General features: G+C 45.0%; 2 protein-coding genes across 11 annotated transcripts; one reads left to right on the top strand and one right to left on the bottom strand.

Moving 5' to 3' along the window:
- The first annotated feature begins 10,418 nt into the window (after nucleotides 1–10,418).
- ETNK1 (ethanolamine kinase 1) lies at nucleotides 10,419–47,801 on the top strand. Its single transcript, XM_028747186.2, has 8 exons — nucleotides 10,419–10,867; nucleotides 22,704–22,963; nucleotides 28,228–28,368; nucleotides 28,805–28,947; nucleotides 35,127–35,210; nucleotides 38,017–38,177; nucleotides 39,773–39,846; nucleotides 41,469–47,801. Exons 1-8 carry the CDS (start codon nucleotides 10,658–10,660, stop codon nucleotides 41,539–41,541), a joined length of 1,146 nt encoding a protein of 381 aa, XP_028603019.1. The 5' UTR covers nucleotides 10,419–10,657; the 3' UTR covers nucleotides 41,542–47,801.
- A 265,372-nt stretch (nucleotides 47,802–313,173) lies between these two features.
- Nucleotides 313,174–1,084,294, bottom strand: SOX5 (SRY-box transcription factor 5). 10 transcript variants are annotated; one of them, XM_028746002.2, is made up of 17 exons: nucleotides 1,083,818–1,084,294; nucleotides 933,165–933,344; nucleotides 891,194–891,273; nucleotides 646,865–647,096; nucleotides 610,732–610,942; nucleotides 534,828–534,914; nucleotides 513,522–513,694; nucleotides 510,305–510,373; nucleotides 443,864–443,987; nucleotides 433,601–433,686; nucleotides 396,816–396,962; nucleotides 367,391–367,565; nucleotides 357,575–357,747; nucleotides 330,696–330,804; nucleotides 329,217–329,390; nucleotides 321,445–321,661; nucleotides 313,174–313,942 (listed from the first exon to the last, which is right to left on the bottom strand). In XM_028746002.2, exons 4-17 carry the CDS (start codon nucleotides 647,093–647,095, stop codon nucleotides 313,636–313,638), a joined length of 2,283 nt encoding a protein of 760 aa, XP_028601835.2. In that variant the 5' UTR covers nucleotide 647,096; nucleotides 891,194–891,273; nucleotides 933,165–933,344; nucleotides 1,083,818–1,084,294; the 3' UTR covers nucleotides 313,174–313,635. The 10 variants fall into 10 exon arrangements, with proteins under 10 accessions (XP_028601835.2, XP_028601837.2, XP_077791419.1 ...); XM_028746004.2 differs by lacking the exon at nucleotides 1,083,818–1,084,294 and adding an exon at nucleotides 1,061,692–1,062,101; XM_077935293.1 differs by lacking the exon at nucleotides 646,865–647,096 and having other exon boundaries at nucleotides 1,083,818–1,084,290.
- Between the last annotated feature and the right edge of the window lie 32,258 nt (nucleotides 1,084,295–1,116,552).

Raw genomic sequence — 1,116,552 nt, 5'->3', positions numbered from 1 at the left:
GCTCGGCCACATGTCCTTGCTCACCCGGTGCTTGTTAGGAAATCTGCCATATCAGGAGAAACTGGCCACTCTCCAGGCACCCGGCATGATCTCCTGGTGACCTCCCTGTCTGCATTCCCCGGCAGATGCAGGCTAGGTCGCGATCGGCGATCCTCCTCAACGTGAGAAGAACACACCACTCTTCCCCCTCCCCAGGCAGGGGGAAAGAGAGACAGAAATGTATTTACATGCCTTTATTTCTGTCTTTGCAGCGTTACAGAGAAACACGTCTGCTCTCTTCAGACTCCATCAGTAGAGAGACACAAAACTCCACCTCCTGTACTTCCTGTACAGGTCATATTACACTCTGAGCTAATTCCGGTGCTTTGCACTGAAAATAGACTCTCCCTCTGTTCCCACGGAACAGTTCCAACATTCCCATTATGTTTTGCTTTCAAGCCACCTGCTGCTCGCGGTCACATTGCATCCATATCGTAACAGTGCTCTCCTACTTCTCTTCCTCAGCAGCGGCAGAGGCAACAGCGCGGCAAGGTTGGGGCTCCCCTCTTTTTTCTCCTTCCTCTTTCTCTTTCTTCCTTCCCCTCCTTCTCCTTGCGAGTGCTGCTGGGCAGTCAACCAGGTGGCCGGGCGCTCTTGCTCCCGCCTCGATTTGGGTCATGGGTGGGATCAGCAGTTCCCCCAGTTGACACACCGGGCGTTCCCAGTTCCCCCGCGGCAGCAGCAATCTCAGCAGCCCGGAGCCAGCCTGGTAGTGCAGTTGGCTCTGGCTGGCTTCAGGAGCTGCTCGCTGCCATGGTGCCCGCCATTTTGCCTCTCCGGAAATCCCCATATGATGTGTCTTGTGCCGCTGAACCAATCACGCAACATTCATTCCCTACTAATAAATCTATAACACTTAAAATATAAATCCGGGGACATTAAATGAAATTCGGGGACATTCCAGGGATGGATTTTGTCCGGCGACAGATTTGTAAATCCGGAGACTGTCCCCGAGAAACGGGGACGTCTGGTAACCATAGGTCAGGGGTGCACATACGCCAATAAAGGAAAGGACTCTGGATTGAAAGATGCTACGGAAGCAGACAATCATATAACATAAACATAATGAAATTAAATGAAAGGAGCCAGCAATTACATAAGCATGCAGTGATGCCATGCACGGTGCTTGGCAGTAAACGCAGTTGCGTCAGGGGCTGTAATTTACTTTGCAACCATTAATAGCTGAACTATTAGTTGATGAGAGTTTGCCTGACCTGTGCTGCAGGGTTAATCTTTTGCATTTGAATGGCACATTTTTCCCCACTAGATAACCATCTCGCTTTCATTAATCATTTCCTCAGGTCCCTCTTTCTCTTTTTGGGATCAGTCATAAAGTAGAGAATACAGTAATACTAAGTGGATGAAGGAGTGAATAGTATTGTGTAAATATGGAAGGGTTAATAGTTGCTGAAGAAGACATATGAAGAAGACTTATATCTGGGACATAAGGGTATTTACTCTGATACGGAAGGAACAGGGGGGGGGGTACCCATCCTTCCCTACCGCTCCCTGAAGGGGTCCGAGGCGATGGCTCCTGCAGTGCCCAGCCGGCCTCGAACCCTCAGCCCCCGCACCATTGCATAGGCACCACACTGTACCCCTGCCTTGTAAATAAAAGGCTCTCTTTCCTGTCTTCACGCGGGCAGAATAAGCCCCATCTTTCCTATGCCTTTCTCTCGCCCTATTCCTAACGTGAGTCTGGAAAGCATTGAAACCTTTAGAAATTGATATAAAATCAACCACAACTCCGATTTTCTCCATCCTGGTGACATTCAACTCAGTTGCCTCTGGACTCCATGTTGCTACCCCTACCTCCATAATCTTCAAGACGACAAGTCACGTACACAGGAACTTCTTAATCCTGTCAGATCGTCCTGCCTAACCCTTCCTCCGGGCAATACCAGGTGGCAGACGATGCATATCACTGTCCCATTGTCCTGCCACCACCGGTACTCAAGAAATGTTTATTTATGTATATCCCTCACTCTGCACATTCCCCCCTCCCTTGTCTTAAATGTTAATCAGTGTAACCCCACCTCTCTGTAAACATATTCATGACGTGTGTAATATATTCATGATGTAATCCATGAAACCCAACCTTCCCAAAATGTATTCATGACGTTTCGTGCACTGTATTCTGGGACTTGGAGGGAACTTTTAAAAGTCTATGTCGCCCCATTCTCGGGGTTCAATCTCGCCTTGAACCTGTTGCGCAATAAACTTGGATCTTCTACAGTTTGCTCCTGCGTCCGGCTGAGCTCATTTTCTTCCGCAGGGACCCACGGACTTAGTCCGATGAGCTGGGTGGCAGAGCAGCCTCGCACCCAGATTTTTCCGTAACAGTTGGCGCCCAACGTGGGGCTTGCGGTTCTCCCGAGCTGCTGACTGGGGGCCCCGAAATCTTCAGCCGGCTCCGGGCCATTTTGCCTGGGAAGACCCTTTTGGACCCCCAGCCATCTCCCGGGCGGTAATCGAAAGCCCTAGGAGTTCAGCCGGGGAGCAAAAGAGGGATCCAGCCGGCTTATTCATCGATCCCGGGATCATCATAGAAGACGCGTGAGTATAAGGAAAAGGAAAAATCCAGTGCACTGGTGGGAAGGGGGTGGAAGTCTCCTGGCAACTGAATTCTCTGCCCTCCTCTCTATCGCTCCTTCTCGCCTGTCTCTTGGTCCAAGTGGTGAGAGAGACCGTGGACCGCTGCTCAACCCGAAAGGGGGGTTCTGAGCTCTATCTCTTTTCCTTAAAATCTCCAGCCAGCCGCACCAATTGAGAGCCCGAAAGTAAGACGGAGAGACCCGACTTGAAAGATAGCCGACTCTCCGCAACGGGCATCCCAGTTGAAAGCAAGGGGTTGGAGCTCTTTTTCCGATCTTCCCGAGCGTCCTTCCTAGGGGGCAGGAAGTGGTCTTGCTTTCTATCCCAATCCCAGCCGCACTGGTCGGAGCCACGTAACACGTGTATCGTGCGTGAGCCCGCTTCCAAAAGCAAGGGGGATTTTCAGTTCGAAGTTCTATCCAGGGATCACCCGATCTGGCACCGCACGGCGCGGGCGTCCAGTAGGGCCCCTTTTCCTGAGATTGTGACGATAGATAAGGAGGTTGCCAGGAGGGATAGCCCATGAGGAATTGGGCGGGATCGGCAGAGTGGAAAGGGACCCCAGGTTATTGATTAAGGAAATCGGAAGGAAATATGAAATACCGGATAGCTAGAGCTCTTTAAAAACTCTCTCAGAAAGTTGCCAAGCGACTGATGACCCCTCTTTTCCTATAAATCCTCATGTTAAGTATACCAATCTCCTAGACCTACCAATCCTCACCGACCCCTTCTCTTTCCCTCTTTCTGTCTAGACACGCGTGAAACATAAAGGGGTACCCCGTCAACCAAGCGTTGTGAGCCCTACCAGTTTGATTAACTGGTGGTGTGTTTGAAGAGGCAAGGAGGCTCATAAAACCATGTGGGACCTTCCTACTAATTTCACTTAATGAAGCCAAAGGTAGTGGCCCAACTCCTTGCAATAACCAACTAAAGGATGAGAATATATATGTTTACATGTTGTCTGTTATGTGTGCTGTCTGTTAATACATATATGAGAATATGTATGTTTACATGTTGTCTGTTATGTGTGTTGTCTGTTCCTTCTGTCTCTGGCAGACTGCCTTTCTTAAGTGTGCATAGTTTAAACTGCAAGCTTGCTTCAAAAGTTAAATCTAAGGAAGCCATGCTGGATCTTAGCAGTCCTAAATAAGACAAGATGAGAATGAAGTGTGCAAATGTTTACCCCACCTCTTGCTTTGCTCCAACTTTTGAGATCGTGAGTCTACCGTCTTATTTTGGAAGGTGCTGATAACCAAATGTTTCTGCTGCAAAAGCCTAGTTGAGCCAACTGCTCTCTCAAGCTAAAATGCAGTGTATGTACTTCATTAAGCATATGCCTATGAAGGTATGGTGTTCCTTCTAAGAAAATTATGTGAGTCCAGTTTTAACTTTGATTTGGTTGGACAGAAGAGTTATTGTAAAGCTCCTGATATCAGTCTCTATAAGACGTCTTGGCCTCTTTTCTTAGAAAATGCCCCCCTTGTTTCATTCTGTCTCTTTCAGGTTTTTTCCCTTCTCCTTCTTATTCTGTGCCAGGTAAATTTACTCCCGAGTAAGCTTCCTTTAAAGGAAACTGCAAAGGTGGGGGGGCATAGATTAGGCTTACTATTCCTCTGCAAGTTCAGGAAAATTGTTCACTCTTGTATTCCTTTAAATCAAATCTATGGCTGTTTAAACTATGCTTTATAAGAGATCCTCTCCCTATCTTAGGAAAAATGTTCACTTCAGTCTTTAAAGATAATTTATCTAGGAACTTTCACTCTTTAGTCTAAGGAAGTAAACTCTCACTCAAACTAGTTGGGTACTTTTATTTTCCTCTTCCTTAGTACATAATAGGCGCATGGTTTGTGATAGGCGCATGGCTTGTGATCTCTTCCCCAGTTGTGTCTGTGTACATAAGTATGTGTGTGTTTCTGGTAGTACAAATCTTGCTATGAACCCTGTATTTTAGGGTTGGACTAGATGACCCCAGGTCCCTTTCAACTTTCCCAATTTGTGGCTGATGAGTTGAAATTCAGCCCAGATTTGCTCTTTGTTTTTTTTAAAAGGTGTGAGGTGAAGCCATGATGTTTGAAGCAGAACTGGTGATATCAGGCATTTAAGTGATTACAGTGTTTATCGTTTTGTCTATTATTTACAAAAATCAGACTTAAAAGTCCACTCAAAGTTTAAGCACATACAAATGAATAATCAAGTAGAATTAGCCTTGACCAATCCTGTAAATAAAGGGCAGGAGAAAAATTTGTCTGCGAATGGTAAGGCTGAACTGACTGAGAATGTTTAAAATCCTATGCATTCTGACTGGCCATTTTTACTCATAAATAAGAGAGCGGTTGATTGTTCCGCGAATGACCAGATAAAATGACCAATAATGATAGCCCTTTCCTGTACATAAAGGAAGCAGTCCCTTTGCTTGGGCTGAAATTGCTAGCTTTGGTGAATACTTGAATTGCTGAGTTTCTCTTTTTTGCTTTAAAATCTAACCCTATTTTTTAAATCTACTCCATACCCTTCCCTTCCCTTATTCAAATGGTAATTTAGCCAAAGGATGCAACATTTCAATAGTATAACAGGTTTGCTGAGACATGAACTCTGCACATGCACAGAGGCTAGATCAGTTTGAAGAGAGAGAGAGAGAGGAGGAGGGAAAGAAGGGGGGGAAGAGGAGGTTTGGAGAGCAAGTACTGCAAGAAAAAAAAAACCTATCCAAATTTCCTTATGTAAAAAACCATTGAGGGAAATCACCCTCCCGGAGCTAGGTAAGACAAAAGAGTAGGTACTGAACCCTCAAAAGTCAAGAGGTTGCCAAGTTTCAAATCTTAACATGCCAAATTCTTTTCACAGGTAAATATCAAAGCACTCCCACTGTGAGTTCCTCTCTTGAGCAGTTTCCCAATCTAACATGCAAAATTCTTTTCACAGTTTTCCCACTGAGCTTGTCTTTTATCTCACAGCATTCCTGACAGATTTTCACAGGAAATAAAAATTTCCCTTTCAAACAGGATAGTGAAGAGAATTCGGACCCACATAAGCAAAATGTTTAACAATTTGCCAATTGTGTTCAGATTAACAAAGGTTTTGTCCCTTCGTTTCTTCCACAGCCAAACTAAGTGAAGGAAATTAAATGTAAATGATTATAATATTCAAATAGATAAAATGCTTAACTATGAGTTTGTATTTACAGCCTCCCAAGAAGAAAATTTCAGAATATTCTCTCCTTTCTTGACTATTATCTTCCTCCTTAAAAAAAGAAAAGAAGGAAAAAACAACAACTAATTATGTCTTCAGATCCTACAGGCCTATTTCCAAAGGATGCTTTGCGGGAGACCAAAATACTAAGACCATCTCCTCACCAGCTAAGCAACCTGCCAATGCATCACAGTGGCCACAACAATTTCTTCCCATAAAAGACTTGAGAAACTGACTAATTAGATTTTGAAGGAAATGCCCTTGCGCCAAGTTTGGAAATACATGTAAAAGCAGCAAGAATTGCCTCAAGATCACATTATTGCCTCAAGATATAGTGTAGAATTAATAATTTGTACGTTTTGGGTATTATGTGTTATTATGTAGGAATGCTGAAGTGTGTCTGATAATGTGTTATCTCCACAAAGAAAATTTCTGTGTGTAATTGTTTCTGTATAATGTAGGATACATAACTATGAACAGCAGAAGGATATGGCTTACACCCAAGTTTTCATGGAGGATTCCCATATATTACAATGCTTTCCAATAGAGCACACTATATTTAGATTAAGTCAACTGATGATCATATTTCCTTGTCCCACCTGGCACTCTGCAGAGTCCAACCTTCCCTACCTATTTATTTATGTATTTAATGTTTTCCTATACATGAAGTTCCCAGATTTTACTATTTCTTTCTTTCTGTTCCAGAAAACTATTTCAAATCTTTTCTATGATTTCCCTGCATCTCTTGCAGATTCAGTACTGTCTTCAAGTAGCAATTGTTCTGCATTTATTTACTTATTAATCTTGGTTTTCATCTATAGCTGCGAAATTAATCTACCCCAACCAAGTATTATTATCGGAACCATATTTTATCAGATAGATTTGAAGCAACACTCCTTATTATTATTTGAGATGTTTTAATTAGGATGCCAGATGAAATTGGGTGTAGATCATGTCCCAAATTTTATTTATTTATTTGAGGACACGACTACCATACGTAATATTATTATTGGTAACAAGAAAATTGTATATGCCTTGATGTAGCAAGAATGGTCCCTTATAGAGTTAAATTGACTCATTTGGACAAATGCCCCTTAAGAATGGCTTTGGTTTTAACATATTGGTTTTGAAAAGTTGAGAACCACGGGGCAAGATAAATTCAAATTGGACTCTACTGGAATTGGGCACGTGTATCCAGGCTGCAACTAGCTTTTGGTCCTTTAAGAGCAAGTGGACAATTTTCCAGGAGTGCGAGACCAGAGCCTGCAATAATGAAAAAACCCATAGAAAGACCAAGGCGAAGACATATCCCTCATGATATGTCCGAGCCTGTGCCAGCTATGGTGGGTGCCAGGCGACATGGTTAAATGAAAGCCCTGAGGGGATTCAGCAGGATGTGTTACTGTACCACTATGCCGGTGTGAGACCATAGAAGAGCTAGCTTGACACCTGAAAACACAAAAACGGTGGGGCTAAAAAGCAAACTGCATTTTTTCAGTCAGTAGTGGACCTTCCTGCTAAATGTAAAGCATACACCACTATTGAAAGTGTTTGAAAGAGCTAGGGTGCCACAAGTAATTTTATTCGTCCGTGTTGTTCCTGTGTTGTTCCCTCTTCTGCTGCCCACCCACCTCCTTTTCCATTAGAGCCTATTCCCACTCACAGGGCACCCCTACATTCACCGAGATTTAGGGTGCGGAGAAAAGATTTGCAAGTTCTTGCAGAACTTTAATGCAAATCTATCTCCGAATGGGGGACTGATACGGAAGGAACAGGGGGGGGGGGTACCCATCCTTCCCTACCGCTCCCTGAAGGGGTCCGAGGCGATGGCTCCTGCAGTGCCCAGCCGGCCTCGAACCCTCAGCCCCCGCACCATTGCATAGGCACCACACTGTACCCCTGCCTTGTAAATAAAAGGCTCTCTTTCCTGTCTTCACGCGGGCAGAATAAGCCCCATCTTTCCTATGCCTTTCTCTCGCCCTATTCCTAACGTGAGTCTGGAAAGCATTGAAACCTTTAGAAATTGATATAAAATCAACCACAACTCCGATTTTCTCCATCCTGGTGACATTCAACTCAGTTGCCTCTGGACTCCATGTTGCTACCCCTACCTCCATAATCTTCAAGACGACAAGTCACGTACACAGGAACTTCTTAATCCTGTCAGATCGTCCTGCCTAACCCTTCCTCCGGGCAATACCAGGTGGCAGACGATGCATATCACTGTCCCATTGTCCTGCCACCACCGGTACTCAAGAAATGTTTATTTATGTATATCCCTCACTCTGCACATTCCCCCCTCCCTTGTCTTAAATGTTAATCAGTGTAACCCCACCTCTCTGTAAACATATTCATGACGTGTGTAATATATTCATGATGTAATCCATGAAACCCAACCTTCCCAAAATGTATTCATGACGTTTCGTGCACTGTATTCTGGGACTTGGAGGGAACTTTTAAAAGTCTATGTCGCCCCATTCTCGGGGTTCAATCTCGCCTTGAACCTGTTGCGCAATAAACTTGGATCTTCTACAGTTTGCTCCTGCGTCCGGCTGAGCTCATTTTCTTCCGCAGGGACCCACGGACTTAGTCCGATGAGCTGGGTGGCAGAGCAGCCTCGCACCCAGATTTTTCCGTAACAACTCGGAAGTAAGTGACTGGTGCAAATGCCTGGTTAGATATGCTGAATATCCTCTGAAGGGGGTGGGGGAGAGAAAGCTTTCAAGTCAATATAGGGACAAGGTTCAAAATGATTCAGATAAAATGAACATTGGACACACCTATCAATCCAGCCTTGAGCCATTATAAAATGAATGTACAAGTCAATCTGATCTGGGTCATGCCCCGAATTTCAGCTCCCGAAAGTTCTTTGGAGATTTTGAGGTTGCACACATTCCTGTATGTATGGACAAGGATACAATTGCTCAAAAAGCTCATTTCTCTTTTTTCATCCCAGTCCTAGAATCCTAGAAATCCATAGTTGGAAGGGGTCACAAGGGTCATCTCTAGCCTAACCCCCTGGAATGCAGGGATCTTTTTGCTCGACATGGGGCTCGAACCCTCAGCCCTGAAATTAAAAGTCTCGTGCTCTAATGACTGAGCTATCCAAAAACTGCAAGGGGGTTGCAAAGTGATGGTCTTATTATTTTATCTGAAGCATTTTTTTTTTTACTTTGCTGATCCGCCACAAAAAAGACAGTTGACAGCCTTGTAGTGTTAAAGACAGGACACAAAGGGGAAAGGAGTTGTAGGGAGGAGGAGGTGTTGGGAGTTGATAAACTCAGGCAATTCAGTCTTAGTTGTGGGGTTTTGTAATGACCCACTGGAAACAGTATTTGGGGAAAGGAAGAGCTGAAAGTTGTTGGTCTCTCAGCTGAGGCCCTGTAGTTCTTTCTTGGTGGAATGGCTGCCATATTATGACAGTCATAGGAGGAGACTGATGGGTGCTGATCATTTCCTCCTTCTGTTATGATTAATCAAACTGTGATCATGGCAACTCTGCCTCAAATGAGTAAGATGTAAGGAAGACTTAAGTGTTGCATTAAATCCATTTGTTTGTTTTAGAGCATTGGCTCTTCAGCCTGAAAGCCTCCCAGAGTGGTTTACACCCACCCACACCCTCACACCCAGTGGCTTACAATCTTTATTTTAAAATGACACGCAAGGGAAAAGGGACAGGAAGGGAAGAGGAAAAATCAAACGTCAGACACCAATTTCTAGATAGTTGCTCCTGCAATGACCATCTGGCACAGTGGGCTTTTAGCAAAGTTGGTGGAATGAGCCCTACTTGACCTGTGCACTCATAAAACGTTATTCACACGTGACATTTCAAGTGTATGCAATCATTGGAACTGCACAGTTATTCCTATGTTCAAGTGTAAAGCCTGTGGATACCAGTTGAGCTGCAATGTTGACATGTAATTTTCCGCAGCAGGAGTATGATCTGTGCGCGCTGCGGCTGCGGACACCGCGCTCTGCAAATCTACAAAGGGATCTTCCTACGTCACACTCAATGGGCGTCTAAATCTGTGTACACAAATGTCTGAGCGTCAGACATGCCCTCCCCGCCCCACGGCTAGTCCCTTTGCTAGGGGTGGTGCTAGGTCCTTAAAGGACTTGGAGCAGGGTCCTTTGCAACTCTGTAATTCTGTCATTTTTGGCAAAAAAAAAAAAAGGGGAGGGGAGTCATCGGAGAGAAAACCTGTCTGGGAAAAAGGCACGCCAATCGTGGACCATATAACTGAATGGGAGGGAGGTTTGGGTGCGGGGGGGGGGGGAGAGAAGGGCGGAGACGCGAGCATTCCATTGACAGCGTTCCATTGACGGGGACCCGCCCCCCGCGCTCTAGCGAAGCAGCCCCGCCCACACCCGTCTCTCCCGGCATGCCCCGCGGCGAGAGAACCTCGGCGGAGAGGTCTGCGAAGAGTGTGTGTGTGTGTGTGTGTGTGTCTGTTCGCGTGAAAGCGAAGAAGAGCATTGTGGGGGAGAAAAGCGAGGGCGGGGCCTACCAGAAAACCCGCATCTATAAATAGGCTCGGTGGGAGAGGGGCGGAGCTTCCCCTTCCCAATCCGAGGAAACGGGGGAAAGGGGCGTTGGAGGGAGGAGAGCGAGAGGAGAAAGAAAGGCGAGCCAGCCAATCGCCGGCCGCCTCTTTGGCTGCCTCCCTCCGCCAGTTGGTCTCGCGCCGCTCAGTTGCCGGCTGCTCCCGCTCGCGTGACGACGACGACGACGACGACGCTGCTGCTGCTGCCGCCGCTCCTCTTCGCCCGCCGCCGTCTCGCCCTGCTGCCGAGGCTCCCCCGCCGCCTGCGCTCGCCTGCCGCCGCCGCCTCCATGGCCAACTACATCCACGTGCCGCCGGGCTCGCCTGAGGTGCCCAAGCTGGACGTCGTCGTGAGCGAGAGGGACCCCGCTTCGGGGGCGGGAGGCGGCGGCGGCGGAGATGGAGAAGGAGGAGGAGGCGGGCCCGGCTACCGCCGCGGGGCCCTCCGTCTCCTCAGCCAACTGAGGCCCGCCTGGAAGCCCGAGGAGGTGACGCTGAAGGTAACGGCTGAGGCGAAGCGGGCGGAGGGTGGCTGTGAGGGGGAGAGAGAGAGAGAGAAGCGGGAGGAGGAGGAGGAGGAGGAGGCAGGTTGTGGGGAGGGGGAGAGATGGCGGGCAGCCATTGTGGCGAGGCGAGGGAGGAGTAGGAGCGGCGGCGGCGGCTCTGTCTCTCTCTGTGTCTCTCCTCAGCGCTTCCCTCTTGAGGGGGAGAATGAGAGAGGAGGAGAGAGGGAGAGAGAGAGAGAGAGGGAGAGCGGCTCGGGCAGCCTCGGCTTCCATTCCGCTCGCGCAGCCCGAAGGAGGAGCAGGCAGGCAGGTTGGGCGTGCGCGCTGTGCCTGTGCGGTTCCGACTCGTACATGGACTACACGGAGGCGCGCGCTCACACACGCACGTTTCTGGGCAAGGCGGACGAGTCGGAACCCGAGCCGTGTTCTAATTATAGAGTTCGGGGGGGGGAGGGGTGCGTGCTCGTATGGCGTGATACGCCTGTGTGTTAGAGAGAGGGCGCTTATAATCTAGTAACAGCTAAAATGATATACGATGGGGAGGAGTGTGTGATATGCCTGTGTGTAATGTATGTATGTGATACATGTGTGTGTGATACACGCATATTAAATACAAGTGTGTGTAACATCCTTGCATGTAATATATGTGTGCATATTTGATATGCCTGGGTTTAATACATGTGTGTGAAATACACTTGTAATATATATGTGTGTTTATGTGACATGGCAGTGTGTAATATATATATGTGTGTGTGTGTGTGTGTGAGAGAGAGAGAGAGAGAGAGAGAGAGATACCTGTAGGTATGTTTGAGCTTTTATTCCAGCAACGTAGCTCAAAGGATGCAGAAGAGGGAGGAGTGCACATGTGATACACCTTTGTATCTGACTGAGCTTGTACTCTGTTAATATAGCCTGAAGGATATAGGGCAGGGAGTTGTGTGTGTGTGTTGGTGAGCTTGTATTCTTGTAGTATAGCCTGTACTTGTGGGTGTGTATACCATGCATATAGAGAAAGGGAGAAGAAGCTTTCCCTGCTCACCTTTCCTTAAAAAAACCTCACCTCTTGCTTCTCTCTTTCCACAGGGCTCATCTCTTCTCTCTCTTGCTTCCCCCTCCCAACCCTGTTTCATGAGGTTATAATTGTTTTAAAATGGGATCCACCCTGAACTGATTTGTGCAAAAATTACACATAAAACATGCTAGTTTGCAGGAAGAGGGAAATGGAACAAGAGAGATGGGGGGTAGGGCTAGGCTGGGTTCCTTAGTATAGGTTGCCATGTAGGCTTTTGCAGTGTATAGCTTGAGAGGCAAAGGGGTTGCCATGTAGCAAGCACACAACATCCATACAAATCTCAATTGAGGAAGTCAGCATTCTTTTATCTCCTTGTCTTTCCAGAAAAACCATAAGAAAAACTTGAATTTCTCTTTTCAAGTTTTAGCCCAAAAGGAATGCTGGGAGGACAATATGTTCCTCCACCCTTTCCCCAATGCACTTTGCTTTGTAGAGGGATTTAAGCATTACAATAATAAAGCAGCAGGAGTTGAGTGAATACTCTTCTGTATTTTCTCTGAGAGCATAACTTTGTAGTTATTCACGTTTTCCTTAAACAACATTGTCCCTGTCAAATCTTTTGCACTCTACTGAATAATTAAGCATGGGGCAGCTTTAGGTTATCACTTTCACCTCAAGGAAAGGTGTTAATGAACTATTGCATTGATGCAGCACATAGGAAATAAAGGCTAGATGCTAAACATTCTGAAGGAGAGCATGAATAAAGTGGCATGAGCTTGCATACAACTAAGTTACACTCAGACCCACTGAAATTAATGAACCTAAGTTAGTCCTTTCCTTTCAATGGGTCTTCTCCATGTATGGCTAGCATTAGATAAAAGCCCTTGTCTTCCTTTCTTGTCTCTTTCAAGTCTTTTCAGGGGCAACTTCACACTTCTAACCATTTTCTGCTTCAAAATGGGTGTTTACCCAATCTCAAAAGGGGTTTTGCATTGTAGTAATAAACTTAGCATGTAAAGATGGTAAATTGAAATATCTATGTTAAGCAGCTTTATTTTGCACTTTGTGGTATATAGTTGCGTTGTTTTAAAGTGTGGGAGGGGAAGGGTTACAAACAGAATATAAAACATTATACAAATATACCTTCTGTGGGTTAGCCAGAAAACTTTTTGGACTGGGCCTAATGGTCGGGGGTCCCCTTTACCCTTTACCTTTACTGCAAGAGATGCATTTATAGTAATAGCTTTAAAAAAAACTTCCCTGAATCTCTTGGAACAGGTAGGTTACAGGCAAACAGATTTGACAGAGGGTTTTGGCTCCTTAGTTGGTCTTAATATTGGGATAGCTTGTGGTCTTCATAAAAGTTGCTTTGTAGCTGTTATTTAAAAATTTCAACATTTGACTAGATTATCTTCCTGACATGGGTGTTGCAGAGCTTATTCGCCTTCTTGGTTAGGGATGTTGAAGACATGTTTATGCTTGCTGATGTTTGTACTTCTAAAAAATACACATCAGTGATGTAGGTTTATTTGGGAAATTTTCAGTTGGCAATGAGGGAAAAAATCTCATGCCTTGGAGTGATTTAATTTAGCGTGCCTTTTTAACATGTATTTAGTAAACAAATCATTAGTTTTTTGTCCCAGTATCTGAAACATTTTATTTTAGAGTATTAATTCACATTTAATGTGGTTTAAATGTTTTTTATTGGAATGCTTAGGAAAATGCAAAATAGCATGTACTGCTCAAAAGTTAAGTTGCTGAAACTTGTTTACACTAAAATTTAGCAACTCAAAGAACTCTGACTTCCTGATGACAACTAATCTATTTCAGCAAAGTTCACTTCTTTTACACTTAGCTTGTCAGGGGCCCTCCAGTCTGATGTCACTACAGGCACACACACCCTATTACACATAATTGACTTGTGCACAACCGCATATATGCATGGTGCCAGGAAATACATAAATAAATAGGTAGATTCAAACCAGGAAATAGCAGGAGAGAGCTGGAAAATCCTAGTTGTTTGCAAGGAGACCTTTCCTGGACTCTGAAGAGGACTTCACTGAGGGCAGAGGAAGCCCCAGAGAGACCAAAGAGATTTGTTTAGGCTGTTCTGCCTCCCCGCCTAGCAGCTGATTTGCACAGCGGCGCAGCAGCAGCCTCCCGCCAGCCCAAGAGCTTCAACTCTTGTTGAAGAGGGAGATGTGTGGAGAGAAAGCTGTAGAGCAGGAGAAAGGGGCTTTTAGAGGGTGCTGTCTACTTACATGGTGTTTGTTTATGTGCACGGGCGCCTGGAACATAACCCCTGCATAAGTGGGGGGACGCCTTTACTAAAACCTTTTAGCTTGGGATTTCCTTTGACCTGTGCAGTGAATTCCATTAAAAACTGGATTCTTTTTGTTTCAGTTTATTTACTTAAATATTATAAATACTGCATCTCTAAATATATGTTGAAGGAGGTAGTGCTGTATTAAAATAAATAAGATCAACAGCTCTAAGCATGTACAATAATTAAAAATCAATACAATACATAATCATCCAGATGAACTCTTCTAAAATAACATATTTATTATTTTTACTCTCCCCTTTGCCTACAGATCAGTGATATTTATCTCACATGATTTCTAGGGATAATCACCTAAAAACATTAATTACAATATTGTATCTGCAGTTTAAATTATTACAAATTAACTTATGAAATATGTTCAAATATTTCCATTTGAAAATAAAGCATTAAAAATTATGCTTTGCAAAAAATTTACCCCACATCACTGACAGGGAGTATATAATTATTATTATATTTATTTATTTATACTCCCATCTTTTTCCCTGGTGGGACTCAAGACACTTTACAGATAAATATTAGAACTGTTAAAGACATAGAAAATAATCATTAAAAACAATTAAATACATATATATCTTAATTCTATTAAAACCATAGCCATGATTATAATAAAAATAGCATGGCACTAGTCATTTCATTAAAAACTGTCAGTTTCCAAAAGCCTGTTGGAACAAAGTCTTCACCTAGCTTCTCAAGGAGACAGTGTCCTGGTTTGCAAACTTTACCTCAGTAAGAACAGAATCTGAACGGTGGAAGGGCACCGTTGGCGAGAGGCCTCATTAGGGAAAGTGCGCCTCGGTTTAAGAATGGTTTCAGTTTAAGAATGGACTTTCAGAACGGATTAAGTTCATAAACTAAGATACTGCTGCATTAGTTTTGGCCTAGGGGCTATGTATAGCATTTATGATTAGGTATGATTCAAATAGAATATTCTAGAACAGGAATGTACTAGAATTATAATGATAATAATATTTCTATACAGCCCTTCATCTGAGAATCACAGGGAGGTTTACAATATGAAACCACAAAAAATAATGGAGTTTCCTCCTGACCATTAGGATGCATGTCTTTAGCTGTAACATCCAATTCATTGTTTGACATGGATTATACTTGACTGGAAGTAGTTGCCCAATTCAGATGTTGTAGGAAGCTGTTAGAGAAAATTAGACATGGAGGAGGCAGTCCACAGTGAGGGGGAAAGTATAGGATGGGGTGCATGAGTCCATGGCACATTCTCAATCTTCAAATCATGATTTGAAGGATTGTCCTCATCTACACATTACAGTAAGCCATAGTTTTTTTTTTTTTTAAAAAAAAAGCTAGTGTGCACTGTTCAAATTGGGTCCTCCATGGCTAAGAGGAAACAAACCACAGTGCTGGCTTAGTTTTGCACGAGAAACAAGTGCTTGTGCTTCAAACTATGAGAGTACAAATGCTGCTCAGTCACCGTGAGGCATAGTTTGTGACCGTGGCATTCCACAATGCATGAGTCAGTCTGTTTGAATTGAGCCATAGTGAATTAAATGTATTTATCCAGTTTAGGTGTTCTAGGGTATGCATCCAGGATGGATGACTAGCCTTGGAGAAATGGAGCAGTTCACGACTACTGCCAGACCACTTGATTTCTATATTGGTCATGCCTGAAGAAGCGTTGCCTCCGGCATGACCAGCTGAAAAGTGTAGTGGCCAGTTGACTTCTGTGCTGCCAGAAAACAAGAGGCTTTTCTTCCTCTAGCAAGGAAGACAAGCAGGTTGGTGAATGAGGGACAGTGCAATCCTATTATAGGAGCCAAGTGAGCTGGTAGAGGAGGTACAGAGCAATCCATTCCTTCTATACCATCCCATTCGGTTACTGGAATAGAATTCTGTGTGGTCACCTTGGAATTTCTAGTTACCATATACAGGTATCTTGTGATTTAATATAAGGCTCCAATAAATGGATTTGTTTCAGATATAAATTCCTGAAATAGATAGCTTTCTGTCTGGTACCTTTCTTTACGCAGTACAAATTTGCATTCTCAAACAGGTGGTCCTCATTCACACTTCAAATGTGTATTTTGAATATGTACTTGAAAATGAGTGCATTTGCACTTAATTTTACAAGCAGTGTTAGTTGGCGCCATCCCTGATGAATTAGTTATATATGGTTCACATTGCTATTTTCAGTGAGTACTGCTGCTCTTTATTGTGCATGTTGAGAAGAAGGCACTAAATAGTAATTATCTCATTTTTCTTAGTGTTGCGTGAGGAAGAATGACTATTGTGTTGCCTTTGTGAAAAGGATACTTTAGCCAACTATTTCTGTTAAAGAAGTTGCAAATAGTTACTTGAAGCTCTGGTCTATCTCTTTCTCCTAGTAGTTTGGAACTTCTGCTGAACAAACTTAATGGCTAGTGCCCATGTAGAGGTGAATCTGGTTGTGAGCTGTTTTGAAGAACACACCCATCGATCATATGTGATTTGGTTGACACAACCAACCAAACAAAAATGGAGTAGAATAATTAGAAGACCGAATATAAAATTAGATGAATTAAGGGCTTACATCTAAGCAATAAAATTCAGCAGTTTGCAACAGGATAAATGCTTCTACAGCTGATTTAACTAACAGTATTATGTAGTACACTGTCAGCTTTCAGCTGTTGGGACAGATTACTCCATAATAGAACAGAAGTCATAAAACCTAGTTTGATGCTTTTAATTTGATATGTGCTCTGTGCTGTTCCCTATATCATTTTATTATTTTTTATATATGGTTACAGGTTTTCTAAAAATGCTTTATACACTGTTGATGTTTGGGGGTGTTTACTTTGTGAGCCACTCAGTTGTATGACGAGGAAAAAGTGGTATAAGATTTTTTAAAATGTAAATATATATATATATTGTGTGTGTGTAAGATTAGTACAGCCTGGACAACTGAGGGAAGACTAGTTCACTCAAGACCAGGCCATGGAAGTTGAGTGTTTTTTGCATGCTATATTCTGGGTGGGTCTTTTATTGTAATATAGATTATGAAAGTGCCAACAAATTCTGGTAATACGAATGTGAAACTGAAGAGGGAAGCAGCACTTCCTCCCGTTGTTTTATATCTTTTAGTGAACCATGTCTCTACCCTGTAGAATTTTCAGAAATGGCTATTCCTAAACTAAACTGCAGCAAGTTAGCTGAAGGTTGGCATACTAGCTCCATTGTAGAGGGGTGTTTTGTTTTTTACTTAGCAGCAGCATTATATTGCAGCTTCAAGTTTCACTTAGCCAGTGTACTAATTGCTATTTTGGAGTTATGTTAAGCTTTGGCATTCGCCTTTTAAAAGTCTAGCCATTATCAACTCAGGTAGGTAGCCATGTTGAAACAAAATAAAAAAAATTCCTTCCAGTGGCACCTTAAAGAGCAACTAAGTTAGTTATTGGTATGAGCTTTTGTGTGCCTGCACATCAACTCAGTGGATTATCTTTAATTACAGCCTTTGTCATTCGTTACAGTTTAGAATAGAGCTTGACCTATTACCACATTCCTTTTTTCTAAGGCTGCTGTCCTACACACACTCACCTCAGTGGGACTTAACTTTTGAGTAGACCTGAGTATAGGTCTGTAAGCTGTTTTAAATTGTGTTCTCTCCCCCCCCCCCTCTCTCTCTCTATATATATATTAAAATAAAACCCTGCTGTAACCTACTCTGGGACCTCAGGTTTTTGAATGTGTCCTTGAGTTCAAAAAGGTTGGCTGCCTCTAGGATGCACTCTCAAACTAGATGTGGTCACATGACTTCCTGGCTTGCATGATACGCTGTCATTTTCAGCTACTTTTTTTTAACATTCAGAGCTCAATTCTAGAACCTGGAGTTATGGACAAATCTTTCATGCAGTTCTATGGTTTGGGATCTATTCTCCAGTGATCTGACTTTTTGAGACTTCCGTTACTAAGATTCTTTTCTTGTGCTTGTCAACTATGGTCTTGTTCTGTTCACTTGCACCTTAAACCTTAGTACGTAATTCTTGTCAAATTATCTGGCTTCTTGCTGTGTTTGCATGAGAGCTGATACTCATTAGTTTTTTTACACCACAAGTTTTGTTTAGCAGCACAAGTTTCTACTATGGCACCGACAATTCGGTTACTTCTACTTAGATAACTCTTAACCATAACCTTTTTGATGTAAAAATAAGACATTTCTCCTTTCCATTTTGAAAAGACAGGTACTATTAATAAAAAAGAAGAGATTATTACTAGAGTGTTAATGGAATACTTGAATTGGTAAATAGTTCAGTGACATGTATTTTATGACATTATGCAACAGCTATTTTGTAATCTAGATTAGAATCATCTGGTCATGTGACATAATGTGACAAACTATGAGGCCTGGAGCAACTACATAGTAATCACCATATGAAAACTGAAACATGTGCTTTATGATCCTTTATAAGCAAATGGCTATAGCACTCTGTTTCTGGATTATTGTATAATTTGGTTTGCATGGGTCTGGGTGCTAGGGAAAGTAATTTAGATCTAGATTTTGCTGTTTTGCTTTTAAACAGAATTGTTTGCACATTGACACACAGAGGAGAAACAAATGACTTAAAAGAATGACCATTTAGCTTCAGCAATTAAAGCATTTGGATAAGTATGAAATTTATAGAGATGAGATTCTAATCCTCTTTCAAAGTATTGCTGCTGGTTGTCTTTTAAGAGTATTACAAATCCTTGTAGAAATACCAATTAATTAAACCCCATCAATGTTTTAAATGCTTTTGTAGTTGTATCCTTACAATAACCCTGTGGGTTGGGTAGGAGAGACTGGTTCATGGTCATAATAATGACTGTTAAAGCAAGAAAACTGAATTCTGATCCAGGTAACTCACCTCATGTGCTATAGCTACCAATAAAACAGGTAAACCACACCTGCATTTTAATTTGGATGAAGTACTGCTTGTGTCATAGGCGTAATTTTTGTGAGTGGACTTGAAATTGGCTTGCTTTGTTGGACAGATTTGGCACTTGCACAGTGTAGACAGAACTGCAGTTTGAGGTGTTGTAACTTAGTTGTACAGTGAATCACTAATCACCCTCCCCACCTTGGCTGTCCATGTCCTAGGCATCTGTTTTGTGGAATACCTTTGTTACCAGCAGGCAGCCAAGCCTGAAGTTCATGCACTTAAAAGATTTACTGAAAAGGCAGTAGAATATTGCTGAGTATATTCAGCAAAGTCCCACAGTGACCTCCAGTGTCTAAAATATGTAATTGCAGGAAAGAAAACATTAACATAAGTAACGGACCAAGGTGCACAAGGGCTATATGACCCACAAAATGTTTGTGTATGTGTGTGTGTGGCCGGCCAGCCGTATGGCCCAAGAGATACTTTTGCAAGCATGGATTTGATTGTCACCCAACCGAATCTTCACCTTCTCAGGCCTTCACCCAACTCACTTCTATCACCTCACTTCATTTTCTGTGGAGAAGAAACTTCTACCTGCTTGTGCTTTCCCAGAGTGGTCTGCAGTGTCTGGAGGACTCTTGAGGGCTGGATGCAATCAGGCTATAGGCTCCCATGCATTTATTTTTGGTACCGTGCTGTCAACCAAGACCTGCCAACCTTGCGGCCCACTGCCTTTGCACTGTCTTATTCAGGTGTTTCACACAAAATGGCCATTGTGGTAGAGTGAGTACCATGGATTTGGACTGAGGAGACCAGGGTACAAATGGACATCACTGGATTACTGGGAAGATAAAATGGGGTACCGCTCTATATACAGTAGCACCATGACATACTCAAAGGATGGGTCCTTGCCCTGATGACCCCATAGTTTAAATTTATATGAAGGTGAGGGATAAGAGATAAGGGTCACCAAGGGTAAATGTGTGCATTTGTAGTTAGACTTTATTTCATTTGTGGATGGGGATTTAAACCTTAATGGAAAGTCTTAGGTTTGAGGAAATTCTGGGAGGAAGTTAGACAGAGGCGCAGCAAGCGAGAATTGAGCAGTTTTAGGACCACTTCAAAATGGCTGAAAGTGGTAGAGCTTAGAAAATGAAGACTGCATTTTGCAGTTTCCCATAAGTAGCTGTTGGACCCTCTTTATGTATTGAATTGTTTTCAATTTCAAGCTATCTGCTAGTTTTGGATACAGTCCACAATTGGGGGGGGGGGAAATCATGCAAGAAATATTTAGGGTGGAAGGGACTAGCACAACTGTGGTCTTCACAAGACAGGGCGCATCAAAATTGTTAGTAATACATTTTGCAGGCAGTGTTAATGTAGCATCTGTTTAAACATTGATAAAGATTGAAGTTACCCCTTGCTTGGAACTGGCAGTACTGCTCCGTTAACTTGACCTCCCTGGCTCATAGATATTAGAGCAAGAAAAATGGCGCTTGAAGAGTCAGAATTGACTGCATTAACTTAGATTATTTCTGTGCATGTAGAATTCCTTAATGTATGTCATTAATCACATTAGTAATTCAGCAATTCATGTCATCTTTTTGTATTCCATGTTGCTCATTTTAATTTCTGGTCTGTGTAAGGGCATAAATTCCAAATAGATATGCAATATAGCTTAAAATCATTATCTTAATGTCTATTATTAGTCTCCCTCTGCTGTTAACTTTATGAGCAGGAGTTTTCATGTGTTTCATTCCTTAATTCATAGTGTCTTCAGCAACTTCTTCAGGCAGTGTCATGCCCTGGTAAACATGCCATTATATTAGGCAATACAGTTTTCATTGGAATATATTATTTTATTCTAGGAAATACTGTGTCATGCTAGAATATTGATCCCTTTTTGTGGGTGTGTAAAATATTGTGTATTCTGGGCCCTCTACTGTAACTAACATGACAGTATAGTTCAAGAGATCACAGAAACCAAAACAGCTGTGTGTAAACATCAATCCATCAGTGAGAAACTATACAAAAACACATGCCAATGAACCTGCTTTCAATTTCATCCTAAATAAATTGAACCACATGGCATACAGCTATTTGGGATATAAAATCCAAGGAGCTAGAGGTGGGGTGGCGACACTGGGCGAGTGAGCAGTTTTTCTGTTTGTGGAAGACTTTACTAATTTATGCTACTGACTACTAGAAACCTGATTATTATTTTTTAAACTAGCTTATCAGTGTGATTAAATACAGTGGTACCTCGAGTTACATACGCTTCAGGTTACATATGCTTCAGGTTACAGACTCCGCTGACCCAGAAATATTACCTCGGGTTAAGAACTTTGCTTCAGGATGAGAACAGAAATCGTGCTCTGGCGGCGCAGTGGCAGCAGGAGGCCCCATTAGCTAAAGTGGTGCTTCAGGTTAAGAACAGTTTCAGGTTAAGAACAGACCTCCAGAACGAATTAAGTTCTTAACCAGAGGTACCACTGTACCTCTGCATAGCTTTTGTGAATGCAAAAAACGTCAAATCAGTTCATTTAAAATGTTTTCTTATGTGGTCTTGTAACACTTGGGGAGTTGTGTTTTATCTTGTACCAAGAGACAAAGTTTGTTGCTGTGAGGAGTACATAAGTATTGTCATTCTGTAGCTGGTGAAAAATCTGTCTAGTCCAGCATCCTGCCACTATAAGGAACAATTGTTGGCAGCCCTGGGGAATGTGCCGGGGGGTGGGGTGACAATAGCCACTCTGTGTGCTCCTAGCATCTGATGCTGGATTTGCAATGTCTCTGAACAGAGACTCTATTTTCAGTTATTCCAGTTGACACATCCACTTGTCTGTTCTAAGCTAGTGGCAGTCAGTACATCTTGTGGCAATGAACATTGCAAAGCTAACTGAGAAGTACTTCCGTTCCAATGTGTAAAGATAATAGTTCCTTCTCTGGAAGACTTTGCAAGGTGGCCACTTGGACTTATCCCTTTGTATTTATCATTACTACAAAGTAGACAAGTTTGGCTTGACCAAGGTATCCTTTCATCACAGAGTACTCCAGCACTCACTACAAGAGGAGGTTCTCTTATTTGTCTCTGGAGATACTGCTTCTGAGCAACCACCTCTTTTGACCAAGAATGAAGAGGTGGACTTTCCATAAAGGGTTCTTGTCGGCGATGAGTGCAGCATATGGGCCTGTCCTGCAGGTCTAACCTGAATTTGAGTGGATTGGTGGGATGCATTTGTGCACTCACCCCTGAGAGAGTAGTCAGGTACTCATTGACTTCCTTGGAGTATTTTGGTTTTCTTGTTCTATCCTGCTTTGGGACTGAATCTGTCGATCACTAAAGGCAGGCACAGCATTGTGGGAAGCAGGCTCTGCCATGGTGCATTGCAGCATGTCTGTCCTGCCTTCGCGAAAGAGCACCTGTTCTCACTCTTGAGAAACAGGAAACCATGAATGACTATAGCCGTCCCTGCTTCATCTGTAAGCCATATTGAGGCCCTGTTAGGGGAAATAGGAGGGGTATAAATAAATATACAGTAGTAGTGGTGGTGGTGGTGGTAGTAGTAAGTTTTAATTAAAACAAATCTGAATTATTCTTCCTTACAGGTATTTACAGATGGAATCACCAATAAGCTTATTGGCTGTTATGTGGGTGAGGAAATGGATGATGTTGTCCTTGTTAGAATTTATGGAAATAAAACAGAGCTGTTAGTTGATCGAGAGGAAGAAGTGAAGAGCTTCCGTGTGTTGCAGGCGCACGGCTGCGCTCCGCAACTTTACTGTACTTTCCGCAACGGCCTGTGCTATGAGTTTATGGAAGGCGAAGCACTGGATCCGGAACATGTTTGCAACCCAGAGATTTTTCGGTAAGCCCTTCAGCACTCTTTCTTCTAAAGAGGGATGTTAGGTATATTCCCATGCTGCATATTCCATAGGGCTCTCTGGTGCCTGATGCCCCATTCCTGAGACCATGCTATTTTTGAGGATGAATAGATACTTAGATGATTGACCGTAAGTCTGAAATTTTATGTGTTTTTAATTGTTGTTAAGTTTTGAATTTTTTTGGTATTTTTGTGTTGTTTTTTATTTTGTTTATTTTTGTTTTTGATTTTTATATGTATGCTGAAAATACCAATAAATATTCATTTAAAAAAAAAGATGATTGACCGTAAGTATAGGCAGCTGCTACAATATTGTATTGTATTGTTACCCAGCCATTCCTCTATTTGTTGGCTAAAACACTGGCTCATGCTGTGGTCACCTGTCATCTTAACTACTGTAACTTTCTTTTTTCTGACATGCTTTTGTTACTTCTCTGTCCGTAATGGCTGCCAAAGCAATTCAGTTGCCATTTTTTGAACCAGGTGGCACACCCATTTCAAATGTCTTTACTGGTTCCCCATTGCTTCGGCCTCTGACACATTTAACTTAGTCTTTCCTTGAAGTCTCTTCATGGACTTGCCCCTCCTTAGTTTTCTTAATCTGTCTTGCAATGTGTTCTTTCCATTGTTTCTCTAGTTTGGCCGTCCCCTGTCACCCAAAGATATCTGATTGTTTGCTTATTCTGTCTTTTTCTATCCTTCCTTGTTCCCAGAACTTTTCCAGAAATATCTACATGGGACATTCAAACGTGACTATGTGGAACATAATAGACATTGATACAATTACTTTTTTCAAATTTGTGAGATTGGCCTGCCCAGCCTGATGAACTCCAGATGTTCTGGCCAAAACTCCCATCAGCCCCAGACAGCTTGGATAAGGGAAGATGGGAGTTGTCCAAAACATTTGAAACCAGATTGGGGAACCCTGTATTAGACTATTGTGAAGGCAGTCTGTCCATCTTGAGCACTTCAACCTGTGATGGCTCTAGGAACATTGTGACAGACTTGAGACTTAGTTGGTTTTTCCTCTCTTCTCTGACAACTATTTAGGGCCAGATTTCTTACATTCACAGGAGATTTTAAAGTTTCATTTTACTTTTGACTGGCAGCAGGGCCAATTTGATGACTTTGTGATTAGTAGAGCTGTTCAGTCATCAGGCTTGTTCTTCAGACCACTGGAAGAATGCTGCTCTCAGTTTCATTAAGACTGGTGATAGGTTGCATTTTGGAGGAAACACTCCACAAGGGAGGGTGTTCGAAAATGGGTAAGAGGCTGCCATCTCTGTAGGCCAGTGTTTCCCAACCTTTTTTGGGCAAAGGCACACTTGTTTCATGAAAAAAATCTCGAGGCACACCACCATTAGAAAATGTTAAAAAATTTAACTCTGTGCCTATATTGACTACCATATTTTTCGCCCCATAGGACGCACCGCCCCATAAGACGCACCTAATTTTTTGGGGGGAGAATAAAGAAAAAAAAAATTTCCCCTCCCCAGGCACGGGGCAGGTGCGGGGGAAGCCCAAGCTTCCCCCGACCCCAGCCCCCAGAACAGCCTGATATCCACAAGCCTAGGAAGCCACACTGGTCTCCCCAGGCTTGCGGAGAGGTGCGTGAAGCCCGGGGGCGCTCTTCAGCGCGCACCAGGCTTCGGGATGCAGGCAGCTCTGCGCTACCCTCCAGAGCCCCGTGCGGCTTCGCGCTGGGATCCGGGGGGTGGCGCGGAGCTGCAAGAAGCCCTGGAGCGCAGGCAGCTTCGCACCACCCTCCGGAGCCCCGCACGGCTTCGCGCCAGGATCCAGAGGGTGGTGCAGAGCTGCAGGAAGCCCTGGAGCCCAGGTAGCTCCGCGCCACCCTCCGGAGCCCCGCGCGGCTTCGCGCCGGGAGCCGGGGGGTGGCGCAGAGCTGCAAGAAGCCCTGGAGCGCAGGCAGCTCCGTGCCACCCTCCGCAGCCCCACGCGGCTTCGCACCGGGATCCGGGGGTGGCGCGGAGCTGCAAGAAGCCCTGGAGCGCGGGCAGCTCCGCGCCACCCTCCGCAGCCTCCTACGGAGGGCGCCCCGTGCTCCGCGCTGCTGGCTGCCGCCCGCAAGCCGTGCACGCGGGGGGGAGTTCCCCTGGGCGCGCAAGGCTTGCGGACAGCTGCGCGAAGAACGGGGCGTCCTCCGAAGGGCGCCCCGCGCTCCGCGCTGCAGGCTGCCGCCCGCAAGCCTTGCGCGCCGGGGGGGGGAGTTCCCCCAGGCGCCCAAGGCTTGGGGACAGCTGCGCGAAGCACGGGGCGTCCTCCAAAGGGCGCCCGGCGCTCCGCGCTGCAGGCTGCCGCCCGCAAGCCTTGCGCGCCGGGGGGGGGAGTTCCCCCAGGCGCCCAAGGCTTGCGGACAGCTGCGCGAAGCACGGGGCGTCCTCCAAAGGGCGCCCCGCGCTCCGCGCTGCAGGCTGCCGCCCGCAAGCCTTGCGCGCCGGGGGGGGAGTTCCCCCAGGCGCCCAAGGCTTGCGGACAGCTGCGCGAAGCACGGGGCGTCCTCCAAAGGGCGCCCCGCGCTCCGCGCTGCAGGCTGCCGCCCGCAAGCCTTGCGCGCCGGGGGGGAGTTCCCCCAGGCGCCCAAGGCTTGCGGACAGCTGCGCGAAGCACGGGGCGTCCTCCAAAGGGCGCCCCGCGCTGCAGGCTGCCGCCCGCAAGCCTTGCGCACCGGGGGGGAGTTCCCCCAGGCGCCCAAGGCTTGCGGACAGCTGCGCGAAGCACGGGGCGTCCTCCAAAGGGCGCTCCGCGCTGCAGGCTGCCGCCCGCAAGCCTTGCGCGCCGGGGGGGGAGTTCCCCCAGGCGCCCAAGGCTTGCGGACAGCTGCGCGAAGCACGGGGCGTCCTCCAAAGGGCGCCCCGCGCTCCGCGCTGCAGGCTGCCGCCCGCAAGCCTTGCGCGCCGGGGGGGGAGTTCCCCCAGGCGCCCAAGGCTTGCGGACAGCTGCGCGAAGCACGGGGCGTCCTCCAAAGGGCGCCCCGCGCTCCGCGCTGCAGGCTGCCGCCCGCAAGCCTTGCGCGCCGGGGGGGGGGAGTTCCCCCAGGCGCCCAAGGCTTGCGGACAGCTGCGCGAAGCACAGGGCGTCCTCCAAAGGGCGCCCCGCGCTCCGTGCTGCAGGCTGCCGCCCGCAAGCCTTGCGCGCCGGGGGGGGGAGTTCCCCCAGGCGCCCAAGGCTTGCGGACAGCTGCGCGAAGCACGGGGCGTCCTCCAAAGGGCGCCCCGCGCTCTGCGCTGCAGGCTGCCGCCCGCAAGCCTTGCGCGCCGGGGGGGGGGAGTTCCCCCAGGCGCCCAAGGCTTGCGGACAGCTGCGCGAAGCACGGGGCGTCCTCCAAAGGGCGCCCCGCGCTCCGCGCTGCAGGCTGCCGCCCGCAAGCCTTGCGCACCGGGGGGGGGAGTTCCCCCAGGCGCCCAAGGCTTGCGGACAGCTGCGCGAAGCACGGGGCGTCCTCCAAAGGGTGCTCCGCGCTGCAGGCTGCCGCCCGCAAGCCTTGCGCGCCGGGGGGGCGGAACACCGGTTGGGAAACACTGCTGTAGGCAACAGGTGACATAACTGGGCTCCTGAGCCCCACAGGTGTGCTGCAGAAAGATTGTAGTTGGTTAAGGGAGCCATGGACTCAAAAAGGTTTAAAACGTCTGCTCTAGCCATTACAAATATCCAGGTTTCTTCCATACTGAAGCCTTAGAACTGACTGAACCATCAAGGACACGGAAACATCCTAAGCAATAAGCAAAGTTTTTGAAGTTACTGCCAGAGCAGAAACTTAACAAAATGTAGTGCTGATGGACAATAATTGCTGTTCTAAAGATGTCAGTAATGAATGATCTTGCTTTATGGAGCATTTAATCTGCCTGTTAACACATCCTATTGAACTCCTTCAGATTCATGTGTACCACTGCATTTCAGTGTAATTTATCGTATTTAGCACAGCGGCTCGTAACATTTTGGGGGGGTCACAGATGCCTTTGAGAATCTGAAAGCTGTGAACCTCCTCCCCATATCCCCCTCCACAAGGGCAGTTTTCAAAGTAACAGGAAGGAGATCTCCCCTTTTGTGCTCAGTTCACGGACCTGCTGGGGTCCATGGACCACAGGTGAGAAACCCCTTTTTTTTGCAGACAAGTAGAAGCAAATAGAAGAATTTTAGGAAAGTCATCATGTATTTTATATTTATATCAAAATTATACACATTTTTTGCACCCAATTGGATTTTAAGGTAATATATGGAAAAATTTAAATTTAAATTTATAAACCAATTTCACAATGTCTTGAGTACAGAAATATAGTAAGTTCAAAAAAACAAAAACCAGGAGCCTAATTAGTGAGACAGCTAGCCAGGATATTAGGCATTTCTAAATGAGATGGTGTTTACCAGCTGCTGAAGGGAAAGTGCTGGACATGCCTCCTTGGGGAGGGAGGGAGTTCACTTTTTGGACGCTGCAAGCAAGAAGGTCCTGTCCAGCGTTTGGTTCATCATACTTCTTGAAGGCAGTGGGATGCTACACAGCCTCCCAGGAAAGTCTTAATGAACAGGTGTGGAAGTGTAGGAGGCTCTGTAAATACCTCTGTTCCAAACAATTTAAAGCTTTACAAGAGATAGTGAGGATCTTGAATTGGGCGCAGAAACAACTAATTCTGATCTCGCAATAGGGAGCAAGATGATCCACATAGGGTTTGTTGCAGTAGACTAACCTGGATGTGTTTTATGCCACAGATACCACTTGAGCACCCAGGAGCATTCTCAGTCTGCATACTGGATCCTTCAAGAAATCATATCCTCAGCCAGAACTGACTGTACACCTAATCCCAGATCAGTTTTCCTACTCATGTTTTTGAATTAAGTCTCGGCCTATTTAGCCTAGCCTCTCGTGACCTCAGCTTCCATTGAATTTTTGTGTGTGCTTTAAAATAATAAAATATATATTTTTATACCCCACCCCTTCTCTCATGACAGCCCAGGGTGGCAAAGAGTAAAAATGCAGTGTAAAAAGCAAAACTAGAACCACAATACAAAATGCAGTGAACAGTAATAATTAATATTAATTATGCAAATGGTGTCACTCCAAAGGCCTGCTGGAACAAATAGGTCCTAAGCTGCCATTTAATAATGACAATATTTCGTTACCTCCTCCCACCCTTTTAATGTGCTTCTAACAGATTCTCAGTGTTCCGAGCTGAAATAATGTATTTGTAATTATACAAAGGATTTATTCTGGTATAATTTTGACTTTATTGCAGGCTCATAGCCAGACAGCTTGCTAAAATACATGCTATTCATGCTCACAATGGATGGATCCCCAAGTCTAACTTGTGGTTGAAGATGGGGAAATACTTCTCTCTCATTCCAACAGAATTTGCTGATGAGGAGTTGCACAAAAGGTGAATGCCTACTCTTGTTTCTATGATTGTAGCGTTCTGAAGCTTGTTAATGAAGATGGAAGCGTTAAACTGATTGTACCCATGTTCATTTCAGAAATGTAAAATATATCCATAGCGCTTTTCATGTTGCTTAAGGGATTTTAACCTGGGAACCAATTTCCCCACTGTGGAAGGATGTGAGGGTCCAGAATTGGCCTCCACAGTCACGGACTGTGTTAAAACCATGTTTATGGAAGACAATCTTACTCGGCTACTAGTGGTCGCCAAAGAAGAAGAAGAAGATGTTGTTGTTTATTGAATAATATGACTGAAATAATGAGAGAATGGAGAAAACCACGTTTCTGATTAAAGTCTTGAGGACTGTTTTCTGTTGGTGCTGTCTAAGTTTTGAAATGATTATTTACACATGTGCCCTCCCTTTTCTTAAACTCAAAAGGTTTATAGCTGATGTACCAAGTCCTCAAATCCTTCAAGAGGAAATGGCATGGATGAAAGAGAGACTGTCCAACCTGGGTTCCCCAGTGGTACTTTGTCACAATGATCTGTTGTGTAAAAATATAATCTACAATGGAAAACAAGGTAGGTATTGAACACAGCTGTAAGTAACCTTTAAGGCTTGTTTTGTATTGCCTAATACACAACAGTAAATTGTGGTGGGTGGATAATGACAACAGTACTTCGTTTTAAATAACATCTGACTATTTATACTTTATTACCATTTGTTGCTTGATGCAAACTTTGTGTCATAGCAGTTGTTGTATAGAATTGTTGCTGATAACTATAGCTGATACTTTAATTAATATTTAATAGTTTACAGAAAAAAATTTTTTTACCATAATAATTTTATTATTCCACTGTGTTGACAGCAGAAATTTCAAGCTGAATTGTTGTTGTGTAACTGTCCTTGATCCAGATTTTACTGTTTCAAACAGCCTTGGGAGCAAATGTCTCCAGGTTACTGTGTATTATCTTTGTATTCTGATTTGTCAGATATATTGATGACACCGAGGAATTCTACATGATGAATTCTACATGGTGAAGTATCTGGAAAGATACTTTCCAAGGCTCTCTTTATACGCTGATGATGAGGTACATAGGTATCTTTAAAGTTGAAGATTTGTTTGTAAATATATTTGAGGTCAGAGGTATTCTGAAGACTGGGAAATTGGATTTGTTTTCATTGTCAGTTTCAACTGTTTGTGTTTGAATAAATGAATCACCTATAGCTTATTAATTTTGGTGAGGTGATAAATTTAGTTATTAAACATTTTAAACCCCTTTAAAAGTAACGTTAGAAATGGATACTGTTTGCCCTTTGGGGAGTGGTTTTTCCTCTCTTGCTGGTATTAACCATGTGTTTGTGTTTTGTGTGCACCAGTACAAAAAATGGTCCTATTATAAACTAGAGATTGCAAGCATGGTTTGAAACTTGTAATCTGTGTTTATAATATTGTTTGCATAGACCTTGTAACAAAACCATAGTTAATTCTAGGAAAAGAACGGGAAATAATTCTGGGTGCGGGCGGGAATGTGAATACCCACGGCTGAGTTCTCATTTGCAAAAGATATCTTGCAGGGAACCAGCATTTCCTGTGCTCCAATTTTGTCTGAGCTTAATCAAACTGGTATGTTCATGTTGAAGGGAATGCAGCATTTAGAAACTAGAAATTTGGATTTGTAGAATATTGTTTGAAAACAGATAAATTTATCAGGATGTTGGCATGTTGAATGTGACCCAAATAAATTATTTGAAAGGAAACTGCACACAAAGATAGGTCTTTTAAATATATTTCCTCTACAACAGTTCCCACAGCTGTTGAGGCAAGCTTCTACTTTAAAAACATACATACAAAATCCGAACTAGACTAGCATTTGAAATTCCCAGGTGCCAGACTCCAATTTCCTGGCACTAGAGGCATGTCTCTCTCTCTCTACCTTCAGTGTGGTCAAGTAATATTTGCCTAAGCAGGTTGTGCAAAAAATAATAGTATGCATGTCATACTATTCAATGTATTTTGCATGGCTACAGTGCTCATTTGTTTTTTCTGCCTTCCCATTCTAAACAATCAAATGCCTTCCAAACTTTTTATGAAAGGTGTAACATTGGCTCTTCCTGGGGGCCTATATATGTTGTGCTGCAATGTGTATTACCACAAGAGTCCTCTGGCCCACAGATGAGTCTAAGAGGAAAAAAAGATGGCCATTTGGGAGGCTTTTCTAGATCATACTCCTTAGATTTTACTTTGCAGTCCTAAAATATTTTGAAAAGAGATATGTAAACCTAATCGAATTATGTGTGAATTATTCAAATTTGAGAAAAGTGACTTTTCTGCATAGGCACTTTGTTATTATTTATTAAATTTATGTACCACCCTTCATCTGAAGATAACAGGGCAGTTTACAACATACTGGAACCATTTTTACTAAATATCCCAAAACAAAAAGTTCAGAATTGAACACTGTTTCTAGGCTTGACACCCCCCCCCCCCCTTGAAACAAATCTGCTGTCATTTTCTTTTGTAAACAGAGTGGAGAATAAATCAGTGAGAGCAGTGCATCATTTAAGAGCATTTCTGCAAAAACCAGTGTGTGAGTGTTTAGCACTTGGGAACAGGGAGGGGGAGAGGGAGAATTCTAAATACGGGGAAATGCTTGCAACTCTTTAAAAACGGGGTAAATACTAAGTGTGTAGTGCATTAAGTATTCACAGCAAGGAAAGATCTTTTGTGACTATGTTTTCAGTGTGAAAGTTGCAGTTAGCAAATTATAGCCATGCTATTATTTGATAACTTCCACCTCAAGAGGTCTTGTGAATTATCTCTAGCAGTGCTGAAGACTTATGCAATGCTGAAATGTTGAGCACTGCTTTTATCTTAGAACAAATAAACCATGAATAAAAGTCTGGCACTGTGTATTGTCTTGTACTGGGCACAATGTTTATGAATCTGGTGCATAATAGTATTTTAAGAGGAACTATATACTTTTGCAGTGGAAACTCAGCTTTAACTTTTAACTTAACCTGGTCATGCAGTGAAATAAAAATCATGCAGTTAAAATATTGCTGCCATGCTAAAAATGTTTTGCAAGCTACTTGAAAGAAGCACGCGTCTCTCTGGATTTTCTTCCCTTTTAAACTATCTTCTTTACTTAAAACTTTTTTTTCTGATTTTAATCTTTTGGCCCACAGTGCTAATGTGCCACATTGATTACCCCTTTAATTTTATCCCTGTGAAAAGCTGGCCTCTGGTAATATAAAGTCCATTACATTAATTATTTGCTAGAGGAGAGTGGTTCACAGCTATGTCTTAAAGTTACCATATCTGCTTTCAATTCTTTATAAAATAGGAAAATATTTATAAATATATTTTATAAAATACCTGAATGTCTGTTTATAACAGTTCACATAAAATAAGGGTTCCAAAATGCCTTCTTCCAGCACATTCTAACTTGACAAACTTGACAGACTTGGTCCGATTCTCATTTATATATAATAATTTTTAAATCAATAATATTTAGTTTTAATATGCCAGGTGAAGCCGCTGCCTCTTTCTGCTTTACTAATTCAGGCTACTAACATTCAGGATGTTAAATGTTTTAAGCTGTGTTGCCTTGCATAAAACACTTATAATTGCCAGCTATCATTTATGAATAAGCAGCTTTCTGAATAGCTTTAGCATTTGTTCTTACTGCTAGTCTTTTGTCGGGACATTACACTTTACACTTCGTTTACACCTTTAAGAAGCAACCATGGAAGTCTAGCTCTTGCTTTCATATTTCACTCTCCCAGCAATAATATAGTATACTGCTGCAGTAGTCTTTGTATTGACTCTAAATCCAAGTGCATTTATGTACAGTGGTGCCTCGCAAGACGAAATTAGTTCGTTCCGCGAGTTTTTTCGTCTTGCGAAGCATGGTTTCGGAAAAGTTTTGGGAAAGCTTCAAAAATCACCAAAGTCTTCAAAAACCTCAAAAAAGGCTACCACACCGCGTGCTATGAGTTGCTCCTCGAAGTCAAGTCGCAACTGTATTAACGGTTTTAAGAAAAAGGAAACAAACTTGCAAGGCGTTTCTGTCTTGCGAAGCAAGCCCATAGGGGAAATCGTCTTGCGAAGCAACTCAAAAAACCAAAAACCCTTTCGTCTTGCGAGTTTTCCGTCTTGCGAGGCATTCGTCTTGCGGGGCACCACTGTATCTCCCTGTCCCATTTTCTAGTTTTTCTTTCTGGTAGAACTGTCCTGAGAAGCTGTTCACCATTTCAAAGCCCCAGTTGTTATGGAACAGCTAGGATTACTTCTGATTTTCATTTGAGGCTCTTGAAAGGGTTGGTTTGTATTCAATGCAGTGTGAGCATAAAGGGAATTCCCTGCTCTCCCAACTCCAGTCAGGGTACCAAGCCTGGGTGTAGAGCAGGGTGGAAGGGGAAATTGTGTCAGCTGCTCCCACCCAGGTCCCCCCCCCCCCCGGTTGCTTGCGCTGCATTGAATTCAACCTACTAGTCACAAAATCAGGCATTCAAGAAGTGATATTTTAAGTGTCTACAGTCTTTGCTCACATTTTAAGTTGTAATGATACCTCTTTGATATAAGGAGAAGAATGTTTCAAAGTTGTTAATTTCATCTTGGCACATTGTTGGAAAGAATAGCTGCCCTTCAAGAAAAACATGCTTACTGATTCTGCCATACAGTTGAAATGCTTAAAAATTAAAATTACGAAACATAGGTGAAACAGATGAGGAAAAGAATAAATAGAATTAACTGGGTTATATAGAAGAAAAAAAGAGGGAAAACTCATGGAACCGTTGAGAGGGATGGAAGTAGAGGTTTGATAGGTGAGAATTGTTTTAATTTATTTGTTGAAATGCTTATTTGTTAAAAAAATGAAACTATAAATAAACTTACTTTAAAAACAGCATGGCACAAACATGGGGGGACAGGACAGGGGACGGACGAAATTACGCTTGCCAACACCCAAGTTTCATTGAAGCCCCAAAATCGAAGGGAGCAGTGCATCTTGAACATTTGTATTTCTTGCAAAACTTAAAATTTAAGGCTGAGTTCCACTGTGATGTCAAGTCTAGAACAGGAGGACCAGTGAAATGCAGAACTTTTCTCTTTAAAGTTTTGTGTCTTGTCAAATATGAGTTTGCCAAATTTTCTTCATCTGCTACAGATTAGGTATGCCATTGTTGCTGCCAAGTGGCGGCGTGCACCGTGCTACTTAAAGGCACTGACTGGAGGTTTATCGCATCACTTGTTCGCATGCACCTCCCCCCTAGGAGAGCACGGAGCCTGGTAACAGCCTCATCTGTATCTTAGCTTCATTTTCTTATTTTGTAATACTGTTAATTATTCCTGGAAATTAGCATTTGAATAAAAGCAAGGGTTGTCTGGTGGTGATGATGGCACTGCAGACCTATATTTTAATGTATATAAACTTGAATACAAACAATGTTTATCTTTAAATAACTGTCTTACATTTTGTATATGCAGGCCTTTCACCTTCCATCTTTATTGGATTTTTTTTTAATGTGGACATATGCATTAAAACAATGTGTTTGGGCAAAACGAGATTTAAACCAGAATTGATTTTTTTACTATTATATCTTTATGAAACAAGTTGAGTACTTTAGGAAATGGCATTCATTTAGAGGCTACAACAGCTAGTTTCATGATTTGCCAGTAGGGTCTAAATGATTTGTCCGCAAGCTTGCTGTTAATCCATTGGTGTGGGAGCCTCCATAGAAACTCCATTGATTTAAAGTATAGTCTAAAAACTTTCTTGTAAACTCTTAAGGGAATATATATGCTACAATCCTGTATTGGTTTTATAACTTAACTTTCATCACGTCACCCAAAGAATCCTGTTAAAAACTGTAGTTATGGAGAGACTGAGATTCCTGGCCCCCTTACAGAACAATAATGCCCTTCCAGGACTATAAGTTAACTTGATTTAGATCTATTTCATTTCTGTAGTGCAGATAAGGCTTACTAGCAAAATGTTCATGCAGTGGGAACACCTAATGTTAAACACCAGGTTTCACAATAAAATGTTTCCCATCACAACCCAATATTGTCCCCTAATCACTCATACTGCTAGTCTCTCCCACTCAAAAATCTTCAAGGTTTGAGATGTATATCCATTCTTCCCAAATTGTTTTGAAACTCTCTAATGGTGCTACTAGAATTCTTCAAAATTTTAGTTTAAAATGTGAGGAAAGTTTAATTGAAAGATTACTGAATTCCTCTCTCAGTATTGTCTTTTATAATGGATTAATTATGCAGCTTTTTTCTTCTGATATTTTAGATTAATTTGCCAGGGAGAATATGTGCCGAAATGTAAATAAAATAAAAACTCTTTAAAGCATTCAGTCTTGTGTGAAGGAAGAAATGGCTAGACAAAATAGCGTAGCACACATTCCCTTGTGCAAAATTACTAGCATTGCATTAAAAACCAAACACCCTGTAAGGATGCTAGCTAATAAGAAAAGTATTATATGTTCATTACTGATGCCCCTGGTGGCACAAAAGCAGATGTGATGATTAGAGATCTTAAGCTCTCTAGTGAGACTATGGTCAGTATATATCTTTAATAAACTTGTTATAACAAACAAAAACACAGCCCTAACCTTGAATGTCTTTAAGTGCATGCATCTGAGCACAACAGGCTGACACACTGGCAAGTGGTTAAAGGCACAGTGAAGCTTTGGGGTACTGCCTTGTGCTTACTCTTACAAAATTTATTTTTTGTGTCTCGTGTAGGTGACGTTAAGTTCATTGACTATGAGTACTGTGGATACAATTACCTGGCTTATGACATTGGGAACCACTTCAATGAATTTGCAGGTATTTTAGTTGATTTGTTTATATCACGTCTCATTTAAAGCTCTGTTGTTGAGATCTGGATTAGTTGTTAATACTGAGATCGATATGTCTAGGCTTGCAATATTTCAAAAAGTAAAATTCCTTACACCCCCAAAGTCGTTGAGGTGTTTTTGTTTTTTTTAGGAAATCCCTAAAAACAGACAAAAAACCACCTCCCCCCCAAGCATATTGAGGAGCCAATTCTTCTAGCAGGGAAAGAAAGGGGGTGAAACCTGGGGGGGGACACTCTGGATACCCCTCCTGGAAAAAAGCAAAAATGGCCAGGTCCTAATGCATCCCCTTTTCCAACATAGCCCCCCAACTTACATTCCTCACTACTACACCCCACCCAGCTGCTCAGGCCCGCAACAGCCCTTAGAAACATGTAGTGAGGTACCTCCACCTTTCTCCCCCCCCAACCTCAAACTTTCCACAGCCAGTTTTGTTCCCCTTCCTCATAGTTTGCTGCCCCTCGCTACCCAGGCCTCGTTTAAACTCTTTCCTGCGCACACATACACACACATTATCTGCCTGGGCCCCATCTTTACCTCTACGATGCTGCAGCTGGACGAGGACGGTGACCCTGAGCGGCTGCAGCCTGCCCCAGCAACACAAGGAAGTGCCTGCTGCCATGTACCTGGTGGGCAAACTGTACCAACGCCAGCTGCTGTCCCTCTCTCACTGCCACTGCCGCTACGACTGAGCCGCCTGCAGGACATACCTGGAACGGGGCCCCTTTTTCAACATGCTAGGGGCGGCTAGGCCGCTGCTTCGCCTATCTGCCTCCCCCACCAAGGGAAGTGACCTCCTGTCACTTCCACTGCCACGGGGACTCAGTCTCCCCTGGGAGAAAAAAAACAAAACCCCAAAAGCTGAAAACGGGAAAACGGGTTGCCATGCGTTCAGAGAATTCCGGAGATCTCTTAACATTCAAAAATCCCCCCCCCCCATTTTAGGTGTCTGATTTCCGTAATGTCTGGAATTTTTTGGACGTATGGCAAGCCTGTCTCTGTTCAGGTGTTCACTCTCCTTTCCTATTGTGAGCAGTGATCCTTACTACTCCCCTTCCCTCCCACCCAGTTCCTCAGTCCATGCAGGACGATGGCTGAAGTGGGACTGGAGGAAGGATCCCATGGTGGGGTTTGAACACAGCTACTGAATCTTACACAAAGGAGACGATGTTTCGAGATCCCCATGATTCTCAATGATCCCACCATGCAGAAGAAATGGCTGAGCAGGTCATATGTCATTGGCTTTGTGGGGTTTTTTTAGGATTGTCCTACTCGTGTGTAATGGGACGCCGGTGGTGCTGTGGGTTAAACCACAGAGCCTAGGACTTGCCGATCAGAAGGTTGGCAGTTCGAATCCCCGCGATAGGGTGAGCTCCTGTTGCTCATTCCCTGGTCCTGCCCACCTAGCAGTTCAAAAGCATGTCAAAGTGCAAGTAGATAAATAGGTACCGCTCTAGCGGGAAGGTAAACGGCGTTTCCGTGCGCTGTTCTGGTTTGCCAGAAGCGGCTTAGTCATGCTGGCCACATGACCCAGAAGCTGTACGCCTGCTCCCTCGGCCAATAAAGCGAGATGAGCGCCACAACCCCAGAGTTGGTCACGACTGGACCTAATCGTCAGGGGTCCCTTTACCTTTTTACTCTCGTGTAGGACCCTGGCACATGCCCGACTGGCAAGTTCTCTCACTTCTGGTTTGTCGTTCGGGGGCTTCAAAAGCCTTTTTCATCCCGAACATCACAGCGACTGATACCAAAAAGCATCAGCACACTTAGAATCCTGCAGAGTATTTGCAGTTTGCGTAACAGAACTCAGTAGCACAGCATCTTGGCTAATCTGATTTATTTACATATAATAAACTCGGAGCATTCTGACTCCGCTCCTTCCTCTTTCTCATCAGACAGCAAAGAGAAAAAGTAACAAAGGACAATAGTCCCACTTCATGGAACACAGTAACATAAACATCCTGTCTCTGTCACTTCCCACACTGTGGAATGAAAACATACACTGTGATGTGATAGGTAACAATCTCATGACTGCAAACATGGAGCAAGAATCCTAACATTTTTAGCCTCCTGTACCCTTTATCACTTTTTTAAATTTATCAGTTATAATCCACTTTTCCGCCAAGGAACTCAAGGTGGCATAGTTTCTCTCACCTTCACAACAATCCTGAGAGAGGTAGGTTAGGCTGTGAGATAGCAATTGGCCCAAGGTCACCCAACAAGCTTCATGGCTTAGCAGGCTAAGACAGAGAACAAGTAAAAGTTAACATCCATTGATAAAGCATACATTTGGTTCTGCCACACAGGAGTATCATCCATTAAGGTACATGTTTTCGTAGAGCAAAAAGTTTGCATCCTTTTAGTACTGAAAAATCATAATGTATTTTGCCTTGGTATATGTACAGTTGTACCTTGGAAGTCAAACGGAATCTGTTCTGGAAGTCCATTTGACTTTAAAACGTTCGGAAACCAAAGCGCGGCTTCTGATTTGCTGCAGAAAGTTCCTGCAGCCAATCGGAAGCCACAGAAGCTGCATTGGATGTTCGGCTTCCAAATATAGTTCGCAAACCGGAACAGTTGCGTCCAGGTTTGCGGCGTTCAGTAGCCAAAACGTTCAAGAAGTAAGCTGTTCGAAAACCAGGGTACAACTGTACTGTTCCTTGTTATTACTTCTAACACAGGACACACACATCTGTTATGTATGTGAGCTAATGACAGTGCAGAAGAAACATTTCTGGAAATACTAGGCTTTTTAAAAAACAACAATTGTCTCTTAGGTGTGAGTGAGGTTGACTATAGCCTCTATCCAAGCCGAAAACTGCAAGAGCAGTGGCTGAGATCTTACCTGGAAGCCTACAAGGAGTATAAAGGATTTGGAACCGATGTGACTGAGAAAGAGGTTGAGGTGCTTTACGTCCAAGTCAACCAGTTTGCTCTGGTAAGTTAAAGATTTCTTTGGTTTAATAAATTTCAGATAAACTCTTTCAATTTAGGTAACACACACACACACACACACACACACACACACACACAGAGAGAGAGAGAGAGGAACCTCGGTTTTTAAACGTACTCCATTCCGGAAGACGGTTCAACTTCCGAAATGGTCAAAAACTGAGGATCAAAGGGCTGTTGGCAAAGTCTATGGTGGAAATTGAGAAATGCGCCTCGGAAGCCATTTGAAAACGGAAGCATTCACTTCCGGGTTTTCGGTGTTCGGCTTCCAAAACATTCGGTAGCTGGGACATTAAAAAACTGAGGTTCCACTGTACCATATTTATGCGAATCTAATGCACACCCTAATTTTTGCGATGTAATTTGGCAAAAAAATGCATTACATTCGAGTAATTACGGTAATACATAAATGTAGCATGAACGTTACATAATGCTTCTACAGATCCTTTGGGTTGGCAGCTGTTTTGCACACAAATGAATGGCTTAGAGTTGTCTCTAGATCGTTGAAATGTGAAATAAAATATTCTTGGGCCATCTCATTGCTACGTGAGACAAGATCCAGGAAAGGCCACAGAAATCTGCAAAAGGCAAATACTATACAGCAAGACCTAATCTGTTGGAATATGTATTTGTGTCCTGATGACATTGTTGTAAACGTCACGGTTGTTGGGGAATATTCTTCCCTACGCAAGAGCACTTAATGGGCTGGATGCAGCTAAGAGAACACACTTGCCTTTCTTTGATTCATGTTCAGGATGCTTGGCATAAAGCTCTGGGTGTGGAGGTGGGCTCCTCCAGCTTATTCATAAAAGGGTAGTGACCGAAGGCAGGAAGTGCACAAGAAAGTTGAGGAAGAGTTGCCTTGAAGCCCTCAGCTGCTCTCTTGCTTCCTTCATCTGAGGTGGTTCTCTTCAGCCTTGGCCTTTAAGTGCTCTCATCTGTTGCTTGCATCCCATTTTCACCTGGCGTCCTTCCCTGCATTTCTCTCTCTTCTGAAGGTCTCTAGCAACAGCCTGTGTCTTGTGCAGTAGGGACGCATTAGCAGTAGGGTAAATTATAGCTGTGGTTTAATGTTTAACATACACCCACAAACCACTTGTGTCACACAGTAACTGAGTAAGTTGGAAGTGGATTTCCCCCCCAAGGTGGCATTCCATTGGTAGTTGTAAGTCATGGTTTTCATTTTGTTGTTTGCAACCTTGAAATTGCTCGCTGCAAGGCTACTTGGTTAAAAATTAATATATTGGTATTGCTTGCTGCCTTGTGTTCCTTGAAACACAGGGTGGGATTAAAATCTAATAATGTTATATTTTGGGGCGTTTAAAAATCAGAGGACTCCTTTCAGTTACTTTGAGGAGGAAGGGAGATGGTGAAATCATTGGTAAATTTATCAAATTCAGATACCCTGAAATCCAATAAGACAAGGCAATGTTAAGTGTTCAAGAGTTCTTGTGTTGCTATGCATATCTAGTCAATTAACAGCAAGTCCGTTCTAACAGTGCTAATGAGATAGTAGCATAACTTTCTTGTTACGGACATAAAGTGTGTGCTAACCCTCATTGTGTGTGTTTTTTTGTGTAGGCCTCTCACTTCTTCTGGGGATTGTGGGCCCTGATTCAAGCCAAATACTCCACCATTGACTTCGATTTTCTTGGGTAGGTAACTTAGTCTACAAGTGTTTCTGTTGCCTGTGAACCTCTGACTAGTGCTGCTTCTGTAAAGAGAACTATCAGGTTTGAGATGCAGAATTTTGAAGTACCGCTACAGCGGGAAGGTAAATAGCGTTTCTGTGCACTGCTCTGGTTCGCCAGTCATGCTGGCCACATGACCCGGAAGCTGTACGCCGGCTCCCTCGGCCTATAGAGCGAGATGAGCGCCGCAACCCCAGAGTCGTTCGTGACTGGACCTAATGGTCAGGGGTCCCTTTACCTTTATAATTGGCTTTGCTCACTTTTGTTCTATATCATTTGTGTGCTACTCTTCTTCAAATTGGAATTTAGAAAATTTGGTTCTGCTTCTTACAGTATTCTGTCACAATGACCAATATTAACTATTTTCGTTTTTTAAAAAACAATGCTCTGTGTGCTGGAAGCAATTTTTAATACTTTCTTGCATTCCTGTCAGTCGCTGAACAGCCAAAAGGCTTAAAACACCCTTTTAAAAATGTACTGAACTTAGCCCCACAAATTAGAATTGACCCCCCAGTTAATCAGCTAAACCAAGATTAATCTCAGTAGATTAATTTTTTGAGAGTTGTTTTAGCATACTAGGAGCCTTGAGCTATGATTAAGGAAGTCCTTGTTTTGAATCTTGCCTTTACCATGAACTCGGTAGGTGACCTAACATGTGACACTTAGCTTTGCACCTGCATCATAGGGCTAACAGTACTAATTAAGGTTTATGGGGTGGTTAGGATTACAACAGGGACGCAGGTGGCGCTGTGGGTTAAACCACAGAGCCTAGGACTTGCCGATCAGAAGGTCGGCAGTTTGAATCCCTGCGATGGGGTGAGCTCCCGTTGCTCGGTCCCAGCTCCTGCCCACTTAGCAGTTCGAAAGCATGTCAAAGTGCAAGTAGATAAATAGGTACCGCTCTGGCGGGAAGGTAAACGGCATTTCCGTGCGCTGCTCTGGTTCGCTAGAAGCGGCTTAGTCATACTGGCCACATGACCCGGAAGCTGTACGCCGGCTCCCTCAGCCAATAAAGCGAGACGAGCGCCGCAACCCCAGAGTCGGTCACGACTGGACCTAATGGTCAGGGGTCCCTTTACCTTTTAGGATTACAAGGCGGCAATGTATATGAACTGTGTTCTTAAGCACACCTGCTATTAGGTAAATCACATTGAATTTATTGGGACTTTTGAATAACCATGCTTAAGATTGCATTGTGCAAACTGTGTAAATGCCAATTAAATAAGCATTTATCAAAACTTGCAGCTCCAGTATTATGCCATTACAGAGTAGGGGCTATGGTGCTATCTGGGTTGAATTTATTAGCCTAAGTAGTTGTTTTGTGCTTGAAATGTCTCAAAAAGGAAACCTGAATCCACCAACCCCTGAATGAAGCATTATGGCCTGTCTTCCATTTTGGCATGAAATGCCTTTTAGCTACTTCCCTGCATATGACAACTAAGTTTCTAAAATATGCAAGGCATTCTATAACCACTAGATGGCAGGAAAAACTAAAGTTAACTGCAAAAATCTTGTAAGTAGAGTCATGTTAATTGTGCCACAAAGGCAGTAAGACATGATTTAACATTTTTTATTTCCTCTAATAGGTATGCAATTGTTCGCTTCAATCAGTACTTCAAAATGAAAAATGAAGTCATGACATTAAAACTTCCTGAGTAACAACTGAGAGCTTCAGTTATCTACATCTGGATCAGATTCCTCAAAAGTTTTTTTTTTCATCCGAGTACAGATAATGGAAAAAGCTAAACATTTGTTAGTTTTGTATCGTTCCTATGGTGGTTTTTTGCTTTTCATTGCCTCTAAACAACAATCTCTTAATGTTAAACCTAAAATGAGGATCTTACTGCTGTTGTAGAAGGAATAGAAGCATTAGATTTATAAAACATAGGGAGAGCAAATTTAATCTTTTCTCTTGTAATTTTTAACGTGAAATGTGAATTATTTATTATGAATTTAACATTCCATTGCTGCTTTTCATCAGTTCTCTTCAGAGGAGGGGGTGTGGGCTCTAATACTGTGAAGGACTTCGCACATCTGATGTTACATTGACGTTAACTTACGAGCAACTTCAGTGCTCTTGCAGACTGTGTACAAAAACCTGTACCTGAACAGAAGCAGTTTGCATTAAAGTGCAATTCATTGGTGCTGACTTGGGTTTGCTAGGAGAGGATGGGAGGTAATTCCCATGCTGATATTTCTCCAAGCTCTACCTCAGTACTGTGAAAAAAGACTGGACATCCTTCTTACGTAACATACAGATGAATTTTTTTTTACAGAGGTCTGCTCACTCATGAAGAAAAACATGCCACCACATAGTTACTGTAGATGCTTTCATACTGTCGGAGGCAGCTTCTAGCTTCAAATGCAAGCTTTAAATGACCACTGTTCCAGAGTGTCATTCCCCTCCCTTAAAAAATGATTTATTCCCCACCCCCCAAAAAACTCTTTGAACGCTTTGGCATGTAGTCTAGGGACTATACATGTTCACAAGAGACGCAAAAAGGAGCTAGCAGGACAAGCCGCCGAGCAGTCCTGTAGCGTTTGGGAGCAAAACTCTGCCATGTTTCGTTTATAATCTGTTCTTACCTTGCTTCCTTTTTGGTCATTAGATCTGTTATTTGGTAGGTTGCCTTCTTTTCTTTGCTAGATGGTGGCAAGCTCGTGGCCAGCACAAAGCCGCGAAGTTACAAGATCATTCTTGAAATAGATGGCGTTTGAAGAGTGAGGATTTGATCACAATCACGTTTCTTTCCTTTTCTTTCGAAAGCTATCCTACCCAAGAATGGTTTGAATTTCAGAAATGTGAAATGGAAAACAAATGTTTACTTAGCTAACGCGCTGTGTGTGTGTGTGTGTGTGTGTGTGTGTGTGTGTGTGTGTGTCTTCGAAGGTAGGGTAAAAGGCTTTAAACTTTGAAAGTCACTGCATTGAGTTGAATTGCCACACAGTCAACTCTGTTAGTCTGAAACACTTCACTTTGGCCACTTAAGTGCCCATTTGTACAAAGTCTGTGTTCATACGCAGTATATGTAAACCCAAATAAACCTTAAGAAATATTACGGGGAGCCTGTTGCACAGACTCAGCAAGGATATTTATTCAGAATTATTTTATAGTACTCTGTAAATTAAACATTGGCTAAAATAAGCCTGGCTTGTTTAATGATACATACAGCAATTAACAAGGATGAAAAGTTCACCCCAAAGATCACTGAACGATTTTTCTGTTTCTTTCTGTAAATAACCTCATGGTTTTACACATTTTGAGGTGTCTAATTATCTCGTTTCTAAAGCCACAATCTTCAAACGCCCTGCTGGGGGGTAGTTCCATTGGACAGTGGAACTAATCACTAGACAGTAGGCTGCATTCAAATCTAGTCACTATTAAAACTTTTAATACTAATAGATTATGGTATCTATACTTTCTAATAAGTTTTTTTTAAAAGCACTTATTGATATACTTGCTTAAATTGGGCAGCTTCTCTTGATGTTCAGTGTTGACCTAACAAGTTAGAGAAAGTGTAATTTATCAGGTCAAGGATGTTGCTGGAGCTCTAGAAAAAGTCAGCACAGAGTAAATCTCTCTTGCAAAAACTGAATTTCTTTACCAAGGTCTGGTCCTTGCTTTTTCGTAGTCTTTAGTGGCATCTTACTCTAAAATCATTAGTCTTGGGTACTGGATGAATAGATGGAATTAAAATATTATTTTTGAAAACCTTAATGTTTTTCAACAAAGTGTACAAGGCTTTTAAAGCAAAAATTGCCATACATTGTTGAATGCAGGAACTAGTTCTTCCCACTCACAGATTTTAAGGAACAATGGCTACTTTTGAAATTGGCTAGACAGACCACAGTGTTCTCTCAGAAGGCTTGTTGCATCTGCTGGAAGACAGTTGAGCTATTCGTTTTTCTGGGTAGTAAAGAATGACCCAGGCTGCCTCCCTTCTTGACAAATACTGAGTTCTATAGAAGAGATAAGTGGCTGGTTGTATTTCTGCCTTGTGTTACTATATTTGCTAGACCTCACCATGTGACTGAGGCAGGAGCAAAGAATTGTGGGAGGCAGGCTGAATCTCAATTTTTTCCTCCTGCCTTGAGGGAGCAGTTCCCCCCAGGTCTCCCTGTTTCTTCTCCAGTTTGCATTAAACTTATTTTTAGACCTTGGTGTCCACTCTTGCAATATGCGATCTCACAGGTGGGCATCATCCAACTGTGTGGATTTCTTCTTTGGTATTGGATATTTTGGCTGACTTGATGAATTTTTTCTATGCCCCTCTATAGTTGCTGCTGTACAAAGCAGACAGAAAGCAGTATTGTGAATCATCCTATAATCAGCATTTCCAGTAGTAGCAAATTAAAGTATCATCAGGCAGCAATATATATTTCCCAGATGTTAAAGGCAAGCACATCCCTGGTGAATAAAAATGCTTCTCTGATGATTGCTTTTTTCCAAAATCTCTGTACATCTCCAAGGTAGCTGCTTATCACAAGGATGTCAAATCATAAGTGGCGCTAACTACATTCCCATTATTTTCATTTTTGCTGTTGTCATTAACTGATATGAAGCTGGTCTGCCATTGCATTTGGCATGTTCCAAGTTGAACAGGGAAACGGAACACCCACTAATTTAACTCCATAAAAGCATTGATAAAATAACAAGTAGGGGAGAGCCTATTCTTTGTGAAACACTACTTTGAGGGGGGAAAGGGTCTACTTGGTATGGCATCTTCCGCATCATGGATTTAGACTATTAAAATAATTCTGACACAGGCCTTGTACAAATGTAATGGTGCCATGGAGAGAAAATTGGTTCTCATTTTCTAAACTAGCTGTTTTGCCTCTAACACGACACTGTCTTGTCCTGTTCTAATCTCAGTTAGAAGGGTGGTGGTCTTGTCATTAAATTAGAACTGCCCCCCAACCCCCCCCAAACCTGTTCACATTTATCAAGTATTTGAACTCTTATATTTTTTCCAGAGCTCTAGAAACAACCTCATGTAATTCTGGCTGTGACTTGCCAAAATCTATTCTGTTGCCTTCACCGTTAAGCTATTGATTCTGAATGCCGTCACCGACGACACTAATAAAATACTGAAAACGTGAAGAGGGTTCTTAGAAGTGGCGTTCAGCCCTGTGTAACATCACCTGACAGACCGTAGTGGCCTAGTAGCTTTTGTAAAGCAGAATTGCGTGATTTTCTTTTCCTTCTTCAACTTCACAGTTTGGCAATCAGACCAGGTTAATCATTATGCCTGATTGATCCAAACATCAAAGCATCCTAGGTAATGATGGTGATTTTTATTTTTTGCATTGTTTTGAACTCTGGCCTGGGGGTTCTCTCGGTGAATTTTGCAGATGGCTTAGCGAACTGATTCACAGTAACCGGATCTGACTGTGTATATACAATAGTGTAAATAACCATTTGTAAATTAGTGTGAATTGTATGGTACCTCGCATTTATGAACTCATGTATTTCATTGTACTCTCCTTTTGTAGAAATTTTGATGTATGTAAAGAGAAATCCGAAATGTGCTGACCTTATTGTTAAATTGACCACATTCAAAGGGGAAAACGACATTTGGGAACAAAATAATAGTACCAGGAGGTAGCCACATTAGCTTTCATAATGCATCTTTCTCATTGTGCCCGTGGTGTCTGCTTTCATGTTCACACATTTACTTTGGAGGAAGTAATCATTCTGAAAACGAGTTGGTACAATAGTTGGCTTTAACTCACAATGCCTACTGTTCCAATGGGAAGCAGATTGGCCACTTGGAGGGGGAAATGCTTATGTGAGGTGAATTGTGAAGCTCCATTCCAAGGCCAACTTAATTCCTAAAAACATTATGGTTCCTCAGCGCATGGGTCGTTGGCTTTTGCTGAAGAAAAAGCTTGTGCAAGTTGGTTTCAGGACAGAGGCCCTGTGATGTAAATGGCAGAAACATCAGGCGGGTTGAATGCAATAGAAAAACGAAGCCCTATATATTATTGCTCTGTGTTCTGACATGGCTGTAACTTGGTTGCAGGAACTAGAAGCAAATGAGATGAAATATTTCATTAAATTGCTTAGAAGAACTCCAGTTTGCATCTAGGCTTGCTTAGTTGTTCATAACGTTTTTTACAAACTGGCACACATTGATGTTCTGGGGTAAAAAAAACAAAGCCTCATACACATAGAAGGAGAAATGGAGGCATCCTTGAAGATTGTTGACATTGCATGTGTCAACTAGCTTTTTCTTTCTGTTGCAGCAAAATCTGTAAATAATTGATCCCATTTCTTTGGTAAAACCTTTGTTCTATAAAACTTGCATTCTATTCAGCTGAGCCTATCTCAAATATTTATTTCACAATATTTGATTCCACCCCCCACCCCCCAAGCTTGGCCTGAGCAGTTTTATCTGCTAGTCCCAAGTCCTCTACATAGTTTACAACTGTCCGTAATAGAATGGCAAGCAGTTTTATTCCTGTTGTAGTTTCAGGCACCTCACATTTTGGTGCTTTGAACTTGGCACTGTGAATTAAGGGCATAATTGCTGCGTTCCTATTGAGCCTGGATTTTTTTTAATAATCGCAGTCCTAGAATAACGAGGAAGACACTCAAAAGTGATAACAGCCAGATGGTGCCCCATCAAGCCAGTATCTCTTTAGTACGTAGACCTCTGGAATGAGGAAAGTGCGTATGACAATTCCTTGCCAATGTCCATGACACGAAAAACTTGATAGGGCATTTTGTTTTTCCAAAGTGGTTCTACAAGCTTAATATATGCTAGTTTGGTGACAGTTTACCAAAATATCTGTTACCAACCTTGATTAGGCAAATAGTATTATTCACTGATAAAATCACATTGTACTATCTTCTGATTTCAGTGACATGTTCCCCTGCTTGCCCCCCCCAAAAAAACCCCATTACTGACCACTCTCCCAGAAACACCTTGGTGCCAGCTCTTGTAAAATTGCTACACAACATCCAGCTTTTCTCACGGTAATAGAATCAACTTGATCTCGTGGTCTGTTAGAAGACGAATATAGGGAGTTAAGATTGTGTGGGAATCTGCCATTTTGACAGCCCTTTGGAAGCCAGCCAATAGTAATCGAGAATCTCTAGATGGTCCTGAGCAAATTCTTTCATACTGCTCTGCATCTGAACAGCGGCAGTACTAATTCACAGGTTGGATTCGAAGGGATGTGATAAAGCACTTAAGGTGGGTTGCAAAGCACTGCAAGCTGAAAGTGCCTGTAGCAAAGGTGATTTCTTAAGGGCAAAAGAGGAAATAGTGGAACAACACTGTTAAATGCATCATGGCCGCTGGGGAAATAAGGATCAGGAGTAGACAGCAGTCACAAAGTGCCCATAACTCAGCAATGTAACTGGCTAGACCTCAATTTCCATGCAACGTGGGTGTAAAAAGTTCCTCGTGTTTTCTGGGATGCCCTTTTTTTTAATGCAGCTGCCCATCTTCAAAGGCCATGATAGTTTGGTACTTAACTGTCTCAGCACTGAAAATATTCTGGTACCTCAGGTAATTAAAAAGAGCATTGAAGGGGTATTCCCTTGAGGCCCACTGTCCTTATCTCTGACAACAGCACACCTGGAGCACTTCCTGTAACTTTCTTTGTCCCATTACACTTCTAAACCTATGTCTGTGAGTCCAATCTTGTCCTGTGAATATAATGGGTTTGCCTGTCTAAGGAAAGGAGAAAAGTAACCTCATCTGTATGTTATGAATGGAATTAAATTGTGCATTCTGTTCATTGGCTTGTACTGGAGTGAAATGTATTTCTTTTTAAGCTAAGCATTGTTGGAGCTATGTAACAAGGCCTTTTACTATTGATTTCAATGAAGGAATGTATCTTGCAAAGAGATTTATATTATGTAAATAATTCAAAATTGGTTGTAACAATAAAGCTGGTTTCTAACTGCAGTGATGAGTTTTGCCCTGGCGGCTGTTTTACCTCTGCTTGTTGCAACTTGTGGCAAGCCTTTGTCAAGACAAACATTACTTGCTACCAGTTAAACCACGCGGCTTACAAAAAGGAGAAAACCAATAAAATTACAAAAATAAAAAAATCCCAGCTAAACACACACATCCCCCCCCAAATTCCAACAATAATTAAAATTGAAAATAAGCTAACACCAGGTTAAAACACACAACAGTTTCTACGTACAGTGGTATCTTGGGTTAAGTACTTAATTCGTTCCAGAGGTCCGTTCTTAACCTGAAACTGTTCTTAACCTGAAACACCACTTTAGCTAATGGGGGCCTCCTGCTGCCGCCGCGCCACCGGAGCCCGATTTCTGTTCTCATCCTGAAGCAAAGTTCTTAACCCGAGGTACTATTTCTGGGTTAGCGGAGTCTGTAACCTGAAGCGTCTGCAACCCGAGGTACCACTGTATCTAGATAGGCTTACCTAAAGAATAAATGTTATTAGCAGGTGCTGTAAAAGTACAGTGAAGGCACCTGCCTGATGTCCAATAGGCAAGGACTTCCAGAGTGCAGATGCTGCCACACCAAAATATCTTATTTCTTACAAGTGTGGAAATCATATTTTGTGGCACATCTAACAGTGCTGGTTCCACAAATAAACTAGGCCTTAGCCATTAAGGGCTTTATATACACACAGCGTAAGGACACGGGTGGCGCTGTGGGTAAAACCTCAGCGCCTAGGACTTGCCGATCGTCAGGTCGGCGGTTCGAATCCCCGCGGCGGGGTGCGCTCCCGCTGCTCGGTCCCAGCGCCTGCCAACCTAGCAGTTCGAAAGCACCCCCGGGTGCAAGTAGATAAATAGGGACCGCTTACTAGTGGGAAGGTAAACGGCGTTTCCGTGTGCTGCGCTGGCTCGCCAGATGCAGCTTGTCACGCTGGCCACGTGACCCGGAAGTGTCTTCAGACAGCGCTGGCCCCCGGCCTCTAGAGTGAGATGGGCGCACAACCCTAGAGTCGGACACGACTGGCCCATACGGGCAGGGGTACCTTTACCTTTACCTTGAATTTGGCCTGGTAGTAGATTGGCAACACGGTGCAGGTTTCCAAGCAAAGCTGTTAACAGGTTGACCGGTTACTGTCACTGCTGCCTGCAATTGTGCTGCAGCATTCTGCGGAAATGGCAGCTTCCAGATCCAAGCATGAAGGAAGCCCAGGGTTTCGGCCCCAAAGCCTTTACTGTCATCTGCTACCTGTGAGGATGCTAGGGATTGAACCATCGCCCTACCCTGAGCTATAGTCACACTTTTCCTAGGGCAGGCATAGGCACACTCGGCCCTCCAGATGTTTTGTCACTACAACTCCCATCATCCCTAGCTAACAGGACCAGCGGTCAGAGATGATGGGAGTTGTAGTCCCAAAACATCTGGAGGGCCGAGTGTGCCTATGCCTGTCCTAGGGCAACCTCTAGGAACTAGTTCCAGATGGCAAGTATCTCTACCATGCTGCTCTTTCGAGTCGCTTTCGAGAAAACCCACGTGTCATACACTTGTGTTACCCAGGAAAAAAGGTATTATTCTCTCTTCTCCCACCCCGCTTATCTCCTGATGAGCTGCAGCCAAGATCTGTAATTGCCTTGCTCTTAATGTTGCGTAACTGTTAGCAAGACTCAAGCCAAGCATTAATGAATTTTACCAGAACTTCATTTTTTAATGAGCATCATTAATCGTTAGTCAGGCATGTTCCAACCCACACTTTGCGAAAGTGAAGGATTGCCAACTGTGTTGTGCTATAAAAACAGCATATTTCCCCCCAGATTTTCTGGTTATTTTTTAAAAAAAACCTACCTTAAGAGGAAGCAAGCGAGTATTTGACTTTTAAGAGCCTCTTGAATTTGTTAGCCTGCTTCTCTGTCTCTTTTTGTGACAGCGAGCCATTACCAATATTGCCTTAGGCTTCAAATGCATGATCATTCCTGACCATCTTATTACTGATACATTTGAAAGAGCCCGAGGTTCATATTCTATCAACCATTATTGCAGATATTTTTTCATAGGGAGTCTTGTGTGGAGTTTGATGGAACTGTCCAACTATGCCAGAATATTACCTTTCCTTGAATAAAGCCAGAGCAGTGAATTGCATAGGCTGCTTCTCCACCGTTACTCTCAAAACATGCTCTAGGTTCATGCCAGCTTTGGCTATGCCAATATTTGCAAACATTTATGTCAGTTTTCCTGGGATATAAGGTGGCTTAAACATGCGATGGTGTATTTATATGCCTGTTTATGGCCTGAAGGAATGCAGCTGGCACTGTGGGTTAAACCACAGAGCCTAGGACTTGCCAATCAGAAGGTTGATGGTTTGAATCCTCGCAACAGAGTGAGCTCCCATTGCTCAGTCCCTGCTCCTGCCAACCTAGCAGTTCGAAAGCTCGTCAAAGTGCAAGTAGATAAATAGGTACCGCTCTGGCGGGAAGGTAAACGGCGTTTCCGTGCGCTGCCCTGGTTCGCCAGAAGCGGCTTAGTCATGCTGGCCACATGACCTGGAAGCTGTACGCCGGCTCCCTCGGCCAATAAAACGAGATGAGCGCCGTAACCCCAGAGTCGGTCACGATTGGACCTAATGGTCAGGGGTCCCTTTACCCTTTACCTTTATGGCCTGAAGGATCCAAAAGTGGACGGCATTATTAACACAAGAAAGATAGGGGTTGTTGATGCTGCACCAGCGATGCCCCCGACTTCAAGCTTTCATTTATTTATTTTTTAAAAAGCATACCTCTAGCCTTCCTAGAAAGAAAGTTATGAAGCAAAATGTGAAGGTATCCTAGGCAGTTTCTGTGAAATTAACCAGCCTAGCTCCTCTCGTCTGTCTGCTCTAGGTTAGAGCTGTGACTGATAGGTGAGATGTTTGGACACCCGGTAACAGGAAACTCGGGTCCTAAAGAGCTGCTCCCCTTTTTGGACTTTTCCTGCTCTCCTCTCACTTTCTAGTACTCGGACTCTCCAAAGTTTGTCTTTCTTTCCCCCCTATTAACTAGGATCCATCTTTCCTGTGGTGGTCTCCTCTGAGATCAGGTAGTCCGTAGACGTCATTTTCTACAAATAAGACTACACAATAAATGTGGGTGAATGTTACAGAAACTCCCTCCTGTCTGGATGAGCTAAAGACCAGAATTCACTCTATGTGGCATCTGCAGGCAACACTGGGAAAGATTCCTGCCTGAGGTCCTGGGAAGCTGCTGCCAGTCTGGGTAGACAATACTGAACTAGATAGGGCAGTGGTCTGTGTAAGGACAGTTTATTTCCATATCACCGAGTGTGTGGGGGTCAGAATGTCTGGCCAGGCTTTAGATCAGGGTTTGCCAAGCCTGGGTCTCCAGCTGTTTTGAGACTACAATTCCCATCATCCCTGACCTCTGGTCCTAGCTAGGGATGATGGGAGCTGTAGTCTAAAAACAGCTGCAGACCCGAGTTTGGGAAACTCTACAGTGGGGAAACTCTGGTTTCCTTTTTGTTCTTTTTAAACCTTATTAGCCGAGCCCAGTTCCAAAATGAGCCAAAGGGAGTTCACCCATCATTAGACACAGAGGATTGCCAGATGTCCCTTATTCAAAAATTTCTCCATCTTCTTACTCCTGAGGACATCCATTTCTGCTATGCAAAAGGGGAAATGTGCAGCCAAAGAGGAAAAAGGTTTGGGTATTTGTTACCGAGCCCTTCAGAGCGTTGAGGTGTGAGGCTTTGTTTGGGCGGTTTCATAGAATCATAGAATCATAGAGTTGGAAGAGACCACAAGGGCCATCGAGTCCAACCCCCTGCCAAGCAGGAAACACCATCAGAGCACTCCTGACATATGGTTGTCAAGCCTCGTGCAAATTTAAAATGGCACTTGGCACCATTTATTTTATCAAATTTAAGATTAGTTTTAATCAGCCTTCCATCGACAAGCAACCCCAAGACCAGGGGACAATATAACAGAGTAAGGATGTCCAATAACATCACTTGCAGGGCAAGATAAAAACAGCAAACAGCGATGCCTGTCCTTCAATTTCTCAAAAGATGTCTTCCCAAATGAAAGGCTTCTGTTGTTCTTCATTCTCTTTTTTTAAAAAAAGATTTTTATTAAAGTTTTCAAGATGTTACAAAAAGAAAAAAGAAAAAGAAAAAATACAAAGTAAAAACAGTTAAAAACAATTCAATCTTTCCGTGTCTTATCTTTCATTCGCTTGTTCCCCAGACCTCCTCACACCTCCCTTTTTTGTATCCAGTTCAATTAGTTGGTTCAGCAAATCCTTTCCCTCTTTATTTTTATCCTAATCTTTAATCTTAATATATTATAACTTTAGATTATCCCGTTAACAATCCATTTTTACACATCTTTATAACATTACTGCTGAAAACCACTTAACTTCAATCCAACATCATTCTAACATTCATTAATTTTGCAGTATTTCTGTAAATAGTCTTTAAATTTCTTCCAATCTTCTTCCACCGACTCTTCTCCCTGGTCTCGGATTCTGCCGGTCATTTCCGCCAGTTCCATATAGTCCATCACCTTCATCTGCCATTCTTCCAGGGTGGGTAGATCTTGTGTCTTCCAATATTTTGCGATAAGTATTCTTGCTGCTGTTGTGGCATACATAAAGAAAGTTCTATCCTTCTTTGGCACCAATTGGCCGACCATGCCCAGGAGAAAGGCCTCTGGTTTCTTCAGGAAGGTATATTTAAATACCTTTTTCATTTCATTATATATCATCTCCCAGAAAGCCTTAATCCTTGGGCACGTCCACCAAAGGTGAAAGAATGTAGCTTCAGTTTCTTTACATCTCTGTTGTTCTTCATTCTCAGGGAGCATCTAGATTTCTTCAGAATTTTGGTGAGTGTGGACTAGTGCTCGCTTTGTTTTTGTGAGGTGGCTCCAGGTGGTATATTTCTTTTCAGTAAATCTTTCTCCCACACCCTTCCGCCTCCCTGGCTGACCATACTTCCTGATCTGGAAAAGCCCCATGGGAGAAGTGACCTCGCAACATGTTCCTCAGAGCTGTAATTTAAGTAAGGGAAGGATGGCTTTGATCTTTCTTTATTTTTAAATTTGTCACATGCACACACGAGTTGGGTGTCCAGAAGGCAGCCTCCCCAGCTTCCTGTGTTAACAGAAAAGCCCAGCTGATGTCATCAGGACATTTTCAAGAAGTACAGGCCACCCAGGAAGGCTGCAGAAATTATTTATTTTTAGAGTGAAAGGGAGGGAAACTACTCGTAAACACCCCCTGACCTCCTCGAGAGAAAGGTAAGCAAGAAAAACCCTACACCTATACCAATGAGAAGCGCTCTGAACCTTTCTCTCCCATTTGATCATTTCAGAGTGTAATTTCTTTTCTCCTTAATTGATGGAGAACGGTCGAAAAATGTGCAGGGATGCCCCAACTTGAGCCAACACCTGGGCCAGTCCCGGACGAAAAGGAAGATACACCCCTATAGGACTCATATATTAAACCAGGATGTCTCTGCAGCTCCTTAGTTGGAATATAAATGGGATTAATTCCCCGGAAAAAAGAGGAAGGATTTTTCAGATATTGAAAAAAGAACAATTGGACATTATTTGTTTACAAGAAACACATGTGACTAGGCTCCACAGGAAAGTTTTAATCAACAAAAGATTGGGTCAAGAATTTATCTCATCAGATAAAGTTAAAAAGAGGGGCGTAGTGATTTACGCAAAGGAGAACCTGTCACCGAAATTTTTATTTAAAGATGAACAAGGAAGAATTTTGGCTATTGAAATACAAATACAAGGAGAAAAATTTTTGATATTAGGAATTTATGCACCAAATGAGGGAAAATCAGAATTTTACAAGAAGCTGCATGAGATAATGCTGGACTATCTGGACTTTACCAACATCATTATGATGGGAGATATGAATGGGGTGGTCTCTACTTATATGGATAAGTCACAGAACCAAAATTTAACTAAGGACGGCAGACTACCCAAGACGTTTTTTGAACTAACTGACAGCATGGACCTGATTGACATTTGGAGGACAAAGAACCCCTTGGGTAAAGAAGGAACATTCTTTTCTGAGGTCCATTTGTCATGGACACGAATCGACCAAATTTGGACATCTAGAGGGCTGGCTCCTAAGACCAGAAAAGTGGAAATCTGCCCTAAAACTTGCTCCGACCATAATGCTCTGAAAGTGGAATTGAGACTTACTTCAACCGGTTCCTTCAGGTGGAAAATGAATGACACTCTACTAAGAGATCAGGAGATTGTAAAGAAGGCCCAAAAAACTTTAAAAGACTATTTTGAAATTAACTTGAACACTTCAGTGGAAAAGAGAACAATCTGGGACGCAAGTAAGGCAGTTATGAGAGGGTTTCTGATACAACAGAATACAATTAAGAAAAAACCCTGGAATGGAAAAAAGGACAAGATATTGGAGAAGATAAGAGATGGTGAGAAAAAATTGAGATCCAAACCGAAATCCAAAGAGATTCTAAGAGAAATTAAGTTTCATCAGGCACAATATGCGAAATTGATAAATCAAGAAGTGGAATGGAAGATTAAACAAATGAAACAAAGATCATTTGAATCAGCGAATAAGTGTGGGAAACTGCTAGCTTGGCAGTTGAAAAAAAGACAAAAATTGAACGTTGTTACCAATCTAGAGGTGGAAGGTAGAAACATACAGAAACCTGAGGAAATTAGAAAGTGTTTCCAGAGATATTTCAAAAAACTTTATACACAAGGGCCTCAGAAAGAGACTGAGATAGACCAATTTTTAAAAACTAATGGACTCTCAAAATTACCTCAGGAAAAGATAGCAATCCTGAATCACAGAATAACACAACAGGAAATTGAGGATGCCATTCAGAATATGCAACTGGGCAAATCTCCAGGTCCAGATGGACTCACCTCCAAGTATTATAAGACATTAAAGGACTACCTGATACAACCACTAATGGAGGTTTGTAATCAGATTATGGAGGGGAAGAAGGCACCGGAAACGTGGAAAGAAGCTTTCATTACATTGATACCTAAAGTGGAAACTGAAAAGACTCAACTGAAGAACTATCGTCCCATCTCACTCTTAAACGTGGATTATAAAATTTTTGCAGACATTTTGGCAAGTAGACTTAAGAAAGTGCTAAATGAAATAATTCATAAGGACCAGGCAGGCTTTCTCCCAGGTAGACATATGTTTGATAATACTAGGAACATTATTGATATTTTGGAACTTTTACAAGCAAATATCAATACTAGAGCTGTGTTAATCTTTATTGATGCGGAGAAGGCCTTTGACAACATTTCTTGGATGTTTATGAAGAAAAACTTGGAAGGGATGGGAGTGGGACAGGGGTTTGAAAATGGAATAGAAGCAATTTATTCAGAGCAAAAGGCCAAACTGATAGTGAACAATGTGGTGACAGATGAGTTCAAAATTGAAAAAGGGACACGACAGGGGTGCCCCTTATCCCCTCTTTTATTTATCTCAGTCCTGGAGGTGCTCCTGAATATGATTAGGGAGGACCGGTTGGTGCAAGGAATACAGGTCGGAGTGAAACAATTTAAACTGAAAGCCTTTGCAGATGATCTGGTTTTAACATTACAGGAGCCAGAATCTAGCACAAAAAGAGCTTTAGAATTGATTTATGAGTTTGGTCGGGTGGCGGGATTTAAGTTGAACAAGCAAAAAACTAAGGTTTTGGTTAAAAATTTGACATCTTCAGAAACAGATGGGTTTCAGAAGGAGACAGAATTAAGTGTGGTTAAAAAAGTGAAATACCTAGGGGTTCATTTGTCTGCTAAAAATTTGAATTTATTCAAAGACAATTATGAAAAATGTTGGTCGGAAATCAAAAAAGATTTGGAAATCTGGTCAAGACTGAAACTTTCCTTGTTGGGTAGAATCGCAGCTATAAAGATGAATGTATTGCCGAAAATGTTATTTTTGTTTCAAACCCTACAGATTGTGGACAGAGTGGAATGTTTTGGAAGGTGGCAGAAGGATATATCAAGGTTTGTTTGGCAGGGCAAAAAGCCCCGGATAAAGTTTAAAATATTAACTGACTCAAAAGAAAGAGGGGGGTTTGCCCTGCCAGACTTGAGATTGTACTATGAAGCTGCGGCCTTCAGTTGGATGAAAGATTGGTTACTTCTTGAGAACACTGATGTCCTAGATCTGGAAGGGTTTGACAATGCTTTTGGTTGGCATGCATATTTGTGGTACGACAAGGCAAAGGTTCATAAAATGTTCAAAAATCACATTGTCAGAAAATCAATATTTATGGTCTGGACAAAATACAAGGACTTATTAGAAGGTAAGACTCCGAGGTGGCTATCACCAGCAGAGGCCAAGGCCTGGAAAAAACCCAATATGGAGGTTGGCTGGCCAAAATATGGGGAAATCATAGAAAAAGTTGGAGAAACTTGGAGGCTGCAGAGCTTTGAAAAACTAAAAAATAAGGTGCAAAATTGGTTTCACTATGCTCAAATTCAAGAGGCTTTTAAGTTGGACAAAAAAATAGGTTTCCAGGTGGAAAAATCGAAATTAGAGACAGAATTGTTAGAACCAAAGACCAAAGTACTTTCGAGAATGTACAACTTGCTGCTTAAATGGAACACTCAGGATGAGACAGTCAAATCAGCAATGATAAAATGGGCTCAGGATATTGGGTACAACATCATGTTTGAAGACTGGGAAAGGTTATGGACCACCGGTATGAAATTCACGGCATGTAATGCCTTGAAAGAGAATATTATGAAAATGATATACAGGTGGTACATGACCCCAGTCAAGCTTGCTAAGATATATCATTTGTCTGATAATAAATGTTGGAAATGTAAGGAGGCTGAAGGGACATTCTTTCACCTCTGGTGGACTTGCCCAAAAGTGAAGGCCTTCTGGGAAATGATTTATAATGAGTTAAAAAAGGTGTTTAAGTACACCTTTCCTAAGAAACCAGAGGCCTTCCTCCTGGGCATTGTTGGCCAGAAGGTGTTAAAGAAGGACAGAACTTTTTTTATGTACGCAACAACAGCAGCAAGAATTCTTATTGCAAAATACTGGAAGACACAAGATTTGCCCACACTGGAAGAGTGGCAGACGCAGTTGTTGGACTACATGGAATTGGCTGAAATGACCGGCAGAATCCGAGATCTGGGAGAAGAAACAATGGAGGAGGACTGGAAAAAGTTTAAGGACTATTTACAAAAATATTATAAGTTATATGAATGCTAAAAATTTGCATGATTTGAAAAATCTAGCTTCAGCAACAAGGTTCGGTGTTATGGGAAATTAAGTTATAATTATGAAGGGACTAAAGTTTAAAATGATATTACATTTATATTAAGATAAAAGTAAATTGTGAATAAGTATTTTAAACCTAAAATATAACTATTTGAAAGTACAAAGCAATACATGAAACAAGATAACAATTTGCTGATATTTTTATTATAAAGAATGCAGGGTGAGGGGGATGTGGGGAAGTCCGGTTGGTGATGGAAAAAATGTTTTGAAAAGATGGAATTTTTTTTTCTCCTTTTTTTCTTTTCTTTTTTCTTTTAATGTTATGTATCTGACTTGATTTTTGTATTTGAGAAAAGCAATAAAAAATATTTATAAAAAAAAAAAAAGAAAAATGTGCAGGGATGAATTTTTTTGGCACATCCTATCTAACAAAGGTGAGTGAAAAGAGTCTACTCCAGGCATAGGCAAACTCCGCCCTAAAGATGTTTTTGGGACTACAATGCCCATGATCCCTAGCTAACAGGACCAGTGGTCAGGGTTGATGGGAATTGTAGTCCCAAAACATCTGGAGGGCTGAGTTTGCCTATGCCTGGTCTACTCACTTTGCCTAATAATAGGGCCGGCTCTGAGCTTTTCCGAGCCTGTGAGATTTTATGAAAGCAGCTGGGTGATTTGTGACTTTTTACCCGATCCAGCGCACTTATTCCTTGTTAATTCTTGCCTGACACATACTGGCATTTTGACTGCAAGGTCATTGGGGCAGGGACCTCCTGTATATATTCTTTTTGCTCATGTTATTCTCTTAAAGCCGTGTTGTATTAATAATCTTGGCACCGAAGCTCCTTGGATCAAGATGTATGGATGTCCTTGCCGGCTCAGTTTCTGAAGCAACTGGAAGGTTGCCATGACTGTCTGCTTTTGCCTACCTGGTCTTTTTATTAGGCATAATTACTTCACTCTCTGAGTGAACAGAAACACACAGCAGTCTTAATTCTTCTCTGATTTAATTAGGAGGCACCCTGTAGCATTCTATGCCACTGGAATACTTTAATGGACGGTCCCGAAATTTGCCATTATTGTTATTGTGTTTCTATTTTCTGCACGGTGACTCAGATGACACCAAGAAGTGGAGAGAAGACGGCAGCAAATGAGGTGATGACATAAATCCTTTCTACCTAATAACAGGAACTGTGGGGCATTGAGGTGGCCTGGGCTATAGAAATAGAATCATAAAACCACAGGATTTTAGAGCTGGAAGGGACTTCCAAAGGTCATCTAGTCCAACCCTCTGCAATGCAGGAATCACAGCTTAAGAATGCCCAACAGGTGGCCACCCAAACTACGTAGAGTTCAAGGGAGACCCTTCCACTCTCAAGCGTCTCTTACCGCCAGAAGTTCTTCCTAATGTTTAGTTGTAATCTCCTTTATTTTGATTGGAATTACGGTGGTACCTCGGTTTCTGAACTTAATCCGTTCCAGAAGTCCGTTCTTAAACCAAAACCGTTCTTCTTTTTTGGGGGGGGGGGTATTCTACCCCCCTTTTTAATAACATTTTTATTCAAAATTAAAACAAAACATTTTATCCAGAAACATATCATCCTTATTCCCCCCATTTTCCTCCCTCCCCCTCCCTCCCCCCACAGAACCCACCCACCCCCACCCCCTGACCTCCGTCAGTTCCAGTCTTTGATTTTTCTAAAAATGCTGTTTTCTGCATGTTACGCAGTTGTATAGATCCTCAAACTATTTAGCTGATTATTATCAATAAAAAGTGTGAATGTTTATTCAAAACCAGCCAAGGAGTCCAGTTCGCTTTGTTGCGTCTTCAGATACTTTGTAAAGGGTTCCCATTCATCCTTAAAGTCACAGTTATCCTTGTCCCGTAGCTTGTATATTAGTTTTGCCAGAAACCAAAACAGTCCTTAAACTGAGGCTCGCTTTCCCTAATGAGATCTCCCACAGTCGGTGCTCTTCCACCGTTCGGATTCTGTTCTTAGACCGAGGTAAAGTTCGCAAACCGGGAAGAAAAGCTCAGAGAGCTGTAATGGATTGCTGGAGGTGCATCGAGACGTTGTGAGGCCGCTAAGGAATGGCTGCTCTCTTCCAACAGGAGACCAGGCCCTGGATGCCTGAATTCTCAGTGAGATCCACAATCATTTCTCGCTATGCATTTACGACTGTCTCCCGCACCTTGGTGAACAGCAGCCTGGAGCCCAGGGAAGGCCAGTTTGAGATGCAGATACCCATCATGGCCTTCATCTCCAATTTTACCAGGTGAGAGGTTTTGCTGAGCTAGGTACCTGTGGCTAGGAATGAGGGGTTCAGTTTGCATTTAAAGACAAGCCTAACATATTTGCACTTTCTGAAATGATAACAACCCCCCCCCAAAAAAACCCCCAGCACACCAAATTTCTGGAATTTGATCTCGCGATAGAATGTAGGGATACCTTTTCATATACAGTGGCACCTCTGTTTACGAACTTTACCCATTTCGGAAGTCCGTTTTTAAACTGAAACCATTCTTAAACAGAGGCGTGCTTTCCCTAATGAGGCCTCCTAGAATCATAGAATCATAGAGTTGGAATAGACCACAAGGGCCATCGAGTCCAACCCCCTGCCAAGCAGGAAACACCATCAGAGCACTCCTGACATATGGTTGTCAAGCCTCTGCTTAAAGACCTCCAAAGAAGGAGACTCCACCACACTCCTTGGCAGCAAATTCCACTGTCAAACAGCTCTTACTGTCAGGAAGTTCTTCCTAATGTTTAGGTGGAATCTTCTTTCTTGTAGTTTGGATCCATTGCTCCGTGTCCGCTTCTCTGGAGCAGCAGAAAACAACCTTTCTCCCTCCTCTATATGACATCCTTTTATATATTTGAACATGGCTATCATATCACCCCTTAACCTCCTCTTCTCCAGGCTAAACATGCCCAGCTCCTTTAGCCGTTCCTCATAAGGCATCGTTTCCAGGCCTTTGACCATTTTGGTTGCCCTCCTCTGGACACGTTCCAGTTTGTCAGTGTCCTTCTTGAACTGTGGTGCCCAGAACTGGACACAGTACTCCAGGTGAGGTCTGACCGGAGCAGAATACAGTGGCACTATTACTTCCCTTGATCTAGATGCTATACTCCTATTGATGCAGCCCAGAATTGCATTGGCTTTTTTAGCTGCCGCGTCACACTGTTGGCTCCTGCCGCTGGTGCCCTTCCCCCGTTCTTAGACCGAGGTAAAGTTCGCAAACCGGGACACTACTTCCGGTCTTGTGGAGTTTGTAAACCAAATAGTTCATAAACAGGGCTGTTCTTAAACCGAGGTACCACTGTAATTGTAAACCGCTTTGAGACCCCCCCCCCAATCAAATGGTATATAAATTACATGAAATAAATAAATTGCTTTAGGTGCGATCCTGTGGAGCAGCAAGAAACCAGCTTGTTCCACCTTCCATGTGGCAGCCCTTCAGATATCTGAATACCTGTGACACCCCAAGCAAGCAACTCTTTCCCTGAAAAAACATTCCATCTGAAAGAAAGAAGCCCTAAATCAGAAAATAGCAACACTTAGATTATAAGTATGCTGCTCATGATAAAGAAAAGATTTGTGAATGAGAAGTGATGCTGTTCTGATTAATCTTCCTTCAACACTGATGAAAGGAACACATTTTCCTGAGGGCAATAAGCTAGATTAGGAGGTACAGAGTAGGGATGAGGGGGGAAATCAACTAAATTCATATTTCAAGGCAAACCTACTTCATTTTCACTTTTCAAAACAATGGGAGAACTGAAGCAGTCAATAACTATCCCATGGCCATAGAACACTGTTGGGTTGTTTGGAGGGGATTGCCTCCTTTTTTATGTTCCTCCTCTCCTAAAGTTGATTTGATCTTCTGCAAACCTTGGGGTTCTCTTGAGCAAGCCAGTGGCTGGGAAAATCAGAAGCTCTGTGTGTTCTCTGGTGGAAATTAAGGAGAAACTTTGTTTCTGCATTAGTCTTAGCACAGGCGGAGGAATAAAGGGATGTTATGTTTTTCATGCTCGTTAATAAGGATACATGAAACAGTTTAGGAGAGTGGTTTCTCATTGATCATTTGGAATTTGCATTTCACAAGGGGTAGCACTCTGCGAGGGGTGCATAGATGAGGAGCTCCTGCGAACACAAAGCTGTAACGCTAAGATACAGAGGTGAAGAGACAAAGAAGTGCAGGAGAAGGCAAACCAGAAGTTTAAGAGAACCGGGGAAGAAGTAGAATATCTCTCTCTCTCTGTCTCTCTCGGACAACACTTGTGCCCGACTCACCAAGTAAGATTGTCTTCTATGACCAGGCATGTCCAAAGTCTGTTTTGGGAGCCTAATCCGGCCCCCGTGGCAGTATACGTCCTGGGGTAAAAATCCTTTAAAAAGCTCAGCAACTTTGGTTGGCCTTCACGCATGTTCACTTCATCAAACCTGGCCCTCTTTGGAAAAAGCTTGGGCACCCCAGTCTTAGTGGTGTGTCTGTAGATGACTATGGAGGGCAATTCTAGATCCACACATCCTTCCATAGTGGGGACATAGGTTTCCGGGCAGGAGTTGATCACGGTGAGGGTTTGCCAAGTGTGCCTTCCTCTCAGCATGTTTCTCCCTTTTGTCCTGAATTTGTGCTTCTTCAAAATCCATGACACCTCTAGTAGAGGCTATTCTCCAATTGGAGCACTCGCAGGGCAGTGTTACCCAATTATTGGTGCTTATACTATATTTTTTTAAATAAAAAAAAATGCCTTAAGATAATCTTGAAACCTCTTTTGTTGTCTACCAGTATTTTGCTTTCCATTCTTAAGTTGGAAATAGCTTTGGAAGATGATAATCCCAACAACATGACCAGTCCAACAAAGTTGATGTTGATGAATCATTGCTTTGACACTGGTGATCTTTGCTTCTTCCACTACACTGGCATTTGCTTGCCTTTCTTCCAAGTAATATTTAATTATTTTTTTTGAAGACACCACTGATGGAATCTTTGAAGTAGTTGGAGATGGTGTTTGTAGGTGGTCCATGTTTTGCAAGCATACAGTAAAGTTGGTAGTACAATGGCTTTGTAAACAAACATTTTAGTTTCCCTGTGAATATCCCACCCAGTGTAGGATTGGCGAAAAGCAATAGTCAGACACTGGACACAGTGATTGCCTCAATCATTTTGGTTGCTCTTTTCTGAACCATTCCAGAGCCCCTCTTTTCCTCCATTCCTACGGATAGGGGTAAAATTGCCCCCATCCACATAATATTGGCTGGGAAGCATCCTTGGCATGCGTTTATGGCAGGTAGATGCAGAGCACACTCTGTGAGTGACACATTGTAGTTTATTCTTTCTCACTGCTTTTTAAAGGAGATTTGCTCAGGTTCCTTTTTTTGTTTCTAACGGATGCTCCTGCCAAAATCCTGAGCTGACTCATCAGGTTGCTTCAACCAAATTGATTATGTACTTGCTTTAATCATTTATAACAGAACTTCCGAACTTGGTCCTTTAGTACCAGATTTGCTGCTGGGTTCTTTCTGCTCTCAAGAACATCTAAGTCACTCTGAAAGTATACGAGACCAGTCAAAAGCAAAGGGTTTTTTAAAATAAACATCTTGAGATGTTTGTTCTGTATTCCCCAAAGACGTGCTCTATGGGGAGCTGGCTTCAGGCACCTGGCCTGTTGGCAGAACAACTTTGCATTGCAAACAGGGGTGCAAACTTGAATGAAATATTGCAGGGCTCCAGGTAAGCCCCACCCCACATAATCAATCACAAGATGGCAATGCCCACCAATTTTTTGGGGGGTGGGTGGGTGGCCACCTCATATATTTTATTGTGGGGGTGAAGGGATCTCAGCCCCTAGGAGTTGACTCCTATGAATACAAAAAAATTCTGCAAACGTGGCATGAAGGCTGGCAACATCAACCTCAATGTGGGAATCCCTTGCAGACGACCACAGTGCCTGGACACAGACAGACAGGTCATGTATCCAGTGACCAGAGGAGGAATGATTGCTGGGAGGAGCACAGAGAGAAGTCTTGCGATGGTGCATCTGCAGCCAGGGCCTGTTGGGAAACTGTGTATGTGCAGCTACTCACACAGAGTCAATGAAGGTTTGGCAGACAGTCAGAAGGCAATCTGAAGGAGTAAGTCTGCCTGGAGATAACAGAGACCTGAAGACAGCTCCCTGATTGGTCAAGCTCTCTCAAGGGAGTGATAATTAATGGCCTACTAACTGGTAGTTCAGAATTCAGTGTGTCAGTGAGTGTAGGAATTGTGAGTCGTGTCAGAGAGAGCTAGCTAAAGATCTGTGTTCTGTTCCTGTAAATAGACCACTGTATATAATAAACACCTAACTACAAGTTCCTGGTTCCTGCTTCATCTATCCTGTCTGCAGCCAAGTTGCCAATTGCTTCCGTGGATTCTGCGTGTACTCTGCTAAGTCCGGCTAAGGTCCTGCAATAAGTCAGACTGTTTTGAAACCACCAAATAGGTTTTGCCAATAGGGCCATCTTAAGCATATCCGGCGCCGTGGTGCAAAGATCTCCCACCCCCCGTTTCCCAGAGTTGTCGACCTTTTCCCAAGCCTCTGCAGGATTGCTCTTCTCCCGTGGAGGCTTGGGAAGGAAGCTGCATGTCCGCCAGCCATATGGTTGACGGGGCTCAGCTGGCAGGTGTGCAGGAGGGAAAGGGGAGGCCGCCAGCAAAGCCGTGCAGCTCCCCCACTCACTGGGGCGCCCCTGAGAGGCTGGCACCCTGGCGCACCAGTAAACCCAATGGGAAAGACGGCTCTGTCTGCAGCAGCATAGCCAGACGCCTTCATCTGCCCCAGCTGCAACAAAACATGAGATTGCATTTGAAAATGATCAAAGGATGAATGGGAACCTTTCACAAAGTATTTGAAGACACAACAAAGTGAACTGGACTCCTTGGCAGGTTTTGAATAAACATCCACATTTTTTTTTTTACTGATAATAATTAGCTAAACAGTTGGAGGATCTATACAACTCTGTAACATGCAGAAAATAGCATTATTGGAGAAACCAAAGACTGGAACTGAGGGAAGTCGGGGGGTGGGGGTGGGTTTTGTGGGGGGGGGGGAGGGGGGAGGAAAAATGGGGGGAATAAGGATATGTTTTTGGAAAATATGTTTTGTTATAACTTTGAATAAAAAAAATAGGGGAGAGCAATTTTTGGTGTGAAATTCTCATGAGTGTGGGGTGCAGGGTTTTTTTTTTGCACTTACTTTGCTTTTGAGGTGCCTGAGGGGTGTTTGCAGATGTCCTTTCCACCATTCTGCCAATCAAGTCACCAGTCGCTTGGCACTCTGCAGCCTCCCTGGGTGCCTGCACTTCAATTAGAGCCCAGAGCGAGACATTGTGAAGCCTTCCTCCTAGAGGGCCTTTTCAGATTAGGACATGTGGGTAGCAGGGGAGGCTGGCAGAGTGCTGAATAAATGCTTACAGGAAAGAAAAACAGACATGCTGCCCTTTGCCAGTTTGTAAGTATCAGGTAAGCTTAAAAACAACAGCAGCATGTGCCCACCAAAATGCTGAAGTAGTTCTTACCTGATCTGAGACCGAGACAGACAAATGGAAGCCTCATTTTCAGAAGAAGAAAACTTTTGAGAAGTGGGAGGACAGATTTCTGCACTGTTTACGAAGTGTGTGACAGGCTGGTGGTGTATAGAGGTCTGATTTCCAACAAGGATGAATAGCTAGGGAGCTTCAGCGAAACAGTTGGTGGGGCTGCCTCTGCTGCCCCCATGGCATCTGCTGCCTGAGGCAATCACCTCACTTTGTCTAATGGCAGAGCCGGCTCTGACAGTGCTGAAGATATAGTAGACCAAACCATGGCTGCTGAAGATTCGAATGGCCTTGGATTAAGTGCTCGCAGACTGATTCACCTTAATTGGTTGGGCAAGCTGGAAAAAACACCACGAGGCGTTTGCTCTTTAAAAGACAGGTTTTTCTCGAGCTGAGGAAGTTCTTTTTTAACGAGGTGACTTGGACAAAGGAAATCATGGGCTTGAATGCTGAGGGGAAGTTAGCATTCCCTCCAAATCGATGGTGAATAGATTATACAATCCTCTGTAAGGTACCCAAAGTGTGTAGACCTGCTGGACAAAGGTGTCTGAGTTAAATGGATGAATGAATCACGGTTTAAGTAGATTGCCTGGGATAGCTGCAGTTACTTTTGTACGTGCCCAGTGATTTATTTTTAAACAGGAGGATGCAATGGATTGGGGGGTCAGATGCTGTTTGAGAAACGGATTCTCAAAGCATGAAGGTAGGCCTAGGAATGGGAGAGAATTGAGTCTGGTCCTTACTTCAAAGTGAACTGACCTAATTTCCACCTCCTAGTCTAACACATGGGATCAGAATGCCATTATCCTTTGCATTTTGCACTTCTCTAAATCTTGTGGATACAGTTCCCCGGCTCAAATAGAATAAAATACTGAATTTTTCAAGATTTTTTAAAAAAAGTAATTTAGGATATTCATTTAGAAATGTGGGCATGGAGATAAAACACATATTCATGAGATTAAGTCTGAAATTTAATATGTCTCTAAATATGATTTTTGTACAGGTTTTTTTTTCCTTAAGAAAAAGCAGATCTATGTAGGACAGAACACATTTGTAAATGAGCAAATGGGAAACTGGCATGAACCCGAAACAGACTAAACTGCCCATCCTTCACTAGGGCTGTACTACACAAGAAGTGGGGGAAAGAGATGGCTGGGTGTGTGTGGCGTGATAGAATGGATTGCAACACTTTGGACTGCCGGTCCCCACTAACCAAGCAATATAGGAGCAGGGCAACCCCAAACCTTGAAAATCCCAAAGCAGGCTAACCAATTCCTCTAAAGCAGGCATAGGCAAACTCGGCCCTCCAGATGTTTTGGGACTACAACTCCCATCATCCCTGACCATTGGTCCTGTTAGCTACGGATGGTGGGAGTTGTAGTCCCAAAACATCTGGAGGGCGAGTTTGCCTATGCCTGCTCTAAAGGCCTGGGGAAACAGATAGTTCATGGGTCATCATGAATTGATGCTCTATGGACTTAACTGCAGGTGTAGCGTAGATAAGTTTGTCACACACATTCAGAAACCGGCTGCAGAACTTGACATCCTGTAGGTTGCATTTCTGGACCTCAAGCAGGTAAATGTAAAGGGACCCCTGACCATTAGGTCCAGTCGTGACCGGCTCTGGGGTTGTGGCGCTCATCTCGCTTTATTGGCCGAGGGAGCCGGCGAACAGCTTCTGGGTCATGTGGCCAGCATGACTAAGCTGCTTCTGGCGAACCAGAGCAGCGCACGGAAATGCCGTTTACCTTCCCGCCGGAGCAGTACTATTTATCTACTTGCACTTTGATGTGCTTTTGAACTGCTAGGTTGGCAGGAGCTGGGACCGAGCAAAGGGAGCTCACCTTGTCGCAGGGATTCGAACTGCCAACCTTCTGATCAGCAAGTCCTAGGCCCTGTGGTTTAACCCACAGTGCCACCCGCGTCCCCCTCAAAGAGTGCTGAAACTTACTGGTGAAGCAGGGCGGCCCAACTTTCCATACCAAGTGGGCTCCAGTAGGACTTTGACATCACACCCATGACTCCCACATTGCCTCGCCCTGTGGGAGGTGGAAGTGGGGCCAAAATTTGCCCCCAGCCCTCGTGCTGCCTTGTGCCAAGTGAGTTGCGGCGTTTTGGGAAAGAGGCTCAAGGCTCTGGCAGGGTGCTACAGCCTTTCCACACCCCTCCCAAGGTTGGGAAAGCACTAACTAGACTTTGGCGAGAAGGGGAAGGGACTCTAGGACCCTATCAGAGCCTTATACCCAGGGAAACAATCTTTTTAGTGAGGTGCCCCGTGTGTGGTGCCACACAACACCCTGACGCCACAAGCGCAATGCCGCAAGGAGCCAGGGGGTGGAGCCGAATGCCCTCTGAATATTGAGGGGGCTCTGGCCTCTCCAAAAAAAAAATGCCCCCCTGAAACCGCCCCTAGGAGTTGGCATGGCTGCTCATGCCTTCTTCCCAAAGCACAGCATCTCACTTATTCTGCTTTGGGAAGGTGGCGCAAGGGCTGGGGCGAGTGTATGTGTCAAATTTCACTAAAGGTCACAAAAAATGCAGCCCTTAGGCCACTAGTTGGACTACCCTGTGCTAAGGCGTCAAAGAGAATTACTAATACAGAATATGCGATCAAAGCAATTCCACCTTATTTAAAAGAGGGTTCAGTCCAGGAATTGAGGGAACAAATATACTGTTCCCAATCATTTGCGGGTTGTGCTGTCTCTCCCTCTCCTCCTCCTATTTGTAGGGAATTTGTAACCCAAAAAAAGGATACAAAACTGTGACTCAAATACCGTCCCTCATACAATTATTTGCCATGAACCTATTAAGGGGCCTCGAAACAGACAAACCCATAAGGACCTCCCCTGGCCACCTTGCAATGATAAGATAAGATTATCATTGCAAAAACAGTTCAGGAATTCTCAGGTGACGATGAGTCAGGAAAATGAAAGCCTCTTTCTCGGGGGGATAAAACGGCCTTGGTCCAGTATACCTGAAGGAGCATCTCTACCTCCATTGTTTTACCCGGACACTAAGGTCCAGTGCCGAGGGCCTTCTGGTGGTTCCCTCACTGAGAGAATTGAAGCTACAGGGAACCAGGCAGAGGGCCTTCTCGGTAGTGGCACCAGCCCTGTGGAACGCCCTCCCACCAGATGTCAAAGAGAAAAATAACTACCAAACTTTTAGAAGACATCTGAAGGCAGCCCTGTTTAGGGAAGCTTTTAATGTTTAATAGGTTATTGTATTTTAGTGTTTTATTGGAAGCTGCCCAGAGTGGCTGGGGAAACCCAGCCAGATGGGCGGGGTATAAATAATAAATTCTTCTTCTTCTTCTTCTTCTTCTTCTTCTTCTTCTTCTTCTTCTTCTTCTTCTTCTTCTTCTTCTTCTTCTAGAAACCGGAGAGCAGATTTTGACACATTATTCATTCCTGGCTCCTGGCACCCCTCCTCTGGTTGCTGCCCATGGCCCAGCAATAGCCACAGACTCACAATAGAAAAATCCAATTCTTTCAGCACATCAGATTGACTCTACGGAGCTAAATGCTAATTTATTTATTTTTTGCTCGCATTCGTCATATATCACATCCTCGTTCCTCGACGGTTTTCTCCGGAGGTTCACGTTTGTTATTTCTCCTACTCCTGCACCTGCTTGATATTTCTGCTTGCTAGATTGGGGAAAGTAAAAATAGGATTTCCCACTTAATGACATTTCTATACTTGCAACATTTTGATTGACATGTTTGTGCACCCTGCTGCTTCCCCCCTCCCTTAATCCCCCCCTTTTTTTGTCGCTCAGAGGCAGATAAAGCATCATTGCTACAACCTCACCTCTGCTTTAAGGTGAAGGACATTCCTATCCAGAGTGTCAGAACTGGGTGCAGACTTCACTACCGTTGATGGAGGGAGACAACTTTTGCTCATGGCCTTTGCCTCCACCTCGTGACTTCCTGGGGTATAATAGGAGGTAGCACTAGGGGAAATTAATCTACCCTGCTCTGCCAGCAGCAACCCTATCATGAGTTTCCCATGAATGGAAGGAGGCCTTTTGTCCATGGGAGGAAAGGTCTGCATCCAGCCCTTTGCTTTTATCCACAGGGCTACATTGTTGTCTTCCTTTCATTTGGAATTTGGGGGGGATCTTAAAGTGTTTGCCGATTGTACCCAGTGCTTCTTAAAATTCTTTGGCACATAGGAAAGTTAAAAAGGATTTGCAAAGCATAGTTTGTGCTAACTATGGTTTGATGCCAGGATAGCCAAGATCAGGCTTAGGAAAACTCGCCCCTCCAGATGTTTTGGGACTACAATTCCCATCATCCCTGACCACTGGTTCTGTTAGCTAGGGATCATGGGAGTTGTAGTCCAAAAACATCTGGAGGGCCGAGTTTGCTTATGCCTGGCCAAGATGGCGCACAATTATTGTTGGACTAGAATGCTTATCAGCCCCGGAAGGCACATTCTACCATATGTGGTGGAAGTGCAAAATTACAAAAAACATTCTGGGAAATGATATATAACTGGGACGTCCAACTCCCAATAGACTGCGATCTACTCACAGTATAGAAAAACTGGCAGTGATCTACCCATTGTCGTTGGCTGGACCATGGACCAAAGTTGAGATCACTGAGGGGCCAGAGATCTACCAGGATCTATCAGGAGTGCCCCGTGATCTGCCAGTAGATGTTGGATATGCCTGATATATAATGAGTTGGGGGGGGGGGGGAAGTTTGACATAACATTTGTGGAAAAACCAGAAGCGTTTTTACAAGGAATTCTAAGTGTAGAAATATCAAAGGAGCAGAAATGATTATTTATGCATGCGAAGACAGCAGCACGGATGCTACTGGCCCAGAGATGGAAAGAAGATAAAGTCCCGACCAGAGACGAACGGTTGATAAAGATGATGAACTACACCGATACGGTGAAAATGACCGGGAAAATAAGAAACCAGGAAGATAGAAACTTTAATAAGGAATGGGGAAAATTTACAAGTTACCTAAGACAACACTGTAAACAACCAAGAACTTTGGCAGGATTTTAGCAACACTTGCACTGTATTTAAAGGTAAAAATGGATTTTTCAAAAAGAAAAATGGAGAAATTATATGATGCAATAGACAAAATTTGATAATGAAAACCACGGAAGGGTGTAGGGAAGTCTAAGGATTCAGGGAATTCTATATGTTGATGATTATGATTATTGTTTGAATTCAAATGTATAGTGTAAAACTGAATAAAAAAATACAAAATACAAAATAGAATGCTCATCAGCCCTAACTAGCCAGTCTCATGGTCAGGTAGGATGGGATCTGTTCTCTAACAACATGCTAGCTATCCCTAGTTATTTACCCCTGGGTGTAATATATAGGTTTGGATAAAGCATGCTGATGGTTGTAAATTCACTTTCAGAGACCCTCATAGAAATGGGAATGCCAAGCAGATGAAAAACCAACTGAGATATGCAGCAATAAACTATAGTTCAGTGGTGCATTTGAAAACTCAAACCATGGTTTAGATTAAAATCTATGGTTGGTGCAAATCATAATTTGGATGGATATCTGAATTGATTCAGCACCAGTAAAAATAAAAAACAAAAAACCCAGAAAGGAAATAACTCAACGTAATTCCTACCGGATCACAGTTCTGATATTGAGTTTATTTACATACTGCATTTTCCACAAATAGATTATGCTCAAAGCAGTTGACAATGTATGTACAATGGCACAATAGCCATAGCAAATATAAACAATAAACAGCAATGTTGGTATGGTGCCATCTTATTTATTCAGTTATTAAAGATGAAGATTTAAGGATGGGCAATTGAGTAGCTTAAGTGTGGCAAATGAAAAGGTAAATAGCAAGACTTGGTTAAAATGGGTTGATTTTAACATATGGACAGGTGAGCTATATAATACAAATTAAACCTTTCCCACATTAAGGAAAAGGTGGTAGACAAGGGATTGGTATAAATAAGATATTATTTATTTAGCATTTTTCATAAAATTATACACTGCTTGGTTGTGGGAAACCCCCTCAAAAAAGTGTACAAAAAAAAATAAATAAAACAAATGATTTAAACCAAATAGATTCAGAGTGTGTTTCTGAAGGAACTATTGGCACTGATTTTAATTTTTTGAATGTTTTAAATATCTGTTTTTACCAGTGATTTTATTGTTTTATTCTTTCTTGCTTTGCTGTTTTGCTTTGAGGTTTTTAACAGTCAAGTGGTATATAACTTTTGTGAAATTAATGAATAAACAAGTCTAAAAAAGAGTTCTGTTATGGAAAATCTGGCTGCAAAAAAAACACACACATAAAGGAAGCAAAAATGTGTGCTTTGGATGTAATGTGAATCCAAATGCGTAAGTGTTTTCACACAGACTTAACTAAATTAGCACACTTGCACAAAAGGGGTTATCTAAACTTAAGTTTGGGAAAAACGACAGACAGAGGGAAGCCAACATGAAGGGTCTTGTCTATCCCTTGCTTAGGATGGCATTTTGGCCAAGTGGGGAGGCAGAAAAAGGAAAGGGGTGAAGGTTTAGTTTACCTATGACTCAAGTAGAATCGTAGAATTGTAGCGTTGAAAAGGACCCTGGGGATCATCTAGTGTCCAACCCCCTGCCAGGCAGGAATATGCAGCACAGGGTTCAAACCTGCAACCTTGGTGTTCTCAGCACCATGCTCTAACCAACTGAGTTATCTAGTTGACTAAAGCCAGGAGGAAAATTACTGGTAGTGGCAATAGCGCCTTCTAGTTTCTAGTGACATCACACCACCATGTAAATTTCTTTTTTTTTTCTTCCAAAAAATTATTGGTTTTCTCTTATAGCACACAGACATAAACACAGAAAAAAACAACCCATTACATTTAACACAACATAAAATCTTAACAACAATTAAAACACAAAAAATAAAAGAAGATTTTTTTCCCTTCTTATTCTCTGGTATATTTACATTGCTAAAAGACTTCCTCAACACCTTCCAATCTGAATTTCATCATAACACCTATTTAGCAGTTCCCAATTTCATATTTATAGCATCAATATCCTCTTTCATTACAGACTTCTTATCCTTGCTTCCAATTGTAATCCATAATAGTCATTATTATTAATCTTTTTCTATCCCTTAGCCTAATCTGTTACTTCTAGGAATTTCTTAATTATCTTATATTATAATATCTCGCTAAATATTCTTTAAATTTCTTCCAGTCTTCTTGTGTTTTCTCCTTTTTCTGGTCGCGGATTCTTCCAGTCAGGTCAGCCAGCTCCGAAAAGTCCACCACCTTCACCTGCCATTCTTCTATTGTCGGTATTTCTTGCAATTTCCAATTTTTGGCTAATAAAAGTCTTGCTGCTGTAGTGGCATACAAAAACAGTCTAACATCCTTGGGCAATTCCGGTCCTGTTATTCCAATTAGAAAGGCTTCTGGTTTCTTAATAAATGTATTTTTCAACATATTTTTTAATTCGTTGTAAATCTTTTCCCAGAGGTCTTTCACCACATATGATAAAAAGTGCCTTCTTTCTCTTTACATTTCCAACATAGATTATCATTAGTGTGGTAGATTTTTGCTAGTTTCTCCGGGGTTAAGTACACACCATGTAAATTTCTTGCCTGTACTCTAGTGGATCCTGGAAAGAACAAAATGATGACCACTGATTACTAAGACCTTGGAGATTGCCACAGTGAGATACAGAAAAGGGAGAAAATTAAGCCGGTGAGCCGAAAAGGCCCCAGATTTCAGCTGCTACTTGCCAAATCATTGAAGAACTTTTAGCTCAGCCCTCTTCTCTCTGTCTCTGTCTCCCTCCCCTCACCAAATTTGAATGATTTGGGCTTAACCGTAGGAGACATTCATGGCAGGGGGAAATGTGTGCTAGCGATGGACCCTCTGGTTACCTTTTGAATCATTTTCTGCCGCGTTTTCAAACTTTAATTGACAAAAAAGAGAGAGGAGAGAATTGTATTAGAAACCAGACACCGGCTTGATTGTAGTGAAGATGGAAACCAGGGGAAAGAGCTTTGATTAAACAAGCGCTTCCGAAAGAGAATCCAGACATAAATATCCTTAGCCACTCTGCCTGGAAATTATGGCAAGTGGAAGGAACCTCTTCTGCAGATGGGCAAACCCCCGTGACTTCGCCAGTTATCCCTTACTTAAAAGCTATCAATTTAGAGCTGTCATGTGTATTGCCTCCGGAGTCGAATGAACCTTTTCAGTCTTTAATTAAGGGTGACAAACTCTTTGAACATCACAGCATTCATCTGTTCATGTGTGCAAAGCCGAGTGTAACAAAAGAATTTAATCAAACTACAAGCCTAATAAAGACTCCGTTGCCTGAACTAAATGATGTTATTGTGGCAGCCGCTCATAGTTTTACATTTAAAAAAGCGGGTCAGAGTGTTCATTCATCTTGATTAGCAATGCCAACCTAATTACTTCTGGAGGAAACAGTAATTAGCTGGAGTCTCACCTCATTAATCATGACATTCTTGTAGCAGACTATTTTTATCTGATAAATGGCTTGGATTGGAACAAGGTGTATATTTGAATTGTAGTTAATTGTACACAGCTTGCTGCATTTCACATTTTTTATCATTTAACTGCTTCCTTCCTATCGACATGCCGAGGAAATTTTGGGTGTGTGTGTGTGGGGAATGGAATCTACAAAGTAAAGATCAGCAACTAGATGTCCCTGGATGAAATCTGGCTTCCACTTGTCCATCAGTAGCTAATCTCCTGAGCCCATTCCATCCTTTGAGCTCAAATGCTGTAGTAGCAACCATGATGGAAGTAAGCAGGTCTCAGTTTGGTCAATGTCAGGATGAGAGATTGCCTGGGAACCGCATGTAAGCTTCCTTGAGTTTCATCTTGAGTTCCATCATGGAACAAAGGCAGGCTAATACTATCTGCAGTCAGTAGAGCATGAGACTCTTAATTTCAGGGTTGTGGGTTTGAGCCTCACAAAGAGCAAAAAGAAGCTAGTCTTGGTGCACATGGACTTCATAGAATCATAGAACTGGATCATCTCATCCAACACCATGCAATGCAGGAAAATGCGCCATACGAGGATCAAACCCTTGACCTTGGCATTATTAATAAATAATAATAATTTTATTTACAGTGGTGCCTCGCAAGATGAAATTAATTCGTTCCGCAAGTTTTTTCTTCTTGCGAGTTTTTCGTCTTGCGAAACACGGTTTCCCATAGGAATGCATTGAAAATCAATGCGTTTCTATGGAAACCTCTTGCCAGGCTGGCGGTGTGGAGAAGGGCTTTTCTCCCCACCGCAAGCCTTCAGGACAGGTACGGGAACAGAGGGGAAGGGGCGCAGCGCTTCTCCTCTGTTCCCGGGGCTTGCGGTGGGAGGAGGGTTTTTCCTCCCCACCGCCAACATTCAGAACAGCATTCTGAATGTTGGCGGTGGGAAGGAAAACCCTCCTCCCACCGCAAGTCTTCAGGACAGCTATCCGAAGGCTGGCGTGGGGAGAAGGTCTCTCCGCCCCACCGCCAGCCTTCGGAGCATCCTTCCGAAGCCTGGCGGCGGGAGGAGGTCTCTCCGCCCCACCGCCAGCCTTCGGAGGAGGTCCGAGGACAGTGGGGAAGATGTGCTGCGCTTCCCTGCTGTCCCGGAGATTTCCCTATGGGCTTTCGTCTTGTTAAGGAAGCCCATAGGGAAATTCGTTTTGCGAAGTGCCTCCAAAACGGAAAACCCTTTCGTCTAGCGGGTTTTCCGTCTTGCGAGGTGTTCGTCTTGTGGGGCACCACTGTATTTATATCCCGCCCTCCCTAGCCAAAGCCGGGCTCAGAGCGGCTAACAACAGTAAAATAATACAGCATTCTAAAATCAATTCATTAGAAAATCAGTTCAAATCAAATTAATGGCAACCATTGGGCTAGAGTTCTGTGAAGAATTACCAAAGGAGGGGGTCAGGCTGTGTCTTGGCCAAAGGCCTGGTGGAACAACTCTGTCTTGCAGGCCCTGTGGAAAGATGTCAAGTCCCCCAGGGCCCTAGTCTCTTGTGACAGAGCGTTTCACCAGATTGGGGTCATGGCCGAAAAAGCCCTGGCTCTGGTTGAGGCCAGCCTAACTTCTCTGTGGCCCAGGACCTCCAAAGTGTTTTTGTTTGAAGACTGTAAGGTCCTCTGTGGGACATACCTGGAGAGGCGGTGTCGTAGGTATGAGGGTCCTAGGCTGTATAGGGCTTTAAAGGTTAAAACCAGCACCTTAAACCTGATCCTGTACTCCACCGGGAGCCAGTGCAGCTGGTATAGCACTGGGTGAATGTGATCCCACAGCAAGGAGTCTCGCCACGGCATTCTGCATCCGCTGGAGTTTCTGGGTCAGTTTCTGGCACCATGCTCTGAGCTAATCAGCAAGGCTATTTGCCTCTGCCATTTTCAGTGACCCCACCATAAGCTTCGATGACGATATGTCTGCTTTGATGTGGCCATAGCCACCAATGTCACGAACTGGCAGGACGACAGCGAGGAGGAAGAGGATCTTGGCAAGGGGTGTAGCTGGGACTGGGACACACTGGGGCAAGCCGGGGATGGGGATGGAGGGGTTGACATAGGAATGACTCAAGGGGTGGCAGAGGATGGCCAGGGGGGTGGGGGTCAGTGCACAGGAACCAGAGCAGCAGGACCCATCGCCTGAGCTGGCCTTGGTCCTGTATACCTGAAGGAGTGTCTCCACCCCCATCGTTCAGCTGAGATCCAGCACCGAGGGCCTTCTGACGGTTCCCCTCATTGCGAGAAGTGAGGTTACAGGGAACCAGACAGAGTTTCTCCGTAGTGGCGCCCGCCCTGTGTAACGCCGTCCCTTCAGATGTGAAGGAAATAAGTAGCTATCTTCTCTATAAAAGACATCTGAAGGCAGTCCTGTTTAGGGAAGTTTTTAATATTTATTGCTGTATTGTTTTTAACACTCGACTGGAAACCGCCCAGAGTGGCTGGGGAAACTCAGCCAGATGGGTGGGGTATAAATAATAATAATAATAATAATAATAATAATAATAATAATAATAATAGGTGCCCCTGTCTCCCCAAACATGGCAAGCTCTGAAGAACAGTGGGAGAGGTGCTCTAGGTAGCTGAGGCAGGCAAGGGCCCACAGCCCAGCTCCCTAGCTGGCCAGGTGGGGCTCGCTAGCTCTGGGAGGAGGGGTTTGATTCCTTAGCTGGAGTAGGCATGGAACAGGTGAGGGTCGTCTGCCTCATCAAGCCCAGATGCTGCAATCAGCAGGCAAAGTGCAACAGGGAAGCAGAGCTGAGGTACTGTTTCTGCTCAACTGCCCGTTTTGAAGGACCTCAGCTTGGAGGCTCTATGAACTCTGTGGGACTGTGGTTTGGTTTGGACTCTGGATTTTGGACTTTGGACACGTGGATCGATCTTGGACTGGAGAATTGGCCTGCTGACTTGTTGCCAGGTAAGCAAGGGGTTCAGGATAGCTGCTGACTAGCATTGTAGCCTCACTGAGAATGTCTTGATAATAATAATAATAATAATAATAATAATAATAATAATAATTTATTTATACCCCGCCCATCTGGCTTAGTTTCCCCAGCCACTCTGGGCGGCTCCCAATCAAGTGTTAAAAAACAATACAGCATTAAATACAGTGGTACCTCGGGTTAAGTACTTAATTCGTTCCGGAGGTCCGTACTTAACCTGAAACTGCTCTTAACCTGAAGCACCACTTTAGCTAATGGGTCCAACTGCTGCTGCCGTGCCGCCGGAGCACAATTTCTGTTCTCATCCTGGAGCAAAGTTCTTAACCTGAAGCACTATTTCTGGGTTAGCGGAGTCTGTAACCTGAAGCGCATGTAACCTGAGGTACCACTGTATTAAAAACTTCTCTAAACAGGGCTGTCTTCAGATGTCTTTTAAAGATAAGATAGCTGCTTATTTCCTTCACATCTGAAGGGAGGGTGTTCCACAGGGCGGGCGCCACTACCGAGAAGGCCCTCTGCCTGGTTCCCTGTAACCTCACTTCTTGCAATGAGGGAAGGCCCTTGGCGCTGGATCTCAGTGTCCGGGCTGAACGATGAGGGTGGAGAGTCATCTCTCATCATTCCCACACTGTGAATGAATCAGTTGCTTCAACTTCGTTGTCACAGTTTCTTTCCCACTGCCTTGACCACCTGCCAGGGTGCCACACCCAGGCATTGTACAATATCATTGTGCTTCTTCACAGTTGGTCCTCTGTCAGTGACTTGTCTCCCGTGGTTTCCATAGTTACTTTTCCTGCCATGTTAGTAGTGCACCAGCAAAATAGTCACATCGCTGTCATCCGGAATCACCCTGATGTGTTTGTGATGACACGCAGTGACAGCATAGATCACTTGGTGTAACATAATCATGTCTGCTGCTTCCTCTTGTGTTGTCCGAAGGTCTCTTGTGTGGAGATACTGAACTGGTGCTTGTGAACCTGTGTTTAGCAGAAGTATATTTGCAATTCATTTGCCTTGACATACCGACCAGAAGTTCTGCATGTATGATACTTAATTTTTATATTTGCATTCATCAGCTCAACTTGTTTTGTGCTGTAACAGAGCCTGTTTTGAAAGTTCTGAAGTTTCATGATGCAACAGAACCTTGTTATTTCCTTAAAGCTGACCTGATTGTATAGTTATAATCAGTGCTTTTTTCTTTAAAAAATGTTTAAGGGTACTCTCATTTTCCTACTCATATTGAAATACTGCCCCTCAATGAGGTCAAACTTAGATTCACAAAATGTTTAGGGGTATGCGTACCCCCAGAAAAAAAAGCACTGGTTATAACACATACTAAACTCTATGTATGTCAGGGTATCCAACAAAGTGTAGAGGTAGAAAATCTGTTAAACGTATTGTTGGTGAGGTCAAGGTCACTATACAAGGCCTGACCACATAACTGGTAAGAACCAGTTTAGGAGGAGCCTAACACGGACTTTTGGGACACGGGACACTCTGTTAAACCACAGAGCCTAGGACTTGCCGATCAGAAGGTTGGCGGTTCGAATCCCCGTGACGGGGTGAGCTCCCGTTGCTCTGTCCCTGCTCCTGCCAACCTAGCAGTTTGAAAGCACGTCAAAGTGCAAGTAGATAAATAGGTACCGCTCCGGCGGGAAGGTAAACGGCATTTCCGTGCGCTGCTCTGGTTCGCCAGAAGCGGCTTAGTCATGCTGGCCACATGACCCGGAAGCTGTACGCCGGCTCTCTCGGCCAATAAAGCGAGATGAGCGCCGCAACCCCAGAGTCGGTCACGACTGGACCTAATGGCCAGGGCTCCCTTTACCTTTACCTTTAACATGGACTGTTAAAGTGAAAAACAACTCATAATAAGGTGCAAGGAGGGCTCTCCACGTAAAGCCCTATATAGGGCATGTGTATAGGGAAATGCTGTCTGTCTGTCTGGTAATGCATTACAGTGGTACCTCGGGTTAAGTACTTTCATTCCAGAGGTCCGTACTTAACCTGAAACTGTTCTTAACCTGAAGCACCACTTCAGCTAATGGGGCCTCCTGCTGCCGCGGCGCGATTTCTGTTCTCATCCTGAAGCAAAGTTCTTAACCTGAAGTACTATTTCTGGGTTAGCAGAGTCTGTAACCTGAAGCCTATGTAACCTGAAGCGTATGTAACTTGAGGTACCACTGTACTGAATGAAGTCTGACTAATTGGGAATTGGGTGTGGGCCTCTGTATTGAACACCCAAAGGGAATTTTCTCCCACAGTGTCCTCCAGTTGTTTTTGGATTCCAACTCCCATCAGCCTGAGCCAGCATGAACAATGGTCATGGAGGATGGAGTTGTGTTGTGATCCAGCAACATCTGGAGGGTCCCCACATTGGCTATCCCTGATGTAGATGCAGGATGCATGCTTACAGAGAACATACTCCATTTTTTAAAAAATCACAAACTCAGCAGCTGTTCCATTAGAAGGCCAGTGGGCAGTCCATAATTCAACACAACCATCATCCGAGATTCCTTCTGGAGTATCAACAACCCCTGCTGACACCCCAGCTCTACTTGTGTTCTTGAGATGACTTCTTCCTTGCAAGAGACATGCCCCCTGTGTCCTTGAACCTTGATGTTGAGGGAGGTGTCAATTTATACTTCAGAGTTTCACTCATTGCCACTGATTCACAAGAAATCTGCCTTGCATTGACATGAGAGTGTATCAAGGATGTATCATATACATGAACGTCTCTCATTTCAATATATTTTTCCCTAGCTGCTATGGTTACTACTTTTTAACTTACCGCTTTGCAGAAACCACTGGGTAGCTTGGCCTGAAAATTCCCAGACGGCCCTAGTTTCACCTCCTCCTCCTCCTTCTTCTTCTTCTTCTTCTTCTTCTTCTTCTTCTTCTTCTTCTTCTTCACCTTCCCTTTCCCACCGATGAGACTCAGGGTGGCTTACAGAAAAAAAAATCACCAAAAACATAAAAAAGCAGTAATAAGAAAAAAAACCAGTTAAGCATTAATAGAATTAAAGTTATATACATATTTAAAATTGAAATTGGACCATAATTAGCATATTGAGTGTGATGTTTATCTGGTTTTGGTACAACTGTAATATAAGCTTGATCAAATCTCGCTGATAAAATTCTGCTTTCAAATATCTCATCATACAATTGGTGAAGTTTCGGCACTAAAAGATCTATGCATGTTTTGTACCGCTCAATGGGAAATCCATCCAATCCAGGTGTTTTACCATTTGCATTTTTATAATTATTTGCTTAACCTTTAGCTCAGATGCTGGAGCTAATAGCAAATGTTTCTGTATATCCTCTAGATGTGGCAGGTTAATTTTTTTTAAAAAAAGAAAGCCTCTATATCTTCATTCAATATGTTCCTTGGTTTGCTATATAATTCTGAATAGATTTTTTAAAATCAATCATTAATATCTGTTGAGGTTTTATTTATCGCATCTGTTTCCCCTCTAATAGTAGGAAACATTGCCCTGTCTTTCTTTTGCTTTTGGCCTTACATGACGACTTGTACAATAGAAAACATTTAGAATTTATTGGACTGTGTTTGTATAGAAAGACTGTCTACTACAACAATATATTGTTGGATATGTCAGACACCCTGCACTTACTAAGATTTGGGAGAAAGTAGTGGACTACATAAATACGAGTGTTCAGAGAAAGTGAAAAATATCAGAGGAAAATTACATACCTAGCGTAGAGAATTGGACAACGGGGCAACATAAATTGATTCTTCATGCCCTTACTATGGCCAAAAGACTGATCCACTGGAAAGATAAGTATCCATTGAATCAATGGATTGAAGATACGACTATGCTTGCAACTTAGTGATGGATTGCTTATATACACATTGCATGCACAAATATAACAATATTTGGACCACATTTATACAAAATATAGTCGGTTAAAATGAACACATAGATAATAAGAATACTGATGCATTAGATAAGTATGTATGGAATTGTAACTCTGATAATGATATCGCATCTCTCTTTTCATTCTCACTAAAGTGGAGGCACTTACAGGGAGGCAGTTACTATGGATAGAGATCAGGTTCAAAGCCTGAAATGGGTTGTGGTATACTTGAACCAACAGGTACACAGGTTGGGTGTCCTCATAAATCCAGCATTGTAGCTCAAGGCCCTGGTGGGCTTTGTAGCAAGCATGACTTGTTCAGTTTTGTCTGGCTCATCAGCTACAATCATTTGTGGGTAGCTGCAGTAGTCCATCCCCTGGTCCCATTTGGGCTACTGTAACATGTTATGTGTGGAGCTGCCCTTGAAGATGATTTTGAAGTTTCTATTACTGCAGAGTTCAGCTGCCACAATGTCAGCCTGTATTGCTAGGTGAGATCTGTTACACCAGTTCTGAAGAAATTACATTGGCTCTCTGTTCGCTTCTGAGCTCAAGTCAAGTGGAAGACAGGTGAACTAATGCCGGTGTACTGGAAGAAGCAAAGATCACCAGTGTTGAAGCAATGATTCTTCAACATCAACTTTGTTGGACTGGTCATGTAGTGTGGATGTCCGATTATCGTCTTCCGAAGCAACTACTCTATTCTGAACTTAAAAATGGAAAGCGTAATGCTGGTGGTCAACAAAATAGGTTTAAAGCAGGGGTCAGCAAACTTTTTCAGCAGGGGGACGGTCTACTGCCCCTCAGACCTTGTTGGGGGGGGGGCGCTGGACTATATTTTGAAAAATAATAATGAACGAATTCCTATGCCCCACAAATACCCCAGAGATGCATTTTAAATAAAAGCACACATTCTTCTCATGTAAAAACACACTAATTCCCAGTCAGTCTGCGGGCCAGATTTAGAAGGCGATTGGGCCAGATCCGGCCCCCGGGCCTTAGTTTGCCTACCCATGGTTTAAAGACTCTCTCAAGGCAAATCTAAAAAAATGTACTATAAACACCAACAATTGGGAAACACTTGCCTGTGAGCGCTCCAATTGGAGAACAGCCTTTACCAAATATGTCATAGGCTTTGAGGACACTCGAACTCAGGATGCAAGGGAGAAATGTGCTAAGAGGAAGGCACGCTTGGCAAATCCACACTGTGATCAACTCCCACCCGGAAACCAATGTCCCCACTGTGGAAGGACGTGTGGATCCAGAATTGGCCTCCACAGTCACTTACGGACTCATTGTTAAAACCATGTTTATGGAAGACAATCTTACTCGGCTACGAGTGATCGCCAAAGCTCACCTTTAAATCCCTAAGAGACTTGGGAGCAAGATATCCAAAGGCTATCTACAGAGGAGGCTCCACTTCAGGGTTCGCCAACCTCTTTGCACCAATGGACATATTTTGAGTTTACAATCCTACGAATTCACGATTCCACGCCTTCCCTGCTAATGTACAGGGTATTTTGCTGAAATGAGGGCCGCTCAAGTCCCTCTGTGCTGCTCTCCCTGTCCCTGTGAAAACTTCCGCATTTGCCAAGTTGTGTCATGCGGTTTGCGTGCACACAAAGTTCCTGTCGGGGTGCACAGACTCATCCAAGGCGCTGTCCTTTGTATGCTGCTGAGCCCCAATGCTTCAGTTTAACCCCCCAGTAATGTCGCTCTCATTGTCCTGCTAATCCCTGCTTCTCTCCACCCCCCACCAACATTTTAAGATGTAAGCCCCATTGCCTTTATTTCCAAGTCCCGCACCTGATTTGAATAATACTGGCAACATTTTGTAATTTCCCCTCATGGTCATATGTTTTCAACGGTGAGTATGTTCTAAAAGGAAGGGGGGGACGGGGAAGCAAACAGCTAGTTATAACCCATGCTGAGTTTCGGTAATTAAACTCCATTGCTTCAGTGTTATTATTTTCCTGTTCTTTCCCCTTCAAAACCGAGTCCAATACGCTTTCAACCATGAAGATTAAGCTACTTGCCCCTTTGACTCCTTCCCTTCCTTTTTATCTCATATATATATATATATATATATATATATATATATATATATATCTCACCCCACAACAAAATGACCAAACAAAGAAAAGACACAATATTCACCACAGAGTTATTTATTCATTAAAAGAAAAGGAAGATTGAAAATAGGGGCAAAAGACTAGAGCTTGATTTCAGTGACCTTCGGTTTCCTACAATGGTGTGTCCTCCTAAGGAGTTCAAGGAGCCATTTTGTATTCATGTATTTGCAAAGATTATTTGCGTCAACAGGATTTGGCACATAGATCCTTGAAATTTCCATACCGGCTGAGAATCTCACAACCATAAAAATATAATTTCCCTTCCATTGCAACTGTGTATCTGTTTTACGTGTGGATTGAGCTAAGGGCCAACAAAAATCAATGAGATACACACATAGAACTGCAGAGCAGGGAGAGACCTCCAAGGGTTATCTACGTCAACACTGTGCAATGTACGAATCACAGCTGAAGAATTTCTAACAGATGACCAACCAACCTGTGTTCAATGGAGGAGAGTCCACAGCCTTCCAAGGGAATCCCTTGCAATGTCTTGCAGAGTCCAACAACTCTTATGGTCTGAAAGTTTTGAATTCAGCTTAGTCGAAATCTCATTCCTTTTAATTTGAATCCATTGGTTCAGGTCTTACTCTCTGGAGCACTATATTATTTTCCGTTCAGCAGCCTAACAGCCCACGGATAGAAACTGGTTTTTAGCTTGTTGGTATGACTGATTATACTTCTATATTTCCTGCCCGAGGGTTGAAGATTAAAGAAGTGCTGGCCGAGGTGTGAATCATCCCTGAGAATTGTTCTCGCTCTCCTAAGGCACCAATCCCTTGCGATGTCATCTAGCGGGCTCAGGGGACAGCCCAGGATATCATGTGCTGTGTTCACCACCCTCTGTAAAGACTTTCTGTCCGTGGCTGTCAAGCCAACATACCACACTGTGATACAATATGAGAGGATACTTTCTGTTGTGGACCAGTAGAAGGAGGTCATCAATTGTTGTTTAACATTGTTCTTTCACGAGACCCTGAGGAAATGGAGTCTCTGTTGGGCCTTCCTAACCACCTGAGTTATATTGTTTCTCCAAGTGAGGTCTTCACTAAAGTAAACTCCCAGGAATTTAAAGGAAGAGACTCTCTCCACACAACCCCCCAGATATACAATGGGGCAAGTTCCCCTCTCTTTCTCCTTTAGTCTTGACATGCTCTGCGTTATTTACATTTGGCTCCTGGTTCATCTCGGACTGCTGCAGCCCTTCAGGAGTTGGAGCCCCTGCTATGCTGGCATATAGCTTAACCTTGCAGCCTTCGGCTTTGCTGGCATATCAACAGAAAGAAGTAACTTGCACCACTGGCCTTTTCCAGAATTACATATGATTGGGCCGGTAGGTCCAATCCCATATGAGAAATTGGAGGAAGGGGGTGTGGCGTGGAAGGGACACCAGACATGTGCATTTATGGTTTGGGTGGCAGTCTGGCATCTATTGCTGTGTGGATGGAGGATAATGGATGTTTCTCTTTTAAGCAGCTTTTGGGATGGAGTCTGCGTCATCACCACCTTTCCACCACAAATTATGCCCAAAGCGGCTTGTGACAATGAGAACGACACCTCACAAAGCCAATCATCGCAAGAGAAAAATATTCACAATAAAGAGCCAATAGTAGAATAGCAACATGAGTAAGTCTAACAGCATACCAAAAGCGGCGCTTTGGTATTATAAATGTAGCAGCATGACACCTCATAAAGGTAAAGGAACCCCTGACCATTAGGTTCAGTCGTGACCGACTCTGGGGTTGCGGCGCTTATCTCGCTTTATTGGCCAAGAGAGCCAGCGTGCAGCTTCCGGGTCATGTGGCCAGCATGACTAAGCCGCTTCTGGTGAACCAGAGCAGTGCACGGAAATGCCGTTTACCTTCCCGCCGGAGTGGTACCTATTTATCTACTTGCACTTTAACGTGCTTTTGAACTGCTAGGTTGGCAGGAGCAGGGACCGAGCAATGGGAGCTCACCCCGTCGTGGGGATTTGAACCACCGACCTTCTGATTGGCAAGTCCTAGGCTCTGTGGTTTAACCCACAGTGCCACCCATGTCCCGTGTCACTTCATGGCAAGAGCCAAAATAAGGAGGGAGCTTGAACAACATGACCTTGGCGTTCCAGTCACTGCTAGTTGTACAACTAGTTGCCGCTGGATTGTATTCTTTTAATGAATATTTGATTATATATTGTACTTTTGTGACTTGCTTTGGGATGTCTGTTGGCAGTGGGAAGTGAGTGATCATTTTAAGTAACCAACTTAAGGGAGCAGGCCTATGCACAGGAAGTTGGCGCAGGGCAAGCTGGTACAAGTTAAACCGGTGTAAAGTTACCCTAGATCCAAACGCCATTTAGCAGCGGGACTGTTGCTGCTCTGCCCAATCCTGGCAGAGGGAAAACAAGCATTCTCTGCCAGGTGGCCAGGTCACATGACCCAGCTGAGCAAGCTTAGTGCCCATCCTAAGTCTCCCCTCTCTGGTCTCCTTTTGGAGGACTTCAACCAGCCCTGGCTCAGCAACCTGAGCAAGTTACATTGCCATATTTTTGGCTGAGCTGCGGTTGGGGTCTGGATGAGCCTGGCTAAGCCTGGCTAGGCTGGAGATCCACTGCATCCTAAGCTACTCATCCCACCAGATTGTCTCCTTAAAGAGCTCTCAGAAAGAACGGCAGGTGGGGCCGTGAAGTTGCTGGTCAGGAATCAAGCCTTATGAGGAATGGTTGAAGGATCTGGGTATGTTTAGCCTGGAAAAGAGGAGACTGAGAGGGAGCTATGATAGCCATCTTCAAATATCTCAAGGGCTGTCGCATGGAAGATGGAGCAAGCTTGTTTTCTCCTGCTCTAGAGCGCAGGACTTGAACCCGATGGCTTCAAGTTACAAGAAAAGAGATTCCGACAAAAAGTCAGGAACTTTCTCACAGCAAGAGTAAAACAGTAAAATGGACCTCTTTGGAAAGTAGTGGACTCTCCTTTCTTGGAGGTTTTTATTTTTTATATATATACTGTCAGGGGTTCAGGAGCAGAGGCAAGGGCAAGGAAGGAAACAGAGAGCGAAGGGGAGGAGGCAGAAGAAAGGATGAGCGATGACGACGACCCGAGATCTCCGAGTCTCTCCAGTGAGTCGGAGGATTCACAGAAAGGAGCACCAGTGGCCAAGGCAAGGGGGGAGTTTAGGGGGGCACCCCAGGGAGATAGAGCCAGAGGGGAATCAGAGGAGAGCAGTTGGAGATCGGGTCCAGCGTCACCGCCAGAGAACAGGGAAGAGGAAAGGAGCCAGGGGGCAAGCGCTGGCAGCTCACAGCAGGAGGGAGGGCACGAGTCAGGGGTGGCCACACCTCCATCTGGGAGCGAAGAAACGGTTAGACGGAAGGTGGAAGGTTGGGCGCGCGCGCCAAGTTCAAATGCACAGGAAGGAGGCGCAGTAGGCAGCCCGGAAAGAGAGCCGGGTCCTAAAGCCCGGCGCAAGGAGACAGGAGAGTCCGGGGGGTCAGCGTCCGAAGAATCCCGGAAGGAAGAGACCCAGGGGGGCAGAGGGACCCAGAGAAGAACAGTCAGGCGGAAAAGGTGGAGCAGGGCTAGGATATTAAGTTGGTGTACGAGGGGCGGAGATTCAGACGGAGCTTCGCCGATCTAGCTACTAGACGTAGGGTTGCACGCAGCAGCTTGAGAATGGAAACTGTAACTCAATAAAGACTTTTACTTAATGACCGTTGGCTAGCGTGATCCTCTGTGAGCTAGGATCTTGAAGCAACCCTGACATATACATTTTTATTAGTTTTTTTTAAACACATCATTTCCAACAATCATATAACATAACTTCTTATCTTATACAATGTTTTGGACTTCCGTCAACACCTCTGATGATTTTCTATTCTTTAACACTTATTCTGCATTTCTTAATTGCTCTGTTACTCTAAATTAGCGTTAACTAATAATTCTCCTCATAGTCTTCCTTGCAATATTTCAAATAGTCCTCCTTACAAAACTTCTTGCAGTCCTACTAGCGTAATCTGTTCATTACAATTACTTTTCAAATAGTTCATATATTTACTCCAGTCTTCTAAGAATCTCTGGTCCCGCAGGTTGTGAATCCTTCCTGTTAATTTATCCAGTTCTGCATAGTCCATCAATTTCATCCGCCATTCTTCTTTCGTCGGTAATTCTTCTTGCTTCCATTTTTGTGCCAACTTCCTTGGAAACTTTTGAGCAAAGGTTGGATGCCCATCTGCCATGGATGATTTAGTTGAGATTCCTGCATTGCAGGGGGTTGGACTAGATGACCCTCAGGGTCCCTTCCAACTCCACAATTCTATGATTCTAAGTCCACTTCACTGCTCCTCAGTGCTTTTGGAGGGAGCCCATCAGAGGGCGTGTCACCTGGGGTCCACTCAAGCCCTTAGGCATCTCTTGAAAGGTGCTTCTCTTCCTATCTTGTTTTGGTAGCAAGCTGGTCAATAATAGGGGTTGCCATATTTCAAAAACTGGTCCCATCACCAAAGCAGAGACACCACCTTGCCTACAAAGGTCCGTATAGTTAAAGCTATGGTTTTCCCAGTAGTGATGTATGGAAGTGAGAGCTGGACCATAAAGAAGGCTGATCGCCAAAGAATGGTTGCTTTTGAATTATGGTGCTGGAGGAGACTCTTGAGAGTCCCATGAACTGCAAGAAGAACAAACCTATCCATTCTGAAGGAAATCAGCCCTGAGTGCTCACTGGAAGGACAGATCCTGAAGCTGAGACTCCAATACTTTGGCCACCTCACGAGAAGAGAAGACTCCCTGGAAAAGACCCTGATGTTGGGAAAGATGGAGGGCACAAGGAGAAGGGGATGACAGAGGATGAGATGGTTGGACAGTGTTCTTGAAGCTACCAGCATGAGTTTGACCAAACTGCGGGAGGCAGTGGAAGACAGAAGTGCCTGGCGTGCTCTGGTCCATGGGGTCACGAAGAGTCGGACACGACTAAATGACTAAACAACAACAACAACAATTTCAAAAAGTAAAAACCAGGACACCCCGAAAGCTGTTGAGCTTTTTAAAGGAAGAACCTAAAATTGTTGAGCTTTTAAAAAAACAAAACCGCCAAAAAAGGCTATCTTTTTCGATTGATTTGCCTGAGATCCAGGAAAAATGCCACCTTTCAGAAACTCCCCTGGATGTCAATCCCACCTTTGAAATCCCACTAATGTCCTGGAAAGTCCAGACATATGGCAGCCCTAGTCAATAATAGTAATAATTCACATTATTAATAAGGATTTTATTAGTGTAATGTGACAGTGTGTTCAGATGGGCTTTCCACTGATGTTGTTAATCCCGTGCTTGTAAAACATTCTGAATGAGCAAAACCTGGGGAATTTAAAGTTAATGATTTTCTATTAAATGATATATCTGCTTGTTAACTGCAGTTTATGTGCCCCCCCCCCGCTTTCAGTCCAGTCATCAGGAGAGTCCCCTCCTATTTAATGACTGTCTCATTAATCTCCAGTTATACAATAAAATTGTGCACATGTTTCTGGATTATGACCAATTGGAAATTAGAATTATGACTTTGCTGGGCTGGCTGTGTAACTTTGTTGGCAGCTGAGAATATGCATTTTGCAATGTGCTTCTGCAGTGCTTTGTTCCTAATGTGTTTCTGACCTCACGTTCTTCATCTTTCAGACCAAAATGCAGGACGTGTAAGCTTAAAAATAAGTGTGAATCAAAGTGTGAATAACAGGGCAAGTCTGGGGCTTAGTTCTCCCAGGTGTGGTTGAAAGCCTCCTTATGGATTGTAGGTGTGCTGGTCCCGGGGGGAGGTTACTGCAAGGCGTGGTCAGAGTCCGGTCCTGGGTCGAGGGTCTGGTGACTGTCCACCAAGGGTGAAGCGGGGTCCAAAGCGAGGAGCCGGGCGTGGTCGGGAACTCTGGACGAACAGGTCTGGGTGCTGGCAGAAACAGGTTTCCAGCGACGTTGCTCCCGCAACCTGGGACCGGGCTGACTGGCCTTTATCTTCTCTGAGGCCAGGGGTGGTCCCGGCCCCCAGGAGACCCGCCTCTCCTGGCCTTAAGGCGAGCACTCCTCCCGAGAGAACTTAGTTCCCTCCGCCTCTCTGCTCTGAGCCTCTGCAGCTCAGGAGAGGCTGGAGGGTTACTGGACCCAGGGGGAGGCTCACCTTCCCCTGACAGGGCTGGGAGAGGCGCACCTGTAGGCAATGGGTCCTCAATAACCTCCGGAGCCAGAGTGGATTCAGCTAGTGTCTGCTCCTGAGGATCTGGCACAGGTGCAGGCGCTTCAGATTCAAGACCCTGCCCCTGCTCAGCCGGCCCTGGAGGCGGGGACTCCTGTGCAGGCTGGGATTCCTCCGGTTCAGCCTCTGAATCAGATTCCCAGGCCATCACAGAAGGGTTGTAAGAAGCCACAGTTTCCCTGTATTCATTGCAGGCAGCAATGTTTCTGTATTGCTGCAGTTCGTCTTCTGCCAAAACCTACACTATAGTGGTAACTCAGTTTTCGAACAGCTTAGTTCACAAACAACCTGGAACCCGAACGCTGCAAAACCGGAAGTAGGTGTTCCAGTTTTCAAATGTTTTCTCGGAAGCTGAATATGCTCCCTTTTGCACCCCCTGTGTTTCCTGTTGCGCTGCTAATTTGCGTCCCCCCCTCCATTGTAATTCAAGCCTTTTGTTTCCGATTGCAGTGTTCTGAGGTGATATTTGTTGAATGGTCACTTTAAAATGTGAAGGTTCATTATTGTTTCACAAGTTGTGCATGTCTTTAAGGGCCAGGGCAAATAACGAGACCCAGTCTTACAGCTGTGAAACATAGCAGGTGCTGCTGAGTTGTATTGATTAAGCTGTGTCAGCAATTGGGTGTAGTATATAAGGAGCAGCACCTAGCTCTCCCATTACCCTGGGGGATGGGTTGGTGGTTGGGTCTGGTTTGTTTGTTGATGTATTAGTGTAAATGGAGTTTTTGTTTTTCTTATTAAAACCTTGTTTAAGTTATTTTTTAGTCCCTTTTTAATGCATGGTCTCCCCAGCAAGCTCTCTGCAGCGCTACTAAACTGCAAATAGCCAACAATATTTGGTGCTTTTGTTTTTGCTAGCTATTTTGCGTTTTTTGTTTTGAGGCTTTTTCAGTTAATTTGTATTTGTGACTGTGTGGATCACAGTTCAGCTACTGATAAATTGATTTGATTTGATTGTGTGACTGCGGATATGGATAAAAGCCCCCCATCCAAACAATGACTATCATCAGTGCAGATAAGATTTTTTTTTTAAATTTTAATTTTAATCTACAATACTGTTTTATTTATTTTATAGTACAATACATTGGTTATTGCTTTCATTTTATGGATCAATGGTCTCATTAAATAGTAAAATTCATGTTAAATTGCAGTTTTGGAGTTGTTTTTAAAAGTCTAGAATGGATTAATCCGTTTCGTATTACTTTCTATGGGAAAGCGCGCCTTGGTTTTGGAACGCTTTGGTTTTGGAATGGACTTCCGGAACAGATTAAGTTTGAGAACCAAGGTACCTGTGCAAATTGCATTATTCCACCACATTCAAGTCAATTCAAAGAAAATGCCATGGGGAGGGCATAATAAAGTCTCAATTGTGGACTGAAAGCAACAATGGCAGGTGCTACTGATCACATTCCCTGGATTGATTTCTGTTCTGGACATGGGACGAATAAGCAAACAACAGCAATTTCTGCTCCTGTTTTCCTTTACCTTGGCCCCTTGTTGTGGTATCGAGCCAAGAGAGGTGGGAAAAGGCCCACCCTCTTGTCGCTGTGGCAACAGAGCCCACTCTTTTAAGATGCTGACGATGGGCACTTAATCCACTGTGAAGGATTTTGAGGAAGACTTGTGGGAAGAAATTCCTCTCCACGCTACTATTCCACAAGGTCTGGGAAGCACTATAAAGGTCTATTTTGGGTCACGGCGCACAGAGCGGTTTGCTGATATTGCATGCTGGGAAGAATAACCTGCAAAATGGCCCTAGAAGGCAAAGCAGACTCATCCTGTGTAAGATCTGGCAACCGCAGGCCACGCAGATCAACTTTGCTCTCTTTGTTCTGAAATTTGTTCCCCTACTGTTTGAGAGAAATCCTTGGCTAGAAATTCAATGTGCCTTCCACATCACATATGTTTCAACAGCAGTAGCACCGTGGCTCCAGGCTATTCATTCTTTTTTACAAAGTGGGAAGAAAACCTTTTGGATGCATACTTAAAATAAAAAAAGAGGGAGAGGGAAAAATACAAGTTTTGAGGCAGGCTGTTGCATGCCAGGTTCATATAATTTAGCAAAGTACTGGATCCGTTTTAAAGTGCATACAGTTTTGCAAGGCAGTTATTCAGAATCATTGTCCTGGATTATTGGTTTGCTTTTGTTTTATTATGTATTTGGTGTTCTCGTTTTGTATTTTCATGTAGCGAACGACCCTGTGATTTTCAGAGGAGGGGTGGAATACACATTTAATAAATAATAATGATAATTAGTTATTCCCCTCTTTTATCCACCCTTTTTTCTGTTGCATTTGGGAGGCTAAAAACCTACCCGTGTGTGCTTATTTCTGCCATCAAAACCTCGTGTGCTTTAGTAAGCATTAGCATAGGGTAGTTATTCTAGCAGCCCTTGGACCTAATCACAGAATTGTAGTGTTGAAAGGGATAATAATAATAATAATAATAATAATAATAATAATAATAATAATAATTTATTTATATCCCTCCCTCGTTCCCCAGCCGAAGCCGGGCTCAGAGCGGCTAACAACAGTAAAAGTAACACAGTTTACATAAAATCACAATCCATTAATTGAAATACATTCTAAAATCCGTTCGTTCTAAAATCAATTCTGAATCAAATTAATGGCAACCATTGGGCTAGAGTTCTATGAGGATTACCAAAGGAGGGGGGTCAGACTGTGCCTTGGCCAAAGGCCTGGTGGAACAGCTCTGTCTTGCAGGCCCTGCAGAAAGATGTCAAGTCCCTCAGGGCCCTAGTCTCTTGTGACAAGCGTCCCACCAGATCAGGGCCATGGCCAAAAAAAACCTGGCTCTGGTGGAGGCCAGCCTAACCTCCCTGTGGCCTGGGACCTCCAAGATGTTTTTGTTTGAAGACCGTAAGGTCCTCCGTGGGACATACCAGGAGAGGCAGTCCCGTAGGTATGAGGGTCATCTAGTCCAACGCCCTGTAATGCAGGACACTCTTGTCTAATAATAATAATAATAATAATAATAATAATAATAATAATAATAATAATAAATTTATTTATACCCCACCTATCTGGCTGGGTTTTCCCAGCCACTCTGGGTGGTTTCCAACAGAACATTAAAATACAATAGTCCGTCAAACATTAAAAGCTTCCCTAAACAGGGCTGCCTTCAGATGTCGATCGAAACCATTACCCTGAGATTAAGAGTCTCATGCTCTGTCAATTGTGCTGGTTGGGATTTTTAGAAGTATATACACAGCCCTAGGGTCCTCTTGCAGCCCTCCATCCCTCTCTATCCATCCCTTGGGATTCTCCCTTGGGCTGCCATCTTCCCTTGCTACACCCCCAACCAGCCCTGCCCCGGGCTCTCCCTTGGTGCTTTGGCCTGGCTCGGATGTGTCTTTGAACTGTAATGTCTCTTGCTTGTCTGGATGGAGAGAAGCATGTCTGATTTTTGCATAGCTGGAATTCAATCGAGTGCCCCATTCATTGCCCCCTCCACTTTTACCTCGGGCTTCTATGAAGATAAAACAGAGCCTGCCCTCGGATTTAGAATCTAAAAGTCACAACACAAAAGGAAAAGGGATGGGAAGAGCAGAAGAAAAAAAAAGTGCAGCTCGTTCTTATTTACAAAGTTTGGCAGGTAGTACTGTATTTTTTGCCCCATAGGACACACCTAGTTTTTTTGGGGGGGAAATAAAGAAACAATTTTTTATTTCCCCCCCCCCCCAGGTGCGGGACTGGGGCGGGGGTGCCGGCAAGCTCTCCGCTAGCCGTGGGAGAGCCGCGCAACTTCGCACGGCTCTCCCACGGCTAGCGGAGGGCTGCACGAAGCCCGAAGCTTGGGGCGTGCTGATCTCAGCACGCCCCAAGCTTCTGGGTGCAGGCAAGCTCTCTGCTAGCCGTGGGAGAGCTGCGTCTCCCACGGCTAGCGGATAGCTTCCTGAAGCCTGGAGAGCGAGAGGGGTCGGTGCGCACCGACCCCCCTCGCTCTCCAGGCTTCAGTGAAAGCCTACATTCGCCCCATAGGATGCACACACATTTCCCCTTCATTTTTGGAGGGGAAAAAGTGCGTCCTATAGGGCGAAAAATACGGTAATTCAATAGGTCACAGAGCTGGATCCTTGAACCGTGGAAAGGCTGTTGCTTCCTCTTCCTCTGATGGTCTCAGCAATGGAAGTTGGTAGCTGGAAGGAGGGGGCCTCTAGAAGAAGCTCTATGCTGTCATGATGGAAGTGTTGGAGAAAAGCAAACACATTTTGGTCTCTTGAGTTCGTAGTTAACACATGTGTAACTTTAAACCACATGAGGGCACTGTTTGTCTAGCCAGCACCTGTTTGTACCTTCTATGCTTGAGTGGAGTCACTATGTTTATTGTTTTCTCCCAACTTGTTGAGACAATATGTTTGTTGTTTTCTCTCTCTCCTCTCCACTCACCCTGCACATCGTTCCTGCATGAATAAAGCTTTTGAACTCAGGAAACCGCATGTGATTATTGCAGTCCAATACACCCATGCCGCAAGGTGTTCTAACATGGGCAAGTAAGACTATTGATCCTATGCAAATCTATGTTGGTTGCTTAGAACTCCTTTGCTTACCCACTTCTTTATTTTAAACCTTAATCCGTCTTTGAGTTTGGACCCTGGAGTTGACTGGATATTTTGCAGAGTCCAAAGGATCTGTCCCGTTTGTGTGTCACGAGGGGAGGGCCATAGATCAGTGGTGCAGGATCTGTTCTGCAAGCAGAAGGTCTCTGGTCTGATCTCCGTCATCCCTAGGCATTTCCTGCCTGATAACCTGGCAAGCTCTTGCCAGTCAGTGTAGATGAGACTGAGCAAGACAAATGGACTGCGTCTATTGAAAGCAGTGTCCTGTGTTCCTAGAAGGATGCCCCAGTGCAGGAGGGGGTGCCTTACCAAATGCGGAAGGAAGAGTAACCCAGGCAGAAACCTGCTCAGCTGAGACCAGTGCTGAGACCAGTGCCTCTCAGGTGGGTCCCATTACAGGCTGGCACTCCCCCCGCCTTGAGTTTATGTAAGTCTGAGAAACCCAAAACAAACATTTCAAGTCAAAGCAGAAGCTGGATAGCGTGTGTGAGTCTATACTTTGGTTTAGATCTATGACTCCACCTTAGCTCCTAGCCGTGATTGGTCGAGCTACTGGGCGGGGCCAATTCGTATTTCCTTTTCTTCAAGCTGTCTTCTGTGTAGTGGCAGAGGGCTTTAAGGTTTCCAGCCTGGCCTCATGCACAATTGCATGAGGACCCTTCCATGCTGCCCTAGCCATATGCCTGATTTTTTTAAATAAATTTTTATTCATTTTTTAACATATCATTTCCAACAGCTATTTAACACACATTCTTATCTTATACAATATTTTGGACTTCCGCCAACTACCTCTGAAGATTTTCCATTCTTTATCACTTAATCTGCATTTCTTAATTTCTCTATTACTTTTAATTGACCTTAACTAATGATTCTCTTCATAGTCTTCCTTGCAATATTTCACATAATCCTCCTTACAAAACTTCTTGCAGTCCTACTAGCATAATCTGTTTATTACAATTGCCTTTCAAATAGTTCAGATATTTACTCCAGTCCTCTAAGAATCTCTGGTACCCGCAGGTTTCGAATCCTTCCTGTCAGTTTGTCTAATTCTGCATAGTCCATTAATTTCATTTGCCACTCTTCTTTCGTCAGTAACATCTGCCTGAATCTAAGAGGGAGGGGTGTGTGCATTCATCTGACCCGCACCAGAACCAGGGGCACTGGCATCTGTTCAGGGATGCCCTGAGTTGTCCGGCAACTTACTGTACCAACTTCATGGTGAGTTCTGGCACCTATAATTGGGGGGGGGGGACGGGAGACACACTGGGTAAGACAGAGACCTTCCTTCCAGATTGCTGGCTTGCGGGAAACCCCTCCTAGCAAAAGAGCTGGAGAGAGAGTCGTCAGGAGGGTGGGGGCTGTAGTTAAGAAGGGAGGAGACTTGCAGCAGTTGCAGCCCCACTTAGCAGGGATGGTAAACACATCTTTCAGAACAGGCTAGGCAGAGAGAGATTCACCCAAGCTCACCCAGCAAGCTCAGGGACTGAGTGGGAATTGAACAGGGAACTCCCCGATCCATCTCTGAAACTTGAAGCCCAGGGTGCATGGAAGCTAGATTGGGATCTGCTAGTACACTGCCGGGTGATTTGCAGCAGATCTGCAAGGATTTCTGACTCCCAATGATTTAATAATAAGTGACAACATGTTGATTTCACCAACCCTAAAGTAGGCTGCTGTGTTGGACTGGGATAGTTTGATGCAGCTTTGGCAGGTTGTGCTGATTGGAGCTGATGGAAGTGATAATCCGCCAGTCCATTTATAGGGCCCTTGCGTGGCAAAGGCTGGTCTAATGTAAAGACAGATCATGGCTTAATTGAAGAAGGAAGCTGCATCCCACTGGCCTTTTTTTGTGGAAGTTGCTCAGGTGAATTCAGGTGAAGCAATTCTGTCGGCTCAGAATGTGCTCAGAGACACCCTCTTCTTTAAATTTCACTGTATGTCTCTTGGTGCCTGCCTCTGCTTCGCAAAGATGTTGGGGTTTTAGTTAAAAACACACGCACATAACACAAAGTAGATCTGACATGCCTGGTCAGCCCATCCCTGCTCTAACTATTAGACCACACTGTCCCTTGTGAGCAAGTGTTAACTTGCAACATACCGTTGCGACAGCCTCCGCCAGCCTGGTGCCCTCCATGTTTTGGATGGCAACCATGACCAGCCGGTGGGTAATGCAGCTGCAAACATCTGGAGGGCACCAGGATGGTGAAGCCTGTCCTGTATCGCTTGCAGATTTGGCCCACGGAAGTACTTCCCAGGAGTCCTGATTTTCCAAAGCTGCTATTTAGCGACAAAGCTAATGTTTCTCACTATGCGATACGCTATTTCTGTAAAACATGCCATATTGGAGCAGTAACTTACAATAGCTAAATTAGAGGGGGGGGGGGAGAGTGCTTTCCACTTAATCTGCTAAACCCCGCTGCCGTGATCTGCTTTGACATGCCCTTCTCAGAAATGTATGGAGGCCGACGACCTAAGTCTGGCACTTTTGTGAATGGCTTTCCTCGCTCTCACAGATTAGAACCAACCAGACCAATTTTAATCTTTTCAGTATCTGACTGTACTTGCGGTTTTAATGTTGTACTATTAGGGCCAAGAATATTCATGCAAGGATGTGACTTGCATAAAACTCAGAAAGCCGAAATTCAGACGCCTGCGTTTGAGAAGATCTGGAGATGTATACCTCCCACAGAAAGCGATGGGCGAATATGTCCATTTCAGTTTCTATCGGTTTCCCATTTTCCTAATCTTCCGTTCTCCACATTCCCATATTTGTTTTTTCATTTGTTTATTTCTTAAGTTCTCATGAATATTCACCAGCCTTTTATATTGTGAATTTCTCCTAATACAGTGGTGCCTCACAAGACGAAATTAATTCGTTCCACGAGCTTTTCGTCTTGCGATTTTTTCGTCTTGCGAAGCACGGTTTCGGGAAAGTTTTGGAAAAGCTTCAAAAATCACCAAAGTCTTCAAAAACCTCAAAAAAGGCTACCACACCGCGTGCTATGAGTTGCTCCTCGAAGTCAAGTCGCAACTGTATTAACGGTGTTAAGAAAACGGAAACAAACTTGCAAGACGTTTCCGTCTTGCGAAGCAAGCCCATAGGGAAAATCGTCTTGTGAAGCAACTCAAAAAACCAAAAACCCTTTCGTCTTGCGAGTTTTCTGTCTTGCGAGGCATTCGTCTTGCGAGGTACCACTGTATACACATTTTTGGAAAGCAATGTTTCCTAATATTTTCCTTGAATATATGCATTCTCGTGCATGCTACTCAGCTGCAGAACAACTCTGCAAAATTTGGAGAAGTCAGAATTTTGCAGGGTGGCTGTGTTTGTATTCATGTATTATTTCAGAAAGTGTGAATTGGTAAGTTAGCCTTTCAGTGCAAAACGGATTGAATTTCTGCCCTTTCTCTACAAAAGGCTGAAACAGCCCAGTGTGTACAGCATTTATAACTGCATCGGTTCACCTCCCACATTCGACATTATCAGCTCTATATCCGCTGACATTATACAGTACATTTTTAATACGTTATCTTTTCATGTATTCCTTTTTATCGCCAGGACCTCTGTGAGCCCACAAGAGTGCTAGATGCTGGTGGTGGAGGAACTTGATACAATTCTTCCCTTGCAACTTTTATGTATATTATCATCATACAGGGACAAGAAAGACCAAACTAAGTGTGGAAGGCAAAGGAAGTATTAAAAGATTCTCTGCTTTATTACCATCTGAAGCCAAGAGTATCGGCTCTGCAGGGTGTGATAGACATTTGACTAAACGCTCAACACAAGGAACCATCACAGCATCCGAAAGCCTTTTTAATATCCAATGTCTCATTTAAACAGACTTCAAAAGACCAATTTGGAGTGCCCTAATTTTTTTTTTTCATTTATAGAAATGGTAGAGTATTAACTTCTTGAAAGAACACATGTCAAAGACAAGCTAGAATCTGAACTACCCGAGCAATATTTTTCTGCGATGGTGGCTTGTTAAAAAGGGCTATTTCTTAACAGGTCAGCCTGAAGTCAGGGGAAGAAGATAAACCCACACAACACATTTATACATTTTTTTAAAAAAATCCCCCCCTGTGTTCAAAGTGGCATAGATTCTTTTCTCTTTTTTAAGACCCACAATGAATAACGAAACAAGAAACATGGGGTTATTTCCCGCGTTAGCCCTACTCAGAGCAGATCCGTTGAAAGTAATGCACTTGACTAGCTTAGGAGTACTGATTTCAAGGGGTCTGCTCTGAATATAACTTCATTGGATATAGCCTACTAAGAACAGCTTGAAAGCTGCTGTTAGCCCAATCCTATCAGAAGCAGCTCAGCAGGTGAGGCAGGGCTGCCATGGAAGCTTCCTGGCAGGTGGGCCAATGTTGGGTGAGGCAGCAGGGAGGTTGGTGCAGTAGAAACGTGTTGGCAGGAACGGTGGATTGACTCTGCTGGTGTGCTTGCACCACCCTGACCTCCCCGCCATCTAGCCCCTTTTCTTTTTCACCTCTGCCCACGGTGCACTGGGAACCTAGCATAGTGGCTCCACCATAACCAGTGAGCCGTATTTCCATCTTATGGTTCACTTATACTGGCTTGGGGTGGGACAGGGAACTTAGGATCCCAGCTAAGCTATGTCAACATTGTGTACATGTTGGTTGGGTGACATCATAGGTGCTGGCGGCCGTTGCGAATATTGTGCGTAGGCCCAGCAGACAACTCCTGCTTTTAGATTTTAGCACTCCTTGCAAATTGGCTCGCTTACTCATTTAACACTGTGCTCAGTTGTTCTCCCTTGCTCTTCGTGGCATGACCAGCTGGCTAAATGTGATTGGCTGTTCAGTGTTTTGAAGCCATTTCTGTCAACGGAGTGATTCCTACTTGCAGTGTGTGTGTGTGTGTGTGTGTGTGTGTGTGTGTGTGTGTTTGTGTTTGTGTGTTTGTCACCTGTGTGGCCATTTCAGGAACAAAGAGAAGTAGTGGTCAAAGCTGGGCATGGAAGGAGTAGTGGTAGTTAAGGGAATTATATTATTGTTGTTATTTATTTTCTACCCCGCCCATCAGGCTGGGTTTCCCCAGCCACTCTGGGAGGCTTTCAACAGAACATTAAAAACAGAATGAAACATCAAACATTAAAAACTTCCCTAAAGAGGGCTGCCTTCAGATGTCTTCTAAAAGTCAGATAGTTGTTCATTTCCTTGACATCTGATGGGAGGGCGTTCCACAGGGTGGGCGCCACCAACGAGAAAGCCCTCTGCCTGGATTGACACTGCCAAACGAAGTTGAAATAAGGGAAATATTTGCACACTTGGCTTTTCCCCCCAGGGTGTGTGAGAATAATAGTTTTCTCGCAGGAGGCAAATGAGGGTGAGCCTTTGGACCCCTGAAATGGAGCTGGAGGTGGACAGGAGATTACACTGGTGGTGAGTGGAGGCATAATATCCCCCCCCCCTCTTTTTGGTGGGGCAGCAGCAGTAACATAGCACCCATTGCCACCATTCTTCCATCCCAGAGGCACTTTTAAAAGTTATGGAAAAAATAGATAAAAACAAAGATGTGTGTGTGTGTATCCCCCTTCCCATCATTGAAAGTCCCTCTCCCCAAAATGGCATGGAGCATTTTGCACCGCCATCTTTCCTCTGTTTTAGGAGTCGGCCAAAGTGTCCCCTGAAAATTACCCTCAAAGCAGGAGAAAAGGGGGTCAGCCGTAATTTGCTAGGTTCCACCACAAAGCCTAAGCAAGAGAATCCAGTTTACAGCTGCAATTGCAAACAGTTTTGAAGAATGTGACACATTGTACAGATACCCCCCCCCCCAATTCTCCTGGCTGCCACAAATACCGTATTTTTCGCTCTATGGGACGCACCAGACCATAGGACACACCTTGTTTCAGAGGGGGGAAGTGCGTCCTTTAGAGCAAAAAATACGGTATATTCCAGAAGAGTTTGTGTTTTAAAAACTGGGGTCCTAAAAAAGAAATAGTCAACATGATTCCCTTCCCAATGTTCTTGCAAGCCCTGCAGGCAGGAAGTCGAAATCCAACATTTCCAGGGCTCCTTCTGCCCTGAAATGCTAATGAATAGACAGAAACCTGATGGAAAGATCGAAGAAACTTGTCTTTTGAGTATTCCAACCCTGGATATTATTTGGCTAGATGCTGCAGTAGCAGAGGATGGCCATTAGATGTCACTGCTTCACTTGCTAAGGGCTCCAATAAGTATGGCACTTTCAGACAGCATGTTATTAATTTATAATAAAAGGTCTCTGACAGCTTTATTCTGATGAATTATGAGAATCCAAACCATAATTCCCAGCCTCTGGTGTATAAATTGTCATTGATTTTAATGTTCTTTGTAAAGTTGTGTCACGCAACAAATTTTCCTGCCAAGAGCTGTTAAATAGAGACACATCCTTTGCTCTGAGAAGTCCATCAAACTTCTTAAGAGGGATGAGCAGAACAGATTGATGGTTATCCATAAACCATTTATGACGGACTGCACAGCAGCAATTCAAGCAATTATGGAGTGCATGAATTGTAGGTTTTGTTTTGTATCTTTCTGTGATTTTCTTTTCTTTTTTTTAAGTAAACACAAAAAGTGCAACCCAACTCATAAGGAATTGATGGAGCTAACTAGCTGTACTAATTTCATACTGTTGGTGAGAGATCTATTTTTTTATTTTTTGGGGGCTGACAGATGATTGAAAACATAGTAGGAAAAGCCTCTCCACAGTTTCTACGATTGTTCTGTTTCTGGATTTGATGCCACATAACCTTGTATTCCGCGCCTGGAGTGAAACAGCTAGCCACTGGAAGCTGACATTTCAGGGATCACCCCGCCGCCCCCCCGACGTTTGTTCAAGTCCTGCAGGAAGTTTTATCTATCTGGAAAGCGTTTCCAAGCTTCTTGATGTTTAAAAATCTCTTAAGCGGTGTACAAAAACAAGATAAAGAAAACAACAACCAAAACCCCCAGTACCATAAAAACAGTAAAACAGCATTGTGAAAAGAAATAAAAACAGAAAGAAGTAAAAAAAGGGTATTGAGAGAGAGGGGTGGGGCGGGAATCAGTGTCCAGCATTACTGAAGCATGCTGAAATGTGAAATAGAACCCAGGCTTTCTCGATGCAGAATTTTGATTATTTTAGATATAGTCACATCTGTCTAGATATGTATGGATATGTGGCCACCACCCTGGATGGCTTTGAGAGTAAAGGTAAAGGGACCCCTGACCGTTAGGTCCAGTCGAGACCGACTCTGGGGTTGCGGTGCTCATCTCGCTTTATTGGCCGAGGGAGCCGGCGTACGGCTTCCGGGTCATGTGGCCAGCATGACTAAACCAGAGCAGCGCACGAAAACGCTGTTTACCTTCCCCGCCAGAGCAGTACCTATTTATCTACTTGCACTTTGATGTGCTTTCGAACTGCTAGGTTGGCAGAAGCAGGGACTGAGCAAAGGGAGCTCACCCCATCACGGGGATTCGAACCGCTGACCTTCTGATCAGCAAGCCCTAGGCTCTGTGGTTTAACCCACAGCACCACCCGCGTCCCAAGGGCTTTAAGAGAGATTTACCTAAATTTAGAGATTTAGGTAAATTCATGGAGTATCAAGCTATCAAAGGCTTCCAGCCACCACAGCTATATTCTGTCCCCACTGTCTGAGGCTGTGTGCCTCTGAATACAAGTTATTGGGAATTGAAGGAGAGGAGACTGTTCTTGTATTCAGGGCATCGGTTTGGCTGTTGTGAGAACAGGATTCTGGGCTAGGTGGGTCTTTGGCCTGATCCAGCCAGGCTGTTCTCCCCCCCCCTTTGTTTTTTTTAAAATGGATTTTATTGGAATTTATTAAAAGGTGTAGAGAAATTATTATCAGATAACTTAAAAAAAAATCAAAAGGGAAACATCGATCCAGATAAAAGCACAAACTGCAACAAACGAAAAAAGGGGGTGGAGAAAAGGGAATTGAGAAAAGAGGAGATAGAGAAAAAAGGAAAAGAAGAAAAAGAGAAGAAATAATGGGGGGAAAGGGGAAGGAAGGAAGGAAAATAAAGAACTTCTGATTCCTCATGTATCAGCCAGGCTATTCTTATGTTCTTAAAGCACATGTTGTAAAACACTTTGCTGTTGTAAACCGCCCTGTGATCTTAGTAAACAAATAATGAATAAAACCCTATATACAATCCTGATTACAGTCATTGCCTAAGTTCTACCTACCTACCTACTTACAGATCTATCGATGATATTGATGTTTTTGCTAATAAATAAATAAAAAATCTTTATTTCCACTCAGTTATTAGTGGGCACAATGCAGCTCATATGCATTTGATTCTCCTTATTCAAACCAACAGATCTCGAATAGGGCTTTGATGGAGAGAGAGAGAGAAACAAACAAACAAACACACACTCCACTGTCCTCTTTAAATAAATGTGACTGGGTACACACTAGGCTGCAGTCCTGACCCCATTTACCTGGGGTCTTTGAGACCAGGTGTCACGCAGGTCATGCCTTTTCCTGCATATTACTGTCCACAGTGAAATTTGAATTGTATCTTACTCTGTTTTATTCTGCTTCTTGGCGTTGTATGCCTTTTATTCTCTTGTACATTGCACTGAGATTTCCGGATGTTAAGTGGACTAATATATCCCTCAGGCTGTAAATGTGTTTTTTTGTTTCTCTCTGGGTTACATATCAGCACTGAATTCTGCCCGGTACGTCTACTCTGGTCAACAGTTGTAAACTATGCTTTGCTTAATTGTTTTTATTGGCTGATCATGGCATTCTTTAAACTGTAAGCAACTTCATCTAAGAATCAAGGTGCAAGCCCACCCCTGCGAAAATGATAAATCCCAGAAGCAGACAGACAAAGGAAAAAAAGATATATTTTTATTTTTAAATAAAAATCAGATACTTCAGTGGAATTTCTCATGATTTTACTATCCATTGTTTTTGTTCAGTTAATTAATAGATTTCATTTTGGGTTGTAGTAGCCACCTAAGCAGAGACATCACCTTGCCAACAAAGGTCTGTATAGTTAAAGCTATGGTTTTCCCAGTAGTGATGTATGGAAGTGAGAGCTGGACCATAAAGAAGGCTGATCGCCGAAGAATTGATGCTTTTGAATTATGGTGCTGGAGGAGACTCTTGAGAGTCCCATGGACTGCAAGAAGATCAAACCTCTCCATTCTTAAGGAAATCAGCCCTGAGTGCTCACTGGAAGGACAGATCCTGAAGCTAAGACTCCAATACTTTGGCCACCTCATGAGAAGAGAAGACTCCCTGGAAAAGACCCTGATGTTGGGAAAGATGGAGGGCACTAGGAGAAGGGTACGGCAGAGGACGAGATGGTTGGACAGTGTTCTCGAAGCTACAAACATGAGCCTGACCAAACTGCGGGAGGCAGTAGAAGACAGGAGTGCCTGGCGTGCTCTGGTCCATGGGGTCATGAAGAGTCGGACACGACTCAACGACTAAACAACAACAACAAGCCATCTAAGCCATACTCAGAGTCAGCCCACTGAAATCAAGAGACCCCAGTGAGTTGGATACGATCCATTGCATATTTTAGGGGCCATAGTTTGGTGTCAGAGCAACCACTTTGCATGCAGAGGTTCCCATGCACAATCTCCATCATTTCCTGGTAGGGCTGGGATTAAATCTTGCCTGAAATCTTGGCAATTCACTGTCAGTCAGTGCAGACAAGATTAGGCTAGTCTGACTATAAGCAGGGGTGGGTTCAGGGCTGCCTGAGTGGGAAGATGAGCTGGGGGGGGGGGGACTTTCTCAAAGTCCGGTAAGCGAAGTGCTCTGACAGGGTCCTAGAGTGTTCCCACCTCCTTCCACAAAGCCTATGTAGTGATTCCCCAGATTTGGGAAGGGAGGTGGGAGGGCTCTAAGACCCTGCTAGAGCCTCATGCCTTCTTTCCAAAGCTCTGCACCTCTTACTCAACTTCAGGAAGGCAGCGCGAGGGTGTCCATTTTTGGCCTTGCCCAGGGCGCCATATTGCCCAAGTCCGCCACTGCTATAAGGCTGCTTCCTATGTTCCTGTTGACCAGCTTCCAGATGCGAGCGCGTTCTTAAGATAACCCCTGTAAAACTGGCTAAAATTTATAAACTAGCATCGAATCTGTGTTGGAGATGCAAGGTATCAGAAGGATCCTTATATCATGTCTGGTGGGGATGTGATAAAATTAAATTTTGGGGAGGAAATATACACGAGGAACTGAAAAAAATGTTTAAAACTACAATTGGTAAGAAGCCGGAAACATTCCTTTTAGGAATTATAACGAATGACATTCCCAAAGACATGATGAGAATCTTTTTATATGCAACAGCCGCCGCAAGGTTATTGATTGCAAAAAATTGGAAATCGGAAGAAGTACCAACATTGAAAGATGGGCAACATAATTTTTTTGAAATGATTGAATTAGCAAAAATGACGGCAACAATTAGAATGCAATCTAATCAAAATCTCAAACAGGAATGGAAATGTGTAGAAGAACACATGACCAAAAGATGCTCCAACAAGAATTTATTGATATGTATAGACTGATTTCACAAAGTTAAGCTAAGCTAAGCAGATATATAAGATTGAATGTTTAATTATTAAGATGCAAAATTACAATCTCAATAATAAAGTTACAAAATAATAACAAGGAAGTCACGCACGGGTGGAGGGAAGACACAGGGCAAGAAATAAGAAATGGATAAATGTTGGTACATAATGAAATGTGAAAATGTGAATTTACGAATATAATGTATATGTATCATTATGTAAAGATTTCATATATCTATTGCAACATTAATAAAAAATAAAAATAAAAAATAAAAAAGATAATGAAGCAAACGTAAGACAGCTTGCAATTCAGTTAACAACAGGTGCTTTTAAATCTCTTTATTGAAACCAGCAGATCTGAAAAAAGATCCACTGGTTTTTGACAAAGACATATCAACGAGTGCTTACTTGGGAGTAAGCCCTATTGAATCCAATAGGACTTTCTTCTGAATAGACGTAGTTAGGATTGCACTCTTACTTAGGGAGTAAGCCCTGCTGAATGCAGTTGGACTCACTTCTGAGCAAGATGCATGGGGTTTTTCTCTTTTCATTGCAGACCTCAATATTCTTTTAAAAAACAAACACACAAATTGGCTCCAGCCCTCTGGTTTTCACTATCCTCATAGCAATCGCCACAACTTTGGTGGATCAGGCATTCGATAGGCATAGACTTGGATGGAGGGGAAGGTTGCAGCCTCTGCTTGGCCTCTGCTTTCAAATGGGGTATCCTGTTAAAGGTATCCAGGGGAGGTGCTTCTTTCTGGGTGCCTGTGGTGTTTGTGGTGTGACATCATATGGGGTTCATAGGGAAAGGGTTAACTAATTGTAAAATGACTGACCAATGGGAACCCAGGGGGCAGAGTTAACTGTGTATAAGGTTTAAGCACAGAGGTTTTTGGGGGGAGTTAGAGTGGTTGAGAAGACAGTCTGGAGTTAGACAAGAGAGGGAAGATAAGTCTGTGGGTTGGGCTAGTCTGGTGGGAGAGAGGGAGAGAATTTGTTAAGAGGGGTCAGTCAAACAGTTGAGATAATCAGTCAGAAGGTATTAGGAAGGTATAGGCTGGTAAAGAAACTAAAGTTAAGATACTAACAGGAATATTATCTGAGAAACCATAAACTTGTTAATGTTTGTAAAATAAACTTGTTTTTTTTGTTCACTTTTAACAACTGACTGGACTCAGTGTTTTACCAGAGAGTAACGGGTTGGTGGCAACGGGGAAGCGATCACAGTGGTGGCACAGGGATCAATAGACCGTTAAACGTCCGGGGACCCTGTGTGATCTCCACGGTGCCCATGAGGGGGTGAGGGCCATGGCACTTCCCAGATGCAACCCAGTGGGGAAGTTACTCCTCGATGTAGGTCAGGGACTCCCTTATTTCTGGGTGACCCCAAAATGGAAGTTCTTCCGGCAAGTGGGCCAGAATCTATGCCACACTGCTTACACCTGTAGTCAATGAAGATGTTGCCTGATTAACCCAAATATTTGTTGTCATGCCTCTTATTCTTGGTATTGGGGAGGACTGAAGGGTGGGTGGGTGGGTGGTCGCCTTGCCACACAATTTGGAAGCTACTCTGACAGTCACCTTGGTAACCCATAGCTGGGAGAGTTCCACTGTGAGGTCCTCCTGCTCTTCCTCCTCCTCCCCTCGTAAGACATGGGCTTTGATCTTGGCCACGGTGTCTGCAACAGGCCCAGGCTACCAAGGCGATTAAATGCCAGTTGTCTTTGAAACAACAACAACAACAACATTTATTTATACCCTGCCCTTCCCGGTTCAGAACACTGGGCTCAAGGCGCTAACAACAAATTTAAAACACTTAATTGATGCAACAAAAAACAGCATAAAATACAATATAAAACATGAATAACAATAAATTCAGAATTAAAAAATCAATTTAGGGGGGAAACCCATCCAATGAACATTAGATGATCACCAGGGCTAGCTGGCTAAATTAGTCGTAGCACAAGAAGGGATTTCTCTGCCACCCCAAGTGCACCTTGTAAAGTGAAAGTTAACAACAGGTGTGTGAGGAAAGCCACCATCAACAGCAGAGACTCAAACAAAGAAATCAGACATTTCCCTAAATCCGACAGCAAATGTCAGCTTTATGGGCTGAGTCATAATGATTGTATTTACCAACATTTCTGAATGCAGTCTATAATTCACATGCACTAATTATTTTAATTGTTGTTGTTGTTATTTATTTCAGGCTACGGGAAAAGTCTGAGGCGTACGTGCCTTGCAATGCGGTTTGTAGATGCGAGCGACTGTTAGGCCGCTTGACCCTTTAAAGGGTACAGGTGTGAAGTCATATGAGAAGAATGGTTAGAAGAACTGGGTTGCTTGATGCAGAGGAAATTAAGGAGAGGCCCTAGGGCTGTTCAGCTATCTGAGGAACTGCCCTTTAGAAGATGAGGAGCCAGTTCATTTTCTCTTGTTCCAGAGAACAGGAGTAGAAGCAATGGGTGGGAATAGCAGAGAAGCAGATTTCAGCTAAATATTAGGAGAAATGTCTTAGTGGCAAGAGCTGTTGAACCACTAGTACAGACTAGCACATGAGCTCCTTCACTGGAGACCAGGGATAGAAGGATCCGTCTATTTTTGTCTTCCTCAGTTTCTCATTTCTGCATAGACGTCCCTGACCGTTGACCATGCTGGCTGAGGATGACAGGATGCACAGTCCAAAATATCTGGAGGGTTGTGGAAAGCTGTGCTAGAGGATGCTGGAGAAGCTCAGTCCCTAGGCTGTTTGAAGGCACAATCCAGGATTGGAAATGTGCGCCACTCCTGGTGTTGCTGGATTCCAACTCCCATAATCCCTGACCCTGGAGGCCACAGGGTCTCCAACCCTTGCTTTTAGACATCTGGCAGCTCAGCAGGTGAGTCTAGCTTCACCCACAGAATCAAACAGGATATTGGGATGCGCAGAATTTTCCCTGGGAAATGAAGTCCAAATCCATCCATCAACAGAAGAACTTAAGAATAGCCCCTTTGGATAAGGTGACAGGTGCACCCAGTCATAGAATCATAGAATGGTAGAGTTGGATGGGACCACGAGGGTCCTCTAGCCCACCCCCTGTAATGCAGAGCCAGTGTGGTGTAGTGGTTAAGAGCGGTGGACTCGTAATCTGGGGAACTGGGTTCGCGTCTCCGCTCCTCCACATGCAGCTGCTGGGTGACCTTGGGCTAGTCACACTTTAATTGCACTTTGTCTGAATGGCTGGCTATTTTAATGTGATCCTTTATGACTTTTGTGTAAAATGCATTAAGTAAAATAAATAAATAAATAAATGAGAAGGGGTTTCCTATCAGTGATAAGCTCAGTGGTATATGGTGGGAGATATTTCACCTGAAATCGTAGTAACTTGTATATGCCACACCTCTATAAATATAGTTTAGGCTGGTACAGTGGAACCTTGGTTCCCAAGCTTAATCAGTTCTGGGAGTTTGTTCGATTCCTGAAATAGTTCGGGAACCAAGGCAAGGCTTTAGGAGAGCCAGTGTGGTGTAGTGGTTAAGGGCGGTAGTCTCGTAATCTGGTGAACCGTGTTCGCGTCTCCGCTCCTCCACATGCAGCTGCTGGGTGACCTTGGGCTAGTCACACTTCTCTGAAGTCTCTCAGCCTCACTCACCTCACAGAGTGTTTGTTGCGGGGGAGGAAGGGAAAGGAGAATGTTAGCCACTTTGAGACTCCTTCGGGTAGTGATAAAGCGGGATATCAAATCCAAACTCCTCCTCCTCCTCCTCCTTCTTCTCTTGCCCAACATGGGGCTTGAACCCACGACCCTCAGATTAAGAATCTCCTGCTCTACTGACTGAGCTATCCAGCAACCTGTTCTCACAGAGGACAACCAAATGCCCACACTGGAAGCCCTCCAGCAGAACTTGAGGACAACAGAGCTCTCCTCACACCTGTGATTCCCAGCAAGTGTCATTCAGACACATATTGTCTGTAATAATTGAGGTAGAACATAGGCATTGTGGCTACCAGCCACTGATAGCCTTATCTGCCTGAAATTTGTCTAATCGTCTTTCAAAATCATCTGCGTTGGTGGCCAGCACTGCTTCTTGTGGTGGTGAAGTCCAGAGTTTAAGTACTCCTTTCATCTGTCCTGAATTTTCCAACATTCAGCTTCATTCAATGCTCACAAGTTCTCTAGTATTATGAGCGAGGCCAGAAAATTTCCTGTGCTATCCTAATGTTCAGATTGGACTACTATAATGTGCTCTGTGTAGGGATGTTTTGGGATTCCCCCACCCCATGTCAGCCTGTGGGGTGCAAGATCTTTTCTGAACAAAATGGGGAACAGCCTGTACCTTCAACTCTCTGCCATATTTAGAGGACCTTTGAGAACCTTAAAAGGGCAAGTAATATTTCTTGATGATTCAAGGGCCGTTAAGTGGACAATAAACGCCCTTATGTTCAATATGTAGGTACATTAAGCATTAGGCTTAAAAATTTATGGCATTTCATTCTGACAAGGGAAATGTTACGAGTGCTGCACTGAACTGATTCTCTGCATGGGGATAGGTTGTCAGTCTCTAAAGAAACCAGCTTTCCCTGCACTCCATACAGGGGATGTGTGCTGAGAAAGCCACTTCTGACATAAGGAGGAGGTGGGGATGCGGGCTTCATGCCCCCAAACTTGCGTGCGGAGGCTGTTTCCAGCCCCCGCGCGATCAGGGGAATCCTCGGGCCGCGTCATCCCCTGTGCCAGCCAATCAGCTGGCTCGGGGTGTGTGGCTTGCCTCGCTTAAGTCAAGCGTGGCCCCATCGACCACCCCGGCATCCAGTTCAGCAAGGAGGCCCTCTACCGCAAAGATGGCGCGCATCTTTCTGATGCGGGGAATGATGTTTGGCTGGCCGATATATTCACAGGGATTAAGAATTGGTTGCAGGTCTGAGGGTATTGGCGGCGAGCTTCGCTCAAGTGGCGGTTAGGCATTGGTAGGGGTATTGTTATGCCGATGTGGTGGTGGGGAGGAGCGCCATCACCTCCCCCATTTACTGAAGGGTAGTCCGGTAAAGGATTCTGGGGGGCGTCGCCTCGTCCGAAGCCTATGGAGGTAAGGGCCTAAAGTGCGCCCCCGAGCGGTGACCCCGGGGGAGTACCTAGTTGATGTGCATCAGCAGGGCTCCCCCTGCTGGTGTTAACCCTTCATGCAAACAGGCTGAAGCTGGATAGTCTGATAGGACCAATGCCTAAGCCAATACCCCTCTTACCTGTAACCAAGAAAGTTGTGGCCAATTTTAGCCCATTAACCTAATACATGTTGCCACGTGTCTTTATTTCCATTGGGGGGAGGCGGGAACTCACCATGCAAGCACAGCTAGATAGTCTAGCTCAGTGGCAGAGGACCTGCTTCAAACGCACAATGTCCCAGGTTGAATCCCCAGCATCTCCAGGTAGGGCATGGAGAGACCTCCTGTCCAAAATCCTGGAGAGCTGCTGCCTGTAGATTCTGCAGAGCCAATATTGTGCTAGAGGGGTCAATGGTCTGTCTCTGTATAAAGCATTTTCCTAGTGTAGGTAAGTAGCATGGCACCTGCTTTGCATGCAGAAGGTCGCAGGTTCAATCCTCCTGCCTGTCCACATAGATGTTGGCATCCGTCTGTCTCAAGCGACAGTGGAGTGTGCCTCCGGGGGTGAGATCAAGCTGCTATGCTAGCAGCGCCGAAGTGACCTCCCTGGTCTGGGCAGTTCCTTCCCCAGCAGCCCAAGGCTCCTTCGTCTTGTCTCTCTTTGCTCTGCCCTCTTCATTTCTCTGCATGTTCTGGGAGACCAGGGGGAAGGGGAGCTGGTCACAGCAGGAAGGGGAGACTCCCTGTCTCCTGGCCCTGCCTCTGCTGTCAGTGAAGTTAACTCTTTATTCAGATGAACCAAAACAGGTCTAGTGGTCCCAGCAACTCTCCTAAGCAGGTCTTGCCCCAATGAGGCAGTTGCAAGGACTGAAGGTCCCTGCCTTCCCAACGCTCTCTAAGGCTGCTCTCCTGGCTCCTTCCCAAGCAATCTGAGGCTGCTTTGCCTTGTCTCTCTTTGCTCCCCCCTCTTCGTTCCCCTTTGCGTTCTGGGAGACCAGGGAGAGGGGAGCTGGTTGCAGCAGGAGGGAGAGACTCCCTGGCTTCTTCCAACAACATGCCTCCACTCTGCCTCTTGACACCCATCTGCTTCTATCTCTGAGTCTGAACTGCTCTCTGCCACAGCCTCTTTCTGCTCACGAAACCCTGTTGCCTCTTCAGCTTCCGACACCTCCTCCCCCCCAGTCTGCCCCCTCTATTCCCTCTGACCCCCTCATCACCACCCCACCACCAATCCCCTGGCTCTGAGCCTTCTTCCCTTGGGGGTTCCTCAGGTGGTACCTCCCATCACTCCTCTGCATCCAGCCAATCCACCATATATATGTAGTTTTAATCTTAATTGATTGAATTCCCTCTTGAACCTGTGTAGCAGTGTGTGTCATAGCAAAAGTGACACAGCTTTTAAAGCAATCATTATTTTTCTATGAACAGTTCTTGAAATAAAGGTAAAGGTAAAGGGACCCCTGACCGTTAGGTCTAGTCATGACCGACTCTGGGGTTGCGGCGCTCACCTCGCTTTATTGGCTGAGGGAGCCGGCATACAGTTTCCGGGTCATGTGGCCAGGATGATTAAGCCGCTTCTGGAGAACCAGAGCAGCGCACGGAAACGCCGTTTACCTTCCCGCCGGAGCAGTACCTATTTATCTACTTGCACTTTGATTTGCTTTTGAACTGCTAGGTTGGCAGGAGCTGGGACTGAGCAATGGGAGCTCACCCCGTCACGGGGATTCGAACTGCCGACCTTCTGATGTTCTTTTCTGGAAAAGCGGCACAGAGATAGAAGCAGCTCATTGGTAGAGCACCTTATTAGCATGCAAAAGGTGCCTGGTTCAATCCCCGGTATCTCCAGGTTGGGCAAGGAATACCCCCTGCCTGGAACCCTGGGAAAAAGCTGCCAGTCCGTGTAAACAATATTAAGCTAGAGGGACCAGTGGTCTGATACAGTAAAACTAAACTTCTATCAGTATAACTCAGCGTCCCACATTCCAAAAAGCAGAAAGTGCAGGCATGGCTTCAAAGAGAGAAAAGGTGTCTTCAGTTATTGTTCAAATTCCCTTCTCTTGGGGATTCAAAGCAGTGGCATTAAAAAAAATAAATCCTTCTATTCCTTCCCTGGTGGGAACCAATTGCAATCACATTTGTTCCCGCAGGGGAATGAATGGAAAACGGACTGCCGATGCAGAGAGTGAGAAACTTGGATGCCAGCACCAGGGGAAAGATGACACAGTTGGCTCATAATGCCTGGGAAACCACAGAACCACTCACAGTGATGCGGGTGGGAGGAAAAAGTTTCAGGAGTGGAAATAAATCAATATCCAATCATCTCCTATTACTTTTCTCCAACTTGAAATAAAGGATGTAAGTGTCGTTTGACATAGGCTAGAAGATGGCTTAGCAGTTAAAGGCCAGCTCCATTTTTATTTTATTTTATTTCTTAATTTTCAAATCTAAAAAAATAATATTGATATAAATAGATTAAGGTAAAGGTAAAGGGTCCCCTGACCATTAGGTCCAGTTGTGACTGACTCTGGGGTTGTGGCGCTCATCTCGCTTTATTGGCCGAGGGAGCTGGCGTACAGCTTCCGGGTCATGTGGCCAGCAGGACTAAGCCGCTTCTGGCAAACCAGAGCAGCACACGGAAACGCCGTTTACCTTCCCGCCGGAGTGGTACCTATTTATCTACTTGCACTTTGATGTGCTTTCGAACTGCTAGGTTGGCAGGAGCAGGGACAGAGCAACGGGAGCTCACCCTGTTGCGGGGATTCGAACCGCCAACCTTCTGATCAGCAAGTCCTAGTACTCTGTGGTTTAACCCACAGTGCCACCCACATCCCTTCAAAATAGATTAAACAAGCACAAAATAGGTGTCAGTTGCCTATGCTGTGCTGAAGTGGAGTCGCATCTCTCAAACAGAAGCACATGTATCAGAATTGGGGGTTAGGACCCTGCTTCTGATGGGGCCCCTATTCCCCTCACATTTACCAGAGTGATTTAACAGTCAATCCCTTTTGCAAGGAAACTCTGTGAATTGTGGTTCTGTGAGAGGAAGTTGAATCTCCTATCAGCTCTTAGCATCCTTAACAAACTACAGGTCCCACGATGCTTTGGCTGTTTAAAACGGCACCGTAGTGCTTTAAATATAAGGTGTGGATGTGACCTAAATGCATTTGCTCTGCTATATTTAATTTGATATGACTTATTCCCGGTCCCAGATAAGCGAGGAGAGTAACGCAGCCCGAGTTTCCAAAACAGACAGAAGCGTAATGAATTTATAAACTGTTCTAAGTGCGAGCATATGGCAGAAAAAGCATCATGGAAAGCCAGCTTTAAATAAAGTCTGAAACAAGCAAATGAGTAAGTCTGTAAAGGTGTGCCCTTCACATTCAGAGAGGCATGCTGATACTATCACATGCCCAGACACCACTGATATTCCTAAGAAATGCATAGCATCAGGAGAGTGCTGGTTCAAATGGGATAAGGCTTCATAGGCTGGGCTAAGTGCTTTACAGCAGGAGAAGGGAAACTTGTTTGATTCAAGGGCCACATTCACTTCTGGGGAACTTTCCGGGGGCCACAGGCCAGCACGACATAAACCATGTACATGTCTCAGAGTCCTTTGCAACATGCTGGGACTCACCAGTAGTCAGCAAGGGAAATGTTTTGCCAAGGTGGAAAGCCTGAAAAAGCATAGCCAGAGCAGAGCCTCCAAGTCTCCTTAATTCCCAGGGACAGTCCTGGATTTACAGAAGTTGTCCTGGTTTCTCATTTGATCCTGGAATGTCCTGCTTTTCCTTAGGACATCCCTATTTTCATTGGAGAAATGTTGGAGGGTATGGAGTTATGCGACCCCTGAGTCAAGGAGTTAACCTTTAGAAGACAGTGGTACCTCGGGTTACAAACGCTTCAGGATACAGATGCTTCAGGTTACAGACTCCGCTAACCCAGAAATAGCACCTCGGGTTAAGAACTTTGCTTCAGGATGAGAACAGAAATCGTGCTCTGGCGGTGCGGCAGCAGCAGGAGGCCCCATTAGCTAAAGTGGTGCTTCAGGTTAAGAACAGTTTCAGGTTAAGTACGGACCTCCGGAACGAATTAAGTTCTTAACCCGAGGTACCACTGTATACCTGAAGGCAGCCTTGAACAGGGAAGTTATTTAATGGTTATGTTTTTATATATGTTGTAAGCTGCCCAGAGTGATTGGGGCAACCCAGTCAGATGAGTGGAGTATAAATGATAAAATTATTATTATGGAATAGGACATCCCTATTTTCATCAATGCTGGAGGGTATACCATGGTGCCCAAGTTGCTTGTTCCCCATGGAGTATCCCAGAAAGACATGACGTACCTTTAGCCTTCCATTCCATTCTACTTCAGGATATGCAACCCATGACAATTTGGGCAAAGTTATAAATCCTCTGACTGGAATGTTGGTCTTGGGGAGGTTTTTTTTAAAAAAAATTGTTTCTGGGTTGTTGGTTTTTTAAAAACGAATTTCCAGTGTCTTGTGATGCATCTGCCACTAGCAGAGAAGAATGGCTCAACAAAAGGCGATGTTTGTTTGCGCTTCTGAAAACTCTGTATTTGGGGCAGCAAATAACTCGCTGGATGGATGACAACACTGGGCCGTTGTCTCTGATTCTTCACAATTAAAGCGTGGAGAGACCTATCACCACAAATGCAGCTCACATGCTCCTCTCCAAAGACGTTTGGAGGACGGAAAAAGCATCACAAGAGAAACAACAAAGCGGGCCACATCAGGGCTGGTTGAGTGGGCTTAATTGCAGTGGAACATGGAGGGATTTCCAGATCAAACAGATACATTCTTGGTTCAACCCTTATATAATGCCATTGGCTCACCATCAAGGCGGATCTTTCAATCAAGTGGGGGGAGATGATTTTGCAATCTTGTTATGGTGATTCTTATCTCAGCCTTCTGTTTTGTCTTGGCTTAACCTCTCCTCCTCTGAAGGAACTGGGCTGATGGGCATGAGCACAAAACCACAAAAAAAATGTAAAGTAAACTCGAAAACTATGGCAGTTGAGCCTGCCAGCTGATTTAGGAGGTAAAAATGTGCTTTGAAAGGCAGACTCTTCTGTCCACCATTCCTCCTTGCAAAGGGATTCCAGGAAAGCTACGACTAGAGAGCAGACAGGAGGAACTGCAGCTTGGCCACCAGCGAGGGGAGAATTTCTCAACCCAAGTGCAATACAATGCCTTTCTAGAGCACATCAGAATAGGTGACTATGTCAAGCAAGTGTTTGAAATTATGGGTAGCAAGACAACCAATCCCACTTGACCCGAGCAGATAATTTGTGGTAGAAAAAAATTGTGGGATTTCAGCAGGAAGTTACAGGACATGTGCTGATTGGAGGTGAAGCAGGATGACTGCTCCCAAAATTTTCAAGGTAGGCTTGCCATATGTCCTCCTTTTCCAGGACACGCCCTCTTTTTCATAATGAGAGGCATCCTAGAGAGCCATAGTAAAAGGTAAAGGTAAAGGATCTCTGACTGCTAAGTCCAGTCACAGACGACTCTGAGGTTGCAGCACTCCTCTCACTTTACAGGCTGAGGGAGCCGGCGTTTGTCCGCAGACAGTTTTTCTGGCTCATGTGGCCAGCATGACTAAGCCGCTTCTGGCGCAATGGAACATTGAAACCAGAGCAGTGCATGGAAAAACCTTTTCCCTTCCTGCCGGAGCGGTACATATTTATCTACTTGCACTCTTGGGTGTGCATTCGAACTGCTAGGTTGGCAGGAGCAGGGACCGAGCAACGGGAGCTCACCCCGTCACAGGGATTCGAACCGCCAACCTTCTGATCGGCAAGCCCAAGAGGCTCAGTGGTTTAGATCACAGAAGTTGGCAAATGTGTCCACTTTTTTTGCTCTTCAAAATATGGCAACCCTAGTAAGGGCACAAACAGTACTGAAAGCTCCATTGTGTGTGACACTGCCCCGATAGCATCATGAGCACAATTCATTGGGAATGTGCAATAAAAAGTGTTATGTATTCAGTGGTCTGTGTTGCCTGAGATTGAGACTGGACTAAGGAGTCTGAGCTCCTGTGCTCTGATTTGATACATGATATCCAATCACAAAACATTTCAGGATTTGGGCCTCTGCCATTGGCCCTTAAACTCTGACTTATGATTCGCAGCTTGGAAGTTTAGACAGCCAGTCACGTTGGGAGTGGGAGTGGCCCAGGCCTCCAGAAATGTATATAAGCAGTTGCGTTGCCCCCGTTGTCCAGTTCTGTAGTTCAATAAAGGTTCTCGCTGTTATCACTATGTCTTGCCTTGTGGGAACCAACCTACATTTCAAAAAGGATGTCAGGAGAGGCCCTTTGTTGTGTAATGTGGCCCCCAGTGTGTGAGGCCTAGAACACCCCTTTCCCTTCCCTCTCTTGCACGTGAAATGTGTAGAGGATTCCCTCAGCCCGCCCTGCTCCCCTCCGTCTTCCCCTTCAAGTAGACTTCATGTTATAAAATCGTTTTTGTTCACGGACCAGTGAGCACCCCGGCTTGTCAGTATTCAAATTACTACCAGGCTGTTTAGTACCTGTCTAATTAAAGCAGAACTTACTCACTGATGCCTCCAATGCTTAAGCAAATTAAAGCCTAATAGGAAAAGTGATATATCACTTAGATGAGAAGAAAAATTGAATAACTATCGCAACAACCCTCTTTTCTATCTCCTTCCCAACCCTTTCTCTCTGGTTTCTGAGAATTCAGGATGAGAGGGAGGCGCCGTTTTATCTCAGACAAAATTATATACACCAACACAGTCGACAAAAAGAGAGGAAGGAAAAGATAACAGCCTTAAGGAGAAAAATTAAGATCTGAAATCATGTTAGCAGGCCCCATTCGATGCCAAAGTTACGAAAACGCCAATTGTTTGAAAGCGAGTGAAGGGTAGTCCAGCGAATCATGGATTGGATGTGGGTTCAGGAATCCTAAACTGAAAGGCCTAAACCAGAGCTTTCCAAACGGTGTGTTGTGACACGTTAGTGTGTCAGTTGCAGTGTAGGTGTGTCATGTGAACGCTCCCCGTGCTCCTTTTTGGAGTGGGAAAGGGGTTAGTTTAACCTCCAGTTTACTAGTAAAACGGAATTATTTTGTTGCAAAATGATGCATGTCCAAAAAGTGTGTCACTAAAATGGAAAGTTTGGCAAGCTCTAGCCTAAATAGTTAGGATGAACTGTGTGACATCATATGATACATGCGCCTGTGTCTTTTAGGGGGACTGTAACTTCCTGTTTCCTGTTTGCTCTTTCTTTCGCTCCCTGCGTAACTTCCTGTCAGGAGGCACTAGGATCTGGATACAGCGGCCCCATGTGGTTGAGACACTGAACTGCAGCACTTTCTGTTCAAGGGGAAGTGAGGGAACCAGGCTACCACCTGAATGCCTGCACCCCTACAGGTCTGAGACCTCACATGTTCATTTGAGCACCTGAACAGGACTGAGGAATGACTACTAAGCTTGTTTAAGTCTGTGGTTTAGACGTGCCTGAGCACTGCCCAATGCGATCATGCATAATGTGGGCTGGTTGCACGATGTCATGGCACAGATGGAGAAACAATAAAAAGTGTAAGCACCTCTTATACAGGGCACCGAAGCAAACAGAGATCACAGTTCCTGCCATTCCTTTCAGCTGAAGGTATTTACAAAGAGGCTGGATGGTCACCCATCAGCTGTAGCTGCTTCCCGCATCACAGATCCAGGATGAAGCTGGGGTTGAACTAGATGTCCTCAAATATCCCCTCCCAATTGTATGATTCTATTCTGTGAAGAGGTTTTGATCAGGAGAGCTGCTCATGGGCCAGGCCCACTTTGCCTTGGTATTCCCAGCTTCCTGTGGCCCCGCTGAATTTCACGATTGTCTCCGTCACCGTCATTTGCTTCTTGGCTGCTGATAAAAATAGTACATAGAATCTCTCTTTGTTTTCTTCCTATTTTAATAGTTCTCCCGAGCAGAGAAGGGCCTCTTCATCCGCCCTAGACAAAGCGATCACTTGTCTGGGAGAATTGACTTGTTCTATGAAGATTTCCATTATTTTGCCTCTCCTCCTCCAACACTCCTTTTTTTCTTCTTCTTCTTCTCCTGACCCGCCGCCTCACGGAATTGTGGCACGTTGCCTCCGGCAGAGAATGCTAATGAGCATCTCTTTTCAAGGGTTTATGCATATTCCGCTCTGTGAATCAGTTGGCAAAAGTTGCAGGCGGCGGAGGGGGTGGGGGCGGGCAGGGAGAACTGCTGTCCGGCTCATTTATTGCGAGGGATGTCCAGGGGGTACAGTGATAGGACGCCTCTTTCCCTACCCTGAGAGCAAAAGGTCAAAGCTTCTGCTCATAGTGCCAGTTCTCCTGTAAAGGAAGTGCTTCCCAAGATGTGATAAGATTATAAGACAGAACTGAAGGGGGACAGTGGATCTGCCAATCCTCCTATTTCGAGGCTGGAAGCTGCGTCCAATGCACTCCTTCCAGGAGTGCAGGGATTTCCGAACGCTCCCCTCTCCACACCCACCAACATTTCTCTGATGAAATAGGGACATCCTATTTGGAGGGACGCGGGTGGCGCTGTGGGTTAAACCACAGAGCCTAGGACTTGCTGATCAGAAGGTTGGCGGTTCGAATCCCCGCGACGGCGTGAGCTCCCATTGCTCGGTCCCTGCTCCTGCCAACCTAGCAGTTCGAAAGCACGTCAAAGTGCAAGTAGACAAATAGGTACCGCTCCGGCGGGAAGGTAAACGGCATTTCCGTGTGCTGCTCTTGTTTGCCAGAAGCGGCTTAGTCATGCTGGCCACATGACCCAGAAGCTGTACACCGGCTCCCTCGGCCAATAAAGCGAGATGAGCGCCACAACCCCAGAGTCGGTCACGACTGGACTTAATTGTCAGGGGTCCCTTTACCTTTACTTTTTATTCAATAAATAATAATAATAATAATTTTTATTATTTATACCCCGTCCATCTGACCTGGTTGCCCCAGCCATTCCGGGTGGCTTCCAACATATATAAAAACGTAATAGAACTATACAGGACTGCCTTCAGATATCTTCTAAAGGTTGTAGAGCTACTCATCTCCTTGGCTCGGAGGTAGGATGACTCCATACCAGGCTTCATCAAACTCAGCCCTCCAGATGTCTGTGGAGCCATCAAGGAGAAAGTTAATGTTTGATGGAACAAACTCGCCCCAATTAATGCCAACGCAGTCATTGAAGGCCGAGCCTGGAAACACCTATGAGGTAATGGCAGTTTCCTAACTGTACCCTGTTGTATATTCCGGCGTCTTCTTTGACGTCGTTCTGGGAAGGGGACTTCCCAGGAGACATTATTCCATAGACGGATTTCACAAATACGGAATATTTCCTTCTGTTCATCCAGAACTTTCTCGCCGTATTTTCTGCCCCATTTCGTCTGCTTCATCTCCAGGGACGGCTAAAACTTGTCCTCTTCTTCGGTTTATTATGCTCTTGAAATTCAAAGACCTTTTTTCCTCCGCCCGTTTTCCTCTATCCTTTCTTCCTTTTTATCCACGGGAAAAAGAAGAAGCAAAAGTTGGAGGAGCTTGCTCTTCACCATACAGGACACCAGTGAATCAACAATTTCTGAAAGTTTAGTCATGGAGAATGAGAGATGCAGTGTAGGTGAGGAAACACCTTGGCTTGACCGTTTTGTGTTGCCCTTTGTATAACTGGGACGGAATACTCCTTTCTGCTCAGTGAATCATTCTATGCCAACTTAAATTGTTCTGTGCTAACTTAAAAGCTAGCTATGACACCCTCGACTGGCAATTTTCAGTTGCATCTGGTGAAGTGGGCTGGTTGTCCATTAAGCCTTATGCCATGACAAATGTGTTAGGCCTTAGGGCGCAACAGCAGTCCCTGATGGTAACCGACAAGACTGTGCCATAGAAAATTCTGGGTTTCCTTGGAAGAGTAGAAGGACTTCCCCAGTGAGAATATCAGCAGTGGACAAGTTTCACTGTCCCCCCTGCAATAATAATAATAATAATAATAATAATAATAATAATAATAATAATACTGGCATATTGCTATTATTGACTAGTGGTCGATTCAGGTCAAAGACAGCACTTATTTGCAGAACCCAAACTTACTTTTCTGGGAAATGACTGCTAGGCTAGGTGACTGTAAAAGGGGATTTGCCCCCCTGAAAGAGAGGATAAAGCCGTCACTGGCTACTAATCATGGTGGCATCATATTCACACCAATCGTGCAATGGGTGGAGAAGGCGAAGGGGCACAAACCAAGACTTTTATCATAGCAGGGGTGATGAAATCATCTGCCAGAGTGCTAGTATAATCGATGGACTCTCCTTGCTCCAGCAAGTGAATGAAGCAATAAGGAGGCTTTCAAGTCTGTTTGTGATAGATCTGCATAGGAGAAGTCACAGAACGTGAAAAATAATGAAACAGGGTCCAGAAACTTCTTTCCCTTTTTTTTTTAAATAATAAAAAATTAGGTTCCTATTTCATACCGGCAATTTGAAAGGCAACACTTCTTTGCAAGTTTGTTTGCATTTCCGATTAAAACCTAAAGGCTGCATTTCAGCTGGCTAATGATTTTTTGTTATAAAGCTCTGTATGTCTTTAATGTCAAACCTATGCAGTCGAAAGCAAGTCAGCAGCACTGATTTTAATGGCACAGTGCTCCCAGGTTGCAGGGTTGCAGTGGTGCTGATCCCAAAAAATTAGGCATTGTGCTATGTACTGCTGCTCTTTGGTGTGTGTGTGTGTGTGTGTGTGTGTGTGTGTGTGTGTGTGAACAATAAGGGATCAACACAGCTGCCTGTGTTTTTTCAGTCTCCTTACGGGAGAGGCTATGGAGTCTGCTTGAGGATGTGGCTATATAGCTCCTGCACTTCAACATTTAACACTGCACCATTGGTTCAGAGACAGTGTATCAGAATAATATTAGGGAGGAGGTCTGTAGTCTTTCTGCTTTTGGGTTTCCTGGAGTCATCTGCTTGGTCACTGTAGGAAGCAGACCCTCAGTTGGTTAGAGCATGGTGCTGATAACGCCAAGGTTGCAGGTTCGATCCCCACTTTGGGACAGCTGCATATTCCTGCATTGCAGGGGGCTGGACTAGATGATCCTCAGGGTCCCTTCCGACTCTACAATTCTACGAGTCTTATGTTTAAAGCACCATGATACCTCCTTGCTGCCCTTCTGCTGGCAGGTGGAGACCTTTCTATTCCAACAGGCCTTCGAAAACTGACTTTTTGAGGAAACGGCTGGTCCTGTGATGTTTTTATTGTTGTTGTCTGTATTTAATGGGTTTTTATACTTTCTAAAATTCTCTTAGCATTTAACTGCATTTTAATGATGGCCTTTTCTGTGTTTTTCGCTCGTCGTATTTTACCTGTGTAAGCCACCTGGCGTGCTGGGCTGGGGAAAAGATGCAATATGGATAAATATAATGCCAATACTAAACAGTTGTGGCTTCTCCCAAAGAATTCTGAGAGGTGTCGTTTGATAAAGGTGGTCCGGGTTGTTAGGGGACCCCTGTTTTCCTCGCAGAGCTACAGTTCCCTGTGAAGACGGATTGATTGTTAAAACACTATGAGAATGGTAGGCTAATGAATCTCAGCCCCCTTAACAAACTACAGCTCCCAGAATTCTTTGGGGGAATCCGTGACTGTTTAAAGTGGCATCTGAGATGGGCTCATCGGCACTTTTTCCTCTCACGCCGTTGGGCCCGCTCTCACTCAGATAAATTGCCCCCACCTCACTGAACAACCCTTTCCCCGAAGGTTTCTTTTCCTTTCCTCTTAAAATTCTAGCCCGGAGTATCCTGCGGGGGACCTTTGTGAGGGGATAACGAGTAAGCTGGAGTCTCAGACAGGTTTTTCTTTAAATAAACAATAAAGATTTATTTAAGGCAAGATAGTATATAAGACAAATGGGTTAAACTTAGGTTTACTTCAGGAATACAGTGCGATTTCACTTTAATTCGTCCTCAGTTGTTTTTGCGATATAGGTTTGGTTCCTTAATATCAGGCATCCCCAAACTTGGCCCTCCAGATGTTTTGGGACTACCACTCCCATCACCCCTAGCTAACAGGACCAGTGGTCAGGGATGATGGGAATTGTAGTCCCAAAACATCTGTAGGGCTGAGTTTGGTGATACTTTCTTTCAGTTATCCACCCCCTTTAACACTCCTGCTCCTGGGGTACTTTTAAGTAATAGACCAAAGGGGGTCTGGGGGTTTCTTCTCTTCCTTAGAAGAATCTCTCCCCTCCATACTAGATTTGAGTCCCAAGTAGGCTGTTCCTTTCCATCTCCTACTTCTCCTGGCTCAGCCTCTGCCTCCCAGTAAAATTCAGGTCTATTCCTCCTACAGGACACCACATTCTGTCCTTCATAATACGCTCAGAGTGGAAATGGTTTTTCCAGAACCAACTCTTTCTCCTGTTCACTCTTTATACCTCAACCGGTCTCCCTACCGATCTCTCAACCTCACCAGCCTCAGTTCCAAACCACCTCACGTGCCCAAGGATTAAGGCTTTCTGGGAGACGATATATAATGAATTGAAAAAGGTATTTAAATATACCTTCTTGAAGAAACCAGAGGCCTTTCTCCTGGGCATTGTCGGCCAATCGGTGTTAAAGAAGGATAGAACTTTCTTTATGTACGCTACAACAGCAGCAAGAATACTTATTGCAAAGTATTGGAAGACACAAGATCTACCCACTCTGGAAGAATGGCAGATGAAGGTGATGGACTACATGGAATTGGCGGAAATGACTGGCAGAATCCGTGACCAGGGAGAAGAGTCGGTGGAAGAAGACTGGAAGAAATTTAAAGACTATTTACAGAGATACTGTAAAATTAATGAATGCTAGAATGATGTTGGATTGAAATTAAGTGGCTTCTAGCTGTAATGGTATAAAAGAATATGAAAAAATGGTTTTTTATAAGTAAAATTTTAATGTTATAACAACTTAAGATTAAAGATCAGGGTAGAATAAAGAGGGAAAGAAACTGCTGAGCTAATAAATTGAATTGGAATACAAAAATGGGAGGTATGAGGAGGTCCGGGAAACAAGTAAATGAAAAATAATGTGATGAAAAGATTGATTGTTTTTAACTATTTTTATTTTGTATTTTTTCCTTTTTCTATTTTGTAATCTGAAAACTCTAATAATAATAATAAAAAACCACCTCAACCAACCCTCTCAGCTCCCACAATAACTGTCTCTCTTCAAACCCTCTCCTTTTAAACTCTCCCTCCTGGAACCATGGCCAACCAGAGGCTGCCGTTCACTAACCATGTGGTGGCAGGGAAAGAAAGTAAAAAGAAACACTTCTTGTTCCAACCTGTCCAGCAAAACCAACTTTTTCGTCACAGCATCATAGCGCATTAAATGTACAGTGGTACCTCGGGTTAAGAACTTAATTCGTTCTGGAGGTCCCTTCTTAACCTGAAACTGTTCTTAACCTGAGGTACCACTTTAGCTAATGGGGCCTCCCGCTGCCGCACCGCCGGAGCACGATTTCTGTTCTCATCCTGAAGCAAAGTTCTTAACCCGAGGTACTATTTCTGTGTTAGCAGAGTCTGTAACCTGAAGCGTCTGTAACCTGAAGCGCCTGTAACCCGAGGTACCACTGTATGGTGTGAATGAGGTGTGATCCAACAGGGCTCTTCATATGTTCTTTGTTTACTGTTGAATAAGAGCGGCCACATGGCCCCTGTAATGCGGCTTGAACATGGCAGCTTTAACGTGCAAATCATCCCTCAGACCACAGGGCTCGTTTGCAGTCGGAGCGGACTGAACACAGGCCAAAGGCCTCCTTCCAAGCTCACTGCTCCAGCTGCAAAATAGCTAACCCTTTCTCCTGAGAAATGTGGTTATGCATACACCTGGTCACTTTACTTTACAAGGCCTCATTAAACTCTCCTTTCTCTCAGACAGTGCTTTGTAGTGACATGGTGTTAATTCTCTTCCATTAATTGCATAAAACGTAACTAACCTTCAAATTCAGGACTGGAATCCTGAACCAGTCATTATGCAAATTAAACAGGAATGTGGTAGGGTTCTGAGGTGACGGATAAAGCTTAACAGCAGGTTAGGGCTCATTTTTTCCATAATCTTCTGTTTTATGCCTTTGTTAATGAAGGATAAATGTTTGTGAGTCGTTTCATTTAAGTTCGTTAGATCACCATGCTTCCTGAAATAAAGAGATTAGTTCTTAGACAATGGTCTTTTCCCGTTTGTTAAAACAACAGCAAAAAGGTCTCCTAGGGTCCCCCCCCCCACCCTCTCCTGCTCTTGATGGCTTTTTCATTTTCTCAGAAAATATATATATTGGCAGGTGTGTCGGGGCATCTCCAGTCCATCATTATTTGGCAGGAGAAATTCAGGCATATGCCAGGAAATTTAGGGTTGCACAATTAAAGTGGATTAAAGTGTTCTGTTATCCTAGTACAACAAACACACTTTAAAAAAGGTGGGGTTTTTTTAGCAGAATATTTGCTGTTAGGAAAGTGACAGGGCAATTTGCTGAGAAGTGTGGAATGAATGGAATGAATGATTGACAGGAAGACACATAACCTCCACTCAAGCAAATCAGGATGCATTCCTTATCATACACCCAGGAAACAAATCAGTATGAATGCTCAGAAATGACTGGATAGAATCCACATGAACTTTTCTCAAGCAAATCAGGATAAATAACAGGTTAATAAATAGGTCAAGTAGAGGAGGATAATTATCTATATCTATCTGTCTACACACGTTGCTGTTATTACAACTTATTACCTGCCTTTCACTCCCACATCCCAGGGCAAGTTACATCAATTAAAGCACAACATTAAAAACGGTTTAAAACAATGGCCATCTGGTAGGAAGACTTTAACTGTGACTCCTGCACTGCCGGGGGTTGGACTAGATGACCCCTGGGGTGCCTCCAAACTCTACAATTCTATGATCCTAACTTAAAATTACAGAAATAAGTTTGGGAGGACAAGGAGATCAAGAAATGCTTTGCCTGGGGCCAGAAAAGATGTTGGGGTCCATGGTGGTAGGTGAGGGTCTCTAGGAAAAGTGTGCGGAACGGTGGATCAGGAAAGGGCCTTCTCTGTGGCAGCCCCTAAATTGTGCTGTTCCCTCCTTACAGAAGTGCCTCTAGCATCTTCTTCCTGCAGCTCTCACCTTGTTACCTTGGCCTGTGACCGTTGAGGTACTACTGTATTTCGTTTTGTAGGACTTGCCTCCTTTGTTGAATTCATACTGTGCTTTCCCATTTGGAATGGTGTCGTGTGTTTTGTAATAGTTTTATTTGTTTCTATAGTTGTATATCCTGTTGTTGCAACCTGCCCTGGGACCTTATCGTGAAGGGTGGGTAAGAAATCTTATAAATAATGGTTTTGCTACTCATAGTCCAGATCTGGCCTCAACTTTATAGCTTTAGGCAGTTGGTCAAGCCACATCTTTTTCAGAGGGCATTTGGAGGAAGAAATAGGTTCTCTCTGCTGTTGCTAGTAGCAACTGTCATTTAGTGATCTGTTGTTGTTGTTGTTGTTTGTGTGTTGTTGTTTTAATGAACTTTTTTTAAGTACTTAATTTTTTTATTTTTTTTATTCAAAATTGTAACAAGACATATTATCCAAAAACATATCGTCCTTGTTTCCCCCCCCCATTTTCCCTCCCTCCCCCCTCCCACACAACCCCCCACCCCACCCCCCGACTTCCCTCAGTTCCAGTCTTTGGTTTCTCTAAGAATGCTGTTTTCTGCATGCTACAAAGTTGTATAGATCCTCAAACTATTTAGCTGATTATTATCAATAAAAAGTTTGTGAATTCAAAACCTGCCAAGGAGTCCAGTTCGCTTTGTTGCGTCTTGAGATACTTTGTAAAGGGTTCCCATTCTTCCTTAAATTCACAGTTATCCTTGTCCCGTAGCTTGTATGTCAATTTTGCCAGTTCTGCATAGTCCATCAATTTTTCTTGCCATGATTCTTTAGTTGGGGTTTCTTCAGTCTTCCATCCTTGTGCTACCAGAACTCTCGCGGCCGTTGTCACATACCTGAAGATGTTCTTCAACTTTTTGGGCACGTCTTTCCCTACAATCCCCAACAAAAAATGCCTCGGGTTTTTAAAACAAATGTTAAATGAAACATTTTCTTCAATGTTTTTAATGAACTTTATGTACTCTCATTTACTTGTTCTTATTATTCTTAAAAACCACCCTTTGCAAAGGATGGCATATAAACCATCTAAATAAAATGTTTGGATTTTGCAACAGGTTCCTTGTGCATTGCAGAAGGTGAGGAGCCAGACTGGGATTTTAAGTGTGTATGAAATTAAGATGCTAGAGAGGAGATTCCACACACCCCCCCCCCCGCCACACTCATGTGCTGTAAGATACTTTCTGTTTGTTAATTTACTTTGTGGTTTTTCATATGGAATTTGGCACAGCCTGACTGTGCAGATGCTATCGGTGGTTTAGATAAACAGCATCACCTCAGACACCAGATGTTCCGATCCATTCGAGATTCTTGCCAGGCGGTAATCCACATTCCATTAGGACTTGCAGCCCTCCATTGCCATTTAGGCCAATTGCATGTTTAATTTTCAAGTTCCTGCCCTCCCCAGGAACCATCCATTTCCAACTGCGTTCCTTCCTCCTAACTCGCTGTGAGCCAGAATTCCCAAAGAACGCACCTCAGATCTCCAAAGTGTATTACCTTAATATTTACAGATCACATCCAGCTCATCTTCCCGGTTAAGGCGTGATGGGGAGGAGGCGGCAAATACTGGCCAAGGAAACCCTCCAAGGTTTATGCTTACAGAAGCCAGGCAGCAGATGTGCTATCCAAACACCAGCAAGCAATTAGCAGAGCCCATATCCAAAAGAAGCCAGCAGGTAGCTGTTGCTCTCTGCAAATCCTCTGCCAGAACAGATACGTTGCATAGCCTTCCCAGTCTGGTTGCCCTCCAGATGTCTTGGACTACCAACCAGTATTGGTTTGAGAGTGCTGATGTTTTTGTGTCCTGCTCCTGGGCTTCCCTGAGGCATCTGATTGGCCCCTGTAGGAAACAGAATTTCAGAATAGCCTTTGGTTTCACCCAACAGGGCTCTATGGATGTTCTTTTGCTCTTCTCTCCCCCCAATATTATTCTTTCTCTTTAGGTGTGATGGCCTTGGCGTGGTGCATTGTTGCTCTTTTCTTTATATCCCGGAAGCCCCTGCAAGCCCATTCATGCGACGTACAAACTCAGGCTTCGCAACGTAAATGTTGTGCGCTTGTAACAGGCTTTTATTCAGAGGTGCCCCGGCGCTTCTTGCATACTGTGTTTTCATTACAGCCTCTTGATTGTCTTAAAGTGCATTTTTCTGAAATAAAGGAAAACGGGTACAATTGTGCCTATCCCGCCTCCCTCTTGCGAAGACCGGTGACAAGGACAACTCCAAGGTCAGATGATTAAGAGAGAGGGAGAGAAAAACAGAACAATACGAATAGCACTAACAGTGAAGAATAACTCAAGAACTATGAAATGTTCAGCACTAACATTCCTACACAAGGGATGTAATGCGGTTTATTTTATTTGGATGTTTTCAATTTTGTAAGCTGCCCCAAATACCAGATTTTAAACATATCTTTAATAAATGAGGAAACAAGGATCTTTTGGAAAGCAATGGCAAAAATAGCTGCCTATGCTGTATGCTGAAGATTGCTGTAATTTTCTGAAACACCCTCATAGCTTGACTTCTTTTTCCTTAATGGTATAGAATCTGTACTATATTATAGATTGTTTGGCTCTTTTACATAGAACACCCTCCAAAATTAACTATGCGAATGCAAAAGACTACCATGGTTTGCAGTCTTTTCCTTCTCGGCCTGGTATGGAACCTGTGCGTTTCCCTTGAAGTTCCACAATATGGTTGCGGGTAACAGCCAGACTTTGTGTTGTTAAAAATGGGTGTCGGTTGTTGCTACTTTTTCTCAGAATTCTAGGTGTGTAACCTGACCATTGTGAAGGGACGCGGGTGGCGCTGTGGGTTAAACCACAGAACCTAGGACTTGCCAATCAGAAGGTCGGTGGTTCAAATCCCTGCGACGGGGTGAGCTCCCATTGCTTGGTCCCTGCTCTTGCCAACCTAGCAGTTCGAAAGCACGTCAAAGTGCAAGTAGATAAATAGGTACCGCTTTGGCGGGAAGGTAAACGGCGTTTCCGTGCGCTGCTCTGGTTCACCAGAAGCGGCTTAGTCATGCTGGCCACATGACCCGGAAGCTGTACGTCGGCTCCCTCGGCCAATAAAGCGAGATGAGCGCCACAACCCCAGAGTCGGCCACGACTGGCCCCAATGGCTGGGGTCCCTTTACCTTTAACCTGACCATTGCAGTATACAACAGAGACTAATTCAGTCTGCAATCTTAGAACTGAGTCTAAAGGCTGACCTCATGGCTACAACAACATTCAGCCTAAAGAGGCGGGTCTTCAGCGTACGTCTCACACTATATAATGATGCGAAGAAGTACTTTACTTGCTTGCCCTAAATCTCCCAGCATTCAGCTTCTGTATATGATCCCGGGTTCAAGTATCATGGGAAAGGGAGAAAAAAACTTTTCTGTATTCACTCTTTAAAAATGTGGCATACTTTTACGAATAGTCCCAAAGCCTGGCTGCTGAGAGCAATTTGTCTGGGTGTGAAACACAAACACAAGGATATTGCATCTAGCTAACTGCCAGAGCTAATTGGCATTTTTTTGCTGGGCTCTTGACCGTTTTGTTTATACTTTGTGTGATTTGTGTTTGTTGAGTTTCATGCAGGGAGAAGCAAGTCCTCGGAAGTATTTATGCACTGTAAAAAGTTGTTGCAGCCAAAGAGATGGGGGAGTTTACACTGCCTTCACAATGCTCTTTATATTTTATGCCAGTTGTCATCTAATGGAAAGAATGTCCTCAGGGACGTTGCTTCTCAAGGTTTTAGCTCACTTAAAAAGATGTGCAGCCGTTAGCAGTTCCTAAGGCCAATGCTGCATCTAATGGACCAAAGTTGGAATAAAGGCAAACTGGCCTCCTTGTGGTCATTATCACTTCATTGTTGTTCTCAGATGCAAAAGAAAATAGATGTTCTACTTTGTTTGCATTGGGTCTTTTACTACACATTCCTTAATTGGGGATTGAGAGTCTTTGGAGGTGCTAGAGAGAGAGAGAGAGAGAGAGTACATTAATATGAATTAAGACTCAGTGATGCTCAGAATCTTTATGAGAATTCTGAGAGCAGTATTTTGTAAAGTGCATTTGATGGGGTGTAGGGTTCAGATCGGAAGGTTGGTGGTTCAAATCCCCGCGACGGGGTGAGCTCCCGTTGCTCAGTCCCTGCTCCTGCCAACTTAGAAGTTCAAAAGCACGTCAAAGTGCAAGTGGATAAAAAGGTACCACTCCGGCGGGAAGGTAAACAGCATTTCTGTGCGCTGCTCTGGTTCGCCAGAAGTGGCTTAGTCATGCTGGCCACATGACCCGGAAAAAATGTCTGTGGACAAACGACGGCTCCCTCGGCCAGTAAAGCGAAATGAACGCGGCAACCCCAGAGATGTTCACGACTGGACTTAACTGTCAGGGTTCCTTTACCTTTAGCTTTAGGGTTCAAAAGCTGCATGGCCTGAACAAATTATTAACCCACCCCAACTTCCCAACAACTGCAAATTCCACCCAAACGTTCTGAAATGTTGAAGACTTCATTACAGTTTGCTGGCATTTCCCCATTTTCTTGCCACTCTTTTAGGGACTAGAAATGTGCTATTTCAAATGAAATGGGAACATATTGCGTGGTTCTCTAGAACAGTGTTTCCCAAATGTTTTTGGGCAACGGCACACCTGTTTACTGAAAAAAAATCTCGCGGCACACCACCATTAAAGCCCCGCCCCGTGACGTCAGCGCGCAGCGTCACGCCGGGAGGGACGCACAAAAGTGAAAGTTTTTTCCCTCCCCCTTGCTGGGGAACCTCCAAGCTTTGGGGGTGGGAGGAGGCAGCAGAGCGAGGGACTGAGGGACGGCGGCAACTGAGGCGGCGGCGGCTGAGGCAGAGCTGGGAAGGGGGTTTCCAGGGGACACGGCAGCTCCTCGAAAGGCTTCTCTCAGCTGCGCTCAATCCGCCTCGGAGAGGATTTTCCCTCCGGTCCCATGCGTTCGTTTGGGGCATCGCTCCGGCTGCTCCCTCTCCCGCCGCGCAGGAGCGATGCCTCTCTCTGGCTTTCCCTCCGCACAGGCTGAGGGAGGGAGGGAGGGGCGCGTGTGACCCGTCTCTGCTGGGAGACCAAACCCAGCGAGGCAGAGTCGCGCGGAGGCGCCCAGGCAGCGCTTCCGGCTGCGAGGAGGAGCGCCAGGCAACAGCAGGAGGCGCGGCCTCTCCTCGCCGCCGCCGCCCCGCCTCTCGCCGCCCGACTCGCCCGCCTCCCTCCAGGCATCTCGCGGCACACGAGGCAACGTCTCACGGCACACTCGTGTGCCGCGGAACACCGGTTGGGAAACACTGCTCTAGAATGCATTACACCCTGACCCCAAGAAGCCTTAGTTTGGGATGCTTTTATATTTGTTAAGATGAAAATTAATAAAAATATTATAAAAAAGAACCGTTCTACTTCCCTGTAGTAGTGAATTTTCTTTAGCAACTTTCTTTGCTTTTATTTAATCGAAAACATACAATGACCAGTTTTAAGAAAGAAATAGATAATAACTCAATTACATGAAAACGAAAACGAAATGCACACAACCAACCAACCAAACAACCAACGAAAGTATACAAATTTTGGTTTTTACATACACAATCCCTTGGAATTATTATTATTATTATTATTATTATTATTATTATTATTATTATTATTAATCTTGGCAGGTAGTAACATATCCTGCTTCAATATATGTTTACAAAGACATAAGACATTTCCCCCCTGAAATATAAAAACTTATAATTTTTTTTTTTAAAAAAACAACAGCACAAAGACATAGAGGACCTGGAAACCAAGCCTTATGAGGAACGGTTGAAGGAGCTGAGTATGTTTAGCCAGGAAAAGACTGCTATGCTTCCCTTCTGTTTGTTACAGTGAAAAAAGGGTACTGAGGCATGCCTCCTTTTAGCCACAAAATGCTGCAAATATATTTTATTAGTGGCCTCGTGGGAAGGTCTTTTATTCAAGACAGTCACTTTCAACGCGTGCTTGAAAGCGCAAAAGTCACTTAGAGCGGGGAGGTGTGCTCTCAAGTGGCACCCGAATGCTTGTTTTGTCATGTGGGCGCACCACACACACACTGCAAGCGCCAGTCTTCAGGCGCCTTTGAGCACAGGTGGGAGGTTATTAGCATTGCCATCCTCTTCAAGGATGGTGACAGCTGGGCTGCTCACTGGGCTGCGTACGGCTCCTTGAGCAGTCCCCTCGGCACCACTTATAGCTGCACAGGAACTGGAGTCTCCGGCATCTAGCAAAGGAGAAAAGGCTCAAAACATAGAAGAATTTGAAGGGGAAATGCCTTAGAAACACATTCTGCTGTCCTGGATATAGCTGCAGGGTCAGGGCTCAAGCAAATTGCGGATTTGGGCGTTTCAGACTGGAAGGATACAATCCAGTGCTGTTCACTGGGTGGTATTGGTGGTAGTGGTAGTAGTGTTCGCCACCCAGTGAACGGCACTGGGTGCGCAGGTGATTCTGCTGGTGGAGAAGAGTGCTGGCAGTGGAAGTACAATAATGGCTGCACCAGAAAGTTGGTACTTCCAGGGGGCCGGGGAAGAGACTTGCCATAGAATCATAGAATTGTAGGATTGGAAGGGCCCTCGAGGGACATCTAGGATCTCAGCTAAAGCATCCATGGCAGGTGGTCATCCAAGCTCTGCTTAAAGAACTCCCAAGGCTTGTTGGAGAGAGAGGGAGAGAGAGAGAGAGAGAGAGAGAGAGAGAGAGAGAGAGAGAGAGAGAGAGAGACTAGGAAATGTGCACAATTCCCTTTTCATGGACAGGTAATGTGCACATTGGGACGCAGGTGGCGCTGTGGGTTAAACCACAGAGCCTAGGACTTGCCGATCAGAAGGTTGGTGGTTCGAATCCCTGCAACGGGGTGAGCTCCCGTTGCTCAGTCCCTGCTCCTGCCAACCTAGCAGTTCAAAAACACGTCAAAGTGCAAGTAGATAAATAGGTACCGCTCTGGCAGGAAGGTAAACGGCGTTTCTGGGCGCTGCTCTGGTTCACCAGAAGTGGCTTAGTCATGCTGGCCACATGACCCGGAAGCTGTAAAGCTCGGCCAGTAAAGCGGGATGAGTGTCGCAACCCCAGAGTCGGCCATGACTGGACCTAATGGTCAGGGGTCCCTTTACCTTTACTTAATGTGCACATTATCCAGGCTTCCTCAACCTCGACCCTCCAGATGTTTGGAGACTACAATTCCCATCATCCCTGACCACCAGCCCTGCTTGCTAGGGATTATGGGGGTTGTAGGCCAAAAACATCTGGAGGGCCGAGGTTGAGGAAGCCTGACATTATCTATGATAAATGGTGAATATTGCACAGTGGCTAGCTGTTATGCACATTAACTACTCAACTTACATTACCCATAGTGAATGTATGGTGACATTATAAACCAGACTCTTGAGTATGTTGGCAAGGGCAGATCCAGCCTCTTGAGTTGCAGAAAGTAGACAGCATGGAAGAATGAAAGACTAAAGAAACAGCTTAACCTTTTAAATGCTGGCCCTTTTAATACCCAGTGTTTTATTATTATTATTTTTATTCCAATCCTGCCACAGAGACACCTTGGAATAGAAGAACAGACATGGCAGCTGCAGTAAATGAGGAACAGGGAAAATGTCAGCCAGACTGCTTTTATGAGGGACTGAAAATCCTCATTCTGGAGGGAGGAGGGGAATGATTGGAGTGGGATAAGAAAATGGCATGAGATTTGAATCTTGAGATAAGGCTGTGAGCAGGGAAATTTAAGTATAATGAAATGTCAGTAGTGGCAATGAATTAGTACAACACACATCTTGATTTTGGCCCAGGACAATTGGTTTCGGTGTTGGGTGAAAGGCCAGTGACTGGTCCAAGGTCACCCAGTGGGGAATCTGAACCCAGGTCTCCCAGGTCCCAGTCTGACACTAACCACTGCACCACACTATAGTGTCTCAGCATTATATTTCTGTCGTGGCGACAACCTTACAATCTTATAATATAAGACACACTTCATATGTTGTCTATGCTTTTATTTTGTAAACTACTTTGAGACCCAGTTGTGGTGATATAGATATACTATATATAGATACATAGATAAATAGGTAAAGGTAAAGGTAAAGGTACCCCTGCCCGTACGGGCCAGTCTTGACAGACTCTAGGGTTGTGCACCCATCTCACTCAAGAGGCCGGGGGCCAGCGCTGTCCGGAGACACTTCCGGGTCACGTGGCCAGCGTGACATCACTGCTCTGGCGAGCCAGCACAGCACACGGAAACGCCGTTTACCTTCCCGCTAGTAAGCGGTCCCTATTTATCTACTTGCACCTGGGGGTGCTTTCGAACTGCTAGGTTGGCAGGCGCTGGGACCGAGCAACGGGAGCGCACCCCGCCGCGGGGATTCGAACCGCCGACCTTTCGATCGGCAAGCCCCAGGTGCTGAGGCTTTTACCCACAGCGTCACCCGCGTCCCCTTGAATGTATATAACTGAATGTATATAACTATATATAAATCCATATATCCTTTTTTTAAAAGCAACCCTACATATAATACGAGACAATAATAAACTACAATGCAAAATAAAACAATAAAATCCCCGCGGAAGCAAGAACACGGCGGCACGTAGCTTTATGGATTGAAACTAGCAATTTGGGTAGGAAGGAATATTTCTTCTGGAAACCGCTTTGACTCTGCAAATATCCACTCCTTTCAGTTAAATTTGGCACCATGGTTCCCCTTGGCTGCTGTTGTTTTGGCGCCATTTTTTTCCTGGGCTCCTGATTCTTCCTCTTTCCAGGATGAGTCACATGGATGATCTTGCCCAGTGGGAGGAAGCCAATAGGATTTGGCTACTCATGCTTATGTTACTGAAGGCAGGAGAGGGTAATTTAGACTTAGGGCTGGGCCTTTAGTGTTCTGAGGGCAACAGCTTAATACCAAGAACTAGTCCCTGCCTACCCAGCCAAGTCTAAGGGATTAACCATATTATCCACTGAGGACGTAGTGCTGAATTAATTGACATGTTGGCAGGCTGGTTGGACAGAGAACTGTGCTCCTCTCACCAAGTTGAAATATAATAATAATAATAATAATAATAATAATAATAATAATAATATGTTATTTATACCCCGCCCATCTGGCTGAGTTTCCCCAGACACTCTGGGTGGCTTCTAATCGAGTGTTAAAAACAATACAGCATTAAATATTAAAAACTTCCCTAAACAGGGCTGCCTTCAGATGTCTTTTAAAGATAGGATAGCTGCTTATTTCCTTCACATCTGAAGGGAGGGCGTTCCACAGGGCGGGTGCCACTACCGAGAAGGCCCTCTGCCTGGTTCCCTGTAACCTCACTTCTCGCAGGGAGGGAACTGTCAGAAGGCCCTCGGTGGTGGATCTCAGTGTCTGGGCTGAATGATGGGGGTGGAGATGTTCCTTCAGGTATACAGGTATACAGGACCGAGGCCATTTAGGGCTTTAAAGGTCAGCACCAACACTTTGTGACCAGTGAAGGCGGTGAAGGTCCTGTGTGAGTGTCTGGAAGCGGTTGGAGGATGGATGGCAGCTAACAGATTGAGGTTGAATCCTGACAAGACAGAAGTACTGTTTTTGGGGGACAGGAGGCAAGCAGGTGTGGAGGATTCCCTGGTCCTGAATGGGGTAACTGTGCCCCTGAAGGACCAGGCGCGCAGCCTGGGAGTCATTTTGGACTCACAGCTGTCCATGGAGGCACAGGTCAAATCTGTATCCAGGGCAGCTGTTTACCAGCTCCATCTGGTACAGTGGTGCCCCGCAAGACGAACGCCTCGCAAGACGGAAAACCCGCTAGACGAAAGGGTTTTCCGTTTTGGAGGCGCTTCGCAAAACGAATTTCCCTATGGGCTTCCTTCGCAAGACGAAAGCCCATAGGGAAATCTCCGGGACAGCGGGGAAGCGCAGCGCGTCTTCCCCACTGTCCTCGGACCTCCTCCGAAGGCTGGCGGCGGGGCGGAGAGACCTCCTCCCGCCGCCAGCCTTCGTTTCTCTGCTATCCCAGACGGCTTTTGAAGGCAGGCGGGGGGGAGCAAAGACTTTCGCCCCCCGCTGGCCTTCAGAAGAGGTCCAGGACCTCTTCTGAAGGCCGGCGGGGGGCGAAAGTCTTTGCTCCCCCCTGCCTGCCTTCCCGGGGGCTTTTAAATCGCCCCGGGACAGCAGAGAAGTCCTCCGCTGTCCCGGGGTTTTTTAAAATGCTGGCGGGCGGCAGCGGAGGCTTCGCCCGCCAGCATTTTAAGCTCGCCCCGGTCAGCGGAGAAGTCCTCCGCTGTCCCGGGTTTTTTTAAAATGCTGGAAGTGGGAAGAAAAGCCCTTGTCCCCCCCCCCAGCCTTCAGAAGAGGTCGGGGGACAGACTGTCCCCGGACCTGGTCTGAAGTCGGTTTCCATAGGAACGCATTGATTGATTTTCAATGCATTCCTATGGGAAACCGTGCTTCGCAAGACGAAAAACTCGCAAGAAGAAAAAACTTTCGGAATGAATTAATTTCGTCTTGCGAGGCACCACTGTACATAGGCTGAGACCTTATCTGCGTGCAGACTGTCTCGCCAGAGTGGTACATGCTCTGGTTATCTCCCGCTTGGACTACTGCAATGCGCTCTACGTGGGGCTACCTTTGAAGGTGACCCGGAAACTACAACTAATCCAGAATGCGGCAGCTAGACTGGTGACTGGGAGCGGCCGCCGAGACCATATAACACCGGTCTTGAAAGACCTACATTGGCTCCCAGTACGTTTCCGAGCACAATTCAAAGTGTTGGTGATGACCTTTAAAGCCCTAAACGGCCTTGGTCCAGTATATCTGAAGGAGCGTCTCCTCCCCCATCGTTCTGCCCGGACACTGAGGTCCAGCTCCGAAGGCCTTCTGGCGGTTCCCTCACTGCGAGAGGCCAAGTTACAGGGAACCAGGCAGAGGGCCTTCTCGGTAGTGGCGCCCGCCCTGTGGAACGCCCTCCCATCAGATGTCAAAGCGATAAACATCTACCTGACATTCAGAAGACATCTGAAGGCAGCCCTGTTCAGGGAAGTTTTTAATATGTGACATTTTAGTGTATCTTTCATCTTTGTTGGAAGCCGCCCAGAGGGGCTGGGGAAACCCAGCCAGATGGGCGGGGTACAAATAATAAATTATTATTATTATTATTATTATTATTATGATGATGATGCTCGGAAACGTACTGGGAGCCAATGCAGATCTCTCAGGACCGGTGTAATATGGTCCTGGTGGCTACACCCAGTCACTAGTCTAGCTGCTGCATTCTGGATTAATTGCAGTTTCCGGGTCACCTTCAAAGGTAGCCCCACGTAGAGCGCATTGCAGTAGTCCAAGCGGGAGATAACTAGAGCATGCATCACTTTGGCAAGACAGCAATATCATTTAAATTCTTGACTTAAAAGGAGGATCAATATTGTATCTAACACGGAACTCTCCGCATCCCCTGCAAATTGCATTTGAAATTTCCTAAATGCAGATTGCAAGTGGACAATCAAACTTTCATAGCAACTTTCCCCAGCCAAAGCCATTTTTGTATTAAGCTTCAGTGTAGCATGCTAATAAAACAAGCTGTTTTGAGCAGGTGCCGAAATATTTCTCGGGTCAAATAGTTCACATCATGCATAGATATCAGGAGGCACTCCCCCCCCCCCAGTGGATGTAAAAACAATTCTCAGATTGAACAATCTTGTTTTTGGTCTTGATGTTTCAGTATTTTTATAGCCCATATTTCATGGGTTACCTCTGAATTTTAGTCTTAATGAAACTTGTAACAAGGCTTTGCTGGAGATTTTAGGGCTGCGTGTTCCCTTCCTTTTCTATTGGGAGTTGCTGGAGAAGTGGACACAATAAACATGACCTCTCCCAAGCTGGCCAGGCTAGACGCTCTCTAAGCAGGACCCTGGACAGCTCATGGTGAGTGCTTCTGGCTGAGCTGTAAAGGATGTTGTTTCAGCAGAGTTTTGTGGTCCATGGAGCTGGATGTGCCGACAATGGGAGGAAAAATTCTCTAACCATTTATTGGGGAGACATCTTTTTCTTTCTCTACTCACCCCTTCCCCCTCAGGTCTCCTTCAAATGGCAGCAGCAACTATGGTGGCTGCCAGTTTGTATTCTCCACAATCCCCTTCAATTTTGCGTTCTCCAAATTGACCTGGACAAGGTGTGTGTGCAGGGAATTTCAGCTCACCTTAAATTCCAAGGGCTTCACATTTACCTCACTAATCTTTATTCCAGCCATGGAGACAGGCTGTGATGGCCTGGGAATCTGATTCAGAGGCTGAACCTGAGGAATCCCAGCCTGCACAGGAGTCCCCGCCTCCAGGGCCGGCTGAGCCGGGACAGCGGCTTGAATCTGAAGGGCCCTCACCTGTGCTGGATCCTCAGGAGCAGACACCAGCTGAATCCGCTCTGGCTCCGGAGGTGATCGAGGACCCATTGCCTGCAGGTGCTCCTCTCCCAGCCCTGTCAGTGGAAGGTGAGGTTGCCTCTGGGTCCAGTAACCCTCCAGCCTCTCCTGAGCTGCAGAGGCTCAGAGCAGAGAGGCGGAGGGAACTAAGTTCTCTCAGGAGGAGTGCTCACCTCCAGGCCAGGGGAGGCGAGGCACCTGTGGACCGGGGCCGCCCTATGCCTCGGAGGAGATAAAGGCCAGCCCACCCAGTCCCAGGTTGCGGGAGCAACGTTGTTGGTAACCTGTTCCTGCCAGCACCCTGACCTGCTCTCCTGAGTTCCTGACCACGCCCGACTCCTCGCTTTGGACCTCACTTTGCCCCTGACGGACAGCCTCCTTACCTTCGACCTAGGACCGGACTTAGACCATGCTACACAGTAACCCCCCCCCCCAGGACCAGCACACAGGCTGTTGTTATCGTCTCCTTCTTGTGGATGGAGAGCTTGGGTTGAGCACGGTGGTTAGCCTGAGGCCACCTGGTGAGTCAATGGTCGGGGTACCTCTTGAACCGGCCTTTCCTCAGCTTACACTTCCAGCTACCAGACTACACCCTGTCTGCAGAAGAGCTTTTTTCTCCCATCTCACCTCTGTCATGGAGAAACTGAAGAAAAGTGTTTTTTTAACTTTGGCTCCCCATTTCACACTGCGTAAAATATTTGACAGATGGCGCTGGGCCTTCAGCCAAGCTGGCTGTAGCTCGATTCCCTTTGGCGTTTGCTGGCAGGGTATTTCCAAGATGGCGTCCGCCTTCCCCCTTACGTTCTGTTCCTTTGCTCTCCACCTCAGATGTTTTTCTGGCTTAAGATGCCCAACATAATTAGCTGTGTTTGTTTCCTTCCGAAACCTGTACTTTCTTCCCCTCCTCCTCCTCTCTCTCCCCCACCCCTTTCATAAGAACGCCTTCATTTTCACGTCTGTTTTGCCTCAGTCTTTTCTTCTGGCTAGTTCCATAGCCAAAAGAAAAACTGTACATCGCTGGATAATTAATGAGACTTTTATTATCTTTGTAAGAGTATAAAGAAATCTTCAGCTGTCAGAAATGGGATATGTGTGTGCAAGTATATGTGTTATATACTGCTGGGAAATGCATGAGGGAAAAAAAAATCCAGCAGAGTAGAAAGTCTGGTTTTACTAGCCGGATAAATAATTCCATGTGCTTTAGCTTTCAAGTTAAGTTCAGCCCTGGAGATCTACTGCCGGTCAGTGTTGACAATATTGAGTTGGATGGATTGGTGGTCTGGATTGGTGGTCTGTACAGCAGTTTCCTATACCTCGTATCTACGGGACCGCCTCTCCTGGTGTGCCCCGCAGAGGATCTTAAAGTTCATGAATAACCATGTTTAGAGGTCCCGGGCCCTAAGGAAGTCAGACTATCCTCCACCAGGGCCAGGGCCTTTTCAGTGATGGCTCCGACCTGGTGGAATGCTCAGTCCCATGAGACTAGGGCCCTTCAGGATTTAACCTCCTTCCACAGGGCCTGTAAGACAGAGCTATTCCACCTGGCCTTTAATTTGAATTCAGCCTGATCTTTTATTTCCCTTCCCTTCTCTTCCCTCCCCCTCACCTTTTATGAAGATCACCCGCTCTGAGACCCCACAGCTAATTCTCCCCTGGCCTCCTCGCTGGTCCAAGTAGGACCAGTTCAGCCATCTAGCTCTGGGGATTATCTAATGCTTATTTCCCCTAAATTGATTTTTGATTTTTATTGTTATTCTTGTTTTTACACTGTATTTTATGCTGCTTTTTATAATTAAGTGTTTTAAATTTGTTGTTAGCCACCCTGAGCCTGGTTTTTGAACCGGGAAGGACGGGGTATAAATAAAAAAATATTATTATTATTATTATTATTACTGCAATGTTAGCAGGCAAGCAGCAGTCACAAACCTGACTGTCTTCAAATATCTGTCATGTGGAAATCTGGGAGCAGCCTTGATTTCTGCTGATCCAGAGAGCTGGGTTAGAACTAACAGGTGGAACTTGTGAGGCAGCAGAGTTCAGCTGTCAATTTTTCTAATGGGATGGGCGGTTTGACAGTGAACTAGCCTGCCTTGGGAGGTGGCAGGATCTTTTATGCTGACAGCATTTAAGCAGAAACTGTGCAGAGAGCTGTCAGGGAAGCTGGAGTTGTAGATTCTGTGTTGTAGGCCCTGAGTGGAGCAGGGGTTGGGCTAGATGGTCTCCAGTGTCCCCTACAGTGCAAAAATTCTGCAATTGCATTCCAGTTTCCCAAGTGTTTCGTTGGAAAGGTTCTATGGCTGAATTGGCCAGTAATGGCGACTCGTTCTTTGATTTAATTTAGACTTGTTTGGTTTTCTGGTAACCAGCGTGGGAGATTTGGTGGTCACCATTACACCCGAAAACAAAATAATTCAATGCAACTTGGGGGAAACAATCTGTTACTTAGGATATAAAATTAGGCACCATCTGCACCATACATTTAAAGCAGCATCATACCACTTTAAACACTCATGGCTTCCCCAAAAGAATCCTGGGAAATGTAGTTTGTTAAAGGGCTCTGAGTTAGAAGACACCTATTTCCTGGGCAGAACTGCAATTTCCTGAGTGGTTTAACAGTCAATCCTTCTTCCAAGGGAACTCTGGGAATTGTAGTTCTGTGAAGGTAATGGGATCTCCTAACAACTCTCAGCACCCTTAGCAAACTACAGTTCCCATGCTTCTTTGGGGGAAGCCATGACTATTTAAAGCGGTATAATACTGCTTTATAGTGCAGGTGGGGCCTTAATTTGCTATTGAGCTCATGCGGCAATCAACGGCTCCTTAGTTTACCAGGCCCAGTTATGCACACTGCACTTATTGCACACTGCATTTAAAACCAGCATGAACAATCACAGCCACATCTAAACTTACCTGTGCTTTTCTTAAAGTCTGCATTCAAATCTTTCTAAATAAGACCTTATTTACCTGTTGATTCTTTAGTCGAGTTACAGTTTTGGAAATCTAGCATGAGTTGATGGGTGCAGCTAATTTTCCTGCTGTGAATGCAATTAAAATAGTTTGCATATTCCGGTGTAGCTTAGTAAGAAAGAGAGTAAGCTGTAACCCAAAAAGCTGCCTTTTCAAACAGCTTTATTTTGTCAAGTGGTCACCAGGTAAGTCAATTTCGCTATGCCTCCAATGCGCAATGCGGAGGTAATAATAAAGGGCTGCCTTCTAGGGATGTTGTAATGATTGCAGAAAACAAACCTTGTGACTGGCAAGGAGAAAGCTGAAGCAACAGTCCCAGTTCAAATGAGCCACTACACCAGGCATCCCCAACCTGCGGCCCTCCAGATGTTTTGGCCTACAACTCCCATGATCCCTAGCTAATAGGACCAGTGGTCAGGGATGATGGGAATTGTAGTCCAAAACATCTGGAGGGCCAGAGGTTGGGGATGCCTGCACTAAACCAAGGATTGAATTAGCTTAATGCAGTATGAGAAAGGCTCCTTCCACAACACCTCAGAGGATAAAGCAATTATGAATTGCATACGTTGAAAATCCAAATGAAACTACGATACGATAATCTTTATTGTCATTGTCCCATACAGAACAACGAAATTGAAAAAATCTACACCAGACATTCAAAAACCAACAAGCCTGCTATCCCAGCTATCCCAGCCTGGTTCACCCCCTAGAAACTCTGATACCCCATAATAAAATACAATATACTACTAGAGAGGGACGCAGGTGGCGCTGTGGGTAAAAGCCTCAGCACCTAGGACTTGCCGATCGAAAGGTCGGCGGTTCGAATCCCTGCGGCGGGGTGCGCTCCTGTCGTTCGGTCCCAGCGCCTGCCAACCTAGCAGTTCGAAAGCACCTTCGGGTGCAAGTAGATAAATAGGGACCGCTTACTAGCGGGAAGGTAAACGGTGTTCCGTGTGCTGCGCTGGCTTGCCAGAGCAGCGATGTCACGCTGGCCACACGACCCGGAAGTGTCTGCGGACAGCACTGGCTCCAGGCCTATAGAGTGAGATGGGCGCACAACCCTAGAGTCTGGCAAGACTGGCCTGTACGGGCAGGGGTACCTTTACCTTTACCTTTATACTCCCATAGAGGCTACCTTACACTGCATTTAAAACCAAAATCACATTTGGATAGAAACTGTTTCTCAGGTGGCTAGTCCTAGTCTTTATAACCCTGTACCTTCTTCCAGAAGGCAGAAGCTGAAAGAGATCATTTCCGGGGTGCACACTGTCCTGCACTATCTCTGCAGCTTTCTTGTGACACCTGGAAGCATAGATTTGGTCCAAGGTGGGAAGAGTGCACCCAATTATTCTCTCCGCAGTCTTTACAACCCTGGACAGCATTGTTTTTCCCATGACTGAGTTCCCAAACTGAGTTGCACTTCACTGGTTTCCTTGCTTCCAATCTTCCACCATTGTCTGTGCTCATTTTTTGAAGTTTGATTCTGCAGTAATGAGTACTAGAAACCTGTAGCCACCTCAACTCTTCCGATTGCAACAGTGCCTGGATCCAACTTTTAGAATGACTTGTTTAATTGTTTTGTTTTCAGCACAGACAAGAGGAAACCTAGGCAGTAAAGGAAGCTGGCTTGAAGGTAAGGACAAATTATTTTAATTGAATTTACTTCTGAGTAATTGCTCTTTGGGAGGGGGGGGGGAAAGGCAGGTATGCTAATATGCATTAGTGTACACATTAGTGTATGTATAGTCATCTGTCTTGTTTTGTTTTAATAAAAGGGGATGTTGTTGTTGTTTTAAAAAAATGAGGTATAATTTTGGTAATGTTCAGTAAACACCTGTGTTTGTCAGCAGAGAGAATTCCTAATCAGAACAGGCAAGGATATCTTTGGTTGTTGTGATCATGTTCCTGGACTTTAATTGCACTTTGTCTGAATGGCTGGCTATTTTAATGTGATCCTTTATGACTTTTGTGTAAAATGCATTAAGTAAGTAAGTAAGTAAGTAAGTAAGTAAGTAAGTAAGTAAAATAAATGAATGAATGAATGAATGAATGAATGAATGAGAAGGGGTTTCCTATCAGTGATAAGCTCAGTAGTATATGGAGGGAGATATTTCACCTGAAATCGTAGTAACTTGTATATGCCGCACCTCGATAAATATAGTTTAGGCTGGTACAGTGGAACCTTGGTTCCCAAGCTTAATCAGTTCTGGGAGTCTGTTCAATTCCTGAAATAGTTCGGGAACCAAGGCAAGGCTTATGAGAGCCAGTGTGTTGTAGTGGTTAAGGGCGGTAGTCTCATAATCTGGTGAACCAGGTTCGCTTCCCTGCTCCTCCACATGCAGCTGCTGGGTGACCTTGGGCCAGTCATACTTCTTTGAAGTCTCTCAGCCCCACTCACCTCACAGAGTGTTTGTTGTGGGGGAGGAAGGGAAAGGAGAATGTTAGCCGCTTTGAGACTCCTTAAAGGGAGTGAAAGGCGGGATATCAAATCCAAAACTCTCTCTTCTCTCTTCTGATTGGCTGCAGCAGCTTCCTGCAGCCAATCAGAAGCTGCGGAAGCTGTGCTGGGCGTTCGGCTTCCGAAGAACGTTCAAAAACCAGAACAATTCCTTCTGGTTTTCATTTGTTTGGGAGCTGGAACGTTTGGCTCCCAAGGCGTACGAGAGCCGAGCTTCCATTGTACAATATTTCATGGGGCAGGAACAGATAAACTGGTTGAGTGAGAAAAGTTCTATCAAAGAGTAAAGTGAAGTGAGCTTATTGCCCATAGGTGGCATCCAAGCTGGAGAAGAAGTATATATACTAATAATGAGCTCAGGTTTCCCAAGTATGGATCCTTAAGTTACCAAAACTGCACCACCGGCACATAAGAGGCTGTTTCAGGTTTGCAGTAGTACAAAAGATCCCTGGAAGCATGGTCCAATATGGACTGAGCAGGGTCTGTGGCCTTAGAGTTCTGATTGGCTGTTGGAGAGCAGGAGGGGAGGGGGACAGAAAACCAGGAGGGAGGGAAAATGGAATAGAATGCCCAGAAAGAGGGAATGGCTGGGTGACTGGCTGGGATTCTGGACAGGAACACTCCCAACATGCTGCTTTTTGTTGCAAATCCCACCGACCGTATTTCTCGCTCAATAAGACGCACTTTTTTCCTTTTAAAATCCAAGGGGAAATGTCTGTGCGTCTTATGGAGCGAATGTGTGGTCCCTGGGGCTGGGGGGGAGGGACCCGGGCTTCCCCCGCCAGCCCCACAAGCTCCTGAGCAGCTCTGGGGTAGCCCACGAAGCCTCCGCAGGGCAGTGGGGAGCCTTCATCCCGCTGCCCTGGGGAGGCTTCGCGCGGCTTTTGCGGGAGGTGGGGGAAGGGACAGAGCAGGCTCTCTCACTTCCCCCACCTCCCGCAAAAGCCCCCAAGAGCCACATATTTTTTTTCTTGAATCCCCCCCCCCCAAAGTAGGTGTGCCTTGTGGTCAGGTGCGCCTTATGGAGCGAAAAATACGGTAATCTCCTAAAATGACAGTGTTGTGAAGCCAGACATCTTCATACAGCCAGGCTGGATTTGATGATTCCACCTACAAACACTGCTTGTATGTTTGTGTGTGGGTGTGTAATGGTCATTGTGCAAAGTCATTGTGATGCCCGTCTTTCCCTTCTCTCAGCTTGCGTGTTTGTGTGTGTGCAGCCTCTTGATATTCTCCTGTTCAGGCAAATGGAACCACGATGGTTCAGTGGGTGGAGCAGGGGAATTTTAAGAGAATCTGCTGCCTGAGGTGGCTACATCATGCTGCCTAATGGTAGGGCCAGTCCCGATCCACCAGGACAGAAACACAAAGTTGCGAGCTGAGCAATAAAAGCAATGAACGTGGTGTGAACAATATCCAACACAACTTTTCTTAAACACAATTTTTGTTTGTTGTTTTGCACTGACTTCAAATACCCCGACTCCCCTTATATCTTCAGCCCCTCCTGCTGCCACAAAAAGGTCTGGCTGCATGCCCATGGCTGTTCTTCAAAAGTCTTGGATTTTCTAGACTGTTTTCTAGCCCAAGGATTGCCAGTTTGGTGTCCTCCAGATGTGGCTGGACTCCAACTCCCACCAGCCCCAAACAACATGGCCTATGGTGAGGAATGATGGGAGTTGTAGTCTAGCAGAAGCTGGAGGACACCACATTTACTACCCCAGCTAAATTCTCTGGTTAGCAAGGTTGCCATATTTTGAAGGGCAAAAAAAGAGGACTTCTACTTTTAAGTATGGGTCACTATGATGACTCTACTCATGAAAAAGAGGACGAGTCCTGGAAAAGGAGGCCATATGGCAACCGTGGATGGCTCCCGTGCTCCACTAATCCATTTGCCGAACTGGGAAAGCTCTGTTTTTAGTTTTAGTCAAAAAGATGAGAGCCGTACGGCAAAACTTTTTGGTTCTTAATTCACAGGCGTCAATAGAGCCAGAGAGAGACTGGAATGAAGGCTCCATTTAAGGAGTACCGACTTTAATTTCCACGTCAAACAACTCTTTTAATGATGTTCAGAGAGCTTTTGAAGCTATTTTCTTTTCCTTACAGGTCAACCGTTCAGTTTGCCCGGTGGTCAGCTTTCTGAACTGTTAACGATTCGCATTTCAATGCGAACATAAAGATCATTATGTTAAAATTGGCACACATCAGGGTTCTCCTGGTATTCTACCACCAGTTGAGATTTTAGGGGCTGGAGACATTCAGGGGGTTGAGAAGAAACCCAAAGAAATCATTATATTCTGCTGAAGGTAACTGATTTTCCCCCGCCACAGGAACTGTAAATGAAACGTATATATTTTGCATAATGAAACAGATGACAAACTGGGCCAACCTATCTATTAATGAGACTCCTGTAATGCTAGAATGCATGGACGTGGGGAGTGCGTGAAGAGCAGAGGAAATTATTGCTCTGATCATAATTTTTTTTTTTTTATAAAAAAACCTCCAATTTTAATCAAACCCTCCTCTGGGATCCTTGAATTCTCTGGCGCCTTCTAATGCCCAGTGTAATTTGAATTAAGAAAAAAGAAAGAGGGGGAAAAAGAGAGAGAGGACAGGGGGAATGTAAAGACATTCTAGGTTAAGATATAAAGGCTTGTTTTAAATCAACTCATTCAGACACGAAACATATTATTAAGTAGGGGGGAAACTTACCGGTAAGGTGTTGAAACAGGGTTTGACTTATGTATATTAACTTCCCACCCCCTGGGAGATGGCGCAGAGTGGAGTGTCCTGCCAGCTGGACTGATTGCACAGAACTGTTCTCAGGCAGCAATCCTATTCCCGTTTACCTGGGAGTAAGACCCACTGAACTTGGAAGGGTTTTCTGCTGAGTAGACATGCATAGGACTGAGCTGTAAAATTCCCCATTTAGGTGTGAAGGGAGTTTGGCTGCATTCAGGTCAGTGGTCTGTTCTGCCTTACTACAGAAATGAAAATATGTCACCCACCACAGTGCTGAAAACGATAGGAGGGGCAGTCAATTAAATAATTTTAAACTAGTCATATACCTTATAAGTGGCACAGCAGCATGCGACAGCGAGCGCAGCTCGGGAACGGCTTCGACTGGCTGGCTAAACCAGGGGTGGGTAGACGATGGGTCTCAAATCCTTGGTGAGTTAGGGACCCTGGCAGATTGAGCAGACTGGACTAGAAGTGGGTCCAATAAGGCAGTTTCTGCGCATGCTGTTGGCAGACGGGGCTCATCTTCCTGGGACAGGAGCCCATCTAGGAAAAGGAAAACTGTAATACTAAACCTACTCTGCCTTGTGGGATATATTTAGGAGAAGAAAAGGCTCAGGAGAAAACCCTACACAAATCCAGCGTGCGGTCCCTTAGACAGTTGAATGGCACCTTGTCCGCCTCCTTCCAGCAACTTCTGCAGCCAAAAGGTAAAGGTACCCCTGACCATTAGGTCCAGTCGCGGACGACTCTGGGGTTGCGGCGCTCATCTCGCTTTATTGGCTGAGGGAGCCGGCGTACAGCTTCTGGGTCATGTGGCCAGCACGACTAAGCCGCTTCTGGCGAAACCAGAGCAGCACACGGAAACGCTGTTTACCTTCCTGCCGGAGCGGTACCTATTTACTTTGACGTGCTTTCGAACTGCTAAGTTGACAGGAGCAGGGACCGAGCAACGGGAGCTCACCCCTTCGCGGGGATTCGAACCGCCGACCTTCTGATCGGCAAGCCCTAGGTTCTGTGGTTTAGACCGCAGTGCCACCCGCGTCCCTACTCCTGTAGCCAAGCTGGTGCCAAATAGATTGCTGTACTTCCTTTGGATCACATCAATGAGACTGAGGTGGGGAGCTGTCTTGTTGTCTGGGCAGTCCAGGACCTCCATGCGCACTGCCCTGGCTTGTTTTCTTTCCAGTTTTTGTGTTTGTGTGCCAGGTTTTGTCCTTTAAAGCCCACGTACCTACGGGACCGCCTCTCCTGGTATGCCCCACGGAGGACCTTAAGGTCCACAAATGACAAATTTTGGAGGTCCCAGGTCGCAAGGTGGTTAGATAATAATAATAATAATAATAATAATAATAATAATAATAATAATAATTAATAATATCTTTATTGTCATTGCCCCCTCTCGGGGACAACGAAATTACTTGGCTGCTCCATCCACCCAGGTAGGGCACTCCACACAAAATCAAAACAATTATAAAAACACTAATTAAAACAATACAGTATAATACAGCAAGGAAGATTAGATGACTTTCAAAGTCTAGGCTTCCCATTCAGGGCTGAGATCGCTCTGGAGAAGAAGCTGTTCTTAAGATTGGTCTCAACTAGGGCCAGGGCCTTTTCAGCTCTGGCCCCAACTTGGTCTGTCACAAGAGACTGTCACAACGCTCTGGCCCCAACTTGGTGGAACGCTCTGTCACAAGAGACTAGGGCCCTGTGGGACTTGACATCTTTCCGCAGGGCCCGCAAGACAGAGCTGTTCCGCCTGGCCTTTGGTATGGACTCAGTCTGACCCTTATGTTTCCCTCCCCTTATGGTTTTGATCTATGCGCTACTTTTAAAATGAGGCTGCATTTTAAATTGCATTTTAACCTGTATTTTAAATTGGTTTCCCCCCACGTATTATGTTTTTACTGTAATTTTACTCATGTTAGCTGCCCTGAGCCCGGCTCTGGCCAGGGAGGGTGGGGTGCCACAGGGTTCTGTCTTGGGCCTGGTCTTATTCAACATCTTCATCAACGACTTGGATGATGGACTCAGGGGCATCCTGATCAAATTTGCAGATGACACCAAGCTGGGGGGGTGGGGTGGCTAACACCCCAGAGGACAGGATCACACTTCAAAACGACCTTGACAGATTAGAGAACTGGGCCAAAACAAACAAGATGAACTTTAACAGGGAGAAATGTAAAGTATTGCACTTGGGCAAAAAAAATGAGAGGCACAAATACAAGATGGGGGACACCTGGCTTGAGAGCAGTACATGTGAAAAGGATCTAGGAGTCTTGGTTGACCACAAACTTGACATGAGCCAACAGTGTGACACGGCAGCTAAAAAAGCCAATGCAATTCTGGGCTGCATCAATAGGAGTATAGCATCTAGATCAAGGGAAGTAATAGTGCCACTGTATTCTGCTCTGGTCAGACCTCACCTGGAGTACTGTGTCCAGTTCTGGGCACCACAGTTCAAGAAGGACACTGACAAACTGGAACGTGTCCAGAGGAGGGCACCCAAAATGGTCAAAGGCCTGGAAATGATGCCTTATGAGGAACGGCTAAGGGAGCTGGGCATGTTTAGCCTGGAGAAGAGAAGGTTAAGGGGTGATAATAGCCATGTTCAAATATATAAAAGGATGTCATATAGAGGAGGGAGAAAGGTTGTTTTCTGCTGCGCCAGAGAAGCGGACACGGAGCAATGGATCCAAACTACAAGAAAGAAGATTCCACCTAAACATAAGGAAGAACTTCCTGACAGTAAGAGCTGTTCGACAGTGGAATTTGCTGCCAAGGAGTGTGGTGGAGTCTCCTTCTTTGGAGGTCTTTAAGCAGAGGCTTGACAACCATATGTCAGGAGTGCTCTGATGGTGTTTCCTGCTTGGCAGGGGGTTGGACTCGATGCCCTTGTGGTCTATTCCAACTCTATGATTCTATGAGTATAAATAAAATTTATTATTATTATTATTACAAGCAAACACACACACACACAAACCTGTTGATACACATACATACACACGCATACATGAAGCTCTAATCCTCATCTGCTTGTTCCCCACAACTCCACATTTAATACTCCTTCTGGGCAATGCACCAACAGCAAATCGAGTTTTAACCGAGGTCATTTTGAGAATCCCTGCCAGTAAAGACCCATCCGCTCTTCGCGAAAAGAAATAATAAAAAAATGAAATAAAAAATCCTGTGCAAAGCAAAGACCATTGTGTTGTGCTTCCCGCCTCCCCTGTAGTGAATCTTATGTATGTAAACATTCAAACAGCCTAATTAGAGCCTTATTATTTTGAGAATGATTATGCAAGCAGGATCCCAAATCGGTCGGAGCCTCCAGCCTAGCTGTGTTTTGAACGAAGTGCTCTCCCTCCCCTTCCTGTTGTGATGTATGAATATATGACTTGCTTACTGGGTTCTGAACTTGAAGACCTCTTAGCCCATCCAGTTGCTGTGCCTCAGAAAGGGTTTGCAGAGCTGGAAAAGAGCAACCAAAATTATCAAGGGGCAGAGTGACTCCCCTATGAAATAAACTTGCAACCTTTGGGGCTGTTAAGTTTAGAGAAAAGGTGACTAGAGGTGGGGAGACATGACAGGGGTAATCACTTCTCCGTACAAGGGTGTGTCCAGCATTTGTCAGAGTAGACCCACCGAAAAATAATGGACATGGCTTTTTCATGCGTCTTCTCTGAGTAAAACATAACTGGATACAACCCAAAGAACATAGTTGAACTATGTTCAACTCCCACACGCTGTAGTGATGAACCACATTTTGGGTGGGTTTAAAAGATTGCAAATCCAGGTTAAGGCTGTCAGCTCATCATGATGGTTATGATCTCAGAAGCACAATGCCTTGGAAGGCCAGTGTTGTTGCACTCGGGTCCTATAATTAGCTGGGTCCAGAAGGCGAGACATTTCTGTTGTGTGCCACCCCACATAGGAAGACTCTGTTGTAAACAAAAATCTGCCCTTTCCCCCTTATGGGGTATCCAAGAGCCCATATAGAGTCCTTACGTAGGTTCCCTGTTGGTAGGAGAAAATAACAGAGGCCAACCAGAGAATATTGAGAAGCAAAGCAGCTAGTAAGCTTGATCTTTATTGATCTGTTGCAACAGGGTGCTCCCCTCACCCGCAGGAGAGAGGAGGAACCCAGAACAAAGGTGTGTCCACCCTTATATAGACATTTTAAATTCCCTCCCTGGAGTCCAAGACCACCCCCAGAAACATCATACCTACATCACAGAAAGGGCGGTATACAGCAGAAATCTGAGTGCGTTGTTTACCTCCTGTCTGCCAGGTTACCTGTTTAATGGTCACTTGATTGGATTGCCTGGGGAGCCTGGCCAGTCTTTTGTAATGATAAATACTTAGTTCCTGAGCCAGGTCACAGGCTCACACCCTATTCATATCTTAAATGTGCCCTTAAGACAGGATTTGTGAGGAAAGAGACAATTGGGAGGCTTTTCCATTTTCCTTTGAACTTGCAGAGAAAATGAAATATACTCAGAGTCGAGAGTGGATTTCATGCTCTTTATTCAGCTCATAGTGGTGAGGAGGAATGAAAGTTTCCCCAAAATATCTGCTTTATATACATTATTTACACAATGGGCTGCACGTGAATGGCTAATTCCGGAATTCTCCTGTAGGCCAATCAGGTTGTGGATCCACTTGAATCTGGAGCCGGATTGGGTGGCGCCTGCAGACCAATCATACTGCTGCATTGTTCTAGGACCAATCAGACTGCTGCATTCTGAATCCTATTGTTCCAGGACCAATCAGACTGCTGCATTTGGATCCTATTCAACTCAGTACATACCAGAAAACATTTGGTCAGTTTGGGAATCAAAAATGGTATCAGGTCGGTCTTCCTGTGCTGATCTATGTACGTGCTTGGTTGGTACATTTATGAACATTTATTATATAACTAAGACTTTAAAATTCTTATCACAACACCTATCTGTTAAATTGAGGCTGGCATCTTCCCTGATCTTCACTTCATCTTTCCTCCCTAAGACTTACCTTTGCTGGTGCTCCCTTCCAATATCTGATCTATTCATTCCCTTCCTGTTCTCTGCTTATTTTATTACATTCTGTTTTATATTAATGCATTACATGTTTAATTTTGCACACCACCTCAAGCCTGTTGTGAGTTAAGGTTGGGTAGATCGATAGTTGGCGGAATTCCTCGTGTGTAAACAGCCTCAGCCTTGTGCTCTCACAAAGGCAAAAGCCCTTCTCTTTGTCCAAAATATACTTACCGGCTCTTTCACCCCATGCATGCTAGACGGCACGTGTATGCGAGGACTAGAGGCGACGTTGTTGTTGTTGTTGTTATTGTTGAGTTGCACACAAATGAATGAATAAACCAGCAAGATGAAGCAGGAGGGGCATGGCACAAGGTCTCCAAAGCCCTTGGACCTCAGAGCTAGCAATGCCTTTGAAGACTTTCTTCCATGTCTCTTTCATGATTCATTGCTCATGCGCTTGGTAGTTTTATTCCATGACCGGTGGTGGGTCCCTCGGGGATTGTGGAGATCTGAAAGTTATTGTTGCAAATATGGATATTGTCAGTATGGAGGAGTGGGGTGGTGGAGAGGAAGAGTTCTAAATAAAACACAGTGCCACGGCCCTTCAAGTTGTTGTTGTTGTTTGGAGAGACGCAAAACAACCGTTGCAAGAGCTGCTCGTCCTTTTGTGTTGTGTTGCTTTACATTTTCTTTATTGTTTAGCCCTGTGAAATGAGATATCCCAGGGACATGAAACCATGTCATCAAAGAGCTCAGAAATCCATGTGTTGATAGAAACAAGTCCGCATAACAAAGGCATTTCATCCTGAGAGATAAGAGGCTTTGTCCTCCTCCTACCCAACTTGGCTTCAAAAGACCTCCTTCAATCAGAGGAGAGTCCAAAGTTGAATTAAAATGTTTCTCACACAATGGCTAGCGTAGTTGAGCCATGCCAGTTTCATGGACTGTCTTGCAAGAAAGTGCTGTAGGACATGTTGCATCCAAACACTTTTGATTTTTGCAGTCTAATGAGCCAGGTTGATTAAATGCTGTTATTTGGTGTTGTAGAGCCAGGACTCATCATCCTCCAGGAATAGAGGCAGGAGCCTCAATCACTTGGCCACCATATCCTCTACAAGAGAAAGGAGCAATTTTGTTAAGTGGGGCTCTTGCAATAAAAACCTTTTAAATCTACTTTGTAAAATTAAATATTATTTAATCCACATATGGATATACATGCAACTTTCCTTCTTAGTAGAGTTGACACTGGGCACTGAATGTCCAAAGAACTGGGGTAGAATTGGAGCAGAATGCAAAAACTGAGCAACGTGATGATGTCAGGTTACAGAATAAGTTGCATGGGCTGTTTCACAGCAAGGAATGTGACAGAGAGCTGCCATTTTGTGCAACAGGCCTTTCTTTCTTATAATGTGTCATTTTACCTTGGGTGCTGGTGAAATTTATTGAGATTGCTGGTTACATGGAGCATGGAGCTCCAAAGTATGGTTGATTGGTTGTTGTTTTTTGGGGTAGGAGTAGAGCACATGATTTCTATGCAGAAGGTCTAGAGTTCAATCTCCACCACCCCAAATCAAAAGATTCAGGTTGTGATATGGGCCCCTAGTTGATGCCCAAGAGAAACACTACCAGCCAGACAATATCAACCTAGTTTTTGGGAAGTTAGGCATTTGCTGAATTGTTGCTCTCTGTGATATGTACCCTGCCTCAAGATCAATTGAGATCAATGGTTGTTCTGACATCTGTAGTCCAAAACATCTGTAGTGAAGCCTGCCCTATAGATTGAAAGTAAAGAGCTGTCATGATGTTGTCCGTGTAGAGCATTGTATGTTAAACTGTTCCTACGCAGGGGCAGTGATATCTGCTCCTCATGCCATTCTGATCTCCGTCATTTTTTTGACCCCAATTATCCAGCGTAAACAAATGAAGAGGAAGTGTGTGGATTCGGTATGATTCATTCAAAACAGAAGGCGAGGAGCGCACTCGTATCAACGCATTCCAGGACTTGCTAGCGTAGCACAACTAAATTCAGCAGCGCTGTGATATTGATTTGATTAAAAATGGTTTAAGACTTGTAAATGTCACTGGAACTTAGCAAAATGAACGTTATTAAATCCTTCTGGTGATGGGGAAAACTAACAAAGGGATTTGCAGCGGTTTCTGTAATTAATTGCTCTGTCATGATTTATATTAACTTACAGTATGACTCCATTAGCGCGGACCTGTCATCTCTACTCAAGGAACCACCAAGTAATCACTACCACATTAAAGAATAAATTAGTTTTTGGCTGGGAGCCTAGTTGTGGAATGTTTCATTTGTGTCTGCCTTAGACATATGTACCTAATAAAAGTTGGGAAGAATGAGTTAAGGCACATATACATCAACGTCCTTCGACCATATTTTAGAGACAATATGATCGGCATTGTTCATTAGAGCTAATGAATCACTTTATGCCAATTGCATTGCCTCATTTTCTTCTTTTTCTCCTTTTTTTGGTGAATGCCTTTAGGTGATCCATGAAGCAAAAGACGGATGAAACAATGAGTCTTCCCCCTCCCCACCCCTGAGAGATTTCTTTCCCCTCCCATTTGTGTTTTGTGGCCTGTGGTTGTAATAATAACTTCATCTGGTTTTGGTTAACACTTCATTACCCTGGGCTTGGATAAATTATCCTCTTGGTCCTTTTCCACTTGCAGACACGTGGGGGAAGCCAAGGTCTTAGCTGCTACTTATTGCCGATTACGAGATTTGTAAGGTTCTATCAAGACATCAATGGCTTTGATAGTTGGGATATATTTTAAATGGTTTGCCCTGGGTTCTTCTTATTCTCTCCCTCCCCTTTCTTTTGGTGCTCTGCCTATGCTAACAATTGTTTCCATACCCACACAGGCTCCTACGACCTTAAGAGAGTTCAGGTGTTAAAGCTTTAACTGCCTTTCATTTTCTGCTTGGGCGAGGGTAAATCGTTGGCCAAGGGTATAAGGCAGCCTTCCCTAACTTGGACTGAAACTCCAATCAGCACACTGGATGGCGCTGATCACAGTGACAGCCCAAAATATATGGAGAGCACCAGGTTGGCAAATGCAGATATAAGAAGTTTCCTTGTCTATAAGGAACTGTAAGAACTAGAAGGGGTACAGGTTGCAAAGATACCGAATTGCATTTCTCTACCTTTCTTTATGGGACGCAGGTGGCGCTGTGGGTTAAACCACAGAGCCTAGGACTGGCCGATCAGAAGCTTGGCAGTTCGAATCCCTGCGACGGTTGAGCTCCCGTTGCTCGGCCCCTGCTCCTGCCAACCTAGCAGTTCGAAAGCACGTCAAAGTGGGAAGGTAAACGGCGTTTCCGTGCGCTGCTCTGGTTCGCCAGAAGCGGCTTAGTCATGCTGGCCACATGACCCAGAAGCTGTACGCCGGCTCCCTCGGCCAATAAAGCGAGATGAGCGCCGCAACCCCAGAGTTGGCCACGACTGGACCTAATGGTCAGGGGTCCCTTTACCTTTACCTTTCTTTACACCTGTCCACTCCGCCTTCACATTAGTGGGCATTGCAAGGGAGGGGGGGAGAGGAGAAATGAACAACCCTTGAACAGTGGTAGACCCACATTTTGGGGGCCCTGAAGCTTGAACTGTTATGGGGGCCACTTCACAGCCAGCAATGAAGTCTGGGTAAGCTCCGTTATCTTCTTCAGTGGGGTTGTTCCATAACAGAGCACCACAATTTTTCCACGCTTTTGTGATCTTGTGGCTATTCCTCTAGGGCAGGCATGGCCAAACCTGGCCCTCCAGCTGTTTTGGGACTACAACTCCCATCACCCCTAGCTAACAGGACCAGTGGTCAGGGACGATGGGAATTGTAGTCCCAAAACAGCTGGAGGGCCAAGTTTGCCTATGCCTGATCTAGGGTCTTGGTCTCTGTTGGAAAGGGGAAAGAAATTACATTAGCCATAGCAGCAGAGCAGCCAACTTAACGGAATGCTCCACCTTTACAACATCTGTGCCTCTGACTCTCAAACTTTGGGATTGTTGAAATATACACAACAAAAAACCAATCAATTTGAGTCATGCAACTCAAATGGGGTCTATGGGACCCATTTTTTTTTAAAGCAATGTGGACTCAAGTTCCCTCTGGGGTCCCTCTGAGATGAGGGACCCTGAAGCTTAGGCTTCGTTCATTTCATAGTAGATTCACCCCTGCACTTGAATAAGGAAAGGCATATCTGGGAGTAGGAATGAGCGAACCTGCTAATTTCAGTTTCTCAGTTTCTCATTTTTCCAGTCTAGTCCACATTTTCCACATTTCTGCATTAGTTTGCAATCTTTATGGGCAGAGTTACAGTGATAGTGGTACCCCCACAAATTCTGTGTGAGAGAGTTTGGGCCGTACAGCTAGGGAGTACTTTCATGCAGGTGAAATTTAGGAGAAGCGATGCCTCCTTATTAGACATGGGCAAATTTGTTGAGCTTGGCACCTGGTTTTTCTAATCTTAAAGTCAGTTCTCCACATTTCCACATCAGCTTGCCGGTTTTGTTTCTAAAGTTCTCATGAAAACCCATCAGCATTGCAGTGCAAATTTGTTCTAATGTACACATTTTTGTATGAAGTTTTCCTTAATACACTTTTTTTTTTGCAAGGCAATTCCCCCTAATACAATGCATCTTTGTATGTTATTTTTTGCTAATATATGCATTTATATGCACACTTTAGCCTAGCATATGTGTTTTGGTAGACATTGCTTGGCTGGAGAAATGTATTGCAAAATTCGAAACAGTGTGAATTTCAGGGCGGCTGTATTTTCGCTTGCGAATTGTTTCAGAAAATGTGAATCGGGTAGGTTTGACTTTACATGCAAACTGAATAAAAATAAATAAAAATTCTCCTGTCTGAGAGATTGTATTTACTATGTGCTTAGTTGGAGACAGAAAAGGTGGCACTTTAGGTGGCAAGCTGGTGGTACTGGCTAATGTATCAACCACTTAGTTTACCTTTGCAGTGCCACTTCCCACTGCAAGCAACTTAACATACAAATATAGTGCCAGTTTATAAAACCAGTTAGTCTGCGTCAGTCAGATCTTGAGTGCAGGCATCCAATTGCTCATTGCACTGTAAACTGATAATTGCCAACATAAATATGCCATCCTGCTTAACAGAAGTCTCCAGCAGCACATGTAAATATTCAGGTGAACAGAAAGCGATGATTTAAAAAGACACTGCCCAACCCATTCACAGCCCATTGAGTTTGATGGGATTCTTCTGTATGCGCAGGGTTCCAGTTACACATTTCTGTTTTTGCTTTCTTTTTTTAAAGAAAAAATAAAAGCAAGGAAGTTCTAAACTGTGGGTAGGCAAACTAAGGCCCTGGGGCCGGATCTGGCCCAATAACTTTCTAAATCTGGCCTGCGGACAGTCCAGGAATCAGTGTGTTTTTACATGAGTAGAATGTGTCCTTATATTTAAAATGCATCTCTGGGTTATTTGTGGGGCATAGGAATTCGTTCATTTTTATTTTTCCAAAATATAGTCCGGCCCCCCACAAGGTGATGTTTTCTCACTGGAAACAACCCCCCTCACTATGCCTTCATTTCCCCCCAAAGTAGGACAAAGAATAGCTCAAGGAGAGGGGATTGAAAATGGGTGGGAAAATGGTCTGGAAAAGTGACCATTCTTCTCGTTGCTGTAAGGTTTCAGTCAGTTGCAAAATGGAAGGAAAGGGAAGATTTCTTCTGCTTCTTGCTGCAGTCAAAGTGCCATTATCTGCAGCTATCCATGACTCCCCAATAGTGAGAACAGTCCCAGCTATACGTACAGTGGTACCTCAGGTTAAGAACTTAATTCGTTCTGGAGGTCTGTTCTTAACCTGAAACTGTTCTTAACCTGAAGCACCACTTTAGCCAATGGGGCCTCCTGCTGCCACTGTGCCACCGCTGCACGATTTCTGTTCTCATCCTGAAGCAAAGTTCTTAACCCGAGGTACTATTTCTGCGTTAGCGGAGTCTGTAACCTGAAGCGTATGTAACCTGAAGCGTATGTAACCCGAGGTACCACTGTACATACTGCAATTTGATGAGGGGTTTTTCATCTAGGGATGGATGGATCAGGCTATTTCTGATTCATTTCAGTTTCACATGTGCTCAGTCCTAAGTCTGTTACATCCCATTTCTTTTTTTAAAAATACCAAATATTTGCATTTAATTTGTACATATTCCCCCCTAAAGCAAACTTTGTCGTATGCTTTTCGGTGCATCTCCCCAAATGTACATTTTAAACAAATTTTGGTGCATTTGGGGGACAGAATTGCAACATGAAAGTCAGAGGAATGTGCACTCCCAATTTATCGCTGTGTTCCAGTCCACATGTAAGTGCAGAGTGGTGAACTTGTTCAGCCCACTGCAAAAAAATGGGCTGAATTTGTCCTCTTCACAGCGACAAGGGTGAAGAACCCTTTTCCAGCCTGATGGCTGAATTTCTCTTCTGGGCTAATTTCTGGGGAGTCACATGCCACTAGTGGGCCTAAAGGTAAAGGTACCCCTGCCCGTACGGGCCAGTCTTGACAGACTCTGGAGGTTGTGCGCCCATCTCACTCTATAGGCCGGGGGCCAGCGCTGTCCGCAGACACTTCCGGGTCACGTGGCCAGCGTGACAAGCTGCATCTGGCAAGCCAGAGCCGCACACGGAACGCCGTTTACCTTCCCGCTGGTAAGCGGTCCCTATTTATCTACTTGCACCCAGGGGTGCTTTCGAACTGCTAGGTTGGCAGGCGCTGGGACTGAGCAGCGGGAGCGCACCCCGCCGCAGGGATTCGAACTGCCAACCTTTCGATCGGCAAGCCCTAGGCGCTGAGGCTTTTACCCACAGCGCCACCTGCGTCCCACAGTGGGCCTAGCCAGAGGCAAAATTTTGGAGGATGAATGAGGGGGCTTTGAATCTGGCAGATGCAAAGCCTCCGTAGATCCACCCCAGAATGCCCTCCTTTTTGGCCTTAGCTCCCTTGGGAAACTGAGGCTGGATTCAGAACACAGAAGAGTGTTTGGAAGTCAGAGTGCGTTAAAATGTTTTACTGAATTACCCACTGTCAGGGTACTGCCATCAGAACAGGGCAGGGAAGCAGAGGGGCAGTTGGGTTACTGGGAACCTCCGAAAATCTTGCGAAGCAGTTCTTCTGGTGGTGAGGAAAGCTCCACCTCCAGTGGGGAAGGGGGGAAAGGACCAGAGGATGCTGTGGGAGCCTCAGCACCGCTCCTGGCCAAGCTGGCCAGGAGGGAAGCACGCCTCTTCCATCGCCCACCCTGCGCAGAGGTGTAAAACGCAAAGAAGGAAGGAGAAGGCTAGGGGTGACGAAGCTCTTATGTTGGGGGAGGTTCCGGAAACAACCACTCCCGGATTCTGCTAGCGATTGAGGCGGACATGAACTTGTGGCTCTGCACTGTAAACAGTTTTGCACCAAAATAAAACCTGTAAAAGACAGGTCGGAGTCCTGACTGGTTACTCACGAGCAACCACCGCTGCCATCTGACACCCACTCATGTTGGGAGGAAGGTGGTTAAGGGCCGGTGTTTCTTGCAGCACGCAAAACGCTGAAGTGCCTTGCTCCAAACCATTCGGCAGGGATTAGTTATCTCGTTTATTCAATCATTCTACTGGACTCATGGGGGGGGATTATACAGAGGGTAGATTATCCCCCTGCTCCCCTTGTCGAATTCATGTTTACGAACAGGTTAAGCACGGGACTGGGGAGTGGTACTCGTTCCGAACCAAATTATTGCAGATTGTTGGGCGCGTGAGCTTGCGTATGTTTTGGAAACACAGAAAGACGCCTGTTTCAGCTCAGACGCTTTGTCTGCCTATCGTATTCTGTACGCTGACTGGCAACGACTCTCCTGGGTCTATCAGGGGGAAAAGGAGGGTGTTTTCCATCACCTGCTGCGTGGTACTTTTTTCAAACTGGAGATGGCAGGGATTGGATTTGGGGCCTCCTGTAATGCAAAGCATCTGCTTTACCACTGCGCTATGGTCCTTCTCTAGAGTAAAAAGACTTTTAAGTAGCCTGCAAGTTATACCGTGTAAGAGAATGATTTCCTTAGTAATGTGCAGCTTGTGATGGAGTCATTGCAGATAGAGATGGAGGTTATTCTATTTCCCACTGTGTATTGGCAATCTGGTTGGCAGTTTCGTGTGTGTGTGTGTGTGTGTGTATGTGTGTGTGTGTGTGTGTGTGTGTGTGTGTGTGTGTGTGTGTATATATATATATATATATATATATATATATATATATTCCCACATGTCTAGTGTTAGGGACGTGGAAGCGGTGCAGAAAAAAATGAATCAGGCTGTGAGGGAACCTGGCACAGGACGCAATATGCAAATCTGCTGTATGCCATGCTATATAAAAGTATCTTGTCAGGAAACTTGGAGCAAGTCGTAGGGGGAAATCTGGCACCCAGTCCTAGAATGGAAAGTATTCACAGGCTGCGAGAGAGAGTCTGGTTTGTTCTGCTCCGGGGGAGCGACGGCTGGCAAGGGTACAGACGGCACACAAGGGAACTCCTGAGCTCTCCATTCGAGCGCTGCACCATTGTGCTCCGAGAGGAGGAAGGAGAGGGCTCCCCAAGAAGAATGACCGGCTTTCTTGCGGGGAGCGGAGGGTCACGAGAGCGAACCAGAGCCAAGTTAAGGAAAGTGCGCTATGGCAACAGGCTATCTGGTCCAAGGAATGTCCTGCAAAGTAGGCGGCGGGGGAGGGGAGATGGGTAGTGGCGGTGAAGGGGAGAACGCGGTTCGAATGGGAACAATTCACCCTCCCAGAGGAGCTCTAAACAAGGAAGCAGCCATGTTAGGAAACAAACAGCCGTTCATAGTGAAATGGAGGGCAGGGTGGAATGAGTCGGCCTTCTTCACACTGGTGGGCGACGTGAAAAGTGGCCTTTGATAGAGTGCCCAGCATTGTCCCAGTGCCACCCTCTATACAGGATGGATGGGCAGCCTTTGTTCTGAAGTGTTTCCTCTTTTTCCAGAGCATCGCCAGAGCTAAGCCTGTGTTTGGGCAGGGCAGCCTCCGCCAACCTGGTGCCCTCCAGATGTTGTTGTTGTTGTTTAGTCATTTAGTCGTGTCTGACTCTTCATGACCCCATGGACCAGAGCATGCCAGGCACTCCTGTCTTCCACTGCCTCCCGCAGTTTGGTCAAACTTATGCTGGTAGCTTCAAAGACACTATCCAACCATCTCGTCCTCTGTCGTCCCCTTCTCCTTGTGCCCTCCATCTTTCCCAACATCAGGGTCTTTTCCGGGGAGGCTTCTCTTCTCATTAGGTGGCCAAAGTATTGGAGCCTCAGCTTCACGATCTGTCCCTCCAGATGTATTGGACTGCAACTCCCGTGACCCCCAGCCAGCGTGGGTGGCTCATGTGTCAAAGGCCAGGGTTCACAGGGGTGTCTTCAGCATTCGGCAGAAATGAAGGTGCCAGGCGGACCTCTGTGGCCAGAGAATTCTACACACCTAAATAGGTGTCTGTTCTGTGTTTGCTAAACTGCAGGTTTTTCTCCTTTACTGAATTTACTCACATGCTCTGTGTATTGTGCATTTGTATTTTCAGTGCTTTGCATTTTGATGTTTTGAATGTGAGCTGCTTTGGGCACAGTTCGTTGTGGAAAAGCGGCCTGCAAGTAAACTCAATCAATCAATCAATCAATCAATCAATCAGTCAGTCAATCAATGCTACTGTTCAGTGAGCCAGCCAGCCAGGCATACCTGCTTTCAAGACACTCCCTTTCCCAAGTCCCCCCCCCCCCCATACTCAACCCCCCAGAATGGACTCTCAACTGGAAATAAAACATAAAAATATTTAAAACTGTTAAAAACATCCAAACAACAGGACCCCTACCACAAAACATTTTTTAAAATACCAGATGTAAACAAATCATGTGTCTGGATAGGCAGAAAAGTTTTCAGCAGGCATCTAAAAGTGTCCAGTAATGGTGCCTTTTTAAGATTAGTAGATGGAAATTGTGTGGGTTATGGGAACTGTAGTCCATTGGAATGGATGATGGTTAGGATGGATGATGGAATCATAGTCCAACAATATATGGAGGTCACCACATTATCAACCTGTGTTAACATCATTTTGAAGGCTTATTTATAGCAGGGTGTGGGGACAAGTTGGGCTCAGGACAAAAGCTTCATGGGGTATGTGGGTTTTAAGGAGGAAATCGAAAGAAGAGAGACAAAACTGAGCCATGGAAAAGGTAGGCCGCATTAAAATGGTTTCACTTCACACTTCAGGTTTGACCAAATGTATGTGATTTCAAATAGAAAAACAAACAAGACACCTTAAAAAAGAAAAGAAAAAGAAGAGGCAAATTGGTGGCTGCAAACTAAGAAGACCCGACTCTGTTACCCCATTGTATTAACCATGCCATCGTTTTAATTGCAAGACAGGGATTCAAATTCAATCCGTTCTACCCATTCAGAGGTGGGGAAAAGTTCTCATCCCCCCCACTTGTGAAAGAAATAGTTTTAAGTATGTGGTTTTGATTTATTTACATTTTTTTAATTAAAAGAAAATTAGAAATAAAAAAAAGATGCTGTAGCAACTGCCGTCCTACAAAAGCAAAGCATTGCTATGCAATTAAAAGGGCTCCTTGAATTATAATTAGATTTGAAATTTAATTATGACTGCAACACTTCATCTTTACATGCAACTGACACCTTGCTGCTACATAGCCCTTATTGTAATTTCCGTATATGTTTAACTCCAAGATCTTAAACAGCAGACTAAGTATCAGGGTATCTGCAGAAAATAAAGGCTTAGAAGGTGGGAGAAGAAAGCAAACGTGATCTTTGCCCCCTCTTAGCATGTTGGCTGCCTCACGCACACACTTGAATGGCTGTTCTCAGGAGAGACGTTGCTGTGTGTCGCAGAGAACAATGTTCTTGCAAGAGGAAAAGGAACTGCATTGCTGTATAGAGGTTGCCTCGTCACCAGGTATCCTTCAGCAGTTGTCTAAGGCAGGGAAGGGGAAGCTGTGGAGCTCCAGGGGTTGTTGGACTCCCAACTCCCATTGGCCCCAGGCAGCATGGCCAGTGGTCCAGGGATGCTGGAAGTTCTGCAGATATCTGGAGGGCTACAGATTCTTCTTGCCCTGGTAATAATAATGATTTATTATTTATACCCCACCCATCTGGCTGGGTTTCCCCAGTCACTCTGGGCGGCTCCCAACAGAATATTAAAAACATGATAAAAGATCAAACATTAAAAACTTCCCTAAACAGGGCTGCCTTCAGGTGTCTTCTAAAAGTCAGATAGTTGTTTATTTCCTTGACGTCTGATGGGAGGGTGTTCCACAGGGCGGGTGTGGCCCTCTGCCTGCTTCCCTGTAACCTCACTTCTCGCAGGGAGGGAACTGCCAGAAGGCCCTCAGATCTGGACCTCAGTGTCCGGGTTGAATGATGGGGGAGGAGACGCTCCTGCAGGTATACTGAGCCGAGGCTGTTTAGGGCTTTAAAGGTCAGCACCAACACTTTGAATTGTGCTTGGAAACGTGCTGGGAGCCAATGTAGGTCTTTCAGGACTAGTGTTATGTGGTCTCGGCGGCCGCTCCCAGTCACCAGTTTAGCTGCTGCATTCTGGATTAGTTGTAGTTTCTGGGTCACCTTCAAAGGTAGCCCCACGTAGAATGCATTGTCAAGGAAATAAACAGCTATCCAACTTTTAGAAGACATCTGAAGGTAGTCCTGTTTAGGGAAGCTTTTAATATTTGATGAATTATTGTGTTTTAATATTTTGCTGGAAGCCGCCCAGAGTGGCTGGGGAACCCAGCCAGATTGGCGGGGTATAAATATTATTATTATTATTATTATTAGGTTCAGAGCCTAGGGATTGGTGGTGGGACACTGAGGAGAGGACAGAGGAAGAAGAGTGGTTTGGATTGGATTACTCTTGTGGGTCGCTTTCAACTCTACTATTCTATGAGTCTATGATTCCGTGACATTGCCCAAATCTTGCCCCAAACGTTCTGTTTGAGAACGAAAAAAATACTCGCCATTTAAAGGTAAAGGTAAAGGACCGCTGACCGTTAAGTTCAGTCACAGACGACTCTGGGGTTGTGGCGCTCATCTCGCTTTCAAGCCAAGGGAGCCAACGTTTGTCTGCAGACAGTTTCCCTGGATCATGTGGCCAGCATGCTTCTGACGCAATGGAACAACGAAACTAGAGCAGCGCGCGGAAATGCCGGTTACCTTCCCAGTGGAGCAGTACCTATTTATCTACTTGCCCTTTTTTGGCGTGCTTTCGAACTGCTAGGCTGGCAGGAGCAGGGACCGAGCAACAGGAGCTCACCCCGTCGCGGGGATTCGAACCACCAACCTTCCGATCGGCAAGCCCAAGAGGCTCAATGGTTTAGACCACGGCGTCACCCATGTCCCCACTTGCCATTTAGAGAATGCTAAAAACACTTGATGTTGTTGCTTAGTCGTGTCCGACTCTTCGTGACCCCATGGACCAGAGCACGCCAGGCACTCCTGTCTTCCACTGCCTCCCGCAGTTTGGTCAAACTCATGCTGGTAGCTTCAAGACACTATCCAACCATCTCGTCCTCTGTCGTCCCCTTCTCCTTGTGCCCTCCATTTCCCCCAGCATCAGGGTCTTTTCCAGGGAGTCTTCTCTTCTCACGAGGTGGCCAAAGTATTGGAGCCTCAGCTTCAGGATCTGTCCTTCCAGTGAGCACTCATGGCTGATTTCCTTCAGAATGGTTACGTTTGATCTTCTTGCAGTCCATGGGACTCTCAAGAGTCTCCTCCAGCACCATAATTCAAAAGCATCAATTCTTCGGTGATCAGCCTTCTTTATGTCTTCTCTTCTCATGAGGTGGTCTAAGTATTGGAGCCTCAGCTTCACGATCTGTCCTTCCAGTGATCACTCAGGGCTGATTTCCTTAAGAATGGAGAGGTTTGATCTTCTTGCAGTCCATGGGACTCTCAAGAGTCTCCTCCAACACCATAATTCAAAAGCATCCATTCTTCGGTGATCAGCCTTCTTTATGGTCCAGCTCTCACTTCCATACATCACTACTGGGAAAACCATAGCTTTAACTATATATAATTCTCTAAACAGCCCTCTGTTAGGTTGATATCATTATGCCCATTTTGCAGATGTAGGTAGGTGAAATTGAGGCCGAGAAGTAGAATGGCTAGGCAAATGCTTCCCAAGTAAGTTCACCAATAAAGAGAGATTAGAAAACAGAGACGCCCCAGTTCTTATTTTTAGCCACTATGCTACACCGGAATAGTTTTGCCCCATTTTTCTCACAGTAGGTGTCAGAGAATGCATAGCAATGTTTTAAAAGAACACAAAACCACGCTGTAAATTAATATCTAGTCGCAACAGCAATTACATCAGAGTTTCCAAACAGGATTTGTTCATGCTGTTTTCTAGTTCTTTCTTTTCTTTTCCCTGAGCTTCAGTGGTTATGTGTTGAGGGAACAAAGTTTAGTTCAGAGACTAAAAATGTCGACTTGGCAGTAGAGCTGGTTGAAAAAGAGCAATGCCATTTTTATGACAATTTTGAGACTTTGTTTTGACACGGCCATCACTTCTGCGTCAATAGCGCTGAAACAAAACGTCAAATGTTGTAAGGGAGGAAAATCGAAATTTTGATATTTTCCATATTTTTGGATACTTTTGGCGAGGTTGCTGAAATGGCAAAGAAGTTTGCTGGGAGACGGGGGAGGGCAAATGTGTGTGTTCTCCAAGCAAAATCTTTCATCCAAAAAAACAAAAAAGAAAGAAAGGGAAAGCACATTTAAAAGGGGAGTGAGGGAGAAAAAGAAATAAGATTGGTTTGTTGAGATTAGCGACTTTTGCAGTTAAAGTTCGGGGCTGCTTTTTTTACAGGTTTTGACTTGAAGAAATAAAAGGAAAGACACCCAGGAGAGATATTATACCATTTAACTGAAATACTTTCTTTTGTTTTCAAATCATGCCTTTTCATTGTTTATGTGCTCTTAAAATATGTACACTTTGAAAATATTCTATTAATAATCACACATTTGGAGTGTGCATTGTATTTCACACACATTATCGCAGTAGCTTTCAAGTTAGGAAATTTTAAAACTATGCAAAGTGCTATTAGTTATAAATGAAACATTGAATATGTATAATCCCCGAAATCTGCCGTCATACTTCATTACAGTATATTTACAAATATTGTACATATGCGACTTTTATTAATGTAGCATTTTATTTTAAATAGCTAGCAGTTGAGATTAGTAACAGGTAAATTCTTAACAGTAAATTTATATTAATTATTTAACCATTTGATTAATGATTTGATAATGTCACAGTCTTTTTAAAACACATTTTAAAGGGCATAGGATTTCAATCAGCCATAGACCTGGTTGAAGAGGAATGTTTTTGCCTGGAGCCTAAAGATATGTAATGGAGGCACCAGGTGACCCTCCTTGGGGAGAACATTCCACAAACTGGGAGCCAATGCAGAAAAGGCCCCGTTCTCATGTAGCCCCCATCCAGACCTCTCATGGAGGAGGCACACAAAGAAGGGCTGGCCTCAGAGGATGATCTCAGGGTCCAGGTAGGTTCATATGAAGAAAAGCAGTCCTGAGACGTTTAAGGTCCTGAACTTGCACCTTCTGTATTCAAAACAGATGATCAGCTACTGAGCTATGGACTCCCTTCTTTGCCAAGCCAGGCTGCTGCGGATTTGTAAACTGGACCCTGTTTAGGTTTGTAGAATCCTCTGCCCGCAGAAGTGAGTCATTTCTGTCGTATGCTGACGATGCCCCCCTTTACCCTGGCCTTTGACACGTGAGAGAGATGTTTCCCGGACTCAACCTATTCCTGCGATTGTAATTTGTTATAACCTGTTTTTAATATTGAATCTTAACTCTTTGCAACCTGCCCTAGGACCTGATTGTGAAGGATGGGTAATAAATTGAAGAAGAGTTTGGATTTGATATCCCGCTTTATCACTCCCCTTCAGGAGTCTCGAAGCGGCTAACATTCTCCTTTCCCTTCCTCCCCCACAACAAACACTCTGTGAGGTGAGTGAGGCTGAGAGACTTCAGAGAAGTGTGACTGGCCCAAGGTCACCCAGCAGCTGCATGTGGAGGAGCGGGGAAGCGAACCCAGTTCCCCAGATTACGAGTCTACCGCTCTTAACCACTACACCACACTGGCTCTGAAATAATAATAATAATTAATCCTTTTCATCTGCTGAGCATTTATTTTATTTTTGCAGAATCTATTTATATTGTTCGGCTTTTGAATTGTTGTGCACTATTACTTCTGTTATTTTGATGGTTGCAAGGTGTGGGGAGAGAGAAAGTTAAGTCCAGGTGCTTTAAAGTAGATTTATTTCAGGCCTGGCACATTTCAGAACAATCCTTCCTTAGGGGCATGTCATGAACTGCTGTTTCCATCAAGCGCATAGGCCACTGGCTGCAGTAACCCCTGTGGGCCTCTGAGAGCACTGCAAATGAATTAGAAAAGTAGGAATCCATAAATGGATTGAAGTATCTATAAAAAAAAATCAAATAAATGTATAATACTACCAGACCCACACATTGCCTATTTGTAAGCTGTTGCAGGGTTTTTTTGTCCATCCAAATCACTCAGGAACATAACAAGCTTTCCCTTCACAAATAACGCACTGACTCTGTTTACAGGGGTCTCTCCTGCGTTTTTTCAAGGTAACCTTGGTGATAATAATGTCAGGTCCATTTACTACAATGCTTTTAAAAAATAATAATTTCAGGAAGTGTTCATATTGATTTGACTCTGGCCTTTGATCCAACAAATCACACTGCGCACTACCTGTGTTTCTTTCTGTTTGGTGAGGTTTATCCATGGGAGAATGGTTCTTCAGCTACATTAGCAAGGAAACAACGAGTGATTTTGCTTAATGGTGTTGAATCGGAGATGAAAATGTTACCCGGGCGAGTTACCTCGGAAGCTAATTAGAGGGCTTTTACTTCTCCAGTGTTTATTAACGACCTGTTGGTGTTGTGGCGAAACAGTTCTATGTGTCCACATGCTGAGGATGTGACCTCATATGCAGTAAGAGCATTGTAAGGTTATCAGACCACGACTGTTCAGACGGGAGATTTATGGAGCCATATTCACTGTTTAAAGATATGGGCAACCACCTCCCCAACACCACCAGAAACAAATTGGTTTGTAGGCCAGGCTGAGGCATATGTACTCAGCAGGGCTGAGCAATATATCAATACATCATCCAAAACTGGTTTGAAGTCCATATGATACTGGTTTGATAATTTTTGATCCAGCAATATATTGCGAATCAGGATGTATGTTAGGGCTGGGTGATATATCGCCCAAAACTGGTTTGATATTGGTTCCATATCACAGTTGTGATATTGGTTTCATAATTTTTGACCTGCCAATATGTCATGAATCATGATGTGTGTGTGCTTTGCAAAAAAAACACAATGTGGGGAAAACCACGAAGCCAGCCAGTGCTTATCTTGATTCCTGAAGCCTCTGTTAACTCTGCCATCTCAGCAGTCTCCTGCCTCTTGCAGGGAGCAGAGAAACAGGAAAAACTGGCAAAAATCATAATGCAGGAAAAGCCACAAAGCTGGCCAATGTCTCTGTTGTTGTTTAGTCATTTAGTCGTCTCTGACTCTTCATGACCCCATGGACCAGAGCACGCCCGGCACTCCTATCTTCCACTGCCTCCCAAAGTTTGGTCAAACTCATGCTGGTAGCTTCGAGAACACTGTCCAACCATCTCGTCCTCTGTCGTCCCCTTCTCCTTGTGCCCTCAACCTTTCCCAACATCAGGGTCTTTTCCAGGGAGACTTCTCTTCTCATGAGGTGGCCAAAGTATTGGAGCCTCAGCTTCAGGATCTGTCCTTCCAGTGAGCACTCAGGGCTGATTTCCTTAAGAATGGATAGGTTTGATCTTCTTGCAGTCCATGGGACTCTCAAGAGTCTCCTCCAGCACCATAATTCAAAAGCATCAATTCTTCGGCGATCAGCCTTCTTTATGGTCCAGCTCTCACTTCCATACATCACTACTGGGAAAACTCCATGGACAATGCCTCTACCTAGCCCCAAAATGCAGTGTGGGTATTTAAAGAGGATACCCAGGTAAAAAAGAGGCTTTGTGCTGGTTGAATTTACAGGCATGGCCAAACTTGGCGCTCTAGCTGTTTTGGGACTACAACTCCCATCATCCTTAGCTAACAGGACCAGTGGTCAGGGATGATGGGAACTGTAGTCCCAAAACAGCTGGACAGCCAAGTTTGGCCATGACTTGGCTAGTAGGATGGTGTTGTCTTATTGTGGTTGGTTTTTCAGTGACAATCACACTGCATTTTGCATGTATGAAGTGGGCCAGGCTGAATAAATGATAACAGAATAAATGATATAAGGAGGGAAGTGCAGCCCAAGGGACAAAAATAGGTAGTAAGGGAACACCTAGCTACTTTAAACAAATTTAAATCTCCAGGGCCTGATGAGCTGCATCTAGGGGTACTAAAGGAGCTTGCGGATGTAATTTCAGAGACTTTGTCTATGATCATTGAGAATTATTGGAGAACATTTGAAGTCCCTACAGACTGGAGGCATACAAATGTTGTCCCCATCTTCAAAAAAGTAACTACCAAGTAACTACCAACCGGTGAACTTGACATCAGTACTAGGGAAGGTCCTAGAACAGATAATTCAACAGTCAGTCTGTGAGCATTTAGAAAAGGATGCTGTGATTACTAAGACCCAGCACGGGTTTCTCAAAAATAAGTCATGCCAGACCAATCTGATTTCCTACAGCCAAGAGGCAGAGATGAGCCAGGCTTGAAGAATCCAGGGAGTCTTTCCCCTCTTGCTGTGAGCAGCTCTTGTCCCACCTGGTCTCCCAGAACATGCAGAGAAATGAAGAGGGCAGAGCGATGAGAGACAAGATGATGGAGCCTCAGGTTGTTTGGGAAGGATACAGTGGCAGAGGAGACTGAGATAATGGCGGGAAAGACCTTCTCACAACTGCATTATTGGGACAAGACCTATTGGGAAGGGTTGCAGTGACAAATCAGGTCCTCCCTTAAAGAGGGCATGTATTGTGGTGAGACCTGGAAAACCGACACCCTGTGTTGTGGGTGGGTACGATTGGTCAGCCACAACAGCCAATTGGTAGGTCCCTCGTAGCTGGGAGCAATCTGGCCAATGGGACGCAGTCCAAACAGTTCAAGGGATCTATTTATGCCCATGCACATGACCCAGAGCTTCCTCTTTCGGCGCGTGCATTCGGAACACCCGCCCACCTCTCCCTACTTTTAAGGCTTTACGCTGGCTATGCCGTCATGTGTCGTCTGTCGTTGGGACAGGGGCACGGCAGGAATTTCCCCCACTTGGCTGATTGGCTGTTGCCATTTGGGTTTCGTCTGCCGCGTAGTAAATTGTCACAACTTGTAAGGTTGCGGATAGGCACTGGTTCAGGTGATAGGGATGGGAGAACGCTCTCGCCATCCCTATGTGAAGGGTATTCCGTTAAAGGAATCCAGGGACTCGATGGTTTGGTCAACCCCTGAGAGGGGGTTGTGCCCATGCCTGAGTCCAGGGGGGCATTTGGGTGGCGGAGATAGCCTGTTCCCGGCTTTCCGCTTATCCAGGTGTTCACCCTTGGCTGACCTATGCTGGAACCCTGGGTCAGCGCTACCTGCATGGCAGGGAGCTAGTCGAACCAGAGCCTATGCAACCAGTCACATTCTGCAATCAATAAAGTTGTGGCCTAAATTCTGCCAAAAACCAAAACCAAAATTTGAGTCAAGTGTGAAGTTATTTAGGGGGGAGGTTTCTGGGTCTGAACACGCAACTAGGAATGAGCTGTTTTGTTTCTTTGAATCAAGAGTTAACTTCACTGACATGTGCTTTATTGTTTCATTGCTGACCTACGCCTGACTCCAGCTCCTTGTTGGTTTCCACTTTAGATTCTGCCTACCCCCCAAAATGTTTGTATCACTACAAACCCTGGGTTCCCCCAGCCTGCTGAGCCCTGTCTCTTGTCCATGGATGATGGTAAAGTTCTTAACCCAAGGTACTACTTCCAGGTTAAAAAAGGTAAAGGGACCCCTGACCATTAGGTCCAGTCGTGACCGACTCTGGGGTTGCGGCGCTCATCTCGCTTTATTGGCCGAGGGAGCCGGCGTACAGCTTCCGGGTCATGTGGCCAGCATGACTAAGCCACTTCTGGCAAACCAGAACAGCGCACGGAAACGCCGTTTACCTTCCCGCCGGAGTGGTACCTATTTATCTACTTGCACTTTGATGTGCTTTCGAACTGCTAGGTTGGCAGGAGCTGGGACTGAACAATGGGAGCTCATCCCGTCACGGGGATTCGAACTGCCAACCTTCAGATCGGCAAGTCCTAGGCTCTGTGGTTTAACCCACAGTGCGGAGTCTGTAAACTGAAGGTTCTGTAACCCAAAGCGTTTGTAACCTGAGGTACCACTGTATAACTTTAATACAATAATGGGTGGGTGATATTTTATTGTGCTGAGTTTGTCTCCCTGTAGGGAGGGGTGGGGTTGGGGGCCGTTTTCAAGGCAGCCCTATAGAAAACAAAGGGCGTGAAAGAAGAAGGAGATGGATGATGGTGTTTTGACCACTCACAGCCTAAGGATCGGAAATTCAGGAAATAATGGTGCTGGACTAAGGTTAGTCTGGGGCTAGTGCTGCCTGAACACATGCTTGCTTGCTTCCTACCCACTTCAGCCTGCATCTCTGAAAAATAAATAGTTGATCATAACAGGCGCCATAAATCTTCTGCTCTCTCTTTTTCACATGGGGGAGCCAATCGTATGCAGCTGCACTTGGAACGTGTGGAAACAAAACTTGAACGGCAGAATGTGGCTTTTTTCAAGTACAGTTGAGTACAGTACTGACGGAGCAAATAAAGGGTCCATGCACACAAAGTAATCACCTCGGACCAGAAGAGCCCGGCACATTTTTATAAGTTACAGCAAACCCTTATAAGACTCCGCAGCCAATTAAATTGTTTTATACTCTTGCAGTACAAGGGTGGCCGAAGAGATTCCACTGGAAATGTATTGCGAAACTAAACCCAAAACCTCCTAATGCACCGAATAGTTTAGACGTGGGAGCAGACTTTAATGGCTGGATGATGGAGCGTTGCAAGCTTTCATAAAGGGGGTTCATAAAGAAAACAAAGCAGAGGAAAACGTCTGCCCATTTTCTTCATTTCTGACTTTCTCAAGGCAAAATTAACACTTTTAGGCCCAACTTCAACTTAACCATAGGCGGAGCAGATCCACACTAAACATTTAAGGCACACCCACATTAAAAGCAAATGGCTTCCACCAAAGAAACTTGGGAGCTGTAGTTTCCCCTCATGGAAATAAAATGCCTAGCATGCTTTAAAAAGCTGCAGTTCTCGGGAAAATCATGTGCTTTAAATGGATAGGGTTGCCATCTTTGGTCTGGCAAAGTAAGGGACAGGTCAGGCAAAATATGGTACAAGTTGATTAATATTCTACAGCGTTTGTGTCTGTGGGAAGGGGGTTATTGTTTTACTGTTTTGTTTTAATTGTTTACTTGATTTTCTCTTGTTTCTTATTCTGTGATCTTATGATGAAGGGCTGTATATAAATCTTAACAACAACAACAATTTGACGAGGCTGCAATAAAACTGCAGCTCACAGGAAAAACACCACCACCAAACCGTTTTGATACTAATCAAAATGTTTCTCTGATATCCCTTTTAAAGAAAGTATCAATGAATCAAATGCTATTATGCAATCACAGAGCTGTTAACTTTAAAGAAAACAAAGGTTGCGTGCGTTGTTTTTTTAAATTGTCAGCACACGATAACTCTGCGAGTGGGGGAAAAAGAGGGTGAGGAAATCGTACATCAGTCATTGCCTGTGTTTAGCTACCTCCGTGCAAGCTAGTTATTTTTTAACTAGATGAGAGGCTAGCTAAAAGCATATTCCTTCCTCTCTGCCTGTTTGCAGGCCTCTTTGCTTTTTTCTTTGCTGGCAATAATGAAATATGCCTCTACGCTTCCCCCCACCCCATCCAACCTCGTCTATTCGGTTATCAGTAAGCCATTGTGCGGCTAACAATGGCCCCTCTTTTTTTGTCCCCCAGCAACGCTTTGTAGAATAATGCTATTCATCCCCACGGAATCCCTGGTTCATAAAAAGGTATTGATGAAAGGTGGGGTAGATTTGCTCAAGTTTTCAGCATAATAATCCTATTGTTCACCGCTCGGGCTTGCCTAGCGAATGGCCCTTAAATGTAAACAGCCAAGGCAGTATGCTTTGTGATTATATGTGGAGGGGTCTGTTTGAGGTGGGCATTCCTGCTTCCTTTGATAGGACTCATTAAAGCCAAACCGGTGCGGGTAAGTTCTCGCTGCATTAGTTGGTGGCTTGCATCTGAATTCTTGTGTGTGTGCTATGAGAGGTATTTTGTCTACACTTGAAAGAAAGGCCCACAGTGCAAAAGGCAGGCTTATGCTTTTCATTAGGTCCCACCTGTCAGGTAAGGGGTGCTTGTTGCAACAAGACAAAGGACCTTTGCTCTTTTCGGCCAGCTTTATGGGATGTCTTACTTTGCAGAAAGCAAATGCTGAAATCCTTCTCCTTTCACGCCCTTTGTTTTCTATAGGGCTGCCTTGAAAACGGCCCCCAACCCCATCCCTGCCTACAGGGAGACAAAGTCAGCACAATAAAATATCACACACACACCCATTATTGTATTAAAGTTATAATAATAATAATAATAATAATAATAATAATAATAATAATAATAATAAATGTTACAAACGCTTCAAGTTACAGACTCCGTTAACCCAGAAATAGTGCTTCAGGTTAAGAACTTTGCTTCAGGATGAGAACAGAAATCATGCTCCGGCGGCACGGCAGCAGTGGGAGGCCCCATTAGCTAAAGTGGTGCCTCAGGTTAAGAACAGTTTCAGGTTAAGAACGGACCTCCAGAATGAATTAAGTTCTTAACCCAAGGTACCACTGTATCCTGCCCATGGGCATAGCTAGGGGGAGTGGGAGGCAGCTGCCCCCCCAAATCACGTAAATAAATAAAAATACTTAGCTAAAAGTATAAATTGTAGAAAGATTTGGACAGGTTTTTCTGAGCGCTTGAGGTCAAAAGAAAGAAATGTAAAGCAATGGTTGTTGAGACATTTCATTCTGAATCTGCTAGACAGAAGATGGTGACGGGTGAGTGTCCTGCACCCCCCCATAAATCCTGGCTACGCCCAGGATCCTGCCCCACATCAAGTGGATTTGAATGCTTTAGGACAGGCTTCTCCAACCTGGTGCCCCCAGATGTTGTTGGAAGCCTGTTTCCACCAGCCAAAGGCAACATGACCAATGGTCAGGAGTGACTGGATGGAACAACATCTGGAGGACAGCAAGTTGGAAATGGCTGATTTAGGAAGATGGGAGAGCAGGGTCTCTCCTGGGTCTTGGACGGGAGTCTTTCTCAGTTCTCCCTGGAGCTGCTGGGATTGAATCCGGAACCTTCGGCATGCAGAGTCTTTGGTCTTTTTCTCTGATTCCATAAATCAAATTCCAAATACTTGGGGCAACTTCACTTATTACACAGTGTCAAGCCTTGACTGGCCATCTCTGGCATCTGTTCAGCAGGGAACTGCACCAATCACAGCTTCTTGGCCGTGCAAATATGTTCATTTTATTTATTTATTTCATAACACCTACATCGCTTGATTGTAGAAAGAAACCCTCAGAGCGTGTCTATGCATTTTACATTTTTCAGGTGTCTCCTTAAAGCAATCTGCGAATTGCCTCCGTTTGGCTCTCGAGGATGGTTGTACGTTGCCTTGGGTTGCCTCGGGCAAGATCAAGCGACTAACAAATTTAATAAATAAAAAATAAATAAAAGGATAAATAAAAGGATAATAAATATAATAAAAAGGATGCTATTCTTAAAGCCCCCCCCCCCCATCCATCTCGATGGGCCTTTGCTACAGCAGAGCATGAAGTTAAACTGGGCAGCCCTTCCTTTACCTTCCCTGTAGTCTCTTGGTATTCTGAACTGGCTTTGGGGGAAATGAAATTGTCAATAGTTTATTGCATTGGAGACAGCTGCGATACATCGAACGCTCCAGCCTGTTCATAATTATCAGTGCCATTTCTTCAGGTTTCCTCTGTTCTGAACCTAATTGGATTCAGAAATCAAGGGGGGGGGGAGGCTGAGTAATTGCCCACTCTCCCACCACAGTGCTGTGTGGAAGTGTGCCACACCTATGTTTAAATTATGTCTTGCCTCTGTATCTTGCCCCCCCCCCTTTCCCTTAGAGGTCAGGGTGGCCTGCTCTGTGTCCATCTGCCCTCAGAAGTTAAGCAGGCCAGCAATATAGAGCTTTTCAGGAACATATGTAGGAACATACATTTTTTGGAAGAAAAAAACCCTGCCTTGTGCAGAATTGGAGCCCAAGAATTTCTCCTGCCTATCAGAACTGAATGGAACGCACAGGTCTTCTGCACGACAACCCACTTCAGGCTACTCTTTTTAATCTGCAATTATTAAGTTTGCAGATGGCACCACCATAATGGGTGTTTAATAACAGGTGGAGATGAATCAGCGTATAGAGGGGAGGTCCAAAAAATATCTACATGGTGCCTAGGGAACAACTTGCATCTTAATATCAGCAAGAAAAATGAGATGGTGTTGGACTTTCAGAGAAAGAGAGGAGAACTAGCCCTGCTGTACATCGGGGAGGGCTGTGTGGAGAGAGTCTCTTCCTTTAAATTCCTAGGAGTTTATCTCAGTGAAGACCTTACTTGGAAAATCAATACAACCCAGGTGGTTAAGAAAGCCCAAGAGAGACTCCATCTCCTCAGAGTATTGCGGAAGAACGATGTCAATCAACATTTGATGATCTCCTTCTACCGGTCCACAATAGAAAGTGTCCTTTCATACTACATCACGGTGTGGTACGCTGGTTTGACATCAACTGATAGGAAGTGCCTACAGAGGGTGGTGAAGACAGTACAAGATATTATGGGCTGTCCCGTGAATCCGTTGGATGAAGTAGCGGAAGAACGTTGCCTCAGGAGAGTGAGGAAAATTCTCAGGGATGATTCACACCCTGGCCGGCACTTTCTTGATCTCCTGCCCTCGGGCAGAAGATATAGAAGCATGATTAGTCGCACCAACAGGGTAAAGAACAGCTTCTATCTGCGGGCTGTTAGGCTGCTGAATGAAAAGATAACAACAGGGCAACTGACTTTTGTGTTTGGTGGGTGTGCGTCAGTAAACAAGGGGAATTAAGACTAAGAGAGCTGAGTGGGGGGTGCTCGTGTAATCTCACTTCATACAAGTTGTACAAGTGACAGTAAAGTATTTCATTATTTCAATTTCTAAGCAAAGCATTCTCAGTTTCAGAATTTAGAAAAGCACCGGAAGCTGCCTCCTGCCAGCTCAGACCATTGGTTCATCTTGCTCAGTTTTGTCTACACTGACTGCCAGGGTTTCAGGCAAGGACCTTCCCAGCCCTACCTGACGATGCTGAGGATTCGACCTGGGACCTGTGTGCAAATCATGCTCTGCCACTGAGCCTTCCTCCATTGAATGCATCCAGGTTTTGGAATTCCTTCTCCTGGGGGGGATTTTTTCCCCACCCCTCTCTGAACAACTCCTGGCCTTCTGGCATCATGTCAAAACTCTTCTGTTTCAAAGGACGTTTCAAGCAGAGAGTTATTTTCTGACTGCTTTGTTATCAACCGGCTTTTATGTTTTCCTATTTTTATTGCAACTGTTGTTGGGCGGGACTTTGTTCCGCTTTTGGGTGGTTCTGGTCAGTTGATTGTTTTTATGACATTTTATTATTTGTCTTCCTCTATATTTTAATATTTCTGTGAGCCTCTATGCACATTTCCTTCTTTATTTATTTTTTAAATGGAAGAGCAAGATATAAGCATTTTAAAATAAACATGTTGTATCCTGGTGCTGTGGTGTAAACCACTGAGACTTGGGCTTGCCAATCAGAAGGTCGGTGGTTCAAATCCCTGCAATGGGGTGAGCTCCTGTTGTTCGGTCCCAGCTCCTGCCAACCTAGCAGTTCAAAAGCACACCAAAAAGTGCAAGTAGATTAATAGGTACCACTCCGGCGGGAAGGTAAACGGCGTTTCCGTGCACTGCTCTGGTTTCGCCAGAAGCGGCTTAGTCATGCTGACCACATGACCTGGAAAAAGTGTCTGCAGACAAACGTCGGCTCCCTCGGCCAGTAAAGCGAGATGAGCACCACAACCCCAGAGTCATTTGCGACTGGACTTAACTGTCAGGGATACTTTACCTTTACCTTTATCCTCATGAGAACTTTGCAAGGCCGATGAAGGCTGGAAAATACCAAGTGTCCCAAAAACACCTAGTTGACAGTCTTGATGGATGGGATCATCCACATTTATTTTTCCTCCTCTCTTTCCAGGCACGGTCTGTACTTTAAAGCTCCACGTTCAAGCACACTGCCTCCTCCTCCTTTTTTGCTCCAGAGTGTTCCCTGCAAAAACCTGCTTTTTAAACCTGAATTGGAGCAAATGGCAAACCTGAATATCCATTTGCTCCAATTCAGGTTTAAAGAGCGGGTTTTTGCGAGGAAAGCTCTGGAGCAATAAAAAATAAAAAATAAATAAATAAGGGTGCTTAGACCCCGCTAGAGCACTGACCTGTGCCTAGAAAGAGCAAGGCAAAAGCAGGATAAGCCCCAAGTGGTTTATTTTTGTCCCGGCACTTTGCCCAGGAAAGCCCGCATTTTACTGCTGCATTGGAGCACTCTGCAGAAAACCCAATTGCCATTTGCTCAAATTCAGTGGTTAAAAAAGTTTGAGAACCACTGGACTAGCTTGTACTGTGCCTTGGGGGCAGGTAATTAGCACTGAAAAAAGGCTGGGCTGCTCCTTTCAATAAAACAGGAAATGTGTTTTGTTATTTTCTGGGTAACTTTTAGCTATTGTGTAAAACAGGTGTGGGGAGCCTTTTTGGCTCTCCAGATGTTGCTGACCTCCAAACTCCTGTCAGCTCCAGCAAGCACAGCCAATGAAGAAGAAGAAGAAGAAGAAGAAGAAGAAGAAGAAGAAGAAGAAGAAGAAGAAGAGGAGGAGTTTGGATTTGATATCCCGCCTTTCACTCCCCTTCAGGAGTCTCAAAGCGGCTAACATTCTCCTTTCCCTTCCTCCCCCACAACAAACACTCTGTGAGGTGAGTGGGCCTGAGAGTCTTCAGAGAAGTGTGACTGGCCCAAGGTCACCCAGCAGCTGCATGTGGAGGAGCGGGGAAGCGAACCCGGTTCCCCAGATTACGAGTCCACCGCTCTTAATCACTACATCACACTGACTCTCATGACCGGGGTGTGTGTGATGAGAGTTGCAGTTCAGCATCTGGAGGGCCAAAAAAACATTCCCCACAACTAGTGTCCCTCTGGCACATTGTTGTTGTTGTTGTTGTTGTTTAGTTGTTTAGTCATGTCCGACTCTTCGTGACCCCATGGATTAGAGCACTCCAGGCACTCCTGTCTTCTACTGCCTCCTGCAGTTTGGTCAAACTCATGCTGGTAGCTTCGAGAACACTGTCCAACCATCTCGTCCTCTGTCGTCCCCTTCTCCTTGTGCCCTCCATCCTTCCCAACATCAGGGTCTTTTCCAGGGAGTCTTCTCTTCTCATGAGGTGGCCAAAGTATTGGAGCCTCAGCTTCAGGATCTGTCCTTCCAGTGAGCACTCATGGCTGATTTCCTTCAGAATGGATAGGTCTGATCTTCTTGCAGTCCATGGGACTCTCAAGAGTCTCCTCCTGCACCATATTTCAAAAGCATCAATTCTTTGGTGATCAGCCTTCTTTATGGTCCAGCTCTCACTTCCATACATCACTACTGGGAAAACCATGGCTTTAACTATACGCACCTTTGTTGGCAAGGTGATGTCTCTGCTTTTTAAGATGCTGTCTAGGTTTGTCATTGCCAAGAAGCAGGCGTCTTTTAATTTCGTGACTGCTGTTACCATCTGCAGTGATAATGGAGCCCAAGAAAGTAAAATCTCTCACTGCCTCCATTTCTTCCCCTTCTGTTTGCCAGGAGGTGATGGAACCAGTGGCCATGATCTTACACTTTCCCAAACTAAACGCAAAATTGCCTCCCTATCCATTTTGAAACAAACAAAGTTTTGCTCACACCTCTGTGTGCAACTGCCTCACTAACTTCTTCAGCTATTTCACGCTTTATTCTTCAAGGCTCTGTTGAAACTTGAATGCATCCCTATAGTTCTAACCCAGACGAAATCCCCCCGAAAGTGATCATATACCATAGATAGATAGAGATATAGCCTGCTTGCGTTCATGGCCAATCATAACCCTTCACTGACACTAATGAGAGGTGTGCATATAGAGATGGAGGGCGGGGGGAAGAGAGAAGAGGTGCTTTAGTTAATGGGGCCCTTAATATGTTTTAGTGAGCCAATGCAATGTTCTAAATATCCCAAAGCCCAGAGGAGATGGGAAGGCTCTGCTTGGCACTGATGAGGCAGATTCATTGCCTCGGAGCGGGCTGCGTTTCTCCTCCTCCATTGGAAAGGGGATGCGAATGCACCGATCATTTACACTAACGAGGAAAAAGTAAGGAAGACGGATGTAAAACCGGGGAGCCGCAAACGGGGGCGAAAGGGAGTAAACCACTTGGGCTGTCAACGCCGCCATGTATAAAGCTGTCCGGTTGAGAATGTACAGTGGTACCTCAGGTTAAGTACTTAATTCGTTCCGGAAGTCCGTTCTTAACCTGAAACTGTTCTTAACCTGAGGCACCACTTCAGCTAATGGGGCCTCCTGCTGCTTCCGCACCGCTGGTGCACGATTTCTGTTCTCATCCTGAAGCAACGTTCTTAACCTGAAGCACTATTTCTGGGTTAGCGGAGTCTGTAACCTGAAGCGTATGTAACCCGAGGTACCACTGTACAAGGGTTCTGTCCATGTCTGACTTTCATTATGGCTCTAGTCCCATGCCGGATTAATACCGTGTCTTGTTCGGATGGAAATAAGAATGCGATAATCTCCCGATAAACCATTAATAACAGCAACAACAATGCAAGCAACCAAGAGCTCATTCGTATCGTAAGAAATATCAGGGCCGTTTACCTCCAGTCTCCTTTCCTGCCCCTGCTATTAATATGATTATTGTTTAACCTTGGCTGGGTTATAATGCCGAACATATGTACCCTTGGCCTTAATCACCTTGTCAAGTTAAACGATATATTCAACTTAATTTACATGACACACGATCTAATGCCGGAGAACAACAATGCTATTGTGGCGCGAACAGCGACGTCTGAGCCAAGCGCCAGGAGAAACCGGCGGTCTGATTGCTGAAGGTCCTGGGGACGGGGGCTATTCCCTCACCTGCGCTTGGACCATAACGCCAACATTGTTACCAACATCTGGCTCTAATCAGCCAGAGGCCCTGATATGTTACTCCTGTGGCACATAAATTTAGCATTATATTCCTTTTTCTTTTTCTTGAGACTCCCCCCCGCCCCACCTGCCCCCGTGACAGCCTGTTCGATCCCCTTTTCAGGTTTTTAAAGACAAGATAGATTCATGGCTCCACAGAGTCTAAGAAAATGGGAGGGAAAAATCGCAAACAGCGTAAGTTACTGCCCGAGTTTCTAGCTGGTGCGTACCACTTAAATAATGGAATTTTATGATCAGCTCCGGGCTCTCAAAAGTCAGGTTGCTAGAGGTCCCCCCCACAGTGAGACAGGGATGTCGACCCTTTATATAAAGTAAAGAAAGCAAAAGCACTCGTAACAGGCGAATTTGAATATTGGCTTGCTGGCTATTTGTATATATGCTTTGCCAATTAGATGTATAGCGGAGTCAAAGATGGATCGGCTACACGAAACAATGCACACACTTTTCTGTTTAAGAAATGCTTTTATTACTTGTTTTAGAATGCCATTGGCAAGTCCTTGAGGAAGACCTTTGATAAAAAGATGAAGAAATATGTAATTACATAGTTGTTGCTTTACTGTAAAGGTTCAGACAAATGCAAACAGGTATGAATGAGAGGTCACATTTTACTAAGTGCAGAAGTGGTGAGGTTTGACAATAAGGGCATTGTGTAAAACAATTGCGTTGTTATATCTAAGAAACAAACAGTATTCGGGGTTGATGGTGTGAATCTACTGCTTCTGAATCCAGAAATTCGGGGGGGGGGGGGAGGATTCCAGATCTGACATACTGATCATCTGATGAGTGAAGTATCATCATGAGAGGATTATCGTGTGTGTGAAAGAATTGCAAACATTTGTACAAAATCAATCATGAAGTGCAACAATGGGTGAAACCAAATTTGTGAAAGCCCAACCTTTTGAACACTCATAACATTTTAAACTTGTAGTCCTTGGTATATAATTATTGCACATTAATGTGCAACAATTGCACATATAAGAATGGCAAACGATTTATACAGCTATAAAGACTACAAAATCCATGTTGTGGTGCAACCGTAAGTGAAAGAGACGGGTGAAAGCCCAACTTGGTGTTCCTGTAATACTGCAGTTTTTTCTATGCCAAATAATGTTCATTAGTGCAATGGTACACACATCTGCGGCAATGCCACACTGTATCTGGGTCCTTTTTTAAAAAAATAAACCACAAGTGAAACGACACCAGAAGCTTTCAAAATGAAACGAACAATTGGCACTATCAAGGGGAGGGCAGTCCCAGTCGAACTAGACCCAATTTGAACAGGTAGATGTAGTTTCTATACAAATCTGGTGCCTGGGGACCGGAAAGCATAAGTGAAATTTCCACCTGGAGCTCTGTACACGACTACTTAGCTCTCTATCCACTGTGCAATATGTAAACTACAGTGATTTTGATAAAGCACATGGTGATCCTCACGCTAATGCTATCTGTCAGTGTAGCTGGTATTTCTTTGCTTTTGTGGATTTCAGTTGAGGGGTGGGGAGAGGGAAATAATCTGGATAATCTCCACGATTTGTATCACCTTTACAACATGGGGTTTTGAGATGCAATCTACCTCCCATTGAAGCCAGTGACAAAACTCCCATTGGTTTTAATGGGCCTGGATTGCACCCTTTTGTCAGTTAATAAATGCTAAGTACTGTGATTGTTCCCTGCAACTTTTATTCCCGCACTACCATTTTGCAGAGATATTGTTATCTGAGTGGGAGATTGCTGGGACCCCAAATGATAATTTCTCTTTGTGGATTGCAGCCTTGGCTTGTGGCATTATGGAATCTCCCGCACAAATTACATGTTTTCAAACAGGAAGGTCGATTAAATGCGAAAAAAGGCCATTATGAAATTGAACCTACTGCCTATTGCCTTTTGCATTCATACCTAAATATAGACTCGCATTATGTATAAATAATGGCAAATCTATTCTATTGATAGAAAGAGAATAAAGCAAATGCTTCCTTATGATAATCATTTTTAAACATCTAGCCTGGCACACTTATGAGCTGGGGCTTTCTTTGTGATGGGTTTTTCAGCAAACACTGAATACCAGTACAGTGCTGCACAATGCTGACAATTTAACTTGTATCATCACTTTAATTACTACATTAAACAATGGAATGCACTTATTCCAAAACCCGTGCAAAATACCTCCCCAGTTGTATTTGAAAGCTGCAAAAAAACAAAAACAAAAGCACACCCACTAGCAAATGTTTGAGGAAATCCCTCTTTCGATTGGTAGCCTCTCATCTGAGCGCATTCTTACTTTGATTATCGCAGGCAATTATCACTTTTTCTGAATTAGCGTCCCTAAGGGAGCCTCTCGTGGAAGGATACACTTATTTATACAGGGCCATCAATGTACAGCTGCCTTCACCAACCGCCAGATGTTTTGGACCACAACTCCCATCGGCACATGTTGTCTGGGGCTGATGGGAGTTGGAGTCCAAACATCTGGAGGTTACCAGGTTGGCAAAAGCTGATGTACAGCATAACATCCACACAAAGAGCAGCTCTCTGCCCCACAGAGTTCGCCACTGAAAGTTTGATGATAGAAAAGGCACAGGAAGCTGCATCACACCAGGTCAGCTCTTGCGCATTATTGTCTACTCCAGCAGTAGTGAACATGGTGAAATCCAGATGTTACTGGCTACAACTCATTGGCCCCAGCCATCATGGCCAATGGCAAGGGATGGAGTTCAGCAATCTCTTGAGGGCACCATGTTGGTCACATCTGCACCATACATTTAAAGCATGTTCTTTGATTCTCTCCCCCCTAGAGATTCCTAGGAGCTGCAGTTTACATCTTGCAGAGATCCAGTTGCCAGGACCCTTAACGAACCACAGCTCCCAGCAGTCTATACCCATGGTTTTCTCTAGGGATCCCTTCCCTTCCCCTTCTGTTCGTGCTGGATTTCTTGGCTGTGAGTCCTGGAAGACCTGTTTCCTGCCTTGCAGGCCATTTCTACCTGGCTAGGACTGACTCCAGCTACAAAAGCTGAGGCTGTTGAACAGACGCTTGGGCCAGGGCATTGTTTAGTGGGGGTTGTTGCTGTTATTGATGTTGTATTTTTGTACCTTTCTAGTTAGCTCTTACTATGATTTATGTGGAAATTGTTCAGTTTGATGTGCTTTATTTATTGCAAATGACTACTTTTGTTATGTTTGTAACCATGCAAATCGCTTCATGTTGTACGCCCCCTTGAGCATGGTTTTAACTATGGAAAGGCAGCATGCAAATAAAATGAGGAGGATGATAATGATTTCACCTCCTGCCCTTTCTATCTTTGGGCAGCATTCTATTAAATTATTGCACAAGCACAAGGAAAAGCTCTAGCACAGTGGGACTTTCCACTTTCTCCTCCCAATGTGTGTGCTTTGTCCTGTCCCTAGATCTCCTCCGGAGGGTTAAAGGGTGCATGGAGGGGGGCAGAGAAGGAAGTCCTGTTGTGCAAGGAAAACCTTTGCACTGACCCAGTGTTAGCTTTAGTGCTATGTTGAATACAGTCCATAGTATTTTGGGTGGGAGGATTAAAGGAGGATGAGGAAGAAGAAGAAGACGAAGAGGAGGAGGAGGAGTTGGAGTTTGGATTTGATATCCCGCTTTATCACTACCCTAAGGAGTCTCAAAGTGGCTCACATTCTCCTTTCCCTTCCTCCCCCACAACAAACACTCTGTGAGGTGAGTGGGGCTGAGAGACTTCAGAGAAGTGTGACTAGCCCAAGGTCACCCAGCAGCTGCATGTGGAGGAGCGGGGAAGCGAACCCGGTTCACCAGATTACGAGTCTACCACTCCTAACCACTACACCACACTGGCTCTCCCTGGCAGGCCCAGCGTCACCATGAGGCATATTGAGGCAGCTACCTCAGGCGGCAAATTCTGAGGGGTGGGAAGTGGTTACAAAGGTGTGCTATGTGGTCTGCAATGCAACCCCTAAGCTAGCTTGCTGCCCTAGTATGGATGGCACATCAATGGAGTGATCTGAGGCAACCTATCTTGGGTGGCATGCACCACAGTAGGTGGATGATCCCAATCTGGCCCCTTGGTGACAGATTCTGGCTTGCCTTTGGGTAAACTGAAGATGCAGCTGGAAGCAGAGGAGAGTGCAGCAGCAATGCGTCATGGAGCTCCCCCTTTTTTGCTAAGGCTCTTGGCAGAAATGGGGGCAGAGCAGCTGCATGGCCACTGGTCATCTCCCACTGCTCTGGGGTGGCGGCCTGGATCTGGGGTGGGGGCCTTGGTGGCATGTTTTCCCCAAAGCACCAAAAGGTCTTGGTCTGGCTCTGTAGCCCACACAGTTCTCAGACTTGGAATAAACATGCTTTTCCAACTTGCCTTAGCTTATCAAGTACAGTGGTACCTCTGGTTGCGAACAGGATCCGTTCTGGAGGCCCGATCACAACATGAATAGAGCGCAACCCGCAGTGGCGCATCTGGGCATGCACGGGTTGCGATTTGCCGCTTTTGCGCATGTGTGAGTGGCAAAACCTGGAAGTAACCCTTTCTGGTACTTCTGGGTCACTGTGGGACATAACTTGAAAGAACATAACATGAAGCAAACGTAACATGAGGTATGACTGTAGATGGTCTGGTGGGAGTTAGGATGAGGTTTGCAATATGGCATATTAGATAGGGCTTTATTTCATCTCCATTTTGCATTATTCATTTACGCTGGTTGTTTTGGTACTTAGCTCTTCTTGTTAGGGGCAGAGGAAGGAGGTGCGTGGTAGGGGCAGTCTGCCCCAGGTGTCACCACTGAGGGGGGTGAGAAAATGCAGGGCGGCACTCATCGCGGGGCCTGCAGCGCCTGAGCCACGCATCTCTCCTGGGATAGACATGGTGGCTTGGGCACACGCAGGCTCCCTGCTACCCAAGCGGTTTGCCCGCCCCCCCCCAGCTGTAGGGTGGCTGAGTTGGAGGAGGCAGGCAGACTCCTCACAGGCCCCATGGAGCGTCCTGCCCCGGCTGGCCCCGTCCTCCCACAGGTCCTGTGCTTGCTCCGCCGCTGCTTCTTGTCGTTGCTTACTCTGTGTTGGTTACTGTGGCGATCACACAGGGTCCCCGGACGTTTAACGGTCTATTGATCCCTGTGCCACCACTGTGCTTGCTTCCCTGTTGCCACCAACCCATTACTCTCTGGTAAAATACTGAGTCCAGTCGGTTGTTAAAAGTGAACCCAAAAAACAAGTTTATTTTATAAACGTTAACAAGTTTATGGTTTCTCAGATAATATTCCTCTCAGTATCTTAACTTTAGTGTCTTTACTGGCCTATACCTTCCTAATACCTTCTGACTGATTATCTCAATGGTTTGACTGACTCCTCTTAACAAATTTTCTCACTCTCTCACACCAGACTAGCCCAACCCACAGACTTTTCTTATCCGTCTCTTCTAACTCCAGACTGTCTTCGCCACAACTCTAACGCTCTCCAAAAACCTCTGTGCTTCAACCTTATACACAGTTAACTCTGCCCCCTGGGTTCCCATTGGTTAGTCATTTTACAATTAGTTAACCCTTTCCCTATGAACCCAGTACGATGTCACACACATAGGAGGACAAACGCCACAGTTACGTTGTCTGCAACGCTTTTGCTTAATTACTGAGCGCACTGAGCTCAAGTTGGCCCTGTCGCTGTCTCTCAGCCTAACCTACCTCACAGGGCTGTTGTGGGGAGGTGTGGGGAAGCACGTATGCCAAAACATTCCACATAGATGTGGCAATACTACTAGTACTAATGATAATATAAGCAAAACATTGAAAAATTTAGCAGACAGAAACTTTCCTTGCCACCTCACCAACTGGAGTCCTGGCTGTTTTTGCCAGTAAATTCTGACTTTTGTAAGAGACCTTATATCACAACGAGAGCACAGAATAAAAAGTTCTCTGCCATCTTCTTACAGGTAAAGATGGCAAGAGGAACTTTCACTACATTACAACGTTTTGTTGGCTCGTCCTTTGGGGAGGGAATGGGCTTTTCTGTTAGTTTTGTTTTCCTTTGCGTTATATGAATTACGCTGTGGATTTGCATGCTTGTGGCAGCAGGGGGCGGCTAATGAAGCTACTGAATGAAGGGGGGGGGGGACTGGCATCTGTTTCCAATTTATTTGAGAGTCAGTTGGACAGATAATTAAATAAACATGTAGATGATCGGGACAAGGACGAGCCCTCCTATTATTCTTGCGACGGTCTTAATTCAATCACCAAGTCAGCAGGCAGCTGAAATCAGGACCCAGAGTTCCATTAATTGTTCATCTACTATCTCACTCACACGGCACATGCTCATTTCATTGTTTTAATTCACCCCCCACTCATTAGAACTAAAACCAAGGAGCAATTAAACCCAGATGAAACATTTTTGCTCCTTTGTTCTTGTTGCTGCTGTTCGTTTTTGCAGAGAGGGAAAAGGGCATTAATTGAAAGGATGGGTTTGAAGAGCACTGCTCTTCCACCTCTGTTCCATTCTTCGGAAGGAAGGACAAGGAAGGGTGAGGATAGGACTGCATCCGGGCCTTCTGCAGCCTGACCAATGGGGGAAGAGCAACACTGCCCCTTTAAAAGGTGTTCCCGCCTCCTCCTCCTCCTCCTGCAGTTGCCTACAGCTGTGACATCCTGTCAACCTTCCTTTGTTTTGCACTGGTTGCCATTCAGAAACTGAGTTAGGAATATGGTTATCCACCCCATTCTCAAGCAGAGAACTGGCTTTTCCTGTGGAGGCATAATCAGAGAAGGCTGCTGGCTTAACAGGACACACATGTGTGCTTACAGTGGTGCCCCGCAAGACGAATTCCTTGCAAGACGAAAAACTCGCTAGACGAAAGGGTTTTCCGTTTTTTGAGTTGTTCCGCAAGATGAATTTCCCTATGGGCTTGCTTTGCAAGACGAAACATCTTGCGAGTTCTTGCGAGTTTGTTTCCTTTTTCTTAAAGCCGCTAAGCCGTTAATAGCCACTAAGCCGCTAAGCCGTTAATAGCCGCTAAGCCGCTAAGCCGCTAAGAGCTGCTAAGCCGCTAAGCCGCTAATAGCTGCTAAGCCGCTAAGCTGCTAATAGCCGTGCTTCGCAAGACGAAAAAACCGCAAGACGAAGAGACTCGCGGAACGGATTAATTTCGTCTTGCGAGGCACCACTGTATTGGGAGAAAGAATGAGATTTTCTGCTCTCTATAGAAAATGGAGCCACAATGGGCTGAATAATCATCCTTGTGTTCAGGGGCTGAATGTGTGGGATAGCCAGCCTTATATAACCAGCCTGCTTAAGTCCAGTTAACACATGAAAGGGTTAATACCATAGAGTAAGCTGACCTGCCAGGCTAAGCGAGGACACTTCGCTTTACCTTGGGCGGAAATGGGTTGTCAAGTCTATTGTTCAACCTTCAGTGTCCTTGAGAAGCTCAACATGTGAGGAGGTCTGAGCTAAGCGGGACTTTGAATCCAGGGCTTCATAGTCCTACTCTGACGCTCTAACCATTGTGCAACACAGCCTCTCAGTAGATGCAGACTACCCTATATAAGGAAACCTCCTGTGCAGTGGGCCTGCCTATCCACTCCGTCCTCAAGCAGAAAACAGATTTTTCTCATGAAGTCATAATCGTAGTGGGATGCTGACTTAACAGGACACATATGCATGCGTACTGGGAGCAAGAAAAAGGGCTGAAGTTCCCTGATCTATTTATATGCTTGAGTTCACTGCTAGATTTTGTAATGGGTGTAACGCTAACCGAGTTTCACTGTGGGGGAGAGAAGCCATGTTCCTTTCCTCTGCCCAGCTGGTAATAGCCACAAGACGTCTGTAGTTATGTCTATGACTTTGGCAGGCGGTGCCTTTGCGAGGGAATTAAATTTGTTCTTCAACTGTTCATTATTTTAACAACCTCCCTGGCTTTGTTTTTGTGGCTTCAGCACTAGTAAAAAAAGTACTGTACGTTCCTTCTGCTGAACAGAAAACCGTAGACACCCTGTTAAAGGGATTACATCACTTGCGCCTGCCTCTTTGGCTGCCGAAGTGAGAAAACAATTGTCAAGTGTATAGCTACGATGTGAGGGGATTTTTCACATTTCTCATGTTAAATAATTAGGAAGTGAACATTTTCTTCCAAATGTTGTTCCTTTGGCAGGATGGTGCCAGAAATTGTGTGTGTGCGCGCACACACACACACTTCATTTAGGATACTGAAACAAGAGAGGTTTCACTTTATTGACTGAGAAGTTAGAGGGAGCTCTAGACTTAATGGGACTGTGTGAAGTATTAAAATGGTGCCCCCCTCAACAGCCTTCAGAGCTCCTGGTGATCTAGTCTGCTCTGGATTCACTAAGTTGTGCTAGTTGAACCAGAGCAATTAGTCCTGTTAATGCAGTGGGACTTCCATCGCTCTTCCTCCTGTGCCCCCCGCATGCCCTGCCCAAATCTGCTCTGGTCAGGGAGAGGAGAAGGGAGATTGTTCCATCTGGTAAGCAGAAAATTTCATGCTGATGGAACAACCGCCTTACCAAAAGGTTGAATCCCGCTTTTTGTATGGGTGCAGTTTGTAGTCAGCTAGGTTTTAGTCAGAGCAGACCTATTGACACGATAGACCTAACATAGTGACGTTCATTAATTTCAGTGAGTTTGCTCCGAGGAAAACTTAATTGAATACTATCCTGTGTCTTTGGAATGTTAACTCTACCCCATTCAAAAACTGCACTCCATTTTGAGCCAGGCTGAAGGGGCTAGAGAGACCCTCTTGCCCTATGTGTGTCCATAACGATGGCTTCTCCCCCAGTTAGTTTGTGTGATGCGTGACCCATTTAGCTGTCTGCAAGGTGCTTTTAGAAGAAAAGTCAAGCGGTCCACTTTCAACAGACCTTGTGTTTGGAAGTTGGAAGGTTGGAAGTTTCCTGGTGGTTGTAGAGTTTGGTGGTTGTAGAGAGACTTTATGGTTGTAGAGTTCCTGGCATTGTTGAAAAGCCATTGTCCAGGAGGGAGGAGGTAGTGACAGAGAGTGACCACCGAACCTGCTAAAACTTGCTTTTTGAGGAACTAAGCCCCTCAAACCCTGAAGACTGACTACAATGTTGGTGGCAGGGCGAGCCTCCCAAGGGGTGCCTTCTTGTCACCCCCTCAAAGATGGCACCCGGGACGATCCGCCCCCCCTTCCTCCGCCACTGTACAAGGTGTTTCCTGTGAGGTCCATGTCTATGCTTAGTGTTAATTAGCAACTAGGTATTACCTGTTTGACTTTAGCATAGCATATCTATGATCATGTGTTCTTCACATGTAACAATGTATGGGGACTGTATAAATATGTGTCTTGCATTCCACAGTTTCTATGGGTGTTAACCTAATCTGTGCCTTCTGCCATGGCCGTATAAATTGTTTGACTTTCCACCCTGGTGTGTTCATCGAGAGCCAGTGTGGTGTAGTGATTAAGAGCGGTAGTCTCGTAATCTGGTGAACCGGGTTCACGTCTCCGCTCCTCCACATGCAGCTGCTGGGTGACCTTGGGCTAGTCACACTTCTTTGAAGTCTCTCAGCCCCACTCACCTCACAGAGTGTTTGTTGTGGGGGAGGAAGGGAAAGGAGAATGTTAGCCGCTTTGAGACTCCTTAAAGGGGGTGAAAGGCGGGATATCAAATCCAAACTCCTCCTCCTCTTCCTCCTCCTCCTCCTCTTCTTCATTGGCTACACACACAAATGTCAATGGGACATTTGTCCACAACAGGGCTCAATCCTCTTCAAGTTTGAGTCTGGCTCAAAACAGAATTTTCTCCTGGCCTCTCCAGGTTGCTCACTCTTACTGCCAGTATTTTTGCCAACCCAAAGACCACCCTTTATTTTTGCGAGGGGGAAAGAGGTGAGGGCTATGTTGAGATAGGTGAGGACTAACCACAAAATGGCCTCTACTCTTTTCAGGGCTCTAGTAATGACCCAATGGTAACACTGTGCAAACTGACCCTAGGACCGTGTTTCTCAAATTTGGGTCTCCAGGGACTACAAGTCCCACCATCCCTGACTGATGGTGCTGCAAGGTAGGAATGATGGGAGTTGAAGTCCAACAACAGCTGGAGACCCATGTTTGAGAAACACTGCCTTACGACGTGGCCCAGAATCTTCTGCAACACATTGTGGTTCCTCAGCAAAGCCAGGAAGGAACAGTTTCCTTAAATAAATCAAGCCTGAAAAGCCATATTTAAATTTTAATGATACCCAAGTCCTGTTTGTAAAAAATATATTGTGATATTGGCTTTCTCCCCCCTTTTTTTCTCTGTTTCCTGCAGTCAGTCAGTCACCTGTGTTAATCACATCTATCCCTCAGCCCCAAACCTTGCTGAAATTCTCCTATGTAGGTCACTTGCAACTCTTGTAATTCCCAACCAACACCAAAGGCTTGAAGTTGGAAGGCACAATCTCTGTGATGCAGCGTGAATTGCTAATTTATTTATTTTTCTCCCCGCTGAAATCTATATGCAGCAACAAACTTGTAAGGAAGAAAGAGGGGGAAAACACACAGACGCTTCTCTCTGCACTCCGACAAATTTGCTCACGCATGCAAAGAGCCGCAAAGCCTTCCGTCGTTAATAGAGCCCTGGGCATTTCTTAAGCCTTAGCCTTGAAAAACTAATTTGTTTTATTCTCTGACTCTCTCTTTCTGTTGTCATTTGGTAAACGCCGGAGTTTAGTTTCAGTGAAGTTCCTTGTGATCATTCGCCATGAAGGGCACCGCAGAAGTCTAACAAGCTAATGGAGTCAACTGATCGCATACAGGCCTCCGTGCTGGATTGCTGCGTTTGTTGGTGTTTGAAAGAGATGCTGGCGCGTGGCTCTACATAAAGCGTATTTAGATCTTCCTTTGCAGCTGCCGACGTTTCTCCCAAAGGGAAATATTTTGAGCAGATTAATAGGCAGTTCGGTCTTTGGGCCTTTTTCGTACTTTTTATTCTGTTCCATAATAATTTCCTTCTGTTCTGTGATTAATTATCATAGAAGAGTGGGGCGTTATTATGGGAAAGAATAGAAGTAAGAGAAAAGGCCCGAAGACTCCCATTGTCCATTAACTATGGGATTAACAATGGGACTATGGCATTCCAGCCCGCAGGAGGTATTGGTGGCAAATTGCAAGTGAACCCCAAAATGGAGAGAAGGGGGTTACTGCATTTCTGTTCAAAATATGATAACAATTTTAAAAGCAGTTGATGTGGATTAAAAAACAGTGCGCTCTCTCTCTCACAGAGTGCCACTGGAATGGAAACTAGAATAGCCAAATCAACTTCCATTGGCAAAAGTATGTGCTGATGAGTGTAGTGAGTGGGCAGGCACATGAGGGAGAAGGCTTTTCTTCAAATGTTGTTGTTGTTGTTTAGTCGTTTAGTCGAGTCCGACTCTTCGTGACCCCATGGACCAGAGCACGCCAGGCACTTCTGTCCTCCACTGCCTCCCACAGTTTGGTCAAACTCATGCTGGTAGCTTCGAGAACACTGTCCAACCATCTCATCCTCTGTCGTCCCCTTCTTCGTGTGCCCTCCATCTTTCCCAACATCAGGCTCTTTTCCAGGGAGTCTTCTCTTCTCATCAGGTGGCCAAAGTATTGGAGCCTCAGCTTCAGGATCTGTCCTTCCAGTGAGCACTCAGGGCTGATTTCCTTCAGAATGGATAGGTTTGATCTTCTTGCAGTCCATGGGATTCTCAAGAGTCTCCTCCAGCACCATAATTCAAAAGCATCAATTCTTCGACAATCAACCTTGTTTATGGTCCAGCTTTCACTTCCATACATCACTACTGGGAAAACCATAGCTTTTACTATACGGACCTTTGTTGGCAAGGTGATGGCTCTGCTTTTTTCTTCAACCACCATGCTTCAAAATCATTTCATGTAGGCGGGGGCAACTAACCTTAAGTCCTGCAGATGGGGTTGGACCTCAACTCCCAACCCTATTGGCCCTGTTGGCTGGGGCTGGAATCCAACAACATCTGGAAGGCCACAGGTTAGTCTGATTTAAGGTTATAAAGGAGATCACCTTCACATTGATTTGTGTTTGGGAAGAGACTGGAAACCAACAAAGAACAATCAGCATTGGAATTGCATCCTTTTTAAAACAACGCCACTGTCCTGCTTTCACCTGGTGTTTCTTCCCTACACATTCCTTTCTGCATTTACATCAGTTGGCAAGTGCTTCTGGCCACCCCCTGACTGATGTGTTTTGGGAAATATATGTATCATAGAGATTCAGCTCACCAGTGAACCAGGAATGGTTGCCACTCCCTATCAAGCGTACACACAGTGCCAAACCTGGGCTTGCTACCGTGGCATGTGTGGAAAGGCTTCCAAAGGCAAACGTAAGGAATTAGTGGAGAAAATTAGCAGTGGCACCAGATGTTTCAATGTCAGAACTGTCATTATACCGGACTGACAGATTTAACTGGCAGATCAGCTTCCAGGAGCTTTGTCCATTGGGTGTGTCAAGAGTTACAGCCAATTATTCTGACATTGCAAGGCATGAGTCTTTGGCCATTATCTTCCTGCTTCTCTACATCATGTGACGGAAAAGATGTGACTGGGGGAAAGAGGAACTGGGTATCAGTATAACTCCAGGAAGGCATGGAGGGTATGATGAAGCCACTGTACATTTGTCTCTCTTTAGGGAAAGGGTGGATGACATTTGTGGGGCTTTTGATGACTTCAGCCTGCCAACTCTTAGAACATTAAAAAAACAACAACCCTTCTTTCCCTCTGGGCGATTGGAATCAGCAGTTGCTAGATGCCTTGCTGCTAAAAATATTAGGCTATTGTAATCTCATAGGCTGTGTTCAGATGTAAAATTAATTTCCCCTTGCTTTGTTCATGGGGCGTGGGTGTGTTCTGCCAGCCAGGAAGGGCGAGGCAAGTTCCTACTTTGGCTGATTTCATTGCATCTGTGTATCGATTTTGCATGGCTCTTAAGTCTGGAAGGCTGCAGTTCTACACCCTTTTCAGCCTTTCTTCGGTTTGCTGCTCCATAGTTGGTAAAGTGTTGTCTTTCGGATGGGCATGTGATTCCGTCATATTTAGGAGTGTTTAACAAACTTGAGTATATTCTGACCATGCAGATAGTCATCATCTTTGATGGGAGCGTCAACAGATCAGCAAACTATTGGCTAAAAGTGATTGGGAAGATTGAAATACTTTATTGTCACTTGTACAACTTGTATACAGTGAGATTACACGCGCACCCCCCACTCAGCTCTCTTAGTCTTAATTCCCCTTGTTTACTGACACACACACACCAAACCCAAAAGTCAGTTGCCCTGTTGTTATCTTTTCATTCAGCAGCCTAGCAGCCCACGGATAGAAGCTGTTCTTTACCCTGTTGGTGCGACTAATCATGCTTCTGTATCTTCTGCCTGAGGGCGGGGTGTGAATCATCCCTGAGAATTTTCCTCACTCTCCTGAGGCAACCTTCTTCTGCTATTTCATCCAGCGGATTCACGGGACAGCCCATAATATATTGTGCTGTATTCACCACCCTCTGTAGGCACTTCCTATCTGTTGATGTCACACCAGCGTACCACACCGTGATGCAGTATGAAAGGACACTTTCTATTGTGGACCGGTAGAAGGAGATCATCAAATGTTGATTGACATCATTCTTCCGCAATACTCCGAGGAGATGGAGTCTCTCTTGGGCTTTCTTAACCACCTGGGTTGTATTGATTTTCCAAGTAAGGTCTTCACTGAGATAAACTCCTAGGAATTTAAAGGAAGAGACTCTCTCCACACAGCCCTCCCCGATGTACAGTGGGGCTAGTTCTCCCTTCTTCCTCCGAAAGTCCAACACCATCTCCTTTGTCTTGCTGACATTAAGGTGCAAGTTGTTCCCTAGGCACCATGTAGATATTTTTTGGACCTCATGACAGGATTCAGGATGACCTTTGACTCCTTAATATTATTGAACTACTTACTTTTGATAGCAACAAAAAAGTTATGTAGCCAGACAATGAATAGCAACAGATGCTAAGTAAGGGTGCAATCCAAATCCTGACAATTTCAGGAAGAAGTTGTTCCTCATGGAGAATCCTAGGCAGAGGGGGTTGTAACAAACTTCTTTCCCATAACCTTATTTCCCTGGGAGTGAAAACGCAATAATAAATTAAATAAAATAACTCACAATTTGCTGCCCTTTCATGAAATGTCTAACAGTAGGGCTGGCCCTGTGGGAGACATTGGTGTAATATACAATCATGTCTGATTTGTAATTTCTCTCTCTCTTAATATTACTAACAGAGAAAACAAAAAAGGCACAGACCTTTTAATTTACCTCATGGTTATAAACTCTAATTTTCCACTACTTCTGCCAGAAATGCTTTATAGAAAAGGGCATTTTTTCAAACGAAGAAGTTGCATATGGGTGGAGATAGAAAAGAAAAGAAAATTTCCCACATTGGCAAGACACCAGTCATATGGCACATTTGAGTACAGCCAAATATGTACACTGATTTTACTGAAATGCCCAGAAGCTGAACAATGTAGGTGACAAAACTCGCACATCTTTAAAGGTGCAAATTGATCATTGGACATCCAGCCAATGAAGTTATTAATTGTACTCTGGAGGTGAAAATTGGCAGACTAACTACAGTTATCCTTAAGTTGTAACAGTAGAGAAACGCAGACTGAGACTAGGAACCAGCGAGTGACACTGAGTGGTTTTCAATAGTTGATTTGCAGCCCTCATGAAAAAAAGTTTAGCATCTGTACAAAAATGCAGCTGAAAAATGGTGGTCACAAGATGCCATCTTACAGCCTGGCTTTATGAGCCAACTAAACTGGAATTAGTCTGAGGGATCACAAGCAATGATATATTAGGCATGGGCAGTATCCAGCAAATGGGCTCCGTCAGCGCAAGGACGGATTTCTGCTTCTCCTCCCACTCTACATGCCCCATGCCTATCAAAATCTGCTCTGAAGGGTTGGGCAAATCCCAATAACAGATTTAGGGGACATTGGCCATGGGGGGGTGTGCTCCTCTTGTACAATGATAAATCCTTGTGCTTATGGGATGCCATACTTTGGAAGCATGTTGCAGGGATACAGAGCATGTCTTGCCCTGTAGAGCAAATGGAATCTGGCTAGTCATATCACAACCTGATTATTACTGCCTTGTGGTGATGTGGAGGTAGGCTTTTTCACTGGGAGTGTTTTGTTATTATCTGGGTAACTTTTAGCTATTGTGTAAAACAGGTGTGGGGAGCCTTTTTGGCTCTCCAGATGTTGCTGACCTCCAAACTCCTGTCAGCTCCAGCAAGCACGGCCAATGACCGGGGTGTGTGTGATGAGAGTTGCAGTTCAGCATCTGGAGGGCCAAAAAAACATTCCCCACAATTAGTGTCCCTCTGGCACATTGTTGTTGTTGTTTAGTCATTTAGTCGTTTAGTCGTGTCCGACTCTTCATGACCCCATGGATTAGAGCACTCCAGGCACTCCTGTCTTCCACTGCCTCCTGCAGTTTGGTCAAACTCATGCTGGTAGCTTCGAGAACACTGTCCAACCATCTTGTCCTCTGTCGTCCCCTTCTCCTTGTGCCCTCAATCCTTCCCAACATCAGGGTCTTTTCCAGGGAGACTTCTCTTCTCATGAGGTGGCCAAAGTATTGGAGCCTCAGCTTCAGGATCTGTCCTTCCAGTGAGCACTCATGGCTGATTTCCTTCAGAATGGATAGGTTTGATCTTCTTGCAGTCCATGGGATTCTCAAGAGTCTCCTCCAGCACCATAATTCAAAAGCATCAATTCTTTGGTGATCAGCCTTCTTTATGGTCCAGCTCTCACTTCCATACATCACTACTGGGAAAACCATAGCTTTTACTATACGGACCTTTGTTGGCAAGGTGATGTCTCTGCTTTTTAAGATGCTGTGCTCTTTTGATGGGATTGGTGTGTGTGTGTGTGTGTGTGTGTGTATAAGCCAGTAGTAGCCATAGCAGAGTCACACCCAAAATTTTCTCCCAAAGGCAGCAAGAGGAGCAGATTTGTGTAAGCACAGTACATAACCCCACCAGCACAATGCACTGCTGGAAATACGTCAGTTCTTGAAAACAGCAAACTATACATAATATAAAGATAGATTCTTCTACTTAGGCTGTTGGTGGCTGTCATATGTAAGGCAAGGATGGGTAGAATTCAGGCTTGCAGGATCTACCTTGTTTTTTAAATAGAACCTCAGGATCCCCCACCCCAGAGCCTGATGTCTCTTGCTTGTTTCTAGGAAGGATGGAGGGGAGGGCTTTGAAACTAGGCTACTGAAGAAAGGAAAATGTCACATTCTAGGATCAATTTCAGCGAGTTGGCTCATGTAATCAGGCCATAAGATGGCATCTTGTGACCACCATTCTACCTGTCTGCATTTTTGCACATGTGCTAAATGCTTTATACCGAATCCTGCAAGGCACCTAGTGAAAGCAGGTTGGTGTCATTCAACGAAGCAGTTGGATAAAACTCAATAGTAATTGCTAGCTTAAGGAAAATCCAATACAGGTGCCAGAGAGTATTATTACAATATCATCACTTCCACCTCCTGTGAATATAGTCAACTGTGTGCTATTGACAACTATAACTTAAATTGCCATAGAGTTTCCAGCACAATCCCCGCGGCTCGGCACCTTAAAACGTTTCTTGTTTCTTCAGTGAGAAAGAAGAATGGCTCTGCGGAAGTGATCCCTCTCCCCACCCCAAACATGATTATTTAAGGCGAACTACCTAGTGCATGAAAAGCTGTGGTGCTGTTTCCTTTCCTATGGTGTTGCTTTATGGGAGGAGCAGGGCGGCAGTAGGACAAAATATTGAGAAGGGCTGTAGCTCAGTGGTACAGAATCTGCCTTGGGTGCAGAAGGTTCCAAGTTTGATCCCTGGCATCTCCAGGTAGCGCTGAGAGAGAGAAATACACACACACACACACACACAGAGACACTCCCGCCTGAAATCCTGGACAGCCTCTGCCAGTCAGTGTAGAGAATACTGAGCCAGATGGAACCAATGGTCTGACAATCGTGTACGACTGCTTCCTGGGTCCCTGTGCTTCCCTTCTGTTATGTACTGAGTTCAATAGGATTCAGAATGTGGCAGTCTGATTGGTCCTAGAACAATGCAGCAGTGTGATTGGTCCGCAGGAGCCACCCAATCCAGCTCCAGGTGGAAGTGAATCCGCAACCTGATTGGCCTACAGGAGAAGCCAGGAATTAGCCAATCACGTGTGGTCCATTGTGTAAATAATGTATATAAAGCAGATATTTTGGGGGAACTTTCATTCCTCACTACTATGAGCTGAATAAAGAGCATGAAATCCACACTCGACTCCGAGTATATTTCACCTTCCTTTCCCCTTACCCAGGGTCTCAGACCACAAGTTACTCTTCTTTCCTCTCCCGTGGCACAAGCCCTGCTAAGGATGGAAGATGGAACCACTCAGTCTTGCATCAATCCCTTATGTTGATTCCATTGCACAGCTGTGTGTGTGTGTGTGTGTGTGTGTGTGGCTTGTGCCCTCAGTATCAATAAATAAAACAGTTGGGCTTGATGCAAGTTCTGCTTCACAATAGATGCTCTGGTTTAAGAACTAAATTATGCATGCTATGTTTCCTCAGAAGTTGAAACACATCTGAGGTAGCGAAGGGTGCAGCATCTTTTAAAGTTTAATCCTCCTTCTTATGTAATATTTTGCAGAGATAATAAATCTGTGTCTGTTATGTGCATTTTCAAAATGCTAAAACATTTAGAATGTTAGTAACAGTTAAGCAACACAGGTTTTTCTACCTACTTCAAACTCATATTGCCATCTGATTATTATTTTTTAATGCAACAGTTTGATTCCTTATTTGTTGAGGCATCTGGACTGAGACAACAAGGGTTGTAGACTTAGCACAGAGCCATTAAAATCAATAAATCTAGGTTGGTCATGGTTATTAACTTCATTGTGTCTATTCTGAACAGGACTAGCGTTGGCTAACATCCTATATTTTTACTGGGAGTCCAAAATTACCTGGGTTGGGAGAAACTGCAGATTGGGGTGGGGAGGGAATCGCAAGTAAACAACTGGCAACCTTGAAACACAGTATTAAAAAAAGAATAACAACATCAAACATGGCTTTGATCCTGTTTGTGAGCATTCAGTTATTGGTGCTCATTTTTCACGTCCCTCGTACTGAAATCCTCACAACGAACTCAGCTAGAACTTCTTTGGGTTGACATGGAGCCTCTTAGAAGCCATTTTGGCATGTCTATGGTAAATACGTAAATAAATGATGGTGGTGTATTATTATTCTTTATTTAATTTATATACCGTCCTATACCCGGAGGTCTCAGGGCGGTTCACAGAACAAAATCAAAATATAAAACCACAAAATATATAATCAAAATAAATATAATAACCCAATAACCCCCCTCCCCCAAAAAATCCACTTTTTAAAAGGGCATAGGATGTCAATCAAATCAGCCCAAGGCCTGGTTAAAAAGGAACATTTTTGCCTGGTGCCTAAAGGTGTATAATGAAGGCGCCAGGTGGACTTCCCTGGGGAGAGCATTCCACAGCCACTGCAGATAAGGCCTGTTCTCGTGTTGCCACCTTCCAGACCTTTAATAGAGGAGGCTCACAAAGAAGGGCATCAGACGATGATCTCAGGGGCCAGGTAGGTTCATATGGAAAGAGGCGATCCTTGAGGTATTGCAGTCTTGGGCCATTTAAGGCTTTATAGGTCAAAACCCTCCTTCATGGATCACTGCCTTGTCGTGGTGAAGGGGCTTGAATAACTCAGAGAAGCTATGAGCTATGCCGTGCAGGGCCACCCAAGATGGACAGGTCATAGGGGAGAGTTTTGACTAAATGTGATCCACCTGGAGCAGGAACTGGCAAGCTACTCCAGTATCCCTGCCAAGAAAACTCCATGGACAAAGACAATGGACATATAAAAGTTATGACGCTGGAAGATGAGCCCCTCCACCCCACGGTTTCATGTAGATGTTAAACAATGTGGGGGATAGGATTGAGCCCTGCAGAACCCCACATTGAAGGTTCCATGGGGCTGAAAAACACTCCCCAAGCAACACCCTCTGGGAATGACCATCCAAGTAGGAGTGGAACCACCGCAAAGCGGTGCCATGCAGCCCTAGTTCAGACAGTCGCTTCAGAAGGACACCATGGTCAATGGTATCGAAAGGCACTGAGAAGTCAAGAAGAATTCACAGGGACATGTTTCCCTTGTCTCTCTCTCAACAGAGGTCATAATACAGGGCGACCAAAGCAGTTTCTGTGCCAAAACCGCACCTAAACCCCGATTGAAATGGATCGAGAAAATCATTTTCTTCCAAAAGTGCCCGGATCTGGTCTGTATGCATTTTCTGGAGAAGAACATAATGAGGTTTCCATGAAAAAATGGCAGATCATTAGGAAAGGAATTGAAAATAAAACACTCAATATCATAATGCTGTTACACAAATCTATGGCACAACTGCATTTGGAGAACAGTTCTGGTTGCCTCACCTCAAAAAGGATATTGTAGAGTAGAAAAGGTTCAGGAAAGGGGAGACTCAAGGGGAATGAAGCAACTCCCCTATGAAGAAAAGTTGTGGTGTTTCGGACTTTTTAGTGTAGAGAAAAGACAAGTAAACGGCAACATGATTGAAGTTTATAAAATTACACATGGCACGGAGGAAGTGGACAGAGAAGCGCTTTCTCCCTCTTTTGTAACGGACATTCAAGGAAGCTGAATGTTGGAAGATTAAGGACAGGTGAAAGAAAATGCTTCTTCACGTGGCGCGCAGCCAAACTATGGAACTTGCTCCTCCAGGAGGCAGTGATGGCCACCAACCTGGATGGCTTTGAAAGAGGATTAGACAAATTCACAGAGGAGAGGGCTATTAATGGCTACTAGCCATGATGGCTATCTTCTACCTCCACAGTTGGAGGCAACAATGCTTCTGAACACCAGTTGCTGGAAACCTGGGAAGGGAAAAGAAGAAGAAGAAGAAGAAGAAGAAGAAGAGAGAAGAGTTTGGATTTGATATCCCGCTTTATCACTACCCAAAGGAGTCTCAAAGCGGCTAACAATCTCCTTTCCCTTCTTCCCCCACAACAAACACTCTGTGAGGTAAGTGGGGCTGAGAGACTTCAAAGAAGTGTGACTAGCCCAAGGTCACCCAGCAGCTGCATGTGGAGGAGTGGGGAAGCGAACCCGGTTCCCCAGATTACGAGACTACTGCTCTTAACCACTACACCACACTGGTTCCCAGTCTCTTGGGCTCTGCTCCTCAGGCATCTGAGAACAGGATGCTAGACTAGACGGGCCACCAGCCTCATCCAGTAGGCTCTTATGAAGTTCTAATGCTTCTAGAGTATTTGTGGTGTTTTGATTTGTACTGTTCCCTTCTCAGATCTCAAGCACTACAAAACTAATATAATAAACGGAGACTTATATACAGTGCTGTTAAATGCACACTCATTATGGAACTGCAAAGTCCAATGGTTTGTTGGTTTTTAGGAACCCCTGCATATATAGCTAAACTGCTTTAAGAATGGTACAGTTACTTTCATATAGTTGAACATAGACTGAGAAAAAGCAAAAAAAAAAAAAAAAAGGGTCATAGAAATACTTGATTAAATTTGCGCCAATTGGCTGGTCTTAGATTTGGTTCTGATACTGTAGTTTCTTGGTTCAGTTAGAATTCTTTCTCTCTCTCTCTCTCTCTCTCTCTCTCTCTCTCTCTCTCTCTCTCTCCCAGCAACAGCTGTGGTGTAAAATATTCTGAGATAGAATTTTTTATCGTAATTAATAATAGATGAAAATTTCTGCGTTTTTGAAGTTCTAAACTCCATGCTGTTTGATTTACGGTGTCTTTATAGTTGCTTTTCTGGTAATTCCATGCTTCCCCCACCCGGCCCTACTGGGATACAGCCAGATGGGTGTTTTTTAAAAAATAAATATTATATATATCATAGCAGAACCGGCACGGTGCTCTTTCCTATCCTTTGGTGTGGCCTTTTCAGTTTTTGTAAATAAAGGGTGGTACCCAACCAAGTCACACTCATGGTAGACCCAATGAGATCAGTGGACTTCAGCTATCGTGGCGAACCTTGTTGTTGTTTAGCCGTTTAGTCGTGTCCGACTCTTCGTGACCCCATGGACCAGAGCACGCCAGGCACTCCTGTCTTCCACTGCCTCCCGCAGTTTGGTCAAACTCATGCTGGTAACTTCGAGAACACTGTCCAACCATTTCATCCTCTGTTGTCCCCTTCTCCTTGTGCCCTCCATCTTTCCCAACATCAGGGTCTTTTCCAGGGAGTCTTCTCTTCTCATGAGGTGGCCAAAGTATCGGAGCCTCAGCTTCAGGATCTGTCCTTCCAGTGAGCACTCAGGGCTGATTTCCTTAAGAATGGATAGGTTTGATCTTCTTGCAGTCCATGGGACTCTCACGAGTCTCCTCCAGCAGCATAATTTATTAATTATAATTATATTGATCTCTTGCTGTTTTCTCAGGCGGGGACTCAAGTTTCTCCCAGCGCTACTGCAACATACAGGGGATTGAACCAGGACCTTCTGCACGCAAAGCAGATATTCCACCACTAAGCTACATTCCTTCCTTCCTTCCTTCCTTCCTTCCTTCCTTCCTTCCTTCCTTCCTTCTGAAAAACTGGACCACGAAGAAGAAGAAGAAGAAGAAGAAGAAGAAGAAGAAGAAGAAGAAGAAGAAGAGGAGGAAGAAGAGGAGTAGTAGTTTGGATTTGATATCCCGCTTTATCACTACCCTAAGGAGTCTCAAAGCGGCTAACAATCTCCTTTTCCCTTCCTCCCCCACAACAAACACTCTGTGAGGTGAGTGAGGATGAGAGACTTCAGAGTGAGTGTGACTAGCCCAAGGTCACCCAGCAGCTGCATGTGGAGGAGCGGGGAATCGAACCCGGTTCAACAGATTACAAGTCCACTGCTCTTAACCACTACACCACACTGGCTCTTGGCATGCCAATAAAGGCATGCAAATGAGGCCCTATCTTTCTTTGAGGGGCTACATTATGGCCTTAAGAAAGCTGAGATGATAAATATTCCGCTTTGTGCGTGCACAGAGAGACACAAACCATCCTTTCCTCCTCAGCTGCTGTCCTTTTTTGGCGTTATGGAGCCTTTGTATATCTGCCTTTCTTTAATCTTCCTTAGTGTAATTGCTGGATATTTCGGGCAGGCCTTGTAGTTTACTCAGGGTTAATTTGCTTTAGCAACTTGGCGTGTGCGTTAAAGTTTTCACTTACCGTCACTATGGCAAAACTCCGGAGAAGCGATGCTGTGAACGAAAGGAAGAAGTTTGAGGCTAAACTGACTCACATCGTGTCTTCTGAGGTGCAGTTCTTTTGATCTGCGAAATGCTAATAGGCTTGTTTAACAATACTGTTCCTGATTCAGGAATATCTGCTCAGTTGTCTGTTCTGTTACACACACACACACACACACACACACACACACACACACACACACACACCTTTGTTGTTCCGGAAGCTCTTTGAAGTTTGCTAACTTTGTAGCCTGTTTCATGCTCTGGGCCTATTTACCCTTTCCCTCTTCAATGTTTTCCCCAGTGTTTTGTGGGTTTTGTGCCTCTTCCTTGGGGCTATTTGGTGGCAATCCTTGCTTCTTACTGTGGAATTAGCTCTCCATATCACAAAGGCAGACCTTTCAAGTCTTCCAAGGACGGTCCTGGATTTATGGAAGCCATCCTGGTTTCTGATTTGATCCCAGAATGTCCCGCTTTCCTTCGGATGTCCCTATTTTCGTCAGAGAACTGTTGAAGGCATGGAGTAGAACGTCCCCAGGCCTTTTTTCCAGCTGGAACTCACTGGAACTCATTTCCAGCACCTCTCTGGTGGGCACCAAAGAGAATGAGGGAGGTGTTCATAGTGAGTTCCGGTACCTCTTTCTCTAGAAAAACAGCACTGGATGCCCCTATTTTCATTGGCAAAATGTTGTACAGTCATACCTCTTGTTTTGTTTGCTTCGTGTTACGTTTTTTCAGGTTGTGTCCTGCAGCGACCCGGAAATACCGGAAAGGGTTACTTCCAGGTTTCGCTGCTCGCGCATGCGCAGACGCACAAAGTGATGTCACGTGCATGTGCAGAAGTGGCGAATAGCAACCCGCGCATGCACAGATGCGCAGATGCGGGTTGAGTTCCTTTCATGTTGCAAACGGGGCTCCGGAACGGATCCTGTTCACAACCAGAGGTACCACCGTATCTATTTTTCGCCGTTCTGTGCTACCCCGTAATATAAACTTCTCTGCGCAGTTTGCAATAAGCATGTAAACAGCAACAAAAACCAAAAGCCCCAAAGCATTTTCAATTTAAAAAAAGAAAGATTCAAAAATAAATATGACAGAAACAAAAACAATGCAAGTTATGGAGTCGTGAGCAAGATCACCAACAGAACAGATTCAGACATAATGCAATATGGCTAATGAAATCACATTGAGAAAAGCTAATATATTAATAAATCATTATTGGCTATATTTTAGGGTTGCCGTATTTCAAGCCAAGACTTGAAAGTTGTTGAGCTTCCCTCCCCGCTCAAAAAATGCCAAAAAACCCATGAATTTTCGATTTGCTTGCCTAAGATTCGGAAATTTCCCCTGCACGTCAATTCTGCCTTTGAAATCCTGGTAATGTCCAAGGAAATCCGGATGCATGGCAGCCCTATTATATTTACATTTCTCTTAAGTCTTTTCCAAGTCATTCATTCAGCAAATTTGCCACAGTTGGGCTAAACTAAGGGAAATTACCCCCCCCCTACTGTCCATTTTATTCCTTTTGAAAGCAATATTTCTTCCTCTAGCTTTTGGTCACTATTGTGGCCATCCTTATTCTTTTAAGCCCTTTTCTTCAGTCTACTGAAGAGACTTCAGTTGTGCCAGATGTCTTAATTTCTGCTGATTTGAATATATTTGCCGATTCCAACACTTGTTAATTATGAATGCAATTAAGCTTAGGGGGCCTAACAAGCAATAAAGAAAGACTTCCTTTTCCTTCTGACAAAGGGGGGAAATGCTTTTTTATTATTATTATAAAGGAAGAGCAAATAATTGAGGGTGAGCTTTTCAAAACATGAGGAGACTGTTCTGAATGTGATTAAATTGTACTGTAACTGGGCTCACTCCAAAGGAGCAAGAAACATACGGAGTGGCGTGGCAATATTTTTCATTTCCAGTGGAAGGGACAAATGGAAAGACGAGATGCTGAAATGTTGAAAAGTTGACTCAAAGTTAAGAACGTAACAAGAGTCCTGCTAGATCAGGCGGTGGTCTAAAATGGCATTTTACCATTGTTGAGAGTGTATAAACTTATGGTCTGTGTGCGTGGTTTGGGAGCTGCACGGCCAGGGGAAAAATAATGCTGTCCAGGGTTGTAAAGACTGGAGAGAATGATTGGGTGCAGTCTTCCCACCTTGGATCAAATCTACGCTCCCAGGTGTCATAAGAAAGCTGCAGAGATAGTGCAGGATAGTGTGCACCCTGGAAATGATCTCTTTCAGCTTCTGCCTTCTGGAAGAAGGTACAGGGTTATGAAGACAAGGACAAGCTGCCTGAAAAACAGTTTTTATCCAAATGTGATTTTGGTTTTAAACACAGTGTAAGGTAGTCTCTATGGGAGTATATTGTATTTAATTATGGGGTATCAGAGTTTTTAGGGGGTTAACCAGGCAGGGATAGCTGGGATAGCAGGCTTATTGGTTTTTGAATGTCTGATGTAGATTTTTTCAATTTCGTTGTTCTGTATGGGACAATGACAATAAAGATTATTGTATCATATTGTATCGGTCCATTTATCCTAGCATCCTTGTCTCAAGAGTGGCCAACCAGATGCCTATGGGAAACCTGCAAGCTGGACTTGAGCACAAGAACAACTCTCCCCTCCTGTGGTTTCCAGCAGCTGCAATTCAGAAGAAGCATGGCTGACTCCAACCATGGAGGCAGACCTTTCTTTTACTTTGGCGATCACTCGTAGCCGAGTAAGATTATCTTCCATAAACACGGTTTTAACAATGAGTCCATAAGTGACTGTGGAGGCCAGTTCTGGATCCACACGTCCTTCCACAGTGAGGACATTGGTTTCCGGGTGGGAGTTGATCACGGTGTGGATTTGCCAAGCATGCCTTCCTCTTAGCACATTTCTCCCTTGCGTCCTGAGTTGGAGTGTCTTCAAAGCCCATGACACCTTTGGTAAAGGCTGTTCCCCAACTGGAGCGCTCGCAGGCAGTTGTTGGTGTTTATAGTACATTTTTTAAAAAATGCCTTGAGACAGTTTTTAAACCTCTTTTGTTGTCCACCAGCATTACGCTTTCCATTTCAAAGTTCAGAATAGAGTAGTTGCTTTGGAAGACGATAATCAGGCATCCGCACAACATGACCAGTCCAACAAAGTTGATGTTGAAGAATCGTTGCTTCAACACTGGTGATCTTTGCTTCTTCCAGTACACTGGTATTAGTTCGCCTGTGTTCCCAAGTGATGTGTAAAATCTTTCGGAGATACCGTTGATGGAATCTTTTGAGAAGTTGGAGATGGCGTTTATAAGTGGTCCATGTTTCACAAGCATACAGTAAGGTTGGTAGTATAGTGATTTTATAAACGAGCATTTTGGTTTCCCTGCGAAAGTCCCGGTCCTCAACTCCAACCATGGAGGTAGACCATAGCCATCATGGCTAGTGATCATTGATTGCTTTACCCTTCATGAATTTGTCCAATCCTCTTTTAAAGTCATCCACGTTGGGAGTCATCACTGCCTCTCGTGGAAGCAAATTCCATAGTTCAGCTATGCGTTGCATGAAGAAATATTATTTTCCTCCTGTCTCTCTTGAATCCTTGAACACTCAGCTTCATTGGATGTCCATGGATGTGGTGAAAAAGGATGCCTGACAAGTGAGAAAATTGGCAAACATTTCAGCGGAGAAGAAGAAGAAGAAGAAGAAGAAGAAGAAGAAGAAGAAGAGGAGGAGGAGGAGTTTGGATTTGATATCCCGCTTTATCACTACCCAAAGGAGTCTCAAAGCGGCTAACATTCTCCTTTCCCTTCCTCCCCCACAACAAACACTCTGTGAGGTGAGTGAGGATGAGAGACTTCAGAGAAGCGTGAGTAGCCCAAGGTCACTCAGCAGCTGCATGTGGAGGAGCAGAGACGTGAACCCGGTTCACCAGATTACGAGTCTATCGCTCTTAACCACTACACCGTACTGGCTCTCTGATGGGTGACTTCTTGAGGGCAGGGCTGCATAGCAGCTTCCATCCCCCCCCCCAATGTATCTTATGTCCTGTCATTCCTGGATGTTGTTTCGGGAAAGGGCAGCCATAAGGGTGGGAACTGCCATCACCCTCCCAAAATTCCCTATATTGGTACTTCTTCCAGGAATTATGGAGAAGAATATGGGAGCCCCTGGCCAGTAGGAGTAAAAGAGGATCCCTGAATATTGCACAAGCACACCCACCACCAAATACTTGACACTGTGGTCACCAGGAGTAGGCTGGATTGGTAAACATCTGCAATGGCCAAGTGGACGGCAACAGCAATGTACTGGCATATGGGAAGTGGCCACAACTGATTTCAGGCCCTGCACCTGTCATGGTGGACATTGCAAGACGGAATCTGGCTTGACATTGTGCAGATTTCTAATTGCTGATTCGCCAGGGTGAAGGACACTGAAGACAGCAGTACCACTGGATATGGCTAAGCAGACAGAAAATGCACACCTGCATGGTGCTGCCCCAGTCAATTCTCTGCTAGCCCCTTACTGTAACATCCTGTACAGGAATAAATTTCTTGCTGCTTAGCAGCAGTGACCTCTTTCTAGACCAGGAATGGAAAAGCTGTGATGCTTCAGATGTTGAGATGTTGTTGGTCTTCAACTTCCATCAGCACAGTTGGTTTAGCCAATGGTTGGGGGATTATGGGAGCTGTCATTCAACACTATCTGGAGGACTGCAGGTTTCCAGTTCCTGCTCTAGATGCGAGCCACAGCTGGCTACACAGGCTGGGAAGTTGCACATCACTCCAGCTGCTGATGTCGATATATTGTCTGCATCCAATGTACAAACACGTACCCGGAGAGAGAGAAACAATGGAGGAGGAAGCAAGACTTCCAGAAGAAGTGACCTTGAAGAAGACATGGCGCTTCCGCAGAAGGTTATGTGGATGTGTTGCACCATATGATTTGCAAAAAGAAAAGGAGGCCTCGAGGTCTCTCGCCTGTCTTCAAAGAAGGGGTAATGCATTTTCATCTTGCAGCATTAAAAAATTCTTTTGGCAGCTCGGCAAAAGAGAGCAAATTGTCTCAGGAATCTGCTGCCGTGGGAGGTCAGGGAAGTCGGAGGAAAGGTCAGAGAGTCAAACGCTGCAGTGGGGCTTTAACAAAAGGAAAAGAATAATTCAATCACCATTAATTACATTTGTAGATATACAGATGCTTAAGCAGCAATAACGGCACTCCCGAGAAGACACCGGGAGGAGCTGCAAATTAACCAGTGTTTTGCCTCACACAATTGGTCAGGTAGGCAGAGATGGGTAGGGTGGGTCTGAAGACCCATTCGCACAAACATTGTCTGTATAGGAGCAGCCCAAAATTCCTCTGCCACAGATCACACAGCCCGTGATAGTCAAGTGCAGCCACCTCCATGCTTGAGGAATTTGATTTCTGGGGATTCTGATATGAACCAGCCTAGTCTCCAGCTCCCAGACTAACATGTCAACCAGAACACAGGTTTTTCATGTTTCCAAATTTTGCAGTACAGAAATCATGGAAAAAACCATGTAAAAACGTGTATTTCAGGATAATGCATTTACAAATTTGTATGTTGAGAGAGAAAAAAATACATTTGGAAATGCAGGTTGTTGGAGGTTTTTTTGAGAAAAATATGTTCAACTATTTAAAGGCATATTTAAATACAAATGTTCGTGCAGATTTTATTTAAAGTTCAGATTGATGTGGGAATGGGACAAAATGGACTTGTGAATGAATGCATGCAAAACTGAGATAAAACTGGAAATAGACTGGTCTGTTTTAGTGCAAACTCAGGGCATCAGGCCAAAGTTAAGCATATTTACACCCCAATGGAACCAGTGGCACATAATCAATGCACCTGTTTATGTAGGCATTTTGTTGCTTTCTTGACCTAGGTCACATCCACACCATGTATTTAAAGTACATCTAACATACCTAACGTACATCTAAAGTACATCTAACATAGCTTGGTTCTGAAACGCCTTGGTTCCCAAATGCCGAAAACCCAGAACTGTTCTGGTTTTCAAACGTTTTTTGGAAGAAGAATGTCCAATGCGATTGCCAGCTATTGTTTCCGGGGCACCTGCACCAATCAGAAGCTGCGCCTTGGTTTTTGAACATTTCGGAAGTCAAACGGACTTCCGGAACGGATTAATATTGGTGCTTTTGTTTTTGCTATTTATTTTGGGTTTTTGTTTTTGAGGCTTTTTTGGTTAATTTTTTTTTTGGTGACTGTGTGGAACCCAGTTCAGCTACTGATTGATTGATTGTGTGACTGCGGAAATGGATAAAAGTCCCCAACCACCCAAACAATAGCTATCATTAGTGCAGGTAAGAAAATAAAAGATTTTATATTTTTATCATCTGCAATACTGTCTTATTTATTTTATAATACAGTACATTGATTATTGTTTTCATTTTATGGATCAATGGTCTCGATGGATAGTAAAATTCATGTTAAATTTCTGTTTTAGGGGTTGTTTTTTAAAAGTCTGGAACGGATTAATCCATTTTGCATTACTTTCTATGGGAAGGCACACCTTGGTTTTGGAACGCTTTGGTTTTGGAACGGACTTCAGGAACGGATTAAGTTTGAGAACCAAGATACCACTGTACATTTAAATCACATGGTTTTCCTCACATAATGCCAGGAACTGTCGTTTACCCCTTACACTTCCCAGCACCTTGAGCAAACTACAGTTCTTTGTAGGGAGCCATGTGCTTTCAATGTATGGTGTGAATATGAACTCCTGTTTGAACTGCAGTGTTGTCTCAATGGGGTTGTTCTATTGTGCATTTCAATTACAGGTGTTTATATTTTAATGTTTGTGTCTGGTTTTTATACTGTCCAGAAGCTTATTTTGGCATGAAGCAGCATATAGATTACTGTTACTGATACTAACAATGACAACAACTTGGACTGGATCGTGCCCGTGCTTTTCTTGCATGCAAAGTGCTTCATCCTACTCACACCTGGCTGACTGAAGCCAGTTTTCTCAAAATGGAGGGAAAGCTAAGTCAACCCTGGAGTATTGTCCTCAGCTGGAAGCAATGAGAGGGAAATAGTAAAAAAAGAAAAGACAAAACCCAGAATGGGTGAGGGAAATGCTACTCTGCTCTCTGTTGTTCTCTGCTGGAGCAAAGTCTTGGGAGAGACAGGTTTGTTCACCTTGTTGTTGTTTAGTCGTTTAGTCGTGTCCGACTCTTCATGACCCCATGGACCAGAGCACGCCAGGCTTTCCTGTTTTCCACTGCCTCCCGCAGTTTGGTCAGACTCATGCTGGTAGCTTTGAGAACACTGTCCAACCATCTCGTCCTCTGTTGCCCCCTCCTCCTTGTGCCCTCCATCTTTCCCAACATCAGGGTCTTTTCCAGGGAGTCTGGAAAAGTTTGGAGGGCACAAAGAGAAGGGGACGACAGAGGACAAGATGGTTGGATAGTGGAGGCAGTGGAAGACAGAAGTGCCTGGCGTGCTCTGGTCCATGGGGTCACAAAGAGTCGGACATGACTAAACGACTAAACAACAACAACAAAGGAGATTAAGAGAATAATGGCTGCCTTGAGGTACCATGCTACCAAGACTGTTTCCCTGCCTCATCCTGCATAACTTTGACATATCACAATCCTTTTTCTTTTTCTTTTTTAAAAAAACCCACGTTTTCTTGGAAAGGTGCCTCCAGGAGCCAAAAGCGCTCTGTAATTGTTCAGCACACCTGTTTCCAAATACCTCTGGAAAAAAAGTATAACTATTTGGTTTTCTCCTGCGAGAAGACTATAGTATGAGTTCTGTTAAGCCTTTGACATCCAGCCAAAAAAAACATCATTTATATAAGCATGAGCTCTATGGACTCTATTCACACACACACACAAATACACACACACAAAAGGGACAGGCTTTTCTCACTTCTCTCGATGAATTTTAAATGGGAACTGGAGTATGTTAAAGACCATCCAGTTTGGCGATAACCATCGTGGCTTTGTTAAGGGGCCATTGGAGAAGAGAAGCACAGGCGAGTGGTTTCCAGTGAGCAAACAGAACATACAAAAAATCATTCAGAAGATAAGAGAAACTCCTCCTTAAAAAAATAAAGCAAATTTGCAATTATGATAATGGCTGGCTGTGTAGGGGCCAAGAGGAGAGCAAGGAGTCGTTTCTGATACCTGGTACCAAGGGAACTGGACCTGCAGGAGGTGCTCTTTCCCCAGAAATATTGCAACATGAGAAATGTGTTGCATGGATGCAGGTAAGCCAGGCCTTAATCTGTGAACCTTGGGTGGAAAAGGTCTGGGGGACTTAGAACTTGTTTGAAATCAAAGGCTCAACAGCCAGTGAGCTTCTGGGGCTTGTGAACCTTCAAGAATATTGTGTGCATTGATAAAAGGTGTGTGTGTGTGTGTGTGTGTGTGTGTGTGTGTGTGTGGAGTATTGGATCATATTGTCTGTAGAGAAATCGCTTTGGTAAAGACCAGCATTTCTCCTTTGTTTCCAGTGTCCTCACTTCTACTCTAGGAGAGGAGAAAATGCGTAACTAAACAATGGAGCTTTTCCGTTAGGGACAATTCGTTACTTTCACACCAGCTTCCGTTGGCCCACAACTGCCTGCCTTCTTGCCGAAGGGGTGGTATCAGAGGCGGGTTTTAAGGAGTGCAACTGGGTGCCAACACTAGAGGGAGCTGCAGGGCTTCACAACTACAATGTAGTGAATTGAGCAGAACGGAAGGCGGAAGGCGGGGTGGGGACAAATTTTGGCCCCGCACAGGATGCAACCGAAATGTTAAAGACCAAAGTCTGCCGTTGGCGGCACTGGCTGTCACCTCCCTCAGTCCCAGGGCTGTCCCTGTAGCTCTCATCAGCAGGGAGGAGGAGGGCAAACCTAGAATTAGTGGCTCTGGCGCCCCCTACTGCTGGCCTCCATGTTTTCTGCCCTATCAGTCCCAATGGGCACTAACCACCAAAGGACCTAAAGCAGGCTTCCTCAGATTTGGCCTTCCAGATGTTTTGAGACTACAGCTCCCATCATCCCTGACCATTGGTCCTGCTAACTAGGGATCATGGGAGTTGTAGGCCAAAAACCTCTGGAAGGCCGAGTTTGAGGAAGCCTGACCTAAAGGAACCAGGATGTTATTTAAGGCTTTAGCGGTGAAAACCAGCACTTTCAACCGGGCCCGGAAAACACCAGCAACCAGTGATCTAATAGAGGAGTTACAAGTGCTGACTGCCTTGCCCTCTGGCAGCCTCACTGCAGGTCAGGTGAACCCCCCCCGCTGCCCCACCACACTGCTCACATATCAAGGGGAAGAGTGAAGAAGAAGGATTCCATCTTCTGAAAGCTTTGCTAGGACTCAGCCCTGGAATCTGCTTAGCATGTCAGCATTCAAGCCTGGAGCATGTGAAAGAAATCCTTCGTTGCGAGTAATCAGAATCCATGCCTGCGGTTCTGAGAGCATGCACAAGGCATTTCAGGTTGTGGGGTGACTATGGCAGTATACCTTCTGGGCAAGAATGAACCCTAAACCTCGAGATTCGTTAATTAGCCACCGGTGAGAGGCAACAGCTCTAGGCTGTCCCGACGCAGCAAAAAGGATGTCAGCCAGAAAAACGCTCCAGCAGTGTAACCTGCTAACCAATTATACTGTTCGAGCTTTTCTGTTGTTGATTTTTTAGTAAACAGCATACAAAGTAGTAGTATTATTTCATTTTGGAAACTCCTCGTGTGATACGGGAAAAGAAACCAAACAACATCCAAGGAATTTACTTTGGCAACTTCTCTGATCTTCGATGAGCTGGGAGCCCAGGGGTATTGTAGGGGTTAAGTACCAGTCTGCAGCTACCCCCTTCAGCATCAGTCGGAGCGCTAGCTAATTAGCTACCCACATTGTTTAATTGCAGGAGTTATTAGTGGAGAATAAGCAGAGTCAGGTTCGCACCACACGAAGAACGCACTTCTTAGAAGACGTGTATTTTCTTTTTGGCTGAATTGCTGGGCGTATGTATTGCATATCTTACTGTTCCCCCCAAGCTCGTCTTCTTTCTTGCCCTTTGAACACCTGACATCACCCTAGGGTTTCCTCACCCGCTTCTTTTCTCTCTGCAGCAATACTATTGATATCAAAATCTTTCTCCCGAAGGCACAAAAATATATATGTGAGAGATGGAATGGCTTAAGGCATGCCTTGTTGAACACCCAACAGCTCTCCTATGCGGTCCAGTTCATCCAAAATTTCAAGCGTTTAGTGATGGAGTGAGCGTTTTTCACAGGGGTGTGAGCCCCCAGTGGCTGTTTGATGTGACCCAGGCTACCATAATGGGAATGCTAAGTAAGGGGCAGCTCTAATATTTTGGGGGCGAGTCAGGGTCAGGGTGAGGAAATATGCCAACTTTAGTTTCTCTCAGTATCTCATTTTTCAATCAGTTTTCCACATGACCACATCTATCTGAAATTTTTTAAATAAGAAAAGTCCTCATGGAAATTCAGCCACAGTTGAGAGTGAATTTCTCCTAATCCATGGACGTTTGTATGCAAGTTTGCAGAACGGTTTACCCCAGTATATGCATTTTTGTATAAATTACCTGGAGGAACTGTTGCAAACTGTTTTGGAAATTGTAAACTGGGTAGGTTTGGCTTTAAATTGGTTATATATATATATATGCCAACTTTTCATACTTACCTCTTTGCATACTTACCTGCATACCCTTTACCTCTTTGTTCATTTGGTTTATGGCTCATTTTACGTTACGTCCAGTATTGCTCCGTAGAAGAGGAACAGTGGTTTACAAAGCAATCAACAAAACAATTCATCAATCCAATAATATGGTGTTTCAAACAATTAAGAGAAACAACAACAGGTGGAAGATAAAATAGGCACAATACAACTTAACTACCGTATTTTTCACTCTATAAGACGCACCAGACCACAAGATGCACCTAGTTTTTGGAGGAGGAAAACAAGAAAAAATATATTCTGAATCTCAGAAGCCAAAACAGCAAGAGGGATCACTACGCAGCGAAAGCAGCAATCTCTCTTGCTGTTCTGGCTTCTGGGATAGCTGTGCAGCCTGCATTCTCTCCATAAGACACACACACATTTCCCCTTACTTTTTAGGAGGGAAAAAGTGAGTCTTATAGAGCAAAAAATACGGTAAAATGCCTGCTGGGATAGAAAGGCCTTCACCTTAAGAGAGGTGAATATTGAATACTGAATGGAAAGATCCTGGTGGATTATGAGTCGTGCATCTGAACCGTGGCAGACCACCAACAGAGATCTCAGTGATCATCCTAGAACATTTGTTTTGTTTTTATTCCAATTCTGGGCAAACCAACTTTCTCTTCACTTTTTCTGAGCATCACATATATAAATTCTGATTACAGATAGGTAGCCGTGTTGGTCTGCCATAGTCAAAACAAAAAAAAAAATCCTTCCAGTAGCACCTTAAAGACCAACTAAGTTCTAACTTAGTTGGTCTTTAAGGTGCTACTGGAAGGAATTTTTTTATTCATTCTGATTGTTACATTTATATCCCACCTTTTCTACAAGACGGCAAAGACGTTTCTCCACAACCCTATTTCATACTTGTAACAACTGTGTTTGGAAGATTAGGTTGAGAGGCTGTGACTGGCCCAAGGTCACCCAGCACTCTTCCTAGCTGAGTAGGGATTTTACTTAAAAGCAAGAAACAAATATATTATGAGCAACAGTGGAAAACATTGGCAGCACTTCAAAAGGACTCACGGAAATTTTGGCATCTGGTTGCCCAAGGTACAAATGGGCTGGGCTACTCGATATAAGCATCTGTCCAAGGAAAGGATTGGGTGACATATTTTACAGGAATATATGGCCCCCGTCCTGACTCACCCTCACAAGTTTACTATACTCAGTTATCAGAACTGCCAGAATGGCCAGACATCACACCCAATCAGATTAAGAGGCTAATCGTAAGACAACTAGCCAATAAAGCTCCAGGAGAAGACATGATCCCAGTGGAGATTTATAAGATAAGACCTGATTTCGGCTCACCCATTTTTGCAAAACTGTTTTCATACATTAACAGCTCAGGTTGCATACTGGAAGGGTGGGAGCTGAATATAATTGCCCCAATATATAAAAAGGGTGATAAGAAAAACCCTGCCAATTATAGACCCATTAGTTTGTTAGATGTAGCCTTTAAACTATATGCCAGGCTCCTTCTTGGGAGACTGGAAGAATGGGCAGATACAAATAAGGTGATATCTGAAGTCCAGGTGGGTTTCCAAAGAGGAAAATCCACATTGCACCAGTGCTTTGTGATGTGAGTAGGGATTTGAATCCTGGTCTCCCACGTCCTAGTCCGACACTCTAAACAGAACACCGCACATGTTCACAGCATAATCTCCCATTATGGTGGAGCCAGAAGCTTGCATGGCTGAGATTAGGTAAAGGGACCCCTGACCATTAGGTCCAGTTATGACCGACTCTGGGGTTGCGGCACTCATCTCGCTTTATTGGCTGAGGGAACCGGCGTACAGCTTCTGGGTCATGTGGCCAGCATGACTAAGCCGCTTCTGGCGAACCAGAGCAGCGCACGGAAACACCGTTTACCTTCCCGCTGAAGCGGTACCTATTTATCTACTTGCACTTTGACGTGCTTTCGAACTGCTAGGTTGGCAGGAGCAGGGACCAAGCAATGGGAGCTCACCCCGTCACGGGGATTTGAACCACCGACCTTCTGGTCAGCAAGTCCTAGACTCAATGGTTTAACACACAGTGCCACCCGCGCCCCTTATGGCTGAGATTACCCCACCCCAAATTGGGATCAAGTCTTAGGATCCCATTGCTCGTTACCAATGCTTAAAAGTTAACTTGTTGAGTTATACTTGTTCCCATAATGCCAAGCTGCAATGCTTCTTCTTCCTTGATTCATGAACTGTGGTGTGTGCTGGTAGCCAGACAGAGCAACTTTCAGGCAGGGCAGCCACAGGAATGAATGGAGGAGTTCGCACTGTTGTATATAGATGCAGAGGTTAAACCCAAACACATTGGGGGTGGGGGGGGGTAGAGGAGGGGGGGGAGTGACGCTGGAAGCACTTGGGAACAGCTGGGCCTGATGAATAACTCAATTGGATGCCATGAGGAACAAATTAAACAAGTGACTGGAGAGCGGGCTGCTCCTGTGACAGACACTTTAATCAGGAAGTCAAAGGCTGATTGACAAGATGAAAAGCTGGACGACATGAAAAATGGAAACAGAAGGAACAACACAAGAAAAGGGCACCCTGGGTCAGCATGCTGACAAAAATAATCAAGTACGACAGGCCATAATCCAATCTTTGAACGTTTGGCATGGGGCTAGTTATGAGAGTTTGCAGCCAAGAGGGAAAGAACTGTTATGAAGCACAAGGAAGGAGCTGCCGCTGTTGGACTTGCACAGACGCAAGCCAATCAGGATCTCTCCTCCTTTCTGGAAGGGAAGGACCAGCAACGCTAAAGGAGGCAAGCGAAACCAAATCTACGGTTGCATTTCAGAGGGTGAAGAATCACTTGCAAATGCAGGGCTCCTTGTTTTTTTTGGAATCACAACATTTTTAAAAATCCAGTTAATCAGATGACCATGTTGAAAAGGCATAAAAGTGAACATGGTTCAAGCGATATATTATTATTATTATTATTATTATTATTATTATTATTATTATTATTATAAAATAAAAATCTGACAGTTCCACCTTCCAAGTTCTTGAATTCCAAATTCATTACAACAGAGTTACCTTGCTGCAGTTTACATCCTGTCTACCAAAGAGCTACTCTATAGATTTCAGTAAAACTGCACCACAGGAAAACTTAGAGATATGTGTGACTTAAGCATGGGGTCAAGATCTGGACTCCCTGTCAGGGCTAGGGCCTGGAGTCATAGGCCATTGATCCTACTGAACGGGCAAAAACAAAATTGAGGGACTTGACCCAGTGATACCAGCTTTTCAAAGCCTGGTAGTCATTTGCACTTCCAGTGCCCTCCTGCTGCCAACCTCTTGCCTCTCAGTGCCCCCCCCCCACCCCCTGGGGCCCTACCACACACTTTGGGAACCACTGAATAATAATAATAATAATAATAATAATAATAATAATAATAATAATAATAATTTATTTATACCCCTCCCATCTGGCTGAGGTTCCCCAGCCACTCTGGGTGGCTCCCAATCAAGTGTTAAAAACAATACAGCATTAAATATTAAAAAACTTCCCTAAACAGGGCTGCCTTCAGATGTCTTTTAAAGATAAGATAGCAGCTTATTTCCTTCACATCTGATGGGAGGGCGTTCCACAGGGTGGGCGACACTACCTAAAAGGCCCTCTGTCTGGTTCCCTGTAACCTCACTTCTCGCAATGAGGGAACATTGATACAATATTTCCCGCACAGTATCAAAATCTGCTGCATTTCCCCAGTCAATCTCCATACTTACTCACCCTTATGATAACACATTCTCATATTTATTTATCTCTGGGGTGGCACGATGAGATACAACGATGGTAGAGAAGAGAAATCACGAAGGTCATTGTTACCACTTCACATTCTTCCAGTCTATGTATCCCTAAGTCAGGCATAGGCAAACTTGGCCCTCCAGATGTTTTGGGACTACAATTCCCATCATCCCTGACCACTGGTCCTGTCAGCTAGGGATGATGGGAGTTGTAGTCCTGAAACATCTGTAGGGCCGAGTTTGCCTATGCCTGCCCTAAAATGATAGATCTGAAATGGCCGACAAATCACAGTCCTGCCTGCAGCTCTCTTAACCTGAAGAAACTTGGGATTATGCTGGTTTAGTTCTGTAGAATCTGCCTGTTGATATCACAGCCCTTGGAGACAAAGCAAGAATGACTGGGTATAACTGTTGGCACAAGGCACCAACCGATGATGTGAATGCCTTCCTTGTTTAGATAAGTGCCAGCTTCCCCACAGCGCCCTACCAAAGTTCCTAGCCATTGATGTGGAAGCATGCCACTCTCTAATCGAAGGAGTTTCGTCTCCATATGCGTTCATCGTTGTTCTTTTGATCGAGACTACCATCAAGAATGACAGTTGGTTTTGACGCCAACTGTGATGCAGACAATAGTTACTGAACTTTGAGAGGCAATTAATTTTTTAAAAAATAACAATAATTCACCAATGATTCATCAGATGGTTGTGAGGTTTTAAGCCAGTTCCATTAACCAGTGAACTACAGGTGCCGATCCAGGCAGCAGAAGATAAATCTGGGAGAGATGCCAAATGTGGCAATCTGGCAAAAGCTGCCCTTACTTCCTCCAGGCAATGGAAAATCTCAACATGGGCAACACCAGATGGAATTGTGGCCTTATGTGCCAGAATTGTGGTCCTTGACTCTCTCTCTCTCTTTCTTTCCCCCCAGAATTCAAAATATAGGGTCGGAAGACAGTAAAGAAACACATTACAACAGATTCTTTTCATTGCACAAGCTGGTTCCAGCTTCCCACCAGCGAAGGTGGAGCTTCCTTTTGATATGGTGAATCCCAGTATGGTAAGTCAATATCAGTGGCTGTGTGCGCAAATTAGGGCACAGAACCAGATAAATATTGGCCTGGGATCTGGACATTTCTGAGCAAGAATGCCAGCTTTCAAAGCAACTAGCTTTTACGCAGAAGCATTGTACGGATGGGAAATGCACGCTGCACATCTTGCTCGTCCTTTTTCAGTTCCTCCTCCATAACCATCAGGGCCTCCTCCTTGATTTTGTTCCCATTATACCTGCACATCTAGAGACGCTCTTGAGCTGGTGTAATCCCCTCCCCACATTGTAACGGTAGCAAACTCAGTTGTGAAACATGCTCGTGTTTCAAAACCAAATGCCTCAGTTTTGTTTCGTTTTAAGTGTGTGGGTGTGACATATTTGTATGTGCCATTAAATCTAATCTGTTGGAGGATACGAATTACTAGAAAATACATGAATGGTGGCAGAAGAAATGAAACCAAAAGCACTTGCTTGGATGCAGCCATGTTTACATATTTATGAAGCTAAAATGTTATATCACCCTTTATATAGCGAATCGACCACTGAACTCTGCAAGAGAGGGCCTCCTGCAAGTGCGATCTTCTCAAGAGATCTGTTCTGTACAATTTAAGAATCAGGCCTTTAATGTAGGGGTCGGCAAGTCTTACTGGGCATGGGCTGGATCATTCCCATGGAGATCCTCCGTGGGGAGGGCCAGTGCAGCACGATGCTGGAAATCATGTCTGCGCATGTCCGCGGCACCAGAAATCGCACCTGTGCATGCCCAGATGCCAAAAATCACGCCTGAACAGAAGCGATTTTCTGCGCCTGGGCATGCGCAGAAATGATTTCCGGCACCGCAGAAATGCGCAGATGCGATTTCCGGCATTTGGGCACTCGCAGGAGCAATTTCTGGAGCTGTGGAAGAGAGTCCCCGTGCTGCGCTTCGCCAGTATAGCACAGCGCGCAGGGACTCGCTGAACGGGCAGATCGGTTTGGGGGTGGCTCGTGGGCCAGTTAAACGGCCTCCGTGGGCCACTTCCAGCCCATGGGCCACAGGTTGGGGACCCCTGCTTTAATGTCATGGCTCCTCCTCTTTGGAACCCCTCCATTAGATAGGCACTTCCTATGTTGTCTTCTCAGCACCTACTGAAAGCCTTCCTTTTTCAACAAGCCACAGACTGCCTCCATCTCCTTTTCCCCTTCTCCTTGCCACTCAAACATCACCTCCTTATGACATACCCTCCAACTTATCTCAGATGAAAATAGGGACATTTCTCATTCCCCCACAACTGACCATCCTCGTCCCCCCCCCGTTTTTTGTTCCCCCCGCCGCCGAGCATTTCGTGTCATAAAGATGAGTGCCGCCACCACTGCACCAATGGAACACAGCAGACATGCCCTTCACCATCCTGATAAAACCCCTTAATCCTGATTTTAGATTATTCTTGGGTAGATTTACAAAAAGAAAAACACGCACCAATAAATATATTTTTTTACAAAGGGGCAAGATTAGATGCAAATGCACAAAGCATTTTTTTATTATAAAAAAATCAAGACTCCTGTTGATGTGTCACACTCAGTGGCAGCAGCCTGCCTCCCATCCTCTTCGCCATTCTCCAATGGCTTCAATGAGCTACCCAAAGGAGGAGGAGGCTGGCAGTTGCAGCCACGGAGAGGCAAAAGGATGCTGTCTTGCAGCTGCCACTGCCACGGCCACCGCCAACATTGCTTGGGACAAGAGTCAGTTCTTCCTCCTCCCCAAGCTTGGCAGCAGCAGCACTGGCAGGGGAAATAGAGACATCCTGGGATCAAATCAGAAGCTGGGATGGTTTTCATAATTCCAGGGCTGTCCTGGGACACTTGGAGGGTATGTCTTATGGGTGTTGGGATGCATCCAGGGAGACGGAGGCATTTGGCAGGCCCTCAACTGGCTCCAGCCACCGGCTGGCAGCTGGGCGAACTCTGGTTCTCGGAACAGCATCCATCAGTGACTTGAGCCTCTGAAACCTTTAGAGTCTGAGCACGCTCTTATCAGCAGAGTGAATAAATCATCACAACGGAAGTAGCGGACAGAGGCAGATGTAAGCATATTTACAGGTGTTTATTCAGCATCAGGAACAAAGGAAAAACATGTCTGCTTCCCTTCATGTCCAAGCAAACAGCAGCATAGCAAAAGCAATATACAAACGGAAGTTCCCAGCAAGCTGTGCTGGAATGTAAACAGGCATGTGACACACAACAGTCATGCCTGCTCCTTTTAAGGTGGAACGGAACTGTATCCTAACAATGGGAGCCCCAGAACTCTCCGTGTGGAATTGACATGAGGCGATGCCTCAACCCGCTCCAGCCAAATTCCAGGTTGACTTGAATCAACCCAAATCCAATTGGGACCCAGGATTCACCCTGAGCCCTCATAAATGGGTTGTGTCCAATGCTAGTCCTACTCAGAGTAGACCTGTTGAAGTTGCTGACCATGATTAACTTGATTTCGGTGGGTATGCTCTGAGCGTAATTTAGTGGGATACAACCCAGCGAATGAACAAGCAAGCTAGCTGATAGCGTTGCAGTCCGCTCCTTTGAATCAGATCCAGTCTGTTTGTGTGGTCATGTGAGAAGGAAACCAGGTACAAGTCCACGGAACTTGAACTACAAGTTTTGCACCAAAGGGTTTCTTCCTTCCTTCTGAAATTCTGTTAGCCTCTTTCCTGCAAACACCTTCTTCTCCCCTGTCTTGCGGTGAGATGGAATAACATCGAGAACAGACAGAAGGGAACTCCTTTGTATGGCTCTTAATGGAAGCCTCCCTTGGGGAATCATCATCAGAGACATGGATTTGAAGCTTGCTGCTAATAGAATACTTCATCTTTAGGCACGGCCAAGTTCATTTCTTGCCGCCCCCCAGGAAATGGCCCTCCGTGTTGTCTGAGGGACCTTATTCCCAAAGTGGCTTCGTTCCAGCTTGAGAGAAGAGAGTTAGCCACACAGCGGGTTGAAAAAAATAGGTATTATGTACAAACAATGGAGAAAAGCTCACATCTCTGCAGGCCTTTCTCTATTCAAATATTTCAGATCTCAAATTAAAAAGTTATTTTTTCATGAGGTGGGGAAAAATCCCCGTTCTCTTATTCCTCCCTCTCCCCCTCCCTCCCTCTCTCTTTCTAAAAGAGTGCCTCCTAGGTGGGTGTTAAATACTTTAAAAGGACCTCCTACAAAGTCAGGACAAAAGAATGATTTTATGAGATTGTCAGAGACAATCTCCTTAACAGAAGAGAAACACCATCGCACTGTTTGGGACGAACAAGGACCTGGTGAGTGTCAGTTTAACAAAGCTTGAGGCCTCCTGAGGGATGAAGGCCTGAGCCTCTCAATAGATCAGTCAACAACTTTCATCAATTCACACTCCTCGCTTCCCCTCGGATATCTTAAAATGGGTTCGACATAAATGGGGCCAAGGATCAAATATTCCTATGAGTTAAATTTGTCTTGTTGTTAAGCGTACATCAATGCCGTACAATATAATCACGTTTGAACTAAGGCCCCTTTCAGGTTTCACATTGACTGAAGAGAAAAGAAACAGATGTTTCTGCAGCGGGAAATCACAGTGGTGAGATAAATACTCCGAAGCCTGTGACATTTGATAGAAAGGCTCCCAAACAAAATCAGTGCTTTCGTTTAATATTGTGGGTGTTGAACATGTGAAATATAATTGGCCCAGGTCGAAACGGGACTGTAACCCAGAGAGCTGGCTGGCTGTGCTTGCGCGACGCCTTGTTCTGCCAAGATTTTTGAACCCCTCTGCAAAGTGCCATAAGACAAGTTAATGCTACCAGGCCTCTCGATCAGGCTGCATCACGGATAGGCAAGGAGGTGCCCCTCAGATGTTGTTGGACTGCAAATCCCATGAGTCCCAGCCAGCATGGTCGATAGTCAGGGATGATAGGTGGTGTGGTCAATGACACCTGGAGCCCCTCATGTTAGCTATCCTAGTCTAGCGCAAGAATGCCAGGTGCCAATGACATACCCTCTAACATGTCTCTGATGAAAATAGGGATGTCCTATTCAAATACTACTACCACTACTACTACTAATACCCTGCCCATCTGACTGGGTTGCTGCAGCCACTCAGGGTGGCTTCTGACATATATATATATATATATATATATATATATATATATATATATACACACACACACACACACACACACACACACACACAGTCATACCTCGGGTTACAGACGCTTCAGGTTGCATTTTTTCAGGTTACGGACCGGCCAAAACCCGGAAGTACCAGAATGGGTTACTTCTGGGTTTCGGGGGTCGCGCATGCACAGAAGTGCCGAATCGCAACCCGCGCATATGCAGACACACCGCTGCGGGTTGCGAATGCTGTGGGTTGTGAACGTGCATCCCACGTGGATCACACTCACAACCTGAGCGTCCACTGTATACCTATCTATCATCTATCTATCTATCTATCATCTATCTACACACACACACACACACACACACACACACACACACACACACTGGTACCTTGAGTTACAAACGCTTCGGCTTACAAACGCTTCAGGTTACAGACTCCGCTAACCCGGAAGTAGTACCTCAGGTTAAGAAATTTACCTCAGGATGAGAACTGAAATCGTGCAGCGGCAGTGCGGTGGCAGCAGGAGGCCCCATTAGCTAAAGTGGTACCTCAGGTTAAGAACAGTTTCAAGTTAAGAACAGACCTCCGGGAATGAATTAAGTTCTTAACCAGAGGTACCACTGTAATAGAACATTAAACATTTACAGGGCTGCCTTCAGATGTCTTCTAAAGGTTGTTGTTGTTGTTGTTGTTTAGTCGTTTAATCGTGTCCGACTCTTCGTGACCCCATGGACCAGAGCACGCCAGGCACCTCTGTCCTCCACTACTTCCCGCAGTTTGGTCAAACTCATGCTGGTAACCTCGAAAACACTATCCAACCATCTCGTCCTCTGTCGCCCCCTTCTCCTTGTGCCCTCCATCTTTCCCAGCATCAGTGTCTTCTCCAGGGAGTCTTCTCTTCTCATGAGGTGGCCAAAGTACTGGAGCCTCAGCTTCACGATCTGTCCTTCCAGTGAGCACTCAGGGCTGATTTCCTCCAGAATGGATAGGTTTGATCTTCTTGCAGTCCATGGGACTCTCAAGAGTCTTCTCCAGCACCATAATTCAAAAGCATCAATTCTTCGGCGATCAGCCTTCTTTATGGTCCAGCTCTCACTTCCATACATCACTACTGGGAAAACCATGGCTTTAACTATACGGACCTTTGTTGGCAAGGTGACGTCTCTACTTCTCAAGATGCTGTCTAGGCCTGTCATTGCCCTTCTCCCAAGAAGCAGGCATCTTTTAATTTCGTGGCTGCTGTCACCATCTGCAGTGATCATGGAGCCCAAGAAAGTAAAATCTCTCACTGCCTCCATTTCTTTCCCTTCTATTTGCCAGGAGGTGATGGGACCAGTGGCCATGATCTTCGTTTTTTTGATGTTGAGCTTCAGACCATATTTTGCGCTCTCCTCTTTCACCCTCATTAAAAGGTTCTTTAATTCCTCCTCGCTTTCTGCCATCAAGGTTGTGTCATCTGCATATCTGAGGTTGTTGATATTTCTTCCGGCAATCTTAATTCCAGTTTGGGATTCATCCAGCCCAGCCTTTCGCATGATGCATTCTGCATATAAATTAAATAAGCAGGGAGACAAAATACAGCCTTGTCGTACTCCTTTCCCAATTTTGAACCAATCAGTTGTTCCATATCCAGTTCTAACTGTAGCTTCTTGTCCCCCATAGAGATTTCTCAGGAGACAGATGAGGTGATCAGGCACTCCCATTTCTTTAAGAACTTGCCATAGTTTGCTGTGGTCGACACACACACACACACACACAGAGAGAGAGAGAGAGAGAGAGAGAGAGACGATCTCACGCAATAACTCTCAGGCAACATATTTCAGAACTGTAGGACTGGCCTTCAAATAAGGTGTCATCAGATTACTAGGGTGACTCCTGAAATACTTCATTGGGAGAGCAAAGGGGTGGGAAGCAAGGGTTGAATATAGAGGTAAAGATCCTGTGACACTCCAGATGTTGAATTTCAGGTCTCAGCAGTTCCAGCCAGAATAGCTCATGGTCTGGGAAGATGAGAGTTGCAATCCAGCAATGCATGGAGGGCCTCATGTTCCTCAGCTCTGATTTAAGCCATGCTATGTACTGGGGTAAAGTCTATCAAAATAAACCCATTAGTGAAAATAATGTGCAAAATCTGTGATATTTTGGAAATCGCTTTGCACAAATGTGAATGTTAAGGGAAATAGCATACAGAAAAGTGTGTGTTGGGAGAAGTTCACACAAATATGCTGATGACTTTTCATGAGGGTTTTAAAACAAAAGAAAATGGCAAACTGATAAGGAAATGTGGAGAACTGAATGGTAAGATTCAAGAAACTGAAATTGACAGACTCACTCATCCCTTCAGGGCAGGTGTTAATGTTGGCAACCTTACTCTCTCCAGAAGGCCAATCTTTTACAAGTATTTGGAAATTAGTGTTTGCTTGTATAAATAAATAAATCTAATGGGAGCAAAATGCAGCTTTAAAGAACAACGAGCTGTTTGATTCCTCTTTAAGCTTTAACAAATTAAACAGAGAATCTCGCTAAGCTGGGCGCAAAAAGAAGGGGAAAAAATAGAACTATTAAAACATCCCCTCTGGTATTTTTTCCTTTGTTTACTCATGAGACCAGACTTCAGTCCCTTTGAACCACATTGAAACTATATTTGGAGAACTCTGTATTAGGCTTTGGGTATTTGCACTCAAACAAATTTTTGGATTCTAATTCATACAGTAGGAACATGTTGCTTCCACTGAAACAAGCGAAGTCCGAGGTGCACCCTATGTGGCAACATGTTTTCAAAAGTTTGGCCAACAAGGGCAGCACATGACATCTTCACAAACTGTGTTGAAATGACTTGAAACTTTGCAAGAAAGACTGCGCCTGCAACGGTCTGAGACTCGCGCTCATCTCAGTCGGTCGAGAACAAATATGGTTTTCAAAAATTGTGCCTTTGGCCAATTGTTTGCATCCTGTGTTGGTTTTTATGGAGGTGCAGATGACAAGAGCAGGGATGTCAAGCAGCAGTGGTAGAATCTGAGCTGATCCATCTTGCCAAATGAAGCAGGGTGAGGCCATTGCTTCAGGGCAGCAGGCTCTGGAGAACTGGGAAGGTCAGAAGATCCACCCCCCGCCCAAATTTTGATCAGGTTGCAACTCACCTCACTCCATCCCACCCCAAGTAAAGAAGGAGGAGGAGGAGGAGGAGGAGGAGGAGGAGGAGTTTGGACTTGATATCCCGCTTTATCACTACCCTAAGGAGTCTTAAAGTGGCTAACAATCTCCTTTCCTTTCCTCCCCCACAACAAACACTCTGTGAGGTGAGTGAGGCTGAGAGACTTCAGAGAAGTGTGACTGGCCCAAGGTCACCCAGCAGCTGCATGTGGAGGAGCGGGGACGCGAACCCTGTTCCCCAGATTACGAGTCCACCGCTCTTAATCACTACACCACAAAAAACTGGCTCCTTGTTTGCAACCAGCCAGAGAACCCCCAGAAGCCCTAATAAGCCATTCACAATGACTTCTGGGAATTGTAGTCTCCTTGGGCAGGAGCCAGAAGGAGAAGTAACGGTAGCCTATGGAGCTGAGAACAACAACTCCCACAATGCAGGGCAGCTGCCAGGACCCCATTTACTTGCCCAGGCAGCTTGGGTGGTGCTCACCATGACTTGGAGAAGCTGCTACAGGCTAGGAGTCCTGGGGGAGTGAGGCATCAGGGGGAGTGAGCCAACTGGCAAGTTCCCTTCTTCTTCCCTCCATGGGAGCCCAATTATCTGCTCCAAAGAGGAAAGAGTGGAGGTGATCTGCATAGATGATAGATAGATGATAGATATAGATAGATGATAGATAGATAGATGATAGATAGATAGATAGATAGCTATAGATAGGTGATAGATGGATAGATGCCTTAAGAAACTCTGAATTCTTGGGTGGGCTCCCCTCAGGTGCCAGAATGTCTTGGACTTGTCCTGGATAGAATCCATCTTCTTCCTTTGCCAAGATGTGTGTCTTTAACCCCTGAGAATCCCTGTCTTATTATGAGCCTTTGTATTCCAAGGTCCAGTTCTCACTGACAACATAAACCGGCAGACCCTCCAAGTGCCCCCTTTTTCCAGGTTACAGAAGCCATTTCAGTTTCTGATTTGATCCCGGAATCTCCCACTTTTCCTTAGGATGTCCAAGAGAAATGTTGGAGAAATGTTGGAGGATATGGTAGGATGTCCCTATATCTACTTTGAGTCATTCAGAATTCCACCAGTAGATCCTTTTGCCCCCACCCCCCACCCTGTCTTAGACCATTCCATGCGTCAGATGCTTTGTCCCAAGTGGAAAGCGTTCTCCATATGCTTCCAAGTACTAAATGACTACCCAATAATTTGCAGGGGGTTGCTACTCATAATGTTTTCCAAAACAGCCTTTTACTTAGGGATCGAAATAATTTTGAAAATAATAAGACTTGGCATTGGCATTATGCAAAATATTACTACTCATTTCCTAGGCAGCCCAAGAACTGATAGAAACATAAAGTGGGATAATTCTTCTGTTAATGTTATGGCATATTATAAATATTAATTTGACGGCATTAGTCATTAGTTTCATTATTGCTGAGCCACTGTTTTCTCCTCTTTAAATTGCTTGATGATTGCATATGTTAATGAAAGAGCATATTAATGGGTAACGTCAAGCAGACAATGCAACCCAGAATATATCTGGCGCTAAATTTGATTCTTATAGAAGCCAGTTAAGCAAAGTCTCGTATCCTGGTTACAGTTTGTGGCACGGTATTTCCCATGGTGAGAAAAGGGGTATCTTTTAAAACCAAAGATCCACTACCTGCCATCTCTAACCTGGTGCCCTCCTGATGATGTTGGACCACAAATTCCATTATCTACTGCCAGGCTGGCTGATCATCAAGTATGATGGGAGTTGTAGTCCTAAATATCTGAAGGACACCAAGCTGGGAAACACAGGAAGCTGCCTTATTTATACTGAGTCAGATCCACCAGTCTATCTAGCTGAATACTGTCTGCACTGACTGGCAGAGGGTTTCACTCCCAGCTGAGTGTTGAACCTTCTGCATGCAAAGCTGATTCTGTCCCACTGAGCTATGGCCTGCTCTGTAGGACTAGCTTCTCCAGTTTTCATAAGGCCAAGTTGATGGTGTTGTTTTAATAAATGTTTCTTTCTGTCAATTCCAGTCTTTTCAGATGAGCCATGCCAAGACAGGCTGGCACCGTTCCTGAGAGAGCTTGACATGGCATGGCTTGTGAAATGTTCCCCCTTTTTTTCCCTGAGACGGTTTTGGTGGGAATGACGTTCAGCAAAAAATCCCAAGACCCGCTGCCATAACGTAGCCTTTTAAAGCACAGAGTTGGGCCATGTGCTTTTTCTTCACTGCGGTTCTCAGACACAGACATTGGACTGATATCTGCAGCTGGTGCCAATGTCATAAAGAACATGCCATCTATGCGCAAAAACATATTTTCCTTTGCATAGATGGTTATTTTCTTCCCACTGCTGGTGGGGGACTACACACACACACACACACACACACAAATCTTAGCCCAGGTCTTCCGCATTCAGATATCCACTGAGCTATAGTTATCCCCTGGGGTTCTCTAGGGAGTAACTTGAATGCTACCCAGGACATCTTTGCTTGTCGGTTGGTGCTGAAGCAGACAGACTGCCACTGATGCTTTTCTGTAGGTATAACAATAACAATAACAATAACAATAATAATTTATTACAGTCATACCTCGGGTTGAGGTAGCTTCGGGTTTCGCGTTTTCAGGTTGTGCTCCGCAGAGACCCGGAAGTATGGAATGTGTTACTTCCGGGTTTCGCCGCTCGTGCATGCGCAGACACTCAAAATTATGTTACGTGCATGCGCAGAAGCAGCGAATCGCGACCCGCGCACGCGCAGATGCAGGTGGCGTTCACTTCAGAATGCGAACGGGGCTCTGGAATGGATCCCGTTCGCATCCAGAGGTACCACTGTATTTATACCCCGCCCATCTGGCTGGGCTTCCCCAGCCACTCTGGGCGGCTTTCAACAAAACATTAAAATACAGTAATGCATCAAACATTAAAAGCTTCGCAAAACAGGGCTGCTTTCAGATGCCTTCAGATGTCAGAGGTAAAAGGAAAGAGAGAGAGAGAGAGAGAGAGAGAGAGAGAGAGAGAGAGAAGATACATCACTGCCAACATTTACTGCAGAAAACAGAGTGATGGGAGTTGAAGTAATAAAAACAACAACTGTAGAGTTGGAAGGGACCCCCACAGGTCATCCAGTCCAACCCCCCCTGCAATGCAGGAATCTCAGCTGGAGAATTCCAGACAGATGGCCATTCAACCTCTGCCAGTGTGGTGTAGTGGTTAAGAGTGGTAGACTCGTAATCTGGTGAACCGGGTTCAATTCCCCGCTCCTCCACATGCAGCTGCTGAGTGACCTTGGGCTAGTCACACTTCTCTGAAGTCTCTCAGCCCCGCTCACCTCACAGAGTGTTTGTTGTGGGGGAGGAAGGGAAAGGAGAATGTTAGCCGCTTTGAGCCTCCTTTGGGTAGTGATAAAGCGGGATATCAAATCCAAACTCCTCCTTCTCCTCCTCCTCCTCCTCCTCTTCTTCTTCTTCTTCAAAACCAGTGAAGGAGAGTCTACCCCACCTGCTGAGGCAGTTTGTTCCATGGTTTCTTACCACCAGAAACAGCTCTGACCACCAAACAACAGTACCTAGACACCACAGGCCTGCACTTTGGGCACTGTTATTTATTTTGGGTGCCTGATTAATTTATCACATGTGTGGTCCCATGTGAACTTTTCTGAGCAACTCATAGCTGATGGAAGCAACATAAAGAAAAGGCATTGGCGGGGCAATGGCACAAAGGTGCTCCAAATAAGGCTGGCTTTGCCAGTGATTTGAACCCTTGCAGAAATAAACAATGCTCCCCCCCCCCGAAGAAATAGAACATCATGGAAATTTGGCGCAGCTTTCTGCGAAGGCCACTTTTGAATCACATTTGTTCTGCTTTCCTTCAGAGGATTAAATCTCCTGGTGCATATTCCTTTAAAAGAAAAGACCACAGAAACATGTTGAGAATGTTTAAAAAGCACACAGGAATAAACCACTTAAGGGAAACAGTTTCTGGGTGATGCACGGGAAGTTACACCCAAGTCATTCATTAAAGTTAATAGGAGCAGTATGACCAACTCTGCCTTATGCAACGCCCTGAAAATCTGTCTCTTTGTCTCCCAGAATAAAAGAAATGAATGCTGCTGGTTCATGGATCCTTGCCGTGTGATCCTTTCCAAGTGGTGCAAACAAGTCACCCAAAGGGCTCATAGATATGCTTCCCTTATGGAGATTTCCTTTCCATTTTTTTTTGCCAGCTATGTATGCAGTATTTGTATTATTTCCCCACAACCATCCTTCTGGTTTGCAGTAGACAGGAAGAGACTATGTCTCAATCAAAACTATTTTCAATGGGGTTTTTTGTGTGCAAGCATTTTCAGCTGCCCCTTTTCGTGGCAGTTTTTGCAACTGCTTTGCTTTCCTTGGTCCTCAACTCACAACTGCCTTTTCTTGCCTTCAGTGATGTCAACATGTAGTCAGTTCTGATTGGCTGCAAAGCAACGAGAGTTTCTGGTGCAAATGTGCAGGAGAAAATCAGCATGGCTCTTCACATTATCTGTGTGGAGGTGGAGAAGATATATCAGGAGTAGGACAAAGTTCTGTGGCAAAGAAATCCTGCTGTGCTGTTATGTATTGAGTTGAATAGGATCCAAAATGCAGCAGTCTGATTGGCCCTAGAACAATAGGACTCAGAATGCAGCAGTCTGATTGGTCCTAGAACAATGCAGCAGTATGATTGGTCCGCAGGAGCCACCCAATCCAGCTCCAGGTGGAAGTGAATCCACAGCCTGATTGGCCTACAGGAGAATCCCAGAATTAGCCAATCACGTGCAGCCCATTGTGTAAATAATGTATATAAAGCAGATATTTTGGGGGAACTTTCATTCCTCCTCACCACTATGAGCTGAATAAAGAGCATGAAATCCACTCTCGACTCTGAGTATATTTCATGTGCGTTCTGCACATGGCTAAATGACTCCCAGTATGCACGAGCCCACAGAATGGAAGATGGCAGGATCCCCAAGAGAGCTGACTTCAGGCACCAGGCCTATTAGCAGGCCAACTCCACGTTACAAAGATGTCTTCAAACATTACATGAAGGTGGGCAACATTAACCTTACTGTGTGAAAACCCCTTGCAGATGATCACAGCATCTGGAGACAACTGGATCATGTCAGACCACTGGTTCTGCTTGCTAGGGATGATGGGAATTGTAGTCCAGCAACAGGTGGAGACCCAAGTGTGAGAAACCATGTTCTGGACTGACTGGCTGCAGTTTCTGCTCTTTTCACATTCGGAAAAGGGCGCCGTAGAGCAGACTTTCTGCTTGTAAGCTGTTCTGGCAGCTCAGAGAGCAAGATACCAGGCTCCACTGCTGAATTCTTTGGTTTGATCCCTGCTGGCACCTTACACGTGACTTTTAATTAGCTTTGCAGTTATAGGTGTACATCTGCAAAGCATAATGCATGAAGAGACTCGGAGCCATAAGGGTAGAGGCTGGAGCGGCTGGCCCATGCCTTATTTGACCCACCAAGCCATTCTTGGTGGCTTGCCAGCTTTGACCTAAATTCCCAGTGGTGGTTGCAGGGGCTCCAGTGGCATCAGCTGTGAGGGCTGCAGAGTAAAAGCCAAAGGAAGAAGAAGAGGAGTTTGGATTTGATATCCGGCTTTATCACTATCCGAGGGAGTCTCAAAGCGGCTAACATTCTCCTTTCCCTTCCTCCCCCACAACAAATACTCTGTGAGCTGAGTGGGGCTGAGAGACTTCAGAGAAGTGTGACTAGCCCAAGGTCACCCAGCAGCTGCATGTGGAGGAGCGGGGAAGCAAACCCGGTTCACCAGATTACGAGACTACCGCTCTTAACCACTACACCACACTGGCTCCCCATCCCTGGCCAAGAGGATGGAAGAAACACATGACTGAGTCAGACCATTGGTCCATCTAGCTATTGACTGGCAGTGGCTGTTCTAGGTTTCAGGCAAGAGTTTCTCCCAGCCCCACCTGGAGATGCTATGGAATGAACCTGGGACCATGCAAGGCAGTTGCTCTACCACTCAGCTACTGCCCTTGCTTGTCAGAAGTCTAGGAACAGGTCAACACGTACTTAGCGAACAAGGACAGGATCATGGGGTTTTCCTTAGAATCTCAGAGTTGGAGGAGGGATCCCTGGTGGATGGCCACCCAACTTTTTGAGGTAGTCCATTCCACAGTCAAACGGCTCTTACTGCCAGAAAGTTCCTCCTCATGCTTTGTTGTAATCTCCTTTCTTGTGATTTGAATCCATTGGTTTGGGTCCTATCCTGTGCAGCGGCAGAAAACAAGCTTGCTCCATCTTCCATGTGACAGCACTTTAGAAATTTGTAGATGGCTGTCATATCACCTCTCGGTTGTCTCTTCTCTAAGCTAAACATATCCAATTCCCTCGTTTGTTCTGCTCTGTTCATTTCCTTGCTTGCTTGAGCAAAGCATGATGTTTTAGACAATGGTAATTTGGATGGAGTTAGGTGAGAATCATTGTGTGTGTGTGTGTGTGTGTGTGTGTGTACACACTTTCTCTACCACAAGAGTGTGCTGAAATGTCTAATTGCTGCGCTAAGCTGAATACACAATGACTAGCCATTATTTGGCCAAACCAAATAGTGAAATAAAGCGATGAATGGCAGATTAAGTCATGTTGGGGGGTGGAGGTAGGGGAAGAAGTGGGTAATTTATCACCCCAGGGTGTTAGTAATAAAAACCATGACCCAAAAGTTAGTCAGCCACATAACTTCACAAAACAAAACATATTAGCTAGCATTTCAATTTTCCTTTCATATTTTTGGTCCATAAATTTGTGGGATGTAAACACAGGAGCAGTCAATGACAACATTCCTAGAGTGTACATGCTAGAACATGGGGGGATGTCTGTCCAGCAAGCAGGTGAACTTCCTGGGGACGGACTTCCTCCGCATGTGACCAGAGGTGGGTGTGGCCTCACCTGTGCAGGTAATAACAAAAGCACAGGGCAGGCAGACCCTCTCTCTCTCTGCCATTTTCCTTCGATGAGGAAACATCTAAGGATGCTCTCTTGGCTCCCAGCCAAGAGAGGGGATAAGGCCTATCTTGCTACAAGATAGATTCTAAATGTATGTAACCTTTTTAAGCTGTGCCTTCTGGGATCACATTGTGAACAGAACGTGAGTAAACTCTTTTATACTTTTATGAAGACTGTGTCGTGTCTTGTATTTTAAGAGGGAACTAAAGGGGAAATTACCAGGGTAATTATTATAGAGGTTCTAGCGAACCTGTGCACACGTTACCGTTGCGCACCTAAAGGGGAATGTTTATAAACTCTGCTGATATTTTGGGAACTTGTTAGCACAAGTTGGATAAGGATATAATTAGTCAATATATCCTCTCCTGCACCCCAGAACATTCCCACAAAGGGTTAGTGGCCCCAGTATTGCATATTTCTGCGTATTTTTGAAGGATTGCGTTGGATTGTGATTTTGAGTTGAGTAGTATTTTTTTCTGACTTAACTTCCTGGTAAGCACATGGTCCTTTGTTCCATTGTGCAGTGGGGATTAAGCAACCCACCCCCTTCCCTCAGAGTTCACAGTGACCCAAGGCAGTGAAGAATTGTTTTGTATTTTGAGATTTTTGAGATTTTGATTTTAAAATTTTGAGAAATTTTGAAATTTTGAAGAATTTTCAAATTTTGGATTTTAAGATGGCTAGAGCAGCTTTTGATAGTGATGCAAAGCTTGGAATGCCTGTGCTGAATGAATACAATTTCATACACTGGAAGCAGCGCTTGATAGCATGTTTAGATTATAAGCATATTTTGGAAGCTTTAAACCCTCAACCTACGGGATCGTCTGAGGGAGATTTAGCCAAGATAAGTGCTTGGAAACGCATGAACAGCGAAGCTAGACACATAATTTTGAGTGGACTTCGTGATGAGCAGCTATCATTAATAAATAGTACAGATGATGCATCTCAAATCTTAAGAGATATTGAACGCGTGTATGGAGAATCTAGCATAAACAGCTTCAGAAACTTGGTGTGTAAATTAACCAGATTGAGGATGAATTCAAAAGAGGAATTCACAGAGCACATCAACAAGTTTACTGAGATTATTCAAAGAATTGATCTGACTCCCAAAGCTTTTGATGAGGATACAAAGATAGCATTTTTGTTATCATCACTTGGACCACGCTTTAGCACATTTGTAAGTTTGATGGATCATAGACAAGGTCTGACTTTTAAAGACTTGATTGGTTATTTAAAAGAAGAATGCAGAGATAGAGCTGAATCTCCAGTGAGAAATGCTAGAAGCAAGGACAGTAGTTATGCATCTAGGCAATGTACAAAGTCCAAAGAGATGCCTAAGAAAGTGATTTGCTTCAATTGTAACAAAGAAGGACACATTGCAAAGAATTGCAGGGCTCCTAAAGCAAAGAAACCCCACCCCTTTCAGCCAAAAGGGGAAAAGAAGGGGAAATGTGAATGCACATGGTTACTGCAAGAAAGGAACTTAGCTGTCCAGAATCGTGAAAATAAACGTAACAAATGGATTTTAGATTCAGGTGCCAGTTCGCATTTTTCATATAAAAAGGACTATTTTAATGAGATTAATGAAATAAATGATGAAGAAGGGTCTGAAATTGAGATTGCAGATGGCAACATTGTTAAAGCAAAAGGTGCAGGTTCCATGAGCCTGAAATGCAATATAAACAATGAATGCATTGAGAACACAATCTCTAGAGTTTTGTACGTTCCAGAGCTGAGTTGCAATTTAATCAGCGTGTCCACTTTGGACAAGAAAGGTTTCCAGATCACATTTGGAAATGGAGAATGTAAAGTGACTAGAAGTGGCAAAGTGTTTGCTCAAGCAAAGCTAATAAATGGTGTATATGAGCTTGATCTTTCAGAGAACCAGTCTGCAAAAGTGGCACATTCCAGCCAGAAGGATGAAGCAGATCTGGACTTATGGCACAGAAGGCTAGGACACAGGGACGCCAGCGCCATTCTGGATCTACAGAAAAGAAATCTTGTAAGAGGTTTGCAGGTAAAGCAGAGCAACAAAGCTCCAGCAAAGTGCGTAAGCTGTATTACTGAGAAGGCTGTAAAACCTTCATTTCCACGTTGTGCAGAACAAAGAAGCAACAAAGTGCTTGACATAGTGCACACTGACATATGTGGACCCATGAATGTTCCCTCACTGGGAAAGAATAGATACATTTTAATATTTCTGGATGATTTTTCAAGATTTTGTGTTGTGTATTTCCTCAAAGAGAAGAGTGAGACAGTGGACAAGCTCCAGGAATACATTGCCATGGTCAAGAACAAATTCCAGAGAGCTCCAGCTGTGCTAATGAGCGACAATGGAGGTGAGTACTGCTCAAATCAAATGCAGGCTCTCCTGGCCAAGGAAGGAATTGCACACGTAACCACAATTCCTTACACACCACAGCAGAATGCCATAGCTGAGAGAAAGTTTAGATCCATTATGGACATGACAAGGTGCATGCTAAAGGATGCATGTTTGCCACAGAAGCTGTGGGCTGAAGGAGTGTACACGTCGGTCTATTTGCAGAATAGACTGCCAACTAAAGGTGCAGAGCGCACACCATTTGAACTTTGGCATGGGAAAGCTCCCAATCTGTCGCACATACGTGTGTTTGGAAGTCCGTGTTACTTCCACGTGCCCAAGGAACACAGACACAAGCTTGACTCCAGGGCAAAAGCAGGTATCCTTGTGGGATATGCCTCTGGAGGCAAAGGATACAGAATTATGGACTTACAAACTGGTAAGACAAATGCATACCATGCGGTTTATTTTGATGAATATGGAAAAGTAGACACTAAGAACACTGTTGTGGACTCTTCCGATGAGTCAGAAAGGACTCAAGAGTTTGTATATTTCCCTTTTGAGACCCCACAAAGTAATTATCTGCCTTCGAGTGTTACAGCGCCCCCTACAGGCGATGCACCAGAAGACGCAGAGGACCAGAACCCTGGCGGCACCAGAGACGAAGATGAGGACTCAGATGGGGACATGCCTGCGTTGGAGGAGGATGAGGAAGCTGATGCGGTCGCAGAACCAGAGGTCAGACGCTCATCCAGAACCAACAAAGGTGTCCCACCAGTACGGTTGTCCTACCTTGCAGGGTCGGCGTTTCCACAGGAACCTTCCACTTGGGAAGAGATACAGGTGATGCCAGCTGCTGAAGCCAGTCTCTGGAGGAAGGCCGCGCAGGAGGAGATGGATGCACTTCATCAGAACAAGACCTGGACACTCACTGAGCTGCCTCCCGGTAAGAAGGCCATTGGCAGTAAATGGGTTTTCAAGGTTAAGAAGGGGTCAGAAGGAGAAGTGCAGCTCTACAAAGCTAGACTTGTAGCACAGGGATTTTCACAGCGTTTTGGTGAAGACTATGATGAAGTTTTTGCACCAACTGTGAGGTACAGCAGCGTAAGAATGCTTTTAAGCATTGCAGCCTCCAAGAAAATGAGAGTAAAACACATAGACATTGCTACCGCTTTTCTACATGGGCAGATTTCTGAAGAAATTTACATGAAACAGCCTAAAGGTTTTGTAAAACCACATGAAGCACATTTAGTGTGCAAGCTGCAGAAAGGACTTTATGGACTTAAACAGGCTGCCAGAGCCTGGAACCAGAAGTTGCATAAAATGCTGACGCAACTTGGGTACAAGCAAGGCGACGCTGACAAGTGCTTGTACAGTAAGTCAAATAATGGACAATTCTCATATATCCTAGCATTTGTTGATGACCTGATTATTGCCACAGCAAGTGAGAAAGACTATACACAGATAGTAAAACACCTTAGCAAAGAGGTGGAGGTCAAGGAGCTAGGAGATGTCCAGTACTACCTCGGGATCCAGGTGGAAAGAGAAGAGGACGGCTCATTTCTTCTCAGCCAAAGACAGAAGATCCACGAGCTAATTGAGCACATGCAGATGCAAGACGCACATCCAGTTGCTACACCGATGGCTACTGACTTCCTGAAGAATCAGCAGGATTCGAAGCAGTTGCCAGACAACAATGACTACAGGTCGGCGATTGGTAAACTTTTGTATTTAGTTACCACATGTAGACCTGACTTAGCTAATGCTGTGGGGATTCTTAGCAGAAAAGTGAATTCTCCCACTGAGCATGATTGGGCAGGTGTAAAGAGGGCGGTGCGATATTTGAAGGGTACCATGAATTGTAAATTAAGGTTACCAGCCGTCAGAGACCCTAAGTTGGTTGGGTATACTGATGCGGATTGGGCTGGGGATAATGCTGACTATAAATCAACAAGTGGTCATGTTTTCATGTTTGGGGATGGACCTGTTTCATGGGGCAGTTATAAACAGAGCTGTGTAGCATTATCTTCCACAGAATCAGAATACGTTGCAGCAACAGAAGCCTGCAGAGAGATCGCCTGGCTTGATCAACTCATAAAGGACTTTGGGTTGGTGAGAAAAGGGCCTGTCAGCTTGCTGGAGGACAATCAAAGTTGCCTGAAGCTGACGCAGAGTGAGAAGTTCCTGGCCAGAACAAAACACATTGGGGTTAAATACCACTACATACGCCAGATGATCCAGGATGGACTTGTGGAACTATCCTACTGCAGCACCCAAGAGATGACTGCTGACATCCTGACGAAACCCCTACCAAGAGAGAGTTTCCAGAACCTACGTGTCAAGCTGGGACTCTGGGTGGTTGAATAAAGTTGTTTATGTTTTGTGTATGTTGTATTGCCTGAGAAGGGGTATGTGGGATGTAAACACAGGAGCAGTCAATGACAACATTCCTAGAGTGTACATGCTAGAACATGGGGGGATGTCTGTCCAGCAAGCAGGTGAACTTCCTGGGGACGGACTTCCTCCGCATGTGACCAGAGGTGGGTGTGGCCTCACCTGTGCAGGTAATAACAAAAGCACAGGGCAGGCAGACCCTCTCTCTCTCTGCCATTTTCCTTCGATGAGGAAACATCTAAGGATGCTCTCTTGGCTCCCAGCCAAGAGAGGGGATAAGGCCTATCTTGCTACAAGATAGATTCTAAATGTATGTAACCTTTTTAAGCTGTGCCTTCTGGGATCACATTGTGAACAGAACGTGAGTAAACTCTTTTATACTTTTATGAAGACTGTGTCGTGTCTTGTATTTTAAGAGGGAACTAAAGGGGAAATTACCAGGGTAATTATTATAGAGGTTCTAGCGAACCTGTGCACACGTTACCGTTGCGCACCTAAAGGGGAATGTTTATAAACTCTGCTGATATTTTGGGAACTTGTTAGCACAAGTTGGATAAGGATATAATTAGTCAATATATCCTCTCCTGCACCCCAGAACATTCCCACAAAATTTACTGGGTCCACCATAGAAACCTAGGAAGGAAATGACACAAACACACTGAGCGAGCACCTCTCCCTCCCTTCCCCCCTGCCCCCACCCAGTCAATGTGTTCATAGCCCACATGGCCAAGGAAGAAAACCAACACCCCAGGCCTAAGTAAATAAGTCACAGTGATGGCATACTGAGTGGCATGCACTGGTGTTTAAAAACCTGCAATGCATTGTGGGTAGAGCAGCTGGGATAGAAATGTCCTGCAAGGTAACGTGTTGGGATTTACTAGCATACACTGGATGTGAAAGGAATTCTCCCCACTGCCCCATTGTGTCCTTTGAAATAAGCAGATGTTGCCTGTCTCTGCGACACTGTGCTGCCCTCCTCATGTGAAATTGAGTAGGGCTTTCAGAAGGCCCACAGCTCATTGGTAGAACATCTGCTTTGCATGCAGAAGGTCACTGCGATGGATATGTGAAATATACTCGGAGTCAAGTGTGGATTTCATGCTCTTTATTCAGCTCATAGTAGTGAGGAATGGAAGTTCCCCCAAAATGTCTGCTTTATATACATTGTTTACACAATGGGCCCTATGTGATTGACTAATTCTGGGATTCTCCTGTAGGCCAATCAGGTTGTGGATTCACTTCCACCTGGAGTTGGATTGGGTGGCTCCTGCGGATCAATCAGACTGCTGCATTCTGGATCCTATTGTTCTGGGACCAATCAGACTGCTGTACTCTGAATTCTATTTCTTCTAGGACCAATCAGACTGCTGCATTTTGGATCCTATTCAACTCAGTACATAACAATATGGCTGCCATGATGTTGAAATGCTACCTTCAGGATCAGAAGGGCTGTAGCTCAGTGGCAAGGCATCAGTCTTTAATGCAGAAGGTCCCCTGTTCTATCTGCAATGTCTCAAGGAAGGACTCACTATCTGAACCCTGGAGTGCTGCTGCCAGTCAGTGTAGACAATCATCAACTAGATGGACCAATGGTCTGACTCAGTAGGAGGCAGCTTCCTGTTTTTCTGTGCTCATGTTCCTAAGTACCAGTAGCTGCCGAACAGCTGTGGGAGAGCACAATTGCTCTCATGTCCTGCTTTAGCACTTCCTGTAGGCATCTGGTTGGGAACACAATCCTGGACTCAGTGGGCCTTCGGTCTGTTGCAGCAGGGCTCTCCTTCTGCTCTTGCCTTTGTAAGGATCATAGGAGCAACTGAGAGAGATGTATGCCTGCAAGCCCAGAGAGCTGAAGCCAGAGAATAAAATACTGGGCTAGATGGGCAGATGCAAAACTGATTTTATTTTATTTTATCTTCCAAAGAAATTATCTGAACTCTAAACCAGATCATCACTGCACATTGGAACCCAAGAGCAGCAGGTTTTGCTTCAGTGGCTCCTGGGAGCCTTCTGCCCACTTCCCCAAACAAGGGGAAACAGCAGGAAAAGCACCCATGGGTGCTACCATCACCATGGCTCCTTGCATCCCTGGATGATGAAGCAGGCATCTTTAGCCATGTTCAGGAGGGTGGACTCAGCTAGAAATTGGTGGACTCAGCTAGAAATTGGTAAAGAAAAAGCATTTTATATGTGTTGTATATGCGACATAACACTGTGACACCAGATGGCGATGTGGAGTCCCATCTTCCCCTACTGGATTTCCCTGTATGAGTTTACAATGTGTTTAACTGAATCGCTTCTTTGATGTGTCTAGATCCAGCCTGCCTTTCATGGGAGCAATCCCCACATCTTGAAGCAAGGAGGACTCCTTTGAGTTAAAATTATGCCATTTTGAACCGGGCCTGGGCCCCAGAGGGATGTGGATCCAAACAAAAATGGATCCAGCAGTTGCAGGCGCTCTCAGCTTTTGGACTTCACCCTGCCACCATTTCCAAGTTTAAAACACAGTCGCCAAGAATCTAGGTTTGCCATAAGTCAGGGAAATTCCTGACATGTCCTGTTTTCGGGGTGTAAAAATGGCGTCAGGGGGGAATTTTGCTGAATCGGCAAAATGTCAGGGGAGACCCGGATGTATGGCAACGCTCAAAAAAGCTTAAAATCACTATTTTTTGGGTGGTTTTCTAAAATTTTGCGGGTGTCAAGAATTCTACTTTTTGAAATACAGTGGTACCTCTAGTTACAGACTGGATCTGTTCCGGGGTGCTATTTACACCCCAAAAAGTCTGCAACTAGAGCGCCGCTTATGCGCACACACACGGCTTCTGTGCAGCGCACGTGGCGAAACCCGGAAGTATACACTTCCGGGTTTGCCGTGTTCGTACCCTGAAAAAACGCAACCGGAGACTGACGTAACTAGAGGTACGACTGTATGGCAGCCCTACAAGAACCAGCGTTCCGGAGCCCTCTCTGTCCTTGCGCCATCACTTTTGCTGCTGCAGGTAGACCGGAGGACGTGCATTATTCATCCCAGCTCCAGCCCTCCTTCCACATCTGGAAAAGTGTGCAGCTATTCATTCTGATCGATGTGTGGCCGCGGCGGAAAGCACGGCGCACACCTATCGCCGCTAACGACGCCCTTGATAAATGCGGCGGGAGTACAGTGTCACCGGTGCCTTCCCTTTCTTTATTTCCATTATCCATCAGAGCGGGCCATTCGGGAATGCCTGGGAACTCTGCAATAAGCCACGACGCTAATGAGGCATAACAAATTTAGGAAGTATCATGTATAATCCTGATCCCTCATTGACACTATTATCGGTGGAGGTTTCAATTCCTCATTTGTTATGTGCTTAACACAGATGGAAGCGGGCGGGTGGAGCAGGGTTATTCCTGCCTGGCCGTTAACATTTTTCAGGGACTTGTCATCCTCCAAAACAATAAAAAACTCTGTGGCAATGGGCTTTGTTTTGCCACTGCTGTTTCTCAGCGGGACTTTGCTGCTTGTTCTCCGAGGAGGTCAGCCAGATTTTCTTTCTCACAGTTTCAGCTTCTTGGGGATTTAGGCTCGTACATTTTTTGAGTGTCGGGCATCAGCTGGGCCCAAGATAAACAAATGTACCACTCCGTGTGCCCCTCTCCAACCCCTCTCATGCCCTTCAGAAAGGAAAGGGGAGAAGCTGGAGAAACATTTGACGGAGTTGGATCTGGACGCTTGGATAATTGGAGAAAGCCTATTCTGGAATGAACGGAGGATTCTCCATGGCATCTCTCTGGCTCGGGCTGTGAGCCATTTATGCGGGGAAAGAATATACCTCTGCAGCATGTTGCTGGGAACCATAAGTGGGGAGATTGCACTGGATGCTTTAGGATAATAATGTGGCTGGAAGCTGGAGGAGAGGGCAGAATGGAATAGGATGAAATATTTTGAGGTTTTGTAATGCAGATTCTGTTGAGTTATTTGGCTTCCAGGAAGGACAGACATAACTTTATATGACAGGAACTCAAACCATTTATTTTAGGATATAACTACAGTTCCTCCCAAAGCCGCCTCCTCCTCCTCCTTGCTGGAACCTTTCCTCATAGGGGAGTCACTCCATCTTTTCTTTGTTCAATCACAGAGCTGTAGAGTTGGAAGGGGCCATGAAGGTCATCTAGTTCAATCCCCTGCAATGCAAGAATCTCAACTAAAGCATCCAAGACTGGTAGCCATCCAACCTCTGCTTAAAAACCTTCCAGGAGGGGGAGTCCACCACTTCCCTGTTTGGGGAAGTTTTTAATGTTTGAAGTTTTATTCTGTTTTTAGTCCCCTGTTGGGTGCTGCCCAGAGTGGCTGGGGAAACCCAGCCAGATGGTTGGGGTATAATTATTATTATTATTACTACTACTACTACTACTACTACTACTACTACTACTACTTTCCAAGGGAGTCTGTTCCACTGTCAAGCAGCTCTTACAATTAAAAAGTTCTTCCTGATGTTTAGTCAGGAGATGTTTAGTCAGAGAGCCAGTGTGGTGTAGTGGTTGAGAGCGGTAGACTCGTAATCTGGGGAACCGGGTTCGCGTCCCTGCTCCTCCACATGCAGCTGCTGGGTGACCTTGGACCAGTCACACTTCTCTGAAGTCTCTCAGCCCCACTCACCTCACAGAGTGTTTGTTGTGGGGGAGGAAGGGAAAGGAGATTGTTAGCCGCTTTGAGACTCCTTTGTGTAGTGATAAAGCAGGATATCAAATCCAAACTCTTCTTCTTCTTCTAGTCAGAATCTCCTTTCTTATAACTCAGATTCATTGGTTTGGACCCTACCCTCTGGAGCAGGAGAAAACAAGCATGCTCCATCTTCCATGTGATAGCCCTGTAGGTATTTGAAGAAGATTATCGTATCTCCTCTCAGTCTTCTCTTCTCCAGGCTAAACATACCCAACTCCTCATAAGGCTTGGTTTCCAGACCTTAACCATCTTGATCACTCTCCAGCTTGTCAATAGCCTTCTTAAATTGTGGTGTTCAGAACTAGACACAGTACTCCAAGTGTGGCCTGACCAAAGCAGAAAAGAGTGGTACTATTCCTTCCCTTGATCTGGACACTATACTTCTGTTGATGCAGCCTAGAATACCATTAGCTTTCCCCCGCAGCTGCTGCATTACACTGTTGACTCATGTTCATCTTGTGGTCTACTAAGACCCCTAGATCCTTTTCAAACGTACTACAGGCAAGCCAGGTTTTCCCCATCTTGTATTTGTGCAGCCGGTTATTCCTTACATTTGTCCCTATTGAAATTCATTTTGTTAGTTTTGGCTTGGTTCTCCAATCTGTTATGGCCATCCCCATGTAAGGCTGGGAAATACCTCTGTCTAAAACCCAGGCAATCAGTGTGTACAATACTGAGCTAGATGGAGCAATGGTCTGACTCAATATAAGGTTGTTTCCTATGTTCCTACCAGACTCAACAAAGGGACTGCATCCGCAAAGTCCATAAAAAGGCCCCACCTACACCCTCAAGACAGCCCAGAATTGATGTATGCATGTCAGTTATGAATGAGCAAAAAACTCTTCATTTCTCCCTCTCCCACCCCCCAGAGATCATCAACTGAATCCTTTGAAGAAGAAGAAGAAAAGGTACAAATAATTAAATACATATCTATATGCACTTTTAACCCCTAGATGTGCAGCGAGAGAATGACGTGGCTCACTTCGCCTTTCATATTAAGGATAAAAACACTCCTCACAGATAGCATCAATCATCAGAATAACAATGAGATGCCCTGACACGCTGGATTTTTCCCCTGAAATCACACAAAAATGAAGATAAGGGAGAAGATAACGCAGCTTAATCTCCATCTCAAAGGTTTGAGATGTGCCTTCAAGGCTAAAACTGCTGTAATCTGAACATTTTGGCCATTTTTGACAATGGTTACAGATGAATTTAATTCCTTTGATAGTGCCAATGGCTCAATCAACAAGAACATCTTGGGCTAATGTTACTCAGCTGTCACCAAGCTGGTGCCCTCCAAATAATAATAATAATAATAATAATAATAATAATAATAATACGCTCATCTGACTGGGTTGCCCAAGACACTCTGGGTGGCTTCCAACATAATATAAAAATTCAGGAAAAGATCATACATTAAAAGCAGGGCTGCCTTCAGGTGTCTTTGGAAAGATGTTCAATTGTTTATCTCTTTGCCATCTGATGGGAAGGCATTCCGCAGGACAGACGCCACTACTGAGAAGGCCCTCTACCTGGTTCACTGTAACTTCACTTCTCGCAGTAAGGGGATAGCCAGGAGGCTCTCGGAACTGGACCTCAGTGTCCGGGCAGAACGATGGGGGTGGAAACCACAACTGTTCTAGACTACAACTCCCATCTACCTGAGCTAGCTGGGGGTCGTACTCTAGAACATCTTGAGGACACAAGGATTATGAAGGCTATGCTAGTACTAAGTGAAACAACACCACCCATTTCTCTTTGCTGCCTTGTAGGGCTGCGTCTATCTGCATGATCTCTTGATGTGGTACTACCTCTGTCCCACTTTCCTTCATCATCTTATATTTGTTAGCAGAAGTGCTTAGGTTCCAAGCCATTTATTTGCTAGTACTGACATTTTTACTTAGGCCTGGTACCTCTCTGACAGCCACTGCAGTTCTTCCATTGCAGCTATTATGTAATTGCTTACATTAAATGTAATTTCAATGCAGCTATTATATTGTGAGAAGAGCAGAAACAGCAGTGAACACTCCTGTGTTTAGGCAGGAACTATTTATTGATTTATGTTTTACTCCCTGGAAGATCCAGGGCCCAAATACCCTTTACACTGGTGCAATCCAAACAACTACCACATACAGTTCCAGATGGTAGAATATGTCAATTTTGGTTTCACTCCATTTCTCATTTTTCCACTTTTAGCTTCAGTTCCCCACATTTCAACATCAGTTTGCTATTTTTTAAGTACAGTGGTACCTCAGGTTACATATGCTTCAGGTTACATACGCTTCAGGTTACAGACTCCGCTAACCCAGAAATAATGCTTCAGGTTAGGAACTTTGCTTCAGGATGAGAACAGAAATCGTGCGGTGGCGGCGCAGCGGCAGTGGGAGGCCCCATTAGCTAAAGTGGTACCTCAGGTTAAGAACAGTTTCAGGTTAAGTACAGACCTCCAGAACGAATTAAGTACTTAACCATGAGGTACCACTGTACTTGTGACAATTCACCAGCATTTCATTACAAATTTCTTCCAATATACATACCTTTGCATGCAATTTTATCTAATATACACATCTTTGCAAAGCAATGTTCCCCTACTATAATACATGTTTCTGTGTAATTTCCACTCGTGCATGCATCTTTACTCCAGGACAAGGAGTTTCACTTTACTTGGCAGGCGACCTGGCAAACAGCATTGCAAAATTCAGAGAAACACAAATTTCAAAGGATGGCTGTATGCCGGTTCTCATATTGTTTCGGAAAGTGTGAATTAGGTAGATTTGCCTTTGAATGCAAGCTGGATCAAATTCCTTCCCCGTTCCTCCTTAAAGCACAACCCTGTGCATGTCTTCTCAGAAGTATGTCTCATTCAGTTTGATCAACTTGCAGCCAGGGATTCGTGAACAGGACAGCAGCGTTAGCTTGTCTTGTGGCCAAGCTCATCCCTGTGAGATGCTGTCACAGTAGCTGACTGTTGCCTGAAAGCAGCACACACATCAGGAATGACTATGTTTTGGTGCTCCAGATGTTGCTGGACTACAACTCCCATCATCCCTGACTACCGGCCATGCTGGCTGGGGCTGATGGGAGTTGGAGTCTAATGACATATGAAAAGGCACAGGTTAGCCACCTGATGTAAACTAACTGAATCCAAGAGCTGGAAAACTGCTTGAACTCTGAACTGCAGGCAGAATACATTCCGCCACAAGGCACAACTACCAAAAAATTCAGGGAGACCATTTCCTTTGTAACCTACTAACCATGAAAGCTATGTTCTGTCTCTGTGGTAGGAAGCAATTCATGGACCATTGGCCTGATCCAGCACAGCTCTTCTTCTCTTCCTATCTTCCAGCAGATGGTCATTCTGTTGGGAATCAGGGAACGTTAGCTGAAGAATAGAATAGAATTTATTATTAATACCCCTGCCCATCTGGCTGGGTTTCCCCAGCCACTCTGGGCGGCTTCCAACAGAGTATTAAAATACAGTGGTCTGTTAAACATTAAAAGCTTCCCTAAAGAGGGCTGCCTTCAGATGTCTTCTAAAAGTCTGGTAGTTCTTCTCTTTGACATCTGGTGGGAGGGCATTCCACAGGGCAGGTGCCACTACCGAGAAGGCCCTCTGCCTGGTTCCCTGTAACCTGGCTTCTCGCAGTAAGGGCCCTTGGCACTGGACCTCAGTGTCTGGGCAGAACAATGAGGATGGAGACGCTCCTTCAGGTATACTGGGCCGAGACCATTTAGGGTTTTAAAGGACAGCACCAACACTTTGAATTGTGCTCGGAAACGTACTGGGAGCCAATGTAGGTCTTTCAAGACCGGTTTATGTGGTCTCGGCAGCCACTCCCAATCACCAGTCTAGCTGCCACATTCTGGATTAGTTGTAGTTTCCCGGTCACCTTCAAAGGTAGCCCCACGTAGAGCACATTGCAGTAGTCCAATCGGGAGACAACTAGATCATGCACCACTCTGGCAAGACAGTCTGTGGGCAGGTAGGGTCTCAGCCTGTGCATGAGATGGTCTGGTAGACCGCTGCCCTGCCCTGAAGGGAGGACCAGCCTTTCTACTTTGCATGTGAGAAAGCTGAGAAGATTGGGAATGAAAATAAAGGTTGGAGTTGGGGTGTTGCGAGGGTGGTGGGCACACCCAGCGGGAAGAAAAGAGACTCCACGACAGACATCACATCTAGCCATTCTGATAGATCTCGTTCCACACTTCCTCCGGGCCTCTATTATTTTCACAAAGCTCCTCAAGCTAATTACGCCTTTTTGTCAAAGACAAAAAGATAACACCGTACAGCGAAATCACGGTTTTTATCTTTTTTGTCTTTGGAGTGCTCTATTGTCCCTGTGAAATGCAGAAGCCCTTGTTGATTCCGGGAGCTTGGGAAGTGGAGAAAGGAAAAATTAAACGAGGTCACAGAACCAATGTTTCACAACCTGACTGGGAGCTAACGCACACTTCTTATGTTTTAAGCACTCAGAATTCACACAGACTAATTAGTTTCTTTAATCTGGCAAGCAGAAATACCTCCTCTTGACTCTGCGACTCTCTTGCGGTCGCAACACCTTGAAGATCAGAAAATCTTCATCGGGGGATTGTTCTGTAATATAATAGGCAATAGAAATAGGTATCTCTTTGCTGAAAACAGAGCCACGTTGTTAAATATTCTCTGCTACGAACAACAGGAATTGTTAGAAGGATGGAAGAGCCACAGAAAGTGCTATTGGCGGCAACATTTCTGAAAACCCCAGCTTTCACATTGCTATTTCTTTTTTTAAAAAAAAATTATTGTCATTGTGGCCACAACGATATTCTTGAAATCATGTGAGTAAAAGCAGTGAAGGCTAAGAGGGCTTGCTGAATATGGTTTTCTGTAGAGGGTGGGGCTTCATTGCCTCATGTAGCTCCATCACATTTGATTGGCAGGAGAACGAATTGTGCAAATATAGAAGAAGAAGAAGAAGAAGAAGAAGAAGAAGAAGAAGAAGAAGAAGAAGAAGATTTTGGATTTGATATCCCGCCTTTCACTCCCTTTAAGGAGTCTCAAAGCGGCTAACATTCTCCTTTCCCTTCCTCCTCCACAACAAACACCCTGTGAGGTGAGTGGGGCTGAGAGACTTCAGAGAAGTGTGACTAGCCCAAGGTCACCCAGCAGCTGCATGTGGAGGAGCGGAGACGCGAACCCAGTTCCCCAGATTACGAGACTACCGCTCTTAACCACTACACCACACTGGCTGAGTGACGCAAAACAAGGTCAACCATGCAACTTAGCTTGACTGCATAAAATGCATGACCACCACAGCTGCCTATACCTTCTGTACTTTGTGAAGAATTTAACCTCCCAGTGGTGGGATCTTAAAACTGGGGGATCTTCTACCACCTGGAGCAGGGACTTAATTCTTTCAGGTTATGTATCATCTGACCACTAAGTAATACTACCAATTCAGCTTCCATTGATTCATGAGAACATAAGAAGAACCAATGGCCCACCTACTCCGGCATCAATGTTGTCACCAGATGCCTGAGAGAAACCCACAAGCGGGACATGAGTTCAAGAACCCTCTTCTCTCCTATGGTTTCCATCAACTGGTACTCAGAAGCATTGTGCTGGTTCCGAGCGTTAACCGTGCGGCAAGGTCCGAGTCCAGTCCGAGGTCAAAGGTGCGGTATGGAGGCTGTCCATCAAAGCTGAAGCGGGGTCCAAGGCAGGGAGTCGGGTGAGGTCAGGAACTCTGGCAGAAGAGCAGGACAGGGTGCAGGCAGGAACAGGCTACCAACAACGTTGCTCCCGCAACCTGGGCCTGAGGCTGGCTGGCTTTTATCTGCCCCGAGGCATAGGGCGGCTCCGGTCCACAGGTGACTCGCCTCTCCTGGCCTGGAGGAGAGCACTCCTCCTGTGGGAACTTAGTTCCCTCCGCCTCTCTGCCCTGAGCCTCTGCAGCTCAGGAGAGGCTGGAGGGTTAGTGGACCCAGAGGCAACCTCCTCTTCCCCTGACGGGGCTGAGAGTGGAGCACCTGCAGGCAATGGGTCCTCCATCACCTCAGGGGCCAGAGCAGACTCAGCTGGTGCCTGCACCTGAGGATCCAGCACAGGTGAGGACCCTTCAGGCTCAGGCCCCAGCCCTGGCTCAGCTGGTTCTGGAGGCGGGGACTCCTGTGCAGGCTGAGATTCCTCAGGTTCAGCCTCCGAGTCCGAATCCCAGGCCATCACAAGCATATAATGGAGACAGAACAAAGTGATTGTGGCTATTACCCAACGAGGGACTTATCCTCTACGAATTTGTCTAATCCTCTTTCAAAGCCATCTAATTTGAGAAGAAGTGCTATTCCTATCCTGCATTTCCCAACATTTAGCTTCGTCATATGTCCCCATGTTCTAGATTCATCCATAAAGAATCATACAGGCTCTTACCAACACCCCATCCCATGCTTCTAATGAACGCCACACTTTAAGGCTCCAACATCATGCCCAGCTTGTTCCTCTCGCACCCACGCCAACCTATGTCCTTTTAAAATGTGTTGGGGCGGGGTATTGGGTTGTTGTTGTTATTGTTATTTTGATTATATATTTTGTGGTTTTATATTCTTGTTTTTATTCTGTGAACTGCCCTGAGACCTGCGGGTATAGGGCGGAATATAAATTCAATAAATAATAATAATTACTTTTTAATTTTTTTAAAAAAAATAATACAGAAAAAATGAAACACCAACAAAAAAGGGGGGGAAATGAAATTGAAAAAACACAATTCAAAAACATTGAAAACAAACATTACATGCGTACCCACCTGCAGCTTCCCTCCGCCACAATTCGACTTCTTTAAATCTCTCTCTCCACATTTATCCTTGCATTCTCCAAATGTATCGTTATTTGTACTTCTTTTATCTCTTCTCTTTTCCAATTCATACATATACTTTACATTTTTATTCTAGGCATATTAGCATATCTTTCTTAGAACTATACTTTAACACATCATCTTTGAAACATTTCCATTCCTTTTTTAAATTTTTGATTTGACTGATATCTTATAATTGATGTTAGCTTTGCCAGTTCTAAATATTCATTTATTTTGCAAATCCACTCCTCTTTTGAGGGCAAGATTTGAGCTTTCCATTTAGAAGCAGTAATAATAATAATAATAATAATAATAATAATAATAATAATAATAATAAAACAACAACAACAACTTAACGTCCAGCCTGGAAAAGAGCTCTGCGAAACTCAAACGCTTGCTCAGTGGATCCTAATAATATTTTCCCTACTGTGGCTTTTAGTTTTCAAGGAAAGGTTGCAAAGAACTTTTTGTACCATGCAGAGTTTTATTCCAAAGGTTAGCAATGACACTGCTTAGGTTTTTGCTCAATCCAGATCAGGAAACAACTTGCATATTTCAACCTGACCTGTGGTGCAACATTTCTGTCAGCATTTTCTTCAAATATCCCTTTTATTTTGGGCTGTAACAACTATTCTAGCTTTCATTTCATTCCCCCTCCACCCTTAAACACACACACACCCTGTTATCCAATCTTTTCGTATTTAAATCATCAAGACTGCAATTGTACACACACGTACCTGGGAGTACGTCCAATGGAAATTAATGGGACTTGCTTTTGAATAGATATGCATAGGATTCTGCACCCAACGCATCTTTTTGTTTGACCTGCAACAGGTTATAAAATGATCCACGGCCCTCCTGTGGCGCAATGGGTTAGTGTGTCTGGCTGTTAACCAGAAGGTTGGTGGTTCGAGCCCACCCAGGGAAGGCTATGGACAGGATTTCTGCATTGCAGGGAATTGGAGTTAGATGTGCTTTAATTGTACGGTGTGCATCTGCACCAAGACATCTAGTAAGTAGTTGTTGGGCAACTAAGAACTCTAGTAAGTTAAGTATGTGTAGTGGATGCTTCTTGGGAGCAGTTTGGGCTACATGGAGCAAGCAACACAGATCATATTGCCATAAGTGGACCCTCCCAAAGCGAAGTAAATAAAAGAAGTGGCACTTGACTCTTTTCCCTCTTTCCCTTCCTCTTCTGAATCTCAAGCCACAGGGTGACACTGTTGGCTTCCCGGAGTCTTTGATAGCTGCTGGTGTCAACTGCAGTATCAGCTTTCAGGTAGGAGCCCTAGATTGTAATTAACAGGAGTGAGCAAGGCCAAAATCACATAAAAATTTAATGGCTGGCAATAAATTATTTTTTAAAATACAAATTTGCTTTTGGACAACTTGCTGCTGAGTCTGTGGTTGGTGGGAGTTCAAACTGCTGGCTGAGCACAGTGGAAAAAGAAGAGCTGAATTGTCTCTTCGTGTGGGGAAGATTATGGGGGGCCTTTCTCCAGGCCAACCTAAAAAGCTGAAGAGCCAAACGAGTCACAGGCCCAACTCTGCCACTAGGCAGAGGCAGTGCCAGATTTACGTATAAGCCAAGAAAGCTGGGATGCAGGTGGCGCTGTGGGTTAAACCACAGAGCCTAGGACTTGCCGATCAGAAGGTTGGCGGTTCGAATCCCTGCGACGGGGTGAGCTCCCGTTGCTCAGTCCCCGCTCCTGCCAACCTAGCAGTTCGAAAGCACCTCAAAGTGCAAGTAGATAAATAGGTACTGCTTCAGCGGGAAGGTAAATGGCGTTTCTGTGTGCTGCTCTAGTTTGCCAGAAGTGGCTTAGTCATGCTGGCCACATGACCTGGAAGCTGTGCGCTGGCTCCCTTGGCCAGTAAAGCGAGATGAGCGCCGCAACCCCAGAGTCGGTCACGACTGGACCTAATGGTCAGGGGTCCCTTTACCCTTAAGCAAGCTGTAGTTTGGACGCCACTCTCTTGGGCCCCCCCCAAAAAATAAAGGGAAAAAACTGGATGTACATTTCCAAAATATAAGATAAAAAACAAATAAAATAAAACCTACATGCAGCAACAGTGATTTGTGTTGTGTAGGCTCCTATGATGTAAGTAATGGGCCCCGCCTGCTAGCCTGTTCCCTAAAATATCACTGGTTTGCTCATTTCCATATAGCATATATTCAACACAAAGAAAACAGTGACAATTTGTTGTTGACAAAGGACAGCTGGACATATAAAGGGCCCCATTACCTTCAGTAGCTTAGGGCCTCATCAAACCTAAATTCGGCTCTGGGTAGAGGGAAGAGGCTGCCTCAAGCAGCTAGTTTCGGATCTAACAAAAGGAAAGCAAATTATTAGTTACTTAATTTATTTATTATTATTGGGCTGGGCTCTTTTTTCAGTGGGGGGTGAGGGTATAGATATGTGAGTACAGTTGGCATTTAAAGGCAAACCTACCTAATGCTCAATTTCTGAATTTTGCAATGCAGTCCCCCAACCTAGTGATGTGTACAGCAGTGCACATATTACTTACTTATTTTCATTTTGACAAAGTATATGCCACTTAACCATAGTCATTTCTAAGCAGTGAGCTGGAGGCTCCATTCAACAGAACTAAAAAAAGCAATAAAACCAGAATTCAGTTAAAAAGCCTACTGGAACCAAAAATATTCAGTAAAGGTAAAGGTAAAGGGACCCCTGACCATTAGGTCCAGTCGCGAACGACTCTGGGGTTGCGGCGCTCATCTCACTTTACTGGCCGAGGGAGCTGGCGTACAGCTTCTGGGTCACGTGGCCAGCATGACTAAGTCGCTTCTGGCGAACCAGAGCAGCGCACGGAAACGCCGTTTACCTTCCCGCCAGAGCGGTACCTATTTATCTACTTCTACTTCGTGCTTTCAAACTTCTAGGTTGACAGGAGCTGGGACTGAGCAACGGGAGCTCACCCCGTCGCGGGGATTTGAACCGCCGACCTTCTGATCGGCAAGTCCTAGGCTCTGTGGTTTAACCCACAGCACCACCCGCGTCAAAGCATTCAGTAGGCGCTGGAACTTCAACAGGGACCTCACCTGGAATGGAGTTCAACAACACAGGACCCACAATGCCACATATACCAGGAGAATCTGGAGAAATGGTAGGGTAGGTCTATTTTTTATACAAAAATAAATAAATCCATGGGTGAGGAGAGGACAGCCTAACCCTTACCCTGCCTCCTGCTTACTTTGTTAGTCATAATCAGTGGTATACAAAATGTTTATACAGTGGTACCTCAGGTTACATATGAAGAAGAAGAAGAGTTTGGATTTGATATCCCGCCTTTCACTCCCTTTAAGGAGTCTCAAAGCGGCTAACATTCTCCTTTCCCTTCCTCCCCCACAACAAACACTCTGTGAGGTGAGTGGGGCTGAGAGACTTCAAAGAAGTGTGACTGGCCCAAGGTCACCCTGCAGCTGCATGTGGAGGAGCGGAGACTCGAACCCGGTTTCCCAGATTATGAGACTACCGCTCTTAACCACTACACCACACTGGCTCCTAGTAATGCTTCAGGTTACATACGCCTCAGGTTACAGACTCCGCTAACCCAGAAATCGTGCTTCAGGTTAAGAACTTTGCTTCAGGATGAGAACAGAAATCGTGCTCTGGCGGCGTGGCAGCAGTGGGAGGCCCCATTAGCTAAAGTGGTGCTTCAGGTTAAGAACAGTTTCAGGTTAAGAACGGACCTCCGGAATGAATTAAGTACTTAACCTGAGGTACCACTGTATCTTCTCTTTTGTCTGCTTTTGGAGTGATGCATTTCCTCTTTTTTAGTGCTGCGTTAGTGGCCACCCCAAAATTGGGGCCCCCGGCCCCCTCTTTCCTCTGGCTGGTTGTGACTTGCAAGTACTGGAGAGGCTGCTTATATCTGCCATGAAGCAAAGAAGTGAATTTAGCTGCTTAACCATCCTCGGAATGATTGGAAGCACCGAAACGGTTAAAAGGTTGGAGGTGCAAAAGACGCTTGGTAAAAAAATTCGACTTCATTTCCTAATGGACATATGTTGGTTTCAGAGAGCAGGGTGGGTGGGGGGTTTCCTTTCCCCCTTTTTAAAAAGAGAGAGATAATGCAGAGAGGAGACAAAAGTGAGGTTGCATTGGCTCATCTGCTCGGATTATGGAGATTAAAAAGGCATTTGAATGGTTCTGTATATTACACTAATACGTAAGGTCAGCAAGTACAGGGCTGAATGTTCTGTCCTTGAATGCTTATGATGACAGCAGGGAAGCAGAACACATTCAGGGGGGGGCTAATTGACAGTTAATGGGTTAATATTACGGAGGGAACAATGGCAGGGGATTACGGGCAAAACCCCCTACAAACTCACAATGGTACTTTATGCATAATATTGAAATACTCTGTTTTGGGAAGCAGAGACAGAGGCACAGGAGGTTCGGTTGGGGGCCCGAGCCCTGCAGGGATTTTCAATGCTTCCTTCCCGACTTTTCAGCTTTTATTAAAAGCAAGAAGATGAAGAAACCTCTGAGTTGTGGAGGCAGGAAAAAAAAAAGCAGGCAGGCAGCGTTCAGCCCAATGGTTTGTTACAAGGAAAACTTGCTCCAGTGTTCTCCTGACCATTGAGTGCCAAGGGGTGTGTGGGAAATTGGCAAGTGCAATTCAGGCACAGGCAAAGCCATCACGGCCTTGGTCCAGTATATCTGAAGGAGCGTCTCCACCCCCATCGTTCTGCCCGGACACTGAGGTCCAGCTCCGAGGGCCTTCTGGCGATTCCCTCACTGCGAGAGGCCAAGTTACAGGGAACCAGGCAGAGGGCCTTCTCGGTAGTGGCACCTGCCCTGTGGAACGCCCTCCCATCAGATGTCAAAGCGATAAACAACTACCTGACATTCAGAAGACATCTGAAGGCAGCCCTGTTCAGGGAAGTTTTTAATATGTGACATTTTAGTGTATTTTTTCTTCTTTGTTGGAAGCCGCCCAGAGTGGCTGGGGAAACCCAGCCAGATGGGCGGGGTACAAATAATAAATTATTATTATTATTATTATTATTATTATTATTATTATTATTATTAGAGCAGTTGCAAACTGAGGACGAAAACGGCAGCCAGGGCTTACTATGTAAGGTCCTCTGCTAGCACGGCCAGAGCTCAGGGATGATGGGAGTTGTAGTCCAACAACATCTGGGGACCCACAGGTTGAGAGCAACGAGGTGCCAGGTCAGCGGTTCTCAACCTGTGGGTCCCCCGATGTTGTTGGACTACAACTCCCATCATCCCTGAGCTCTGGCCTTGCTAGCTAGGGATGATGGGAGTTGTAGTCCAACAAAACATCTGGGGACCCACAGGTTAAGAACCGCTGTGCTAGGTGGATCTCTCTGGAGGCGGAACACTATAAACGAAGTGCCAGCACTGAGAAGGCTATCTTCCTAGAAGCCACTGAATTCCAGATATAGAGAACAGACACAGGTATTTCTCGCACATGTGGCCAATGAATTGTAGAGTTGGAAGGGACCCTAGCACTCACCTAGTCCAACCCCATGCAATGCAGGAATCTCAGCTAAAGCATCCATGACAGATGGCCATCCAACATCGGTTTAACAACCTCTCGTGGGAGTCTGTTCCACCGTCAAGCAGCTCTTACTGCTAGAAAGTTCTTCCTGATGTTTAGTGGGAATCTCCTTTCTTGTAACTCGAAGCCCTTGGTCCGAGTCCTGCCCTCCTGAGCAGGAAGAAACAAGGTTGCTCCATCATCCATGTGACATCCCTTGAGATATTTAAAGATGGCTATCATATCTCTCACTCTTTACCAGGCTAAACACGCCCAACTAGAGGGCCACAGGTTCCCCATCTTTGCTCTAAAGCTGTGATATGGTTTTCTATCCAACTCAAAATTAATGTCTCAACCCTCCCCCCCCGCCCAGCTGTGCTGGCTGGAGTTGGCGACAGTTGTAGTACAAAACATCTGAAGGGCATCAGTTTAAGGACAGCTGCCCTGTGCATGCCTGGTATAGTAAAGATGAAAATAAATGTTGAGGGTAAAGACCAACAATGCACGCTTGGTGTTTTCAGCAGTAGAAGGGTCTCTGTTTACGTTACACTCATCTCAAGGCTCTCAGACTCCTTTGTCTTGCTTCTCATCCGCTGAACGCCCTTCTCAGTGTTATTGTACGGCTTTCATCTCTGATAAATATTGCTTTTAACAAATGATGTGCACTTGCGACGAAGAATTCCTTTGTGCCCCAGACCCGAGCTGATCCAGCAGAGCTTTCTGTCTCTTCTGCTCACACTCAGATCTAGGAACTATGAGTTACATTATGCAGGCCAAGAATTAGGGGGACCTTGCCTCATGACCAGTCCCCCATTTGGGGGGTGAAGGAAGACACTGCTGCCACACCAATCTCTTTGCTAATTTGCTCGGATGGATTAGAAACCTGAGACACAAACATGGGTGCCCCTGTTTGTCCTCCTGATGGTCTCTCCATAAGATAACGGGCAGCTGCATCTTTCCCCAAAATGAAAGCAGAGGATGAACAGGTTTGGCCAACTTCTGATGGGTCACACACACATCTTACAGAGCCATACCACCCTCCTCTTACTACCCTCCAGCTGATGGGTTGCTGTCAGATGGTGCAAAGACTCCCTTGCATCGATAGTGGCTTAGGGCCCTCGTATTTACGGGACTGCCTCTTCTGGTATGCCCCGCAGAGGACCTTAGAGGTCCCGGGCCCTAAGGAAGTCAGATTATCCTCCACCAGGGCCAGGGCCTTCTCAGTGATGGCTCCGACCTGTTGGAATGCTCTGTCCCATGAGACCAGGGCCCTGCAGGATTTAACCTCCTTCTGCAGGGCCTGTAAGACAGAGCTATTCCACCTGGCTTTCAATTTGAATTTAGCCTGATCTTTTATTCCCCTTCCTTCCCTGCCCCTCCCCTTTTTATGAAGATTGCCCACTCTGGGATCCCACAGCTAATTCTCCCCTGGCCTCCTCGCTGGCCCAAACAGGACTAATTTAGCCAGCTAGCCCCGGTGATCATCTAATGTTTATTGGATGGATTTCCCCCTTAAATTGATTTTAGAATTCTGAATTTATTGTTATTCACCTTTTATACTGTATTTTATGCTGTTTTTTGTTGTATCACAAGTCTTTTAAATTTGTTGTTACCCGCCCTGAGCCCGGTTTTCTGAACTGGGAAGGGCAGGGTATAAATAAAAAAATATTATTATTATAGTTAACATAAGAGTGCAGATTTCTGCAGAGAGACTTTAGCACATTGGCAGAACACCCGCCTCCCATGCAGAAGGTCCCAGGTTCAATCCCTGCCTTCTCCAGGAGGGATGGGAGAGCAGCCTTGTCTGAAATTTTGGAGAGCCACTGCCAGTCCCTGATCCAGATGGACAAATGGTCTGACGCAGTGTAAGGCAGCTTCCAGTGCATAGCTGTCAACTTACAGATTTGAAAATAAGGGACCAGCAGCCTCGAAAATAAGGGATCAGCAGCCAAAATAAGGGATTTTGCTTAGCTTATACAGAAATCCGCCACTGATGGAGCCATGCTTCTTTGGCTGCCACTGACTGTGTTTTGCAGGGGGTTGGACTAGATGATCCAAAGGGTCTACAACTCCGACCAAAGAAGAGGGGCAGACAAAACTGATGAACGACGTCGAAATGGCAAAGCTTACAGGCAGAATTAGAAATCAGGAAGAGGACCTCTTTAATAAAGAATGGGGAAAGTTTATAATTTAGTTGAAAAGCTATTGTAAAGAGTTAGATACGTTGGTAGGATTGACAGAAAACTTGTAGTAAAAATTTGAACTATGGATGGACAAATGATTTATAAAAATAGAGTTATGAAAGGGATGCAGAGGGGGAAATCATTACATTAAGATGCTGCACTGGTTGGAGGGGATGCTAAGCAGCACGTCAGGGCTGCCGTCGTCCTGGCGCAAGGAGTTCCATTGGCCCTTCCCCACCCAAGAGAGAGGGGGGGGGAGTGAGAGAGACTCTTGCCCATGCTGCCCGCGAGCCCGGCATGAGGAGGTTGCAGCGCCGCGGCAGCTGCTGAAGCGCCGCCCTTCTGCGTCCCTCCCCATGCCCTCCTCTTCCTCCTCCCTCAGGCCGCCTCCTCAGCCGCCGCCTCCGGCTTTCCCTGGCAGTGCGGCGGAAGTCTCTCAAGAGAGGGGCTGCCTGCCCGCCCGCCGCCACCCGTATCCTCATGATGCGCCCCTGAAGGGGGAAAAGGGAGAGACGGAGACGCAGCAACTCGTGCGCACGCTCTCTTGCGTGGCAGAGGACCCCGAGCCGGCCAAACATGAAACCCGGGACATTTAAGGGACATCATCAATAAGGGACAGCAGCGGGACACGGCGCTGGGATAAGGGAGTTTCCCGCCAAATAAGGGACGGTTGACAGCTATGTTCCAGTGTCCCTGGAATGGGATCACTTTCTGGTTGTTGCAGGTAGAAAAATGGCAGTAAGAACTTGATACCCACCACCTGCAATCTGCTTCATCAATTGTGCTGCCGACTGAGAAGTGACGGGTGGAAGACAAAGACAACAAAGAGGGAAAAAAGAAAAGTTGTCCGAACATACAAGCGACAAAGAGAAAACTTTCAAGCAATTTTTTTTTAAGGAGGGGAATAATCAATTGGCAGGAAAACTTCTTAAGAGATATAAATCAAACGGTGGCAGGCATATGAAAAGAAAACATTGCGTGTGTGTGTGAAATCTGACAGGGACATGAGAAATGAAAAGCATCTATCAAGGCTGATGGGCTTGGGTTGGATTTTTTTTCTTTTCTTTTTAAGGCCTTGGAAAGACAGGCATGTAGAATGCATTTTTGTTTCCTCCCGTTTCAAAAACGGAGAAGCAGGGGCGATATTCTGAACGGCCTTCTTGTTTGAGCACTGAGTTGAGTCAAGAATTCTTGGGCTGGAATCCCAAACTGCTTGAGGAAGTCTCAGCTGTCTAGGGCTGGCAGGAGCTGCCAGTTTCAGGGCCTGAAAGCTGTTTCTGTGGCACTGTCTGGTTTTAAACCTTTCCAGACCCAGGATCTGCCTCTAGCTCAAACATACACTTTGGGACCAACTTGAAAATTTGTTACCATATATATATATGTATGTCAGTAGTGCTGCAATTGTGATCAATCCTAGGTCCAATCATCTGGCCTTACACCCTTTTGCAGGGTTGTTTAATTCCTGAAAAGTTAAACAATCTTGCATTTTGTGTGTAAATTCTATCACTTTGCAATTTCTAACAGGGTCAGGGCAATTACAGTTTCTCTCAGTTTCTTGTTCCCCCCAATCTTCAGTTCAGATTGTCCTATATCTCCATCAGCTTGTGATTATATATATATATATATATATATATATGCAGGTTTTGGTGTCCTCGGGTGTCTTCCCGTGTAAAAGTTGGGGTGTCTAGGCGACGTTTCGACGAGGTCTCACTCGTCATCTTCAGGCTGGTGCTTTTGGCTTCTTGTTACTGGAACAGAGCAGGATCTCAGTGTTTGAGTTCCTATAAATACTGTTGGAGGCTATACACCACACCTCCTCAACAGTATTTATAGGAACTCAAACACTGAGATCCTGCTCTGTTCCAGTAACAAGAAGCCGAAAGCACCAGCCTGAAGATGACGAGTGAGACCTCGTCGAAACGTCGCCTAGACACCCCAACTTTTACACGGGAAGACACCCGAGGACACCAAAACCTGCATTCCTGTACCCGTGAAAATCTACGAAAGCAAATATATATATATATATATATATCCCTCAAAAAAATTCAGCAGCTTTTTAGTGCTAATAAACACATTTTAGCAAGCAATTTTCCCACATATAATGCGCTTTTGCATGTTTATTTTTACTAATATACGCATTATATACATATATACATTTAAAACTTCCCTATACAGGGCTGCCTTCATATGTCTTCTATAAATTGTATAGTTATTTATTTTCTTGATAGCTGATGGGAGGGTGCCACTACTGAAAAGGCCCTCTGCCAGTTTCCCTGTAACCTCACTTCTCGCAGTGAGGGAACCGTCAGAAGTCCCTCAGAGCTGGAGCTCAGTGTCTGGGCTGAACGATGGGGGTGGAACAGCTCCTTCAGGTATACAGAGCTGAGGCCATTTAGGACATACTATATATAATACCCATATATGTAATCCCAGACATGCAATGCCAGGTTGATCTACTACCCTGTTTCTTTAAAAGATAAAAAAGACACAAAACTGTTTTATGAGAAATGGCATGTGAAGAAACATGTGTCCATTAACTTGTTCCCATATGCTATATCCATAATGGGTGTTGGCTTCTCAGTTATATAACAGAGACCTAATGGGATGGCCTGCTTGGGTGATTAAGATACCATGGAACCATCACATGAGATCATAGCTCTTATTATTAAGTCAAAAAAAGTCTCTATTCTGAGAAGATTCAATCCATTTAGCAGTATGTGATTCTGAAAAGATTGCAGTGTTTGGAACTTTTTAGTTTAGAGCAAAGGCGAGTGAGACGTGACAGGATAGAATTTTACAAAAAGTATGCCTGGCATGGAGAAAGAAAAAAGAAGAAATAGTTTTTTCTCCCCCTCTCGCGACCTTAGAACTTACGGACGACCATTGAATGTTGGAAGTTTCAGTACAGATGAATGAACGTACCATTTTGTGCAGCACATGAACTTCCACAATGATGGCCAGCAACTTGGATGGCTTTGAAAGAGGACCAGGCGGATTTATGCAGGGGGAGACTATTGATGGCTACTATTTGTGCTTTGCTCTGCCTCCACAACTGGTATGCTTCTGAATACCAGTTGCTGGAGTCCACAGGCGGGGAGAGCTGTTCTTGTACTCAGATCTTGCTGGTGGGTTCCCCACAGGCCTCTGTTTGTCCACTGTGACAACAGCAGGCTGGACTAGATGTGCCAATGGACCAATCCAGCAGGCTCTTCTTATGTTCTTACTCTGAGTAAAACTATGGTGAATTCTACCCTTGATTTATATCTTCAGTTTACAGTGGATGCTCAGGTTGTGAATGTGATCTGTGCGGCATGCACGTTTGCAACCCGCAGCAGTGCATCTACACACGCGCGGGTTGCGATTCTGCGCATGTGCAAAGCGCGATTTAGCACTTCTGTGCATGCGCGACCGCCGAAACCCGGAACTAACCCGTTCCGGTACTTCCGGGTTTCGGAGGGTCCGTAACCCAAAAAACCCGCAACCTGAAGCGTCTGTAATCCGAAGTATGACTATATTTGCCACTCTTCATGCAACATCACAGAATGGTTTGCAGATAAAAGCAGAAAACACACAGCAACAATGAGCAAGTAGAATAAAACAACACAAGCCAAAACAATCACAAGACAAAGTCCCTTGGAGGGCTATCAGTGGAACTACGCAGAAGTAGGCGTTCTTCACCCATCTCCCCCTTCATGCTTCTTGAACTAGAAGCTTTCAAAGCAGTTCTCTTGCTTTTCATGTCTTCATCCTTTTCTACCTTCATCAGTTTGCACTGACTCCTCCTGTCTCTTCTGATGAAAGCCAGAGGAAGGGCTTGAGAAGTAAACTCTGGCATCTCATCTCAGAACAGAGGCTTCCACACTCCATGCAAATGAGGATTGTGGACCTTTCTAGTATCGCTTGCCGCTGTTATTTGTATCGCTTGATGTCTTCATTGACATCTCTTCCCTCTCCTTCATTTGGCGATGCCATCACACAGCCAGATCTGAGTGGTTATATAGCATAGCACCATGATCCTGTTCACAGTTTAATCTCTGATTCGCTTGGAACACTGATGTGACTAATTCAGGAAGCACTACCTTCGCTTGCAATTGATTTCTCTTGCCCAAATCCGGTTGGCTATGTTGCAGCATGCTATCAACCCATTCGTTCTCCATGTGATCCCTGAGTGGCTGGAACCACATTACAAACCCAGGAAGGAGAAAGAAACAGAAACTAGGGGCAGAATTGGCACTGAGGTAGTCAGCTAGGAAAATCAATGGCACAGAACAATATTTCGAAAAGTTAAATATTAGCAGACATTGTTTCTCAGGAAATACAACTAGCCCCTTCCTTCCAAGTTGCCATTTTGGGCCCAAAATTCAAAACTGGAGACAATTTTGCATGGTCCTTATCAAAGGACTTTTAAAGGTTCCATCTATTTAGCTGAAGTTTGTTTTCTCTAATATACTTGTATATCACTCAGAAGCTGCATTATATCTCTCCCCAAGGAATTGCCCATATTTCTACATTCCTCAGGGAAAGTCAACACTTCACATCCATACTCCTTTGACCAATTACAGCTGAAACACATGGATAGCAGTCCCTTTTGTGGCAACCTCTGTAAATGAAAAGGTGCCACATTCATTTATTATAATGTAAGCAATTCAGTGCAAAAGTTAAACATACCTGGAGAGTGACAAGGTCAGGAAAAAAAAATACTGAATCTCCTCTTGTAAAAAAAAGGAGGGGGGGAGGCACGTTTGCTAAGGGTTTGCATTAAAACCAAAGAACCTGCATTTTAATGATATATATTCAGAAACCTTAGCTTTGTAGAGAGAAGATTGAACTTCTTCCAAGAGCCCCTTTGAGTTTGTGCAGTCCCATACCACATCCCAACAGTTGCCCACAGGGTTAACAAAATATTTGATCTGTAGGTAGGGACTGGGAACCAAAATCATAGTGGGTGTGTTGGAAATGCCCTAGAAGAATGCATCTTGACCTTTGCCTGAGAAGGCCACTCTCCCATATATCCGACTGGTGTGCATCTGAATATAGGTGCACATTCAGGAATATCTTGAATTATGTGCTTGTGTTCCAACAAAATCTCCGTAGTAAGAGGAGTGGATTTCAAAGAGCACATGAGTCTTCCAGTGCCTTATGGACACCACTTTTCTCCAATTATTGACCTAGTTTCAAATCAATATATAAATACTAGTAAATTTCGCTTGCATCGAGAATGCAGAGATACCTGCTCCCTGCCTGCTGGTGAAAATGTGCCTCTTTTTAAGTGTATGAAGAGGAAACGGAAATCTCCAAACCTAATCTTCCAACCCATGAATTTTGAACATGCTCTTTGCTGAAGTACTGGCCCCTCTTAGAAGGGTGCAAGTGGGACCTGCAACAAAATGTTGCAGTCAGAATTATTATGCAGTGTATATAGGGTGGTGACCCCAAAATGGGCAGCTTCTGCTGTTGCCATTGTACTCTGGAATGAATGGCCTTCCTTCTATTGTACATGAAGCAGTTGCTCCAGAAATCTTGTGAAGACTCATCTTTTTGCCCAGGACTTTAATATTGGAGCATTTAAAAGATGTCTAAGTCCTCTGAATTCCTGTTTTATTTGCCTTTATGTGTTTCTGTACTGCTGTTTTACTCGTTTTTGTTTCAATGTTTTAAGGATACATTGTTTGTTGCTTTAGACTATACACCGCTTAGATATTTTGGAAGTACAGTCAAACCTCAGCTCCTGAATGCCTTCGTTACTGTATGTTTTGGCTCCCGGACGCCTGAAACCTGGAAGTGTGTGTTTTGGTTTTTGAACGTTTTTTGGAAGCCAAACACCCGACGGGGCTTCCACTTGAGTGCAGGAAGCTCCTGCAGCCAATTGGAAGCTGCGCCTCATTTGTTGAACATTTCGGAAGCCAAACGGGCTTCCTGAATGGATTAAGTTCGACAACCAAGGTTTGACTGCATTAGGTAGTTCATGAATGCTTTTAAATTACTTACACACAAACACACACACAATATATATATATATAACCATACTGACAATGCTCACGACTCCCACCAGCCCCAGCCAGCATTGCTGATGTCCAGGGATGATGGAACTTCTGCAACATCTGGAGAGCGCTGGGTTGGGGAAGCCCAAATTATATGTTATAGATTCTTTGTTGCTCCCCTTTTGTCCTATGCACTCCCAGCAGTTTCCAAACATCTTCGCCGCATGCTTCTCAGAACCTTCCGCCTCGCAGAGAAGCGAGCCAGATTAGAGCAGCCGAGAGGGCGGAGAGGAGCGTTTTGTCTCCCAAATATTGTAATTGATTTAGCAGCAGTTTAAAAACAATGTTGAGCATTGTCAAGGATGCTCCTCTGTGGCATTAAATCAAGTTCCTTGAGATGGATTAGACGCTATCCACATGCTATCTAAAAAATCTCAAGGGCTGTTTCTCGCTCGGCAATTTACGATTGCCTTGTTAGAGAATTGCATATTGGGCCTCTCTAGAGTCCGAGGAGGAGCAGAGATGAATAGCATGCAAACCCCATTGAACAATTTCTTACTTTCTAGTGCAGAATCCCAAGCATCTTGTGGATGGGTCCTTTTTTAAAAAATGCATGCTGCCTTATAGGACAATAATCATTTTGTAATATTCCCGATATTTAAATCATATTTATAATAACACAGCTTTAATGTAACATCCCCTCATAAAGTTCTCGGGGCGTTTTACAAGATGCATAAAGCATAGGGAGGAAAATAGGAAATCCTAACTTAACAGAATCACCTACGGCAGGGTCTTGGAAGCAACCTAATGAGGCCGATATACCAAATCCTAAATTGACAGTTTAAGTGTTTTAAGTAGTATCTATAATAATTCAGAGATGCTTAAAGATATCCTTCGCTATAAAACCCCTCCTTTAACTAAACAGTTGGTTGAGCTGGTAGCTTATTTTCAGTTTATGGGTTCGTTGAGAGAGTGGAACATTTCGAGGTTTGTAATTTACAGCGGTTCCCTTTAAAATGTTTAAAGGGGTCAACCCAAGGATAAATTTCTGACTGTGGTCTCTCTCTCTCTCCTGTTGCTATCCTGTAGAGCAGTCATCACCAATAAGAAAGGACCAATAACCCAATTTCCAAGCCAAGGAATACTGAAAGGATTGGCATCCTAGTCCACGTTGCACCTTGCTTCTAAAAATTAACTCTGAGTAGACCAAGCAGGCATCCAAGGTGGATCTAGGGGAGCAGGACTGGTTTGGGCGCAAACCTTCTGGGGCACCAAAGCAGGCGCTGCAACTATGAAGTCCAGGAAAAGGCAAGAGGTGGGAACATTGGATTTTGGCATCGCCCAGGTTGCCACTGAAATTTGAGGTGCCAAGATCTGCCACTGCAGGTACAGCTTGCCAGGCTGAACACAGTATGTTGTTGTTGTTGTTGTTTAGTCGTTTAGTCATGTCCGACTCTTCGTGACCCCATGGACCAGAGCACGCCAGGCACTCCTGTCTTCCACTGCCTCCCGCAGTTTGGTCAAACTCATGCTGGTAGCTTCGAGAACACTGTCCCACCATCTCGTCCTCTGTCGTTCCCTTCTCCTTGTGCCCTCCATCTTTCCCAACATCAGGGTCTTTTCCAGGGAGTCTTCTCTTCTCATGAGGTGGCCAAAGTATTGGAGCCTCAGCTTCAGGATCTGTCCTTCCCGTGAGCACTCAGGGCTGATTTCCTTAAGAATGGGTAGGTGTGTTCTTCTTGCAGTCCATGGGACTCTCAAGAGTCTCCTCCAGCACCAGAATTCAAAAGCATCAATTCTTCAGCGATCAGCCTTCTTTATGGTCCAGCTCTCACTTCCATACATCACTACTGGGAAAACCATAGCTTTTACTATACGGACCTTTGTTGGCAAGGTGATATTTCTACTTTTTAAGATGCTGACTAGGTTTGTCATTGCTGAACACAGTCTACCACTATATATTTTTTCTGCACTCCCAGTCAGGCAATGGAGCAGAAGGTTTACTGTTGTCATGCATGACTTCTGGGTTCCCAACTGACCTGAAAAAACAAAAAAAGCCTGCCCTGCTCACAGGGTTGGTGCTACTCAAAAATGGAGATAGGAGGGAATTTTGTTTCTGTTTGCAGTTTAAACAAAACCTGTTTATTTCACACTTTCTGAAACAATACCAGAACTGAGACACCACCATCCTTCAATTTTTCAATACTCTGAATTTTGCAATGCAGCTTTCCAACCAAGTCATGTATTCACAATTGCTGTACTAGGGTAAAGTTTGCATTAAAATGTGTGCATTGGTGTAAACAACACACAAAGCGCAGTATATCAGTTGCATATCCAAAAATGATGATTAGGAGAAATTTGCACTAAACTGCTGATGAATGTTCATGAAGACTTTCTTTTTAAAAGATAAAAATGCAAACTTGCAAAAATGTGGAGAACCTAGAGTTGGAAAAAGGAGAAACTGAGAGACCACAGACTCAAAATGGCGGGGAAGGGCTGAGCCATCCAGGTGTACCTTATTGTCTGAGTTTGCAACCAGGGGATACATCAATAGCTGCCGGTTGGATAATTAGGCAGACAGATGGGAGGCAGAACCAAATTGGGAATTAGGGAGCAGGCAAAAGCTGATGGTGGAGAAACAGTTGTTTTTTTGACCAATAAATATATGCAGATCCAAGCCGGTTCTGGCTAGTCCTTTATTACAATCATTTTTCACTGCGGCAAACCAGTTTTTCTCTTGAGAGATAGCCAAGAGAATGACGATACCTTTGGGTTCCAAGTCCTGCTCTTTTGGAAAAGCGCCCTCCGGTGGCCTCTTCATCATGCATTGGGTCATTAAATAGGGCTACCGGGGGACTCTTATTTCAAGGGAATGTTGCTAACTTCAGAGTACCTATTTCTCATGTAGTATAGGGTTAGCACACAACTCTGCTAACAGTAACCATTTTGACTGCGTCAGACCAACACGGCTACCTACCTGAATCTAGTAACAGTCATATGGACTTGGCTTCACCTACATCGAGCACACAAGGGGTCTAAGCGGTCCTCTAGAGCAAGAAGTCCATGTCCGGTTTGCAGTCATAGAATTGTAGAGTTGGAAGAGACCACAAGAGTCATCTACACCAACCCCCTTGTGATGCAGGAATCTTTTGCCCAATGTTGGTCTCAAACCCCAGACTCATGCCTAAGCGACTGAGCTGCCTCACCATCTGTGGCATTTGCCTCCTAGGTGGGTCATAAGGAAAGGGTTAAAATGAGTGTGATGTGATTGGCCAGTGGAAACTGATAGGAGGAGTTAGGGTTAGAGGGGGAGTTGTGTGGAAGTCAGTTGAGAGTTGAAGAAGGAAGAGGGAGGTTTAGATTTTGGGTTGGTCGAGTTATGTGGTGAGGGAGTGAGAGGAATTGTTAGGTGGAGTCAGATAGATAGTTGGAATAATCAGTTTGAAGTTGTTATGAACGCATAGAACAGTTACGGATCTAGGATTAAGAAACTGCTAAGAAAAATTAACTGAAACCATAAGCTTGTTCATGCCTATAAATAAACTTGATTATTTGGTAATGTTAACAACTGTCTGGACTCCGTGTGTACCCGAGGGAAATGGGTTGGTGGCAATGAAGAAAGCAATCACAGTGGTGGCACAGGGTCAATAGACCGTCAAACGTCCAGGGGTCCTGTGTGATCGCCACACCATCCAATATCGTAACTAATCGTCATTTATCCTCTTGGGCAGTGGTGGACCTTGGCGATGCCATAATCCAGCATCTCCCTGCCTCTCGCCTTCCATTGGTCTTCATAGTTGCAGTACCCCAAAAATTCTGCACCCAGAATGACTGGACTGGTCATGCTCCCCTAGATGTGCCTTTGCTTTCAGGCCAGTGCCTCAACATTGCACTCTTTCTTTCAGAACTGATGCTGGACAATCCACACACGAGGCTCTGTATGGATGAGCAGCTGTTCTCTCTGGAACCATTGTTTTTCTTTTTAAAAAACTGGGTGAATTGTCAAATGCCCACTAGATGTTGGGAGTGGAGTTCAAATCAAAACACTGAATGGGGTCCAGAGCAAGGCCCCAGGACCTGATATGTGGTGATTATTATTTCTCATTTATTGCACTCATCACCCACACTTTGCCACAAGGTCCCAGGGTACTGGGCACCAGTACTTAACGGTGAACTGGTGGCACCACTATTTTGGACTATTTTGTTACTGAAATCAGGCAGGCACCTGCAATTCTGATCTTTTATCGCCTGCTTACAATGTTTCCCTTTCTCTGTTAATTAATTTGATTCAGTGTTGGTCATATGCCTCCAGTTTATGATTTTATGATATTTTAATGATTCTCTTGTATACCACCTTGATATTTTTTTTAATGAGTTGGCAGTTTATAAATGCTCTAATAAATAAGTAAGTGCTGCTAGCTCCCTGCTGCGGGGACTGTGCATGAAGAAGTTTCTTTAAAACTTTGGAGGGGAGATAGCACTCTGGATAGCTCAGTTGGTTAGAGCGTACTGCTGATAAGGCCAAGGTTACAGGTTCGATTCCCGTAAGGGACAGCTGCATATTCCTGTATTGCAAGGGGCTGGACTGAATCTTCCTCAGGGTCCCTTTGAAGTCTATGGTTCTATGTAAATGCCATCCATGTGGGGAAAAACAACCAACCACTTAGGCAAATTTGCACATTGTTGCTGTTTTATATACCGCTTAATTGACAAAGTAGCTTCTAAGCAGTTTACGAATATAAAATCAAGTACCAAAAATAGCATTAATTCAACGAGGCAAATGCACCCCCCACCCCAGTTCTTTGATGTTCCTCTGCAGGAAAAAAAATGCATTTTTTCACGGAAAGCAAAGAAGTCCATGGAAATTGGAGGCGGTTTCAGCAGAGCATGAGTTTGGAGCAGCTCAACCTGTATTGAGCAACGACTGGCTCAGATTGTGAAGTGAGGCTAATGATAGCTAATATATATACAGTCATACCTCATGCTATGTTTGCTTCATGTTACATTTTTTCAGGTTGTGTCCCGCGGCGACCCGGAAGTACCAGAAAGGGTTACTTCCGGGTTTCGCCGCTCGCGCATGTGCAGTAGCGCTAAATCATGCCTCGCGCATGTGCACAAGCGCCAAATCACGCTGCGCACCTGCGCAGATACGGCGCTTCAGGTTGCGGGCTTTTCATGTTGCGAACGGGCCTCCAGAATGGATCCCGTTTGCAACCAGACGTACCACTGTATGGCCGTTGGCTCCCAACATCACCTGGTCAAGAAGCTTCAATTCAGCTTCAGGCCATATGCAATGGTGCTGCTGCACAGGAGTAAAGGTTAGGCCAGCAGATCTCTAAGCAACACTGGAAGCTGCCTTATTCTGAGTCAGATCATCTAGCTCAGCATTGTCTACACAGGGTTCCAAACTTGGGTCTCCAGCTGTTTTTGGACTACAACTCCCATCATCCCTAGCTAGCAGGACCAGTGGTCAGGGACGAAGGGAATTGTTGTACACAAGCAGCTGGAGACCCAAGTTTGGGAAATGCTGGTTTATACTGACTGGCTGTGGCTCACCAAGTTTTCAGACAGGTGGGCATTCCCAGCTCTACCTGGAGATGCTGGGGATTGGACCTGGGACCCTTTGCATGAGCCATGACCCTCATCCACAGGGTAGTGCTGAAGCAGACCAAACCAGTGCTCATAGGGCAAGGCCCAGTGTCCCCATCTTGCTGAGCTGCCTCTGACAAAGTCTACTGTTGCTCATTCCCAAATGAGAGGAGCAAACATGCATTTCTGCCAAAACCTCAAGGTCATTTACACCCAACCCAGCAGAGTGTTTCTCATTGCGTTATCACAGACAATGTGTTCCAGATATTATGCTCCATCCCGTATGCGCACATCCAGGGTGAAGTTCTCGCAAGTTATGCTGCTGGACCTCTTGTCTTATCGACTCATATCTGTTGTCACCAGGAGGCTCGGTTCCACAGGATTGTCTCCAGCGCTTTTGTGACATGAGCATGTTCCTGTCAGTTGACGAGGAAGCAAATGTGACACAACGGATGTCTCTTTATCTGAGGTGGCTTATGCACAACATCCGTTTCTCCACCTAAGGGGTGGAATATCTTTTCTGCTTGACATGGTCTTCACTTCAACAAACTCCAAGAAGGTAGAAATCATAACTTTGGGAGGCCGCTAGCTATAAAGGCAGAGGTTTTGAGAATAGGCCCTTCACTTCCTCTTTGTGTTCCAGCCTTTCTGGGACTCTTGTCATCCAAGGTCCTCCTTCCCACCGGATTTTCCTCCACTCCTAGCACCTTCATTTTTTGATAGATTGCTTAGCACTGTGCCTGGATTGCGATGCTGCTTCTGGCTTCATACCTCTTTGAATGTTTGATGCATAGATGCTAAGGACTGGTTCACAAAGGCCTCTTCCATCGCTTGACCAATTCAGTGTCAAGTAGGTAGTCATGTGAGTGAATGTGGTATTTGAGATCATGAGAACCTAGGAAGACCCTGCTAGATTCAACCAGTGACCCTCCTAGTCCAGCATCCTGTTCTTACAGTAGCCAACCTCATGAAGGACCCAAGCAGAAGAACACTCCCCTGTGGTTTCCAGCAAATAATATTCAGAAGCATTACTGTCTCTGACTGTAGCAGCAGAGCATAGCCACCATGGCTAGCAGCCATTGATGGTCTTATCCTTATCCTTGTCCAATCCTGGTGCAGCAATAAAATTGCCAGAGTATTTGCTAAGCTAAGCAGAGTCCGGTATGGTTTCAGTTGGATGGTGGACAGTCCCTTCCAACTCTACAGTTCTATGATTCTTAGTTGGTAGCCATCATTTCCTCCTGTGAATCCCAGAGTTTACCTGCGATCAAACAACAACAGCATTCATATTGCTTAACATGACCAAAGACACAATGGGATTCAAGAGAGTCAAGTTCACACATTTGACTGTGCACCAGCCGTTTGGTGTAAACCGGGGATGGTGAAGCTGTAGCCTCCCAGATATTAGAGGACTTCAACTCCTCTCAGACTCTTCCAGCACAACCAATGATGAAGGATGGTGGGAGCTGCAGGCTAGCAACATCTGGAGAGCTGCAGACCTTTGAGTGGAACCTCATCTACTTGTTTCCATTTCCAGAACAAGGTAAAATTGGATGACAACACACAGGGTAAACATGCCAAGAACATTCCAGAAATTAGAATAAAATAGAGAGTGGTGGGACAAACCTAGACAGCATCTTAAAAAGCAGAGACATCACCTTGCCAACAAAGGTCCGTATAGTGAAAGCTATGGTTTTCCCAGCAGTGATGTATGGAAGTGAGAGCTGGACCATAAAGAAGGCTGATCGCCGAAGAATTGATGCTTTTGCATTATGGTGCTGGAGGAGACTCTTGAGAGTCCCATGGACTGCAAGAAGATCAAACCTATCCATTCTGAAGGAAATCAGCCCTGAGTGCTCACTGGAAGGACAGATCCTGAAGCTGAGACTCCAATACTTTGGCCACCTCATGAGAAGAGAAGACTCCCTGGAAAAGACCCTGATGTTGGGAAAGATTGAGGGCACAAGGAGAAGGGGACGACAGAGGACGAGATGGTTAGATAGTGTTCTCGAAGCTACCAGCATGAGTTTGACCAAACTGCGGGAGGCAATGGAAGACAGGAGTGCCTGGCGTGCTCTGGTCCATGGGGTGACGAAGAGTCAGACACGACTAAACAACTAAACAACAACAACAAGAGAGAGTGGTGGGAAAGCTCTTCTTAAGAAACAGCAGCAAATGCAGGAAGGACTTAGGAACAAAGAAGGCTACCTTATACTGAGTCAAAGCATTGGTTCAGCTCAGCATTGTCTACACTAGAGTTTCCCAAACTTCGGTCTCCAGCTTTTTGGGGGGCTATAATTCCCATCATCCCTGACCGTTGGTCCAGCTAGTTAGGGATGATGGCAATTGTGGACCAAAGACAGCTGGAGATCCAGGTTTGGGAAACCCTCGTCTACACTGATTGTCAGTATGTCTCCAAGATTTCAAACTGGAGGCATTACCAGTCTTACTTGGAGATGCTGGAATTGAACCTGCATGCAAAGCAGATACTCTGGCACTGAGCTACAGCCCTTTCCCAGCAATGGCTTATTAATAGGTGGAGGCAAAGGGTGTGATAAGAGCAGCAGATGCCGTTTGCCAGTTTGAACAGGTGCCATATTGAACCTATAACATTTTAGCATTTTGGAGAGGGGCATATAATTATGCGTAAAAATGTGAAAGCATTGGAGTTGATGTGCAGAGCAGAGGCCGGCTATGAGCAATATATATCAAGGATTCCTGGCTGGTCTGCGCCTCTCATTGCCGCCAGTGCTAAAAAACCCATGTGTCATTAAAGTAGCATCCTTTATTTGTGTTCGTTTGCGCCAATTCGGCATAAATAAAGCAATTGGACGGCCGTCAGCAGAGCTGTTTGATAGAATTCAGAAGCAGATAAACAACAAATAGGAAAGCAATTGGGTCATTAGAATTATATATGTATATACTGTATATAAAATCCAAACAAAAAATCTCCCTCTCTCCATTATGCATTTTAAAATTTTTTAATTGATCTGGCCTGCTGCCTCCAGTTTCCCTGGCAGAAGTGGAACATTTAGTACGTAACCCTTAATGTGCACTGCACTGAACCAAAGGGCTAGTGAAAAAAAACAGATCATTGTTGTTACCTAGGGGAAAAGCTAGTTTGGTGCAAAGACACTAGCTCAGCCTTCCTCACTTGTCTACACTGACAGAGTGGCTCTCCAAGGTTTCAGACCAAGGGGACAATGTTGAGCAGAAAAACAGCTAGCTAGCAGGGAAAGGGTCAAGCTGTCCTCCCACCAGCATTCCTGCAGCCAAAATTCTGTCACCAGCAGCCTGTTGTTGTTGACAATGGAGGAGTGTGCCTTTGGGGGTGAAGAATTGGAGAGTTACAACACATGTAGAGACTGATATGGGAGAGACATGTTTTGTTGCAGCTGGGGCAGATGAAGGTGTCTCCTGCAGATGTCACCCTACAGATTTCTAGAAAGGGCCCCCTGGGATTCATCATGTCAGGCTATCCAAGTGCCCCTATTTTCCAGGGACAGTCCTGGTTTCTGATTTGATCCTGGAATGTCCCGCTTTTCCTTAGGACCTCCCTATTTTCATTGGAGAATTGTTGGAGGGCATGGAATTGTTCCATGTTGGAGGGCATGGAATAGGATGTCGCTATTTTCATCGTATAGTCCGTATAATTCCGTATAGTTCCATATAGGTCTGTATAGTGAAAGCTATGGTTTTCCCAGTAGTGATGTATGGAAGTGAGAGCTGGACCATAAAGAAGGCTGATCGCTGAAGAATTGATGCTTTTGAATTATGGTGCTGGAGGAGACTCTTGAGAGTCCCATGGACTGCAAGAAGATCAAACCTATCCATTCTGAAGGAAATCAGCCCTGAGTGCTCCCTGGAAGGACAGATCCTTAAGCTGAAGCTCCAATACAGTGGTACCTCGGGTTACAGACGCTTCAGGTTGCAGACGCTTCAGGTTACAGGCTCCGCTTACCCAGAAATAGTACCTCAGGTTAAGAACTTTGCTTCAGGATGAGAATAGAAATCGTGCAGCAGCGGCCTGGTGGCAGTGGGAGACCCCATTAGCTAAAGTGGCACCTCAGGTTAAGAACAGTTTCAGGTTAAGAACAGACCTCCAGAACAAATTAAGTTCTTAACCTGAGGTACCACTGTACTTTGACCACCTCATGAGAAAAGACCCTGATGTTGGGAAAGATTGGGGGCACAAGGAGAAGGGGATGACAGAGGACGAGATGGCTGGACAGTGTTCTCGAAGCTACTAACATGAGTTTGACCAAGCTGTGGGAGGCAGTGGAAGACAGGGGTGCCTGGCGTCCTGTGGTCCATGGGGGTCACAAAGAGTCGGACATGACTAAACGACTAAACGACAACAACAATTTTCATTGGAAAATTTTTGGAGGGGACATATCTATTTTCATTGGAGAAATGTTGGAAGGATTGTCATGTGCATCCACATGATATAAGTTTCTCTTTAAGTCTGTTTTGTTTTAATTTTAGCATTTGGCGAGCTCCTCTGAGAACATATTGCAGGGCAGGGTGTGAATCTCCTGGGCTGCACCCCAAGAGGTGTTGAACCTCCAGGCTAGCGGACAGCAGAGAGCCCTCTAGAGCTCTCCACGTGGCCCTTGGAACTCTCATTAGGCCACACCTCCCTCTCTCCAAGCCACGCCCCTTACTGTCCCCGAGGGTTGCATTCAACCTACATTTACTCAGAGTATACCCACTCAGATGAATGGCCATGGCTCTTTTTCATTTCATTTGTATCCTGCCTTTTCCCCAGGAGCACGAATTAAAACAAATACAGGTAAAAAACACTCAGAATCAATATAAATATTAGAAAACAAATAAGTAGCCCTATTAAAATCAGAAAAGAATATACAGCAACTCACCATCTGCAAAGACCCTGCCACAGCAGCCAGAGGGCTGCTTGAACAAAGCAAATCTTTGCTTGCCAGGGAAAGGATAGCAGAGAGGGTCTCCAGCCTAGTCTCCCAGAGAACAGAGCTTCACGATCTGGAAGCAGCTGCCTAGAAGGTCTCAGTGGATTAAGTTAGGTACATTCATTTCAGGGGGCCTACTCTGAGTAAGAGTCAGCTGAATCACACCCCAGGGTGTTTTTGGCTGAATGGAATGTGCCCTTAAACTCTGATACTGACTCTTGCCCTTGAGGGGTTTGCACCCATGTCTTGTGTAGAAGCTTCGCTACTGTATTTTTTTTTTTAAAAAAGATATTTATTAGAATTTTACAAAATGAAAAAAGAAAAAATACAAAATAAAAATAGATAAAAAACAATTCCATCTTTCCATCACTTTCTTTCATTTGCTTATTTCCCGGACCTCCTCACACCTCCCTTTTTGTATTCCAGTTCAATTTGTTAGTTCAGCAAATCCTTCCCCTCTTTGTTTATCCTAATCTTTAATCTTAAAATAATGTAACATTAAATTTTTGTCTGTTAATAGTCCTTTTTCCCCCCATACTCCTTATAGCATTATAGCTAAAAACCACATAGAAGCTTCGCTACTGTAAAAGGTAAAATGGCATACCTGTCAACTGCCCCGGGGGGGGGGGGACGGCACTGAACATCCCATTTTTTTCTCGTGAGAGGACAGCAGCCAAAATGGCCGCCATGATCTTGCACAATTTCAGGCGGCACTTTGGGGGGGCACGGTGCCCCTAAATGTGCATATTGGGGTGCCACACAAGATCGCTTCCCCCAAAAGTGCTTTTTCAAGGGCAGCAATCTTGCACAGTGCCCCAAAATATGTGTTTGGAGTCTTGTGCCCTCATTTTTTAGGGGGTGGGCGGGCTGCAATCTCGCATGGGTCACGGGACTCGTGCAGGAGTGTGGACCTGGAAGAGAGTGTTCCAGATTTGGGCTGTGTCCTGTTGGAAGGTATGAAATGGATATTTGCTGTTCTGCCTCCCTTTTACCTCTAACCTCAGCTATCACATGCTCCCCCCCCCCCCCGAAGGCTGTGCAGAAAGGAATTGTGGTCCTTAGGCTGAAAAATGTCCCACACTGCTATTACACACACACACACACACACACACACACACACACACACACACACCATACACTCTTCTGGGTAGACATGCATGGGATTACACTGTTCCATCATATATAAAATAAATTGAACACACATGTGATATACCCACGGCTTCCTTGCATAATGAACTTTCTGAGGTTCATCTATGGGAACATTTGCCTTTAAAAAAATTGTTAGATTTCTAGCCATATTTCAATAACAACAGAGAACGAGAGAGAGAGAGAGAGAGAGAGAGAGAGAGAGAGAGAGAGAGAGAGAGAGAGACATAACATTGCAAAATGACAACCTGTCACTGTGTAGAATGGCAGGCTTTCTATTCAGGCTGTATATACGCCATCCACAGCCTTTTGTGTGCATTGCCTTGACATCGTTTTGCCTTTATGAACAAACTGTGGAAATGCCATTCACAGCACATAGACTCCCATCGACAGCTTCTTGCCTTTTCTCCAATCACGGCGCCGTCGAGACAGACATCCGTTGACATTGTTTGGCTGTTGTTTTCCCCAGATTTGCAGAAATCTCATTTGGTTTTTTGTTGCATTCTGCAAAGTTCAGGGTGGATTGTTTCCAGGGAGAGAATTCATAAAGATACTGGGTTGTATTCAACAGAAGTCATATTCAGAGAAAACCTTTTAGAATTATTGGATCTTAGTTAGTCATCATGCCCATTAACTGCAGTGGGTCTACACTGAGTAGGACTAGCGTTGAACACAACCCACTGCAAAGTTATAAAATAGTAATTCAAAAAAATGGAAAGGAAGACTCTAGTTTCTTGATATTTCCACCAGACACATCCTCACATGAAATTTGTGTATGGGAGAATTATGGAGCTGAACACAAATGAATTTTCCTAAGTGCAGGAATGGGGAACCTCAGGTGCAGGGTCAGGATGTGACCCTTTGTGCCTCTCCCACCCTCCCCACAAGTGCTTTTGCTTGGCTGGGATGTGTTTTCAGCCACTACCTCAACATACATTTAAAATACTCTAATGCTGCTTTAACCGTCATAGTCCCTCACCCCCGAATCCTGGGAAATACACTTTGCTAAGGGTGCTGGGAACTGTAGCCTCCTGGGGACCCAAAAACTGTAACTATGGCTCCCAGGATTCTTTGGGGGAAGCCATGACTGCTGAAGTGTTATAAATGTGCTTTACATACTGTATATGGTGCAGATGTGATAGTTGAACAGTGATAACAGGAACATATGAAGCTACCTTATCCAGACACCTGGTCCCATCTGTTGTTGTTGTTGTTTAGTCGTTTAGTCGTGTCCGACTCTTCGTGACCCCATGGACCAGAACACGCCAGGCACTCCTGTCTTCCACTGCCTCCCGCAGTTTAGTCAAACTCATGCTGGTAGCTTCGAGAACACTGTCCAACCATCTCATCCTCTGTCGTCCCCTTCTCCTTGTGCCCTCCATCTTTCCCAACACTGGGGTCTTTTCCAGAGAGTCTTCTCTTCTCATGAGGTGGCCAAAGTATTGGAGCCTCAGCTTCAGGATCTGTCCTTCCAGTGAGCACTCAGGGCTGATTTCCTTCAGAATGGATAGGTTTGATCTTCTTGCAGTCCATGGGACTCTCAAGAGTCTCCTCCAGCACCATAATTCAAAAGCATCCATTCTTCGGGGATCAGCCTTCTTTATGGTCCAGCTCTCACTTCCATACACTGGGACCTTCTGCATGCAAGGCTCTGCCACTGAGCTATGCCTGTTCCCCAATGCATCTTGCTTATCTGGTTGGAGACTAGAGAAGGATGTGTGTCCATGAAGTCCTCAGGCTGAAAATGGTTCTCCATCCCTACTTAAGCATGTTGTGGTCGTTTCTATTTCAAGGGCACAACCGTGCTCCTGACACCGTAAAGCATCAATGCCAATCTTTAATTTGGAATGTCTTTCCTTCCAGTTTGGCTTTCTGCAACTGAAGCTTTCTAACTAGACTTACCTGCCATTATCCAACAGGCTGAGTTACATTCCTAGCAGGCATCAGAGCACAGCTCTTTCAAAGTCTATATGCATGTATTGTTACATACCAGTCAAAAGTTGGAGCTATCCCCCCCCCCATCTCCATACATAAACTTATTGTATTCAGTACGCAAAATTGTTCAAAGCTATTCTTATGGAAAAAGGGACACGGGTGGCGCTGTGGGTTAAACCACAGAGCCTAGGGCTTGCCGATCAGAAGGTCGGCGGTTCAAGCTCCCGTTGCTCGGTCCCTGCTCCTGCCAACCTAGCAGTTCGAAAGCACATCAAAGTACAAGTAGATAAATAGGTACCGCTCCGGCGGGAAGGTAAACGGTGTTTCCGTGAGCTGCTCTGGTTCGCCAGAAGCGGCTTAGTCATGCTGGCCACATGACCCAGAAGCTGTACGCCGGTTCCCTCAGCCAATAAAGCGAGATGAGCGCCGCAACCCCAGAGTCGTCCACGACTGGACCTAATCGTCAGGGGTCCCTTTACCTTTACCTTTATTCTTATGGAAAGAATGTTCTAGGGGCAATTTTAACAACTTCTCAGTGGTGGCCACTCCTGGGTATGGAATACTTTACCTAAGGAAGCTCACCTGCCGTTTATATTGTTGTCCTTTTGGCACCAGACTAAAATGTTTTGGTCTTCTCAGTCTTTTCAGGCAAATTAATGGGCTTGCAATTTTCCATATTTCCAGAGGAAATGTCAATGTTTCCAGGGAACTGCTGAGAGTCCAGCTACCTTTGGCTCCTCTTCTCATTGAGCTCTTTCCAGTATTGGTATAAAAGCTCTTTTACTGGGTTTCCTTTTGTGTCATGTCTTCTATATTGTGAGCCTCTAGCTAGGAGGTGACTCATTACTGATCTTTGCAAGCTACTCTGGGAGCCCTTGTTTGGTTGAAAATTAGGTTAAAAACAGGAGTGGTTGGCATGGTGTGGCAGTGGCACTTCCCTGACCTCCTCTCACCAGTGTCAGTGTGGTTTAAAAGAAGGGTCGAGGTAGTGCTGAGAACATTGCAGTGCAAATGCAACAGTGGAGTCAATTGGATGCACCACGTGCAACTTTCCACCACCTCACCTGGGAGCCAGTGTGGTGTAGTGGTTAAGAGCGGTGGATTCGTAATCTGGTGAACTGGGTTCGCTTGCCCGCTCCTCCACATGCAGCTGCTGGGTGATCTTGGGCTAGTCCATGGGTAGGCAAACTAAGGCCCGGGGGCCAGATCCGGCCCAATCGCCTTCTAAATCTGGTCTGCGGGTGGTCCGAGAATCAGTCTGTTTTTACATGAGTAGAATGTGTCCTTTTATTTAAAATGCATCTCTTGGTTATTTGTGGGGCATAGGAATTCATCCAGTCCCCCCCCCCCCAAATAAAGTCCGGCCCTCCACATGGTCTGAGGGACAGTGGACCGGCCCCCTGCTGAAAAAGTTTGCTGACCCCTGGGCTAGTCACACTTCTCTGAAGTCTTTCAGCCTCACTCACCTCACAGAGTGTTTGTTGTGGGGGAGGAAGGGAAAGGAGATTGTTAGCTGCTTTGAGACTCCTTAAGGGGAGTAAAGGGGACGTGGGTGGCACTGTGGGTTAAACATAGGTGGCGCTGTGGGTTAAAGGTCGGCGGTTCGAATCCCAGCGATGGGGTAAGCTCCCGTTGCTCGGTCCCAGCTCCTGCCAACTTAGCAGTTTGAAAGCACGTCAAAGTGCAAGTAGATCAATAGGTACCGCTCCAGCGGGAAGGTAAACGGCATTTCCGTGTGCTGCTTTGGTTCACCAGAAGCGGCTTAGTCATGCTGGCCACATGACCCGGAAGCTGTACACCGGCTTCCTTGGCCATTAAAGTGAGATGAGCACTGCAACCCCAGAGTCATCCGCGACTGGATCTAACGGTCAGGGGTCCCTTTACCTTTAAGGGGAGTGAAAGGCGGGATATCAAGACCAAACTCCTTCTCCTACTCCTCTTCTCACCTCTCTCTCTCCTGCTAAGCTGCGGCGATGCCAGAGACTGGAGGTCAAGGGAGCACTGCCACCCAACCCCACTACCCAATACTGTATTAAAACATATCCAAACAAACAAGCAATACAATTATTATTATTATTATTATTATTATTATTATTATTATTATTATTATTATATCACCACTTAATTTGGATCTAGGGTGCTTGGGTATGTGGGTTTTGCTTTAAAAAACAAAACAGAAAACCCTTCCAGCAAAAACTTTATGGGTCTCTGCTTTGTGTTTGAAATTAAAATTTCTGTATTTAAATTTCCTAAAGCCTGGGCAAACAGACACTATCTCTTTCCAACTGCAGGCTGAGCTTAAATGTAGTTAAAGCGTGATTCAATTACACCCAGAAACCCATTTCATTAAAAATATCCCGTTTGCATTTTTTTCCTTCCTAGTTAAATTCCTGCTTTTATTGCTTTTCCCTACTCTAATAGAGTAGCAAATCCTCATATTTTTGTACACTGCATATTCGAACTTGGCATTAGACAGCACACACACTGTAAAAATATATGGTATCATTAATAAAGTATAATGCAATACCCATTAGTCCAATAAGGAAGTAACATTCTGTGACTTTATTAGCTCATATTAGTAAACACAGCTTGCATTAAAAGCCATTCCAGTTTTACTCCCAACATTTTTAATACAGGCAAGGAAGGTCCTGTGATTTTTTTCTTAAAACCGCCGGTGCATTTCTGACACTTACTTAAGAGACACTGTCAATGTTATTATGAGAGTCTGACAATTCTATGAGGAAGTCAGTTTGTGGGGCAAAATACACCTCGGAGCCCCTAGAACAGGATGGGGAATTTTGGACCCTTCAGATGTCCTCAATGGCCACGGATGATGGGAGTTGTAGTCCAACAACAGCACGAAGGCAACCAATTCCCTAGAAACACTGAAATTTCCTCTGGAAATATGGAAATTTGCAAGCCCATAAATTTGCCTGAAAAGGCTGAGAAAACCAAAACGTTTTAGTTTAGTGCCAAAAGGACAACAATATAGTTGCCAGGTGAGCTTTCTTAGGAAAAGTATTCCATACCCAGGAGTGGCCACCACTGAGAAGTTGTGAAAATTGCCCCCAAAGCATTCTTTCCATAATAATAGTTTTGAATAATATTGTGCACTGAGTACAATATGTTTGTGTACGGAGATGGAAACTGCTGCAGCCTGATGGAATGCCTGCTGCTAATGATGGGGGGGGGGGAGAGAAGTCTAATAATAATTCTTATAATAATAATTTATTATTTATACCCCACCCATCTGGCTGAGTTTCCCCAGCCACTCTGGGTGGCTCCCAATCGAATGTTAAAAACAGTACAGCATTAAACATTAAAAGCTTCCCTAAACAGGGCTGCCTTCAGGTGTCTTCTAAAAGTCTGGTAGTTCTTCTTCTCTTTGACATCTGGTGGGAGGGCGTTCTACAGGGTGGGTGCCACTACCGAGAAGGCCCTCTGCCTGGTTCCCTGTAACTTGGCTTCTCTCAGTGAGGGAACCGGCAGAAGGCCCTCGGCACTGGATCTCAGTGTCCGGGTAGAACGATGGGGGTGGAGACGCTCCTTCAGATATACTGGACCAAGGCCATTTAGGGCTTTAAAGGTCAGCACCAACACTTTGAATTGTGCTCGGAAACGTACTAATAGAGCAGGCATCTGATGGAGTGGCTCTGCTTTCCTTTCCTCCATCTTTTCTGCAGCCTGATAGAATCGATTTGCTCAGTAAATGCAAAAAGGTATTTGTGTGTATGACTATTTGCACGGCAGAAAGAAGATGGGAGATCCTTAAATCTCACTGAAAGCGAGAATGTACAGAGAGGATGGAGCGGAGAAATCCATGATGGATACGCCTTTCAGTGGTTACTGGCCATGATAACTATTTTCACTGCTGGAGGCAATGGGACTCTGAATTGTTGGTAATCACCTGGGAAGAATGATGTTGGATTCAGGTCCTACTTTTGGTTGGCCAATGAGAGAACACAATGCTGGACTAGACGGGCCTTTGGTCTGATCCAGAAGTAAGGCTCTTTTTATGTGTTTACGGGAGGTGGCGTCCCTAGACCACATTCTGATGCAGATCTGAACGGATATTCCAACAGGTGTGCATCAGCTCCTTTCTCACAGCTGTCATATGGATATAACATCTGGGCAGAGTCTGACATCTTTGCAGAAGCCTGCTTTCGTGAACTGATCTCCAACCCCAAATCTGATCATAATTTAAAAGCACATATGTATGCGTGCACACACAATATATTTTTGCATTGCATCCCACGTCTGTTGATATAGGACCATTGGGTAATCTTCTCCAGACCCCTTGAGACAAGGTAGCCTGTTGAGGGTTAAATTTGCTGGAGAAATATTATTCTGTGCATTGCATTATTCTATGCATTGCAGGGGGGTGGACTAGATGACCCTTGGGTCCCTTCCAACTCTACAATTCTATGATATTTTTTTCAGAGCCGCACAGCAGCCTGTAAAAAAAGAGAGAGGGACATTATCAGCTGATCTGTTCAAATGAACCATTAGTGAAATGAAACAAGTAAGTCAGACACTTTTAAGAACAATATTGTTATAGCAATCGTGTGCTTTGCTTCTTCAAAAAATTTAAAGGGCATTTATTCTAGGCATCTGCTGTAAATACAATGCTGCCATGTGGGCTACCTGTACGCAAAATTGTGATGTGGGTGTGTACCTAGCATCTTTAAATAATAATAATAAAAATAATTATTATTATTATTATTATTATTATTATTATTATTATTATTATACAGTGGTGCCTCGCAAGACGAAATTAATTCGTTCCGCAAGTCTCTTCGTCTTGCGGTTTTTTCGTCTTGCGAAGCACGGTTTCCCATAGGAATGCATTGAAAATCAATTAATGCGTTCCTAGGGAAACCGCCTTCAGACCAGGTCCGGGGACAGTCTGTCCCCAGACCTCTTCTGAAGGCTGGGGGGGGGGGGACAAGGGCTTTTCTTCCCACTGCCAGCCTTCAGAAGGCTGTTCTGAAGGCTGGCGGTGGAAAGAAAAGCCCATCTTCCCACCTCCCGCCCCGCAAGCTCCGGGGACAGGAGGGCTTTGCTGCCGACCGCCAGCATTTTAAAAGCCCCTGCTGTCCCGGGGCGATTTTAAAATGCTGGCGGGCGGGAGCGAAGTCTCCGCTGCCCCGAGGAGATTTTAAAATGCTGGGGGTCGGCAGCGAACGCTTCGCTCCCACCCGCCAGCATTTTAAGATCGCCCGGGGCAGCGGAGAAGTCTCCGCTGTCCCGGGAAGGCAGGCGGGGGGAGCAAAGACTTTTGCCCCCGCCTGCCTTCAGAAGAGGTCCAGGACCTCGTTCCGATGCCCGGCGGCTGGGGCAGGTGTTCCCGCCCCCCCGCCCCGCTTCGGAGCAGCGTTCCGAAGCGGGGCGGCTGGGGCAGGTGTTCCCGCCCCCCCGCCCCGCTTCGGGGCAGCGGTCCGAAGCGGGGCGGCTGGGGCAGGTGTTCCCGCCCCCCCGCCCCGCTTCGGGGCAGCGTTCCGAAGCGGGGCGGCTGGGGCAGGTGTTCCCGCCCCCCTGCCCCGCTTCGGAGCAGCGTTCCGAAGCGGGGCGGCTGGGCAGGTGTTCCCGCCCCCCGCCCCGCTTCGGAGCAGCGTTCCGAAGCGGGGCGGCTGGGGCAGGTGTTCCCGCCCCCACGCCCCGCTTCGGGGCAGCGTTCCGAAGCGGGGCGGCTGGGGCAGGTGTTCCCTCCCCCCCGCCCGGCTTCGGAGCACCGGGAGAAGCGATCTCCCCGCAGCCCCTTGCTTCAAAAGAGGTCCAGGGGCAGCGGGGAAGAAGCGCTGCGCTTCCCGCTGCCCCCGGACCTCTTTTGAAGCAAGGGGCTGCGGGGAGATCGCTTTTCCCCGCAAACCCTTGCTTCAAAAGAGGTCCGGGGGCAGCGCGAAGCGCTTCCCGCTGTCCCCGGACCTCTTTTGAAGCAAGGGGCGGTGGGGAGAAGCGATCTCCCCGCAGCCCCTTGCTTCAAAAGAGGTCCGGGGGCAGCGGGAAGCGCTTCCCGCTGTCCCCGGACCTGGGGCTGCGGGGAGAAGATCGCTTCTCCCCGCCGCCCCTTGCTTCAAAAGTGAAGACCCGCTGTCCGCTGGGCAAGCTTTGTTTTGCGAAGCAAGCCCATAGGGAAATTCGTCTTGCGAGGCAACTCGAAAACGAAAAAACCTTTCGTTTTGCGAGTTTTTCGTCTCGCGAGGCGTTCGTCTTGCGGGGTACCACTGTACTCTGCCCTCCCCGGCCAAAGCCAGTCTCAGGGCAGCTAACACCAATAAAATTACAGTAAAAACATAATAGGGAAAAAAACCCAACAATTTAAAATACAGGTTAAAATGCAATTTAAAATGCAGCCTCATTTTAAAAGTAGCCCATAGATCAAAACCATAAGGGGAGGGAAACATAAGGGTCAGACTAGGGCCAAACCAAAGGCCAGGCAGAACAGCTCTGTCTTGCAGGCCCTGTGGAAAGATGTCAAGTCCCGCAGGGCCCTGGTCTCTTGTGACAGAGCGTTCCACCACATTGGGGCCAGGGCTGAAAAGGCCCTGGCCCTAGTTGAAACCAATCTAACCACCTTGTGACTTGGGACCTCCAGAATGTTGTCATTTGTGGACCTTAAGGTCCTCCATGGGGCATACCAGGAGAGGCGGTCCGGTAGGTACGTGGGTCCTAGGCCGCATAGGGCTTTAAAGGTCAAAACCAGCACCTTAAACTCCACCGGGAGCCAGTGCAGTTGGTAAAGCACTAGATGAATGTGAAGCAGAAGTGTCTTGCAGGGTGGGCCAACTTTGCTTCCTGGAAGGGAGAGGAAGAGGCATAAGGGGGCAGGAAGGTTGGTGCAATGCAAAAACACTGGCAGGTGCACCAGACTGGCCCCGCTGCTGCAGTTGTGCTGCACCAGCCTCCCCACCCTCTTGCCCTTCTCCCTCCTAGTAATCTACCAGGAAGCCAGCACAGCAGCTCTGTACCCCCAGATGAGCAGCTACTGCTTCTAAGTCCTTGGAGCGTGTCTTAACTAACCAGTTAAAAAGATGGTTAGAAGCACCTTCATGTGTCTTTTGCTATGTCTGGTTTTGCAACTGAAGAGGCTGGACCTGGGGATTTGGGAGCTTCTGCAAGCAATGCATGTGCTCTTTCCCCGAGTTGTCCTCCAGCACCATATGTGCAAACCGACTCTTCATCCACACGTTGGAAAAACGAGGCATTTTTGTAGCCCTCGCCGTTTCAAGAAGAAAAAGGAAATAAAATAAAGATGCACTTTGCTCAACATTCTTTACAAAAAATATTAGTTCTTAAAACAGTCTTTCTTTCTTTCTTTCTTTCTTTCTTTCTTTCTTTCTTTCTTTCTTTCTTTCTTTCTTTCTTTCTTTCTTGAAGACTAGAGATTTTCAGTTTTGGCTTCTGACCAATGAGACAGAGAGAGCTAAATTAATTTGAGAAGCAAATTGTGTTAAGGGGGGAGCTGATAGATAAGCAGTCATGGGAAATCCATCTCAGTGGAGGACAAATGAGCAGAACTTGACTTTCCTCTAACCCTTAATCTATTTATAGGAGGGAGAATTGGGGAATGAAGTACCTCTCAACAGAAGTTTAAGTCAACAACTAAAATTAATTGCCTCCACTTTCAAACTGTAGTATATGTATGCACTGGCAACATAATGAACTAGCTGATAGTGCAGTGCTAAATTTTCAGCTTAAAAAACAAAACTCAACAGAGCAAACTTTGCTTGAAAACAACAAGGCAGTCGCCTCTGAGCTTTATATATCCCTCGCTTCAAGTCACAAGCCAGTTACAAATTCACTTTATGAAACCAGAGGGGAAAACCATAGTTCAGTGGTACAGCATCTGCTTTGCATGCAAAAGGTTCCAGGTTCAAATCCTGCCATCTCTAGAATCCCACCTGAAACCCCGGAGGTTAATGATCTGAAAAACAATGGATGCTCTTTTTGTGTGTGAACCAGTCACACACACACCCCTTGTCAAAATTCAATGTCACCTTGTCAAACTTCAATGATTTTCACTGACATTCCCATTCTACATCTACATTTTCAGTGTTCAGGTAATGAGATAATTTTCACGGTGTTCCTGTCAAAGGATCTGTTTTGTGGCGTGTTGAACAGGGAAGATTATGAGCCTGCATTTCTGCTTCCTCTTGGCTGCTGGCAACTGTGAGGTTTGTGCAGGTACTTTCCCCCTCTGGCTGACTTCCAGAGCTCATTGCTGCAGTAGCACAATGACTCAACCTAATCAGACTGGTTCTAGGCTTAGGTAAAGGTAAATAGGGACCCCTGACCATTAGGTCCAGTCGTGGCCGACTCTGGGGTTGCGGCGCTTATCTTGCTTTACTGGCCGAGCAGTGGCGTACCGTGGGGGGTGCAGGGGGGCCTGGCCGCACCGGCCGCAACATCTGGGGGGGGGGGGCCGCTCGCACTCGCAGCTCTCTGCCCCTACCTGGCTCACTCACTCTCTCTCACTGCAGTGCTGGCTGTGCGAATCTGATCTGAGCCGCCGGGTCACCGTCCACTGTGGAGGGGTGTGTGTGTGCCAGGCGTGCGGTGCTGTTAGGGGGCGCAAATTACTTGCCTTGCCCCGGGTGCTGACAACCCACGCTACGCCACTGTGGCCGAGGGAGCAGGCGTACAGCTTCCGGGTCATGTGGCCAGCATGACTAAGCCGCTTCCGGTGAACCAGAGCAGTGCACGGAAACGCTGTTTACCTTCCCGCCGGAGCGGTACCTATTTATCTACTTGCACTTCGTGCTTTCAAATGCTAGGTTGGCAGGAGCAGGGACCGAGCAACGGGAGCTCACCCCGTCGCGGGGATTCGAACGCCGACCTTCTGATCGGCAAGCCCTAGGCTCTGTGGTTTAACCTACAGCACCACCCGCATCCCTGATTCTAGGCTTAGGGCTACTTAATTGCACAAGCTTAAACTGGGTGATCTCTGCTATGTGGTGGCTTAGCCTGTGTTCCCTCTCCACTCACATCTAAGACAGAAGGCAATGCTCTTTTTAGGGTAGCACCACAAAACGTGCAACGCCTTGCCTTGGACCTAGCAAGACCCAGATTGAAAGTGGGGATGTAGGAGTCTCTCAATCTCACTTTCTCTCCATTTGTCATAAGAACATCAGATGAGCCGATGGTCCTGAACCATGTGTAAGTCCTGATGGTGCACGCAGACCCAACACTAGAGAGCAGTCAGACATTCCAAATGCTCAAATACCAGTCCAGGTCCAACGCAACAAGCAAGGTCTGAAATCAACCTGCAAGGTCAGGTTCCTGACTCTGCAGAAGATCCAGGGTTGGAACACCTGGGGTCATTCCCAAAGTCACAATCTAGTGGAGTCCCCGAAGCAGCCAAGCTGTGGTCCCTCAACAGAAGAAGTTGAGTAGAAAACAGAGTCTCTGCTTTGCTTTCTTTTTACCCTCCCCAGTCTTGATTGATGCACCTGAGCTTGCTCCAACTGGGTCTCTCCAGTTGACGAAGCATGTGATCTTCACCTGCTCTGAGCTTAATCCAACTGAGTGACCACAGCTTCCTTCCAGACCTGACGATTCCTATGATCTGCACCTGGTCCACTCGTGAGCTGGGCTGTGTTCCTTTCCCTGCCTCAGTCTCCTACTGTTCCTGCTGTTCCTGATGGGCCCCATAGAGATGGGGACACTTCTGGTGATGTGTGCAGCTCCCCATAACTGTCAGCTGCCCCGCAATATCCTCTGATGGCCTGTGAGTACTTCTTAATTCCCCAACCTCTTCGTTCCCATCTTGCCCTGATGTGTAGCAATGGTGGCTATAGCCTTCACTAGGATCCTCTTTCCCCTTCCTGGGTGTCTTGTCAGCTCATGATGTCCATCTAGTCCAGAATCCTGTTCTCACAGTAGCCATCCAGATACCTGTGGGAAGTTTGCAAACAAGACTTGAGCATGAAAGCTCTCTTGCCTTCTGTGGTTTGATGGCATTTTACCATTGTACTGTTGAGAGTGTATTAACTTATGGTCTCTGTGTGTGGTTTGGGAGCTGCACGGTCAGGGGAAAAACAATGCTGTCCAGGGTTGTAAAGACTGCGGAAAGAATAATTGGGTGCACTCTTCCCACCTTGGATCAAATTGTGTCATAAGAAATCTGCAGAGATAGTGCAGGATAGTGCACACCCCGGAAATGATCTCTTTCAGCTTCTGCCTTCTGGAAGAAGGTACAGGATTATGAAGACTAGGACTAGCCGTCTGAGAAACAGTTTCTATCCAAATGCGATTTTGGTTTTAAACGCAGTGTAAGGTCTCTATGGGAGCATTTTGTATTTAATTATGGGGTATTGGAGTTTTTAGGGGGCTAACCAGGCTGGGATAGCAGGCTTGTTGGTTTTTGAATGTCTGATGTAGTTTTTTTTTCAATTTCATTGTTCTGTATGGAACAATGACAATAAAGATTATCGTATCATATCGTATCGTTTCCAGCAACTGGTATTCAGAAGTGTTGCTGCCTCTTAACTGTGGAAGCAGAGCCGAGCCACCTTGACTAACAGCCACCAATAAGCTTTCTCCTCCGTAAATTTGTCCAATCCTCTTTTAACGCCATTCAAGTTGGTGGTTATCCATGGTTCCTGTGGGAGGGAGTTCCACAGTCCAACTAGCTGCTGTCATTTCCCCCAAACTTAAATTCAGCTCTCCCTTTTCCTGCAGGTATTTATCATCCTATTTTTAACCCTCATGAAAATTCAGTGTGAATTTATCCTAACAGGCACATTATTATTATTATTTTTGGCATGTGTTTTGATTAATGCACCATTTTTTTGCAAGCAATCCATCCAGACGCAATGCATTTTTGTATGCATTGGTTGGGGAATTGCGTTGCAAAATTCAGAGAAGTGCAAATTTTGAGGGATTTGGTGTTTAGGTGCTTTTATTGGCCCAAGAAGTATGAATTGTGCAGTTTCTCATGAAAATGCAGCCCAAATTGTATTCTTCCCTCATTAAATGAAAGAGGTTCTACTACCCTTTACCACTTCCCTTGTGCACCCCAAACCTCACCACCACACGGGCTACCACTGATGTCGTGATGGTGTCATGTAGTGCCAATGATGTCATATGTCTGCTGCAAAAATCCCATGCGTGAGCAACACCCATCTGGAGACGCCCACTGTCTCCATAAACACTTTCAGCTGTTTAGAGCCAGGCAAAGAGGTAGCAATGGATATGAAAAAGTTCTACCAGGTGGTGATTCTTCAGAACAGCAAATGTTCTCGATGGCAGCTGCAGGGATGTAAACGGAGTTAATTGTTATCGTTTTCTTAGTTGTGCTTATGTTAAGTATGTACATGTTTATCTCCGCTGTGTTTATCGGAAGCCTCGAATTCCCCTCCCATTGTTTGTAAATATTCCTCACAATTTGTCTGCTTTTATGTATTAATGCGTATCTGCTCATTTATTTTGGGTAGCAACCTGTTTTGTAGCAGTATTTTAATAAAAAAAAATCAAAAAAAAATCTGTGAAGCAGGCGGGAAAAGCAAAGCACAAAACAAACAAACATGAGCTGTGCTAATGAAAGCTGAGGAGGTGCACTTGGAGAAGGGGGGACTGTAGACTAGGATGGAGGCTTGTTCATTCGCAAGTAGGGCTCGCTAATCAGTGCCGACAGCAGGCCCGGCTGGGATCAGTTGCAATAGGGAGTTCCCCATTGGAAACTCTTTCTAGTGCGGCGGAAGAAGCACAGCACTTTGCAAATGCTGGCAACCAGCTGCTTCTGCCTTTGCAAACGCACTTGGTCATGCAAGAACTTCCAAGAGCACCGGGCTTTGCAAGCGCCAGCAACCAACAGATTGTCGGTGTGACGTGAACATATGAGAGTGCTGGAGGTGAAATAGTTAAACAGGTTAACCAATTAGAATCCAGGGGGTGGAGTCAGAGGGACTATAAAACCAGCTCTAGGAGGGGCGAAGGGAGGAGTTCGTTGGGAGTTGGGTGGTTGGTTGGAGTGGGAGTGAATTGGGATAGAGTCTGTGGGTAGGTTGAGTGAGTGTAGTGAAATAAGCTGAGTCAGGAATAGTTAGGAGCTAGGAAGACAAGTAAAAATCTGAGAGGTGGTTTAGTGAGAGAGAGCAGGTAGCAGAAGTTACAGGTCTGGATAGGCACCCCATGATTGTAATTGACTGATTTATGAAACCACACACTTGTTAAACTGCAATAAACAAACAAAAGTTTATGTTCCAATTTAACCCTGACTGGACTCAGTATTGTACCAGGTAGGGCCTGGGTGGTGGCAGCGAGGAATCAAGTGGTGGCACAGGGATCAATAGACGGTGAAACGTCCGGGGACCCTGTGTGATCGCCACAGTCGGTTCCTGCAAAGCCCCGCATTTTGCAAGTTGCCACAACCAGCTGATCCTTGGCATTTGCTGCCTTTCGCACGGTGGTTTGAGTCCAAGCGGCACAGGCAAAGTCAAACGGGTTGCCTGGTGTCTTTGTGACATCAGGTGATTGACAGTTGGGTTAGGTGCATCCTGTCACAGGATCTAGCCCACTTAGAATCATAGAATCATAGAATCATAGAATCATAGAGTTGGAAGAGACCACAAGGGCCATCGAGTCCAACCCCCTGCCAAGCAGGAAACACCATCAGAGCACTTCTGACATATGGTTGTCAAGCCTCTGCTTAAAGACCTCCAAAGAAGGAGACTCCACCACACTCCTTGGCAGCAAATTCCACTGTCGAACAGCTCTTACTGTCAAGAAGTTCTTCCTAATGTTTAGGTGGAATCTTCTTTCTTGTAGTTTGGATCCATTGCTCCGTGTCCGCTTCTCTGGAGCAGCAGAAAACAGCCTTTCTCCCTCCTCTATGTGACATCCTTTTATATATTTGAACATGGCTATCATATCACCCCTTAACCTCCTCTTCTCCAGGCTAAACATGCCCAGCTCCCTTAGCCGTTCCTCATAAGGCATCATTTCCAGGCCTTTGACCATTTTGGTTGCCCTCCTCTGGACACGTTCCAGTTTGTCAGTGTCCTTCTTGAACTGTGGTGCCCAGAACTGGACACAGTACTCCAGGTGAGGTCTGACCAGAGCAGAATACAGTGGCACTATTACTTCCCTTGATCTAGATGCTATACTCCTATTGATGAGGCCCAGAATTGCATTGGCTTTTTTAGCTGCCGCGTCACACTGTTGGCTCATGTCAAGTTTGTGGTCAACCAAGACTCCTAGATCCTTTTCACATGTACTGCTCTCAAGCCAGGTGTCACCCATCTTGTATTTGTGCCTCTCATTTTTTTTGCCCAAGTGCAATACTTTACATTTCTCCCTGTTAAAATTCATCTTGTTTGTTTTGGCCCAGTTCTCTAATCTGTCAAGGTCGTTTTGAAGTGTGATCCTGTCCTCTGGGGTGTTAGCCACCCCTCCCAGTTTGGTGTCATCTGCAAATTTGATCAGGATGCCCTTGAGTCCATCATCCAAGTCGTTGATAAAGATGTTGAATAAGACCGGGCCCAAGACAGAACCCTGTGGCACCCCACTAGTCACTCTTCTCCAGGATGAAGAGGAACCATTGATGAGCACCCTTTGGGTTCGGTCAGTCAGCCAGTTACAAATCCACTGAGTGGTAGCATAGTCAAGACCGCATTTTACCAGCTTCTTTACAAGAATATCATGGGGCACCTTGTCAAATGCCTTGCTGAAATCAAGGTAGACTACATCCACTGCGTTCCCTTCATCTACCAGGCTTGTAATTCTGTCAAAAAACGAGATCAGGTTAGTCTGACATGACTTATTTTTCAGAAATCCATGCTGACTATTGGTGATCACAGCATTCCTTTCTAGGTGCTCACAGACTGTTTGCTTAATGATCTGCTCCAGAATCTTCCCTGGTATTGATGTCAGACTGACTGGGCGGTAATTATTTGGGTCCTCTCTTTTCCCCTTTTTGAAAATAGGGACAACATTTGCCCTCCTCCAGTCTGCCGGGACTTCGCCTGTTCTCCAGGAATTCTCAAAGATGACTGCCAGTGGTTCTGAAATCACATCTGCCAGTTCTTTTAATACTCTTGGATGCAGTTCATCTGGCCCTGGAGACTTGAATACATCTAGACTAGCCAAGTATTCTTGTACTATCTCCTTAGTTATTCTGGGCTGTGTTTCCTCTGCTGAATCATTTGCTCCAAATTCTTCAGGTCGGGCATTGTTTTCTTTATCGGAGAAGACTGAGGCAAAGAAGGCATTGAGGAGTTCAGCCCTTTCTGTGTCCCCTGTTTGCATTTCACCATCTTCTCCTTGTCGGATCCAGTTAGCTACACCTGCGTCAGGGACTGGCAGGAAATGGACGATTGTGCACCGGGGGAGGGGATGCCTGGAGTCTGACTTGGGATGGAGGAGGGAGTGGTTTTTGGGGACCTGCACCCGCAAGAATCAGAGACAGGGGGAGCTTCAGAGCTGGAGGAAGAGGCAAGCCAAGCAGGTCAAGGCCTGGGTGCTGAAAACAGCCCCCTCTCCAGATATAGACAATACTGACATACATTGACTCAGTGTAGTGTAAGGCACTTTCCTATTCTCTTTCAAGGCTTGCCTTAGGTGGAGACTCTAGAAAGCTTGGCTATGGTTTAAAATCCAAGGCATAAGATCTTAACGTAAGAAAGGCCTGGATAGGTAAAATAAGAAGTATTTGTAATAACTTGCAGCCAGGAGAGTCCTCCTCCTGTTTAATCCCATTAAACCTACGCTTGTGAGAAACATTTCCATTTTCTCCTCCTCTTCCGTTGTTCGTTTCACTCGCTTGTTGTGCTTTTCTGTTGTTTTTAATTGGTTTGTAAGCTTTCCAAGACAGGGAGAATCTTTTCTCTACCGGTATGGGCAAGCGTTTAGTTCTGCAGGGGAGAGACAGGGGCTATGTAGCTGTGATTCCTGCATTGGAAACTTTTGATTTAGCAGAGATGCCTGCAGGTTGGACTAGGTCTCCCTTTTGGTCCCTTCCAACTCTATGATTTTGTGATCTGATACAGAAGTAATAAAATGGGGGTAAGGACTGGTAAGGGGGCAATTTGCAATAAACCTGGTGAGGGAGAAACCCACCCCCCACTATGTATTTTCTGATCAAATTGAAAATTGAGTCCATTCTGGATCAGCGATGTCAAGGAATGTGTTTTGACAGCTGATAGTCTATTTCAGAATGAATTTAAAATGTTAACATGTCCAGATGATCAAAATGGGTTATTGAGTTGGATTTTCATATTAGGCTTTGAAATGGATTGGCATCAGAATGCTATTGTAACGAGATGCATTTTTGCAGTTGTGTTGTGGCGTGCTTTGCATGCATCACTGTGGGAACTGGAATAATAAATAAAAAATTTCCTGGTCACTTAGTGACCAATTGATCACCAGTTGGGCAGTTTATGTAAGACCAATAAAGCACTCCAAAGACAGTTCAGCAAAACAATCCCAATACTGTTACGAAAAAGGAGCAATGCAGCAGCGAGCTCCAGATGGCTGGAAAGCCAAACAGGATGTTGATGCTTGGGACTGTACCGTGGGAACAAAGGGACAGTCTATTCACTGTACTGAGCACCGGATGTTAGCTCAGAGTGTCATCTGACCTGTACTGGAAGTACAGGGGAGGAGTCTCCTCTCTCTCTGCTGTTGGTGTTAAGAGAGTGCAGACACGTTTCTCTGTACTGCTGCAAAGACAGAAATAAAGGCATGTAAATACATTTCTGTCTGTCTCTTTCCCCTCCCTGGGGATAGCAGGGAGGAGGGAGGAGTGGTGTGTTCTTCTCACGTTAGAGGAGGATCGCCAATAGAGACCTTCGCCTGTATCTTGCCGGGAGTCGCAGACGGGAAGGTCAACAAGGAACTCAAGCCGGGTGCCTGGAGAGTGGCCAATTCCTCTGACAATGCTTGAGATTCAGTGGTACAAATACAGTGGTACCTCAGGTTACAGACGCTTCAGGTTACAGACGCTTCAGGTTACAGACTCCGCTAACCCAGAAATAGTACCTCGGGTTAAGAACTTTGCTTCAGGATGAGAACAGAAATCGCGCAGCGGCAGCGGGAGGCCCCATTAGCTAAAGTGGTGCTTCAGGTTAAGAACAGTTTCAGGGCTGCGGAAGGGGAGAGAAGGCTAGGCTGTCAAATGCAACACAATTGCATTTGCAATGACCATGAAACTGGTATAAAGCCGATATAGAAGTGTGCAGTATAAACCTGCTCATAGCATACCCTCCAACCTCTCTCCGATGAAAATAAGGATGTCCTATTCCATCATCATCATTTTATGATTTATACCCCACTGACTGGTTTGCCCCAGGCACTCTTCCCTATACAGGGCTGCCTTCAGGTGTCTTCTAAAGGTTCTATAGTTACTTATCTCCTTGATTTGGGGGGGGGGGGTGTCGCATAACTCCATACCCTCCAACATTTTTCCAATGAAAACAGGGACGTCCTGAGGAATAGCAGGACATTCCCAGCTGAAATCAGACTGGGATGGCTTCTGTAAATCCAGGACTTTCTCTGGGAAATAGGGACACTTGGAGCATTTTTTTGGTATTGTGCCATTAGACTGGTATTCTCTCTCTCTCTCTCTCTCTCTCTCTCTCTCTCTCTCTCTCTCTCTCTCTCACACACACACACACACACACACACACACACACACACGTCTCTCTAACACAGTAACACACTCTCTCAAAATCTCTTTCTCAATGCAACCGGAATAGAAAAGGTTTGATGCCAATTTCTACACTAAGCGCTCTTGGCCTAGCTTGCTTGAACCATCGCTGATGTGAGTTATACTCAGCAGAACAAGGTAGTCCCTCCCATCTGCTTCCACGCCGGAATAACACGAAGGAGCCGTTTCTGCAAAGGCTGTCTGCCTAGCTGAGCTTAATCATGCTTCCCAATAAGGTCCCATTTATAAATTCTTCGTTATTAATAAAGCAGAGCAATTTGCAGCAAGCCTAAAAGTTGATTTATACTCACGTGCTAAGGAAGCCTATCAATTTAATAATATCGGAGACTTATAACATGCCTTGTAACAGCTTGTCGCACCATCATCTGTTAAGCATTTCCTCTTAATGCATTTCATACTGGGCCTTGTAATAATTTGCTAGAGGATGCAGCTGCGTCTATTAAGCTCCCCCCCCCCTCCCTGAATCAATATGAATAGCACATTTTCTAAAATGGCAGGAGAAATTAAATGATTTCTGGATAGTCTAATGAGAGACAGAGTTTTTCTCTCTCTGGCTTCTCGGCTCGAGGAGAAATGCAGCTTTAAAACAACATCGCTTCGGATTTGACAAGACTTGAAAGAAGCAGGACCAGACCGGCCCTACCATTAGGCAGACTGAGGCAGCAGGCTCAGGTGGCAGATTTGGGGTGTCATGAAAAGGTGGAAAGCAAATTTTCAGGAGTTCAGTGTACTGTTATTGCATTTTTAATGTCAGAGAGGGAAAGAGACTTTTTCCTGTAGGCACCAAAATCATTTGGTTGGTGTTGGGTACTGTGCCCACCCTTGATTTGGGCAAAGGTCTCATTTGCTGCATTGTGTCATGTGGCAAAATACCTTGGGGTCTGGTGCTACAGTCCAGACAATATTTGATACCTCCAATGGCTACTAGTACAAAAAAAGAAAATAAAACAAAAGTGAGCAAGGCGTTTTCAAATTCTTTACCATGTTGTTGATGGTTGCTTGCTGGTCACATGCTCCAGCTCTAATGGGATGGAACTTGGAATTAGCAATGAAGGAGGACTCCCTGCATGGATTCCAAAATGAATTCACCTGGTCCAGGTATCGCTTGTCCCAGATCAGATCAATGGTTTACTGCATAATCCACAGTCTGGCAGATTCCATTATGAGGTCGCCTGAGGGTTGCGTGTTGTTGCCAATGCTCTCCCCTCTTGTCCTCTCCTTTGAGCCTTTTGAAATGGTACATCCAGCCACTGTGCAGTGTGTCAGGAGCTCAGCCTACACTCGAGTAGGACCCTGGCAAAGACACATGCCCGACTGGCATGTTCTCTCCCTCCTGGTCGATCGTTCGGGAGCTTCAAAAGCTTTCTTCTGCTTGAACAGAAGACCAACCAACACCGGCACACTTAGGGATCCGCAGAGTTTGCATAACTTGCATAACAGACCTCAGCAACTCAGCATTTTGGCTAATCTACTTTATTTACATATAAACACACACGGAGCACTGCAACATGCCTCCCTCTCTCTGTAGCATCAGACAGCAAAGAGAAAGAACAATGGACAATAGTCCCACTTCACGGAACACAGTAACACAAACATCCTGTCTCCGTCACTTCCCACACTGTGGAGTCAAAACATACACCGTCATGTGAAAGACAACAATCCCATGACTGTAATCACGGAGCAGGAATTCTAACACAGGGCACACAGTGCCTTTACACACCTCGAATGAATGCAGAGCGAATTGCCCAGCCATCTGTGAGAGCAGGATGCCTTGGGCCTGATTCAGCAAGACTCTTCTGAAGCTTTTATGTTCTTATTTTGTATCTTACTTTACACCAGTTACATCTGATTAGAAATGGGATCCTAATGAGTAAGAGTGAAATGCCCATAAACAAATAATCGCAAACCACAGAGAAGTTTGCTTTTGGAGATGGCGTTACCAAGACACCCACTCTCCGAAGCATGGAAGCTACATCTGATGCAGTTTGTTCCGTTCAGCTCCCAATCACTTTTATCAGTTACCCGCCCTTCAAGCTAAGGTCCTAGGGTGGGTTGCAACGTTAAAACACAATCCTAAAAACCAGTTTTAAACAACTTTGCAATCACAAAAGTAAAGTGGGTCCTATAAACGTACACCTCACGTGCCAAAAGCCAGGGGGAAATTTAGTTATTACAATGAAACACATTTGACCAGATATGATTAATATTGTGGACTCCATGTTAAATACAAAATTCAATTCCACATTCAACACCATCCAAATTCTGCACTAGGAAAATGATCAGAATTGAGCATATTTTCTGGGTGTGTTTTTTTTAATATATATATAAAACTTTATTCTGCTACCCTCCTAAATTTTAAGATTTCAGCAGGCATTGCCCAGACATTGCCCTAGTACATCTTCACAGCCATAAATCCTAGAAATTTGATCTATGGTTTTAAAATGTAAACTATTCTCTGAAGTTTATTTCAGGGTTCCTCCAAAGCCATGCCTCAAAATAGTGATGTTTCAGCAGGCACGGCTCGTATATTTTCCTTGCACATTGTCATGGTCATAAGGACTAGAAACTATTTATTTGTGTGTGTTTTTTTAATGGGAACTGGGATTCTCAGGAGGCTGAATCTTGGACTCCTGCAGAGCTGCAGCAAGTACCCAGTTTTCATTATGACTATACTGAGATCGCCATAAACCTCAGGATATCTTGCTCGTTTTGCCCCACAGATGCAGTGGATGGCTCAGCTGTTCATAACTCTGCAAGCTGATGTTCTTCGCATCTTGCAGAATACGAAGGATTTACCTCTTTAACATCTAGTTTTCTTCCTTTCTCCCACTTCTTCTCCTTCTTCTTTTTACAATCCTCCTACATCTATGATTTAATCTCCCCCCACCCCCCCAAAAGTGGCACCCTGCGATGTTTTTGGAGATTAAATTCTTAATTATAAATTTCCTTGCTTTTGTGAGTTTGCCTCAGATCCTTAACATTTTTAATGTCATTTTTATGTGAATTTCCATGCTATTTTAATTCATTAGTCACGGGCTATCATTTTTCGATGTAATTACTGTAATTTCATCAAGTGACATAATTACAGTAAATACTTGAAGTAATTGCCATTCGTATGGAAGAAAAAAGAGAGGGATCTGGAGGTGTAATAATGTCATCTAATAAACTATTTATGATGTGGGAAGATAAATTACGATGACATGTTTACGGCACGTAATGACATAACTGAGTCCTGCTGGCCTGCCAGTCCTGGAGGCTGGAAATGACATAAATGAACAAGCAATGACATCATGTGCCAGTAATAATGAAAGAAAGTTGGACAGACGCGTGTGTGCCCCTTGACTGCATTTCAAGGTTTCTTTGCCCCATATATATATTTATAAACTTATTGTACTCAGTACGCAAAATTGTTCAAAGCTATTCTTATGGAAAAAGGGACGCGGGTGGTGCTGTGGGTTAAACCACAGAGCCTAGGACTTGCCGATCAGAAGGTCGGCGGTTCGAGCTCCCATTGCTCAGTCCCAGCTCCTGCCAACTTAGCAGTTCGAAAGCACGTCAAAGTGCAAGTAGATAAATAGGTACTGCTCCGGTGGGAAGGTAAATGACGTTTCCGTGAGCTGCTCTGGTTCGCCAGAAGCGGCTTAGTCATGCTGGCTACATGACCCGGAAGCTGTACACCGGCTCCCTCGGCCAATAAAGCGAGATGAGCACCGCAACCCCAGAGTCAGCCACAACTGGTCCTAATGGTCAGGGGTCCCTCTACCTTTACCTTTACCTCTGATTTAAGTGAAGCAGCAGTCTTCTATTTGGCTTGCATTACATTTGCAATCCCGCATTCATAGTGCACCGCTGCACTGGCTTCCAATTAGTTTCTGGGCACAGTTAAAAGTCCTGCTTTTGACTTAAAAGCCTTACGCCACTCAGGACTCCAATAGCTCAAGGAATGCCTCTCTCCACACGAACCAACCCAGACCCTGTGTTCGTCATTCAAGACCTTCTTCTAAGGGAGGTGTGTGGATGGTTGGGAGGGGTCCAGCCACTTTTCAACACTTTCTCTTTCCAGTGTGGACCTCGGGGTCTCGATCTTCAGCAGCACCCTGTGCGGAGCCAAAATTCACCCCCCCCAGCCTCTCGCCTGCCATTCTGTATCATAGTTCTAGCACCCCCTGTGGCTCTGCACCTAGTGCAACCAAATCAGGTGCGCTTTCCTAAATCCACCTCTGCTCTTTCTCCTGTATATAGTCTGAATTTTCAATTCAAAAAGTTGCAAGCCGGGATGCATTATTTTTTTTTTTTAATGAAACTGCAAAATAGAGGATGCTAAAAGATTTGCCAGCGTGACAGGCTAAATCAGCCTCCCACAGCTAAACAAAGCTATGGGAAGCCACATTGCCATCCACAGAGGGTGATTGTATCGCTCAGATGGTCAGGGAAGGGACAAATGCCAAAGGAATGACAGAGAGTTACGCTAATTCGAAATGATTAAATCAAGAGAGATGAGGCTATCGCCGGCTAGTTTTTGGTGCCCTAAACCTGATTGACAGATCATACCATTAGGCTGAATGATGAGATTTTGCACATATTTCTCCCCCATAAAGAGCGAGTGCTAGGGGTGACTCTGTTTGGCTGCGGCGGAGACGCATGCCAGGGTCTTTAGAATCCGATGGGGTTGCCAGCCATCTTGCGCTTGAAGGGCTGTCGAACGGCGGGCAGGCAATTCAACAGCCCAGACATAAAATTGAAAGCTTTGGAGGAATGGCAAAAAGGCCCCATCTCTCATCTCAATTTACGACAACAACAACAACAACAACAACAAAAAGAGAGATAGGGGGAGGGAGCACTTCTGTAGCCATTGCTGGGCTAAGTCTGAGGCATGGACACCTCCCAAGTGTGTGTTGTTTGTTTGCCTGTCTTCCACAAGAAACTTTTTTTTCTATTTGTGATCCTTGCCAAAGCAGAGATTGGGATAGCATGAAATGTTGGAAAGCCATCATCGTCATCATCTGGAATGTGTAGGTTCAGAATCAGGCCCATTCGGTAGATGGATGAACAGATGGATAGATAGTGAGATAGAAAGATTGATAAAGATAAATAGATGGATAGAAGGAAGGTAGGAAAGGGAGGGAGGGAGGGAGGGAGGGAGGGAGGGAGGGAGGAAGGAAGGAAGGAAGGAAGGAAGATGTAAAAGGGGGAAACTGGTTTTGGTCTAGGTTGGCCACTTACACGTTGCCAAAAAGAAGGACAAAAAGAGATTTGCATAATATTTACATATGCTAATTTATAGGTATAGATGCACCTTTAGAAATAATTAGTCTAAATCAAATAGAATTGCATCTCAGCACAGTGAAGAATTCTCCACCTGCTGCTGAGATGCCAGTCAGCTTCTTCAGTATCTCTGCTTGCCCTCCTCACCCTCCTCACTGCAATTCACCACAATATTTGCCCCTAACACAAAGCAGTTGAATGCCCCTACTGAAACGGGGGCAAGTAATCAAGCAAAGGGAGCAGTGGGAATGAGCACGCTAAGACCACCCTTTCCATTATTATTCTTCTCCTCTCACTCGGACGGTGCTGGACTCTCCTTCCTTGGAGATTTCTCAGCAGAGCTCCGATGACTACCTGCCATGGATGCTTTAGCTGAGATTCCTGCATGGTGGGGGGTTGGATTAAATGACCCTCATGGTCTCTTCCAACTCTACAATTCTATGATTCTGTTATTCTAAACAGATATGAAGAAGACTCCCTTTGCATTTCAGAACCCTGGTTTTCCAGAGCCGCAAGTCTCCGCGAGTACAGAAGCCTGCACAATGCCTCACAAGGCATTGGAGGGAGATGTTTATGGTGATGTTGTGGGGGCGGAGAGCTAGTCTCTGTTGCTCTCCCTCATGTGATAACTTATGGCTCATGAAGCTTGGCCTTTGCTGCCCTATAAATGGGGCTGCAGCTTAAATGATTCACAAACATTTGGAGTGTGTGTGTGTGTGTGTGTGTGTGTGTGGCTTCTCCACAAAATCACCCAGCTTGAAGAACTTTGCTTTTCGTCTTAACATACTTAGCAGCAAGCAACCAGGCCCTTCCTATAACAGTACAGTGGTACCTCGGGTTACAGACGCTTCAGGTTACAGACGCTTCAGGTTACAGACTCCGCTAACCCAGAAATAGTGCCTTGGGTTAAGAACATTGCTTCAGGGTGAGAACAGAAATTGTGTGGTGGCAGCACGGCAGCAGCGGGAGGCCCCGTTAGCTAAAGTGGTACCTCAGGTTAAGAACAGCTTCAGGTTAAGAATGGACCTCCAGAACGAATTAAGTTCTTAACCCGAGGTACCACTGTACATCCCAAAACTGCTGCCAACCAATTTAGGAAGGATGGAGGTATAAAAAGCCAAAAGTGTAAACTAAAGAGTGTGACGACAACAACAACAAAAAGTTCTTCAGTTTCAAGAAGAGCTTTGGAAGCTGCTGCGCCTTCCAGTATTCTATTTCCCAGCGATGATCATCTTAACAAAATAAAGCCTTTGAAAAGGAACTTGTATTCACAGCCTGATTGCTCTGTCTGTCTTATTGACAAGCAGAGTTGTCATTTGACCAAATTGAATACAGGTAGCATTTGCATTGCCCCTCCTCCACCCCCCCAAGAAGCAGGCACCTGGAGAAGAATGCAAAAAGTCCATCATCAGCTCCCATCAGCTGTCACTTAAACATTGATACGCCTGGCAGAAAAGAGAAGTTTGACATCTGTTTTGATTCTGCTGTCAGGATTGTCTTTTATTGTCTGCTGGGGAGTTGCCTGTATAATTTGCTCCTCCCTGATATGATAATATAGATTGCCCTCTCGCATTCACTGGGAAGAATGGGAGTTACCTGTTAAACGCACCACCTACGTACGATGTCTCCGGTGAACAGGAGAGGAACAAAGCTTTGACGGGAATATAGATCCCTCAGGCTGCCTGCCTCTGCTCGCTGCTTTTCAATCAAACTCCGAAACGAGATGAAGTCGAGCTTCTTCCCAAAGTTAGAAACTTCACGTTTCTGTCTTTGGAAGGTGCTTTGTTTTTCCTTGCTCATGAAGGCTTCTTCAATACTTTCCATTTAAAAAGAAGTTTAAAAGAGGTTTATTTGTTTTTATTTTTTTGGCGTATGTAGATAGATAGATATTAGGGACATGGGTAGTGTGGGTGGGTTAAACTACAGAGCCTAGGACTTGCCGATCAGAAGGTCGGCGGTTCGAATCCCCGCGACGGGGTGAGCTCCCGTTGCTCGGTCCCTGCTCCTGCCAACCTAGCAGTTCGAAAGCACGTCAAAGTGCAAGTAGATAAATAGGTACCACTCCGGCGGGAAGGTAAACAGTGTTTCTGTGTGCTGCTCTGGTTCACCAGAAGCGGCTTAGTCATGCTGGCCACATGACCTGGAAGCTGTACGCCGGCTCCCTCGGCCAATAAAGCGAGATGAGCGCCGCAACCCCAGAGTCGGTCACGACTGGACCTAATGGTCAGGGGTCCCTTTATCTTTATTTAGATATATGTTCCTTGATTAAGCCTGATTACAAAGTGGTAATGTCAGGGACTGGCTAGGCACTGAGGACAGATGGCTGGACAGATGGAGGAAGGGGGGTTGGAGACTGACTTGGAAGAAGGGGTCAGTGAACTGGGGGAGCTTCTAACAATAAGGTGATGAAAGGCAGAGGCAGGAGAAGCTGCAGGGTTGGAGAGTGAGGAACAAGTGCAGGAGGAGAAAGGGAGAGAGGTCAGCTGGTCTGGAGTCAAGGGCTTCCACACTTCCTCCTCCTGCCCCCACCTCTCCTGCTCCACTGTCTCCCAGGACCAAGAGAGGATTGAAGAGGGAGGAGCAGAAGCAGGTTGCACACAGGCGTAGTCTTCACCTGCTTGTGCCCAGCTCAGGTGGGAGAGATACATGAGCCGAGGTTAGGGACGGGGCCTCTATGTTGCGGTAACTGCCCCTCATTGGATGCACATCTAGGAGTAACAGAGAGACAGAGGGCAGATGGAACATGCCTTTTCCTAACTTGTAAGTGTCCTTTTGACAATAAAGAGTGAGTTCCTCCCTCTGGGCATTCTTATCTGCCAGAGTGAGCTGACCAGGCCACTATTTGCTACTTGATTTGCAAGTTGGAAGATTGGAGACTGCTGAACCTCACATTTCAGTCCTTTGCCTGCATTTAAATTGGGGGAAAGGATGATAATTTATGTGGTTAATACAATGACTGGTGGGAGCTCTCCTGGATTTCAGACAGGGGATCTCTCCTAGCCCTAGAGGGATAAAAACTGAGAACTTCTGCATCTAAAGCAGATGCTCTATCACCGAGCAGTGGTCCTTCCTTGGACAACACCATACACTTCCAAACCCAACACTGAACCAACACTCTTGGACTCTAAGCAGTGTCCCCTGCTAAGCCCAAATCCTTGCTTCAGCAAACTCCTGATTTCATCTATCCACCCTTCATGGTGCCATCTGAATAAGCAAGACTGGCACTGTAGCAGGTGCGGTTAACACTTCATGCATCTGATTAAGCATGCTCTAGTCCAGGAGTGTGAATCCTCAATGTGGCCCTCAGCCCTTTATATGGCCCTTGGGACTTTTATTAGGCCACACCCATCTCCCCAGACCACACACCCCACCAGCGCTGTTCTGCACTTCCTCCAGGGCTTTTTTCCTGACTCAGGCGTATCCATGAATTGTGAAGGTGCCTCTGGCTTGATGGAGAGATGCCCAGGTATAGAAACCTCTGTTTTCTTTGGCTTGCCTCTGGCCTACGGTATAGTGGTAAGAACCACATATCTTGTCCCACCTATTTTTGTCTCTTGCTTGTTCTATGTCCACAGTGATTGATGTCACCGTCTGTCCCTCTTAAAGGTACCACAGACCTCCCCCATTTTCTACTCATCACTCTTCATTGGAGATGCTTCTGAAAAATCTCACCCTTAGAATTTCTCCCCAGATTTTGGAGTTCTAAATGACAGAGTCCTGTTTCTTAAGGGGAGCCAACAATTAAACCTCTCAAACGCAGAACAAACTTTGTTGGTCTCTAAGGTGCTACTGGACAATTTTTAAATTTATTTTGACTGTGTCAGACCAACACGGCTACCTACCTGAATTAAACATCTTGTTTTTGTTATCTTCAAAAATCAAGTTCTGATTTTTTGCAGCATGCTGCAGACGTGGCACTTGCCACAGACTTCAAGGTCCTCCGGGCTGTCTGTCTCTTTTGCCCCAATGTGCAGGGTTAAACTGCTGCCAATGAGCCAATGGATGAGATCCAGCATGATGTGACCACAAGTCGCTTGAGAACTGATGTTGCACAAGCTGAACCATCACTGAGTAGAATAATTGTGATGCTTGCGCAAGGGCAAAGGTTCCCAAATTGTGGTCCGTGGACTTCATTCAGGTGGTCTGGGTGCTTTGTGGTTGAAGATGGGAGACAGCCAAACCGTCACATTAAATACACATATTGATTGATTTTCAAATTGTGTTTTTATTGATTCTTTCATTTCTTATACTGTTTTTCATTGCATTAGGATTTGAGTTCCGCGGACCTCCGATTGTAATACAATAAAATACAATATCTAAAAATAAAATAAAAGAAGCAATAAAAAATACAATTATTGGGGTGTGTGGGTGGAAACAATGGAAGTAAACAACCAATTAAATAAAATTTTATATTGCTGTTATTTGACCTCCCATATCACTTTACAAATCATGTATCCTAATGGCATCAGGATATGCTGGCGATGTGGGGAAAATGAAGCAGATTTTATGCACACCCAGTGTGCATATGTGAGAAGATGCTTTTGCAGGAAAAAAAATTATGCAGGCAAGGCATGGTCAGATACAGTGCAGTGTTCAGTATGCTACTTTTGTATTATTTTGGCTGATCTTTAAAAAGATTGTGAGCAGGATATTGTAATTTAGTGGGAAATTTGACAATCACAGCCAAAACGTTCATAGTTGCTAAATGATGTACTCCTATAATTCCAACTGAACATGAGTTGATCATCGATTTGACATCCTTCTGCAGGGCCTGCAAGACAGAGCTGTTCCGCCTGGCCTTTGGTCTGGGCCCAGTCTGACCCCCCTCTTTTTTATGGGACCCCCTTCTATGGGACCCTATATATAAGTTACCTCCTTGGCTCTTTATATCAGCTCCTGTGGGACCAGCATATCCATGCTGGCCCTGGCGAATACCTGATGTTCCCTACCTCTCTGGTTGTGATTCGTGGGCTGCCATTTAATTTCATCCTGATTTTAATTTTAAGCTGTATTTCAATCAATTGTTTGATTGTGTTTTTAATGTATCACATCTTTGGTGTTAGCTGCCCTGAGCCCGGTCCTGCACGGGAGTGCGGGGTATAAATAAATTCATCATCATCATTATCATTTTCATTTTCATTATAATAATCATCATCATCATTATCGAAACATGCTACGTTACCATGACGTCAAAACTCACCAAAATATCATGAACAAGGATTTGAGCGAATTTCTTTTATTATACTTTATTATACTTTCAAGTAACTCAAAATAATATGAAACAGAGGTGTAATTCGTGTAGGATTTCCATTATTCTGCGAGTTACATTTCTTTTTCATATGGTTTGCAATTCTTTAAAGTATTCACACTGCTGATATCAAGATTATTCTCTAAGATTATAGCAAAGGATTTAGTTTGACAGTGTGTGGTGTGGTGGGACGAGGTTCTACGTAGAAAGCTGTGGGGATTTTTTATTGGCATCAAAACTGTAAACATGTAAATATATTTTATGTGACGGTGGTTGCAGTGGGGGGTGCTGTGACTGTGACATTAGCTGCATTTCGTGATGGCGATCTAGATGCCTGCAAGCCCAAAGGAAGTGAAAGCTGGAGCAAATGCAGTTGGTTCACCAGAGAAACCTGTTCCTGGAATGGAATAACTTGGACTCAGTAAATCATGTTCTGCTAACATCCCAGATAGATTACTGTAATGTGCTCTACCTGGGGCTGCCCTTGAGGACGGTCTGGAAATGGCAGCCTGTGCATAATGCTGTGGCCCAGCTGTTGGTGGGAGAAATGAGAGAGTTTCACAGGTTCTGCAATGGATGCCAATGTGGCTGGACGGATCTGTAAATTTCAGCTTCACGCTTTTCCAGTCTTGAATACAGTTCTGCACATTTCCAAAGCAATTTGCAGTTATTATTATTTTTTAATGCCCATGAAACTTTGTCAGCATTGTAGTGTGAACTTCTCCCAATTTTGAAAGCTGTTTGGGCTAGCGTACACCTTTTCAGCAATCCCTTTTCCCTAACATAATTCTATTTTTGATTCCCGACACCTGCATTTTCACGCACACTTTCCCCTAATATAGATGTACTCATTGGTTGGAAAACTGCATTGTGAAATTGGGAGAAGTGTGGTTTCTAAAGTGTAGCTGTGTTTCACTTCATGTAATGGACTGAGATGCACAGTTTTTGGTAGGGGAATAAAACACAGTGCGGAATGAAATTCTGAGTCAGTAAAGTAAGGAATGTGGGCAATGGGCTCAGGGCTGGATTTAGGTTTGATGGAGGCCCTCAGCTACTGACGGTAAAGGGGCCCTTTATATGTCCAGCTGTTCTTTGTCATCAACAAATTGTCACTATTTTTTGTGTTGAATATATGTTAATTAGGGACCTAATAGGTATCTAAAAGGGACGCGGGTGGTGCTGTGGGTTAAACCACAGAGCCCAGGGCTTGCCAATCAGAAGGTTGGAGGTTCGAATCCCCGCGACGGGGTGAGCTCCCGTTGCTCGGTCCCTGCTCCTGCCAGTTCGAAAGCACGTCAAAGCGCAAGTAGATAAATAGGTACCGCTCCAGCGTTTCTGTGCACTGCTCTGGTTCGCCAGAAGTGGCTTAGTCATGCTGGCCCCATGACCCGGAAGTTATACGCCGGCTCCCTCAGCCAATAAAGTGAGATGAGTGCCGCAACCCCAGAGTCGGCCACGACTGGACCTGATGGTCAGGGGTCCCTTTACAAAGGTATCCCTAGGTATCTAAAGTCATCTGCACATGTTGCCATGCAACCCATCCATGCAGAATGTAGAAATGAGCAAACCAGTGATATTTTAGGGAGCAGGCTAGCAGGCGGGGCCCATTACTTACATCATAGGAGCCTACACAACACAAAACACTGTTGCTGTATGTAGGTTTTATTTTATTTGTTTCTTATCTTACATTTTTGGAAATGTACACCCAGTTTTTTCCCCTTTAGTTTTTTTGGGCCCCCCCAAGAGAGTGGGGCCCTAAGCTATATCTTGTTTAGCTTATATCTAAATCCGGCACTGAATGGGCTTCTCTTCCCCAAAGTATAGAGGTGTGTTGCTCTCGGCATAAAGGAATGTCACGCTTTAATGGCATTAAGAATTTGGAAACAGAAACACAGTCTAGGTAAAGAACACATTTGCTGTTTTTTATTGGTGCCCTGCAGGGCAAATAATACTGGAAAAAGGGCAATGAAAAAAAGAAAGAAGAAGAACCATCCCCTCACCCACCCCCACCCCTCAAACCAGGATCCTGGCAAACCCACATCATCATCTTTTTTGTAAAGAGTACATAAACTCCTTTTTTTAAAATTGTGGCGTGAATGTTAACATAAAACCAAAACATGAAAATATACAACTTATATTACACTATGTGTTATGAACAAAATATAAATCTATAACTCTATGTTATATTTACATAATTATTTTCTTTTTTTATTATTATTATTATTATTATTAAATTTCAAGTGAGATGGTAGGTTGCACACATACTTTGTTTTAAGCTCCAAGCATTTGATTGTCTCTTTTTTTTCCTTTTATTTTTTTTCCTCCTGCGTTCCCCCCGCCTCCCCCTGGCCCTCACTTCCCCAGATACAGGAGAGGAATAAGCACTTTAGAACAAAACAGAGCTATAAAAATGTGCACCGCCCCGATCCACAAGCAGAGATAGGGTTGTGTGTTGATACACCTGCTTGCACTGCCTAACAGGTGGGTGGTGCTTTCAGTGATGATTAAGGGTTGCAGAAGAGGGAAAGGATGCCAGATTAAGTCCAGGGTCCCCCATTCCTGTCTCCCGCTCATAGCCCAAGAGTTGATGAGTATTGTGGATTGACAGTGCTGATCACCTAGTTGGCGTAGGGAGAGAGGGGGGGACGACGGTTCCTCGAGTGTCACATCTGGCAGGAGCTCCACTCTTGGCTCCTTGGACCAGGCGGGTGATTATTTCTAACACCACATGCCATACATTTTGCAAGAGGAGGAGGAGGAGGAGATGTATTCACGATTTATCTTTTGAGTCAGCTGCCTGGATCAGGCTGTATGAGCCTTGCACATAACATGCAATGAAATGTATAAAAGTAGCGGTGCCTGATGTGGCCCCTGTGTCAGAAATCTATTATATTCTAGAAGGGAGGATTGCTGGCACAGAGCAGGGTGGAGGCAGAAACTGAGCCACAAGCAAAACAAACATGCTTTGTTAGTGAAAATAAAGCCAAGAGGAAAATCAGCACACATGGAAATGAAGCCGAATGTGTGTGCATGCGCACACGCGCACACACACACACCAGTCTCTCAATGGTTATGCGTGGTGTTAGGACTGGAACATAGCCCCAGACCTGTGGTGCGAGTCTTCACTGCAGTGGGCAGGAGTGTGGCGGTATCTTTTCCCTTTCAAAGAAGTCCCTTGAAATGACCCACAGCTCTGAACATGGCGGCTGCTAAAGAACTCCAGCCATCTTTGTAAGGGGAAGGCAGGGAGCACTCCTCTTAGCTTGCTTAGTGCGAACACACAGAAATGACTAAAGTCTGGTTCCCATACTACACCTGTCCCAGGCACAAAAGTCCTGAACACCCCCAGGTATACTGACTATGGTGTGAAACAAATGGCTGGCGGGAAACCTCCGAACTCCAGGTATCTTGGTGGAGCCGGGAAGGGCAGGAGAATGCAGAGCTATCGAGGAAATTGTTTCCATCCATATCTGGGATTTGCCTCATCAACCAGCTCACATTTCTCCTCACATACTTAAGGGGGAGTCAGGGTTGTAGACAGTGGCTCACTTCCAGCTAGAATTAAATGTGATCAAGTTCTATTGAACTTAGGGAGATCTAACGTTTCCCTTCTCTCTTGCATTGCAGTGGTCCTCCAGAAAACTACATTTCCCAAGGGACACTGGGGCCTTTCAACGAGGGTTCCCACAAAGGGACAGAAAGGATCAAGTCTTCCATCTCTCTGTGGCGGAAGTCCCACCACGACTAGCCTGCTCAGGTAAGTCTTGTTTGAATAGAATTTGATGGTTTTTGAAGGTATATGAGCCAGGATTTCTTTTGCAGCTTAGATTTTACTCTGAGCTGCATGATGGTGCAGGGCTCTTCTAATGTTCACCACTTCTTTGAGATGAGGGTTTTAAACCTCAAAACTTGTTATCCACACCAAGTTCTCAAGCCTGGAGAATTTGACTGAATGGGAGAAGTAAATTGCAATGAACTGAAGCAGGACTTTAGCATGCACCCCTTTAGTTAGAAATAGGACTGAACAATAACCGTGCTATTTGGCACTGAGTTTTGAATATTTTACTGGATTGTTACCAGAAAATTAATCAGCAAAGTGGAGAAGGGCGACTATCACTGAGTTTGCATGGTGGCTTTTCTGTGGTTCCCTCTGTTTGTGAGATGATGAGCACGATCTCGGGGAAGTATTGTGAGTGAATGTGGTGGACGTTCGCAATATGACCATGATTTAAAGCTGAAATGAACTTGCGGTTTAGGGGTGGAGAATTCAAAAGCACGTGTTTTTTGTGCTCCAAATGATTTTGTTCCGATCTATCTTTACCACCACCACCCCAAAAGAAAGAAAGAAATAGCAGTGCGTAAAACACTTGAATATGGCAAGACTAATTGAAGGACAGTCATTATTAACTAGATTTAAAATTTTAAAGCTCAGTCAATCCAATGTTAAGTCTTTAAAAATCCTAATTGGTTTCAATAGGCTATTATTAAGCACACATTTAATGATTCCCCACAGCATAAATTGCATTGAAACATGATTAATTCTGGTTGGGTCACCCCCATAGTTCAAAAAGCAGAACTTTGGGGCTGGGGTTGGGTGGGATTTGAATTTCAGAAAGTGAGATTTCAGTTGCAAGATATTGCACGATTATCATCTTTTTTTTGGGGGGGGGGGAGAGTTGATTTTTTTAAAAACAACAACAGCAACATTCAAACCAGTTTCTAAAATGTGCCCAGTGAGAAACTCAGGTTCTGCGCATGTGGTAAATCATGCAATGTACTGCACAGTCATAGAGGCAGGGGTGGTGTCAAAACACATTCACACAAACCATATCTCACCATCTAAAAATGGCCATGTGAATCAGTCTGCAGATGACTCTGCAGGTCATGGTTGCTTTCTTCGTTGACCTACAACATGGGTTCCATCAAGCCACATTTTGCCATGTGAAAAAAAGATGCTTGCATTCCAGAGAAAGCTAGTTGAAATTTCTGGGTGTCTAGAGTCTACAGGGGTGGAATATTCCTTAGCCGTTTTTGTTGAGTTCAGTATTTAATTTGGAGACGCTTTTGTTGTTATTGCTATTATGGTATTATCTTTATTGTTGGAACTTACCAATTATGCTTAATTTTATTGCATACTTACTGAGAAGTTTTCATTTGCTGTTTATGACTACTTAAAAGTTTGATATAGTTTTGTAACTATTAAGAATGAATCAAGGTATTCTTGAGTGTTGAAAGTTGCCTTGAGCATGGTTAAATTATGGAGAAACAGCATGCAAATAAATGACGATGAACTCAATGGGACCAAAATGCAGCTCTCATTCTCTGGATAGAGGACAAAATTGTGTGGCTCACAATGTGAATAGGGATAGATGAGAGAGGGAGATCACAGAAGAGTTGGAAGAGACCCCGAGGGTAATCTAGTCCAACCCCCTGAAACGAAGGAATCTCAGCTAAAGAATCTATGACAGATGGCCACCCAACCTCTGCCTGAAAACCTCCAAGGATCAGAGAGAGACAGAAGGCAAGAAAACTAAATATAGCAGTGGGCCCTTCTGTACTTTAAGCTAGCATGATACCCACCCTGTTCCTTATGAGCAAAGCATACATTTGAATCCAGGCTTAGTGAATTGACTCAACCAGAAAGTGGAAACTAAACATTTCACCCTTATTAAAGCATGTCTTTAAATAGATGCTATTGTGTGGTTGCCATTAATTCTAGGGGATAAGTTTTTGCTAAGAGAAGCTTATGTTTGTACTGAGTATAATTATTTTCAACTTTAGAAGAAACGTGATGTCAGATACTTCTTCAGGAACAATGAGCGTTCATCTCGTTTGGATTATGTTACACACAAAAAAAGGACTTTGAAAATGTGTTGTAAGGAGGTTAAAGACAATTTCTTTTGTTAAAAAAAAATTAACTGAAGGAAGTCTACTGCCAAAACCCAATCCCTGAAACATTGTCACTGAAGAAAGACTTGCACCCCCCATCCATTCATTAATAAGAGGATTTGGTTACTCAACTAATTAAATACTGTAATAATAGTTATGAGTCCCATTTGGGATTAATACAGTAGGACAGTTAAATAAATATGTTAAATGCACTTGGCAATCCTATTTTGCCAATATAAAGCATGAACAATTTATGGGGAGGGATAGCAAGAACGTGAAACTATTCCCATTTCACTGGAAACTGGTGGTATTAAATATTTTCTTTCCCACCTTTGCCAGTGATAGTATTATTTTTGCCAAAAATGATTTAAAAATAAAACAAAATAGCATGAATCATATGACATCGGGAAGCAGAAGCGATGGCCCCGATCCAGCTAAAGTTAATAGGGACTAATCCTAAACACACTTACCTTGGATCTATGTGTCATGGGTGCTTTTTCTGAGTAGAGATGTACAGGGTTGCCCTGCAAGCCCCACTAAAAGCAGTGGGAGATCAGTACAGTGCAAACTTACACATGCCTGCTCAGTGAAGCCTTGTGTGTTTACTCAGAAGGAAGTCCTACTATGTTCAGTAGGGATTCCTGCCAGGGAAAGCATGCATAAAATTGCCGTCACAAGTAACTCTAGCTAAATTGGGGCTGCTGGGATGAAGATACAAAAGTTCAGTGCAAACAACACAATCATTTACAAGATTCTCAACTGGACAAGAAGAGGTAGGCTTGGCAATAATTTGGGGTGGGGGCAGGAGAGAGGAATCCTGTGCGGTTCAGAATCAGAGGGCCTTAATGTTCAGTGATCGGACACATCCTAATCAAAGTTAAGCTATTTTTTTACTTCTGTTAACTCCCCCACTGAAGCTAACCTGAATCCCAATACTCAGCATGTTGCTCTCAGAGCCAGACTACTGGGCTCAAACCAAGGCTTTTTGTTTTTCCCCAGCCGAAACTCAGCTGTGTTCCGGCACCTCTCCATTGCCATTCTAAGAGAATGAGGGAGGTGTTCATGGTGAATTCTGGCACCTCTTTTTCCTAGGAAAATAGCACTGGCTCAAACCATTCCACGCTTGGATAAAATATCCATACCTGACCACGTCTACTGCTTTGGATTCAACCTTCACGTTTCTAGATGTGGGCTGTCCTCTAAGTGACCCTAGGGTGTTCAGTAGCGCCCGGGATACGTTCTGTAAATAAGGTCATGCTTAACAAGGGCTTGACATCAGTTTAGCTTCTTATGGCTATCACATCAGGGACATATCCAAACCTTGAATAGGTCCCATGGCATACAGTGTAGAAGATAAATGCAGAAAGACTCCCCTCTCCCAATCAACAAAAGAAATAAAGCTCTGTCCCTTTAACTCAGTAGGAATGGAGAGCAGGTATTCCCCCCCCCCCCAGTTACTCACAGATGAGGTCCTTGTACCTGCAGTAATTTTGAAGTTTTTTGGGTCCAGTACAGTAAGCATTTGCAAGCACTGGCCCACTGGACTCAACCTAGGACAGTCAACTCAATAACTGAATACATTTATCTGTTTCTGGGGTGATCAATCATACATTACGGAGTATCGCTTATTTCTGAAGTTGGGACCACAATGAATCTGCGTGGATTTGCATGTGCTTCCATCACAGGCTCATCCCAGATTATATATTCTCATAACTAGTGTGTTGATGACTTGCTCCAACCTGGGTTGGAACTAACCTGGAGCTAAAACAAAGTATTGATGTTGACCAAAGTCACATAATTAACCCAGACTGTCTTCATAAAATGGTGGAAATCAAGCATCCAACACATGGGAGGTTGAACCCACAAGAGTCAGAAACATTTGTTCACAAAGACAGGGAACAATCTGGTTTAGTTGTTTTGTGTTTTTTTCCTTTTAGAAAAAGAGAGCAAAATGTTCAGTTTTCACATTGTACATTTGTCATAATATTTATATTTATATTTATATATATATATAAAAGTTTGCTTTAGTTTTTAACCAGAGTGCTTTGAATGGCTCTAGAGTGTCATTAAATAATCCAAACTGAGTGAAGTTAATTAAGATTGAACTCAACACTCCCATAATTCACCCCGTCTTAAGAAATGTCCATACCTGATGGGACAGTGGATCCCCCCCCCCACACACACCAAAAAAGGGGGGGGATGGGTGAGCAATAGCGAAATTGCAGCTTTTTAACCAAAAAGGAGGAAAGGACACTTTTTTATATATATAAAAAAACACCTTAACAGCTGTTGCTGTTCGTGGTAATTGCCAAATTAAAAAAAACACCAACATAATGTAAAAAAAAGAGAGGAAAATAAATTATGCATAATTTACTATCTGGGAACAGCTGACCATTATTATTCTTAACGTCATTATAAGTACCATTACAACACTAGCATGAAGAGGCAGTTCAACTGAAGAAAGAAAAAAACCCTCACGCAAAATCAAATGCAACCATTAACCAATACAAAACAAGACATCTCCAACATAGAGAATATGATGTACTACTCTGAATACCAACCCAGACAAAGATTGAGAGGAAGAGAGAGAGAAAGAGAGAGAGAGGATTGTTGAGGGAGAGGTGGATAACGTGAAAGAGCAGTGGGGGTGGAAATTGCATCCAAGCACCCATTTAACTATTGCCAGAACTATTCAATCGCAATGGGATACTGTTTGCTTTGCCAGAGGGAGGTCTATTTTTGAAGTAGCATTCTGTCATATGTACAATGAGGGCGTGAATCTTCAAAGAGTTAATAAGAATGAATAGGGATTGATGATCAATTCTTTTTTTTTTTAATTTATTTTTTATTTTTACCCTTTTGAGTCTTCTCCCACCTACTTCCTTCAAGATCCTCCTCAATGATCTTGGAATGGCCTCAGCATTGCCCGTAAAATATTCCCCATTGTTCCCAGTGGTTGGAATTTTGTTAATGCCACTATCTTGTACATTTCTGGGCAAGTATGGCAGCCACACAATCCAATAATGCCCAAGATGGCAGTAATGATTTCCAATGCAAATACTGCCATCTTGAAAAAGTGTGCTGGGACGTATTTGATGGGACCACCCCTTCCCAAGAAAGCTACAGTGTTGGATAAGGCTTGCCACCATTTTGGACATACCCAGGCAAACACATAAGAGCCACAGAATAGGGTCAGATATTTTTTAGACTTCAATAACCATGAAACTTCCATTTTGCTCTGGCACCACCCACCCCACTGATCTGTACACAATGCTTTTTTTTTTGGAGAAGTCAATTCACACATTGAAATGACAGTCAGCAAAATCAACAGATGTATCAACTCTATGCATGTTTACTCAGAAATAGGTCAAGGGGACATACAGCCTAATACGTGTGGCAGCCTCAATCTGGTCCTGCTGTCATACAGCCTTTCCTTATCAAAACTATTATTTAGCTACCACCCTAAGCTTTCGAGATTCTGCCAGATGTTGTCCTGAGTTTCCGGAAAATCTTTGCGATAGTGAGGACTAGAGATCTGCTCTTTTAAAAATGAATGGCTGCTGACTTCAGTTTGTATTCTGCACTGTACCAGTTTGTATATAATGATAAGCCGTTGTTTGTTTTAACCATGGACGGATCAGCCCTGCAGACGAGCAGAGCAACTATAATTTGTTGTGCCTAATGTTGGTTTTTTAGGGGACGTGGGTGGTGCTGTGGGTTAAACCACAGAGCCTAGGACTTGCCGATCAGAAGGTCGGCGGTTCAAATCCCCGCAACGGGGTGAGCTCCCATTGCTTGGTCCCTGCTCCTGCCAACCTAGCAGTTCAAAAGCTCGTCAAAGTGCAAGTAGATAAATAGGCACCGCTCCGGCGGGAAGGTAAACGCCGTTTCCGTGTGCTGCTCTGGTTCGCTAGAAGCGGTTTAGTCATGCTGGCCACATGACCCGGAAGCTGTACGCCGGCTCCCTTGGTCAATAAAGCGAGATGAGCACCGCAACCCCAGAGTCGGTCACGACTGGACCTAATGGTCAGGGGTCCCTTTACCTTTAATGTTGGTTTCATTTTCAAAATGTTCATCTTGCACCTTTGTAGCTGAGCAAGCATCGAGGGCAGGGTGCTGAAACAAACTGGGATTAAGCCAGGATAGTGGGTTCAGACCTAATGAGAAACCACAAGTCAAAATTTGCAAGCCCGTTTCAAACCATGGTTCCATATACTGGTTTGTTGGCCACAACAAAAACATAGTTGGCTAGGATGGACTTGGATGTACAAACAAACCACCGTTAAACTACACAAACCATGGCTTAGCATTGCATGCAAACAGTATATGTGCAGGTCTATCTCTGTAGCTCTCTGCTGTAGTAAACCACTTAGAATGGAATTAATAGTGGCACACAGAATGGCAGAATAAACCTTTCCCATCTGGGTCACCAATGAGCCTGAGGCATCTGTATTAGCAAGCAAGACATTGTGAGAACTGCTGGAATGTGGAGCCACTTGCTTATCATCAAACCTAGTATGCTATCTGGCAGCCTGAACTATAAACTGCTGATGGTAAAGTTCTTCCATTTAGCGAGCATAGTTCCATTGATTTCAGCTAGGTCAAAAGCCTAGTTTTCCCTTGTCCAATCATCATGACTTCCTCATCATGGCAGGAAGCCAAAGATTGAATGGGCCCAGGTACACAAGATATACCACAAAAGCAGGATTCTGTCTCATTCCCTCTAACCTGGGAAAATGCCAGATGGAATTGGGCATGATATATACCAAGTGCTCTCTGGCATTGAAATGAATAGGGCAGTTGCTAGGCCCTGGAAGCCTAGAGTGTGTCGCCGGAGCCCTCAATCGGGATTGTTCCAACTGTTGGAATGTCCCTGCAGGACCAAAACAATGTCCCAGTGGCACTACGGCAATGTTGCAAAACCATGACTGTAAAAGCTATGGATACACAAAGGCCCACTGCAGACATTAGTGCCCATGGTAGTGTGGTGGTGCACTTTCCATCACGAGGGATGGGACTGTGTGGAATGACAAACTGTGAGGAAGGCCTTGCCCAATCTGAGTCCAAATCTGGGTGCACGGGCATGGGAAGATGGGTCACACATATTGGGTCAATCATTCATATATCACGGGAATTATTTTCATAGCTCACTCAAGATTTCATCCCCAAGCAAGATTTCATCTCAGCCTCCACCTCATGGTTGATGCGGATCTGGAGCTGAAAGTCCCTGAACACATGACATTGGACATCCTCACCCTTTGCTCCCCAATACTTGACTTAGGAAGTTAATGCGTCACATTCTTCAGTGCCACACTTCATATGCAAACAATGGAAATCTATTACATGTAGCACCAACATGAAGTGTAAATTCAGGGTGTCATACAGACTCAGTCATTTGGGAAATCATCCATTGATTTACTTCTGCTCTACCCCAACAATTCTCTGAAGGTTATTCTTATTAGTACCATAAACACCCACATCAACCTAAACACACAAGTCCATGATTCATAAAATACTTTTTTCTCTAAATCTCTTGTTTCTCTCTCTCTCTTTTTCACCTGAGAACAGCACCTACAGTTTCCTTTAACTTGTGTTTTTTTTAAATAGAAAATTAATGAAAGAAAGAAAAATCTAACCTCACCAGCTGCTGGTAATCAGGTTCTTCAACGGATTGTCTAAGACACAACACTGTCCTAACTTTAGACCGAAGACGAGATGAAAGAAATAAAGAAAAGACGACCAACTGGGAAAGAAAACATGAAATGGAAGTTGTTCAGCATGTGAGTACAAATTTGGCACTTGCTCAGAGACTACGTCTGGTGTGCAATTGGTGGAAGGAGGCCCTGTCTAGAAAGGAAGGGGGTGACTGGCTGGGGTGGTGGCAGCAGAAATAAAGAGTATGCCCACTGCAGCCCATGTGGCAACATGCTCTCGCGCACATCCATCAAGGTCAAGCAGATATTGGATTGGGACGAGGGCACATACGTCTCCCAGGTGATCAGGCTAACAGGTGACTGGCATGACCCATTTAAGGATGTGTGTAGATTAATAAGGAAGGTGTCAAACCAAGATATAACAAGTGCTTGCATTTTTAAGGGACTGGGTTAATGTATTTTGGTGGAAGGGAAGGACATAAGTCAGTGGGAGAGCATTGTTGTTTTAAAGGATTTTAATATTGTATTTTTATATGGGTGTAACCTGTCCTGGGACCTGGTGGTGAAAGGCAGGTAAGACAGCCAATAAATAATAATAATGATGATATGTTGATGAAAGGTCCCATATTGGGCATCTCTAGAGCTCAATTCATGGTCTACAAATCTCTCAAACCACCCAAAGGTTTATTGCAGCCTGCACAGAAAACATTCTGCACTGGAGCAAACCATCAGGGCCCTAAGCAATCTCCTACAGGTCCAATGACCTCTTCCTCACCTGCAAGCAGCGATTGTTGTGAATTAGGATGTGCAATGCCACATGGGCTAAAAAAACTAGGTCCGTTCCAGCCAGATGCATGGATGCCTTAATAACCCTGACTCTGGAGAGGAAGGGTGAAAAAAGAAGGTGGGAAAGTTGGATGGGGAAGTATAAAGAATTGTTTTTAAAAAATCATCTATTCTGCCCCCCGCCCCATCCTGGTCAGGTGCGTCACCTCCCCCCCAACCTCCCCCCACCCCACCCCAAATCTTTTTTTTTTTCCTTTAACCTGTAGCACAAAAACAACAGAACACATTCACAAGCCACTTGTTGGCACTGTGTACCTGAGTGAGAATTTTCTAGAACATTGTAGAACAAACAGCCATAAAGTTTATTTTGAAAAAAATAATAATAATAAAAGGTTGAACGGGTAAGACTTCAGTGCTCGGGTATAGCAGCTGAATTACTGGCATTATATTACCCATAGCTTATTTCCGTCCGTTTTATATATATATATTTATATATATATATAGATTTGTTGTCTTCGTGAGTTGTCTTCCTTGTCACGGTTCCTTCCTCTGAGCCTTTTTGTCTCTTTAAATTTTTTGTTTCGCTTTCCTTTTAAAAAGTTTATCCCCCCCCCCCCCGACGTGGGCTGATGCCTATTGATCAGCTGATGTCCCCCCAACTAGTTAAGACTAAGAGTTTTTAAGTAACAGTCAGTGTGTGAGGATTAAGTCTGTGTGCTTGGCCACTGGGCTAAGGAACCAGCTGGGGCTTCCCACCGAAGTCCTCCGAGGTCAACGCCAAGAATCGGGACCCCCTCCTATCAGTTGGCTTGCCCCGCGATGTGGTTTTCGCTGTCGCTGCCGTAGTCCACGTCGGGGTCGTCGTCCTCTTCGTCGTACTCATCGTATATTTCGCCGTTGATGTCGTCAGTCTGCATCTCCTCCTTGACGTGGGAGGTGTCCTCGCTTTTGATGCCGTAAGTGCTCTGGATAATGGGCATCCCGGGCTCTGGACTGCTAGAAACGCTTGAGTGCTCCGAGGGCAGGTGCGGGGAGGGCATTCCTGCCATGGCAATGGCCCCTGGGTAGACTACGCCGGCCGTCGCAATGGGAATCTGTGCTTGCTGTCTGTTGGCAATAAAGGAGGGGGAAAGCAATACGGGGAGCCATTAGACACAAGGGGGACGATGCATCCTCATAAGCCATTCTTTTAGAAATAAAGGAAGCTACCTTGCTTCATGTTACCGTATTTTTTGCTGTATAAGACTCACTTTTCCCCTCCTAAAAAGTAAGGGGGAAATGTGTGTGTGTCTTATGGAGTGAATGCAGGCTGTGCAGCTATCCCGAACAGCAAGAGGGATTGCTGCTTTCGCTGCGCAGCGATCCCTCTTGCTGTTCTGGCTTCTGAGATTCAGAATATTTTATTTCTTGTTTTCCTCCTCCAAAAACTAGGTGCGTCTTGTGGTCTGGTGCATCTTATAGAACGAAAAATACGGTACGTTTTTTCAGGTTGCGTCCAGCAGCGACCTGGAAGTACCGGAAAGGGTTACTTCCAGGTTTCGCCACTTGCGCATGCACAGAAGCGCTAAATCATGCTTTGCGCATGCGCAGAAGCACCAAATCTCACCACGTACCTGTGCAGAGACGGCGCTTCAGGTTGCGGGCTTTTCATGTTGCGAACAGGCCTCCGGAACGGATCCCATTCGCAACCAGAGATACCACTGTACTGAGTTAATTAGTCCTTCTGGCTCTACCCTGATTGTCAGTGGCTGTGTGGCGAAACATAGTCAACTGTTGTCCTATACAGAATAGGACCATTGGTCCATTAAGCTGAGTATTGTCTACACTGTCCGGCAGCAACCCTCCAGGGTTTTAGGCACAGGACATCACCAAGCCTACCTGGAGATGCTAGAGTTTGAATCTGGGACCTTCTGCCACCAAGCTATTACCCTTCTCTCTCTCTCTCTCTCCCCCCCCCCCTCTCTCTCTCTTGCAGGCCCCCTTAAAGCCATGTTTCCAGGGATATAAAAATATGTTCAACATCTCCCCACTAATTAGTATCATTTTAGACTTCAAGAAAGTCAAACTGGAAGAAAATAAAACCTTGCACTTTCAAGTTATTAGACCTCAGTATGGCACAACTCTGATTTAAGAACGCAGCAGTGAAACTGCACAAATGCAGCAGTTAAGGTAAGGAGCATTAACTATTTAGTACTGTTGTTGAATGCGTACTTCCAAGAAGTTTTGAGTAGAATGAAAGCGTCCATGTGTAAGGCATTAGGGGTAGGACAACCCCGCACGGGCTGCAATTACAGACCCCAGATGCCATATCTTAATAATTGTACCCATGTATTATAAATCTTAATGCATTTTTTTTTTTTTACATTACATTATATTGCAGCCATTGCTTCATATGTTTGATATGCCTTAGATGTCAAACATAACTCATTATTTCTCTGTTTCACTGGCATTTCCTTCAGTTCTAATGGGCATGATATTTCCCCATGTGGGCCAAGTACAGAGGATTCCCTATAGGGCATAAGAGCTCTGTTATCCCACTTCCTTCCTTAGGACCAACATTAATTTCTCTAGTGTAATTAATGCATAAGTGTAAACGGCAGCAATGGGGAAGTCTGAGCAGCCTCAGGAAAGGGGGGGGAGGCAAGAAGGGGAAGTTTAACCCTCTCTTCATCCCTGCCATGGTGCTGACAAAACCACCTCTGAACCTGCTGCTTGCATTTCAATAATAATAATAATAATAATAATAATAATAATAATAATAATAATTTGTTTATACCCCACCCATCTTATACCCCACTCTGTGCGGCTTCCACCGAATATTAAAAACTTCCCTAAACAGGGCCGCCTTCAGCTGTCTTTTAAAAGTAATATAGTTGCTTATTGCCCTGACATCTGGTGGGAGGGCGTTCCACAGGGCAGGTGCCACTACTGAGAAGGCCCTCTGCCTGGTTCCCTGTAACTTGGCTTCTCGCAGGGAGGGAACCACCAGAAGGCCCTCAGAGCTGGACCTCAGTGTTTACTTTAAAACAGTCCCCATGGAAATCCATCAGCATTTTAGACCAAATTTCTCCCCAAGCACACTTTTTTTTTTGTATGCAGCTTATCCCAATATACATCCTTGTATATCACTTTCACAAATATAGTATCATCATCATAATCATCATCAGTGATGGGTTGCCCCAGCAACTCTGGCCAGCTTCCAACAATTTATACAACCGCCAACATTAAAAACTTCCCTATAAGCATTTTCATCCATACACTACCCTAGTATATGCATTTTTGTACATGTTACTTGCCTGGAAAATTGCTTTGCAAGATTTGGAGATATGCAATTTTCGAAGGAAGGTTGTGTTTCAGTTTGCATATTTTTTTGGGGGGGAGGGGGAGTGCCAATGTAAACTTAATAAAAATCTTCTCCTATGCCTAGGCCAGAAGTTCCCCAACCCCTGGCATAGACAATATAAAGGTAGCCAAATCCACTTGTCTGACTCAGTTTAAAAAGACAGATTCATAAAATCAGACCTTAAGGCAGTTCTTAAAAACAAAACCCTATTTAAAAGTCCTCCTCACTACTGTGGCTGGGCTCTGAGCATCCAAGAGACGCATACTAGTCCATCTTCTTGTAACTTTTCTGCAAAATCATAAAGCTACCATGCCAAGCATCTGCTTAAAACCTTCCTTTTCAGATACCGAAAGCCTGGAAATACATGCAAATGTCATAAAAGAGCTGGGTTATTTTAGGCCTGCTAAATTCCTTCCTCAAATCTTGGAATGCTGGCCGTGTTTATCTCCCTAAGAAGCTCTGGGGGATCCTTGCAAACCTACAGATTTAGCACTGATGCTCCTTTTGTTGCCTTGCAGCATGGGCTAATTCAATTGCGATAATATTGTGCAGAACATGCTCCGCATTGTAATGTCATCAAAGGTGTGTCCGCCTGCAACGGAAAGCCTTGCCACGGGAGACAGGAGGGGAATCTCTGGAGGAGAGCAGGCTTAACTGAGAGTGAAACCTTGCCCTGGCCGTTTACGCCAAGCGTGGAATAAGCCTCAGAACAATCCTGGAAGGCCATGGGGCAGGGTTGGCGGAGTTCTCCGATCCTTGCCACATTTCTAAATCTCTCACTTCTTTCCTTCAAGGAGAAGGTGGCTGTTCAAGCATTATAGCAACAAAAAGAGGCCTATCTGGGGCAGAGGATACAGAAGTGGGGAACCTATTTCAGCCTGAGGGCAACATGCCAGCAGCAGACAGGGTGATGACCATACCAACCTTGTGAGAGAGGGGAAGAGGGAGCCTTGCTAAGGGGAGATAAGACCTGTCCGTCTCGTTGTTTTAATTTCTAACAGCAGCTACTGCGTTTGCCCTTGTTTTTGCTGAGGTGGTAAACCTGAGTCTGGGCTGAACCACTTCATAGACCGCAATGCTCCTCTGTGCAATTAGATTGAATTAATACCTGCCTATAGATAGCTAGGATCCCTTAGATTTCTGTGTGGAGACTGATTCTGTAGAGATGAACATTCAGTCACGAGAACCTCAACCTACTGGTTAAAACAGCTTCACCTTCCAGGTCATTTTGGACTACAACTCCAATCAGCCTCAACCAGAAGCGATGAAGAGAAGAGGAGTTTGGATTTGATATCCCGCTTTATAACTACCCGAAGGAGTCTCAAAGCGGCTAACATTCTCCTTTCCCTTCCTCCCCCACAACAAACACTCTGTGAGGTGAGTGAGGCTGAGAGACTTCAGAGAAGTGTGACTAGCCCAAGGTCACTCAGCAGCTGCATGTGGAGGAGCGGGGAATCGAACCCAGTTCACCAGATTACGAGACTACCACTCTTAACCACTACACCACACTGGCTCCACACTAGCGATGGGAGTTGCAGTTGTTGAAGGCTGATCTAAAGTGAGATAGCCCAGTCACAGGTTTAGAATCTCTGAGACCTAGGCCCCTAGTATCAATGAATTCAAAGGTCATGTGAAAATGACTAGACCAGCAGCTCTGGTCTAGACAATTTCAATCCATACAGAATACTCCCCCACCAAACTCCAATTTTGTAGGGCTCCAAAAGCATGCAGATGTATGGACTGGTAAAAATAATTTGCACTTAGCATGGGTTAAATAAGGTAAGTGTGGATTATGTAGGATGGATTTTACCAAACAGGCATCCACAATAGCAACACTAACATGCAGCTAGATCTGTTACAGCTGGCCGTGGTTAGGAGGCTAATTTCTGAGTATAGGGTTGGAACACTTTGAAAACCTGCAACATTCACTGTGTGCCACAAACCATGGCAGCTCTATGGAGTTTTCTCTATACTTCTGAAGAGCTGCTACCTGTAATCTCACCATGTTTACTCAGAAGCAAGTCCCAGTCTCACCTGATCGGGATTCAAGCCCTACAGCCTGGCGCTGTGCCGATTTAGGCGTGAGACAGTCTACTGAAAGCAATCAGTTCTAAGCACACCAAACTTAGCACGAGGTTGCAGTAGCCTCGTTTGCACATTCCGACAAACGTTATGCCCTTTAGAGAACCCAAAATCAGTTCCCTTTAAGATGTCACCTTGTTGCAAAGACCTCATTTGGGGCACACCTATTGGTAACCCCAAAGTATCTGCGCCACTCCCAGCAGAGAGAGAATTTGGCTAGCTCATTAAGGAAGCTGAATACCATTTCAACTATTGGCGGATTAATCCCCCCCCCCCCCGCCCTAACATTGTCAAGCATCAGTGTTGGCGAGATAAGTGGAATTCTGGAGGCTTTGTCGCTGCCTATTCTTTCTCCAAAAGGTCCTCCCCTCCCTCTCTTTTTAATCTCCTGATGCCAAGGTTTGGCTGACATCCCTCTGTTTGTTTCCGCGCTTACCAGTGGGATCACCGGACTTGCCAACACCACAGGGTTAAGCGGCTCAGATTTCTGGGCTGAGCTGCTTAGTATTACAATGCACACTGTAGCTGTTTAAAATACTGCCTGGTGACACTTAGCAGTAGCTGGACAGATTCATCTCTGTTCATCATTACTGTCATCCATTAACCAGGCTCAAACAGCCAGCTCTCGTTCCAAAAACGTTGGGCGCAGTCCAGCCCTGGTTAAGCAGTTTTAAGTCTCCTTGATTTCAACAGGAGAGATTTAAACCTGTACTTAACTCTTACGCTGAAAAAAAAATCAATAGGACTCAAAAGTGCTTAGCTTTGGATCGGCTAGGCGTTTGTTCTCTACCAACTCAGAAAGATGCAGCGCTATGTAAGTAGATAGAAGGATATATCAATTTTGTTTCTCACTTTCCCCCCAGTCTTAAATTCAGTTCACATTTTCTAGCAATGTATGATTTTTTTAAAAAATCCTCATGAAAAATTATAAATGTTTTAGTGTGAATTTCTCCTATTAAGTAATTTTTATATTTTGACTAATGTACACTAATTTGCAAGCAATTACCCCATATTTCCCAATTCTTTTCACTTATATCTCTTCATTTTTAATGCATACTTTCCCCTAATAAATGCATTTTTGCAAATGCTGTTTTGTTGAAGAACTGCATTTCAAAGGATATTTTTGTTTCGGTTTGTGAATTGTTTTTGACAGTGCAGATTTGACTGGTCCAGCTTTCAATGCATACTGAATCAAATTTCCCCTCCATCCTCTATCAGTAGCCATAAAAAAAAAATCTTGTGGCGGTGAATTCCATATATTAATTGCGCATTAAGTGATGAAGCGCCTGCTCTTTCTCCCCAGAACATTCAAGACAGGAAAGAGTGTATGTTTATTTATAAGGCACACCCTTTCCTCTATTTCTGATGTTCAGGTATAAGGAGTTCTGCTTATGCACTCCAAACGGAATGGATGTAGCTCAGTAGAAGAGCATCAGCTTTGCATACAGAAGGTCTCAGGTTCAATCACTGGCAGCTCCCAGTAGGACTGGGAGAGAACACTGTCTGAAAGAATTGTAGAGTCCCTGGGGGTCATCTAGCTCAACCCCTGCAAAGTAGGAATCTGCCAATGAATTTGTCAAGAAATAGCGGGATCGGTATGGATTGTGGCTACCGTTGTGTGACTGCTGCATCAAACCCTAGCATGTGGAGTAAGCAGTAAGGTGACTTTTGAAGGGCAAAATGGAAAACATTGGTCTCTCGTCCTCATAGAAGCTCCGTGAATGATTTAGAACCCTGCGTGGCCAGGGGTGTAAATCCCACGGGGTGCCCCCAGAAGAACAGGAGGTCCTCTGCTTCTGAGCATTGCCTTCAAACTTAGTGAAAGCTCTAAACTGAGTAAAAATGGTATACCAGAGCGGGCAGGGCTTTGCACTGTTCGTTTACCTGTGGGGAAACTAAACGTTTGCATAGGGTTCAAAAAGGAATGGGAATGGAATGGTGGAGCTTGAAAGCAGGCCTGATTGGCTAGCTGGCTGGCACCTTGAACTGGAAGGCACCACACCGCAACATTTTGTAGCAGGCTCAACTTGCAATTAACTACAGGAGTTCACTGCCACAAAGATGAGGTGATGAGCGCTGGCTTAGACAGCTTTGAGAGGGGACCAGAAAACATTCGCAAAGGGGGACAGGTCCGTATCGGTGACTACTAACAATCACAACAGCTAAATGGAATCTCCGTGCTCAGAAGCAGCAGTATGCCAGTGGACAGCGTTTGCCGAGAAAGAAGAACAGGAGGGGAGTCATTGATTACATGGCCTGCTCTTCATCCCAGCCTCTGAGAACCAAGCCTGCAAACCACTTGCAAATACTGCACCCTGAATGTAAGAGGAGCCCCGCTGAATCAGGCCAAAAAGGCTTATTGCACCCAGAATTCCTGTTCTCACAATGGTCAGCCCATGAGAAGCCCAAACGCAGGACATGAGTGCGATAGGGCTCTCTCCCCATGTGCGATTCCCAGTCCTGGCGACTGGCATTCAGAGACATATTGCCTCCAACTGTGGGGTCAGAATGTAGCCATTGTGCCTAGTAGCCCTTTTCAGCCTCAGCCTCTAGGAATTTGCCCAATCCTTTTAAAGCCACCCATACTGGTGCCCGTCACTGCATGTGATGCACTGGAAGTAGTGTTACAAAGATGGGCGTGGGTGCACACAACTGGCTTCCCTCCAGCTGAAGTGGCTACAGCTCTCATGTGCTAGTGGTTGGGCGAGCAGACCTTAAAATATTAGAACTGTAGAATTGGAAGGAATCCCAAGGCTCATCTAATTCAAACTCCTGCAATGCAGGAATCTTTTGCCCAACATGGGGTTCGAACCCACAGCTCTGAGATTCAACGACTCATGCTCTACTGACTGAGCCACCCCCACCCCTCAACCTCAGAAGTCAGGAGAAAAGAGATGCAAACTTGTGGGGCCCTTTTCTCCATCACCCCACACCGGGAAAACTCCAGGTCCCCACTATATGCCTAATAACACCTGCAAGGCTAAAATGCACACAGACTCATAGAAAAGTAGAGTTGGAAGGGACTACGAGGGCCATCTAGTCCAACCCCTGCAATGCAGGAATCCTTTGCCCAATATTGGACTCGAACCCATGACCCTGAGGTTAAGAGTCTTGTGCTCTATCGACTGAGCTACCCCAGACCCTTTCCACCTAGTATATGAAATCCGCCACAAAGGGCCCATACCCAACATTGAAATACTGCCTCATCTCTTGACGCCGATTGCGCATGATTGCCTTGTATTCGCCGATCCGCAGCTTCTTCCCGTCCACTAAGCACGTGCGCTTCGGCCTGGGCTTGTACTTGTAATCCGGGTACTTCTCCAGGTGCTGCTTGCTGAGGCGCGCCTGCTCCTCATAGTACGGCTGCTTCTCAAGGTTTGTCATCGCCTTCCAGCGAGAGCCTGTCGGGGGAAGAAGGAGAAAGGAGATATGTCCATCTCTGAGCCTTTTCAAAGGACTTGCCAGCCCTGGAGCAGTCTAGCGGCAACCCAAGGGCCAGATCCAGTCTATGTAATGCTTGGATCTAGTACAAGGCTTTCCAAACTTGGGTCTCCAGGGTTCATGGGAATTGTAGTCGAAAAACAGCTGGAGACCCAAGTTTGGGAAAAGCTGATCTGGTGGTACCTTGATGGCCCTGCCAAATTGTAATTATCCTTTTGGTATTATCCTTTTGGTAGCTCCAAAAGAGTCACTGGTGGCCTTCCTTTGCCCAAAGGCGGATGCTGGATTGCTCCCTTGCTGGAGCTACCTGGAGAGTTACTTTGGCAGTTTCTCATGAAAATGCAAACAAAATCAAATTTCTCCTCCATTCCTAGAAAGTGGGACAGGGGCTGGCCGAGGTTGGTGAAGCATTACCCCGTTTGCCCTAACGGACCAGCCACTACCGGCTTCTCTCATCCATGTCTTGTAGCTCCTGCTTTGCTTATGTTGTGCTGCAAAAAGCCATTCATTCACCCAGCCTCACTAATGACTCCATTCCTGCCCCCACTGCCGCTCTTGTCTCTCTTTTGCCAAATGTGTTTATTAATAATGTCGTCCAGCTTATTAGTAATGTGACCTGAGTTCCTTACTGTTGTTTAAAATCACTTGTGTGTTGTGTGTATGTACACAATGTGCATGTATGCATGTGTGGTTCATACACACACACACACATAATGCACTCACAGATATAACACACACACACACACACACACACACACACACACACACACACACAGTGGTACCTCGGGTTACATATGCTTCAGGTTACATACGCTTCAGGTTACAGACTCCGCTAACCCAGAAATAGTGCTTCAGGTTAAGAACTTTGCTCCAGGATAAGAACAGAAATCGTGCTCCGGTGGTGCGGCGGCAGCGGGAGGCCCCATTAGCTAAAGTGGTGCTTCAGGTTAAGAACAGTTTCAGGTTAAGAACGGACCTCCGGAACGAATTAAGTACTTAACCCGAGGTACCACTATATGTGTGTGTGTGTGTGTGTGTGTGTGTGTGTGTGTGTGTGTGTGTATATATATATATATATATATATATATATATATATATATATAATGTCAAACACCCACATGCATAATTGCACTGGCCCCAGAGGATGAATGACACAAGTGATTAAAGTTATGCCTCTTAAGGGAAAAACAACAAGAACCCTTTTCTGGCTGTGTAAGCGAACGAGTCCTAGGCAATGCTTAGAAAAGAAAAATATTACAAATGGAGGAACAATGTTCATTTGCTCTCTGGGTTGCTTTTTCTAATGGAGCTGGGTGGAGAGATTTTTGTTCTTACAAAATACTCATGATGCTCATAAATCTGGGCTGGGAGAATTTTTTTTTGGGGGGGGGGAAGAGAAAAGAAATGACCCAATGGGATATTACTCAGTCTAGCCTTGTAGTGGCTCAGCCTCTTTGGGGAAAGAGAGATGAGCCCCTGGCTATGAAAACAACCCCTGGGTGGAAATGTGGCAAGGACATTGTGGGGGCTGATCAACTTGGGAGACAGCCGTGGCCTTCCTCCCCGCCGCAGTTAGCTCACATTATAACTTCCACCATGCCTAGATCATCACAAACACCCCACGCACCATTTATGATCTACAGAAAGCTTACATTCTCTCCCTTTTGCAAAACATTTGTCCCTTGCTCCAACAAAAACACCAGCAAACCATATAGCTTCTATTAGGAAAGTCTCAGTTTTTTTATATTATTAACTGCCAGTTTTCCATTTGCCTTGCTAGGTGGGTGCGAGTATGCCTTTCTCTTTTCATGGGGGTCAAATGCACGCTGGGCAAGAAATGTGTCTACACAGGACTCCCTCTTCCCTCTGGCAGGCTTGGACAAAGGCGGCCCTCCAAGCCTTTCTGTCTGGCCCTTGGAACTCTCTGCACAACTCGTTCCCTCCCTAGCTACACCCACTGTCCCCAAGCTTTGCACTCTCCTTGAGAACTTTTGCCTGCCTGGAATGTGCCATTCAACTGCGGTGGTGCCATTTGCTACCTTTGCAGGTGACCCGGAAACTACAACTAATCCAGAATGCGGCAGCTAGACTGGTGACTGGGAGCGGCCGCCGAGACCACATAACACCGGCCTTGAAAGACCTACATTGGCTCCCAGTATGTTTCCAGGCACAATTCAAAGTGTTGGTGCTGACCTTTAAAGCCCTAAATGGCCTCGGCCCAGTATACCTGAAGGAGCGTCTCCACCCCCATCGTTCAGCCCGGACACTGAGGTCCAGCACTGAGGGCCTTCTGGTAGTTCCCTCATTGCGAGAAGCAAAGTTACAGGGAACCAGGCAGAGGGCCTTCTCGGTGGTGGCGCCCGCCCTGTGGAATGCCCTCCCACCAGATGTCAAAGAAATAAACAACTATCAGACTTTTAGAAGACATCTGAAGGCAGCCCTGTTTAGGAAAGCTTTTAATGATTGATGAATTATTGTATTTTAATATTTTGCTGGGAGCCGGGGCTGGGGAAACCCAACCAGATGGGCAGGGTATAAATAAATTATTATTATTATTATTATTATTAGCTTGCATGGGTGGAGAGTGTGTGTCCAAATGTGCGTAGAAACCAGCCCAGCACATGAAGTTAAAAGCTTGCATTTGTTATTTCGCCCCCTTTTGCCTCTCATGGCCCTTGGAAGCTTTCCCAGAAGGTGATGTGGCCCTTAGGTTCAAAAAGCTTCCCTTCCTCTTGGCTAGGGTGCAGAGGAAGGCCAATAGCATCACAAGGAAGCTTAATCAGACAGACGGGCAGATGCAGGTTCGGTCTCTGTATTAAGGAATGCGGGAGGACACTGCTCCTTGACTGGTGGCCCAGGCAGCCTCCAAATGCCTTCCCCGCAAAAGCTCCCTGTGCCATAGCAATTAATAGCCACCTATAAGCTGAGTGAGCACTGGCCACAACTAGCCAATTGCAACACACTGAACACTAGCTGGTCATCACCATTATTTCCATAAGGTAAAGGTAAAGGTAAAGGGACCCCTGACCATTAGGTCCAGTCGTAGCCGACTCTGGGGTTGCGGCGCTCATCTCGCTTTATTGGCCAAGGGAGCCTGCATACAGCTTCCGGGTCATGTGGCCAGCATGACTAAGCCGCTTCTGGCAAACCAGAGCAGCGCACGGAAACGCCGTTTACCTTCCCGCTGGAGCGGTACCTATTTATCTACTTGCACTTTGATGTGCTTTTGAACTGCTAGGTTGGCAGGAGCTGGGACTGAACAACGGGAGCTCAACCCGTTGTGGGGATTCAAACTGCCAACCTTCTGATTGGCAAGTCCTAGGCTCAGTGGTTTAGACCACAGCGCCACCCGCGTCCCTCATTATTTCCATAGCATGTTTCAATCACCCAAAGTGCTTTACAGGGGTGTTCTCCCCCCCTTTAGCAGGAACTCAGGGGAACTGAGTTATCTTACCATTTTAAAATTAAGTAATAATTATTTCTTGTCTGGGGGAGGAGGCTGGAATGAATATACACTCAATACCTGAGCCAAAAATCCACCTATAATCTGTAATCAATAAACTGGTGGCCATTTCTAATCCAGATCATCGTCTGCTTGAGTTTATTAGTTACATCTTACATTTAGCCACTACCTTGGTGGGGGACGGGGGGCACTGTGACTGGGCCGGCAATAAACGAGCAAACAAACTTCATGATGAGTTCCCCCACCTTTATCACGGGCGGGGGGGGGGGGGGACTGCAGCTTTATCTTTCTTATCTCAACTCCTTTCACAACCAGCCTGCGAGGTAGGCTAGGCTGACAAATACATAGGCTAAGGCACAGCAGAGGCTTGAAACCTGCCTCTTCGTATCTCTCTTCCACTTTTCCCATGAAGCATTTAACCAATTAATGCCAGTCTAGCAAAGGCTGGTCTAAGGATACAGAGGTCCACCAGCGCCTGTTGATCCCTTGTTTACCTGTGGCTCTCTCCCTTCATTGACATTTAGATTATAAGGACATTTCTTTTCTTTTTTAAAGTGCTACTTCCCCTCCATTGCTCCCAGCAGTGGCCTCCCCCAAGGGCCAGCACAGGGGCTTCCGAAGGGCTCTACTATGAGCGGGGAGGGGAGAAGAACCAGTTACGGCTTCCTTGAAACAAACACACCAGTCTTTCTGTTTCATTGCAACTGTTTTGTTTTTTAATTAATGCTTATTGTTGCAATATAACTTTTGGTGAACTGTTTTGGCTGCATGCAAATAAGGCAAGTATGCTGTTATCAGCATACTGTACTTCCCAAATAGGAGAAACAGCTTAACATTCAGAGATCCCAGCTAGCTCAGGCCTCCTATTTCACACTCCTATAAAAATGGCTGAATACAGAAAATTGTGTTTTAGTTTTCTTCCAATTAACTGCAACACACACACACACACACACACACACACACACACACACACACACACAGAGAGACAGACAGACACACACACACTCACACAAGAGAGAGAGAGATAGAGAATCTTAAAGACTAAGAGTGGGAACACTGAGAGACTGAAACACTTCTTAAAAATGACAACAAGGTTCCCTAACAAGCCGTCTCTCTTCCTTTTTGCAAAAAGTGAAATAAAAATCGGATGCACCAGTTTACGTACCAATGAACAGATGGATGACAAACATGTGCACAGATGACTTTGCTCACAAATCCATGCATTGGTACTCCCCCCCTTTTTTTAAATGTTCAGAGCATAATATCAAAAGTGTCAAAATTTAATCCCAGGATAGAATAGCACTGTTGTACTGGAGCCATATAGAGAAAGAGCGTGCGCGCGTGCGTGCGCGCGCGCGCACACACACACACACACACACACAGCCTGGTTGAGCAACAGTCTCACATAACCCACAGTCAGTGTGAAACTTCAGACACCTGACCCCAGTGCCAGAAAGAAGGAAGAATGATGACGATGGTGAGTTAGAACAACTGTGCCATTCTTGCAAAGAGACCCGAGTACCTGGTTGATCTGCGAGCTTCCAACTCCCTCTCCTTCCCCAAGTTAATAGAGAACTCCCTGCTGAGTTCAAAAAGTGGCCTTTGGCAGCCCAGAAGGGACCTTTCCAACATTTCCACCAGGGGAAGAGGAGAGCGCCTCACCCCCCCCCTTTATTGCAGAGGAGGAAGAGATTCCCCCCTTTATCCTCTGATGTTTCAAAGGAAAGCAATCTCTCACTTTCGCTTGCTTTCAGACCTCGCCACTCACTTGCAGTGAGTGCAAGAAGTTTTGAGAGCTAAGCAGGGCTGTCATCTCTATGAGAATCTGGAATGGATTTGCATGTTACACTCCACGTACTGTATATTTAATCGGAAAAAGATGCTCGCGATACGCTCGCCGTACTTCCCTCCTTCCCCGCACTGGCCTGGCCTAGTGCTAAACAGTAAAAGGTGATTCCTTATGTTAAATTTCTTAGCCGAAATGGTTTATTAAAACCAGATTTGGAGGGTATTATAAAATGCTTAGAAGCCCTTTAAAATGTCAACGCGGATCCCCCAGAGACTGAGTAAAATGTCAGCCCGGCTCAAGGGCCTATTTTAAGTGGAATGAATTAGCAGCGTGCTGTTGGAGGTTGTTATCCCAAACAATCAGTTAAGATGGGGAGAAAACATCCACGTTCCCTTTGTACTTTCTGTATGGAAAAGTGGAGGAGATGATGTTTGCGGTGATCTGACCAATTCCTGAAGACGATTGCTTAAAGGTAAGTTTAATCAGGACAGCTCTTAAATGCAAAGACCCAGCCAAGCTGTTTTTCCTCCTGACTCATAGGCTTAATCTCACAGCCACTAACTGCCTTTAAATCCCTTCTGCTAGCATATGCAAGTGTTATCTTCCCGGGAACAAATGTAGACTCCTTATCTCACTTTCTTCCGACTAATCTAGTCAATTCAGGTGCCCTGTTAAAGCCACCCTACCTGCCATCTATAACCGACAGCTAGTATATAGGCCTCTGTGAATCTGTAGAATGAAGAATCCAACAGTGGTCACACAAATCCTGCTCACAGCAGAATTTCTCCAGCGACCAACTTGCCCGTGTGAAATTGAGTCAACCTACACATTTGAAAGGATGCGGGTGGCCCTGTGGGTTAAACTTGCCTAGGACTTGCCGATCAGAAGGTCGGCGGTTCGAATCCCCACAATGGGGTGAGCTCCTGTTGCTCGGTCCCTGCTCCTGCCAACCTAGCAGTTTGAAAGCACGTCAAAGTGCAAGTAGATAAATAGGTACCACTCCGGCGGGAAGGTAAACGGTGTTTCCGTGCGCTGCCCTGGTTCGCCAGAAGTGGCTTAGTCATGCTGGCCACTTGACCCAGAAGCTGTACGCCGGCTCCCTTGGCCAATAAAGCGAGATGAGCGCTGCAACCCTAGAGTCGGTGACAACTGGACCTAATGGTCAGGGGTCCCTTTACCTTTAGACATTTGAAAAGCCGGAATTGTGGACTGCACAGCTACAGATTATGGGAAGGATGCACATACAACAGATCAAACACAACTCCCTGAAAACTGCAAACTCTAGAGAGAAATGTGTAGCCAAGTCCTCTTTCTCATGTTCATTACTAAAAGAGGTTTTCACACAGAGGAACTTTCAGAAGTGTTTCAATTACTAATAACAATATCTTGTATTTTGGTCCCAAGGTGGGTTGGGGAAAAACCCAATAATAACACAAACATCAAAATGTTGTGTAAAATTCACATAAAATTCTACAACAGGGGTCACCAATGTGCCTTCTGCAACACTCATGAAAGAACACATTAGTTGTCTCCTCAAAAAACCTCAGCACAATAGAGAATTTTTGCTTTCTCCTCAGGTTCTATTTGTACTGGCTCAGCCTCTCCTACACTGAATATGCCCCCTTAAACATGCCCACATTTCATTAGATGCCAGGAGTGGACATCCATTCACCCATCAGTTCTGAACAAAGGAGAGGTGCAAAGAGCTTCTCTTTGTGAGTGAGCTCACGAGTGGCTGATGGGAGCACATTTCCTCCCCTATTGATGGGGTGGCTGATGCATGGCACCCATTTTGTGTCATGCCATGCCCCATGGCAGCCATTTTGTGGCTGGTGCCCACAACACCACTTCAAAATTCCAGATATGCCTGCTGACCCAAATGTTGGGTGACCCTTGAGCTACAAAGATTAACAAGACAAAAACACAACCCCAAAGAAGCCATACCCCATATCCAACACCCAAAATGGCCCACCTTCACTCCTGAAAGTGAAAGAAGCCTCAGCTACTGATCTGAGTGCAAAATCATGACCGATCTGCAAGCTACATTTGGACAAGATAGTCTCTTGGCCATCTTGGCCACAGTTCATTTAGGAGACACCTCGCTGCGCTACGAAACGGTGCAGTCCAGAATTCTGCCACCTTGTTCTGAGTTAAGCACAGAATGGCTTTTGTGGAACCAGATGGGTGTCCAGTTGATATGACGCCCACTCCAAACCACAGAGCCCTGCTGGAGAACTGCTGCTTCTGTTTTTCATTGCCTTACCCAGTATTTTGCTGATGTTGGAGTTGTGCATATCCGGGAAAGCCTGCAGGATCTTCCTCCGCTCGTCTTTCGCCCATACCATGAAGGCATTCATTGGGCGCTTGATGTGGGGTTCGTTGCTCCCACGCCCTCTGGACTCCCGATAAATCCGAGATTCTGAGACACCTGCGCTTCCTAAAACGATGGGGTGGGAGGGCAGAAAAGCAGGGAACAAAGGATATTTCATTGTTATAAGCTGCTTCCTCAAGCATAGCTTTACATTGTACTCAGGAGGATTCGTCACTGCAGCATGAAGTCCTGCATCTCCCATTTTCTCAGTTAAGACATGTACTTGTTGTACAGCTTTACGGCATGGTGGATAAGGGCACTTATGTGCTTTCCCTCCACCATATAATCACATAAACATAGTTGTTGATGGTAGTCAATGCTGAGGTCCAAATGTACACACCTCCAGTTTGCACAGCCTTCCCTTCCTCTCTTTTTCCGCAGGGAAAGAACTGCCCAACTTGGGTCTCCATAGGGAATGCTTCCTTAGCGCATGGTGGAAGGAGGTCCCACACATTCCCATTTTTCTGCTCCTCCCAGAGAATCCCCAGCCAGTTGAGTAAAAGAGGTGGGGAATGTTACCCCAGTTACAATGTCTCCACATGATGCAGGATAGTGCTATAGGCTTTTATATTGGGATGAGGGTGGGGAGGGTATCCATTCTGAAACACCATCTGAATTTATTTATTTATTTGCTGATGATTTTGTGATTCCACCAAAGGACTAGGCAGTGCTAGTTGCTTTGCTTCCTAACAGTGAAGGGCCTTTTTTTTGGCAGCATCACAAAGATATATCCCGGCTTTCCTGCTAAGGAGCTCATGGAGGAGTACATGGCCCCTCTATTTTATCCTCACAATTCCCCTGTGAGGTAGGTTAAGCTGACAGGCCAGAAAGTCACCTGGTGAGCTCCATGGCTGAATAGCAATAGAGGTTCAATCAGGTTCAACACTCTAACCACTTCACCACCCTGGTGAACATCTAACCCCCTGCCCTGTCATGTATGAATCGGATGTAACAAGCCAACAAATGCTTGTTCATGGTCTTTTCATGCACGGACACCTCTGCAGTGCTACAGACAAGGTCCGTGCAACTCAAACAGCTTCTACAGTCCCAGAGTGCGCCTGTCCTGCGGCCAATTGGTTCTGCTAACTGATCACTTCTACAACTGATCTCATTCTTCCGAAACCTATTTCTGTTTGCATCTTTCATCTCATCTTCACAGAGCCAGAGACGTGGTCTAAACCTTGGCAATGGCGTTTACTATGACAGCATGAAAAATTCGCCCACAGACTTTCAGCCTCGCACATCGCCAGCTTTGTTTAGTGGGTGTCTCCTCGCCCTGCGCTAAGTACCAAGAAGATCAATGCTCTCTCTCCACCAGGCAGTGGATGTACAGGCACAGCTGGGAATAAGGCAAGGCGCTCCGCTACTGACCATCAGAGTCTCCGCTCATGTTGAAATCCATCATAGCGTGGCTAAACTTCCCGTCTTCATTCTGTTTGACTGCCAACTGTTGAGTCAGGTTCTCCAGTGTCGTTTTGTCCTGGGTGGGGAGAGAAGAGAGGGCACAAAGGAGTCTTTTTATTAACACGCAATGGAACCACAAAGTTCATAGGTAATTTGCAAGAATCCCCAGAGAAGGAGGGTTAGAAAATAAGGAAGAAGATGGTTGGGTTGGAAAAGTAAATGAAAGTGGGGTGAATGCCCGAAGGGATGGGGGGGTAGAACAACACAATTATTTTTGGGAGGTTTTATGAGTTGGAAGTATCATGGCTTGAATATTCACTCCTCCCATTTAAAAACACAGCTTTATTAGCCGAGGATGAGTAAGCTTGTGAAATTCAGATTAGTTTGACATACATTGCAAGCGCTCAGCTAGCATGTTCCACAAAGCGGTTCAAATGTTTCTGGTGGAATTCAGTGCACTGAAAAGTGGGCTTAGTTTAGCAACCCACAGGGCAATTTAAGATGCTAATTTTTCTGATGGGCCCGATGGATACTTCTGAAAAACCTTGTAAAACTTAACATTGATAGGAAGTTAAAAGTATGCCAGGACCGTTCCTGATGCTAATTTTTATCCCTGTCCTTGTCTGAGATGCAAGTAAGGCAACTGATAAAATAGCCAAAGGAAATAACTCTGAGTCAGAAATGACTACCTTGTTCACAGGATGTAAACGGCAACAATCCCTTCTGATGATTTTTCAGGAGTACTTTTACAAATGGGTGAAATTTTCACCCCACTCATCACTGTGACAATCACTTTCTCATCCATTTTCCTTAAAACTGTTTCGCCCACAACATTCCAGGGTAAGGGCAAGAAACATTTCCCTCTTATTTCATAGAACTGTAGGGTTGGAAGGAATCTAGTTAAACACCCTACAATGCAGGAATCACAGTTAAACAATCCTCGACAGATGGCCATCCAACCTCTGCTTAAAAACCCTTCAGTGAAGGAGGGTCCAACACCTTCTGAGGAAGTCCCTTCCACCGTTGGACAGCTCGTACCATCAGAAAGTTCTTCCTGATCTTCAGTCAGAATCTCCTTTATTTGGTGCAATGAAGCCAACAAGATTTGGCTATTTGATGGTGTCTGAACAATGCCTCAGGTGTTGTAGGGGTGGGGTGGGGAACTGAGGGGGAAAATATACCCAATAGCAGTGGAGAAACACTATCATCCTCAAGACAACAAACAGAGGGCAAAAGGTGATGGGAAACAGATGAGAACGGCGTCACTTGCTACACAAGGAAAGATCCTGTGTGAGAGTCCGGGAAGGGAAATATATATGACAGTAAGGATAGGTAAAAATGCATATTAAAGAAACGCATAGAATCCATAATACAGCACAGCAACTAAACACAGCAACTAAAGAGACAGAGTGGGATTCAAAGAGAACAGGTCGGGAAAACTTGCAAATTTGTATACAGCACGCCAGTGATTTATGCAACCCCTGGGTGGCTGCTCTCCATGGTTGTGAAATGCTTCGTGGTTCACACGTTGTGGAGGCTTGCTTTGTGCACAACCACTCCCCCCCCCCCAACCACCACTCCTCACCTATACCAGAGACCATGCTCAGAGTCTAGTTCTGGGAACGGGTTATGCCCAGCAAGACCAAGGAGGAGCCTCACAAACCCCACGGCATGCTCAGAGCTCGGGAATGCGCCTGCAGTGTGTTTACAAACATTGCTTTCCCGCAAATCCTATAGCCGAAAGCATCGCGTGGCCAGGATTAGTGCCGCGCACTTGGCTTGGAGGAGAACGATGCCTCCACTGTGGGGCCTTGGAAGAGGCTAGCCGGGGCCTGCACCTTTCTCTGAGTGCAATACCTGCATTCATCACCACTGGAAAATGTTGCTTTCCTCCCCCTCCACACCCAGTTGCGGGAGTGCTGCGGTGCTGCAGAACTGAAACGTGCAAAGCAAAGCCAGCCCTTCTTTTCGCAAGCCGCACACAGTTCAACCTGCCTGGCTTTCGGTTGCCTCTCTCCGCAGAACGCGGGAGCGATAAGGGGGAGGGGGGAGGAACCGGAGACTCTGTTTCAGCGACAAGGCGACCCCTAACCCCCCACTACTAAAACATGCAGTATAATAAAATAATTCAATTAGTCGCCATCAAAGGGAAAGTTGAGATAATTCTCAGAGGCTGTCACTCTGAAGCCGAGCGATGTCAAAACAGTCAGCTATGCTTTCGTTATGCCCCTTTGAGCCATGACTTAAGTGAACCTTCAGTCAATCTCGGTGCTGAGCAAAGGGAGAGGGATGGCATGCGAGAGTTGGCAGCGGGGCAGAGGAGGTGAAAAGTGAGTTGCAAAAAGCTTTAATTATAAAACAACAGAGCGGCCTCCAAGGCTGAGGAGGCCCAGCCGTCGCACTTAACCAATCTCTGCTGCGGCTGATGCACTGAACGAAATTAACGCGGCTAAAGGAAGAAAAAGAAGAAGAAAAAACCCCAAAGCAAAACAAAAGCAAGAACACCCTCGTGAGCAAAACAAGTTATTCGGTTTTTAAAGCAGAGGACACGGTAATCCATAAATTAAAAAGGGTTTTTAAATCAAAGAGGGGAGCAAAAGCTCAGCTGGGACGTAGCAGGGTGTTTGAGTGAAAGGAACAGGAAAGTTTTCAAGAGGCATAAGTAATGAACAATACTTTTGGCTTTGTGGCGTGTGAGTCTCAAGCTGAAGATTGCCACAGTATTTCCGGGTTGTTGAATTCAGTTCGGCACTGTAGTTTATACGGGCATTAGTCAACAAGACGGATGGTGGTGGGGGGACATAGGAAGCCAGCTTATATCGAGTCAGATCATGGCTCCATCCAGCTCAGTAGTTCCTGCTCTGATTGGCAGCTGCTCTCTAGGGCTCCCTGATAGGAACCTTTCTCAGCCCTGCCTGAGGGACTGAACCTGGGACCTGATGCCACTGCAGCTTTCTCAAGTAGGAACACAGGATGCTGTCTTAGACAGAATCAGGCATTTGGCCCATATAGCTCAGCAATATAGATTCTGACTGGTAGCAGCTTGCTATGGTTTAAGGCAGAGGTCTCTCCCAGCCGCACTTGGAGGGACTGAACCTGGGACCTTCTGCATGCAGATACTCTGTGAAGGAACCATCTTCTTTTCCAGGATGCAGAGTTAGAGTGACGACCCAATAAAACGAAAAGGCCCCTTGCTATGTAATAAACTTCACTCATATGTAACAAACTAGGCTTAATGTCTCATCTGCTTTGGCCCTCAAATTTATGTTGTTCGGATTGCACTGTAATATTTTCTGTTAGGGTTTAGTGGCTGGTGCCTAATTTGTGGGTTTTTGAAGCAAGGTATAAATATTTTTGGAACGTTTTAGGAAGCTGCCTTGTACTGGTTATTTATATTGCTATCTCTGTCCCAGAATTGTCTACTCTAACAGAATAGGACCTTTCTTTCCTGTCCCCTGTTACCGTTAGAGAAATCAGTATGAATTTGTTTATTTTTAAGGTAAAAGAGTGGCCACCCTGATGCTTCTAGATGCGACCACACTCTCCACCTTAAGAAGACAGAAATGTAATAAATAATAACAATAACAATAGTAGTACCCCGCCCACCTGACTGGGTTGCCCCAGCTACTCTGGGCAGCTTCTAGTATGGTTGCCATATGTCTGGAATTTCAAGGACATACCTGGAATACCGTTGTCAGAAGCAGTGTCCAGGTGTAAATCAGCAAAATGTCCAGAAAACATATGGCAACCCATGTTGGCAGTGCCATTTTTGGCGATGTTACTTTTGGCCAAAACAACAACAAAAAAGCCCAACAACTTTGCCCCCCCAAAAGCTCAACAACTTCCAGCATATACAAAAACACAATTGAAACTTTAAACATTTAAAACTTCCTGATACAGGGCTGACTTCAGATGTCTTCTAAAGCTTGTATAGATACTTATCTCCTTGACATCTGATGGGAGGGTATCACAAGGCATGCATGACTACTGAGAAGGCCCTCTGCCTGGTTCTCTGTGGCTTCATGTCTCGCAGTGAGGGAACCACCAGAAGGCCTTCAGAGCTGGACCTCAGTGTCCAAGCTGAATGATGGGAGTGGAGATGCTCCTTCAGGTATACAGGGCTAAGGCCATTTAGGGCTTTAAAGGTCAGCACCAACACTTTGAATTTCTGGAAACGTACCAGGAGCAAAATGCTGGGTGCCAATGCCCATCTAACCCAGCATCCTATCCCACCAGTGGTCAACCAGATGCGCATGGGAAGCCCAAAAGTGGGACTTGAGTGCAACAAAGCTCTCCCAACTTGTGACTCCCATCAAATGGCAAACACAATCAGAGAGTGACAAGTCTCAGGTGCTTGGTCTCCATTACAACCCAGGTGAGGCCATCAGGAAGTAGTTCCTCAGAAGGGGCAATGTCAAATCAGGTATTGCCTGCACCTGGGGAGGGTGCAGAGCACTGGAGAGAACATTAATGCAGAGTTTCCCAAACTTGGGTCTCCAGCTCTTTTTGGACTACAACACCCATCATCCCTAGCTAGCAGGACCAGTGGTCAGGGATGATGGGAATTGTAGTCCAAAACCCAAACACTGGGAAACACTGCATTAATGGAAAGAAACACGCCCAAAAACCAGGCTCAGCCACCACGCACCCTCATAAATTCTAAGTACCCTGTGAATGAGGAAAGTACAAGGAAGTGTGGTGGGAAACTTTTGGAAAACTGGAGGGCAGGCTTTGGCATAGTGCTAATCAAAAAGGCCATATAATGAATGGAACCAGGGCAAAATTAAGCACAAAAGCAGTAGCTAACCTGTTTTGCTTTAGAAGAAGAAAGAGGTGGGTGGCAATCTCCTATCTGCTGGGCTACGCACTTTCCAGGAGGATATTTCAATTTATGTTCATGGCATCACTCTGTCAACAAAGGAAGAGGATCCTCTTTCCTGTCCCTGCCCACACACAAATTAACTGCAGCTCGCTGACAGAGGGGTATCCCACCTTCATCTTGCAAAACCCATTTAGCGGTTCCAAAGGGGGAAGCACAATGGTTTCAAGTTTGCACATCAAAATGCACCCATTAATCATAGCTGGCTGGCTGGAACATGGCCATTTCCGAAACCCTTAGAAACTCTTAACTGTTTGTGATGTGGATCAGGCCTTGACACTATTTGTAGCTGCTATTTGCAGCTCTCTATTTGTAGGGAGATGGTTTAGTTCACACTGCATGTTAGCACACAAAAGCAGTTCTGATCCTACCCACTGGCACTGTTCAGGCTCTGAGGCCCAGCAGTGCATTTCATGTGTGGCCAATGTAGAACTGACCCATGGATTTGTGTAAATGCCAACATGCTGAACACCTGCGAGAAGATTCTTGAGCCTTGTTGAATATCGGAATGTGGCCTAGGGTGAGTCAGGCCATTGATCCACCGAGTTCAGCATTGTCAGGCAGAAGTTAAGGATTTCAGGTAGGGGGGAATTCTCTCCCAGGTGTTCCAAAAGATCGTAAGCATTGGAAGGGGCCCCGAGAACCATCTAGTTCACTCCCCTGCAATGCTCTACCCTCTAACTGGGCTCCAGCACTTGCCTATGGCTTTTCCCCATTGAAAACATCTTTGGCTTCCCCCATAACTCCTGAGGTGTTCCTCTTTGCCAAATTTATATTGAAATTTCTATTTTGGAAAAAGCCCTAGTTCCAGGCCTTATCCAGCGATTTTCAGAGGGAAGAGGGCAGGGGCTGTGGGAAAGCATGTACTACCTTGGTAAAGGTAAAGGGACCCCTGACTGTTAGGTCCAGTCGCGGACGACTCTGGGGTTGCGGCGCTCATCTCGCTTTTACTGTCCGAGGGAGCCGGCGTACAGCTTCCGGGTCATGTGGCCAGCATGACTAAGCCACTTCTGGCGAACAAGAGCAGTGCACGGAAACGCCGTTTACCTTCCCGCCAGAGTGGTACCTATTTATCTACTTGTACTTTGTGGTTTCGAACTGCTAGGTTGGCAGGAGCAGGGACCGAGCAACGGGAGCTCACCCCGTCGCGGGGATTCGAATCGCTGACCTTCTGTGTGCCCTAGGTGTGCAAGATTTGCTTGATTTCTGCAATCCTGTCCCCAGGATGAAAAGATTGTGGAAACTGAGGGAATTGCATTTGTAGCTGAGATCACTTGCAATTTCATTACTTGGGGGGGAGGGTGCATGTTCCCACCACACCGGAGCTCATAGCTGGGATGAATATGTGAGCAAGACCTTCCACTCCTTTTGACAGCTGCTAAGCATGTGGCTTGACCTCCCCACTGAGAGATTCCCCACAGCAGCACTGCATACTCCTGGTGGCCTCCAGGAATGGAGAGCAGAGCCTCCAAATGATTAGCTTGAACCATATGGAAAGTGTCTTCCAAACGAAACAGCTGCCATGTGGAACCCTGCCTCACAGGAGCGATTGCCGGCAGCTTCTGCATGGACGCCATAGCGCTGAATTGGCCTTTCGTTCCCTAGTTCTTCCAGGAGAATTAGCTGGATGCACACACAAGTACTTCAGCCTAACTGGGTGATGGCTCAAGATTCAAGTGCCTAGTTCCCCACACCCCTTACCCCCCACACCCCCAGCCCGGTAATACTCTACAGCTGGGTTTGGCCAAGTGAATGCAAGGCTGACAGTGGCATTCCTCCGCCGAAACGTTCTCTTGGCCAGGGTAGCGCTGGCAAAATCCTAGAGAGCTGTGAACTCTGTTTGCCAAAAAGCTCTTCTCTAACTGCGTAATTCAAGGTTAAAAATTCATTTCAGCTCTCCATCCACAGTACTCGGCTCCTTCCCCTGCCATCTCCACTCCCTCTTCCAAAGGCAGGCATACATTTCATTCACATTTGCTGCCTTGCAGATAATACACACACGCACGCACACACACACTTGTGGGGCTGCAAGCCAGCCCAGAGAGTGCCAAAAAGTGCCGGCTCAGACACAGCTCCCCAACCTCATGTTCTTTTCTGCCTTTTGCCAAATGCAGTGTGAGTGTGTGTGAGAGAGAGACCAAGCTGAGATGACTGTGGGGAGAGGGTTGGTGAGGTGGGAATCCTTGAGGTCTGGCGAAGCCTGACTTCCAGTTTGCACAAAGGAGGCTGCATTGCAACTAGGGGTAGGGGGAAAATTCAAATCAGCTTGCACTCTAAAGGCAAGCCTACTAAATTTAGGCTGTGGACACACTCCTGTTTACTCTGCATCCAGTATGCTAGTTGAGGAAGGGGTGTACACATGATGTTATCCACAATCCATATCTAGCCTGTCGTTTCTCATGAAATGCTACATTTTGATGGGTTTTCTCTCAAGCCAGCTTTGATCCATTTTTTTTAAAGAATGACCCAGCTGTGTTTTAAGCTAGGAATTTGTACACAGCCTTGCACTTTCTGGAGGAAGAATATGTGCAAACTGAAACACAGTCATCCTTCAAAATTCACACCTCTCTGAATTTTGCAATGCAGTTGTCCAGCCAAATGGTGTGTACAAGAATGTTCACACTTAGGTAAACTGCATGTAAGAATGCATATACTAGTGAAAACGGCATACTGAATTGCATTCCATTAGATGAAATTGCATACCAAAAATTGGTATGATGATTGCTTCATGGAAGAATGGAAGCCTTTTTTGGACTATTTAAAGACATATTATAGCATGATGAATTCGTGAGTAGGAACGCATGAGAGATTGTTGTATTGCTGTTATGATCCAAGAGGGATCATAACAAACACAATGGAAACACCATGGAAAATTGGATGGGATGTTGACAAAAGAAAAGAAAAATCTGTTGTGTACTGGAATGTTTATGTGGTATTTTTTTGGGGGGGAAATGTAATACAATATATCTTTTAAAAAAAAAAAAACAAAAAAAAAAACAAAACCCCAAAAAGTGTGTATTGGGAGAAATTCACACTAAAGTGCTGGTGCACTTTCATGAGGACTATGAGTGAGTTACTATTGGGGTGCTGGCATTCTGGGCCTGACTGAAATCCTGGGGAGCTTCTGTCAGTCAGCATACACAACACTGAACTTGGCAGACCAGTGATCTGGCTCAGCTTCCTATGTTCCTAGATTTCAAGTTTTCCTCTCTTTTTTGGACATCATAACCAAGCTATGGATGGGACCACTCTACGTGTCTCACCAGGTCAACATTGGCCATCTGTCATGAATGCTTTAGTTGAGAGTATTGCAGGAGGCTGGACTAGATTACTCTCAGGGATCCCTTCCAACTCGATGATCCTATGACACTATGGACTGTGCCACCTCTTATCTCTGGCCATTGCCTTGACAATGACTGTTGCGCAGGAAAACATGCCATAAAACAGAAACAGGATCAGTTGTTGCAACAGGCTGAGCTCTGATGTGCTTAAATGTAGTTTACAGAGCTATAAAACCCATGCGTGAAATGATAAAATAGAGTGAGACTTTCAAATGTTGACTCGGTTATTGTTAGCCCTCGTTCTGGTGGCCCCGCTTTATTGTTTTCGACTGTTCTAATGAACAGGGAAATAGCAACAAAGAAGGGCTTTAACCTTCCAATTATATAAACTCCCCGGACCACCAAAGTAGACAAAAGATTATTTATAATGCAACTAAGATTTATCAGTCAGGAGGTTTCTGCCCCCACCCCAGACCCGCTTTTCTTGTTTGTATTGAAGTTAAAATTGGAAAAAAACAACCCACCACAAACCAGTGCCTTCTTCAGCCGCTTAAACTCTCCCTTGCTTATCCAAAAAAGAAAGAAAAGGAAAAGGCACCCATAGGAGCTACAAGTAGACTTAAGAGAAGCGAGTGGGGAGGGGGAGAGGGAAATGAATTCCGACCTTATTTTCAGACCTCTTTTGGGGTGGAATTGTATGACAGCTTAGTTTTAAAGTGTTCTCTCCGGTCCCTGCTCTTGGCTGGAACATGGGTGGCTTGAAAGCCTGGCTGCAAAGCTTTTAGCAGATCGGTTCGAAAAAGAAGATCCATTCGGTGTTCAATAAATAACGCTTTCTTCAGACTCCAACCGGCCCCCAAGCACAGTTGACACTGACCTATTGAATCTGGTTCTTATTCACACCTGGTCGTGAGTTTATCTCCTTTTGTTATTTATACAGTGGTACCTCAGGTTACATACGCTTCAGGTTACAGACTCCGCTAACCCAGAAATAGTGCTTCAGGTTAAGAACTTTGCTTCAGGATGAGAACAGAAATCGTGCTCCGGCGGCACAGTGGCAGCAGGAGGCCCCATTAGCTAAAGTGGTGCTTCAGGTTAAGAACAGTTTCAGGTTAAGAACGGACCTCCGGAACGAATTAAGTTCTTAACCCGAGGTACCACTGTACAAGGGTTTTAACACATCGGGTGCTTTGCACACATCAATGAGTTTTGCCGTGACAACAACCCTATAAGGTAGAGTGCTGCATTCGGAGAATCTCAGCTATCCATATGGATGCAGGAATCACATCCATGACAGATGGCCAGCAAACCTCTGATTAAAAACCTCCAATGAAGAAGAGTCCATGCAACAATATGCAAATCCTCCCTCCACACAAACCTGGTATTTTATAAATGACAGCTATGCTGGAAAAACAGAATTGGCACAAGCCACGTACACAGTACTATTCACTGAAGCCCCATATCAATGGGAGCTGAATGCACTTAACTGTTTTGCATTGCAAGCAAAGGATGTCACACACACACACACAATCTCTTTCTTAAAACCTAAGCTGTGTAAAAGCGTTTATCTGGCTGCCTTCGTTTTCTCCTGAACCAGAGAGGTCCTTGGAATCAAGGGGTTAACGTTTAGATGGGAGGGGTGGCATTTTAAAAAAAAATATGGAGAGAGATGAAAATTGCAGCCCACACAGGATAGGGAGTAGCTGCTTTCATGTAAACAGAAAGTCAGGACGCAGACTGTGCTTTGCTGGTAATTGTTTACTAAACAATAGGGTGACTCAGTCGCTCAGCAGTGCCGCACATGTCTAAAATGGCTCAACATCCATTCCATCAACCGCAACTTCCCTGGGAATGTATTAAAGAAGCTGAAAATGCCACTAATGCTTTTTGTTGTAATTATTTCCTTTGCCCAGAAGCCCTATCGCTTGTCCTCTAGGCCTGGAATGTACAGAGAGCACTGGATTTGTGAGTTTATGGGGTGGGTGGGTTATTTATGGTGCGTCCGTCCAATGAAAGAACATAAAAGGCTGCAGCTTTTCTGGATGAAGCCAAACTCCTTGACAAAGGGTCTAGGGCTTGGGTACATGGAGTGCTGGGCAGTTTGCTCAGTTAGCTCCTAGCCTCAAACCATGAAGTTCCCAGTTCAAGCCACAGCTGACAATGGTTTGCTGCTTCCCTTGTGAAAACATGTGCTGATGTGCTCCCCTGTTAAAGGTAGATGCTTTGAGACCATTTTCATCAGGCAGTAAATCAAATTGTACAAAAGGGGGTGGGGGAAATCTAAATGGGATCCACTAACCCACAGGTTTTCAACCAGTGTGCCGTGGCACCCTGGGGTGCCTTGAATGATGGTCAAAGGTGCCGTGGGCAACACTGGTCTCTGTCCCTCTTTCCTTCCCTCCCTCCTCTGATGACCTTTCATAGTCTTGCACAGCTGTTTGTTGCAGTAGCCCTGGCTACAAGCTCCTTAGGTGAATGGTGCCACTGGGGCTGGCCAAGGGGTGCTGATTGCCAGGAGCTGAGGCAATTGAGAGACCAGGGGTGGCTGCAGCAGCTGCCCAGAGGACTCCCAAGGAGAGGGGAGAGGAGATGAGGCTGGGGGAACGCTCCACAAGGGAGGGAGTTTGAAAAAAGGGTGAGGAGCGGCTAGCTCGGCAGGCGAGGGGTGACATACCTGGGTCCCTGAGCCCCACAGGGCTGTCCTAGAAAGGGTGTAGTTGGTCAAGGGAGCTGTGGACTCAAAAAGGTTGAAAATCTCTGCGCTAACCCTATCTCCTTATCTCTCTACACCCCTTCCCTAATATCACCTAAAAAGGTAAAGGGACCCCTGACCATTAGGTCCAGTCGTGACCGACTCTGGGGTTGCTGCGCTCATCTCGCTTTATTGGTCGAGGCAGCTGGCGTTCAGCTTCTGGGTCATGTGGCCAGCATAACTAAGCCGCTTCTGGCGAACCAGAGCAGCGCACGAAAAAGCCATTTGCCTTCCCGCCGGAGCGGTACCTATTTATCTACTTGCTCTTTGACGTGCTTTTGAACTGCCAGGTTGGCAGGAGCAGGGAACAAGCAACGGGAGCTCACCCCGTCATGGGGATTCGAACCACTGACCTTCTGATCGGCTAGTCCTAGGCTCTGTGGTTTAACCCACAGCGCCAACCGCGTCCCTAATATCACCTAGTTGTGTAGTAATCTGAATAATTTGAACGCTGCAATAATCAGATCTCCAAACAGAATGTTTTGAAAGTTAATGCACAGCTAAGTCAACATCAGATATCACGGGCATGCTGTCGCACATGATTTCCGGGGACGTGTGGCATTCCTTCAAATACGTATTGAGAAAATTCCGTATCTTGTTTGCAAACGTGTGTTCCAAGTGTGCAACTCAATTTACGATTATTACTTGTGCTGCAGCAAAATTGGTTGCGTGGTTCCCCGGAAATCTTAAGTAGTGCGAAGGGCCATTTATGTGTATAATTCAGAAACAGAACAATAACAAATAAACAAGCGAGCGGGAAGGCAGAGAGATTTGTGGAAATAGAAGGATGGGTTTTAATCACATTCTTAGGCCTGGCAAGTTTCCTTATGAAGATGCTAGATCTCGCCTGCCATTCAGCTGCATCCAAGTGATGGCAGAAGGTGTCAGACTGACAGCTTGAGACACAGGGGAAGCCTAATCCCTCTCTTACTCAGTTCGTACCAGTTTCAAATGTATTGGCCTGGATATGGCATCACAATACGTTGGGGGGAAACAGGCCAAGCTCCTAAAATTTAGCAACATGTAACACTGTGCTGCAGGAAAGAAGGGAGGAAGATACCCAGAGATGGGAAAGTCTACATAGCTATGTTCTTCTGCGATCACTCGTAGCCAAGTAAGATTGTCTTCCATAAACACGGTTTTAACAATGAGTCCGTAAGTGACTGTGGAAGCCAATTCTGGAACCACACGTCCTTCCACAGTGGGGACATAGGTTTCCGGGTGGGAGTTGATCACGGTGTGGATTTGCCAAGCGTGCCTTCCTCTTAGCACGTTTTCCCCTTGTGTCTTGAGTTTGAGTGTCTTCAAAGCCCATGACACCTTTGGTAAAGGCTGTTCTCCAATTGGAGCTTTTGCAGGCCAGTGATATCTATAAGCTTTCAGCCACAGCCCAGCAATATATTCTAAGACTAGGGCCACATACTCACATACTTTAACCCAGTTAAAGCACTCATATCTGAGCAGGCTGAAAGCAAAGAGTAAGGTTACCGTAACTTCCACCATAGAGCTTCAGTATGCTGATGACAACGTAGTGTGCGCACGCTCAGAGGATGACCTCCAAACCATTCTAAATATATTTGCAGAAGCTTACAAAAAGCTTGGCCTATCACTCAACATCCAAAAAACCAAAGTGCTGCACCAAAAAGTACAAAATAACCCCTCTGAAGCACCACAAATCCAACTCAATGGTGTAACGTTGGAAAATGTCGATCACTTCTCCTACCTAGGCAGTTAACTTTCCACAAGGGCCAACATTGATGCCAAAATCCAGCATCGCCTGAGTTCTGCGAGTGCGGCTTTCTCCCGATTGAAGTGCAGAGTGTTTGAGGACAGGGACATTCGCAGGGAAACCAAAATGCTTGTTTACAAAGCTATTGTACTACCAACCTTACTATATGCTTGTGAAACATGGACCACATATAAATGGCATCTCCAACTCCTCGAAAGATTCCATCAATGGGGACTCCAAAATTTTTTACACATCGCTTGGGAAGACAGGCAAACTAATATCAGTGTACTGGAAGAAGCAAAGATCACCAGTGCTGAAGCAATGATTCTTCAACATCATCTTCACTGGTCATGTTGTGCAGATGCCTGATGATCGTCTTCCAAAGCAACTACTCTATTCTGAACTTAAAAATGGAAAGTGCAATGCTGGTGGTCAACAAAAGAGGTTTAAAGACTGTCTCAAGGCAAAACTAAAAAAAGTAGTATAAACACCAACAATTGGGAAACACTGGCCTGCGAGCGCTCCAGTTGGAGAACAGCCTTTACCAAAGGTATCATGGGCTTTGAAGACACTCGAACTCAGGACGCAAGGGAGAAATGAGCTAAGAGGAAGGCACGCTTGGCAGATCCACACCGTCATCAACTCCCACCCGGAAACCTATGTCCCCACTGTGGAAGGACGTGTGGATCCAGAATTGGCCTCCACAGTCACTTACGGACTCACTGTTAAAACCATGTTTATGGAAGACAATCTTACTCAGCTACAAGTGATCACAAAAGAAGAAGAAGAAGATATAGTACTTTAATAGCAATTTCTTCCACTAAAGCAGAGGTTCCCAATCTTATTTGGCCTAATGCCCCCTTTTCAGAAAAACAACAACAATGACTCAGCACCCACTGTCTCTCAGCCTAACCTACCTCACTAGGTTGTTCTGAGGATGGAATCAGGGGACAGGGAACAAGGTCTTGAGCTCCTTAGAGGGAGAGGTGATAAATAAAAGTGAGAAATAACATCAAAATAAAAATGGCTGGTAGGCACACAGGAGAGAGCCTTCTCTGCTGTGGCACCCACACTATGGTATAAATTAGGAGTGGTGAACCTGCAGCCCTCCAGCTGTTGTTGAAATCCAATTCCCATCATTCCTGGCCATATGATAATGGATGGTGGGAGATTGAGTCCAGGCCCAGCAGTATCTGGAGGGCCTCAGTGCAAGACGTTTTGCTTTATCTCTTGCATTTTGTGTATCCTTTAGAATTTTTTAAATTTATTTTTTAAGATTTTGATTGTTTTCAATTATTGTTGGACATTTTGTGTCTGAAATTTCCTCTTCTTTTAAGTTTCTCATCTATATCTATATCTATATCTATATCTATATCTATATCTATGTATCTATCTGCTGCCCTTTCCCCCCCGTGTTTTATTCATCTGCGTATTTTAATACCACTTTGCCACAGGGCCAAAGCAAAGCCCCTCTAAGCAGTCAACAAATGAAATCATCATTAAAACAGGTTAGAAGCCGAATGCAACGTCCACACTAAAAATTTTTTGCAGCAATGGTGAAAGACACAACTGAAAGGCATAAAACAGCAGCACCTTTCTCAGTTAAAAGTAGACGTATATAGCCAGGTCTTTAGAGAGCCTGCTTAAAACCAGTCAACGAGGGGAGCCAATAAACAAGGAAGTGTACATTATTGCTTTAAAATTGTGAGCCACCCTGAGTTTCTTGGTGATACAACGTTTTAAACAAGCAAGCAAACAAATAAATCCCTGCGTTGGCAAAAGCCATTGGGGTAGAATATCCCCACTTTAATGTTATTATTGTTTTTTAAAAATGCTATATATATAAAGAATCGAAGCCATCTATGCAAAAACTGAGAGGAGAGGAAAGTACATATACCCAAATCCATCTGATAATCAATCTCTACCATGCGTGGGCACTAGCTAGCTGTGAGCAGTGGCAGTGTGACAAATATAGCAAAACCGAAAAATCAGGCTACAATAGAAGGGAGAGGGGAGGGGGGGATCTTTCATTGACCATCTGTGAAAACAAGGCATGTGGCCATTATATGCAGAGGCCATAAATAAGCACAAATGCTAAGAACCAAATGGCAAAAAAGGGAGTGAGAGCTAAGCTCAAAACAAATCAAAATGTTTAAGGCTGAAGAAAAAACAAGTCCGATCTTGGTACTATATCAACTTGACATCTATTTTCATATTTCTCTCTCTCTCTCTCTCTTTTAAGGGAAGAAGCTATGATGCAATGATGGGAGGGGAAGAGCAAAATTCTTTCCATACAGTAGCACTTCGGATAAACTGCCCGTTTTGATGTGAACGATCCCGTGAAGGCTGTTGACGGGAGGTACAGGACGGGTTTGACATCCGGCGTGATGGATGGGCGATGACATAAGACCCACACGCCCCTGCTGACGCGTTGTTGCAAAGATGTCTGGTAAGTGTGGGCAGCATTAATGTAGAGCAGATTGCACACTTCACCACAACCCGTCTACCCAGATACAAATCCCACTGTCTGTTCGGACATCACTTGCGGAAGGCAAAACCTCTCACCGAATGTCACCAAACTTTGTCTGAAGTGGGTTGGTTGTGTTTTTTTTAAGGCAAACTTTGGTGCCCCCACTCAGGCACATCTGGAGATAATGGTTGGTATTCTTCTAATGAGTCCCACCAGTGCTTGTGCGATGGGAATTTCCCCTCTCTCATGTGTCTTCCCCAGATCTGCTCCAGAAGGTCAGTGGAACCCATAGAGCATATTCATGGAGGGGAAGAAGCAGAGGACTTCCTGTTGTGCCACAGAAATCTTTGCACTGCTGGAACATTTGCCCTAGCACTAAAATGAATCCAACCCAATGGGATAGAACCTCATGCATGTAAAGGATGTGCTCTACCACTGAGTGACAGCCTGCCCCCAACATTTTTCAGTAGAGTTTTGCACACTGTTGGCTTTGGGCTCTTGCCCACTGTGGGGAAAAAAGCAATACCCAATGCATGTTGTACTATGGGTATTTGGATACGACTACCCCCGATGCGGGTGGCACTGTGGTCTAAACCACTGAGCCTCTTGGGCTTGCCGATCGGAAGGTTGGCGGTTCAAATCCCCGCAATGGGGTGAGCTCCCGTTGCTCTGTCATAGCTCCTGCCAACCTAGCAGTTTGAAAGCACATCAAAGTGCAAGTAGATAAATCGGTACTGCTCCGGTGGGAAGGTAAACGGTGTTTCTGTGCACTGCTCTGGTTTCGCCAGAAGCAGCTTAGTCATGCTGGCCACATGACCTGGAAAAACTGTCTGCGGATAAACGCTGGCTCCCTCGGCCAGTAAAGTGAGATGAACGCCACGTCCTCAGAGTCATTCGCAACTGGACTTAACTGTCAGGGGTCCTTTACCTTTATGAAAAGCTCCACACCAAAAATTAACCCCAAAACTGCATTACCTTGGGTTACATACCATCCTCCTTACATACGCTTTGGGTAACGAGCTCCGCAAACCTGGGAGTAGATGGTCCTGGTTGCGAACTTTGCCCAGGGATGTGAGTGAAGGTCGTGTGCCGGTGGCACAGCAGCAGCGGGAGGCCCCATTAGCGAAAGCGTGCCTCATGTTAAGAATGGTTTCGGGTTAAAAACGAACCTCTGGAATGAATTAAGTTCATGATTGGAGGTACCACTGTGTTTTATTCTGCTTCTAGCAAGTCACGGGGAGGAACATGGCCTCACTCCAGAATATCCCATGAGAAAAGGCCTTGGGAAATGGGAGGCTTAATGCTCTTTTACTCCCTTCCCAAAGACTGAAGCACTTTTTCTGCTTAAGAAGACGCTGCCCCGGCGTTTACTCTGCTCATCCCCATCCATCAGGCAGCCAGAGAGGCATCAGGAGAGCATGATGGATGCAAAATTATCACAGGGCTGCCACTCGATACACTTCCTGCCATTTGTAACTAGCGTTGGAGCTGACATGCTTTTTTCCATTATTAAACATCCACATTAAGTCAACATTGGTCACTGTCATTTCAAGTCTGGTACACTGTTTAAGGGGAAAGCGGACGATGATGGAGTCTGAGGAGGATGAAGTGAGGAGTGGGAATTGAGAGGCGGGTGGAGGGAGAGGGGAAAAAATAAGCAATCTGGATCCTGTTCTCTTTAAACTCGCAGAAATAAAATCTGCCTTTGCCGTCGCAAAGAGATCTTTTTATCGCAGCTCTCTAGCCCACAAGCCCTTTGAGAAAAGCAACGCTGCAAACGGAGCAGGAATAAAGGCCTGGGTTGAAAAATCAAGAAAATTATGAAATGCACATTTCTTGGGGGTGCATTCACTCCTGTGACTTCATTCTCCCTCCAACAGCATCCCTTTGGTCAGCTCCCCCCCCCCCCCGTAACATTAAGGATAACTTGTTCTCTGGAAAGTTGTCATCTCATGATGTTTCCACATTCTGTACCACTTCCCTGGATACCACAGGTGAAAATTTAGAGATATACAATGTGGTTACATTGCTACGTGGTGCTAGTTGTACAACCAGGGGCAGCCTGTCCCGTTTCGCCGCCTGAGGCTCAGGACCAAAATACTTCCAAGGACTGCCTCTCTCCATACAAATCAACCCAAACCCTGCACTCAGCATCTGAGGCCCTTGTCTATGCCACCCCCCCTCCAACAGAAGAAGTCCAGGGGGGGGCAACACAAGACAGGGCCTTTTCTGTGGTGGCTCCTCAACTGTGGAATGCTCTTCCCAAGGTGGCTCACCTGGCACCATCATTATATATCTTTAGGAGCCAGGCAAAAACTTTCCTCTATATATAACCAGGCCTTTAAGTATCTGTAGCCTTTTAGAAGTGGGCAGGGAGTTTTTAATGCATTTCTCCCCCCTCACCCACTTAGTTTTATTATATCTACGGTATGTGAGTTTTTGTTTGTTTGTTTGTAAGTAAGTAAGTCATTTTGGGTTGTCCTGGGCAAGATAAAATGTCCCCAAAATGTAATAAATAATTATATTTTTTATTCACGTTTTCCTGTAAAATTTGCATTTGTGTACACCATTTTTAGGACGCGGGTGGCGCTGTGGGTAAAACCTCAGTGCCTAGGACTTGTCGATCGTATGGTCGGCGGTTCAAATCCCCGTGGCGGGGTGAGCTCCCGTCTTTCGGTCCCAGCTCCTGCCCACCCAGCAGTTCGAAAGCACCCCTAAGTGCAAGTAGATAAATAGGTACCGCTTTATAGCGGGAAGGTAAACGGCGTTTCCGTGTGCTGCGCTGGTGCTGGCTCGCCAGAGCAGCTTCGTCACGCTGGCCACGTGACCCGGAAGTGTCTCCGGACAGCGCTGGCCCCCGGCCTCTTAAGTGAGATGGGCGCACAACCCTAGAGTCGGACACGACTGGCCCGTACGGGCAGGGGTACCTTTACCTTTACACCATTTTTGGTTGACGAACCATGCAACAGGATTCAAAGAAGTACAGATTTAAAAGTATAAGTTGTATTTTGGGATTTGGGCATCAGGTAGGTACTGTATTGAGGTTCTGCCCCAGCTTTGGAATGCACAGTTTTGGCCATATATAGCCTGTTTGAATTTCACTCTACTCCAGGCCACGTGGAGAAGGAGATAATTCTTAACTCTACAGAGGGCAAGGTGAAATATCTTTAATGGCTCCTAAGCATCACTCTCTCTGGATGTTAAACTGCACTATTGGAACAAAGCTTTTTCAAAAAGTTATTTTTGTTTAGATACAGAAAGTATCAAGCTATAATTAACTGGAGGTGACAATTATAAATACAACTGTGTCCCCAGGTTTCCAAGAAACCAGAAAAATACACAAGCCGGGCACATGTTCGTTCTCTCTCTCTCTTTGGTTGAAACTCTTCCAAGAAAAGTAAAGATATTTTAAAAATACACTTTATTGCCTTCTCAATTAAAATCTGAGCTGCATTCATTATATGCGTGCACATAAAATGAAATTTATTTTCTCCTACCCGGGTAGGACTACTGATCACGGGAAGACACATTAGTCAAGACTTATTTACAGATCTCTTCTTGGGGGGGGGGGTGTATATACATATTTCTAGGTTGTTCATTTATTGTGGGTGGCATTCCAGAAACAATTGCCTGGTGGAATATCATGGCCACACACCTTTTCATAGAATCATAGAGTTGGAAGAGACCACAAGGGCCATCGAGTCCAACCCCCTGCCAAGCAGGAAACAATTTCTTGATAATGTGTTGACGATTGTGATGGTAGCATTTGCAGAGGTGATTCATACAGTGACATCAGCATAGCTGGATGTTTTGTGGAGTTTCAGAAGAAAACATGTCCATGTTCCCTGCCCGCATGGTGCTAATAACAACAATAATAGTAATAATGTCCATAGTTGCTGGCCAAGTCAGGTGAAAAGGGGTCTATAGTTCATCTTGTCCCTGCTAACGGCAATAATTTAGTTGAGGCTTGAACTGGTGGGACCATCTGCATGTGAACACTCCTCCATACACAGTTCCCCTTTAGCCTTTGAAATTTCCCCTGCCCTGAAAGTTTGCCTCAAAATTCTCTCTGGAAAACATTTGATCTGCCCTTACATCTCACCCCACAGCCTAAAAGATCACAGACTGAGTAAAGGCCACAAAGCTCAGCCCTACTCCCCTGAAGTAGAGGGCCTGCTGCCCGGCAGAAGTCACCAAGGGAAGACTTGCCTCCATCATGGACCGAAAAAGATTTCCAGTTACTTAGCCCCACCCTGCTTCCTTAAGAGGATGTAGGTGGAGACTCCGTCTAACATGATGCCTGGGAAGAGCAAGGATGGGGATAGGAAATACTGCCTGAATAATCCTGGTTCCAAATGGACACAGAAGCAGCCAAGTACCAGGCAAGATGGCAGGAACATTGGCACTGTGTGGGCACACCAGCAGAGTCAATCTGGCATTCCCGGTGGTGTGTCCACACACAGGCAATGCTCACACTGCATTGCACCTCCCCCTCTTGATAAGTGGCCATGACTCTGTTGCTGGGAGGTCAGCATGTATGGCGCCTGTATGAATACCATGGAGCTTTCGTTCCTATACTAGATCTGAGTGTGATTTCATTTTGAGAATCTTCTCTGAGGTGCTTTGAGAGCCTCTTGGGGCTATAAAGCAGGGTATAAATGTTCTACATGGCCATACTCACACTAAACATTTGAAGCACTATGATGCTACTTTAACATGCATGGATCAAGGGTCGAGAAACCAAGCCTTATGAGGAACGGTTGAAGGATCCGGGTATTTTACCCTGGAAAAGAGGAGGCTGAGAGGAGATATGATGGCCATCTTCAAATATCTAAAGTCCTCCTGCTCTGGAGGGTGGACTTGAACCAATGGCTTCAAGAAACGAGATTTCATCTAAACATCAGGAAGAACGTTCTGACGGTAAGAGCTGTTCAACAGTGAAACGGACTCCCCGGCAGGTGGTGGACTCTCCTTCTTTTTTAAAGGTTTTTAAGCAGAGGTTGGGTGGCCATCCGTCATGGATGCCTTAGATTTCCACATTGCAGGGGGTTGGACTAGATGACCCTCATGGCCCCTTCCAACTCTACAAGTCTATGATTTCCCCAGAGAGTCCTGGGGACTGTAGATTGTCAAGAGTGCTGACAGTTGTTAGGAGACCCCTATCCCCCTCGCCAAGTTGCAATCCCCAGAGTTCCCTGGGAAAGGGGACTGACTGTTAAACCACTCTGCAATTTGGGAACCCTAACAACTCTCAACAAACTACAGTCCCCAGGATTCTTTGTGGTGGAAGCCATGGCTATTAAAGTCAATATGACAGTGTTTAAAATGGATGGATATGGTCTTAACGAACAAGCAAGCAACCAACAAGCTGGACTCATGTTTTTTGTGTGGGTTCCTTGGGAGTCCATAGAAACACCTCACCCATCCTTGCGAAGCTTTGCCGGTCTTACTGAAAGGCTGTTCGCTTCCCTCAGAATTCCTCAGATGTTCCTCAGAGCATTAGCCACCAAGTTTACCTCAGAGGTTTGCTGGGGTCGGGGATTTGGGGGGGGGGGTCGGGGAAGAATCTGGTGGCAGCTTGCCTCCTTTCAGCGCATAACACTGAAAGGGGATCGCTCTTCCCCACTCCCGAGACGAAGGCATGCAAACGAGCACAGGAGACGAGGTTGAGACGGAGCCTGACAACCGAAAAGTGGCAGACGAAAAGTGGACACAGATGAGGGCTGTAGCTCCTGTTACTTAATCAAAAAAGCTGAAGTGGAGTCACCAGGGCCGTCGCAAAGTCATGTGTTAGAACAACAGCTGATCTGTATTAAAGAAGATTAACTCACAGTGCCACGGCGGAGGGCCCTGGATTATTTTATGTACTTCCCTTGCCATACAAGCCGTCAGCACAATTACTGCCCTCCGAAGTGAATGACTGATCTGTAACCACAGCTAAACAGCAGGCTGCTTAGGGGCCTGGCCTGCTTCATGAAGATGGATTTCCATACCATCAAAGCGCTTTTAATGGGCTCCCTGATCCCGACCACAAGGCCCCGCTTTGCAAGTATATAGGAGTTCGGATGAAGGCTTCCTGTCCAAAAGGATTTGGTCGGTTGTCACTTGACAATTCCCAGCTAGCGCAGGGGAGGAGAGGGGGCCAGCGGAGGAGGAGGAGGAGGAGATAGGTAGACTTGTCTCTGCTTTGGAGGATTAAGAAGAAGGAGGAGAAGGGAAAGGGGAGTACAGATGCTTTCTAAATGCAACCAACTGCTGTATCCACAGCTGAATTCAATGTGCTTAACAAATAACGGCAATTTAGCTATGCTTGCGAGGAATAGCTTGAGTCACTTTGCATTAGCATCTGGCTGAGTGTTAAAGTCATTTCTACATGGGGAGCAGAGAAAAGGAATTTCTGCTCCGAGCATCCTTTCAAGAATGCTTAAATATTTGAATATAAATTCCTTTGTGCTTGCGATCACTTCGTCTTATATTTGACACTCCATTTTCTCCCCGCGCAGCACCACTCTCCCCACCTCCCTTGCTGGGGCTCCTCTATCTGTAGCACCATCAACACTCACTCTTCATTTGCAGCCCCCCCACCTCACACCGCCCATGCTCTTGCCTCCCCCCCCCCCAACCAAAGCTGCCCTTTATTCCTCTAAAGCAGATCTTAGGTGGTGAGAGACGCCTATTATGCCAAGCACTTTTTGTCCTCCAGAGTTCCTCTCTGGAAAATGCCCGAAATTGCAGCAATTTCCCCATATTTTACACTTGGGGGCGTGGCACACAGAGTACGTTCCACTTGTGGGGCTGCTGCATGGGGAGGTCATTGCTGAGCTCGCTGGGAGCATCAGAAAAGGGGGAGAGAGTTAGTTATTGGAGAATGAGGCACTTTCCCCTCTGAAATCAAGAGGGGATTCTTCTTTCTCACTCGCCACAAAAAATGGGCCACACTACATTCATTGCTCAATTTGTGTAATAAGAGAGGCCAGGAAATTTGTCCTGAAGTTACCCTCACAATTTTAAAAGCGGTTTCCCCTCTAATCCTGTAAGTGTTTGGGGTGGCAGCTAAGTAGGTTAGGAAGTCAGGGTCAAAACTGAGATTGCGACGAATGCATGACTTACACCAAACATGGCACCCGCAGAGCCATTCCCACCCCTCCATTATATCTAGAAGAGTTTTTCAGTGTGTCGTGGCAGCAGCACAACCTTCCGTGACTCCCTGCTCACTGCCAGCCAATAACACAGAGGAGTGGCACACAAAATGCAGTGACATCACAGCCAGATGTTCTGCCAGATGTTGGGGAAAGCTTAAGTGCAATTTTCATCATCATCTGCTGCCACACGCTCATTATGTCATCTTGCTTAGTTCTTACTGGTAAGAGAAGGCACTCTTTACATGCTTAGGGGTACCCTTTTTATTATCACTTCACCTCCGCAGGGATGAGTCCTCGTGCTCAGAACGACTTCTGGGGCCAAGTCCAAGTCATTTTTAACTAACCTTGCTGCACACTCTTACCGAGCCAGGGAAAGTACAAAAAGCTCAGTTGGTTAGAGCATGGTGCTGATAATGTCAACGTCGCAGGTTCAATCCCCGTAAGGATGCATATTCCTGCATTGCAGGGGGCTGAATTAAACTGTAAGCCTGACTGTCTTATTGATTGTTATAAGCCCCTCTGGGAGCCTTTTCAGTGGGTAAAAATGCTCTAAATAAAGAAAAGCCAATTGCCAAAAATCAGCTGCAGGGTACTATGATTATAATGACCAGGAGACTCATATGGACTTTTCTTTTTTACTATTACTATTTGTGACACATGGGGATATATTTCCAGGACCACAGAAGAGGAGCAATAGGTTAAGTCACATGCTATGGTCCCAATCAAGACCAGGGATAGTTATTTAATGTCCAAGAATCAGGTTGTTCCAATAAGTTGCTCCAAGGAGGCATAGGCAGGGCTGGGTTTTGATGTGAACTTTCAGAATCTGTGACATCACACAGGATCTGACATGCTGAGAAGGATCAGCTTCTGTTAAAAACAAACAGCTTCTTCCCTGTGATTGTTTAGAATGGATCAAATAAAACTCAAAAAGAGTGTGCTGGAGACCTGTGGTGAATTTTGTTTTACTGGATGTTACTGGGTGAGAGAGGAATGGGATGTCTGCTGTTTTCAGAAGCAGTAGCTTAATGCTCCAGTAATATTTAACTCTGGTCTTAAGCTACCAGTTTCACAATGCTGTGCTGTGAATATAACTCTGTATACTGATAACTGGAGAACAGTGATCACGACAATGCCTCTGCAATCTAAATAGCTAAGGTTTGGGTAAACAACAACATCAACAACAACAGTTTTATATCAGCCTTCATCCGAGGATCACAGGGCAGTTTACAATAAAAATAATCCCCCACAAAGCTACCAGTGACCAGGGATCTTTGCTTTTCAAAGCTTATCACAATCTACCAAGAGGTGTACAACAACTAGAGAAAGCAGACAGAACAGTTTTTCTCCTTCTTTCATAATACTACAACGTGGGAACATCTAAGAAAGCAGAAATGTTGAGAGATTCAGGAAAGACAAAATGAAACACTTCTCCACACAGTGCATAGTTTTAACTATGGAAATAGCTACCAGAAGAGGCACTGATGGCTACTAGGCATGATGGCTTTATGGTCTTCCTCCACGGTCAAAGGTGTTGCACCTCTGAGGACCAGTTGATGGGAATCACAAATGGGGAGAACGCTGTTGCGATTAGGTCCTTCTCATTAGGTGTCTAATGCTGGACTAGATGGACCATTGACCTGAGCAAGCAGCACTCTTCTTCTATCCCCAAGCTAATACTTTCGGTCATCTTGAACTCTCCTGGCCTTCCAAGTCAAACCTGTTTGCTCCACCTTCCCCTTCTTTGCCCTCCCTGTTCATAAGAAACAGTATGTTGTGAGAGGGCCCTGGACTTCAGTAAGCTTGATATTTTATGCACGGAACAGTTGACGGAATGGAGAACTCTTCCCCAACTGGGGCCCCTCCAGATGTGTTGGGCCACAACTTGTGTCAGATCCAGACCACACGGGGAATGGTCAGGTGTGATGGGAATTGGAGAGCACCCTGTTGAAGAAGCCTGTCATGGAGGCTGAGGCCTGCCGCCATCATCTTCCTCCCTCTTTCCTTCTATATATTCTGTATCCTGTCCGGCTGCATCATCAGGACTTTTGATATGCAAATCTGGAACAGTGAAGCCGAACCAACAATGCATGTCCGAACCCCAAGTTCTATGTTTTCCTCAGCTGCAAATTTGTCTCTCAGACAGGATACTTTAGCACAGCTGCACTTCTTTCCCCTTACAGATGTGACATTTTCTTGAAAGAGTGTTTTCAGGGTTTTCGCTCTGCCCCCCCCCACGTCCCTTGTCCTGGCCAACAGCTCTCAATTTCCAGTGTTGTGAAAGTGGCAGGGAAAGGCAGCAGCGAGTCCATTCACACACTCAGCAAGGGGCAGAAAAAAAGCCTGCACTGTGAAAATTCACAGGGGAGCCAGGGGGCGAGGATGAAATACAAGGAAACCAAGGAATTCACACCATGAGAAAGGCAGTAGAAGCATGGCTATTTTTTTAAAGGTGTGTGTGTGTGTGTTTCCTATTGCTCTAGCTCAGGGTTCAAATCCTTTCTCAACTAGGAGGTTCGCAAGATGAACAATTTCCTACCCAACCTCCAATGCGGCGATACCCTGTTTTCCATAGCTGTCAACTTTCCCTTTTTTTGCAGGAAATTCCCTTATTCCAGCGCCGTTTCCCGCTGCTTCCCACTGCTATCCTGGATTGTTAGATATTTCGTAGACTGTCCCCGGGACTGGTGAGGCTGCTGATCCCTTATTGTCAAATCTGAAAGTTGACAGCTATGCTGTTTTCTCTAAATGAGGACTATATTAAGTCAGAGCTGAATAATCTCCATTTTTGTTTATGGCAGGGCTGGGGAACCTCCAGGTGCTGTTAGGCCTATTGGACTCCCATCATCCCTGACTGTGGACCATGCTGGCTGGGGCTGGCAGGAGTTGGAGTCCAAAAACATCTAGAGGGCCACATCTAGGTTCCACAAAAGATCCATGTCAACTTCTACATGAACCAGCAAAGATCAGCAGCCAGCTATAGTAGCAGACACTAAGTTTTATTAAATTTATTATGCCTTTTCTCCAAGGACCTCATTGTCATCTCACTTTCTCCAGTCCATCACAACAACTCTTTGTGGTGGGTTAGGCTGAGTGGGACTGGCTGGACAGAAGCTTCATGGCTGGGTGGAGATATGGTCTCAGGCCACCTCGCTCTTAGCCAGGAACTCTAGCCACTACACCAGCTGAAGAGTACAGGAGCCTAGCGTTTCTGGGATTGTGTGTTGTTTTTTTTTTTTTGCTGTGTCATCTAACATGACTCATAAGAAAAACTCACAAACATGCATGACAGCCTGACGTCACCAGCAGCTTAGCCTCCGTGTCAGCAAAAGCTTTTGCTCCCAGAGAAGCTTGAATAACATTATTTTCAAATCCAGCTCATCTCCCCAACACACGTATTTCCAAAAAAAAAAGCATGTTTTTTTCCCACTTGGACCAAATACTTCAAGGATCACCCAGGCATAATACGTATTGACAGCATGGAATAGCGCTTTTTTAAAAAATACACACACCAAAACACTCATCTTGTTACATTCAAACACATACACCCGTGCAAAAGGGCTTATTAGGGCTTTCTTCTTTCCCTTCTTTGAGTCAGTGTGTGGATTACATAAATAAAAAAACTGGTAGAGTCTGAACATTGCAAAAGAAAGATAAATTGGAGAAGCCCAAATATAATTTCTTAAGCCCCATATCATACCATATCGCGGGTGGCGCTGTGGTCTAAACCACTGAGCCTCTTGGGCTTGCTGATCAGAAGATTGGCGGTTCGAATCCCCGCAACGGGGTGAGCTCCTGTTGCTCAGTCCCAGCTCCTGCCAACCTAGCAGTTCGAAAGCATGTCAAAGTGCAAGTAGATAAATAGGTACCGCTCCGGTGGGAAGGTAAACGGCATTTCTATGTGCTGCTCTGGTTCACCAGAAGCGGCTTAGTCATGCTGGCTGCATGACCCGGAAGCTGTCTGCGGACAAACGCTGGCTCCCTTGGCCTTTAGAGCGAGATGAGCGCCGCAACCCCAGAGTCGTCCGCGACTGGACCTAACGGTCAGGGGTCCCTTTACCTTTACGCCCCATATCAGCGGCTCAAGATGCCCCTCCTATTATTTATTATGCCATCCTCACCCCAGTCTTCCTCCCAATCTCATCCCAAGGTACTCAGGGCGGTCTGAATGGTTGCCTCAAAACAACCCTGTGTGGTAGACAATGGTGAGAGGCAGTGACTGGACCAAGGCCCTCCTCAGAACGAGAGATGGAGACATACCCCTACAGCCACCAAAGCTTGGTTCAAAGCATATCCAAGCATAGAACTAGAGGGGACGTTAATTACATGATCTCTGATAATGCTTCCTGCTCTCTTGGGTAGAGGATACAGCAGGGTGGGTGGGTGTAGAAAGGTTGTGTGGCAGAGGAAGAATTTAAATTCATTGCCCTATCCATTTTTTTTTTTGCCTCTGGCATGTGGCCCCCCAAAATGCAGCCCTCCAAGTAGAAAAGCCCCACCGAACCCCTGTTCCAAACAGAAAAGCTGGTACAGAGAGCAGTCAGGTGCAACACTTGGGAGCCGAACTGCCAAGAGGATTCTTGGAAGACTGACCTTGTCTGTCCTGCAGTTATTCAGACCCAAGTTGTTTGTCACAGCAACCTTCCCGTCGAGCACCTGTTGCTCCCGCCGTAGCTGCTCCTTCATCTGCCGAGCCTCCTGGATCGCCTTGGTAACAGCATCGTGGTCATTTAAGTACCCTGACGATGTGATAGAGGAAAGGATATCTAGGCACGGGGTGGAGGGGAGAGAGGGGACACAAACAGAAGCAAGGTTACCAGGAAACATTGCGAGCAGTTATCTTCAAAACATTCTGGTGGCCTTTTTTTAATGGACTCATCAGTTGCTAGTGCCTCGAATTAGGGATGGAAACACCCTGTGGTATAAATGGACGAGTATTTTATTCATTCTTCAGTCAACGTATGGAAATAAAAGATCATCAGTGGTATCAGGAGGCTTTAAAAACAAGTTTTGAGGATGCTAAATAACTACTTTCCCTCGCTTGGCCAGATAGCACAAGGAAATTGTTTACTGTGTGCAAGATCAATCAATCAATCAATCAAACATACAAAATGAATTTTACTCCCCTTTGGAAGCATGCCACTATTACTCCTGTTTTATAGACAAGCTAGGAAAGAGACCTCCAGGACCACCTTAAGACTACAGAGCCATAACAAAAGCCATGGAGATAAAGATTATGGGTCGGTCCAATACTTGCTGTACTCCGAGTAGGCCCATTGAAATTAACTGGCATGGCCACACTCCAAGAAAACCTGAGGACTGCATTCCTAGAGAGTAATCTGTTGTGGGCTGTTGTGATGGGCTGGGGGAAAGAAGAAGAAGAAGGAGAAGGAGAAGGAGAAAGAGAAAGAGAAGGAGAAGGAGAAGGAGAAGGAGAAGGAGAAGGAGAAGGAGAAGGAGAAGGAGAAGGAGAAGGAGAAGGAGAAGAAGAACCACCAGCCACTTTTCTCTTCCTTTGACGCCCCCTTTCCCTCTATCTCCCTTTTTTGTGGAATGCTCTCCCTAGAGAGGCTCGCCTGGTGCCTTCATTACATAACTTTAGGCACTAGTTGAAACCGTTTTTCTATGACCAGGCCTTTGGCTGATTAACATTCTGTGGACTTTTACTTTATATATAACTTTCATTTTACAACAAACAAAAAGCAAAAAAACCAAACAAACTTAAAAATCAAGTTATTACATGCATCATATTTCGACTCCCCTCTCCCTCTTTCTGCAGTTCCTTATACTTATAATATTTTTACTGCATTTTCAAATTAAACCTAGTCATTATTTATCACATATAATCCATATTGGTTTAATATCACTGCAGGCTTTTACCTTTTACTTTAATCCTGCTAATGTCTTAACCTGTTTGCAAACCATTCTACGGCCTTCTAAATGTTTTTGTGAGGCGTGTTATTGGTTTGTTTCTATTTTTGTTTTGTTATGTGTTTTGAGTTCAGGTTCTGTATTTTTATATTGTGAACAAACAACAACCCCACCCCACTCCGGACACCACTTTTCTCTCCATCTCTCGCTCTGCCCTCCAGGAAGCCCCCCAGAACAGATTTGGGGGGCACACAGGGGGAGGAAGTTCCATTCCACAAGTGGAACTCTGTCCTGGGCACAACCCTTAGTTCTGAGCCAAACACTCATTAAACTGGGCACCAAGCGAGCAGTCCAGGGGAGCCCATTCCAGTGTTTGGGTAGCACTCCCCCAAAGGCCCTTTCCTAACCTCTGACCACGGGCAGCGGCCCTTTGCATCCTGCTCACCTTGCCTTGCTAATGCTACTTATAATCTAAGTCCGCTGCGATAGGAACTAGGTCAAGTTCTGTACAGCACCTAGCACGCCTCGTTGCTGCAGCAAATGAAATCCCATGCAGTAAAAAAACTGGAGCTATAATTGCCTTCCTCTGAGCTGAGCTTATTTAATTGCAGTCTGTGTGGCAGGAACAGAAAATCAAAATATCTTACACCCGTTTCCTTAAACTCGCAAATCCCTTAATAAACCACAGGTGATGATGCTTTTGCTGTAAGATACGGCGGCTGAGCAGATAAATCTCAGCTACGGAACGTCACCCGCAGCTACACAAACGCACACACACACCTCCCTACGCCACCTGTCACTCAGAAACACATAAGGCACCATAGTGCCATGGACTTTAGATTCCCGCTCTGCTAATTCTGGGTCAGATGTTTATTCCTTGGCTGCAGTTCTTTCACACACACACACACACACACACACACACACACACACACACAGTTGGGGAATAAAGACCTCCAGACCCCAATCTATTCAAACAGATGGGGAGGGGGAACCAATTCTAATATCGGCCATTTCTCTACCTGCCTCCCCGTTCCTCTTAACCTGGTCACTTTCTCTATATCTTTTAAAGCTAGGGCATCAAAGTTGCATATTTATTTATTTATTTATTTATTTATTGCATTTTATATATCCCCCCCCCCCCTTCTGAGAGCAGCCTTGAAAACTGCAATATGAAATTGCCCGGAAAGGGGGCTTCTGTTTGTGACATGAGGCTAAATCTAACCAGATCCATTGGTGAATTGTAACAGATGGAGGGGCTGTTAGACAGAAGGCTGGCACTAATCACACGCAAAATGACCGGCTTGCCTCAACATGTTCCATGGATTCCAGCAAACTTTACACCCTAATCCATTTTTAGAACAAAAAACATCTGGGCCATAAATCCTCTAATCTGCCAAAACACGCTATTAAATCCCATGATTTGTTGAAAAACACTAAGATTAAAGAAAGGAAATATAAAATGGCTAACTGCCGCGTTAGGAAAGTGTTATTAATACTCTTTTCTTTTGTCTCAATTATGAATGTTCTGTTCCTAAAGAGCCTTGTCTAATCATGTCACATTACACATCCTTGCCGTATTGCTTGCGCCTTCTATCTGATCTGCCGATTGCCAAAGAATGTACAACATTGTCTCCTCGCGCTCCGCTTTGAAACGTTACGGGGAGAGAAGCTGGAGTCAGGTTCGTCTGCGGCGGCACTGCTGAGAGGTTGTTGGGTGGTTGCTGGTGTGTGTGTGTGTGTGTGCTTTTAAACGCTTCAGAAAAAAATAAAATTGTTTTGAAAGCAACGGAGTTTGGCAACTCCCGCTTCCTTGGGAAATCAAAACCTAGGCGCTTGGGAAGCCTCCCAGTTTGAGTGGGCAGAGGAAGCCTTGGTTAGCGTTGATTTTCGCATTGAAGGTAGTGAGGGGGTAGCAAAATTACAGCAATATTAGGTGGCACGATGTGCTGTATCAGATGGAGCAGGCATTCCGTGAATGCTTTAGGTTTGCTTAAGGAAGAAAAAACACACACCTAACCGCAAGTGCAGTAGAAGGCTAAGATATCGCAGAAGCCTGTTCCCTTTTGAGCTAGCTTTCTACAAGCACTTGCGTTCACTCTTCACATTCGAAAAGAAGACCCCACGCTTCCCCCTGCACTTTAAAGTGGTGTCGTCCTTTCTATCGCATGTGTAGAACAGGCCTGAGCTATTTATTTTCGGGACTTTCTCAGCCCAAGGCTGAAGGTGGGTCAACTATTTTTAAATTCTCTCCGACATGAAAAAACAAAACAAACCCCCAACTGCTTGCATGTAATAAACTAGCACATCAGGGAGAGGCTTAACAAAACCCTAAAATTGAGCCCAGGACAAATTAAAAAGGGACACACTTTTGAGTTTGTGAAAGATTGTTATATTGTTGTTAGAGTATGATGTTTATAATTATTATTATAATTTCGTTATTAGCCTTGGTGAAATATGCTAGTATCTGGAACGCCTGAGTTTCTTCCTTTTCTTGATTATATTAATGAATTTCCCCCTAAGTAAATTTAAAAAAGTGGAGTAGGAATCTACCTTTAGTCAACAGAATGTACTGTCCTCAAAAATCTCCATGTTTGCCTCCTTATTTATTTTTCTTAAAAATGAATATCGATAGATTTATGGTAAAGTAGATATCTATAATATACTGGGATGCAAATGTTAAGAAAATGTCATTTCCCCCCTCTCTTAACTTCCTTCTGTTATAACTTGATTTTTTGTTCTTTAATAAAAACGAATTACAAAACAAACAAAAAACCTACTTTTCTACCTCATTTTTTTCTTTAAATGTGGGACAATATTCATTGCCCACACTCCTTAATTCCAAAGCAGCATTCGCCTAAAACCTCTAGATATTTTGCTGGCTGGAGCTAATGGAAGTTGTTGCCCAAGACATCTTGAGGATACCAGGTTGACAAAAGCTGGTCTAAAGTGCAGGTGTTGACTCGCTCTGTCTACTTTGCCATGTTATGCTGGCAAGGTGGAAGTCTCTACAGTGTGCTACTTTAGCACACTATGCAGGGAATGTCGGAGTGCGGCTGCTCGCCGCTGCAGCATTGCATCTGGTGGAAAGTGGGACAATGCTGACCTAAGAAGGCACACACTTTCCCCACATGGCCTGGGGCTTCTGAGCAGGGCTGAGGGAAAGGTAGCCTACCCAAGGGGGCCCTCAATCCACCATCACAATCTGCATAATGCACAGAACAACTCTTAAAAGCTGTCAGCGGAAGAGACAGGTTGCAGGGAATTAACGGGATCGCGGAACTCGTATTTCAGGAAGGCTGCAGCTCTAGTCGACATTTCGGAAATCGTGTCCTTCCCCGCAGAGAGCACACGTTGCAGTGAGATCATCAAGATTGACCTCACTGCTGTTGTGGGTGGGAGCGACTGGATAGCCACAACAACCCGATTGGTGGTCCCTCGGTTGCTGGGGCAAATCTGGCCAATGGGATCATTTCATGAATTAACCGAGGGACGTATATATACCACTGCACGTTGCATTCAGTTTCCTCTTTTTTGCCTTCTGCACCGGATCACCTGCCCACCCTCCATATATTTAGGGTTCATTATGCGGGTGGCACTGTGGGTTAAACTACAGAGCCTAGGGCTTGCCGATCAGAAAGTCGGCGGTTCGAATCCCTGTGACGGGGTGAGCTCCTGTTGCTCAGTCCCTGCTCCTGCCAACCTAGCAGTTCGAAAGCACATCAAAGTGCAAGTAGATAAATAGGTACCACTCTGGTGGGAAGGTAAATGGTGTTTCCGTGTGCTGCTCTGGTTCGCCAGAAGCAGCTTAGTCATGCTGGCCACATGTATGCCAGCTCCCTTGGCTGATAAAGCGAGATGAGCGCCGCAACCCCAGAGTCATCCACAACTGGACCTAATGGTCAGGGGGTTCCTTTACCTTTATCTTTATGACCTTGCTATGCCGTCATGGGTCATCTGCTTTTGGGACAGGGGCCCAGTAGGAATTTTCCCATTTGGCTGATTGGCTGGTGCCACTTGGGTTTCGCCTGCCGCGTAGCAAATCGTCACAACTTTGTAAGGTTTGGTGGTTAGGCATTGGTTCAAGGTGGAGGGGAGGGGAGGTTGTCACACCTGCCCCTCCCATGTGCAAATGGTATTCTGTTAAAGGAATCCAGGGGCTCGCCTTGCTTTTGTCTGTTCCCAATTCAAGGGGTTAGCGCCACGCCAGAACCCCTGGGATCATTTGGGGTGAACTTGAATCTGAACCTGGTCCAATGCTCTGCCAGGATGTTTTCCCTTACTGACATCTGCCTCAGTCCAGGCCTTAGTGCTGCCCTGCTGAGGTCAGGTGCAGCTAGTCGGGAACCAACGCCTAAGCAAACCACTCACGATCTGCAATCAATAAAGTTTGGCCAAAATTATGCCCATAACCTTAAACTAAATTCCGTGTCAATTGTGTCTTGATTTATTGGGGGAGGTCTTGGGATCTGAACACGCAACACTTCAAAATCCCCTCAGGATGTGCAGAGAAGGGAGTCCTGCTTTACAGAACAATCACAAGTTGATCTTTGAGACCATCATAGGATACTTCAGGAGGAGCAGGAGGAGCCAATTAGAGCTATTAGTTGTACCAAATGCAAAGTCTTGATAGGAATGCTTTAAATTCCACCAAGATGGAGCTGCTGTTGGCAGGTGGTTCGCCAATTTTTGGAGACAGTGCTGCATCTGTTTCTGGTGGGGTTTCACTTCTGAAACTTCGCTTTAGGGTGCATGTGTAGGAAGCCCAAGCAGGCTACCAAAACATCACCTAAGGCTGGTGTGATAGATATGGCCTTGGCTGGCCTGGCCAGTTTATGGATCACTATTTTGGCTATTTGGATCACTATGATGAATTGCATGCGAGGGTGCCATTGAAGATGGTTCAGAAACTTCAGGTAAAACAAAATATGGCAGCTAAGTCACAAACTGAGCTTAGGCACATGCAGGAAACTGTGGCAATCTTAAAAATGCTACTAAGATGTTCCTCAAAGACTCTTTTCCAGATTCTGTGTTTGGAAGTGAAGCCAGTGATGATCAATGGCAGGAATGTGCTGACTCTCAAATGCTGTACCTAGAGAGGCTCAAGTCTGATTATTTTTGGCACCAGGTGAGAAGATATTTCTTTTTGCCAGGGCATTTTTGTTTCTGAGCTTTGACAGATTTGACTTTAAAGGAGAACTGAATCAACTTTCTGCCTCATTCTGCTTCTAACCATCTCTTCCTGACTGTAACTCAAACAGCAACCTGGCAGCAGCCAGAGATTTCCCAAACTTAAAGGAAAGAAGAAGAAGAAGAAGAAGAAGAAGAAGAAGAAGAAGAAGAAGAAGAAGAAGAAGGAGAAGAAGAAGAAGACGACGACGACGACCAGGCTCCATTATCCTAGCCGGCACGCACCACGATCCCCTTCAGTAACCTCAAAAAGTCCCTTTCTATATCTGTCTCACAAAGATATACAGTGGCGAAGCCCATGTCATTAACAATAACTTAAATATGTTATCTTTTGGTCCACAGTTTCCCATGGTTTATTAATGGTATAACACATTAATTCTCCTTACAAGAGTGACCTTTACAACTCCAGTCATCCTCACAGCTTTTATCCAATTACATTATCACTCATTACAGGTACAGCCTTTCAAAATCTACATTTCACTGAAAGGGAGGGAGGGAAATGGCGAGGATTCCAAATGCAGGGAAGAGACCAGAAAGTGGGAAGGAAAAGATTTTATCTGGAAAATTAAGAAGTGCGTGCAGCTACTCCGAGGCTCGTTGAACAAGCTTAAAAGTGCCTTTGAACGTTGGATTTGGGGGGGGGAGTTTGTCTGGACTGCAGTTGTGTGTGGCATCCCAACAGCTCTCCTGGTACCCTCACCCAGTGACACCAGTGCGCACCCAGTGCCCCAACCCATGCGCCCAATGTTCGAAACTGTTCTAGGCGCATATTGCGACAGGGAATTTTATTAGCGCGAGCAGTTTCTGAGCTCTGGGCGCAGGACTGCGCCTAAGATTTCAGGTTAAAACTGCAGACTAGAAGGAAAGGAGGACCTTTTTCTCTGCCTCCCCACTTACAGCTACTCTGTAAAGAGTGGAGAAGAATCCCTCTTAAGAATATTAGGGGGCTGGGCAGGGGAAGGACTACTAGACCATGTGAAAAATGAACATAATATTTTAGCTGCAGTCTATTCATTTTCAGCTTTGTATTCTTGTTATATTAAAAAAAAGTGTGCCTTTACATTCCATGCTTGTCTTTGTCCACTGAGTTTTCTTGGCAGGGATACTGGAGTGGCTTGCCGGTTCCTGCTCCAGGTGGATCACGTTTGGTCAAAACTCTCCACTGTGACCTGTCCATCTTGGGTGGCCCTGCACGGCATAGCTCATAGCTTCTCTGAGTTATATAAGCCCCTTTGCCACGGCAAGGCAGTGATCCATGAAGGGCATCTTAAAAAGCAGAGACATCACCTTGCCAACAAAGGTCCATATAGTAAAAGCTATGGTTTTCCCAGTAGTGATGTATGGAAGTGAGAGCTGGACCATAAAGAAGACTGATCGCCGAAGAATTGATGCTTTTGAATTATGGTGCTGGAGGAGACTCTTGAGAGTCCCATGGACTGCAAGAAGATCAAACCTCTCCATTCTGAACGAAATCAGCCCTGAGTGCTCACTGGAAGGACAGATTGTGAAGCTGAGACTCCAATACTTTGGCCACCTCATGAGAAGAGAAGACTCCCTGGAAAAGACCCTGATGTTGGGAAAGACGTAGGGCACAAGGAGAAGGGGACGACAGAGGACGAGATGGTTGGACAGTGTTCTCAAAGCTACCAGCATGAGTTTGACCAAACTGCGGGAGGCAGTGGAAGACAGGAGTGCCTGGCGTGCTCTGGTCCATGGGGTCATGAAGAGTCGGACACGACTAAACAACAACAACAACAGACATTCAATTGTTGTGCCCATATCCTAGGTTTAAGGTGCCAGCTCCTAGCTTTCATATCCCAGTTTCTAACACCGTATGCACCAGAGTAAACATTTCCCTTGATGCACACGAGGAGGGATATATCAAAACCAGGGACGCTTTTTTATTATTAGAGGAAATGTGCTGCGGACTATGGTGGGACTGCCTTTGAAGACGCTCAGAAGCTTCAACTGGTTCAAAATGTAGCAGCCAGACTTTTGTCCTGTGAGAGGTGTTCTATTACTCTCCTACCTAGCTAGATCTGTTGCTATTTCAATGCCCGGCCTTTACCACCCTGCAGAGTCTGGAAATAGTATACGTTAGGGAAGCTCCTACTGCCAGAATTGGTGTGAAATTTTAAAAACAACAATAATAAAGAGAATAGATAACAGAGGGGCTGAAAACATTGACGAATGTCACTGTCCCCCACAAGCACTCAGTTGGGCGCCATCTTTTTCCCCCCTTGGTCCCCTTCCCCTGCAAATTTTGAAGCCAAAATTTTTCAAAGGAGAACTTTCAGCCCAGTCATAGAAACTCGCTTCCTTTTTCTAAACGAGAGCTTAAAATTAAGGACCCACATTAATCCTTGAGGAGGTTAGGTTCTCCGAGGTTTCTTTGGCAGAGGTTATTCCTCTGATCTCACGAGAGTCCTGCATTAAAATAGCTGCACTGGTTGCCAATTCTTTCCCACACTGAATTCAAGGTGCTCTTGGTTAGTGTTTAAAGCCCTAAATGACTCAGGCCCCCCCAAAGCTGAAAGATACCCCCCTCTTTCCCTGGAGATTAGACTAGATGACCCACAGGACCCCTTCCAGTTCTACAACTCTATGAGTCTATGACCCTCTAGGGTGTTAAGATCAGCACTGGCCCTCTTTGCCGCTCCACCGCACTCATAAACTCTGGGTGGCAGCAGCCTGGAAGAGGGCATTCTCTTTGGCAGCCCCTAAGTTGTGGAACTTCCCCCACTTAATAATAAACAAACAAACAAACAAACAAACAAACAAACAAACAAACAAACAAATGACATCTTCATTATACAGCTTTCAACAAATGCTGAAGATGTACCTTTTTACCCTGGCTTTTGATACTTGAAATGTATTTATTTTTTAGGATCCCCTCTCCCTCCATATCTGTGACTGTAAATTGTTTTGAACTGTTTTCAGAGTGGTGCTTTAATGGTTGTAACCCACCCTGGGACATTAGTGAAGGATGAGATCTTCATCATCATCACCATCAGATCTATTTTTCCAGAAGAAGAGGTGCCGGAACTCACCATGAACACCTCTATTATTATTATTATTATTATTATTATTATTATTATTATTATTATTAATTTTATTATTCATACCCCGCCCATCTGGCTGGGTTTCCCCAGCCACTCTGGGCGGCTCCCAACAGAGGACTAAAAACAGAATAAAACTTCAAACATTAAAAAAAACTTCCCTTCTCTTATAATGGCAATAGCGCCCACCTGAGAGGTGCCAGAACTAAGTTCTAATGGGGGGGGGGGGAGTCTTGATAATCATAATCACCATCTGTGCTCTTCTCTGAAAAGTAAAAGGAAGAGAACTTACCTATTGTGTTGACTCTGGCCGAAGGACTGGCTAACGTTGCTGGTATAGATTTGAGCGAGCTGCTCCCGCTGTTTATTCTCAAGGGCGGCATGTGAGGAGAGGTGGGTGATGTGGGAGACTTGCTGTCTGCAGTCTTGGTTTTTGCCGAGAGATTCAATGGCTGGGCCACGTCGTCCTAAAATGGGCATAAGAAAACCAAGCAGGTGAGACAGGCCATACTGGTGCGACTTCAGGCATATATACTGAAGGCGCCAGGCAAACCTCCCTGGGGAGAGAATTACACAAATGGGGAGCCACAGCAGAAAAGGCCCGTTCTCATGTTGCCGCCCTCCAGACCTCTTGTAGGGGAGGCACATGAAGAAGGGAACATCAGATGATGTTCACAGGGTTGCGGTCGGTTCCTTATGTGGAACAGTTGAAGGAGCTGGCTATGTTTGGCCTGGAAAAGAGGAGACTGAGAGGAGATATTATAGGCATCTTCAAATATCTCAAGGGTTGTCACATAGAAGATGGAACAAGCTTGTTTTCTCCTGCTATGGAGGGTAGGACTCAAACCAAAGGAGATTCCAACTAAACATCACAAAGGACTTTCTGATAGCAAAAACAGTCAGAAAGCTGTTCGACAGTGGAATAGACTCCCAGCCTTGGAGGTTTTTAAGCCAAGGTTGGATGGTTATCTGTCATTGATGCTTTAGCTGAGAGTCCTGCACTGCATGCCAAGCTCCTTCAAGTGCTCCACATAAGACTTGGTTTCCAGACCCTGGCTCATCTTGGTGGTCCCCCTTTGCACATGTTCCACTTGTCAACATCCTTCTTAAATTTTGGTGCCCAGAATTGGACACAGTATTCCAAGTGTGGTCTGACCAAGGCAGAATAGAGTGGGACTGTTTTACTTCCCTTGATATGGGCACCACACTTCTGTTGATGCAGCCTGGAATACCATTCCCCTTTTTTGCTGCTGCATCACACTGTTAACTCATGTTAAGCTTGTAGTCCACTAAGACTCTTAGTCCCCCGCCTTATATTTTTGCATCTGGTTCTTCCTGCATAAGTGCAGAACCTTACATTTGTCCCTATTGAACTTCATTTTATTAGCAGGGGACCAGTTCTCCAATCTCTTAGAGCAGACGATGTTATTTATACCCCCCTTTTAAAAATAAATAATACAAACATTGCTGTGACGAAAACGAAATGTGATCATGAATGACGATGGTTCCAGATTGCTAACCAAATATGCCTTTCTTCATAGAAAGCAAAGAACACCCCCTGAACACACAAATTATAATAATTTGTACATTAAGCAGAAAGATTGCCAGCAAGGCCTCTTAAGCAAACATTTCTTTGCTGCTAGAGTAGATTTGGCCGAGCTTAGAAATGTAATTGAGATTTCGGCCTTGGCCACTGTTACCATCTTATTGCACCCTCTGTCACTTTCGTGAAGTCGGTGAGGCTCAAGCCACACTAGAAACTTGAGTCAGGGATCTGGCAGGCACATCCGGCAGAATGACGTGGCAAAGTTCTAAGGAAGCAGCCTAGACTGTGCCATTTCAGACGACAGATAGGAAAAGCCACAACTTTGAAGAAACAACACCCCCTCCCCCCGCAAATAGAAAAATAGCTCCAAAAGGAATGCTTGGGGCTACAGCCTTTGTGACTAATGCGCAATACAGTGTTACCTCTGGTTACAAACTTAATTCGTTCAGGAGATCCGTTCTTAACCTGAGGTACTACTTTAGCAAATGGGGCCTCCTGTTGCTGCCATGCCGCCGCCACACAATTTCTGTTCTCATCCTGAGGTAGAGTTCTTAACCCGAGGTACTACTTCCAGGTTAGCGGAGTCTGTAACTCAAAGTGTTTGTAACCTGAGGTGTTTGTAACCCGAGGTACCACTGTATATTAGCTTTAGGATTTTGAGGTGGGTGGGCAGCTGGGTGGAGCAATAAAAATGAGCACCCCTTGCCCTCAATTTAAGGGTCACTGTCTACTTGGCCACCTAAGGGTTCTGCCACCTCGTGATGGGGTCTGAAACACCACTGTGAGGAATGAAAACCAGAGCAACGAACCCAGATCTCATTGGAATTTGAGGGTTTCGAAGCAAGGCAGTCCATCCATCTCCACTGCCAACGTGGCTAAAAAGAGCTTGCAAAGCGGTGGTAGTGGTGGTGGGGCTACAGACTACATTGCTGCAAGTGGAAAGTGCAACTTAAGAGGACTTTGCATTGTGCACCATCTGACTGGGTGGGGGCGGGGGCTGGGGGCAGCAAAGCTGGAATGACCTGGCAGAAGCAGAGGAGAGGTTGCTCTGCCAAAGAGGCTTTTCCTGACCTCTGGGAACACATCCTTTGCGTACTGCAGCCTATTTAAATGACCTTGATGGCAAGAAATTACAGCCAAAGCGTGAGAGATGCAAGGAGCCACGGAGGGAGGTTTTTTAAAACAACAACAACAACAACAACAAAAGAAGAAGAAATAATAATAATAATAATAATAATAATAATAATAATAATAATAATAATAATGCACCCTTACTGCTTTGGAAACAAAGCCCCAGACCTACTCCCTCCCCATCCCCAGCCAGTTTTCCCCCTCCCTTTATTTTCTTTCCCCTTTCATAGAGATCTTCATTTCATCATAAATGCACAATACGGTGAATTTCCTGGCACATCTGGGCCCATAGACAATCGTGCCATTGTCGTTTACTGAACAATACCGCCAGTCACTGGCTTATCTACTGAGTCGCTAGCTTATCCCAAAAACGTCTGACCAGTAAATATATCCATAATGGACGTCCAGCGGCAACTGGCACACACAAAAGTCAGACCTTCCCCATCACTGCCTCCAGAGACGGCAGTTGTACAGACAGAGAAAGAGAGAGAGAGACAAAGAGAGAGAGAGAGAGACAGACAGACAGACAGAGATTGACAGTTCTCTTCCTCCTGTTCCCTTCCTCTTATCCCATAAGCAGTTCTGAAACTACCAGCCGCGGTTATAGAAGTGGAGAGGTAAAGGCAGTTGTGAAATACGTTGTGTAAATGAATTATGCTGCTGATATTATCCTCCCTGATGAAATAATTGTATTAAATTAAGCAGGGATGCTCACATGACAGGATGGCGGAATTAGATAATTCTCCTCCGCAACACCAGCGCACACACACGTGTGCACAGACACACACACTGGTACTTCCTCCCTGCTCCCCCCATCCCAGCTTGCCTTTCTCAAATTCTGATTAAGAATAATGCTTCTCTTTCTCTCGAGAAGGGAATTTATGCATCTGCAGAGACACATAGAAATGAAAGAAAGTGGGGGGGGGGGGTAGAGAGACACACAGGGGATGGACAGACACCAAAGTCGTAAATTTTAGCTAAGACAGTGAAAAATGTGAGTGATCTCCCCCCCCCCGCTTCCTCTCACCCCTCCCTAAAACCCGGGAACAGAATCATCCTGAAACTACTATTGTTTCTGCAACTTGTTGCTGGGCAAAACACTTTTCTGATGCTGTTCGTCCACCAAGCCACTCAGTGAAGTACACTTTTTCCAGCTCCCACGTGGAGGAATAGATGGCAGCTGAGAATTAAAACATAAAAGATGACTTGTTGGATCGGGCCAACCGGATGCTTCTGGAAAGGTTTGCAAGCGAAGTAGAACGGCACTAGTATACAGCAACCAGAGGTATTCTGCACCCGAACAAAGAAGCTGTATCCCACTGTCATGGCTAAAATAGCCAATGACCCTCTGTGTGTTTGTACGCTCCTTTTAAAAAGCAACCTAAGCCAGTGACAATCAGCGTACAATTGTGGCAGAGGGGAATCTTCCCCACTGTTTATGCTGAGTGGACATGTACTGGTTAAGCGTGCCAGACTAGGACTGGGGTGACCATGAAACTTACTGGGTGACCTTGGACTAGTCACAACTGCTCATTCCTGCATTGCAGAGCCCTGATGACTCCCGGGGTCCCTTCCAGCTCTACAACTCTATGAACCTGCTTCACCGGACTGTTGTGAGGATAAAACTGAGAGGAGGAGGAGGAGAAGAAGAGTTTGGATTTGATATCCCGCTTTATCACTACCCAAAGGAGTCTCAAAGCAGCTAACATTCTCCTTTCCCTTCCTGCCCCACAAGAAACTCTGAGAGACTTCAGAGAAGTGTGACTGGCCCAAGGTCACCCAGCAGCTGCATGTGGAGGAGCAGGGAAGCGAACCCGGTTCACCAGATTACGAGTCCACTGCTCTTAACCACTACACCACACTGACTCTCACAGTCCCGAGTCCCTTAGATGAAAAGCATCTTATAAATGTAAAAAAATAAAATGGAGTTTACCATATTGTTCGGTTTGGCCTGGAGCAGGTGTTCAAATGGTACATCCCAAACTGATCTACTACCTGGCAATGTTTCTTTCAGTCCTGGGGAACACCAAAGTTTGCACACCATTTTATGACAGCCTGGTTGGCCTTAATAAAGGTACAGATTTCCATTACAGTGGTACCTCTGGTTGCGAACGGGGCTCTTGGAACATGAGCAGAACGCAACCTACGTCTGTGGGGCCACGATTCGCCGCTTCTGTGCATGCGTGTGATGTCATTTTGAGCATCTACACGTGCGCGAGCGGCGAAACCCGGAAGTAACCTGTTCCGTTACTTCCGGGTCACTGTGGGACGTATCCTGAAAGAACGTAACCTGAACCGAGCATAACAAGAGGTATGACTGTATTTTTCACCAGCATGCCCATCTTTACTCTTTAAATATATCCCCAAGCCACCCTGACTGCATTTCTCGGTGCTTTTGCTTTTCACTTATTTAGCATCCTCGCCTTCCCATTCCGCAATTTCCACAACTTTACTCCGCACAGCACTGGAAGATGGGAGTTCCTGGGCGTATTGAGCTGTTTGCCATTATGCCAGCTCTGGAGATATGACTTAATCATCCTGCTTTCTGCACAGAGTTCGCCCCCCCTCCCCTTTTATAGTCTGCAGCTGGCTGTCGGACAAACAACAAATGCTACTTTTAATTCTCTGTTTCGGGTCACCTCCCGCTCCCCTGCTCCCCTCCTTCCTCATCCTCTTTTGTCTTCTTTACCATGATGCCTTGCTGCTTCAATGAAAATATGGCATCCGGTTACAATGACCTGCTTGCCTGCCCAGAAACCCTCGGCTTTTATGCCTGTCTATTCCATATGCTGTTTTGCTGAGATAGCGAGCCGGTGTGCTGTTTCCCCAATGCATCTGGCACCGTGGTTTGTCTGTGTTTTACACACAATTCATCAAGAGGAGGGGAAGAGGGAAGAGGGATGGCAGAACAAAATCTTCCAGCGGATTTCCTCAGCACGGCAGCCGAGCAATCTTGAGACCCGGAGCGGCAGAGACCTCCCTGCACTTACACGCACAGGGGTAACAGTGACCCACCATGACCCTGAGGCATGCCACCTGTTCCACTGTTCCGTGTTAGCATTTAGCATTTTTTTGCTTAGCAAGATTTATATACTCCTTAATTGAGCAAATATATGGGTGTAGAATATTTATTTAAAACAGCAATAAAAGCAAACCGTGAGAAAACAGTAGAAATAAAACCAACACCTGTTCAAAAAACACAAGATGAATATAATAAAATTAAATATCTGTGTAGGCTTGCCTAAACAAAATACAGTGGTACCTCGGGTTACATACGCTTCAGGTTACAGACTCCGCCAACCCAGAAATATTACCTTGGGTTAAGAACTTTGCTTCAGGATGAGAACAGAAATCGGATGGTGGCGGCGTGGCGACAGCAGAAGGCCCCATTAGCTAAAGTGGTGCTTCAGGTTAAGAACAGTTTCAGGTTAAGAACGGACCTCCGGAACGAATTAAGTACTTAACCCGAGGTACCACTGTACTTATAGACTTGTAGAGTTGGAAGGGACCCTGAGGGTCATCTAGTCCAACCCCCTCCAATGCAGGAATGTCAACATGCGGTCCCTCATCCAATTTTAAACCATACCAGACCCTGCTTAGCTTTGCAAATGCACTAGCCGTTTTATTGCTGTACCACTCGGAGGACCTTTTGAAAGCATCCCACTAAGCTAAACACAGTCTACCAGGGACTAAGTAAGCTTCCTGTTTTTGGTATCCTTTGAGGAATAAATCCCTGGCAGGATATAATACATAGCAACAGTGGCCGGCGTGATGGGGCAGTGCCAGAGTCAGTGCAGCGCAAATGCACCAGCAGAGCCAATCTGCTGTTCTAGTCCCTGCATACGCACCAGGCTGACCTCGCTGCTGCCTCTCCTCTCCTCTCCACCTGTCCCTTCAATAAGCAGCAGTGACTCACCTGTCAGGCCAGGTATATGCCACCCCCCACATCACACATGATGGAGGGCTAGGAAGCATGGGGGTTCATGCATTTGGCAAGTGTTTCGAAGTACCAAAAATACCCCCCAATGAGAAGTTCTTTTCAACCTCAGTGGAAAAATTTAAAACATATATGAAGCTTTGGCTCTATGGTCGGCCAAAGAGACCATCAACTCCTCTCCTTTTGCAAACTGGCCACCACTGCTTTTGTGGTTTATTATATGGCTCCTCCAGATAACTGGCAACCCCTAATAACTAGAGCATTGTTCAGCTAGATTTCCCACACCACGGTTGTTTGGTTTCAATGCTAGCCCCCACTCCCAGTTCTCCATAAATAGGTTCAGGCTAGCTGCTAAACAGGAAATGAGTGTCTTAGCTACAGATCAGCAGGGATCAACACAGCATCTGCAAATCCCTCAGGGAGGCCAGGAGCCAATTTCTTACTTTGCCTCGAACAATACACAGTGTTTCATGAGAGGCAAGAGAAAGGCTGAGAAATCGTGTTGGAACTAGAGGGAGATTCCCCCTTCATCAAAAGCAGCACTTCTTCTCAATATCCCTCCCCATTGAATAGGCAGCATTTGGGATGAATAACAGTAACTGACAAAGCTCTTTATCAACACTCATTAAATTAACTCTCAGTGAAACATCCTTATCCCGACATTGCAAATAAAGGCGACCCCAGGTGTCTGGCTCACTGAGTGACTTTCTCCCTTGCCACAATGGAAATAAATTGCAACGTCAGAGAACATGAGATACTATCGGGAGGGTCAGATGGAACAAGACAGGTGCAGCTAAAGCATATACAGAATACAATGAACGCTCGGAAGATTTTCTCATGGGTGTTTCAGCAAAGGGCTGGATAAGTTGGCCTCTGGAGGTTTTCTCCTCAATACGTGTCTTTAGGAGGCAGTGGCCAAAGGCAGAGATCATATGAACATAACAAATAAAGGCTTTGTTACTGGGTTTTAGAGTTAATCAGACCCTGACCAGGATGCGGGTGGTGCTGTGGGTTAAATCACAGAGCTTGCCGATCAGAAGGTCGGCGGTTCAAATCCCTGTGATGGGGTGAGCTCCTGTTGCTCGGTCCCTGCTCCTGCCAACCTAGCAGTTCGAAAGCACGTCAAAGTGCAAGTAGATAAATAGGTACCACTCTGGCAGGAAGGTAAACGGCGTTTCCGTGCGCTGCTCTGGTTCGCCAGAAGCGGCTTAGTCATGCTGGCCACATGACCCGGAAGCTGTACGCCGGCTCCCTCGGCCAATAAAGCGAGATGAGCATCGCAACCCCAGAGTCGGCCACGACTGGTCCTAATGGTCAGGGGTACCTTTACCTTTACCTTTAACCCTGACCAGGACCACACCTGTAATATACAGCAGAGCACTGCAGCTAATTTCTATGGTGGTTTATTTTCAACTGCCTTTTTAGGGTATTCCGATAGGCATTACTTTATTATTTCATCCGAGATAACTTGACTTATGGTACCGCACCCTACACAGTGGTGGCCCCCAAACAGGGCATTCTCTCTTATAGCCCCTGATGCCTCAACCTCTAACATACCAGGCCAAGTTCTAGGTGCTGCTATTAGTACATAAAGCCCATAACTGCTTGGGACAAACTTGTCTGCGGGATCGCTTCACACAATATACGCCCACTCAACACCTTCAACCTGTGGAACTGACACTGTGGCAAATGTCACCTAATATTTCTCCTGCCTTACTGGTATCAAGGAGGAACTTTCATGATATACTCTCTTTGTTGCCTGTTTAAAACATTTTTGTTTAGGCAAACTCATCCAGGCATGTAGAAGTTACATGGCTTTCTTTTGAGCTACTGTTGATTCTAACCATCTTCTGAATATTTTAAATACCTGACTTTTTAAAAAAATCAGTGATTTCACAGTTTTGTTTTATATCTTCGTAAACTTCCTAGAAGTCTTCTTAGGCAGCATATAATTTTTGTTAAACAAATACGTGAACCACCAGCTGCTTCAGGCATCTTGTAAAGACTTATCTTTTTGCCTAGACTTTCCCTGATCCAGAAAATCAGAACCTTGTTTTATGCACTTGAATTCCAAGAATTTCTGTTTCTATATGCTTTTACACAACGGTTTCATTGTTTTTATGATTTTTTTTTTAACAGTCTTGCTTTTCTGTTGCACACCGCTTAAGAGACTTGTAAAATATTAAGCAGCTTATAAATACTTCCAGATAAAAAGGAACAAATAAACCATTCCTCCCAGAAGATGCCTTCAAAAGAGATTTAGTCAGGTTCATGACTACTCCATGTGGAGGAGTGATGTTGCATTCACATCCAGACAAAAGACTTCCTACAGACATCTGGTTGGCCACTGTGAGAACAGGATGCTGAACTATGGTGGGCTATTGGTCTAAGGCTGCAGGATTCTTTTTATATACTGTATTTTTCAATGTATAAGACGATGTTTTTTGCTAAAAAAAAATTGGGGTCATCTTATACATGGATGTGAATGCACAGGGGTTTGGGCACTGGCTCTGGCGGCCTGGGCTGGGGTTTGGGCTCTTGAAATATGGCAACCCTAACTTTGGGTGACCTCTGCCCAAAGTTTGATGTTTAAAATACTGGTTTCTTAATTTTGAGTTCAAAAAAACAGGGGTCTTCTTATATATGGGGGCATCTTATACATGGAAAAATGCGGTATTTAAAGAGTGCGCCAGTAATACGGGGATACTTCCTGAAATAATAGCTTATTTTCCTGTTAGTACTGAGCTGGGAAAGGACTGCAGAAAGAATAAGAAACAAAGGTCCTCAAAATAGGAAGTACCGTATTTTTTGCTCTATAAGACGCACCAGACCACAAGCCGCACCTAGTTTTTGGAGGAGGAAAACAAGAAAAAAAATATGCTGAATCTCAGAAGCCAGAACAGCAAGAGGGATCGCTGCGCAGTGAAAGCAGCAATCCCTCTTGCTGTTCTGGCTTCTGGGATAGCTGCGCAGCCTGCATTCGCTCCATAAGATGCACACACATTTCCCCTTACTTTTTAGGAGGGGAAAAAGTGAGTCTTATAGAGCAAAAAATACGGTAGCCTTTTGCTGATTCAGCCCATTGGTCCACCTGGCTCGATACTGTGTCTACACTGATTGGTAGTGGCTCTTCTGGATTTCAACAAGGAGTCTCTCCCAGCCCTACTCTGGAGATGCCAGGGGTTTAACTTTGGAGCTTCTGCATTCAGGGCAGTTCCTCTGCCACTGAGCCCTTCACAATGCTAGGCATGAGAACTCGGGAGGGGTGGGGGAACGAGCAAGGGCCCCAAAAGATGCTCAACGGCACACTATTAAATGAAACAGAATCAAGGAAACAGAAGCCATGCTGATCAAAGTCTACCACCTCTCTCCGCTGCAGACGACGCCTACGCTGAAAGCATCCCACCAAAACGCATTGATATGAAAACAAATTAGGCACAGACCCCTTGTCCTGCTGTGGCCGTATGAAAGAGAGGAAACAAAATAAAATAAATAAATAAGGGGGGGTGAACCTGCAACTGAGTCAAAGGAGCTTTAAAGAAACAAAAAAATCAAAGAACTTGGACACCCCACAGAGAAGAGATACCTCTTCAAAACCCACCTGGATTTCTTCTGACATTCGCTCTTTCTCTCTCTCTGATGCCTACATAGACTTATGGACCAATGCACATATGCCCTGCAGAACATACATAGTTGAAGGCATTTGTGGGTCTTGGATGAAACAAGTCCGCTTTTTATTCCTTCCCTACCCACTCTAGTTAAAGCCGACTATGTCAGCCTGATCCTAGGCTCCTTTGCTCAGAAGTTAACTCCTGCTGAGTTCCGTGGGTCTCGGTGGGGTGTTAGGGAACGGGTGGTACTTCTGGTGGGGGGGGGCACCCCACCTGTGGCTCCTAGAAGCCATCGGCATGTGACAGGCGCCCTACCCCAGGAAATGGCTTTCACTGGCCAGGTGAGGATAAGCTGATGGGTCTCAAACTCTCAGTGAGCCAGGGACATTCCCTGCAAGTAAAGACAGATGCCAGGGGACTGCCATCAGAACAGGGGAGGGGGGCAGGTGAATACAGAGAGCCTTTGGTGCTGCTGAGGAGCAGCCCCTCGTCCAGCGGTCAGGAAAGCCACACCTCCAGTGGACCAGAGGCATAATGGGGTAGCCAAGCAAGGGCTCGAAGATGCTACTGAGAGCACAAGCGTCTCACCTAGCCCGCCTGGCCAGGAGGCACACCTGCCATTTCCGTCACCCAGCTTGCGCAGAGGGGTGAAACGTAAGGAGGGGAGGCGGGGATTTGGGGTGTCTAAGTTCTTATGTTGGGGAAAAAACTGGAACGGGCCACTCCCAGAATCTGCAAGTGACTAATACGGGCATTAACTTTGGGGTTCTGCACTGTAAATAGTTTGCACCAATAAAACCTGTAAAAGACAGGTCGGAGTCCTGCCTGGTTACTCATGAACAACCACCACCAGAACCTGACAACAGGCTTCTGCAGACTGAGTGGACGAGACCAATTGTGGGTCCAATGGTCAAGAAGGCCAGATGGGGCCCCTCAACCTGCAGAGGTAGCCCATCTAGTGAAAGGAAAACCTCCACTGCCTTGCAGCTATTTGTGAGAGAAAGGCTTCGGGAGTAAACCCCGAGGAAGAATCTGTACCTGCTGCCTTGTGGGACATCTTCAGAAGAAAAGGCTCAGGAGTGAACCCTTAAAATTCTGCAGACGTTTCATTATCTACTTCCAATTTCATGTTAGGCAAAATGTCGCTGTCAACTCTGTTCCGCTTAAATGAGATTGCCTGCTCTCGCATATCAGTTCCGTGGTTTGGTAGCACCTCTTTCTCAGCACTGTTAAATGTTTACCCACCTAGTCCTTACTGTTAACAAGTGGAAACATGGACACTTGAGGAAGCATTAAGAATTCCTTTGCCCATAACCCCCTGATCCCATAGTGTCTCTCTGTAGAACTCAATTCCTGGTAAATCGGTGTTAGCCAATGTAGCACTACTCTAGATCAGTGTTTCCCAACCACTGTTCCGCGGCACACTAGTGTGCCGCGAGATGTTGCCTGGTGTGCCGCGGGAAAAATTAAAAAATTGAAAGATTTTTTTTTTTTTAAAGTCAAATTTTCGATTGGGGCGCCGTCACTAGATGACCCCTGGGGTTCCCTCCCTCCCTCCCGCTCTGCACCTCCCTCCTCCTCCTCCTCCTCCGGGGAGGCCCTTCCTGGCTCTCGGCCAAGGCTTGGCGGCTGCCACTCACTCACTCGCTCGCCCACCCGTCCCTCCATCCCTGCACCCGGCCTCTCCCCCTCCGTCCCCGGCGCGGGGGCTGCCGGGATCCGTAGTCCCCTCGCCCTTGGGCTCCGCGCCCGTGCGGGGTGTGCGAACTACGTTTCCCAGCGTGGCCTGGCGGGCCGGGCGTTTTGTTTGAAGCGCTCTTCTCCCGGCCATGGAATGAGCGCAGCGGCGGCAGCCGGGCAGGCAGGGGCTCTTCCGCGCAGACCCCGCGCAGCCTGCCTGCGCCCCCCGGAGATCGGGCGGCAGGATGGAGCCCGGGGATCCCCGCGGAGGCAGAGCGGCGGAGGCGGAGGCTGCCCCCCAGGTAGGGCTGCGTCGGGGGGGGGTTATTTTTGCAATGCTGCATCCGCGCCGGAGGGGACGCATCGGACCGTGGGGAGACCCCTTGGCGGGCATGCAAGGCAATGCATGCGTGCAGGCGTTGCATGGAGTGCAGTGCAATGCAATGGCAACGCGGCGCCCTGCATGCATGCATGCAACTTCCACCGGCGCTCCGGACTTGGCAGGTGAGGGGGGTCCCCAGTGGGCGGCAGAGAGAGCTGGGAGGGCGAAGGGGAGCCGGGGGGGAGCAGCGCTGCTCCCCGAGCCGAGCCCGGGAGGAAACTTCGGCGTCGTTGCGCCGGGTGTTGGAAGCGGAGGCTGGCGGGGGCCCCTCACCTGCAAAACCTGGTCGCCTCTCATATATTTCGTGCATTGCATTCATCGCCCGCTTTCTCCTCCAAGGAGCTCCCGGGGGCGCGCGTGGTTCTCCCCATGTTATCCTCGCAACAGCAGCCCTGCGAGGTGGGTCAGGCGAGTGGCCCAAGGGAGCACCCAGGGATTGTCCTGGCCAGGTGGGGTGATTTGAACCCTGCTCTCTGCCCGGTCTTCATCCTCATTTAGCCCCCACACATGCATGACTGTGCATGACTGAGGTTTTCCCCCCTCGTCTTGGCTATGGTGTGAGTCTGTGCTGTTAATTAATGGGGTTCTGCCTTCGGAGAAGATGAGCCAGCCCTCAAGGAGGTGATTATGTAATTTGCTAGCAATTCATGTCCCTCCCGGCGTGACGCTGCGCGCTGACGTCACGGGGCTGTAATGGTGGTGTGCCTCGAGATTTTTTTCATGAAACAAGTGTGCCTTTGCCCAAAAAAGGTTGGGAAACACTGCTCTAGATCTTGTGGACTCCAGCTCCCATCTGCTCCAACCAATTTGGTCAATGGTCAGGGATGAGGAGAGTTGTTGTCTACAACATCTGGAGGGCATAGATTTCCCCTGTAAAAAATGAATAAGGAATCTGTTATTCTAGGTTTCTAGAATAACCTATAAGAGCTCACACTGAAAATCCATTTTGGCTGTGCCACCCAAAGTTCTGATGTACAGATGAAGTCCCATATACCATTTGGTACTGGGGAATGCCACACCTCTACATTGCAATGGCAAGTTCCATTCAATTACACATCTGTTTTTCATTGTTTCATGCCAGTTCATTTCCACATCAGGGTGTTGTTGTTGTTAATAAGCAGAGAAGTGCATGAAGAAAATTGCACCCGTATATGCTATTAAACATTAAATTTGACCGTATTTTGCATATTTCTTGACCTTTCAAACATATTTGTGGGTGTATTTTCTTGAAGCATGGACATTTTGGGCATTTTAAACACTTCTGTTTGTGTTTTCTGAGGTGAGAACTGCGCCACAAAACTCAGAGAAGTGTGATAGCTGACAGATTGTCTGCAATGCATTTTGTACTTTAGTTTAGGCGATGTGGAAAGTTTGGTTTGCTATGAAATGCGAAATGAACAAAATCCTCGAGCGTCCCTAGCTGCAGCAGAGAATTTCTGAACACTGAAAAGAACAGCCAAGTGAGCAGACCGCACCACCAAATACATATTTTATATCAGCAATCAAGAGCCCTTTCTCTTTCTTCTCTCTCAGGAGCTTCCCAGTTCCTTTCTTTGAGTATGAGCATGTTTGAACTCGCGACATTGAGAAGAAAGAAAAGCATGTTTAAAAAGGAGTGGAGTGACATATTGAGTCATCACATCACTCTTCTGTGTTTCAGAGGGCCTAGGTGCATGGTGCTCAGACCCAACAGACAGCATTCAACCCATGCTCTACTTCAAGCTCAATGTTGTCAGCATGGATGGAGTACTTATCATGCCTCTGCAAGCGCCTGATGCTATCTGGTTGCGGTCCTGTTCTGAAAGCCAATCAGTGTGCATCAACAGTGGTCAAATGACCACATTTCCACATCCAGTGCCATAGAGGAAGCTTAACCAACATGGTCTGAGTGCTTTTCAACCATCACATCAGCACTCTGCTGCGTTGTGTGGGGCATCCCAGAAAGACTTGCGTAACATGCCTCTCCTGATACTGCAGAATACATAAGACAGTGCTTCTTTGTCTAAAAATTATAAACAAAGCCCCCCCCCCCCAAAAGAGCAACCGTCTATAAAAACCACAACAACATATGCCTACGGTTCATCTATGATTTTCAGGACTCGAGAAAATCTTGACTTAAGAACACTTCCAAATGCATTTCCATCACTCAAGACGGAAGGCATTCACCTCCCAGAAACTTTAAAGAAGCGAAATATGGAAAGAAGGAGGAAGACGCAAGAGACCTCAAGGAGGAGAGACCTTTAATCCTCCTCCTGGCTTGGCCAAAGGGCTCCCTGGACCACTCCAAGATGGCTGAATTGTGTCAGAAGCTAGCTGACAGCTATTTTTTGATGATTTTATGGCTGACATCTTCAGACCGCCTTTTATTTTAATGATAACCCCAATGCAAACATTAAGGTTGTCATTGTCTTACTGGCAATGTCCTAAGGGGGCCTGATGTCTTTTGAGAGACAGAGAGAGAGGGGAAGAGAACCCATAAAACTCTCCAACGCTTGATATACAGTGCCACTTAAGGGCAGTTTTATGCCAGATGGAGTAACCTAGGTTTTCACCTTTCAGCGATTCAAGGCTTTGTGATTTCAGGATTGCCACCTTTTAACTTTATGGAAGGCTTGTTTAATAGTAATTTCTTCTGCTCAGGAAAGTCTGGGCATGCTTGTTCTGCAAGGAAGCCAAAAGTTCCTGCCACCTTCACCAAACTACACTTTCTCAAGATTCTTTGACAGAGGGAACCATGACAGTTAATACTGGGTAAAGCCAAAATTAGTGGATGTCCCATGGTTCTGGCATTATAAGAAAAGGAGAAATCCATATCTCTCTCCTCTATCTCCCCATCATGCAAAATATTATACACTTCTGTCTTGACCCTCCTTGTCTTTTCATTCTAGATGAAAAACCACAACCATTGCAACCTTTTCTCATACAGTTGTGGTTCCACTTCTTTTGTCATTTTGGTCATCCAAAATGGGGTTTGACAGCAGTCAGTGGGATTTGTAAGACAAGGAGAGGACTGATAAAAAACTGGGAGAGAGTGATTATGCACAAGCTTAAGTACAATGAACAAGCAATTTCTTTTTTTTAAAAAAAAATCCATGGCTCTGTGGTTTCCATTTATCTCTTATGTGGAAGCTCCAAGCTGTTTATCATAATTCAATCAAATATAGCTGGCAATTGGCTCTATAGCCAATATTTGATTATCTGGGTATATAACTTACAGACCAGAAACTTCTCGCTCATTTAGGAGTTGTTTGGTTGTTTTACTTAACTGTTGCTCAATATTAGAGTGAACCAAGTACCCCTGATATTCTAAAGTTTGTAATCTTCGTAAGTCTTCGTTTCCCCTGAATTTGTCATTTTGCATCATTCTGTTGGCTCCTCCTTTTCACTGTCTGCATTTTGAATTTTATTTCAAAATAGGATTGCATTTAAACTGTAAAAAGAAAACAAATTGGCCACAGGTTCATGATTAATGGATAAAAGGTGACGTTTACTAGAACGTTTAAAAAAACATAATTTCTGCACACTGCTTTCCTACATCCGGCATAATGTGCTTACGACGGCACTTTCCTCCATCCATCCATCCCACTTTTGACATGTGTCCCCCCCCCCTCTGTAAAATATTTGTAAGTAGCGTGGGGTAGGAAGGGGAGGGGAAGAATCTTCAAAGATACTTTAGGGAGCCTTTTGTGCCAGTTTTCCCATGGATATGTCATGTTGAGTCTCATCTGTCACTACCACTCCAGTGGTGTCATATTTGCACAAAATCACGTAATGCAACAGGACTGACAGATGCGTGATGCGGCTTGTCGTTTTGCTGCATGTCAGCTGGAAGGCTGCGCGAACCTATTTGTTATCTATCTGTTCCCCCCTCGCCTCTATCCAGAACTCTGCTGCCAAAACCGTTTGCCTGACTTACTGTCCCTGCAGTGCCCTTCCTTCCTATTCCCTGTGCTGACTTCCCATCTCCTTTGGTATGCAGAAGAAGCTCTTTCTTCCTTACCTTTCATGGATTCATAGAATTGTAGAGTTGGAAGGGACCCTTAGGGTCATCCAGTCCAACCCCTGCAAGGCAATGGCCTTGCCTTCTCATCTTTCTCTTTGCACATGCACTTACTTACTTACTTACTTACTTCTTACTCAACTGATCGATAGGCCACTTAATATAAAAAGAAGCTGGAAGTGGTTTACAAAAGGAGGAATTACAAGTCTTTAAGCAGATTGTTCCATCTGTCCTTAACTCCCCAAGTGCACTGTTCCAGAGGTAAAATGTAAATGCATATAAACACAGATATTAGTGGAAATGATGTACATAAATGCATTACATCTGTGGCAAATGCTTTGCAAAAAATGGGTATATTACGCAAAATGGCACACATACACACACGTGTGTGTATCGGAACAAATCTGCACTAAAATGCTGGTGATTTTCAGGATTTTTTAAAATAAAAACCCCCACAAAGTTATGGAAATGAACTTAAGAGTGAAATAATGAGAAACTGAAATCAGCAGGTTCATCTGTCCCTAACAGTTGCGCAATAATTTTTCAACACTCTCCCTCTCTTTGCTTCCAATAAAGTAAGCTGGGAAAAAGCTGGCTGTCAGGTCAATTTTAAATTTGGTAGGTTTTGGAGGACCATCAAAAGGCAACATGTTCTGAATTATTTAAATGTATAGCCCCAGAACACTTTAGGTCATCTCCAGCTAGTGATTAGGTAGATGCCAAGGAGTTTGAGAGGAAGTGAAATTTCACATCAATCTGAAATTAGGAGAGATTTCGGAATCTGAATTCAACGTTTGAAATTTTTAGACAGGTTCAAGTTCCACTTTCGGATTCAGCTTTGATGAATGCTTTAAAGTTCCTTAAATCCCAATGCTCGACTGATTAATTTTAAGCTAAATATCTGCATGTGAAATTCAAGAGTTTTACAACTGGTATTATCCCCTTGCCCCACAAAACACTTGCTGCATCGAACTACATTCACACTTGACCTATGTTTCGGAAATGCTGGAGAAAATTACAAAACTAGAAACTCTTACATTTGTATCCTTGCATGCAAAGTTGAAGTGGGGGAAATTGCACTGGGGGCTTTCTTTTTCTTTATACCCCAGACTCATTTCTGCTCTGCAAAGAGTTAAGATTGCTGGGAAAGAACAAACAACAAACTGCCCATCCATTTTGTTTCAGATTTCATTTGGCCCCTACAGTTACAATTTTATGACCCAGTTAGGAATTTCTGGCCAGCTGGATGCAACAACACTATTTGCTATCCTAATGGCTATAAACATTGAGAGGGTTTGGCTTGTTGTCCAATATATAAGCTATAAAATGATATTCTTCCTCTGTTTGCTTTATGCACAAAATTGTGCTTCAATGCCCAATATTTCTCTCTCTCTCTCTCTCTCTCTCTCTCTCTCTCTCTCTCTCTCTCTCTCACTGAAGACTGTACCTCAAACTAAACTCTGGCTTCCAGTAACAGGGAAGCATGTAGAAACATAGAATCTGGATTGGAACAGGGGGCTTTACATGCCACAGGGGCAGCAACCTCGTGCCCATAGGTTGCTTGTAGCCCTTCAGAGCTCTTTATCTGGCCCTTGGGATCCTTCCCAGACCGCACCCTTGTCTGGCCTTGCTCCATGTCCTCCTTGAATGCTTTTGCCAGAATGGGATTTGCACTTGAATTGTGATGACGCCTCTTCCTTGACTGACTGGAAGATGGTGAGATGTGTGTGCATGACTTGGGTCACTTCCCATGCCTCTGGAGACATGATCTGCACCTCTTTTGGACCCCACCATTTGCCCTGGACCCCACAGAGCCCTGATACTCCCATACAAAAAAGGATTCCCCAAAGCCATCACTTCAGAATCTTTGAAGTACTATTTTGCTAACAAGATCCTCTCTGTGCAATGATCATTGGGAGTGGGGATAGCTTAGTCATTAGAGCATGAGACTCTTAATCTCAGGGTCGTGGGTCTGAACCCCTCACTGGGCAAAAGATTCCTGCATTGCAGGGGATTGGACGAGATGACTTTCGGGGTCCCTTCCAACTCTACAATTCTATAATTCTAAGCATTCTCCACTACGAAGCTCTTCTGTCTGTTTGTCTGTCTCCTGTTCACAGCTTCCAAAGCATGCAATCCTTTCCGGGCTGTTTCTGCTCAAGTCAAAAGGCTGATGCATTTACCACCCACAGCTCTGTCTGGTGAACAGATAAATTGAGATAACGAGGGATTAAACCACCCCACCCTCTTTGCTTAAAGATCCAATCCAATGTTTGAGAGGGTTTTGCACCCAAAGGAGAGAAAAACTTCACATGCCCTGGTGGTTTGCATTGTTTACAGCTTGCCTAAACCACCATTTATTCTCCTTCTTGCAATTCCCGGGTGCTACTGCTGAGCACACAGTAGCGTTGCTACCCAGGAGTAACGGAAAAGAACAGCAGCAGCAAAAATTGATCTGAACAATCTGTGTGCTGTAGACATTTGATGGGGATGCAACTGTGACTTGCGCAAAAGTCTGGGGTCGTAATGAGGTTAAAAGGAAAGCCGACGGGAATTGGTGGCTCTTGCTACATTTCACAATGAACTGGCCCTGGATTTTTCAATGGCTTCAGACAATGCTCAGTGCCTTGTTGAGCAGCAAGAGATGTTTAGTGAACATCCTAAGGAGCTGTGGAAACTCACAGGAGACCAGAGCCATATTGAGAGAAGGAGCCATAAAAGGCTTGACTTTGATGTACAACAGGTAGATAAATGCCACCTGCATTTATGTAAGGTTAAAATATACAGAAGGATAATTTCACACAATACTGGAAAACAAGAAAGCAGCCTTGTTCCTGTACTCTGTGCAACTAAACATGGCCCCAAGTTTATTGATGTCAATGGGAGGTAGTGCACGCAGCTATTTAAAAAAAACCAACCAACACTCCCCCATCCTACGGATACATCTATCACTGCTTCAAAGTAAACAATTTAGACTGTGAACACAAGGCCTGCATTTTCTGCCTCGTTATCAGTGTGTGTGGTTTTTCAGGCACAATTCACAATGTTGTTTAGGATTGGGGTGAGTGTGCTTGAAGAACTGCTTTATCTCGTAGGAAATAAGAGTGATATTGAAGACCTGCTTTTGAAGGCCCTCTGTCGGGAGCCCCTGCTGCCTGATATTAGACAGGTGGTGATGGAGAAAGAGGCCCGGAGGGCCTTTGCAGTGGTAGCAAGCTATTGATGGAACCCTGTCCCCAGAAACGTTTGTGCTGAAGCTGAATGGAGATGCCCACCACTAATGCTGTGAGTCCATAGGCCTTGAAGGTCTAGATATCCACACTCACTCTGGTATACTGTGATTCAAGAAGACTATCTGCTATGCAGTAATACATGAAAGGGCCTTCTTGATACTGGTGCCCAGATTATGGAATGCTGTCCTCTGTGTGGTTCAACTGACCCTGACCCTGATGGGTTTTACAATAAAAAAAGTCCCTTCTGGTTAAACTGGTTTTTGGTGGAGATGGGCATGGGCCCCTGCATGGGTGAGCCTACATAATTTGCTCTTTCTGAAACAATAAGTGAACTGAAACACACTTGTCTTTTGAAATTTGCATTTCCCTGAATTTTGCAACGTGGTTTCTCAGCGACATAGTATGAACAAATTTGCATATACTGGGTGTCAGGGGTTCAGAGACAGAGGCACAGGTGAGGGAGGAGACGGAGAGTGAGGGGGAAGAATCCCAGGACAGCGAGGAAGAGGATGACAATGACTTGAGGGATTCCATGAGTCTTTCAAGTGAATCGGAGGATTCCCAGAAGGGGGCGCCTGTGGTCAGGCCAAGGGGAGTCACAGGGGGGACTCGTCAGGAGCAGGGGACCAGCAGGGGAACCCAAAGTGGGAGCTGGGAGTCGGGACCAGCTTCTACGCCAGAGCGCAGTGAAGGGGGTGGAGATTCCAGAGTGACAGGAGAAGCAGGTCCGAAAGCAGAGAGGGAGGGGAGATCGGAGCAAGACATCCTCCCGGAAAGGGAGGGGAGTAGTGCAGGGAGTAGTGTAACTGTCAAGAGGAAGGTTAGAGGCTGCGAACGTGCGCCAAGTTCAAATGTGGAGGCGCGCGGAAGTACAGGGAGCCCGGAGGAGGAGCCAGGTCCCAAAGCACGCAGGAGGGGGGAAGAGCTGTCTGGGGATTCCGCGTCAGGGGAATCCAGGAGGGGCGAAACCCCAGGGGGCAGGAAGACCCTGCGGAAAAGGAAAGAAAGGAAGAGGTGGAGCAGCACAGCCCTCTTAAACTGGTGCAGAGGAGGGACTGACTCAGAGGGGACTTCAGTGGTCTAAGCGTAACAGACGTGGGGCTGCGCGCCTCGGCTGTGGAGCGTACAATACACTGCAATAAACATCTTTGTATATAAACTGGACTTGGCGTTGGTCTCTTGTGAGCTGGGACCTGAGGCAGCCCTGACACTGGGCGAAAAAGCATATACTAATGAAAAATATCAAATGGAAATGCATTATAGTGTGGGGAATTTGTTTTGCAAAAAGAAAAAAGAAAAAAAGGCACAGATACATACAAAAATGTGCACATCAGGAGAAATTCGCACTAAGACACTGGCTAATTTTCACGAGGACTTTTATAAAAAGAATTCCAAAGAGATGTGGAAATGTGGCATCTGTACTTAAGATTGAAAAAAGGTGAGAAACTAAGAAGAACCAGACTTGTCTGGTCTAACCCGTCCCTAATTGCACCCCACGGTGCGATTAATGAAGATCAAGCTAGAGATTTCTTAAATAAAATAAAAATGAGGGCAAGTGGAGTTGAATGCTGAGGTTCATATCTGCAGGGAAATAAGTAGTGGAAGCACAGAAGGTGCCAAGCAATTCTGCTCAGTCCAACATCAAACAACTGGTGAGGACCACTGATAAACAGTTTGCCAAGATGGCTGCCAAGGTCTTAAGAGGTTCCAGTGATGTGCTCAAGTCTTACGTAGATTTAAAGGATGATCCTTGGCAGCTCCCCACCAATCATTCTCAGCACTTTTAGGGCCAACAGTTGCTCCATCTGCTGCTGAGGCTGACTTTGAACAATCCTTGCCGAAAAGCAGTGGAGCGATAACTCTTGAAGTTATCCTCTACGGAATAAAAACACCTCTCTCTCTCTCCTCCAAGAACCCAACCCTTGTCGTAGCTTCAGGTGAAGCTACTACGTTCTCCAAGAAAACTTGAACAATTCCTGCCTCTCCCCACACATTGTGCCAGGACAAATAAGGGCCTGCAGATGGGTTTTCAGCAAAACAACAGCTTCTTGAAGGTCATTTGAAGGGGGAGGGGAAGGGAAGGAACCTTGAACAGTTCCTGGGTGGAAAAATTTGGCTTACTGCGATTTTAATGAAATTTCCTCCGTCACAAAGGAACACAAAGATTCTACAACAAATTTACGACAGGGCGAAGAAAGAACTTTAAGATTCCAGATTGGTTTTTGCAGGAGAACAGCTGAAACAGGTCAGTGACCTGAAGTGCACTGTAATTCTGTAAAATCCTATATCAATCACATTACATTTCACACACGTTATTATCTTCCGTGGGTTTGCAGAGAAGGGAATCCCTTTGCACATCTACATTCAAAGTGTGTGTGTGTGTGTGTGTGTGTGTGTGAGAGAGAGAGAGAGAGAGAGAGAGAGATTTGTTATGTTAAAATGGTAAGATCCATTTTAATTTGTTTTTATTGTATTGCATTTTTCATACTATCGAGCAACACAATTTATTGTCATAGCTGTCAACTTTCCCCTTTTCTTGTGAGGAATCCTATTCGGACTAAGGGAATTTCCCTTTAAAAAAAGGGAAACGTTGACAGCTATGTTTATTGTATCAAAATCCCCATGTCTCCTCTAGGACCCCATTTAGGGTGACCAAAATGACCAAAGAGTTGAAGGAACTTTCATACTAGGGAAGGTTAAATCAATTGGAGGGACATGATAGAAGTATATAGGATTATGCACGATATAGAGAAGGTTTATAGGGAGTAGCTTTTCTCCCACTTTCAGGGGTTATCCAATGATGCTGAACATTGGGAGATTCAGGAAGCACTTCTTGACATTGCATGTAGTCAAACTGTGCAATTTGCTACTATGGAACATGGTAACGGCCACCAACTTGGATGACTTTAGAAGGGGATTAGACAAATTCATGGAGGGTGAGGACCTCACCATGCCTATTTTACTTCCAGTTTCAGTGGCACCATGACTCTGAACACCAGTTGCTGAACAACACGAGCAGAAGCATGGAATTCAACATGTGTCCTATTGGTGGACTTCCCATAGACATCTGGTTGGTCACTGCAGGGATGGGATGCTGGAATAGTGATGAACCTCTGGTCCAATCCAGCAGGGTCCATCTTACTCTCCTTCCTCAGAGGTTTTTAAGCAGAAGCTGGAGAGTCACCTGTCAGCTGAGATTCCTGCGTTGCAGTGGACTAGATCAGTGTTCCCCAACCTTGGGCCTCCAGCTGTTTTTGGACTACAATTCCCATCATCCTTGACCACTGGTCTTGCTAGAGAGGGATGATGGGAGTTGTAGTCCAAAAACAGCTGGAGACCCAAGGTTGGGGAACACTGGACTAGATGACACTCGGGACCCCTTCCAACTCCACAATTCTATAATTCTGGCCTCATCACTGTCAAGCCATAAGTGGCTATGCTCAAATCCAGCTCTTCCAGCTCATGGTCCTGAGGTCACTGACACATTAGTTTTCTATCTGCAGGGAATTCTTCCACATGGAAGAGGAGTCAACCACACGACCCCCCCCCCAGTCTGAGGGGGTACAGCCAAAACGCAGATTTCCCACCTCGGTGGGAACTAGAGCTGAGTGGCTGGTAATAATAATAATAATAATAATAATAATAATAATAATAATAATAATAATAATAAATTTATATCTCAACCTCCACAGCCAAAGCCGGGCTCAGAGCGGCTAAAAACAGTAAAGGTAACACAGTTTACATAAAATCAAAATCCATTAATTGAAATACATTCTAAAATCAGTTCGTTCTAAAATCAATTCTGAATCAAATTAATGGCAACCATTGGGCTAGAGTTCTATGAGGATTACTGAAGGAGAGAGGGGGTCAGACTGTGCCTTGGCCAAAGGCCTGGTGGAAGAGCTCTGTCTTGCAGGCCCTGCGGAAAGATGTCAAGTCCCGCATGGCCCTAGTCTCTTGTGACAGAGCATTCCACCAGATTGGGGCCACAGCCGAAAAAGCCCTGGCTCTGGTTGAGGCCAGTCTAACCTCCCTGTGGCCTGGGACCTCCAATATGTTTTTATTTGAAGACTGTAAGGTCCTCCGTTGGACATACCAGGAGAGGCGGACCAGTAGGTACGAGGGTAATATTTTCCTGGTAAGGATAACTCCCTCCTTCACGTATTTACCCACACCACTTCATATACACGTACTGACAACCATTCCAGTGAATTGATTTGACTGGCCTTCCATCTGCAGGCAGGAGGAACGGTTGCATGCAAAAATGTCCCATGTTCAATCTCTCTCTGGCATCTCCAGGTAGGACTGTGAGAGACCCCTTCCTGAGAATCCTGGACAACTACTGCTGCTGGTGGTCACTACTGAGCTAAATGGACCCCCAAAGGCCTGGATTGGTAGAAGGGAGCTTCTTTTGCCCCTGCCCCCTCTCCCCTGCTCCCATCACCTCTTTCTTCTGGGCGTCTGATAACTGCCACCAGAAAACACTCCTTTCAGATCACTTTGTATTATAAATAATTGTGCTGCCATGTTTCAGTTCCGAGCTCAGAACTGCACTCACCCAAACTCCACAGGCAGATCAGGTGACCTTTCTCCAATTCAACTAACTCTCTCTCCTCTCTCTCCCTCTCTCTTTCCCCCCTTTCCATCTCTCTGTGTTGTGGAGGACAGACAAAGTGATATGTCTGTCATACGCCATTACCATTAGAACAGAATCTTGTTCTTTTATTACAACTGAACTCTGCCGGATTTCTCAGCAGGAATGCTAAGTGAAATCAATGTCTTGGATTTCCAGCTTGAGCTTGGAGGTCACAGCCACTCTATCATGTCGCAGCATTATCCTTTCCTTTTGCCCCCCCTCCTCTCTCTCTCTGAGCCTCCAACTGGCACACAGCAGATTGAAAACAGCATGCTTCAGAAGGATCATGCTGCACAATTTTACAGCCTTTTGGAGGGCCCCTTCTCATATATATATATATATATATTCCTCTGGGGACCATTCCCCCCCCCCCTTTCAATTTGCGGATAAATTCTGTTTGTGTCCTTTGAAAGAACTGCAAGCCAAAGGCACAGAAACACCTAGAAAAAGTATTTTATTTTATTTTTTTTAAAAAAAGAAAATTGGGAAGGAAAGAATAGCACAACAGAATTCTGGTAGCTGCCACTAGATTTTCTTTTCTTTTTAACAGGCATCCTTCTGAGTCACTGCAGTGGTGGCTGATGCCATTTGAGATGGGGGGGGGGGCAAAGGCAGAGAGGACAACAGCAGGCGAAGCCGTATCCAAGTACGGACAGAGTCAACTTATTCTGGTTTTGCTCCCTGTCCTCCGCCCTGCAGAGTTCTACAAGGGCAACACGGAGGCAGCAGAAGGAGATGGTACTCAGTGCTGGTTGTAAGTAAGAAGGGGAGGGTGGGCTATGGCTGAGGTTGGCAGCGCACAGCCCCATGCTCCCTAATAAACCCCAAGAGACCCACCTCCACTGAGGGCAGACGCCGTGCAACCTAACACAGCCTTTGCCAACTCTGTGCCCTTTCAAGGTTTTGTCAGAGAACTGCCATCAGCTCAGAGGCGAGAGATGGAAAGGCAGTTGTGCTATAGGGAGACTCCGAAAATCTTGCGAAGCAGTTTCTCTTCCAGTGGAGAAGAGGTGCAGGGACCAGGGGATGCTAGGGAGAGCCTCAACACTGAGCCTGAGCAAACTGGAGAGGAGGGAAGTACGCCCCTGCCAGCACCCATGCTGCGCAGTAGGCTTCGGCACAGGGAGGGAAGGAAAAGGCTGGGGGTGACGTGACTTTTATGCTGGGGGAGGTTGCCGGGGATGTTGCTTTTGTTTCAAACAGTGCAAGTTTTGGATGGGATGGATTGTTTCAGGAGGTGGCAGAGGGATGTTTCTGGATTTGTTTGGCAGGGCAGGAAGCCTCGAGTAAAATTTAAGATATTGACGGATGCCAAAGAAGGAGGTGGACCTGCCCTGCCAGACCCCTAAACTTTGTTGTGAACCATCTGCTTTTTGCTGGATGAGAGAATGGCTGTCTCTTGAAAGCACTGAAGTGTTGGATAATGGCAGATGAAGTTGGTGGACTAGATGGAATTGGCGGAAAAGGCTGGCAAGATCCGAGACCAGGGAGAAGAGTCGGTGGAAGAAGACTGGGAAAAGTTTAAAGATTATTTATAGAAATATTGTAAAATTAATGAATGTTAGAAGAATGTTGGAATGAAGTTATATAACTTCAGTAGAAATGTTATAAGGATTTAAGTATAAATAGATTAATAGAGTATTAAAGGAAAATAAGGTTAAAATGTGTTAAGATAATTATAGGATAGAAAATAGGGGAAGATGGAAAGGAATTGCTGAGATAATTAATAGAAGTGGAATACAAAAAGGGAGGTGTGAGGAGGCCATGGAAATATGTGAAAGAAAGATAAGATATTGGAAGTTTTTTTCTTTTTTCTCTTTTGATGTGTTTTTAAATTGTTTTTGTTTTGTTTTGTTAATTTTTATGTAGTGTTTTTGTATTGTAATGTATTGTTTTTTCTTTGTTTTTTTGTGTGTGAGTGTTTAAATTGCTGCAAAAGGAATAAATATTATTATTAAAAAAACAAAAAAACAAAAACCGACCACTCCCAGAATCTGCTAGCGATTGAGCCAGACCTGAACTTACGACGCTCTTCACTGTAATTGGTTTGCACCAAGAAGAAAGCCTGGAAAAGACAGGTCGGAGTCTTGCCTGTTTACTCTCGAGCAACCACACCAGCATCTGACAGATTTGGAGTACAACTTCCATCAGACCAAGTCAGGATAGCTGATGATACACAGCTCGACTTTGCCATGACATCTGAATCAGGAGAAGCTGTGAAAGCTCTGTATCAGTGTCGGAATGGTGAACAGGATGGAGGCAAATAAATCCTGGGTAGAAAGAGCCTCCTTGAGTGGGTGGTTCCCGGGTTTGGGAAATTGGCAAGTTACCTGTTCGGGATGGAGTTGCACTCCCTCTGAAGCTGCAAGTGCGTAGCTTGGAGGTACTCCTACATACATCTATGTCACTAGAGGCCCAAGTGTCCTCTGTGGATAGGAGTGCCTTTTAGCAGCTTCACCTGGTTCGCTAGCTACGGTCGTTCTTGCACAGGGATAGTCTGACCACTGCACGCTACACGTTGGTAACCTCAAAGCTGGATTGCTGTAACGCACTCTATGGCTGCTGGTGGGGGCACCTAGTTGAGAACAGCTGACACCATTGTTAGAACAGCTGTTTTGGCTGCCCATTTACTACTAAGCCAGGTTCAAAGTTATTGTATTAGGCCCAGTGTACCTCAGGGGTCATCTGAACTCTTATATTCCAGCTCAATCACTGAGATCAACTGCAGGAACATCACTGGTCATTCCCCGGGTTGGCAAGGTTCGCTGGACAGCAACGGGGAACTGATCGTTTAGTGCCATTGGCCCAATCTTGTGAAATAGTCTGCCAACAGAGATTCAGCAGGCACCTTCTGTGCCAACTTTTAAATTCCTGCTCAAAACTTTTCTATTCCACCAGGGCTACGTAGGCAATTGCTAACACATCTTCCCACAATGGCTGCTTTGAACTTTTTATATATGGCTTTTATTGGGTGTTTTATGTATTGTTGCTGCAAACTGCTCTGATATGTTTCTTTTTGTGATAGAGCGGTAATAATAATAATAATAATAATAATAGTAATAATAATAATTTATTTATACCCCGCCCATCTGGCTGAGTTTCCCCAGCCACTCTGGGCGGCTCCCAAACAAATGTTAAAAACAGTACAGCATTAAATATTAAAAACTTCCCTGAACAGGGCTGCCTTCAGGTGTCTTTTGAAGATAGGATAGCTGCTTATTTCCTTCACATCTGAAGGGAGGGTGTTCCACAGGGCGGGCGCCACTATCGAGAAGGCCCTCTGTCTGGTTCCCTGTAACCTCACTTCTCGCAATGAGGGAACCACCAGAAGGCCCTCAGAGCTGGATCTCAGGCTGAATGATGGGGGTGGAGACGCTCCTTCAGGTATACAGGACCGAGGCCGTTTAGAGCTTTAAAGGTCAGCACCAACACTTTGAGTATAGAACTATTTTATATATAAATAAGTAAATTCAATGGTAGTATTTATTTCCCTGGCTATCTTTAATCTGGGCCTTTTTACTACTCAGTTAAAGGCACTGAGACACTACTGTCAGTTCAAGGAATCCACTGTGACGTGATTAAAGAAATGTGGTCAGCAGACTGGAGGACAGTGAGCAAAGGGAAGATCATATCTTTCATCAAACATTTTCTCATCACCGAACCAAGAGTGTTTCATGCTTCACCCCTAAGCACGTTTGGCTTGAAAGCCAGTCTCAGTACTTTGAATGGAGTGTACTCTTGAGCACAGGTACAGCAAAAGGCAAGAAGGCAATGGTTCCTTCCTAAAACGAGAGGTGCTGAGGCTTGGACTGGCGCTGACATTCATTCTGATTTGTTTGCAGGGCGGATAGACGACATTGCATTAAAGCAAGCGCTATTCCACATTTTCCAGTGCATTCCCATCATTTCCCTCTTCACAAAAATTCCAGTATTTGGAGACAGTGGTCCAGTTGTGCAAGATCTCCCAATCAACTGTGGTGATTGCTCAAACCAAATTTGCTGGTCTGCGGCTGAATTCCACCCCAAAACAGCAACAGTCTGGAAGCGCCCAAAGATACAGTTGCATCTCTGACAATTTCTGAAAGCTGCAGAGATATGTGTAAGAAAGCATGCTCGCCCACTCCCCAATCTGAAATTCTAACAGGTGGCATTTGATAAGGTGTACAATGCCCATGAAATCGTTTCCCCATCCTTAAGCAATGCACTGCTGAAAGAAAACCCGCTACCCTTCTGAACTGCAGCTGAATCTGTTAGATGCACCATAATTTTGATATTATCAATTGCATGCTTCAGTCAGAGGCCCCAGATGTTTTCAAACAGCTTGTGGATAGGTGGAAGGGACTCGCTATGTTTAGCCTGGAGAAGAGACAATGGGTGGGGGAGTGGGGATATGATAGCACTCTTCAAATACCTCAGTGGCTGTCACAAAAAAGACAATGAAGACCTCTTCTCTGCAACTCCAGAAGGCAGGACTAATTGAATCGGCTGAAGTTACAGGAGGACAGATTTTATTGGGATATTAGGAGAAGCTTCTTGGTGGTGATATTAGGGCTGGATACACAGCACCTTTTTAACACGCATCCCCACCCCTGCCTACCAAAGGGGTAAGAACAGTTTGACAATGAAATCTATTGCTCAGACGAGCTCCTCCATTGTTGGAGGTCTTCAAACGCTTACAGCACTATTTCCATGCAATCTCCATGCAGTCAGTAATTTCCTCCCAACACCAATAGGATTAGGTGCGAGGGTGGCGCTGGGGTCTAAACCATTGAGCTTCTTGGGCTTGCCGATCCAAAGGTTGGCGATTCGAATCCCCGCAGTGGAGTGAGCTTCTGTTGCTCTTTCCCAGCTCCTGCCAACCTAGCAGCTCGAAAGCATGTCAGTGCAAGTAGATAAATAGGTACTGCTGTGGCAGGAAGGTAAACGGTGTTTCCGTGCATTCTGGTTTCTGTCACGGTGTTCCGTTGCACCAGAAGCGGTTTAGTCATGCTGGCCACATGAACCGGAAAGCTTTCTGTGGACAAACACCAGCTCCTTTGGCCTGAAAGCGAAATGAGCGCCACACCCCATAGTTACCTTTGACTGGACTTAACCGTCCAGGGGTCCTTTACCTTTTTAAAACACATAATAGTTGCTGTTATACCAATAAGCACCACAGAAATATCCCATGCTCAGACTGCTCACAATAACCTGTTTTAATTTCAGAAAGGTCTAAGTCAGGGGTCAGCAACTTTTTTCAGCCGTGGGCCAGTCCACCGTCTCTCAGACCATGTGGTGGGCTGGACTATATTTTGAATTTTTTTTAAAAAATGAATTCCTATGCCCCACAGAGATGCATTTTAAATAAAAGGACACATTATACTCATGTAAAAACATGTTGATTCCTGGACCGTTCATAGGCCGGATTGAGAAGGTGATTAGGCTGCATCCGGCCCCTGGGCCTTAGGTTGCCTACCCCTGGTTTAAGCTACAATTGCATATACATCATGCTGAAAGAGAATCACAGAAAGAGACACAAAGTATGCAAGAAAAGCCAGGCAGATAAATCTGCGCAATAGTACCTTGCTTTTGGGTGGAGGGCTGGTTGTGCTCTTGTCGGTATGGATGCTGGTAGGCGATACTGCTGCACCAATGTTGCTTTGGGGGATGCCGGGTATTTTCCCACCTGGGGATACTTGCATCGCCGCAAGCTGGGCAGCATACAACTGCTACGGAAAGAGGAAAAGCGGGGAGTCAGAAAGTGGGGGGGGGAGAAGAACACATTTCTCTACGTGAAGCCCCCCTGGACCAACAATAACCACTCGAAAGATGTACAGTGGTGCCTCACAAGACGAAATTAATTCGTTCCGCGAGTTTTGTCGTCTTGCGTTTTTTTTCGTCTTGCGAAGCACGGTGTCGGAAAAGTTTTGGAAAAGCTTCAAAAATCACCAAAGTCTTTAAAAACCTCAAAAAAGGCTACCACACCGCGTGCTATGAGTTGCTCCTCGAAGTCAAGTCGCAACTGTATTAACGGTTTTAAGAAAAAGGAAACAAACTTGCAAGACGTTTCCATCTTGTGAAGCAAGCCCATAGGGAAAATCGTCTTGTGAAGCAACTCAAAAAACAAAAAACCCTTTCGTCTAGCGAGTTTTCCGTCTTGCGAGGCATTCGTCTTGCGAGGTACCACTGTACTTTCATAGAGAGACCCGTGTCAAAGAAGACAAATGCATCCTTCCAAACATCCCCAATGTGGTGACTTACAGCTGTTTCGGGTAGCTGTGCTGCTGTGGTTGATGGGAGTTGTGGGCTGAAACATGTGGAGGGCAACAAGTTGTGGGGAAGTGTGCACCATTCAAAAGCAAATAAGGGCATGATCTCACAGTTAATTCACAAGTTGGTTTTCGTTTGCAACAAAGTAAGCCCACAACTTATTCACATTTAACTTGTGCACATTCAGCTTACATGCATGGCATTATTATTATTATTATTATTATTATTATTATTATTATTATTATTATTAAATAAGGGAGTGGAAAGGAGGTGGAACTCTGAGAAAAATGACTTTGGCAATTTCACCTGTCATTGAACCCAATATGTCACTGTATTTTATTTCCTGATGCTTAGAGGATATCTTGTTTAGTTGTTTACCATGTTTTGCAATGTGGAATTTCCCTTGTTTCTCATGGCTGATTTTTGTGTGTATAATGCTTATATTGATGCCAAAGAGGACACTCTTTCTGTTGTTGTATTTTATAGAATGGAGAAATTTCCTGGGCTTTTTTTGTTATTTATTCAACCTACGTTGCAAACCACTTAAAATTATCTCTTGTGGAAATCGGAAATCGCCCCAAGACAGTGAATTAGTAAGTGAAGAATACATCAGTCTATCTATCTATCTATCTATCATCTATCTATCTATCTATCTATCTATCTATCTATCTATCTATCATCTATCTATCTATCTATCACATGGCTTCCCTCCAAGAACCTTAGGAATAGGGATTGGTGATATCTGGTTAGCTTAGCATCGTGATATACTGAGTCATTGGCTGGCTTCACAGTTTCCCCCACATTCTGATTTTTGCAAAACTAATGCACGCGCGCATGTGCACGCGTGCACACACACACACACACCATGATTCAAAGTATATTGCCAGGTCAAGAATTATGAAACCAGTTTCATGATATGGACTTGAAACCGGTTGGTTTTGGACGGTATCTTGCACAGCCCTAACACATGTCATGGTTCACGATATATTGCCAGGTCAAGAACTATGAAACTGATATCACAATATGGATTTCAAACTGGTCTTGGATGATTTATCGCCCAGCCCTACTTAAGGAACCTTGTTTACGTCTCACAAAGCCACAACTCTTAACAAACTACAGTTCCCAGGATTCTTGTTGGGGGGGGGGGCGACCCATGTGCTTTAAAAATATGTTTTAAATGTATGGATGTGACCACAGTAGAAAATGCACATGCTAAGCCACTGCCGCCTGCAGTACAAGTAGGTCAAAACGATAAGGGGTTGGGGGGAGTACAAAAGCTAGCAAAGAAAGTACAGAGAAATGGGCTATGTTTCAGCAATATTCGTTGGTTCATTGTTTCAAGGACAAGGAGGGGAACAAATTATGCACCTCTTCTGAAGATGCTTTCTATTGTTGATGCAAAGTGTAACCAAGTCGGATATGATCACAAACAGAGCAAGGACAAACATGAGACAACACCGTGACCAGTGCTATGATCAGCCATTGTTGTTATTGGGTGTTTTTCTTTTATCATTGACTGTTTACATTAGCGGAGCCATGAAGGTTGGAGGTCACCAGGCTGCAGAATGCTAAACAAAGCAAGTGAGCTTTGAAGACGAGTTTGGAGTAGCGCTTCAAGGTGATCAGGTAGGCTTGCAGATTCCACAGCAGCTTTCAAAGATGTGAGGAAATACGGCACGACTTCGTTCGTCTGCTTCTCACCCTCTGACTAATTCAAGGAGTTTGAGAGTAGCAAAACACAGCCGTGTCTTTGCCTCTGAAGGCACTCGGCTCACTTGACAGCGCGAGCTAAATTGCACAAGATATGAAGGCTAACACTGCAATGGACCCAATCCGCATAGCTAGAACGCCCAAATATAAAAATGGGGCGGGGAAATAAGTCACTGCAGGTAGGCAATTTTGATAGTATCCACATAGCAAGTATTTCACTCAATCCATTCTATTTGCTTACTACACAAACCTTGCTATACCTTTCAAGAGCTTGTAACAACTTACATATATGCCAAGACCATATATACCCATATATCCATGTGACCTGGATGGGCCAGATTTGTGCAGCTTAAAAATTAGAACCATATCACTAGTCCTGGGACTCAGCCTTAAGACCCCAGCATGCCTCAACATTTTGGGTTCAAAAATGTTAAGCCTTAAGCTGTATCATGCCTCAACCAGCACCCCAGATAGAAGTAACTTGGACTACAAGTTAGGCGTAGACAACACTATCAATGTCAGTTTCTCTCGATTTCTCACTTTTCCCGTTTATCCCAATTCCCCATCAAGCCTTCCTTAAAAAATGCATGAAATTTGTTTGCATTTTGTTGCAATTTCTCCTGGATATATGTGTTTTTGAATGCAATTGTGCATTATATATTTTACCAAGGAAGTTTCCCTAAAATAATGAATTTTAAAATGAGTATTTCAGGAGCCATTTATGCTGTATCTACAGAAACAATGTAAAGAAATGGACTCACTAGCAGGATTTGAGTAAACACAATTAACAACACAAATACAGAATTTACAAAGATGATGTTAAAATAAGAACACAACAATACTGAATTTAAAGAATTTTATATTAAGATATAATAAAGCAAGCAGGAGAAGTTAATATGTGAAAAACCAGAAGAGGAAGTTGAGGGAAGTTGTGGGGGGAAGAGGGAAATTTGGGAATCATTTTTTCTTTTGTGATTTGATATGATGTTATTACGATAAAAATATAAAACTTAATAAAAATTATTTATAAAATAAAATGACTATTTCACTAATATGAACATTAATGAGTGCCCTTTCACCTAACATGCCTCCCTCCCCTGCATTGTTTGGCTAGAGAACTGCCTCACAAAATTCAGGGACGTGTGAATTTCAAAAGAGAGCTGCTTGCATATTGTGGTTCAAGAAGTATGAATCAGGTAGATGCAAATTGAAATGTGAACTGGACAAATTTGTCCCCTATCATTACCAATAACTGCCACCACCACTTCACCAACAGATCCCAGGGTGGTTACAACAATTTAAAATTATGTATTAAATTAAATTTGTTAAAACAAATTGCAGCCACAAGAATAGGGTGGGTCCTGAAAACACACGTCTCTGGTGTCAAAGAGTAAAGAATACCAAACGAGTCATTAGAACATCTAGAAGAAGAAGAAGAGTTTGGATTTGATATCCTGCTTTTCACTCCCCTTCAGGAGTCTCAAAGCGGCTAACATTCTCCTTTCCCTTCCGCCCCCACAACAAACACTCTGTGAGGTGAGTGGAGCTGAGAGACTTCAGAGAAGTGTGACTAGCCCAAGGTCACCCAGCAGCTGCATGTGGAGGAGCGGAGACGCGAACCCGGTTGCCCAGATTACGTGACTACCGCTCTTAACCACTACACCACACTGGCTCTCTATCTATTTGGATGTATCCTACCACAACATTGCAATAATGGAACTCTCTCTCAGCAACCTATTCCTTAAACCAGTGGTTCTCGAAGGGATACCACACTAGTTGTGGCAGGAAAGAATGGCAAGTGTGGCAGGAAGATTCAAGGACAATCAAAGACATACAACCAGAAACAATACCCATGGCTCTCTTCAACAACATTGGCTATTCTTTTACAGTTCGCCACGACATGTTGTTGTGAACATGGATTTTCAATCCATGCTGGCAAATATGAAAGATCAGAAAAGATAAAGGCTTCTTTGAGTTGATGAGGATATGAGAGTTTGTTTGCCTCAAATTAGACCTAACATAAATGAGATTACCCGGCAAAAGCAAGAGGACACCTCTCATTGAGTTTGTGTACATACTTTACATATGTAAGAGGCTTGTTTATATTTTAGGAATAATTCGTGTTCTTACGATGTCCTGTGATCATATTAAACAATAGTTGTGTTCTATCTTACACATCAAACACTGCTGGAAGCTGTTTCTTTTTGTTTTCCAATGTAAGATAAAGGTAAAGGTACCCCTGCCCGTATGGGCCAGTATTGACAGACTCTAGGGTTGTGCGCTCATCTCACTCTAGAGGCCGGGAGCCAGCGCTGTCCGCAGACACTTCCGGGTCACGTGGCCAGCGTGACAAAGCTGCTCTGGTGAGCCAGCGCAGCACACACGGAAACGCCGTTTACCTTCCCACTAGTAAGCGGTCCCTATTTATCTACTTGCACCCGGGGGTGCTTTCGAACTGCTAGGTTGGCAGGCACTGGGACCGAGCAGCGGGAGCGCACCCCACCGCGGGGATTCGAACCGCCGACCATGCGATTGGCAAGTCCTAGGCGCTGAGGTTTTACCCACAGCGCCACCCGCGTCCCTTGTTTTCCAATGTATTTCTCATCAATTAAAAAACTCTTATGGTGTGAGGAATTTTTTATTCTGAAAGCATGGTCCAGAGGAAAAAAGCCTGAGAACCACTGCCTTAAACCCTTATTATGACTTCAAGAAGTCAAAAGAGGAGAGAAAGAAGCCACATTAATAAGGTTTATGCTGAATGAAAGCCACTGAAATTCCAGTCATCCTCTTTAAAATAAACTTTAGGACGTGCCCATGAAGAAGTTTTCCTACTGGATGCCCAAGAAATTGGGTGCCCCTTGAATACCTGTTATTTCCACACAGTGTTACCTGTCACTGTTATGATTAAGTTAGGTCTGATCATTGCAGTAGATTTGCTCTGGGTAAATCTTAGTTGAATACCACCCCAGGTTTCTGGCTTCATGGCTACCTACCTCCTACAACCCCCTTCCTGACCATCAGTCTCCAGCCTGCCTTCCACTCTTTCCCCCCAGGGTACCTGACTGTCCTTGGCTGAAGTCTCTTATACCGCCAACTCTGCCTCCCTCTAATCCACACAGCCTATAGGGTATCTCTTACGGAAGAACTGCACACACAGAACCTGCAATCTCACCTGCAGCAGCACGTACGATGGTGAGCCGAGGCTGAGCTCGACAACATGGTGCCCAAGTGCACAAGCATTGCCCACACAGCTCAAGCATGCACATTAGATGAAGGTAGCTCTGCTGACTTTTAATTCAAATACTTTGGCAACTAAGCCAAAGTCTGGCTTTCACACGTACACATGCACAAATCTGGCAACTGGCCCAGAGCTCACAAAAATTGGTTGTTGTTGTCATTTGTGGCCAGTTGGCCGTCCAGTCTCCATGGCCTGTGGCTACCCTTGGTTACAATGGCCCCATGGTGTGACACTACAGAGAGAGAATTGCCTGGGTTTGTTCCCTCCTTGCTTTGTCAATGAGATTCTTCTTTCAGACCTGCCATGCCTTGTAACAGAGAATGAAATGTACAATATGCAGGATGGGGCGCAGCATGCTAATATTTTTAGACAAGATTGAACTTTGACATTATTGAATCTGTCTGTTCAGATTTAATCATTCCAGGGCAGGACAACGTCTGGCTCAAGACCAGGGAAGAGGACACTGGAATGACCGCATGCTGTGCATCAAGATGGTTAACTGACAACATTTTAGAGAATGAGAAGTTATGGCACCCTCAAGCAATCAAACAAAGGACCGTGTCTACTCAAAGGTCTATAATTGAGAGCTCCAAAATTTGGATTTATTTTATGCTCTAGGGATGCTGCCAACAGTCTCTGTGGCAGAGCAGTGCAGTGAAACACAATCTGTATTTTGCCATCTTCCCATAAGTGTACATTCCCCATGTCTTGTGTGTCTCTCCTAATGGCGAAGGCAGAACGTGGAGGAGCTAAATAAGTGGATCTGGAGCCAATTTAATTTGTGTGTTTTGTTTCACATGACTGCTGGGAGGGGAAATTAGAAAGAAAGAGCACGACTATTTCATAACATTGAGGGATGTTCTACTAAAATAGATTGCGACTTGGTTTGCACATTAATTGAAGAGGTGTGATTGTCTTCTTCTCTGTGGCTGCTCCCATTCTGGATGAGATGCTTAGCTCCTGTAAATACAGTAAGTGTGGATTGTGCCCTGACTTCTAACCTTGATGATGCCTGCCCTGTTATGTGTCCACAGATGCATGACATCAGCACTCATCACAGCTGTGGAACTGCATCTAAACTATAACTCATGCCCAATATGTTGCTGTAGGCTGTTGGTGCCTTTGGGGTAAGGCAAATATGCAGTAGACTGGTGGTCCATTGCCCAATTGATGTTGGAGCATCTAGTGCAAGAATAACTAATGTGCTGCCTCCATATGCTATTGGGCTCCAACTCCCATTAGCCTCAACCAACATGGTAAAAAATGATAGAAGCTGCAGTCCAACATCTGGAGGCTGTGGAAGTCCTTAATCTAGTGCTTGCTAGTCTCCGGGATTATTTGTCCAACATTACTGGAGAATATCCACCTGGGTCTGACCCAGAAAAGCACTTTTTATACTTTTAGAGTTCAGGCACAGGATCACTTTGCATAGATTAGTTTTAGTTTAACTCTTAAGAGATCCTCAACATATGCTTTGTCTTGCGAATTTAATGCACACCAGGGGATTATGGAATTTCTAGTGCAGTAAGGCTGAACAGTTCTGCCCAGTGCAATGCCAACACACTTACTTACATCCTCATAAGCTGCAAAAGGTCTGGGGGAAAGAACTGAGGGTTTGGGAATGGTTTAATGGGGGATTTTGACTTGTTTTAGTAGGGTACAAGATTTTCCCAGAGGCAGCTCTGGTATGGTCCACTTTGTTCACTCCTGGACTCTTGACAACTTGAATGATATGGGCTAGGTACTGGGATTCAAAGATCCTTCCTTCCTTCCTTCCTTCCTTCCTTCCTTCCTTCCTTCCTTCCTTCTTGGAGTTGAACAAAGTGTCTTCCATGTGCACTCATAAGAAGAGCCAATGACCCATCATTTCCAGGATCCTGTTCTCATAGCGGCCAACGAGATGGCTTTGGGAAGCCCATAAGCAAAACTTGATTGCAACAACAACACTCTATTTACTTATGATTCCCAAAAGTTGGCCTTCAAAGACACACAGCTTCTGATGGTGGAGGAAGAACACAACCATCAAGGCTAGTAGCCACTGGTATCCTCATCTTTTATTAATCTGTCAAAAAAAAATTGAGCCATCCAAGTTGGTGGCCATCACTACTTCCTATTGGAGTGAATAATAAAGTCTAACTATGCTCTGTCTGAAGCAATACTTCCTTTCTCGTGTTACAATTTTAGAATTCTCATTAGCATGTTGACCTTGGGTTCTGAGGTTTTTAAGGAAATGTTGTCAGTCCTGAGCCAACACCTTAAACCCTCTATAATCCTCACCTGCATATTAAACAGTAATATTCTGCTACACTCTCTGAAAGATTGCGAAACATCTCTTGGCTCGATGGCTCTGTGGTACATCAGAAGTTCAGCCATGAGGTTAGACTGCCTTTGAAATCTTTCCCCTGGGGCATTGTTATTATATGTTAACAATGTTCATTACAGCTTCGAGGCCACACTAAAAATGAATTCTTGTTCTATGAATAAAGAAAACGAGAATGTGGCATAATGGGTATTTTTAAAATTATTTTGGGGAAACCAATATTAGCTGTTTTAGCATTAAGTAGATGCATGTGCTTCGGATCATAGCTATATTATTAAAATCACTTGAAGAGGCAGTGGGGGTTTTGCATTTGCAGTTGGGGACAAAGAGTAAAATAAAATAAATTTTAAACAACAACAACAAAAAACATCCATGGAAACAGGATTATCTGATGGGCTCAACTTCACCCTGAGTGTAAAAGCATCTACTCCCAAAGGATGTTCCATATAGACCCAGGCATAAACTAGACGCAGTGCATTTAAATAATCTGAATCTATGAATTGTGCCAATATTCACATTCTATATCATTTGTAGACCTATCATTAAAAATATACACACGAGCAGGTCTTCTTCTGATTTGCCAGTATGAATCTCCACACTGCATAGCTTTGATTTGTTTATGTAATTGAGTAGATATTTTATGGAGCTGGACTCTCCCCCTGTGTCGAATGCATCAATGGGATCTTTCTCCAATTTGGGTGGTTTTGTAAAGAAACCTATCTGGTAAATTGCAAACAAGCATGCCACATGCATCCTTTTCTTAGGACAGAAGTAGGTCTTGCAAGACAGCGACTCTGTATCCCCCCACTATAAATTTAGTAAAGAAAAAAAATGCATGGTGTCCATACAATCCCGCTTTGAGCATCTCCCAATTCCCAGTATCAGGAGTCAATTAATGGGAACAGGGGCTCAGCAACTCTCAATGTGATGATGTCATGCCACACTCTTTCACCCAATAGATTGTGCAGCAGGCTTCCTCAACCTCAGCCCTCCAGATATATTGAGACTACAATTCTCATCATCCCTGATCACTAGTCCTGCTAGCTAGGGGTCATGGGAGTTGTAGGCCAAAAACATCTGGAGGGCCGAGGTTGAGGAAGCCTGTTTTACAGGGAAGAAAGCAAGAACAGCTGCTGCTTTCATCAGCCACATACATGTCTCTTAAAATGTTTCGTTGTGCTCCAACAGCTGGTTCCAGCTACATGTTCTTCCACACGGAGAACAATAAGCTTGGGAAAACATTGAGTTACAAAAATGTGAAAATCTCTCCATGAGTCCATGAACATTCCCTCCTTCCCTTAATGCTTACTTGGTTCCTTCCTTTCCTTTCAGACATTTTGCTCATGCATTGTAATCAATGTCTCTGCAGAGAGTTTGGTCGTGCCAGTCGTCCTCATCTTTAGCGATGTTGTCCTGCTGGCCATGGGCAATAGTTTTACTCAAAGTAGACCCACTGAAATTAATGAACATGGGCAAGTTAATGGGTCTACCTTGAGTAAAACTTAGGGCTCATCCACACTTATGTTTTGCCAGGGCTTTTTTTCAGTTCCAGCATCTCTCAGGTATGCGCCATTGCCATTATAAGAGAACAAGGGAGGCGTTCATGGTGAGTTCTGCTACTTCTTTTTCTGTAAAAAAATAGCACTATGTTTTGCCCTGGGACTTGGCAATCAGAAGATCGGCGGTTCGAATCCCCACGATGGGTGAGCTCTCATTGCTTGGTCCCTGCTCCTGCCAGCCTAGCAGTTCGTAAGAACATGAAAGTGCAAGTAGATAAATAGGTACCACTCCGGTGGGAAGGTAAACGGTGTTTCCGTGCACTGCTCTGGCTTAGTCATGCGGCTTAGTCATGCTGGCCACATGACCCGGAAGCTGTATGCCAGCTCCCTTGGCCAATAAAGCAAGATGAGTGCCGCAACCCCAGAGTCGGCCACGACTGGACCTAATGGTCAGTGGTCCCTTTACCTATGTAGGCACATGTCCACTCTTTAAAGCTCCATGTCCAAGCACTTTTTTTTGTCCTTCCTCTTTCCCCAGGCAAACTCCCCATTTAAGGCTGAATTGGGACAAAAGACAATTTGGGTTTTCTGTGGGTTGCCTTTTGCTTTCATTCAGTGGTACAGAGCAGGTATTTGTGGGGAAACTGCCTGGACAAAGAAAAAAAACAAAGCCCTTGGACACAGAACTTTAAACAGCAGACCTGTGTCTAGAAACGCAACACAAAGGAAGTATGGATGAGCCTTTAATTGAAGACCACCCTCTGCTCTTGATGTCCATGCAATGAGCACAGGCATCTGAAGAAGGGAAGCCTGTAGATCTCTAAGACTTCCATGAGATTCAGAACCACAATCATGAAGGGTTCCAGATCACATGGAGGCCTGTGCTGCTTGCTCATGCACTGATTGTCACATGTCAAGAAAAGAAAACGTCTGAAAGGGACCTTTGTGGTGACTAGTTGTATCAAGAACTAACTTGGAAACTGAATCTAAAGCGCAGACCACAAGGCTCCATCTCTCTCTCTTTCTTCTTCTGATTGCAAGATCTCCTTCGATGTTGTTCACATGCAGGAACTTATCACTAGGCACTTCCTATCACCAGCTTATAAAAAATTGTTACTCAGCTTCTGCGATAATAATGCAATCGCTGTGAAGTTCGCGTACCAGATTGCCTCTCCCTTCGCAAATTAAGAATAGCTGAACTGGAAGGCTGCCCAAGTGAGTCACATATTTGTACATAACAATGTTCACGGCATGTGACAGCAACTGAAATGGAGTGAAAAGACTTGAACGCTGGCCAGAAAGGAAATGTGATAGGGTCATCCGAGTAAACACTCTTGGCTGATACATTCCATATGAATCTGTTGTCCGATGTGAGCAATGTAAGTGCTCAAGACGAACAAAGGGATCTACCATCAACTTATCCATAAACCTTATCTGGTGGCTTGGAGTCGCAGTGCAGCCGAGCCCTGCTGTATTTCTTAGGCGGAACAGCTAAAAAGGGGGAAGGCACACATAAACATGAATTGTTCCGATTTATTTCTTTTTTTAAAAAAAGAAAACCTGAATGGGAAGCAGCTGTTTCGCACAACAAAATGTTGCAGGAAGGCCCAATGAAATGAATGTACACTGGCTTTTGGAAAACAGAAAAGGGAAATCCTTTTCTATAGAGGTATTAACAGGTCCCAGCTAAGATGACAGAAGCACAAGGCATCCCAAAGCTTGCTAGTAGCTGGAATTGAAAGGTGGGCCCCATCTGTACCTTACAATCAAACCGGTATTATGCTACCTTAACAATCCTGGGAACTGTAATTTGTTAAGGGTACTTAGAGCCATAGAGAGGCACAGAGCTGCAATTCCTAGAGTGGTTTAGCAATCCTTCCCCCTTCCCAGGAAACTGTGCGTACATTAAATGGTGTATATTAAGTAAAATTGCACACAAGTGTTATGAGAAATTTCCACTAAAATGCTGATGAATTTTCATGGGTACTTCTTTCTTTAAAAAGTCGCCAACTGATGTGAAAAATGTTGAGAACAAAATATTGGGAAAATGAGAGACTGAAAGAACTTGAATTTGACTAGGTTTGCACATTGCTACTCCCACACCAAATCCCTGTTCCAGTTTCCACTTCTTTTGCCACTATTTTATATTAAAGTGTGTGTGTGTGGGGGGGGGATGGACCACAAAGCAAATTGCATAAGAAACATCACATCTAGCCTGCCCTATAGCAGGGGACAGTGCCAGATCACAGTAGGATAAAAGGAGGAAAAAGTTTGGCTGACCTGCATTTCCTCCCTCTTCCCCTAAACACACATTCCCATTCCAAGGTTCTGGAAACATGCTATCTTGGCTGCGAGATTCATTGAGGAAAAAGCACCCCCACCCGAACAGTGGGTTTTCACTCCCAGGTAGCGCTTACAGAATCGGAGGTTTCTAGCTAATCCCGAGTTACAAAAAAGTGGAAATGAAGCAAAAACGAAGACAAGACTCCAGTCAGCCTGGGATTTCTGCCATCCTTTGAAATGACACACTTGCCACTTCCCCACCCCTCCCCGATTAACTAAAATAAACTTCTTGTGCACCAGAAAGGGGCTGTGATATCCTAGCTGTCGTGTTCCATTAAGCCTGCAAAACGGAGCACAACAAAACCATCCCCGGGTATCAGGGCAGCCTACAGTCTAACTTTGAGGGACGATGCACATATTTTCCTGCCATAATTTGAATGTCCTCCGCTCGCTCCCCACCACACTAACTTCACTCCCTCCTACGGAGCCTTTTCCCGTACTCCCCACCCCGGGCCTCGTGTGTGGCTGCGAGAGCTGACTCCCAGCTAACCCACGAGCCACGCTTGTCAAATTCTTTCATCTCTGCCTCAATCGGAAGAGGGGTAACTGCTTTTCCAGGCCGCGCTCCAACGCCGCGCACCGAGGAGTGACTGTCTGTCATTGTCACCGTCACTGTCGCTCGTGCCTTTATCCGGGTTGGTTGACTGACAGTAATGGAGAACCGATAATGGAGCAGAGTAGTTTCGCAGAGCAAATTAAGCTTTTTTTTTCTTTTTTCTGGACCAGCCCGGTTGATGCCAACAAGTTCTCAGCTGACCACGAAGCGGGTTAATTTACATCTCTGAGGGGTGATCAGCTTTTCTTTAGGAGCAGTCTCAATTTTCATAAGAAAAGAAATACCACACCCAGCCCCCTTTAAAATGAAGACGAGACCCAGCTTCCTATATGTCATTTACAATTAGCACCGGAATACCAATTTGCGGCTACAAACCGCACGCTTAATTCCCACAAATGACAAAGCTGGGTTGATTACTACAGAGAAAATTTGCATTTGATTTTCCCCACTGCACACCCTCTCCTCTCCTTGCCTGTGATATACAGTGGTACCTCGGGTTACATACGCTTCAGGTTACAGACTTCGCTAACCCAGAAATATTACCTCAGGTTAAGAACTTTGCTTCAGCATGAGAACAGAAATCGTGTGGCGGCAGCAGGAGGCCCCATTAGCTAAAGTGGTGCTTCAGGTTAAGAACAGTTTCAGGATAAGAACGGATCTCCGGAACAAATTAAGTTCTTAACCTGAGGTACCACTGTATCTGTGTGCACTATGGTCTCATGAAGAGAAATACGTTGCAGAGGGCACCCATCTCTTGCCTCCAGTATCGGATTAAATGACCTTTGGGAGGAAAGGAGATTGGACACAACAATGTTAAGCGATGCCCCGTTTTCATGACCCAGGTGGCACAAACTCTTCTCTACCTGCTTTCACCCTGAGCAGCGTCACAGAAATGCACACAGTGAGAACGGCCACATGAACGTTTTCCCGATCAAAGCACGTCACCCAAATGTGACGCAACAAGTTGCAAAGCATGGCAGTTTACCCTATACAGCAGCCAGTTCTCTGCCTAGCTATGAATGTTTTGCAAAACGCTTGTGACATAAGAACAGCAGGAACTACAGTGGTACCTCAGGTTAAGAACTTAATTCATTCCGGAGGTCCGTTCTTAACCTGAAACTGTTCTTAACCTAAGGTACCATTTTAGCTAAAGGGGCCTCCCACTGCTGCCACACCGCCAGAGCACGATTTCTGTTCTCATCCTGAAGCAAAGTTCTTAACCCGAGGTACTATTTCTGGGTTAGTGGAGTCTGTAACCTAAAGCGTCTGTAACCTGAAGCATCTGTAACCCGAGGTACCACTGTACAAGCATATAAGAGATCGTGATGCACAATGTGCCCATGCCTCTTGTTCTCACAGCGACCAACAAGATGCCCGTGGGAAACTCGCAAGGAGGATTCGAGAGCAAGAGCCCTCTCTCTCCCTGTGGTTTCCAGAAACTGGTGTTCAGAAACACTGCTGCTGCCATCTGTGAAGGAAGAGCACAGCCATTATGCCTAGTAGCCACTGATGGCAATCTCTTCCATGAATCTGTCTAATCCTCTTTGAAAGCCATCTAAATTGGTGGCGATCAACGCCTCCAGTGGGAGGGAGTTTCACAGTTTAACTATACACCGCGTAAATAAGTATTTTCACATTCGATGAAGATGGGATCCATCCTTCATTGAGGCACCTGAATTTCAAAGGAAGTCTGTATTTCAGTTTGCATTTTGTTGCAGAAAATGCGAATTAAGAAAGCTTGCCTTTAAATGCCCACTGAATTCAATTTCTCCTTCATTCCTACTCTGGAGCAATTGAACAACTCTGATAACGTTGGGTGTCTGTCCTTAGGCTCAGCTCCTGCACAACTTTGCAGATGCAGTTCCTGCAATAGCCACACTGATACCAGTAAGCATCAGACGCCAAAGTAAAAATAAATAAATAAATCTTAAATGACTTCGTACATATTTGAATTTATGTAAAAGTGCCATCGAAATGAGCCCAGAGATTCCCCCCCCCCAAGACACCCTGTGCTGCATTCAAGTTTGTCAGCCAAAAAGACTCAGCTACTCAATATCTAATTAAGCCAACCAGAGCATTAAAAAAAAATAGGGAAGGAAAAATGTTTTGTATTTCCTTAGTTATTACAAATCCATCCCAAATCATCATAAACTAAAATTACTGTCCATATATATGAGAGTTTTCAATTGCCAACAATGAGATTAATTAAGAGAGGCCCTAATCCACATGTTAAGAAATTAATCACCTGCAAATCTGCATTTAACAAGAGGGGAGGAAGTACAATTTTTAGTCTGTTTCCCCCCAACCTCATTTTCATATCTTCCCTGCTCGGAAAGCAGCTCTAAAACACACATTGAGCAAAAACACATTGACACACGTTCTCACACATATACTCTCTCTCTCTCTCTCTCTCTCTCTCTCTCTCTCTCACACACACACACACACACACACACACTACACACCCAACACAAATCTAAGCTTCTGGGATGTTTTTTTTTCCTGGGAGATAACATTTTGAAAACTCATTTACAGTTACATCACCACGAGCTACTCGTATTTTCCCCATCAGCTTCTTAAGTCTGATAAGAGGGTTAACGAGGAAGGGACGTGTTAAAGAGGATGCAAACGAAGACAGTCAAGGAAAGGGAAGTTGGTGCAACTGACTAAAGTTGAATCCAAAGTAACCAAATGTAATTTAAGATGCAAATATTTTTGCTGGTTGACCACCAGCCTTTGAATCAATTAAATAATGGGTTGCATAGGCATAAATCGGTATCTTGAGCAAGCTACCTATCTATAATAGAGCTGCCTATTTATAATGGGATACACTGCTTAGAGAGTTGTTTGATCAAATCCAGGGAGATATAGGTTCAAATCCGCACTCAGCTATGATGTTCACTGGGTGACCTTGGGCCAGTAACCTTATTGCAGCCTAACCTACTTCAACGGATTATTATGAGGAGAAATTGGGGGCTGGGTAGACCTTGTTATGCATGTGTGCGTGTGCATATGTAACTATTGCTCCCTCAGATGGTGGAGCGCCAACAGAATTCAAGACAAATTGAGGCGCTTCTCAAACAAGCTTTTTCCAGCTAGATGAACTAAGGTCTCTGTCCACTGTGCATTGTTTTCAAACCTATCTTCATTTATTTTTTTGTATGGTTTTAAACATTATTTTGGCTGTTTTTGTGATGTTTGTGTATTGCCGTGATTAATTAAATTATTATTAATCATCATCATCATCATCATAATCACCACTGCCATAATATTAAAACAGAGAAATTCTGCAATCTGCAGATGATTTTTTTAAAAAACAAACAAACAAACAAACAAAAAACACTTAAAAGATCTAAGGGGGCAAAAATAATAATAAACATTAACTGGGACTGAGTTAGGAAATGCTGGATGTCATTTTTTAAAAACGGAAAAGAAAAATTGGGAATTGGCATTTACACTGAATGTCCTGCTTAGAGAGAATGGCTAAACTCTGAACAGGAGCATTCCTAATAGGAGGGTGGACACATGGCCACATTTTGCTCTGTGCCTCACTTCTTAGAGGGAGATGAAACTGCCGCTATCCAAGGAACCACTTTCTTCAGCAACTACCATGCACAACACAGCAGATCATAGCTCAACATCTTATGGGGGTGCATTGAAAGTCTCATCTATCTCCAATTCCTTGCAGAAGACAAAGCCGAGGCTGATAACGGGGGTGGAGGAGGGAGAGGAAGTGCCACTGCTTTCCTTGTTTGCCGTAAGCCATATTCAATTGCCACACAACATCCCAATGCAATATGTTCAACCAGCTGACTCTCCATATGACATGCGGTCTATTCTATACGTGCTGCTCCAGACAGCCTCAACAGATATACATTTCTCATTGTTTTTCAGGTTCTGGGTCAATAAATGACTTCATTGAGGGGAAACAGAAGAGCCACTGCGACTGGTAACCTAGCCTTCTCCTAACATTCTGGGTTTCTATGTGCAAGGCTTTGGGGAGATTGCTTGTTTGCAGGATCCTTCTGCTATGGGAACCCATGCCTTCACTATGAACTAGTCCAGCCCAGAAAGAGGTTTATCACCTGAGTGAAAACTAGGCCTGCGTCACTTTCTGCAGCTACCTGTCCTGTGATTTCTGCCACTGATTAACTCGTCTTTGGCATCCATGTTTCCCCACCTGTAAAATGGGTAAGCGATTTCAATAATGTCTCAAAAAATTATAACTGAAGGAATGCTCCTGCATAGCCCTCTCACACAGAAAACTAGCATTCTAGGGATAAAAACATACTTAGAATCCTTCTCTCTCATTGGAAAGCTCAGTTGGTTAGAGCATGGTGCTGATAACGCCACGGTTGCAGGTTCGATCCCCTATGGGACAGCTGCATATTCCTACATTGCAGTGGGTTGCACTAGATTGCCCCCAAGGTCCCTTCCAATTCTGATTCTCTGATATCCAGTTTTCTCTGAAGGGGTACTGAATCATCAGAACCCCCTGCTTCCGAGCACAATTCAAAGTGTTGGTGCTGACCTTTAAAGCCCTAAACGGCCTCGGTCCAGTATACCTGAAGGAGCGTCTCCACCCCCATCATTCTGCCCGGACGCTGAGGTCCAGCGCCGAGGGCCTTCTGGCGGTTCCCTCATTGCGAGAAGCAAAGCTACAGGGAACCAGGCAGAGGGCCTTCTCGGTAGTGGCGCCCGCCCTGTGGAACGCCCTTCCAGCAGATGTCAAAGCGATAAACAACTACCTGACATTCAGAAGACATCTTAAGGCAGCCCTGTTCAGGGAAGTTTTTAACGTATGATATTTTACTGTATTTTTGGTTTTTATGGAAGCCGCCCAGAGTGGCTGGGGAGGCCCAGCCAGATGGGCGGGGTATAAATAATAAATTATTATTATTATTATTATTATTATTATTATTATTATTATTATTATTATTGCAATCTATCTTGGACGTATCTGTTGCATCTGGGACACGAAGAAGTGAATTCACAAAGAAAGACAGAGAGAGAAAGAAAACAATAAATAGATAATTTTGTGCCAAAACTGACAGGGTTAGAACCATAGAATTCTATGGGTGATCTAGTCCAACTCCCAGCAGTGCAGGAATCTCAACACACAGCCCCCCACCCAATTTGTAACCATACCGGACCTTGCTTAGCTTTGCAGTTTCTATGGCTGCATCCTACTAAAATGACCGATGTGAAACATTGCAAACCCTTTACATAAATGGCTTTTGTATAAAGCCATAATCTTGCTACAAACTCTAGGTGCCACCACCATCAGAAGTAAAGTAGGTGGTAAAAAGGGAGGGATCAGACATGGCACCCTGACCGTGGAAAGCATAATGCTAGTAGTCAACAAAATAGGTTTAAAGACTCTCTCAAGGCAAATCTTTAAAAATGTAGTATAAACATTGAGAACTGGGAAACACTGGCCTGCAAGTGCTCCAATTGGGGAACAGCCTTTACCAAAGGTGTCATGGACTTTGGAGACGCTCAAACTAAGGACAAAAGGGAGAAACGTGCTAAGAGGAAGGCATGCTTGGCAAACCTTCAACTCCCGCCCAGAAACCTATGTGGATGTGTGGATCCAGACTGGTCTCCACAGTAACTTACGGACTCACTGTTGAAACCATGTTCATGGAAGACAATCTTACTCGGTTACGAGTGGGAAGAAGAAGAAGAAGAAGAAGAAGAAGAAGAAGAAGAAGAAGAAGAAGAAGAAGAAGAAGAAGAAAGAAGAACTCCCCAAAGAGGCTGGATTGTCACCCACTTTATGATAATTTTGGTGTCATGTGAGTACCTTTTCATTTCCCCAGACATTTAAACATTGCTAAGTTTTATAATTTCAGTGCATTTAAGATGATCTGTGTTTTAACTGATTGGAGTTTTATACTGTGTTTACACTGGCCCATGCTGCTGTTTTAAATTTTCTCCAATATTTATTTGTTTGTTTTAACCTCTTTTATAAGATGCCCTGGGAATGCTTACTGGCCTTTGAAAGCTGAGGGACAAAGTACAGAAATAAATAAATGCATAAGTAGTAGTAGTAGTAATAATAGAAATTAGTCCCAAAATATCTGAAGGACCACCTCCTTCCCCTCATACATTTTGGGTGTTAAAATCAACAGAGGGCCCTTGGTAGTTCCACTACCCTAAGAATTTGGGGGGGGGGGGGGCTGGAGAGGCCCAGGAAAGAGCATTTTCTGTGTCTGCCCCAATGTTGTGGAATTCCTTCCCCACAGAAGTCTGCCTGGCACCTTCATTTATGTAGTTTCAATCACATGCCCAGGATATTCTTCTTTGTCGCCTGAGATACATACTTTTGGGACCCACCCATATTCATTTGATTGCATTGTTTTCAACTGATTTGAATATTGCATTCTTAAATTGCTAATACGAGTGGGAACTATCCAACTAAATCATACTCAAAGCCATGGGTAGGCAAACATGGGTAGGCCCGGGGGCAGGATCTGGCCCAATCGCCTTCTAAATGCGGCCCACAGACACTCCAGGAATCAGTGCATGTGTCCTTTTATTTAAAATGCATCTCTGGGTTATTTGTGGGGCATAGGAATTCGTTCATTTCCCCCCCTTCAAAACATAGTCCAGCCCCCCACAAGGTCTGAGGGACAGTGGACCGGCCCCCTGCTGAAAAAGTTTGCTGACCCCTGTTCAAAGCAGACCAACTGAAAACAATGGCATTTAGACCAGTGATTTTAACATGCCTACTCTGAGTATGACTTGGTTGGATATCACCCAATATACTGAAGCCAAGTTTTAATGTGATGGAACCCTCATCAAAATTAGTTTAATGACTACAGTCCAAGCCAGAAAAAGTTCAGCACGTTGATTCTGATTGGGGAGAGTTAACCATGTGCTTAAATCTCTTCCTTTGAAACCCACAGAACTGCAAAAGTGCTTAATTTGGGCAGAATCTGGCCCTTAGCTGGAAACAATCACAATAGAGAGACTACCTTTGCAAGTACCTAAATGAAAGGGTCATGCAGTATCATCTTTAGGAATAGGAAAGCAGCCCGATATGTAGTCAGATCATTGGTCCATCTAGCCTGGAAATGCCTCCATTGATTGATAGTGTCTCTATAGGGTTCCGTGCAGGAGATATTCCCAGTCTTTCCAGGAGATGCCAGGGATTGAACCTGAGACCTAGCTGAGCTATGGCCCTTCCCCACATAAATTATGTAAAATAAGCCTGCAAAGATATTATCTGTTATCATTAGCCTACAGCAAATCAAGGGCCTTGCCAGTTGCCTTCTACCAACAAGTCTCCATCCATGCTAGATTCTCTTCCAAATTCTGATGGCTGCATGTGAGCACAGCTGTCACTCTTCTCCACTGGGGAAAGATCGATGGGACACACCAACCTCAACCTTGGTGACCTTTGAATGTGACAAGATTTTTTTGGTCAGGCCTACTAAATGGAAGCCATGGTGTATTGAGGACTGCCTCGGGGTGAAACTTCCAGTGAATTTATTATCTCCCAGTGCCCTTTGGACTCCTTCCCACCATCAAACACCATGGCAGCCCTCGGAACAGGAAGAAATACATTAACTGGAATCTGATCGTTTTAAAAGGTTACAGATGCCCAAATATAATTTAATTTCATACTTGCCCTTTGAGGGTTTGGTGTATATTTTCATTTTATGACTGCAAATGATAAAGCTCTTAAGATTCCAGGCAATAAAAAGGGGAGGAGGGTGGAAGTATTTTAAGGGCTGGAACTGTACTCTCTGTGTGAATGAAGTGATGAATCAGCTATTGCTTCTTTCTCTCTCTTGCTCTCCTCTATGACATGTCCACAAACTTTAGAATGACTGGGACCTCAAGGGCCACTTCACGTGTTTCCAAAGTCTTGGATAGGTCCAGAGGAATGCTGGCTTTCCTTTATCAGAGCAGCAGACTCTCTGCACACTCCTATCATATGACAAACGGCTCCTTGAAAGACTCTCATTTTCAAGTGTGGCACGCCATGCAACATGAGGATTGCTTAGTCAACAGAAGCAAAAGGCAGAATCCTTGAGGTTGCAAAGTGAGAATGGTTCTTTGGAAGATGGCCAAAGAAATCGTTCATAGCACGACATCTTGAGACATTGGTTGCATTCCCAAATCACATTAAGCCAAACTATGGCTTGGTAAAGGTAAAGGGCTCCTGACAGTTAAGTCCATTCGCGAATGACTCAGGTTGCGGCTCAAATGTGCTGACTCCCAAGATGGAGATGACAGGGAGTTTGCTCTTCCTGGGGCTTTGTAGGCCAGCACAGCATGGCAATTAAGCCAAGGTTTGGATTATCTGGACCTAGGGTCATGGTTGAGGTCTCTCCTCTTTAACCACGTTCTTCAGTCAAGGTTTGTCCTGTGGGTTAAGAAATACCCATCCCAGGTTTGAATGACAAGTTGATGTAGGGATGGTGAACCTTTGTGGCTCCAGGGCCCAGATCTTTCTCGGCCCCGACCCCATGCACCGCCTTTGACCAGGTAGATGGGCCAAGCTGCCTGCCAATCACATGATGCTTTTTGGACATCACATGATTGACAAGTGGGTTATCCCTCCTACCTGTCAAAATCCTCGGCATGGAAACCAAGCTTGGGAGCCACAGCACAAGGGGCACTGCCAGCCCTATGCTTTGCAAGACGCCCTGTGCAGAGAGGATTGCAAAGTGCTTTGTAGGCTGCTTCACACTGCCCCTTTCAACTTCTGGAATCAAAGAATGAAAGGAGTAGCCTGGGTTGGGAGGAAGGAGCAGTTTTCATGGAATGGAAAAACACTTCCTTCTCCTTGAGCAAGGTGTGCTCCCACTGCCAATCCATTGCTGTGCAGTTGGACATGCAATTGTGAGCCTACTTTAAGCTTTGTCCCTTTGAAACCCCAGTCTTACCCCACATGGACCTAATGGAGAGGTCTGGTGGCCCATCTGAAGCTGACCTAAGCAGCCCAGAAAAGAGATAAAAGGGGTTGTGAGGACCTTGTTGGGTGCCTGCAAGTTCCCGCAGTCATGGTAAGCCATACTCTGCCTTCTTGCAACATGTGAACCAAACCACTGTTGCCTTCCATAACCTGATGCCCTTCAAGTGCTGCTGGATGACAACTTCCATCATTCTTGACCATTGGCCATGCTGGCTGATGGGAGGTGCAGTTCAACAGCATCAGGAAGATGCCAGGCTGGGAGGGGTTGGCTTAGAACACTGAAACAACTAATGACTGGAATTGATTCACTGAGGGGCTAGGGATGCTTCTTAAGGTTTTGATGTACCAAATGACCTGATTTTCTTTAAAGAATGGGACAGGTGCACAGAGACTCCCTTCACTGTTCCATATATATATATATGAATTTTGAAATATCCTATATATTCTATGTCAACATAGCCAGGGATGGACACATGGCTTAAAGAGGGAGAGATGAAGGGGGGGGGGGGGAGATAAAGAGGAGAGATAAGTGAAGATAGATGAGAAAATGCTTTTTTATCCTCCACTGTGTCTAAAATTAAAACTTGGAGAGGGTTGGCTTTCAATGCACAAGGCCAGATGCTCAACTCCTTGAGCAGGTGTGTTGGGGGGGGGGGCGGTAGAATGGAGGGGACTCCTTGCATTATGGAGCACCTGTGTAGCAGGACTGTCAAAGTCTCCGTGTTTAATCTCAAGAAGGTGAAGCGAAAATGTACAGTGTAATCCTATGCATGCCAAACTCAGAAATATTTCCCACTGAGTTCTATGGGATAATCCTAGGTAGATTGTGGCCTTAATATCTGAATGCCCACAACATCCCTCACCTCAACCATTCGAGATTTGGGGAAATCACTAGACCAGAAGCTCCAGAGTTGGCAGAGAAAACCCTGTATTAGTATCTCTTAGGATTCTGAAGGGAGGAAAAAGTTAAGAACTATATTCTCCAGGATACAATATTTCGTCTGTCAAAACAGAAGCAGTCTTAAGAAGTTCCCCTATGCTATAGTTGATTACCAAAACAGATGTAGGAAATCTGTGCCATATCACAATCTATCTATTCCTCTATCTCTGGTTTAAGATTTGTTAGATCAAAACTGTGACAATATTATGAAAGAGAACTCCACACTGGTTGTAAGCGATTATCTGTCATGGTAATCTTCACCACTTACAATTGCAGAGATATCTGGCCTCCGATATAGAATTGAAAAAGCAGCTAAATAAACATCTGTATAACTAGACTCAGATGCCATAAACAAATATAAACTAAAATAAAAGTCTCTCCACAACTCTCCTCCAATAATGAGAGCATTCAGTCCTTCAACGGGATATCCGAACAAAGCAGACATGGGCACAAACCCGTCGGCAAATGGAGTCGTCTGCCAGTTGACACAAGGACTGACGATGTCAGCCACTTAAGCAATATTCATCTAAAATTAATGTCTTATAAATAATCAAGGAGCGTTCTGTCTGCTTAACCTCAAAAGGAAAAGAAAAGAATTTTTTTTTTTGCAACTGCGCTCCACCCCTCCTCTCCTTCCTTTCTTGCAAGAGGAAAGAAATTAAGGATGGCTTGACCTCTCCATCGATGCTTGCCAGGCAGTTACATGCTCTTGGTTGCATAACCGCTTTTTGCCTTCCCGTCTTCCAGAGATGTTCCAAATGCTGACTCAGAGCTGGCGTGAGGGCCAGGCGGGGGCTGTGGGCGGCTGTGCTCAAATGCAAACCCAGGATGGAAGCCTTTCAGGCCAGGGTCTCTACCTTTTTGTTGCTGGGACTGGGAACACACAGTGGGATCTGAAGCAGGCAAAAGGTTCTGCTCCATTGACCAAGCAGGGGCAGAAAGACGCATTCCTAACATTTATACGAGGCCTGGCTAATCCAGAGGTTCCATACTGCCTGCCAATGATAGGGGCCAAGGCTGCATATCTCTGTTTCCTTCTGAGCCTAAAGAGGGTTCTGAACCCATGGATTTCTGCTTCCAGCCTCACCACTCCATTGGTAGGACCAAACCAAAATCTCCCTCTTTTGCCACTGGGTGGTGAAATGAGGAGGAGCAAGTTTGGGTGATTTGCTGTGGAGGCTGCTCATTTGGGGTGAATGGGCCCTGTCTCACCAATCTCAGTCTTCCTTCACCTGCTTGCCTCCTTACGTACAACCGGGAGATGATGGGTTCTGCCAGTCATCGGATCTGGATCCACCTATGGTTGATCTCCCTGTCTTCTGCTCTACCAGTTCCAGTGGGCATCAGTCACCACTGGTGATCTGTCATTAGGAAGAGTAGAATTTCATGGGTGGGGTAAATTTACTCCCAGGTGCTTTGTGCACATATCAGCAGAATGTCACCACCATTCTCCGCTCCCCACAATGTCCATACAAACAGAAATTGTGGAGCATTCTGAGTAGGGTGCCCTGTCCTCACTGGTAGCTGCCATTCCCCTCTCCCAAAACATTGAGTGGAGATTGTCTGAACCTCACTACTGAGCAAGACCATTAGTCCATCTACCCCAATACTGGTCTACTCTAGAGTGGAGATACAGGAAACTGAATCTGGGAACATCATGAAGACCATGCAAAGCATGCATTCTACCACATTCCTTGTAGGCTCCACTCCTGACCTCCTCTAGACTCCACCCACAAGTCCTGCCTGAGACCCAAATCTTGAAAATCTAAGCTGGCAACCTGTTGGAATCAGACAGGGAAAGAAAGAAAGAAAGAAAGAAAGAAAGAAAGAAAGAAAGAAAGAAAGAAAGAAAGAAGAGAGGAAGTTGTTGAAAAACCAAGGGAAATGGGATGAATACAGAAATGGAAAGAGCTTGTCTGCAAGACCCAGAAGATGGGGGTGGCTATGTTTTGAGGCTATTTTAGCATGGAACGAGAGTCATCCCAATCAGGCTGAAGGCTTGCCGATATGAAAAGAGCACAGAAGAAAGGCTTTGCTTGGGCTGCTCCTATTGTCCAAATGTCAAAGAGCTCCTGGGAAGCCTAGGGGTGGTAATAGCTGTGTAAGCAGCTCCTCACCGGTTCCTCCTCAAGGGAATTGTTGGGAGGCAGCAGTGGCGGGGTGGGGTGGGGAGTGATGAGAAGATGAAACGACTGGGTCCTAGGGTTCCTGCCTGCCATGATTTGGTAAAGGCTGAGTGTGTGTGTGTGGGGGGGAGGAACAGACCTATTTGCATACGTGCTTTAGTATTCCAAATGTCTCTTGATGTAATTGAATTGTTGTTTCTGCCTCTATTAATACATATGCAAATGAGCCAGTGTGCTGCAGCTGTGCTGTATTAATCATATGTGTGCTTCTGTCTGTCTGCCCCGCAGGCTCAGGGTCGGAGAGAGGAGGGGGAAGAGAGGGAACACAAGCTCTCTTTAACCTACAAGGAGGTTCACTCATGCAGACAGAGGTCTGCTTGCACACACAGCAGGCCAGAGCCAAGGCAGGGATGGAGCTGCTATGTTTTCCCCACCACCACCCCACGCTTCCCCACACAAGTACACACTGATGAAGTCGGCGAGTTATGCAGGCAGAGCCATTAGCCTCATAGCTGCTTCTCGGTCTCTGCTTTGTAGCCGGATGCAGACAGACGAGTCCAAAATACGTTGGCCTCTCGTCACGTTCGAAGTGAGCTCACGTGTACAAGGTGATCAGGGAAGAAGAGGAGAGAAGCCGTGTTGCATCAATCAAGCGTACCAGCGGTGTTGAGCTAGACAACTCACAAGCAGGGGAAGAAGGCAACGGCCTTCTCTTGTTGTTTGCCTCCGGCATTTGGTACTCAAAGGCATGAGAAGACAAGGCCACCCTTGCTAGATCAGACCAGAAAGTATGCCTAGTCCAACCACCCTGCTTCCCATAGCGGCCAACTAGCCCACAAGCAGGACAAGAAGGAGACAACCTGTTCACCTCCAGTCTTGGCATTCCATGGCATAAAAACATAAGGCGGCTCTTGCTGGACCAGACCAAAGATCCAACAAGTTCATAATCCTGCTTCTCACAGTAGCTTCTTGGGGATGCATAATCATCCCATGTCCCTCTTCTACTGCTGCTGCCCAGCAGCTGGTATTCAATGACACAGTGTCTTCAGACACGTAGTTCATATTTACCTGTTATATCCATGTCTATCCATGTCCTAGCCCAATCCCCCTTTTAAAAGTCTTCTAAGTCGGCAGCTATCGCCGCATCTCCTGGCAACAGATGTAGCACAATGCTTTGCATGTTAAGTTGGAAGTTAACTCTGTTCTGTGGAGTTTCTTCCCAGATGCATAGGACCACCAGACTTGAGAGCCAGTGTGGTGTAGTGGTTAAGAGCGGTGGACTCGTAATCTGGTGAACTGGGTTCGCTTCCCTGCTCCTCCACATGCAGCTGCTGGGTGACCTTGGGCTACTCACACTTCTCTGAAGGCTCTCAGCCCCACTCACCTCACGGAGTGTTGTGGGGGAAGAAGGGAAAGGAGATTGTTAGCCGCTTTGAGACTCCTTCGGGTAGTGATAAAGCGGGATATCAAATCCTAACTCTTCTTAAGTGTGCATGGTGTGGCGTCCTATCTTTTATCTTGTCCTGAGTGCACTGCCCACCTGGTGTGACATCCCATTCGTCCCAAAGTATGCACAACAGCACTGGTGCTGTCGTGGCTATCACACTGTGCCATTTCCTACACTGATGGCATTTTTTTGTATAAGAAAATGGTGTGCCATGAAATGCGCTGAGTGTGCATGTTTCCACTTCATCACCTGGTCCTGCTGTCATGTACACATGGCACATTTTTTTGCACATGAGTTGTGAACATTGGAATTTTTTTAAATTAAAAAACAAAACAAAAACATACACGGATTTGCCCATGGTGGTTGAAAGATGTTTACCTTTCCTTGCCACCCTACTTCCTTCCTGTTTTTGAAGACTACGCCGGGTTTGCCTGTAAAACTGCAGTGCATCATGCTCTATCAAAGACAGGCTAGGGGATTCTTTGCTGGCAGCTATAAAGCACATTTACGCACCATGGAAAGTAGAAGGGGAAAGGATTTATTGCAGCTGATATATGTTTAGTGGATCAATCTGCCACCATCTCAAGCTTCTGGCTAGTGGTTTTCATCGTAAGGAATAGCAACGTCCCTGGGTGAGAAAATACTCTTCTTAGATGGGGTAAATCTAGTGGTTCTCTGTATTTATTTTGCCTCCTCTTTGCAAATGGCAGCTGACTAGAATCTGGGTGCCCACAGAGCTGCATTTATGATTATGATACTCTATGGCATATTCCTTCTGTCTGGATCTGAAGGGCAGGTCACTGGTGAGTCATGAGAAGGCACCCAAGTGGGTGGGAAAGAGCAAACAGGTTGATCTTCTCCATTCATGGGGAAGGTTGGAAGGCACTGGAGAGGGGTAAAGACCCATCCTGAACACTCCCCCATTGCCACACACCCATCAGGTTGCCAGACATCCAGTTTCATGGTTGCCATTCCCCCTCTTGAGTCAGTGAGCTCTATTGCACATGATGCTAATCCCTGGTGAGCATTGCATCTGCACATGTGGTTTGAGATGACTAACTTAGTACATTCTGTTCCTCCAAGGAGATGAAGGTAGATGTTCTTCCCCACCACACCCCATTTATCCTTACCACAAACTTGGGAAGTGGGTTAGGCTGAGAACTAGGGACTGGTCTTAGAACAAAGATTCCATCTCTCCCATGTCACACATATACAACCATGCCTCAGCACTTTAGAATGATCGTGGGTGGCCAATGACCACTGACCCATGAGTATATACATGTATCCTTTTCAAAAATGTGTTATTGCATCTATTTGTATGACAGGGATGCTATGAGGAAGGGCAGGACCTCATGCTTGCAGCTGCTGTGATGAGGAGGAGGTGGGGGAAATCAAATTTTAACATTAATAATGCATTATTTGAAAACACCTAAAAGTGGAGCATGCCAGTAGGTTTTTCAATATCTCTCTCTTTTTTTATTACCATTGCTAGGTCTAAATCCTCAGCTGCTGTTTATGGGCATTGATCCATTAGCACCAATGGAAGTGCATCTATTCCCTACAGCTGGCAAACTGGCCCTTGATCTCCACCAATCCCTTATTTTGGCTACCCCTTGGGCAGAACAGGTGGTGAGCATCTTTCAGCCAATACACCTAAATATAGCATCAGCAATAAATGGGGAGTGCAATGCCCAATCTAGGTTAATATTATACATTTGAGACCAATTTCAGGGGCCAGCCAATAGGAAATATTCATACTATGCTGCCTTGTTAGCTCACTGTCATTATCATCTTCAGCATTTGTGATGTCCATCAAGGAATGTGCATATTAATATTAAAGGAATCTAGTGAGCTAATGGCAGATGGATGCCTGCCATCTTCTGGCAATGCTAATCTGAAACACAGCAGTATGATTATTTATCTGCTATTTTCAGTTTATTTTGCCCAGATGTTTGCTCGCAGAGTGGAAACCCAGTTTTATTTTGGTTTCCCCCAAGCAGAAGTGGACTGTGGTGGTTGTCTCATACAGCAATTAAAGCATGAATTGTCTGTCCTCCTGCAAATTAAGACATTTACAGGGAGCAGGTGAAGCAGCAGAAGAGAAATCGGAGAAAATGGAGAGAGCCCCAGTGACTGAAAAATCAAGGCTTAATTGGCTTTTGAGGTTGTGCCCTGGCTATCAAATACAAAAAGCAATGCAACATGCGAATTCCACCCCCCCCCCCCGTTGTATTTATTACTGTCCAAGGAAAGCCAAAATATCTACCCATATATTTTTACATGATGGCTGCATGACTGCAACTCCCTTTGGATCTCCTATGGCCTGATGTTGGAACCACACTTAGGAACACAGAATACTGTGAGGCCATTGGTCCATATATAGCTCAGTTGCGATGGTGGCCCTCCTGGGCATCAGATAGAAGACTTCCCCAGCATTAATCAGAGATTCAAGGGATTGAACCTGAGGCTTTTTGCTTGAAAAACAGGTACTCTATCATTGAGTTATGGCCCTTCACTGACACCTAATCATGGTTAGCACAAGCCATGGTTTGTTGCCTTATTCCCAGCAATGAACAGTAAGTGAAAAGGTTGTAGCTCAGTGGTACAGTAGCTGCTTTGCATGCAAAAGGTCCCAGGTTCAATCCCCACCAACTCCTGGAGAGATTCTTGCCTGAAATCCTGGAGAGTCACTGCTAATACAATGATAGGGAACCTGAGACCCCACCCCAGATGTTGCTGAACTACAAGTTTTGTAATTCCTGAGCATTGTTGACATTGACTAGGTTTGATTGGGGGGGGGGGGTCCAACAAAATTTGGAGGGCCACAAATTCCCAATCCTTGCAGTAAAATGATACACATGCTGCACTGCTCCAGAACCCATCCCATTGACAGCCATGGGTGTCCATTCAGATACAGTCAGTGCCATGGTCAGGCATTCCATACCGAGACATTAGACCTTAGAGAAAATAGCTGGGTAAGTTGGACTATTGCAGCGGGAGATGTGCAAAGATGGAGAGCAGATAACTGGGTTGGAGTGGATCAGGATTCAAAACTAGGGATGGATTGTGCTTAAATTTGAGAAACGGGGTAATCCACTGACAGCAACATTTCCAAAATGTTAGCTCAGCATGAAAGCTCCCACGTCTTCCCACATCTTCCATGTAGGTCAAGTTTGGTTGGCCACCTAGCCAGTGTTAAGAATGGAAAGAACCAGCATGGGGAATTTTGCTGGCTGTAGGCAGAACCACACATTTCCGTTGCAACCAATGCATTGTGTAGAAGATCATGTACATTGCTTCTCTAATGCAATGTATTTGCAGGAAAGGCCAATTGGTTAGGAAGTAGCAGCAAGCAGGGAAAGCGTTCCTTCATTTTTCTGCCACCTGCCGCTTTCTCCCTGAAACTCCCCTATCCCAAGTTGCAAAAATGCAGGGTTTGGAGCTGCTGCTAAAAAAACAGAAGCAGCTGGAGAAGAGAGGAGAAGTGAAGGAATGGGTTTCCCAAACCCCAAAACTGACTGTGCAGGCAGTTTTTAAACTGCACCAAAATCCCCATTTTTCCTTAGCTAAAATGCATAAACTTTAGCCGTTGAGCAAATGCAAAACAAGAATACAGCTCTCTCCCTTATCAGTTTGACGGCAAGACTGGCCTTGACTTTACCAGTAGAACAGACACAGACATATCTTATGTCCTCACCACAAATGACGCAGAGACCCAAGTCTGGGACTAACACCAGAGCATGTTCTCGGAAGTAGTGACCTCTTGCTCCAAGATAGGAGTAGGAACAGGAATATCCTTTTATGGTCAGAAGTACAGGAAGGAAAGAAACCAGAGGCTTTTCTCCTGGGTATGGTCGGCCAATTGGTGCCAAAGAAGGATAGAACTTTCTTTATGTATGCCACAAAAGCAGCAAGAATACTCATTGCAAAGTACTGGAAGACACAAGAACTTCCCACCGTAGAAGAATGGCAGATGAAGGTGATAGACTATATGGGACTGGCAGAAATGACCGGCAGAATCCGTGACCAGGGAAGAGAGACGGTGGAAGAAGATTGGAAGAAATTTAAAGACTATCTCAGGAAACATTGCAAAATTAATGAATGTTAGAACGATGTGGATTTTAGAAATTAATGGTTTTCAGCTGTAATGATTAAGTAAAAAGAAAAGAAAGGTTAAAAACTAAACAAAAATAAGGGAGAGGATTTGCTGAACTAATGAATTAGAAACTGGAATACAGAAAGGGGAGGTATGAGGAGGTCGGGGAAGTAAGTTATAAGAAAATAAGGGAATGAAATTATACTTGTTTTGTTTGTGTTTTTGTTTGTAATATTGTTTTTCTTTTTGTATAATTTTTGAAAATTTAATAAATATCTTTAAAAAAAAAGGAGTACAGGAAGGAAGATCCTTTTATGGTTGAGAGTACCAGAGCAGGAACATATGTGATGTCAACCTGTGTACGTACGCCGACGTGGTTGGGCTCCTAGGGGAGGAGTGAGAGGGTGCCTGGAGGATATATAAACTGCATGAAACCTGTCATTTCTTTGTACTTGCTGTGGACTCACCACGCAGGTGCCTTCTGCTATCCGGAGAGCAGAATAAACTCTTTCTTTGAACCAACCTCGGTGTCATTTTGACTTCCTTCCTCCTGTCCTGGAGCAACGCAGACCCAATCGGTGAACTCCAATAAGGCTACATAAGCAGTTGGTGGATTAACCCTAGACATTCAAAGCAGAGGGCCTACCCTGAGTCATGTCCCTTCCCTATAAACATGTAGAAACTCTTCTGAGTTTCTTAGAACTCTCTCAGATGCTTGGCTCCAGCAGGAACCTCCAGATTTTGCTTTGGAAGAAAACTCAGAAGCAACTTTCACCCCACGTCTTAACAGTTTTGCTCAAGGCACAGAGAGTTTTCCACCAACCTTATACACCCAACCAGACAGCAAGCACCCATCATACAGCTTAGCTAGCAATCTGCACTCATGTGTCTGGTGTGTCCCTCATTGGAGTGGGGGCCTGTACAGACCCACCCACCTCCCAGCAGATCACGCCTCTCAAACTTCCTTGGGCATTTTGCTCAAGCAGCAACCTCTAAATTCACTTCCCTTATTTTTCGCTTTGGGCAGAACTGTGATGGCAACTCTGCGCAAGACACAGCCTCCCTGACAATGTGAGTTAGGGCAATCAGCACCCTTGGAAGCACCGTGGGAGACAGTGACAATGAGACCTATTAGCTCCGTAGCTGCAACAAAAGACAGCAAAGTCCCCGCTTTATCCTTGTCAAAAGAAGTTAAAACGTAGATGGTATGAATGCCAACCCTGCTAGCAAAGCAAGTTACATTCAGTGTACAGTATGCACTGCTACAAACAGGGAGGGCAGTTTAATGTACCTGCTCATCCAGTCATTAGCCTCTCGGCAGGCGGTGCCAATGAGGGCAACCAATTAGTGCTAACTGTGACAGGTAGGACATCGCAGTGGGGGACTCCTGGAGAGAAGAAGGAGAGGAAGGGCTTCAAAACACATGTCCTCTCAAAGCAGGGGTTGGCAGGGGTCTTTCAACACAGAGAGCATGTGTCAGCCTCGGCACGGAAGCGACAATGTTGGCAATGCTCCTTTTCATCCCCTTCCTACAAAAACCTGCCTCGCTACTGCTGTCAGTGCACAAAGACTGGGGGTGGGGTGGGGTGGATTAAAGAGCATCACTGGGGGCAGGGGAGTAATAAGAGAGAGAGAGAAATAGATCAGGTACAAAGCCTTCTTCTGAAAGTTCCAAGAGATGTAATTGAAATCTATAAAGCCATGCGTCGACTGCGTACAGTGAACAGAGCAGTTGTTTTGCAGTTCAACTCAGGGACAGGCAACACGGACTAGAAGCCCCTCAGTTGAGTGAATGGCCTCATCCTGTCTCTTTTTGTGCTGTGTTTCTAGACACAGGTCTGGGCTTTAAAGTGTCCTGGGTTTTTTTTTTTGCACTGGCACTTTCCCCAAGAAAAACCCACTGTTTACCGCTGACTGCAAACGGCAATCTGCAGAAAACCCGAATTGCCGTTTGTTCCAATCCAGCGTTAAAGAGCGGGTTTTCCTGGGGAAAGCAGGGGTGGGTGGGGAAGTGCTCGGACACAGACCTGTGCCTGGGAAGGGCAGGGCAAAATGTAAGTGTGGATGAGCCAATGTCTCTTGTAGGATGCCCGAAGTGAGGAAATGCAGTCAGCTGCAACACCTGCCTCTCAACTTGGTTTAGTATCTTGGCATGCTCTAAACTTATTGACCGTATTTCAATTACAATTATATTGTAAATTGCTTTGGGACGCTCCATGGGAATTGATTCCTAAATGAAATAAACATAACAACAATAGGTAAAGGGGTAAAGGGGACCCCTGACCATTAGGTCCAGTCACGGACGACTCTGGGGCTGTGGCGCTCATCTCGATTTACTGGCCGAGGGAGCCGGCGTACAGCTTTTGGGTCATGTGGCCAGCATGACTAAGCCGCTTCTGGCGAACCAGAGCAGCGCACGGAAATGCTGTTTACCTTCCCAACGGAGCGGTACCTATTTATCTACTTGTATTTTGACGTGCTTTTGAACTGCTAGGTTGGTAGGAGTTGGGACCGAGCAATGGGAGCTCACCCCATCATGGGGATTTGAACCGCGGACCTTCCAATCGGCAAGGCCTAGGCTCTGTGGTTTAGACAACAACAATACTGCTCTTCAAATAAACCTTACCACACTACTTCGCCTACTGAGGAAACTTTGCACGCATGCCATAGATAGAACATAGATACACATAGTATCTATTATTAATTAAAAATGTGTATATACCACCTCTTGTTGATTCCAGGGTGGTTTAGAACTTCTTAAAGTGCTCAAATGCAACAAATAATTCTAAAAACCAAGCATCGTCATAAACCTTGGTTAAAACAGCAGTTAGCACAGCAGCAGAAAATGCCACAACACTGCACTTAAAGCAACACACTTAAAAACCATGGAATATATATATTTTTTAAAAAATAAAAAACTCCTTCTCTGGTGCCTAAGAGAGAAAGTGGAATAGTTTCTCCCCAACATTACCTAACACATCAGACACACTGTGTTAAAGTGGCTAATAGTTGCATTGTTTTATTTCATTTATTTCTCTCCCTCCTTCCTCTCCTCCCACCCCCTGACTTGCTGGGTTCCACCCACTGCCCGCCACTGCCCACCAGTTCATACCCCTGGATCCATCCCAGGTAAACATTCACTGGGGCTGCCCCTATTTCCATGTGGGAGGGATTTCTGCTCCCAATCTTCGTTTTGCATTTTTGCTTGCCATGAAACCAATAACCTTGGCAGAATGCCCCCATTTCCTATTAACCGCTATTATAGGTTCCTTTCTTTTTCTTATCAGAGTTCATAGGCCCTTGAATGACTAAACCAGGTTCTGAAAAACAGACGCTTACTGTCCAATCCTCCTATCACTGACAGCTTTCCCCCCCCCCCCCTTGCAAAAAAGAAAAAGAAGACAGTGGAAACAAAGCCCTTTCAGATCACAAAACTTTGACTTCACTGCTAGTAATCTAGCCCTGGCTGGAGTCCTCCTGACACTTCTTTTCCAATCTTTGTGTGACTATTTGCAGCACTTTACGAGGATTGAAGTTATCCCCCAGAAATCATTCCAGGATGAAGGCAGGCACCCACAGCATTGCTTGTTATGGCCCCCACGATTCTCATGCTGCGCAGAGTATTTGTATCAGAGGCTAAACCACAGTGTTGCTTTTCATATAAAGGCACAATAAGAGGTGAATATATTAACCTCTGCAAGCTCACACACACTGACAGTGCTTTATCTGGCACTCAGCTGACTCAACTGCAGAAGAGATCCATCTCAATTGTCTCCCAGCCTCTCGCCTGCTCATTAAGAGTGACTTATTATGCTGATATTATGTCACACGCTCAGCTCACAGGGATTCTCAGGCTCGCCATGCCAGACTTTTTCCATCTATTGCACAGAAAGGCCTCCTTCCCCAGGTCCCAGGACAGCAGGCAAAAATCCAGCAACAAGCCAATAGAAGGCAGATCCACTTAACTCCATACGTCTCTCAGTAGGTCTTGTTGAAACTACTGGAATTGTGATTTAGCTGGCTATTTTGGGGGGAAGGGTGTCTTCTAGGTTTGCCAAAGTGTGGTTTTGGAAGATGCATCCAGGTCACAAGGTTGGTTAGCTATATAAGCATTTTCTGAAAATATCACTTGGTTATGATTCCAAAGCAAGGGACGCGGGTGGCGCTGTGGGTAAAAGCCTCAGCGCCTAGGACTTGCCGATCGAAAGGTCGGCGGTTCGAATCCCCGCGGCGGGGTGCGCTCCCGTTGCTCGGTCCCAGCGCCTGCCAACCTAGCAGTTCAAAAGCACCCCCAGGTGCAAGTAGATAAATAGGGACCGCTTACTAGCGGGAAGGTAAACGGCATTCCGTGTGCTGCGCTGGCTTGCCAGATGCAGCTTGTCACGCTGGCCACGTGACCCGGAAGTGTCTTTGGACAGCGCTGGCTCCTGGCCTATAGAGTGAGATGAGCGCACAACCCTAGAGTCTGGCAAGACTGGCCCGTACGGGCAGGGGTACCTTTACCTTTACCTTATGATTCCAAATAATCGTTGAACTAGTTTGCATGGCAAAGGAGGAGGAATGAGGATGGAGGAATGTGATATGATATGCTCTACAATGGCATCAAGGATTTGTGAATTGGCACCATCATGTGCTGGTGGTTGAATTAATCACAGGCTCAAAGAACCAACAGCTGGGGCCAACAGCTTTCAAAAAGGCCCTGAAACTGCCCGAGTGATGTGTACCACAAAGGTACCTTTAGCATGAAGGAGACTATTAATTTAACAACTCTTGATCAGTGACTTTGGTATTCCAGGACGGAGGTCCACAAAACCCCTTAATAAATTGGTTACTTAAACTTAGGCTGTCCTGCCTCCCTATGACATCACAGCAGTTAAGCCAGGGGTGGGGAACCCCTGGTGTGTGAGGCAATCTTGGCCCTCTGTGGCTTCTGGTTTGGCCTGCAATGCCCTTTTCTCAAAGCCACACCACTTGTCCATCTGCTGACATCAGTCTGTAATGTCAGCTGGTGGGCAGGGGTGCAGGGTTCAACTCTACCGTGGCTGTGCAGTTCCCCAAAGCACACTGGTACAGGCAGCCAATACACCAGGATCTAACCCCTGGTGTTGAGCTGGGCTTAAATCTAGCACAGTTCGGCAGGATTTGATGCAAACCCCTGCTAAAATGAAGGAAGAACCTTTGTTTCAGTAACTTCTTGCTGCCTGCGAGGTGCTCCAAAGTCCCGACTTTGGGACTGCAAAATGTGAAATCAATTGTGATGTCAAGTGATTGACATTGTGACATTTGATGGGGGGATTGATTTGCTTTTTGTTTAGGGAAGCTTTTAATGTTTGATTCATTACTGTATTTTAATATTTTGTTGGAAGCCACCCAGAGTGGCTGGGGAAGCCCAGCCAGATGGGCGGGGTATATTTTTATTTATTTATTTATTACTATTATTATTATTATTATTATTATTATTATTATTATTATTATTATTATTATCTCTTGCTTTTGTTCTATTATGTATTTGGTTTTCTCATTTTGTATTTTTCTGTTGTGAACTGCCCTGGGATCTTTGGATGAAGAGCAGTATACAAATTTAATGATAATAATAATGGGAATTGTGTGCCTGAAAATTTATTTATTATTTACTCATCACCATCATCATCTAGACTTATATCCCACCATTCTTCCAAGGAGTTTTAAATGGATTGCTCTCCCACTCCATTTTATTTTCACCACAGCCTTATGAGGTAGGATAGGCTGAAGGATGGTGACTGGCCCAAGGTCATGTGGGAGATTTGAATTCTCCCTGGTCCTAGTCTGATGCTCTAACCACTACAAATATATATTTATATTTGTATAAAGTCTTCTGGTAGTTGGTTAGCACAATGCATTCTGGACTTGTCCTGCTAAACGTGGCATTTTGTTGTAACCCGTCCCTTAATCAGGATGATGAAGGGCAGTTTTATAAACCAAAAGAAGGAACGGGGAAAATCAGTAGCTAGCTTATCTAATTCAGCCCCAGCATCTAGTAGTCAAAAGCACATGGCCTGTAAGACAGATGCCTCATCCGCAGCTCTCATGGCCTTTGCTGGGTCCTAGGGCATGGTCTGAAGTCGTATGATGTAGCCCCCTTGCTGAAGGTAAGTGGGTTTGTGCCTGGTCCGCGTATGGCTGGAAGACCCAGTGTGTCTATGGAAGACTGCCTTGGAATCCTGCACATGCAAACTTGAGTCCCATCAGTGAAGCAAAGTATTGTGGCAAACAGCCATCAACAGACCTATCCTCCTTAATGTATGGCTGCATGCTCACCACATTTATACCATAGGACTTCCCCCCAAAAAATCTCAGGAACCAACAAAGAGAACTACAATTCTGAGCGCTGCTAACAAACTCCAGTTCCCAGGATTGCTTAGGGAAAGGTTGCATGCTTTATAAACGTATGGAGTGAGCCCGAGCTCCTTAGAAAACAACGGCCTTCACCTCACCTTGCAGCAGCGAATCCTGTAAATCAGCGACTCATCGTGTGAAGCACTGCTTCCTTTCGCCCCCCTAAGCAAACTACCATGAAAGGCTCTGAGGACTAGCCTTCTGAGTGGGTGCTAAGCATCCCTCTCTGTCCCCTCTGCTTTACCAGCAAGTCACAGTTCCTTTAAACCAGGGGAGTGGGTGCGGGAACGGCACTTTTGAAGCCCGCCCTCTCCCAGGTGAAAAGAAAGCCACTTCCAGATGTAGATTTGTAAATGAAAAGGGTGTGTGGGGGTGTGTGTGCCAGACACCAAAAGGCGGGGCGCAAAAGAGAAAGAAGGGGAAACCACATTGTGTGTGTTTTGCGGGGTTGGAATGGGAGAGAAAACTGCTTTCCATATTTATTTAACCTTTGCCTCCTCCGTCATTGTAGCTGGACTTACCTGCAGTTGGAGAGGACCTAAGCCGGGGGTTGCCGCGGCAGCAGCTGCCATGGTTGTTGGGATCAGCTGAACAGGGTAAGGGTCACCTAAGTAAGAGAATAATAGAGGCGTCAGCACCTTTTATCCACTCTCCACCTGCAAATTAAACTCCTGCATTCACTCTTTCCAAAAGCCTCCTTTTGTGCGCCTCGCAGAGGCCTAATGAAAAGCTCCATTGTGAGGCCTTTTACTAACACTCTTCACAATTCTGGCTGAGAGAGGAATGTGAATAAAAGGCACAGGCAATTAAGGCGGAAACCTCATCCTTTTTCATGATGTATTTAGGGAAATGGGGAGGGGGGGAGGGGAGTGCACACTGATCAGAGGGCTGAGCTTCCAGAGAGAGAGAGAGAGAGAGAGAGAGAGAGAGAGAGAATATATCTACAAAGGAGAGAAAAGGAGAAAAAGAAAACAGCACAACCTTGATAAGATCGCCATGCCGGATTGGGGGGGGGGGGGGGTTGAACCTACAGGCTGAGCCGAAGTAGGAACTCAACCAAACAGAGGATGGCTAGTAGTATCGACACTTAGCACACACATTGCCAGTGTTTGGGAGATGCAAACAGAGCCCCACTTGCGTAATTGGAACACTATGCTCGCACCAAAGATCGTTACCTAAGTCCACCCCTTATATCTGTGCCTCAAACCCCATTTTCATTTAATACTGTCCTGCGCTGGCTGTTGGAAAAAATGTGATGGGAAAGCCCTTGTATTATGGTTACCAGATTTTTTTCAATGAATCCGAGGACACTTTTTTATTTCATTTTTTTTGAAGCTGAGTAGCAACAGGGAGTCAGTAGTGGGGATGGTGAGGCAAAAGACCCTGGGCCCAAGCACACATGCATATTGTATAAAGGGGCAAAGCCCTTCTTTCGCACTCTGTGAAACATAAATGCACAGAGTTTTTTTAAAAACTGGGCAACTGCCGCTGCCCGCCCATGACTCCAGAGCTTCCCCCAATCTCCTGCCCCCTTCCCCCTTTGTTTTGACAGATCTGGGGAGTCACAGGCGGCCAGCCATTGCCCAGGAGGGGAGCAAGGCGCGCAGTTTCTCTGCCAGGCAAGGTGCAAAGCCCTTCTTTTGCACCGTGTGAAACATAAATGCGCAGAGTTATTAGAAAACTGGGCAACAGCCACCTGCCCGCGACTCCTAAGCCTCCCCCATTAGTCAAAACAAAGGGGGGAGGGAGGCAGGAGATCTGTATCGCCGGACGTCCCCAGTTCCCCTTTGGCAGTGGCAGCAGCAGCAGCAGTCAGCAGCCCGGAGCCAGCCTGGTAGCACAGTTGGCTCTGGTTGGTTTCAGGAGCTGCTCACTGCCCACTGCCGTGGTGCCCACCACTTTTCCTCTCCGGAAGTCCCCATATGATGTGTTGCGCACAAGACACAACATATGGGGACTTCCAGTGAGGAAAAATGGTGGCTGCCTTGGCATCAAGCAGCGAGCAGCTCCTGAAGCCAGCCAGAGCCAACTGCGCTACCAGGCTGGCTCCTGAGGCTGCCGCTGCCATGTTTCCCAGGGACAGATTTGCAAATCTGGGGACATTCTGCAGACGGAATTTGTCCAGGGACAGATTTGCAAATCCAGGGACTGTCCCCGGGAACCGGAGACATCTGGTAACCCTACCTTGTACCATTTGCGTTCAGGTTGTTGTTGTTGCTTACAGAATGCTTAATTTCACTCTGGATGCAAGTGCCACCATGACCAGTTATTTAGATTGGTCCTTGAACAGCTGACACGGCCTTTTCAGTAGTGGCACCGCACATCCCACAAATGCATTGCTGAAAGAGATTCATAGGGTCCCAAGAGCTCAGCCCATTTAGACAGATGGCTGGTGAAGATTGTGTTTTCAGGCTAGCTACTTTTTCCTCTGCTGCCTTCTGGAAGAAGTGTGTTAATAACAACTCATTGCTCTGATTTTTTTTAAAAAAACAACAACACCCAAAACTTATTTCTCAGTGGAAACTTGATCATAGGTGGCACCTTAATTATTTCACATTCCTCATGGCAAAGAAACCTTAGTGAATGGCCCTGAAGCCCTCAGAAACAGTTATCACAGACCAGAGGCTGTTTCCTTTTGACAAGTCTTTTGAGCTTTATTTTGATAAGAACTCTTATACCACTTCAACAGCTGGGAACTGTAGTTTGCTAAGGGTGATGAGACTCCCCTCACAGAGCTACAATTCCCAGGGTTCCCTGGGACGAGGGGCTTATTGTTAAAGCACAGGAAATATTCACAACAAATGCTCTTCTGTTTCTGCAATCTAACTTTGAATATATCTACAAAAGCAGGCCTTCATAAGAAACGGCTGCCTTGATAACCCTTTCCATTTTTGTGCAGAAAACAAAGGGCCGAATTGTTAACATCTAGCCTTTGCAGTTAACACAGATGTGCTCTGCCTTATATATTCCTGGCCTTTCTAAATGACAAAATGTTTAAAAAGCTTTCCACTCCATTAATAAAGATCATTGGAGCATTTGTGCATGGCCCAATGATGTGCTAACAGAAATTATTAGCCCAGGAAAGTCTTTGGAAACAAGACTTACAACGGTACACATTCATTAGGAAAGCACAATGCAAAGTCATGGTACATTTGATTCAACGGGCACAATAAGCTTTCCTTTCTGAACGCTGTTTCTTTTCTAGCTAATAGAAGGGAAGTACATTTAAGATAAATTGCAAAGGGCCACATCGCAACAACACACTTCATTGTTGCTAGTTATCAGTGTAAGACGCACTCTGCACTTTATATTTAAAGCAGTACCGACCATTTTAAAAACTCTTGGCTTTCCCCAAAGAATCCTGAGGATTGTAGTTTGTTAAGGGTACTGAAAATTGTCAAGAGACCCCTATGTCCCTCACAAAGGTACAGTATCTGCATCAACAGATGGCTAGTGTCCAGATCAAAGGAAGTAATAGTACCACTCTATTCTGCCTTGGTCAGACCACACCTGGAATACCGTGTCCAGTTCTGGGCACCACAATTTAGGAAAGATGTTGAGAAGCTGGAAGGTGTGAAGAGGAGGGCAACCAAGATGATCAAGGGTCTGGAAACTAAGACTTATGAAGGGAACTGTTAAGGGAACTGTGTATGCTTAGCTTGGGAAAGAAGAGACTGAGAGGAGATACAATAGCTATCTCCAAATAGCTAAAGGGCTGTCACATGGAGGATGGAGCAAGCTTGTTTTCTTTTCTTTTCTTCCAATGGCTTCATGTTACAAGAAAGGAGATTCCAACAAACATCAGGAAGAACATTTGACAATAAGAGCTGTTCTGACCATAGAATGGACTCCCTCTGAAGGTGGTGGACTCTCCTTCCTTGGAGGTTTGCAAGCAGAGGTTGGACGGCCATGTGTCATGGATGCTTTATTTGAGATTTGCAGGGGTTGGACTAGATGACCCTCAGGGTCCCTTCCTACAATTCTACAATTCATTGCTCTGCCTACTTTTGACCTGTCTGCCATGAGCGCGTGTCCCTCAGAAGGCCACCTAGAAAAGAATGTGGTCCCTTGGGATGAAAAAGGTTCCCTTCCTTGACCTAAACCCACCATATCTTACTTAGCTGCGATACTTTTGTCAGCTGTGCACACACCAAAGTCTAAATCTATCTTTTTGTCTTCATCTTCTCCCCCTTAGGGCTTGGCAATTGTTAACAACCTGGACATCATCTGACAGCACTTAAATGAGAAATTAGCCAGCAGCCTTTTCTAAGCCATGCCTGCGGACCTTGTGTACATGAGACATAATTATACGGCCCACATGATACCCCATTAAACAATGAAACATGTGATGAACTAAAAAACAGAGATACATCAGCAAATCTGCCTGGGGAAGTTTATGGTATTTAAATCCTAAACATTAATTTTATTGTCCTGTATGAGAAACCAATTAACTATGAGTTTCATTTTATTTTTTTTATTGGATGTAGGGGATATTGTTCAGAAAACCGTCAAATGGTGAATTCAGCATATTTTAATTTTATTAGGCTTGGCTTGTCCACTCTCGTACCCAGTTGCGCCAAGTTGAAATAGTAATTAGATATTTCATCAATAACTGTGTTTGGGCTTTTCTGCAAATTTGATTTTTTTGTTTTTTAAGTTTCCATTCAAAGGGAGCTGATATATAAGAAATACACAATGCATCTATTGTCTAGCCATTCCCCGCCCAAAACAAGGATGAAAGAGGGATGAATGCGCATCAACCCCAAAGTCCAGGCAGATGACATATGACTCAACAGCTAATGGGCAGCAAATGTATACTTCTCCCATTGGAAAAAAGGGGGAGGGACTTAAAAATGCTTTACTTCTGCTGCATCATACTCAAACCCCCACAAGGATTAAAAGCAGCAGCAAATATTCTCTAAAAGGGAGGGAGATGGAAATTCCAGTAGATTCTAACCTGAGAAGATTTTCATTTACCTATATTCTGCCAGTATAGGTATACTTAATCTAGGGTTCAGACTTGAATGTGCCGTCTGTGCTCAAATTTCAGCAAAGTCAAGAAGAGTGACATTTGGGGTAGAGTTTTGGCCAACACAGGAGGGCTCAGAAATGAATCTCTCCCATTCTGAGAAAAACAAGTCACTCCTAGATGAGCCCAAACCCTCCTGGAGTCCAGCTCTTGGTGCTTAGGCTTTGCCCCAAAGAGTAAACGTATCACCCAAAAAGGATATTTATTTGCATAAAAGTTGCATATGCTAATTTGTATGTAAAGAGTAGCCTTTCCCAACAGGAATTTTGGACTGCAGTTCCCATCAAGTAGGACTAAGTGTCAAAATTCTACTGCAGTAGTGCAGGCATTGAACATAAAACTATGTAACTCTTCTGAATCTCACCCCTTACTTCCAAACAGACCACCAAGGCCTGGTAGGCATCCGTCTTGTGAGACAATGGAGAGCACCTCTGGGGGTGAAGTCAAACCACTGTGTTAGCAGCACCGAAGTGACCTTCCTGAAGTGGAAACCTGGGCAGTATGTATGGAGGTCCTGGGCTGCCTTGACAGCAAGACCCCCCACCCCCGCTCAGCCTTGTTGATGTGGTCCAAAAGAAAGTAGAGCAATACGTTTGGCACCAGCTTGGCTGCAGGAGTTGATGTAAGGAGGTGTACAAGGCACCACTCAGCTGCCTTAGGGACTCCACTCTCGATTTATTTAGGGTTTACTCCTTAGCCTTTTCTTCTCCCGAAGATGTCCTGCAAGGCAGGCAGCAGAGGTTAAGGACCAGAGTTTTCCTTCTCCTAGATGGGCTACCTTCCCAGGTTGATGAGACCCATCTGCCCCTCACCAAAGCCTAGATCCTCAGGAATTATGCAGGGCTACATGCATGGGACAGAACATCCAAAACTCCCTTAGATTGCCCCATGTCATGGATAAATTTGTCAAATGTGACTTTATTGATGAAGGAGGTCTTTCAAGAACATCTCCCTGGCATGCAGCTATTACAGGCATCCCTCAGGCCTAGGCAAAAACCTGGTTCAGTTTTCTTTTTCATTTCCATGGCGACCAAAATGTGTGATGTCATGTCAGTCTCATGGATGTGATGTGCTACACAGCTGCCATGCTGTTAATATACTAGCAGTTGAAAAGCAAACACACATACACAGTGCCACACTGTGCTAAACATGGAATTAATTGAATCTGCCAGATATGTTTAATGGGATGCAGTCTTGACCTTTTGCAGGCCTACAAATATAAATAGCAATATTCAACATTCAACAGCTTTAAGTTACATGTTCGGCAACGTGAATCACTGCATCTGCCATATGAGGAAGAACAGCTATAGGAACACTCGGTATCCATGCTATGGGGCAGGACAGCTTTTGGATGAGCTTAATAGCCCTGATTTTCCAGTGTGGAGAAAGAGAGAGCTCTTCACTGTGGTCCATATGTGTCCGTGAACAGCCACAGCCAAGATAAGCGATTTGATAGGCTGGGGTCAAACTGACCCAAACTACACTGATCAGTGTTGTTGCATATGGCGAATGCAGAAGTTGGTTTACAGTGGTGCCCCGCAAGACGAATGCCTCACAAGACGAAAAACTAGCTAGACGAAAGAGTTTTCCGTTTTTTGAGTCGTTCCGCAAGACGAATTTCCCTATGGGCTTGCTTCGCAAGACGAAATGTATTGCGAGTTCTTGAGAGTTTGTTTCCTTTTTCTTAAAGCCGCTAAGCCGTTAATAGCCGCTAAGCCGCTAATAGCCGCTAAGCCGCTAATAGCCGTGCTTCACAAGACGAAAAAACAGCAAGACGAAGAGACTCGCAGAACGGATTAATTGTACTTTTACTCAGTTGTAACTTACTCTGGTGTCCTTGCAGATACATTGTAAACTAGTGGTCTGCGTAGAAAATTTCTCCACTCCCTGGTTCTCTCAGATTTCTAATCAACTCTGAAAATGTGGTAGAATTCTCCTCAACACTTGACAAGGAAATATGTACGGCTGGCTTATCAAATGGTTACATATCCTTCATGGAAAATTACCACTTGCTAAACAGCTGCCTGAGTGCATTCTCAGTAAACACTGTAGGAGCTGTTTATGAATTGCTGGCTGATGAACTGCATCAAAACTCAGTGCTGCACCAGGAACCAGCCTGAGTGAAATGTTTTGCACATTTGGCAATGCCGGGGAAAAAGGCCTCACCTTCTCATCCCTCCTTGCGTAACCACTCACTTATTCCTGTGCATTGCCCTCACTTGCTTGCTTGACTATGTGATGTCATTCTGTTAACTGTGCGATCCCTGATTGGGTGCGATTGGCTGCGTAACTAATCCAGCAAGCAGGAAGCAACAGCCAAGAGGGAAATTAGCAACAGCCAGGGAATACAGTATAGTGGAATGGAACAGGGTATGGTTTGAAGTGATGTATGGAAGTGAGAGCTGGACCATAAAGAAGGCTGATTGCCGAAGAATTGATGCTTTTGAATTATGGTGCTGGAGGAGACTCTTGAGAGTCCCATGGACTGCAAGAAGATCAAACCTATCCATTCTGAAGGAAATCAGCCCTGAGTGCTCACTGGAAGGACAGATCCTGAAGCTGAGGCTCCAATACTTTGGCCACCTCATGAGAAGAGAAGACTCCCTGGGAAAGATTGAGGGCACAAGGAGAAGGGGACGACAGAGGACGAGATGGTTGGACAGTGTTCTCAAAGCTACCAGCATGAGTTTAACCAAACTGCGGGAGGCAGTGGAAGACAGGAGTGCCTGGTGTGCTCTGGTCCATGGGGTCATGAAGAGTCGGACACAACTAAACGACTGAACAACAACAACAACATGGTTTGAAGGCGGCTGACATCCATTCCACCCTGGGCGCCATGAAGGAAGGAAGATGGGATATAAATGTAAGAAAATAAATAAGCAAAACACTCTTCACACAATGTTTTGTTTAAAAGCTCAATCCCCATTTCACTGACAAAGTGTGAGTTTGTCAGTGACACCCCCCCCCCGATAAATAACCCAAGCTGGAGAATATTCATTGCAAATTCGTGTTGCTTTAATTGTGTCCCTAGGTGAAGGCTCCAGTTCTACCTATTTATATTTTGGAAGTTCGGGGAGGCGGGGATTCAACCTTGAAGATTAACACTTTGGAAAAGACTTATCACCGGCACAGTCCTTTTTTTGTTTTCTTTTTTGCCTTGGAAATGAATTTCAACTGCTCCTTTAGCGAATACTGTGCTAACAAAAAGAAAACAATTGATGGATTCATGAGTTAGTCAATGATACACTGATGCGGACATAATAAAGCCAAACAGAAGGACCAAAGACAGAAGCTCCCAGAACAAGAGGGCTTCAGATAGCTAGATAGGAAGCTGATGTCAGAAGAGTTAGATAAGCGGAAATGAATGAAACCAGTTTTTATGAAATCCACGATGAAGATAAATCTCTTTGCTGAAATGAAGACTTTTCAGAGCTCTCCCCTTTCCCCCTCATTCTGAAAAAAATATAAAACAGCCAGTGCCATGATGACAGGAGCGCACAAGTTTCTATATAAAATTGTCCAAATGCGCGCATATGCACACACAAACACACTCCACTGAAAGCAAAAGCCTTCAAGGATTAATCTGCTGCGTTTTTTCCAACCTTAGACTGTTATAAAGATACTCATGCTTTGTGTTAGCCCATAAATTGAGAGGCATATGCTACCCTTGATCTATGCAGAGAACTCCTGTTGAGATTAATGGGACTTGCATGTTGTTTGGAAGTTGCTTGCAAAAAGGGCAAATTAAACCTCTTCATTAAATAGGGAACAGGCTGTTTTAGAAGGAAATCTTATTTCCCCTACAACAGTGTTAAGTCTCTCTCTCTCTCTCTCTCTTCCCCCACCCCTCAATCCCTCTTCTTCCTTCGGGGGGGTTGGAGTGGAAAAGAGGCACTGCAAACAACGGCAGCTTTAGGCAATAAAGAGACGTATGTTTCAAAGGTATCTGATCTGTTTGTTTGGGTTTTATGCTCTCAAATGTCACTATCAAGAAAATTCCAGATGATTTTTTAATATATATATATATATATATATATGGAAGGTGTTTCGTTTTTTAAAAAGTATCTGTATCTGCAAATCCTTCTTCCTACCTGCAGTGAAGGTGAAGAGAGATTTTTCTGTAGGACCCAAGTACAGGGCTGGGGTAGGGATGCAGTTTGATTCTCCTTTAAAGACAAATTAGGACTCTCCGTAACAATATGTGAACCGTAACCAAAGTTGCCCCTTGTTATTTGCACTTAATGTAAGTCTGTGATGCAGTTCTCCAACCAAAATGTTTCTACAAAGATGTACATATCAGGGCAAAGTGTGCATAAAAGTGCGTTGATCAGTGACCACATTTAATCAATAATAGTTTTTTTATTGCATTGTAACATATAATTTATTTTTGTGTATAATTCTTTGGTATATTTCCTGGCCATACGTTTCTGCTTGACTACAACCTCTGTTTGGTTTATTATTAATAGATTTGAATCTGTTCGTGAAAATAAGATAAAAATGCACTAAATTAAGGGAAATGGCATTATCAGATTGGGGGAGGCTCCAAACCAGCTTAATTGATCATCACTAAAGATGCAGAGCAGATGTTGATTCTTAGGAAGACAGAGTTTCTCTAGCATACCAGGTACTGTGAACCAGAAAATCCCTGGATCAAATCTCACTCTCACACAAGTCGGTGGCCTCAAGTAAGCCACTCACTCACCTTCGGTGATCCTAGCTCATGAGACAATCTCAGGGCTGTGGGTTCAAGCACCATATTGGGCAAAAGATACCTGCACTGCAGGGGGTTGGACTAGATGACCCTCGTGGTCCCCTCCAACTTTGTGATTCCATCCCCGTTTACTCCCTCTAATAGCAAACCAAGCTCAGGAGAACCTGAAATTTTGCAGAAATACGGAGGTGCCTGTGAGAAGTAACTGTGCATGGTGGCCAATGGTATGTTGAGTTTATGGGACAGGGACCTGTGTGTTAAAAAGCAATGGAGTATCCTGGAAAGGGGCATAACTTACTGTACTTGGCAAGAATTTGGAATGTTTTGCACTGAACCAGAGACCTGTGCAACAGCAATCTGTGCAACAGTCCTGTAAGATAGGCTGCTATTCATACTGAATACAGTGGTACCTCTGGTTACGTACTTAATTCGTTCCGGAGGTCCGTTCTTAACCTGAAACTGTTCTTAACCTGAAGCACCACTTTAGCTAATGGGGCCTCCTGCTGCTGCCGTGTGATTTCTGTTCTCATCCTGAAGCAAAGTTCTTAACCCGAGGTACTATTTCTGGGTTAGCGGAGTCTGTAACCTGAAGCGTATGTAACCTGAGGTACCACTGTACACCTTTGTGTTGCACCAATGCTCATTTAAGGCGGGTCTGCATCTTCTGGCCCCGCCCACAACCACATTTGAGGTCCCACACGCAAAGAAGCTTTGTAGACATGGGTTCATCTCAACATGCATAGGCTCTGAGCATACACCTGGGGGGGAAAATGGAGGGTACAGATCATGTACCAGGGGAGTCTGCGTTTGTTTGGGTGTCTCCACGCAGAGCCCTGTGCAGACAGGATCTTGAATACATGGAGACTGAGGTGAGGTCCCTGCGTGAAATTCTGAACTGGCAATTGAGCCAGAAGCTTCCTGGCTCAGAAGACACATTTTTGGCCAGCAAACTACACCATCTCTTGCTCAGCCTCATTAAAACATTAATCCTCTGCTTGCACCCCAGTGAGCGGGGGGGGGGGGGGGGGAGTTGACTAGACTTACTGCAGCCTGCCTTGTAGCTGAAACCAGGAGGAAGGAGGAATCCCTGCTGTGCTGCTGCTGCTAGAGTCCGCTGGTCTGGAGGGAATACTGGAATCATTAATGGCGGCAGCTGACCTTGGACCTGCTGAACAGGAGAAGGAAAATCAAACCAGAAATCGGGGCTTCTCCTTAATGGTAAATTTGCAACAGGACAGTGGTGGCATTTGCAACTGAAAAGATTGGCCTACAATGAATCCAGTGCAAAAGAGAGCAGTCTATGCACTGAATATTTATTATATTTCGCAAAATTTGTATACCACATAATAATAATAATAATAATAATAATAATAATAATAATAAACCTCTAAGCGGTTTATGAAGGACAACCTAATGCATACCTTCAAAATGCTGATGAAAACAAACATTAGAAACACGTTAACACTGCATTTTAAAAGAGAAATAAAATCAGCCATCTTAATACATGTTGAAATTGCATGCTTAGGATTGATGATTTTTTATTTTTTTTTAGCTGCTGGCAAAACCAATGCAGTTTTGGTGCCTGACTAATATTATTGGGAAGGGAGTTCCAAAGAGTAGCCACTGCCACAGTGAAGTACTGAGTCCTTGCAAATGTGGAACGAACACTTGTAAATAATAATAATAATAATATGGGTTTTTTTATTGCTCTGTATGTGCTAATTGGCTTACCAGGAGGGCTGTGTAATAGAGACAACTTTCTGCATGTGAATGGGAACTGTAAGGAAGGCAGGTAGCAGGGCCTGTTCTTTTCTGCATTCCGGACCTCACAGATTACAATTCACTGCCCACTCCCTTCCATTAGATGAAATTTGAAGCTCTCAAACACTCACAAGATCTGGTTCAGAGGCTCATTTGCAGAGCTACAGGGTCATATGAAATGATGACCCACCACAAATGCAGACTACCAGCCAATTATGACATTGTCCTACTCCAACTTGGATGCCCCAGCTGGCAAAAAGTCTAGAGGTGGGGAAGATCTGCTGTCCGGTTGCTTCTGAAATAAGATGTTGCTTCCCCACATTTCCGAGTTGCTTGGAAATATGCCACTGCCCCCCTGAGCCATCAAACACTCCCCCACATTTCTGGCCATGGCAATACTCAAGCAGAAAACCACTGCATGGAACTGAGGTCTCTCTCTCTCTCTCTCTCTCTCTCTCTCTCTTTCCCTTCTCCAGTGTCTGGTGCATTGCTATGAAGAAGACAGGACCTCCGCTGGCCTCTAGGAAATGTAGCTGGTTGCATAGAATATCAATGACCAGGAGATCATGGGACTTATATCCCCAAATTAGTCTGAGGCATGTCTTTCAATTGGCGTTAATGAAGGTCCACATTCAGGTGGAACTTATTTATTAGGAAATAAATAAGAAATACATTCTCCAGAGGGGCAAACAATGTTTGTCTGTTGCAGAGAACGTCTTAAGGGCTATCACATTTATTATGGCATGATAAACCCTTTTGGAGTACTGTTCAGTTCTTCAGATGCATGAAATTTTATCCTGAGTTAGAGGTATGCAACACTAGCACCACAAAGATCTGTATGCGGTGTCTTCCTGAAACAAAATCTCTCTCTCTCTCTCTCTCTCTCTCTCTCTCTCTCTCTCTCTCTCTCACACACACACACACACACACACACACACACACAAATGTAGGATTGGGCAAATCTGACAATACCAAGTTTCTATTAGTTTTCCATTTCCCCCATCTGAAATGTAGTTCTCCAGATTCCCAAATTACTTTGCGATTAAAAAAAAGTCTTCATGAAAATTCTCCTGCCTCTTAGTGCAAATTTCAGCTAATACAGACATTTTGTTGCCTAACGTACACATTTTGGAAATGCAGTTTCCTCTAATATAATGCATTTTGCACGTTATTTGCACTAACTTATGCTTTTTACACCACTAGAATGTGCATTGTTGGTAGCATTATGAGGCTGAAGAACAGTCTTGCAAAATTTGGAGAAGGGCAAATTTTGAACCACGACTGCATTTTCATGCATGCTATTGTTCCAGAAAGTACAAACTAGGTCCACCGTTAAATGTGAACTGCACCAAATTTCTCCCCCATCCCTAATCTTACATTATCTAAGTAAAAAAAGGGTAAAGGACCTCTTACAGTTAAGTCTAGTCGCAGACAACTCTGGGGTTGCAGCACTCATCTCGCTTTACAGGCTGAGGGAGCCGGCGTTTGTCTGCAGACAGTTTTTCCGGATCATGTGGCCAGATTGACTAAACTGCTTCTGGTGCAACGGAACACTGAAACCAGAGTAGTGCACGGAAACGCCGTTCACCTTCCCGCCAGAGCGGTACCTATTAATCTACTTGCACTTTGGAGTGTGCTTTCGAACTGCTAGGTTGGCAGGAGCTGGGACTGAGCAACGGAAGCTCACCCCGTTGCGGGGACTCGAATCACTGACCTTCTAATCGGCAAGCCCAAGGCTCAGTGGTTTAGACCACAGTGCCACCCGCATCCCTACTATCTAAGTAAGGTAAAGGTAAAGGTACCCCTGCCCGTACGGGCCAGTCTTGACAGACTCTGGGGTTGTGCGCCCATCTCACTTAAGAGGCCAGGGGCCAGCGCTGTCCGGAGACACTTCCGGGTCATGTGGCCAGCGTGACAAAGCTGCATCTGGCGAGCCAGCGCAGCACACGGAAACGCCGTTTACCTTCCCGCCAGTAAGCGATCCCTATTTATCTACTTGCACCCGGGGGTGCTTTCGAACTGCTAGGTTGGCAGGCGCTGGGACCGAGCAACGGGAGCGCACCCCGCCGCGGGGATTCGAACCGCCGACCTTTCGATCGGCAAGCCCTAGGTGCTGAGGCTTTTACCCACAGCGCCACCCGCGTCCTTACCATCTAAGTAGTGAACCTTTATTAACGAGTTCAGCTGAGCATGCAAGTTTCCCCCACCCGCCTTGAGAATGTCTGAAGGCTCGCTTGCCCAAAAGGTTTTGGCATCTGGGGGCATCAGTAAACAATTCACGCAGACCAATGAATCAGTGGCTTCTGGACCACCAAGGCACAATCTTACTATGATCACATGTGGAGTGACTCCACTGAAGCCCAAAGTGCCTCGCTCACCTGCCACAGCACTGCACAATTATAAACACAACCCTGACATGAAAGCAGTAGAGGCTGGTGGGGTGGCACAGACAGGGATGAAATCCTGAGCTGGCTCCCAACACTGGGCATTACTGTCAGTTCCCGAGAAAGCAAAGAGGAGCTCAGTGCAGTACAGATTCCTGCTGCTGCACCAGCACCCTGCCGCCTTGCATCCCTTCCCTCTGCGACTAACAGTGACATTTTGCACTGGAAAGCCAGGTCAGCAATGCCACCCCCCCACCTCTCTGCTGGCTCCTCACCACACAGGAAGATAGGGGATAGCTTAGTTGGTAGAGCGCGAGACTCTTATTAATCTCAGGGTTGTGGGTTCGCGCCCCACGTTCGACCAAGGTTCCTACTTTGCAGGGGGTTGAAATAGATGACCCTGGTGGTCCCTTCCAGATCCACAATTCTATGATTCAATTGCCATTTACTCCCTTCTAATAGTGAACCGAGAGGGTGAGCACAGGGGAACCCAAAAAGTTTGCATAAATACAGAAGTGCCTTTAGGGAAGAAAATGAAGGGGGGGGGGGATGGAATTGGAAGAGGCCTAACCGTGCTCAGTGGTCCTGTGGTATGTTGAGTTTGTGGGACTGGGACTTGTGTGTTGGAAAGTAATGGAGTGTCCTGGGAAAGGGCACGGCTGGCTGGTTGATTGGCAACACTACAATTCTACATGGAAGCATTGTTTGGTGCATAGGGCACACTTTGGGAAGCTGAAGCAAGCATCATCCTCAGGAGTTTGGGGCAGCGACAATGTGCAAGTACCGCAGAACACTTGCTGGTCGCGCACTGCACTGCACTGGGTCTCACACAGAGAAGTGCACTGTTTTGTGTCCCATGCACCAAGAAAGGAAGATTCCACCACTAATTCCTAACTCAAGCGACTTCTCCTTTTCCACTGGTGCCCCTGTTGTTATTCTAATTCAGCTAACAAACAACGCACACGCCCCACAATTTATTATTGTTTTTAACGCCCTGGAATAATCCCATCCCTGCCTTGAATCGATATTTCGTTTTTCTTTTTAAAAATCACAAAGAAACTCCATTCTCCTTTTAGAAACAAAAATGAACAGCCGAGTGGAATTTTCGCATTGCATTCTTCGGCAGAGAGCCATGGAACTTAAAAAAAAAAAAAAAAAAGGTTCCAAGGATGAAAGTGACTTTGCCAAGCAAAGAAGCTTCAAAACAGAACTCAAAACACTAATAGAGAGACAGATGGTTCCACTGAAGGCTTTGCTGCCAAAAAAAAAAAAAAAAAAACCCCTACAAAAAAAGAGGGAAAAAAACCCAGAGTGATGTTATTGAAGCCGACTGGAAAGTTCTCTGATGACTGCAAATACTCTTGTCCCATTTCAAGTGTTAACTCTGCCTCCAGGGCTAATATAAACTAAAGCAACACACACACACATGCAGACACACACACACACACACACACACACACACACAATCTCATGCACAGCCTCTGCCAAGCCCACAAGGTAACACAAGTCAGCACTCGATTTCAAGTGACTTCTGGATACGCTAACAAACGCACTGTACTCATGTGTCCCTGTTTGGGAAGGAAGCCATTAGAAAAAACAAGGTTTTTTATTTTATAAAAAATAAAGGCACCATCACGTTTTCTCATACAGAATTTCCACCTCTTGGTACAAATGCAAAAAAGAAGAAGGGGGGGGGGGAGGGTTTGAAAAAAATAAATAAATTAAAAGCCTCCTGGCTTCAGATGACAAAACTTAGCTGAGTAATGGAGGTAAGGAAAGCAGAAAGGTGAGGATGGGTTGCGTAGAGACCGAAATAACTCAGTCAAAACAATGTAATTTTCGTTCCAATCTGGAATGTAGGGCGAGGGAGAAAGAGAGTTTTAATACCTGTGCTCCATTTCCTTTCTAAAGTAAATAAGTGCCCAGGTAATTTTATTTTTATCAAAATATTACAGGAGGATGAAATGTGAACTGAATGCAGAAGCCGGCTGATTTTGTCCTAAATGCTGTATTTATTTTTTTCGCAGGGGAGGAGGTAGAGCTTTCAGCCGGGTTTGTTTACTTGTTGCTAGGTTACAGATGTGGAAAACGACAAACGCAAAAAACCTAGATCCCCCCCTTTTTAGCTAAAACAACATATTTTTCAGATATGTTTATACAGAATTATGTATATACCCAATTCCTTTTCTCCCCCCCCCCCTCACCTCTCAAACAGATCTACTGACTTGTGGACTGACTTGTGGATCCTAGATTTAAGAGTTTCTTTAGGACCACTAAGAACTTCCAGTCAGAGCTAGATGCAAATCTTGGCATATATGTGGCCACTCCTTAAAAAGCCCAGCTTGGACCCAATGGAGTGTAGCACTCACTGGAGAATTGCCAATACCCTATTCTGGGGGAGGGGGATGACAAAGGTGGAGGAGAGGGTGGCTAATCTGAATGAAACAGATTAGCTGGATCCACCTCAGTCTGGGTTGAGACCTGGCTAGTGGATCAGCCTTGGTCACCCTGAAGGATGACCAATATTGAGTAGGGGTGTGACCCTCTTACAATTACGCAAACTCTTAGTGGCTCCTGGATCAACTGTGGTATGGGTACTGAAGGCAAAAACTACACTTTCATTCCTACCTACATGGTTCAGTCCAAAGAGCAGAATTGGTGGATAGGTAAAGGTAAGGGGACCCCTGACCATTAGGTCCAGTAGTGGACGACTCTGGGGTTGCAGCGCTCATCTCGCTTTATTGGCCGAGGGAGCCGGCGTACAGCTTCTGGGTCATGTGGCCAGCATGACTAAGCTGCTTCTGGCGAACCAGAGCAGCGTATGGAAACGCCGTTTACCTACCCGCCAGAGTGGTACCTATTTATCTACTTGCACTTTGACGTGCTTTCGAACTGCTAGGTTGGCAGGAGCTGGGACTGATCAACAGGAGCTCACCCCGTCGTAGGGATTCAAACCGCCGACCTTCTGATCAGCAAGTCCTAGGCTCTGTGGTTTAACCCACAGCGCCACCCGCGGTGGATAGTTACTCCCTGGTAATTATCTACCTGGTTCCACCAGGTGCTATTTTGTCTCTAACAACCAAACAACCATCCACTGGGAAGAGTCATCAGGTGTCTTGGAGGGCAGTTCCATTGTTATGCTGATGACACACAGCTCTACTTCTCCATAACATTTGAACAGGGAGAGGCAGTGGAAGCCCTGGGCAAGTGTCTTAATGCAGAGGTGGACTGGATGAGGGCCAATAAAATGAGTCTGAATCCTTGGTGTCCATGCAAACTGCTAACCCCAGCTGATTCTCATAACAAGAGACCTGCTGGATCAGGTCAATATCTCACCTAGTCCAACATCCTGTTCTCACAGTGGCCAGCCAGATGCTTGTGGGAAGCCTGCAAACTGGACATGAGCATAACAACACTCTGCTGACCTGCAGCTGGTATCCAGAGGCATCGGTGGAAGTAGCACACTGAAATTTTTGGATAAGATCCCCACAGAAGCCATTTGAGTCTTTGCCCATCACGTCACGTGTTATTTCACCAGCCCCAGACTCGTAACAGATAATCCAGCGTCCATAAGAAGCAAATACAACAGACTCCTTCAAAAACTGGTAGACTTGCCTTCCTTGGAGGTTTTTAAGTAGAGGTTGGATGGCCATCTGTCAAGGATGCTCTAGTTGAGATTCCTGCATTGCAGGGGTTAGATTAGATGGCCCTTGGAGATACCTTCCAGCTCTACACTTTTACGATTCATGACACAGACAATACAGTTAGAGTTGCAATGAGAATTAGTATTTCCCGCTTATTGGTGAATGCATGAAAAAACCATTGACCTAGGCCAAGCCAAGCACGTCCAACAGGTAGATTACTGGACATTGAAGTAGATCATGGGTAGATCACTGCCCCCCCCCCAAGAAGCTCAACAACTTTGGCTTTCCTTAAAAAAAGCTCTTCAACTTTGACCTGAACCCCCCAAAACAGGCCCTCTTCCTCCCTAAGAAAAGCTCTACAACTTTGACTTGAACCTCCCAAAAAGGGGTAGATCACTGCCAGTTTTTAACTCTGTGAGTAGATCACAGTCTCTTGGGAGTTGGCCACCCTTGATCTAGACCTATTTGTCCCTCCCTAGTGGTTACAAGTTGCAACAGACACAGGTGCCCCCCCCCTAAGATGGAGAACAGGTATCAGCAAATTCCCAATCATTCTAAACCCTAATGATGGAAAGGGTCTAGCGGTGGATGGGAAGAGTAGAAGACTGATAGACCAACCTTGGGTGGAGCTAATGGAGCAGGAGTCAATGACAGGTGGAGCCCATTATTTCTAGCTAAGTTCCCATCTTCCACTCTATTGAGTTCTGCAAGGGCAACACTGAGACTAAGGAGGAGGCAGCTGACACCCCCCGGATAGGTTGCAAATAAGAAGGCAGACAAGCAGGGGCTGGCTGAGAGCACTGGGAGGACAATGACCCATTTGCCCTAATGGAGAAGCCTACTGAAAGGGTCTTCTGCTCTAAAAGATGAACACGGCTCTGCCGCGCAGTCTAATATAACACAGAGACGGATAGGAGGAATTTGCTCCCAAATGTGTAGCTATTAATACTACGGAAGAATTCCTCCGAAACGTTTCTTCGGAAGTGGAGGTGGGAGAAAAATCTGTGATCGTTTCATTAATAACTGATGTTCCCGCACAGCGTATGATGGAACATACAGCTTCCAGATGCTTGTTTAATGCAGCGACTGATAAGCTGCGGGCTTTGCGGAGCACCGCGGTGGTAAGAGAGTCAATGAAACATTTGTCAGGGAAAGGAAAACAGGTGTGAGATTGCTCGATGGTGGGCGCTTTCTGCTTTTCAACGGAGAATGTGCCGGATAATTTCCTGAGCTGGAAAGGCCGCCTAATGCTCTGTGGAACATTGTTTCGGTTCTTAAAGATGCCGGGAAGATTTTGGCATTGATGTGATAAATACATTATTTACAACGGGGGGCTGCTGAAAGATCAGAATGCTCATCCACATCTCTGGGGAGAAATAAAAATAATGCTTTTTTATGTTTAAAGCGGCACGCTGCCTCCTATTGCATTCCCAAATATGGGAATCCCTACGGGAATTGAAGGTTGGTTTAACCTCTTCCTCTATAAGCAAGTGGCTTCCATTGAGTTCTATGTGGGGCTGTCTCTCAAAGCTTCCTGGAAACTTTAATACAAAAGGCAGCTGCCAAGTTCCTCCACCGGACCAGCTACATCAGTGATGGCCAAACTTGGCCCTCCAGCTGTTTTGGGACTACAATTCCCATCATCCCTGACCACTGGTCCTGTTAGCTAGGGATGATGGGAGTTGTAGTCCCGAAACAGCTGGAGGGCCAAGTTTGGCTATCACTGAGCTACATGGATTACTTCCCACATTTCTTAAAACAAGTAAACTGACTGCCAATCCTTTATAGGGAAGGCCCATAGCTCAGTGGTAGAACATATGATTTGCATTCGGAAGATCGCAGGCTCAACTCCTGGCATTAGGGCATGTCATTTTAGAGGGTGAAACTTGGTTTTTGCATATTTCTTAAGTGAGGGGTTTTAAAAATATGTCTTTGGGTGTGAGGAATTCAAACCTAGATTTATTTTAGTGATTAGACAACTCTTAGCTTGGCAAGTCTACTTTTAATAGAGAAGCACATGAATTGCTTTCGGAAAACCAAAGAATTTTTATTCTACCTTCTAGAAACGCCAGGTAATGCTAAATAAACAAATAATACACAGTGTAACAGCAAGTACTTGGCAATCATTTTTTAGTGATTTCTATGACTACAAGGCATCTGTTTTTGAAAACTGAAGTTAGCAAGTCTTTGTGTGCGTGTGCATGCAAGTGGTTAGCCTTGCCTAGGGCACAAAATAGCCGGGCACCAACATTGGCTCAATGAAGGAAGCAGGGGTCTTGCAGCAGCTCTTAGCATCCTTAACAGACTACCCTTCCAAGGATTCCTTGGGAGAAGCAATGACTATTTCAGGTGGAGTCTAACCAATTAAATAGGCACTCCGTGCGAAACCTAAATCTGAATCGAATGTATTTGCGTGCCAAAGCCCCGTGACCCGCAGTTCCCTAGTGATTAATAAACACATGGACACGAGTATTTTGGTTTATGGGTTCAAATAGGCCACAGCTTTATTGGTTACAGATGTGAGCGGTTTGGCTTAGGCATTGGGTGAAGCCAGGCTATATCTGAACTCCTGCCCATCTGCAGGGAGTCCATAAGGATAAGCCACCAATAGGGGGAGCCCTATGATTTATATCAAATAGGGGCACCCGAGGGGTCATGGCATGGCCCTAGCCCATGTCCTAGGCTCCACACCCATGGATCCCTTTAACAGGATACCCTTAATGAGATCCAGCAAAAGGGCAAGAGAGGAGAGCCCCTCCAGCTGTGCCACAGTTAAATTTCCCACAGCCACGCTCCCTACTGGTGCTGATTGGCCAGCAAGGCCTCACTGGGCATAGCCCCACCCAGTGCTGGGGACCGGCCAGGATGGGACGAGGGGGGCGTCTACACCCCGCCCTCACGCCGGATCACTGCAGGGGCCCAGATGCTTGGCTGCAGCACCACCCACTGAAAAAGGCGAGCGGACTTCTTTTCTACAGAACCCCCCCCCCTCAAATTTAACCCACAAGTTTTGCATGGCAGTTCTTTTCCCCACCTGCACATCAGCTCATCAGACTGATTTCATTGATACTGACAGCAGAGTCAACTTAGTGATTCAAACTTTACCCTGCAAATTATCATTTCATGTTCATAGCTTTTTGCCTATCATGTATCTTTCAGCTGATTCCACCCCCCCCCCCCAATGTTGTTTTAAGTAACAAGTCGTATTCTTTATTTCCAGTCTATAACATTATAAGATCCTTTGGAAAGAATCCTAATGTTGTTCTGTTGTTGTTCTTGTTGCATTATCATTATTATTATTTTAAAATGTTTTCTTTTTCTTCCAGTATCTTTTCTCCCCCCCATTTTCTTGACAAGTAGTTATAGCAGTGTTTGCTTTAATTAACGTGTAGGCGGGTGGGCAAGAACGAGAGGTTATCTAATAGTACGCAGTGGGCAGCAATTCAATGTTAGCACTGTTTTTGCATGATGTATTGGCACAAACACAAAGAAAAGTCTAAGTCGAGTCATTTCACTTTAAGTGATATCCATCCATCTATCAAGAAAAACACACTCAACTAACTTTATCTTGGAGGCAGAGCAGATTTTAATCTTTTATGAAACATCGGCGCTTGAGTTCTGTAGTTGGGTTAGGAGCCAAAGAACCAGCTCTGTGTTTCCAAGTGGGATTTAGGTTTCTCAAAGAGCATACACCAGCATCACCAGTGCAGCAAAGCAAACTAATTTCAAAGTCCAGGGTCTCTGGAAAGCAGGTTTGGGTATGGCACAGAAAGTTGACGTTCAAAGGAAGACATGCCAAAAACAAGTGCACCATGCACACTCACACACATAAATCCTTTGCTGTGCTGAGTGTAGTTCACGAGATTCCTGCCTTGATCTCTAGTTGGGCTTCAAGGTTGGCACACACAGAAGATCTGCCACCCCAGGGCTGTTTCAACAAATCTCTGTGGTGGCTGCCTCCGTATTGGAAAGCTCTTCTCAGTTTCTGACTATGCTGGCTGTTTAAACATCTTCAGACCTAAGATCTTCTTTTAATTCCAACCCACAACTTAGGATCATTTGCCTGAGAAGGTCCCAGATGGATCAATCCAAAAGTCTATCTCTTCCAGCAACCCATTTCTCATGGCAGGCAACCAAAGTTTGAGAACCATTGGTGGACCATAGGCCACCTTTTAGAAACCCCTGCTCTGCACTCACCTTTTTCACCCTGAAGGCCACATTCATGCATGAGCAAACTTCCAAGGGCCACATGGCAGTGGTCAGTGGGGCAAGATGCAAAAGTTGGATTCGATTTACGTAACCTAAGGCTTAGTAGTGTTTTGCATGTGCAAAAGTTGGTGGAGCATTAGAAGTGACGCTCAGCTTTGTACAGTAGGCTGTACTTCAGCCAGGCAAATGTCAAATAATAGCATGGTAAACCACGTTTTGCATAGCCTGTCACTCAAAGGGAAAGAAAATGTTGAAAACTTATCCCCTTTAAGACTAATGCCTTAAATCTAGCAATAGGGCCATCTAATTTAATTCCAACAAGACTGAATACATGATTGGCATGCAACAACATCATTTTTCACAACTTTAGTTGTTACAACAGTTTCGTACCATCCTTTCCTCAGGATGACACATTTTGTAATTATTTTTATATGGAGCATTATTGCTTCCATACGATTTTTCTTTTAATTCACTGTTAACTAGAGTGGACAAACAGAAAGGAAAAGCAGAAGCAGTGGCAACAATATCCTCTACTCGTGTGTGTGTGTGTGTGTGTGTGTGTGTGTGTGTGTGTGATGCATTAATTACTCCTGGTACTAGAAAGCCTCTAATTGCTACCCAGGGACTTTGTTCAGCTGTTCAGGCTTGCATCCGATAGCCACCTCTGCTAGGTTGACTGCTCTTTAAGAGTGCTTTGTTTCTATAAGAGCACTTAGTTTCATGGTCAGCTGCTCGGTTTTAGAAAGCAAAAGAGAACAGTCAGAAGAGGAGGAAGGCTGCTGTCGCAATGTTCACTCTCTGCCTCATGCTATCTGCGGCTTTACTCTGAAGGACCAGTTAAACATGTGGTCAGGAAGGGAGGGAGGAGGAGGAAATTCAAGGAGGGTACCTGTGGATCTCCTTCTCCCCACTCTCTTCACCATCAGGCCGCCCTCTTTTGACAGCCCCAGATCGGAGGTGCAAACTTGCTCCACAGCTTAGGGTGGGGCAGTTGTGTGCAGTGTGTGAGTGCCGTCATGGGCACAACATGCACAACACATGTGTGATGTTGTGTCACCACATCGGGAGCCAGCCATGGAAGCTGCGCTGCACTCAACTCCATGGTTGGCTCTGTGCTCAGCCTCTTCCACCCTCTGATTTTCTGGAACATTGGGGGCCCGGCTCCCCAAAAATTATTGGGGTGGGCAATGTAGCTTGGTCCCCACAAGATGGTGCCCCTGCCCTGAATTGTTCTAAGGTTGACACATTCTGAGCAAGGGCATTCCAGGACAGTCTCAACTGGATCTGACCAAATATGGCATTGGCCCAGATCAGCCCATTTTGGTTCCGTATCTGGCATTTGGCCAGACCTGGGGCAATACCTTACCAGGTACTGCTCCGGGTGAGAGGCTCTGCTAAGTTTATGAAGCTAAATGATCCAGCATCTGTATGAAACCAATTGAGAGGACTTTGCCCTGAAAGGCTGCATGTAAGTACTAGGAACGAATGGACTCCCTACTGTAGCCTGAGTCAATTGACTGTCTATCAGCTTCATTGTCCTGCACGTGGAATGTGCAGATAATAACACTGACCCATGGGTGGCGCTGTGGGTTAAACCACAGAGCCTAGGACTTGCTGATCAGAAGGTCGGCGGTTCGAATCCCCGCAACAGGGTGAGCTCCCATTGCTCGGTCCCTGCTCCTGCCAACCTAGCAGTTTGAAAGCACATCAAAGTGCAAGTAGATAAATAGGTACCGCTCCGGCAGGAAGGTAAACGGTGTTTCCGTGCGCTGCTCTGGTTCGCCAGAAGCAGCTTAGTCATGCTGGCCCCATGACCCGGAAGTTGTACGCCGGCTCCCTCGGCCAATAAAGCGAGATGAGCGTCGCAACCCCAGAGTTGGCCACGACTGGACCTAATGGTCAGGGGTCCCTTTACCTTTACCCAACAAAGCTGTTGTAAGGAATACAACTAGAACATTGTTGAGAGGGGGCTGCATACAAAAAAACAGCAACCCCACATTTATATCTGCTCCATATTTGCAGACTCAGGATTAAACAAGGAAAATGTTCTGTGGAACCGCTGTCCCATCAGATATATATAGGTGACTGGATCTCTTTTTAAAACAGAACACAGTCTTTTATAGTAGCTGAAAACTTCAAATGCAATTCATAACCTTTATGCCTTTAATTGCAAGCTCAAAAATTAGGGACTGCCTTGAACCCTGTTTGGCCTATTATTCCTGTTGCTTCTTTTCTCCTCCTCCTCCTCGTCCTCCTCCTTTAGTCCCTGCTGGCAATAGCAGCAGAACAAAAGCACAAAGGAAACAATTGACAAAGAGTTTGTTTGCTAGCCTTTTCCAAGCAGTGCTGGTGAAGGAAATCATCTTTGTTACAAGGAACATTATTATCCTTCTTAAAACAAAACAAAAAAAAAGCCTTATTACCGGATGGTTTTTATTTTATTTTGGCAATCTTTTCGAACGCTTGTATCCTGCATCTTCTTTCCAGTAGTTCGCTCTGAATTTGGCTCAGTCCAGAAATCGGGAGTGAATTCTCCTTTAGAACTCTGAGACAATATCTGATTGGTATGCAATGGAAGGGGTCTCTCTCTTTCTCAAAAACCTGTAGCAGCATAGGCAAAAGCTCGGAAAACGCAGCATAATTAAAGTTAAGTCTCTTTTGATATTGATATTTTCTTCCGGAAACTGAAATAGTTCTTGGAATATACAGCCATTTTTCTTCTTCTTCCTCCTCCTCCAGATTGCCAGTCTTTAAATACATAGCTATTTCACTTCTAGCTCCATTTCTAAGCCGCTATAGGTATTAGAGGATAATTTACATGCAATTTGCATTTTTTATTTTTTTTTGTGCCTGTGGTTTTGGTAAGTCTTCCAAACCTAATGACTGTTCCTTTTGGCCAGCAACATAAATGCTGTAATCACACAATTATTGTGCTGGGAACAGTTTAATTCAGCATTTTGTTCTCAACCACAGAACAATTACTCAACAATTTTGGTTAACCGTATGAGCTTGCAGCCTGGAGAGGAAGCCACTTATTCACAAGATCTATTGTCCTACACAAAGGTGCAGTTACCCTTGATTCTTATCTGCTCCAACTTCCAGCGTCACTTAGCTCTTTAGGGGGAGTTCCACGTTCTCTCTGGCTAATGAAAATGAATGACTGCAAAGCCTGCTTTATTAGCTTATTCATCTCTATCTGCTGAGCACTTTTAATTACTCATTTGCTTATCAAGAGAAAGGTTTTCTGTGCACGTGTCTGGGGGAAAAAGTTAAAATGTCCAAAATTATTTTAACCCTCTGTTTCCAGCCTACATCAAGGAAACATATAAGAAAGTCAACCCCGGCCTTCTTTCAAGGAAAGGAAAGGGGAACTGGTTTTCCCCCCTTCCACTTTAAGCCTTTGGCCCTCCAGGTGTTGTTGAACTACAACTCCCATCAGCCCTTGCAAGCAAGGCTGATGGTCAGGGATATGGGAGTCATAGTTTAGCAATGGATGGCCAATGGTTCACCTATACCTGTGTTGAATACTAGAGGTGTTAGATTCCAGTGTAGATACAGGTCTTTCTACCTAGATGTTGAACCCTAGCAGAAGAAGTCCTCAATCAGTGTCATAGGGTTACCCCCTGTAAGTACACTCAATATTTTATTTTAAGAGGGGGGGGTATTTTCTGCCACCTATTCTACTATTACTATGTATTTTGCATTTTAGGTTGTCAACCGCCCTGTGGGCTCTTGATGTGGAGGAGGCATATAAATTTAAAAACAAACAAACAATCATAATCTTGCTTATTTTTCACAATACTTATATCCTATATTTCCACCTTTCCACCATGTCTTACAATAAGAAACACTAAAGGCAATAAAAAATAAAGCCAATCCAATAACCTCAGGATTCATACACATGCTGGAAAAGTCAGCAAGAGAACTATTAATTAGGCAAACGAACAAGCCAACCAAATGAAAGAATGCAAGAAAACAAAGATGTTTTAAAATGGTTTTTCCAAGATCTAAATGTCTTCAAAAAAGGCACCAGAAGGCCAAGTGAAGGAAGTCTGCTGTGCAGACACAACAGCAGCATTGGATATAACTGCATGTCCTGGCCAACTTCCCTTCGACTACTGACTTGCCTCTGGACCATCATATCTGACCTACTGTTAAGCCCCCAAAGACATCCCCTTCTTGCACAAGGAGAGCGATACAAGTTATGCAGTAGAATATGGATCCTCATAGAATTGTGGGCTTGGAAAGGACCCCAAGTCCTTTCCAAGTCCAGTCCCGAAGCAACAGGACAAATTAAGAGCTCATTGTTCTTGACCCCTGACCTTCTTAACCAGAGATGAAAAACTCTGGCCCTCCAGACACTGCAGGAATACAACTGCCATCATCCCTGACCCATGATAGCTGGGGACAATGGGAATTGAAGTCCAAGAGTATCTGGATAGCATCTTAAAAAGTAGCATCTTAAAAAGCAGAGACATCACCTTGCCAACAAAGGTCCATATAGTAAAAGCTATGGTTTTCCCAGTAGTGATGTATGGAAGTGAGAGCTGGACCATAAAGAAGGCTGATCGCCGAAGAATGGATGCTTTTGAATTATGGTGCTGGAGGAGACTCTTGAGAGTCCCATGGACTGCAAGAAGAACAAACCTCTCCATTCTTAAGGAAATCAGCCCTGAGTGCTCACTGGAAGGACAGATCCTGAAGCTGAGGCTCCAATACTTTGGCCACCTCATGAGAAGAGAAGACTCCCTGGAAAAGACCCTGATGTTGGGAAAGATGGAGGGCACAAGGAGAAGGGGACGACAGAGGACGAGATGATTGGACAGTGTTCTCGAAGCTACGAACATGAATTTGACCAAGCTGCGGGAGGCAGTGGAAGACAGGTGTGCCTGGCGTGCTCTGGTCCATGGGGTCACGAAGAGTCGGACATGACTAAATGACTAAACAACAACAACAACAGAGTATCTGGATTACCATAGATTCTACACTAATGTCCTTAAGTCTCTTTTTAGAAGAACTGCATTTGGTAGGCAAATGGTCCCAGCTACATGACCTCTGCCTGAAACCGTGGCGAGACACTGCCAGTCAGGGCAGACAATATTGGACTATATGCACTACTAGAAGTCAGCTTCCTCTTACAAAAGTGGTTCAATTTGGTTTGCATTTTAATGCAAACCTACCAAACTGGCACTATTTAAATCGATATGCAAATTGGATCACCACTATATAATTTGAACTGTATTTTATGATGGGAGTTCCCCAGTATGTTCAGGGAAAGCATGCATGAATTATGATGCACATATTAGCAAATCAAAACATAATGCATTACACGAGGCAAAAGTATGTACAAAAATGTGTATACAGTGGTACCTTGGGTTACATACACTTCAGGTTACAGACTCCGCTAACCCAGAAATAGTGCTTCAGGTTAAGAACTTTGCTTCAGGATGAGAACAGAAATCGCTCTCCGGCGGCGCGGCAGCAGCAGGAGGCCCCATTAGCTAAAGGGGTGCTTCAGGTTAAGAACACACCTCCAAAATGAATTAAGTACTTAACCTGAGGTACCACTGTATTGGGAGAAATGTATACTAAGTTGCTGGTGAGTTTTCATGAGGGCTTTTAAAAAAAAATTTGCAAACTGATGTGGAAATGCGGTGAACTCGGAAAACGAGGGAGAAATCTAAGTTGAGATCACCACCCAACCTCAAGCTGTAACCTGAACATTGTTGCTGCCTTGGACACAGAAGCTTCTGTGTCCTGTGGGACCTAAGGCGGGGAAGATGGCACAGGAATCCTCTGTGGACCACACCAGAAGATCCCCTGTCACCTGGTCCCACCTCCGACCCCAACCCACAAAAAAAGAGACTGGAAAGCCGCAGGTAACCCACAGCCATAAGCTGTCCACCCCCACATTAAGAGTTATTACATAAGGTTTTCGCTGAAGACAACTGCATGGAGCCTGAGTGCAGCTGTTTTAAAGACATCCTCACTGCCCCATTTGCCGCCCCCCCCCCCATGCCCTGCAAGCCAGAATGCAGGAAAAAGCAAACTTGCAGCAATGTTACCTAGCCGCAAGTCGTGCCTGTGTGTGGCCAGAGTTAATGAAAAACAGCTGCGCCACAGGCACACGATTTTGACTAAAACAATTAAAGGGGTCTTTGGTTGCCGGGCTTGGGGTGGGTGGGTGGGGAGGAAGCTATATTTACCTAATTGACTTACTTCCTTAGAAGCGCTGCTACTCCTTAGGCGTGCAAGAATGTAGCAGTCGAAAGCTATAAAAACTTGACAGTTAGGACAAAGGACTTTTTTTTAAAGATAGTTTTAAAAATCCCTCGCTTTTGACAGACTGCCCTTGGAAAGAGAAATGTTTTAGTAAAAAGTCAAACCAGTTTTCACAACTGAATCTGTATGGTGAATCTGTATGGTGAGCAACATATCCAATAAAAAAAAAGGATTTTTTTTCTCTTTTTTGCATCGGTCCCCCCACCCCTTACATTAATCACTTTACGTTTAAAGTACTTTCATACTGCTAAAAGGCACTATTTCTCCTAAGGTTCCTGAGAACTGTAGTTTGTTATGGGTGCTTTCCTACTATGCCCTGAACAAACTGCAATTCCCAAGATCCTTCATGACAGCCAAAGTGGTACAGAGAGCTTTAAATATATGCTGTGGTTGTGACCATTGTTCCAGAGTTCTTGCTTCCACATGCAACAACAAGTTCCAGGGTCAATCTACTTGTGAGGATGCACTAGAGAGCAACTGTGTACACATGTACTGGCTGAGCAGAGGGAAAGTTGCCTTTGTAAATGACAGCTCCAAGTTAATTCATTCCTTTTCTTCCATAATGCTTAGTCCAGAAGCTGAAATCATTGAGATGCACTATTTCAATATGTAAGAAAATAATAACAGTTTTGTTATATTAGGCAGAAGAGTCATCCAGTCTAGCGGTGGCTCACCTGGCTGAGACCCTCCAAATGTTCTCTGACTCCTGTTTCCATCAGTCCAGCTAGCATGGGCAGGTATGACAGATGGGAAGCCCAACAGCATATGGAGGACCAACAACAGATGGAGGATCCCCTTTCCTAATCTAGTCCATCTTCCTGATCCTCACAGTGACCAACTAGATGCCTCTGGGAAGCCCGTAGGTTTTGGAGGCAACAGTGATAACAGATGCTCAGTGGTGTTCCATTTAGCCACCAGAAATGATACCCACCAGTAGTACTGTCCTCGATTAATTTGTTTGACCCACCTTTCAAAGCCTTCTAAGCCCATGGCCAAAACATGTGGCAGCAAATTCCAAACAACAATAGGTTGTATGAAACAGTACTTTCGATGTCTGCCCTGAATCTACAGTGGTGCCTCGCAAGACGAAATTAATCCGTTCCGCGAGTCTCTTCGTCTTGTGGTTTTTTCGTCTTGCGAAGCACGGCTATTAGCGGCTTAGCAGCTATTAGCGGCTTAGCGGCTATTAACGGCTTAGCGGCTATTAACGGCTTAGCGGCTTTAAGAAAAACTCGCAAGAAGCAAGCCCATAGGGAAATTCGTCTTGCGGAACGACTCAAAAAACGGAAAACCCTTTCGTCTAGCGAGTTTTTCGTCTTGCGAGGCACCACTGTACTGCTAATCACTTCCAATGGATAACCCCAAGTTATGGTTTTATGGGCAAGGGGGGTGGACTTCTATCTATACCAGCCTTCCAGATCCTGGTGACCTCCAAATGTTGTTGTGACTCCAACACCCATCAACCCCAGTCAGTATGACTATTAGTCAGGGATTATGGAAGCTGTAGTCCAACATCATCTGGAAAGTCACAAATGCTTCATTCCTCCTTTAGATCCCTGATCCACCCACACCAGGCAAAATTTTCTGTACAACCTCTATCAAGCTCCCCTTTAATCACCTTTGACCCCAGAACTAAACAGGCCCAAATGCTTAGTCTTTCCTTGTAGGGAGGATATATAAACTCCCTTTAACCTTTTAGTTTCTCCAACTGGGGTCTCCTTTGGTCTATACTAGGGATGGAATATCTCTCAATTTTGGTTCCCCCATTTCTTTTTTCCATTCTGAAATCCAGTTCTCCACATTTCCACAGTAATTTGCTATTCTTTTCCCTTAATCCTCATGACATTTCTTCAGCACCATAGTGCAAATTTCTCCTGACACACACATATTTGCAAGTAATTTTTCTTAATAAATGCAATTTTTATATGGGTTTTTTTTATACTAATATCGCCATTTTAATGCACACTTGCCCCTAATATGTGCATTTTTGTAAACATTGGTTGGCTAGAGAACTGCATCACAAAATTCAGAGAAGCGCAAATTTTGAAACAAGGCTGTGTTTGTGTTCTCATGCTGTTTTGGAATGTACAGTTTTGATAGATTTAGTTTTAAATGTGAACTGGACTGAATTTCTCTTCCATCTTCACTCGCTACTGATGGAGGCTTGCAGGATGGAATGTTTCACCTCTGCAAAAAAATTCATTGCATGGAGAAAACTAGATACTTTCCTTCCTAACATGCACATTTTCTAAGTGGATCGTTGTATTTGCTACCACAAGATGTTCTGGCCACTAACTCAGATAGCTTTAAAGAGGGGTTACAGAAATTTGCAGTGGGTAAGCATCAGAGGCGAGTGGGAAAGTGTTGTTGTTGTTGTGCTAAACTGCTGCTTGGGGCTTTCCACTGCATCTGGTTGCCATGATGGAGAATGCAATGTAGGACTAGATAAATATAGTGAGCAGGGCCTCACTTGCCATCTCTAATGGTGCAGCCCAGACACAGGTTTTCTACTTAACTGGAAACCAGGAAGAAACTCGAAAACAGCTGCAGACACTGCACATGATCCGTGACATCTCCGAAATGCCTATTGACCATGAGAAAGCTTTAGGGAAATGATTTCCTCTGCCCAGTCACCACTGCAGAGGGTCTCCCCCCCCTCATTCCTTCTCCCCTCCATCCTATCCTTTTGGGAGGGGTAGAACAAGAGGATTGTTTTCTCCCTGTCCTCCTCTCCTTTTCTCTTTCCAATCAGCTCTCTGCCGATCATCCTTCACATTTTAGCCTCTGCCCTAGAATACTCTCTGGACAATACTATTGGTTCCATCTGTGCTCTCCATTAAACCCTGGTAATCCTTCTAGGAACAGCTGGACATTGTGGATTCTCTACACAGAGAAAAGTCTTTTTGTGGAAAAACCGTTGGCTACAATTACGCTGAGGCTGCATTCCCCCACTTCATGCCTGCGGAAGTCTTTTGTTGGAATGGGGGGGGGGAGGGGGGACGTAGAATGTTGTGCTAATAAATGAACTGAACAATGCACTAGAACTTAAAAGAGATGTAGGCAACCTGCTCAGTGCACAGAGAGAGAGAGCCACACTAGAATTGCTTTGATCATTGCATATTCAAGCTTCTCTTTGCAACACTAAGGGCTATATAGACCCAGGGTCAGCGCCAGAGGGTGGTGAAGTTGAGCACTGACCAGGGCCCCGAAGTCCAGCAGGGGGCCCACTGCCCTAGCCTTCCACTTGGCACAAAGTATCCAAGTAGCTAAGATGCTGCTTAAGAGAGATCTCAGTTGGCATGAAGGGCCCCTTGCAGGTTGTGTGTGTGTCCCACTGGGAGATCAATCCCTGAGGGGGCCTCCAAATCATAGAGCCAGCAATGGCTGGCCAAGATCTGAACAGGGTTAGCATTGTAGAGAAATGCCTGATGAATCTCACTTGTGTACATGAAGAGAGAGACAGACAGGCAGGTAGGCAGGCAGGCAGGCAGAAGGAGGGAGGGAGGGAATGAGAGATGATCCAATCTCAGGAATTGTTTGAGAGGAAGAAGAGATGGACACGGAAATGTCAGAATGAGGGAGAAATGTTTCTTGATCATATATATATATATATATATATGCCCAGAAAGCATCTCTGTTTGCATCATTTAGGGTGGCTAGAGTGTTCAACTAGGCTTGGGTTCAAATCTCCACTCAACCATGAAGCTTGCTGGGTAATCTTAGGCGAGCCATTCTCTTTCAGCCTAGCCTATTTGACAGGGCTATCAGGAGGTTAAAATAGGGGGAGAGCACATACTCCAGTTATGACAGGAGAAAAGTTTAATGTTTGTTTAACTGGAGTACAGTGGTACCTCGTGTTAAGAACTTAATTCGTTCTGGAGGTCTGTTCTTAACCTTAAACTGTTCTTAACCTGAGGTACCACTTTAGTCAATGGGGCCTCCCACTGCCGCTGCACAATTTCTATTCTCATCCTGAAGCAAAGTTCTTAACACGAGGTAATATTTCTGGGTTAGCGGAGTCTGTAACCTGAAGCGTCTGTAACCCGAGGTACCACTGTATAAACAAACGGATAAAGGATTGAGAATCTTTGGGCATCCTTCCTATGGGGCAGAGTATGAGCAAAAACGCTGGTTTGCATCTGCACTTCCATCATTTGATGACCACAGCATTCAACTGGAAGCAGTCCACTCATGCAGCTGCTAGTCATCTCAGCTACAGTTCCACCACTCTTCCTCACAGGGTTGTTGTGTGAGGTTGGTTAAAGACAACCTAAAACATGACATTATAATCTATGAAGATATAGTGAAGGAGGGAAGCCATTTACACTGATACCAGGTGTGAAGAGCAAGATTGCATTTATTTTTCTGTATTTAGACATTTTGGGAATCCATTGCCAACTGATGCTTCTCAAAGCATGTTCATGCGGTGAGGTTGCACTCCTAATTCCACTTACCTGAGAGTAAGCCCTAGTGAATTCAACAGGACTTACTTCTGAGTATATATGGTTAGGATTGCACTGGAAAATAGAAAACAAGTGCTGTTTTCATTCCTGAGATTAGGTATATTTCGGAATCTCTGTTTTACCACAATATCAGATGCTGCGTCTGAATTTTCATGTCAAAGTTTGCTTTAAGCAGAACTCAGTGGCAATAGAGGGATTTAGAATAAAATTAAAAATCTCTGAGGAATTTTGCAATATAGAAAAAACTCTTTTAGGTACCAGTCACTTTCCTGAGATGCTCTGCCTAAATGTTCCCCCTGCATGCCCAAATACACCCATTTAAATAAAAGTTATCATTTATAGAGCTGGCACCAAATGTTGCATAGTGTTCGTTTCTTTGTTATATTTACATATCAGTTTTCCTCCCAACAGAGCCCAGAGCAAAACAAATATTACAACACGCATCATAAGACAATCACATTCAAAACATTTTTAAAAACCTTGCATCAAACCCAAGCTAAAATAACACCACAGTCCACCACCTCAGTTACTGAATCCCAGCACCATTTCACATAAGAAGCGCTTGGATTTTTATTTTTATGATTTAAGCAGCCTATAAATTTCATTAAGCAAAATAAAATCCAAGTCCCCCAGGTGAAGACATATGCTTTTCATAGCTGTCTAAAGACCATCAAAGTGAAATATGAGGGGAATGAGGAGTGTCTTGCTCAGATGTAACATATGCTTGGATTCTGAGGTAAAGGTAAGAAAAGGATATTTTTCAGAGAAAGCAAGAAATAGTTCCGAACTTGAAATTCCCAAAAGTCAACCTTTGGATTGAATGGGCAGGAGGCTCTGAAATTGGGGACAGGATTTTTTTTCTAAAGGAGTGAGAAGGCTTCCTATTGCTAGGAGTAGGGGCGGATGAAAGCAGTGAAAGGGTTTTAAATCTTTTTTAAAAACTTGAAGGGAGGAAGAGGAGAAGCTCCTTGGTGGCCATTTCCCCTCAAAGTGCCCTGGACTCAGAATGCCCTGATAATCATTCCAGAACATTCTTGGAGCAAAACAAGGGTGGTCTAACCTCTCCTAGCTAGAAAGACCAGTGCTCAGAAATGAGGGCAAAATGGCAGCTGCCATTTTGAAGAAGGGTGCCTTGTTGTCATCATCATACCCTCCAACATTTCTCTGATGAAAATAGGGACATCCTAAGGAAAAATGGGACAAATCAGAAACCAGGATGGCTTCTGTAATCCTGGGACTGTCCCTGGAAAATAGGCACCTGTGGAGGGTCTGTGTCATTAAACCTGCTGCTGCTGCTGACCCATTTTATTTATTTCAAAGCCACCTTTCAGCCCATGACATGTTGCTACTGAGGACAAAATGGCGCCTCCCACAGTCTATGTACACAACAGCCAAAGAGACGGGCAGTTGAATCTTACTTTGATGCAAGTGCTGGGGCAGAGTCCTCCATTGCCCTTGAGGAAAGCAGACTAGCTCGGAGAGTCCAGAGCAGGCAGCATGGCACACACAGCTCTGTCCACTCCTTGCCTCTCAGAATTTGCTGTATGAGGCAGTTGTCACACTCTGCCTAATGGCAGGGCTACAGTTGACTATGGCCTCCTCAGGGAGTCAATAATAATAATAATAATAATAATAATAATAATAGTAAAGTAATAATAATAATTTATTATTTATACCCCGCCCATCTGACTGGGTCTCCCCAGCCACTCTGGGCGGCTTCCAACCAAATATCAAAAACAATACAGTGATAAGCCTTTCACATATCCTTTCAGTGGGGGAATTAGCTCCCTCCAATAAAACCAAAATGGACCATTCAAATCCCAAGGATTTGTCACATGGAAGAGGGAACAAGCTTGTTTTCTCCTGCTCCTGAGGGTAGGACTCGAACCAATGGCTTCAAGTTACAAGGAAGGAGATTCTGACTAAACATACAGAAAAAACTTTCTGACTGTAAGAGCTGTTTGACGGTGGAACAACGTCCCTCAGGAAGTTATGGACTCTCCTTCCTTGGAGGCTTTTAAGCAGAGGCTGGATGTCCATCTGTCATGGATGCTTTCGTCGAGATTCCTGCATTGCAGGGGGGTTGGACTAGATGACCCCTGGGCCCCTTCCACCTCTACGATTCTATGAAATTTCCGCACAGAGCTGGCAAATTTGTGGGGTCCGCACAGAGCTGGCAAATTTGTTCAAGACTAGCGAAAAGTATCGCCACAAGATTCGTTGGAGGAGGGGAGGGAATGCCCTCCATCTCTGCCGCAGATGGCATAGCCCTAAGATAAGGATAGTGGGGGCACATTAAAAGTTCGTCTAAAATTGTTAAGCAAACGTGATTACGAAAACAAGATGCATCTTGTTACAGATATGCCCTTGCCAGGAGAAGCTAACTGAACATGCAGTCAGCTTCTCTAAAACCAAATCTTGTTAAAATAATAAGATGATCCTGTAGTAAAAGTTTTAATGACTTTAGTTGGGGGGGGGAGGGGGAGAAGGGTAGAAAAAAAGGTGGAACTTTGCAGCCAGCTGGTTCTATACTGAAAGCCAGGCTGCACAGCTTGAACTTAAAGCTATCTTAACATAATGAATAAGTGCCAATAATTAGCATATGTAGTGTGAACAGGTTTGCTGGCACAAGCAAGTGAAAAACTCCAAGGTAAAGTTATTATTAGGGAGTAATTAGCTCTGTGAAGTAAATGAGTGAAACAATAGCTGCCAGCACTGACAATATGGCTAACATCTGACTATCTGGAAGATAACATTGTAAAGTATTGCTCCCTGAGCTAGAATCTGTTAATAACCATATGTTAGTTTAATTAATGCAGAGTCTTCCTGACCTGTTGTCACAGAAGAACAATACTTTCTTGGAAACATTCAAACAGGCATCCCTGCACGGGAAGGAGTAATTTGAAACTTTAAGTGCAAATACCTGTACCTGCGTTTTAATAAAGCAGAGCCAAGAAGAGGTGGTCTTTGGGATGCCAGGAATGGGAAGGACAAGTTAATTGAACAATAAAAGACTGCCAACTGCACTACGTATTAAAAGCACTCTTATACCACTTTTTAACAGCCATGGTGTCACCCAAAGAATCCTGGGAACTGTAGTTTATTAAGGGTGCTGAGCTGTTAGCAGACTCACCACAAAGACACAGTTCCCAGAGCTGCCTGGGAAGGATGGACTGATCTCTGGGAATTGTAGCTCCCTGAGGGAAATCGGGGCAGCCTAACAACTCTCACCACCCTTTAGAACTACAGTTCCCAGGTTTCTTGTGTCCCCCCGCCATGACTGTTCAAAGTGATGCAACACAGCTTTAAATGCACAGTGCAAATGGGACTGGACATTTGAGTTGGGACCAGCTGCTTTTTAAAAATGATTAATTCTTTACTACTGTTGCCACAGTGATGAGAGCACAGTCAGTAGAGCATGAGACTCTTCATCTCAGTGCTGTGGGTTTGAGATCCACATTTCGCAAAAAGATTCCTGCATTGGAGGGGGGGTTGAACTAGATGACCCTAATGGTCCTTTACAACTCTACTATTACTCTATGACTGTAAGCGATGATGCAGGCTCAAGTGTCCACACAGAGTTTTATTTCAGACAACCAAAATAGCCACTGAGGTGGTTAGAAAACAACAACCAATCCATGTTTACGTTGTTGAGCATAGAAATATATAGGTCTCACTGCTTTTTCAAGAGAAAAAACAAATATGAGGAAGTAGACCTAAGCACCCTTCTTTTGATATTAACATACGGCTTTGTTTTAGGACACTGAGAATTAGGTTTCTTGTAAAAACTAAAAATCTCCCAAACCCACTTGTGCTATGCCACAAGAGGCAATGCCCGCCACCAGCCTAGGCAGCTTTAAATGAGGGTTAAACAAATTAATGGTCAATAAGCCTATCTTACCTCTATTGCTCAAAGCAATATGCTTCTGAAAACCAGCTGCTATTCTTTTCAGGACTCTGGGTAACTATTACACATGACTTTCTGCAAAGTGACTCTAAGGCAAATCAGTAAGATGTAGACTTGGGTAGAATAAGAAGCAGGACCTTATTTGGTGGTGGCACCCATGGTTTCCAGAGAGTATGGCTGGACCACCCTTTTAGGCACACAGTGAGCTTATTTCTGTGGGGGTTTTTCCTTCAAAGGATTTGGACATTTGAAATACCTGTTATGGCCCTGGTTTTAGATTTCATTGCACTGTTGTTTGCATTTTCATACCATGGCAGCATTTCATTCCCATATACTACGAGCTGCCTTGTGGGCCTGATTCCAAGCCAAAAGGTAAGATATAACTTTAGTAAATAACTAGTTAGGAGAGAATGGTGAGGATCTGGGAGGTTAATTGGAAGCAGAAAGCACTAAATCTCAAGGCCATCGTTGTCGAGGAAATACTTAGCCGAAGTGGTTTAAAGGCCGAGCCAAAACTGGCTTGATGGACTCTGAAGGTGGGGGCATTCCAGGCTAACTTAGTGACAGGGCAAAAGCCGTGCAGGAAGAAGTCTTATGTAGCCAATTAGTTGATTAATTAGCCAATTAAAATAAATACAGCCAGATCGTTCTGAGAGGGTGTTTAATAATAACAAAAAAATAAAGTTTCTCTGGAAAATAAAGACCAAGAATATCATCTTTCTTTTTTCTTTTTCAAATCTTCAATTTAAAACACACTGCCCGAATTAAAGCACAAAAATCTCTTGCTTGTACAGCCATTGACTACAATAATGCTACGCTTTCTGAAAGGTGCAGAGTATGACCGGAATCCAATTTAAAATCCACATTCTTGCCATTTATTAATGAACACATTAATTGCAGGGAGTAATTAATGCTTTCGAGCCTAGTTTGAGTGCCATAAATGGATGGCAGCAAGGCCAGCCTTCCTTCTATATAGGCTGCAAATGAACACATACAAAATTAAAAGGAGGCAAATGAAAATCTCATAAAGGTTATGAGAAGATGGGGAAAGTTCCTGTTTCAGAATGGCTTCAGCATCTGTTGCTGTGGTCAAACTGGAGTATGTGGAAGAAGGGATTAGGACAGGGGTAGGCAACCTAAGGCCTGTGGGCCGGATGCGTGGGCCCAATCGGACGGTCCGGGAATCAGCATGTTTTTACATGAGTAGAATGTGTCCTTTTATTTAAAATGCATCTCTGGGTTATTTGTGGGGCCTGCCTGGTGTTTTTACATGAGTAGAATGTGTGCTTTTATTTAAACTGCATCTCTGGGTTATTTGTGGGGCATAGGAATTAGTTCATTTTTCCCTTCAAAATATAGTTCAGCCCACCACATGGTCTGAGGGACGGTGGACCGGCCCACTGCTGAAAAGGGTTGCTGACCCCTGGATTAGGAGGACACTTTACCCCTAATGAAAGATCATTCATTCTGCTACATTTCACGGTGTGTTCCCCCCAGAAAGCAATTCTTTCCTTAACAAAGCTTTCACTTGGCGATCACCTCTGTATCTACCATTGACAGAGCAAGCCAGCAGTTTAAACATTTGGGAGATCAGGAGCAGAAAGATTTGGAGTTCTTGGGGGTTTGTGTTGAATTAATATTCTCATTAGTATTAATTTCCCTACCTGATTTCCCTAAGGCCCAAACGAGATGTTCACTTAATACATAGCAAGCAGCTATTTATCTTGTTTTGCCACAAATAATTACAGCCACGAAGGAACCCAATTCCTTCTGGAAAGACTGCACATGGGCAGGAGAGGGTTATTTCTTTGCTTGCCCTCCACAACTGGAAGGGAGATCAAACCTGCACAACAACAGGGACTAAACGCTCTGGCTGTATGTGTGTGTGTGTGTGTGTGTGTTCATTCTCAATTCTGATTCTGATGATAAGGTGAGAGGATAAACCTCCCCTCCCTGTGGGCTCCTTTCCTAAGTAAGAATCTCCCAAATTTGTTTATACATGTAGTTCTTTTCCCCCAGAAAAGTAGGTGCCGGTACTCACAATGAAGTTGTTACAGTAAGTGTCAAACTTTTTAAAAACAAAAAGAGGTGCTATACCCTTGAGTTCCCCCTGGGGGAAAAAACATTGCATACATGTTTTGGAAAAACATCTTCATTTCCTGAAAGCCCCCAAAATTCCTAACCCCTCTCCCACCTAAAAGTTGCATACATGTAGGTCATGTTTGGTTAAATGCTTTAGTAAACATTTTCCATCCCACTATTGTCATGAACAGTGGTACCTCGGGTTAAGAACTTAATTCGCTCTGGAGGTCTGTTCTTAACCTGAAACTGTTCTTAACCTGAGGTACCACTTTAGCTCATGGGGCCTCCCGCTGCCGCCGCACAATTTCTATTCTCATCCTGAAGCAAAGTTCTTAACCCGAGGTACTATTTCTGGGTTAGCGGAGTCTGTAACCTGAAGCGTATGTAACCCGAGGTACCACTGTACTACTACTACTACTTCTTATGCATTTCTTTATTTCTGTACTTTATCCCTCAGCTTTCAAAGGCCAGTAAGCATTCCTAGGACATCTTATAAAAGAGTTTAAAACAAACAAATAAATATTGGAGAAAATTTAAAACAGCAGCATAGCCCAGTGTAAACACAGTATGAAACTCCAATCAGTTAAAACATAGATCATCTTCAATGCACTGAAATTTTAAAACTTAGCAATGTTTAAATGTCTAGGGAAATAAAAAGGTGGACATAGGTTTCCAGGCAGGAGTTGATCATGGGGAGGGTTTCCCAAGTCTGTAACCTGAGTCTGTAACCTGAAGCGTCTGTAACCCGAGGTACCACTGTACTTTTCTTTACCTTATCTTTACTTTGGATGGCTTTAAAAGAGGATTAGATGAATGCATAGAGGGGAAGGCTGCCAACGGCTGCTAGCCATGTTGCCAGTGCTCTGCCTTCGAAGCTGGAAACAGTAATGCTTCTGAACTCTAGTTGCTAGAAAGCACAGGAGGGGAGAATGCTCTCGAACTCAGGTCCTGCTTGCAGGTTTCCCACAGGCATCTGACAGGCCACTGTGAGAAGAGGATGCTGGACTAGATGGGCCATTGGCCTGATCCAACAGAGCTCTTCTTATGTTCTTAGGTTGGACAAGTTGTTCTTATCTATCTAACCCTATCTAGGTGTACCGCTTGTGACCTACCAAGCCTATCTACTATGTAATGCGGCCTAACAGATGCCCTGTTTTTTTGCAGTGCAAAAGAAGAGGCTTTGTAGACCCTCTTCTTTTCCTCTTCCCTTTCTCTCTTCAAAAGATGGCCATGGTGTTGTTGGCATAACCCCACAATAAGTACAATCACAACCCTATCGCAGATCGCAGCCCACCAGATGAAGAATAAAGCTTTGCACCAGGGATGGGGACCAGATTTGGGGTATCATATCCATTCTGAAGGAAATCAGCCCCGAGTGCTCACTGGAAGGACAGATCCTGAAGCTGGGGCTCCAATACTTTGGCCACCTCATGAGAAGAGAAGACTCCCTGGAAAAGATCCTGATGTTGGGAAAGATGGAGGGCACAAGGAGAAGGGGAAGGCAGAGGACAAGATGGTTGGACAGTGTTCGCGAAGCTACCAGCATGAGTTTGACCAAACTGCGGGAGGCAGTGGAAGACAGGAGTGCCTGGTGTGTTCTAGTCCATGGGGTCATGAAGAGTCGGACATGACTAAACGACTAAACAACAACATCCCAAGTGTTGCACCAGTAAGGTAGGAAACTTCTTGTATCCCCCCCCCCCCGTTTTTACAAGGTGGTTTGTTTAAAATTTGCATTGATTTTTTCCCTTTTTTCTAAATCAGCAGCAGCTGCACTAGTGAGGCAAAAGAAGCCTACCTGTTTGAGAAAGACCTCAACCATTCATCTTCTGGCTAAACATCCATTTAAAGTGTTGTGTGATCTACCTCTCGGCTCCAACGATCCAGAAAACATTTGAACCTCCTGCCACACAATCCACTGTGATTGTTTGATCAGAGCCTCTGGTGCACAGTAATCACCCCTTTCCTTTTTATCTTGTCTAACGTTAAGGGAAGAGGAGAGGGGAAGGCACAGCACCTCCAATTAATCTTCCCACAGAGGAACCTACAGGAAGAATATAGTGTCTTTCGTTGGTACAAAGTGATGTTTTCCTACTTGGCATCATTACACTTCACAAAGGGCCTTATCAATAGCCCTGGTAGCAGAAAAGCAACCTTTCAGCTTATTTCATGAATGGAATTGTTGGTAAGCTTGCTTAACATAAAAGGAACCTATCAACAGGAGTCTTAGAAGAGGGCTTTGAGAAAAAAACGACTTTCTGTTTAATTGCACATGGGGCAATGAGAACCTATTTTATGTTGCTTCTTTCTTCTCAAAGGGACCCACGGCTACCTTGCTCTCTCCTTTGCTAGCTCATAAACGTATCAGAAGTGACAGAGGCTCCCAGCAAAGGGAGTGGACCACTGCAGGGAATGGCCTCCCCACAAGGACACATAAACATGCCACCATTGTAGACTATTTAATTTACATCACTTTCATGCACTTCTCAACTTGCCACTACTTGCCTCCTGAGTTCTGACACCTTTGGGGAAAATGAATGGCATAGATTTAGACCAAGCATGCCACTTCACTTCGAACCCACTCAGAGTAATGAATGGAGGCTCTGAGCCAGGCATAGGCAAAGTCGGCCCTCCAGATGTTTTGGGACTACAACTCCCATCATCCCTAGCTAACAGGACCAGTGGTCAGGGATGATGGGAATTGTAGTCTCAAAACATCTGGAGGGCCGAGTTTGCCTATGCCTGCGAGCCTTACAGTCAAACACCTGAAGTACTGCTGAAGGCCAATAGCTCACTGGTGGAGATTCAGTTAGGGCTGGAAGGGCCACTGCAAGTCAGTGTCTACCATAATGAGCTACATGGACCAATTGGTCTGATTCAGTATAAAGCAGCTGCCATTGTTCCATGTGGTTCAAAATTTCTGGTCTGTTTCCTACTGACATCCTGAAGGTTTGAACAACTGTTAAATTTGGGGACTGCAAAGAAGGGCATAGGAATTTACAGACATGGTTGTCTTATCTACCAGCAAGATAGCTTAAGACACCTGGGGCTTTTTGTCCCACAAGCACCTTTTGGGCAGTGCAACCTGTTTGTGGCAGCCTGAGTTTTGCATAAGGATAGGTTTGGTCTTATTTTATTAACAAATCTGTGTTCCACGCTTATGTTCTGGTGTGGCTTACGCATTAAAATGACTGACAATATAAAATAAGCTATAACAGCAGCCAATTTCAAGGCAGTAGCTATAAGAAACATACAACCAGTAATGTGTAATTTAAAAGTTATTTAACAACACATTGGAAATGAAAAAGGTCCACACCTGACACCAGAAAGATAACCTGGGTACCAGGAGAGCCTCTGAAAGGGAACCTTCAACAAGTTGGGTGCCACCACCAAGAAGGCTCCTTTCCTTATCAGCAGCCATTGCACCTTAGTTGGTGGGGGCATTGGGGCAAGGGCCTCCATCCATAACCTTAAGAGTACAAGCAAGCTGATGTTGCAGCAGGTGATCCTTCAGGTATCCCCATCCCAAGATATGAAGGGCATTAAATGTCTACACCAGTCTTTTGAACCATGTCCTGAAATGCAACAGGATGCAGCTGTTCAGGGAATGGCAAGATACTCCTAATGCCTGCTCAGCAATTTAAGAACAACATAGAAGCAAGGCTTCAATGGCACCCTGGACAGCTCCATGCAGACTCAGGTTGGAGACACCATAATAGTGCGGTAGAAAGCTGGAAAACCACCAAAAACATCTGGCAACCAATGAGCCCCTTTGCCTAAGGCCTCAGTTTGGTCAGAATTGTGTATGCACTTCCAGATTTAACACTAAATACATTACTTCTAGTAAATGAGCCACCATAGCTGTTAAGAGGGCTGTGAAAATTTGTGTCCTGGGCTTTTTAGACTCATCTACCCATGTACTATCTGAAATCAAAGGGGTGTGTTGGTTGCCAGATGTGAAATATATTAGCATTATTTTCAGTCTCCCACCCCACTATAAGAGCAGAGGGCTCTTGGAGAGAGCTGTGGAGTTCAGAATTAGGTCACAGAGCTTTAAAGAACAAACATCAACACATGAGTCTCTTGTATAGAGAAACTGTTGGTCCATAGATGGGGAATCTGTGGCCCTCCACATGTTGCTGGACTACAACTTCCATCATCCTTGACTATGGTGGCCAGGGAACAGGTTCCCCACCTCTCATTGACTGAATGAATACTGGCTACTCCAAGTTGCACCAGCTTTCCAAGGTTAGCATCAGTATTTATTCATTTTGGTCAATGACAAGTTGAGTTTTTAATAACCAGTTGAGGCTTTCCAAGGTCTTAGTCAGAAGTCTTATCCAGCCTAGCTGCTTGAAATACTGGACATACCAGTAACTGAACCTTGGATCATCTGCAAGTGAGCTCTGTGATCTGCCAATGAGGTATACCCTATAATATTTCAGGGCTATGAAAAACTCCTTCGAAAAACTTTCAGCAAGTACCTGCCACCTGTTTTCGGTTTCTTTCTTCCCTTCCCTTACATTGTTCATTGAATGTAGGTTATGATCTCAAGAAGTCATTCAATAAAAATGATGACAGTGCTATGGGTGTCTCAGCAATCAAGATTAAAATTGTTACCTAGCTTCAAATGCATCTCCCTCACTGAAGGAGGAGGCTGGGCCCAATGAATTTCTTGCGAACATTTTAATATGCAGTTGTGGAACTATGGCACCATGATCAAAAATTCTCTGACTATTAAAATATGTGAAAACAGGATGTCCTGTATACATCTCCTGGTAGTTGACTGATGAGATGGGTGTATAACCCAATTGTGACATGTCACATTGAACCATTGTTAAAAACAAGCTACGGTTTAATGTGAATGAGCAGCAGGTTGCTCAGAAGTTCTCACCCCACTCCTTTCGTGCTCGTAATGGTGCTACATTGCCAAAACAAGCAAACAAACACAATGGCATATGACATTTGGAGGAAACAAACCACAAACCCTGGTTCAGAAATGAAAATCCAGGCTTTGGCTTCCTTCCCTTTGGTGTAGGAGGAGCAAAGCAACAACTTATTTCATAACAGTACATGAGCAATGGAGGAGGAGCTTTAAACTGCATGCAGTTGTTGTTGTGTATGCACATCGAAACTGTGGTTTGCTTTTAACTATGGTTTAATGTGATGTGCAAACCAGGCCACCGTGTGAGTTCATTTGAGGCCTTAGGTGTCGTACGAAACGCTTGTTGCCATAGAAATGAAGTTTGCAGGAAATGGTGAAGGGTTTGTGGGGAAAGATAATGAGTTCATCTAAGGTTGGCGCCTTTCCTTAAGAGTCATTTTAGCCAGAGATTAAGACGCACAAATCACCACTATCTAATCATTGTGGGTTTTTCTTAATTATTGATTTAGGTCAAGGGGTTACACACATGTAGCTCCATATTTCTACGTTCAGTGAAGAGGCTGCCATCAAATTGTCACTCAAGGGCATTTGTTCTTTTCAACAAGTAAGGTCTTCACATCAAGACCCAGATAAACTCTCACCTATATAAATTTTATACTGTGAAGCCTTGCTTTGATCACACAACAGGGAGGACAGGGCTAAACTGTTATCTCATCCCATTTGGTTTAAATCTAAATCTCATTGAGTAATTAAGGATCCAGAGGGGCCTGAGAGCCTGTCGGGAGACGTAGCTTGCTATAAATACTACCCTGAGACACAGGGAGAATTAAAATTAAAGAGTTTGGTTGTTTGTTTTGCAAGCCACCGACAAATCTCAAATCAGCTTAAGATAAAGGGTGGAACTAAATGTGGCTGTGAATTGCTTTAAGTGCTGATCTCTGCTAAACAACATTTCCTCTTTTGTTTTCAACAGTGTTTGCATTTGTGGGCTGGAAAGAGCTTGCAGGATCAGAGCCTTGCTACAGACAACAGTAGCTTCATAGAATCATAGAATCATAGAGTTGGAATAGACCACAAGGGCCATCGAGTCCAACCCCCTGCCAAGCAGGAAACACCATCAGAGCACTCCTGACATATGGTTGTCAAGCCTCTGCTTAAAGACCTTCAAAGAAGGAGACTCCACCACACTCCTTGGCAGCAAATTCCACTGTCGAACAGCTCTTACTGTCAGGAAGTTCTTCCTAATGTTTAGGTGGAATCTTCTTTCTTGTAGTTTGGATCCATTGCTCCGTGTCCGCTTCTCTGGAGCAGCAGAAAACAACCTTTCTCCCTCCTCTATATGACATCCTCAATGTCTGCGGGAAGCCCCCCAAAAGGCTTGGGTGCAACAAGACTCACAACAAGAAGCTTTACTGTCTCTCACAACAGAGGGAAAGCACAGCCACTGTGGCTAGTAGCCATCAATAACTTTGTCCTCCATGAATTTGCCTAACCCTAGTTTAAAGCCATCCAGGATGGTGGTCATCACTACATCCCATTCTCCCTGATAGTGTTCCTCGCCTGAAAATCACTGAGCATCTTGGGAACAACTTTGTAAGGCTTGGCGGTTAGGCATTGGAGTATTCGGTTGGAGGTGAGGGGAGATAGTGGCCATCACCTACCCCTCCTAACTCAAGGGTATTCCGTTAAAGGAATCAGAGGGGCAGGGTCTCTGCCCGAAGCCCAGAAGGGGGCTAGGGCCATGGCACAACCCCTAGCGGTGACCCTGGAGGAGTTCCTAGTTGATGTGCCTCAGCAGGGCTCCCCATATTGGTGGTTAACCCTTCCGAGACTTCCTGCAGATGGGCAGGAGTCAGATATGGTCGGTTCGTTTCCAATGCCTAAGCCAATACCACTCACATTCTGTAACCAATAAAGTTGTAGCGTTTTTTAGCCCATTAACCTAAAATACTGGTTTCATGTGTCTTTATTTCAACATGTCGGGAGGGTTTGGGGTCTTGCCACGCAACCTGGATCAATATGCAGATTAGGAGCTTTAGTTATCCACTGACTTTTACACTTCCATATATAAATGCATTTTTGAAAATGTGTATTTGAAACAAAATATTGTTTTGAGAGAAAATGCATTTAGAAATTTATATTTTGAGAGAAAATGTGTATTTATATAACATTGTCGTGCAGGCCTTTTATTCTGAAACCCAAATGCAGAAAATGCATCTTCGGCATACTGCAGGATACTTTGCTTTCACTTGAGGCTCAGGTAGCCTCAGTGGTGTGGAGCGCCTTCCATCAACTTCAGCTGGTGACCCAGCTGCACCCCTATCTGGACAAGGATAGCCTAATTTCTGTTGTTTGTGCTCTGGTAATCTCTAGGTTAGAAGACAGCAACGTGGTATATCTAAGGCTGCCTCTGAAGACAGTTCAGAAACTTCAGCTGGTGCAGAATTTGGCAGCCAGATTGTTCAAGATGCCTTGAGCCCATTACACCAATCCTGGCCTGACTGCACTGTCTGCCAATTAGTTTCCGGATCCAGTTCAAAGTGCTGGTTTTGAAATGGCTCAGGACGGCAATACCTCAAGGACTGCCCAGACTCTGCAATCATCATTTGAAGCCCTTCTTTGTATGCCTCCTCCACGAGTGGTCTGGAGGGTGGCAACATGAGAACAGGGCCTTTTCTGCAGTGGCTCCCCGTTTGTGGAATGTTCTCCCCAGGGAGGTTCGCCTGGCACCTTCATTAGACACCTTTAGGTGCCAGGTGAAAACGTTCCTCTTCAACCAGGCCTTTGGCTGATTAACATCCAACACCTTTTCAAACGTGTTGTGGGCGGGGTGAGGTTATTGGTGTATTTTTGTATTTTTATGTTGTGAACTACCCTGAGATCTATGGGTGAAGGGCAATATATGAAATTATTATTAATTAAACTCATAATAGTAATAGTAATAATAATAATGTGGAAACAGGATTTGGACTTATGAGTGAAAACATCCAAAAATAGAACCACTTGGAATTGACTGATTTGTCCATCCCTTTACCTTTTTACCGTTAATCAAAAAGTATTGTCAATCAAGTTTCCTTCTCCATAAGGAATGTATCCAGTAATGGACCCATTTTCCCCCCTCTTTGTGATGAAGGACCTATCCTTTGCTAGCTACTGGATGTTTCACAATCAATCACATATTAGGCAACACAGGTCGTGAAGGGCAGGTGAACCTCGCAAGCAGAAATCTGATCCTGTCTGTAGATCAGCCTTGCTGGATTATGGGAAGAAACTGCATATATGGTCACACTGTAATATTCTTGGCTTGCCTCAACAGAGCCTCCCCTGTTTCTGAGAAACATGACATGCATTTTATTTCATTGCCTTTCAACAGCTTATCTTCAGATAGGTGTTTAATTAACTCACGGTGGCAGTTTCAATGTTTAGCCTGAAGGAGGGCGAGAAGAAAAAGTATCTGAACAGTGTTGCAGATTTAAAGCGTATGGTATGTATATATGTGTGTTGCATGCATATATATATATATATATATATATGGGGCACACACCTATGTATAAATAGCATATCCAATCCTACTAAATTATAAGCGTATAGATTCCCCAGTGAACTATTTCACAAGTGGCAGAGGGGAATTGGAAAAATCCACAGATACAAAGACACATATCTTCAGAGTTAAAGGAGCCAGCTCACAGTTGAAGCTCAATGGCAGAGCAGGGCTTCCCAAACTTGAGTCCAGCACGCCCGGTATAGGGGGCGGGGTGGTGGTGGCTGCCACCCACCAACACTGCTGGGCACCCTTTGCTTGCCCAAGCCTCTGTCCGGTAGCCCAGGAGCCAGGCAGCAGCTGGAATGAGTGAGGGCAAGCCTGGCAGCCCAGGAGCCCAGGAACTGGGCAGTGGCTGGGAGGACCAAAATCTTTGCTTTGCTTGTCCCAGCATCCGCCCAGGAGCTGAGCTGGGCAGCAGCTGGACTGAGCAAGAGCGAAGAACCCCCTCCGTGCGTCCTGCACATGCCAGGTGGCGTCACGTGATGTGTCACATGACTGCGCCACCTCAATGTGGGGGACAAGTCGACGTCCCTGCTTGAGTCTCCAGGCGTTGTGGGACTACAACTCCCATCATCCCTGACCACTGGTGCTGCTAGCTAGGGATTATAGGAGTTGTAGTCCAACCACAACAGCTGGAGACCCAAATTTGGGAAACCCTGACTGAGCATCTGCGTGGCATGCAGAATGCCCCCATGTTGAATCCTCTGCATTCCCAGGTGGGGTTGGGAATGTTCCCCATCTAAAGTCCTGGAGAGCCTCCACTGGTCAGTGTGGACAAGGAGCGTCTAATGTGGTGCCCTACAGAATCTGCTGAGCTCCAAGTCCCATCACTCCCAGCCATCATGGCTGCTGGAACGTGCATTTGCAGGATTCCAACCCCCCCCCCCCAATAGATAAAAAAGAGAGCAAAACACTGAAACGAGGGAGCAGGATGATTCCTCACAGAAACAGAAGAACTATATTTTGTCTCATATCTCAGGTTCTACAAATGCTACAAACTTCCTGTTTTGTTTTTTAACAAAAGCTGAGAATCTGGGGATTACAGATCAACTGGGGAGACCACTGTCCCCCACTTTCCTTCTCCCCCTCTTCACCTGGCTGTCCATGACCAGTGGTTGGGGATGATGGGAACTGGAGTCCAACAACACACAGCAAAGGACGTATCTCCACTAAGATATATTGCACCGGAACTCTAAATCAAACAAACAAAAGTGCCCAGCTCCCTCCTGAGCTATCATCTACAGATTCTGCCTTACAAAAAAACAAACAAACCCCCAAAATGGTTCATTCTCTAGGTGAGCTTTTGCTGCCATCTTTGCTCTCCCCTTATTATCACACCGTTATTTTTTTCTTTTAAAAATGGAGAAAGTTAAAGGGAGAAGGGGGAAATGGACACGAGTGAGACGCATCTGCTTGCATTTGTTAAGAACATGCTGAGCTTACATAAGTGGAATATTGAGTTTCATTCTTTTCTCTCTCTCTCTCCTTCTTTTTTCCACCCTCCTTTGGCTTTTCATGAAAGCAGGTAAGTCAGTTTCCAGAACGCAATAGAAAAGCGACTCAGTGAATGAGGCGCTCTCCCCCGCCCTCTCCCTCTCCCTGCACTGGAGCAGATCAATCTGGATCAACAATGTGGGTAGGTCCCCCGCTGACATTTAGCAGGGCTTAACGCAGCCAGCACTGAATGAAAGCAGAACAATGGTCAAGGTGAACTGAGGGCAGAAGATAATGAATCAGACAGGCTGGGCACTCCACAAACATGTTTCTCAGACGAAAGGAAGGAGACATGCATGGTGAACTAAATTAAAAAAAGGGAGTGTGGAAGAAAAGACCTCCTCTCCACCAAGAAAGGAACTTGGGTTTCAGGACTGAAGGTGCAGGGGACAAAATATTTTGGTACTTAAGCTTTGTTGGGAGTACAAACCAGTACAAACCACAAACCAGTACAATGGATCTGTTGCTAACTGGAAAGTATTTGTGAATGTTTTGTTATTTTTTAATGTGATCTTTAATGTGCCTTTAAATATTTGTTACTTGCCTTGCACCTAAGTGCTCTTGCCACATCCCCAAAATAATAAAATTGCCAAAGAAAGGAAGAAAAAGCATTGTTTACAAATGGTTAATGAACAGGGGGAAAACAGGAGGTAAAATGTCCTCTTAAGATTTCGTTAATAGGAATGTTTTTTGGCTCCCCTGAAAATCCCGCAGACGTTTCTCCTGAAGAGAAACCACATTTGCTCCTGGTTTCTCCTTTAGATGAAATTTTGTTGGCATTGGAATGGGCAGTTTGGTCCTTCCTGAAAATATAGAGGAAGCAAAAGGAACATAACATGGTTCTAAATGACAAAAATGTGATGTACAATGGTTGAGATTCTGTTGAAAGCACACTTATCCATGTTGAAAGAAGCAAGCAGTATGCTGTGCAAGAATACTGCTACTTCTCTAAGTGTGCAGTGTGTTTCTTTATTATTATCAGTGCTATTTTCCTAGAAAAAGAGGTGCCGGAACTCACCATGAACGCCTCCCTTGTTCTCTTATAATGGCAATGGCACCCACCTGAGAAGTGCCGGAATTGAGTTCCAGTGAGTTTGGACTGAAAAAAAGCCCCAGTTATTATTACTATTGATAACTTGGAACTACATTTTAACAACAGTAATACACTGGGTTCATCTTTATATCTGACTTTGTTGAGGTCATATCCTGTCTTGAAATCCGACCTGTGATGAATAGCACTTCAATTCTGAGCACACTTTCCTGAAAGTAGGCTCCTTGGTAGGATTTACATCAGAGCATGCAAAGGATGTACACCCTGACATGCATTTTAAACCAGTACAACATAAAAAATAGATTGGTGCAGGAAGCATGGACTGCAATTCCCATTTTCCTGACCGCTGGAAATGCTAGTTGGGGCTGATTCCGGCTGTGGTCCTTCACATTGGGAGGTTTTAACTCTTTGCCATTCCCACATAGAAAAGCAATGACAAACCTAGACAGCATCTTAAAAAGCAGAGACATCACCTTGCCAACAAAGGTCCATATAGTGAAAGCTATGGTTTTCCCAGTAGTGATGTATGGAAGTGAGAGCTGGGCCATCAAGAAGGCTGATCACCAAAGAATTGATGCTTTTGAATTATGGTGCTGGAGGAGACTCTTGAGAGTCCCATGGCCTGCAAGAAGATCAAACCTATCCATTCTTAAGGAAATCAGCCCTGAGTGCTCACTGGAAGGACAGATCCTGAAGCTGAGGCTCCAATACTTTGGTCACCTCATGAGAAGAGAAGACTCACTGGAAAAGACCCTGATGTTGGGAAAGATGGAGGGCACAAGGAGAAGGGGACGACAGAGGACGAGATGGTTGGACAGTGTTCTCAAAGCTACCAGCATGAGTTTGACCAAACTGCGGGAGACAGTGGAAGACAGGGGTGCCTGGCGTGCTCTGGTCCATGGGGTCATGAAGAGTCAGACACAACTAAATGACTAAACAACAACAACAACAATTCCCACCTGCAGTTCCAATACGGATTGAGGCCTCTGTGCCTGCTACTTGCATCAAAAATTGCTCCAATGGGAACTTTCTCCTCAACGTAAATACTAGGTTGGGTGGGTGGGAGCAGCGGTTTCAATCTGGATTGAGGCTGCTGTGGAGGGGAAAACATCTAATCCAGATCAGTGCTCCCTGCACCCTTTTAAAAAGCCATCCACACAACTGCTAATTGCGGGACTGATATTGTATCTGGTTTGATGCTAAGGTACAGCTTCCCCTGTTCACATCCTCTTTAAGTTCATGTGAATTGGATTTAGTCATACTCAGAGTAAAAAGGTAAAGGTACCCCTGCCCGTATGGGCCAGTCTTGACAGACTCTGGGGTTGTGCGCCCATCTCACTCAAGAGGCCGGGGGCCAGCGCTGTCCGGAGATACTTCCGGGTCACGTGGCCAGCGTGACAAGCTGCATCTGGCGAGCCAGCGCAGCACACGGAAACGCCGTTTACCTTCCCGCTAGTAAGCGGTCCCTATTTATCTACTTGCACCCGAAGGTGCTTTCGAACTGCTAGGTTGGCAGGCGCTGGGACCGAGCGACGGGAGCGCACCCCGCCGCGGGGATTCGAACCGCCGACCTTTCGATCGGCAAGTCCTAGGCGCTGAGGCTTTAACCCACAGTGCCACCCGCGTCCCTCATACTCAGAGTAGATCCACTGAGCATGCCTTAGCTGAGTCTCATCCTGTAGCTTCATACTTGAACACAGCGGGGCTTGCTTCTGAGTAAACACATATAAAGCTGGTCTGTAGAAATAGTTTAAATCAATATGTTTAAGGCAGAGAAGTAATACAAAAAAACACAACAGGAAATTCTATGCATGCAATATATTACACGTGCAAAACATGTAAACATAAATAATATGAAATAAGCAAAATGAATTTATCTTCTTCTTTATCCTGGTGTTTTATGTAACATCGACTTGTTGATTTTTTCCCTTTGGGGGAAAAAAAGCCCCCCCCCCCTTGTTTCCTTTCTGTTCCTGTCAAACAGATTAAGCCACATAATCTGATGATGTAATTCCACTGTCTGCAAATTATTTTAATGCCAACACTCCTGTTCAGTACTGCCAACCTTTAGTGTCGATTATCTGCATTTAGTGAAAGTGGCTTGAAAGTTAAGGAAGATATTATAAGACTACATGTATATTGCCACTTAATGTAAAAATCTTTAGGCGGTTCACGCAGATAACCACCATAACATCACAAGCCAAAAAAACAAATGGACATATGATATCACAGCACATTAAAAAATGCCGTAACATGTTGTAACTATGGGTTGTATGCAGCTAAGTTTTGCTAGCCCTAAAAGAAGGGTTGAACTTGTTACGCCAATCCTGGCCTGACTGCCAGTTAGTTTCTGGGCTCAATTCATAGTGCTGGCTTTGACCTATAAAACTTTAAATGGCTCATGACCTCAAGACCTCAAGAACTTCCACTTCCCGAATGAATGGACTCAGACCCTGCAATCATTGTCTGAGACCCTCCTTCAGGTGCGTCCCCTATGAGAAGTCTGGAGGGTGACAACACGAGAATGGGCCTTTTCCGTGGTGGCTCCCCTTTTGTGGAATGCTCTCCCTAAGAAGGCTGGCCTGGCACCTTCATTATACATCTTTAGGTTTTCTATAACCAGGTCTTTGGATGAGTAACATTCTATGGGCATTTTAAATGTGGGGTGTGTGGTTTTTTTTGGGGGGGGGCGAGGTTATTGGTTTGCTTTTCTTTTTGTTTTATTATGTACTTTGTCTTCTCATTTTTTATTTTTACTCTGATCTTTGGATGAATGTAAATGCAAGATATTAAAAATAAGTGAAGACATGTCCATTAAATTTAAGGTTTTATTAAATAAAATAAATAAATTTTATTGAATAAAATGAACAAACTCAAAGCATTGTTATGGAAAATTCAGAGGATCGCTGCTACAGCCAACCTGCGACATTTGTATTACGCTTTTGGGAGTGGATTTCTAGGGGGAAACAAAACTTTTAAAAGGAGTTGTACCCTTTGTTCAGGGATTCTTCTTTTGCTATTTTATAAGTGGAAACCTTGTTGCAACAAAATTAAGATCAGGCTTACTTGATGTCCGGCTTTGGATACACAGTAGTACCTCGGGTTAAGTACTTAATTTGTTCCGGAGGTCCATACTTAACCTGAAACTGTTCTTAACCTGAAGCACCACTTTAGCTAATGGGGCCTCCTGCTGCTGCCGAGTCGTTGGAGCACGATTTCTCTTCTCATCCTGAAGCAAAGTTCTTAACCTGAAGCACTATTTCTGGGTTAGCAGAGTCTGTAACCTGAAGTGTATGTAACCTGAAGCGTATGCAGCCCGAGGTACCACTGTACCTAGTGGTAGCTTCTTGCTTTACTGCTGATAAGACAATTGGACCCCACTGGATCGCAAGTGCCTTGAGTGAGGGCTGGGCTGTAGCAGCAATCCTCTCATGTTACCATAACAGCATTAGAAGAAAACAGTGAGTATCCTGAACTGCATGATGAAGACATTCCAGAGGGGACACACACACACACACACACACACACACACACACCTTGAAATCTAGACAAATGCAGCTTATTTTTTAAAAAAACTTAGATCTTTGTTCCCAATGTACTTTAAAACATAATCTGGTAATCACTTCCTACTCCCACCCCACCTGGCAACAATGGAAAGGAGAAAGTTATACTGCACAAAGTGATTTTCATTATTTCAGCAGCAGGAGATTATAAGAATAACAGCACATTAGTGGAAGATTTGCATGCGAGATCGTCAGAAAATCATGAGTGTTGGCAGCCAACAGACTGGCGAGGTTCCATGCCAACTATGTACAAGTTATTGTCACTTCTGGTTCTTCCTTCTTTGAAGTGTTGTAATACACGCCCTTTCCATGAAATGTGTCTGTGTGGCGGGGGGGAAGGAATCATACAGCACTAACACAATCGCATTCCTGGAAGATTTGATAATCCAAATCTCACGAACCTTTTTTTTTAAAAAAAAGAATAATGAATGAGGATAAAACTAATCTTTAAGGGGGAAAGAGGGAGAAAAATAATAGTTGGAAGGGATCCCAAGAGTCATCTAGTCCAACCCCTTGCTTGCATTTCAGGAATCACAGATGAAAAGATAGGAAGTAGAGATGATCTCAGATGGCTACAAATTTGGAGTATCCCGAATAAAAGAAAGCCAGCGAAACTGAAAGAAAGCATTCAGAAAATACAGACTTCTAGGAGGGTGACATATATTGGGTCAGACTAGCTATTGGTCTAGCTATTGGTGCTGTCAACTCTGAGTGGCAGCTGAATTTTGCAGGATTCACGACAGACAAGAGAAAGTACATGGGGGAAGATTCCGCTGAATTGTTGCACTACTGGGAGCCAATGCAATAAGACCCACAAGTGCAATGGGACTTTAATAATAATATAATAATAAAATTTTATTTATATCCCGCCCTCCCCAGCCGAAGCCAGGCTCAGAGCAGCTAACAACAGTAAAAGTAACTTTACATAAAATCACAATCAATTAATTGAAATACATTGTAAAATCAGTTCATTCTAAAATCAATTCTGAATCAAATTAATGGCAACCACTGGGCTAGAGTTCTGTGAGGATTACCGAAGGAGGGGGTCAGACTGTGGCTTGGCCAAAGGCCTGGTGGAACAGCTCTGTCTTGCAGGCCCTGTGGAAAGATGTCAAGTCCCGCAGGGCCCTAGTCTCTTGTGACAGAGCGTTCCACCAGATTGGGGCCACAGCTGAAAAAGCACTGACTCTGGTTGAGGCCAGCCTAACCTCCCTGTGGCCCGGGACCTCCAAGATGTTTTTATTTGAAGACCGTAAGGTCCTCCATGGGACATACCAGGAGAGGCGGTCCCGTAGGTACGAGGGTCCTAGGCCTTTGCCTCCTCTTCCTCCCCATGTGCCCCTCGTCTCCTCAAAGCTGCTTGTGAGGGCGAGGAGAAACCCCAGAATTGGGGGTGGGGGCAGGAGAGGTTAGATGGTTCTGTCTGACAAGTGAAATTGCAAGCACTGAAGGAATGGCTGCCTTAGCACCATGTTGAATTCCAACTGGGGTGGTCTATCCCAACCCTACGGTACAGTCTCCTGGTCAGTGTTATCAGTGAGCCAGCTGTCTCTCGCACATGGACAGCCTTGAGCGCATTCCACGCCTCACTTGCCGTCACCTTATCAGCAACGTAGACTAGCTGGCTGTCGCCCACTCCAAGGATGATCTTGGCCAAAGCTTTCTCCTCCTTTTCATCCTCCTCAGGGGGCTGCGGTGGATCTTCCACCACTTTCCACAGGCCCTCACGCTTGAGGAAGTGTTGCATGCGGACCGACCAGATGCTGTAGCTCGTGGCCGTCAGCTTCTCCAGCAACACGCCAGTTCTGGACTGCTCCATCCCTGCAGCTCACCTCCAGCACCCACGGCTAGATAACTGCCACCTGTACTCTTGCGCAGCGGGAGCGTGCTGGGCCCATAACCCTGTTGCGAATTCCTCGCGGCGCTTTCAGCGAAACGCTAAGAGTCCCAGGTTTTTCAGTGCAGTCTTTTTAATGTGAGCTACCCCTCTGAGTAATACCCCTCCCCACCTTCTCACTATATAGAAGAATCTGGCAACTTCTGTTTCAGTGTATCTGAAGAAGTGTGCATGCACACGAAAGCTCATACCAAGAACTAACTTAGTTGGTCTTTAAGGTGCTACTGGAAGGAATTTTTTTTGTTTTGACTATGGCAGACCAACACGGCTACCTATCTGTAACTAGTCCATACAGAGTACCTGCTCCTTAAGGCAAACGAATACTCTCCACCACAGCACCACCACACTACAGCACAACCACCACAACCACTGTTGAACAGGCTTTCCTTTTTAAAACAGGTGATAGCCAATCACATTAATCACACTCCTGCTGAGTCACTCTGACCCAGCACTTCACAGAGTATTGCATCATCCTGTTGAAGCCTGCAGACTTACTCAGTATCCTGCGAATCCTTACTCAGTATCCGAGGCTCTGTCACTGAGCCACCCAGCTCCCCTGTTTGCTTTCCTTCCAAGAGTCGCCATGATGCAGAAGCCATGCAGGACACAGGGAGAGAAGGGACATGGGGGCAAGGTAGAAAAGAGGCCTCCAGATTCTAGTATATTAGGCATGGGGACCTCAAGCCAAATAATCACCTTGTGCCTATTTTATAGTAGGCTTCCTCAACCTCGGCCCTCCAGATGTTTTGGGACTACAATTCCCATCATCCCTGACCACTGGTCCTGCTAGCTAGGGATGATGGGAGTTGTAGGCCCAAAACATCTGGAGGGTCGAGGTTGAGGAAGCCTGTTTTATAGGATGAGAAAGTCTGCCTAAGGCTACAGCACTGGAAGAAGAAGAAAGCCAGGGCAATTGAATGCAAGAGCATGCATTTGAGTTGACAGCCAAATCATAAATCCATAAGAGCAGGATGGAGGGGAGAGAGATTGAGTTTCCTACAACTTAATTGACAGTTTAGAGGAATAAAGAGATTATATTTCTTGAGCCACACTGAGATATGCAAAAACGAAGAGGCTGGTGCGTTGTGGGATATCTATACAGTTGACGCGTTCTTCCATAATCTAAGTGAAGACCAGGAAGGAGTTCAAGGAAGTGTCCTTCTCCCTCTAAGCATTTCACTTGCCTTCTGAAACTGTAAGAACCTTAGCGATAAGGACCAAATTCCCTACCCTAATCTGCAATTCTACAGAGGGGCTTGGGGGGGGGGAGAGGATTTGGACAAATAAGCTCAGGATCTTAAGGTCCACTTTTCACAAGGACTGGAGAGAATTAGATCTGAGTAGGTTTATCTCAGTCAAACTTGGGTAAATGCAGTTGGATTTTTTTTTTAAAAAAAAAAATATTATATATATATATAATATAAATCTACATTTTAACCAGGAAAGTTAAATCCCCTCTTTTCCTGTGAAAGACTCAGATAAGTTTGTCCCTCTTTGCTGTCTCCCTTTTCCAGGTATTATGTCACTGCACATTAGTACGTGTCAACACACCGTGACTTTGTCCCCCTGCTAATGCAGCAGCTCAGAAAACATGGAGCCTGACAGATGATTTCAGAGCGTTTTCTTTTCTCGCTTTTCTGTAACCAGGCATTTTTATCCTTCCTCGGTTCTGACATTTCCATTGAGAGACAGTCCCAACAGGAAGGAAATCAGCCTTTCAAATGCAAAAGGAACTCCTCAAAGTGGCACACAGCCCTGACGCTCATTCTGGGGGCAGGTGGGATTTGGGTGTCACTCAGGCAGCTCCCCTGCCTAGCCACATCCATGCACCGTCTTGATAAGTTCCTTGGTCTCCACCAACACCGGCTTCTCCTTCTCCCCAAGAGAAGGCTAATCCAAACACCACATGAGGTGCCAATAATATGACTGCAGGGGGCACAGCAACAAGACAGAAGTTGAGAGGAAGCAAGTCCGAGTCACAAAAGCATGTGGAATCTGCCGGCTTCTCAGCCAGTTTGGGAGCACAGCTCCCGCTGTTGACAGGGTGATGTACAGGGCTGGGTATCCATACTTCACCTTGTAGGGGATCACATGAAGTAATCAAGGCTGGATTACTGCAATGTGTTCTATGTGGGCTTGGTCTGGAAGCTCTAGCTGGTGCAGAAGGTGGCAGCCAGCCTGCATATTGGCCGACAACATGAGACACAGTTGTTACATGGCTACACCATTGTTTGGAGGTTCTAGCACGGGAGTGCAGCTCTCGTATACCCTTGACTGAAGAACAGTACACTCCTTCTGTCTGGGATGGTTGTCCTCTTCCACCAAGTGCGCAGCTTTGGGAGGGAGGCACATGGAGCGGTGAGGGAGGAAGGGGACACCCGCCTAGCCAGCCAGATCAGACGAATCAACCCTGGCGATCAATGGGGTGACAGATGTCGCAGCCAGATCGCCCTCACACCCTACACCATTGTTAAGCAATAGATGCCCACCTACTACCGAGCCAGGTTCAGAGTCCTCATATTGATTCACAAATCCCTGAACAACTTGGGTCCATGGAACTTTAGGGAGTTCCCAAACCCTTTTATCTCAGCTCCGTCACTGAGAACATCTGTGCGAACATCACTGGTCATCCCCAGAATTGGCGAGACATGAAGCTGACCCCTTTGTGCCATCGGCCCAGTCCTGTAGAAGACTCTTCCAACAGTTTCAGCAGGCACCTTCTATTTTCGCTTTGAAACATTTTGCTGAATTCGCAGAATGTATGCATTTTTTTAAAAAATAAATGAATAAATCACCCTGAGCTTTGTGTAAGTACTTCTAGGATCACGGGGCCAAACCAATATATTTTGCTGCCTGAGGCAGAGGACAAGATGGCGCCCTCCCATTCTGCATATGAAATCCAACTGGGCTGGCACTCTTCCTTCAACACTGGTGATGGGGTGGCACCCTCTGCCCCACCTGGGAACAGCAAGCTAATTTAGGGAGTGCAGGGTGGGCATATTTAAGGGGCTCCGGAGGAATGGTGCGGAGCTTTCCCCTGCCTCTCCAGCTTCTACTGCATGAGGTGGATTCCCCAATCTGCCTAGGGTTGGCACTGCCTGAAGATCTCCCTCTATCCTGATTTTTTAAGAAGATTAGTCAAATCATCATCATCATCATCATCATCATCATCATCATCATCATCATTATTCAGAAGGGTCTTCAGTGATCTGAGTGATGCTCCTATTCATTCTCATGTGCTTATAATACAGTTGCCACGGCGTTTGTTCATTTATTTGTGTAATGTCCTGCATTTTTTTGATCGGATTGTGAAAACCTGTAAGTTAGGTGGCAGGTTATTTGGAAAGGTAGCCTAACATTTATTTGGGAGGTGCTTGTGTGTGCATTTGTGGCCTGATTTCCGCCCCTGATATTAGGTTTGGTGAAGCACCATTGAAGAACAATGCTTCAGAACCAGAGGGGGTAGAGCAATTTGAATTCAACACCAACATTTGTAGCGTGTCTTGTGCTTTTACCCATTACTACCTGTAAACAAGCTAATGGTAGCATACTAAGCCATCCCAGCTTGTATGAGGATAAAATGTAGGTCTCTCTCTCTCTCTCTCTGTCCTCCTCCACTCTCCTCAGCGATATCAACATATTTTCCTATACTGATTTTCAAGATGCTGAAGTATTTACTCCCAATTCCCCAAAATGTGCCAAAGTCCCCCCTCAAACCTGTTTGACCCCCCCCCCAATCTGCTGTTGCTTCAATGCCACTTTCCCAGTGGGGGTCCATTTCTCCTTACCAGTGATCCCAGCTAATCAGGAATTGCATGGTTAGTTAGCTGGCACCATAGGCACCAACTCCTAGGGGCCCAGCATTTTTGCCCCATAAGAAAAAATAAAATCAGGGGATGGAGGAGGCCAAGCACAGAGCCAAGTGTGGCATGGCTTTAGTGGTCAGTGGCTACTCTTGCAGTGTAAGGGAAAGATGGCAGCAGGAGAAGGAGGTTGAGTGCCAGCGAGGAGGATCTACCAGCCATTGAAGCTGTGCTGCTGCGGAGTTCGGCTCCTCCCCCTGGCTCCTCCCAATGTCCTGACATTGCATGGGCAACATCATGCGCACATCATTGCCCCTTCAATCTCCTTCGCAAGTTGGCGCCTCTGTCGGGCACTATGCCGCTATGCAGGTGTCACTACATGCTAATGACACCAAGAGGGAATGGAGCCAAGTTAAAATGGCAGCCATGTTTCCTGGACTGGATCAGAGGGTGAACTGATGACATTGCTAAGAGCAGCGAAATGCTTCCTAAATAGGTGAACGCTCTTATCTTCACACCACAAGTGGAGTATCTTTAAACGCCGATAAGGTGTTTTTTATGTGTGCAAAAATTGCCTCCCCTTTTGGTTTAGCCCTAAACATTATGTTAATCAGTAACGTTTTGTTGTCATTTTGGACTCACAGTGGGAGTCATTTTGGACTCACAGCTGTCCATGGAGGCACAAGTCAAATCTGTGTCCAGGGCAGCTGTTTACCAGCTCCATCTGGTACGTAGGCTGAGACCCTATCTGCCTGCGGACTGTCTCGCCAGAGTGGTGCATGCTCTGGTTATCTCCCGCTTGGACTACTGCAATGCACTCTACGTGGGGCTACCTTTGAAGGTGACTCGGAAACTACAACTAATCCAGAATGCGGCAGCTAGACTGGTGACTGGGAGCAGCCGCCGAGACCATATAACACCGGTCTTGAAAGACCTACATTGGCTCCCAGTACGTTTCCAAGCACAATTCAAAGTGTTGGTGCTGACCTTTAAAGCCCTAAACGGCATCGGTCCAGTATACCTGAAGGAGCGTCTCCACCCCCATCATTCTGCCCGGACGCTGAGGTCTAGCGCCGAGGGCCTTCTGGCAGTTCCCTCATTGCGAGAAGCAAAGCTACAGGGAACTAGGCAGAGGGCCTTTTCGGTAGTGGCGCCCGCCCTGTGGAACGCCCTTCCAGCAGATGTCAAAGCGATAAACAACTACCTGACATTCAGAAGACATCTTAAGGCAGCCCTGTTCAGGGAAGTTTTTAACGTGTGATTTTATTGTATTTTTGGTTTTTATGGAAGCCGCCCAAAGTGGCTGGGGAGGCCCAGCCAGATGGGCGGGGTATAAATAATAAATTATTATTATTATTATTATTATTATTATTATTATTATTATTATTATTATTATTATCTTGGATCTAAGACTTTAGAGATTTTAAACAGCACTGATAGGGGCAATGGAAGCTTCATCACACCAAGTCAGACCATTGGGTTCATCTGGCTCAGTACTGTCTGCAGCAAATATCTACAACCTTTTCAGACCCAGTACTCACTTTTCACATGCATTGGGGGATCCATTTCTTAATCTTTCACCATACAATGGTACCTCAGGTTAAGTACTTAATTTGTTCTGGAGGTCCGTACTTAACCTGAAACTGTTCTTAACCGGAAGACCACTTTAGCTAATGGGGCCTCCTGCTGCCGCCGCGCTGCCGGGGCCGGATTTCTATTTTCATCCTGAAGCAAAGTTCTTAACCTGAAGCACTATTTCTGGGTTAGCGGAGTCTGTAACCTGAAGTGTATGTAACCTGAAGCATATGTAACCTGAGGTACCACTGTATATTTTCAGGGTGGTAGTGCTCCTGTTGCAACCCAGCTTGAAGACCAGTGGTCTACAGCAACTGGGGCCCCAGCCCTAACTGCAGATGCTCAAGATCGAACCTGGGTCCTTCTCCACGCAATTCATGTACTCTATCAGTGAGCTAGGACCCTTCCCCATAATAGATATTTGGGGGGGGGGAGGGAATGGACGTGTGGGCGGGATAAAGTCTGCAGACCATTTGTTCTGTTTTTAGATTTAGCTAGGGTGAGGCACAAGGATAATCGAGGGAAGAGCAAGAGGCCGAGAAAGACTTAAGCAGCGAGCATGAAAGAAGAAATCGAAGGCATTTGTGTACACACAAATTCCATGTGCAATTTGGCATCGTTGCCACAAAGAAGAGTTTAATCAAAAGTCTCCAAGGAGCCACCACAAAGGAAACCGTTGTGTTGCCAGCTCTGGGGTAGTGAAAGAAACACCTGCTATGTACAACAAAGGGAAAGGCAGACAATAGCCGGAGAAGAAAAACCTGAAGCAAACAATGAGGCTTGAGGCGGCCACTTTCTCTATTCTCCCTATTAAGGTGCAGTCCACAGCCTGCTTACTCTGGAGTATTCCCAGTGAGCTGAATAGAATTACTTAGAAGTAAACCATTCTTGGCTTCAGCAGAGAAGTCCAATATTTGAGATAAGCTTAGCAATAATGCAAATGTGTTGGATATCAACAGCAAAAGCTCCAGAAACCAGGAATCTTAAATCCAAGGGCAGATAATATTTTCACTCGGAGCCACCCAAAAAACTCTGCTAAGTTCAGAGCAGGTAGTACTCTACTATTTCTCTGCTGTTTTTCATAGGTCCCCAAATGTGCTTCTCAGGTCCCGATTGGCTCCCAACCTTACACCTCTGGTCAGACCCACACTGCTTCTGCTGCCACTTTTTCAAATATGGTTGGAGGATTTTGAAAATGCAGGTTGTAGTCATAAGAATTAGAAGCATTTTTTCTTTCTTTCTTTCAAACAAACAAACAAACAAATGCACATTTAAGCGGAAAATCTCAGGATCGCATGCCGTTGCCACCAAAAGCAACGAGAACTGCAAGTACTACTCGGCTATAGCACTGGTAGGAAAAGTCAGGCCCAATTGCAGCCCTCCAGATCTCTCTATCTGGACTCAGAACTGTCCCAGGCCATAATCCCTCTCTCCAGGCCACATCTGCCACTGGCCTGGCCTCTCATCCTGAGTATTTTTGATAAAATCCGAGAGTTGGAAGGGACCCATAGATCATATAGTCCAACTCCCTCCAATGCAGGAATATGCACCCATCAAACCTGTGACCTTGTCATTATCAGCACCATGCTCTAACCAGTTCAGCTGATGGGGCCTTGGTCTCCTTGAACTACTGTACAAAGGTAACATTTACATCAAATACTCTGCCCACTTTTGCTTCTGGCCCAGCCCAGCCCAGACGGCGTCTTTGGAAGATTGCCTAGAAGAGAATGCCTCCCTTGGGGTTAGAAGATTTTCCATCCCTAGGCTATAGGTTGCCACCCCTAGGCTATAGGCTTGCAATCTAGGGCTCTGGCTCAAAGGCTCGGCTCTCCAGACCATCCTTGTATGGCACAAGGATGTATGTGCAGCCACTGCCATATGTGCAGTTTTCTTCTGACCTGCAGAGCTTATGCAAATCTTAGAATTTGCGCCCCATGGATGTAAACTTTGGTTCTTAGGATGGCTCCATGAGATTGCAGCAAAATCCAGTTGGCGGCTTTGCTCCATCCCTCAGGTGTTTGACTCCCTTAGGTTGACTTGGTTGTTTTGAAAATGACAGAAAGCTAATCCCTTCCAGGCAACAATGAGATCACCACTATTTCCAGCCGCTTCCCCCTTTCCAGATCCAAACACGATTCTCCTGTGTGCCTGGATAATGCAGGATCCAAATCATTATAACTGATTTGGCAACTTCGTTGTACAGCCTTCATTATATGCACCTCTTTTGATGACAGATGAATATTTTTGGAACCATCTTATTTCTATAGTTTTATGTTCATAAAGGTAAAAGGACCCCTGACTGTTAGGTCCAGTCATGGACAACTCTGGGGTTGCGGCGATCATCTCGCTTTACTGACCTAGGGAGCCGGCGTACAGCTTTTGGGTCATGTGACCAGCATGACTAAGCTGCTTCTGGTGAACCAGAGCAGCGCACAGAAACGGCGTTTACCTTCCCACCGGAGCGATACCTATTTATCTACTTGCACTTCGTGGTTTCGAACTGCTAGGTTGGCAGGAGTTGGGACCGAGCAACAGGAGCTCACCCCGTCGCGGGGATTGAAACCGCCGACCTTCTGATCGGCAAGTCCTAGGCTCTGTGGTTTAGACCACAGCGCCACTTGAATCCCTTTTATGTTCATAGAATTATATAATTGTGGAGTTGGAAGGGATCCTGAGGATCATCTAGTCCAACCCCCTGTAATGAAGGAATATGCAGCTGTCCTCATACAAGGATCGATCCTGCAACCTCAGCATTATCAACACCATATTCTAACCAACTGAGCTGTTCTAAGTAGTTTTTAAATGTGGTCTAATATTGCATTTATTGCAATAACCATAGCTTAATATTGCTTAACCATAGCTTAATATTGTTAAAGCTATGGTTTTCCCAGTAGTGATGTATGGAAGTGAGAGCTGGACAATAAAGAAGGCTGATCGCTGAAGAATTGATGCTTTTGAATTATGGTGCTGGAGGAGACTCTTGAGAGTCCCATGGACTGCAAGAAGATCAAACCTATCCATTCTTAAGGAAATCAGCCCTGAGTGCTCACTGGAAGGACAGATCCTGAAGCTGAGGCTCCAAGACTTTGGCCACCTCATGAGAAGAGAAGACTCCCTGGAAAAGACCCTGATGCTGGGAAAGATGGAGGGCACAAGGAGAAGGGGACGACAGAGGACGAGATGGTTGGACAGTGTTCTCGAAGCTACCAGCATGAGTTTGACCAAACTGCGGGAGGCAGTGGAAGACAGGAGTGCCTGGCATGCTCTGGTCCATGGGGTCACGAAGAGTTGGACACAACTAAACGACTAAACAACAACAAATATTGCATTTTAATGTTAATAGAGTGTTTTAATTGCTATAACCTGCCCTGGGACTTTAGGGTGAAAGGCAGGTAATAATAATAATAATAATAATAATAATAATAATAATAATAATTACTCTTTATTTGCTATCACTGCAAAGTTTAAAGAATGCCAGACACATCTGCCACATTGCAAAATAAAACCCAACACAACGAACAGAAAAACCCTGAAACAAAATCTCACTCCTGTCAAATTGGATGGTGCCTCCCCAACTGGTTATTCAATTACATCTCATAAAAAGAGTAGCAATGGGCACAACCCATCTCTAGAAGGGTGATGTGCCAGGGGAAACCCACAATGCTACAGTCAACAGTGCTGATGACTCAGTAGGTGGTACCAATACATTTCCAGTGAATCACTCTGGAGAACTTCTCCTAGCACTTGGTCAGCAATGAGGCTGGAGTGAGATGTCAAAACAGACTGCCCAAGCCAACAGATGGAATTCAAGAGAATACCCAGCATTGTTTCTACGAGGGATGGGCAACTTCTCAACTTTTGCAGACCATTTTATTCACCAGATGCCAGTCTGCTGACCAGCAGTATATTTTGTAACATGAACCGACTTTCACACAGACTCTATTAAAAAAGCAAGCAAAAAGCCATGGTCTTCATTTTGGGCAGCCTAAAACAAACAAAATCATAGCATAACATTGTGTGTACATGTGTAGGAGTGTGTGGTGGTGACACCATGGCTAGGGAACAATCCAGACACAGCATGCAAAGGAAAATCTGATTATTCCACCCTACTGGGAATGGGGGGAGTGGACCAAGCATGCGATGCACCTCTGCCATGCACCCAAAAATCATAGAATTTCAACAGTGCAGTCCTAAATACCATAACTCCTAAACATCTGTGGCAGTGGAGGCCATTTCCATACATCAGGCTGTAGGTAGTTCCATTCCAGGCTGCAATGTAGGGGTCAGTGACCATATATGAGAGCAAAATTTGGAGGGTCACCCACCCCTGTATACCTGAAGGAGCGTCTCCACCCCCATTGTTCAGCCTGGACACTGAGGTCCACCTCTGAGGGTCTACTGGTGGTTCCCTCACTGCGAGAAGTGAAGTGCTTTGTTATGCTTTTGTTTTTCTTGGAAGCCACCCAGCCCGTTAGGCGGTGGACAAATAATAAAATTATTGATGATGATGATGACTAAAGTGTTGGACTGAGACCAGGAAGACCAAGGTTCAAATATCACCTTAGCCAAAAAAGCTTAATGTGACCTTGAACCATTGCCTGTCTTGGTTTCATCTACCTCACAGGTTTTCAAGTGAGGATAAAATAGAAAGGAGAACATGTACAACACTCTGAGTACAGTGGTACCTCGGGTTAAGTACTTAATTCATTCCGGAGGTCCGTACTTAACCTGAAACTGTTCTTAACCTAAAGTACCACTTTAGCTAATGGGGCCTCCCGCTGCCGCCACGCCGCCAGAGCACGATTTCTGTTCTCATCCTGAAGCAAAGTTCTTAACCTGAAGCACTATTTCTGGGTTAGCGGAGTCTGTAACCTGAAGCGGATGTAACCCGAGGTACCACTGTAATTTGGTGGAAGTGTGTGGTAATAACAATAACATTTCTTTATTTAAAGCAAGGTTGGGGAAACCTGTGGCCTCCAGAGGTTATTGTTGGACTCCAGTTCCCATCAGCCCCAACCAGCATGGCCCAATGTTCAGGCATGATGGGAATTGTAGTCCAGCAACATTTGGAGGGCCACAGGTTCGCCACCCCTGATCTAGAGTGATGAATGGGGGCAGGGGTGGGTTGCCCTGACAAAGACCCACAAATGCTATCGAAACCCCAGTAAATCGCGCATAAACCCATGACCGTTATAATGATGTTCTCCTTTCCGGGAAAACACTGCAATGTTGCACGGCGATTTGTCTGTTAAATTGAATCTTTGCCTCCAGATAGCGAGATAGATGGATACAAAGTTTATTTTGAAACGTCTCCCGGTGCCTTGCGAGCCTGACTGATGTGAGATGTTATTTTGAGCATGCCAACGCATCTGAATGGCTCAGAGTCCTTTTCTTTTTCGGCGCACATTCCTTGATAAGTGGCAAAGCTCCCCACTTATCAGTCACTCAAAGTGACTGCGGCTGTCAGTTGTGTACAAAGCGCAATCAGTTCCGAAGCAGAGACACCGGCATTTTTCTTCTCAGCTTGAAGCAAACACGTTTTGACTGCTAGTCATTCAATTTTAAAGCATCGTCAATTAGGGGCGGACGGAGATATAAAGAAAACACATCCTAAACACCTCCACCAGCCAGCAGTAAAAAAATTTATTGTTATCTTGCCTGAATCATCTCTTTTTCCCCTCCCTTTCTTCTTCTCCTTTTTTTTACCTCCCCTCAGCAGAAGCTGCCTTTTTTGGCTTCCGAACAAAAGGGCTCATGACTCCACATTCTCCACATGGATGAGACGCTGATCATATGGCGAACTAATGTTCCCCTTAGTAGGTCAGCTCAATGGACAAGGATGCTTTTCTTTCGCTCGTTGGCACCCGTGGCTTCGTGCTGCGCCTTTCCATATGTGCAGGCACACAATGGCAAGAAATAATAAAAGGGATTCTTAAAAAAACAAAACCGCACAAATACCCCAACCCCCCTCTTTCACAAACACTCACTCGCTGGAATGGAAACATAAGAGACAGTCTCCTCTTGCTAATCTACAGCCCATCACCTTATTGCAAAATAAAGGACAGGGTGCAAATGTAAACAACACACTTTCATGATATTACAGAGCTGGAATTCAAGGGCCATCTGGTTTAAGCCTTGTGCCCCAAAGGGAGAACCCTACCATCACCCTATGCACACATACAAAGAGTGATGTGCTGGAACTTGTCCTAAAATTTCTTGAAAGCTGTCTTCCCCTGTGAAAAGGGATTCCATTTCCCTGCCTTGTTCTCATGGCATTTCATTAGAATTTTTATGGGTGTGGGGTTCTGAGCTTACCTTATCTTTGCATGATGGTGCTCTGTGTCTTGCCAGACAGCCTCCCTGGCTGCTTGCACTTTCTGATCTGAAAACACCCCATGGGAGGAATCACCTTGTGATGTCCTCCCCTGAGCTTTCATTGAAGCCTGGGCACCCATGGAGGCTACAGAGTACAGACTATTGGTCAAACCATTTACGGAACGAAAAGGACACTCACAAAGGTCTGCTTCAGAATGAAGGCACATGCAACATGACACCTGCATCCCCACCCATGAGAATTTATCTCTCCTTTAATAATTTTTAAATGCAATTTCCTTTCTTGTTAATTGGTGCAGAGAGAAAAAAATGTGGGAGTGTCTTTTTTGGAACAACAATGCTGGCAAACACAACGAAATTCGTTGGAACTGGGACCAAAAAAGGATATTTTTATTTAAAGATGAGCAAGGAAGAATTCTTGCAATTGAGATTCAAGCTCAAGGTGAAAAGTTTTTAATATTAGGAATTTATGCACCAAATGAGGGGAAATCGGAATTTTATAAGAAACTGCATGAGACAATACTGGACTATATGGACTACAACAACATCATTATGATGGGAGATATGAATGGAGTGGTATCAACAAACATGGACAAGTCACACAGTCAAAATGTGACAAAAGACGGCAGACTGCCTAAAACTTTCTTTGAACTAACTGACAATATGGACTTGATTGACATCTGGAGGACAAAGAACCCCCTAGAAAGAGAGGGAACATTCTTTTCTGAAGCCCAACTGAGATGGACAAGAATCGACCAAATATGGACAACTAGAGGGCTGGCACCTAAGATAAGAAAGGTGGAAATCTGCCCAAAGACATGCTCCGACCATAACGCAGTAAAGATGGATATGAGACTAATGCCAACTGGTTCCTTTAGATGGAAAATGAATGACAACCTGTTTAGAGATCAGGGGATCATTAAAAAGGCCCAAAAATCTTTGAAGGACTATTTTGAAATAAACCTGAACACTACATTGGAAAAAAGAGTAATCTGGGATGCAAGTAAAGCAGTCATAAGGGGATTCTTGATACAACAAAATACTATAAAGAAAAGATTACAAAATGAGAAAAAAGACAGGATTTTGGAGAAAATTAGAGACTGTGAGAAGAAGTTAAGATCGAGACCCAAGTCAGTGGAAATTTTGAGAGAAATTTAACTTTATCAAGGACAATATTCTAAATTGATAAATCAAGAAGTGGAATGGAAAGTTAAGCAAATGAAACAAAGGTCATTTGAATCGGCAAATAAATGTGGAAAACTGCTAGCATGGCAGTTGAAAAAAAGACAGAAATTGAACACGGTCACAAATTTAGAGATTGATGGGAGAAACATCCAAGATCCTGTGGAGATTAGAAAGTGCTTCCAGAGATACTTTAAACAACTGTATACTCAAGGGCCGCAGAATGAGACGGAGATAAATCAATTTTTGAGGAGCCACGGATTACCAAAACTGTCTCAAAACAATAGGATAATCCTGAATCATAAAATAACACAAGAAGAGATTGAAGGAGCCATTCAGAATATGCAACTGGGCAAATCTCCAGGGCCAGATGGGCTTACCTCCAAATATTATAAGACATTGAAAGACTATCTGATACATCCTTTATTGGAGGTTTGCAATGAAATTATGGAGGGGAAGAGAGCACCGGAATTGTGGAAAGAAGCTTTCATCACATTGATTCCTAAGTCAGAGACTGAAAAGACACAACTTAAGAACTATCGTCCCATCTCCCTCCTAAATATGTATTACAAAATTTTTGCAGACATTTTAGCAAGTAGATTTAAAAAGGTGTTAAATGAAGTGATTCACAAGGATCAGGCAGGCTTTCTCCCAGGTAGACAATTGTTTACAAACACAAGGAATATTATAGATATTTTGGAACTGTTGCAAACAAAGATTAATACAAAAGCAGTGTTAATATTCATAGATGCGGAGAAGGCCTTTGACAATATTTCATGGAGGTTTATGAAGAAAAACTTGGAAGGGATGGGAGTGGGACGGGGGTTTGAAAATGGTATAGAAGCAATCTATTCAGAACAAAAGGCTAAATTGATAGTTAACAATGTGGTGACAGAAGAGTTCAAAATTGAGAAAGGAACACGACAAGGTTGCCCTATTTCCCCTTTGCTGTTTATTTCGGTCCTGGAAGTGCTTTTGAACATGATACGAGAGGACCAGTTGGTGGAGGGAATTCAGGTCGGAGCCAAACAGTACAAACTTAAAGCTTTTGCAGATGACCTAGTTTTGACATTACAGGAGCCAGAATCTAGTACGAAAAGGGTATTACAACTTTTCGTGAGTTTGGTCGGGTGGCAGGGTGGCAGGGTTCAAACTAAACAAGCAGAAAACCAAGGTATTGGAAAAGAACTTGACATCATTAGAATCAGAAAGGTTTCAGAAAGAGACAGGTTTAAATGTGGTTAAAAAAGTGAAATATCTAGGGGTTAACATTACAGCCAAGAACCTGAGTTTATTTAAGGATAATTATGAGAAATGCTGGTCAGAAATTAAGAGAGATCTAGAAGGCTGGTCTAGACTGAAACTTTCCTTGTTGGGTCGAATTGCTGTTATAAAGATGAATGTACTGCCAAAAATGCTTTTTCTGTTTCAGACCTTACAGATTATGGATAAAATGGAGTGTTTCAGGAGGTGGCAGAGAGACATTTCTAAATTTGTCTGGCAGGGCAAAAAGCCCAGAATTAAGTTTAAAATACTAACTGATGCTAAAGAAAGAGGGGGGTTTGCCCTGCCAGACTTAAAGTTGTATTATGAAGCAGCAGCGTTTTGCTGGCTGAAAGACTGGCTACTTCTTGAAAACACTGATGTCCTAGATTTGGAAGGTTTTAATAATGTTTTTGGATGGCATGCATATTTGTGGTATGACAAGGTTAAAAGTCACAAGGCCTTCAAGAACCATATTGTCAGGAAAGCACTGTTTAATGTTTGGGTAAGATACAAAGATTTACTAGAGAATAAAACCCCAAGGTGGCTGTCTCCAATGGAAGCTAAGGCTCAGAAAAAACTCAATATGGAGGTCAAATGGCCGAAATATTGGGAAATATTAGAAAAAGATGGAGACTCTTGGAAGTTGCAGAGTTTGGAAAAACTAAAAGACAAAGTGCGAGATTGGCAACACTATGCTCAGATTAAGGAGGTTTTTAATTTGGAGAAAAAGATAGGATTCCAAGTGGAAAAATCAAAGCTAGAAACAGAACTGTTAGAACCTAAAACTAAGGTTCTTTCAAAAATGTACAACTTGCTGCTAAAATGGAATACACAAGATGAAATGGTTAAATCAGCTATGATAAAATGGGCACAGGACATTGGGTATAACATTATGTTTGCCGACTGGGAAAAGTAATGGACTACCGGTGTGAAGTTTACGGCATGTAATGCCTTAAAAGAAAATATTATGAAATTGTATTTTGGTTAATATTATGACTAAAGGAGTTTAATCATGATAAAAATCAGGAAGAATTTTGGAAAACTTTTAAAGTTTGGTCCAGTTTTGAACTAATAATAGAGTCCTCTGCCATTAACAGAGAGGAAATGAACTATTGAGTCCTTTTGGGGAAGGGGAGAGAGACAATTATTTAGAGGTTTTGTTTTTAGACGGCAGTCCTTCCCTGTTGTTTGCAAAAGAAAAAAGAAAAAAAGGTTGCAAAGTCGTGGGAAAAGCATTTGATGCAGCTCCTTCTGGGGCCTTTCTGAGTGCATCTGGTATGCTGCCGATTCCAAGTCACGTGGAAACAGGCAGCTGCTCCTGACACAGGGCAAGAAACTATCCTGAGTATATCAAAACCCTGGGATGGTGGACATCACCTCTGACAAATCCATGAGATTTGCAGCAGGTGAGTGGCCCAGCTAAGGGCAGTTTTTGCTGATGAAGTAGCAAAGGCTCCACTGCAGTGTATAGCTTGTGGCTTTCCAGCAACTGTGGCTCAGTGGTTTGCATGCGCAAGTACCCAGGTTCAGTACCCAGGAACTCCTGGTAGGACTAGGAATATCCCCTGCCTTGGAGGCTTAGAGAGCCATAGCTAGTCAACGTAGACAGTACTGAACTAGATGGTTGCAGGTTCGATTCCCATATGGGACGGTTGCCTTTCAGGGGGTTGGACCACATGATTCCAACTCTATGATTCTATGACCATTGAGTCTGACTCAGTGGAAGGCAATTTCCTAAGGAATCACATGCCACGTGAGAGAATTAAGTGAATTCTCAGCTAGCGCCACTCCTGAGAAGGGCAATGCCAGATTGAGAACTGCTGCATAAATTCAGTTAATTATGTTGCCTTTTGTTACTGTATCTTGATATATTTTGAAGCTTTGTTTATGATTTGCTTTTGCGGCTCTTATGCATTTTACTTGAGCGCATTTATTTTGCTTACATACACTGTTTTCACAGAACCAGAGGATTGTAGAATTGGAAGGGACCCCAACCCCCCGCAAAGCGGGAATCACAGCTAAAGAATCCCTGACAGATGGCCGCCCAACCTCTGTTTAAAAACCTCCAGCAGCGAAGGAGAGCTATTTAGAGAGAAGTTTCGAGATATTTATTGCTGTATGATTATTTTGCTCGAAAGGTGGAATGGTGATTAGTAGTAGTGTTAGTAGTAGATGCAGTAGAATTCTTGTTGTTGATTTGTTTAGCACCTTCTATAGAATGCTAAAGACAATGAAAAACAGTTAAAAACACAAAATTGCACCTTATTTTTTTAAGAAAGCTAAACCTATAAAAGGTAGATACTCCTGGTAAAGACTCATTTATCCAACTCGGAAAGCCTGCGGGTACAAAGATGTCTTCAACTGCTTCTGGAAAGTGCAGCTAAAGAACACCTGTCATATCTCAGCAGGAACGCTATTCCACAGAACAGTGGCAGCGACACTAAAAGGCCTTTTCTGAACTACTGCGGAGAGAGCTTCTGAGATTTTTTTGAACTTTCAGGAGAAACTCTCCCACAGGCTGCAGTGATCTGCTGCGTGTATAAAAGTGTAGAGGGGTTTACTTATTTCAGCAGAATGTGAAATTTTTATTGTATTTCTTTGTTGGGGGGGGAGAGAAAAGACGTTGATTTTCTTGTGGTTCACATATGCCAGCCGCTTAAGTGATTTCTGTTGAAATATGAAGAAGTACGCAAGTTAAATAAATAATCCACTTGCCTTTTTACTAGTTCAGGACCAAAACTTCTCAGCTGGGAACTTTCAGCCTTAACTGATTGTGTGTGTCATGAAAAACAAGGGGTGAAGCTGGTACCTTAGAAGCTGCCGTAGAACTGTAGAGTTGGAAGGGACCACGAGGGTCATCTAGTCCAGCCCCCTGAAAATGCAGGATTCTTTGGGCCCAACATGGGCCCTTGAACCCATGACTCTGAGATTAAGAGTCTCATGCTCCACCAACTGAGCCATGTCAGAAGTCTCTCTTGCGCATTCTGAGGACAGGGAGCAAAGCTTACTGGTATTCTTCCTCACTCTCCCTGAGCTGGGGGGGGGGCACATTTATTTCCCCAGCTGCTGCATTTAACGATGCCACATTGTTACATAGTTCGGGGGGGGGGCAGGAATAGTGTCAGCCCTCTGGCAGTCACTGTCACCACCGCAACCTTCCAGAATGCTCCTTAGAATAACGCAGTGTTAAGTTATAGCATCATTCCAGGCGTTCTGAAGAGTTAAATATGCAGGTTACTGGCACAGGTGAGATTTGCGCCATCATCTGAGAAATGTCACCTTTGCACCCTAAAATAGTCAATATTTCACATCCTGCGCTTGGGGTTTCCTGTGCTTTGAGGTGGGGCACAGTCCCTCCCACAAGACACATTATTATTATTATTATTATTATTATTATTATTATTATTATTATTATTATTATTATTAAAATATATTTTTATCAAACAATTTCAACAGAACAAATTATCAATCCAAATAATCAATTACATTAATTTCCCCCCTTTTTACTCCCCCATCCCTCCCTCTCCCCCTCCCCAAATACTTCCCTCAGCTTGCCTCTCCGATTTATTTGCACATATTATCCTCTGCATGTTCAAAATTGTACATATCATTACCTTATCTGTCATGTATTCTATTAATAAATTTGTGGATGTTTATTCAAAACCTGACAGGGAGTCCAAGTCATTTTGTTGGTTTTTTAAGTAATTTGTAAAAAAGTTCCCAATCTTCCTTGAAGTCACGACTGTCCTTCTCACGTAGTTTATGTGTCACTTTTAACCCAACCTTTAATGGGGTTGCTTGCCACAGAACTCGTTCGTTTTTAACGTTCTCTGTTTGTAGCGCACCTTTCCCCAGAAAAAAGATCACAGCCAGTTTACTGTTTCACAGGAAAATGCCTGAACTTGAAGATGAAGCCTAAGAGCCGAACAAGTAACATTGACTGCGTACCCACCATATACCGAAATCGTATTTGAGGTGTATGGCTTTCTCTAAAGAATCCTGGGAACCAGAGTTTGGGGTGCTGGGAAATGGAGCTCTGTGGGAGTAAACTACAATTCCCAGGATTCTTTGGGAAAAGCCATGTATTTTAAATCCATGGTGAAAATGAAGCCTGCATTGGGAACGGTGGATTTTGGGGAACAAATGTGTTGTGTGTTTTGGCATATTGTTTAGAACAGTGTTTCCCAACCACTGTTCCGCGGCACACTAGTGTGCCGCGAGATGTTGCCTGGTGTGCCGTGGGGAAAATTCGAAAGATTTTTTTTTTTTTTTTTGTAAAAGTCAAATTAGGTCCTAATCTATCCCTCGAGCGCCTCTTGTCCGTTATTGTGACGCATGAAGCCTCGCGCTTCCATTCCGGCCCTTCCTTCCCCCGACTACCCCGCCGGTCCGTTCCTTTCTCTTTCTCGCATGTCAGAGAGCGGCGGCACGAGTGCGGCGGTTCCCTCAGGGCTGACGGAGGGCTCGAGGAGGAGGAGGCAGGACGTGGAGGCGGAGAAAGCGGCGGCGGCCACCCCCCACATCCGGCTCGAGGCCCGCGTAGAAAGCTGAGGGGGAGAGATAGATAGAGGCGGCAACCACGACCAACCGCCACAGTAGTTGTAGCGGTGGCGACGGCGAGCAGGGACTCCCGCTCTCTCTCCGTCGTGTCTCTCTCTCTCTCTCTCTCTCCCGGGCCCGTCCATTGAGTCTCCCGCGCGCCTCGGCTACAAGATGAGCATCGAGATCCCGCCGGGTCTGACTGAGCTGCTGCAGGGCTACACGGTGGAGGTGCTGCGGCACTGGCCGCCGGACCTGCTGGCCTTCGCCGCCGAGTACTTCGCCAAGCCGCGCTCTCCTTCCTGCCTCGCTTTGCTGCCTCCTCCCCCCCACCCCCAAAGCTTGGAGGTTCCCCGGCGCCGACCCGCAGGTTTGACCCCCTTCTCACACCTGTTCGCGCTCCTTGCACGGAATGGGGCGGATGGGGAGGAACGGGGCTCGCCGCTGCCTCCGCTCGCCCTCCCCCCCTCCGCCGGCGGTCCCGCGATTCTTGGCTTTTTGGCGGTTGGCACAGAAGGAAGGCAAGGGGGAGGGGAAAAAATTGAATCTTACACTTTCGTGCGTCCCTCCCGGCGTGACGCTGCGCGCTGACGTTACGGGGCTGTAATGGTGGTGTGCCTCGAGATTTTTTTCATGAAACAAGTGTGCCTTTGCCCAAAAAAGGTTGGGAAACACTGGTTTAGAAAGCCTAAGATAACAGGGTGGCTTTTTTCCAAGTATAAATCCTCATCAGTCCGTGCTAGATTATTATTTTTTAAATGGTATTTCTAGTAAAATATTATCAAAGGAAATTTCCTTTCCTTGCAGAATGATTTATCCAAAATTGCTATGACTTTAACAGACCTTACAGAAAATTGGCTCGGGTAAATGGAATTCCATTTTTTCACTGGAAAAATAAGACACATTTGTTTCAGCATCTTAATCATTCAAATGCATGATAATTAAGCAGCAAGCCTAATTTTACAGAGTTGTTTCCTCACTTCTGGTCAACTTTCTGGGCTTGGAAGCAGAAGTAATGGACAAGAAAAGGACTCCCCTCTATGGGAACCTGTAAGTTACCTCTTTGGTGCATTTTTCGGCTCATGTGGGACCAACATGGATAGCTGGCCCTGATGAATACTTGCGGTTCCCGACCCCTACGGTTGCAATTTCATGGGCAGTCATTTAATTTTTATCCTGATTCTAATTTTTAAGCTGTATTTTAATCAATCGTTTGATTGTGTTTTAATGTATTTGACATTTGATGTTAGCCGCCCTGAGCCCGGTCTTGGCCGGGTAGTTGTGTAGGTCTTTGACAACATGTGTGGGGTTACATCTTAAAGGCTTCTCACCATCTCTGGCTTCTTGCACATTTTATGAAAGCAAGCTACAATTCTCAGGATGCCATTTCCGGCATAGATACTTGCAGTGAATTCAGACTTGAATTACAGTATCTGTGGACAGGCATCCTAGTGCAGAAAGCTACAAGTCCTTTCAATCCATCAGAGGACACAGAGGCTGCTAGGAAGCAGCCCCTCTGATTCTAGATTTCCTAGAAAGCAAGAGTTTATGTGGGTGGTTCTGCCCTGCTAGTGAGCCAGAGCATCAGGCTCCAGCTTCACCACTTCAAGCAGGAAAGCTGACAATGGAGATGCCCAAGAGGTCTGGACTCCGCACATTTCTATGGGAAATGGCCTGATCCATGCCTTTCAGACTAATGTGTGGATCTGGAATTTAACAGGTCAACAGATTTCACACTTCTCTGAAACCTGATTCCCAACAGTTGAAATGTATCCAAGTATGAATTTAAATATGTATTCAGAGAAAACAAAGCTTTTAAGAGAAACTACACACACACACACACACACACACACACACACACACGTGTATTTAAATACATTAATCTGCAGATTAATGTGGAAATGTAATGGAAATTTGAAAAGTAAAAATAGGTGAAGTTGACATGAACCAGATAGATTTGCTTATGCCTAGTTAAACCAATAAACAAGATGATGTAAACTCTCTCTCTATATATATAGTCAGGAATGGTTTTATTTCAGAGACACAAAAATGAACATTAGTGTGGAACATATTTATCAATAAACTCATAATCAGAAATACTCAAAATACTCACTGATAGGGGAAAATAAAGTTTAAGGTAGGTTTGGGAAGTTGATAGGTTAAGGGTTCTTTATATACAGTTAAAGGGAAGTGCTACTTCTCTAAGTTCTGTTTGAACCCTGTTCTGTCCTGAAATACAATGCCAGCTTTGGCCACAGATGATAGATTATGGCCTGATTATGGTCACAGAAGCATTTGTTCCATGTAACAATTAATGCACATACCAATCTCTTACTTTAAAAATAACTAGATTTCTTTTTTTTAGAAAGAAAAGTTTCACTTTTACAGAACACGATCAAAAAGATTAAGATGAAAACAACCTTGATAACATCTATTACAGATTGAGCCCAAATCTAAATCAGATCTCAGAGGCTTCAGTCCAATCCAGTTAGGAGCATGTGATAACTGGAAGAGGAATTGTGCAAACAAGACTGAACTGCTGCTGTTAGAAAAGGAAAGCTGGGAGCTGGTTTTAATCCCCACTGGTCTCCAGTTCTCAGTGAAGAGGGTTATTGCTTATGGCATGGCTGGGACTATGCGCGTAGAGTCCGCTGGAGCCTGCACATGTTGTTAGATCACACCGTCTTTATATCTAGTAATCATCCATCAATGTCATCTCACACCTTTCCTGGAGCATACTACATTCTAACATATGAATCTCCACATGAACAAACCAACTTCCACTCCTGTGTGAAATTAGGTGCTTAAAAACGATGAACTTGTTTACAGAGACACAGCCCCAGCCCAAGATGTTTCGCTGTCTGAGATGATGGACAAAATGGCACTTCTACCCCCACCTCCCGACTGGACTGGCTGTTGACTCTTACTTCAACATTCGAAACGCGGCAGCATGCAACACAGCTCTGAACTCTTAACACCTCTCCGCCTCCTCCACCACTCCCCAGCATCTGCTGCCTGAAGCAGTTGTCTCATTGCGCCTAATGGGAGGACTGGCACTGCAAATAGCCATTTTATAGTTACATCTGTAAGAAGTCGTGCAGTTCCTTTAAATACTAGTAATAAGAAATCTACCATGCTTTCATAAACGGCTAACTCTCCAAGCCCATTTTTCATGCTTTCTTTGTACTAACACACACACACACACACACACACACACACACACACAGCAAGATAACAACAGGACTTTTGTAACAGAAAAAGGTTGGGGTGCTTTCATGTCCATCATCTGGAAAGCACAGAAAGACGGGCTTGCAGCTCACCACAGCTGGTTTCATGAGGGCTAGGAACACATTTTAGGACAGCAAGCTATGGTTCTCAGGGTGCCATTTCTGCACAGACACTTGCAATCAATTCAGACTTGTGTTACGGAGTACAAGGGCAGGCATACCAATATACACACAGCAACATCCATAGATTTGGAACCAGCATCACTCTACATATACTCAGAGATATAGCTACCTATTTATTGATGGCAATAAATTATTGAATTGGGGGTAGTAGAAAAAGGCACAAAGAAAGGCAGAGAGAATAAAAACAATGGATAGACTCAGAATCTCTGACCTGGATCTGTTGCTGGAGAAGGTTGATTTTGTGTTGCTGCTGCAGGAGCTGCTGTTGTTGCCTTGCAATCTGTAGGGTCAACACACAACAGTACTTAACAGGAGTCTAATTTGCAGTCTGAAAAGGCACATTTGCCCTCCTCCATTTAGACCTTTGCCCACAGCTGGTCCTATCCAAATAAAGACAATGAACACTTCCACTCTGTCACCAAATGTATTAAAAAACACACATGTTTAATGGCACTGTCTCCTATGCATAACGGTTAGAGTAGAAATGTGGTTCTTTTGCGCTCAATAATAGTGAATACTTCAAAACAGAAGCAAAAATACACTGTGCCTAAATGCCACCTGTCCCTTTAAGGTACTGCTCATTCATTCATTCATTCATTCAATTTATACCTGGAGGTCTAATAGTGGGCAGAGGGTTGCTTTGTGTATTTGCAAGTATTTTTGTTTGAATGTGTTTGCTTATCATGTGTTTTCATTTAGGCTCATGCTCCTAAAGATGTCGTAAAGTCACTTGGAGCTCTTTTTGTGTAACAAGCGAGTAACGTGTAATAATCATAAATCACAAATCTGACAAAGACAGGAGGGCAGAGTCGTGGAGTGAGCCTTGTGGATTCCGACTCTGCTGTCAGAGACAATATGCATCTGAAGACCAATTGTTGGGATTCACAGTGTGAGAGGAGTGCCTTGTGCTTGGGTCCTGTGTGCCAATTTCCCACAGGCATGTGGTTGGCCACGGTGAGAACAGGACGCTGGACTAGGTGGGTCTAGTGGCCTGATCCAGCAGAGCTCTTCTTATCATAGAATCATAGAGTTGGAATAGACCACAAGGGCCATCGAGTCCAACCCCCTGCCAAGCAGGAAACACCATCAGAGCACTCCTGACATATGGTTGTCAAGCCTCTGCTTAAAGACCTCCAAAGAAGGAGACTCCACCACACTCCTTGGCAGCAAATTCCACTGTCGAACAGCTCTTACTGTCAGGAAGTTCTTCCTAATGTTTAGGTGGAATCTTCTTTCTTGTAGTTTGGATCCATTGCTCCATGTCCGCTTCTCTGGAGCAGCAGAAAACAACCTTTCTCCCTCCTGTATATGACATCCTTTTATATATTTGAACATGGCTATCATAGCACCCCTTAACCTCCTCTTCTCCAGGCTAAACATGCCCAGCTCCCTTAGCCGTTCCTCATAAGGCATCGTTTCCAGGCCTTTGACCATTTTGGTTGCCCTCCTCTGGACACGTTCCAGTTTGTCAGTGTCCTTCTTGAACTATGGTGCCCAGAACTTATGTTTATGTTGTGGACTCTCCTTCCTTGGGAGGTTCTCAAGCAGAGTTTGAATGGCGGACTGTCCTGGATGCTTCAGCTGAGATTCCTACATTGCACAGTATTGGTGTAGATTGAATAAATGTCCCATGGGGTCCCTTCCAACTCTACAATTCTATGTTATTTGCTAATACATTTCCCCTAATATATGCATTTTGGGGGTTTTAAGGTAGCTGGAGTTTTGTTCTCACCTTCATTAGGCATGTCTGCAGTAAAATACAAACTGAATGAACTTCTACATCCCTTCTCCAGTGTGCTTATTTCTAAGAAATCACAGGTGCCAACTCCTAGGGGCTGAGGTTGCTTCGCTGCCCCCCTAATAAAATATTTGAGGGGGAATAATGGAATAAAAGGAAGATGGAATAAAAGGAAACATCTTGGCAGAATCAGACTGATCCACGTATTGTACAAATATAAGTTCGTAGGGAGGTAAAAAGAAATTATATAAGAAATATGTAACTGTGCGGTATAAAAGTAATGGATAGATAAAGTACAGTGAGATTAATTGGAAGTCAGTTTTAAATCTCTTCTCTATAAGTTTTATAATTGTGTTCAGTATCAGGAGTATATATTATGGTAATTATATTAATCTGGTTGTAACTTATAGTGTGGTGGTTTGTTTGATTTTTCTGTTACTTGTTTGTTTGTTTGTTTGATTGTATGTTTGTTTACTTGTACAGTGGTACCTCAGGTTAATTACTTAATTCGTTCTGGAGGTCCGTTCTTAACCTGAAACTGTCCTTAATCTGAAGCACCACTTTAGCTAATGGGGCCTCCCGCTGCTGCTGTGCCGCTGGAGCACGATTTCTGTTCTCATCCTGAAGCAAAGTTCTTAACCCAAGGTACTATTTCTGGGTTAGCGGAGTCTGTAACCTGAAGCGTATGTAACCTGAAGCGTATGTAACCCAAGGTACCACTGTATGTATGTCTGTTTTCTCATAAATGCATTTATTTTACATTAATAAAGATATATTTTAAAATAAATAAATAAAATATTTGAGGGGGTGTCCCCCTAAGTTGATGGGCATTGCCATTCAAATGGTGTGGGTGGGTGTGCCACGTCACATGATCAATTATACAGGGTTGGGTTTACCTGCCCCCCCAAATATTTTGTTCAAGTTGGCACCTCTGTCATATATATTGTGTCCATACAGGTTACTAATCCTGATGGCTGCACTCCACTTCCACTGCCGGAAGTGCTATGCTTCTGAATATCAGTAGCTGGAAACCACAGGAGGGGATAAGGCTCTTGCAGTCAGATTTTACTTGCGGGCTCCCCATTGGCTTCTGGGTTGACACCTGTGACCAGTATTCCTGAAATATACTCGGAGCCGAGTGTGGATTTCATGCTCTTTATTCAGCTCATAGTAGTGAAGAATGCAAGTTCCCCCAGAATGTCTGCTTTATATACATTATTTACACAATGGGCCCCACTTGATTGGCTAATTCCGGGATTCTCCTGTAGGCCAATCAGGTTGTGGATTAACTTCCACCAGGAGTTGGATTGGGTGGCTCCTGTGGACCAATCAGACTGCTGCATTCTGGATACTATTGCTCTAGGACCAATCAGACTGATGCATTCTGGATCCTATTCAACTCAGTACATAACAATTCCATAACGTGAAATGCTTAAAGTCGCTAATTTGCACGCACACACTCTAAGTTAACGGATACTTTTTCATGCATTTTAGCCAACTTTTCATTCATTCCCTGCCCCCCATCCTCCCAATAAACAACTAAACTAATTCCTGGGCTCGGATCCTGCAATATTTCACACCTCCTTAAAATAAGGATATGTTAATGGAGTGTTACTATTCCGTCCCCCCCCCTCTCCCACACTAAAGAGGGGGACTAGATTAAAAGTCCCTTTTAATAATAATCACTCACCTGTTCCTGTTGCTGCTTGGCCAGCTCCATTTGCTGGCGTTGCTTCTCAATTTGTGAGGCCGCCAGCTTCTTCTGCTCATCGTGAGCCGCCAACAGCTGCTCCCGCAAACTGGTCAGCTGATTGATCATGCCCATGAGCTGCCTCTCTTTCTCAGCTAGGCTCTCTGGAGTCCCTGAGCATCATATGGTGACAAAAGGTAAGGGGAGGAGGGGGAAGAGAGAGGGAAGAGAGAATGAGAAGCAAGAACTGGGTACCATTCCAAGAGGACAGCTCCTGTAAGGCACAGCAGAAAATGCATCTTGCCACACAGGCATATGTTCAGGAGACTAACCCATTATTTACTTACTTACTCAAAATATTCTGTCCCTGTCTTTGCTGTTCATCCAAGTGTCCTGATCTAGAAATACTTGGGCAATAACAGTGGCCTCCCTGTACGACGGCGCTGTGCCAAAATCTGCCTCCCAATTTCTCATTAAGTTTTCCTCCCTGGAAAAAGCAGCTTCCATTTTTTTCTGTCTCATTTTCAGGACACTTTAGGATTTTCGTGGGTACATGGTTTGGACTTATTTTATTATTGTGAAGTAGATCTCTCTCTCTCTCTCTCTCTCTCTCTCTCTCTCTCTCTCTTCGTGAATCATTTCTTCAGCACCCTGTAGCCTCCCTGGTTGCCTGCACTTTCTGATCTGAAGAAGAGGAGGAGGAGTTTGGATTTGATATCCCGCTTTATCACTACCCGAAGGAATCTCAAAGCGGCTAACATTCTCCTTTCCCCTTCCTCCCCCACAACAAACACTCTGTGAGGTGAGTGGAGCTGAGAGACCTCAAAGAAGTATGACTAGCCCAAGGTCACCCAGCAGCTGCATGTGGAGGAGCGGAGACGTGAACCCGGTTCACCAGATTACAAGTCTATCGCTCTTAACCACTACACCACACTGGCTCTCCCCAAGGGTTTTATATCTCACAGTGGCTTCCTCTTGGCTGTAGCTGAAGGGTGGGCACCTCAGGGGGCTGCAGTGTAGAGAAACAAAGATGCTCACAGACACCCAGAGTCGCTAACTTCCAAGGAAGAATGGATGGGCCGACGTTGCGCGTGTGACATCAAGACGTCAGGAGGAGCCAGGGGCAGAACCAAAAGCAGCAGCAGTACAATTTCAATGGCTGGCTGCTACTCCTGCCTCCACCACTAGCCAGGGGCTGCTTCCCTGCTCCTTCCCCTCTGCGGCAGGAGGTGGAGGAGCCAGCCACTGAATCCACACAGCGCTCAGGTCCACACTTGGCCTCCTCTGCCACCTCTGTGGCAGGTACAAAAGGGCTCGGCCCTAGGAGATGAGCTCCCTGCACACAGTTTTGTGTGACCTTGAGAAAGTTATTGCCAGGGGGAAACTAAGTTGATTCTCAAAAACTGTCAGCAACACAAAATCAACAATAAAAACAAGCTTAAAACTAAAACCACAAACCAAGACACAGAAATAACACATATAATTGCCAAAAGTTCATCAGTCAAAAAACCCAATTGCTTCAAATTATCCAAAATTGCCCCTGAAGGCTTATTGGAAGAAACAAATCTGTTCTGCCTGACCAAAGCCAAGAGGTCTTCCAACAGAGAGCATTCCATTGTTTATGTGTCACATTGGGTCTGGATGAATCTGTCAATTTCAGTTTCTTTCTTTCAGTTTCTCATTTTTCCAATCTTAAATTCTCCACATTTCCTCATGAAAATCTTCACAAAAGCCAAGGCCTTCTGAACTACATTGTCAAGTGTTAGAGGGGGAAAGACCTGTCCATTTTAGTTTCTTCCACTTTGAAAATCTGTCAGCAATTTAGCATGAAGAAACACATTTTTGTATACTGTTTTTCTTAATGTCCACAATTTTGCAATTTTCCTAATATAATGCATTTTTATGTTACTTTCACTAATGTGTACATCTGAAGCACACTGCCCCCCAATATATGGATTTTTTATAAGTCCTGGTTGGAAACTGCATTGCAAAGTTCAGTTAATTTTTGTAGGATGGCTGTGTTGCGGTTCTCATATTGTTTCAGAAAGTTCAAATTTGATAGATATGGATTTAATCCGTGAGCCGGATCCAGAGGGCAATTGGGCCTGATCTGGCCCGCGGGCCTTAGTTTGCCAATCCCTGTATTAGGGCATTACTGCCTAAAGAGTGGTCGCTGCATACAATGACTGTCACCACATAGGAGTCATGAAATTTCGTTTCTGTGTCAGAAATTCATCTTGCCTCGTACTAAGTGGTCCTCATGACGTCTGCTAGAAATGCAATCAGTAGGATAAAACTGTAACACATTATTTACAGTTTCCCCAAGCTTTGTGTGAGAGAAAGGGAACAGCGCCGCATGGTAAAATATTAAGAGAAAGGGAGGGAACCCTTCTAATTTGCAGTTTTCACTTCAAACGCCATCGGAGACCAAGGCGTCATTGCCGCAATGTGTTTGCCACCTGGACACGCAATTAGACTGAAGTGTCTGTTACAAGTCTTTGCATCCAAAGAGTTGTTATGCAAAAGGAATTAGCAGCTCCCCCCAACCAAATGCTACAGCTGGAATTCTCCTAAAAGGGCAATTCCTCAATTTCAAGATCAGCTATACAGAAGCAGTTACACCATTGGCCTTCATGTCGTAAAACATGTTTGATGTTATATAAATGCTTCGGCAGGGAGATAAGTAACAGCATGTAGAACAGAGAAGTGGAAATCTGAAGAGAGGAGAAATGCAGAATTTGAGCTGCCTGTCAAGACAGAAAGTGCCAGCAGACCCAAGGCAATTCACCTTCCACTTCTGCAGAAGAGACCTTTCCACACACGCAAAATCCATTTCTTAGCATGCAATAATAGCTGGGTTCCTGCATGCACCACAGATTCCAATGGTGTGATCTGCGATCAACTTTGACCTTCTGAAAAATATATGTAGCCCCCTTAATCTACCTGGGATGCGTATGAGAAAAGATAAGACAGTCTGTGGAAAAACCTGAAATCACGGAAGTCAGAGTGGAGTTAAAATGGACCCACTGCCACTCCCCCTCTAGTAGCAAATTGGCTGGTCGTGTGCCGATTATTCTGAAGGTGAAGTAGGGACACACACACAAAAATAAGATAGTGGTTTCTACAGGAGATTACCAAGGAATTAAGTTTGGATTAAAAAATAATAATTAAGAAAGTGCTTGTTTTTGTGTGAAGCTGGTCCTAAATTTGAGCCCTTTAATGCTAAGGGGAGATTTCACTGGGGTGGGAATGGAAGAAAGGTGTATTTTCCCATTCTTTCTCTCCCCCAACCCTGTGAGACCCCAAAACTGCTAGAAGACTTCTGCATGGGATGGTCACTTATACGTCAGCTCCAAAGGGGAGATGCATTACCAAAAGAGATGTTGGGAGACCAATATTTTCCCCTCACAGAGCTACTGTTATTAGAGATCCCCAAGAAGAGAGGTTCATTGCTAAACCACTCTGGAAACTGTAGCTCTGTGAGGGAGAATACTGGTCTCCTCACAACTCTCAGCACCTATAACAAACTACAGTTCCCAGAATTCTCTGCAGAGGAAGCCATGACTGTTTGAAGTAGCATGATACGGCTTTAAATACAGAAGTGCAGATGGGGCCCATCCGCTATTCCACACTGATGCAGTTCCATCTAAAGTCAGCCACTCTGACTAAGTCCCAATGTAATAAGTTTGATCAAAACCAACTTAAAGAGTCCCATTGCCTTCAATAGGACTTAGTTATGGCTACATGTAGCTGGATCAAGTCTGGTTTATTTGTTTATTTGTTTATATGTTTATTAAATGTATTTATTTATTTAATGTCGATAGCCTTAGAATCAAGGGCTTGGATGATGATGGACATTCAGCTTTTCTTTTTTAATTTTAAAATATCTGTACCGAAATTCTGTTTTCATCACTATGTTAGGCATATGTTCCTGGATTCAAACATACAATCAGTAACAGCCATCTACATTTAATTTTAAAAAGTGTACCATTTCAAACAACAGTAATTAATTTCCTGCATCACTGCAGGAAAACGGGGATATAAATTAGTAGCAGCAGTAGTTGTATTTATTCAATTTATATACCACGCTTTACAAAACAGCAATGATAAAAACATCATAAAAACCATACTGACGGACAGCCTAGTAGCAAAATAGTCACAATAATAACAGCCCTCCCCCTACACACTTTCATGGCCAAAGACCTGGGTTAAAGAGGAATGTCTCCTGGGCATTGTCGGCCAATTGGTGCCAAAGAAGGATAGAACTTTCTTTATGTATGCTACAACAGCAGCGAGAATACTTATTGCAAAGTATTGGAAGACACAAGATCTACCCACACTGGAAGAATGGCAGATGAAGGTGATGGACTATATGGAACTGGCGGAGATGACTGGCAGAATCCGAGACCAGGGAGAAGAGTCGGTGGAAGAAGATTGGAAGAAATTTAAAGACTATCTACAGAAATATTGCAAAATTAATGAATGTTAGAATGATGTTGGAATGAAGTTAAGTGGTTTTAGCAGCAATGTTATTAAGGTCTATGTATAAATGGATTGTTAAATTGTTAGCAGATGTGAACTTGAAGTAATAATATACTAAGATAAAGGATTAAGATAAGAACAAAGAGGGAAAGGATTTGCTGAATTAACTAACTGAACTGGAATGCAAAAAAGGGAGGTGTGAGGAGGTCAGGGAAACAAGTGAATGAAAGACAAGATATGGAAAGACTGATTTGTTTTTAATTGTTATTCTATTTTTTCTGTTTTTTGTATTTTCTTTTTTCTTTTTCTTACTTTTCTTGTATTATTGTGATTTTGTTTGAAACTTTAATAAATATTATCTTTAAAAAAAAAGAGGAATGTTTTTGCCTGCCTTCTAAAGACATGTAGTGACAGCACCAGGCGAGCCTCTCTGGGGAGAGCATTCCACAACTGGGGAACCACCACAATAAAGGCCTGTTCTCTGATTGCTACCCTCCAAACCTTTCTGGGAAGAATGACATAGAGAAGAGACTCAGAGGACAAGTGTAGGGGCTGGGTCAATTTGTATGGGGGAGAGCCAAAGTAAATAAAGAAATATATAAATGCAAAGTAAATAAATAATACACAAATAAACAAAGAAGCCGAAGATGCAGATCAACTTAAGAAAGAATAAAAATGACAGGTTGAAATTGAGGCTATTTCTTTTTTTAGTTACCCAAGCTGGCTGCTAAAATGCCAAGTTGCACACACATGCGCCTCTATGCCAACGCAGGCACACAGCCCTCCAGTGCGAACAACTCAACTATCAAAATGAGACTTTATTTTTTAACTGAAACGGGGAAGGCGCACCAAGGCTTAATGTATTTGCAGCCAACCTATTGATTGGCAGGTTGTCACAGTATGACGTGCCTCTGCCTGCTCACATCGCCAGCAGAGGAAAACGGGAGAGCGCTCCCGCTTTCCCTTCCTTCTTGTCTCAAGGCTGAAGACGACGACAGAGACAAGCTTGATGAGCTCAAATATAATACCTCCGAACATACCCCTCAAGTTACTCTAATTGACAGGGACGTCCCTGCTTTGAACCTAAGCTTTTAAGCTGTCCCTCCATCCCTTATTATCCTTGCAATACCCCCTGATTTTTCACCACGGGTTCCTGTGCTTCTGCATTCGCTGGCAACGTCTCTTCAGGACTCCAAGGAATGATGGTTGCGGGAGGCGGGGAAGAAAGACCCAGTTCAAACCAGAAGAGGGGCAGGAGACAGCTCTTGTATTCATGCCCTGATAGTGGGATTCTCAGAAGTATCAGAATGTCCACTATGAGAGCAGGATGCTGAACGAGAGGGGTCTTTGGTCTGTGGTTCTCAGCCTCACTCCCTCCTCTCGATTCTGCAGAATGGGGGTAACAGTAGCACTGCCAAACTTACAGAGCTGTTGTAAGCACTGATGAAATGATAAATGCGTGAAGTGCCTTGAAGCAGTATATAAATCCTAACTATTGATTTATGAAAAAACATTTCTATATTGCCAGCTCATGCAGAACATCAAGGTAGTGTCCAATAGCATACTCAATGAACATAAAGTGTCATAAAACCATACAAAATAACCATTGGAATGGCTGGCCAATCAAGAAAATATAAACAGCTGCATAGGACTGTTGGCACAAAAAAAGTTCTCAAGAACCAATGGATTACAAGTTACAAGAAAGGGGATTCTGACAAAACATCAGGAGGAACTTCCTGATAGTAAGAGCTGTTTGACAGAGGAATGGACTCCCTTGGAAGGTTGTGGATTCTTCTTCCATGGAGGTTTTCAAGCAGAGATTGGATGGCCATCTGTCAGGGATGTTTCGAACTTAAAAATGGAAAGCGTAATGCTGGTGGTCAACAAAAGAGGTTTAAAGACTGTCTCAAGGCAAATCTAAAAAAATGTAGTGTAAACACCGACAACTGGGAAACATTGGCCTGCGAGCGCTCCAGTTGGAGAACAGCCTTTACCAAAGGTGTCATAGGCTTTGAAGACACTCGAACTCAAAATGCAAGGGAGAAACGTGGTAAGAGGAAGGCATGCTTGGCAAATCCACACCGTGATCAACTCCCGCCCGAGAACCAACGTCCCCACTGTGACTGCCTCCACCGTCACTTACGGACTCATTGTTAAAACCGTGTTTAGGGAAGACAATCTTACTTGGCTATGAGTGGTCGCCAAAGAAGAGATTGGGTTGGACTAGATGACACTTCCAATGCTACAATTCTATGACTCCATGAATATTGTTCCTATTGCAGAGACCTCAGCTATGCCCTCCAAATTCCTTATAACTCTGCATGCTGTCCATTCAGAAGCCACCAGACACGGCTGGCACTTCCATAAGGAAAAGAGAGGTGATGAATTGGTGCTCGCTGGGTTCACTGCTTGTCTCTGCTGGCCAGCCCTGTTGCCACCCACCCAGTGAGCCAACATACCCCGTTCCTTGCTCTAGCAAGGACCCAAGGAATCCTTCTCTCAAAGTTTGACATTCTGGGCAGAGTGACCATGAGAGCACCCCTAAGCATTGACACAGTGGCTAACAATGCCTAAAATTTAAACGATGCCACCCCTGACAAGAACTGCCAAGGAAAATAAAGAATTTATTTATGTATGCTACAACAACGGCAAGAGTCTTGATAGCACAAGGATGGAAGAATGAGGAAACCCCGACAAAAGAACAGTGGCAAGAGAAATTGATGAACTCTGCAGAACTGGCAAAATTGACATGCAAATTGCGAGACAAGGACAACTGTGACTTTAAAGAAGACTGGGAGCCTTTTACAAATTATTTAAAAAGACAACAAAATGAACTGGACTCCTTAGCAGGTTTTGAATAAACATACACAAATTTATTGAGGGTTAACATAGCATAGCTGTTAACTTTTCCCTTTTCTTGTGAGGAATCCTATTCAGAATAAGGGAATTTCCCTTTAAAAAAGGGAAACGTTGACAGCCATGCATAGTAAACAGATAATATAAGGATGTTTGACCAGCATGAGTTTGACCAAACTTCAGGAGGCAGTGGAAGACAGGAGTGCCTGGCATGCTCCGGTCCATGGGGTCATGAAGAGTCGGACACGACTAAACGACTAAACAACAACAATTTTACAATATGCAGTTAATATAGGTTGAGAAATTAGAGAAAGGAGCTGAGAGAAGTCTTAGGGGGGAGGGGGGAGGAGGAAAATGGGGGGAAATAATGAAGATGATTTACTTTGATAATTTGTTATGTTGAAATTGTTAATATTTTTTTTTTAAAAAAACAAAACTATGCCACCCCTGATATTAGGCATTGTTAGCTACTGCAGGAATTCATGTCAGCGGCACAGGCACTTTCACAGCCACCCCACCAAGAACGCCTAGCTCTGAGGGAAGACTCCACCACATCATTCCTTTTGCAAGGGAGAGAGAGAGCATCCTAAGGGGTGCTTCCATCACCGCCAAACTAGCTGGACAAGAAACCAACAAAAATAAGCTGAGATGAGGGGCTGCCTCTGCCACAATGAAGAGGGTGAGGGGTGGCAAAGGTGTTGCCGGCTCAGATGGCACAACCTCTTGCACTGGCCCTGCTGTCAGAAATACGTCCCATTTCACTACGTAGCAGGAAATGTATGAAGCTATATTATGCTGAGTCACCCCACCGATCCATCTCAGCCAGCGCTTAATACTCTGACTCAGCTTTCTAAGATCTGAGGCAGGGGTACTTCTAATTCCCGCACCTGAGGTCCCCCCCAATAGCTGGAGATGCCAGTCACTGAACTAAGAGACTATTTATACAAAGAAGTGTTCTGTCACTAGCCTAGATAATAATGATAATAATAATAATAATAATAATAATAATAATAATAATAATAATAATAATTATAATTTTATACCCCGCCCTCCCCAGCCAATGCCGGGCTCAGAGCGGCTTACAAGCAGTAATAAAAACAAGCTGAATGACTCCAATTAAAAAACAAAATTAAAATACAACATTAAAATAATGAAACATTAAAATATTAAAATGTAGCCTCATCGCAGGAGGAGAAGGAAAGGAAAAAAGAGAGGGAGGGAATCAAATTGGCTCCAAGCCAAAGGCCAGGCGGAACAACTCTGTCTTACAGGCCCTGCGGAAAGAAATCAGATCCTGCAGGGCCCTGGTCTCATGAGGCAGAGCGTTCCACCAGACCGGAGCCAGAGTTGAAAAGGCCCTGGCTCTGGTTGAAGCCAATCTAACTTCTTTAGGGCCTGGGACCAGTAGGGTGTTGCTATTTATGGACCTTGAGGCTCTCCGTGGGGCATACCAGGAGAGGCGGTCCCGTAGGTACAAGGGTCCTAGGCCGTGAAGGGCTTTAAAGGTCAAAAGCAGCACCTTAAATCTGACCCTGTACTCCACCGGGAGCCAGTGCAGCTTGAAAAGCACTGGGTGAATATGCTCCCATGGCAGAGACCCCGTGAGGAGCCTCGCTGCAGCATTCTGCACCCTCTGGAGTTTCTGGGTCAGCTTCTGGGTCAGATGTGGCCTATCAAGCATAATGAAACCCACCAGCTATATATAATGGAGAACTCCCTTCCCGCTGGTTTCAGCTCCAAACAGGCAGTAAGAAAAGGAGAAGTTGAGAAGATTATGGGTTGCCCCAAGTGACTGGTGGACCACAAGCTCTGCATGCCTGATCATCTGGCTTAACCCAGGTTCAGTCTTAAGCAACAGGTCTCCATGTCTCTCTGATCACGACATTCCTCACAGATATTGCTTGTTAGTGCAATCATGTTTGGGGTGTGGGGAATTGATGCTAAGAATAAAACAACGAAAATCTGTACTTGCCTATTCACTGCTCATTCAACCCCCTATTGCTAAATTTCAGCAATGCCGCTTTGCATTTAGACTTTGTTATTTTTAGTTGTTAAAAAATGGGTTTGTGAGAGAAGACACTTGTTTCACAATCCATGAGGATTTTACAATGTCTTCCCATCACCGCACCGTCCTTCTGAATTAAAAGTGGCTGAACACCCCAATCCTAAGCGTTCTTAGGATTCCCTTCCCCCAATGGAATTTGCTTCTCAATAAAAATAAATGTTCATGCATGATTAGCTGTACCAGCTGAGGGTGGGGATGTGCACGAGAAAGCATCTTCCACAGCAAAGACAGCAGTGGTGGTGTCTATGCAGAAGAAAAATTCATTGAGTTTACCTGGGAGTAAGTATGTATCACAGGAATGGGAGACCTGCACCTCTCTTCCTTAAATGTTGCTGGACTACAACTCCTGTCACCATTTAACCACGATGGCTGGGGCTGTTGGGAATTTGGAGCCAAACACATCTGGAGCGCCATAGATTCCCCATCACTGGTGCTTCAGATTACGGCCTTGGATGCAAACGCAGTCTCCGATCTTCCCCTCTCTGCATAGCTTGAACAACAGGCTACACATCCAGCTGTTAATTATTACAGATGCCAATGCCAGGTAGAATTCGGTTTATAAGGAGGGTTTGAGATAATTGTCTGCTCCACCAGAACAACAAGGTGCACTTTTGAAAGCAAACCTAATGGATTTTTGCAGCGTCCCTCACATGAACCCATGCCAAAAATTAAGAGAGAGCATTATTGGGGAGAGGACTGACAACATGGGAGAAATCTGACAGAAGTAGCTGCAGGTTTTAGGGATACCTCCGGGAAGCCTATTGCTCGTCTTGTGGATTGAGCTATTGAACACCACAGTGGATTCTCGTTATCTCTGTAATACTGCCAGGTTTAACAGCGAGGGCCGGTTTCCGACCAAAATTAAATGCTATTAAGTCCAACTGATTTCCAGAAGTGAGTTAAATGCATCCCTCATTCTCTCCTATTGAATTTACAGGGGAGTGGGGTGGGGAAGAAAAGGCGCACATCCCGTTCTGATACGGATCCCCCAGTTGTTTCCCTTTCAAGGGTCTGATCAGGTCAACCCCTCTTTAGCGATACTGCGACATCAGTATTCACCAACCATGCCCTGCACCCTGAAGTCACTGGGATTTGAAAAGTGCTTAGCTTTGGGCTGAATTGTGTCTTTGTCCAGAAACAATATCCATCAGCTGTTCAAAATATACACAGAAAAACAGTTAAATCTACCTCTGAGTCATTTCACTGTCAGAGTAATGAAGTAAATGGCTTTTGAATTGTTATTGTCTATCTTTCAAAGAAGCATCAGAAAGTACAGTGTGCTATTATTAAACCTAGACAGATGCAATAACATTGTATTAAAGTCGTGGCATAAAATATGACATTTCTTTTTTTGTGTCCCCCCACCCCCTCAAAAAAGACAAGTATACTGAGGATTGTTTGTGCCCACCTCCACAAAGTTATCCTTATTGAAACACTCTTTTGAAAAACAGCACACAAGTGGGATAGATTTGTGTGTTTATTTAAAAAAAGTATCCTGTTAATAGTTTCATCTGATTTCCCTGCAGCACTCCACCAAGGTCCATGCAAACTACCGATATTCTCTAATTTTGATACTCATTTTTAAAGCAGTATATCTGACATAGCCAATCAACATACATCAATATAGGTTAAAAACGTTTAAAAATAATCCAAGGCAAAAACATAGGGTGAACATGAACTGGGCAAGTAGCTGTTAGAAAGCAATGTGATCTGGGACCACATTAACAGAAGCTGAGTGCCAAGATCATAAGTAAGAATGGGAGAATCGGACAGTTTCAGTTTCTCCTAGTTTCTCATTTCCCCCAGTCATGAATTCAGTTCTCCACATTTCCAAATCAGCATGCTATTTTTTAAAAAGCAAAGAAGTCCTCATAAATATTGGCTTACAGTAGGCTTCCAAAGGTATAGGTTTTGGCCCCTGTAAAAACAGTATGTTGAATTAGATAGGCTTGTGGTCTCATTCTCCAGTTCTTATCTTCTCAGCCTTTGTTTCCCCACAATGTCATTAGATCCAACTAGTGGTTTCATTTTAGGTAAATCCATGATGACATCATTACATCTAGTGCAGGGCCATGACATCATTACCATCAAATTCTAAATTGCCTTGGCCAATCAGATTAAAATGGCAATGTGGGCAAATGAGGCTAAGGGCTGTGAGGGCAAAAAGGACAAGGAGAAGGAGGACATCCAAACAACAAGAAGGTGTTTGCAGCGAGTGCCAGAAACAGCTGAAAACAAGAGGCTTCTGGAAAGGCATGAAAGGAAACACAAAATAAAGTGAGTCATTTTGGCTCAGCACTGCTCTGTTAGGACAGCTAACAGGAGCTGTCTTTTTTGAAGATTTTAGAGACAGTGAGAATTTGTTGGGCTTATTGTGATGGATGTTTCAGTACAGCACAGGGCAATTCGCCTGCTTAAGTAAAGAAGAATGGATTTCACACTCTTCCTAATACATCCACACACATTTCTGGTACTGGATGTTTCCAACTGTGTTTTCCTTTAATGGATGTTCTTCATTCTAATCTATACACACTGAATACTTATGCAATGGTTCTATGCAAATGTAAGTACTTCAGCAAAGCAGTATTTGCCAACCTGCTGCTGTCCAGATGTTATGGGCTACTGCAGCTTCTTTTAGCCCTAGTCAGGATACCTGTTATATTAGACAGGTTTTGATGGTGTTTCCTTCGTTTTTGCTTCTCCACCATACCTCACCCAAGTGCCTGAAATTCAGCATCTTCAAAACCACTTGAACACAAGAAGATGCCTCATTCCCAGCCAGACCATTCGTCTACCAGCAACGTCAACCCTGACTGGTAGGAGCTCTCCAGAGTTTTGGACAGGGAATCCCTCCCAGCTTCACCTGGAGAGGATGGGGACCTGCTGCCTGCAAAGCTGGTGCTGAGCTATGACCCTTCTCCAAATTCAGCTGAGGCCTGGGGCTGGTGACTCTGCCGAACAGATGCAAGGTTGTGTGGACAAGGTTTAGGTTGAAGCAGTAGGTGGGGAACTGTATGCCTAAGCTTTACTCTTCCCAGAACTTTTCACCTCAGGGAAATTGAGGAGATTTCACCCCTCCCATATCCAAGAATCTGCTGATGTTCTCTGCTGATTCTCCAGAGAGGAGGGGGTGATTTCTGCTCTCTACTTATTTCGCTCCTGCCTCACATCAAAGAGAGAGAGAGAGAGACTGAGTGTTAGAGAGAGATCGTGTGTATAGATAAGGTTGCTGCTAAGAGCAGCTGCAGACACTCAGTGCAGTTCAGCATTTTCGCTTAGACGTCATTTAGCTCTGTACATAGTTGTGTATTATAGTTGTAGATAGAATAAAAGAAGATATTCTACAAAGCTGCTCTCCGAGTCGTTTATACTCTGCTATACTCTGCTGTACTCTGCTGTACGACGACTGTCTTCTTGTTAGAGTGAATCCGGTGCTCACAACTCTAAGCTGTGAGTCCACAGCACTTTGACCTGTTCCTGTGCAGAAGGTGGTCTCTGGAAGTGCTACCCAGCTCGCCTAGCCCAGTCGCGGCTGAAGTGTATGAGTCCAGTTGGTGGCACTGGCTCAAGGGCGATGCTGACAGAAATATGGCTGGGGAGAGACTTAGTGCAGATTCCCAGGCCTCTAACTATGGGGCTACAGCCTCATCCTCCAGGCTCTGCAGAGTCCCTCCTTAAAGCATAGGCTCCCATGCATGCTTTTGGAGGTGTCCCCCTCCTCACACCCTCTCCCCCTCTGGAAATATTTCTCAGGCGAGAGCCTTCCCAAGGCAGATGCCTTCCATTACCAACTCCAAATACATTAAAGCGAAGCCAAGGGAGAAGAAACAGCATGGGCTGCAGTAAACACTGAATGTATCATAAGGAGTGACAAATAATTACATGCATCCTACCTCATTTGATTAAGAATCTCTCTGCCCCTCCTCTCTCTCCCTCTCCCCCCCTCCCTCCCCCATTTGGAAAAAACAACAACAGCCACAAAGCTATCATTAAAAGAGAACCCAGTAGTTCTGACACATCTGGCAAAAAAAGAGAGAGATGCATTAAAAATTCCTCAAGAACAAATAAATTACATTCACATAGCTACTCTGAGGGCATGCTGCTTTACAGCATCTCCCAGGGAATCTGTGCTGTATTAACTAAAGGGTTTAAACCAACATTTGTCCTCTTGAATAATCTCCTTATCATGGCTCTCTCCTCCTCCTCTTCCGAAGGGAAATGTGGTGAACCCTTGTAGCTTTCTTGTCTTCAGTTTCCTGATTACAAGATCCCAAGTGTCACGCAGTGGATTACCCTTCATAACCGGAGCGCTCCCCCCCCCCCAACACCTTGCTTGTCTTTCAACTTGTCCAGTGTTACTTAAATGGAATTATCTGTCGCAATCCGTATACAGAATCTGCCTAGCCCACTTATCTCAAGTTTCTGTATGTCACCTAACAGATTATCCTTTTTAATCCATACATCGAATCTACATAACATATGTCTTTAATTCACAGGCTCTGATGAGCTATAGTATCACTGAATGGATTATTTCTCTTAATCCATTATTGGCAGTTGTAAGAGCGTTCTCCAAAGAGAACCCACTGCCCCATCTTGGTGACACTAGCATACAAGGGTTTAGTTTTCAGCAGACTAGAGGCCTGTCATATGTTAGACACAGCTTGACATAAGTACCTGTTACTGATGTCCTCTATGCTGCACGATACAGAGCTATACTGTTCAAATAAACGTCTATTTCAGGCCAAATGAGATTTAATGAACTAAGATTAGGCGTGTTGAGGCCACAATTCTGGTGGTGTTCCTTTTAAATCTGGAGTTAGTGCAGTGACATTATCCAAGTCAAAACCAATTGTAAGCAGGTGAGAGTGAGGGTCAATTTCGGACCAGTAATACGAAACTTTCTAGTTTGGTGCAACCTATGACTTGCAGACAAAGGTACCCTTTGAGCCAAACTACACATTACATGGGAGATCTGCAATGGAATCTCCCAAACCTACTTAATTCATACTTTCTGAAACAAAATGTGAACCGAAGCACAGCTATCCTTTGAATTTTGCCCTGCTGTAAACTTTGTGTAAAGTTTTCCATCTAAGCAATGTATAGAAAAACACATATACTATGGTAAAGTGTGTATACAAATGTGCACGCACACGTGCACACATGTGCACACACACACATACATACACACACATACAGTGGTACCTCGGTTCCCGAAGGGCTTAGCTGATGAACATTTCGGCTCCTGAATGCTGCAAACCCAGAAGTAAGTGTTCCGGTTTGCAAACATTTTTCAGAAGCCAAACCTCCGTTTCGGCTGTCAGCGTTGTTTCCGGGGCCAATCAGCCAATCAGAAGCCGCATCTTGGTTTTCAAACGTTTTGGAAGTCAAACGGACTTCCAGAACGGATTGAGTTTGAGAACCAAGGTATCACCTGTGTGTGTGTTTGTGTATTCATGAAAATAGCACACAGAAGTGCATTATGCATATTAAGATAAATTGTACTAAAATGTTGATGCAATTTCATTAGGACTTTATTTTAAAAAAATGGTAGACTGTTTTGGAAATATGGAGAACTGAACTCAAAATTATTATTTTTAATGAGATATTGAAATTGACAGATCTTCCCACCACAATTAAGAACAGCTATGGTGTATTTGTTGAATTGGACTGGGGACAGCAGAATAAGGAGGAGAGGGCAATTGTTCTGGCTGCAATATTTTCCTGATGAAGATTATCCCTCCCAAGAGCTGCTATTTATCCATCTGAGAGAGAAAAGACAGACATTTGCTTTGTGCCTCCCCACATTTCAACTTTAATGTGGGGTTTTGCTCCAAGATAATTATTCACTTGGGGGGGGGCTGTTCTACCACCTCAGTCTCCCCCCGCTATGTGGGAAGTTCCCTTTTTTTGCTTCTAAGTTGTTGTTTGTAGAAAACACACACACACAGGTCTGACTGGGGAGGTTTAGCTACTGGGCTCATTCTAGAGCAGGGACGGCTAACCAATTGCCCTCCCTATGTTGTCAGATTCCAACTCCCATCATACCCACCCACAACGGTCAGGAATGTTTGTGGCACCACCATCGAAAATGGGCTCAATCTTGAATATTGCAAAATAGAATATTAATGCATTTGGTGCTACGTTAATATAATTGCTAAATTCTGGTATGATTTCATCCTGTGGGCAGAACTGCCTGTGTTCTACAGAAATATAGAAAGTTGGCAGTTTTCCAACCTGGCAAAGGGGGACAAACAACAGAGCAGTCTGATAGGTTTATATGCCCATTATCACTGGCAAAGTTCAAACTAAGACCAGCGTCACTGATTTTCAAGTGATTGGGGGGGGTGTGTGAAAGCAGTCCAGTGATGGCTAGATGAGCCTCACATATGTAGACTGGAGAGCAAACCATACACACCAAGTAGGTTTTCACACCTAGGAGATCTGAAATATCAAAGCTTCACTAATAAATATGGAAAACATTGGCGAACATGAATTGTCACTGTGAAATTCATCACATATGATGTTTACAGTGATTTTTTCCATTTGTCTCTTTCGCACACAAATCCAGAATTGAAACAAGAAGTTCCTGATAAACTCTCTCTTTCACTCTCACCGCTGTAAGCATTTCCTTCCTTTTGTAAACTATTAAAATTGCAAAGCTGTGCGGGGACAGCAATGATCACATTTTTGGATAAACATGCATAGGACTGAGCTATATGATGCCTAGTGTGGTGGCAACCAAATTGTGGGGAGAAAGAAAACAGCCTTCACCTACGATGCACGTCGATCTGTGTTTATGACTAATGTATAATTCAGTGATAAAGACAAAAAAATCCAGGCAGCACCATCCAAAATCGTTCTCAAGTAACTCTGCACAGGTGAAAAAACATTCTCACAACATGTTTCCCCCCATTCCTGCCTTGGAAATTTCCCTTGAAGATGTCCTGGTGCCAGCTCGCCTACTGCATGCCAATAACCTCGAGAGCAGAAACAAATTCCGAATTTCTTTTCCAGGAATAATTGGCAGCATCCACACAACATGTTTTCACAGGAATCCCATCACAGGAATCATAACTGAAACATGAAAACACACCACACTCCTCCAAAGGATGAAATCTCAATATGGAGCGTAGTTATCAAATGGATTGACAGGAGGGATACTCCTGCCCTGGGATATATATTTTCAGGAACCAACCTATATTTTGTGATTGTATTTTTCTTCCTATTGCAAATATTTATACTGTATCTAATATTGTATTTTATATTGTTGTAACCTATCCTGGAACCATAACGTGAAAGGGCTGGTAATTAATGATGATGATGATGGTGATGATGTAATAATAATAATATGTCTGGCTCCAACCCATTATTTCCAATGCAGGTTTTCTTGGCACAGAGATTGGTCCACTTTCTGGGTTTCTCATGCTCTCTTGCCCCATTGGGATTCAGCACAGAATGCAATAGTTCAGGTGAGCAAGAAATCACAGCTATTATCATCTAAAGGAATGACAATAGTGAGAAGGCCTTGCTCTGGAGCCTCTCTGATCTTGCTCTTTCCATGACAGCATTGCAACCACGGAAGAAAATGTTCTCAAGGCACAGTCTAACCCCCCACTAAGCTTGTCTGGTATAGCTTAACCTCCACTAACAAGATCTTGAGGTCAAGCCGTTTCTCCCCACAGTAATTCACAGGCCTTTTCTCACCTATCATAGGCATATTTGAAATAGCTTGGTGACATGGGGTTGTTTTCAAAAAATGTGGCTCTCCAAATACTTGAGTGGAGATGACAAGTAACGAAGAATCAAGGTAAGTGGATTCTAGAGGTGTGCATCAACACCGTGTGTGGTCCAAGTTATGAAGGGAACGGGGATGGTGCAGGTGAGGTTTTTCCTATCCCCAAATCAGATGGTGAAGTCAACAAGGCTTGCTGAATCAGGTCAGAGTCTCCCCAATGTCCTGAATCACTCTGTGGACACAGGCATCCCCAAAATCTGCATTTTGCTATTAAAATAAAGGACTGCAGTGTGTGTGTTTTAAGGCAAAACCAATTTGACTAAGGAAACACCCTGATCTCAAGTGAGGCAGGCTGGGAAGGTGAGGGAATATTTCATTTTGATGGAAAGGTCTAGGTTTTAAACACATGCGAATTATTTTCCTAGGGCACCCCAATCACAGCAATTTCAAGAAGCAATGTTTGATGTAACTCATTTGTTCCTATTTATTCTAACCCCTTTCTGTTTTCCAGCAAACAGCGATTTTTAATTACTTGCTTTCCATTCCATTTCTTTACATTTATTTACGTTTGTGTAAACTTCTCTTAAAGTCCCCTGTCCCCAGGTGATGTGACTGTGTGTTCATTTGTTGCCTTATTATTATTAATTTCCAGCTGGTTTTTCTCCTGGTCTTGTTCAAAGTTTCCTCCTCCTCTTTTTCTCCTTTGAGTGTTCCTGTGATTTCAATATGCTGAATTCTTTTCAGCCAGTATTATTAATATTTGTAATATAGATTTCTCTCGTTCCCCACTCAAGGTCTAGTACGTTCCCTCCTCATTCAGCAAACCCTCCTTGCCTCTTAAAGGAAGACAAAAAGTTATGGCTATTTTTAGATTCTCCATTATAGTCAATGGAGAGAGGGGTGGGCAGAGCTTCGGATTTGACGTATATGATATGAATGCAACCAACAAATTGAACTGGAAACCACACAGAGTGGAACTGAAACCGACCAGGTTGATTCTTAATGCTACAGATACAAGATGAATCTTGTGGCCCAGTATACACCTCTAGTGGCCTCCCCTCTTAAGTTACCAAGGAGGAGGAGATGTCAATGAGACCCCTGTAGGCTAGCAGAGCCTTCTTTTTTCAGTCTCCCATCCCCCCCCCCCTTTGGCTCATTCTTCTAACTTATTTGGAAGTAGATGAGGAAGGAGTTTGGGGTGGGAGTCAGTGTGGGGTTTTTTGGATTTTTTTGAGGGGTGAGTGGGTAAGGTATACACACCCATCCCTACAAAAGGCTTTAGAACTCCAGCACTGCACACATTCCAGGGCAAAGAAATCTCAATGCCCAAGGTGTCTGGTGGCTGTTTTTCCAAAACGGCGACTGCCAAGACAAATATATCAAAGAATTAATTAAAACTTTGGAGCTGGCGAGCTTGTAATAAATAACCTCGTATTCATGGAGAAAGAATGAAGAAAGACTTCTTTCCAATACACGTGTGACGGCTGCACACACCGTTGTGTTGTTTCAAGAAATACAGCTGCAACGTGGCTCGGCTCAGGCTCATTTTCTCGTTCCTGTGCTCCTGGTGGTGGCATGAGCGCCCCATGCCAGGGACCTGAAGGGTCAGCCTGGCAACCTCCTTCCTTCTCCCTCAAAATGGAAGTAAAGACCAAAGCAATCTACCTACCTACCTACCTACCTACCTACCTACCTACCTACCTGTTTTAGGAATTTATAAACTGCTTAATATAGAAAATCAAAGTGGCATGAAAGGATGAATTTGCCAATGATGTGCCAGAGTTGTTGCTGTTGCTGCTGCTGCAACCAGTGTAACTACCAAAGGTTTGGGAGCTTCCTAGGCAAAGCACTTTCTGTTGTGCCCCCCTGATAGGAAGAGAGGAAGCTGCCTAACACCAAAACAAACTTTTTCAGCCAGAGGGCCACATTCCTTTATAGGTGACTTTCAAGGGGCCACATTACAGAGGTAGGTGGGGCCAGAGGCAAAAGTGGGAAGAGCAACACATGCAAATTGGGCCTTTGTCCCAGAGGCTAGTTCTACACATACACACACGCCCCTCACTATCCTACAACCAGGCAAGGTAGAAGCATTATCAAGGACGTCTTCCAGCTAGCCAACTGCCCTCAAGGAAAGTGCTGTGCAGGGTCAGGGTGAGAGGTCTGGGCTGGGGTGAGGGGGTTTGCAGCTGGGGAAATGGGTGTTGTTTGGGAAGTCCTGGAGGCCAGATAGAGGAACATGGAGGGCTGCATTTGACCCCCGAGGCCTGTGCCTTCCCTATCCTTTATGGTAACACAGCAATGTGATGTACATCAAAACAAATGCATGCTCAGGTCAGCAGTGTTCCTGACTTGAAGCAGACCTAACTCTGCAGGTATGACTGAACTCCTGCCTCTTCTATAATGGCCTCAGATAAAGACGTAAAATGATGGGCTGCTTCACAAATGCAAGTTCATGCTCCCTGGATGTAGCAGAATTAAGTGACGGCTTGCCTGTGCAAATGATTAAATGATCAAATCCTACGAACAGAACAGTCACACCTCACCCAGGGTCAAACAATATTTTGCAACAGCAGCAGGTGACAGGCAAGCATGAAATTATGTACGGTGTGCAGGTTTCTTTTCAAAATACTAGAACCTGAGCACATCCAGTGAAGATGAACGTTGGAAGATTGAGGAGAAACTAAAGTACTTCACCATTACGGGATTTGCTGCTACAACAATGGCTTCCATCTTGAATGTTTCTGAACGAAGGCTGGACAAATTCAGGCAAGAGAACGCTGTCGACGGCTACTAATTGCTTTGTATAAATTGCTCCAAATATGACTCTGAATACTAATAGCTGGGAATCACAAATGGGGATAGGGGTTTTGTGCTCATGTCTTCCTCATGTGCTTCCTATGAACATCTGGCCGGCCACTGTGAGAACAGGATCCTGGGCTAGATGGGCCCTTGGCCTGATCCAGAAGGGCTCTTGTTATGAGAGTCAACTGGGGTCAGTTTGCATGCACTTCCTGCATATGGATGAAGTGCATAAATAACATTCTTCCACCTGTAACCTCTCCTACCACAGTGCGCACAGAATGGTGACTTGCAAGAACTCCAGTTATTTATTTATCTGTGGCAGCAGGTTTATGGTGCCGAAGCATCAAATCCACTTTAACCATATGCCAAACATCTGCCAGGCTAAGTTCAAGGTGTGATTTTGGCGCATAAAGCCCTACATAGCTTGAGACGGGGATAACAGAAAGATCATCTTATACCTTATGTACCCCGTTGATCACTGCACTCTGGCATGTGAAGGCCTCATGCAAGATACCACCTTTATTGGGACGTCCATTCCACACAATGTAGGAATTGGGTCTTCAAGCCAGCTACCCCTTTGGAATTCCTGCCTGCTAAATATTAGGCAGGCATCTGTTAGTCTTTCTGGCACTAACTGAAGACCTTCCCCAGCCTGACCTGTATGTTTTTAAAGATCTTTTAAGTATTTGCTTTTTAATTGTTTTGCTGCTTGTCGCCTGCCACCCTGGGCATGATAGATATTCAATCAATCAATCAATCAATCACTGCACAATCTGCATCTGACACTATGTGACTGAAACCTACGCACCCACAAAAGACCAACAGCATGGAAATGGGCCCCATAGCTTTGCTCATGGGATTTTTCATCACAGTAGAAGATGCGGCACCGTCTTCCAGATGAGAGCATCCTAAAGGGTGCAATCCTGTGCTCACTACAGCTCCTGTTATAACCACCAACTAGACACTTTTCCAAGCATGTTGCAAGCGGGTCATTTAAATGCAGCCTAGACCCTCTTGCATCTCACCATGCTCTTGAGAGGTCTTCTCAAGACTCCCCACTCTCCTGCTTCTACTGATAACAGCCTGCACTCCCAGACCCCACACAGGGACAAGATGCTGTGGACTGATGGAGAGATGCAGGCAGCCTCAGCTGCAAAAAGAAGGCCCTGCCAAGTTTTGGCATGCTCAGAAGAGCAGGATTGGCCCTGAAGACATTGCTCCAGCGAAAAAGTGCAGAAACGGAAAAGAGCAAATGACGGCATGCTTCGTTTGCGCTAATTGAACTCACATGTATTGCAATGCATTTTCAATCTCCCCCCCCCCACACAAACATTGCATCCCTTCAGGTGATAGAAACGAGGTTTACCTTTTATTTCTCCAAAGTTCCCTGATCCCATGGCAAGAAGCTTGTCTTTCCAATCTTTTGATAGTAGCTTTTCAATACTGGGGGTTTCTGAATGAAGAGGAGAGAGAGAGGGGAAAAAAAATGTAAGTGAATCAACATGACTGACGGCACAATGGAACTCATTAAAAGTCTATCTGCTAAAAATAAGAGCTACCCTATCCTGGACCCCAGTTCATAATGACTTCATCAACAAACTGATAAGAGGGGAGAGAATGAAGAAAAAAAAAAGAATGTGTTTTGTCACCTGCTGTTTCAAAATCATTAGCTTTTTCCTCTTACTGAACAAAGCCATTCCATATGACAATAGGCACACAGAGCCCTGGCGCTCATTGTTTTTCAATTTAGAGAACAAGTTTCTGCCTATAATGGATGCTTGTCAATTTATGGGTGTCTGTATGCAGGAAATATATATATATATATGTGTGTGTGTGTGTGTGTGTGTGTGTGTGTTTTGATAAAATGCAGAGTGGGGGGGGGGGAGAGGGAAAATAAATAAAAGGCAAAGAATTAGCACCTAAATCTGCTACATGTAATTATATCCCTCGGTGTGTTTACAATTACATCCACTTTACAACGTGTTTAAACACAGTGTGGTGGTAAGCACGCTGTGGCAAGACACTCCCCGCCCCCAGTAACACACACACACAAAAACACACAGCAAACAAATAATAACAGTGGGGCAAAGTTCAGGATGGTAAACGCTTTGTGAGGATTGAAAAATCTGGGAAGAAGACTGAAAGGAGTCCTACGAGGTATAAGCACAGCAGAAGAGTTCTGCTATATCAGATCAAAGGTCTACCTAGTCCTCCAGAATCCTCTCTCCCACAACAGCCAGCAACAGTGGACCTACGGTGTTTTGGGGGGAGCTTGTACCTTAAACTATCATGGCACAACCAGCAATGAGAGTCTAGGTAACCACTGTTATCTTCTTCAATGGGGTTGTTCCAGGACAGATCACCACACCTTTACAACATCTATGCTACCAACTCTCAAACTCTGGGACTGTTGAAATATATACAACCAAATATTGATCAAATTGAGTCATGTGACTCTAATTGGGTCTACCAGACCCAAAAAGGTTAAGCCACATGGGCTAAAGTCTCTTCCAGGGTCCCTCCAGGACTAGGGGCCTTGGAGCTTAAGCTTCCCTAGTCCCATAGTAGATCTGCCCCTGGTGGTCAGTCAAATGCAAGGGTTGGAGGAAGCAGCCCTGTCCTGCTGTGGCTTCCCAGCGACTGGCATTCAGTGGCAGGTTCTTCCTTTGAACCTGGAGGTTTCCATGCAGCTATCATAACTAATAGCCACTGTCAGATCTATCCTCCAAAACTTACCTAATCCTACTTAAAAGCCTTCTGAGCTACTGTTTAGGGAAGTTTTTAATGATTGGTGTTTTAATGTATTTTTAATCTCTGTTGGAAGCCACCCAGAGGGGCTGGGGAAACCCAGCCAGATGAGCGGGGTACAAAATATTATCATCATCATCATCATCATCATCATTACTGTCAATCACTCTTTTCACAGAACTGTAGAGTTGGAAGAGACCTAAGAGTTAGTCCAACCCCCTGCAATGAAGGATTCTCAGTTGAAGCACCCATGACATGTGGCCATCTATATTTTTGTATTATTATTATTATTATTATTATTATTATTATTATTATTATTATTATTATCATCATCATCATCTTTTAAAAATGCTTCTTCTAACGTTGCATTTTAAGTCGTAATCCCCTCTGGGACCCCAGGGTGAAGGGCAGATGATAAATTATTATTATAAAAATGCATCTTGTGGCAATGACTCCTGTTTAAAAAAGGAAGTGTAGAAGAATTATAGAATCATAGAGTTGGAAGGGACCCCGAGGGTCATCTAGTCCAACTCCCTGCAATGCCGGAACATGCAGGTGGCCCATCTGAGGATTGAACCCACAACCCTGACGTTATCAACACCATGCTCTAGCCAGTATAACTATACATAGAAGAGCCCCACTGGATCAAACCAAGGGTCTATCTACTTCTCACAGGGGCCAACGAGATGCTTCAAGGATACCCAGAAGCAGCACAAGAAAACCAATTCATTTGTTAATTTCATATCTACGTATATCACTTGCTTTAAATATATACTTTCAGAATTTTCAGACAAGAGTGGATATCTATCTGTGCGTGTATGTGTGTGTGGGGGGGGGGGTTTAATATTTATAACTCTTGCTTTCTGCCTTTGCTTTTTTTGTGCAGATTTTTTAATGCATAAGTAAATACAAATGCTAATACAACCCAGAGGATGTTAAACTCTGTTCCAAACAATGTAATTGTATATTCTTGTCAGCATTTAGAAGGGTGCACAATTACAATAGCTTTCAATCCCGCAATTAGCGCTGCATTCAGTTCGAAAATGGAGTGTACTAAAAGATAAGTGCTCCAGTATGTTCCATCTAAATAACAATAGCCACCCTTACTATCTCGATCTAAGACATATAACTGCTATTCTCCCACATTTGTGCTTATGTGTATTTTGGTGCCGCCATTTGTTTACCCCCTACTAGGAACGGAAAGAGAGTACATGTTAACTTTTCAAAGGGACCGTCTGGCCTAGAGACCATGCAATTATTAGCAACTGGTTAATTTCCCCCACTGAAATAAAAAGGCATTACAAGGATCCTTCATTATCTTGGCTGGCTAATTTTGCTGAAGTTTTTCTGCCTGCTCCCTCCCATGCCAGCAACATACTCTCAGGAGCCAGTGACACAACTCAAATCTCAGGGAAGGACTGATGTGGGCAACGTGTGGACACTTGCACACTGCCCTGCCCATATTAGTCCTAACACAGAGAGCCCCCAAGCTGGTAACATAGAAGTGCAAGCATGTGAATCTGTCCCATCCTGGGTCTGACTGCTGGCTCATACAGCCCATGAGGTGTCTGCTCTGACAGATAGCAGTAGTCAGCCCCAGGGTTTGAGGCCCCTCACCCCTAGCCTATGGGTTTTCCATTCATGCTCCCTACCCAGTAGGGTGGGAGATAGGGAACCTATATCCCTACAGTTGGTGTTGGGTTACAACTCCATCCACCAAGGCCAATGATGACAGGATGATGGTGAGTTATAGTCCAACAACATCTGAAGGTCCTCAAGTTCCTCATCCCTGCACTAGATTATGGGTCTGGTCGGGTTTTCATTTGGTTGTTTTGCTCCAAGAGGCTACATCCGTCACACAGCTCAGTAGTAGAGATGAATATATGGTTTGAAGGCACTTAGCACAGACAGCTTCTGCTTCAGCTTTCTAGACCCTAGGAGTGGAGACCCGTTTATTGCGGTGCACTGAATTATTTACTATAGATGGGGAAGACCCAGATTTAAACGCCCAGCATGAAACTCACTGGGTAGCCTTGGTCAGCCAAACCACACCTGGGACTGTTGTCATAATTACATCCTTGTCTTAAATGCCATAAGTGGTCAGTGAAGCAGGGGAACTTATCTGACCTCCTGTCAGTGGTATTTATGTGGTTTACTGGAAGGGAGAGCAGAGAAGCAGAAGTGAGGTTGTCACAGTACAAACTTGCCGGTGGGAGCACCAGGTGGGAGGTCAGATAAGCGCCACCACCCTGCCCCATCCACTGCTACTGCTAAATGGTTACCTGGGCTGTGAGGGGAGAGACTCCATCAGGCAAGGCATCCTTCCACCGGTCCTGCTCTACCCTCTGCTTCTCAATGTGTATTGTATTGTTTTATGTACTGTGGCTCGCCGTTTTATTGATTATAGTTTAGATATTATTTTAACTGTTGAGTGGATTTCTGTTTAACTTTTATATGTTGATATTATTTTGTACTATTCTAATGATTGTTGAATGTTACTTTTTTGATGTAGGCTTTAAAGTTATGTTTTATCATCACATTTTTGTATTGCATTAGATTGTTATAAGATGTACATTTTGTGTTTCTTCAGCTTGTAAACCGCCTTGAGTATTGTAAGATAGAAAGGCGGTATACAAATTAAAAATGATGAAGATGATGATGATGATGATGATGGGCATAAGTGGTATAACAGGGCTAGCTTTGGGGCTTGGCTTTTGGGCACAGCAGTCCAAATTATAGGAAGGCAGTGTTACGCTGGGATGAATTATACCTAACTTACTCCTATTCCAAACTCCATTCAGGAGTGGGAGTCCTGGCCCCTTCTGGTCTCCCAGAACACTCCTTTTTTGGGACTTACTCCAACCATGACTCAGCCAGCTGAGCCCTGGCTGAAGACCTACACGGGTGTAATCTCTGGCTGAGCAGAGGTGAGGGACCTCAGCCAAATGAGCAGGAGAAAGACCTATCCCAAACTACACTCATCCTGGTGGATCTTGGGTTTGGATCGCTCCCTAAATGTCTGCTTAGCAGCAGACATACTGTAAGTGTTATACATGAAATGTGTAACATTTTGTACCTTGAAAACTACTACAGAAATTATTAATAGTCACATAAGAGCACTTTGCTTTAAGTAGGCTTGGGTCTGCCTGTTAAGTTATTTACCCCGAGTTAAGAAATCACCAGTCAACAGCAACTTGTAAATGCTAAGTCGACTGCATTTTAAAAGATGCAGTTTAAATGAAGATGGCTGTAGCTCAGAAATAAGAGCACAAATGCTTTGAATGGAGAAAGTCCCAGATATGCTCCCTGGTGTGTCTAGGTGGGACTAGGGAAGACCATTGAAAATCACTGCCAGCCATTGTAGTGGTCTGATTCAGAATAAGGCAGTTTCCTAGGGTCTTGTATGTCATTAGTGTGCAGGACACTGTACAGAACAAGCTGGAACCTCTACGTATTTCTTATTAAAATGCTGTCCCCTGAAAGGTGGTACCTAAACTATGCAATAAAAATGAACAAATGCCTACTTTCCCCCTAAAAACAAAGACCTACACAGCTAACAATATGCTTAAAATAAACAACAAGCATTAAATAAATCACAGGATGGGGCGAACGAAAAAGCACCGTAAACCAGCAGAATTCAAAACTTTGGCAAAAGGCACTTTCAAATATTACACTTCCCCTCAAAAACAATGGAAGGCCAGGGATGAGGAAGCCAGGTGGGCTTTCTTTGGAAAGGTATTCCACAACTGTGCTGCTATGCCTGAGTAAGATGTAGCCTGTGTTTGCCAACCTTCCATATCTAAGGCAGTGGTGATTTGGAGAGGGGCCTCTGAGGCTGATCCAAGCATTCAGAAAGTCTATATAAGATTGATTATTCCCCCGTGCCTCACTAACAAATAGACTGTATTTTGCTAGTGAATACTTCATCAAGAGTTAAAAAGAAAACCCAACAATCCTGAATAGGTTATCTAAAACATTGCTATTTTCTCTCTCCCCCCCCCTTTCTGCTGTTCCTTAAAAAAAAAAAAAAAAAACCTTGAGTAGTAAGTAAACAGGCCAGAATACCATGGTATTTGCAGTAGAAGACTGTCAGTCATTAAAAGCTAACAAACCTTTGCAAAGCAGGAATGCAGCAATAGAAATCCATTGTGAACTAACAATAGACCACAGACCCTCCAGGCACCAAAAGCAGACCATTTTACTTCTAAGTCTATTGTCAGCAAAGTCGTGACAAAGCTTTCCCCCTGCAGCTAGACAAAATATTCACCCTAGTGTGCTCATAAAGAAACTGAAGACTTCTGTGTAACTTGCAGAGTTAAAGCAACAGTAGCCCAGTTTGGGATGTCAATAGAAGCCGTTCACCTGCTGCCACCGTACAGATATGTTGGTTACAGATTCGTATTTGCTTTAAAATAAGAAGTGCCCTCAAAACAAGCGGTTCATTCAAGCTAACGTTGGAACAGGCATAGGAAAAATAATTCGAAACCAGGTTTCAGCGTTCTCGGAATGTCCTAGACATTATTCATTCGTTAGGTTAGTATTTGTTTGTGCTTATTTTGACATAATTCATATACCACCCAGTCAACAAAAAAATAACCTCAAAGCAGTTTGTGGAAGACAATGTAAAATACTCACTAAGAATACTGACAGAAACACACACTGAAAAACAAATTCACATAGAATGTATCAAAATATAAATGAAATCGGTTGTTTTAAAATAAATATGCATAATAAAATTCCATGTTAAAGTTGCAGGCCTCAGCAAAAAAAGTTTTTAGCAGGTGTCAAAAATGGTACGGCAAAGGGTTTTCCTAACATCAATGGGCAGGGAGTTCCAGGGAGTACGTGCTCCCACGGTGAAGGATTGATGAATCACAAATGCCCTTCTTTCAGGGCACAGTAATTCCCCAGCCCCTCCTCACTTTATCACTGACTGTCATTTCTGCTTTTCTTTGCCATTCAACTCCTGGTTTGCTGTTTTCTCCTTTCTACACCTGACAAGGAAGATCTCCTTTCATGCACCTGACAAAGTGAGCTTGAGTTGCAGAATGTTATGCCATCCTAAACTGCTTGGTCTTTAAGGGGCCACAAGACTCGCTCATTCTGCTGTTTTTCCTGTGAAGTATGTTAGGCAGGGAGAGAAAGGCCAACCCAGTGGCTCCAGAACTTATTTTCCCACAGATCCTTGGCAGATCACTTAACTTTGTTGTTATTTTGGTCCTTTGCAGATTGTGATGTGCTGTGCTAGACACCGCATGACTTTCAACTGCATTTTTATTTCCCATAATATTGCATTTCATTATATTGCAATTTCAATCCCGCAGGATTCAGTTTGCTAAATTTTCTTCAAAGGGAGCATCTGAACAAAGATTGGGGGCTGCTGGGCCACAAAGATTGGGTTAGCCAAAGGTTGCCCAAAGAACTTCATAGTGCACCTGGGTCTCCTGCTCCAACCACTAGGCAATATTGCCTCTTTTCATCCCTCTCTAGTGAAGGCCCCCATTTCTTGGAAGGAAAAGGAAGCCTTGGGAGGTGAGGAACATACAGAGAAAGAGAAGTTACACCTTCTTTAGCACCCAATGTGAACTCTCCAATTGCTCTTGTATCAGGACATATATTATTTTGACTAATGGGGGGCCTATTCCTCCTTGGCATCCCCCCCCACTGCTTCCACTCATCATTTTTCCCCTTTCTCTCTCCCTCCCTCTCCTTGACAGCTGTCTCCTCATCATCCCAACAGGTGCTATTAGGCCCCGAACAAAGGCTAAGGCTTTTAAGCCACTGGCTGTTGACAAGTGAAAAGGAAACAACAAATGGCCCAGCACTGCTACTCTCCCCGGGTCACTCAGCCAACGGTAATCGCTATTATTTTTATTTATTAGTTCTGCGGCACTGTCCTCTAACCTGCCTTCGCCCGCCCACCTCCCCTCCCTTCATTCCATGACAGCCAGGAGCATTTTAACTTTTAATAAAAGGGGGGGGGGAGCTGCGAGCGGCTCCTGAGCAAGCTCTTTCGTTAAAGTGCCTGGCTAATGAATGTTGTCCATTTAGATCTGGATAATTTATAATGTCAGCAAAGTGTGGGTGGGGAGGGGAGTTGGAATCAGAGCCCAGGCATTAGTTGGCGAGCTGAGCTGAGAGAACAAAAGGGAGGAGGAGGAGGAGGAAGAGAGAGAGAGAGGCAATCTGAAAGATAATTCAAGAATTCATCATGAATATAGCCCATCCGCCACTGTTAAACTTCCTACCTATCCAGATCAGTATGCTAGTCAAGGAATCCATGTGCACTTCAAAGAAAGAAAGACACCTCCAGCCATAGAACTGTAGAGCTGGAAGTGATCACAAGGGTCATCTAGTCCAACCCCCTGCAATGCAGGAATTTTTCGGCCCAATGTGGGACTCAAACTCACAACCCTGAGATTAAGAGTCACATGCTATTCCAACAGTACCTCTGAGGTCTATGGCAAGGGTTGGGGAACTTCAGCTTTGGGGGCCAAATGTTCCCCCCATCAGGCCCTCAGGACTATTCTCAAACCACACTGGCCCTCCTCCACACCTTCCTTGAAATGTTTTTGCCTGGCTGGAATATGTCCTTGAATTCTGATCGCACCTGGATGGAGGACAGAGAGGGGTAATGTGAGCGCATGTAGAAACTACCCTACTGTACAAAGGTTCAATTTGCACCTATTGTTCCTTCTACTCTTGCCTGTGTCCCCGCACCCCTTTGGGCCTAAAATGTTTCCCCACTTCTAGGCTATCAGCAATGTTGCAATCTAGGGTACATGCTTAACTCAGGGATAGTTCACATGCTGCAGCCTCCAATTCCCATTATCCCTAACCACTGGGTACGCTGGCTGGGATTACACTGACTAGTGGGGGCACAGCAGGGTTTGCACCCTTACCTGGATACTGCAGATATTGAAAGTGGGACCTATGTATGTAAAGAATGTGCTTTGCCACTGAGCCATGGTTTCTCCTCTTAAAGGAGGCCAGCCTATTAGGTGCAAATATTCCGTACTTGCTTTTCTTGGGATACACAGATCCATAAAATGGCAGAATTTGACCCCGCAGAACTCAGCAATTAAGAGATGGCTACTCCATTGTGTATTGCTGTGTTTGTTGGCAATCAAATGTAACACAATTATTGAAATGGTGTGGAGGTTGTTGTTTTTTTTAGTGGATCACTTAATAAAATTGATTTAAAAAAAACACAGAGGGTTTTTGTGTTGTTGTTGTTGTTGTTTTTTAAAAAGCTTAGAACAGAAGGTTAAAATCACAATCAAGGAACACAAATCAGAATGAAATGCTTTCTAGCCTTCTTGAAAATACGACAGAATGTTTTGCTACTGGAAGTGAGAATTAAACCACACACGCCTGATGCTAAAACAACTCCACATCCTGATCTCCTCTTGCATAACATATGTGAAAACAAAATCGCAATCTTTATTGTGCCAGATGCCGGAAGAGATGAACAATTAAAAAAAAACCCCAACAACATCCGCCATAAATCATATCTAGTGAAGAGCAAGGTAGTTTCACATTAAATCAGGATGTGGGTTTTGTTCTGTGGGTTGTTGTTTTTTTTTTTTTTACAGAAAAATTAGATGGTATTTGCATGAAATCATAATGTCAAATTAAGTAGAAATTATTAAAGCAAATGTCAGCTTTGAATTTGCTTCAGCAGGGAGGGGAAGAAAAAAAACCTTGCAAGATTCGCTCTGAGCTTCTCCACCAAAGTACAGCCCTCCATCTGCTTTGGCAACTTGTTCCATTTGTTTGCACTTGTCACCATCCATGGATTATTAGAATGCATTATTTTGTTTTCTGGCCTGTGTTATTTCCGGTGCAGATAAGGAGTGAAAAAGCAGTGGCTTGCTCTGTTGGGAAGAGCACCAGGAGTTCAAAAGGGAAAACAGAGGCAGCCCCCAAAACGTTTCCAACAGGTTACAACATATGCACACAACAGCGAGGATCAGGAGACTCCGGCGCAGGCTCTCTGTCCTATCCTTGAAACTCGTCCCAGGCCACAAACACTGCTCTGCATTGCTTCACAGCCTCCTTACGTGTTTCTGCCTGGCTGGAATGTGCCCAGAACTCTGGCAATGACTCTTGCCTGCCCGGGTAGAAGACAGAGAGGGCTATGTGTAGAAACTAGCCTATTGTACAAAGCTGAAATTAATATTTGTTGCTCCGCCCACTTTCGCCTCTGGACCCACCTGCCACTAGAACATGAACCCTGAACATTGTCCAGAAGGGAATGCAACCCTTGGAATGTCTGCCGTACGTTAACAGGGGGTTTTCTGTTACAAGGAGAGAAATTCTGCCACTAGAGTGAGATAGAAGATTAAGCAGAAGAAAGGGGGATGTTATGATTGATTTGTTTGCTGCATTTTAATGAAAAGGTTTGCAACAAGCAAGCACACAGGCAGTCTCCCAAAGAGGCATTTCTAGCTCTTTTAGGCTTCTATTCCTCTGAAGTTTCCTCTTAAAACAAAGCCTCAAATTAGTTTTTAATTTCACCTGATGAGAAATTTCACAGGCAATTTTTCACACTCATATGACTGAAAATACCACCCCCAGAAATTGGGAGGTATTTTGGCTAGATGGAACACTTTACACTTGCATTCTATTTTAATTTATTTTTTTAAAAAAAACAACTTTAGGTAAATTTAAGAGGTGATTGGGTTTCGCAATGACATAACGGCTACCCCAGAGTGCCTGCTGAGTTTTTCATCTTTATTCCCGCATCAAGAATCACAGAGCCCAGGTAACTAGTTCTGCCATTCATAGCACAACATCTGTACAATGATTAGAGTTTGGAAAGAACACTAGTTTGGTCTGCATTTTAGCTCAATACCACCTAATTCACACTTTCCCATTCGACCCAGGAACTGAAACACAGCTATTATTTGAATTTTGCAACGCAGTCCTCCAACCAAACAGTAAGTACAGAAATGCATATATTGGTGAAAACTGTGCATTAAAAAGTAAATATTAGTGATTTTTTTAATGCATTCCAACAGAGAAATTGCTTGCAAAAAAGGCAAAATTGCATACAAAAATGTGTACTTTGGGAGGAATGCACACTAGAACGCAAACAGATTTTCATTACAGAAAAATATTCACGCCAGCTGATGAAGAAATATGGTGAGCTGAGCTATATATTGGGAAGGAGGAAGAGAAACTAGAATTGACAGTTATACTGGCTTCAGTTATATGGGCTCTGCTGCTGCAGGATTTGAGCCTTAGGTTCAGAGTCCTCTTGATCGCCAGCATCAGACTCAGTAACATGGAACCCAATCTGGCTCCCAAACCAGGTGCGCACTGCAGCCTCTGACTTGGTGTCTTGGTCACTGCTAGACTCTAGGGCAGGCACCCCCAAACTCGGCCCTCCAGATGTTTTGGGACTACAATTCCCATCGTCCCTGACCACTGGTCCTGTTAGCTAGGGATGATGGGAGTTGTAGTACCAAAACATCTGGAGGGCCGAGTTTGGGGATGCCTGCTCATGACACCCAAGTACCAACATCATGACTTATCACAAACAGACCCCTGAATTGAAACACCTGAACTGCATGTCCTGAGATCCCACATTCCCTGGGCAACTGATCTACACCAGGTCTACCCGTTGACGTGCCTGTATATCTCTGCACACAACCCATTGAGAGGTAATAAGTCTGAATGGGCCAATATGTTTGTTACTTCAAAACTTTGTGAGGAATGCTTAGATCAGGGGTGAGCAAACTTTTTCAGCAGTTCACTGTCCCTCAGACCTTGTGGGGGGCTGGACTATACTTTGAAAAAAAAGTTAACAAATTCCTATGCCCTGCAAATAACCCAGAGATGCATTTTAAATAAAAGAACACATTCTACTCATGTTAAAACACGCTGATTCCCAGACCACCCGCAGACCAGATTTAGAAGGCAATTGGGCCGGATCCGGCCCCCGGTCTTAGTTTGCCTACCCATGGTTTAGAGTTAATACTTTAATTCTAAGAAGGCTGCAAAGGCATATGAGAAAGCAGCCCTTTGCAGGGGACTTGGGTTTGAGTTATGGGAGGCGATGTGCTATCTGAAGGTATTATTTCGTGGTGTTATCCTAACAATTACGTTTCAAAAAGCTTAACGTTTGCATAGATAAATATCAATGGCTGCAACGCAGTAGCATGTGCTTCTACCTCTCATAAACTGCAGCTGCTACAACAATAACCTTTCAATTCCTGGACTGCGCTAGCAAGGAACACTCGTTTAAATTGTTTTTTCTTGCAGTCCAAGCATCTTAGCAAAGAAGTCACATTGACCGGCATTTCACATATACACAAGTGAGCAGTTTTCAGCCTTTTGGAATAACAACAGCCAAGCAGAAACTAGATGCTATTTAACAACAACAGAATTATAGAATTGGAAGGGAGCAGAAGGGTAATCTAGTCCAACCCCCTGCAATGCAAGAATTGCCTTTACAAGAATATTTAAATTAAGTTACTACATTTTTATGTATCCATTTAATTAAAACAGCAACCAGCTGCCCAAGCATTAAATTCATGAAGCATATAAACAAGGTCACCCTTAAAGATAAAGGTAAAGGGACCCCTGACCATTAGGTCCAGTCACGGACAACTCTGGGGTTGCGGCACTCATCTCGCTTTACTGGGAGCCGGCGTATAGCTTCTGGGTCATGTGGCCAGCATGACTAACTGCACAGAAATGCAGTTTACCTTCCCACCAGAGCGGTACCTATTTATCTACTTGCACTTTGACGTGCTTTCGAACTGCTAGGTTGGCAGAAGCAGGGACTGAGCAATGGGCGCTCACCCTGCCACGGGGATTCGAACCGCCGACCATCTGATCAGCAAACCCAAGAGGCTCAGTGGTTTAACCCACAGCGCCACCCACGTCCCTTACCACCACCACCCATTTTTTTAACCACAAATAAAAACAAGTGGAAATCGATAGGCAGTAGAAATTTACTCAGTCAGACCTTGGTGTTTCATGGGATAATTTGCACCACAAAGTTTGGGTAGAGATAATCTCTGGGTATGAGGAAGCCACACAGTGTCGCAAGCTACCTCCAAAAGGCAAAACCTCAAAGCTTGACCCAACCAGCAGGAGGAGGGCCAAGGAAATCCTTATTAAAAAACCACACCAAGTACAGAAAAGTCATTAGGTCCTAAGGCCTTCGCAAAGAGCCAAATTGCAGCCTGGTTCCTCAAGCACCAGAAAGTTGGGAGCTGGGAGTGTATCTGATGCCACAGCCAAGAAGGCCCTGCTCTTGCACCAAACCTTTCAGCAGGAACACAAGGAGCAAGGCCACAGATATTGAGTGGAGTGCACACAAGTGGTCATTAGTGTACATTATAAACAGAGGTGGATTTAAGGGAGCGTGATTGGTTTGGTCACACTGGGCATGGAGTCTTGGGGATGCCGCAACTATGCTTTAGAATGGATTGCGAGAGGCAGAGGGCACCGAATTTTACTATTGCACAGAGCACCACTGAAATTTGAGATCTCAAGGTTCACCACAGCTGTAAGGCAGTAAAGGATTTGGTGATAGCAGTGGCAGTCAAGTCTCTTGCACTGACTATTCAAGCTTTTCCAAAATCACCAAGATGGCAGAGCTGGCTCTGGGTGTCATTGCTTGCATCAGCCAAAGGCCACTACAAGTTCCTTCACAGGACCTTCCACCATAAATTACAAATGCCACCAAATCACAACACCATTTCATCTGACACCCTCCAGCACCAAGAACAGCAGCATCTGCCAAAAGGTTCAATCTGAGTTCTTCCAGTGGTATGCTATGTTTTTATTTTTTCATATATATCTATCCAACTTCCTTGCTTCTAAGGAATTTGAGTGGAGCAAGTCCAGTCTACATCCTCAGCATTCTACTGGTACATTATGTTGTATGTGCAGATGAGGAGAACATTGCAAGTCCATGGAATGGAGGGAGGAGGCCAGCACCAAAGCTGACCAGTGACCAGAGGTCTCTGGCTGAACAAAACAAACTTGTTTGGAAGAACAACCTTGACCTTTGATTCCCTGGCAACTGGTCAGAAATTGAAAGAAACAACCTGGCAGAGCCTTGTACAAATGGATAGATGTATCAATTTCAAGTTCTCATTATTTCAACTTTAAGTTAAGTGGGGAACCTAAATTTGCTTGTGTGTGTGTGTGTGTGTGTGTGTGTGTGTGTGTGTTTCTAAAGTAAGAATTCACCAGGGAAATTTGTCAGCGTTTTAGTGTTCATTTCTCCTACGATATACCTTTTTAAACAGTGTATAGAAGAAGTAGTAGTAGTAATTATTATTATTATTATTATTATTATTATTATTATTATTATTATTATTATTCTGTAGTCTTATACAACAATGCAAATATGAATCTGTGCAAAAGGGACCCCCACAAAAGTAAAGGATTATTTCATGTCAGGTTTTGCTATATCCAGCCTGGAGTCTCCCGCTAGCTTGAGCCAAAACACTGGAGTACCTGTTTGCTCTCAACTCTTTCCTTGGTAAAGAAATCACAATGTTTAAAGAGAAGGCTTCTTGTTTAGAAGCGGAGTTTCTTCTTAAATTTTATGTATCGCAACTTGTCTTTGGAAGGAAATGTGCCCCACACTCAACACTGCCTCGTTTGTTTGGATGCTTCGCGAAACTGAAGGTTTTAGTTAGGAGACCTGGGGTGGTGTGTGTGTTTGGTGGAGAGTGGCGGGTGAACCAACTTCTCTGAAATTAAATGGAAGTTGGTTTGTAGTCATTCTACAGTGGTACCTCGGGTTAAGTACTTAATTCGTTCTGGAGGTCCATTCTTAACCCGAAACTGTTCTTAACCTGAAGCACCACTTTAGCTAATGGGGCCTCCTGCTGCTGCCGTGCCACCAGAGCACGATTTCTGTTCTCATCCTGAAGCAATGTTCTTAACCCGAGGTACTATTTCTGGGTTAGCGGAGTCTGTAACCTGAAGCGAATGTAACCCGAGGTACCACTCTAATTGGATGAGCCAGATTCAGAAAAAGGAAATGATCCGTAAAAATAATATCTAGAGACTTTCAGGTAGATTGCAACCTTGGACACGCATCTTCTGATTTTTTTATTGCAACTGCCCAGAACACATAGGCTAGCTATGTTCCATCTCCCTTCACCCAGCTATGGGAATTGTTTTAACTATTGGCCATGCTGGCTGGACCTGATGGGAGCTGTAGTCCAATCTTGAGTATACCCAGTTGGGGAAAGCTGCCTCAGAGACTACAACTGCCATTGGGGCCTTCTGTCATCTTCTGTATCTTCCTTTTAAAAAGCAAAACAATACACTCTAATGGAGGTTCTACACACACACACACACACACACACACACACACACACACACTGTAAAAGTTCACTAGACTTTCCACATTTGTCTCATCATGACCAGTACATTGCTAAGTGATTAGTTTTCTTTTCTAAAGCCATGTGATTTTACACCATTTCCAACTCCTACTTCCCTGAACCCCCAGACAGTTATTTTCATTTTGCAAGCAAGGCGACGGAACGAGAAGGAATTTCTTTATTATCATTTATTTATTATTTTTTGCTGTGATGTGACATCATGGCAAAACGTTTCCACCTTGCTTTATAGCAGGATCTATGCAGATTGCTTTGAGAAGTTGCCCTCGTAAATAACAACAAAGCAGTGCTGAATTATCAAGGCTGTAACTCAGGCAAAAGGTGCTATCTCCATTTATATTATATGACCCCAGTGCAACATTCTTAATTGAATTGCAGACATTCATCTAATCAGCTGGTCGGCAATATTTTCAGCGCTAGGATGGCAAAAAGATTGCTCCTGTCTAGTTGCCACCCCTTGTAAGCCGAATCGCTACAGATCTGTACACAGAGAGGAGTCGCTAGTAATTAATAATAATAATAATAATAATAATAATAATAATAATAATAATAATAATTTTTATTTATATCCTGCCCTCCCCAGCCGAAGCCGGGCTCAGGGCGGCTAACAACAATCAAATAATCAAACAATCAAACATTCTAAAAACATTTCATTATAAAAATTAATTAAAATCAAATTAATGGCAACTGTTAAGCAAAATTCTGTGCAGGTTGCCAGAGGAGGGAGTCTGGCTGCGCCCTGGCCAAAGGCCTGGTGGAACAACTCTGTCTTGCAGGCCCTGCAGAAAGATGTCCAGTCTCGCAGGGCCCTAGTCTCTTGTGACAGAGCGTTCCACCAGATTGGAGCCGCAGCCGAAAAAGCCCTGGCTCTAGTTGAGGCCAGCCTAACCTCTCTGAGGCCTGGGACCTTCAGGATGTTTTTATTTGCAGACCGTAGGTTCCTCTGTGGGGCATACCAGGAGAGGCGGTCCCGTAGGTAAACTACTAAAAAGCAGTCAAATATGTATAAAACAACAAATGTAGATTTTAGCTATAAAATCTGGATTCAGGAGAGAGCTGTGCATCTCTAAACATGCAAATCCATCCCCTCCTCCTGAACCACTTAAGCAGGAAAGGAGATGGGAAGTTTGCCTAACAGATTGCTGGAGTTTATACTGACTTTCTAATAGGAAGGCTTCTGATCAGGGTTCTGAAAACTTCTGTCTCGAACAAAGGCTGATATTAATATCATGCCATTGCCTTGACACAGAAACTTAAAGCCTAATCTTCCACATTTCCTTCTTGTCAGTTCCCTTTGGGCCATGGCTCACAGTCTGCAGCAAAATGCCTGGGTTCGCCAGCAAGTTCTTGCTTGAGCTTTGGCCAATTCCCCCTCTCAGACAAGTGTGGAAGCATGATGCATGCACTTTCAAATACCAGTTTGCCACATTCACAATTCACAGTGGGAAACGTCTCAAGCGTATACCTGAAAACATAACAACTCTTCGCCATTTTTTTCTAAGGGTTTGGTTGTAGAGCTGTGTCAGAAAGTTAGCCTGTTTTATTATTACTATTATTAATTGCTTTACTGTATATCCCACCTTTTTGTCCAATGAGCTTAAGGTGGGGTAGGTTAGACTAAGAGGCAATGGTCACCAAGTGAGCTTCTTGGCCATGTGGGGATTTGAACCCTGGTCTTCAAGGTCCTGGGACGCAGGTGGCGCTGTGAGTTAAACCACAGAGCCTAGGACTTGCCAATCAGAAGGTCGGCGGTTCGAATCCCTGCGACGGGGTGAGCTCCTGTTGCTTGGTCCCTGCTCCTGCTAACCCAGCAGTTCGAAAGCACATCAAAGTGCAAGTAAATAAATAGGTACCGCTCCGGAGGGAAGGTAAACAGCATTTCTGTGCGCTGCTCTGGTTCGCCAGAAGCGGCTTAGTCATGCTGGCCACATGACCCAGAAGCTGTAAGCCGGCTGTCTCAGCCAATAAAGCGAGATGAGTGCCACAACTCCAGAATCGGTCACGACTGGACCTAATGGTCAGGGGTCCCTTTACCTTTACCTTCAAGGTCCTAGGCTGACACTATTCACTACACCCCACTGGTTGCCATTATCCATTGTGGGAAAAGAAATTGCATTCAAAAATTATGAAAGGGTAGGGAAAAGTCTGGTGAAATTCTTACTTTTGAGGTGGCTGGGGGATCTTTGCAAGGGTCTTTTCTTGGATTCCACAAATGATCTGACCAGTGGTCCGTACTCTGCAGCCTTCCCGAGTGCCTGCGCTTCCTGAAAACTGCAGAACACCTTAGCTACTGAACACAGGCAGAGTGGGAGGCTGCTTCCCATGTGCCTGACAGCTACTAATTGTTATTTTTAAGAGAAATATTTTCATTTTATAAAATCAACTGGGAAATATATAGGTAAAAGGAAAAACTTCCCTTAAAAATAAAACCAGTGGGGCACACTGCTCTGAAGCCCTCAAAAGTCAGCCTCCCCAGCTTCCATCCTTCCATGAGGCTTTTTCAGATCAGGAAATGTGGATAGTTGAGGAAGCTGCAGAGCACTGGAGAATGGGAAAACACACCCACATCGCTTTTGGCCATATTGCTGTGATAAGATGAGCTCAAAACTCTTGGGAGAAGGGGGACACCAAGTTTGAGAAGGCTGGTCTATGCTAGGGATGGGTGAATCTGTCCATTTTTCTTTCTCACAGATTCAGTTCTCCTCTTCAGTTTGCAGTATTTATTTATTTATTGAAAAATCTATCTTGCCAAGAATGCATCGCTTCTTCCAATAAGACAAATTCTTTGCACACATTATTTGGCTGGCAAACTGCATCACCAAAGTGTGGTTTTTCTGGTGGATAGCTATATTGTTTTGGAAACTGCAAACTGAGGAGTTTCCCACTGAAGGGCAAACTAAGCTGAAGTTCTTCCCCCATCCGTAATACATCCCATTAAAAACCCAATAATGTTATAGTTTAAAGTCTATTAATAACCCGCCAACCAAAAAACAAAACAAAAACAAACCCTCATCATCATCAAGTTTGGGAATGCCAAACACCTCTGGTCCTCTGTCTGTCAAAATAAAGAAGACAAACACGTAACTTTGGGGTTGTCCCTGAGAGACAACCTCCGCCAAAAGCATAAATTAGAAGCCATTCATGGCTTTTTCTCTCTCTCTCTCGACAGAAGCCTTTCACTATGCTGGGGTTTGAGAAAGAGGAAGCGCTAAAACAATGGCTTTAGTCTGGGAGAACAATTTCTGTTTTTCAAGAGAGAACTCCCCCCCCCCCCCTTGCCGCTTCCATCATACCCTGGGACATCAGGGCGCTTTCCCTTATCGTGAACTGCAAGTTTTCATATCACGCCCAGCTCTGCCTTCTCCTTGGACCACCTCCTCCTTTTCAATACCTCCACAGTGAGGAGAAAAGCTACACTAAGCCTCTCTCTCTCTCTTCCCCTCCCCTCTCCCCCACACCTCCTATTTTCTTATATTTGTGTAGCTGTTAGACATTTTGCAAAGGAGGGGAGTACCAGCCAGCCTTTCACAACAAAAGAGCTACTGTCACTCCGCCAGTCCCAGACATGGTGGAAACCAGCCCACAGGAAAAGGCCTGGCTCCAGCGTTAGGCCCCGGCCGAGCACAGTCACCGCATTCACTCAAATTGGCAACAGGTCTCAGTGTTCCTGGCTTTGAGCTGTGAACAAGGGTCGGGATTGAATAACCAATTATACAACCGCTGACTGAGTTTATCCAAGGTTTGCAAACTGCTATAATAGCCCAGTATTCAACTGGCTGTTTTATCCTTTTCCAGATATAGTGTCATATCTCCCCTTGTGCTCCATTTACATGTCATTTTATTACATACATCCATTAAAAAAGGTTAATACAATGTCACAGTCAGTGCCTAAATGATGCTATTCAGCATCCATACCCCTGGCTGCTGCAATTCGTACAGGCACCTCTCTCTCTGTGTTTCTTACACACACACACACACACACACACACACACACACACACTACTGAGTATATCTGTGCACATGCTTTCCTGTAGCAACACGAAGTCTGTTGCTAGCAAGAAGTGCAATGTGCTATATGGACTCCACCAGCTATTAAATGAAATTTGGAAGGCTAAGAAGAAGTTATCAACTCAGACTTGCAAACATGCATAGAGAGGAAGCTCTCAAAAGCCAGATGCTTGGAAGTCGAACCACTTTTTAAAAGACTTCCACTCTGAAGGCAGGCTAGTGGATAAAGGCAGGTAGATTTCAGCTTTGGCAAAGGTGCTGGACACCAGTGGCCAAAAATCTGGTGCTAACCATTCTGGCCCTCAAGGGAGATTAAAATACAAAACAAAACACTCAGCGACATCATAGTTGCAAAAGTAGAGAATTACCTAGTTTTAAAAATCCAAATAGCAGCTGAATGTGCATAGTACATTAAGGAAGACCACGACTGATAGAGAGGACAGCTTAACCCTTTCCCCGCCTGAGGGAGCCAAAACTGAAAGGAAGCCTCAGATTTAGACACTTGTTAATTTTTGGCATTTGATCCATTTTGCAACTTGCTTTCATGGGCATCGGAACAAAAGGTGATACACACTCTCAGCTCAGCCGTAAATAGGAGATTTGGGTTGGCCATTACTAGACCTACTCAGAGTAGACTCATTGGAATTGATGGACATGACTAGTTTAGGCCCATCCATTTCAGTGGGTTTGTTCTGAATAGGACCTAGACGGAGACAACCCATAAGATTTTCCTCACTAAATGGTACATTTCCATAGAAGGATAAAAAGGTATCCTTTCAGTGCTTTATTTTGTTTTCATCTGTCGTCATAAAAAAGTCTGTGGTGGAAAAGCTTCAGAAGTTGGAAATGGCCTGGACCTCTCTGGAATTAAGTGAGGGCCAAAGGAAGGATTGATGTCCTTTCCCCAAAGACATTCTAACAGACACTGAAGCAACCTCAGACCAGAAAGAGTGCAACTGATTAAAAAATGTTGCAGAATCCGGTTTGGGGAACTCTGATTGTAGACGTGCCAGTTTTCTCTTTGTCCACACCAATGCCCAACATGCAAGCATGATGTCTGACAAACTTCAAGCTGTGAGATCTGGTAAGGTTTAGCATTTGTGCTCAACTTCATGCAACCATAGCTTGGTCTAAACAAATTCAGAGCTGCCACCATTCTCCCCAACTAACACGGCGAATGTTTACATGAGGGATACATAAGGCTTCACATTCCAGCGTCGTCCCCCCCTCATTCCTCCTTAGATCATTAAGCTCCCTCGTTCTTTCTGCACAAACAAAAGATGAGCTAATAAAAGTTCATCGCTTTCTTCTTTGGCTAAGGGGGGGGGATTAATGGGGTATCTTCAATATGTGAGGAAGCTGACATTTCAGCTATAATTTTGGCAGCAGGCAGATCCCATTTACCTTCTGTCATGCCCTTACCAGACTACAAAGAGGAGAAAGGCAGAAAAACGAGGAGAGAAAGTTGAAAGAACGTGAGAAATATTTAGGATGCTCACGCTGAAGTGCAAAAAAAACCAAGTCCCAAGGAAAGGAATGCTGTTTAGTGCAAGCTCCTGTTTTATGAATCATGTACCAAGTATAGCCCTATTTGGGCATTCATTACTCATGCAGGGGATGCGGGTGGCACTGTGGGTTAAACCACAGGGCCTAGGACTTGCTGATCAGAAGGTCAGCGGTTCGAATCCCCACGACGGGGTGAGCTCCCATTGTTCAGTCCCAGCTCCTGCCAACCTAGCAGTTCGAAAGCATGTCAAAGTGCAAGTAGATAAATAGGTACCGCTTCGGCAGGAAGGTAAACAGCATTTCCGTGCGCTGCTCTGGTTTCACCAGAAGGGCTTAGTCATGCTGGCCACATGACTTGGAAGCTGTCTGCGGACAAACACTGGCTCCCTTGGCCTATAGAGTGAGATGAGCGCCACAACCCCAGAGTCGTCCGCAACTGGACCTAATGGTCAGGGGTCCCTTTACCTTTACCTTTATCTTTACTCATGCAGAGCCAATCGGGTGAGGGGTAGAGTGGGGTCATACCATTAAGTCCTTATCACCCCCATCCACATGTAGAGGTAGAAGGTGCAGAATTTTGGGTGATGTTGTTTTATTCGTCCAATGGGGTTATCAGGCATAATCCTTAGCCAATGTAGCTAGAGAGGGAAATATGGTTTAGGGCAGGGGTAGTTAACCTGTGGCCTGCAGAGGTTGTTGGACTCCATCAGTCCTAGTCAACATAGTCAAAGATCAGGAATTATGGGAACTGCCTGGTATGAGGATACCGAGAAAGCATCTAATCCCCAGTGCATCCAACCAATGAACACATCCTGCAGACACCATGCTGTCAGGAGAGCCATTCCACCTGACGCCAGAACCAGGCCTTTTGTGTGGCATCCCAGACAACCACCTCAAAGGGACAGGAGAAATATGCTACCCTTGATGGTGGCCGTTTTGAACCCAACCCATGAAAAACAGAAATGAGGGGGGAGGATATTAAAACAGCACTTTTTAAAAAAAAATGAAAGCTGATAGTTAGAACCACAAATGTGTTTGAGTGCTGAGTTGATGTTTGGCGCCAGAGCATAGCTGCCCATATAAGGACACCCACCTCTTGGCTTAACCGGTAAGCAACCTGTGTCAAGAGTTGTTAGGAGGTCTCCATTCCCCTCCCAGAGCTGCAGTTCCAAAAGTGTTTGGGAACTCAGAGGCAACTCTGGGAATTGTAGCTGTGTGTGTGTGTGGGGGGGGGAAACAGGGGTCTCCTCAAAACTCCTTAACACACTATGGTTCTCGTAATTCTTTGGGAGAAGCCACGACTGTGTCAAAGTGCTATCGTGATGCTGTCAATGTATGGTGTGAACGTGGCTTAAATGGCTGGCATCTGGGTGCCAATGATGCCAATTGGAAGCTGTGAAGAACTTGCCTGCAATGCATTGAACACCCCATCGCACAACAAGAATGGTTCTGGAAGCACTCTTCTATTCACAATATGCCTCAAGTGGCCTGCATATCCAGGAAGCACAACAGTCAAGGTAACAGCACCTCTTTCAATTCTTGCTCTTCTCAAGAATGCAGAAGCACACTTTTCTCTTTTCCTCTCCGGACACTTTTCTTTTTGCTGAGGAAACTGTTTTAATCTTCCTCAATTCAAGGTGTTAACTGATTGGCAGCCCCGCAGTTCTACAAGCGGCCCAGGCCGTTCGCCTGGCCTTCTGCTCAAGGCTCTAACGATTTAATGTCCTTATTTATTTACTTCCCCCCTGTTGGCGGCCATACTTCTTTCCTTCTCCACTCCTCCGCAAGATGCTATAAACCTGAAAGGATTTTGGTGAAGCCGTTGCCTAGAGGTGGCCCATACGGAGCGTGAGCCAATCACGCTCAGAAGGGAAGCTACCGTACCTAAACAAACCATTATCGGCTCATCTTCGGTCTTTGTACTTCATCTCCTTTCCTTTTCCTTTTTTTTTTTGCTATTACCTCACGGGATTAACTTTTATCTCTAATCTCTGCTCTGGCCAACTGTCAGGGAGCCTAAAAGCCTCCCGGCTTTTAATCTGTGTGTAATAATACTGCTGTTACTAACAGATAACTGTGAAACAACATGGAAGGAAGGGCGATCCGCAAACCCGCAGAAGGGGCTGGCTTGTCAGAAACAGCTGCACTGGCTTCTCACCTGAGAGGAAAATGGGAGGAAGCCACAGCAAGCTTTCCATAGTTCAATAGTGTATCACACCATCCATTTGTATATGCTAATGGTGAACTCGATTCTCTGAGGGCTCATCTTCATGCAGGGAGAGAGAAAGAGAAAGAATGGGGAGCTCCAGCAGGAAGATTTATTGCAAGCCGACCGCATGAGAGCAAGTGTGATGTAGTAGTTAGGATATTGGAGTTCTGGTCCCCACTCAACTATGGGGTTTACTGGGTGACCTTGGGGCAGTTGCTGTCCCTCAGCTTAACCTACCCCACAGGGTTGCTGTGAGGACGAAACAGAGAGACAGAGAACCATCTGTGCCACCTTGAGCTCCATTTAGGGATGGTGAGATACACAGGCAATAAATAAACAAAATTTCAGAACAAATTCTTTCTGGTGGGGAACACATTTTTAAGAGCAACTCAGTTCAAATGCATGGGGCACTACTGAAACACATACCTGACATTTAGAAGACATCTGAAGGCCCTGTTCAGGGAAGTTTTTAATGTGTGACATTTTAATGTATTTTTAATCTTTGTTGGAAGTCGCCCAGAGTGGCTGGGGAAACCCAGCCAGATGGGTGGGGTACAAATAATAAATTACTACTACTACTACTACTACTACTACTACTATTATTATTATTATTATTATTATTATTATTATTATTACTATTATTACTATTACTATTATTTTATTATTATTATTATTTAGGGGTAGGGGCAGGGGAGAGATTTGATTCAGTTTGCATTGTAACGCAAATTTATATTATGTGCAGTTTCCAAAGCACAAAACGTGAACTGGTTGTAAGTGACCATCAGTCCCAAGATCAGAGTTGTCCAGGCCTCTCACCTATGTTAAATATTCAGGCAAGTTAGGAAACTCCTACTTGAGGACCAAACTTCCAAGGAATTCGTAAGGGAGCAGAAAATGCTAGCAAAGGGAGGGATAAACAAACCATGAGGTTTTATACCACTGAACATAAACCAATGGAAGCAGCGATTACCATGAAGGCAAACTTCTACAGGTTCTAGATTGATGTTTCCCAAAGTGGGCAATATCTTCTCCTGGGAGGCACTGGAATGATCCGGGGTGTGTGGGCGCAGATGGTAGTAGCCTCTGGTGCAATTGGGGGGCATTGAATAAAAGTAAGGGGTTGCCGGAAGCAAAAAGAAAAAAGAGAATAAAATGTTGAAAAACCGTCCGTACGTGTTCCATCTGTTGTGTAATGACACTTGTTGTCAGGTTGGGTGCGGTTGTGGGATGGCGACAATTCCTACCCTGGATCTGGGTTTTCCCAGACTTGGGTGAACCCTTTTCAGCTTCACCCAGGCCTGGGAAGTGGATCACAGCTTGCCTGCCTATTTGGCCAATGGTAGGCTGGCTGCAGCACCTTTGTTTGCTTGCTTAAAGAAGATAAGATTTCCAGAGGGTGCTGAGTTTTGGGGTTTTTTTCTGAAAAGGGGGTGATAGGTCAAATAAGTTTGGGAACCTCTGTTCTAGATCCTAGCCAGTGAAGCACATATAAAATATTTATAATAGACATTTCTTTACATAACCCTCTCTCTTTTTCTTTGTTGGGCTCGTTGTTGTTGTTTAGTCATTTAGTCGTGTCCGACTCTTCGTGACCCCATGGACCAGAGCACGCCAGGCACCTCTGTCCTCCACTACCTCCTGCAGTTTGGTCAAACTCATGCTGGTAACCTCGAAAACACTATCCAACCATCTCGTCCTCTGTCGCCCCCTTCTCCTTGTGCCCTCCATCTTTCCCAGCATCAGTGTCTTCTCCAGGGAGTCTTCTCTTCTCATGAGGTGGCCAAAGTACTGGAGCCTCAGCTTCACGATCTGTCCTTCCAGTGAGCACTCAGGGCTGATTTCCTTAAGAATGGAGAGGTTTGATCTTCTTGCAGTCCATGAGACTCTCAAGAGTCTTCTCCAGCACCATAATTCAAAAGCATCAATTCTTCGGCGATCAGCCTTCTTTATGGTCCAGCTCTCACTTCCATACATCACATGTTGGGCTCAGCATGCGTTAAATGGTGAGTGTGCATGTCAGTGATTGCACACATTCATCTGTGTTGGAAGGCCATTTATTTTTTTTACCCATTTTCCAGTCAATATGGAGAATGACCAATGGATGACAGAGAAGGCAAGCTGATCATATGGAGATGTGTCATACATTGCTTGGTGAAATTTTGCCAAGCAGAGATCCTTCGGATTGTCCCTTAGCTGAGAAACTTGTTGATTTGGTTTGTTTCTTCCCCAATAGTTACTCCAAGATACTCTGCATCTTTGAGCATGTTCAGGCTAAGGGTGAAGGTTATTATATTTCAGCACACATATTTATTTGTTTGATGCTGTGCTATTCTTTATTTAACACGTCAAATAAAAAACTCAGCAAACCTCAAGTCAAAATATCCACATTTAAACTATTTATAAATATGTAGTGGGTTGCTACTTGTTTAATCTCTGCTATGATGGAATTGATTTTTAAAAACTATTTAACTTCACTTTAGTATTTCATTATATTTTATTGTAAGCTACTCTAGGGACCTTGTTGTGCTGAATATGCAAGCTATAAATATACTGAATATATATGCATATTCTCTACATCAGTGTTTATCAAGGTTAGGTTGAAGATGAAGTTGAACTACAATTCCCCTCATCCCCAGCCAGCATAGTCAATGGTCAGGGATGATGGGAGTTGTAGTCCCAACACCAGATAGGGACCCAGGCATAAAATATACTCCTTCAATCTCATACACTACCTAGGTAATCTGAATAGTCCTGCAAGCAGAGGATGTGGAAAGAGAAATAGACTGGGAAAAATCAACAAAGTAAACAATTAACACATTGTGCACATTGTCCAATGTTGTTTGCAATGTATGCATGTTGACCTGGCAAAGGGATGCATTCAATTCTTGCAGCCTGGTTTATGCACAACACACTCGCTTTCAATGTGAATGTGCACAATTATCAGAGTTTATGCACATTCTTCATTCATCTCAGTTTAACTGCAACATACGTGTGTGTGTGTGTAAATACACACACACACAACACTCACATCTATGACTGTTTTTGTTCAAAGCCAACAAAAAAATAAAATAAGGTGATCTAAAAGCCAAACAAATAAACAAACACATTTAGTTTCTCTGAAACCCATATGCATTTTTAATCTGGCTGTCTTTTCAGTCAGCATCTGGCCCCTTTATCAACAGTTCTTTCTGTCCGTATGCTAGTATATGTCTCATTCAGTGAAGGACAATTAGCATCTAGAAAGATTAGTAAGGAATAATACAATGGAATAATCATTCACCTGGCGCTCCGAAGTCCGCTTGCATTGATCCCATACTATGAATATTTTTTTTTCCCCCAGAGCTGAAAATCATAGGTTAATTTAGCTATAGAGACCATCAACTTTCCAAAGACCCAAGAAAGAAAATCATATTTACAAATATGCCAGCTTCAATTTCAAGGTCTACAAGAAGATTACAGGGGTGGCAGAGGAAATATAATAAAACACGAAATCGCTTTTTCCTCCCCTCCTTTGAACACATCCAACAAATCAAATCTCTCAGATCCAAACAGCGCCATAGATATGTATGAGAATGAAAATAAGGAAGATAAAACTACATACACATAAGGCCAGATAAAAACCATCTAATGTGTTACTATAGCTTGGAGTGATGTTAATAATAGTAATAAAAAAAAACCCTGCTTAGACGAGGCATTACCCTCTATCCCCATCACACACAACCTATATGTCATTGCTAAAAGGAAATATATACATGGCATTATACCTCAGTCATCCACACTGCAAGAGGAGGATTGTTCTGCCCAGCAAAGGCCATAGACCGATTTTGTACATGATGAGGAAATAAGGGTAGGCTTTCTGGTGCCTCCATCATTCCGTTGGCTGCTGGAAGTTCGTACCAGACGATGAACGAAGAAGACAAGTAGGTGCCCTGCTGTTTAAGTATTGTTTTGTACTGTGCTGTTGCTTGTTACGTTTCCACGAGACTGCTGTAAACCACTTGAAGTTTTCTGATTGGCGGGTGGCATGGAAATAGTTATATTTCAAAAGGGAAGATAGAAACCATCTCAGTGCTGGATCTTCATCTCTGGACACACATCCCCTCCTGCATGGAGATTTACCAACAACTGTGGGATGGATCTTGGTAACTTTTAACTCTATTAGAGTTTTTGCCTGACAACACTGACTTCAGGAATAACTTTCTTACTGTAAGAGCTGTTTAACAGTGGAACGGACTCCCTCAGAAGTTGGCCGACTCTCCTTCCTTGGATGTTTTGAAGCAAAGGTTGGATACCCATCTGTCATAGATGCTATAGTTGAGTTTCCTGCATTGCAGGGCGTTGGAGGAGATAACCCTTGGGATTCTTTCCAACTCTACAGCTCTATGATTCTTCAAGACATAAGAACTCTGTTTAAACTGTGAGCATCTTGGACTCACACAGCACTGTTGAGTTCCATGCGTGCTGTAAGGTAAAGATAAAGGGACCCCTGACCATTAGGTCCAGTTGTGGCCGACTCTGGGGTTGCAGTGCTCATCTCGCTTTATCGACTTAGGGAGCCGGCGTACAGCTTCCTGGTCATGTGGCCAGCATGGCTAAACCACTTCTGGTGAACCAGAGCAGCACACAGAAACGCTGTTTATCTTCCTGCCAGAATGGTACCTATTTATCTACTTGCACTTTGATATGCTTTCGAACTGCTAGGTTGGCAGGAGCAAGGACAGAGCAACGGGAGCTCACCCCATCACGGGGATTCAAACTGCCGACCTTCTGATCAGCAAGTCCTAGGCTCTGTGGTTTAACCCACAGCGCCACCCGTGTCCCTATGCATGCTGTAACAAGAGCCAATTGCATGTTTGTGGAATGGTGGGGTAAAGCTCCATTCACCCCAGATGACTGGCCCTGTGAAAGAAGCATCAACTAGCTGTCCAAGCAGAGAAAAACATCAACTGAGTGATGCATGCTTGTAGCCCACTGTGGCTAGGGGACAAAATGCTTCTCTTTCAGAAAGGTTTATGGGAAGCTTCTCTGTCAGCATGAATTTCTGGGTCACCCTAGCAATTGCCACTTAGACCCATCTCCCCACATCCATGGACAAGAATGGAAAATGTAATGTAGGACAAAGTTAGAAGGGAGAAAATGTTTTGTGAGGGGGAAAAGTTTGCTTTCTCTAAATAATAAGCATGTCAAGATTTCTCACTTTTCCTATTTATGATATTTTCAGCAAAGATAAAAATACCAGAACATAGTTGGAATGGTGGTTCTCCGCCCCCCCTCCTCTCTCCTTTTGTCACCTCTCATGAAAACTTGGTTAATTAGTATCGCATTGAGTGATGGCCTTAGTGTACATGTGACAATATTCGCCCACACAACAGCTCACTGTGCCACATTAGAACTTAATTAGAAATGGGCCTGTGAATGCCAAGTCTTAACACTGATCTAGGCTTCTTTAAGAATTGCTGGATGATTTCTCATTTGGGGAGGCTGGGTAAGATCGAATAAGAGAGGATTTAGTGGTAAATGCTATCTGCTGGGTTTCAGGTACTTCGTCAGGGGCCTTGTTTAGGTAATTAAAAGGCACGGGGTGCAGGCCCATGGTGCAAATTTGCATACGTTTTCCATACGTTGACTTATATACATCAATGCGAATTCAGGTCAACTTTCAGATGGAGGGAAACCCAACTCTAGCTTTTGCTGTCAGAGCTTACTCTGAGCTATGGGGAGCCAGTAGGATTTCCTGGACCCAATGCGCTGTGTGTGAAAAGAAATCCTCCACAAATTAAGATGGTGGCTGAGTTGTCACTAGCACTGCACTTTGAAGAGTGCCAAGTTACTCTATAAGTTGCTTTTGTTGTTGTTGTTGTTAAGGAGGAAGGAGTAAGAGAGCTGGGGCATGTTGCAAGTTCCCCCTATCCTGATCACCCCTATCATAGGGATAGGGGAAAGGCCTGGGGGCTAAATACAGATCTCCGGACTTCTCTAATTGGCCCTTGAGGTCACACTCACAGATACACCCCTCATGACACACTTCTCACCAGCCCTGCTTTCTACCCTCATGTGTTGTGTTGACTGATGGAATGTGTCCCTGAACTCTGATTACTCCTCTTGCCTCCCTGGATAGAGAATCGTAGAATTGTAGCGTTGGAGGTCCAACCCACTGCAATGCAGGAATCTCAGCTAAGGAAGCCATACTTTGCCTCCTCCCTTGCATCCTCTGCTATTCAGCAGAGCTTTTCTGGGTAGGCCTTTTAAATGTGATTGTTGGTGGGGTTGTATTGGCTTGTTTTTGCTTTTATTGTGCGTTTTGTGTTCTCATGTTGAATTTTTATATTGTGAACTGTCCTGTCATCTTTGGATAAAGGGTTGTATACTTACATTCATCAGCATCTGATTAGTGGAAGTTCTGAAACCCAACACTCCTGGACAGAGCTCCTTCCTATTTCTACCTAATATCTCTTAACTGAGGAAACTGGGGATCTTGTATCTCCACTATAAACAGCTGCAGTTCCAACAGAAGTCAACACCTCTACATTAGGAATATCTTCACACTGATTTCTGCCTGTTATACAGACAGCAGAGGCTGGTCATTAAGGACAAATGGGGCACCACCCACCAATCTTAATCATTCCCTTCTGCCTCACTCTTTTACTTGCAACCAGTCCAGGGCAAGGCAATGCCTACCGGTTGACTCCTCCTCAGTGCCATTGTTGCCCTAGCAGAGCTCAGCAGGGAGAAGGATGGGAAAGAACTAATTGGCTCTGCTGTTGGCCTCCTTGCCTTCCACCCTACCAGCCCCCACTACGTAAAGATGTTACAGATAACCTCTAGCCACAATATGAAATGATACTATATGACTGAATGTCCAGCGAAGTAGTTGTCTCATTGGGTACATTAAAGCAGTTGTTGTTGTTGTTTAGTCGTCTAGCCGTGTCCGACTCTTCGTGACCCCATGGACCAGAGCACGCCAGGCACTCCTGTCTTCCACTGCCTCCCGCAGTTTGGTCAAACTCATGTTGGTAGCTTCGAGAACACTGTCCAGCCACCTTGTCCTCTGTTGTCCCCTTCTCCTTCTGCCCTCCATCTTTCCCAACATCAGGGTCTTTTCCAGAGTGTCTTCTCTTCTCATGAGGTGGCCAAAGTATTGGAGTCTCAGCTTCAGGATCTGTCCTTCCAGTGAGCACTCAGGGCTGATTTCCTTAAGAATGGATAGGTTTGATCTTCTTGCAGTCCATGGGACTCTCAAGAGTCTCCTCCAGCACCAGAATTCAAAAGCATCAATTCTTCAGCGATCAGCCTTCTTTATGGTCCATTAAACCAGTAGGTACGTCCTAAATAATCTTTGATATCAGCAAACACAATATTTTCTAAGTATGGTGAATCTCTACACATAGATGTTGACAATATTCCCAGAAACTCTCAAAACTACTGCCATTGATCAAGTGGTCAGATGATGCCTGCCCCTTCTAAAACCCAAAATGGAGAAACAGGCCACGAACCATCATGGAATTAATTGTGCTTAAGCCTTATAATGTTCTGCATTGTCACAACAATGTATAAGAAATGGAAAATACTACCACGGAGTCATGGCAGGACAGAATGGATGGGAGGATGTAATTTAATAGTCTGTAGCAGTCTTGCGAGCACCCACATGAAAGGATAGCTTGAAAACCCCAAAGTGTTACCTAGCAGATTCCAAAGGTCCACCAAATCCTTTTAACTACTGCTCATTTCAGCAAAAATCATTTGAAAGCCACAATTAATCCATGCTGTTTACAAGTTCCTCAAATTGCATACCATACCACCACTTTACCTTAATGATTTGCGTTCGCTCTTTCCTGGTTACAGATAGGTATTTATTTAAGGCGTATACAAATTAAATGATTTCAAAACCCACAGGAATTATGATTGCCAAAACTATTGTCGATCATGTTGCCCTTCAATTCAACATCCATTTATCCACCATTGGACCCAACAATGCCAATGGGCTTTAGTAGTTATAACTAAGTGTGGGACTTCAGTCTTTCATACTCTCCAGTCTTCTGATGCAGGGATGCTACATTTTCCTTGGACAACAATTTTGTCTCCAGAAAAAAAATGTATTCCCCATCACCACCTAGCACTTTAATTGATACTGGGGCTACTTTGTGGAATGTGACCATATCATGTATTAATTATTTTACTGAACGATGCCAGTGGCATCAATAGTACTGGGTGACAACTCCCTCCATCCTCAGTTTCAGAATGTCTGTTAATGTTCTTGAGATATTGTCATTTAAGAGTTGCTGGTAGTTGCCCGTGGTGGGGGAAGATTCATTGGCATTGTGTGAAACTAGAGTGCAGGCCAGAAATATAAGCAACCCTAACATGGTTACACATTGTCTGAAGGATAGGGTGGGATACCACACCTCTGCCTTTCCCAGATATAATTAAAAGGTAAAGGTAAAGATACCCCTGCCCGTACGGGCCAGTCTTGACAGACTCTAGGGTTGTGCGCCCATCTCACTCAAGAGGCCGGGGGCCAGCGCTGTCCGGAGACACTTCCGGGTCACGTGGCCAGCGTGACATTGCTGCTCTGGTGAGCCAGAGCCGCACACAGAAACGCCGTTTACCTTCCCGCTAGTAAGCGGTCCCTATTTATCTACTTGCACCCGGGAGTGCTTTTGAACTGCTAGGTTGGCAGGCGCTGGGACCGAACAACGGGAGCGCACCCCGCCGCGGGGATTCGAACCGCCGACCTTTCAATCGGCAAGCCCTAGGCGCTGAGGCTTTTACCCACAGCGCCACCCGCGTCCCTAATATAATTATGCATATGCAAAAACCCCTTGAGAAAGGTTGTTAGCCTTATCAAAAGCACACGAGGAGAAACTTCCAAACTTGACTCAGCATTCAGTCCAGGAGAAATCAAATGACACAGGGACATCTCAGCAAGTTTGCAAATCTTATTGAAACTCATTCGGTTGCCATCAAGATCCTTTACATTTTTGCCTGAAATCTCCCCCCTTCCCCAATTTGCTTGAATTGCTCTAAAAAATAAATTACAGAAGACACAAGTTGACATTGAAATTTGCAAATTCTAATTTATATGTATTATGTTAAAATTCAGAAATAAATAGTGTAATGTAAATAAAAGCAAAATCCATTTCACCATAGTGGAAAAGATCACGGCAAGGTGACCTATGTGCTTCCTTAGTTGGCTGTCCTGGTACTATTTGTTGGTGGGCAGCTTCAAGGCTCCTGAACTAACTTCTGATGGTTCTTAATCTTTAAATTGGACTTGGACCAAACAGCCCTGCAAATAAATAGAGCACTTGCCCATTGCTAGCATAGGGAAGAATATAACATTGTACTACACTTATCATTCTACCTGGGCAAGCTTGCAAGAAGGAATTATCCATCTTCTTCTCCCACCATGCACTATTCTGGGAGTTCTCCTGACCCCCCCCCCAGACAATTTTGAGGGGCACGTGGGAAAATGAGAGGGAGGAAAGTGGAAGTCCTTGGACACTGCAACTTTTTCTGCCTTGCAGTCTCTGGAACCCAACTGGCAACTAATGCCTGCCTCTCTAACAAAGGAAATCAGCTTCATGTGAGAGCTAACCTAATAAGATTTAACAGGGCATTCTCGTCAGATTTAAGAGGCCTATAAAGGAAAAGCAATGAATCAAATTACCATTTTAAAAGAGTAATTTCATCACTCCCAACTGGTTAAAGCTATGAGCCTAAGCAAACTTACCTAGGCGAATGTTCCACTCAAATCCATGGAACTCGCTTCATAAAAGGCCAAGGCAAGCCTTAAGGACAGAGATGTCCATTGGCCAGCACTTTAACCTCAAAGGCAAGGAGCATTGGGTGCCTCAGGACCAGGGAACAAATGCAACCCTTAAGGGAGCCTATCTGATTCCAGCTGGGCAGGAGTTCCACAGAATCAGGCCCACAATACCAAATGCACAGCTCCTGGTGGATATGAGCCATCAGTCTGAGCCATGAAGGAGGGCTAGCTGCGACTCCTCCAAAGACCTCATTGATGGGGAAGGCAAATGAGGAATCAGGCAGTTGTTAAGGACCAAGCAAATTAATACAAGAACTTTCAACTATCACCCTTCCATATCTCCACTTTACCTACTGCATACTTCATAAGGTCAATGAAAATTTGAGAGTTATCTCAAGCTCTACAGCAATCCTGTACAGAACTACTAATTTTCTTTGAGATGTATGTAAATAGTCATTGGTATAGTTCCTCTGGCCCAGGTCCAGGTCACTTGGCAGTGAGGTTAACTAAAACTTGAAGAAAACAGCAGTACCCACAGTCACTTAAGGAGCAACTGGAGAAATCAACAAGCAGGAGACACATGCAGGGGTAGACTTGCCTTGCCTTTAAATTTCAGGGGCGCTATGTGCAAGGCCAAAATTTGGCGCCCACCAAACCTCTCACATTCCGTTCCACTCAATGCACTACGTCAACGCTGAAGTGCCCTGGGGTGCCTTTGCGCACAGTACGGCAGAGCCAGTCATGCAGCCCTAAATCCACCTCTGACACATGCCAGAAGCATCTACAGGACAATGTTCCACCACCTATGCCATCTTTAGTTCTGTTTGCTTCTACAGCACAAGGTAAGTAAATGTGGGGGGAAGAAGAAGGAGACTAGTAGTCTGTCTTAAAGAAGTTAGAAGTGTGGCAGTGTGGAGAGAACAGAGGAAGGAGTAGAAAAGAGACTACTAACACAGGGCGGATGATGCTAAATAGTCAAAGTGGTGCAGTGGTGAGGGTACAGTGAGCCAACATGGTGCCACCTAGATGCTTCTGGACTACAACTCCCATCAGCCCCAGCTAGCAAGGCCAATAGAGTGGTGGGAGTTGTAGTCAAACATCATCTGGAGGGCACCTGGATTAGAGTGCTGGACTCAAACTGGGGAAATGCTAGTTCAAATCCCCACCCAGACACAAAGCTCCCTGGGTGGATGGGAAGAATAAACCTGTCAATTTTGGTTTCTCTGTTTCTCATTTTGCCAGCTAAAAAATAGTTCTCCATATTTCCACATCAATTTTGATAATTTTCTTTTTTTTTAATTTGTGAAATTTGACCAGCATTTTCGTGTGAAATTTGACCAGCATTTTAGTGTGAAATTTGTGAAAATTCACCAGCATTTTAGTGTGAACTTCTAATATGAAAATTCATGTGCAATTTTGCGTAACAGGGACATTTTGCAAAGCAAATTCCCCTAAAATAATGCAACTGTGAATGCTATTTTCACTTATATATGCATTTTAATCGACATTTTGCACCACTATTTGCTTCTTCTTTCCCACTACTTAACTGGACTGCCTTGCAAAATGTGAACAAGTGCAATTTTCGCAGGATGGCAGTGTTTTGGTTCTCATATTGTTTTTTGGCAATGTGAATTTGGTGGGTTCACCTTCAAAGCGCAAACTGATTCAAATTCCTCCTCCAGTCTTAACTCGACAACCTTGGGTTAGCCATTCTGAGGGGTTGCCATATTTCGAAGAGGACACAACTGCCAATTTCTACTTTTAATTATGGATCGCTATGACGACTCTACCCATGAAAAAGAGGATGCGTCCTGGAAAAAGAGGACAAATGGCAACCCTACGAGGGCTGTTGCAACTATGAAACGGGGAGGGGGTGCTGAGCTCTGGGGAGAAAATGTGGGCTGCAATAAATAAACGAGTAACCTAAAGATCCTAATTTTATCAGGAGAAAATGGAAGAAAAATAGACAAAGGCAGTATTACAGACAACCTTCCCCTCCCCGTGAAAGAATATCAAAAACTTGTCTCCTACCTTGTATGCTCTCTGTTGGACTAATTTCATTCACATGAAAAATATGTACTGAAAGATAACATTAAAATTTTAAAAAAGACTGACTTACAGAAGACTGAACTCTAGTCCTCTACTTGAAGCTCTGACCTGAAGATGCTGGCTTGATTATGTCCAAGGCACAATAACTGGAAATTGTCTTTAAAATAGTTTGGAACACACATTCCCCTTAAAAAACACAACAACAATTGTGCACATACACAGCCTCTCTCTCTTACTCTAATGCTTACAGAGAGAGATCCACAATGCAGCCTCCAAAAACTTGGCAACCTGTAAAAGTGCCCAGTCGAAAATTACTAACAGCTGGAGATGACAGTTGTTTTAACAGCTGAGCTGACAGGATTAATTTAAATGCACCGAAATCAAAAGTAGATAACACCTGTTTAGTCTTCCAGGGCCATTCGGCAAGGTAGGCCAAAGGGGGGGGGAGGGGGAAGAGAGAGAGTAACGAAGCCAGAATATTGTGCAATTGTGTGCATTTCCGAAGGACAGAGGGACTTCAGAAAAGAATGTCATAGTTTCCTGAAGAGGAAAAGGGCCAGGGAGGGGGGGACGAAGGAGAACCAGAGAGCCACCTTCTTCTATCGACTTTGAACATCTGGTTCCCATTCTGCTCCTCCCCTTCCCACCCCCCTCCACCTTGTCCAAGGTCTTTGACCCAAACCCAAGAAATGGCTGGAGATCAATGAATTTCAAAGCCACGCTTTCTCACTCTCGCATTGCAGCAATCCTCCTGGGTTAATTAATGTATTCTCTTTGAGCTTTTCGGTGCTCATGCCCTCCTCTGTTCCAGGCTTGCTGACTTCATTCGCCATTCTCTCCCCCCACCCCCGGAACCAAAAGAAAACAAAATAATAAGAGGCCCACAGTCTTCAGTATATATACACGATAAGTGCCGTGCATTGTTTACACCATAATAAAAATGATCCCATCACAAATTAGAATATAAGGCTCTCTTTCAGGACAGATTTCTGTCGTTGACGATGTTGAATTCATCTTAACTCCTTCATTAAAATAAATAAACCCAAACTTTCATTTGATGTATCTTTTTAGGAACAGGAGATGGGGATATAAATTTTAGTAATAATAATAATTAACTAACAACCTATGATCCGTAGCTTGGTAGTAGGAACCAATATAGGATATTAGTTTTCCATCAATTAATAAGGGAAGTCAAATTTTATTGAGTTAATTCTATTCCAGATAGCCGTGCAAGTAATCTCCTGCACCAGAAGCACTATTTCAAACTTAGGGGAAGAGGAGAGATCCTGGGAATATTCACGGCCAGATCTTTCTAAAAAATTCAATACATTTCAGCCTTTTGTTTTAATATATCTGGTGGGGAAGGGCATGTAAAACTACTAAACCACCAAATCTAGACAACAAGCCTTTTGTGACTCACGCAATTTGAATGGGCTTCTTTGGTTAGAATTTTGTTTATGCTTCAATACAATGGGTCAATTTAGGTGGACTTTAGTTAAATATCTTCTAGGGGAGGTGTATGGGGTGCCTTCCAGAAGATGAGGGACTATATCTCTCATCTTTGCTGAGCACTGGCGAGGCCATCACAGTCTGACAGGAGTTTTGAGTCTATTATTCTCATCAAATGAGTAAGTCATTTTACTCATGGAAGTGACTGAAAGCAACTTACCAGGGGGAGGGGGACAAATCAATTACCATGAACACAATCAATAAAAACTTAAAACACACAAACAATCACACCTGTACAAATAAAAGACAGATCTTGCAGATCCTACACCACAAGAGGCCACAAATGCTTAAAAACCATTCCAATTAAGCATCAAATTTGCAGGTAAAAAGGAAAGGTTTTGCCTGGCACCTAAAACTAGATAAAGGTGCTAGGCGGGCCTTCCTGGGGAGAGCATGTCACAAATGGAGAGCCACCACTAAAAAGGCCCATTTTCATGTTGCCACACTCTGGACCTCCTTTGTAGGGGAGTCGTAGAGAAGGGCCTCAGATTATGATCACAGAGTCTGGGTCGGTTCACGTGTGGAGAGGCGATCCTTGAGGTATTGCTGTATAATATACCACACTGTGGGTAAAAGCCTCAGCGCCTAGGGCTTGCCGATTGAAAGGTCGGCGGTTCGAATCCCCGCGGTGGGGTGCGCTCCCGTTGTTCGGTCCCAGTGCCTGCCAACCTAGCAGTTTGAAAGCACCCCCGGGTGCAAGTAGATAAATAGGGACCGCTTACTAGCGGGAAGGTAAATGGCGTTCCGTGTGCGGCTCTGGCTTGCCAGAGCAGCGATGTCACGCTGGCCACGTGACCCGGAAGTGTCTGCGGACAGCGCTGGCCCCCGGCCTCTTGAGTGAGATGGGTGCACAACCCTAGAGTCTGGCAAGACTGGCCCGTACGGGCAGGGGTACCTTTACCTTTACCTTATACCACAGTGGCTACTCATGTTCTTGGTGAACAGGAAGCTGACATAGCAGATCACACTATGTATCCATCTACCCTACCACTGTCCAATCTGACTGGCAGCTACCTGCCCCCCTTGATATAATGTTTTACCATTAAGCTACACTCCCTCCCCTAATTTCCCTATTCCATAAACCAAAATAAGCATTAGCACAGCAGCAGCAACAACAACAACGTGACCAAGCTCATTCAAGCTGTATGAACAACAATGACTATTCAACAAAATGGAGGGTTTTAATCTTCTTAATGCCTCTTTCCTATTGGGGCAGAAAAATAACAATAAAGTAGCATTTAGAATAGGCATCGCTGGTGGATTTAAGCAGTGAGAAGGCAGGAGGGAGAGGCTGGAAAACTGAACTGTTTGGGTCAAGCCCTGACATCTGGCACATCTACTTTGGAGATCAGAGGTCAAAGGCCAATGCAGGTCACTTCAAGCAAAGCATAAGGTGAGTAACTCACCCCATATGACCAATAAACGCAGCAGCGTGTACTGCCGTAGCTGAAACAGCATCCTGTCCCATTTCTGGAGCTTCGTTATATGGAATTAGCCATTAGTCCAGCCTTCCTCAACCTGGTGTCCTCCAGATGTTGTTGGAATCCCATCGGTCCCAGCCAGCATGGCCAATGGTCAGGGATGGTGGGAGATCTAGTCCAATGATACCTGGAGGGAACTAGGTTAGGGAAGGCTGCATCACCTCATCTACAAAGATCCTTCAAGAAGAAGAGGAGGAGGAGGAGGAGGAGAAGGGAGAAGAAGGAAGAAGAAGAAGAGGGGAGGGGGAGGAGTTTGGATTTGATATCCCGCTTGATCACTACCCTAAGAAGTCTCAAAGCTGCTCACAATCTCCTTTCCCTTCCTCCTCTGCAACAAACACTCTGTGAGGTGAGTGGGGCTGAGAGACTTCAGAGAAGTGTGACCAGCAGCTGCATGTGGAGGAGCGGGGAATCGAACCCAGTTCACCAGATTACGAGTCCACCGCTCTTAACCACTACACCACACTGGAGTGTGGATGGATGGATATTGGACTTACACTCCAACTCTGAGGACTGGCCATTGCCCTGACATTGTAAGCAGTGCAGGCATTGTACCTGTTGACATGAGCAATGGGACATAAGAGATGTATGCTTTAGCAGTATTTATTGGGGGGTCACTGTTGGGCAAGAAATCCTGAGTGGGATCCCCTCCCTTGCTTCCACAGCCCGTTTGCTTATCCTCTCCCTGAGGGCTGATGTGCAAGGCAATGTTGGCAAGTGAAAGCAAAGGCCGGTTGCTGTTCCTTCTCCTAACTTTTGGCACCAATCATGGACTTGGAGAGGGCACGGGAACAGGCAAAGAATGAAGCCTGGAGGTTAGCTGGTGGTGCTGAGGGCTTGGCAGATGCCCAGGGGTGTCAACCCTGATAAAAGCCCTCTAGGATGTGTTTTGGTGGAGTGGTTAGGGTGCTAGACGAGGGTGTGGGAGACCTGAATTCAAATCCTCACTCACTTGATGTCCTTGTACTGCTCACTGTCTCTCAGTCTCAGGCCCCACCAGAACTATGAATGGTCACATCAATGTTTAGGTGTGTGGTAAAGGTAAAGGGACCCCTGACCATTAGGTCCAGTTGTGACTGACTCTGGGGTTGTGGCGCTCATCTCGCTTTATTGGTCGAGGGAGCCGGCGTACAGCTTCTGGGTCGTGTGGCCAGCATGACTAAGCCGCTTCTGGTGAACCAGAGCAGCGCACGGAAATGCCGTTTACCTTCCCGCCGGAGTGGTACCTATTTATCTACTTGCACTTTGACGTGCTTTCGAACTGCTAGGTTGGCAGGAGCAGGGACTGAGCAATGGGAGCTCACCCCGTTACGGGTATTGGAACCGCGACCTTCTGATCGGCAAGTCCTAGGCTCTGTGGTTTAACCCACAGCGCCACCCGCGTCCCTTTTAGGTGTGTGGAGGGTTACCTAAACTGAGATAAAACTCAAAGAGGGAGATATGAGCTCCTTGGAGGAAAAGTGGCATAATAGGAAACAAATAAAAGTCCAAAGGTCTCACTCATGGCAGCTCTGAGAAATTGCTGTGTCCAAGATCCATGTGCTCCCAATTTTACACATAATGCGACTTGTGGATGTCTCTAGTGAGTGAATAATATGGCTGAGATCAGCATATAAGTGGGACAGCAATCACTGCAAAGGTTTTAGAAATCTAGGTACAGGCAAGGTTGCACCACAATGTGGGCTGGGATAGTCCCTCTAATATTTTCAAACTGGAGCCCTGACGCCTGTCAGTTTGCATCAGAACTTAGAGTGATCCCATAAACATTTAGGGTTGTTTTTTTTTTGGAAGGGTACCTAGGCATAAACAGCTCTGAGATTTCTGAAGAACAAACAAGTCTGTAAGTACAGTACAATTCAGCAATGCGTTTTAAAAGGTGGGCTTCTGCAACATTCCATCATCTGGTGAATCCCCAGACTCACCTAGCAAGATTACCAATGATGTCTCTGCTACATCACAACAATGACTAAACCATGAAACCACTGGATTAAAAAAAAATAACACTGAATCAAATTCTGCTGTCATTGACTTTGGTGATAGCTTGTTGATTTTGTCAGACACACTGCATTCTGATTTTTCCATGTAATTTTCAGGGCAGAAGAAGGCAACCAAAAAGAATCTGATCCAGTTTTCAACAGCAACTTATTCACACCTGAAATGGGATTAATTTCTGAGTTCAAATGATAAAGCTTCTTCTAGCAACCATAGTGCATATTTCTCTCTCTCTCTCAACGTCCCTATAAGGCATGAACAGATGGAAGCTGTACGCTAGAAGAAGAAAAAAACATCCCCTATAATGCACAAAAGGTGACTTGGTATTTGCACACAGAGAAAACGACGGGGCTCAGAATTTGCTTAATCAAGGCCATTGACTTCCGTGGGTTAATTAAGCATACTATACTTAATACTTCTCTATACTTCTATAGAGAAATAATGAATGGCCATAGCTCAAAGATGGAGCACTTGTTTTGAATGCAGAAGGTGCCTGGTTAATCCCTGACATCTCCAGGTAGGACCGGGAATATTCATAGAGTCAACTAGGGTCAACTAGTCCAATATATTCCCTGTCTGAAAACCAGGAGAGTCACTGTCAGTCAGCTTAGCCAAACTGAACTAGTGAGACCAATGGTCTGGACTCAGTATATGGCAGCTTCTTAGGTTTATATGTTCTTCACTTTGGCTGGATTGTGTCCTACGGCTACAGCATTGTGTAGTCTGTTTAAAATCCCGTTTATTTCAGATTTAAGTAGCCTAACTATCTGTAGGACTACAGGATCGTATTTTAAGCCCAAGCTACCTAGCTCGCTTTATTGGCTGTTATGTGCTTGCTTTAAGATGCCACACAAGAGAGATGAAGATTATTGGCTGCTGGAGAGGTGTTTTCCTTTTCCCTGCTTTTTATTTTACTGCGGGGATAGTATTATTTACTGTGATTTTATGTCACTGTCAGTACCTGGCTACTAAAAACAAACATGTACGTAGCAGGATCAATGCCTTGCCACGCGTCTCTCCTGACAAATGTTTTAGATCTTTTACAGATATTAAACATTGCAGGCAGGCCCGAGCGACTAAAGTAGCGATCTGCAACCCTCTTAAAGCAGCTTCTAGTTCCAATTTCTAAATGCAATAGGTGGTATCCAGTTGGCTTTATTTGCACAGCCGTGCTGCTGTTGGCCAGATCATCCAGAGCTGAATAAATCCTTACACTAAAGACATGCACTTTTCTCCTCCTCGTATAGTACCGTTGGAGGCATACTCAGAAGTTAGACCTATTGATCTGCTCATCACATGTAGCAGAATGAAGTGGTAGATAACCGAGGTAGCAGAAAGACCTTTACTGCATCGGACTTTAAGTGAGGATGCCATTTTTAAATGAAACCCTCTGCTATAAAAACACACACACCCCAGACCAAAACATCATTGCCTGCAGAAAACTAGCACATCAAGCATAGAATCATAGAATCATAGAGTTGGAAGAGACCACAAGGGCCATCGAGTCCAACCCCCTGCAAAGCAGGAAACACCATCAGAGCACTCCTGACATATGGTTGTCAAGCCTCTGCTTAAAGACCTCCAAAGAAGGAGACTCCACCACACTCCTTGGCAGCAAATTCCACTGTCAAACAGCTCTTACTGTCAGGAAGTTCTTCCTAATGTTTAGGTGGAATCTTCTTTCTTGTAGTTTGGATCCATTGCTCCGTGTCCGCTTCTCTGGAGCAGCAGAAAACAACCTTTCTCCCTCCTCTATGTGACATCCTTTTATATATTTGAACATGGCTATCATATCACCCCTTAACCTCCTCTTCTCCAGGCTAAACATGCCCAGCTCCCTTAGCCGTTCCTCATAAGGCATCGTTTCCAGGCCTTTGACCATTTTGGTTGCCCTCCTCTGGACACGTTCCAGTTTGTCAGTGTCCTTCTTGAACTGTGGTGCCCAGAACTGGACACAGTACTCCAGGTGAGGTCTGACCAGAGCAGAATACAGTGGCACTATTACTTCCCTTGATCTAGATGCTATACTCCTATTGATGCAGCCCAGAATTGCATTGGCTTTTTTAGCTGCCGCGTCACACTGTTGGCTCATGTCAAGTTTGTGGTCAACCAAGACTCCTAGATCCTTTTCACATGTACTGCATATGTACATATTACATATTAAATGTTCTAACCCAGCCTCCACCCTTCCTTTCTCACTTTTTATTTGCTACGTCAATAGCCCCTAGTAGTGATGGGTATCATTCCCTGAACCTGCTGCAGACATGTGCTTACAGATGTTTGAGTTGGGAGTGGCCAGCCAGGATGAGACCAAAGGACAACTGACAATCATGAGTGTGGGGTGGTGAATCAACATTTCTTTTGTTTTGACGTGCTGAACCCAGTGTTGTGAACACTCCAACACATGATCTGACGATGACTCACCCAGCTCCTGACATGCTTTCCAAAATTAGGTCGAACCATCCACAACACAATCAGCTCCGTATGTTGGAGAAGGCCACAAGACGGACTTGACACGTATAAATCTACGGAGGAGGTCACTTTGCTCTTGTAAGAAAACGCTGTGTGGGTCAGATGGAAGCTACTCTTCAACTTACAACGCCAAGAAGTATTGATCTGTGGGTGAGGGAGGCAAACAGCCATGCAAACCCCACTGCTATCAGTACAACCAAACTCTCATAACTGTATTCCACCCATTTTCTCAACGTAAGTTCTAAAAGGCTGCAATGCCATCTGTAGCTGAGTACACATTAAAGCACATTCAAAGCATGTACCCTTCCCCCGCAAAATGCAGTTTAGCCCCCACAGAGCTACAATTCCCAGCACCCTTAAGAAACTACAGTTTCCAGAATTCTTGGGGTGGGGTTGCACTGAATGTATGGTGAACGCACACAGCCTAAGTGCCTTTTCAGAAGACCCTTTGAAAAGTTACCTTTTCTTTATTTAACCCCCTTTTAAAATAAGAAAGGGAGCTGCTTTTTCAGCGTTCTTGATCAATCAAGTCCACGACAGTGACTGCGGTGCTGTTTTCCCTAACGATAAGATTCCTTTCCTTGGATAAAATAAGAGGCAGTTTGTTCCCCTTTTTTTTAAAAAAGAATCTTTACACAACTCAGAGGCTCAAAGAAGATAATTACAAACAATGCCTGGAGAATGGATCAGTTAATGTTAATTTATACAACAAACTAATTACTACCAAATGGTATAAAAAAAAAATCACATGTGGAAGTTACTCTCTCCCACGCACACATCTAAACTTGCAGCCATCTGTCTCGGCTTCGAATCTCGCAGTGACAACGAAGGGTAGAATTGGATGCCGGAGCCTTCCCCCTTCCGACATAAATTCTTATGTACTTAAAAACCCGTTTCCGTACAGCCAGTGTGGGCACTAGAGGAAGATTTTGTATGTGTGTTTAAAGCTGCTAACACCTGGTAATGTCTAAATCTCTCTCGTTCTTAAGAGAGTTGCAAGCATCTCTTTGCCATCAATTTTAATTCTTCCCTCCGGCCATTTCGAGACAATGCTCCTTTCTCTTGTCTTTTCTTGATACAGTGAAAAAAACGCCTTTCATCGGATCGCTCTCTCCATTTCTGAAATACAGTACTATCTATCTGTAAGGGGGATTTATATATATATTTTATAATTATTTTTTTACTCCAATATTATAACCCGATTAAATGCTGAGTGGAGATCCTGAGGTTAAGATCTTAGCCACGTCTTTCACCAAGGTGAAGACCCACATAGAACTGAAGCAAAAGTTTCCTGCCTCCCAAACGGGAAGATACCTCATCCTGTGAAGGATTCCACATACCTTAATAATAATAATAAAAAAAGATACAAAACTGAAATGCACAAACTGATGAATGTCCCTTGACTGAAAGAATGCATTAGTTTTTGCAAAATACATTAAGCAGAGACGAAGACCCTGTTGCCTTGCAGTTGCAGTTGACAACAACTCCCATCATCCTTGACCTTTGACCGTACTGATGGGATTTGTAGTCCAGGAAAATCTGAACAGGGCTGTGCCCAATCTGCCCTCCAGTTTCTTTAAAGTTGTCTTCCCCCGTAAAAAAGACTTCCACTTTTTTTCTTGCCTTATTCTGGGGACACATGAGGATTTATTTTGTGTTTTGGTGAGCACAGAGCTTTGCGTTTAGCTTGCTGTTTCAAGGTGTCTGAGGCTGGGTATGTGACTCCCCACAAAGCATTTATTCAGCACCCTGCAGCCTCCCCAGCTGCCCACACTTCCTGATGTGAAAAAACCCCATGGGAGGAGGCTTTATTGGAGCACAAGCATCTGGGAAGGCTGCAGAGAGCAGACCACTCCAGATGGCCAGCATTTTGCAGGAGGGCTCCAAGCACAAAACAGAACTTCAGGCTTGTGGAATTAAAGTGGCTCAAAGTGCCCTATCACCTTAACACAACAAATCTGCTCTTTTTCATTTCTCTATAACGGGCTTGCTTGTGGTTTGGAAAGTGATAGGGAAATGCAGTGAAAAGTGTGGGATGAACAAATGATGTGCAAGAAGAAGTGTAAAATACCCTGCAAGTAAAATCAGGATGAATGCTCGTTGTCATATGACTGCTCCATGAACAAATCAGAACAAATTGTTAATTAAGGCAGAGCATGGTCTAACCACTGCACAAGCTTTGGTACAAGCAAATCAGTTGAATGCTGAATAAACAGGTCATATGGCTGAAAGAAAGGAGTGGAGAATTGGTACATCGCAGGAGGGTACTATTGAGCCTAATCTATTTACGTTGCAGAATGAGGTGGTGGTAACACTTCAGCCTGCAGATGGGGAATGCCAATTTATTGAATGGCAGCCTATATAAAATCCTCCCTGAAAGTTTGAATTTAAAAAAGCACATCAGATAGGTCCTAGCCCACCAAGATGACCTTGTATGAGTATATATGATTCTTTTAAACAATCACCAGCGTGCATTTTCAGAGAGCCAAAGTGTCAGAGCTTATGGAGTCCCTGTTCCATCTCAAGACACCTTGTTAACAGCACAATCAGACTTAGAAATGTGACACAGCCTCCCTGGAGCAACCCAATTTGCCTTGTAGTTCATATAGAGCTGATGTACAGCCTTGATTTATAGAATCATAGAATTGTAGACGCGGGTCTACAATTCCATCTATTGGGACGCGGGTGGCGTATTGGGACGCGGGTGGCGCTGTGGGTAAAAGCCTCAGCGCCTAGGACTTGCCGATCAGAAGGTCGGCGGTTCGAATCCCCGTGGCGGGGTGCGCTCCCGTCGCTCGGTCCCAGCGCCTGCCAACCTAGCAGTTCGAAAGCACCCCCAGGTGCAAGTAGATAAATAGGGACCGCTTACTAGCGGGAAGGTAAACGGCGTTCCGTGTGCTGTGCTGGCTCGCCAGATGCAGCTTTGTCCCGCTGGCCACGTGACCCGGAAGTGTCTGCGGACAGCGCTAGCCCCCGGCCTCTAGAGTGAGATGAGCGCACAACCCTAGAGTCTGGCAAGACTGGCCTGTACGGGCAGGGGTACCTTTACCTTTACCTTTAGAATTGTAGAGTTGGAAGGGACCATCTAGTACGGGCATGGCCAAACTTGGCCCTCCAGCTGTTTTGGGATTCCCATCATCCCTGACCACTGGTCCTGTTAGCTAGGGATGATGGGAGTTGTAGTCCCAAAACAGCTGGAGGACCAAGTTTGGCCATGCCTGATCTGGTGCAACACCCTGCGATGCAGGAATCCTGCCCTGGATGGGCTTGGACCACAAAACCAGACACATCGACCCCATTGTGCCACATAAAAAATCTGGGGGCATCTAGGTTGCGAAGCTCCCCATTACCAGGAAACTGGATTTTCCATCTTTCTTTTCTTTTGCTTGCCCTTTTCTGACTCTAGCAGAAGCCTGAGAAACTGAAATTACCCCGCTGAATCTTCCGATCACCTGCTTCCATGTCAATGAAAAGCTGGACCTGTTCATGTTGTGGTTAAAGGCACAGGAACACCGCCAGAAAAAAAGATGTCAAGCTTACGAACGACTATGATTCTTCCCCCTTCCCTCTGCTTTTTACTGACCCCTCAGTGAGAGGCTAGCAGATTTACAGCCTCAGACAAATTCATTTATTATATTTGTCCAAGCAGAGACTTGACTTTCAAAGTGGAACCTGGACAGCAGAACCTTGGTATTTTGACTGTTAATTATTCTCTGATGAGCTTTCAGGCTCAGAAACTGAAGGCAAGCGTCTTCTCTCTGCTCAACATTCTTCACTTCCAACATTCTCCTCTCTTTGAGCTTGGGACTCCTACGGTCATCAAAGACAGCTCAACGCAAAGTAGGGGGGCCGACAGTCAGAGTTTAGATCCACTGTGCAGCTTAAAGAGGCGAATTTAGCCTTAAGATCAAACATCTACAGCCCCTTTGTATAGCCTGAAGCTGGCTAAAGATATTTTCCTAAGTCTACGTGGCATTATATTCTGCTCCAGGGAAGGAAATCCTCATATCAGAAGATTATCCCATGTAAATTGGCGCTTCCCTGCATCATATTTATGGAGACAGAAATGGTCACATTGCTTGTATCAGAATTAAATCTTCACAAATGCCACCGTCAGCCTGTCCAATGAGAAATCTGGCTAAACTGTTTTGGATTCTCTCTGTTAGGTGCCACAACCAGAATCCCTAGCTCTGTGTGTGACTGTCCCATGTGGTGTTGGGTGTCCAGGCAGTTTCTCATTTGTCCAGTTCTTCACATTTTGCAGCAATTTACAGTTTTACATAATAATAAAATCCTCATTAAAATTCATCAGCATTTTGTTGTTGTTGTTGTTTAGTCGTTTAGTCGTGTCCGACTCTTCGTGACCCCCTGGACCAGAGCACACCAGGCACTCCTGTCTTCCACTGCCTCCCACAGTTTGGTCAAACCCATGTTCGTAGCTTTGAGAACACTGTCCAACCATCTCGTCCTCTGTCGTCCCCTTCTCCTTGTGCCCTCCATCTTTCCCAACATCAGGGTCTTTTCCAGGGAGTCTTCTCTTCTCATGAGGTGGCCAAAGTCTTGGAGCCTCAGCTTCACAATCTGTCCTTCCAGTGAGCACTCAGGGCTGATTTCCTTAAGCATGGAGAGGTTTGATCTTCTTGCAGTCCATGGGACTCTCAAGAGTCTCCTCCAGCACCATAATTCAAAAGCATCATGGGGGCTTCCCCAACATCCCATATCCAATATGGTGGCAAAGGCTCTTACTGGAGTCCAAGAAGAACCTCCGTTGGGCTCTGGTGCTGCTTCAGGAGCATAGAAGGTGATAACTATATGACCAAAACATTCCTCATAACTCTCAGCATTGCAACTATCTCGTCAAGAAGGGCTCATATCGAGAGCTGAAGCAGAGGTGAGATTCAGTACAAGGGACAATGACAAATCTAGCATCTCACTAGCTGTGGTGCTGGTGTCCCCAGGTTGTAAGCAGGAAGGTGGGAACTAGAAGAGGGCAAAATGAGGTTGGTGGAGTGGTGCTCCATTAGCCTCAGTGATCTTTGGGTGAAGGATGGTATACAAATAATAGTAGTAGTAAAATAATAAAATAATACTGAGTAGGGTGGTTGTGTGATTTCCATCTGTAGATATAAATCAGCACATGCACATCTTACATGCTCTCATTTACATTTTTTTTCTGGCAATGGATTTCTTCTTTTAGGGGGGGCGGGACAATGTCTAAGTGGCCCCCTAGTGTCTGACCTGGATACACCCCATTGAGTATTCTACTCAGTCACTATAGATATCTCTTATCTCAGTGAATTTCTCTGGGTTTGTGGAGAGGCAGCTACAGGAATAAGTGGGGAACGGGGCAGGGGGAATATATCGCTCTGAGTTATCCTACATTAGGAAAAAAGCTTTCCTTTTTTAGCCCAATTGCTAAAGATCTTAACCTGCTGTGTGGGCAGATGAAAGGTAAAAATAAAAGGAACGGAGTGATAAAAAATAAATAAATGTTTGCCTGCTAAATTCCAGGACTGCTTAGAAAGAAAGGATGAATAGATATTCACCCCATCGTAAGGTTCTGCACTTAGGCAGGAATAACCAGTTGCACAGATATAAGACAGGGGGCACCTATCTTGCTAGTAGTACCCGTGAAAAGGATCTAGGGGTCTTAGTGGACCACAAGCTTAACGTGAGTCAAAAGTGTGATGCAGCAGCAAAAATTGGCTAGTGCTATTCTAGGCTGCAGGGACGCGGGTGGCGCTGTGGGTAAAACCTCAGCGCCTAGGACTTGCCGATCGCATGGTCGGCGGTTCGAATCCCTGCGGCGGGGTGCGCTCCCGCTGCTCGGTCCCAGCGCCTGCCCACCTAGCAGTTCGAAAGCACCCCCGGGTGCAAGTAGATAAATAGGGACCGCTTACCAGCGGGAAGGTAAACGGCGTTCCGTGTGCTGCGCTGGCTCGCCAGATGCAGCTTGTCACGCTGGCCACGTGACCCGGAAGTGTCTGCGGACAGCACTGGGCCCCGGCCTCTTAAGTGAGATGAGCGCACAACCCTAGAGTCGGACACGACTGGCCCGTACGGGCAAGGGTACCTTTACCTTTACTTTTATATTCTAGGCTGCATCCACGGAAGTCTAGTGTCCAGATCAAGGGAAATAATAGTACTGCTTTATTCGGATATGGTCAGATCACACCTGGGATACTGTGTCCAGTTCTGGGCACCACAATTTAAGAAGGATATTGCCAAGCTGGAATGTGTGCAGAGGAGGGCAATCAGAATGATCAAGGGTCTGGAAACCAAGCCTTATGAGGAACAGTTGAGGGAGTTGGATATATTTAGCCTGCAAAAGAGGGGACCGAGTGGAAATATGATAGCCACCTTCAAATATCTAAAGGGCTGCCACATGAAAGATGGAGCAAGCTTGTCTTCTCCTGTTCCGGAGGGTAGGACCCAAACCAATGGCTTCAAGTCACAAGAAAGGAGATTCCAGCTAAACATCAGGAAGAACTTACTGACAGTAAGAGCTGTTTGACAGAGAAACAGACTCCCTCAGAAACTGGTCACCTCTCCTTCCTTGGAGGTTTTTAAGTGGGCGTTGGATGGCCATCTGCCCTGGCTGCTTTAGCTGAGTTTCTTGCATTGCAGTGGGTTGGGCTAGATGACCCTCAGGTTCCCTTCCAAGTCAAACAATTCTGTGAAACTGAAATGGAGGGAGGCTGAAATCTAGCAGTTACCTGTATCTCTTTATGGTGGAGCTACGGGAATTATGGCATCTAGCACAGAAGTAGATGTCAGGGCTCTCTAAACCAGGGGTAGCCAAGGTGGCACATTCCAGATATTGTGGACTACAAATCCTATCATTCCTGACCATAGGCCATGCTGGTTGGGGCTGAAGGGAGTTGCAGCCCAGAATATCTGCAGGATGACATGTTGGCTATCCCTGCCTAAACTGACACATCTATTTTTTTTAAACCCAACTATGCTGATGACCTTTAAACAATAGGTGTTTTCAGTAATAACCTAACTTGGGTCAATGCACAACTTGCCTGTACCTAAACTTGTGTCCTGCCTTCCACAATCATGAGTAACACATGAATTCCAACTTCTTGCCATAACCCGCTTTTAAAGTATTTGAACGGGTATTGTCTTGTTCACCAATCTCTTCTCGAGTCTGATTAATGCTAACTAAAATGGAACTTGCACTCGGTGTCAAACACATTTGTATTTTTAGAAATGCGGCTTTCTCCACCTCCTCCTATCTCTTACATGACTACTGGGCTTTAACCCTCCCTGACACTGTACATTCACGGCTGCTTCTCTGCCTTTCCCTGGCCTCCTAGAGAGAGCTCCTGGGATGCGGCGGTACCCTTTGCAAACCAGCACCCTCTGGTTATGCAGTAACTCTTTACATATTGCATAAATCAAAACGTTTGCATAAGCCAGTAGTTGTCTGAGCAAAACAGGTATCATTCAATGCAATTTTACCTTTCATACATGGTAGCCTTCACACACTTGGTGTCCTCTGGATATTCTGGACTATCTAAAGCGTGGATAGCTCAGTTGGTTAGAGCGTGGTGCTGAAAATGCTACGGTTGCAGTTTTGATTCCCATATGGTACAGCTGCATATTCCCGCATTTCAGGGGGTGGACTAGATGATCCCCAGCAACCCTACAATTCGATGATTGCAAAGCAGGGGTTGGGATCCTGCTGGCTCACCAATGCAGTGGACTGCAACTCTTATCAGCTCTGGTGAGCATGACCAATGGCCAGCAGTTACGGGAGCCGGGGTGCAGTAACACCTAAGTTAGGTTGCCAAGGGCTGGTATATGATGTTCAAAGTGTGAAACCATAAACAGACTTCTAATGCAGGAGACAATCACATGGTCAAGAGAATTGCCATATACTGGTCCTATCTAACTCTGTAATGTGATTGCTGATAGATCTCTGAGGTCTCAGGTAGGAGCGCCGCCCAATATCTGTCTGTCTTACTTACTTACTGAAGATGCTGGCTTGAATCTGAAACTTCCCACCACCCAAAACAAAGGACAATTGGATTGTTCACAAGTTATCTTCAACACAGCCACAATCTGTCTCTGTACATACAGTGGTACTTTGAGTTACAGACGCTTCAGGTTACAGAGTCCGCTAACCCAGAAATAGTACCTCGGGTTAAGAACTTTGCTTCAGGATGAGAACAGAAATTGCACGGCAGCGGTGTGGCGGCAGTGGGAGGCCCCATTAGCTAAAGTAGTACCTCAGGTTAAGAACAGTTTCAGGTTGAGAATGGACCTCCAGAATGAATTAAGTTCTTAACCTGAGGTAACACTGTATACAGGTTTTTGTGTGAAAGACTATGCACTCTTTGATTTGTACAGCTCAGCTGCCATGCACAGAAGGGTATACCAACTGTATGCTCCCTGAATGTAATGTGTGGTTACCACTCACCTAAAAAGGAGCAAAGTGTATGTAAACATCTTGAAGCAAATATCACGAAAACATTTATAGAACTGCAGAGCTGGAAGAGACTCCAAAGGTCATCCATTCCAACCCCCTGCAATGCGGGAATCCCAGCTAAAGCATCCATGACAGATGGCCACCCAACCTCTGCTGAAACACTGACCATTTCATTTTATGTGAGCCTTCTCCTTCGAGGAGCAGGAGTCAAACAAAGAGCCGACTCGCCATTTATGCAGCACTGGGAGCTGGGAAACACTAAAAGTGTGAAGGGGAGAGTGGAGGCAGGTCCACTGGGGCACGTGATTGTGTTTCCAATGTATGTTTATTATTTATTATAAATTTATTATTTTATTATTATTATTATATTTAGAGATGAGTGGCTCCCCTTTTCCACAGCAAGCATCAGGGCAATGTGCAAAGAGGCCCTTAGAAGCTGACACCATGCTTATTACGTAAGGAATTTTTATTTGTTGGCTTTGCACAGTCAGACCCTGCTGCTTCAGCAAGTGGAACAGTGCAGTATTTTAAGCAAGGGTCATAATGTATCCCAGGCACCAAAAATTCCCAGCTTCCAGGGACCGTTTCCCCCATCCAGCAGCCCGTGAGCTTGTAACTGACATCCCCGCTCCTCCCCCTCACTTGCCCTGTGTAGCCTGAAGCAGATCTCACAGCCAAAAGTCTGCCTCTAATTTTAGTTCCTACTCCTGGCATATGTCATGTCCTAGATCACCATGAGCCTCGAATTAATTCACTAAGACTCAGTATTAAGCTAAAGAACTGGCAGCTTTATTGGATGCAACCGGCTTGGCAGAGAACTCTACCTGGAATTGCTTAAAGATCCCTCTTGCCCGATCTTGTTTAAAAATAAGATATGGGGGAAATCACTCAGTCTAACTGTGCTTAGGCTCAGGCATGCAAACAGCCAGAGCTTTCCAGACCTCGCTGCTGCATTTGTTGCTGCTGCATACAATACTATAATTTAATCACGTTCCAGTGAAAAGTCTGTTTATGACAGGGCCAGCGGTACATGGCAATGGCAAAGGTATCTGTATTTAGCACTGGCTGACCCCTGAAGCTTTCTTAAGCGTTGGGGAGCATCACCTGATCTGTTCTGACGTATTGTTGTAAGGAAGCTTCCTTGGCCGGATTCCTTGCAGAACCTTGCCTTGTGAAGACCTGGCTGGTAGTGCAGCAGTAGAGACCCTGCCTGATTTCCCTCAGATCCAGACAAAAGAGGTTTAAAGACTGTCTCAAGGCAAATCTTTAAAAATGTAGTATAACTACCACCAACTGGGAAACACTTGCCTGTGAGCGCTCCAATTGGAGAACGGCCTTTACTAAAGGTGTCTTGGGCTTTGAATACGCTCGAACTCAGGACGCAAGGGAGAAACATGCAAAGAGGAAGGCATGTTTGGCAAATCCACACCGTGATCAACTCCCACCCGGAAACCTATGTCCCCACTGTGGAAGGACGTGTGGATCCAGAACGGGCCTCCACAGTCACTTACAGACTCGTCGTTAAAACCGTGTTTATGGAAGACAATCTTACTCGGCTACGAGCGATCGCCAAAGAAGAAGAAGAAGAATACTGTAGAAATTAATTGCAAGGCTGCATAAGGAGCTTACAGATGAGCTGAGATGTAAGAAGGGAATTTATAAGTTATGGGAGAAACGAGGAAACACAAAGGACGTGTATGCACAAGTAGCCAACAGTTGCAGGGAGAAGGTCAGGCAGGCCAAACCTCCAAATGAGCTCAGGTTTGCCAAAGAGGTTAAAAACAAAACAAAAAACAGAGGTTTATTTGGCTATGTTTGAAGCAAAGGGGGAGAATAAGCAAGTAGTAGGACGCGGGTGGCGCTGAGGGACAAGGGTGGCGCTGTGGGTAAATCCTCAGTGCCTAGGGCTTGCCGATCTCATGGTTGGCGGTTCGAATCCCCGCGGTGGGGTGAGCTCCCGTCTACGGTCCCAGCTCCTGCCCACCTAGCAGTTCGAAAGCACCCCTAAAGTGCAAGTAGATGAATAGGTACCGCTTTCTAGCGGGAAGGTAAATGGCGTTTCCGTGTGCTGCGCTGGTGCCAGAGCAGCTTCGTCATGCTGGCCATGTGACCCGGAAGTGTCTGCGGACAGCGCTGGCCCCCGGCCTCTAGAGTGAGATGGGCGCACAACCCTAGAGTCTGTCAAGACTGGCCCGTACGGGCAGGGGTACCTTTACCTTTACCTTTAGGTCCTCTGTGTGGAGAAGACGGAGAAACACTATTCGTGTTTTGTTTGAAAAGGAAAACAAGCAAATTTCAGATTGATGCACAAATCTGGCAAACTGAGTTTAAGAAATAAATGGTGTGGGGTGTGTGTGTGTGTGTGTGTGTGTGTGTGAGTGAGTGAGAGAGAGAGAGAGAGAGAGAGAGAGAGAGAAATTGAATTGCCCATTCATCCCTAGGCATGATGAGAACTCCTTTCCCCTCTCTTGGTTCATATGCATACACCCCGTGGCAAGAAAACGAAAGGGCTTCTACAGAAATAGTCATGAAAACCCTTTATGCCTCAAATGCCTTATTTTTTCCAGCAGAGGGGTAGGAGATGGGACTTGTGAATGCAACCTTCCTGATTGAAACTGGCCCCACCTACCCCTTCCTTGCACTTTTGCTCAGACTCCTCCCTGACAAGCAGATATTATGGAGAAATGTGTGCTCCATTTTGCATTGATAAATACCGCCTCTCCTCCTTCAAAAGGGGCTGCGGCATATTCTCCACACCTGCTAACAATGCAAAGAATTTCTCTTTGCCAACATCTGCTCTAGGAATCCACTAAGCTTTTCCCTTAATACTTTAATTCTTTCTTGTAGGATGAGTGGTTGTGCAGTTTGTTTGTTTGTTTTTCATTATTTCATAACTGTCTATATTTGGGGACGTTCTCATAATAGAACTCCTCCGACATCTGGCTCCTTGTTAGGAAAGTAGAAAGCTGCAAGTCTGACAATTAGCCCATCTAGCTCAACATTGCCAATGCTGACAAGGGTTCCAGGCAAAGGGGTTGGACTAGATGACCCTCAGGGTCCCTTCTAACGCCACAATTCTATGACATTCCCAGGTCTACCTGGAGACGCAGGAGGTTGGAGCCTGGGTCCTGCAAGAGCTAATGCTCTTGGGCAAGAGAAAAGCCTTCATGGGCTCCAATTATGCATTTCCCTATGTCAGGCCTAGTTTAGACCATAGTGCAGCTTTAGAGCTGAGAAAACATAAGTAACCATGATGACCTCTCAGCACCAGCCACAAGACAGCAGCAAGAGCTGTTATAACAGAGCCATCCAAGATAACTCCTTTCCAGAGAGCAACTGAAAGGCATCGTAAGGCAGGGGAGTGATTCGCTTTCTCCAGCACACTAGCAACCCGAACAGCTACTCCTCAAAGGGCCACATGCCAGCATGGTCCATTGTGGTTGTGTGACCAACACATACTTAAAGGTGAAGGGACACCTGACAGTTAAGTCCAGTCGCGAATGACTCTGGGGTTGCGGCACTCATCTCGCTTTACGGGCCAAGGAAGCCAGCGTTTGTCCGCTTTGCATACAGTTTTTCCAGGTCATGTGGCCAGCATGACTAAGCCGCTTCTGGCACAATGGAACACCGAGACCAGAGCAGCACACGGAAACGCCGTTTACCTTCCCGCCAGAGTGGTACCTATTTATCTACTTGCACTGGCATGCTTTCGAACTGCCAGGTTGGCATACATTCACCACCCAGAGAGACCGTGCACATACCCACATACACATAAACGTGCCAGAGAGACATGCACACATTTGAACACACAAAATAAGATAGGCACGTGCACTGCAAATCTGCTGTTCTGCAGGCAAACACAGCTGGGAAGAGAGGTCCCTCTTCTCCTATCTCTGTGCTGCTATCTGTGCTGCATTTATTTCTTCCCATTCCAGCACTGTGATGGGAGGAGATGCTGCTTTCCTCTTCTCCTGGCACCATGCTGTGACAGGAAAGAAAGCCTCAAAGTCTCATTTGCTTACCTTTCAGGGGTGCCTCTTCTCCATCTGCCATGGTACCAATGCTAGGAGGTCTTAGCACTAAGGCTAAGATAGTTGGATAGTCCTTCCCATTTCCTAAGATCTCCTAGCAATGGAGATGAGAGAAGATGCGTCTTTGCAAAACGAGCAGAGGTGCCTGATTGTTCCATGGACTTCCGAATCATCTGTAGTGACTTGACAGGCCAGAGCCAAACTGCAATTTCACCATCCCTGCCCCAAGCCATTCTACCATGAATTGTTCCACTAAACAATGCACTGAACAGGATCAGCAGTGTGGGTCTCTGAAAGACCCTAGAGAAGATGCTTAGTCTGGTTCTCCATTAACAATATGCACAACAGCATGTAGCTGGGTGGATTCAAACAAAATATCTGTTGCGGTCAAGAACCATGTGAAGAGGAGCTGCATCCTTATGTGAAATAAGGTCCAGGTGTATTGCTTCTGAAAGTGCAAATAATGAATAATAAATCTGAATTTCTCCCCATCTCTAAATGGAGCACATTGTGATTTAGAAAATGCTGTTTGCATAAGTTGCCACGCTCCTTAACCCATCCAAACCCACAAAAACATACAAACTAGCCTTTCAGAAGTGAGCTCCCTCATGATGTTCTCCAACATGGTCAGCAATATGATAACCACAGATGACATAAAAGCCTGCAATCATCCTACCCAACACTCTGGAGGTGACCCTAATCTGCCGCCTTGGAACTACAGTGATAGATAACCTGTAAACTGAGAAGAAACACTTGCATTGGGAAAGCAGCCACCAACTTTGACACACTTCACACAGCATTATATATATATATATATATATATATATATATATATATATATATATATATGAATGAATGAAAGAATGAAAATCACCAGCACTGGATACAAAAAAGAAGTTGGTAAAAAGTGCATAGAAATTCTGGATAGCCACAACTCTCAGTGTGCTTTATGTGTTTGAATATACAAGAGAAGCTCAACGTCTGCACCTTCGTTACGTAAGAAGAACTTGTTGGATCAAGTCAATAGCCCACCTGACCCATCATCCTGTTCTCACAGTGGCCAACCAGATGCCTGTAGAAAACCAGCAAGCACAACCCAAGCACAAGAGAAGTCTTCTCTCCTGTGGCTTTCAGCAACTGGAATGCAGAAGCAGTGAATAGCTATGATGGCAAGTAGTGATTTATAGCTTTCTGTGTCCTGAACCCCTGGCTTACCTGGCAGCAAGGAAGCATGTAAAGTCCCCAGTCCAGGGTTGACCCTCGTGTCCAAAGTCTGAACCAAAGCACAGTCCCAGAGAGATCTTGAAGCATCCAAACTGAAGAAACAGTACCTCAGCTCTGCTTCCCTGTTGCACTTTGCCTGCTGATTGCAGCATCTGGGCTTGATGAGGCAGACGACCCTCACCTGTTCCATGCCTACTCCAGCTAAGGAATCAAACCCCTCCTCCCAGAGCTAGTGAGCCCCACCTGGCCAACTAGGGAGCTGGGCTGTAGGCCCTTGCCTGCCTCAGCCTCCTGGAGCACCCCTCCTGCTGCTCCCTATGCCTTAGAGCCTGCTGTGTTCATGGGGATAGGGACCCCTCTGGCTTTGGTGATGGGTCCTGCTGCTCTGGGTACTGTGCATTGACCCTCATCCCCTCGTCATCCTCCGTCACCCTGTGAGTACTTCCTACAAGAACCTCTCTTTCCCCACCCCCAGCTTGCCCCAGTGTGCCCCAGTCCCGGGTACGCCCCTCACTGGGATCCTCTTCCTCTTCCCTTCATGACATTATCCTGCATGAATTTGTTGGATCCTCCTTTGAAGATCTTTTAAACTTAAAAGATACACAGACTCCTTGTGCCTGCAAAAATATCAAACCAAGAGCTGCCTATCAAAATGGAGACGGGCAACTCTGCTCTCTTTTCAGTATGGGGAGGATGGAATTTGAATCGGTTTGCATTTAAAGGCGGACGTATCTAATTCGCACTTTCATGACCAATGGAAGAACTGAAACGCAGCCATCCTTTAAAATTCACACTTCTCTGAATTTTGCAATGCGGTTCTCCAGTAAAATAGTATGGGGGGGGGGGGAAATGCACATGAATGAGTGAAAACAGCATACAAAAATGCATTGTAGCAGGGAACATGGGAAAAGGGAACATGGAAGATGCCTCATACTGAGTCAGACCTTTGGTCTATCTAGCTCAGTGCTGGCTACACTGACAGGCAGCAGCACTCCAGGATTTCAGGCAAGTTCTCTCGCAGCCCTACCTGGAGATGGAACCTGCGAGCTTCTGCATGCAAACCAGATCCTCTACTACTGAGCCACTGCTGTGCTAGCATGTTGTATACAAGGCAAATTTGTGTACAGAAATGTGTATGTTTTGAGAAATTTGTGCCGCAATGCCAATTCGTATGCACGTGTTTGCAAACAAGACCCATAAATCTATTCCTTTTTTGAGATGGAAGGAATGCAGGGATCATGTCTAGGAGACCATCAAGATAGATGTATACTGATGGCTGCTTCTATGTCCTGGGTCTCTCTCTCTCTCTCTCTCACTCACACACACACACACACACACACACACACGTATCTAAATACTGAATATTCTTTAGTACCTACAGAATCTCCAGAGTGCTGCGCATACAATCTCTCAGGGCCTGGTCTACACTTGAGGCAGAATTTATTTATTTGCACCCTGCCTCTTCAGCTCAAGTGGCTGAATTGGTTAAAACAAGACAGTCCCTGCCTGCAGGCTTACAATATAAAAAGCATGGCACAAAAAGGGACATGGAGGGAAGGGGAGGGGAGGAGACACAGCCGTGGATTCTTGAAGTTAAATATTAGTTCTTGTAATGGCCACCTTGGATGGAAGCAGTGGTTGGACCTGATCTTTCAGCAGAGCTGATGGAATGAGTCTTGCTTCCTTCCCATCTCTCTGACTGAAGGGACCTGCTGGTGTGGCTGCTTCCAGGTGACTGTTGAGGGAGAGGAGACCGAATGAGGCTGGACTTTCAACAGAACTGATGATGGAGTAAGTCCTGTTTCTCATCTCCACTTTTTCTCCTCAGCATCGTTTCAGCTCAAGTGGGGGACAATGTGCATTCAAAGATACTCCAAAAGAAGAAGCGGAGCACATCGAAGAGAAAAGTTTTTGTCCATCCTGTCACTGCTTTGGTAGTTTTCTGCTAGCAAGGAGTTGGATAGGCAGGGGGAAATTTCATAAAGTTGACTTGCCCCCATCAGTCTGAAGAGGCACAGCCTATTTTGCCCTCTCTCTCTCTGAATCACCACCATCTTATTCTGATGGCTTTGTGAGGTAGGTATCTGCACCCTACCACAAATAAAGGATTGTGGGCTTTGCGTACGAACTGGTATTAAGGATAATCTCCCATGGGCCGTTCCTGAAGCAATATTAGCTTGCGCACAGGATACCAGACGGCCGTTGCTCTCAATAGCTAAATCGAACTTCCATGTTTAGAAGCAACATGCCTCTGAATATCATATACCAGAGATCAAGAGAGGAAAGTGATCACACCCTTCCTGTGAGCTTCCCAGAGGCATCTAGCTGACCTAAATGGACCATTGGTCTGATCTCACAGGGCTATTCTTGTGTTCTCAAGAACGGCAAAAGGTTCTGTCTTGACGGCTCCGAGGCATGCATTGGCAGAACACACACGGCTTTGTTTTTCTTTAGAATTAATCATCTTTTTCTCCCCACCCCCAAAAATGTGGAATAAGGCTGGGTTTTGCCCCCCCCCCAAACCTGATTTCTTGTACAGACTTTGGCAGGGCCACTCCTGTTTACACTGTGCTGCACCCAACCTTGAGGCTTGTCACTCAAAGTTCCATTCCTGAGTTAGGAAAGACAGAAGGTGGGGGAAAGATAGAGAAGAGAAGAGGAGGGAAGGAGCGAGGGAGATAGAATTGTTGCCCTGATGTGTGTGTGTCTTTTTAATGGAGGGAGAAAGAAAGAAAGAAAGAAAGAAAGAAAGAAAGAAAGAAAGAAAGAAAGAAAGAAAGAAAGAAAAGAGAGAGAGAGAGGCATGAGATTAGAGGGTAACAAAACTAGAGAGGAAGATAAATAGAAACGCAAAGAAAAATCTCTTTTGTTCGCGTAAAAGGCTTTCCGCACTCAAACCCTCCACATGACTAATGCCACAGTGTGGTGGATAAAACCTCTCGGGCACATTATACAAACAAAGCATAACTCGGCCACAGCAAACAAAGGCCTAAGTAACAGTGATTGAATTCATCTTAAAACAACAAATCAATTCTTCCCTATTAATGCCCTAAATACCAGCGTAGGAGCACTGTCCTGTTGTAATAAACAGCCATGTGTTCAATTACCGTCTGTTTCCCCCCAACTACTGCTCTCTTCAGTAATTACGGCGCGCAATGCATTCTACACTGACATTATATTAATGCGCTGGGAGGGGAGACCTTAAATACGAATTAAATCAAGGCTAAACATTTCAGAAAGCCGTGCGCTGTGCCGCACAAGCGCTAACAGCACATTATTTAGAAGGAGTCACAGAGGGGGTTTTCTGTTCTAGCGGCTACTGCTTCCCCTCCCCGATTAAACAAAACAAACCGGGGAGCTGGGGAAGGGAGGGATATTTCTGCAGAGAGGGAAAGAAAAAGCCAGAAAGAAAAGTAGAAAGAAAATGAAGCAAAATCTCAGCAGTGGGACAGGGGTGCTGCCACCCCCCCCCCAAGAAGCAGAGCGCAGTTAACCTTGCCCATTAGATCCCCCAGTGCCGTTTTATCCGACAAAAAGGGACCCTTGTCAATAGCCTTTCGTGAAATATGCGCCCATGTCAAATCAGCTCCAAGGAATGGTAATAATAATCGTAATGCTAAAGGAAGAAGAGAAAGTGGGGGGGGGGGGGGAGAGACCTTCAGTAGGAGTCAGGTAGCAACGAATGCATAACAGGGAACTGGAGGGGGGGGGGAGGAACTTTTGTTGCCATTGTTGTTTCTGATCCATGACAAAAGCAGAAGGATGGAAGTTCAAGAAAAGGTTTCTCTCCCTCTGTGGAACTTGCAAAGCCTTTCGCCCTCCCCCCGCCTCCCCCCACCCAGAACCGAACATTGAATAGCACCTAGTAAACAAACGGAACAATAGGTACGATGAAAGCTGTGTTGATTCGCAAAGGGTTTCCCTGTGCACACGCCCCCCCAACCCCCGGTCCTTGTTCTATCCCTCCTGCTCTCTGCCCTTTCTTTTTTTCATTCCGCAGGCGCTCCTGCTGCACAGTTTGTATTCCGATATCAGAACAACAAACAGCAACCTGGGCAGAACACAGGAACCCGAAGAAGCTGCTTCGTACCTAGCCCGGGACTGTCGGCACTGACTGTCAGCAGGGCCTCAGGCAGGCGTCTTTGCCAGCTTTGCCCGCAGATGCCAGGGAATGAAGCCGAGGCCTTTTGCATGCAAGGCTAGGCCCCCCACTGGTGTCTGTCTGAGGGTCCCAAGAGCTGGCTCCCCGCCTTGTAGGGCCAGACACTTTCCGGAAGAGGCATAAGGTTATTTTGATTGTGAAGCATCTCTTTCCTTCCGTGTTAAATTGCTTAGAAATATAACATGGAGAAAGTAATCGTACAGACGTGCAGCCTTTAAAATAGCGACATATGAAGCTGCCTTCAGAGTACTGGTCCATATAGCTCAGTATTGTCTACACTGACAGGCAGCAGCTCCCCAGGGTGTCTAGTAGGGAACCTGGGAATGCTAGGGATTTTACCTGGGATTTTCTGAAAGCAACGTAATAGTCTCTCTTTCTCTCTGTGTGTGTGTGTGTGTACACACACACACACACACACACACACACACACACTACTTTATTACACCAAGCTGTCAGTGTATCCTTACTTTATGTGCTCTACCACTGAGCTATCGCCTTCCCCCAAAGGGGGTTCAGCAATTCCCTTTTATCCTTCCCACATGACAATTCTTCCAGTCCAGGTCCCAAATGTATCCATTTACTGCCTCGTCCCAGCACACTTGCACTGACTGGTCCACAGCTGAGATCGACTGCTAGTCTAGTGCAGTGACTGGAAGAAGGCTGAGAACCAACACTGTGTCATTTGTCAGAGTGTTGGGGCGGCTGTAGGGAGACATGGGTTCAAAACCCCACTCAGCCATTAAGGTGAATCCTTGGGGCTGTTATTAGCCCTCTATCCCAGCCTAACCCAGGACAAAAGGAAGGGGGGAAACATTTATGCTTCACTGAGCTCCTTCAGGGAGAGAAAGGGTGGAAATGAAATAATTAAACGAACCCTGTCCTGATCAGTCAGCAATGAAGAGGGAGCCTACATGAGAAGAGTCTCCTGGATCAGAACAAAGATCCACCTAGCCCCACACTACTGCTTTCAGCCGTGGGAAGGATCATAGCTCAGTGGTAGAGCATTCACTCCCATCTGAAATCCTGGAAAGCTGGTTCCAAAGGGCAGAATGTGGACCCAATGGAAACCCATTTAGAAGGGTGGAGGAAGTTAGAGCAAACTTTCCAAGAGTGGCCCCAAACTAGACATTTGCTCATGACAGGGTAGGAGTGGCAAACTATGCACCTAACTTGAAAGGATGTGGTATTTTCCCCCCAATGTGTACAGTTTGCATTGTGAGCTACTCCCCACCCCAAAATCTCACACCAATCCTATTCAGCCATAAGGATGGATGGATATCAGTTTTCCAATCTTAAATTTGGCTTGTTCCATTCCCACATACGTTTGCCATTTTAGCCATTCCCATGAAAAGTTGCACACATTCTTCTGTACATTTATCCAAAGATGCATTGTTAAGAAAAATTGCTTGCAAGAATGCAAAATTGCACCTAACAGAACACATTTTTGTACATTGGTTAGCATATCTATTTCATTGACGTACAGTTTTTTGCACACATTCTTTGGGCAGAGAAGAGCACTGCAAAGTTCAGAGAAGTGTGAATTTCGAAGTAGAGCTATGCTTTGGTTTCTGCACTGGCTTACAAAGTGTGAATTACGTAGGCTGTTGATGTCAAACGGGCCCTGAATAGGTTTCTCTCCCATTCACAGCCCTTCAGGCCCAAAGGCACTAACTTTCAACTGATAAGAAATCTCTGTCTGTGTCTACCGACCTCATGTTCATAAAATAAGCATGTGGTGAGCGGAGTCCCAGTCGTGTGTTTGGAACAGACTTGGCTCCAAAGGCAGATGCACCGAACTTTCAGGGCATCTTAATCACCTTAAAACAAGCCAGCTCGGATGCTCAGCCTAGCCTCTCAGCCTCCACTCATTGTCTCCTCTCACTTATTTGGCTATAATTTCCTGCCGCTCATTCCCTCCTCCTCAAACAGGGCAGTTAGGGGAGGATCCGGGGAGCTCTCCAGCCCTCGGCGCAGTGGGCACAGGTGGCACCAAAAACTTTCAAGTGAGCCCTCTGGCACCGCGGAGCTGTCCGTGCCTCCTCCGCAAGCATCTCCTATTAGGGAGGAAAGATACCAAGCACCCACTAGAGCTAAGCCAAGCAGGCCTCTTTAATTAGGGCAAGCGCTTGATAGCCACTTCTTCATGTTGAAAAACACACAGCCACACAGGCCTAGGAGGTCTGATTAATTTTAATATGCACGGTCATGACAATTGCCTCGGGTGGGAGAGAGAGGGAAAAGAAGAGTCTCTCTGTGTGTGTGTGTGTGTGTGTGTGTGTGTGTGTGTTTTGGGAAGTGGTAGAGAGGAACCCTTTCGCTTGCCGACAGATAGGCCCTGGATAAATGCAGGGCAGATTAGGAGGTTACTATTCACTGAGGGCCTCGCAGTCTTTCCAAAGAGGCACGACGAGAGGCCTAGGAAACAGGTGGCTGCCTCTTTACTCCTGCATAAATTGCATCCCCTAAAAGGCTGTGGAGTGGGCAGAAAAGACTGGCACCATCTGCGGTGAATATTTGCACATTAACATGCCGGGTCAGAGGCGCCTCAGAAGACAACCTGGAAAGCAAGGCTCACGGCTTCTGTCAAAAGACACTCAGCATGAAATCAACCTCAGGCCGGGTCGCTGCTGGGTACTTGGGAAGATGCTCAGTTGGCGTGAGCATCTGGGAAGAAAGAGCCAATACTAAATTGTATAATCAAGGCTACTGGATGCTATAATCGAGGGGTGAGGAAGCTCATGCGGCCCTCTGGGTCTCCTTATGTGGCCCCTGAGACTCTGCCCAGGCCATGCCTTCTCTATGTCCTCCTCAAGTGCTTTTGCCCACCTGGAATGTGCCAACAAAGTGTCATAGTGCTTTTTGCTTGCTCAGGTGGCTGGATGGTTGGATGGAGAGAGGTGTGGATGGAAACATCTAGCTGGTATGCAATCTATGCTCATTGTTCCTCACACTTTTCCTCCTGTCCCAACCCACCACTGGCCCCCAGAAGGTTCCCCATGCTGGTGTCCGGCCCTCAGGCTGATTAAGGTTCCCAGCCCTGCCACGAACCAAAGGTAAGGGGTAATAATAAGATCCTCCTCAATGAAGGCGCCTCCAGGGTCGTTAGCAGTGGGGGTGGGGGGAATTGGGCAAACGAAACAACCAAATAATAACTTAATTATAATTACTGGTATGTTTTAAACAGATTTTATATGTGTATATTAAACTGTGCTCACTGTTACAAAGTCCTTCCAGTGTTCAATCAAAATCTAGCACCCTGTAACTCAAGCCTGTCAGATGTCTGGAGCTGCAGAAAACAAGCCTTTGCTTGAACTTTGATGTTGAGGGGATACATATGTAGGGACCTGCAAGTAATTAATATCTGTGTTAATAAAATGGGATGTCATATCCGCCAACATGTTGATGACCAAAAGTGAGACACACGTATTCCTGGTGACACTCCTAGGTTGTCCGGACTTAATTGGGGCAGTTGATGGGCATGAGAGGGTGTTCAAGACCTCTCTCCAACTTTCTGTTGACTTACTTTCTTTCCTTACCCAATAATGTTAAGAAATCAATGGAAACTCCACAAAGAGTGCTGGGTATCCAATGGTTTAGAAGCTGTAATATAAATCAAACACAGGTCCTGTCGATTGCTTTCAGTGGAAATGCCAATTCATCTGACCTCCTCCATTCTTAATCCTGGCTCTACCACACCCATCCACCTGGCTAGCTTGTGCTAAGAGTTTGCGCACAGATCATTTCTGTGCTCCCAGACAGAGTGCAAATTGGATAGGAGTTGGCACTGGGGCCACTGTTTGCAGTGGCAGAATTAAAAACATCTGCATTGGAAATGGAACCGGCCGGACTACGCTAGCATCTCTCATTTGTATTATAATTAATAAGGGTGCAGCATTTGTTAATTCATATGCTAGATCAATTAATGTAACTTTTAATCAAAGAAGAAATTTGCCCTGATCAATGGCTACTAGCCGTGGTGGCTATATGCTATGTCTCTGAACTGCTCTGGAATTAGCTTTTGTGTCCTTAATATAGGCTTCCTGGAGACACTGTGGTGTCCATGATCTTCCAAGGCTCTTCTTGTGGTCTTATAAAAAACTGTGGCCACCAATCACCATTTTTAGTGACCTAGCACTGTAGAGTGTTGGACTAGGACCTGGGAGACCATGGTTCAAATCCCCACACAAGCATTAAGCTCACCACATGACCTTGGGTCAGTCATACTCTCTCTCAGCCTAACCTACCTCACAGGATTGTTGTGAGGATAACATGGAGAGAGAGGGGGGAGAACAATGATGTACACCACCTTGAAGGGAATGGAATATAAATCTAACAGGATTATTAGTACAGTCATACCTCGGGTTACAGACGCTTCAGGTTGTGTTTTTTTGGGTTGCGGACCTCCGAAACCCGGAAGTACCAGAACGGGTTACTTCCGGGTTTCAGCGGTTGTGCATGCGCATGCGCAGAAGCACCGAATGACAACCCGCATGTGCACAGATGTGCTGCGGTGGGTTGCGGATGCTGCGGGTTGCGAACATGCATCCCGCATGGATCACGTTCGCAACCTGAGCGTCCACTGTGTTACTTTAAAGAGAGACACTCTCCCTTGCATCACACACAGAAATTCAGCACTGCTTACTCCCTGTGAAGGGAAGTTAGGATTGAAATCTTAGCCTAGATTGGCCAACCTATTGCTGGGGCTCAGAAATAAACCTGTTTTCCTGCTGCTCCAGAGGGTAAGGCCCAAAGCAATGGATTTGAATGATAAGGAAGGAGATTCCAACCAAACATTGGGAAAACTTTCTGATGGCAAGACAGTGGGGCAGTCTAATGCAGAAGGTCATTGACTCTCCTCCTTTAGAGGTTTTTAAACAGAAGTTGGATGGTCATATATCAGGGTTTCTGTAGCTTTGATTCACACATGGTGGAAGAAGAAGAAGAGTTTGGATTTGATATCCTGCTTTATCACTACCCTAAGGAGTCTCAATGGTGACAGCAGCCACGAAATTAAAAGACGCCTGCTTCTTGGGAGAAGGGCAATGACAGGCCTAGACAGCATCTTGAGAAGTAGAGATGTCACCTTGCCAACAAAGGTTCGTATAGTTAAAGCCATGGTTTTCCCAGTAGTGATGTATGGAAGTGAGAGCTGGACCATAAAGAAGGCTGATCGCCGAAGAATTGATGCTTTTGAATTATGGTGCTGGAGAAGACTCTTGAGAGTCCCATGAACTGCAAGAAGATCAAACGCACCCATTCTTAAGGAAATCAGCCCTGAGTGCTCACTGGAAGGACAGATTGTGAAGCTGAGGCTCCAGTACTTTGGCCACCTCATGAGAAGAGAAGACTCCCTGGAGAAGACACTGATGCTGGGAAAGATGGAGGGCACAAGGAGAAGGGGGCGACAGAGGACGAGATGGTTGGATACTGTTTTCGAGGTTACCAGCATGAGTTTGACCAAACTGCGGGAGGTAGTGGAAGACAGAGGTGCCTGGCGTGCTCTGGTCCATGGGGTCACGAAGAGTCGGACACGACTAAACGATTAAACAACTAAACAACAACAACAAGGAGTCTCAAAGCAGCTAACATTCTCCTTTCCCTTCCTCCCCCACAACAAACACTCTGTGAGGTGAGTGAGGCTGAGAGACTTCAGAGAAGTGGCCCAAGGTCACCCAGCAGCTGCATGTGGAGGAGCAGAGACGCGAACCCGGTTCCCCAGATTACGAGTCCACCACTCTTAACCACTACACCACACTGGCTCTGTGGTAGAGGGTTGGGCTGGCACTTCCAACTCTATGATTCTAATAATGTAACAGCCTGAACTCATATCCCCAGTCAATGTAAGAGTTCTTTAACTGGGCAAAGCAGCCCTAGTCATTAATTGCTGAACTATAAGAAGCCACTTTCGTTCCATCACACAGAGGAAAAGAGGCAGACGAAAAGAGCCTTTCAGCCAAAAGCAAAGTTTTACTACAAACTCTCTCACTTGACCCCCTTTAGTTTCTTTTGCATTTGAAGATGCCTTATCAACATCTTAGCTGTCTTTTATCAGCCCAGAAAACCAAAACCTACAGACGCTCCAAACCTTTTGAGGATGTAAAGCAAGAGAGGTTTGGAAAGCATTCTAAGCAACAACGAAGAGGTAAGGGGAGCAGCAGCAGCAGCAACAGCAACAAAAAAGAACCATCGACTGGAATCAACTTTTCACTCTCAGTATTCAATTATTAGTAGATGGGGGGGGAGAGAACTCTTGAAGGTGACAAATGGCCCAACCACTTTGAAGCAGGAAGAATTGGCAAGGCTTCAAACTGCACACCTTCTATCATAACATCAGAACCCTCAATAACAGCACCACAGCATTTAAGGGCTTCCTTTTTTGCACAGGCCTGGCTCCTGTTCTCGTACGTCTCCCTTTCTCTTAACTCCCTCCCCACCCCTTCCTCTTTAATCATCAGTTGTGTGTTTGTGCATCTCCATATGGTGGTGCTTTTGAGAGAGAGAGAAAGGGGCTCCGGGGTTACGCGCTGGCTTGCTCTACAAGATGAGACACAGGTTGGTGTTGTTGGTTTTTTTTCCACTGTAGCTCCCACCCCCCGGGATAAAGCTGCGCTGAGGAGAAACGTGGCCGTGGTGCAGCACCCTTCCCAGGAGCGGAAGAGTGTGGGGAACCAAACTTGAAAGCCCTCAGTTGCAAAGTACCCTTGTTTCTCCTTCAGTGGAAAAAGCATTTACAAAGTCTCTTTAGTGCAGGCTTCGTCAAAGGCGAAGGTGAGGATGAACCAAACAAACGAGACTCAAACCTCAGCCAATTAGAGTATCCCGAGGCTTTTCCCCAGGTTCTGATTGCTTTATTTCACCCCTCCCCTCTTTTTTCCTTCTTCACCTCATCAGATCCTCCCCCCCCCCGCCAAAAAAAGAACCTGTTATTTCAAAGGGCCTTCTCTTGTTGTGTCCATTAATGATCTCCTTTGGAATACTGGTGGCTCATGAAAGAGGTAAACCTCTTGATTCCCTAACAAGAGATGGTGATTAAAAAGTTTGATAGTATTAGGGGATATGGGCAGTTCTCATTTCAACTAAGGTTGTCAGAATCTAATACGGCCCTTCTCTTCCTCTACACTCCATCACAGAGATATCAGAAATTCTGCAAAACAAATCCTATAGGTGTTCTGATTTGTAATGTGAATGTAAATGGAAATACTCCTGGGAGATAGGCCTAAGAACTAAGATATGGGTAGGCAAACTAAGGCCCGGGGGCCGGATCTGCCCCAATCACCTTCTAAATCTGGCCCGTGGATGGTACGGGAATCAGCGTTTTTTAATATGAGTAGAATGTGTCCTTTTATTTAAAATGCATTTCTGGGTTATTTGTGGGGCATAGGAATTCATTCATTACCCCCCTCCAAAATATAGTCTGCCCCCCCCAACGTCTGAGGGACAGTGGACCGGCCCCCTGCTGAAAAAGTTTGCTGACCCCTGAGGTGTTTCTGGCTAAGACCCTAATCATTACTCTTACTCTCACCATAAAATAGTTCTATACACGCAAGCTTGGTATAATAAAGGATCGTGTTTGCAGCGCTTATGAAGGAAATATAAGCTGCTGTTCAAATGAGTAGGAGGGGAAGAGTCATAGCTCAATGGCAGAGAGCACATGCTTTGAATGCAGAAGGCCGCAGGCTCAGTCCCCAACAGCATCAGCCCTGTTCAGGGACGTTTTTAATGTGTGACATCTTAGTGTCTTTTTGGTCTTTGTGGAAACCGCCCAGAGTGGCTGGGGAAACCCAGCCAGATGGGCGGGGTACAAATAATAAATTATTATTATTATTATTATTATTATTATTATTATTATTATTATTATTACTAGCTAGGGTTGGGAGAAGACTCCTGCCTGCAACTCCAGCCAGTGTAGGGAGTTCAAAACCACTTAATCCTACAACGTTAGGAAGTTGAACTCGGGATGAGCATGACAAATTAGTTTGTAAAAATAAAAGCTTTCTATGTTTTATAACATTTTGCAAAAGTTAATATGGTGAATTAAATCATCCATGCTGGACATTTTAGGCTATCTGGAAAGAGATAAAGGGCTACATAGTAAAAAAAAAAAAAACAAACCCTACAATCCAACCAAACTAAGCAAAAGCCAAGTGGTTGTTTGGTGTGTTTTTTTGCTCTTATGAACAGGAGCAGACTTTGGTCATTCAAATTTCAGCGGCACCCTGTGCGAGGCCAAATTCCAGACTGCCCCTGCCTCTTGCCTTCCATTCTGCTCAATTCACTATGTCATAGTTGCAACGCCCTGCAGCGCCCCCTAGGCTTGGTGCCCAGTGCAGCGGAGCCGGTTGTGCTGCCCTTAATCTGCCTCTGTTATGAACTTGTGCCGTGCCCCATGTTTTCATCTGCCTTCTGGGCCTGGGGAGAACACAGAAGGCTGTCCTCCTAGAGCGAGGGAACAGGAGGAGGGGAAAAACATGCTTGTATCTCTTCCCACTAATGATTTTAGCTGGAAGAGAAATGCCATGGTCAACAGGCAACCCACAGTGTAAGGGCTGGAGGTCTGTCACAACCTATAAGCCTTCTCCCAACCCACTCCCATTATCTTCATTATTGTACACCAGAAATAGAAGGGGACTGACTCTTCTTCTCCCGAAACCCAAGTTAGAGAGAGGAGGATGCTTCCTTTACAATAACACTGGGTGACTCCAGTAATAGATTTATGCCTTTGGGGGGAATGGATGCTAAAGTAGCACTGATGTAGAGTGCATCAGTGGGAAATCAAACTCTCCAGATTCTATGTCCACAAAAACACTTGGCTGGAATGGCTCAGATTTGCACTATCTGCTCACATTAAGCAGTAGCCAAACAATGACAGAGAAAAATAAGAGAAGGAGGCAGGGACAGAGAAGCTACAGTACAGACTACATCTCACCAGATATCATGGAGAGAGAAAAACAAGGGAGAGACACTGGAGAAAGTGGCATGAAATAGAGCATCTTTTTAAAGTCTGCAAGGAATTATATGAGGCTTTCCAAGTGGAAATGGTTTTCCAAGTGGAGAACTTCATTCTATCGGGAGGTTTAGAAATGTCAGAGGATTTGAAATGGAAGGGGCTTATATGTCCCATGTTGTTGCTGCTTTCAACCCACAAATGATACACAACTGAATCGACACACCCCACACATTTGCACTGCATTTCCTTTGCACTAAAATGTATGGGGTGGAACAACGTAATGATGCAATTTTGCCACCGTGGACCGAGAGATGAATAATGTCATTTTTGGCGGCCAACAATCCACAGCAGAATGGAAATAGTGCTGAAGAGGACAAATCCAGGGCAGAATGGAAAATGTTGCCTACTTACATCCCTCCCAGTGTGAAGCTTGATTCTCAAGTTATGCTTGACATTGAGAAAACAAATGGGCTTCATTCAGAAGAGCCTATAAAGAATTACTGTGTCCAAGACTTGCGTGTGTCCCAACCTGCTATCCCACATGAGACTTAATTTATTACTTCTTGTCTTATTCAAACTATAGCTTCCCATAGAGCAACACCCCTGAACCAATGTAGGCAACCCCAAGTCATAAGAAAACATCACAATCTCCAGCTTGATCAATTTTCTTACCCTGTGCAAGTGTATGCATTAGTGCTTTGCCCTTATTTTGTAACTTATTCTGAAGCATATCCTCTTAACATACCTCTTTGGTTGATAAAATACTACTTTCTTGATTGGGTACAACTTTGCTGGCATATTCTGAGAGGTGCAATACTGAAAATTATAGTGCTTGGTCATCAGACGCATTGAAAAATATATCTCAATGTGCAGCGGCTAAATGTACAAATATAAGGTTATTGGAATGGCAGACAAATTTATGTTTTAATGTACGGGTTTAGGATGCAATTAGATGCAATGAAGATCATAGGTCTGCCACAGAAAACGGCAGACCCATATCTCATTTCCCCTCCTTTATTCATAATATCTAGTTAGGAAAACCTATGATGCAGGTAATGATATTGCGCCTCTGAATGCCAGTTGCTAGGAAATGCTGGTGTGGAGAATGCTGCTACACTCAGGTTCTGCATCTGGCTGAGACCATAGGAAGCTGAGTCAGAAAATTTGTCCAGTTAGGTCAATATTGTGGGCACTGACTGGCAGGGTTCCAGGGATGGCACATTGTCAGCCCTACCTGGGGCCTCCTGTATGCAACACAGATTCCTTAACACTCAACTATGGCCCTCTACAACAGGATTCAATGGTACTTTGGCAGGATCCAGCAGGGCTCTTCTCCTGTTCTTCTCCAGCACTCCATATCTTTGGCTTTTATGGGAAGAGACAACTTGATGAGGCCACATCTAGAAATGTGCAAAACAGCCTATGTCTGGTCTGTGCCACTTTCTCCTGTGTTAACCCAACCCATAAGTCCATTCCAATAAAGTCCACTTCTACATTAATTTGTCCTCGATACAACACACCATTTACTTTACTGGGTGGGTGGAGCAAAGTTTGGGCATGGACAATATCCAATAAATTAACACAGTGTAGCAGAGTCCTAAAGAGAGTGAAGCCGGTTGGTGGATTTGATGGAATCTGTGCATCTTCCATTGTGTATGGAGCAAGACAGAGAGGGGCTTTGGTGCCCCCAAAACCACAGAGATTGTTTTGGGTAGACTTACTACACCACAATTTGTGGCACTAAAATATTGAAGTGGGGGGGGGGGGGATAGCCTGTTAAGTCTGCAAAACTAACTTTCTCCCATCCTCTTTGTGATTGTCTCCATTTTTTGTAAACAAAAAGTGCACCTAGTTTGCTGTTTTATTCAACTTATATTCTATGTCTGTCATTTGTAACTGTGCTTTAAGTCATTAAATCATATATATAGTTTTCTTCACAAAACTCAGCCAGATGGGCAGGGTATAAATAAATAAATTATTATTATTATTATTATTATTAGTATTATTATTATTAAATATCACATTTAAATATGCTTTAAAATGTGTATCCTTAAAAGTATTTCCTTTCAGCACACACATTTCTAACATTTATTTCAAATGCCTATTTTTATGTATTTTTATGTATTTTTTTTATTTCACAAAACTTATATACCACTTGACTATTGAAAAAACTGCCTCGTGGTTTACAAAAATGAATGCAACAATAAAATTAACAGTAAAATCAGTTAAAAACAGCTATTTCAAAACTTTCATCAAATAATGATGAAAATCAGTGGTAAGTTAGAAACAGATCAAAACACTTGTAAATATTATGCATATATGAGTATGCTTGTCTATACAAAAAGTGTACCTTGAACTGCACCAAAAAGAGTACAGTGAAGGTGTTTGCCTAATGCCAGGAAGTTCCACACAAATGCAGAATGAGAATTATGTACCTCCTGTAATTGTGCCCATTCTGCAATCTCTCAGGTAAACTGGCTTTACATACTAACAGAAACTTATTGCACTTGGCCGGGTAGCAAATCAGCAACCGGCGCAGATCTCTGTTCTGTGCTGATAAGTTCTCACTTCTGTCAGCAATCGTGCTGCAGCATTCTGCACTAACTGCAGATTCTGATTCACACAAGTTTGAGGTGGCATGGATCAGACCCAAATTCTTGGAGCGTCTCAACTGGAAGAGATTGCCATTTTCAGCCAGTTATCTAGTTCTACATGCAATGGAAATGATTTGGTTTCATGGATTATGAAGTGAAGAAGTACTCTTCCACGTAGCTTGAATTTGGACTTCCTAAGTTCAGTTGAGGGGCGCGGGTGGCGCTGTGGGTTAAACCACAGAGCCTAGGGCTTGCTGATCAGAAGGTCAGCGGTTCGAATCCCCACGACAGGGTGAGCTCCCATTGCTCGGTCCCTGCTCCTGCCAACCTAGCAGTTCGAAAGCACGTCAAAGTGCAAGTAGATGAATAGGTACTGCTCTGGCGGGAAGGTAAACGGTGTTTCCGTGTGCTGCTCTGGTTTGCCAGAAGCGGCTTAGTCATGCCGGCCACATGACCCGGAAGCTGTACACCGGCTCCCTTGGCCAATAAAGCGAGATGAGTGCCGCAACCGCAGAGTCAGTCACGACTGGACCTAATGGTCAGGGCTCCCTTTACCTTTACCTTTAAGTTCAGTTGACACATCTAAGCGGCTATAATGGAACACCACTGCATTGCTGCTGCATTGTTCCAGTGTTTTGTTTTTCCTTCAGTGTGCATGGACATTTCAGGATCTGATCGCCATTATCAACTCATGAAAGCCTTGAAATGCACAAAGTATAATGTCAGCAGACACTGAACATTTGGAAGTTGAGTGTGCAGTCAAGCAGCCATGCACATGCTGCGCAGGATCGCCCAAGTCAGCAACTGTTCAATCAACCTGCATTTCAGAGACTTTGCAGTCAGTCAATCCCATCCATGTTCACTCAAGAAATAATTTCAATGGTTTTCAGTGGAGCTTGTTCACCAATACATGTGTTTTGCATTGCGGCAAAAGGGTTGTAGATTTGCTGAAATCGATATTGGCTAACTTAAGTTTCTGATTTCAGTTGGTCTGCTCTAAGTACGACTTACTTGGATGGCAACCAGGAATCAATAGGATGGATCCAGACTTAGTCCTCCTTAGTATACAGTCCCCCCCACTACTTACGTGGGGGTTGTGTTCCAGGCCCCCACATGCATAAGTGAAGCCACATAAAATGGGGAGCACCCTCTAAAAAGCCTCTACAAAGCTTCTAAATGCCAATTTCCTCCTTCTCTCTATCTCCACACAACTCTCTTTTCAGCTAGTGTTGAAGCTCTGGGGCCAGCTGGCGGCTGTTGGACACTCAGGAAGCGGCTGCAGCTGCTGCGCTACCCCATGCCTCAGCTGTTAGATGGGGTGGCTGAGCAGCGTAAACAAAGCTCTGCTGTACCTCTGGTCTTTTGGGGGCTTCCTCCACCCTACCTAACTGACGTTTTTGGGTTCCAGGGAGGGTCTCACCACAAGCCACAAGGACTCTCCAGCTCTCTCCCACAATTACTGGTATGGTGCTATTTATTTATTTCCCGGCCCTGCGCATATGTGCGGATACATGCGGGTAGAACACGCATGAGTGGGGGATGCCTAATTGAAATCAATGTAACTTCAGTTGGTCATGATTTCAGTGGGTCTGCTCTGAGCTTGAATGAGTCTGTACCCAGTTCAATGAACGTCAAGAACATAGCTAAGCACCATGTTTAGCACCCATGATTTCAGTGAGACATAGTTGGCACGGTTTAACGTTATAGTATGTATTTTAGATAAGTTAAAGAAAAACAAAGAAATGTGGAGCCAAGGAAGATGCTTTCAAAAAAACATCTCCTGAAAGAACAGGAGGCTCTGTGACTATTTATGATGGACTGTAGTGGGCACAGAAATAATAGTATTAATAATAATAATAATAATAATAATAATAATAATAATAATAATAATAATAATTTATTATGTTATGATAGTATTATCAATGATAACTAATGATAATTTATTAACTACCTACTCAACTGTCTCAAGGGAAGAGAGAGAAAAAAAAGCATTTCACCATGAATAATACTACATATTCAAACCAGATTTATTATAAAATTTATCCTTACCACTTTGCAAGATGACACAGACATTTAAGCTACTCCAGGGTGCTAGTGCTCATTCCAGTATCATTTAGCTGTCTATGTGGGATCTGTGTGGGCTTTACATTTATAGTAACAGGCTGATACAACTGAGAATCCAATAATATATTATGTGCTGATCTGTGCACTGACAAGTACTATCTTTCCCAAAATGAAATCTTTCCACTTTGGTGTGATTTCTCTTTTATTTTCTATTTAACTAGACAATCTAAACCTCCAACGCCATTGCAAATAAATTATTGCAGATAACAAGAGCCCTCCTTTTTGAGACCCACCATGCTTCCACCTCACATAAGGATGAATGGTTAATTATCCATTTTCTAAACTGGGTGGGTGGGTGGTATCAGTCTGAGAAAAGGCGAGGGTGTCTTAAAATGCAAATATCACCCCTTGCCATTTTAATACTTTTATTTTTTTTCTCACTCACTACCCCTTACTTCTAAGAAGATGCACCAATGTTACATCCTTTCGCAGCATCCCCATTCAACCTTCCTCTTCCTCTTCCAACTTCCCGACTTGCCTTATTATTATTATTATTATTATTATTATTAGTGAGGGGAGTTGAAGTTTAGATAAAACCCACCACATTTTCTAATTCAGGTTTTTGTGTGTGTCTCCTTGATGGAGGAAAAAGCCGAGGCATGAATATGGCACCCTCATAATGATTTAACTAGAGCTTAATGAAATTTTCATCAGAACCTGCTGTTCATTTTAATGGCCTTTGAAAGACAATAGAACAATGGCTGGAGGGAAGAAAAGGTTTTTCTGTTGCATACATTTGTTTAAAAGCCCCAATGTTCTGTGGTTCTCTCTCTCTCTGCGCCACCCCCACCTCTTCCCTCATCTCTTCACAAAGCTGTAAGTCTTTTGTTTGTGCTATACATTTTCATTTTAGTGGAGCTCAGATAATGCATAAGCTCTGTTACTATTCTTATGTCTAAGCGTAACCTTTGCTTAATGGAGTCTCTGGAGCCTTGCATGGCTTCCCACTCAACATGGTATTCTCTCAACCTGCTCCCTTCTTTCCAGTCTCTCTTTCTCCCCCCACCCACCCACCCCATCCGGAATACAGCTGGAACAGAACCACTTGAACCAGGCAGGTTAAGCTAAACTAAGCTGGGGGTACAAGCTGCGGAACAGGTAAGCAAAAGGGAGGAGGAGGAGGAGGAGGAGGAGGAGGAGGAGGAGGAGGAGAAGAAGAAGAAGAAGAAGAAGAAGAAGAAGAAGAAGAGGAGGAGGAGGAGGAGGAGGAGGAGGAGGAGGAGGAGGAGGAGGAGTTTGGATTTGATATCCCGCTTTATCACTACCCTAAGGAGTCTCAAAGCGGCTAACATTCTCCTTTCCCTTCCTCCCCCACAACAAACACTCTGTGAGGTGAGTGAGGCTGAAAGACTTCAAAGAAGTGTGACTAGCCCAAGGTCACCCAGCAGCTGCATGTGGAGGAGCGGGGAAGCGAACCCGGTTCACCAGATTACGAGTCCACTGCTCTTAACTACTACAGCACGCTGGGGGGGGGGGGTAAGTTTCCGAAGGGGACTTAAAAGCAACCTTTGCCAGTACGGGATTCTCCAAATGGTTTGGACCTCAGTGCACATCATCAGCCCCAGTCAGTACAGGGGCTGATGGGAGCTATAGTCCAAAACAACTAGAATACACCAAGTTGGGGAAGGCTGACATGGAGAGAACATGAGTTGTGTGACACTCTCAATAGTGTGTAAAATGGAAGGCTTAACCAGATAACAGGGTGTACAGAAAAGTACTAAGGAGCAGGCAAGTTAGGAAGATTTTGAAATCTCTCCTGGAACCCTTCTATTGTCCCCAGGCAGGCCTGCCTCCAATGAGGAAGATGGAGAAGCAAAGGAAGAACAAGACACAAATTACATCAAAGCCTAGAGAACTTTCAGTGCTGGATGCCACACACAGGTAACATTTGGAAGCAAATTGTTGCAGTGCTGCCACAGTGAGCCAGTGTGAAGAATGCCTGGGCACAGAGCACAGAAGTTGAACACCCCTCTTATTTTGTCCGCAGGTTGGGAGCACCACTGGACACAATGCAGGCGCATATGGCTCAGTGCCTATGGGTTTCTGTGGATACTGTGCTGCAGTTTCCAACTTGGGTGCTGAAGAAGTGCTATTCAGCATTTATTAATTAAATCATGGTACTTGTAAGCTGCGTTGGAGGCATCCACGATGACAGACAGTGTGAAGAACTTTACAATACAATACAAATCAATTCAAACTAAAATTACCCAGAAAACCCCAACAGAACTGATTGTCACAGCCAAGAACATCAGGAGTACGATTTGGCTCAACCTTCTTAAGCTATGCAAACAGTCTATTGAAATGGAAGGGGCATCTAGAGATCCACAGGTTCCCCAGCCCTTCACTTACACCAGAGTTTGGCAATATGAAGACCAGGGATATTCAGGTTCCAATGCTCCTCCGCGGCAAGAGGGATTTGTGCCCTTTGTTTCCGTTTCAGATCCATCTAAGCTTGTGATGACTTAGCAGTACTTGGAAGAATAGCCGCTTTTTGGTGGGGTGGTGGTAATGAGGAGGTGGCCTCTTCAATGCTCAGCACTGCCTTGTGTGTTTTTCACTTGGGGAGTCTCAGCTGATTCGTGTGGGGTGGGGGGAAAGGGCAGCAAACGTCCATGTGTTTCTAAGACCTTACCTTCTGGTTCGTTCTTGATGAGCTCCTCCATTTTCCTCTGTTTTAGAGTGTCCACAACGTCCGCTAGGCTGCCTTTGCGCCTCTCTGGAGTTCCCAGAGCTGTGCTGGAGAAGGACTCTCCGCTCTGACGCCCACCGTCTTCTGCCTTCAAGGGTGAGGTAGATGAGTTGTGCGGGGCAAATGAAGACATCACTTTATTGCCATCAACTTCCTGAAAGAGAAACGAGACCAGATGAAACACCTCTTTTTAAAAAGGAAAAGAGAGAAAATCACCACAAGCATGTGAAAACATGAAGGAAAGAAGAAGGGGGGAGATGACAACAACAACCCTTTGTTCTTCCGAGTTCATTGCTGTTTGTTCCTCTGTCAAAACCTTTATTTAAATTGGGGAGAGAAGAAGGCGAAATATAGGTTCAAAAGTACGGAGAACAAAGACTTTCCATCAAGGATAAACTAAGATTACAGGATGGAGTGAGAAAAGATTAGCGTTCAGGAGAGAAACATTACACACACACACACACACACACACACACACACACACACACACACTGATACACACACAGATATCCTCCAAATGAGAACAGTTAACATTCACAGGTTTTCCAATAACAACAGTATGGATTACCTTTAATTGTTTGCTCCTTTACAGCTTTTTATGCTCAACCTGTCGGGTCTTTTTATTTCCCCTCTAAGAACCATTAATTTCCTCTTATTCCACCCACCCACCCCAAGTTCTTAATATCAGGATGGTTAGATGTTCTGACGAATGAAAGAAATAGTCAGTGGCTCATACCACAATTCGGCCTTCCTTCCCCCCGCCCCCTGCTCGCACACTCCAAAACCACATTTCAAGCAACTATCTTTTATTTACGGATCAGATCATTTAGATCTTTCTAAATTATTCTTTCCCCACACACTTCAATCTTTCTTTTTTAAAACACACACACACACACACACACACACACACACACACACACACACACACTTTTAAAGATACAAAGGTGGCCCTAATGATGCTTGCAAATGTAAAGTCCTATGACATAAGCACACACTTTCCGCCCGGAAAGGTGAGATCTGGCTCTCATTAAAGTTGCCAAGAATATTCTCACCTATTTTAATGGATTTGACTTTTAATAGCCACATTCTGGTCTGTCCTGATGAGACCAGCCTTCTCCACACCTTCTGATACTTCAAACAGTTTCCCCTTCCCTCCTTTACCTTTTGGCTCTGATTTGCTTTTTGTTCTCCCCTCCTTTGGAAATTCTCTTTCAGTTTCTTGATGTTTGTGTACCTTGAACTGCCTCTTCTGCAACTGGTCTGTAATTGTGTTGACAGTCCTCACATGGATCTGAGAAGCTAAGCACTAGCCTACAAAACCTATGCCACAATGTATTTTTAAAAGGGTTGAAGCCAATACTGTGATGCATGAGTGGAACGGACACCACCACCCTCCCCTGCCCTCCAGATATGCTCCAAAGGGTTAGGCGACATGCACCCTAACAAATTTTAGAGGTGCACTGGAAGACAGCAAAGTCCCGTTGCAGAAGTGGAAGTCTACTTGCACACTGTTGGGTTCCTCCTTACGTTCTCTTATTCTCCACTAGTTCAACTCGGTTAAGGCCCATTAAAATTAATGGGTCTATCCATTAATTTCAATGGGTCTACTCTAATTTAGGATGATCACCAAAGAATTGATGCTTTTGAATTCTGGCGCTGGAGGAGACTCTTGAGAGTCCCATGGACTGCAAGAAGATCAAACCTATCCATTCTGAAGGAAATCAGCCCTGAGCGCTCACTGGAAGGACAGATCCTGAAGCTGAGGCTCCAATACTTTGGCCACCTCATGAGAAGAGAAGACTCCCTGGAAAAGACCCTGATGTTGGGAAAGATGGAGGGCACAAGGAGAAGGGGACGACAGAGGATGAGATGGTTGGACAGTGTTCTCGAAGCTACCAGTGTGAGTTTGACCAAACTGCAGGAGGCAGTGGAGGACAGGAGTGCCTGGCGTGCTCTGGTCCATGGGGTCACGAAGTGTTGGACACAACCAAACAACAACAACAACTTTAATTTAAATGGAAGAACAGTTGCTTCATGGCAGAGCATCCGCTTGCATGCAGGAAGTCCCAGATCCAATCCGTAGCCTGTCAGAATCTCGGAGAGCCAGTCAATTGTAGGCAGTGCTGAGCAGTGGTCTAAGTCAGCATAAAGTGGCTTCCAGCAGAAACAGCCCTATGTCTTTTTAGCTGCTGCAGGAATAATTTATACATGTGTATAAATTTGCAGTAGGTTCAACTGCCTATGAGCACCCGCTTGCCAATCTGAACATGGCTTGTAGCGATGAAGGCATGTTATTTCAGATATCTGAAGCACATGTTTTGGTGTTGAGTTGTTCAAAGTCAATAACTTAAGAAGCTGTTGCTCCTTTGGTCCCCAGAGGACAGGTAGTCTGGTTATTTCATCGGTTTAATGGTATGGAAGCTTCCAAGCTGCACAGCATCTTAAGGTGAGCAGAAAACTGGTCAACACTTATGGTGGCAGAGAGCATATGTCACAGCCCTTATGGGACCAGAGGTTTTCAGAATGTATGTGTTTGAATGCCCCCGCAATGTAAACAAACAAACAGAAACCTGCAGCTTGCAGGCCAGGTAGAATCCTTTCCCCTATATGCTAGCATCCTAAAGGCAAGGAGGGCTTTTTGACATGAGGAAGAATTCAGATATGAAATCTTCCACATGTAGCCTGAAACTCAGGAAAAGCTGTACCACATTATATTTCATAGAATCGTGAAACTAGAGAGGGTCTTCTTGCAAGCCCCCTGCCCAATGCAGGAGTTTAAAAACAAACCAACAAAATTCTTTAATATATGGCAACCTTCTCTTTCTGCCTGATGATTTTATGTAAACTGAAAAACAAATGCATGTTCTCCAATCAACCTCCCCTAGATGTTTGCATTTCTTAAACAAGTGGGAATGGTCAAAAAGATGTTTACAGGAGAACGTCTGAAGCAGTGGGAAGAGAATAGGGGTGCTTCCACTGCTAATACTACTCAGAAATTAATAGCAATGGCTAACTTTGGTTCGTTCATAAAATCATAGAATTGTAGAGTTGGAACGGACCCAAAAGGCCATCTAGTCCAATCCCCTGAAATGCAAGAATCCCAGCTGAAGCATCCAATCCACTAATTTCAATGTGTTCATTAATTTCAGTGGGCCTACTCTGAGTAAAACCTAGACAAATACAACCCAGTGACTTTTGCATTCCTGTCTTTGAACATGTATTGGGATTATTTAGCCGATTAATCTCCCCTTTACTTTCAACATTTCGCCAATCTTGGACTTGCATTCAGGGTACAGAAATCACACACAAAAAACCCTTTCCTTAACCCTTTCCCTGTCTGCTTATCAGTTTGGTAGAGGTTCTAAATCTGGTCTGCAGCTGCTGCTTGAGGAAACTTTTGGTGGATTTGTTAGAGCAACCATCACACCAAAACATTATTCCAAAGCTTTCTGACATTTATTGAGAGAAAGATACATCTCAATTTAAGCAAGTGTTTCATGTAAGCATTTAGGAAACACACAAAGGCACCATGAACTGGCTTACGTTTATTAAAAGGAAAAAGCACACCAGGCTTTGGTGAAGCGTCCCCAAATTGCAAATAGGGATGGGTCAGTCTCTCCATTTCAGTTTTTTTGTTGCTCATTCCCAATATCAATTTCACTTCTCCACATTTCACATCAGTCTGCATTTTTTTTAAAAAGTCCTTATGAAAATTCATCTGCATTCGGATGCAAATTCCTCCTAATATGCATAATTCCCTCCAATATAAAAAGTTTCGCAAATCTATTTCCTCCAACATAATGCAAGTTTGCATGTTATTTTCAGTAAAAATATGCATTACATGCACACTGTATATGCATTTTTGTATACATTACTTGGCTGGAGAACTACACTGCAAAATTCAGAGAAGTGTGAATTTTGAAGGGCAGCTGTGCTTTGGTTCCCGTATTGTTTTGAAAACTGCAAATTAGGTAAATGCATCTTTAAACACATATGGAATAGTATTCCTTCCCCGTCCTTAGCTTGCAAGTAACTTGCATAGAAACATCAATGAAAAATTGGCATGAATGAGAACGGGGGAGGGGAGGAGTTCATCTCCTACTTTCAATAGATGGGTGAAATCTGGGAAATGTTGGTCATCAGCCCCGGTGGCAAACGATTGCAAATATTGTTGTCTCCCTGCCCACTCTCCATTTACAGGAATATTTTCTCTACTAGGGATCCATTCACCTGCTTAAGTTTGATTACATTTCAGCCCCTGGCTGTGTTAATCCTTCTAACAGTTTTATGAGGTTAGCAGCTGTCTCCACACAGGGAGACTCAGGGTTCCTACTTGGCATCATGAATCTCATGCTAATGGGCGATGCAACAATGTTCAGCTCAAACAACAAAATGATTTCTTTAGGGTGTGTGTGTGTGTGTAAAGCAGCGCCAGAACAACAACAACAACAACAACCCAGCAGCCTCCTCCTCTCTTGCAAATTACTTACCACGATACCCGATACAGTTTTTTTCTTTCCTCACTTCTAAGTGCAGCAGAGAAATTCAATTAGATCCTGTAGCAGGGGTAACAATACTTCCCCCTTTCTTTGCCTTCTACCCCCCCTCCCCACGAGATTAGGAATAAAAGAGATTGACCCAAGAATTGTGTGTTCTCAGTCCATCCGGAGCTAATCACGGCGGAAGTTGCTGTTCTAATTGCCAAAGAGGTTTCCCCACCAGTGACAGAACATCCCTCTTCCAAGGTTTAATGATAAAACAGGCTTCTGCCCTTTCGCGATGAGGTCAATAATCTTCCTTTGTTAATCTTGATGAAGCTTTGCTTAATCTAGCCCCCTTGTCACCTTTGTGACTGACAAGTAAAGTCATGTCACTGGACAATGGACTTTATCCTCGCACTGGATATTCTCTCTCTTGCAATATTAAGTAGCCTTCCCATTCCTTTCCTAAAAGAGGAATAATTTTGTGAGACTTCCAGAACACATATTTCAACTATACGCGCATGCATGTGTTTAAAAAGGTCTATCGTATTTGGAATTTATTGGAAGCAATTCTGAAACATCAGCTCTCAGATTCATGTTGGATATGACTCAGAAAGATTCTATAGTATTTTTTTTTTTAATCTGTCACTGTTTCAGCTAGAACTTCATATTGTGCTTTGACTCATATTGACAGTCATCCCTCAGCTACCTTCTATAAGCCCAATAGTAAATCCAGCCAGCTGGAAATAATGTGCAAAAATTAAACCTTTTAAAATAAAATGGCTCCCCCCCCCCAATGTCTTTATTGGAGGCAAATATGTACCCTATTTCTGCTTGAGAAGACGAGCATGAACAGCCAATCACGATGTTCCACAGGCGCCACTCAGTTCATTCCATAACTATATGTGATTAATTGTATCCTACAGGAACTTATGGTATGGATTTCCCATAGGAACTGCCTGTGTCAATGTGACAATTTAAGAATGTAAGGATCAGACCAAAGGTTCACCAACTCCAGCACCTTGTTCTCAAAGTGGCCAACCAGCTACCAAATGGATGTCCACAGTCTACCCCGCCTGAGATTCCCAGCAGTGGCCAACTAGCTACCAAATGGATGTCCACAGTCTACCCCGCCTGAGATTCCCATACAGCCTCCACTTCAAATGACCCCACAGGTCCTTCCCCCAAACTGGTGATGAAAGAGCAACTCGGTCAATTAGCAACAGCTAAACCAAAAGGCCAATACACACAAGTAAGTGCTTCTCAAGGGAATCAGCACCCTAGAGAAGGCAAACACATACAACCCAACAGCCAATCAGGAACAGCCTAAAAAAAATGCCTTCCAGAGCCCCATAAAGAACAATCAACCCAAGCCCATTGTGGTCCTTTGCCCATTTGGTTGTCTTGTGTCTGCTTCTTGCCCTGACAGACATTTCCAGCTCTTGTTCCAAGCTACGCAAGAGCTGGGTCTCACAAGGCATTAAGTGACTCACTTAAGTGAAGCCTTACTTGTAGCAAGGCAAACTTGTGCCTCCGCTCCACCCCAGAAATATCCTCACTCCAATCATTTTTTTCTTCAGGTGGTGGCTTTTCTCAGTGTTCATTCATATTTGTTTCCTTACATTTATACCTTGCCATTCATCCATCATGGAACCCAATGTGATTTATACATGGTTCCAAGCCACCTATGCAGGCATTGACTAGACTTAGACCTGCTTAGTTTCAGCAAGATGGTGCCTTCAGACCATGTTGGGAGTCTATGTTTGGAATAAGAGGGGATAAAGGAAGAGCAGCAGGACTGAATTTAACAGGAATCAAGAAAGGGGAAGGTTTCATTGATACTGTAGCTGCAGTAGGCGAGGAGCGTAGCAGGCTGATAAGAGATGTGGATAATGGGCCTTTCCATGGAAACATTTGCCCATCTTTCACAGTGGTGTGTATACATGTAACCCCTATGAACAGGTTGGGGCAGAATCACTCAGTGAAGAGGAAGAAACCTGTTCTGCTGGAGAAATGAAAAACATTTATGGGCTCCTATCCTCTTGAATTTGGAGGTGTTTACAATTAACAAGGGACGGACGCGGGTGGCACTGTGGGTTAAACCACAGAGCCTAGGACTTGCCGATCAGAAGGTCGGCGGTTCGAATCCCTGCGATGGGGTGAGCTCCCGTTGCTCAGTCCCTGCTCCTGCCAAACTAGCAGTTCAAAAGCACGTCAAAGTGCAAGTAGATAAATAGGTATTGCTCCGGCGGGAAGGTAAACGGCGTTTCCGTGCGCTACTCTGGTTCGCCAGAAGCAGCTTAGTCATGCTGGCCACATGACCCGGAAGCTGTACGCCAGCTCCCTCAGCCAATAAAGCGAGATGAGCACCACAAGCCCAGAGTCGGCCACGACTGGACCTAATGGTCAGGGGTCCCTTTACCTTTACAAGTAGCAAATGGAGAATGGGGGGACCCCAAATCCAAGGCCAAACCCAATTAGGCCTTGCAGGGCCTCCACTTGCCCCACACCTAACATCATATGTGACTTAGCCCTGGAGCAGGTAAAAAAGTGGCTGTAAAGGAACAATGGTGAGTTTAAGGAGCACTCCCAATTGTTCCTTGACATCCAAAGCTTGCTGTCAGTGACAGCTGAACGGCACTGACAATAAGTCTCTTTTACATTGTCACGTGACATTACAGTGATGCTCCTCCCATCTGTTAAAGAGGTCCTTGAGAGATGGGGAAGGATCCATCCTGCTGGCTGGATCCCAGTATTTACCCCTGGGATAGGGAATCATTCTTTTCTATAACTGGTATTTTGTTGTATAATTGTCCTTCAAAAGATGCAGTTTGTAAGCTTTCCATCTGCTGTCTCTTTGGGACCAAACCTGTTTGCAAGAAAGAAACTCTGAAGTGTCTGGTACCTTGGTGGATTAGAAGAACACTGGCTGACAACCAAGTTTGCAAGAAAGAATGTTCTAATTTTCTCTTCTGGACTCAGAGGGGCTATTGGTTTTATTCCTCATGTTTCACAAATGTCTTATGCATTTCGCTCTATTCAGTGATATTCAACTGAGAGCAAACCCACTTAAATTAATGGACCTAATTTAGTCACGCTGGTCAATTTCAATAGGCCTACTCTGAGTAAAGTCTAGTTGACTACTACCCATTGTGAGCAATTGCTGCATGCTTCTGTACAATTACGTTTCCAGCTAAAGAAATTGGTTCACCTTAAGTATTTGCAAGTTTTATTCTAGCTATGACCTGTAGGACACGTGGACAGAGGGTAACATACACTCATTACCTCACTCCCTGCCTTTGTCACTAGTGTCTTCACTGATCAAACAAGTTTTGCAGGTTTTGCGGCATTTCAAAAACCTACAAACCTGATTGATCAGAGAAAGCAACAGGAAGAAGGAGAATGTAGACCATGGTTAGCAGTGACTGTGATACCACCTTCAATTCTCTAAGTTGCCCAGCAGAAGGTTTACTAAATTTCTTAGTCTGCATAATTGTATGCCATGCTGTACAATACACTTTTTTAAAAAACCAAAAAAAAATGGAAGAAACTCAAACCTGACATCACCCCACACCATCAAACATTGTGTCTTTTGATGCAAGCTGGAAGCAACATGTAAATTCTTAACTTCTTCTTGCAAGACCACCAGCAAACACTTTACAGACCACAAATGATAGGTGGAGAACCACCACAAACTTTAATATAAGCTTTCTCCTCCCTTTGCTGTCCCCCCATCACCCTCCCACAAACAGACTGAGCACTGAATTGTTCATTGACCTGAGCTAATCCAGCCGCCTGTATTTGGGTAATTACAAGCCAGAAAGCTATGAACATAACTGCCCATCTGAGGACAGTAATGAATGGATAAGCAGTTTTTGCGGATGCAATCTAGGAGGTCTTCCCTGGAAAATATATATATCTTAGAACGGGTTTTCTAGTTATGATGACCAGTGGAGTTGAGTTTAATGATCTGTTTTGTTTTTCAAACCTGAATTATTTCATTCATTGTTTAGTTAGTTTTCATTGGGCCAGTTCATACAACCCAGAAGCGGTGGGGTGGGCACTCCAAATTCCAGTGTGGATGCACAGAGGTGGATGAACCTAGCAGGGCATCCCCTGTGAGCCTCCACCACAATGTTCACCATTTTAAAACACAGCAGAAAAAGGAGTGTAGGAACCACATGGACAAACAGAAGGAATGGAAAGCTGGAGCAAACTGCCTATTTGTCCACTCTAAAATGAATCATACAAATTCTCCATGAAAAAAACTATTGCTATGCCAAAATTGCATCACACTTTCTGCTAACCATACTCCACCAATTAATCAGGGGGTAATGCAGCACAAAATTATTGAAAAGGTGGGGATTTGGTTGGTGGAATTATCATGGATGAGATGGGGTATTCTGGTTGTTGTCATTTAAAACAACAACAACAACAACAACAACCCTTACCTTGGGGGTATCTGTATCTTTTCCACCTTTCTACAAATAATCTGTCTGCTGCTACTCTGCAGCAAACCCAGGTGTCTACATTTACATGAAAGCCCTGTCAAGGATGCCATGGGGTTTTGATGAACCATGAAAGACGCAGAGACCACCAAGAAATGATTCTGTACTTACTCTCTCACAGACATCTCAGCCACCTCATAAGGAAGGTAAGTACAAACCCTGCTTAAAATGAAAATCTAAAAGAATTTCTCAAGCAGTGTTGTTGTTTAGTCGTGTCCGACGCTTCGTGACCCCATGACCAGAGCACGCCAGGCACTCCTGTCTTCCACTGCCTCCCGCAGTTTGGTCAAACTCACGCTGGTAGCTTCAAGAACACTATCCAACCATCTCATCCTCTGTCGTCCCCTTCTCCTTGTGCCCTCCATCTTTCCCAACATCAGGGTCTAATCCAGGGAGTCATCTCTTCTCATGAGGTGGCCAAAGTATTGGAGCCTCAGCTTCAGGATCTGTCCTTCCAGTGAGCACTCAGGGCTGATTTCCTTCAGAATGGAGAGGTTTGATCTTCTTGCAGTCCATGGGACCCTCAAGAGTCTCCTCCAGCACCATAATTCAAAAGCATCAATTCTTCGGCGATCAGCCTTCTTTGTGGTCCAGCTCTCACTTCCACACATCACTACTGGGTTCTCAAGCATTAGAAGAACATAAGGAAGACTCCTCCCTTCCAAGAGCCTAAGGAGGCCAAAAGCTCCATCTAGAACAGCATCCAGCTCTCACAGTGGTCAACAAGATGCCCACAGGAACCCTGAGTGCAGTAGCACTCTCCCAACTTGTGATATCCAGCAACTGATATTCATCCCCCCCCCCCCAAAAAAAAGTGCCAGGGGAAAAGAAAACAGCCTCTTTCTCATGGGGAGAAGGTTATCTGGAAATCCGAGGGCAGGATCTGGCACAACACTCATAAATACTCAGAAGACAGGTGGAGTAGAATACCAGGCACAGTCAACTCACAGAAGATTTATGGAACAGAATGGGAGACATCTGCAACATTTAATTCATTAATTACTAGATCAATGAAGTGAAACTAAAAATAAGCAGGTAGCAGATTTATAACAAGTATTATAACAATATAATATAAAAGTATTATAACAAGAGCTTATTAAACAACACAGATAGAAAGCACCCATCATTAAAGAGGTATTCTCTCTCAAACACACGGGGAAAGCCTCTTCTAAGATTATGTCTGTTGTGACACCAGAGCACACCAGCTAAAAAACAAGGAAATAATTATTCTTCCTTGCTCTAGAAACTATACAAACAAAAATTTAAATAAACAGCACAATCCTTAGCATGTTCTACATTAAACTTCTAAGTGGATTATCTGGAGTTTTGGAGTTTGTTGTCAGTAATATGCTGATGATACACAGCTCTGCTTCTCCTTTACATCTGCAAGCGTGGCTCAGGATCACAAATACTTCAAGGACTGCCTTTCCCCACATGGACTGACCTGGATCCTGTGATCATCACCTGAGGCCCTTTATCAGGTGCCTCCCTCAAGAGAGGTCTGGAGGATGGCAAGAGCCTTTTCTGTGGTGGCTCCCCATTTGTGGAATGCTTGCCTGGCACCTTCATTACATATCTTTAAATATATCTCTTCAATCAGGCCTTTGGCTGATTGAACATTCAAATAGCCTTTCAAATGTGTTTGTGGGAGGAGTGATATTGGTTTGTTTTTGTTTTATTATGCATTTAGTGCATTCATTTTGTAATTTTATGTTGTGAACTGCACTGTGATCTTCTGATGAACAGTGTATACAAATTTAAGGAATAATAATAATACTGAGTTCAATGGGACTCACTGGCTAGTAAACATGTTTAGGAGTGCAGGGTCTTCCCTGCTGTGGTGCCCACCTTGTGGCATGCCCTCTCCTCTATGATCTGCCTTGCACCAACCTTGCTTCCATTTCAGAGTTGGGTTAAAACTTGGCTCTTAACTTGAGCCTTCAGTAGATAAGCTCGCTGCTTAATTCATGACCATTGCTTTTGTTTTACAATTATTTATTGTTTTAATATTTATCTACTCCTGGTCTATAGCTGGGTTTGTTGCTGTAATTATTGGTGTACTCTGCCCTGAATTCCTTGGTCAGAAGACAGGTAACACATATTTATTCAAAGAAATGAAGCGAATGATGAACCATTCCGCCCCCTGTTTGGGTTATCACCTTACTGAAAAAGTAACTGAAATAGAGGAGGACAGGCCAAGGCTGAGGCAGATTAGGTTATCACCACCGATGTGTTTATTACAGTGTATTAAACACCCACACACACCCACACACACCAAAACTTGTGCTGGTTGATATAATATTTAAAAGGAAAAAGCACAAATTACACTGTGAATTTCTAACGATGTTCAAAACACTTGAGGTAAAAGCCAGCAACTTCTTCCACCCAACCACTGCACAACTTGTTTCCTGTTATCGCTGTCTCCCACTTCAAAGCCTCCTCCTTAACTCGCAAGTACTAGTACAAGCTGTCTTTCACTAAGGGCAGCCAACATGGTGCCTTCCAGATATTGTCAGACTATAGCTCCCATTTTCCCCACCCATTCGCCATGCTGGCTGGACTTGATGGCAGCTGGAATCCAACAGCATCTGGAACAAGGGTCGGGCAATTAAGGCCCGCGGGCGAGATGTGGCCCGTCAGGCTTGTTAATCCGGCCTGTGAACCTTGCGGACCCTACCACCCGCTCGGTCAGTCCCCAAGCTAAACCAGTGCGGTGCGGAGGCCTCACTGTTCGGGGACTGACTGACGTGACGTGGCTTCTGATTGGCTGCAGGAAGCTCCTGCAGCCAATCAGAAGCCACGGAAGCCTCTGGGTGGATGGCTATGCTGGTGCGGCCTCCGTGCTGCCGCCGCTTCCTCCCGCTCGGCTCTTCTCGCTCAGCCACTTCCTCCTGCTCAGCCATCTCAGCGGGAAGGAAGGGGTGGTTCCCAGAGGCGGCCGAGTGAGAGGAAGCGGCTGAGCAGGAAGAGCCAAGCGGGAGGAAGCAATGGTGGCGTGGAGGCTGCCTCCACTGCCCAGGCCAGCGGTGTGGGCTCTGTGCCCCGCTGAGACAAAGGACGAGGACGATGCTGCCAAAGACAAGGCGACATCAGCAGTGGTGGCATGAGTGGTGGCGGCAGGGGTCCTTTTGGGAGGGAGGATGCTTTTGGGAGAGGGTGGGTCTGACCCCCCCCCACAAGGTTTGAGGGACAGTGGACCGGCCCCCTCCTGAAAAAGTTGACCCCTGATCTGGAATGTAACACTCTAACTGCAACCTGCAGTCCTGAGCAATCATTCCTTCACCCCTCTAACCCTGCTGCCTGCTCAACCCCAAGACATCAGAAAGACCATTTCCTATAAGAAAAAAGTGGGTACAAATAAATGAGGACTTCAACCAGGTCTTTGGAAGCTGGGGCACTCGTGCCTGGGCTGAAGGAGTTAGGGAAAGGTATCACACCCAACGCTATTGTTCTAGAAAAAGAGGTTCCGGAACTCACCACGAACACCTCCCTTGTTCTCTTAGAATGACAATGGGACCACCTGAGAAGTGCCTGAACTGAGTTCTGGCTGGAAAAAGCCCAGGTCACATCCAGTACTACCAAGGCCAGTACAACACAGACTGGACCAAAATATGGGGAGGGGGAAAAACATTCCTCTCTTTCCTTCATGCTGGTTTTTCCTTGGCTTAAATCTGATGCCGTTGCTGCTCTCCAATGTTCCCTCTCAGCACCCGAAGTCACCCTCTTCCCCCCTCCTGGGTGCCTGTGCGAGTTGACATCCTTTCAGGCAGTTCTCCTGCCACATTTAGCCCTTCTGTATACATACTTAGCTCTTTCAATCTTTCTCCACAAATGAGTTCCTACAGCCCTTTCATCATTTCTCCTGCTCGCGTCTGAAATCCCTCCAATTTGTTGACATCTTTTGAGGTGCCTGGGATTGAACACAATATTTTACATGTAATCTGACCAGAAGCTATGAAGAGCAGGACAATTACCTCGTCGTTACCTCCCTTTCCCCTTTTCTGTGCCTCAGAGGAAGCTCACATCTAATTTGGTCTGTCACACCTAAATCTTTTTTTCACCATTACTCCTTTCCCAAGTACATTCCTCCCCTTGATTATCTGTGTTTTGCATTTATTTCCCTCCTATCTGCATTAAATTGTAATTTTAAAAGCACAGCCTCATTTCATAATTCCCACTGATAACATATTTTTAACCCTTCTTCCTATTATTTCTCTCTTCTGACAGGAGCTGAATTCAAAATGTAACTAATCCTCTCTTTTTCGCTACTTATTTCTTTTTTAAAAAGAGAAAGAAATGAGGAAGCCAGTAGACTCCAGTACAAAGGCCAGAGTATATATTCTAAACCATTTTTAAAGCCCCACTCATTCCCCATAGAAAATTCAGCTCAGAATGCCTAGTCCAGTGCTGAACAGGAGATGTTCATTTTTTAAACCTCATTCACACTTCCCAAGCTAATATATTAAGTGAAACTCACATGTTCTTCTAAATTTGCACACCCAAAAAGTGTGTGCAAAAAACCATATATTGGGGGATGAGGAAACATGCAGATATGCCCAAAGCAGTGAAAAAAATGCATTATATTTAAGGAAAATGTTTGCAAAAATGTCTACATTAGGTGACATGCACACAGAAATGTATATATTTACACACAGAGAGACACAGACACACACAGAGAGATAGAGATATACGAGATGTCATGTATATGTTGGGTTTTTTGTTTTTAAATCACAAACTGATGATTTAATGGGGAGAACTGAACGTAGGTCTTGGGGTGGGGGGGAATGAATTAAGACTGCATCCTGAATTCTGATCTACATATCAGTCTGAGAGATGCGAGTCAAGCCAGTTAACTATTTCAGGCTGTAGGTGGGAGACAAAATTATTTGAATGCTTTCCCACAAGACGTATTTCCTATGTATTCCAAACTAGCATGCAGAGAGGAAGTCTCACCTAGAGGGATCTTCATGCATGATTGTTACATAAGAACATAAGAAGAGCCCTGCTGGATCAAGTCAACAGCCCATCTAGTCCAGCTCTTCTGACATACTCTGTTATGAAACCTGCCCCTGTATCTAGGGGACTCCTTCTACTAGCAAACTGGTGAGTGCCAACAGGACTGCAGCCCAAATGGGGCTGTTGAGTAATAACAGGGAGTTTGTAGGAGCCCGCTCAGGAGAGGTGGAAATGGTGCATTATTTAAAAAGACACCAGTAGGTTGGCTGGAACCCTGAACAGGAGCACTTAGCACTGCAACATTTGGTTGCAGGTCTCAGTCATTAATTATTATAGTTACACCAATGTGTTGGAATTAGCCCCGCAAAAGCCAAATCGCGAAAGGTGTGCTGAGTTTTCTCAGCTCCTGTTGCCCCCAAGAACGAAGGAAAGCACATATCTGTGACAGGGACGTATTTCCTTGACTAATAGAGCCTGGCTTTAAACAATCTGGTGTTTCTGGCCTTCAGATCTACAAAGAGCAAATCTCAGGGTATGATCCAGCCAGGTATTGCTGTGCCTAACGGCACTGAACTGATACGCATCGAGGGTTCTACAAAAACCCCTCTGAAATCCATTCATTATACTTAGCAACATCAAACAGAGAAAAATAATTAAAAGGCTCCCATTGAGCACCTAGAGACCTTGAGCACAGATAGGGGGCGAACACAAAGGCAGGGTATTTGGTTACAGGAGTCATACTTCAGCTTTTTAATTATTATTTTTTATGGCAGATTTGGTGGCCTGTCAGGGATTTACACACCTCCCATCTTTCATTTTTAATGGCTCTGCACTGAACATGCATGATCCGCGCACAACATGTGAATGGTTAGTTGTAGGTGGATTTAAAGAAAAATAACCATTTTTAAGATGTGTTGAAGCGTGGGTTTCTCATTCTTAAAATATAATTGCCTGAATAAATTAAATTATCCAGAGGAGCAGTAGAAATAAGATGCAAATGACATTATAACCAGGGTCTGCTCTTGTCCAAGTTATGTGCAGACTAACAATATTATTATCCCTTTCCAGAGGAGTCCTAATCCCTTCTCAAATCACAGCAAACCACCCAATAAAGGTGGACTCTGCAGGCATAAGGTTGTGTTCACTGGGGAGGGGGGGGGGACTTACGCATTGCACAAGCAACTTCACCTTTGTACTGGAGTAACAATGAGATTCTCTAATCTGCTTGGGATTGGCAGTTCCAGCCACTGGTCTCCTGGAACATTGGTGAAGGGGGTTGGGAGGAAGTGAACCAGGAAAACAGATAGATAAGGACAAGCCAAGCATTGATTTGCATTGCAATAACCCCTTGAAATAGCATCAGGTGACGGCACCAGGGTAAACCTGCTTTGAATGGTGCTTGACTCCAACCTGCTCCCTCCATACAACCCAGGCTTGGCGTGATCCTGAGTCAGCAAATATGGATGGTCAAGTCTGTCACGTCCTACAGAAAAGAGGTCAAATCATACTGAGCAAGTGGACAGCTTTTGGATGATGACACTGCATCACCACATGGCGTGCATGGAGGTGGGTGCCATTTTCAAGCGTACAGTTTCTGCACACAAGTTCTGGACTCCCCAAGTCTTTGCCCATACCATACCCAAGCTGAGTTTGCTAGGCTTTGGGCCAACCCATGGCCCAAGCAGAGTCCAAGACATAAGTCTACCTGCTCGCGGTCACCTTCTGTGATTGGCTACCTCATCATCCATAAGCCTGCCAAGCAGGCCAGAGTGAGAAGTCTTCTCATGCCTGCACACATCCTACTTCCTGGAGTCTGTCTTGTTGTTGCAGCAGAATGATGATGAAACACACTCCAAGGTGAAATGATGCAAATCAAGGGAGGGGCTATGCAGATAAGAAGAGCTTAGTTCACATTAGATGCCAGAGCTCACGACTCCCTTCAACCCACCTTTCAGTGTCCTGTAGATTGTGTGTCTGACCTTTGATTACTTCCTCCAACATATTTTTTTATTCCTGGCACTTAAAATGTAGAAAGGTGGCAGGAGCGAGTGAGAGGCACAGCTTAATTTTCAGATCCTGGATTAAGTCCGCAAACGGAGGTGATTATACATGTGTTTGTGTGATCCTTCTTTGATGTGAGCATATTTCGCCCGACTCTGTCCACATGACCCTATAATGGCATATTTGCCATAATTGTTCTGACAATATCCACCCGCTAAGTGTTGAGGTCAATTGGTCATGAAGAATGAGCTGCAGGCTTCTGACATGAGAGTAAATAAAGAGACTGACACTCCATTAACCTTCATGACAACAGTTATTTATCAAAAAATAAAAATGGATTTCCCAAAAGGAATGGAGGATTCTTCAATGGGGAAAGGTTAAGTGCTATAAAACAAAGTCATTCTTATTAGCAAGTGGGTGGTATAACATTAAACTTCTGAAACAATGTTCCAGGTCCATTAAATGTCCTTAAAGCCTACCACAAACTGTCCAAGGCCTAACACATGCAGTCTCCCTACTTTCCTGAGCATATACACGCCAACATTTCTCTGATTAAAATAGGGACATCCTATTCCATAATAATAATAACAACAACTCTGGGCAGCTTCCAACATATATAAAAACATAATTAAACATTTAAAAACTTTCCTATAGAGGGCTGCCTTCAGATGTCTTCTAAACGTTCTATAGTTACTTGTCTCCTTGGCTTGGTGGTCACATAACTCTATACCCTCCAAATCTTTCTGATGGAAATAGGGACATTCTAAGGAAAAGCGGGACATTCTAGGACCAAATCAGAAATCAGGATGGTGTCTGTAAATTTGGGACTGTCCCTGGAAAACAGGGACACTTGGTGTGTCTGTAAACTATAGTGTATTTCCTCAGGAAAAGTTACAACTGGGGATGTAAAAGGAGTCGTACCAAAACAGAAATTGGAGTTGAAAATGCTAATGTTCACTTATGTGTCCTGTGTCTGGAATGGAACTCTATCCGGCAAATGCTATTGGTATTTGCTGTTGTTGTTTCTTTCAACCCACAAATGACACACAACCGAATGCATATTTTCCTCATCTACAGTGCAAAAATAGGGTGACCTGCTGAACCGCAAGGCTCACCAAGGCTGCAAATTCAAGCAACAGGACTACTCTCAAATTAACCTGGAAGGTATTTAATGCAGGTACACATTTTGGAATAAAGCCATCTCATCAATCAGTAATAAATATCTGCAAGTTCTAATGCAGGGTGACTAAACCTGTGTGTTGTCGTCGTCCCCAGATTTTGTGGGGCTCCCAAGTTTGATAGCTCAGTGGGTAGAGCACAAGACTCTGAATCTCAAGGCCATGGGTTTGAGCCCCACGTTGGGCAAAAGATTCCTGCATTGCTGGGTGTTGGACTAGATGACCCTTCCAAATCAGCAATTCTATATCTGGACTCCCATTAGCCCTAGTCTGTATGTTTGAGGCTGATGGGACTCGGAGTCCAACAACTTCTGAGCAGCATAAGCTGCCCAACATGGATTCTAAAGGGTCATTCTGGAAGAAGACACCTAGAAAGTCTAGCTGTTCAGTTGCTGAGAGATAACCCCAAAAGGGCAACTGCCTCAACTCATCTTATTCCTGTGCAACATCCAAACTGAATTAGATGGTTTTAGCCTCCGCCTTAATTAAAAACCAAATCAGGCAGTTGGAAGTCTACTAAGGTTTTGATAGGGGAAGAAATACATATCCTTTCTTTTCCATTTTTGGAGTAATGATGTTAATTTAGTCCTTTTGAAGAGATGCTACCCAGATCATACTTTGCTTAATTTCAAGCAAGATAGCTCAACACTGTAGGAGGTGGTTAAAAAAAAAAGAATTTCCTTTTCCTCCCTCACAGATTCCTTTTTTTCCTTTTTTCGTTTTGTATTTTAAAAAGAAACGTTCTTGTTTGCTTAAAAAAAGAAAAACCCAAACCTTCAAAACCATCTGGAAGTCCTCTGCCAAAAGTTTGGTATTTTAAATATCACCTCCCCCTCTTTTCTTAAAAAGTGTGTCTATATGTGTGTCTTTGTGTGACGAACAATTAAAAAGCACAAAAATTGCCTGACACCCCTAGGAACAAAACGACACCATCAAGAAAGAGAATAGTTAAAATGCTAGGGCAAATCTTCCTGCAATTCTGGGCCTATGGCTCTTTTTTCTGTAACTGGCTTCTAATAATAAGATACGTTTACTTTCAAATTTATATCCCACCCTCCAGCACAGAAACAGATCATCAAGTTAGCTTACCAAAAGAAAAATTAAAATACACACAATTTATAAAATCACCTAAACACAGATCCGCATACAGCAGTTCATTAGGAGTAATCCACAGCACCAACAAATCCAGCATCAGTCAAAGGCTGCAAAATTCTGCTCTGTAGGGTTGCCAACCCTGGAAATAAATAAATAAAAATCCTGCTAACTGTTTCTTGACACGGGGCAGAGGCCAAGAGAACTCCAAGTGTGTCTGTCTGTCTGTCTGGTGTGTGTATGTGACAAGGAGGAGGGCTGTTTCAGAAATGTGTTTCATATGCATAAAATGCAGATGTTTGTATTCATTTAAGTTTTTTAAAAACCTCATATGAATGTATTTGCAGAGAAGCGTTTGCAGTAGGCAGGAGGTTTCACTCTGGCAAATGCAGCTAAAAAAAAGTAGGTGTTTCTGTTTCAGGTTAATTGATGGCTCATCCTGGAAACCCAAGCTGCATATCTCTCACATATCTGAAACCAGTAGCAGTAACAGCTGGAAGCTCATCAGTGAAGATGATACAAACATGGATGCTTAGGATCTCTCTCTGGGGCAAGAGAGAGGAAAGTTAACTGAACTTTGAAACTCTGTAATGTATTTTTGTAACTACAGTGGTACCTCGGGTTAAGTACTTAATTCGTTCCGGAGGTCCGTACTTAACCTGAAACTGTTCTTAACCTGAAGCACCACTTTAGCTAATGGGGCCTCCTGCTGCTGCCGCGCCGCCAGAGCACGATTTCTGTTCTCATCCTGAAGCAAAGTTCTTAACCTGAAGCACTATTTCTGGGTTAGCAGAGTCTGTAACCTGAAGCATATGTAACCTGAACCATATGTAACCCGAGGTACCACTGTATTTTGAGACCGATCTGCATTGAAACTCATTGTTGTGGTGGATAGCAAATTCTTTTCTCCATGACACAGATTGCCAGCATAACTACTGAAGCATTCTCTCTCTCTCTCTCTCTCTCTCTCTCTCTCTCTCTCACACACACACACACACACACACACACACATTCATACACATGCACATCATACTATAATTACACAAAGTCCGGATCAGGGATCCAACTTGCAGCAAGTGTAATAGGCACTTCCTTCTCCTACATTTGAGGAATGCAGCCTCAGTTCAGTGGAAGCTGCCATTTCTTCCACGAACGCATTAAGACACAAGTCTCATAGTGACTCACGCAACCAAGGTTTCCAGACTTGACGCAGCTGTTAGTCCAATCCCCAACTTCCACATCTCTGATGCACAAGAGCAGGGTCAATGTGCACAGGGCCTACACATGTTTATCTGGAATCCTGGAAGGGTTCCAGATCATGCACACACTTGTATGCGCATAGGAACCATTCTTACATTCTGTTTCCTGCAGGAAAGTTAGAGCCAGTGGGTAGGGATGGGGGGAGGAACTCAATTCAGTTTGCAAATGGAAACATTGGCCTACCGAAACTTGACTTTCAGAAACGATTTGCAAACTATAAGACAGTTTCGCAGTGCCAAAATGTGCGCACAAATACATAGACTAGGGCAAAATGTGCATTGAAAATGTATACATTAGTGCAAGGAGCATACAAAAACACATTATATTAGGGAAAGCTGATTTGCAAAAACGAGCAATTTAGGGATAATTGCATACAAAAATGTGTAAATTAGGAGAGAGAAAATGTAAAACTAGGAAATGGTTGGGAAAGCAGGGTCAGCTAGGATAATCATTTTCCTGTTCATGCATGTGTACATAATGGATCACTCCTACAGATGAAACTTGGAGAAAGGGCTGAACTTAATGTTCAGCCAGATTGGTATGGGGTATGTTAAATGGCCCCCAGCCATTTTTAAGAGATAAGTGCTAACATCAATGAATTGGGCTCAGAAACAATTGGGCAGACATTATTATACAGTCATACCTCGGGTTGCGAATGTGATCCGTGCGGGAGGCACATTCGCAACCCGCCGCGCCGCGTCTGCACACGTGTGTGATGCGATTTGGCGCTTATGCACATGCGCATGACGTCATTATGTGTGTCTGTGCATGCGCGAGCGCCGAAACCCAGTAGTAACCCATTCCGGTCCTTCCAGGTTTGACGCGGTCCGCAACACAAAAACTTGCAACCCGCAGCGTTCGTAACCCAAGGTATGACTGTACCTTCAGAATCAGCATAATATGGCTCTGTCTAGATAAACCAGTCACAATTCTTGCATCAGGTGTCAGCACCTGGGCCTTCAAGGCAGCTCTGTGTACAAGGCAGCTGCATAACCCAGCCTATGATACTACCCAGGTCAATCTGAAGACACTAAATTTATACTGCAGTCCTCAGTCTTTTTGCTACAGAACAGTTTTATTTCAGCAAAAAAAAGGAGACTGTTTTATTATTATAGCCTCGTCCACTACCATTTCCCCTTTCTTTTTTTTAGTCAGAGACTCCATCTATCAGATTTTTGTATGCCAAAACTATTGAAAAAAAAGTTCATGAATGAATAAGGCTTTCCATCGTAGGAAGCTTAAAACATACACGAAACAAACGTGAATAGGGAAATAAAACAATAAAGAGACAGCAAAAGCAGAATAGGAGAGCTACAAGTGATTAGCATATTTTAATTACATATAATTGATCTGCCCACCAACATATTGTGCTTATTCTGACATGCCCCCAATTCCCTGAAGGTGGCTTCACAATAGAGCCGTCCATGTGTGAAATGTAAATGAGATTTCTCAGGGACTATTCTCAAGCCAGGTCAGCCTTCTGAGTCGTGGGGTCGTATGCACGGAAAGGGAATCTTTCAAACAGAGCATGCCAGGCTGTCCGTGACAGGGCGCTCATGGGTGGGGGAAGACATAGGGACAGCCATAGCTCAGTGACAAAAGAGTTTACCTCTTGTTCCTCCTGTTAAAAGATGGTTTGGGAATCTGAGTCCCGGAGGTTAAATGCAGCCCTTCAGTACTCCTTGGGGATCTCCCTGGCCCATGCCCCTTCCTCAAATCATGCTTCTCAGTTGCCCTCCTCTGGGTGCTTTTGCCTGGTTGGAAGGTGCCTTTGAACTGTGATAGCGCTTGTTTGGATGGAGAGAGACGTTGGAATAGCTCAGTCATTAGAGCATGAAGAAGAGTTTGGATTTGATATCCCGCCTTTCACTCCCATTAAGGAGTCTCAAAGCGGCTAACATTCTCCTTTCCCTTCCGCCCCCACAACAAACACTCTGTGAGGTGAGTGAGGCTGAGAGACTTCAGAGAAGTGTGACTGGCCCAAGGTCACCCAGCAGCTGCATGTGGAGGAGCAGGGAAGCGAACCCGGTTCACCAGATTACGAGTCTACCGCTCTTAACCACTACACCACACTGGCTTTCTTAATCTCAAGGTTGTGGGTTCAAAAGTTTCCTGGATTGCAGGGGTTGGACCAAATGACTCTTGGGGTCCCTTCCAACTCTACAATTTTATGATTCTGTGTGTGGTCAGAGTCACAGACATTGCTCCACACACTTTTGCTTCTGGCCCCATCCACCTCTGACATGAAGCCACCAGAAGGTTCCTCATGACAGAATGTGGTCCCTGGGCTTCAGATGGCTCCCAATCACTGAGCTAAAGGGATATCAGGTGGCAGGGTTGGGAAACAAGGTTGTATCCCATGCTGGTCATACATTGGGTTGTATCCGATGTAGCGCTAAGTGAAAACCACTTAATTTGTTCTGGCATTCTTGTTCCATTGGTGAAATGTGTTATGCCAGCAGAACATTGTTATGCAAGAGAATGCATAAGTGGGTTGTTGGTGCACATCTTTGGTGCACAACAAGTTTCTGCTAGTTCCATGGTTGCGTTGGATTGATGGGGTAAATTACAACTCAACCATCTGCCCAAGAAAGCGTCTTTGCACTAGCAAAGGAAAATCGGATACAGGCCAAAACCAGGATGGAGTCTTGTGACTCATGTGCGGGGCCAAGGCAGCTCTTTGGTGGCTCTCAGGTAGAGTTTGTGAGTTTACTGGCTTTTAGACCTTATTTGATAGAACAAATATGTACTGGTTGGATCAGTAACATTATGGCTGGTTCAAATCAAATTGCCTTATTGGCATCACAATATAAAACGTTTCAAATCACTGGGATAATTAAAAGGACAAGGGTGAAGCTGTCAAGGGTTATGGGGTCACACTATAGTTGTGTGCACTTAGATGTTCTGCTACGTCCAGTCAATTTCCCAAAGGGATGGTTCATTGGGAACCCTTTTGGGTAAAATTGTGGCTAAAAAGGAAGCTACTAGACCTTCCTAAACTTCCTTGTAGATCAGAATGTAACTCCCAGACTGGTTGCTCATTTCTCCAAATTGTGTGATGAAGTTTTAAGGTGCAAAATGTGTAAACACAAATAAACACACATTTTACATAAAATTTGCAGGCAAAATGCACATTTTATGGATGAACGCATTATAAAGTTTGCATTTTGCATTTTTAAAAGTGTGTACTTCCTTTGAAAACTAGGTGCAAAATGTGGACAATTTAAATGCAGACTTTTTAGGCATTATTTCACAAAACGAAACCCCACACAAATGGGCTGGGGAAGGGGAAGGCCTATGATTGAGCTGCCAGCAAAACTGAAACAGGATGGAAATACACTGTTCAGCCATTCCTATTCTGCTTGGATATAGCAGGGGAAAGGCTTACACACAATGGCTTCGGATTACGGAAGGGAGAAAAATGCGATTCAGTTTTGATTGTAAGGCGAACCTACATAGTTCCTGTTTTTTCAAAACAATACACAAACCAAAACACAGCAATTTTACAATGCATTTCTCCTGCCAAGTAATGTGAAAATAAATGCATGCACAAAAAGTGTGCACATAATTGCATATGTTAATGACTAACATATAGAAGGTAAATATTATATATTATATTGGGACACGGGTGGCGCTATGGTCTAAACCACTGAGCCTCTTGGGCTTGCCGATCAGAAGGTTGGTGGTTCAAATCCCCGCGATGGAGCTCCCGTTGCTGTGTCCTAGCTCCTGCCAACCTAGCAGTTCGAAAGCACACCAGTACAAGTAGATAAATAGGTACTGCTGTGGCAGGAAGGTAAACGGTGTTTACATGAGCTCTGGTTTCCATCATGGTGTTCCGTTGCACCAGAAGCGGTTTAGTCATGCTGGCCACATGACCTGGGAAAGCTGTCTGTGGACAAACACTGGCTCCCTTGGCCTGAAACCGAGATGAGCGCTGCAACCCCATAGTCACTTTTGACTGGACTTAACCGTCCAGCGGTCCTTTCCCTTTCCCTTATTATATATTAGTCAGTAGCTGCTAACCATGTTCTACCTCCACTATTGGAGCCCATATGCTTCTGAATACCAGTTGCTGGAAACTGCAGGAGGGAAGAATGCAGTTGTGCTCATGGGCTGCTCTCATACTTCCCACGGGAATCTGGATGGTCACTGTGAGAGCAGAATGCTAGATGGGCCATTGGCCTGATCCAGCAGGCTCTTATGTTCTTATGGAAACAACACAAAAATGTATTCTAACAGGGGGAAACTGGTTTGCAAAAATGTGCACGTTAAGCAAAACTGGGCACAGAAACACACACACACATATATCATTAGAAGATATTCACACTAAAATGCTTGTGAATTTTCATGAGGGCTTTTTGCCAACTTAGAACCACAAACTGATATGAATACGTGGAGAGCCGCACTTGAGATTGGAAAAAGGAGAAAGAGAGAGAATTCGCAACTGGCAATATTCACCCATTCCTACTCAGGACAAAAAGAGTTGTACAGAAGGTGAATACAGCCCCTGGTCATGTAAGGTGCTGCACTGGGGGGGGGGGGGGTGACCACCCTCCTGTTCCCACCTTCCCGCTGGGCTCAAAAGAAGAAGAACACGGCCAAGCACAAAGAGCTCCTCATTCATCTCAATGGCAGGAACACCATTGCATGGACATCCTTTGGCAAGTGGAGAGCTGCCTTCTCCATCAAAATTAACCTGAAAGCCCCATTCCTGCAGGGTCTGCATAAACACATTTTGAACTGAAATCCAGCCTTTTCTAGATACGCAAACATTGAAACAAGATAGGAAACAGCAACCATGTCTCTCCTGCTTCTAAACACACGTAAAATGATGGTACTTTGAACTGCCTCAAGTCTATCCATTGGACTGGACATTATATTTAGCAATTGGGGTGAAACCTAGATGAGATGTGATGGAGATCTGGAATCGGAACAACAATTTCTTTAGATTTTTCTAAAAAGGGGGAGCGTTGGATTGGGGCAGTGGCCCTGAAGGGAAGGATTTTTTTCACCCTCCTCCCCACTACAGTTTTCCCAGTATAAATAATCCCTGAAACAGCAATTTGCTAGATAGATAGAGATCGCTAGCTAGCTAGCTAGCTAGCTAGCTAGATGATAGATAGATAGATAGATAGATAGATAGATAGATAGATAGATGATAGATAGATGATAGATAGATGATAGATAGATATAGATAGATTCCAACACTACTGTTGCCAGCTGATTGGTGTTTATGAGTCAGAGCAAATAATATAATAAAGGCAAAAATAAAATCATACATATGAGAAGAACCAGTGCTATATATATTCTTTTCTCTCTCTCCTCCCCCCCCCTTCTTCTTGTTAGGCAGGGCACATCATCTCCATAAAAATTGACCAAACAAAAGCTTAATATCCTGCTCCGGCACAGTTATTAATTAAACAAAGGCCCAATTAGCACCTACTTCTTTTCACCTCAATGTTAAAAGCATCCACTTCGCCCTCTCCTGTTTGTCTTCATCCCCTTTCCTCCCCGTGGAAAGCTAAAACCCTACCCCCAAAACCCTTCGGGCCACACGGGGAAGAAAGGAAAGGAAGAGGGCAGAAACACACACACACACACAGAGAGAGAGAGAGAGAGAGAGAGAGAGAGAGAGAGAGAGAGAGACTCTTAAATACTATCTTTCCTCTAGGCAGCAATTTCCACAGATGAAGAGGTCACCACTGTTTAACAGTGTGCCCGCCACGTTAATTTAGTATGACAAGATAAAGCAGTAATCTCTGCTCGGAGAGGCTGTAAACCGCCTGCTATCCAGGGACATGCTCGAGTCGATTTGTACTGTATATCACTTTATACAATTGCCGTGACAAAGCCCCCAGAGTTCTCTCATGTAAATCTCTCCCGCTCTCTCCCTCTCAACTTCGCTGCCAGTCAGACAGAAGCGGATCGGCGTTATAAGCTATGCAAACTTAGTGTCTTATGCATGCCAACCGGCTCCCAATCCCTCCTCCCTCCCCCAGCTCTCCCTCCCTCCCTCCCTCTCGCACACCCCTCCAGAAAAGATGTTTAGGACTTTGATAATCCATTGATCCCACTTCCATATCGGCTTGTATTTTTCAATCTGTCATGTTAAGTTGTCAGAAGGGGCGATTATACCGATGTTTCATGTTTCGAGATTTGCGTTCCCGGGAACGATAGTTTTCAAAAGCCTTTCTTGCGAGGGTTCTGCGGAAAGATTATCCCTAAGAAAGCTGATGCAAATATTATTACTGGCATAAACCTGGTAATAAAAACCGTAAAGTGTTTTAGGTAAAGACATTTTAGAGATATTCCGGGGTTATAAACATAAGAGTTTAAAGCTGGATAGAATTCTCTCTCTCTCTCTCTCTCTCTCTCTCTCTCTCTCTGTGTGTGTGTGTTTTAAACCTGTCAGCTGTTTAGTCTTTTCAGCATGAAGAAGGAACAAAAAAAAAAACATGTAGAAGAGAGAAAATGTTTCTGTCTATATATATATATATATATATATATATATATAATCGCAGAAGAATATGCACCAAGCATCAATAAAGAAAGGTTACATTTCCAGCAAGGCAGCAAAACTCTTTGTTGCATAAAGAGGGCAGTGCTAAACATGTTTACTCAAAAGTAAGTCTCGCTAAGATCAATAGGGCACATAGGATTGCAACCGTAGCAATCATAGTGTGCTTAAGGACACAATGCATCTTAAGTGTGGAATTACTATTCAAAGAATGAAGGCGAATGTTGGAAGGACCAGGGTAGACAAAAGAAAGGACTTATTCACACAACACAGCCAAACTGGGATTCGCTCCCGCAAGACACCAACTTGCACGGCTTTTAAAGAGGATTAGATAAATTCATGGAGGGTAAGGCTATCAATGGCTACTAAGTCCAGTGACTATGTTGCAGGCAGTATGCTTCTTAATTCCAGCTGCTGGAAGCCACAGGAGGGGAGAGTGTGGCTGCGCTCAGTTCCTCCTTGCAGAGGTCCTATAGGCATCTCTGTGGCCATTGTGAGAATAAGATGCTGGACAAGATGGGCCTGGGGCCTAATCCAGCAGTGTCTTCTGACATTCTTAATAAACTTCTATTTTGTTAGTTCATTCATTAGGTACTGTAGGTTCACATTGAGATGTGAACAGAACAAAGCTATCCCTAACTCTATTACATGTTACAAAGAAGAAATGTGGTTCTTGGCTAGAGATAGAGGAGGGATTTTATTCGGTCAACATTTAAAGCTGTACCTACCTAATCTGCACTTTCCAAACTGATACAAGAACAGGAACACAGCCACCTTCGAAATTCGCAACTCTCCAAATTTTGCAATGTATATACAAATGCATCTATTTACCAGGCCAACGAATGCATAACAATGACTGCATTACTGGAAATGACATACAAAATTGCATTGTATTAGGGTAAAGGGATTTGCAAAAAAAACGTGTTAGGCAAAATTGCATACCAAAAAGTCTATGTTAAGAGAAATTTGCACTAATGTGCATTTGAATTCCCATTAGAAATTTGTAAAAAGAAATTAAGTTGGAAACGGAGGCAGAAATATGGAGAACTGAATTTAAGTTTGGGGAAATGAGAAATGGAGAGAATCTGAAATTGAGAGATTTACCCATCCTTATTCTTGACGTAGAGCTGTCACTTTCAATGACATTCCTAAAATTCTCTCAAACATGAAAAGCTGCCTTATGCCAAGTCAGATTCCTTATCCATCTAGACCAGGGCTGCCTACTCTGGCCGGCAGCTGCTCTTCAGAGTCCCAGGCAGGGAAGTATCTTCCCCATCATCTGATGCTTACAACTGGAGATGACAGAGACTGGATGTAGGAACCTGTGCATTCATAGAATGTGCAGTTTCAACCTACAGTACAGCAGGTCAATGTTGTTATTCCCCATATTGCAAATGAGGGCACACAGAGAGTAACTCAAGGAGGAGATACGAAACAAGGTCATCACAGATGCATCCATCTTTTCCCCCCATGGAAGGGCCACACAAGAACTTTCGCAGTAAGAAGTCAGCTCTCAGTGCAGCAGGTGAAAGTTAAGATACGATGTAGTGCATTTGTTCTTCATCTCAACCTCTTATTTACATCTCTTCAAATCCTTATCGGATGGCTGAGGATAAAACGCACACACCGCAACCTACCGAAAGGCAAGCAATTGAAACGACACGCACTGGGCCAACGCTAGATTTGCACACAGACAGGCTGCACGTTTGGATTAAACACAGATCAGGAAGTAAGCTGGAATTAAAGCAAGAGTGCTGACGGAGTGATTTAAGTATGACAGCTTCATTTAGAGCCCAACTCTTTCTGCCTGGATATCTATATGTACACGGACATGAAGGCATATTGGATACTGACAAAGACATATCTGATGTTGGAGCCTGTGCTACAAAACCTGCCAGCTTGCTTCCCAATGAATGTTGTTTTATATTTGGGGAGGCATGGGAACCTAGGGAACTGCCTTAGTTTGGACAGGGGACATACCTACTCCTACCAGAAGATGCTGGGAACAGAAACTGCGACCTTCTACGTGCAAAATGGAGACTGTACCGTTAGATCTAGCTTCAAGGGCCTTCTGGTGAGTCCCTCGCTGAAAGAAGTGAGGTTAGAGGGAACCAGGCAGAGGGCCTTCTTGATAGTGGCACCCTCCCTGTGGAATGCTCTCTCATTGGATGTCAAGGAGATAAGTAATTAGAAGACACCTGAAGACAGCCCTGTACAGTGGTGCCTCGCAAGACGAAATTAATTCGTTCCGTGAATTTTTTCGCCTTGCGATTTTTTCGTCTTGCGAAGCACGGTGTCAGAAAAGTTTTGGGAAAGCTTCAAAAATCACCAAAGTCTTCAAAAACCTCAAAAAAGGCTACCACACCGCGTGCTATGAGTTGCTCCTCAAAGTCAAGTCACAACTGTATTAACGGTGTTAAGAAAAAGGAAACAAACTTGCAAGACGTTTCCGTCTTGCGAAGCAAGCCCATAGGGAAAATCGTCTTGCGAAGCAACTCAAAAAACAAAAAACCCTTTCGTCTTGCGAATTTTCCGTCTTGCGAGGCATTCGTCTTGCGAGGTACCACTGTATAGGGAAGCTTTTAAATGCCTGATGTTTTGTTTCTGTATATGCTGAAAGCCACCCAGAGCGGCTGGGGCGACCCAGTCAGATGGGCGGGGTAATTATAATAATATCATTAAGCTAGGGCCGAATCACTAAACCCCCAAGGGATATCGAAAGGAACCAAAAAAACGAGTAAAGAGGAAGGGATTGATTTAAAGGCACAGGAGCCCTGAAAATAATGGACAGCTCTTTTCTTCACAGTGTTGGACATACAACTGCATTTCATCATCGGAGGTGAGGAGGAGTTTGGCCCAAACCTGGCTGGGTTACTCAGGAAACGGTGGGATGCAACAAGCTAGCAACAATGGAGGAGAAGGTTGTCAATGGCTGCATGCCATGGTGGCAGCAGTGGAAAGTGTTCTTCTGCTTGAATCCTGGTTCCTGGTTCGCCACAGGCAACTGTTCAGCCACTGTTGGCTTGATGGACTTGATCCAACAGGCTCTGGTGTTCTTAAGTTCTTAGCAAAGCACCCTGGACGTTCTATAAAAAGTGTGCGGACGAAGGATGGCCATTGCAAGGGAACAGGTCTAATGTGGAAGCGCCTCTAAGCAACTTCATCTTCCCAATAATTCCGATGTACCTGGATTGTAGATCTGGATGTCCCCACCCTTTTTGCGCGCAATGCGCCATCATTATATTTCAAAAGGTGTGATTAATAATTAAGAGGATTATGATGTTGAATAATCGAAAGGATATCATGTCGCCGAAGCAAAAGAAACAATTACCGGATGCAAAGCTTTTTTAAAAAAATTGGCCCTTGTTCCAAATCATCGGCAAGCGTTCGCTGTGACTTTCGCCTCTATCCTATCTGCAGCTTGCAAACAGATAATCCTGTTTCCAGAGCTCTCCCCCCGCTTCTCCTTCTCCCCATAGGGCTGGTTTGAGTTTTTCAAAGCGCCGGGAAGGGACGCTGTAGAAAACACCCTCCCTCCCACATATAATGATAGCATTGTTTGGGGATCTGTGGCAAAGTCATCCCCAGTTAATTTAGACACAAACTCGAGTCAATTGCTTTATCTTGTGATGTGAGCTTCACAGGGTTCCTGGAGGTTGCTGGCCTTACTTAACATGAGGGGATGCCTCAGCTTCTCACATGTAAGCTGAGTTTTATTGGCAACTGGGAACACAGCGCCGAACTTCCGCAGCTCTGTTGATGCAGGAGGAGGTTTTTTGGGGGGGGGGAGAGAGAAAAGAGCTCCAAAGGTCTTGTCATTAGCGTCGGAAAGCAGTGGCCAATTTAGTGTCTAAAACACTGCGATGGCAACCTAAGTGCTGGCGACTGGGGTGCATCTGTGTGTGCAGAATCGGCATGTAGAACACAGGCCAAGACTTTCAAATCTCTCTTTTTATAATTCCAGGTGTGGAGGGGGGAAATAAACCTCGATATGTGAGCTTGCTGTCGCACATGCTAGTTTCTAAAGGGGACCCTGGGAAGGCAGATAAGCCCATAAGGAATTTCATAGTGGGCCTGGTCAGTATCACGTGGGCTTGCTGAAGAAGGTCACAGCACTACTACTTTAACAATGAATGACTACAAATCAAGATCCCACATCCCCCCCCCCGGCCAAATCCTGCTGAATGTGAACTGGAACTTAAGGTATAGTGTAAGTATTGGGGGGGGGGGAGCGCAGCCCCTTTCAGGGATATTCCAGGCCCCTCCCTGAACATTCATCTTCCATTTATTTTTTTCTTACACGGGTTTCCACAACTTTTTTTATAAAATAGAAAAGTTAAAGTGCTGGATGCAATTGCTCACTAAGAATTGATACAATTCCATACGGTGTTGAGAGAAGACCCCATATCCCCTCACAGAGCCACATTTCCCAGAGTTCCCTGGGAAAAGGGATTGATTGTTGAACCACTCTGAGAATCGTAGCTCTGGGAGGACAACAGGAAGTCTTCTAACACCTACCACTATCCTTAACAAACTACTTCCCATGGGGAAGCCATGACGTTTGTGTGACGATGTATACCGTATTTTTCGCCCTATAGGACGCACGGGCCCATAGGACACACCTAGATTTGGGGAGGGGGAATAAAGGGGGGAAATTATTTTCCCCCCCAGGCGCCGGGCTGGGGGCGGGGGAAGCCCGAGCTTCCCCCGCCCCCAGCCCCCAGAACGGGTCCCAGAGCGATGCCGAAGCTGCGTGCAGCTTCGGCATCGCTCTGGGAGCTTGCACAACCTTCGGGAGCCCGGCGCAGCTTTGCGCCGGGCTCCGGGGGGTTGTGCGGAGCTGCGCCGAGCCCAGGAGTGCAGGCAGCTCTGCGCAACCTTCGGGAGCCCGGCGTGGCTTCGGGCCAGGCTCCCTAGGGTTGCACAGAGCTTCCTGAAGCCTGGAGAGCGAGAGGTCTCGCTCTCCAGGCTTCAGCGAAAGCCTGTATTCGCCGCATAGGACGCACACACATTTCCCCTTCATTTTTGGAGGGGGGAAAGTGCATCCTATAGGGCGAAAAATACGGTACTTGTTTATTTGTACAGCTCTGCTACCGTGTACACAGATTGTACACTCATCCGCAGTTACATGTGAATAGGGGTGTTTGCCCATTTCATTCAACAACCTCACAGGGTTGTTGTGGGGGTTAAACCTCGAACTACTTGTACAAAAAAATGGGACATAAATGTAATAAATAAAACTAAATAGAAACAATTTCAATTATTTTTGCCACCTGCTTCATTGGACATTTGGAATATGGGATTCTTATCTTCTCAAAATTTTAGGAGCACTATTATTTATGTGGAGTTTGTTGGTGCCCTTGACAAATAAATACAAAAGCTTCACGATATGCTTACGACCTCTTCTCTTTTTTTTATATTGCTGTATTTTGTATTTTACTTCTGGGGATTTTTGTTGCTATTCTAAACCTTTCCTCATCTGAAAATCAACAAAAAATATTTTTAAAAATAGCTGAACTCCATAAACCAGTGAGTATGCACGCTTTCACACAAACATTTGCACATGTGTGAAGACAGCTTATATAACTGTGTTCAGTGCAACATGTAAACAAGCCTTATAAGTGCATAGCTCAACTTTCTGCATGCACAGATACACAGATTGCACATTTGTTCTATGCAATATATGAAGGCACCTAACAAGGGCAGTCAAGTACACAAAATGGGGTTGAGGAAACAGCCAATGTGATATAATGACATAGGGAAATGTACGCTACAGAGGAGGATTGAGAACCATAGCTGTCATTTATCCCTTTTTCTAACGGAAATTCCCTTATTCTGAATAGGATTCCTCGCATGAAAAGGGAAAAGTTGACAACTATGGTGAGAACTTGACAAAGGGCTTCCATTTTCAGTGACCACCTGGCCTTCATCATAATATCGAGATTCACCCATCAACAAATTGTCTCAGCAGCCTCCTCTCACTTCTGTGAAGAGGGGCAGAGCAGTCTCTCTCTTGGCTCTGTGGCCCATTCAAAAATATTTATTGCTGACTTTCACTGGTCTGGAAAAATAAAAGCCACCAGAACGGACTATCTGAATACTCTGGCGGCCTTCAAGGCACAGGTTTCCACCTCGTTGGGTTTGTACACAATGTTTCAGCTGCCCCGAGTGAACCGGGCGTTTGCTCGTATTGACACAAGAGGCTCAAGCACAAATATTTTCTGGTATGAAGTCATTCAATTGTTCCCCCTGCTTAGGTGTGTGCCTGTATGACTGGAAACAATGGGAAACCTACGGTTCCCAGCACATTTATAAAACAACGTGTTTGCTTTTCAGGTGATTATTTTCTGCTTAACTGATTCCAAATGACTCTCTTAAAAAGACGCCAGGGCTTCGCACTGAGTTGCTCCTAAACAAGAGGTTGCCAACCAGCCCCACCCTGGCTCACCAATGCAGTTGCCCCCCTCCCCGCCCAGCCCGTGGACTTCTCAGTCACCCCTAATATGACACCGCAGGGTAGCCTAAGGCAACTACATTGTCTTAAGTTCACTGTCATTGTGTGCTCTGCCCCCTGCTTTTTGTTTTGCTACTTAAAAAATGTCAGTACCAAAGGCCAATGTAAACGACTTGCATCATAATAATCTCCTGCCTTTGTTTTCATTTTTAATTGCAAACTCGCAACTGCAAACTCACAAATGCCCCCGAGGGTCATCTAGTCCAACCCCCTGCAATGCAGGAATCTCAGCTAAGCATCCATGACAGATGGCCATCCAACCTCTGCTTAAAAACCTCCAAGGAAGGAGAGGGCCTTGGGAGATGCCCAGTGATGCTGAGTGTTGACTCCAGTCCCAATCTCCACTCCGAGTTTTCCTCTCTCAGCCTAACCCACCTCACAGGGTTGTCGCGTGGATAAAATGAGGAATGTTGGGATATAAATGCAATAAACCGATGTACGGGAAGCCTTGCCTAAAACTGAAATGCTAGCTCTGAAGGTGTATTACATTCTTTCTGCCGCCGCCGCTGCTTGATGCAACATGGACTGCTTTGTTTATTCCGCCCCGGGGGTTATTTTGTAAGACAATGTGCGTGTATACACTGAAAGGCAGAAATATCAAACGTCAGTTTGCAAGCCTGGAAATTATATGTATGGAAACAGCTTTCAAGTGCTACTTTGGTGATGACATTTAGTGCAACAGTGTTTTCAACAATATAATTCCATCATAAGATAAATATCAATTTAGCATGGAAAAAAGACATTGAAGGAAGACAATTGCAAACTTTCATCGCCATTATTTGCTTCATTTTAACTGAACTGGCCTTGTTCGGGGAAACTGGCCCGCCTCTTACGGAAACAAGAGCGTGGAGTTTAAACTGCGAAATTGTGCGTGCATTGTGTGTCTGCAGCAGTGCATAATTACGCTACGTACTAACTATGCCTTATTGCCATGCTGCACATATGGCATCTAAGCAAGCTCTATCTGAATCTTTGCAAATCTATTCGCCATGCGATTTGAGCGGAGCACATTCCACATCGTTCAAAAGTAATTACACTTTTGTCTCCAGTGTAGGAGACGGCTTTCCCCCAAACAATGAAAATTCTCATTATTGGAGCTGGCACAATAACTACACTGGTGTTCACAACACTCTGCATTGTCCCATCACAATTAAAAGGGGGGAACCTATCCGAAGCTCGATGCACAAAAGGTACGCTTGCAAAACTACATTCCTCCTCCAGAGCTGTTCTCTATTTCTTTTTTTTTATTAAAAAAAAAAGGTCTGTGGAGCACGCAGATTGCTAATAGAACAGAGAGGAGGCTGACAGACTGAACTGCGAACCAGGACATCACCATTGCCACCAACAGCACACAGACCCATTGGGATTTTTTCGCTGCCATTTGCTTGCAAAACAGGTTCCATCCCTCTCTCAGCATTAGTCCTCATCTGCAATATGGGGATGAAAACCTCAGGCCTCCCTTACAAGGCTGTGGTAAGGAATGGGGGGAGGGAGAGGAGACTTCTTAAAATCTAGATTCATGGCACTCCTCCGAGGAGCTCAAGGTGGTATACATGGAGCTCCCTCTGCACATTTTATCTCTGCAATAACCCTATGAGGCAGGATAGGCTGGGGAAAGATACATAGAATGGCTAGCTGGATGGGTCTTTTAGTGCAGAGCTTTGTGGTTCACAGGAAATTTGAACCTCAGCCTCCCAAACCCTAGTCTGACATTGTAACCACTGTGGAACCATCCAGGCAGTTTATCAGCCATTAATACTATTTTAGAGGGTTGGGATAGATGACCCTCGGGTACCTTCCCACTCTACAATTCTATGGTTCTACCCCATACAAATGAGAAATTTGAGGCTTGAACAGAGAGGAGTCACCAGAAAGGGAGGAAAACACACACACACACACACACACACACACCCCTTGGACAAGTTGTTTCCGTCTAGCCCCCCTATCTTTGCTGCCTTCTTTCAAAAAAGCTTAACCAAAGCTTATTTTTTTATGATTGTAAGTTGTTTTAAACTGCTTTTCATATTGTGTTTTAATGCTGTAAACCACCGTGAGAACTTAGGGCGAAGGGCGGGCAATAAATAAATAAAGAAGACAAACCTAAATCCCACTTTACCTGTCCTGTACTCCCCACCACCACACTTTTTTTCTTCTTCTGGTGTTACCACTGGTTTGTGTGTGTGTGTGTGTGTGTGTATGTGTGTGTGTCCAGGAACAGTCACCGACATGTATCTTGACTCCCAAAATGTAAGCTAGTAATGTACATACAGTGTTAACTCGGGTTAAAAACATAATACGCTCCAGAGGTCTGTTCTTAACCTGAAACTGTTCTTAACCTGAGGTACTACTTTAGCTAATGGGGCCTCCCGCTGCCATCATGCTGCTGAGCGTGATTTCTGTTCTCATCCTGAAGCAAAGTTCTTAACCTGAGGTACTATTTCTGGGTTAGCGGTGTCTGTAACCTGAAGCGTCTGTAACCAGAGGTACCACTGTACAAGGATGTTGCATCTAGGCTTTCTTTTTCGTTCTCTTTGCTTCTGTGTGTCCTCTCTCACTTTAAGATAAACACACACACACCTACCAGGTTATTCTTTGCAAAAGGTACTTCATCCAAGAAATAAAATTATCAACCCTCCATGGACCACTGGAAACTCCCCACTTTTGTGTGGATGCTGACATTTTGGCTACAACACGATCCACATTTGGACAACGAGCTTGCTATGAGAAGCGCAAGAATCAGCTGCACTTCTGCATGCTTGCAGAGAAATCTCATGCTAATGCTCAAATTGTGTCCATATCTGGGTGCTCCCAGGTGCCTCAGTGTGCTCCTGATTCACACATCACATCTGTTTTGGCAGGCATGCCAACCTCAAGATTCCAGCATTGCAGAGGGTTGGACTAGATGACTCTCAGGGTCCCTTCCAACTCTGCGATTCTGTGATTCTATGTGGATTGTGAACCTCTTTGTGCCTTCTGTAATTCCCCCTCATCCCTGCAAAGTTACCCTACCCTCCAACCACTCCTGTTCTACAAAATACCCTCCCTAAATCCACAGATCTCCTATGAAGTCAGTGTAGCTCTCTTATCTCTACCCTACTAGGAAATCTGAAGGTGTAGGGAGGAGGAAGTGTGGGACAGCCAGGGGGAGAATGACACATGCAGGAGGGAGAATGAAAGCAGTTCACAATGCACATTAAGCCGAGCTATGGGTGGGTCCTTCATTCCGCAACCCCACTGGGGAGAAGGGAGGTGATTTCTATTTCACTATATCATTTGAATTATCTGAGGATTTCAACAACTGCTTCCCAACTTGCCGAGGCCCTCAGCAGAGAGCTGGGGGCTAGAGAGAGTTGGTGCTTTTGGTCCTTGATGAAACAACACTCTGTTGGAAGAAGGGGGCGCCAGGAAGAAAAGTGGTCCGGCTAGGTCAAAGTTTTCCCATTATTGTGATGTGTTCCGTACATGTGATGGCAAAGCCGCGCACCATACAAAAGGAGAGGTCTTTAGATGCCAAGCTATTGTGGAGGCAAAAGCGAAAGCACAATAGGAGCCTGGAGGAGACCTACCATTGTGTTTTGCTGAGAGGTGGGAGTTCTGTGGCCGCAAGGCTCCTGCGTCAGCAGAGAAACCGGCTGAAATTCCTCAGAATGAGGCTTGTTGGGATAACTCACATGCAAAGGAAGGTGAAAGGCTTGGAGCCCGTCACTCTCCTCTTCTTCCACTTTCTGTCTGCCTGTCACCATGGCTACCTCTCCATCTGTTTCCCCATACGGAGAGGCTGGTCGCTTGGAAGACATCCTACAAGGAACAAAAGAGGGGGAAATAATGAAACCTCCACATAAATCCTTAATGCCGTCATTGTGTGGTGAGGGGCCATTGTAACAGAAATGCCTTTTTTGTGCTGGCGGAGAGCAGGAAACCATCCAAATACCACTGCAAAGCACACACAATCGGGAACAACGGCCAAGCAGGTAGCAGCAGAATAGCGCCTGTTTGTTGTGAGAATAATACGCTAATATAGCACTCTCTTGTATGCTGGGTTCTTAAACACAGTCACAAGGGGAGGGGGAAATTACCTAAGAGCACAACATAATGAAATGCAATTCCACTTTATTTTATTTTTATATAGTCAGAGGGGGACTTGATTCTCTCTCTCTTAAAAAAACACCACGTTTTGGAAGAGTTTGCAAAAGGCAGAACATCTGTCTGGTGTACATGGCTGTTGACTTGCTCCACTCACTCACTCACTCACTCACTCACTCTCACACACACACACCATATTTTCTGCATTGAAGCGGGGGGGGGGGGGGAACCATAATGTTGTGAAGCTCAAACTTTTGTGCTTCTGAAAGTTAGCAGTTGTGTTAGCAGCCATTGTGTGTGCATCTGTATTTGTGTGTTTAAGCCACCAACTGGAACAGTAAAGGCTGGTCCACACATGGGTAAGAGTAGAATCAAGTGAGAGTAAGACCAAGTGATGACTTGCTTGTGAGTACCAGCTATCACAGAGGGAGAACTTTCCTATCATTCGGTGTCAACTTTTAGTGCATGAGTCTGAGATGCCCAAAGCGTTGAGTGATCAAATGACAGCCCTCTGGACACCACCCTATTCAAACTCATGTACATAGCCCTTGGGACCAGGATACCTTTTTTAAAAAAAGGCACCTCATCCCTTATATACCCAACTGATCACTGTGTTGCACATGAGAGGGCTTCCTGCAGATTCCATCCTATCTAGAGGTCTGTTCTGCAGGATGTTGAAATAGAGTCTTTTGTGTGGTGGCCCCTAATACTTTCGGATACACATCAGATGAACACCATTTCTAGTGAGTTGTCAGCATCTGTTGGATACTTTCCTCTTTGAGCAAGCCTTCCAAGTGGAGAATTTTTTTAAAAAAACAAACAAACAGATGGCATGTTTTTGGATTTCAAATTGTTTTTATATATGTGGTTCTTTGAAATGCTCTTATGTGTGTAATGGGGTTTTTTTGTTTTTGTTTTTAAAAAATAAAGGTTGTTTTGACTGCTTTTATATATGCACTTGTTTTGCATACGGTATATTAAATAAATAAATATGGTGATGATGTCAGCTTGATGGAGGGTGCTGCTTGTGTCAGTGCAAAGCTGAAACACCACTAACCAATTTGGTAAGAGCGTTGTGGCTCAGGACCCTCAGTCCAAAGGGACCATAGGTGACAAGGTATGGTAAAATGGATGGTTATATGGATTCTGGCTAAGCAGAGCAAACTTAAGACCTAAAATTATTTCCTGCTGTCTCACCATTAAGATCCTCAAACATGAATTACAAGGACAATCTAGTTTCAGGACTTCAATGGGCAAAATTATTACTTTAATTAAGGGCTTATCCACACTTAATTCAGACCCTCCAAGTGTCCCTATTTTTCAGGGACAGTTTTGACTTTACAGACATCATCCTGATTTCTGATTTGATCCAGGAATGTCCCACTTTTCCTTAGAATGTCCTTATTTCCATTAGAAAGACGTGGGAGGCTATAGAGCTATGTCACCCCCAAGCCAAGGAGATAAGTAACTATAGAACCTTTAGAAGACATCTGAAGGCAGCCCTCTGTAGGGAAGTTTTTAATTGTTTAATGTTCTCTTACGTTTCTATATATGTTGGAAGCCACCCAGAGAGGCTGGGGAAACCCAGTGAAATGGGTGGCGTAAAAATAATAAAAGTAGTAGTAGTAGTAACACCCCTATTTTCATCAGTAAAATGTTGGAGGGTATGTAAACTTTTGCCAGACTTTCCCAGTCCATGTCTGAGTGCTCGCCCCCCTCCCACTGCTTTCCTCAGGAAAACCTGTAAAGCTAAATGGGAACAAATAGCAATTCAGGTTTTCTGTGGATTCCCATTTGCTCCAATTCAGTGGTAAAAAGTAGGTTTTCCTAGGGAAAGTGCTGGAGCAAAAAAGAACGAGCTTGGACATGGACCTAGAAAGCCCAGATCTTTAAGCCCCTTGAAGGGAAATGAGACAGATGGGATAGACAGATATATAGATAGATAGCTAAATGGGCAGACATGAAGGTAAAAATCCTTGCTGCTTAAAACTGGGCTAAATTTGCTGGCTTAAGTGAAGCAACTTTGGAGCAAGTGGCCTGAAGGATATAAATACACAGGTGCTCCTGAATGCATAATGTCCGGGCACCATTTCTTGGGCAAGTAAGAAAAATAAAAGAAAACCCAACATTCACAACATTCCAATAACAGCATTGCTGATTTTCTTTTTCACAGTTGGAAAAGGTCCGTTTCAAAAGCCTAGTACCCACTTGAACCACAGAGGGTGTTGCGGGGACCGAAGGGTGCTGTGATCTTGAGAATGTCCATAGAATTTGGCACAGTGAACATGAAATAGCACTCAACTGGGCCAGGCAGCAAGCAGCACCTTTAAACAGCCTTTAATAAGGGCTTATTTCACTCCTAATGACCTGATTTGAAAAGCCATTCTCCCCCTCAAAACTGTGAGACTTAATAATAATAAAAAACATTTTATGACTGATCCCTTCTCTCAGGAATACTTGAGAAGTTTGGTTTCTGTGAATTTCAGTGCAAACTGACAGGATCGGCAGATCAGCACCAAATATCCTTGGGATTTTGCACTTCCCTGAATTTTGTGATACGGTTCTTGGTTCAAAAAGAGACCCAGAATGCAAATGTGTATTTTAGCATAAAATATGTTCTAAATTGCGTAAGTCGAGGGCCAAAAAGACAAACTTAAATTCTATTTTGTGATAAAATTTGTGTTTAAATATGAATGTTCCTACAGCATTTTTTAAAAAGTACAAAATTGTTAAGGGCTAGAAGCAGACAGATCCATCCATCCCTACCTTTAACTAACTATGCATGCTCATCATCTGTTGCTTAAAACAGGAAGGGGAACTTGTTGCTACCCATCCAATGCTGGACTCCAGCTCCCATCAGTCTAAGCCTGCATGGCCAATGGCCACAGATGACAGGAGCTGGAGTCTCAACAACACCTGGAAGGACACAGGATGCCCATCTCTGGTCTACAAGGAGAAAACAGTTTGGATATCTGATAGGTTTGTGGCAAACCTTGTCTTTTCAGGTGGAACAGAGGACAAAAGCATATTCTAGTCATTTTAACATGGTGCCATGAATGTGAATTTTATGGAGTAATTAATATATATATATATATATGTATTTGTATAAATGCCCCAGCACCAAAGAGCTACTGCCCAAAGCCCAAACATTTAACAAAATTTAGGGAAAAGCAGAATTCACCATGAATCCTACCAGTTACTTTCTAATTCTCCAATAAATAAATAGACCTGGCATCTAATCCGAAGTCAAATGCTATCAGCCATCTTAAGACATCTTAAAGGTAAAGGTAAAGGGGCCCTGACCATTGGGTCCAGTCGTGGCCGACTCTGGGGTTGCGGCGCTCATCTCGCTTTATTGGTCGAGGGAGCCGACGTACAGCTACCAGGTCATGTGGCCAGCATGACTAAGCCACTTCTGGCGAACCAGGGCAGCTCACGGAAATGCCATTTACCTTCCCACCAGAGCGGTACCTATTTATCTACTTGCACTTTGACGTGCTTTCGAACTGCTAGGTTGGCAGGAGTAGGGACCGAGCAACGGGAGCTCACCCCACCGCGGGGATTCGAACCGCCGACCTTCTGATCAGCAAGCCCTCGGCTCTGTGGTTTAGACGACAAATACAAGTTTCCTCAGAGGTTCATGCCTCCAAGGCAACTGCATGCATGTGCCTTTCAAGGAGAGGCTATGCACACCCTGTTCTAATGAAACAAAGGAGGGGAAATGGAGGGCAGGGATGGAATCGAGTGTTTGGAACCATGAGCAGGAGCCCTCCAAACTGGCAGCATTTTGTTGCAGTTCTACCTTTACATTAACAAGATAATAATGTGCTTAATTTGTAACCCACTAAGCTGAATGCCCCCCTTCATGGATCACTGCCTTGTTGTGGCAAAGGGGCTTGAATAACTCCAGGAAGCTATGAGCTATGCCGTGCAGGGCCACCCAAGACGGACAGGTCATAGCCAAGAGTTTAGACTAAATGTGATCCACCTGGAGAAGGAACTGGCAAACCACTCCAGTATTTTGCCAGGAAAACTCCATGGACATGAAAAAAGGAGAAGCTTTGAGAAGAAAGTGAGCGTTTCCAAGGCATGCTCTGGTTCATGAGGTCATGGAGAGTCGAACATGATGAAGACGACTAAACAATAAAGCTAAACCCAGGTTGGCCACTAGAACTCCAATAAGCCTCAATGCTTTGCCCAGAGGAACACAGGAAGCTTGCCTTATACTGAGTCAAATTCATTGGCCCATGTACCTCAGTATTGTCTACACTGGCTGGCAGTGGCTCTCCAAAGTTTCAGATGAGGAATCTCCCCCAGTCCTGCCTGGAGATGTCGGGGATTGAACCTGAAACCTTCATCATGCAAGGAGAAGCTCTACCCCTGAGCAACACCATGCCTCCTTGCAAAAGCAGGGATGCTGTCAAGGATCTGGTTGACCCACAAAATCTGTTGAGCTGATTTTATATTGTTGGATCACAAGTTGCCCAAGCCTGAAAGATAATGGACACAATATACCTCAAAGCATTCCTCAGAAAGACCCACAAATGGAAACCGCTAATGTTCTCCCGCTCATTGCAGTGGAGTGTGCACCATAGTGGATCGTGCCCTTTTGCAAATACTTTCTAACAGATTTTGATAACCTCCCACTGCTTTGACTTGGCTCGTTCAATGAGGGATGATTCCTTCAGAGGCATCTCAACCCAAAGCAGATGCACAAAGCGTCCCACATTCAGAAGGGTGTTGTCATCTTACGCACAGCCATCTTCAATTCCAACTCAACTGCTTATACCATAAAATTATGAAAGTCTAATCTTGTTACATTCAGCAAAATGCTCCAGAAATACTTCAAGAAATCCACAAAGGCACTTGAGGTGGGGGGGGGGGGAGAGAGAACTGGCTTAGCCATGTCTTTAAAAGTGACAAACACCGAAGTGTCAGGAGAAAAAGATATGGGGCTATAAATCGTAACTTGTTGGGGAATTAATTAAAGGATTCATCAATCATTACGCGGCTAACACCACATCTATATGTATATACAGCTGAAATCCCATCAGCTGCCACAACCTTACAGCAATCCACAGGTTCACAACTCCCGAAGTCCTTCTCTTCTGACTATTTATAAATGACTTTGTATAATCTAGCATTAAGACCTGTAATTATAAAACAGCATTAAAAACAGGCCTGCATAGTTATGGATAATTACAGTTGGTACACTTTGGAGCAGAAAATTCCCAACAGAAAAAGAAGGCATTTCCATTCAAACACAGGCTTTGCCTTTTTTGACAGTTCCAAGTCCACAGGATATAACAAGATGCTTTAAACTGCATGTCTCCCCAACCACACACACTTCTTTTTAATGTAACAGGACCCCCCCCCCCACTCTACTTCCCCATAAGAGCAAAGTTGGTTTCTTACTAAGCCCCATGATGCATGGATGGAGTCAATCAGCCAGCTTTGAGTTCAAGGTGAAAACTGGTTGGCTCCAACTTTTCTTTCATATGATTTAAGCTGGGTCAGTGCTCTATTTATACAAAGGTCTTGCCTTCCTTATACATTTTCATAATATTAGAACTCAAGATTCAAAGGTCCTAGGGTACAAGAACAAAGCTATGCCCAGTCTACCTAGCTCAATATCGTCTACACAGAATACCAGTTGCTCGAAACCACAGGAGGGGAGAATGTGTGCAGGTCCTCAGATATCTGGTTGGCTGCTGTGGGGACACGATGCTGGACTAGATGGACCATTGGCCTGATCCACCAGGTTCTTCCTATGTTCTCAACACTGACTTACAGTAGCTTTCTAGGGTTTCAGACAATGTCATGACCAACCCTTCTAAGAAATGCTGGTGATTGAAACTGGGACCTTTCTGCAAGCAAAACAGGCACTCTACCAATGAGATATGTCTTCAATTGATTTGACCAACCTCCTTTAAAGCCCCCTGGCAGCGAGTTCCACAATTCCATTTTGGGACCTTCTGCATGCAAAGCAGATGCTCTACTAATGAACCACAGCTGTTCCCTGAGATTAGTCTTAAGGCACATGAAGCCACTGTCTTGCTGGAAGTAAGCAAGTCTGGGATTGGTCAGTGCCTGGATGAGAGACCACATGTACAGTGTCTGGGGTGCCATCAAGGAAACTATGGAAAGGAGGAGCACATGGGTGGAAAAGACATGCCCTCTGTCTCTACAGTCAGGCACAGAAAGATGATGAATGGCACCTAGATCACTCGATCACTCAACACCAGATGACTTTGAAGACTTAATGAACTTTACTAGCATCTACATAAAAGTAGAGGTAAAGGGACCCCTGACCATTAGGTCCAGTCTTGACTGACTCTGGGGTTGCGGCACTCATCTCGCTTTATTGGCCAAGGGAGCCGGCATACAGCTCCCGGACCACGTGGCCAGCATGACTAAGCCGCTTCTGGCGAACCAGAGCAGCACATGGAAACGCCGTTTACCTTCCTGCCGGAGCAGTACCTATTTATCTACTTGCACTTTGACATGCTTTCGAACTGCTAAGTTGGCAGGAGCAGGGACCGAGCAACGGGAGCTTACCCCATCATGGGGATTTGAACCGCCAACCTTTTGATCGGCAAGTCCTAGGCTCTGTGGGTTAACCCACAGCGCCACCCGCGTCCCTAGCATCTACATAGGCAATAGCAAAAAACTGAAAGACTTCTGACTGCTTAACCTTGGCGCACTAGCATCAGGGATTACGGCAGGCAGCAATTGCTGAAAAATTGGCACACAGGATCTGTTCATCCAAGAGTTCTTGCACTCTGTGCCAGGACTTCATAACCTACACAAACCAAAAAGAAAGATGACCAGCACCTTTCTAAACCCTTCTTTAGACTGTGGAAGGCAGGCTAAATTATGGATAGCCATGGTCATCAGTCTCAAAGAGTAATGGCCTATCTGTACATTGCAGACATGAGCTGTACAGAACTGAGTTTGCCCTAAGTCTGGGATATGGGGAAGAAAAACCAATATTACTATAGACCTTAAGACTGCTGCTAAACATTACTGGATAAGCCTCTCAGCAATGGCTTGCTCACAGTTGCTCTTATAGGTTTGTTTTTATGTTCATTGTTTATGTAGCGTTTCCTTATGTTATTTATTTATTAATGTGATTTCTTATTAAGTATACTGTCCTGGGGTGGGTTGCAACAACAGAGCGTGCAATAATAAAAAGAGATAAAGCCATTACAGAACAGCGCACATTCAGTAAAAGAGGTAGATCCCTCAAAACAAAATACCTCAACAGTCAAGACCCTGGGGAAAGGAGACTTTGACATACCTCACAAGCTGTATAATGGAGATTCTAGAGACACCTCTGTGGGGATGGAGTTTCACAATTTAGGGGCTGCCCCAGAGAAAACTCTAGCTAGGGTGGCAGAACTACCAAGAGGACCCCTTCAAACGATCTTAACGTCTGAGAAAGTTGGCAGAAATTTTAACAACAATGGGGGGGGGGAGGAATGGACCAAGGCCTGAGTCACAGTGGACACTTGAAGCTGAACTAAAATAAAATAAGGTATCTCTTTCAGTAAAGAAACACATAGTGGAAGAGGTGTATGAATGGAGGGGAGTTTTCATTGGGGAGTCAGTGACTTCCCTGAAAAATTCAGGTATCTGAAGAAGTGTGCATGCACACGAAAGCTCATACCAAGAACTAACTTAGTTGGTCTTTAAGGTGCTACTGGAAGGAATTTTTTTTTTTTTTTTGACTATAGCAGACCAACACGGCTACCTATCTGTAACTAAAATAAAATAAAAATTGAGACATCAGAGCAGCCTCACCCAACCTTGAGTTCCTAGATATTGTTGGGCTACACCTCCCACCATCCCTTGTCAGCAGGACCACAGGCCAGGGATGATGGGAGCTGTAGTCCAACAGGACCCACAGCTGGGAAAGGCTCATCTAAAGAACAAGCTTCAGGGAAGTCACTGACTCCCCAATGAGAACTTCCCTCCATTCACACACCTCTTCCACTATGTGTTTCTTTACTGAAAGAGAAACAACCCTAACTTGTTGATCATAAAATTTTAAAAAATGCCACAAGATGAAATAAATAAAAATGTCTCTCTGCTGTCAATCATCCCAGGACATAATAATCTGTTAATTATTAGTTTCTATGAACACATCAATCACTCACCATTTTTTATATGCATGCATGCTATTTTTCCTCCCCTTTTTTCCCTTTCATGGGCAAAGGGAAACAATAGATTGGTTAACACATTCCAAGTGAGCAAACTCCGAGCCAACAAGCTCCCTGACAGCAGACACCCTCGACACACCTCTGTGCAACTTAATTTCATGTAAATGCGATCCGGACTCGAGGCTTGGCAAATGAAAACCAGCATAGACTGTGCTGTGATCTCTTTTGCATATTGGCAAAGGTTGCCAAAACATTGCATGGAAGTCAAGATACACGCCCAAAGCTCACCAATGTGAAATGGTGAGAAGCTGCTTTAAATTGGAGCATCATGCCCAGGACTGTCTACACTGAGTGGCAGCAGCTCTCCAGGGTTTCAGAGAAGAGCCCTTCCCAGTCCGGCCGGCCGATGGCGGGGATTGAAACTGGAACCTTGAGCACGCAAAACAGGTTATCTGCCACTGAGCTACAGCCCTTGCCAATGTGAAGAGATCGTAAAAACGTACAGTCTTGAAATCTCACTGATATACGGGGTGATGGATTGTGTGAAGACCAGATATGGAAATCTGAGCATGAACCAAGCCAGGCAAAAACTTTTCCTCTGTTGTCCAGGCAAAACTAGAAATTATACTAGCCCTGGCCAATCCAGAGGCTTTGTTTTGTTTATTAACTGCCCCGGCTGATGCTGAACATCGCCTTTGCACCTCTGGGCTTACCCACACACAACCTTTGCCCCAGACTTTTTAGGCACAGGTCCACACTTTAAGGCACCATGTAAAAACACTTACTTGTATTTTAAAGAATTCTGCCCTGGCGCTTTCCCCTGAAAACCCGCTCTTTAATGCTGAATTGGAACGATCGGCAATTCAGATTTTCTGAAGATTGCTATTTCCTCCGATTTGGCGGTAAATAGTGGGTTTTCACAGGGAAAGTGCCATGTTGTTGTTGTTTTTTAAAAGCACTCGGATACAACACTTGAAAGCGCTGGCCTGTGCCTAGAAACGGGGTACAAAAGGAAGTCTGGATGAGGCCTCAATCACAAACAGCTGCATTTGGTCAAGGAAGAAGCCAGAAAAGATACTTCTTCTTTTTTTGCAGTATTTCATCTAAGAGAGTGGGAGTCTGTGATAGAGATGTATGGTTGTTCTGAGTTGATTAGAGCGAAAACGCCAAGGTTGCAGGTTCGATCCCCATCTGGGACAGCTGCACATTCTGGGGGGTTGGACTAGATGATCCTCAGGGCCCCTTCCAAATCTATGGTATTGCCCTGGAAGAAGGTACACTTTTGCTTAAATACATTGCTACAATACTTTTTTTTTTGGGGGGGGGGTCTCTCTTCTTTGAAATCTCTCTTCTCTTTCGTTTTGTTGCTTCTATTGGCCGGATGTTCAACACTGAGGATGGAAGGACTCCCAGACACTCTATATGAATCCCAGCCAATCAGGAGACACTGGGAGCCAAACAGAGCAGAGAAAAGTAAACCAAGGACGTTATTTGCTGGGATCACTTATTGTCTAGGCCTCCAGACAGAAAGGGCCTTTGAATAAGCCCAATAGAGATTACATACCTTGCTATACTGTACAGAAAAAGGAAATGCTCACATAATAGAATAAAATTGCAGTTTTCAAAGTCAAACTAGTGCTAGCTAAATAGCCAAAATTGGCTGTCAAGGAAGCAGTCATTAGATGTTTGTTAGCCAAAAAGAAGTCAGTTTCCCCTGAAAACGGGAGGTAATTAGAAAAATAATTCCTTAAAGGATGAAAGATCCATTTCCTCCTTAAAGTAATCTATAAAATTAACAGTCAGGCAGTGGGACAGTGCTGAAACAAATTTGCCTCTACTAAAAATTCTCCACAATGAAGTTTGATTCTGAATATCCTCCAGATATTCTCATCATACTCAAACATTTGCCAAATATTAATTGCATATTTGACATCCAATGATATTTAATGTCAGCACTTGATATGTGACACTTCATGTTTGACAGTATTTGAAAGTTGACAAGAAATACCATTTAATATTTGACAGATGTTGGTAGCCAACATGCCAACATGGTATTTGGCATGGTTTAAAGGCACATTATGCAGTAACTACCTGGAAATCCTACATATGCTGCCTTGATTGAAATAAAAAGAAATAAATGTAGTTAAGAAATAATGGTTGGTGTCCAATTCTACTGTTCCACTAGCACAAGAGACTCTTCTTCCTTGCAACCTCTCACATATGCCCCCAAATCAGTTCTGGAGGGTTGGGGACCCCAGAGAAGATTTTGAGGGTATGCAGGGGGAAGAGAGGAGGCAGACATGCTGCTGCAGCAGTGGAAGCCTGCTAGTCCTGCTTTGGATACAACCCAATGGATTGCATGTTCGATGACTGACATGCAACAGCATTTGATAGTTTATCTATTTATATACTTCATATGGGTGGCAGGGTGAGGTTCAGCATAAAATAGACAGCCAACATAGTGATAAATAATGATAAAACAACTGCATCCAAAACAGAACAGATACTAGTATTTTGAATGCAACACCATGTGACAGATGACATGCAATGGTACTAAGTATTTGGTATACCGACAGTTTATGAGGCGTGCTGTTTAATGACTAGAAAAACAAGAGTGGTCAAATTAATCCAAAGCAACCACTGAGGTAAATCTTCCCATTTAAGATGCAATTATTATTGTTGTTGTTATTACAGTGGTACCTCTAGTGACGAACTTAATTCGTTCTGGAGGTCCGTTTTTAACCTGAAACCATTCTTAACCTGAGGTACCACTTTAGCTAATGGGGCCTCCCGCTCCTGGCATGCCACCGCCACACGATTTCTGTTTACCTCATCCTGAGGTAAAGTTCTTAACCCGAGGTACTACTTCTGGGCTAGCGGAGTCTGTAACCTGAAGTGTTTGTAACCTGAGGTGTTTGTAACCCGAGGTACCACTGAATTATTATTATTGTTATTATCATTATATTATTATTATTGACATTTGAGTGGTGAATTTAGACATGTTGGCAGAGGACAATTTTTCATCACACTCCCTCACAGTCGAGCCAACTAGCAACCATTTCAACGAGGAGAAGTTCAAGGAAAGAGCTTTGGCCGGTGCACCAACAGAATCTGGGCACCTGTTTACCTCCATCGGGGCAAGCATTTCGATGCCAGGAACAGGCAAGGGGTTTCAGTTCCCAAAGTATTTCCAGCATGGCTCTGCACACTGACGACAGCTACCCCTAATCCAGCTCCCACCTGCCCATGTCAAGCCCTAACAGGCAGAGGAGTGGAGACCAAGGCACGGGACTGTGGCCCCAGCCCCAGGGAACATTCCAGCATGAGGCTGCCATGTCAAACACAATGGGCTTCTATCAGCACAAATTTGGAAACGGCAGGACACGGCCATTGTTTACGTTCAGAGAAAGCCCAGCCTGATCAGTGACTTCTCTCATGCAGAAAGCCTCTGCTTGGTTGGGCTTGAATTAAACCTGCAAGCTCATTTATTTGCTGAAAAACTCCTCCGAAGTTAGTGCCTGTCCCATTATTTTTTTTTAAGCTGACTGAATTTATTCTGCTAGAGCTACTTTGAGGAATTAATTCACGTTTTTAAGCTACAAGGGAACTCTTCACAGGTAGTGTTTGGTATTATTATTATTATCATCAATTTCCCCTTGAAAGAGAAGGAAAATGTTTGGCACTGACAGAGGGCGAATATATATACAGTGGTACCTCAGGTTACATACGCTTCAGGTTACATACGCTTCAGGTTACACACTTCGCTAACCCAGAAATAGTGCTTCAGGTTAAGAACTTTGCTTCAGGATGAGAACAGAAATCCTGCTCCGGCGGCGCGGCAGCAGCAGGAGGCCCCATTAGCTAAAGTGGTGCTTCAGGTTAAGAACAGTTTCAGGTTAAGAACGGACCTCCGGAACGAATTAAGTACTTAACCCGAGGTACCACTGTATATTTACATTATTGAAAACTAGCTTATGATATATTACACACCTCCTGAGTGACACAATGGGTCAGTGAATCTGATTATTAACTGGAAGGTTGGGGGTTGGAGCCCACCCAGGGATGGCTGTGGGCAGGATTCCTGCATTGCAGTGGGTTGGACTAGATGACCCTTGGGGTCCCTTCCAACTCTACAGTTCTATGATTCTGCTAGAGCACTAAAGATAAAAGGTAGTTAGCCCATAAGGAAAGAGACAGAATCCATATTAGGACAACACCTCTAACTGGGCCAATCTCAATATCACAAAACAGTGGGAGAGTTTTGATTGCACTGCAACTTACACCTAAAATAAAAAGGAATAATTATTTTCCCTTGCCCTCTTTCTCCGTTCTCATACATATATTTCCTATAGATCTTCCATTAGAAGGAGAGCCATAGTTCCATGACAGAGCATCTGATTTGCATGCAGGCCTTTGGTTCAATTCCCACTGCCAATCAGCATAGACAATACTGAGTGAGATCGACCAATGGTCAGACTCAATATAAAAGGAGCTTCCTGCTTCACCACCACCACCCCTTTTCTTTCTCATGTCTCAAAGGTGGGGAACCTTTTGGGCTCCACTCCACAAGCCAACTTTGACAGGTGGGCAGGACAATCACATGATGTCATGATGTCACCACAGGATTGGCAGCTGGGTTGCCCCGCCCAGCTGTCAAAATCACGAGTGCAGGTTTCCCAAGTGCCTGACAGCCAGCTGAACAGAAACGCAGGCAAGGCAGGGTTAAATCCTATCCACCCGCAAACCAGTTGACATCATGAGTGACATCAACAGACATATCTCATTCTTTTCTCATGCATTACAGATATACTTCATACAGCAGCAGTAGTCAGAGTCATTCCTAGCTTTCAGCCATGCTGACTGCTGTTGATGGACAGGAGTCCCAGTCAAGAGGGCACTATGTTGACTAACAAAATGAATTTCAGTAAGGACAAATATAAGGCTCTGGATAGCTCAGGCTCTTAATCTGGGGGTTGTGAGTTTGAGTCCCATGTTGGGCGAAAGATTCCTGCATTGCAGGGGGTTGGACTAGATGACCCCCGTGGTCCCTTCCAACTGTAAGATCCCATGATCTACACTTAGGCAGGAAGAACCAGCTGCAGAATATAAGATGGAGGGCCTCTGACTTGCCAGTAGTACATGTGAAAAGGATCTAGGAGCCTTGGTGGACCACAAGCTTAGCATGAGTCAATAGTGTGATGCAGCAGCAAAAAAGCCTAATGCTATTCGCCCCAGCTCCTCCCAATGTTGTGACATCTCACGCGTGTGACGCCAAAGGTGATTTTTTAAAACACCCCTTCACAAATGCATATGAGGGTTATGAAAGCAAAAAATTCAAAACCAATATTCATAGTAGACATGAACACTTGGGAAATATGGGGCAGCCATTAGATCCTAAATGACTGCCGTATTGCGCAAGAGAGGGCAATCCTTTAGCAGAAGAAACACTTGGAAATTCATCCAGTAGTTGTGTTGCTTTGAAATAGAACAGGCTCACTGTTGGCACTGGGTGCAAAAATGGTAGGGCCCCCTGCCATATATTGCCCTGTAGAAACGAGGTGCATTTCAGATTTCCCATTTCTGTGTTAATTTGTAGAAATATTTTTACATTTCAGGAGGCAACCATTTTCTAAATGAAAAAAATTAAACCTTATTCTTGCAAAATGTGTTACAACTGAATCACCATGTATGTGTCTTATTTATGGGGAGAAAATTGAGTGCTGGGGGAGGGAGGGCAGGGGGGAACCAACTTCTGACTGAGCCTGACTTTTGAGAAAATAAATCAACTCCTAAATACAACAATTTATTCCGCCTCTCCCTGCTAACGTTCCAGCTACTACGGGCTGCAAATCCCGCTCCCCATATTAACAATAACACCCATAAATGTTTATAGCTGTAAATTGCAGCAAGAGCGGATCGTGTCTAAATTGCGGCAAAAAAAGAAAAAGGGGGGAAAAACTTTTCACCACAGAGAGATGTTCGTGGGTTTTTCTTTTCTTTCCCTCCACAACTTACTCCCATGCCTTATTGCGCGTACAGCCTTCTCCTCTGTAAATAAAGTGTTTAGGAGAGCAGTGATTTCAACTCCCGTTAACAATATCGCAGCAATAATTCCTTCCAAACAGAAGCTCTGATTCTGGCGCAACAAGCCATTTGGCGTCTACCCCTGGTGCCAACCAGCTACAATGCACAGCTCCCTTAGTGCGCTCTGTTTTTAAGCCCCACAAAATCAATAACATAATGCACTCACTTTCGTCAAAAACATCCGCAGCCCCCCTTCCAAAAAACAACAACAACAACAGTACAGACACACAACTTTTTTGCTATTATTTTGAAAGTGATGCCTCTTCTTTCCTCTGTAGGTTGGGTGTCGATGGGAAAGAACCCAATTTAAATATCTCGAAACGGTTCTGAATTCTGAATCTCCCTCGCTACATCCCCCCCCCCATGAAATTTCACGACATTCAAGTTCAGAATAAACATTTCAACTGAAGTGTGTGTGTGTTTAATATATGTATAATCATCATCAACACGAACATCTAAAACAACATACACACAAATCCCACCCCGAAATCTAATTCTGCGTTACACAACACTGTTTAACATTTAGGCACATAAAGGTGTCGACATGCTTATTTTAGAGAAATAGAGCAGAGTGACATATTTTAGCGCATATTTTAGTAATGTGTGCGTCTCTGCATATGCCTTGAGGACAACATTTGTGTATGCATTTCTATGCGTCTATTTTGGAGAATTTAATATATAGACAGAGAAACATCAACACCAAAAAAATAAAAATAAATCAATATTCAAAAACAAGACAGAATATTTAATTCAGTCTCAATACCCTTATTTGGAGGATGTTTAGATAGATAATCCAGGCTGCAATCCTAACCTTACTTATCTGGGACTTAGCTCCACTGAATTTGACAGGAATTACTTCGGAGTAGACATGGTCAGGACTGTGTTGCAACTGTATGAATTTTACAGAGTAACCGTGTGCTCAGAAGTATGCAGAGTTAGTTTAACAGGGTTTGCTGTCAGGTAAGCATGGAGTATATTTAATCCTTAATCGATCAATCACATTTATATATGAATTAAAACATTTTTCCCCAAAGCAAAAATATGTTATTTCTAGAGGATGCATATATGTGTTGTGGTATATATGACCTCCAAAAGAAACAGAAATATTTCTTTTAAGATGACACTTGATTGAGGTTTTCATGGCAACTTGTGTGTGTGTGTGTATGTATATATATATATATATATATATATATATATATATATATATATATATAAAAGCGAACTGCCTCTTGATTAAATGGGGCAAGTTTTTAGTTGATTAAAAGTTCATTTTTAATAAAATTAATTCATTAATTAAAAGTTGTAGCCCTAGTACTGGCATTACCCCCCCCCCCAAAAAAAAACCCTCTATACAAACCATTATGCCCTTTTCTAAATCTAATGAAAGTGTAATGAATAGTCTTAAATGTTCGGAACCAATTTTTTTTTAAAAAATACTGCTGCCACCCTCCCTCCTTTTAAGACTTCACCTACTGTAGTGTAATGTCAAAAAGTATGAGCTGTGAGCCAGGAAATTCCCCATTCAAATATCACCTCACCCATTTATCAAATGGCCTCTTGCAAGAAGCAATTTCCTGAGACTCCCGTTTCTCTACCACCTACAACTTGGGGCTACAGCTTACCTTACAGGGCTGTTGTACAAATTATTGAGATAATATATGAAGCACGTTAAACAATCAGAAAATGCTGTGTGAATATTATTATTATTATTACTCAAAGTCAACAGAAAGGAAATAAAAACAGGACATCAGCGACTTCCCTTTTTCTCTTAATTACTGTACTTGCCACCTTGCATGTTCTTCCTTGTTTGTTCCACGCATTTTAAATGTTATTTTAAAATAGAATCCCGAAAGAAAATGAATGGGGGGAAATTGAATGGAAAGCTAGCCTCCCCCCACCCCCTGACTAAACCCCGCAAAGAATTAGGCATTGTGCATCTCACAAGCGCATTGCTGACGACCGGGAAAGAATCTGAACCACCACTGTCAAAAAAACTGTTAAGTAGTTTAATAGGTGTCCAAAACTATTTTCACATATGCACATTCTGGAATGCAAAATAGTAACAGATTCTCTCCACTGGTCTTGCCGGGGGTTAAGATTATTTACGCAGGGCTGCCCCTGCTTTCTAACAACAGATGTATTATGTGTAAAAGGAGTCAGACAGACCACCTTCATATTCATTCATACACATACACAAAGTCGGAATTTTTGAAATGCTGAAAGATTTAATCTTCAGAATGAGCCGCTATCCAACTAAACCTGGGATACACAGACTGATCGCATGCGTCTCTTTTAAAAGAAAATCCCGCTAAGCCAGGCAAAACTTTCTTCTGTTGGTAAACACACATAGAGTCTTGTTGTTAAGCTGATTTCTGGCCCAATGGCGAAGCCAGCATCATTAGCAAATACAACCAGGTATCCTGCCTTAAAGTTGATGCTGATGAAAGGCCTGGAGAGGCTTGTCCGTGTTGGCAAGGATGGCAATTCCTATGTGGCTAATTTCTGGGGAAGAGTCATAGATCTGTGGGAGGGCGTCTTGAATGCATGCAAAAGCTTGCAGGTTCAATCTCCGGAATCTCCAGGTAAGTTGAAAACCCTCAGGAAGACCCAGAGATGAAAACTGAGAGAGCTGCTGCCAGTCAGTTTGGATTTGATATCCTGCTTTATCACTACCCTAAGGAGTCTCAAGGCGGCTAACATTCTCCTTTCCCTTCCTCCCCCACAACAAACACGTTGTGAGGTGAGTGGGGCTGAAAGACTTCAGAGAAGTGTGACTAGCCCAAGGTCACCCAGCAGCTGCATGTGGAGGAGCGGGGATGCGAACCCGGTTCACCAGATTACGAGTCCACCGCTCTTAACCACTACACCACGCTGGCTCTCAGTGTAGACAATACAAAGCTAGGTGGACCCATGGGCTGATTCAGTATAAGGCACCTCCCAGTGTCTCTACATTCCTAAAGTGCCAGAAGGCTCCCAGCCTCCCAGATTCCCTCTGTTTTGTTCCGCTGAGACGACTAACACAGCTATTCCCTCTGGGATAATCAGCAAAGGAGCTGTGCCAGGAGGATGCAAACTCCAAAGTAAATAAATAAAAGAAAATATATTTGGGATGTGGTGCATTTGCCGCATCCGCAAAATAAAAATAAATAAATAAATAAAAATCCCACCTGCTCTTTTATTTATTTATTTTTACATTATTTCTCATCCTGCCCTCCAACTTAACAACATCCAAGGGCAGCTCAAAAGCACTTACAAAACCAACACTACAACACATATAAATCAATACAACAGCTCTTCCTAACGACAGCAATCATCGTTATTATGACTGGATTGGCATGTCACCCTCGCTGGAGAGTCCAGGGCAAAACAAGCAGAATCGCAAATTCGCAAATTTAAAAAGACATCATAATTGCCCCTCAAAAAAAAGAAAACAACCAAACTGTAACAAAATTAAGACAGTTTCTAAAAATAAATAAATAAATAAATACATTAAGAATAGTAATCAGGAATACACACATACTCACTCTGTGCAGGATAAAATAAAACTTAAGAATGCAATTCAAAGGCCCGGGTAAATAATAAGGGTTTAATCTGATGGCAGAAAGGAATGGGGTCAGTTGTCAGCTGCGTCTCACTGAGAAGAACAACCCACAGGTAGGGATGAGCAACAGAGAAAGACCCTACTCTGGTCAGCAGCCTCCCTGGCCTCTGACACAGAAATATGTCAGTTTCCATTTTTCATTTTTCCAGTGCTAAGTTCGGTATGCCTCATTTCCACTCTTGTTTGTGCGGCCGTTATTTTAACTCTGCATGGAAATTTATGCATATTTTAATGGCCATTCGTTTTCGTTTGCAATTTTGCATTATTTTTTTTAAAAAAAACATTTCTTTTAAACTAATGCCATTTTGACAACACTTTCACGAATATGCACTTTCTCTTAAACAACACATGGTGGGGGGGGCAGAATTGTGGCGGTTGAAGAATCGCATCGCAAAAAAATCAGAAAAGTGCAAATTTCGAAGTCTAGCTTCTTGGCTCAAGAAGTGTGAGCTGGGTAGGCTTATACTAAAATATGGAACCCCCCCCCCAAAAAAAAATCCCCCATCCCTGTTCTGAAGGCTGGGACACCTGGAGATGATAACCTTAACATTTAGATAGTTAGCATTGCAGAGGTTGTACAACCCTGTTGTAGCAGACAGGTTGACCTATTGCTGCTAGGGTAGGCAAGTTGGAACTATCAGTAATTATAATGTGTCCCTCAGCAGACATCATTTCCCCCTCTACTTCCATGTTTCTTCCCCACTATCACTCACTGCTCCTCTCTGATTTATTTATTTGTAGACATATTCATCCCGTTCTGAAAAAAAATATTTTTTTCCCTAAGGGAGCACACAGAAAACAGAAAGCCGAACAGCTGTTTAGAATGACACACTCTCAAACAATATGTGTGGTATCAAACTGATTAAACACAGCAGCCAAAATCTAACCAAGAAGAATAAAAGAAATCGTAAACAGGCTGATGGAATAATAATAATTATATAAAAAACCAGTTTTCAAAACCAGCCTTAAAAGACACAGAGGGTTTGCTGATTTCTCCTAGGAGCAAGATCCTCAATCAAGGTGCCACTGCAAAGAAGACCACACTCATGTGTACCAGCTATTTTGATTTCAAGTAACAACTGGCTCCTTCTACCTATTTTCCATCGCTCCTTTTTCAATAGCATTTCCCCCAAAGCTCAAGCACAGTTACCTATTCGTTCACCTCTGCCACAATCCAACCCATAACATGCAGGATCCTCTAGTAAGGCTGGTGCCAGACTTCTGGGGAGCTTTGGCATGGTGCTGAAAATGACTCCCACATCCCACCCTAATCAGACATGGACCTAGCTACCTCCAAGGAGACATATATCAACATTGGATGGGAACCAGTGGTTTTGAAAGGGAGCTAAACTCAGCTCCCAGATGACGGACCTAAAAAAACTACTATAGATCTATGAAAGCAGTTGATAGGCAGTTTGAGATTTATACATGCATTTTTACAAAACACTCTTCAAGGCCAACTTAAAAGTCATTACTGAAGAGACCTTATATACCAATTTTGGGAGAGAGTTCCATAGGCATGGGGCCGCTACTGAAAAGGCCCTGCCTTTTGTGCCTGCCCATCTAACACTTCTTAGGCAAATACATGAAACAATGCATATTACAGATAAATGGTGCTAATAAGCCTGCTGAGAAACAGATTCTTGCTTTCGTGCACCGAAATGCTCCAGTTTTGCACAAGGAAGAGAGGAGCTGCTTTATCGTTGTGACTGCTATTGTGCAAGATGATGAGGAATAAATTGTCCAGAGAATGGGGGTGATGTCCTGCCTTAAAAGGATGCACATGAATAGCTTTGGAAACTTAAAAGTGCAATATAAATTATAAACATTGTCATCTTCGTTATTGGTCCCATAACCCACCACAGCTCTAGTAGCTGCTCCATTAATTTCCAGTGGTACCTTGGTTTGCATACGTCTTGGATTACAAACACATCAAACCCAGAAGTGTGTGTTTGCAACCTTTTTTATTATTATTTATTACAACCCATTTTTTTGGATTATGAACAAATTTTTGGAGGCCCCACTGACGAAAGCGCACCTTGGGTTAAAACCTATTTCGGTTTACAAACGGACCTCCGGAACGGATTATGGTTGTAAACCAAGGTACCACTGTATATTCATTTCCCTGAAGCAAAAGCATCCCTTGAGCTCCTCAGGAGTCCCAAGTATCTCACCTATCAGAGACTGCACTACTGGGCATCTGTGGGGTATGACCCTCCAGCCGCTGTTGGGATTGAATGATGGGAATTGGAGTCAGGAATGATGGGAACTGGAGTTCATTGACATCTGGAGGGCCACAGGCTGCTCACCCTTGATTTGAAATGGATAAGGCTTTCTCACTAGACCCCCCTTGTGGAATTTTCCCACCAAAAGGGGTTTGCTTGACACCGATGTTATGTAGTTTGAGGCACTAGGCAAATAAACACATTTTAATCTACCCCGTCTCTCATCCAGAATTCATCATGTCTGAACATCATGTCTGAACAGCTTCCCATTCATGTATCAAATGCAAATCACAAAATTGTCATGAAAAATTGCATTCTGGTGGGAGGGTGTGACCCAGTCAAAATAAAATGCAGTCATTAAAATGGGGAGATTTAAGTGTGTGCCTTATTCTCCCCAGTGGGGCTAATGGAATTTGAAGGGGCTTGACGCTAACTCCTTTCACTTGCTTTATTGCAACTGAGCAGACGCTCACAACCACCACCACTATTAGAAGTCAAGTTTATCCATCTAACTGCAACCCTTAGACATCTCTACTGGAACATGGATTGTCCACATGGACTGACAGTGATTTTCCAGGGGTTCGGGCACAAGCCTTTTGCAGCCCTACCATGAGATGACAGATTGACCCTGGTACCTTCTGCATTGAAAGCAGGTGGTCTAACATTGAGCTATGGCCCAACTAACGCACGCAGAGGTATATATATTTATCTTTGAGGAACAAATTCTCATGAAACATGAATGTTCACCAAGGACAGCACTGTGTGTGTGTGTGCACGTGCTCATAAGTGTGCTGGCAATTGAAACTGGTGGAGACAGAAGAAAAGAAAGAAAAGTCTGGGAGAACTTTAAATCTCAAAGGGAAAGGAGCCAGTTGAACCCTGTTGAAATAAAACAAGCAAGTTGCCTATCATGAAAACATCACACAAATCATCCACACACACACACACACACACACAATTATAAGTCACACTCCCTGCCCCTTACCTCAAGCCGTCAGTGAAATTCTCTCTCTCGCTCTCTTGCAGAAAAACATTGAGTGGTACACATTGTAAGAAACCCCCGTCGCTTGTTAGGTCATGGGGCTCAGAGGAAAGTGTGTGTTTGTGTGTGGTGACCACATCTATTTCTCACTCCAGGGAAACATGGGGAAAGTCTGCCAGTCCTCACTGCATAGGTACTTTGTCTACCTTCACGTCTGTTGTTCTACAGCAATTCCCATAAAGCTTCACAAAGACCCAGCTGTATAAACCAAGTCTGTCAAAGGAGGAATGGATAAACCAGGGAGGGGCGTCTAACATGTTGACCACTGACTGAGCCTACTAGAATAAAGGAGCCTTGATGGAGAGAAATAATCACCCATTGCTGTTTGTTTATTTTAACTCTTCTACCACAGCCTGGAAACTAACCCCCTCTTTTTTTTTCTTGCTTGCCTGCTTCTCCCCACCCATTTAGCATCTCCCCACTGAGAGACCTTTGTGATCTAAAAAGCAGCTGCACCCCCTCCCTGTTTCTTAACACTGGCAATTTTATAGAGAGAGAGAGCGACCCATAACATGTCTTAAAATAACCACTTGGCACCTTTCACAGCATCACACTGTCCATCATTTGAAATCCAAAACACTTTTCTTGTTAGGTCCAGCAGGCAGAAGACAAATAATGAGTGCCAGGTCCATATCAGACCACCGGGTGCTTTGCCCACTGAGAGAAGACCCCTGCAGTGACTGATCTCTGGTTCACATATGTACATAAAATTGCTACACTGGACTATTAAAATAGATTTCTCATCCCACACACAAAAAAATCCCAGTATAACTGGCTGATCAATTTATTAGTGGAGTCCGTTAATAAGCATTGTGTTAGAGGGGATACAGAAGTTTTACCTGTGGTGTTAGGTCTGTGGTGGTCTATTCACACAGGGAAATAACCACTTGATGACTCCCAAATGGAGGGGATGAAATCTAAGGGGTTTTTCCCCTGACTGAATCCATTGTAGCCATTTCTTAAGACCGACCCACAACACATAGACTCTACATCTTGACTCTACACCTCCTGCCACCTGTGGCCCTCCAAATGTTGCTGGAGTAAAACTCCCATCAGCCCAAGTCAGCATACCGAATGATCATGGATGATAGGAGTTACAGTCCAACATCAAGAAGAAGAAGAAGAAGAGTTTGGATTTGATATCCTGCTTTATCACTACCCTAAGGAGTCTCAAAGCGGCTAACATTCTCCTTTCCCTTCCTCCCCCACAACAAACACTCTGTGAGGTGAGTGGGGCTGAGAGACTTCAGAGAAGTGTGATTAGCCCAAGGTCACCCAGCAGCTGCATGTGGAGGAGCAGGGTTCACCAGATTACGAGTCCACTGCTCTTAACCTCCTACACCACACTACATCAAGAGGGCCACAGGTTCCCCACCCCACATGTGACCTAGCACACTGCACACTGTATCACACATTACATTCTATATGTAGTGGAGATGAGAGCCTGTGTGAACTAGCTCACACATACAGCATCCTTGAGTATCGCAGCTTGTCCAAAGCATGGTGGCTCTGAAGCCCATTGCTCACTCTAATTGGTTTCACTGTACTAGACAGCATGCACTTTGACTGGCAATTTTATTTCCCATTCATCCAAATCATCACGATTCTACTGTATCAGATCAAGCGATGCCTAGTCCACCACTCCCTTCGCAACAAATGGACAGCTGCCAGATGGACCTGGGAAGGTGAGGAAAGAAAACCTCTGTGCTTTGTCCTCTGGTGAACCGAGGCATCTTGCCTCTCTAGATATGGAGATTTTAGTTATCATAGGCACAAGTTATTTGCAGACTTATCCCCTATGAATCTGTCTAATGCTTCCCTTTATCTTATGGCTTTATCTCACGTCAATTAATTTCATAGGTTGATGACGCACTGAGAGAAGAGATACTTCCTTTTGTTTGTTCCTGAACAGATTGTTCTACCAATGGCCCAAACCCAATTTAGTGCTCCAGAACATTTTTTAATATTTTTTAAAAGCATTTGCTGGCAGCTAAGTCAGGATCCGGACTTCTCTTAATTTGGACTAACTAAATAAAAGTCGCTGCAGATGGAAAGTATGTCGCTGTAAATAAATCTTCCAACTTGAATGAAAAATTACATGAAGTTTTGATTGGCAGAATATAAGCTGAACCTGGACATGCAACCATTATTACTGTTAACTGGTTTTGTGTCCCACACTGAGGCTACTTTCACGCGCAGAAGCCATCAAATTTTAGCACATTACTGCCAGGGTGAAGCTGTCACCAGGGTGCATAGCAGGAGAGATGTCTCCTGACCCAAACCCTAAATGATCAGATAGGCCAGTATTAAGATATGTTTTGCTGTTAACCTGCTGGTTATAACTGAGAGCAAGTGGGCAGGTGAGCCATGAAGGAGGTAGGACCAAAACACCTATTAAAGGACCCAAGGAAAGGATGAAAGACAGGAAAGGATGAAAGACAGTTGGGGAAAGTGAGAACAAGTAGGCTCTGCAACAAAATGTTGCAGTGCATCATCACCTCCTAAAAGTAGGACTCATGTCCAAGGTCCTGTTTCAACTAGCCAGCCATGTCTTGCTTCAGCAGGCCATTCCAACCATTTTCCACTCCTCTCAAAGCCACAGCAAATCTGCATCCCTTATTTACTGAGTGCACACAGTCTACAAATGGGCAAAACTCTCAGTTTCGGTTTTTCTCACTGTCTCATGTTTTCCACCATTAAGTCCTGTTCACATTTTTGCATTTTCTTTTAAAGTGCTCGAAAAAAATCCATCTGCATTTCAGCGCATATACATATACATATACATATTTTAGCATGCAATTTTGCTCAAGATAATGCATTTTTGGGTTTGTTATTTTTTGCTAATATACACATATTCTCCACTAATACAAGCAATTTTTTGGTGCACATCATACAGCTGAAGAACTGCACTGCAAAATTCAGACAAATGTGAATTTCAAAGGATAGCTCTCCATTGTCTCTCAAAACAGATAATATATAGAGTCACTAAGTAGTTTCTCTCTCTGAGTGTTTGTGTGTTGCTTTGAGCTACTTTTTGTAAATAAAATAGTCATAACTTTAATAAATAATTGTAATTGTAATACTAACTATGTCTCTCTGTGCTCAGATCAGCAAATCAAAGATCGAAAAGTACTGTGCCACTTAATGTCCCTATTTAACTGATTAGCAATAACCAGAAAACATTGCAATTAATTTTTAAACCACATGTGGCCTCACAAATATAGGAGCCTATAACTGGAGAACATCATAAGGAGGTGTTAATACTTTTTTTTTTTTTAGATGTCCATCTGTCATTGTGAAACCAAATGCACACATGGCAGGGCAGTTTGCAACTTGGATGATTTTCACTTTCTCTCTATTATGTCCAGTAGCAGTGCTGCTAATAGCAACAGGCTTGCCTTGGATAATGGCGAAGCGACTTCAGAATGATCACATCACTCCTGCCCCAATGACGAAATGACAAACAAGTACATGTGGGAAGAAGAGGCTTTTGGCCTATCCAGGAGCTGTGCACATTCTAAGATTCTGTGAACATGTACAGTGGTACCCCGGGTTACATACGCTTCAGGTTACAGACTCCACTAACCCAGAAATAATACCTCAGGTTAAGAACTTTGCTTCAGGATGAGAACAGAAATTGTGCAGTGGCAGTGGGAGGCCCCATTAGCTAAAGTGGTACCTCAGGTTAAGAATTTCAGGTTAAGAACGGACCTCTGAAACGAATTAAGTTCTTAACCTGTGGTACCACTGTACCATGCAACTGCAAAATTTGGTATCGGCTGCAAGTCATAAGAGTCACAGCAAACATCACTCCCTCCCTCACTTCATGCCCATCTCTGTCACTGAGCCAGGCTTCTTACTCATTCATAGTTTGGATGCTCCAATTAGATTTCCAGGATGGATGATAAATTGGCTCATCAGGACCACTGTTTTTTGTGTTTTTTTTAATGGGCAAGCATGGCTTGTTGGAATATCAGAAACTGGAGAGGTTGGATGTCACCAAGCACCATCATGCATGTAACATCAACCTTCTTCTTGCTGACCAACTTGAGTTGGACCCAACCTGGACATGTGCCAGTTCTGACGCGCGCAGGCTGTTTTTTTTCTCATTAAGCAAGCAATTGTGATCTGCTGTCCAAATTTTGTCGGAAGGAAAACTCAAGCGTCAAATTACAGGTTGCTCCTCACACAAGACCTGGGAAATCAAAATCGTTTTGATAAAGCTAGCTAAAAAAAAATAAAAATAAAAAATCCTGGGGTAGGGTGGGATCTGCACAAGCCCGCAGTCATAAAACCCAGCCTAATTTTCAAGAATATCTGATACTCAAAAAGAAGAAGAAATAGGACAGGGATGGAACCCTTTAGATGTCACTAGGGATGCATGAATCAGTCTATTTCTGGTCCATGTCCGTTTTGGATGTGTTTATTCGTAAGGCCGTAAGGAATATTTTTTAAAAAACCCCTGCCTAATACGGAGTCAGGCCATTGTCCCATCAATGGCTCATTAAACTAACTGGCAGCAGCTATTCAGGGTTTCAGACAGTGATCTTTCCCTGCTGTCCCTTAAGCTATTGGGGAATGAAGCCACGTTCTACTGCATGCTAAGCAAATGTCGTACCACCAAGCTTCAGCCTTTCCAATTTGCAGAAGGGTGACATTTGAAGAATAATTGCATTCACATCTGTACAGGAGGGGCAAATTAGGGCCAGTTTGCTTAAAAATGTGACCCAAATTAAATTCCGCTCCATCTCTCTTTGCCACCATATCCCTGAAAGCACGCTATTGGCACCATCAGGGTGACAAGGTCTGTAGGTGGTCAAGAGAACACCAATGAATAGAATTGTAGTAGCACATAAAGACTGAATCCTCACATTCTGCTGCTCGTGTCACGATGGCTGCCGTAATCCTCATAATCTGCATGGGTGAAAATTCTATTCTCCATCACGACGTATGATGAGGTGTCACAGATCACTGCCTCATGTCACAATTATTCATAAAATCGGAGCTATGCTAGATGATGACGTGCCTATCACAGGTTGACTGCCATCCATGATAGAATGGATGTCACTTAAACTGAACATTTATGAATAGATCCAGAGATAATCTAGCTTTGGTCTTTAACATAAGAGTTGGTTCTGATTGTGTCCTAGGGCTGTCTGTGCTTTAAAGCTACTCACGTCAAAAAGCTGACGCATGTAGGAGCCACGGTGCATGGTGTGAATGAGGTAAAATGGGTTTTCCCTCCTTCCCTCACAATACTTGGACTCAGGTTGATTCAATGAAACTTGACTGGCAGGAGATATTCGTCACAGTGCTTCTTCATACAATGAGGAATTTATTTATGGAATGTGTTGCCCTGTGATCATGTAGGTTAGTAGACTGTATAAGGGATGAGGCAACTTCATGGAGAGTAGATCAATGCACGACAGCCAAGCATGATGGCTACATGGATCTTTGAGGTTTATAGGCAGAGATGCAGTGTGTTTCTCACCTTGCCAAGGGCGTCTTCTTGACAACCACAGACAGAACGATGAAGGGCTAGGTAGTCTGATCTAGCAGAGTTCTGTTCATGAAAGATTTTAGCCTGGCTTTCAGGAAAACAAGAACACAGAAGGGAAAATATCTTCTGTGAGCTAGTGGTTACCATCTTACACCAGCCAAACAAGAAGACAAGTGAAATCAATTCTTAGTCAGCAAGACACTAGATTGGGGATGAGGAGCCTGGGCTACAATTTGCATAATCCCTGACCATTCAGCATGCTGGCTGCGACTAATGGAAGCTGGAGTCAACCATCACTGGAGGACCACAGGAAAGTAGTAGAGGAAAATACAAATCAACCAACTTTTTCTGTGCTTCGTGTCCTGTATCAGGAGGGCAAGAAAGCTGTCGTCATTACTGTGCTATCATTGTTTAGTGATTCTCTATTGGGACTATTTGTATCCTAACCATGGTTGAAGAAACTGAACTTCTCTGGTTTATGATTTAATAAAACAGAAATGAGGTCTTCATGGTCAGACCAGTAAACTAAAGGGCGGGTGATAATCCATTCCAGGGCCAAGCTAAAAGAAGTGTTTTGTGTGCATTTCAGGCAAAAAGGTGCAGTAATCACTTCATCACATTAAACAGAAGTTTCATTATGGAGAAAGTTCAGTTAATGGGGACAACACAGTGAACTTAGTCATTGGTTGGAGTAGTATTACATGGTTAATGAGGACACACTAGGGCTGGAATTGTAGCATATAGACTTGAAAATAAAGCTAACCTTTCACTAAAAATCTGGTGGTGAGTAGTGACTTAGATTCAAGAAGCCTTGTGCAAAGATTTTGAGGTAACCTTACATAAATTCTACGTCCCTGGAGGTCTTTTGTTGAGGCTTTGCCATGGCTCTTTTAAACACAGCACATATCCTGACCCATGGAAGAAGATGGATGGATTCTTTGCTCAGGTGAAAGATTTTGGCCCTCCAGTAGGGAATTGTGCCACGGAGTTAGACCAGTCTGGCGTTTGAGAATTACACTTCTAAGAACTGACAGCGCAAACCCAGGTGAAAGTTACGGAAAGGAGAAAGAGGCAAGCGGTGGGAGGGGACATTCCGCCCTCCACTTTCTGTTCCACCTCTGTTTAAATCCCCTCTTTGTTCAGCATGCCGTACAGCCTTACCTACCGGCTCGAGAAATGCCCGAGCCAGCAAAATGCGGTATTGAAAAAAAAGTGATGGAAAGTTGGATTGGAAAACCGCTCCGCGCCAAACCTTTCTTTGGGAAACTAATCTGACAGTGTGAAAGACGGCTATTATGCACCGATCTCAAGCCTTACCTCAGTTGCCGACGGCTCTGCTGGATTGTTAAAAGCACTGGCCTCTGGGTTGGTTTAAGAGACGTTTCACTGAAAAGGGTTCACAATCACTTATTTCTGAGTGTATAAGTGTACCAGTGCATATAAACCACTTTTTCATCCCCCAAAAATTCTTGATTACCCTCCCCTCCCCCACACAATGTTTCAATTCCAGCATTCCTAAATGGTAAGGATCCCCCCCCCCAAAAAAAATATTAAACCATAATCTAAAGTCTTAAATATTTAGGAGGATTCCCTAGCGGAGTGCTTTCAGTATTGCAGAGTGACTTGGGTTGTGTAAATCTATCTGCAAGGCAGACAGAAATATGGAGATTTATAGCTGGGGGTCTCTGCAGACCACTTTAGGATGACAGCTTCAAGATTATAGGAATCCTTCTATTAAAAGGACTCCGGGGGGGGGGGGATGAAGGTGTGTGCATGTCTAGAGAGAGTAGAGTTGGAAAGCCGTCCAACACACAGTTTACCACAATGTGCTCTCTCCTTCCTCACCGCAGACTTTGGCTTAGGTGCAGAATTATGCTTTCCTGATAGCTTCATGTTATGTACATTATTCCTCTCAATACATGTACACATCGCTCTGAGTCCTCCCCAAAGTTCTTCCCACCCCCTTTCTCCTCCTGAACAGTAAATGCATTTTGCAGATGGACAAGCGGCGGGAAGATACATTTCAGGCGCACTTCCAAAGAACGAGAAAGCGCCGCGATTGGGCTCTCCAGATGACATTTTAAGAGTTGATTCTCACAACACCTTTCTTTGCTCTCATGGGATTGTCAGCCTCATCCTTCTTAGGGTATCAGACTTTGACTTCAGGATGTGGTGCTCATGAAAACTCAGGCCATCCCCTTCTAGGAAACCTCACCATCAACCTCCAAGACATTGCTTGCAAAGGCACACAGGGGTAGCTAATGTTGTGCCCTCTGTGGGACTACAGATGCCATCATCCCTGACCATTGCCCTCACTGCTTGGGGCTGATGGGAGCTGAAGTCTGAGAACATCTGGAGGATACCACATTAGCTGTCCCTGCCTTAAACCCTTCCACTTAGTGCCAGCTCAAGTTTTTGGAGAAAGACACCTCCTGTGGGTAGCACAGTCTCAATTCAGATTCACCTTCTTGCCATTGCCACTCCATGGCTGTACTACACTGGCAAGGGAGAAAGCTTGCAAACAGGGCTATTGTTAGGGGGTGGCTCGGTGGCAGTGGTAGCCCCAGATCTTTTCCACTGAGTCCCAGCCCTTATGGCTCTTCTCCTATTTATTTTACTTGGATTACAGGGCTTCTGGATATACCAGAATGCTCAGTGCTGGTAAGAGCCTAACCATTCACCTTCTTGATTTGCTCAGAGACCTACATATGTATAAATTAGCAAGCACAATTTTGTGTTATGGGCCTGAGCCCTGAGCCCTTTAAGCACTAGTAACAGGAGTGGTTTGCTGGGTGGTGTGGAGCCACTATGCTAGCTTCCCAGCAGATGAGTTGCTGCCATTTACCAGGAGGTAAACAGGGAAGGGTGAAGCGGCAGGGAGGTCAGCGCGGTGCAAATGTACCAGTAGAGCCAATCTGGTGCTCCCACCAGTAGGGATGTTGGAGAATTCCAATGAAAATAGAAACGGGAGCAGGTGGCTGATCTTCACTTATTTGTCCTATGTTGGGAGCGGAACACAAGCCAGTGAATATGATCAGCGTCCACTGCTGTTCTTGCTTTCAGTCAGCAAATGATACACGATTGATTACATTCCCCCCATCCCAATTTAAATTTATTTTGCATTGGAATGAGTGGGGTAGAAAAAGGTAATGCCAATGTAATTTATGTAAGTTACTGAATTAATTACAAAACTTACGCCTGTTGCCGAATTTCATCACAGTGAGCAGAGGGAAATAACACAGGTTTGGGTAGGTGAACTGAAGCATAATGGAAACAGTGCTCCATGCGACAGATACAAGGCAGAATGGAAAACAATGCCTTCCTACCTGCCAGTGCACTTGCACCGTGCCAACCTCCCAACTCTCCCACTCTCCACCCCAGTAAGCAACAGAGACCCACCAGCAAGGAAGCTAGTGCAATAGCCCTACCCCACCCAGTGAGTTGCTTCTGCCTAGCAATGCCCCTGCTAGTGGGCAAGTGAGCAGGTGGGCTGTGGCAGATGATCCTCTCCCACTCACTGCTGTCGTTTGCCTTAGCTAGGCCAGAAGTAAAATGCAGGTGGCAAAAGTGAGGAGGCTTGGCCGTGAGCCCATTGCAGAGGTGTGGGCATCAACAGGCAAGCTCCGCCTGATGAAATCCCCTCTCCCACACCGCTAGTAAACGCAGCAGTCATGGGTCCCACTTTGCTGTGTCCTCTGAAAGGCTGTGTGGTCCAGGTTTGGTTTAAAGATATAGAACCAGAAAAAAGGAGAGAGCAGGAATCTTGGATGTTGGAGATAGACAGCAGACTGAGCAGGCATGCAGCTCACCTGGTCACAATTCCCCCCTACCTCCCTGTGCCCCCCCCCCCTCCTGTGAGATGTATTGTAATTCACAGTAGTTATTTCTAAATTTGCATCTCTACATATCGATTAGCGCACATGCAATGGAATGCAAATTGGTGTCCACTTTCTTGGTGGTGCATTGCCTCTGTTTTGGCAATGCAGAATAGGTCACCCTGCTATTAAAGGAGCAGGAGCATTGCCATCTTTCACATCTGGCTGCGCCTTGGACTTTAAAAAATCCAGCTCAGGGAAAGCATTTGCAGGACAGCCTGAAAAGCTCACCTCAGATTTCAACAAGCACTTTGTCTCCTTGTTTTCTTTGGTTAGTACCAGTCGAAAACTAAAGCCCAGGGAACGGCTTCTGAAACATCTGAATTATCCAAAGCAATTTCCACCAGACAACCTTAGTAAAGTGCTTTGAAAAACTGTTCCTGTGATACGCTCCCGAATGCAGTAATTATAAGTTCTTTTTAAAGCGCTTCTTCCATGCATACTCCAAAGGGGAAGCCATATTAACTGAATCAAAAAACAACAGTCGCGCAAGCACCTTAAAAGACTGGCAGATTTACTGAGGTGTGAGCTTCTGAGGAAGTGGGCTATGGCCCTCTTTAAGGTGCCACAAGACTTTCTGATGTCCTTGAAAGCAGAACGAGTTTAAATTTATGGGTCCACAGAATGTCAGCAAGGGTTAGCGTTGCAATCCTGTAAATCAGCTGGGATGATGATACGGATTCTGTGCTACGGATTTACACCTGTCTCTTCCAGTAGCTGGAGTTGACTCTACAATTAAGTCAAGTGTTTCTCCTCCTCTTTACTACACGCTTTCCTGCTTTCGGTATGGACCAAACTACTGCCTTTCCTCTCTTCATTATCTCTAGGCTGGGTAAGAAAATCACTGTCCTATAATCCCTTGCATAAAGCGAGGGAGAATGGAAGCGCCGGCCTTTGAAAAAGAGTCTGCTACCTCTGGTCCAAAGGGGACACATAGATATGACACACGTATCAATTTTATGCCATTTTATGTGGCATAAGCGGTGAGGATGGGCCATAACTCAGTGGCAGAACACAGACATTACTTACCAAACCTGTGTGCGTGCGTGCTTGCTTGCTTGCTTGCTTATTTATTTATTTAAAAGCCTTTCTAACCTGCTGGGCAGTTAGTTATGCACAAAAACACAACATCGAAACCACAAAGTAGTATAATTAAAACGGAGATGCAATAAATCACAGTATAAAACAGTATTGACATGGTCCAATCTTGCGGGTCACAGAATGCTTAAGAAGAAGAAAAAGTCTTTGCAAGGCATCCAAAGCTAACCCTGAGCATTCCTGCAGACATATTTACATGTTTGCCAGTGAGTGCCTGAAGGAGACTGATAAATGCAGATATAGTCCAAGGACAAATGTGGCTGAGGCCCGTCCAAAATGGGCGAGTATTTTAAGCAAGAAGCATAGTTCAAAACCAATACTTTGAACTTTGCTCAGAAACTAATAGGCAGCAATTGTTTTCAGATAAAAGAAAGAGGGGAGGTAGGAAGAAGACTATTATCCCAACATCTTAAGATGCCTGGCAGCATCCCTCTGAAGCAGCCAAAGTTCCTTGACTGTCTTCAGTGGCAGCCCCAGGTGGAGTGCATTGCAAAACTCAAGAGAGACGTGACTGAGGCATGGATCACTGTAGCCAGATGAGGATTAGTGATTTTAGGTGCCCCCTGCCCAGAGTGACCTGCCTGGCTGCTGTGCAATGCTGGACTGGAAGGATCTCCTTACCTTCTTATGTGCTAGGTTGAAGCTCTCAGATTGCATGACCACATTAGCAGCTGCAGTCTGTTATCTAAAAGGAACATAGGACACTGCCTTGCACAGTGAGAACCGCAGACCATCTAGTTCGTCTACACTAGCTGGAAGCAGCTCTCCCAGGACTGAAGCTAGGGCCTTCTGTTCAGACCTAGAATGGCATTCTAGCCCTGTTCTGAATAAAGAGCAGCTCCACATCACCAGCTTCCATGCCCCCCGCTTTTCCCCTGAGCTGACCGAGCTCATCAGAAGGTACTGTAATGCGCTGCATCAGAAATTGTATTTGAAGACAAGAAAATCAGTGGTTATGAAAAGCCGGCATTTACGGCAGCCCTCACAACAAGTCCAATAAACCTCCCTGCTCTCTGGGTGAAGCACATCTTCAACATTGCCTGTGGGGTAAAAGCTCAATATGAGTAGTAGCAGTTACATATAACGAGGACTGGCGTCATTTCAGGTAGAAGCCTATATTTCTTGAAGTAGAGCACTTGGCTATAAAGACATGTTTTCAAGCCTCACTTCATTACACCCGTGTCTCCCCCCCCCCCTTTATGCAGAGGTAGATTTTTTTTCAACAACAAAAAAAGAAAAAATCTCAAGAGGAAAACGCAAGGCCCCTGACAATATTGTTTTCAGCCAACATTCAGTTGACAGCCACTGTGATGGAGTGGTTAAGAGAGTTGGACTAGGACCTGGGAGACCAGGGTTCACATTCGCATTCAGCCATGAAGCTCACTTTGGGCCAGTCGCTGCCTCTCAGCCTAACCTACCTCACAGGGTAAAAGGTAAAGGTAAAGGGACCCCTGACCATTAGGTCCAGTCATGGCCGACTCTGGGGTTGCGGCGCTCATCTCGCATTATTAGCCAAGGGATCTGGTGTACAGCTTCCGGGCGGGTCATGTGGCCAGCATGACTAAGCCACTTCTGGCGAACCAGAGCAGCGCACGGAAACACTGTTTACCTTCCCGCTGGAGCGGTACCTATTTATCTACTTCACTTTGATGTGCTTTCGAACTGCTAGGTTGGCAGGAGCAGGGACCAAACAACAGGAGCTCACCCCGTCATGGGGATTCAAACCACTGCCCTTCTGATCGACAAGTCCTAGGCTCTGTGGTTTAACCCACAGAGCCACCTGCACCCGTGACAGGGTAGTTATGAGGATTAAATGAGAAGGGGGAACGAATCACATGGATGACCGTGATCTCCTTTGAGAAAAGGTGGGATATAAATAATCTTCAGTTATGGCATGGTGAGCTGAAGAGTTTTGGACTGCACCACTTCAAGCTGCAGGTGGGGGGTGGATTTTTGAATGCTCCTTCTCACACAAAAGAATAAAAACACCACTTTCCTGAACTTTGAAAACTACACCGAATCAGAGTAAAATGCCTCCCTTTCCCTTGGTATGCTCAGGGAGCTTTTGCTTTCTACATGGAGGAACGTTCAAAAACGTGGCCTCCCTAAGCCAACATCTGAAATGGTGCAACCCAGAGTTCTGCTGCCTATTGCTGGATTCTGTGTGGAATAGCTCAGTAAGCGCCTTATCTGTGAAATGTTAATTGTAATAACTGGGGTCCCAAGCTCGCCATGAGAAGTAACAAGATAAAGTGCGTAAGGTGCCTTGGGATTATTGATATTATAAGAGGAGAAGAAGAACCAGGTGAAATCACCACCAAGCCTGCTATTATCATGGTTCTACCTCCATGAAGAAACTCAGTACATTTCCATTATGTCCTTCAGCTCTTTTGTCTGCCTGTCCATCTCTTGTTGGATTTTTTTTTACCTTCCTAAAAATGTGGTGCAGGGGTTGGGCGAAAAGGTCCTTGTTTGTGTGCTTGCTTGCTTCCTATAGTTCTCCCTTAGGGCTGTCATACACCCAGAATTTCCCAGACATAGCTGGGATTTGCCCACCCAAAATAGCATCCGGGGGTAATTTCTGAAAAGCAGCCAAAATGTCCTGGAAAACTCAGGCTTACATACTGGAAGTGTATATTTTGTTCATGAATTTCCTTTAAAAAATGGCTAATTTTTTTTAGTGGGGGGTTGTTGAGATTTTGCCAAAAACGCTCAACTTTGCCGCAAAAAAAGCTCAACAAATTTTCCGTCCGGATTTTCACTTTATGAAATATGGCAATCCTACTCTCCTATAAATATGCATTTTTGCTGTTTGGTATTTTTGAAGGTGAAATATAGAACCACAGAATTTTAGGGGTTGGGGGGAGGGCCCCAAGGGCCATCTATCTACCTGCAATGTAGCTAAAGAATCCCTGACAGATAGCCAACCAACCTCTGCTTAAAAATCTCCAGTGAAGGAGAGTCCGCCATCTTCTGAGGTAGTCTATTTCATTGTTGAACAGCTCTTACCGTCAGAAAGTTCCTTCTAAAGTTTAGGTTTTTGAAGCATCATATTTGTTTCCAGTGTTTTCACCTCTATTGTTCCACCCATACTCCTAATTAAAAATATATTTATGTGGTGTGTGTTTTTTCTTCATTAATACCTGCAGCCATCCTATACAGGTGCCATTTTTTTATTTTATTTTTTTGCCTTTTGAAGCTTGTGTGAAAGATAAATTGAAGTCTGCCTATTTCTCTGGGTTTCTGTCTGTCATCTCCCTTGTCTATAAAAAAACACACACCTTGCCCGCTTTCGTTATCGAAAGTGTGGCTTCCATGGTATGAAATAATACCAATATTTAGGGTGCAAAAATAAAAATGAAATGCATAAACAAATTAGCATGGCAAGGATTCTGCATTAATGACCACTGAACTGCTAGAACCTATAAGAACTTGAGAAGAGGTACTCAAAAGAAATAAAAGTAAGACAGACTTTTAGGTAGAAACAGCAGTCTGCAAAGAACAGACCACCAGAGATTATTTGTTGAATAAATGAAGGACACTCAAAAACACTCCACGGCCACCAGAAAAATTAACTAAACACGAGAACCTTGCACTTCACGCACAAGAATTTCTCCAAAATTTTCCATCCCCTTTGGCAATTTTCAAATGCAATTTCTGTACTCAAGAGTACAGAATGTCCGGGCATTAATCCTGGTTTACTTGTACAAAGCTTACATAGCAGTTAGACTATGTAAGCTTTTACTGAGCAGTTGTTCTGATTGGTCTGCAGTGCAGTTGTACGACAGTGAGAATTCATTCTGATTTGGGAGAGGGGTGTTTATATGGTTTTCTGTTAGTAATTCATCCATCCCATGCTTTTCAGCGCATTTTCCTGTTGATTTCCAAACCATAAAAAACCTGTTTCTTTTTAAATGGGAAATGGTGCAACAGAACCTATAATTCCAGTGTGTGCTTCGATCTCCACTGCAAAATAGTGGCTGTCTGGAGGCGCCCTTAATAACTAATGGAGAATGGCTGAAATAACTGCAGGGTTAATTTTTCAGCACAATGCTATTTCAGGTTTCAAATTCCCATCACCCCTGACCATTAGCTGTGCTGTCTCTAGCTGATGGGTGCGGTAGTCTAAAGCATATAGAAGGGACCTGATTGGAGGAGGTTGGCTGAGATTTTGTGTCAGCCTGTGGCTCCTTTACTGTTTTTTGGAGTACGTTTCAATCAGGGATTCTGGGAGCTGTGGTCCAACAACATCGGAAGGACCACTGGTTCCCCATCATAGTTATAAGTAAGCATGTTCTTAACAGGAATCTGTAGCAAAAGAAAATGCAATAAATACATCTCCTCCCCCTCCCTAAAACCACCTCCTCTTAATCCTGAATTCTTTAGGCTGATTTTGTCCTTCTTCATAGGAAGGTAATGGATTAAGCAGAACATTACTTACTGTTACAACCACTCATAGTAAGAAGGGATTAATTAGGACATTCCTGCTCTTGCCATTTCTCAAGATGTTAAGTTCATCCAGAAAAATAAACTTGACTTCAGCCAAATCGACAGCCTCAAAATGTCATGGCTTAGAAAATCACTCTCCCCCCCTCTCTTGCCCCACATACTAGAGCTGTTTCCTTCAACACCTTTGGCTCTTGTAGGAGAAAAACCTAACTGCTGATGAGTGGATTTTTAAAAGTGAAATGCTCTGAACTTTCCCCCTCTGTGACGCAATATAAAGGTGGGGCCATGCTAACAATAATGTACAATCAGGCTTGCCCAGTTTCTCAGTAGCATAAGACAAAAACTGCCCCCTTTTCATTGGACATTACATGGTACAGGATGGAGAACCTGCAGATGTTGTTGTGTCCTCAAAAAGCCTCATGGTCCTCTGCAGCAGGGATGGGGAACCTGTGATCTTCTATGTATTGTGTGATTCCAGCTGCCCTCGGCCTCAGCCACCATGGCCGGTGCTCACTGATGATGAGAGTTGTAGCCCACCAACATCTAAATGGGCACAGGTCTCTCAAACCTAAGCTTGCACAACAAGTGGTGCAGTAAAGCTAGCATGCTGGTCTTGGACATGGGAAATCCAAGCTCAAATCCCTGCTCAGACATGGCATTGAATGGGTGGCTTCAGGCCCCTCACTAACTCTCTTCCCCTAACTTGTGACTTTAGGCAAGGACCATTTGGGGAAGGTCTGTAGTTTAGTGGAACAACGCTTACTTGACATGCAAAACATTCCAGATCCAGTCCCAAGCAAGTCTGGAAAAGACTCCAGACTGAGAAGCTGCTGCCAGTCACATGTGGGGTAGTACCATCAATCACCTTCATTGTTAGGGACCCAGTGGAAATGATCTGGGGCTACCCCACCACCACTGCCACTGAACCACCCCCTAACAATAGCCCTGTCTGCAAGCTTCAATATAATTATGGGTAAATGGCGGACCTGAATCACATTTGCAACCTGGAGAAGGGAAGATCAGGACGTGAAGGTGTTCTTTGAACATCTGAAGGTCTGCTCCATGGAAGGGAATAAAGTCTTGTTCTCTGATTCCCCCAGATGGAAAAGGAGCCAAAGACCAAGAGGGCTGGTAGGTTCTCCCTCAATGAACATCTTCAAGCCAAGGCTGGACAAATATCTGTTGGGGACATTCCAAGCTCTGGTTTGCATGCATCAATCAATCAATCAATCAATCAATCAGGAGGCTGAGCTAGATGTCTTAAAACAGAAGCTTTCTCCAGCCCTAGGGCCACATTCCATTGCAAGCAACCTTTTGAGGGCCACATGGTGATGGAGGATGGGACCAGAGGCAAAAATGAGAGGAGAAGTAGATGCAAGTTTTACCTTTGTGCAGAAGCTAGATTCTACATGCACACACACACATCTTTCATTTCCATCCACGCAAGCAAGATTCATGATAAGAGGTCAAGGACACCCTCCAGCCATATAAAAATAGCCAGGGTGCGAAATAGGGCCAGTGAGAGGTGATTCTCTATAATGTCAGATTTCCTAGCTAATTCTAAATGTGTTAATTTAGTCCCTGGGAATCAGCTGCACCATGGTGTCTTTTCCATGTTTTAGACTAATAAATAGCACAGATACATAACTAAGTATTTGGGTTGCTGTTTTTCAGCAACCAACATAGCAAGACAATGTTTTCCTAACACCGTCACTGACCGCAGTTATTACCTCATACACTGTTCTGGCATTATAGCCTAAACAGTGTAAACAGCTCTCCACACAATTTACAAATGAAGTTTTGAGGGTGTGTTTCTCCACTGCCACTAAACAGAATTGGAATTTTTTATTTTTATTTCTTTAAAAAATGAATGTGCTTTCCTTCTCTTCTGTTAAATCTGACCCAATTAAAATGCTAACAGCAATCACAATAGGACTGAAACCTGAAGGGAGAAAAACATTTATCATAATCAATGAATTGTTTTAATCCAAGAGCGTTATGTCCATCTATCCATTAAAGTTGCACATTGGTAAGGGATCTCTGAAGCAAGAATGCCTTGATTGCAAGAAGGCTAGTAGGACAGTGCCTTAGAGCAGGTCAGACAACTGGTAGAGGCTCTGGAGGGCTTCAGACAAGGTGTTTACCAGTCCTACCTGGAAATGCCAGGGACTGGATCTGGCACCCTGTCATGCAAAGCAGAAGCTGTGCCCTCAAGTTCTGAGCACTTTCTTTGTCAAAATAGGAATCATCTTAGAAAGGACCCTCCTCCTATGTTTCAGCAAAGGGAGAATGCCTCTTTTAAGATATTGCTTGCCACCTGCACGTCCATAAACACTTACATTAAAATCTCTCTCTCTCTCTCTCGTGTGTGTGTGTCTGTGCATCTGTTGCCTGGTTAATCAAGGCACCTTTTAAGTTGATTATCCCCCCCCCCCCCTAAATCAATTATATGATTTAAATCAACTTCCACCAGCTTCAGCCAATCGTTAGGGGTGAACAGAGTTGGAGGCCAGCAACATATAGGAGAGACCACAGGTTTCTCTACCCCGGCATACTATAAGACCTGGACATAGACTTCGAAAACATAGGTTGAAATTTCCCACCTCTCTCTCTCTTCTCTCCCTCCCTCCTTCCCTCCTCTCTCACTCTCTCTCAGTTTAAGGTACCTCACATAGCTGTTGTGATGGTCCACTCTGACCTCCACAGAGAAAGGAAGAACAGGATGAAATACCGTATTTTTTGCTCTATAAGACTCACTTTTTCCCTCCTAAAAAGTAAGGGGAAATGTGTGTGTGTCTTATGGAGCGAATGCAGGCTGCGCAGCTATCCCAGAAGCCAGAACATTGCTGAGCAGCGAAAGCAGCGATCCCTCTTGCTGTTCTGGCTTCTGGGATTCAGAATATTTTTTTTTCTTGTTTTCCTCCTCCAAAAACTAGGTGCGTCTTGTGGTCTGGTACGTCTTATAGAGCGAAAAATACAGTATAATATAACGATAAGGTTTTTACTTTCTTTTTTTAAAAAACCTTTTATTTCACAAACATGATAATTTTACAGAGCCATGAAGGACTATCAAACCCATCATTGACAACATTTTAGTGTTTCCGGTAAAATACATACAGGCAGCCCCTGATTTGTGTGTGGGTTGCATTCCAGGTCATTGAATGCTTGTGTGAAATCACGTGCAATCGAAACACCCCGTTCCTCCTTGCCCCCATCCCGCCCTTTTAGTGATGTCTTTTATGACGTTTATGGGTCACTTCTGGGTTCAGCACTGTACGCGTGTCCATGATTTGCACACGTAATTTGCACACTCCTAAAATGGAGGTTGAGTGTATAGGTAAGCATTTTCATGCAGTTTATTACATCGACATGTAACCAAATAAGGCTCTATTATCCAATGCAGAGGCTGCTGGTCTACCTTCTCTGACTCTAGCTACAAGAAGATTCCCGCTACATCAGACAAAATGTCTGCATTGCCCAGTATCCTGTTCTCAGTGTAGCCAACCTGATGTCCATGGGAAGGTAGGACATGCATGTGACAGCACTTTTCCCACTTGTGATTCCCAGGAACTGGTATTCAGAGGCATGCTGCCTCCAAAAGAGAAGGAAGAACATACAATAGCCATGATGGATAACAGCCACTGAGAATCTTATCCTCTGTAAATTCAGCACACACGTATACCGTATTTTTTGCTCTATAAGACTCACTTTTTCTCTCCAAAAAGGTAAGGGGAAATGTGTGTGCGTCTTATGAAGCGAATGCAGGCTGCACAGCTATCCCAGAAGCCAGAACAGCAAGAGGGATTGCTGCTTTCACTGCACAGCGATCCCTCTTGCTGTTCTGGCTTCTGAGATTCAGAATATTTTTTTTCTTGTTTTCCTCCTCCAAAAACTAGGTGCATCTCATGGTGCGTCTTATAGGGCGAAAAATACGGTATGTATCGCAAGAGCAAGGAAAATCCCTTCTGCTGCTGCACTTTATCCCTCACTATTCTGAGTAAGTTAAGATGGTTTCTTATTGTATATGAGACATCAGCCCAGCTGCAGTTAGGAGAGGCATCAGCAGATACCCATTTTACCTGTGATTCACAGATTCTGGAGTATGCTATATATCTTCAGTTGTCCACTGGCCAACACCCGCATGCGGTATTCTAAGCCACAAGAGACATGGTCTGCATTTTGCAGCTAAAGCTGCTCTCCAAGAAAAGAAAAAGAAAAACCGAGTCTCACAAGTTCACACTTCCAGTCCTCCATATGTCTAGTTTGGATAACTTCTGCTTTTTTAAAAATATCACTTTTTAACAACTGCAGGCTTGCCAGTGCTCACAAGTTTAACACAAACTTTCATCCTCCTAGGTTGGCACAGCCCAAAACACACACAGGTCTCCCAACACTCTCATCCCTGAACCCTTACCAGTTGTTGTTAATAATAATAATAATAATAATAATAATAATAACCTGAGAGGTACAATCAAACTTGTTTTTTAAAATGGCTGTGGGAGAAGAGAAACGCAAAACTCACTCAGAAGCAAACACAATTGTGTTTCTTATGTCCTCCCCACACTTCTAAATTATTTGCTATAGCCGGGGTGGGAAACCTTTTTGGGGGACCGAGGGCCACATTACTCTGGTTGAAAGCTGCCTGGGGCCGCATTCCAAGAGTGGGCAGGGTCACACACACTAGTGTGGGTGACATAATATGCAATCCAAACACAGGCATACACTAAACACACCCACGTATCTGAGTTCAAATCCAAGCCAGACTCAGATGAACTCTCATGCCATCCCTACCGAAAGCCTTGTGAACCGAAGGTGTGTGGGTGTCCCCTGTTCCATTTCATTATCATTCCATGGGTTGTCGCTGTCTCATTCTCTGCTTCATCTGCTTTAACTAGGGGAGATTTCTAAAATCAAAACAAGAATTGGCATACCCACAGATTATCCCCCCGCCCCCCGTACAGGTTACTGACGAACATTCGCACGTGCATGCACTGCTTAAACACAGAACAACAAGGAATGTTGATGCAGTCATACGATCACATCAGAATTCTTTTTGGTTTTGTTTTGCATTGTAGTCTAATCACATGTGTCCTGGTAGCTGCAGGTGTGCCGGGAGTGGAACGAAACTGAAAACAGCGGCAAATGGATACAAATCTCTCGACAAATCCCAGTAATCAAAAAAAGGGGGAAATTGCAGACCACTAACTCATACATACATATTCTGCGTGCAGGAACGTAGATTCTAAACATCAGGAAGAACTTTCTGATACAGTGGTACCTTGGGTTAAGAGCTTAATTCGTTCCGGAGGTCCGTTCTTAACCTGACACTGTTCTTAACCTGAGGTACCACTTTAGCTAATGGGGCCTCCTGCTGCTGCCACGTGATTTCTGTTCTCATCCTGAAGCAAAGTTCTTAACCTGAGGTACTATTTCTGGGTTGGCAGAGTCTGTAACCTGAAGCGTCTGTTACCTGAAGCATCTGTAACCCGAAGTACAACTGTACTAAGATTTGTTCAACAGTGGAACAGGCTCCCTTGGGAGGTTGTGGACTCTCCTTCACTGAAGGTTTTTAAACAGAGGTGGGAAGGCCATCTGTCATGGATGCTTTGACCTGAGATTTCAGCATAGCAGGAGGTTGCATTAGGTGACCCTTCCAGCTCTACGAATCTATGATTCTACGAAGTAGTTGCCATGTCCTTCCCCTCTCCCTCCCCTCTCACCCCACCCAGCTCTCGGAACGGTTACTCTCAAAAGCCAGCTTTTAACTGAGTTTGGACAGCACAATGCGGGCGCCTGTTTCAAGAGACTGATGCATTGAGACATTTTGTGGTCTGTGTACGGCATGAGGGAGAGATGGCTGTTTGTTCCCCCTTCATCAATGGTGTTAGGCAACTGAGAATTAGCGCCGTTAATCAAATCAAATAACCCAAGGATCTCGTTAGAACCTTTTAAGCCTAATAATAATAATAATAGGGAAGACAATCGGCAAGTTGTTTCTACTCTGAAACTCCCTCGCCTCACGTTTCCATGCTCCCCTTCATCCCACCCGCCCCCCTCCCCACATTGACGCCACCAGCAGCCTTCTCAAATTTAACCTGTCCTACGCAAGCTTTGAAATCCCACTCAAACCACAGCGGCCTGGAGCCCTCTACAAAGGAAGCATATAAATAGTATTACCTATAACGCATGCAACACATGGAGAGAGAAGTTTTGAAAGAAAATGGACAAGATGTTGACACTGATCAAGTACACCTTCCTCTCTGGAAGTTTACAAGAACATTATGGCTGAAAGTGATTTCGATCGGGCTTTCCTTTAAAAGAAAAGAAAGGCAGATTCCCGCCTCCTCAGCTCACCCATCCTCTTACACAGAAGCTGATCCCTATGCATTCATTTCACTGCCAGCCAGATAAGCTGTTATTTCCTGCTCGTGAAGAAAACTCTGTTCATCGTATGGATCATGAAGAATTGTTCTGCCAATAAGCCGGTTAAATAATGTCAGCACAGTTGCTATGGGGAGGCATGGTGAGGTGTCGGATTAATAAACTAACACTCTGGGGCTCGGCCCCTCCACACCCACCCAAACACCCCCATTACAATCACAGTTTATCTGGCCTCAGAACGGTCATAATTCAGGTCACTAAATCCGATATTTAGCCGAAGAATTGATGCTTTTGAATTATGGTGCTGGAGGAGACTCTTGAGAGTCCCATGGACTGCAAGAAGATCAAACCTATCCATTCTGAAGGAAATCAGCCCTGAGTGCTCACTGGAAGGACAGATCCTGAAGCTGAGGCTCCAGTACTTTGGCCACCTCATGAGAAGAGAAGACTCCCTGGAAAAGACCCTGGTGTTGGGAAAGATGGAGGGCCCAAGGAGAAGGGGACGGCAGAGGACGAGATGGTTGGACAGTGTTCTCGAAGCTACCAGCATGAGTCTGACCAAACTGCTGGAGGCAGTGGAAGACAGGAGTGCCTGGCGTGCTCTGGTCCATGGGGTCACGAAGAGTTGGACACGACTAAACAAATCCGATATGGCTGCCTCTGGCCATTCAGACTGAGTCAGAAATGAATTTCACCCGGTTTTTGTAGGAACAAGTACCATCATAAGGAGCAGCTGGAGGGAAGGAGTTAGGTTAGCTATAGAGATATAGCCAGCGTCCATTGATTGTCCTGGGAACACCTAATGCTGAGGAAAAGATAACGCTTCAATGTGGTTCCCTGATCAGGGACCGAATAAGGAGGCTACTGGGTCCTCAATTTTATGTAGCCTGAGCTTTCTCAAAGGAAGAACAGGATATAAGCAAAATAAAAAGCAAATAGACCGGGGCAGTGCCCCAAGAACAACAGCATTTTTCTTCCAGCACAGCATCCAGCTCAACCTTTATTTTATGAAAAACAAGTCTCTAGTTTTCACGATCTCTACTTAATGCACCTTGTCTCCAAAATTTCAGGTCTCCAAGACTACGGGCCCAAACAGCAGGAGATCTGCGATCGGATCTCCTGACTTAAAAAATAACAACAAAACTTTAAAGTAGCCACTGGTGGGGGGTCGGGCGATGAGTGCTTAACTCTTTCTCCTACTCCATTCCCCTCCTTTAAATCTCCCAACCTCTACTTTTAAGATTCTAATCCTTCTCCCCACCCAATTCCACCCTGCTGTTCTCAGCAGAGCCAATAGCAAGGCTTAAAAGGGTGGGGAGCAATTTATATCGGAAAAATGGCATGGGGAAAAGGATTCAATATATGTTCCATCAGTGCTGCTTTTATGTTTTTTTGTGGAGACCTGCTCAGAGTTGTGGATCCACTTTTGCAGGTGACATTAAAAATTAGGATATACGCCACCGTAGCCTAACGTGGCCACATGACCTACTTTACAGCAGAGGTTGAGTCCTTTGTTTCAAGGAGTTTCTCTATTTGATGGGCTGCCCAGTCCAAGTCTGGTTTAATGATACAAAGCATTAGAAAGGGACACCAGGAGCCTTCAATTTCCCAATCCACGATCCAAGCAGCAGACTGAGCAGGCAAGCAGCTCATCTGGTCAAAGTCTTCATCACTATGGTGAAGACTATTTCCTATATAGTCTTCATGTATTCATGGACATGTGCACCACCCCAGGGATGCAAACTTGAATAAAATATTTTTTGAGGGTGGGGGGAGGTAAGCCCTGGCCCACAGAATCAATCACAAGACACAGTGCACACAAACCATTTGAATGGCAATACCCATCAATCTTTGGGGGCAGCCAGCCCCCTCTAATATTTTATTGGAGGGGCCAAAGGGACCTTTGCCCCTGGGAGTTGGCTCCTATACACCATCCTGAGACTTACTGTATTAGGCAGTGTGTGTGTGTGTGTGTGTGTGTGTGTGTGTACAAATACACACACACATGGTAGACCCAAGAATGAACATGAGTAAGTTGGGTCCATTAATTTCTGTCTCGGGTAAAGCTTAGCTGAATACCATACAAATGCTTTTATGGGTGGACTTCAACATTGCGCTGATATGATTGTTCCACCAACATAAGAATTTCTGCATGCCTCCTCCTGTACACTGTGGCTTCTCCCAACCCTCCCTAGAGGATTTGGGGGAGACATGAGGGCACACAAGGGAAGAGAGTCGGAAAGCCCTATGGGGCTAGTGTGAATCCTTGTGTTGGCTCTGCTAGTGAACCAGGTTAGTTGAATCTGGCCCTAAATATTTAAGTGACAGTAATTTCTCAATTTGCATGGATCCATATCAGCGAGTAAATGCTAACTCAATATAAATCTGCACCCACTTTTGTACTTTTTTAAATAATGATGATGGTGAGGATGATGCAGAAATGGCCACCCAGTTGCAACCCCGAAATCTGTATTCGACAGGCAAAAATTGAAGCAGCTCTGGGTCAAAACAATGGCAGTTTTGTGCCAGGTATATAAACCGTCAATCCTTTGTTTCTCCTTGTTGTGTCATTAAAGGAAGACTGGCCATCCTGATTTAAAGCTGTATATTCAGCTCAAATGGAAAAGTGTTAAAATCTCAGCATGTCCTTGGTCCATTAACTTCTATCCCGATTTAACACGCTCCACAGTGCTTGGGCAACAGACATCGCCATACAACCTATTCCTAAGCAAACAGCATTTTGTTTCCATAAACCATCTGGGGTGGTAAGGGCCACTTGCCTGGAGTAGCTTAATACACTTGGCCGTTTTAAAACAGAGAACTAAGAAACTTTTCTTCAGTCCAGGGGGAAAAAATGACTCTTTTTGGCGGGGGGGGGGGGGAGGAGACCGCCATCGAAGGAGGAAGAGAATTTTGGCCAAGGTAGCTGTTTTCATTATTCAGCTGGAGAAAAGTCATTGGCTACCCAGGGTTTTATTAAAACACACGCGGACGCACACACCTATAGGTCCCCCCCCCCCAAGATACCAACAAAAGTGATCCCATTCATAAACTTGGACAGTGGTTTCTTTCATATACTTAAAGCCTCTATCAGCCACTCAAGCTGAGCACCAAGAAAATGGTTGGAATCTAGTTTGTATAAATTGTGAGACTATGCGTGTGCATTGCAAAACAGGCTTCTTATATTCATAGAAGGTGCCTGAATCTTAGCCTTCAAGTACAAGCATTGAGCATTGAGCATCTGAAGCTGAATGATGAAGCTAGTCACAAGGCTCCGAAAATATTCCACTAGTTTCCCTGAGATGTATAATTAAGGTGGGTGGAGAGGACACAATCACAAATAGTGAACTGTGCCTCATAAAAGAGCTAGTTCACACATTACATAGTCACAAGTCCAGGTTTGCCAGAGAGCGCATGTCACAGGGAGTCACAACCAAGGCCAGCTTAATGGGAAGCCTATGTACACTGCATGCGTTTTCAACCACCTACGTGTCACATTTGCACAATACGGTTTTAGCTGTACACTAGAAATACTGTAGGTGCACCTGTAAGATGTGCAATGTGCAGATGAGAAACATCCTTATTTTGCATTTGTGTGTATTTCTTTAATGCCAATTTTCCTTTGAGCATAAAAAATAATAATCTCATTCAGTCATATCACCAACAGAAAGTGAGAATGTCCTGAGTTACGGGCAATTTTGTTCTTGTCAGTTTTAGGTTTTTGTTGTTTTATTTTAAAAAATACAATGCAATAGGCAGAGCTGGGGTATCATACAAGGTTAGTTCTCCAGAAGTTGTTGAACTGCAATTATCCTGAGCCATCATGAATGCAACATGTAACTGTTTTTTTTTTTTTTTTGCTTTGTTTTTTTTCCTGTATAGGATGGCACCAAGGCCAGGGCCTGGGAACCCATGGGCATCCAGATGTAATTGGACTACAACTCCCATCACCCTTGTCCATTGTCCATGCTGGCTTGTGCGGATGGAAACTGGAGTCCAACATCATTGGAAGGACCACGGGTTCCCCATCCCTGACCTAGACAGAGACAGGCCAATTTAAGGAAATATTTGTACCTCTATCTTCAAAAGTCTCTCAAACTTGTGGGATCTGTGAGCTCAGTCCTTGCTATTTGTCTGGAGTGGTTCTACCAGAGGCCAAGGCAGCCCTCTCTACCTCAACCACACCGTCTTGCCACCCAACCAGCAACCCTCTCCATACGACAAGAGAATGCAGAATGAAACCCTCCCACGTCACACACTTAAGTGTTCAGCAACCCATTGCTCTCTAACGGCTGGTGGAAGTTATAATCCAAAACATCTGGAGGGCACCAGAGTTGATGAAAACTGTTTTAAAAAGCTTTCCAAGCCACCACCTAGGATACTATTCCTAGAAAGGGAGGGTATAGTAAATGTTTTAAATCAATACAGCTATTGTTGACTTACGCCCCACTGATTTGCTATGGAGGAAGCGCAGCTGTGTCCCTAAGGGGCTTATTCACAGGACTGTATCCTAAAACGATACCAGCGGTCAAATTATGTACAACTGGGAGCAGAGAGAAGCTGCCCACTTTCCACCTTCTGTTCTGCCTCATTTAGTCCCTGTGTTTAGAAGGCTCCATGGGGGACCATGAGTTAGTTAAAATGGTGGGTTGGGTGGCTTGTGCATTTCATAAGGAACTCCTCCACACTAAACTTTTGATTTTATATTTGATTTTCCTTAACTTCCAGAATTGGAGGTCAGTTTTTCATGTAATCCATTAGGAGATACCGTCATACCTCACCTCCCGAATGCCTTGGGAGTCAAATGTTCTGGCTCCTGAATGATCAAAAACCGGAAGTGAGTGTTCCAGTTTTCGAATGTTCTTTTGGAAGCCGAATGTCCAATGGGGCTTCCATAGCTTCCCATTGGCTGCAGGAAGCTCCTGCAGAAGCTGTGCTTTAAAAGTCGGACGTTTCGGAAGTCGAACAGACTTCCGGAACGGATTCTGTTTGACTTCCGAGGTATGACTGTACTTCCTTTGAACATGGGTAGGACACAGCTCACAGCCCATCAGAAGTTACTGGACTCCAATTCCACTAGCCATAGCCTAGGTGGCCAATAGTCCAACAAATCCTGAGGGCCACAGGTTTCCTACCCATGGCTTAATACTAGCTACTCAGCTGCCTGAGGTCCAAATGAGCTTGTTATATAGAACCGGAAGGAAGCACAAGGGTCATCTAGTCCAACGTCCTACAATGCAGAATTATTTTTGCCCATTTATGGGGCTCGAACCCACGGCCCTGAAATTGAGAGTCTCATGCTCTACCAACTGACCTATCTCTCTTTCTCATACTCAGATCACTGGCAGCAATGGAGGTTATACGTTCACCTCCATCAAGGCAGCAGCAATGGCGGGCAGGGGGAGTATCAGAAGCTGTAAATATCCACGAACCTATCATTATTAATGATATTCCAAAGCCCCCTACTTTACATATTTAAGTAATTTAAGTATTATATTTCATCTTGCCAGAGCGAGACCTTTAGAGATTGTAATTGGACTACTGTAAGAAATCTGTAATTTGCAGTTCTTGGAAACTTAAAATGGGGGATATGGCAAAGAGCAGTCTAGAAGATAAAAGACATGGAACGGGATGCCCGGAGATCTGATTTTCATCATCAACTGTTCAACCTTTGAACAGTTTATTCCTCAGTTTCCCTTATGTAAACGTGCCTGCCTGTCTACCCCCCCTTTTTTTAAGGACTCAGACAAATAACTTGAGACTCCAAAACATTCTGGGTTTTCTGACTGGGGAAACATTTCTTGATAAGTAAAGTTTTCAGCTTGGTAGCCTCTTTAAAGAAAAATTTGAGGGGGGGGGGAGAGCAAAAGAGTTTGAGCATTCAGAAATATTTAATTAACCCCGCATTTAACAGCAGAATGCCCACTTCCGATACCACTCATTTAGGCCAAATAATAATTAAAAGAACCTTAAATATCAGAGCCTCAACCCTAAAGTTTCTCAATAATGATAATCACCGGCACAATAAAAGAAAGCCCAATTATGCAAGTAAGAGCCATAATAAATCATATAAGAACTGAGCTATGCCCTCTTGGTGGGAAATGCCACCGTCAGCCCGAACGCATTTTAATGCTGTACAAAATTATGTAATATGCTTGCAATTACATAATGCAGAAAGCAGAAAAAGAAAGGCGTAGAAACACTTGGGGCCAAATTGGAGTCATCTCTGTAGCTATATATAAACTCCCCCCCCCCCATTATGTGAAGAACAGAGATATAGGCAGAGACCCTGGCAAGATTCTGATCAAGGGCATGTGCGCAAGAGAGAGATCCGCATAGCTGCAAAAATATACACGTATATGCGCAAACATGAATATATTATGTCTTCTAAGTTCACCTCAGTGCTACGGCTAGGGAAAGAAAATGGTAATATTTTAAAACTTAAATAGGTGTGAAGTGCCCCATATGGTCAAACAGGCTATCAACTGAGTGGGAAACAAATTAAATAAATAGTCATCGTGTTTAAAACATTTGCATCTCTCTCTCTCGCTTCGTGGCTATCTTTCTATTTTAATGCTTTTCTAAAATAAGCCAATTCACAGGCACAAGTTCAACGATCAAACAGACAAAACCAGGACCTAGTCAAAAGCCTAAAAGTGGTATTGCCCCCCAAGTCCAGCCCCAAAAGGGGGTCTGGGAGGGAGCGTGTTTGTGGGAGGGAATGGAAGCCTGGCAGGAAACTGTGTCCAGTTCAGTTCCTGGATGGGCACCAGTGCTGTGTAGGAACAGCAGACCCTCCTCAACTCCACGTCTCTGAAGACGAGCAACTTGGCCCATCTTCCTGGGATGCAGATAAGGTAGTCATCACACTAGGGGCCCAGAAGGAATTATATATAGGGGTTTCCCCCCCCCCCACCTACTCGATCCTGCAGTGCTAGGCATGTGCAGTTAGCGGTGGAACTGGGATAATTACAGTGGTGCCCCGCAAGACGAATGCCTCGCAAGACGAAAAACCCGCTAGACGAAAGGGTTTTCCGTTTTTCGATGCGCTTCGCAAGACAATTTTCCCTATGGGCTTGCAATTTTTTTCGCTTTCCCCCCCTTTTTCTAAGCCGCTAAGCCACTAATAGCCTTTTAGCCGCTAAGCCGCTAAGCCTTTAATAGCCGCTAAACCGCTAATAGCGCTAATCCACTAAGCCGCTAATAGGGTTGCTTCGCAAGACGAAAAAACCGCTAGACGAAGAGACTCGCGGAACGGATTATTTTCGTCTTGCGAGGCACCACTGTACACTGATATTTGGTGACTTAGGGGTGTGCAAGAAAGGGAAGAAGTTGGCAGAAATGGTGAGTATTTGCACACGGGCCTCTGGGCTCCGTGTAGTACGGCATGGATCACTTTTGAGCTTAACCCAGGCATAAGCAAACTCATCCCTCCAGATGTTTTGGGACTACCACTCCCACGATCCCCAGCTAACAGGACCAGTGGTCAGGGATGATGGGAATTGTAGTCCCAAAACATCTGGAGGGCCGAGTCTGCCTATGCCTGGCTTAACCCTTGCAATTGCAGCACTCAACAGGAGTGTGAATCAGGAAGACCTCCCTCTCCACCTGAAGAGGTGAGAAGAGGTGGAATTACTGCCAACTTTCATTCCTGCATGGTTTACCCTACCACAACGAGCTCAGGAGCCTGATAGAGGATTTGAATATTTCCCTTGGTCTTTTCCTTGTGCGGTTCATAAGTTCCTAGAGTTACAGTTAATAAAGTGGGCTTAGATAGATCCCATACCTTGCGTCTTGCCTCTTACATTCCGGCCTCCTAATGCAATTTACTCCTATCCACAGAAACAGCTAGAGTCTGGCAAAGGATCTAAGGATCAGAAAGCACTTGTTGAATTTACTGGTGGGTCAGAAATCAAGTTGGAATCTTCTGGCTGTGGACAGAAGGCTTCTCTTAAAAAAGGAACTGGGAACTCTCTATTCTAATTCCATCCCACCCTATTTCTTTAAGATCACAAAGCAACTGGGAAACATTAAAAATTTTACTGCCCACAAATGAAAGTAGGTAGATAGGTAGATTTGCAAAGCACCATTACAGCCTTTCTTTCACAGAGTGTCTAAACATTCTGAGCCCATTCATCCCCATGCCCCTATTTTATAATCAAAGATATGGAGATGATTCTGCCATCTAATCCACACACACCCTTGCGGAATATTCTGCACATTAGCCCTTCTGGAGATTAATCTGTATTATCCACATTAAAACGTGCTACAAGCAGACAGCAGAAGCCGGCAAAGACAGTTCTTGCTCTGATTCAGGTATTATTCATGCAGGGCTTGGGGTGAATATTATTCTTTAATTACTAAAGTTTTTTTGTGTTTTTTTTTAAGTAGCCCCTCAATGCAACTAAAATCCACTATTATTCTACTCATTTTATAGTGAGGAAATTCTGACTGCAAGGATCACAACAGCCCTGCAGAGTGGACCAGTATTGTTATGCCCACATTGCTGTGTTAGGGGAGGTTGTCCTGAGAAAGAGTATGTATGTATGTATTTATGTATTTATTTTCTGTACTGCCCTTCACTTGAGGAACACGGGGTGGATGACAATATAGAAACACAAAAATACATAATCCATCTCCATCGATTGTTGAATTAGCCAAAGTCCTGGGAGAAGAGGAATGTTTTTGCCTGGTGAGTAGTGTATAACAGCTCATGCAGTGAGCTATTATTATTATTATTATTATTATTATTATTATTATTAGTGCAGTTGAGGGCGTTCAGTGGTAGAGCATTGGCTTTGCTTGCAGAATGTCGCACTTCAGTATCTCCAAGAAATGCTGGGAATGTCCCCTGCCAGAAACCCTAGAGAACTGCTTCCAGCCAGAGTCAATGGTGCTTTCCTGAGCTAGATAGACCAATGGTCTGATTCTGTAAAAGGTAGCTTCTTATGTTTCTAATTTGGTTGTAGCAGTGGTCTGACAGTGCAGAGGAAAGTCTTCTTGGGGGTAGGGGTAAGATTGCAACAGCAGACTGAAATGGAAGTGTTAATCACCCCTTCCCCCAGTGACATTTCTATAACTTTGCAAAATATCTCGAACCTCCATGCTGTACCCACATCTAGTCACTTTCTGTCAATGGCAGGTTTGGTTTCTCACCCACAAAGCACACCTCAAAGCTCAACGGAGGTCAGACTCTTTCCTACCCACAAATCAAGGACTCAGTTGCATGCAGAAGCCCCATGTGCCATCAACTTGCATGCAGCCGCACAAACAGTAGGTTTCTCATTCTCTCCAGCAAAGCATCACCAAGCCAGACCAAACCAACTCTCCAACTAAGCAGACACACTCTGGCCTTGCTATGGTGAAAGTCAGCTTTCGTTCTGCTAGAGAGATTCAGGCACACGGCAGGTTACAACTATAGAAGCTGAATATCGTGTGAATGCCTATTTTGAACTTTTGCTATTAACAACTGTATACCTTCAGGTATACAGGGCTAAGGCTGTTCATGGCTTTAAAAGTCAGCAACCAACCCTTTGAATTGCGCTCGGAAATGTACTGAGAGCCAATGTACGTCTTTCAGGACCGGTGTTATATGGTCCTTTGAAATTCGCACTTCTCCGAATTTTGCAGTGCAGTTCTCCAGCTGAGCAATGAGTACAAAATAATGCATATATTGAAGTGTTCATGAAAATGCACATATTGGTGAAAATATTATAGACACACTTTATATGATGCAATGTCCACAGTGAGGCTTACTTTCAGGGAAAGAGGGCATAGGGCTGCCACCTTTAACATCTACAATTGCCTTAATTTTTATTTAGCCTTTGAAGGTTCAAATACATGTTACAAGTAGCATTATCTTAGAAAACTCAACCGTCTGTTTCCTTCCTTTAAACCAGCCCTGCAAGGAGTAACTTCGAGTGGGAAATCAGAATGCGTGTTGGGGGAGTGGGAGATTGCTTAACCCTATCCCAGCCCATCATACGACTTTCAAAATTAACAATATGCAAACTAAGCTGAGAAAGTTTAGTAAAACCCATACCTAGGTGTAGGTGCAGATAAAAAGGTGGCTTTTTTTTGGCCTTTTTTTTTTTTTTTTTTTTTTGCAGTTGGAACAAAGAATTATGCAGAATCAGCCAGGAGTCTTCCCTGACCCAACCTGGAAATCTGTTTGGGGATGCCAGGGATTGAACTTACAACCTTTCATATGCAAAGCATGTCCTCTACCAATGAGCCATAGCCCTTCCCCAGTGCTGTCATGCTGTGAACTGGGCTGTGGTGGAGTCCTCATATTCCCAAGCAGCTTGCATGGAGGATGCTATTACAGCCTTCTTGCCCAAAACCTGAGCCTGAACACCTCCTCAAAGTACCATAATAGTTCCTCGAACAGATGTGGTACAATCTTAAGATTAAGGTTGTTGATGTGTTTAATTCAGTATGTTGTTTTTATTTTCTTCTTAAATCGCTGCCTTGGGAAGAGTTGGGGGATAGAAATGCACACTTGGTAGATCCCCGCTCATGAAACCCTAGCAAAGAATAGTTTTATTTCACTATTCCTGTTGTTTCAGTCTAAGGAGCTAACCCACATACAAGAGGCAGAGGGGAGATATAAAATCTCTCAGAGAGAGAGAGAGAGAGAGAGAGAGAGAGAGAGAGAGAGAGGTGGAGGCAGGGTTGATAGTCAACTAGACAAAGGTGCAGTTTCAGATGAGGAGATTCCTTGATCCCAAAATATGATAGTCATTCAAACCTCAGGCAGACCACCAAACATTCCTACTATGTTTCCGAGCACAATTCAAAGTGTTGGTGCTGACCTTTAAAGCCATAAATAGCTTCTACCCTGTATACCTGAAAGAGCATCTCCACCCACATTGTTCAGTCTGGACACTGGGATGCAGCTCCAAGGGTCTTCTGGAGGTTCCCTCACTGTGAGAAGTAAGGTTACAGGGAACCAGGCAGAAGGCCTTCTTGGTGGTGGCACCCGCCCTGTAGAACGCCCTCCCACCAGATGTCAAGGAAATAAACAACTATCTGACTTTTAGAAGACATCCGAATGCAGCTCTGCATAGGGAAGTTTTGAATGTTTACTGTGGCTTTACAATTTATTAGAAGGCACCCAGATTGGCTGGGGCAACCCAGTCAGATGAGCAGAACAACAACAACAACAACAACAACAACAACAACAACAATTCTTCCTTGACCTTGAACATAAATCCAGATTACCCAACCTTTCACGTCAAACTTCGAAGCTATAGCTCAATGCTTGTGCTGATATTTTGTATGCAGAAGGTCTCAGATTTGGTCCCTCAACACCCTCAGTTTAAAGAAGAGTAGGTCATGAGAGAGATCTCTGCCAGAGACTCAGGAGAGATGCTGTTAGTCAGAGTGGACCATACTGGGATACAGGGACAAATAGTCTGACACTGGGGTGCTTAAGGAAATCAGTCTTGGGGATTCTGATATGTCCACATCTCTCAGACTAGTGGGCTGATTGGAACCCATCTATCCTTTGGAGGAAGGAATTTGGGGGTGCTGCAGTTGCACCTGGTGCCCATTGAAACTAATTCTACTTTTGTCCCCTCCCTGTCCAGTTCTACAAAGGGGCGACATTGAGACTTAGGGAAGAGGAAGCTAACAGGCAGGACTATACCATGGACTGCCCCCCCCCCCCCCGATTTATATTTTATTAAATTCTTTTTTTAAAAAAATCACATAATCACTTCAATACATAATCAATTGTTCTTTTGTTTCATCAACTTCACACCTCATTTTCCACGGTGGTTTTTTTAAAAATGATTTCCCCCCCCCCCTTGCTGCACCTTATCTTCTCTCTGATATCGTAACAACAGCACAATACAATAATCTTTCATTCCTTCTGTTGCTTCTAGTTTAAACCCTACTCACGAATTTATCATACTACAATATTTCTTTAAATAATCCAAAAAAATCCACAGGCCCCGGGTTTTAAGTGGGAAAGCAGGTAGGGAGGTGGCTGAGAGCAGGCAGAGTTGGGCTGGGTAGTGCCCCATTCATCCAAATGGAGCAGCCTCCGCTGGGACATTGATTTCACATGCAGAAGGCTCCGAGTTCAATCCCCAGCAAATTTGGTAAGGCTGGAGGGACTCCTGCCCAAAACCTTGGAGAGCCCCTGCCAGTCAGTGCATGCATTATTGAGCTATATGGACCAGTGCTCTGACTTAGTATAAGGCAGCTTCTGTTGTCCCCATTCCAACAGATTTTGTACTTTCCTGAATGAAACTTATCCATCCATTGCAGGGAGTTGGACTTAACGACCCTTGTTGTCTCTTACCAGCTCTACAGTTTTATGATTCAATGGAACTCTGGCTATCTTTGACATCTCAGAGTAGAAAGGATGAAACTATTATGAAACAGTTAAATAAGCAATGCACTTCAGCTTAACACTATTAGGGACTGACATGGAAACACGCAACCCATTTATTGTACACCGGCATGAAGTTAGCAACTTTCTGAAAGCAGCGCTTCTACTTGGCACTGACAATTAGCCCCAATTTGCCAGTGGCCACATTATAGTTGCCCTGTGGGGCGCGAGACCCTTTTTGCCGCTCACAACAGCAGGACGGTACACAGCCTCTTTATCTTTTCCCTATCGACCAAGAAATTGACATTTGCAACCACACTAGGTGCTAGATTGGTTACCGGGAGAAAAGAACAATATCGCATATTCTACTTTACAAGTGGAAATTTAACACTTTGCCGAGGATACAGAATGTTCAACAAGTATATTTAGGCAGAGGGAAGGCTGGGGGAAATTTGGTTCGGTTCACGTTTTAACACGAACCTGCCTAATTAGCACTTCTTAATATAAAATATGAAACACAGCCGTCCTTCACGAATTTGCCCTTCCCGGAATTTTGTGATGCGGTTCTCCAAAAAATAAAATAAAATGCATGCGTTTGAGGAAAGTGCATGTAAAAAAAGCATATATTAGTTAAGTAACATAAAATGCATTATATTGGGGAAAATTGCTTGCAAAAAAATGCATTTATTAGGACTAAAAAACATGCATGAAAATGGTGATGAATTTTCCTGAGTTCTTTAAATTTTAAAAAATTGCAGACTGATGAACCAGTAGGGTAAACTGAGTTGAAGATTGGGGCAGGAGGAAAAGAAACTGAGAGAAAACAAAAATTGCAGAGTTGCCCCTACCTAAGCAGAGATAATGATCCTGGGGCCTAGAAAATCCTATTAAAGCCAAGTTATGTCAAACAGCTTGGACAAAATCCCATTGAAATCAACAGCTTGAAATTGTCATCAGCTCACATCTTACAGCGAGATTATCTTGCTTTTTTTTTATTATCTTGCACTATTAATGTGCAAAATGGTTTGCAATAAGAACATAAGAGCCCTGCTGGATCAGGCCCCGGGTCAATTTAGTCCAGCATTTCTGTTGCCAGAGGTGGCTATCCAGATCTTCTGCAATGCCCACAGAGCATGAAACCAGCAGGCATCATTCCCTGTCATGTTAACCTAGAATCTGATAGTCAGAGATCCCGTTAAGCAGTCATGGCGGGTGGGGGGGGCTTATTCATAGATGTATATATATCATCCATGAATCTTGTCTGGTCTCTTTTTAAAGCAATCTAAGCTAATGGTCATCACCGAGTCTGATGAAAACATTATGCAAGTATCTTCCTTGTTTCCTACATGAAATGGTTTGATTTGAATCTCTTGGAGTTTCACATTTTGGTTGTTGTTTTTTTCCCAGTTCTCCAAATGCTGGGAAGCAGTTCTTGACAGGAGTACACATTTAAATATATATATTTAAAGCAAACACGCATCTAAATATGTTTGAGGGAAAACGCACATGCAGAAATGTTTTAAGAGGATTTTTATATATGCAAACAAAAACAACAACAACCCGCAGATTAATATGGAAACAAGAACAGAATTGTGGGCAAAAAGCTGTGAAACTGAAATGGATTGGATATATCCTGATTCACTCACCCATCTTTAGCAATGTGCCTTCTTCACTTGAGAATGTGATAGGGCATTTTGGTCAAAGGCCAACGAATGAGCCTTTGGACTTGAACCAATCTCCCCACTCTAAGTCAAGCATTCTGCTCACTATACTAAAATGGTTCTGAAGTACACCCACTCATTAGAACTGTGGATCAGGCTGTCATCTAAATTCACGCAGAAGCTTTATTACCCCCAGACAAACGAAATAGCCCCTGAGCTATTATTATCATTATTAGTAATATTTATTAAAATTGCATACCACCCTATACCCATATATCTCAGGGTGGTTCACAACAAAAAATCACAATAGAAAAAAGAGAAAATAGAAAATGAAACCGAAACAACAACCCAACAAATCCCCCCCTTAAATGTCCCGAGAAACATCATCAAGGCCTATTTAGTGCTGCAACCTGTTTTCCATAGCGACCAATGAGATGTATATAAGAAACCCAGAAGTGGGACATGAATTATGGTCCTACTGAATTTGAGGCAAGCATCATTCTGTTAAGGACTGTGCAGGATTTCAGAATTAGAAGATTTCTGTCAAAGAAAGGATGGATCTTTTAGTGTGTTCGCGTCAACACAATCTAGGTTAAAAAGAAGGGATGTAATACAGATCCGCAACAAAACTTAAATGTAAAGCAATGTAGCATTTCACAACACCACGAAGAGTGAAAATCACTTTAAAAAAGCAACAACACAAGGACACCAACAACACATTGATGTATCTCGTGAAATTTAATATAAAGTATCCCTTTAACAGAAGAATGGTGGTTGTATAAAGATTTGATGCTTGTGGTGGAGGGAGAAAAAACAGGATTAAAAAAAGCAAGGAGTATTTCGTCAAGTTTGTTATAATTATCAACAGTATCAACACCTGTCATCTTTAGTTCTGTGAAAACGAACCTGATCCTCTGAAAGAATAATTTCACCAAATGGCTCGGACAAAATGATGAGCAGAACTCATGGGTGTTGAGAGCCAAACTAAGACTACAACATTTGTGGAAATATGCTACTATTATTCTGGCAAAAGGACTATTACCTCTAGACATCCTGTGCATGAAGTTGCTTCATGGCATATAACCAGGGTGCAATATGGCTGGAATTGGGGAATGATTCGACAACGCTGTATTCTAAATACATTTTTTTGGCTGCTACAGAGGCATGTGCCCTGCTCCACATCTTGGTATACTGGGTTGCAACAATTTCCCCCCTAATGGGATTTCATAAATTGGAGGTAGCATTTTAGGGTATGTGTGTCAGTATAATTGAGGAAATCCTGGGTCCAAGGCTGTTGCTTAATCCTTTCATCTTCCTCTTAAGAGACACCATCCTTTAAGCAAAACATATCCTAAGGTACAGCATTTATTGTTACTGGAACGGCAAGGATGGAGCCTGTCAGACGACGGATATCAGAAAGTTTCCTAGTTACAGAAGAGCGGTCCTGGAACAACGTGGAATGTTTAAAAAAAAGCTGATATAACATTTATTTGTATTTGAGATGCCAGTTTATTTTTTTAAAAGGTCAGTGGAGACCTTTAACAAACTACCTCCAAGAGCAATGCAGACCTTTGCTACACAGTTTATCCCAAGTGAAAAACAAATCTAGATATATTTCTGAACATGGTTTAAACGGAGATTATTAATGTGACTCGCACTGATGTGATTTGCTAGCACCCAGGGAATGATCCAGCCAAGTCTCATCGATTTCAACTTGAGGGAAGAGGGTTTTTTAAAAAAGAGAGAGAATGTGCTTAATTCACCCATTGAAATCAACTGGGCTTTGAAGACTTTCATTTTGGCTGCATTCAGCCCCTAATATCAGGCATCACAAGTGTTTTATAAAATATGCTTTCCGTGATATTTTTGGAGCCGGCCTTTGGTACGTAATAATTTGTGATGATCATGTCAGAACACATTTTTAAAATAGAACGGGGTCGAAGCAAACAAGATGGTCTTCTTCCACGCAGCTTTTGCACCCGCAGCCTGCTTCTGTGGCCCTGCCAGCACAGACCACTCAGGGCACTATTGCAGCTACGCAGATCTATCGGACCGGGATGCCAGCAATTTCTCCCCCTGGAGCAGGTGCAATGCCGATTTCCAAGGTGTAAAATTACCAGCCTCTGCTAACGCGGCAATGCCTTGCGTGTTTATAATTATTATACCCACTCCAATAAATGAGTTAACAAGAACGGTGGCCAAAGGACATGGTAGCCAGAAATGTCAAGCACACTAGAAAAACAAACAAACAGACAAAAACTGTCAACAAGTTTCACCACCAAATCCCAACAGATTAAGCTATGATGTTTGTGGCAGTTGTGGGAGCGGGGTTCACTTCTTCACGTCTTAATCTTCTGCTCCCCCCCACACACACTGGAGAAACACACTCCCATATAATTTCCCTATTTTAACACCATGATTCCTCGCTTTATGGACTTTCGGCACGTCCTTTGCAAAAGAAAAACTCGGCCGTTGACATCTAGGAAACTGGGCCTTCCCTCCTGTTGGCTCCTCTGCGAACAGGTCTATTGTGCAATAAAGATACGCTGGTCTGAGCAAAACTTTTCAGCTGCAAAAGCTTATCCACCTACCAAAGGTCAGGCGTAAGAGTGCTGCCGAGGAGAGATGGCTATTCTCAGGAAGGGAAGGTACGGTATCTGCTCACAAATAACCCCCTAGTGGTTGTCTTGGATTAGACAGTGCACGATATCCAGAGCCAGACAAAACAGATTTTGGAAAAGGCGGCTTCGAAGGAGGGATAATAATTTATAATAATAAAAATAATAAAGTGAGAGAGAGCCAAAAATTGAATTCAACCCTGAACTGATCTCCTGCCTTTAGGAAGCAAATATCTCACTAGAATCACTCAGAAGGGCTGATATCCAGTATCAGGCATTATATTTAAAATATCTAGCAGAAGTTCACAAAAACAAAAAGCACACCGTTCAGTCTATTCCTTTGCTGCAGCTTGGTCCACAACCCACTTTATTTGGAGTGTTAGCAAAGCAGCTAATTTAGCCCATGTTAATTAAAGAGTACATTTGCAGACAGAAGGAAGGGGGGGGGGAGAGGATGAGTTTAACCAAGCTCCTCATCCCAATAATTGCTCCAAGCTGATTTCATTTACCATCGCTCTAAGATTATTATTATTTAAATACATGCCAATTCATCCCTATTCTGAATGTCGGAAATGCAGAAGCATTTCCAAATGATATAAAACATTTTTGGTGTGTTTCAAGTACTGTATGTTTTCCCTGCCCCAAGATTCTGCTTTCCCCCTCCCAAACAAAATTGTTGGCAAGAGCAGAGAAACAGTGCAAACTATTTGAGAAGATTCTCCTAAAATTATCGCGTTATCAAAGCGTACAGTGTGTCAAGTGATACCTGTATTTGGAGCAGGGAATTCCTTCTGAGCTTTGCAATTATGATGACATTATTGCCCAAGAAATCGTAGTGTGTTTGTGTGTGTCAGTAACACTGACACGACTTAACTAAATGGTAGGTGAAGATATTTGCTTTGCAATAAGATTTAAAACAACTAATGTGATGAATTGCCCAAAGTGATACTCTTCTGTCATTTGTTCACTTTATCATCTGTTTGAGATACACACACACACACACCCCTATGCACACTTGCCAGCTAAATAAATGCAGCCTGATCCAAAGCAAAATATAGATTTCCGAAGGAGCCAAGAGAAACTTATTCAATCCCTATCAAAAAGCACCATGGCTAAAACAACAAGACAGGTTGTCACATTTTTAATAAGGCTCCGACACAGATATTGCTGCTAGTTAGAAGCTCTCTAAGATGCTGTAAATACCTCATGCATTCATTATGCTTAATGTCTCTGGACAAGAGGGAAAAGAAGAAACAAGGTTTTTTTTAGGGGGGGGGGCTCTTCAAAGTAGCAGGCACACACACACACACACACACACACTGTCCTCACAAGCAAACATTTTAAAGTCGCATGGCTTGATTGCAGGACAGCAGGAGGGGGCAGCAGACTGGCCACCCAACCCTCTCCCTGTCACTTCTCAGATTAACCCCTCCAGTGCCAATGGCAAACCATCCGGCCCGAAATCTGGCCAACTTAAATCCTGCTCGATCCAGAAGCTCAAGGCTCCTTCCGTGGAATTAGTCACTTCTCCGCTCCCTCAGAAAATAGCGTCCAGCCCTGCCTCACCATTCTAGCCGTAGAGAGAGGTACGAATCTATTGAATTGTTCGTTGAAATCTACAGGCTACAAACTAAAGGCAGCAGCAGCAGCAGCAACAACAGCAACCCTCAGACAAGTTATAGCCAGCGTGTTTCCTAGAGATCTAAAGAAAAAAAAAGAAGAGGAGAAACCACCCAAGTGTGCAAAATCACTTCGAAAATAAGTGCCAAATGAACACGCTGAAAACACATTATTCCTTCTGCTTTCATGCAGAGAGACGTCAGCGGGCCAGATTTTGTTTGGACAAAATGGATGTTTGTGGTTATTCCCAGGCCATGGGTACAAATCAGGGAAATACAAGGAGAGGTGGGAACATGGAGACGGAATGACACCATGTGCCAAGTACCAGTACCACCACACAGTTTGGCTTCTGAAGGGGAGCAAGGGGAGAGGGGGGGAGCCCTGTAGTACGTTCACTCTGGAAGGGCATTGTGGAATACCATTCTGACCCATCCCAGTGACGGAAGGCTGTCAGTTTTTCCACTTTCGGAAAAAACAAAAACAAAACAGGAGGCAAGCGTGGGGCAGTGCATCCCTTCTGGGAAACTTTGGCTAAGACAAAAACTGTCATATAGGCAGGGAAAGGATTTGTCATTTAGTGGCACCGAAGGAACACTAAAACAAATTCAGCAAGGGACAAAGATGACAAGAAAAACACAATTCACAAATATATTACTGCCCCATAGACTACTTAAAAAAACAACACCACCACCTTGAACTTTCCTTGTCAGCTGCTGATTTAGGATCCCCCCGTAATTATTATTATTTTTTAGAGCAAGTGAGCCAATAAATATTTTGCATGAAGCATCCCTTCCTTTCCTCCCTCCCCTGTTCTTTATCAAGAGCACAACCCATCCTTCACTTTGAAGACTCGTGGGTCCATGTGCCCATCTCCGTCTTCCGATGCCTATTCTCTGGGTCAACAGAGAAATCATGACAACATGCGCCAGTTACTTTAGGTTTGAAAAAAGCATCCCACACACCACGAACGTTGTCAAGCAGCCCCTTTTGTTTTCCCACTGACAAGGTTTTTATGAAGACATTCAGCGTTTATGCCAGGCGTTTCTGAGCTCTTAATTGTTCTTGTAAAATTTCACAGCAACGTCCCTAATGCTGAAGTTACAGGTCCCTCCCATCAATTGCTTGAGTAAGTCAGAACTTCACCTTGACTTGCCTTTTTGTATCTAACATAGGCTGTGTCTCTATTTTGAAAAAAGCAAGAAAATTAAATCTTGGTGGTGTATATTTTATTTATTTAACGCACACCCTAGAATAAAATTGGGTGGTCAAATAGTAGCTCATCAAAACCCACCACTCAATAATTCCAGAGAAACTGAAAGCCTGTTCTAGCTAGAACCTCTCAGTACCATTTGCACTCGACATTTCAGCTGTCTGGAGTGCCTTTCAAAGTTTTGGTAGAATCCCTTCTCGATTTAAAAACAACATGAACAACAAAAGGGATGAACAGTCTCTCTGTGTGCATGCTAAACCTGCCCTGAGTTTGGATCAGCAAACAGCTAATTCACCAATGAGGATAATATGGTCACAGATTCATCCCAGTCTTTCTCGAGGATGCAAGAGACACTTTTCTTTCTAGGCTTCTGTGTTACCAAAGTTAAGGGCAAGGGGAGGGGGAGGAAGCAAGCAAAGCAAAAGAGAAACTGGATCAACTCCCTTTCCATGAGAGACAACTGCCTCCCCACAAGATGTAAAGTGAAGTTATGGAAGTTTCAGAATAAATCAATGTGATAGAAAGGCAGTGAAGGGGAAGGGGGGATGCGGAATACCTCTTCCTTAGATAAACTTGGCGACTGAGAAACTGGACTACCACCCAAAATGCCTGGATCACAAAATCAATGTCTCCTTGTAGCCCACCCCACGGCCTGTGCAGAACGGGCCTTGTAAGCATTAATAACAATGTAGTTCGGGTCTGACAGGTGAGAACACTGATTTCAGCAAAATGCACAAACAATATTAGGCTCCGAGAGGGCAGGGTGTGTGTGTGCGGAGGGTGGAGAGATTGTAAGAACATCCTCTATCTACGCAACCCGAGTTTTCATGTGAATTGTGCATGTTGTGTTGTGAATAACTTCCACAACCTGTACAGATCTCCATGTGTGTGTAACTACAGTCAAACACAGAGAATGTAAACGAATGGTAATGATTAACAGAGATATTGGTTTGTATTACCAGCTAAAACCACAGATGGAAAATGGTAAATAAAAAGAATTGTATGGCAAGGTTTCATTCTCGTCCTCCCCTCCCCCTCCATTTAACTATTTCTGTCTATATACCTTGATAGCTACATGTCTGTTAAGGCTAATAACATATGGATTATTTAACCAGTACTTCTCCCACCTTCAAACAAACAAAAAAACAAAAATAAGAGTAAAACTCTGAACACACACCTCATCTGGGAGATGAAAAAGAAAGAGGGCAATCAACTCAAAAGTTGAGTTTCAAAATGAAAATGAAAGCGAGCTCTTTAAAGCAGGACATAGGAAGAGAGAACACACCGTTTATATTCCTGACTTCTGCACCTATTCAACTCAGAGGAAAAGTTACACAGAGATAGCAAAACAAAACAAAAACACTTTATATATTTGTAAGCATGTTGCTATGGACATGCCATGCAGAATAGTTTCAAACCTCTTGAGTTCTTCCCCTCCCCGGGGAAAAAAATAAACCAGTTTTTGCCAAGTTAACCTAGGATTTTTACTAAGATAAACAGTTAAGTTCTCGCAGGTATGTCCGTATCACAATATTATGAAATGGGGGAGGGGGGAAATGTCAGCGATTTTAAACAAAGGAGATAAATTAATTGGATCAAATAAAACCTTGGAAGGCATTCAGAAGTGCCAGCCCAAAGTGTTTTCTGTCAAGGGTTAGAGTTACGAAATACAGTAGTTTTCAGAACAACCCCCCCCTTACTGATTTCAGTTGCTTTATACTGGTATATAAAGCTATATAGGTGCACGCACATCGGTGTACACACAGATATGCATACGTGTATCTGTACACATACACCCCTAGCTAGTTTGTTCTCTGGCAATCTAGTATTCTTTGCACTCTATACTTGCAACTTCTCTGCCCTCTTAAGATGTTTGATGGATATTTTCCTCCCTGTGCCTTTTACTATCAAATTCAGCAATCTGAAAGCTGAACAGCTTGGCTTACCATATTTTTTTACCAGCTGGTCTATCACCTAGCTTGCATTACATAGTCAGATGCAACCAAATGTTTATGCAGAATGTAGCTTTCATGAACCGTGGGGAGGGGAAGCTGGGAAACCTGCGCTCTGACAATTTAAAGCCTTTTCATTTTTCTTTATAAAGACCCACTTAGAAATGCAAAGGCTTTGAGTCCCTCCTCATAGCCAAACATGGGCTATTTACAAGCTTAAAATACAGGGGGGAAAGTGGGATGGGGATGTAATCAGAGTGGGAGAATCTTGGTTCTTCCCGAAGTACAGTGTACAAGTGGTTGAGAGTAATCTTCAAACATAGTTAGCAAAAGTCAAGATTGATGTGAACTGAACAATCTATGGGAGGAGAAGGAGACTTGGGATCCAGACCTCATGATCACCTAGGAACTGAAGGACTTCTAAACTTTGGCAAGTGGGTGGTAGAAGTACAGGGGAAGAGGGTGGCAAGGCAAACAGGTCATAAATCTAAAGAGCAGGTTTTGACACGCAGTCAAAAAGAGGTACTGATAAATTCAGAATGAACTGCTCCACTCCACTCTCTCCGCTGCCCAAACCCACTTTCTGAGTTGATTATTTTGCTTGCTCAATCTTGGGATGGTGTTAACTTGCCTCCAAATAGTCACTCCTGTTAGATCAACCACCACTACCAAAGGGAGGGGAGGGGAGTCATGTGCTTCCTAGAAACTTTTTCTTTTTTTTATGGAAGGATCAAATTGAAAGTTTAAAGCCTCGCCAGTTCTTCCATTCATTCCAGGAAGCGCTCTCTCCAAAAAGGCAAGGAAGATTTAATTTCCCTCCCTTCCCTTTTAAATAAAGACAAAAAAAAAATGTCTTCTAAGACATTGTTGCTTCTCATTATCTAGTAGATTAATTCAGAAGAAGGAGCCGGGAGCGGCGGGGTTGGGGGGGGGGGGGGAGAACAGAAAGAGGGGCGGCGGCGGAGCAAAAGACAGAGATATACAGTCATGATGATGTTCATTCAAATCTCTAGCAGGGAGCTAAACAAAATCCGAAAGGCATCGCTGTCGAAGTAGGTTACAGGACTTTGGGTGATCCCTTTCAATCTAGTTCAGGAGATGGAAATGGTGCGCGGTTGGAGAAGAGAGAGAGAGAGAGGAAAAAAATAGCAAACAGCAAACATAGATCAGGAGTAATCTGACATTACTGCATGCTGGGAGGGAGATAAAGTGCATGGTTGTTTGTTTGTTTTACTACTCCGGATTTTTCTTTTTAAATATATAGATATGCATATATATTATAGACGCGCATACAGGGAAAGTTGCACTTTAACAACATTGGAAAGATCTCAAATCATCATCATAATATTTAAACGCGCGCACGCACACACACCCCAGCAGCGAATGCATGCAAAGCAGATATATTATAAATATATACAGACACACACACTGATCTCCTGGACTCACCTTTCAAACTCCTGGGGTAAATCGGGGTCAGTGAGCATGCTGAAGGGGGAAATAAAAAAGCACAATTTTTTTCCCTTTGTCACAGTAGCCAGCTATGATCGCCTCCAACTGAACCTGTCAAGTGAATCCAAACCTCCTAAACCGATTGATTTTTCTCTCTCGCTCTCTCTCTCTCTCTCCCCTCTCTCTCGCTCTCTCTCTCTCTCTCGCTCTCCCTCTGTGAGCTAGGGACTCCTTGACCAGTCTCTTAAAGGGGTAGCGCACTTTAGCTGAAGGAGACAGCGTCGAGCAAGCTCCCCCCACCGCCGCGCCACATGGCTGGGGTCTGACAAGCAGGCAGCAGCCTCCGCCAACCTCAGGGGTGCCTGTCCGCTTTTGCCTTTATTGCCCCTCTCCTTGTCACAGCCCCCCGCCCCCCACCCCTTGCAAAGTCAGCTCCTTTCATCCTCTCCTCTTCTCCAATAGCCACACACACACGCAACCACTACTTGTCTGTGACACACACACACGCACGCACATCTGAAAGCTTCATGCAGGATCGTGCCAAACCAAAAATTTGTGCTCGCGAAATAAAATAGCAATCGCCACCTCCAGCCTCGATTTCCCCAATGTTCTCAGGACGGGGAAGGGGGGGCGGTGATACTGGGAATGGGGAGGTGTGGAATATGCACATTTGCAACACTTATTTTGGCAGAAATGCAGTTATAAATAGAAACGCACGTGTTACACACACACACACACAAAAAAAAATCCTAAACAATTTCCCCGTCTAGGATCTTCCCCTAGTGTGGCCAGATTATGTTTTCCCTATCTTGATATGGACGGACACACACTTTGGATATCCCAATATCTAATTCCGCCACTAAAGATCATTTCCCCCTCGCCATTCGCTTAATCTTTTAGGAGGGGAGAAATCAGTTACAAAAGTCCCTCTCGCTCTTTCTCTTTCCCTGTGAGCATCTCTGTTGCACAACAACAACAACACACGCACAACACAACCACATACTGAATGAGTCCTTAGCAAATTTCTGCTAGTCAACCCTCGGCTCCACAAATATGAAGTCGGAGGGAGAGGATCAGTACCTGAATAGCATGTAGAAATTTGTTATGTTCAATATGTGTCTTAATTTATAGGTCTACGTAGCTGTTAGTTAGCACAGGCAGGCAGTGAAAATGTGAGTGTGCGTTTGCACCATTATTCTTATTATTGTTATTATTAATAATAATAATCTCTGCCAGATTCTGTTGACCAGAATTATCTAATAGGCAAGCTTGACACCCATCACTCTGCCCTTTGTAGAGAGAAAGATCTGCCAAGGGGAGGGAGGCAAGCTAGGGGGGAGATCAGTGGCCAAAAAGAAACTTAAACAAGGGCTGCTGGCTTAATACAGAAAAGCACTTAGCAACTCATTGAGAGGAGTTAGAAGAAAGGGAGGGAGGAAAGGAGAAAGAGAGGGAGAAAGGGGAAGGAAAAAAACTCTGAACACCTAAGGACAATCTTCAATATTCCCAAAGGGTTTGTGTACATGGTGTGTGTGTGATATCCTATATATATATATATAATTTTCTCACCTCTTCTTCATTTTTTAAAAAATAAAAAGTCTCTGTGCAAGGGGAAGGGGAAGGGGAAGAAAGAAAAAAAAAACACCCTCACAACAATCAAGCATTGTTCTGGAGAAAGAAAAGCAACTTTGACAGATTGAAATATACCAGAGGCCCCTTCAAGGAAACCTGTAAACAACTTGTCATTCACTCTGTCGGTTTCACTGCCTTGCCCACAAAGTGCAAGGAAGCAGCCTGGCAACACCACCGCCATCACCACAAACTATGGGGTTGGGGGGTGGGGGTGAGAGGATAATCCATAGCGCCCCCCCTCTCCCTAGATCACTTAAAAAAAAAAAGATTTAACTCAGTTCAAAAAACACACACAATAAAGCCCTTGGCTTTATGGAATAGGAGGAGAGACTGCGCCACAAGGGACAGAAAGCCACATATGGTGCAATGTTTGTGTGTGTGAATCCTGTGTAAAGCCAGCCACACAACCACAAACACACGCAACCACCATTTTCCAGGTCTACGCAGTTTTCCTGGCTTGCCCTCTCTTTTGACTGTGGATCTTTCCCACGCATTTCATTCTGCTTCCAACCCTGGCTAGGGCAGCCTTGGCACAACCTGAGCAACAACTCCCATCATGCTGGCTGGGGCTGATGGGAGTTGTAGTCCAGCCCCACCCCACCCCAACTAAAGAAGTGGTTGCCAAAATAAGTGATACTGCACCCTGGAGGGCAGTGGGATTACCTAGGGCAGGGTGAGAAGAGGGGGTGCTGGAAGTGTAAAGAGCTACCAGGCTTTGAAAAGCTGGTATCACTGGCTCAAGTTCACCGGTTTCGTTGAATTAGTTAAACGAAATAGTTTTTAAACTGGATTTTGAATAAATGTGAAATCAGCTGTTACTGTTCTAAATTTTATTGCGTTACTTTCTTCCTTAGTGGGTCATGCAAACCACTATTCTGAGTAATGCTTTTGTAGGCTAATAATAATAATAATAATAATAATAATAATAATAATAATAATAATAATAATAATGTATTACTTGTACCCCACCCATCTGTCTGGTTTGTCCCAGCCACTCTGGGTGGCTTCCAACAAAAATACAAGCAAAACAAAGAAGCATCATACATTATAAGCTTCCCAAAATGCGGCTGCCTTCAGATGTCTACGAAAGGTTGTCTCCTTGCCATCTGAAGGGAGGGTTTCCACAGTGCAGGTGCCATTGCAGAGAAGGCCCTCTGCCTGGTTCCCTGTAACTTAACTTCTCACAGTGGGGGAACCCCGCCAGAAGACCCTTGGAGCTGGATCTCAATATCTGGGCTGATAGATGGGGGGTGTAAATGCTCCTTTAGGTAAGGGGCACTAGGGATGAGTTTATGCAACCAAAGCGGGGGTGGCCTGGAAAAACTTGGCAGGCTACCAGGCTGAGGAATGTTGGGTTAAAATAACACCATATCCTCCAACATTTCTCTGATGAAAATAGGGGTGCCCTAAGGAAAAGCAGGACCGTCCAGGATTAAATCAGAAACTGGGATGGCTTCTGTAAATCCAGGACTGTTCTTGGAAAATAGGGATGCTTGGAGGGTCTGTAACATAGAAGTTGTAATGGTACTACTTAGCACCTTCTGGCCTCTGCAGGTACTTTCAATTATTCCATAACAATCAGGCAGGCTAGGAAGGGGTGGGGAAACTTTTTCAGCCTGAAGGCCACATCCCAGTGTTGGGCGGGGCCAATGTTAAAAGTGGGTGGAGCAACACATTAATTTACTTGCAGTTCTCTTTCTATCCCATACCCTCCAACTATCCCTATTTGCCTGGGGCATTCTTGGAATTGCAGAAACCACCCTGGCTTCTGAGTTGATCCCAGAATGTCCCAGGGATGAGCAGGATGCTTGCAGTGCTGACATTCTCTCTGACGATTCAGCTGGCTCCCTCCAGAGCTGGGTGGTACACAAAGCTCCTGTCCTCCACCACTTCACCACCTGCACGCCAGCGTCGGCCACCTGAGGGAGTTGCTTCACTCTGTCTAAGGGTAGGGCTGCCCCGAATGCAACACGTTTGTGTGCAGCGTTTGTGTGACACACACCAGTCCGTGCCACAGTGAGTTTTAGCACATCAGCGACAAACAACCACAACCAGGTGAGACACAGGGAGAGAATGAAGATGCCTGCAGCTACTGGGATGGTCCAACACAAGAAACTATGTTGCATTGCTCACCCTCAGCAGCAAGAGGAAGAGAGGAGTGAAGTGTGTGCAGGGAAGCCGTCAACTGCCAGCCAAGCAGATGCACTTGGTTAGATTTTCTGGGGAGGCTTCCATTAGAAAATCCCTGTTTAGTATGGAGACTATTCTGCAAATTGCCCAGACAACATATATGTACCATAGCAAGAACAATAGAACTGCAGAATTGAGGATCATCATTCTAGTCCAACCCCCTGCAATGCAGGGGAGGGGTCAGGGCTGCCGGGGAGTGGGCCCCAGCCCACAAAATGGCTGGGGCATGTTCCACAGGGGAGGATGCACTGGGACAACCGATCTCAGTGATCACGGGTAGGAGGAGGAGTTACGCTAAGACCAGACCATGTCATTACAGAGGAGGCAGGTTTAGTCGTTGTCTGAGGACTATCCCTGCCTCCGGGTCTGGTCCTGACCGGATGGATACTAGAATCAGCAAGGGATACCCACATGACCTGAAGGTGCTGCTGTGCAATGCCAGGTCAATGATTCATAAGACCACTGCCATCCATGACTTGATCATGGATGGAGGACTTGACCTGGCATGTGTGACAGAGACTTGGTTGGATGAAGCAGATGGGCCTGTCCTTGCCGCTGCTTGTCCACCAGGTTTCTCTTACGCACAGCAACCCAGGTCATGTGGGCGGGGAGGGGGGGTTGCAGTGATTTTTAGGAAGTCATTAGTTTGCACCAGGCGTCCTATTGGGAAGACCCAGTTCTCCGAGTGCATGTTCTGGAAGTTGGGCAATAGGGGCAGTACAGGATTCCTACTGGTGTACCGACCTCCCCGCTGCACCAAGGATTCCCTGCCCGAGCTGCTTCAGGTCGTGGCGGATGTCCTCCTGGAGACACCTAGCTTGGTTGTCCTAGGGGATTTTAACATCCATGCCGACACGACCTTACAAGGGGCTGCTCGGGACTTCGTGGAAAGCATGGCCTCCATGGGGCTGTCCCTGAATAAGTCTGGCCCAACCCATAGCCGCGGACATGCCTTGGACCTGGTGTTTACCTCTATGGATGTTGGTGATCTGACACTAAGTAAAAGCGAAACGAAAGAAGTGCCATGGTCAGATCACTTCCTGGTGCAACTGGACTTCTCTGCGACCCATCCCCTCTGCAGGGAGGTGGGACCAATTCGGATGGTCCGCCCCCGCCACTTAATGGATCCAAATGGTTTCCAGAGAGTGGTAGGGGATGCTTTATCCCATGTTGATGGCCTTTCAGCCGATTCCCTGGTGGCCCGCTGGAATGTGGAGTTAACCAGGGCTATTGACTGTTTGGCTCCAAAGCGCCCTCTCCGATTGCATGGAGCCCGGAGAGCCCCGTGGTTCTCCACGGATCTGAGGGCAATGAAACAATCGTTGAGACGGCTAGAGCGCCGGTGGCGGATAACCCATTCCGAATCTGACCGGACACAGGTTAGAGCTCAACGTCGAGCCTACCAAGTGGCGATAGCAACGGCGAAGAAGACCTTCTTCGCCGCCTCTATTGCATCTGCAGAAAACAGCAGCAGGAGACTTTTTCAGGTGGTTCACAATTTAGCGGAACCACCTGCGACATCTGGGCCCAGTATGGGCCACATGATCTCCTGCAATGATTTTGCAAAGTTTTTTGCAGATAAAATCGCTCAGATTAGGGAAGAAGTAGACTCCACCGTGGGAGCAGAGCCAGGGCGGGAGAGTGCTAGAGTCCTGTCTAGTCAAGTTGTGTGGGATCAATTCCAACCTGTTACCTCCGAGGATGTGGACAGGCTGCTTGGACGAGTGAAGCCAACCACCTGCCTCCTGGATCCTTGCCCATCCTGGCTTATAAAAGCTAGCCGGGAAGGACTGGGCGATGGGCTTCGTGGGGTGGTGAATGCTTCCCTCCGTGAGGGAGCCTTCCCAGACCCGCTGAAAGAGGCGGTTATTAAACCGCTTCTTAAAAAACCATCTTTAGATGCGGCCACGATGGCCAATTATCGCCCAGTCTCAAATCTTCCATTCTTGGGCAAGGTGATTGAGCGAGTGGTTGCTGAACAACTCCAGGCACGCCTGGAAGAAGCGGACCATTTGGATCCCTTCCAGTCGGGATTCAGGCCTCATCATGGGACTGAAACTGCCTTGGTCGCACTGGTTGATGATCTCCGGCGGGCTAGGGACAAAGGTGAGAGCTGTTTCCTAGTTCTGCTGGATCTCTCAGCGGCGTTTGATACCATCGACCATAACATCCTTCTGAACCGTCTTGAGGGGCTGGGAGCTGGGGGCACTGTCATACAGTGGTTCCGCTCCTTCCTCCTGGGCCGTGTTCAGAAAGTGGTGGTGGGGGATGAGTGTTCAGACCCCTGGGCCCTCACTTGTGGGGTGCCTCAGGGCTCTGTCCTCTCCCCCATGCTTTTCAACATTTACATGCAGCCACTGGGAGAGATCATCAGGAGGTTTGGGCTGGGTGTTCATCAGTATGCGGATGATACCCAGCTCTACCTCTCTTTTAAATCAGAACCAGTGAAGGCGGTGAAGGTCCTGTGTGAGTGCCTGGAGGCGGTTGGAGGATGGATGGCGGCTAACAGATTGAGGTTGAATCCCGACAAGACAGAAGTACTGTTTTTGGGGGACAGGAGGCGGGCAGGTGTGGAGGATTCCCTGGTCCTGAATGGGGTAACTGTGCCCCTGAAGGACCAGGTGCGCAGCCTGGGAGTAATTTTGGACTCACAGCTGTCCATGGAGGCACAGGTCAAATCTGTATCCAGGGCAGCTGTTTACCAGCTCCATCTGGTACGTAGGCTGAGACCCTATCTGCCTGCAGACTGTCTCGCCAGAGTGGTACATGCTCTGGTTATCTCCCGCTTGGACTACTGCAATGCGCTCTACGTGGGGCTACCTTTGAAGGTGACCCGGAAACTACAACTAATCCAGAATGCGGCAGCTAGACTGGTGACTGGGTGCGGCCGCCGAGACCATATAACACCGGTCTTGAAAGACCTACATTGGCTCCCAGTAAGTTTCCGAGCACAATTCAAAGTGTTGGTGCTGACCTTTAAAGCCCTAAACGGCCTTGGTCCAGTATATCTGAAGGAGCGTCTCCACCCCCATCGTTCTGCCCGGACACTGAGGTCCAGCTCCGAGGGCCTTCTGGCGGTTCCCTCACTACGAGAGGTCAAGTTACAGGGAACCAGGCAGAGGGCCTTCTCGGTAGTGGCGCCCGTCCTGTGGAACGCCCTCCCATCAGATGTCAAAGCGATAAACAACTACCTGACATTCAGAAGACATCTGAAGGCAGCCCTGTTCAGGGAAGTTTTTAATATGTGACATTTTAGTGTATTTTTTATCTTTGTTGGAAGCCGCCCAGAGTGGCTGGGGAAACCCAGCCAGATGGGCGGGGTACAAATAATAAATTATTATTATTATTATTATTATTATTATATACGGGAATTGAACTTGCAACCTTGGCGTTATCAGCACCATGTTGTAACCAACCAAGCTATCCGGACTATCATTTAAGGCTATCCTTTGCCTTAAAAAAAGGAAAAACGGTTCTGGATTCTTTGTATCACTATCCTCTATTTCTTTTCCACAATAGCTCACTTCCTTCCTCCTCCTTTCCCCCAGTTTCCTGCAGTTGGGCCCTAGACATAATAGGATCTCAGTCTCTTGACCCTATCACCACTTGATCAAGTCCGTTCCTGTACAAACACCCTCTCTCTGACACTCACAGGCAGGCAGTATGCATTCATTACATATACATGTTAAAAACCACAGGCATTTGTAGGGTGGATATGCACCCCACTTTAACAGAGAACAGTCCTCTGCTTGAAGGCAATCTCTAAGAACATAAGAAGGCCCTGCTGGATCAGGCCAATGGGCCCATCCAGTCCAGGAACCCGTTCTCAAAGTGGTCAACCAGTGCCTCTGGGAAGACTGCAAGTGAAACCTGACTGCAACAGCATTCTCCCCCACTTGTGATTCCCAACAACTGGTATTCGGAAGAACATTGCTTCCAACAGTGCAGATAGAACATTGCCATCACGACCTGTGGCTATTGCTGTTTGAAGGGCTGTGAAGTCAAGATAAAGGACCCTAAGAAGGGGAAAGCAGCAGGGAACTTGGAAATGCCCATCAACAGGGAATAATTCACCTGGTGGCAGCCTTTCCTTACTGGGCAAAGGTGAACTTAAGACATAGTAGATATTTCTAAATTTGCATCTAGGCCTATGAATTAAAATATGCAACTTTAATGAAGTTCTGTGCCATTCTTCGTTGGAAAAGCATTCCCTTGTCAACATTTTTATGCTTTTTGAATTCAAGCAGATTTTTAAAAAACAACAACAACTTGGGCTAATGGTTATTTTGAAATCACTGTTCTTAGCTGCCTTGAACACCATACAGTGGAGAGGTGGATTATAAATTTAACCAGCAAACAGCAGCAACAACAAAAACACTATTTGGTATTATTTCATGCGTTCAGAGTTGATTATTGTAAATATAGGCAATTCCAAAAGTCCAATCCAAATTTATATTTATTTTATTTTATTTTAGTGATTTTACTATATTGCCCTATCATAAAATATCAGGGTGTGTTTAGCATCAAAACACAAAATGTGTTTTAAAATAAAATAAATATGAGAATACATGTGAGGGAAAATGTAATGCAAGGATGCAAACACCCACTCAAACATAGCAGGAAAAACCTGCAATGATCAGAGATGGGTGTGGAGACTTGCACAATTAGCCAGAGCCCTGTTCAAGTATCAGGGGGATGGAGAAAAGCAGATAATCATGTCCATACCCATAGTCCTAACCTTCTCTATGAAGGTAAAGGTACCCCTGACCATTAGGTCCAGTCGCAAACGACTCTGGGGTTCCTCGCTCATCTCGCTCTATAGGCTGAGGGAGCTGGCGTTTGTCCGCAGACAGCTTCTGGGTCATGTGGTCAGCATGACTAAGCCACTTCTGGCGAAACCAGAGCAGCACATGGAAACGCCCTTTATCTTCCCGCCGGAGTGGTACCTATTTATCTACTTGCACTTTGACGTGCTTTCGAACTGCTAGGTTGGCAGGAGCAGGGACCGAGCAACGGGAGCTCACCCTGTCCAGGGGATTCAAACTGCCGACCTTCTGATCAGCGAGCCCTAGGCTCTGTGGTTTAAACCACAGTGCCACCCGCGTCCCAACCTTCTCTATACATTGATCTAAATGTCTGAATAGAGTCTATGTGCATATGACTTGCACGTGTCATCAAGGAGCATGAATCCATGCATATACAGGTTCTGTTCGGACCTTCAGAACATTACATGAACTTCAGGTGAAGAAAGGACAGGTATGATTGCCCCTCCACATTTAAGATATCCATGGTTTCCAAATATTTACTATTTATATACCCCACCTTTTCCTCCAAGGAGCTCAAGGTGGCGTACGTGGTTTCCCTCAATCCTTATTAGTTCTTTGTTGGGTTTGTGGGGCTGATGGGAGCTGGGACTCCTGGATGGCATTACTCTGGGAAAGGCTGGACTGGAATATTTGGACTTATTTTTGGTGCAGACTGAGATACATCTTCAAACAACTTTGCTCATAAAAAGAGGCATGTCCAGTGGATCAAAAGAACGAAACCACAGTTACTAAAATATGGTGTGTGCACGCGCTTTGATTTGCAGAACAAAATAAATCACTAAGTGGTCTGCCTAGACCCCCACCAATTTTCAAGAGGTCCACAAAAGAGAAAAGAAACATCCAGCAGTCTCTGCTCTAGGATTCTTGAGTAAAGAAGATGCAAATTGCTTCTGATTGAGTGGAAGAGTGGTGGACTGGGTGGGGGCAGGAGACAAGAATTGCTTAAACCTTTCCTTGCCATTCATTTCCCCCCATCGTTCTGCCCAGACACTGAGGTCCAGCGCCGAGGGCCTTCTGGTGGTTCCCTCACTGCGAGAAGCCAACTTACAGGGAACCAGGCAGAGGGCCTTCTCAATAGTGGCACCCGCCCTGTGGAACACCCTCCCACCAGATGTCAAAGAGAAGAACAACTACCAGACTTTTAGAAGACACCTGAAGGCAGCCCTCTTTAGGGAAGGTTTTAATGTTTAACAGACCACTGTATTTTAATACAGTGGTCTGTTAAACATTGTATTGTTGGAAGCCGCCCAGAGTGGCTGGGGAAACCTAGCCAGATGGGTGTGGTATAAACAAACAAACAAACAAACAAACAAACAAACAAACAATTCAAAATGCTCCCCCAACCACATTACTCCCTGTGATGTCTCTTAGTTTAGGGGGGAAAGTGAGAAAGGAGAGACATGATAGAGGTGTATCAAATTTTGCATTCTGGGGTAAAATAGGGAAAGGCCTTTGGGGTCGTGAAGTGAAGTTTAATAGTGAGAGATAGTGGAGGGAAGGCAAAGCATAGCCATCATGGCTAGTATCGTTATTGCTAAATCCTTTTTTAAGGTTGGTGGCCACCACTGTATCCAGTGGGAGTGAGTTCCACAGTTTCACTATGCACTGCATGAAGATGTGTTTTTTTAAAAAAATCTGTCCTGAATCTTCCAATGTTCAGCCAACCAGCCAAAGCAGACAAGAAACAACATATAAGAGCCAAAGAAAAATAATTTCAGTGGGCATTTAATTGTGTAATCCTTTGTATTGCTAAAGAGAATGAAGTCTCACCCTCTTCACTGACATTTACTCCTAGGTAAAGGTACATAGGATGACAGCCTAAAATTCCCAGGGTGGAGAAGGAGAAGCGGGTTTGGTCTTTTATACTATAGCGGAGGGTGCAATTCTTTGAACATTTACTTGGGATTAAAGACTACAAAACTCAATATTACTATGCATGAAGATCTGTCTGCAAACATAAAGAGATAAACGTAATGTTAGCATTAGCAAAAGTTTTCATTTCAAATAGCTGTGGGGGCAGCGGCAAGAGAGAATAGCAACGCACCAAGAAGGAATGAGCTACTGAATCAATTATGGGCGAGAACTGATGTATCCTTGATTCAGATACTTACACAGAAAGTATATGAAGCTGCCTTATGCCGTCAGATCATTGGCCCATCCAGCTCAGAATTTTGGGTGTGGAGCTGAATGCCCTCATGAGCCACCTTCCAAGAAGCCACACCCTGGTGGTGCACAGGGCTGAGCAATGGCCATGACTCTTACCTAGTAAAGGTAAAGGGACCCCTGACTGTTAGGTCCAGTCGCGGATGACTCTGGGGTTGCGGCGCTCATCTCGCTTTACTGGCCGAGGGAGCTTCCGGGTCATGTGGCCAGCATGACTAAGCCGCTTCTAGCGAACCAGAGCAGCACATGGAAATGCCGTTTACCTTCCCGCCAGAGTGGTACCTATTTATCTACTTGTACTTTTGATGTGCTTTCGAACTGCTAGGTTGGCAGGAGCAGGGACCGAGCAACGGGAGCTCACCCCATCGCAGGGATTCGAACCGCTGACCTTCTGATCAGCAAGCCCTAGGCTCTATGGTTTAGACCACAGTGCCACCTGCGTCCCTCTTACCTAGTACACTAGACTAAATGCCAGTCAGAGGTTTCCACCATGCACCCATACACACAAACCCGTACATTCAGGCAAGCAAGGGGCTTTACCACAGTTCAAGGACACCTACCAGCCAGGCAAGAACACACAAGGTATAGAGTGTTTGCCTGGGGATAGAGGGTGTGAATGGAGAGCATGATGTGTAGCTGGGGAGAGTCTAGACAACTAGACAGAGAGGTCGGGGTGTGCGTTTGGCCCTAGCTCCCTCACTTAAGAGTCATGGAACTGCAAAGCTAGAAGAGATACCCAAGCCCTGCAAAGCAGGAACCACAATTAAAGAATCCTTGACGGATAGTTGTCCAAACACTGTTTAAAATCCCCACATGAAGGAGAGTCCACCACCTTCCAATCTACTTCTCCACCCTGGTCTACTCTTGACTTTCCAGGATGAGATCCTTCTAATGCAGGAATTTTCAACTAAAGCATCCAAGACAGATGGGCATACAACCTCTCTTTAGAAACCTTGAGAGATTCTCCTTCCTTGGAGGTTTTTAAGCAGAGGTTGGGTGGCCATCTGTCATGGATGATTTAGCTGAGATTCCTGCATTGCAGGGGGTTGGACTAAATGACCCTCGGAGCTCCCTCCAACTCTACGATCCTGTGATTCTATAGATGACGAGAATGGAACCTGGAGCCCTCCAAATGCAAAGCATGTGGCCTACCTTTGAGACACAGCCCTTCACCGTCGCTGCCCTTGACTCCCTCACCTCACCAGAGAGGAAGTCTACGTTGACAACTCTGGTGAACTCTTAAGCAGGTGGGGAGCCTCTATCTTACTCCACCCTCCCTCCTTTCCACTTCTAGTAGTAGTAGTAGTAGTACGTTTCCGAGCACAATTCAAAGTGTTGGTGCTGACCTTTAAAGCCCTAAACGGCCTCGGTCCAGTATACCTGAAGGAGCGTCTCCACCCCCATCATTCTGCCCGGACGCTGAGGTCCAGCGCCGAGGGCCTTCTGGCGGTTCCCTCATTGCGAGAAGCAAAGCTACAGGGAACCAGGCAGAGGGCCTTCTCGGTAGTGGCGCCCGCCCTGTGGAACGCCCTTCCAGCAGATGTCAAAGTGATAAACAACTACCTGACATTCAGAAGACATCTGAAGGCAGCCCTGTTCAGGGAAGTTTTTAACGTGTGATATTTTACTGTATTTTTGGTTTTTATGGAAGCCGCCCAGAGTGGCTGGGGAGGCCCAGCCAGATGGGCGGGGTATAAATAATAAATTATTATTATTATTATTATTGTTGTTGTTGTAGTAGTAGTAGTAGTAGTAATAATAATAATATTTTATTTATACCCCACCTTCCCCAGCCAGAGCTGGGCTCAGGGCAGCTAACACCAATAAAATAAAATCGCAGTGAAAACATAATAGGGGGGAAAGAGAGGGAGGGGGAAAACCCAATTTAAAATACAGGTTAAAATGCAATTTAAAATGCAGCCTCATTTTATAATTGCTGATAAATCAAGACCATAAGGGGAGGGAAACATAAGGGTCAGACCGAGTCCAAACCAAAGGCCAGGCGGAACAGCTCTGTCTTGCAGGCCCTGTGGAAAGATGTCAAGTCCCGCAGGGCCCTTGTCTCTTGTGACAGAGTGTTCCACCACGTCAGGGCCAGCGCTGAAAAGGCCCTGGCCCTAGTTGAAACCAATCTAATCTCCTTGAGGCTCGGGACCACCAAAGTGTTATTATTTGTGCATCTTAAGGTATTCTGCGGTCCCATAGGTACATGGGTCGTAGGCCGCAGGTAAACCATACTGCATGCAGTCCCCTGTTCTATTCAGCAGCAGCAACAGTGTGTGGTGATCTGCCTCAGCCTCCTGGACTCTCCCCACCCACCCACTCACCCACTCCTGTAGCTGCACCCTCCAGCAAAACCCCGTTGCTTCTGCTTGCATCTGTTTCTCCCCAGATCAAGGCAAACACGCTGGCAGTGACTTATGATGTTATTTTAAGAGAAGTGAGGGCGCAGTAACTTTGGTAATCAGTGGCCCTTATTTGTATTCTTTTGGAATGCTAAATATAAACACTCTAATCCAGCACGGGGGCATATTTCCGCAGGCGATTCCCTAGCCCAGCCGAAAGAGGAATCGTGTGTGAAAATGGGTGCTATACATGGGGAAGGTGCTTGCCTAATCCAGCGGCCGCATCCACACAGCTCTCTTAAGAAAAGCCTGTGATAGCACCGTGCATCTGTCCTAGAGACTGGGTAGCGTGGGTCTGGGTTCCCCCAAATTCCCCATCAAAACAACTAACCTCTGAAACAGCTGGTTCTTCAGCCAGGCTTACAGCTCCAGCCGCTGTATATGGTGGGAACACAGGGGTTAAAGAGTCTGTTTCTGTTGGTTTATCTATTTTCTGAGCTGCAATATTGGTATCTTATGCGGAGAGGCAGCAGTGAGGAACACCCCCCATCAAGAGTGGCTCACCTGTGCTCCCCAGATGTTGCTGAACTCTAACTCCCATCAGTCCCAGCCAGCATGGCCAGTGGTCAGGAATTATGGCAACAGTCACCCAGAAACACCTGGAGGGCCACAGGTTAGCAACTTCTGTTTTTCACGATCCTTGCACTTTTTTTATTTTAAATATTTTTATGGATTTTTTTTTGACATAAAATACAATGAGAATCAGACTAACCTACAAGAGTGATTTTTAAAAATCGCCCAAAAATATGAAGGAAGAGGGAAAGAGAGAGAGAGAGAAGGATAGAGAGAAATAACTGTAAGGCCCTTTATCATTTTTACAGTTGTCAAAAAAGTGGGATTTCCCCCACTCCCAAGGCTACACAGTGACAGTTTCACATCATCAAATCAGCTCTTGAGAACCTCTTAAGTTCTTCTGAACCTGGTTTGCTTGTGAACATCTTAAAAGCGATCGGTTGCTGCTGATTTTTTTTTGCCAGCTATTTTATTTTTGCACCGGAAGAAGTTTGCAGACTATGAAGCTTGTTTTTTAAAAGTGTTTTTAACAAAAAAGCAAAACAAAATAAATAGCTTGCAAACATTTTAATAAAAATTATATGAATGTCCTCAATATATTTATTTCAATTTTCAATCAGTTATGACCTGCTTGTCAAACCTAAAGAGAGAGGAGTGATGTGCAATTAAAAGAGTAAAAGGGGAAAATAAGATAGCAAATAGGAACTCAGGAAGCTGCCCTCTACTGAGTCAACTCACTGGCCTGTCTAGCTTGGTTCATTTCCAGGACCGGTTCAAAGTACTCACAAAGCTCTAATTCAGTGTTTCCCAACCTTGTGCCTCCAGCTGTTTTTGAACTACAACTCCCATCATCCCTGACTAGCAAGACCAGTGGCAAGGGATGATGGGAATTGTAGTCCAAAAACAGCTGGAGGCACAAGGTTGGGAAACACTGCGATTGACTTGGGTCTCAAAAATCTGAAAGACTGCCTTCTTCCCTACAAACCCTCTGAGGTCCTGGAACCAGCAGAGGGGATCCTCTTGGAATGATCAAACAGAGATTTCCCTTCCTCCTTTTTTGGGGGGGAAGAGATTTACAGCACTAGAAAGAACAACATTCCTAACTGATGATGATCAATAGTATTGAAAAGCTCTGTTGGGCAACAAGAGTTCTGCGAGTGGGACCTGTAACATAAGGCTGCAGTGCAGAGTGTTTCTGGGGCTTATGGCAGCCTGCCCAATTCCAGAACGCTCTATAACATTACCCCTTCCCACCCTCAGTTTTTTCTTCCTTTTCTCTAGCATGCTCAGTCCTCACTGTGCTGTTATTGCAGGGGAGGGGTGTCCAACTGTGGCATCTTCCACACATAAGGAGGAGGGAGGTTTTGGCTACATAAAGGATTTGTATGTGAGCCCAGTTAGGGACGCGGGTGGCAGTGTGGTCTAAACCACAGAGCCTAGGGCTTGCCGATCAGAAGGTTGGTGGTTCGAATCCCCGCAACGGGGTGAGCTCCCATTGTTTGGTCCTGCCCACCTGCTCCTGCCCACCTAGCAGTTAGAAAGCACATCAAAGTGCAAGTAGAGAAGAAGAAGAAGAAGAGTTCTGATTTGATATCCCGCTTTATCACTACCCTAAGGAGTCTCAAAGCGGCTAACATTCTCCTTTCCCTTCCTCCCCCACAACAAACACTCTGTGAGGTGAGTGAGGCTGAGAGACTTCAGAGAAGTGGGACTAGCCCAAGGTCACCCAGCAGCTGCATGTGGAGGAGCGGAGACGCGAACCCGGTTCACCAGATTATGAGTCTACCGCTCTTAACCACTACACCACACTGGCTCAGTAGATAAATAGTGATAAGTAGGTACCGCTCCAGTGGGAAGGTAGACGGCGTTTCTGTGTGCTGCTCTGGTTTTGCCAGAAGCGGCTTAGTCATGCTGGCCACATGACCCGGAAAAACTGTCTGCGGACAAACACTGGCTCCCTTGGCCTACAGAGCCAGATGAGTGCCACAACCGTAGAGTCGTCCACAATTGGACCTAACGGTCAGGGGTACCTTTACCTCTTTATGAGCCCAGTTAACATTTTACACAGGTTTCATTTACGTCTTTTAAACTCAGCTACGGATATGCAACCCCCACCATCGTGCCAAGTTTGTATCCTTTACAGGACTACAAGTAGGAAAAGTGAGAATGGGCTACATCTGATATATTTTCTCATGGGGATTTGTTGTGAGTAGCAAGGGCTCACTTTGGAAGCCTTGATACAGTTGGCTACAATACAGTTTAGATGGTATATTTAGGAACCTATTTTTTGTTCCAGGAAGTGGCATGCTGAGCTGTCATTTTCATTAATGGGAATTTAGTGCGTGTGTCAAGTTGAGATTTATTTTTTAAAAAAGTAATACAACTGATTTATACTTTGAAATATATAAATGTGAGGTGTTTATGCGGTGGTGAAGAAGCTGAATTGCAAAGAAACAAAACAAAACTAAAAAATCCAAAAAAACCCCAGAAGTGGTAAAGAAAAGCATTATGCAATGTGTTGACTCTTAAAAAAAAATAGACTCCATCATTTTTAAATCCCAGTCTTCACTGTAATTGGTAACTTAAACAATGCCAGTATATATATGTATACTAATTAGGGCTAAGCAGAAATTGCACACTGTTCTCCGGGAATGTTTTCAGCACTTCTAAACACACACACACACACACACACACACACACACACACACACAAAACAGCAAAAATATTTCATTCAATCGTATTGTCCTTTCCTGCTTCATTTGCCATCCATGATCCCACCCTGAAATCAATTCTGATTGTGTCCACAGGGTAGCACAGGGCTAGCCAATGAGGTGCCCACCAGATGATAAAGGTAAAGGTAAAGGACCCCTGACAGTTAAGTCCAGTCGCGAACAACTCTGGGGTTGCAGCACTCATCTTGCTTTACTGGCCGAGGGAGCCGGCGTTTGTCTGCAGACAGTTTTTCCAGGTCATGTGGCCAGCATGACTAAGCCGCTTCTGGCGAAACCAGAGCAGCGCACGGAAACGCCGTTTACCTTCCCGCCAGAGCGGTACCTATTTATCTACTTGCACTTTGATGTGCTTTTGAACTGCTAGGTTAGCAGGAGCAAGGACCGAGCAACGGGAGCTCACCCCGTCGTGGGGATTCGAATCGCCAACCTTCCAACCGGCAAGCCCTAGGCTCAGTGGTTTAGACCACAGCGTCACCAGATGGTGTTGGACTACAATTCTCATCAGCCCCAGCCAGAGTGATCAACAGTCATGGATGATGGGAGTTGTAGTCCAACAACATCAGGAGCGCACCACGCTAGATACCCCTTAATGTAGTGATAGCATCCAGTTCACTGAGTGAGGGCTGGGAGGAATTATGCACATGTCTAACTTAGGAAGCATTGCTTGCTCATGCTCACTCAACTGACTGTTTGTCCTCAGCGATACCATCACACTGCCCAATCGGATTGCCAACGTGACGTGTTGTGACATCATCGAGTTCAGTTTGTGCTTACAGATTAGTTGAGATGATTCATGTGACCAATTCAACAGGAAGAAACCGTACATTGGAGAAGAAAAATGGCACCAAAGCGTCATCAGGTGGGGGAGAAACAGCACAGAATATGGGGGGGGGGGAGGTGAATGCTCCCACAATCAAAGTGTTCTTCAGGAAAAAAATTCCACCTACTTTGAAACCACTGTTTTTGGCCTGAAAGCTGAAACAAGTCTATTCAGTGCAACAGGAGATGATATTTTGCAGATTATGAGCTTCTCTGAAAGTCCAAGAGTTGTACGATCCAGCCAAGCTTAGCACTTTCAGTAAATTCCATCCATTTCAGTTGGAGAGCATGGCAGGTGGTGCTTAAATTTTCCACTGAAATGAACAGTGGATTTAAATCTGCTAAACTTCGGCTGGATCCCACATTTAGCAACTTGATCCTGAGTAGTAGCAGTAACACCGGTGATCATATGGCTTGTGTAGGTATTGATGGGGAACAACTGCTCCCTCAAAATTAGAATCATTGTTTAACCGGCATTTTTTGCTCACTCTCCATGAAATCTAAAATGGCAGCAAAATGCTGATCCTTTGATAAATGGGAGCCAGCGTACACAGAGCGAGGACATAATTGTGCATTGTGTGGCAGAAAGAGAATGCCTGCTCTGGAAAGATTTGATTCATGGCACCTACATTCATAAAATTCTGTTAAGAGGAAGAGAGAAACCAATTGTTCTCCATGGAGACTGATGGTAAACTAGGAGGGAATGGGATCTTATTGCAGGAAGAAAGAGGAAGGTGAAAATACCAAGAGTTGTCACCAGCAGTTAGAATAATCACACAATGGTGAAAATAGAACCCAGGGAGGCTATACAGTGGTACCTCAGGTTAAGTACTTAATTCCTTCTGGAGGTCCATTCTTAACCTGAAACTGTTCTTAACCTGAAGCACCACCTTAGCTAATGGGGCCTCCCGCTGCCACCGCACCGCAACCACGTGATTTCTGTTCTCATCCGGAAGCAAAGTTCTTAACCCGAGGTACTAATTCTGGGTTAGCGGAGGCTGTAACCTGAAGCATCTGTAACCCGAGGTACCACTGTACTGGTGCCACTGCCAGAGACTTTTCTTTTTCCTGAACAAGTGGGGGGGGGGGAGAGAGAGAGAGGCAGGTAAGGATGGATTAAATGTGACTGGCCCTGCTTCTAAAGAGAGTCAATGGAACAACCGTAGCCAATGGAATGTCCTCTGGATATTGCGGGAGTAGAATTCCCTTCATCCCTGATCGTTAGCTATATGGGAGTTGAACAACACCTGTAAGGCACCAAATTGGCTATCCAGAGTATGGAACTTGGACCTAAATTAACTTGGGTTCTAATCCCAGCTCAGCCACAAAGCAAACTTCCACTAGTCACTATCTCTGCCTTAGCTAGCTCAGAAGGGTATGGTGAGGATAGTATGGATTCAAGTGACAAGAAAGGAGATTCCAACAAAACATCAGGAAGAACTTTCTGATGGAAAGAGCTGGCTGACAGTGGAATGGACTCCCTCGAAAGGTGTTGGGACTCTCCTTCCATGGAGGTTTTTAAGCAGAGGTTGGGTGGCCATCTGTCACGGATGCTTTTGCTGAGATTCCTGCACTGAATTAGCATCTAACTTAGGGGTGAGGAAGCTGTTATCCTCCAGGTGTTGCTGAAGTACAGTTCCCATCATCGCTGACCTTTGGCCATGCTGTTTGGGGCCGATGGGAGCTGGAGTCGGCGGTTCGATTCCCCTGGACAGGGTGAGCTCCCGTTGCTCGGTCCCTGCTCTTGCCAACCTAACAGTTCGAAAGCACGTCAAAGTGCAAGTAGATAAATAGGTACCGCTGTGGCGGGAAGGTAAATGGCGTTTCCGTGCGCTGCTCGGGTTCGCCAGAAGTGGCTTAGTCATGCTGGCCACATGACCCGGAAGCTGTACGCCGGCTCCCTCGGCCAATAAAGCGAGATGAGCGCCGCAACCCCACAGTCGGCCACGACTAGACCTAATGGTCAGGGTCCCTTACACCACCATAAGCTCATTCATGTTTGCATTCCAGCATGCCTTGACAACGAATAATATATATTAATAGTAATCTCAGTACTCCAGGCATTGACCCCTATTTAGGCAAAGCAACACCACACATATGCATGATATATCAGTGTGCTTAGGGAAATCCTAAGGTTTAAAGAAGGACAGAAATTAACCACAACCCAGAAGCTCAGTAAAGGCTATGTGTGCTCAATAACAATGGAACTGACCACACGTGGGGAGGGAGGGGGACCTGGTGGGAAAAGGTGTGGAATGGTTTGTGCTGTTTCGAATTCATTCATTCATTTTTTTCCTATTATTTTTATTATTTTATGTTTTTTTCCTATTATTATTTTATGCCATTTTATTTCTCATTTGGGTGGGGTATTTTTAAAGAATGCTTTAAGCCTCCCTGAGTGTTGCAAATGCATTGGAAGGGGGGTGGCATATAGGTTCTCCAAATGATTCAATAAAATCCTACCCACTGCACAGCACTGGCTCTGATAAAAAGTAGGCTTGCCTGTTGCTTTTCTAGCGCAGGCTGCCCAGTTCACTGCAGAACAGAGTTCTTCTTCCCTGTTGCACCTGCTGCAAAGGGAGATGCCACTTTTGGCAAAATCCTTCCTCTGGGAAGAATTAAAAGCAAAGGATCCTTGTCCGCAGAAATCTCTTTGCCAATAACCCCCTGCGGAAATCTAAATGGCACCCCTGCTAATTGTGCTACTGAACATTTCCTGTGTTCAAACTAGTTTTTTTCTCCCTTCCCCTGCAAACTACCACACAAATTAAAGAAGCAAGAGAAAATTAAAAAGAAAATTGGAAAATAAACAAATGTTTTTGTGTGTTCAGTGTTTTTGGACTCCACTGATTTTTATAAATAATAACAATAAAAATCAACATATATCCCTACAAAATCAGGTTCTCCAGGTTCTTAATACTCTCGCATCAAGCACATTGGAGTGGTGGGAAGCAGACCCAGGATAGGTCGATGCAAATGAAGGGGTAGCCTTATGTAAACAAAGGAATGGGAACATGCAAATATAAGCATGCTTTATTCATGGTGCCTCTCATTAAACTATGTGGGGCAAAACAAACAGGTTGCAATCTGGGACACAGCTGAGAAAAAACTAAATTCCCTCTTCTCCTCAAATGCCAATACAGAGGGTTTAGCCTTCACTGTTTTGGTGTTCTTAACCCAGAATCACAGCATAATGAAATTGTAGAGTTGGAAGACACCATGAGGATCTTCTAGAGCAGCGGTTCTCAACCTGTGGGTCCCCAGATGTTGTTGGACTACAACTTCCATCATCCCTGAGCTCTGGCCTTGCTAGCTAGGGATGATGGGAGCTGTAGTCCAACCACATCTGGGGACCCACAGGTTGAGAACCGCTGATCTAGACCAATCCCCTGCAATACAGGAATCTTTTGCCCAGCGTGGGGCTCAAATGCAAGACCCTTGCATTTAAGAGATTAAGAGTCTTATGCTCTACCAACTGAGCTATCCCTCATGAAACAAGTGGCGGCCATTAGGTCCTATGGGGAAAGCAAAGCACTGCATTTGGAAACCACCACAAGAGTGCTCCTCACCCAATAGGGCAGGGGTAGAGAACCAGGTGTTGGAGGACTACAATTCCCATGCTAGCTGAGGTTGAAGGAGTTAAGACTCCAACATCCAGGGACAAAGAAATTCAGGCCTAAGGGCCAGATATAGCTTTTTAGCCTTGTTTATCTGACCCTTGGGACACTCTTTGGGGCACACCCTCTCCTCACATAACCTTCTTACCAGCTTGGCTGTACACCCTCCTTGAATGCTTTGGCCTGGCTGTTGTTTGACTGGGATAATGCCTCTTACCTGACTGAATGAAGAAGGATGTGTCTGTGTGCAGAACCCTGTGATCTTTACATGGCTGAAATGCAATCTACCATACAAAGGAAAGAGTCACATCCATTGCCCTACACACTTCTTTTTCCCTTTGGCCCTGCCCGCCACTCACACGTGCCCCCCAGGAAATCAGCAATGAAGGAATGTGGCCCTTGAGCTGAAAAATCATTCCCCACAACTGCCATGGGGTGTAAAAACAGTGTCTCCAGAGGGGGATTTAGGGAAGTACGGCCGGTTCAAGTGCAACCGGGTGCAGAGCCTCGGGGCGCTGCGGAGGGTGTCACAACTATGAAATAGACTGGAAGCCAAGAGTTGTTGGGGCACCAAATTTTGGTGCCACACGGGGCACCGCTGAAATTTGGGACCTCAAGGTCTGTCACTGGAGTCTCTGTGTGCTCACTGCACAGATATGCTCAATATACACATCAAAGAGTTCTGACACGATAAATGCCCTCCTGTTGTCTTGCCCCGCCTCATCTATTTTAATTATGGACACTGCATTACGCATTGCATAACTGAAAACATATGAGCTCTGCTGGATCAGGCAAAGCTCTCTCTAGTCTAGAATCCTGTTTCTAGCAGCAGCTAACAGATCCTTCCAGGAAACCCACATTTAGAACATTACAACGACAGCATCTCCCAGTGTTGCCCTTCCCTCCAGTGACGCATGGAGGTTCCATTTAGATACCCTATATACAAGGCCTGGGGAACGTTTTGCAGTCTGGGAGCTGCAGTTCCTTCAGGCACCCTTCCAAAGACCAGATGCCAGGTTCAAGGCTCCTGCCTTGACCTACGAAACCTTGAACAACTCGGGACCAGCATACCTTACAGCAGTGGTTCTCAAACTTTTCCCCTCAGGGACACACTTTCAGAATAAAAAAATTGCTTGCGCCAGACTAATTTTTTTATTGATAAGAAATGCGTTGTTGCTGTTGTTTAGTCGTTTAGTCATGTCCGACTCTTCGTGACCCCACGGACCAGAGCACACCAGGCACTCCTGTCTTCCACTGCCTCCCACAGCTTGGTTAAACTCATGTTCGTAGCTTCGAGAACACCGTCCAACCATCTCATCCACGGTCGTCCCCTTCTCCTTGTGCCCTCCATCTTTCCCAACATCTGGGTCTTTTCCAGGGAGTCTTCTCTTCTCATGAGGTGGCCAAAGTATTGGAGTCTCAGCTTCAGGATCTGTCCTTCCAGTGAGCACTCAGGGCTGATTTCCTTCAGAATGGATCGGTTTGATCTTCTTGCAGTCCATGGGACTCTCAAGAGTCTCCTCCAGCATCATAATTCAAAAGCAAAGAAATGCATTGGAAAACAAGAAAACTCCTAGCAGTGCTTGATTTATAACAGAGAACACAACCATTTTATAATTTGATCACAGGACATCCAGAAAGTATAAAACAATACAGGCATCCTTGCTACTGACTTTGAGGCAATTCTGGGAAACTTTTCCATGCCAACGGGTCTTTGCAGATGTTCAAATTGATCAACACATTACTGTAATGATTACTTCCATTGTTTTCAATGGCATTCTATATTTTATAGCTGTACACCTCCATTTTATGATGTGGCGATATTGAAAAACTTTCACAAACTTAATTAATGTTGAAGGTAGGTGGGACTAGAGGTGGGCAGAGCAACAAATATATTTTTTCAAAAAAATATGTACAGTAAGCTATTTTCTAACATGCACTCATACATCCCTCCTTATCTTCCAGGCAGTGGCAGAGTTCAATGAGAGCTGTGGCCTAGGGAGAGTTCTGAGGGCCAGGGGGAGGATGAATGTGGCCCTCCAAATCACTCTAAGGCTGAGGCTCCCTACCCCAGTGGTTATGTTAATAGCAACACTCAATTTCACGAGTGTAACTTGTTACGTGGACAAACAGAATCATCCACACCCACACCTCAGCAGGCTGGGAGGCGCACCAAGATTTGCAGAAGGACACAAAAATCTGTAGGGGGGGGACCCTTGGAGAGGGGAACCCCCCAAAGAGCTGGAGAGGATAGGATGGAGTGACTTGAAATCTGAACAGGAGCACTCTGCACTGCAGCATTTTGTTGCAGTCCCCCCTTGCTTTATCTAATAACTGTTGAAAGACCTTACAAGGAAGGATAATTGATCAGAAGGCTAATTTGCCCCTTGAGAACTCCTGGCTGAAGTTGCCTGGATGTTCTCAATGAATTTGGGCTGTGGTCCACAGCCCATTCATGCTGGAGTCCTCCAACTTCACTGACTGACTGAGGACTGACTTTGGTGTAAGTGGATTGAAGACTGCGGGCTTTGTCATGTTAAATTTATGTTGTGTGTCTTTAAGCAGTAAATTACTTGGGCAGATGGAAAACCTGGAGGAACTCACTCAGTTTTGACAACTCCTCCTCTTAGTCTTTTGGCTTTTGTTTTTTTGGCTCTTTTTAGTTACACGGAGAATATTTATATCGGTGCCTGTATTCTGCCTCAGGGGGAGAACTCTACGGAGCATGTGAAATGTAAGAAAAATAAAAATGGTGTTTGGATGCTGGATATTTATGAAGGTAATCCACAGCTTTACCAGCGAGTTGCTCCTTCAAAAGATGACCTCGCTCACAGAATCTGGCTAGAGGAAAGAGAACAGGCTGCTTCTTAAGACATGGCAAGGTGTCATGACATATTTCAGTAAGGGGCGACTTACAGGGCAAGGAGGCAGAGATCTCTAGCAATGTTTAAAGGTACATTCTGAGATAGATTCAAAATTAAATTGAGTGCGTGCACACATAAAAAAGCCATGCTATGATCGTTTGTTATGGCAGTGCATAGTTCAACTAGGGCACTTGCTCCCACAGTAGAGAGTGAAGGCCATTGACTTGGATGGCTTTAAAAGAAGATTGGACAAACTCAACTAGGGCCAGGGCCTTTTCAGTATTGGCCCCGACTTGGTGTAATGCTCTGTCACAAGAGACTAGGGCCCTGCGGGACTTGACATCTTTCCACAGGGCCTGCAAGACAGAGCTGTTCCACCTGGCCTTTGGTTTGGACTCAGTCTGACCCTTATGTTTCCCTCCCCTTATGGTCTTGATTTATCGGCTACTTTAAAATGAGGCTGCATTTGAATTGCATTTCAACCTGTATTTTGAATTGGTGGGCTGGGGGATGCAGAAAGAAAAAACTGGTGGAGGAGGCAGGGCTAGCATGCTCCTAACCCTAATCCTCAGTTTTACATCTCCCACGTTCAGGAGAATGCTGACTTTCACTGGCCAGTCATACATATGTTCCTGACAGTTAAGAGTCAAGAGTCTCCTCCAGCACCATAATTCAAAAGCATCAATTCTTCGGCGATCAGCCTTCTTAATAAGAACATAGGAAGAGCCAGTTGGATCATGTCAATGGCTCATCTAAGCAAAGCATCCTGTACTCACAGGGACTAATCTGTGGGGAATTCACAAGCAGGACCTCAAGCAGAAGAACACTCTCCCCTTGTATGGTTTCCAGCAACTGGTATTCAGAAACATTACTGCCTCTTACCATGGAGCATAGTGATTGTGGCTAGTAGCCATTGATAGCCTTATCCAACATGAATTTGTCCCATCCTCTTTTAAAGCTATCCACATTGGTGTCTCCTGTCTTAGTGAGTTCCACAGTTTACAGCTATGTGCTGCATAAGGAAGAAACCTGAGGGCTTGTAAGGGTATAGGCTGTCCCCATTGTCTTGCAGGCGAGGATCAGTTTCAATTATCCATGGATCCACATGGTTATTTGTCTAGATTTTGTAAACAAGTTTTATATCAGTGCAATTTCTTTTTAAACTCTCCAGGCTCAAGGAGCAGTAAAAGCGATTTTCAGAAGCAAAATCTGCATCACTTTTTGGAATCAAAAGCTCTTACTCCACATTCCCAGAGAATGTCAAGCACATAACCACCTCTGTGGATGGGCTCCATGTATTGGCAATGTGGATTGGCTGCCTGGTGTTGGATTGATAAGGTTCAGGACCCCTCCCCCATCTTTAGGTAAAGGTAAAAGAACCCCTGACCATTAGGTCCAGTCGTGGCCTACTCTGGGGTTGCGGCGCTCATCTCGCTTTATTGGCCGAGGGAGCCGGCATACAGCTTCCGGGTCATGTGGCCAGCATGACTAAGCTGCTTCTGGTGAACCAGAGCAGTGCATGGAAACGCCGTTTACCTTCCCGCTGGAGTGGTACCTATTTATCTACTTGCACTTCATGCTTTCAAATTGCTAGGTTGGCAGGAGCAGGGAGCGAGCAACGGGAGCTCACCCCGTCGCGGGAATTCGAACCGCCGACCTTCTGATCAGCAAGTCCTAGGCTCTGTGGTTTAACCCACAGCGCCACCCGCGTCCCTCCCCCCATCCTTATATGGGTCTATAATGTAGAAATGTAATGTAGGGATTGTTTCAGGAGGTGGCAGAGGGATGTTCCTGGATTTGATTGGCAGGGCAGGAAGCCTCGAGTAAAATTTAAGATATTGACGGATGCTAAAGAAGGAGGTGGACCTGCCCTGCCAGACACCTAAACTTTGTTGTGAATCATCTGCTTTTTGCTGGCTGAGAGAATGGCTGTCTCTTAAAAGCACCGAAGTGTTGGATAATGGCAGATGAAGTTGATGGACTAGACGGAATTGGCGGAAAAGACTGGCAAGATCCGAGACCAGGGAGAAGAGTCGGTGGAAGAAGACTGGGAAAAGTTTAAAGACTATTTATAGAAATATTGTAAAATCAATGAATGTTAGAAGAATGTTGGAATGAAGTTATATGGCTTCAGTAGAAATGTTATAAGGAATTAAGTATAAATAGATTAATAGAGTATTAAAGGAAAATAAGGTTAAAAGGTGTTAAGATAATTATAGGATAGAAAACAGAGGAAGATGGTAAGGAATTCCTGAAATAATTAATAGAAGTGGAATACAAAAAGGGAGGTGTGAGGAGGCCGTGGAAATATGCGAAAGAAAGATAAGATATTGGAAGTTTTTTCTTGTTTCTTTTTTTTCTTCTTTCTTTTGATGTGTTTTTAAATTGTTTTTGTTTTGTTTTGTTAACTTTTATGTAGTGTTTTTGTATTATAATGTGCTGTTTTTTCTTTGTTTTTTCTTTTGTAAGTGTTTAAATTGTTGTAAAAGCAATAAATATTATTATAAAAAAATATATAATGTAGAAATCATAAATGTGAAAAGGCAGCAAGCATATAACATGCCCAAATCTTCAAAGCAACATTGTTTCACTCTTACGTCCCACTATGACTGATCCGAAACATTTTGCCTGCGATGGATTGTAGTTAATCCAACATAGAACCACATACTCTTTTTTTGTTCCAGTTCTTCTCTCCGTTTTCCTTCCTCTGTGACACACCATGCCTATTTCTGATTCTTTCAAAAGTTCGGTTTCTTTCTCACTCTTTGTTGATGCATTCTCCTTTTGTTATTATTTCAGAGCTGTGGAGAAGTCATTAGTGACATCATGCCAAAGAAAGGGTGAGTCTCCTGAGCAAGCGAAGGGTTTTGATTCACTGGAAACAGAGTCAATAATTTATCTTAGCTTTCCTCAACCTGGTGTCCTGCAGATATTTCGGACTACAACTCCCATCACCCCCAGCCTGTGGCTGATGGGAGTTGTAGTCCAAAACATCTGCAGGACACCTGGTTGGGGAAGGCTGGATTACCTTGCCTTGTACAAAATAAACCTACGCCTTTAGAACACTATGGCAGGCTCTGGGTTGCAAACTTGCCACCTGCCAGTCAACTTCATAGGGGACACAGCAACACCCCTATAAGGAAAGGTTGAAGGGTTTGAGACATTTTAGTTTAGAGAGAAGGAGAGTAAGAGGCAGCAAGGCAGAAGTTTGTAAATTCATGCATGACATGGAGACACTGGATAGAGAAAAGTTATTCTCCCTCTCTCATAACTCATGGAAAACCAATGAAGCTGAATGTTGGAAGATTAAGGACAGAGAAAATGATTTCTTTACGCAGCACTTTTAGAACTCTCTCCCCCAGGAGGCAGTGATGGTCACCAACTTACAGTGGCGTAGCGTGGGTTGTCAGCACCTGGGGCAAGGCAAGTAATTTGTGCCCCCTAACCCGTGGATTTGCCCTAACCCCAGATGTTGCGCCCAGTGCGGCCGGCCCCCCCTGCACCCCCTACGCTACGCCACTGCCAACTTATATATATAATTAGTTTTTTTAACATATCATTTCCAATATTCATATAACATAACTTCTTATATATTGAAGAATTGGGGGTGGGTGGGTGCGATTCAGTTCGCATTTAAAGGCAAATCCACCTAACAACATACAAACCAAAATACAGAACTCCTTCAAAGTTCAAACTTCTCCAAATTTTGCAATGGGGTTTATCTCACCAAGTAATAAAAACGCAGACATGTGCATATGTTGATGAAGATAACATTAAAATGCATTATATTAGGGGTAACTGCTTAGCAAAAAAAAAAAAAAGTATTAGGGAAAACTGTTACACAAAAGTGCGTATCTGAGGAGAGATTCGCAATAAAATGCTGGGGAATTTTCAGAGGACTTTTTAAAAAATCCAAACTGATGTAGAATTGTGCAGAACTGAATTTTAAGGTTGGGAAAATGAGAAACTGAGAGAAATAAAAAAGTAAATTATACACTGTGTGATCTACAAGCTGAAGCTAAGTTCACATTTTCCCTCCTCATTCCTTCTTCATTTTCTCCATTTATTTATTTATTTATTTATTTATTTATTTATTTATTTATTTATTTATAGCAATATTTCTGCAACATATATGTACGCAAAGAGACAATAGCTGCATACATTTGCTAAGGATCTCTCTCTCTCTCTCACAAACACACACATTCACATTTATACATTTACTAAGGATATAAATATATTCACATAATTATAAAGGCATGAAACAGCACTTCACATAAGGTTGCTCCAGCCCTTTTAAATAATTTGGCTAATCACTAAAATAAAATATCTGTTAGCAACGCAGAGTATTTTTTATCTATGTGGCAAAACAGTTTGGTTTCTGCCTTCATCAGCTGTTTTGATAAAAATTGTGTGTGTGTGTCTTCCCTTAGCTAATACAAGCCGTCTTTAACAAGCTATTCCAAATATCTTATGAAGAGAAACAGGAATATCAGTTACAGTACTGTTGGTCCCATCCGTATCTAGAAATAATAATAATTTAAAAGTTTCAGTGCTACTGCCTCTCATTGTAATCTGACTATCCACCAACAAAGGGCCTGTGAGTCCAAGTTCAATAACACTTTTTGAGTAAGCACTGGGCAGCCATTCCTTCCCATCCCTGTACAGCTTGGGAAGCGGGGTGGGTTTTGTGCAGAAAACAGCTGTCGGGGAACGGGTCAAGCACTCTCACCCTCTTCCATTATCACAGCCTCTTGGGGTTGCTTTTCATGTTAATATGAGTTAGGAGAAGGTCATCTGCAGCAAGCAGACTCTCCTGGGTCCTTGGGTCACCTGCAGGAGCAGTCAGAGGGCTGGTGCAGTTGTGCTTACCTGACCTCTTATCATTGGTGTCACTGAAGCTGACCAGAATGGACAGCAGGAGGGGCAAGGGGGCAGCAAGATCAGCTTGGTGCAAACACAGAAGCCAAGTCCATCTGAGACTCCTGCTGGTATGTTTGCACTGTGTCAGCCTTGCCACCAGCTTCCCCTTTTCCCTCCTGGTAAGCCAGAGCAATGCCAGTTGCAAGCGACATGACGTCAGTCTAGTGCTGCTGCCCCAAACCACTGACCACTACTTTGCCTATAACAGGTTGAGAGCTGTAGGACACCATCTGGCCTCTGCTTACAAGCTGCCTGGGTGCCATAGGACATCCCTAGTTCAAGACTCATTTAAAGTTTAAACTAAAACTTTTTAGTTTAGAGAAAATATGATTAAGATATGAGTAAGATTATGCATGGCATGGAGAAAAGTTCTTCTCCCTCTCTCATAACTCTAGAACTCATGGACATCCAATAAAGCTTAATATTGTAATATTTGGGACAAATAAAAGAAAGTACTTCTTCACGCAGTGTATAGTGAAACTATGAAACTCACTCCCAAAGCAGGAAGTGATGGCCACCAACCTAGATAGCTTTGAAAGAGGACCAGACAACTTAATGAGCTGAGAAGAGAGCTCTTGAGAAGAGAACTATTGGTGGCTACTAGCTATCATGTCAATGGGATGTGGGTGGCGCTGTGATCTAAACCACAGAGCCTAGAGCTTGCTGATCAGAAGGTAGGCGGTTCGAATCCCCACGACAGGGTGAGCTCCCGTTGCTTGGTCCCTGCTCCTGCCAACCTAGCAGTTCAAAAGCACGTCAAAGTGCAAGTAGATAAATAGGTACCACTCTGGCGGGAAGGTAAATGGCAATGCTGCTCTGGTTTGCCAGAAGCGGCTTAGTCATGCTGGCCACATGACCCGGAAGCTGTACGCTGGCTCCCTCGGCCAGTAAAGCGAGATGAGCGCTGCAACCCCAGTCATCTGCAACTGGACCTAATGTTCAGGGTCCCTTTACCTTTTTAGCCATCATGTCTATTCTCTTATCTGCACAGTTGGAGGCAGTATTGCTTCTGAATACCAGTTGCTGGAAACCACAGAAGGGGATAATTTTAATCCTGCTTTTGGGTTTCCCACAGGCATCTGGTTGGCCTCTGTGAGAACAAGATGCTCGACCAGATGGACCATTGGCTTGGTCCAGCAGTCTCTCCTTGTGTTCTTAAATTTGCCGGGTGGTGTTGATCAGACACCTAGGTCTGCGATTGGAAAAAGTTATCAATCTATGTCTAAGAGCTGCAGAATCTGTTCGATATATACAGCTGTGCCCTTTAAGTACTTCAGCAGCAGTGCCTCACAGCATTTGCTTCCACAATACACTATGAAAAGAGAGAAAGCAAATTAGTAAGATACTGAATGGAAGGGATGGGGAGGCGGGGGGAAGAGGAGATTAAATTCCACTTACTGTGCATAAGTGTTGTGAACACTCTTCCCTACAAGTGTAGGGCATGTTCCACATGCTCGAGACATCTAATACTTCAAGGTGGATTTTCTCCACACCGAAAAGGCAAGGCGAGTTCACCCGGTAACCCTAGATGACAATTTAAGTGCAGGCCAGGCGAGCTTACAGTGCCACAAATTCTTGCGGCAGCGTAAATGAAGCTCTTGTTGCAGGTTGCTAATCTCAGGATTCTTATTAAAAATGGATGATTACATGCACTCGCAAATAGGCGAGGCTTTGGGTATTGATTTACTCAGCGTGCAAGTGCCGCTGCCGACGTTATTCTTACAAGGTCTTTATCAAGAGGAAGGGGCGAAAACGTAAGTGAGGGCAAAGAAGGGTCAATTGATCCGCTCTCATTTCTCTCCCTCCCCTCACACCTATCCAAAAGCCAGGTCAACAGTCCAAGCAGAGTGACCAAAAAGCTGGTCTCCTTCCTTGCGACCAGCTAATTTCTAGAGGGGTGTTAAGGTCACACCATTTATTTACTTACTTATAAATAAGTGTTTAGATGCTGCCCTAACACAAAACTTCAGAATGGTATACAGTGGTGCCTCACAAGACGAAATTAATTCATTCCGCGAGTTTTGTCTTGCGATTTTTTTCGTCTTGCGAAGCACGGTGTCGGAAAAGTTTTGGAAAAGCTTCAAAAATCACCAAAGTCTTCAAAAACATCAAAAAAGGCTACCACACCGTGCGCTATGAGTTGCTCCTCAAAGTCAAGTCGCAACTGTATTAACGGTGTTAAGAAAAAGGAAACAAACTTGCAAGACGTTTCTGTCTTGCGAAGCAAGCCCATAGGGAAAATCGTCTTGCGAAGCAGCTCAAAAAACAAAAAACCCTTTCATCTAGCGAGTTTTTTGTCTTGCGAGGCATTCGTCTTGCGAGGTACCACTGTACAGGAACATTAATTCCCCATCTCCACCCCCCCAAAAAACCCCAACAAAGTGATCGTTAAAATGAATGCCTGCTCATGAACATTTTGCACAATTTCCATGGCAGGTGAGTATAAAAAGGTCCTCGAGAGTCAACAGTAAGGGTGCCAGCTGAAAGTCTGCTGGTAGAGTGTTACGATTAATTAAATTTGTATACTGCCCTATACCCATAGATCTCAGGGCGATTCACAGCATAAAACTTCAAAATGCATAATAAAAATAAGAAGTGTAAACCACAACCATGGGGGATGCCCTATGACTTACATAAAATAGGGGCACCCTCCCCTCCACAGAGTCCCTGTTGGAAGAGTAGTATGGCCTTAGCCCCTGCTTGGGCATTGGACAGAAGCCACTTTTCCCAGATTCTTTTAACAGGATATCCTTTTCCCATGGAGAGACAAGCGGAGGCTACAACCTTCTCCTCCAGCCAAGACCTAGGCTCACCCAATGCCTAACTTCCTTACGAAGTTGTGATGATTGCTACAAGGTAGGCGAAAACCTGACGGCCGGTGCCAATTTGCCAAATGGAAAAATTCCCGCCTGGCCCCGAATATGGTTGCCAACTTGGTCCATAGCAAGGTCATAGCGCAAGAAAGCAACAGGTAAAGGGAAGGTGGGCAGGAGATCGACGAAAAGCAGGGTGGAGTGTCCGGCAAGCCCCATTTTAACGACCCCTGGGAGCAGGCCTAAGCGTCCTGATTGGTTGGGTCTGCTTCAGGGGAACACCCTGCCCAAAGTCTGTCAGCATAGGCCAATTAGCCGGCAGCCAGTCGATCTGGCCTGCCATTTGCTGGATCACTTGTGTGGCTCAGGGCCTGGCCACAACACCACCCACTGCGGAAGGTGAGTGGGCTTCTTGAAGCAATGGTCTGCCTGTTCACCACTTGTACTGCAGTACAAGATACTACCACTGCACATAATCAATGAAGGGAGGAACACATCTAATTGGCAGCCACTGGGTTTGGTAATCCCCTATATGTAATATGACCTCAGATGTGTCCAAGATGTGTCCCCGTCCTAAGAGATCCTTGGTAAAGGTTATTTGAACCTTAATGGGATCCAGCAAGATAGGCTAGGACAGGCATAGGCATACTCGGCCCACCAGATGTTTTGGGACTACAACTCCCATCATCCCTAGCTAACAGGACCAGTAGTCAGGGATGATGGGAGTTGTAATCCCAAAACATCTGGAGGGCCGAGTTTGCCTATGCCTGGGCTAGGAATTTGGAGGGCAAAGAAGGCTGATTCAGAGAAGATCAGCACCATAAGATTATTGTCAATGAAGCTCCAAATATCCCTAATTTTATATTCATCAGATGTTTTTTCCTAGATCCAAATTTTCCCCAGTATCTTTACTCAGAGATATCAGGAGGAACCTGCTAATGATGAAAAAAGGATGGACTGTAGAGTGTCCAAGATTTGTGAATACATCCGAGACAGGATAAAATTGTCAACCGTTTTCAGACATAGCAAGTGGATGTGATTTGCCGCGCGGCCAGAGCTGAAAACTCCCAAGAGGAAATGATCTGGAATCAGTGAAGAACTTGTTTTCTTTTATGACAGCCTCAGCCATTTCTATATCCTTCTTGGAAATAACCCATTTGTTTTAAGTGCACCAGGCCCTAGCTAAAAGTAGTAGATTTACTCCCTTGATACAGTGCTCCTTCTTTCTTTTTCTCAAGCGAAACTGCCAGGAAGGTAAATACTGTCAGATCAGACAGGGGTTCCAAACTGCCACAATGACAGCTTCATCTCAGTGTGTCAACACACCAAGTATTTTCTCCTAGCTACCTCTGAGGGTCAGATTCAATGCTTCTCCCACTCCACACTACAGCTCCCCCACCCTCAGTAGCCAGAAACTATTTTGTCGCCCTAAGCGACAGCTTTAGGTTTGCTAAATTAACACGAGCGCAAACACCTATATTTAACCTCTCTCTCTCTCTCTCTCTCTCTCTCTCTCTCTCTCTCTCTCTCTCACACACACACACACACACACACACACACAAAGAATTGCTACTCAGAGAAAAAGGGGGAGCAAAAGAAAGAAGAGGAAACAGAATGGAATTAGGACATTAAGCATAGAGGAAAGAGTTGGTTAGGGTCAACTGTGACATTTACGAAGGGGAGCTTTGTAGTATGTAGATGTGCTGGGGGTAGCAGAGCTCACTTGGGTTGCTGGGGCAGTTCGGGGTCAGGAGTTCAAGGATGGCTCACTCGGTGCTGATACCTTGAATCAGCAACCCCACCTTACGACTTCACCTTTAAAGCCCTAAATGGCCTCAGCCCTGTATATCTGAAGGAGCGTTTCCCTCCCATCGTTCAGCCCGGACACTGAGGTCCAGCTCCGATGGCCTTCTGGTGGTTCCCTCACTGCAAGAAGCCAAGTTACAGGAAACCAGGCAGAAGGGCCTTCTTGGTAGTGGCACCCTCCCTGTGGAACACCCTCCCAACAGATGTCAAGGATCCTCTATTCCCTGATCCTCTATACCCTTTTCCCCTTTCCTCTTCTATGAAGAAACCCTTTCTGGGACCCCACATTTAAATTCTTCCCTGTTCTCCTTGCTGGCCCTAGTAGGACCAACTTGCCCAGTCAGCCCTGGTGATCATTTGATGTCTACTGACTGGGGTTTGTTTGTTCCCCCCCCAAAAAAAATGACCCCTGAATTTTTGAATTTTATTGATATTAATGCTGCATTTTATGTTGTATTTTATGCTGTTTTATGCTGTTTTAAAGTCGTATTTTAATCAGTGTTTTATATTTGCTGTTAGCCATCCTGAGCCTGGTTTTTAAACCGGGAAGGGGGGGTATAAATAAAAAAATTATTATTATTATTATTATTATTATTATTATTATTATTATTCCCATGTCTTGGCCAGAGAACACATGTACACCACACATTGAAAGAAGGATGATACCCCTTTAACAGTCATAGCTTCCCCCAAATAAACATGGGAAATGTAGTTTGTTAAGGGTGCTGAGAGTCGTTAGGGAGATCTCTGCTTCCCTCACACAGCTACAATTCCCAGAATTCCCTGAGAAGCGAGAGTGATTGTTAAATCAATTCATTGATTTGAGAGGTGCAGAATAGATGAGTTTGTTTAAAAAACATGGCCCAAACAAACTTTTCTTCCTATTCTCAAACCACATAAGTTTACTTTTAGGAGTGCCTCTTCCTGCAGGAACCATGAGGTGTTGTTGTTTTTTAAAGACAATACAAAGACATTAAAATATTTAAAATATGCTATTTTTTATGATTTCATTGAATTCTCTCTCTCTCTCTCTCTCTCTCTCTCTCACACACACACACACACGGCAAGACTTTAAAAACACACACACACACACACACATACACCCTGCCAAAATGGAGCTCCTGGTTACACTGAAAGGAAAAAGGAGGAACATATTTTAAATATTTGCTGCTTTTCTTTAAGTGAAGCCAAATACATTCAAGACATTAAAACATTTATATAACATCGGTTTAAGCGATGATAGAAGCCCACGGTGACTAAAACAACCAAATGCTTTCCTAAAGAAAATAGGTTTTTAACTGTCTCTGAAAGGTCCCCAGAGCACCTGAGCTTCTGGGGACCAGGAATTCCACAGGGCCTGCCTCAGGATAAAGAAAGAGAAATTAGAAGAGAAGAAAAGAGAAAAGGAAAGCTATGTTTTAATCCAATAGAAACTCCTGTGACAACCTTGACATCTGCTGAAGCAGGCTAAGGTTCTTGTAAGTCTCCCGGTTGAAATATTTACCTCAGTCACTCAAGGAATCTGCTTCTCGCATGGCTTTTCCTGGCGTGCATTCCTTGAAAAGTGACCAGGCGATGCGCTGCTTTCCCGTTTGTGAATTGCCAGGTGTGTGCCGGATACACAAAAGGGCACCTCTCACAAAAACCCTGCCCATTCTTACTGTTGCGGCATTATACCATGTCCAGAGGTTCCTAAGACAAACAGTGAAGTCGCCCGCTCTGGAACTTTCCAGATGGAGAGTACTCATGCCAAGGCCTGAAATGATTAACCAAGGGATTGAGTGGTGTTCCATATTGGAAGTACAGTGGTGCCCCGCAAGACGAATGCCTCGCAAGACGGAAAACCCGTTAGACGAAAGGGTTTTCCGTTTTGGAGGTGCTTCGCAAAACGAATTTCCCTATGGGCTTGCTTCGCAAGACGAAAATGTCTTGCGAGTTCCTGCAGGGTTTTTTCCCTCCCCCCCCCTTTTCCCAAGCCGCTAAGCCGCTTATCAGCTGATCCGCTAAGCCGCTTAACAGCTGATCCGCTAAGCCGCTAAACAGCTGATCCGCTAAGCTGTTAAACAGCCGATCCGCTAAGCTGCTAAGCCGCTTAACAGCTGATCGCTAAGCCGCTTATCAGCTGATCGCTAAGCCACTTATCAGCTGATCGCTAAGCCGCTTATCAGCTAAGCCGCTTAACAGCTGATCCGCTAAGCCGCTAAGCCGCTTATCAGCTGATCCGCTAAGCCCGCTAAGCCGCTAATAGCGCTAATCCGCTAATGGGCTTGCTTCGCAAGACGAAAAAACCGCAAGACGAAGAGAGTCGCGGAACGGATTATTTTCGTCTTGCGAGGCACCACTGTAACCCTCCACTGGTAGCACCATGAGTCCTAAGGCGTCTCGGGCCTGGAGTAGCAGGCTGAGGCGGACAAGGAGCAGGGAAAAGAGGGTGTTTTGTGGGACTCAGGTAGGGGAATAGAGGCTGGAGGGAGCAGATAATTCCCATCTCAGCTGCCGAGGATAGCGAAGCAGGACTTCCACCTCCTTCCTTCCCTCCTAGAGAGATTGGCAGCTGAGAGGGATGGAGGAACCAGAGTCATAAAGGGAGAGCACAGCCTGGTCGCCCAGGACCCAGTGGCACTCCTGTCACTTGGAAACAGACCCATCTCCACAACGCAGTACACACAACTGATATAGTTAAACTACGGAACTCACTTCCACAGGAGGCAGGGATGGCCACCATCTTGGAAAGGCTTTAGAAGCGGATTAGAGAAATTCCTGGTGGAAAAGGCTGCCAATGGCTCCTAGCTACAACGGCTGTTTTCTACCTCCGCCGCAAGAAGCGTCATGTCTCTAAATATCAACGGGACACTGTGATGGAAGCCAGAGCGCACGGAAATGCTGTTTACCTTCCTGCCACAGTGGTACCTATTTATCTACTCACACCGGCATGCTTTCAAACTGCTAGGTTGGCAGGAGCTGGGACAGAGCAATGGGAGCTCACCCCAAAGCAGGTCACCTTTGAACTATGAAATCCCATCTCCACAGGAGGTAGCAACAGTCACCAACGCAGATGGCTTTCATATCCTTCACAATTTCTCTGATGAATATAGGGATATCAATAATAATAATAATAATAATAATAATAATAATAATAATAATAATTTATTATTTATGGGAATCACAGGGTGCTGTTGTGCCCATGTCCAGGAAGGAACATAGGAAGCTGCCTTATACTGAGTGAAACCCATTGGTCCATCCAACTCAGTATTGTCTACACTGGCTGGCAGCAAGTCTTTAGGTTTTCAGACAGGGAGTCTCTCTTGACTGTACCTGAAGATGCTGGGGACTGAACCTGGGTGGACGGGTTGTGCTATATATTTCCTGCCTGTCGTACACTAAGAGCTCCTAAAGAATACCTCCCCAGCTATTGCTTAAATAGGTCCCCCCAACTTTGCAAGTGGGTCATTTTTGGTTTTCAAGCACCTCATGGCTCACAGTTGCCTCCCTTCCCTGTCCTCAGTGCAAAATAAATGGCCACCCAATTTCTTCCTTCAGCCTGCACTATTGCAACCGCAGGTTTACCCTAAAAAATTTCCTTCAGATTCCTAGCCGGGCTTTGGGTTGGCAGGGAGGGCTGGAAGGCGAAACTGGAATCTGCCAGCCGTCCGTTCTGTGGGACAGCTGACGTGCTGCTGGGCCCTCAAGGTGTAATTTCCACTCACAGTTTCAGATGGAGCCCTAAATGTCAGCTCGCTGGGATCCCTGCGCTGCTCTTCCTAATGTTGGCATCTGCAAACATGGAGCCTTAAGACATGCCTGTTGTTCCTTTTCTTTATTTTGAAAATCCTCCTCTACGGGGTGAGGGAGAAAGTGCTGTCAATCAATTGGATTGTCCCCTAAAGGAAACACTGCACAAAGCCTGATGCTCTCTCCATGGCCATCATTTGCTACAAGCTCTGGGCTCTTTTCAAAAAGCTCTGGCTCAAACCCCTGCCTTTCGGGCTTTGCCTTTTCATTCAATCCATAGCCTCCAACAGTCATTCCTTGTTAACTCACCAATCCACCCCAGGAGTGTGCAAGCTTGGAGGAACAAAGGGAGAAAAATAATCTTAATACTTACACCTGTACCAAGAGGGCTTTTGTTATTTGGGGCTCTTTTTTTGGTAAAGGTACAGTGAGATGGAGAGGGATACCTCTATTCATTTTTGGTCGAGAGCATGCACAAATCCACCGAGTTTAGTCAATAATAAAAGAAGCTCAAGCTTTCAAAAGTATTTGAGGGATGAAGGATCAAAAGCCATTTGGGTCTGTTTGTTTGAGATCCAAGGGGACACGCTGTTATTCCATCGCTCTGCGTACAGACTCCTAGTTTGATGGACAAAATGTCTAGAAGAATTCGACCACAAAGTGATATATATCCCTAAAGAACAAAACACATGCAAGCAACCTACAGTACGCTCACAGTAGCGACTTGCGATATTTCAGAGTGTTTTCCTATGATAAGTCCTAAGCCATTTTAGATGTAGCCCTGCAAATTTGTATTGTGGAGTTTGGATGTCAGAATTCTCATATGCAAGTACAAACTGAGTATGAAAAATCTGTTCTGCTGTGTGTGTTTTTCTTGTCACAATAAAGGCCCATTAGTGGTTGTTTCCTATAACATTTAATGTGTGTGTTTGTGTGTGGTGCATAGGGGCAAAAGTACTATAAGAAAAAGAGTTGTTATCTGGCAGTTTCTTAGATGTAAGTGGGACTACTCTGGAAAGAAAAAGGGGCTTAGAGCATCAGCTTCTAATTATTATTTTTTAAATAAAAATAAAAATATTGTGGCAGCAAGTTGATATGAATGTCAGCTCAATACCACAAGCTCTCTGTCCTCCTTCTCCCAAAACTGCAAAATGGCTTGATCATATCTGACCTCAATTCCAAATCCAGACCAAGTCATGCATGCTTCTTAAATGGTGGTGTCCAGACCTGAACACAGTCCTCCAGGTGAATCTGACCAAAGCCAAGTAGAGTGAGACTGTTACTTCTGGCAAAAATACCCTAAAGCAGCTTGTTTGGCCAAATCAAAAGAATGCAAGCAAGGAGTTAATTTGCAGGCCCTTCCTGCTTCCAAGTATCCAATCCTAAAAATGCCTCTTCACCGCAATCAATTGGGTTTTCAGTGCCTCTACGTTCTGCAGAAAAAACGGTACGGATCTGCCACTCAGAACGGATGCTACATGTTGGAAGTACAGCTGACACAACAGTAATTCAAGTCACACTGACGGGTACAAATTCTCTTGTTTTGGGGCTTTAGCTGCAAAACACCTGTTATTAGCACAGGTTTCCGTGGCTCAAGTCACTGCCGTCAGAAAAGCATGGCTTCGCTTTATCTCCTTCATCCCATCCACAATCTGCGCTGACAGCTCTATCGTCACGAGGAGCATTATGTCAGCCTGTCCGATGCTTCTTGAAGCTGTCAACAACACTTAGAGTCAAGCCCTCCAAACTTTTAAAAACTTAATCATTTTTATTCTGGGCGCATAAAAGCTGAATGCGAGAGACCCGCGCACAGGCTTTGCACAGGGCATTTTATTGACTCGGCTGGCCAAAGGCATAATCAGGCTGCTGAAACATTTACGGAGTACAAAGCACTTTTCTGCACAGAAAGCTTGCTCTTAAAGCCAGGAGTACACCTGAGGTGGCAAAACATTAGGGCTTTTTGTGCAGGAAGAGCAGGGGGTGTGGGGTGGGGGTGGAGAGAATTACATGCAATGACCCACAATGGGCTGCAAAGATAGGTGCCATTCAATATGCAAGAGCATCATCTGTGGGCAACTTTACACTGCGAGATGACAAACATCAAGAGTGGCTGGTGCAGCAGTTCCTTGCTCATGCCGGCAGCCTGACTGTCAGCTGCAGAAGAGGCAGGGCAGGGTGGCCCTGCTGGAGTAGGAGAGATGCTTGGCCAGCTGGAGGATAAAGGTGTGCAGGTAGGCACGTTTAGTGGAAGTTCCAAGCAGGGTGTCAGGTCTTGAGTCAGGCGTAGGTCAGCAACAAAAAACAATAAATCACCTGAGGCCAGAGAAACAAACAATAGCTCAGGCCTAGGTGGTTGCAGCAACCCTTCCTAGGAGGCCTTGCCCTGATGCCAGAGTTGTGAGGACTGATGGTTGCCGCTTTCCCACCCCTCTCTAAGGCTCCTCCTCTCCTGGGTTTTCCCCAAGTAGTCTCAATCTGTTTCTGCACACCACAAATCACTGTTCTGCTCTTTTCATTTCTCTGTGCATTCTTGGAGACTGGGGTGGTGGTGGCGGCATGGAGCTGGTTACAGCAGGAGGGGGAGACTCACTGGATTCATCAGCAGCCTCTTGACTCCTCTAGCCTCTGCTTCAGTCTCAGAGTCTGAACTGCACTCTGCCACAGACTCCTCCTGCTCACTAAACCCCGTTGACCATCCAGTTTCTGACACTTGCTTCTACCAGGCTTCTTCCTCTGACCACTCATCGTCATCCCACCACTCACCCCCTGGCTCTGAGCCTTCTTCCCCTGGGAGGGGTGGTTCCTTGGAGATTCCCAAGCTGGTGCCTCCCTCCACTCCTGTGCCTCCAGCCACAACACAGGGAGGGAGCAAAACTCACGAGGTCCACCCATTCCTCCAAGCTCCTCCATTCCTCATCCTTCTCAGTAATTGTCTCCAATGTGAATTGGGAAACTATAACACGAAGACTTGACTCACACTTGGGTGGATTAGGACGTGGGTGGCACAGTGGTCTAAACCACTGAGCCTCTTGGGCTTGCCAATCAGAAGGTTGGTGGTTTGAATCCCCATGATGGGGCAAGCTCCTGTTGCCCAGTCCCAGCTCCTGCCAACCTAGCAGTTCGAAAGCACATCAAAGTGCAAGTAGATAAATAGGTACCGCTCCGGCGGGAAGGGAAACGGCGTTTCTGTGTGTTGCTCTGGTTTCCTCCAGAAGCGGCTTAGTCCTGCTGGCCACATGACCTGGAAAAACTGTCTTCGGACAAATACTGGCTCCCTTGGCCAGTAAAGTGAGATGAGCACCGCAACCCCAGAGTCATTTGCAACTGGACTTAACGGCCAGGGGTCCTTTACCTTTTTAAGCTTTGAGAAGCTCAGCGTGGGAATTTGGCTTCCAGCGATAGAAAGCAGCACAGAGAAGCTACAGGGGCTGAGGCATCAACCCAAAGCATGCTCATCTCACATGAGGCTCCCATGCACATGGATGCATTTAGAAATGCACATGAGGATGCAAAGATCAAAGACAAATTGGGAAACATGCCTCAAAAAGCAGTGGAGAACAATGGACAGAAATGGAGGAGACATGAAGGGGAACAAATAAATAAATTGTGCTTTGTAGGTTTAACTAGATTCTTCCGTTTGCCAATCCGCTGACATGTGTTTCGGTCTAGTGGGGGATTAGAACACACAGCTGGTGCGTATTTGGCACACAGGTGTCTCCCTCTCTGCCTTTGCTAGCTAGCTCACAACAGATGGCTCCGTGCATACGTGTATGTGTGCAAGTGAGCACGTAAAGGGGGGAATCCTTCTGAGTGGTGTTAAAGGGAGAGCTCAATATATTAACTACACTCTTCTTCACACACACCCCGGCGCAGTTAGCATAAAATTAAAATGACGCTAGGTATCTGCCTCATCGGGTTGTCATCAGCTGTTTGAAAACACAGCAAATCCAGAATGAAACATCAAAAGGACCCACATGGTAACTCTGCCAACCAGAGCATGATAACACATCGGTAATCCACACACAAGAGTTCTGATGTGATGATTTAGAACACCCTATCACATTAATCTGCCAGACTGCTGAGGAGGATCTGTGCCATGTTGAGGCTACACAGAAGTCCGGGAGAATCATGAGTTAAAGAGACTGGTAAAATCTCTCGGGCTGGCTATAGGAAGGCAACCACGTCTTGATCCAGGTCTGGAGTTATTAAAATACAGGATCCTTGAGGTCAGTTGCTGGAGTCAGAGTTTTTTGAACTGTAGCTAGAGACTGAAGTGCCTCAGAAACAGGGCCGGCCCTAGCTTGTGGCAGAGTGGAGCAGATGCCTCAGAGGATAAATGCCAAGGGTCAGTGAGCAGAGAGAACTCTACATATGCTTTGTAGTCTGCCTTGCACCCACTAAACCAGGCCATTGTCCCTCAGGGTGCAATGGAGGATGCTGAAATAAGATTCACTGGTCTGCTGAGCTTCCGTGCATTAAATGGGCCTGAGAGGAGGCAGTACTGATAAAGTACTCCTTCCTTGACAAGGCAACAGTAAGTTCCTTTTCTCTATACCCATCCAGACACTACACACCAAATGCAAGCCACAAGGATGAATATCATATAATCCTGTTTGGGGAAGGAACATAGCTCACTGGTGGGGCACCTCCTTTTCATGAATCTCCTAGGGATCATTATAATTAAATTAAATTTATTAGCCAGTTTTTCTTACTACTTCAGATACCTTCTTCAGATCTGAAGAAGTGTGCATGCACACAAAAGCTCATACCAATTACAAACTTAGTTGATCTCTAAGGTGCTACTGGAAGGAATTTTTTAATTTTGTTTCAACATTATTATTATTATCAACTAAGTGAGGCATGATTAAGTCCTTTTGAGGACTTCTCTCTTATTCACCTTTCTTCTCTAAATTAAAACGGCCCATATTTTGCGACCTTTCCTCAGAGGTCCATCCTCTTGATCATTTTGGCTGTCCTTTTCTGAGACTTCTTCAGTTTTATAATATCCCTTTTGAGGTTATGTGACCAGGACTGCACACAGTATTCCAAATGCAGCTGCACCATAGATTTGTATAATGGAATTATGCTGCTGGGAGTTTAATTTTCCATTGCTTTCTGAATGGTCCCAAGCACAGGATTCTCCTGTTTCACATGGTCATACACTGGGTCCACATCTCCATCGAGATCATCTTCCCTATGATCTGAAGTTCTTACTCCTAAGTAGACATGGTTTGGATTGCATTGCAACTTATTTTTTTAAAACACGCATACACTAATTTGTTATTAATGTTCTGAAGGTTTCAAAGCACCCAACAAAGAGCAAAGAGTGTATGTAATTATTTAAGAAAATGATGATTTAAGAAAATGATGAACACTGGAACCAAAATTCTGAAATTCAATATACAGTGGTACCTCGGGTTAAGAACTTAATTCATTCCGGAGGTCCGTTCTTAAACTGAAACTGTTATTAACCTGAAGCACCACTTTAGCTAATGGGGCCTCCTGCTGCTTCTGCACTGCCGCTGCACAATTTGTGTTCTCATCCTGAAGCAAAGTTCTTAACCCAAGGTAATATTTCTGGGTTAGCGGAGTCTGTAACCTGAAGTGTATGTAACCCGAGGTACCACTGTATAAATAATAATAGAGAAGTTACCTGTATGGTAAGTTAAATTTACAATCACCTATTTTTTTAGCACATGAATTGACATATACTTCTTTTTAAATGGGGGGGGGCAGTGTAGAGTTGGGGCTGCACATCTTGCTTAATCACTGTTCCCATGTTACAACACAAGGATGCATGTGTAGGGTCGTCAATTGCTTCCATGAGCTGAGACCTTCTTGAGAGACCACAAGGTTCCCCCGTGACAGTTCTCTAGAAGGTTTGAAAAATTGTTTGGCAGAGTCCCCAGAAAAAAAACCAGCAGGGTGTGGAAATGTCCTTATCTTCATATTTAATGGAAGACTTGCCCATGACTTTTTGCCAACCATCCTGAACTTCTCAGTTAAGTTGCACACTCCCAAATGTGCGTGCTTTACAAATGCTAACAATGTTTGCTCTTTGTTATTTTCCACTCCATACTCTGCCATGAAGACAGTGCTTACAAATATGGGGAAATTGGAGAGAGAGAGAGAGAGAGAGAGAGAGAGAGAGAGAGAGAGAGAGAGAATCCGCAGTCTTGATGCGACGGAAAGCAAAAAAAGTTGCATAGACCTTTAACCCAATACTTCTGGTTTGATCAGCGCACTCCTTGCTGGGGAAGCTCAGATAAGCGAACCACAGCAACTGCTATATTTTTTGTGACTTTACGTCACCGTTCATAGCGGTATCAGATGGGAAGCTGTTATCCAGGATGGCATAACACCTGGAGAAACCATTATGCTTATCAGGAAAACGTGGGCTTAGTCAATTCCTTTGGTGAACTCGCAAGCCCTTCTGAGCCTTTTAGCTAGGCCTGGCCAGCTTCCATTACGACCTCCAGCCTTTTTCTCCGAGAGTAAATAAGGAGGGCATTAACAGACGCCGCATTCTGGCCGATGCAGCCTTTGGAATTTTTGTCTCAATTAAAATAAAGAGAAACTATGGTGATTGGAGGCTGGGAAGGGGGTTGAAAACAACTCGTGTCCTAGGTGTTATAGGGAAGGATATTAGAAGAAAAGATTGTAAACTTTTCCAGTATGCGGTGACAGCTGCCAGAATTGTATTGGCTCAGAGGTGGAAGCAGGAGGAAATCCCAAGGGTAGAAGAGTGGAGAGCAAAATTAATAGAATATGCGGAATTGGATAAATTAACAGGGAAAATTAGATATACTAAAGATCAAAAATTTATAAAGGACTGGGAGAAATTTGTGTGTTATCTGGAAAATAACCATGATGTAAATATAACGTTGGCGGGGTTTAAAGAGGCTCTGTAAAGAATTTATGAATATTGTTTAAATAGAAATAATGAGGAAAGGAGGTGTAAATGGCAATATGAAAGAATGGAATGTGTACTAAAGGGATAACTATGAAAGAATGTCAGTGACGGTGAAGGAAGTCCAAAATGGATATGATTTGTTGTATAATGGATAAAATGTATAATGAGTTGGAATTCAATAAATTATAAAAGCAAAAAAAAAGAAAAGAAAAAAAAAGAAAACAACTCGTGTCCACATGTTCCCAACAGACGTCCTCACCTTTATGTGTGAAACCTGCCCAATTGCAGGAAAGGGGCCTTCACTGCTTATAGGACACAGGGGTGGGGAGTTGCATCCACTATTACAGTACTGGGTGATGAGTACCACTACTACCTGCCCAAGCCTCATCTGTGAACGCTCATGTCAGAAGTTTTAAATGACTCTTTAAATTCACTATCTTGGGGGCCTTGCTGCTTAATAAAGACTACGGGGTGTTGAGAAGCACAGTATATTATTTCATTAAGTGCTTTTCGGGAGAAGGGGATTTAGAAGTAAAACTGCTGGCTTTGTGTGGCAAGGTCACAACCTTTGACAACTTCGGAGCTTATCTCTTTCATCTTTCCACTCCCCTGAGACCCCAAACTTGCAGAGGAATCGAAGCCAGTAAGCTGGGGCGAGACAGAATTCAGCATTGTTACGGGCTAGGTTCCCCTTCTCTCTCTCTCTCTCTCTCTCTCTCTCTCTCTCTCTCCCTCCCTCCCCTAAACAAAACAGATCTGAACGGAGCCAAGGAAACAAAAATGTATTGTTCCTTGCAGATGGAAGCGAGAGTCGCCTAGGTAACCAGATTAATCTCCTTTTTCTCTCCCTTCCTCTCTTGTAGTGCGGTAATCGGTGGGTTCTCTGTTCACAAAAAGCCAGCCTCAAAGCTGGGGCTCTAACTAGGTTCCTAATTAGCTGCAATTTACAATGAAGACAACATGATGAGATAATAGAAATTTGCAAAATAATGACATACCTCAGCAAAATATTCCTCCTCCTAAGAACCATTTTTATACAAAAACAATAAAGAGGGCCCTTCTACAGCAAAGCTGGAAAATGGTGGTGTATTATGTGACACAGAACATTATTGTTCGCCTCTTGTTCTCCCAATCAACAGCTTATTGTTTGGCATCTTAAATAAAAATGACTCAAATACAGGCCACATAATGATCTCCATTGCGCTAATACACTGTATATACAGAGTAGTAAAAAAAGAAGAAGGGAAAAACGGGGAAAAAATGTATTCGAGCCAAAGTGGAGCTTATACAGAAGCAGACCCCAGAAAGGTTACTTACAATGCAATGCAATGAAAGTGGGGGTTGCTGGGAAGTATTATTACTGGGTCTTAATCACACGTATCTTTGTGATTCCTGTCAGTATGCTGCATGGGCATCAAAAAAAAAAAGGGCAGCTGTACAGGACAGCAGTTAGTTAATGAAATATGATGGATTGCATTTCTTGTCCTCTGTTGGTTAGCTCCAACGAAGCAACCTTCCAGATTGTTAGCCAACAGAATTCTCTGGTGCGACATCAAAGGGTGCCATTCAAGTAAGGAGGAGGGAGGAGGAGGTGGTAAGGTGAAATGGGGAGGGGGTGGAATCATTGGGAGATAATGCAACGTGGAGGAGCTATGGAGAGAAAGAGAGAGAGGGAGAGAGAGAGAGAGAGAGAGAGAGAGAGAGAGAGAGAGAGAGAGGAGGCTTGGTAAAGATATCCATGCATGTATATCACTTGCTCCTTCTACACTTGATGAAGACCAGGCTATAAGGGAACTCTGCATGGGGCCTTTGAAGGTGACCCAGAAACTACAACTACAGTGGTACCTCGGGTTAAGAACTTAATTTATTCCGGAGGTTCATTCTTAACCTGAAACAGTTCTTCACCTGAGGTACCACTTTAGCTAATGGGGCCTCCTGCTGCCGCCGTGCCGCCGCCGTGCGATTTCTGTTCTTATCCTGAAGCAAAGTTCTTAACCTATTTCTGAGTTAGCGGAGCCTGTAACCTGAAGCGTCTGTAACTTGAAGCGTCTGTAACCCAAGGTACCACTGTAATCCAGAATGTGGCAGCTAGACTGGTGACTGGGAGTGGCCGCCAAGACCACATAACACCGGTCCTGGAAGAGCTACATTGGCTCCCAGTACATTTCCAGGCACAATTCAAAGTGTTGGTGCTGACCTTTAAAGCCCTAAACGGCCCCTGTCCAGTATACCTGAAGGAGCGTCTCCACCCCCATCCTTCTGCTCGGACACTGAGGTCCAGCGCCGAAGGCCTTCTGGCGGTTCCCTCACTATGAGAAGCTAAGCTACAGGGAACTAGGCAGAGGGCCTTCTCAGTAGTGGCACCTGTCCTGTGGAACGCCCTCCCACCAGATGTCAAAGAAATAAACAACTATCTGACTTTTAGAAGACATCTGAAGGCAGCCCTGTTTAGGGAAGCTTTTAATATCTGATGAATTATTGTATTTTAATATTTTGCTGGAAGCCGCCCATAGTGGCTGGGGAAACCCAGCTGGATGGGTGGGGTATAAATTTGTATTATTATTATTATTATTATTATTATTATTATTATTATTATTATTACAGTTGTACCCGAGGTTAAGAACTTAATTCATTCTGGAGGGCTGTTCTTAACCTGAAGCACCACTTTAGCTAATGGGGCCTCCTGCTGCTGCTGCACTGCCGGAGCACAATTTCTGTTCTCATTCTGAAGCAAAGTTCTTAACCTGAGGTACTATTTCTGGGTTAGCGGAGTCTGTAACCAGAAGCGTATGTAACCTGAAGTGTATGTAACCTGAGGTACCACTGTATTATCACTCCGCTTGCAATACTGTATGTTGTGATGGCCTGCTCCAGGTGTGTGGAACCTCTGGCCCTGCAGATGTTGCTGAATGACAGGTCTCATCATCTCTGGCCATTGGCCATGCTTTCTGGGGCTGGTGGAGGTCATTCAGCATCGTCTGGAAGGTCAAAGGTTCTACACACCTGATCCACACATACCTGAAACTCAACACTCAACCCTGCAGGAAAGAATATGCATGTGGGAACTGGACCAAGATACCTAAATTAGTATCCCGAAAAGCTAAAATCAGTAGCCACATGAATGTATCTTTTGCCACCAAGGCCTCTATCCTACCTCTGCATCTAAGGGTTCTACCTGGGCTGATGCGTAGCAGGAAGGAAGTCCTCAACATAAGAACTGCTTGCACTGGGAGGACTGTTGCTTAGCTACATTTAACAATGCCTTATTGACTGGACTGGGAGAAAAATGCATTAAATGGCTGGCTGAGTATTATTTTTTTTTAAGCTTTTATTTCATGGGTTAGGGTGGGTGTTGCAGATTGGTGGTTTTAGGTTTTTGTCGGGGGCTGTTTATTGGAATTTATAGTTACTTGTTAATTGGCAGCTCATTATTATTTATATTTACATTTTGATGTTTGATTGAATTGAACATTGGAGCACTGGGGAAATGTGCAAGCTGTTTGATAACTAAGTTCGAACCTGTACATTAGTCCGGGACCTGTAGATCAGGCCAGCTCATCCTGGAATACATATAGATCACTGGAGACAGAAATTGCCCCACCACCTTAAGCTTGTTTTCAGCCAGCCCACATCTGCCTGCCTTCTTACACACAAACAGTTCAGTTCCTATCAGCTTCCTTCTCCTTAGTGTTAGTGTTAATGTTGTCTCTGTACAATTTAGCAAGGAGGAGAATGGGAACAAAACTGGAATTAGTTGGCCCCATTTCTCACCGGCTTTGACTCTGGCTGACATTGGCTCTAGCGCCACCTACTGTTCGGCTCCCTGCTTTCCACCCTACCAGTGACCAAGATCAAATTCCTCATGTACCCATAACTCCCACTTCCTAGCTTTAGAACTGAACTCATTCCACCAAGGCTAAGTCTCAAGATGAGCTTTATATGTTTCATTTCTTGCTTTGCCTATTCTGAGGTATGATCGCTTTCTTAGATCTCTCCATGAAATGAACTAATGCCATGCCAATAATGCTTGTCCCTTTTTTTCCCCTGAGTCACAGAACCATAGAAGAGTTGGAAGGGATCACGAGGATCATCTAGTCCAACCCCTGCAATGCAGGAATCTTTTGCCCAACATGGGGCTCAAACCCACAACCCTGAGATTAAGGGACGCGTGCCCTACCAACTGAGCTAAGTCTGGAGGTGCACAAAGAGGCATGTGTTAAGTGCCCAATACATCCCTGCACTTCAAAGCCCAATTGGAGCACATGAGAGTGGTACAATTATAATTATTTTTATTTTTAAACCTAAAAGAGAAGTCCTTTCAACTTTTTTTCCAGTTGCTCCACTTTCACGTACCCCAAATGCAACCTCCACAGCAGCCTATGCTGGAAAGGCCATGAGAGATGGTGTCAGGACTAGGAATGAACAATTTTGCTCATTTTGGTTTTTCTCAGTTTCTCATTTTTCCAATCAAAAGTTCGTTTTTTCCACATTTATACATCGATAAGTATGTTGTTGCTATACTTTTAAAAAAAACCCTCTTGAAAATTTATCACCATTTTAGTGCAAATTTCTCTGAATAGGCACATTTTTGCAAAACAATTCCCCCTATTATAATTTATCCATGTGTTGCATATATATGACCAGGACTTTGGCTGATTGACATCCAATGCCCTTTTAAATGTATTGTGGAAGAGGGGGTTATCGGGTTGTCTTTGTTTATATTATTTTTGTTATGTATTTTGTGTTTTTTATATTGACATTTTATATTGTGAACCACCCTGAGAACTATGGATATAGGGTACAATACGAATTTTATTGACTGATTGTAATATCATCCCACCCTTCCTTCTAAAGAAACCCACATAATACTTTTTCGGTATGTTATTTTTATTAACGTGTGCATCTTTATCCATGCTTTACCACAGTATATGGGTTTTGGTACCCATTACTTGAGTGGAGTACAGCATTGCAAAATTCAGAGAAGGGTGAATTTTGAAGGGCAGTTTTGCACCAGTTCGCACATTCTTTCAGAAAGCGTGAATTTGGTAGGGTCACCTTTGAATGCAAACTGGATAAAATCTGACCTCCATCCTTATTCAGGAGGATGTAACAATCATCCCATACACTGGCAGGAGGTGTGGGCAGCTGGGGAGGCTGCAGAATACTGGAAGGGGAACACAGATTGTCAAAAAGGAAGACACAGCCACTCCTTGGATGCCACATATCGATCCAGTAAGAACCAAAGCACTCACACCCCTGAGAATTTCACCTAAATTCTCACATGCACTTCAGAAAAATAAATAAAAACAAAGCCCCTTTTTTTGCAAGGGGGCAAAGATTTATTCCAAATTGATGGGCAGGGTTTTGAGCACCTGCCAAACGAACACAGTACGTTTGGGGGGGGGGGGAATTACTATTCCATTCAGATAATAGGTCTAAGTCTCAAGTTTTGCATCTCTGCAATCAACTCTGGCATGCGTCCCTCTCCCACTTTTTAAAAACACAATAATATTAACTATCTCTTACAAAAATCATTCCACCTCCTCTGGATCTTTGTTCCCGAAAGACATTATTCAGTACTTTGCCACAACGGAGCTCTACGCTTGTAGCCTTTGTATAAGAATAACTCCATCTAGGTTGCAATCAATGGGGGCGATGCCTACACATGAAAAGCCTTTTTCGCCACATTGCAGAACCTAAAATTAGTTACCCTGTTGTCAGGGCTCAAAACCACAGCAAATGTTCAGCTAGTGTCCTGAGGTTTGCCTAGCTGAGATTCAACAAGGGGTGCATCGGGAATTGCTTTCATCTGGATTTCTCCCTGGATTTCGGAGTTATTCCCAAAATGGAACTGATGCATTGGAAATCCCACCACTGTTCCATTTTTCTTAAAGTTCTGAATTTTATTCAGAATGCTATATATGTGCAGTTTGTACGAAAGGGCCATAGCTCAGTGACAGAGCCTCTGTCTTGCGTGCGAAACGCCCCAGGTTCAATCCCCAAGTAGGGATGGAGAGACCCCTGCCAGAAACCCCTAGGAGCTGCTGCCAGCCAGTGTAGACAATACTGAGGTATATGGGCCAATGGCCTGACTCAGGATAAGGTAGCTTCCTGTGTTGTAGCTTTCCAGTTCCTTCCGTAATTAATTCACGCCTTGCCTCTCTTCCATATTATTATGCTTATGTGCTCATTGATTAAACCACTGCAAAAAGAGCAAACTTTATCGATCATAGATATGATTGCATCAATAGTTTTTTTGTTTTAGGTTTTACTAATGCATGTATGGACCAGGATGCACTGATTCAGAAACACCGCAAAAACATTGCAACGTTGGTGCAATTGTACATATGATTGCAGGTGCATAGGATTGCATGCAGATTATTTTCCCATGGTGTTTTTTTTTACCCATGCCTGCAATTTCACGTGTGCACTGGAAAAACACCACACAAAAATAATCTTGATGTGATTATATTTACGGTCACCTCACTCTTTTTTGCAGTGTGGTAGCACTGCACATATTTGTATGCTTAAAGAGAGAAAGAAAGTAGTGAATAAACAGAAGGAACTTAAATACTGTGCATGCTTCTATTCAGAAAACAATTCTAGAAATTCTCTTAGGCCGGATGCACACCATACATATAAAATAAATTTTAAGCACTTCCCTTTCCCCAAGAATCCTGGGAATTGTAGTTTATCCCTCGCAGAGGTGCAATTCCTGGTGAGCTACATTTCCCAGGATTATTGGCAAGGGATATATCAAGTGTGTTTTGAATGAACGATGGGTACACAGCCGTAGTTAAACTGGGAATGTGGGGAGCTGCACACAGGACAGAGTGAACCTATGTAAAAATCCAAATAGAAGTCAGGAAAGAGGTTCCTCATTAGATCCAGCTGCATTCAGCTTGAAGAGTAAAAGTCATGACTTATATGCGCAAGAGGAGCCATGGAAACTAGGGCTAAGTGGGAATTTTGATATTTCATTATCTTGTACTTAGATGGAGATGGAATATACAAAAGAAGATGACCATACTCATAACTGTTACCAACCATAATACTAGTGCTATTTTTCTAGAAAAAGAGGTGCCAGAAATATTCATGAATGCCTCCCTTGTTTTCTTAGAATGGCATTGGCATCCACCTGAGAGTTCTGGGGAGTTTTGGTTTCAAAGAAGCCCTGCATACTACTAGTACAAAACAAAAAACAAAGCAAACTTATATAACACTTTTGACTTCCCAGAGTGTTGTAACAATCATTACATCAGCCCTAGATGATCCCCATATTGCAGCTGTGAGTGTGGGGCACTGAGGATGAGAGATGGCGACTTACCCAACACTATTTAGGAGTTCATAGCTGAAGGGATTTTTGAACCAGCAGTTCCCCCTCCTAACAGGTAGGGTCTCTACCTGTTCTTAGGCCCAGCTAGAGAAGACAACTACTCCATAAATCCTCACTTATTAACTGCTCTGATCTGCAGAATTGGAACTGTTGTTCTGCATTTGTAAGAAATCGGCCGTTTACCATGGCATCACCAAACCTTTATGGTGTTGACCTTTAAAGCCCTAAATGGCCTCGGCCCAGTATACCTGAAGGAGCGTCTCCACCCCCATTGTTCTGCCCGGACACTGAGGTCCAGCGCCGAGGGCCTTCCCTCACTGCGAGAAGCTAAGCTACAGGGAACCAGGCAGAGGGCCTTCTCGGTGGTGGCGCCTGCCCTCCCATCAGATGACAAAGAGATAAACAACTACCTCACATTTAGAAGACATCTGAAGGCAGCCCTGTTCAGGGAAGTTTTTAATGTGTGACATTTTAATGTATTTTTAATCTTTGTTGGAAGCCGCCCAGAGTGGCTGGGGAAACCCAGCCAGATGGGCGGGGTACAAATAATAAATTACTATTACTGTTAGTATTTGCTGCCTATTGACATCCAGCACGTGCCCTTGCTGTACTCTTTTTGGCTACTCCATACCCTCCAACATTTCTTCGATGAAAATAGCGATGTCTCATTCCATAAAGATAATTTTACTATTTATACCCCACACATCTTATTGGGTTGCCCGAGCACTCTGGGCAGCTTCCAACATATATAAAACATAATGAAACATTAAACATTTAACAAACTTCCCTATACAGGTTTGCCTTCAGACAGCTTGCAGGGTTGGATAACTCCATACCCGCCAACATTTCTCCAATGAAAATAGGGACATCCTAAGGAAAAGTGGGACATTCCGGGATCAAATCAGAAACTGGGACGGCTTCTCTAAATCAGGGACGTCCCTGGATAATAGGGACACTTGGAGGTTCTGCTACTGCTAAAAAGATTTATGTTTAGGCAAGCATTTCCATACACAAAGAAAGTTGATATGGATTTCAATCTGGTTTTTAGCTAATTGTTTATTTTATTGTATTTTTAAAAAAGGTTCTAAAGTGTTGCAATGATTTCACTGTTTTATTCTTTTTGTAAACCACACTGAGGTTTGGGGCTTTTGTTGTGTTTTTCCACTCAAGCAGAGTATAAATTTTATGAAATAAATTAAATAAACTGCAGACCCAAATGCTTGAATGTGGTTCTGCCCTAATCATATAGGAAACCAGGGAGGGGAGTTATTAAAAGGGAGAATGGGTGAGGAGTATAGCACAAACATATACAAAGAGCATGGGAGAAGAGTGCAGATCACCACTGCCCCTGCTGGCCACTTACCTCCCATAGCTCTTCTCTGCAGGCGGGGGAAGAAGGCAGCTCATTGGTAGAACATCTGTTCTGCATGCAAAGGCTTGCATTCAACTATTCAGAGTGGACCCATTGAAATTAATGGACCTGCTTTCAGCGGATCTACTCTGAGTATTATTATTATTATTATTATTATTATTATTATTATTATATTTCATAAAATTTATACACTGCTTGATTGTAAAAACACACACACCCATCAAAGCAGTTTACAAAAATGATATAACAATAACATTATCACTAATAAAAAAAACCAACAATAATTTAAGAATACAAAATATAATTTAAGAATATTGAAATTCATTTTGTTAGTTTTGGCCCAGTTCTCCATTCTGTTAAGGCAGGCTTTCTCAAACTCGGCCCTCCAGATGTTTTGAGACTACAATTCCCATCATCCCTGACCACTGGTCCTGCTAGCTAGGGATCATGGGAGTTGTAGGCCAAAAACATCCGGAGGGCGGAGTTGGAGGAAGCCTGTGTTAAGGTCATGTTGAATCCCGATTCTGTCTTCTGTGGTGTTAGCTATCCCTCCCAGCTGGGTGTCATCTGCAAATTTGATGAGCACCCCCTCCAGCTCTTCATGCAAGTCATTTATAAAGATGCTGAACAACAATGGGCCCAGGACAGAACCCAGTGGCACACCACTAACAGGACTATTGGTAGCACATGGGTGAATATGAGCTTTAGCACACACAGAGTGTCCTTCTTCATTGTGCTTGCACATGGAGAACACCAGCCTGGTAAGGAGCCAGAAGGTTCAGCCAGCTAGATCTACTTGCAGACCGCAACAGTAAGAACGTCACCACACCTGTAGCTATTTCCAAGGAGAAGTCTAGGCTGCCATGGGCAGAAGGCAACTATTGGTGGACCAGCCCCAGTGGGGTGGCCCTGATGGACCAACTCCAAGGGATCCCTTTGAGGTGTAATAAGAGTGAGGGCACGCGGGTGGCGCTGTGGTCTCAACCACTAGGGCTTGCCGATCGGAAGGTCAGCAGTTCGAATCCCCACGACGGGGTGAGCTCCCGTTGCTCGGTCCCTGCTCTTGCCAACCTAGCAGTTTGAAAGCACATCAAAGTGCAAGTAGATAAATAGGTACCACTACGGCAGGAAGGTAAACGGCATTTCTGTGCGCTGCTCTGGTTCACCAGAAGCGGCTTAGTCCTGCTGGCCACATGACCCGTAAAAACTGTCTGCGGACAAACGTTGGCTCCCTTGGCCAGTAAAGCAAGATGAGTGCCGCAACCCCAGAGTCATTCGCAACTGGACTTAACTGTCAGGGGTCCTTTACCTGAGTGCGGGCATTCCCCTTGGGCCACTGGGTGCTGATGGGCTTGCTCCTAGGTAAGAGACTGCAACAGCCTGAGGGGGGCAGGTGCAGGTGAGTCATCCTGGCTTCAAGGTGAGAGGCTGGTGAGCTTCGCTTGTGGCGAGAGCATGAAAGCAGCTCACAAAATGTATACAGATTGTGTCGGGATTTTGCTGTTTCTATTTTTATTGACTTGCTGTATTTCTGTATTTGCATTTACTGCAGTTTTATGTATTAATCTGCTCACAAACTTGGTGGGCCCTTTGGGGCAAAAAAAGCAGAATGTATAAATAAACCAACGAACATGTGAATGGTTATATTCCATTACATGCTGTCGTTTGCTTTGTAAACTGCCTTGGTGTTTCTAAGAAATGAAAGGTGACGTACGTGTAATTTTAATAAATAAACGACGGGAGCTGCAGTCCCATCGTTGCCTGCTCCACAGGTTCCCAACTCTGTGCTAGGCAAAGTCAGAACCCAAGGAGAAGGAAAGCTCACTCGCTTAATCTTCCCAAGGGAAATCTAACGGGCCACAGTCGTCTGATATGTTCACCCACAACTTAACATGTATCTACCACTGCTTAAACTTGGGGACCTTTACATAAAAAGCATATGCTCCCCCACTGAGTTACGGCCCTTCCCAAGGGTCTTTAGTGTGCATGTGAAAGCAATGAAATAGCATAAAGAGAGGCCTGCTGGGTCTGGCTAATGGGCCATCTAGCCCAGCGTTCTGTTCTCACAATGGCCGACCAGATGCATGTGGGAAACTCTCACACAGGACCTGGGCTCAAAAGCTCTCTCCCTGCCTGTGGTTTCCATCAACTGGGATTCACAAGCACTGTTGTCTTCAACTGAAGAGGCAGAGCACAGCCATCAATTGTCCATGAATTTATATAAGCAGGATTGCTTCATTTTGCTTTGGCACCGCACAGCAAGCGGAACTCGCCTCACACTTTCTGAGCATTTGCAATATGGGACCTCCAGCACATGGCCGGGCATGCACAGGACTGAGCGGACACAGGGTGGGAGTCAGCGCATGAAACATTTCCCTCCCGAGGCCACGTTCTGTGAGGGCTTCCACTTAGCAGGCCCCAAATCACGAGTTCCCCATTAAGATATGGCCTCCTGTTATTTTATGTTCTGCAGGAAAAGAGAGCAAAGAGGGGCCACGTGCGTGTCAGTGCTACCGCAAACAAACCCATGTAGCCGAGCAAAGTTTAAATGTCCAACCATTTGTTTTCTTCCCCTTTGCATCCTGTTCCGCCCTGGCCGCACTTCTGTGATGGAGCAGGGGTGGTTTAAATTGCTGACTTGAAGCCATCAATTTTACAAACCCTTAAGCCATTAGGGCTCAGAATCCCACATTGTAACCGCCCTAACCTCCCCTCCCGCCCCAATTTGAGACAAAGACAAACACACACACACACACACACACACACACACACACACACCGCAATAAACGAAATACTCCCCAAGTCCTGGGATTCACAATGCTCTTGTTCAATGCTCTCTCTCTCTCTCTCTCTCTCTCTAACTTAAAAGGAAGAAGAAAACAATTAAACGGAGCCTCAGAGTAATCTCATACTGCTTATTTAGCCTCTTCATCCCTCAATGTGTGGTTGGTAAGTGCTGCAATCAGGGGGCTACGGCCTGCTATCGTTCGGCCTTAATTAAAAAAGACACAGGCAGTGGAGCTGTGAATTAGAAGAAAGAAAGACAGACGAGAGAGAGAGAGAGAGAGAGAGAGAGAGAGAGAGAGAGAAGGGGGGAGCGGAATGCAACAACACACTACCCCTGATTAATTCGAGGCTCATGTTGGATTAATAACGCCAAACAAAGAACAAAAGGAAATTGTTATGCGAATTGCAGCCCTCCCAGGCCAGACAAAGGTCAAATCACAGGATTTCAATTTCATCCGGACTCGCTTAATCAACTCCCTCGGAAGGAAGAGCATATGCGGTTCTCAAAGCTGCCCATTGTAGCTGCATTGTCGCTGGACCTGGGAGATGGAACAGTGATAATCCCAACTATTCCCCATCTTCTGCTTTCCTCCCACAACTCCCACCAACCCCTGCACCCCTCTTTTATCTTCTTTCCCCCTCCCCTTCTTAAGGACACCCTCCCCTGCTAATTATGGGCTAATGGCAAAGGGATAAGACTGCCGCACAAGAGAAATCTGTCTTTGTGGTCGCTGGTCCATGGAATCGCAATGCTTTCCCCCTCTCCTGATGCAGCTGCATGGACTCTGCCCCTTATTTTGCTGGGGAGCTTCTCTCTCCCTCTCTCTCTCTCTCTCTCTCTCTCTCTCTCAACAGAGGCCAAGTGCTGTCAGGATGAAGGTATTGTATGGCTGCCCAGGGGCATTGCACTGCAGGGAGACAAAGTGTGGAGGACAGGTTCAGCGGAGGCACTGAATTGCCTGGCTTCTAATGCAAGGCCCTGGTGTTCAGCCTGATGTTAGTAGAAGTTTTAACAGGACCCAAATGCCGCAGGGAGTTTCTTCTTTAGCTGATAGGCAGCAGGAAGGCGGGGCGGCAACAACTCTTTCCTCCACAATAAACTGCTGTAGCAAAATCACACATGCACACCCAAGCGACAGTGACCAGGAAAATCAAACTTGCAGCAGTATCTATTTTGGCCAGGTTACACGTGAAAATTGTAGGGTTGCGTCCAATGTTAGTCATACTCAAAGCAGACCCACGGAAATTAGGCGAAGAGAGAGTCCGTTAATTTCAATGAATCTTTTGACAACCTCTCCCATGATATTCTTGAGGAGAAGTTGGCAAATGAAGGTTGGGCAAGGTAAATGTCAGATGGGGATTTGTAGCTGGTTGACTGACCAAACCCAAAGAGTGCTCACTAATGGTTCTTCACCATGCCGGGGGGGGGGGGGAGCGACAAGTAGGGTGTTGCAGGGTTCTGTCCTGTGCCCATTGTTGTTCAATGTCGTTATGACTTGGATGAAGGAATTGAGGGGATGTTCATTAAATCAGCAGATGATGCCAAGCTGGGAGGGATGGCTTCTTAATTCGAAGACTTCCAGGGCTGACTTGAAGTCTCCAGGTTTGCCTTGCCCCCTCCAGGTGAGCAAGAGTTTCATTCATTCATTCATTCATTCATTCATTTAGAACTATATATACAGCTTAAAAAATTCAGCCTGGCAGCAGCCAGCTACAAATTATTGCATAGACGTTCGGAAGGGGGGGGGGTCTGACCTCCTTCACGCCCCTGCTTCCATCTCCCAATTAACCTCCGTCTCCAGGGTTCTATGGTGGGAGTGAATGCAAAGGAAGAATTATTCCTGTTCTCCACCAGGAGCTGGCCAAGTCTCAGGTTTAGGTTCTGAAATCTCAAGGTCTGGGATGCTCCTGAACTGGGAAACCTATTATTAATGGGTATGCGTAGGTGTGCATGCCCCCCCCCCTCTAAAAGGTAAAGGTACCCCTGCCCGTACGGGCCAGTCTTGACAGACTCTAGGGTTGTGCGCTCATCTCACTCTATAGGCCGGGAGCCAGCGCTGTCCGCAGACACTTCCGGGTCACGTGGCCAGCGTGACAAGCTGCATCTGGCGAGCCAGCGCAGCACACGGAACGCCGTTTACCTTCCCGCTGGTAAGCGGTCCCTATTTATCTACTTGCACCTGGAGGTGCTTTCGAACTGCTAGGTTGGCAGGCGCTGGGACCGAACGATGGGAGCGCACCCCGCCGCGGGGATTTGAACCGCCGACCATGCGATTGGCAAGTCCTAGGCGCTGAGGCTTTAACCCACATGCCCCCCCTCTACACACTTACATTTTTAGATGCCTATAATGGACCCAGGTGGCACTGTGGGTTAAACCACAGAGCCTAGGATTTGCCAATAAGAAGGTCGGCGGTTCGAATCCCCGCAACGGGGTGAGCTCCCGTCGTTCGGTCCCTGCTCCTGCCATCCTAGCAGTTCGAAAGCACGTCAAAGTGCAAGTAGATAAATAGGTACCGCTCCGGCGGGAAGGTAAATGGTATTTCCATGTGCTGCTCTGGTTCGCCAGAAGCGGCTTAGTCATGCTGGCCACATGACCCGGAAGCTGTACGCTGGCTCCCTCGGCCAATAAAGCGAGATGAGCGCCGCAACCCGAGTCAGTCACGACTGGACCTAATGGCCAGGGGTCCCTTTACCTTACTGGACCTAGAGACTAAAGGAGCAAGTGCCTTATCTTGAGTAAGATTGGCACTGTATAATCTTGGTATATTGTATTTTTATAATTCAAATAATTTATCTTTTTATCTCCTGTGCAGCATTTAAATATATAGCATCTTGGACATGTTTTACAGTTACTCCAGTTATGAAGTAAGTGTATCCTATCTGTATCCAGTTATGAAGTTTTTATACTGAAGCCCATGGGTGAGTGATAACATGGTGTATTTGGTTAAAAATGGATCCATCCTCCCACAGTTAGTACTAACCACTATTATGCGTTAGATTGCTAATATTCAACCACTGAAGAAGTCCTAAAGTTGAAACACGTCTGGACAATTAATCTAAGGAACACTCACTTTTCATGGGCAAATATATAAAAAAAAAATTTAAAAATGCCCAGTAGCAGTTTGTTATTGGTATAAGCCTTCGTGTGCATGCATACTTCTTCGATACCAACTACAGATATTGGTATCTGAAGAAGTGTGCATGCACACGAAAGCTTATACCAAGAATAAACTTAGTTGGTCTCTAATGTGCAACTGGACGAGAGAGAGAGAGAGAGAGAGAGACTGCGTCAGACCTACCTGAATCTTTTCATTTGCCACATTTCTCTGAATTTTGTGATGTAACCCTCCAACCCAAAAAGTACAAAAAATGCACTACATAGGAGGAAATTGTTTGCAAAAATAAATAAATAAATAAATAAATAAATAATGTGTATATTGGGCCAAAAAAATATATGCAAAAAATGTGTATATTAGGAGAAATGCACAAGACTGTGCCTGCAAATTTTCCGGCAGATTTATTTATTTATTTTAATACCCACAAACTGGTGTGGAAAAGAGGAGGAGACTGAGCTTACGGCTGGAAAAAACAATCAGAAGGAAACAAAACTGATAGATCTGTCCATTCCTAAATGAGAATAGGGATTGCCTAGAACCCACTTGAGAAATTATGTTAACCTTATTGAAATCCTCTAGACTTCCCTGAACATTCCATAGCACTTTAGCCTGAGAAAGAACCCTCAAATCTGCTATTAATGTCACGTTAAATAATATTTCATTAGCAACTCTAATCAGAATATAGCAGCTGCAGCAGAGGAAGATGGAACGGTGGGGAGGTGTTGAGCTTACTTAAAGCTCACATTCCCCTGTTCAGCTTCTGTGCAACTTCCTGCTGGGGACCTCTCCCCTGGATAGGTCATCCCAACATGTAGTTGGCATCTGTTGCGAACATCCATCTCTCTCACACACATTCTCTCTGTGGAAATATGTTGTTTTAGATCAGACTCCAAACAATTGCACTCATAGGGTCAACTCAGAAGTTAAAAGTTCCAGTCTGGAAAATGATTCTGGTGTGTTTATGCCCAGGGATATGTGTGTGTGTGTTTGTGTTTAATGTAGGGATTAAAAAAAAAAAAACAAGGTAAAGGACCCCTGGACGGTTAAGTCCAGTCAAAGGCAACTATGGGGTTGCAGCGTTCATCTCGCTTTCAGGCTGAGGGGGGGTGGCGTTTTTCCACAGACAGCTTTCCGGGTCATGTGGCCAGCACAACTAAATCGCTTCTGGAACAATGGGACACTGTGACAGAAGCCAGAGCACATGGAAACGCCGTTTACCTTCTCGCCACAGCGGTACCTATTTATCTACTTGTGCTGGCGTGCTTTCGAACTGCTAGGTTGGCAGGAGCTGGGACAGAACAACGGGAGCTCACTCCGTCACGGGGATTTGAACCGCCAACCTTCCGATCGGCAAGCCCAAGAGGCTCAGTAGTTTAGACCACAGCGCCACACACGTCCCCTCAATGTAGGGATATGTTGTATCAGAGGCATAAAAAGGCAACAGTTTCCATTACAGTATGTTTTTGCAGTCACTAGCGTTGCTTCTGTTCCACTGACATTCGGTTTCTGCCAGTTACGCTGTTATTCATCTCGCTGCCCACTATTTAACATTAAGTGGGTTAAACCACAGAGTCTAGGACTTGCCGATCAGAAGGTCGGCGGTTCGAATCCCCACGATGGGGTGAGCTCCCGTTGCTCAGTCCCTGCTCCTGCCAACCTAGCAGTTTGAAAGCACATCAAAGAGCAAGTAGATAAATAGGTACCACTCCAGCGAGAAGGTAAACGGCGTTTCCGTGCGCTGCTCTGGTTCGCCAGAAGCAGCTTAGTCATGCTGGCCACATGACCCGGAAGCTGTACGCCAGGTCCCTCGGCCAATAAAGCGAGATGAGCGCCGCAACCCCAGAGTTGGCCACAACTGGACCTAATGGTCAGAGGTCCCTTTACACTTTACCTTTATGTAGCTTTTTACATGACTTGAGTAATTTACATCCGCTTCAATGTAAGTAAACATCAAAACAATGTAAAAAGGAGAAGTCATGAATTACATATCATTCATAGACCCAAAACTATCCCAGCAATGGAGAGAAGGAATACAGATCATTTCCGCTTGGCTGATTTCTGTTCCTGACCACAGATGAACACGCAAACTGCAGCAATTTGTGTTTTCTTTACTGTTTTTCTCGGAACTCTCTGACGTTCCTAGTTATAATGTCAAAACATGGTAGTGAAATCAGCACACATGCAGGATCTGGATTGCAGAAGGTTGGGCTAGATGACCCTTGGGATCCCTTCAGACCTTACACTTCTACCTGTTCCTTCAGGGTACGCCAGTTTTACTAGATGAGTGCTGAAGGATAATAGAGAGGGGAGGTATCCCACTGAACTGCAATGTAGTGGGATTACAGTGGTACCTTGGGTTACAGACGCTTCAGGCTACAGACGCTTCAGGTTAAAGACTCCGCTAACCCAGAAATAGTACCTCGGGTTAAGAACTTTGCTTCAGGATGAGAACAGAAATCGTGCAGCGGCGGCATGGCGATGGGAGGCCCCATTAGCTAAAGTGGTACCTCAATTTCAGGTTAAGAACGGACCTTCATAATAAATTAAGTTCTTAAGCTGAGATACCACTGTACTTCTAAAAATGTGTGAGCCATGGGAGGACTTCTTCAAAAGTGGAGTTTTACAGTAAAGGATCTGTCTGTGTCAGCGGCGGAGCAAGCCAATCAAACGCCTAGGGTGGCGTGAGTGCCCTGCACCCAGGGGCGGGGTCAGCCACCGGTGGGGCAGGGCGAGCCAGGCAGGATGCTCTGTGGGGCCTCCGAGGAGTCTGCCTGCCTCCTTCCACTCAGCTGCCCTACAACTGAGGGGGAGGTGGTGGGCGGATCATTTGGAGCAGTGGAAAGTCTGCAGGCGCCCAAGCCACCATGTCACTGCCAGGAGAGATGCGTGGTTCGGGCATGCTGAAGAAGAAGAAGAAGAAGAGTTTGAATGTGATATCCTGCTTTATAACTGTCCTAAGGAGTCTCAAAGCAGCTAACATTCTCCTTTCCCTTCCTCCCGCACAACAAACACTCTGTGAGGTGAGTGGGGCTGAAAGACTTCAAAGAAGTGTGACTGGCCCAAGGTCACCCAGCAGCTGCATGTGGAGGAGCGGGGAAGCGAACCCGGTTCACCAGATTACGAGACTACCACTCTTAACCACTACACCACGCTGCCTCTCATGGTGCTGCAGGCCCCGCGGTGAGTGCCACCCAGCATTTTGTCACCCCCTCAGTGGTGACACCCAGGGCAACCCGCCCCACTGCACCCCCCTTCCTCCACCCCGGTCTGTGCCAGTTTGACCGAGGCTTCTCCCATGAAAGACCCTCTGAAGAGCAGATCTGGGTGATATATTGATATATCTTCCCAAACCAGTTTGAAGTCCATATTGTGATATCGGTTTCATAGGTTTTGACTGGCAATATATTGCGAATCATGATGTGTATTAGGGTTGGGCAATATATTGTCCAAAACTAGTTTTAAGTCCATATTATGATATTGGTTTCATAATTTTTGACTTGGCAATATATTGCAAATCATGATATGTGTGTGTGCTATGTGGGGAAAACCGTGAAGCCAGCCAATGCCTCTACATAGTGCTATCCTTTTTTTCAGACAATGTGATATATCAGAATATTGCAATGTTAGGCTGGTGGTATATCACAAAGCTGAAAAGCAGATATCGCAGGTACATAGTTACATCCTTATTTCAGACATCATGATATATTGGAATATCATGATAGTTAGCTGGTGATACATCACCATGTTGAAAGCTGGATGTTACCCAGCCCTGCTGAAGAGTAGTATATTTGAAGAGTAAGAAAGCAGAGAGACTGGATCAAGCTCAACTTTATGTCTCACCTGGACTTGAACCCAGGTCTCCCTGATCCAAACGCAGAGAGCATGGAAATGGTGTCACCTGGGCAGAGTCTTAGAGGCCCACATTTGGTTCCTTGCCTCAGCATTGAACTTTTAGCTCTGCCCTGATTGTAGCTACTTTAGTGGCACAATACAGTAATTAAGGGATATTAGTCTTTAAATAATTCTAAGGAGAACAAAAAGGGGGGGGGAACCCTTTCCCCTTTTCTGGATTACCTTTAGAACTGAAATCAGAGAGCACTAAACGAATGATAATTTGCGCGCCTCCTGTGAGTGATTGAAGATTGAATCAAATTTTAACTAGATTCTATTTTGTAAATCCCTCAGGATGACATAATTACAATTCCACACATACATTAATTAGCAGTACACATCTATTTCATAGAGTTTAGCAAGTTTAAAATGGCTTTCATTGTCTGCAGAGCGTCTGTTCCTCCACGGCTAAAAAGGAAATAAGCCTGATATTTGAAATAGCAGGAATTAAATTGACTTCATTAGAGTGACAATTTTCCTTTAAAGTTAATATCTGCTTAGTCTGGAGCCCCAAGGTCAAACCCATGCAAGGATGCTCCCAGTTAAGGATTTGAGGAACTTCAAAATCAATGGAAAGTATACAGCGGCTTGAGGGAAGCAGCACTGAGGAGACTGTCCTCCCAACTTTGCCTTCCTTTGACTGGCAACTAATTCAGAAACTCATTCTGAAGCAGAGAAGAAGGAGAAGGAGTTCACAAGGGGAAAGGGGGAAATCTGGGAAGGACTCGGCCTAGTGGCCCAAGACATTTGGTTGCCTGAGGCAAGAAGCAAGAGACGACGTCCTTCCGTTCCTCTAAGCCTTATATAGCTTGGGACCCCTTTGAGAGGGAGCAATCTGTCAATTATAGTTCCTGTCAGTTGCTCTCTCTCCACCATATTTAAATTCAATCCTGGCCCAAATGGATCAGGACTCTGACTGAGCATAAGGGAGCTTTTCACTTCCAAAAAAAGTTTCAGGACCTTCAATGAACACGGCAGCCCTGCATGAAGAACAGGGGTGGGTGAATTTTTCCTTTTCAGGTTCTCTCCATTTCTACGTTTGCCAATCTTAGGTTCAATTATCTGTATCAGATTTTGTTAAAACTCACTAAAATGCGTCCGTGTTCTTGCCTAGTCGGGTAGTTATTCCACAGTGTCAGCAGAGGGCACTGTTTGGAAAGACCCTTTTACACATGGACACCAACCATACCTATCTGGCTGGGTCTAATCATGACCTCAGCCCTGAGTGCTCACTGGAAGGACAGATCATGAAGCTGAGGCTCCAACACTTTGGCCACCTCATGAGAAGAGAAGATTCCCTGGAAAAGACCCTGATGTTGGGAAAGATGGAGGGCACAAGGAGAAGGGGACGACAGAGGACAAGATGGTGGGACAGTGTTCTCGAAGCTACCAGCATGAGTTTGACCAAACTGCGGGAGGCAGTGGAAGACAGGAGTGCCTGGTGTGCTCTGGTCCATGGGGTCACAAAGAGTCGGACACGACTGAAAGACTAACCAACAATCATGACCTCAAGGCACCTGTGGAAAGGGGATCCTTCACGAACCAAGATCCCAAACCATGAAGTGATTTAATGCTAAAAGCCAGCAGTTTGAACTTAGATTGGAAACAAACCATGGCCTTTGCCTGGCCTTCTGCAAAGATGGCCAAATTTCTACCCTTCTATCTAGACATAAAAATGGAAGAATGGGGATGCAACCTGAAAGTTAAGAGACTGCTGGCTGTGTTTCTGCAACTTAATATAATGATGATGATATGTGTTCCCTTGCCCTGTGTTAGATCAAAGTATGTCATCAAGTGAAACTTCTGAAGAATTTCGAAAGCAGCCTGAAGAATTTCGCTTTGACCACCAAAACGAAGAGGTCAGAAGCTTTGGTGTGGCAGATTCACAAAACGGAATTGGACTTTGAAATGAATTGGAAGACTCTTGCTGGGAAACAAACCTAGAGAAGTTTGAAGCAGCTATTGCAGTTTCAGTAAGGTTGGCAAAATTTCTCACACTTATCTAATCAGCAGATATTTTATGTCCATGACCATGTCCACATGTCAAGGTAAACAACAAACCATGGTTTAATGTGAATGAACAGAACTTTTGCATGCTGCCAAATCACTCCTTCCTCGAGGCAAGAGCAAGATACCATTACTAAATAAGCTCTCGTGGTTTATTTCTCTCCAAACAAACCCTTATTATGAAATTCATTCTTTGCTTGACAAGAAATAAACCATGGACATAGATTCACATGCCATGTTAAGCCATGGTTTATGATTTACATGCAAACAGAGCCTACATACTGTACTTGTATATTGCTTTAAACCCAACTTCTTTCCACTAAAGAAAGGTGGAATTTTGCCTTTCATGTGTATACACACACACACACACACACACACACACACACACTTTCATCTTCCTGGGTTTTCATTTGGTTTATATAGTGGAAATGTTTCTCTGCTTAATTGGACTGACATCTTCAGAGCCTAAACAATATCTTGAGAGTCCACAGCAGGGCTGGGGAACCTCAGGTCCTGGAGCTGAATACGGCCCCCAAAGCATCTTCTTATCTGGCCCTGAAAACTCTCCCCTGGCCACAGGGCTCCCCTGGCTCTGTTTCTGCCTGCCTGCCCGGCATGTGTCCTTTATGCCAATCTCTGTTGCCTGTCTGAATGGAGGACAGAGAGGTGTGTGTGTGAGTGTGTGTGTGTGCGCGCGCAGAAACCAGCCTACTGTACAAAGGTGAAATTTGCATTTGTTGCAACACCCCCTTTTTACTTCTGACCCCACCCACCATTCATATGTGGCCCCTCAAAAGTCACCCAGAAGGTAATGCGGCCCTCAAAAAACATTCCCCAGCCGCTGGCCTGCAAGCCTCCCAAAACCAAATTCATCACCTTGAAATGACCAGCAGGGGCAGCATATCGCCAGTGTCCCTGTCCCAAATAATTTCCCCCTTGTTCAGCAGAAGAATGGGTCACTGATAGCTATAAAAATATCCTTTCACTGGGACTTGGGGGGGGGGGCGGGTTGTGCATGTGTTTCCCTAGGAAGGAACAGAAGACAAGGCATTCCATTCAGCCAACAGGGGACTGCGTGCATCAAAAAAGCAGCCAGGGTTTCTCCCCCCAACCTTCCCCATTCCTGCCCTCCCCAACACAATAGCTCAGAAAACAAAAGGCAGATTATTAGGTTTAAGTATGTTAGCTTGTTCTTCACATGCCCCCCCCCCCGCCCGTCCAGCACATCTGGCGACCATGTGTGGCAAACGCTAATTAAGACTTTCCTAAGTGAGCTACAATTAGTTACGACTGCTGTTTAGTTCTCCCGGGCCCGTAGCGAGGAAATAAAACAAAACCTTCCCTTTACTGTTATACGGAAATCTCCCGGCCCTCCCCCCTGACCCAAGCCCAGGGGATTCTCCCTCATCATCACGCTGCTGAAATTAAAACAGAAAAGTGTAAGCAGATACTTTAAGGCTCTCTTCCGCCTGATTTTCTCCCCTCCCCCTCTTTTTTTTTGAAAAAAAGAAAAGAAAAAGAGAAACCCAGCATTTTATTCATTTTGATTGAGTGCAACAGGCAGGCAGCAGTGTGTCTATGATCCTTCCAACAAAAGGGAATTGTTAAACAGATGTCCATATTCTACTCTTCACCCCACCCCACCTCCCCTCGACTGATAATATTAGAGACACAGCAGTTTTATCTACTCCTGCGCCATGTGTGCGTGTCATATATATAAAAGAAGGGGGGATTGTCAAAATTATCGGAATAAACTGTACAGAGAAAGGATGCAGACTGTACACAATTATGACTCTCTCAAGGACCACACATTTTTATTTACCTTTGGCCATTTCTTCCCTCCACAGATCAAGCTCTTTCCTGAGCTGTTTGAAAAATTTAACAACAAGCGGCATTTATTTTACTGCTTATCTGAACTTTCAACAAGCTCCGTCCCCAAAAAGCTCTGCATCGGGGAGGTAAACCGACGAGAACAACAAAATATTTAAGGCGCAATCCGCCTGAAAGCTCCACGCATTTCAGTCTCGTTTAATTTCAGCTAGAGATTTATGCATGTGCTTAAATCTCTCCTAGGCAGTAGGACTTTAAAAAAAGTTTTGAAACAAGGCCAGATGATGGATTGTATCCTGTACTAGCTTTACTTAGAGAAGACCCCCTGAAAATGATAGCAATGGCTAACTTAGGGCCTTTTATTTCAAAGGGTCTTCTCTGAGTAGTACTTAGTTGGCTAAAACCTCATATTTTGCTGCAAAGGCTCATCCACAAATAGCCAAAGTGCAATTTATGTGGCCAAGTCAATGTCTTTGTTTTTCCCCAGTGGAGATATGGCAGCCTGAAAGCTGAACTCTTCTACTCTCCACCGCTTTCCCTACCATCTACCAGGGGCTTAAAAAACATAGTTGCAATCAAACCAGAACTGTACACAGTACACCAAGCTATTGCACCATAGATTTGTATAATGACATTATGATATTGGCAGTATCATTTTCAGTTCCTTTCTTAATGATCTCTAGCATGGAATTCACCTTTCATTCACAGCTATTGCACTCTGGGTCAACATCTTCATCGAGGTATCCACACACACCCAACAACTCCAAGATCTTGTTCCTAAACAGCAGGGCCAGCCCAAGGCATTTCAGCACCTGAGGCAAACCCCAAAACGGGGCATGCACCCGCTCCCCGCCAGGGAAGAAGGGGTGAGTGAAGATTGTTATCAGGAACAAGGCATGAGGAGGAAGATTGACATTGGAATCTGCCGCCCCGGGAACTCAGCTGGCCTCATGGTTGGGCCGGCCCTGATAAACAGACTTGTTTAAGATTGCATTCTATCATACATGTATGCTGGCTAGGAATGATGGGAGTTTCAGTCCAAGATATCTTGAGGGCAACAGGTTGGCAAGGGCTATTCTAAAGTATGAAGTGAGGACAAAATTCATTGTTAAATTCTGGATCTCCTCAGGAAGAAGCTAAACACACCAGGCCCCTGAAGATCTCACACACATTTTCACATTCTGTCTTCCATTTCCCCCTGATATCACTTGCCCCCCCCCCCTTAGCTTAAAAATCCATAGTATTGCCCCTGGTACATATTCTCGGCTCAACTTCAATTTTCACAGTAAGAGACTTGACATATTTTCTTCCTTTTTATAACTCTTAGTTATACCACAATGTGACTGCAACAGCTCAGCCCCCACTAGAAAGGATATTTCCACTAAGCAAATACTCGGAGTAATTAGTGAAGAAGTGATAATATCTGAATGCATCGTGGTTTGCACAAATTACGGCTTATTTGTATCAAAAGAAAGAGGCACAGACCTCCTACTAGCTTGAGAGTACAACCAAAGCAGGGGGAAAGGATCTTAGTTCTAAACATACCACAAGAGATTATGTTTGCTGATTAAAAAATAACAATGCAGATTTCTAAACATACAAGCGCAAAAGCATCTGCGAGATACGGAGTAACAGGAAGAAAGAGGAACAAAAGGCATTTTAAAGCACTTTAGGATTCTTCTGGGGGAGTCAACCTGGTGCCCTCTAGTTGTCCATTTATTATTTTTATTATTTATTACATTTATATACTGCCTTTTTATTCCAAGGAACTGAAGGTCCCATCCTCATTTAATCTCCACAACAACCCTGGGTTAGGCTGAGAGGCAATCACTGGCCCAAGGTCACCCAGTGAGCTTCATGGCTGAGTAGGGATTTGAAGTCTGGTCTCCTAGATCCTAGTCGAACACTCTAACCATTACACCACACTGGCTCTCTAAGCAGGGGTAAGAGAATCGGGTAATGTCTGTTCCCTTCAGCATCTAATTTTTCCAATCTTCAGCTCTCCACATTTCCACTTCAGCTTGCAAATTTTATTTGGGGGGAATAAAACCCTCCTGAAAATTCATCTGTGTTTTAGTGTGAATTTTCCTAAACCGATTATGTTTAATGCAATTTTGCCTAATATACACACTTTGCTAAGCAATTTCCCCTAATATAATGCATAAATATATCTTTAGTGAGAAACATGCATTTCTGTTTACACTGTACCCCAGCAGCTCCAATTCTTTGTACACATTTCTTGGCTGGCGAACTGAATTGGAAAATTTGGAGAGGCGTGGATTTTGAAGGGTGGCTGCATTTCGGTTTGGGTGGGGTTTTTTGGGGGGGAAGTGCAATTTTAGGTAGGTTTGCCTTTAAATGTGAAAGGAACTGCATTTCTTCCCCAGTTCCCTACTTCTGAGCACATTTATACACATTCTTTTTCTATTTAAAAAAATATAATCAGTATGAAATAATATAGGTATATGAACAAACACACACTGTAAAAGCGACATAAAAGCAACCAGAATCCTGTTCAGCTGAAATGCACTTAGTTCCTACCTTCCTTCAGACTTTCCAACTCAACACAGGAGGGGAAGAGGGTTACATCTGGCGTGCCCTGTGCTCACACAACCACTCTCCCTAAACACTTTACACCCACACATTGTTTTGAACATACGAAGAGGCTTTATATATTTTGAGATTGCTGTGGGAAAGTGCATGTTAAGGCCATGTGCACATCTGCACTCTGAAATACGGAGGGCTGGATCCAGACAAAGCTAGTTGCGTTTTGTACCCAGCGAAATCAACGGGGCTTAAGTCGCCACGAACTTTTCACACTGATTTCAGTGGTACCTAAGTGCAACTAACTCAATCTGCAGCCAGCCCAGGAGCAAACTGAGCTGCGATATTATAGGCTGCCCTTCTGCCAGTTCAGTGGGGATTAAATCAAGTGGGCCATGCAGATGATAGAGAACTGAATGTCGACCCAGATTTCTCCAAATGTCAACCCAGTGTGCAGCAGCTGCGATAAAGACAAATTCCATGTTAGAGATCATTAGGAAAGGGGATTGAGAATCAAAACTGCCAGTGTCATAATGCCGTTGTGCAAGTCTGGGATGCCAGCACACTTGCTGGAATATATCGTGCACAGTTTCGGTCTCCCGCAACTCGCAAAGGATATTGTAGAGCTGGGAAAGGTGCAGAAGAGGGTGGCCAAAATTATTAAGGGGCTGGAGCAACTCCCCCTATGAGGAAAGGTGACAAATTTTGGGGCTTTTTAGGTTAGGGTTTGGAAAGGCAAGTAAGGGTGGCGGTGAAAGAGGTGTATAAAAACTCTATGCAACTTAGAGAAAGGGAGTAAGGATATGCTTCTTAGGATAAAATACCAGAACCTGGGGTCAGCGAAAGAAAGTGAGCAGTGCGAGATTATGGACAGAAAAAAGGAAGTCCTCCTGTGGAATTCCGGGTCGCAAGCTGCAGTGGTGACCACTGCCAGCTTGGATGGCTTCAAAAGGAGATTAAACAAATTCATGGAGTGATCAATGCTATCAGTGGCTACCAGCCACCACGGCTATACATTAACTCCAGTAACGGAAACCTTATGCCTCTGAATACCAGACCCTGCAAGTGTCCTTATTTTCCAGGGACAATCTCAGATTTGAAGAAGCCTCCCAGTTTCTGATTTGGTCCTGGAATGTCCTGCTTTTCCTTGGGATGTCCCTATTTTCATCAGAGAAATGTTGGAGGGCATGGAGTTTTGCAACTCCTGAACCAAGGAGATACAACCTTTAGAAGACATCTGAAGGCAGCCCTGTATAGGGAAGTTTTTAATGTTTAAAGTTTTATTATGCTTTTATATAGGGAGACGCGGGTGGCGCTGTGGTCTAAACCACTGAGCCTCTTGGGCTTGCCTATCAGAAGGTTGGTGGTTCGAATCCCCGCGACGGGGTGAGCTCCCGTTGCTCAGTCCCAGCTCCTCCCAACCTAGCAGTTAGAAAGCACGCCAAAAAGTGCAAGTAGATAAATAGGTACCACTACGGTGGGAAGGTAAATGGTGTTTCTGTGCACTGCTCTGGTTTCGGTGTTCCGTTGCGCCAGAAGCGGCTTAGTTATGCTGGCCACATGACCCGGAAAAACTGTCTGCAGAAATGGACAAACAGCGGCTCCCTTGGCCTGCAAAGTGAGATGAGCGCCGCAACCCCAGAGTCGTCTGCGACTGGACTGTCAGGAGTCCTTTACCTTTACCTTTTATGCTTTTAGATATGTTGGAAGGCACCCAGAGTGGCTGGGGCAACCCAGTCAGATGGGTGGGGTATTATTCTTATTCTTATTCTGGAATAGGACATCCCTATTTTCATCGGAGAAATGTCAGATGGTATGGAATACAAGTTGTTGGGAAGAGCACTGTTGTGCAGATGCTTTGCATTTAGGCTTCCCACAGGTATCTGGTTGGCCGTTGTGAGAATGGGATGCTAGACAAGTTGGCCTTGGGTCTGATCCAGCAAAGCTATTTTTTATGTTTCTGTGCACTAAAATGCTTCTGCTTGAAAACCTGGCTACAAATGCACCCACGGAAAGGCACACTAGGAAAGTGTTTTCCAAAGTAATTATTCTTTACCACATTATTGCTAATATTATATGATTTCGCAAATTGATCTGCATTCTGCATGAATGTGCCCTTCTATTAGAAACAAACACATGCATGCATATCCCAATTTACTTCCCTACACTCAACACATTTTTCAGTTAACAGATTTCAGAAGCGGACAAGCTACTTACACAGCTGAGGATTTAATTTCAACAACCCCCCCCCCCTTTTTTTCTTCCTGTCAAATACAAACTTTGCCCAAAGCTAATTTTATTTATGATGAATATGATCAACTTACTTTCACGAATCATTGCTGTACAAACCTGAAGGAAGAGATGGTGCTAATGTGTGAATAATTGTTGACACAATTAAGCACCCAGCTCTATGCCTGTTAAACAGCTTCCAGCAGTAAAATTCTCCAGTAGTTTAAAGGGATAGTCAATTCATTTCGGAGTGCAGAGAGAAAGGGGGAGTTCTTTTATTGACCTGGTGTTTTGAAGGGGTTCTGAATGGGCCCATATATGGTACCTCAACTCTGCATTGCTGAGAAATGGGGGTCTCGCCGTGGATAATGGCTACATATTGAGTCAGACGCTTACCGTTTAGAGACTCAGTAAACAGAAGGCTCACCCCTTGACCTTCCTTTGCAGAGACTGTCTGGTTCATAACCTGCCAGGGACTTCCGCCTACCTAATGACCTCTTTGTGAATTGGTGGGATTGCTCTAAATTAGCCTTCCTTCCGACAGCCTTGCAAAAGGAAGGAATCAGCAGCCTAGTCTGGATTGCAACACCAAGCTGGCGGGCGGGCGGACAGGGGTTAGGTGGGTGCTGTTGTGATGCTGAAATGAACTCTCTTAGTTTGATCAAAAGTTGTGGAAAAATAAAAACTCTCAATTCTGCTCCAGGGGGGAAAAAAGTCTCGTTTCTGCTCCAGTCTCTGTTGGGCAAGGTTTCAGAAGTTGATGAACTTCTCGCGCTGGTGACGGGGAGAACAGTTAGTCCAGCCCAGCCCTCTCCACACATTGCATGCTTGTTGACCAACAGCCTCAGCCAAATTGCTAGGTGAATGATATGAACAACGTCCATGCAAAGGCCACTGAATTCCATGTTTTGGGCAAAACATGTAATGTGAGAGAGGAGAGGCAATGCAGAACCCAGGACCATGAAAAATCCTGTATGAAATAGCCAGTTATCTACATTCTCTCTCTCATTCTCTCTCTCTCTCTCTCTCTCTGCCATGCCCTTAAATGCACTGGATTCTGCCATAGTCTAACCTGGGAGTGGGGAACTGGAGCTGGTCAGTGGATCAGATGGTTATCTGCCCCACCCCTCATGAATCAAATTTGATAGCTGGGGGAGTCACTCACTTGTCCATCACCTGCCATCATGATGACACCAGAAGCCCCTTTTTTTGCCTTCAAGTGTCTTATAGAGCACTTTGAAAGGGGCTTCTCCCGACCTGACACTCAGATCTACACACAAAAACACAGAGCCCAAGAAGCTCAGGGTACCTGGCCAAGTTCAGAGTGTTGCACTAAGGCCCTAGAGACTCAGACATGAAGATTTGTGTCCTGCTGGCAGAGGATAGTGTTCTGCTTCAAGGATGAAGAATCTGTGGCCCTTCAGATATTGTTGGACTCTAGCAACTCTCGCCAGCCTTGACCATTGGCCATACTGGCTGTGGCTGATGAGAGTTGGAGTCGCACAAGACCTGGAAGTCCACAGCTTCCCCATCTCTGATCCACTTGCAGGGTTGCCCAATTTAAAGATAAAAACTATAAGGAGAGACAGCTGGAGCTCTGAATTTTTTTGTATTTATTGGCGGAGGATTATACCACTTAAAAAAAAATCTCAAAGCAGTTTATGTAGAAACATATACGAATACAACAACAACAACAATGTTGCTCATCAATGGTTTGCAGCTGAACAGCACATTGGTCCCATCCTTCCTTCCCCTACAGTGAGATGTATGGGGTTTCTATTTGAGCTGTAATCACTCTCACAATGCACTTAACCTACATCAGGGGGTTATTGCAACAGTGAAATAAGGGGCTGGGAACAATGAACACCACCCTGATGTTCTTGGAGGAACAGTAAGATAATAATCAAATAAATAAAAACCTCAAAGATCGCCTCTCCCCACAAGAACCTACCTGGATCCTACAACTATCATCAGAGGTCCTTCTCTGTGTGCCTCCTTCAAATCAGTCACAGGGCTTCCAAATAAACCTGGGTACTGTAGTTCGCCCCCTACAGGAGTAGGATTCCCAGCTCCTTTAACAACTACAGTTCCCAGGATTCTTTGGGGGAAGCCATGTATGGATGTGTCCATTGTCAGCTTCTTATGCACCAGGCGAATACATTCTTATTTTCCTGGGTTTGGGAGCCTTAACACCGATCGTACTGCAATATTATTTATGTTCAGTTTTTGGTGCTCATTTTCTTTAAGTGTGGTGGGATAGAATGCATTCTTTCAAGGCTTGTTGTTGAACGAACGCCTTTAGAAACCTTTTGCTTCATTTTAGGCTTATTCAGTGTATCTGTTGTTGTTTTTTAAAGCTGCCAAGTTGATTGGAAGCTTAAAATATTCTGCAAGTCGCTTTGAGACAATTCTGTAGAAAGTGACGAATAAATATGGGGAAAGGCTGTATGTAGCTCAGTGGCAGAGGTTTCCATGAAGAAGTCCCCGGGTTCAATCCCTGAAATCTCCAGGTAGAGCTGGGAATGTCCACCTGCCTGATGCCCTCGGAGGCTCCTGCCATTCAGAATAGAGAGAACTGAGCTAGATGGAACAAGGATCTAACTTAGGACAGTCTCCCATGTTCCAAGAAAAAGTGACGTCCCAACTTTCCTGTGAAACTTGCAGCCTTCTGGAGAATAAGATGACGAGACTCAGTGACATGGTCCAAGGCCACATCTGTGTCACAGCCTGCATCTGAAAATTCCCATTAGAAGCAGAGTTGCCGTGTCAGTTCTGGAATCAGATGCCAATGCTGGAATTACGACCCATGTGCCACTGTGCCAATTTGAGACCCAGCTCATGGTTCCTACAGGGGCCATTTTTTGCTGCCAGCACAAAGGCCATTGGATCCAGCAAGCCTGTATTTTGCTCATCATAATTAACTCATTAGAAGTGCCCTCAAAGTAGATAGAGCATCTTTGTTTGCAATCCAAAACTGATGGGAGCATAAGGATTAAGCTAAGAGTGTACTAGATCATGGGGAAGAAATATACCACCAACCTGCCAATGGTAGGGATTTATTTTTATTTTTTAAAAAATTACACCCTGTGCAATTTTTCTAGAAAAAGAGGTGCCAGAACTCACCATGAACACCTCCCTCTTCCTCTTAGAATGGCGATGGTGCCCACCTGAGAGGTGCCAGAACTGAGTTCCGGATGGGGGAAAACAAAACCTTTGAACTTGCTGTTGTTTGCATGTGACCTGCTGGCATGCCGGCTTTCTCAATTGTTCTGCCAAAAGTCCTGTGCATAGCAATCAAGCCTTCAGCATCCAGTTCAAAATCAGCAAAACTCTCCTCGCCATTTGGCAGGTTATTGGAGACTCCATACAGACCACTCTCTATGAAGCATCAGAAGCATACAGATCATCCCACAAGGATAATTTTTAATCAGTTATTAGGAAGTTTTCTTTTCTTTTAAGTCACTGATAATGCTTACTGCTTGCTGAATGGTCAGCAGTATTCACAAAGAAAGGTGATGCAGTCTATAAGCTAAGAGATTGGGATATGAATCAGTAAGGCTCAGGTTCAAAACTTTCCTGTTCTAGGAACCGTGGTATGAACTTATGGTACCATGAGGCCACCACCTTGCTGCAGCTAAGCAGGTCTGGGTCTGGTCCATGCTTGGATGAGAGGCCACCTAGGAAGAGCCACATGTATGTTACTTAGACCTACACTGGCACCAGTACATTTCTGAGTACAATTGAAAGTGTTGGTGCTGACTTTTAAAGCCCTAAGCAGCCTCAGCCCTGTATAACTGAAGGAGAGTCTCCAATCCCATCATTCAGCCTGGACGCTGATATCCAGCTCTGAGGGTCTTCTGGTGGTTCCCTCACTGCAAAAAGTGAGGTTACAGGGAACCAGGCAGAGGGCCTTTTCGGTAGTGGTGCCGTCCCTGTGGAACGTCCTCCAACCAGATGTCAAGGAGCTAAGTAACTATACAACCTTTAGAATACATCTGAAGGCAGCCCTGTATAGGGAATTTTTTTTTATGTTTAATGTTTTATTATGTTTTTATATCTGTTGGAAGCTGGCGCAACCCAGTCAGATGGGTGGGGTAAAATAGTAATAATAATAATGTTTCCAGGGTGGAAGGAAGGTGAGATAAGAACACAAGCACAGCTTGTTGCAAGTGTCTCATCTAGTCTACCATCCTGTTCTCACAGCACCAACCTATGGGAAGCCTATAACCAGATTCTGCCACATTACTCTCCCTTCCAGTGGTTTACAGTAACTGGTATTCAGAGGCATACTGGCTCCAACAGTGAAGTGAGAACACAGCCATCAGGGTTAGTACCCACTCATATATAGGTAAGAAAACAATTTAAAAAGAAATGAAAAGAAACTCGCTTAAGCAGCCATTCTTTCTAAGTCTCAGTTCCCCCACTCCCCCAATCTTCAAGAAGGGGATTATAGCAGGTCAAAAGCACGTGAAAGTGCAAGTAGATAAATAGGTACCACTCTGGCGGGAAGGTAAACGGCATTTCCGTGCGCTGCTCTGGTTTGCCAGAAGCAGCTTAGTCATGCTGGCCACATGACCCGGAAGCTGTACGCTGGCTCCCTCAGCCAATAAAGCGAGATGAGCACCACAACCCCAGAGTCGGTCACGACTGGACCTAATGGTCGGGGGTCCCTTTACCTTTACCATTACCTTACCTTAAATAGTTGTTGTGAAGATGCTAACAATATAATGTACCTGAAGTGGCACTGTTTAAATGTTAAGTATTATCAACACTGGCCCACTGTGTCTTCCAGAGCAGACAGCAGACTTTTCACACTTTCTGCCTGAGAATGGAGGGAAGCAACAACTGTTGCATGCATTATGCAAGGGCAGAAACACAGGGAAGACTTCGTCTCCATTATATCACCCACATCTTAGAAACCCTCCCAGCAACACTTTTGCCAAGACAATATTACCTGGGTGCTTCTTTTTCTTCTTCACCTGTGATAATGCGATGAACTACTGAGGAGCGTCACTTGCCCCAGACTCTCTTCTTCTCACTGCTTTGTTTCCCCCGATCACTTTGTTTTCCCCGATCACTGGGGACAGTGGCAGCAGCATGAGGAGTCCAGGGAAAGCGAGAAGGACGGGTGGAAATCCTGCACAGAGTGCTCTTTCTCTCCCCAGACAGGCAATCGCAGACTCTCTTGTCAAGCCAAGGCCTCGCTAACCCCAGGGCCCGTCCTTTTCTTCTCTGTAACAAATCAAATTTTGCAACCCAACCTTGCCACATCATTTGAGCGTATTGACACAATTGGGACTTCAACCCCAATTTTGCTTTGTGTTTTTCAAGTGGGGTTTACATAAGTAGAGAACAAGATAAAGCACGCACAATACATCGGGGGCCCAGCTGAGCGAACAGTGAACTCCACGGTCTGCGTATCTGGAAAGCAAATCCATGGCCATCTCCAACCTGCTAGCAATGTTTAAGGGGCCTTCCACCACCACCCACTGATTTTTTTAAAAAAATACTTTTTGAGGTTGCTATCTAGAATAATAATAAAGGTAAAGGGACCCCTGACCATTAGGTCCAGTCGTGGCCAACTCTGGGGTTGCGGCGCTCATCTCGCTTTATTGTCTGAGGGAGCTTCCAGGTCATGTGGCCAGCATGACTAAGCCACTTCTGGCGAACCAGAGCAGCGCACGGAAACGCCGTTTACCTTCCCACTGGAGTGGTACCTATTTATCTACTTGCACTTGATGTGCTTTTGAACTGCTAGGTTGGCAGGAGCAGGGACCAAGCAACGGGAGCTCACTCCGTCGCGGGGATTCGAACTGCCGACCTTCTGATCAGCAAGTCCTAGGCTCTGTGGTTTAACCCACAGCGCCACCCGCGTCCCTAGAATAATATTACCTTGGAATTTTGTGGAGCTTCCTATACCAGGATACCAAAGATTAATGGTGCTGTGCCTTCCTTGGCATCCACTTTTTATTATTATTATTATTATTATTATTATTATTATTATTATTATTATTATTATTATTATTATTCCTTCTTGCCTCACTTGCAAATTCTCAACATAGGGAGCTGCTTTGCACCCATAAGTCCCACCTTGTGAATTTTGAACTCACAGGGAACATTGTGGTCACGTCTGCACCATACATTTACAGATCCTGGTTAACTCAAGCACACCATTGTCACGCCGTTCCCAAATCACACCACATTTCATATATCTTCCACTTGTAAAACGACTGCACCATTTACACAAGATCTCACTTGACACTCCACTGCAAAAGAGGTGTCCTATTTAGCATCAAGAAACAGCATTATAAAGGTCACACACATATTTCCTTTGGATGAGGTAGCTTCTAATGACAAATGCAAATGTCAGAAGATCCTAGCAAAACTGCATTGTTCTTGTGTGGAAATTCCAAGATTCCTGAGTTAGACTCCATGAGTCACTAGCATCCAAAAGGTAAAAATGGAAATTCCTGGAAAATGTAGCGGATGGGGAATACTTCGCTCTTTAATATATATGATATATTAGAGCTGAATTAATAAGCTATCACTAAACAAAGATCGTTGGGATCTCACTAACTGGATTGTCATTGTTGTTAAGTTAAATAAACCCAAAGTGGTTAATTTAGGAAGGAAGGAAGGAAGGAAGGAAGGAAGGAAGGAAGGAAGGAAGGAAGGAAGATCCTGGGGCTCAAGCTTCTGTAGGTATCATGTTTTCTAGAAAAGTAGCTTGACCCCAACCAGCATGAAAGGTCAACCAAGTCAAGTGGTTTCCTGAGGTCCAGAAGCAATCAAAGAACCACTAAGTCAGTCTTGCAAACTTGACTTTCACTGAGTGTGAGTTCCAGCCCACTGAAGGCCAATATTCATTACTTCCCATGAGACCACGACTTGCACCAAATGGGTGTACGGCTCAGAGTCTCATGGCAAACTCTCCAAGTATCCCTATTTTCCAGGGACAGTCCCGGATTTACAGAAGCCATCCCAGTTTCTGATTTGATCCCAGAATAGCCTGCTTTTCCTTAAAAAGGTAAAGGGACCCCTGACCCTTTAGGTCCAGTCATGACCGACTCCTGGGTTGAGGCACTCATCTTGCTTTATTGGCCGAGGGAGCTGGCGTACAGCTTCCGGGTCATGTGGCCAGCATGACTAAGCAGCTTCTGGCGAACCAGAGCAGCGCATGGAAACGCCATTTACCTTCCCGCTGGAGCGGTACCTATTTATCTACTTGCACTCTATTTTCATTGGAGAAATGTTTGACGGTTGCAAAAAATGTGTATACCAGGCAAAAGTGCATATTTATATTAGGTGAAATTTGCACTTAACCTCTGATGAATTTTCATGTGGACTTTAACAAAAGAAAAGAATTCACAGACCAATGTGGAAAACCAAATTGGAAAAATGAAAACCTGGGAGCAACTGAAAATGATGCACCCCCCCCCCCAAGTCACAACCTGCTCAGACTATCTGAACCACCAGTGATTTGGCTAACCTTTCACTCTCCCCAAACATCACCTAAATGTGCCTCTCAAAATTGTCTCCAGCAAGAATGTCAAATCATCTCTTCCGCAGTCCAGCAAAAGTTTCACCACTTGATTCCACTGGCTGTATAAACTGATCTTTGCTTTCATGAACGTGTTTGAACCTTGGAGCCTGCAACACATTCTACCTGCCAGCTCACCTTGCACTTGAGTTGGCCGCCCCCCGAAATCTCACTCCATTGTCATCTCTTGGCCAGTTTTCAAATCACAACAAGACTCTTTCTGACACTCTGGGGTTACCAGGTTTCCTAAACAACTTCCTGCGAAAGGACTTACTAAAAAGCATTTTCGACATCTGAATAATTCACAGCCAGAGCTCGTCTTCATCCTACTATTTTGCTATGTCTTTAGAAGACGAAGGGGAAGGGGGGGAAACACACACAATTCTAATTAGTTGGTGTTTGTACAGCGCTTTGAAGATGAAACGAACTACTGTGCTTGAGTATTATTATTATTGCAATGCCTGGGGCACCATCTCCAATTTGCTTCTCAGAAAACTGAACATGATCCAAGAGCAGCTTGCACAGGAGCCAAGGCAAGGAATCCCAATTACTACCTCTGTGTTGTCAGGAAGCTACATGGGTAAGCCAGCCCTTCCAATAAGCAAGCGTCACTCCCCACCCCAAGGGCAACACAAGACACTTGGCTGTCTGTGGTGAGGAATAACATGGCTCAGCCTCCTAATCCATCTACAGAAGGTGACCAGATTGGCAGCTCAATTATACTTCAGCATGGGCAACAGGCTAGCTTACGGTTTGCTCAGAAGGACACATGGAGCACCCTATCATCATAGAATTGTAGAATTGGTAGGGACCCTGAGGGTCATCTAGTCCAACCCCTAGCAAAGCAGGAATCTCAGCTAAAGCATCCATGGCAGATGGCCATCCAATCTCTGCTTAAAATATGGTTTCTTTTTTCTTTTTCTTTTTTTTGAAGCTGAGTAGCAACAGGGAGTCAGTAGTGGGGATGGTGAGGCAAAAGACCCTGGGCCCAAGCACACATGCATATTGTATAAACGTGCAAAGCCCTTCTTTTGCACCCTGTGAAGCATAAATGCGCAGAGTTTTTTAAAAACTGGGCAACGGCGCACTGCCCACTCGTGACTCCAGAGCCTTCCCCAATCTCCTGCCCCCTCCCCCCTTTGTTTTGACAGATCAGGAGAGGCTCGTGAGTCATGGGCGGGCGGCCGTTGCCCAGGAGGGGCACAAGGCACGAGGTTTCTCTGCCAGGCAAGGTGTAAAGCCCTTTTTTCCCACCCTGTGAAAAATAAATGCGCAGAGTTTTTAAAAAACTGGGCAACGCCCACCCGCCCACAACTCCCGAGCCTCCCCCATCAGTCAAAACAAAGTGGGGGGGGGGGAGTCAGGAGATCTGTACTGCCGGACATCCCCTGTTCCGCTTTGGCAGTGGCGGCAGCAGTCAGCAGCCCGGAGCCAGCCTGGTAGCGCAGTTGGCTCTGGCTGGCTTCAGGAGCTGCTCACTGCCATGGTGCCCGCCATTTTTCCTCCCCAGAAATCCCCATATGATGCGTTGCGCACAAGACACATCATATGGGGACTTCCGGCAAGGCAAAATGGCGGGCGCCACGGCAGTGAGCAGCTCCTGAAGCCAGCCAGAGCCAACTGCGCTACCAGGTTTGCTCTGGGCTGCTGAGGCTGCCGCTGCCACGTTTCCTGGGGAGAGATTTGCAAATCTGGGGACATTCTGGGGACAGATTTGCAAAACCGGGAACCATGGACATCTGGTAACCCTAGCTTAAAAACCCCTAAGCAAGGAGAGTCCACAACCTCCCGGGGGAGACTGTTGCACTGTCAAACATTCATAGCACCTCTGTAGCATTTCCACACACAAAAATAAAAGGAAGGGCCATAGCCTGGTGGCAGAGCATCTACTTTGCACACAGAAGGTCCTAGGTTCAATCCCCAGCATCTCCAGATAAGGCTGAGGGAAAATCCCTGTCTGAAACCTCGGCAAGCCACTGCCAGTCAGTGTCAGCCATATGAAGCTAGATGGACCACTGAACCTGACTCAGTAGAAGACAGCCTGCTGTAGTTCCTAAGCATCTCCCCATTACCTTATTTTGTAGACAAGCTTACAAACAGCAGCGCTGTTTGACGGGAGGAAAGCCAGGATTTATTTATTTGCGTGTGTGTGGCACATGCTACGTTCTGAGTTTCAAGCCTGGCAAAGCTCCCCGTGTTATGAATTTTTTGGTTTCTCCTCCTGACTTCTTCCCTGTCACTACAGCGCGTTTGTTTTCGTTTGGTGTTTTCAAGCACGGGTTGCGGTCATGTCTGTCCCGTGCGCGCCACTTGCTCAATCGCTCGCTCGCTCTGTTTTGAAGCGCAAGTGGCTCATTCCCCGAGTCTCATCGTTGCTTTTTGGCCCAGTCTCCTAACAGGAAATGCGAGATTTATTTTATCTGGCTTGAACGACATTGTTCCTTCCTGGCTACTGGTGTTACTTCGCTCTGAATAACATGGCTTGGCGCTCACAGCTACCTAAGGTCAAAGCCGGAGGGTAATAGGCACATTTAAGAGCAGCGGGAAGCGAAGGAAGAGAAAGCAATGGGGAGCGTCAGGATGTGGGGGTGGCAGTAAGAGGGGAGTAGCAAAGACGCAATGAAAGAGCCTTCTCTCACAGCCGTAAAGTAGCTCTGACAGCAAGATCCTATATATGTTTTCTCAGTAGTTGTCCCATTGACTTCAATGGGTTTTGCTTTCAAGTAAGGGAGGGGGGATGATGCAAACCCACCAAGTGTCTCTATTTTCCAGGGACAGTCCTGGATTTATATAAGCCGTCCCGGTTTCTGATTTGATCCCGGAATGTCCTGCCGTTCCTTTGGATGTCCCTATTTTCACCAGAGAAATGTTGGAGGGCATGGAGTTATGTAAAGGTCAAGTCAAGGAGATAAATAACTATACAACCTTTAGAAGACATCTGAAGGCAGTCCTGCATAGGAAAGTTGTAAATGTTTTATATATGTTGGAAGATGCTCAAGAGTGGATGGAGGCAGTCCAGTTAGTGGGGCAGATGATGATGATTGAATAGGCTGTCCCTATTTTCATCTGAGAAATGTTGGAGGGTATGCAGATGTTGCAAAACATTTGGTTGAAATTAATCCAGCTTGTTTTGAGCGTATATAAAAATATTTCTTCAAGAACAACTATCCTTTAGGTGTTTCCCACCCCCACAGACCCACCTGGAGATAGTCAAGAAAGGTTTGTTGTTGTTGTGATACACACACACACACACACACACACACACACAAACACACGGCTGCCCCCTCTGCTTGTGCTGCTTGCCAACTCCAGCTACCCCACCTCGCAAAATCACCTCCCTATCGCCCCCCCCCATCTTTCCCTCTCTCCCTGCCCTAATTTCATGTAAATCCAGAGGTTTGTGATGTGGCACTACAAATTCTCCAGTGGGTGCTAACTGTTGACAGCATGACTTTTTTTATCTATATAGGAATATCTAGCTAGCTAGCTTTATACACTCACACACAGGCACATGTTGAATTTAGTGTGAGACAAGACTGAGCTATGTGAACCAATATAATCTGACTCAATACAGTGGTACCTCGTGTTAAGTACTTATTTTTTCTGGAGGTCCGTTCTTAACCTGAAACTGTTCTTAACCTGAAGCACCACTTTAGCTAATGGGGCCTCCCACTGCTCCCGTGCCACCGGAGCATGATTTCTGTTCTCATCCTGAAGCAAGGTTCTTAACCCGAGGTATTATTTCTGGGTTAGCGGAGTCTGTAACCTGAAGCGTATGTAACCTGAAGCGTATGTAACCTGAAGCGTATGTAACCCGAGGTACCACTGTATAAGGCAGCTTCCCATGTTCCTATGTAAACTTCCTGCATTAGACACCACCTTTGGGAGATTCAGGAATTCACCCTACTTTTAAGTCATTTTGCTTCACTGAATGCCATTCTCCGCATTTCCCAAGTCTAAGGAAGACAAACAGCTTGACTGTGGCATATCGTCATGCATCTGTTGCGATACGTCTGATGGAAACTGCACCGGTGCAGTTTGCTCATGCTCTACAGAGAGCCATCTGGTCGCATGCAAACCTGCCCAGGACCCTTGATTTTCTTCCTCTTTTTCTTTTTTTCAATATAAACTGCATGCTGGAGAGCTAAAGAGATCACCAGGCTGCTGGGATGGTTGCCAGATGGTAGTTCAGGTATGTTTATGAGATGAAGTTTCTTATTTTTTATACGTCTGCGTGTTTTGACACTGTTCGCCTAGAGGCAAGGAACATGAAAAGAGCTACTAAGGGCCTCTCAACCACAGAAGGTGCCCGTCAAGCCCCAATTTATCTCATGAGAACAAGGCTGGGGCCTTTCTTCAGCCCAAGGCAATCCCCGCAGGAGTCCCATGCCAGAGGCAAAAGTGGGTGGGGCGACAAATGTATGCCGTCGCTCTTTTCAAAACTTTGATCAACTCGGCTAGTTTCTATGGACATTTGTACACTGGCTTAAAGCTATGCCAGATCTATACCCTGTTCAGAACTGAGGTTGCTGCCGCCGCTCTTCCTAAGGTTGGCAGAGGAAAAGCAAGCCTTTAAATTTATACTCTCTGCCAGGTTGCCAGCAGGGCTTATCCACACATTTTGCCACATGGAGGTCAATGCTTTGACGCTCCACATCCAAATGTTTATTATTTCTTTGCCCCGAGTTTTCCCCACAAAAAAAACTGCTCTTTAAAGCTGAACAGGAGCAAACATCAATTCTGGATTTTCCGCAGATTGATGTTTGCTCCATTGGGGCAAATGGAGCAGGTTTAGATGGAGAAAGCTCCACAGCAAGGGAGGAAAAGGGTGCTTAGACATGGAGCTTTAAATCGTGGAGGAAAGATAAGTGTGAATAAGCCCCAAATTGAACAGGTGTTGGATCCAGCCTAAGTCCCTGCCCCCCAGTCCTACCCTTGCTCTTCTCTAGAAAAGAGGAGCCAGAGAATGAGGTGTGTGTGTGTGTGTGTGTGTGTGTGTGTGTAATGCCTGAGAGATTATAACTGGTCCAGAATAACAAACTCTACAGGCTTGGATGCAGTTTCAGAGCCTGAATCATGTTATGAAATCATGCTTTTTAATTGTAACTGTTTATAGGATGTTTTTGACTGAAACTGCTTCTAGATGTTTTGAATTGAAGCTGTTTTTAGAATGCCTTAACTGTGTTCGCTCAGTTGGCTAGAGCGTGGTGCTGATAATGCCAAGGTTGTAGGTTTGATTGCCGTGTGGGACAACTGCATATTCCTGTATTGCAGGGGGTTGCACTAGATCACAGAATCATAGAATTGTAGAGTTGGAAGGGACTATGAGGGGTCATCTAGTCCAACCCCCGGCAATACAGGAATCTTTTGCCCAACGTGGGGCTCAAACCCAGAACCCTGAGATTGAGAGTCTCCTGCTCTACTGACTGAGCTCTCCCAGGCCTGTCTGGGCCCCTTCCAACTCTACAATACTATGATTCTGTGAGTGCTTTTCTGTTTTTTAAAAAACGTGGATATGCTTGCTGCCCTGGGCTCCTTCAGGAAGAAAGGCAGGATATAAACCCAACAAACAAATATGTATCTGCTCTGGAGGGAACATGTTATTTAATTATTTAACACACGGGTGGCGCTGTGGGTTAAACCACAGAGCCTAGAACTTGCCAATCATAAGGTTGGCGGTTTGAATCCCCACAACGGGGTGAGCTCCTGTCGCTTGGTCCCTGCTCCTGCCAACCTAGCAGTTCGAAGGCACGTCAGGAAGGTAAATGGCATTTCCGTGCGCTGCTCTGGTTCGCCAGAAGTGGCTTAGTCATGCTGGCCACATGACCCAAAAGCTGTACGCCGGCTCCCTCGGCCAATAAAGCGAGATGAGCACCGCAACCCCAGAGTCGGTCACGACTGGACCTAATGGTCAGTGGTCCTTTTTATTATTCGTTGAGGGAAGGGCACTCAAAAGGTCCCAGGTACAATTCCTAGCACCTTCAGAGGCGGCTGAGAAAAGACTTGCGCTTGAAACCCTGGAAAGCTGTTGCCAGTCAGTGTGGACAACACTCAGCTTGATGGACCAACAGTCTGACTTGGTATAACGTCTCCTACCTAGCCCTAAGATTCACCACGTTCCTTCATTTTATGTATATTTCTATTTTATTAGTTTGCTTTCTTTGCACCGAGTGAACAAAGCTAAAAACTTGCCGAATATTGTACTTATTATAGGCACCCACTCATTGTTCTTTAAGAAATGGAAAATTTTCAAGGGGGAAATAAAGCACTGGAATGAAACATCACCGATTGAAGCAGGTATTCATACCCTGCCTCACTTTTCTGCTTCACTTTCAGAGAACCCAAATTAAGATGAAATCCAATTGACCTCACCTCAGGGTTATGAGTTCGAGTTCCACGTTGGGCAAAAGATTCCTGCGTTGCCGGGGGTTGGACTAGATGCCCCTCCTGGTCCTTTCCAACTCTGCAATTCTAAGGCAGCTTCCTAGGGACCCTCCTCAAGACATTTCCCTTTCCTTTCCTGCCTCCAGTTTCTTTCCAGGAGTCCTCCATAGGCCAGAGCTTTATTACGACGAGGTCAAGACAGCAGAGGTTTGGAGGAAAACTGCCTCGTCAGTTTTGCGAGCAAAACCCAACGCACAAACACACAGAGAAAAGGCTGCTTCTAGTCCTGATTGCTACTGGATATCAGCATATGACTGGGGAGGGCAAGGGAAGGAAGAGTGTTGTTAGCGTGTCTCATTTAAATACACGCGCAGGGATTTTGCTCTGTTTCCCCCTTCACTTTAGGTAAGGTAATTATTATGGAAACTGTCAGCTGGGTTATTAATTAGGCAGCCATGAAGATAACACACACCGCCTCCCCCAATAAGCCTTGGCATGAGGGCAAACAGAGGCTGTTGGCAGGAAGGCGCAGAGAGAGAGAGAAAGAGAGTGGCATGGGCTGCAGAGCCTTGCCATGGCCAAGCCCTCTTGACACAGAAGGGTTTCCCTTCCCTCTGCCAGTGCCTCGCTCGACGCCAGCTCGGCTGCCTTCCCCACTTCCAACAATGGCTCTCCTCCATGTTGGCAACCGGAGAGCCTCGCAGAAGAAAATACGAAATTGCTCTTGGAAAAAAAGAGTGTGAGTGGAAGGAAGAGGAGCGAGCCAAGAGAGAGGGATCCAAATGGAAGCTCCCACACTCTTAAATGTCACTCGAAAATATCACACACATGTGTGTGTGTGTGCCTGAGCACACACACACACACAGCCAGCTCTGTCCACAATGAGACACAAGAGATGGCAACTGCACCGGTGGGTGATGTGAAATACCTAGAGGGATGTGGTACAACTGAAGCAAAACGCCCGTCAACTCACTTCAACAGCAGATTTCTTTACCTGCTCCAAGAACAGAACTAAGGGCTTCTGGATAATGATTCCTGGCCTGAAAACAAAAAAGCGATAAGGATGCTAATGATAGATTTATCGTGAGCACTTTAATCATTTCTGTTTTGCCCTCCTCATACGTTTCTTTAGAAAAGAACAGGACACATATTCGTAAACATTTTTAACATGGAGGGGGAAGGATCAGTCACGGGATGTTGGAAACCAGAGCGGGAACGGTGGAAGCAGAAGGTCTGTTTGAGGAATTAAAAAATAATAATAATCACATGGGTTTTTGGATATTGTGTGGTTGGAGGTTGCAAAAGGCTATGGGGCGGGAGCATGGAAGGGTGGAGTAAAGAAGGAGCAGGAAGACGGGGGGAAATGCCACATTTATTATGTTTATATCCCACCTTTTTCTCCAAGGAACTCAAAGTGGCACACATGGTTCTCTCGTTCCTCATTTAATCACCACACAAAGAACCCTGTGACATAAGGTAGGCTGAGAGGTCATGACTGGCCCAAAGTCACCACAGTGTGGAGGATTTGAACTCTGGACTCCCAGGCCTAGCACAACACTCTAAACGCTTACACTGCACTGGCTCCTCCATGATCTTGGAATAGGCAGGGCGCACGTTGGACACAGGAAACAAAAGACAGCTGAATTTCACGTGAAAATACTGGTCTGTCATTTGTTTAAATCTCAGAGCAAGTCTCACATTTTCTCCTTACAAACCACCGTAAAACCGAAGTCTAGTGAAAGAATACAGAAACCTACACAGTCCATTCACAGCTGATTAAAAGAAAGGGTACAGTGGTACCTCGGGTTAAGAACTTAATTCGTTTTGGAGGTCCGTTCTTAACCTGAAACTGTTCTTAACCTGAGGTACCACTTTAAGCTAATGGGCATAGCTGTCAATGTTTCCCTTTTTTAAAGGGAAATTCCCTTATTCCGAATAGGATTCCTCACAAGAAAAGGGGAAAGTTGACCCATGCTAATGGGGCCTCCTGCTGTTGCCATGCCGCCGCTGCGCGATTTCTGTTCTCATCCTGAAGCAAAGTTCTTAACCTGAGGTACTATTCCTGGGTTGGCGGAGTCTGTAACCTGAAGCGTCTGTAACCTGAAGCGTCTGTAACCTGAAGCGTCTGTAACCCGAGGTACCACTGTATTCCCAGATAACCATGCCATGAGACTCCAAAGGGTTTCATCCAATTACTCAAAGTAGACCTGTGAAAGTTGCGGGCTCTGAGTAACTTAGGTTCCTGGGTCTACGATGTGTAGGACTTAGCTGGGGGAAAAACAAACCCAGATGTCGTGGGGTTCAAGATTCACCACAGTCAGCACTTAAGACTCACATCTTAAACATTGCCCACCTCTATTCTGGTTTATTCCACATGCTTCCAGCTTATACTTAAAGAAAACCACTCCTTGGTTGTGATCTTTCCAGTTGAGGGGAAAATCCACAAATCGCCACGGGATGCATGACGCAGAAGCCCCGCCCTTCCCATGTAAGGAAGCCGTGGGCAGCCGTACACAGATCCTCTTATACATTCTCGGGGAAAGCCTTGGAAAATAGTCTAGCAGCCCTGGGATTTCCATTAGCTCTCTCTCTCTGACTGCACATCTCTCCCAGCTCTGCCCTGCACCACCACATGGGCACACCCATGTCATGGTAGAATACCAAGTCACCCAGAAGGACTAAAAAGCTGTAACAAGCAGCCTTTAAGTCATCCACATTTTCAGGACTGGTCTCCCTCCCCACCTCTGGCAAAGAGAGCCAAACCATGGAAGGGAGAAGGGGGTGGGGAGCCATGTGTTTGTCTCCTTGATCTGCGCAGCCTTCGGTGCTCCAGAGTAAGCGCTGCCAGAACAGGAGAAGTGCATTATGCTAACTATTCTGCCGCAGCTCCGCGGTGCTAAAGGTAAGATGTAACGCAGCGCAGCTTTTATTCGCCAGGATTCCCCTCAGGCAGCCTCTGTTAAAAGGGTTAATGACAGATGTTTCCATTAAACCTGACCTACCTCTTAATTTCGCAGCCGCCTGACAATATCCTCCCTGCCTCTGTGCTTATTTGCATGGGCAAACAGAGTCGCTCCATGACATGCCACACACTCACGCGTGCGCCCAAATGTCAACCCATTCTTTTTTTTATAAAAAACAACAACAATGTTGATCTGCACCCATGTGTGCATTTCCCCCTCAATAAAATAAAAATAGCAAGAGACTTTTTTTAAAAAAAAATGTTCCTATGCACAGGGAATTCAGAAGCACAGATAAATGAATGTAGTTATGCCCTTCAGAAGTATTCGGACTACCTGTTGCCTACCCCTTGAATAATTCTGATGGCCCTTTTCACATCTGCACATCATCACTTTTGGGGAGAGATTCTTTAGCCGTGATTCCTGCATTGCAGGGGGTCGGACTAGATCGGGCTTCCTCAAACTTGGCCCTCCAGATGTTTTTGGATTACTGCAATGTGCTCTATATGGGGCTACCTTTGAACGGCCGCTGAGACCATATAACACCGGTCTTGAAAGACATACACTGGCTCCCAGTACGTTTCTGAGCACAATTCAAAGTGCCTTTAAAACCCTAAACAGCCTCAGTCCAGTATACCTGAAGGAGTGTCTCCACCCCCATCGTTCAGCCCGGACACTGAGGTCCAGCTCCGAGGGCCTTCTGGCGGTTCCCTCACTGCAAGAAGCCAAGTTACAGGAAACCAGGCAGAGGGCCTTCTTGGTAGTGGCACCTGCCCTGTGGAACGCCCTCCCACCAGATGTCAAAGAGAAGAAGAACTACCAGACTTTTAGAAGACATCTGAAGGCAGCCCTGTTTAGGGAAGCTTTTACTGTTTAACAGACCACTGTATTTTAATACTTTGTTGGAAGCCGCTCAGAGTGGCTGGGGAAACCCAGCCAGATGGGTGGGGTATAAATTGTTGTTGTTGTTGTTGTTGTTGTTGTTGTTTTGGCCTACAATTCCCATGATCTCTAGCTAGCAGGACCAGTGGTCAGGGATAATGAGAACTGTAGTCTCAAAACATCTGGAGGGCCGAGTTTGAGGAAGCCTGGACTTGATGGTGACCCCTTGGGTCCCTTCCAGCTCTACAGCGCCAGGAGTCTAAAATACTTCTGCTTGAGAGCCTAGCTGCAAATATGCCCCTTTGAAGGCAAACTGAGACTCGCACCAAACCCAGCCAGCATGGCCCATCGTCAGGGTGATAGGAGTTGTGGTTCAAAACATCTGGAGTTTACCAGGTTGTGGGAGGCAACCAGAAGACCTCAGGTTCTCCATCCCAGACCTACGGTTTAAAGTGGCACAGCCCAGACTCTCACCAGCTTCGTTTTCTGTAAGGTGTAAGAATGGTTTTAAGACCTCTGTTGGAATAGCCTCCCACAACTGCAAATTGCACCATCCCTTGGGGAGAAGACACCATTAAGCTCTCTGAAATTAGAGTTGCTTTTGTAGCGCAGAACTAGCCTAAAGCAAAAAACTACCCTTCCGAGATCCTAACTAACAAGAAGATGAACAACAGCAAAAGCCAAACTAACTTTTTCCCACCCCGGTATTGGTATACCATTTGGAAAAACATTATATTGGAAGAAGTGTCTAAGTGTGTGTGTGTGTGTGTGTGTGTGTGTGTGTGTGTGTACACCTTTTCCTTGTATGGAAATGTAAAGGATTGCATACACAACACACAAATCTTACCTGTCCAGGTGACTAAAATTGCTACACGGAATCCAGAAGATATAGATGGATCGTCCAAAGGGTCTTCTAAACATTACTGACCCCTAGAGGCACTGGAATGAACTGATCCACCATCCACACTAGGTTGAAAAGATGAATTGTGCTTGTGAGAGAAAGAGAAATCTCTGCTGAGCACAGACACATGGAATGGCCTCTCAGAGAAAGAGCCACACGGATCAGAAAGACCCACGGAACACACACTTCTAAACCTGGCCTGAGCAATCGAGGCAAACATGTCCACCCATCCATGTAAGGTCACCTGCGGAGAATTTAGGCAACCTCCTGCACATGCCGATTGCCTGGGACTTAAAAATGGGGGAGAAGATCAAGAACATGGTTGGCCACGGAAACATAGTGTAGCTGGCAGGCTGCATACAACGTGATGGGCTGCATGAAATGCAGGTATCCTCTAAAATTAGCCCTGGCCCTTTAAACTACTGGCCTAGGGAAGATTCATAAGCCTGAAGAATACAAAGCACAACAGAGCCCTCTCATGCATTATTCATGTGTTGTTGGTCATCGTTCATTCATGCATTCATTCATGAACATAGGAAGCTGCTGTATACTGAGTCAAGACACTGGAACATCTAAGTCAGCCTTTCTCAACCTGTGCGTCCCCAGATGTTGTTGAACTACAACTCCCATCACTCCTACCTAGCAAGGCCAGAGCTCAGGGATGATGGGAGTTGTAGTCCAACAACATCTGGGGATCCACAGGTTGAGAACCACTAATCTAACTCTACACTGCCAGCACTGGACGGCAGCAGCTCTCCTTGTGCAGGGGACATTCCTGCCTGGAGATGCCTGAAGCTGGAGCTGGGATCCCCTGTATCCAAAGCAGATGTTTTCCCATTGATCTGCAGCTCTTCTTCTTAGTTTACTTATAGGTGGGCTACAATAATATAAGGTAAGGTAAAGGGAACCCTGACCATTTGGTCCAGTCGTGGCCGACTCTGGGGTTGTGGCGCCCATCTCGCTTTATTGGCCGAGGGAGCCGGCGTACATACTGGTCATGTGGCCACTATGACTAAGCCGCTTCTGGGGAACCAGAGCAGCGCACAGAAACGCCGTTTACCTTCCCGCTGGAGCGGTACCTATTTATCTACTTGCACTTTGACATGCTTTCATACTGCTAGGTTGGCAGGAGCAGGGACCGAGCAACGGGAACTCACCCCGTTGCGGGGATTCGAACCGCCGACCTTCTGATCCGCAAGTCCTAGGCTCTGTGATTTAACCCACAGCGCCACCCGCGTCCAATAATATAGTTCAATATTAAAATCAGTCAAAGCAGTTTATGCTGGAAGAATGGGGTGGGACCTAAATGTGTATCCCAGTTGTCAGAGCCAGCATAGTGAGGTATGTGCTCAGTAAATGGCAAAAGCCACAAAATGAATGTGCCGGCTGCACTCTGCGAAGAGGGAATTGAACAGTTTAGGGGCTGCCACACAGAATGGCCTCTCTTGGGCTGCCACCACTCAAATTTCTCAGGGTAGCAGAACTACCAAGTGATGCCTTTCTGCCACTCTTAACACCTGAAAGGTCTGTAGGGAAGGAGATAGTCTTTCGGGATATGTGAACATGCATCACTTAGGGATTTAAACACAGTATGTTTCCGGTCACAATTCAAAATGTTGGTGTTGACCTTCAAAGCCCTAAACAGCTTTGGCCTTGTATACCTGAAAGAGGTATACAAGGTCTCCACCCCCCATCGTTCAGATGGGACACTGAGGTTCAGCTCTGAGGGCCTTCTGGCGGTTCGCTCACAGTGAGACGTGAAGATACAAGGAACCAGACAGAGGGCCTTCTCGGTAGTGGCGCCTGCCCTGTGAAATGCCCTCCCGTCAGATGTCAAGGAGATAAACAGCTATATATCCATATATATATCCATATATATATCCACAGTGATCCATGCGACGGTCATCTCCAGGCTTGACTACTGTAATTCGCTCTACGCGGGGCTGCCCTTGAAGCTGTCCCAGAAACTCCAGCGGAAGTTGGAAGCTGCCCAGAGAAGCTAGGACAACTCAGTCAGATGGGTGGGGTACAAATACTAAAAATTATTATTATTATTATTATTATTATTATTATTATTATTATTATTAGGCCACTGGGACAGCTCAGTTGGTAGAGTAAGAGAATCTTGATTTCAGGGTAGTGGGTTTGAGCGCCATGTTGGGCCAAAGTTTCCTGCACTGCAGGGGGTTGGAGTAGATGACCCTTGTGGTCGCTTCCAACTGTACAATTTTAGGATTCTATACTTGTATTACTTAGACAGCATCTTAAAAAGCAGAGACATCACCTTGCCAACAAAGGTCCGTATAGTTAAAGCTATGGTTTTCCCAGTAGTGCTGTATGGAGGTGAGAGCTGGACCATAAAGAAGGCTGATTGCCAAATAATTGATGCTTTTGAATTATGGTGCTGGAGGAGACTCTTGAGAGTCCCATGGATTGCAAGAAGATCAAATCTATCTATTCTTAAAGAAATCAGCTCTGAGTGCTCACTGGAAGGACAGATCCTGAAGCTGAGGCTCCAATACTTTGGCCACCTCATGAGAAGAAAAGACTCCCTGGAAAATACCCTGATGTTGGGAAAGATGGAGGACACAAGGAGAAGGGGACGACAGAGGATGAGATGGTTGGACAGTGTTGTCAAAGCTACCAGCATGAGTTTGACCAAACTGCGGGAGGCAGTGGAAGACAGGAGTGCCTGGCGTGCTTTGGTCCATGGGGTCACGAAGAGTCGGACACGACTAAACAACTAAACAACAACAATACTTGTATTACTAAAGTGAGCACCTTTGGTTGGGCCCAGAAACAGACTGGCAACCTGTGTGGCTGTATAAGAACAGAGATTAGGGGAGTTCAGAATAGAACCTTGGCCAGTAATCTGGCTGCTGCATGACCAGCTGAGGTTTATAGGGGAGACCGCTGGTAAGAGAATAAGAAGAGCTCTGCTGGATCACACCAATGACCCATCTAGTCCAGCATCCTGTTCTCACAGTGGCTGATCAGAAGCCCGTGGAAAACCTACAAGCAGTACTCAAGCAAAAGAGCACCCTCCCCCTGTGTGGTTTCCAACAACTGGTATTCAGAACCGTTACTGCCTGGTCCGAGTTAGACACCAGCCCATCAAGCTCAATGCTGCTTACACAGACTGGCAGCATATCTCCGGGATTTCAGACAGAATTTCCTTCCCGCCCCACCCTACCTGGAGATGCCAGGGACTGAATCCATGACCTTCTTCGTGAAAAGCGGCCGCTCTGCCAGAGATCTGGGACTCCCCCTGCCCAACCCGCCAAGTGCCATTACGATCCCATCAAAGTGCAAATTACTGGAGAAAGTATTCCGTTCGCATCGCAAGCTGTGACTTGGCATAGAAAGGAGCGTCGCTGAGCGGAGATATCGGCAAGTATACCGTTTCAGATTAACGTGTGCGCGGAGGGAAAAGCCCCGATTTAGACAGCTCAGCAGGAGCTCGCCCGTCATGTTACATGTTAATTCGGCAAAACTGATACTCCTTGACAACTCCTCGGCGGTTAAGGAGGAGGTAAGCATCCTAATGCTTTGACAGAGCTAACATCTCTCGCGCACTTCTCTCCTGACCCCTCTCTTTCTCTCACCCCCTCTTTCCCCATGTCAAGATTTCATAATACCAGCACAGACACAGAATTCAAACGGCCCGAGATGTCCCCTAGGATTTGCCTACCAACACTGGGGATAGGAAGAGAAAGCTTCCTTGAAATCTGTCTGAAGTTACTCCCAGCCTAAGTGTAGGTAATGTGAGGAACAGGCACATCTGATGCTCGATGAGCGTACAGTCTGTTTACAGTGGTACCTTGGTTCTCGAATGGCTTAGTTGACAAACGAATTGGCTCCCAAATGCCGAAAACCTGGAAGTAAGTGTTCTGGTTTTCGAATGTTTTTCGGAAGCCGAACATCCTGAGTGCAGGAAGCTCCTGCAGCCAATCGGAAGCCTCGCCTTGGTTTCTGAATGGTTTCAGGAGTCAAACGGACTTCTGGAACAGATTAAGTTCGAGAACCAAGGTTCAACTGTACCTGCATGCACAGGTAGTTGAGTTGCACATCCGGTCAGTTATTCACATGTAATGTTCAACAAGTATACATTCTTTGTATCTGTGTAGCTGAGCCATTTACAGTTATTCAATAAGTGTAGAATCCGAGTACCTGCTTAAGGGTTGTGGAATAAATCTGGTCCAGTTCACATCTAAAGGCACCTAATTTCACCATATTGTTATCCGGTCAAGCTATGTGTACAGCAATGCATATATTAGGGTACAGTGTGCATACAAATGCAGTTTAGGATCTAGGCCAGGGGTACGCCACCTAAGGCCCAGGGGCTGGATGCGGCCCAATCGCCTTCTCAATCTGTGCTTTTATTTAAAATGCATCTCTGGGTTATTTGTGGGGCATAGGAATTTGTTCAATTTTTTTCCTTCAAAATATAGTCCCGCCCCCCACAAGGTCTGAGGGATAGTGGACTGGCCTCCTGCTGAAAAAGTTTGCTGACCCCTGTTCTAGGCGAAAAAATTGCTCTTCTCCCAGGCCTTTGGCTAAGCAAACAATATACAGTGGTACCTCGGGTTACAGACGCTTCAGGTTACAGATGCTTCAGGTTACAGACTCCGCTAACCCAGAAATAGTACCTTGGGTTAAGAACTTTGCTTCAAGATGAGAACAGAAATCACATGGTGGCAGCACGGCGGCAGCAGGAGGCCCCATTAGCTAAAGTGGTACCTCAGGTTAAGAACAGTTTCAGGTTAAGAACGGACCTCCAGAACGAATTAAGTTCTTAACCCGAGGTACCACTGTATATATTTTTTGTGTTTTTATATTGTAAACTGCCTCTGTGATCCTTGGATGAAGGACAGTATATAAAGATGAATCCGTTCTGCATTCCACCCAAACTTCTCAGAGCTCAACTGAATAGTACTAATCATCCTGACCTGTTTTGAATGCATAATATCCCCATCATGCTTCACTGTTTTGCATGTTGTCCCTAATCTGCAGCAGGTGGTAGGGTTGCCATATTTTGAAGATCATAAAAGATTTTCCAACTTCTACTTTTAACTATAGGGACGCGGGTGGTGCTGTGGGTAAAACCTCAGCGCCTAGGACTTGCCAATCGTCAGGTCGGCGGTTCGAATCCCCGCGGCGGGGTGCGCTCCCATTGCTCGGTCCCAGCGCCTGCCAACCTAGCAGTTCGAAAGCACCCCTGGGTGCAAGTAGATAAATAGGGACTGCTTACTAGTGGGAAGGTAAACGGCGTTTCCGTGTGCTGCGCTGGCTCGCCAGATGCAGCTTGTCACGCTGGCCACGTGACCTGGAAGTGTCTTCGGACAGCGCTGGCCCCTGGCCTCTTAAGCGAGATGGGCGCGCAACCCCAGAGTCGGACACGACTGGCCTGTACGGGCAGGGGTACCTTTACCTTTACCTTTACTTTTAACTATGGATCGCTATGATGATTCTCATTTTACATACCCATGAAAAAGAGGATGTGTCCTGAAAAAGAGGATATATGTCAACCCTACTGGGTAACTTTTACCCAGAACAAAATAGAAGGACACTTAAAAACTATTTCTGCTAGCTTGAATTATTTTGCAAAACTTCCGAATGATATGTTTCTTGTTTGATACAGTGGTGCCCCGCAAGACGAAATTAATTCGTTCCGCAAGTTTTGTCGTCTAGCGAATTTTTCATCTTGCAAATTATTATTTAGACAAAGGAAACAAAGTCGCGAGACGTTTTCGTCTTGCGAAGCAAGCCCATAGGGAAATTCGTCTTGCAAGGCAACTCGAAAACGGAAAAACCTTTTGTCTAGCGAGTTTTTTGTCTTGCGAGGCATTCGTCTTGCGAGGTACCACTGTATATTTCTGCATTTCCCTTAACGTGAATGCAGAGATTTCCCTCTTGAATTTTGACCATTAATCATTTTGCCGTAAAACATTTTGATTTTAGCTTTTAAAACAATCCCTCAAAGCAATGAAAGAAAGAACTTTGAAATGCTGAATCACAGTTCAAATTCTGAAATTTCGAAAGTAAAAAATAACACTTGTGCAAAATCCCCTTGAAATTGGTCATTTTCATTTTTAGTGACCTGTGTTAAATATTTGGGGATTGGAATGTTATGAATCATAATGACTTGACCACAGGCCTGAAGCAAACTAGCTTCTTATCCCCAACTGATTTTGTAAGTGTGCGTCGGCCTTTGCTGAGATATCCTGGAAAATGTTCTTCATCAATTTACAATGTCATTTAACACATGACGCCTGCCAAGTTTTCATGTTGTTATGTCAAGAAAATCTCCCTTGAGGACAAACAGAGGGAAAGAGGTCATCTTTCATCTATGGAAGACTGAGCAACACTTTCTTGGCGACCAAGTAGGTCTTAATTTAAATGACCACATTCTTCCTCCTGTCACTATATTGATACTTATTTGAAAGTCCTTAAAGACTAGGCCAGGATATTTTGAAAGTAAACTGGAGAAGAAATCTCACATTTAAGGAATAGTATATATATTTCTAAAACCTTGGTGTTGGAGAGACAGAGAGAGGCAAGGAGAGTAATATTTCACTTCCCACAATATGTATCTATTTTTACATTACGTGCTCAGTCTCAAATGTGCATATTAGCAGCCAAAGTTGTGTGGGTAGGTAAATCGAATCTGAGAGCACATTTGAGGTTGACTTGAGCAATAAATTACTTAGACCAGTGTTTCCTAAACTTGGGTCTCCAACTGTTTTTGGACTACAACTCCCATCATCCCTAGCTAGCAGGACCAGTGGTCAGGGATGAAGGTAATTGTAGTTCAAAAACAGATGGAGACCTGAGTTTGGGAAACACTGATTTAGACTAAGAAGCCAGGCCCAGCTCTGAGGCTATATAAGGTTCAGATGGCCATTTGCATTGCCTGAGAACTGGTAGCTGCAGTACCACCTTTTGTCCTGCAGTGTTGGTGGCGCCAAATCACAGCAGAGTCCAGGACAGCAGCTCCCTCTTGTGGTCAAGCAGCCAAGAGAAATTTGCAGGTGGTATGGTTGGTGGAATCTCTGAATCATGTCCCCTGGATCCCTTCAACATGTCACTAGCGTCACACAGAGACCACAATGGAAATACTCCATGGACAGAGCATGCTGTACTGCCTGTCATTCTTGCACCTGCCAAAGAGGACAATCAAATGGCCTCCCTCAAGAGCTGATGGACTCTCCTTCCTTGGAAGCTTTTAAGCAGAGGTCGGAGGACCATCTGCCATGGATGCCTAAGTTGAGATTCCTGCATTGCTGGGGGTTGGACCAGATGACCCTCAGGGTCCCTTCCAACTCGAAAAGTCTAGGATTCCAGAATTTCTGCACCTATTCTTCCACTTTCAAGAGGAAGAAGAAACACTCTGCACCAACTGTCAGGAGGCTGCTTTCGGTAGCCTCCTGCACCAACCTGCGCTATAGCTCAAACCTAGCAATTTCTCTGAACAAATGTGAGATGTCCTGTGATACTTTGCTCGTCCACATGAGCAAAACTATTCCTTCGACAACTACTAATTTACAGAAACAGAAGTTGTTGTTGTTGTTGCTGTTGTGTGCGAGAGAACGCAAATCCTAGAATGAAACAGGAACACGGGAGTAGTCTTCAATAGGGTTAGATTATTAATCCATCTCATAGCACCAGTAACGGCCCCCAATTTGAATGGCTTTAAGAGATGGTTCAACAGATTCAGGAAGGATAAGGGGATGCAGGACTTTGACCCAATCCAGCAGACTTTTCTTACGCTGTGAGTCTTATCTGCTCTGACAGGCAACAGCTCTCCATCGGAGGTCTTGCTCTGTGTACCTAAAGTTTCCAGGCACTGCTACTTGATCCTTCTAACTAAAGGCACCCAGGATGATCCTGAGACCTTCTGGAGGAAGACAGTAACTATCATTAGCATACCTAAATGGCCTCTGTTGAAGTCAGGTGTTTCATATGGAGGTTCAGGCCCCATGTGATTTGGGCTATGCACTCGTGAGGAAGTTTGAATGGAGACACAGGTAATCTCTCTGACTTCTCAGATCTGATGGGCATTTCACAATTGCCTTCATCATCATCATCATTGTTTTATTATTTATATGCCGCCATCTGACTGGGTTGCCCCAGACACTCTGGGCAGCTCCCAACAAGATATTAAAAAAACAATAAAACATCAACCATTAAAAGCTTCCCTGAATAGGTCTGCCTTCAGATGTCTTCTAAAAGTCAAATAGTTGTTTATCTCCTTGACATCTGGTGGGAAGGTGTTCCACAGGGCGGGTGCCAGTACTGAGAAGGCCCTCTGACTGGTTCCCTGTAGCTTTCAAGTCTCGTAGTGAGGGAACCATCAGAAGGCCCTCAGACCTGGACCTCGGTGTCTGGGCTGGACAATTTCATGGGGGTCTAATGGCAATCAAGACAACCAGTGCTTGTTGCACTCCTTCCAGCACTGACATTACAGTCTTCCACACCCTGTGATAAAACAAAACAAAACACAGTGTGATGGCCTGGGATTCCGATTCGGAGGATGAAACAGAGGAATCCCAGCCTGCACAGGAGTCCCCGCCTCCAGGGCCGGCTGAACTGGGGCAAGGCCTAGATGCTGAAGAGCCTGCACCTGTGGCAGTGCATCAGGAGCTGGCCCCAGGTGAAGCCCTTCTGGCCCCAGAGAGGCTTGACGACTCAGTGGCCACAGGTGAGCCTCCTCCAGGGCCCAGTAACCCTTCGGCCTCTCCTGATCTGCAGAGGCTTAGAGCAGAGAGGCGAAGGGAACTGGTTGCCCCCAGGAGGAGTGCTCGCCTTAAGGCCAGAGGAGGCGGGGCTCCTGGGGGCCGGGACCGCCCCTGGCCTTAGAAGAGGATAAAAGCCCAGTCAGCCCGGCCCCAGGTTGCGGGAGCAACGTCGTTGTTGGCTTCGGACCTTCCTGCGTTCCTGATCCCTGCTCGGCCTCCTGTTCCTGACTTTCCGGTACTCCTGTTCCCTGCTCGGCTTCCTGTTCCTGACTATCCGGTACTCCTGTTCCCTGCTCGGCCTCCTGTTCCCGACCATCCGGTGTTCCTGTTCCCTGCACAGCCTCCTGTTCCAGCGTTCCTGTTCACCGCCCGGCTCTCTGCCTCGGACCTTGCCCCTCTTCGTGTGGACTCTGCTACACCCAAGGTACCTTACCCCCGGGACCAGCACAGTTTGCTCCCGCCACACCCGCACTCCCCCTTCGTAGGGGTGCGTTCGGGAAGAGCCAGAGGCCATGGCTGAACAGGCGGCTGCACTGGTGGCTTTGGCCCAGGAGAACCAGGCCTTGTCTCACACCGTGCAGCAGCTCAGTGACGCGGTTGTGGCACTTCAGCAACGCTTGGAAGCCCTACCGGCTCCTGGGGCCGACGCCCCGGCTCCGGGCAAGTACCCAGTGGCTTTGCCTGAGAAATTTGATGGAGCCCCGGCCAGCTTTCCCATGTTCCTGGCCCAGGCCAAGCTGTATATTCAGGGGCGAGCCCGGAACTTTCCTGACGACCGCACCAAGGTGCACTTTTTGATTAGTTTGTTAAAGGACCAGGCGGCCAAGTGGGCGTTGCCGCTACTCAGGCAAGACTCCCCCTTGCTGGCAGACTATACGGGGTTTTGCAATCGTTTGGAGGCCGCGTTCGGCAACCCCCAGAAAGAGAGTCAAGCCAACCGGGCGATTCGGCATTTGAAACAGGGCAAGTCCACGGTGGCCACATATACCACGGAGTTTCGGCTGTTGGCACAGGACTTGACCTGGAATGACTCGGCACTGCGGGACCAGTATCTCGAAGGGCTTTCGGACGAGGTACTGGACCAGTTGGCCACAATGGAACGCCCCACCACGCTGGACACTCTCATTCAACGGAGTCTACAAATAGACGACCGGTTGGAGGATCGTCGTCAGGCCCGGGGTCACCGACACTTCCAGTTCACGGCACCAGCTTTTTCCGGCAGCCCCACGGTCACAACTGATTTAACGGAGGAGCCTATGCAGCTCGGGGCAGTGCGGCCACGCCTTTCCCCCGCAGAGAAGGCGCGGCGTCGGGAGGGAAATCTCTGTCTTTACTGTGGCGGAAGTGGACACTTCGCTCGGTCCTGCCCTGAGAAACGCCAGCCGCAGGGAAACCGCCAACCCCAGTAGCTGATGGCCCTAGCTACCGGGGGTCCCAAACCGTACAGAATGGGCCCGCACCAATGGACTTGCAGCATCTTATGGTTTCGGTACGTTTATACCCTCCAGGTGGGCCCTGGATCCTCACCCATGCTTTGGTAGATTCAGGGGCAACCCGCTCCTATATGGACGCTGCTTTTGCCGCCCATCATCAGGTGCCACTTCGGAACAAGCCAGTACCGGTCCAGGTGGAAGCGATTGACGGACGACTTCTGCGTTCAGGTGCCGTTACTCAGGAGACCCAGCCTCTGGTCCTGTGTCTCCAGCAGCACCGGGAGTTGCGAACTTTGGACATTGCCTCTATGCCCCGCTTCCCCCTGGTGCTCGGGATGGACTGGCTGGAAGCCCACAACGTTCAGATTGACTGGGTCAAACGGACCGTGCACTTCCCAGACCCATGTTCCCATGCTCAATCCGGAACGCTGGCGGCCGCGCCCTCAGAGGAGGCAGCACCCACGCTCCCAGCCGTGTACCAGGACTACCAGGACGTGTTCGAGGAACGGGGGGCAGACCAGCTGCCGCCGCATCGGCCTTTTGACTGCGGCATAGACCTCCAACCCGGAGCGCCTTTACCAGTGAGTCGCTTATATTCCCTAACAGAGCCAGAGCGCGAGGCTTTGCAGGACTTCTTGCGCAAGAACCTGGAGCGTGGGTTCATTAGGCCTTCCACCTCGCCTACCGCGGCACCAGTGCTTTTCGTTAAGAAGAAATGTGGGGAACTCCGCCCTTGCCATGATTACCGAGCCCTGAACAAAATTACCGTCCCAGACCGGTACCCCTTGCCCCTTATCTCGGAGCTGCTGGAGCGGGTGCAAGGGGCACAGGTGTTCACCAAGCTGGACCTCCGAGGGGCCTACAACTTGATTCGGATCCGAGCCGGGGATGAGTGGAAGACAGCGTTTGGGACCCGGTACGGGCAGTTCGAATATTTGGTTATGCCTTTCGGTTTGTGCAACGCGCCTGCTGTGTTTCAACGCTACATCAACCACGTGTTTCAGGACTTGTTAGACAAGTACGTGGTGGTGTATTTGGATGACATACTGATTTACTCCCGTGACCCGGCTCGCCATGAGGGACATGTCCGGACCGTGCTGCAGCGCTTGCGTGAGCACCGTTTGTACGCAAAGCTCAGCAAGTGCGAGTTCCATCAGCGGACTGTGGACTTCCTTGGTCACCGGCTCTCTCCAGATGGGGTGCAAATGGACCCGGGGAAGGTGACAGCGGTTCAAGAATGGGCGGCACCCCGGAACCGCAAGGACCTACAGCGTTTCCTGGGGTTCGCCAATTACTACCGGACCTTCATCGCTGATTATGCTCATCGCACCACCCCGTTGACCCGGCTACTGCGCCCAAAGACGCCGTTTTCCTGGGACAAGGAGGCAGAGGAGGCGTTTCAGGGGTTGAAGGCCTGTTTCCAGAGGGCACCAATCTTACAACATCCTGACCCCTCTCGACCCTTTGTGGTGGAGACCGACGCTTCCAGTACGGCTCTCGGTGCCGTCTTGTCTCAACAGATTGGTCCTGAAGCGCCACTCTTACCCTGTGCCTTCTATTCCCGCCAGCTCCTACCAGCGGAGCGTAACTATACTGTGTGGGAGCGGGAACTACTGGCCATCAAGGTAGCCTTTGAGGTCTGGCGCCACCATCTTGAGGGGGCACGACATCCGGTGGAGGTGAGAACCGACCACCGGAACCTGGAGTACCTCCAGACCACCCGCAAGCTGAACCAAAGACAGATCCGGTGGGCGTTGTTCTTTTCCCGGTTCCAGTTCCGGATCCGCTACATCCCTAGCTCTCAGAATCAGAAGGCGGATGCCCTGTCCCGGAAACCTGAAGACAACGCAGACACGGTACAGCAAGCAGAACCCACCACGATCCTACCTCCGGCTGCATTCCTGGCCACCCAGGAGGCGCAGCCACTGCAGGTTCGGGTGCGGGAACAGCAGCGGGTCGACGCTTGGGCCCAGGAACGACTCCGGGAGCTGGCTGAAGGGTCCAGCCCACAGTATCCGGGGCTGGTCCTGCATCAGGGCCTTCTGCTGCACCACGGTCGTCTGTACATCCCGCCAGGGCCACTACGGCTGGACGTTCTCCGGATGGCCCATGATGCCCCAGCAGCGGGGCACTTTGGACGGTATCGGACCACCCATCTGGTCAGTCGAGAGTTTTGGTGGCCCCGCCTGAAGGCTGACGTGGCTCGCTACGTTGCTGGTTGTGATGTCTGCCGGCGCGCCAAGGGACCTACCGGGCGACCCCCCGGCCTACTTCAGCCATTGCCAGTTCCACCGCACCCTTGGCACACGGTTTCGTTGGACTTTGTAGTGGACTTACCCTCGTCTCGTGGCTGTACCTGCCTTCTGGTTTTCTCCGACCATTTCACCAAGATGGTGCACTGCGCTCCCTGTCCATCTGTACCCACAGCCAAGGAAACTGCTCAGCTGTACCTTCAGCATGTCTTCCGCCTGCATGGCCTACCTGAGCGCGTGGTGTCCGACCGGGGCGTTCAGTTCACATCCCGGTTCTGGCGAGCACTACACCAGACCCTCGGGACGGAGGTCTGCCTCTCGTCAGCCTACCACCCACAGACCGATGGCCAGACGGAACGGGCGAACGCGGTGCTGGAGCAGTACCTCCGGTGTTACTGCAGCTACCAGCAGGATGACTGGGTCGACCACCTGGCATTGGCGGAGTTCGCCTACAATAACGCGGTGAATGCGTCCACCCAGCAGACCCCGTTCCAGGCCAGTTATGGTTATCATCCACGGCTGTTTCCAGAGGTGCTGCCGACATCCGCAGTCCCGGCGGTGACGGAGTGGCTTCAAGAGCTCCAGTCCCAGCAACAGCTTTTGGTGGAGCAACTGCACCAGGCCAAGGAAGCGTACAAGGCCCAGGCCGACCGCCACCGCCAGGTGGGGCCGGAACTTCGCGTCGGTGACCTGGTTTGGCTCTCCACTCGCCACCTCCACCCCTCTCGACCTTCGCGGAAGTTGGACGCCCGCTTCACCGGCCCGTTCCCTATCGTAGACCAAGTCTCTCCTGTGGCATTTCGTCTCCGGTTACCCGCAACCCTGAAGGTTCACCCGGTCTTCCACAGGTCCCTTTTGAGTCCGGTGGCCCCACCCGACGAGTTCCACCCGAACCGTCCCCGACCGCAGCCAGTGTTGGTTCGGGGAGAGCCTGAGTACGAGGTGGAACGCATCCTGGACTCCCGATACCGCAGGGGAAAGCTGCAGTATCTCATTGACTGGAAGGGGTACGGACCGGAGGACCGTTCCTGGGAACCAGCGGCCAACGTCCACGCACCTGCCTGCCTCCGAGAGTTCCATGCGACGTACCCCGGCAAGCCGGGTCCGGACCCTCGGTTGAGGGGGGGGCCTGGGAGGGGGGATGGTGTGATGGCCTGGGATTCCGATTCGGAGGATGAAACAGAGGAATCCCAGCCTGCACAGGAGTCCCCGCCTCCAGGGCCGGCTGAACTGGGGCAAGGCCTAGATGCTGAAGAGCCTGCACCTGTGGCAGTGCATCAGGAGCTGGCCCCAGGTGAAGCCCTTCTGGCCCCAGAGAGGCTTGACGACTCAGTGGCCACAGGTGAGCCTCCTCCAGGGCCCAGTAACCCTTCGGCCTCTCCTGATCTGCAGAGGCTTAGAGCAGAGAGGCGAAGGGAACTGGTTGCCCCCAGGAGGAGTGCTCGCCTTAAGGCCAGAGGAGGCGGGGCTCCTGGGGGCCGGGACCGCCCCTGGCCTTAGAAGAGGATAAAAGCCCAGTCAGCCCGGCCCCAGGTTGCGGGAGCAACGTCGTTGTTGGCTTCGGACCTTCCTGCGTTCCTGATCCCTGCTCGGCCTCCTGTTCCTGACTTTCCGGTACTCCTGTTCCCTGCTCGGCTTCCTGTTCCTGACTATCCGGTACTCCTGTTCCCTGCTCGGCCTCCTGTTCCCGACCATCCGGTGTTCCTGTTCCCTGCACAGCCTCCTGTTCCAGCGTTCCTGTTCACCGCCCGGCTCTCTGCCTCGGACCTTGCCCCTCTTCGTGTGGACTCTGCTACACCCAAGGTACCTTACCCCCGGGACCAGCACACACAGCCTTGTCGCAGCAATGTAACATGTGAATAAACCTTTGGTCTGCCCACCCACTTTCTGGCCATATTTTAAGAAGACCTGCCATTCTGGAACCACTTAGATAAAGATGGCAAGAAGCAAAAAATATAAAGGACCATGACAAATAACTACCCAAAACCCAACAGGCAGTCTTGATATCCCTGCTATTTGCAAGCTGTTACAAGCACAGTCCATTAAAAGAAATAATAATTCTGGCACACGAAGAATGCTCTCATGTTCGCACTTGGTATTAGCTATCCTCCTAATGATTTCTAAATAAAAAATAAAAAAACCCAATCAGATAATTATCACAAAATCCAAACAGGCCTCTGTACACAGTGATAATACCATCTGCTTTTATTCATAGTTTTGCTTCCTTGCCACATGACAATACAGCACATTGTTTTGGTCTCGTTGCAGCCATCTCTCCAAATTGCTAGGGTGGAAGGGTGACACAACTTTGGGAAAGAGCTCAGGAGCTGCAGGTGGAAGCAACCCAGGTAAAACTCCATAGGACAAGTGGACACATGCTAACGGTGGGTGGAGACGGAGGTGACAGAGATGATGCTTACCGTTGTACAGTACGCTACTTTCCACCCTGCAACTGGCAGATCAAGGACGCATTGTGGTCAGGCAAAAGCACTCAAGGAAGGTCCAGGGCAGGGTCCTGGCATGGAAAAAAACCCAAGGGCCAGATAGAAAGGATTGGAGGGCCACATTTTTCCCCACCCCCATCTCTGCTCTCAAGCTATAGAGTGGGGAATAGGGTTGTCCATTCTCAGGGTTGGACCCAAAGTTTTGAAGTTCTACCTACCTTCCAGGACCAGAGGTCTCCATGGGATGGCTTAAAGCTCATGAGGTGGAGTCAGAAGCAAAGCTCATGAGGTGGAGTCAGAAGCTTTACCTCCTACAGGCTGCATACCCAGACTTCTCTTTTACATTCTGAAGTTTAAATCACACCCATTCCTCTCTTGACCTTCATGTTTTAATGGTTCTTTCAGTGGGACAGAATAGCTGATAGGTGGGTGTCAATGTAGTGGTTGTCATTATGTTCCAAAAAAGCATGGAAAGAAGGAAGCAGTATTAATGGTGGCCTGGAGATCTCTCTAATTATTACATCTTGCTAGGCCTTGTCCCCTGAGACAACAGGTATTACCTGAATGAAACTAGCTCCTACCACCTCAGACTCTTGAATGCCAAGGGAATGGGGGGGAAATGGATTAATGTGTCTATGGATTTAAATTTTGAGAAATGGGAATTTTCCCCCAAACTTAATGTGCACAGCCTAACTGTGTCTACTCAGAAGTACATTTGGTATGATTCAATAAGGCTTGGTCCCAATTAAGTAATATCCTAACCCCATTTAACCTGAGAGTAAACCTCATTGAATTCAAATGAGCTTACTTCTATGCAAAAATAGTTATGGTTGCATTATGAATTGGTTGCATTTAGTCTGCACTGAACTCAATGGGACTTTTATGTCAGAATTAACTTGTCCAGTTGATTTCAGTAGGACCCAATGCAATTACCGTATTTTTCGCTCTATAGGACGCACGTTTTCCCCTTCAAAAATGAAGGGGAAATGTGTGTGCGTCCTATGAAGCGAAGAAGCCATAGCCCCGCGATCCTCTCCCAGCTGGAGAGGTGACGCGCGGCTATGGCAGGAGCTTCTTTAGCAGCGCGCCACCACTCCAGCCGGGAGAGCGTGTGTGGGGCTAAAGAAGCCATAGCCCCGCGACCCTCTCCCAGCTGGAGAGGTGATGCGTGGCTATGGCAGCAGCCTCTCCGCTACGTGCCTTTCCGCTGCTCCCCAACCTGCTCTTTGGGGCTGGTGGTGGGCTTCCCCCCGCCAGCCCCAAAGAGCAGGTTGAAAGGAACCTGAAACCTGGAGAGTGAGAGGGGTTGGTGCGCACCGACCCCTCTCACTCTCCAGGCTTCCGAGGTAGCCGCCTTGTTTTAGAGGGGGAAAACAAGAGGGAGAAAATTCCCCCCTCTCTCTGCGCAGTGCCTCCTGCCACTTCGCTGAAGGGGCGCTGGGCAGAGAGGGGGAGAATTTTTTTCCTTGTTCTCCCCCCTCTAAAACAAGGTGGGTCCTATTGTCCAGTGCGTCCTATCATGCGAAAAATATGGTAACTGAATCTGAGACCCAACCTGGATAATATAAGAGGAATTCAGATGCCCTGAACAAGGAGCCAGAACAGATGACAAACTTCTTTATTTTTTATTGGTCTGGGTGGCTTCCCTGAAGTTTTCTCAATGGGCTGTGGCTTGACAGTGGTTCACAGAAAGGATGGGGTTTTGGTTCATATTTTAATGAAAATCTGCTTAATTTCCACTTCCTGAAACAATGCATGAACCAAATGCAGGTATTCTTTGAAATTTGCACTTCTCCAAATTGTAGTTGTTATCCAACTTGCAACATGTTCAAAATGCTCATATTAGGGGAAGTGTGTGTAAAAAATTCCTATAACACAAAAATGCATTATATTATGGGAAAGTGCTTGCAAAAATGTGGATATTAGGCAAAATTGCATAGGAAAATGTGGATATTGGAGAAAGGTAAACTAAAATACTGATGAATTTTTGCTAGCAGTTTAAAAAACAACAACCTACTAAACCGGTGTGGAAATGTGGAGAACTGAAGAACAGAAAAACAAGAAACCAAAATCGACACATTTGGAAAATGGGACTCTTCTGTATCTCCACTGCCAATTTCTGGCTAACTGGAGAAGGTGACGTTTGGCCCCTCGAGGTTGGGCAAGTGGGATTCTCTGCTCCATCGTTTTGCAAACTTAAGCCTTTAACCTTATTGGAACAATCGCCAACAGCAGGCAGATATAGATATAACAAAACATAACTTGTCCAAAACAACTGAGCTGCTGCTCCAGACTATAGTTCCAGATCTGAACTCTGCAGCTCTGCTAATAAAGAGCATATTGATTCACGTCAGTGTTTACAACAAATTTTCAGCGGCACCACTGAAAATCCTAATTACAGAATCAACAAAAAATTACTGCACAATAGTTTCCACCGGGAACGCTGAGCCAATTAATTAACCACTTCTCTCCAATAATCTCATCAGCTCTCCCCGAACTCTTTCAGACTCGACCACCATAGATTTGAGGATCACGGGGGTTAAAGCCATGGTGTCACTTCTCCCTGTTTGAGATACACACACACACACACACAAAATGCCATGCGTCTGCTAAAAACCTGACTTCATTTGATTTACTTTCCAGCGCTGTTTTTTCCCCTCTCCCCCCTTTTCTTTTATTAAATATGTTTGACTGCTATTTCTAATTAAATGTCGAATTAATTTTGGCAAACGAACTGCAGATCCAGTTTATGCTCAGTTTTATCAGACAGATTTATTTATAAGCTGTCAGCTTCTTGAAAAGACTTCATTTTGGAGCAGTCTTAAATTGCTAACAGTAGCTGTAAATGGGGCTACTGTTCTCCCAGAGACCAAAGAAAGTGTGCTATAAACGTCCACTCCATCTGCGAGGAATCATAAAACAATCACATTCCTTTATTCCCCCTCCCCCCTCCATCCTCGGGCCCCTTTATTAAATTAGTTCGACTCAATTAAAAATAACTTCAAAAACATTTCAGGGTCCCTTTGTTTCGTGGAATACTTGGAACTCTCTGCACGGAACGTCACCCCTTTTAACTAATCCCTAGTGCTAAATGGAAGAGAATAGTGGTATTGTGACTTCAGACAGTGCTTTCAAGGGTCTCTACTGTACCGAATTGAGGTCACTCCAAGACAATGCCCGACACCGAATAGCTATTCAAACATTCTTCACAACTCTATCAAGCTCGCCTTTCTTTCCTGCTTCTCGCTCTTCTCTTGTGGCAAAGTCATCGGACAATGGGGTAGGGTGGGGGCTGGTGGGGGGGAGAAGAAGCCTCCAGCACCATTTATGGGCACCCATACTTGCACATGACAAAGACCATTCTTTCTGGTTTTGCCAATTCTCTCTGTTTTACTTATTTATTTATTTTCGGGCAAAGGAGGAGGAGGAGAAGAATGAGCCCTGGGTAAATTTTCCCACCACGACGACGGGAACTGAAAGCGCAGCTTTGGGCTTCCAACAAAGTGGCCTTTGAGCGTGTGTTTCCTGTGATTAGTTACCTCGAGGGGGGGGGGAGAGAAGGCTCAGAGCACACACACACAACCAAAAACCATATGGAGCGCAAGATTATATGTGCCATATTACAAAGCAACATGTGCGTGACGAACCGTACAACTCCGAGTGATACTGAGAGAAACAATCAAAGCAGGGCTGTTATCCCTCATCTGGTGTTAACAAAGTTATTAAATTTATTGTTTTCCTGTACAGTAATCTGTGAAGCTCCATGCCAAAATGCAAGCTTCGGGCTTGCTTGGAAGCTATTAGCAGCATCAGCTAGCAATATAAAAGGAGCGGGGGGAATCAATTTAGTACATATTTGTGTTTGCTGGTCTTTCAAAAGGAGTTTCTCTCACCCTCCCCTTTCTATATGTAATCGCTTGTACGGAAGGGGAGAAGCGTTGAAAACTCAGGTGAACTAAAGAGTGTTTTAATATTCCTAATATTCGGCACAATTGTATGAACTCATTTACGTCAGGGGTGGGTAACCAGTGTTAGAAACTCAGATATATAAGCTGGGCACCAAATGGCTCCTTAAACCAGGGTTACAGTCGTCAAAACGGACTGTCTCATTGCCAGAAAGTAGTGTTTTTCAATACAACTTTTTGGTTCCTGAAATTCATTCTGATTGTGCAAATTAAAAAAACAACGGATATAATTCTAGCAGGATGTGTGAAAGCAGTCAATATACAAGGATTCCCAGGCATGCACCTCCAGATGGTGGAGATGTCAGGCACCCTTCATAAACTTACCAGGTGAGGCAATGTCTGGCAGCAGCAGGTCAAGGTATCAACAGAGAGGAGTGATGGGTGAAGCGGCTGCAGCAGCAGCCCCCATCTTCAATATCCAGCACCTCCAGAATCCAACATACAAGTACACAAGATAGAGCCTCAGAGGCATCTAGATGTGAGCAAGAAGGCAGCTGCTGCAGCTACTTCCTCAAAACTGCTCAGCTGAATACCAGGCCAAGAAAATAATGGGAAGGGGAATGATGGCATTAGCCCTAGGTGGCCCGCATGGACACCACCCCCCCCCTGGCATTTGCCCCACCTTGCAAGACGGTGATACCACCAGGCAGTTTTGGAACTTTCATGGGAACAGAACAGTACTCATGCCCACTAATAATGGCTAATATTTAATGTGTTACACAAATAGCACATTGTTCATGGAGATATATCCATTTTTTTTGCAATGGCTGTGTCTGGGAGAGATTGCTAGTTCCATGACCACTGCAAAAGTACCCAAAATCCTTTGGGCTAAAGCACTGTGGAAAGAGGGCAGAGCTTGTTTCAAATCTCTTGTAGAGGGTTTTGCCAGCATCACGACGACTTGTTGTTGCTTGGCCCTGAGGAATAGAGCATAGAGAAAACGTAGTTCTCCACCAATTTCAGGATGAGAGAAATAAGTCTGATTCATATGCTACATGAGTGGTGTGGTAGTAACTTGCAAAGGGAAGAGAGAGAGAGAGGTGCACAGGTCATATTTCCCAGACATTTCTATTTATCAATGTGCAACATTTCATCTTTTTAGTGAGGGTGGAGGAACCTTAAGCATTTGGTGGGATGGCCAGGTCCATTGCTTGGTGGGATACATGTATTAATAGGTCCAGTAACCATTGCACTAGCAGAAGCACTCACATGTGCACCCACAGATTGTGGCTTTCTATAAGCTGTGGACAGTCACATCCCAGCAATGTCACCACCCACTTGACCCTTCAACATCTGAATCTCTCCTGGACTCAGGTTGGTTGGAAAGGGTTTCAGAAGTGCCCACCTAATATTCTCCCTCTCTTCCCCAGTGAGATGCATATACAAGTAGCAGACTTCAAATTGGCCAGGATTCTTTAATAATGGGAACCCACAATTCTCAGGTTTGCCCCAGGAGAAAACACAACATATGGAGAAAATGGACCGGCAGCCTCCACATTGAATTCATCCATCATCGAAAGGCTTGCCATTAGGGTAAGAGTTTTCCTTATATTCACATTTTAGTACCAACTGAGGACTTTTTGGAGAACTTTTTACATTTCCAAGAATTATGTCTCCAGGGGTTTCACGTTTGAACAAAAATAAATTTATGTGATTCTTCCCTAGAGAGAATCCAAGAAATAGTCCATTTATGAATGCAAATGGGACATAAATATAAAAATGCTCATATGCATTTGCAATATTTGGGGATTTTATGGGAAGCATTTAGGTTTTCAGTCCCTCTGGTCGATTTCCTCCTTTCCAGCCAAGGAGAGTCCACGTGATACAGAAAGGAAGAGGGAGGGAAAGTGTCATATGCTTTCAGAGCAGCTGATGTTTTGCTTTAGGCATCATATCTGATAGCAAATCATCAGAAGTTAGGAAACTGACATTTAGAGAGAGAATAAATTACACAATGTTAGAAAATCCAGTCCAGAAACCTTCGGAGCTGGCCAGAAATATAAAGTGTACTGCTATGAAGCAGTGAAGCAAGTTTGAAGATGGAGACCCCGTGGTTCCCCAGATGTTGTTCTATAATCATTGTCCTCATCCCTGACCACTGTCCATGCTGACTGAGGCTGGTGGGGCTTGAAGTCCAGCAACATCTGGGGGGCCACAGGTCCCCCAAACCTAGTTCTAAATCTAGATATATTTTATTGCTGCTAACAGAACCGACTTGAAGAATCATAGCCCATAGGTCTATAGGTCCATAGTCCATGGATACCCACAGATCTTAGCTCCAGAGGTGCCATCTTAATAAATTACACACTATGCCCTGACATTACATGTGCGACACCAGGGGGGCAAAGCCAAAAACCCCTGAATATTGAGGGGGCTCGGCCCCTCAAAAAATACTTGGGGGGGGTGTGTCAAACTGCTTCGGCCTCTAGCAGTTGAAATGCCTGGTGGACTCCAATTTCCAGCAGCCTCAGCCAGCCTACAAAATGGTCAAAGGTGATGTGAGCTGTAAACTAACACCATCTGGAGTCAACCTTGTTCATTATTTGGTGTCTGTGGTATCAGGTAGTTAACTTCAACATGTGAATCAGTCATCACAATTAAACACTATAGGTGGAACTTCCACACCTCATTTCTCCTCAAATTTGGCATGTGCGAATTCACACATTCAGTCATGAGTTTTCAAATGATGAGTACAGTGGTACCTCGGGTTCCATACACTTCAGGTTACATATGCTTCAGGTTACATATGCTTCAGGTTACACACTCCGCTAACCCAGAATAGTGCTTCAGGTTAAAAACTTTGTTTCAGGATAAGAACAGAAATCGGGCTCCAGAAGCACGGTGGCAGCAGGAGGCCCCATTAGCTAAAGTGGTGCTTCAGGTTAAGAACAGTTTCAGGTTAAGAATGGACCTCCGGAACGAATTAAGTACTTAACCCCAGGTACCACTGTAATGGAAAATCATAGAAAATCAGTTGAGAGCATATAGATCACCTATCTTAGAATGCCTTCCTTTGATTTGCTATGACTATCTCCAAGGTCACCCATAGGTCTTTCTCAGCTGCTTCCAGAGATCCTTCTCATTGAACACTGCCTGTAAGCCGTGTTCTCTACCAAAGAGCCACAGTCCCTCAATACCAAGGCAATCTCATTTGTTCATGGTTGAGTGGACTTTTTAACCCAAATCTTCCAAGTCCATATTCAACACTCTTTTCCCTACTCAGATACAAGAACCTTCCCCCTTCACCGATTTTTATGGGAGGTGATGACCTTTGTCCACCCTTTGCAACTGGTAAAGCTAGTAGTTTCAAATTCCTCAGGGTATCTTTTCCCACTTAAACGGTACTGTACTGCCCTTGCCATGCCTTGCTTATGAATGTATGTGACTTTGCTGCATGACTTTGACCGCACAAAAGCCTCATCCCACCTGCATTCACACTATGGTCAGTTTGAAGGTGCTATTTATCTCCCACTAATCCATTTATCTGGCCTGTTTAACTCATTTTATCTCCATGAAGATGTGCCTTTCAAAATTAGAGAGGCCTTGTTCCTGCATTTGAGTCCTTCATTGAGGTAGGACTTGTGGGGCAGAGGTCCAGGGCCCAACTCAGCAGAACGGACAGGAATTTCTCGAAACAAAGCATGGTCCTTTGGTAAGGGCTGTAGCTCAGTGGTTAGAGCATTTGTTTTGCTCTACCTCAGGGTTTTCCAAGCTGTTGTTGGACTATGACTCCCATCATCCCTAGCTAGCAGGACCAGTGACCAGGGATGATGAGAACTGTAGTCCAAAAGCAGGTGGCTACCCAAGTTTGGGAAACCCTGCTCTATCTGTTACAATCACTGGCACCTCCAGGTAGGGTAGGAGTGCCCCCTCTGCTTGAAAACCAGGGAATTCAGTAAACTGGGGGGGGGGGGGGAGAAGAGATGAAAAAGCCAGGGGAAGCAATTAGGATGTTGGAAAATCAATGGTAAAGATAAAATAAGTTCTGCACAATTACATGCAAAAAGGAAGGAGTTACAAAATAAAGATATGGAAAAATTGCAGAGAGATTTCAAATTCTTGAAAAGATAATTCTTTGAACATAGTAATAACAATTCCAAATTGCTGGCTAGAGCTGTACAGTCAAAAAAAGTAAAAGATTCAAATAGCCTAATCAAAGATAAAACGGGTAATATCCACAATTTGATGAAAGATAAGTTGACAGTATTTCAGGAGTTTTACCAAGAGTTATATTCAGCAGGTAACAATTCTATGGGGATGATGAAATAATATATTGACACACCCCGGAAGATAAAACTAGAAAGCAAGGATAGTGAGGTTATGGAACAACCATTTGGGAAAAAGAAATAAAGGAAGTTATAGGGAAACAAAAAGTGGGGGAAAGCCCCAGGAGCAGACGGATTGGGAACGGAATATTATAAAGTATTAACAAATATCTTGGTTCATAAATTAAAAGTATTATATAATTCAGTACTAGTGGGTGAGAAGATCCTTCCATCGTGGGAACAATCAATAATTATCTTAATTCCAAAACCAGGAAAAGATTTGAAGGACCCAGGATTGTATAGGCCGATTTCTCTAATAAATCAAGATGCTAAAATATTGACCGTAATAATGGCAAAAAGGATGGATAATTTTATGTATAAATATATAAATAAAAACCAGTATGGCTTTGTAGCAGGAAGACAGATGTCTAGTGTAATAGGAAGGGTGTTGAATAAAATAGATATAAGAAGAAGAAATAAATTGAAAGCTGGTATTTTTAAGGCTTTTGACAGTGTAGAATGGCCGGTGTTAAAAACAATTATAGAAAGTTTAGGATTTGGAGAATGATTTAAGGGATTAATCAATTATACTTGAGGAGCAAGGCATATGTCGTAGGGAATGATGGTATAACAGAACAAATAATACTCGCCCGAGGTACAAGACAAGGATGCCCCCTTTCCCCAATTTTATTTGTATTTGTCATTGAAACTCTGGCCAATGTAATTAGAGAAGATGGAAATATAAAAGGAATAAGCAATAATGGAAAAGAGAAAATAAGCTTATTTGCAGGTGACGCCTTGCTAACAATCGAAAATCCATTGGAAAATATGCAGGTAGTAGAGGCACATTTGGAGAGAGAAAAATTGGAGAAATAACAGGGTTGTGAATTAATTGGTCCAAATCAGAGATGATGATATTTAACTACAATGAAGATTTTAAAAATTGAAGGGGGAAAAAGATTCAAAATTAAGAAATGTAATAAAGTACTTGGAAACAAATATAACAAGAAATTTAGAAAATTTAGAACAAGAGACTCTTAACAAATTAAAGAGGGAAATGAAGGAAAAGCTGGAGAAATATAAGAAAATTAAGTTTTCATGGTTTGGAAGAATAGTGATCATTAAAATGAAAAATTTGTCTAGAATAATTTTTTTTATTTAGAATGTTACCAATTAAGATAGTGGAGACAGATATAAAGGGTTGACGAAGTATGATTAATAATTTTTGTAATGGGGATAAGGAACCTAGAATTAATAAAAGAAGATGGTATAAACCCCAGAAAACAGGTGGACTGAGTCTCCCTAACATAAGTTTTATTATATTACAAACCAGTTAAGATATGTCATAGACGGAATAACAGAACATGGAGAGTTAGAATGGTTAGAGAGTAGTACACAGGAAATGAGGGAGAAGTTAGTGAATACGGTATTTTTTTTATCAAACCAAATAGGCAATGGTGCCAGAATATTTAAAATATATTACATAAATATAAAGGAAAATTGATACCAGTAAATTCCCCACTAACTCCAGTGGTGATGATAGAAGACTTCCCAGTAAATTTTAAAAAGGGAAATTGAAAGAGAAGAAAATACTTAAAATAAAGGAATGAGTGGAGAAAATGAGAAGCAAAGAACAAATAACAGAACAAATAACAGAAAGTAAAATAACTTGGTTTAATTGCATACAATTGGAGCATTGGACAAAGAAATGGTTAAGGGAAAGCAAGAAATGCAAAGAATATACAAAATTCAGAAAAATGATTATAAAAGGGGGAGAGAAAGAAGAAAATGTTGTAAAATTTATAAAATGTTAGTAGAAATATTAATTAAAAGAGGTGTGGGAAAAGGAGACAAAAGGGCAGATAAATAGTCAAAGCTGGGGGAAAATATGGGAGAAACACACTTTGAAAATGTTGTCTATAAGGATAAAAGAAAATTACAATAAGTTAGTATGCAGATGGTATTTAACACCAGTAAGATTAAATCAAATAAACAAGGAATATGTGATGTTATCTTGGAGGGGATGCCAGGAAACCGGGACTTATGTTCACATGTGGTGGGGGTGTAAATATGTATAATTTTATTTTATTCTCAAAGGGTGTTTAAGGAGATAACAGAAATCACTGGATTAGAACTGACCAAAGGTCCAGAGGTAGCATTGTTATCAATTTACGATGGGGTGGAAGGTTCGCAGGCTATGAAGGACTTGCTCACAAATTTACTGACAGCTGTATGAGTTATTATAGCAAGGATGTGGAAGGGGGCAAGAAGGATATAAAATGGAAGAATAGTATAAAGAGGTGTGGGATATAACTACTAATGGTAAATTAACATGTGCCATTAAGGAAATACAGTGGCATCTCGGGTTACAGAAACTTCAGGTTACAGACACTTCGGGTTACAGGCTCTGCTAACCCAGAATAGTACCTCGGGTTAAGAACTTTGCTTCAGGATTAGAACAGAAATCGCACGACAGCAGCAGCGGGAGGCCCCATTAGCTAAAGTGGTACCTCAGGTTAAGAACAGTTTCAGGTTAAGAACGGACCTCCAGAACGAATTAAGTTCTTATAATAATAATAATAATAATAATAATAATTTATTATTTATACCCCGCCCATCTGGCTGAGTTTCCCCAGCCACTCTGGGCGGCTCCCAATCAGTGTTAAAAACAGTACAGCGTTACATATTAAAAACTTCCCTGAACAGGGCTGCCTTAAGATGTCTTCTGAATATCAGGTAATTATTTATCTCTTTGACATCTAATGGGAGGGCGTTCCACAGGGCGGGCGCCACTACTGAGAAGGCCCTCTGTCTGGTTCCCTGGTTCTTAACCTGAGGTACCACTGTATGCAGGAGAAATTATTTTGAGGAGAGATGGAAGGTGTTTATAGAATTTGTACTGTTAAAACGGAAAGGCGTCAAACCATTGCAATAGGTGTTGAAATTTTGGGAGGATGGATAGTTACAATGGAATAGTCTTAGGGATGGGTGCACATTTTTATTTGTTATTCGTCTATTCTTATTATTTTGTTAACAAATAATAATAATAATAATAGAAAACCTGGAGTACTGCAGCCAATCTGTGTGGACAATGTAGAGCGAGAGGGGCTAGTAGTCAGACCCAGGAAAAGGAGGCTTCCGATGTTTCTTTGTAATGACCACATTTAGAAAACAAGTGTCTCACAAGACCACTAAACCCAGAGTTTAAAAACTACCTAACTACATGACTGCTTCAATTCAGCTGAACTTGAAATGCAACTTAACCACAGGATGAAAATTGCATTCTCATTCTTGTTAAACAATTCAATTCCTTGAGCCATGTTTGATCTGTCAGAGTAACAATGAGAATGTATTAGGGCATTGGGGCATATCTCTATCATCTATCTATCATCTATCTATCTATCTATCTATCTATCTATCTATCTATCTATCTATCATCTATCATCTATCTATCTATCATCTATCTATCTATCATCTATCTATATCTATCTATCTATCTATCTATCTATCTATCTAATCTATCATCTATCTATTATCTATCTATCTATCTATCTATCTATCTATCATCTATCTATCTATCTATCTATCTATCATCTATCTATCTATCTATCTATCTATCATCTATCTATCTAATCTATCTATCATCTATCATCTATCTATCTATCTATCATCTATCTATCATCTATCTATCTATCTAATCTATCTATCATCTATCATCTATCATCTATCTATCTATCTATCTATCATCTATCTATCTATCTATCATCTATCTATCATCTATCTATCTATCTATCTATCATCTATCTATCTATCTATCTATCTATCTATATCTATCATCTATCTATTATCTATCTATCTATCTATCTATCTATCTATCTATCTATCATCTATCTATCTATCTATCTATCTATCTATCTATCTATCATCTATCTATCTATCATCTATCTATCTATCTATCTATCTAATCTATCTATCATCTATCATCTATCATCTATCTATCTATCTATCTATCTATCATCTATCTATCATCTATCTATCTATCTATCTATCTATCTATCATCTATCTATCTATCATCTATCTATCATCTCTATCTATCTATCTATCTATCTATCATCTATCTATCTATCATCTATCTATCTATCATCTATCTATCTATCTATCTATCTATCTATCTATCTATCATCTATCTATCATCTATCTATCATCTCTCTCTCTCTCTCTCTCTCTCTCTCTCACACACACACACACACACACACACACACACCTGTCTGTCTGTCTGTCTAATTTGCAGGCCCTCCAATTATCCCTAATTTCTCTCTTTGCCTTAGGATGTTCCTATTCTCATCAGAGAAATGTTGGAGGGTATGGAGTCATGGGCGTAGCTGGGGTGGACAGGGAAGGCAGCTGCCTCACCCATCAAGTAAATGAATTAAAATACTTAACTAACTGACCAATTGTGTCACAGATAACTCATCTCTGCCCCGCTAACATAAAGCGTGTCCCTGTAAAATAAATCCTGGCTATACCTATGTACGGAGTTATGCGACCCGCAAGCAAAGAAGATAAGTAATTATACAACCTTTTAGAAGACATCTGAAGGCAGCTCTGCATAGGGTGTTTTTTAAAATGTTTAATGTTTTATTATGTTTTTACATATGTTGGAAGCCACCCAGACTGGCTGGAGTATAAATAATAAATTTGTTGTTGTTATTATTAGGGAACAGGGTGTCCCTATTTTCATCAGAGAAATGTTGGAGGGTATGAATTTGTGCCACCAATTTTTCCTTGAAATTGTAGGAACTGTAGCAATAAACACAAGCTCCGCTTCCCCTTTGGAGCCTCTCCACTTCTGGGTCTCCTCCTTCACACAAATCTTGGCAAAGCGAAACGCTGTTCGTGAAAATGTCGCAAAAATCCCTACCATGTGTAGTGCTCTAGAGAACCTGTGAATCAAAAAGACCTCAGACCAGGAATAGCGACCAACAACTATCTTCCCTCCCCCTGCCCCTCCTTGCACTTCTCTCCTCCCTTTTCATTATGCAAAGGACTTTAAATGAGGTTTGTTCCAGGCTATTAACCTAAGCCGGGTGACTACCAAGATAAGATTTCATCGTCAAAGAGAACAAAGAAATCACATGGGTGTGGAAATTGCAATGACAAGGTTGTCTGCAGAGATTGTGATGTAATCAAATGAAGTCTCTGACGAATGTGTCCAGAAAACATAGGATGGCCGATAAGAGCCAAGCACTTGGTTGAGCTAATATTAACTGCATTCAGAAGGTGTTTGAGGGGCCTTGTTCCGCTGCTCTGTGGTTAAGGGTGACTTCACACATTCTGTTGAAATGGTGCTCATGATGTGGTAGGTGATGGCCTGCTTGTGAAGTACTTATCACCCCTATTGTTGGGTAATTGCCTGTTGCTTCCATCCCAGCTTGCTAGCATCTGGCTGGCTAACCCTGCAAATGGAACAGGGGACCAGATGAATCTTCGGGGCAAACCAGATGGTTTCTTATTAAGATCAGGTGATAACAAGCCATGATTCTAATGATCAACCGTGTGATCATGAAAGACGAACTTTCGGGCATCATCTGAATAAGCAGCTGATTGATACATATGGCCTCAGATTGGTAACAGGAGGTGGGATGATATCACACCAGTTTTTGAAACAACTTTCAGTGGTTCCCTGTTTGCTTTGAGGCTCAGATTCAAAATGCTGGTGCTTCTCTTTAAGATCTTGCATCCCTATGGACTCCGGTTATCTCCTGGTCCACCCTCATCCATATCAATCCACCTGTATATTGAGATTTACATCTGAGGCTCCTCTCCAGTTGCCCCTGCCATCAGAAGTATGGCAGGTGGCAACCAAGGACAGAACCTTCTTGATGGTGGATCTCCACCTACACAATGTCCTCCCCAGAGAGGCTTACTGGATTCGTACAATGCTTTTATTTTGGTAGCAGGCCAAGACTTTGCCCTCATCCATCCCAACTTTTAAACACTGCTTCTACTTCTGGAGTGCTCTCTGCTGCAGACTCTCCCTGCTCACTAAACCCTGTTAAACTCATCAGCTTCAGACACCTCCCAATTCTCTCCCTCTTCTCCCCTGAGCTACTCACCATCGTCCCACCACCCATCCCCCAGCCCTGAGCCTTCTTTCCTTGGGGGTTCCCCAGTTTGTGCCTCCCACCATTCCTCTGTATCCAGCCGGTCAATGACAACCTTACACAACTCAGCAGAGAGGAGGCTGTGGACAAAGCTGGAATTAGTTGGCTGTTGGTCTCCCCAGAGTTCTGCCCCACCATTCCCAATGGGAACCAGCCATCGCCACTCCACATTCAGCTACTTAGGGTTGAAAAGAGACAGTTTAGTGACTTAATGGCATTGCCCTCTGGGCTTAGCCATGCTCCATCTTCTCATTAAATCCCTATCACACTGTGACGTAAAACATCCTGGATCAAAGTATTTGCCAGGGAGGGGGTTGGAAAGTCCTAGCGAACAGCCGGGGAAAACCACCGCTGGCAGCGGAGCAGGGAAGCATGCCTTTTCAGATACGAATCCTCTGAAGAAGCTTAGCCTGGATGAATTCCGATTAAGTCAGTGCATACAGGCCTATCTTGAATACCAAGCCCCAACCCAGCGGTTGGGTCTTACGCTCCTCACTTGAATGCGACACACAAAGCATTTCACTGTGAGAGCTTGTTCATGCCATAAATTAAGTCACACACTCTATTGTTTTAACAGATTTAATCCCATTAAGGCATGACTGCATTATTATAATTATTAGAGATAAAAAACATTAAAAAAAGATTATCTGCAATGTTTTTAGGAGGCCTAAACTGGAATCCACAATCTGGATATAAAAAAGGAGGGTGGGAGGAGAATAGGAAGTTGCCTACAGATGACATTTCAGTGTTTTCTGAAGTGTGCCCATTCTTCTTTTATTTGCTGCCCAGTACCAAAGGCTTGAATTTCTGCATTCGGAGTATTGAAATTAAGTATGGTAAAAGCCATGCTGAAATATGGCGCTACGCAAATCCACAGCCAGTGGAGACAGTGCACGCTCTCACCTGCAAATCAACATGTTTAACAGACTACTATATTTTAATACTTTGTTGGAAGCTGCCCAGAGTAGCTGGGGAAACCCAACCAGATGGGTGCGGTATAAATAATAAATATTATTATTATTATTATTATTATTATTATTATTATTATTATTAACACACATTCAGGAATAAGGAAAAATAATTTGGCCAGTGATTGTGGATATTTGAACCAGTTTTTGCTGACTGGCCTCCTTTCCTACTGGACAGACTAGAAAGGTACCTTTCGACTAGACACCACAACCTATTAGGAAAGATATGGGGAATCTCCAGTCTCTGGGTCTACTGCTGAGGCATGGGTCTCAATGTCATCTGCAAGGCCTCTTTCCCCCCACTTTCCCCACACAGAGATTCCAACTAAACATTGGGAGGGGGATTCTGATGGCAAGAGCCGTTTGGCATTAGAATGGACTCCTTTGGAAGGTGGTAGATTCTCCTTCCTTGGAGGTTTTCAAACAGAGGTTGGAGGGCCAGGAATTCTTTAGCTATGATTCCTGTATTGCAGCAGAAGAACTAAATAGCCATTGGTGTACCTTCCAACTCTACGGTTCTATGATTCTTTGGGGGGAAATAATGGCTATTTAAAGTTGTATCACAGTGCTTTAAATGTATGCTGCTAATGCAGCCTTCGTAGTATCTACAGGTAGATTTTTTTCCCTGTTTAGTTTTGCATTATAGGGGGACAGGACTGAGGGTGTTCTTAGAAGTAGCCCCATCTCACACACAAAAAAGAAGCGTTGATAGGATTCGCCGCCTCTTTAATCTGAAACGGACCAAGATAGGATAGAAGGACAAAAAGCTACGGCTGTTGAGGAGAGAAAAGAATGGGGAACAATTAGTGCGTTGATGTTGGCTTAAAGGAGGTCACAGCAAGATCAACCTTTTTTTCCAGCATCTGTTCTTTAATTTGAAGAAGGGAGGGGAGCCGTGCGTGGAGGAGCTGCGTCCACTACCCATCACTATGGCAACATTTAAATGTTGTGCAGCCCAAAGAAGCTGCCCCTTGGGTGCCAGGGCAGAGCGACAGAGCTTCAACGAATGGCAAGAAAGTTCAAGAGTAGGTTGCCAAAGCTCATCAAACAGCGAGGGGAGGAAGAGATGAAGGTCACCTGACTTTATAAACTGCAACCAGTGGGATGCAAACCACCTTGAGTGTTTCTGAGGAAGAGGTATCTCAGCATGGCGCAGTGCCTCACCTCTTAACCCTGGCTTTTGCCCCATGAGATGGGTGGTTTTGGGGACCCACCTTGCTTCTGTGATTGTGAGTTGAGTTGTTTAAAACTATTTTTATACTGTTGCATTTCTATAGTTGTGTTGAATGTTGTGACCCACCCTGGGACCCTAGGGAGGAGGCGAAGGAGGAGGAGGAGGAGGAGGGGGAGGAGGAGGAGGAGAAGAAGAAGAAGAAGAAGAAGAAGAAGAAGAAGAAGAAGAAGAAGAAGAAGAAGAGTGCTCGCTGGATAATCTTCAGCCATGCAAAATGGGCAGAATGCAGAAGGGCAGAATGCAGAATGGGCAGGTACAGTAGATATTCAGAGATTCTGCTAAGCTTTATTATTGGTATTATTATTACATTTATATCCCACCTTTCCTCTAAGCAGGTGTGAATGATTCTCCCCCCTACTTCATTTTACCCTGAGCAGTAGGGGACACCAAGGGACAGTGACTGGCCCAAGAGCTTCACAGCTGAACTGGGAACTTCGCAGTCCAACGTTGTAGCCACTAATACCACACTGGGTTTCTTGGGCATACCTGCGCCCTGCTCTCCATCTTAATGTATATTAATGATCCATCTTAATGATCTGTCTATGGAAATTCCAGGAACTGGAACAAAAGAAGTGTCCTGTCAAGAGGAAGGTAGAAGGAGGAGATGAGATTAAACAATATTTTGGGGCGGATTTCCATTGTGCTTTGTTGGCTGGCTTTGATCATCAGAACTCTTCGAGCTGTGCCTGCAGTGACGACTTGATAAGCTATTCTATATATGCATGTGTACACACACACACACACACACACACACACACACACACAGGTATTGGCTTCCCCCTCTCCACTAAATCATTTTCCACTTGTGCTAATAATAGTCATGCTATTTATTCTCTTAGTTAATTGCAGCTTTTCCTGTTCCTCTCCTCTCCCGCTTCCTGCTTCCCTTCAAATTACTTATTTCATATTATTTTTTTGCACCGTCAGCATAATCACCCAATTTTACCCATGGAAAGAGGTAGGTCCCTTTGTTGTTGGTCCCTCTCCCTCCACCCCCTTGTCCCTCAGTAATTATTTATTCATTTTTGGTGTGCCGCAACCCCCCCCCCCCAACACACCATTGTACCTGCAATGCACCCAATATTTGAGTGTGATTCATTTGCAGTTAGTGCCACCGCCTACTCCCAAAGAGACAGTGGCTCGCATATCCCAAGATGCCCCATGCCGGGGACATCAGCAAGACAGCACAAATTGGAAATATAAATAATTACCACTAAATGGCCTCTCTGGCAGGTGAGCCCATCTGCTTGGGGGATGATGGATGCCTCCAACAGCATCATCCATTTGGCAAAAAGGAAAAAAAGTTTCAAAGGGTATTGTGCTCTCACAGGCAGCAGATAAGGAGGCAAACCTATTCCTCCCTGAACCTGCTAGGTTTCAGAGTGCAGGTGGCCCTCAGAAAAGGATGGTGGAGAATTTTGTTTTGTCCAATTTTTTTTTAAGTGAACACACCTGATTCACAGCTTCCAGATTAAAAAATGGAGCATGAATTATCCTTCATATTTCTCCCATCTCTGGATTTTAGGAGACAGTTCTCAGCTTTAAAAAAGTACTAAAGTGAAAAATAATAATAGACAGATGTGTATTTCAGGGTAAGATATGGTTTCAGATAGGAACAGTGAAGAATGTATCCGACAAAGTCACACACAGACCTGCTGAAATGAATGGGCTTTTAACATGTCCATAGCTTCCAGTGGATCTACTCTGAGTACGACTCCATTGGATACAATCCTCTGCAATTAGGCGCATTAGTGCAATTTGTCCAAATAATCAAACCCTCACATTTATCCTGTATAATAAATGTTTCTATCTGTCCAACGGTATGAATGTTCCATAATGGTCATCCAATGAATTCCTGGGTGACCCTCATAATTGACCCTGGTTTTTTGTGGGGGGTTTTGCTGATTGTCTACTACTGCTGCTTGTTTTTCGTTGCCTAGAGCCTGTGAAAGAGGTGCTGACCTGCTGGTGCCCGACCGGCCCAATCAATAAGTCCGCTCTTCCATCTAATTAACCAATATTGGTGTGTTCTGACCCACCACTGAACACCAGGTTCCACTTTGGCTCTGCTCCTGGACCAAAGCTTTCTCCCTGTCTCCACCACTAGACAAGCAGGTACCATCTACTCACCGGCCACATTCACCCCAGGATCTTTCTTCAGACCCCATTAAGTGTCCATGGTTTTCAATTTAGTGCTTCATATTCAACAGCCCTTTCAGACTCTACAACCTGCTATCAGTTAGCTTCTTTTACACAGTAATGCTTTCCATACATTACTAGGGGACTATGGATGATTCACACTTCCATAAGAACAGTGGAAATTTGCTGCCAAGGAGTGTGGTGGAGTCTCCGTCTTTGGAGGTCTTTAAGCAGAGGCTTGACAACCATATGTCAGGAGTGCTCTGATGGTGTTTCCTGCTTGGCAGGGGGTTGGACTCGATGGCCCTTGTGGTCTCTTCCAACTCTATGATTCTATGATTCTATGATTCTAAGATTAGCACAATGTGAGTTACCATCAGCCAACACACACACACCATATGCCAACCTGGTACTGGAGAACATGTGCTTATCTGACCTCATGGAAGTAGAAGTCCCTCTGTTCTTCTGACCTCCTTTCTATGGACTCCATGCCTCATATGCCATTTCATTTGATGTCCAAGGGGACATGCAGGCAAGCAATTATATCTTCTGCTCATATCCATGTTTTAATAGTCTACTTTTTAACTTGCACCTGACCTTTCCCCACCTAAATATCCCTCCGGTCTCTTGCCCATTCATCTCTGCAACCTCTAAATCCGACGATTAAGTCACATTTCTCAGCTGCTGGAATTATAACATTTCCAAGCCATCAGGATACATCTTTTATCGTGCAGGCAGCATATGCCACATTGTGTTTGAGGTCCCCTTGCCCACAAAGGGGATGTCTGTTGCATGGTAATAGTGAACATAATTCCACATTATATATTGCACCCCACATAATATATCACAGTCGAAGTCCTGATAATTCACATGAACTGTATGGATTGCTTTATGGAATAGCAACACAGTCAGTAACAAGGAAAGCTGGGGATTTTTGTGAGGGTTGCCTCCCTTGTATGCTCTTAAATTTTTTTTTATCAAACTGTAATTCCTCCTGAAACCCCAAAGGATTTGTGCGTTTAATTCCACATGCTATATTTGAATTTTGCAAATATGCAATGACAAATGTAGAATGAAATACAGTGGAACTTCGGAAGTTGAATATAATCCGTGCTGGAAGGACGTGTGACTTCTGAAATGTTCAAATTCCGAAGCGCGGTTTCCAATTGGCTGATAGTTAGGCTTTTTGCAGATCAGAAGCCGCATAGGACGTTCGGGTTCCGAGGAACGTTCGAAAACCAGAACACTTACTTCCAGGTTTTCAAAGTTCTGGAGCCGAAATGTTCGGGAACCAAGCAGTTTGAGAACTGAGGTTCCACTGTGTGTGCGTGTGTGCGCGCGTGCACACACACACACACACACACACACACACACACATCATATTTATGTCTTTAGTCAGTAAGCAAACTGCAAACCCCATTTAAGAAGCATCCCTTCCTTGTGCAATCACATAGAAGGAAATGCCTCTTCTGTGATAACACATACATATATTGTATATATTGCTATGATACATACATATATTGTATATGTATCCCTTTGCAAAGATAGCAAGGGTTTGCTGGCAAAGGGGGGATATGACTAGCTGTCGAGAGATGCTGGCAGCAGCGGCGATGGGGAAACCTTTAAACCTCTACATTGCTTGGAATCAGGTTACTTGATGGATTGCCCCCTCGCATCTACAATTGCTCAAACCTTGGGATCTTCATGGGAAACCCTTCTCGAGGATCCCCTGCATGAAAAGGTGAGGCCCGTGGCTGCTCAAGACAGGGTCTTTTCTGTGGTGGCACACCGATTATGGAAAAACCTCACCATGAGGCTTGCCAGGCACCTACATCAAGACCCTTTTGACACCAGATGAAGCCCTTTTGATTCTCCCTTGGAACAGGCCATGCCTACAGGATTTGAAAGCTGCCATATTGCTTGCACTTCTTTGTATGCAGGGAACTGAAACAGATTATTAAAATGTTTTAGTATTTGCATTGTTTCTGACCTCTGTGTGAATTGCCCAGAGAACTTTGTTGACAGGCTGGTCAACACCCCCCCCCCAACTAAATAAGGAATAAATAAACATTTAGCCAGCCTCTGACTCAAAGGTTCAGGAGTTGAGCTGAAGAGGCTGCATCTTTTTTAAGAGGAGGGGGTTTGCATTTTAACCCTCCACAAGAGGTTGCTCAGCAGCATCACAACTCATGATGCTCCACAAGCGTTTCACCTGGCAGGTAATCAGAAAACCGCCCCCTCCATATGGGTAGAATAATTCACTCTTCACTCTCACTGTATTGAATGACTGAATTGCAACAGTGGCACCGTAGCCCCTTTTAATTTAAGAGAAGGCTGCCGTTACATATGAACACTATTTCTTCAGTCAAAGGTATTCCATTAGTCTCCAATGGAGACCAGAGGATGATGAAGACCAGTGGAACAACACTTCCTCAGTATGCCTATTAAGGAAGGAATCTCAGGCTCATTTTATATAATTTGGCAGCCTTGGCTGTCCCTGAAGGCATTTTATACTTTCCAAGTGCTTTTCATGAGCAAAGGTGTTCTATGCAACAGGGATGATTACCAGCAGATAAGTTTTTGCAGGAAACACTGAAGAGGTAACCAGCAATATAATGTATATCCATGCTTACTTGTCTTTGTAAGTCTTCTGTTTTCCAGCTGATGGTTTATTGCTTTAAATGTTTTTGCCACTGAACTTTTTCCTTTCCCCAGTGCCCATCACAGAAGTCTGCCTGTGCATCTATGCCCTGCCCCTAAACAGAGGGCACTGCCACCTTTGATAGAGACAAATCACCTGTTGAGGGAAGGGCCTAGATTAGGCCCCATCTCCGTGCCCCACAAATACGTCCCGCCTTACTGCAGACACTCACAGTGACTGCAGTATGATCCCAACTCTTAAAACAAGAAGCCAACAAGAGATGTCTCAGAATTCTAAATTTTGGTTTCTTTAAGGCGGAACCTGGGAGTCAGGCAAAAGCAATGTATGCTGCTCAATTTAACCCAGGAGCTTGCTGAACAACTTGCCTGCAATACCATATCTGTTGAGGGTGCTGAAACATCTGACAGCCTCCTTTTCTCCAGACTGTAGTTCCCCATCTTCAACTACACACTTAGCCTTTACCTGCTTAGTAACTGCTCCTACCATCATCTTCAAACCTCTCCTTGGATCTGCTTCCTTCTAATCCTACCATATGTTAGGCCTCACAAGAATACATAGATGGGGGAAGAGAATCCCATGGATCATTCCCAACTAAACCATGCCGATTCACGAGAAAGGTTGATTATCAGACGGGAAAGATGCACGCGACTGGATCCTTCCATGTCAACCCAGTGTTCACATACATACTTGGACCATGAGGGAGTGGTTCCCACAGTGCTGTAGATGCATAAGAAGAGGGGGAAATGTCATGGAAATTGTTGGGGGTTGGTACTAACCTGGCTAACTCAGTCGGTTAGAGGTTGGTGCTGATAACGCCAAGGTTGCAGGTTTGATCCCCATATGGGATAGCTACATATTCTTGCATTGCAGGGGGTTGGAATAGATGGTCCACTTGGCCCCTTCCAACTCTACAATTCTATGATTCATGTAATGAGGCAGCCAAGGGGTGCTTTTCCTTGTAACTTTTTTTTTTTTTTAATCCTCACATTGCTCTTTGGTGCACCACATCTCCCTCTGTTGGTGCACTTCTTGAACTGCTCGTGGGAAGATTCTGTGAGATAGCCCCCTCCCAAGAGCATTCCAGGGAGTGTGGCATCCAAAGGGTCTGACTGCAGAGTGCCAGACAATGGGACCCTGTAATGTTTGTTAATTACAAGGAAGAACACTTATTGATTGCTTCATAATTCTTCCCCTGAGACAGGCAGGGAAATGACTGTCTCTTTCATGCGGTTGGGAAAGAGTTCCTTGAAATTGATGCTCCAGGGTTGGCAACAACGCCAGCTGATGCAGCGCAATTTGGCTCACGTGAAGTTGTGTTGCATTGGATCACACCATTGGTCCATCATACAGAATTCTCTACTCTGACGGACAGTGGTTACCCAGTGTCTCAGAAAGACACATTATTAAAACCAGAAATCCCTTTAAGTGTATATTCCAGGGATCCCCCAACCCCAATAATCAAGAACATTCACCATTTAATAAGGGGAAATGCTTGGTTCTGGATGATAGGCTCCACCAAGTGAACACATTATCCTTTAGTGCATGGGCAGCCAAGACTTTTTGTTGAACTCCATCTCCCAACAACCCTAGCTAGTATGCCCAATAGGTTGGGATTGTGGGAATTGTACTCCAACAACCTCTAGAGCTGAACACGTTGGTTGTCCAAGCTTTAGTGTGTAGAAGTCTCAATCAAAACGGGAAAATGTGAATCTCATCATTCATGGACTGGGATGGAAGTGGTTTTGCTCAAACTCATTCAAAGAGCAAGTGTCACAGAATGGGGAGCTCCCATTTTACTGTAAAATAAATCTGACCATTACAGACTGAAATCTGAGCTGCAAGATGGGAGATTACTGCTAGGCTTCTTGACAGAGCATCTGGGCTCCAGTGCACTTTCCTGAGGTCCTACGTGAGGTCTTCCCCACTGTGTTTCTTTTGAAACAAGAGGACTTCCTGTATTCTCAACTAATATAGCTCAACCAACCAACCAGAATTTAGAAGCAGCTCCAGAAAATGGCCGCTTGTGTTTGAGGTTCTCCATTCTTCCTTGTCCTTCTGCTGTTCCAGACCAAAAGAACTTTATACGCCAGGGGTATCCGGCATGGTGCTCTCCAAAGGTTGTTGTATGCAAATGCTCAGCCATTGGCCAAGCTGGCTGGGGACAATGGGAGCTGTAGTCCAATAACATCTGGGGGCACCATGTTGGGTATCTCTGATTTACACTGAAGCAGTTCCAAAGAAAAAGAAGACCCAACCATCTGGTGCACACAAACTGGGATGTCCCAGTTTTTTTGCTGCATGTTCTTGCTACTGCAAAGTAACCTTCAGCTTTGAAGTGCATGCATCAAATGGCCTCTCACACTGGCCAGATCCACACACCACATTCATCTTTCAGCTGCCCTCAGCTACTCCCAGGCTCTCTAGATCTAGAGGAGTTCTACAGGATTTCTCCAGTATGTCCTCTGCTGCTGCCCAGGTCTGATTTTGGGATCTTAGCCAGTATCTGTACAGTGCAGTATGGCTATTCTGATGGAGATTGTTCATCTCATGCCAGACTTCCCATGGAAATCGGACCACTAGATGGAGACAGTTTAATGTGAACACTCCAAAAGGAATATGAATGAACAAGAGATGGCTGAGTCCTCCTGGGCACTAGGTTAATATTATGAAAGGCAGGTTGAGAGGCAAAGCTGCAAGGCAGATCAAAGAACATGTATTAATATATACCTCTCTCTCTCTCTCTCTCTCGCTTGCTCGCTCTCACTCAGACAGGGATCCAAATTTTAAGAATGTACTATCAGCTGAAAGTCTATAGTAGTAATGAGTGAATTTGATCTCACTGTACACGTAAACACATACAGCTAAACTCATCAACTCATGTTAAATTTTTTTTAGACATGTGCAATATGATGGAGCCCACAAAAAAGGAAGCAGAAAAATGAACAGCCAGGATACCTTTGGCTCAGCTATATATTCTATCCAAGTTTGCGTATGCTAATCGCCATGGCGGCATTACAACACAAAACCCAGTGGTGTACAGGACTACATGATCTTTTCAGTAAGCCTCCCGAAAGGGGGGAAAGTGGTTGTTGTTTTAAAAAACTGAAAGTCAGAACTGTGTCACAGACACAGTCTCCTCTGTAACCACCGGAACACTTCAGACTGTTGTGATTTTTGAGGGTTGATGCAGGCAGGTTCCTGATGTGCAGTTAGATTGATTTAAGCAAAAGGAATGTCAGCCTGGGTGAGTGTCCAGCTGCCTGGCAGGACGGGGAGCTTACTCAAAAAAGGAGGGAGTATTGACACCTCCATGAACTGTACTTCCACTGACTGTGGTCAAAGAACATAGCCCAAGTGGCTTGGAGTCACTATTAGGCTTATTCCCCATGATACAATGCTGAGTGCTAATTCCCATGTTGATATATAAAAATAAGACACAGAGTAAAGGGTTAAAGGGGGACACGGGTGGCACTGGGGGTTAAACCACAGAGCCTAGGGCTTGCTGATCAGAAGGTCAGCCGTTCGAATCCCCTTTGCTCTGTCCCTGCTCCTGCCAACCTAGCAGTTCCAAAGCACAAAGTGCAAGTAGATAAATAGGTACCGCTCCGGCGGGAAGGTAAAAGGCATTTCTGTGCGTTGCTCTGGTTTGCCAGAAGCAGCTTAGTCATGCTGGCCACATGACCCGGAAGCTGTACGCCAGCTCCCTCAGCCAATAAAGCGAGATGAGCGCTGCAACCCCAGAGTCGGCCACGACTGGACCTAATGGTCAGGGGTCCCTTAACCTGTTAATGGCTTAAAGTTTTAGCCTTCCCTTCTGTCGAATATCAAGTTTGGAACTGGTGCAAGACAGGGAGAAAGAGCTTAACTTTGTGGGGGTTGGGATTCAGGGTTGTATTCCTTAGAAGAAGCCAACTATGGAAAGCTGAACCATTGCATGGAGAGAGAAGCTACAGCGAAAAAGACCTGTGATGCATTCTTCCGTTTCCTTTGACTTGCTCCACGCGCTCAATGAGAAGACGAGCCATGAGACATGACCCCTTTGGAAACGTCTCAGGCACTCCTGACCTCTCCTGGCGCATCACCCTGCTGGTAGGTCAGCCACAAAGGCCTTGTGCGGGCAGAGTGCAAGCGTATGCCTATACACATCAGGGCACATGAGTTTCTGTATATCAAGGAGGTTTTTAAAATCAGATTAATTTCCACACAATTAACGAGGCTGTTGAAAGATCTGTTTTACAGCTGCTGCCGCTGCCGGGAGATGATGACAAGAAAGGAAATGAAAAATCAAAGGAGGAAACAATTACAACAATACTCACTGCAACTATTTACTTATTTTAATAAGACTCAGGGAAAGAGGGGTTGGGGAGGGGGGGAGGGAAACCCATCCGTAATTGAGAGAGTACATTTTGTTGCTGATTAAGATAATATTTAATTTAGGTTTTCTCTTAAAGATCCATTAAATCATCAATTAAGAGCTTTTCATTTCCAGCGGGAGCAGAGAATTCTGTGTGTTCTGTTGGCAATCACAGGGAATGGGAGCTCTCCAAAAGGATGGAAAAGCTTCTCCTTCCAGTTTAAACATTTTGTTTTCAAGGCGGTTATAAAGGAAAGCAGAGACTGCAACAGAATGTTGCAGTGTGCCTACTGCCTGCAATGGCTATGCTCTTCCTCCATTGTTGCAGGCCTATGCCTCTGGATACCAGTTTCTGCGAAGCACAAATGGGGACATTACTACTCTTGGGCTCATATCCTGCTTGTAGACATCCCCTAAACATCTGGTTGGCCAGTGTGAGAAGAGGATGCTGGACTAGGTGGGCCTCTGACCTGATACATCAGGGCTCTTATTATGGGTTGTTTCCAGCTAAGGTCTACTCAGAGTAAGCCCACTGAAATTAATGAAACTAAGTCATGTCTATTCATTTCAATGTATCTGCTCTAGCATTGGATATAACCCCATGTTCTCATTCTGAGTTTCAGAACAGGGGCCGGTCCACCTTGCAACATTTGCCCCACATTTGATCTTTGGGAGCATTCTCTCTCCTCACCCCACCCCAATAGTCAGCATTCGGCTGGGCTGAACATTCAGAAACAACTATTTTCAAAAGCTACATGTGCAGTAGCAGAATTACATCCTTTACAACTGAGGAGACGCTCACAAATAATTTAGTGAGCTGAGTCTCTGATTCATACCAGTGCTTTGGGGGAGTAAAAGAAAACAAGTAAATTGCATTTATTTATTTTTAAAGGTGTGTGCTCAAAGCGAGGTAGGAACCCATCTTTGTCTTAAAAGATTATAAGAGGAGGAAGCTTAAAAAGCATTGTTTTCATGCTAAAAGACAGTAAGAGAGCAGGAACAGCCCTGCCAAGGAGTAAGGTGAAATAGCACAAATGAGGTTGGGAGGCAAGAATTGGTGTCTGAATGGTTCAGCAAGACTTTTAAAAAACTTGTACTGGGTATCATCTGGGATCTGCTTTGGGCTGTAAAGTATCTTGAGCTGGCACTGATTGCAAACAAATGCTTTCTTGAACATTAATCATTGCAGCGTGCACACTGCATATTGAAATATTTCCCTTGGCTTTAACAGAGGCACACTAGCCGAATGAAATAGATGGTCTGATTAACACCACCAAGAGTTGCCAGCATGATTCCTGTGCTAGAAAGGGTACACTTCCTGTCGAGGCATGGAGACTGATGATGTCATCAGTAAGGGACAGCCTTGTGACTGTATGGAGTTAAATTGAAATAAGACATTTAAAAGAGTCAGACGTAGCTCTGTTAGTAACAGGGGATAATTTCCACATTAAAAGAGCCAACTCTCTGGATTTTTAAAATTATGTGGAAATATTTATTATTAATAAATAATAACAATATTGCTCCAATACTACAAATAATAATAGCAGCCGTTGTATTGAGAATCACAGAGTTGCTGTGGATTTAAGTCAATTTATTATATTATTGTTATTAATATTAATATTTGTATACTACCCCTTTATCTGAGGATCACAGGACAGTTCACAACATAAAAAAATAAGACTCTTAAGTGATCAGCCTTGGAAAACAGCCAGTTATTTGAAGCTAATACACGCAAGCAACACTTACCCGCCTTCTTGAATTCAACCCACTTACAAGATGCAAAGAATGTCAATTCTTTTTCTTCCCCAAACAGGTGTGCATTTCTACTCGGAAGTAAACTCCACTAAGTTTAAGTGGGGATCACTGCTAGGTAAGCGTGTGGAAAGCGCTGCAGATCCAGCGTATTTGCAGTTGCGCATAAGCGGACTGCACAGAGCAACAGGTTTTGCAACTGATCCAGCAGGCCAGCGAGCACAAAGAATGCTGTCAGGGGTTTTGTTTCACGGCCCTGAACAACACTCAACACACTGAGAACCTTGCGCAGTTACGAACGAAGGTTGGAACTCACCATTCAGAACAACCAGCCCTTTAAAAATGGCAAACAGCTGGCTCTCGTGGCTAATATCCCAAGCCTTGTGCTGTCCACAGGCATAAATATTTGCAGAAATCACGGGGACGTTTTTGCACATCTCTGAGAATTTGGCCCTCAGGATCCTGGTATCACAGCTGTGCTACAGGGACCTGGAAATCAGGCGGAGTACGGTAACTACTGTTGCAGAAGGGATGTAGGTATGCAATAGAACACTTGCTTTGCATTCAAATGGCGCTAGGCTCAATCCCTCCTACCTTCGAGTAGGGCTAAGAAAAAAACACTGTCTGAAAATCCAACTGCTGCAAACAAGCTTAGATTGTATTGAGCTTGGCTGGTCTGTGTTGCTTCAAGGCAGCTCACTTTGTTCCTGTGGATTTGGGTAGGTTGGGGACAGTGTTCGAAAATACCCCAGGATTTTGCAGGTCCAGTTGCAACTACGTGGAGATCTCTGGATGCAAAGCTGGCGACTGACATCTCCATCTGGATGGCCCCTCCAGCTTTCTTAAGCGGGTAAACAGAAGAGCTTATTTATTGCATTTATATCCACCTTTTTGTCCAAGAAGCACATGGTTCTCCCCCCACTCCACAACAACCCTGAGAGGTAGGTTATGATGTTGAAACTGACTTGTCCTGACTGGAGATTCGAACCCTGATCTTACCACCGCACCACCCTGGCTTCCTAGAGTACTTCTGCCTTGGGGCAGTTATATAAATTAAGTAAATAAATAGGTGGAAAGCAAAATGTCATTTAGAGAAGATTCTGAAATATTTTCCTTGGAGCTTGAATTTGTTTTATTCTGGATCGTTTTACGTATGTGATGTTTAATGGGTTGTAAGCCACTTTGATATTTTTATTCCTTTAAAATATAAAGAGGTATAGAAACAACAACAACATCAACAACGACAAAAGAATCCATTGGGGGAAAATGGTGCCTAGGCAGTCCATTGTGGCAACCGTAACCTAGGTTTAAGGTGCCATTTGGTGATTAGCTTATACAGTGGTACCTTGGGTTACAGACGCTTCAGGTTACAGACGCTTCAGGTTACAGACTCTGCTAACCCAGAAATAGTACCTCGGGTTAAGAACTTTGCTTCAGGATGAGAACAGAAATCGTGCAGCGGCGGCTCGGCGGCAGCAGGAGGCCCCATTAGCTAAAGTGGTGCTTCAGGTTAAGAACAGTTTCAGGTTAAGAACAAACCTCCAGAACGAATTAAGTTCTTAACCCGAGGTACCACTGTATATCTGAGTTTCTAGCACTGGTTTGCGGGAGGCTGCCCTTGGTCAAAAGGCTCTCAGAGAATAGCTCCTAGTTGCAGTGGCCATATTACACCTGCAATGTCAGAGGTAGAATGCCTCTTGGAATCACAGGTGTGGACTGTACTGCTATTGTGCTTGTAGACATACCAGAGGCACCTATTTGGTTGGGCACTGTGAGAACAGGATGCTGGACTAGATAGGACTTCGGTGCTTCATGTTCTTAAAAGCCTTTTTGCTCAGATTCATGCACATAAACGGTTGGATTCCTACATTTTTAACTGAAAACATACAAAAAGGAAATAATTATTTCGCTTCCTGTTCTTTATTATTTAGTTATTTTGAATGTGTGTGTATTAAAAAACAAACAAACTCTATGCAACAACGGCGGCAAGAGTCTTGATAGCACAAGGATGGAAGAACGAAGAAATCCCGACAAAAGAGCAATGTCAAGAGAAATTGATGAATTACACAGAAGTGGCTAAACTGACATACAAACTACGAGATAAGGACAACTGTGACTTTAAAGAAGAATGGGAACTTTTTACAAATTACTTTAAAAAACAACAAAATGATTTGGACCCCTTGGCAGGTTTTGAATAAACATACACAAATTTATTATTATTAACATAATAGCTAGACAATTTAAGGATTTTTACAATTTTATAATATGCAGAGAATAATATGTGTTGAAAAACCGGAGAGAGGACCTGAGGGAAGTCTGGAGGGGGGGTTTCTTGGGGAGGCGGAGGGGGGAAATGAAGATGATATGTTTTTGATAATTCATGATGTTGAAATTCGTAATAAAAACTATTTTTAAAAAATATAATAAAAAACAAACAAACTCCAGTGACCTCCCACCTTTGTTTCAAAGAGTGAAATCAAGCTTTGCCTTACTTCCCTCCCCTTCGCACAAAACACAACCGCTCCCCAAATCCAGGGAGGCCTCCCGTAACACAACTCCTGTGCGGCCGCCGTCCTTATCTCGAAGCGGCCCGGAGAACAGAGAACAAACTGGAACTTTCATCTCGTTGCAGCCACAGGACGCGTTGCTCTCGGAAAAGGAACTGAACACCAGGGAACACGCTCAAATGCGCAGATGCTTTTGTTGGGTCAGGACAATTGTGTGAAGTAATTAGCACTCCGGCGCTGGGCCTCGCTGCTCCCGAGGAAACGGATCACTCTCTTTCCTCCCCTCCCTAGGGAGACTCTAAAACCATCAAATAAAACGGGAGGGAGGGGGGGGAGAAAGAGAGCAAAAACCCCACCTTGGAACTCACATTTGTGGAGGGTAGCGAGGGCCATTGCTTGACTCCTCCATGTCTCGTTTTTAGCAGAGCACAATAGTTGCATTTAGTGGGAGAAAGGAGGGAGCAGGTAAGATCAATGTTATCTAGTGGATGACACCTCCCTCCACCCCACCCCCCCAGGCAAGTAGGTTGAGGTTGTGTTGTCGTCCCCCACCACACCACCTTCTGCCCTCGCTCTGTGGAAGGAGGCAGCGGTGATGGTGTCAAATCAAGAGGAATAAGGAACTGGTTCTCTCCCCCCCCCCCTTTTAAAGAACAGCATCAATTAAACCCAAGGGAGGCGGGTGCAGTTTACTAGTTAATTAGTCCGGGGATGTGCTCCTTTCATGTCTAATTCAGAACAGGAACACCTGGAGTGAGGCACTTCAAAGCGCAAGGGAGGGATTGAGGAGGGTGGGGGGAGGGAGGGAGGGGGAGCCACACAATGCAAGATGCGGTCACAAAAGAAACCAGAGGCACAAGAACAGAAGGGGGTGAGAAACTTTTATATATCTATCTCTCTGACCTTGTAAAGAATGCAAGGCAACAGAGCCCCCTCGTCTGGCCTTCCAGGAGAACAAACAGACTGGGCTCGCTGGGGAGCCCGAGGCAACCCCCGCCATTCACACAGGGGTAACTAATTGTTTGGCTACCCAATTAAACAGAAAAACAGAGAGGAGGTTGGGGATAAGGGTGGGACAAGTCAATCAGAGTTTCTGTGCTCTAGTGGAAGAGGAAGGAGAGAGGGCTCTGAGTCATCGCAAGTGGGTTTGCCGACAATGGGGCAACTTTTGATTTTGAATGTAGCTGTCCAAGCAGCCAGACTTGGTGGCCAACCCTAGAACATCCTCCCCAAACTGGCAGGGCCGAGGAAGTGGAACCAAGTAGCCAAAGCTGTAGCTGAACCAGGTGGCAGTTCAGGGGTGGGACCCAGAAGAGTCCCGAAGATCGGGGACAGAATCTGAGCGCAATCCAATGTGGTCTGCTTGCCCTCGAAGGCTCCACCTCCATCGTTCTGCCCGGACACTGAGGTCCAGTGCTGAGGACCTTCTGGCGGATCCCTCGCTACAAGAAGCCAAGTTACAGGGAACCAGGCAGAGGGCCTTCTCGGTAGTGGCACCCGCCCTGTGAAACGCCCTCCCACCAGATGTTAAAGAGAAAAATAACTACCAAACTTTTAGAAGACATCTGAAGGCAGCCCTGTTTAGGGAAGCTTTTAATGTTTAATAGGTTATTGTATTTTAGTGTTCTGTTGGAAGCCGCCCAGAGTAGCTGGGGAAACCCAGCCAGATAGGCGGGGTATAATGAATAAATTGTTGTTGTTGTTGTTGTTATGCATGTAGCACAGCAGAATTTGAGTTGACTAGCTTTTCAGGCTCTTGTTGGTGAGGTAGGGCTCTTCCCCATATAAAGATTCAAGGAGAATACTAGGTCGCAACTGTTCTTGTTGCAATAGTTTCCCCGCATTGGGTGTTCTGTGGGTGGATTGCTTCTCTGCAGTCTGAAATGGTACAGGCTGCAAAGGACTTAAAGTCTGAATCAACATGAAGGTTTGGGTGAAGGGGGAAGAGCTGAGTTGAAATCATGAGTAAACTCAGCGATGGCTTGGGACCAGAGATGTTACGCAAAGCCAGATATAGCGTGTAAGCCAGATATAGTGAAAGAGATGAAAAGATAACTTGAACTTGCAATAGCATTCATATTTGTGTGTGTGTGTGTGTGTGTGTGTGTCTTGCTTTCTGATTTTAAGCCATGGCCCCAATCCAGTAAGAGATCCCTATACATGCAACCCGGGACTTAGCCACTGCCAGCAGTGGGAACGAGAAGAGAACCATGCAGTCATTGAACTCCATCTGCCGTCCTGGCAATGGGAGACTTGTGTTCAGAAAGGATCTGGATCACGGCCCTTTGTCTTTTGGTAAATGGCCATGGAAAGTCACTTGTGGAGTTTACAAAAATCAGAGTATTGTTGTGATGGGATTTGGGCTATCCAAGTAAGCTGTGTTTCATTTACATGAACTTGGCCGTGGATATTTACAGGCCCAGCAACGGTTCACCGCACAGGAAGAACTTTCTGACAGTAAGAGGTGTTCGGCGGTGGAACAAACTCCCACGAGAGGTGGTGGACTCTCCTTCTTGGAGGCTTTTAAGCAGAGGTGAGATGGCCATCTATCATGTATGATCTAACTGAGATTCCTACATTGCAGGTGGTTGGACTAGATGACTGTAGGGTTCCTTCCAACTCTACAATACTATGATTCTAAGTAGCCCAAGGGTGTCCCAGGAAGTTCCTACTGGTTTTATGTGAATGAAGAGGAGGGATGATAGGTAGGTGCCTTGACTATCTGCTGGTTCCTTGTCTGGCCCATTTCCTGGTCACATTTCATTTATCATTACTGGGTACAGTCCAGTAATGAAATGACTCAGAGCTGGGGTCTTTGAAAGTTTATGACAACAACAACAACAACTTATTTATACCCTGCCCATCTGGCTAGGTTTCCCCAGCAACTCTGGGTGGCTTCCAACAAAATTATTTAAAATTCAATAAAACAACAAACAATTAAAACTTCCCTAAACAGGGCTGCCTTCAGATGTCTTCTAAAAGTCAGATACAGTGGTACTTCAGGTTAAGTACTTAATTCATTCCGGAGGTCTGTTCTTAACCTGAAACTGTTCTTAACCTGAAGACCACTTTAGCTAATGGGGCCTCCCGCTGCTGCCGAAGCACGATTTCTGTTCTCATCCTGAAGCAAAGTTCTTAACCCGAGGTACTATTTCTGGGTTAGCGGAGTCTGTAACCTGAAGCGAATGTAACCTGAAGCGCCTGTAACCCGAGGTGCCACTGTAGTTGTTTATTTCATTACTTGCACGTAATGCTAAGCTAAACCATGGTTTAGCACAAATGAGCAGATATACAGGCTTCCGGAGAAATTATTGCAGTTGCGTTGCTCCTCCTGCTGCACTGCTATGAGCTAAGCCATGGTTTGGCTTAAACTTACATCTGACCCCAGAGTCTTAGACAAACTATGAGTGGCAAGCCATAGGGGAAAAACAAACAAACATTGGATACATCTCATGGTTTGTTTGGAGTGAAATAAACCATTGGCCTGGGTTTGGATGTAATGTATAGCCAAACCATGGCTTAGCTCACAGCAACAGGACTACAGGAGGAGCAAAGTGTCTGCGATCTTCTCTCCAGGAATCTGCACTTTTGCTCACTCATTCTAAGTCATGGTTTGGCTTAGTGTTATCTGCAAACTGTGTCCAGCATCCCTGTTTCAGTGAACTATGCTCTGCAAGGAACTTCCATGCAGATCAGGGTATAGTTTAATATAAGTTTATTTTGTAAAGTGATTGATGTGTGGCAGGAATGTGGCTTCATGCCAGAAGCAAGCTGGCAGTAAACCACACTGGGCAAGCTGGAGTTAACTCTTTATTGGCAAAAACACAACCTGCACATGAGTGTTAGGCCTAATGAGCAACTCATTCCTGGCAGGTCCTGTACCCCTGAAGTAGTTGCCAAGGCTAAAGGTCTCCACCTCCCCGCAGCCATCTATGTATTCTCCTCCCAGGGCTTTTTCCAAGCAATCAGAGACTACGCCTACATGTCTATCTTTGCTCCTCCTGTTTCCTGCCTCTTCTGGTTCTGGGAGAACAGAGGGGAGGGGAGCTTGTGGCAGCAGGAGGGGGAGATATCTGTGACTCTTCACCAGCCTGACTCATCTCAGCCTTTGGACCTCCCTCATCCCACTCTCCTGCTTCAGCTTCTGCCTATAATTCTGAACTTCTCTCTGCCACGGACTCTCCCAGCTCACAAAACCCTGTTACATCCTCAGCTTCTCACACCTCTTCTTCTCTGTCTCCCCCATCACATCCCTCTGACCTCTCATCATTGTCCCACCAGTCCATGAAACTTCATTTCTGCAAGGCCCTAACAACTTAAAATACACTTTTATTAGTTCCTCACACTTATTCCACTCTTGGACCTCTCATTTACTTTCTTTTTCTTGTGGAAGCTCAGAACAGGTGTGAACCACTGAAAGGTTAGTCATACAAGGCAAGTAGGAAATAATGCATGAAAATGTTATTATTAGTAACACTTTCTTTATTCTTTCATGACTATAACCCTAAACAGGATCACACCTGTTCAGATTACTAAGTTATTTTATTTTGCATTTTAGGGCCAAGCCCTCACAAAGCATTATATAAACTACGAAATAAGGATAAATACATTAAAATAAAATAATGAAACAAACTCACAAAACAGCATCAGCGAACGGACAATAAAACTAGTGGAAGTACCGATAGACAGTTTTAAAAAAATAGTTTGCAGGATCCATTTAGAAATCACAGCAAGATTTTCAAGGGTCTAGAAACCAAGCCTTATGAGGAACGGTTGAAGGAGCTGGGTATGTTTAGCCTGGATAAGAGGAGACTGAGAGGAAATATGATAGCCGTCTTCAAATATCTCAAGGGCTGTCACATGGAAGTTTGTTTCCTCCTGCTTCGGAGGGCAGGACCCGAACCACTTCACGTTACTAGAAAGGAAATTCCGACTAAACATCAGGAAGAACTTTCTGATAGTAAGAGCTGTTGGGCTCCCTTGGAGGTTTCTAAGCAGAGGTTGGATGGTCACCTGCCATGTATAATCTAATTGATATTCCTGCATTGCAATGGAATGGATTAGATGACCCTCTGTTCCCTTCCAACTCTACAATTTTACCATTATATGATTCCAGGAAGAAGCTGGGGGTTCAAAAGCAATGACAGGCCAAATGTGTCTGGAGTAAGTGGGGGCGGGGGGGGGGGCTGAGTGAGAGGAATTTGGTTCAATGCAACCTATGTAATATATGCTTCCTGATCTGAAACGCAGCCACTCTCCAAAACCAAGTCTTCTCCAAATTTTGCGATACAGGTTTCTAATCAAACAACGTGCCCCAAAATGCATATGCCGGGGGAAATTGTGTAAGGGGAAAAAATGGCTATGTTAGTGAAAATAACAGAAAGCAGTGCATTCCATTAAAGGGAGCAATTTTAGCAAGGTTGTCACTGAGGGAAAATTGCATTCAAAAAGAGGAGAAACGTGCCCTTAAAAGGCTGAGAAATTTTCATTAGAATTTGCTTTGCTCTTTTTTAAAATAAAATAAATAAATCTCAAACTCACATGGAAACATGGCAAACTGAACTTAAGAATGAGGGGGGGGATGAGAACCTGAAATCAACAGATTCACCCATTCCTATTCTGGATCAAAGAGCACATCAGGAACAAAAAGACTTAGCAGAACACACACAGGAATAGACAAGAGCTCAGGTATAGTTGGTCAGACATAGTCTAGAAGAAGAAGAAGAAGAGTTTGGATTTGATATCCCGCCTTTCACTCCCTTTAAGGAGTCTCAAAGCGGCTAACATTCTCCTTTCCCTTCCTCCCCCACAACAAACACTCTGTGAGGTGAGTGGGGCTGAGAGACTTCAGAGAAGTGTGACTGGCCCAAAGTCACCCAGCAGCTGCATGTGGAGGAGCGGAGACGCGAACCCGGTTCCCCAGATTACGAGACTACTGCTCTTAACCACTGCACCACACTGGCTCTAATTCAGCCAAGGAGCCTTTTTATATACCTCCCTGTTGAATGGCAAACTTGGATGGGTGGAGCCAGTGCATCGCCTGTGAGGCTGCAGCCACAGCAGCAGCAGGTGAGGCTCCAGATCCATGGTGGCATTGTTGGGACATTTTGCCTACAGTGGCAAAATGCCAGGGGCCAGCCATGTGCGGGTCATTTTTGTGAGTGAAGTGCCTTACAAATATAGGGTTGCCATAGATCCAGGAAAACCCAGACATGTCCTCTTGGGGCGGGGGCAACATGTCCACCCAGGTGGATTTTTACATTTTAAAGGGAATGTTTGGGGGTTTTGGGGGGGAGGGCCTTGGGTTTGGGCGCATAATCCACAAATAGAGGATCGCCCTCTGTAAAGTGGGCAGTGTGGCCCCCCACTTGCCATGCATACGCCTTTAACAGCTATTAGAGGCAATCAAAGCCTCCCCAAGAGGTGTCATGCTACTTTTAAACTCATATTAATTTCTAAGAAGATCTCAACAAGCGAGCTTCAGAGGGATGGGAAGGAATAATCCTCTTCCCTCGTGAAGCTCCCATCGACAGTTTGTGGCGTGTTCCACGGAGCAGCAGACCCCCCCTCCCCACAATCCCTTTCAAGAACACCCTGATAATATTCAAGGCTAAAATGTCAGAAGCTATTAGAAGCTCCCCGGCGCACAATATATGTCCATCCTGGTCCTTCTCTTCTCCTCTCCACAGCCCCACCCGCCGCTTTCCGGCTCCTCTCCCTTCACACCACGCGAGCAACAAGACAACAGGCGTGTGAACTGCTCAGCTGCAACTGCTCCAAGTCGAATAATTACAACTTGTCAGAAAGAATTAATTTTCCCATTTCTCATAAAGATGTGTAAAAATTACCATGTTATTATACACTGACACTCTCTGGAGGCAGACACAAAATTTAATTTTGAATTCTTTCCGCATATTAAATTAAATCCATAAATAAGAGTTTAGGCATTCACTCGGAAGCATATGTTCATTGGGAGCGAAAGCCAACACGAGCCCGGCTGTAATGGCTGTTGTAATGTTTTAATAGCTCGCTTCTTCTAAGCACCAATAAATTTACATGATCATAACAGTCGTAGGCATACGAGCAGCCCATTACTGGCTGGGCAAAGGCAGAAGCGTTAACAGGATGGAAAAATGGAAAAACCAGGGCTGTGGGAAGCCGGGTGGGGAGAAAAACTCTTAAATAAAATTAGGCAGCCGCACTTGTCAGCTGCTCCATGATTGAATTTTTAATATTGTGGTCAATTGGTCAAAACAAATAATGGGATAAAATATTTTAATGTATTTAGAACCTGCTCCTCTGGTTAACAAACACAGGCAAGAAACCACACGCTGGTTTATGCAGAGGAGGCTTTGATGTTGTAGATACAGAGGGACACGGAAAGCTTGGTCTGGAATTGGCTGGAGGAGAAGAGAAAAAGTTGTGCTAATTTGGCCCAACAGGATGGTGTTTCAAGGAGAAAGAGTTGCAGACAGCTGCCCATGGAATGCAGGGGGGGTCTTCTGGGGTCCATGTGTCAGTGGCGGCCAGGACCAGAGGTGAAAGTGGGGCACATGTCAATTTTACCTTTGTATAGTAGGGTAGGTTCCACACACCCCTGTCTCTCCTCCATCCATCCATCTAAGCGAGAAGCATTATCAGAGTTCAATGAGTTTCAGCCAGACCAAATTAAGTTGTGAAGCAGGGCAGTAAGTGATGCTATCTGAGGAGATGGGGTGTGGCTTTGGGAGAGTCCCAAAGGCCAGACAAAGAGTTATGGAGGGCTGTATTTGGTAGGTTTGTGCACTAGCACCAGGATTCAGCTAGAATGAGTGGAGGCAGTCCTGGATCACCATGGATCAGGTCCACTGCCTGTGCCTTGTCTGAATGGAGCTTCAGGTTGTTAGTCATCTTCCCAAGCCACTACTCACTTCCTCACTTGGTTTAGATGAAAAAGAGAAGCAGGGGTGATTGTCATCCACACACTGATAACTTCACACTCCGAAGCCCTGGATGACCTCACCAGATATGAGCAGAACCGCTGTAGCATACTACAACCTACATCCAACCTGGGCAGGAAGATGCTATGGTGGCAGTAGTGAAAGTTTCTGAGAGTTTGAGGAGAAGAAACAGGATTTCACTCTTCCTACCTCTCTCAATGTAGATAATCCTAACAGGCTAGTGAGGCCCTTTTCAAGACTAAACCTCAACTGAAATAGATAGAGAAAGCCAGCCTTATCCAAGCGTCTGTAGACCTGGTTGGCCATCTCTCATTTATTTAGTGTATTTAGTTACTGCATTCATAACTAAACTTTTCATGCTCAAGATGATGTACCCTCTTTATATTCTCACAGTGGCCCTGTAGTCTAAGGATGGTGATCTGAACCCATCTGAAATTCCTAGTCTGGCATTCTAACCACCAAACTATGTGAGCTCACAACAACAGTGCTATGCCAAGAGGTTGAGACTTGAACCCTTCTGACAGCCTTGCCTGTTAGCTCAGTTTGTTAAGAGCATGGTGCTGGTAACATCAAGGTCATGGCTTTGACCCATGGGGTCCCTTCCAACTCTAGCATTCTAGCATTCCATCCCTAGCTTGACACTCTACATGGAGAAATGTTGTCTTGTGCCTGATAACCCCTACAGAAATGCCAGAGGAGAACTCCAAGGATGGGGAACTTGGGGCCTTCAAGATTTTGTTGAACTGCAACTCTCATCATCTTTGAACATTGACCTTATTGGCTCAGGCTAGGGCTGCTGTGAGCAGGAATCCAACAACAACTGAAGGACCGCAAATTCCCCATCCTCTGGATTTAAGGGCATAGTACATCTTTAGCTTTTTGAACCAACAGCAGCTCAAATCAAGGATGAGGAACATGTGGCACTCCAGATGTTAGACTTCAGATCACATCCATCTCAGCCAGTATGGCTAAAGGCCAGGGATGATGGGAGCTGCAGTCCAACATTATCTTGGAGGACTACAGGTTTTTTACTCCCATAGAAGGCCATAGCTGTGTGGTAGAGCACATGCTTTGTGTGGGAAAGGTTCCCAGGTTCAATTTTCATGCATCTTAAGATAGAGCTGAGAATGTCCCCTGCCTGCCACTGTGGAGTGCTGCAACCAAACCAATGTTGATGATGCTGAGCTAAATGGATCATTTATGTTGGTTGATATATGACACCTTTCTAATAAAGAAAGGTTTGTGGAACCAATTGCATCCAGTGTTATAGTTCAGCCCAATGGTCCCTATTACCATATTTTTTGCTCTATGGGATGCACTTTTCCCCCTCCAAAAATGAAGGGGAAATGTGTGTGCGTCCTATGGAGTGAATGCAGGCTCCTTGGCTTCAGCAATAACAACGTGAAGCCTCCGAAGCGCAGAGGGAGAGCTCTCCCCGCGCTCTGGAGGCTTCACGTTGCTTTCGCTGAAGCCGCCTGAAGCCCCCAGAGCACAGGGAACTCCCGCTGCACTCTGGGGTCTTCAGGCGGTTATCCGCAAGCCTTCGGAGCGCAGCAGGAGTTCCCGCTGAGCTCCGAAGGCTTGCGGATAGCCGCCTGAAGCCTGGAGAGTGAGAGGGGTCGGTGCACACCAATCCCTCTTGCTCTCCAGGCTTCACTTCGCTGGAGAGGCGCTGCACAGTTTTCCCTCTCTGCGCAGCGCCCCTTCAGCGAAGTGGGAAGAGAAATGGAAAGGGCTCCATTTCTCCTGCTGCTTCACTGAAGGGGTGCTGAGCAGAGAGGGGGAGATTTTTCCCCCCTGTTCTCCCCCTCCTATGGTCCGGTGCGTCCTATAGAGCGAAAAATACTTTCGAAACATCCAGTTGCCACCAGCTATAGAAGAAAAAAAACCTCTCTCTGAGATTAGAGTGTTTCCTCTCAACAATGGTGTCTTGGTTTGTCAGCGACCAATTGCTACTTTTTACTTTTGTACTGCTGATTTATGCATATAATTATGTACTTCCAGTATCCAGCAAAAAACCCAATGAAAAATATATACATATGCTAGGTATGGCTCCTAATGCATAGAATTCACAGGAGCTGGGCTGAAGTGTGCATCATTTGCCAAAGTGTGGCAGCAGCTTTTTAAATATGTCAGTGAGCCGCAGAAGAAAGCTAGCAAACTGAACATGATGATTTAAAAAAAGGGTGGGGGTGACATTTGAGGCATAGAATGACACCTTCATCAGCTTTAGATTTGCTGCAGCACTGTTGCCAGGAACCCAAACCTTTCACTCTATAGAAACTCTTTAAATGGGGATTTCCCCCCTCCCCATGCGTCCCTAAAGAAAGCCTTTGCTGATCTGGTACCCTGATGCTGTTGGACGACAAACTCCCATTAGCCCCAGCTAGCACTGCCAACAGATCATGGGAATTGTCATTCAAGATATCTGAAGTGCATGGGGTTGGGGAAAGGTGTCCTGGGCTCCATTTTCACTGTACATTTAAAGCAGTTTTGTACGGCTACAGATAAGTCCTGGCTTTCCCACAAAGAATCCTGGGAGTTGGAGTTTCTTAAGGGTGCTGAGAGCTGTTAGGAGACCCTGATTCCACTCACTAAGCTACAATTCCCAGAGAGTTAAGCAATCAATCCCTCTTCCCAGAGAAATCTAAAAGGGTAAAGGGACCCCTGACCATTAGGTCCAGTCGTGGCCGACTCTGGGGTTGCGGCGCTCATCTTGTTCTATTGGCCGACGGAGCCAACGTACAGCTTCCGGGTCATGTGGCCAGCATGACTAAGCCGCTTCTGGCAAACCAGAGCAGCACATGGAAATGCCGTTTACCTTCCCTACTTGCACTTCGGCGTGCTTTCGAACTGCTAGGTTGGCAGGGACAGAGCAATGGCGATTTGAACTGCCGATCTTCTGATCAGCAAGCCCTAAGCTCTCTGGTTTAAGCCAAGGCTCCACCCTTGTCCCTCAGAGAACTCTGGGAACTATTGATTTTCAAAAGCAAAACTGGTTTATTTGTAGCTGCACCAGATCATTTCTCAATTGTGGCTGCTGCCCATTGTCACTAGTAAAGGAGAAGACAAGGAGCCCAACCTTAGGTTAACCAATGACAGGCAGAGCCAACTCAGGCTGTATTATTATTATTATTATTATTATTATTATTATTATTATTATTACACCCCACCCATCTGACTAGGTTGTCCCAACCACTCTGGGAGTTTATTCCATTTCCCCAACATTTTCCTGTTTATTTCCACATTACATGTGACATAAAAGTCACTTCCTCAAACCTAGCGGAATAGAGTGGAAGCCTAGTGCTAATTTCCGGGTTAATCGCTTCCAGAAGAAAAAGATCCATTGACCCAGAAAATTGCAGGAGTGAAGAGGCGAGACTTGGGGTGATATACCAGCATACAGTTCTTTCCTGGCATTTTGGTGTGGGGATCAAGGGGTGAACAGAGGCTTGCATGTGCAGAAAATGTGGAAAGCGGTGATATTGTTCAGTGATGTTCACTGTTGTGTTACGCCGCACCCACTGGTGTGAATGAAATTGAGCGCAACACCAGTCATTGCCGCAGGTGCTAAAGTGTGAAAGGAATGCTAGAACAGGACAGAGCCACTAGCATTATATCCAGGAACACTGTCACAGCATTCCCCGTGGCTGAATGCACCCCTACCATCACATCATTCCCCCAGCGCTTATTTCAAAAGCTATTTAAATGTGTGTTTTCTCTCTCAAAATACTTCCTTTGGTGCATATTTTGAAACGCTTAAATTGCCAATAGCTGTAAGGCAGTGTTCGGGGCAGGGTAAAATTCGGTGGGTAGCTAAGTTTATGAGCAGCACAGTAGTCCAAGAAGTGTGACTCTGGTATAGGAATGTACACAGATCAAATTCCTTTCCATCCCAAACCTAAAAGCAGTAATCTGGTGGAACTTCTGTAAGCTTTTTACATCAGGAGGGATGCTGAGGGAGGGCTACAGCTCAGTAGTACAGCATCTCCGCCGCATGCAGAAAGTCCTAGGAACTGGCACTTTTACAAGTGGGACTTAGAATCATAGATTCATATAATTGTAAAGTTGGAAGGGACACCAAGGGTCATCTAGTCCAACCCGCTGCAAAAAGTGTGGAACTGAACATTAAACTGATCCTTCAGTGTGGCAGTACCTACTCTCTTGAACTCCCTGGCTATTAAGATTAGGCCTGCCTTTGCTCTGTTGGTTTTGATGCCAGCAAGAAGCTAGTTGTTGTTTTTTTGTTTAGGCTAGCTTACCCAGGCATGCAACTATAACTTGGATTTTTAATACGGAGTTTTATTATGTATGCCTGGCAGATTTTGTTTATGTTTGATCAATTTCATGTCAATTTCTTTTTAACATTTGATTTTGTCCATATTTCAACAAATTATATATACGTAAAGCTTAGAGGCTTTTGCTGATTGAGCAGTATATAAATCTTGTCAAAGAAACAAAAAATAATATCCATTTAGTTTTATAGGCATTTATAAATAGACTCACTTCCCAGTATCCTCGGGCTGGGCTGGCAACGTCCCCTGCCTAAAACCATGAGGAGTAGCTGCCAGCCAGTGTAGACAATATGCAGCTGGATGAACCAATGGTCTGGCTCAGTTGAAGGCAGAACGATCAGACCTGAGGCCTTCTGCATGCAAAGTAGATGGTCGACTCCTGAGCTCATAGAGGAGAAAGCACTTTTGATGCACTATTTCTGAAGGATGTTGAAGAAATAGTTATTGTTTTCGCTCCCTGATCATTTTCTGGCATATATAACACGGGGAGCATGTAGGAAGGAAACAAGCCTTGATGTGACAGCGAAGTCCTGAGGCATCTGAATAGTCATTTTCTTCTTCTTTAAAGACAGCTTCTAACAAACTACTCAAACAACAAAATGAACATAATGTACTCTCCAGGAGAACAATGCCCTTCAGCTTGAGTTGGAACATCACATTGAAGGCTTCTTAAATTAGAACTGCAAATAACCAGTTCAAATGATAAGTTTCTCGTTATTTTAACCTTCCCTTCGATATGCACAAACACACAAACACACACACTCAAGCATCCATTAGTCATTATATTAGGTATGCTATTCCCTCCCTCTACCCCCCCCCCCAAAATGGTCACATTTTTCATCCTGCCTTCCATCTCAAGAAACTTTGTTGTTGTTTAGTTGTTTAGTCGTGTCTGACTCTTCGCGACCCCATGGACCAGAGCACGCCAGGCACTCCTGTCTTCCACTGCCTCCCACAGTTTGGTCAAACACATGTTTGTAGCTTCGAGAACACTATCCAACCATCTCGTCCTCTGTTGTCCCCTTCTCCTTGTGCCCTCCATCTTTCCCAACATCAGGGTCTTTTCCAGGGAGTCTTCTCTTCTCATGAGGTGGCCAGAATATTGGACCCCCATTTTATCTGCACAACAGCCGTTTGAGATAGGATAGGCTGGTTGCTCATCAGAGGACACCCATTCAGCTTGAGACCCAGATCTGGACCCAGATCTCTCCAGTCCAACTCCAGCACTACACCACACCACAACAGGCATAAGTTTTCACATTGCCAACAGATCATACACAGTTCCCTGAGAGGGCAAGATGTCCCATTAAACTCAATTGGCCTTACTTCTGAGAAGACATGCACAGGATGCCACTGCGGGTGACTTTTTGAGGATACTGGAAGTCAAAAACTCCCCTCTCAACATTTCCAGTCAACTAGCTCATTCACATGGTAAAGGTAAGCCAAGATATCGCCTCCAAGGGATGCACCACCCACTGGAGCAGTTGCAGCGATGGGTGTGGCTTGCTCCCTGGAGGCTGGATCTGCTGCTGTCGCCTTGGCAGCCCCCCTCCCACAATGCCACCTGCACAGAGTCCTCTTGGCCAATAGGAGGCACTGCTGGTCTCCTCCCACCCTTGTTTCCAATGGAGGTCTTTATTCCTCCCTCGTTCCTGATGGAGATCGTCACTCGCCCCCTGCCATAGGGGGAGCCATTCTGTGGCCCACTTCAGGTGCCAAGATGTCTTGGGCCAGCCCAACTCAGCTACATAGGGTCATCTGGGTTGCACAAAGCCACAGACCGAAACCTGCTAGTCCAGATCAAAGAGAGCCCCTGGGATTGGGCCGATGGAGGCCTCCCATAAGATCATAGAGTTGTAGAGCTGGAAGGGACCCCGCGGTCATCTAGTCCAACCCCCTGCAATGCAGGAAGCTCAGCTTAGGCATCCATGACAGATGGCCACCCAACCTCTGCTCAGAAACCTCCAATGAATGAGATGTCTCACATTGTCAAGGCATACTTCAGGTCCACCTCCTTACCCTCCTAACACATCCCTTTTGAATCATTGACCTAAGAGAATAATCTCAATGGGAAGGTTTGGTACTCCCAACACTCATGTCCTTTCCTGCCAGTTTTATTATTTGTTTCCTATACGATCTCCATTCATTATGCCTCGTTCCAGCAATACAGCTTCCGCTGCGTTCCTAGAGGGAAACAGTGAACATCTGTGATTCCAATATATTAGATATTTGATTAAGGATCTCCTTAACAGCACCTTCAGTTTATTTACAGGATAAGGACAAAACGAAAAAGAATTTTTTTAAGCTGGGGGGGGGGGGAGAGGATCTATTATTAACTCAGAGAAAGCACAAACACTTTGAAACAATTTCATCAGAGAAACCAATCAGGGAAGCCTTTTCTCTTTCCTTTTTTTTCTCCCCCTGCGCAATTTCGCGCAGCCATAAGGAAGAACCGTAATCATATCTAATTAGAGTTAAAATAATGTTTCCCTTTGAAATCCTTAATTAGCTGTGCTTTATTACATAAACATTTTTGACACAGAGCACCAGCCTGCGCGAGGATTCGGGGATTGGCTCCGCAGTGTGTGCTAAAGTTCCCGGGCGCCCAGTGTGTGGCCGCAAACCTGACAAGGGGTGGCTGTTCTTACCAGACGCCCGAGAAGACTATCAGCGGATCCGTGACGCTTGCCGCAGAAACAGCAGGCCGGCGTTTCAACCTTTGTCGCTACTGGTGAAGCCTCCCATTGAGCTTTCAATTTAACAGCATCACAAGGAGACAAAAGAAGTTTCCTTTACAATATGCCTCAGAGTTCGGAGACAAATCTCATTTAAACGTGCTCAGCCTTTCATAACGTATTAACTATTGTTGCCAGACCGCATGTCCCCTGGCAAGACACATTACTTGCTTGGGAAGGGCAGAAGGGGGGGGGGAGAGAGAAGGCTTGTCTTTACCACCCGCCTCTCTCTCTTTTGTTATTATTATTCCACTTTCTTCTTCTTCTTCTTCTTCCTTTTTTTTTTTTTTTTTTTTTTTTTGCACTTAAGTTTGATAAAACAAGAGACCAGATTTACTGGCAAACCTACAGCCGGCTTGTCAGAAGCTCGCAGCACCATTTAATTAACCTTATTACAAATATGGTTTTCTTGAAGATTACATCACAATCTGCTTTCTTCTCCCGCTCCCCAACCCCCCAGCCATGTCGCCTGCTGCTGATTCAACATATTCAGAGCTTTGGAGAACGTGTTCGTTTCTTTTAAAAAAAGAAAGGTCAAGGTGTTAAAATATCTAAAAGTTTGTGTGGAGGCGTTGCCTTGATGGATTCCATGACTCTTTTCACACATCTCTCCCCCCCCCCCCCCGGCCCCGTTTTCTTCAGTACATCAGTATTTCAGTACATCTCCAGTACCGACTGTTCTCTCGCTTCGGTCCAACTCTGATAGCATGTAGGATGAGGGGTGAGATGGAAGAGCTCTGTAGATTGGCCACCCTGCCTTTAAGGGCACTGTGATGGCCTGGGAATCTGATTCAGAAAGTGAATCGGAGGAATCCCAGCCTGCACAGGAGTCCCCGCCTCCAGGGCCGGCTGAACTGGGGCAGGGGCTTGAGTCTGAAGGGCCTGCACCTGTGCCGGATCCTCAGGAGCAGACACCAGATGTATCCACTCTGGCTCCTGAGGTGATTGAGGACCCATTGCCTGCAGGTGCGCCTCTCCCAGCCCTGTCAGGGGAAGGTGAAGTTGCCCCTGGGTCCATTAACCCTCCAGCCTCTCCTGAGCTGCAGAGGCTCAGGGCAGAGAGGCGGAGGGAACTAAGTTCTCTCAGGAGGAGTGCTCGCCTCCAGGCCAGGAGAGGCGGGTCACCTGTGGGCCGGGACCGCCCCTGGCCTCAGAGGCCAGTTAAGCCCAGTCCCAGGTTGCAGGAGCAAGGTCGCTGAAAACCTGTTTCTGCCAGCACCCAGACCTGTTCTTCCAGAGTTCCCGACCACGCCCGGCTTCTTGCTTTCGACCCCGCTTCGCCCTTGGTGGAAAGTCTCCAGACCCTCGACCCAGGACCGGACTCTGACCACGCCTCACGGTAACCCCCCCCCCCCGGGACCAGCACAGGCACATAGTTAAGCTAAGGAACGTGGCTTCCACGAGTTGGTGATGGCCACCAATTTGGGTGGCTTGAAAAGGTAATCAGACAAATTCAGGAAAGGTAAGGATCTCAATGGCTACCAGTAGCCACAATGGGTATGTTCGACCTTCCCCATTGGAAGTAGCGTGCCTCTGAATGGAAGTCACTGGTGATCACAAGTTGGGAGAGAGTTGTTTCAAGTGGGGAGAGATGCTTGTGAGCATCCTGTAGGCACCTGGTCAGCAACTGTGAGAACAGGATGCTGGGCTGAACAAGCCATTGGTCTGATTCATACGCATAACACCTGCCAGTGTGGTGTAGTGGTTAAGAGCGGTGGACTCGTAATCTGGTGAACCAGGTTCACTTCCCCGCTCCTCCACATGTAGCTCCACCTTGGGCTAGTCACACTTCTTTGAAGTCTCTCAGCCCCACTCACCTCACAGAGTGTTTGTTGGGGGGGAGGAAGGGAAAGGAGAATGTTAGCCACTTTGAGACTCCTTCAGGTAGTGATAAAGCGGGATATCAAATCCAAATTCTTCTTTTTCTCCTTCTCCAACATCTCAGTCTACAGGAAGATGGCCAAGTCCAACATAAGGGACTCGCTCTACATCAGTACCCATTTCAATTTTGAGAAGGACACCCCGCTCTGGGCTGAGCTTCACCCATGGCGAGGTCTTCCACATGATGGATACCACATACCAGGGGGAAGTGGGTAGCCCATGAGGATGGCGAAGGAGCTTCAGGAACTGGGCAAGGGCATCATCCCAAACCAAAACAGGTATATTGGGGTGTCTGGGTCAAATAGAACCAGGGGGATTGTCTCTGAGGGTCCCTTTGGACGTCCTCTTTGTTGTGTGTTCATGACATCCATATATCATGGATGCTTTCATTGAGATTCCTGCATTGGACTAGATGACCCTACAATTCTATTAATGTGTATGAACATCACTCTGATGAAAATTGGGACTGTGTCTTTTGGTATGGTGCTGCTGCACAAGTCAGCTGGCTCGCGCAAGAGCACAACAACAAACGACAGCTACAAGCAGTGGCTCACCCTCCTCTCCCAACCCGGCAGTGGTGCTGGAGGGGGAAGTGGGATATTCCAGGATCAAATCAGAAGCCAGGATGTCTTCTGTAATTCCAGGGTGCCCCGGGAAAATTGGGATACTTGCAGGGTAGACATATGTTCTTATGCTTTTAGAAGGGTGTGCCCAAGGCCTTGGAGAATCACTATCTGCCACCCACACTTGAGGGGGGGGGGAGTTTCGTAAGGTGTCCCAACCACCTTCACTGCATTTTCCAGCTCCACGGTACCCATTTTGAAGTGGGGGACCTGAGCAGTACATGGTGTTCTGCATTTGGCCACAGCAAAGACATAAACAATACTTTCGTCAACATTCTCAATCCCTTCCAAACACCGAGTCTGCCTTTTTTACACTGCCGCAAGTGATCTGAACCGATGTATTCATTGACACACCCACACACCCACCCATATCACTTTCCTGAAAGTCAGAGCCTGTGCTGACCCAACCAGCGTTGGGTCTTTCGAAGCTGAAGGTGAAAAGGTCAATTGGGGATGGCTGAATTATTATTATTTTTTTAAAAAAGGAAAAGAACATTTCTACCAGAGGTCAAGATTAATATGTGGTTTTCCCCTCCCATTCTTCTGTAAGTGAGAAGCAAAAGCCACAAAATTTAGATGGCTGAATTGCTTAAAATCTTTTGTTTCTGTTTTTTTGCTAAAACTAATGAACGTGGAGGTCATTCTAACTTTGTCACATAAGGAGGCTGTGGGTGCTCTCTATGGCGACTAACACGATCAAACGGTGAAATCATCGCAAGGCTGAGCAAAAGGCCTTGATCTTCAGAAAATCCAGACAAAATTACTCATCTGTCTTTTTAGGGTCGCAGGGGGGAGGGAATAAGAAAATGCTTTGCATATCACTGAAGGTATTTCCTTAGACGCAGTGCGAACAAACTCAATATATGTTTATGATTGGAGCTGCCTTATATGGAGCCAGGCCCTTGGTCCATCTAGCGCAGTGTCGTCAACACTAGGGGTGGGGAGAGCCTATGGCACTACAAATGCTGCTGGACTACAACCCCCATCAGCCCATCTGTTATGAACTGGTTGGGGGAAGAGGAATGGTGGGAGGAACCAGCTGGGTAACTCCCAAGGGAAGAAGGCTCAGAGCCCAGGGAATGGTCGTGGGATAGTGATGTGTGATCATAGGGAGAAAAGGGAGAAGACTGGGAAGAGGATGTGTCAGAAGCTGGAGAGGCAATAGTGAGCTGGGAGAGTCTGTGGCAGAGAGAAGTCTAGAAATGGAGGTGGAAGCTGAAGCAGGAGAGGAGGGAGGCCAAGAGGCAGAGATGAATCAGGCTGGTGAAAAGTAATGGGTGTCACCCCCTGCTGCTGCAACAAGCTCCTCTCAGAACCAGAAAAGGCATGAAAAGGGCAGAGGAGAGGTTGGCTGCATGCAGGAACAGTCTCTGATTGCTTGGGGAAAGCTCTTGTGAAGAAACAGGGATTTTCAGTCTCAGCAATTGATTTTCATGGGGGAAGACCACTGGGAATGAGCTGCTCTGCTTATTAGGCCTGACACTCAACCAAGTATGTTAACTCTAATAAAGAGTTAACACCATACAGTGGTACCTCGGGTTACATACGCTTCAGGTTACAGACGCTTCAAGTTACAGACTCTGCTAACCCAGAAATAGTAGCTTGGGTTAAGAACTTTGCTTCAGGATGAGAACAGAAATCGTGCTCTGGCAGTGCGGCAGCAGCAGGAGACCCCATTAGCTAAAGTGGTGCTTCAGGTTAAGAACAGTTTCAGGTTAAGAATGGATCTCTGGAACGAATTAAGTACTTAACCCGAGGTACCACTGTATTTGAACTGTGTGATTACAGACCAGCATGCTCTTGTGACACCATCCAACAGGAGATGATGAGTATTGTAGTTCAGCAACAGCTGGGGGACATCAGGCTCCCCACCTCTGGGTCTACATTGACTGGCTGTGTTTTTGATTGACATTTAAAATCCTCATGAAAACTCACCAGCATTTTAGTGAGGATTTAACCTAATGTGCACATTTTTGCCTAATATACTTATTTTTGTGAAGCAGTTTCCCTATATATAATGCATTTTTTTATACTATTTCCACTAATATCTGCATTCACGTGCACCTTTTACCCGAGTATATGCATTTTTGTTCGCATAACATGGCTGGAAAACGGAATTGCAACATTTAGAGAACTGCAAATTCCAAAAGCTGGCTGTGCTCCAATTCACAGAAAGTCCAAATCATTTTGTGCATTCTTTCAGAAAGTTGCAAACTGAAACTAATTTATCTCTCCCCCCCCCCCCATGATTCATGATCAAAACGACCAAGCCTTATGAGGAGCAGTTGAAGGAGCTGGGTATGTTTAACCTGGCAAAGAGGAGACTAAGAGGAAAGATGATAGCTATCTTCAAATATCACAAGGGCTGTCACATGGAAGCGGGAACAAACTTGTTTTCTCCTGCTCTGGAGGGTAGGACTCGAACCAATGGCTTCAAGTTATGAGAAAGGAGATCCCGACTGAACATACAGAAAAACATTCTGACACTGAGAGCAGTTCAACAGTGGACTCCCCCTGGGAAGTTGTGGACTCCCCTTCCTTGGGGGTTTTTAAGCAGAGGCTGGATGGCTATCTGTTATGGATGCTTTAGCTGAGATTCCTGCATTGCAGGGGGTTGGACTAGATGACCTTGGGGGGTCCCTTGCAACTCTATTATTCTATGAAAGCAACAAGCAATTCTGCAACAATAGCTATTCAATCTGCTCTTCTGCAAGCCGCACACCCCTCCAGCTCTCCACATGCCATCCACTCCGCAGCATGTGGCAGAGCGGATCCTCTCTGTAAGTGATGTGGCTCGATTGTAATGAAGACCTTCTGGTTGACAATGTGTGAGATTTCGTGCAAACAAACAGGAGAAAAAAAAGACAGAACCATGTAATTATAATTAACAGAATTCACATATAACGGAGAGCTTCTAAATTTTCGTTAAGGGGCAGTAGAGAGAAACTCCACAGTCAGCTTGCTTATTTCTTCCCCCATTAGGAATTGGACAAAATGTTGCTACTGCTCAAAATCTAAAACAACAGGCGCCAAAGGCTTTGCAGCGCCCAGCTCTCTTATCAGAACCCTCCATGGACAAAACACCTGTTTGTGCTGGCACAGAAGAAAGAACATATGAGCCAGAGGTTTGGGCATCTTGTCGGGCCCAGCCTGCCACACAATACAGCAGCAAATTAGAGACCTAGGATCAGAGGGGCTTTCTATCTCCATCTTCCTCCTCATAACCATATTATTAAAATATATGTCTTATTGCAAGCAATCTCTTTCAGACCCCTACTGGGGGGTAAATTCCAGTCTGAAACATGCTGGTGTTTGAGCATGAGCTGTGATGTAAATTAGTAAAAGGTAAAGGGACCCCTGACCATTAGGTCCAGTCGTGACCGACTCTGGGGTTGCAGTGCTCATTTCGCTTTACTGGCCAAGAGAGCCGGCGTACAGCTTCCGTGTCATGTGGCCAGCATGACTAAGCCGCTTCTGGCGAACCAGAGCAGCGCACGAAAACGCCGTTTACCTTCCCGCCGGAATGGTATCTATTTATCTACTTGCACTTTGACATGCTTTCAAACTGCTAGGTTGGCAGGAGCAGGGACAGAGCAACAGGAGCTCACCCCGTCGCAGGGATTCAAACCGGTGACCTTCTGATCGGCAAGTCCTAGGCTCTGTGGTTTAACCCACAGTGCCACCCGCACCCCTGTGATGTAAATTACCTTGGACTTTATTTAACATCTGAAATTGAGTGCTTTTAATTTTAAGATTTTTTTTGGCAATTGTTGGACCAGCCTGTTGCAGAAGCCGCCTTTCTGCTGGGAGAGGGGAAGACTGCAAAATGCACTTTTCTCAACCCAGTTAGAATTCCTCTCTGTGGTAAACTGGTGACGAGTTCCACCATCGTCATTCAAACACCTGTCCAGGCTGGCTTTGGGATACAAGATGAGAGAGTCTCTGACCAGCCAGATTCCTCCCTTAGTTGGTAAAATGTAATGAAGTGTCATGTGGGAGGAGAGCAGTTCGCAAGCGATGCAAAACAATGGCAAAACCATCTGGGGGAATCCCCTGGCCCGAAGGAGATTTCAGGTGTGAATGGAAAGCTGCATGGAAATATCTGGAAATATTTATTTTCAGTGTGTGTGCTCTGAGCCAGCTGTTATATCCATGGGAAATATGCATTTCAAGGTGGCTATCATTACCTCATCATCCACTCATTTTCTAGGGTGGCCTGTCGTAATCTCTAACGTTGCCTGAGTGATGTGGGATCAGCATTTCCACACTCCGGTTCCATGTCACTTCAGTAAAATCTGAAGTGAGGAATCAGGTAAATCAAATAAATAATACAGGTACTTTTGACACTGGAATCACCCATTAGAATTCCTGCTCTATGATTGCAGTCATGGGATTGTTGTCTATCACATGGCGGTATATGTTTTGACTCCACAGAGTGAGAAGTGATGGAGACAGGATGTTTGTGTTACTGTGTTCTGTGAAGTGGGACTATTGTCCTTTGTTCTTTTTCTCTCTGCTGTCTGATGCTACAGAGAGAGGGAGCCATGTTGCAGTGCTCTGTGTGTGTTTATATGTAAATAAAGTAGATTAGCCAAAATGCTGAGTTGCTGAGGTCTGTTACGAAACTGAGAGGACTCTGCAGATCCCTAAGTGTGCCGATGTCTGTTGGTATCAGTCGCTGTGATGTTCGGGCAGAAGAAAGCTTTTGAAGCTCCCAAACAATTGACCAGGAGGGAGAGAACATGCCAGTCGGGCATGTGTCTTTGTCAGGGTCCTACTCGAGTGTAGGACAAGCTCCTGACACTTTTGACACTGGAACCACCTGTTTCAGGAGCAGAAACACAGGTGCAGGAAGGACATAGGTAAGAAGAAGCCTGCTGGATTAGGCCAAAGGCCCATCTAGACCAACCTTCACTGGCCTTTCTGGGGAATCCTGGGGATTTATTGCCATTTATTGCTAACCACTCATCTTCAAATGACTACCAACACGAATAATCTCTTCCTCGTTGTTTCATTTCTCCCACCCTCTGCTTTCAAACTCAAAATCCTCTACCAGTCCTATTTTTCTTCAATATGGGGGTGCTTTGATCATCTGCACCAAAATAAGTTGTTTTCCTGGAAATGAGAAGGCGGGGGGGGGGGGGGAGAGACGCTGGTCGCTAACTTCTCCAAGGACTGACTAACCCAGATAATGGGAATCATCGCCCTCGACTTCCTATGGCTCAAGAAGCATTTTTTTCCAGGGTTTTGTAGCCCACCTCCCTTTCTAATGTAAGCAAATGAGCTTTGGAAATATTCACCAGTGTCAGGCATGCTGTGAGCATCCTCTTAATGAGACCATAAGGATGCAAGCAGGAAGAGCTATTTCAGTGGGTCTATGAAGGTAATAGCCAACATCCAGGGTTCTTAATTTCACCTAAGTGTGAGTTGGAGAAAAGCTAACAGCTGAAAGTCGATTCGGATGGAGGCGAGTGTGTCCCCCCCTCCAGCCGTTTGAGCAAACAAGGCAGCTTTCGAAAGTAGCCCAAACCAAGAGGGGGAAAGTATTCCCAAACTGAACATTCGGCATTCCGGAACCATGTCATTTGCAAGCACTTTGTCTTTAAAATATTTATCGCCGCTAAACAAACGTCATTATTTATCCCAATTCCAGCTGCTAGGATCTATGTTGAAAGGTTAAGTGATATAAAAGAAAATCAAACGTGAATGAACTTCGAGATCTTGCATTCGTTCACAAAGACACTGAAACTTGCATTAAGCCGTCCTAATTCATGAAATTCTGGAGCACAAAAGAGAATCAGGGTTTGGGATTGATCTCAGTCCCCTTTGAGTGCAAATTCTGCCTGCCCCATAAAGTAGGAAGTCTCAAGAGTATTACTTAGAGTAGACCCACTTAAATTAGTGAACCAAAGCTAGTCCTATCCATTGCCTTCAGTGGATGCCATAATTCCTATGATCCGACATAGGTTTCTCAACAGCAAGTCATGCCAGACAAATCTCATTTCATTTTTAAATAGAGCTACAGGCTTCGTGGATCAGGTAAATGCTGCAGACATAGCGTACCTTGTTTTTAGTAAGGCTTTTGATAAAGCCCCCCATTAAATTCTTGCCAAGAAGCTGATAAAATGTGGGCTGGACAACAATTTGGGAGAGATACTGTAAATAAGAAGGCAAGGTTGGCTGGCTGGAACCCTGAACAGCACATTCCTTACTGCAAAGTTTTATTGCAGCCCCTCTCCATTGTGACATATAACAAGATGCCATATCAATGTACCAAAGGACCTAAGATTCACATGTTAGTGAACTGAACTCTCAAAAAAGTTTTATTAAAAGTTCTATGTGTGTGTTATTCGTAAGTCAACTCCGAAAAAGCAAATCCTCAAATTTCATGGTCAGTTCCACAAACTCCATCCTTGGAGGCCCCTTTGTATTTCAAATATGCCTTTTAGGAAACTTTCTGGCAAACTTTCATTCCCCCTAGCCCTTGCTTTTAGCTACATCTTCAAGGCTGTCTTCACATGGAAGCAGGAGAAGCAGCAAAATCTGTCATCCTAACATCTTCACTTTCCCCCAGAGAAGAGACTCCATTGCTCAACCAGTAGCTCAGCTGGGCACTCAACAGTGGAACATGGTAGACGGTGGGTTCTTCCTTTTTAAACAAGAAAACAAGAGTAACAATGCTTCCCCCCCCCAAAAAAAAGTAAAGAAAGAAGAGCCATGGTGCCATTACACTTCTCACAATTCACAACTGGTACACTTGATGCTATTTTTTTTAATAATGTAAACAGTGGATTGTTTAGGAAACAAGGGGTTGCAGATAGAGCTGTCATAAATCTTGAGCAAAGCTACAGAGTGACTTCTGGTGCCAATGAAAGTGTATTACACATTCCCTTGTGCTCACATGCAGTGGTGTGTTTTCATTGTGAGGCTGGACTCTGCCACAGGACAGTCTGAACCCTCCGTTGTCTATTTATATGGCAGGATCCTGCAGTCACTTTACTCATGGTGCCTCTTTAGGCTTTGGCGTGGAAAAGGTCTGTCCAAGGCACCTCTGTCAAGTTTAAATGCAGCCCACCACAAACAAAATTTGCAAACACCGAGTCTCTTGTGCCTCTCACAAATAAGGTACATTTTGAGCTGATGGTTTTGCACCCAAACGGTCTGCATGCCTCAGGAAGCTGCTGGTGGCCGATGCTGTGAGGTTAAAAAGGTTAGCCCCTTGCATAATCTTGATGAACAGCAATATAGCTCATCTGCAGGAGCTTCGCTGGTCATTCCTTGAGCTAGAGAGGATCATTGGATGACAGCGAAAAACTGAGTCCAGTATTATGGAATGCTCTACCAACAGAGATTCAGCAGGGGCCATCTGTGCCTACTTCTAAAAGCTTGCTGAAAACTCTTCTATTCAATCAGGCTTGTACAGGCAATTAGGGACAGCTCTTTCCACAACAGCTAGCTGATTTTTGATTTTATTCATTTTTTAATAGTTTGCATTATATGGCTTTATGTGCAATGGTTGTAAAGGGCTTCAATTTTTTATGAACAGCAGCATGTAAATCTTTGAATATATCTGCACTTCAGTCCATTCTTAGTGTGCACATTGTTGGGGGTTGCTGATGGGTTCCCAAGACTAATTCTTAAATCAGCACCCCCCCCCCCCCAATTCCTACTCCTGGCAGGAATGCCTGTGGCCATTTACTTCCATCAGGCTCTGCTCCACAAAGAGAAGGAGACTGGAGCAGAGCAGAGTGGATTGGGGAATGTTAACTGCTGCAACAGTCTCCCACAAAGGGCTTCTGCTCACAATGCCACCACAGCTGCTGACAGTGTTAGTGTTAGGATCGTCCTACTCTCGTGTAGGAGCCTGGTAGAGACACATGCCCGACTGGCAGGTTCTCTCCCTCCTGGTTGGTTGTTTGGGAACTTCTAAAGCTTTCTTCAGCCCGAACATCACAGCGACTGATACCAAGAGGCATCAGCACACTTACGATCCTGCAGAGTATTTGCAGTTTGCTTAACAGAACTCAGTAATAATAATAATAATAATAATAATTTATTATTTATACCCCGCCCATCTTGATGAGTTTTCGCAGCCACTCTGGGTGGCTCCCAATCGAGTCTTAAAAACAATACAGCATTAAATATTAAAAACTTCCCTAAACAGGGCTGCCTTCAGATGTCTTTTAAAGATAGGATAGCTGCGTATTTCCTTCACATCTGAAGGGAGGGTGTTCCACAGGGTGGGTGCCACCACCGAGAAGGCCCTCTGTCTGGTTCCCTGTAACCTCACTTCTCGCAATGAGGGAACCACCAGAAGGCCCTTGGCGCTGGATCTCAGTGTCCGGGCTGAACGATGGGGGTGGAGACGCTCCTTCAGGTATACTGGGCTGAGGCTGTTTAAGCATTTTGGCTAATCTACTTTATTAACATATAATGCACTCGGAGCATTCTGCTTTTGTTCCTTCCTCTTTCTCATCCGACTGCAAAGAGAAAGAACAAAGGACAATAGTCCCACTTCCTGGAACACAGTAACATAAACATCCTGTCTCCATCACTTCCCACACTGTGGAATAAAAACATACACCATCATGTGATACCAAAACAATCTCATGACTGCAAACACGGAGCAAGAATCCTAACAGTTAGTCTGCCTCCCCTCACAGCAAGTGTCATTGTGGGAATGCACATCCTTCAGTATATTAAGAACAACAACAACAACAAAAAGTTTGACAGCAAGTGATTAGTTTTTTCAATGTTCATGCAAGAAGCTTGTAATTACTGAACTCAAAACATGAGCAGATCAGGGCTTGCACTCAATCACCATGTGGGCAGGGCTGATCACATTAGGTCTCTTACTGAGTGATGAACCTCTATGGGATGAACTTCAAAAAACAGATCCCAGGCTGCTGCTCTAACATCTAAAAGTTGCCAATGTCTCATGAAAGTTTTGGGCTTGCCTGGAGAATTACTGTCAGATCCGTTAAAATAAGTGGGTTAGATCTGCTGATCGGTATTTCGTATTTATAAAGTAAACACTAATAAATTTAGCATTTATTCAGATAAAGTCTACATTATTTCAACAATCCTCTTATCCTAGGGAAGGGGAACCTATGGCACTACAGAACTTTCTGGACCACTGCTCCCATCATCCTTGACCCATTGGCCAAGCTTCCTAGGCTTGATGAGAATCTGAGTCCCAATAAGATCTGGGGTGCCACAAGTTACCTACTCCTGCTCTACAGAAAGCTGCAAAGCAATCTTCGTCACCTTGGTGTTTTCCCATGAGCCCCAACCAGTATGGCCAATGTTCAGACATGATGGGATTTGTAGTCCAAGATCAAAACACTGCAGAAGTTTGCTATAAGGCAGGAGTTACTTTATGTGGGTTTGATCAGTGTGGTAAAATATGCTCATGCGTTCAAGATAGTTCCTATTTTGCTCCCACAACCCAAAACTTAAACCAGGTGAGTGGTTCTGGGAAAGAGGGGCCTCAAAGGCTGGAACAAGGAATTTAGAGGTGGCTTGACTGACCTGGTCCAGGTCTCCCAGTCCAAGCATCAGAACTTAAGCTACCCAATCAGTTTTGCACTTCCTGGTGTTCAGCACAGTTTTGGTTCAAAAACAAAAATTGATTTTTAAGCCTATGTTTGTGAGAAAAAAGTATTTTGAGATAAAATACATTTAGAGAAGCAAATTTTGAGAGAACATGGGGGGGGGTTGTTAAATACCCAGAGCAGATCCATTGCAACTAATGAACCCAAATTAGTCATGTGCATTAATTTGAATCAGTCTGCTCTGGGTATGACTCACATTGGCAACAACCCAGGATGGAATAGATTTGGGGATGAATGTATGCAAAACTGACATGAGCTAGAGAGAGAATGATTTGTCCATCCCTTGGTGGACCTTGTCAGCTACCAAGGATTGAGGGTGTTAACCTCTCCCCCAGCTTCAGTTTCAGTGATGGACAACAAGGATATTTGGTTCGAAAAGCACCTATCCTAGGTTTAGATTCAGGTATGGTCAGAGCACCCACAGCCCAGAAAACCCATATCAGGTTGTGCTTCATAGTGGCTAACCCAGCCTCCCCAACCTGTGGCCTTCCAGATGTTTGGGACTTCAACTTCCATCAGCCGAAGCCAGTATGGCCAATGGAAAGGAACAATGGGAGTTGTAGTCCAACAACATCTGGAGGCCACAAAGTTGGGGAAGACTGAGCTAACCTCTTGCCTACGTGCGTTAAGAATATTAGAGATTCTATGTGGAAAGAAGGGGCTACGTTAATGAGAAAGTACATCAAGGCAAAGGAAAAATGATGCAAAAATAGGAGAGGACCACAAAAACTCTGCAGTTCTCAAGACAAAATGGCAGGGTTGGCTAAAACACGTACACCAAGTATAGCTTGCCGGGAAGACCATTTTTCAAATGGCCTCAGACTGGGATGGCCTATTTGAAGCTTTGAACTTATTTAATAACATTAAGCAAGAACACTTAACTATCTAAAAGAAGGATCAGCAGCATAAATCAGACATCATTTCACATATTTCAGGATCAAAGCTGTAAAGCAAAATGATTTGTGGAGACATCTGAACAGCTCCAATATATCACAGGTCCTTTCGGAGGATACTTAGGAATATTAGTTGCCCAAATGATGATTTCTTTGGATGGCGATAGCCAAAAGAAAGGAAAATCGAAACTTTTTTTTAGTTCATTTCACAAGCTGGCTTCTCCATAATCATGATTTATCTCGAATATAAAAGGAAACAGATGTGGAGTTCCATGAATTTGAATTAACAATAATAATAATTTTTTAAAAAACAGGAGAGGAAATTACCAAATCCCAACACTGCTTCTTCCCAGGAACTTCCTGTGTGCATCTCTTTCTGATGCTGCCAGGCCAGAGCAGACGCATGGGAAAGGTACATCAAGGAGGGGTTCCGATGCAGAAGGTCCACATGCAGAAGTTCAAAAAGGAGGGCAAAATATGGCGTTTGGCACACAACCCAGCTTCCTTTCCCTTTCCCCCCAAAATAAGTTTCTAGCACTTGTGGAGGCAAATGTTATGCTTTGAAAGGGATGTGAGCTGCATTTGTCATCAATTCATTCATTTAAAAAAACAGTGAATATAATGAGGAAAAGTAAACATTGTTTTTTTTGGGGAAAAAACATTGACAGCTGACATGAATAACAATATTCCATCAATCATAATTAAAAGGTACAGATTGTCCAAATAGGGTATCTATATGAAACTGACAATTATAAGCCACTGTAAGAAAGGGTAGTGAGATCTTCAAACCACTGGGTGGTAGATGGTGGATATCCTTCCAACTTTGTAGTATAAAGCCACAGTCACACCACACATTTAGAGCACTAGTATGATACTTCTTTACTTTTTTTTTTACTTTCTTGGGCTCCTTGATCACTGCAGATGGTGACAGCAGTCACGAAATTAAAAGACGCCTGTTCCTTGGGAGAAAGGCGATGGCAAACCTAGACAGCATCTTAAAAAGCAGAGACATCACCTTGCCGATAAAGGTCCATATAGTTAAAGCTATGGTTTTCCCAGTAGTGATGTATGGAAGTGAGAGCTGGACCATAAAGAAGGCTGGTCGCTGAAAAATTGATGCTTTTGAATTCTGGTGCTGGAGGAGACTCTTGAGAGTCCCATGGACTGCAAGAAGATCAAACCTATCCATTCGGAAGGAAATCAGCCCTGAGTACTCACTGGAAGGACAGATCCTGAAGCTGAGGCTCCAATACTTTGGCCACCTCATGGGAAGAAAAGACCACCTGGAAAAAGACCCTGATGTTTGGAAAGATTGAGGGCACAAGGAGAAGGGGACGACAGAGGATGAGATGGTTGGACAGTGTTCTCAACATGAGTTTGACCAAACTTCAGGAGGAAGACAGGAGTGCCTGGCATGCTCTGGTCCATGGGGTTATGAAGAGTCGGACACGACTAAACGACTAAACAACAACATGATACTTCTTAGAACAATTACAGCTCCCTCCCAAAGACTTCTAGAAGTATAGTTTTTTTCAACTGTGCCAAGAGTTTCTGGAAGACCTCTGTTCCTCTCATGGAGCTCCAATTCCCAGAGTGATCAACCCCTCTTCACAGGAGACTCTGGTGTGATACTGCTTTAAAGGTATAATGCAGGCAGGGCATAATAAAGGTATAATGCAGGCAGGGACACGGGTGGCGCTGTGGGTTAAACCACAGAGCCTAGGGCTTGCCGATCAGAAGATTGGCGGTTCAAATCCCCACGACGGGGTGAGCTCCCATTGCTCGGTCCCTGCTCCTGCCAACCTAGCAGTTCGAAAGCACGTCAAAGTGCAAGTAGATAAATAGGTACTGCTCTGGAGAGAATGTAAACGGCCTTTCTGTGCGCTCCTCTGGTTCGCCAGAAGCGGCTTAGGCATCCTGGCCACATGACCTGGAAGCTGTATGCTGGCTCCCTCAGCCAATAAAGTGAGATGAGCGCCGCAACCCCAGAGTCGTCCGCGACTGGACCTAATGGTCAGGGGTTCCTTTACCTTTACCTGCATCTGTAGCCATTGAAATCAAAGGGTGCAGCTTATAGCAGCATCTTATATAGATGCACTCATTGCAAATAAGCCTTCTCTTTCCCTACGAGCAACCTCACTCAGTGGGACTGTTGATAACATTAGGACTCCATTGAAGAAAACATCCCAATTCAATACGTTAATGGGCTTCTGTGGCATTAAAGACACATAGAGTTTGAGTGCATTTGGCTCATTATCCTCAATAATGCTTAGCAGCAAGATTTAATGTAAAATCTTTTAGGGGGAGAAATCTTTACCAGGGAAAAAGAAAGAGAGAAGAAATATGTAAGTTGGGTTCTTTCTGTGGTCCTTAATTGATTTTTAATCTGCTGATGGTAGACTATAAATAAATGCTTAAAGCACACACAAGTGCAAGTCAATAGGAACTTTTATTAGCTTGCTTTCAGAGAATTATAGCAAAGATCGAAGAACTCAGAAGGACTCGCCAGCCTGGTGGCTGAATGACTTCTCTATTCTGCATGAGTTGCTTGAACAGGGCTTCTGCAAAAACCCTGGTTCAGACAGAACAAGTGGAACCTGCAAAAATAAACATGTTATGGTGTGCAGCATTCCTGTTCTGGGTTCCAGCCAGCCATGCTTCCTTCCAGAATACTCCATTCCATTCCCCCCCCCCATGGCTTCCGTTACCCCCACCTCTAACTGCACCCCAACTTGCGGTGCCCTCTGAGCATCCTAAGTCCTCACTAGGATGTTTTTGGCCTCCCACAAGCTTGCCGACACCTCCATCTTGTGTACGCTTTGGGTACATGAAAATCCACACTCAGGGGATGAATTTGCTCTTTGGCTACAGCAGGGATGGGGAAACCATGGCCAGCCAGATCTTGTGGGACTACGACTCCCATCATCCCTGACCACTGGTCATATAGGCTAGGCTGATGGGAATTGGAGTCCTATAACATCTGGACAGCAACAGGTTCCCCATCTCAGTATACAGAAATGTAGATTTCTACATTTTGGAAACTAAATTATCAGAGCACCTGCTTTTAAGCAGCTGTGCTGGGGGAGAAGGACTGGAGCCACTAAAGCCCCCTGCCCCATACACACACCATGTGGAGGTCTTAGCAAAATTCCCCTTTCCTCCAAAGCTGTTATTAGTTCCAGAATAAAAGTTTTCATTGGCACCATTGGAACCTTTTCTCTCAGGGTTAATAAAAGCTTATTTTGGGGGTGGGTAGATTTACAATAGGACTGCAGAGGAAAAGAGGTGAAATCCCTTCCACACATGCTTTTTAGTTCCAACTCTGCTCCCCCTCCCATGGCTGCTGTAAGCTGCCTTGAGCATTGTTTTTTTTAACTGTGGAAAGGCGGCATACAAATAATAAATGATGATGATGACGACCGGGGAGGGGGGCGTCCCTTCCAACTCTACAATTCTAGGATTCAGTGATTCCCTTTAGCCCCAGATAGCATGTGCTTCAGAATCTCATAACACTAGTACTTGCAGAGATCCTGGAGCGAAACGTTGGGAGCCAGATAAAAGAAAGTACTTTTTTAACGCAGTGCCTGGCTAAACTATGGAACTCACTTCAACAGGAGGCAATGATGGCCAGCACTTTGCATGTCTTTAAAATAAAACAAATTCATTGGAGGAGAGGGCTATCCATGAACAGGGTCTGTTCCACTGAGGTCCAGCGCCGAGGGTCTTCTGGCAGTTCCCCTGCTGCAAGAAGCCAAATTACAGGGAACCAGGCAGAGAGGCCTTCTCGGTAGTGGCACCCGCCCTGTGGAACGCCCTCCCACCAGATGTCAAAGAGAAAAAACAACTACCAGATTTTTAGAAGACATCTGAAGGCAGCCCTGTTTAGGGAAGCTTTTAATGTTAATGGATTCCTGTATTTTAATATTTGGTTGGAAGCCACCCAGAGTGGCTGGAGAAGCCCAGCCAGATGGGCGGGGTATAAATAATCAATTTATTTTTATTTTTAATTCTCTACACTACTAGCCATGAAGGCTCTACACTGGCTTCCATGGTAAGAGTGAGTAGCGCTTCTGAATACCAGTTGCTGGAAGTCACAGGATGGGAGAGCACTTTTATACTTGGTACCCGCTTGCTTCCCCCAGGTATCTGGTTTGCCACCATGAGAACAGGATTATAGGCTAGATGGGCCATTGGGCTGACCCAGCAGGTTCTTCTCATGTTCTTATGATGTGGGACTCATGGGCCCCCTACAAACTCATTCCTAGCATCTATGGCTCATCCCTATCAGGGAAAGCCATTGCTTTTGTTTTCACTACAAAATAAAATGGATGCAACCCCCAGCCACTGACTTTTAAAGCAAATGCTTGAAATAATTAATCCAAATGTATTAATAGGATACGGGGGTCTCACCATTAATTGTTTAATCCTTAGCTACATAATACTGTACCAAATTATTCCCCCCTCCTTTTCCCCCCGCTAAGAACCGAGACAAGTACAATAATTAAAATAAATTTCAACACTGCCATTGGGAAAATTGCCAACATTTTTCAAGAACTTATAATTTCCTTTTCTTTTCATGCACACACACACAAAAATATAGAGTTTTGACATCTTGGCATAAAACAGTGACTAACTGTTACGTTAAACTGAAGGCAAATCACTGTTTTAATCATGACCTTTCATCTGCCCTTGATCGGGGCTGGGGGGGGGGAGGGTTGGGGGTCGGGTAGAAATTGGCCACTTACAGACACAATTGCTGAGCGACGGCCCCATGCGGCTAAACATATTCAGAGTTGCAAATAAGAACGGTTCCTCCACACACACACACACACACCCAAAAAATAATAATAACAATCCAAAATGCCAGGAGCTTTCTCCACCATCAAAACATGTGCTTGTAGCTAATATGGACTGGAGTAGACACAGAAAACTGTGACCTTAGAAAAGGATGTTAAAACACAAGCCTTTTCACATTGTCTGTTACAGGTCACATTCCTACTTGCCCGTGATTACCTCAAAGGCGTTTGTCAGGAAAGCTATGCTTTTTATTTATCTATTCCCGAAGTATCGCTCGGTGCTAAACTGTACTAAACTCGCCATTGGTATTCTTCTGCCGCGGTCATTGCAAACCATGAATCATCCTAATACAAATTAAATTTAAGTAACAGTGTAAACTGTAATGTATGCTGCAGGATTATATTAAATTTAATACAATGTGTATTGGCAATATCTCCCACAGGGCTAGCTAGGCTATTAGTCGCAAAGAGGTTCTAAGCAGGGTATATATGCGATATGTAATTGAGTGTTCAGCATCATTGTCGTAAAAAAAAGGGGGGGAAGGATGTCAAATTTGTATTCATTGGCCTTGTTACAAGAACAATAAAAATTATGTAAAATAAGTTGCATGTCGAGGGCTCCAGGCAAAGTCCTCTTCCATCAGTACACAAACAACAATTGAACCGGTGAGTGCATCATTATTTACTAGCAAGACGCCCTCAGTTTGTAGAACACATGCTTGGTCTGCAAGTTCTGAGTTCAATTCCCCGCCATCTCCAGATAAGTCTGGGGAACTTCCTGTCTGAAACCTGGGACTTGAAGAGCTGCTGCTATTCACTGGAGACAAGACTGAACTAGATCAGGCATAGGCAAACTCGACCCTCCAGATGTTTTGGGACTACAACTCCCATCATCCCTAGCTAACAGGACCAGTGGTCAGGGATGATGGGAATTGTAGTCTCAAAATATCTGGAGGGCTGAGTTTGCCTATGCCTGAACTAGATGGACCAAAGGTTTGATTTGGTGTAATGCAGCTTCCCATAGGAGCCAACTCCTAGGGGTTGAGGTCTCTTCAGCCCCCAGTAAAAATTTTAACAGGGCCTCCTCCCCAGTTGATGGATATGGCCATTCAAATGGTGTGTGCATGCTATATCATGTGTTCAATTTTGTTGGCCATGGCTTACCTCTCCCCCATATTTTATTCAAGTTGGTACCCCTGCAACTTCCTATGTTCCCATCTGTGATTAATATCAAAAAAAGTCATGGGAGGGGAGCAATCATAGCTCAGTGGCTTGGTATGTAAAACATTCCTAGCTCAATTCCTAGCATCTGCAGGCAGAAATGGAAAAGAGTCTTGAAGCTGCTGCCACTGTGGGCCATTGTTTGGGAACCTGGGACCTCCAGGTGTTGCTGGACTCCAGTTCCCCCCAGCCCAATCCAGCATGGCCAAGGGCGATAGGGGTTGTAGTCTAGCAAAATTTGGAGGACCATAAGCTCACTGCTGCTGGTGTCAACAAACTGATGGGCTGGACCAATGGTCAGATGTGGTACAAGGCATCCCCAGCTGATGGTGAACTTGTGGCTGTTCCCAACCACGTCCCATAGGAACAGAATGGCAACTATTTTGCTTATGGGGGGGGGATTGTGGGGTGGCTCTCAGGGATGCCACTGGGGTGGGAAGTCATGAGCGCTTGGCCCTTTTTTACTGATTCAGGAGGGTTTATATGAACACTTTCGGGGTGGTGGACAGACACCTACATCAGATGCTTGGTTTCTTGGAACACTCCACAGCCACTTATGAGAAATGTGTAGCCATTTAAAACTGGGAATGGAGAGAATGTTAAGGGCTTTAACGGGCAGACCAAATCCCTCTCCCAGCCCTACCTAGAGGTGCTGGGGTTTGAACCTGTGGACTTTCTGCATGCACAGTAGATGCTGTACCATGGAGACATGGTCCCATCCAATATATGGCAGCTACTAGAGTTCTGTGGGCTCAGCCACATGCCAATTTTAGATTTAAAAAAATCAATCTGCTTTCCACCAGTGGATGTGTCAATGGAATAGGCTGACAAAGGGGTAGTCTCTGCCACTGGCTTTATTTAGTTATTTTTTACCTTGATATGCCACCTTTCCCTCCAAGGAGCTCAAAGTGATGTTGTCAGGGACCATGCTGAGGAGGGCTGGACTGAGGAGGAATGGTAAGAGCTACCCCCTCCCCCTGATCCTGAATCTTCCCAGGAGCAGAAAGACAGTATAGATTCAGAACTGTGGTTTGCAGAGGGGCATAGTTCAGAAGGCAGAAGCTTGGAAATACTGAGTGGGGAAGAGCTAGGAGAAGAAACACTGGAAGAGAGAGGGTTAACAGATGCACAGTCTCTGGAAAGCCTCCCCAAAGTCACGAAGAGCTCAGAAAGTCTCGGAACAGAAAGCGCAGAGGGTACAAGCTCAGATTACAAAACATAGGAGTGACGTAGATTAATAGGGATGGAGGGGGTGTAAACCTTAATTGGGAGCACCGCCATTTCTAGGAGACGGGTTCTTTGTTCTCTCGCTGTGATTATTAAATATTCTAACTGGTAAGATGTTCCTTTGATTTGATCTCCTTTTCTACTGCCACGGGGGGGGGGGGAGGAAGCCGATTCCACGAAGCTTGACAGATGTACATGACGCTCCTCTGCCCATTGTGTCCTCACAACAACCCTGTGAGGTAGTTTAGGCTGAGAGGCAGTGACTGGCCCAAGAATTTGAACCCTGGTCTCCCAGTTCCTAGCCCAACATTCCCCCCCATAAGAGGGAGTTCCACAATTTCGGAGCAGCCACCAAGAAGGCCCTCTCCCATGTCTTCACCAAAAGTCCTTGAGAAGGTGGCAGGACTGAGAGAAAGGCCTCCCCAGAAGTTCAAAGCCCAGGCATGTGCCCTCTCCAAAAAAGTAGCCTGGAAGGAAATGGGGCCTTCAGCTGCAAAAGTTTGTCAGCCCCTGCAGGGCATGTGGATAGAATGGGGAAAATAAAGCCACGTCTTCACCTGACTTTGGGAAGAAATATTTGTTTCTTTAGAGGAGAGGAACGCAATCAAGAGAAATGATTGTTTCTGTGGCTTCCCAGTATATAAACCGACTCTTTAAAGTACCCCCGTGACTGGACTTTACTACAAGATAAAATTCTTTAATGATATTTTTATTAAACCTGAAGGTGTTATGCCTTCACGATGTGAAGGGGGGGCTGCTCTTTTGGCCAAAACTTCTCCCCTGGCCTCATAAATCAACTCAACGGCTTATGAAACAACCATCATTGCATTACCATAAAAAGGATCAGGAAAACAGAACCGTCCTCCCCAGAATTTAACAAACAAATGATGTTTAAATGTGTGTTCAGGCCCTATTTAGCCTCCCATTTGACAGAAATGGAAATAAAACAGCCATTTTAAGCTCCCTGAAATGACAATATCGTGTTATCTAGATAAGCAACACGCGCGCACACAAAAACATTATTGAAATTCTGATAGCATTTTGCTTTACTGGTGGAGGGAAATTACCTGTAATACATAGTTTAAATAATTACTTTTAAACAAAAGCTTCTTTTCCGCATTGCTTATTTATCTTCCGAGGCCAACTCGGCAGGCCTATGTATTTTATTAAAATTGCCTTCAGACTGCTAATGGCAGGGCGTATGTTAGCACAGGAGAAGTGACGGCAGCCGGAGCCCTGTTCCTAATATTGGGAGCTAGTCCAGACGCTGAAAGAGCCAGGAGTCTGCTGTGCCTTTGACTAGTGTTATCAACACTTTACTTGCTAATGATACTGGTGGCAGCACGTCTTTCTGATGGGTCAGATTTAAGCAGGAAAGCTTATAATTGTGTTCACAATAGATGTGTTCCTTACAAAAAGGAAAAAGAAAGAAAGGAAAAGAAAGAATACTGAAATCTCTTCAGTTTGTGCAAAGCCTCAGGAATTATGCTGCCAGCTCTTTCTTGTTAGTATGAAGACAATCTCTCTCTCTCTCTCTCTCTCTCTCTCTCTCTCTCTCTCTCTCTCTCTGGCTTCCCTGCGGTCCAAAAATAAATGGAACCACAGAGCAAGAAGGAGAACATAGAATGGAGGGAGACTACATGGTCCAGCTCAGGGGTCAGCAAACTTTTTCAGCAGGGGGCCGGTCCACTGTCCCTCAGACCTTGTGGGGGGCCGGACTATCTTTTAAAGAAAAATGAACAAATTCCTATGCCCCACAAATAACCCAGAGATGCATTTTTAATAAAGGCACACATTCTACTCATGTAAAAACACCAAGCAGGCCCCACAAATAACCCAGAGATGCATTTTATATAAAAGGACACATTCTACTCATGTAAAAACGCGCTGATTCCCGGACCGTCCGTGGGCTGGACTGAGAAGGTGATTGGGCCGGATCCGGTCCCTGGGCCTTAGTTTGCCTACCCATGGTCCAGCTCTTACCATGGGCAGACTCTCTGGTGCTGAGGGCGACCCCGTGTAGGGAAAGAGGAATCTGGCAATTTCAATTTCTCTCAACTTCTCCTTTTCCCAATCCTGAATTCAGTTTTCCACATCAGTTTGCAATGAAAAAGAAGCAAGTCTTTGTGAAAGCTCGCCAGTGTTCTTGTGCAAATTTCTTTCCCTAAAGCAATTTCCCCTAAAATAAGGCATTGCATTGGGAAGATTTTGGGCATCACGTGGCAGGACAGAGTCTCAACAAAGTCGTGCTCTCCCATGCGCACGTTCCCAGGGTGTTCACACTCCTGTCTCAGCGATGTCTATGCTGGCTTGGTCGTGTTGACAGAATAGAAGGTGGCAGGTTCCCCAAGGACATGCTCTATGGGGAGCTGGCTTCAGGCACCAGGCCCATTGGCAGACCAACTCTGCGTTAAAAAGGTGTCTGCAAAAGTGACATGAAGGCCAGTAACATCAAGGAATCCCTTGATGGAAGATTGGCAGATGAAGATGATGGACTTTTCGGAGCTAGCTGACCTGACTGGAAGAATCCGCGACCAGAAAGAAGAGGAGTTTCAAGAGGACTGGAGGAAATTTAAGGACTATTTGAACAAATATTGTAATATAAAAAATTAGAAATGACTTGAAAGAAACAAATAGGCCTAGGATTAAACTAAATTATAATGAAATAAATGGGATTTAGAATATTAAGAAATGTGAATAAGATGGACTATAATTGGAAATTGTTTTAGTTTAATAATGATATTGGAAAGCTGTTACCTTCAACTACAAAGAAACTAGAGGAAGTCAACCAAGATGTTTCAAAGGTTGGATTTGTAAAGAATTAAGTTTGTTGTTATTGTTTATCTGTTTATTGTTCCTTTCCCCCCCCCTTTTTTTCGTTCATTGATGTATTTTTCTTTTTTTCCTGTTTTTGTGTATCATTCTGCTTTGTGGTTGTTGTTATTATTGTGGAAAATCCAAAAGAAAATAAAATAAAAGGAATCCCTTTCAGATGACCGCAGTGCCTGGAGACAGACAGTGAAGTTGTGCAGCCATAGCAGAGACCAGAGGAGGAATGACGGCTGGGAGGAGCGCAGAGAGAAGTAACGCCATGGTGCATCTGCAGCAGCACAACCAGACGCCTTCGTCTGCACCAGCTGCAAGAAAACAGGTCTCTCCCATAACAGCCTCTACAGCCACAGCAGGCGCTGTAACCTGTTGGTTTCTGCTTTCTTCACTGTGCAGCGAAGTGCTTGTCACGGGACAATGTTTTGCATTCCACAGTCAGAGTACTGTTGGCTTTCCCACGGGAATGGGAGACTGGATGTGACGTACACTGGTATCCTGTTTTTCACTGTTCTCTCGGTGTTCCGAGGAGGAGGAGGTTGCTTCTCTGCTCTTGCAGAGGCAAGAGGCATGTTTGTGATCTCTCAGCATTGAAGTGTAAATAAAGTAAAGTTAAGTATGTGGCACGTACTGCTCATCCTTCCGCTGTGTACAGGACTCTGCAAATACAACATTTTTGGTTATGGGCCCAGACAAACGCAGTCAAACTGAAGGATGGACTCCAGAAGCCGAGTCGGAATGCCGGCAGAGGGACAGAGAAACGGATCGGCGTTCCAACAGTTTGACTTCACTCCCAAAGGTACACTCCTCCATTGTCTCCGAGACAGACGGCTGCCAACAAACCCAGTATATACAATTTTCTACACAATACTTGGCTGGAGAACCGCAAAGCAAAATTTGAAAGGTGTTTCCCCCGGCCCCACCTGGCCTTGTCAAGGATTGATTTTAGAGAACGAATGGTGAGTAAGGGAAGTGGAATCATGATAGACGGAGGGGAGAAAGTGGATAGAAAAAAGTTATTCTCTCCCCTTCACTCATAGCACTAGAATCCAAGGAGTCTTGGCATTTATTTATTTATTTTTAAAAATTACATTTCTGTTCCAATCTCTCCCCCCCCCCTTATGACGTACAAAGCAAAACTGTAAGATTCACACTTCATTCTTTGGATTTCAGATGGGGGGCGGGCGGGGGGAACTGGTCCTTTTAACAATGTGGATAACCACATTTGAGAGAAGTGGAATAAGAAATAGAGGAGGATTTTTTTCCCCATGGCCCAAGAGTAAGCTGATCTCTTGAGTTGCCATTATTTATATATATATCAGAAGTTATTAAAAATATGAAGGATCATCCTCTAAGCAGGCAAAGATTTGCCAGAGGCAGGGGAAAAGGGACAGGAACAGCCTGACCTTAACTTCAAAGGAAATAACAGCGTAACATATTATATATATATATATATAGGCTCTCCAGTTATTTGAATGGAAAGTGAGATTATGACCAATGAGACTATAATATTCAAGTTAAGGGAAAAGTTATTCCAATATATATATATATATATATATATATATATATATATATATATATATATATATGATATTCTTCCAAACCACTTCTAAATTTACTTCATTTCACTCCAGCACAAGAAACTGCCATATACTGTCAGATCATTGTCCATCTAACTCAATAATAATGTCAACACTGAAAAACTTTCTGACAGTAAGAACTGTTCGGCAGTGGAACAGTCTCCCTTGGGAGGTTGTAGACTCTCCTTCCTTGGAGGTTTTTAATCGGAGTTTGGATGGTCATCTGTCATGGATGCTATAGCTGAGATTCCTGGGTTGCAGGGGGTTGAACTAGATGACCCCTGGAGCCCTTCCTATGAGGAGCAGAATGTGAGGTTTAAGAGTTAAGGAAGGAGGAGAAATTTAGGCTGGCCTACTTCAGAGATAAAGGAGCAATGTATTTCTTGCTGCAAAAAAAGGGCAGGGGGCAGAAGGAAAGGTTGGATTAACTATTATGCAAAGTATGCTATAGCATAGGCCTAGCCATATGGTAAACCCTTGGTAGGGCTTAAAGTGGATAAAACTATCATCCGCTAGGCACCAGCTGCTTCTGATCCTCACAACAGCATCTTGACACAGAGTGTTCAGCAGTGGTAATCCTCTACTTTTGATGCAACAAGCATTGATATGGCTCCACTACAAAAATTTCTAGAGCTGAAGCCGGTGAAAGAATAAAATGAAAGATAACTCACTGATGCGAATACGTTGTCCAAGAGATTCGGAATGCTACAGCAAGTAAGCATGATGCAGAACAAAAACAAAAATGCAAGCAAACGTCTCCTTGCCTGTTGCCATGATCCCATGAGACGGGCGAGAGAAAGATGAGCAATAGGGCAATCTCTTCTGAGACTCCGTCTGAACACAAGAACTAGTCTGTGTCCCCACGAGCCACTGAAACTGTATCTTATGTTGCTAGCAAGGAAATGTTGGTGGATGCCAATGCTGGAGGGATGTTAACAACAGATGGGTGGATAGTTGGAGGGTTTTTATATTATATTGTCAAGGCCCCATGTGTGTCTGTGCATCCACATCTCAACATGTGCAACAGCTGTACCATCTGCCCCCTTGATATCAACTATGGAAGGCAGGTGGTGCCCTCATAACTAAAGTATCTCCTCCGAAAATGCCTTAGTTTGGTCCATGGATGGTTAAGGGTGCAACACACTTGGGAGGTGCAGTATCTGCTCCATGACCTTGATGACTCCAGCTTAGGACAAAGAACTTGTGGCCCTTCAGATCTTGCTGGACTCGCAACTCCCATCAGCTACAGGAGGCCAGCCCTACCATTAGACAGCGAGGCAACTGCATCAGGTGGCAAATGCTGCTGCTCCCAAGTCCCAGCTGTATCCCTCAGTTAGAGCAGTGTGTGCCACATTGCCTAACTAGTCTGGAGCCCTTGGTGGTAGTGGAGGACACAATGCTGTTGCCAGGGCTGAAGTAAGATCTAACTGCCACTCTAGTTGGCTTCTGTATATTAATATTTTATTAGAAAAAGAGAGAGGGGGGGGAGAAAGAGAAAAAGTGAGTGAGGACTAATAATAATAATAATAATAATTACAAATAATAAATATATGATTATTTATTATTTATACTCCACCCATCTGGCTTTTTCCCCAGCCACTCTGGGCGGCTTCCAACAAAATATTAAAATACAATAGTCCTTCAGATATTAAAAGCTTCCCTAAACAGGGCTGCCTTCAGATGTCTTCTAAATATCTGGTAGTTGTTTTTCTCTTTGACATCTGGTGGGAGGGCGTTCTACAGGGCGGGTGCTACTACCGAGAAGGCCCTCTGCCTGGTTCCCTGTAACTTCGCTTCACGCAGTGAGGGAACCACCAGAAGGCCCTCAGCGCTGGACCTCATATGTGTATATTCTTATTCTTATTAAGTCAATAACCTAATAAACTCATTCCAAATGTCATTGTATTTATCTAAAGAAAGTCTGTGTCCATAAGCTGCCCATTCATATGTGTTGCCAATATTGTCAATTTGTCAAGCCATTGATTAAGAAGAATCATATCTCTATTCTTCCCATTCATCAGTATCAGTCTCCTGGCCACCATTAGGGTGTGTAGAATCCATTTTCGCTGTGCTGCTGTCAGTTTCCATATAATGGGTATATAGTTCAAGAGCATATTCACCTCTGAAAATCTTAAGTTTTCCCATAGTGTCTTGTTTTATAGTCCATCACTTTCTCCCAAAACTTAGCAAGTGTGGGACACAGCAGAAGCATATGTTTCAAAGAAGCATTGTCCATATCACATCTCCAGCAAAGAACTACATTAGATAGTCCCTTCTTATACGAACATAAGGCTTCTGTATGAGAACCGGGAGGACACATACTATATTGTCCTTCACCTCATTCAGCAAAATATTTTCAGTTGGCCCAAAGCCTGAACCAGCATGGTCAATGGTCAGGAATGATGGGAGTTGTAGCCAACAACATCTGGAAGGCTACAATTTCTCCATCCCAGCTCTAGCCATGCTGATGGCATAACACAAATGTGGGGAATCCTGTCTGCAATATAAGTTTCTGCAAACCTCCTGTGTTCCTTTCTTAGATTTTGTTCTCTTTCTGAGTTCCTGTGTCTTTATATGGCAAGCAGAATAATATGACTAATTCTATGTGTCCTGATCCTGATCTCAATATGTTACTCCTATATTTATAACCACAGTGGTAAGCATCCTAAAACGGAGGCATCCACACTGGGGGTGGGGTGGGAGGACAAAGAGAAATGACATACAGATGAGAGAAAGAAAACAAGGAAGAAGAAAAAACAAAGAATGTATCTTATCTCAGGGGAAACATTCTTCTCTTTAATCACTTCATTTTTTTTTAACAAAAAGAAAGAATTCAGTCTTTGTCTTGATGATGAAAAAGAAACACAAGCTCTTTCTGCCACACGGGTCAAAACCCCTGGAGAGAAAACCTTTTTTTATGTCATTAAAAAATAAACCACTGTCTCTGCTTAATACTACAAAGAAACAAATTAGAAGCTAAATTGCAGATGTACAGGATTATATGAAAATTATATACGTTTGAGAGCGTTCTCCACAATTTGCACGCACAGGCACAGACAGTGAAACAAACAGAATTGATGGGCAAATCATTCTGAAATGGCTAAGATTTCAATTATCATTGGGAAATGGCTTTCATGGGCATTCACACCATTGTCCAACGCATTTTGAAAAGGGTGCCTGCTAGACTGGATTGCCTGCCTCCTTGTATGCCACCAGCCACACAAAACAGCTCACCCCCTTCCCTCCGCTGTAAAAACAAGGAGAACAAAGGGTCTTGTGGCACCTCAGTCTCAAGAAACCATCAAATTTAATGCGCCACAAGCTTTCATGGACCAGAGTCCCCTAAAAACTGCACACTGTCAACTCCTGATGGAACCATCCATGGTCTGAGATAATGCTTGGGGACCTTCTACCCCATCTCCCCTGCAGCTGTTTAAGAAGGACCCATGTGCCCTGGACAGAAGGCAGAAGTGAGGAAGACCAAGCCAGGGAACCTGTGCCATCAGCCAGCCTGAGAGGACCCTGTTTCTCTATATTTCCTGGGAACCTCAGCTCCAGGAGACAAATCAGGCATCTCTTCCTGCATCTGAAGACCAGACTTGGTAGATTATGTTTCATATTTCAGGAAGCATGAGCTAAGCAAAAGTAGTATACATACTCATGACAACTAAAAACGAGACTGATACGTGAAAATCTGAATGAGGTAGAACAGGTGCAATAGAGGTCATTTCCCTTCCAAATTATAGCCAACTGAGTTCCTCCTATAGCTGTTTTTACATCCAGCCAACGCATGAAGGGAGCAGCTGATCCAAAAGCATGCTAAAGTCTTGAACTGAAAGTCAATGAAGTCAAAGCATACATTTTCAGCCTTTAATAAACATCCTTTTGTGTGTGTGCTTATAAGAAGTTCAAAGGAAATCTGTACCACGGAAGGAAAGAAAAACATTCCAATGAGCCACACAACCAAACACGGACAACAAGAGCTCAACAAAGGATTGCACAAGATCAAGCCCCAAACCTTTGTAACTTCCTTGTGTAACAGCTTACATTCAAAACATGCAGAATGGAACCTAATCTCACATCTATAATTTCCACTTGCCTGGTTCATTCTTGTTCCATTGACCATGTACCCCCACCTTCTCATTTTCACTGTTAAGCAATGGCAGTTTTCAGTAAGGCACAAGGAATTTAAAATGGCTGGGTTTTTCTTCTTGAAGAGATTGGTGCTCCAATATTTGGGGTTTTCCCACTAGGCCCAAGCCTAGTTTTAATCTAAAGTACATTTCTGAAAGCAGAAAATCCTAGACTTACCTGTTGAGCTTCCCAGCTTGACCACTGTCTCTTAACCACTCCACCACTCCTGTCTTTTATATCCTCATTTGCTTCTGAAACTGAAGAAGAAAGGGGGGGGGAGACACCATGTTACCAGTTAAATCAGGGGTCAGCAAACTTTTTCAGCAGGGGGCTGGTCCACTGTCCCTCAGACCTTGTGGGGGACTGGACTATATTGGGGGGGAGGTGAACGAATTTCTATGCCCCACATATAACCCAGAGATGCATTTTAAATAAAAGGACACATTCTACTCATGTAAAAACACGCTGATTCCCGAACCGTCTGCGGGCCGGATTGAGAAGGCGATTGGGCCAGATCCCGCCCCCGGGCCTTAGTTTGCCTACACATGAGTTAAATGGTCAATTGTTCTATGAAAACAAAATGAATGAACTCCAAACGCCTTACAAAGGCACACACTAAAGACTTATTAAGGACTGTTGATCTAGGGAGGCACAAAGCGGAGAGGGAGGCAGAATATTTGATGCACGGTTCTCCATCCCTCTCCGCTCATGCACATCAGCTTCAGCAAGAGTGGCCAGATGCAAGAGAGGACAGGGCTCTTGTACCTCTCCAGTGTTATTATTGTTGTTTCCATTTATGAATCACTTCCTGTAAAAGCACCTCAAAGCAATTTCACAATAGGAGTATTATATGCAAAGGATGTGTACGCTTGTGAAGACATCCATGACCTGGAGCATGGAAGGCAGATTGAGAGAATATGGGTAAAAAATTTAGGAGAGGGAAACGACAGAGACCTTACTGTGGATGTCTGCTATAGACCTCCAAGCTAGACTGAAGAATTGGATGACGACGACAACAACAACAACGACAACAACAACAACTTATTTATACCCTGCCCATCTTGCTGGGTTTCCCCAGCCACTCTGGGTGGCTTCCAACAAAATATTTAAAACACAATACAGCATTAAACATTAAAAACTTCCCTAAACAGGGCTGCCTTCAGGTGTCTTCTAAAAGTCAGATAGTTGCTTATTTCCTTGACATCTGATGGGAGGGCATTCCACAGGACGGGTGCCACTACTGAGAAGGCCCTCTGCCTTCCTACAGCAGCTTTCCAAACGTTCAAAAAAGGGAGCTATAGGAACCATGGGAGACATCAATTACCCAGTATCTGTTGGAACTCAAAACTCTGCCAAGAAATGTAAGGTCCAACAAATTCTTCCATTGCCTTGCTGACAAGTTTCATTCCTGATGCTGGAATCCAGCTGGGAAGAGAGGGAGGCAACATGTTTCTCTACCGTGTGGCTGATAGGGCAGAGGAGCCAACGACAGGCAGTCTCAGCTCCGTCTAGTTTTCTCCCCATCTTCCTGCCTGCTGAGTTCTACAAGGGGCAACCCTGAGGCAAAGGAAGAGGAAGCAGACATGCAGATGCACCCCCTGGGCTGGCTGTTAAGAAAAGGCCGCCAGATGGCAGCTGGCTGAGCACAGAGAGGGTTTGATGGGGCACCCTGAAAGCACCCTGACTCATGGATTCCCATCGAGAAACTGGCAACATTGGCATAAAATGGCTCTGCCAGCTGATTAAAGTGGGGCTGAGCAAAGCAAGCCTGAAAGGTGAGAGATCTTTCAGCAGGCACACAAATCAGCGGTTGATAGTACAACATAATGCTAAACTGCCTCAAACTCTTTATGGGAAGGCGAAACAAAAAATAAGCAGAGAGGACCTGCATCCCATCTGACTGTATTATCCACGCTGGTGGGTTTTTTCGTTCTCGCCTCTAGAGATTGCAAGGATGGGAACAAAACTACCAAAGAGTTAAACCCAAAGCCATTTATACACCACAGACCATGCACTACTTTTTTTTCCCCCTTGGGTGAACAAATGAGACATTCTTTGCACTTTGCTTGTAGGCACATCATGAGTTTTGCGGATGACAGTGTGAAACTAGCAGCTTCTTTTCAACAGTGTCACGCTTTCGTAAACAAAGAAGAGATAGAGACTCTTTCCTTTCCTGAAATGTTGCTTTTTCCTAATGCATTGTCGCCGTTACTGTCATTGGATATATTTCCCCTTTGCTTTCTAAAATAAAATTAGTTTTCTTTTAAAAAAAATGAAAGCACGGTAGTAGTTTCCATGTGTTATGTTGAATGAGTGGAAGGTGACTGGATTGTGGGTTCCTCCACACATTTAGGTTAACGTGTGCAACTCTGGACTTGTTCTCAGTGAAAAGAGGTCCACGCTGCTGAACTCCATCTTCTCCAGCGATTTAAGATGCTTGTGGTCTTGTTTGATACTACATCTATAGGAATGGACCTGTTGTATCAGTCTTTGGTGTTGATGAACACATATTGCAGTAATCCAGTCTTGGGGGTACTAAGACCACAGTGGCCAAGCTATCATGGTCCAGGAATACCTGTAACTGCCTGATCTCCTGAAGCTGGTAAAAGGGACTCCTTGTCCTTGTGACCACTGAGTGACAAAGATGAGTCCAAAAGCAGCCTCAGGCCATGAACTCATTGAGTGCAACCCCATTCAGAACAGACAACTGATCCATTTCTCCAGCGCAGGAACCACTCACCCCCAGGGCCTTTCTGTTGCCAGTGTTTAACATCCAGAATTAAAAGCAGTTAAGCAAACCAGAGTTGTGGGAATAGGGTGAGTTCTAAAAATGCACAGTGTCAAAGGCTGGAGCTAAGGGCACATCTTCAGCATTTGCTGAAAGCTAGGTCCGTATAGTTAAAGCTATGGTTTTCCCAGTAGTGATGTATGGAAGTGAGAGCTGGACCATAAAGAAGGCTGATCGCCGAAGAATTGATGCTTTTGAATTATGGTGCTGGAGGAGACTCTTGAGAGTCCCATGGACTGCAAGAAGATCAAACCTATCCATTCTGAAGGAAATCAGCCCTGAGTGCTCACTGGAAGGACAGATTGTGAAGCTGAGGCTCCAATACTTTGGCCACCTCATGAGAAGAGAAGACTCCCTGGAAAAGACCCTGATGTTGGAAAAGATGGAGGGCACAAGGAGAAGGGGACGACAGAGGAGGAGATGGTTGGACAGCGTTCTCAAAGCTACCAGCATGAGTTTGACCAAACTGTGGGAGGCAGTAGAAGACAGGAGTGCCTGGCATGCTCTGATCCATGGAGTCACGAAGAGTCAAACATGACTAAACAACAACAGTTGGTAAAGGTGCCAAATGTACCTCTGTAGGAAAAGAACTACACAACTGATGAGTTGCCTCAGAGAATGCCCTTTCCTGGGCCACCTCCAAATTTCTGAGGTTGGCGGAACCACCCAGAGTGCCCCTTCTGCTGATCTTAACACCTGGGGGGGAGGGCCTATAGGGATGCAGTCTCTCAGATACTTGGGGATGAAGTACAGTGGTACCTCAGGTTACAGACGCTTCAGGTTACAGACTCCGCCAACCCGGAAATAGTACCTCGGGTTAAGAACTTTGCTTCAGGATGAGAACAGAAATTGTGTGGTGGCGGCATGGTGGCAGTGGGAGGCCCCATTAGCTAAAGTGGTACCTCAGGTTAAGAACAGTTTCAGGTTAAGAACGGACCTCCAGAACGAATTAAGTTCTTAACCTGAGGTACCACTGTAGTTTAGGGGTTTAAGGACTAGTGTGGGCCCAGAAATGAACTGCAGCCAATTTAGAACAAAGAACTTGCAAAAACATAAATAAGAGGATTGCTTTTAGTGATTACTGATGACTCATTGCATCCTAAATTGCACACTTGAAACCAACAGGATAAGTTAGTCCTGACTTAATTGAAGTACCATGTGTTTCAATGGGAATGAATTCAATTAACTTAATCTGGAGTCAACTCTATCATTTTAAGGGGCAATCTCCCTGGTATACCGTTACAAATTCTCCACACACAATCTATTGCTTCCTCCTCCCTCTCAGATCAGCGAATAGTCCTTCTCCTCACTGCCTTGTGAAGTAATTCAGGACTCTGGGAGTCGACAAACTCACTTACATCTGATATGCAATTACAGAGATCTGGCTCTGTTCAGGAAATTCACTTGCTACCTTATATGCCTATCTTATATTTGCCTGCCCTCTAGAGACAGGCTTGAATCACAGTCCCATCTGCGAAGAAGCGCCACCTTTTCTTTCTGAATGTGTTTTGCTTGCTATGAAATAATGCACAGTGGTCTGGAGCGAAACTTCCTGAACCGTGGCACTTGATTCCATAATTCATGTCAGATCTAACACGTAGATAGCTCTGATCCATAACCCATGTCGTCGTCTGATTTCAGACTGCTGTTCTGAAAAGCACTTATGCAGTCTCAAAACAAAGAGTTTTGTGAAATCAGGCTCCTTCCAGAGAGTGGCTTAAGTTTTAAGCAAGTTGTTGAGATATCACACCAGTCTTTTTGGTTTTGGTTTTTTACTTACTAACAGGTTTCCCCCAGACAAGCTCTGTCTGAATTAAATGGCAAGGTGCATGCAGCCTCATATCCAAATTTATGGTTAAATTAATTGGCCTGCTTGAAAAACAACACCCCTCATTACCTTCTTAGGGTACTGATTTTGCTGGGTTTATTTATTTATTTATTTATTTATTTAACTGAACAGGATGGATATGAAAATGTTTGACATCTATGAAGAGATGCTACCAACACTTTGCTTGGGATCCATGGGTTGAAATTGATGGCTGGGGTTCCATACAGGCTTGGTTTGGGGGCCACTACTGAGAAGGCCCTTTGCCTGGTTCCCTGAAGCTTCACATCTCACATTCATTTTTCACTAGGGATGGGTGAAGCTGTCAATTTCAATTTCTCTAAGTTTCTCAATCTTTCCCAATCTTAAACTGATTTCTACATCCATCTGCAGTATTTCTGAAGTCCTCATAAAAATTCACAAATTCAGTACAAATTCCCCCTGATATATGCCTCCTGTTTTTGTGCAATTTGGTCTAATGCATGCATTTTTGCAAAGCCTTTCCCCCTAAAATAATGCATTACTGTATGTTGTTTTCACTGATGTATGCATTTTGTGCAGACTTTACCAGAGTATATGCCTTTTTGTACACATTACTTGGCTGGAGAACTGCGTTGCAAAATTTGAGGAAGTACGAATTTTGCAGGACGGCAATATTTTGTTTCTCTTACTGTTTTGGAAAGTTAGGCAGCTTGGCTTTTAAATGCAAACTAAATTTCTTTCCCCCCATTCTTAGTTTTTAAGGCACAAGACAGTCTGATGCCTAACATGCAGGACAAACAAATGCCTCCACTTCCATACACAAAAGTTGCTGCCACAGTCAAACCTCAGTTGTCAAACGTAATCCATTCTGGAGGCCCGTTCAAATTCTGAAACGTTCAGCAACCGAGGCGCAGCTTCTGATTGGTTGAAGGAACTTCCTGCACTCAAGTGGAAGTCACATTGAATGTTTGGCTTCCAAAAAAAGTTTGTAAACCGGAGCATTTACTTCCAGGTTTTCAGTGTTCGGGAGCTGAAACGTTCCAAAATGGAGCTGTTCAGGAACCAAGGTTTGACTGTGTGGCGATCACACAGGGTCCCCAGACATTTCACCGTCTATTGATCCCTGTGCCACCACTTCATTTCTCGCTGCCACCTCCCAGGCCCTACCTGGTACAATACTAGGTTCAGTCAGGGTTAAACTGGAACATAAACTTCTGTTTATTTATTGCAGTTTAACAAGCGTGTGGTTTCATAAACGGTATTGGTCAATTACAATCATGGGGTGCCTATCCAGACCTATAACTTCCGCTACCTGCTGTCACTCACTAAACCACCTCTCAGATATTTACTTGTCTTCCTAGCCCCTAACTGTTCCTGACTCAGCTTATTTCGCTAGACTAACTCAACCTACCCACAGACTCTATCCCAATTCACTCCCACTCCAACCAACTCCCAACCAACTCCTCCCTTCACCCCTCCCAAAGCTGGTTTTATAGTCCCTCTGACTCCACCCCCTGGGTTCTGATTGGATAACTTGTTTAACTATTTCACCTCCAGCACTCTCATATGTTAATGTCACAGACTGTACCTTGCCTGAGGACAGCATGGGAACTTAGTGGCTGCAGCATAAACCATGCAGGACACACAGCTCCGCCTTTCATCTCGTCTCCGCCATCAGCCTATGGCATTTTGTTGCCTGGGGCAGCCAGCCCACCTTATCTAATGGTAGGGCCAGCCCTATCAATTTGCAAGGCCAGGCATTCCAGTTCTAGTCATGCCTTTTTGAAAAATAACAGGGCTGGGCCAAAGCCAGTGGTGGTGGTGAGAAACATTTAATGGAAAAACATTGGTGCCTGTGAAATGTGTAGCCCCACTTCAGAGCTATTGGGGGTTAGTTCCATGGGACTTGCTACAATCTGAATCAAGTGAAAACGGTGATGATAACAGCAGCTAGGATAGCTCGGTCGGTAGAGCAGGAGATTTTTAATCTCAGGGACATGGCTCCGAGCCCCACGTTGGGGAAAAGATTCCTGCATTGCAGGGGATTAGAATAGACGACCCCCTATAGGGGGTCCAGACTATGGGGAGCCCTGAAAAATCAATAATTACAATCTGGATTATAATTTGGTCTTTTTTATTTTAGTTTTTTGTTTTAATTGGATTATGATTGGATATGTTGATTGGATTTTTTTTATCAGAAAACCAATAAAAATGATTTTTTAAAAAAAGGAATAGATGACCCCAATTGCCCCTTCCAGTTCTATGTTTCTCTGATTCTAACAAGTGCAAAAACACTATACAGTGGTACCTCTGGTTGTGAACGGGATCCGTTCCGGAGGCCCATTCGCAACATGAGCAGAACGCAACCCGTGTCTGCATATGCGCAGGTCGTGATTCGCCGCTTCTGCGCATGCACGTGTGTCTGCGCACGCACGAGCGGTGAAACCCAGAAGTAACCCTTTCCGGTACTTCTGGGTCACTGCGTGACGCAACCTGAAAATGCTCAACCTGAAGCAAACGTAACATGAGGTATGGCAGTTTTATAATTAAAATATTATGAGAAGAAGGAGAAGAGAAATATTTCTTACCCAGGGCAGATTACAGCATGTTAAAACACAACACAATTAAAATAAGCAACCACCATCACCCCCAAACAATAATTCCATATATCATGTTACAAGGAGGGCACCTACTTCATGCTTCCCCCAAGATCCCTCATTGTTTTTGAGTTCTACCTGCAGAAATCTTTACATGATCAGGGCCCCTTTAAAAATAAAAGGATAGTAAATAAACAAACAGCTTCCCAGGACCAAGAGAATACATCAGTGTGTGGTGGCAGGCAAGGCAAAGCATGCTATGTATGTGCTCTGCCTCTCACCACCATCATGATTTGCCCAGGAATCGGTGAAAAACCTTTTACAACTGGGGCGGAGAAACCTGTGGCCCTCTGAATGTCATTGGACTCCATCTCCCATCACCCTTGACCATCGGCCATGCCGGCTGCGGCTGATGGGAGCTGTAGTCCAACAATACTATCTGGAGGGTCGCAGGTTCCTCACTATACATTGGGCAAAGCTGAAATGGTCCAGGACCTGAGTTATCACCAAAGTTAATCTATGGCAAAATGTTGATGTAAAATGTGAGGTTCTTCCTCACAAAGAACACATTAGAGAAGCAAAATGGGGTGGGGGGATGTTGGGGTTTTCTGCACACCCCCAAGCTAGGTAAAATTGCATCAGCCCAGCTCTTCTGTCATTAAATTCAGTGGCATCCCTTTGAATATAAACAGCAGCAGCAGGAACAGGCCCCGGCTTACTTAGATTGTGTTAATTATAATCAGTGTTTTACTTTTTACGTCTTTGATTGTTAAGTTGGCAAAGTGCTGTGGAGATCCCTTTGGGGATGCGAGGCTCTATAGGAACGCAAGCTATTATTATTAAATAAAAATCACCTGGAGTTTAAATTATACAATAGCCACCTGATTACACTTAGCACTCCAGCTGTAATAAAAAAATAATTGCATGCAATATAAATTAAAGATGTGTTTACCCAAGTTCAGCAAAGTTCAGGTGCTCTGAAATAATCACAGAGGTGTCGGGAGAGAGTTGTGATACCTTCATCAGTCAGGCTGTCTCGGTATAAAGGGAGTTTAGAGCGGGGGCGCCTGAGAGAAGCAGAGGCCAACCGCCAGGTGAACGTTAGCAGAACCAAGTCAAACATAGAATAATAGAACCACAAACTGTAGAGTTGGAAGGGATCCTGGGGGTCATCTAGTCCAACCCCACTGCAATGCAGGAATCTCAACTAAAGCAATAATTGCAAATCAGAGCAAAGGCAACACCATATCAGGGGTTAAATGTTGGCACACAGGGTTCCAATGGAGACAGGAAGCAAGGATTGATGGAATGGTAGCTGTTATGTACTGAAGTTCTCACCCTGGGCCAGCAGGGGGATACTGTAGACATATGCAAATAAGGAATGGAAAGAGACGTTCAGTGATTGGATAGTTACAGAAAGTTGTTACTGTTGCCTTGTAGTTGAGCTCTATATAAGCAGGTTGGCTGAACCCTTCAGTTCAGTTCTGTTCTGGGCCTGTGAATAAACAAGAGCTGTTTGAAGAATCGCTGTGTCGTCTGATATGTTCACCCACAACCTAACAGTAGGGCTCATGGTAGAGCAACATGGAGGTGGCTAATACTGGCTTACCTTACTGCAAAGGTGGAGAGCAGTCCCTCCAGAAACTTAAAAGTAAGATACAGATGTTATTATTATAGACAATCTAGGCTAAGGAAAGTGGCTATTAAGAAGCAGAAATCCAGACCCATTATTTGCGGGGGGGGGGAGGTGGCCTTGTACTTAAAAGACAGTCTTCACTGTGCTAACATTTTTACATAATTGAAGTATCATTTGAATTTCAGGCAATAACGTGTTATGCTTTAAGCCTTGTTGTGGGGATCATCATAGCTTGTTTTTATTTTATTTTGTGCTACAGAATTAACAGTATTAAATATATTCTTAGAACACACAAAAAATAAAAATAAAATAAAAATAAAATAAAATATGGACTGCCAAGGAAGGATGTTTGAGGAATTTGTTATTTGTCCATTCCAGTATGAGCAGGCCAGAGCTGTACATCCCAGAATAATTTGTGGATCGGTACATAGCTATTGTTGGATTTCGCACTTCTCCAAATACTGTGACAGTTATTCACTCAAAAAGCCCCAGGAGAGCTATTTTAAAAGTGTGCATTTGAAGAAAATGTATGTTTTAAAACGTGTATTTAACAGCATTTGTGTGTTTGTGTGTAATATATGGAGGGGGGGAGAGAGAGAAAGAGAAAGAGAGAGGGGGAGAGAGAGAGAGAGAGAGAGAGAGAGAGAGAGAGAGAGAGTGTTTAATGAGGAAACAAGATGAAACAGACTTATGGGTGAAAATATGGAAAAGAGACACAGACAAGAACTAGTGATCCATCCAGTTCTACTGCCAAGTCTGCAAATTACAAACATTTATGCAAATGTACTTAATTTACACAATGTATTCCAGAAGTGCAGCTCCTTGGACCCAGCCCCCATGGTTATGACAATAGCTATTCTAGTAACCCTGCACCCACCCAAATAGCTGCAATCTGACACCATAGTAGCTGTGCTTTGCTCTGCGTTGGCTTGAGGCCATCAATGTACGGAACCGTCCTGCAATTAAAATATATGGGATTCTCTCCAGATGCGTCTACAGAAGCCCTCTGCATGTGTATGGACCACCATGATCTGCAAATGCTAGATGAGTTCTGGAAATCTGTCAGATGTATGGACTGCATGAGGGCAATTGCAAGGCAGATATGCCCACATCTGTACCTGTGTATCTCTATCTGTATTCGGTGCTTTTTTTCCCTAGACAAAAAGGTCCCAGAATTCATCTCCCTCACAACACCCACCCCAGAGGTTCTCGTCTGGCTTGGGGGGGGGGGTGTCTCCTCGCCAGCCAGAGACTTGTTGATGCTGCTCAGCTGAGGTGTGGGGAGCCTTTCTCCCCATATCTGAGCAGCTTAACAAGCCCCTGACCCCCTCGCCTCTCCAGCTCATGTGAGCTGGAGCAGCACTGGGACTTGCTCAGCTAAGGTGCGGCTTTGCCTGGGAGGTTGAAGAGCCTCAACAAAGCCCTGGCTCAAGATGATACCCTCCCTCTCCAGAGCCTGTAGAGCAGCGGTTGCCAAACTTGGCCCTCCAGCTGTTTTGGGACTACAATTCCCATCACCCCTGACCACTGGTCCTGTTAGCTAGGGATGATGGGAGTTGTAGTCCAAAAACAGCTGGAGGGCCAAGTTTGGCCACCACTGCCGTAGAGGATGTCCTCTTCCAGCTCTGGGGAAGGTCTCCTCATGAGCCGGAGGCACAGCAGGACTTTCCAGAGGCTCATCAGGTCTCTCTCCCCACTTTGGGGGCCCAGCTGAGAGGTACCAGAACATTGTTCCAGCTGGGGGGAAAGCCCCTATATCTATATTAGAAATAGCAATGAGGTGCTTGGAAAAGACTAGCCCTAGAGTTAGCTGCATGTCCCTTTAGAACGTGTCAGTGGAAGTGCACTGGGTAGTCTCTGTCAGTCAAGCTATAACATATCCTGACACCCCTTTTAGCAGAGAGCAGCTTGAAGGCTAAGTCAGGATGATGTCTTCAGCAGTGGGCGAGATCCGGGGTGGGGAGAGATGGAGGGAGCTGGCAAGGGGCTATGAGAGGAGCGGTATTAGTTCCATATTGTTGTTCCACTCGAAGGACACAGTGTGTCATAACAAATTACCATTAATTTGCACCAGCAGTACTGTTAGATTAAGACGGGCAAGCAATGATGACAAATAGAACTTGCGAGTTCGCCTAACGAGAGGGCAAGGCTGCATCGCCGGAGCCGCTTCTCTCAATTAGTGGACAAGGCTTTTAATGCCTCCGCGCCCAACCAAAGCAATTTTGATTACTCAGAGCTAAGCCTTCGCTTAGAAGAATCCAGAAGCTGAAATGCATCTCCCGCTCCCCCCGCCCCGAACTCCACAGCTACTTCCCCCACCCCACCCCTTTTAAGCATAATTTATTTACGGAGCACTAATATAGAGAGAACCTGTATGGTGGCAAAAGAGCAGGATACTGGGTTCTCCGGCCCCCTGGTCTTGAACCGCTGGGTCCCATGACCCACAAGGGGGGCATGACTTGCCCCACCGAAAGATGAATCACGCGAACAGCACTGCAACCATCTTTCAGGAAGAGGTGAAAAACAAGAGATGGGAGGAGGGAGAAAGAAAGAGCACAGATCTACAAACTTATTGGTAGGAACATAAAATGTACAAGGAGGAGCTAGAGGTAGATCTTGGGTCTAGAAGGGTTAAGGGTAGTAGAGCTTTATCCCAACCTGGCAAAATCCAGGCATTTTAAACTGCAGCTCCCATCATTCCCAGTCAGCATGGATCAGGGATTGACCGCCAAAAATGTGAATTTACTTAAGGGTAACTGTGAAGGACGTTGGATTGAAGAGAAGGGGGATTGGGAAATATGGGCAAATCTGAAGTTGTTATGGTTGGGCCGAGTTGTTGTGGTGGGGATGAGGGTTGCTGTGTTGCCGGGGATGTTGCTTTTGTGTCAAAAAGTGCAAGTTTTGGATGGGAGGGATTGTTTCAGGAGGTGGCAGTTTAAAGACTATTTATAGAAATATTGTAAAATTAATGAATGTTAGAAGAATGTTGGAATGAAATTATATGGCTTTAGTAGAAATGTTATAAGGAATTAAGTATAAATAGATTAATAGAGTATTAAAGGAAAATAAGGTTAAAAGGTGTTAAGATAATTATAGGACAGAAAACAGGGGAAGATGGTAAGGAATTGCTGAAAAAATTAATAGAAGTGGAATACAAAAAGGGAGGTGTGAGGAGGCCGTGGAAATATGGGAAAGAAAGATAAGCTATTGGAAGTTTTCTTTTCTTTTTTTTCTTTTCTTCTATCTTTTGATGTGTTTTTAAATTGTTTTTGTTTTGTTTTGTTAATTTTTATGTAGTGTTTGCGTATTATAATGTATTGTTCTTTCTTTGTTTTTTCTTTGGTAAGTGTTTAAATTGTTGTAAAAGCAATAAATACTATTTTAATAATAAAAAAAAGATCAGGGATTATGGGTTTCTGGGTTCTCAGAAGGATAAAATTGATGCCTCATTCCAGCAGCACTGGAGCTCAACCAAGGCCCCACCATCATGGTTAGGTCAAAGCCACAGCCTGGACCCAGTGAACCAGAGATTCTTGAGGAGTGATGGAGGAATCGGTCCCTTTCTTGCTTTATTTAAATATCCTGGCTCAGCATCAACAGGCTTATGAAACACATATTTTACTTTGTTATGAAGGTCCTCCCACAATTGCCCTACGACCAGTTTTTAAATGTCGTCCTATTGGCCTTTTGAAATTTCCTGCTTTGTAATAACCAAAAGCTATTTGAACATACAGAATTATGGACTAATCGCTGCTCGGCCAATTTTGCCGAGTTTTCACAGGCGGCGGCAGAAGGACGAGAGAATGCAATTTAGCTACAACTTCAAAGTCATGTTCTTCGTTGTCATTGGAGCTGAGGCTCCTTTGTGTTCTTCCATCCCAATTTGGCTTTTCAAGTGAATGGGAACTAGTTGTTTACATTTGCTCATGCCATGTCAACTGGCAAAGGAGTTCTGGATAATAAATTGGTCAGCGGCGGAATGGTTATGTCGGAACGTGCATAAGCATTTTCAGTGGTGGCTGGTCTCCATTGTGACAGGTTGGGCAGAAGGCAGGGAGGCCAATAGGAGGCAGAGGCAGAGCCAACGATAGGTGAAGCCACAGCCAATAGCAGGTGGAGCCACCCCCTGATTGGCAGACTGAGCTTGATGGGGCAGAACCCTCTTTGCCCTTGCAGACCATTTCCCATTGCTTTTTCTCATTATCTCACAGGCCATGAATGATCCACAAACCACACTTTTCCAGGAACAGTTTCCCACCTTTGTGTATGTTACAGCGATTTCAGTGGGAGTGTTAAATATTCCTTCTCCTCAAGCAGGAACTGAACACAACAGTGCTCTCCCTGCTTTTGATTCCCAGCAACCAGTGCAGGTGGCTCTGTGGGTTAAACCACAGAGCCTAGGACTTGCTGATCAGAAGGTCGGCGGTTCAAATCCCCGTGATGGGGTGAGCTCCCGTTCCTCGGTCCCTGCTCCTGCCAACCTAGCAGTTCAAAAGCACGTCAAAGTGCAAGTAGATAAATAGGTACCGCTCTGGCGGGAAGGTAAACGGTGTTTCCGTGTGCTGCTCTGGTTCACCAGAAGCGGCTTAGTCATGCTGGCCACATGACCTGGAAGCTGTAAGCTGGCTCCCTCGACCAATAAAGCAAAATGAGCGCTGCAACCCCAGAGTCATCCACAACTGGACCTAATGGTCAGGGGTCCCTTCACCTTTAACCAGCATTCATGCCAAATCGCCTCCGACAGTGAAGAGAGAACATTGCTATTGTGGCTAGTAGCCACTGACCCCTTATTTCTCTAAATCACTTTTCAAGCCATCTATGTTGGCAGCCATCACTTCCAACATGGATCCCTTCCAGTCGGGATTCAGGCCTCATCATGGGACTGAAACTGCCTTGGTCGCACTGGTTGATGATCTCCGGCGGGCTAGGGACAAAGGTGAGAGCTGTTTCCTAGTTCTGCTGGATCTCTCAGCGGCGTTTGATACCATCGACCATAACATCCTTCTGAACCGTCTTGAGGGGCTGGGAGCTGGGGGCACTGTCATACAGTGGTTCCGCTCCTTCCTCCTGGGCCGTGTTCAGAAAGTGGTGGTGGGGGATGAGTGTTCAGACCCCTGGGCCCTCACTTGTGGGGTGCCTCAGGGTTCTGTCCTCTCCCCCATGCTTTTCAACATTTACATGCAACCACTGGGAGAGATCATCAGGAGGTTTGGGCTGGGTGTTCATCAGTATGCGGATGATACCCAGCTCTACCTCTCTTTTAAATCAGAACCAGTGAAGGTGGTGAAGGTCCTGTGTGAGTGCCTGGAGGCGGTTGGAGGATGGATGGCAGCTAACAGATTGAGGTTGAATCCCGACAAGACAGAAGTACTGTTTTTGGGGGACAGGAGGCGGGCAGGTGTGGAGGATTCCCTGGTCCTGAATGGGGTAACTGTGCCCCTGAAGGACCAGGTGCGCAGCCTGGGAGTCATTTTGGACTCACAGCTGTCCATGGAGGCACAGGTCAAATCTGTATCCAGGGCAGCTGTTTACCAGCTCCATCTGGTACGTAGGCTGAGACCCTATCTGCCTGCGGACTGTCTCGCCAGAGTGGTACATGCTCTGGTTATCTCCCGCTTGGACTACTGCAATGCGCTCTACGTGGGGCTACCTTTGAAGGTGACCCGGAAACTACAACTAATCCAGAATGCGGCAGCTAGACTGGTGACTGGGTGCGGCCGCCGAGACCATATAACACCGGTCTTGAAAGACCTACATTGGCTCCCAGTAAGTTTCCGAGCACAATTCAAAGTGTTGGTGCTGACCTTTAAAGCCCTAAACGGCCTTGGTCCAGTATATCTGAAGGAGCGTCTCCACCCCCATCGTTCTGCCCGGACACTGAGGTCCAGCTCCGAGGGCCTTCTGGCGGTTCCCTCACTACGAGAGGTCAAGTTACAGGGAACCAGGCAGAGGGCCTTCTCGGTAGTGGTGCCCGTCCTGTGGAACGCCCTCCCATCAGATGTCAAAGCGATAAACAACTACCTGACATTCAGAAGACAGTCCCAGATTTACAGAAGACGTCCCAGTTTCTGATTTAATCCTGGAATGTCTCACTTTTCTGTGGGACTTCCCTATTTTCATCAGAGAAATGTTGGAGGGAGTTATGCAACCCCCAAACCAAGGAGGTTAAATAACTATGCCACCTTTAGAAGACATTTGAAGGCAGCCCTGTATAGGGAAGTTTTTTAATGTTTAAAGTTTTATTATTTTTTTATATATGTTGGAAGCTGCCCAGAGTGGCTGGGGCAACCCAGTCAGATGGGCGGGATCAATAACTTATTATTATTATTATTATTATTATTATTATTATTAATAGGACATCCTTATTTTCAATGGAGAATGTTGGAGGACAGGTCTTATGGGAGCGAATTCCATATGATGTGTGAAGATTAACTTTCTTTTATCTGTCTCGAATCTTCCATGAATTCTAGGGTTATGAGAAACTGAGTATATACAATTCTTGTTGTCTGTCTATATTCATTTACAAATATTGTTCAACAAGAGTCCTAATATACATTTTTAATTCATTTTGATATTATTATCCAATAAATTTCTTGTGTTTTCCCGTTAGAAGGTTTATTTTAGTTCTACTGGATTCCCTATTTCACATTGTCTTCTCAATATATAACATAAATTTTCCCCATTCTTTTTTATATGTTTCGTCACCCTGAGATGTTTACAGACATCTTATGCTTGTTTACAGACATTTTATGGAAAAAATTGAAGAAGGACAATTATATATAAAATGGACAAAGACAATGCGAAAAGTTAAAGACGACATAAAAAAGCCGGAAGAAGGAAGGAGGGAAGTCAGTTCAGGAGAGCAGGAACAAATGTGAAACATAATGTATGTGTATGTATAGTATGTAACTAAAAATTCAATAAAGATCATCGAGAGAGAGAGAGAAACTGAGTAAAGCTTTTTTTTCTGTCCACTTCCTCCGTGTCGTGTATAATTTTATAAACTTCTATCATGTTGCCATTTGCTTGCCTTTTCTCCAAAGTAAAAAGTCCCAAATGCTGCGACCTTTCCTCAAACAGGAGTGTGATGGCCTGGGATTCGGACTCGGATGCTGAACCTGAGGGATCCCAGCCTGCACAGGATTCCCCGCCTCCAGAACCAGCTAAGCCGGGGCTGGGGCCTGAGCCTGAAGGGTCCTCACCTGTGCTGGATCCTCAGGTGCAGGCACCAGCTGAGTCTGCTCTGGCTCCTGAGGTGATGGAGGACTCATTGCCTGCAGGTGCTCCACTCTCAGCCCCGTCAGGGGAAGAGGAGGTTGCCTCTGGGTCCGGTAACCCTCCAGCCTCTCCTGAGCTGCAGAGGCTCAGGGCAGAGAGGCGGAGGGAACTAAGTTCCCGCAGGAGGAATGCTCACCTCCAGGCCAGGAGAGGTGAGTCACCTGTGGACCGGGGCCACCCTAGGCCTCGGGGCAGATAAAAGCCAGCCAGCCCCAGGCCCAGGTTGCGGGAGCAACATTGTTGGTAGCCTGTTCCTGCCTGCTCCCTGTCCTGCTCTTCTGCCAGAGTTCCTGACCCCACCCAACTCCCCACCTTGGACCCAGCTACAGCTTTGATGGACAGCCTCCATAGCGCACCATCAACCTCGGACTGGACCCGGTCCTAGCCTCTCGGTTAGCCCCTGGGACCAGCACAGGGAGTCTCTTCAGCCCTTTGATCATTTCCACTGGCCTTTTTGAAGGAAGAATGAACACACATTTGGGTTGGAGAATTCTATCAGGGGTGTCAGCTGACCAGGGAGGAAGTGGGCCAGGAATGTCATGTGCAACGTGTGAGCTCCATCTTGTTCACCTCTTGATAGGAAGACCACACACCCCAATTACCACCCTGCTTCAACTAAAAAGTTGGGCTCTTAAGTTGCTCTACTCTCAAAAGGAGGGTGCCACATGGCGGTCTCACCTGCACGCCCCACAGCTGGCATAAATGCCACAGATAGCAAGCTCTCCCACAACGCTAAGAAGGGCAGCGAGACGCCACCTAACAAATGCAACTTTAACAACAGTAAAACAACCTAATAGCTCAGCGTGCCAGGGGGTTAATGTGGCGGACCATTTAACGCTGAGCTAAATAGCCCTGGTTTGCTTCTCAATGCCAAGTGTCGAATTGAGGATTGCAATTGCAGGAGCGGTTCCTAATTCATTAGTTAAAGGGGGTCATTGCTAGTGGGGTGGGGGAGAAGGAGGGAAAGAGGGAAGAACTGGAGGGGGCGGAAATAGCAGGGGAAGCTCGGAGAGACTCAAAGTCAGCACAAGGTTGGGCTCCTGCCGTTTGCCATATTTAGCCGCGCAGCCCCACAGGTGGCAGTGAAATTTGCACACACAGAGGTGGGTTCTTCTGCAGCCCACATAAAGGAGCTGTGTGAGAAAATGGGAGGATTTGGGAATCTTTTTGAAAATGTGCTGCATTCTCCCCCCCCCCTACTTATTTTAGCATAGTTTCAGGGGAAGGAGGAACATTTTGACCCCAGTCAGAAGAAATCCCACACTAATTTGCAGGACTCAACCTTCTTTCCAGCTCGCCACTACAAAATATTTTGAAATACAAACACGGAAACATTAAATATTTTAAAATGTGTACGTAAGAACAAAGGAAGAGCTGTGTTGCATCAGGGCAATGGTCCACCACATTCAGCATCCTGGCCAGTCAGATGCCTGTGGGAAGCTTGCAAGTGGGACCTGGGTGCAAATCTCCACACTTGAGATTTCTAGCGAGGGGCATTCAGAGGCATACTGCCTCCAACAGTGGAGGGAGAAGATAGCTATTGTGGCTATCAGCCCAAACCAGAAGAAACACGCTGATGGAAACATACCCATTAAAGCAAGAAAAAGTGAAGGGATAAGCAAGCAAGACAATCCTATATACACTTTTATGGGTTTACTTCTGAATATAAATGTATAGGATTGTGCTGTTAGGCTGAACCATATATGCATGTTGGTCTAAACCACAGAGCCTAGGGCTTGCCGATCAGAAGGTCGGTGGTTCGAATCCCCATGACGGGATGAGCTCCCGTTGCTCAGTCCCTGCTCCTGCCAACCTAGCAGTTTGAAAGCACGTCAAAGTGGAAGTAGATAAATAGGTACCACTCCGGCGGGAAGGTAAATGTCGTTTCCGTGCGCTGCTCTGGTTCTCCAGAAGCAGCTTAGTCCTGCTGGCCACATGACCCAGAAGCTGTCCGCGGACAAACGCCAGCTTCCTCGGCCTATAGAGCAAGATGAGTGCCACAACCCTAGAGTCGTCTGCAACTGGACCTAATGATCAAGGTACCTTTCCCTTTACCTTTACTTACTGCTGATACATATAGTGATCAGCAATAGCTATGTTGCAACATTAAGTTGTAAGTATGAGGAAGCCATGTTTTAGAAGCAGCTGGATAGCTCACTTGGTTAGAGTGTGGTGCTGATAATGCCAAGGTTGCAGGTTCGATCCTCGAATGGGACAGCTGCATATTCCTGCATTGCAGGGGGTTGGATTCGATGACCCTCGGGTCCCTTCCAGCTCTGTGATTCTATTCTGCCTGATTCTATTTTTTAATTTTTTATTTATTCATCAACACTTAACCCTGACTCTTATTTCTAACCTGGCCGTAAACGTCAACTATGCTCACCACTGGCTTGGCTGCACGTCCTTACCAAAAAATCAATACATATGTGCAGAGAGAAAGAGAGAGAGAGAGACAATCTCACTGTCTTCTGAGCACCACCTTTCCAGTTTTCACAAAGGGCAGCAAGAAAGTGAGGGGGGGAGGAGGGAAAATAATAGACCCCAAATGGGTTACAGCAGAATACAACATTTCAATTAGACCTCGGCAAAGGGGAAGGCTTTCTTCCTGAACATTAACCCCCCCCCCCGAAACAAGCGATTTCTCTAATTCCTGCCATCATTCAGACTGGCCTTGAATTACCTCCTGATAGGCCTCCCATGCGCTTGCAGATGAGAGAGTGTAATGGGGATCTGTTAATTAACTAGAAGCAAAGTTGCACGGTGGGGATCAAACGCTGGATGCGTCCTAAAACTCCCACAGAGAAGATGAAATGCAGCGCAAACTTTAAAGACTTCCCGTCATTAGCCAAGACCTTGACTGCTCCTGGTCCAGACCCCTCCTGTTCCAGAGAACAATGAGGACAATGATGGCAGAAATGAAATGGTGCAGCAAGGAACAAAGGAATTAGCTATTTACCCACAGAGAATGAAAGGAAAGCTGGGGACAAAGATTGTCGGGGAGGGAGGGGAAAGACGCTTGCTTTTCCCGACGACGGTTCCTCTCTACTTTTAATTAATTTATGGCTGCCAGGGACCTGCACACAGAGCATGCCCAAAAGCATTGTGTGCTTGGAGCGCAGCTTTAAGACCCTCGCGTAACATCTACTGTTTACTCTTCGGTGGAATAACAAAGTGGCTGGGAGGAGGCGGAGGAAGGAAGGAGCTGAGAAGGGGAGATGTTTTGCTTTCGGAAGAAATGGAAGGAGGGGACCAAAAGGTCACAGTGACCCCCTACTCTGCCTCCTAGGGGCCAATTTCCCTATGAAAAAGTGCACGGCTTCTCCAAGGATTTTCTTGGATGCAAACAGCGGTGTTAGGCAAAATGCAGCTGTGGACCACAACTGACTCGTGACATTACTCAGCTGCTGTTTACACTAAGTATTTCGCGTAGTACCTGGCTCAGTACTGTCTACACCAGCCGTGGGCCGGTCCACCGTCCCTCAGACCATGTGGTGGGCCAGACTATATTTGGAGGGGGAGGTGAACGAATTCCTATGCCCCACAAATAACCCAGAGATGCATTTTAAATAAAAGCACACGTTCTACTCATGTAAAAACACACTGATTCTTGGACCATTCATGGGCCGGATTGAGAAGGCGATTGGGCCGCATCTGGCCCACAGGCCTGAGGATACCTACCTCTGGTCTACACCAATGGGCAGCAGCTCTCTGGGATTTCAGCCTGGGGACATCCCCTGCCCTACCTGGCGATACCAGGGCTTGAACCTGGGACCTTCTGCATGCAAATCAGAGGCTTTTCCACTGAGCTACAGTACTTCCTCCGACCAGACTTGGGGACCTGAGCAAAATATGGAGATAACCAAGCAACCTCTGCAGTTATTCTATGGCACACACCAGGTTTCACTCAGGAAGCGACTAAGACCCAATTTCGGTTGTCCATGATAAAGTGAATTAACTTTGAGAGCATGAAATTCTTCAGGTCACATGTGTTCCCCTACCATTTATATGACTGGCAATGAGACTTGAAGGTAATGCATGTGCCCCCACCCCCCAAAAAATTCTCTCAAACTTATTTTTCATGTGGGGCAAATTGCACAAATGAGCCCCACCCATGGAGGCAACTATGACTGCATTGGCTCCAGATCAGTGAGAACCAATATGGTGCCTATTATTATTAAGGTAAAGGTAAAGGTACCCCTGCCCGTACGGGCCAGTCTTGACAGACTCTAGGGTTGTGCGCCCATCTCACTCAAGAGGCCGGGGGCCAGCGCTGTCCGGAGACACTTCCGGGTCACGTGGCCATCATGACATTGCTGCTCTGGCGAGCCAGAGTCGCACACGGAAACGCGGTTTACCTTCCCGCTAGTAAGCAGTCCCTATTGATCTACTTGCACCCGGGAGTGCTTTCGAACTGCTAGGTTGGCAGGCGCTGGGACCAAACAATGGGAGCACACCCCGCCACGGGGATTCGAACCGCCAACCTTTCGATCGGCAAGCCCTAGGTGCTGAGGCTTTTACCCACAGCGCCACCCGCGTCCCTGCCTATTATTATTATTATTATTATTATTATTATTATTATTATTATTTGAATTTATATACCGCCCTGCCCAGGGGTCTCAGGGAGGTTCACAGAATAAAATCAAGATATAAAACAAAATACATAATGAAAACAAAAACAACTCAATAGTCCCTGCCGTAGTCCAATAACATCTGGAAGTCACCACACTGACTGCCCCCATGACCCTAGAACACATGGAGACTACACAGACAGAGGAATCTACATGAGTCTATTAGGCATGGTGGCTCTTGAAGACCAGAAGCCATATGGGAAACCTTTCCAAGCCTTGGGGCTGCAGATGTTGTAGGATGACAGTTCTCATGGGGCATGCTGACTGAGGATAATGGTGTTTGTAGTCCTGGAATGCCTGGAGGCCAAAGGCTGGGGAAAGCTGCAATGGGGTGCCCTACATGTGTCTCCAGATGCATAATACTGGTTGGGTCATTTGGACTAGCACCAATCCGGTGTCCCCAGAAGGATGTCCAGCTTCATTCAGTAAATGAAGAAGTATCTTTGCTGTAGGGGTCCTGATGTGAAAAAGAGCATTTGTCCACTTCTTATTCTTCTTTTAAATACGTAGAGAAGCAGGCTCTAACAGTAGAGACAGGGCATCGCACAGAACTACACGGCCAAGTGGGGATTTGAACCCTGGTCTCCCAGGCCTGGCACTCTAACCACTGCACCACACTGCCTCTCAATTATCTTGTGGCTCAGCTTGACGCTTCAGTTTCATCACAGCCTGTTGCTGAACTGTGCCCAGCTCCGAGAAAGGAGCAACATTTTAACAGTGCTATGATATTCATGAAGCTTTGGGTCAATGCCAACGAGGCATAAATTAGGCTGATTTAGATTCCGCCCTCTTCCTGCCATTGCCAGCTGCTGCCCCCTGCTGCCTCCCTGAATGAGGCTCCAGTTGACAATGGTGGCACGGAGGAGAAAAGAGCAATGGCCGGCAACAGTTGAGAGCCAAGGCTCCCTAGGGAGTCGGCAAGGGGGTGTTCGTGGCCCCAGAGCTGGCACAATCGAGGGGGTGACTGACACCAGCATATGGTGCTACTCAAAACACTGCCCATATCTGCCCCAAAGTGCAGCCAAGGACTACTTCTCTGCATTTCCAGCAAAAGCTGCAGTAATGCGGGTCAAATTGCTGTGACCATCAAGGGGCCGTTTATTTGCTTCCTAGCTAAGGATGGGGGCAAGGTTTGGTTTTGTTCGCATTTTAATGAGAAACCACCTCATTCGCGCTTCTTGAACCGTATGCCAATCAAAAGACAGCTATCCTCTGAAAGGCACACTTTTCTGAATTTTTCAATATAAATTTCAGTGTGTATTTTTTGGGGAGGAATGCCTATATTGTGGACTAAGTGTGACTGAAATGCATAGATTAGTGAAAATAGCATACAAGAATGCTTTATATTAGGGGAAACAGATTGCAAAATCTGTATGTTAGTCTAAACTACACAGAAAAATATGTTTTATTAGGAGAAACGCATGCAAAACTTTCCGGAGGATTTTTTTTAAAAAATCCACAAAATTCTGCAGAAATGTGGATAACTGTATTTAAGATCAGAAAAATGAGAAACTGAAAGAAACCAAAATTCACAGACCCATCTACCCTTATTCCTAGTAGATCATTCTCATTGTATGAATTTGCCCCAGGTAACCAGCACTGTTTCCATGTCAATTTGAAGCAGCAAACCCTCTTCCTCTACTACTCTAGAACTTCCAGGCTGCAGCCCAGCTAAAGGCTATGGGAGTTTTCTTAGGGACCTAGGCAAGAATGCTTGACCCTAATTTTGGAAGCAAACTGCATTGATTTCTGCAGAAAAGCTTTTTTCAAGCACAAACAACCATTGATTATTGGATAGGGCTACCAATGCCAGAAGACGCATGTGGGCACGGGGGCGCCTTGGCAGGAACGGGAGGGGATGCTATTGAAACAGAAATATCTCGTGCAAATACATCATATGGTCGGATAATATTTTTTTGGATTAGCACTTTTGCAATCTAGTCAAGCCCCTCAGCCACAATTATCAAAGCATGAAACTGGCTGCATTAAATTGAAATCACCTGTGAAAGATACTTTCAAAGACTGATCTTCCAGTTCTCACATGCAAGCAAAACGGAGGGGCGGGGGAGATGATTGGTTAGCACAAGACAGTATAGCCTTCTTCAGGCATTTTGTGTTAGGATTAAGTAAGGTAAAGGTAAAGGTAAAGGACCCCTGGATGGTTAAGTCCAGCCAAAGGCGACTATGGGGCTGCAGTGCTCATCTCTTTCAGGCTGAGGGAGCCGGTGTTTGTCCATAGACTGCTTTCCGGGTCATGTAGCTAGCATGAATAAACCATGGCGCAACAGGACACCATGATGGAAACCAGAGTGCATGGAAACGCCATTTACCTTCTCACCACAGCGGTACCTATTTATCTACTTGCATTGGTGTGCTTTCGAACTGCTAGCTTGCTAGGAGCTGGGACAGAGCAACAGGAGCTCACCCTGTCGTGGGGATTCGAACTGCCGACCTCCCGATCAGCAAGCCCAAGAGGCTCAGTGGTTTAGACCACAGCGCCACCCACATCCCTTTGGGTTAAGTAAACGCATGAGCTGGCATGCATATGCTGTCTGTGTCCCCTTTCCACTATTTTGGTCACCCTCCATGGAAAACCAGGGTTCCAAAATGTGCAGTGATTTCAGTTTAATGCAGACAGTTTAAACCTAACACAGAAATGTCCAAAGAGGTCTACTTCTGCAACCATTTGTCCATTCCCAAACCCTCTTACTGAATGAAACTAAGTGGGAGGAAAAAATTCTGATTGCAAGAAATAAAGTGTGCCTCCTGATGGTCAGTATTGTGCAGGAGGGATTCAAGCATATATTGGGAAATGTTGGTACCATAGAACTATAGTGTCAGGAGGGACCCCAAGGGCCATCAAGTCTGCAATGCAGGGATCACTGCTAAAGAAACCCTGACAGGTGGCACTGCAATCTCTGCTTAAATACCTCTGGTGAAGGGCAGTCGACCACCCGTTGTAGTTTATGCAATTAAAATGGGTCAAAGCACTCTGCCACCCAAGCAGAACAAATCCACTTTCGGGAATCATAGAATAGAATGGTGGAGTTGGAAGGGACCCCAGGGGTCATCTTGTCCAACCCGCTGCAATGCAGGAAGAAATTGACTTTTCCCAGTTATGAAAGTAATGGGGAAATGCACTGAAAAGCGTGGCATGAATGAATCATTAGCAGGAAGAGGTGTAAATGCCATATAAGCAAATCAGGATGAATACAGTACAGGTTCACCTCGTTGACAAATGACCTCCCCGCAAACAAAACAGAACAAATATGCAATAAAGACTAGGTACTTTCTAACTTCTATATATTTTGGGGAAGCAAATCAAGACAGCTGCTCGATGAATAGGTGGTCTGGAGGAGCCCAGAGAGTGCAAGAGAAAGTGCAAGGAATAGCTGGCCTCATTTGATAAAGCCCTACCTGAACTTGGCAAAAGAAATCGCCAACGAAAGGCAGAGTCTGTAAGCACCTTGGCATTGCTTCTGTATCACTTTGCGTCCAATGGCGCAAGTGCCAATGCATAAGGTACCATAGGCGTTTGGCTTCCACTTCACCAATAACAGACCTTATATACCGTATTTTTCACCCTATAGGACACACTTTTTCCCCTCCAAAAATGAAGGGGAAATGTGTGTGTGTCCTATGGGGCGAATGCAGGCTTTCACTGAAGCCTGGAGAGCGAGAGGGGTCGGTGCGCAACGACCCCTCTCGCTCTCCAGGCTTCAGGAAACTCTGCACAACCCTCGGGAGACCGGCGCCACTTCGCACCCGCCTCCCGATGGCTGCGCAGAGCTGCCTGCAGTCCTGGGGCCAGCGCAGCTCTGCGCAGCCATCCAGAGCGGGGCGCGAAGTCGTGCCCGCCCCCTGATGGCTGCGCAGAGCTGCCTGCTGTCCGGGGGAGAGTGCAGCTCTGCGCAGCTATCCGGAGCGGGGCGCGAAGTAGCGCCCGCCTCCCGATGGCTGCGCAGAGCTGCCTGCATTCCGAAGCCTGGGGAGACCGGCGCGACTTACCGCTGGCCTCCCTAGGCTTGCGGATAGCAGGCTGTTCTCGGGGCTGGGATTGGGTGAAGCTCGGGCTTCCCCTGCACCAGCCCCACGCCTGGGGGGGAATAATTTTTTTTCTTTATTTCCCCCCCCCCAAAAAAAAAACCTAGGTGCGTCCTATGGGGCGGTGCGCCCTATGGGGCGAAAAATACGGTAATAATCCTGCTTCATAGCATCTTGGGATGGCTGTGATTCAAAACAAACCATCCTGCTCTATGGTCCATTAAGTGAAATTCATGGTGACATGACATGGAGAATCAGCCACTGAAGGGTATTTTATTAATTAATTAATTAATTAATTGGTCACTTTATTTTGCTCAGAGCAACCCAAAGGGATTTATAAGCAGCCAAACAGAGACGCAGACAAACCCGCAGCCCATAAGATACTTTGAAATCAAGAGGAAAAACATCCCACCCACTTCGAGAAGGCCACAGATAGCTAAAGGCCAAAGGCTTGGTTATAGAGGAAAGTTTTCGCCTGGGGCCTAAATATATGCAATGAAAGCACCAGGAGGGCTTCCCTGGAGAGAGCATTCCACAAATGGGGAGCCACTGCAGAAAAGTCCTGTTCTCTTGTTACCACCCTAGATCTCTTGGGGCGAAGGCACATGAAGAAAAGTCCCAGACGACAATTGCAGGGTCCGGGCTGGTTCATATGGGGAGAGGCGGTCCTTTGAGGCATTGCAGTCCTCAGCCATTTAAGGCTTTATAGGTCAAAACCTGCACTTTGAATTGAGGCTGGCAACTAATTGGCAGCCAGTGCAGCTGGGCCAGGATATCAGGTCAGAACTGTGCACAAGCTTCACCCTCCATCCAAACAACCGCATTTTAATGTGTGGCACGTATAAAATTATTAACCCCACTCCACGTTGTAGTTTTGGGGGGGAAACAACAAAAGCCTTTCATTTTGCAGGTAATTGTAGCCTTAGGCAAATGTAACTTACAATCACTGGTGAAGAAGATTCGCTTTGGTGAATTAAAAATCGTAAGAGTTATTTCACTAGAAAAAAGGGAAGATATAAAGCAGCTCAAATGATTAATAAGGATGTGTTTTGCCTTTCTCTCTCTCTCTCTCTTTTTAAAGAAAAAATTAATTCGATGACATGAAAGCCCAAATCCTTGTGTGTTATAGACTTCTGTGGTCCTCCTTTTGTTCCAGAAATTTTGATGGGGGGGTCGGAGAGAGAGAGAGAGAGAGAGAGAGAGAGAGAGAGAGAGAGAGAGAGAGAGAGAGAGAAGAGAGAGAGGAAGTAAAACTAGTTCATTTGTCTGTGTAAAAAGCAGGATGGGGGGGGGGAGAGTGCGAGACAGAAAAAGTTGGCCATAACCGAAGGGCCTTGGCTCCAGCTGAGTGGCTGTTATTATGACAGCGAAGGTGCACCACACGATCAAATCATAGCACTAAACCTTGTTACAAGGCCTTTTACAGCTGCAATATCTGGGTTACATGGAAACCCGCCGTAGAGCCTCCCTCTACGATGAAGTAAATGTCATTCCGACTGGCATCTTCTCTTCTAGCGAGTAATTTCTCTCAGCTGATAAATCGATACCGGGGGTGGGGGGTGGGGGGGGGAGAGACAAATGAGGCGAGCACAATGGCCACATTGAGGATCACAGTTTTATTCGTTTCAGAGCCCCCGTAGCAAAGTATTATTATTTTTTAAACACACACATCCAGGTATAAATTGATGCATTTGAGCTTAAGAGAGAGAGAGAGAGAGACTTAAAGAGAGGGGGACAGTCTGGAAGATGAAAAGAGAAGAGATTCTGCAAGTCTGCGCATCTTGTAGGCAAGGGGCGAGGCGGTCAATCCCTGATATTGATCTAAATTAATCTCCAAACCAAATGCAAAATAAAACTTGGACGGAGGTGGGAAATGTTCCAGGAAGCCGAAATTATATCAAATGCTTTTGAACAATGACACAATGGACATCATTCGTAGATGGTCAGGCACATGTAAATGCTATGGCAATTTATCTCCCATTTCCCCCACTTGATATAGTCATTGCATGCCCAAATTAAGAACATAAGGTGTCCCATAAACAAGGCAGCCCTACCATTAGGCAGAGTGAGGCAGCCCTTCTCAGGCAGCTGATCTGGAGTGTCATGAATGAGCAGTTTTGCTTCCAGGGAAAGGCGATTGTGGGCTTTGCTGCCGCAGGTGACAAAATAACTTGACCCACCTTGGCTACTATGTATCTTGACTTTGGCGAGGGGTGTTACTGCTGCACCTCAGGCAGCAAAATGTCATGGACCACCCCTGCCTGTGAAACTTGCCCAAAGAGAGCCCTGCTGGTTCAGGGTAATAACACCATTTCTGGAATGACTGTGCTGGCTGCCAAGGAAGTTTCTAAGCTCAGTACAAAGTACTAGTTTTGACCTATAAAGCCTCATGGGGCTCAGGACCCCAGTTCTTCAAGGACCACCTCTCCCCACATGAACCAACCCAGACGCTGCGATCAGCATCCCTAACCCACCAGATCCTATTTGATCTAGCCAGCTTCCTGATTGCAGTTTTGTTTATTAAAAAGAAGTGGGCTAAAACCCACATGGCTGACTGCCAATATGAATGTGGAGAGGAAAGGAGGAGGGGGGAAAGTTGGGTGCTAAGTTTGAAGTACAGTGGTACCTCGGGCTACAGACGCTTCAGGTTACAGACTCCGCTAACCCAGAAATATTACCTTGGGTTAAGAACTTTGCTTCAGGATGAGAACAGAAATCGTGCAGTGGCAACACAGCAGCAGCAGGAGGCCCCATTAGCTAAAGTGGTACCTCAGGTTAAGAACAGTTTCAGGTTAAGAACAGACCTCCAGAGCGAATTAAGTTCTTAACCCGAGGTACCATTGTACTAAGTTAAAAGTACCAAGCTAAATTACAAATACTGTATATGAAGCATTTCACTTCTTTTGTAACAAGCGGACAAGACCAACAGCGGGTCCAATGGTCAAGAAGTTTCTGGTTTCTGCACATGCTGTACACGGAAGTGAAGGACAGATGGGGCTTGTCAACCTGGGAAGGTAATCTATCTAGGAGAAGGAAAACTCTGATCCTAAACCTCTGCTGCCTGTCTTTTGGAGGAAAAAAAAGACTAAGAAGTAAACCAGGCTTCCTCAGCCTCGGACCTCCAGATGTCTTGAGACTACAATTCCCATCATCCCCGACCACTGGTCCTGCTAGCTAGGGATAATGGGAGTTGTAGGCCAAAAACATCTGGAGGGCCGAGGTTGAGGAAGCCTGGAGTAAACCCTACACAATCTGGACTGGAGTCCCTAATACGGTTGAATGATGCCTTGTATACCTCCTTCTGGCAACTCCTGCAGCCCTGCTGGTGCCAAATGTCCTGCTCTGCTTTCCTTTGGAGCACATTCCTTCGGATGAGTGAAGCTGATGGGGAGGTGGGTGGTCTTGTCGCCTGGGCAGCACAGGACTTCCATACATACTGCCCAGGCTTGTGCCCCGGGGAGGTCACTTTGGTGTTGCTAACACAGCAGTTTGACTCGTTTACATAGGAGACAGTGATGGCCACCAGCCTAGATGGTTTTCAAAGAGGACCAGATTAATTCATGGCAGAGATTGCTATCAATGGCAACTAACCGAATGGCTAAGCTCTGACTCCACTGTCTGAGGTAGCAAGGCTTCTGAATACCAGCTAGTGGCAGCCTCCGGAAAGGAGGTTTCTTGCCTAGATCACCATCAACTCTGCTCCTGTGGCCCTAGGGGAGATGAGGGGGTGTCTGAAAGCAGGTCAGAAACCTATGCACTGGTGTGGAGGACGTCCAGTCTGATGGCTCCTCCACATCACTGGCAGCATGAAACCCCCGGGTATAGAGTGATATATAAGTTCAAAAAAGTATAAAAATAATAACATGGAGATAAGCTGGAGGGTCCAGCTCCCTTCACTCCACATCTGAGAGAGCCGGTGTTCAAGGTCTGGGCAGGACTAAACTCTAACCTGGGCCTGGGTCTCTTCTAGGGAGCCAGTGTGGTGTAGTGGTTAAGAGCGGTGGACTCGTAATCTGGTGAACTGGGTTTGATTCCCTGCTCCTCCACATGCAGCTGCTGGGTGACCTTGGGCTACTCACACTTCTCTGAAGTCTCTCAGCCCCACTCACCTCACAGAGTGTTTGTTGTGGGGGAGGAAGGGAAAGGAGAATGTTAGCCGCTTTGAGACTCCTTAGGGTAGTGATAAAGCGGGTTATCAAATCCAAACTCCTCTTCTTCTTCTTCCAACTTTTTAATTCTATGATCTCAGAGATCAACATGAGAAGTCGTAGATGCGTACCTGAACAAACAGTATTCCTCCGTGTGAAATTAACATATCAATAAATGCATTCAAGGGGGGGGAAATACATACACATACATACCATTAGACCTCAAAACTGAAGAGGTAGGTTACCTTTTAGCCCAACTTTCATTTAATGCTCTGTTCGCAATATTGGAGACTAAAGGGAAGGGGAATTTTTGGGGGGGTGGGGGGGAACCTTCTCTCTAATTTCTCTCTGCATCCGTCCTCCCCATCTCCTCTTTCATGAGCTGACCAAGGAGATGAAATCTGGGTACTTTAATTACCATTCCCAGCCAACCGCCTGGCCTTTGATATGGAAATACCACTTCAACTCTGGCTCTGCCGCTGCTGCCTTTGCCTGTCCCCATCCTCCTTCCAGCCTTCCCAGATGAATTTTAAGCAGCCTTGGAAAACACACACACACACACACCACCTGATAGCAAGAACGAGTGAGAACATGTACAAAGGGTGACTTCCTGGCCAGTGTGATGGGGGCCGTCATCTCTGGGGAGGGAGAGACTGGGGACTTTGGGGGTGTCTGGCTTACATCTTCTGCATGCCCCGCACCCTGCTGTCAGCATTTCTTCTGGACCTCAATTCACATTAAAGGGGAGAAAAGGGAGGAAGAGGAGAAAGGAGGGGAAGAGAGAAGAGAGGCATTTGAAGAGCTGTCATGTACGGTTACCCTGTTATTGTCATCTGCCTGCTGCATGACTCGCGGCTCTGCTATAATTATTAATTGCACTTGTCAACTGTCATTAATTCCTCTTTAGCATCCCTGTCTTGGAGTAATTAGACAGAACAGCCTCACTGCACTCATTGTTTGGAGAGGCCCCTGAAAAGAGCCCGGTGGGCTTTGATGGGAGAGACAACCATGGCTAATAGAATAGAGATACCTTGAATGTAATCCTGTGTAAGGGAAGTGATGGGGGGGGGGGATGTGACTGCTAGGGAGTGGGTTTGGATCGGGACCATCCTTTGGGCAAGCGATTGAGGAGTTAACCTTTTCCTACTCAAAGCAGCAGTCCAAGGAACCTATGGAGGAGATGAAGGTAACCTCCGCAGTGAGGTCTACTTGCATCACCCTGAGCAGAGGATGAGGCAACGGAGGCCTCTGGTGAGAGGATGGGTGGTGCCACTCCATGCTGCGGTTGGGAGGAGTCTCATTTGAATGCACTCCTACATTGGCCTGGATAGCTCAGTTGGTTAGAGTGTGGTGCTGATAACGCCAAAGTTGCAGGTTCGATCCCCATAAGAGACTTGGGAGCAAATTGAAAAATTAGCACAGTGGGGAATGGCGTGGGCTCCAACATTTCTTCCTGATGTGTTGGAATTTATTTTTTATGGGTTATATATTTATTTATATACAAAAAGTAGGGTAATTAAAACACTGCACCTGCAATCCAAAGTGGTCCAACCCACTCTTCTACCTTCGGAAAAAAATCATAGAAGACACTACTAACGGGGAAAGGAGAGGTGGATTCTCAAAGATGCACAACATTGGGTTACAGACCATGGCGGAGGCCCAGAGCTGTCCATTTAAGTGCCTTTGAGAGCCAGTGTGGTGTAGTGGTTAAGAGCGGTAGTCTCGTAATCTGGTGAACTGGGTTCAATTCCCCGCTCCTCCACATGCAGCTGCTGGGTGACCTTGGGCCAGTCACACTTCTCTGAAGTCTCTCAGCCCCACTCACCTCACAGAGTGTTTGTTGTGGGGGAGGAAGGGAAAGGAGAATGTTAGCCGCTTTGAGACTCCTTAAAGGGAGTGAAAGGTGAGATATCAAATCCAAACTCCTCCTCCTCCTCTTCTTCTTCTTCTTCTTCTTCTTCTTCTTCTTCAAGAAAGATCTTTTCAAAATGTAGCGTAACAGCTCTATCCCACTGCAGAGTGCAGCTTCTGCCCAAGCTATGATAGCCTTTGAAAGTCCAGACCTGCTCATCATCAACAAAACCATCATTTTCCTCTACCAACTCTCTGCAATGAAGGGTGCTTAAGTTTAAGTGAGGATTTATAGTTCTGCTATATTTTTAGTTTGGTAGGGATGATTTTTGCCCAAGGCAGGTTAAAGAAGAGGATTTTTTCCCCCCAAGGAAGAAAGCTTTCCTCAAAGGGATTAAAAAGCTAGTTAAATGACCATCACGAAGGTCATTATAGCAATAAGATATTTCTTTCAAAAAAAAATTTTTTTTTAAACTCTGGCAGTCTCTCACTCTCTTGGATTACTTTGATATTTTACTTTTCTGACTTAAGAGAATAAGAACATTCGTGATTTTTCCAAGTAAGCAGCTATAGCTTAACTTAGTGGTTATCCCCCAGCCAATCAGGATGTTAAAGGGCTCCCCTCCCATCGTATAGTAATATGGGCCAAAGTATATATATATATAAATATTTCTCAAAAACCCTTTTAGGTCATTATGCCAGGGAGTTATTAGGTTGGAAAAGAGCTTCTAGGCAAATGATGCAATTCACGAACCTTTTACACCAGAAATAATGGTTGGATTATTTCTGCCTCACAAGCAGTCTTGAGGTCTTGAATTCTTTTTTTATTTTTGGAGTTCCTACACAAAAGGCAATGTTCCTTTGCTGTTGAGTAATAACACAGAGCAGTTTAAAAGGTGAAAGGAACCTCAACACTGAATAGGGAGATTGTAATTAAAGTTACAAACGTGGTAATGAGAGCAGGTTGTTTTGAATTGGGGAAAGGAGATCTTAATTTTCTCCTTAGGATTCTTTCTTCCCCTGACCACCCCTCCCTTCTTTGCTCACATTGTTATTTTCCGCTGCCAAGGATGCCCGATTCTTCTAAGTCCCCTTTATGCTTAATTATGTGTAGGTAAGGATGCAGGTTAGATTTGGTTTGGGTCATGCTTGAACACAGAGGCAGGCAACCTAAGGCCCAGAGGCCAGATGTGCCCCAATCCAGCCTGCGGACGGTCCAGGAATCAGCGTGTTTTTACGTGAGTAGAATGTGTCCTTTTATTTAAAATGCGTCTAAAATGCGACCGGCCCACCGCTGAAAAAGGTTGCTGACCCCTGCTTTAACACAAACCTACCTGATTTGCACTTCCTACAACAATTTGCAAACCAAAACCCAACTACCCTTCAAAATCCATGCTTCTTTCATCATTCTGGTCTCAAGAAATATCCGAAATAATTAAATCACTTCTTTAGGCCTTCCCATAACTGCCATTGCTAAATATGTGGACTGATCACATGAAAAGCTTGTCACCCTAAAGAACTTTTGTCATGGGTGTTGGCTGCAGCTAGGGCTTCAATAACCCAGCAATGGAAAACCTTGAAAAAGATACATTTGTCTTCATGGCATAAGAACTTAGGGACTTTAGCTGTTGCAGAAAATAATAATAATAATAATAATAATAATAATAATAATAATAATAATAATAATAAAGTGCATCTTTCCAGAGAGATGGAGGTTGGGAATGTCATCTGTTGGGAGTTTATTACTTATGTTTCGGACTTTGGTGCCCAACATTTACCATCCATGGCAGTTCAGGATATATGGAAGCCTTGGTGTGTTACCATTTCTTCCTCTTATTTATTTGCTTGCTTTCCTGTTACATTGTACAGTGCCCTGCAACTGCACCATTGGGGTGATTTTTTGTTTCAGTACTTCCTTTTTCATTGTAACATAATGACCATTACTATGTTACAATAAAAAAGAAGAACTAAAACAAAAATACACATTTGCCCAAATTTTTCAAGATCGTTCTCTAGCCAGATATATATATATATGTATATGTTAGGGGAAAGTTTGCATAGAAATGTGAAAGCGTATTAGTGGATTCAGGTAGGTAGCTGTGTTGGTCTGACGCAGTCGAAATAAAAATAAATAAAAATAAAAAATGTCTTATAGACCAACTAAGTTTGTTCTGGTATAAGCTTTCATGTGCATGCACACAGATATTAGTGGAAACTGCTTGCAAGAAGGTGTTGATTTGGCAGAATTGCAGACAAAGATGTATTTATTAAGAGAAAATGCAAAAATGTGGAGAGCTGGAAAAAATGAGAAGCAGAGGGAAATTATAATTGACAGACTCGGCCAATTTCCTCAATCTCATGTCTGGCTAATGGGGACCGTGCTGATGGGGGAAGTTGTGCAGCTTTGGTGACCTTGCCCCCCATATCTAGAGGGAAAACCATGGGTCCATGCCCTGCTGCGTTGCCCCATGGTTCTGCAGAACCCCCTGTGAATTGGACTTTGCTATATTTGAGACCCTCTTGAACAGAGAAGGTTGGTCCATTAGTGCATTGGGGAACTGCCTTACCAATCTCAGTCTGCAACTCTTAGCCATGGAAGGAAAGGGGCACACACACAGAGAGAGAGAAAGCAGTGATTTTGCACACACACACGGGGAATGGAGCTATCACATACAGAGAAAGAGGCAATTACATACAGATGCACATTCACAGAGCTTGCCATCTGTCTGGTGCAGGTCAGCAATAAAACTGGTGTCAGTGAAATTAACTCTTTATTCAAAGAAACCAAACAGTGCAGGCCTAGTGATCGCAACAACTCTTCCCCATAGGTCTTGCCACAATGAGGCAGTCATGAAAACTGAAGGTCCCCACCTTCCCACTGCCCTGTAAGGCTCCTTCCCCAGCACCCTAAGGCTCTGCTTTCTTGTTACTCATTGCCCTGTCCTTCTCATTTCTCTGTGTGTTCTGGGAGTCCAAGGATGAGGGGAGCTGGTCGCAGCAGGAGGGGGAGACTGCCTGGCTTCTTCAGCAGCCTGCCTCATCTCTGTCTCCCCCTCCTCTCCTGCCTCTCATTCAGGACTTCTCTCTGCCACAGCCTCTTCCTGCTCACTAAACCCTGTTGCCCCTTCAGCCTCCAACACCTCCTCCTCCTAGTCTTCTCCCTCTGACCTCTCATCGTCGTCCCACCACCAACCCCCTGGCTCTGAACCTTCTTCCCCTGGGGGTTCCCCAGATGGTGTCTCCTACCACTCCTCTGAATCCAGCCAGTGCTTTTTTCTAATGGGACGCATACTCCTAAACATTTTGTGAATCTAAATTTGGTTTCATTGAGGGGCAGTATTTCAATATGAGTAGGAAAATGAGAGTAACCCCCAAACATTTTTTTTAGAAGAAAGGCACTGCATCCAGTCAGTCCTTGACACTTACAAGCATTCCTGGTGTGGTCCTTCGCTTTAGTCTCAGTGTTATCATTACATAATTCAGTAGAGAGGACAGGTGGAAGGCAAAACTAGAATTAGTTGACTCTACCCTGCTGTGGGTAAAAGCCTCAGCGCCTAGGGCTTGCCGATCGAAAGGTCAGCGGTTCGAATCCCCGCGACGGGGTGCGCTCCCGTTGTTTGGTCCCAGCGCCTGCCAACCTAGCAGTTCGAAAGCACCCCCGGGTGCAAGTAGATAAATAGGGACCGCTTACCATCGGGAAGGTAAACGGCGTTTCCGTGTGCTGCGCAGGCCAGATGCAGCTTGTCACGCTGGCCACGTGACCCGGAAGTGTCTGCGGACAGCGTTGGCTCCCAGCCTATAGAGTGAGATGAGCACACAACCCTAGAGTCTGGCAAGACTGGCCCGTACGGGCAGGGGTACCTTTACCTTTACCTTTTTACCCTGTGATTGGCTCTGGCGCCACCTACTGGTGGCCTCCCTGTCCTCCACCCTACTAGTTCCAATGTGCACCAGCCATCACAGCTCTTAAAACACCATGGCCTTTTCCTCCATCTTCTTCCCATGCCAGACGCAGTATGTCTTTTTGACTTGCCACGTCCATTTCTCTTAGCCTCATTGACTTCCACCTAATCACAACTGAGCTTCTTGGAAGCCTTTTTAACAGGGTCAATCGAGAAATTATGGGCAATTCGCATTCAAATAGATATTCCCAAAATTTGCTGATCACTGGGGGCGGGTGTCTGTTTTTGTCCCAGAGATCACATAAAATATTACATTAGGGGGTGGGGGAGCTGTGGTACAAAGAAGAAAACAAAGGGAACGGTAACAATGTGGCCAAGCAGCTCGAATCTTCTAATTTATGTAGAATGGATTATTACTTCGACAACTTGACCCCGGGCAAAAGTTCCTCAGCTGAGAAGATTTACAATCTAATTATGCAGCAAGTTCTGCTGTGGCAGTTTGGGTCTTCTATTACATTACATTACATTAGCTAAAATAGCTGCTTCCTCACTCTCTTGGTGTTCCATGCACTCCAATCGTCCGCATCGTTCTACTCTTTGGCTGCTTTTAGTTAAAATATACATATTTATGCTGATGCCTTCTTGCTCCCCACAGCAGCCGCGGGATTAAGCAGTTGATGCTTTACATGTTCTGCAATTTGGGAACTCCCTCTCAGCTGAGCGACTTTAAAGGACCATCAAAGTATTTTTCATAATTTTTCCAATGACCATTTTCGCTCCCCCTACCCCAACTTGTCCACAAATAACTCCACGAGAAAGCCTGGGGCTAAGATCTGTTTTGTTTTCCCATGATTCTTCCCTGCAAGCACATCTAGTTCACTATAGGGCATAGCAACACTGGGATTTTTTTTTTGCTCCTAAATATATTGCACAGTATGGGGCTTCCAGCATACAAAGACACCTGAATATTGTTTTAGACCACTCAGCCATCAAACCTGGCATTGGTTATTCTAGCTGGTGGTGGCTAGGGGTGAACGAGGGTCATCTAAGTCCAGCCTCCTGCAATGCAGGAATGTCAATTTTGCACATATTCACTCATCAATCTGTTTCATCCCATATCCACATTAACCCAATGTGCAGAAGAATTCATATTTAACTATAATAATAATAATAATAAATTTTATTTATACCCCGCCTTCCCCAGCCAAAGCCGGGCTCAGGGTGGCTAACAAGCAATAATAAAAACAAGTTGAATGAATACAATTTAAAAACAAGATTTAAATACAACATTGAAACATTTAAATGCAGCCTCATGACAGGAGGAGAAAGGAAAAAAGGAAGGAGGGGGGAATCAAACTGACTGCAAGCCAAAGGCCAGGCAGAACAACTCTGTCTTACAGGCCCTGCGGAAAGAAATCAGATCCTGCAGGGCCCTGGTCTCAGGAGACAGAGTGTTCCACCAGGCTGGAGCCAGTGTTGAAAAGGCCCTGGCACTGATTGAGGCTAGTATAATTTCCTTGGGGCCAAGACCTCTAAGGTGTTGCTATTTATGGACCTTAAGGTCCTCTGTGGGGCATACCAGGAGAGGCGGTCCTGTAGGTACGAGGGTCCTAGGCCATGAAGGGCTTTAACGGTAAAAACCAGCACCTTAAATCTGACCCTGTACTCCACCAGGAGCCAGTGCAGCTGGAAAAGCACTGGGTGAATATGCTCCCATGGCAGGGACCCCGTGAGGAGCCTCGCTGCAGCATTCTGCACCCGCTGGAGTTTCTGGGTCAGCTTCAAGGGTAGCCCCACTTGGAGCGAGTTACAATAATCAAGCCTGGAAGGTGACTGTTGCATGGATCACTGTGGCCAGGTCGGGGTGGGAAAGATACAGGACCAACTGCATTCAAATATATTTCATAAAAAAAAAAAAAAAACAGATTTGTGCACGTATTTTAGCTTATCATGTGCATTTTAAGACACTTCAGTAGGCTTTTTGAGCTAAGCACTATATCACAAAATTTAGAGGGGTGTGAAATCTAAAGGCTAATTATGTTTGATCCATATATTCATCCTAGGAGGTGCTCCTCTAGTAAGTTCGCTCTGGAATACACGGAAACTGAATTCTTCAAGTATCCATCACTCTAAATAGCCACTCAATGGTAAGCTAGCTCGGTATACATATTTGATTGCACGCAGAAAATTCATTTCTACTCCACAGGTCTCATGTGGAATGCTTACTCCTTACTCCAAAAGTATCCAATCATCTGGGAGTACATTGGGAAATCTAAGAGACTGTAGCAGGCCCCACAAAATGCCCAGATAGAATTACTAATAGCAATGCGCAGCACTGCCAGACCCTATAGCAGGCAAAACACCTCTATGCCTACAAAAATAATAAACCACAATGCAAGAAAGCTCCCCAGAAACAGGCAATCTACCCCAAATCAGACAGTAGTGCCCCCACACTTGATAGCATCATGTCCTGCCCTCACTTTATCCTTGAATTCTGACAATCCCAGACAAATGTTCAAAATGTCCAAAACCTCGCAGACGCACCTGCGAATGCAGACTAACTCCTAAATGTGTTTATCAGCATTTATTTCTGTATTTCCCTATTTTTCAGACATATAAAGGTAAAGGTACCCCTGCCCGTACGGGCCAGTCTTGACAGACTCTAGGGTTGTGCGCCCATCTCACTCAAGAGGCCGGGGGCCAGCGCTGTCCGGAGACACTTCCGGGTCACGTGGCCAGCGTGAGATCGCTGCTCTGGCGAGCCAGAGCCGCACACGGAAACGCCGTTTACCTTCCCGCTAGTAAGCGGTCCCTATTTATCTACTTGCACCTGGGAGTGCTTTCGAACTGCTAGGTTGGCAGGCGCTGGGACCGAACAACGGGAGCGCACCCCGCCGCAGGGATTCGAACCGCCGACCTTTCGATCGGCAAGCCCTAGGCGCTGAGGCTTTTACCCACAGCGCCACCCACTGTCCCTTTTCAGACATATACCAAGGAGTCAAATTTAGGTGAATTTTAACATTCACCAACACTATTCTGAATCTTCAGACAATTACAAAAAAATAATAAAATCATCTTGTTAGCTTTCCATTGTGAAGGTTATTGCTCAACAAATTTCAGAAAACTTCCTTCTTCCCTCTCCCTTTCTTACGGTAAATGTCATCAATTTAGCAAATGTTGACATTTACCATCATTTATGGTGCCTACCCTTCCCAACATGGGAATTGTGCCAGCAGGGAGTGTGATCATCAGAGAGCCCAATGTAGTTCTGATGCTCCGTTTCCTATAATGCCTTGGCTTTCTTCATGCACTAGGAAGCATCCTCCTCCAAGCATTTAAGAGATCAAGGGGAGAAATTATGATGCTATTTGGTGCTTTTAATAAGGATGTAATCTATGACATGCCTAGGATTGCACTGTAAATCTTGTCCTCATCCACAGCTAACAGATATGTTCCATGTCACAGATGTACTGTAAATGTTAAAGACAAACCTCACAATATTAAGCATTTCTAACATTTACCGAAGGCCTCCTAAAATAAATGTTAAGAATAACTGGTAAGAGTCAGCATTCACCAGTTCATTTGTAAATAGATATTGGCTATAATTCCCACTCACCCTTAGAAAGCAAGGAGTTGGAAGTTCCAAGTTCTAAGGAACAACATTTGGTTTTTAGGCAGTCAAAATACCGAAAAGAAAGAAGTGGTTCTTTCTCAACGGCTGGCAACCTCTGTCGCACCAAAGGCCTTAAAGTCAAACTCAAAGTGAGCCATTACTCTGTGACCCTTAATTATTCAGAAATAGTTTAGCAACTGGCAGAAATACTTTATCCTCCCTATAAAGTATGCATTTTGCTGTCTAGATACATGACCCCCGCTGATGGGTGAAAAGTGATTTCTTGTTTGATAAACTCACTTGGAAGTGAAGGCTGATTAATTGCAGTTAGGAGTCAAAGGTGAATCAGAGAGCTGCTGGAAATAAAAAGAAACCTTTTATATAAGATGATATATTCAAATATATACTGATGTAAAATACCACTCTGGGGTTGTCAATAAAATGGGGGCACAGTGTCCTTCAGACCACAAGCTGAACACTTTGGATTATATAATTTTTAAAAATGGGAGTTTTCCTTTATGAGCTGTGCATAAGGCTTGGTCTGTAATGCAGCAAAATGAAGTGGTAGAGTCCTGAGGTGGAGCGGACTTCAGATTGCATGTGGAGGTACACCATTTACAAAACTAAATGCCCAATTAAAGCAAACCAACCCCATACTTGAAGAAAAATACCTTACAAAGAAAATGGTTCTAAGTCAGGCCTAAGTCTGTTCTGGTTCAGTGCGAGATTTCTACTTGCAGGGAGACCGGTCAGCATTCAGAAATGATTTTACCCACCTCCCATGTGAAGTGGAACAATCCACTGCACCACCTCATCTTGTTTCATGCACATGCTAAGTCTAAGGTCTAACCCTCACTGGGTGGTAAACCTGTCTTGACTGTACCACCTTGGACTCATGAGGGCTCATGATCAAATGTTCCTTTATTTTATTTTTTAAAAAACAATCTTACCTACAGAAAACTAGTCTGTCAGGGTGAAGGCTAAACTAGAAACCTACTCAAAGAGATGCTAGATTTCTATCTGAAGGGAATTCTTGTGTGGAATAGCATTTTGTCAGATGAGGCCCCCACTTGCTGCCTGAGGTGGTACAGATCAGGTACAGGATTATCTGAGAAGAATTAGGCCTCAGGTAGACTGCCTGTGTATACAAAGAGACAGAGAATAGTTGGTTGTGGTCATGAAAGGCCAAAAGCACCTCCGACCCAAAATAGCTGAGAAGAATGCTTCTGACTTTTGAATTATGGTGCTGGAGGAGACTCTTGAGAGTCCCATGGACTGCAAGAAGATCAAACCTATCCATTCTGAAGGAAATCAGCCCTGAGTGCTCCCTGGAAGGACAGATCCTGATGTTGATATTGGAGCTGAGGCTCCAATACTTTGGCCACCTCATGAGAAGAGAAGACTCCCTGGAAGAGACCCTGATGTTGGGAAAGATTGAGGACACAAGGAGAAGGGGACGATAGAGGACGAGATGGTTGGACAGTGTTCTCGAAGCTACTAACATGAGTTTGACCAAACTGCGGAAGGCAGTGGAAGACAGAAGTGCCTGGTGTGCTCTGGTCCATGGGGTCACGAAGAGTCGGACATGACTAAACGACTAAACAACAACAACAACAAATGCTTCTCACATCAGCTAAGAGACATTTATTTCATATCTAGGTACCAAACTGGCAACACATGAAGCTTGCATGGAAAGGTGTTCTTCATTGCTGCCCCCCAGCTGTGGAGGAATATTCTTTCTCTGGAAGGCAATGGGTAGGCCAAATGCAAATGATCAGTCTATAAGCCCTCGATCAGCCTTCTTTACTTGAAGGATCACCTTACTGCAGAAGAGGAACTTTTACAAAACTTTATTGTCTGTTCTGCACTTGTAAGCAACCAATCCTTTAGTGTGGCAACACCTACTTTCTGAAATTCCCTGCCTATTCACACAACACAGTTCTCTTCATTGCACTGTAACTTTATAGCAAAGTATAGTGAGGAACACTGAAAGACTGAGACACTGATGTGACTTCAAGGCTGGATTACTGCAATGCACTCTGTGTGGGGCTTCCCTTGTGGTTGTTTTGGAAACAGCAGTTAGTGTCGAATGCTTTAGCATGATTGATGTCAGGAGTGAGATCCCAGCACTGTATCACATCTCTGGTTAAAGATCTGCCCTGGTTGCTGACCCAACTTCAAATCTTACTAGTAGTACATAAAGCCATTAACAGTATGGAACCAGTAAACATCTCTCAAGCCTTGTCCTTTATGTGTCTGCTTTACCACCTAGATCTGTACAACTTGCACTCTTGCACAATACAATGTTCAATCCACATATGTTAGGAGTTTAGCATTCAGTGTACCAACAGCAGACATATTAGTTTTGTTGTTTCAGACTCCTGGTAAAAACAATTCCTTTTTGGGAAGCCTACCTGAGCATGTGGGTTAGAAGTGGGTGGCACTGTGGTCTAAACCACAGAGCCCAGGGCTTGCCGATTGGAAGGTTGGTGGTTCGAATCCCTGTGACAGGGTGAGCTCCCGTTGCTCAGTCCCAGCTCCTGCCCACCTAGCAGTTCGAAAGCACGTCAAAGTGTGAGTAAATAAATAGGTACCACTCCAGTGGGAAGGTGGACGCGGGTGGCGCTGTGGGTAAAAGCCTCAGCGCCTAGGGCTTGCCGATCGAAAGGTCAGCGGTTCGAATCCCCGCGGCGGGGTGCGCTCCCGTCGTTCAGTCCCAGCGCCTGCCAACCTAGCAGTTCGAAAGCACCCCCGGGTGCAAGTAGATAAATAGGGACCGCTTACCAGCGGGAAGGTAAACGGCGTTCCGTGTGCTGCGCTGGCTCGCCAGATGCAGCTTTGTCACGCTGGCCACGTGACCCGGAAGTGTCTCCGGACAGCGCTGGCCCCCGGCCTCTTGAGTGAGATGGGCGCACAACCCTAGAGTCTGTCAAGACTGGCCCGTACGGGCAGGGGTACCTTTACCTTTTACCAGTGGGAAGGTAAACGGTGTTTCCATGTGCTGCTCTGGTTCGCCAGAAGCGGCTTAGTCATGCTGGCCACATGACCTAGAAAAACTGTCTGCGGACAAACGTCGGTTTCCTCGGCCAGGAAAGCGAGATGAGTCACCGCCACCCTAGAGTTGCCCGTAGCTGGACCTAATGGTCAGGGGTACCTTTACCTGAGCATGTAAACAAGTTTGGCATACTTGTTTTTATTTTTCTCCTGAACTTATTTGCATATTGCTAATTGCTATAAACTGTTTCACACACACTGCTTAGAGGTTCTTTGCTTATGTGGTTGATGAGTTCCTCAAATAAACAAAAACCAAACTCAGGACCGGGTTTCAAGAGTCCATCTCAGGTACAAAGCCCACTGAGAGGCCTTGGCAAAACCTCTCAGGTAGGGTTGCCATACATCTGGAGTTTCCTGGACCCAGCCAGTATTCGGGCCTCGTAAACAGAAATCACTGAAATGTCTGGGGAAATCCGGAGGTAAAGCAAGCCCATTTCGGAAGTGTAGATTTTGGCAAATTTCATCAAAAATAGCTCAAAAACTTTTTTTTCTTTTGAGATTTTTGAAATATGGCAATCTCAGTGAACGTACGTTGCAAGGGTGTTGCAGATATGTAACACCACTGGGAGCTCCCTGATGGAAGGAGGACAGGATCCAAAGGCAAGTTATCACCATTGGTCTTGTTCCATAATCTTTTACACCTTCTGCCCTTCAAATGTCATGTGTGACAGAAAACAAGAGGTTTGTTCCATACCATCAACCCAATAAAACAGAGGATCGTGCCTCAAAACGGAATGTATCATTATATCACAGAGCGGAAAACACAAATCATGGTCATATAGAAATTATTCAAGCGGAATACCTTTTCTAGTTTCTGCTTTTGCATTTTCATATCGGACACCTCTGCGATGTGCGCCCTTCACAATATGTGCAATGGGTTTGTTTGCGTTGTCCTACCCAATAGCGCTGAGCTGTAGGTTTTCCTATTCTTCAGAGTCTTCAAAGCACGGTAATGGGAACGGAGTCATTAGCAGGAAAAGGGCTAAAAAACAAAAAACAACATACCTGTGAGCATTTTGTATACATTTTACCATCTCAAATCTTAGCCAAATAATCATATCAGTTCAGTCAGTTGCAGCGCCATTCTAACTATGTCTACTCAGGAGTAAGTCCTGCTAAATGACTCCCAGTTAAGCTGGATAAAGATTGAGGGTTTAATTGATACAACCTGCATAAACACTGGATCTGAAGGAAAGAGCCTTTGCTTCGGAGATGATGTATTTGTGCGTCACAGCAGTAATCAACCTACAGAGGTGTTTTGAGTATCTAATGATTGGGTTCATCTGTATTTGGCAGGATTAGGGTGGATGTTTCAGTCTACCATCATTCCAAGTCTTCCTCTGGGAAGGAAACTTAGCAGCAGCCACAAATCCACTCCTGCTACTGTGCCACTAAAATGGCAGTCCCCTGCAGTTTGCCACCTGAGAATAGGGTGTGAGTGTCAGGAACCTCTACACAACTGGGGATTCTTGGCCAATCAGGATCCCTGCTGATGTGTTGGAACTCTGGACTCATGGGGCCAGTGTGAGAAACTCAGACATATAAGCTAGGCACCAAATTTCTCCTTAAACCATGGTTGCGGTCACCAAAATGGAACGTCTAGTTGCCATTTTGGGGCAAGTTGGGTCTAAAGCAGTGTTTCTCAACATGTAGGTCCCCAGATGTTGTTGGACTACAACACCCATCGTCCCTGACCGCTGGTCATGCTGGCTAGGGATGATGGGAGTTGTAGTCCAACAACATCTGGGGACCCACAGGTTGAGAAACACTGCACTAAAGTCTTATCCCCCCCCCCCCAATGATAGACTGGCTGTGATTGATTCTCGGTTAAACATCTGGTTAGTTCAGAAGACAACCTTGCGCTAGTTAAGAGCTTTGAGAACCAAAACAGGAAAAGTCACTTGATCCAGGCACAATCAACATATATACTGGCCTATTTCGACCTCTTTTTCTTAAGGGTGACACGGACGCATTCATAACATAAGAACATTCTGCACAACTGTGAGCACAACAGTGGGGTGGGGTAAGTGAAGACAAGCGACAACAATTAACTGTAACGTTCACCGCTCCTGCTCAGGCTGCACGGAAAAAGCATTTGGGTTCCTGAAATTCATCCCAACTGTGCAGATAAAATATTAAGGATAGAATTCTACAGGATGTGGCATTCATGTGTTAAAACAGTTAAGATCCAATGGTCCCCAGGCATGCACCTCCAGATGGTGGAGACGTCAGGCAGCATCCTGGCACCCGGGCATCTTCACTTGGTTGCAGGTGGCTGATAGCCAGGCGCTAAATGCGCCCGGTGCCTGGCTAATTTCAAACACTGCATGGGGCTTAAAGACCCCTTGCTCTCCAACAAAGTATGGTATGCCTCTCGTCCATTTGCCAAGGAAAGACACAGGTCTCTTGGGACCAGATTTTGTGTGTTGTTTCCCCCATTAGTCTACAATGTGTGTCTAAGTTAAATAAAAGTTTGCCGTCGTCTAAATGGCAGCCATCCTCTGAATTGCCAAAAATGTGTAGCAGCAAGTTTTGCTGCTGTTCAGTGCAGAGGAGGGAGAGGGGAGATTGCAATCTATTTCCCAACCTGAGTCATTTATCCCCTATTAGATAAAAGTATAATAGACTATACCAAAAGGGTCACTGGCCTTCCATTTAATGATATTGCCAGCACCAATCTACATTTTTTCTTTCTCCCGGCTGCATCCCACAACACAGAATAAATGGCTGATCTCTTCACAATAACAGCTGATTTCTATTTATTAAGCTAAAAAGGTCACCATTTTCTACGGCTAGGCCGCCCCGCACTATTGATAATTTTATGCATAAACAAATGGCAAATTTGTGCCACATAAATATGCATTAGCAATTACTTTTTCTCCGGGCAACGCTCACCGCATGCAAATGCGTCCCCCTGGTAGGGCTGGTTGGCTTTTGTTTTAGCTCTTGAATGGCCAAACAAAAGAGCACAATAATAATAATAATAATACACTGATTTTTTTTTAAAAAAAAATAAAAAATAAATGCCAATCAATAGGAAATGCTAATGCAAAGGTAAATGGCAAGAAACTTGCTTGAAAGGGAGAGAAGAAAGAAAAAGAGAAAAGGCAACAAACAAACGTAATGAAAGGGTGTGTGGGGGGGAATATTGCATATGGGCGGCTCTCAATTTTACACCTATTTCAACAATTAAAAAAAAGAAAGAAAGAAAGAAAAAGAAAATCCTGAAATGGCTAAATTGCTCTTGAAATGGTAACAGACAGAATGGCATTAAACCAGACACCAGATGGAGGAAGGAGAAAAATACATACAAGTTGAATAAACACCAAAGAGGACACAAGCGCACATAAGGGGGGGTGAGAGAGAAAAAGGGAAAGGTTGGGAATGTATATGCAGAGTTTTGAAGGTAATTTATGCAGTTCTGGAGTTGTCACGGATCCATTCCTGTTTCTGGGTGTTTCGTTTTTTAAAAAAGTGGAAAATATACCCCAAGCATCAAGAAGTTGCTGTCTGAAAAGCAATCGACTTTATTGCAATTGATTGACATGATTATCTGCATGCACTTGTTTAGAATTTGTTTGCTTGTTTTTTAAATCGATCAGCGTCACACAAAAATAACGTAAAAATGCAATGGGACAGATTGGAAACAGTAAATCCATAATAACAGGGTCCAATGCGATGGCTCTGGGAAAAGCCAGGGCAAAATGATGTATTCACAAGACGTCTGAAGCAACATTCTTAGCTCTTGACACCTTGCCATTATCTTTTAGGCAAACTAACCCAAGTTGTAGGCGTGTGTGATGATGCTTCACTTGAAAGTGGAGGAGCTCCAGCTTCATTAATCTGTATGATATGGGCAGAAAACGTCAAGTCCGAGAGCCAAAAATGACCCCAGGGCCTCAGGATTCTCCCTCGCTCTATTTCCCTCCCTCACTAGATCCAACAGGACTCTCTTATTCTGGAACAGGACCTGTCCCAGATTTCTGGGAGGACTTATTGGAATCTGCCATGGGTCCCATCCAGTTCTGGAAAGTCTTAGACCATGTAGAGCCCAATTGCCAAGTCCTAATAAGGTACCCTAATTGATTGATTGTGATTTTATGTAAGCTGTGTTACTTTTATTGTTGTTAGCTGCTCTGAGCCTGGCTTCGACTGGGGAGGACGGGATATAAATAAAATTTTATTATTTTTTATATTATTACCCAAGCACTGAGAGAGCATTGCAAATTCCAAAAGGATAGTCATTTAGCTTCTCGCAGCTAAATGAACAATGCATGCTGACCACTTAAACAACCATAGATAACATTGCATGACATACGAGCCAGTTCTTAGGGGCCAAGGCAGTTCCTGCCCCCATGATTTTTTTTAAGGGGACCGGGCCCCCTCAATGCTCAGAGGGTGTTCGGCTCTGCCCCAGGCTCCTCACAACTACACACATGATGTTGCGCACATGACATCAGGACAATGTGGGGGCACCTCCATCCACGTGAGAAAATGGCGCCTCTGTTGCATGATAATAGCTTTTATAGATCACACCACCTCAAAACATCTTCCACTATGCAATTAGTTAACTGTTATTAATGTGTTCTTTCATTAAGGTGTTAAAGGCTCTTAGCTCTCTCTCTCTGGATCTCAGCGAAGCCTATAGTTTTGTGCCAGACTCCAGATGCAGTTTGGGAGCTTGTCCAGAAATCCACTCCCAAAATTCAGAAGGCTGGGCTTCTCTCCCAGCTTTCACCAAATGCTACAATTAATGGAGGGTATCTGAGAAATAACACTGGCAAAGTGCTCACAAGACACTGTTTTAATTCCATACCCCATACTGCTACTGAAGTCACATTATCTTCACCCCCTGCTCTAAATAGATCGGTCTTAAATAAATCTCCATATATTATGTCATTCTTCCATAGTCATAGACATGAGAACCAAGAATGCTGAGTCTCTCAACTCTCCTAGCCCGATATTCTCTCTATTGAAATATATAGACACCCGGAGGAGCCACAGATTCTGCTACCAAAACCTTTCAAAAAGGAAGCAGTCTCCCTATTGGCTGTAGCTTTCTGGTGGGGAATAATTAGAAGGAAAAAACAACGTGCCAAACTGATGCACAGCATTCACGCAAATGTTAATCCTGTTGAAAAATGCCCGTTTTTCAGAGCTTTGGGTACTTTTTGCAAAAATGTTGCCTTCATTCACTCTCGCGCTCAACTGCCTTCACTTGTTCTTTGTGATATCACTGTAGTGCCTACAGAGCATTGAGATGATATGCCATTCACTGCGTGGTCCCTGACTGGTTATGTGGAGTCATGACATCATTCTCTTCACTGCTTGAGCCCACAGTAGCAGCAGCAGCCAGCAAAGCAATGGGACAGAATGGAGTAGAAAGACAAAACCCGCCTAATCATTATTTTCCAGGAACACTTTCTACCCCATTTGTCCAAAGATCAAAACTAAAGAACATTTGGCACAGACCTGGAGACCTAAAGGGAATCGAATCCGAGTCCACTGTGTTTTAAAATTCTATTCTAATTTTTCCAGTTTAAAGTGACTAAAGCAGAAGAAAACAAAAATAACTTTGTAAGTCCTCAGAGCATAGATGTATCAGATGCTTCTCGGCTGACTGTCCAGCAGAGTGATGACACTTAACAAATACTAATTGCTAACCATGGAGTCTAAAGCAACATCCCACTGTGTGTCTTTCTATTGAAGCTTGTGAGAATAGCAAAGTGATGAATATGGGCTGCAGCTCAGTGGTTAGAGCATCTGCATTGCATGCTGAAGGTCCCAAGTTCAATCCCGTAAGGAAACGTAGGAGTGTCCCCTCTTTGAAAGCCTGGAGAGCTGCTGCCAGTCAGTGCAGACAACACTGTGCAACATGGCCCAATGGGTCTGACTCAGTGCAAGGCAGCTTTCTGGGTTAGATAAAGGTAAAGGGACCCCTGACCATTAGGTCCAGTCGTGACCGACTCTGGGGTTGCGGCGCTCATCTTGTTCTATTGGCCGAGGGAGCCGACGTACAGCTACCAGGTCATGTGGCCAGCATGACTAAGCCGCTTCTGGCGAACCAGAGCAGTGCACGGAAACACCGTTTACCTTCCCGCCAGAGTGGTACCTATTTATCTACTTGCATTTCTGGTGTGCTTTCGAACTGCCAGGTTGGCAGGAGCAGGGACCGAGCAACGGGAGCTCACCCCGTCATGGGGATTCGAACCGCCGACCTTCTGATCGGCAAGTCCTAGGCTCTGTGGTTTAACCCACAGCGCCACCCGCTTCCTGGGTTACTCATCTATAAAGAGGATAAAGCTGTTGTCTGTTTTCTATGGCAGCATCTGAAGCATTCCAGAGGGTTAATACATCTCTCGGCACATTTAGCATGGTGTTTTGTTAAATATGTCTTTGATCCCCAACAAAAAGAAAAGAAAAAAGAATGAATGCATAGGTCTCCCGAGGTCAATCAGAACGAGGGAAAAGAAAGAAAAAGGCATGGACAGGTACGCTAAAGAGAAATAATGTCAAATTGTTTGATTGTCACATTTCGCACGCATGTTCCCGCAGCCGATCTGACTTCATTTAGCAGGGTTAGGCTCCCTGTAACAGGAGGGCAATTATGACTGCAACACAGGGAGGGCACTTAAACCAAGAGAAAGGCAAATCCATTGGCCAACGGATTATCTTGTTCACACCCAACTGAACGCAGTATTTAATTTTTCAACATTATTTTATTGTATTTTCTACGGCAATCGTGATGATTTAATAAATGCATTGCTTCGGAATGAAGAGCAGCAACAGGTGAAAGTGTTAGAGCAGGTTGACAAACAGATCTTCCCCTGCATGCAATTAGATCTTACCACAGCATGTCTTTTGTTATCTTGCCGATAGAAGCAGTCAAGGTTTTTGCCTTCAAGCTAAAGATCTGAAAAGGGGAAGGGGGGGGGGGAGAGTGGCGGGAGGGATTTTATTTTTTATTTTATTATTTTTGACATTGACAGCTTGTACGGAAGCAGTTTGGGGGCATAGCTGAATGTAAATCAGAAGGCAGGCTAGGAACACAATGATCGGCATTGTTATAGTTTGTCTCTGAACCTCCAGCTTCAATGCCACACTGCATGTGTGGGTAAGAGTTCAAAAGAAGTCAGTCTTTAGAAGTTGCCGAACCACTCTGCATTTCATTGCAGAATGGATTTCAATGTGCAAGGTGTCGTCGTCCCCCACCACCACCTCCTTACTTCGAAACTACAAGCCGTCCTAAGAGTTAAAAAAGTATTTTTTCTTGTTCCCCGATTCCAGCCTCTGGAGCTATTATCATTTGAAACAGTAATCCTACGGCAGACTGACAGAGCTGTCATTGATAGAGAGTCTAAATACAGTGTTTAGGTAGTCTTATATGCCACACATAAGCAGAGTGGGGGGAAACCCCAGACAAATAATTGATAATACAAAATGCTGGCACATCTGCATGATTGACTCCCAAGACAATCGCATTGTTTCCCAGATGGCTTCCGCAACAGGATAACTATGGCAGGTTGCAAAAAGTTCCGACTCTCCGAACTGAAACAAATGGTACCCTTTCTTCCCCCACCATTTGTTAACAATAACCATCACATGTCAAAAACCCTTAACATAAGAAGAGCCCTAATGGATCAGGCCAATGTCCCATCCTGTTCTCACAGTGGCCAGCCAGAAACCTATGAGAAGGCCACAAGCAGAACCTGAGTGCAGCAGCACTCTCCTCACTCGAAGTTCTCAGCAACTGATATTCAGAGTCGTATTTCCTCCAGCTTCCTTTCCCCGCGGAGATCGCCATTCTCTGCCTCTTGGCCCACCATCAGATATTCAGAAGTGTGTCGCTCTTAAATAAGGGAATTCACTTGGCACTCTAAACAGGGCGGTGGCTCAGTTGTAGAGCACCTGCTCAGCAGGCAGAACATCCCAGGTCCAGTCCATGGGATCTCCGAGTAGGACTAGGAATGTTCCCAATCTGAATTCCTGGAGAACCCCCTGGCAGGCAACGTAGGCCCACTGAGATGGAAAGTCCAAAGGTGGCTTTATATGTACACTTACTTGGGATCAAGCTTTATGGGACACGGTAGGACTTCCTTCGGAGTGCAGGGAATGAGGTCAGAACCAAACAGTTGAATCAGAGGTGAAATGCAAACAAAGCAAAGTTGGCCTTTTCCCAGGGACCCCAGCACAGACTGCGTCCGATGAACGTGGACAACAGGAACACATGTCTCAGTCTTTGTACTAGAGCAAGTGTGCTTTTCTTTAAGCTAGGGATGGGGAGAAGATGGACCTGCATCTTCTAGTAGCTCAACGGGTCACCAAGAATCTCTTACTCCTAATTTTTCAACACTTACCCATGGCCCTTCCCCTATAGTAGTGTTTCCCAAACTTTGGTCTCAGCTGTTTTTGAACTACAAATCCCATCATCCCTAGCTAGCAAGACTAGTGGTCAAAGATGATGGGGACTGTAGTCCAAAAACAGCTGGAGATCCAAGTTTGGGAAAGACTGCCCTATAGGCTTATAGACATATTCAGCAGTCAAGGACTGATATCTATAGAAGCAAAACCACACTTGAAATTTGCTGAGGATACTTGGCTTGTGCAATACCTTACCAAAGAAATCTGTTTGCATGCATCAACAATGTTGCTTATTATGGAAAGTTCTGCTTTCATCAGCAAGGAATATACCCCCATTCTGCTTTGTTGTAAAAGCCTCAAAATAGCATCCCAAAGAAAGGGGGGGTGGGACTCAGAAAATTACCAGTTCTACATTTCTGTCTTTCCCCCTTGCTGATGACTTTTGCCCGAATCCTTAGCATTAATATCAAATGTTATGCTCGAAGCCGGGAAATGGGGAAAGCACTTTTCTTCTTCTCCTTCTTCCTGAGAAAGCTTTTAAATGCCTCATTTCCATCTCCTTAGCTGGTACGAGACTATTTCATAAGGAAATCAGAACACCTCCAAGCAACAGCTGATGAAAGTGTCCAGGGTTGAATTAGCTCACCAGCCTCAATCAGAAATGGCATAGAAGCAAACTCCATTTCTGGAAGGTAGCCCATAATAGCAGGCATAGGGCAGGTTTGACTGAAATTCCTCTTACTAAACTTTGCTGCACCTAATGTTTCCAGAATCAGTGGCTATGTTTTTTCCCATTTCTTTTTATTGGCAGATTCTTCTCACGGGGACAGAGCGATGTTCATCTCAGAGTTCTGCTTACGTGTTTTGCATGGGTCAGCAAGAGTCGAGTTGGACTTATTTTCAGGTTGACAACTGTCTCTTCGATGAGAGAGACTCTTTGGCCAAAGGCATAGGCAAATGATACATGCACAAAACCACCTCAAGCCATTTTTTAAAAGATTGTTTTCCCCAACAACCTTGTAAGAAACCCACGTGCTAGATTATACTGAGAGGCAAGCCCCCTTCAGGCGTTACTTATAAATGGCCTCAGTCCAGTATACCTGAAGGAGCGTCTCCACCTCCATCATTCTGCCTGGACACTGAGGTCCAGTGCCGAGGGCCTTCTGGCGGTTCCCTTGCTGTGAGAAGCCAAGTTACCAGGGAACCAGGCAGAGGGCATTCTCGGTAGTGGCTTCCCTAAACAGGGCTGCCTTCAGATGTCTTCTAAAAGTCTGATAGTTGGTCTTCTCTTTGACATTTGGTGGAAGGGCGTTCCACAGGGCAGGTGCCACTACTGAGAAGGCCCTCTGCCTGGTTCCCTGTAACTTGGCTTCTCGCAGCGAGGGAATCCCCAGAAGGCCCTCGGCGCTGGACCTCAGTGTCCGGGCAGAATGATGGAGGTGGAGATGCTCCTTCAGGTATACAGGACCGAGGCCGTTTAGGGCTTTAAAGGTCAGCACTAACACTTTGAATTGTGCTTGGAAATGTACTGGGAGCCCAGTGCAGATCTCTCAGGTCTGGTGTTATGTGGTCCCAGCGACCACTCCTAGTCACCTGTCTAGCTGCCGCATTATGGATTAATTGCAGTTTCCAGGTCACCTTTAAAGGTAGCCCCACATAGAGTGCATTGCAGTAGTCCAAGCGAGAGATAACTAGAGCATACACCACTCTGGCAAGACAGTCGGCGGGCAGGTAGGGTCTCAGCCTGCGTACCTGATGGAGCTGGTAAACAGCTGCCCTGGACACAGAATTGACCTGCACCTCCATGGTCAGCTGCGAGTCCAAAATGACTCCCAGGCTGCGCACCTGGTCCTTCAGAGGCACAGTTACCCCATTCAGGACCAGGGAGTCCTCCACACCCGCCCGCCTCCTGTCCCCCTAAAACAGTACTTCTGTCTTGTCAGGATTCAACCTCAATCGGTTTGCCGCCATCCATCCTCAAATTGGTCTACTAGACTCATTTTTTAAAAAAGCAATGTGGACTGAACTTGCTTCTTGGGGCCCTCCAGTATTAGCGGCCCCAAAGCTATAACTTCTATTAGTTTCATAATAAATCTGCCCCTGCAGGAGCCTATGAGTCAGTATAAATTCTTCATGCCGGGGGCTGCTTGAAGTTTGCAGGGAAAGGCAGTTGGAAGAAAGAAGCCTCTGATTTGCTGAGAACTGCGAGTGAGGAGAGTGCTGTTGAACTCAGGTTGTGCTTGTGTTTGGCCACAGTGAGAAAAGAATGCTGGGCTCCATGGCAGATTTGGGGAGTGTGACTGGTTCGCCTGCACAGGGCGCTGAGCTGAGAGGGTGCCACAGGGGGGCATTGCAACAAGTACAAACAATGGGAAGTGAAAGGCAGAGGGGCACAGAATTGTGGTGTTGCATATTCTCCCCCACCCTGCCCCACCAAACCACCTAAAACCTCGTATTTATGGGACTGCCTGCAGAAGACCTTTAGGTCCATGAATAATCATAGTTTAGAGGTCCCAGGCCCCAAGAGTGTCAGATTATCCTCCACCAGGGCCAGGGCCTTCTCAGTGATGGCTCCGACCTGGTGGAATGCTCTGTCCCATGAGACCAGGGCGCTGCAGGATTTAACTTCCTTCCACAGGGCCTGTAAGGCAGAGCTATTCCACCTGGCTTTCAATTTGAACTTATTCCCCTTCCTTCCCTCCCCCTCCCCTTTTTATGAAGATTACCCTCTCTGGGATCCCACAGCTAATTCTCCCCTGGTCTCCTCACTGGCCCAGATAGGACTAATTTAGCCAGCTAGCCCTGGTGATCATCTAATATTTATTGGATGGATTTTCCCCCAAATTGATTTTTGAATTCTGAATTTATTGTTATTCACGTTTTATACTGTATTTTATACTGTTTTTTGTTGCATCAATTAAGTGTTTAAAATTTGTTGTTAGCCACCCTGAGCCCGGTTTTCTGAACTGGGAAGGGTGGGGTATAAATAATAATAATAATAATAATAATAATAATAATAATAATAATAACAACAACAACAACAACATACTAATTAAAACTTCAGCCATGTGCTAAAACCAAAAGATGATCTAATCAAGGAGACTTCTAGGGAAACTCAAAAACAGAGGAAGACAATGAAACCATCCCCATTCTTTGCTCCAGGTTTACATGAATTAGAGAGCTGTACCGCTCCAGTTCATAGGGGTTCTGTCCTTACTACAGCTTTAGTATAGATCCAAGGTCACGAGTGCATTAAGTGCCACTTTTGAGATGTCAAATCATTTTGTGTTGATACTCCCAGGCATTTTAAACCGCTATGGCTAATATCCATTGATCAACCTACCTCCCATGTATTACTTGCGTATTACTTATTCAAAAGCCATTTAAGTTAGTGGCTCCCTGTAATGTTTGGCAGTGTTGGAAAAAAGGAAATTTTAACTAATTACCCACTAGAATAGAGTGATATTGTTTGGGGTTTGTAACTCAATAAACATTGAGCCAAATCAGGATTTAATGTCCTATTTTCATAATGTTGGCCTATTTGTTCTCATTACAGTTAAGCACTAGTTTTTTTGGCTTAGTCTGCTAAAGCATCAATGGATCTTTGTGGATTACAATTGGATTTACTGAACATCCCAAGCTGTAAACAAGCAGCCTGGATTATAAACGAGAGAGCAAGGTAGCAAATATGTTTCATCATTCCCTCCCTCGTATACCGTTACGTTATTACGCTCATCTAGTTTATTTATGTGGCCGCATGAGGCTGAAGTACTCCATTAAATGTACAGAGTCATTCCAAAGGTATTAAATCAGGATCAGTGCTTTATGCCGCTAAAGTTAAGTGTCTCCGTGTCGAGAGCCCTGGTGTGACGGTGCCAGGCACAAGTCGCTCACAACTAGTATGGAGTCAAAATGGGGTGCCAGTTTCGTTAAAAACTTTGTAAGCGCCTTTTGTCCATTTGGGGAGAGTCATTATAAAAGGGCTGAGAAATCTTGATACTTAAAGCGATCCCTGTACATGAAGCTTTGTCCACTTTCTAATGCCATTCATTTATTATCTGTGGTGTCTGAATTATTAAATAATAATGACAATGACAGTACAGTGGTACCTCTGGCTCCAAACGGGATCCATTCCAGAGGCCCGTTCGCAACATGAATTAATGCAACCCGCCGCGGCGCGTCTGCGCATGCACAGGTTGCGATTTGCCGCTTCTGCGCATGCGCATGACATCATTTTTGCGTGTCTGCGCATGCGTGAGCGGCGAAACCCGGAAGTAACCCTTTCCGGATCGCCACAGGACACAACCTGAAAAAATGTATCATGAAGCAAACGTAACATGAGGTATGACTGTTATAATGCACCACCCATCTGGCTGGGTTGCTTCCAACACATATAAAAACATACTATAACATCAAACATTAAAAACTTCCCTATACAGGGCTGCCTTCCGATGTCTTCTAAAATTTGTGTAGTTCTTTATCTCTTTGACATCTGATGGGAAGGCATTCTACAGGGTGGGCGTCACTATCTTGTTCCCTGTAATCTCACTTCTCACAGTGAGGGAACTGCCAGAAGGCCCTCAGAGCTTGGCCTCAGTGTCTGGTCTGAACAATGGGCATGGAGACGCTCCTTCAAGTATACAGTGCTAGATCTGACAGGCTATAAAGCACCTGGATGTCATCACAACAATTGTGTGTTTCCTGACTTTCCAGTCTCACTCAAGGAAGAGTGAAAAAATGACCAGAAGATTTCCATGTGTTTCAGAGCATGGATTAACACACCTCTTGGATTTCTCTACTTTTCAGGCAAATGCAAAATCTGAGCAATGTTTGGTTTAGCACTAGTGAAAACCCCTTGATTTTCAGCCCCTCACATCTGTTGACCATGCAAAGCACATGCACTACCCCACAAGCGACAGAACTCCTGGGATATTGCATTGATTCAGTATGCAGTTGGTTACATAGCCAACTCAAGTATAAGCAATCCAACCAGTCACTTGTGATACGATGCAACACTTTTAGAAATTCCAATATAGTGGCAAAATAGCTTTTGTAACAGCACCAAAGGTGAACAATGTATTTATTAAGGGTGATATCTAGTGTTGGTCATACTCAGAAAAGGTCCATTGGAATAAAGAGGTTTAAGTAACTCCATTTATTTCCATGGGTCTACTCAGATGCTATCTTAATTGGAGATCACCGACGTTTTACATGCCCCTTGATATAAAAATACACCTCAAAGTGGTTTACATAAAATATAATTTGTTACAAAGCAACAAAAATTTGCATAAGAATTTGTTTTCCAAAGCTACATGAAAACAAGAGAAATCATGGAGCTTGATAGCTTAGTTGGTTAAAGCATGGTGCTGACCATTAAAGCCCTAAACGGCCTCAGCACAGTATACCTAAAGGAGCGTCTCCACCCCCATCATCCAGCCTGGACACTGAGGTCCAGCTCTGAGGGCCTTCTGGCGGTTCTCTCACTGTGAGACATGAAGCTACAGGGAACCAGGCAGAGGGCCTTCTCGGTAGTGGCGCCTGCCCTGTGGAACACCCTCCCATCAGATGTCAAAGAAATAAACAACTATCTGACTTTTAGAAGACATCTGAAGGCAGCCCTGTTTAGGGAAGTTTTTAATGTTTGAAGTTTTATTCTGTTTTTAATGCTCTGTTGAAAGCTGCTAAGAGTGGCAGGTGTAAATAAATAAATAAATAAATAAATAAATAAATAAATAATCATCACCACCACCACCACCAACATTGCAGGTCTGATCCCCTTAAGGGACAGCTGTATATTCCTGCAATGCAGGAGGCTGGACTAGTCAGTGGTTCTCAACCTGTTGGTCCCCAGATGTTGTTGGACTACAACTCCCATCATTCCTAGCCAGCATGTCCAGTGGTCAGGAATGATGGGAGTTGTAGTCCGGCAACATCTGGGGACCCCCAGGTTGAGAACCACTGGTAGATGATCCTCAGGGACACTTCTAATTCTACTATTCTATAAAACATAGCTATAACTGAGCAGTATAAGAAGTGGTATGTCCCTGAATACTAGTTGCTGGAAGTGGGGAGGATGCTGCTTCATTCATATCCTGCTTGGTGGCTTCCCAGAAGCACCCAGTTGCAAACTGAGAAGCGGATGGACCTAGTCTGGCCCAGCAGGGCTCACCCTACATTCTTACGCTATCAAAATCATACAGATTAATATACTGGTCTGCAAATTCCAGTTGTATTTTCTCTGCGTACACAAATTGCTTCCATTCTGATTAGAAACAGGCCATGCCAGAAATAGGGTAGTTTCCCAGCAATGTTGGAAGGCTGACTTAATATCCCAGGCATAAAAAGATCCTTCTCCAATAGATATTTAACTTGGAACCCTGAAGGAGAGAATTAGCTGAACCCTAAAACCTCTCTCCAGAAATTAACAATAAACAAGATATAGGAGCCAACATTCGACGACAGGGCATATCTAAAGCCATTATACATCAAAACACCCAGGATGGGAACTGCTCAGAGTAGGGAAATAAAAATGCTGATTCTACATGTTATATTCCATGGGAGGTCAGGGGGAGGGTATATGATTACTGATGGATTTGGGGGGGGGGGGATTTGATTGGAAGGTGCTCCGAGATTTATTGGAAACCACAGGGAGTAAATGAATGAAGGGAAATGAGCAAGCAGAGCAGCATATAAGAAAGTGTGTTAGAAAAGTAGGTAACCTGACCAAGAAAATACATAATTGGCGAACTCCAAGGTGTCAGATATGAAGCTGAAAACGACTTCTCGTATACTGGGTTTATTTTGTCAGGGTGAGCCCAGAGACATTGTAGGTTATCGCTGAATCCAGGTATGGTGTGGAAAGGGGGTTCAGGTGAACCCCATCAGACTTTCAATAAATGTGTTAGTACAACAGTGGAATGCGTCTAGCACATTTTGCCCACAGCACAGCCACCTGTTTGGGTCCTGCACTGGGAGAAAGTCAGAATATAAATAAAAAAAAAAGCCAAACAAATTAACAACAAACAGGGGTCCAAGTTGAATAAAATATTGTGATGGTGGTATTGTAGCCTTCTCTGAGTCTTGTTGCCAAGCAAGCACTTTCCTGAGAAGTCAAGCAGTCCAGAGGTCATAGAATCCAGATGATCAGAGAACCAAGGGTACGAATGGAGAGCAGAGAGCAGCAAGCTGGAGCCAGGAATCACAAACATTGTTTCCAGCACCTGACTGCTGCTGAGATCCAATTAATCCAGAATGCAGCAGCTAGACTGGTGACTGGGAGCAGCCACCAAGACCATATAACACCGGTCCTGAGAGACCTGCATTGGCCCCCAGTATGTCTCCGAGCACAATTCAAAGTGTTGCTGCTGACCTTTAAAACCCTAAACGGCCTTGGCTCAGTGTACCTGAAGGAGCGTTTCCACCCCCATCGTTCAGCCCGGACACTGAGGTCCAGTGCCGAGGGGCTTCTGGTGGTTCCCTCACTGAAAGAAGTGAGGTTACAGGGAACCAGGCAGAGGGCCTTCTCGGCAGTGGCACCCGCCCTGTGGAACGCCCTCCCATCAGATGTCAAGGCAATAAGCAACTATCTTACTTTAAAAGACATCTGAAGGCAGCCCTGTTTAGGGAAGTTTTTAATGTTTAATGCTGTATTGTGGTTTTAATATTTGGTTGGGAGCTGCCCAGAGTGGCTGGGGAAACCCATCCAGATGGGTGGGGTATAAATAAATTGTTGTTGTTGTTGTTGGAGCTCTAGAAGGCTGAAGCTAGCTGGTTCTCATCAGTGCCTTCTTCTCACTCCACCTTCTCCCACTTCAGTCTCCTGTTCAGCAGTTGATGCTGACTTTGGCCCATGATAGGGGGCAGGCAAGCCCCGCCCCGCATAATCAATCACAAGACGTGACCGACACTCAACATTTGTATGGCAATGCCTATCAACTTTGGGGGGACGCCCCCCTCAAATATTTTATTGTGGCCCCTAGGAGTTGGCACCTATGGCAAAGAACAACCTGCTCCTGTACATAGGGACTGATATGTTAGTGCCAACACCTTGTCCCTCTCAAACTGTCCTGCTCCCCATCTCAAATGCACCCAGTGCTTTTCAATTGTTCTGTTCAAACACTTGCGTGGTTGCCTCCTCTGCTTCCCCCTAGCCAGCTCTCCCTTACCTTGGGGGGAAAGGACTGTAGCTCAGGGGTGGAGAATCTGCTTTGCTCAATCCTTGGCATCATCAAGTAAGCCTAGAAGAGGCCACCGCCTGAAACCCTGGAGAGCTTCTTCCAGTCAGTGCAGACCCTACTGAGCTGGATGGACCAATGGTCTGACTCTATAGAAGGCAACTTCCTAAGTTACTAGAAGTGGAAGACTGCTATAGAGGCAGCAACAGTGGGTCCTCCTATGGATGATGCATGGAGCATCTTTTCCTGCAAGGAACTAAGAGCTTGATTCCCCGTTGAAAAAAAGATGATCTCTGCATTTATAGGAGAGCTCACCTCTCCTGTTGCTTTCTCAAGATGTCCCTCTCCTTTCATGAACAGAAGGCGCAAGGAAGCTTGAGATAGCGGTCCTGTTCACAGCAAGCTATGCCAACCCTGACACACCACTGCCAGCATAGTGCCATGCTTAGAGTGGTGGACACAAAGGCCTGAATTCAAATCCTCACCCAGCCATGAAGTTCACTTGGTACCTGGGGCACACTCTCCGAGCATAACCTACCAAAATGGGGAGGAGAACTATGAACACCACCTTGCAGTGTGGTGTAGTGGTTAAGAGCGGTAGTCTCGTATTCTGGGGAACCGGGTTCAATTCCCCGCTCCTCCACATGCAGCTGCTGGGTGACCTTGGGCTAGTCACACTTCTCTGAAGTCTCTCAGCCCCACTCACCTCACAACGTGTTTGTTGTGGGGGAGGAAGGGAAAGGAGAATGTTAGCCGCTTTGAGACTCCTTAGGGTAGTGAAAAAGCAGGATATCAAATCCAAACTCTTCTTCCATAGAGGAAATGAGGGATATATCAATGCCATCAATCCATGAGACAGTGCTACAGCCCTAGGAACCATCCAAGGATGGTTGCAAAGAGCTCACCTTTCACATACAGAAGAAGCCCATGGAAAGTGGATCAGCTGCTAGCTTCAAGATGCTGAGTTTTATTCAAACCCCCCCCCCCAAAAAAAATGTCTTTCTCAGATATCTCCTCCTCCCCTGCCCACTGCCTTTCCCCTTTCCTTCATTCCTTTCTTTGGGACTCTTCATCTCAAACTCAAATCTAACCAGGACCTACCAGGTTTTCACTGAGGCCTGATTATCAATTTGCACCTCTGTGTAGGAAGGCTGGAGGATTCTATTGTTTTGTTAATTGTCAATTTACATCTTTGAAAGGTGTTGTAATTCCCCCCCCCCCCTACTGCTTGGCAGGTTAAGACTAATTCCGCCTGTACATGAACGAACACACACGGCTCCTCTGAGATATAGTTTACTAAAAGTACATTCTTTCTAATTTTTAGTTCATTGTTCATTTTTTTCTCTTAGGAGGGGGGGGGGACCCAACTGGAACTTGTCAAAGCAAGTAGAAATTACACTCATTAAGTAGTACTGCTCTAGGTACAGTAATTGGTTCCTACCCACCTGCCCACCAGTAAAGTTGTAGATTAACCAGTAGCAAAATTATTTGCCAAACACTGCACAAACGGGTGGTAACTGTAAGAATAAAATCAGTTATGGGGGAGGGCTATGGCTCAGTAAGCCCCAGGGTTTAGCCCTATGACATATCCAGGTAGTGGCAGAAATGTCCCTTTTCTAAAATCCAGGTGAGTCACTGCCAGTCAGCGTAGCCAATCAGATTTCAAAGTAAAATCAATCAAAAATAAAGTCTGTTCTACTGGACGCTCCCAATGGGTTTTCCTTACTCTCCTTCTTCTTGAAAGAATCTTTGTCCCAACAACTGATGGTGATGTTGCATACCTTGCATCTGTCCCGGGAAAACAGGGACACCCCATTTTTTCACACAAGAGCACAGAGGCCATTTTGGGTGCTGCAATCTCACGTCATGATCAACCCCCCCCCCAAAAAAAGTGCTTTTTCTGAGGCCGTGATTTCACACAGGTCACATGACTCACCCGGGAGCACGGCCTGGAAGACATGTGTCCCGGTTTGGGGCCTGGACAAGTTTGAGGGTATGATGTTGGTGTGTGAGTGTGGGTTTATTACATGTGGTGGCCGTGATCGGCACCAACTTGGATGGCTTTGAAAGAGGATTAGACAAATTCATACCCAGATCTACCTATCTTTTAAATCGGAACCAGTGAAGGTGGCGAAAGTGAGTGTCTGGAGGCAGTTGGAGGATGGATGTGGGCTAAGAGATTGAGGTTGTATCCTGACAAGACAGAAGTACTGTTTTGGGGGGACGGGTGGGTATGAAGGACTCCCTGGTCCTGAATGGGATAACTGTGCCTCTGAAGGACCAGGTGTGCAGCTTGGGAGTCATTTTGGACTCACAGCTGTCCATGGAGGCGCAGGTCAATTCTATGTCCAGGGCAGCTGTCTACCAGCTCCACCTGGTACGCAGGCAGAGACCCTACCAGCCCATGGACTGTCTTGCCAGAGTGGTGCATGCTCTGATTATCTCCCGCTTAGACTACTGCAATGTGCTCTACATGGGGCTACCTTTGAAGGTGACCCGGAAACTGCAATTAATCTAGAATGTGGCAGCTAGACTGGTGACTGGGAGTGACCACCGAGACCACAGAACACCAGTCCTGAAAGACCTACATTGGCTCCCAGTACGTTTCCGGGCAGAATTCAAAGTGTCGGTGCTGACCTTTAAAGCCCTAAACGGCCTCGGCCCAGTATACCTGAAGGAGCTAGAGGCAACAATGCTTTTGAACACCAGTTGTTGCTGAAAACTACAGGAGGGGAGAGTGTTCTTGTACTTGAATCCTGTTTGTGGGATTCCTGCAGGCATCTGGTTGGCCGCTGTGAGAAAGGGATGCTGGAGAAGATGGGCCATTGACCCAGATCTAGTAGGCTGTTCCATGTTCTCATACCATTTATTAAAATTAGGGTTGCTGTGTATATAGTGCTTCGCAGGGCTGGCACCAGATTTGGAGGGGGGGCATGGCCCCCAACACATACGCGCTGACGCACAAATTCACTCCCTCCTCAACCATGCAGTATTGTTTAATTCTGCCACCAAAGTCATGGCAGCAGCACTATTCCTCACTAGGCCCCATGACAGCTGCTTTAGCACTGGGCAGGCAGTGATGCAGCTTTTGAATGGGAGCCAATCTCAGCACTCATTCATTCTTAATACAGTGGTACCTCGGGTTAAGAACTTAATTCGTTCCGGAGGTCCGTTCTTAACCTGAAACTGTTCTTAACCTAAAGCACCACTTTAGCTGATGGGACCTCCCGCTGCCGCCGTGCCACCGGAGCACAATTTCTGTTCTCATCCTGAAGCAAAGTTCTTAACCCGAGGTACTATTTCTGGGTTAGCAGAGTCTGTAACCTGAAGCATCTGTAACCTGAAGCGTCTGTAACCCGAGGTAAAACTGTAAACCCAAAACACAATGTCCTGGCCTATCGATCCAACAAATCTATTCCAATCTGTAGATTTCATACATCTATGGATAACTCACCCACTGACAAAATGGCCGTTCAGAAGCCTGCTGGGGTGGGCGGTGCATAGCAGCACACCCACGTCAGTCTTATGAGGGGACCTTCTGAGCCATTGGGGGCATCAGGCAGTGCCCTGCAAAGCTGTCCACCAGCACCAGGCAAGTTTGAGAGAGGAGCACAGATTGACAAAAATGCCTCTTTTTGTTTCTGCTCCTGACCTAAATTACTCATCTAGTTACATTCTAAAACAGTTTAAGCTGGTGTTTTAGCAAGCTAACACCTCTTGTAGACTGCGTGCAGAATTGTTGCATAAACGCTCTCAGTGTTATACTTTTGTAGCGCAAAACCCGCTCGCGGCCATCGGCACCACATTCATCATCGCCCTGTTGTAAAATCTTCTCCTGGGGCCTCTGCAGGAATTCTGGGTGTTCTGAGCCAGAATTTGCTGGTTCGCTGCTCCAGGGTGGGATTTTATATTAAACCCTGCACCCGCTTGGGAAAATTTCAGGGTGCATGTAATGAGGCTGGTGTCCATTTGTCCATTTCATGTGTCCGCCACCGTTTTGCGCATAGAGCCTCACGGTTTAAGAAGGCTCACGATACAACCATGTCACCCGGCGACTGGATGGGAGACCACATGAAACCCTGAGCAAGTTGCTTTGGAGACCAACAAAGGCAGGGAAATAAATATAACGCGAATAAATATTATAATAAAAAGCCGGTGCATAATTCAGTTTTCATTGGCAAAGTCCACACCAAGGGCATTCAGAAGATTTCTCCAAGGTGCTACTTTCTCCACAGCTACAACCATACTGCCCTGCTTGCAACCTCCTTGAGTATTTTTGTGTGGCTGGAATGTGTCCTTGAACTCCAGACCCATGTTTCCCAAACTTGGTTGTCCAGCTGCTCTTGGACTACAATTCCCATCATCCCTGCCCACTGGTCCTGCTAGCTAGGGATGATGGGAGTTGTGGTCCAAAAACAGTTGGAGATCCACGTTTGAAGAACACTGCTCTAGACAATGCATCTTGCTTTGCCTGGGTGGAAAACAGAGGGAGGTGTGTTTGTGTGTAAGCTAGACTACTGTACAATGGTAAAATCGACTTTTTCTGCCCTCATTAGCTCCACCCACCACAACGTGTGGCCCTCAGGAGGTCACCCAGAAGGGAATGTGGTCCCTGGGTGGAAAACAGTTCACCGCTCCTGATATAAAGTTAAGATGTGGGTGCAAAGACAAGATTTTAAAAAGGAAATGCTATTTTAAAATAAAGAATAAAGGTATTTCTTCTTGGAAGCCATTTGCCATGCCTAATGCATTTCCAAAGCTGCGCTTGACAAGAATGTGTTCCAAGAAACAATCATCTCTAGCAGTTGTTTTAAAGCAGTATTAATGTTTTCAGATCTACTTCCTATTTTTTTCCTGCTGGAGACCTAGCCAAGCACACTGAAATAATGTGGACAGCCGATCTGCCGTCCAAATTTTTCAGTGGAAAATTGCCAGGACTTACATCTGTGAGAAAGTCGGCAGGGTTTTTATTGTTGTTGTTGTTGTTGCTATTATTATTATTATTATTATTATTATTATTATTATTATTACCTGCAGAGAGCATAGACTCTGTCCAATATTTTCTTTACCTCCATGCTCCTCTTTCTAGAGAAGCTGCTCCACTGCTTGACGTGGGCAAATCAGTTGTCAGATGCGACTTAACCCCTTCACCGCTGCCAGGCTCTGTGCTTGGGCAGATGGTTCCCTAGCCGCAAAGGAACTTCCAGGGAGTGATTTGCGACGATAAGTCAAGCCACCTCGGATTCACACATGCACCTTGTCTCATTCAGCGCAAAGGATGTTTAATATTCTGATCTACTAATAATGTATGCACAGGCTTGGATGCAAAGATTCCTTTCCTCCAACAGAAGAAGACTTCCTTCAGTGAAATCCCTTCTCCTCTTGACAGTGGGAGACTTCCTCTCATAAGTAACTTAGCAAACTTAAGATTTGTTTGAAGAGGCTATTGCTGTTGCACGTTGAATGATTTTCTTCTTCTTAGTTGGTACCTACATTCGGTCCCCCAGTTCATTTCCGCTAAGCAGTAAACTTGATAGCAGTAGTGCAAAATGTGGTTTGAGAGCTGGACCTGAGAGACCTGGGTTCAAATCTCGACTGAGCCATGAGATGTCCTTGGAACTTTGGGGCATGATGCACCTCAAAGGAGCATATGAATGGGCCTGGACAACAACCCAAGAAAGAATAATAGAGGTGTGTGATAACGCTGTGTCTTTGATAAGAAAAACAATTGTACACATTATGTTCTTTGAATAGTTCTCTAGGCTAATGTCCTTTGATCTCTCTGTGCATGTGTGTCTTTTTTATTTTACTTTTTAAGTTCTTACTGTTCTATGCCCAGGAAATTACTTGGCAAAACTTCTGTGAGAAACAAAACTGAATGGCAAAACCACAGATTCCATCCTAAAAATAAATGACGGGAATCAGTGGTGGCTGGTGTTCGTTGAGACTGGCAGGGCAGGAGGCAGTGAGCCCAAGTAGCAGGTGGAAACAGAGCCAACGAAAGACAGAGCCAGCTAATTCCCTAATTTAGTCCATATACCTCTTCCCTGCTGGATTCTACAAGGGCAACACTGAGACACAAGAGGAAGAAGTTAGCAGGTGCCGTTGGTTTCTGAGGTGCCACCTTTGTCCCAGTGGACCACTGAATTCTCATACTTCCCAACACACAGCTGTTTGAAAGGTTGACTTCACAACTTATTCATCTGTTATATCTGTCCTTCATCTGTTTTAGGAGGGAATTCTAAGACATACTAATTGAACCCTTTCCCATCACTGCTCTTTCCATCTTTCAATTTACAATTCTTACCACAGTCCCCCAAGACAATAAAACTCAGATACGGCAGCCTCACACACACACACATACCTGTGTGTGTGTGTGTGTATGTGTGTGTGGAAAAAGGTAAAGGTAAAGGAACCCTGGATGGTTAAGTCCAGTCAAAGGCAACAATGGGGTTGCGGCGCTCATCTTGCTTTCAGGCCAAGGGAGCCGGCGTTTGTCAGCAGACAGCTTTCTGGGTCATGTGGCACAATGGAACACTGTGATGCCGTTTACCTTCCTGCCACAGCAGTACCTATTTATCTACTTGTGCCAGTGTGCTTTTGAATTGCTAGGTTGGCAGGAGCTGGGACAGAGCAACGGGAGCTCACTCCATTGTGGGGATTTGAACAGCTGACCTTCTGATCAGTGTGTGTGTGTGTGTGTGTGTGTGTGTGTGTGTGTGTGGATAGATAGATAGATAGATAGATGATAGATAGATAGAGATAGATAGATAGATAGATAATAGATAGATAGATAGATAGATAGATAGATGATATAGATAGATGATAGATAGATAGATAGATGATAGATAGATGATAGATAGATAGATAGATAGATAGATAGATAGATAGATAGATAGATGATAGATAGATGATAGATAGATAGATAGATGATAGATAGATAGATAGATAGATAGATAGATAGATAGATAGATATAGATAGATAGATAGATTAGATAGATAGATGATAGATAGATAGATAGATAGATAGATAGATAGATAGATAGATAGACATAGATGATAGATGATTAGATAGATAGATAGATGATAGATAGATAGATAGATAGATAGATAGATAGATAGATAGATAGATAGATAGATGATAGATAGATAGATATAGATAGATAGATCGATAGATGATTAGATAGATAGATAGATAGATAGATGATAGATAGATGATAGATAGATAGATGATAGATAGATGATAGATAGATAGATAGATGTTAGATAGATGACAGAGATAGATATAGAGATATAGAGATACATAATGTTACCAATTCTAAATTGATGACCTTCAACACTGAAAGCAAAGTGTAATTGGGCACTTTTCCAAATGGGTCAAGTTTCCATCTGGCGTTTAAGGTTCCACCTCTCCCTCTGCAGCTGAATCCCCCCTGGGTGCAGACAGACCTTCCTTGGCCTTGTTGCAGGATCCTGACTCCTCACCCCAAGGTGGAGCCTGACCCAGGACTTGGTGATGAGGAGTCCCACGGTTGGGGCATAGCACGTAGTCAACATGGCACTACAACTCCCATCCTTCCCGACAGCTCTACACGCTGGCTGGTGCTGATGGGAGTTGGAGTCTCCTTCTTCCAGGCAGCTCTGGGGTGACTGACCTAATACTGAGCTTGGTGGGCCAACAGTCTGAGTACAAGGCCGCATCCTATGTTCCTAAATATCCATTTGGATTTGATGCCCCACAAGTATTTTATTTTCTTCTGCCTCTCTCCAACCCCCAACCCCCTTTTTGGTTCTTTTTTCCTTTCTTTTCCTTTTTTTTTATTAAAAAAAATCTGCACCTTTGTTTCCTTTCGCTTTATTTTCCCTCCCCCTCATTCCTCCCTCTCTCTTGGTGGCCATTAACTACGCTGACAGGTTGTCAGGCTGAAATAAGGAAATAAAACACTTAAACATTGTTTCCTGATGTATGCATTCATCTCTTCTGCCAAATACAGATATTGAGGAGATGCTTCACTCCTGTCAGCTTGCAAAATTATACCCCAAGCTCACATAGCAACGCAACACTCGAGTCTTTCATGTTGGGCTGATCGGTCTTCCCGATTTGACGCTCATCGGAGGGTTGCTTTCAGGGAAGCCGCATAGACTTAGCGTTCGAACGTACGACTTTCGCATGGTTTCTGCTTTGGTGTTGTGCATTATTTTGTTTTTGTGTTTTTTTATTGCTTTGCTTCTGAAAACGCAGCTAATACAGCCTTGCACCTCAGCTTATTAGATCTAGTTATGCCTGTTGGGAAAAGCGTTTTTGCCTTTTGGGCCCTACATCTGAAGCAGTATTGTACCCCTTTAAGCCAGCGTTAGAAACTCAAATCTGTAAAATATTCACCAAATAACACCTTTAACCTAGGTTACAGCTGCCACAACAGACTGTCTTAGTGCCTTTCTTTTTTAACAATGAAGTTTATTATGATTATTACTTTCATTTCTATGCCGCTTGGTATTTAAAAGAAAAAAATCGCAAAGAGGTTTACAACTCATTAAAACATCAAATAAAGCAATATAGAATAAAACAAACCCAAGCTTCAAGGAAAATATTCCAGTTGTTTCTCTAAGTATCCTCTTTGCTTTCCCCATATTTATTTACCTACTTAATTTATATAGCTGCCCCACAGCAGAAGTGCTCTAGGAAGACAGTGTGGAACAGTGGACTAGGACAGGGTTTCCCAAATTAGGGTCTCCAGCTGTTGTTGGACTACAACTCCCATCATCCCTAGCTAGCAGGACCAGTGGTCAGGGATGAAGGGAACTGTAGTCCAAAAACAGCTGGAGACCTAAGTTTGGGAAACCATGAAGTTATCTGGGAACAGGGAACAGGGATTGATTGTTAAAGCACTCTGAGAATTGTAACTCTGCAAAGGGAATAGGGGGTCTCCTAACAGCTTTCAGCACCTTTAACAAACTACAGGTCCCAGGCTTCTCTTGAGGAAGCCATGGCAGTTTTAAGTGGTACTATACTGCTTTAAATGTATAGTGCAGATGGAACCATAGAGAAGTATGTCTACATCAGTGATTGGGAACCTGCGGCCCTCCAGTGGATTACATTGTTGTTGTTGTTGTTGCTGCTGCTGTTGTTGTTATCTACAGCTAGGAATGGATTTGGGGGTTCCATTCAGTTTGTCTTTTAATGCAAACAGCCCAAATTTGCATTTCCTTAAACAATATACACCACAAAAAATGCCGCCGTCCAAAATCTGCACTCCCCCTCGTTTCGCAATGCAGTTCTTCAACCAAATGATAAGTACAAAAATACATACGCTATGGGAAAGTGTGCAAAAAATGTACACATTAGCAGATCTAACACAAAAGAAAAATGCATTAGGGAACACCGATGTGCTGATACGTGTATAAGAGGCATACAAAAATGTGTAGGTTCGGTGAAATGCGCACTAAATGCTGATTATTGTGAAGACTTTTCTTTTAAGCAAACTGATACACAGAGATGAGATTAAAATTGGAAAAAACGAGAAACTGAGTGACAGACCCACCCATTGCTATCCACAGGCCTGTCCTAGACTGAGCCCTAAACAGCTAAAAATAGAGAGACGTAATTTTTTGCCTTAAAAAAAAATCTTCCTTGCATTCAGTTAACAAATTGGTTCAAGCTGACAAAGTTTAGGTGTCTTTGCTTTTAAGTAATCTCAAGCAATGCAGTCGGACAGCGAAGACAAACCCTGAACCTAATGTTACAGGCTTCTGTGCCAGGGCCTCTGTGGCTAACAGCACTGTATCATTGTGCCATATCCCGTCGGCAGCGATAACGGCGACTGCTTGTTGCCTCCAGTGGGGGCTGCTGTGAACAAGCTTACCAGCGAGGAGAGATGAATGCAGGGACTGTTCTAATAAGTTTTGCAGTGTGGAAATTTGCTTTATCGAAGCAATTAAGAAGTCACCACAGTCAGGCTTGAAAGCAATAATTATCTTTCATCTTGTCGCTTTGTCTCTCTCACTCCCCACCCCTCTCCCCCTCACTTATCTGTTCACTATAAACTACAACAGAGCTACATTGGGTTATGACGGTTCTCGGTCCTTTGTCTCGGATGGGCTTCTAACACAGGTTATGTCAACGGCACACAGGGACCTGGAAGGGTCAACCAAGCTCAGCCATTGGAGAATGCCCTCCATGCTCCAAGAGGAAGGTGTCTGCTAGGGATGGCTAACCTGTGGCCTTCAAGATGCTGCTGGATCCCTTGCCATTGGTCATGGTGACTGCGGCTGATAGGTGTTGATGTGATCAGTTGGATAGCTCAGTTGGTTAGAGCATGGTGCTGATAACGCCAAGGTTGCAGGTTCAGTCCTCGTGAGGGACAGCTGCATATTTGTGGGGCATAGGAATTTGTTCATTTCTCCCCAAAAAATATAGTCCAGCCCCCCACAAGGTCTGAGGGACAGTGGACTGGCCCCCTGCTGAAAAAGTTTGCTGACCCCTGTCCTAGTCCCAATGCTCAACCAGTCATATTGCATTAACCTTTACCCTAGGCACTTTAAGACTGACTCATAGGAAAGCAAAACATAAAGTTTAGTGCATATCTATCAATCTAAAGGAAGAATTTGGAGACAGAAATGAACAATTCAGAAGGAGGGCTATGCTAACCTTTTGCTCTACATTTACAGTGGTACCTCAGGTTGCATAAGCTTCAGGTTACAGACGCCGCTAACCCAGAAATATTACCTTGGGTTAAGAACTTTGCTTCAGGATGGGAACAGAAATCGTGCTCTGGCGGTGCGGCGGCAGCAGGAGGCCCCATTAGCTAAAGTGGTGCTTCAGGTTAAGAACAGTTTCAGGTTAAGAACGGACCTCCGGAACGAATTAAGTACTTAACCTGATGTACCACTGTATAGGGTTTTTCAATCATGTATTTTGAGGAGTAATGCAAACTAGGTGGAACCAGTGCTTTTTTCTTTTTTAAAAAAATGTTTAGGAGTACTCTCCTTTTCCTACTCATATTGAAACACTGCCCCTCAATGAGGCCAAACTTTGATTCACAAAATGTTTAGGGGTACGAGTACCCCTGTGTCCACCCAGGAAAAAAAGCACTGGGTGGAACACTCCACTTTTGTTTGATGCTAGGGATAATTAATGGCGCAAAGTATTAATTAGATTTGGGGGAGAGGGGGTTCTGATCTTTCTAGATATCATGTGCCTGATACCACCCAGCTTTCACTAGTAATTACATTTTAGTAATTAAATGGTATTGTGCTCCCCCCCCCCCCCCCAGAATCAGCACCCTTGGATTACCGTCTATTAGCCTATTGCTCACTTAGGACTTAACACACACAGAGAGAACAGGTCTCATTTTTGACTTGCTGGCACCAGCTGTATCCCTTGAATGAATCTTTTGAATTTTACTTGGCTAGAAACACGCATCGGTGCAATCTGGAACAGATGCAATCTAATCCTTCATAGACCAAGTCACTATGACTACGATTGCACCTTTGGGTTCAACACATCGGGTAGTCAACACATTGCCCTGAGACCTGCAGGTATAGGGCGGTATATAAATTCAAGAAAATGAATAAATAGCCATGAGTTCACCTCTCAGCTTCAATTTCTTATCTGTCGGAAAAGTAATTCTGGTGCCTGCATCAGATCGTTTACCTAAAGATGAATAGGGCTGCCAATTTTTTTAGCCCTGGCAAGATTTTTTATGTACTGGTTATTAGGTAGATGGTATTGCACTTTTCCCAGAATCTGCACCTCCAGATTATTGGCCGCTAGCCTATTGCTCAGATGAGGCTCAAAATTATGTACATACTGTATTTTTCGCCCCATAGGACGCACTTTTCCCCCTCCAAAAATGAAGGGGAAATGTGTGTGCGTCCTATGGGGCGAATGCAGGCTTTCGCTGAAGCCTGGAGAGCGAGAGTGGTCGGTGCGCACCGACCCCTCTCGCTCTCCAGGCTTCGCACAGATCTCCACAAGGCGTGGCAGCCCGCGCCGGGCTCCCATGGCTTGCGGAGAGTTGCCTGCATGCCAAAGGCTGGGTGCGCTAAGCTCAGCGCACCCAGACTTCGCGCAGCTCTCCGCAAGGCACGGGAGCCCGGCGCTGGGCTCCCATGGCTTGCGGAGAGTTGCCTGTTCTGGGGGCTGGCGCCTGGGGGGGGGTTCCCCTTTATTTCCCACCCAAAAAACTAGGTGCGCCTTATGGGACGGTGTGTCCTATAGGGCGAAAAATACGGTAAGTATCATTTTGTCAAGGCACTACCATGATCTTGTGGGTGTCTATCAGCACTGCTAGTGCCATGCATTTCTGAGGGTTGTGGATGGTGGATGAAGCCAGAGGCAAGAGTAAGAACAGCAACTCATCTGAATTTGACATTTGTGCAGTAGGTTAGTTTCTACATGCACACTTTCTCTGTCCTTCATCTGGACAAGGAAAAGCCATCTTGAGAGCTTAAGGATGCATTTCAGCCAGGCAAATGTCAATCTCTGAACAGGAGGATGATCGTTCATCCATACTGGGCTAAACCAAGACATTTAGCTGCTTGAGATGAAGGACAAGACAGCACACACTCAGTTGCTTCATTCCACATCCGGAACAGCCTGGCAATGGAATCTGACTTCAGCACTGGTTACAACAGGACAGCGCACCTCAGGACAACAGGAGCATTGCAGGACACAGCTCTGTTCTCCAACACTCCACCATCACTCCTTTGCCTTCCAGAACTTGCTGCTTGAAGCAGATGCTTCATTCTGTCCAACGGGAGGACCAGCCCAGCACCCATATTTACAGCTAGGGGCAGATGAATCGGTCCATTTCATTTTCTCGGTTTTTGAAAGTCTTCAGTTCACCATTTCAGTTTGCATTTTTAAAAAATGTCCTCATGAAGAGTTTTGTCAGTGTTTTAAGTTCACTTTCCTCCTAATATACACATTATTTATTTGTTTTTGCAAGCTACATTCCCTAATTTGCATGTTTGCATGATCTTCCCCCAATATATTCATTTTTGTACACAGGTTTGGGTTGGAGAACAGCATCATCCCAAAATGTGGCTTACATATTGCAGGGCTAACCCATTTAAAAGGAACAACAACAACAACATCAATCCTTACCCAACCTCCAGGTAAATACTAAGTGTGGCCAAAGGTGAGTGTACCCACCCCAAATATTCATACACACTCTCATGTACACTGCCACACAGCCCCCCCCCTCCTCCTCAGCTGATCTGTGCAGAACAACTAAGGGGGGGTGTCTATCACTGCCTCTCCACTCATCAAATGATTTGGTGACTGGGAAGGAGGCTATTTGCACCTGTGTCGGCAGGCTGAACTCCACACGCACATACCCCATACACTGTGTCTACACTCTTTTTTGCCACTTCCACCAAAATAATTAGAAACTTTGGGAGGGGGGACAAAATTTCCTTGGGACACCAGATCTGGTTTCCAAACTGGGGATCTGCTACCCCTAGTGTATTTTTTTCAGAAAATGCAAATTAGGTAGGTGCGCATTAAGATGTGAACCAAAACCAACTTCCTTTTGGGCAGCACCATATCGCTAGCTCTGGTATTTAAGGACACACGTGAATACCATCCCTTGTTAAAACCATATCTGTACATGCTCCACACTGATTTCTTCTTTCTTTCTCCTAGTTCAAAGTTCCAAATATCTTACTTAATCCTTCATTGCTTACAACCATAGGTCATCTCCATATCATTGGCGGTTCTTGTTTTTTTCTTCAACCAAAATCAAAACATCCAGACAAGGAACAAATCATCTAGCATTACAAGATACAGATATCACTGAGTATCTAGCTCTGCAGGCTGGGGTGATATGGGATAGCATTTGCTAGGTGTGCTCTGAGTAGTTCCAGCCCAGCAAAACGTGCTGTAAAAACACGTACAAATGGTGTGCTGCAATGTATCTGCGTTACTTAGGATTCTCCAGCAGCTTTGGGGCATTCCAGTTTATTGGCTTAATCACTTAGCTTGCTTAGTTAGTGAGCAGTGGAACATAATCCATTCCAAAGGCTTGAAGCAGATGCCAAGGTAAAGGTAAAGGGACCCCTAACCATTAGGTCCAGTCGTGACCAACTCTGGGGTTGTGGCACTCATCTCGCTTTATTGGCCGAGGGAGCCAGCGTACAGCTTCCAGGTCATGTAGCCAGCATGACTAAGCCGCTTCTGGTGAACCAGAGCAGCGCACGGAAACACTGTTTACCTTCCCGCTGGAGTGGTACCTATTTATCTACTTGCACTTTGATGTGCTTTTGAACTGCTAGGTTGGCAGGAGCAAGGACCGAGCAATGGGAGCTCACCCCATCACAGGGATTCAAACCACTGACCTTCTGATCGGCAAGTTGTGGGCTCTGTGGTTTAACCCACAGTGCCACCCACATCCCATAGATGTCAAGAGGTTGTGTTAAAAATACAAAATCCCCAGGAAGAGCCAGAGTTACTCCAGAGACTACAGAGGCCAGCTTTGTTTCAGCGTGGGTAGGTTGAATGCGTGCTGGCAGGAGGGTAAACCTTCATTCTACCAACCCGGGTAACACTGCCTGACCTGTGCTACAGCAGCCTAGCAGCGATATGTGAGTCCAAGTTTCCCAGCTGCCCAAGATGGGGAGCCATGGGTTTTTGTGATATGACCAGTGCACCCTATCTCTGATACTCAGCAGGGGGCACTCACCAAGTCCCCAAGAGCACTCGACCACACAGCTTCCCATGCTGGTCAGTCGTGGAAGGAGGTTGGAGAAGGAGCCCCATGCCCAAGTGTGCCTCGGGGGTGCTTATCGATGACCAAATCCACTTCCTGCCAAATTCACAAGCCCAAACCCACTGGAAACCAATCACAAGAGGGCACCGTGGATTAGGCAGGGTGCTGCACCAAAGGCCAATTGAGGAACACTCAACAGATTCCTACTGGTTAATCCCGACACTGCCCAAGGATGGGGCAGAGGAAGCAGAGGAGTTTGGGTTCTCAAATTTCAGCAGTACCTTGTGCAACATTAAAATTTGACACACACCTATTTGTGCTCTGTTCTGCATCATTGTTGCAGCCCCCCCCCCCCGAGGCACTGGTGCCTAGCGCCACTGAACCTGTCACAAAGCCACCACTGGAGGAAGCTGCGGCAATGAGAAGGAAGTGGTTGTGTGGGTGGAGACTCCTTTCAAAGAAGGTTGCTCGCCCAGAAATGGAAGCAAGAAGAAATACTGACGAAAGAAGAATGGCAGATAAAATGAATGGACTACGCAGAATTGGATAAAATGACAGGAAGGATTCGAAAGCTGTGGCACCAGAGATTTGCAGAAGATTGGAAGAAATATACGAACTATTTGAAGAGCAACTGTAATCAACAGATTACGCTAGTAGGACTACAAGAAGTTTTGTAAGGAGGAATATATGAAATATTGCAAAGAAGAGAGATATTAGTTATGATATTTAAATGTAATAGTGAAAGTAAGAAATGTATATTAAGTGATTAGACTGAAAATTTTCAGATGCCATTGATGGAAGTAAAAAAAATTGTATAAGATGTAAAAGTATGTTTAATTATTTGAAAATGATCTGTTAAAAAATTAATAAAAATGTATATAAAAAAACCCAAAGAAGGTTGCTCACCCTGCTCTGCAAAAGGAAGCAGGTGATCTTGTGCTCTCCCCTCCCATTTGGATGAAAGCCCCTCAAGACTTCCTCCCAATGGGGAAGCATGTTCACCCCCAGCGGCGGAACAAGCTGATCAGGCACTGGGTTGGGGCCAGCCGCCCACGGGGGCACCGCAGGGCCTCCAAGGAGTCTGTCTGCCTCCTCCCACTCAGCCACCCTACAGCTGAGGGGGAGGCAACTGGTGGACTGTTTGGGGCAGCACGGAGCCTGCGGGTGGTCAAGCCACTGCGCCACTCCCAGGAGAGGCGCGTGGCTCGGGCACGCTGCAGGCATAGCTAACAACTTTCAGATTTGAAAATAAGGGATCAGCAGCCTCGAAGCTAAGGAATCAGCAGCCTCACCTGTCCGGGGGATATCTAACAATCCGGGATAGCACTGGGAAGCAGCGGGAAACGGCACTGGAATAAGGGAATTTCCTGCCAAAAAAGGGAAGGTTGACAGCTATGGCTGCAGGCCCTGCAGTGAGTGCCGCCCACCATTTTGTTACCCCCCTCAGTGGGGACACATGGGGTGTGCCACACCTACTGCACCCCCTTGTTACACACACACACACACACACACACACACACACACACATACACACACACACACCATGCTAGCAATATCAGGGGCAACTCCAGAATAAGGCTGAAAAGAGTCAAACTGGAGGCAGACGTCCCAACTTGAATAAAATATTGGGGGCGGAGGTTGCAGGTAAGCTCCACCCCACATAATCGATCGCATGGTGCAGCACACGCACACCATTTGAATGGCAATGTCCCCTCAAATATTTTATTGGGAGGACTGAATACCCTTCGGCCCCTCGGTGTTGCCTCGTGTGGATGGAGGGGTGGGTTATCCAGTGTCCGGTGAGAAAGAGTTAGCTTTGAGACAAGCAGACTGAATGGCCAGTGCTTGCCTATGCACGTCTACTCAGCAGTAGCCCCATTGTGTTTGGTGGGACTTACGGCCAGGGAAATGTGGAGACGATTGTAAGCTTATCAAATGAAGGTACTCCTCGGTCGAAGTTTAATGGCGGGGAGGTTCTGCAGTATCTCTTAAGATGATATATTCAAAAGCAGAGGAAGGGAGTCAAAGGGATCCTACTGGATCAAAGGGGAATTCCTTTCTAAGCACGATACTGACTTTTTCAAAGTTTGCAGATCATAAACAGACATCCAGCAAGAACTCATGGTAACTTCCTCCACTCTCAGGAATGCAACATAGCAGGGAGAGCAGCTCCTTTCGGTCGCCAAGAGAACGTGCGTCAGGTTGTATTGACCCATTAGGGCAGCCACTTCTGCACTGCCAGAACTTTTACATTGCCAGTGTTGCATTGCATTGCCAGATGCATCACACACACACACCCAAAAAAGAAGACAGGGATTTGCATACAATTTGCATTCGCCTTGAAAGCTGCCTTGAGCAAGTTTTACTCTTAATGGCAGCCTATAAATATTTTAAATAAATTAAATAAATATGCTAATTTTTCTGTATAGGTGCAAATTTAGAAATAATTACCTCCTTTCAAGCACAAATATAGCGCATCTCACCATAGTGGGGAAGACTGTGACTAAGTGCAGGCCTGGCACCATCAGTCAGCCCTGACTGAAGGCCCCAGGGTTCAGAAGAGACCCTCAGGAGCCTAGCTCACTGGGCACTCACTCATTGCCTAAGCATGGGAAAAGAACCAAATGGGACCTTCTCCTCAGGGCCAGGCATTCTGACTGAGGTGGCCAGGAAAATGCCTGTGTTCCTGCCACAGCTGTCAACTTACAGATTTGAAAATAAGGAACCAGCAGCCTCGAAAATAAGGGATCAGCAGCCAAAATAAGGGATTTTCCGAGCACAGATATGTTCAACTTCTGAGCCCTTCCAAGCAAAAGGCAGAAAGCCCAGCCAGCAGCCAAACGAAGCCTCAAGCGGTGGTTCGTACAGCACAGCAACCCAGCAAAGGGGATGCAGCAAGGAAAACCACTGTCACCTCTCCGCTGGGAAGCGCTGAGCAAAGGCGAGTCCCCAGGCAATGTGGCCAATTTGATCGGCACAAGGCATGCAAGCTCCACCCCCCCCCAGTCGTTCTTAGACTCCTTATTGGGTGAGCAATGCAGCCAAGCAACACAGTTGGAGCCTCCCTCCTCGCTGGCCAGCAGGGAGGGAGGGAGAGGAGCTGCTTCTTTTGAAACCCGGGAAATTTAAGGGACATCATCAATAAGGGACAGCAGCGGGACACAGCGCTGGGATAACGGACTTTCCCGCCAAATAAGGGACACTTGACAGCTATGGTTCCTGCTGTCACTTCTCTCTCTCTCTCTCTCTCTCTCTCTCTCTCTCTCTCTCTCTCTTTTACTTTAGCTTTTTAAAAGACAACAACACTAAGATTAAAAAGTATTTCTAGCTGCCACAGCAAACAGGGACAATGCTCTATCATCTTCCTGGCCACCTCGCTGAGAATTCCTGGCCATTTCTTCAGGGCATGGAACAGTTTGCAGCAGCGACATAGCACACAGGCAGGGAACTTGAATCTCTCCAGGTGTTGCTGGACTACAACTCCCATCATCCCTGGGGCAAAAGGGATGTCCAACAACATCTGGAATGCTGCAGGTTCCCAACTCCAGAACGAATGCAATTTAGTTCGTTGAGCGTTGATGCAATGTGGTGATTTAAAGCAGGGTGCAGAAAACCAATACAAGCTGTCAGTTCACCAACATGAAAAGCTCCCAGGTGATCTCTGCCAACCATCCCTGGCTTACAAGGGTACATTGTCCAAAACCAAGGCTAGCATTCAGCCAAGGCAGCTATATGATGTAAAATATATTGCCAAGTGCCAAATTCCTAACAATAACATTTACATATCGCATTACTCCAAGGACAATATACACTTAAAAAGTTCCCGCGGTGTATACAGAAAAGAATAATCATTTGTCTTGAACATTAAACAATGTCAATGGGCGCAATATAACCTTGCCTCTGGATTCTGCATGTGAGCTTAATGAGCTTTTAAGGGCAACGATGGCCGAGATGAAAGTTCCTCTGTACCTCAAGGTGTGCCTAGCTAAGCCACGTGCCATTGAATGGCCACAGGTGTCTGTGACAAAGCTCCGTAAACAGAACACCTTTGCCTCAGATTGCAAATGGACACCCTGGAAATGATTTGAAAGCAGGGCAAGTTAGCAGCCCCAGCAATGCTGCCATTTTTCTGTTTTCTGCTTACGAAGCTCTGCCTTCAGCAAAGCTGTCCATACTGATGGTTGCCAGCGCCACGTTTTGTTCTAATGCCAGTAATGGGTTGTCAGCTAATGGAGCTACAAACCAGGCCTCCCTTGCTGGGATGTTGAACATAGAGCCAATCGACACTTTGAGAAGAAGCATACAGTGTAGCTCTCCTGGGACAGTGCCGACATTTGAAATTTGAATTCAAAACCTGAGTGGCAAAAGTGGAAATCAGCAAATTTGGAAGGCGTGCAAGCACGTACTTTGGGTTGGATCCACACTTCAAGACTTCATAGAATTGTAGAGTTGGAAGGGACCACAAGGATCATCTAGACCAACCCCCTGAAATGCAGGGATCTTTTACCCAACATGCAGCTCGAACCCTTGACCCTAATATTAAGAGTCTCATGCTCTTCTGGCCAAGCTATGGAGCTTGACCTTATGTCACACTGAAAACAGGGCAAGTTAATCGCAGTGTAAGAAACCTCACCGAGTCCAATGGGAAATAAGGCATCATGCACACCATATATATAAAGCAAATGACTTCTCCCCAAAAAACCTGGGGTGCTTTGTTAAGGGTGTTGGGAGTTGTCGCTCTGTGATGGGTGAACTACATTTCCCATGATGCTTTGAGGGAAGCAAGGTGGAGCAAGATGCAGACATCCCCTTTTATAAGATCCTGGGGGGGGGGACCTCAGCTACCTCCCCCTACCCCACAAGGAATGCTTCATGTACATATGCGTTCTAAGTTCAAGTAAGATGCAACTGAGCTCTTGCACATCTTATCTTGCTTAGCTCAAATACGATCTCCATTTCAGTGATACTTTACAATATATATATATACCTATATTAATTGCAAACATGACAAGCCATGCTTACTTATTTTTGCTGGCCTGTCCTTTTACAGAAAATTGATCAGAGCTGCATTAGCAGTCATTTTGATGTGTAGTCTAGACAACATTAAGACTGTTGCTAAATATATCTAAACAAATGCTATTAAGTCAGCAAAGCATCAGTGTCAGCCAACTGGCATTAGGAAAACCTCTGGTTAAAATGTAACTGATAGCAAATGGCCTGTTCTGCTTTTATTGTCTAGGGTTGCCTAAACGCTGAAACACAGCAGACCTCGGGAAGCCTTCGGGGTTTGCGTAAATATTAATCTTGAGTGGATTTACTGGATTACCTGCGTTTCATTCTTATTATTTAAAGGCGTCCAGCTGTAGAATATTTCGTTTGAATGGATGTGGCTTAGCCGTCATTTAGGAAACTTTAATTCGAAATGCCTATACGGCAGAAACTGGTTATGTCCTCTTGACATTTCTGGAGCTGATTGTTTGCTACAGAAGATGATAAATTTGACTTCCCTTCCCATTAATTCTTTGCAGAATTTCATAGCATTTCATTAACTTCCACTTCCACATTCTATTAGAGCATTAGTGGTTCTCAACCAGTGTGCCGTGGCACCCTGGGGTGCCTTGAATGATGGTCAGGGGTGCCTCAGGCAACACTGACCTCCGTCCCTCTTTCCTTCCCTCTCTCCTCTGATGCCCTCTCATGTCTTTGCCTCCCAAAGGTTTGTTGCAGCAGCCCTGGCTACAAGCTCCCCAAGTAAATGGTGCCTCTGGGGCTGGCTAGGAGGGGAGACCAGGGGCAGCAGCTGCGGCTGCCCAGAGGAGAAGGGAGAGGAGAGGAGGCTGAGGGAACACTCCACAAGGGAGGGTGTTCAAAAAAGGGTGAGAGGTTGCCAGCTCTGCAGCCAAGGAGTGGCATAACTGGGCTCCTAAGTCCCACAGGAATGCTGCAGATAGAATGCAGTTGGTCAAGGGAGCCATGGACTCAAAACTGTTGAAAACCTCTGTATTAGAGGACAGATGAAATCAGCACTGGATAGAACCTCCCTCCTCAAATCTCAGTAAATTCCAGCAGGTAGGTTTGCAGCTAATTTATTTTAAAAGGTGGGTAGGGTGGACCTCAGGTCAACGAAGCCAATGTGCTCTTTCTGACCCACAGGACTCTCTGCGCAGGCCTTGTTCCACCCCCTCCTCCAATTCTGATACCTAGCTGTTCTGAAATACCTCTTGCTTGTCCGACTGGAGATATGAAAACATAGAGACCTCTGTCTGGCTTTTGTGTAGTTGGGACTATAGGCTACTGTACAAAGTGAAGAGTCACATCCATGGCCCTCACCCACAATCTGGCCCTTGGAAGGTTGCTAATGAAAGTGGTCCTGATGCTGAAGGATTTGCTGCTATACTTCGAATGTCACACTTCTCTGAAATTTGCAGTGCAATCCTCTGGCCGAGACATGTGCACACAAAAAGGTGTGTGCTTATTAATGAAAATAACATCCAGTGATGCATTAGGCTAGGGAAAGTTGCTTGCCAAAAAAAAAGTTTGCAAAAGGCATATATTAGGAGGAATGCATGGATGTGAATTTTTGTGTTGACTTTGTCGGGGGGGGGGGGCTGTAGCTCAGTGGTAGAATACCTGCTTCGCAAACAAGAAGAAGGTCTGCAGAAGGGACATGGAAAAGACTTAAGAGCCTCGGACACAAGATCACCAGGTTGATGGACTAGATGGAATGGACAGTAAGGACTGCCATAACCCGAGACCAGGAAGAAGGGACGTTGGATGGAGATTGGAAGAAAGTCTATAAAGAAAAATTGTTATATTAGGAATTAGTGTAAAATTAATGAGTATTAGGAAAAATGTTGGAATGAAATGATTTGGCTTTAGTAGAAATGCTATAAGGAGTTATGTATAAATAAGTTTTAAGTTTTAAGGTATTTTATGTTAAGATAAGGTTGAAATAAATTAAGGTAATTTGAACGACAGAATATAGTGAAAGATGGAAAGGATTTGTTGAGTTAATTAATAGGTTAGACTGTTAAGATAAATTACCCAACAAAAATTGAGAAAGATGGAAAGAATTTGCTGAAATAATTAACTAAACTAGAACACAAAAAGGGAGGTGTGAGGAGGTCAATGAAACAAGCAAATGAAAGATAAAGATATGGAATATTGGGTGTGTTGTTTTTTGTTGTTGTTGTTGTATTGTTGTATTGGTTTTTAAGTATTTTTTTCTTTTTTATGTATTGTAATGTATGTTTTGTTAAATTTTTTCTTTGTTGTTCTCTTTTCTTCTTTTTTTCTGTAATCTTTAAACTTCTAATAAATATCATTTTTTAAAAAATAAAATAAAAAAGAACACCTGCTTCGCATGCAAAAAGCCCCAGATTCAATCCCAGATGCCCCTGCTTCAAATTCTCAAGAGCTACGGTCAGGCGGTGTTGACAGCAGTGGGTTAGATGGAACCATGACCTGATGTAGCATAGGGCAGCTTCCTATGTACCTATAACGCCTTCAAAGGGGCGCAGTTGTCTTACCAGCTGGAACCTGGGAAAGGTTGTTTTAAAAAAAAATTGTTTCATCATTTTTTCAATACAAACATCAACCTCAAAAGACACATACAACAAAAACCACAATAAAAATAACACAATGTGACAATTCAGATTTGAATACACTGATATACCTATGACTACACCTTTTTTTAAACAATATTTTTCCACCTCTCTCTCCTCCCCCTACTTCCCACCACTATCCACCTTATTGCTTAAATATTAGTTCCAGATTTCTTCACATTTATCCATTCTTATTTTGCGTCGACATGCTATTCGTTAGTATGTAGCTAATCCGTCCATATTATCAATCCATGTGCTCAATGGAATCCTTCTTGCGGCTCTTCCAATTCATCATCACAAGGTTTTTTTGCTTCTAATATAGCACGGTACATCCATTTATTTTTTTTAACCCCTTGAAATCTCCCACGTTTCCGGAAGATAATTTAGAATTAAATTGAAACCTGGGAAAGGTACCGCTTACCATCAAGGCCACTTGGACCTCCAGGAGCATGGCTAGATCCATGAAGACCCTGAGGCTGCATATGTGCTACTTCAGAGGAAGCGCAACCTCATCCAGAGTAGGCAACTGGCCATTTCCCCCGACACAAGTAACACTCACCACAGAGCTTCTGTCTCACCAGGATTCATGCTTGCCTAACTTCTCCTCATCCGGCACGTCTCTGTATTCAGACACCAGCCTAAGCCCTACACCCCCTCTGCTGACTCAGGTGTTGTGGAGAAATCAAACAGGGTGTCGTCAGCATATTGGGGGCACCTTGCCCCAAACAACCCTACTGCTTGCTCCCAATGGCCAGGGGCACCACATAGCATAACTGCCAACATTCTCCCAATACTATTCTCTGCTTCATCTGTAGGCCTGGAGCCACTGGAAGATGGTGTATCCAAGACCCACCCCACAGAGCATATTATATCAAAAAGCTGCAGAAAGATTGAGAAGGAGCAATGTTGCCTTGGGGACGTGGGTGGCGCTGTGGGTTAGACCACAGAGCCTAGGACTTGCCGATCAGAAGGTCGGCGGTTCGAATCCCTGCGACGGGGTGAGCTCCCGTTCCTCGGTCCCTGCTCCTGCCAACCTAGCAGTTCGAAAGCACGTCAAAGTGCAAGTAGATAAATAGGTACCACTCCGGCGGGAAGGTAAACGGTGTTTCTGTGTGCTGCTCTGGTTCGCCAGAAGTGGCTTAGTCATGCTGGCCACATGACCTGGAAGCTGTACGCCGGCTCCCTCGGCCAATAAAGCGAGATGAGTGCCGCAACCCCAGAGTCAGTCACGACTGGACCTAATGGTCAGGGGTCCCTTTACCTTTACCTAATGTTGCCTTGCTCTCAATAAAGGGCAACTCTCTCCGCCATCTTCCTCCAAAAGAAGGCACTTGCCCAAACTAACAAGTTTTAAGCCGTCTTCTTTAGAAATGGCCACACTGCTTTCTCTTTCAAGGGACCGGGGACCACTTCTTCACACATTGAAGTGTCAACCACACTCCGGAACAATTGGGACTTGTTGCTTTCAGCAGAAACCGGGATCTGCTAACTTAGTCTGGACCTGGAATGTAGATGTCCTATTTAAAAACTCATTTTCAAAAATGCTACCCTGAGCTTTTCTGCTTCTACAAGGGGAAACCCCAGAAAACGATGAATGAGTCTCTTTTTAAAAATAGCAAAACCCACCAAGACCCTTGTTATTTGCATAATACATCACCCGCTCCAAGGAAGTCTCAGATCTGCAAAACCTCCCCCATTCCATACACTAAAACCCACCCAAAAGGAGAGTGGTATGACTGTAAGCCAACATCATTGCCCTATTTGCATTTTTTGGTACATTAAAAATAATAATAGGGCTATGATGAATCTCCTTCCTCTTGGCTCCTATTTTGAGCTGTGATATTTTAATCTTTGCCGTTCTTGCTGGAGCTGAGGAGATGAATGTGCTGGGTGACAGAGCTCAGAGGAAACAGTATAAATAAAGCAAAGTGGCGCTCTGACATCTCAGATTTTATAGCTTTTTTTTATTGTAGCCTAAGCATAAACAGAGCGCAGCTGTGTTATACTTAATGTTCAGAGTGTTCCCTCTGCCCCAGCCCCCTACTGCTTTTAGAGAAATTGCTCTGGTAGGGGATACCCTCCCCTGCACACACAAACATACAGACACACACACACACACAACTTCCAGTACACAAAAGTGCAATTGCACAAATGTCTTCTCAGAGTAAGACCCATTGTTTGCAATGAAGCTTGCCCCCGGTACATAGGAGTATAGTATCACAGCCTAAGCACAGAACTCCCATTGAAATAAATGAGGTTTCCTTCCTACTAAGAAAAAAAATGTGATATTGCTGTCTCAGTCTGCTTCCCCATGTTCGACACACAACCACTAGTGGTCTACTTGTCATCCCTTTATTAATATACAGTAACCATAAAACAAAAATGTGAAATATGAAATGAATCAGCAAATGCAACCGTAAAAAAACACCTTACAGCTACAGCAAGTTAAAAATCCCTATCAACTGTACTTTTAACACAATTTTCTTTTTTCATCAAGTTTGGCAAAATGTTTTATGCGTTTCTGTGTTTCGCTGAGGGTTGTGAAACTGCAAGTATATGTTACCCACTGTACATCGGTCTGGAAACCAAGTCAAATGAGGAACGATTGAAGGAGCTGGGTATGTGTAGACTGGAAAAGACGAGACTGAGAGGAGATATGATAGCCATCTTCAAATATCTGAAGGGTTGTCGCATGGAAGATGGAGCAAGCTGGTTTTCTCCTGCTCTGGAGGGCAGGACTTGAGGCAATGGCTTTCAGTTCCAAGAAAGGAGATTCTGACTGAACATCAGGAAGAACTTTCTGACAGCAAGAGCTGTTGGATAGTGGAACAGCTCTACCTCCAGATGTTGTGGACTCTCCTTCATTGGATGGTCATCTGTCATGGATGCTTAGCTGAGATCCCTGAATTGCAGGGGGTTGGACTAGATGGCCCTCAGAGTCCCTCCCAACTCTACAGCTATATGATTCTATGTCTTCAGGAGTGGGGATGCTGAGTGGAGTCTGAAGGTGTCCCTCCAGTGTCTGGGTCAGGCTGGGATTCTGACACTTAGCAATCAAGGCTTCACACTGTGGAGAAGCCATGGTGTGTTGTGTGGTGTGGTGTGGTGTTGTGTGCCTGGATCCTTCCTGCTCCCCAGACACCAGTATGCACAGATACCACGGAGGGCTGGTGTGGAACAGACCTCAGGGTGCAGTTGTTTTACATGCCTCTCCTTGTATGCCACCTTTACAGTGATACCTCGCGTTACATACGCTTCAGGTTACAGACGCTTCGGGTTACAGACTCCGCTAACCCAGAAATAGTACCTCGGGTTAAGAACTTTGCTTCAGGATGAGAACAGAAATCGTGCAGCGGGAGCGGGAGGCCCCATTAGCTAAAGTGGTGCTTCAGGTTAAGAACAGTTTCAGGTTAAGTACGGACCTCCGGAATGAATTAAGTACTTAACCCAAGGCACCACTATACTCTGAACTAGAAGGACTGAGTAGGGCTTATGTTTCACAGGATGCTGCAGTGTCAGACAAATGGTCCATCAGCCAAATGGCCAGCAGGGGCTCTCCAGACAGAGAGAGACAGAGAGTTTCAGACAGAAGCCTCTTAAATGCAGGTGCCAGGGATTAAACATGGGACCTTCTGCATTCAACGCTCTACCATTGCGCTACAGCCCTCAACTGAGCTGCTGGTTTGACACTGTCAGTAGATTGAACAGTGGCAAGAGTATTGCTAGCCCAGAAATGGAAGCAAGAAGAAATTCCGATGAAAGAAGAATGGCAGACGAAATTAATGGACTATGCAGAATTGGACAAAAGGACAGGAAGGATTCGAAACCTGCGGGACCAGGGATTCACAGAAGATTGGAAGAAGTATATGAACAGTATCTGAAGAGCAATTGAAATCAACAAATTACACTAGTAGGACTCCAAGAAGTTTTGTAAGGAGAAATATATGGCGTTACAAAGTAGAAAAAGAATAGAGATATTAGTTATGAGATTTAAATGTAATAGGGATAGTAAGAAATGTATACTAAGAGATTAGATTGGAAAATTTTCAGATGAGATTGATGGAAGTAAAAAAAATTATATAAGATGTAAAAGTATGTTTAGTTACTGTTGAAAATGATATGTTAAAAAACGAATAAAAAATTATATACATATAAAAAAAGACACTGTCGCTAGATTGATCATCCAACTGTGGTCCCTTTCACTTCAACTTTCTGTGTTCAGCTGGCTAGGGCCCCTCTCTGTCTCTCTTTCCTCCTCCTCCTCCTCTCCACCCTCCCTTCTCTCTCTCTCTCTCTCTCTCTCTCTCTCTCTCTCTCTCTCTCCCTCTCTCTCCCCCACACATTACTCACTGTCAGAAGCAAGGATCTCTACAGCCGTTGCGTGCGTGCAAGTCTATTAATGGAATTCCTTGGTTGCGATATCGGATTAACAAACTGCATCCTTCAGGAGGTGTGTGACCTCATCGAGATTCGTGGAGTTTGCTCCCCTGTGATTGACTTGAATTCAGCTCCATTTGTGCAATCTATAATTTCATAGAGACGCTTCTGTCAAAACATACCACTACTCAGGAACGGATGGGTTTAAGGAAACACATCTGTAATGTAAATAACCTCTGAAGTCTCTTAAAATACACCAACAGGCTGGGGGGGTTATTTACATTGCACGTGTAAACATGTCCAGCAGGAAGACAGGAGGGGTAGACATGGCGAGGGCTTGACCCCCTTCAAAACTGAGATGAGCGAACTACCCTTTCTCTAAAACAGTGTTCACCAACCTGGTGCCCTCCAGAGGAGGACTACAGAGAGTTTGGACTACAGCTCCCAGTAAGCATGCCCATTGGTCAAGGGTGAGGAGAGTTGTGGTCTAAAAACATATAGAGAGCGTCAGTTTAGGGAAGGCCTGTGCAGAGCTTGTCTGGGGCCCAGGTTGGAGTCCCCAGTCAGCTGGGAGGCACGGGCCTCTATTGGCATGGCAGAATAAGTCCAGCAGGTACAGTTAGCAGACAGGATGTGATACCATTGGTAAAGCATTTGCATTGGCTGCCCATCTGCTACCTGGTCAGGTTCAAAGTTCTTGAATTAATTTTCAAAGCCCTGAACAACTGGAGTCCAAGGAACTTTAGGTAAAGGTAAAGGGACCCCTGACCATTAAGTCCAGTCGTGACCCACTCTGGGGTTGCTGCGCTCATCTCACTTTACCGGCCGAGGAAGCTGGCGTACAGCTTCTGGGTCATGTGGCCAGCATGACTAAGCCGTTTCTGGCGAACCAGAGCAGCACACAGAAACGCCATTTACCTTCCCGTCGGAGTGGTACCTATTTATCTACTTTCACTTTGACGTGCTTTCGAACTGCTAAGTTGGCAGGAGCAGGGACCGAGCAATGGGAGCTCACCCCGTCGCGTTGATTCGAACTGCCGACCTTCTGATCGGCAAGTCCTAGGCTCTGTGGTTTAACCCACAGCGCCACCCGCGTCCCTCCAAGGAACTTTAGGGACCACCTAAACCATTATACTCCGGCTCAGTCACTGGGATCACCTGTAGGAGCATCAATGGTTGTCCTCAGAGTTAGTAAGGCTCATCTGATGTCAGCACAACCATATTATCAGCTCTGTTTCTTCCAACAGAGATTCAGCAGGCATCCTTTCTATGCATTTCTAAATGTTTGCTAAAAACCTTTCTATGCCACCAGGCACATGTAGCTAATTAGGGGGGGGGGTATAATTTACAGCTAGGCTGTGATATGTGATATTGGTTTTTATGTGGCTTTTATTTTGTGTGTGTATTTTTTGATTTTTAAAAAAATGAAATTGCAGGATATAATCTTTTTTAAACAAACAAACAAACACTGGTTCTCAGTGTCTACAATGACAAGTCCCGAGGTTTTATAATGAATTTTATAAAATAAACAAAAGTATTGGAAATTTAGCGGCCATAGGTGTAGTGGAGAGAGATCAGCCTCAATCAAACCTCAGGCAGCAAAAGCCAACTTGAAGCTCCTATAATAGATTAATATATCAGATGCCAGTGGAAGTTCCCAGTTCTTCCTTTCTCCAGAAATTCTGGTCCTCTACAAGGGGAGTAGCAAAGGGCAGAATGAAACATTTTCCCCCTCTTCACTTTTCAGAGACTAGGGGAGGAGGAACAGCCATTCTCACCCAGATCACACCCTGACCATGACAAGCTGCTAACAGAACATCTACATACGACTTAGGAGTGTTAAATGAGCTTGATTATTCCGCCACAGATCTCCTGAAATGCCATCAAAATCATACAGCCGGTAGAAGTGAAATAGGCATTACATTCTATCCATTCCACAACCTTTTGTCCATAAGTGATATAATTTTTTTAATAAAAAAAGTCAGTCCAGAACAGAAGTTGGAAAGCTTTTTCAACCCGGGGGGGGGGGCACATTCCCTTCTGGATAAGTTTTTTTGGGGAGGGCACATGTCAGTGGTGGGCGGGGCCAGAGGCAAATGTGGGTGGAGCAACTAATGCAAAAAAAAAAAAAGTGCGTTAGGCTGGTTTCTATAACCACCCACAGCTACCTCTTTATTCTCCATCCAGACAAGCAAAAGGTATTATTTCCTGTATGGTAGGTAACAGGAAAGCACTTAGATCTACATGGCTCCCCCCCCCCCCCGCCGCCCCTTATCATCTTTCTGCTTCTGTATCATGAGACTACTCCCTTTGGCATTTAATCATCCGTAGAAGTCTTTTATTGCTTCCCATACAACACCACAATGAACATAATCCCTTCGTTAAGTGCCAATTAATTATTTAAAAAGCACTCATTGGGGATTAACAATCATGAAATAGATACTGTTCTATTAGTTGTTAATCCTCAATAAATCTACTTGTAGTAGGCATTCGTCTTTCAAGTAGGAGTGAGCTGGTCTAAGTTAATCTAATTTCTAGTTTTTGTATGTTGGTGAGATGATGGTTATTACGTGTAAGATGTGTTCTTCTCAATGTTTTAATCTGTTTGGCCACTAGTAACTATTTAACACAGACACCTATCGGAGATAGTCTCTTTGGCGTACAGGCACACCTTTACATTCATAGTTGCTTGCTTCAAGCATGGGGAACCTGTGTCCAGATGGCTTGGACTTCAATTCCATTCCTCCTTGACTATTGGGGGTGATAGGAGTTGTTGTACAAAATTTATGGAGGGCACCAAATGTTTTAGCCACTACACTGCATAGCCTTCCAGATAACAGCATATGCTATACCACAAGGAATGCCTCTCCCCATATAAACCAGTCTGGGCCCTGAGATCATCACCTGAGCCCCTTCTTTGTGTGCCTCCTCAGTGAGAGGTCTGGATGCTGGCAACACAAGAATGGGGCCTTTTCTTCAGTGGCTTCCCATCTGTGGAATGCTCTCCCCAGGGACGTTCGTCTGGTGGCCTCATTATACAGTGGTACCTCGGGTTACAGACGCTTCAGGTCACAGACTCTGCTAGCCCAGAAATAGTACCTCGGGTTAAGAACTTTGCTTCAGGATGAGAACAGAAATCGCATGGCAGCAGCAGAAGGCCCCATTAGCTAAAGTACGCTTCAGGTTACATATGCTTCAGGTTACAGACTCCGCTAACCCAGAAATAGTGCTTCAGGTTAAGAACTTTGCTTCAGGATGAGAACAGAAATCGTGCTCCGGTGCTTCAGGTTAAGAACAGTTTCAGGTTAAGAACGGACCTCCGGAACGAATTAAGTTCTTAACCCGCGGTACCGCTGTATATTTTTAGGTGCCAGGCAAAAAGTCCTTCTTTAACGAGGCCTTTGACCGATTAATATTCTACAGCCTTCTGAATGTGTTTGTGGGAGGGGGCAGTGGCAGAGCATATGCCTGCGCTGGCTAGGGTGGGCGCGCTCTCGAGCAGCGTGCACGCCCTGCAGCCGGGGGCGGAGCAAGCCGCCCACAGGGGGCGGAGCGAGCTGCTGATGGCGGAGATTTGGCGCACCGCCCTCCCGCAATTCCCAAGCCTCCCCCAAGCTTTCCAAACGAAGGAATGGGAAGTGGGACTCCCGCTAGCAAAGCGGCGCAGCTCCCCCCTTCCCCCGACGGCTCAGGGTAGGCTTGGGAGTCACGGGCGGGTGGCATGGCAAATGTCACCCCCCTCAGTGAAACACCCAGGGTAGTCTGCCCCCACCGCATCCCCCCTTCCTCCGCCCCTGGGAGGGGGGTTTGTTGTTTTGTTGTTTTTGTTTTAACAATTTATTTATGCTTTTACCTTGAATAACTAGTGGATGAAGGACAGGTATGTAAGTCTAATAAATAAAATAAAATAACTTTTTTCTCGGGTTATCTCCAACTGAACACTACAGTTATACTTTGGGTTACAGATGCTTCAGGTTGTGTGTTTTGGGGTTGCACACCGCGCCAAACCCAGAAGTACCATAATGGGTTACTTCTGGGTTTCGGCACTCATGCATGTGCAGAAACACTAAATCGCACTTTGCGCATGCGCAGAAGCACCAAATTGCAACCCTCGCATGCGCAGACACGGCACTGCAGGTTGCGAACACTGTGGGTTGCGAATGTGCCTCCCGCACGGATTACGTTCGCAACCCGAGTGTCCACTGCATTTCCTTTTTAGCCAACCTTCATGAATCCCTGCTAAAAATCAACTTTGCTTATGCTGCAGTCCTATATCCACACACCTGGGAGAAAGCCCTATTGTCCTTGGTGGGGCTTACTTCTTTGTAGACACATATAGGATTGCTCTATTAGTTGTGTATCGGAAGCTGTGCCTGTAGTCCTGGTTAAGATTGTACCCACCTCTAACTTTTCTGGATGGCTTATATTTAGGCAGCTTTGCCCATAATGGACAGAGTTCCTGTCCCCCTCAGCCATATTTCTCTTTACGAGTTGTTTCTCAAGAGAAAGAAAATCCCAGTAGGTAACAAGGAGTTTTGCAGGAATTACAAATCAGAGATGACGTTTGCCACTTTGATCAATGGAACTGATAAATATAACTAGATACTTGTGCTCATATTGAAGTTTTAAGAGCCCCCTTGATGGCCAACTCTGACTTGCAGAGGTAAATGTTGGCAAAAAGACTCATAATTCATGGGAGGTGAGACCTTACTGCTATAAATAGATGTAAATGTGTGTATCGCGGCCCGTTAAAATTTAGCAAAAAGTTCACGTGTGTGGCAGTGGATGCATGCAGGTGTTAAGGGTGCTGCAAATATCTGCGCTCAGAAAAGCATCTAGAATGCGCAGTAGCCTCAAGAGGATCACTGGATCCATACTTCCAAAAACTAAGATTGGATGAATAATACAATACCTAATTAAATCAACTTCGCATGTGCTGCTGAAATGGATTCAGATCTACATTGCTTTCATAGAGAAATGCGTGTGTTTTTGAGTGGAGAGCATCATCATTGCAGCCACCCTCACAGCGAAAGAATAAACGGATAAAATATTGTGCAGGCGATACACAACAGTGATTTGAATATGAGTCATGAAAACAGCTTTTTTTTGCAGATAACTATCCTGAACACACAATGCCGGGCCAGAATGCTGGAAGACTGAAACATTTACAGGAATTAGCAGGGTGTCGGGAGGAAACAGTGAGTACTGTCGTATCAGAATTGGCCTGCATGGAATTGTCTCTTCAAATAACGAAAGCAAAAACTGAGACGGGCTTCAACAAATCACTTAATGTGGAATGCAAATGTCTCAACATGCAGGCCGTGCTGCTGAGATCTCTGTATTTTCTAAAGAGAACCTTCTCTCATAATTCCTGCTTTCCTGCGGGGCTTATAGTGTTGCAACTAGGCAAAGTGAGATGATATTTCTATAGCTCTTTTTCCTCTGGTGGGACAAGCATATTAAAACATATTTAATGCTTAGGAGATGCTTGCTTAAATTATTACTAAAACAGTTTTTTAGGGCTGGTGCTGCTAGGTACTTAAAGGACTGGGGGCACAGGCCCAAAACACTAATTTACATATGCTAATTTTTATGTATCCATGTCTCTGGGCGTGGATGAAGGTGGCAGGGGACCAGCTTTGCATTTCATAGTGTGCCTAGTCTATATGAAAATATTTTAACAGGAAGTTTTGAAAAGGAAGGAAAGGCAGGAAGAGATGCAGGGCTCTGCAAAAAGAACCCAGGGCTCAGCACTCTTTAGGTAAAGGTAAAGGTACCCCTGCCCGTACAGGCCAGTCTTGACAGACTCTAGGGTTGTGCGCCCATCTCACTCAAGAGGCCGGGGGCCAGCGCTGTCCGGAGACACTTCCGGGTCACATGGCCAGCGTGACAAGCTGCATCTGGCAAGCCAGCGCAGCACACGGAAATGTTGTTTACCTTCCCACTAGAAAGCGGTCCCTATTTATCTACTTGCACCCGGGGGTGCTTTCGAACTGCTAGGTTGGCAGGCGCTGGGACTGAGCAACGGGAGCGCACCCCACCACAGGGATTCGAACTGCCGACCTTCTGATCGGCAAGTCCTAGGCGCTGAGGCTTTTACCCACAGCGCCACCCGCGTCCTATAACAAGACCCCTGGCTGGAATGCTTCTCAGGTACACCTACCCAAATGGATGGGTGGATCAATTATTGAGTAGTTTACAAGTCTGACTTCTGTGAATGGGTGTGTCCTTCTATGTAGTTAGGCTAGACTTTCAGCAGGGGTTGGGCTGACTATAAACAGATAGAGTTGGTCTCACTCGGCAGAGCTTTCCAAACTGTGTGCCACAACACCTTAGTGTGTTGGCTGCAGTGTATAGATGTGTCGTGCAAACGCTCCCCACAATTTCTCCCGGAGCTGGAAAGGGGCTAGTTTAACCTCCGCTTTGCTAGTAAAACTGAATTAAAAAGGTAAAGGGACCCCTGGCCATTAGGTCCAGTTGTGGCCAACTCTGGGGTTGCAGCACTCATCTCGCTTTATTAGCTGAGGGAGCCAGCGTACAGCTTCCAGGTCATGTGGCCAGCATGACTAAGCCGCTTCTGGCGAACCAGAGCAGCGCACGGAAATGCCGTTTACCTTTCCGCTGGAGTGGTACCTATTTATCTACTTGCACTTTGACATGCTTTCAAACTGCTAGGTTGGCAGGAGCAGCGACCAAGCAACAGGAGCTCACCCCGTCGCGGGGATTCGAACCGCCGACCTTCTGATCAGCAAGCCCTAGGCTCTGTGGTTTAACCCACAGCGCCACCCACGTCCTGTGTCGCGAACTGATGCATGTCTAAAAAGTGTGTTGTCAACATGAAAAGTTTGGAAAGCTCAGCTAGGGCTTCTGTAATGGATGCCTCCAAGTCAGAGCAGGGGCGGTTTTAGGGTGGCATGAATAGTGCAGCAGAACTGGGTGTCGTGCTACAGGGGCACCACAACGATGCTGTAGAATGGAACACGAGAGGTGAATTGTAGTGCTGCACAGGATGCCACTGTAATTTGAGAGCCCAAAGTCAGAGGATGACAGTGGGGCATCCTTGGGGGACACAGACATCAAAGGCTTCTCTTTCTGAAGTGTTCCAAGTTACCCCAGCTGAAGCAGGGGGAACTGGGTAAAAAATTATGCAAGGGCAATGCCCAGGGTGTTGAAGAAGGTGGTCCGTCAATTACAGCTGTTTGAAAATAGCAATAAGCTAATCTGTCCATTCCAGTTTCTCCCCGCTTCTCCAGTCTTAAATGCAGTTCACAATTCCACATAAATTTGAAATTAAGGGGGGGGGGTCGCCATGGAACTTCATCGGCATTTTAGTGTGAATTTCTCCTAATATACACATCTTTGCATGCAATTTTGCCCAACATGCACATTTTTGCAAAGCAACCCCCCCCCCTGTATAAAGCAATTTATATACATTTTTATGCACGCTCTATGCTAGTCTATGCATTTTTGGGGACACATTGCCTGGCTGGAGGACTGCATTGCAAAATTCAGAGAAGAGCAAATAATAATAATAATAATAATAATAATAATAATAATAATAATAATTTATTATTTATACCCCGTCCATCTGGCTGGGTTTCCCCAGCCATTCTGGGCGGCTTCTAACAAAACACTAAAATACAATAACCTATTAAACATTAAAAGCTTCCCTAAACATGACAAAGAATGGCTGTGTTTTGGACCAGGTACCATTTAGGAAAGTGCGAATGATGCAGGTTCTCCTGCAAATGTGAACCGAACTGAATTCCTCCCTCCCCGTCCCCATCAGCAACCCGGCATCCTCCTTATACGGAAAGTTGAAATGTGAAAAGCTACCTCAGCTGAAGGTGCCCATTGCTCAGGGATGTGGAGGAAATGAACGGAAGACAATTAATGGAGGAACAAGAGCAAGGGTCAGCGAGTTGGGTGTTTGAGAATATCCCACATAACCTTCTTCTTAGCTCATGCAAAGTAGGATTCAGCTAAGTGTCAAAAATGGAAAAAAAGGTCCTATTTTTATTTTTGTTCCTTTGAAAGGACACAGTCATTACAGGAAGCCAGGTTAGCCGTGCAGAGTCCGTCCCCCCTTGCTCTCAGACGTGTCAGGGATGTGACCTTTGAGGGCCAGGCTTTCATTTGCCTCTGCTAATTCTCCTTTGCTTGTTAGCTCTCCTTCATTGTGAGCCTTGCTCCTCGGCCGGGCACGCTCCCAGTTCCCTGCTCTAGCCAGACTCTCCATGTAAATAGTGTTTATGTTAAGGAAGTCATGTTCTGTGTGACTGGTGCACATTGAAACTGATGTTGTTGTCACTTTAGATTAAGATCTCGGCCTAGCAAAGGAGGCAATTGGAGCAGGCAGCCGAGTGGCCGGATGAAATATTCATTTCATTTCATTTAAAGCTGCCCTTGTCTCCATTGTGCCACTGCTGGCACAGCTGGTTAACCCTTGTTGGGGTCTGTCTCTCACTTGCCTCTTCCACCAAAATCCTACAGAGCAGTCAAACCGCATTCCTCCCTTTTTAAACAATATTATTATTATTATTATTATTATTATTATTATTATTATTATTATTTACCATAGAACATTATAAATGTACAGTGGTACCTCAGGTTACATGCGCTTCAGGTTACAGACTCTGCAAACCCAGAAATATTACCTCAGCTTAAGAACTTTGCTTCAGGATGAGAACAGAAATCGTGCTCCGGCGGCACGGCGGCAGCAGGAGGCCCTGCTAAAGTGGTGCTTCAGGTTAAGAACAGTTTCAGGTTAAGAAGGGACCTCCAGAACGTATTAAGTACTTAACCCGAGGTACCACTGTATATTGTTTAGAGATGTATTCTCTCTGTTACTTAAAGCGTGGAATTTTAGGAGCAGCTGTATTGAAATCGGAAGTCACAGTTTTATATAATAAAGATTGATTTTCACTGAGATGCGAAACACTCCGAGATTTCTTGAAATGTAAAGTGGCATGCAAGTACCAATTAAATTGCATTTAAATTAACTTCCCTATACGGTATAAATATATCAATCGATACTCATGTAATCAAAACCACATGATTTCATTCCTATGACTACATCAAGAGTGCTTCTCCCGCACTGTTTCATTTATTTATTAAAATGCCTGCATACCACCATCTCATAAAAATATCAGAGCTGTTTATAACAACTTATACCTGTACCGTACAATAAACTCACATAAAATCCCAGGTCATGGGTTAACTATTAGAAGATGTTTTCTTAACCATCTTTGCCTGACAGTGTACAGAAATTTTCAACAAGTATTTAAAGATTAAAATAGAAGGCGCCTGTTGAATCTCTGTTGGAAGAGCCTTCCACAGGACTGTGTTGGTGACATCAGGGTCTCTCCTTTGTGCTGATGTCAAATAAGCATCACCAACTCAGAGGATGACCAACAATCTTCTGCAGATTATCTCTTTGACCAAGCTGGGATATAAGAGTTCAGGCAGTCTCTAAGGCAGCCTTTCTCAACCTGTGGGTCCCCAGATGTTGCTGGACCACAACTCCCATCACCCCTAGCTAGCAAGGCCAGAGCTCAGGGATGATGGGAGTTGTAGTCCAACATCTGGGGACCCACAGGTAGAGAACCACTGCTCTAAGGTACCTTGGACATAATGTAAGCTGTTCAAGACTTTGTAAATTGATACAAGGACCTTGAACATGGATTAGTAGTAAGTGGAGGCCAATGTAGATGTTTTAACAGTGGTGTCACATGTTGTCAGCAATATGGCGGTCACATTCTCCACCAGCTGGAGCTTCCAGACCAAGACCAAGGGCGGCCCCACAGAGAGCCTGGTGCAGTAGTCCAGCCCTGAGGTTACCTACGCATGAACTACAGTCGTCAGGCCATTCCCTCCTGAATGCACAGAGTGGGGAGGATGTGAACAAACTCTATGCATGAGTTGCCCTCCAACAATTGCATGGGGAGAGGGCTCAACGTAGGATTTCCGATTAATCATTTCCACTTCAAAAACTAGCCTGCAATATTTGGAATTCCGAAATCCCAGTAGAAATTCCGGTAGGGAAGAAGATCAGAAGTGTCCCTGTTTGCTAAGCCCTTGACCACAAAAAGAAAGAGCTACATGGCAGAGAATGATTCGTAGTTTCTTTGCCCACAGACCCCTGCAGAAGCAGAAATTGGTTTCTCCTCGTGTCGAGCCAAAAACCTTCAAAGTCCATTCAGATCAAAGGAATCCTACCTAAAATCCCCTGAATTTTGAAGAGGCTCAGATTAGAAGTTCCAGCTTGGACTCTTAATACTCTCTTCTGCTGAATTATTGCCAAAGGAAAATGTCATGAATTCCTTAATAGTAATGGCTGGAGACTGAAATAAACCAGGTGAGACAAAATAAAAGAAATAAGAAGATACCTGGGAGTTCATAAATACTGATACTCCTACGGCTTGGAACAATTCATACTTTTGCAGATACATTTTGCCAGGATTTTCTTCTTCTTCTTCTTCAAAGAGAAATACACTGCTCACTGATTTGCATTTAATAGTAATTAATTTGAGGGGGGGAGACTTTAAAAAATCTGCTACAAGACCGAGTTTTCTTGTTATGACCTTTTAAAAACTGTGTACCAGCCTTCAGGATTTCATGTAGGTGGGTATTATCTAAAGACGCTGAGTCGCCGCAGAGCATTCCATTGTTATGCATGAAAAAGCACCAGATAGGGAGGGCCTCATGCCCACATCTCACTAAGCCACGGAGCTCAAACTAAGATTATATCTTCAAAAGCTTCCCTCCACATGTTGCAAGATAGGGTCCAATAATTATACAATGCACCATATAAATATATACACTGAAAGAGGAGGAGGAGGAGAGGGAGGGAGGGGGGAGGGAGGGAAGGGGAAAACACTTGCAATCTCAACAAGGCACAATTTAGCCTGGGGTAAATTACTCACTATTTGTCTCGTACATTTCAAGTGGTCGAAACGCTCCTTACTACAGTGAAGCTTGCAACGGCCATGTAAGGTACTGGAGGCTGGTCCATTAGGGTGAAGATGATGCACCATCCCCCATCCCAGCCTCGGACTCGGACTCGGCCTGCCAACCCCCAGCTGTTTGTCTTCTCCCTTCCAACAGTCTTCCTCATGTGTTGCCCTTGTAGAACTCAACAGGGTGCGGAAGGAAGAGGGCAAAATTAGAATTAACTGGCTCCACCTGTCCCTGGCTCCACCCACTGTGAGTCTCCCTGCCATCTGCCCTACCGGTCCCAAAAGGCACCAGGCACCAGCATTGTAAGGTAGGATAGTGTGATCACTCTCCCTGTTTTCAAAGTGTGCTGTTCCTGGAAATGATCTGGCCAGGGGGAGTTCCTTGCATACTGGAGAATAGCTCCCCTTGCACCACACAAAAACAAAAAGCAGAAAACCTGTGGGGATGGAGGGTTGCCCATGGTTTGCCTGGGACAAAGTTGCCTTAAGGGCCATCTGTATCGATATGCATGTACCCAAAACTTAAGACTGAAATCAAGGTTTTAGAGGCTTGGATGTGCACATAGAATGAATGTTCCTGCGGTGAGGGATGGTCCGGGGGTGGAAAGTATGCAAAATAGCCTGGTTTCTGAAAGTTTTGCTTTGAATATTTTGTCTGCTTATATTCTGAATTCAGAGAAAAAATCACCAGCCATGAAACCACACGACACAGAAAGGGAAACGGGCTTATTCCAGCAATGAGCAAAGAGTCAAAAAGGCCTATCCTGTCCAGCGCCCCATTTCTAATTAGATGTTTATGGGATGCCTAAACGCAAGACATGGGGGCAAAATAGCCCTCTGATGCTTTTGTCCCTAGAAACTGGTACGTGAGCTACAACCCTTCCCCATATTGACGCTTGAGAAGATGCTGGTCTCCTCTATTATATTAAGGCAACTTCATGCTTACCGTGGAATCCTAGAAGGCTGCCTTATACCCAATCAGACCAAGGATTCCTCTGCAAATATAATAACCCTGCTAGATCAGACCAATGTGGGATGCCGCAGGGTTCTGTCCTGGGCCCGTTGTTGTTCAATGTCTTTAGAAATGACTTGGATGAAGGAATTGAGGGGATGCTCATCAAATTTGCAATGACACCAAGGTCACCTCATTGAGCGTTATTGCTGAAGGTCTCTGGTCCTTGTCCAAAGACTCTAGCCACTTCTCCACACCGGTTCCAGAGCAGCCCACCCATAGCCTGGCTCACGTGCTCATTCATTTGCACCCAGAAACATCTAGCTTCTTCTAAGAACAGAGATGAATGAGGAAGTTGAAGTAGAGGGAAGTCCAGAGTGAGGCAGCTGCCGAGAAATGGAGAGCGAGAGCAAGGTGTTGGAAGACAAAGCTGACAGTGCCACATAGCTTGCCCAGCAGGACTCAATCTAACTTCCTGACTTCAGGTGCAGTGAAGGGGACAGACTCATCTCCAGGGTTGAAGAAAGATTCAGTGGAAGTTGTGGTTGGCTTCTGTATGGGGAATGGTGGGGCCAGGGCGCCATTTTGTCTTTGGCATCAGGCAGCAAAATGCCCTTGGTCCAGATTCTTCACATACAGAGCCATGTGTGTCCCAGATAGGCACTGACTGTCATCCTTTTCCACCTCAATTTTCCCCACCCTCAAAATCAGCCAAAGCCCTCCTGTGTCTTTAAAAGGCACCCAAATAAACAGACCGAAACCTGGGAGTTTTGCGCCCCATGACTGCATTCACAGCCAGCCACCATAATTAAACAACAGAGCTTCATTTACACAGGCTTAAATTCTTCCAAATCTCTACCTTTGCAGATCTCTTTTCCCTTTGAAATGTATCCGAGTATTATTATCCTTGAATACACATGAAAACACAGCGCGGTGAATCTATAATAAGAGCTTCGCCTGGTTCTGCGGCACTGAATTGTGCGCGAGCGCGTTTGATTAAATGTCCAAATTACTCCCACTTAAAACAGCATCTGCATCCGGGCAAAGATACGGAGCTACTTAAAAATCAGTTTTTAACAGCTGACCCCAGCCTCTCGGCAAGTGTACTGTAGTCTCTCCCCAGGGGAAATGCAGGGTCGTGAGCTAATAACCACGTCCTTTGACCTCATGCCAGGGAAGGCTGAGCGCCTGAGTGTTTTCCAGGTGGCAAGTTCACCCGCCCTCCCACCGCAATGCTGTTCGGTTTCCAAGTGACCAGGGAGCAATCAACGTCATGCGCTGCGCAATCCATCTGCTTGCCAGCTTCCTGGCCAAAGGGTGGAGGTCAGCAGGGAGAGACAATTGGGCAGCGAGGGTGGATATATAGCTCAGAAAGAAACTGAAAGGGGGGGGGATGGCATAGTTGACGGAAGTTATTTTTAGCACTTGGGGCATTCAGAACCCCCCATGATTTGCCAATGGATTGGCTGCCACGCGGCTGTTTCCAGCGGAGTACAATGTGGGAGGCAGCACTTACAGAACATCGTGGAGAGTTTGTTGAATGCATGTTGCCACCAAGCCAGCTTACAGTGCTCTCCACCCTACTGTTTTGCTTTTGCCCTCAAGCCCACCTTGGTTTTAAAAGAAGAAAAGCTTCTGTTTCAAGCCTTGTGTTGTTTCAAAAGCCCTTTTGCTGTGCTATCTAGTCTCGTAACAACAAAAACATTTCCCGTTTCCAAAAACTAGTTGCTGCCCTTCTAATCTAATTTGCAATCTAATTTCTTAATTTCGGCTGCTTTCCCTATTTCAACAAGCCAGTTCTACTTATTCTCTCTCTCTCTCTCTCTCATGCAAAATGTATTGATGCATCAATGCTTGCAGCAAAAGATGTGTTTGGGACTTAAAGCGATGCAATGTGGATAGGTGGCACCCGTACAGTGGTGCCTCGCAAGACGAAATTAATTCGTTCCGCGAGTTTTGTCGTCTTGCGATTTTTTTTGTCTTGCGAAGCACGGTGTCGGGAAAGTTTTGGAAAAGCTTCAAAAATCACCAAAGTCTTTAAAAACCTCAAAAAAGGCTACCACACCGCGTTCTATGAGTTGCTCCTCGAAGTCAAGTCGCAACTGTATTAACGGTGTTAAGAAAAAGGAAACAAACTTGCAAGACGTTTCCGTCTTGCGAAGCAAGCCCATAGGGAAAATCGTCTTGCGAAGCAGCTCAAAAAACCAAAAACCCTTTCATCTAGCGAGTTTTTTGTCTTGCGAGGCATTCGTCTTGCGAGGTACCACTGTACTTTTAACCAAACTCCACGTGGAAAAAGCACATCACTTTTGAACTGCCCATCAGGATCGGGACCAACGTGTCAGGGGAGGGATTTTTAGCACTTTCTTCCTGCACCATGTTCCAGATCAACCTTCCCACCTCTGGAGCTGCTATTTGCTATAGAAAACAACTGCCCAATGAAACCGAGGGAACCTTCCCCTCCATGACAAAGAGCAGCTTGGCAGGGGTGGGAAATGGCTGGTACTGTGGTAATTCCAATCAGCGAACTGGCAGGGACACTTGGAGAGTCTGCACCCTTAATCTGGCCCTGCCTTCTTGTGGGCTTCCCTGAGGCAATTGGTAGCCACTATGGGAAACAGGATGCCTGACTAGATAGGAGTTGCCAATGTTTCTGCCTCGGCAGGCACATTTGGAGTACTGAGGACGTGCTTTGGGTTCCAGCTACAAAATGGCTGCGGTGGGCCCGTGGCATAACACAAAATGGCCACTGCATTTAAAAGAGTAGAGAAAAAGAGAGGGCCGCAAAATGGCGTTGACACTTTGACCATGTTATGTATTGAAGTTCTCACCCTGGCCACCAGGGCGGTATTGTGTATATAGTTTTCACTCAGGTCCACATTAATTTAGGCAGGAAACCCTGGGCAGTTGTTGTTACAATGTTGACAGCTGGCTGCCTATAAAAGCAGGCTGGCTGAGCTGTTTGCTGTTCAGTTCAGTTCCAGCTTACAGTCATACCTCGTGTTGTGTTTGCTTCATGATACTTTTTTTCAGGTTGCGTCCTGCGGTGACCCAGAAGTACCGGAAACGGTTACTTCCGGGTTTCGCGTTCATGCAAAATGACATCACACACATGCACAGACACGGTGAATCGTGACCCGCGCACGCACAGACGCGGGTTGCGTTCTGCTCATGTTGTGAACAGGACTGTGAAATGGATCCCGTTCACAACCAGAGGTACCACTGTACTTATAAAGAATTACTTGGAGAAATTTCTGTGTCGTCTGCTATGTCCACCCACTACTTAACAGACCACACTCTCTGACAGAAGAATAAAAGCTTTTCTCACCTCTCCTCTGTTCAGAATAGAAGATATGGTGGGCGTCCATTCCTGAGATCTAGTGAAACATGGGTATGTCTGAGGGGTATGTTCAATGTAGGAGAGGCTGAGCCAGTGCAAACAGCAACTGAACAGTCTCAGTTGTATTTTGGGTGGGATGTACATATTCTGAGACCTTTCCTGGGTGCCAAAGGAGGCAGAGGCGCCATCTTCTCAAGCTGATTGAGGGGGCACAACATGATGTCCTGACGTTGTGCATGTGATGTCACAGGAGCCAAGGGCCCAACACACTCTGAACATTGAGGGCGCCCTCAAAAAAAATTGGGGGGCCCAAAACTTCCTCAGCCCCTAGGAGCTGGTACATATGATAGGAAACCCAGCCACATGGGTGGGGTATAAATATTATTATTATTATTATTATTATTATTATTATTATTATGGTGGGCACAACTTGTGCTTGTGGGCACAGCAATGGCGACAGAGGTAAGTCTCTGATGTGATCCAATGGGTGTGGTGATGAAGATCATAAGGTTAGGTGTTGGGTCAATTATCCCTAAAAGATTCCGGAAGAGCCTACTAATATATATATAACAAACTAATGATGATGATGAACTATATATTGCCGCATTGTTTTTAAAAGGGATCTTCAACCTAAAGACAAGTGGCAGCCTAGCTTTAAGGATAGAGAGATAAATGGCTGTCTCCAGCCTCTCCTTTACCTTCTTTTTTAAAGGTAATACCTTAATTTGCATAGTAATAACCCAATTATCGTAAGATTAGGCAACGGGAATCTCATTATTCCTATTCCTACCAAACAGTCGATATTCCATTCAATATCTTTTAATCTTACCTACCTTAAAACACAATTATTCCAAATAAATGCTCATTCATCTTTAATGCAATTTCTTTAATAAGGTTGAAAAAAAACAAGAAAAAAGAAAATCTCCTGGTAATTGTTAGCTTTCCCAGCACTAATATATCAGTGGTTAAACACTTCTCTCCCCCCCCCCGCCCCCCGTCTCACACACCTCATTTGGGCTGCTATAGAAACAGTTCAAAAGTGGTCAATTGCTAAAACGGGGGTGGGAAGATTTTTTTACAGTGTTTTCTGAGAGAAAACCCAGCATCGAGTCCCAAAACATGCGTGATGGATGGGATGTGTGCCCCTTGGCATGTGTGTGCTGCCAAGTGGAATCGGGGAGGGGGGCAACCCTTTCATTTAAATTTTGTGGGTACCCGGGCAACCTGCATAGTTGGCACCTATGATTCACATCATGTCTGAAAGGCGTTATAAGTTTTGGGTTTCATGAACAAGGCTTCAGCCTAACATTGGCGGTGGAGACATTTCTGCAAAAATGCTCATCTATTTCTGCAAATAAAAGTGGGGGCTGGCTGGCTTTGCAGCCATAGAACAGCTTCAGTCACAGAGTGACAACTTCACAAGGGCATCAGAAGGAAAAAAAAAACATTTAGCAGCTTTTCAGCAACAACAAAAATGCAAGTCTCTGCAATGTATTTGTGGTCTCTTCAAACGCGTCTTCTTTGTGCGTATGACATGATTAAAAAAGAAAGGAAGGAGGAAGGAAAACTGCTTGTGCATTAAAAGGTCTTGGTAAAACTGAATATTTAATAGCAGAACATTAACTCCGACTAGTCTGAACATCCAGGATATTTCGAAGACACATTTTAAATATTAAACTCTCTTTAGTTTGAACTAGACACACGCGGCTTGAACATTAGAAGCATGTTTCTTTTGCATGCGTAGGCCAGATGTGGGTGGCTGAGATGAAGTGAATGGCCAATGCTGAAATTTTGGATGTTCCAAATATTTCGCATGTATCTGGGTTCTCCAATACTTGATGGGACACCTCTCGTGCCCATCTCTTACATCAGCATCTGAGAAGCTGCTCCAAATACCTCCTCTAAGGGAGTTTTGAAGAGTGGTGACAAAGGACAGGGTCTTTTCAGTAGTGTCCCCCTGTCTGTGGAATACTCTCCACAGTGAGCCTCATTTGACACCAACTTTGTCATCTTTTCAACCCCAGTTTAAGTCCTTCCTCTCCTCCCAGGCATTTGACGAGATGGGATGGTTGATTTGAGGTCTTGTCCCAACTGATTATCTATCCCTGGTATTTTTTTCCTGCTTGGGTGGTGTGACTATTTATTTTATGTACTTAACAGGGTTTATATCCTTACATCTCTAGAAGGACTGCATGAAGCAATATAAAAAACCATTTAAAAAAAATACTGATAAAATGAAATATAGGATCAAAAGATCAAGCTGAATTTAACAAATTTAAAATAGAATTTAAATCAGCAATCTTAAAAAGTATGCATGTTATTGTAAAATTGTGTATTAAAATTACTTGTCAGGATTACATATCACATCTGGATAGGTTATGATCGTTATTATCATATATTTATTTATACCCTGCCTTTTCCCCTGATGGGACTCAAGGCAGCTTACAAATAAAAACAAGTTTGTGACATTATAATGCTGACTGCACCATTTTGTATTAATGTCTTGTTTTAACCCTTGTATGTTTATATATATCTGTTCTAACAAATGGAATAAAAATACTATCTGTATTTTTACTATATCTTACCTAATTATAGTGGTGGCTGAAATTACTGAAAATATTTTGTCAAATTATTTTGCATCGAAATGGCACCAAAAGGGGTGTGGAGATGCACCTCAAAATGTTGGGGAGTGGCTGTTTTTTTCATCACATAAAAGGTTTCAAAGCGCTCTCTCTCTTTCTTATGGATAGAGGAAGCTTTTCCGGAGAGCCTGCAGCCTTTACTCTCCTCCCACAGGGAGTAGAAAAACTTCCAGGTGGAGAATAATATTGGCCATCCTGAAAAACTCTCCAAGAGATACATCATTTTCAAAACTTGGAGGTTCAGGGTATTTCCACCTCTGCCCTAATAAATAGCCCAGATTGTCACCTCCAATATCAAATAGCAGGTGCACACACACACACATTCAATGCTAGTCATATCCCGAGTAGACCCCCTGAAATTAATGGGCATGTCTGCCAGGACATAGATGACAGAAGTTAGACTATCCCTGACCAGACAGGAATGCAGCTGAGCAACCCGCCAAAGCTGATGGAAGCCACTTTCCCCTAAGGCGGCAAAAAAAGCCATAAAGTTTTCAAGTAGTCAAATGGACAGGCTATAGGTTATATATGTTTTGACCTTGCAGACCCTGGTCTCCTTCACTCTCTTAGGGGAAGTTTTCTCTTCCCATGACTGAGCTATTTGCTTACTATAAATAAGACTATTTAATTATGTCCTAAGAGTCTCGGCAGAGCATCTCATCCTTAAGAGAACGTGCGTTCTTGTCAGGTTAATGTACCTGCATTTTATCTGCGTGAAGTATTTCGTATCTCTCTCTCTCTCTCTCTCTCTCTCTCTCTCTCTCACACACACACACACACTCATTTATTTTATATCTATAAAATTGTTATTAAATTGTCTGTTTTACAATTCTCTCTCTTGCTGTCTGTCTCTCTCTCTCTCTTTCTCTCTCACACACATTTATTTTATATCTATAAAATTGTTATACAATTTAAAATACTCATTTTGCATCCTGAAGGTATCCATGACTTCTCTTCTTCTCTCTCCAGGGTTCATTTTACCTATCATAAATCCCTGCATATTTTACAAAAACTATACCATCCAGTATTCCATTATTGCATCCATCAAAACTTATTTACACTGTCGAATTTATCTTAATGCTGCCAGCGTTTTCAGCTGTACACAATTATTTCCCATATATTCAATAAACGTTTTCCAATCTTCTTTAAACGTGTGTCCTTCTTGTTCTCTTATTCTATGTGTTAAGTCTGCAAGTTGTGCATATTCTGTCAACTTAAGTTGCCATTCTTCTTTGGTTGGGACCTCGCTCGTTTTCCATTTTGGAACACGGGACACAGCAGTAGCATACACAACCTTTTTTGACACCTGGGAATTTCAATCTGAATTGTCCCCAACAGAAAGGACTCTGGGGGGGGGGGGGTTGGGGGGGAGATCTTTTAAACATTTTTTTCCCATTCATTATGGATCATTTCCCTTTTACAAGTCAATGGCTTTTACAAGTCCATCGTCATCTCTTGCTGATATGTACATGTGATAAAAAGGTAAAGGTACCCCTGCCCGTACGGGCCAGTCTTGCCAGACTCTGGGGTTGTGCGCCCATCTCACTCAAGAGGCCGGGGGCCAGCGCTGTCCGGAGACACTTCCGGGTCACGTGGCCAGTGTGACATCGCTGCTCTGGCGAGCCAGAGCTGCACACGGAAACGCCGTTTACCTTCCCGCTAGTAAGCGGTCCCTATTTATCTACTTGCACCCGGGGGTGCTTTCGAACTGCTAGGTTGGCAGGCGCTGGGACCGAACAACGGGAGCGAACCCCGCCACGGGGATTCGAACCGCCGACCTTTCGATCGGCAAGTCCTAGGCGCTGAGGCTTTTACCCACAGCGCCACCCGCGTCCCTGGTATGTACATGTGATAGTTGCTACCTTTTTTTAAAAGAGACATACTGGAGATTGGGGGTGGGATTTTGGGGTCTAAATTAAGATTAGTTTGTTTAAATTCTATTGAAAGGAGTCTAATTAGCCTCCTATTCCTTATAGTCCTTTCTTAGCCCAATACTTCCTTCATGCATCAGCATAAGCCCCAGATAATTGTTATGTACTGAAGTTCTCACCCTGGGCCAGCAGGGGGATACTGTAGATAGTTATGCAAAGGAAGGATCGAAAGTGACGTTCAGTGATTGGATAGTTTTAGAAAATTGTTACAGTTACGTTGTACTGGAGCTCTATATAAGCAGGCTGGCTGAACCCTTCAGTTCAGTTCTGTTCTGGCCTGTGAATAAACAAGAGCTGTTTGAAGAAACGCTGTGTCGTCTGATATGTTCACCCACAACTTAACAATATTATTTTAATGTGCAAATTTATGCAGAAATGTGATAGAATGGACTTACAGATGTGAAAAAATATTGCAAGCCCAAAATGGACAGATGTGCCCAATTCTGCTCTGCCTGTATCAAGGATTTCTGTGCTGCATTTCCTCAGACTGAAGGGCCTTCAGAGGAGATCCACAAGCTACAATCTCACACGTGGCTCTTTTAATGCATTCATTTTTGTTTTGTTCTTTCCCTGAGGTTGGCTAGGTCAATGATAGTTTGAAAACGGCCTCCCTTGCCACGTGAAGAAATCTCAGCGCATCATTAATTCCCATGCCACACGATCACAGGAGGGAGCTGCTGAACTCCTGCTCCCCACAATCAATTTTGCATTGGAGCAAGTTGATCTTTTAGGGAACGGGGTCTGCAGGGCAGGCGGGATGTCAGACATCATGTCCAAAATGACTTTTCAAAATCCGTTGATAATGAGTTAAATGATATTCTCGGAAGGCGCTCTTCAGGCCAGTGTAAGCGTATTAGAAACTAAATGCCTCCCCCCCCCACACACACACTTTTTATCACACTTAACAGTAATAACAACCAATATGTTATTTTCGCTCCTGACACAGAGTTGAGGAGTCTGCAACCTCTAATTTGACAGCCACTGTATTATTGCTCTCTGGGAAAATTAGACAAGATGGAAAATTAAGCCATCCAAAAATTGACACAAACAGAAAACTAGGACTCTCGCTTGGTCTCTGTCGCTTGTGCAACGAGCGCTGATTATATGGTGTTTGACATTCCATTTCCAGGTCAGCCACAGCAACACAGAAGTCATACTTCATTTATACTCCATCTGACACCACTGAAGGACCGCGTTAGTCTTTGAAGATGCCATGCGCTCAAAAAGAGGAAGACTAGAATTAACCTTGTCTTCTTGGTGGTCTTGTTTGTGGATTTTTGTCTTCATCCAGCAAACGCGGAAGGCAGCCCAAATTTCAGAATGCCTTTGTATCGAGATTGCCATAATCACAAAAGGCCAGAACTTGCTGTCACAGGAGTCGCACGGCTGCAGCTGAAAGCAGCACTGCAATATGTCTCCTCTTCATCTGGTAATGTGTTGGAAGTATAACAGCAGAGATCATTCAGTTAGTAACCTAGGGGTTAACTCTGTTCTCTGTGTAGCCAATTGCCCAAGAGGGTGTTGGAGGTGTTGCTTAGTAACCAGTCAGATTGGCATGATACTTCATGGAATTACTTAAATTCTGATTAGTTTAGTTCTAAGGGAGTTTTATTATTATATTTATTTATTTATACCTCACTCATCTGGCTCGGTTTCCCCAGCCATTCTGGGCAGCTTCCAACAGTATATTAAAATACAATAAGTCTATTAAACATTAAAAGCTTCCCTAAACAGGGCTGCCTTTGGATGTCTTCTAAAAGTCTGGTATTTGTTTTTCTCTTTGATATCTGGTGGGAGGGCGTTCCACAGGGCGGGTGCCACTACCAAGAAGGCTCTCTGCCTGGTTCCCTGTAACTTGGCTTCTCACAGCGAGGGAGCCACCAGAAGGCCCTTGGCACTGGACCCCAGTGTCCGGGCAGAACGATGGGGGTGGAGACTCTCCTTCAGGTATACTGGACAGAGGCCATTTAGGGCTTTAAAACTCAGCACCAACACTTTGAATTGTGCTTGGAAACGTACTGGGACTGGTGTTATGTGATCTCGGCGGCCGCTCCCAGTCACCAGTCTAGCTGCCGCATTCTGGATTAGTTGTAGTTTCTGGGTCACCTTCAAAGGTAGCCCCACATAGAGCGCATTGCAGTAGTCCAAGAGGGAGATAACTAGAGCATGCACTACTCTGGCAAGACAGTCTGCGGGCAGGTAGGGTCTCAGCCTGTGTACCAAATGGAGCTGATAAACAGCTGCCCTGCATATTTAGCGGTTGAATAGCCTCCTCCTATGAACAAGGCCTGAACGAAGAAAAACAAAACTCTTTTGCTCCTTTCTCCTCACCTAATACTTTGTTTTGTTCAGATTCCCTCAGTAAAGTATTTTCAGCTTGCTTCTCTCTCTCTCTCTCAGAACTCCATCTATGTTAGTCAAGATATTCTGGCTAACGCAACACACTAAATGTGTGAAATTGTAATCCATCAAAATGCTTCAAAAATTTTGGGAGTTTGCGGAGATTACCCTCCAAAACTGGTCCATCGCAGCCCACCAGTGCTGGGATGTACAAACCACTTCCCGCTTGCAGAAGAGGACAATGTAATTGTCTACTGAGAATCATGTTAATCACTTTAAAGTGTCTCAAGCTAATATCAGGTTTCTCAATTGGCAGTTCTCCACACCGCAGTTTCAAACCACTAAAGATATAATTGTTAGCTATTAATAAGATAATGTTTGTAAAGTGATTTGAACATAAAAGCATTTTATGGGCCTACAAGGTATTATTATAACCGCATTCAACAATAAAACATGAACTGCGTCTAAGAGCGCTCAGGTCTACGACGCCCAAATGTTTGACATTTGCCTCTGTAAAGTGTAGCTTTTTTTAAAAAAAAAAAAACTACCACATTTAAAAAGAGGACAGTGTCGGAAAAAGCAAAGAGTAGAAAAAATAAAGAAGAGGTAAAGGTTTTGCAAGCAAATTGGCAGAATCCTCTCCAGTCTAAGGAATTACACTACTTTTGTTGACTTCCCCCATCATTACGTTGCCCCTTGGGAGAAACCCACAAATTTACTATGAATTTCACTTTATTACTATTTTATTTACTATTATTTTTGTCGTTTTTCATTAAAGAGAAATCTAAATGCAGTTCACTGAGAGAAGATATACATGAAAACAATTTTAAACAGAAAAAAACTGAAAACGGATCACTGAAGCAGGGGTCCCCAACCCAGTGCACATGGGCACCAGTATTACCATTGAAACATGCCCGCATTTCATTGGATGCCAGAATTAGACACCCAACATCCCATGTGTTCTGAACAGTAGAAATGCTGTGATCTAGGCGCCATTCCCCCACTGATTGGGCAGCTGATGGAGGGAGGGTGGACTTCTAGAAAATAGTAATTAAAAAACTCTTAATATACAACTGTGGTGGTGGTGTTTTTAAAAAAAGTAATAGCAGCAGTCACGAAATTAAAAGACGCCTGCCTCTTGGGAGAAAAGCAATGACAAACCTAGACAGCATCTTAAAAAGCAGAGACATCACCTTGCCAACAAAGGTCCGTATAGTAAAAGCTATGGTTTTCCCAATAGTGATATATGGAAGTGAGAGCTGGACCATCAAGAAGGCTGATCGCTGAAGAATTGATGCTTTTGAATTATGGTGCTGGAGGAGACTCTTGAGAGTCCCATGGACTGCAAGAAGATCAAACCTATCCATTCTTAAGGAAATCAGCCCTGAGCGCTCACTGGAAGGACAGATCCTGAAGCTGAGGCTCCAATACTTTGGCCACCTCATGAGAAGAGAAGACTCCCTGGAAAAGACCTTGATACAGTATTGGGAAAGATTGAGGGCACAAGGAGAAAGGGACGACAGAGGTCGAAATGGTTGGACAGTGTTTGCAAAGCTACCAGCATGAGTTTGACCAAACTGTGGGAGGCAGTGGAAGACAGGAGTGCCTGGCGTGCTCTTGTCCATGGGGTCACAAAGAGTCGGACACGACTAAACAACTAAACAACAACAAATAGCACAAAAATAGGGAAATGTACAATTAAGCCAGGTTCTAGAATAATAGGATTTGAGAGTTGGAGGGAATCTTTGAAGTCATCCTCTCTCACCCTTCTCAAGGCAGGATCTTTCATCTACAGACACAGGCCTCTGCATCTTTGAATGGGGAGCCATGCACAATTATGCTAGGCTTCAAAACAAGCGTTTGTAAAACCCTACACTTGTGGCAAGGTCACATACCTACAGAAATTACTAGGGAGGTTTCAGATCCCGCTACTATCCCTGGCTAGCCTACTTCTCTCTGTTTCCTAGGGACTGTCGGGATAAATTTGTTGTTGCCCGGTACTACATCCAAGGGTAAATGTTTTGCAAGAGTCTCAAAGGCAAAAGCAGCTCCAATATTACAAACCTACAAATAGCTTCACAGGCAAAATGGAAGGTGGGTGGGTGGAAATAAAGTGAAGCCATTCCTCTCTGGCCTAACCCGATTAGTGCTCTGCTTAAAGTGATGAAGCTGTCTTTCTCTCTTGCACAAATATATGGAACAATACATCTTATCTATTTACTGCGGCATTGCGTAGTGTCTCCAGGGCTCGCTATCAGCCAGTTTAATTGCAAGACAGTTTTATGTGAAGCCTGGGATGATGGGAATTCAGTGGGCAAGGCAGAGTCAAAATAAGGAGTGGAGAAAGTAGCCAGATAGCTTATAAACATACCAGAAAGACAGGCTAATCATTTTAGTTCCTCTTCTCCGGCAGAATTAATGCTAGGCTGGCAGCATGTTATCTGGTACATCCATCTAGTGTATTAAACAAGGAAAGCAACAAATGTCTGGCTGAGAACCATATGGTGATCATATGTTTGTGATGTAGGGATCTGCCGATTAAATGCATTTTAAATTTAATTTTCCTTGCATGCCGTTTGCTTATTCGGTAAACCCTTCCGTGAATCAGCAACAACCAAAGTGACTACAGAGCCTGCTTCTTCATTATTTATCTGAGTGGCAGATATTAAGGAACACCACCGCAGTGTTAGATCACGAGTGTATTAGAAGGGAATGTGATATATTCTGCCAGCAGGTAAAGCACATATCTACATTGCAAGAGCATGTATTACTCTGTGGCTTGTAGAGAGCAAAGGTCTTGCTGATTCAGTCGTTGAACAATATTGCTAGGGTTGCTACTTCAGAACCTGGATTCGGTCCTGTCCTATGAACCACCACCCATCAACAGCTGTGGATCACATATGGTCAAGACATAAGGACATAAGACAACCTTGTGGGATCAGGCCATTGGCCTACCTAGTCCAGCATCCTGTTTTCACAGTGACAAACCTGGTGGCTGTCTGCAAGCAGGACTCAAGTACAATGGCATTCTCCACACCTTCTCACACTATGCAAAATTTTATATGATACGATAATCTTTATTTCATTGTCCCATACAGAACAACGAAATTGAAAAAATCTACATCAGACATTCAAAAGCTAACAAGCCTGCTATCCCAACTATCCCAGCATGGTTAGCCCCTAAAAACTCTGATACCCCATAATTGAATATAATATACTCACATAGTGACTACCTTAAAGGGTAAAGGGACCCTGACCATTAGGTCTAGTCGTGACCGACTCTGGGGTTGCAGCGCTCCTCTCCCTTTATTGGCCGAGGGAGCCGGCGTACAGCTTTCGGGTCATGTGGCCAGCAGGACTAAGCCGCTTCTGGTGAACCAGAGCAGCGCACGGAAACACCATTTACCTTCCCGCTGGAGCGGTACCTATTTATCTACTTGCACTTTGACATGCTGTTGAACTGCTAGGTTGGCAGGAGCAGGGACCGAGCAATGGGAGCTCACCCCGTCACAGGGATTTGAACCGCCAACCTTCTGATCGGCAAGTCCTAGGCTCTGTGGTTTAACCCACAGCGCCACCCGCATCCCTAGAGACTACCTTACACTGTGTTTAAAACCAAAATCGCATTTGGATAGAAACTGTTTCTCAGGCAGCTAGTCCTAGTCTTCATAACCCTGTACCTTCTTCCAGAAGGCAGAAGCTGAAAGAGATCATTTCCGGGGTTGCGCACTGTCCTGCGCTATCTCTGCAGCTTTCTTATGGCACCTGGAAGCATAGATTTGATCCAAGGTGGGAAGAGTGCACCCAGTTATTCTCTCCGCAGTCTTTACAACCCTGGACAGCATTGTTTTTTCCCTGACCTTGTAGCTCCCAAACCACACACAGAGACCATAAGTTAACACACTCTCAACAGTACAATGGTAAAATGCCATCAACAGGTCCTCTATCCTGTGAAGAACCTTTAGATAGATTTGTGACAGGGAACAACTCCATACTGGCATACCCTCCAACATTTCTCTGATGAAAATAGGGGCCACCTATTCAATCATCATTGCCATTTTATTATTTATACCCCACCCATCTGACTGGGTTGCCCTAGCAACTCTGGGCAGCTTCTAACCTACAGTGGAACCTCGTGCTACGGATGGGATCCATTCCAGAGGCCCATCCATAACACGGAACTGACGCAAGCCAAAGCACCGGATCTGTGCACAGCGCAATTTAGAGCTTCTGCGCATGTGCGAGCAGCAAAACCCGGAAGTAACCCGTTCTGATACTTCCAGGTTGCCGCAGGACGCAACACGAAAACACGTAACCTGAAGCAGACGCAACATGAGGTATGACTTTATATAAAAGCATAATATAACATCAAACATTAAATAGCTTCCCTATACAGAGCTGCCTTTAGATGTCTTCTTAAGGTTGCATAGTTATAGAGTTACTTATCTCCTTAGTTCGGGAGTCAAACAACTCCAACATTTCTCTGTTGAAAATAGGGACGTCCTAAGGAAATAGGGACGTCCTAGGGACGCGGGTGGTGCTGTGGGTAAAAGCCTCAGTGCCTAGGGCTTGCCGATCGAAAGGTCGGCGGTTCGAATCCCCGCAGCAGGGTGCGCTCCCGTTGCTCGGTCCCAGCGCCTGCCAAACTAGCAGTTTGAAAGCACTCCCGGGTGCAAGTAGATAAATAGGGAGCGCTTACCAGCGGGAAGGTAAACGGCGTTTCCGTGTGCGGCTCTGGCTCGCCAGAGCAGCGATGTCACGCTGGCCACATGACCTGGAAGTGTCTCCGGACAGCGCTGGCCCCCGGCCTCTTGAGTGGGATGGGCGCACAACCCTAGAGTCGGTCAAGACTGGCCCGTACAGGCAGGGGGTAACTAAGGAAAAGCGGGACATTTCTGGATCAAATCATAAACTGGGACGGCTTCTGTAAATCCGGGATTGTCCCTGGAAAATAGGGACACTTGGGGGGGTCTGAACTGGCAGGCTGGGGAGTTTTCCTCAAATTGTTTCCAACGTTATAATGGGTTAATTCACACCCAAGTCAAATCAAGCTCAAATTAAGTTGAGTCGAGCCCACTACAAGTCACGCTGAGGAGGAGCTCATGCATTGCCAAATGCGTTTGGTGCATGAAATCTTCCTTGTTTTTTGTCACTTAGGCAAAGAAAAGGAGAGAGAGAAAATTAAAATGTTTGCCTTGTTCTAAACAACCGGCATGTTATTGTAATACGAGCATTTGTGCACATTCTCCTAGCGATGCAGTTATCTTGTCTTCTTCACAGATGGAAGCTATTAAATATGGCACTAAAACACACACCTTATTTAAAAATTAAATAGGGCACTAAGAGATTAAATAGGGCACAAATGAAGCACTTTGCTGGAGAAAAGCACAAGGTAGGGTTCTTCTTTCCTATGCGCAACTGCATATCTAGGATATTGTTGTCAAACTTCCCCCCACAGTTCCCCTATGAGAAAAGGTTACAGCATTTGGGGCTTTTTAGTGTAGTGAAAAGGTGAGCAGGAGGCGACCAGACATAAGCTTATGGAATTAGGCATGGCATGAAGAAAGTGGAGAGGGATATGTTTTTTTCTCCCTCTCTCATAACACCAGAATTTATCCATGGTGGAGGCAGAGCAAACTCAGCCTCCTGACATACCCCCCAAACTTGGGGAGAGGGTTATATGGCAACTCAGCCGCTGGTGCAAATCCATCCCAGCTCTTTGCAAGTACCTAAGACATTTTCCAGTACTGCCCTACCCATTTATTAAGATCTTCTGGAGGTGCCTTGCTTGTTACACTCACTTTAGCCTCCGCTGGGTGACAGTGTGTGACAGGGCATTCTCGGTGGCAGCCCCCTGGTTGTGGAACTCCCTCCCAAATAACTTTTGGTTGCGCCTCACGTCAGCCTATTAGAAGCACGAGGCAAAAACCTTTTGGTGCACCCAAGCCTTGGAATGGAATAAACCCTTATTTGCTGACACACTGCCACTTTGTATATGCTGTCAACTGTGTCGTTGTGTGTTTTTAAGTTTTGTTGTGCCATGAAGTGCTAGTTGTTCTATATTCCCACTGGGAGGAACGATGGGATTCAAGTATGAAGGGAATTGTGAGTAAAGAACCAGGCTGCAGAATGCAAAAGTGTAATGCTTTGTTTTAAAAAGTGCTGCTGAAGTTGTTTGACCCATTTAGACCTCATTTCAGTTCTTTCCTGCCCAATTAATGAGAATACTGCATCCCTTTGATTATATAACAGGCAAACAGGAAATGCCCAAAGAAGTAGAAAACAGACTGTTTAGAAACAGAATTCCTATCACTGAGTCTGCACTACCAATTTTAGTAAATGGTGGCAGCCGGTCATTATACTCCCTGTGGATGAACTCTGATAAAGAGCTGACTGTCCTGTTTTTGCTTTTTAAAAAATGAAATGAATGATCAGCTTATGGATATAAGGGTTGAGACGTGGGTCCCATTGTTTTTTTGACTTTTGCAAGGTGATAATGGTGGGGGAAGGTAGACGAGCATGTACATACACAACGCAGATAATGGAAGTGTAGGGCTTCCATGCTTCCTGATGTTCCGGGATTTCAAATGCAGAAGTGATGTCGGGGGCGGGGGCGATTTCCAGAAGGCAGCAGTTTTTTTGGCATTGTCTAGAAAGTTCAACAATTTTGGGGGTGTCCTGGCAACCCTATCAGCAAGGGGAACTCTGAAAGAGCTGTCACTTATAACAGATACTTGCTTTGTTCTATCAAGCTTTTGGCTTAAATCAGTCTCTCCCGGCTGTTCCCCAAGCCACGCCCCTCAATAGCTGTGCTTCCCACCCAGCAGCCAAAGGGGGTTTCAGCCTCCCCCAATAAGATATTTGAGGGGGTTGGGCTCCCAGAAAGTTGATGGGCATTGCCATTCAAATGTGATTATGTGGGGTGAGGTGGGCCTTAAAGGTAAAGGGACCCCTGACCATTAGGTCCAGTCGTGACCGACTCTGGGGTTGCGGCGCTCATCTCACTTTATTGGCCGAGGGAGCCGGCGTACAGCTTCCGGGTCATGTGGCCAGCAGGACTAAGCCACTTCTGGCGAACCAGAGCAGTGCACGGAAACGCCGTTTACCTTCCCGCCAGAGCGGTACCTATTTATCTACTTGCACTTTGACGTGCTTTTGAACTGCTAGGTTGGCAGGAGCAGGGACCAAGCAACAGGAGCACATCCCGTCGCAGGGATTCGAACCGCCGACCTTCTGATCGGCAAGTCCTAGGCTCTGTGGTTTAACCAACATCACCACGTGCATCCCTGAGGTGGGGCTTAGCTGCCCCACTATTTTTTTCAAGTTAGCCCCCCTGTACTCACTGCTGTTTGCTGCCACTGTTCAACAATATTTCCTTGCACACACACACTTCCTCTATATGGTCCAAGGCATCCCCTGTTAACTGTCTTGCATCCACACTGTGGACTTGCAGGAAAGCACTGGCTAGGCTTAAAAAAAAATAATACAGGTAATTATTCACATCTTCCTCTCGCCATCCACAACTCTCATCTGTATTGATGTCAGAAATGAAGGGCGGGGGGAGACGGTGGGCACACCAACAGCTTCCAATTTGCCCTTTGACCTTCGTAACTGGGCTGGTGGCAGAGCTGAAGCTTAATCAATGCAATGGAAGTGACATTTTGCAGTCAAATCAAATTAAATGGAAATGAAAGGAAAATCTGTGGTCCAACCTAAAGGCTGTTCCCTCTTGCCACCGAGGTCATCGCCATGGCAACTAAACGCTACAAATGTGTCGGGCAAATCCTTAACAAATCTGCCGAAAGCATGTCCAATTGAATATGATCAGGGGTTTTTCTTCTCCTTCCTTCTTCGTCACTGTACTTCGCAGCTTTCAAAATACGTTGCGCCCCCATAAAGAAAAGCTTGCAACAGTGTCTTCGTGTAGAAAGTGACAAAAAAGAAAATAAAGCTGTTGACCCAGAAAGGGGTGAGGGGGAGGGTCCAGGTTAAATCTTCCGCTGTTACAAGATGCCCATGATAATACAGCCAGTGAGAGTTGTATGGGTAGCTCAAAGAAGAAGCCCGTGGTAAAAGAGGATTAGGCTGCAGAACGATTTGTTTTCAACCTTGCCTTGACTTTAAGCTTGCTTCCTTCAAACTGCTCTTTCTATTGCTTGAGGTAAAGGGTAAAGGGACCCCTGACCATTAGGTCCAGTCGTGACCGACTCTGGAGTTGCGGCGCTCATCTCGCTTTATTGGCCGAGGGAGCCGGCATACAGCTTCTGGGTCATGTGGCCAGCATGACTAAGCCACATCTGGCGAACCAGAGCAGCACTTGGAAATGCCGTTTACCTTCCCGCTGTAGCGGTACCTATTTATCTACTTGCATTTAAATGCGCTTTCGAACTGCTAGGTTGGCAGGAGCAGGGACCGAGCAACGGGAGCTCACCCTGTTGCAGGGATTCGAACCACTGACCTTCTGATCAGCAAGTCCTAGGTTCTGTGGTTTAACCCACAGCGCCACCTGCGTACCTATTGCTTGAGGCACCCAGGAACAATTCTGCTCACCTTGCTAAAGACTCCATCATTTCAGAACCAGATTGCCCCACCCCAAAATCCACTGCGGCATTCCTCCCTGATGTTATCTGCCCATGCTGAGAACAATTCTGCTCATCTTCCAAAGGAACGATGGCTTCATCACTTGGTGCCTGGTTGACGGCCACCAACTTGGATGGATTTAAAAGAGGATTGGACAGGTTCAGGAAAGAGTAAGCTATCAATGGCTTCTAGATATGATGACTCTGCTCTGCTACCACAGTCTGAGACAGTAATGATTCTGGAGAGCATTTGCTGGAAACCATGGGAGAGGAGAATGTGCACAGATTCTGCTTGAAGGTTCTCCATGGGCATCTAGCTGGCCACTGTGCAAAAAGGATGCTGGACTACATGGACCATTGGCCTGACTAAGCAGCCAGGATTAGGCAGGAGCCTGCATTGCTGATCTGGCATTAAGAGTGACTGAACTACATGACCCCTAATGTGCAAAGATCCCCTTCCGTTTCTGCGATATCCAAACAGCAATAAAAAACAGTTCAAACAACTCACACTACAGTGGTACCTTGGAAGTTGAATGGAATCTGTTCTGGAAATCTGCTCGACTTCCAAAACATTCAGAAACCAAGGCACGGCTTCTGATTGGCTGCAGGAAGCTCCTGCAGCCAATCGGAAGCCACATTGGACGTTCGCGTTCCAAAGAAGGTTCGCAAACCGGAACACTAACTTCCAGGTTTGCAGCGTTCGGGAGCCAAAACTTTAGACTCGCAAGGCATTCGGGTTTCAAGGTACAATTGAGAAACCGAGAGCAGAGCATAAGACAAATGGGAATTTCAATGAGGAGACAGAAATTTAACCCACACAAAGAGCTTAGCAAAATGAAAAGGTCTCAGCATCTTAAGGTAAAGCGACCCCTGACCGTTAGATCCAGTCGTGACCGACTCTGGGGTTGCGGTGCTCATCTTGCTTTATTGGCTGAGGGAGCTGGCATACAGCTTCCGGGTCATGTGGCCACCATGACTAAGCCACTTCTGGTGAACCAGAGCAGCACATGGAAATGCAGTTTACCTTCCCGCTGGAGCGGTACCTATTTATCTAATTGCACTTTAGCGTGCTTTCAAGCTGCTGGGATGGAAGGAGCAGGGACCGAGCAACGGGAGCTCACCCCGTTGTGGGGATTCGAACCACCAACCTTCTGATCGGCAATTCCTAGGCTCTGTGGTTTAACCCACAGCGCCACCCGTGTCCCTCTGAGCATCTTACCTGAAGCTTAAAAGAGAGGGGCAATCAACGTCCATTAAAGGAGACAGGTCTCATATTAAGTCATGGTGGCCACATATGAATGAACTTTCACAGACAGAACACCATAGACTGAGCTGTCCCTTCATATCATGTCCAACTACCAACATTATCACTGGAGAAAGTTCATCTCTACATTTGGTGGCCATGAGCCACCAAGTGTTTCTTGTGGTGGACAGGACTATAGCACACCACACTCTGCTGTAGGTTTCCCTCATCTGCTGCAGGCCAAACCTTGCTGGACTGCAACTCCCAGCATTCCTGATCACTGGCCAGGCTGGATGGGGCTGGTGGGACTGGAAGTCCAAGGACCTTCCAAGACACATTTCCTATACAGTAATAGACAGCAGGGACCATCCATAAAACGTTGCACATTTGGGGAAAACAAAGATGCAATGGATTTAATAAGGGTTAAAACAGGAGCAAAGTGTGGCAAGCGCAATAAAGCAAGAGTTTTTAACGGAGACTTTGAAAACCTGACACGCTTATTTAAACAATCTGCGTCACTTGACATATCCCAGCCTCTTCAGCCCCATAACTCACTCGGTCCCACAGCCATCTCCCTGAGTATACAACTGTTGTCAAGCTGGCGGAAGGATTGGCAGTTTAAGGGTTAAGGGCCCCGTTTATTTATAAAATAAGTCTGCGAGGCCGTCTAGCAAAAAGAGCATGGGAAATTGATTGTTTCATAACTTCTGTCGCGGCCTCTCAAAGGCTTCCCTGATGCAAAGAGAGCAGGCCCAGGGTTTATTGAATCAGCATCTACGTGGGCTGGCCCAGAAATTAACCTGGCATTGCAACAGTCTGAGGAGTGAGCAGCCCAATTTGCTAACATCTGAACACCGGAATCCAATCGATGCAGCGTTGCTTTATGTGTTAAATTTTCTGGCTGTTGTGCCCTACTTAAAAGCAACAAAGTGACTGTCAAAAAAAAGAGAGAGAGAGAGGTGGCATTTCTCAAATCTATCCCAATAGCAATAATGACACCTTCCAAAGAGATACTCTAGAAGATCTAAAATACGTAATTTTTAAGGGACAGAGTGATTTGCAAGTACAGTGGTACCTCGCAAGACGAATGCCTCGCAAGACAAAAAACTCGCTAGACGAAAGGGTTTTTTTGAGCTGCTTCGCAAGACGGTTTTCCCTATGGGCTTGCTTCGCAAGACGGAAACGTCTTGCAAGTTTGTTTCCTTTTTCTTAACACCGTTAATACAGTTGCGACTTGACTTCGAGGAGCAACTCATAGAACGCGGTGTGGTAGCCTTTTTTGAGGTTTTTAAAGCTTTTTGAGGTTTTTGAAGCTTTTCCAAAACTTTCCCGACACCGTGCTTCGCAAGACGAAAAAAATCACAAGGCGACAAAACTCGCGGAACGAATTAATTTCGTCTTGCGAGGCACCACTGTATAAGGATCAATATTCCTGCCAGATTGCCGGGTAAGTGCTTTGAGACATCGTAAGGAACCCTCAAATTTGTCATAACTGAACTCCCAGAGTTGCTTTGATCCGGTTTCACAAAGCCTAGAACTAGTTGCTCCCATCATGCAAATGATTCCCAAGGTCAATTTTAATAAATTTAGTAGTAGTAGTAGTAGTAGTAGTAGTAGTAGTAGTAGTAGATCTGTAGATCTCAGTATGGTTCACAACATAAAAATGCAAGATAAAAAATCGAAATATATAACAAGAACAAGAACAAATCACTAAATAATAATAATAATTTATTATTTATACCCTGCCCATCTGGCTGGGTTTCCCCAGCCACTCTGGGTGCCTTCCAACAGAATATTAAAATACAATATTCAGTTAAACATTAAAAGCTTCCCTAAACAGGGCTGTCTTCAGATGTCTTCAAAAAGTCTGGTAGTTGTTTTTCTCTTTGACATCTGGTGGGAGGGCGTTCCACAGGGCGGGTGCCACTACCGAGAAGGCCCTCTGCCTGGTTCCCTGTAACTTGGCTTCTCGCAGCGAGGGAACCGCCAGAAGGCCCTCGACAATGGACTTCAGTGCTCAGGCAGAACGAATGGGGTGAAGACGCTCCTTTGGGTAAACTGGACTGAGGCTGTTTAGGGCTTTAAAGCTCAGCACCAACACTTTGAATTGTGCCCGGAAATGTACAGGGAGCCAGTGTAGGTCTTTCAAGACCAGTGTTATGTGGTCTCGGCGGCTGCTCCCAGTCACCAGTCTAGCTGCCGCATTCTGGATTAGTTGTAGTTTCCGGGTCACCTTCAAAGGTAGCCCCATGTAGAACGCATTGCAGTAGTCCAAGCAGGAGATAACTAGTGCATGGACCACTCTGGCAAGACAGTCCGCGGGCAGGTAGGGTCTCAGCCTGCGTACCAGATGGAGCTGATAAACAGCTGCCTGGACAGCTGTGAGTCCAGAATGACTCACCCTGTGAGTTTGTTTGTTTGAGGCATATAAAAGCCTCCCTAGAATCAGTTTCATTCACAACAACAAAAATTTAAATGCATACAATAAAACTGCGTAAAAGCAACATCAAAACAGTTTGCAGTTCTAAAGCCTGATGAGAAAGAATTCTCCTTTGGACAAGCCAGACAGTCTTTCCTTAATATCAGATGTTCTTGTTCAAAAATGATGACCAGCTAGAGTCATCATTTATAGAGAAAAATATTATGCAAAGGTTTCCAAGTGCTTTAATGAACTACGCTGAAAGCTGGCCTTAACGGAAGCAATTTGCTCACCAGAGATGCTTGCCTAGTGCTAGTTATATTTTCGCCAATATATATTTTAAAAATACCTATTTCTCTTTTCTTTTTGCTACAGTTACTGCTTCTCAGGTCCTAAACATGATTTTGCAGCTGAAGCTGCCCTTGCATTTGGTTGCCAACTTTCCAATTAGCTGCTGCAGCTGTGCTCTTACCAGAAGCTTGGTGACCTGACGTCAGCAGGTGATGTTTATCTCTGCGCTACAGAAAAAGATTTGCCTGTAGATTTCTGCATTGCAAGCCGCTGCTAAAAGCACAGGAACAAGGCAGGCCATTTCCTCCCACCCCAGGTCACTTGGTGACTGTGCAGTAACAGATCAATGATACTTGTCAAGTCCAGCCCCCCTGCGGATACATTGATTGCTACACATGACCCAAGGAACAAGAAGAAGCTTTATTTATGCAGGATACAAGCATGAGAACATCCTTTCCCCTGCTGGCACAGCCTTTTAGAAGCTCTGTCTGTCTGCCTTATCTAGCTATCCTATATTTCTTAGCGGTTTAGGGAAATTTTGATTCAGTTTCTGTTCAGAGGCAAATCTATCCAATTCTCTCTATGAGAACCAAAACACAGCCTTCCTTTGAAATTCCAGCATACCCAAATTTTGTACTTCAGTTCTCCAACCAACCAATGTTTACAAAAATGCACATAAGGTGAAACGGCGCATTAAAACGAATATATTAGTGGTAACAGTGTACATATTGGGAGAATTTTGTTTGCAAAACAACCCAATGCTATTACAAATCACCCCTTAATAATAGGAGTCATCCAATCTAGAGGGGAAAGCAACCATTAAAAGCCTGTTTAAATGAGTGGTTCTTTACAAGGCATTGCTGAACAGGGAGGGTGGAGTCATGTGGTGCCTCTTGAGCAGGAGTCAACTGTGGCTTGGGCCAGTTCATGGTCCTGAGAAGGCCACGGTGGGCCGGAGTGTGAGCGCATGCATGCGCAAACGCTATTTCTGGAGCTCCTTCCAGCACAGAGGAGGCATGTGCAGCTTCCCATTGGCTGCAAAAGCTTCCTGCAGCCAATGGGAAGCCAACCAGCTTTGCGGAAGGCGGTCCCCGTTCTGCTCCGTGCCAGTTTAGTGCCAGCGCACAGGAGCCAACTGAGCAAGCAGCAGGGATCCCAAAGCAGGTGGGCGGGGTCCATGGGCCAGTTAAATGACCCCCATGGGCCGCTTGTGGCCCATGGGCCTTAAGTTGCTGACCCCTGCTCTTGAGTGACAGAATCTGGGTACCACCATTAACAAGGCCCTGTCCAATGTAACCACTGATCCATCCTGAGTCACCTCCAAAGATCTTAATGGGAGGGGGCAGGTTCAAATGGAAGCAATTGTTCCTTCAAAGACCTTGGTGCAAACCAGTTAAAACTGATTACGATAACTGTATGAGGCACATAGTATGTAGGTGGGGTTGTAACTGGACCAGAAAAGAAACAATATTTCCCTGCAAGTTGATGTACATTTTGGCATAACACTGCTAAACCATGGTTGGGCATGATGAGCCTAGTGCTTCCATCACAGCTTGATTCTGGTTTCTGCAAAAGCATAGTTTCCTGGGTTTCAGCAAACCAGTAAACTGTAGCTTGCCATTAAACCAGGACCAGAAAATTCTAATCACCACATGCAAGGAAGGAAGGTTGAGGAAGGGAAGGATGTTTTGGTATCGCATCTGAATAGGGTTGTAATAATCTGCTAATGTCCAAACACACTCAGCTGACATTGAAGGCACAGCCATGAGTCCCAACTTGAAGAAAGGGGAGTTGTGAAGGGACCTCTTGACCCCTAGGAGTTGGCTTCTATGGGCACAGCACAGTGGGCCAGTTGAACAGGTGGCAGCTTTATACCTAAATCAAATAATGGAAAGATGACTTTTTAGTGGTTGATTCAATTAAGCCATCAAAATGAAAGAGAAGTCGTGGAAGGAAAAGAAAGACGAGGCACTTCTTCAGCAAGTTAAATCACTCTTGATAAGTAAAAACATGACATTAGTCATTAAGAAACAATAACCCAGAACCCTAAATAATGCATTCAGAACCTACAGATCTGAAACGGAACATAACAAAGCCCCATAAATCTGTTTGTTCATTAAGTAAGGCGGGGGGGGGGGGGGAGAGACCAGACTTTGTGTTGCTATCATGTCAGGCGGCACCAAACCGTACGCAATTTAGTGAGACTACAAAGCGAAGCCCATAGTGTACAATGGCAGAGTTTTTGATCACGCTAATTAACAGCCATTTTGTTTAAAATAAACAGATACGGCTCTAATTGCCTTTTTTACATAAGAAAGGGAAGATCTTAAAAGTGAATGCATGCCAAAAAATATATAAAAGGGGAAGGGGGTGTGGAGGGATAAGATCAGACAGACGCCTTTTCAGGCTGATAAGCAAGCTCTATGCTAACGGGAAGCCAAATGAAGTTTGAGATGCTCTTTGGATTTATGGCACGCTGGAAGGAAAGAAAGGAGACCTCACTCCAAAAGGACAGTCTTTCTGGATTGGAGTAATGAGAGGGAAAATCCTTCTGGAAAGCCATTTGGGTTCTAATCGTAGGAGCCAACTCCTAGGAGCTGAGGTCGCTTCGCCCTTGCTCTCCCAATAAAATAATTGATGGGGCGCACCCCTCAAAGTTGAAGGACATTGCCATTCAAATGGTGTATATGTGCCGCACCTTGTGATCAACTATATGAGGCGGGACTTATCTCCTCCCAATATTTTATTCACGTTGGCAGCCCGGGTTCTAATCCTGGCTCTCAATCAACTACTTGAGTTCTCTGTTTAGGGGAAATGATTTGGTGCTGGACCAACAAATAAACCGATAAGAAAATGGATTCATTTACAAGGTTATATACAGCTCTCTGTTGTCCTTGTCCATGGAGTTTTCTTGGCAGGGATACTGGGGTGGCTTGCCGGTTCCTGCTCCAGGTGGATCACGTTTGGTCAAAACTCTCCACTGTGACCTGTCCATCTTGGGTGGCCCTGCAGGGCATAGCTCATAGCTTCTCTGAGTTATTCAAGCTCCTTTGCCATGGCAGCATCTTAAAAAGCTAGACAGCATCTTAAAAAGCAGAGACATCACCTTGCCAACAAAGGTCCATATAGTTAAAGCTATGGTTTTCCCAATAGTGATATATGGAAGTGAGAGCTGGACCATCAAGAAGGCTGATCGCTGAAGAATTGATGCTTTTGAATTATGGTGCTGGAGGAGACTCTTGAGAGTCCCATGGACTGCAAGAAGATCAAACCTCTCCATTCTGAAGGAAATCAGCCCTGAGTGCTCACTGGAAGGACAGATCCTGAAGCTGAGGCTCCAATACTTTGGCCACCTCATGAGAAGAGAAGACTCCCTGGAAAAGACCCTGATGTTGGGAAAGATGGAGGGCACAAGGAGAAGGGGACAACAGAGGACAAGATGGTTGGACAGTGTTCTCAAAGCTACCAGCATGAGTTTGACCAAACTGTGGGAGGCAGGGGAAGACAGGAGTGCCTGGCGTGCTCTGGTCCATGGGGTCACGAAGAGTCGGACATACAGCTCTCTAGAAGGACTCTTAGTACAAGCCTGCAGCAAGGTTTGGCCCGGTTCAAGAGAAGAGGGAGGAGGAATTTGAAGGCTGGGCTGTATTTAGGGTAGCAGTGCATGAATAATTCACTTTGCCTGAATGCAACTTCCAGTTTGCAGCACCAGTTGATGACACATCCTTTTCTCTATGCTTTCTCATGGGGGGGTTGATAAAACAAGCCAGCTGTGAATTGATGTATTACTCCGCCTGATGCATTGCTGCAGTTTTTTTAAAAAAGATTGTCAGAATCTTTATTTATCTGACATTTACTTTAATTTTTATTTTCATGTGACTTCTGTTGTATTTGAATTGGAACCTGTCCTGAGATCACAACTGATAAAGAGTGGGGTAGAAATGATTCACTGGGTGAAGGACTTTGGTTATAATATGGAATTAGCAGTGTGGGAGAGGTCATGGACAACAGGTTTAAAATTTACAGCTTGTTACACTTGGAAAGAAAATGATGTGAAAATGATGTACCGTTGGTATTTGCCTCCTAGGAAATTAGCTAAGATGTACACATCAAAGTCTAAAATGTGCTGGAAATGAAAATAAAAAGAGGGCACCTTTTATCATATGTGGTGGTCATGGTAAAATATTTCTGGAAAATGATATATAATGAATTGGGGGAGGGGGGAAATGCTGAAAATAACTTTTCCTAAGAAACCAGAAGCTTTTCTTTTAGGAATTCTAGGTGCGGAGATCCCGAAGGATCAGATGAAACTATTTATGTATGCGACCAGGGCTGCCCAGATTCTGTGAGCCCAGAGATGGAAAGAAGGCACAGTTCTGACCAAGGAAGAATGGCAGATAAAATTGATGAACTATGCTGCAACGGCAAAACTTACAGGAAGAATTAGAAACCTGGAAGAGGCAGGTTTTAATAAAGAATGGGGGAAGTTAATAATTTATTTGAAAAATTATTGTAAATAATTACATTCATTGGCAGGCTTGGCAGAAAACTTGTAGTAAAAATTTGAACCATGAATTGACAAAGGATTTATAACAATAGAGTTACGGAAGAGATGCATAGGGAAGATTATTTATATGGGGAGGAAGGAGTCGAAGATTATTTAAAGCCCTAAACGGCCTCAGTCCAGTGTATCTGAAGGAGCGTCTCCACCCCCATCGTTCCACCCGGAAACTGAGGTCCAGCGCCAAGGGCCTTCTGGCGGTTGCCTCACAGCGAGAAGCCAAGTTACAGGGAACCAGGCAGAGGGCCTTCTCAGTAGTGGCACCCACCCTGTGGAATGCCCTCCCACCAAATGTCAAAGAGAAGAACAACTACCAGACTTTTTGAAGACATCTGAAGGCAGCCCTGTTTAGGGAAGCTTTTAATGTTTGATGCATTACTGTATTTTAATATTTTGTTGGAAGCCGCCCAGAGTGGCTGGGGAAGCCCAGTCAGATGGGCGGGGTATAAATAATAAAAAATTATTATTATTATTATTATTATTATTATTATTATTATTATTATTATTTCATGTTTTTATTGTGTGTATTTTTTTGCTGATTGTATGTAAAATTGAAAACACAAAAATAAATTATAATAAATAAATACAAGAAGAAAAATTGGGATTAAAAACCCAAAAAGAATGGGGCAGAAACTGAAAATAGGTGGACCCTCCTGGCCTTACAGAGTTACTAAGAAAATGCCTGTGAAACATTTTAAATCCTCTACAACTGCCCATGTAAGATGTTTGGTTTAATGGGTTTTGATGCAACCCATTTATGCATTGCCTGAACTGCTGATAATCCGAACAGAGAATGTTGATGTAACCAAATGTTAACAGGAAGCAGATTTCAGAGCGACAGACGCTTTTATTAGGGAAATGTGCTCTCACAACTGGCAGAACTGGAACATGATGATGGGAGGAGCTGGATTAACCCCGAGAATGTGTAACATCTCTCCCTCATTTGTCTAGCAGCTTTTGTCTTTGAAGAACTGAGAGTTTAAACACAAGAGCCATCTATGGGGTGGAATGTAGCTGTTAATGTAGCACAGTAGCAGAACCGCACAGCAAGAAGTTTTATATTTGTTTAGTCACTGCCCAAGGCATCCCTGTTCTTCCATGAGAAAACTCAGGGATGGTTTACAAGGAGCTCCGGGGGGGGGGGGGGTGAGACTCTCACTGGCTGGCTTGAGGCCTGCTTAGTTTTAAGACTATAACAATAGCATCACAATCCCTCAAGAATGCTCTTTGGTTGTAAGTCTACAGTTGCCATTAAACTCAGCCAAAATCAGAGCTGAAGTGAATACAGAACTGAGTTGGTGCTGATAACACAAAGGTCGTAGGTTCAATGCTCATATGGGACAGCTGTATATTCCTGTACAGTGGTACTTCTGGTTAAGAACTTAATTCATTCTGGAGGTCCGTTCTTAACCTGAAACTGTTCTTAACCTGAAGCACCACTTTAGCTAATGGGGCCTCCTGCTGCTGCCGCGCCTCCGGAGCACAATTTTTGTTCTCATCCTGAAGCAAAGTTCTTAACCCGAGGTACTATTTCTGGGTTAGTGGAGTCTGTAACCTGAAGCGTATGTAACCTGAAGCGTATGTAACCCAAGGTACCCCTGTATTGGGTCCTCAGGGTCTCTTCCATCTCTACAATTCTATGATTCACTCAGCAAACTATGGCATTCTCCCCAGAAGAGGTGAGTGATGACGGCCAGCAACATGGATGGCTTTAAAAGACAATTAGACTAAAGGTAAAGGACCCCTGGATGGTTAAGTCCAGTCAAAGGTGACTATGGGGTGCAGCACTCATCTCGCATCAGGCCGAGGGACCCGGCGTTTGTCCACAGACAGATTTCCTGGTCATGTGGCCAGCATGACTAAACTGCTTCTGGTGCAACGGAACACCGTGATGGAAACCAGAGCGCACGGAAATGGCGTTTACATTCCCGCTGCCACGGTACCTATTTATCTACTTGCACTGGTATGCTTTTGAACTGCTAGGTTGGCAGGAGCTGGGACAGAGCAATGGGAGCTCACCCCATCATGGGGATTCGAACCGCCGTGCTTCTGATCAGCAAGTTCAAGAGGCTCAGTGGTTTAGACCAGTGTTTCCCAACCTTGTGCCTCCAGCTGTTTTTGAACTACAACTCCCATCATCCCTGACTAGCAAGACCAGTGGCAAGGGATGATGGGAATTGTAGTCCAAAAACAGCTGGAGGCACAAGGTTGGGAAACACTGGTTTAGACCACAGCGCCACCCGCATCCCTAAAATTAGACTACTTCATGGAGGATAAGGGTATCAATGACTGCTAGCCCTGACGGGTATATTCTACCTTCACTGCAGAGGTAGAGTATTTATTGTGAATATCAGGAGCGAGTGCTGTTGCTCTGTGGGCTCAGGTGTTGCTTTGTGGGCTTCCCATGGATATAACTCCTCACTGTCCACTGTGAGAACAGAATGCTGAATTAAATGGGTATTTGGCCAGATCCACCAGGGCTATTCTTACTTGAAACACATAGCAATTCCATCTGTCAAGCTTTCCCCAAATGCACCGTGGATTTCAGTAAAGGTGCGCCTTGTTCATCTGCAACTGTCCCCCCTGCAATACCTTCCCCTCATTTAAAACCTTGCCTTGAACTAGAAGACATCAGCACATTTCTGAACCGTATGCTTTCATATTGTGGTTGAATAAATGCATCTTGATGGCAAACCCAGCATAATATAACTTCAAACAGGGGAGTAAAAATAAATTAGTGCATTGGCTTGCGTCGTGAGGAACAGCCTATTTTCATATCAAAAGTATAGATGAATCGTTATTGAGCCATGATGACCTATAATATGCAAATCAATAGCACAGACCAGAATATATGAGGAGATGCTTAACTAAACCATCTATCTTACTCATTCTCAGTAATCTGTAATCGTTATGAAGAAAGAAATGCCTTAGTTAGGAGTACAGCTCAGCAGAGGCAGAGAACAGAGTCAATAGAAGGATATTGTGCATCTGTGTTAACACCCTAAACTTGGCTTCCAAATCACAAAAACCACACTGTATAAACTGAACGGAGGGGGGTTTCTTCTCACAAAAACTTACAGCAGTCATTAAAAGCACTCTCTCTCTTTGTAAATGTGTCACCAGTCCTGAAATTTAAGTTGTATGGAATATGTGTGTGCACATATATATAAGGGCTGTGAACAGGATTTGACCATGGACTGAATCCTAAGCCAACTCAGACCTATTTGAAGGCGGCAGTTTGAGTCAGCTTGAGGGATCCCCAGATCTCTACAGGTCGGGTTGAGCAGCCTGGAGTCATCTGGCACTCACGGGGCATCAGGCAGGAAGAAGAGGCAGGTGTGAGACAGGACAAACCATGAAAAAGAGAGACCTATAGGGTGGCAGCATCTTTTGGGGAGTTGTGGGGTGCCTTTTGCCCCAGATGTCTTCTTCCTGTGTTCTCCCTGACGCAGCACCACACAACATTCAAATTACAAGGAAGGAGCTTACAACTAAACTTTAGGAGCAATTTGCTCGTGGTAAGAACCATACAATAAACTATCTTGGAAACTATCTTGGAACTATCTTGGAAGCTAGAAGGCTCTCCTTCATTGGGTCAGACAGCCATCTATCAGGGATTCTTTAGCTGTAGACTAGGATGATCCTATGGAAGTGAGAGCTGGACCATAAAGAAGGCTGATCGCCGAAGAATTGATGCTTTTGAATTATGGTGCTGGAGGAGACTCTTGAGAGTCCCATGGACTGCAAGAAGATCAAACCTATCCATTCTTAAGGAAATTAGCCCTGAGTGCTCACTGGAAGGACAGATCCTGAAGCTGAGGCTCCAATACTTTGGCCACCTCGTGAGAAGAGAAGACTCCCTGGAAAAGACCCTGATGTTGGGAAAGATGGAGGGCACAAGGAGGAGAAGGGGACGACAGAAGATGAGATGGTTGGACAGTGTTCTCAAAGCTATGAACATGAGTTTGACCAAACTGCGGGAGGCAGTGGAAGACAGGAGTGCCTGGCGTGCTCTGGTCCATGGGGTCACGAAGAGTTGGACACGACTAAACGACTAAACAACAACAACAAGGATGATCCTTCGGTTCAATTCCAACTCTACAATCCTACGTTTCTTTCTCTTTGCAAGACTCACTTCCTCTGCACCTCTCACTTCCCGGACACTGATTTATTAACAACGAGCCTTGCTTCCCCCTCTTCCCCCAACCTGGTAGTGACTGGAAGTTTTGGTTACCCTCGCATGGGGGTGAACTCATTCTTTTCGCCATTCTGCGACTCTCTCGAGCTTCCTGCTTGAGTGCCGCAGCTGTTTCTGGGGCTGCTGCCGCTGCAGCAGCAGAAAGTAAAAAGAAAGAAAGGAAGGAAATAAAGAAAGCCCAACATTTGTGGGGGAATCCCCTGCTGTCACTTCTGTTCCTCTTGCTTGCAGAGTGGGGTTGACGTGTCTAAGCAGGGGGGAAAGCCAGGCTGCAGGGTGTATGCAGTATTTTAAGCCAGAAAAGGAAATGAGTAAGACTTCTCTTCCACTCATGCTGAGGTGGAGACTGGAGAAGAAGAAGCTCACCAAGTCATTGCAGCACCTCACCAGGATCCTTTGAGAGCTCATTTGCAGGGCCTGTTTGTTTTCCTGAATGGTCAGTTACCCCCCACTTTCAGGATGGGAAAATCTTATCAATTTTGGCTCCTCTCGGGTTCCTCATTTCCCCCACCTGAAGTTCATTTCTCCACATTCTAAACATCAGTTTGCATTTTAAAAAAATTAAAAAGGCCTCGTGAATATTCAGCAGCGTTTGGGTGTGACCTTCTCCTAATATGTCTGTATGCAATTTTGCCTGATGTACACATTTTTGCAAAGCAACTTTACACCGAATGTAATTCATGCTAGTGTGTTTATTGTTGTTGTTGTTGTTGTTTAGTTGTTTAGTCGTGTCTGACTCTTCATAACTCCATGGACCAGAGCACACCATTATAATAATAATACATTTTATTTATACCCTGCCCTCCCCGGCCAGAGACGGGCTCAGGGCGGCTAACACCAGTAGAATTACATTAAAACATAATGGGGGGGGCAATTTAAAATGGAGGTTAAAATGCAATTTAAAATGCAGCCTCATTTTAAAAGTAGCCCATAGATCAAAACCATAAGGGGAGGGAAACATAAGGGTCAGACTGAGTCCAAACCAAAGGCCAGGCGGAACAGCTCCGTCTTGCAGGCCCTGTGGAAAGATGTCAAGTCCTTAAGGGCCCTAGTCTCTTGTGACAGAGTGTTCCACCAAGTCGGGTCCAGTACTGAAAAGGCCCTGGCCCTAGTAGAGACCAATCTAACCACCTTGCGACCTGGGACCTCCAAGGTGTTGTCATTTGTGGACCTTAAGGTCTTCCGCGGGGCATACCAGGAGAGGCGGTCCCGTAGGTACGTGGGTCCTAGGCCGCATAGGGTTTCATTCATATATGTTTGTTTCACTCTTATATATATTTGTCCCTAATGAAAGGAGATTCCGACTAAACATCAGGAAGAACTTTCTGACAGTAAGAGCTGTTCGACAGTGGAACGGTCTCCCTTGGGAGGTTGTGGACTCTCCTTCCTTGGAGGTTTCTAAGCAGAGGTTGGATGCCACGGGTGCTTTAGTCCCTTCCAACTCTTCAATTCTATTTTTCTATGATTCTTTGCAGCTTTACACACAATATAGGCATTTTTGTAGATGTAAATTGGCTTGAGAACTGCACTGCAAAATTCAGAGAAGTCTTCTTTTGTATATTGTTTCAAAAAGTGTGAAGTAGACCCAACCCTGTGAATCCAAACTGTGTTGATTTCTCCCCACATCTCTGCTCTTAATACATGTCATTGATTCCTTTTGAAGTGAGGGCTGACCCTAGGCATGTCATCCCTTTTTCTCTCTCCTGGCAAGCCTCTGGGGCTTTATTTTATTTAAGAAATGTGTAGACCACTCTTCATTTAAACATACACATCTAGCACACATGCACACAGACTGTCCTTTTAAAACTAAGACTGTAACAAGCACTACAAGGAAAAATAGTGTTTCAAATGCAAACACTTTTTACTAGAAACTCATCCTTCCTTTTGGCAATTGTGCCCTCGTTTTTGATGGCTACCGCGAGGAACCTGGCTATATTTTCCGCAATCTTACTGTTGTAGTCTGCCATTAAAATTGGCAGTTTACAACACGGTAACATAATGAACAACATGATTCCTGCACGTAACGCAATACCTATAAAACAGAAACAATTTAAACGGCCCTATAATGGTTATATAAATAATTGTACAAATAATATGCATGATAATAAGCAATACGTAATTATGTAATAATACATAATAAGCAGTGCCGTGTCACACTATTCACAATGCCAACCCAGCAATAAATCCCACAACTTTTCCTCCATCCAAAAACAAACAAACTCTGAAAAGCAGAAACAATGTGCGAAATGTATATATTTCTCTCTGTGCAGAACTAGCTGTTTGGCAACAGCAGCACGACTATGTTGGTGAAACCCTGATGACATTCTTGTGTTTTAATGGTGCTGCTATGAACCAGCTTTACGAACTATTATTGTACTTTAGTATGTCATCCACTGCAAGCCATGCTGTCTGTCCCGACTGACAACCAGCAAAAGCTTCAAAACAACCATAAAAGCACATCACTCATCTACTTCCTGTTTCTACACACACACACACACACACAGAGAGAGAGAGAGAGAGAGAGAGAGAGAGAGAGAGAGAGAGATTTACATCTGTCATTACCAGGCTAGATTATGTTTCAAAGTGATCTTACACAAACGGTCACTAGATTCAGGAAAAGATGAGGACTCTCACACTGTGGAACATCTCATGGATGCAAATAATAAAGTTGAACCCCTCTGATTTTCATGTTGAGACTGAGTTCCTCCAAATATACGAATGCAAGGCCAAAGGCTCGTCTTTCCCTGTCTTATGCCACACTCGTTTACTGTACGTATTCATATTCATTTACTGCCAAATTCATTGATGACAGGATGAGGGGACCCTCCAGATGCTATGAGATTACAACTCCCATCACACCTGACCATTTGTCATGTTGGCCAGGGCTGCTGGGAGATGGAGTCCAACTTGCATCATTAAGTGGCTAGAGATGGTACTTCGTTCCTACAAGAACTGCTCTCATCCATGCAACTTCCAATTGTCTCCTTTGGAGAGAGTATAATAGAGTGGAAGACCATTTGGAACACCACTAGCAGCTTCTACAAATGAAATTGCACCTCCTGAATTGCCAAAATATTTTTCTGGGGATTTTGAAAGGCTGTGTCCTGGCTGGATCTTGCTGAGAATCTTTTTGGCTGCTTCAGAGGTGACATTAGGCAGAAATAAGTTATTTTCCCCACCCACCCCATTCCCAATGGGCACAGAAAATGAGACTTTCCGCCCCTTCAAACTTGGAGCCTCTTTATAAACTGGGCTTCATGCAACCCAGCACCAACCACCAGCCGCACAGAACATGAAGAGATCTGTGCACAACTTTGTGCTCTGTGCCTGTCCCAAGCAGAGGTGCCAGCTTGTGGTGGTGATTGGGAGCGCCAACAGCACATGTGTGATGTCAGCACATCATGGGAAGCTGGGGGTGGAGCTAAATGTGGTAGCTGCATGGCTTCAATGACCAGATGCTCTCCTCCTGGCACTGCCACCAGTGAGAGGCTGTTTGACCCTCCTTCCCTTCCATGGCAGGAGGAGAAGGATCCGGCCACTGGAAATACACTTGGCTTTGCACTTTTCACCTCTGTGATTTTTGAATGTTGGGGGCAGCCTCCACCCCCCCCCCAAATATTTGAGGGACCCAAAAGGGTTCAGCCTCCAGGAACTGGCACTCCTGGTCCCCAGAAACAGCTCTTTGGATGTGCTAAAATTAGTATACAGTGGTACCTCAGGTTAAGAACTTAATTTGTTCTGGAGGTCCGTTCTTAACCTGAAACTGTTCTTAACCTGAGGTACCACTTTAGCTAATGGGGCCTTCTGCTGCTGCCAGGCGATTTCTGTTCTCATCCTGAAGCAAAGTTCTTAACCTGAGATACTATTTCTGGGTTAGCGGAGTCTGTAACCTGAAGCGTCTGTAACCCGAGGTACCACTGTATTAGCAGTTTTCATCCATGTTTTCTATTGTTCCTTAAATTGCAAACGTAGGAGAAGTATGTAATACACGCTATTGAGTTGTCATTTCTTAACATATCTGCAAGTATTCCTATAATAATTACTTCCGAATAACAGCTTTGAACTGGTTTGACTATCATTTTTGCATTATGTTACATTAAGTGGCTTTTGTTCCCTGCACCAGGTATTTCAGTTCAACTACCATATTGGCACTGAATATAAGCCACACTCCCCCCCCCCCCCCAATTCTGACCATGAAAAGTTAAAGTGAGGCTTAAATTCGCAACCTTACAAAAATTGACTTTTATGATATCTGAAACAGACACACAGTAAAACAAAATGGGTATGAGTGCCTGCGGAATTTTAAGGGAGCAGCTTAAATTTGGGTATTGTCTTTTTTTCTTCCCCTCCCTTGAATTTTAAAGGTGTGGTTTATTTGCGGGTGCAGCTTATATTAGGGCCAATGTGGTACTTTTGCCCAATTCCCCAACCATCAACCCCTAATAAGACCTTAATATTCAGCCTCACTCCTATTTAACCTTCTGCTGCAGCTTAAAAAAGGGAATGGGAGGATGGAACACTTCGCCCAAAATTATTTAACAGCCGTGTGTGTGTGTGTGTGTGTGTGTGTGTGTGTGTGTGGCAGACGGGCACTATAATGCCTTAACAATTCCCTTACCTCTCTTTCTGCCTCCTCCTACAGTTCAGCCAGCCTCCTTTGAGCAGATGAGAACAAGACACATTGTCCCTGAACACAAGGAAATTGACTGTACGCTCGGTAATTATCAGTGGATATTACTAATCCCAACAGAAGACGAATTATGTACACACAGATAGACACACACACTTACAGTCATGCCAAAGTATGAGAATACACTATTAGTGAACGGAGTGGGGAAAGCAAGAAAATCCTAATTACGAAATAAAGCGGAAGCCCTGACTCCAGTACAGTATATTTATCGTGTTAATGTACCATTTGTCTCCTGGGCAAGTTACTAAAGGTCATTTGTTCTTCACGGCAAGTGTTGAAAATAGTTTATGTTGAGGGTCTAACTTAAAGGAACAATGTCAGAACCCTGGGGCCCAAACTGACCTTTCAGCGTCGAGGGAGAGCTCTAAATCTCTTACTGAGTGAAGTGGTGATGTTTTGAGATTTCCCTCCTCCCTGGTCTCCCTCCATCCCCATTTCAAGCTACCCATTCAGTATGCAATGCTTTATGACAAGGAAATGGACTGCAGAGTTAATGCACTTCTTCCACACTCCAGAATCCTTCTAGTACCATAGTACCAGGGACTGTTGGTAAGAGACCCAGTCAGTGTAGCACCTTCACCAAATCCAGCTGTGCAGCTGAAACACACACACAAGGCTCTAAGCCAGTGTTTCTCAACCTGTGGGTCCCCAGATGCTGTTGGACTACAACTCCCATCATTCCTAGCCAGCATGACCAGTGGTCAGGGATGATGGGAGTTGTAGTCCAACAACATCTGGGGACTATAACTCCCATCATTCCTAGCCAGCATGACTAGTGGTCAGGGATGATGGAAGTTGTAGTCCAACAACATCTGGGGAGCCACAGGTTGAGAACCACTGCTCTAAGCCCAGTGACAGAACATCTGCTTTCAGGGTGGGAGGTTCCAACTAGGGCTGGGAGAGAACTCTATCTAGAATCCCAAAGTGTTGCTGCCAGTCCGTATAGTTGTCAATACTGGGCTAGATGCACCAGTGGTCTAGCTCAGTATAAGCCACACTCCTATGTTCCTATAGCATTTCCCATTTATGGGGCTCCAAACATCTCCTACAAAAAGACCTCCATGGCTTCAAACAAAGAAGGAAGGTGCTTGAGCCTACAAATGCAAAAGTATGTCCCTCTGTGCTTTTTCCTTCGTATGAGTGTTTTGGGATTGCAGCCTTGAAATATATACGGTAAACAAATGATACACAAGTACTGCAAAACCAAGCTAGCAGCTTAAAGCATATTTATGTGGGAAGAAGGACCACTGATATTTGACCAATATTCCTTATTCATTAAGGAGGACCACTGTCAAGACCAGACGGGCCTTTAGCCTGATCTAGAAGCATAATGTGGCTGCACCTGTTGAACCTACTTCTTGGGTTTGTTTATTGTGTATTGGTTGGCAATTTTGTTTTATGCCTTTTTAAAAAAATATGGTTCTAAGCTGCTGCGAGGTCCTTTGGGGGTGGAAGATGTGTGCACAGTGCAACACTGTATGTGTGAACTCAGAAGTGAGTCCCATTGGATTCAATGGGCCTTACTCCCAGGTAAGTGGCTATAGCAGGGCTGATGAAACCTCCAGCCCAGGAACTGAATGCAGCCACCCAGGATTCTCTATGTGTCCCTTGGGGCTCTCTCTCCAAGGCCACACCCCTTCTTCCCAGGCCACACCCCTCACCAGCTCTCCTTCTTGAGTACTGCTGCTGGCTGGACGGTGTCTTTGAACTGTGTTAATATCTCTTGCTCATCGGGGCAAAGGATGGAGAGTTGGGTGTGCATCTGGGTGTGGGAAGTGGAAAAGGCTGGAATATAGCCTATTGGTCAACAGCAAGAGTCACATCAGTTTCATCTGTATGTCTGGCTATGCCCACTGCCCGCATGTAATTCCAGTGAGGGACCATGGCCTTCAAGCCATCACTGCAGTACAGGGTTGTAACCTTCTAAATAGGTACACCCAAATTGCTGGTGACTGATATGAACAGAAAAGGATGCGGGTGGCGCTGTGGGTTAAACCACAGAGCCTAGGACTTGGCGATCAGAAGGTTGGCGGTTCAAATCCCCGTGATGGAGTGAGCTCCCATTGCTCGGTCCCTGCTCCTGCTAACCTAGCAGTTCAAAAGCACATCAAAGTGCAAGTAGATAAATAGGTATCGCTCCGGCAGGAAGGTAAATGGCATTTCCGTGTGCTGCTCTGGTTTGCCAGAAGCAGCTTAGTCATGCTGGCCACATGACCCGGAAGCTGTACGCCGGCTCCCTCGGCCAATAAAGCGAGATGAGCGCCGCAACCCCAGAGTCGGCCACCAGTGGACCTAATGGTCAGGGGTTCCTTTACCCTTTAATATGAACAGATATATAAGCAAGTAATTTTTTTCCAATGTGTTGAGCGCAAAAAGGCTGCTCTCTCAAACACCTTGAAAAGGCAAACGTCGCTCCCTTGCATTAATGGCTCCTGTTGTCAATTTCCAACACTAAGCTCATTTGGCGTGACACTCTCTGGGTGTCAGGAGAGAAAAATAGCAACGTGACGGAAAAGAGTTGCTGAAGTTGTTCGGGGTTCTGCAGCTCCAAATCTCCCCTGATCGGATTCAACCTCCATGCCGGATTTTAGTCCAGTCCTTCCACACGCATCCCAGCCTTCCTCCAGAAAGCTTAGAGCAAAATATAGAGTGTGGGTGAGAGAACTTTGCCCCTTCTGATGCGTTGGGACTCCAACTCCCAACAGCCCCAAGCCAAGAGTGGATGATGGGAGTTGGAGTCCGGCAACATCTGGAGGGCCGCAGATTCCCCATCCCTGATCTAAAAAAAACCATTTTGTTTTCAGCCCAAAGGGATCGTTTCTATCCTTTTCTGTTTGAAGCAAAACACATGTAAATACCCAAGAGGCAAACTTTAGACTCTTTTCTTTGCAATCAGTAGAAGAATAAAACTGTGAAGCAAAATGGCTCAAAAAGCTGGAAGAATTTGAAAGGTTTCCCTTTCCTTTTTCGAATGGCCTGGTCTTATAAACTTCTACACCGACATGGCATTGCAGCTTGTGTGGGTGTTAGAGTGATAAATCGAACCAGGACATTTGCGCCGACACAGCAAACATGGGCAGATGTTACTGCCACAGCCTTCATCTAACTGGAGTGGCAGCAAGAAGCAGCACTGGAACAAGGCCATGTTATGGGCAGAGACAATCTAAGCACCCGGGTTAGAATGAAGACATCTTGCCCATACATTATTCCAAGGGCCTTTCAGCAATTGCAAAGTTTGTAAAATTCTTCACGGCATGGAGAAAGTGGAAAGAGAGAAGTTTTTCTCCCTCTCTCATAACACTCAAACATGTGGAAGCTGATTCAGGACAGGCGCATTTTAACACAAAGCATAGTTCATCTATGGAACTCACATTAGGTCCAGTCGTGGCTGACTCTGGGGTTGCGGCGCTCATCTCGCTTTACTAGCCGAGGGAGCCGGCGTACAGCTTCCAGGCCATGTGGCCAGCATGACTAAGCCGCTTCTGGCGAACCAGAGCAGCGCATGGAAACACCGGTTACCTTCCCACAGGAGCGGTACCTATTTATCTACTTGCACTTTGACGTGCTTTTGAACTGCTAGGTTGGCAGGAGCAGGGACCGAGCAATGGGAGCTCACCCCATTGCGGGGATTCGAACCGCTGACCTTCTGATTGGCAAGCCCTAGGCTCTGTGGTTTAACCCACAGCGCCACCTGCGTCCCTATTTCCACAATAGGAGGCATCAACACTTCTGCATATCAGTCGCTGGAAGCCACAGGAGGAAGAGTCCCAGGTTCAGTCCTCACCATCTCCACATAAGGCTGGGATTCAATCCAGTATGAAACTCTGGAGAGATGCTACCAGTCAGTGTTGGGAATAATGAACTAGATGGACAAATGGTCTGACTCAGGCAGCTTCTTGTGTTCATATGAATGATGGGAAAGACATTTGCCCTGAGCTACTCCCAGTCAGATTAGAGAATATCGGCCATTCCCACCATATCTGACCATTGCAGGCTGGCTGACTGGGGCTGATGGGATCTGGTGGACACCGGTGGTCAGTGACAGCTGCTGCAGCAGTAGGTGACTGGAAAGATCTCTGCCTCTAAGACCCTGGGGAACTGCTGCCTGTCCATAATCTGACCCAGTAAAAAAGGCAGTTTCCTGTCTTCCAGTTTTTGCTCCAGATCAGAAGACACGCATGTACAGCTGTGTGTGTGGCTCCCACTATTTTCTTTCTTTTTTATGAAGAAGGTTATCTGATCTGAAAGGCCTGTTTATTACTAGCCATGTAGGTCAGATTAAAAATATGTGACCACAATTAAAGCTACTGAAATCAAATGACACGAAATCTTTGCTTGCATGAACAAAACGACAAAGTTCCAAGTCTTGACAAAAAAAGAGATTTCTTCCTCTATCTTTTATAATGGGCTAGCCCCCCCCCTTTTGTCTTTTTCTTTTTCTTTTTGGTCTATTGAGCTTCATCCTGACCTTTCCCAACACTGAGGAATATTGCCTTTCAGCAACTTTCATGTCTCTGCTATTGGCGATTCTTGCGGCTCCCATTGTTAACAGTCGTTCGCCTTAGTTGTTCTAAATGTGCACCGTGGTTCCCTCTCTCCAAGCGGCATGTGGAAGAACAAAAGCAAGCATTTACTGTACCGTTTCCCCCTCTCCCCTCTGCAAATCAACACCAAGAAACAGCTTGCTATAAACCACAATGGATGTCAACAAACATACCAAGAATCAAACTTAAGAAATATCTGTGCAGAGCCTCAATTCCGCAGAGCCTTTTACTCATGTGGCAAATTTGGGAGCTATATTCTGCGATCTTCCTGGGGCCACATGATAACTTTTTCAAGGTGTGTGTGTCTTCACTGTATTTTTTCCCCCTCTGAGGGCACAGAGGTCTTCACTGCTTCTTAGCCCCCTGAAACCCACCTGCGCTCGTGATGTTACACAGTTAACATGGCCTGGGCACATAGCTGATTTGTGGCAATATCTGTGCTGTTGCAAGGATTCGGGAGGCTTTAAGGAAAAGTTTTAAGCTTGCATGCCTTCTTTCCTGGAAGCTCTGCATATCTATGCAATATCACATGGTTACAAGATGTCCCAGGAAACGTTGCCAGTCTAGAAGGCAGCTTGCAAAGATCTCCATCCTACTGTGAAGATGCTCAAGGTTTAAAGGTGCTAAGAGCAAAAGAAACCGCTCCCCCAACACAGACACACACACTTGGCCACCTGTCCAGTTAAATGTGGCAAATGCAGCCCACATAACCCCTGGAAGAATATCTCCAAACTTGACTCTCTTCCCATCCTCTTCAAGGGCATCTTTGCTTCGCATCACCTGACCTCTTGAACGGTTCAAAATAGCAGCACACCAAGGTTTGGACCCTGTCTTTGAAATAGTAGGTGATATAACTTAATGAAGGCTGGATTCTTGCAACGTGCTCTGCAGGGGGCTGCTTTTGAAAAAGTCTCGGAAACTTCAGCTGATGTGAAATGCCGCCGCCAAAGAGATTGCTAGGATTTGCTTTTCATAGAATGTTCCTCTGGCCTTGCACATTTGGGGCTGTCTTCCAGCATGTTTCTGAATGCAACTCAAAATGCTGCTTGCTTCTCCTTGAAAGGCATAAATGTTTTGTGGCCATTATTTCTGGAGGGTCATATATTACCACGTGAACCTACCCACCCATTGCTCTCAGCATCTAAGATCTTGTACTGCAACCCCCTGTTGCCATAAAGCAAGGGAAACCAATATGGTGCACCCCAAAACACAATTCCCATAATGCCTGACTGGGGTTGATGGGAGTTGAAGTCCAACAACACTGGACCTTCTCAGTAGTGGCGCCCACCCTGTGGAATGCCCTCCCATTGGATGTTAAGGAGATGAGTAATTATATAACATTTAGGAAACATCTGAAGGCAGCCCTCTATGTTGTTGTTGTTTAGTCGTTTAGTTGTGTCAGACTCTTCATGACCCCATGGACCAGAACATGCCAGGCACTCCTGTCTTCCACTGCCTCCCGCAGTTTGGTCAAACTCATGCTGGTAGCTTCGAGAACACTGTCCAACCATCTAGTCCTCTGTCGTCCCCTTCTCCTTGTGCCCTCCATCTTTCCCAGCATCAGGGTCTTTTCCAGGGAGTCTTCTCTTCTCACGAGGTGGCCAAAGTATTGGAGTCTCAGCTTCAGGATCTGTCCTTCCAGTGAGCACTCAGGGCTGATTTCCTTCAGAATGGAGAGGTTTGATCTTCTTGCAGTCCATTGGACTCTCAAGAGTCTCCTCTAACACCATAATTCAAAAGCATCAATTCTTCGGCGATCAGCCTTCTTTATGGTCCAGCTCTCACTTCCATACATCACTACTGGGAAAACCATAGCTTTAACTATACGGACCTTTGTCTGCAAGTTGACGTCTCTGCTTTTTAAGATGCTGTCTAGGTTTGCCATCGCTTTTCTCCCAAGAAACAGGCGTCTTTTAATTTCGTGGCTGCTGTCACCATCTGGAGTGATCATGGAGCCCAAGAAAGTAAAATCTTTCCGCTCCGGCCGGAAGGTAAAGGACATTTCCGTGAGCTGCTCTGGTTCGCCAGAAGCAGCTTAGGCCCCACATGACCCAGAAGCTGTATGCCGGCTCCCTCGGCCAATAAAGCGAGATGAGCGCCGCAACCCCAGAGTCGGTCACGACTGGACCTAATGCTCAGGGGTCCCTTTACCTTTGAGACACTATCAAATGCCTCACAATCATTTCTAGCTTTAAAGCCAGTGGTTTGCAGCCGGTGGCCAAAGGGCCAAATCTTTTTGGGGTAGTCCCTGCCCCATTAAATATTTCTCAGTGTTATAATGCAATGGTTACCTGACCTTTTCGTTCACAAAGAAAAGGGAGGCGTGTTTTCCAACTGCGAGAAAGAAAGGCTCCGCATTTTAGGGGCTGTTTTCCTCTTTGAGATTTTGTTTGCACCATATAAACATACGCACTTGGATGCAATGCTATGGCTGAGCAGCACTGCAAAATGCATGCTAGATGGTCGCAATATTATATTAGGGTGGTATTCAGTGCTAGTAGTAGACCCATTGACATTAATGGGCACCGCTAACTCAGGTTCATTAATTTTGATGAGTCTTAATAGAGCTTAGTGGAAGACAACCCATAATCTTTAGCAGTTGTATGCAACTTCATATATATATTATCCTTCCAACAACATGAGAGGTAGGACCACATTATTATTGTTCCCATATAATAGCTGGATGGGTTGTGAGACAGTGTGACCTGCCTAAGGCCTTCTAATGAGTTCTTGGTCCTGTTTTGAGCAATGGGCTCAAGTGGTACAGAGAAAAGACTACAATGGTACCCTGGACAGCTCCATGGGAGGCTAATGCTTGAGACTCCATATAAGAGCCGAGAGCTCAGATGTTGTTTCAGCAGCAGCCATCCTCACATTCGGTCTGTCTCAGTAGCTAACTCCCCCGCCTGTGAGAGGACCCTCTTCATTTAAAGGCCCCCAGCCTGCTTTAGCAGGCATTGACTCCAACAGCGCAGGGGAGGCTGTGATTCTAACTAAGGGTTCCAAACTGGAGTGAGAAGAGGGAAACACAACCTCCTCAAGACTGAAAAGAAGAGGCACAATGAGTTCCTCTCGCACCAGTGACTGTGGTTCAGTATGTACATTTGGGGCAAGAGCACATCTGTGCCCAATGAGCCTCCCTCCCAAGCAACTGAGATTTAATTGATGGACTACATGGAATTGGCGGAAATGACTGGCAGAATCCGAGACCAGGGAGAAGAATCGGTGGAAGAAGACTGGAAGAAATTTAAAGACTATTTACAGAGATATTGCAAAATTAATGAATGTTAGAATGATGTTGGACTGAAATTAAGTGGTTTCTAGCTGTAATGCTACAAAAGAATAGGAAAAAATGGTTTATTATAAGTAAAATTTAATGTTATAATAATTTAAGATTAAAGATCAGGGTAAAATAAAGAGGGAAAGAAACTGCTGAACTAATAAATAGAACTGGAATACAAAAAAGGGAGGTATGAGGAGGTCCAGGAAACAAGTATATGAAAAATAAGTGATGAAAAGATTGATTGTTTTTAACTGTTTTTATTTGTATTTTTTCTTTTTTCTTTTTCTATTTTGTAATATTGTAAAAACCCTAATAAAAATTTTATATATATATAAAAAAAGCAACTGAGATTTAATAATGAGGTCCCCCTAAAGTTCACCTAGGGAGATTAGATCATCCTCTGCAAAGAACAGGGGCCTTCTCTGATTTTGCCCAAGGTTTGTATAGCTGGATTTTTGCTGTCTATTTCTAAAGACAGGTCAAAAGGGAGGGCATGTATTTCCTTCGTATGCTTGTCCTTTCCACCTGTGCCTTACTTCCAAAGAAGCTCTGCATTACCAGATTAAAAACCGCTACTCCTTGGAAGAAGGTTACTCCAGCTCCTCTAATACTATCCAGTTGTTTATCCCAGAGAAAAGTGGCTATTTGGTCAGGAATCATATTTACTGTTTCACTTATGCTGACCCATCATCTCTGTAAGGAAGCAGCATTCTAGATTCAAAGCCGCTGTTTCTGGTTCCTACAGCTCATCCTACCCCATCCAATTATTTATGCTAAGGAAAAGCATGGGACCAAGTACAGCACCTGACCTATGGTTAGATTTGTCTTTTGCTCAAACATCCTGTAGGTAGCTGTACACTGCCACTTTCAAAACCAGTGATGCAGAGATCCTGTGTCGCAGCTGCACCATGCATCAGCATGAACGTATCAAGAAAATGAGAGCAATGCTCTGCACACTATCTGAGTTGCTAAATAGACTGGCAGAGCTGGTGTAGGTTTGCCAGGTGACACAGCCCACAGAACAGTCTAGACAGCTCTGCAGCTGCAAAGACTGTGGCTAACCCCAGCCCACGTCTTCCTCTCTTCACCTAACTTCTCTCTTCACCTTCCTCTCTTCACCTATCTTCTCCTGCCTGCGATGGGACAATACTATGACCTGCTTCAGCCCATACCTGCAGAATTTGTAGTCCACCAAGCCCAACATCGCCCACCAGTCATGTATGGCCACCAATCATGGCTTTAGTCAAATTCTTGCCTGTGCCACCTGCCCACGATTATGAAAACAGGCAAGTTGTCAGATGGACAGAAGGACAGAAGAAGAGCCAGCTGCTTCAGGCCAATGGCCCATCTAGTCTAGCATCATGTTCTCACTGTGACCAACGAGATGCCTGTAGGAAACTGCAAGTAGGACTGAGCACAAGAGCCCTCCCTCTCCCCTCCTGTGGTTTCCAGCAACTGATATTCGGAAGATACTGCCTCCAGCTGAAAAGACAGAGTATAGCCAACACGGCTAGAGGCCATTGGTAGCCTTCTCCTCCATGTTGTTGTTTAGTCGTGTCCGACTCTTCGTGACCCCATGGGCCAGAGCATGCCAGGCACTCCTGTCTTCCACTGTCTCCTGCAGTTTGGTCAAACTCATGCTGGGAGCTTCGAGAACACTGTCCAACCATCTCGTCCTCTTCTCCTTGTGCCCTCCATCTTTCCCAGCATCGGGGTCTTTTCCAGGGAGTCTTCTCTTCTCATGAGGTGGCCAAAGTATTGGAGCCTCAGCTTCAGGATCTGTCCTTCCAGTGAGCACTCAGGGCTGATTTCTTTCAGAATGGAGAGGTTTGATCTTCTTGCAGTCCATGGGACTCTCAAGAGTCTCCTCCAGCACCAGAATTCAAAAGCATCAATTCTTCAGTGATCAGCCTTCTTTATGGTCCAGCTCTCACTTCTGCTCCATGCATTGGTCAAATCATCTCTTAAAGCCATCTCAGAGTTGGTGGCCATCGCTACCTCTTGTGGGAATGCATGCCACAGCTTAGCTTACGAGCTGTGCTTTCTTTTATCTGTCTTGGGTCTTTCAACATTCTGCTGCATGAGATGCTCCCAGGTTCCAGGGTTATGAGAGAGGGAGAAAGGCCTTTCTCTATCCACTTTCTCCAACCACTGCCAAGTACCAGGCAGGGCACAATACACACATCCCACTACCTTAAGCATTCTGCTCCTCAATTCCCATACATGTGATACTTACAAACAATTGAAATAGATATATAAAATAAAAAAATTGTCTGAAGATATCTGAAGAAGTATGCATGCACGTGAAAGTTCATACCAAGAACAAACTTAGTTGGTCTCTAAGGTGCTACTGGACAATTTTAATAATATATTTCTACTGCGTCAGACCAACCTGGCTACCCACCTGAAATGACAAACAATTAGTACACTTGATGATCTGTGCTCTCTGGTTTACAGAGGCCACAGACAACACATTGGTGGGCTATGCTAAGCTTGAATTTATTCAGAAGTAGCACAGACCTATTTCTTGATTTTCTTAGGCTGCAATCCTATACACACTTTACCTGCGAATTCAGTGGTGTGGACTTCTGAGTAGACATGCATAGAAGTGTACTGCAATTTATTTTGAATAAAGGTTTTATTTGTAATTTTATTTAAAAGACTCCTTATGGGTGCTCACATGTTACACTTAACAAGTATATAATCTATGTTCCTGTGTTCACAAACGCCAGGGCTCAATCTTACTGTTAATTTTAATTATCTTTAAATGTTTTTTTAAACTGTTTTCTTGATAGTTTTAATATTTCCTGCAAGTTCTATTACAATCCAATTTTGTTAAATAAAAATAAATAAATAAATAAATAAACTGGAGCTGTACAAATCAACAAGTTCAAATATCTTTGAATATCTGAAGGGCTGTCACATGGAAGATGGCACAAGCTTCCGTTCTGCTGCTCTACAGGGTAGGACCCAAACCAGTGGCTTCAAGAAAGGAGATTCTGACTAAGCATTAGGAAGAACGTAATGAAGGGACTCAGTTACACAGCTGCAAATAAAACATGTAAAGTGTGTTGTAAAGTGCAATACACAAATGTGACACGAGATGGTGACAGTGAGATATGGTAAATTCAGGTCGGCCAATTGGTGTCAAAGAAGGATAGAACTTTCTTTAAGTACGCCACAACAGCAGCAAGAATACTTATCGCAAAGTATTGGAAGACACAAGATCTACCCACTCTGGAAGAATGGCAGATGAAGGTGATGGACTATATGGAACTTGCGGAAATGACCGGCAGAATCCGAGACCAGGGAGAAGAGTCGGTGGAAGAAGACTGGAAAAAGTTTAAAGTCTACTTACAGAAATACTGTAAAATTAATGAATGTTAGAATGATGTTGGATAAGAAGTTAAGTGGTTTTTAGCTATAATGCTATAAGGAATATGAAAAAATGGATTATTAACAGGCAAAAATTTAATGTTATAATATTTTAAGATTAAAGACTAGGATAAACAAAGAGGGAAAGGATTGAACTGGAATACAAAAAAGGGAGGTGTGAGGAGGTCCGGGAAATAAGCAAATGAAAGATAAGTAATGGAAAGATGGAATTGTTTTTAACTATTTTTATTTTGTATTTTTCTTTTTTCTTTTTTCATTTTGTAATAAGAGAGATGGTAAATTCAATATATTTTTTCAAAACGTTTTCCCCCCAAAAAAGCATTTTCAGAGCATTTTTCAAATGTGTGTAGATTCCACCAAGGTAAGAGCTGTTTGACAGTGGAACAGAGTATCTTAGAAGGTAGTGGATTCTATTTCATTTGAAGTTTCTGTAAAGAGGTCGGATGGTCATCTTTAGCTATGATTTCTGCACTGAAGGGGGTGGACTAGCTAACACTTGGGCTCCCTTCCAACCAGCGTTTGAAATTCACCAGGTGCCAAGTGCCTGATTTCTCCACCAGCTTGAGGTGAATGCCTGGTGATCCTTGGATCGTGACTGCTTTCACACCCTAGCAACACATCCTGTCGAATTCTATCTGTTATATTTTATCTGCACAATCAGAATGAATTTCAGGAACCAAAAAGTCATAATGAAAAATAAAATCAACAAGTGGCTTTCACACAAGCAACTGTACATGTGTAGGGGCAGCTTGTGTGTAACGTGTGAACAATCCTCTTATTTTAAACCAGTTACTCAATTTATCAACGGAAGCCAGACCAGCAAAATGCACTCAGAACCAATCGATCTTGCAAACACTGTGTTTTCAACAGTTTGAGGAAGCAGAATTCTCCACAGACCCTGGTCTCAATCACAGTTATGTCATACCTGAACCGGGCCAAGATGTATCATGTATAAAGAGGAGGGGGGAGGGAGGACAAAACAACAGCGACCCACCACCAACATGGAAAACCTTCAGAGGACGAGGAGGAGGCACCATAGTAACAGAGAAAACACTGGGGGGAAAGGGAGCCAGCAAGATGAAAGAGATCAATACAGAATGGGTGATATGATGAAAACTCAACAAGATTCAAGTGGAAGTTTTGTAAGAACCAACTGTTCCCACAGCAGATAAAAGACTGTGTGCTAAGAGCTGCAGGAACCCACACGCTTTGCTCTTTCTGACTGGATTTCTTTGTGATTGTTTTCCCCTCCTTTTTATATACTGACCAGGGAGGCAGATTATCTGACAGGAAATCAGGAAGATGATCTCTCCTCGTTGCTACCACCACATCCTTCCTCCCTTCACTCCTTTCCCACCCTCGCAAAATCTCAATCATACCCTGAAATACAGTGGGCGCCTCACAACCCTCAGCACCCTTTCCCAAACTACAGGTCCCAAGAGGCTTTTGGGAAGCCATGGTGGTTTAAAAGGATATGACACTGCTTTAAATGGATAGTCCAGGCAGGGTGTGGTGTTTCTGCTGGTCCAATTCGGTTTTTACCTGTACCACAATTCATCTGTTTTTGCTGTATTTTTAATATAACAATTGTGTATTTTGCACAGACATTAAGGAATCCCCCTCCCATTAAGATTTTTTAAGGAGGTACTGGCACAACGGTCTTTGAAGATGAGTACTTGTTGATTCTAAAAGGGACGCGGGTGGTGCTGTGGGTTAAACCACAGAGCCTAGGGCTTGCTGATCAGAAGGTCAGCGGTTCGAATCCCTTTGACGGGGTGAGCTCCTGTTGTTTGGTCCCTGCTCCTGCCAACCTAGCAGTTCAAAAGCATGTCAAAGTGCAAGTAGATAAATAGGTACCACTCCGGCGGAAAGGTAAACAGCATTTCCATGCACTGCTCTGGTTCACCAGAAGCAGCTTAGTCATGCTGGCCACATAACCCGGAAGCTGTCTGCGGACAAACGCTGGCTCCCTCGGCCTATAGAGCGAGATGAACAAGCAACCCCAGAGTCGGTCACGACTGGACCTAATGGTCAGGGGTCCCTTTACCTTTACTTGTTGATTCTAATCTTTAAAGCAGGGGTAGAACATTTTCTTGGCATGAAGATCTCGGTTCAATCCCCTCCCCAACATCTCCAGGTTGGAGGCAAAGGAGCAGTGGAAGGTACCAGCTGGGGAACCCCCCAAGGGATGAAGGCTTAGAGTTGGGAGACTGTTGGTGGAGTGATGCTGAGTGGTCAGAGGGAGAAGACTGGGAAGAAGATGTGTCAAAAGCTGAAGAGGTTACAGGGTTTAGTGAGCAGGGAGAATCTGTGGCAGAGAGAAGTCCAGAATCAGGAGATGAAGCAGGAGAGGATGGTGGCCAGGAGACAGAGATGAGTTAGGCTGGTGAAGAAGCCAGGGTGTCTCCCCTCCTGCTGCAACCAGCTCCCCTTACCCCTTGTCTCCCAGAACCAGAAGAGGTATGAAGAGGGAGGATCAGAGACAGGCACGTCAGCAGAGTCTCAGATCGCCTGGGAGAGGAGAGGAAGACATTTAGGCAGCTGTGGAAAGGAAGGGGACATCAGCCTCCACATCTGCCTCAAAGGGGCAAGACCTACCAAGAAGAGTTACTGTGTTCATTAGGCCTTGGCTCCCGTGAGTAGGCCTTGTTTCTTCTCATAAAGAGTTAACTTCATGTACTCTGCATGATTTATTGCTGGCTTGCTCCCTGATAGTAGAGCCAGGAATGTCCCCAGAAAGCTGATGCCACACACTGTAGACATTGGATGGTCCAATCGTCTGACTCAGTCTAGGAAAGCTATGTTCCTATGACAAGAATTTGATATGGGATATGCTGGCACTCCATTAATTCCTAGCTTGCGAGTTACACTCATCTGAGGGGAGCCCACAAATATGTGACTACTGCTTTCATGCGAATCAGCTGTTTCTAACCTCTATAAATGTGAGGATGGGGAAAATATATTTCTTTGAAGACTTCCTTTTGCAGGTTGAGGAGATTCAACCCAACTTTTCAGTCAATGGCTCATTAAAGTGTCATGAAGTACACCTACATGATAATGAACGTCTCTTCATCCATAATAATGTAACCACACTGGTGTTAAATATTTTAACTTAATTGTCAATGCACTGTTTTAAAAAATGAGTTTAGCCATTATTTATTCCTACATCAGGTATAATGCAGATTGACTTTTGTTTTTTTAAAAAGCAACCCTAAGTGTATGTCTTAGAGAAAGGGAAAGACAAAACACATCTCTCCTATAATAAATAAATAGCCATTTAATTTTTACAGAAAACTACTGCATCAAAACTGGAATTTCACTTCCGTTTTCTTCATTTTAGAAGTCAAAGGTATCTTTTTGTTACTTTCTGCTTTTAGCAGCTACAAGACTCTAATATTATTCATTATTTACATAGGGCAACTGCTGTACTTTGGAGACGGATATAATCTGACAAAAGTGTGAGGAGCTTACAAGCTTTATAAAGGCTGCATTTCCAGGGCTGGGGGATGTGTGGCCCTCTGAATCTGGCTGGACTCCACATCCCATCAGCCAGCAGCATCATGGCCAATGACCTGGGATGATGGGAGTTGGAGTCCCATTTCCATAGGCCACCAGGTTGGAAAAGCCTAGGTTTAGATTAACTGATTTAAAAACAGACTTCCCCTGTCTATAGCTTTCAGATGGACTTCATGGAATCATAGAATTGTAGTCCAGTCCTCTGCAATACACCTAGGACTTGTTCCTAGCTGAGGATTGGAATAGATAGCACTGGCAGAGAAGCTGTGAGTTCACCTAGTTTCTAAGTGGGAGGTGGCATTCTGGAGAGCTTTGAAAGCATGAATGCAGCTCATGAACATTACTGCTGAATATTTGGGGATTTTGCTGTTCTACATTTTTTTAACCGTTTTGTTGTATTTATTGAACTTTTATTGCATCTTTCTTTGTCATTTTAAATTTGTTGCTTGCCAGTATATAAAGAAGCATCGGCCGCCACCTCTCTAGCGACCTCACAGGAAAATGTGATTATTACTTTTCCCCAAAACGGTGGTAAATATTCCAAGAAAACTCTGAAAAGTGGCATGGGGGGAGGGGAGGCAAGAAAAAGGCTTGAAATTTTCTCAGCAAGGAGGGGATGTTTTCTGAGAAATTTCAGTTCAACTCCAAGTTGGCTAGAGCTGACTCCTCTCAGCTCACGGGTGGCAAGACTGTGAAATGTGTGGCTTAAACAGTCAGGATCAAGGGTAAGTCAGAATTGCTTCCAGGACTTTGGGTCTCGGAACAGAACGTCCAGAGCAGTGAAACTGGCATCAGAGGAAAACAATCTCACTTTACTGTCTTTGCAACCCCCCTTGAATCCTTTCCTACTTTCCATGGGACACTAAGGGCATTAATGGGCAAATGAGGAGGAGGAATACCGTATTTTTCAATGTATAACAATCCCCCATGTATAAGATGTCCCCTATTTTGGGGGTCTCAAATTTAAGAAAATGGGGGGGGGGGGTGGCGGCACAGAGTTGTTGAGCTTCTCTTAGGGGGGATTGCCGAAAATCGCTCACCCACAGGTGTCACAAAAGCCGCCTCTCGTCTGTCGCCTCGCCGGCAGTGACTACAGTATCATATGATCACTGATCCAAAGTACATATATTTTCTACAGCGTTTATATTTACTTACATGTAAGATTGGCTTGTTAAGAAATTGAACTGCATCTTTCTCACATTCTTACAAGTCTGGCTAATGAAGAATTGATCAAGATTGGCTGATGAAGCATTGACTGAAACAGATTGGTTATCCAGAAACTCTGTTCCGGTGATATTTGGTGACAGTTTATGTATATATCGAACTTTTGAATTATTCTACTGCGACTGGTGAAGAAAATTTAGAGACTTTGGTTGCAATTTCTGATCATTTGGATTAGTCTATAAATAGTGTTTAGTGCCATTGTTATTGGCCATTGTGTTGTGTTATTTTGTTCAGCCTCACCGGCAGAAGCTGCCAATCACCCACCCAGTTGCCTCAGCAACGGCCAATCAGCACCAGCCCTTGCCGCAGCCACCAATAACACACACAATAGCCACTGACAATCTCAGACTCGTGGAAGCAACCAATCATACGTCTCCCCAATGCACTATCCATGTATAAGACGAGCCCCAATTTTTAACATAATTTTTAAATAAAAAATCCTCATCTTATACACGGAAAAGTGCAGTTATTGGTTAAATGCAATGACTGATACCCTGTCTTACCCTGCAAATGCTGCATTTATTAATTATTTTATTTTATTTAAACCCCACCCTTCACACTAAGGTCCCAGGATAGGTCACAAGAATTTGAAATGCAACACTGAAATCAGATTGAAACAAATTACAACCACAGAACTAAGGTAGGTCCTCTGTGGACCAGAACTTCCACTCCTGGGCAGGTCCAACCTCAAAGAGTGAGACCCAGAATGGGATGCCAGCTCCCTGCTACCATAGAAACCCCTGTGGACATTTTCCTACAGAAGAATCATAGAATTGTAGAGCAGGAACCACAAGAGTCATCTAGAACCCCTTCCTCCCTGCAATGCAGGGATCTTTTTGCCCAATGTGGGGTTTGAACCCAAGACCCTGAGATAAAGAGTCTCATGCTCTACCAACTGAGTTATCCCAGCTGCACATAAGAGCTCTGGCGCTGGTGCAGCTGAAAAGGGGGCACGGCAGGACTTGCTGGAGATGTACCAGAACACACCAGGATGTCGGAGCCTCCATACGACCGAGCTGTAATGGCTACTCCTCCAGCCATATCTTTGGAACCCTATCCAGGCTCTCCTCCGACTGTGATTAATGACCTAAGCCTTTGAATGAGACTTCAGGCACGCTCTCCATTGCGCAGAGTACTCAGACAGCAGCAGCAGGAGCCAGAAATATGTGCTACAATGCTACTTTATTTCTAACGGCGCAAGACAGGAAAGAATATGCATCTGCTCTCTGTGAGAGACAGAAAACAACAGGACACAGAAACAGGAAACCAGTAACTTCAACATCTGTCTCCCGTTGAAGGAATGGGTTTCCCAAATCTAAAACCTTCACCATGAGACTTCCAACAGTCTGGAATGTCAACAGAGTCTTGTGACGTAACTGCACAGTGACATAACAGAAACCTAACACAGGAGAGGGTCACAGGAGAGGATTCATAACCTTCGGCACACTCCCAAACAAAGGAAGAAAATATGCCAGTCTTTGAGTCGGCGCAGTGACTTTTCTTCCCATTGTTTGCTCTGAGAGGGGAAGCTGATAAAGAATTTTAAAAGACCTCTCCTCCTCCCAGAGGGGTTGTGAGCGGAAACTGGTTCTCGCGTCAGCAGGGGGGCGTTTCTGGCCCCATGCCTCAGCCATGCCGGCTGCTGTGCCATGCCGCCACTGCCAGCCAATCGGCTTGGCTCAGGGGTGGGGTTTAACCACACTTAAACGGCCGCAGCAGCGCTGCCCCCTCACTTTGCTTTGGATTTCGTCAGGTCACCCGCTGACCCCTCCCTTTAGGTCAGATCTTTACGGTTGACATTGCTATGGACCTTGGTTGGTTGCCTTGGTTGTCCAAGGAGGCTGGTAGCAATTTTTATCCATTTGGCTAATTGGCTCCCGCCTCTTGGTTTTTCGCCTACCTCGCAGCAAACCGTCACAACTTTTTGGGTATTGGCGGTTAGGCATTGGAGAATGTGTGGTGTGTCGGAAGGCAGGTTGCAGCCGTCACCTACCTCTCTCATTTTGGGTATTCCTTTAAAGGGATCTGGCGGTCATGGATCCTGTCCGATGCCCTGCTGGTGGCTAGGGCCATGGCACGACCCCCAGTGATATCAGGGGGAAGTTTTGGGTTGTATTTGCATCAACAGGCTCCTCCCACTGGTCGTTAACCCTCAAAATGACTTCCCACTGGACGGGGTTGAGTCATGAGCACATTGTTTGATCCAATGCCTAAGCCAATACCACTTACATGCTGTAACCAATAAAGTTGTAGCCTTATTTAGCCCATTAACCTTAAATACCGTATTTTTCGCTCTGTAAGACGCATCAGACCATAATACGCACCTAGTTTTTGGAGGAGGAAAACAAGGGGGGGGGGGAATTCTGAATCCCAGAAGCCAGAACAGCAAGAGGGATCTGGCTTCTGGGATAGCCTCTTGCTGTCCTAGCTTATGGAATAGCCGCACGCAGCTTCTCCCAGGCAGGGGGAGGAAGGCTCCCTTTAAAGAGCGCACGGAGCCCGCGGCTCTTGCGGGCTTTTCCCCAAGGAGGAAGAAGGGCAGCCCTCCTCCTTCCCTCCTCAGGGAGAAGCCCCCAAGAGCTGCACACACGCTCCACGCGGCTCTTTAAAGGGAGCGCTGAGCAGAGCCTCCCGCCTGCATTCGCTCCATAAGACGCGCACACATTTCCCCTTACTTTTAGGAGGGAAAAGTGCATCTTATAGAGCGAAAAATACGGTACATGTGTCCTTGTGTCTTATTTATCCCTAAGCGGGTGGCGGGTCCTCGACTCACAAACCAATAGCAAAGGGCAACAGATTGCAAAGGGGCTAGCTCCACCACAGCATCTGCTGTGCTGGTAAGAGATTGCAGGGCACCAGATGAGGAAGTTCAACCACTTTGGGTTCACACACGCTCCCTCTCTGCTGTTAGGATGGCACTGTAAATGATTTTTGTCCCTCTGTTGTCAGGGTGGACAGACCTGTATAGTACAGCTCCCAGATTAAGGTAAAGGTAAAGGTACCCCTGCCCGTACAGGCCAGTCTTGACAGACTCTAGGGTTGTGTGCCCATCTCACTTAAGAGGCCGGGGGCCAGCGCTGTCCGGAGACACTTCCGGGTCACGTGGCCAGCGTGACATCGCTGCTCTGGCGAGCCAGAGCCGCACACGGAAACGCCGTTTACCTTCCCGCTAGTAAGCGGTCCCTATTTATCTACTTGCACCCAGGGGTGCTTTTGAACTGCTAGGTTGGCAGGCGCTGGGACCGAACAACGGGAGCGCACCCCGCCGCGGTGATTCGAACCGCCGACCTTTCGATCGGCAAGCCCTAGGCGCTGAGGCTTTTACCCACAGCGCCACCCACGTCCCATCTGTTGTCAGGGTGGACAGACCTGTATAGCACAGCTCCCAGATTAGCACAGACTAAAACACCCTCCAGGCCAAAGAATGAAAAACTACTCTGCCTCAAATCTCTTCTAAGGAGGAACGAAGCCAGCACGGAGACATTGCAGGTTATTTACACGCAGTGGCATTGTATGGGATTTTGCGAGGTGTAAATTTTTTAAGAGCTTTAATGAACGTTAATCATCTGGCATTTCCACTGGCAATCTTGCTGCTCAGCCATATGCTTTGCCTTTTTACACCTGTGCGCACCCCCCCCCCCCACTCCCCAAGCTGGTTCTCTCCTTAAACTGTTTTACCTTTCTAAAGTGGTACAAGTATTAATATTTGGGAAACAAGGCTGCCGCAGCCTAGACAGTATTTCTCCACAGCTTATTTACTGTATGTATTCCCCAGGCTCTGTGAACGAGTGTGAATGAATGCTGCGCAGTTGCAATGAGTTGCCGCACCAGCAGACATCTCCGTTGCCTTTGGAGCATGTTCCAAGGTAGGTTTCAATGTGGAGCGGTGGGTGGACCTCAGAGTGTTCAAAAGAGGCTGCACTGGGGTCACCTCCAAGAGAACTGGACCTTGTGCAGAAGTAACTCAACCTAAGTGCCTAAGCGACTCTTGAAAGTCCCACGGACTGCAAGAAGATCAAACCTATCCATTCTTAAGGAGATCAGCCCTGAGTGCTCACTGGAAGGACAGATCCTGAAGCTGAGGCTCCAATACTTTGGCCACCTCATGAGAAGAGAAGACTCCCTGGAAAAGAACCTGATGTTGGGAAAGATTGAGGGCACAAGGAGAAGGGGACGACAGAAGATGAGATGGTTGGACAGTGTCCTCCAAGCTACAAACATGAGTTTGATCGAACTGCGGGAGGCAGTGGAAGACAGGAGTGGCTGGCGTGCTTGGTCCATGGGGTCATGAACAGTCGGACACGACTAAACAACAACAACAACGTTGTCACTACACCACCTGTGTGCAGTGAAATTAAACGAGCCCCCCCCCATACACTCAGTATTGTTCGTGCTCTGTGTGCTTGTCAGAAATCAATTGCACCACTATTTTTTTACATTCAGCAGCCCACGGATAAAAACTGTTCTTTAACCTGTTGGTGTGGCTGACTATACTTCTGTATCTCCTGCCTGAAGGTAGGAGATTAAAGAGGTGCTGGCCAGTCATCCCTAAGAATTTTCCTTGCTCTCCTGAGGCAGTGGTCTCCTGCGATGTCATCTGGCGAACTCCGGGGACAGCCCATGATATCATGTGCTGTATTCACCACCCTCTGTAGGGACTTCCTGTCTGTGGCTGTCAAACCAGTGTACCACACTGAAATATAGTATGAAAGGACACTTTCTATTGTGGCCTGGTAGAAGGAGATCATCAATTTAGACTTGGGAAAGATGCCTGTCTCAAGAGTCACTGCCAGCCAGTGTAAAAAAAAAAAAAGGTACTGGACGGTTAAGTCCAGTCAAAGGTGACTGTGGGGTTGCGGTGCTCATCTTGCTTTCAGGCCGAGGGAGCCAGCGTTTGTCCACAGACATCTTTCTGGGTCATGTGATCAGCATGACTAAACTGCTTCTGGTGTAACAGGACACCGTGATGGAAACCAGAGCACATGGAAATGGCGTTTACTTTCCCGCTGCAGCAGTACCTATTTATCTACTTGCACTGGTGTGCTAATAATAATAATAATAATAATAATAATAATAATAATAATAATAAATAAATAAATAAATAATATCCTGCCCATCTGGCTGGGTTTCCCCAGCCACTCTGGTCGGCTTCCAGCAGAATATTTAAATACAATGATTCATCCAGTATTAAAAGCTTCCCTAAACAGGGCTGCCTTCAGCTGTATTCTAAAAGTCTGATAGTTGTTTATTTCTTTGACATCTGATGGGAGGGCGTTCCACAGGGCAGGTGCCACTACCGAAAAGACCCTCTGCCTGCTTCCCTGTAACTTCACTTCTTGCAGTGAGGGAACCACCAGAAGGCCCTCAGTGCTGGACCTCAGTGTCCGGGCAGAACGATGGGGGTGGAGACACTCCTTCAGTTCAGTTTGAACTGCTAGGTTGGCTCACCCTGGGAGCTCACCCTGTCACGGGGATTTGAACCGCCGACCTTCTGATCGGCAAACCCAAGAGGCTCAGTGGTTTAGATCACAGCGCCACTCGCACCCCTGCCAGCCAGTGTAGGCACTATTGACCTAGATGGAACTCAGTACAAGATAGCTCCTAACATACCTATATTTGGATTTACGGGTGTAACTGAGCTAGTGCTTAGGCACTTGTTGTTGTTTAGTCGTTTAGTCATGTCCGACTCTTTGTGACCCCATGGACCAGAGCACGCCAGGCACTCCTGTCTTCCACTGCCTCCCACAGTTTGGTCAAACTCATGCTGGTAGCTTCGAGAACACTGTCCAGCCATCTCATCCTCTGTCGTCCCCTTCTCCTTGGGCCCTCCATTTTTCCCTGGAGATGATGGGGACTGAACCTGGAACCTTCAGCATCCAAAAGCAAGTTCTCCTCTACTGAGCACCCTTCCAGATACCTGGTGAAATGACTACTAGATTCTGATAAATTGCCCACTCAGTTTTCAAACAATTTTGCCAAGGGGAGATTAAAGATCAAAGGCCAAAGGATGGTGCATTTTTGGTGTACTTTTCTTCATCAATTATTCCTGAGAATCCAAGCGACATTCATATGAAACAGCTGCATTCCCATAGCGCCCCTATTGCCACCCATAAGTTGCTCGAGTACTTACTGAGCCTGAATTTTCTTTTAAGGTGGCGGATATGCCACATTTGCCACATTTGCAATGCAGCCTTTTGAGGTGCGAATTCACTGTATAATTTATCTTTTTTTCCCCTCTTTAAAACATTTCTTTATCGTGGTTCATTAAAAAAAATATGAAAGCAGTTCGCAATGCCAATAAAGAATTCATTCAAATACAACGAGACAATGAATGTAACAATTGTACAGAGTCTGGGCAAATCACACAGAGATAGAAAATGCCACTGTTTTGAGCAGGGAAACAGCAATTGTCCCATCTGAGGTGGAAAGGTAATTATGACTGGGGATGGACAAATTGGTCGATTTCAGTTTCTCTCAGTTTTCATGAGTATTCATCAACATTCTAGGGCAAATTTCTCCTAAATACACACTTTTACCAAACAATTATCTGTGATATTTTTGTATTCCCCCTCGCCTAATAAAATAATAATAATACCGTAATAATAATGTATTTATTTATGTATGCCCTGCCCATCTGGCTGGGTTTTCCCAGCCGCTCTGGGCAGCTTCCAACAAACTATTAAAAATACAATACAACACCAAACATTAAAAACTTCCCTAAACAGGGCTGCCTTCAGATGTCTTCTAAAAGTCAGACAGTTCTTTATTTCCTTGATGGGAGGGTGTTCCACTGGGTGGGCGCCACTACCGAGAAGGCCCTCTGGCTGGTACAAATGCATTTATAACATTTTATCCAACTATGCATTTTGGTGCCCCTTTTTATTGCAGAACTGCCCTTCAGATTTCTGAGCAATGTGGATTTCAAAGGAAATTCTGTGTTTTGGTTTGCCTAGTGGTTCAGGAAGCAAGATTAGCTACATTTGCATTCAAATGTGAACAAGTTAACTCAACAAATGTCTCCTCCATCCTCAGCTGCGTTTGAACAGGACTAATGCTAGCATAGCATAAATTTCAACGGTTGCTTTTGGGTGTCACCTGGAAGTGCCCTAACTGGATTTCAAACTGACAAAAATGCTCATCTTTTTACCTGCACAATTCCTCGCAGGAATTCCTGAATTGAATTGTAGGGGGTTGGACTAGATGACCCTCGGGTCCCTTCCAACTCTACAATTCTATGAATTTGCAATGCTTATTTTCTGAGCATTTGGCTTCTGCTTAAGCAGCTGCTCCACTGTATACATTGACGCAAAACGATTAAGAACAAGAAAAAACCCCAAAACCCTGAAGCTACCTATTATGAACATTAAATAAAACTGCTGTGGGTTCCCTAGGAATAATCACAAACAGCAGGAAACGAGTTATTTTTATTTTTCAACATCATAAAGCGAATGGCACCCAAAAAAAAAAGTGTATCCAATGCTCTGCTGCAAACTTAAACTATCACAATTTACATTACTTAAAGTGAATGTGTTGCGGCCAAAAGACAAACAGTTGGAAGAAGAGCGAAGTCTGAGAGAGGTAGATTTGCGCCACCAAAGCTCTCGGCAGTCTGGACGAAGACAGACAAAAGGAGAAGCTGTGCATGGATGGCGCTAATTGCTCCCAAAATATCAAGCCCAATGCCAGCATTGCATATCCATAATAAATGGCGTTCATAAAAGCCACAGCACAATACAGGGGGGAACTTACCAAAAAAAGAGAGAGAAAACTCACATTAAGCATCTTTGTGGGCTTTCTCAGCAGGTTGCCAGATATTGAACAGTTGGAGAACTGAGATTATTCTAGTGCGGCGGCTTTCAAATGGTGTCCCAGGGAACCTCGGAGCTCCTCAGAAGCTTGCCAGGGGTTCCTCAAGGAGAAAATGAGGAATGGGAGACAGGTTTTCCATTAGACAGTTTGCTCACAATCACTGCTGATATTCCCTGCAATGGGGAGTTGGGGCATGTGTTATTTTATTCTTATTTATTCCTTTTTGCATCCCACCTTTTTATCCAATGAGCTGATGGTGGTGTAGATGGTTCTTCCCCGCCTCATTTAATCCCTACAACAACCATGTAAGGCTGGTTAGGCTACAGGCAGCGACTGACTCAGGGTCACCGAGGGGGGAATTTGAACCCAGGTCTCTCCCAGGTCCTAGTCCAGGACTTTAACCATTAAGCCTCACTTGCTCCTAAGGCGTGCTCCCCATTCACTCTGGAAAACTAGGAGGTGAAGCCAATTCCCCATTGGAACAAATTGTGCCCCTGAGTCTTCTGCAATATCTAGGGATGGTGCTGAAGAAATGAAGAGGTCCCTCAGCCACAGAGGGGTCCTCACTGGGACTGGTGGGCCATCTCAGCAGTGACACCTTCCCAGTGGAACAGCGTCCTGTCAGATGTCAAGGAGATAAATGACTACAGAACTTTTAGGAGACATCTGAAGGCAGCCCTCTACCAGGGAGTTCTTTTTAATGTTTGATGTTTTATTATGTTTTCATGTGTACTGGAAGCAGCGCAGGGTGGCTGGGGTATAAATAATAAAATTATGATTAATGATTATGGTGGGGCAGAGAGTAAGGAGACCAACAGTGGGTGGAGCAAGCTGCAATGACAGGCAGAGACACCCCCCCCCCCCGATTGGCAAGACGGAAGGCAGGTAGGCAGGTGTGGCCCATCCCATTTTGCTGGTGCTCTCGCAAGATTTCACAGAACTCTCATGAAATCTTGCCAGAACCCCAGTAAGTACCAATGGAATATACAGGTAAAACTGACAACTAGGTAGGTGATCTGAATTCACTTAATTTCCTTCGCACTAGACCAGCAGCTTAATGTATTTTTAAATTATTTTTCCCCTTCCTTTATCTTCCCCTTTCTCCCCACCCCCACCCCCCAGATATCACTCAGGCCTTTAAATTCCATGAAGAGATTAAAAGCATAAATCATATGTACACCATATATATATATATATATATATATATATATATATATATATATCCCCAAGACCAGTTGGCTCTTTATGACTGCAGACAATAGGATGTGGGAAGCCAACGGGTATCTTCTAAAGGAAATGGTTTGAGAACTCTGTCCAACATGTTTTCACGCATATTCCCCACTGACGCAGTGGGGTAGATGTTCACTGACGTTTCGCTAATGAACTCACACCTAACACCAGCAATCGACTCCGAGGTGCTAATTGAGCAAACGAACGTGTTGGGGAATGAGTGAAAAATTGTCACGAAAAAATTTATCAAGATTTCAAATTCCCCCCCCCCCCCAAGAAACTTCAAACAGACAAATCAAACAGCAAAAGCCCAGGACCTCTGGCTTTCACTCAAAGGCATCAGTAGCCAACGTGATATTCTCCAGATATCACTGGACTCGAGGCACCATCATCCCTGACTATTGGCCATGGTTGCTGGGGCTCATGCGAGTTGGGAATTCAACAACAACCAGAGACAAGCATGGTGGCTACCACAGATCTAAGATGAGAACAGCAACATAAGGCCACCATATTGACCACCGTGGTAAAAATTAAGAGTTTTTTAAAATGATATTCCATGTGGAGATCACAAACCACATAAAATTTCTCTACAACTTCTGCCCAAGAATGAGAATAGAGTCCAATTCAAGTGGGACCCAAATGGTATGGGAATCCCTGGGTTTTTTCTGGTTTTCTTCACTGTGGTTCTACTGAAGTGACTGGACATGACTAACCTGGGTTCGTTCATTCCAATGGGTTTACTCCAAGTACAGCTTAAGTGGGCATAGCCCACTGTAACAAGGCTGGCCTCAGGTTCAAGGAGTTAGGGACAGGGAAGTGAGGCCCAGTGTGTTTTCTTGATGTGTACACAGTGACACTGCATTCATCTCTAACATATGGCTTGGATCTGCCATTTTGATTTCCCATACTGCTGTGCAGTGCATTGTGGGAAATTAAAATGGCAGCTTCAAGTCACCCGGCACAGGAGACCCAAGCCCTACTGAAGTGCAGGGACCCTGTCACCTGCCCAAGGTTGCTACCTACTGGGGCCAGGTTGGTGCTTCAACATGGCTGCTTCTCAAACAGCTCAAGCATTGTTTCAAAGAAAGCTATTCCTTGGGGAAATAAATGGGCACAACCGCATTCCATGCCAGTTGGTCATGACTAACCGGACTGAGGTCAGCATCACAGGTTGCCCCCCACTCCACAAAACTGAGGACACCACGTTCTGTTAGCGCCATCTACTGGGTACTGGCAACAGCAGGAGGTTACCATTTCTGTGACGAACTTTGGAACAAGGGTCCAAGCAGGAGGGAGACAGGCCTTGCCTCATACCTCAAAATGAAGATAAAAATTTAGCCATGAGATTTGGAGATGGTGAATCTGGAATACCTGGGAAAGGGGCTCCCAAGGTCTCAGTGGAGGAACAGTTCACAGCACTGACATCGCCCCACTGCTTCCAGGGTAAACAAGAATACAAGGAACATCCTTGTACTTTTGCTCAGAGATCATTTCTTCCTCCTCCCTTTCTATACTTTTATACCTTAAACCTGCAGTTAACCTGCAATGCAAGGATTTTGTACAGACCTTTCCTATTCCCCTTTGCCTTGGCTAACACAGAGCTATCTGAAGAAGTGTGCATGCACACGAAAGCTCATACCAAGAACAAACATAGTTGGTCTCTAAGGTGCCACCTAGCAGTTTGAAAGCACGTCAAAGTTCAAGTAGATAAATAGGTACCGCTCTGGTGGGAAGGTAAACGTCGTTCCCGTGCACTGTTCTGGTTTGGCAGAAGCGGCTTAGTCATGCTGGCCGCATGACCCAGAAGCTGTACGCCAGCTCCCTCGGCCTATAGAGCGAGATGAGCACCGCAACCCCAGAGTCAAAAAAACTAAGATCACGGCCACTGGTCCCATCACCTCCTGGCAAATAGAAGGGGAAGGTGAGGCAGTGAGAGATTTTACTTTCTTGGGCTCCATGACCACTGCAGATGGTGACAGCATTCACGAAATCAAAAGATGCCTGCTTCTTGGGAGAAAAGCAATGACAAACCTAGACAGCATCTTAAAAAGCAGAGACATCACCTTGCCAACAAAGGTCCGTATAGTTAAAGCTATGGTTTTCCCAGTAGTGAAGTATGGAAGTGAGAGCTGGACCATCAAGAAGGCTGATCGCCAAAGAATTGATGCTTTTGAATTATGGTGCTGGAGGAGACTCTTGAGAGTCCCATGGACTGCAAGAAGATCAAACCTATCCATTCTGAAAGAAATCAGCCCTGAGTGCTCACTGGAAGGACAGATCCTGAAGCTGAGGCTCCAAGACTTTGGCCACCTCATGAGAAGAGAAGACTCCCTGGAAAAGACCCTGATGTTGGGAAAGATGGAGGGCACAAGGAGAAGGGGATGACAGAAGACGAGATGGTTGGATAGTGTTCTCGAAGCTACCAGCACGAGTTTGACCAAACTGCGGGAGGCAGTGGAAGACAGGAGTGCCTGGCGTGCTCTGGTCCATGGGGTCACGAAGAGTCGGACACGACTAGATGACTAAACAACAACAACAGGTCAGACACACATTATGAAGGCAGGTCTTTGGGAGAAATGTCTGGGGGTCTCTTTCTAGTCTAGCATCCTGTTCTCCCAGTGACCGAACAGTTGCCCATGGGAAGCCCAGAAACAGGATTTGGGTACAAGAGTCCTCTCCTCTGCTGTGGTTTTCAGACACTGGTATTGAGAATCATTGTTGCCTCCAATCGTGGGGGAAGAGCAGAGCTCTCGTGGTTAGCGGCCATCAATAGCTTTCTCCTCCATGACTTAAAGTGAAACAATGCACATGACTATCTAAAGAAGGGAAGACCCTGGAAGGCCACTCAGTCCAGACTCTACCATTGCCTAGCTGTCCATTGACATGTCTCCCATTGCCTCTGGCTTGTGACAGTCCACAGACAACACTCAAATTCCCTTCCCCCTTCTTGGAAGGATTCTCTAGTGTGAGTAACAGCTCTGAGAGCAAGCAGTAAGAAAGACCCCCATATCCATTCAGCTTTCCATAGGGAAGACCATCTTTTTTCCCACTGCTATTAAAAAAATATACAGGCAGTACTGTATCTATACCCAGCCACCCCCCCATAATCTATGATTGTGCATTATTGTTGAAAAGCAGTTTCCTTCTTCCCAGGATCATAGCATATTGGAAAATATGCCTGGAAGATAATGCTCCAAAAATGCACAAAGCACACTTTATAGATCCACAATACAGCATGCAAATAATTCTGACTAAGCATTCGCAAGAGACAGGCCCATGCTGTGAATGTATATTATGAATAATGCATACAACTTGGCTAAATCTTAATGAGACCGTTGGCATTCCACAGAGTCCAAGGAAGCCCCCAATTCCATAGCAGCCCCACAGACTCCTCCGATCCTTTTCTCTGCTGAATGAGCACAAATGTCTACAGTGGTACCTCGGGTTAAGTACCTAATTCATTCTGGAGGTCCGTTCTTAACCTGAAACTGTTCTTAGCCTGAAGCACCACTTTAGCTAATGGGGCCTCCCGCTGATGCCACCACACCGCCGCTGCATGATTTCTGTTCTCATCCAGAAGCAAAGTTCTTAACCCGAGGTAATTCTGGGTTAGCGGTCTGTAACCTGAAGCATATGTAACCTGAAGCGTATGTAACCCGAGGTACCACTGTGCACCTTGAAAACAGACAGGATGTTCTCCTGCAGATCAGCTATGTGCAGGAGCATTGGGGCTGAAAAGTATTGTGGCCAAAGGGTACTTATGCAGGAAAAAGAGGCAAAGGACCGCTGGATGGTTAAATCCAGCCAAAGGTAACTATGGGGTTGCGGCGCTCATCTCGCTTTCAGGCTGAGGGAGCCGGCGTTTGCCCAGAGACAGATTTCTGGGTCAAGTGGCCAGCATGACTAAACCGCTTCTGGTGCAACGGGACACCGTGGCGGAAGCCAGAGCTCATGGAAATGCTGTTTACCTTCCTACCACAGTGGTACCTATTTATCTACTCACACTGGCATGCTTTCAAACTGCTAGGTTGGCAGGAGCTGGAACAGAGCAACGGGAGCTCACCCCAAAGCAGGTCACCTTTGAACTATGAAATCCCATCTCCACAGGAAGTATCAACAGCCACCAACACAGATGGCTTTCATATCCTTCACAATATCTCCGATGAATATAGGGATCTCCTTTTACATTTTAATAATAATAATTTTATTATTCATACCCCACCCATCTGACTGGGTTACTCCAGCCACTCTAGGCAGCTTCCAACATATATAAAAACGTAATAAAACATTTAAAAAACCTTCCCTATACAGGGCTGCCTTCAGGTGTCTTCTGAAGGTTGTTTAGTTACTTATCTCCTTGACTCAGGGGTCGTATAACTCCATAACCTCTAACATTTATCCAATAAAAATACGGATGTCCTAAGGAAAAGCAGGACATTCCGAGGATGTCCAGGGTGGCTTCTGTAAATCCGGGACAATCCCTGGAAAATAGGGACACTTGGAGGGTCTGGGCTTTAAAAGAGGGCTGTTGATGGCTACTAGCCAAGACAGCTATGCTTCGCTGTTGCAATTGGTCCTAGAATGAACCAAGAGCCTGACTTGGTACAAGGCAGCTTCTTGTGTTATCTCCAACCATGTGGTCCTCTGAAAAATTCACAGAGGCCATATGGCACATGTGCAACAAACCTAGCCGCTTGCTAAGGAAGGCTCCTCGTAGCCTCGCTGTATTGTCTCTCGGTTGTGCCTTTTCTGATGTTTGTGGCTGCTAAAACCGCACAGATTCTGTGACCTTCGCAAATTACACCCCTTGCAAGTCCCTCTCTGTCTCCATGCTTGACATGAGATGCTGCCCTTGGAATTCAGTACAAGGGAGCAAAAGGTCAGGCTTGCAGATAACAATCCTGAAAAACTGCTTTGCCCGTGATTTGGGCCTACCCGCTTTGCTGTCTCCACAATTGCTCCCTAGATTCCTGCCTCCTCTCTCTCTCTCTCTCTCTCCTCCTTCCTCTGCTCCCAATGAGACAGAGAGAAAAAGAGAGAGAGAGAGGTCTTTTGGTAACACTTTCCATCTCAGCAGGAGGCAAGAGTGTTTGTGATATCCATTTTGATACAAAACCGAAATTAGGCCTCTGGAAATAGCTAATGCATAAAAAGAGGAAGCATTTTTGTTTGGCGGGAGCATCTTGCGTGTGGCAAAAATTATTATTATAGGTTACCGTTAACCCTTGGAAGATGGAAGTCAGTTCTGCAGCTCCCCGCTGGGACGAGGAAATCGCAGGCGCTCCCTCAGCAGATCTTTCAGGAGTGCTCTCTTTGGGGAAAAGGAAGATTCTGTTGACCTCTGCTGTTCCGAGAGCTAATTTAAGCGAATTTAAGTGAAACAGAGCCAAATGTACCAGCAGTTAAACAAGGTAGGTGTGTGTGTTCTGAAATGTCCCATCACATAACCTACCTAAGAGTAGAAAGCTTTTCTTAGCTGTTATGTGAACACAGGCCCTCGGTTGCACAGAATTTACACCAAGTGGGGTCTTTCAGCCTTGCATGATCCACCTTTTTCTTTTTAAACTAGGATTCCTGTGATAAATCAGTGGATTCTGAAATTTGCACATGTGCAGGGGTGCCTATCCAGGAATGATTAAAGTAGTACATGTGCTTCTTCCCATGCAGAAGATCCTGGGTTCAGTCACCAGCATCTCCAGATAGGGCTGAGAAGGACCCCTGTCTGAAAACCCTGGACAGCCACTGCCAGTCAGTGTAGACAATACTACGGAAGATGGAGCAATGGACTCCACATGGCAGCTTACTATGTTCCAATTCATGAATTTATTGCTTTTTTTACAATGAATATGCTGCCCATCTGACTGCGTTGCCCCAGCCACTCTGGGCAGCTCCCAACAAAATATTTAATGAAACATCAACCATTAAAAACTTCCCGGTACAGGGCTGCCTTCAGGAACTACATCCTCGGAGACCATTTCTTTATTTATTATTACAATTATCTCTTGCCTTCCTCCAGGAAACTCAAGGTGGCATAAATGGTTCTGCCTCTGAGGTTCAGTTAGGCTGAGAGGCAGGGACTGGCCCAAGTAAGGATTTGAACCCAGGCCTCTCAGGCCTAAGTCCACGACGCTACTCAGTAACCCCACACCAGCTTGGTGGTAAACACTATAAATCCTTAAGCTTCTTGAGAATTTGGGCCCACCACATGGCAGTAAACGGAAACAGAGGTAAGTCAGCCCACCATGTGGAAATGTGAGCAATGAGTCTAATTCAGCCTTCATCAAGCGGGTCCCTCCAGATGTTGTTGGGCTGCAACTTCCATCAGCAAAGCTGGCTGGCTGGGGCTGAGGGAAGTTGCACTTCAACATCTGGAGGGCACTGGGTTGGTGGGTGCTGGTCAAATTCAATAATAATAATAATAATTTATTATTTGTACCCTGCCCATCTGGCTGGGTCTCCCCAGCCACTCTGGGCGGCTTCCAACAAAGATTAAAAATACGTTAAAATGTCACACATTAAAAACTTCCCTGAACAGTGCTGCCTTCAGATGTCTTCTAAAAGTCAGATAGTTGTTTATTTCCTTGACATCTGATGGGAGGGCTTCCACAGGGCGGGCGCCACTACCAAGAAGGCCCTCTGCCTGGTTCCCTGTAGCTTCACTTCTCGCAGTGAGGGAACCACCAGAAGGCCCTCAGCGCTGGACCTCAGTGTCCGGGCAGAATGATTGGGGTGAAGATGCTCCTTCAACCTCTTGCTCAAAAGTATTATTCGCTGCAAGCCTATATCTAATTCTGGGTGGGGTGGCGAAATCAGTTACTTTCATATTTACAGGTAAACCTACCAAATTTGCACTTTCTGAAACAATGTGCAAACCAAAACACAGTTGCCTTTTGAAACATGAACCTTTCTGAATTTTTCAGTGCACTTCTCCAGTCAAGAAATATGTACAAACAATGTGTGTAGTTTGAATAAGCAATGGATAAAAAGGCAGATATTAGAAAATTACCTGAAAATATCTACGATAGAAAGCAGTCAATCTATTTGCTATGCATTAATGTAATTAATTTTTTCATGACAGCTTCTGAGGTCAGGGATTTTTGCTATTTTTGCACACCATTTTGAATCTGGGTAGTAGGCTGAACCTCTCAAAACTTCACTAATATTAACCTCCGATTTCAAAACTGCACCAATATTTTTTTTGGGGGGGGGGGTAGTTCTGAAGACTTCCTGGGAAACACTTATGGATAAGACTGCTTCTGCATTTTATTCAGGGGAAAATGATTTGCAAACTAGGCATTATTGCATGCAAAAATTAATATATCAAGAAAAAAATGCACTAAAACGCTGATGAATTTTCACAGTGACTTAAAAAAAAAATATCTGCACAAACTGATGTGGAAATGTGGAGAACTGAATTGGGGGGAGACTGAAAATGACAGTCTCCCCTTTACCTCTAATATACAAACCATGCCAGTAAAGACTAGAATCAAAGATTCCCCCCGCCCACCCCCTTTAAAATGACAAACTTGTTAACAGCTATAAATAAGCTAGTAATTTGCAAGTTATGAATCACTGCGACTGAGGATTTCACTGGCGTTATCACAGCTTTCATGCCTCAGCATCACAGACTTTGAACAATCTTCGCTTTCAGAGCTGTCATTCCAGAAGTTGTGGGGTTTTGTGCGTGTGCTTTAATGTACGTTCCTCATTAAGAAGAGAAGGCACCAGAAGACCTCAGATAAAACCCGTCCCTTGCTCTCGCTGCTAGAGCAGGCATGCGGGTTCACAACCAGTTGCTCCCGAGTAAGGATGGGTGAATCTGTTCATTTCAGTTTCTCATTTTTCTAGTCTCAAGTTCACCTCTCCACTGCCATTTGCATTTAATAAACTTGCTGGCATCCGTCTGTGTCAGGAGACAATGGAAGATTGCACCATTGTGGGTAAAGTCAAACTGTCAGAGCTATAGCGCCTCCTGTGGCTGTAGAGATTGATATGGGAGAGACATGTTTTACTGCAACTGGGGCAGGTGAAGGCACCCAGATTTGCTTTTTTCTTCTTCTTTCTGTGCTCCTCCCAGCGGTCATTTCACCTCTGGTCATTGCTGTGAATACATGACCTGACTGTCTGTCTCCTGGCACTATGGTTGTCTGCAAAGGATTCCCACACATTGCAGTTCATGTTGCCAGACTTCATGCCATGTTTGCAGACAACTTTATAACACGGAGTTGGTCTGCCAACAGGCCTGGTGCCTGAAGCCAGCATCCCATAAAGCACATCCTTGGAGATCCTGCCATCTTCCGTTCTATGTTCATGCAGGTCTCTCTCAACATCCATGTTTTCGTATGAGGTTTTGCCCAAAGCACACATTTTTTGCAAAACATTTCCCCTAAAATTTTTGCATGCTATTTCCACTATTCCCTGTTTCCACTATTTCCTTGTTCAGGGAAGTTTTAAATATTTAATGCTGTACTGTTTTTAACACTTGATTGGGAGCCGCCCAGAGTGGCTGGCGAAACTCAGCCAGATGGGTGGGGTATAAACTATTATTATTATTATTATTATTATTATTATTATTATTATTATATATGAACTTCCATGTATACATAGCCCTTGGCTGGAGAAACAAATTGCAAAATTCAGAGAAGTGCAAATGTCAAAGGCTGTGTTTGGGGGTTGCACATTTGTTCAAAAAGTGCAAATTAGGTATCTTTGCCTTTAAATGTGAACTTTCTGCCATTAGCAGAGGAAGCAGATTTTTCGTTCGTTTCTGTTATCTGCCTCCCTGCGTCTCACTTCTCCTAAGCACCTCTTTCCCACTCCTTCAAATGCACAGACTTCAAAGGGATGTGAACTGTGATCTGAAGTCCAACAGTTCCATTTCCCTAGGATTTAAATTGAACTATATCACCTTTTTTATTTAATAAAAAAAAAAGTCCACGCTCCCATTTAAGTCAATCATAGCTCCAGTTGTGCAAAAGCTTGATAAGAACAGCTCTGCAGCCTGCCAAGACATGGAGATGCTCTCTTGATTTTCAGCTTCAACAAGCACCAGTTGCTTAAACACACTTTCCGTGGCACAGAAGCCACTCTGGGTACCACGTCAGTGGCATATGGCCCACACAGCAGTAGAAATGTGTGGGGGGGGGGGTTTGGAGGCAGGAAGGGAGACGCCTGCTTCTCTCTCCTCCTCTTGCTCCAGGAAATGAATTACATGATGTAACCATAAGAAAGAAAGGGGAAGGGCTGAAATTCAGTGGTGGAGCATCTGCTTTCTGCACAGAAGGTCCCATGTTCAATTCCTGGCATCGCCAGGTAGACCTGCAAAAGATACCTGGTCAGAAATTCTTGAGATATCATTGCTGCCAAGCAACAATACTGAGCTAGAAGGAACCAGTGGTCCAACTCAGCGTTGGACAGCCTCCCATCCATAGAATAGCCCTTTGTCAAGGAGTGAGCTGGTAGAAAACCACACTATTCCAAGTTGGAGATAACTCTCTGTTAGCAAAAACACAATATTCATAGACTTGGCTGAGTGTCAGGCAAATGAGCACAGCACTCATCCATGGTAGGTTTTGCCAGTGTCGGATTTGCCACTACAGTGGTACCTCGGGTTACAGACGCTTCAGGTTACAGATGTTTCAGGTTACAGACTCCACTAACCCAGAAATAGTACCTCGGGTTAAGAACTTTGCTTCAGGATGAGAACAGAAATTGTGGGGGTGGCGGCAGCAGGAGCCCCCCCCCCCCCATTAGCTAAAGTGGTACCACAGGTTAAGAACAGTTTCAGGTTAAGAACGGATCTCCGGAACGAATTAAGTTCTTAACACAAGGTACCACTGTAATCTAAACAAGTTATAGCTTAGGGCCCCACTCTCTTGGGGGCCCCAAAAAAATTCAAAGGGAAAAAAACTGGATGTACATTTCCAAAATATAAGACAAAAAACAAATAAAACCGACACACAGCAACAGTGTTTTGTGCTGTGTAGGCTCCTTTGATGGAAGTCATGGGCCCCACCTGCTAGCCTGCTCCCTAAAATATCACTGGTTTTCTCATTTCTGTATAGAGGGTGCTTACATTCTGCATAGACTGGTTGTAACAATTGCTTTGATAAAATACCGGTACATATTTTGTTATGTGCAAATATTTAACACAAAAAACAGCGACAATTTGATGTTGACAAAGGACAGCTGGACATACAGTGGTGCCTCGCAAGACGAAATTAATCCGTTCCGCGAGTCTCTTCGTCTTGCGGTTTTTTCGTCTTGCGAAGCACGGCTATTAGCGGCTTAGCGGCTATTAGCAGCTTAGCGGCTATTAATGGCTTAGTGGCTTAGCAGCTTTAAGAAAAAGGAAACAAACTCGCAAGAACTCGCAAGACGTTTCGTCTTGCGAAGCAAGCCCATAGGGAAATTCGTCTTGCGGAACGACTCAAAAAACGGAAAACCCTTTCGTCTAGCGAGGCATTCGTCTTGCGGGGCACCACTGTATAAAGGGCCTCATTAACTTCGGTAGCTTAGAGCCTCCTCAAACCTAAATCCGGCCCCTATGAATCAGTTTGCCAAGACTGAAAGACCCCACCTACCCCAGTCGTCTAAGTTCCCCTCCTTCCAGGGCTTTTTCCAAGCAATTGGAGATTACGCCTGCATTGCTTTGCCCATTTCAGCTCTCTTCTCTTGCCCAATGTGGGGCTTGAACCCACAACCCTGAAATCAAGAATCCCACACTCTACCGACTGAGCTATCTCAACATACATAGAGATAGGGCAGAAAAGAAACTTTACAGGGTGGTAGCTAACTATAGGCTGCAATTCTATGGGGTTTATATTTGGGGTTATATTTGAAATCAGTGGGACATAGTTCTGAAGAAGCAGGGTTGGGATGTGCTTGATAGAATTGCTCTTTTTTTAAAAAAAAAAGCACTACAGAGCTTGGGAAAAGAAGGCTTCCACTCTGTGGTGATTAATTGCAATTAACATTTTTTAAAAATAAAAAACACTTTGTACGAGCCTTTTGCCGTGGTTTCCCCTATTTTTCCCATCTTACAGCCTGCTCCAGTTTGGATCCTACGAACTGTTTGCAAGAGCTGCTGAATATGGAACAGGAAGATAGACTTGACCAGAAAAGCTTTGCCCTCTCCAGATCAGGGACCCCCCTTGAACCCAACTGAACAATGGCATACACCAGGGTTGAGGAATTTCCTTTTGAGCAGCCTTCCAGGAGCTGCAAAGCAATGGTGGGGTGTAAAGGTAAAGGGGCCCCTGACCATTAGGTCCAGTCGTGGCCGACTCTGGGGTTGCGGCGCTCATCTCGCTTTATTGGCTGAGGGAGCCGGCGTACAGCTTCTGGGTCATGTGGCCAGCATGACTAAGCCACTTCTGTTGAACCAGAGCAGTGCACGGAAACACCGTTTCCCTTCCCGCTGGAGCAGTGCCTGTTTACTTGCACTTTGACGTGCTTTCGAACTGTTAGGTTGGCAGGAGCAGGGACCAAGCAACAGGAGCTCACCCTGTCGCGGGGATTCGAACCGCTGACCTTCTGATCAGCAAGTCCCAGGCTCTGTGGTTTAACCCACAGTGCCACCCGTGTCCCTTATGGTGGGGTGTGGTCAGAGGCAAAAATGGGAGTGTATACATCTTGCAGAAGGCCAGTTTCCACGGACACCAACACAAGCCTCTCTGTCCTCCACTCAGGCAAGCCCTATCAGAGTTCAGTGACACATTGCCACCAGTCAAAACAACTCAAGGAGACTATGAAGCAGGGGTCACAAGCTGTGTGGCCTGGGGAAGGTGGGTGTGGCTGGGGAGAGTTCCAGTAGGCGAACAGAGAGGCTTCGGGGGCCACATTTGGCCCCTGGATGTTCCCCACCCTTCTAGGGTTGCCATATGTCCTCTTTTTCCAGGACACATCCTCTTTTTCATGGGTAGAGTCGTCATAGCAGTCCATAGCTAAAAGTAGAAGTTGGCAAATGTGTCTTCTTCAAAATAATGGCAACCCCACAATTCCCCATTTGACCCTCTTTCCCATCTCTCCTTAGGGAGGACAATATGCGAAGGGAGGCAGGGCTCCTATATTTTCCATAGGTTTTGTCTAAATGTTTATATTCCTCCTTGGTTCCCTCAAGGCAGATTTGCAAAATAGGAATGAGACATCTAGATTACATAACATATTTTATATAATATTTTATATTATATACTATATTAATTTGTGATAATGGTGGCGCATTGTATGGTGGTAAGTGGCCGGGACTGACAAAGTTAAAGAGCTTTGGAGGATTAGATATGCACACTAATTTATACCTAATATATTTCTATGTTAAATATGAAAGGATATCTTGTTTGCAAAATAACAGTGTATACAATATATATAATTTCTTCTACAAGTCAAAGCCAGTACAACACAACATCTAATAATGCAACTGCAAAAGAACTTTGGATGAAACACGATGAACCAATATTAAATCAATCAAGAAAAGGGCTGGACAAGATTTTAGAAGAAACATTCTCGGGGAAGGGAATTCAAAAGGGGTCACTGTATAAAAGAGGGGTTGTTTACAGGTGCAACTTGGGGTGTGAGTGAGAGAGGGGGCGAAGGACCCAGCATATCTTTCTCCACACACAAAAATAAAAGTGAAGCAGCTTTGTCCTCCTTTGCTTCTGATTCCCCTTCTCTCTCTCTCTCCCTTTCCTGCTCTTAAAAAAAATAATCCAAAGACAGAAAGTAATTGGTCAACACATGACCCTTCATATAGGTCCAAATATATGAACTCTTACAGACTCAATATCCTTAAGACACATTTCAGCATTAGGGTCCAATAAAGAACATGACACAAAATAGTTCTCGCCAACATCCCCATCACCTTGGACCTACGCCATCATTTGCCACCAAGCCACATCCCACAGCAATCTGGTAGAAAGTTGGTGAAGGAGGGAGGGGGACCGTGAAAAGTGCATACTCACTCGTTTCTCTTCCTTCTAAGCACCTTTGCCGCCAGACTGTCCTCTTTCCCATTACCCGCGCCACGTCTAGCACTCAATCGGAGTCGGATCCGGCGGTACTTTTCCACCAATGCCATTCCTTCCGTCCCCCCGACTGATGCTTCCCTTTATTTATTCCGAAGCTCTCCGATGTAAAACAAGAATGCCACCTTTCTAAAATTGCTCCCATCCACCGAAGTAACATTTACAGGAGGCAATATTCTCCAAAGCTATGAAGCATGTCTTGCCCTAAATTACATTGCGGCGCCTGCTCGGAGCTCGCACATTTTTGAATATGAAAGCGCCCAAGGAATCCTTTCCCCTCGTTTCCATACAGAGAGTGCATTTACTGCTTGAAAACATTTCTTAACCTAGACACTGAAGTGCCAGCCTCGCAGACCTCATGCTAATCCTAGCCCGGGCGGCTGTTCTTGAGGGAAAGCATGCAAAAAATTGTAGCAGAGCATCAACTTTGACCCTTTTCGCTTAACACACGAGACTCCTAAATTCCAGAGGGAACGGCTGAACTCTGACCTGCTTAAAATTAGCTTTGTTTAGTGCCTTGTGTGGTGGTGACTCAACAGGCCAGATTTTGTTTTTTTTCTTCCAGAAGAAGAAAAGACTTTTCGTTGCCCCTGAAGATTTGGTGCAAAACGTCCAACGCAAATGGCAATGCAAGGATTACTTTCCTCAATCCAAGGCACTCTGGTTCAGCACTCTGTTGCTGACTGCATAACTTTAGGACAAGGGTAGCCCTCCAGATATTAAGGGATGCATTGGCTATTCCTGCTCTAAGGACTCTGCAAATGAAAAAGGCAGTCTTTTCTGTGGTTCTTCTCCAGCAGCTGCTATTCAGAGGTAGACTGCCACAGGACATGTAGGCTTCATTTAGCAAGTGCAATTTGTTGCTTGTTTGATTAAATTTTAACGACGATGATCGATCAAGGAATTGTGAGTAAAAAGAAAAGAAAAAAGCCAAGGCAGACTGAAAAGCCTGGAGAAATAAAAAGGCCTTCAAAAGGTTGAAGGATTTGGGTATGCTTAGCCTGGAAAAGAGGAGAATGAGAGGAGATACGATCGCCATCTTCAAATATCTCAAGGGCTGTCACATGGAAGATGAAGCAAGCTTGTTTTCTCCTGCTCTGGAAGGTAGGACCTGAACCAATGGCTTCCAGTTACAAGAAAGAGACTCCAATTAAATATCAGGAAGAACTTTCTGATAGTAAGAGCTGTTTGACAGAGGAACAGACTCCCACAAGAAGTGGTAGACTCTCCTTCCTTGGAGGTTTTTAAGCAGAGGTTGGGTGGCCGTCTGTCATGTATGCCAAAGCTGAGATACCTGCATTGCAGGGGGTTAGATGACCTTTGGTGTCCCTTCCTTCTCTACAATTCTATGATTCACCTGGCACCAATTAGCAGATGAGCCTCTCTGGGGAGGATATTCTACAACTTGGGAGGGATGTGTCTCTGAGAAGGTTCTCTCTTCTGTTCCCACCCATTGCACCTCACCCAGGGAGGTCTAGTTGGAGAATGCCCTGAACCCCTGGCCTACCTGGCGGCAAGTCAGAATATCAAGTCCAAATTTCAGGGGTCAATCCACACAAGCAAAGTTCACAGGTCAGGAAACACAGTCCAAGGTCAGACCAAGTAAGCCAAGTCCAGCAGTCAGGATACAAGTCCAGAGTCAAACCCAAAGCACAGTCCCACAGAGATCATGGAGCCTCCAAGCTGAGGTCCCTCAACATGGGCAGTTGAGCAGAAACAGTACCTCAGCTCTGCTTCCCTGTTGCACTTTGCCTGCTGATTGCAGCATCTGGGCTTGATGAGGCAGACGACCCTCACCTGTTCCATGCCTACTCCAGCTAAGGAATCAAACCTCTCCTCTCAGAGCTAGCGAGCCCCACCTAGCCAGCTAGGGAGCTGGGCTGTGGGCCCTTGCCTTCCTCTGCCTCCAGGAGCACCCCTTCTGCTGCTCCCTACACCTCAGAGCCCACCATTTTCAGGGAGACAGAGTCTGGCTCTGGTGATGGGTCCTGTGACTCTGATTCCTGTGCAGTGACCCCCATCCCATCACCATCCTCCCTCACCCTATGAGTACTTCCTTCCCCATCCCCTGCTTGCCCCAGTGTGTTCCAGTCCTGGTTCCACCCCTCGCCAGGATCCTCTTCCTCCTCTTTGTCATCCTGACAGTTCATGAGAGAGAAGGGCTGTCTAAGAATATCTTGGGATCAAGGTATGAAGAGAGATGGTCCTTCAGGAACCTGGTCCCAATCCATGAAGCATGAGCATTTGAACTCATCAGATGATTTGGATGCCCCATGGGAACTTAAGCCTACTAGTATTATAACATCATCATCATCATCAATTACAGTGGTACCTCAGGTTACAGACGCTTCGGGTTACAGATGCTTCAGGTTACAGACTCCGCTAACCCAGAAATAGTACCTTGGGTTAAGAACTTTGCTTCAGGATGAGATCAGAAATCGCATGGCAGCAACAGGAGGCCCCATTAGCTAAAGTGGTACCTCAGGTTAAGAACAGTTTCAGGTTAAGAACGGACCTCCAGAACGAATTAAGTTCTTAACCAGAGGTACCACTGTACTATTATTACAATTTAATAATCAGCATCACCATTTCAAAAAGCCGGTTAACCACCTGTTTCCGTTGTATTTTCACTAACACACTATGCCATGGCAGATCTGTGGGGAAATGCTGAGTCACGGAAACTCAAGAGGGAACTGAGCTAGAGGGCCTGAGGTGGGCCATCTCAGAGCCTGTCTTGAAAGTTCACCTTTAATTGAGGGAACCATTCGCATCCTCTATGGTGGCCTGGTGAAAAACAGGCTAGAGCTCTTGTACCTTTAGCAGCTGTGCTGCTGAGGGAATTTCAGCAGGCAGAGCTTGTCCTGCAAGTTACACCTGCTGAAAATTCCTCTTCTTCGTGGCATTCCTCTTCCAGAAGCCCTTCCCTCTTTTGCAGGTGGCTAGCCCTCCGAAACTGCTCTCCTTGAAGGAAATGGCATGGCCATCCTGTCAGTGTTTACTCAGCGGGAAATGCCACTGTACAGTGGTACCTTGGTTCTCAAACTTAATCCGTTCTGGCAGTCCGTTCCAAAACCAAAGCGTTCCAAAACCAAGGTGCGCTTTCCCATAGAAAGTAATGCAAAATGGATTAATCCGTTCCAGACTTCTTAAAACAACCCCTAATGCAGCAATTTAACATGAATTTTACTATCTAATGAGACCATTGATCCATAAAATGAAAGCAACAATCAATGTACTGTGCTATAAAATAAATAAGACAGTATTGTGTGTGATAAAAATTAAAATTATTATTTTTTCCTTACCTGCACTAATGATAGTCATTGTTTGGATGGGGAGCTTTTATCCATTTCCACGGTCACACAATCAATCAATCAGTAGCTGAACTGGGTTCCACACAGTCACAAAAGCAAATTAGCAGAAAAAGCTTCAAAAACAAAAACGCAAAATAAATAGCGAAAACAAAAGCGCTAAACTTAATCCGTTCCGAAAGTCCATTTGACTTCCGAAATGTTTGAAAACCAAGGGGCAGCTTCTGATTGGTGCAGGCACCCCAGAAACAATAGCCGACAGCTGCATCGGACGTTTGGCTTCTGAAAAACGTTGGGAAACTGGAACACTTACTTCCAGGTTTTTGGCATTTGGGAACCAAGGCTAGGACTGCAGCCTATGTTGTGAGTCCCTTCCTATATGGCAATACAATGAAAAATGTCTGCTTTCATTCTACCAAATTGTAGATGTTCTACTCAACGAGTATGCAAGCACTGGGGTGATTGACAACTTCATGGTAAGGCACCTGTTTTTCTAGAAGAAAAACACTGCGCAAACCTATTAGAAAACTTGCATTTACAGGTTCTTGTTGGGTTTTTCCTTCCACCTTGTCTCAGGCCTCACCTTTAAACAGCCATGTCATCCCCCACAGAATCATGGGAACTGTAGTTTGTTAAAGGTGCTGAGATTTGCTAGGAGACCCTTATTCCCCTTGCAGAACTACAGTGCCCAGAGTTCTCTGGAAAGAGGGACTGGCTGTTAAACCACTGAGGGGAATTAGGCAAAGTCTAATACAGTGGTTCCTCGGGTTACATATGCTTCAGGTTACAGACTATGTAACCAGAAATAGTGCTTCAGGTTAAGAACTTTGCTTCAGGATGAGAACAGAAATTGAGCTCTGGCGGCACGGCAGCAGCGGGAGGCCCCATTAGCTAAAGTGGTGCTTCAGGTTAAGAACAGTTTCAGGTTAAGAACGGACCTCCAGAACAAATTAAGTACTTAACCCGAGGTACCACTGTAGCTCTCAGCACCCCTGACAAACTACAGTTCCTAGAATTCTTTTGGGGAAGCCACAGCTGTTAAAAGCAGTATGATACCGTTTTAAATGCATAATGCAGATGGGCATCATTGTGCTCCCAGGATACCCTGAGGGTATTTTAGCCATGTTGGTTTTACGAAGACACCCCTGGATGGATCTTGTTATGGTTGACAGCATTTGGCTGCTCCCTCAGACAGAAAGAAATGCGAAGCCTGCCCAGAAAGGATTTAGCATTGCAATGCGCTTATTGCGAAATCCAGCAGTTAAGAAAGGCTTGTACATCTGAGATAAACATTTCATGATAAGCAGCATTCTTGGAGAGTGAACTATGTCATTGACTGTTCCACAGATAATTCTCAAGCCAAGACTGGCCTGAGCGTATCTGTCATATCAGGAGAAAGTAGCACATACTTCTGTGTGTTGCCTCCTTGGCGTTGGAGAGAGAGAGAGAGAGAGATCTCGAAGGTGTCCACACACACACACACACACACACACACACTTTAATCTGCTCTAGGATTGCAAAACGAATCTACAGAGTTGTTGTTTAAATAATCCACAAACCACCATGATGTATGATTTGCAAGTCATCGGCACTAGAAAGGCGGAGTCTGGTATATTTTCTAAAAAGAATGCAAATAAGATGGTTTGGATTTCCGGCCCCCAAGGCCCAGAGGAGCAAGTCTGGCTCTAGCCCTGCCCATATTGCTGCATACCATAACTATATCCTCTTGTTGTTGCTGTTTAGTTGTTTAGTCGTGTCCGACTCTTCGTGACCCCATGGACCAGAGCACGCCAGGCACTCCTGTCTTCCACTGCCTCCTGCAGTTTGGTCAAACTCATGCTGGTAGCTTCAAGAACACTGTCCAACCATCTCGTCCTCTGTCGTCCCCTTCTCCTTGAGCCCTCCATCTTTCCCAACATCAGGGTCTTTTCCAGGGAGTCTTCTCTTCTCATGAGGTGGCCAAAGAATTGGAGCCTCAGCTTCAGGATCTGTCCTTCCAGTGAGCACTCAGGGCTGATTTCCTTCAGAATGGATCGGTTTGATCTTCTTGCAGTCCATGGGACTCTCAAGAGCACCTCTTAGAACCTTCTTAGAATCATAGAATTGTTGGAAGGGACCCTTAGGATCATCTAGTTCAACCCCCTGCAATGCAGGAATTTGGAGCTATTCCATACGGGGATCAAACCTGCAATCTTGGCATTATCAACAATTAAAAAAAAAAGGAGTTGCCATTCAAGGAAAACACAATGGCAGCCACCAGCAACTTGCACTGTCCGTGTCAATGTTTATTAGCCACTGCCCAGAATTCAGCCCCACCATGCCAAGTTCATCTAAACGCCCCCATTTCCCTGCTCACGGGTGGGATAGGGAAATTGGTGGGTGAAATTCAGCACAGCTCAGCCCTAATACCTACCTACATATCTCTAGATACCGGTGTGGCATTCGCACAGGGCCCCTGGTCGTTCCACAGACTATTGACCCTGCACCACCATGGCTTATCTCTTCCACTGCTACCAACCAGGTTTCCCTGGTAATATATTCAGACTCAGTCAAGTTGTAACGTATTAACAAAGATTCCAGTTTATTGTGAACGCAAACAAGTTTTAAAAACTTTGAAACACTGTAATCCGATTCACACTCTCTGTCTCCCCTCTGTCTCTAACTCACTCTGACTCCTATGCCTCCCACCCACAAGAAACCCACCAAACTAACTGGCCAAACCCCTGTGTTGAGCCTTAAACACAGTTAGGCTCCACCCCTTTCTTATTGGTCAGCCTATTCAGTGGCGTAGCGTGGGTTGTCAGCACCCGGGGCAAGGCAAGTAATTTGCGCCCCCTAACCCGTAGATTTGCGCCTCCTAACCTGTGGATTTGCACCCCCTAACCCATGGATTTGCCCTAACCCCAGATGTTGCGCCCGGTGCGGCCGGCCCCCCTTGCACCCCCCACGCTATGCCACTGAGCCTATTAACCCTTTCTTTCTCTGTCCCAGTACGACATCTCCATAATGAGTGGGCAAATGCCACAACTGGTTTGGAATGTTTTCTTTGGGTCAAGCTGTGGTTTATTGCTATGTCTCCATTTTACAGACAGGAAACTGAGGCCGAGAGGAGCTCACTCTGCAAAGCCTTGGGCTAGAGAGAGACTGGACCCCCCAGGCTTCCAGCCCTGGTCTCTTGCGACTTAGATAGGGATGGGAGCAATCTGTTTGCCTACACACAAAATCTTCCAAATTCTTTTGACCAGTGGCTCGCAAAACTGTGCTGCGGCCAAGACAGATTAATTAAGCTGGGCTCCATCTGCACACTGAGCACACCTGAGCTCCTCATGTAGATGGCAAAGAGCCAGAGAAGACGGATAAAGGCATCTGTCATTTTTGGCTTGATATCCACAACAGCATTTAACAACTTACTTGTTATTATTCCAAGTACAGTGGTGCCTCGCAAGACGAAATTAATTCGTTCCACAAGTCTCTTCGTCTTGCGGTTTTTTCGTCTTGCGATGCACGGTTTCCCATAGGAATGCATTGAAAATCAATTAATGCGTTCCTAGGGAAACCCCCTTCAGACCAGGTCCGGGGACAGTCTGTCCCCGGACCTCTTCTGAAGGCTGGGGGGGGGGGACAAGGGCTTTTCTTCCCACCCCCAGCATTTTAAAAAACCCTGGGACAGCGGAGGACTTCTCCGCTGTCCCGGCGATCTTAAAATGCTGGCGGGCGGCATTTTAAAATCGCCCCGACAGCGGAGGACTTCTCCGCTGTCCGGGGCGATTTAAAAGCCCCTGGGAAGGCAGGCAGGGGGGACAAAGACTTTCGCCCCCTGCCCGCCTTCAGAAGGTGTTCCCGCCCCCCGCCCCGCTTCGGAACAGCGTTCCGAAGTGGGGCGGCTGGGGCAGGTCTTCCCGCCCCCCCTCCCCGCTTCGGAACAGCGTTCCGAAGTGGGGCGGCGGGGACAGGTGTCCCCGCCCCCCCTCCCCGCTTCAGAACAGCGTTCCGAAGTGGGGCGGCTGGGGCAGGTGATCCCGCCCCCCCCTCCCCGCTTCGGAACAGCGTTCCGAAGTGGGGCGGCTGGGGCAGGTGTCCCCGCCCCCCCTCCCCGCTTCGGAACAGCGTTCCGAAGTGGGGCGGCTGGGGCAGGTGATCCCGCCCCCCCCTCCCCGCTTCGGAACAGCGTTCCGAAGTGGGGCGGCTGGGGCAGGTCTTCCCGCCCCCCCTCCCCGCTTCGGAACAGCGTTCCGAAGTGGGGCGGCTGGGGCAGGTGTCCCCGCCCCCCCTCCCCGCTTCGGAACAGCGTTCCGAAGTGGGGCGGCTGGGGCAGGTGATCCCGCCCCCCCTCCCCGCTTCGGAACAGCGTTCCGAAGTGGGGCGGCTGGGGCAGGTCTTCCCGCCCCCCCTCCCCGCTTCGGAACAGCGTTCCGAAGTGGGGCGGCTGGGGCAGGTCTTCCCGCCCCCCCTCCCCGCTTCGGAACAGCGTTCCGAAGTGGGGCGGCTGGGGCAGGTCTTCCCGCCCCCCCTCCCCGCTTCGGAACAGCGTTCCGAAGTGGGGCAGCTGGGGCAGGTGATCCCGCCCCCCCCTTCGGAACAGCGTTTTAAAATGCTGGGGGTCGGGAGCGAAGCGCTGCCGACCCCAGCATTTTAAAATCTCCCCGTGTCCCGGGAAGGTTTTAAAATGCTGGGGGTCGGGAGCGCTTCCCTCCCGACCCCCAGCATTTTAAAATCTCCTCGGGACAGAGACTTCTCTGCTGTCCCTTGGAGATTTTAAAATGCTGGGGTCGGCAGTGAACGCTTCGCTCCCGACCCCCAGCATTTTACAACCTCCCCTGGACACGGGGAGATTTTAAAATGCTGGGGGTCGGGAGCGCTTCCCTCCCGACCCCCAGCATTTTAAAATCTCCTCGGGACAGAGACTTCTCTGCTGTCCCTTGGAGATTTTAAAATGCTGGGGGTCGGCAGCGCTTCCCTCCCGACCCCCAGCATTTTAAAATCTCCTCGGGACAGAGACTTCTCTGCTGTCCCTTGGAGATTTTAAAATGCTGGGGTCGGCAGCGAACGCTTCGCTCCCGACCCCCAGCATTTTAAAACCTCCCCTGGACACGGGGAGATTTTAAAATGCTGGGGGTCGGCAGCGCTTCCCTCCCGACCCCCAGCATTTTAAAATCTCCTCGGGACAGAGACTTCTCTGCTGTCCCTTGGAGATTTTAAAATGCTGGGGGTCGGCAGCGAACGCTTCGCTCCCGCCCGCCAGCATTTTAAGATCGCCCGGGGCAGGCGGGGGGAAGGCAGGCGGGGGGGAGCAAAGACTTTTGCCCCCCGCCGGCCTTCAGAAGAGGTCCTCTTCTGAAGGCCGGCTGTGGGCGAAAGTCTTTGCTCCCGACCGCCAGCATTTCCCTATGGGCTTTCGTCTTGCGATGCAAGCCCATTGGGAAATTCGTCTTGCGAAGCGCCTCCAAAACAGAAAACCCTTTCGTCTTGCGGGTTTTCCGTCTTGCGAGGCATTCGTCTTGCGGGGTACCACTGTATAAAAGTCTTTGTATTTATGAGATTCCCCAAAGACGGATTATTTCTCCCTATGTAACTCTGTGTGGTGTGTGTGTATGTATATCTATGTAAAGAAGTGATGAGGAATTTGTGACCATCCAGGTGTTACTGAACTACAGCTCCCATCATCCCTGACCATTGGTTATGCTGGCTGGGGCTGATGGGATTTGTAGTGCAACCGCATCTGGAGGGCCACATGTTCCCCAGGCCTGGTGTAAATGAAAGGGATATTGCTGTTCAAGTAGCAGACCTGTGTGTATGTACAGTGGTACCTCGGTTTTCGAATGTAATCCATTCCGGAAGACCGTTCGACTTCCGAAACTGAGGCACAAACCGAGGCACAAAGGGTGGTCAGTCAATTCAATAGAGAAAATTATGTAACACGGCAGATACACACAGCAGAAGCCATTCGACTTCTGAGGCGCGTTCGAAAACAGAAGCATTTACTTCCAGGCTTTCGGCGTTCGATAAACGAAACATTCGGCTTCCAAGATGCTAGAAAACCGAGGTACCACTGTATCATGATTCTGTGGGACCACAGGCGAAAATTGAGGGTGTGTTCCTGGGTGTAATTTTCTGCTTCCAAAGAATTCTAACCTTTTTCTTTTTAAAGCAAATGTTTAGACCTTATAGCTGTAAAGAGAATATCAGAAGCTGGAAGAATGACTCAATAATTATAATATATTGATTATACCTTGCCTTCTTCCCTGACAGAGACCGCAGGCAGTTTACAGACGAAACAAGAACAGTTAAAAACATAGAAAACATTTTTATATATATTCCATTAAAAACATACAACCATAACACAAACAGCATGACACAAGCCCCCTCATTAAAAGCAGTCAGTTTCCAAAAGCCTTTTGGAATAAAGTTTTCAACTTTCAACTGAAGGACAAGGAGGAAGTCACTTCTCTAAATCTTCTCCTGCCAAGTAATGTGTACATAAATGCATATACCAGGGCAATGTGTGCATAAAAGGCACGTGCTGGTGAAAACAGCACAGAAAAAGGTGTTACATTAGTGGAAATCGTTTTGCAAAAATGTGTATATTAGGCAAAATTGCATACAAACATGTGTATATTAGGATAAATTCACACTAAAACGCTGGTGAATTTTTACAAGCAGCTTAAGAAAAAATCCACAGAGAAATACCCATCCCATATTTTACATAAAGGTTGTGTCTTTCATGTGGAAAATGTCCTCAGAATGCATAGAGTTGGACAGGACATTGTGCAACAGAATGAGATGCTATGCAATGGGATGGAAGAAAACCTATGATCAATTGCCAACAAGACCAAAACCGGATGAAATCAGCTGCTCAGGCCATCCCTCAGCTTTTTATGGCTTGGAACTAATAACCATTATCATCTGCTAATTTCTGCCAGCCAAACGACTGTCCAAGGGGATATCTCAGGGCTGATTCAGATTTGGCAAGCTTACAGGTCTGCACACACACACACACACACACACACACACCAGGGTATTTCGTGTTGTATGCCCCCTCTTCACCCTTTATGACTCCTACCTGCAGGAATTTGGCAACACCTTTGCCACTACAAAGCACAAAGTAGCTCTGAAGACGTGGTAACTTTACATAGGAAAACTCCTTCAAACAAAAGAAATCCTGGCCGATAAGAGGGAGAGGCAGGGAGAGGGAGAGAATGTCCTAATAAATCACAGACATTTGTAGTACTGCACAAGTGCATTCTCACTTAGTTCAAGAGAAAACAAATTGTTTCATACGCTGGCATTGTATGTAACATTACAACCGTGAAAGGAGAGGTATTTATTGCTCCAGTCTATCTGAACAGCATTGTCACAGAAGGCGCTTTCCTAACAGGCACAGGTGGTCGTTGCCTTCTACGTCCTCAAAGTTGGTGTCTGAGAACAGCTGGAGGGGGTGGGAAACCTTTGCGGGTCAGGGGCCACTTTCCATTCTGGAAAACCTTCTGGGGGCCCACATGTGACTGGTGGGCAGAGCCAGTAAAAAGGAGGAGGAGATAGTTGGCTAGATTCTACACAAACTTCCACACCCCTCTCTTTCCTCCATCCTGGGCAAGCTCTGTTATATATTAATATATATCCTTTTAGTTTATTGCCTGCCTTTCACCCTAAGGTCCCAGAGCAGGTTACAACAATTCAAAACACAACATCGAACCCAGTTTTGAAATAACATCCACTAAAAAGTTTCGACGATTGCTTGCATTGCACTTCGCTTTCAAATCTTTCTGCATTATCCCTCCTAAATGCCATTTTCTAAAAATATATCATTTCTCTGCTCATATCCAAAGGTATCGTTCAGTTAAAACAGTAAGGCTTCCATCAGCAGAACAGGGAGGTTGCAAATGTTTGGTGTTAAAGGGGCCAAATGAGTCCCAGGCTGCCATGCACAGACAGTCAGCTGATCAGCAATCCGAATCTGCAAAGAAAACGTCTTTGCAAAATGCCATGGGGTTAGCAGTTGACAATGGACCAGAAACCCAGGACGCATCCTGTCTTCCCCCTGCCCCTTTAAGACAGAAGTGCTCTGCAGAAACCGGCAAGTGAAGCTGTTTAGGGCATGGAACTAAGCTAAACCACCTCTTCCTTGCAGCAAATCAAACTGCTGGCAAGGGAACAGCTACCCAGCCGGTTCGAAAACTGTGAACCCTAACCCTAAAGCCACGTGAAGATTTCCTTCGTTCAGAAAGTAGCACAGTGTTCTTCCCTTAAAAACATTTGCACCACAAGGTAATGCGCAATTGCCTTTTCCATCAATAATTTAGAAGCAACTTGAACAAAAGTAGGCCAACAAGGAAAAGGTGTTAACTTTCAAATTTGAACACGTATAAATATATACAGTTCTGGGCTGTGTCGATAAAGTGATTGCTCTGCATTTGATTTGTCCTCTTCCAGGGTGCATTTTCCCAGAGATGGTTTTCCTTCATCTGCCCAGCAAAGCCTAGAAGGGCGGGTCTTCTTTCTAGAAATATGCAGACTCTTTCCCCAGAATATATATTGGTGGAATTTAAATGGCATCCCTGTAGCTTCCCTTGATATTTTTCCCCAGCTCATTTTCACTTGAACAAAACCTTCCATATTCCCCCTCCAAGTTAGCTTCAGATAAGGACGTAAAAAGAGCCCTGCAGCAGGATCAGGTCCATCTAATCCAAGATCTGGTTCTCACAGTGATCAACCAGATACATATGGGGATCCACAGACAGGACCCGCATGCAAAAGTTTTGATTCTTGGCAGCTGATATTGAAACTGATACTGTGCGTACTATGTGGCGAGCATGACTCGTAGCAAAATCATCCTCCACAAATTTGTCTGATTGTTGATTAAAATCAGTGTAACGAATAGAAACGAACCACTGGCAGACCCAGAATCTAGCAGCCTTTCTCAACCTGTGGGTTCCCAGATGTTGTTGAACTACAACTCCCATCACCCCCCCAGCTAGCAAGGCCAGAGCTCAGGGATGATGGGAGTTGTCGTCCAACATCTGGGGACCCATAGGTTGAGAACCGCTGAGGGATCTTGAACAAGATGCCTTCAGTGGCAACCACATCACAGGCCGTGATGGGTCGATTTAATTGTGACTGTCACTGTGGATCATTTTGTAACCATTTCCCTCTGGCCCAAACCACACAACTGCCTCGAGGGAAAGGAGGAAGGCTGTTGTTCACCATTCTTGAACACGGACCACCACAGGTCTGAGAGTCCCCCAAACCTGGACTGGTGTTCAAATTCCACCTCCTGATCTATGTCAGTATTTGGTGAATTAATGGCTGCCAGATTCTTCTTTTAACTGTCTCCTGTGTCCTTAGCAACATGCAGAAAAGTAGCTGGCATAGCTTGTTTTGGCATGCAAATAAGAAATAAGGGAAGTTTCTCCCTTCTATTTTTCTATGCATCACAGACTACTTCAAAAGATGCAAAAGCAAGATCAGTTATGAAAATAAAACAAGGGTAATCCTAGATATGTTTTCTATTTTAGTATATAATATTTCAACCATGGAAGATGTGGTGATGACCTCCAATTTATTTATTTATTTAATTTTACTTACTTACTTATTTACTTACTTACAGGTCGGTAGCCGTGTTGGTTTGAAGCAGTCGAAATAAAAAATTAAAAAAAATAGTCCAGTAGCACCTCAGAGACCAACAAAGTTTGTTCTAGGTATACCTAGAACAAACTTAGTTTATCTCTGAGGTGCTACTGGACTATTTTTAATTAGTTATTTATTTATTTAGTTTTTACACGAAAGTGCCTCAAAGTGGCTTAAGAACCAAAAAAGTTGAAATGGATTATAAGGAGAAGAATATAATAGGAACCTAAAATGCTCATCCATAAAATATATATTAAAAGGAGAGCTCCAGCCCACTCCAAGGTGTGCATAAAAAGAGGCCACAGACATAGTCAATCACCTTCCAAATCAAGGGCCAAATGGTGTGTTTTAAAGCAACAACAAAGTTTTAGGACATCCCCTTTGAAAGTGCAGGAGGATAAAGTGGTTACTTGTGCAGTGAGCCAGTGTGGTCTGGTGTTTAGAGTATCGGACGAGGACCAAGGAGAACATGGCTTAAATTCTCACTCAGCAATAGAGTTCACTGGGTGACCTTGGGCCACTAATAACAGCAAGAGGGGGATATTGCCCTTGTGGCCTGCTTATAGGTTGTATATTTTTTTTAATGGGTGCTGAGAGTTGCTAGGGGAGGTTAAGCAATACTTTTTAACCCACAATAAAACTAGAATGGCCATTCTTTCAGGGAAACCACTGTAGCTATCCTTCTGAAATTTGGCTGGGTTCGTGCCTTCCAAAAGAGCAACAGTGCTAGCAAATTCCATCAAATTCTGTCCAAAAATAAAAAGTTAAAGTTACCAACCACTTTGCCTGGGGGACTAGGATGTGGGAAACCTGAATCAATCTGCACATCCTTGAAGAAGACTTCAAATCTCAACAGTCGTGATAACATCTCTATGAAGACATGCATCAGAAACCTTCATTCTCCTTTTACACGGAGTCAACAACAACACGAAAAGGAAAAAAAACCTGGCAAGATCTCACTGTCAGATTATGCATAAATATGCAGTTTCCCTAAGGTGTGATCTTATACTTTTCACACATTATTGTTTCATGCTGAGCCAAAACACTAATCTTTCCACAGTTCCAAAATAGCTTGCCCCCCTCCTATTATAGCACTGCCATAGAAGCAATATAGTTAAGTTAGCATGCAGGGCTTATTGGAAATAACCTTGAATAAGCAACTGGTAAGTGAGAGGCAAGGGGCGCAGGTGGAGCTGGGGTCTAAACCACAGAGCCTAGGGCTTCCTGGTCGGAAGGTTGGCTGTTCGAAGTGCATCATAGGGGCAAGATCTACCAGGAAGAGTTGCTGTGCTCTCTAGGCCTCAGCTGCCTTGTTTCTTTGAATAAAGGGTTAACTTCACTGACGCCATGTAAGTTATTGTTGATACATGCCCTGACATCCATCTGGAGGGCTACAGGTTCATCCTCTCTGATACAGATATAGATATAGATATAGATATAGACAAATGAATCCACTGGCCATGATTTATTTTTTTCCAGATTGAAGCTTGTTATTTTCCATCTGAAAGTACAATAGGAAAGAATGGCTTCATCTATATCTCCTATTAGGAGATGGCTTGCTGATGGGGTCAGTTAGCCGACAATTGTCAGGACCAGTGGGTGCATCAAATAAAACTCTAAAAGGGACTGCTGGGTCTGTGACGCATCCCAGTAGGCAGCAGTGCTCTGGGGCACTCAAGTTCGATTTCCCAGCCTCACTGGAGGTGGGTTTAGGAGCAATAAGAGAGTTCTGTATTTGATACACGGAGCCAAAGTGGCATTCTTACAGTCTCAGGCCTCCTGCACAGATGGAAAAAGCAGCGGGGGATTAGTAAGGAAGAAAGTAATTGTCCTTGAGTTCCTGAAAATCGCCAATATTAATGGATTCCATTGTAGATTACCTGTGGGCTTCCATCTACAGTTTGAGACCAATATAAAAATAGAAGGAAACGGGGAGAGGCAGAAGGGGAAATGCTGTCATAAATGTTAGAGAAGGACCTCTTCAGACTGTCAAAAGGCATATGCTGTCGGCAGGCTGAAAGAAATCTAAGTGCATCTTGGAGAGAGGCATTTCAGAACAAGGACATGGGTAGACTTTCGACCAGCAGAGAACAGAGAGGGAGTGGGGTCAGTGGGGGGAATAAAGTGCTGGCCTCGGACAAAAGAGCCGGGGTTCTAGACCTGCTGAGGATGCACCGCAACCCAGGGTGTCTGGTGCTGAGTCGCCATCCTTTCCTGGAGCAGTGAATTCTGCCTATTCCATATCCTGACACCTCCACCAGTAGGATTAACCTATGGGAACCTTCCAGTTCAGCTTGACCTCCTGTCTGGACATTGTTGTGATGTGCATATTCCTGCCCCAAAGCAAAGTTTGTCTCGGCGGAAAGCAGGGCAAGTTGGAATAGGATGGGCAACCTGTGGCTCGGGACACTAGGAATGAATGTTTATTATTACGGCCAAACAGCCAGCGTACTAGGCTTGCTTTCAAACATATAGCAGAGAGGAGTAAAATGAAAAATAGAGGAAAGGTGGCACAGACAGGCAGGCAGGCAGACAGACAGACAAAGGGTGCTCCTTTTGTCTCCAGCCCCACAGCCTCTTGGTCCCAGTTTGCCAACTGCAAGTAAGTGGCACCCAGCAGATTATTCCTCCCCAAGCCATGAGACCCTTAGCAAGAAGGTTCCTGACCCCTGAACTAGATGTGACAGAAAGGATCTTCACAAATGCCCCTCCGTTTGCTCACTGACTGCACCTGATGCTCCACGTTGGTGTGCACCCTGCTTCTGCCTCCTGACTGCCACACTTGGGTTTGCTGATCGGAAGGTCGGCGGTTCGAATCCCCATGACGGAGTGAGCTCCCATTGCTCTGTCCCAGCTCCTGCCAACCTAGCAGTTCGAAAGCACACCAGTGCAAGTAGATAAACAGGTACCACTGTAGCAGGAAGGTAAACGGCATTTCCATAAGTCCTGGCTTCTGTCACGGTGTTCTGTTGCGCCAGAAGCAGTTTAGTCCTGCTGGCCACATGACCCAGAAATCTGTCTGCGGACAAACGCCGGCTCCCTCAGCCTGAAAGCGAGATGAGCGCCGCAACCCCATACTTCACTGTCCAGAGGACCTTTATCTTTACCTTTTACCTTTGCCTCCTGACTGCCACACTGCCATTGAAAGATCTGGATGGGGAGCCTAAGGGCTTGCAGCTGAAATATGTGGAGGCTCAAAGGTCCTCACCTATATATATAGACTAATGAACTTACATTTTGTTGAAAACAAAAAGAAAGGAAAATCATATTGTAGCAGCATGAGGCCTGGCTACTCAGTCCTTGCTCAGACAAAAAAATTCCCCAGAAATTTTAAAATGGCTATTTTCTTCAAGAGACCCGGAAGAAGTAGGATTTGATGCAATTGTTCATACGCTGAAGAAAGTAAAAGATTGTCACAAAGATTATGCACATAATCTAAAAAATAAAATAAAAAAAATCTAATCTACCAACCCTTAAGAGCGTTGCAACATTCCACAACAAAAGAAGGGTAGCTGAAGCCAGTGTTTTCAGCATAATGCTGAAATTGCTATTTTCCCCCCATTGCTTCTAAGTGTTGTGACTTTTCACTGGTAGATCTTAAAACTCCAGAGCACATCAGCAGCGAAGAGTGAAAATTATGTTCACAGTACGTGGTGGTATCATTATTAGTACTCCTAACATTCTGTCACACTCTGGTATGATGGAACCAGAGTGGGGCTGTGCAGATATGAGCTGGCAGTAATTTGAGTTGTAATTTGAGAAGCAGTTTGGAGGAAGGGAGGGGATTTCCTCCAGACACAAGAGTCATGAATGATGGGGAGGGTCTGTAGCTCAGTGGTAGAGCACCTGCTTTGCATGCAGAAGGTGCCAGTTTCAATCCCCGGCCTCTCCAGGTAAGCAGACTAAAGCACCTGCCTAAAACCCCAGAAAGCTGCTGCTAGTTCATGTAGGCCAGTGGTTCTCAAGCTTTTTTCTCTGGGCCACACTTTCAGAATAAAAATTTGCTTATGGCAGTTTTTTATTGATATGAAGTACACTGGAAAACATCAAAAACAACTAAGATCGTGGCTACTGGTCCTATCACCTCCTGGCAAAAAGAAGGGGAAGAAATGGAGGCAGTGAGAGATTTTACTTTCTTGGGCTCCATGATCACTGCAGATGGTGACAGCAGTCACGAAATTAAAAGACGCCTACTTCTTGGGAGAAAAGCAATGACAAACCTAGACGGCATCTTAAAAAGCAGAGACATCACCTTGCCGACAAAGGTCCGTATAGTTAAAGCTATGGTTTTCCCAATAGTGATGTATGGAAGTGAGAGCTGGACCATAAAGAAGGCTGATCGCCGAAGAATTATGATGCTGGAGGAGACTCTTGAGAATCCCATGGACTGCAAGAAGATCAAACCTATCCATTCTGAAGGAAATCAGCCCTGAGTGCTCACTGGAAGGACAGATGCTAAAGCTGAGGCCCCAATACTTTGGCCACCTCATGAGAAGAGAAGGCTCCCTGGAAAAGACCCTGACGTTGTAAAAGATGGAGGGCACAAGGAGAAGGGGACGACAGAGGATGAGATGGTTGGACAGTGTTCTCGAAGCTACCAGCATGAGTTTGACCAAACTGTGGAAGGCAGTGCCTGGCGTGCTCTGGTCCATGGGGTCACGAAGAGTCGGACACGACTAAACGACTAAACAACAACAACAGCACTGGAAAACAAAAAGAAACAACTCCTAGTAGATATGATGATACACTGGACTAAAGTTTTTGGATATAATATTCAATTAGAATCATGGGAAAGGTTATGGAAGGATGGTATTAATTTTACTGCATGCAGTGCACTTAAAGAAAATGTTATGAAAATGCTCTATAGATGGTATTTAACACCAGCTAAACTTGCTCAGAGCGGCTAACATCAAATATATAACATATTACCATAAAATCAAGTAATCAATTAAAATACATCCTAAAATCAAATCAGAATCAAAGTAAAATCTAATCAGATGGCAACCCGCAAATTAGGGATGGGGACCTTAAATGCTCACCAGGCCTAACTGCTTATACTGATCTTATATGAGCCTGTGAGAAAAGTTGGGGGGGGGGGGCTACTTTCATGCAAGTTCTTATAGGGAGAGAGCAGGAGTCAGACTGTGCCTTGGCCAACGGCCTGGAGGAACAGCTCCATCTTGCAGGCCCTGCGGAAAGATGTCAAGTCCCGCAGGGCCCTAGTCTCTTGTGACAAGCATCCCACCAGATCAGGGCCATGACTGGAAAAACCCTGGCTCTGGTCGAGGCCAGCCTAACCTCCCTGTGGCCCGGGATCTCCAAGATATTTTTATTTGAAGACCGTAAGGTCCTCCATGCGGACGCGGGTGGTGCTGTGGGTTAAACCACAGAGCCTAGAACTTGCCGATCATAAGGTTGGCAGTTCGAATCCCCGCGATGGGGTGAGCTCCCGTTGCTCGGTCCCTGCTCTTGCCAACCTAGCAGTTCGAAAGCATATCAGAGTGCAAGTAGATAAATAGGTACCGCTCCGGCAGGAAGGTAAACGGCGTTTCAGTGCACTGCTCTGGTTCGCCAGAAGCGGCTTAGTCATGCTGGCCACATGACCCGTAAGCTGTAGGCCGGCTCCCTCGGCCAATAAAGCGAGATGAGCGCCACAACCCCAGTGTCGGTCACGTCTGGACCTAATGGTCAGGAGTCCCTTTACCTTTACCTTTACCTTTACCTTTAAGGTCCTCCATGGGGCATACCAGGAGAGGCGGTCCCGTAGGCCGTATAGGGCTTTAAAGATTAAAACCAGCACCTTAAACCTGATCCTGTACTCCATCAGAAGCCAGTGCAGCTGGTATAGCACTGGACAAATGTGACCCCGCGGCAAGGAAGTAAGTGGTGAGTACAGCACAATAAAGTATAGCACAACTCTGTAACCCCGTTGGGATCCTCGCAGTATGCTACAAGCCATTTTGAGCAAACGTAATATAAATAACTACACTTTATAAGTGCAGCAAAGCATCTCCTAGACCACACTGGGCAAGTTGAGAAACCACACAGAGCCCTGAAGTGAGTGAACTTGAAACTGTCAACGTCTCTTCACTACTCTAACCTCCAGTCCACAAAAGAAGCCAGTCGATTGTCAGGTCCTGCTCTGCAAACTTTGCAGCAGGCATTCGAGGCAGCTTACGTTTTGACCGAAAGTGCTAACGAAGGATGCCAATGCAGTGTTCATTTTCAGATCACGTAGGATTATCGAAACACAGCCAATTAATGATTGCTCTTCTTAACAAACCACTTAGCTGAGATCTTGCCGAATATTACCCTATCGAAAAAAATACCACAAGCATCTTTTTCTTTCCCTGCAACTGCTGCCAAAACAGTTGCAAACTTCTTTTGTATAATAAGGCATCCATTCTGCTTTCTTTTTAAAGTGCTTCGTCTACCTTTGCAGAGTCTAACTGAACTTCCTAGAGAAGAATCTCAGACACAACCTTGTGATCTTTCTCAGGGAAAGATACGAAAGGGATGAGTGTGTCATGCTTGCACAGAATCTGGAGAGAAACCTAGAGAATTGGTTTAAAATACTTCTCGTTGGCTTTAGTGGGGCTTCAGGCAGAAGCTAAATTTAAATCAGCTGGGGCAAGGAACCTGCGAAACTTTTGCTCTACTGATATTCAAATGTGACAGAGATGCTTTCTGGAGCTCAGCTGAGCTTCAGCGCATTAGCATATGGCATTCATGCTGGATCTCTCCATGTCCATTGATTTCAGCTGTTTTCGGATCTGGAAAGTTGCATTTGGGGTGCCTGTCAGCAGGGTACAAAGGCAGTCTTCCTTGCGGCCAATATTCATGGATACAGTGCCTCTGGAACTGGAGTCTCTATTAGGCTGAGATTTGCCATCTCTCCGTGAGGCTTGCATTCCAGTTCTTTGAAGCTGCATGTAGCAAAGAGTAGCACACCTTCCTTGGGACCCATTTGAAAAGTCAGAAAAAGAAAGTAAACTCTCTTGCGTTCACAAAGCTTTTGAAAAGCAGACTTGCTACTTTGTCTTTGGACTTGGTCTAAAGTGCTGTGCTACTGTTGCTGTTTTGGATTCCTCTTTCCTTCCCCCCACCCCACCCCCACCCCAAACTCCTCCTCTAATGACAAACACAGCTGCCTATATCTTAATATCTATGCAAAACTCTTCTCAGTTTGGAAAGGGGAGGGAGGGGAGAGATTCTAACTTATCTTCGGGAAGGTGCAAAAATCTGCTAGCGTACAAGTCACACCCTTACAGTTCACAGAAGACATTTTGCAAAATGCGTTTGCTTCCACGTTTCATAAAATGAAATTGAAATTAAATTGCAGCATTATATGCCTGCAAATCTCCCCCCGGTTGGCTGACAGAAGCTTGTTATTAGGAAGCCCAGGCAAATAAATAAATTAATAATCCTGGGAGCGTCTTGGGATGTGGAAGTTATTTATGAGCAAGGAGGAGAAAACGGCCCCTCCGTCTTCGGCAGATTCCCACAGTCTCCTTATCCGAAAATCCCAGAGATTGCTATTGGGTCTGCCCTTGGCCAGAGCACAGAGTTGAACAGAAATCCCTAGGGGGGAATCTGTCCATGTTGTTCTTGACAAAACAACCTCGGTTATTCTAGGATCCCAGCCGCGTTTGTTAGAATAAAGTCCCTGATGTGAGCGCGCTTCACTCTCTCAAAAGGCAAAGTTCACTGCAGTTGTGTGTCCCCCATGCAAAGCTTAGCTTTGAGAGTTTAAATACTCTGCTTTATTATCATTGCATCCATTGATTTAGGATTACTTTTTTCTTTCCTTTCTGACTTTTCTCTCTCCCTTCCTTTTATGGGGGGGCGGGGGGAGAGCAAGAGTAACAGCTGCAAAAAGACAGTGTCTCCGAGTCCTTTCTCAACGAGCCAAAGCGTTTTAAGGAGGAATGGATTTTTTTTAAGTGGGAAAAAAAAAGCAAAACTTGGAAAGAAGAGCATTCCTAGCTGGAAAGTATGTCAACAATGCCTTTCTACTACTGCTGAGGCTACTACTCTCCGAATGGTGGATCAATAATACTCTGCAAAGTGCAAGCAGACAAACGCATTGATACGACAATGAAATTTCCCCCCAAAATAAACTCCACTCCTCATTTTTTTTCCCTTAATAGGCTGGTGTGGATGCATAGGGAGGTGGGGGGAACAAGCAAAAAACCATCTCCATCCGAAGGGATGCTTTTCCATTCTCCCTCCCCACACAGGCGTACACAAACAAAGCCGAGGCAATTAAAATAATTTAATGCTTCCTGTCTGAGGGATCCCGGGGGACCAGGAGCCCAGTCCAAGATTCAATAGAGAGAAAGGGAGAGATTCTCTCCCCTGCTCTCACAGTCGTTCAGCTTTCTAGCAACATGCACAGAGACACCCCAACCCCAAACTCTCCCCACGCTGCAGGGAGATCAATAAAGAGGAGGAGCCTTTTTGGACCAGACCAAAAAAAACCATCTCTCTAACCCAGTATTCTGCTTCCAGCGGAGGACAGCTAGGTTTAGCTCTGAGCAGGAGCCGGGCGCTAAAGCAACAGCTTCTGCCACGCTTCCTTCTCTGCCCCCCCCCCCCCCGAGGATCTGGGTTTGCAGAGAGGCCGGGGAGGCGGACTAAACCGAGCTCTAAAGTTTTTGAAAGCGCCTCGCCAAGGGTCCCATTGGCGAGGCGCGCATGGCCTCGCTGGTGCACGCATGCATACCTCTCTCTCTCTCTCTCCAGCACCGTGGCCAGAGGAGGGTGGGGTGGCATGATCCCGGTGCGTGTCTGCCAGGGTGGGGGAGAAAGGGGGCAGCAACTGAGATCTACACACACGCCAAAAAGAGAGAGACTAAAACGCAGGGCGATGTGGGGCTCGAATCTCGCGCGCCACCCCTTCGCTCTCCATCCGCCTCCCTCATCTCCTTGCAGCCAGTTGTAAACACAACGCTGAGCACCGTTTGATCCCGAGCGATCCTGGGAAAGTGTCACGGGGTGGAGGGAGGAATCCCTGCCAAAGTGCAGATCCCACCAGCACGGCTGGTTCCCCAGCAGATCCCACCCACCCACCCTTCACACGCTCGCGCGGAGAAAGTTCTCCGCGGCTCCGTCTTTTTGCAAAAACCTACCCGGTTTTCCTCTCTCGGGCCTGGGGAGATTCGGCCGTCAGACGCGGAGATGGCGAAGAGCGGCAGAGAGATATACTGGAGGGAAGGAAGGAGGGAGGGAGGGAGGGAGATACCGTCTCTCTCTCTCTCTCTTTTTCTGTCTGTGCCTTGATCTGCTGGCTTCCCTTTTTCTCAAGGACGAGGTGAAATCCCTTAGCTGGTCATGAGGCGGCTGGAGAGACAAACAGCACCACAAGGCGAGCGCAAATGACAAAAGCGGGCGGGGTGGGGGAAGAGATCCAAGAAGTGGCAGGGGAGGGGGGGGACGCCCGTGCAAAGAAGGAACCCTCCCGGAGAAGCGTGCAGGTTAATTGCGTGCGCGTGTGAATGCGTGCGTGGAGGAGATGCACAGACACGCACGGGCGTTCGCTTGCAAAAAAAATTAATAATCTCGCAATAGATGCTGGAAGTTACTTCCAGCCTCCCCTCCCCTCCACGTGATGTGATGTTTTGTTGGGGGGAGGGTGGCCGGGACTGGAGATGGTGCCCCCTTTAGATGGATGGGGGGGAGAGAGAGAGATGAGTCGACTTTTTGCACATACAGTACAAACACCCGGTTGCTGTCTTCCTCTGATCTTTTTCGCTCTTCCCCCCTCTGCCCAACTTCCAATAGGATCACCTCCACCCTCCAGACCTCCCAGCTGGGGCGAAAGGCAGGCCGATGCCGGGGCTGGGGCTGGGGGGCGGAGCTGGGGTCTCTCCCCCCCCCCTCCGCTCCGCCTTCCGCCCCGCCCTTCCTGCCAACGTGCTGCGGGGGCGGATTGTAAACAACGGAGCTGGTAATTGACGCGGGGCGAAGCGGCGCGCGGCGTGGACGCGGGGGAGGAGAGGGGGGCGCAATTGCTTCAAAGGGTATTCCCCCCTCCCCCTCTTTAATGCAAAAAAGGACCGAGGAAGGAAAAGGAGAGTTAATGGTATTCCTCTTTCTATTCCTTCCCCCCTTCTGTGAGCGTGGAGGGGGTCCCAGAAGGAAGGAACACACACCCCGGCTCTCAGATTTCCAGAATTATTTCAAATATATTATCATGTGGATAATCTGAGACACGTTGCAAAGTGCGCAGGAACTATCCATCTTCAAATATATATATTTCGTAAGAAATTAGCCTGCATCGGTTTTACTGCAAAAACAAATCCATGCTCCCTTTTTTGTCGATTTAAAGGCTCATCGACAGCATAACGCCGTGAAGCAGGATCCTAAACTTGTCTGTTCAGGCGCAAGTGCCGCTGGGATTAGCGGGGCTTACTCCGGAGCAAGTGTGCAGGGGATCGCAGCAGCCTCAGAGCGCAACCTGCAGCGCGTCTGCCGAGAAAGAAGCGCTGTTGAATTCAGAGGGGCTTATTCCTAAGGCGCTGGACCTACGCTGGGATCCAGTGCTTAATGGCGAGTCCATCGGGGCTTACGCCCGAGTAAACATGCGTAGAGTCCGGCTGAACGTAGAGATGCGCCTGTTTTCGTCAACTCGTTGCCTGTTGCTCTCTCCCTCCACCCCATTCCACCCCGCCACTGAAAGTTAGATTGTAAGCACCTCGGGGCAGAGACCTGTCTATTTTGCCTCTCGGTCCGTCTGCAAGGCTCCTTGTAGGCTGGTGATCTGGGAGCTATCCCCATCGGACCATTTCCCCCTGACTGCGCGCTTACTTGGAAGCAAACCTCCACTCAGTTCAGTACGTCTTACTCGCGAGTAAGGGGTTGGTAGGGATTGCACTGAGCAAGCAGCTGTCAAATCTTTGAAAAGAAAAACGGTGATGGGAATGAGACGGGGGGGGGGGGGCGGGAACCGCAAACCACGATTGTTGTCGTTTTGGATTGCTTTTCGGTTCCCTTCCCTTTAATGTCCGATGACTTCCAGTTGCGATTTAAGAGCACAGATTCTGTGCTCGCAAAGCATCGCAAAAGTTGCTCAGGGGATTCTTGGATTAACCCCTTTGCGGGGTGGGTGCAAAGGCAAAGCGAAGACGGAGAGAGAACCAGCGACATCTCCGAGGAGGAAGAGGCGGTTCAGAGACGCGGCTGCTTTAAAACGAAGCGCGGAGGGGGGCGTCGGAGAAAGAGAAAGTGAGAGAAAGCTGCGTGGGGGGGGGGTGAGGAAAGACATCCGTTTCACAGGCTGCTCCCAAGAAATCGACGCCCTGTCATATCCCTCTGGCTGTCCCAAGGCTGACGGTGGAGAAGAAGGGGCGGGGCCTGCAAGAGGCTCCTCCCCTCGCCCAGCCTGGGAAGAAGGAAAGTTGCATCATCAACCACAGAAAGCCCTTCGATAATTCACAGAGCAGAAATGAACTAATCAGAGTGTGCTGGCCTTGAAATGCAAACCGGCAGTTGCCGCTGTCATTTTTTGCAGCGCTTGATTCTTGTATATATGTGTGTGCGCATTAGTATTAATAATGGGTTAGTGCATCTCGTGGTTCCAGCCCACCTGGCTGGGGGCAGGATTTCTGCATTGGAAGGGGTTGGGCTAGATGACCCTCGTGGTCCCTTCCTGATCAGTGGGACTCTTTGAGAAAGGCAGGTTTCCAAAGAGAGGGGTATTTATTCGCTTCTCTAGGTGGCTTGTGGACAGAAGGAGATATTCTGAAAGTTGTTCTGCTGCAACTAGCCCACTTGTTCTACCACCATCACATTACAATATATATAATTTATTATTTATACCCTGCCCATCTGGCTGAGTTTCCACAGCCACTCTGGGCGGCTTCCAATTAAGTGTTAAAAACAATACAGCATTAAATATTAAAAACTTCCCTAAACAGGGTTGCCTTCAGATGTCTTTTAAAAAGAAGATAGCTGCTTATTTCCTTCACATCTGAAGGGAGGGCGTTCCACAGAGTGGGTGCCGCTACCGAGAAGGCCCTCTGTCTGGTTCCCTGTAACCTTACTTCTCGCAATGAGGGAACCATCAGAAGGCCCTCGGTGCTGGATCTCAGTGTCCGGGCTGAACGATGCGGGTGGAGACACTCCTTCAGGTATAAATGTATATGAGGTTTTGCAACAACAACAACAAAGTAAAAAGGGGGCGGAATGCACTGGAAAGTGTGTGTGAAAAAGAGGCAGTGTAGTATAACCTCTGCACAAAGTGATCAGCATAACTGCTTAAATCATAGAATTTTATCATAGTTTTAATATTCTGTTGGGAGACACCCAGAGTGGCTGGGGAAACCCAGCCAGATAGGCGGGGTATAAATAATAAATTCTTCTTATTATTGGTCACAAGGTTAATCTAGTTCAACCCCCTGCAATGCAGGAGTCTTTTGCCCAATGAGGGTCTTGAACCCACAACCCTGAGATTAAGAATCTCATGCTCTGCTTAGATCTATATCATCTTGTTGTTGTTGTTGTTGTTGTTTAGTTGTTTAGTCGTGTCCGACTCTTCATGACCCCATGGACCAGAGCACGCCAGGCACTCCTGTCTTCCACTGCCTCCCACAGTTTGGTCAAACTCATGCTGGTAGCTTCGAGAACACTGTCCAACCATCTCATCCTCTGTTGTCCCCTTCTCCTTGTGCCCTCCATCTTTCCCAACATCAGGGTCTTTTCCAGGGAGTCTTCTCTTCTCATGAGGTGGCCAAAGTCTTGGAGCCTCAGCTTCAGCACCTGTCCTTCTGGTGAGCACTCAGGACTGATTTCCTTCAGAATGGATAGGTTTGATCTTCTTGCAGTCCATGGGACTCTCAAGAGTCTCTTCCAGCACCATAATTCAAAAGTATCAATTCTTTGGCGATCAGCCTTCTTTATGGTCCAGCTTTCACTTCCATACATCACTACTGGGAAAACCATAGCTTTTACTATACGGACCTTTGTTACTCTGTTTAGATCCATATCCATCTAACCTCCCCTACAGCTTTGTGCAAACAAATCTGGATGGCTGCCCTGTAAACTGGTGGTCCAGAAGGGACCCTAGCACGGAATTTGCCTTTTTAACAGCTGTCGTGCCCTGAATCAGCATATTCCTCGAGATATCTACCAGAACCCCAAGGTCTTGTTCCTGGAACTGACAGTTCCGGCCCCATGAGTGTATATGTGGAATGAGGTAAAGTATTGTGGGGCATTGTAAAAGCGTTGTTGTTGGGGAAATCGGGTAGTGGAAGAATCCTGTTTCATAAGAACATATAAAGAGCCCGGCCAGATCAGGCCAATGGTCTATCTAGACTTGGGTCTCCCAACGGTTTTGGACTACAGTTCCCATCATCCCTGACCATTGGTACTGTTAGCTAGGGATGATGGGTGTTGTAGTCCAAAAACAGGTGCAGACAGAAGTTTGGGAAATCCTGATCAGTGCCGGATTTAGGTATGAGCTAAACAAGCTATAGTTTAGGGCCCCCAAAAATTAAAGGGGGAAAAACTGGATGTACATATCCAAAAAATAAGATAAACAAATAAAATAAAACCTACATGCAGCAACAGTGTTTTGTTTTGTGTTGTGTAGGCTCCTGTGATGTAAGTAATGGGCCCTGCCTGCTAGCCTGCTCCCTAAAATATCCATCACAAAAAACAGCAACAATTTGTTGTTGACAAAGGACAGCTGGACATATAAAGAGCCCCATTACCCTTAAAGGGACCCCTGACCATTAGGTCCAGTTGTGGCCGACTCTGGGGCTGCAGCGCTCATCTCGCTTTATTGGCCAAGGGAGCCGGCGTACAGCTTCCGGGTCATGTGGTCAGCATGACTAAGCCACTTCTGGCGAACCAGAGCAGCGCACAGAAATGACGTTTACCTTCCCGCCGGAGCAGTACCTATTTATCTACTTGCACTTTGGCGTGCTTTTGAACTGCTAGGTTGGCAGGAGCAGGGACCGAGCAATGGGAGCTCACCCAGATTCGAACTGCCGACCTTCTGATCGCCAAGTCCTAGGCTCTGTGGTTTAACCCACAGTGCCACCAGTACCTTAGGGCCTCATCAAACCTAAATCCGGCCCTGATCCTGATCCAGAGCATTACATTTTCACAGTGGCCATCTAGATGTCTCTAGGAAGACCACCAGCCCGAAGATGTGATCACACATCTGTCTCCTGCTAAAGATCCATGGCAACTGATATTCAGGAACACACAGCATCTGATGCTGAAGCCATCATGATTAGCAGCTATCCATCACCTTATCCTCCTTGAATGTGTCTAATCCCCTTTTAAAGTTGTCCCCACTGGTGGCTGTTATACATTGTGGTAGCCAATTCCAGAGATCACCTATGCACAGCATGAATCTCTCTGGTGAAGGAATCTTAACAGAGGGGTGTGTGCAGAGCCCTTAAAGCACATTGCACCTTCCGTCCCTGAAAATATAGACCCTTCTTCTGCACTACAGCTGGGGAACCTGGGATGATGGGAGCTGGAGTCCTGCAGCAGCATTTGGGCAATTGGCTAGTTTTACTGATGCCCCAAAAGGAGGGAAGAGGAATTGTGCCAAGGGGACAAGTACACAATCTTAAGAGAGAAACAAAATGTCTTGTTTTTTATTGATTGTTTTGCACCTGACCTGGAGAAGCGAAAGGGAAAGCAAGTGCTTGGTCAGGCAGGCTAGGGACAATTTCGGCTGAATTGCTAAGGAAGGTAAAGAGAGAGGGAGTTGGGTTATTGTTATTCTATGCAAGAAAAATCTTATTTTCTACAAATACCTGAGACTCAGCTAGACTGGTAAAGAAAAAGCGTTTATATGTGTTGTATGTGTGATATGGAGGGACGCGGGTGGTGCTGTCGGTTAAACCACAGAGCCTAGGACTTGCCGATCAGAAGGTCGGTGGTTCGAATCCCCGCGACGGGGTGAGCTCCCGCTGCTCGGTCCCTGCTCCTGCCCACCTAGCAGTTCGAAAGCATGTCAAAGTGCAAGTAGATAAATAGGTACCGCTCCAGTGGGAAGGTAAATGGCGTTTCCGTGCGCTGCTCTGGTTCACCAGAAGCGGCTTAGTCATGCTGGCCACATGACCCGGAAGCTGTACGCCGGCTCCCTTGGCCAATAAAGCGAGATGAGCGCCGCAACCCCAGAGTCGGCCATGACTGGACCTAATGGTCAGGGGTCCCTTACCTTTTTATGTGCGATATAACATTGTGCCACCAGATGGCGATGTGGAGTTCTGTTTTTCTCTACCAGTTTTCCCCGTTTAAATTCACAATGCTTTAAACTGAAACGTTTCTTTGATGGGTTTAGATCCAACCTTGATCCTTGATAGTGGCTGAGACCAATAATTAACAGAAGGATCAAACACTCTCCCCGATTTCTTTGGGACTTTCAAGACATCACCTGGAAGGATTCGTGAGCATTCTGCCCTCTGTTTCTGCTTTGGCAGCTCTGTTGCATAGGACAGCCTTTCCCAGCCTGCAGCTCCTATCAGCCCCAGCCAGCACTGCTGTTGGTAGGAAAGGCTGGGGAGGTTAGGAATGCTTAACTCGAGGAAGAGCCAATTAAGAAGCAATCATCAGTGTTTCCCAAACCTGGGTCTCCAGCTGTTTTTGGACTACAACTCCCATCATCCCTGATCACTGGTCGTGCTAACTATGGATGATGGGAGTTGTAGTGCTGGTTTGCAGTGAGATCTTGCCCCAAATTGCGTGAGATTGTGCACAAGACATCACATGATTTTGAGATCTCGCCCCAAATCGGCGCCAATGACAGTGGGGCTTCTCCGCCGCTGGGCAGCTTCAGCCACCTGAAGCAGTGAACTCCCCCTGCCTAATGGCTGGGCCGGCTCTGCCAGAAGCCCTGAAAAAGCCAGGGTCCCCATATTGTGCGTAGAGAGCCCACTCTTTCCGTGGATTCGGAGTCCGCACATTTGGTCACGACTTTCACGGACAACATTCACGGCACAAGCACGATAGATCACATCCATCTTGCACATTTATGCCGCTTGAACAGTCATTCCATTCAAAGAATCCTGGGAGCTGTAGTTCACAACCCCCAGTACTACAGTTCCCAGCGTTCTTGGGGGGGGGGGGGAGGAAGCCATGTATGCTAAAGTGGTACAAGAGTGCTTTAAATATATGGTACAGATGGGCCCATAGACCGCTATGCCAGCATGCAAATACCCTTTTAAGAACACATTAGTTATTTATATGGCTCTGCACAGTCTGCTGGGAGAGCTTGTTTGCAAATATTTATTCTTGTCTTTAGTGAAGATGTTTTTTTTTTATTATTTTTTGCCATGATGTTCCAAACCTTTTTTGTCAAGCCTTTGTTAGTCGTGCTTGGAAGAACTCCAGGCAGCATAAAAGAGAAAACAATGGAGTACTTTACAAAGCAGCCCTGAATTATGGGGTTCACAACCCACACGCAGGTACAATAAGATCATCTCACCCCTCTTTGCATGTGGGAAACTTTTTATTTCAAAAGCTACCCTGCGGCACCCTCCTCCCGTTTTTTATTCCTCCTCAAGCCGGTACTTGTCATTGAGAAAACCGTCACCCATGCCCATGCCCCCAGACGCATTACTAGTTCTTTTTAGTTCAATAGCAAAGAGTGAGAGAAGCCAAAGGAGACGTATGCCCATCTCAAGATATGCACGCCCCAGAATGGATATTCTGTACCTAAACGGGGAGTGACAAAAGTGAGAAACAGGAGGAAATCAAAAACCACGCTGTGCTGTAATCAAAATGCCCATTATGATGATGGATGGATAGATGGATAGTGTATTTGAATGGGGGGGTGGGGTTAAGGGAATGTCAAATAATACAATCGTGGAGTTTTACAGCTGGCAGGGATTCCTGGAGGTCGTCTATTACAACCCGCCTGTGCAATGCAGGAATTTTGCAACCACAGCAGGGATGGGGAACACAAACCTGAGGGCCGGGTGTGGCCCTCCAGCCCTCTCTATCTAATGCAGGGGTCGGCAACCTAAGGCCTGGGGCCCAATCGCCTTCTCAATCCGGCCCATGGACGGTTCGGGAATCAGTGTGTTTTTACATGAGTAGAATGTGTCCTTTTATTTAAATGCATCTCTGGGTTATTTGTGGGGCACAGGAATTTGTTCGGTTTTTTCCTCACAATATATTCCGGCTCCCCACAAGGTCTGAGGGACGGTAGACCAGCCCACAGCTGAAAAAGGTTGCTGGCCCCTGATCTGATGTTTCGGGGCACTGCCCACGCCACACCCCCAGTGGCGTAGCAAGGTCAGATGGTACCCGGTGTGGAAAATTTCTTGTTACCCCCCCCCACACACATTTATTTTTATTTTTCCCCCTGCAAAAATGGTTTGACTTTATTTTATATTTGGGGGGGGGGGAGCCAGAGTTGTTGACCTTCTTTTGAGGAACCAGAGTCGTTGAGCCTTTTCTGCGGGTATCATGTGCCTGGAGGAGTTTGCCTACCACCCAAAAGCTGAGGGAAAGCCTGCACACAGCAAAGCCACAGTGTCCCGCACAGACGTTCAGTGACGCACAGCATTTTGTCACACACCCCTCGGAGGCGACACCCAGGGCAAAATGCACCCACCGCACCCCCTTGCTCTGTCCCTGCACACCCCTTATTCCCTTTGCACCCCGTGACTGCTAGGTCATATTTAACCCCGTGACTGCTAGGTCATCTGTTTCTAATGCCTTGTTTCATTGTGGTGTGTGATATGCTTACAGTGGCACCTCGTATTACATACGCTTCAGGTTACATACGCTTCAGGTTACAGACTCCGCTAACCCAGAAATAGTACCTCAGGTTAATAACTTTGCTTCAGGATGAGAACAGAAATTGTGTGGTGGTGGCACGGCAGCAGCAGGAGGCCCCATTAGCTAAAGTGGTACCTCAGGTTAAGAACACTTTCAGGTTAAGAACGGACCTCCAGAATGAATTAAGTATGTAACCAGAGGTACCACTGTATATCCGTCTTATATTTTGTCCGTTGTAGAGTGCCTTTGGTTCCATTTGGTAGGACATTGGCCAACAATATGTGTATACTGCAAAATGATTTTTTTTAAAAAAAACACACACACACATAAACAAGTCTCATTAAAATATTTCAAGACTGGATTGCAACAAATGAACTCTACGTGGGGCTTCCCTTACTCTTGGTCCAGAAGCTGCAATTAGTGCAGAATGAAGCTGCACGGTTGCTGGCAGGAACGAGACCCTGGCAGAACAGAGCACTTTTGCTCAGAGACCTGTACTGGTTGTTGATTTGCTGCTGGGCCATGTTCAAGGTGTTCCTATTAGTATATAAAGACCTTAACCTCTTGGGACCAGTTTTCCAGCAGGATCAGCTTACCATATATATATATATATATATATATATATATATATATATATATATATCATAGAATCATAGAGTTGGAAGAGACCACAAGGGCCATCGAGTCCAACCCCCTGCCAAGCAGGAAACACCATCAGAGCACTCCTGACATATGGTTGTCAAGCCTCTGCTTAAAGACCTCCAAAGAAGGAGACTCCACCACACTCCTTGGCAGCAAATTCCACTGTCGAACAGCTCTTACTGTCAGGAAGTTCTTCCTAATGTTTAGGTGGAATCTTCTTTCTTGTAGTTTGGATCCATTGCTCCGTGTCCGCTTCTCTGGAGCAGCAGAAAACAACCTTTCTCCCTCCTCTATGTGACATCCTTTTATATATTTGAACATGGCTATCATATCACCCCTTAACCTCCTCTTCTCCAGGCTAAACATGCCCAGCTCCCTTAGCCGTTCCTCATAAGGCATCGTTTCCAGGCCTTTGACCATTTTGGTTGCCCTCCTCTGGACACGTTCCAGTTTGTCAGTGTCCTTCTTGAACTGTGGTGCCCAGAACTGGACACAGTACTCCAGGTGAGGTCTGACCAGAGCAGAATACAGTGGCACTATTACTTCCCTTGATCTAGATGCTATACTCCTATTGATGAGGCCCAGAATTGCATTGGCTTTTTTAGCCGCCGCGTCACACTGTTGGCTCATGTCAAGTTTGTGGTCAACCAAGACTCCTAGATCCTTTTCACATGTACTGCTCTCAAGCCAGGTGTCACCCATCTTGTATTTGTGCCTCTCATTTTTTTTGCCCAAGTGCAATACTTTACATTTCTCCCTGTTAAAATTCATCTTGTTTGTTTACTACTTTGCGTTTACAATTTTTACAATCAAGCACTATGCTATGGGATGTTCCTTCCGGTTTGGCTGAAATTTAAAGCAGCTGGGAGATGAAAGCCGCATTGGTTCTACTGAATGTTCTTAACTTTGGCAGGATATATATATACACACACACACACACACACACCGTATTTTTCGCTCTATAAGGCGCACCAGACCACAAGACGCACCTAGTTTTTGGAGGAGGAAAACAAGAAAAAAAAATATTCTGAATCTCAGAAGCCAGAACAGCAAGAGGGATCTCTGCGCAGTGAAAGCAGCAATCCCTCTTGCTGTTCTGGCTTCTGGGATAGCTGCACAGCCTGGATTCGCTCCATAAGACACACACACATTTCCCCTTACTTTTTAGGAGGGAAAAAGTGAGTCTTATAGAGCAAAAAAATATGGTATATACCCCCTCCACTGCTTAAATCTGCAGAACTGTTACAGGTGCCCAAACAATGCACGTTCTGCATTTGTGAGCCATCAATCTTTTAGCGTGTCAGCACCTGAACGTTGGAACTCCCTGCCTGTTGACATCAGGCAGGCTTCTTCACTGTATTCTTTTCAGGGCCTGCTAAAAACATTTTTGTTTAGGCAAACCTGCCAACGTATGTAGCATATTGACCTGTGTTTTAGTCTGGTTTTTAGCTTATTGTTAACTTGAATTTTTTAATGTTTTAAATAATTGTTTTTATAATTGATAACTTCATTGCTCCTTTGGTAAAACTTTGAGTTTACAATTTTGAGTTACAATTTTTACAATCAAGCACTATGCTATGGGATGTTCCTTCCGGTTTGGCTGAAATTTAAAGCATCTGGGAGATGAAAGCCACATTGGTTCTACTGAATGTTCTTAACTTTGGCAGGATCATGCCCAGTCTTTGGTCGCTGCTCCTGATTGCTTGCTGGTCTTGTTGAAATGCACTCATTTAGCCGAGATATTGTTCACATAGCTGCAGACCCTCCAAGTGTCTCTATTTTCCAGGGACAGAAGCCGTCCTGATTTGATCCTGGAATGTCTCTGTTTTCATTGGGGACATTTCGAACCTAGCAGTTCGAAAGCACGTCAAGGTGCAAGTAAATAAATAGGTACCGCTCCGGTGGGAAGGTAAACAGCGTTTCCGTGTACTGCTCTGGTTTGCCAGAAGCGGCTTAGTCATGCTGGCCACATGACCTGGAAGCTGTACGCCGGCTCCCTCGGCCAGTAAAGCGAGATGAGCGCCGCAACCCCAGAGTCGGCCATGACTGGACCTAATGGTCAGGGGTCCCTTTATCTTTACTACTGTATTTTCATTGGAGAAACACTGAAGGGTATGGAGCTATGCAACTCCTGAACCAAGGAGATAAATAACTATATAACCTTTAGAAGACATCTGAAGGCAGCCCTGTACAGTGGTACCTTGGTTTTCAAACTTTATCCATTCCAGGAGTCCATTTGACTCCCGAAACCATTCAAAAACCAAGGTGCAGCTTCCGATGGGCTGCAGGAGCTTCCCGAACTCAAGCAGAAGTTGGACGTTTGGCTTCCGAAAAACGTTCACAAACTGGAGCGCTTATGTCCCTGTTTGCGGCGTTTGGGAGCCAATATGTTCAGCAACTAAGCCATTTGGGAACCAAAGTATGACTGTATAGGGAAGTTTCTTTATGTTTAATGTTTTATTATGTTTGTATATATATTGAAATGGGACACGGGTTGCCGATCAGAAGGTCGGCGGTTTGAATCCCACAATGGGGTGAGCTCCCGTTGCTCGGTCCCAACTCCTGCCAACCTAGCAGTTTGAAAGCACCTCAAAGTGCAAGTAGATAAATAGGTACTGCTCCGGCGGGAAGGTAAACAGCATTTCCGTGTGCTGCTCTGGTTTGCCAGAAGTGGCTTAGTCATGCTGGCCACATGACCCAGAAGCTGTATGCCGGCTCCCTCGGCCAATAAAGCGAGATGAGCACCGCAACCCCAGAGTCGTCTGCGACTGGACCTAATGGTCAAGGGTCTCTTTACCATTACCTTTATATATCTTGAAAGCTGCCCAGAGTGGCTGGGGCAACCCAGGCAGGAAATATTAATAATGATGATGATGATGAATGGAATAGGACGTCTCTATTTTCATTTGAGAAATGTTGGAGGATATGTCATTGTTCATGCCTGAAGTAACGAAGGAGTCACAAGAGTTTTTTATTCTGGAGCACTTATATTTTCACTTAACTGAGCCTCTTCAATCACACTGGTTGGCTTAAACTCTCCAGGATTGCCCTTGTTGGTGCATTCTTCTAGCTGGCTGTATTAAGTCATCATTCCTCACAGGAAAAGGGCGACTATCGCTCCCTCTTTAAATTATGGTTTCTGGTGACTTGAGCAAAGGAAGCGTTTGCAACACCCCTCTAGTGGAGAAAGCCTGCCATTGCAGAGGTTGCTTTCCCGATAGATGTTAGGCCTCTCTCCTGCCTGCATAATCTTCAAGTGGTTGATAAATTAAATCCCTTCACTCATCCATCATTTCAAACACAGCGTGTCAGAAGCAGGTGCAGCACCACTCGTAATTCTCGTTTCGGGATGCAGGGAAGTGTCTGCAGTGCAGACCAATCCAAGCCTCTCACTGAAGCACACTTAAAACTGAGGGATCCTCAGAACTTTCCTTTTAATTAATTGCTGGTTTAAAATAAAAATAGCACTCTGGAACCATGGATACCAGCACCATGATTTTGTCTTAGGGAGGGATGAAATTTCCTGGAGAGAAAGGGGTGTGTGTGTGTAAATAATATGACCTGAATGGATTTACTGTGGGGTAGGGCTGGTGTGTGTTTGTGTGTATGGGCGACAGTGGAGCTGAGACAGGTTTTTGTGAACATTTGTATCAGGGTATCTCCACCAGTTTTTCAAGCATTGCCTCTTAGGGGACAAAACGATTTGCCCTGTTCAAGAAGCTTTGCCCTCACTCTGAATGGGCTTTGCCCTCACTCTGAATGGGCTTTGTTTACTCATTGTGATATTTGCCAGCAGCTAAAGCCAAATGGCTGCATAACTTTAGGATATCCTGCCCCCTCTATGAACTCTGACTGGGTCAGTATCACACATGTAGGTGAATCAAGAAGACTTGTCCTCTGTCTGAATGGACTTTGTGGTCCATGACATCAGCGCATAGCCAATTCTGATTGGGTATGAGGAACTACGACAAAATTGTGCAACCTACATGTTTTTTACTTCACTGGGAATGAGAAAGAAACCTTTTCTGAGAAAGAAAGGGTACAGAAGCAGCAGAATGGGGAAGTGGGGGAAGTAATGGAAAATAGGTAGGGAAAATTGAACATTGTATCACTTATAGTTCTGGCGGCATGGGGACGGCTGCATTAGCCCCCTCCCCAATCAACCTAAGATTTCCCATACCTAGATTGATTGACAACCATTTGAAACAATTACAAGCAGCAGGACTTTTTAGTGGTGGCCCGACTTGTATGTGGAACTCCCTCCCAAGTGGTATGAGAAAGGACCTACACTTCAAAAACATACAGAAAGGAAGGAAAGAAGATAATACAACTGGTTTAAAATACACACAAAATACAAATTTTGGTTGTTGCAATCACAATCCCTGGAAAGAATTATTCTTGGTTACTGGGAGTAAGCGTAGTAACTCCCCCCCCCCCCTTTCCTAAATTTTATTTTATGTTATTACATACAAACGTTTGAGAGATACAGAAATGAACAATGTTTGGCATCAAACAGTCCACAACTTTAAAAAGAGAATGATGCTGAGGGGATAAATAGTTTCAATTTGTGTTTGTGTTATTCTTTTCAATAATAATACTAATAAAGTTTTTTTAAAAAATTCTTGTTTTATGAAAAACAAACAAACCACCCCTTAAGATGGACAGTGCATTCACCGGCCCCAGTCTGGCTAAGTACAACGCCAGAGCCCACCCAACAGAGACCTGCTGGTTTTCAGCAGTTGCGAGCCAGGGACTTGAATACAGGGTGAACCAGTTCCTACCTGGGTGAGCCTCGTTTTGTACATTTGCCATGCAAGGAGGGGAGAAAATTGAGATCAGCGCTCACAGTGTGCAACACACGGCCTTCTCGACTCTTTCCCCCATGAGCTACTTTCCCTAGCTATCACTCAGCGCATGCCGGCATCATCCGAAGAGCAGGTGAAAGAGCTTCAGAGCGGGACAATTTACAACAGCAGGTGAAGATTGTAACGTCTCTGATCAAAGCAAGGGAGGCACTGCCTATCCCAGCAGCCTCTGCAGGTAGCTATCTATATTTATTAGGTCGTCGGGTGTTTGACACTGTGGGGAATGTTACGAGAATTACCTGCCTTGTTTATGCATGCTTGTCTTACAAAAGCCACACACGTACTTCGCAAGTTCTCTTGCTGAATTTTCAACGCGCCGCGACTGCATTTCTAAGTGCTGGTACCTTGGTACCTTCAAAGGCAATTTGTTTCCTGGCTGATTCTTTGCAGGGCCCCTTTTGCTGTCTCCCACTGGAAGTTGGTCCATTCGGGCAAAGGGGGCACTGTCCTGCCAACTTTAGTCTGCCCTCAACCAACGCTCACCTGCTTGCCTTCTTATCTATAGGCAGTCCAAGGGGTAAAATTGTCTACCAGCTTCCTCTTCTATGTTGCTGTTCAAGAATGCAGCAACAAGAAGGATGGGGACCAAAGTAGTCTTGGTTGGCACTGCCTGTCATTGGCTCTGGCGCCACCTACTGTTGGCTCCTAGCACTCCGCCCAACCAGTGACAACGGGCATCTGCCACCACTGCCCTTTCCCCCTGCTTATATCTTATAGCTTAATTACAGGCAACTCCCCATTTACACACACTGTATTTGTGTGTGCAATTCTAGTTTTTATCTGTAAGCTGTCCTGAGCCCCGCCAGGGAAAAAGACTGAGTGTAAATAAATAAAATAACAACAACTACAACAACAATGCACATTTTTGCAAAGCAATTTCCCCCTATTTATTTAAGGATTTCATATACAGTGGTACTTCGGGTTAAGTACTTAATTCGTTCCGGAGGTCTGTTCTTAACCTGAAACTGTTCTTAATCTGAAGCACCACTTTAGCTAATGGGGCCTCCTGCTGCTGCCGCACCGCCGGAGCACGATTTCTGTTCTCATCCTGGAGCAAAGTTCTTAACCTGAAGCACTATTTCTGGGTTAGTGGAGTCTGTAACCTGAAGCGTATGTAACCTGAAGCATCTGTAACCTGAAGTGTCTGTAACCCGAGGTACCACTGTACCACTTAATACTAAAACAGTCTCTAAGCAGTTTGCCATGTATTGCACTTTGTATGCTATTTTGCACTAATATGTGCATTTCTGTCCATACTTTACCCTAGTATATGTGCTCTATTATAAACATTACTTGGTTGGAGAGCTGCACTGAAAAACGAGTGGCAATTTCAAAGGCTGGCTGTGTTTGGCTCACTCATTGTTTCAAAAGGTGCTTATAAGTGCTACCTGGGTAGAATTTCTCCCCCATCCATAGATACGACCCTTTGCATTGCTTTTTTATTTTATTTTAAAATCTGTTTGTGCATGCCCTGCCATTAAAAGAATATGAAATAAAAATAAAAATAAATTCTGTAGACCAATGCAGCTTGAGCAAAAGATTCCTGCATTGGACTAGATGACCCTCGTGGTCCCATTCAACTCTACCATTCAATTATTCTAAATATTAACGAGAGTCAGTCTGGTTTCTTACATAATTGTTGTGTCTTTTTTAACCTGCTTGTTGGTTACTCACTTGACTCCAGTGGCAAGCAAAAGGGATGAAACTGCAGTCCATTTTCTTAATACAACAAAGGTTGTTTCAATTGAATTAGTTCCAACGGTCACACGACACTTCTAGGTTCAATATCACTGCGAATATTCTGAAGGTTCTCCGACCGTTTCATCAATGAAACAAAGTGAATCGCATGAGAACTGGGTCACTGGGTCAGAGAAAAGTGGAACTCTTACCTTTGCTATCTCTGTTTTGTTCTGCCTTTGGAAAACACATGTGCACAGCACACCTTGGCTCTATATACATTCTAAATTTAAACAATATCTTCTCCAGGAAAGATAGCAGACCCAACGGAACACCTGGGAGCTTTTGAACTGGTTTAATTCTTCAGTGATTATACACTGGAGTCCCATCAGATTTTATCTCTGTCAGAGTACCTGGCTTCAGAATGGGATTTCCTCCCCCAACTCTACATCGCTCACTCATTTCATCCGCCCCGTAGCAATTACGGGTGGCACCATTTTTCTCCCCTTATCACCGCCTAGAGGCAAAAGATGCCATTACCCCTTGTGGAGAACCGTACTTAAAAAGAGGCAGTGACACAAATCAGTCGAAAGCAGCCAGGGTGCTGAGAAAGACACAAATGAAAGTTGGTTAGCAGGGGGGGGGGGGGAAATATCCAGATCGGTGCCATGGCATTAAACTCTCTTTCACAGGTCCTCCGATTCGCATAGGGCCCCTGCAGATATCATTTTTCGTCTATGTGCATTCATGATGATTTGTGGTCATGAAAGTATCCAGGCACAAATATCCATATCCTACCGTTTGTGCCTACAAATGTTCTGGGTGGACATACTGCTTTATTTCTAATCAGTGCATGTCCTTTGGCTTCCTGCCGAAATCCTGCCTCTTTTCACATTCCCTTGTTGTCCTGCTTTTGTTGTGCTGCAAGAGTGCCCTTCAAGACAGCAATAACTTTGAGGAAACATCTCACAACAACTCAGAGCGGCATGCTATGTGGACGCTCCAGGATAAACCCATCACTACTTAACTTTTATCGCACCAATGGCAGGCACCAGAGACATGGAACAGAATCCAAGCCATCCCTCAGGGCAAGTAGGTACCAAGCATAAAAAAAGGAAAAAGGTAAAGGACCCCTGGATGGTTGTCCAGTCAAAGGCGCCTATGGGGTTACGGCACTCATCTCGCTTTCAGGCCATGGGAGTCACCGTTTGTCCACAGACAGCTTTCTGTATCATGTGGCCAGCATGACTAAACTGCTTCTGGCACAACAGAACACCGTGACGAACCCAGAGCGCATGGAAACACCGTTTGCCTTCCCGCTGCAGTGGTACCTATTTATATACTTGCACTGGTGTGCTTTTGAACTGCTAGGTTGGCAGGAGCTGGGACAGAGCAACGGGAGCTCACTCCGTCGCGGGGATTCGAACTGCCGACCTTCCGATTGGCAAGCTCAAGAGGCTCAGAGTTTTAGACCACAGTGCCACCCACATCCCAGGTACCAAGCATGGCAGGGCAATGGGGTGGAGCTGACTGGTGACCAACTGCACATTTATGATAGGTGAGTTTTGAGTTGCTCCACATCTCCCAAATTCCCTCACCACCTGTACCCATAGCAAACCCTCCGGTGCCCACTGATACGCAAGAAGCTTTTCCTCAAAAGAAGCTTGAGGAACTGCCACCATCCAGCTCCCATAATGCTCTCTGCTTCCCCCAACCACCACCACTGGGCCATCTGAAAGACCCTCTTGCCCTGAGGAGAGAGGAGGAGGAACTTTTCCTAAAGAAACAAGTTGGCTTTTCCATTCTATTATAACTTTTTTTTAAAAAAAAAAGCCAATACTTGTAGTGATCTTACATGAACTGCTTTGTGAGGTCCACCTGAAAAGTGGTAGAACAATTCCGTAAGTAAGCAAATTCGGGAGGTTGCATCCCAAATTCCGTGGAATTTATATTTCCCTCAAATATAGCTCAGCTGGCAGAACATGAGCCTCTTAATCTCAGGGTCGTGGATGACATAAAGGCTGGCAACATCAACCCTGCCATGTGGGAATCCCTTGCAGACGACCGCAGTGCCTGGAGACAGTCAGGTCGTGTATCTGCAGCAGTGAGCAGAGGAGGAATGGCCGCCGGGAGGAGTGCAGAGAGAAGTCGTGCCATGGTGCATCTGCAGCAGCACAACTGGATGCCTTCCTCTGCCCCAGCTGCAACAAAACATGTCTCTCCTGTATCTGTCTCTATAGCCACAGCAGGCGCTGCAAATCTCTGTTGGTTTGTCTTCACCCCCGAAGGTGCATTCCTCTATTGTTTCCCAAAACAGACAGATACCAACACCTACCTCCATTCCTCAAAGCAGCATGCCTCTGAATATCAGTTGTTGGCAATCACAGATGAACAGAGTGCTGTTTCTCTCGGGTTCCTGACTGCAGGCTTCGCAGAGGCATCTCTCTGCGTGAACAGGATGCTGGACTAGGTGGGTGATTGGCTTGATCCAACAGCTTCCACTTATGTTCTTATTTTTATTTTCTTTCCTGAAAGAGACATATCACCATTAGCAGCTGCACATGAACCAGCATGCAGGCCTTGCATTGGGTTTGGGAGCGGGGAGAACAGAATTGGGGGGAGGCGGTGTGCAGCAGCAATCAGACGTACCCCACTGTCAATTCAGCCTCCCCATTGGCCTCTGCACGCTGAGATTGTCATGAGGCTAGACACAAATTAGTCCCATTGACGTGGATCCGATTGGTTGTGGATCAGGCAGTTTTACGGGCCATGAAGAGGAAATCTGAACTTTTGATGTGCCTATTACATTATGTCACACTTATCCCTCTTCACAACCCATTATCCATTAATAAATTCTGTAGCATGGTTAGTTTCGCTCCTGACATCAAACTGAAAGTGTCAACTATTTTAACAAGTCCCTTTTATCTATTTGAACATCAAAAACATGCACATATTTTTCCTGATGTCTGAGCTGACAAGTAAATCTGTATCTTCAAGGAAAAATAGCATCTGACATAATATCTAGGGATTCCAACAGCAGTTTTTAACTTGATCCAAGCATGTGTCCAGAGTAGCACACATCACTGCTCTGCTGTCTCTCACTGTTCTGCTACTAATTTCGATGCATTCTCTATTCATACGCAACAGCTTCCCCCTGGAACTGGAAGCTTGGCTTTTGTTACCCTCTAAAATAACATTACACTTCCGCAATGGCACACAAGGGTCCGTATTACCGTAGCCAAATAGAATCGGATATTTGAAGAGTTGGAAGGGACCCCAAGGGACATCCAGTCCAAACTCCTGCAATGCAGGAATCTTTTGCCCAATGTGGGACTCGAACTCAGAACCCTGAAATGAAGAGTCTCAAGATCTACCGACTCAGCTATGCCAGACTTGAACTTTTTAAAAGCTCATTATGGCATTCTTTTCCTGGGAAATCCATCCCCTCAGCATCATCCAAGTCCGCCCACTGCCATTAGGCAGTGAAGACTGGTCCGGTAAGGCAAATAGTTTCCTTGTCCCACTAACCTCAGTTTGCTCTCAGTCTCTCACTGCCTGCCTGCCTGCCTTCTTACTTACAAACAGTCCAGGGGGCGGTCCTCTCTGTTAGCTTCTTCCTCCTCCTTGATCCAAGTCATAGCTGTCAACTTTTCCTTTTTCTTGCGAGGAATCCTATTCGGAATAAGGGAATTTCCCTTTAAAAAAGGGAAATGTTGACAGCTATGATCCGAGTTGCCTTTTGTAGAACTCTGCAGGGAGGACAAAACTAGAATTCGTTGACTCTGCCTCTTGGCTCTGGCGCCACCTACTGTTGGCCTCCTTACCATCCACCCTACCCATCCCAAGCTCTTGGCTTGGGTCCTGTCCTCTGGAACAGGAGAAAACAAGCTTGCTTTATCTTCCATGGAGCTCCATCCTATCATCTCAGTCTCCTCTTTTCCAAGCTAAACATACCCAACTCCCTCAACAATTCATCATAAGGCTTGGTTTCTGGACCAGATCATCTTAGTTGCCCTCCTCTGCACATGTTCCAGCTTGTCAACAATCTTCTTAAATTGTGCTGCCCAGAATTCGACACAGTGCTCCAGCTGTGGTCTGACCAAGGCAGCATAGAGCAGTACTATTACTTTCCTTGATCTGGACATTATACTTCTGTTGATGCAGCTTAGAATAGCATTAGCTTGCTTTTCTTTCTGCTACTACATCACACTGTTGACTCCTGTTAAGCTTTTGATCCCCCAAGACCCCCTAGATCCTTTTCACATGTACTACTGGCAAGCCAGGTGTCCCCCATTTTATATTTGTGCAGCTGGTTCCTTTTGCCTAAGTGTCGAACCTGACATTTGTCCCTATTGAAATTCATTCTGTTTGTTGGAACCTAGTTCCCCAGTCTGTTAAGGTGACAAGAGTGAGACACCGTCAGCATAGAAGTCCTCTGCTCAGATATTTTTTGTTGTTGTTGTTTAGTCATTTAGTCATGTCCGACTCTTCGTGACCCCATGGACCAGAGCATGCCAGGCACTCCTGTCTTCCACTGCCTCCCGCAGTTTGGTCAGACTCATGCTGGTAGCTTCGAGAACACTGTCCAACCATCTCGTCCTCTGTCGTCTCCTTCTCCTTGTGCCCTCAGTCTTTCCCAACATCAGGGTCTTCTCCAGGGAGTCTTCTCTTCTCATGAGGTGGCCAAAGTACTGGAGCCTCAGCTTCACGATCTGTCCTTCCAGTGAGCACTCAGGGCTGATTTCCTTCAGAATGGATAGGTTTGATCTTCTTGCAGTCCATGGGACTCTCAAGAGTCTCCTCCATCACCATAATTCAAAAGCACCAATTCTTCGGCGATCAGCCTTCTTTATGGTCCAGCTCTCACATCCATACATCACTACTGGGAAAACCATAGCTTTTACTATACGGACCTTTGTTGGCAAGGTGATGTCTCTGCTTTTTAAGATGCCATCTAGGTTTGTCATTGCTTTTCTCCCAAGAAGCAGGCGTCTTTTAATTTCATGACTGCTGTCACAATCTGCAGTGACAGAGATTTGTAGTGGTTGCTGATTTGTTACCGGATCAAGTATTGTTATATAGAGCCCTTAACCAGTCCCCTTGTGGGATCGCCTTGTCTTATCTGTGACACCCAATTACTTCAGTCTGCAGAACTGGTACTGTTACAGGTGCTACATAATACTTGTTCCTCATGTTAAAAGATATTGGGCTTTTAGTGTGGCAGCACCTACACTTCGGAACTTCCTGCCCATTGATATCAGGTAGATGCATTCACTGTTCACCTTTCAATGCCTACTGAAAACATTTTTGTTTCGGCACCTAGGTGTTGGTCTGCTTTAATCTATTTTTAGTCTACCATTAGTTTTAATTACCCTTTAAATGTTTTCACTACTTGTTTTTAACTGGTTTTTATTGATAATTTTAATATTTCTTGTAAACCACATGGAGGTTTTATTACAGTCAACCGTTACATAAATTTCGATTAGATAAAATGAATAAATACCTAAGACCATCCTCCCCACCCTCACCTGCAACTCAAACACTCAAAAACATCCTTGCCACCTTCAAGGCATCTTATCCCTCCCCAGCATAAGATGAAACAATCCAGTCTTGCATTCAGATGTTCTTTGCTGGAATTAAAAGAGTGGCAAATAGTAATTTTCTATGAAAATATCAAGGGAGGTCGGGCCATTTGTCATGTGAGCTAAATTCCTTGATCCAAGAGGAAACAGAAAACGGTCTTGTCTGAGTCGGGTCGATTGTGTTCATTTTACAATATACAAAGGTAACTCGATACAGAGGATGACCTTTCCTAACAGTGTGGGTGGGGAGTCTTCAATACCTGACATTCATTAACAGCAGGTAGCCTGGTGCTGTTTCTTAAGGCCGGTGGCAGTCCTATTGATGCACCTGCTTGCTTAAAATGCTGAATTTTCACTCTCCAGCTTCTGGGCTTAATGCTGGCCAGTGAAAAGGTAGCAGCTTCCCAAGCAACATTTAGCTTCATCTCTTGCATCAATGCTCAGCAAAGTTTCTTTCGCAGGATTGTGCCCATGCTCTGGCATGGAGCTGCCCCCTTCACACAAGGGTTGCTGCAGCTTACCTGGGCAGGGCTTGAGTGGGGCAGGGTGGTGGCAAAGTCTGGGGCATGTGGGAGCATGAAATTGGCTTCACCAGTGTGGCCTGACTGCATTGCTCAGGACCCATGGGAGTTGTAGTCCAAAACATCTGGAGAGAGCACCAGGTTGAGGAAAGCGTCCGTGCAGCACTCTTGTGCCCATTTGATTGCAACAGACTTAAACCAGTGTTTCTCAAAGGTTTTGTAAACTTGATTCTCCTTCTACACTTGGTGTGTAGTCCAAGATCTTAGGCAAGATGAGACCACCTGATGCTGCTGAACTACAATTCATCAGCCCTAGTGGTCTTAGTCAGGGGTCGGCAAACTAAGGCCCGCGGGCTGGATCAGGCCCAATTGCCTTCAGGATCTGGCCCGTGGACTGTCCGGGGATCGGCGTGAAGATTCTGTTCGTTCGGGCTGAGCCATATTTTCCCCTGCACCATTTCCCCTCCAACCTCCCTCCCTCCCTCCTCCTGGCTTCTCCCTGCCCTGCCTAGAGGAGGAAGGGGGCTGGGCTGAGCTGGCTGAGCGCCATTTTAAGCAGCCCCTCTCTGGAGCCCTTTTGCGCCGCTCATCTTCCCTTGGCCGCGGCTGCCGCCCTGATGCTCCTGTGGGCCAGAGAGCGGAGCGGGCAAGCTCACTCTGCCTCCCCACGAGAAGCAAGTCCAACAATGCAATATCAATATAAACTCTTTATATAATCTATACGGAACATAGAACAATATGACCACTGCTCCATAGTTATTGTTGTTATACATTTCCATTCACCATATAGATGGGTTTATGAAGCATTTCTGTATCCTTCTGCTGTGCTGAAGAATAATTCTATGAAACAGTGGGTATATCCGGAATCACTGTTCAATACGTCTGTTTTCGGACCACTTTGGCAGCATTGGACGTCATAAAACAAAGCTTTACAGCTTGTTTTCACCGGATAAGAATCTGACCTATTGCTTCTTTCAGAGACTTGCATGGTCTACAAAGAATTTCAGAAACATATAAGACTTATGTTTATTTGGTTCTACGTTTTCAAGAGAATCCATCAAGAATACACATTTTGTGACTTTCAGAGATTTATAAGATTTCTGTTTATTTTGTTTTGCAGAGAGCACATATTTCATATATTTCATATTGTTCTATGTTCTGTATAGATTATATAAAGAGTTTATATTGATATTGATATTGCATTGTTGGACTTGGTCGTCATGATGCCTTGGTTATTACTGATATTTGTTTGCAACACAGGGGTTTATTTGTTTGGTTACCCACGAGAAGCAGCAGTGGTGGTGGTGGTGGCAGCCCCTGGGAAGGTAAGCGCAGCAGCTGGGAGTGTGGGATGTGGAGGAGGACTACTTGACCCCCTCACCTCTTCTTCCAGCTCCCCTCCCCCGGCGCTGCTTCTCTGGCCCGCCACAAGGTCTGAGGGACAGTGGACCGGCCCATGGCTAATTTTTTTTGCCAACCCCTGGTCTTAGACAGTGGTGATGGGTGAGTGGTGATGGTGGTATTCATTAATCCATGCTTCCCCAGCAGGATTACAATCTAAATGCAGAACTGAAAACATTAGGAGTGTGTTGTGGCACTGTGGGTTAAACCACAGAGCCTAGGAGAGCCAGTGTGGTGTAGTGGTTAAGAGCGGTGGACTCGTAATCTGGTGAACCGGGTTTGCGTCTCCACTCCTCCACATGCAGCTGCTGGGTGACCTTGGGCCAGTCACACTTCTTTGAAGTCTCTCAGCCCCACTTACCTCACAGAGTGTTTGTTGTGGGGGAGGAAGGGAAAGGAGAATGTTAGCCGCTTTGAGAATCCTTCGGGTAGTGATAAAGCGGGATATCAAATCCAAACTCTTCTTCTTCTAGGACTTGCTAAACAGAAGGTCAGCGGTTCAAATCCCCACGATGGGGTGAGCTCCCATTGCTCAGTCCCTGCTCCTGCCAACCTAGCAGTTCGAAAGGACGTCAAAGTGCAAGTAGATAAATAGGTACCACTCTGGCGGGAAGGTAAACGGCGTTTCCGTGCGCTGCTCTGGTTTGCCAGAAGCGGCTTAGTCATGCTGGCCGCACGACCCGGAAGCTGTACGCCGGCTCCCTCAGCCAATAAAGCAAGATGAGCACTGCGACCCCAGAGTCGGCCACAACTGAACCTAATGGTCAGGGGTCCCTTTACCTTTACATTCACAAGGATAGGGAGTTGTATTTCAGCAACAGCCGGAGGACCCAAGATTCTCTACACCTGTCTTCTGCCATTGCGCCATCTTCACCAACACTGGGCAAGAATGGCCTGCAGAACAGAGAAAAGCAACCAGTAACTCAGCCCTCAATTTGTGTAGGTTGCAGGATGTTTGTGTGTTAGGGAGAGAGATCAGGGGATAAAAGGATAGCAGGGAGAGTTTGAGGAAGGGTAAAGAGAAAGAAGGAAAAAGGGTGCCATGCCTATTCTTGTTCTGGCCATGCCAACCACTGGTTCTGGCTCCACCCTGTGCCAGCATGCGGCCCCGATGGATTGTTACTGGGGGAATGTGGCCCTCGGAAGAAAAAAAGGTTCCACACCCATGATATACAGGTATCTTTGCTGAAGAAAAATGCTCAGAATAAAGTCAAAGGACCATTTCTTTGATCACTTTTCAAAGCTCAATTTTGACAGCTATCTATGAAAAGGTCCTTTACTTTGTATGTCTTCAATTACACACACACACACACACACACACACACACACACACACATCTTTTGAACCTTACTGAAGAATGGAGGATCAATACTTGGGAGTGAGGTCTGGAGTTTTCCCAGTTTATGATTTAAACCTTAATGCTACCGTAGCCTGTTGATTGCAACTCTCTTTAAACGATCCCATTTTACAAGATTGCAAATCCATTTCTTTCCCCTACTTGTTCCTTTAAGGTTAACTGTGCGCTTTGTTTGAGGACAGTCACCACAAGTTTCCCGTCGGAGTGGATTTCCAATTCATATTCTCCAGACAGACTTCCCCTTCCTCCCCCTGAAGCTTTTAAAAACAACCCCATATTGATCCAATTCTTCCTTTGTTAAGAGACATTCGGCTGGGACTGTCAATATCAATGTGGGTTATATTGTCTGCCTCTCGCAAAAGCCCGATGCTTCCTTTGATTTTTGGCTAATGGCCAAGGTGCTTGTTCAGTGTCAATTATGTTAAAGTTAAATTTGTGAAGTCTGTCCTTGCCAGAATTGTCAATGCGCATTTTCCCCCTGAGGGGTGAGAACCGTCTATGTGACATTGTAGGATTTTAGCCTGGAGTTATTCCATGGTAGTTTGTCTGATTTAGTCTGTGCAGCCTTGTAGTAATCATCTGCAGGTACAGCCACAATGAATATGTGAAGCAAAGGGTCAAGGCAACTGGGTCACCATGGCAGGGAAAACTAGGGGTGATCTCCAGAACTAGCATCTTCATCCCATCCGAATGCCAGCTCTGCAAACTAGTGTCATGAGTTTGGAGGTGCCAGACTCCCCTAAATTCCTGGATCCCTTAAGTGTTAGAAACACGCTCTACGTGGAGCTACCTTTGAAGGTGACTCAGAAACTACAATTATTCCGGAATGCAGCAGCTAGACTGATGACTGGGAGAGGCCACCGAGACCACATAACACCGGTCTTGAAAGACCTACACTGGCTCCCAGTACGTTTCCGAGCACAATTCAAAGTGTTGGTGCTGACCTTTAAAACGGCCTTGGCCCAGTATACCTGAAGAAGCGTCTCCACCCCCATCGTCCAGCCCGGACACTGAGATGCAGCACCAAGGGCCTTCTGGCAGTTCCCTCATTGCGAGAAGAGAAGTTACAGGGAAGCAGGCAGAGGGCCTTCTCAGTAGTGGCTCCCGCCCTGTGGAACACCCTTCCATCAGATGTCAAAGGAATAAACAACTATCTGATGTTTAGAAGACATCTGAAGGCAGCTTTTTAATGACTGATTTTTTAATGTATTTTTAATCTCCTGTTGGAAGCCGAGCAGAGTGGCAGGGTTTAAGTAATTATTATTATTATTATTATTATTATTATTATTATTATTATTATTATTATTAAAGCCTCCTGAACCCCTGGATCCAGCAAGGGTTAAAAGCTAAGCCAGGATAGCTTCCTCAGAAGGTAATCACTTGGGAGATGAGCCATTAAGAAAACAAAGGAAAGGTAATAAGCCAAGGAGAGGGAACTCTATGCCAGATGACAGATGAATGGGGCCCCTCCTCTAGCTCTGAGATTGTTAGAAGAACAAAAGCCAGAGTTTAGAGCTTTACAATTTGCTGTAATGTGACTTGGGGATAAAAGGTTGCCGGATGGTAAATGCAGCAAGCTGGAGCAAGAGTCAGAGCATGATATTTGAATCCAAGGCTGCAGTGATGAGAGAAACATGACCCTCTTGGGTTGTTGATGCTGTGAAGACCTCCATCATAGGCTGAAGTTGTATATATGATTCTTTGGTGTTGTTGTTGTTTAGTCATTTAGTCGTGTCTGACTCTTCGTGACCCCATGGACCAGAACATGCCATGCCCTCCTGTCTTCCACTGCCTCCCGCAGTTTGGTCAAACTCATGCTGGTAGCTTCGAGAAGACTGTCCAACCATCTCGTCCTCTGTCATCCCCTTCTCCTTGTGCCCTCCATCTTTCCCAACATCAGGGTCTTTTCTAGGGAGTCTTCTCTTCTCATGAGATGGCCAAAGTATTGGAGCCTCAGCTTCAGGATCTGTCCTTCCAGTGAGCACTCAGGGCTGATTTCCTTCAGAATGGAGAAGTTTGATCTTCTTGCAGTCCATGGGACTCTCAAGAGTCTCCTCCAGCACCATAATTCAAAAGCATCCATTCTTTGGCGATCAGCCTTCTTTATGGTCCAGCTATAATTTCAACCTGCATAATTTCAGCCTTACATGAAGGCAGCCTGGTTGAAATTGTGCAAGTTAAATCCAAGCAAGGGAGAGAGCTGAAAGGCACTTTAGGCGCTGGGCTCTCTTGGGTTACGCAGCATGTGAAGAGCTTTAAAGCCCTCTGCCTTGATGGGGTGGGGGCAGGTTTGCTCAGAGTGCCATCCAGAGATGGAAGGAAGAGACAGCCTCGACCAGAGAAGAAAGGCAAACCAAGTTGATGGACTATGCCAAAATGGCAAAACTAACTGGGAAGCTCAGAAATCAAGAAGACAAGAAATTTTAAAATGAATGGGAAATGTTTATAATATACAGTAGTACCTTTGATTGCGAATGGGTTCCGTTCCGGAGTCCTGTTCGCAACATGAGCAGAATGCAACCCGCGCCTGTGCATCTGCACATGCGCAGGTCACGATTCACCGCTTAGGCGCATGCACGTGACGTCATTTGGAGCATCTGTGCATGCGCAAGTGGCGAAACCCGGAAGTAACCCTTTCCGGTACTTCTAGGCCACCACGGGATGCAACCTGAAAAGATTCAACCTGAAGCAAACGTAACAAGAGGTATGACTGTATGTACAAAATCATTGTCAACACGTCAAAACATTAGCAGGATTTTAAATACACAGAAAGTATAGATAATGTAGGAAGATGGAAAATTGGAGAAGTACTGATATGCAGTTGCAAAATAGAATCAAAGGGACCCATGGAAAGGCTGGGGGAAAGTCAGGAGATTCAGACTAATCTCGGTATTTGGATTTTGTGTTGTTTTATGTTGTATGTTTATATTTTCAAAAATCAATTAAAAAAAATTCTTTAAAAACAAAACAAAAGCAGAGTGCCAGCTCTGGGATGCTCGAGCAAGATCTCATGTGGCTATCCAAGTTCCCATAAGATCTCACATGAGCATTCCTTAGCCTCCCAGAGCTCATGTGTCAAGTGGGCCTTGCAAGCAAGACACGAAGCTGTACAGTGTTTTTTGTGCCAGGTCCACTTGGGTTAACCAGCACAAAAAGAGCTTTTAAGCTGTCCGTCTGGGAGTGCAGGGGGTTCTCTCTCTTTCCCCACCTCACCAACTAGCCATAGAGTGGCTCCGAGGGTTTGAGTATACATGGTTTTTGTGTATGCAGGGAACCCTTCGAACTGAACCCCCATGTAAGGTGATAGAGTTGGAAGGCACCACAAGGGAGAGGACGTTACAAAACAAATCGACCCCCACAGGAAATAGTATTTCTCCGAGGTCAATGAACTACTCCCTGAACAGCAGAATGAAATTGGGAAAATTGCCGTATTTTTTGCTCTATAAGACTCACTTTTTCCCTTCCAAAAAGTAAGGGGAAATGTGTGTGCGTCTTATGGAGCTAATACACGCTGCGCAGCTATCCCAGAAGCCAGAACAGCAAGAGGGATCACTGCTTTCACTGTGCAGCGATCCCTCTTGCTGTTCTGGCTTCTGGGATTCAGAATATTTTTTTTCTTGTTTTCCTCCTCCAAAAACTAGGTGCATCTTATGGTCTGGTGCATCTTATAGAGCGAAAATACGGTACATTTTGACCCACAGAATGAGACCCTTGTTATGTCGACAACTGATGCCCCACCACACAAACAAAGCTTTAAATAAATTTATTTTCTGGTGCTACACTCCGTGCCAGTTGAACGTGTCTCCATAGCCTCAGTTTTGACACTGTAGAGCTCAGCAGGGAGGAGAAGGGGGAAAGCCATTGCTTGGTGGTAGAGCACCTGCTTTGCATGCAGAAGGCCCCAAATTTAACCTCCAGGTAGTGCTGAGAAAGAACCTTTTCTAAAACCCTGGAGAGCCACTCAGACAATACTGAGTTAGATGGGCCAATGACCTGAGGCAGCTTCCTATGTTCCTAGAATGGAACCTAGACATAGCTGGCTCTGCCCGTCATTGGCTCTAGCGCCACCTACTGTTGGTCCTCCTGCCTTCTGCCCAGGCAGCCCCAATAGGCACCATCTGCTATGGCACACAGACGCCTTGTTCACCTATCAAGAAAGCTCTGTCTGTGAAGAGCTGTTTCAGACAAGCAGCTACATGATAACTGCAGCCCTTACAATGATAAACTTGCCTATGTGAGTCCATTCTTCCCCCACTGCTGTCCTAATACTCTTCAAAGGGAGACAAATTGTTTAAATCCAAATGCTTATTATTATCCAGTATATGGATAGGGATGCTTGTAATGTTATTTGTTCAAGAAGTTTTATTGCACAGCATTTCGATTGCACCTGTCAGTGCAATTTTTATTTTATTTTATTTTTTTGCAAGCACTTCCCACTAACAACAACATCAGCTTTTATTGGCTTAAATGAGTAATTTTTCAGCTGTTGAGTTAAAATCAAGAGGAGAATCAATATGGGCATCTCTGTAATTGAAAACCAGTGGGTGATAATTCGGTGCTGAAAACAAGATAATAAGAACAGAGATGAAACACCATCAGGGGAAAGGGAGAAAAGATTATGGATACAATCTCAATTAAATATCAATTATTAGCAATGCTTGATAAAGAAACGTGCATGTTTCATTTTTCCAGTCGCACGTATTTCCTCCCTTTCCAGTTCTGTTCTGCCAGATGTTACCCGATGAAAAAAACACCAATGTCACTGATGTAACAGATGGAGGCAAAATCAAATCTGGATTGATACTAATGCTGAAGGCCGAAGTAGGAATTCCCTGTTCCTTGGCTTTTTAGGGTATATTTACCTTCCTTTCCGTCAGCGGAGAACATAACAGTCGGGTTTTTACTGGGAAAACAGTGCAGGTGATAGGGTTAACCCCATACACCAGGGGTACCTCTAGACTACAACTCCTATAATCCCTAACCATCAGCCATGCTTGCTGGGGCTGATGGGAGTTGGAGTCCAACAGCATCTGGATTGCATCCCTGCTAAACACACACACACACACACAGAGAGAGAGAGAGAGAGAGAGAGAGAGAGAGAGAGAGAGAGAGAGAGATGCCCGACAGGACTATTAGGAACAGTCCAAGACATTTTGTAGCCTGAGGAAAAGGATAGCATGACAAACACAAACATTCCATGAACATTGAATGACATTTAGGGACATAGAAGAGAAGAAGAAGAGTTTGGATTTGATATCCCGCTTTATCACTACCCGAAGGAGTCTCAAAGCAGCTAACATTCTCCTTTCCCTTCCTCCCCCACAACAAACAATCTGTGAGGTGAGTGGGGCTGAGAGACTTCAGAGAAGTGTGACTAGCCCAAGGTCACCCAGCAGCTGCATGTGGAGGAGCGGGGAAGCGAACCTGGTTCACCAGATTATGAGTCCACCGCTCTTAACCACTACACCACACTGGCTCTCATAGGAAGCTGCCTTACACTGAATCAGGCCATTGGTCCATCTGACCCTGTTCCTGATGTACATCTTTACTCACCCCTTCTTCCCTGGTGGCGAGGAGAGTGCTATCTTGTGGTTCACCTCAGGTGCCCAGATGTATTGTGCTGGCCCTGCCACTACTGACGCCACAACTCATATACCACCTGAAGCACCTGCTTCACTTTGCCTCATGGTAGGGCTGTCCCTGGAGACTTTTAAACTCATTTTTTAAAAAAGCAGGAATTCTGAATGTGAGATCCCCAATGTTAGTTGGGGGACCCTTACAGAGGCAGACCACAGCCAGTTTAAGACCACAGACTGCATCATTTGATTTTGTGTTCCATTATATAATGGGAAAAAGCTTAACACCTGGCATTTGACTCCTAACACGCAGATAAGAAAGCACCTTGTTTTTCCACTGGGGACCAGCTTGCCACGCTCTCTGCTGTTGCCACAGAAGTCACAGGTCATACAGGCACTTCAGGAAAACATCTGTGCAGCTCAGTTATAATAATAATAATAATAATTTATTATTTATACCCCGCCCATCTGGCTGGGTTTCCCCAGCCACTCTGGGCGGCTTCCAACTGAATATTAAAAACAGTACAGCATCAAACATTAAAAACTTCCCTAAAGAGGGCTGCCTTCAGATGACTTTTAAAAGTAAAATAGTTGTTTATTGCTTTGACATCTGCTGGGAGGGCGTTCCACAGGGCAGGAGCCACTACCGAGAAGGCCCTCTGCCTGGTTCCCTGTAACCTTACTTCTCGCAATGAGGGAACCGCCAGAAGGCCCTCGGCGCTGGATCTCAGTGTCCGGGCTGGACGATGGGGGTGGAGACGCTCCTTCAGATATACTGGACCGAGGCCGTTTAGGGAGTGAGGTGTTAGAATTCCTGCTCCATGATTGCAGTCATGGGATTTTTGTCTTTCACATGACTGTATGTGTTTTGACTCCACAGAGTGGGAGGTGACAGAGACAGGATGTTTGAGTTATTGTGTTCTGTGAAGTGGGACTATTGTCCTTTGTTCTTTTTCTCTTTGCTATCTGATGCTAGAGAGAGGGGGAGCCATGTTGCAGTGCTCCGTGTGTGTTTATATGTAAATAAAGTAGATTAGCCAAAATGCTGAGTTGCTGGGGTCTGTTACGCATGATGCGCAAACTCTGCGGATTCCCTAAGTGTGCCGGTGTCGGTTGGCATCAGTCGCTGTGATGTTCGGGCAGAAGAAAGCTTTTGAAGCTCCTGAACGATCGACCAGGAGGGAGGGAACATGCCAGTCAGGCATGTGTCTCTGCCAGGGTCGTACTCGAGTGTAGGCTGAGCTTCTGACATGAGGTGGGCTTTAGTCCAAATCTAGTACCCATCACTGGTGCAGTTTTTTATCAGCAGTGCCTCCTATTCACTGAGAGGCCACTGTAGAGGCAGCGGCAGAGCAAGTCGATTGGGTGCCTAGCGCGATGCACATGCCCTGCACCCAGGGGCAGGGCCAGCCGCCCGCGGGGTGGGACCAGCCGGGGCAGGACGCTCCACGGGGCCTCCAAGGAGTCTGACTGCCTCCTCCCCCTCAGCCGCCCTACAACTGAGTGGGAGGCGGTGGGCGGGCCGTTTGGGGCAGCGCAGAGCCTGCGGGTGCCCAAACCACCACGTCACTCCCAGGAAAGATGCATGGCTCGGGCGTGCTGCAGGCCTTGCAGTGAGTGCCGCCAGACATTTTGTCACCCCCCTCAGTGGTAACACCTGGGGCAGACCATCCCCCGCCCCCCTTTCCTCCATTCCTATGTAGAGGCAGAACTGGATGGGCTGCTGAGGAAGAGGCAGTTCCAGACTCCAAGGAACGATGCTATTGAGAACAGTATCAAAGCATCACTGATTTGGCTGTAGGCAAAATCCTGCCCCCTTCCAGAGCCCAACCCCATCTGCTGCCCTAACATGCATTCTGCTGCCGGATGGGTTTGCAATTCAGGTCTCTGCAATAAACAACAAAAACAAAAAATTCTGGGAAATATGGCATTGATAAAATAATAAAAAAGGACCATTAACGCTTACTTTAAGCCCCACTTCTTAATTGGCAGGTTTTAAAACCAATTTTGCTGTTATTTAAATACTCAATTTTCATCATTCTGTCTGTGTGGTTCTTAATAAGCCTACACTATTTTTTCCCCACATGATGACATGCAAAGTCCCCATAAGGTGACTTTATGAAGCTCATTCTGAAGTGTTCCATTCTTTTGGAGGATATGTACATAGATGTTTATCATTGGGCTACTTAAAAAAAAAAAGTCTGTCTAATTATAAGCAGACAAAAGTTTTTATTACGGGTTTAATTCTGAAATGCAAATGGACCATTGTGAAAGTGCATGTTGAAATTTTAATTTGCGCTTTTTATTTGTGTCGGTGGATTAGCAAACTGTCCTGCGTCGAAATTAATTATAGGGAGAGAGACATAAAACTGGCTGCAAGATAACAGTGCTTTAAGCATGCCCGCATGCCGGAATTGCTCAGAGGTCTCCACCGAAAGTTTACATTTGACCTACACATCGCAGTGGTCGTAAATAAATGCTTCCCTACTGCATCGAG

The sequence above is a fragment of the Podarcis muralis genome, chromosome 10 (assembly GCF_964188315.1).
Source record: "Podarcis muralis chromosome 10, rPodMur119.hap1.1, whole genome shotgun sequence".
Lineage (NCBI taxonomy): Eukaryota > Metazoa > Chordata > Lepidosauria > Squamata > Lacertidae > Podarcis > Podarcis muralis.
This window is presented reverse-complemented; position numbering and strand designations above follow the sequence as displayed.

Bases quoted from the DNA above. Each gene is read 5' to 3' on its own strand.
- ETNK1 (XM_028747186.2), top strand. From the start codon at position 10,658: ATGGCCAACTACATCCACGTGCCGCCGGGCTCGCCTGAGGTGCCCAAG. The intron at 10,868-22,703 runs GTAACGGCTGAG...TCTTCCTTACAG, and splicing joins CCGAGGAGGTGACGCTGAAG to GTATTTACAGATGGAATCAC. The intron at 22,964-28,227 runs GTAAGCCCTTCA...ACTTTATTGCAG, and splicing joins TGCAACCCAGAGATTTTTCG to GCTCATAGCCAGACAGCTTG.
- SOX5 (XM_028746001.2), bottom strand. From the start codon at position 712,683: ATGCTCACTGACCCCGATTTACCCCAGGAGTTTGAAAG. The intron at 647,097-712,645 runs GTGAGTCCAGGA...TGTTCCTTGTAG, and splicing joins TTACCCCAGGAGTTTGAAAG to GATGTCTTCCAAGCGACCAG. The intron at 321,662-329,216 runs GTAAGGCAATGA...TTCCCCCGACAG, and splicing joins CAACATCAGCAAAATACTGG to GCTCTCGCTGGAAGGCGATG.